The sequence below is a fragment of the Leptidea sinapis genome, chromosome 6 (assembly GCF_905404315.1).
Source record: "Leptidea sinapis chromosome 6, ilLepSina1.1, whole genome shotgun sequence".
NCBI classification, from domain to species: Eukaryota; Metazoa; Arthropoda; class Insecta; order Lepidoptera; family Pieridae; genus Leptidea; species Leptidea sinapis.
The window spans coordinates 12,338,740-13,447,512 of NC_066270.1; the positions used below are offsets into that span (position 1 = coordinate 12,338,740).

At 35.6% G+C, this 1,108,773-nt stretch overlaps 4 protein-coding genes and 2 non-coding genes across 8 annotated transcripts; 4 read left to right on the plus strand and 2 right to left on the minus strand.

Moving 5' to 3' along the window:
* Window positions 1-7,392: 7,392 nt before the first annotated feature.
* LOC126965052 (lachesin-like) lies at window positions 7,393-55,500 on the minus strand. The gene is made up of 10 exons (XM_050808496.1): window positions 55,251-55,500; window positions 24,688-24,785; window positions 19,641-19,848; window positions 18,453-18,611; window positions 17,050-17,178; window positions 16,230-16,367; window positions 10,268-10,417; window positions 9,703-9,735; window positions 7,857-7,919; window positions 7,393-7,655 (listed from the first exon to the last, which is right to left on the minus strand). Exons 1-10 carry the CDS (start codon window positions 55,345-55,347, stop codon window positions 7,549-7,551), a joined length of 1,182 nt encoding a protein of 393 aa, XP_050664453.1. The 5' UTR covers window positions 55,348-55,500; the 3' UTR covers window positions 7,393-7,548.
* A 280,267-nt stretch (window positions 55,501-335,767) lies between these two features.
* Window positions 335,768-960,237, plus strand: LOC126965053 (limbic system-associated membrane protein-like). 2 transcript variants are annotated; one of them, XM_050808498.1, is made up of 10 exons: window positions 335,768-336,143; window positions 357,950-358,047; window positions 369,118-369,325; window positions 371,061-371,219; window positions 954,763-954,891; window positions 955,589-955,726; window positions 956,975-957,124; window positions 957,659-957,691; window positions 959,630-959,692; window positions 959,882-960,237. In XM_050808498.1, exons 1-10 carry the CDS (start codon window positions 336,047-336,049, stop codon window positions 959,986-959,988), a joined length of 1,182 nt encoding a protein of 393 aa, XP_050664455.1. In that variant the 5' UTR covers window positions 335,768-336,046; the 3' UTR covers window positions 959,989-960,237. The 2 variants fall into 2 exon arrangements, with proteins under 2 accessions (XP_050664455.1, XP_050664454.1); XM_050808497.1 differs by lacking the exons at window positions 335,768-336,143; window positions 357,950-358,047; window positions 369,118-369,325; window positions 371,061-371,219 and adding exons at window positions 920,264-920,628; window positions 939,274-939,371; window positions 952,620-952,827; window positions 953,110-953,268.
* LOC126965001 (piggyBac transposable element-derived protein 4-like) lies at window positions 360,332-362,452 on the plus strand. The gene is made up of 2 exons (XM_050808398.1): window positions 360,332-360,481; window positions 360,570-362,452. The coding sequence occupies exons 1-2, from the start codon at window positions 360,373-360,375 to the stop codon at window positions 362,348-362,350; spliced, it is 1,890 nt and encodes a 629-aa protein (XP_050664355.1). The 5' UTR covers window positions 360,332-360,372; the 3' UTR covers window positions 362,351-362,452.
* LOC126965051 (limbic system-associated membrane protein-like) lies at window positions 424,879-651,355 on the minus strand. 2 transcript variants are annotated; one of them, XM_050808494.1, is made up of 10 exons: window positions 650,994-651,355; window positions 633,282-633,379; window positions 624,587-624,794; window positions 622,691-622,849; window positions 620,478-620,606; window positions 619,246-619,383; window positions 615,770-615,919; window positions 612,682-612,714; window positions 604,984-605,046; window positions 602,108-604,045 (listed from the first exon to the last, which is right to left on the minus strand). In XM_050808494.1, the coding sequence occupies exons 1-10, from the start codon at window positions 651,088-651,090 to the stop codon at window positions 603,939-603,941; spliced, it is 1,182 nt and encodes a 393-aa protein (XP_050664451.1). In that variant the 5' UTR covers window positions 651,091-651,355; the 3' UTR covers window positions 602,108-603,938. The 2 variants fall into 2 exon arrangements, with proteins under 2 accessions (XP_050664452.1, XP_050664451.1); XM_050808495.1 differs by lacking the exons at window positions 602,108-604,045; window positions 604,984-605,046 and adding an exon at window positions 424,879-424,921.
* Trnaf-gaa (transfer RNA phenylalanine (anticodon GAA)) lies at window positions 630,291-630,364 on the plus strand. Its single transcript has one exon. It is a non-coding gene; the product is annotated as a tRNA-Phe (tRNA).
* A 77,074-nt stretch (window positions 960,238-1,037,311) lies between the features above and the next one.
* On the plus strand, window positions 1,037,312-1,037,385 carry Trnac-gca (transfer RNA cysteine (anticodon GCA)). The gene has a single exon. It is a non-coding gene; the product is annotated as a tRNA-Cys (tRNA).
* Window positions 1,037,386-1,108,773: the final 71,388 nt, after the last annotated feature.

Consider the following 1,108,773-nt stretch of genomic DNA (forward strand, 5'->3'; position numbering starts at 1 on the left):
TTAATTCGGATACTAGACTCATTGAAAACATCTTTGACATTTGGGGAGAGTCACAGGATGCATTGTGCATTTTTTGTGATTTTTCCAAAGCATTTGACTGCGTCAACCATGAATCTTTACTACTAAAACTAAAGCATTATGGAGTAAAAAATACAGCCCTTAATCTGTCAAAATCATATTTAAGGGAAAGAGTTCAGATAGTCTCCGGGTAAGCCTGTAGGAATAGGTGTTCCACGGGGTTCTATTCTCGGTCCTTTCTTGTTTCTTATATATATTATCGAATTACCGTTTGCGGTAAATGATAGCCATGAGATTGTATTGTTGGTTGATGATACTTTACTTATTTTTAAAGTGAAGCGACGTGCAGATATTGATGACGAGGTAAACAATGCACTCTTAAAGATAGTGTTTGAGACGAATAATCTGCACTTAAACAGTAAAAAAACAAAGTGTTTACAGTTCATTCCACCAAACACAGCGGAAGTACAAACCAACGTACTTATAAATGACCACAAATTGGAACTTGAACACTACATTCTTCTTGGTAATCACGTTAGATAAAAAGCAACCAAAACTAGTAGGCTTCATAAGATACATAATACCTTTAAGGGTAAACTTAAACACTTTTATGATAAAGTCCCAACCACAGTTCAGGCATTATCTAAAAAAAAATATGTTTGATTACAAACTGGCTCTGTCGTAAACCCCACTACTCCACAGCTGAATATCTAAGTGATCGGACAACCTGGGACTAGATTATGAATATTTTATAGCAATAAGAATGACAGTACACTATTGTGTATATTTTAAGTAACATGAGCGTAACAAAAAGAATTCTAAAGGAATCGATTTTGAGAAAATAAATGCCTGTTTATGCCTTTTGATATACAAATAGGTACATAGGTTCTTAGATAGCTAAGAATTCGTCAAGGGTACCCGGCGACAAAAAAAATTAATAAAGCTCTTCTTTCAATTTTGTGAGCTCAATTAATTTCAAAATTTTGAAATTACAGTTATTTCAGAACATTCACGCGAGTGAATCTTCGGGTAATACCTGGTATCATATTATTTTGTAGTCTTGTTTGAAAAAACTTTAATTTAAATCAGACCCTATTATTTTGATTTTGTTTTCCTTCTAGGTCTTGTAAGTTCTCAAAGCTTGCGAACATTGCTATAAATTAAATGATAGTACCGGAGGGTATTGGCTACATGAAAATCACATTTTCATCGGACACAGTTGGATACATTAAGGTGACCCCACAGTACAATTATATTAATTTTCTTCATGACTCCATGTATAAAGAATTATCCATCCGAGAGAGATCCATCTAAATTTTATGTCTGAAATTTGTGACTTGGGTGTAAGTTACGTGGTCCCCTTATGATCTTCAATTATTTTACACCAGCGCTCATCTTCACTGCTCCTGTTTCGTGCACGTTTAGATTTTCCATCTATCGTTCTAGGAAAGACTAGATGAAAGGACATGCTCGTCAAAATGTTGACCCAAGATAGGCGCTTATGACTTCAAGTTACCGAAACCGTCTTTATTAAGAAGAACAACTTTAAAACCATGTGGTTTTGGAGAGATTTTGATGATATAATAGAAATATAAAAACCTTTAGGCTAAAAGCCTAGAAAAATTGAACAAATTTAGAGACATACAATACCGGCGTATGTCTATTAAAAATTGAAATACCTATACCGCAACAATATCATTTTTAGTGATTCGTTGTTGTATAAGTTAAAAGGTAGCGCGATTCCTTGGCCTCTACAATTGCATAACATAGTAGTATTGTATGAGGAATGCAGCCTACATTCTGGGCACCTTGCCACATGTAAGGGACTAGAAAATTATTTTCTTACAATATGCAACCTATAAATTTGTGAAACGTTTATTGAAACTGTATGTTACAGGCTTATTCAAACTTGAACGTGTTTATTTAATGATATACTCATCTGTTATAATATTCTAAATTGTAGTGGTAAAGGCAGAAAATACTATTCGTGTTATAATATATTTAAATGTTACAACTTAACAACACTTTTTTACACCGCGCTTTTTCAGACATCGTAGATTACTACAACTTGACATCTTAAAGGGTTGCCACCTAACAATTTTTTTACATAATTTGCCGATACAATCAGTTAACTTGTTGTGTGGGTTCCTCATACTATTACACGAATGGATATAAAAAGCAAAAGATCATATTATCATTAATTTATAATATAAAATTTACAATGCGGCAGCATAATACAAAATATAATGAAAACAAAGATTACGATCATTTGCCATAATTATAATAAATATATACAATAAATAATAAATTATAAAAACAAAACATTCTTCACCCCCTCAACATCTAACTGCAATATAAAAAAAAGGCAACACAAAATATTCTGCCTTTACTACAACAATTTCGAATAGGTTGTGGGCCCAGAGCACGAATTAAAGCAAGAAATATTCCGATAAATTGTAGACATCGAAGTATACGGTTAGTAATAGACACCGCGTGGTCATAACCTTGAACGTGAAGGAAGAATAGAAAGGAAGAAGAAGATGTGTTATAATATATTTTAATGTTACAACTTAACAACACTTCTTTACACCGCGCTATTTCAGACAATATCTCTATTAAGTACTTTAACTTGACATCCAAAACAGTTGCCACCTAACAATAATATTAATAATATAATGTTGCAACTTAACATATACCATGAAGTTTCCTATTAGATTAGCTTTGCATGCGGCTTGTCTTGCATTAAGACATTATTAGTAATTACATATTAAGAAATAAAAAAGTAAACATTTCATAGCATGATTGCATTCAAGGAAGTTAAATTACGGCGCAGCCATTTTTTGTCCTACTTGTTTATTATGACTGTAGGAAAACGACATTAATGTAACGACATTAAGGTCGCGACAATCTCGTCGATAGTACATTATTTGGTGGGTAATGAATGAGACTAAACTGTAACACATGGCTCGGTTGGTGACCATAGTTGTATTTCATATAATTTATCTTGCCTTCATCCTCAAACACACTCTGTTAGTGAAATACTTTTGCAAGAGAAACCTATTTTTTGTTTATAAACTTATTCATAATTAAAACTACGCTGATATTATGAGTCAAGAAAGTAATTACCGGCATTAAACATTTATTATCATTTTGTAGAATTACATACAAGGTGTAAATAGTAAATACTAAACATGCATTGTCGTTGTTGCTTGGTCTGCAACGTTTTTTTAAATTCACGGATAGATATAAGAAATCGTGGAAGCGTGGTGAATAAAGCTTTGTCGTACGCACACGAACTAAGCATAGAAGACCAAAATTTAAATACACCAATAAACGCCGATCAAAAGCTATAGCAAGTCAATTCTTGTCAGAAATTTTAATATATAATGTTTAATCTAAGTGACAATATGTCTTAATGAGAATAAAGTTTATTTAAACTTTTAAACCTAATTACAACATGTTCACCGAGAGAATCTCTCTAGTCGACTCTAGCGGACTTCACCAGAGCGTGACGACTCAGTCACATTCGACATCTACAAAACAAAGTGCTCATTGTGCCTAAATAACTTTTAACTTCAAAACATTCACAGTATTGTTAATCAGTAATACATTCACTACATACGTTATGTTGTTATTTACTCAATTTGTTGAATGTTTAAAATCTCAATTGTTTCCAAGCACGATCCGCTAAAGTAAATATTTGTACTGGACACATAAATGCTATCCACGCTCGGTTCGTTTAAATAGTTTGTAGAGATTCACAGCGATGACAAAGGGATTGTGACTGAATCAATTTGGTGACTAAAATGTTGTAAGCTTTATTAACATTATAGTGACAGGCGTATAGAAGATTAAAGCATTCAGTACTTTTAGTTTTGACTTAAATTAATTTAAAAAAGCACATCAATGTAAAGCTGAGACACTAATGAATAATCCCGATACTTTTTTTAAGTTGTCGAATACGTATTAATATAAAAAAAGTACAATAAAAAAAATATCGTGGACGTCCATTAGTCTGTGGTTCAAAAATCGATACGGATATCGATACGGTGGTACGGATACCTCGAGAACGTCTTGACGAAACAACTTAATTTTTTTTTTTCACTATTTCAGAAGCAGAGAAGGTTTCTTTGGAAAATCACTACTTTCGCCTTCTAGTTTTTTTTAAAACGCAGGTGATTCGATTGTATTCGAAATTTAACTTTTAAAATAAATATAGCATGAGCGTTCGTGGCGTGCACTTTTGGATTTTCCAATTTTTTTGGTATGTTAGTATGGAAAATTGTTGAATAATTTTTAATTGGTACCAGCTGTTAACAATTAGCATAATTTATCAGTGGTCGCCGCTGGAGTTTGATGCAATACGCTAGCACCCTCCCTAACTGATAATACAAAACTGTGGTGGAAGGTGCTATAAGCCTTAGCAGAACAAATATGATTTTTGGGTAAATCAGCGCATAATTTCATAAAAGAGTTATCCAGACGCCTAACAGATTTAACAGGTGACCCAATGTCTGATACCTGTGTCACCATTGGAAGGCTCCTTTGCACAGGATGCCGGCTAGATTATGGGTACCACAACGGCGTCTATTTCTGCCGTGAAGCAATAATGTGTAAGCATTATTGTGTTTCGGTCTATAGGGCGCCGTAGCTAGAGAAATTACTGGGAAAATGAGACTTAACATCTTATGTCTCAGAGTGACGAGCGTGTTAGATTATTAAGCTTTTATGTTATTATTCAATAATCATAAAGTACTAAATAACTAGACTTAAGAGTTAAATTTTGACATCTTAAAACTAAAAAGTAGCTCAATTGTATTTTATAGTCAATACAGCCAATATGAGCTTGTTCCTGATAGGCTGTTCGACCGCCTATCAGCGATCAAGCAGCTAGGATTGCCAATCTAAGTCTACGAAGTTTTCGATATAATATATATTCGATATTATTTTCCCTTTTAGTACCTATTAACAGTCTAATAGCGTCACCCCATGTGAATATTAAATAAGGCTAGTAAGTGTTATTTTAGTATTTTAACATAAGTACATATTATTAAAGATTCCTCAACTTGTTGGATGTATGTTGTACATTATATTTTGTAATATTATAATTCAAAAGATGAGCTGGGAGATTCTTGTCGGTTCTTCTCCCAATGTCAAAGCTCCTTTACGAACCAATGCAGCTTCATGACTTAATAAATATATTTATAAAGGTGACGGTAGTTTACTTGAATATAAAGGTTAATAGATTTTCATATTCGCTTTACTAGTAATTTCTTTACTATATACTCTATTTCTCGAAGCCATTCTAACAAGCGCAATTGCAGTGCCGCTCAGAATGTTTGTAGTTTTTCAAGAATTCTGTATGGAACTGCATTGTAATGATCAGGGCGTATCAATTACCATCAACTCAACCTCCGGCTCTTCTCGTCTCTTATCTTTCATTAAAAAAAAAACAAGGAACATAGTCCTTATAACACAGTAGACATCTACAATATTCAAAATGCAAACAAATTAGTCAGCCAACTGAGATGAGCGAGCACGGATAACTGCAACATATCGTAATAAATAACTACTGGCTATTGTAGGTTTATATAAGATCTGTATTGGTTAGTTATGTGGTTTTTAAAAGCGTTCACCACTTTTAATACATCTAGGTCTTAAAAAGTCGAAAGCAACGAAGCTAATTCCACAGTTTAGTTATAAGTGACAGAAATATCTTCGTAAACTGCAATGTGTGGCAGAGATCAGGTAAAACATTTTTCAGCTAAACACCATTCAGATCGTTAGCTCATTCCGTCATTTATTCCTTTAGAATTTCTCAATAGCTAAGTTTTGCTAGACTGAATATTTCTAATAGTTGGAAAACTTAACTTCTTTATTCAAAGTATACAATTGTTGTAGTATTAAAGTAGGTATAAGATGCCATAACTATTTCAACTACTGACACTAAAGCTCGTTATATAGTTTTCAGTTCGAATGAGAAATACATTTATCATACATACTTCCGTGGCCAATTTTGTAGTAATTATTAATATGTTATTATCACCTGGCACTGAAACATATACAAAAGACTGCCTTTCTGTATTTTAATAGTGAAATAATAAAAGTCAGGTTTTAATACAAATAGTATATTTCATAGTAGCCATTATGGTCCGCTTACAACACAATTGACAGGTTCTATAAAATATTTCTCTCCGCAAATAAATAAATAAATCACTACATTAACATTATATAAATTAATTTTTACACATCATGTCATAATATATCTACTTTATTTATTCACAGCTACGTATTATAATGATAATTATAGCAACTAATATTTATAATTTACAGTCATTAATAATCAATTTTGAAACATATAAATGGTTCTTAAAGGATAATACAATTAAAGCATTTATAACTTAATATAATTACATAAATTAAGTAACAACTAATTTATTTAGCTATTGACTAATTGTGATATTGCACGCCTCGAACGCGAAGCGGCGAGGTTGTGTTTTAAAACCGACCTGTCAAGGTCACACGATTTTCACTCTTTAAGCTGTATTTTTTTCTATTTCTCTTAAACATTATAAAAAGCACATCAATATAAAGCTGAGACACTAATATTCTTAAGTGTCAAAAAAAATATCAGGATTATTCAATCCTGACACTTTTTTTAAGTTGTCGAATACGTATTAATATAAAAAAAAAGTTCATTAAAAAAAAACGGCGTGGTACGGATATATCGAGAACGATTTGACGAAACGAATAAATTTTTTTTTTCACAATTTTCAGAATTAAGCAGAGATTAAAATCACGACTGTAGGCCTTCTCGTTTTTTTTTTTAATCGTAGTTGATTCGATTTTATTCGAAATATAAATTTAAAATGCAAAATTTTGCATGAGCGTTCAAGGCGTGCACTTTTGGAATTTCCAATTTTTTTTACATAAGCCGTTTTTTTTCAGTCTATTATAATACTTTCTTATCATTTTAAAACTATTTAGTATCATATTAACTAACACAAAGCTAAACTTATTTTCAACGATATGTTTTTCACGTGCAATAAATAAAATGCTAAAGATATTAACACAACAAATAAGAACAGTAAAATGCTAAAACAGAAGATTTGATAAAAAACCTCACAATATAGAAAAAAGAATTAGATAGGATATTTAAAAATTAAAAATAATTTCATATTCTATTTTGATAATACTGTGTTAACATGTTGAAATCATAAAGCATAAATATTTTTTACAAGGGCTATAAATTTATAAAAAGTACCGATATTTTTAATTTCCACCATTTAAAATCCACCAATTTTAAATAAGATTTCAGTTTTATTATAGACTTTTCAAGTTAGCTGCATAGAATTAAAATTTGCATGTGGCGAGATTCATTGTAAAATAAACAATATTAAGATAAGCTTACTATGCTTCTAGAAGGTTTACTGTAACATAATATCTACAGATACGTTGAACATCAGTCTTGTTCCACTAGAGTTAGACAATAAAGCACGTCAGACAACAATATTAACAATAACTCCAAGCTCACAACGAAACAACATTCAAGACATTCGTCGTTATCAAAGAGATCACTAACACGTAACACAGCTCGTTCCTTGAAACAGACCCGCTGTAGTCTTGTAATCTGAAATCTTAACAAATTTTATTAAATACACATTAAAGAAACAATTTGTACTTCAATATTAAAAATAATTATTATGTTCGCAATTTATTATTAAAAGATCAAATAATAAACGATATTTTCCTTTACATAATTAGAACTCTTCAAACTAATTAGCCCTTTAACGTGTACAAAGAAAATATCGAGAGAGATTCTAATAATTTAAACTCACCCTGAGTGCCGTAGGGAGTGCTCTCAGATTCCTTATCGATCATAATGTTAAGCCTTTGTATTACTGGAAACAAAACAAAGTATGTAAGTTGTACATTATAGATGTTTATTGAATTATAGTTAATGTTCTAAAATAGTGTAAACAGAGTAATAAAAAAGAAGAATTGGAAGCATCAGCCGCAGTTGTTGAACAATCCGACTGAGGCAAAAGAAGTCATATGATGTGTGCGTCACGAGTGTAATAACTCATTGGTCGAGTTGAACTTATTATTTTATCTTCCATAGAATTGTAATTATAAATAATATAAAATTTAAATATGTTTTTTAAAGTATTTTTGACTTTTTGCTTTTATTGTGATTCAGACCTTTTATTTGGCCGACTTTTAAGCATTTGGCTTTCTTTGAATGAATTGGCATCCCATTACTTGCCACAGTTTCTTGAGTCAAGTATCCATCTTGTCCTATTTTATTAGTCTGTATATTAACTTACAATTGACAGTACAATATTGCATATTTTATTTTAAAAGAGCGCAAAAAAAGAATGCTGGGAGAGTTTTTTGCACCGCTTCTTCTCTCTCAGAGTGCCCTTATTTCCGAAGCGGTAGTAGTATCTAGTATATAAGAAATGACATCAAAAAGAATTCTAAAGGAATAAATTTTGAGAAAAATCCTTTTTTTTAGCCTTTCTTCCTTTTATTCTTTTATCCCTTTTAATCAGTGTCTGGATAGTTTCAATCTCAACACTTCGCAAGTAGGTACGAACAGAGAGTAATTTTTATATTATTTGTCATTACCATCATCATTTTTTTTTTTATATAAAAGATCAACAGGTTCGCGGAATGGGAGTGGTGAGGCAACCGCCCATGGACATCCGCAACAGCAGGTGTCAAGAGATGCGTTGCCGGCCTTCAGGGTAGGAGTATGCTATTTTCTTGAAGACTTTGAAGACTACAGAGTATCTCAAGTGACATTGACAGGCATCAACAATCATATAATCACACATATAATAAAAGATATTAACAAAACGTCTTCCAGAGGGTAAAATGTAAACTATTATTTGCTATAAGAGTCCTTATAATTATTCCCTAGTTCCTTTATATTATGAAATACCTTAACTTAATATTTAACGAGGCTTCAAATTCAAATATTTTTATTCAAAATAGGATTTGACATCACTTTTGAAAGTCGAAAAAAACTACCACCCATTCCAAAATGAATGCCTCAGGCATGAGAAGAACGGACGCAAAAAACTCAGTGGCTCTTCTTATCGCCACCGTCTCCCATCTGATGGTGGTGTGTTGATTGAACTCTTATTAAAGTCAAAGTCAAATAAACTTTTGTTCATTTAGGCTTAAACTATACGCTTTAGAATCGTCACTATAAATATTTCTTTTAAATTACTGAATCTACAAAATGTTTGGATGAAGTTGAGCTTATTAGGATTATATAGAGCTTACTTTAACATAACATTATTATCCGCGATATGAGACTCAATGTCATGTTGATTCGCATAATTTTTGCATTTTATAGAGTTTTAAATTTGATATACTTATTCGATGGATTGAGAAAGTTATAGTTTAAATTAATTTTATTTTACTTATGATCCTATTAATGTTATTAATTGCACATTTATTACAATATAACTTCCATTTCCAATTATATATATTATTTTTAACGTTATTATTTATTCATAAATTTTCGTATTAAATCATTTTGCCGGAAATTCAGTACACTCGTGATACTTTTTAGCGTAAATAAGTAGATGTTTGTTGATACTTAATAGTAGATTATATCAATATCCATTATTTTATTGAATATCTTTGCAAATAAGATAGTTAGGTACAAACCATTTTTATTCTCCAATGCTGGTGGTGGCATGGCTGTAAAAAAACAAATAAATATATAAAATAATCAAACCTGAACCAATAGAGTTTATGCCACTTTGAATTATACTGTTGGCACATAGAATAGTTTTAAGTCTATTAATAAATAATTAATTTGTGACTGGTCTGCTCTAAAAGGGAAGCGTAAAAATTACTTTAATTTCTCGACTTAAATGACAAGTCGACATGATTAAACAGAAGAATTCATTTTCAAATGCAGCAACTTCATGCTCAGGTACTCAGGTACAAAAAAGTAATTGAAATCAGAAATATAAAGTAAAATTACTTTCCAAAACAAATCTGCGTGAATCAACACTAGTGGAAAACTCAACTCAACTGGTGTGTTGATTCAAGTAGATTTTTTATTACACTTTGTTTTTATATGAAAATTGTTTTTTTTTTTAATTTAAAGTCAAATAAGCTTTCTGTTTCAACCTTAACGACCTAGGCGAACACGGCAAAGTGTAGATTTTTTAATTTTTGAGAAAAGAAGACATAAAATTACGTATAATTTTATCAAATTACTTACGATATAGCTTGATCGTGCCCTCTGTGTCCCCCAAAGAGTTCTTAGACACGCACTTATATGAACCGTAATCAGAGTTTTTGATCCTTCGTAGAGACAATCTCAACACAGAACGAAACGTGCCGCTTATCCTTTGTGGCTCTAAGCTTCCTCCTGCAATAATACTAAAATTAATGTCTTATAAAAGGAATGACTTATAATGATAAAAAACATTGTATTTTATTTCAGTCTCCCTGAATACCAGATCTTGAAAGGTCTTGGAAACGTCGGGTTTACTAAAATAAAAATGTAACTTTACGCAAAAATCTAATGTAAAAACACAGTTACAAGGTAGAAAAATATTTTATTTTCTTTATGAGAAAAATTAACAAAACGAGCAAGACCTTTCTACTGGTGGTAAGTGATACCCTCTCCATATCCATTAAAATGTAGAGCCGCTTAGAAACCGCTAGATTGAATCTAAAATACCTCACCCGACTTTTCCTATTCTTATAATATTTTCCTAATAAAAATTCATCCTTTTGAACCGAAAACTTATTTAACGGCGTTGAGCACTTTAATTCGGATGGGTATAAAATGTTAAACCCGCGTCAGGACACGTGACCTGATCGAAAATTCGTAAGACACTCGTTGAAATTATGGAAGAAAGTTGATTTTTCTAAGAGATAAACTCTTTATTGTATAATAATTGAAATAGTACTGAAGTATTAAATTATTTATGTAATATAAATTGTCACTTTTGTGTACGATAAAGAGAAAATTGAATATTGTATTAAACGACATAAATGCTAGTACTTTTATACTAATTAATAAAGCAATCCGCGTGAAATTGTTCCAAAATATTCAAGAATGCACAAATTTAATGTTCAAGTTTGGCAGAACCGGTAAGTCTATTTATGTAAGACTGTCATACCTACAGTAGGCAAAATAAGGAATATAATTTATTTTCACTTATAGATTGTTTATTTATTTATTTATTTAAGCACACCACATCATATACAATACAATTTTCTTAATCTAATGTTACAATTAGTAGTTCTAAAGTATACGACAATTATGGTGAACATAAAAATTACAAAAATTCTCCCTAAATACTTCTGAAAAATATAACTAAACTATAATAAAAATAAAAAATTAAAGTACAAATTATAACTTTAACTTATTAAAATAATGAAAATAATGAAGACGAAAAAAAAGAAAAACTACTTATTTCACAAATGCGATTGAGTACGAGCTAAGTGTTTAACAACACTTTCTTTAAACCTGACCAGCCCACCACCGAATATATCAAGTTCTGAATTGGTATCGTTTAACTTATTGTACTCGCGAATAATTCGAGCGAGAGGCGCCTGAACTCCCAGGTTGGTTTTTACAGAAGGAACTTGGAAGATTCTCTTTATTTTGAACCTTGGGAATAAATATGGGACAGCAAGGTTAATATTCTGCAAGAAGTTACTACATTGTATTTGACCGTTTAAGAGTTTGTACAAAAATATTACTCCGGAAAGAGATCTCCGATCGAGCAATGAAATCATATTATTTTTCCTGAGGTGCTGATGGTATGGGTGTCTATGAGAGAATCCAGTACTAATGTATGCAAGGTGTCGTGTGAATGCTCTTTGGATACTCTCGATGCGTTGCGAATGGATCGTATATAGGGGATTCCATATAATACTACCATATTCGATATGACTGCGCACTAGAGCGTTATATAGAATTGTTTTCGTTTTGGAGCCGAAACAATTCGAGTTTCGCTTTAGAAATCCTAACATTCGTGCGGATGTGGTAACTACTTTATTAACTTGTGCAATAAACGTTAGTTTGCTATCAATAGTTACCCCCAAATCACGAATTTCCTGCACTTCTTTTAATGGTGTGCCATCGAGCTCATACACTGTAACAAGCGTTTTTTTTTCTAGTGTACTTAATATGAAAACATTTGCTTGCATTTAGGATCATACCATTTAATAGTCACCAATCTTTTATACCATTGAGATCACTTTGAACAAAAGCAGCCTCAGAGGCAGAGTTGATAACTTTATAAATTTTTAAATCATCGGCGAAGAGAGATGCTTTACAATATTTGATATGATTCCTAACGTCATTCACAAATATCAAAAAGAGCAACGGTCCTAGGTGGGATCCCTGGGGAACACCAGATCGCGCAATATATGAATGAGATTCAGTGCCTCCTACAACTACTGACTGAAGTCTATTATGAAGATATGACTCGGACCACTTCAGTAAGTTTCCTCCAATTCCATAATTACTTAGCTTCTGAATCAATAAAGGGTGACTGAGTTTATCGAGGGCATTACTAAAGTCTGTATATATCGCATCAATCTGGCGCCCATTGTCCAATTCTTGACATACTTCGGTGACAAAAGAGATGAGGTTCGTTTGAATTGAACGGCCCTTCCTGAAACCATGTTGCTCATCGGAGATCAAACTATACATATTTTTGGAGATAACAGGATGAAGGACTGATTCAAAAAGCTTGGAAAAACAAGACAAAATGCATATAGGACGGTAATTTTTTACGTCGGTAATATCCCCCTTTTTATATATAGGTACAACACGAGACTTTTTCCATTCTTCAGGAAATACACCTTCTATAAGTGATCTATTGAAGATAATAGTTAAGGATAATGATATTGCAAACCTACATCGTTTAACAAAGAGAGGAGGAATCGAGTCTGGCCCAGCTCCTTTATTAATGTCGAGTCCTTTTATTTTCTGTGATATTTCAGCTTCACTGAAGCTCAGGGACATCAGAGAATGAACATTACCAATATCGACTAGACTAGAACTGCGAACGCGACGCTGACCACAAGTGTATATAGAAGAAAATTTATATGAAAATAGATTGGCAATATCCGCTGCTATTTGTGCTGTAACATTATCCATTTTCATACAAGAGGGAAGTGTTGAATGGCCGCCTTTTTTATTTTTAACAAAACTCCAAAAACATTTTGGATTATTTGGAATGTTTGCTTCAATATTTCTCTTGTATTTAGTATAGCAATCATCATAAAGTTTATGACAACGCTTTCTAATCATGTGATACTCGAATTCATCTCTAGGATTCTTATATATTCGGAACCTCTTACGTAATTTTTCTTTTTCAGAAAGCAATTTTATTAAGGAAGAGCTGAACCATACTGGATATATAGATCTCGTGTTAGTTGTTTTAGGAACAAATTTGTTAATGATATTGTTAATTATTTTATAGAACTCAGATACCATACTATTTACGTTATCATGGACGCATAGCCTTCGATTCCAATCAATAGTTTTCAGATCATTGATAATAGAAACATAGTCACCTTTATAAAAATTTAGTTTTGCATTACCTCTCGCTCGCAAAAATGATATTCCACAACTTTCAATATTTAACAATATGCTAGGATGATTCGTATATATCCTACTTAACACGTCAGGTGGGGCTGATACATTAATATTAGACATGTTACTCAATACTAAATCTAAAAAGCGGTCATCGCTATTACTAATACAATTATTTATTTATTTATTTATTTATCAAAGATACAATGTAACATTACAGATTAAATCTTAAGCGTTACAAAGATATTATTTTTTATTAATTAAATTGCTTTAGGTTATTCATAGACATAAAATCAACTAAGGCAAAGCCAAGAGTATTGTTATAGTTAGAGGGAGTCATAAAAACTTCGTTTGCTTGTGACTTCCAGTTAATAAACCCTAGGTTGAAATCACCAACTATAATGACATCATCGCTTAAGTTGAAAGCTAAGTCAATTTTGTCCAAAAATTGTGTCAACGTCCCAATTTTTACAGGTGGAGGTAGATACAACACACATATAGAAAGTTTTTTTATTGCTTGATTAATATTTACATGTAATGTGACCCATAAATCCTCGACATCTGATTCCCATGACTCAACTCTGAAAGAAGAAATGTCCTTAGAGACTGCTAACATAACTCCTCCACCATCTGATTTAGTATTGCTAGAACTCGAACGATCCCTACGATAGACGGTATATCTGTTGTCAAATAATTCATTGTTTGAAATACTGGATCTCAACCAAGTTTCGGTAAGAGCGATGACCTCATAATTAGAAGTTGATAAGTTCTTTAGAAAGTTTGTCGTCTTAGTTCTCAACCCTTGAGCATTTTGGTAATAAATGTTAAGCATCTTATAAAAAAAACTATAGAGAAAAACAATAAATTATTAAGCTACAATTATATACTAAGTTTACAATTTAATATACTAAATTAAGTTAAAAGATTTAAGGTTTCGTTGTTCTTAATAAGCAAGGCTTGGCAGTTTTCATTTTTTCTAGTAAAAACGCGCCCATTGCGAATCCATACAAACTTATACTGCATCTGTTTTGCTTTCAAACGGGTAGCCGCGTAAAGAGCATTGGTTAATGGAGTTAGATGTTCGGATACAAATTTAGGTTTTTTAGTTCCTCCAATACCAAGATGGCGAGAGTTTAACTTATCTTGCGGATTCTTCTTGTTAAATTTGCTCACAGCAGCCAGAACGACGTCACGTTTGCGCGGAGTACCTAACTTAACTACGACGGATCAAGGTCTATTATTGTCATTTGTTAATTTAGCCACTCTTGTCACGTGTTGTACATCATCCTGAGTGAGAGGACAGTCCACAGTCTTGGCAATCTGAATTACAGTTTCAAATAAATTCTCTGATCTATTCTCTGGGATCCCATTAATAAGTATATTGTTCTCCCGTACATGAAGTTCGACGGAGCTTAGCCGGTTCGTTAGATCAGTGACAGTAGATTTTAACCTCTCATTATCTTTTTTTAAATGGACTATGTCAATATTCTTTTGTTCTAGCGATGATTTAATGTCTTCAAATTGTCGGTTCAGGAAGCTGATTGTGTCTTGGAACTCGGCTACCTTTTCAGTGAGATTGTTAAGTTCCGACGTAACCAATCGTTTGATTGTCACGGTGAGGACTGAAGATAGCTCCTGTTGTAAAATATCTCGCAATTTTTCTTCAGTAACAAATGGTTCTATTTCTGGCAGCTGTGGAGGGGATCTATGTGAGGGCTTTATTCGCTGTGTTATCAGAGCATGAAGGTTCACTTCCGGGGCTTGTTTCTTGAGAGCTCATATCATGGGCGCTTCCATCGGAATTTGCGCGAGCTTGCGATAACGTGTTTGCATTGTCATCTTTAGGCTGCCTCTCAGAGCATTCAGGACACCTGAATGACGCTTTTTGTCTTGCGACCATCTCAATAAAGCGCTTGCGTGGGACATTTGCATAATCTAGATCGTATTTTAGCTTACAGATATGGCAGCACAAATAATCCTTTTTTGGCAACACATTATGACAGCTAGCACAAATATTTGAAGGGGCCATTATAAGTTTATATCAGTTATAATAAATTCTAACAAAAAAAAATTTAAAAAATGTTTAGATGGATCCTACGAATAAGGCAGATTTAATGAAGATATATATCAAATATTTAAAAATTTTATAAATAAGATTTCTTGTAATTCGTTGTTAAATTATTATCATTACTGCTTCTATTGTTTTCTAAAACAATTTAGAAGATAACTGTTATTATGTAATTTATTTATATTACGCAGATTACATAATGTATATAAAGGATGTCAATATTGGCTGGCTTTTTTACAATTATTTTATGATTTGGGCTTAGAATAATAACGCTCAGAACGTGAGTAGGTAGTAAGCGAATTTAAGCAATTGCACGCTGCCAAGTTCCATGACAAACAGCGCGCGAAATTTAATTGAGAAATGACTTACTGTGCAGTGAGAGGTTATAAAAACGCGTCTCATAATAAAAATAAAATTATTATTAGAAAATCACATTTCATGCGTTTTTACTATTTCACAATATATAGTTTAAGCTAATACATTCCTCAAAACAACAAAATAGTTCGTAAACAAATCAGACGCAAGAAGTATCTAAAGCCTTTAATACCTTACCAATAGGGACTATTTCTCCATCTTCTCGGCTCCAGTAGCTGACTGGTTTCGGGAAAGCCTCTGTTTCACATTCCAACACCAAGTCAGTACCGAGAGCAGCTCCTACCAGCTGGTTTCTTATTGTGATGACCGGCGGAACTAAAACAAAAATATTTTAGTACTTCTGACTTATATATTGTAGTATACAAAGAAATATTTTATGTTAGCTAAGGCAAAAGAGTATGGTGTTATATTGACAACTAATGGCGCCCCACAGATTCACTCGTGAATAATATTTTTTTATAATAATATAACTATTGAAGCTTATGTATAAGAAATAGTATTCGATATTGTGGACTGTAAAAATGTATACTTTTGTGAAATATTGTATTTATGTATCACTAACCATTACTGTGTAAATTGTTCAAAATAAATATATTTGAAGTACTTTCAAACTCTAATATATTTGTTGAACAATTCGATTTTAATTTTATTAGTAATTAAGTTGCAAAATACTTGTAAATAATAAATATTATGGTAAATAAAAAATGTTGTGAAGAATATAAAAAAATATAGTTTAACACAGCTTAGTAACGTTATTTCAATAAGAATTTGTTAAAAGTTGATGAAAATGTTCTTAAATAATTAATATTTTGACAGATTGTATTAAATAGCATTGAAATTTTTTTTCTATGAAAGAATTCTTTTGAGAATTTTGCTTTTTGTTTCTTTGTTCGAACAGTTTTAATATCGGGTAGTTTTTAAATACATTGCTAGTTTTCTCTAGAGTTCAAAATAAAGTAGTGTATAAAAAGGTTTATGAATTGAATGTAAAACTCACATTCCACAGAAAGCATTATTCTTTTGCTCACGGTAGGAGGTACTCCATTGGAAGCAATACATAAATAGGCTCCAGCGTGCTGCCGGCTCACTCTCGTTATATTTAATACAGGACCCTCCAGTGACGTCACTACAATCATAAACACAATATCAGTCGCTACGAATCTAACAACGTAACAACTTTTATCCAGTGTATTTATATAGTGTATTGCACTATATTTCATACTGAGAATTTTTTATAGTTTTCCAATAATTTTCAAAAACCGAGAAAACGTGATTCCTAAAAAGAGAAAAAAAAATCTTCACATTATTTGGTGCAAAGGTTTTTTTTAAGCATTAGTATTCCAACATTTCATCATATTATGACAAACACATAAGTCATTCTTTGGCTCAGTTCAGTCGTTTGATAACTGCGGCTAGTATTACTTCTCATTATTTTTATTAGTCTTTTGTTTATTTTATGAACGAAACGAGCAGGTCGTTCAGCTGATGGTAATTGATACGTCCTACCCATAACAATGCAGTGCCGCTCAGGATGCTTAAATAACCCAAAAATTCTGAGCGGCATAAGAATTATTGCGCTCGTCACGTTGAGACATAAGATGTTAAGTCTCATTTGCCCAGTAATTTCACTAACTAAGGCGCCCTTAAAACCGAACGAACCGAATATTAGTCTGTGTTCAAGGTAAAACTTTGAGTGATAATATTTACAATATTTTTAAATGAAAGTGAAACGTGCAGTGCCCCAATATTTGGAAAGGGTAGTTCATTACCTCATCAGATCTATTAATACTAAAAAGGCATTAAGTGTGCAATATTATTGTCGCGGAGCATAGCTTCTATGTAAATGAGAGAGTTATCAAACTTCAAGGCATTGATAATTTCAACAGCTCCGTCACAAATACTCGTAGCTCATCGGAAAATTGTTAATAAAACTTCTAGTGCAAATTGCTAATTTGTAGATGGAAGAGACTTATTTTGAAAATAGAACAGACCCGGGGGTATATAAGATTTCCTAAGCGTGGCTTATGGCAGTTCGAGTTCAGACTCGAAAGTGAAAAGGAAAAGAAAGAAGGGAAGAAAAAGTAGTGAAGAGTATAAAAAGTAGAGAAGATAGAAGAGAACGAGTGTTCGATTCGGTGTGATATGCTGGAGGCACCGCCATCTGAAGAAGAAATTAAGGCTGGTTCCTTTAAGCTATATATTACTTTCCAATCCCTAACCCACTCTCATGACATTATTTTGCAAATGGTTAAGAGGTTTAAATGATGGAATGTGAGAAACAGCTACCAATGGACATCATATGTAAGAAGTTTTCTACGAAACGCGATTATTAAACTTATAACTCAACATTCAAACTATCGGTACAGTAAAAAATTCCACCATCGAGCTCGTCAGTATTACCTTGTGAACCATCGCCTAGAGGGATTGTTTTAAAGTGTTCCCTCCGCCAAGTAATCTGAGGTTGTGGTGATCCAGTAGCAGCGCACGTCAGACTCACTGAAGCTGCCTCTCGTACTGTTTGGTCTGTGCTCGTTCCACGATCAATAATATCTGGCGAAACTGACAAAATAACACAATGTTTAATGTATTATGCTTCGCGAATCATCTGCAACAGATCTGTCGACTTATAACGGCTTATCCTTTCTTCACAAGGCATCCAGTATGACTTATTTGTAAAAATCAATATAATTGTGAACCAATATTGTTACAAAATGGTTACAAAGATCACGTTATTTTTCGTGAGATTCGTAAAATTCGATGTACGATTCTCGTATTGTAAGTAGCTACCAGCGTGAGGAGATCTCTACCTTTTCTTTCATATAATAATTAGGTCAAGTATGGCATAACTAGCTGTGCCTGTGTGTGTGTGTATTAACCCTTGTTAATGCTTATTAACAACTAGATTGTTCAACATTATTTGAATATTCGTAAGAGATAAATGAATAAATTGGCGCGCGACTTTTGATTACTAGTGACTGAGCTTTCGAAGTAAATATGATGTGTAACATAACAAGCGATAGAACAGCGAGCGTGTATTAAATTATTTTCGGAATTATAATTTTGTTTGTTATAGAAGACGGAGACCAACGAATATATCCTAAACTTACACCAGACAGTAAGAAGTGATTCAACAGCAGCATAGAACCACACGAGATCTTAGGAAGTTGTACGCATTTTTATAGGGATTCGTGTCGTATCGTCCTGAAAGCTCATTCCACAATTTCGGTTTTATGAAATCTGCAGTCCTAACATGTATTAATATAATCCATTCAAATATCATGTAAACAAAACCTTCTGTTATCTTTAGAATACTTGAATAAATATTATATATCTTTAGAGTACTTGAAGTATCCGGGAAGTGCATCATTTAAAATTAAATTTGAAAACTGGCGTAAATGATTCAGTATTTTGCATAAAATCATTAATTTAATGCACATCCAAACTCTACAGACCGGAACACAATATAAGTACAGGTCCACAGCTATCTTGTGACATAAAAGGTGTGGTGACGTAGGTACGGCCCTCTGGCGTACTTGCTCCTATTGATAGTACAATAAGCAATAGTGAGAGATAATAATATATGCTTACCAACTATATCTAAATACCCAAGCTGACTCTTCATCGGGTCGGTATTTATCTGACACATGTACCATCCTCGGTCTGTCTCCCGGAGCTCCCTGATGTGCAGGAACCAAGTTCTATGATCACTGTGAGTAACAGCCACTCTTCTACTTCTTGATATCACGTGTGTGTGGATTGTGAGGATTGTCTGTGTGTCAACACGAAGCCAAGCAACCTGAGAAAAGAAGATAACATTTACAAAGGTTAGTCAGGCGTGTTTATGTTGTGGTTTTAAATTTAGTTAAATTTTTCTCAAGCAAATTCGAAATTTTATCGATACATAGTTCATATCTCCACATGGCTTTATTGTTGTTTTTTTTATGACACTAAACGACGAGACAAGCAGGACGTTCAGCTGATGATAATTGATACGCTCTGCCCAAATAATGCAGTGCAGCTGAGAATTCTTAAAATACCTAAAAGTTCTAAACGGCACTACAGCTGCTCTCGTCACCTTGAGACATAAGATGTTAAGTCTCATTAATTTGTTGAATTTAAAATATAGGTTAGATAAAGTAAAGCTGTTTATCATGAGGCAGTGCCCAATACTGCTAATCAATTATGCTGAACCCACCTCTATAGCGCAAATACTACCTTCGAGGTAGCTGATTTAAATAATATGAAAGTATCTGCATTATTTATTTAAATATAGACTTATACAGTATACACAAAGACTTATACAGTATATAAAAAAATATGATAAGTTATTAGAGAATCATTATACTATAGTTATCTTAGGTTTAAATGCTATGAGACCATCGCAAAATAGACCAGCCCCGGATGTCTCCAAAATATTATTTAATGAATGACAGACACGAAATAGTGGCGCGTTGCTGCCAACGTTAGTTCTTACAGTGGGTAGATAGAAAAGTTTATGTTTGCTTCTTGTCCCAAATCTCGGTATGTTTTATGTTATTTTGCTGAAGGTATTCGGTGTATCTTAGCATGTTGTTTAAAACTTTATATAAAAACGAGTGTTCAAGCATACGAAGTCTATCAGTGAGTTTATTAAAAAAAAAACTTTTTTATTTATAGTCGTTTCTGTTGCTTATATTTCAAATAATAAAACATATGTGCTTGGTAAAAGAGCGATTATATCGTTCAATGCGATCCCTGTTGACAGAATATCACTATCATTTCTATTGACTTCACAAAATACAAACATTACGAAACACTCCCTGTCATGCAACGAAATGACTTTTTATTATCTAAATCACAATCTTGTAAAATTTATCGCGACAAATATAAACTTTAATGCCACCAAGATTTATTATAAGCACCGGATATGCTTTTACAACAAGGTCATAAATATCTTTGCTTTGGTACACCTTGGTATTGTATCTTGCTGAAACAAAGATTGTGCAATTATATTATTATATATGAAGATTTACTGTATAACCTCATACTTCTAGATGCTTTCCTTTGAAAGTGAGCTGGTCTATGCGTTACGCTCTTTGCTAAGTAGTTCTTTGTAAAGTAGTTCAAAAAAAAATATCGAATGGAGATCTTAGATATATAGATATAGAAGAAGTGATTTATCTCCTAAAATAAAAGCAACCATGACTGACACTTAAAGCTCTGTTCAAACTGAGGCGAATAACGCACGGGACGCGGGACGGAAGTAGGTCACGCCGATTGTGTCAGCTAACTTGTATGGACGTGTTCAAATTGACGCGAATTGTCGCTCAAGTTGAAGCGAAACAAGAGCCGGACGCCCGGCGCGATTATTTGATCTCGTTTCTCCAGTGTAGAACCAAAAATGACACGCGGGAAGTCGCGTCATTTTGAGAGGCTAAGCGAGCGAGCGAATTGCTCTAAAACAAACGCCTCGCGTTATAATATAATTAACTTAAATTGAATTTCCGCCTAGTGTGTAAGTACTTTTCATTTGAAGGCTATTTCCGTTTTATGTATTAGTTGGTCCTTGGGTTTGACCTTCACAAAAGCTAAACTGGTTAAGCACATTATTACGAATATGTGTAATGTGGATTGGATAAGATTATGTTTGAAAAAAATGAGTCCAATTTTAGTGAGTAACACATTGCGGTGGATTGTATAAAATTCTGTTTGAAATAATAATTCTAAGTTGTTTAAAACAGTTCATTAGTATCCAGTAGTATGTTTAGCCTTTTAACAGAATGAACATTGAAGACTTCGTAATCAGGAAAAAATAATCTTTTACGATTAAAGCCATTGAATGGTTTTTATAGTTAAATAAATTGAATTCAAATTCAAATATTTTTAAACAAAATAGGATGTGACATCACTTATTAAAAGTGAAAAAAATTACCAAAGCGAATGCCTCACATCTGAGAAGAATCGGCGCAACAAACTTAGCGGGCTTTTTTTTTCATCAAAAAAATATGTTCACAAAGTGATATTGTACAATTATTAAACTTATTATTTAATAGCCTGAGGGTGATTACTCCATTCCCGATCTGTGGTTTCATTAAGAATGACATTTATGTTATAGTAACCTTTACCACACAAACGTTATTTAACAATTCTTTTGAATAACGTAATACTTTTGTTTTGAACATTTTCTTGGATCTTGTTGTAAGAGCATAAAAAATATTGCCGTTTTCTGAAATCTTTATCATGGAAGTCGGCAGAATGCCATATTATAATATGTCATATTCTAAAATTTATTACTTCTGACTTTGTCTTCAGTCACACGCAGCTATTTTGTGGAATTTTGTTGTTTGCTGTTCTCCCGATCTGATACGACCTGGGAACCTTCAAGTTTATATCAAACACTCATTTCTAAAGTTGGCAATAAAATTTTTGACTTCTGAAAATTTCGTCATAAAAATCTTCAAATCCACTGCTGGATTACTTTATGGGATTTTCACAGGCAGTTATTTATTATTATTATTTTGAAAAGTGAAGTATGGTAACGTGTAAGAATAAATAAAATCCAAATCTAATCAGATGTCATGAAAAATTAGTGTTCACAGGTAAAGTCGCGGGCTCCTACGCTTAATATATAATCACAACTACATTGCAGGAGACTTGAATATATCTCTCAAAGTCAACACTGCCGACTCAAGTTTGAAGAACTTTGTATGCATGCACATAATCTGTATACTTTACTGTTCAACACGTTGCTTAAAGCTCGTCGCGAGTGATTCTGAAGGGGTTGTTTAAATGCTTACAGAATGTGTAGATTATCGGATAGAAGTTTCCGTAGGAACTCCGCTTAGGTTTGTCTTATATATTAATATGGATCTTAGAAGTAAGAAAATATCGGCTTTATCCTATAAGAACAACTTTCCAATAGTGTGAACGTTAATATAAATCTTTATGGGTCTGTTTCACAATGTACAAGTAAAGTTACCAATAGGCTACTTGCCACTCATCTATCGAATAAAAACATTATTTTCGTCTCATAATGTATAAATAGTGTTGAGAAGCAAATGAAGCGCCATTGCAATTATAGGATGAATCTCGTAGCAAATATCATACTTAAGTGTCAGGTACTGAATAGTCTGACAGAGTGACAAGAATTTGACAAAATGTCAGTTTATATCATGTTTAGTACTTGGTATATTGTGGCTTTGTTATAACTTATGGACAATTATGAAGGGCTCATGACAATTAATTAGTTGACATTTTCAAATTTAGTTACACGAAAGTGCAAAGTAATTATGTAATGATAAATAAACATTGCGGTATTGATCTAGCCTGTGTCAATTTGCTACTTTACTTGTACTAATAGTTGACATAGCCACTAAGTCTCTTAATAACCTAGTGCGTAATCAGGAACAGATCTCAGAACCCAAATCGTGCATTACCGAAAAATCAATGGCTTCAGTATATTATAATGTAAAAGATTTTGAAAATCCGATAAACAGACGAACAAAATAGTTTTTTCAGGTACCGTAAGGGATTTCATATTCCGAGGCATTCAGCGTTGTCAGTTACATGTGATCTGTAGTGACTTAGGAAAAGCGTTTGATCGCATGTTTTCCTTCATTCTGCTCCATGAGCTCATACTCTAGGTATTCGCAGAGACCTTTAAGATGGTTGGAAACATAAAGTACAAACAGTAGACAAGCTAGTAGTATTGGTAGTTCTTGTAGTTACTATATTATATTAATCCACTCAGGTGTTCCTCAGGGATTTGTACTGGGTCCATTGTTTTTCAATGTCCACTTCACTGACAATAATAGCTATTTGAAAGCTTCAAATGATATAATGGTCACTGACTATAAAAAATGTCTTAACTATATTGATGAATGTCACAAAATTCAAAAGTATCTGTGCTAACCAAAATAAATATATTATATTTATTTTACTAATACAATGATTTTGAACACGTTTTCGACTAGGTGGGTACCTCAGTGGGTCTGTTTTCTACCACGAAGCAGTAATGCGCAAGGATAGTTGTGTTTTGCTTTGACGTAGTAGCAGTGATATTACTGGGCTAATGTGACTAAACATGTTAATATAAATTAAAACTGAAGAGCGTAATTGCGATGCATTTCAAAATCTTAGAACCAATCAAGAATTTAGAGAGACACTGCATAGTCCTGGGCAGGATGAACCACTTACAAATAGGTTTTCTTAAAAACTATAATCTGATTTAATCAGCACCACATAACTGTAAAAATGGCGTAATAGATAATAATATTATATTATATTATTTACATGATAACCAATTTGGTTATCATACCATGCAACTTGCATATTCGCCTAGTGGTCTATGTAAGGACTGTTTTGTTTTGTTTTGTTAAATGATTTATTGAATGCAGAAAGACACAGCAATAGTTGAACCTTCTATTGTAATTTTAAATTTTCAATTCACCGTAGTCCATATTATCAACTTTGTTGTTAAAATCTATTTTAATTTTATCGATGTAAGATTACCAAATAAAAAAAGAGACGAGCGTAACGGCCCATTCTCATTAAATACTCACAGAATAAAGTGCAAAGTGCCCATAAATTAGTTAAGAAGAACAGGAGTATAAAAGAAAGTCCCAACGACTATAATATATATTATTTATTACAATACCTTGTATGTAGAAAGGTTATGCACGGAGCAAGCTAAGATAGCTTCCCGACCCAGTGGAGTTGTCACGTTCTCTATTGGACCGCTGAATCCGGGCTCATCTGTAACAAATATTGTATTTTACTATCATACCATTTTATGAAAATTGTTTTAAAATTTGTACGTAGAGAAAGAACAATTTCATTAATGTTATTATTATATTCAAAATGAATATGTGAATTTAAATTGACTGCTTGACTGTTTTTGAATTTACAGTTACTATATATTTCTCACAATAATCTATTCCTCGAAGAAGTCTTATTTGAATAGTAGAATATATAAGTAGAATTCATAGAAGTTTATAACAGTTGTAATTTTGTTTTTCGTAATATATTTCCGTCAGTTAACTTTTATAAATTACTTTTGAGTATGTATATAAATTTTATAATTTTGTATGTCATAAACTAAGGCTAAAGAGCGGTACCTTCCAACACAGGGGATAAGTTTAATGGGAGGCCCCTAGTTTTTTTAATGAAAATAAGGGACAAGACGAGCAGGACGTTCAGCTGATTAATTCGTATGCCCTGTCCATTACAATGCAGTGCCGCTCAGGATTCTTGAAAAACCCCAAAAATTCTGAATGACACTACAACTGCGCTCGTCACCTTGAGACATAAGATGTTAAGTCTCACTTGCCCAGTAGTTTCACTAGCTACGGCGCCCTTCAGACCGAAACACAGTAATGCTTACACATTACTGCTTCACGGCCGAAATAGGCGACGTTGTGGTACCCATAACCTAGCCGGCACACTGTGCAAGCTCCCATTGGAAAAGTTTTATATGTCATTTTTGTTAAAGAAATTATAATAGAATTAATCACTATATTATATTATATATTTTTATCATCGTGGAATTTTAACATAGTTACACACACTACTTACAACGTCCATAGTATTTGGGTATTTAGTGTTACATAGTCGTATTAAAAACACGATAAAAAAAACAAAAAAACATCAACTTTCTATCTTACTCGCGCAATGATGGGAGGTTTAATGATGTATGTATGAGTTCTTCAGATAAATGATTTTAGATTATTTAATAATAAATGCATTATTATGACGATCTATGACCCTGACTACTAAGTCAGAGGTCCCTGGCTCGAATCCCAGTAGATGCAGTCATTTACATGATGAATATGGATGTTTGTTTCCGAGTCATGGATGTTTATATGTATTTATGTACGTTGAAGTAAGTATATTGTATTAAATATATCGGTCTCTTGTACCCATAGTATAGGCTATGCCTAGACTGGGGCAAGATAATTTGTTTTAGAGTGTATCAATATTATATTATATTATTATTATTATGGCTAATAATAAGGGTTTTATTCGAATACATTTTGTAATTCATCATAACCCCATTCAAGGAAAGTTTTGCGTTCTGACTTACACACACATAATACACCTATTTAAACCAATAAAACGCTTAAATTTATTTTAGGAATACGAATCCTAAGATAATATAAATTAAATCCACTGCGGTTTTTTCCAACTGGTCGTGCTTCAGGCGGGATGAACGTGTTTTAATAAAAATATAAATATACAATGTCTGCTTTTACAAGGAAACCTTAATTAATGTTTATTTAATCTTATTGAAAGCATGACGAAAGAACAGAACATGAACAGGGCTTACTTTGACGCGCAGGCGTTCCCTAAGGTCCCCGCGGTCACTCCTGACCGCAAGGAAGCCCCTCAGGCTTTCAGTGCTTCACCGGCCCAGCCGGAAACCACTCTACCGTCGAGAGCGGAGAGTGTCGCGTCGGACACGGACGGCTTCACCACCGTGAGCCGTAAAAAGAAGCGCGGTCGCGAATCGCCTTCTGTCGATGGCACGCCCGCCAAGAAAGCCACGGCCACAACTATCTCCACTCCCGCGCCCGCGCCCGTAAAAGCCCGCGTACCGCCTCCGACCAAGCGCCCGCCCCCTATTTTTATAGGAGACCGAGGCCGCTGGTTGGTGATCAAAAATAGGATCCCAAAGACGCTCTCCTTCCAGGCGAGGGCGAACCAATCTCTTATCAATTTAGAGACCAAAGAGGTAGCGGACCACCGCGCCTTGACATCTCTTCTTAGAGAGCTGAGTGTGGGTTTCCACACGTACGCCCTGCCTGAGGAGAAGCGGGTCGTTATTAGGAACGTCCCCAGAGAGATAGACGAGGCCGACATTCTGTCGGACCTCAAAGAGCAGGGTTACCCTGCACACGAGGTGCACCGTATGCGCGGCACCAACAACAAACAACCATTTAACATGGTTCTCGTCGTCTTCGACCTCACGCAAGAGGGAAAGGAAATTTTCAACATAAAATCGGTCTGCTCCCTTCAGGGCATCCGGGCCGAAGCTCCTCGCAACCGCGGGGGGCCCGGTCAGTGTCACAGATGCCAGTTATACGGGCACTCGGCACGCAACTGTGAACACACCCCGAGGTGTGTGAAGTGCCTCGGCAAACACGGCACGCCGGAGTGCCCTCGACCAGCGCAATGCGCGGAGCCCCCGGCCTGCGTCTTGTGCGGGGAGATGGGGCACCCCGCGAGCTATCGCGGGTGTCCCAAGGCACCCAAACACAAGCGTCACCAAAGGCGCCGCCAGCCGCAAGGCAGAGCAGAGAAGGTGGAGTTCACTCCGACCTTCAAACCTGCGCCGCCTCCTAAGGTAAATGCCTGGGCGAGGTCTCCTCCGGCTGCCAAAGCTGCCACAGAGGCCACTCTCGCGGCCCCCGTGCCCTCCGGCCACCGCTAGCGTCCCGCCCGGCGGCGTCCGTCCCGCGACCGAGGCCACCGTCGCCCGCGTCCGCGCCAACAGGCATCCAAGGCGGCAGCGCCTTTGCCTTCATGTTTGAGCTGTCAGAGCTGTTCGACATAGACGAAATCACAGCCCTGGCCAGCAGGCTCGATGCTGTCCGGGACGACCCGCCGTCGCTCCTGTAAGTTATGGCAGACAACGCCAAAATATTCCGAGCCCTCTCCGATATAGGGGGAAAGTATAAAAACATTCGCGATGCCTAATTACGTAGGCGGACGGGTTAAACCACATACGCTCCGTAGTCGTAACTAAGTCAGGAATGATCGCACCACCCGTATGGGCGGAACCCTCAATTATTTTAAAAGGTCTCTACACTGCATACCTATAGATCCTCCGGTCCTCACTAACATTGAGGCCTCTGCCATCCGAGTCAGTATGGCGAATCACAAGCCGATCACTGTTATTTCAGCTTATCTTCCGCCTAACAAACAAGTATTAGACACAGATATACTATTATTATTACTTGGCCACGGGGCCGCAGTCATAGTGGGCGGCGATCTTAACGCCAAACACTCCAGATGGAACAGTAGCGCCACAAATAGAAACGTTATCTTATTAGATTCGCTGACAGACACGCTGAACTTTTCAGTAATAGCACCCGACGAACCAACACGTTATCCGGATAACGTCGCGCACCGACCCGACATTCTAGACGTTGCGTTACTTAAAAACGTAACGCTCAATGTAAATTTAATCGAGGTTTTTCATGAATTAGAGTCAGACCACCGGCCCGTCGTTCTAAATCTAGGCCCACCGGTTAACTTTCAACCACCGACGAAAACAGTGATCGACTGGCAACAGCTGGAAAAGGATCTCGAGTCTATCAAGTCCGACGACCTTGACCTTATACCGGACGTCATCGACTCGGTCGACACGGCTCACAGTGCTATCTCTCATGTGACGTCACATATACAGAATAGGATCAAGGCCTGCTCCAGGCAGGTTCCGACGATGCAACCGCATCGCCTAAACCTGCCTCCAGAGGTCAGGAACTTACTCACACAGAAGCACAGAGCCACTAGACTTTACGATAGGTATCCGTCGGTCGAGAATAGGCGCCACCCCCGCTACCTACAGCGGGTGGTACGGGAACGTATCGCGGAACTTTGCGGCGAATGTTGGGACCGCTTGCTCGGCAACCTTAAGCCATCACATGTGGCTTTCTGGAAGCTGCCTCGCGCGTTCAAACAGGAGCCGCCCACTGTCATGCCTCCTTTGGACAGACCGGGACTGCAGCCGGCGCTCGATGACGATGAGAAGGCTGAATGCCTCGCCGATAGTCTCGAGAGTCAGTGCTCTCCAAATGCAGCAGCCGACCCGACACACGTTGACGAAGTTGATCGTGAAGTTTAACGTCGCTCCGCTCTGAGCCCTTCAGGCGATGTAATAAAACCCACCTCTTACGAAGAGGTGAAACTAATCATTAAGGAGCTTCACTCTAAGAAGGCCCCGGGGCCCGACACTATAAACAATAGGGTTCTTAAAATCCTACCCTCGACTCTTATTACTTTATTGGTTACCATTTTTAATATTCTATTGTCTAATAGCGCGTTCCCCGAACAATGGAAGGATTCCATAGTTATCGGTATCCCAAAACCCAATAAACCTAAAGCTAATCCGAGTAGCTAAAGGCCTATTAGCTTAATTAACTCGATCGGGAAACTTTACGAAAGATTAATCCTCGCGCGTCTTAATCATTACATCGCGGAGCTCAACCTGATACCCGACATACAGTTTGGATTCAGAACCGCTCACTCGTGTCCCCAGCAGGCTCACCGACTTACCGAGTACATTCTCGTACGGCGTCACTTAACGCTACCACGGCAGCCGTGTTTTTCGATGTCGCGAAGGCATTCGACAAGGTATGGCACAATGGCTTAGTATTCAAGCTGTATCAATTGGGAGTGCCAGACAGGCTCGTGCGCATCATACGAGCCTATCTTACTGATCGCTCCTTCCGATATCGAGTAGAGGGCACCCTATCCTCACCCAGACCCATCAGGTCTGGCGTGCCACAGGGTTCAGTCCTCTCTCCCACTCTTTTCTCGCTCTTCACGAGCGACATTCCCAAGTTTCCAAGTGTCCAGCTCGCTCAGTACGCTGACGATACGGCACTCTACTTTGCCTCCGCTCTATTGAACCGCTCAACCTTGAGCAGGAACATTAAAGTGCTTCAAGCCGCCGTCGATGAACTAGGCAACTGGTTCAGAAAATGGCGGATTAAAGTGAACCTCGCCAAGAGTGCAGCGGTACTCTTCGTTAACGCGAATAGCATCCGCGCTAAAAAACGACCGACCGACGTCATTAAATTGTATGAAACACCCATACCGTGGGTGAAGGATTACAAATACTTAGGAGTCACGTTCAACAGCAATATGAACTTCAAGAAACATATTGATACGGTATGCAATAGAGCCCGATTTGTCCTCAGTCGCCTTTATCCACTTGTGTGTGGGCGAAGCAAACTTCCGGTCAAACACAAAGTGACGCTGTACAAAACCATCGTACGGCCCATACTGTCATACGCAAGCGTCGTTTTTGCGCACACCCGACCGAGCTACTTACGTCGTTTGCAAGTAGTTCAAAAAAATTCACGCGCATGGCAACCGGAGCCCTATGGTTCATCCGAAACGTTGACCTTCACCGCGACCTAGAGCTTCCGACGATAGCTCAACACTTTAAAGAGATCTCGCGACGCTTCTTTGACAAGGCGCCTAACCATCCCAACATCTTGGTTAGGAAGGCATGCGGGTACACCCCCCTTCAACATAGTCTCAACCCAATAAGACGTCCCAGACACGTAACGGTAGACCCGGTTGACGACATCACCATCGCGAACGCGACACCCACACAAACACCGACACAGACACGCACACACCGCCTTCGCAGGCGTAGGCGCGGTCAACCACCGCAAACCACTGGCACTCGTCGCTCTGACGATGGCCAGCGGCCCGCACCCTAGATACACCACACATTGTTTTGATACCCGACGAGACGTTAGTCCTCGTCCTGTAATCGCTTCACTACACTCGCTCACACACGGACTGACTGACGGACTGACATACACCACTTACACAATCACAAACACACTCCACAAACAGACACAAACACAAACATACATGCACACAAACATTTACACTACGTACATACATACAAACACACATACATACAATCATAAGAACACACTCGCCGGCGAGTGTGTTCTTATCACCTTTTCATCTTTCATCTTCATTTCATCTTCATTTTCATTCTCTCACCTTCCCACAAGCACACAGCCGGTCTGAGGTTCGAGTCTCCTTAGGAGACGCCCCGCGACTGTTGTTGCGTAGTGTTTGCGGCCTCCACGGCCCACGTCCTACTTCGCTGTGAAAGCCAGGGCTGCTAACAGCACAGAGGAGGTTTTAGTCGGTATGGGGTGTCCGCTTACGCGGACACTCGAGTCCGACATATTACGCCCCGTTCCGGGGCGTAAATACGTAACCGTATTTCCTCCTCTCAAAAAAAAAAAACTATTTTCGCTTGCAGCACCTTAAAAGGTAATCCGTTTACTAATAACAACTTTGTAACTTAGTACTTACTTACCATTGACATAATAAATAAATAAATATTGAAAAACGCGATTGAACTTATATAAAGACTTTTCATTCTTCTTTCGCCGTTTTCATTAGTACTACGAGCTTTTTAAATATTATAATAAGTAAATATCTTATTGTTTTGTATTCTTTTGAGCAAACCCTTTCATTGTATGCCAATCTTATTCATACAGAATCTGTGATATGTAATAACTTTATATAGAATTTCGTGTCTGTAATGCTGATAGAAGATTTCCTATTCCTAGATAGGTATAGCTTATTCTGGTTTTCACTCTAGATCATGCTTATCATTATTTTAATAACTACCTGATACCCGCGACTTCGTCCGCGTAGTTTTATTTTTTATTTTTTATGTAAACAAGGGACGAGACGAGCCAGACGATCAGCTGATGGTAATTGATAGGTACGCCCTGCCCATTACAATGCAGCATAGGATTCTTGAAAGACCCAAAAATTCTGAGCAAGTACCAGAAGGCCAGTAGATAAAGGATTTTTAGAAATAATAAGCAAGTTTGAAATTGAAGATTATCTGGTTCTGGTTCCGGTTCCCGTTTTCGCTCCCGTTCCCAACATATTATATAAATCTTATTTCGAGGAAGATTGATATTCCAAACTAAGCGTACTATTGGAATAGTTATAGCTCATCGACGTGAATTTCAGTTTTTCACAATTCCCGCGGGAACCCAACATTTTCGGGGATAAAATGTACCCTATTTCCGTTCGCAAGCTCTAGTCTATCGCTTATATTAAGTTATTCGCACTAACATTCAAATTTATAATATTAGTAGGGTAATGAGCATTGTTGTTATTAAATTGGTAAAATTTGTCTATTTTAGTTTAAAAATAAGAAACATACCGACAAATTGAGAACCTCCTCCTTTTTTTGAAGTCGGTTAAAAAGGAAAAATCAATAAAAATTTGCCTAACGTTATAACAAAAGAAACAGCAAAACAAAATCATAGACAAATGAATAATGTTATAATTAATTAATCCATGTTTACATATGCTCATATTGAATACTAACAACAGTATTTGTAAAGTAAATTAAACAAGAGATCAAAACAATATCATAACCACAGAGTCCTAAATAAACCATTCTCTAGATGAAACATGATAACTGAGCCTAAAGGTAATCAAAATACTTAAGGCAAACTAACCGGTATCCGAAAGGTAAGTTCAACAACAGAGTTGTTCAACTCACACCGTTAAAACAAATACTCTCTCATTTCATACAGTGCGGTTCAGAGATAAATAAGGGGTATTAAAACACGTATGTGCGTGCTAATAGTATCACATGAGTGTTTTAGTAGTATTATCAACAGTTGCATACAAGACTTTATTTACACCCATAATATTGAATCCTCTATAAAAGATTCTGAAACAGTTAGCTTACTGCTAATATTAAAAAATCCAGTCCTGGTAACCATAATATCATCCAAAGGAGTGTTATTATGAAAACGCATGATATAAAGTTGTACTGAATTTCATTACAACACTTGTTTGGATGATGTAATGGTTATTAGGATATTGGGTGTTTTAATGTTGGCAATAAGCTAACTGTTTTAGAATCTTTATTAGAGGAATTAAAGCAAGGGTGGAGATAAATATTCTTATAATATACAGATTGCAAGACCGTTGAATGAATAGGACAGTCCTAGGTGCTGGAGCTTTATTGATATGGGAGAGTCACGAGTGCAATCGTACAGCAGAACAGTCGAGACAAACTCCACCAGATTATTATATTTTACATATTAAGTTGATGTCGAGAACCTTTGCGGTCTTGGACGACTTTCAACGGGCGTAATTCCGTATGACGGAAGGCACGCAATATACATTATTCTGAGGATAATTTGAATCGGAGTCCTATTTTGGTTGAGTCAGCCACGCGGCTTCGAGACGTAATAGCCATATGCCGCTCTTATTGGATATTCTGCTGACTATGGGTTTCCAGGTGTCTGTTAATGCCCATCTTGGAGCCTGGACCATTTCCGGTTCACACGCCAATATCGCACAACACCGGAGACCCAACGGGTATGGCACAAAATTACCCAGAATGGTATAATATGATGCGTTGCCCAGCAAGCTCTGTTTCCTTAGTCGTTAAGATGTAGATTCGACCGGATGATATATCATCCGGTTGAATCTCGAGGGAGATATAGTCCCATCGTACTCAAATAGTATGCCTCTGAGTTGATAGCCGGTGCTAACTCATTTATTCCAGCTCTGATACTCAAGCGACATAGTTGTTAGTTCTGGTTAACCCAATCCCTATAGAAGATAACATGATTGGCAGAGCTAACTACAGACCTACTGCTATAACTCTGCTCTGTTAAAAAAGAGGAACACATAATTTACCACCAGCTCTTGGTATATGTAGAGGTTCATCGGTTGGTCAAAGAACATAATATATGCCGAGCAATTAGTCTGGATATAGCGCTGGTGAAACGTCCGTAATTTGGGCTTGCCGTTCTTGCAATCGGGCCAGCTTCTTCACTGGGCGCGGCTTGCTGGTTATCGATGGATTTTCGTCGATTGTAAACACCAGGTTCGCTAGATTTCTGCAAGGCTATATGCTATCTCCTACACTAATTCTTCTACATATTATGATAGATTCCACTTGGATTTGCCGTATGTACTGGTAATGCAGGTCTCTCACAGGAAATTGTCAACCGGAGCCTCAAGAAACAAGCATCTTCTATCGAGTCCTCTCTGAAGATTGTCGCGGAATGGGGTTAAATGAACCTTGTTGACTTAAATCCCCTTAAAACGCAAGTTTGCACCAACTACTGAAAACCATTTGTCGTTTTAAATTATTAAAGACATTATAAACTTTATTTGTCTTAAACGGGTTTACTCACGGTTTGTTGGAGTTGGTACCTACTAATTTCGGACCATTCCGAGGTCCTTCATCAAATCAAAATCAAATCAAATCAAAATCATTTTATTCATGTAGGGAACGGAATTGACACTTATGAATGTCAAAAAAAGATTTTTCTTACTGAATCTACCGCTACTTCGTAAAGAGTTGAGCTAATGAGAAGAAGTAGCAAGAAACTCATTGCCACTCTTGTATATCAAGATTTACATTTCATTTATTTATTTATTTATTATTATAAGGAAACATAACAAACACATCACAAGAACTGAACAATATTGGAAAGAGATACAAAATATAAATATAGATGCGTCCTAACACATGTTTCACAATTACAATAATAACAAAAAGAAAAATCAAAAGTCACAAAACGCAAACATTCACAGAAGTAACTTATTTGATTATGCGCATTGATACAAAAGATGTAGACAAATGAAATTAATTAAAACTAAACTTGGGGCAACGATAACAACGATTTTAATTCTAAACTGTGTCTGAACACAGCAGGGGAGCACGAAAATATGTCGATGTCAAGAAAACTATTGTTGTAAGATTTACACATTTGTGTAATGGCGCGCGAAACCTAATGTTTGTTCTTGGGGACGATAGCTCAAAAGTAATGCATGAGCGGAGAGACCTGGCTGGGACGTGAAAGCCTACCAGACTGAGTAGCTCAGAAGATGTCAGCTCACCAGTACATATGTTCATTAAAGTTACACAGTTATAGTGCGGCGCTGACATAGCTGAAGAAAGTTGTATTCAAGCAACAAATCATTATAGTGGGCTCGGTTTCCTAGTAAAAAGGATTCCATATTGGGCTTGCATATTCTAGTTGTGGTCGCACGAGGGACTTATAAAGGTATGTGTAAGTACACTTGTCTTTAAATTGCTTGGACACACGTGCTATGAAGCCTAGCATGCGAAGAGAGCTATTTAGAATATGGTCTATATGGGTGCCGAGGATTAGTGTGCGGTCTAAATGAATACCCAGATCTTTGATGGTAGAAACTGACGTCAGCTGTTGATTGCCGAGCTTAAAATGAGTCGTGATAAAATTTTTATTTCTGGTGAACACGATATGTTTACACTTTTTGTATGCCAAGTATAGTTTATTACGTGTGCAGTATGCATCAAGTCTGTTAAGATCCTCCTGAATACGGACAGCGTCAGATGGACAAGTAACTGTTTTGTACAGCTTTAAATCGTCAGCGTAAAGTAAATAATGACAATGTGAAAAGCACTGAGATATGTCATTGATAAAAATAGTGAAGAGCAAGGGTCCAAGAATAGAGCCCTGCGGTACACCGGATGTCACGCGAACTGGAGAAGAACGATATCCATTAACAATTACCGACTGAATGCGGTCCTGCAGATAGGCCGCAAACCATCTCAAGAGGTTACCTTTAATGCCATTGAAAGATAGCTTCTGTAAGAGTTATACATGGTCAACCTTGTCGAAAGCTTTCTGGAAGTCTGTGTATATAGTGTCTATTTGTTGTTTTACAATCTAAGCCGGTGAAAATGTTGTTGGTAAATACAAGAACATTGGTGAGAATTGATCTGCCGGCAACAAAACCGTGTTGTTGACCAATAATAACATTTTTTAAGCTGGAGAGGACATGACGGTGCAATAGCTTTTCTAGTACTTTGGGAATTGTAGAGAGGATAGAAATGGGACGATAGTTTTCTATGTCATTTCTTGCTCCAGATTTAAAAATGGGTGTAATGTAGGCCGATTTCTAGAGTCTGGGGAAACAGCCTGTTGACAAGCACTTGTTAAAAATAATTTCTAGTGGTACACAAATTGACTCGTGTGTGTGTTTAAGAAATATTGGACTAATATTATCTGGTCCAAGGCCTTTATTGCGGTCGAGTGTATGCAGTTCTCTGCTTATTTCCGCCTGGGAGATGCATATGTGACTAATTAGAACATGCGAGTCATTGACGATACTCTCACCAACTGCACTGGAATCAGAGAGAGCCTCGTTTGCTGAAGGCTCAAAAACTGATTGAAAGTACTGCGAAAACATTTCAACAATGGCGTTTGGGTCACTAGACAAAGTATTTCCGTACTTCATGATATGTGGATACCCTGAGTTAGATTGCTTTAGCGATGAAGTATATTTCCAAAAATGTTTAATGTTGCTTTTTAGGGAATCTTCAACACATTCAATATACCGATTATGACATATCTTAAGAAGCATTTTCACTCGCGCTCTTAACAGAGAAAACTCTTGATAATCACGAGGATTTTTATAGGTTTTCCAACGACCCCACAGCTTTTGTTTTCGTCTGAGAGTGCGTATTAACCCACTACTGAACCAAATGGGGTATTTATGTGATTTAGGCTACATCAAGGCCATCATATGTATCAACGATATTGTTTATTTCCGTGTAAAACACACTTACAGCCTCATCGCTTGGCAGTGGTGTTAAGAGTGACTTCCATTCAATCTGTTTGACTACAGTATTTATAGTTTGATAGTCTGCCTTAAATAAATTTTCTTTTGCGAGTACGAATATGGGGCATTGGATTTAATTTCTGTATATGGCAAAATATTTCCAAGGCCGGGTGATGGGGAACAACTTTCAGCAAGGGATCAACAGAGGATTAGGGTAGAATTTTGAAGAGTGGTCAGGACTAGGTCCAAAATCCTTTCGTTTTCATTAAATATATAATTAGATTGTTCTAAGTTCATGTATGACATAGTGTACAGAAGAATATTTGACTGTTCTGTAATAGCAGATTCTAACAGGGCGTCAGGACCGGATGTCCAGTTAAGCTGAGGTTAGTTAAAATCACCGGTAATTAAATAGTTATTGAAATGCGCAATGGTATAAATATCATGAAGTTTATGAAAATACGAGCTATATGCTGTGGAGGGAGTAGAAGGAGGTAAATAGCATGCGTTTAACAAGAGATCTGACAAGGAAGGCAAATGAATATATATTTCCTCTAAATCTAGTGCTTTAAATTCAGGTAACCTTATGGCCTTAATAGAGTTCATTAACTAGTACTAAGATCCCACCGCACCCCTTTTTACCGGATATTGAAAGATTTCTATCACGCCTAAATATTGAATAATTGCCCGCGCAGACCTTCCCATCAAAATAAGACTCTAACAACCAGATCTCCACCAATACAATAATATCATAGCTGCTCAATGCAATATTATGTCTTAATTCGTCGAGTTTACTTTTCATGCCACCACAGTTTTGATAGAAAATGGATACATCGTTATGAGCCATTATCCATAATCAAATACAAAAATGGAAGAGTAATTAATCTCAATAATAAAAATCTTCGTGCCCCCAACAGCAATGATCAAATACAAAAAGAAAGAAACAAATAACAGTGATACTAACAAAGACTGGAGAAAAGTCATAGTTTTAACTAGTCATACTATTTTAACCAAATCGTTTCCGGATCGCAGTTGTATAACTTTCGATCGATTTACAAATAATTTCAATTACAATATAATATGTAAAATATAAAATGATGCAACAAACATACTCAAACGTCAAATAGTCAATACCTTACACCAGTAAGTCAAAAAAGTAAATGTAAATTAATACAAAAGTTATTAAGTACAGTAGCTGCATCATCCACACACACCGTAAATAAATAAAGGTATTCTGTGAGCATTTTATAAGCAATTAACAAATAATGTGAGCATTTAATAAATAATATATATATAATTTATCTTTTTAACTTTTAAGAAACTGAAGCTGAGCCTCCGGCAACAGGATTATCCTTCCACCACAAGCAGCGCCCATTCACGAGCATGACGCATCAGGGTGAGTGTCTCATCCCAAGCTGTTTGAGACCGATCAATATAAAAGAATCAAAAACACACGTATCAGAAATAATATTTGATGCATAAGCATTGGATACCACCAGCACACACCATTGGAGCACCAGATACAAAATGTAATTCGATGTAAACCACCATCTGTTTACAGCCGATGGTTACCAATAATGCGAGCTTGTAATTGATCTCAAAACAAGAGAACCGATTTCACAGCCACAGGCATAATCTTCTTTGAAACTTGGTACAATGAGCGTCAATTAACACAACTAATAGATATTAGTCAAAACAATATTATGTTTCATTTTGGTTGAGTACTGAATGTGACTAACGTTCCCAATTTTCAATCTATCTCTTACTTGAGATAAAACTCGTAACTATCCTTGACTTTTCTGTATCTTGTAAACTTATCGACGGTAACTCACCTTATCCGTACACTGTACGAAATTGCAATTCACCCATCCCAATATAAGGCGATAAGAATGACTATCGGGTATATTGGGACAGCTTCAGATTATTGACAGCTTATTACTGACAGTACTTACATCAGCTACCTGCCAATAAAAGTCCCGTCAAAATCGGTCCATCCATTTCAGAGATTATCCGGATTAAACAGACAGACTGACAAAAATTGTAAAAAAAATTTTTTTTGGTGTAAGTACCGTATATATATTCATATACATCTAGTAAAAAACGGTAATTTCAATATTACAAACAGGCACTCCAATTTTAGTTATATAAGTTGCCAAATGATTAGAACAATACAAAATACAAAAATGTTTAGTTTCCCTACCAATAATAAGGTGTATATCAAAATTTGCTCAATTAAGTCGCTTCATAATAGAAGTAGATTTAATATTTTACTAGCTGACCCAGAAAACGTTGTATTGCCATCTAAAGTATTAAAAAAAATCAATAATTAAAATTTTTCGGGTATAAAAATTTATCGTACTGCAATAATCATTATATTCGATTGCCATATTTCAACTCTATCGCGTGTCTGTGGATGAATTAGAATAATATTAAAATCGCGATAAAAAATTTAGTGTTGATCGTAGATGGGTCAATTTGAAGTTGTATGTATTTTTTAATTCTGACTCATACTCAAACAAATTAAAAAAAAAAATGTCATAAATTTAAAGAATGAATTTGGCGTGGACCACCCCTAACATTTAGGGGGATGAAAAATAGATGCTGTCCGATTCTCACACCTACCCAATATGCACACAAAATTTCATGAAAATCGGTCAAGCCGTTTCGGAGGAGTTTAACTACAAACACCGCGACATGAGAAGATATATACACTGGCCTTCAAAAGTATGTATCACACTTTTAAAATTGGGATAACGTTTCAAGTTCACAAGATATACTTTCGAAATAAAAAGGACTCCAAAGAGAATTTAATTTTGTACATAAAAACTTTTAGTCGGTAACCTTCTTTTAAGAATTGGCTGAAAAAAAACTTCAAAAACAAAACCATTCCTTTTTCAAAGTGAACGTTTCCGAATTACAATTTTACCATTCACATTTTTCTTTCTGTTTTTAATTTTTTTCAAGATCTATGGGTCTTGTTTTAAAAATTTATGCTAAAAAGCACATCACATTTATTTATCATGCCTCTTTCAGTTGAAGAATGTGCTAGGATCATGGCTTTTCTGGAACTAGGCATCAGTATGCGTCGCACTGCAAGAATGGTGGGTGTGACGGTACGAACGGTCCAGAAGGTAAAGCGAAGGTACGAAGAGACTGCACACCATCTGAGGAGACCTTGTAATGGCAGACCCAGGTGTACCAGTGTTTGATACGTCTTTTAAAATAAAATTTAAATTTTGTGAATAAATTATAATTTTGACGTTGTACATACCTTGAAAATATTGGGAGTGGAATATATTTTATACGTGCTAACAATTATAGCCCTTCTGGGATTAATTACAAAAACTGAAAACAAAATTTTATGAACGATGCGAGACTTCAACCGGGTTTCCAACCCTTAGGCCATTTAGGGGATCTAAATATATTTTCACATGAAGTGCATCGGTTGAAAGATCTTTTAAAATCAAATTAAGATTTGTGAATGATTTGATAATAAAGTGTTATTATGAAAATATTGGAGATATTGAACGGTGAAATTAGCCCTTTTTTATTAGAATTTTTATTTTGTTATGCGGTTTACCTTTATTTTAAGCATTGTAATGATAGGGTCACCACCCTTATGCTGAATAGTTGATGAAAAATGATTCAGCAAGTGGGGGTATCGTTGGATAAGTCTCTTTTAAAATTTAATTGAGGTCTATGAACGATTTTTGATAATTATTATGAACAGATCTAATCTGTGAGACTTTGGTCTTTGTTCAAAGTTTTAGGCACTAAAAGAAAACCACAAAAAAGATGAAATAAATCAATTCTTTATTTTTAAAATGTTTGACGGTACATGTGAGGAATGAACCCATATTTCTTGCCTGTCTTGGGTCAATCAATTATGGAAGGAGACAATTTTTGTAGAAATTAATCAGAAAGTTTTCCATTTTCTCCTTCCAAAATTGTGGGTATTTCCCGATAAATTCATATTTTATTTTACCGTCCAAATAGCAAACACGCATATGTCTTGCCCAGTAATACGCAGCTGCCCTTGTATTTGATAATACCATTTATGCTTTTTATTAATTTTGAAGTGATTATTAATTGGCAACCAAAAGGTAACTTTTTTTTGTAAAATTGCGTCGTCTGGTTCCATTCCATAGGTCGAAGATGGACTTTTATTTCGATGATACCAAGACCGCATTTTCCATCAGGGCTCGCTCCTAGAAACGGAAATTCTAGGTCTACGAATAATCCGCACTGTTCTATATTCGTATTGAACACCCTTTCTTAGTCTCTGATCGCCGTTTGTTCGTTCGTTTTGCCATGTTTGATTGATGGCACATTGCTGAGGTCTTTACCATAAAGAATTTGTTTGACCAGAGGACCGCACTCAGTCGTTGGACGCCTTTTGCATACTGTAGCAAACCATGACGTGGTCAAGAGCTTCCTTCGCTTTTCCAACCATAATGGACTTCCACTATGTAAAATTGTGTCATTTTCAAGGTTGTTCCTTTCGCCTTCTGACAGTTCCAGTGTCTTCAAAAAGTTTTCTATGGCTTCTTTAAATTGTTCTTCATCCACATCAACTTTTTCGCAACTATCACCATAATACTTTTTTACAAATTGTTGGCCTGACATTTTTTTCTTTCTAACGTTTCTTTCCATTCTTATCCTATTAATATTCGTCGCATTTCTTAGAACATAATTATTTCTGAGTTGGCGTCTGTGTTAAAAATATATTTGTGTACCGCCGACTGTAGGACACCTGTATTGTATGAGACGACGGCTGCGGCACAACGAGCGAGATAAGACCCTCGCTGGGAAAAAATTACTCTTTTGCCCCAGACAAACTTTGCAACTCTTGTATTGAATTTTTCCACGGTGTTATTTGTTTTGTTGTACACATAACTGTACGCATGAAAATATAGTCGATGGGCTAAATCTTCAACTTTTTAAAAAACGCCGTATGCTGACATTTCTGGCGCTATATTTTCACTACGTTTTTTCACGTGATCTGTGCAAAAATATGATGCACATTTTGATGATGATCACCAAATATATGGTATGGCCCATTAACAATATCACTTTTTATATTTTTTACTTTTTCCTCATATGTAATATTATTTTTACTTGTCTAATATTTAACGCTACTATCGATACCCCAGCGAATCCGTAAATATTTGTCTTTAATTATTTTTCGGGCCCTTATGTGGTAAGTAGTGTTATTTGCTATCGCAAGAAGGCCCTTACAGTAGTTTCTAAGCAAATGATTCTTGCATTCTATTTTACCTACTGTGACATTATCATATGGCCTTGCATTTCGAATACTAGCATATGTACTGGAATCACCATCTGCGACGTACTGGTTGTAAATGAGTCCATGACTTTTAATTGATTTTTTGAACCCTTCTGTTATAATACCTACTTCCACTGCAGTAGAAGGACCTTGAAAATTTTTGAAGCAATTATGTATTGGTGCTTTAGTTCCTTTCGCAATAGCTCGTGACCAGATGTTGCACATCATATTTTTCACTCCGTAGTAGAGAACTTTCTTTGAATGAACTCCGACAATTGCACTGTAGTAAGATCCATATGAACATTTGGACCAACAAGCATCACCCGATACAGCGATCATTGGTATTCCGGTATCATTAATGTTTCAATTACAAAGAGCATGTCTTTTTTCTTCCTCGCCAGCCTTAGCCATACAGTGCTGGGCAGTTTTTTTCCACCATTGACAAATGGTATTATGTTTAGTTTGATACAATCGTATCGACATAGGTGGTATATTTGGTAGGTGGTATATGGCAAACAACTGTATTTAGCTGAGTAACTTCGGCACCAATACTCATTATACCTGCAACAATTTCCTCATTCACATCCATTTTGTTTTCCAAACAATTTGACGATTTCAATACAAATTTAGAGCCACACATTTGGCACTTCAAATAAAAAGTTGAAATAAGCCCAGTCCTTTTTTCCTTTAAAAGTTCAACAGTGCTTAAATTGCAATTAAATATAGAACTGTGGTTTCCGATTTCTTGAAGCTGTTTCATAAAATAGCCTTATTCTATAACCCCTCTTCCTGAAACTTGGAACGGTTCGGTTTCTTCATTGTTTGTGCTCTAAAAGCAAAAAAAAGATATGAGTACTTTATTTTTTATATATTATCAATATAAAAAGAACTAACAAAAGACGTTTCCAAATTGATTTCTTCAGAAGTACTACTATGCGCTTGTTCATATCTTTCCCGATGTTCTTCGAGTTTATAACGAGTATCGCAGCTACCTCCATGAATCCTGTGTAAAATATCCTACAACTATAAACTCTAATCACAATTACATTAAACATGTATTTACTATAATCAAATATTAACCTCTGTTTTAAGTTAAATCTATTTGCGCGCATACTTTTACGAGAGCATTTCCCAAAGGTTTTCAGCTTTGGCATATAAAACAATAATTCAAATGTAAAATATTATACACTTTATATCTAAAAATTCTACTAATAGTCATTAGTCACTGAAGTCAACCTTTTGGTCACTTCATTATCCTTTACTCCCAAGATCTAACAGGTATAAAATTCATTATTGGGTGACCCATATTAATTTCATCTTGGATTCATCAACTTGGATTTTGACCCGATAATCTTTATTGCTGTCCCCAAAAACCATGAGAATGACACCCATGAAGAGAAGTTGGTAAATTTCAGAGGCGCCATCTTGGGTATCGTTTTGGACCCTGACCCCGAAAACCATGAAAATGACACCCATGAAGAGAAGTTGGTAAATTTAATAGCCGCCATCTTGGATCTCGTTTCTGACCCGATATTCGATATTTTTGACCCCGAAAACCATGAAAATGACACCCATGAAGAGAAGTTGGTAAATTTCATAGGCGCCATCTTGGATTTCGTTTTAGACCCGATATTCGTTATTGCTGACCCCGAAAACCATGAAAATGACACCCACGAAGAGAAGTTGGTAAATTTCAGAGGCGCCATCTTGGGTATCGTTTTGGACCCTGACCCCGAAAACCATGAAAATGACACCCATGAAGAGAAGTTGGTAAATTTAATAGCCGCCATCTTGGATCTCGTTTCTGACCCGATATTCGATATTTTTGACCCCGAAAACCATGAAAATGACACCCATGAAGAGAAGTTGGTAAATTTCATAGGCGCCATCTTGGATTTCGTTTTAGACCCGATATTCGTTATTGCTAACCCCAAAATCCATGAAAATGACACCCATGAAGAGAAGTTGGTAAATTTCATAGCCGCCATCTTGGATTTCTTTTAAGACCCGATATTAGTTATTGTCTACCCCGAAAACCATGAAATTGACACCCATTAAGAGAAGTTGGCAAATTTCATAGGCGCCATCTTGGATTTCGATTTAGACCTTATAATTATTTAGAGATGAACATAAAAATCAAAAAATACAGAAACATATTTTTTTGAAAATCTTACCTTGTCAAGTTGCCACTGCGTACAAAATACGTAAAGTATCAAAGACAGTATTGCAGAGCTTATAAAAAGTATTTATCTTCGTACAGCGATCTTTCCTAGCACGAGCTGCTGCTTACAACCGACACAGTGTACACTCACGACCACGCCCGAGCGCGGGCTGGCATTGTATCAATAAATACTTCTATTTCTATGCAAAGTGTTCAGACTGACAAAATAAAATAACGCTTATTACGACACGTTAAAACTCATGCTTATCAGAAAAAATATGCGAATTTTAGACGATTCGTTTATTTTTTTCTGAGAAATATTAATGAATTTGTTATGAATAATTATTCATAGCATATTCATTAATATTTCTCTGGTGCTTTTGAAAATATAACATCTGCGTTCCTTACGTATTTTTTAAAAGACAAAACTATGTAAGTAGCAGCAGAAAACTGATCCTGAATGAAGCCCCATTTCGTCAATTTTGTGTGAAGAGGTCGTCGGATAAACGTTTTTACGACATAAATGATCAGAATTTCAAACCAAAAATACCTCGCTATTTGAAGATAAAGACGTAATCAATTAGTCGCAATTTTTAGTTTTGTTAGGTTTTGTTTCATTTCATCACAAACTCAACCGAAAAATAGCTTATTTTTGTCGGATTCTTAAAGGCGTCCTTAATCGGCTTGTTTTTGTGCTACACTGTTATGTAAGGTGACACGGAGTCCTTATTTTTTTACTAGTCCGTGACTACATATTATACTACTAGCTAGTGGTAGACTAGAATTCATAAGATAGGAGCAAATATCTCCTATTTAGACAAAGCCTATAATAAGACAATCAATCAGTTAAATAATTCATTCATCCAAGAATAATAATAACCAAAGCACAACAACTATTTAAGTTTCACATTATATCGCACTACTAATCGCTCTCATTAACAATTAATCATTATGTTAATGAAGGTAAACCAATTAGACAGGTTGAACGGTGATATTATGGTTTACATTGTTAAAATGTTCTAACAGCTGAAGTTCCGGCGCTGTCGTTGACAAATTACGAACGTCTAGCGAGTAGCGGTATACTGACGAACTCTATAGTGACGCTACTAATTGACTTCATGTCAAATATAACCGCTAGTCGCAACCTATTCCAAATATAGGCGTGATTTTCATATTTACACCAGTCCGATGTCAACAACAAACATGGAACCTTCAGTTAATATTCTTGAGAATAAAGTTTTATCCTTTTTTAAACTGATTTTTAAAATACTGTTGCCTCTCAATATATTCTTGATAATGTTATGTATTTACATAAGCACATAAGTGAATTTGCTACAAACTGTTATAACCATAATGTTAACACCAGGAAGAATCATAAACTTATAATGCCTACTACTACTCGACTAAGTCGAGTTAGTAAGTCTTTTGTAAGGCGTTGTATATGCTTTTACAACCAGCTCCCAGATAATGTTCAAAACAAATGTATTACGAAAATCAAAAGAATTGTTAAAAAACGTTTGTGTGGTAAAGGTTACTATAGCATAAATTACTTTCATAATAATACCACTGATTGGGAAGTGAGCGACCGCCCACGGCTTATTTTATCTTAAATATTCATGCTTTTCCAATTCAATCCAAGAATCCCCCAATATGGTTTACCTGATTAGCAAATAAATTTAGTTTATCAAATAGTATTTAATTATAACCCTTTTATTATAAAAACAAGCAACTTTATATAAATCCAACTCCGCTAAGGCATGTTTTAAAATAGGAAAAATAAGTGGAAATAAGAAGCAGCAAAAATGAAAAATAGCCTTGTTTTGAGTTTATCTCCAAGTACTTTCCAAGTAGCTTTCATGTAGGTACATCAATCAGTTACATTTTATTAAACTACTAGCTGACCCGACAGATGTTGTTCTGTACATAATAAGTAATATACTGTTTTTAATGATTTGTTTTTTTATGGAATAGGAGGACAAACGAGCGCACGGGTCACCTGGTGTTAAGTGATCACCGCCACCCACAATCTCTTGCAACACCACAGGAATCACAGGAGCGGTGCCGGTTTATTTTAATTTGTCACTAATATTTCATATCATCAAGAGTTATTTCGTAAAATATGCTCCCTGTTATTAAAATGAAATTTCTCACAGCAGATCAGTCAAACTGTGCGTCAAATAAAAAAAATCGAGGGTCTCAAATCAAAATAAAAACTAAATTACACTCTATGAAGTAATCCAAATTAATATCCGTTCATTAGTTAAGGAGTTCACTGGGAACAAACATCGGAACACTAGATTGATTATTATGTATTAAGATTAAGATAATTTAATTATTATGATTAGTTTTAATCAAAGCAATTGAATGGAAGGAAATAAACTTTAAATATTTCATAATATTATAAAATAGAAAGGAAAATCGAAGATTATTTAAAATAAGCTAAGGTATTTATTTTCGCGGAGCACCAACATTGAATATAATAATATTTTTGAGAGGGTTGTTTCAAGAACAGATCTCACGTAAAACGTCGCAATTTCAAGTTTCAAATGCAAACGTGAAATAAAATAAACAGCGACTCCAGAGAGATAAGTAAGCATAGACGGTGACTGGAGAAAAGTTTATACTCGAAACTTTAATGTTGTTTCAGTTTTGTGTATGTACTCGTAGCTCATAGCATGTTGATGTATCTTTGAAAGATTTTTGCGAAACGTTTTATTAATAACTATGTTAAGAACTTTTCAAAAAAGCAGTGTTTCTCTAATCTGAATTAGTTTTGAAACTAGCTTATGTTACAATCTCACTCCACTATTTTGAAATGAAAACAATTATTATAACACCTTAATATATTGTAGAGACTAGTTGACACTAGTCGTACACTAGCCGTGTTATGAATAAACACGGAGCAAAGTTATTCCAAATTTAAAACTTTTTCGTCTTTACTTGGTATAAGGTTATACCTGAGAATAAACCATTATTTTGCAATTAGAGCACCGACACGGAACGCCGTAGTCGTGGGTTCGAGTCCCGCATCGTTCATAAAATTTTGTTTTAAAAATTTTATTTGAATATTCATAATGTTGGTTGAGGGCAGCGCAGGGACCGATCGTCGTGAAGATCTCTGGGGGAGGCCTTTGTCCAGCAGTGGTCGTCTTCCTGCTGATGATGATGATGGGATTATGATGCAAAATGTTTTCAAATAGACATTTTTTGTGACGTATTTGGGCGTATAAGGTTCAATTCAATTCGATTTTTGTGATATGGCGTGTGGCTGCACCGCACCAGTCGAGCGCAAATTATTTCGCCAATGTCGAGTGGAATTGAAGAAACACGTTGACGTATAAGGTTTTCCGCATTTATTTGCAAGCCTGCTTGACATTCAGAAAACTTCAGAACTATCACTGTAATAACAGTTATATTGTCAGCGATATGTTGAACATTTTCCATATGATTGGTTAATTCTGAGGTATAACTTTATGCCCAAGCTGGGTATTTGTAAGGTAATTTATCTTTATCTTACACTATCTGTTACTACAGAATTTAAATAAAAGAAATAATGTTTCAACTTAAAAACTAATATTTTTAGTTTTTGAATGTAAGTTAGGAACACTTTGAGTATCTTGGAAACTCTGCATTTATTTCTATGTATATATATGTAGTATCGCAATTTATTGGATAGGATACTAAATGTTTATTAAGATGTTATAATTAAGGAATCAAGGGGCGGTTAAATTAAAGTGAGTATATTTATTTGAAAAAATTGACAGAGTTAAAGGACAGAGGTCTGTCGTACATCGAAGTTAAGTAGGAACTGCCCGCTTGAGTCCCATGACCTGTCACACGGAGTTTCCGGCGCCTTAGCTGCTCTCTGAGCTGTGGGACTCTCAGTTGCGGAAGTTGGTCATCTTCCAAATCCGCCGCGGCAACACCTCTAACAACCTGGTCAATTACGTCTTCCATGGCTTACTAACTCGCGCACTTATACGAAACTTTCACACAACACCGACGCGTCTATTACACATCTTTAATTTTCCAATTTTCCGTAATCCCGGACGAGCCCCCAAATGTAGTATCGCAATTTATTGGATAGGATACTAAATGTTTATTAAGATGTTATAATTAAGGAATCACGGGGCGGTTAAATAAAAGTGAGTATATTTATTAGAAAAAATTGACATAGTTAAAGGACAGAGGTCTGTCGTACATCGAAGTTAAGTAGGAACTGCCCGCTTGATACAATTATATCTTACTTACTACCTGGGTTCTCACCCCCGCATCAGTCATACTTCGTTCTTACACTCTCAGTACTTATAATGTACATTTTTGCCACGAGACAAAACTATACTTACGTTCCCAAGCTTTCTAAAATATCTTAACTAAACATCTGTTATTTGGGAATTTTTCTCAATCCCTTTATTTACAACCTTTTGAAAACAGTACTTACTGCAACACTTTGTACTTAACAAAGGTGCAATTAAACAATAAAATAGAAAACTAAAATCTAAAAATGACCATCCCACATATATATATATATGTATATAGATATTGGGGTTATAACAATGGACTATTCTAATAGAACAAATTCCAGGACTGCAAAAAAAATAACTATATTATTTTTTGCGAGACCTAAAAAGGCTTACATAATTGAATAACCGAGATTCAAGTGAATTTAGGAGATTTTTGTAAATATAATAAATATTAATAATAAGATGTTGAATAACTTGAATGTACTGCTAGGTTGCAACTCTAAGGAGAAATATTAAGAGAGCACATTATCAACTTCCACAAATATTATAATATAATGCAATATTAAACCGCTACGTAAAATTGTTCGTAGCACGTCAAACCAAACGCCGATTGAGCTTTAGCAATATTAAAACTGTCATTTGCAAATGATTAGTAACATGGCGGAAGTATCGTGTTTTTTGTTGGACTCATCAAGACATTATTGTTATTAATAATAAGTATTAATTTGATTTACACACACAAATATACATTACAATACACAAATTAAATTGCCCCAAACTAGGCATAGCCTATGCTATGGGTACAAGACAACGATATATTTAATACAATATGCTTACTTAACTAACATAACTACATATAATAATCCATGACTCGGAAACAAACATCCATATTCATCATATAAAAGATTGCTCCTACCGGGATTCGAACCAGGGACCTCTAGTTTAGAAGTGAGGGTCACTAACCATTCGGCTATATACGACCCATATAGCTATTGAATGGTTAATAACGTTATATTTAGTATTGCTGTCATATCTAGTCTGGCGCACCCCCGTATCAGCTCGAAACATTTGACCGCGTGCAACTCAGAGTTGATTGAATTGTCCGGGACCCAGTACTCTGTGAACGGCGGAATCAATTGGTGTTGCGTAGAGACATCGCTTCATAGTGTGTCTTCTACCGCATTTATCACGTGGAGTGTTCCAAAGAGCTGTTTCACTTGATGAAGTTTTTGAGAAACTTCCATCAAAGTTCAACCAAGCTGTGGAGTTAGCTTACTTGTGCGGTGTTTTCAGGATCATACGAGTACCTTCAAAAAAGTGTGTTTACTTTTCTAAAGGGCCTGCAACGCTCCTGTGATTCCTCTGGTGTAGCAGGAGAATGTGGGCGCTGGTTATCACTACACATTAGGTGACTCGTACAATAGTTAGACTACTCTTCCATAAAAAATCATTTCAAAAATTTTCACTTACAACCTGACAACGTTCAACCACAGAAATAAAAAATCAATGGACATCATAATTTTAATCCAGATTTATGGCTATGAGCGGTTTCGCACTACGTCCGATCCGAATCCTATGCGTACCCGTGAAAACTCGTTCCGAAGTAGTGGTATAATTATTTCTATGGTAGTTTACGTACTAGATCCGGCTTCCGTCATCCGATTTCTTTCTGTCAACCGTTAGAAATAGTTAATACTAACGGTCGTCATCGCGTGATAATTTGATGTTCTGACTAACATTTACTATGCAAGCATTAAACATTAACGTAAGATTTTTTTTTAAATATATCGTGTAGTACTTTGAAAGAATCCAGTTTTATAGTGCTTGAAATACTAGAGGTAATATATATACCAAAACTAAAATCTTACGCTTATCAATTGTATAAACATATATATGACTGTTCTTACCAAGCACACTCACAAACACATACACACACATCCATACACGCACGTACTTCCATAAACAAACACACGCGAATTTCTTTTATTTTTATTTTGTACTAATATAGGGGAAGAGACTGGACCTCACGACACAGGGAATCCTAGTGTGAGGCCAGAATACTTGTAAAATTAAGGTAACCTACTTTGTACCAATGTATACTTTGTAACAAATATTTTTCTAACAACTATGTAGCTTATATTGTACCCCAATAAATTATTCTATTCTATAATCTATATAAATATCAAAAGTAATAACAGCGTTTATGAAAACTCGTTTCTTGTGTCTATGTTTAATTTTAGAGTGCCTAGATGCTCACGTAACTCTGTGAACTTATTTGAAAAGCAGAACGCAGAACTAATCTGGGGAACAATTGCATGTGTTGCGATTATGTTAAATTACATATACTTAGATAATATATACAGAGACTCGTTGCCAAAGATTCGCAAAAATATAAATGAAATATTAGGTAAAAATAAATAATTAATATTCATGATTTGATAAGTATTGATCTCTGATCGTAATCTAGTAATCTACAAACAATTCCAGAATTGTTAGTAGATTTTGTGTATTTATTAAGATCATAGTAATGTAGTTTTATTTCATAGATATTTTCGCATGCGCAAGGTGAATAGCCTTACATGCAAAAAAACAAATGCATTTAGCAATAAGAACTTTGTAAAATAGCATACTAATTACTGTAATTTTGTAATTATCACTGGTAAATCTTAATGAATAAATATTTTTTAAAATACGTAGGTCACACTAAAAGTTTTGCGTAACTACAGAAAACAACATGTTATAACCAAAATATTATGCTTATTGCTTTTTAAAATACTTTCCTTTACATTTTAAACATTTATTCATGTGATCGAACCATTATTTAAAACAGGTGGACAGATCTGACGGCATGTTTTCTACGTGCTGATTGAACGCTATCACTGCCTTTTCGGAATTGGTAAAAGTGAAACCTCTCATCAAATCATTGATTTTCGGAAGATGTAAATGACTTAGTTTTGTTGGCCGTGTGTGAAGAAGCGTTGTCGTGATGTAGGAGAACGCGGGTTTTTGGTTGTCTTTCGCGAACTTTGTTTAACTCTGGTAAACAAATGGTAGAATACCACTCGTCACTCTTTTGATCTTCAAATGGAATTGTGCAGATGGGAAAGTAACGTAGCTGAGTAAAAAAATGCGATCTTTTTTTACCAACATTTCTCGCCTGCCTCACTTTTGTTGGCCTGTTCTCATTTACAAACACCCATTTACAAGATTGCTGTTTTTTCTGGTTCAAAACCATAAATCCACGTTTTCAGCATCAGTGAGCAACATTCCACGCGAGCCCTCTTCTGCTCCGCTGTCAGTTCATGAGGGATCCAACGAAAACAATGTTTCCAAACTTTCAATTCTTCGTGTAAATTTTTCTGAATTTGGCTCATACCAATCCCTAATAGTCCTAGAATTGTCTCATAGGTAATCCGCAGGTTTTTTTTTTTCAATTAGTCGCTTAAAAGTAGCCACTTCACGAAATTCGTCATGTAAAGAAACCCGACCTCTCTCAAATTCAGCAAACAATCGCCTCACGGTACTCAAGCAACGTGCTTCTCTCCCAAAAGCATTTTGAAGTCGAGCGGCACAGCCTTGCCTTTTTTTTATGACAATAAGGGACGAGACGAGCAAGACGTTCAGCTGATGTTAATTGATACGCCCTTCCCATTATAATACATTGCCACTCAGGATTCTACAACAACCCAAAAAATCTGAACGGCAATACAATTAGGGTCCTCGCCGAAGTTAAGTCTCATTTACCCACTAATTTCACTATCTACGGCGCCCTTCAGACCGAAACGGGTGCCTTTGGTTACCACACTCATAATCTAGCCGGCATCCTATGCAAAGGAGCCTCCCACTCGTGAACATATTAATATTGTCTTATTAATTTTTCGTAGCATAGTTTTCTTAATATAAGCAATATGTACAGTAATTATTTATTATTTGTCAATTATGATTAATAAGAACAATTATTTATTGTATAAAACTCGGTTACATAAATACTCTATTATCTCCAAGTTTTCTTACGTATTATACAAAAAAAAGCAATATTAAACCAAATATTTTGAAAGATATCTATCTAAAAAACTTTATTAAAGAAAAAGGAAATGTCTCCGTCTTACCTGCTAACCATCCTCCAATAAAAATCAAACCTTGAGTATAGCTAAGCTCTCTTACTACAATAGGAATCTTATAATTTCTAATAAAATTAATTACTGCCATTTCAAGTTAAGACAAAAATCGTTTGAAACAATATGAAAACTAAATATGAATAATACTCTGTACCATCGCTTCGGAAAAGTTGAGCTTAATTTATATGTTATTTAATAGTTAAATGCAAATTGGAGCAAAGTACACGTTAAACAGTTACATCGTCTTACAGTATGAATAATTTAAAAAAACAGACTTTAAGTATAAAAAAAAATATGTTTTTTTTAAACATTATTAATTTATTTTATTTTATACTTTTAAATGTCATTAATCAGCCTAAATATAAGACTTCGTTGCTTTTTATTGTCATAATATTATAAAAGTAATTTTTTAGGTAGCTATTGGGTACGAAAGGTTCCGCGTGCCTTAAACAAGATAGATCCCCTATTTCACGTTCTTATGAGACACTGAAATATCGTGAAGAACGTTTGTTAGATATGATTGACAGGTAGCCTAAGACCCACTTTTTGGCAAACGGGTTAATTATAATAATATATAATGAAACTAAATGGAAACTTCTAAAAAAGCCGTACACAAAATATAATAACATCATTCTAAAGGGCCTGCAACGCTCCTGTGATTCCTCTGGTGTAGCAGGAGAATGTGGGCGCTGGTTATCACTACACATTAGGTGACTCGTACAATAGTTAGACTACTCTTCCATAAAAAATCATTTCAAAAATTTTCACTTACAACCTGACAACGTTCAACCACAGAAATAAAAAATCAATGGACATCATAATTTTAATCCAGATTTATGGCTATGAGCGGTTTCGCACTACGTCCGATCCGGTCCGATTATATATACTTAGATAATATATTCAGAGACTCGTTGCCAAAGTTTCGCAAAAATATAAATGAAATATTAGGTAAAAATAAATAATTAATATTCATGATTTGATAAGTATTGATCTCGATCATAATCTAGTAATCTACTAAAAAATCGAGAATTGTTAGTAGATTTTGTGTATTTATTAAGATCATAGATTTGAGGTTTAATTCATAGATGTTTTACACATGGCAGAAATAGGTGCCTTTGGTTACCACACTCATAATCTAGCCGGCATCCTATGCAAAGGAGCCTCCCACTCGTGAACATATTAATATTGTCTTATTAATTTTTCGTAGCATAGTTTTCTTAATATAAGCAATATGTACAGTAATTATTTATTATTTTTCAATTATGATTAATAAGAACAATTATTTATTGTATAAAACTCGGTTACATAAATACTTTATTATCCCCAAGTTTTCTTACGTATTATACAAAAAAATAGCAATATTAAACCAAATATTTTGAAAGATATCTATCTAAAAAACTTTATTAAAGAAAAAGCAAATGTCTCCGTCTTACCTCCTAACCATCCTCCAATAAAAATCAAACCTTGAGAACAGCTAAGCTCTCTAACTTCGATAGGAATCTTAAAATTTCTAATAAAATTAATTACTGCCATTTCAAGTAAAGACAAAAATCGTTCAATGATGCAGAACAATATGAAAACTGAATATTATTAATACTCTGTACCATCGCTTTGGAAAAGTTGAGCTTTATTTATATGTTATTTAATAGTTAAATGCAAATTGGAGCAAAGTACCTACACATCAAACATTTACTTCGTCTTACAGTATGAATAATTAAAATAAAAAAATACGTTTAAAAAAACAGACTTATAAAAAATAATATGTTTTTTTTTAAACGTAATTAATTTATTTTATTTTATACTTTTAAATGTCATTAATCAGCCAAAATATAAGACTTCATTGCTTTTTATTGTCATAATATTATAAAAGTAATTTTTTAGGTAGCTATTGGGTACGAAAGGTTCCGCGTGCCTTAAACAAGATAGATCCCCTATTTCACGTTCTTATGAGACACTGAAATATCGTGAAGAACGTTTGTTAGATATGATTGACAAGTAGCCTAAGACCCACTTTTTGGCAAACGGGTTAATTATAATAATATATAATGAAACTAAATGGAAACTTCTAAAAAAGCCGTACACAAAATATAATAACATCATTCACGTAAACAAAAATATTCGTAACTACTGCGCAAAACTATGTACAATTTTTATGGGACCAAATGGCAAACATTCCACATAAAACGAAAGAAGAATCACGAAAATCAGATCATAAATCTCAGCTTAATCGGTGTACATACATAAATAAAATACCAACCGAATTGAGAACCTCCTCCTTTTCGAAGTCATTTAAAAATTAAATCAAACTTTAAGTTGAAAAAGTGATTTATTTCGGAGAGTATTTTTTTAAGGTTTACTAAAATTAACATAGTATTGAATAGGATCGAGCTATGTTGAACTAATATAAAATACTTTCATATTTACTATTTCCAGTAATAAGGGCTTTACTTTGGCCTTTGTTTCATAGAGAGTAAGATTTAACAAATCTTTTTAAACGACTTGAAAACAGAAGATATTTCGATGTGATTGTTAACATATACCACTTATTTTTCTGTCAAAAACTCATTAATTCCTTTTTGAGAAATAGGTTTATCTATAGGATGGATTGTTATGTTTTTAAAGTGATAACCCTCACTTCTAGGATAAATACACAAATATTTTTTTTTTGAAAAACAAAATTTTATTTGTTGTCTTGAGAATTGAAGAAAGCATACAAGATTTTATAACGATACGTCACTCGAACGGTTAGCTCAGTTGGTTAGAGCACCGGCACGGAACGCCGGAGATCGTGGGTTCGAGTCCCGCATCGTTCATAAAATTTTGTTTTTCAAATTTTATTTGTGTATTGAATGATTCTTTGTTATATTGTATGAGAATTCGGGTTATTATTACCTTTACATATAAATCACTAAACCACTATCTTGATGTTGATAAATCTATGATTAAACTTCGAGTATCATTAAAGATTTACTAATTTTGATCAGATTTTACTAAGGCTCAATATTATATTTGAATATTGGTATATGTTCTAATATGTTTATATATACTTACAACTTGTAGCCTGTATGTAATCACTCATTAACCAATCCAGAATAAAAACAGTTAGCAACAATTGTCCGTATTTTCCTAAACCATTAAAACGATCCATCTTTGTTTACAATTCTAAGTCTCTTTCAGTCCTAGTCGGGAAGTTTCATGCACAATTTTCAACGATAACAACAAAACATCTTCTATTAAAACAAAGTTGCAAATGAGCAACATTTGAAAATATTTAAATCACAACACATTATAAGAGCACCGTAGATCACGGTGGACGCACGCGAAAAAGTGATTAAGTCGCTATTGCTTACAATATTTCGTTATCGAGAAAAGTTTGAGAAATTGAATCCGCCACAAGAAAAGCGACCGTTCCAATTGAAGGCTCTACGCACACTGAATAAAGGACAAGGGTGCAAGTGAAATTATGAAACTGCACCGGCGCGCGTAAACCACCTCCCCTTTGTGTAAAGCCTTCTCTTTCACGGAGGCCGCTATCATTGCTTACAATAATATTATTGTAAGGAACTTGCTGTGATATTCAATACATAAAAATTTATCTTTCACATTGTACGCACGGACTAGTAAAAAAATAAGGACTCCGTGTTACCTTACATAACAGTGTAGCACTAAAGCAAGCCGATTAATGTGTAAATACATAGCCCCACGCACACACTTATACTACTACAAGCCGATAGGCGGCAATTATGAGAATTGTCATCGTCTGTGACAGATCAGTTTGCGTCTCAATATAATATTTTAAAAATGCCGTCGTGCGTTGTGAAAAAGTGTAAAAACGATACTGTATAAGTATTTGTGGCCATATATGATTATTTAAGGGAGAAAAAATTGTGTAACTAGTATCCTTCGTAACAGCACACACACTAGCATAACGGTGCTTCACTTGCTAATATCACGGCGCGGAGTCCTTCTTTTTTTACTCGTCCGTGGTCGTACGTTACGATTTCTGTATGATATTGTTTCGCTTATTTAAAATACTTGTACATTATTACTTGTAATCCGATACAGTAACAATTTATTTATTATTACAACATAAAATATTTTAAGCTTATTGTCAACTAGAACATAATATAGAGGTATTTGTATCACGCAAACGATAGCAGGGTCCATCTCTATTCCGTGTTGAAATTTGTATATTATGTATTATATGTTTTTATATATTATGCTACGGTAAATTTATGCTTTGCCTAGACATTGAAAGACAGCGTATGTAAAAGACGAAAAATTTTATACCTACTATAATATATTAGGCTATAAAGACCAGGGTCGATAATTTTTGGAACCCATTGGAAATGGAAGAGAATATAACAAAAATTAAAGGAAAAATACAAAGACAACTTTTGTTTTCACACTTTTTCACATAACCTCAAAATTTATTTAAAAAATTAAAAAAACCATAGGTTTTGATTTTTTATTCTTTGACAAAAAAAAATTTTTCACGAAATTTGGTGAAAAGTTACCATTTTATGTTCCAAATACACTGTAATTTATTTGAATTGAAATATATATTTTTTCTCCTTATTTGACATCACTGAATGGGACTGCCCCATCCCAACATACGAACCCCATATTTACCTTTTCTCCTGTCTCATGTCAGAATAAGATTAATCTTAGGGGAGGCATAATAAATGTCAAACGAATTACGGTAGAAATAATAAGGTGTCCCCTCATGAAATGTAAGAAGTGTGTTACGAAGACAATCGTTGGAGGGCTTCAGAGAGTGAACTGTGGTTGTAATTGATACGCAGACGGGCAGTCACACGTGGGGTAACAATTACTATCAAATTCAAATTCAAATTCAAATATTTTTATTCAAAATAGGATTTATAATCACTTATTGAACGTCAAAATCTACCACCCATTCAAAAGAGACTGCCTCAGACCTGAGAAGAATGGGCACAAGAAACTCAGTGGGCTTTTTTTTTAATATAAAATATGGATAACAATGTAATATCGTACAATAAACATTAATAATAATTAAAGAGCCTGAGCTCTTAATGATTCTTTAGGACCTAGGTTATAAATATCTCTAATAGACTACCAGATTAATATTAGCAACTTACGATTTTTTATGTTTGGATATCTCGAACTTTAATGAATTCAATGTACGAATATAAAGGTCATTTACGGCCGTTCCCAATATTCATATCAATCTCTTACTTGAGAGAAAAATCGTAAATATCGTTGACTTTTCTGTCCCAATAAACTTATCGACGGTAACTCACCTTGTCCGTACACGCTGTCTGTCACTAGGATGTCGTACAGCTTACCAGCGATAGAAGTTTGTATGGAAATTGCTTTTCACGCGTCCCAATTTAAGGCGATATGAATGACTTATCGGCTATATTGAGACAGCTTCAGATGATTGACAGCTAATTACTGACAGTAGAAGGTAGTAATTTATCTCTATCTGTAGATAGTATATTGGGAACGGCCATAATGGTTAACACAACCACAATCCAATACATCAACTGTCAATTATGTTTTGATTTTAATACCAACATTCAAATTCTGATTTTTTAGCTTTTTTCATATAAAAAGGAGGACATACGAGCGTACGGGTCACCTGGTGTTAAGTGATCACCGCCGCCCACATACTCTTGCAACACCAGAGAAGCACAGGAGCGTTGCCAGCCTTTAAGGAAGGTGTACGCCGTTTTTTTGAAGGTACCCATCTCGTATCGTCCCGGTAACACCGCACACACCACCAGGAAGCTCATTCCACAGCTTTGTAGGACGTGGAAGAAAGCTCCTTGAAAACCGCGCTGTGGATGACCGCAACACATCCAGATGGTGGGAATGATATCCTAACTTGTGGCGTGTCGTGCCAAGGTGGAATTCGGCGGCATTATTTGGTTGGGTCGAGACTCCTTAAGCTGAGAGTTCTGCCTTTTTAATGTATTCTTTTTTGACCATTATTATTATTGGAAATCTTACAAAACCTGACATACATATAGATTTCTAGATTGTTTGACTTTTTAAATGGTTTGCTTAAAATAAAAATTATTAAGATTAGACTTGAGGTTTAATGTACTAAATAGTTACAAAAAAAATAGTTTAGTAAGTAGATGATTTTCCACGTTCTATATCACCTGGTTCAGCTGTACAGTTTCAATCTATTTTGATTATTTTCCCTTAACATGTCTGAGTGATATTGCAACATTTCGTTCTAAGGGATCCAACCAAATCAGGGCAACGTGCCCATGGAAGTACCTTTCTCCAATTTAAATCCAACGTGAAATAACACGGTAAGTGGACTATCCAGAGGACTTACCCCCACCATCTCCCCCAGAGTTGAATAACAGCAACGATTCCTAAAAGACAACTTTGCGATAGTACCAGACTAATCAGTCCTGGAGAATATGTGGACGTTCACAATTAGGTGAATGCTTTGGCTGAACTGCAAAGTCAGTGGAGGGCAAATTTATGCTGACTCGGGGCAAACAGAGCAGGCCACCCAGGTCTGTCGTGGCCATAATCCATTTCATTATCATCATATCATCATCAGCCGGAAGACGTCCACTGGACAAAGACCTCCCCCAAAGATCTCCATGACGATCTGTCCTGCGCTGCTCTCATCCAACGTGTTCCGGAGATCTAGACCAGATCGTCGGACCATCTTGGTCGGCCTATCAATACTACGTCTTCCGTTATGATCGCCATTGACGAGGACTTTACCGCCCCAACGGCCATCTGATATGAACTACGTCCAATTATCTATTTCAATCTAATACCATAAATATAAAAAAGGTAATACAATCTAGTAGCATTAGTCGATTAGCAGCCCTATGAATAATTTAAAAGGCAAACCATAATATTCACAGTGCGATGGGAAAACGCATGTGAATTCTAAAAACAAGCTTATTATTAATAGGATTCCTAGTAAGTAACGTCCGGCTTGCAGTCACCGTGGAATTGTATTCCGCGAAACACACCCTGCAACCCATAATACAGCCTTAAGTACCATCATTATAATTGAAGTATCCGTCTTTCTAGTAACTTTAGCTGCCTGATTTCATTTAATGAGTCCTGACCTGAATAACAGTTGATATTAATTGTTATTTTTTTTCTCAAACTGTTGATAAATTCTAACATAGCCTTCAATTAAATACCTGATCTCTGAACCCGGTACAATAATTTCTCCAGTATATTTATATTCGGACAATAATTATTGTTGGTACAGTATAGCTTCAAGAGCAATTTGCAAATTATATTCAAAACATTTGTGGTTTTGTCAAAGTGTAAAATCCGAGAAATATTTTTTTATGAAAATAAGGGACGAGACGAGCAGGACGTTCAGCTTCTGAGTGGCACTACAACTGCGCTCGTCACCTTGAGATATAAGATGTTAAGTCTCATTTGCCCAGTAATTACACTAGCTCCGGCTAATTTCAATTAAAAGCGTTGCTGAAACATCTTAACTTAATTATTGTTAAATGAAAAATGGTGTATATTTAAAAAATCTACTTAAACACATATATTATGTTTTAAGCTTCTATCATCGCGGAACTTTAACATTGTAATTATTATGACGAGTACTGACGATATACATTCTATTAATTTTGATGCCGATACTGCAAAACGAATTAGACGCCACTATTAGTGTCAATGTGTCAAGAGTTACTCGCCGCCTCCGCAGTTCCGCCGCGTCCACGATTTATGCAATCGGATGGAAATATCGGCACCAAATTAATAAAATATACACTGGCCTTCAGAAGTAAGTATCACACTTTTAAAATTGGGATAACGTTTTAAGTTCACAAGATATACTTTCGAAATAAAAAGGACTCCAAAGATAATTTAATTTTGTACATAAAAACTTTATAGTCGGTAACCTTCTTATAAGAATTGGCTGAAAAAAACTTCAAAAACACAACCATTCCTTTTTCAAAGTGGACGTTTCCGAATTAGAATTTTACCATTCACGTTTTTCTTTCTGTTTTAAATTTTTTTCAAGATCAATGGGTGTTGTTTTAAAAATGTATGCTAAAAAGCACATAACATTTATTTATCATGCCTCTTTCAGTTGAAGAATGTGCTAGGATCATGGCTTTTCTGGAACTAGGCATCAGTATGCGTCGCACTGCAAGAATGGTGGGTGTGACGGTACGAACGGTTCAGAAAGTAAAGCGAAGGTACGAAGAGACTGGACACCATCTGAGGAGACCTTGTAATGGCAGACCCAGGTGTACCAGTGCCCGAGAAGATCGTTATATTATTTCCACTGTGTTAATAAATCGCCACCAAAATGCAGTTGAAGTCCAGCAACACCTACTTCAGACCCGGAGGGACTACATTAGTGACAGTACAGTGAGAAAAAGACTTGCTGAAGCAAATTTCAAACCCCGAAGACCAGCGAGTGGCCCAAAACTCGAGAGACAGCATAGAGTACCGAGACTGCGTTACGCCCGTGAACACATGCAGTGGGATGAAGAAGAATGGTCAAGAATTTTGTTTGCAGATGAGTCTCGATTCTCCCTTTACACTTCTGATGTAAGGCGAAGTGTTTACAGGCGACCTGGTGAGCGATACCTTCAAGCCTGCATCTCAGAAAGAGTCCAATACGGTGGAGGCAGTGTACATGTATGGGCTGGCATATCTTCAGAAGGTCGCACAGAGCTAATAGCCATAGAAAATGGCACCCTCACTGGGCAAAGATATGCTCAAGAGATTCTCAATGAGTATGCAGGGCCGTATTTAGCAAATATGGGTGATGGATCGATGCTGATGCATGATAATGCCCGGCCACACACGGCTCATATCGTACAAGAGTATATTCAGGAGGTCGGTATCAGCGTGATGGCTTGGCCATCAAGAAGTCCTGATTTCAACTCGATTCAACACGCCTGGGATGAGCTTGGGAGGCTAGTCAGAAATCGCAGACCACCACCTACTACCCTCAGGGCACTAAAGCAGGCCCTGGTAGAAGAATGGGAGAATATTCCCCAACATCGGCTCCGAAACCTAGTGTTCAGTATGCCAAACCGGCTCGAAGCTGTAATCAGAGCTCGAGGAGGCAATAGCAGTTATTAAAAATTAAATAACATGTAATACATTTTAGTTGATTTTTTTTACACTAAACTAAAAATTTCTATTTTCATTGTTTTATCTTTTTTAAGTTAAAAATGTTACTAATGTATAATTTTAGTTTCTAAGAATTAAAGCCTATAAAATTTGCAACAAAACGTTTTTAATCTTAAATCTCTACCTTCTATAGTTAAGAAAAAAAAAATATTTGAAAAGTGTGATACTTACTTTTGTAGGCCAGTGTATATCGTGAGTACCCGCTATAATAATTCCAGTAAAAATGAAAATAGCGATTGCAACTACCTAATAATTTAAAATATTCTGGCTTAATTTTAATTTTGATGGAAGAGAGGACAAACGAGCATACAAGTCAACTGATGTGAAGTTATCACCATTCTGCTGCAACAACAGAGGGATCACAGGAGCGCTGTACGCCTTGACAAATGTACGCGCTTTTTTGATATATTGGTTGTTTAATTATGCTTTCGTGTATTTGTTTTTTATTTATTTAAATGATTGCCTCACACCTACTAAATCCACTAGCTGCATGCATGATCCAGGTCTTGATCTCGTGCCTCCAGAAATTATGTCTCCAACGCTCTAAGCTAAGCGTCCTGATGATGCATCCTCCAAATCTCTTGGAATAAATATCAATTTTGGATATGATATTATATTGTAATTGCAGTGTAAAATTGATTGTTTTATTCTGTTTATTTTTGTTCACTTTTAAATAAAACACTTTTAAAGGATTAATACACGTGTAATTGTAGCTATTTTCATATTAGATTTTTGCTTTTATAATTTTTAGTTTTTATTTTAGTTAACCCGACGTTTCAAGACCTTTCCTATCTCGTTTTCAGAGGGACGTTTTCAGTCGGGTTAACTTAAATAAAAATAAAAAAGTAACTTTATCGCAAAAATCTAATGTGAAAACAGTTACATTTTTTTACACATTTTTAATGCTTTAAAAGTGTTTTATTTAAATGTGTAACACTCGCGTAAATCAAAGAAAATACTATTTGTTCATTTTCTTCAGGTTTTTATTGGCTTGGATTGTTGGTCTTAGTCTCCTCAATATTAAATTATTTTCAAAGAAACATAACAATATGAATTTATAATATGAATAAAATGTATTGATGTATGCGTTACTTTGCGGAAATCCATAATTTTCCAATTGTTTTGAGTTTTCTTTGGTGTTAATTTCGCCTGGAGATGTTGATTTGCCAAACTATGGCACGAGACTCGTGAGTCGAATTGTTTGAAGACAAATATTGGCGGAATTGATACTAACGAAAACTAAAAACATTTGGATGAATTACAATCTTAAGGTTATTGCTTCAGTAGAGTTAAATCAAAACTTTTTTGTATCGAAATGTTAAGACATAATTAGCTAACTTAGCAACATATTATAGTGACCATATCTATATTGAAAATATTTTATGTTTCAATAAATAGATTAACTTGGCCATCTGTATCGCACGAAAAAACACTCTGTGTTTTCTTTTATTTTTTTTTAAACTAAAATGTGTCTCCCAAATAAAACATATTTTTATATATTAAATTAGACTGTTAAGTGCAATGGCCAAGTCAGTCTTGGTTTTTTTTAAAGTTATGTTTTTGATGGATACTCATTTCTTTTTGTAGATAATCCAACTTAATTCCCTTCCTACTGGATGAAGAATCCATCTACTTCTTGAATAACAACAACAGGATTTTCTTAAAACCCTGTCTTATGAGCTTTTCTTCTTCTTGTAGGTAGTCTTCCTCTTTTTCTTTTCCGTTACTACTTATTGAGCTTTAGCTACAGATTTTCTCAAAGCCCATCTATGGCTCTATGGGTTTTTCTCGGAGGCCTCGATGTTACAATTTTTCACAAATATGGACGGTTAATGCTTCTTAGTATATTGTATTCACAAATTAAGAATTTCTGCGCCTGCATACTTCCGAAGTCGACATTAGTTAGATGTTACTCTCGAAAGTGCCACGTAATCTTGCAACACAAACACCAACTGCGTAAATATCTTTGTAATCTCATATTTAATATATGGGATTACAAAGATATTTATGCAGTTCATGTATCTAGAAAACTGGACTGAAATTGCAGAATATTTTAATTTTTCCTTTCATTACACATTAGACACTAAATACCATGTTTACATAATGTCTTTACCAGTGGGAGGCTCCATTAACCAGGATGCCGGATATTGATGGGTACCACAACGGTACCTATTTCTGCCGTGAAGCAGTAATGAGTAAGCATTATTGTCTTTCGGTCTGAATTGCACCGTAGTTAGTAAAATTACTGGGCAAATGAGACTAAACATCTTATGTCTCAGGTGATGAGCGCAGTTGTAGTGCCGCTCAGAATTTTTGGATTTTTCAAGAATCCTGAGCGGCACTGCATTGGAATGGGTAGGGCGAATCAATTGCCATCAGCTGAACGTCCTGCTCGTCTCGTCCCTTATCCTCATAGAAAAAAAATTTCCCTGCGAGATCGAATCAATAATGAAGAGATCCGTACTAGAACCGAATTCATCGACATAGCCCAAATAGTAGCGAAACTGAAGTGGCAGTGGGTAGGGCACATAGCTCAACGGATAGATGGCCGTTGAGGCAGTATAGTCCTCGAATGGTGACCACGTACCGGAAGACGTATTTTTGGTAGGCCCCGTGGGAAGATGGACCGACGATCTGGTCTAGATCGTAGGAGAAGGTTGGATGAGGGCAGCGCGGGACTGATCGTCATGACGATCTTTGGGTGAGGCTTTTGTCCAGCAGTAATAGCAGTCATCGGGTGACTTTTAAGAAAAATCTGTGATCATCTCTGGATCCACGTTAAAATTGACTGAACCAGGAATACATAGGGCTAGATGGAGCTTTAACACAATTGAAGTCTCTGGCACCTTTTTTGTTGACTTTACCTACACCGAAAATCATGCTGCGAATATTTTATCAAGTTGCATTCATTGCACTGTCACCATACAAGAACTATGCCAAAATATACAAATGGGAATCACACAAAGTAAAATTTTCCATTTTCAACATTGACCTAAAATAAACACGGGAGCAGATACTGTCCGTACGCCAGATAATCGAAAAATCCCAAGATTTCAATAAACCTACAAATATCTGTTTTGTTGATTTCTCCAAGGCGTTCGACTCTGTCAAGGGGCCGAAGCTCTGGAATACTCTTCTAGAAATGGGTACCCCAAAACATCTGGTATCACTTCTTAGGCACCTTTACGAAGATGCTACGGCCTCAGAAAGAACCGATGAGGTTCTATCCAACAGTTTTCACCCCAGTACAGGAGTCCGACAAGGATGTATAATTTCTCCATTACTGTTTAACATCTACACAGAACTGGTTATGAGAATTGCTTTGGATGGTTGGACAGACGGTATCACTATTGGAGGACAAAAAATATCGAACTCACGCTGTGAACTTTAGTAAGATGCCAATTAACAGGTTCAAACGATAAGTCTGTTGTATTTCTCCAGAGAGTTGTATAAAGCAAAGGAACGAGCTAAAGAATTGCCGCCAAAAGGCTTGTAATGGCTTGTGTACGCGTTAATGTACTCTCTAACAGTGTGACTTTACTGCGAGGCTAATTGCAAACTCATTATTAACACTTTTACTGGATGTTAAAGTTGTATCCGCTAAAGAAATACCAAAGGATTTATTTCTCCTCAAACCAAAATTAGTATTAATTATTATTTATTATACAACTGTTGTGTAATAAGGGATATTAAAACACGAATGTGGGTTTATCACACGAGGCGAAGATATAATGAATGATAATAGTATCACATGAGTGTTTTAATACCTAATTATCAACAGTTTCATGCAATAATTTAACTACACCCATAATATGAATCTTCTATAAAGATTCTGAAACAGTTAGGTTACTGCTAACTGATAAGTCATTCTTATAACCTTATATTGGGACGCGTGAATTGCAATTTCCATACAAACTTATATCGTCGATAAGTTTATTAGGACAGAAATGTCAACGATAGTTACAATTTTTATCTCAAGTAGGAGATAGACTAAATGTTGGGAACGGCCTAACTTTTAGCGTTACAGTTGACATTAAGGAAATTATCCGTTCATTCTGACTCTATGAAATGCATGTGTCTCAATGTCACAATTAGTAATTGCATCCAACAAATACAATGATTTATTAACTATAACAGGTCGATCTGGCACCACAAGCAGCAACCGTTCACGAGTTGACGCAAGGACCAGCCATCGTTCCCTTCGCACATATTTGAGGGAAGGAAACGACCCGCCACACGACCTCCTTGTCCTCATCTCATAAAAGCAAATATATTCATTAAAATATGTAAGTGTTATTTATTTTATCAAAATTACTTCTTTCAAAGTTTTTATTGATGTCTATTAATACCACATCGGAAATAAGTTGCAGTTGAAGTCGCGATAATACGCGATACACGTGATATACAAAGCTTACTCACTTTTGCCGGTATTTTTTAAGTTCCAAATTACAGAAATAAACCAATTATAATATAATGCTTCTATTGCTTGACTAAATCTTATATGAATGATGGATCGAAGATAATAATGTATATCTAGTTATCACAACAACATGTTCTACATCTCTATATGCTCTTAAATCCTTTGTTGGGAATAGCGCTGTGCATTCACTCTGTCACACGTTTGTTATGCCCGTGACGTCACTGATTTATACAGCCTCCGAATAAGCTATTTCAGCAAACGTCAAACTGTGTAATGGTTTGATTAGATTGTTGGACTGAAGCAACTGTAAGAGGTGATTAATAATAGTATTCGTTTCATATTTATTTATTTAATTTCAACAACATTCGATTGTCCGACTTTTAAAATAAATAACTAAGGATAAATTTTCAAAAAAAAAATCCTTTGGCATGTCCATGGGCAGTGAGAGTAAAAAGCGTATCTGACGAAAATGCGTAGATACCAGGTGAACATAAATGAAGTATAGTTCATATTAGATCTACTATCTTATGTCACGCTTCATAAGAAAGTGTCACTGTCGATATGTCATAACAATATGTTGTTATAGTAATCAAGATATCTTACCACTACATAGGTTTTTTTTGTCAGAATAGTTTTAATTTCTTATGTTGTGGTCTTAGATTAAGGATTGGTCTCCGCTCCGCGCCATTTAGATACCGCACAACCTAAAAATATTTGCTTTTTTAAAAAGGCAACTATTAGATGCTTGTATGCGTGGCATCTTGACACCCAATGGCATCTTTCAAATTTTGTAACATACGCTCAGTGTTATTTTACATTAACATTAAAAAAAAACTACGTTTAAAAAAACCGACATCAAAAAGTAAAAAAATATTAAATAACTTAAAATTTAATTTAATACACCTTTACCTTTAATATTAAAAAATAGTATTGTTTATATGTGCTACCTATTGACAGGTTTTAAGTCGGTGCCAGAAATGTTCATAAAATGAAAACTGCTGGGCCTGACCTACTGACTTAAAAAATTGCGTAAATCGGATCATAAATCTCAAAGTAATGGGTGGACATACAAAAAAAATACCAATCGAATTGATGACCGAGGAGGTCTTTTTGAAGTCGGTTAAAAATACAAAATACTTACTGATGATTTGTGTTCCAAGTGTCTTTCAACTTTTTCTTCGCAACCCGGCATTTTAGTTTCAATTATTTGAGAAGTTTAACAGTACATGGCACATGGCACGTCAACGTCACACATTATTCGATACTGACTCGATTACGCCCTCTTGGCCTTTTTACCACGATAACACGAAATAACAATGGCAGAAAATTTTAAGTAGTGTTTTGCGAATATTTATTTTGCGAAATAAAAGATATTTGATTTATTTTCTTTTCCCAATTAAACCAAGATCCTTCAACGCGTTGCAATTTGCATTAATATGTAAATAGAAATATTGTTAAAGGATTTATTCTTTATTCTAAACTAATCAATTTGATCGCAGCAATAGTGCTAGAAACAGTGGCCAACTAATAATAAAAATTTAAGCAACGAGTTATGTATCGGGCGTCGGGAATTAAGTTTTTAAAAAGCACTTTATTTAACAATATTTAATGCTACTCACAGGTAAATTGGAATAAGACTGATTAAACAATATTATAATCAAACTAAAGAAATCTATAAGACAATGAAAAATAAAAGGTTATATAGGGTGCTATAATACTAGGGTGCATTACTCCTAATTCCGCAAAAGTCATTGCGTCTTCTAAAATTTCTAATCTATCTAATATAATTTGTAAGCTAAAATCTATTTCCACGTATATTTCTAAGAAATATAAATGGTTGGCAATCTTATCGCTAATCCGTGATTGATTTTGGATGGTTAGAAGCAATTTATTTTCATTTAAATTTATTTTTTCAATTTGATGGCTAAATTCTTTAATGGTACTTTCGGGAAGTATCAGGGATTTGCCCTGGGTGCTCGCGATATTATTAACTTTGTTATGAATATTAGAAATTTCTGCTTCGAATTTAAGTGCATCATCGTTATCCAAATTTCCTGTAATTGATTTTACAATAGAGCCTAAACCATTTACAAGGCCTCTCTTCCTTCTATTTGTGTGCGGAATATTAAAGCTAATTTTCTTACTTATAAGAGATAAACTATGTACTATTTGATCTTTATACGATCTATGTCAGTCTCCAATTGATGTATCTTTTTCGGCAGCTTTAACACTCTCGAATAAAGATAAAAGTTTAATTGATGTTAAATGTAGGTACGTGACATTATAGACACATGCAAGATTAAAATAATCGACTTGTTGTAGTACTTGACCCTGTTTAAGCAAAAGGATTCCGTTCTCATAATTTATAGGGACAAGCGTTACGTCGGCGGTTGTTGTGAGCACGATTGTTCCTGAGATGAGGATCCTGAACCAAGTTGAGGTCTTCGTAGAAGCTTGAAGTGTACTCTGATTGATTTTGAGTTAGGGTGGTTACCTATAATCTCCGCTACCTTATTAGGGTGAAGATGAATAATTTTATACGGACCTTTAAATACGGGCTTAGTTTTATCATTTCTTGCTGTCTTAGCTACTTGCTTATAAACTATTTCATCTACCTTGAGCGCAATTTCTTCGGCGTTTTGGTTTCGCTTGGCGATAACAGCCTCCTTGTTCTTTGACATATGAGCTGTTATGCATTCTTGTACGGCTTCGGTGTTCATCTTGTGTTTTATTACATATTCCTGGTAAAACTCTTTGGGATAGTAAATTTCTAAAGGGTTTCGTGATGCTGTGTGTCCGAATAGTACTTCATGTGTAGTGTAATTTGTCGCTGAGTCTATAGTGTTATTATACGCAATGAGTGCATATTTCATTATTGTCTCAGTTGTGTCATCCTTATTTGTCATCTTTTGAATTCTAATTATTTCTGAAAGAGTTGAGTGTAACCGTTCTATTGGTGAATTAGAATTAGGGTTATACGGTGTTGTGAAGTGTATATGAATATTGTGTAATGCACAAATTTCTTTGATTACATAATTATCAAACTTTGTGCCTGAGTCTGTTGTGATTTGGTGTGGAAGTCTCAATGTCGATATGACTTGTAACAGTGCGTCTGCTACATGAACACTGCTACAAGCACTGATGGGAATAGCTTGAGCAAATTTAGAAAAATTATCGATTATAGTTAGAAATGTAACTCCTCCTGTCGAGTACAGATCCATGTAAAGGTGTTCCATTGGTTTTCTGGGTGTATCGGTTAATGCTAAAGCTGGTTTAAATGGATTTGCTTCATATTTCGCTTTAAGACATATGTCACATTGATTAATATATCTTTGAATCGAAAGTCACATGTTAGGCCAATGGTAATTTCGGTGTAACTGCTTATGCGTCTCTTGAATACCTCGATGGGCTGTTTTTCCTTCGTGGTATTTCTTTATTAATTTTTGTTGTTCATTTTTATTTTCAACTAAAGTGACGCGAGTTGTGCATCTTATTAATTTAGGGCCTGTATCGTTAAATATTGTAGTATATACTCTAGAAAAGGCCAAGTATAGCTCTTCATTATAGAAATAGCAATGGAATATTCTACCTGCTATAGTGTGTTCTTTTAAGAAACGTATAATTTCCTGTTCCGTATTATTGATTGGAATAAAAACATCTTTGATGACTGTTTTAGAGTTTGTAGAGGTAACCAAAACCAGGGGTTGATCGTATGTGAAATTGCTTCAATTGTCTGTCTATAGCGTCTGTCAGTATTGGTATGCCTGAATTTTTGTTATCTGGTTGGGTATGATTTGTACTTATTAACTGGTTCTCACTAATTGTAACTGCACTCATGGTGTCTGATTCAGCCTGAGAGAGTACAGGTAATGGTAAGTTAATGTGACTTGTGGATGGTTCAGGTTCTTCCACATTGTTTTGGGCTGATTCCTCCATCTCATTTTCTCTCCGTGCATTTTCAAAAATTCTATCTATTATATTATCGTCGTAATTATCATCAAAATTTACAGTTAGGGAATATATGCCATTATGGAAAATTTTAACCCTAGATAATGCATCTGCATTCGTGTTTTGACGTCCTTTTTTATATATTACATTATAGTCATTCTCAGCAAGCTTTTGACGCTAGCGAGTCAACTTAGAATTAGGGTCTTTTAATGACATAAGCCAAGTGAGTGGTCTGTGGTCTGTGTAAATGGTAAATTTGTTACCATATAGATAAGGTCTAAAATATTTTGTTGCCCATATAATGCCTAACAATTCTTTTTCAATAGTTGAATTAATTTAATTGGGGCAATGGCAAGTTTAATACGGCTTTTATTTTGTCTTTATTTGGTCTAAGACCTTCGTCCGTTAGTTTGTGCCCTAAAAAGTTCACTTGTTTTTGTAAAAATTCAGATTTTTCAAGTTGTATTTTTAAATTATGAGTTTTAAATCTATCAAATATCTGTCTAGGTTTGTCAATGTGTTCCTGAAGGGATGTAGAAGCTATAATTACGTCATCTAGGTACGTATAAACGTTGCTAAGGCCTCTAAGTATATGGTCCATTAGCCTCTGAAACGTACTTGGTGCGTTTTTTAAGCCAAAGGGCATTTTTAAAAATTCGTAATGCCCTCTCTCTGTAGAGAATGCTGTCTTTTCTATATCATTAGGGTGCATTTCCACTTGATGGTACCCACTAGCTAAATCTAATGTTGTAAAGTATTGGGCTCTTCCTAACCTATCAAGTATGTCATGTATATTAGGCAAGGGATACTTATCTTCTACTATTCTATCATTAAGACGTCTATAATCTATAACAAGACGCCACTTAACTTAACCGGACGCATCTGGTTTCTTCGGTACTATATGAGTTGGACACGACCAAGGTGATATGCTCTCTCTTATGATACCTTGTCGTTATCATATCATATCAATAAGTTATCAATTTGTTTCTTTGTTTCGTCCCGTTGTTTAGGTGCTTGTCTGTAGTTACGAACAAAGATAGGGTTGTTATTTGTCAATCTTAGTTCGTGTTTCACAGCATGAGTGAAATTTAAGGGTATGTGTTCTGAATAGAAAATTTCACGATATTGATAACATATTTTTGTTATTTCCCTTTTTTCTTCCTCATTCATGTGATTTGTACGTATTTGATTTAAATTTTCTTTTAATATTTAGTACACATCTGGATTTACTTTTAACGAATTTATTATACTTGTTTCAAGATTTTCGGATAATTTTTCTAACTTAATATTGGTTACAACTGGGATAAATTTATTTTCGTTATTATAGTTTATAACCGTGGTTCTGAAGGAACCATTTTTTACCGTCACAAAGGCTTCGGGTGACTCTAAGTCTTCCAACCAATAAAGTTTTTCATGTAAATATTGGCCGTCGATGTGATGTGTTTTCACATGAACCAATTTTTCACATTTAGGACCAATTTTAATTTTCCTAATTGGTTTATTTAGGTACATCGGGATATCTAACGCCGATGTGCGCAATATATTTTTATTTAAATATATTGTACTTTTTAGTCACCTCAATAAGTCACAACCTATAAGATCTCTATATTTTGGCTCGACATCAAATATAAGAAATGTATGACTAAGTTTAATATTAAAAATTGGTGGTAAGTGTAGGTTTATTACATAATTATGATGAGATACACTATGAGCCGTTGATATTTCAAAGGGTTCATATTCCACATAAGGTTCATAATACGTATTAAAAATAGCATCTGATGCAATTACACTTCGGCTTGCTCCAGTGTCAATAAGAAACTTACCTCCTAATTCGGGTATTTCTATGTAAGGGAGGTGATCCCTGACCAACAAGTTTATTTTCACTAGGTCTGGTCTGGCATCTCCTGGGTTTGAGGAAAATCCTGCTGGTACTCCTCTTCAGGTTCCTGTACTACATGATATGGGTACTTACCTTCATTGTAGTTGGTATGGCATTCATTGCCATATAATACTGGTTGACCTTGAGTATAGAAAACGTTCTGAGCAGCATACTGGGGCGTATCCGGTTTATTCACGGACCGCATAGTAACATCGGAACTTATTTTAGGTGTTACCTGTTTTTGCGGTACATTAAATTGCCTAAAATTCGCGCTGTTACTATTCCTAAAATTACCTGAGTTTCTCTTAAAATTAGGTGTAGGGGGAGTTATGTATCGGGCGTCGGGAATCGAGTTTTTAAAAAGCACTTTATTTAACAATATTTAATGTTACTCACAGGTAAATTGGAATAAGACTGATTAAACAATATTATAATTAAACTAAAGAAATGTACAAGACAATGGCTGCTTGATCAGCACTACGTCGGGGTACGGGGTGGCAACGTATGCAGGTTTAGCCGTGTTGGGCCAGCGTAACTCCTCCCTCCTTAAGCTGGAAGCTGACCCGGCAGCTTCCCACAGTGTCCTCACTGTGTTGTACAGCGGTGTCCTTGGCTGCATGCGACTTCCTCCAGCTAATGATCATTGTGACTCCAACAGCAAACAGCAAGCCATATAGGATAAGGGTAGTCCAACTTGGTGTTGCCATCATGGTGGTCCAGTGTGGTTCCTCTGTGACAGATATTTCTTGGGCTGTCTCCAGAAGGTGCTGCAGGTTGTCCAGTTCTATATTTTTCAATTTTATATGATACTGTATTGGTACACTCTTTTCAATATTTTTAGGCAGTGGAACAACTTCATTAAATGTAATTTCTTTGCGGTTTGAGTTCAATGTTTTAATCAGTATCTCAACTTGGCATTCCTCTGTAAGGGTAAGTAGGAATGTACCTGAAGCCTTTTTGTATGTAGATTTTGCTAAACACTTGATGTGGATGACTGTTTTAGAGTTTGTAGAGCGATTATCGACTCTTTATTCTAAACCAGGGGTTGATCGTATGTGAAATTGCTTCAATTGTCTGTCTATAGCGTCTGTCAGCATTGGTATGCCTGCATTTTCGTTATCAGGTTGGGTATGATTTGTACTTATTAACTGGTTCTCACTAATTGTAACTGCACTCATGCTGTCTGATTCAGCCTGAGAGAGTACAGGTAATGGTAAGTTAATGTGACTTGTGGATGGTTCAGGTTCTTCCACATTGTTTTGGGCTGATTGCTCAATCTCATTTTCTCTCCGTGCATTTTCAAAAATTCTATCTTTTATATTATCGTCGTAATTATCATCAAAATTTACAGCTAGGGAATCTATGCTATTATGGAAAATTTTAACCCTAGATAATGCATCTGCATTCGTGTTTTGACGTCCTTTTTTATATTTTACATTAAAGTCATACTCACCAAGCTTTAGACGCCAGCGAGTCAACTTAGAATTAGGGTCTTTTAATGACATAAGCCAAGTGAGTGGTCTGTGGTCTGTGTAAATGGTAAATTTGTTACCATATAGATAAGGTCAAAAATATTTTGTTGCCCATATAATGGCTAACAATTCTTTTTCAATAGTTGAATAATGCGATTCTGTGTCGGAAAGCGTACGTGATGCGTAGGCTACCGGCTTATCCGATCCCACTTTTCCTTGGGATAAAACCGCGCCAAGAGCTACGTCTGATGCATCCGTTGTTAATATAAAAGGTTCATCAAAGTTTGGATATTGTAAGATTGGGGAATTTGTTAAGATTTGTTTACATTTATTAAAACAATCTATAAATTCAGCGTTGTGTGTAACTTTACTGTGTTTCTTTAGACAAAGTGTCATTGGTTTTGTAAGTTTAGCAAAATCTTTTAAGAACTTCCTGTAGTATCCTACAAGTCCAAGAAAAGCTTTTATTTCTTTTTGATTTTGGGGCATAGGGAAGTGTTTAGGCCAAATATGCCTAAAGGGTTTTTATAAATAGTGAAACAGTCACCGCATTAATTAATTAATTTACTAATGAATTAAATATTGTGGGTGCACAAAGAGTTGCACTAATTCCTTCTCTTTCCTACCTGCATCCTATCCCTCCCACTTACGGAGTAGCGCGAGCGCAGCGGATCGATGCGTTCCGCGAGGAGTAATTACTTAGTTAGTATTGAATGAGTATTGAACTTGTATTGAGCAAATATTGAACTTGTCAACGCCGTGATAACTCATTAATTCGTCTCCTTACCTGTAATCTCGCAATCAATTGTCTTGTGAGCCCTAGTCTTATAATTATCGAACTCGGGAAGAAAGAGTGGCCACTCAAAGAAAACGTCTACAAAATAAAGAGGGAAATTTGCGACCCGGCACGTGGTGGAAGAATCGCTGCTGCTCTGGTAAAACCTCCTGTCTTATTTCATTAAACCGGCTTCCTAATTAAAATTTTCACCTAGATCCAGCGCATACAGGAAGTTTAATACGGCTTTTATTTTGTCTTTATTTGGTTTAAGACCTTCGTCCGTTAGTTCGTGCCCTAAAAAGTTCACTTGTTTTTGTAAAAATTCAGATTTTTCAAGTTGTATTTTTAAATTATGAGTTTTAAATCTATCAAATATCTGTGTAAGTTTGTCAATGTGTTCCTGAAGGGATGTAGGAGCTATAATTACATCATCTAGGTACGTATAAACGTTGCTAAGGCCTCTAAGTATATGGTCCATTAGCCTCTAAAACGTACTTGGTGCGTTTTTTAAGCCAAAGGGCATTCTTAAAAATTCGTAATGCCCTCTCTCTGTAGAGAATGCTGTCTTTTCTATATCATTAGGGTGCATTTCCACTTGATGGTACCCACTAGCTAAATCTAATGTTGTAAAGTATTGGGCTCTTCCTAACCTATCAAGTATGTCATGTATATTAGGCAAGGGATACTTATCTTCTACTATTCTATCATTAAGACGTCTATAATCTATAACAAGACGCCACTTAACTTTACCGGACGCATCTGGTTTCTTCGGTACTATATGAGTTGGACAAGACCAAGGTGATATGCTCTCTCTTATGATACATTGTCGTTATCATATCATATCAATAAGTTATCAATTTGTTTCTTTGTTTCGTCCCGTTGTTTAGGGGCTTGTCTGTAGTTACGAATAAAGATAGGGTTGTTATTTGTCAATCTTAGTTCGTGTTTCACAGCATGAGTGAAATTTAAGGGTATGTGTTCTGAATAGAAAATTTCACGATATTGATAACATATTTTTGTTATTTCTCTTTTTTCTTCCTCATTCATGTGATTTGTACGTATTTGATTTAAATTTTCTTTTAATATTTTGTCCACATCTGGATTTACTTTTAACGAATTTATTATACTTGTTTCAAGATTTTCGGATAATTTTTCTAACTTAATATTGGTTACAACTGGGATAAATTTATTTTCGTTATTATAGTTTATAACCGTGGTTCTGAAGGAACCATTTTTTACCGTCACAAAGGCTGAGGGTGACTCTAAGTCTTCCGACCAATAAAGTTTTTCATATAAATATTGGCCGTCGATGTGATGTGTTTTCACATGAACCAATTTTTCACATTTAGGACCTATTTTAGTTTTCCTTATTGGTTTATTTAGGTACATCGGGATATCTAACGCCGATGTGCGCAATATATTTTTATTTAAATATATTGTACTTTTTAGTGACCTCAATAAGTCACAACCTATAAGATCTCTATATTTTGGATCGACATCAAATATAAGAAATGTATGACTAAGTTTAATATTAAAAATTGGTGGTAAGGGTAGGTTTATTACATAATTATGACGAGATACACTATGAGCCGTTGATATTTCAAAGGGTTCATATTCCACATAAGGTTCATAATACGTATTAAAAATAGCATCTGATGCAATTACACTTCGGCTTGCTCCAGTGTCAATAAGAAACTTACCTCCTAATTCGGGTATTTCTATGTAAGGGAGGTGATCCCTGACCAACAAGTTTATTATCACTAGGTCTGGTCTGGCATCTCCTGGGTTTGAGGAAATTCCTGCTGGTACTCCTCTTCAGGTTCCTGTACTACATGATATGGGTACTCACCTTCATTGTAGTTGGTATGGCATTCATTGCCATATAATACTGGTTGACTTTGAGTATTGAAAACGTTCTGAGCAGCATACTGGGGCGTATCCGGTTTATTCACGGACCGCATAGTAACATCGGAACTTATTTTAGGTGTTACCTGTTTTTGCGGTACATTAAATTGCCTAAAATTCGCGCTGTTACTATTCCTTAAATTACCTGAGTTTCTCCTAAAATTAGTCTAGGTCTAGGGGGTACATATTTTGATGATTTACGATATTAGAAGGCTGGTGGTGCTGAGGTTGCGTCCATATAAAATTCCTTGATGGAATATTCCGTTGTTGCGAAACTCTAGGGGCATCTTTTTGCTTAAAATGGGAAATAGGTGACCGATTATAAAAAGGCTTACTGTGGACGAGCCTAGCCTCTTCCTGCCTTGCTGCCATAATTGCTGACTCTAATGTTAACGGTTTACTTATACTAACTCCTAACGAAACATTGATATCTAATTGATTAGTATATTGCTCTATAACCATTTCCTCATAGTACGAACGGTCACCGTGTTTACCGACCGAGTACAGGGTAAATAACAACTCACGGAGTCGTTTGCCAAATGTCTCCGCATCTTCGTATTTATTCCTACGGGTCCGCGTGAGCTCTTGCATCACCTGGATTTTGTTGCGCGGTTCTCCTAAATGTCTAATTAGAGTGTTTTTAATCGAGTCCCACGTTATTAACGACTCTTCGTAAACTATCGCATCAATAGCGACACCTCCTAACTTACTATTTAATAAACATATAAATGCCGGGTGAACCCGGGAGTGTATAATATTCTCTACTTCTCTAATATAAAAGTTTAATAACTATGGGTTCCCATCATACCGTGGTAATAAATCGGCAAGGAATTTAAAATCCTTATCACATTCATTGAAAGACATTGCGTTTCGGATTACACTATTGTTCTAATACTCGGTAATTATTCACTATTATTATTATTATTAATCACCTAGATACACCTTTCTAGTCACTAAGTAAGTGTAACCCGTTATTTAGCAATATTAGCTGTACGCAACGTTCTTTAACTTTTATAATAAAATATATATAATACTAGGACAGTAGACATAGCAGGATACTTGAATAGCGAGAGTACTCACCAAATCAGCATGTGCATCTGCTGTCGAGTCTTGCCCAGCGCGTGAATTCCCAATGTTCCGGGTTTTCGTGCACGTTGATGATGATGTCCCAACGACCGACGAGGTTCTTTGATTCTTGCGGTTTAGCGGCTCGAAAACCACAGCTACTTTACACTCGGAAGATTTTGTACCGACGAAAAGAAGCTACCGCGAGAATACTCGACTGCGCTAGTTATGTATCAGGCGTCGGGAATTAAGTTTTTAAAAAGCACTTTATTTAACAATATTTAATGTTACTCACAGGTAAATTGGAACAAGACTGATTAAACAATATTATAATCAAACTAAAGAAATCTATAAGACAATGGGTGCTCGATCAGCACTACGTCGGGGTACGGGGTGGCAACGTATGCAGGTTTAGCCGTGTTGGGCCTGCGTATCTAACGCGATACATTATAAATGTGAATGTAAGTTAGTTTGTTACGCTTTTACGCCGGAGCTACTGAACCGATTTTGATGAAATTAAGTTCAGCTTTAGACTAGAGCTTGGGAAAGCAATTAGGCTCTATTTTATCCCGGAAAAATCCACGGTTCCCACGGGATTTGTGAAAAACTGAAATTCGTGTTGATGAGCTATAACTATACTAATATTAGGTTTAGTTTGCCATAGCAACCTTCCTCGAAATAAGATTCATATAATATATTAGGAACAAACATGAGGACATGAGATAATCTTCAATTCCAAACTTGCTTATATTATTTAAAAACCCTTTATCTACGCAGACGATGTCGCGGGCATCAGCTAGTGATAAATATTCCGTTGTTAATTTATTATGATTATTTATGTTTAAATTTACAAATTACCTGAACACGAAGAAATTTACGTGCTGGAAAAAAAGGTCTATTTGCAGTAGTAATAAGCCACAATAATATCATGTTGAATTGCGGTAACCTTTTACCAGAGGCATTTTATATTATGTTTCACAGCTCCTTGTTACAAGCGGCAACTACGCGTGAAGTTATTGCTGCTCTGCGTCAAACTACGGCTGAATTAGGGTTTCAATCCCCGAACAGCACTGCATGATAATTTATAAACATATCTATCTTCCGCTCGACAGCAGAATTAATGAAGATGAGGTTAATGTGAGCCAAGATAAAGATATGATTAGAGACAGCTCTAAAATTAATACGAAGACCACAAATTATGCTCGACTATAATTATTAATTAGTTTTATTGTAAAAAATTTGTCTTGGTATGGTGTGGTATAGGGGCTCCTGTTTCCGCAATTAAACCACTAGCATGGGTCCATTTTGCGTGCAGTAATGGGCAGTTACTCCAACCAGCCCAGCTCCATCCAGAAGTTCAGAAAATTCCTGGGGTGTTTGCAGACTTCCTGGAGCGACCTCGTATTGGTTAAGGTCTGGTTGGTAGGCCACCCCCGCACATTCCAGGATTACGTGAGCGATGTTTCGTCCTCGGCCAGACACACACACACACTTAGGACTGTCCGTTACGCCGATTGTGAAAAGGAAGGAAATTTGCCGATGCCCGCCTTGCAAGCTCATACGATGCATCATTTCCCAACGAACCGCTATGTCCCTTGATCCATTGCAGAGTTACCCGGTTATAAGAAGCAACTTGTTTCAGGGTTTGGTGACACTCGTGTATTAGCGCTGAGTTGTAGGTACCCTTCAGCGCTGTTAGTACCGCCATACTGTCAGAAAGAATTCTGATTCTGTGGCCATGTACTTTTCTTCTTAATATTGCGCTGGCGGCTTCCTTGATGGCTACGCACTCACATTGGAAGATGGAGCTGTGTGTGCCCAAGGGTATTGAAGTGCGTATGTTCAGTTCCTGTGAGAAGATGCCGGCACCAGTTCCAGTAGCCATTTTCGAGCCGTCTGTGTAAATTCTTAATTCATTTACACCTGACTGGTCAGCGTCTTTCTCACATAGCTGTATGTGATAGTTCTTATGAAAAGCATGTGTTTTAGGTATCTTATCGCATGGTGCCCCACAGAGTGGATAGTCCTTTGTTACCCTATTCCAGAGATTATCTGTTAGGCAGTCTTCATTCTTCCATACACCCAACAGCTTTAGACGTAGAGTCGCCATTGTCGCTTCTTGTTGAAAGTGTATGTCGAGTGGTGTTAGCCCTAGAATAGTTTCAAGGGCGGAAGTAGGCGTGGTGCGCATGCATCCTGTTATGGCTGCGCAAGCCAGCCGCTGGAAACGCTGCAGCTTGGTTTGTACTGTCACAAGCTCTGTCCTGGGCCACCAAGCTATTGCTCCGTAGGAGATAATTGGTTTGGAGTTAAATTTTTGTCTTACTAAATATAATTTTGTATGTATCATTTTACTTCTTGCCGAATAAACGCCTCAATGTTTATTACAAATTTTGTTTTAAATATTAGCCGTTTAAGCGTAAGTTAGTAATTGGATGAGGGCAGCGCAGGATCGATCGTCGAGGAGATTGTTGGGGGAGGCCTTTGTCGAGAAGTGGACGTCTTCCGGCTGAAGATGATGATTACTCATCAGTAATTTGATAACTTTGAGTATGTGTGATGTAAATCAAACATTTAAAATGGTATATTTTGAATGATTTATAATGATGAGACTATTAGTTGTTTAATTTTTAAAACATTTTGTTTGCAACAGCATCATATAAATGGCTTCTTAGATGAATGTTTCTATAGGTCTGAATAGATTTTTTTAAATGAGGGAGGAGAACAAACGCTTTGTATCCTGTTTGTATGATACATACGGTATGTATGTATGTATGTCACTTAATGGTATGTGATCATCGTAGCCCATAATACTCTCTCTAATAATAAAGCACCAAATAAACGTAATTATTAATTCTAAAATGAAAAAAAAAGCATATTTTGCATGTCAATTGAAGAAACATATTGGATAATAACTAATGATACTCTCTCGGTTTCAGGTTTGGTCTCCGCTGCGCTCCTACTATATACCGCAGGCGTAGTCACAAATTGCGGCAACCAACAGTACGCCCAAGTGGGCGTATTCGAGCCAGTCTTGAACAATGTGTGACATTAACGTGCCACATGATCTCAAAAACTTTGCCGAGTTATATTAATAAAACAGTAAAAATAATACTACAAGAAATAAGAAAGACACTGGGATCACATATCGTCATTAAGTAATTTGTATTTTATTAATCTTATATATAAAATTCTCGTGTCACAATGTTCGTTCCCGTACTCCTCCGAAACGGCTTGACCGATTCTCATGAAATTTTGTGAGCATATTGAGTAGGTCTGAGAATCGGCCAACATCTACTACTACATCTACTACTACTATTTTTCATACCCCTAAATGTTAAGGGTGGTCCACACGAATTTTTTTTTTAATTTTTTTGACATTTTATTTTTAAATTTGTTTGATTATGAGTCAGCATTAAAAATACATACAACTTCAAATTTTCACGCATCTTCGATCAACAGTTACTTTTGTATCGCGATTTTAATATCGGCAATACAACGTTTGCTGGGTCAGCTAGTTCCAATGTAAACTAACACTAAGCATATGTTACAAAATTTAAAAGATGACATTGAGTGTCAAGATGCCACGCACACAACTATCTAACAGTTACCGTAATAAAAAAGCTATTGTTCTTAGGTAGTGCGGTATCTAGTTGGAGCACAGTGCAGACCAATCCTTGATCTAAGAATACTATGATAGTATCTTAAGTACAATGTTTCTTGCAATTAAAATAATTTTATTTCATTTCATTTAATTAGGAGCAACGTGGTAATAATAGTGAATGGTTCTACTTACATACTGCGTTGCTGAAGCATTTAAATTTATGAAAGAAAACAGGCATATGAATAACAATTTCAATAACAAATTTCAAAACAGTGGAAGACTCCTTTACACAGGATGTTGGCTAGATTATGGGTACCATAACGGCGCCTATTTCTGCCGTGAAGCAGTAATGTGTAAGCATTACTATGTTTCGGTCTGAAGGGCGCCGTAGCTAGTGAAATTACTGTGCAAATGGGACTTAACATCTTATGTCTCAAGGTGACGAGCGCAGTTGTAGTGCCGCTCAGAATTTTTGGGGGTTTTCAAGAATCCTTAGCGGCGCTGCATTGTAATGGGCAAGGCGTATCAATTACCATCAGTTGAACGTTCTGCTCGTCTCGTCTCTTATATTTCATTAAAAAAAACACTAGGAAAACTTATACAAAGTATATCCTGTGGGAATATACACAACCCGTCTATTATTTGCAAAATAGAGGCTAAATAAATCTATTTCCGTTTTTCATTCCCAGGATTTTATGTTGTTCATGGTCTCAATCCCTTGTCAAAGGGAAACTTTCCTCTGTCTTAACAATTCAATTACTGAACTGGGATTTTATCTGTAAGTAACTTATACAATAAAATCTTTTTTCTTTTTATCTTTCAACTCAACAATATTTTATCAGTATTATAATGGCGCTTGTTAATGTTACTTCCTGCTCAAATTGATTCTTTCTAAATTTGGAACAGTAGTAACTGATAGAGGTGATGTTGGTGGTACAGAGGACATTATAATAATTATAACAATTATAATATTATGTTTGTCTTACAAATTGTTCAAAAGTTTGAAATAAGAAGAAGAGCTGAGATAACTAAGTTGACATCAGTATCATACTATGCTTATCAATGCTGTGATGAATGATGCAGATTTCTTTTTAGAAAAGCAATTATGTGAAATTGAAGTTGAAACAGAATTATGCCATATCATATCGAGTTTTCACCATAAAATAATAAGAAAATCAACAGGCAGCGGACTAATTAAAAGATTGGCGATTTGCGTAAGACAAGAGAGATCACATTTTGAGCATTTAATTAATTAATTTACAAATACCCACATAATTGACTACTTTTTTTTAAAATACTATGTTACTTAAGAAGAGTTATTAGTTTTTGGCCATTTAATTCGGTCATTAAGCCAGACGAGGAAGAATTAATTTAATTTTAAAAATAACATAAGTCTTCTTTCAGTAAAATAGCCTATCTTCGATATTTAAGGTACTTTCCCTTCATGTCCCATAACTTTGGGACACCCTGTATATGAATACACAAAACTTATGATGTTTAATCGTAAATTGAAACCTATTTATTAATTTCCTATACATCTGATCTAGATACACTGAACTATTTTATTCCACGATATCGTAGTATTGAAGAGCACGTAGGTCACACTAAAAGTTTTGCGTTAATTAAGAAAACAACATGTTATAACCAAAATATTATGTTGATTGCTTTTCAAACTACTCTCTTTTACATTTTAAACATTTTTTCATGCGATCGAACTATATTTTAAAACAGGAGGACCACAGATCTGACGGCATGTTTTCTACGTGCTGATTGAACGCTATCACTGCCTCTTCGGAATTGGTAAAAGTGAAACCTCTCATCAAATCATTGATTTTGGGGAAAATACAGAAATCACAGGGTGCTAGGACGGGCTATTTGCACGATGGGTGACGAGTTGTACTTTTTCGGAAGCTAAGAATGAAGTGCAAAACTTTTAGCGTGCCCCATGCCCAAAAACATTATGCATTTACTCAGAATTTAAAATTTAAAGGCATAAAGTCCAAATATTTTCTCAAAATGGATTGCTTTATAATTCTTTATGATGTCAGTTCAATCAATACCATCGCTCCGGAAACAAATGGCGCTCTGAAAGCGAAGAGTTCTTTTTTGCGCTCTTTTTAATAAAATATACAAATATTATTATCATATTCCAAAAAATATAAAATAGCATGAACTCTATGTTGTGTTTCTTAGTAGTTTCCATGAAATAGTTAATTCCCGGATAAACACTTCTTCGAAATATGAACAAAAACAAGTCTACAAATAACGTACAATATACAGTAGGTCGTTGAGAGCAAGACAAGCGACCAATTTGCCAGTAACTGCTACTGGATGATATCATAACCGAGACGCAACAGAGATTGAGCTTCCATCGTTTCTTTCCTCGTAAAGTGCGGGTTTTATTGCGTTTTCAAGGGCCTAAATGAAAATTTATGAAAACACTTCACTTCTATTTTAAGGCAAAATGTTTTCTACTTCCTTTTAAGACTGCAAGGTTACAAAATTTTATAATTTACTATTAATTTATAACGGTTTTCGTAGCTATGGTTTATTTAGGGATATTATAAGTTAATTGGAAATAATTTATTATAAATCGGAATTTTAACTTTGTGAATGTAATATTTTAAATTAGATAATATAAAAAATACCGACTTCAAATCTATACTTAACATTCACTCTTGAATATTTTCAACAATATTATGTTATAATGATGTTTTCTTTATATATGTTTATTATTATGTGTAAGAAATAAGATTGAATTGGAATAAAGTGTATAATAATTAAAGCGAATACTTATAAAATAAATTCAGAAAACCTAAATTTTAACGATGTAATATATGCTAAATAATAACAAATAGCTACTTAAAAAATGTTTACATGCCCTTTTAGAAACAATGTATTTACCAACATAATACAGTAATTAATGTAAAACGTAATAAAATTGTGTCTTCAATCACTAAATTTAAATGTATACCGCGATATATAAAATTAAACTAATAATTTTCCTTGTTTTTGTTTACCCGCCTAGTTACCTCAAAGCATTCAAGTTTCGTTCGACTGCCGTTCGATCAACGTTACGACCGACTACAACAAGCTTACGGTGAAAATAAATTGAATTTGAGAAATAGCAAGGAAACCTAGATTACCTGGCGCTCAGAATATGTAACATACAAGATAATTCTTTTATTTTTCGCTCACTATTTTAAACAGACTTTTGAAATATATAATTAGATTGGGTAACTTTTTTGAGGCAATGTGTTAGTAAAACAAATGATGCTGTTTATTTTATATTATTTCAACCATTTTCAAAAATGTAGGAGATTATCAATATAACGCGTGTGTGACGCGACTTGCTTCGACACTCTGGCTCCTTCTAATGTCAAGTTACGTCAGTTGGTGCTGGGGCTGCTGCTTCGACTGCTGCCGAAGACAGCATGCGTCGAAAATATGTCGGTCTCAGTGAGTCTTACATCTTTGTGCCGTTTGGTGTCGAGACACTTGGCCCGTGGGGCCCAGAGATTCGGAGAATGTACAAAGTACTATCTTCTCGCCTCAATAGGGCTACTGGCAACCCAAGTGCTGGCAGCTGTTTCGGTCAACGGATCAGCCTAGCTATCCAACGTGGAATTTCTGCCAGTATTCTTGGTATGCTTCCACGTAATGATAGTTTTAATTTTATGTTGTCAGTATTGTAAAAATAGTTATAAGTTTTATTATAAAGTCAAAAGCACAACAGTTCACAATAGAAATGATTATCATTTATATGTGTGTGTTTATTTTTTTCTTTTGGAAAAGATTTTCTTACTTATAAAATACTTCTAGCTTTTTCCCGTTGCATTGTATTTATTTCACAAGTGACGACTACACAGGAAAACATAATTTACATATACTATAATATTATGACGGGCTTTGTCTACGAGTGGACGTCTTCCGGCAGAAATGATGATCAAATCAAATCAAAAATATCTTATTTCTTACGTAAATAATATTACACTTGAAATATGTAATTTTTTAATACGATGATGATGATGATACAGATGATGATAGTATATTTGTCCAACACATCTCTTACCAGGGAGGCTCCTTTGCCTAGGATGCCGGCTAGATTAGATGGGTACCATTACTTCTTATTTCTGCCGTGAATCAGGAATGTGTAAGCATTACTGTGTTTCGGTCTGAAGGGCGCTGTAGCTAACGAAATGACTTGGCAATTGGAACTTAACATCTTACGTCTCAATTAAACGAGCGCAATTTTTGCGTTTTTCAAGAATCCTGAGAGGTACTGCATTAATGGGGAAGGCTTTATCAATGACCATCAGCTAAACGTCCTGCTCGTCTCGTCCCTTTGTTTTATAAAAAAAAAATTCAACTATGGAGTTAGCTGGTGCGTGTATATTGTACGTTATGTAAATAAAACATAAAAAGTACGATAGATTACAGTCCTTTATATTCGAGTACATCTAAACTTTTAAGTGTGGAAGAGTCGCTTAATAATTCAACCAAACTATTCTTTTCTTATATTAAAAGTAAGAGACTTGGACCGTCAATCCCCGAGACCATTAAGTTTGGTGACAAAATTGCAACTGGTGGTGAAGCCGCAGCCGAACTCTTCTCCGAGTATTTTTCATCAGTTTTTGAACCAGATAGGCACATGAACGATTCTTTATCAAGTCAGCCTATTAATTATCCTCTATTTTCAGTGCACATATCTAAAGAGGATATTTTAAAGAAACTCAATGCATTGGATCCTAACAAAGGAGCTGGGCCAGATGGCATTCCTCCCTACTTTATTAAGCATTGCTCAGAGGCTCTGATAGACCCTCTTTACTTGATTTTTAACAAATCTATACAAACTGGTGTTTTTCCTCATGCTTGGAAAGAAGCACACATCATACCAATACACAAATCGGGTGACCCTAGCGACTGTACTAATTATAGGCCTATAAGCATCTTATCCAGTTTTGCCAAAATATTAGAGTCCTTAGTTTACGACCACCTATACCACCACTTTATCCCGCATATCACTCAGAAGCAACACGGTTTCTTAAAAGGAAGGTCAAACGCCAGTAACTTGATGGAGTATACAGACTTTATTTGTAGAGCTTTCAACGATCATGGTCAAGTTGACTCTATCTATACTGACTTCCAAAAGGCTTTTGATAGAGTAAACCATAGAATATTGGCCTGTAAATTGGAAACTATAGGTCTGCATGGTTGCCTCTTACGTTGGATAAAATCTTATATATCCAATCGTAGTCAATTAGTAGCTCTGAAGGGATTCTACTCACGACGAGTCTCTATAATATCCGGCGTTCCTCAGGGATCCCATCTCGGCCCATTGATGTTTATTATATATATTAATGATCTGATCCCTAGGCTAAGAAATGTTTCCCTGCTTTATGCGGATGACCTTAAAATTTTTAGTCGAATTAAAACTGTTAGTGATTGTATTAATCTACAATTGGATCTTGATACTCTACTCGATTGGTGTAGTGCTAACAGTATGAGTATGAGTATAAAAAAATGCTCCATTATATCTTTCACTCGTATTAAAAACCCAATTTTATTTGACTATAAAATTGATAATATACCACTTGAGCGGAAGTTTGTTTTACGGGATCTAGGTATTGCTTTTGACTCGAAACTAACTTTTAAATATCACTATGAAGAAATAGCCAAGAAATGTAATAAGCTATCTGGCTTCATATGCAGAGCTACTAAAGAATTCAAGTCACCAAATAGTTTACTGTTACTCTATAAGTCGCTAATCCTGAGCCAAATCGAGTACGCCTCCATTGTCTGGTCACCTCAATATAATACATATACTGATATGATTGAGTCTATTCAAAGACGTCTTCTTCGCGTATTGACGATTAGGTTTGATCTAAAAAGGGAGCTGACTACATATGAGGAAAGGCTATCTCACTTCAAGTTACTGAGCCTCGAGAGTCGTCGCAAATTGCATGGCCTAACGACTTTATACAAAATACTGGATGGCACAATTTCTACTTCCCTCTTGTCGAATATCCATCTAAGAGTTCCCAATCGGTCTTCAAGACATGAACAGCCTTTTATCATTCCGTTCTGCAATAATAACGTGTCCTTCCAACACCCCATCTATAGAATTTGTCGTGAATACAATGCACTACTACTCGAAATCAGTGAAGTACCTGACATCCACAGTTCATCTGTTTGTAAATGGAAATCTAGTTTATATAAATTCCTTAATTAGTTTAAATTTTTAAAAAAGCATCTTAATTTAACTTCCATAATTATTTCCATAAATATTTGTCCAAATATATATTCTCTCTATCTTTTTCTTTTATAATACTACATTACCTAAAGTTAGTTTTAAAATCGCTATTTCTGTTGTATTTGCATAGTTATCAACTTATGCTAAACATGCTGAGTACACACCCTCGTGGAGTTGCAGCCTATCTTGTATTTAGCTGATAGTTTATTTTTTTTTATTATGTATTTGTTGTAATTCTGTTGTGTGTACCTATTAAATAAATAAATAAATAAACTATAATCATAAGCCAATGAGTTCCGTTCTCAACATTCAATTACCTCCGTAAATGTGGCCTGTTGACATAACTTCCAAAATAATGTTCGTGATAAGGAATTCCGTCGCAAGTAGCGCTTTTATAAATCATTTCATTGGCATAATTGCGGGTTGAACCTTCACTGGTGACCGCCTCATGTCGATAGTGTAGGGTCAACAACTGGAAAACAATAAGAAATATAACAAAACTCATTGGTCACGCAACCAAACTTGGTACTACCGTTACATGTTTTGCATTTGATGCAGTTGAAAGTTTATTGATAACTTAGGAGTATTTTTAATACTCTGTGTATACACAAGGCCTAACACCAAATATTATGTGTATACTAAAATCTTTGACTTAAAATAACAAATCTCGATGTATTAGGCCATAAAAATTGTCAGCTTAATACACAGCAAAAGATTATCTAGGGCGATGGTTGACAAACTTATTTGCCAAACAGCCAATTATGAACCATACAACAATCTAAAAAAAATGGTTGCCAAATTTGCTTGCTTAGTAATTTTTTATTTCACTAAATAAGTAGTACACTAAATAAAACAAAATGTGCTTGCATCACCTTGGAAAGTATGAGTAAGTCAGGTTTGTATGTTGATGCTTTTAATGTTAGGTAAGCATGATTCCATTTCAAGTTCTCATCAATAAGACGACTTCTCAGTAAACTCTTGATTATGTTCATGCTTGAAAAAGATTGTTCGCATATAAATGTAGAGCCGAAAAGGGAAATAACAGAAAACGCAAGCTTTTTCAGCTGATAATAAGAGTCAGTAATACTATTCCAAGCGTTGAAAGTGATTCATTCATTTTTATAGTGCCATCTTTCCTTGTATTGAATCCAGCAATTGTTTTTCAAAGCTACTATTGTGCCAGAGCTGCACTTGAATAACCAAAGAGCCTCATGCGGCTCTGGAGCCGCACTTTGCTGACCACTGATTTAGGGGATAGAAAAGCTTATGATATTCCTCGCTGCGTCAGACACTACCGTTGCGTCTTTTGGTCTAACGACTATAAAAAGTTCAGCAAGTATTTTGGCATCCTCTCAAAGTCACAATAAAGTGACACCCTGAAGTAAGTATTAAATGCAGCATCCTTATTATAAATCATTGTTTTGTAACGTAACCATTAAAGTGAGGAAATCTATAGCAGGTAGGCTTATTATTACGAAAGCATTATGAGCTTTATTTATGACATAAATTATTATATTATTATTTTTGTGAAACATATCACGATAGGCTAGCATTAATTATTTTGTGTTAATAATAAATGCAAAACACTGTGTCCTGATATTACCAAAAATATCTAGGTTTTCCTGAAAGTGAAACTCAGTATTTTTCTTTTTTCTTAGAAAAAATGTTTTCACAAAATATAGATAGTTATATTCAAAACATGAATTGTTATAAATTTCATATATACATTATTTCTTGAAAATCAAGTGGTCCTAAAATTAAAAGGCTACAATTTGTAGCTTTCCATTTTAATTTTCTTTTCGAGCATTAACATCTATTTTTATATGATAGCATGGGATAAGATGTGTGAAGTGAATGAAGTGCTCTCTCTCTCTCTCTCTCATTATTCTTTAGCTTCTCTCAACCAGCATCAATTAAATTTATAATATCTCAAGCGTGAGAGACGAAACGAAATTAAAATAATCAATAAAAATGAAGAGGATGCTTCTAAAATATCATTAGAAGACCTTCAGGCATGAACTGGAAAAAATATTGTGCAATAACAGTGAATATGTGAACCATCCATATTGAGAGCGTTTAAGTTTCTCTGTTATATTTGATACTTAACTTCTAGTTAAGCTAAAGAGTCGTTCACAATAACGTAACAATGTGACCAACCAAGTAAATTTAATTAAATAAATGTGTGTAAAAATCTGGAAATGCTCGAGAGCTTAATGTGTAATGTAGTGTAAAGCTGTGAATCAGCAAGACATTATCTAAACTAATATAAGTCATGTAACTGTGAACTATGTGTGTCCACTTCGATGAACATACTTGGTCATTCTGTACCACTGAACGCTTACGAAAGGAAACTAATTCAAGTATCAAGGATTTTATTAAATTATTAAACTATATTTGATATTGTATCTCTACCGTAAGCATTTTAAGAAGGTTATTTGATTGAACCGTGTATTTACCGTTTCTTATTATACGATTTCTACTATCGCTGAAACCTGCAACATACATAGAGACACTTATTCATAACATCTTTATGAAAAAAAAAACACTCAGATTTTTTTTTAAACAAGAGTGGTGAGGTAACCATTCATTGATATCGCAACACCAGGTGCCCAGAAATACGTTGGCGGCCTAATGGAAGTTTGATCTAAGCTCGAAGGTTCCTAAGTCGAATAGGTTCAACTGTTAATTAATCCAACAAAGTGACTGTGGGGGGCAATAAGTTTATTTATTTTTATAAATTATACAATTAATGGCGTGCATATATTTTAAGTAAGCCTTTATTACATAATGTACATTTTTATATATATATACATTTACATTTTTCATTCCTTTTGTGATATTTTTAGAGGGTTATCAGAGCAAAGGGGCGTACGTGCGTAGTAATGTGAGCATCAGACTCTCTTTCAACACCAGAAGAATAAGAGCATTACTGCGATTTTACGTAAGATACCTGCTTTATTGACAGACATTTTACCAGAGGGAGGCTCCATTGTACAGGATGCCGGCTAGATTATGGGTACCACAACGAAGCCTATTTCTGCCGTGAAGCAGTAATGTGTAAGCATTACTGTGTTTTTTTATTTTAATTTAACTATTTGAGAAGTTTATAAATTAAATTAATTAGGAAAAGAAGTGAAATAATATTACTATCGTTGATTTGAAATATAGTTTGTAGTTGGCTTAAGTCTTAATAATTTAACTTAAATAACATTTTACCAGAACCCATATTTATTCCAAACTAAAAATCAAAAGGTGTTTTGTTTTTTTGAATTGTTTGTATGTGTACATTACGTACGTGTTCCGGAACCTGATTGAGCAGCTGATCCTTGCGTCCAATTGGTGGAACACAATATTTGGCAAGAAAATAAATGTCATCCTTACCCGCCCATGGAATAATATTCATTCAAAATCAAAATCAAAACGTTTATTGAACTCATAACATTGATTTACATTGGCTTAAGTTCAGTCATACACAAAATTTCATAATAATAAATAAATAATATCAAACAGATAAAATTAAAATCAAACAAATCAAAAACTAATATAAATAACATCAAACAATTAAAATCACGTAAAACAAATCACACTTTAAGTAGATCAATTCAATTCCAGGCTGCTTTATCATTTAAATAATCTTGGATATTGTAATAGCCTTTGCTGCTTAATTTACTTTTTGTGTAGGCTTTGAATTTATTTATAGACATATTTGCTATATGTTCGGGGAATTTATTATAGAAGCGAACACACTGACACCTAAAGGAATTACTGACTTTATGGAGTCTTGTGGCAGGCATGACAAGTCTACCCCTATTTCTAGCATTAATACCATGTAAGTCACTTAGTTTTGTGAACTTATTTTTATTCTTTTGTACAAACATCAAATTCTCGTAAGTGTTTTGTGAGGCCACTGTCATAATACCTATTTCTTTAAACTTATTCTTTAACGAAATTCTAGATCCCATGTTATAAATGGCTCTAACGGCTCTCTTCTGCAGCACAAATATCGTATCGATCTCAGCAGCATTACCCCGTAAAAGGATACCATAGCTCATAATGCTGTGGAAGTAACTAGAATATACTATTCTGGCCGTATCTATGTCAGTCAGCTCTCTTATCTTCTTAACCGCATATGCTGCAGAGCTTAATCTGTTTGGTAAGGCAGATATATGGTCACCCCACTGAAGCTTCTCATCTAGAGTTATACCCAAGAACACTGTCTTATTTACAAGATCCAACATTTCTTCATTTAATTTAATATGTGTGTTAATCTTTTTTACATTTGGTAATATGAATTTTAAGCATTTCGTTTTCTTACTATTCAAAAGAAGATTGTTTACTTTGAACCATTGTTCTACCTTAGAAATAGCATTATTTACATGTTCAATAGTAGTTGCATGTCGATTAATTTTAAATAATAGTGATGTATCATCCGCAAACAATACTATATCATGTGTGTTCTTTATAAGATAGGGTAGGTCATTGATATAAACTAAAAACAGAAATGGTCCGAGAATTGAACCCTGCGGGACACCCATTCCTAACACGGAGCCTGAAGACCTTACACTATTAACTTCAACATACTGTATCCTGTTATTCAAATATGAGATTAATAAATTTAATGCACTTCCTCTTATGCCATAGTGTTGCAATTTCCTGATTAGAATTTCATGTTGGACGCAATCAAACGCTTTGGAAAGGTTGCAAAAGATTCCTAAAGAATCTTGTGAATCCTCCCAAGCACTAAAAATATGTTCCATTAATGCAACACCTGCGTCAACAGTTGAACGACCCCGAGTGAATTCAAATTGTTTATCATGTATAATTTTATTTATGTTAAAATGAGCGCGTAGTTGACACAGTATTAGTTTTTCAAATATTTTATTCAGGGTAGGCAAAATTGAAATAGGCCTATAATTAGAGGGATCTGATGAGCAACCCGACTTGAATAAAGGTATTATTTTGCTATGCTTCATGAGGTCTGGAAATGTGCCACAGTCTATACATTTGTTAAATATTAGGGCTAGATCAGGCGCTATTATATCAATCAGAGAGCCTATTACTTTAACAGATATACCCCAGAGGTCACGTATGAATTTTTTATGACAGTTAGGGACGAGACGAGCAGGACATTCAGCTGATGGTAATTCATACGCCCTGCCCATTACAATGCAGTGCCGCTCAGGATTCTTGATAAGTCCAAAAATTCTAAGCGGCACAAATGCGCTCGTCATTTTGAGACATAAGATCTCTGTTATGTCTCATTCGCCCTCTAATATCACTAGCTACGGCGCCCTTCTGACCGAAACGATGCTTACACATTACTGCTTCACGGCAGAAATAGGCGCTGTTGTGGTACCCATTATCTAGCCGGCATCCGGTGCAAAGAAGCCGAAAACTGGTAAGTTTTTTTGTTTGTTCATGATCGATTGTCCCCATATCTTTTATACAAAAATATTAATTTGCAATTGAAATCAAGATATTATATCAATCCTTTTCTCTATCGTAATATGTAGTAATATATGTAGATGTGGTAAATCGTTGCTTGTTTCGTCGAATCCTCCGGGGTTAGTACTCGCCATCTTTTCTACACAAATCTCTGAATATAAGTTAGCGGAAACATTTTATTTCCTTTGTGATAAAGGTAAGCAAAAGTACGATATATTTTGTTAAATTCATTTACAAGGAATATTTAAATGAGAGAAACGTTATATATTCACAGTCCTTAAATTATGTTAAACTAATTTCGTTCTAGTTAAAACTTAAGAATCTTTGGATGGGCTGCACCGTTACAATCCTGGTAAGGATCTCTTATTTATCTTCTTCAATGAAATACTGCTAAATTTTCTCGCTGAGAATGTACTTTTCCATAAATGAAAGAATAATTAATATTGTTTTATGCTTTTTACATTACAACCAATAATAAATCAAATCCTTTTTCTTTATCATATTACTTTAAATGTACATAGGATATCATTATTTTTTATAGTTACATTAGTTCTATTATTAACATTTTAAAGGAAAACTGAGGCTTCTAATTGCTTTCTATTTTTTGGTATATTATTTATATTTTTATGAAGTATAGAACTAAAGTAGTCAGTCCCATCCCATCCCATCAGAAATAACCAGGGAGCGTGTCCGCTGTGCCAATATAGCAACAAGGAACTTTAGCTGCCGTCTGAAGCTAACCGAATTTTATCTGTTCCTCATCACACTACCACCTTTTTTCAGAAGTCATATTTTGTGTTTGACGATCAGACTGTGGAATGCTCTAGCGATATAAATAAGAAAAGCTCAGATGCTCAGATGCATTTAAAAGCTAGACCAAGTCATCTACATAGTCATAAAGTATAAATTTTTCATCAAACTATTAATGAAATCCTATTTTTTTCTCTCCTCTTTTATGCGATAAATTTAAGTTGTTTGTATACATTTATAAATGTGTATGTGTATATATATTTTATTCTACAGCTTTTGATTACCAGAAAGGGATTGCTATATAGCGATAAGGTCAACTAACTATACTACTATAACTTTTATATACAAATGTATACATTTTAGTGCAATAAAGTCTTCTTATTCATTCATTCAAAGCCACTGAACAAATCCTACAGGAGTTTGAGGCCATTGCTAGGGTCAGAGTAGAGTTTAATTTGCTTTTACTTAAATTAGAAGACACCCTTCCTGAACATTTTTTTCAAATTTACTTTACTATACTTACATGAACTTCAGATCATACACATTTCTACTTTAAAAAGGCATAAAAGGCATTCTTTTTTCTTAAAATTGATTCCTTTACAAACAAATTGCACTCAGAAATAGAAGAAGCGGCGGAAACTCTCCCAAAATTATTTTTTTTGAATGAAATACAGTTGTACTCTTATTGCTATTACTATAAAATAATCATAATCTAGTCCCAGGCTGTCAAATCACTTAGATATTCAGCTGTGAAGTAGTAGGATTTACGACAGATTTTTTAGTGTTACATTTATTTTTTTATTTTATTTTTTATTTATTTATTTAGATTCACCAGTGGTAATTACAATAATACATTTATAATAATTATTATTATGCTAATTTACAAGGGTCTTATTACTAAATGCATTACCTTTTAAGGTGAATACCGCATGCTAAATTATATTGTGTGAAATAGTTACATAAAATAAATATAAGTTATAAAACAAACATTCTATAATGTAATGAAATTAAGAAATTAACAAAATCTACTAAATAAGTTAATAAATTTATTTATAGATAATGCCTGAACAGTGGCTGGGACTTTATTAGAAAAGTGTATACATTTACCTTTAAAGCTATTATGTATCTTATAAAGCCTACTAGAAGTAGTTACAAGCAATCCCTTATTTCTAGTGTTATAATTATAAAAATCATCATTAAGAGAAAAAAGGTGACGAATTAAAAAAGAAACAAGAAGCATCGATCATATTATTCCTTAGAATTAAACAAATATCCGTATACAATTATTTCAACGCTTCATTTATCAAGCGTTCAAGAAAATTTATTCTTATAAAAATAAATTGTTGCTGATATCTGAAGTACCCATATTCACCTACATGCAGGATGTCGTTGCCAAAAAACTGTATTGATACACAGTTCAATGTGGTACTATAAATATACAAAACTTTCCTGTCGAACGTTCGTTGCTTTTGTTCATTTTATGTGTAGTATTTTCACCTTGGGACTTGCGGCAGGCATTCAGATGATACATTCTCATGTGAGATTTTCTTTGCATAAAACTTTATCAAAAAAGAAAACACACTAAGTACGCAACACTGTCAAAAAGTAATTTACACATCAATTAACATATTTAATTTAATTTATGATTATTTCTTCTTTTTTTAACGAAGACGGAAAGCGCACGCTACTTGTGGTGGCAGGATAATCCTGTTACCAGAAACTCTGATTCATGTGTTTGAAATTAAAGTTTTTATATTTTTACAATCACTAATATAATGCTCGCAAAATACCTTTATTTATCTACGGTGTGTGTGGATTGATACATCTACTGTACTCAATTACTCTATATACATAAATTACTTTTTTTAACATAATCGTGTTAGCTAATATATTTGACGAATGAGTATTTTTTATGCAATGATTATTTGTAAAACGATGAAGCTGTAAATGTTTATTTAAAAGAGTGGCGATGAGTTTGATGAACATTTTCCAAAGTGGCGATAAATTTAAAAAGTAAAGAAAACTAAAGTGATTTTGATTTGATTTTATGAGAAAGAGCTATAGCATACATACGTAATATGTACAATATACATACCCACATCACCTGATGGTATTTGATCACCGCAGGCTATACGATCTCGTCACTCCAGAGGAATCAGAGGACCGGTTCCTAACTTAAAAAAGCATCGTATTAGGATGCATAGAACGCAAACAAGACTTTATTTCTTAATCAAGTAAAATAGTAAGTTTAAGCCTACCAAACATAATATTGATTCCATATACTTCGTAATTTATTAGTAAAATTGTAAACATAACGCGCAAAAGTCTACTTTACTGTATTTATTGTCAGTCGAAAAATAAACCTTCATCTAAAAACCAAACCAACACACACAGCATTTTTAAAAGCATGAAAGAAATATAAATAAATAAAAGAAGTTGTGTGAAGAGATATTGTGATCTCTATTTACGAATATTAATGGCACATTTAAATATCTCAAAGGAGAGATTTTTTTGGAGAGGAGGAAAATACAATTACGTTTTGAAGACCCAAACGGGGCCTATATGCCGGTAAGCATCCCTTACCGACTAAAAACCTCCTCTGTGCTGATAGCCCTAAAGGATTTACAGCGAAGCCGGGTGGGGGCTTTCGAGGCCGAAAGAAGATCACTAACGATCTAATATATTTGTTAATCCAATGGACTCTATTTTTTTGAAGAGAAGGTTTGAAGAGACTTTAGACTACGAGTATAAGTGTATGACTATTTGTGTGTACTGTTATTGCACGTGTGTGATTTGCAGTGTGAGTGTAAGAGGTGTTAAACGATTACAGGACGAGGGCTACCTCATTGGACTTCTAACAAAGAATAATTCTAATAAAGGGGAGAAGTGCCGGCAACTAACAAGTCTAGTATGCCATTGATCACACCAGCCTGACACCCACACAATAATTACACATTTTTTTTCTAGGCAGAAAGAAGTGTGGTGCCACTACTACCACGGATGAAGACTATACAGTAAGATCCAAAAGTACTTTTATGACAGAGCTAGCATTATAAAATGAAAAGTGTGTGCTTAAGACCTCTTGCCTCAAGTTTTCCAGTGGGAGGCTCCTTTGCACAGAATGCCGGCTATATTATGGGTACCACAACGGAGCCTATTTCTACCGTGAAGCAGTAATGTCTAAGCAAAATTGTGTTTCGATCTGAAGGGCGCCGTAGCTACTAAAATTACTGGGCAAACGAGACTTATGTCTCAAGGTGAGGAGCGCAATTGTAGTGTCACTCAGAAATTTTGGGTTTTTCAAGTATCCTGCATCACTGCATTGTAATAGGCAGGGCGTATGAACAACCATGAGCAGGATGCTCGTCTCGTCACTTATTTTCATAAAAAAAAGTGAAAATCATGAAGGTACGGTAAATAATACAACTTTGTTCATCTTGCGATCTCTCTTAGTCATCTCGAGCAGACTTAACCCAACAGAGCGTTACATAATCGAATTAGACGGCTCAGTTCCTTTCAATACCTATTATATCAAAGTGCTCTGCGGGTCTTAAGAAGTTTTCACTTTTCAAAAGTTTTTGGGTATAAGTCTCTGTATAGTAAACATATATTTAAACAAAACTATATATGTATGTATGTATGAGGCTATAGATTTGCTAAGATGAGCTCATTCTCTCTCGTTGTTAACAGAACATTCCTCAGTCAACGTTTCACCGCTCTATTAAAAGCAATGTCTCTTTCTAAACTAAATTATTATACGAAATAAATTTGATAACAAAATTTATGAACAAGCGCTCTTCCACCGAGCCAACCGTTCGAGTGACGTCCCGTTCATAAATCTTGATATTTTGTCTTGTTTAACTCTCTGGCTGTGGCTTCATCTATATAATTCTACTTTACGGTTGATAACCTGGTCTTATTTATTATTCTAACTTATAACATAACTATGAAACACTATTACAAGCATTACAGAATCGAATATAACTGTGAGTTATCTAACACAAACACAAACCTACTACATTTTCTTTGTGAACGTCATGCTCGTCTTGTCCGTTAGGACAAGACGAGCATGACGTTCAGCTGATGGTAATTGATACGCTCTGATATTCAAATAATACTTATATTGATAAACCAGTGGGAGGCTCCTTTGCACAGGATGCCAGTTAGATTATATTTAAGCAGTAATGTGTATAACCAATGAGACTTAACCTCTTATGGAAGGTGACGAGCGCAATTGTATTGCCACTCAGAATTATTGTGTTTTTCGATAATATTGAGCGGCACTGCATTGTAATGGGCAGGGCGTATCAATTACCAACTGTACGTCCTGCTCGTCTTGTCCTTGTTTTTCATAAAAAAACATTAATATCTAATGATTTATTTCATTGAATTAATATTAGAGTATCTCATTTGACTTGCATGAGTAACAAATGAGAGAAAAGATTTGATATTCAGTAATTTCCGGCCATTTCAGCTTGGTATCGACATTAGACATTAACTCCGCGGTTTTTGGGCAGATCTTGTCGAGCGCCCGAACTGAAAGGTATGAAACACAAAATAATAAATTCACTTAATTATATAAATTGAAATAAACGGTTACAATACTCTGCTTTTAAGATATGATTTGCGTTAATCCATATTATGTGTTTTGAACAATAAAATCGTACTAAACACGGCTAGGCCATTATGCCGCTGACAATAATAAAATGTAAATAACATTGGGACAGAACAAAGAGAATTATAATTTACATAATGTTGTTCAACTTTCATTTTTGTTGAGCTTTTCTGGGCTTGAGCCAAGACTTATTTAGTGAGCCTGACAAGATTATACCTTCCCATGTTAAACTGTTGCATATTAAATGTAAAAGGCCTTTAAAAATACCTTTTTTTATTGAAAAGAAGGACAAACGAGCGTATGGGTCAACTGGTTCTAAGTGATCACCGCCGCCCACATTCTCTTGGAATACCAGAGGAATCACAGGAGTGTTGCTGGCCTTTAATTTAGGTGAAAGTGCTTTTTTTGAAGGTACCCATGTCGTATCATCTCATTCCACAGCTTTGTAGTATGTGGAAGAAAGCTCCTTGAAAACTGCACTGCGGAGGACCGCCACACATTAAGGTGGGGAAGACATCCTGATTTATGGCATATGAGTTTATTGGAATCATAATTATTAATCTTCTTTTTAACTTTTCCCATCGCGAAACTTTAACATTGTAATTATAATGATGGGTCGTCGGTTAAAGTATTGGAAATCTATCTTGTACAAAGCTTCCTCACGCCTAAATGTTCGTCTAATATTTTTGGAACTTGACTCATACCAATGCATAGGCTTGCCCGTATCTGCTGATGGGTCACTCTCTTACCTTTCTCTATCATGCGTCGCACAACACTGATGAAGGACGTCCCTCACGCGGATCATCATTGAGATTGCTACGTCCGCGCTTAAACTCGTTAAACCAATTGTAAATGGTGGCACGAGATGGGGCTTCATTAAGAAATGCTAATCGCAGCCTATCATAGCTTTGTTGTTGAGTAAGCCTACAAGGAAAGTCATAATAAATCATTGACCGAAAATTTTCTAGCGTTAGGTTCATTTTCACGTGTAGCAAGAGTTTAAGATTTCCCGCCAATTCACAAAAAAATGACAAGTGAATGCAATATACTACATTAGGTTACCAAAGAGTTCTAAAATTGAAATTCAAAAAAAGATTTCATTAGCAATGTTTCTAACTGGCCAGTTCTAAACATTTTCAGTGTTACCCACGTATAAATTACAATAATCATGTTGTTTAAAATACGTAAAATTTTCCTAATGAATCGTGTACCCCATAGAATGAGTGTTGTTGGCACAATAGTTAGAACCGTGGACTATCATTACGGTGTTTCCGGTTCGATTCTCGCCCGCCACGTACCAAAGCGTTCTTGGTTTTTGAATTCATATGAATGTTTATTTGATGCTTTATCGTCAGCAACTCCTTTAATGTTATAAGAGGATAAGGGCTGCGGTGATCACCTACTATCAGTTGATCCCTATGTTTGCTTGATTTTCTTTAAATATTGATAAAAAATATCACGATTTAAGTGTTAAAGCTCTTAGCAAGTTTAATATTAATTGTATATTCTTTACATGTGTACAACTACATAATACAACTGGGTTTACTTATCGGATATAGATAGAAATGTATTAAAAATCAAAATATTCAATCAAGTCAATAAACCAACCAAATTCATTATAATTCAATAGATAAATGCAGTAGTTACAAAATTAATATTTGATCATTTTCGGCATCAAACAGTAGCGCTTTCACTTAAATCAATAAAACAAATTAATATGCGGATCACATTCTTACTGATTTCCTCAAGTACATGTTCAATGAGTGATTAGCGAGTGTAAGCAAATGACTGCTTCCTTGATTGTATTATGAAATATATACGTATGATATTATTTTCGTGCCAGCGATATCAAGTAAGTGATATACAATGATCTTTATTAATTACCAATTTTAATAATAATAATAATAATAATAATAATTCTTTATTGCAGGCATAAAATCCCATACACAATATTGAGTCGTACAAATAAAATAGTATACAAATTCAATACAAATAGTATACGTAAAAATAAAATAGTATACAATACAAGAGAATTACAAATTTATTTTCATTAATTATTTATCTCAGTCAGATAAAAGCAAAAAGAAAACAGCTTTGTGTCCAAAGCTATTTTCTATTTGCTTTTGATTTAAATTATTACATAATATTACTATCTAAAAGGCATAAACGGCATTTATTTTCTCAAAATTGATTCCATTAAAATACTCTTTGATGTCATTTCTAATATACTAGATACTACTACTGCTTCGGAAACCAATGGCGCAATTGGGCTATATGTGGACCCCACTGAAGCTTTTTATCTAATGTGATACCCAAGTAGATCGTAGCGTCCACAAGTTCCAATCTCTGGTCATTTATAAATACGTTGGTTAGTACCTTCGCTGTTTTTGGTATAATGAACCGCAAACACTTTGTTTTTTTTCTAGACTAAGTAAGTAACTGTCTAAGCAGTACATATTTATCACTTGATGTTTTATTTCTGAATGTCACTGTTTAAACTACTAGCACCTCCCACGATATAAAGATTAATCTTTGACTTGACTTATTTTAGCCATAAACCAGTTTTTTTAATAATGACGCAAAGGAGATAAGTTTATAAAGGTAAGAAACCCATTTATCATATGATCGCCCTTCTATAATACTTTTTTTAATACCTAAGTATTGAGCGATGGCTATTTGAGCATAACTATGTATTGTGTTTTTGCGTTGGAGTCTGATGGGAGCTCTGGCTGTGAATGTGACTGACCGTGGGGTGGTAAAATTAGATGAATACCTCACTTCATAAATGTGTATTACAACAACTACAATGGTTGTGGATCTATCATTGCGAACATTTTGACATAAATACGAATAGATTCTTTACAATTTAGTAAGTACATTCAAATTCACAATGATCAAATAGATAAAACTAGAAATATTTCAATATCAACCATTTGTTCCACGAAGCTCAATATCATTGTTATTGTTAGCAGAGTTTAAGGGAAAGCGTAACTTTTGTAAGGACGTATCGTTGCAGTGAATTTATGGAGCGTGTGGTAAAGAGGCACAAATGTGGATGCTAAAGCCTTTAAAGTTTGTTGAGCATAAAAATGACAAGCTGCGAATATGAGTTTCAGGTTTGAGAAAATACTCCCTATTACTGCAGCAAAAACATTTAAATTTATAATGAAACTTGAAAACCTTTGTTACAACTTTTATTGTATAACATACGTACAATGTTTTGCTCGAGCGTATAACGTACCTACATGAAAGCAACTCTGTTCGGCTATTCTTCCACTTTGAAAAAGTTTGTCCAAAATAAGCAGATACAAGCAGTTTTATTTACATTTAATAGTTACAGTTTGTGTGAAATTTAACAATATATAGTTGTATATTAAGCATAACACTACGTTATACAAATTTAATTTGTAACCAAAATTTATGAACGATGTGGCATTCAAAACCCGCGCCATTCGGATAACGTCCAAGTGGTTATCAACCCCAATTAAAATATTTTTATTCAAAATTGGATGTTACATTACTTATTGAAAGTCAAAAACTACCACCCATTCCAAAAAAAATGCCTCAGACCTGAAAAGAATTGGCGCAACAAACTCAGCGTGTTTTTTTTTCATTAATAAATATGTTTACAAAGTAATACAATTAAACTTATTATTTAATAGCCTGAGGGCAATCGCTCCTTTCCCAATCTGTGGAATCATTAAGAAAGTAATTTATGTTATAGTAACCTTTAGCACACAAACGTTTTTAACAATTCTTTTGAATATCGTAATACTTTTGTTTGAACATTTTCTGGGATAACAAGTTTATGTTTGTTTCTCTAATAATTACATATTCGAAAATTGACGTGGGATGTCAGTCTTTCAAATCTAACACCATGTTCATAATATTATTATGATGTTGAAGTCAACTAAACTAGTTATTGGAAAATTTGTTAGCGCATAATGTTTGTAGCTTAGCGTTATTTTAGAATTGGCCAAACTATTATTATATTTTTAAGATTGATTAAACTTGGCCATATCCCACTTGCAGTAATTCGAGTTCCGAGTGACAACCGCCATTTTGCTCTTGGCCAAGCTCTCGGTTAAAATAACTCTCTCGCCACCCTCCGTCGGTGAAATCAGGGCATTATATCACTCAAGCAAGAAGACTAGGATACAACAAGACTAGATAACATACTGTAACAAACTATTGCTATAACAATAATTCAACAGATGTGTTGCACCAATTCAAATTTAAATTCAAATATTTTTATTCAAATTAGGATTCAAAATCCCTCATTGAACGCCAAGTACTACCACCCATTCATAAGAGACTGTCTCGGACGTGAGAAAAAAGGGGCGCAAGAATCTCAGCGGGCTTTTTTTATATAAATATGGATTACAGTGTGATATCGTACAATAAACATTTATGATTAAAAAGCCTGAGGGTGTTTGCTTTATTCCGAGTCCGTGGTGTCATTAAGAAAATCGTTTATGCTATAGTAACCTTTCCCACACAAACTTAACTTTTTGTTTTGTACATTTTCTGGGATCATATACAATATGAAGCATACACATCCCCCAACAAAGGAATTACTGCCTCAACATAATGACATAATGTCATTTATCTTGTATAACCATCTCGGTGATTTGACAGCTGAAATTATGCTGAACTTAAGCTAAGACAGTCCAATGCAAAAGTCAACTTCGCGTTTTATCACACTCAGCTAAGTTTTACGTAAGTAGAGTACGTTTTCTAAATCTCAGCTTTAGTCTCTGCGATGTTTTATTCTCAAGTAAACTTACAAATAAATATAGTATAAATACCATATTTATTTGTAAGGCCGTATATCTCTGGTTTCTCCCGAATTAATAGACGTAATTATGTAGTTTCAGTGAAATTGCAAAATTTGCTTTCCCGCCAATTTTCGCAAGCTGCGGCGTAAACATTTAAATCGAAAGCAAATTAATAGTCTGAGCACACTCATGTTTACTGAGCCTCTAAACTAGATATTGCATATTCATCGAGTGATCTGTGTAGGTAAGAGTAAATATCTTATTAGTTCGTGTAGGGTACAGTTTTTGTGTGCTAACGAGTAGGTACTGAACGATGATTATTTTACAGTACCTACGTAATTACAACAATAATGTAAACAATTCGAAGTAAGAAAGTCTAATCTACTATAATATTTCATATATAGTTCTATAATATGATATTCTATATATGGGTGACAGGCGAATTGTCATTTCAACGAGGTCATATTATCATATTATACTTTAGGTCGTTTAGTATTGTGCTACGATACTGTTATGGGTAAGCTATGACGCTTGAAATTATTTTGGATTTGTAGTATCATATTCTCATACGCATTTATTGCAATCAAAAACAAAAATAAATATATCATTGAGGGTAATAGAAAATTTTGACTACTTTAAATACAATAGGTTTATGGTAGCTAAAGTAAAGAACAAAATAATAAAATAAAATAAAAATTTAAAGAAAATAATAAGTATCAAAGAAATACAAGCATAACTATCGCCTTAGGGAGAGTCTTCGCTAATGACAAAGCATAAAAACCAAATAATTAAACTGTAAAAATATTTCACGGCTGAGATTCGATCCCTCAACCTCGCAGTGATTCGGCTTCGCAATCACAATGATTCAACCACTGGTCCAACGACTGTATGATCATTAAGTTGAAATTGCCGAACTATTATTAGTTAGGAGTATAAATCAAGGACTGTCTTAGAAATTTTCGAACAAGTCACGTGTCCTGACGCGAGTATAACATTTTATACCCATCCCAAGAAAAGTGCTCAACGCGGCTAAAGAAGTTTTCACTTCAAAAATGTTTTGGTATTTGCGTGGCAACTGCCACTCTGAAAACATATATTTCGTGTAACGGTTCTAAATCTGACGCTCTTGTGTAACTTTAAAAATATGATGCTTAGCACGAATAGAGAGCCCGCGCCCGAACGTGAGTATAAAAGCTTTACTTCAATAATTTGACATAAAAATATTATAACGTAAACGTTATAATCTCTGGCCCATTTGATATAAATATCAAATGGGCCTGAGAATACGAGCAAAAGTAGCAGAATATCCGCCTGAGGAACAAAGGACTGTCTTACATCATATTGTATTACATTTATGTATATTATATTATAAAAATAATATAATGTACCTATAATACAGATATAATACAGGTTTGAAATCGGTGCCAGGCCAAATGTAATAAAAAAAGGTACTTACACTTGCCACGCGTGACTTTTACCGGGATAGTCTAGAACAAAACAACCCAAGTGGACAGGCACCGACTAAAACCCTATCAATATGTAGTATTTTATCAATATTAAAGGTATAAAGGTTTGCATAAAAGGTGTAATAAATTAAATATTTAGTAAGTTATTTTATACTTTTCATACTTCGTTTTTGAAGACGGTTTTTTTATAATCCCCTTTTTGGTTCATTCATTTCATTATTGTCTATCTCTGCATTTTGAATGGGAATAAAGACGGTCTATACTTTGACATATCGTGGACATTGCTCAGCAAGTGAGGCGAAAAAGTACGTACTTCATCGTCCTTTTGAATTAATTCTTAATTAAAAAGGTATTACCTATGTGAACACAATTCACGTTAAAAATTACTAAGAATAAAAAGAACTTTAATTTTTTATATATAAGTATATGTATCAAAAATGGAGAGTGTTAATCAATTAGTCACCAAAAGCAGCACCAATTCACAAGCATGATGTATTTTATGGAAGGTAAAAACCCGCTCCACGATGCTGCCACAAACATTTGTGAATAATAATATGCGTAGTTCAGACAAACCCTCAAATTAAAGGAAGTTTGAATGTACGTTTAATCGAGTAGCACATAATATTATGTGCATATTAATTTGCATGTATTTACTTATTTCAAATAACATGCTTGGTACTATATATACATTTTAATTTACATTCGTTAACGAAACAGAAACTCGTTCTACTAAATGTAATCTGAGTCTTGTTTGTTTAAATCCTCACAAACTGTTTTCATAGGATTTAATAAATGCATGTTGTTTTTTTCAGTATACTTATTAAATGTTATTCATTTTTAATTGTTTTAACCTTAATTGGAACTATAATTGTTTAAACTGTAATGTTTTTGTTATTAATTATTTGATAACAATACTACCTCAATGTTTGACTTATTTGACTTAAGTTCTTGTATCCCATAGGCATCCACAGTACATCGCCATAACGATCGGTCCTGAGTATCTCTTGGAGATCTTTCGGATGTCTTTCGCTTCGTCAATGAAAGTCCGCCGCCAGGTTTGCTTTGGACGGCCACGTTTGCGTTTTCTTTGAGGGTTCCAGCTTAGTGCTTGCCTTGGTATAATATGGTTGGGAACTCTCTGGAGTGTGTGGCCTATCCAACTCCATTTGCGGCGTTTTATTTGTTTGTCGACTTCATGACAGCGTTGCCAAAGATGATCGTTAATACCGGAATATTCCAATCCAACCTAATTGTTAAATCTTATCAATTGGATTTAAAAAAAAATAACAACTCTTGAGTTTCTTGTAGATTCTTCTCAACATAAGTTGCTTTTTGAATCGGTGGTATCATAAAAATATAATCGACGATTTCTTTCTTTTATTTCTTACTTTCATTTTTAACAGCTTCGCTGTATTTGGTGTTGGAGGTTACAGTATTTTACCTTAGACTTGATTCGTTGACTGTTATATGTGGACATGTAACGTCATTGCATCTATCAGGCAGATTATGAAATGCCATTTGACATGATTTCAGACGCCAAGTTGAAAAAAAATATGGGTTTTAATGGAAGGGGGCAATCAAGTATAAAGTTTATCTGTACGACTGCATACATTTTCCTGCAACACCAGAGGAATCACAGAAGCATTACTATTTTTGAAGACATCTATGTCATACTGTCCTGCAATCACTGCTCAGGGAAGTTCAGTCTACCAGTGGAAGGCTTTGCACAGGATGCCGGCTAGATTATGGGTACCACAACGGTGCCTTTTTCTGCCGTGAAGCAGTAATATGTAAACGTTACTTTGTTTCTGTCTGAAGGGCGCCGTAGCTAGTGAAATTACTGAGCAAATGAGACTTAATATCTTATGTCTAAAGATGACCAGCGCAGTAGTAGTGCTGATCAGAATTTTTGAGTTTTCAAGATCCTGAGCGGCATTGCATTGTTATTGGCTATCAATTACCATCAGCTGAACGTCCTGTTCGTCTCATCCCTTACTGTCATAAAAAAATTAGTTATATGTGTCATAAATTTAAATTCACTATATACCTAGTTCACACTATGTTTGGCGTCAGGTGACGTGAAAACTATATTTATCTCCTAACTATTACCAAAGCAATTACTGTAGCGAATTTCGATAGATTTCGAAACGCCAATTACCGTGAACTTCCATTCGCGAGTGTGGTCCAAAAAAGTTTTTTGAACTAAAATCTTGTTAGTCAACGGATATTGCACTCGAGAATGCAATACGGTTAAGTCAGTTGCGTATGAACTGCCAACCTGTGAAACGAATGTGAATCATACGTGACTTTAATATAACGTTCGTGTGTTCTTACGGCCATTCCCAATATTCAGTATTCAACGACCTGTATGCTGCGCCCAGTGAGGAAGCTGGAGATCCACTTGCATAAGCTATCGGGAAGCCCAAACGATGGAAGTTTTGAGAGGAGCGCCTTGTACCATACACGATCAAAGGCCTTCGCTATATCGCTGTTAAGAGTATGTATTGTTACAAGTCAGTAGTTATTATCAAAGTGCATGTCGGAGTCAGTTACATAACAGTTGGTTAACGGCCGTTCCCAATATTCAGTCCATCTCTTATTTGAGATAAAAATCGTAACTTTTGAACATTTCTTGAACATTTTCTTTGATCATGTTGTAAAAGCATATGCATTACCCAATAAAATGACTTAATCGAGTAGTAGGCATAACAATTTTTTGTTTGATCCTCGTGTTAATATTTATGATTGTCGCAGTTTCTAGCAAATTCGTTACCATGCTTATAAACATAAAAAACACATCAATAATCTATTAAGATGCAATAGTTAAATGTTTATTTCATTAAATAACTAACGGCCGTTTTCAATAACCTATCTACCCTTAGCTTAACTTATGGATACATTGCTGTCATTTAATGTAAAGATCTTATGTATCCATAGTTATGTCTAATATAGTTATAGTCCAATTTAATCTGTCAATAGGTTATTAAAATTTAAGTAAGCGTACAAGGATAAATTTGTCTACCTCTAGTAAGTTAAACTAAGGATAGATAGGTTATTGAAAGCGTCCGTTAACTAGTCGCAACGTGATTTTTAACCGCATATTTTGCTGGTATAAATAAGTGTAATATAATACCTCTGGTAAAATTTGCTTCGACTAAGTTGGCTTAACTCGACTAATCCTCCACTCAAGCCGACATTATTCGCACGAGCGTCACATAACCAATCGGAACAGCCGTGTCTCATTTAATACAAATATAATAAAGTGCTCAGCTACTCCAAAGAAGTTGCCCCTTCAAAAACCATGACGGTAACTTATTAATACATCATGTTATACATAAATCCAGTGTCCTGATATTTGTTTCCAGTGAACTCCTAAACTAATGAACGGAATCTAATGGGGATTACTTCATGGAGTGCAGTATAGTCCAACTTTATAGATAGGATACTTTCCAATATTTGTATTGTATGAAAATTTTGAGTACGAGAGAATTTACTGTCGCACGGTTTGACAGTTCTGCTGTGAAACAATTTCATTATAACAATAGGGAGCATAATATATTACGAAATAATTCTTGATGTTATGAAATATTATTGACAAATTCATAAAAAAACAATATTTTATTTATTATGTACAAAGTTCTGTCGGGTCAGCTAGTCTTGTTATAAATTAATAATAAAGTGAATTGTTACGGAATTGTTACTTCGTGTTCGATTCGGATTATCCTTTTATGTTTTTTTTCTTATTTCACTAAATTGAAACGGGATCCAGTAAGTGATTTTACTGCTATCTTACGGCCATTCCCAATACTACTGCTACTAGCTTACGCCAATGTACAAAATAAGTGCCTAGGTAAGTAGTGATTGCGTCACGTCAAGGCATCAACACGTGTCAATTTTCGAAACACTTACAGCCGTTCCCAATACACTATCTACAGATAGAGATAAATTACTACCTTCTACTGTCAATCATCTGAAGCTTTCCCAATATACCCGATAAGTCATTCTTATCAACTCACGCCAATGTACAAAATAAGTACCTAGGTAAGTAGTGATTGCGTCACGTCAAGGCATCAACACGTGTCAATTTTCGAAACACTTACAGCTGTTTCCAATACACTATCTACAGATAGAGATAAATTACTACCTTCTACTGTCAGTAATTATCTGTCAATCATCTGAAGCTTTCCCAATATACCCGATCAGTCATTCTTATCACCTTAAATTGGGACGCGTGAATTGCAATTTCCATACATACTTCTATCGCTGGTAAGCTATACGTCGCCCCATTCACAGACAGCGTGTACGGATAAGGTGAGTTACCGTCGATAAGTTAATTCGGACAGAAAAGTCAACGATAGTTTCGATTTTTAATTCAAGTAAGAGATAGACTGAATATTCTAATATATTATAGTCCTAAAGAATCATTAAGAGAAAAATTTAAAGAAATAAACATTTTGACTGTTGCTTCTCAATACATTTTTGATAATGTTTTGTATGTTCATAAGCACATTGAGGAATTTTCTAGAAACTGTGACATTCATAATGTTAACACGAGGAACAAACATAAACTTGTTGTGCCTACTACTCGGTTGGGTCGGGTTAGTAAGTCTTTTGTTGGGCGATGTATATGCTTCTACAATACGATCCCAGAAAATGTACAAAACAAATGTGTTACGAAATTTAAAAGAATTGTTAAAAAACGTTTGTGTGGGAAAGGTTATTATAGCATAAACGATTTTCTTAATGACACCACGGACTGGAAATAAAGCGAACACCCTCAGGCTCTTTAATTATAAATGTTTATTGTACGATATTACATTGTAATCCATATTTTATATTAAAAAAAAAAGCCCGCTGAGTTTCTTGCGCCCATTCTTCTCAGGTCTGAGGCAGTGTCTTTTGAATGGGTGGTGGATTTTGACGTTCAATAAGTGATTTTAAATCCTATTTTGAATAAAAATATTTGAATTTGAATTTGAATTGGGAACAGCCGTTAAGGGTGTGTATTGTAACAAGTCAGTAGTTATTATCAAAGTGAATGTCGGAGTCAGTTACATAACAGTTGCTTTAGTTTGTTGATAGCACTAGTATTTACTGGACCGTCCACAACAGATAGCGTTTCACTACAATCATCTCGTGTACGTTAACATGGCATGTACACAAATTAGCTTACTTCGTTCTACATTGTACGTTGGTTAATTATATATTGTAGTTAAAATATTTTAACTTTATAATTCATTACTATTATTTATAATAATAATCTTTATTTGCATTAAAATAAGGTTAGTTTTACAATAGGTAAATTTAATCAAATTAATCTTAATTTGTCTTATTCTAACTACAAGGCATGCAAATATATATCTAGTATAACATTTTATTTTGTACATTTTCCATTAATTTAAGTAGTCAGTTATTGAATATAAACAATAATTTATTAGCCATATTGTTAATTTAGTTTTAAGTTGATTATAATAATTGGTCATGTCTTTTAAATAGTCTGGTAACTTATTATATATTTTATTATATATCTCTATTTGTAGATAGTATATTGGAAACGGCCGTGTCACTTTGGTTGCATAATAAATCTATATATGTAAAACAAAGTCGTGTTATTAACACCATTTATAACTCAAGAATGGCTAGACTAATTTTTCTGTTGTTTGATTTTTTGGATTTCTCTTAGTCTGGAATAGGATAACAAGTAATAAAATATCGAAAAAAATCACGAAATAATATTATTACAAAAAAAATATTTTCTGATACATTTTGTATGGATTAAAATTTTCATGACATCTCGAGAATAGAAAGAATTCAATGAAGTTTTTTGTTAGTTTCACGCTACATAAGTAATAAAATACAACTGACAGTGCACGTTATGTTATTCAAGTTGACCGATTGGTATGTTTGTTTCGAGTTTCTATTAGCTTATTGTGCCGATATTATCATTAACAATGTCACGACCAAGACGATCAAATTATTCGCGACAAAGACGTAATGCAACTACAATTCGAAACATTGTGAATGAAAGGACTGAAGAAGAACAAGAAATTATAGGTGTAAAGAACCGCGTTAGTATGGATCGACGTCGTGCTATGAATCACAAGAGCAAAGCGAGGCAGCCCGTAAAACGGATTGGATGGCAATACGTAATCGTCCAGTAAAACCTCAGAGAGCAACAACTAGATAATTTTCGACGCACAAGAAGAAATTTATGAAGTACTGATTTGAATCGAGCAGCCTTTCGATACGATTGCAGTACTTATTAATGCTTACATACTAGCTTTCTCATTGGGCCAATGGACGTTGTTTGCGAGTTTTTTCCGGAGAAACGCCAGGATTGTGCTGCCTTAGTGGGAAACAATTCAATTAATTATATGTGGCATGTTCACGGCATGGTAGACCATCTGCGTTATTTGCTTTTGCGCATGATTATAAAATGGTAAATGTCGCCTATCACAAGGTGCTTCACTGACGAGTGCAACATGCACCAAAATACACAGCCAATAAAAAATAATTAACGAACTTGATTTTTTTTTATTTCCTTATATTTATTATCCTATTAAAATATTGAAATTAATTAAATCCAAAATCTGCTCATTTATTGCCTCTAAGGCGGAACAATGTTCGCCGGGTCAGCTAGTTAATAATAAAGTATGTTGCTCCATTTACGTCAATATTTTTAATGGTATAATTTTATTTTTGTGCCCATGTTAGGTAATATTCGAGATGACAGTATTATTGAATTAAAAAATAAATAGTTTTAAGACAATATATTTAATAAATAATTATAAATATTGAGATTAATAAGATATGAATAAAAAAAAACGTTAACACCTCAATTATTTAAATAATTTTTATTTTTTTTTATTTTATGGAATAGGAGGACAAACGAGCGTACGGGTCACCTGGTGTTAAGTTATCACCGCCGCCAACATTCTCTTGCAACACCAGAGAAATCACAAGAGCGTTGCCGGCCTTTAAAGAAGGTGTACGCGCTTTTTTTGAAGGTACCCATGTCGTATCGTTCCGGAAACACCGCACAAGGAAGCTCATTCCACAGCATCCACACGCGGAAGAAAGCTCCTTGAAAACCGTACTGTGGACGACCACCACACATCCAGATGGTGGGGATGATATTTTAACTTGTGGCGAGTCGTGCGAAGGTGGAAATCGGCTGGAAGGTGGAATCAGGTTAAACAGCTCTTCGGAACACTCCCCGTGATAAATGCGGTAGAAGACACACAATGAAGCGACGTCTCTACGCAACGCCAAGTGATCGCAGAGCACTGGGTTCCCGACAATGTTTAGGAGGTTCAATTTACCCCATTCCGCGACCTTTTCGAGAGAGGACTCGATAGAAGACACAAGTTTCTCCCGGAACTGGTCGACGATTTCCCGAGAGAGACCTGCATGGCCCGTGTATACGGCATCACCAGTGCTGTCGTCTGCATAGCAATGCATGTTGGAGGTGTCCAACATATCATTGATATGCAGAAGAAACAGTGTGGGAGATATCATACAGCCTTGGGGCACTCCAGCATTCACGGGCTTCGGGTTCGAGCAATATCCGTCGACAACGACCTGTATGCTGCGCCCAGTGAGGAAGCTGAAGGTCCACTTGAACAAGCTCTCGGGAAGCCCAAATGATGGAACTTTTGAAGGGAGCGTCTTGTGCCACACACGATCAAAGGCCTTCGCTATATCCAGGCTAACTGCCAGGCCTTCCCCCTTGCTTTCAATAGCCGCCGCCCATCTATGTGTTAGGTATACCAGAAGATCTCCTACCGACCGACCATGGCGAAAGCCGTACTGCCGGTCGTTGATCAACTGGTGACCCTCAAGGTATACCAAGAGCTGGCGGTTAATTATGCTCTCCATGATTTTGGAGAGTAGGGAGGTAATCGCAATAGGCCTGTAGTTTGCCGGATCCGAACTGTCTCCTTTTTTTGGGATCGGATGGACAAGGGCTGACTTCCATGAATCAGGGACTACGCCTTTTGAATAAGAGTGCCGGAATAAACGCGTTAGCACCGGCGTCAACTCAGGGGCACACGTTCTAAGCACGATTGGAGAAATGCCATCCGGCCCGCTCGACTTCCTGACGTCCAACGAAAACAGAGCTCGCCTAACAGTTTTCTGTCGGAACTGTACTTCAGGCATGGAGCTCTGACACCGCGGGATGGTCGGCGGTGTTTTTCCGTTTCGTCAAGAGTCGAGTTGGAGACAAAAAGAGTGCACAGGAGATCGGCTTTCTCTTTTGCCGTATGGGCCAGGGTGTCATTCCTCATGTGCAACGGCGGCATGGACGGCTGGTTGAAGTTACCAAGAGCAGCTTTCGACAACGACCAGAACTTGCGTGTTCCGGTCGGGTAACTGGAAAGCTGCTCGCCAATTTTGACGACGTGCTTCGATTTCGCACGGGCGATTTGCCGCTTATAAAATCTGGAGGCACGGTTATATTTCCTCTTCAGAACTTTGCAGTTCGGATCCTTTGAGCCCAGCGCCGCAACCCAAGTTCGATACGCCTGTTTTTTGCAGACAGATGCTGCTTTAACTGACGCATCGAACCAGGGCTGTGATCTGCATCCGATCGGTACTACAGAGCTTGGTATAAAAATATCCATGCCCTGCAGTATCACATCGGCTACTGCAACGGCGCAGGCACTAGGATCATCCGAAGGGAAACAAACCCTGCCCCAAGGGTAGGATGCAAAAAAGGAACGCATCCTATCCCAATCTGCTGACTTGTAGTGCCAAACGCGGCGGGTCGCTGGTGGTCTGCGACGTTGGCGTCGGATAGGCACTACACTCCTGACCAGGCAATGGTCGGACGTTCCGAGAGGGGCGTCGACAGAGACCTGGTAACCATCGGGATGTGTAGTCAGCAGAAGATTTAATAAGGACGGCATGTGGCTATCCACATCCGGGAGCCGCGTCGGCGACTCAACCAATTGGGACAGACCATACGCCAATGCAAAATTATGCACAGATCGCCCTGCGTAGTCTGTGGTACGTGATCCAAGCCATTCGGCAGTGTGCCCGTTGAAATCACCCAAGACTACGATTTCATCGGAGGGGATCTGAGCAAGCACGTCATCAAATGCCGCTTGAACGCAGCCCATGAGGTGATCCGTTTCTGCGTTACCACTATGGGACCTGTAGACACACGCAAAGATGCGGACGCGGTCCTCTAAATCTACGCGAAGCCAGAGAGTAGACAGGCCCCTACCCTCAAAATTGCCGAGACGGCGACAGCAGATATCCTCCCTAACGTACACACATACCCCGGCATGAGGCATGAAATTATGCTCAATTTTGTACCCGGGGTACGTTAAATAAGGCGTATCGCTAGGACGAGATATCTGCGTCTCCGTAAGGAAACACAAGGCCGGCTGCGACGTCTCAAGGTGGTGGTGGACGGCGTTTAAGTTGGAGTGAATTCCCCGGATGTTACAAAAGTCCACATTAAGCGTGGAGCGGGGTGCCGTGGTGTTGCTGCCCTGTTTGTCCTGTGACATACACGGTACTGTGCCCTCCCCAGAATACGAAGGGCAGCCCGAGCGCGAATGCTCGGGGAGGGATTCTCTGGCTCTACAAGAGCCGGTACCCTCCTGGGGTAATTTCTCTTTAAATACCAATGCTCTCATATTTTGTTGGGGGGGGGGGGGAAGGACGAGGGGGAATGGCCTCCGGTCCTCGACACTAACCTATGCGAAACATAGCGGCACTAGGCCGCTACTTCACGCCGGTATTCTGTGCGAGTGTGGTAAGTAACCCGGACGAGTCTGGCCCGATTGTGCTGACGTCATGAGACAGCAGCGTGACTCTCCCACTTTCAAAAAGCCCGTAGTCGCCTCTTACGACACTCTTGGACCTGGGACTACCCTATTCTTTTTTACGCCCCGGGGCAGCACAGGGCAAAATGCTGTAATGTCTTGGTTTTTGTTAATTGCATTACGTGTAGATTAAAGTATCGAGTTACATCTGTAACCCTCAGTACTATTAACACTGTTGTGCTAACAATTACAGTATTTCTAATTATTGTTACTAATCTAACACATACACGAACCTGTTAGTATCGTCTCGCAGGAGTTTCCGCGACGCTGCACAAACTTAACAAGGCTTTAAGATTTACACTGCTTTGAGCGACATGCTCAATATGTTACATTAATTATTTTACTTTAAATGTTTTGTTTGTATAAAGGCTTATGCTTTTCATTCCTTTAAATTTGTAATTCTTTCTATTAAGAAAATTGATTAAAATATTCCACTTAATGTTACCCCGAGAAATTATTAATTCAAATCGCTCAAGTTTAACTAGTTTGTGATTGGCGTATTAAAAAATGTATATGTATACATCTTAGAAATTTAAAATGTGTTTCGTTAGTTATTCAAGTTCTTATAAAGATTTTCTTTACAAAGATACGATTATAAGTCTTACAAATCAAGTTGATTTCCATAGAAATTGCAATCATAAATTTGGCGATTCACAGTTGACATTTTAATCCATTTCATATTTTTTGCATTTCTATAACTATATATCTATGGAACGTTCTTTTTATACCATCTATGACGATTTGATTTTTTCAGCCTGCCATTTAACGGCCGTTTTCATAAACCTATCTATCCTTAGTTTACCTTACTAGAAGTAGACAAATGTATCCATTTAGGCTTACATACATTTCAATAACCTATCGACATAAAGCATTGGACGATAACTATATTGGACATAACTATGGAAGAGAAGATCTTGTAATTAAACGGTGAAAGCAATGTATCTGTAACTAGAGTTACGTTATTGAAGACGGCCGTAAATGAATGTGTGTAAGTGTTTTCTGTTTTTACGGATTTATAAAATATGAAGATTGTCATATTACAGTGCAGATCCAAGATCGATTGACAAATGACATAAAGATCTGAAAATAATATTACATTTTAGACTGAACATTGAAAGCGACCTTAAATCGATCAGCAACTACGCGAGTGTTTTTTTTACGTATCACGTTAAAGTTTGATACAATTCGTTAAGCGCACTAAATATGTTATTTATAAGCACGGGCTACCTCGAATTTTTCTTTATAGGTTAGATTATTTGCAATGGCGGTAAAAATAAGAATAGTCAAAAACAACATCGTTTATTGTCTTCGAAATAGTTTTTATGGCTTTATACTGAACGTAAAGAAAGTAGTAAATAAGTTCGTAACTCAACAGTAGTCTTACAACTTTGATGGCAACGCAAACTGATGAGATAAAAAGTTTTCAAAACAAATACAGACTAAAATATATTTAAAAGAAGAACATGAAGAACTTAAGGGCTGGCAATGCTCCTGCGATTCATCTGGTGTTTCATGAGAGTTGGCTAACGCGTAGCGAGATTCGATACGATGATCGCACCGTTAACGGCCGTTCCCAATATTCAGTCTATCTCTTACTTGAGATAAAATTCGTAACTATCGTTGACTTTTCTAACGGTAACTCACCTTATCCGTACACGCTGCCTGTCAATGGGACGACGTAAAGCTTACCAAAGGCCGGCAACGCTCTTGTGATTCCTCTGGTGTTGCAGGAGAGTTTGGGCGGCGGTGATCACTTAACACCAGGTGACCCGTACGCTCGTTTGTCCTCCTATTCCATAAAAAAAAAAACCAGCGATAGAAGTTTGAATGGAAATGGCAATTCACGCGTCCCAATATAAAGCGATAAGAATGACTGATCGGGTATATTAGGACAGCTTCGGATTATTGACAGCTAATTACTGAGAGTAGAAGGTAATAATTTATCTCTACCTGTAGATAGTATATTGGGAACGGCCGTTAGCCAATCACCCTGATACTTAAGTTTGAATGCCATTTGTCAATTTCACAGAACCAAAACACTCCCATATGCTCCCGTGTACAAGTGTTTCTAATGTCCTATGCTACCGTGTCTACGTGGACATGGCAAGACAGTCAAAAACGGCCAAATCTACGTATCCCTAGATAAAAACACAAGAGAGATTTTTACCGGGTGTATTATTAATTACTCTTGGTTCTAAGAGCCATAAAACAAAGCGAAACGCTTTTGAAGATAAAACATATTAGAATTTATTTGGCTTAGCTGGAGGCGGCCATTTTTGTATAGCATACAACGGGAACATTCAATCCTCGTAACTTAAACTCAAAAGATCAAATTTGCTATTCTGCGACAGAACATATAGGTACCTGCACCTACTGCACATACAGTTAGTTGTACAATTTTTTTTCACCAATTGATATATTAAATAACTCAAATGCTTGATTTTAATTGAAAAATACTAAAATAACCAAATACTAACTAAATCAACCGAGTAGTACGTATAAGAATATTATTTTTGATTTTAATATTACTAAAATGGCTACATACATTGAGTTTGACTTTTATTTTCTTGGGATTCCATCTTCCGATGGTGGCTTTATGAGTAGGCCTAATTAAGCAAAATCTTCTAATTTTAGATGTTAAGCTGAGAAATCAACGAACATACGTCACAGGAAGACCATAACATAATACAACATAACACCTCTTCACTCTCAGGTTGTTGCTCCATATACAGGATCTACTTTACAGTTGATAACCTGCTCAAACCCAATATTTGCATATTAGGTAATTTATTTGAGATACCGCTCTTGCAAATCTAAACAATTTATTATGATTTTTAAAGTGATAACCCTCACTCTGGGATTAATTGTGTTTATTCTACCGCATTTATCACGGGGAGTGTTCCGAAGACCTGTTTAACCTGATTCCTGTCGCCGAATTCCACCTTCGCACGACACGCTACAAGTTATGATATCATCCCCACCATCTGGATGTGGGGCGGTTCATCCACAGTGCGGTTTTCAAGGAGCTTTCTTCCTCGTACTACAAAGCTGTGGAATGAGCTTCCTTGTGCGGTGTTTCCGGGACGATACGACATGGGTACCTTCAAAAAAAGCGCATACCTTCCTTAAAGGCCGACAACGCTCTTGTGATTCCTCTGGTGTTGCAAGAGAATGTGGGCGGTGGTGATCACTTAACACCAGGTGACCCGTACGCTCCTTTGTCCTCCTATTCCATAAAAAAAAAATTACAAAAATAAAACTGAAAACAAACTTTTTATCGGACGAAGGAATCCCCAAAAATATTCGAATTAAATTTTCAAAAGCTCCTTGAATCAATCAACAAATAGTAAATAAAGTAATGAATAAATGAACCTTTCGTTATAAATATTGTTGATTAATAGAAGAGTACATAAAATAATAAGTCAAGAAATATAGATATTATGTTCAGTAGTTACGATAATATGTAAATCGTTATAAATGCGGTCGGGAGCATATTATATTATATTATATTTGCTTAACCTTTTCTTCTTTATGGGATTACCTGAAAATTTTGTTTTGCTCCTGTTTCTCGAGGTTCAAGTTAGATTGTACTTTATTGCTTACGAATTACAATTTGTTTTGAAACTGTTTGATCGAACTTTCTAAAATAATCAAACATGTTATAATAAAGTACATGTATTATATTATTTTTATTATTGTGTAAGATCATCTTAAATGTGTCTAAATGATTTGTAATTTTTGGTTGAAGATCGTATTAGAAAAGGCTTTAACAACTCCGAATAATGAATCTCATTGCTTGTGGCGGTATCGTAGGGAGAGTCGTTCGCTTTCCTATTATATGCTCGAAGGAAGCGATGGCTGGTCCATGCGTCATACCCATGGCAGGGCGGTGCTTGTGTCGGCAATGGTGTTATAACACAATAATGAGCTTACATTATGTGCTAGCACTATACCTAGCATGCAAATATTTAACTTAGCACAACCACGGATAGACACTTACGTGCACAACTAATATTTCTTGTCCATAAATTCTTTAAGACTATAGAAATGGACTACTGAAAATCAGTGCTGTGGCCAATTGTCACAGGTAACCTGAGTAGCATCCCTTTTGACACGCACTGCCACACAGCTCCTATATAATAATATCTTGGGAAAGGTTTTTATTTATTCTTTATAAAATATGTTCTAGGTTAGTTTTAGTTATAATTTTTCTTTTTTATTCTTATTTTTGTAGCAATGTACTGTTTCATGTGTGTGTCAAATAAAAGTAATTATTATTATTAGATTATAAGTATTTAGCCAATTACTTATATAGTTTATTCTTAAATAATCTAGAATTAAAATTTTTAATACTACTCGGTTACTTTTTATAAATACGAACACAATTACATAAATAAAATTTATTAGATGCAGTGAGTATGGAAACATGAAGTAGAGAGAGAGCCTTTGTGGATCACGTCGGATCCGCGGATTTAAATCATTGGCTGAACATGGTTAAACATGGCTTTATGTTTATTAACAAAGAAACCAACATATGTCGAAAATATAAAGCGATGGATTGACATTATTTATTGCTCCGGATGCATCCGTACATTAGTACGGGATGCATCCGGATTTTAACCTACACTTTTTTTGAGCAATAAATGCTCTGCTTATATCTGTGCTGTTTCCCCATAATATAAGCCCGTAGCGCAGTAGCGATTCTACATGCGCCTGATAAGTCACGATAGCAGGTTTTTTAAGCTTGCTAGGTGTTTGACTAGTTTAAGCTTGTTAATACGAAATTATTTATTCTCTTACGGCCGTTACCAATACACTTTCTATAGATAGACATAAATTACTACCTTCTACTGTCAGTAATTAACTGTCAATAATCTGAAGCTATCCCAATAAACCCAATAACTCATTCTTATCGCCTTACGGCCGTTTCCAATATACAGTCTATCTCTTACTTGAGATAAAAATCGTAACTATCGTTGACTTTTCTGTGCCAATAAGCTTATCGACGGTAACTCACCTTCTCCGTTGACGCTGTCTGTCAATGGGACGACGTATAGCTTACCAGCGATAGAATATTGTATTGAAATTGCAATTCACGCGTCCCTCAGACCGAAACACAATAATATTTACACATTACTGCTGCACGACAGAAATAAGCGCCGTTGTGGTACCCATAATCTAGCCGACTTGCTGTGCAAAGGAGCCTCCCACTGGGAAATTTTTAAATAGGATTTATAACAAGCACCAGATAAAGGGGTATGTCTTGTAACACCAGCGAAGTTGCCAACGTTTTTAGGTATCGAATGTACAAACATAATATTAAGCATTGAAAACCGAAAACACATTGCTACGTGGTGGATGAAGATCAAACTGCGGGCACCGTGGCGTGGTGAGAGTCAACGGTTCCAAGTTTTAGCCGATCGACACTTAAGTCTACATGGATTACCAGATTGAGTTTTGATTTTTTTTCTATGGAAGAGAGGATAAACGAGAGTACGGGTCGCCTGACCCACATTCTCATGCAACACCAGATAAATTACAAGAGCGTTGCTGACCCTTTAAAAAAGTGAACGTGTTTTTTTGAAGTTACGCTTGTCGTATCGTCCTGGAAATACCACACAAGGAAGCTCATTGCACAGCTTGAGCTTAACAAACCACACTGTGGAAGAACGCCACACATGCAGATAGTTGGGTTGATATACTAATTTGTTGCTTGTCAGGCGAAGGTAGAATTGATGACGTGTTTATGTTTTAACACAATAAGTGGGTACTACTCCAAAAACACAACGGCATTTGAAATGCTGTCATGATTCGTAAGTCACACAAAACCACATTACATTTAAATAATTTAACATTGTCTCAGACAAAAATATTCCCTCTGGAGAACAGTAATTGCCACACCTTTAGGGACATTCATCAGTTAATGTTTCACCGCTTCATTAACTATTTCTCCCACTAAACTAATTCTCCGGTGTGTACATTTATAAGCAGCCTAATAATGAAGGTCTATTTATTTTTGCTAATGTTTAAGAAGAGCTTTATCGTTTAGCTAACAAATCCACACAGGTTGGATAAATATTTATTCATGACGATATAAATAAATAAAATGGTGAATAGTTAAATAAGTTCCTACTTATTAGATTTTTTTCGGTTTTTGCTTTTTTCGTCTTTATTTGTTAATAACAATTGAAATTTTTTTTGTAAGCTCATACATATTTTAGACTATGTGTAAATATAGAGTATCTGTATGTTTACATAATTGAGAAAAGAAAAAAAACATGTGTGCAATTGTGGTAGAAGTGAGACCTTCAAAAATGATGAAGAATTTTACTCTAAAAATGATGAAAAATTTCTATAAACGTATAATACGGACACGAATACAAAACACTACGGTTTTGTGATGCCTCCTCTCAAGGTTTTTACTACGCATGCGTGCATTAACAAGTATTAACACACGTACAACGCTGAACCCAAGCAAACTGTGGGAATTCGCCCACAACCGATTATGAGAATTTGTAGAGAATTTAATGAATTGTGTGCTGATTTTGATATATTCTTTACAAATATACACTTCTTTAAAAATACTCTTTACATAACTAGTTAGTTTACGTAAAACAATTTAATGTTTAACTTAAATTTCGTTATAATGTAATTTCTGTTGTTTCCAATTATTATTTTTATTGTATTTGGTGAATGATGTCTACAATTTTAATTGGATCTCAGGATCATAAAAATATGCTTATTAGTTTTATCTTCTAATCTGTTATAATACCTATTTGTAAATAAATAAATCACAGCGATTCTAAAAAGTTTCACCTCAAAATAATTCTGCTAAAAATGTTTGAAGAAAGAAAAAGATTTCATTTATGACACTTTTACTAACTATTCCCCTTATCCTGATTATATCTTAATATTGTTTTTAAAGTAGACGCAACTGAAAACAAAGCAAAAATCTCTTATAAAACTAAAAACAGTGTTAAGTTGTTGAAAGAAGGGTGCGGTAATTGATCGACGTCTGAAGATTGAGTGTTGAAACCCTTTTACTAAATAAAGATTTTGTTAACAATACAACTTAATAGACGATAAAAAGCGACTAATAATGTACCCAGTCACTTATGTTTTAAGTTGAATTGTTTATTTCAAGAGTTTCTTTTTTTGGTGCGCCATAAAGGCTTAACTACATGCCTCAATAGAATAACATCAAACAAGTCTTAGGTTATAAAGCTGTAAAGAGTGTTTCTGTCGATTGTAAAAAAGTCGTGTTTATCAGGAAAAATAAGAAAAACATCGCCTGCTGTACGAGAACTATTTTAATATAAAAAATATATATTAAAAAAATCTATCTAAAAGATAAATATAATAAGAACAGTTTAAGTTATATAATGAATGAAAATTATTTATTGAAAAACTAAAGACAGTTTTTCACTAAATACTTTGTTATTGCGTGGCATTATATGCAAAGCGCGGTCAAAACCAACTAAACGAAAACTCTGCCTAATACACGCGCAGGCAGAGTTTTACTTTAGACAATTTTTGATCATGATTGTGTGTCACAGTCAAATAGACATGTAACATGAAGAACTGATTTTCAACATAAGATAAATTAAATAATAACTGTGCACCATTTTGAAAAGTAAACTATAAATCCTATGACCCAACTGTATAATATTATTGTGAATAATATACCATTAGTAACTCCGTATAAGAAACGTGGTCATATTACCAGAAAGGTAATAACAGTGTGGGAGATAACATAACAACAGAAGAGTGCCTCTGTCGGACGAAACAATAGCTTGGAGGATCCTGCAAATATTGTGGAGTTTACAAGGAAATTTTAAACTATTGTAACAACTTTTTACAGTACCAACGTTATATCGCGCGAGCATCTGCGTCGTACTCACTCGTACGTAAAGTATTCTGTATTTTTTACTAAGTCTAACTAAAAGTGTTGTTGTTTACAAATAGATAAATAAAATTTAGATAAATTTGCTAACTCAAGGGAAGCGTTGTCAAGTGAATCGTTACTACAAGTATTTCTAGTAAATTACTGATTTTATCATATTATGTTCGTAAATTGTTGAGGCCGTAAGAATAACATACAAGAAAATCAACGGCCACTTTTTTCAATCAAATAGAGTATTTTACGATGGCTCCATTCGCAAGTTGATGAATGGACCAGCAATCGTTCCCTTCACACATAATTGAAGGAAGGAGACGACTATGAATAATAATTTTAGTTGTGTACAATTTTTACATTTATTGTTACATCAGCAAAAACGCTGTGCGTTTTTATTAATGAAAACTCGAATCGTTTTTCGCCAAACAATTCGTTTATTGACGTAAGCAAAACTTTTTATAACTGTGTATTCAACGTACTCTCAGTAATAAAGGCGATAAGTTTTACGGTAGTTTTCACACCTCTAGATAAGCTATCTGATATAGTTGTTACATATTAATATTTATAATAATAAAATCACGAGCTAATGAAATATTTATTTAAATAGAATTTAAAGCAGCAATCGCTTAAAAATACTCAATTTATTTATAATAATAGTACATAATCCACAGCTCTAAAAAGGTTTAACTAGTACATATGTTAAATTTGATCTGACAGTCAAAAGGGGATTAACATTTTAAAGGCCTGAATTTTAAGCAATCAATACAATAAAGCATGAAAGCAGGAATGTATTCGGATAGATGCTAGTCAATATATAATATATATGTGCGCGCGCGTGTGTGTGTTCGTTTTCATGTGATAAATTTATTTAATCTCAAACAACTTTGTCATTGGTAATAAGTAGAAATCTTGAAACAACTGAAATCACTGATATATTAAGGCGTTAGTTAAATTAGGCGACCCTAAATTTTTATTTATCTGGTGGGAAATCCACTCTCTCTCAGGCACACACACGAAAAGAGTACTTTTATCAATGTTTTACTATGAGTTTAAGTAGCATAAAGAATATTTACTTTTTAAAATTAAATGTATTTCTACGTGACTAGCCGCTAATAATATACCTTCTTATAGGGTCCATAGCTTTTTAAATTAGTTAAGACGTTTTTGAGTTAATTCCTACTAATATTATGTTATTAATATGAATGTAAGTTTGTTTATTACGCTTTACGCTGGAGCTACTGACCGATTTTGTTAAAATTTGCGATAGACTAGAGCTTGGGAGAGGACATAGGCTATTTTATTCCGGAAAAATCCATGATTCCCGCGGAATTTGTGAAAAATTTAAATTCACGTCGATGAGCTATAACTATAGTAGGTTTAGTTTGCCATAGTAATCTTCCTCGAAATAAGATTCATATAATATGTTGGGAACGGAAGCGAAAACGGGAACGGGAACTGGAATAGGACATGAGATAATCTTCAATTCGAAATTTGCTTATTGTTTTAAAAACCCTTTTTATACGCGGACAAAGTCGCTGGCATAAGCTATTATATTATAATTATACAAAATAAATTTCTCTTTATTAGTTTTGACTAGTTCTAGTTACAGAAAGTTAGAAGTACATTCTTATACAAAACAATAACAATACAAACTCATTTTGCTCTTCCTAATTATGAGAACAATAGAACAAGTCCTTTATTACCTCTTGTGAAAATTGTTTACATCCTCGTTGTTACTAGAGACGTGTGCTCGTAAATTGTTAACATCACGACTGATTGGACGGTCTTAAGCAGGACATAAAATATTGTGATTCTAGTTTAGTGTACACCCATCTTTATTTGCAAATATTGTGTTTGGGGCGATTAGTTACGTAACGGAGTAGTTCATACCTGAACTAATGGAGACGGCATGTCATATTTTATATTAATCAATATATATCATTGATACATTTTTTTTACTGAAAATCAACTTAAATATATTCACTCTATATAAATAAAATAAAAATCTATCCCACTATTTTAATATTCACATTTTGAATTTACTTTCTGTCTAAGATAATATGGTAGAGAATTTTAACATTATTAAAAAAAGATAACATTTAAATATAACTTGTAGCATGACTTCGTAAAGAATGACTTTGAATAATACAAATGTGGTAAAATGAACAACCTGAATAATAAAGGCCACAAGCACAAGGCAATTATTATTTAATAGTATACTGTTCATTGAGGGGTGAATGATTCGAGGATTCGTATAAGGGTGAAGTTTGCAGACGTGAGCCGGAACCGAAAGACACAAAGTCAGTTGTTATTTTACAGTTAATTCATTCTATATGAAAAAGGTTTGTTTCCGTCATTCAGCCATCGATATTGCAGAAACAGGCTCTATTACTACTTACATGAAAAACATGAGGAATTATAATGTGACAATTTTCATTGTAACTTAAAACAACTGTCAGACTTGGGATTCATAAGCAATTGCTGCAATACAGAATTGAAAAATTATTAGTTTAAAAAAAAATTGGTGCTCTTTATATTAGAAGTGATTAGTAGTGATGTATTAATACAGGACTAAAATTTTCATTTATTGCGCCAATTATACAGGAAAAATTATGATTATTATTTAGTACTACAGACAAACTTGTAAAGATTAAATCAATGTTGTAAAATTTAATTGGTTTTTTTTTTCAAATTTAGTATTGTCTGTTAATCGTATACTAACACAGACACACACACACACACTAACAAGAAACTTCTAAGGAATGTATTCACACAGGTTGCTATACGAAAATACGCGAAACAATGTTAGCACCTGCTTGCGGTAGATTAGCAGGGTCTAGCGATAGTGTAATGAACAACATAATTGTATCTAACATTGTCAATACTTATCTTATTAGTCTTATCTTAATATTCCATAACTGATAGTATTAGGCTTATGGTTACAAAAATAAGACACAATTTTGATTCAATTTTCAAATTCCCTTTTAATATCATACGCGTGACACGTACGTGGAAAAATCTTAGATCATTTATACGTGTAGATACACTAGGACAGCATGTGAATAAGTCAAAAAAAATTGTGTGTATAACTAACCTCTATTTTGAGGAATGAACACATTGACACAAAGTGTCATACAAATCGCGATTGTAACACGTAGCTTGTCACGCACACTAAAAACTTCTTTTATCGGTTGTCTAACGGCCGTTCCCAATATTCAGTCTATCTCTTACTTGAGATAAAAATCGTAACTATCGTTGACTTTTCTGTAACAATCAACTTATCGACAGTAACTCACCTTATCCGTACACGCTGTCTGTTTGTATGGAAATTGCAATTCACACGTCCTTATATAAGGCGATAAGAATGATTTATCGGGTATATTGGGACAGCTTCAGATAATTGACAGCTAATTACTGACAGTAGAAGGTAGTAATTTATCTCTATCTGTGGATAGTATATTGGGAACGGCCGGAACAGGAAGAGATCTATTCGTAACCTAAGTATAACCGATCGTATTCATAACCTAAGTAAAAACTGAAATAATTCTATTACTATTCATTATAACCTTTACGAAATGTTTAAAACACAAATCCGCATATTTAATGTTGATGAAAAGAACGCTATAAAAATTAATTGCAGGAAAACTTAACAAACAAAAAAAATAATCACACAGGAGCACAGTTCACAGCTACGGTTTTATAATTTCATGATTATAATAAAAATATATTGTAATATCATTCTAAAGTGGTCGGAGAAAATTGAAGTAATTAACATTATATATCAAATTTCGTAATGAATGCATTTCAGTGAAATTGAGTCCATTATGTGTTTGCGTTACTCGTAGCTGTCAAGAAAACAATAACTTGTGGGTGACTCCTATGCACAGCATGCCGGCTAGAGTACGGGTACCACAACCTTTATCTGCCGTGAAGCAGCAATGTGAAAACATTATTCTGTTTCTGTCTGAGGGGTAATGTAGCTAGTGAAATTACTGGGCAAATGAGACTTAACATCTTATGTCTCATGGTGATGAGCGCAATTCTAGTAGTGCTTAGAATTTTTGGGTTTTTCAAGAGTCCTGAGCGGCACTGTATTGTAATAGGCAAGACGTATCATTAACCATCAGCTGAGGGTCCTGCTCGTCTCGTCCTTCATTGTCATAAAAAAACTTCTTGCAATGCTTGTTTGATCCACACCCGCTTGTAATGTTAGACCCTCGTCAGGTTATACGAAATGTAATTCAATCAAGGACGCACCATCAATCTGTTAGTTCTCACGTATATATTTCTGTTGATTTGACAAATGATTAGGGTTTTGTAGGGCTTTGTAGAACTACGAGTCATTGCCTAGACCTTAATATATAATGTTACATAAAATTATATCCACAGTCATGGATATTCTTGCCCCATATTTTTGGAAGGTATACTCATATTATGAAACCGAAAATAATTTTAGTATTATGTTTGTTTGAACGAGCTACTCTTTGCATTTTTTATGACAATAAGTGATCAGACGAGCAGTACGTTCAGCTGATGGTAATTGATACGCCCTGCCCATAACAATGCAGTGCCGCTCAGTATTATTTATTAAAAACCCAATAATTGTAACAGAGGGATTCGAATATTTTTTTTGTATATTATGACAGCCAGACTCATGAAAAATAGTTTTAATGTTAATAGTGTGCAACTATTCTTAAATAATGATATTTGCCAAGTAAGACGAAAGAATAAAACTTATTCCGTTTGCGCTGGCGTTTGGTATTTTAAAATAAATAATTTCACGAAGATGATCGTAGTGAAACCGCATGGGACAGTTTATATTAAGATTATTCGTTAACAAATATATTTCCTCGTTATATGGTTCCACATTAAATTTTAAGTATTTTTTAAAAACACAAGCTAACACGTCGGATGTCATATAACTCATAATAATAACATCAACAGTGGGGTAGCTCTACTTCGGAACACGTCATTTATCGGATAATGTAACGCGGACTTTCCTCATCACTTTTAACGAGACTCCATTATAGGTATGAGTGTTGAGCTGTTTAGATTACTGTTTTTAAAAGCTGAACTCGTATTTTTTTATGTTTATTATTTCGACTAAAATTTTTTCCTCTCTATTTTAGTCTTTATAAGCTACGCTCTGCCTCTGGCTAATAATAATAATAATATTGACACACTCTTACAGAAACTAGGCATAGCCTGTACTATGGGTACAAGAAAACGATATATGTAATACAATATACTTACTTAAACATACATAATTACATATAAACATCCATGACTCGGAAACAAACATCCATATTCATCTTATAAAGGATTGCACCTACCGGGATTCGAACCCGGGACCTCTAGCTTCGTTGTCAGTGTCACTAACTATTCGGATATATGGGTCGTCTATATCTAAAATAAAGAGTAATACTGTCCTAATACGAAGTTTTTGTGTAGAATTATAGAGCTTAAGAATCATGTGATATATGTTGATCATTGATCACTAGAGTGATTATAAAAATTATAATTTATTTGTATAAAGTTTGAATAAAATTGCTCACATTTCTGCTATGTACTTTGGAGTCAACTTTTTGAAACAACAATTTGGATGCATAGATTTTGATTTGATTGGCGATTTGGAGATTTCATAACATGGAAATGTCAAATTATCCTTGTTTTTCACAAATGTTTTACACACTCATATTGCATTTGATAATATATTTTAGTATTTAATATCTCATCCATCAACATTAAAAAAAATATGAAAGAGGAGGACTAACAGGAATACATAGGGGTCACTTGATGGTATGTTATTAATCGCGTCTCATACACTCTAATAGTACCAGAGGAATCACAAGAGCGCTGCCGACCCAATTTAGCAACGAAAAAACACTCATATGAATTCAAAAACTGAAAATACTTAGATAATATGGCGGGCGAGGAAGTTCTGGCAAAAGTATCAAAAATACAGATTGATTGTGCAAAGGATGTCGTGCACTCTACATTACTACATTAATACAGTAACAGTCGCATTTCTATAATGTAAATGGAACGGGTTATGAAGTTAGAACGCATGATTTTCTGTGTGCGTCGGGACTTAACAAGTGTAATAACTTCAAACAGTTGCATAGTTTTAATAAACAAGGGGAGCTCGGCCAGTGGGCACTCGTAAGGTTCGTAACTCATCCTCATTACCGCGTCCGTACACCCGGAAACTTTACGAGGGAGAGACCCCGAATAGTATTTCTGTCTAACACTCTGGATGTCTGTCTAAAAATAGACCCAATGTGCGTTTCAATAGCTTACGTGGGCAAGGGTGAGAAAGGTCTCACTAGTCTGTAAAATAAAATTATATTAAAGTAATGATTAAGCATGAATTTTTTGCCATTTAAAATTGATCCTTAAACCCTTGGTGCCCGCTTGAAATTATCTGCATCAGATCACGTAATCTATCAATTTTAAAAAAATATAAAAGAAACTGAATGAAAAGATTGAACTTAAGTTTTAATATTAATGCAAGTTCATAAAATATCTTACTTGTCATTTATTTTCTTTGGCTACACGCTAGCAGAAGTGAGAAAAATGACCTAGAAACTACATGTAATAATTAATACTCGCAAATATATAATATGAGATAAGGTCCGGTAACATCATCATCATCAGCCGGAAGACGTCCACTGCTGGACAAAGGCCTCCCCCAGAGATTTCCATGACGATCGGTCCTGCGCTGCCCTCATCCAACGTATATATTATATCCGGTAACATAACTGTACTTAAATAAAATATACAAAACAGAATAAAAGAACTAAGTCAGTTAATGTCGCAGTTTTGTATTGTAATAAGGCCATTAAATAATTTGAATGTAAAAAGTTACGGGTGTGTCGTGCAGTGGTTTGGCGGCGGAGTTTTATTTGCTCGGCGAACGAATATGCGACGTAGTAACGACGCGCCCGAGGGTTCACCCTAATATGTTATTATGAGGAATAAAACGTCGTAGCCACGGTTACAGACGGCTACCATTACTACTTGTAGCGTTATCAATGTTGAATTGAGCGCGCCGCCTTAAGGACGCGTTCTCAAAACAGAGAGGTATCGAATCGCACCACTACACTGACACCGCTCAAACACCTACACGTACTTAAAAGTTATTTTGCGGGAATCAAATGACTTTGATACTTTAGCAAGTTTGAATTTTGTTTTTTTTTTAATACCTATGTATTTTTGATAATTGGTTGATGTATTCGTTTAGTAGTTAATTATAAGTACATTAGATGGCAATTCTGTCGCATAACGTCGTGTGCTGTAAACGCAGTTTTTATTAAATCCAAGATGGCCGCCGCGAAAAATTATGATTTCAGCAAAATGGGTATCGTATCCGAGGTTATCGAGGGCCTTAGCCACCAAATTCTTTACTAATAACCCTACATCTTCTGAAGTTGTTACATTAACTTTAACTTTAATGATAATGTAAATTGTAATTTTCGAATTGTATATGCTCACGTTGTCAGTTCAATGTTTCTACTCTAGCACTAATTGTGGAAACCTATAATTGGCTCTCTGTAATTATCTTAAGTATCGTTTAAGTTTAAAAGCTGTTGGTTTTCCAAATCAATAAAATAAAATAATAAATTGTCACGAAAATGAAGGACGTTTTTATCTAAGAAGAGGGAAGGGAGATTGAGTCTGATTCAGATAGAGTGAGAAAATTCGAATGTAGCATGAAGCAGACGGTACCGCTATGAAGTAAAACGTGAAGTTGTTTTACTAGCGTTGTATCATGCAGGTTCAGCGCGCGGCCGCGAGTAAGTAGAACATCTTCCTTACTAGCTTTGTATCGTGCAGGTTTAATGAGAAATAATGATTAGTAAAACATCTAATAATTTCTAATATTGACAAAAAGCAATTGGTTTAGAGAACAGATTTGGATAATTGTTAATATAAACGAGATTTAATAATTGGTTTTCACAAATAAGTTTCACTTCTGACATGTGTACTTTGTACGCATGCCATTTTTTGTGTTGTGTTGTGCTTTAGACGTAACTTCCCCCCAAAGAACACCTCCCCTAAAAGTGAAGTTGAAAAAAAAACTGGAGACTTACCTTGTGGGATATCGTTGGATAGGTCTTCGAAAGTTAAATTCAGGTTTGATACATGACATTTCCTTTGGTCTTTTGAAAATAAGATTTGGTTAAGTAAGATATACGTTACATTTATGTAATAGCTTATACCTTATGATTACAATACCTATTGAAATAACTCTTCTTGACATAATATGGTGGTAATAATTGATAAGAAGGGTAGAGCTTCTTGTGGTTAAAAAGAGGATGAATTTTTTTTTGCATGTAGGGTATCATTAGATAGGTCTTTCAAAATCAAATTTTGAGATTTTTTAATTAGATTGGTAACGGAATTTGTATTGTAAATATTGTGGGTGAAAAGTCGAAACGTAAATATTTCTATATTTTGGGAATGAAGAATTAATTTAGTACGTGGGATATTGATAAACAGGCCTTTTATAATATAATTTACGTTTATGAATGAATTCTAATTTTGACGATGTGACACACATGAAGAAAATTTTGTAGATTTCATAGGCGCCATAATGGACTTCAATTTTGACCCGATATTCGTTATTGTTGACCCCGAAAACCATGAAAATGACACCCATGAAGAGAAGTTGGTAAATTTCATAGGCGTCATCTTGAATTTCGATTTTGACCCGATATTCGTTATTGTTGACCCCGAAAACCATGAAAATGACACCCATAAAGAGAAGTTGGTAAATTTCATAGGCGCCATCTTGGATTTCGATTTTGACCCGATATTCGTTATTGTTGACCCCGAAAACCATGAAAATGACACCCATGAAGAGAAGTTGGTAAATTTCATAGGCGCCATCTTGGATTTCGATTTTGACCCGATATTCGTTATTGTTGACCCCAAAAACCATGAAAATGACACCCACGATGAGAAGTTGGTGAATTTCATAGGCGCCATCTTGAAATTCGATTTTGACCCGATATTCGTTATTGTTGACCCCGAAAACCATGAAAATGACACCCATGAAGAGAAGTTGGTAATTTTCATAGGCGCCATCTTGGATTTCGATTTTGACCCAATATTCGTTATTGTGGACCCCGAAAACCATGAAAATGACACCCATGAAGAGAAGTTGGTAAAATTCATAGGCGCCATCTTGGATTTCGATTTAATATAGACCTAATATTTAGAGATGAACTTATAAATCACAAATTCTTCAAAAAAAAATACAGAAATAAAATTTTTTGACAATCTGTCTGCGTACAAAATATGTAAAGTATCAAAGACAGTATTGTAGTCCTATAAAAATTTTCATGTTCGTACAGCGATCTTTCCGAGTACTAGCTGCTACTTATAACCGACACAGTGTCTACCCACGACGGCGGCCGAGCGCGGACTGACGTTGTTTCGATAGACCTCTCTGTGCAATGCGTACGGAGTAACAAAATAAAATAACCCTTAATACCACACTTTAAAGCTCATACTTATCAGAAAAATATATGAATTTTAGATGATTCATTTTTATTTTTTTTTTGAGATTATTTATAACATATTGATTTATTTATTTCCCGTGTTTTTGAAAATATTATATCTGCTTTCCTTATGTAATTTTTAAGACACAAAATTATGTAAGTAGTAGCAGAAAACTGATCCTGAATGAAGCCCCATTTCGTCAATTTTGCGTGAAGAGGTAACGGATAATCGTTTTTACGACATAAAATATCAAAATTTCAAAGCAAAAATTTCCCGCTAATTGGAGATAAAGAAGTAATCTATTTGTGGCAATGTTTAGTTTTGTTAGATTTAGTTTCATTTCATCACAAACTCTACCGAAAATTATCTTATTTTTGTCGGATTCGTAAACGCGTCCTTAATTAAAACATATTAATGTTACTAAATACATTTCCATACTTTATAGCCCATTATAGTAGGATTTTAACAGCCTCGTGTAGATTATAATATAATATTAATGAATTATATTTAGAATATTAGTAATGGAAACTTATCGCTAACAAAGTATGATTAATATATAAGTCTTCTGTCATAGTTTTATAGATACTCTAAGCTTTCCTGTGAAAATTCCATCGTATATTGTGTTAATGTAATGTAGGATTTTGGTTTGAGCCCATGGCGTTTCACCAAGCTTCCAGATAAATTATTTTTATTCGAGGTGCAAAATCGCTGTATATTTTACTAGTTCTTACAACATCAGCATCATCAGTGGAACTCTTTTTCAAACTCAATTTTAATAATTATAAGCGTTTTATCTTATATTAACACAAATCAAACTGAAAACAAAATTTTATAAACGTTGCGTGACTCGAACCCGTGACCTCTCGCGTTCAGCGCGAGCGCTCTTTCCAGCTGAGCCAACCGTACGAGTGACGTATCGTTTATAAAATTTTGTGTGCTTTGCTTAACTCTCAGGTTGTAGTTTCATCTGCAGGAAAGAAGGAAAGAGCGCTCACACGGAACTTCGGAGAGGTCGCGGGTTCGAGTCCCGCATCGTTCATAAAATTTTATTTTCAGTTCTATTTTTGTAATGAATCCCAGAAAAGAAAAGAAATTATTTATCTTATATTAATTTAAATATGATAGCTTAAGCATTGTAATCAGGAGTCACTACTCCTAAAGAGACTCAACTTAAAAGTGTATTTCCCAGGAGAAGTTTTATAAAGTTAACAAGCTGTAGCTTGGGTAATAAATAAACAATGAGACCACAGTTCATAAATTTTATTCGGAAGAATCTCTTTTCATTAATATTGTGTTTGTGACAAATGAAATTCATAAGCAGGGAGTTCAATTTATTTTATTAGAATTAGTGATCCACCGAGAAGATGTTCAAATTATTTGATTTGTGTTTTCATTTTATTTGACACAGAACTTTCTTTCGACAAAAACTTTAAAAAAATATATTTTTGAATAATAGTGTATTTTCAATTAATATTGTTTACTCATGTCGTTAATTTGGATTAAAAAGTCATTTTTTTTTTAAATTTAACTATCGTTATCTTAATTTATGTATGTAACTTATAATTTGCAGAAAGTAAGTCCTGAAAATTATATCCATTATCAAATACCACTCCTATGGACTCAGTAAATATCTATGATGTGGAAAAGAATAACATTGTTCAAGAGTGAACCTGAAACAGCAGTATTTGAGTAAAAAAATATGAAAGCAAAATTGTCGATCTCTGCTCTAAACCTTAGATAATTTATACGTCGAGATAGTTAGGCCAGGAATATTAGGTTTAGTGTGCGTGACAAGCTACGTTTTATACTCGCGATTTGTATGACACTTTGTGTTAGTGTGCGTGCATTCCTGAAAATAGAGGCTAATTCTAAAACCTCAATTAGTGTTAGTGCTAAAAACTCAATGTTTTTCAACTTTTTTACAGTTGCCATTGTCTATGTTGATGAAGCATTTAAAATAATTCACGATTTATTGTGTCTTCTGTACAAGCTGTTTTTTCCGATACTAAAAATTAAATTAACTAATTGTTATCAAACTCCTAAATGGATCTCTAAGGGTATCAAAAATAACTGTAATATTAAAAGTAAGTTAAGAATAAATTACTACAAAAAAAAATGTATAAAGCACAAAATAAAATACAAAAACTACACAAGAGTCCTAAAACATGTATTCAGTGTGCAAAAATAAATTGTAATAAAAAATATATATCTAATCACAAAAATGTGGCAAAAGCATCATGGAACATAATAAAAAGTGAATCGGGTACTATAAAGACAGGTCAGATTGATGCTATTAAATTTGATGATAAAATTATAAGGTACCCTGATGATATAGCTGCTACTTTCAATTATCACTTTACTAACCTTACGAAAGGTAAAAATAACCAAGAGGTAAGCCGAAATAATTTTACTTACAGTCTCGATTGTGCCGTCCAACGTTCATTATTTCTTACGCCATGCACAGAAAATGAAATTAAGTCTACAATTAAATTACTGAACAATTCTAATGCTGTTGGATATGATGAAATTTCTACAAAAGTTTTAAAAGAATGCGTTGATGACATTAGCCCAATGATTTTACACTTAGTCAACATATCTTTTGAACAAGGTACTTTTCCCGAGTTATTAAAAAAGTCGGAAGTCAAACCACTATTTAAAAAAGGCAACAAAACAAATATAGATAATTACAGACCAATCACGTTGATACCAATACTTTCAAAAATAATTGAGAAATGTATGTACACAAGAATAAATAAATACTGGTCCATGAATAATGTAATTAAAAATGATCAAAACGGATTTCAATAAAATAAATCCACGACATTGGCTGGATTTAATCTAATTGACTAAATTATAACAAATATTGAATTTAATAATGACGTAATTGTACTATTTTTTGATATGTCAAAAGCCTTTGACTTTGTTTCTCATAATATTTTATTAGACAAACTTGAGAAATCTGGAATAAGAGGACTAGCACTACTATGGATGTCGTCCTATCTTAGAAATTGATTGCAGTGTGTTGAAATTACTAAAGTAAATAAGAAAAATGAAATTGTTAAATATAGATCACCCTACGAGAATACAAATAGTGGCGTACCACAAGGAAGTGGGCTTGGACCTTTGCTATTTCTCTTATATATTAATGACCTCCCGAATGTGACATTACATCGTTGCATAATGTTTGCTGATGACATTTCTATTATTGTTAATTCTAAAAATAGTTCTGACATTGTTAATTTTGAATATGACGTAAATAAAACAATTGATTTAGTAATAAATTGGATGACATGTAACAATCTAAATATTAATTTAGCAAAAACTAACTTTATTGGATTTAAAACAAAAACAAATCTGATGTAGATTTAAGAATTAATTCCAGAAGACAATCAATTAAAGATGTACAAAGCAGCACATTCTTAGGTATAACCATTGATACCTACTTAACTTGGACTCACCATATAGACAAGATTTGCAATAAACTCATAAAATTCCGTTACGTTCTTTCAAGATTACACCAAACTGCATCTGTGGAGGTAGCTCTTTTAGCATATCATGGTTACGTAGCCTCGAATCTTAAATATCGTTTATTATTATGGGGCTCATTAACTCATTTTCAAAGAGCTTTCGTAGCACAAAAACAATGTGTTCGGGCTATATTAGGTATCCCCCCGTACGAATCTTGTAGGCCACTATTTCGTAAGTTGAATATATTAACACTAATTGGCATCTATATATTGGAAGCATGCATGTTCGTTAAAAAACATAAAAATTTGTTTAAAACATGTCATACACTGGTTTTGGATAGACCACAACGTACTTCATTGCTTTAACGTAACGCATACGAATGTGTACAAAATTTACCCGAATATAAATTTAGATTAACTCTTAAAAAATTTCTATTGACATCATTATATTATAATGTAAGTGAATTCTTGAATTGTCACATGGATATTTAAATTTCTTATTTATATAAATAATTGTAAATCACTGACATTTGCATGCTTTGTATGGAGCTGAATAGCAAACTGTAAACAGTTGTACTATACCATCTTATTATGAAACCTATTCAATGCAAATAAAGTTTATCTTATCTTATCTAGACGTATAGATGATCTAAGCTCAAAAAACTTTGTTCTTTTTTTATTTATTTTATTAATTTAAGGAATAGGAGGACAAACGAGCGTACGGGTCAACTGGGGCTAAGTGATCACAGCCGCACATTCTCATGCAACACTACACGAATTACAGGAGCGTTGTCGGCCTTTAAAGTGCGTACATTATGTGCTTTTATTGAAGGTACCCATGTCGTATGGTCCCGGAAACATCGCACAAGGAAGCTCATTCCACATCTTTGTAGTACGTGGAAGAAAGATCCTTGAAAACCGCACTGTGGAGAACCGCTACCCATCCAGATGGTGGGGATGATATCCTAAGTTGTAGCGTCACGTGCGAGTGTGGAATCCTAAGTTCAGAAACCTAAAACGGAAACGGGGGGGACAATACAGGAGATGGTCAGACGAACTTAGCACGATAGCAGGCAAGACATGGTCTAGGTTAGCTAAAGATAGAAAATAGTGGAAGAAGTCAATATACAAACAGATAGGGATAGATAATTAGTTAAGGATAGTATCTAAGTATATATGTAAATTATACTATCTGAATAAAGGCTATATTATTATTATAATCTTCAAGACCAACTCAGGCTCATATTGAGCTCTATATATTTACAACTGGTATTCGAAACCATCTAGTGATGGTGCTATCGATAGTCGATAGATCACACCTTAGTCCAATGTGGAATAATTTCTAAATCATATAATAAACGACCAAGAAACTATACATTTGAGGTGAATTACAAAACAGTTAAAAATATACGAATATAATTTGCATATTTTTAACAATTTAATCCAAAATTCAGGGATGATGCGGGACTCGAACCCGTGCCTTTCGGACTCAGTCCGAGCGCTCTTACCAACTGAGCCATGCGTGCGAGTGACGCATCGATTGAAATTTTGGTATGTCTTGTTGAACTTCCTTGTGCGGTGTTTCTGGGACGATACGACACGGGTAACTCCAAAAAACTCGCGTACACCTTCCTTAAAGGCCGGCAACGCTCCTGTGATTCATCTGCTGTTGCAATAGAATGTGTGCGGTGATCACTTAACACCAGGTGACCCGTACGCTGGTTTGTCCTCCATTTCCATAAAAAAATAACTCTCAGGTTGTGGCTCTATCTACAGGATCTACTTTACAGTTTTAAGTAACTATTATATATTTTCGAAGCTATAATTAATTATATATATAACTTAGTTTACTAGTTCTGGGAGACTCCCAGAACTAGTAAACTTAGTATGTCATTATGCAAATTCTTCTCAGATGTATGTTAAATATGGGTGTCATTTATATTAAATCCAGACCAATCACGTGTTTCTTCTAGCGGAACAATCGTTCCGATCACAATCACGTAACACGTATTTACAATATGAGTTCATAATTTGCTTCAAAAATATATCACATGTAGATAATTTAATATTCAAATCATTAAAAAAAATATTACTGTCGCTTCCATATTAATATAAATAATATATTATATACTAACTTAATATTATTATTATTTCTTTAATGAAAATAAAGGTCGAGATGAGCAGGACGTTCAGGTGATGGTATTTGATACGCCCTGCCCATTATAACTCAGAATTCTTGAAAAACACAAAAATTCTACACGATACTACAACTGCGCTCGTCAGCTTGTAACATATGATGTTAAGTCTCGTTTGCCCAGTAATATCACTAGCTACAGCGCCCTTCAGACCGAAACATAATAATGCTTACACAATACTGCTTCACGGCAGAAATAGGCGCCGTTGTGGTACCCATAATCTAGACGGCATTCTGTGCAAAGGAGCCTCCCACTGGAAGTATACATATTCATTCATACATAAATGTTACAAAAATATCGGTATGACGCAGTGCCGTTTTTTACTCTGTACATAATAGTTTAGTTGTATTTTCTTTAAGTTTAATACTAATTATCAACAGTTGCATGCAAGACTTTATCTACACCCATAATATGAATCTTCTATAAAATATTCTGAAACAGTTAGCTTACTGCTAAGATTAAAAAAACCAGTCCTAGGAACCATAATACCATCCAAAGGAGTGTTATTATGAAAACGGACGATTATAATGTTTTACTGAATTTCATTACAATACTCGATTGGATGATGTAATGGTTAGTAGGACTTACACCAGTACCACAATTCTCAGATACATACATCGGAATATTAGGGATCATCATTTTTTCACTATATGAGCCCTGGTTCGATTCTTATGCACATAATAGTTATGCAAATCCTTCTCCGTTTGGAATCCAACTCTAGAAATTTCTCTAATGAGTACAATATATAATCATATTAACAGGTATTTGCATATCACAATAGCTTCTTAAAGGTATATCCTTACATCTACTAATGCAAAAAGAAATTTATACTATATAGTAAGTTGTAAAAAAATTTTTAACAGAAAACGACAGACTCAAAAAAAATATTCCCAAACAATAGATAATCTCATAATCTAATTTTAGTTACAATCATTATTGTTATTTTGGGACCACACGGGAGCACCAGCTTTCCAATAAAAAAGTATTATAAAAATCGGGTCACCCAATCGATAGTTCTGAGGTATAAAATCAAAAAAAAATACCGACGAATTGAGAACTTCCTTCGTTTTTGAAGTCAATTAAAAAAATGAAGATGAAGTAGAGAATAATAATATATTAATAAATGTTGTAGATTGTTCGAGATTCTTCCTTAGTGCGTCTGATACCAGCGTCCACGCGTGAACTTATGACTGCTCTGTTCCACGATAAAATGCATTCGAGCTTCAAATGGTCGCTCCCATTTCGCCTTCATTATTTGAATTTCAGTATCGTCTGGAGACTCTGTGGAATACGTTCTGACTCCATCTGCTATTATGCGAGTAACAAAGTACAACGGGGTTGCACAATTATGAGACCTTAATATTATTTATGTTTTAGATATTTAGAGGCACAAGGTTGTTGATTGCCAATGTCGAACTCATTCCGAGTGCACTTTGATAGTCAAAACTGTTTCTAATCTTCTAGCGTCTTCTTCTTAACCAACTTCAAAAAAGGAGGAGGTTCTCAATTCGTCGGATTTTTTTAAAATGTTTGTGACCTCAGACGTTCCGACTGGGTGAACCAATTTTGAATTTTTTTGAATTGTTATTTTAAAGTTGGTACTTCTTGTGTGGTCCCATTGCTATTTGGCCCAGTTAGACAATGGCATGAACGAGAAAACCATAAAGGTCTTATATTTGCTATAAGTATGTGCGTGAGAAATGGACGAATAGCTCAATATAACGGAAAACGATTTCGATAATTCTTTTTTTTTATTAAAAACTAGCAGACTTCGAACTGCCTCAATCGATAAAGCACCTAAATTTATGTACAAAATTTGAAAAGAAGTTTCACATTGAAAAGAAGTAAGTGCGTTCACCTTCCTTAAGGGCCGGCAACGCTCTTGTGATTTCTCTGGTGTTGCAAGAGAGTGTGGGCGGCGGTGATCACTTAACACACGTATGCTCCTTTGTCCTCCTATTCAATAAAAAATAAACTTAAAATTTAAAATCATTTTTTAAGTGTGTTAAGGAAACCCGTGTTTTAAGGAAGTTTATTTTTTACCTCCTGAAAAAGTTAGAAAGATATAATAATTCTAATTAGTTATTCATTTTAAACTATTATTTTTATTTAATTTCTGAACGACGGGGACACATCAAAGGAAAATCAAAATTGTTTTTCGAGTATTTTCATATTTATTCAACCTTTTAAACCTTCTCTGGACTTCCACAAATAATTCAAGACCAAAATTAGCCAAATCGTTTCAGCCGTTGTCGAGTCTTAGCGAGACTAACGAACAGGAATTTATTTATATATATATATATAGACTACCTGAGCCGGCAGAATTCGTACTACCTCAAACGATAAATAAAGTACCTAAACTTTTGTATAAAATAAACTTAAAACAAATAAAAAGAAATGCTCGGTATAAATGAAATTTTATTATTATTTTCGATTAATTTACACATGATGTTGCCAACTTACAAAACAGAGTTTTCCTGAAAGATTCGCTATTTCTAAGGTTTTCCTTTGATATTGAATTTCAATTTAAAGCCTTCTGATAATCTATATTTTTAACCGACTTCAAATAGGAGGAGGTCATCAATTCGATCGGTATTTTTTTTTATGTATGTACACCGATTACTCTGAGATTTAAGATCCGATTTACGTAATTCTTCTTTTGTTTGATTCGAAATAGATGCCATTTGGCCCCATAAAACATTTTACATTGTTTGGCCGAGTAGTTTTCATTTTATGAACATTTATATGAAAATTTTTGTCTACCTGGATGACATAATTGTTTTCTGTGTACGGCTTTTTTTTTAGAGTTTTCATTCAGATTGATTAAATATTATTATTAACTGACAGTAAAACGTAAAAATAAAACTACTCGAGTTCGTTCGTTCTCGAGTTTTAGCGAGACTAACGAACAGCGATTCATTTATATATATATATAGATATGCTAATAACATTGAATTTCTATTGGATTTTAAAGAGGTTGTTCATTGTTTGTCAAAAAGTATTACACTTAATCTGAAACAAAATATATACCATAACAATAACTTGCAAAAAAAACAGAATCACGGTTGAATTTTTTTATAACGGTTTTCACTAACACAACATTTCTCATATATGCAGCAGAAATACCACTCACATTTATATTATATAAATCGTTTCAATTTGCAGGAACGCAAAAAACAAATTGAGTTTTTTACTGAAATATGATATGGAAATGATAGCTTGATATTTACCGTCTTGTCGATAATGATAATATAAACGCCAATATGTCAGAATTATTGGATTTCAGGTAAATATAACAGTAGTTATGAAATGTCATTTGTCATGTTATTCATTACTTATCGGATATTTTTTTTTATGAAAATACGGGACAAGATGAGCAGGCTGTTCAGCTGATGGTAATTGATACCCTGCCCATTACAAAGCAGTGCCCCTCAGGATTCTCGAAAAGGCCAAAAATTCTGAGGAGCACTACAATTTCGCTCGTTGCTCGTCGTTCGCTCGTCAACATAAGATGTTAATTCTCATTTGCCCAGTAATTTTACTAGCTACGGCGCCCTTCAGACCGAAACAGAGTAATGTTTACGCATTACGGTAGAAATAGGCGCCGTTGTGGTACCCATAATCTAGCCAGTATCCTGTGCAAAGGAGCCTCCCACTCAGCCAGTTACTCAGTCATTATATTATCATTATTAATAATCTAAAAAAAAAATCTTTATTATAAATCCTTCATACATTACTTAGTTCACTTAATTCTACTTAATATTATTATACTATACTAACAATACAAGTAATGGAACGTACACGACATTTTTCTGGACAAACAACACCAAATACATCAAAATAATTTTCAAATATTCACAATGCTTTTGAAAATAATCGCACCACTAATCCCGTAGGATAAGTAGTGTATCTAATAGTTAGTTAAAATCTTTATATATATATTTCTTGTGTGCGTTGTGCGTGTGTATGTCACTGAACTCCTCCTAGACGTCTGTACCGATTTAGATGAAATTTTTTGTGTGAGTTCAAGGGTATTCGAGGATGGTTTAGATTCATAATTTAACTACCTTCTAAACGGCTGGACCGAATTTGATGAAGTTTTTGGTTGTTCCAGTGAATTTGAGATTGGTGTGTGTCTTCAGGTGGAATCGAGAATGGTTAAGATTCACTATGCCCTGTACTTTTCCCGGGGCGTAAAAAGAATAGGGGAGTCCCAGGCCCATGGGTGTCGTAAGAGGCGACTAAGGGCTTTTTAGAAGTGGGAGAGTCACGCTGCCGTCTTTTGACGTCAGCACAATTGGGCCAGACTCGTCGGGGTTAATTACCACACTCGCAACAGAATACCGGCGTGAAGTAGCGGCCTAGTGCCGCTATGTTTCGCATAGGTTAGTGTCGAGGACCGGTGAAAAACACCGCCGACCATCCCGCGGTGTCAGAGCTCTATGCCTGAAGTACAGTTCAGACAGAAAACTGTTAGGCGAGCTCTGTTTTCGTTGTACGTCAGGAAGTCGAGCGGGCCGGATGGCATTTCTCCAATCGTGCTTAGAACGTGTGCCCCTGAGTTGACGCCGGTTCTAACGCGTTTATTCCGGCACTCTTATTCTAAAGGCGTAGTCCCTGACTCATGGAAGTCAGCCCTTGTCCATCCGATCCAAAAAAAAAGGAGACAGTTCGGATCCGGCAAACTACAGGTCTATTGCTATTACCTCCCTGCTCTCCAAAATCATGGAGAGCATAATTAGCCGTCAGCTCTTGGTATACCTAGAGGGTCACCAGTTGATCAACGACCGACAATACGGGTTTCGCCATGGTCGGTCGGCAGGTGATCTTCTGGTATACCTGACACATAGATGGGCTGCGGCTATTGAAAGCAAGGGGGAAGGCCTGGCAGTTAGCCTGGATATAGCGAAGGCCTTTGATCGTGTATGGCACAAGGCGCTCCTCTCCAAACTTCCATCATTTGGGCTTCCCGAGAGCTTGTGCAAGTGGACCTCCAGCTTCCTCACTGGGCGTAGCATACAGGTCGTTGTCGACGGATATTGCTCGAACCCGAAGCCCGTGAATGCTGGAGTGCCCCAAGGCTGTGTGCTGTATCCCACCCTGTTTCTTCTGCATATCAATGATATGTTGGACACCTTCAACATTCATTGCTATGCAGACGACAGCACTGGTGATGCCATATACACGGGCCATGCAGGTCTCTCTCGGGAAATCGTCGACCAGTGCCGGGAGAAACTTGTGTCTTCTATCGAGTCCTCTCTTGAGAAGGTCGCGGAATGGGGAAAATTGGACCTTGTCCAATTTAACCCCCAGAAGACTCAAGTTTGCGCGTTTACCACTAAAAAAACCCCATTTGTCGTATCACCGCTCTTCGACAACACTTCCCTCAAAGCCTCGCCTAGTATCGGAATACTGGGTCTTGAAATCTCGAGCGATTGCCAATTTCGTGGTCATCTGGAAGGCAAAGCCAAATTGGCTTCAAAGAAACTAGGCGTCATTAATAGAGCACGGCAATACTTCAAGCCGGCCCACATACTAGCGCTCTACAAAGCGCAGGTCTGGCCACACATGGAGTATCAGCTCGATCCATTTGACCGCGTGCAACGCAGAGCAGCTCGAATTGTCGGGGACCCAGTGCTCTGTGAACGGCTGGATCACTTGGCGTTGCGTAGAGACGTCGCTTCATTGTGTGTCTTCTACCGCATTTATCACGGGGAGTGTTCCGAAGAGCTGTTTAACCTGATTCCTGCCGCCGAATTCCACCTTCGCACGACACGCCACAAGTTAGGATATCATCCTCACCATCTGGATGTATGGCGGTCCTCCACAGTGCGGTTTTCAAGGAGCTTTCTTCCACGTACTACAAAGCTGTGGAATGAGCTTCCTTGTGCGGTGTTTCCGGGACGATATGACATGGGTACCTTCAAAAAAAGCGCGTACACCTTCCTTAAGGGCCGGCAACCCTCCTGTGATTCCTCTGGGGTTGCAAGAGATTGTGGGCGGCGGTAATCACTTAACAACAGGTGACCCGTACGCTCGTTTTTCCTCCTATTCCATAAAAAAAAAACTATTGAACTACCTCCTAAACGGCTGGACCGATTTTGATGATTTTTTTGTGTGTTCCAGTGAATTTGAGATTGGTTTAGATTCTCAATTCCGTCCATATAATATAATTCTCCTGCTCATGTGTATGTTAGTGAACTCCTCCTAACGGCTGGACCGATTTTTCAAATTTAAGACGTGTGTACAGGACAACGTCTGTCGGTTCCACTAGTATTTTATATTATTTTAGTTGTCACTAGCATTAAACTAGGCCGGGCCTGTATTTTAATACTAGTTACTTCCAGATACATTGTTTTTTACAGATTACTTCAATACATAAAAGCGTATACATATAATAATATAGTAAGGTATTATTGATTGGGTGTATTTTGAACTTTTAAAGTAATAATGTATAATAAAGTATTAAAGATAATAAATTGTAAAGATAAATATATAAGGGTACATGTATACATAAAGATAAATAGAAATATTAATTTATTGTAGATGTGAAATATAAGCTATTATTATGCATAATATAATTTTATAAGATAATGGTATAAAATAAACAATGAAATTTAAAGTTTTTTCTGTATGTTGTGCGTATATCGGTAGGGTAAGTAAGGCTGGATAATTAATAATTTAACGTATAGCTATAATCAAATTTTCAATTTCATCATGACAAGACATCGCATTTAGTGTATAGTTCACAAGTAGGATACCGAAAGGGTTTGCAAATAATAACCTTTAATAGAGCACGTTGGGTCCGTTCAAGCTTCAAAAGACATGATTTTCGAGCGCCACCCCACGATTTAATACAATAAGTTAATAAGGATTGTGCTAATGCAAAGTAAACATTTCTCAAAAGAGTGAAATCAGCAATCTGACGTAAGGTTTTAATTACGAAAATAAGTTTTCTAATCCTTTCTGACAGTAGATCAATTTGCGGTTTCCATGATAGAGTCTCATCTATTAGAACTCCTAGGTATTTAATTATTTTCGTTTTATTAAGGTTAACACAAGAGCATCCTTTATTTTGAGTCAAGACTTTCATACAATTATGAACTTGTACGGAAAAATTTTCGTCTGAGGGAATTTGTCTTGTAGTAATGCCAAAGGTGATAGATATATTTTGTTTTAAGAAAATTGAATATAGTTATCATTATGTTTTAGATAGCTTGATGTTTTTTTTTGTTATCTTGGTTTAAGAGTTATATTGGAAGTCGTTTAAAAAAAACAAGCGAATATGTTGTGTAAATTATCTGTCAATCCAGTGAAATAAACAATTGTATGGGAAAAAAATAAATACAATGTGGGTGCTGATGCTACTAAGTTCAGAGGAGCGAGACAATGACGCTGTGAATGTGAGCTCCGGTTCTTTCAAACAACTTGTTACCGCTGCAAATATTGTTAGTTTTATAAGGAAACTTGAAAACCTTTGAAACAGTTTTAACGTTACATAACACACAGAGTTTCTCTCGAGCGTCTAACATACTCGTACGTATAAAAGGCAACATGATTTGGATTTTCTTTCTTCCTCTTTGTAACTTTGAAAATTTTCAAAATAAGGACCTGTGTTAACTGCGTTACTTTAAATAGCTGGTCTTGTTGAAGTTATCTATTAGAGTATTTGGAATTTATAGAGTATAATTTTGTGTTTGGATCATAATAGTGGATCCTCGCTTTCACTGTGGTATGATATTGAGTTAGGAATCAGTATCTTGTTGTAACACTAGGTAATGTAGTAGTAATCTTGAGAAATTTTCAGTATCATTTGTTCATTCTTGGAATATGGCGTGTTTTCATTATTACCAGTGGGAGGCCCCTTTGCACAGGATGCGAGCTAGATTATGGGTACGACAAAGGCGGCTATTTCTGTCTGTCTTTCTTCTGTCTGTCTGCCGTGAAGCAGTAATGTGTTAGTATTATTGTGTTTCGGTCTGAATGGCGCCGTAGCTAGTGAAATTACTGGGCAAACGAGACTTTACATCTTAAGTCTCAAGGAGACGAGCCCAATTGTAGTGCCGAACAGAATTTTTAGGATTTTCAAGAATCCTGAGTGGTACAGCATTGTAATGGACAAGGCTTATCAATTATAATCATCAGAGGAACATCCTGCTCGTCTCGTTCCTTATTGTCATAACAAAAAATTCAAGCGTTCGTATAAACTGATTTGCAGACTACCAGTCGAATTCTTAGTTTTTCGGATATAAAACGTACTACCATTTTTGGATGACTCTTGCGAGGGTCATCTTTAGTGGCTGACCTCTCTCGTTTAAATTCATCACACCAACATGCAACTGTAGAATACAGTGGAGTATTTACACCTAAAATATTCTGTAAGTCTTTATTAATTTGCTCCGTACCTACTGATATTTTTCGAGCACAGATAATTAATAACCGCCCGCCATCCATTTTTTGTCAACATGCTTGGACAACCTGAAAATAAAAGACTTCTATTTCTTTTTTATATTTGAATGATATCCCAGCTTTACTAGCCAGGATTTATCCTGCGTGCCCGAAGGTTTATTTTCGTAACTTACTCGCAGAGTTACACATGCCTGCCAAAATAAATCTGCAAAGGCTTACGTGGAAGGCACACCCAAATCATTTGTCAAAAATATATACGTGAGAACTTACAGATATAGGAGACCTAAATTGAATTAGCTTTCGTATATATGTATGTAACTGATGAGTGTCTTACATGCGAATGTTGTATTAACTGATCTGTCAAACAAAGATGTTCTTGATAACTTTGGATAGCGATAACCTCTGACCGAGCCAGTTTGCAATTTGCATCCATTACATTCAGATCACTGAATCTACATAAATACAATATTATTTCATTTCGAAATTCTACAATCGCTTTAGATTTAGACTTTAACGCTTTAAAAATTTATTCAATAAGTTAATGATCTTGAAACTAAACATCGAAACATTAATTGTATTTTTTATTATGGAATGGAGATTTCATCAATAGCGTTGTGAAATTAAAACATTAAAAGGTTATGCCTTTTAATGTTACTACAGGCATTTATTTTCTCAAAATTGATTCCTTTAGAATTATTTTGTCATTTTTAATATACTAGATACTACTACCGCTTCAGAAACAAATGGCGCTCTGAGAGAGAAGAAGCGGTGCAAGAAACTTTCATAGAAATAATCACAATCCGGTCCCAGGCTCTCCGACCTCTTAAATATTTGTATATAGCTGTGGACTAGTTGGATTTACGACAGATAAAATATTTAAACTTATTTGTAGATAATGCCTGAACAATGGCTGGGACTTTATTATAAAAGTGTATACATTTACCCTTAAAGCTATTATATGAATCTTATGAATCCTACTAGAATTAGTAACAAGTAATCCCTTATTTCTAGTATTATAGTAATGAAAATTACCATTAAGAGCAAAAAGGTGACGATTTTTGTGAACGTATATAAAGTTTTCATAAATGTACTGACAATGAACAGTCATAATATTAATTTTTTAAAAATTTTTTGAGAGACTCTCTATAACTAAGCTGATATATAGCACGAAAAGCTCTCTTTTGCAGAGCAAACACTATATCAATGTCAGCAGCATGACCCCACAGTAAAATTTTAATTTGACTTTACATCAGTTATTATCAAGATTTCTCAAAACAAAATTCTTAATAATATCAATCCTCGCCCTTTATGTAGTCATTTACAAAGTTACAGAATGCTTACGTTGTAAAAGTTCCCCGAGGAAGTATTATAATTCCTTGTTGAGTATTTTCTTGGCCATCTTAGCAACATTTCAGCAACTGCAGCAATTGGTAGACTTCGTAAGATTGTATGTTCATGTTTACTTTTAACACACAAATTTTAGTTTAGTTTACTTTTAAAATTACAAATTAAATTTGGGATATGTTTATGTTTTTCTTTTGTTTATGAATGTTGATTCTTAAGCAAATGAAAGCTATTTTGGGTGTCACAGTAAAAAAATTAAAGCAGAATAATTGCGATAGATATGAGTGTTTTGCGGGGTACGAGTTTATGTAGTTTCTTTGAAAGACAGATTAAGAGAGCGATGTGGAATAAAAGAAGTGCCAGTGACGAAGAGTTTTGGTAAGAGAATATTGGAGTGGTGTGGCGAGGTTGGATGAAAGTACTGAGTGCAAACATTTGTACAGTTGATGTGGATTGAAATATTGAATAGAATCGATCTAAGCATTAAGCCCACACGCTCCTTTGCACAGGATGTCAGCTAGATTATCGGTACCACAACGGCGCCTATTTCTGCCGTGAAGCAGTTATGTGTAAGCATTATTGTGTTTCGGTCTGAGGAGCGCCGTAGCTAGTGAATGTACTGGGCAAACGAGACTTAACATCTTATGTCTCAAGGAGACGATCGAAATTGTAGTGCCGATCAGAACTTTTTGGATTTTCAAGAATTTTAAGCGGCACTACATTGTAATGAGTAGGGCGTATCAATTACCATCAGCTGAACGTCCTGCTCGTCTCATCCCTTAGTGCTTTAAAAAAAGGTAGAGGATGAATTAACAAACGGTTAGGGAAAGGTACCAAAAATAAAAGAGCATACAGAAGCCAGGAAACTATGTCTGAACTGTGACTAATGCAAATCACTACACTTTATTTTTTTCTCAAAGGGACAGGCGTGATTATATATGTATATGTATAGTATAATAATCATCCCGAGCAAGTGAAGGATTAGTGAAGCAAAAGCTAGGGTCGTTGCCTCTCATCTGGGAGATGCCGGATCAATCCTCGCCCACCATCTAAAAATGTATTTTAGAATTCCAGCATTCATTTCAATTTATTTAACGATTCTATGATAGAAGAAAACATCGTGAGAACCTGGGCTTTATGCAAGCGTTTTAATCCCAGGATGTGTTCATACAAAAAGGCGTTTAGTATACGTATACTTATCGCGATCAGGTAAAAATAAAGTTTAATATAATCCAATCAGTTTTACTTGATATGTACCGCACGGATTATGTAAATCCCGAGTAGGAAATCAAATTCATAAACAAAGACACCAGAAGTTTGTCAGGACACTTTAGTACATTTATAGCCCCAGCGGAGCCAAGTTGTGTTCCACTCTTTATCAACACGGCTTTTGGCAACGACACCAAAGTTTAACTCTCATTGTAATTGCCCAATTCGGATATTTTCCTTTGAAATGGGATAGCAATAACAATTTATATTTATGTGAACTACTCTTTAATGGCTTCCGTTTGTATTACTCCGTGCCTTAAGTAAAGTAAACCCTTACATGATCAATTCATTGTCCATACATTTTTTCTCGGGAATGTGTCTTTAAGGATTAAGTATACCAAATTTAAGTATTACAAATAATGTCTTTCATGCATTGAGGACTTATCTTATTAGATTCCAACTTTGTAAGAAACTAGGAGCCTAGAGCGCAGTAGCCATATCAAAATATTAAAACTTTCATATTTAATTGGGTTAACACAATTTTTTTTATATGTATACGTACCTTATCCTAGATAAATTAATCTAGGTTATCAGAAAATTGGTTGTCATTGGAATTGAAATCACGTGCTTATTTTCCGCTCAAAAGGTTCAGAATTAGGATGAAGTATATACCTGGATGTGACAAGTAAATAAAAAACCGCACGTAAACGAGATCATAAAATACAAAAACTGTTAGATATTTGGCGTCGGTTGTGATTGTAATTGTTAATTATTGTGCGTCATTGGCAGTAATTTAAGTAGTGAATTTAAATCATATTGAGTGTGCATAAAACTAATTTTAAAAACATGGTGGTGTTATATTTGGCTGTAAAGCTGTACTGGGCAGATTTTTAATTGGTAGTACACCGAAATATTAGCAATTAATTTAGATGATATGAAATGAGTTATTTTACGTGGACTTGACTCAAAAATTACCTTGAAAATAAAATTATATTTGCTACTTATTATTAATATCTGAATAACTATAAGGTTAAGTAAGAAATTATGATCTCAAATAAATTAGAGATAGTATTTTACAAACAGAAAATATTATAATGAAATATTATACTAAATACTAGCTTTAACCCGCGACTTCGTCCGCTTGGAATAGTAGATAACATTGGTCAGAATTTTATATTTTTTTGCTGTAGTTAATACATTTTTATAAACTACGTTTTATTTTCTTTATTAATTTATTTCTTATTACGTGCCTACATACAAAGTTTCATGGTATCATCATTGATAATGACGTACTTCCGTACAAATTTCCACCCCCCCATTTCAACCCCTCCAAACATCTCATTCGCGATAAAAGGTAGCTTATGGCCTTTTCCAAGTTGCAGTCTATCTCTGTATTAAATTTTATCAAAATCGTTTCAGTGGTTTTAGCGTGAAAGCGTAACAAACAAACTTACATTCACATTTATAATATTAGTAGGGTAGTAAATTAGTAGTATATTACTTATAATATATAAAAATATTATAATGTTCTAGACAGATTTGCAAGGACCTAAATATGTCGAACATGAGAGAGAACGTGAGAACACAAAGGTTTGTGGCGATTGCATCCACATTAAATTGGCAACCCAGTATTGTTTGGAGTGCTAATTGATCACATAAGAGAGAGGGAGATAGATATAGACGCCAGACACTTGATAAAAAAAGGACGCGAGTCGCGATACGGACGCTAACTTTCTACCGCGAGTCTCATAGGCTTTAACTTGCATTATATAAATTATAACGAATAAGTCACCTAGATAAACTTACTTCTGTTAATATTCACGAGTGCTCACGCAATAAACAAAAGTAAAGTTCAAGTCGGTGGTTTAATTTACAAGCTCCTCGAAACGACAGGTTCATGGACCAGCCTAGATGTAATAACATTTTGTATGCCCTAACGAGGGTCTAACATTGCATGCGGGCTTGGATCGAGCAATATTGAAGTCTAATGTAGAAGTTTCGAGAGTTCTTGATAGCAATTGATGGCTAAACGAAAATATTGAACAGACTCAGTTTCTGCTAACTGTAGACAAATCCGAATAGAGCTAATAACAAAAAAGAGTTGACGAAAATTTTCAATTGTATTACAATCGATTTTAAAATATCGCGATGAAAATAAAACAAGTTAGGATTTCATCCCCATCACCTGGATATGTGGCGGTCCTCCACAGTGCGGTTTTCAAGGAGCTTTCTTCCACGTACTACAAAGCTGTGGAATAAACTGCCTAGTGCGGTGTTTCCAGGACGATACGACATGGGTACCTCCAAAAAAAAGCGGGTTCACCTTCCTTAAGGGCCGACAACGCCCCTGTGATTCCTCTGGTGTTGCAAGAGAATGTGGGCGGCGGTGATCATTTAACACAAGGTGACCTACGCTCGTTTGTCCTCCTTTTTCCATAAAATTAAAAATAACTTAACAAATTTTATAAAAGTTTTCCTCAAATTAACTTTATACACTATTTATATATTTATAAATTAAGCCCTTATTTTGCCAGAATAATGTAACGAATACCTACGATAACAGTTTAAAAAGTGAATTCCTGTCTTGGGATTATTTATTTCTATATGTTAATAGTAATAAATGTTATATACTAAAACGAGCAACTATATTAAATCTTTACGTGTATCTTTATTTTGCAAAATATGGAAATATTCTGTAATTATTTCCATGTAAATTACTTTACGATTTTTGGTAACGAAATATTAATCTAGCTAGGTGTCATCCCTGGAAAAATGCGCTTTCTCAAGTTTCACACTCCTTAGAGTTGGTCACTGTCGAAGCAGCAATAAAAAATAAGTACCTATAAGAAATAAATGTTGGAAACGGCTCTTACAATCATGATGAAATTTTAATAGATGCATCAACAAATTAACTAAAGAATGTTCTTGAAACACGAACAACCAATTTAGACCTGGGGTTTTGACATCCACTATTTCCAGTCCCATTTCTTCATTTTCTTCACATGAATTATTACTTAACCCATGGATTACTTACGTAATATATTAAGTACAGCTGATACTAGAATCTATCCATAACATATACGCTAGATACTCAGATTTTTGTTGAGATAATGTTGTCATCATAATAATTGTTTTGTTTATCTCATTGTTATTTCGTAGCAATCAAATGTTCATTCATTGTAGAAACTGTTCATCGTGGCAAAAACCAATTAATGCCAACATTTACGATCAATGCTACAACGCTAGATAATTGCTTTGTTCAGACGCAATTTACTCAATCCAGTGAGAAAATATAATTAAAATTAAATTAACGTCAATTTAGTTATGCAGATGTTGTGAAATTATAACCGTAGTACTATGATTAAAACTAATTTCAGCCTGCAATTTCATCCGAGTTGGCTTTTATAAAATAGAAACAACAGAAGGTACAAAAAGATTAACAAACATTACTATTTATATTAATAACTAGTAATGTTTGTTAATATCTTTTTATACGAAATATCGTGGGTATGCTGAAGTCAAACCGTACAGCAATTTTTTTTGTAGATTGATGCGAATCAGCTTCTATCACCGCAGTAAATTCACCATTACTTACCTTAGTAGCTGGTTTTCCTCGGACTGCTTCAAGAATGATCTTGCAAATTTTCTCTACGAAAGCGATTCAACTAAAAACGCAAGTCAATAACGTTCCAAGCTTATAACCAAAAGCCCGACTCAATTTGTGTCACGGCCAAAAGTAAGCATGCTCTATTCTATCAGTAGATGTGATCAAAAGATCAGCAAAGGCTGTCTTACAAAGAAGCACGTCCCATGCTTTTTGACACTTTAAATCGTCTGGAAAATTTTAAATATTTGCAATACTAAGCCTAGCATTGTTAGCTTCGTTCAAATACGCTATCTCTGAGTTACCTGGTACATGACTTACAATTCTAGTAACCGTAGGCTGCGCACTATGAACTGAAGTTAGAAATGCTGGTAAGCCAACGCCCGAAACTTTACGAGTACCCAAACCACCAAACCGTATCTGTAATGAGATTTGAGACCATGCACGATCTGTAAATGCACATTTCAAAACGGTTTCTAAAATATTTTTAAGTGAAATATCAATCACATTAGTAAGTACGTTTAGAATTTTTTAAGTATGTAGAAATGTATTCCTTGACTCAATCAATTACAACCCTAAATATAATTAATACACATTACCTACAAATAAATACAAATGGACACTAAAAGTTTTACGTCCTGCCTTGGACCGTCCATTCATTCGTAATCTTAACATTATACGAGCTCACGTTGAACGTAACAACAAGGACGTAAACATCCTTCTCAATTAATACTTGTGTACTTTTGCCAAACATACCAAAAAAGGAAAGATAAAATAAAAGTTTGTTCAGGCTAATCTTTTAGTCTTGTGTTTTTAAATCGTTAAAAACTGCACGTGCCAGGAGAACCTCGCAGATGATAAAGACTTGACGCGTCAGCACGCGCAGACATGTTTGCTATGAGATGAGAGAGTTACGAAATTTAAAAGAATTGTTAAAAAGCGTTTTTGTGTGGATTTTCTTAATGATACTACAGACTGGGAATGAAGCGAACATCCTCAGGCTCTTTAATTATAAATGTTTATTGTACGATATTACATTGTAATCCATAATTTTATAAAAAAGCCTGCGACCGTTCTTCTCAGTTCTGAGGCAGTCTATTTTGAATGGGTGGTAGTTTTTGACGTTCAATAAGTGATTTTGAATCCTATTTTGAAAAAAAAATATTTGAATTTGATTATGGATGAATTTGTCAAGGCTCTAGACTATTGGATCGTGCAGTTGCTCTCGTACCATGGTGCGCCCGTGCGAAGGATGTTATTTTATTCATTTCTAAGTCTTTCACAATGATTAGATTGGCTCAAAAACACGGATCTCTTGTAACTCAAGAGTGTTGACCCCAGAGTTAAGCATGATGAGAGTACTGGATGATTAGGTTTTTAAGTACGTCCAGTTTACACCCTCCTTGCACTTTTTGTAATTCTTTTAGTGTTATTTGAAAATGATAATGAAGAAATACCTGTATTAAATATTAAATATTAACGTTTAGAATTTATACACACAAGTTTAGTTTTCATTTAATTTATTCTCTTAGGTATATTGTCTCTGACGAAAAATTTATTTTATACAATTCATCAAACACGTTTTCTAAACCTTCAAATACAGTGCTAATAAATGACAAAGCATTCAGTGTTTTCCTCTTATCAAGGAACTGTGGATAAGGTCACAAAATATTTATAACATACAAAATTCCTACTGTTATTTCAAAATGAAATAATTTCAAAAATAAAATGCTTTATCCAAGTAATAAAAACGCTCAAAACTGCTATCTTTTTTCAGGAAATGTATGTTAAATAAAAATATCGTATAAGTGAGATGTAACTCGTCTCAATACCTCGAGGCATATTGTACACGGGACTCACAATATTTGTTAAATTAACATAACTGTGAATATTTTAAATGTTCCTCATTTATATTATTTTTTACACTGTTTTAATCACCGCATATTTTGAAGTATTTATTTATCACTTTGTGCCCTTGTAAGCAATTATTTGCCAGGCAGGCAAGATTTATTTAAAATTATTACTCGAAGAAATTTTCGGAGACAGGAACTGAAGCTACACCATAAACATTGCTATGGATATTATCCTTTCATGTATCCAACCAAATTTCTCTTAGGCTATTTATGTTTGAATTCCCTGGAGGTCAGGCAGACTTGCGACCAGCTAAATACTCTGTCGAATTTTACGAGGAGACGTTGATACTCCAGAACTTCACGAGCAATTGTGTCGTAAACGTGTCCCTAAATACAATAATCTTCGCCCACGAAAAAATAATCTTTTCGTGGACCCGCTTCATCGCATCGTTGCCCGAGTCATGGCACCTATACCGCATTAGAATCATTGGCATCTTTCAACGCGCTCTTGGACAAGAATGCTCAATGGGATCCATTCAATGATGTGTTGACTTCCCTAGTTTCTGAAATATTAAGGTACGCGGAAAACATTGAAATTGTATAATTATTTCAATTATTCTTAATTATTCATTTTTTATTAGTATTTTTTTCCTTTTAGTGTTTCGTCTAATTAGTGTAAGTGGCACTGTCGTGCTAATTGGACAATAAATAAATAAATAAGAAGCTAAAAAGCTATGAATGCTAATGAATCTATATTATAATATCATTTAAATAAAACACTTTGAGATGATATTTGCTGTAGAGAGATGATACCACCTCTGAGGCAAAAAATGGCGCTAAACTACACAATGACCTATGACAAATACTATCTTGACTCATTTCATCTGCAGTCCCGTTAAAAACGAGATTTTGTAAGGTCTTGAAACGTTGGGTCAACTAAAATAATAATAACTTTTACGCAAGAATGTAATGTAAATAAAAATACAAATTCACGCGTTTTAATCCTTTAAAAGTGTTCTATTTAAAGTGCAACACTCGTGTTAAACATAGAGAATACTATATACCTAGTATGATATCAATTCAAATTGAGGCTATATATCGCCTCAAAGGTGACAGATCACCAGCAATTATGTAATGATTTAGTATTAATCTGAAAGACGGACGTGAAACAGTTCGTTTATATGATTCTCTTCATTACTATAGTTGCACGTCGTTGACGCCTGTTTTCAACTTGTGGGCGGTTCTTCGCCTTTGTGAGGATCACCCGTCCGTGATCACCGGACCACAATATAACTTCTGTACAGAATATTCACGAAACCAATGCGTTATCAATTAAATATTCACTTTTTTTAATGATTATTAACAACTTCCAACACAAAACTATTATGGCGAACTAAAGCCGTTATATTTTTAGTTTATATCGATTACTCGAAATATTTATTTTAAATTGCTTTACAATTATTGATGAGAATTATTTTGCGAGTTTCTCAAAATTCCAACATAAGCATTATAATGCATAGTTATTTTCCTTCAATCTTTATAATTCGAATAACGAGTGTTGTATGTACACAAAAATTAAATAATATTTAGCTTTAATTAATTACTCATCTTCAGGTATTTAATGTTACAAATAAGATAAAATATTCTTCATAACGCAGCAAGGGAGAATCTATAATTCAGTTTGCAGTGTACTGAAAACTATTTTCCCACCCTTCATCTTTTGAAACTTCACAGCGCTTATTATATTGCATTGGATAGAACTTTCAAACTTAGGACTAGAAACTTAACAAATTCGTTGCTGTATGATAATATAGTGCATGGATTTTTAATAATTTCTTAGTATAATAATTTGATAAAAGTTCATTTATATCTTAGATATAGGAAATCGCATTTAGAGTACTATTGGCCAGTTTCGAGCTTCTCATTTAACTTATTCACTTTGGTGCTTTTAGTTTTTTGGATGGTAACCATGTCGTTCTGAACACACTGCACAACGAAGTTCAATGATCCGAGCTGATACTGAGATGTAACCTATCACAGAAGTAAGTAATTCTCCATATTATGTGGCCGAGCGAAAAGGTGTGTGATTGTAAAATTGTCTCGTTCTATTAGTTATCGTTTATATGGTGAAAGTTACTATAACATAAACTAATTCCTTAATGATACCATATATTGGAAACTGAGCTCACGATATTTAATAAAAGATTTTATTCCGCGAAATTTTAATATTGTTACGAAATTTTATGAAAAATAAGCAAAAGGCCCGCTAAGTCAAGGGCGCCTCTGCTCCCGCTCTTCTCAAGTCCAAGACATATATTTTCGAATGGTACTTGTGGGCGTTCAATAAGTTATTTGAAATATTATTTTGATTAAAAAAATAGAAGCAATACATTTGAAAAGATGATATATATTAAATTATAATGTTTAGTCACCGCGGTCCATAAAATCTGTGAACATCCATAGAGTAGACAGAGAAACGTTTTGGAGGTGTGCACTTAATTCTATAGCTAAAGAGCTAGAAATTTAATAACGTTACTAGTAGTGACATTATATTCGCGACATATAGGTGACTTATAGATTAGCTCGATTATTTACAGAACTATAAAATTGTGTTGACGAGTTTATCTATAGGTTTTTGATCCTAGCCTACTTTATTATATATATTATTTTTCATGACTAATTTTTTTATTTTACTACTAAGTTTTAACTGCAAAACCTGTTAAAAACTTGCATTTTGTAATTTTTAACATAACAAAACTACTATAATATTATACACTGCTGCTTTAAATTATTAACCCATGGGAATAGGTGTTCCACAGGGTTCTATTCTCGGTCCTTTCTTGTTTCTTATATATATTAACGATCTGTTATATCTGTTATATTCGCGACATATAGGTGACTTATAAATTAGCTCGAATATTTACAGAACTATAAAATTGTGTTGACGAGTTTATCTATAGGTTTTTGATCCTAGCCTACTTCGCTCAGTTTTGTAATTTCTATTACGCAATTAAAATGTATAAGTGCGTGCGTTCGTCAGTCCAGGGATGGAGTATAATGTTCGGTCTGCCAAGGATACCTTGATTTTCGTTATGCGGAGATCACTGAAACAGGATACCGAAGACTAGGCGTGAGGAATACCTGGATACTGAGGACAAAAAACTTTTCAAATGTATCTGCGATTTCAGTATCTGTTATTATGTTTCTGTTATCAATCTTTAATTTTAATTATTAGTAACTAATTATTACTAATAATTAGTTACAAGACTAGACTCTAGAGTTCGATTCAGATATAAAATTAGAATACTAAGCGGGAATTCGGAATTCTAATTTATATAAAGAAAAAGAATCAACAGCAACATAGGAAGTTTCCTCTTATAGAGTGAGTAAGATGCCCTAGCGGAAAATAAAATATTTCCCAGCGAGAAGTGTTACAAAGGTTTTCAAGTTTCCACACAAAACTATAATATTTGCAGTAGTTTTGCATCATATTCTATAACAGAAGAGAGCGTTTCTTTGAAATACTCGTACGTTGCTCATATTGTACAGTAACTCTCCTAACATACACGAAATGTGTTATGATAATATACTCATTAATAAGTGACGCGATTTAAAAGTCGTAGTGCGTATTACAATAAATACTACGCATGTATCTTTTCAATAAGCTTAATACGATCACCTTTGAAAAAGCTGTCATGAAGACCTGACCGACCAAAATATTGAACGCTGCAAATTGAATGTGCTGAGGCAAGTTCTAGACAGAAACCCCCAAGGGAAACGCAAACATAGCCGTCCATAGCAAACCTGGCGGTGAACTGTCATGGTCGAAGTTTTTTTTTATAGAAAAGAAGGACAAACGAACGTACGGGTCACCTGGTGTTAAGTGATCTCCGCCGTCCACATTCTCTTGCAACACCAGAGAAATTACAGGAGCGTTTCCGGCCATTAAAGAAGGTGTACGCGCTTATTTTAAGGGTACCCATGTCGTATCGTCGCGGAAACATCACACAAAGAATCTCATTCCACAGCTTTGTAGTATGTGGAAGAAAGCTCCTTGAAAACCGTACTGTGGAGGACCGCCACACATCCAGATGGTGGGGATGACATCCTAACTTGTGGCGTGCGAAGGTGGACTTCGGCGGCAGGAATCATGTTAAACAGCTCTTCGGAACACTCCACGTGATAAATGCGGTAGAGGACACACAATGAAGCGATGTCTCTACGCAACGCCAAGTGATCCAGCAGTTCATGGAGCACTGGGTCCCGACAATCGGAGCTGCTCTGCGTTGCACGCAATCAAATGGATCAAGCTGATACTGGGGTGCACTAGTCCAGAGATGATAAAAATACTCCATATGTGGCCGGACCTGCGCTTTGTACAGTGCTAGAATGTGGGCCGGCGTTATGAAAGCTATCGGAAATTTCTCGAGTGAAATCAAGAGAAATTCTCAGGACCGATCACGAAGAAGGTGCACTGTGGATGACCTCTGCCCCAGCTAGGGGCTACAAGAACTTATATAAGCCATTCGTAATTATTCTCGAAAATTGTCACAAGTTCACAGATATCAATTTTCTGATACATAAAAAACTAACTTGAAATATCATTTTAAAATAGTCGAAAGATTATCAAAATATTTTTTTTTATGAAAATTAGGGACCAGACGAGCAGGACGCTCAGCTGATGGTAATTGATACGCCCAAACCAGTACAATGCAGTGCCGCTCAGGATTCTTGAAAAACCCAAAAATTCTGAGCAGCACTACAATTGCGCTCGTCACCTTGAGACATAAGATGTTAAGTCTCATTTGCCCCGTAATTTCACTAGCTTCGGCGCCCTTCTTACCGAAACACAGCAATGTGTACACATTACTGCTTCACGGCAGAAAAAGGCGCCGTTGTGGTACCCATAATCTAGCCCGCTTCCTGTGCAAAGGAGCCTCTCACTAGTATTTAAGTGTATTTGGCTTTATTTATTACTAACTCATTGATTTGTAAGATAGGAAACGTTGGGTCGTTAAAAGTTTGCAAGAACATCTTTAGTCTACAGATAAAGTTAAATATTATTCCCGTTACATCAAGACCCACATCTTTGACCCTCGTCAGGTTATACGAAATGTAATTCAATCTAGGCCGCCCCATCAATCAGTCAGTTCTCACGCATATATTTCTGTTGATTTGGTAAATGATAAGGGTGTGCTGGTTTTGCAAAGCTATGTGGAACTACGAGTCATTGCTGAGGTCTTATTGATTTATCCGTAGACCAAGAATTTAATTTCACTTAATAGATTTTTTTTATAGTGTGTTCAGAAAATAGAATGCTTCTGAATGACTTGAATGAAAAAAGGAGGAGGTTCTTAATTCGTCGGTATATTTTTTTTATGTTTGTTACCTCAAAACTTTCGACTGGGTGAACCAAATTTGATAATTCTTTTTTTATTTGAAAGCTGGTGCTTCCCGTGTGGTCCCGTTGTAAATTGGTCCAAATCTGACAGTGGCATTCATGAGAAAACCATAAAAGTCTTAAATTTGCTATACATACGTTTAGCAAAGTGGATGACAAATTTACAATTTTTTTTTATATCGGTGTCCTTCCGCCGCGGCCCGCTCTCGCCTCTCACCTCCTCACGACTCAAGCACATCTCACCTATAATGTATGTAGTTACAAGCCTATCTTGGATGACACCGACTCCAAAAATTACAATAATCGTAACTAGAATTAGAATGTATGAAAATATGCGATTATTTTTATAGTTTCTAGTGCATATTATATACATATATTGTTTTGAAATAGTGTTTTTGAAGTCGGTTATTTTTTTGTTATTTTTTTTTATTTCTTTCTATATTTTTTATATGGCTGCAATTTTTTTATTTAAATATTTTGAATTTTACCTGCCTTTTAACCTATGTGTCCAATACTATAGTATTGGTAATAATTATTAACCATTTTGAAAAAATGATATGACGTTCTATGAGTATGGTAGTTAGGTTTATTTATATTATTTAGAAAAACATCAATAAGTGGAAGTATGTTAGTTGGATATTGAGAAATAGCGATGATAGTGGAGAAAGTTTAGTGTGAAACGAAAAATGAACATAGAAAAAAAATATTATTGAAATCTCTCAGAGGGCAATATAGAGGGCTATGCTCGAAGTTTCCCCGCGAGGTTGTATCAGAAATGAGGAGATCCGTAGGACTAAAGTCATCGACATAACCCAAATTATTGCGAAACTGAAGTGGCAGTGGACAGGGTATAGTTTGACGGACAGATGGCCGGTGATGCAGAAAAGTCCTCGAATAGCGCCGACCTAGTGTTGGTAGGCCATCACAAGATGAACTGACGCACGACCATATGGTCAAGATTGCTGGAATACGTTGGATGAGGGCAGCGTAGGACCGACCGTCGTGGAGATATTTGGGGGAGGCCTTTGTCTCCCAGTTGACATGTTCCGGCTGATGATGATTGTTAAATTACTCAGAAATGATTACAACGACTATTCTACCCGGAACTCATATGGCAAACGTCCTTTGCGACGCGACCTCATCACTTCTTCCCACTCTCGTCACCTATTTACCGCGAAGATGTTCTACTTATTCATTTTGTACTTACTTGAGCTTCAGCATAGAATTGCTGCTTTGGCGTACCGGCTACTTGAGACTATAAAAATGAAATACAACATCCATGGTTTTAATTATTATTCTCAACAAGCAATAATAAATGCCTTCATAGGGCTTTTCCATCCAAGTACCCAGAGTTTTACAGCATAGACTTCAAAGAACTCTATAAAAATTTTATTTTTTCTTACATATTTATCAAAAGCTAATTGATATATTTTATAGCTCGCAGTGTTAAATTTAAAAATTTGGATCATTACGCTCAAGTATAGCTGTTATTTTTCGATGTCGATGCCAAAAACTGTATTAGAAGAGAGTGGAACGCAGCTTGACTCCGCCTGGTGCAATAAATATTCTCAATATTCCTGACAAACTTTCGTTGTATTCGTTCACTTTATGAATATGACTACCGGCTCGGGAGTTTCACCAAGCACCCAGGTGTAAAAACGTTCTCATGTGCAATATAGCCTACTAATATTATAAATGCGAAAGTTTTTGAGTGTTTACACACACAGTGTATGTTTGTTACTTCTTCACGCAAAATATTTTAATGATACTTTACAATAATATAGCTTACACATCAGAATAACATATAGGCTATAATTTATAAAGATATAGTGTGAATTATCCAAAATATAACGATAGTATCGAGGAGGTAGGAAAAAAATCTGAAATCTACAAGCTATTCATGCGTGCTCAACAAAAAGCCGTATGAGTTACAAATATACATGCCACTAATATGATATATGCGAAAGATTGTAAGAATGTTTGGACGTTAAAAAGTACTGAATGGACTTTGATGAAGCTTTACAATAATATAGTTTACACATCAGAATAACACATTGGCTATAATTTAAGAAATATACAGTATTATAAATGCTAAATTTTGTAATAATGTATATATGTAAGTTTGTAACCCTTTCACACAAAAACTACTGAATGGGTTTTGATTAAACTTTACGAAATTGTGTAAACGTTACGAAAGTGTCAAGTAAGTAGGAAGAAACCCGGCCTGATTATTGCATCTGGTATTTAAAGTAGATAAACTTTGTTTTTTATGCTACATTATTTAAAAAAAAATATTAGAATAGTTACGACGATGACGATAAACAACCGAGCTCGCGATATTATGGTGCGTTCCTGTGGCGGGCGAATGGGACGGACTTGTGAGCGATCGGACGACTGCGGAGTTATTAATTTTAAACGCCTGCAAATCGAATTTAAAGTTGCATTTTCATTGACTATCAACAAATCGCAGGGTCAAACCTTAAAAGAAGTACGCATATATTTGCATGCCATGTTTTTCCCACGGCCTGCCCCAAGTGCCTTCACTCACTCTTTGCTCACGCGTTTCTAAATGGAAAAATTTGCATGACAAAATTAAGTAATAATATGTCAAAAATTATGGCAATTATATTTTTTTTTCTAAATAAACAGTTTTTGTTTCGTTGCATTTGGGTATCTGTATATCTGAGGAGAGCAGTTACTGCGGACCTTTAGACACATTATTCAGTTACGTTTCACCGCTTCATTACACTAAACTAACGCTTCGCCTCTCACACTTAATTATCTGTGTTAGTTGGAACATTGACGTACCGTTAATTATATTATAAACAACAAGCTACATGATTCCAATTGATTTGCTGGATGCTAATGTTTAATATTTAATATGTTTAATTATATTATTATACAAACGGTAGAATAAGCTCTGAGCACGGTACGTTAAAACCCCGCTCTAATCCTTAACAAATAAAATAATATAAAGGAACATTTAAAATAAAAACAGATAAAATATTGGACATACAATCCGTGTTAAATTTATTTGAGAATATTGGTCCACTGCCACGTTATAATTCATATTAATAAGATGATTCTACAAGATTCCTTTAAAATTGAACCTTGATTTATAATAAAGTTTTTAACTGACGTAAGTCACAAAGAGATTATAAGTAGATCAAACATGGTGGATAATTAAGTCGACCATGTCATAAAACGTTTTAATCACTTTATCATGCATCGTGCAATGAGCATATAATATAATAAAGTTAACTAACTAACCACATAAAGGTTCACGAAATGGTTTTAGTGGAATTTTATTAGTTTTTATGATTAAGTACTGCATTTAAAATGATTTGATGGTCTCTATGCATTTAAACTATATAAGTATCAAACATTAAACAGGTCGACAATGTTTTACTACAGTCTGCTAACTTTTGTTCTACTAGTCTGAAACAAACATCAGGACACTGGATTTATTGAATTAGGCGTTACTTTGCGGAAATCCATAATTATACTGGCGGAATTAACACTAAAGAGAACTTAAATCATTTGTATATTCATAGTATTTGTTTAAATGGATTTGCGTATTTGTGATTATTTTCATTCCTGTTGTGTATTTGTACACTACATCATTATTAGAACAACAATATCCATAAAATTTAAAACAAATTGCATATATTGATATATGTAAGGACGTATATGTGATAAAATGGCATTGGAATAATTTAACAAAAGGCTTGTTATATAAAAAATAATAAACATGCTATCAAAGGTATTACAGTGAAGCGCTGGATGGATCCCGTATTCAGGTGAAATATTAAATGTATAAGCGCTGGTTAATTAATAATGTGGCATCAGGAAGAACCGGATGTGACGGAAAAATAGCCAGATCGACGGTTGCTTTAAATTTTATAGAGGGTATAAAGACTGAAGTAACAGAGGTCTTTAGAGGATCAGATTAGCGATCGATCCTTGCATAATTAATTCGTGCTCTCAAACGAAGCCAGACTTTCTGAAAATAAGGAACAAACTAAATTAACCTAGAACTATCTACATGTTTTTCATGCAGTACAGTAAACAGCTTATTAAATAACTTTGTGTCATGATTATTGGTGTTAACTCCTTAAGCGATATTCATATAAGGCGCCCAGTATGTGAAAAATATGGAGAGTAAAACCTACTAATCAAATGGGATAGTAACGTTTTTGGTGCGCATCATTTCTCGCGCACCTTTCACTGTCTTGTATTTTGAAGCTTTATTATATTATTGAAATTGATTTATTATTATACTTTCATAAAGTTAAGTGAAATTTCTATAAATTATGGAAGAAAGTGGTGTAAATAATAGTGCCGGAAAATCTGATAAGCACGTGGGTACTAAGTATGTTACAATTCATACATTAATATGACATGTATTGTATGACATGTATGTAAAAATGTTGTTTAGTACCTGTTCAAAGACAATCGTTCTTGAGAAGTAAACTCCAATCGTGCGTCGGAGCTGACGAACCATATTTTATATCTTTTTTTACACGCTTTTTATTAGCTTCACCTGTATGTATGTTTGTTTGTGACTCATTCGGGCGCGATTTTGACCCACTTTAAACGGCCAAATTTCGTTCAAACTTCGTAGATTTATCGAGGACCGATGATAATACAATAATTTGATAAAATTATTACATTTTCAGTTTGCAAAATAAGTATTTTGTTTATTATATAATCTTCATCTATCGTCTATAAGGCAGGAATTGATTGATTTCAACCATTATCTTTAATCAATTTTGCTAATAATACGAATTTGTCGAATACCAAAAAGAATTATTAATTCAACATTGCCAATAATAGTTCAAAAAAAAACACGCTTTTAAATAAACCAACCTTATATTTTAAACCTGAAATATTTTATATTTCTCTTTGGTTTTTCTATAAAAAGCGTGATGTTTTTGTTTCTTTTTAAATACTATTTACTACTTTCGTTTTGTACTTGGGTTCCGTCCAAACGTTCTCACCACAGAACAGGTAAATTAAACTGTTCTGTGGTTCTCACCAACTGAGCCACCCGTCCGAGTGACGCATTGATTATAAATCTTCGCATGTTTTGTAAGTAGTTCTTCTTAGGTTGTGGCTCCATCCACAGGTTCTACAACATAGTTGATAACCTGCTCAAACCCAATAATTATATTAGGAAATTGACTTGGGATGTCGCTCTTTCAAATCTTAACAGTTAGTTATTTCTTAAGTGATATCTCGCTCTTTTGGCATCGTCCATAAATTTTGGTTCAAACTGAATTTATCACGTAAAATAACAAACTGTAATGAATACAACACGTAGTAGATCGTGTTTCAGCTGTGGCGATGGTGTTGGTCAGTGATGAATGGGTCTAGTGGAAGAACTACTCCCACCGGTGGGAGGCTCCTTAGCACAGGATGCCGGCTAGATTATGAGTACCACAACGACGCCTCTTTGTGCCGTGAAGCAGTAATGTCTAAACATTATCGTGTTTCAGTTAGAAAGGCGCCGTAGCTGAGCAAATGAGACTCAACATCTTATGTCTCAAGGTGACGAGCGCAATTGTACTGCCGCTCAGATAATTTGGTTTTTCAAGTATCTTGAAGTCTTGAAGGCCCCTGCATTGTAATGGGCAGGGTGTATCAATTGCCATCACATGGACGCCCTGCTCGTCCCGTCCCTTACTGTCACTAAAAAAAGAAATATCGCACTTTTGATACAAAGAAAATTTGTCACCTGACTCATTCTCGAACATTCCATGGTATGACATGGCAATGGGCAGGCTCCTTTATGGATCTTATACGAGAAAAATAGAATTAGTATTCATACTAAAAACAGTTATAACAAAAGGTCATCACTTTTCACGTATATTGTCATGCCGCTAAAAGAACTGAGGAATTTACGCTTTACACTCTACATGAAGACTTTCGAAATACTAGTAGAGCTAGTAAGCCCACTGTTGATGTTATCATTATGAGTTATAAGGTGGTTATTTTAGATATTGTGATTGAAGTTGACTAGATCTGTTTAAAAGTACGGCAAAAATGTCTAACTGCACAAAAATTTATTTATTTATTGATAATAAAAAAACAATGTAACATTGCAGATAAAATCTAAAGCGTTACAAAGATACTGTACTAAAGAAAGAATACAATCAAAATTATAAAACTAGGTAGGTATCTTATTTTATAGAGCTTACAAGCATCATACTTCCAAATCTTTTCTTACATTCTTTGACCAAACATCCCATCGAGATGGCAAAAACATCACACTGTGGTGCTACCTCAAGTACACAGCTTAGAAAACAGATGGCTCGTATTACACATAATATGGCGTGATATCACTTGTGTGCGTGCAAGCGGCTGCGCTAACAGGGCGTGTCGCCACGCGCGTATGTACGAGGTCGGTACAAAGAAACGCAGTAAACGTTGTAATAATTTTGTGCAGTCCACTCTGCCACGAATTATATTGAGGACAAATTTAGTAAGAGCCACATACCTACGTAACTGCAGTGAATCAAAGCGCAGATGTTCATGTAAAGAGTGTTGGATATGTAAATGGATAGTTTCCATATTGTCTCCTATACAAGTTTCTAAGGAACAGTTTTTGGACTTGTTCGATCATTAAAGTATATTTGCTCTCATGTGGATTCCAAACAACTGAATTACACTTAAGAATACTAAAAACACGAAAATCAATAAAAATATTGCTTTCGAATTTACTGCTGCTGATGAAACAAACATACTGAAAAAGCCACACTCGTTGATAGGAGGTCTGAACTTACCTTAACGTTTCAAATATGAAACAAAAATAGTGATAACAAATTGTTCATTAGAATAAAAATAGCCATTCATATCAGTAGGTCAGGGATTGAATTAGTAATCATAAAGGTATGAAGTACCTACATGAGGCAATCGCCGCACTGGACTTTGACTTTTATAACTCAAACGTTCGTCACAACTCACATGCCAATGCAGCACTTTTTAATCTTTTTTAAACTTAATTTGTAATGGATACCGAAGATCCAAGGATGCTTCGTGAACATGATGGTCGTGGTTACTGTCATAATTAGTTATCACATCCAAAAAATACAATGACATATTAACTTTAAACTGCCCTCTCTTAGCAATTATTTGAGGGAAAGAGCGGACCCATGGAATGAATGTTAAGGTTCTAATCTCAATGCGTCTGTTACCTAGAGACGTAAAATTGAATATCTCCAATATTTTATCTTGCATTTAGTAGCTTATATATAAGAATTTCGAACTTGATTTTAGACCCCTTTAAATTCTTTAGATTAATTTGAAACTTTGTACAATTAACATCAATAATTTTGATAGTCTGTTCCATTTTTCTTACCATATCTTCAAGATTAGCGATTTATTCATGTCGGTACACCCGGTAGTATCATAATGTCGCAGGCGAATTAATCAATATGCAGAGACCAAAACTTCGACTATTCATTTTCATCGTTTTGAAAAACAAAAAAGGAAAAACAAACACCATGGTATTTCCGTTCCGTATATTCCGTTAAATATTCTGATTACATATTATTATAATGTTAAATTGTATTATTTGGATCAGTATCTGTTGTTTGTTCATAGAATTGCTTCAGATCTGATATTATGATTTCGCAAAGGCGGGCAAGAAACAGTCTTCAGATTTAACTTTTAATTGGACATGTCGAACTTGCCCGAATTGAATCTTCACAACTGTAATTAGAACACAGAGAAGACAATACAATATGTGACTTTATTGTGTTGCTTTGTAGTGAGGTATTTGTGAGATTGTAAGACCGCTGCAACCATTGTGTACAACACTTCACCTTCTAACAATATCACTTACACAATCTCGTTTGTTCTTTAATTAAAATAGCGAAAGAAACGAGACATTCTTAACTTTTTAAATTTACTTATGTACTTCATACCACTAGTACTGTACATATAATGAAGAAAATAGTAATTCAAGAGTGAAATGATCTCTACTAAGACCTACTTAGATTTTTTGAAGTATATTTTGTATGAGATGACGTGATGAGAAAAGCAAGAGATTCTCCCGATGTTAAGTGATACGCTTCGAGACTACAATGCAGTGCCGCCAAGGTTTCCTGAAATACACAACATTCTGAGATGTACCGCCATTGCGACTCGTCAATATAAGCTTAAAAATTCTAGTTTAGGATCCAGTCTTGTTCGAACAGAACTTATTAAAATTTATTATTAATTTTACTAACCAAAGTTACCAACATAGTCCAAATGACGGCGAGAGTAAAGTGGCAGTGGGCAGGGCACGTATTTCGGTGGACAGATGGCCGTTGGGGCAGTAAAGTCCTCGAATGAAAATTTATTGAAAAGGTTAACTTTAAAATACAAGATAGCATGATATATAAGCACCTAATATTATCAACTGCCTCAATAAACAAGAAGAGGTTTTCCATTCAACTATGTGTATGTATGTATGTATGTTATAGTAGTTGTAGTCTGATTTTTGGTTTAAAAAGCAAAAAATAGTTTAGGAAAAGATTAGGGCTCACGTCACGATCAAACTGACACGTTCGTAACGTATTTGTATGAAAAATTAAGCAATTAACGACTTAAATATCTTTGACGACTAGTATTTGATGTCAAAGGGTATGTAAATACTACGTTATAAGAGGCGGGTAAAAATTGAAATTAAGTTTGGTATGAAACGTGCAGTGATTTGACATAAGTTTGAAATAGTAGTAATTACAGTATCTCGATTGGCCACGAAGTATAATCCGGCTTAGTTTGAAAGCGAACAGATGCTTAAAACGTAGTGGATATCGGCTATCTCCGCTTTTTACAAGATCTGTCAATCTATCAATGACTGCACGTTTCATACAATCGAGTAAGTAGATTTTTTCTTAGAGAGTTACGCTAGGCTGTTTCATGTTTGACAGCTTAGAATAATAACGCTCAGATCGTGAGTAGGCGCAAGCAAAATGAAGCAGTTTCAATGTTTCTGACAACATGCGGTTCCCGCCGCGTCAGTGTCGTTCTGTCAACTTCCAGAACAATCAGTGCGCGAAATTTAATTGATAAATGACTTTCTGTGCAGTGAAAGGGTGTCACAAAGCGTCTTATAATAAATATTATGATAAGAAAATCACATTTCACACCTAAATTAAAAAACTATTTCACAACTTTTAATATATGCTTATACATTCTTCAAAAAAGCAAAACTTTTTGTAAACAAAACAGACGCCATTAAAAAAATATGTTGCCAACTATGTAAGTACTACGAGTATATACCCCGAGTTCCTCCGCTCGGATAGTCTTTTGTGTTTATTGGAAGATAGGCTATAATGTACGACACCACATGATATTATAAGTATTCAAAGTCAAAGTCAATCTTAATTCAATTAGGCTTAAGCTAAGCGATAACGAATAGTCACTATAAATATTTCTTTTAAATTACTGAATTTACCATATGTTAGGAAAAAGTTGAGCTCGTGACAACATTAACGGCCATTCTTTTTAACCGACTTCAAAAAATGAGGAGGATCTCAATACGTCGGTATATTTTTGAAGTGAAACTTCTTTATCGACGTATGAGAGAAATTTTATAGCAAATTACACGATCTTCAGTAACGCGCCATTTTGTTTTTTAAATCCAAGATGGCCGCTGCGCAGAGTTATGATTTCAACATTATGGATATCGTATCCGAGGTTCTCGAGGGTGCAGTGAACGAATTTGGGATTGTTTGAGAAATCCAGGATGGCCGCCGCGTAAATTTATGATTTCAATAATATTGATATCGACTCCGAGGTTTTCGAGGATGCAGGGAACGAATTTGGCATAATTTTTTAAATCCAAGATGGCCGTTGTGCAAATTTATGATTTCAACGATTTTGGTTCCATGTGGCACAACAATTTCCGAAAGATGCCTATAAGTAGTTTGGCATAAGGGTTATCATTATAACCACCACGTATATGTATAGCCCAAAAAGAATTTTTCTCCGCGGCCATCTTGAATTTAAAAAATTATCCCAAATTCGTTCTCTGCACCCTCTAGAACCTCGGTACGATATCCATAGTGTTGAAAGCATACTTTTTCACGGCGGCCATCTTGGATTTCAAAAATTATCTCAAATTCGTTCTCTGCACCCTCGAGAACCTCGGATACGATATCCACATTGTTGAAATTATAATTTTTTCACGGCAGCCATCTTGGATTTCAAAAATGATCCTAAATTCGTTCTTTCCACCCTAGAAAACCTGGGATATAGTTGGGAACGGCACCTCTTTCGTCTCGCTTTTTCGTTTCATCGAGTTTCAAAAAACAACGATTATAAAGAACTTCTTTACTTACACTTCAAAAATTGTTGCAACAATAATTAAATACCTACGTGATGTTTTTATGAAATTCTCTTAATTTATATTTTATTTCTTCTTTCTTATTACATACAGCTGTCATAGTCTATCTAGACGTATAAATGATCTAAAGTAGTACTAGTCCATATTGTCATTGTTAAGTAACACACTTATAATCAACAAGTTACGAAACTTTATTTTATTGTAGAATGATTTGAATATTGTATATTGGTTATATCTAAATACACTATCTATAAACATTTCCAATAAGTTTTGTATGATACATGAGCTTCTTTAAGTTATGTTTTACTTCTTGGTAAGCAATATATTAAAATATATTTATGAAGTAATATCTAAAATGGTAAAGTTATCAAAGACACATAATCATGCAAAAGTTAAGCATACATGATATGCTCCCGACCGCATATTTACCGATTTCCATATCGTAAATAAAGAATATTATATCTATATTTCATTGCTCTATATCGTCGGTGCTTTTAAATAAAACAAGTTTACCCTTTTACCACGATCCTCTGAATAATATTTAACGGAATACTTTTATAAAACGCAAGGGGAATTTAAATCTAAAGTTTAGTCTAGCAATGCTGCCGATATTAATACCATCTTTGGCCTTAAGAATCATTGAGGACAAAATTTAAAGAAATAAACACCTTAACTGTTGCCTCTTAATATATTCTCAATTATGTTATGTATGTACATGGGCACATAAGTCAATTTGCTACAAAATGTCTATTTTGCTAGAAATGTGAAAGCATCGCAAATGAAAAATCACGAACAGTTAACGGTTACTCGTCTATAGTTCTATTCACTAAAGATCGGTGATAAGCGCCTAATTTAAGAAGGCGCCACGACAGGGTACGGTAGTCGTTATAACAGAAGGCAGTTCCATTTAGTTAATTGTACACAACCACGCTATCTGAACGTGACAGTGGCGTCGACCATATGTTGCAATATTGCTCCTCCAAATGTGTGTGACATTCGATTTACTGTTTTCAATATAATCAATAGAGTCAGATTAAAATCAACCACATTCTCAGATATACATAAGGCCATCCTATGACTGGTGACTATGAATGATGTATTGAGCATTAAGATTGCAGTTACATTATAATATTGATCCTGTATAATATACATACGCAGTAATCCCGTTTGTACGATATTATCCTATCTCTCGCAATATAAATTTCTGATACTACAATTTGTTCGTAAAAGTTTATCATAAGTCGTCATTTTATATTAATCTAAAGTATAAAACATATTTTTTGTGTGTGTGATTACTTTACATTTTTTGATTCGATGACACAAATTCTAGGATTTTTTAATTTTTTTTAGATTTGACTGTATGTCCTTCTTTAATTTGAGAACGGCTTGCACGATCTTTATAATAATTATGGTTTAGTTAAATAATTGATTTAATAAGACTTTATTCTGCCCACAACGTTGTCTATACTAACTTTATTGCGAATCTTGCAAAAATCTTATTTTCATTATTTTAAAATTTTAAAAATAAAAATAATGCCAGCTCTGTTATTCTACATCTCTCATTTTCCATATGTAGGTATTTGTATGTAGGTTTTTGCTGATGGCATAACTACATATCCGTAACAGATGATATTAAATCATTGTACTGTTGCCTCGGTAAAAATAATTTTCATGATAAAGTTATCAGCGCCAACGTGACATCATACGTCATAACTCACTTTAAATTATATTACCTCTAAGTCGCATATAATGTTCATTAACAGAACATTCTTCATGTATGCAGTAGATATTGTCGTCCATATTCACATAATATCACTCAGTTAATACTAACATAAGACAATAATGTTTTATATGGCAATATGTTATTACGATAGCAATAACTTAATAGCAATATTGGCTTCTATATGGATGATGCAGCTACTGTACTCAATAACTTATGTTTTGTATTAATTTACATTAACTTTTTTGACTTACTCGTGTATGTCATTGACTATTTGATGTTTGAGTATGTTTGTTGCATCACTTTACATATATGTTGTAATTGAAATGATTTGTAAAAGAGTGACAATGAGTTTCTTACTCATTTCTCATTAGCTCAACCCTTTACGAAGCAGTAGAATCAATAAGAAAAACATTTTCCTTGACATTCATAGGTGTCATTTCCGTTTCCTACATGAATAAAGTGATTTTGATTCCAATTTGATTTATTACCAGTAAAGCGATAAAGAATAAAAATACAGGCACCATGACAAAACCTTTCCTGCCTATAATTAGCCTGTACTATAATCTATAGCTGATAATGTTCAGCTTGTATCAAAATTGTTCAGACTGAGTGGTTGTGTACCGTACCGTACGAGTATGAGTTTGCGTGTTCACTTACGTGGCATTAACAAGCCAACTAATCAAATATAACGTTTATGAGATGCCCACAGGCATTCTCTTTGAGTTTGAAATTTAGCTGATACGATAGAACGGTATTGGTTTAAGTTCGTTTTAGTCTCGTGCCAGAGTTTTGCGACTCATAATCTCTCGAGGATGCCTTGTGTAGGACAAATCTTGGCGGAATTTACACTCAAGCAATCACACATCATTTTGATAATAATTATGGATTTCGGCAAAGTAACGCCTTATTCAACGATTTTTTCTATTTTTTTTTTGTTTGATGATGTTGTTATCTGTTTTTGTATTGTATATTATATATTAGATACACGTAATCTATCTTCACAGCTACAATCCAATAGAGAATATAAAATATAGAGATTAGTAAATGGCTTAAATTAAGGATTGATCTCCACTGCATTTCAACTAGATACCGCAGGCGTAGTCGCAAAGTGCGGCAACTAATACTTCGCCCAAGTGGGCGTACTCGAGCCAGTCTCGAACAATGTTTGACGTCGACGTGCCACATATTACAATTAATAAATTTATTAATTGTACAATTAAAAAATAAATTACAATTTTAATGTAAAATAACACGAAGCGTATGTTACAAAATTTGAAAGATGTTACTGAGTGTCAAAATGCCACGTACACGAGCATCTAATAGTTGCCGTAATAAAATAAGAACAATATTCTTAGGTAGTGCGGTAACTAGTTAGAGCGCAGCGGAGACCAATCCTTAATCTAAGGTAAATTTCACAAAAGCTTTTCACATCACTTAAAGATGTGGATTCCTGTGTAATAATTACTGCTAATTAAGCCTTGAAACTTAGTACAAATATCTCGCAAATTTTATTTGATATCTTCATGGATCTTCTTCGTTGGTCTAAATTGACGTCACATTTTGTTATCACCGTTTGTGTTGCATTCCTCGGTTTTTACTTTACTTCACCTATATAATTTGTATTTTTGTGTATCCATACTAGCTTTTCCACGCAACTTCATATTCGTGGAAATCTTCAAATATCACTATAAAAATAAATAAATTAAAATAAATCCTCCGCCCCATATATCTGTCTGTCTGTTCGCGATAAACTCAAAAACTACACCACCGATTTTCATGCTGTTTTGACGGATAGTTAGCGCGGTGGCGGAAAAACATAGCCGTCTGGGAGCTTTCAACTAAAATGTCTAAACCCTTTGAGGTATAACAAAATAATTTATGGTGGAATTGTGTATCTTATATAGGTCTATAGAAAAGTCGCCGATGGACTATGTCTATCTCGTAAGGATATCATACTATATCTTCTTTAGTAATTTGAACATTTGGCAATTATAAAGCAGTAATGAAACGCTGCTTACACAAATAGGATTTTAATCCTTATCGTTTTATTGCTACATAATCAACTTTGATTACACATGTGTAATCTATATTTATAAGAGATTCCACGTATATAGTCACTCATCATGATATCTCTGGAACCATAAGCCGTAGAGACTTGAAATTTGGTAGGAATATTCCTTTCGCCGAGTAGAGGTCAGCTAAGAACGGATTTTACGAAATTCCACTGTGCACGACGTCAAAATAATTTAAGGTATGCTCGCGTCATACATAAGACAAATTCTTCTTCAACGATGAACGATTGGTACCAAAACATAATAATGGTATAATGCTACCTATATCATTTTCTCCCACGTTAAATCTTATGAATTTATGTATCTCTTTTTACGGTCACTTTAAATCATTTTAGGTACCGACAACGTGTAATATATTCTATCTTACTCTCTCGCCGGCTAAATCCTATACATTTACCTGTTTGTGTCTCTATCGTCTCGCTTTTTTGTTTCATCGAATTTCAAATCACAACGATTCTAAGCAAGTTTCACTTCAATAAATTAAAGGAGAAAATAATCGTTTCTAAATCTCTTGTTAATAATGATCCGTTAAAAATACTTAAAGTATATTGATACTATAATTTATAGATTCACTATTGAAATTATAAAAAACTTGGGTACAAAAATCGCTTCTGCCTGTTGGTATTGAAATCTCGTCAAACACTTATACATATTGGGTCAGAAAGGCACAACGAATGAGTAATAAACGCAAGACGTGATTTTTGTATCCGGTCTTTCTTCATAAAAATAGTATTTTCTAGCACAACTGTTTCTGAAATTCCTATTGATAACAATCAAGTCTTGATATCGTCTAAACAAATTCCTCCTATACAAAACGCCAATTTCACATACAAGGTTCTACTATAACATAAGTATTTATTTTGAACGGCAGTCACTTAGATTTCATTATTTGTCTTGTGTTAATTGTTGACTTAACTCTTCAATACATCTGGATATGAAGTAAAACTGTGTTATTTTATGTATAATCCTAATATATATATTTATCCTAATATATTATTTATATATAATATAAATCCAGTGAACTCCTAAAAGAATGAACGGATTTTAATGGGGATTACTTCATGGAGTGCATTTTAGCCCATCTTCGGAGATAGGATAGTTTTTATTTCGATTATAACCCATAATTATTTTTATTTCCTACTAGTTGAACCAGCAAAGGTTGTATAGCCATATAAATTAATAAGAAAATTAATTATAAAAATTTTTGGGGTATAAAAATTAGACGACGACCGATTCTCAGACTATATAATATTTAGGTTATATAGTTATTTTATAATTATCTAGGCTAATCATTTACGGGTGTGCAAAATATATGTCATCGGGAAACAGCTGTTATATTTCCGAATGTTGGCCAAGAAGTGCTTAGTATCATTTAGAAAGGAAGATATATAAAATCTAATTAGTTATTTATTTTAAATTATTCTTTCAATTTGATTTCTGAACGACGGTGGACACAGTAAAGGACAATCAAATTTTTGTTTATATTAATTTTTTTCCCACAAATTTCATATTTATTCACCTTTTAAACCTTCCCTGGACTTCCACAAATAATTCAACACCAAAATAAGCCAAATCGGTCCAGCCGTTCTCGAGTTTTAGCGAGACTAACGAACAGCAATTCATTTTTATATATAGATATTTGTTTTGTTTGCTCATATTTTCTATGAGAGAATTTATTGACGTACGCTTTGACAGTTCTGGTGTGAAACAATTTCATTATAACATCAGGGGGCATATTTTACGAAATAATTTTTGATGTTATGAAATATTGTTGACAAATTCATAAAAAAACAGTATTTTATTTGTTAAGTACAGGACATGTTCTAACGAGTCAGCTCGTAATTTAATCAAATAGCAACACATTAAATTGATTATTCAGTCAAATAATATTCTGCTATGTATCTTAACAAATGAATTAAAATAATAAATTGTTATTTTATTTACCACTAACAGACAGTGGACAGATCTGGCATTCAGATGAAACATTCAGTGTTAAGCGCTGATTAATTAATAATGTCGCATTAGGAATTAAATCCACGTCTTCTCCGTCTACGCCCGGATGTGACAGAAGAATTGCCAGATTAATTGTCGCTTTAAATTATATAAACAACTTTGCATAAACATTAAAGCTACGAGTATAGAGGTATTAGATAAGCGATCGTTCCTTGCATAATTGATTCATGCTCTCAAACGAAGCGAGGTTTTGTTAAAGCAAACAGGAATTTATTAAAATTTGTCTAGGGTAATTTAAATTGCTAGAGTTTTAACTATTAACGATGTTATTACTAACAATAGGTCATCTTTATTGTACTTCTAATATGAAAAGTCGTGTGAAAATATATTTCATTGTAGATGCTTCGTGATGTTGATGATTGTATGCGTTTCAATTATAATTGCCTAGCACATGCCCGCGACTTCGTCCGCGTAGATAAAGGGTTTAAAAATAATAAGCAAGTTTGGAATTGAAGATTATCGCATATCCCATTCCAGTTCCTGTTTCCGTTTTCGCTCCCGTTCCCAATATCTTTGAATTATATATTATATGAATCTTATTTCGAGGAAGATTGTTATGGCAAACTAAACCTACTATTGGTATAGTTATAACTCATAGACTTAATTTAAGTTTAACACAAATCCCGCGGGAACCATCCATTTTTCCGGGATAAAATGTATGCCTATATCCTTTCCCAAGCTCTAGTATATCTCGTACAAAATTTCATCAAAATCGGTTGAGTTGCTCCGGCGTGAAACCGTTACAAACAAACTTACATTCATATTTATAGTTTTACTAGCTTACCCGACAGACGTTGTCCTGTAGATAATAAAAAAAACTTTAATAGGAATTTGCCAATAATATTTCAAAATATCAAGAATTATTTCGTTAGAAATGGTCCCTGAATAATGAAATTGTTTCACAGCGGAACTGTCAAACCATGCGTCACTTAGAAAATATTATGTGCATACAAAACAAATATTGAAAATAAAAATAATAATGGGTCCCAAATCGAAATAAAAACTAACCTATCTCTCAAGTTGGACTAAACTGAACTCCATGAAGTAGTCCCCATTAAAATCCGTTGAGTAGTCTAGGAGTCCATCGCGGACAAACAACGTGACACGTAATTTATATATATTAAGATTAGTAGGGATAAATTATGATAAGATGTGATGCGACAAGCAAGTCGTTTAACCACGTTTAAAGCGATCTACAACGCAGTTCCGCTCAGGATTCTTAAAAAAATAAAATTTTGACCACCACTGCGATTGCACTCATTATACTTAAGACATGAGTCAAAAGCGAAGTAATTTCACTAAATACGTCGCCTTTCAAAACGAAAACATAAATGCTTTCATACTTATGCATGGGGGTAGAAAAGAACACCTCAGTGGAATCCCTTACTGCTTGGATCCTATGCAAGGGATCATTATTCATTACTATATAACTTCCCATCGGTATAAAACATGTATGTTAAGGTAAAAGTGCATTCTGCAAACATAAATCAATATCTAGCTATACAATAAATAAGTTATCATTTCTCCGAGGGGTACTAAATATCAGATGTGAGCTACTATATTATTGAATAGCTTTACCACATAATATATTGCACAGAATACAGTAACTATTGTAGAAATATATAAAGATACCTATTGCACCAACTCGGTGCGTGGCTTTGGTGTTTGACTAGAATCAAAAAATAATCTCAATAAACATATAGACGTAATCACAGATAGTGCATATGAATAATTAGGATTGATTAAAAGGAATTGTGGTTTATTCAACAATACAAATTGGATTAAAACACTATATTATTTAGCATAACTTTTTTAACTAAGAAAATTTGTTAAGGTTGGAACAAACTATCCTAGGTTTTGTTTATTAACAAAAACTAATTTAAATTATAGGTTTTAATATATTCTATCTAGAATCTTTGTTCCCATTGTGAATTTATTCCAACAATTACATTTCTGCATCCCTTTTACATGCTAGATATTTAAGAAATATTGCACGTGGGCATTTCAATATATTGCATATTCACTGGTTATTTTCTCCCGCCCGGTTTTGCTGTTAAAGCCTTTAGGGCTATCAGGAGAGAGGAGGATTTTAGTCGTTAGTTAGGGTTTTTACACCCGGGCCCGACATAGGGGCCCCGTTTTGTAGTCTTCAATACGTAAATATATTTTCCTTGTCTCCAAAAAATCTTGGACTTGAGCAGTTCTTCTACTGGGGAGCAATGTCCCAATTGTCGCCAAATGTTTGGATAAAATTGTCGCCAAAATAAATTTAATTAGGAACGTTATACCTGTTCCTTCTGGCGCATGTCAGAAGAAAATACCGCCAGTCTCATTATAAATAGCTTGAATTCTTTGATTTTGGAATGCTTATTCAACATAATGCGAAAGATCATTATCATTTTGTATTGCTCACGTTTTTCTACATCAAGTGTTACCAACAACAGCAAATTGATCAAAGCGTTGATGAAGAATGACTCGACATTTTTATGGAAATTTCGCCCTGGGATCAAAATCGTTTTCACAAAAAAAGGGCAATCGGTTCCTAAGACATAAATCTGTATGTTTTTTGGATTAGGATTTCAGCAGACTATTCCAGTGAAAATAAATACACTGTTTATATAATAATGTATTCGATGGTGTTTAAATGATTTGTCAAAGACGCATTTAGCCAGGTGTATAAAGACTAAACAAGTGGAATTACTTCAAAAAGGTGCTGAGGACTAACATCCAAAGGGTTGCTTGGCCAGTACCCATAAGTTATGTAACTCGCCCTCATTATCAGAACCGCCCAGCCGTAGATATTATGAGGGGGAGTCGCCAAAGGACAACATGTCTATAAATATTCTCCGTGCATCTTTGAAGACCTCCTTTGTCTTTATATTGTTTGTTATGTTTGTTACAGTGGATTATTGGACACGGGTCTTACTATTGGTAAATACCTTAAAATATAAAAAGCTTATGCAAAGTGCTCTCCATTGGCTGCAATACAGTCCTTTAAACGTTGAAGCCAGTTATCAATAGAATCACGCACTCGTTCATGGGAAAATTCTTCACTGCCAATCGTATGGATTGTTTTAGGGACTCCAAATTATCATGGGGTTAAGAGAAAGCTCTAAAACTGACCGTAATCATAATCCAGCGGATTAAGATCGGGAATAGACGATGGCCACTCTTCAGTTCTGATGAAGACCGAAACGTTTGTTTCCAACCAAGACTGCGTAAGCCGAGCTTTATGACCCGGCGCCGAGTCTTGCTGGAAGGACCATTCTTGGTTCTTGATCGTGGTGTTGTTAAGGGGCTTCACTATCTTCTCAAGAATGGTATCTTGATACACTTGTGCCGATGTTTAGATAGCTAATACCCCCCAATCCATCACTGAAGTCGGATAGTGCCCACGTTGCACTTTGTCGACTAATTGGGAAGCTTCCTTAGACCTTTTTGCATAAATACAGTCATTTTGTTTGTTATAATGTTGCCCAATTGTAAGAAAAAAATCTCATCCGTAAACAAAATCTTTTGTGTACCGCTGCAGTAGTTGTTTCGATTTTACCGCCCTATTCTTTTTAAATAATCAGTTGAGAAATGACCAGTACGTCTCTTATAAGCTGCAAGTCCTAAGTCATCTTCTAAATACGTGACATGGTTCTAGGTACTATCTTCATCCCGAGATAAAATCTTTTGCTTTCGGACAGGATTTCTTCGAATTTTTTCCCTTACTGCTTTGACCACCTTTTTCGTACGAACACTACGTGGACAGCCAGATCTTTTTCTGTCACTAGCAGAGGAGGTCTCATTGTACCTATTAGTAGCCCGGTATACAAACATTTTACCAAGCGTGTGGAGTGTTTTAAAAATTGTATTTCGCTCCATACCAATTTTGAGAAATACAATCACAGCGATTCGGTTCTCTTTATCACCCAACTCCATTTTAATATCGCAGAGTATTGTACAATGTGTTGGCGCCAAAATGAGAGAACTCAATGAACATTTATATAAATATGACAGATTCCCAGTTCAAATGTTACATTTTGTTTATTTTTAAGTGTAACAGTATATTTTATGGCCAGACTAAGTATATTGATACATAAATTGCAATCAAGATCTGATAACTATTGAGCTTATTTAAGTTGTGAATAAGACAATTAATTGTGTTTGTTGTAATAGAGAAATCGTAAACATTCTGGATTAACAAAAGAAACAGTCATAATAATTATATACTGTCATAATACCAGCAAGATTAAGGCTGGGTTGCATCATATTAGCTGTTATAGTTAAGGTTTAAGTCAAATTTAACGTTAACAGTAACGCTGACTTTAACCTTGCTTGGAATAGTTAAAGTTAAAAAGTGAAATATCAAGTCAATATCAAATATTTGTTTGAAACTTTTGACAGGTCGCTATTTAGCTATTTAACATTAACAATAGTTTTAACCGGCGCAGATTGGACTCTTAGAGTGCTTTCGCACTACATCCGATACTTATCCGTGAAAATACGGTTCGAAGTAGTCGTAGAACTATTTCTAGTTGATGGAAAGAAATCGAATGATGGAAGCCGGATGTTGTGCGTAAACTACAATAGAAATAGTTGTACGACTACACCGGACCATTTTTTCACGGGTACGGATCGGACTCGGATCAGACGTAGTGCGCTTTCGCACATTGGCGTTAACAAGTTTTGACGTCATCTAAAAATTATCAAATGGTGACAGATCAATTGGACTCCACAACAAAATTAAATTTAACAAAATTAATCATTGTTATTTAAGGATGACATGTCAGAAGTTTAATTAATTAAGGACTAGCAATAATTAGTTGCTAGATTATTTTGCTTATAACTATAAATTACTACCTTCTACTGTCAGTAATTAGCTGACAATAATCTGAAGCTGTCCCAATATACCCGATAGGTCATTATTTTCGCCTGATATTGGGACGCGTGAATTGCAATTTCCATACAAACTTTATATCGCTGGTAAGCTATACGTCGTCCTGTCATTGACTGACAGCGTGCACGGAAAAGGTGAATTACTGTCGATAAGTTTATTGGGACAGAAAAGTCAACGATAGTTACGATTTTTATCTCAAGTAAGAGATAGACTGAATATTGGGAACGGCCGTGAGTCAATTAGTGTTAATTCGCGATTAAAATATGTGTCATTAGGTAACTTTACAAAGGCATCTTTGGAAGGAATATAATATTTTGACAAACTTCCAATCTGTATGGTGCAGCCAAGATTGAATTGGAGTGTTGACTGAATTAAGGTAGATTGGGTGATTGTAAAATATATAATTCAAATCATTTTTTAAATATTTATATAATGCCTACAAGTAAATGAATGAATATTATTTATTCCCCACAAAGAGCTTTTCTATTATTGAAAATGTGTTGGGAATCTTCGAGGAAAGCCCGTGAGAACTTAATTTATTAATCTCCCAGCGAATACGTGAAAAACTAAGTTTAACTAAAATATCACTTACGCCCTAATTTATTTCGCTCCTATTCTATAATATCCGGATGTCCGAGCCTTGCTCGGATTTTTAAGAATGTACAAAACTTGAACAAAAAAAAAACTAATATTACATCTGTACATTATAGTCTTGTATATAGTAGCGAAATTTAATTTTGTTTTCTAATGTTATTGTAGCTGTTTCTCATTAAAACACCACATTTTTTTTTAATTGAAACCTAGATCGATTTATCGCCCCCGAAATCCCCCTTATACGAGAATGGCACGTTCATAGATACGTGAGAAACATCAGAGCAAGCGAATGTATTTTAACAACTTTCATAATTTTGTTGACAGTTAGGGCGAATATTATCATCCGCAGATTTGCTCGCTGTACCGTGCCAGTAAAAACTACACTCTTCAAAGCTTACTGCACCTCATTTTACACGAGCAGTCTGTGGGTCGACTATGCCCAGAAGCAGTACAATGCCAGTTCAGTATAATAATGAATTCAGAATGTTATTGGGGCTGTTACAATACTGCAGCGCGTCGGGGATGTTTGCTGAGGCACACGTAGATTGTTGTTACGCGACTATGCGTAAGCGGTCTACGTCCCTGTTGCATAGGGTCCGGGCTAGCCCCAACGGTATTCTGAGGGCATTTTCTCACAGGTTCGATTGTCAGTACGTGAACCACTGTTGTTTGATACATGCGCTTACAAGTCGGTCCTGTCCTAGATTAGGAAGGTTCAGATTTTAAGATATCTTGTACTGACACTAGGTTTTAAGTTACTTTGTTACTAATACATTATGATCCTTCGTTGGTCGAAATAAAGAATTTTATTATTATTATAATTTATAGGACTTAGCCCTGATTTGCAAAAGCCAATACAAACTGAGTTAAATAAAACTAAGCTTTACACTACTTCTAGTGCCAGTCTTAATCTCGATTAAAGACAAAGCGATTTCACCAATACCTAGTGGTGTGTATCAAATAGTTGTCAAAACTTTTATCGACAATTATTATGAATAAAAGTTCTCGCTATCGTAATACAGATGTGTATATTTTTATTACGATAATTACTTATTTATTTAGTGTGGGTGAAATGTGAAAAGAAGCTGTAAACTCGTTTACATGCGTTTAAATTGTTCTTATCGCATTACTTCAATGCTGAAATCAGCCCTTAAGAGTAATGCTGACATGTCAATAATTTAAGTGAAACGTTATCTTCTAATGTATAAAGTTCTCGTGTCGCGGTCTTTGTAGTTAAACTCCTCAGAAACGGCTTGACCGATTCTCATGAAATTTTGTGTGCATATTGAATAGGTCTGAGAATCGAACAAAATCTATTTTTCATGCCCTTAAATATTAAGGGTAGTCCACCCGTAAATTAGTTTTTTGGTACAAGTGAAAGAATACGCGCTCTGAAAAATATGTGATACTGAGGAGGAAATGAGAGCCCGGATCGTTACAGTATTTCATACGATTAAGACTAACACGACGGTGTTACAACAATGTCGTGAAACGTTGCACTAAATGTATCGGAGTCAATGGCAGTCACGTCTAGCAGAACCTGTGGTTAAGAGACGCTGAACAAGTGGATATAATAATGAATAAGGTAATTAATAAAACAAAATTTCCGTATTTTTTCGCCCACTGACTGCCGCCTGCGCGCCCGTCGCAGGTAGCATGAATGAAGTGGGTGTGTAGGTAGGGAGAAATAAAAAGGGCCGCAGACAGAGGTGTCTAAACTTTTATTAATTGGGTACTTTTTTACTCTTTTTTTTTGTTATTTATTATTATTACTTGTAAGTGATATGCCTCACTTCTAGGATTAATTAGTTCCGCATCATTCATAAATTTTGGTTGATTGGTTGTTTTCAAATGTGTCAACTCATCTTATTAAGCAGTTACACTCGATCCCAAATCTTTTGGTGATGTAAACAGCTTTTGTCATTAATGTAACTATTAACTACTCTCATATACACATATACACATACAACATAACACCGTCCTATCGTATTAGCTAAATTTCAAACTCAAAGAGAATGCCTGTGGGCATCTCATAAACGTTATATTCGATAAGTTGTCTTGTTATTGCCTCGTAACTGAACTGTAAACTCTTACTGGTGGCTGGCTGTACGAAACACTACCACTCAGTCTGAAATATTTTGATTCAAGCTAAACATTATCTATAGACTACAGTTTTACTTTGATAAGTAACTATGGTCTTTGATAACCAGTATATATGACAGGCCAATTATAGGCAGGAAAGTTTTATGTCATGGTACCTATATTTTAGCTCTTTAGTGTTTTATCTACAACCATGCTTTAAATCCTCTATTAAAGATTCTAAAACAGTTCGCTAATTGCCAACATTAAAACACCCATGGCCTAATAACCACTACATCATCCAAACGAGTGTAATAATGAAATTCAGTACAACATGATACCATCCGTTTTCATTATTACACTCGTTTGGATGATATTATGGTTACTTGGACTGGTGCTTAATGTTAACAGTAAACTAACTGTTTCAGAATCTTTTATAGAAGATTCATATTATGGGTGTAGATAAAGTCTTGTATGCAACTGTTCATAATTAGGTATAAAAACACTCATGTGATACTATTATCTGATGATACTAAACCCACATTCGTGTTTTAATACCCCTTATTACACAACAGTTGCATAAATAACTATTACTGGTATAGAAACCAATATTATAGTGAATGCTATTAAGTAATTGCCATCGTCATGACTCATTGCCATATAAAAATCTATTTTCTTATGTTAGTAAAACTGATAGTATGCGAATATGGACGACAGTATCTGCTGCATACATGAAGAATGTTCTGTTAGTGAACATTACATGTGACTTGGAGGAAACATAATTTAAAGTGAGTTATGACGTATGATGTCACGTTGGCGCTGATAACTTTATCATGAAAGTTATTTTTACCGAGACAACAGTAAAATGATTTAATATCGTTCGTTACGGATATGTAGTTATGCCATCAACAACAACCTACATATATAACCTAGGTCCTAAAGAATCATTGAGAGCAAAATTCAAAGAATTTATACTTTTTGACTGTTGCTTCTCACTATATTCTTGATAATGCAATGTATGTTCATAGGCACTTAAGTGATTTTGCTAGAAACTGTCATAACCATAATATTAACACCAGGAACAGACATAAGCTTGTAATGCCTACTACTCGGCTAAGTTGAGTAAGTCTTTTGTGGGGCGATGTATATGATTTTACAACAAGATCCCAGAAAATGTTCATAATAATTGTTAAAAAACGATTGTGTGGTAAAGGTTACTATAACATAAATGACTTTCGTAATGATACCACAGATTGGGAATGGAGCGACCGCCCTCAGGTTATTAAATAATAAATTTAATTGTACAATATAACTTTGTAAACATATTTTTTTGATGAAAAAAAAAGCCCGCTGAGTTTGCCTTGGCCTTCTTCTCAGGCCTTCATTATGGAATGGGTCGTAGTTTTTTTTTGACTTTCAATAAGTGATGTCACATACTATTTCGAATAGAAATATTTGAATTTGAATACATAATATGGGAAAATGAAAGATATTGTAGTATACTTTAAGATTTCATTATTTTGGATAAAACTCGGTTTCACAAATACATAATTCTGAATTAACTAGTCATAGGACAGCCCCTTGTTTTAACTGAGAATGTGAATGATTTTATTCTGACTCTATTGATTATATTGAAAACAGTAAATCGAATGTCACACATATTTGGAGGAGCAATATGTTCGACGCCACTGTCACGTTCAGATAGCGTGGCTGTGTACAATTAACTAAATGGAACTGCCTTCTGTTATAACGACCTCCGTACCCCGTCGTGGCGCCTTCTCAAATTGGACGCTTATCACTGATCTTTGGTGGATAGAATCATTTTAACTGTACGTGATTTATAATTTGCGATGGTTTGAGATGTCTTTGATTATTTGATAGTAACAGCACAGAGAGTGTTGTGGATTATTATGATACAATTTTTTTGTATTATAATAGTGCAGGACATGTTTATAAGTTGTTTTTAACATTATATTTAACGAGTGTCTACTACAAATATGACACCCATTACGAGATCCAAGATGGCGGATGTCACATCCACATTTTCAATAAAATCAATATGGGTATAATTTTCGAGATTTTCGGGAGTGTCAATTACAAATATGGCACCTATTTCGAGGTTCAAGCTGGTGGATGTGACTTAAAATTTTGGATAGCACTGGACTTAGATTTTAATAACAATTTTAATGTTCAGAAGTAATATGATCGTAATAAGTTCCAGTGATATTTGATCTTACTTGGTGAAAAAATCGTGTTTTTGAATAAAAATCGTACCTTTAACCTAACCTAACTTGAATCAGGGATATACTGTAGTAGCTAAACTAATTACCAGGGCAATAGAAAATTATATATATATATATATATATATTTATAATTTATAATTTACCATTATATCTATATATATAGATTAAATAAAATTATATAAATAACTACTTCTAGAAATAAAAATCTTACCACAGAAACGATTTACTGGACTCCTGTATAAATTGTTTCTCGACAAAAAATCTTATTGTGTTAAGGATTTTTTTAAATTTTAAGTAAACTTTTTGCATGCTAATTTAAATTAGCCGAATAGAAGACACTACAGTAAATTTAAGATCTATAGTGTATACTGTATTCGACGCAATAAATAAATTTCATTTCATTTCAAAAGAAAGACATAAAAGCTTATATCTTATGAATATCATAAGCTGTACTAATATCAATAACTAGCTGACCCGGCAAACGTTGTTTTGCCATATAAAGTATAATTCACGCGATAGTTTTATAAGTAATAAAAAATTGCCTATATTATAGCCTGTACATCATTTTGTTCTATTGTCAATAGTTTTTGCAGCGCACGCAAAAATAGGTTTTCGATTTTACACCTTGTGTTACAAAGTAGCAATTTTATTATGGATCCCTAATTTTGAAAAAAAAAAACATAGCCTATAGCCTTTCCCGATAAATGGACTACCCAACACTGAAAGAATCATTTAAATCGGACCAGTAGTACCAGAGATTAGCGCGTTCAAACAAACAAACAAACACTGCAGCTTTATAATATTAGTATAGATAAATGATATATTTTATATAATCACATGTTTTTACTGCACACCAATTAAAAATAAAAATTAATACCTTTTCTTTTTCGCACTCCTTTTTATTGAATGTGCTAAGTATATAATTATAATTCACAATGCATGATGACATAATATCGGTTTGACTAACAATAAACACAAACCCATTAGTTTCGTCTCGCAGAAATTTCCGCGACTCAGCACAAATTTAACAAAGTTTCTGTTTAGAACGACACAATCAGCCTGTTACATAACGCTACATCTTACGCTACAAATAGGTGATAAAAAGGTGCTCTGTGAACGGCTGGATCACTTGGCGTTGCGTAGAGACGTCGCTTCATTGTGTGTACCGCATTTATCACGGGGAGTGTTCCAAAGAGATCTTTAACCTGATTCCCGCCGCCAAATTCCACCTTCGCATGACACGCCACAAGTGAAGATATCATCCTTACCATCTGGATGTGTGGCGGTTCTCCACAGTGCGGTTTTCAAGAAGCTTTCTTCTACGTACTACAAAGCTGTGGAATGTGCTTCCTTGTGCGGTGTTTCCGGGACGATACGGCATGGGTACCTTCAAAAAAAGCGCGTACACCTTACTTAAAGTTCAGCAACGCTCCTGTGATTCCTCTTGTTTTGCATGAAAATGTGGGTGGGGGTGATCACTTAACACCGAGAGACCCGTACGCTCGTTTGTCCTCCTATTCTATGAAAAAAAAAATGTCACAGGTTAGTCTTAATATCATGTATCAGGTATATCTTGTCCAACTCTTAGGTTGTTGTACCTGAGACTTAAACAAGACATTCCAAGATTTATAAACCATGCGTCGCTCGAATGGTTGGCTTAGTTTGTAAGAGCCCTTCGAAGGAACCCGAGGGGTCGCGGTTTCAAGTCCCGCATCGTTCATAAATTTTGGTTACAAATTTAATTTGTATAATTAATCCCAGAAGTGAGCTATATCACTTTGGAAATAACAAATTGTTTTGATAATTTATTTTAATACAGTTTCTTCTTTGAAACTTTTATGAAATTTTTTATATTTACAATGCAACTTCGAGTAAAATTCATGTTATATTGGATGTAACATATTACAAACTTATTTGTTATGGATTTTACAGAAATTGTAAAATACTTTACTAGATTTAAAAGTGGCCGTTGAGTTTCTTGTGTGTTATTCTCACGAGCTCTACTTTTTCCGAACATATAGAAGATTCAGTAATTTAAAATAAATATTTATAATTTCTAATAATAGCCTGATTGAATTAAGTCTATTTGACTTTATCATTATTTCGTGTGTATGTCGTTCAACAATGGCTTATATTTACATTTATAACCGACAGGTGGCGCGAACATAAACTTTCCCACAATCTACAGGTATAGTTATTGCAGTTGCAGTTAGTAAGTCTTTTGTTGGGCGATGTAAATGCTTCTACAATATGATCCCAGAAAATGTACAAAACAAATGTGTTACGAAATTTAAAAGAATTGTAAAGAAACGTTTGTGTGTGGGTGGTAGTTTTTGACGTTCAATGAGTGATTTTAAATCCTATTTTGAATAAAAATATTTGAATTTAATATAGTGCAATACTACATCTCCCCAAAATAATTTTATGATTATACAAGGGTTAGTAGCAATTTCTCAATTTAATTTTTAAATTCCACTTTAGTGGCTCAACCTGAGGAAAATTTTGAAATTTTCTTACGCGTTCTTACAGAGACGTTCAGATTCGGCTGGTAGTTCTACAAATTCAAATAGGATTGCTAAGCACAAATTCCTGAAATCATATTTAATGATTCTATTAAAAACGATGTCTATGGCAAAAATAACTAGAAAATCATTTTTCAAACTCTGTCCCGTTGGTAACAAGTGGAAATTTATGTAAATGCCTTAAATCGCAGCTAGTTTCATCGAATCCTTTGGGATTTGTACGCATTTCACGAGTTAAGGCAAACATTTATTTACCTTTGAAAGAAGTAAGACTTATATTTTCATCTGCAGAGAGTTCATGTCTGCTATGCTACGTTGTAATCAGTATAGTGCGCATTTTTGTCAAAAAATATATTTGGGGTTAAAGTATGAAATTGCCGATTTGTACTGAAAAATTGAAATTATTTTTTTATTTAATTAGCATATTTGTTTGATCAAAATAATTATCATTATTATCTATAGATAGGACTGTGGTGATCTAGATTCGACACACTGTGTGAAAGCATTTTGTACTGCATTCTGAGAAGAAAACTTTTTATCACGTAGAAAATTATCCGAATCACGAAAAAAAAAGTAGTCCGTTGGAGCACCGGTCCTGCGAATACTGAGGGTGACGAATGGTTTCTAATTGCAATTGTTGTAGAGTTAAAACGGTTTCTCGTGCTATATGAGGTTTCGCGTTATCATGGAGCAATAATGGTGAAGATCGATTCATGAGTCGGGGCTGTTTCACTGCTAGTTTTGCTATCATTGTTCGAAGTATGGTACAGTAGACATTTGCCGGACAAGCAATTGTCACCAGATCTGATAAATCTATAGTGAATAAAACCATGCTGAGACCATCAAACAAATTTTATTGGTAAGGTTTGCTTTAGGACATTGTTGCGGTGTTTGAACTGATGTCAGCCATTGCATTTTTCACTTACGGTTATCGTAAAGATTCCACTTCTCATCGTATGTGACAATTCGATGCAATATTCCTTAATTTCTGTATCGATTCAACAAGGCAACACGCGTTTATTTCTGCAGATCAGTCAAATCATGACCCATTTTTCATATTTTTTATTTTATTGATTTGACGAAAATGAGTCAATATTATTGGTAAGGTAACAATATTTTAATCTTAGATCTAATCACTTTTGAGCAATGCACGCATACTAACACAAAGTGACATAAAACTCGCAAGTGTTAGGCCCGGTTTCCACCAAAGCGGAGAGGAGATGTGAGCTTCTTTATAGCAACGCTTTCGGGCGTGCGAGGCGCGGGGAGAAGGCAGCGGGGAAAAGGGCGCGGGTCGCCCGGCCTACCGCCTACGTATCCGCCGCGCCACTTGATCGCTCGACGCGGCACAAAATCAAAGAAAAATGAGAGATATCCTCTCTTCTCCGCTTGATCCATTTCCAAGCGGAGAGGAGATGTGTTAATTCAAATTCAAATATTTTTATTCAAAATTGGATGTGACATCACTTATAGAAAGTCAAAAAAACTACCACCCATTCCAAAATGAATGCCTCAGGCCTGAGAAGAACGGGCGCAACAAACTCAGCGGAGTTTTTTTTTCATCAAAAAATATGTTTACATAGTAATATTGTACAATTAAGCTTAATATTGTGTATCGTTGTGGTATCATTAAGCAAGTACTTTATGTTATAGTAACATAAATGTAAGCCACATCAAATAACGAAATCTGATTGGTTATCAAAACGCATCTCCTCTCCTCTCCGCTTTGGTGGAAACCGGGCCTTAGACGTAGCTTGTCATGCGTAATAAAGTAATAATCTGGCCTGTTTTCATTGAGTGTCTAACAACAAGAAGCTCTGCTATAGACGTATAAATAATTCTTAGACCTTAATACTAAATCTTAGATTCAAATTCCCCTTGCGTTTTATATTATACATTCAGTTTAATATTATTAAGAGGATTGCGGTAAAAGGGTAAACTTGTTTTATATAAAAGCACCGACGATACAGAGCAATGAAATATAGATATAATGTTCTTTAGTTACGATATAGAAATCGGTAAATATGCGGTCGGGAGCACATCAAATGCTTAAGTTTTTCCTTGTTTATGAGTATTTGAAAACTTTACCGTTTTAGATATTACTTCACAAATATATTCCAAGTCGTGCATTGCTTACGAAGATGTTATACATAACTTAAAGAAGGTCATGTATCAACAAGTTACTGTTAATGTTTATAGATCGTGTATTAGATATTGATGAGCTCCTAAAAATATGAGCGACGACTCATTTGATCAAGAGAAAAATTTTAATAACAAATTCTAATTGCCGAAACTCTTATTCCTTATATTTTTAATTATTCAACGGCAAAAAAGTTCTCGCGCGCTCGTTACTCGTAATAAATCCCCATTGGAAAAATTGCCAATATTCTTAATATGTTATGCTATTGTCAAGTAACATTTTTTCGAAAATCTGTAAACTTAATTGAATGAAGAGAGAGAGAGAGACAATGAAGAGACGAGCGGGACATTCAGCTGATGGTAATTGATACGCCTTGGCCATTTTAATGCAGTGCTACTCAGGATTCTTAAAAAACCCAAAAATTCTGAGCAGCACTATTTGCGCTCGTCTCCTTGAGACATAAGATGTTAAGTCTCGTTTGCCCAGTAATTTAACCAAAATGCCCTTCTAGCCAAAACATGAGTGGGGGGCTCCTTTGCACAGGATGGACCGATTAAGGCTACCACAACGGTGCCTTTTTCTGCCGTGAGCAGTAATATGTAGACATTATTGTGTTTTGGTTAGAAGCAGCGTTGCTAGTTAAATTACTGGGCAAACGAGACGAGCGCAAATAGTGCCGCTCAGAATTTTTGTGGTTTTTCAAGAATCCTGAGCGTCACTGCATTGTAATGGGCAGGGCGTATCAATTACCATCAGCTGAAGGTCCTGCTCGTCTCGACCCTTATTTTCATAAAAAAAATATTCTGCTACTGTTTAACACGAGTCTGTATAATCTTCTCGACAACACTAAGTACAGTTGTTTGGCTCAAGCCCAGAAGCACAACAAGAATTAAAGTGGAACAACATTATGTTAATTATTATTATCTTTGTTCTGTCCTTTAATGTTATTTACATTTTATTATTTTCAGTGCTATAGTGGATTTACCGTTGTTGAAACAGCTTTATTGATTAGGAATCATTAAATGGACTCACAAAATTAAATTATACGCATAACAGTAACTATACGCATGCATTAGTAACAATATTTTAATGTATAATAACAAATTTTTATAACTCAATTAATTTGTAAACAGTAATTTTACATATATTATTATTCTTCCTTAGCCAAACATTTTGCCATTTACTGTTAACAACGAAGGAAGACCACACTCTCTTATAACAGTAGAAGAATCACAAGATTGTTGTTGATTAAGGGTCGAATAAACGTGCGGATGAAATAAAAACCCGAAAACACATGGCGGAACAAGACTGTGGCTGGCGAGGGTCATCCGAGGTTTAAGTATCCTTATTTTGCTCAATTCATCTCATTATTGGCTGCAAATTCATTTCTTGTATGCTTTGTTCGACTCTTGAACCTATGATAAGTTCCTATGAATGAAATCAAATAACTAAAAAATACTAACAAAAATTACTTTATTTCATTATAATTACTAATCCACTAAACAAAATGTTACTTAGTTCATAGGAGCAAATAAAAAGGCTTTTATTTTATTATGCTTTGTTCAACTCTTAGGTTGTGGCTTCATCTACAGGATCACTTTAAAACATAACAAATTGTTTAGATTAGCAATCATCAACATCTCAAATAAATTTCCTAATATGCAAATATTGGGGTTGAGCAGGTTATCAACTGAAAAGTAGATCTTGTAGATGAAGCCACAACTTGAGAGATGAACAAAGCATACAAGATTTTATGACGATACATCACTCAAACGGTTGGATCAATTGGAAGAGCACTCGCTCGGCGTTCATAAAATTTTGTTGTCAAATCTTATTTGACTATTAATTATATTTTTAGTTGAAAAATAATTTGAATCCCAATGTTACGATGACTGCAATAAAACTTATTCCAGTATTATATTTTGTTCTTCATCTCGATTTAAACTTTTGTAATGGCCACCGAATATGAATGTTGTCAGCTTACAAGTATCTTAAATAGATATATATTTAAGATTGGGTTTCAGAAACTTTCATAAGTGAACGTAAAGAGTGTTTAACTGTCGCTTCTCTCTTCCTAAGAGTGGTCGTATTTGTCACGGCCTGGTGAGTTTTAACAAGCTCTTTTCTTACTTAGTATTAATCATAAAGTTGAAATTGTTAACTTTTCTGGATGGAATTTATTAACAGTTTATTGTGCAGATTTCAGTAGGTTTATATTTAATTGTCAAAATACAGGAAAAAGTGGTTCTTGTGATTAAGTGCTTTATTTCGGAATATTTTGGACAAAATATTAAAAGGTTTATTTTCCATATATTTTTTTTTCATCCCATGTGGTTTATTGAAACTAAATCATACACGTAAAATATTTGTATAAAAACGTATGCATATATAACATACTACCATGTTTAACTTATGGATCACAACTTGCCAAAATTCTATGGAAAGAAGCGTCCTACGTGTTAGATTGACAGAGATTGAGAGACAGAATGAAGCTGGAGGACATAAAAGAAAAATTAAATTTAAAAATGTAAGCAAAATTATTAAACAGCAAAAATGGCGATGGACAGGCCATATGATCAGAGACAATTCTGGAAAATGGACGAAAAAAGTGACGGAGTGGTACCCCAGAAACGGAAAAAAAAAGAGGCAGGCAATCCAAATGATGGGAGGACGACATCCGAAACTTGGTCGGAAGCATGTGGACTCGTCTAGCCAGAGATAGAACGAATTGGAAAAATTTTGAGGAGGCCTATGTCGAGGGACACGCAGCAGGAAAAGTTTTTAATAATTAAGTTATGCAATATATTTAAATGTAATGTTGCTGCAATAAAGGCTATTTTTATTTATTTATTATATAGCATATATTTTACTATGCGATAATTTTCTATCTTTCTAATTATGTAAAAAATTAATAAAGAGAAAACTTAGAACTCACTAAGATATGGGTTTTGAAGAAAAATCACATAAAAAAGAATAATTATTATCTTTTTACAAAAATAAATAAATTCCACTTATTTCAACCATGAAACAATTCTCGCATTATTATTATTATCATATTGACAACTTAATAAGTCCATAAATAAAAAATCATTAACGTTGGAAATTTCAAACAGAATAGTTGAATTAAGAAACTTCTCTTGTTTTATAGGCTGTTGTAATATTAGCTGTTTATATATAGTATTGTCGCGTAGCAACGCTTCGACGTATATGACGAGAGTTGTCAAACTTCAAGACATTGATAATTTCAACAGCTCCGTCAGCAATACTCGTAGCTTAAGCGTAAAAGTGTTTACTTTAGACGCTGTATACCCGGGTTCGATACAAATTCCTACCAGTGTATGGATTTTTTTGGGTTTTGTTAAAATAATGGAAATTTCTAGTAAGTTCAGGATCAAATCGAACAGAAAAAAAAGGTGTGGAAATTATGTAAGCAGAATAAAAATAGTTAAAAGAATTTTCTAGTACAATTTAAATTTAAATATGGAATTTTGAAAATAGAACAGATCCGGGGGTATATAAGCCGTACTAAGCGTGGCCTACGGCAGTTCTAGTTCTGACTCGAAAGTGTAAAGAAGAAGAAGAAGAAGAAAATAAGAAGTAGTGAAAAGTGGAAGTGTTCCATGAAGAAGAAGATAGAAGAGACTTAGTTTTCGGTGCGGTGTGACGCGTTGAAGGTACCGCCGCCCACAAGAGGATCAGCGGCAGACCGGCGAAGTGCAAGTTCAGAAAAAGTGAACGCAAATAAAGACTCGTTCCTATAAGCGGACTATTATTTCCAATCCCTGACCCACTCTCGTGTCAGTATGATATATAAATAGCTCACATTATCAACTGAAAGATTTATTATATTTTAAATATTTTATAGTTTAAAGTTAAACTTTTCAATAAATTGTATTCTACTACTAGATTTAACAGTAACAGACATTATAATAAAATGATCTTCGTTAGCCATACTAAACTGCACTGCATTACATTGTCAGGGCGTATCACTAAACTTCGGGAGAATATCTTGCTTGTCTCATCACGTTATATAAAAAACTACTACAAATAATTTTAGTAGGTCCTAATTTAAGATTAATCCGATATTATCTTTGTATTTCACTGTTGAATTACTATTTTCTTTATTTTATGTACAGTACTATTTTTTTATTACGGTAAGGAAAGAGACGAGCAGGATGTTCAGCTGATGGTAATTGATAAGCCCTGCCCTTATTCTTGAAAAACCTAATAATTCTGAGCGGCAATATAGTTGTGTTCGTCACCTTGAGACATAAGATGTCAAGTCACATTTGCCTAGTAATTTCACTAGCTACGTCGCCCTTCAGACCAAGACACAGTAATGCGTACACATTACTGCTTCACGGCAGAAATAAGCGCCGTTGTGGTACCCATAATCTAGCCAGCATCCTGTGCAAAGGATGCGTCCCACTGGTAGTCGTATGACGTACATAAGTAAATTTAAAAAGTAAAAATCTTTCGTTTCTGTCGCTATTCTAATTGAAGAACAAACGAGATTGTGTAAGTGATATTGTTAGAAGGTGAAGTGCTGTACACAATGGTTGCAGCGGTCTTACAATCTCACAAACACCTCACTACAAAGCAACACAATAGAGTCACATATTGTATTGTCTTCTCTGTGTTCTAATTACAGTTGTGAAGATTCAATTCGTGCAAGTTCGACATGTCCAATTAAATGTTGACAATAAAACAAAAGAGAAATTGTAAAGTATTCATTTATTCATGACAACAAAACATTAAATATAGTAAAATTAACAAATTTAAAAATACGGCGTCATTAAAAGGACACCCACACAGCATTTTTGGAATCGAAATAAGGATTACCCCAATTCCAACACTGATTTTCAGAAGGTACCTACCAAGTCGACCTGTTGACAGAAGCCGTAGACAACATGGTTCCTTTATTTATAAGTCTTAAAAATGACCATCTACAAATATTACAAAAAGAGAAGAAACTAAATAGATGATAGAATTGTAATGGGAGTTTTAAGTTTTATTTTAGGATATATTGTGTGTTTTTTTTATTGTAGCTGTTTATTTTCTGATTATTATTATTTTATGCCTCTGAACACTTTTGTTTCTCTAATAGAAAAGATTTCAGTTTGTTTTTAAAAGAGAACAAAAAAAAGTAAAGATAACTATAAAAATTTATTTAAAGTATGTAGAATGCTACCAATTACCTTAAAAATTTAATATTTACTTGCACTCCACCACCATGGCAGTCAAGAGCGTAGTTCAAGTCTGGTATGTCATGCTCACCAGACAAGGTCTACATCTGATGGTAAATACGAAGCACCTAGAGTTAAGAATTATTACGGAGATAGAATATTAAAAAAGAGAATCCCATATATATTAAATAGTTTACCAGTAGATAGAAGGTCGCGGAATGGGGTAAGTTGAACCTTGTCCAATTTAACCCCCAGAAGACTCAAGTTTGCGCGTTTACCACTAAAAAAACCCCATTTGCCGTATCACCGCTCTTCGAGAACACTTCCCTTAAAGCCTCGTCTAGTATCGGAATACTGGGTCTCAAAATCTCGAGCAATTGCCAATTCCGTGGCCATCTGGAGGGCAAAGCCAAACTGGCTTCAAAGAAACTGGGCGTCATAAATAGAGCACGGCAATACTTCAAGCCGGCCTACATTCTAGCGCTCTACAAAGCGCAGGTCCGGCCTCACATGGAGTATTGCTGTCATCTCTGGTCTGGCGCACCCCAGTATCAGCTCGATCCATTTGACCGCGTGCAACGCAGAGCAGCTCAAATTATCGGGGACCCAGTACTCTGTGAACGGCTGGATCACTTGGCGTTGCGTAGAGACGTCGCTTCATTGTGTGTCTTCTACCGCATTTATCACGGGGAGTGTTCCGAAGAGCTGTTCAACCTGATTCCTGCCGCCGAATTTCACCTTCGCACGACACGCCACAAGTTACGATATCATCCCCACCATCTGGATGTGTGGCGGTCCTCCACAGTGCGGTCAAGGAGCTTTCTTCCTCGTACCACGAAGCTGTGGAATGAGCTTCCTTGTGCGGTGTTTCCGGGACGATGCGACATGGGTACCTTCAAGAAAAGCGCGTACACCTTCCTTAAAGGCCGGCAACGCTCTTGTGATTCCTCTGGTGTTGCAGAAGAGTGTGGGCGGCGGTGATCACTTAGCACCAGGTGACCCGTACGCTCGTTTGTCCTCCTATTCCATAAAAAAAAAAAAAATATGAGACACGAACCTGATAAAATAAACTTTAAAAATATGTTAAAAAAATATTATTCTGACAATCTAGACACATTATATATAAACATTTAAATAATAATAGTCGTTATTAATGTTAAACAATATTATGTAACAATTTTCACCTCCATGTTTATATAAAAAAGCTTCATAACTTTCCATCTATTTACATATTAAGATACTAAATGTTATTATTAAGATTGCACCGATCCTACAGACAAACCATTTAGATGGTTTTGTGGGACCATTTTTAAGTTATTATAATGTCAAATAAAAAAAAAACGTCAAATTTGAACATAATGTTAATTTTTTGTAACCTTATATTAAAACATTAGCTTTCGCAGTAGAATTATTGCATTTTATAATTACACCAGAAAAGCTTTTAACAAAATAGCCCTTGAATACACTACGTGAATTTTGTCTTCATGCCATGGAATACTTTTAAAAATGAAAACATTAAGAAATCTAGAAGTAGATATTTTGAACAAAACTGTTACTCATAGTTAAAAATAAATCCAGTTTAACTTTAAAGTAAATACTATCAAATCATACAATGAAAACAAATAAAATAATTCTACTTAATAATATTTACGTCACAATTGTATGACCTCCCTTCTTTCTTATTTAATTTGATTTTTATTTGACATTGCATATTGAACCGTATTTTTTATGTTCATTTTTATTCAAGATACAAAATTAATCTAAAAACAAATATCAACTCTATACCTAATTACAAGTAGAAGACAATATTTTCACTCTGCAGGGCGTCAACGAAGTGAATAATGATACTCCAGAATCGCCAAATTTATTCAGTAACTCTTTGGCCTTTGCTACCGTCTGCTGCCGTTAAGGGCGGAATGACGAGGAAGAAGGTCTAAGCTGTATTAACAAGATTGACGGTGATGATCAAGGCAAGTTTACTTTGCAGCGGTACAATAATTGGGGAACCATACTGTTGATGCCCGAACGCGTTCAGTATTTACAATAATAATATGAGCCCGGTCTAAAATATTGTTACGTGTGGAGCAAACATCTTTAAATAATCACATAAGGTCTCAGAGTTTCAGCGAACAGAAGCTTAAAGGCAAAATCCACACCCGGAGAGGAAAGATTAGTTAAATATTGTAAACATCTTTAATACAATGTTGAATATGCGGGATCAGTTACAAATTAAGTTTAATAAAGATTAAAAAGTGCTGCATTGGCATGTGAGTTGTGACGAACGTTTGAGATATAAAAGTCAAAGGTTCTCAGTTCATCGGTAACAGTCTCTTGTGACGAGTGGTGATAGCGGCTTCTCTTGAGCGTACCTTTGATCCATCTTGAGGTCGATGACAAGTCCAGTACGGCGATTGCCTCATGTAGGTACTTCATACCTTTATGATTACTAATTCATTCCCTGACCTACTTATATGAATGGCTATTTTTATTGTACTGAACTATTTATTATCACTAAATTTGTTTCAAATAACGTAATGGTAAGTTCGGACCTCCTACTACCGATGAGTGTGATTTTATCAGTATGTTCGTTTCATCAACGTTTATTAATTGGGAAGAACTTATATTCGTTATCGTATTATTTTTCGAACTTAGTACGTAGAAAATTAGTATAGTTTATCTCAAATTTTTAAATTTATGTAAAGCGAATTCTAGGGTGATAATATTTAAGTTAACTATCGTATAAGTCATAATGATTAAATGAACACCGGGGTTACTTAATTCAAGGGGCAACTTGACTGTACGTTTACTATGCACTTCATTTATTGTTTCTTAAAATATTATTAAAAGCTATAAGCACATCGGAAAGATTGAGTTATTTTTTATCATCGTTTTAAAACGAAGAAAGCAAAAATAACTAATAGTTGGAAAGAATACCTAAAAAAACACGCTTCTAAAGAAAATCAATCTAAAAGTAAAAGTAATGTTTTTAAATTTTTAAACAAAAAATTGTATGTTATCGTAAAAAAACGTGATTTTTCTTTAATATTATTTGTTCTCTGTTACTTTATATTAATCCGAATATAGGATAATAATAAAAGAGATTTATATGAATATACTAAATCAAAAAACATTTTGATAAATTCTGTAAATATTATAACTCCGGAAGTTATAATATGTATTTTCATAATGAAATATGTATTTAATATAACAGTACTTTAACATAGCATAAATCTCGTAGTGGAAATAGAAGGTTGTATGCAATATAGTCTACATGTTTGGTTCTCTTTGTACAAATTTGTCGAGGAAATACCACGTACAAGCCCCGGAGGATTTGACGGAACGAGCTATGATTTTCTGAATCTACATAAATATTCACTTATTGTCCGCGATAGAACGTTTAAACTATATAAAAATATGGAGTTAATAAAGTATTTTGTATCATCGTATTGAGCTCAACTAATTTCGTTACACTTGAACTACAGCAGCTAGATTAGTTCAAAACAAATGCCACTTATGTCAATAATATGAATATGTATAAAGGAAGATGAATAAGATAAAAAAAAATTGCATGCGTACAAAGTATATATGTCAGAAATGAAACTTGCATTGTGCATGAACCTCTAAACTGCATGAGGTCCTGGTACATGTTGCTAGGATGACACATGATTTCAACCGCTATGAAAGACATTACTATCACCGCTACCATATTTATGTTCTCCTAGTGTCAGAATATATATATATGACAATCTCTTCTTCAACTATGATCACCTGGTACCAAAACACTATATGATGCTTTCTATGTCATTTTCTCCCATGTTAAATGTAAGGAATATATATATGTGTCGGTCTCTTTTAATTGCTGCGGTCTTCGTTTCATTGTCTTTCAAATCACAAGGATGCTTAAGAATTTTTTACTTCAAAGAACACATAGCAATTTGAGGACATTCTACGGAGCAAACTCCAAGACTGCAAAATGAATTTTTTTTTTACGATTTTCAATGAATAAAAAGTGTTTTAAGTATTATCTGCTTGACTATTAGTTGCTATAAGTTTCTGAGCTGAGTTGAATTCATTTAAACATTTAACAATGCTATAGATAAGTTGACGTGAAAAAGCTATGAGATTTTTATAGATAAATACGAAACTGGCAGAATGATGAGCAATGTAAAAAGGAAGTCAATTAATGCAAACGGTTGAAACACAATCTAAATTCATCGTTATATCAATACACAAAGATTCATGTTGTGGGAAAAATAATTAATAAGGTGTTTACTGTACTGTGTGAAAAGCACGTAGATAGTGCTATATTAATTTACAAAAAAAGAAAATCTGGCTTCGTTTGAGAGCACGAGTTAATTATGCAAGCATCGATCGTCAATCTGATCCTCTAAAGACCTCTGTTACTTCAGTCTTTATACCCTCTATAAACCTTCTTATAAAATTTAAGGCGACCGTTGAATTTGCAATTTTTTCGTCAGCTCCGCATGTAGACGAGAGAGGGCTAGATCGTGATGCCACATTATTAATTAACCAGAGCATAAACAATTAATATTTCACCTAAATATAGGATCCACCCAGCGCTTCACTGTAAGAACCTTCTTAAAGTAAAATAAAAAAAAAAAGTTTAAATAACCTTTTTTTAAATCCAATTTCATTTCAATACAAAATATACATAATAATATATACATATTTATATTTTATCTAGTATGTATATCTATATGTGTTTCTCATAATAATGTAACATGCACAATACAATTAATCAATATTTCATATTATTACATGAATTTTCGGTCAATGATTTATTATGAGTTTCGTTGTATCGGAACTAAAACCAACGGGAAACCAATAGGTTCCCGTGGTTAGCAATAGCTAAGACTTCGCTGTCCTTTCTGTCTGTCCATCAGTGAGCTATATCCAGAAAATCGCAAAAGTATGTTGATATTTGACAGAGAGTGTATGTAGACTTACACTTTATTTTATCTTTATACTATAGACATTATAACTTATATCTTTAAACGAGCACTTCTTGTATATATATATCCTGAATCTCGGAAACGGTTCCAACGATTTTCATAAAATTTTGTATACATAGGATTTAAGACCTAGCTCAGGTTTCAACTAAAAAAATGTACTTTTATCCTTGTTTTAATGAGAAACAGCTACAATAACTTTAGAATACAAAGGTTACTTTCGCCACAAGATTTTCTATGTTAAATAATAAGCCGAAGGGCACATCGTTCTTACTTTACTTCATTTTATAATCTATTCTATTCGATTGTGTTCTTTTTCTAGTCACTTTAATCTATTTAAATTATATTTTATCTTTGCGCTCAACCACATAACATTGAGTTCTTATGTGCAGAAAGGAACTCCTTGTTACAATTTTTAAATCCCATTCCATAAAAAAAACTAATACTACGCCCAAGTAGGCGTACTCGAGCCAGTCTCGAACAATGTATGACGTTGATATGCGACATGTTCTGTTAAACTTTGCTAATAATTGAAATAAAAATGCTGGGTTGCGAAGTAAAACTTTGTAAAAATAACTACAAGAAATAAGAAAGACATTCGGATCACATATCATGAGTAAGAATTTAGAAAATTATTTATTTCAATGTAAAACAAAGCGTAAGTTACAAAATTTGAAAGATTCCATAAAGTGTGAAGTTGCCACGCACACAAGCATCTAATTCTCTATTCGGTATTGTATATCAAACAGCATCTTTTCTTTAATAAAATTGTTAAAAAAATGTAACGAATTTATTATAAGACACCTGGGCGCTTTGCGAAACTCCCGAACCGGGAGTCATATTCATAAAGTGAACACATACAACGGAAGTTTGACAGGAATATGTAGAATATTTACAGCACCAGGCGGAGCCAAGCTGCGTTCCACTCTTTATCAATACAATTTTTGGCAACGACATCAGAATTTGTACAAATCTTTCACCAGTGGGAGGCTCTTTTGCACAGGATGCAGACTAGATTATGAGTACCACAACGGCGCCTATATCTGCCGTAAAGCAGTAATGTGAAAGCATTATTGTTTCAATCTGAAGAGCGCCGTAGCTAGTGAAATTACTGGACAATTGACACTAACATCTAACGTCTCAAGGTGACGAGCGCAATTGTAGTGCCGCTCAGTATTTTTGGGTTTTTCAAGAATCTTAAGCGGCATTTCATTGTTATAGGCAGGGCGTATCAATTACCACCAGCTGAACGTCCTGCTCGTCTCGTCCCTTAATGTCATAAAAAAACTTTTGATAACTCACCTGTAAAACAATGCAATCCAAAACATAGTATGTAATAAAACCATGTCTCGCAACTCAGTTCTTCTACCGTTAAAAGTTGTGATATTCATGTAATACAATATTGTATATTTTTAACCGATTTTAAAAAGGATGAGGTTCTCAATTCGATGGTTTGTTTTTTTATGTTTGTTACCTCAGAACTTTCGACTGGGTGAACCGATATTGATGATTATTTTTTTATTTGAAAGCTGGTGCTTCCCGTATGGACCTATTATAATTTGGTCCAGATCTGACAATGGCGTCCATGAGAAAACCATTAAAGTATTAAATTTATTAATATGTGCGCGACAAAACTAAGATTAACTCAATATCGTGCCAACCGATTTCATGGATTGTTTTATCGGAAAGGATATACTTCAAAGGTAGTTTGGTGAGAGTAAGGGTGGTTAGGTTCTGAGTATGGGATCAATGACAAAGTAACGGAACTCTTCAATTCTTAGGAGCAAATTAACGACACTCGCCCGAATGTTTTTTATGCTATCCGGATATTTGAGTCACCTAACGTAACGTAGCTATGGTCAAGTAAGTGTTGTAGTCAAATATGATGATCTATGGAACTCATTACAGACTTACAGTAAGGGTGCCATCCTCGCGCAACGTGAAGAGGCGAGAGGCGAGAACGCGGTCGCAGCAAAAGGACACCGATTCCGATAATACTGTGATTAAAATTAAGAATTTAGAATTATTATGTGTCTCAACTAAAGCAAAAATGTAATTATGGAACCACATGTCGGAAATATTTATAGACAAACATGCAAACTGCTTAGGACGACGTACCTTTGGCGACTCTCCCTCTAATATATACGGCTGGTCGGCTCTGGTAATGAGGCCCTTACATAAATTACGAATACTCACTGGCCCTACAGCACCTTGGATGTTAGCCCTCTGCAACTGTTTGAAGTAATTTCACATGCTACTATGTCTAGTCTCAACGCACACTGAAAATTAGGGTATAGAGTTTGAAATACTTTTTTCGTACTAAGCTTTATATTATTTTTTTATTTACCCTCGCTATCGACACTCTTCTGCCATCTATCGTAAAGAATACGAATTAGAAAAATTTATTCCATGCCACACATAAAATTAGAATCCAAATAATATTATATTCCTAATCCTAACTTGACTTAATCTGAAATGAAAGGTCATTTAAGTCTTTGCAGTAGAACTCTGGGGAACCGAATGCAATAAAATCTATGAAGACATTTAGTATTTCTTCTAGAGAATAACTATTTTTACCATGTATGTCTTATTTAATCGAAAACAGCTACTACGCAAAACGACAATTTTATACTAAAACCAAAATTAAGTTAAATATCAATAAGAAGAAAATCTTCGCGGTGAATAGGTGACGTTAGTGGCAAGAAGCGGTGAGGGAGGAGGGGCAAACGACTTTTGCTTACGGTCATACATGTACAACAATACATGAGTTCAGGGCAGAATAATGAAAAATTTCATTCCTAAGAAATTTAGTCATAGAAATTTAATAATAAAACATTTATTTCAATGTGTCACTTTAAAAAATTATAAATTATTTTCAATTAGGTAAGTCCAATCAAAAAAAGTCAAAGTTATATTATTGTTTTCTGTTGTGTACGTAGGTAGATGTTTTGCAAGTGTCTATCGTGAACTAGAGATTTGTTCGTAGATATTGCGATGTTGACAACCCTACACACGTCTCGCACTAAACCTGAGTGAATAACCGCTAGTAGTAAAGATGAACTATTTTCTGGAGGCTCTTTCTGATCACTGTTTTATCTTGTGGGGGCCTACCAACACTGCATTGCGATACGTGGTCGCCATTCGAGAACTTTTGGGCCACAACAGCCATCTATCCTTCGAACTATGTGCCCTGCCTACTGCCACTTGAGTGTCGCAATCATTTGGGCCATGATTCGATCTCGCAGAAAAACTCCGAGCATAGCCCTCTCCATTCTCATCACGCCCATAGTTAGCGACCACGTCTGCGTACCATAAGTCATCATTGACAACACACACTGGTTGGAAATCTCCGTTTGAGACACTGTGGTATTTGGGACGAAAAGACACACAACTTAAAACTAATTAATAAGTTATTCTTACAATAATTAATGTACTACGTTATATTATTGTTTACTAATATAATAATTATATAATTACCACTAATACAGCCACTCTTTGGTTTTAAATAGGTGGCATTTAAAATAGCATAAATTATTTAAAAAAGAAGTTATAACAGCTCAACGCCGTGCACCTACCTATAAAGGCCTGTCATTAAAAAGCGACTTCCTAAATATACCTATTCTGCAGTTTACTTTAATATTGGCACTTTCATTTTGAGTTGATTAGTAATAGAATTATGAAGCTTATATTATAAATTGTAAATGTTAATATTAAATATATAGATCTCAGCTAGTGATTTCCATCAATTTTATAATATGTAGTACATCTTTAAATTTTTAAATTTATGGTTGGAAATTATTAGTCAGATTACTTGGCTGATAATAAGACTTTCTCTTATATCTCACAATGACGAGCTCAATTGCTCAGATCTTTGGATAGAATCAAGAATGAATATAATAGAATACAATAGAAGGGTGTATCATTTATCATGGGCGTATCAACTATCTTGTGACTTTCTCCCATCCCCTTGATCCTGCTCCCAGGATAACTCGGGTGGAAAGTCTTAGAATATAATTATAATGAAAAGTATAATCAACATAAAACTAGGACAAAATTATTTATGTATCGAGGTAGCTGTTGTACTATTAAATTTAATCCATAAATCTCAACTCATTGGCTTTTAAATTTCTGGTTCATTGCTCAATTGTCACGCTATGTAAGTAGGTAAGTATCTATTTGTTTAATGCTAGTTACAATAAGGACTCATTTGAATACATTGTCTTTAAATGTAAATACATTCGCGATAAGAAGGAAGGACAACCACATGGATACTTCCGCTCTGCCAATTGTTAAATATAGCCGCAACCGTGACCATTGGGAAAACCCAAGTGCTATGGGATCGGGTCTGCCGATTTCCTTCAGATTAAGAAAAAGGCATATAAGGCATTTATTTTCTCCAAATTGATTACTTTAGAATTGCTTTTGATGTCATTTCTGATATACTAGATACTAGTACCGCTTTGGAAACAAATAGCGTTCTGAGAAAGGAAGAAACAGAGCAAAAAAATTCTCCCAGCACTCTTTTTTTTGCGCTCTTTTTAATGAAATATACAAAATTGTGCCTTTTTTATTAAAATAATAACTAAGGCATTTTCTATAAATAAATAGAGAATGCCTGAACAGTGGCTGGACTTTATTAGAAAAGTGTATGCAATTACCCTTAAAGCAAAATGTAGCTTATAAAGCCAAGAGGCAAGAAAAACGCACCGGGTCGACGTTAGTTTTTTTTGTTGCCACCGTAAAGTATCCACCACCCAAATAGTATTAGCACAGTAGACATATGTACGTCTACTGTGGTGATATGTACTATGACTTTCCTTACTAACTTCCAATAAATTATAAGCAACTAGGCTGCGAACAACAAAACGGTTTGACGTATGCAGGGTCGAAATTGCATAGTAGAATGTAGCACGTACCTCAGTACCGTAGGCGGCGAATAGTGCGTAGTAAAGGGCATAGCGGAGCGTAGCGTGTGAACGCTAAGTAAGTTAAGTATAAGCAAAATGTAACTTCTTTTACAACCCCATTTGATCTTTTGAAACAAATATTAAAACAATAAAAACATTGAACTGTTCGTCAAGGCGAACTAAATTAATTGCTATTGGTAACTTACCAATGGTAAAACCAATTTTAATTGCTTTGTTTGAACACGATTCAACCAGTCAAATCAAACATTTTAATTGATATTAACTTGGTATCAAATTTTAATAACAGTTTCACAATTCAAAAGCGGTAATAAATTTATAGACGCAGAATAATAAAGGCTTATAATAAATAGATACTTGAAATTGTTAAGCGAAGTTCTGCAGCGCGTCAATCAAAAACGCGAACTCATGCAAACATTCAAGATGGAGAAAGGCACATATTTGGGGGACGTGTTTAGGCACGAGAGGTACTCCAACAACTCAACATGATGGGAAAAGTTGCCGGAAGAAGAGGCGTAGGTCGCAGAAAAAATTCTTGGCTGCGCAACATCCGAGTGTGGACAGGAATCACGAGTACTGCAGAACTTTTTGCAAAGAACAAAAAATTGAATTGACAAAGCTGACTGCTGACCTTCGCTAGTCGGAGAGAAGAAGAAGAAGAAGATAAATCACAATAGGATTACCATATAAATAAGTTCACATACCAAAAGGTAAATTCGTTTCTCAGGCATAAAAATGAGTGGAAATGAGGAACATTTAAAATATTTACAGTAACGTTAATTTATCATTGTGACTTCCGTGTACAATATGCCTCGAGGTATTGAGGCGAGCTACACCTCACTTAGAAAGTATTTTTATTTTACATACATTTCCTGCAAAACGATAACAGTTGCGAGATTTTATAATAATATGTTTGGGGGTTATATTAAGTTTATTTAACTATTATTTACATATCTCCATAGTCATATTTTTATGGCGCACCGCCGCCAACGGCGCCTATTTCTGTCGAGAAGTAGTAATGTGTAAAGGGCCCTGTAAACGGTCAAATTATTTGTCAAATATTTGTTTGACAAACGTGTTTGTCAAATTTTTTGAAAGTGTGTGAGCTTGTTTGACGTGTTTGTCAAACAATGGAAATGTTTGACCTGTTTGATGGAAATTTTGATTGACGGTGTGTTTGGCAAACCTGTTTGATAGTGTGCAACGGTGTTTGTCAAATAATATCTCAGTTATCGCCTTGAAACCATGGAGAACACAACTGCGACAATCAATAACGGCAACATGTCTGAAAAAGAATTTCTTTTGGAATTTATCTCCGTATATCGCGACATGCCGATGCTGTGGAGAATAAAATCAAAAGTTTATATGGATAAACACAAGAGAATGAATGCGATCAAAAAAATGACGGAGTTATTGAAAGTGTCTCGCGGGAACATCACTGAAGAAGATGTTAAAAAAAAAAAAAAAATTACGAACAACTTTCAAGCGTGAAAATAATAAGGTGAAAAAATCTATGCTTTCTGGATCTGGTACTGATGAACTCTATGTACCTTCATTATGGTACTACAAAGAGCTTGAATTTCTACAAGACCAAGTGGAGGAAGAATCGGGGATCAGTTCAAAAACAGGACAAACGGTAAATAGTAGCAATGTTTACTTTATTTTAATTCTACAAGTACAACATATACAGTTACCTACTCTAAACATTTGTAATTTTTTCATTTTCAAATAAGAATTCATTTTCAAAAGAATATTTTTATAAACAACTTGTTACAAATAGGTACAACATAATATTTTAACCTAACCCATAATAATATTTTAACTTAACCAATTAATAAATATTTTTTATTTTCACAAGTACAGCAAATACGATTACCTATTCTAAACATTTGTTTTGCCATGGAATAGCACCCGTTGAATTAAAATATTCACAAAAATCATCTCTCACTTCTTTTGCTAATGTAGCGCTATTTCCAGCCCGTGTACGTTCGATATTCAACAATTGATTTGACTCATTTATCCAAGATCCTTGTATGACAGTCCCTGTAACACAATCTTCCATGTCTAATTCTCCATTCCTAATGTAGTTTTTTTGTTTCATTAGTAAATTGTGTAAATGACAACACGCCATTATTACAATTTTAGCTTTTGTAGGAGATAATTTGATGGGTTTTTGGAGAATCTTAAAACGACTCGCAAGAATGCCGAATACATTTTCAATTATTCGCCGAGCACGGGATAAACGATAATTGAAAATCCTTCTGTTATCATTTAAAACCTGCTTATTGTAGGGCTTCATAAAATTTGGAAGAAGCTGGAAAGCTTCATCGCCTACAAATACAAATGGCATTTTTTTATTATAGTTTGGCAATTCCTGTGGCTCTGGAATCTGCAACTGGTTGTTCTCAAACATATTCCAAAATTTTGTATTTTTAAGTACTCCTCCATCTGACACTCTACCATTTGTACCGACATCAATCATGATAAATTCATAATTTGCAATAGCTATGGCCATAAGCACTATGCTGTGTGTTCCCTTATAATTATAATAATAGGAACCGGAATGCTCAGGTTTTTGTAAAGTGATATGCTTTCCGTCTACAGCTCCAATGCAATTATCAAAGTTCCATGAATTTCCAAATTGTCGTGCCAATATTTTCCAACTTTCTTGTGTTTTGGGTATCTGAAACATAAAAATACTTATTATTATTATGTAATATGTTTATATTTATTGTTTTGGTTTCTAGGAATCATCATCAAAACTCCCAACATCAACATCAATACAATCACCTTTGCCACCTTCAGCATCTATTAGTCCTGTACAAATAAAAAAGAAGAAAAAGGAGGACTTGCAACATGAATTAATGACATTAGCCAGGGATCATTTCAAAAAACCTGAAAATGAATATCAAGTGATGGCAAGGGCCATGGGCCTTTAAACTAGAGCGCATGTCTGGAGAACAAAGAAGAGAAAAATTCATAAACGAAATACTCTTTGAAGGAGAAGAAGGAAACCTTCATAGACATTCAGTAGTTATTAATCCGTCTCAGCCAGCACTCGCTTGGAACACTCCATCACCTATTCCGTACACCCCATCTCCTATTTCACACACTTCATCTGAACAATCATATCTGTCCAATACGGAGCAACCTGTGATGATTCATATTTCAGACTCGCAAACAAATGAATATAATCCAACCGAACCTGAAGATGATACAGCAGCCAAATTTATAAACAATTTTTATTCTCTTTAAATTATATATTTTGTAATTTTGAAATAAAAATCTTACCTGAATATTGCTTAATTTTTCATTTATTGCCTCACAAGTTTCAATGATAATGCCGCTGAGTGTACGAGGTGCAATGCAGGCTTGAAATTTTAGGTCTTCAAAATCGGCGCCACTAGCCAGGTACCTTAATTTATAGATAATCTTTGAGAAGCTGGTATAGATTAACGCATAACGGTATCCTGTTTTGCTATGCAAGGACTTAGCAATGTTAATAAATCTTCAAATGTTTTATGGTCCATGCGCAGGTAGTTTGCATAGTCATTTGGTTCTGTGAGCACTATTTCCCGTAACAAATTTTCGTGCGTATATTTATCCCGTAATTTCAACCACTCTCTCTCACCATCGACGACCTTTTTTCTTTTTCTTCATACATAGTGCTAGTGTCAATGCCAAAAACGCCTTATCTGTATTATTAATCATTGTTATATACGACAGAAGATGATAACAACACACGAACTTCAAGGAGAAAACTGAGATATGGGCAAATTTATTTGATCTATTGGTTTGATCGTATGCGCTTTTGTTTGATGAATACATGAAGTTTGACAAACAAATTCAACAAACAAATTTGACCGTCTACAGGGCCCTTAAGGATTACTGTTTCGGTCTGAATGGCGCCGTATCTAGTAAAATAACTGAGCAAAAGAGACTTGACATCTTATGTCTCAAGGTGACGAGCTCTGCATTGTAATGGGCTGAGCGTATCAATTACCATCAGCTTAACGTCCTGCTCGTCTCGTCCTTTATTAACATAAAAAAAATCTCCATAGTCAAGAGATTCAATTATGACCACTCTTATTATCCCAGAAAACACAGCCCATGATCTTTTCGGCCAAACAACGCGCCTTAAATTACTTAGGGGTTCCAACCCCTTATACCTTCCAGGTCTTGCTAAGAATATAGTTTTGTTTCATGTAGTGAAGCCACAATTAATTTAGCTGAGACACTTTCAGGATCTTATTGAAATAGCTCCAATAAAGGTATATCAGTTCAGTTCATTGGGTCTTTTTCTCAGACTTTGCATCAATAATCATCCTGGGAACCGAGTGCGCGTTCCAGTTATGTTTCTATGTTGTAAGTAAATTATAACACTTGGCTTTGGCTTCATAAGAAACATAACAGCTTAAAGGGTAAATGTATACACATTTATAATAAAGTACCAGTCACTGTTCAGGCGTTATCTATAAATATGGCTTTGTCGTAAATCGTACTACTACACAGCTCAATATATAAGTGATCTGACAGCCTGGGACTAGATAATGATTATTTTATAGCAATAGCAATGACAGTACAATTATGTATAATTCAATTAAAAAAAAAATGCTGCGCAAAAAAAGAATGCTGGCAGAGTTTCTTGCGCTGCTTCTTCTCTTTCAAAGCGCCATTTGTTTCTGAAACGGTCGTAGTGTCTATTATATTAGAAATGACATCAAAAAGAATTCTAAAGGAATCAAATATGAGAAAATATATGCCTTTTATGCCTTGTAACTTATTCATTTTTAAATTATGCATTGTTCCAAAAATTATAACTTCATAATTATATTGAAAACATTATTTTTGATAACATATTGTTTTTATGTCATGTTACAGAATAATTTTGGCATTATCCTGTTGCAAATCGAAATATCCCAATTCACAAGCTCATTACAAAAGCCATTATAATAGGCGTTAATTGTGAGGTCAATCCCGAAAAACCACTTTGATAGAGAGAGTAACACAGTATGGTACCGCTTGGCGCTATAAATATACTAAACTTTCAGGACAAAGTTCCGTTTGAATTTGTTCATTTTATGAATATAATTTCCGGCTTGGGACCTCCGACTACCAGCCAGGTGTAGTTATATCCAATTTGAAATTTATAGTGTTGTTAAACCTTATTCGTTCAAAAATTTATCAGATATTAATATTTTCCCTTTTGTAACCGACTTAAAAAACGGAGAAGGTTCTCAAATCGACTGTATTTATTTTCATTTGTTACCTCAGAACTTTCGATTGGCTGAACCTATTTTGATGATTCTTTTATGTTTAAATGCTGGAGCTACCGGTGTGGTCCCATTGATCATGTCCATGGTCCGAGTTTTTTTTAAAAGCTGGTGCTTTCCGTGTGGTCCCATCGGTCCAGATCTGACAGTGGCATCCATGAGAAAATCATAAAATTCTTTAATTTGCATTAAGTATGTGCAATACAAATGAACGTATAACTCAATATCACTCCAACCGATTTCAATCATTCTTTTTTTATTGGAAATAATGTACTGCAAGGGTAGTTTGGTGAGAGTTTAGTGAGGTTCTGACCATGGAATCCATGATAAAGTACCGTTACTTTGTCTTAATTCTTCAGTTCTTAGGAATAAATTAATGATACTCAGCCGAATCTTTTATATGCTATCCAGATATTTAAGTCAACAAACCTATCGTCGTAATGGTCAAGTACCTAATTGTCGTATTCGAATCTAATGATCAATGGAACTCCTTAATGACTTACAGCATGGATGGGATCTGTGTTAATGTTTCAATCTGCCTGTTATCAAATTGCAATGTGCTTACGTTCATTTCTACATTGAAAACTACTACATTTTATAGGTCTATGCATATTCAGACAAATTAGTTAGTGTACTTCAAATTCACTAAAAATAAAAAATAAAATATTATCACTTAAGATGGCAATTTTGAAACAAAAATTTCAAAAAAGTATCATTCAATTTCTTTTCAATTCAATTCAATTAGCCGGAAGACGTCTACTGCTAGAAAAACACCTCTCCCAAAGAAGACGTATTAAATTGAAATCTAATTTTTCCACTTTCAAATCATATCATATTGTTAGTTGAGGACAACTAGCAAACAAGGCAAACTTATACTTAAAGTGAAAACAGTGTTAAGTCGCCGGAGAAAGGGTGCGGTAAATGGATGGCCTCAGGAAGATTGAGTGTCAAAACCTTTTAGCCCAAAGATGATTTTGTCCACTAAACATCTTACCCACAGAAAAAATAAATATAAATAAATTAAATCAGTAGTTTAGTGAATCATTAAATGTCTCTGAGAGCAATTACCAATTAATGAAGTTAGTGATAATTTGTTAAATACTCTTTATTTATGACAGTAAGGGACGAGACAGCAGGACGTTTAGCTTATTGTAATTGATACGCATTGTAGTGCTGCTCAGGATTCTTGAGAAACCGAAAAATTCTTAACGACACTACAATTGCGCTCGTCAACTTGATACATAAGACGTTATGTCTCATTTGCCCAATAATATCACTAGCTACGGCGCTCATTATAAATAATTAACCTATTCATTTGAATTAATTTAGTGATACTTCGAGTGTGGTAGTAAGTGTGTTAATTGTAGCAAGAAATATTAAAAAATATATGATAAGAAAATAAACGGACACATAATTATAAACTGTCATAATATACAGGGTGGCACACCCAAACCGGTCAGTCAGACCGTTTTGGGTGTGCCATCCTGTATAACACTAGCAAGATTAACAAAATACAATTTAATGAACATAATGTCGTTTTATAAACTAATAATAATAATAATATTGACAAACTTGTTACCCAAATTATCTCACCCCAAGTTAAGCATAATATATAGCCTGTGTTATGGGTTATGTTGGAGCCGCCTTAACTGCGGCTGATGAACCGGTTGTGTAGCCGGACGCCAGAGGGGAGCCGCCGGAGAGGGGAGGCAACGGTCGTCGACCCACTCGGCAGTGCCACGTACCGCAGTCGCGTCAAACCCTATCAGCACGACACCCGCGCACGCGCATCTACCTATTTACTCACGCATGAAGTCAAAATAGAGTTTCTGAAGAATTGGATTTTTTTGTAATCTACGTTCTAAAGATATAAACCTATGCCTGGCCATGTTGTAAGAGTCACCTAGAATGGTGGGTGGCTCTTTGAGGGGTAGAGTCACCACGAAACGACCATCAGATTCTCGATACGTGGTATCCGCAAATATCTGCTCACAGCGCTTCTCTTCGGGAGTGAATTTGTGTTTTGAAGAAATAGTATCAAGCTCCCAGAATCGAGACAAATCTGATAGTGTGTTGTCTGAAAACATGCACACGGGAGAAGAAGAGTCATTATTATGATTTGAGTTTATAAATAAGCCGGAAATCAACCAGCCTAACTTAGATTCAAATAAAGAATGTTTGTTCTTTCCTAAACTGATACGATTCGCGCCTAAAATTTCCCAAAATATTTCTGCGCCAACTAAGATGTCGACTGAAGACGGACAATTGAAAGTAGGATCGGCAAGACGAATGCCAGTGGGTATTTGAAAGCTCCTTGTGTCAACATAAGTTGATGGTAGCTTAGTACTTATTTTAGATAATACAAAGCATTCTATGTTGACTTCGTATACCTTATCTAATGACTGTAATTTAAAATTGCATGATTTTGTGCAGTTTGAAGACTGATTATTGATGCCAAACACTCTGGATTTGGTATTCAAAGTACAAAGGTGCAGCTTACGGCAGAAATCCTCTGAAACAAAGTTGGCTGTGCTCCCGTTGTCCAGCAAGACCCGTGCGGTATGGAGCTTTCCGTTAGTATCCACCACATTCACGAGCGCTGTGGAGAGTAACACAGTTCTTGTTTCAGACGTGTTATTAAGAGTAAGCGCTACATTTTGAGAGGTAGATTGCTCTGGTTCATTCTCAATATGTAACAAAGTGTTATGTTTCAGACGGCAATATTTACAAGAGCCTAATTTACATTTTGAAAGTACATGACCTGGACGTAGGCAATTCAAACAAACTTTTAAGTCTTGGGCCTTTTTAATACGGGACTCTACAGGTAAGTCTCTAAAGTTAGGGCAAGAAAATAGGAAATGTGACTGATTACATAATTGACATAATGAAGATTTATGATTGAATGATTTATGGTTAGTAAAATTATTATTAGTATTAATTACAAAGCTTTTAGGTTTAGTATTGTTAAAAGCTTGTGAGTTTTGTGTTTTAGCAACTTTGGACTCCTCTAGTGTTTCTAATAAATCTGCCCTACTATTGAGAAATGTAATAAAGACTGGTAAGGTGGGAGGCTGTGACATAGAGTTGCGGTGCTGCTCCCATTCCCTATTTGTGATTTGATCTAGTTTACCCGTCATAATGTGGATAATTAAGGTGTCCCAATATTGAACAGGTTGATCCAAGGTCGCCAGGGCTCTTAAATTTTTTTTAGTTTCGTCTACTAAATGTCTTATTGACTTACTTGATTCCCTTGAAAATGACTCAATGTTAAACAAAGCTTGCACATGATTATTCACAAGCAGCCTCTTATTGTCATAACGCTCACAAAGCAACTTCCAGGCAGCGTTGTAATTCTCCGACTTAAAATCGAGATTATTAATTATTAAAAGAGCACTCCCCTTTAGTGATGCACGAAGATAGTGGAGCTTATTAATGTCATCGATAGACTGGTTACTGTTTATTATTGATTGAAATGTGTCACGAAATTCCAACCAATCATGATAGCTGCCTGAAAATCTGGGCAAATCAATTTTAGGCAGACGCACACTATTATGCTTATGCGTGTTTGAACAAGAGCTCACCTCGGACGCGATGTCTGCATTCAACTCTCTGCGCGCGATAGTGATCAGCTGGCGAGCAGTAGCCACTAGACTGCAGTATAGTTTATCAAATTCTTCGCGTTCCGCATATTGCTCGTCGGGGTCGTCCGCCAACATCTCCAACTCGTCCTGCAAGGCGTCATACTTTTCATGTAGGGCCTCAATAGCAGCCAGCCTGAACTCCAGTTCTATAGTCTGCAATTCGCTTAATTTTTTACAAGATTTAGATAGTTCAACATAATTCGAAAATTGTGTAAGCTTGGCCTTTATAGAACCTCGTTTTTTAATCAACGTTTTTATTTGAGACTCGGACATAATGAGGAAGAAAGAGTAAAGCTTAAAATAAAATAGAAGCCAACTAGGTGTATGTTTTAAAGAAGGCACAAGCAAACAGGCAATATAGAAAAGCTAGAAGAACGAAGGGCACAGGTCTCTCCACCTCCCGGTCCCCGATCACCAGACGAGAATGACCCTTCTTTATTTCATAAAGGGAGGCCACTTCCTGGATTCTGAGATCCAAAGGAAGCAGTCCGGCAAGTATTAACGCCGAGTTGAGCGATACGGTCCGGTACCCTTTGACACATTTCTGGACAAAACCCCTCTGCACTGCATCTAACTTTCGCCTTACACCCATCTTCTTTGCGGCTGGACCGCATGCACTCGCCGCATACAATACTATCGGTTCAACTGCCGCCGTATAGATGGTTTTGATTATCTCAGGTTCCAGTCCCCAGTGTACTTTTGCGGTTCTTGACAGTTGTTTGTAAACATTCAATGCCCTACGGCACACATTTGCCACGTGGGCATTGAATGTCAGTTTCTCATCTATCAAGAGACCGAGCACCTTGATCTCTTTTGATATGCTTATGCTAACACCCCCCATGTTCAGGATTGGGGTGTCATACTTCAATTTTCTAGTTAGTAACATTGCTCTTGTTTTTTGAGGCTCGAATTTCAGCTTATTTATGACACCCCAATCCCGAACAGACTCCAATGCTTTGTTAGCCTGTCTCTGTATTTCCAGTGCATTCCCACCGGAGAAAAACAGAACCACATCGTCAGCAAACGCCTGGCAGTGAACTTCCTTTCTCTCCATTTCTTTCAACAATGAATCCAGCAGCACATTCCAAAAAGTTGGTCCCCCTACAGACCCTTACACACAACCTTTATCAGTCTTCTTCATACATTCTGATCCTGCGTACCTGACCAGCACCTTTCTTTCCGAGAGATAGCTGTCCAACAAGCGCCTAAGGTTGACTGGGCACTTGAACTCCGCTAGTCGGCACCTAATTGCAGGCCACCACGCACCATCAAATGCTCCCTCTATGTCCAGAGATATGACTAAAACTATCTTTTTATTTTCGCGCTCTTTTTTAATAAATTGACTCATGTCATAGAGAGAGTCCTCGGTGCCGCGCTGCGGCATGAAACCATACTGCCGGGTGCTCATTTTTGGTAGGACATGTCATCTTATTCGGCGGACAACCATCTTCTCGAATATCTTACCAAGAACTGGTAACAACCCTATCGGTCTATATGATTTTGGATGGGTGTAACTATCCTTGCCAGGTTTACGCAGGGCTACCACAATCGCAATCCTCCATACCTTGGGATAGTAAGCTAACTGCAGGCATTTATTTATTAAGGCCAAAAACAAATCGATGTTCAGGGTGATAGCTAACTTACAGATGTGGGCTGTAAACCCATCCTGGTGCCTTTTTCAGGTTAAGGCTATCAGCAGACCACCTTAACTCCTCCACTGTGAATGGAGGATCGTATGTTTCATCATGCGTACTTCCATTCACTCTTTCAGCTTCCTGTCTTATTTTCTGGTGGTCGGCTGTGTCTTCCCTAGTATCATCTGAGGGGTAGAATGTATCTGCCAGTAATCTAGCAGATTCCCTCTCCGTCAATATATTACCCTGGTGTTCGAGTGGTACTTCCTCTTTCCTATCTGTTGTCCGGTTTATCACTCGGTATACTCCATCCCACATGCTTTCTTTCTCTTGCTTACAACAAAAGTTTTTCCAGCTTGTGGTCTGGGCATTCCGCACTTCTTCCAAGTATTTATCCCTGGCCTCAAGATATTGTTTAGCAACCCATGTTCGGCGGACGGCGCAAGCGTTTCTAATCCTACGTTTTTTAGTTACAACTTCTCGTTTTAGTTTGGTGAGTTCTTCGGTCCACCAAGGCAATCCTATTTGTTTTTTATCTTTCAATTTCGGTATTATGTCATGACAGACTTCAGCTATGCAATTCGTATATTTTTCGACAGTTTTTTCCAATACTTCCACGTTTTCAATTTGATCTATTTCCCTTTTATTCATATTATTGTTTGGCCAAATTTGGGTCAATTTGATAATAAATTGACATCAATTTGCTTTCCTGGTATTGAAAATTCGGGTTGTTCTTTTAATATCTACACCACCCGAGTTTTGTAATCTAATAGTAAATAGAATTGCCCTATGATCCGAGGTAGTTATGTATTCCGACACTCTCCAATTTACAATTTTTCCAATCATGTCCGCCGAACATGTCGTGATGTCCACACTGCTGCTAAATCTTCGACCTCCTCGGATCGTATCAAAGGTAGGCTCGTCTCCGCAGTTAAAGACATGCATACCCAGTTCACCTAACAGGCCTGCAACATCCTCCCCTCTCTTGTCTACGTCTCTACTCCCCCACCACAAGTTCCACGCATTAACATCACCACCGAGTATCACGCGTCCGTTTCCCAGACCCTGTACTGCTCTCCTTATTTGGTCAAAGTAGGGATCCAGGGGTTTATCCTTTTCTAGGTATACTGACACCACCCCAATTTCCCAGGCGCCAGTTCTCAATTTTGCGACCACTACATTTTCCGTCGTCAAGTGTGGGTACTGGGTGATGTCAATCTTTGAATCGAATAGTGCAATGGCAGCCTTAATCACCCCTTCACCCCTCCTGCAACATTGCACCACTCTCACTCCCGGATAGGTTTTCATTTCCCCACTCCGACCAATGTAAGGCTCTTGGAGCATGGCAAATGCCGTTTTGGACTTGCTTGCAGCCATGACTTATTGACACTGACATTTAAAGATTCTCACTTTCTAATTTTCACTGTTTTTTCGTGATTCTACTTCGGTGCTAAATTTTTAAGATTTTATTTTCACTATCGTATGCGCCTCGTCACTCCGCATCTAACGATATATCGCACTATATGGTTTGTAACAAAAAACCCACAACTTTGGTTTTTCAAAGGAAGTTTCAACGTTATATTAACGCGGAGCAATTTTCTTGCGGTTGGCACGTGCTAACTGGACGTTGAGATGTCCAACTGCGACTGGTTAGGTTAGGTTAGGTTAGGTTAGGTTAGGTTAGGTTAGGTTAGGTTAGGTTAGGTTAGGATCAAATCGGCTTGGTTAGAATCGGCTTGCGTTATTGCGGGCACTCCGCCCTGGGCCTTGGAGGCTCGCATGAGCGCCGCCCTATATCGCCTAACCTAACCTAACCTAACCTAACCTAACCTAACCTAACCTAACCTAACCTAACCTAACCAGTCGCAGTTGGACATCTCAACGTCCAGTTAGCACGTGCCAACCGCAAGAAAATTGCTCCGCGTTAATATAACGTTGAAACTTCCTTTGAAAAACCAAAGTTGTGGGTTTTTTGTTACAAACCATATAGTGCGATATATCGTTAGATGCGCAGTGACGAGGCGCATACGATAGTGAAAATAAAATCTTAAAAATTTAGCACCGAAGTAGAATCACGAAAAAACAGTGAAAATTAGAAAGTGAGAATCTTTAAATGTCAGTGTCAATAAGTCATGGCTGCAAGCAAGTCCAAAACGGCATTTGCCATGCTCCAAGAGCCTTACATTGGTCGGAGTGGGGAAATGAAAACCTATCCGGGAGTGAGAGTGGTGCAATGTTGCAGGAGGGGTGAAGGGGTGATTAAGGCTGCCATTGCACTATTCGATTCAAAGATTGACATCACCCAGTACCCACACTTGACGACGGAAAATGTAGTGGTCGCAAAATTGAGAACTGGCGCCTGGGAAATTGGGGTGGTGTCAGTATACCTAGAAAAGGATAAACCCCTGGATCCCTACTTTGACCAAATAAGGAGAGCAGTACAGGGTCTGGGAAACGGACGCGTGATACTCGGTGGTGATGTTAATGCGTGGAACTTGTGGTGGGGGAGTAGAGACGTAGACAAGAGAGGGGAGGATGTTGCAGGCCTGTTAGGTGAACTGGGTATGCATGTCTTTAACTGCGGAGACGAGCCTACCTTTGATACGATCCGAGGAGGTCGAAGATTTAGCAGCAGTGTGGACATCACGACATGTTCGGCGGACATGATTGGAAAAATTGTAAATTGGAGAGTGTCGGAATACATAACTACCTCGGATCATAGGGCAATTCTATTTACTATTAGATTACAAAACTCGGGTGGTGTAGATATTAAAAGAACAACCCGAATTTTCAATACCAGGAAAGCAAATTGATGTCAATTTATTATCAAATTGACCCAAATTTGGCAAAACAATAATATGAATAAAAGGGAAATAGATCAAATTGAAAACGTGGAAGTATTGGAAAAAACTGTCGAAAAATATACGAATTGCATAGCTGAAGTCTGTCATGACATAATACCGAAATTAAAAGATAAAAAACAAATAGGATTGCCTTGGTGGACCGAAGAACTCACCAAACTAAAACGAGAAGTTGTAACTAAAAAACGTAGGATTAGAAACGCTTGCGCCGTCCGCCGAACATGGGTTGCTAAACAATATCTTGAGGCCAGGGATAAATACTTGGAAGACGTGCGGAATGCCCAGACCACAAGCTGGAAAAACTTTTGTTGTAAGCAAGAGAAAGAAAGCATGTGGGATGGAGTATACCGAGTGATAAACCGGACAACAGATAGGAAAGAGGAAGTACCACTCGAACACCAGGGTAATATATTGACGGAGAGGGAATCTGCTAGATTACTGGCAGATACATTCTACCCCTCAGATGATACTAGGGAAGACACAGCCGACCACCAGAAAATAAGACAGGAAGCTGAAAGAGTGAATGGAAGTACGCATGATGAAACAAAAAAAAACAGAAAAAGGCACCAGGATGGGTTTACAGCCCACATCTGTAAGTTAGCTATCACCCTGAACATCGATTTGTTTTTGGCCTTAATAAATAAATGCCTGCAGTTAGCTTACTATCCCAAGGTATGGAAGATTGCGATTGTGGTAGCCCTGCGTAAACATGGCAAGGATAGTTACACCCATCCAAAATCATATAGACCGATAGGGTTGTTACCAGTTCTTGGTAAGATATTCGAGAAGATGGTTGTCCGCCGAATAAGATGACATGTCCTACCAAAAATGAGCACCCGGCAGTATGGTTTCATGCCGCAGCGCGGCACCGAGGACTCTCTCTATGACATGAGTCAATTTATTAAAAAAGAGCGCGAAAATAAAAAGATAGTTTTAGTCATATCTCTGGACATAGAGGGAGCATTTGATGGTGCGTGGTGGCCTGCAATTAGGTGCCGACTAGCGGAGTTCAAGTGCCCAGTCAACCTTAGGCGCTTGTTGGACAGCTATCTCTCGGAAAGAAAGGTGCTGGTCAGGTACGCAGGGTCAGAATGTATGAAGAAGACTGATAAAGGTTGTGTGTAAGGGTCTGTAGGGGGACCAACTTTTTGGAATGTGCTGCTGGATTCATTGTTGAAAGAAATGGAGAGAAAGGAAGTTCACTGCCAGGCGTTTGCTGACGATGTGGTTCTGTTTTTCTCCGGTGGGAATGCACTGGAAATACAGAGACAGGCTAACAAAGCATTGGAGTCTGTTCGGGATTGGGGTGTCATAAATAAGCTGAAATTTGAGCCTCAAAAAACAAGAGCAATGTTACTAACTAGAAAATTGAAGTATGACACCCCAATCCTGAACATGGGGGGTGTTAGCATAAGCATATCAAAAGAGATCAAGGTGCTCGGTCTCTTGATAGATGAGAAACTGACATTCAATGCCCACGTGGCAAATGTGTGCCGTAGGGCATTGAATGTTTACAAACAACTGTCAAGAACCGCAAAAGTACACTGGGGACTGGAACCTGAGATAATCAAAACCATCTATACGGCGGCAGTTGAACCGATAGTATTGTATGCGGCGAGTGCATGCGGTCCAGCCGCAAAGAAGATGGGTGTAAGGCGAAAGTTAGATGCAGTGCAGAGGGGTTTTGTCCAGAAATGTGTCAAAGGGTACCGGACCGTATCGCTCAACTCGGCGTTAATACTTGCCGGACTGCTTCCTTTGGATCTCAGAATCCAGGAAGTGGCCTCCCTTTATGAAATAAAGAAGGGTCATTCTCGTCTGGTGATCGGGGACCGGGAGGTGGAGAGACCTGTGCCCTTCGTTGAATCGCCACATCCGGCTGACCAGTTAGGGCTGACATTCCAATGTCTGGGGGATGCTGCAGAAATACTCCAGCATTCGGGACTGAAAATATTCACAGACGGAAGTAAGATCCAAGGAAAGGTCGGAGCTGCATTGTCCCAGTGGGAGAATGGCTCTGAGATTGGTATAAGGAAAGTAAAGTTGGAGTCTTTCTGCAGCGTCTACCAGGCGGAACTGTTGGCGCTCTGCAAGGCGACTGAGGAGGTTCATAAAGGCAAGGCGGCCGTCGCAAACATCTATAGCGACTCCCGCTCAGCACTGGAAACAGTGGTGGGTGGAGTTTCCCTCCATCCCCTAGCTGTTCAAACGCGCGAGAATTTAAAAAAGATCAAAATTCGCAACAAAATTATAAAATTATTTTGGGTCAAGGCGCACTCGGGGCTGGAGGGGAATGAGAGGGCTGACGAGTTGGCGAAGGACGCAGCTTTGCTTTTAAAGACAAAACCCGAGTATGATAGGTACCCTATATCGTGTGTAAAGAGAGAATTAAGGATGAATACGATAGAAGAATGGGATAGTACGTACAAAGAAGGAGGGACAGCATCCGTTACCAAATTATTCTTTCCAAACGCAAACAACAACACAAACTACAAACACAAGCTACAAACCTACAAAATATTAAAGAAAATTAAACGAGAACCAGTTTTGGTGCAACTGTTTACGGGACATGGGGGATTCTCCCACTACTTAAATAGATTTAAGCGGAGTGAGAGCCCATTATGTATCTGTGACCTTAATGTAGACGAAACAGTTGCACACATAATCACAGAATGTCCAGTATACAGTATTAGTAGAGCAAAGGTAGAGATAGAAATAGGAACAGAAATAAGGCAGGATTATATATGTTCAATAATGGAGGACGATAAAACTAGAAATATATTTTTAAGATTTTGTAAAGTTATTATAGAAAGGGTAATACACAAAAATAAAACTTAATGTATTAATATTGTAATATACCGAGAGATGTAACTAGAATGTAAAGCATAAATAGAATAAGATAAATAAGAAAATAAGGATATAGTGTATATAGAAATAAGAAGAATAAGGCAATAAATAAATAAAGAACTTAAAAATAGAATAGGTACACATTTAGGTAGGCTAGGAATAGCATCGGCACCCCACCGTTGTATAGTGAGAAAGTGGATGGATGAAGAAAGATATCGTATGAAGTATGAATGATGAACAGAGAGCAGGTGTGAATGAGTCGCTTAGAATTACAAGAGCTTCGACCCCCGAGTTGGAGGGAACAGCATAGGTAAAAAAAAAAAACCTAACCTAACCTAACCTAACTATTGCTAAGATGGTTCCAGGTGCACAAGTCAAATCAAGACACTATATCGTGGCACAAGCCAACCTCCAGCGCAAGCAACTCGCCACCGATGAAATGATTATTGAGGCCACGAAAGCAAAGATAGCATTCGCAATGCTTCAGGAGCCCTATGTGGGTGGCTTGGGCAAAATGCGACACTATAATGGCGCAAGGATCTTCCAATGTTCGGATCAAAACAATAGTGTTGTGAAAGCAGCTATTACGGTCTTCGACAATGATATCGAAGTTACCCAATACCCAGAATACACAAATCACAACATCGTTGTTCTAAAAATGAAAACCAAAGCTTGGGAGATCATAGTAGTCTCATTTTATTTTGAACCCAACCCAAAACCCATTCAGCCATACCTGGACCAGCTTAAACAAGTTTGCGATAAAAATAAAACGAATTTGGCCGCAATCTGATCATCGGTGGCGACGCAAATGCAAATAACATCTGGTGGGGTAGCGCTGAAGTGGACGCGAGGGGAATCGAACTGTCTGGAACACTAGAGGAAACTTGGCTTAAAAGGCTTGCAGGTACTCAACAACGGCGATACTCCAACATACGATACTGTCCGCGGTGGTAAATCGTATTCAAGTACTGAGGACATCACAGTGTGCACACAGTTCCGACCACAACACAATCATATTTAATATTACACTTACTAAATCTAGAGGCAGCATTATAAATAGGACCACACGTATATATAACAGTAAGAAAGCAAACTGGACCTGCTTTCATGAGAAAGTGGGCCAGTTGCTAATAGAAAACAACATTAGTATACAGCAAATAAGTAAAATTAACACAACTACACAATTAGACCAAACAATAGACACATACACACAAATAATAATAGAAGCAAGTAACAAAAGCATACCATTAAAAACTAATAAAACCACACCAACCTTGCCATGGTGGAATGAAGAACTCGCCAGACTGAAGTCGGATACGCTCACCAAGCGGCGTAGAATAAGATTCGCAGCACAGGTCCGGAAGGAAAAAGTCGTTGGAGAGTAGCTGGAAGCGAAAGAAAAATATAAAACAACAGCACAAAAACACCGGATTGAGAGCTGGAAGAATTTCTGTGGGAACCAAAACAGAGGGGGGCTCTGGGAAGGCATCTACAGGGTAATTAAGAAAGTGGAAAAAAGAGAAGAAGACCTACCTCTAATAAAAGATGGCAAAACACTTGGCCAAAAAGAATCAGCGGAGCTTTTGGCTACAACTTTTTTCCCTGTAGATGAAGAACACGGCGAAAACGAGGATCATAGAAGAATCAGAAACAGAGCTGCACAAGTAAACATATCAGATCATGGTGAACACAATGACCCTATGTTTACTCGAACAGAACTTGCGGTAGCTACAATGAGCTTCGATCCTAAAAAAGCACCAGGCTCCGATGGACTTACAGCAGACATATGTCAGAATGCTATAAATCAAGATCCAGAGATTTTTCTGGCATTGGCAAACAAGTGTCTCCACCTAAGTCACTTCCCACTGATATGGAAAAAAGCGACAGTAGTTGTTCTTAGAAAACCTGGAAAGGAATGCTACACAGTGTCAAAAACCTATAGACCTACTTCTAATCCCATGGACTTCTTCCAATTATGGGCAAGATCTTGGAAAAAATGCTGGTAAATAGGTTAAAATGGCATATTCTACCCCGATTAAGCCATCGGCAATACGGATTCATGCCCCAAAAGAGCACAGAGGACGCCCTCTATGATTTAATCAAGCACATACGCACAAAGATAGCTAAGCATAAAATTATCACAGTGATATCGCTAGACATAGAGGGTGCCTTCGACAACGCATGGTGGCCAGCAATCAGGGTCCGTCTTGCCGAAGAAAAGTGTCCAATCAATCTAAGGCGCATAATCGATAATTATTTACAGGACAGACAGGTCAATGTCCGATATGGAGGGCAGGAAGTTGCGAGATCCACCAACAAGGGATGTGTCCAGGGATCAATTGCAGGACCAATCCTGTGGAACTTGCTCCTGGATCCGCTTCTTCAGGAACTACACCGTAAGGACCATTATTGCCAAGCGTTTGCGGACGATGTCGTCCTCCTATTTGATGGAGATACCGCTGGTCAAATCCATAGCCATGCGAATGCCGCTCTTGAGCTTGTTCGGGCGTGGGGTGTCAGAAACAAACTCAAATTCGCCCCGCACAAAACCAAAGCGATGGTGCTTACCAAAAAACTAAAATACGACACCCCTCGCCAGCACATTGGTGGGGCCGACATTTGCCTGACTAGGGATATAAAAGTTCTGGGGCTTACTATTGACGATAAGTTAACATTCAACAATCATGTAGGAAACGTATGTAGGAAGGCTTTAGGCTTTTATAAAAAATTGGCCAGAACGGCTCGAATAGGTTGGGGGCTGCATCCGGACATCATAAAAACGATTTATACAGCGGTAGTAGAACCAGTGATTTTATATGCCGCAGGTGCATGGGCAGAATCAGCAGAGAAAATCTGCGTACAAAAGAAACTCAACGCTGTTCAAAGAGGATTCGCGCAGAAGATGTGCAAGGCATATCGGACCGTGTCCCTCAATTCAGCACTGGTGCTCACTGGGTTACTCCCTCTGGACCTTCGAATCGGAGAAGCTGCCGCTCTGTATAGAGCCAAGAGGGGTGCACCCCAGCCAGCACTATGCGACAGGGAGATGAAGCAAAGGGAGCCTTATACAAATTTTGCCCATGCGGCGAAACGTATAAGCTTGAAGTTCATTGGCCTGGAAAACCAGAACGATGTCGATGCCAATAAACAACAACAAGTGCGTATATTTACGGATGGCAGCAAAATAGCAGGCAAAGTCGGAGCAGCACTGTCTTTATGGAATGATAAAGTTGAGACCAAAAGCCGAAAATTTAAGCTGCCATCCTATTGCACAGTTTACCAGGCCGAACTTTTTGCAATACGCGAAGCCATGCGTGAAATTGAAAAAACCCATAACAGCACCTTCGGCATATACAGTGATTCGAGATCCGCACTCGAGACAATCACTAGTCACCACACAAATCACCCCCTCGCTGCAGATGTTAGGAGGAGCATAAACGTCGTACAAAAGCAGGGCAAGTCGGTTTTCCTTTTCTGGATCAAAGCTCATGCAGGCCTGGTAGGTAATGAGCGTGCTGACCAGCTCGCAAAACAGGCAACAGATTCAAAAAGGAAACCCGAATACGATCGCTGCCCAATCTCATTTGTCAAGCGACAAATTTGTTTGGAATCGCTAGACAAATGGAATTGGAGATACAAAAATAGTGAAACTGCAAATACGACTAAAATGTTCTTCCCTGACGCTGTGGAAGCCCATAAAACAATAAGGAAATTAGAGTTGACGGGAATCCTAACGCGAATATTAACGGGCCACGGTGGATTCTCTGCATACCTACACAGATTCAAGTGTAAGGAGAGCCCATCGTGTCCCTGCGAACCTGAGCAGATTGAAAGCGTCGAACACGTTTTATTTGAATGCCCAATCTATGCCAAGGAAAGGAATGAGTCGGAATAAATACTAGGGTTAGATATAGACGAAACAAATGTTAGTACTTTAATTAGTAGTAAAAAATATCAACTTAAGTTTATAGAATATAGTAAAAGCATAGCCAATAAGGTAGTAATTAAAAATAAAACTAGTTAAATAAAAATGTATAATATATATATATATTAAAGTATATATAGTATTAGCATTATAAATAAGTCTCAAAAAAGAAATGTAATATAGAGTATAGGCTAATAATAATGTAAGTGAAAATGTAAATATATTATGTAAAATACTGTTAAAAAATTTGAACTTTGTAATACCTAGTTAATAAAGATAACGAAGGGCCCTGATAAAAACATCGGGGGTTTAGCTCGCGGGCCGGGACAGAAAGCTCCCGGACAGGTAAAAAAATTAAAAAAAAAAACCTAACCTAACCTAACCTAACCTAACCCAACCTAACCCAACCTAACCCAACATCGCAATCGCCAGTGGAAGTGTCACGATTTTGAGTCGCTCCGCAGTTTTAAAATCCTATAAATAGGTTTTTTCGCGATATCATATCCATGTTGTATATCGTTGGATGCGCGCTCGGAAGTGTTAGTGAATAGTGAAAGTGTGGTGAAAATCGGTCATAATTTGGACATTTTATTTAGAAAAAACAAAAAACTGAAACTTTACCGTTAAATTGTGCCAAAACAAGATCGGTGACGTATTGTTTTCGAACTGCAGTTTTGTGCACCTTGTCTGCCCTCACTCTTGGAAAATACGTCCAGATTTTTCTGGGGAAGAACCGAAGAAGAGGAGGAAAAAATTTAATTTGCGACTGAAACAGACTACAAAACTACTCTGTTTGAACTGTAATGCTGTGCACTACATCTGCCTCCTTCGTTTAAGACCACTCCCAGATTTTTCTGGTGAGGCTACGAAGTAGGAGAAGGAAAAATTTAATTTGCGCCTAAACAGGTTCGTCCATCAAAAATTATTAATAACGATCCTGTGCCCCTCGTTAATACCCATCTTTTGAGACCCCTCCCAGAATTTTCGGTCAAGGCCTCGAAGTAGGAGAGGCAAAAAAAACAACATCCAGTTGTGAGCCATCAGCCATTTGAAGAGTCCGACGGGACCCACGGGTACCAGATGATCGGCCGCGACGAGCTCTTTACGAAGACACCAATCAACCGTAATTTTTATTAACTTTTAACCATTCACCATCTCAAATTTATTGCGGGGTACTGCTAGAAAGAGCTCTTTACGCTCTTTTCAGGCATACCAAGCAAGCTGACGTACCTTAATATACTAAAGTACAAACATCATTACCAAGTTATATTTTGCGGCTTATAACTGCAAAATAAAGGTTGGTAAAATTTTGTGTTCCGAAATACGGCTAAGGGTGACACATTTTAGTTTCAGTTTAATTAAATTTAATTAATTTTTAGACAATAGATTGCCACAAGCAAACATACAAAAATAGTCATAACACCCGTCCTAGTTGACTCAGACCCTTCGAGTTTGGGTTCCAACGGATCCTTTCCTCGAGGGGAACAGTTTGGATCAGGCGGATTTCCCCCCAGACACTCCCCCCCAAAATATTTTTTGACCTCACCCCCTTAAGTCTCAACTTTGATGCCTGTGCTCCCAGACCCCCCGAGTTTGGGCTCAAACTGCCTGTCTCATTGAGAGGAACAGTTTGGCACCGACGGATTCCCCCAAGACCCCCCCCTGAAATACCAACAAAATTATTTTTAATACTTTACTTTAATAAGCCGTCCCCCGAAACCTCCCCCCCTCCCCCATTTTCCCTCTAGGGCTAACTTTGGCCCCTGTGCTCCCAGACCCACCAAGTTTGGGCTCAAACGAACCCTCTCATTGAGAGGAATAGTTTGGCTCCGACGGATTTCCCCCAAGACCTCCCCCCCCCCGCATTTTCGACCTCACCCCCTCTAGGGCTAACTTTGGCCCCTGTGCTCCCAGACCCCCCAAGTTTGGGCTCAAACGAACCCTCTCATCGAGAGGAACAGTTTGGCGATGGATTTTCCCTCAGACCTCCCCCTCCCCCAAAACCCCAAAAAATCCTAAACACACTTCCATAGGCCGACTCCCGAAACCTTCCCCCCTCCCCCCAAATTTTCGACCTCACCCCCTCGGTGGCTAACTTTTGTTCCCTTTACGTTAGACCCCCCGAGTTTGGGCTCAAACTGTCAGTCTTCTCGAGAGGAAAAAATTTTCTCAAAATTTCCAAAAAACACAACAAAAGACCGACTTCTGACTTAAAAATCTTATACAATCCGAAATGGCACTTTGTAGAACCTCTACAAAAACTCCAAACTCGTTTGAGAGCGAAGAGCAAAAGTCACCGCCCAAAATGGGAACAACATATAAAAACAGACTTACCGAAGCTGCGGCGCTACAGCAGAGCGCCATTCTCCAACTAGACTCGGCGAGAAATTTAAAAGGAGAGATTAAAACTGCAGTTTTGTCTGCAGTGAAACGACTCTATACACTTGTTGCAGAGGCAGACGGGACGGCGAGTAACAAAAACGAAAAACAAACCAACATAACAACTAACGTAGATTTCACACTAGAACCAAGAATCCACAGGCTAGAAGAACACCTTAACAAATTAGAAAGAGAAACAAATAAGCTGGAGGAAGTCAGAAGAGAACTAGAGAGACAAACCATGAACAACATAGAGGCACTTGATCACAAGGGCAAGGAAATAGTGTCCAGGATAGAACAGGAGTCGGGTAAGATGATAGCAACGTACGCGAGTGTTACAGCAGGCCAAAAACCAACAACACCACAAAACGTCGCGTACCGTAAGGAGGCACAAATACAAGAGCAGATGCACTCGATCATAATAAAATCTTCTATCCCAGAAACCAGCGGGGAGATAATCGAGCATATCCGAACCACCGTAGACGCCAAAAATACAGGTATAAATATTGATCGCATCCGGAAAATCAAAGACCAAATAGTCGTGGTAGGGTGTAACACAACGGCGCAGCTAGATAGGGTAAAGGACCGATTAAAGGCTGATTCTGTGCTCACCGTCGAAACGGCAGAAGCTAAGGACCCCTTGGTCGTCCTTCGAGGTGTACTGCAGATCAACACTGACGAAGACATAGTTGCCTCTGCAAAGAACCAGAACAAGGGCTTATTTAAAGATCTACGCCCAGAAGACATCAGAGTCTCGGTCCGATACAGAAGGAAGACACGAAACCCACATACAAATAACATTGTGCTTCAGGTCTCCCCCCAGGTGTGGAAGATACTAACTCAGATAGGAAGGGTCCACATAGATCTACAGAGAGTCGAAGTATTAGACCAATCACCACTGGTGCAATGCTCGAGATGTCTAGGCTATGGCCACGGGCGAAGACACTGCAAAGAAGAAGAAGATCTGCCCTGCGCCTGTTGCCACTGCGGCGGATCCCATATGCGTAATTATTGTCCAATATATAAAGCAGCGGAAAGACCTACCTGCATAAATTGTAAGAAGGCGAACATCGAGAGGCACGATCATGGAGCGTTCGACTCACAGTGCCCAATACGAAAGAGGTGGGACACCCTGGCCAGAAGGTCGGTAGCGTATTGCTAAGGTGGCCAAAGGCTTTGACAGACCGCTAAAAATAATACAGGCTAACTTACAGAGGGCGACCCTTGCTACTGAAGAACTAATAATGGAGGCAAAGAAGCGACGAGCAGCAATAGCTTTAATCCAGGAGCCATACGTGGGGTCTATTAGCAGGATGAAGTCCTATACGGGAGTCAGGATTTACCAAGATAGCAGCGCAGCCGAAGGTCCTAATAAAGTGGTTATTGCAGTATTTGACGATGACATCCAAGTCGTGCAATACCCTACTCTCACTTCCGCAAATATCCTACCTATAGGTCTGCGCACAGCAACAGGTGTGGTGAACCTGGTTTCGGTCTATTTTGAACCCAGCCCAAGCCCGATAATACCCTACATTGGAAGACTTGAACACGTCCTGAAACATCTCTCTAATAAAATCATCGTTGGAGGAGACGTCAACGCAAAGAGCCCATGGTGGAGATGCGACGCGCCCGATGAAAAAGGTGAAGAAATTGAAGCCACACTTGATGGCATGAGCCTGGACGTCATAAACCACGGTAGGGAGCCAACCTTCGACTCAATCAGAGGTAACATTAGGTACACAAGCTATGTTGATATCACGGCCACCACTCACGATCTCCTAGGCCTTATTGAAGACTGGAGGGTGGATTGTGATGTGACTGGTTCTGATCACAACGCCATCACCTTTACTCTTAATTCGGAACTCACAAGAAATAATGGCATACACAACACAACTAGGGTTTATAATACCCGGAACGCGGACTGGATCCATCTTCGTTCAAAGATTTGCCAGTCTTTTTCCGAGCGCAATATCTCCTTCGAACACATAAACAACATACACTCCACAAATGAATTGGAAAACACACACACATCACACACTATACACACACAGTAACAGAAACATGTAACACAATCCTACCTAAATTTAACAAACGCAAAATACTCACCTTCCCACCCTGGTGGACTGAAATGCTCAGCAAGCTTAAGAGCGACGTCGCAAGAATAAAGCGAAGGATTCGCTGCGCAGCTCCGATTCGCCGCCCAAAGGTTGTCCTGGAATACCTGCAAGTAAAAGAAGAATACGAAACGGAAGTTGAAAATGCAAGACTTAATAGTTGGAAGGCTTTTTGCGAGAAGCAGGATCGGGAGAGCCTTTGGGATGGCATTTACAGGGTAATTAGGAGAACCTGCCAAACGAGGATTGAAGACCCGCTTATTAGGGACGGTAAAGCGTTAACAAGCGCTGAATCTGCCGAATTTCTGGCGGAGACACTCTTCCCTGAAGACACGTATACAGGTGAAAATGAAGTAAACGGCGATATCAGAAGAAAAGCCCAAAATGTTAACTTAATGGACAAAGATGAACTTCATGACCCGCCTTTTACGCATACGGAGTTTTTTTTTTTTTTATGGAATAGGAGGACAAACGAGCGTACGGGTCACCTGGTGTTAAGTGATCACCGCCGCCCACACTCTCCCGCAACACCAGAGGAATCACAAGAGCGTTGCCGGCCTTTAAGGAAGGTGTACGCGCTTTTCTTGAAGGTACCCATGTCGTATCGTCCCGGAAACACCGCACAAGGAAGCTCATTCCACTGCTTCGTGGTACGAGGAAGAAAGCTCCTTGAAAACCGCACTGTGGAGGACCGCCACACATCCAGATGGTGGGGATGATATCGTAACTTGTGGCGTGTCGTGCGAAGGTGGAATTCGGCGGCAGGAATCAGGTTGAACAGCTCTTCGGAACACTCCCCGTGATAAATGCGGTAGAAGACACACAATGAAGCGACGTCTCTACGCAACGCCAAGTGATCCAGCCGTTCACAGAGTACTGGGTCCCCGACAATTCGAGCTGCTCTGCGTTGCACGCGGTCAAATGGATCGAGCTGATACTGGGGTGCGCCAGACCAGAGATGACAGCAATACTCCATGTGAGGCCGGACCTGCGTTTTGTAGAGCGCTAGAATGTAGGCCGGCTTGAAGTATTGCCGTGCTCTATTTATGACGCCCAGTTTCTTTGGAGCCAGTTTGGCTTTGCCCTCCAGATGGCCACGGAATTGGCAATTGCTCGAGATTTCGAGACCCAGTATTCCGATACTAGGCGAGGCTTTAAGGGAAGTGTTCTCGAAGAGCGGTGATACGGCAAATGGGGTTTTTTTAGTGGTAAACGCGCAAACTTGAGTCTTCTGGGGGTTAAATTGGACAAGGTTCAACTTACCCCATTCCGCGACCTTCTCGAGAGAGGACTCGATAGAAGACACAAGTTTCTCCCAGCACTGGTCGGCGTTTTCCCGAGAGAGACCTGCATGGCCCGTGTATATGGCATCACCAGTGCTGTCGTCTGCATAGCAATGCATGTTGGCGGTGTTTAACATATCATTGATATGCAGAAGAAACAGCGTGGGAGATAGCACACAGCCTTGGGGCACTCCAGCGTTCACGGGCTTGGGATTCGAGCAATAACCGTCGATAACGACCTGTATGCTGCGCCCAGTGAGGAAGCTGGAGGTCCACTTGCATAAGCTCTCGGGAAGCCCAAATGATGGAAGTTTTGCGAGGAGCGCCTTGTGCCATACACGATCAAAGGCCTTCGCTATATCCAGACCAACTGCCAGGCCTTCCCCCTTGCTTTCAATAGCCGCCGCCCATCTATGTGTTAGGTATACCAGAAGATCGTCAGTCGACCGACCATGGCGAAAGCCGTACTGCCGGTCGTTGATCAACTGGTGACCCTCAAGGTATACCAAGAGCTGGCGGTTAATTATGCTCTCCATGATTTTGGAGAGTAGGGAGGTAATAGCAATAGGCCTCTAGTTTGCCGGATCCGAACTGTCTCCTTTTTTTGGGATCGGATGGACAAGGGCTGACTTCCATGAATCAGGGACTACGCCTTTTGAATAAGAGTGCCGGAATAAACGCGTTAGCACCGGCGTCAACTCAGGGGCACACATTCTAAGCACGTTTGGAGAAATGCCATCCGGCCCGCTCGACTTCCTGACGTCCAACGAAAACAGAGCTCGCCTAACAGTTTTCTGTCGGAACTGTACTTCAGGCATGTAGCTCTGACACCGCGGGATGGTCGGCGGTGTTTTTCCGTTGTCGTTAAGAGTCGAGTTGGAGGCAAAAAGAGTGCACAGGAGATCGGCTTTCTCTTTTGCCGTATGGGCCAGGGTGTCATTCATCATGTGCAACGGCGGCATGGACGGCTGGTTGAAGTTACCAAGAGCAGCTTTCGACAACGACCAGAACTTGCGTGTTCCGGTCGGGTAACTGGAAAGCTGCTCGCCAATTTTGACGACGTGCTTCGATTTCGCACGGGCGATTTGCCGCTTAAAAAATCTGGAGGCACGGTTATATTTCCTCTTCAGAACTATGCAGTTCGGATCCTTTGAGCCCAGCGCCGCAACCCAAGTTCGATACGCCTGTTTTTTGCAGTCAGATGCTGCTTTAACTGACGCATCGAACCAGGGCTGTGATCTGCCACCGATCGGTACTACAGAGCTTGGTATAAAAATATCCATGCCCTGCAGTATCACATCGGCTACTGCAACGGCGCAGGCACTAGGATCATCTGAAAGGAAACAAACCCTGCCCCAAGGGTAGGATGCAAAAAAGGAACGCATCCTATCCCAATCTGCTGACTTGTAGTGCCAAACGCGGCGGGTCGCTGGTGGTCTACGACGTTGGCGTCGGATAGGCACTACACTCCTGACCAGGCAATGGTCGGACGTTCCGAGAGGGGCGTCGACAGAGACCTGGTAACCATCGGGATGTGTAGTCAGCAGAAGATCTAATAAGGACGGCATGTGGCTATCCACATCCGGGAGCCGCGTCGGCGACTCAACCAATTGGGACAGACCATACGCCAATGCAAAATTATGCACAGATCGCCCTGCGTAGTCTGTGGTACGTGATCCAAGCCATTCGGCATTGTGCCCGTTGAAATCACCCAAGACTACGATTTCAGCGGAGGGGATCTGAGCAAGCACGTCATCAAATGCCGCTAGAACGCAGCCCATGAGGTGATCCGTTTCTGCGTTACCACTATGGGACCTGTAGACACACGCATAAATGCGGACGCGGTCCTCTAAATCTACGCGGAGCCAGAGAGAAGACAGGCCCCTACCCTCAAAATTGCCGAGACGGCGACAGCAGATATCCTCCCTAACGTACACACATACCCCGGCATGAGGCATGAAATTATGCTCAATTTTGTACCCGGGGTACGTTAAATATGACGTATCGCTAGGTCGAGATATCTGCGTCTCCGTAAGGAAACACAAGGCCGGCTGCGCCGTTTCAAGGTGGTGGTGGACGGCGTTTAAGTTGGAGTGAATTCCCCGGATGTTACAAAAGTCCACATTAAGCGTGGAGCGGGGTGCCGTGGTGTTGCTGCCCTGTTTGTCCTGTGACATACGCGGTACTGTGCCCTCCCCAGAATACGAGGGGCAGCCCGAGCGCGAATGCTCGGGGAGGGATTCTCCGGCTCTACAAGAGCCGGTACCCTCCTGGGGTAATTTCTGTTTTAGGACCGCTCTCATATTTTGTTGGGGGGGGGGGGAGGATGGCCTCCGGTCCTCGACGCTAACCTATGCAAAACATAGCGGCACTAGGCCGCTACTTCACGCCGGTATTCTGTGCGAGTGTGGTAAGTAACCCGGATGAGTCTGGCCCGATTGTGCTGACGTCATAAGACAGCAGCGTGACTCTCCCACTTTCAAAAAGCCCGTAGTCGCCTCTTACGACACCCTTGGACCTGGGACTACCCTATTCTTTTTACGCCCCGGGGCAGCACAGGGCATTATTTGAATGCGTAGCAAGCTTTAACCCAAAGAAAGCTCCGGGAGGAGACGCGCTCACTGCTGACATTTGCGGAAATGCTATCGCTGCCAACCCCGATGTCTTTTTGGCCCTTGTGAATCAATGTCTTGTACTGAGTTACTTCCCCGTGCAGTGGAAGAAGGCAGCCGTAATCATTCTGCGGAAACCGGGTAGGGATGATTATATACAGCCAAAATCGTTCCGACCTATCGGACTGCTGCCTATCTTCGGTAAAATCTTAGAAAAAATGTTCGTAAGACGTCTTAACTTTTACCTCGTCCCCAGGCTCTCGGTGAATCAATATGGATTTGTACCACAGCGTGGAACTGAGGACGCACTGTACAAACTCACAAACCACATAAGGGAAGGTGTTAAAAACAAAAAGATTGTCACCCTCATATCCTTGGACATAGAAGGCGCTTTTGATAACGCATAGTGGCCCGCCATCAGGATAAGGTTGGCAGAAGAAGGCTGTCCCGTCAACTTAAGACGCCTAATCGACAGCTATCTACACCAGAGAGAAATCAGGTTGCTCTATGGAGGTGCCGCTATTACCAGGACAACGAGTAAGGGCTGCGTCCAAGGTTCTATCGGAGGACCTATACTCTGGGACCTCCTACTAAACTCACTCCTAAAGCAGTTGGACGCCATGAACATTTATTCCCAGGCCTTCGCCGACGATAAAGCCCTCGTTTTTACAACCAACAGCTCTCTTGAAACGGAACTGAAAGCTAATAAAGCTCTGGAACATGTCCGAAGCTGGGGGATGCAAAACAAACTAAATTTCGCTCCAAACAAAACAAAAGCAATGATAATCACAAATCGGATAAAATATGAAACACCTAGACTAGTGATGGGAGGCTCACTCATCGAGATCACAGATAGCATAAAGATATTAGGATTAATAATTGATAACAAATTAACGTTTAATAAACACACTATCTCAGTAAGTAAAAAAGCCATAGAAATTTATAAACGCGTTGCAAAAACAGCCAGGGTGAGTTGGGGACTGGACTCAAAAATTATTAGAACCATTTATACTGCTGTAATTGAGCCAATTATGCTATACGCTGCAAGTTCATGGTTTCCAGCTGCGAATAAAATATATATTAAGCAGAGACTCGATACTGTACAGAGAGGATTCGCAGCTAAGATCAGCAGATCGTACCGCACCACCTCCCTCAACTCATTGAGAATTATCGCGGGTATACACCCGCTCGATCTGCGCGTTCAGGAGGAAGCACTATTATACCAGCTGAGAAAGGGTCACATAGAATGGGATGATCTGAAAGGCGCGGAGGTTGAACGCTGAAGACTGCATTCGAAGATATCCCGCACCCAGCAGACGCACCAAAAATTTCATATCGAATCCTGGGCAACGAAGAGCTGGTAGCAGACAGCGAAACTCCCGAAACTGTCCATATATATACAGACGGCAGTAAGACACTGGACGGTGTGGGGGCGGTGGTGACGCTCTGGAGAAATCAATGCGAGTTAGGAGCTCATAAATTACCACTTGCCCATTTCTGCGGAGTTTATCAAGCAGAGCTGGTCGCTCTAAACAAGGCAGTGCAGTTGGCAACAAAGCGAAATGGGACTGGCTTTAACATTTACAGTGACTCTAGGTCTGCGCTTGACGCGGTAGCGGGAACCCGCTCCCTCAATCCCCTCGCCACAGAGATCCGTGACATGTTGAGGTCCAATCCTCACAAGGAGATTAAGCTTTTCTGGGTCAAAGCACATGCGGGAAGGGAGGGAAATGAGCGAGCGGACGAGTTGGCAAAGAAAGCTGCCAGCAATGTTAAGTTAAGGCCGGTCTATGATCGCTGCCCACTGTCGCACCTCAAACGCATCATAAGAGCAGGAACACTGCATAAGTGGCACACCAGATATAATAACACATCTACAGGTAAAATCACAAAAATATTCCTTCCGGATGCAATTGCAGCATATAGAATCCTAAGTACAGTTGAACCTAACTACGTTCTATCGCAGGTCCTCACTGGTCATGGGGGCTTCTCAGAATATTTGTATAGGTTTAAATGCAAAAGCACTCCTACATGCCCATGCGGGCATCATGAAGAGTCCGTGCCTCACATACTAATCGATTGTCCGATATATGGTTATGAGAGGCATGAGCTAACGCAAAAACTAAAAGACAAACAATTAGAAATACATACCATCGCCGATATCATGGCGGACAAAAAAGCTAGGCCCATATTTCTAGAATTCTGTTTAAGAATAGCCAAAAAAGTAATTAATAAAAACAAAACAAGATAATTCACTAACACCCTAACGGCTCAAAAAATCGGAACGAAACCATGTATTAAAATAAGTTAGAATAAGTAGAAATAATTAATGTAGTATAAAGTAATCAATGTACTTGTTATCCACTTATTTAAAATTAGACTATTAAATATTGTAATTAGAATTAGAATAAAAACTTCGTATAAGAAGTTAGTCGAAACAATTGTATAAAATAAGACTCTTTAATATTGTTATAATGATAAGAATCAAACGTGTGTTAGAAGAAGTAAAGTATTATGTTGTAATAAATAAGACTCTTAAATATTGTTATTTTGATTAAAACTAAACATGTATTAGAAGTAAGTTAGAATAAGTAAAATTGTGATGATCAATAAAAAACCCACAAGTTGTTTCACTTTAGCTCGAAATCCACGGCCCGGGGATAACCTCGCCCGGGGGGTAGGCTATTAGGCAAAAAAAAAAAAACCTAACCTAACCTAACCTTACCTTTACCTAATACCTTTGTTTAAATCGGGCAGTTCTTTTGACCCTGGTAATTTCAGACCTACTTCAGTGCTACCTGTTTTTAGTAAAATTTTTGAGAACCTATGGGGCCATTCGACTTATATTGTAAAAGACATACTCCACATTATAGCACCTGAATTAGCAATAATATTTAATGAATGTATAGCTGAGGGTGTGTTCCCTGACCTTATGAAACACAGCAAAGTTATACCTTTGTTTAAATCGGGCAGTTCTTTTGACCCTGCTAATTTCAGACCTACTTCAGTGCTACCTGTTTTTAGTAAAATTTTTGAGAACTATGGGGCCATTGGACTTATATTGTAAAATACATACTTGACATTATAGCACCTGAATTAGCAATAATATTTATTGAATGCATAGATGAGGGTGTGTTCCCTGACCTCATGAAATACAGCAAAGTTATACCTTTGTTTAAATCGGGCAGTTCTTATGACCCTGCTAATTTCAGACCTCTTTCAGTGCTACCTGTTTTTAGTAAAATTTTTGAAAAACTTTTGCTTCAACAGCTACAAATGCATTTTTGTAAATTAATGAACAGAAATCAATTTGGTTTCACTAGACTCATTGAGCACATCTTCGACGCCTGGGAAGAGTCACAGGATGCATTGGGCAATTTTTTGTGATTTGTCTAAAGCATTTGACTGCCTGCACCATAAAATTTTACTGCTGAAACTAAAGCATTATGGAGTGAAAAATAGAGCCCTAAATCTGTAAAAATCATATTTAAGCGAAAGAGTTCAGATAGTCGGTGTAAATGGCAAACGGTCTTCGGGTAAACCTGTGGGAATAGGTGTTCCACAGGGTTCTATTCTCGGTCCTTTCTTATTTCTTATATATATTAACGATCTACCGTTTGTGGTAGATGATAGCCATGAGATGGTATTGCTTGCTGATGATACTTCACTTATTTTTAAAGTGAAGCGACGTGCAGATATTGATGACAAGGTAAACAATGCTCTCTCAAAGATAGTGCGTTGGTTTGAGACGAATAATCTGCACTCAAACAGTAAAAAAACAAAGTGTTTACGGTTCATTACACCAAACACAGCGGAAGTACAAACCAACGTACTTATAAATGACCAGAGATTAAAACTTGTGGACACTACGGTCTTCTTGGGTATCACGTTAGAAAAAAAGCTTCAGTGGGATCCACATATTGCCCATCTAGCAGATAGACGCTCTTCGGCATATGCAGTTAGAAATATTAGACAGTACACGAATGTTGCGACCGCTAGATTAGTGTACTTCAGTTATTTTCACAGCATCATGACGTACGGTATTTTACTATGGGGTCATGCTGCTGACATTGATATAGTGTTTGCTCTGCAAAAGAGAGCTATTCGTGCTATATATCAGCTTGGTTATAGACAGTCTCTCAATGAAAAATTTAAAGAAATAAATATTATTACTGTTCATTGTCAGAGCACCATTTGTTTCCGAAGCGGTAGTAGTATCTAGTAGTTATTAGAAATGACATCAAAAAGAATTCTAAAGGAATCAATTTTGAGAAAATAAATGCCTTTTATGCCTTTTGATGTTTGTATTATGGTTATGACAGTTTCTAGCAAATTCATTTTTGTGCCTATGAACATACATTATATTATCAAGAATATATTGAGAAGCAACAGTCAAGATGTTAAAGATGTTATCCTCTCATGTTGTGTGGGTTGGTAAAAGTAAACAAGTATTAATTGAGAAACATGTTAACGTCCTTGTTGTTACGTTTAACGTGAGCTCGTATAACGTTAAGATTACGAATGAATGGACGGTCCAAGGCAGGACGTAAAACTTTTAGTGTCTATTTGTGTTAATTTGTAACTAATGTGTATTTATTTCATATTTAGTGATGTTATTGATAGTTAATAATAATAATAATAAGCCTTTAATTCAACTAAAAAATAAAACAATATCTTATATCTAACTTATATAAAATCCAGGTAGTCTTCAGCTGATTGCCAATTGGCATAGGCCTCCTGCAACCTTTTCCACTCCTTTCTGTCTTGGCAACCCGGCCCCAGGTTATTACTCCTGCAAATTTGGCCAGGTCGTTCTCCCATGTTTGGCGGGGTCTTCCCCTGTTTCTTATGCCATTTCTCATTCCATTACGAGATGTAACTGATAAGTAAGGAAAAACATAACAAGTAAAGAAAAATCGTTACAATTATTAGAGATTCGTATATTAAACAAACAGTCGATACGAAAATCTTGTGCATTACAGGTAAATGGAGGGGGGGCTGCCTAAGTAAAAATTGAAATTTGTTTTAGTATGAAACGTGCAGTAATTTGACATACGTTTGAAATAGTAGTAATTACAGTATGGCGAATTGCGGCGATATATAATTCGGCTAATTTTGATGCAAATAGTTGCTTAAAACAGAGTGGATTTTGGCTTTCTCCGTTTTAACAGGATTACAGTCGTCATTTGTCAATCTATCAATGACTGCACGTTTCATACAATCGAGTGAATCGCTTTTTTCTTCGAGAGTTTCGCTAGATGTGTTGATGTGTGATGTTTGTTTTCAAATCATTACACAGATAAAGCAAGATACTTGATTTTTTAAACATTTAATAGATAAAATAATACTCAAGTAATAAAAGACGATTAAGTATGAAATTACCATCCTGTGATACTGTCTAGTTTGCATTAAAATAAGACCACCTAGACCAGACACCAGATATGGTTGCAACAAATTATGTATAATGAAACTTGTTTCTCAAGACAGAACATTAGATTGATAATTGTTTAGAAGTGAACCTGGATACATTGAAAATTAGAGTAATTTTAGAATGGGAGCTCCAGCGTGATACTAAAGCTATAAACAGCTCGCAATATCAATGCTGTAATGGAGAGGATGCGGCCAATAGACGCATCCTGCGTTTTTACTTCAATGGCCGGTAAGAAATAGAGGAAACTTGAAGAATGAACCTTGAGTAACAGAGGCTCCTTTGCACCGGATGCCGGCTTGATTATGGGTACCACAACGGCGAATATTTCTGCCGTGAAGCAGTAATGTGTAAGTATTACTGTGTTTCAGTCTGGGGGGCGCCGTAGCTAGTGAAATTAATGTACATATGAGACTTAACATCTTATGTCTCAAGGTGACGAGCGCAGTTGTAGTGCCACTCAGATTTTTTGGGTTTTTCAATATCCTGAGCGGCACTGCATTGTAATGGGCAAGGCATAACAATTACCATCAGCTAATCGTCCTGCTCGTCTCTTCTCTTCTTCTATTTGATTTAAGTGAGAATCTACGGTGAACAGTGAACACAGTTGATATAGACCGCCGGAAGCTAGGCTCGGTACCCGTACTCTATACAGGTTGAAAACTCGGAAAAGCATCTTTTCCAAAAAAACTGTCTCTTAGCTGGGCAAAATAAGGATACGCTCGAGGACATACTCGTATAATTGCTCATTTAATTATCTATTTATATATTATACACATGGTCGTTGGAGCAGTAAAGTCCTCGAATAGCGACCACGTACCGGAAGACGCAGTGTTGGTATGCCGCCCACAAGATGGACCGACGATCTGGTCAAGATCGCCGGAATACGTTGGATGAGTACAGCGCAGGACCGATCGTCATGGAAATCTTTGGGGTAGGCCTTTGTCCAGCAGTGGATGTCTTCCAGCTGATGATGATTATTATTATTATTATCGAATTCACTGTAAATACTATTAACGTAGGTACTCCGTACATTATTATAGCAAAATAAGAGCTTAATTCACTATATTTATTAAAGGAAAACTTTTATAAAATTTGTCAAGTTAGACAGATACGTTCATTACCATCGTCTTATTTTCACCATGTTAGTTAAAAAATATTGATAAACTATTTTAAAATTTCGTCAAATTTTTCTATGTGAAAAGACTAGTTAGCATAAATTAAATTTTATTTCAGAGAAATAGAGTTTGTTAAAGGTTTAGCTATCAATTACTAGCTCTGTTCTAAAAATCAAACATCAATAATGCTAGATCAAAATCCTCATGGAATGTGAGTCCTGCTAAGTCAAAGTCAAAAATATTTTACTAACATAAAATCAAGATTGCTCGTCAACGTCAATCGCCAAAAATACAATTCAAATACATGCTAATTACACAAAAATTTAAAAATATATATTTAAAATAAATTGCAATCCAGTAAAACAATACAAGGCTGAACTATAAAATCCATAAAAAATAACAACTATAATACTATTCAATTCCACATTTTAATATCGTTTACGTTATCTTCAATACTGTAATTAGCCTTCGACATAAGTACTTAATATAATATTTATACTTTTTTGTAATTTACTGTAAAATTTAATACTATTGCACGAAAAAGAATTGTTTATTTTACAGAGCCTAGTAAATTATAAGCATGCAGCTTCCCGTTTTCACAAATCTTTCCAACAAATAAGAACGTCTCCTTAATCCATGTGATTTCTCAATTTTTTTCCCAAATGCTATGAGATTATAAATTTCTGAGTAAATTTGTAGTTATTCAGAAATTAAGTATCGCAAATATAACTTTAATTTCAAGAAAAGTTTTGAGTCAAGTCCGTGTAAAATAAATTATTCAAGACACCTCAAAAATAATCGTTTATATGTCAGGCTCCTCATAACTCATAATGATAACATCAATAGCGGGGTAGGTCCATTTAGGAAGTAATAATTTACCGTATAATGTAACGCAGACCTTCCGCATTACTGTCTATAATATTCTAGATTTTTCAAGATTTTACTCATAGATAAAGGGTTGGACAACTAGATACCGCACTACCTAAGAACAATAGCTTTTTTATTGTGGCAACTATTAGATGTTTGGGTGCGTGGCATCTTACGTGACACTCAATGGCAACTTTAAAATTTTGTAACATACACATCGTGTTATTTTACATTGAAATTAATAAAATACAAAATACTTACTGATGATAATTTGTGATCCCAGTGTGTTTCTTATTTATTTTAGTATTAAGAAGCGCAAAGTAAAGTTAATCCAATTAAAGTAAATGCACATTTCCTAAAAAAGTGGTTTGGCAGACGCGCAACGAATTGATCATGTAATGGTGTATAGCAGTTGCCCGCGACGTCGTCCTCGCATTATTTCTGACTTCCTATGAGATTATTTTCCTATTGGAAGGGCAATCAAACTTATCGACAAAAGTCCTACCGTTAGTAAAACCTGCACTTCATAGTTCATACCTAAAGAGGTTGCAATTTACATTTTTTTTGGGAATAAAGAGCTGACAGTTCTATTTTTTCCAAACTTCGCCATAAACAAAAATTTCAATTTACATATTGTTATAAGCCTCCACGTAGGTACAACTTGTATTGATTTATAGGGTGGTACATCGTAGTTAACTGGTCGTGAAAGAAATGTGGTGATCGTGGCTTCGATCACATATTTATGCAAGGTCTTGACCTGAAGTCTTTTTCCATTGCAAAGTTTTGGAGGGCTCTGATTGCGCATTAAAATAATTGGAGCGCCAACTTTGAGGTATAGTATGTGACGTGGTATTTCTGGTGGCTCAAGAGTGTGAAGAAACTCTACAGGATAATGCAAAGCATCATCGACCTGCAATACAGTGTCTAAAGATTCATATTTTTTATTTGAACTAACTAAAAATTATTAATACTGTTGGCTGAGTCGTTTCTTGGAGAAAGAATAGCTCTTTCTCTCAGCCATGCAGCGCATATTACTCCAGATTGAACAATATTGGGGTAGATTCTGTGCGTTAAGCTAGTCAGATCTCTCACAACCAATGACCAAGATTACGGGGAATGTTTATTTTATATCCCTCCTCCAAAATGTTTCCATCGCCAATGTCTAGCAACAAATTGGAGAACTCTTCCGCCTTTGGATCATGTTGAAGACACCCATATTATTAACTTTAGGCCTTAGAACTGATGACTTAAGGCAAGCCATCCATCATTTCATCTTCTCGAGGTAATTTTGAAGCAGAATGAGCCGAATTTCATAAGACTTTCAAACAACATTTCAAACCCAATTTCACTCCCTTAGGAGGGCTTTCGAAAAATATATTCTTAGCTGATACCTACTCCCTAAAAAGACCTACCAAAATTCAATTTAACAATAATTAAATCTTTCCCATATATAGTTTTATCCCCTAATTAACCACCCTTAAGGGGACATTTTCCAAAATAACGTATAGGTACAGATTTTCATTATTTATAGCGAGTAACCTATATTATGATTTTTACGTCTCTAACTTCAAATACATAGGACTTTCATACAAACTTCCAACCCCCATTACACCCCCTTAGGGGAGGAGTTTCAAAATCCGTTTCTTAGCTGACACCTACGTCCTAGAAAGAACCCACCTTCCAAATTCCAAGTTTGTAGGCTTTGTAGTTTCTGAGATTTCGTGATGAGTCAATTACCCGTGGAAATCTCTTTTATATAATATACAGATAAGGCAAGAAATACAAACGTAAGCCATTAAATAGTAGATAGTTCACATAAATGTAAATTGTTATTGCTATCCCATTTCAAAGTAAAATATCCGAATTGAGCAATTACAATGAGAGTTTAACTTTGGTGTCGTTGCCAAAAGCCGTATTGATAAAGAGTGTAACACAACTTGGCTCCGGTTGGGAAATAAATGTACTAAAGTGTCCTGACAATCTTTTGGTGTATTTGTTTATGATTTGATTACCGCCTCGGGATTTTCCGATCCGTGCAGGCACATGTGAAACTTATTGGGTTAACCTTATTTTTAATTGCTCGATATAGGTATTGGTATTCAACCGCTAGTCATCAGACGGAAGACGTCCACTGCTGGACAAAGGCCTCCCCCAAAGATTTCCATAACGATCGGTCCTGTGCTGCCCTCATCCAACGTATTCCGGTGATCTTGGACAGATCGTCGGTCTATCTTAAGGGTATACAATTTTATAATAAAGTCCCAGTCGCTGTTAAGGCATTAACAATTAATAAATGTTTAATTAAAAAATGGCTGTCGTAAATCCTACTACTCCACATCTGAACATCTAAGTGATCGCAAAAAAAGAATGCTGGGAGAGTTTCTTGCGCTGCATCTTTTCTCTCGGCGTTTCCGAAGCGGTAGTAGTATTAGAAATGACATCAAAAAGAATTCTAAACGAATTAATTAGGCCTTTTATGCCTTTTAATACTATGGTTATATCACGTATATTGAATTTGGTATTTCCACGTTGTATATCGGTTGACCGAAATAGTATATTGTAACTAACTAGTAATCCGAGCTATCTATGAATTTGTTTCAGGGCTCCTAATACATTTACATCTGTAACACAATTGGGGTATGTACTGTGGATGTATGGATGTAGCCTTATTAAGGTGCTACAGCTATGTGCAATCTTATATTATCTATATATGTATATACATAATGAAAATGGTCTTCGTTTGAGGCTAAATCATGCCTAAACCACTGACAGTATCGACATGAAACTACCACCATTCGATGCAGGGGCGTGCGTATCATATAGACAATTAACATAATTAGGCAATGCCTACCTCAATATGAACCTAAAGAAATATAGCACTAATGCTAAAGCTAATTTACTACCTACGGCAGGCAGTCTAGAGATCAGGTTGATCCATTTGACCGAGTGCAACGCAGAGCAACCGAAATTGTTGGGAACCTAGTGCTCTGTGAACGGCTGGATCACTTGGCGTTACGTAGATACATCGCTTCATTGTGTGTCTGCATTTATCATGGGGAGTGTTCCGAAGAGCTGTTTCACCTGATTCCTGCCGCCGAATTCCATCATCGCACGAGACGCCACAAATTAGGATATCATCCCCACCATCTGGATGTGTGGCGGTCTTTTCGAGGAGCTTTCTTCCACGTACTACAAAGCTGTGGAATGAACTTCCTTGTGCGGTGTTACCGGGACGAAGCAACATGGGTACCTTCAAAAAAAGCGCGTACACCTTCCTTAAAGGCCGGCAACGCTCATGTGATTCGCCTGGTGTTGCAAGAGAATGTGGGCGGCGGTGATCACTAAACACCAGGTGACCCGTACACTCGTTTGTCCTCCTTTTCCATAAAAAAAAAGATGGCATATACGAAGCAAGCAGCGTTTCATACAACTTATGTATAACTGTCGGACTAAAGCGCAACTACGACTAGTTAGATCTACAGTGATTACTTTGCTAGAAAACCAATGCACGCTCCTGATTCGATGCGAAGTTTATCCTAGATAGTTTATAGCTAGTTATTTTTTTATTGTTCTTATAAGTTCTTATAATAAGATTAATAAAATTTTATTTATTTCCTTTTAGAATTCGCCCAGCGAGACAGGTGGGAACGGCTAGTTCATTATATAAAGAATTATGCCTGGGAGTTGGCGTAGTGCTCATTTTCTGTGTGCTGTGCTGATTTCACGTGGGTTCGACCTTGCTTACTCCATAGTTTTTGATAAAGTTTTTCCGGGACGCGCTTGCTGGAATAAATGGAAAAAGCATTTATTTATGAAACTAAGTGACGAGACGAGCAGGACGTTCAGTTGATGGTAATTATCAGCCCTGCCCATTACAATGCAGTCTTGATCACAAAAATTCTGAGCGGACAATTGCGCTCGTCACCTTGAGACATAAGATGTTAAGCCTCAATTGCCCAGTAATTTATGGATTTAGCTACGGTGCCCTTCAGACCGAAACACAGTAATGCTTACTTATTACTGCTTCACGGCAGAAGTTGGTGCCGTTGTAGTACCCATAATCTAGCCGGCATCCTGTGCAAAGGAGCCTCCCACTGGAGCACTTCGGTGTTCTGCAACTGTCTCGTTTGACGTACGTGCTCTAAATCTGTCTCTGATGATATCTCTGTTCTCTTGTGTATCTTTTATCTTATAACATAAAGCTCAACGTAACCCTTCCGATAAAGAAAAATTAATTACGAGGGCGGCACTGAAAATTTCGGGAATCAAGGAAGTGTATTTATAAATACATTTATAAATAGTAATCACAACATTACTATTTATAAATGTATTTATTGCTTTTCGAAGTATTCTCCGCGAAATTTGACACATTTTTCCATACGATGGAACCAATCATTAAAGCAACCATTCCATGGCCGTTTTGTAGGCGTCCACAGCTTCTTCAGGTGATGAAAATCTCTGACCACGCAATTTATTCTTTATTTATACCCAAACTCGTGACTGGATTTTTGTTTCAGGTTCGTACGCGTATATCCAGGATTCGTCACCTGATAAGATGTTGTATACAGCATTTGAGGATCCTGCGTGGAATCTTTCGAGAGTTCTGACGTACCAAGTAACGCGAGCCGCTTTTTGCTCTTCATAGAGCAAATGCAGTATCCATCGGGAAAATAACTTTTTTACACCTAATTGTTCGTGCAAGATTATTTGTATTTGACTCATGCCAATGTCTAAAGTTGCCTGAATTTCGTGGCATGTCACATGTCGATCTTCCTCAATCAGCTTACGCACAGCATCAACGTTTTCTTTGGTGACTGCAATTTTTGGACGACCTTGACGGGGATCATAACTGAGCTTGACACGTCTATGTTGAAATTCAGCAAAGCAGCCATAAATTGTGGTTTTGGATGGGGCTTCATCACCAAATGCAGAAATCATCCTGTCAACACACTGTTTTTCTGTTAAACCACTTCGAAAGTCATAATAAATCATCGCTCTAGAATTTTCTCGAGTCAATTCCATTTTCTCAACGACTAAATAAATTTGACTAGACCTTGTGACAAGATCGAGAATCTTTTTTTAAATAAATAAATGGTATTCGATTTTTAAAACCAAGGAGTTTTCTATTAAAAAGATTTTAATATGATAGGAACAGTGGAAATATTCCATTCCCGATACTTTTAGTGCAGCCTATGTGATAGATAAAGATATTTGTTTAACAATAAATAACCACTAACCATCATAAACCAGAAATCTTCGATTCTGTATGACAGTTTGTGTTTGCATTTACCACATTTATTGTGAAAATATATGTCATTGTAGATGCTTCGTGATGTTGATAACTGTATGCGTTTTAATTATAATTGACTAGTTAATGCCTGTGACTTTCTCCGCATAGATAAGGGGTTTTTAAAAATAATAAGAATGTTTGGAATTGAAGATTATCTCAAGTCCTATTCCAGTTCCGGTTCCCGTTATCGTTCCCGTTTCCAGCATTCATGATGGTATAGCATTTACTCATCGACGTGTATTTTAGTATTTTACAGATCCCGCAAGAATCATCTATTTTTTCGGGATGAAATGTAATTTTCCTTACCCAAGCTCTAGTCTATTGCTGTACCAAATTTCAACAAAATCGGTTCATTAGCTCCGGCGTGAAAGCGTAAATAAACAAACTTACATTCACATTTATAATATTAGTAGTGATGTGGATAATCACGAAGGCGCTGTAAATAAATATTTAATATACTTTTAATAATCGAAATGTACCATACAATGAGTTCGTGACGTATTGAATCTTATGTAAGTATTTTCAATTAATTATTCTCGTTGATTGAAATCACGCTTGAATAACGTAGTTTACATTACATCAATGGTTCGAAATAGATAGCATTTACGTAATTTATTTTCGCTTTGCACAAATTTCCTCGAACGAGTCCATCGACTATTTTCACTGTTTCTATTAAATTGTTACTTAATGAGACGCCCACATCATAATAATATCGTTTTGTTATATATGATATACGCCTTTTTATAATTAATAATTTAAAAAATATATATTATGAGTTTTCGTTGTCAGTACTCTTATAATAATAATTATTAAAATATACGTTGACAAAAGTCACCTTTTTGCTCTTAATAGTGATTTTCATTATTATAACACTAGAAATAAGGGATTGCTTGTAACTAATTCTAGTAGGCTTCATAAGATACATAATAGCTTTAAGGGTAAATGTAAACACTTTTATAATATAGTCCTGAACAGCATCGGTAACAATAATAATGCCTGAAGCATTATCAAATAAATTTAAATATAAAACCAGTGGGAGGCTCCTTTGCACAGGGTGCCGGCTAGATTATGGGTACCACAACGTCGCCTATTTCTACCGTGAAGCAGTAAAGTGTAAGCATTACTGTGTTTCGGTCTGAAGGGCGCCGTAGCTAGTGAAATTACTGGGCAAATGAGACTTAACATCTTATGTCTCAAGGTGACGAGCGCAGTTGTAGTGCCGCTCAGAATTTTTGGGGTTTTTCAAGAATCCTGAGCGGCACTGCATTGTTATAGGCAGGGCGCATCAATTACCATCAGCTGGACGTCCTGCTCGTCTCGACCCTTATTTTCATAAGAAAGGCATTATCAAATAATTTCAAACATTTTATGATAAAATGGCTCTGTCGTAAATCTTACTAATCCACAGCGGAATATCTAAGCGATCGGACAGCCTGGAACTAGACTATGATTATTTTATAGCGATAAAAATGACAGTGCAATATTGTATATTTCATTTTATTGCTGGGAGAGTTTCTTGCGCCTTCTCTCTCAGAGCGCCATTTGTTTTCAAAGCGGTGATAGTGATTAGCTGACATTAAAAAGAATTGGAAAGGAATCAATTTTTGGACAAATGCCCTTAATGCCTAATCATTTTACTCTTGCTCTCAAAATGAAATTCATGATTTAAAACTATCGAACTCAAAATATGTACCTTGGTGATAAAAATTTGTTACAAAAATCAGCCATTCATCTATATCCATCACTTTAACCATAGTATTAATGTACTAAATCTATATATAATAGTACTAAATCTAAAGCAGTTTATCTAATATTCATTTGTAAATGAATTATTGTATTTAATTAGATTAAGTGAACTGAATTTAATCAATGGATATCTTAGTGAAACAGGGTCTTGTCATAATAATAATATGTTATCGCTATCCAAAGTTATCAAGATCATCTTTGTTTGGCAGATCAGTTAATACCACTCCCGCATGTAAGACCGTCATGACATACATGAAATATAATTCAATTTAATTTCGCGATATTTATGAGTTAATAATAATAAAGAATAATTTATTCCAAACACTCTTTTTATACAAAACGAATTATTAGTAGTATAAGTAGGTAAGTTAAAATTTTAATTGCTTGGTGTTGGTAAGATTTGTTGCTAATGCTTCTATTTCCTAGATTTGTAGATCTCGTTAAAGTAAAGGTCTCCTAAAGTTTTTTCTTTAGCATTCTGTTTTTGCACTTATGCATCCAGTCTTTTCAATCCTTCTCCTCTCTCCTACTTTCTGCAATCTCTATTACGTAATCAGTCCACCGATTGCTTAGTCTGCCGACTGTAATGCTTAATTTTTTTAATTTAATTAAATATTAAGCGCAGCTTGTAATTGATTCCACAAAGTGGCTGTGCGAGGCAAGAAATTTCTTGCAAAACGCGGGGTTGTGGAATGCCAGACGGCAACGTGATGCGGGTGGTACTTTGCACGTAAATATGTACAGTGGTGGAAATCGGCCGCTGGAATCAATCCGAACAGCTCCTATGAGCACTCCCCAAGAAAAATGCGGTAGAAGATACAGAGAGAAACCTCATCTCTACGCAATGCCAAAGAATCAAGCCAAAGATGATTCGAGCCGCTCTTCATTGTATGCGGTCAAATGGAAAAAGCTGGTACTGGGGAACACCCACCCAGAGGTGAGAACATTACTCCATGTGAGGCCGAATATTCGCCTTATAAAGTTGAAGGTGGTGGCTAATAGTGAAGTACTGTCTCGCCTTACTGAGTACCTACACCAAGCTTTGTTGGTTCGTTCCATTTTGTGGCTAGGACTTTCCATCGATTATCGTGAAATATGGCGTGACCGTTGCCTTAAGATTCAGGGCTTGTGTTAGTGCATCTGAAACTTTTGTTTTTTGTCGTATGGTTTCATTTTTAAATTTATGTTTTTAGTTAATTTAACGAGTTCTTCTTTCCATTTCTGTGTAAAAAGAATCATCTATTTCTCTTTGTATATGTCCATTTACAGTAAACTCTGCAGGAGACAGGTATCCGTAACAGTTCTCTTTGTGTTTATATGTTTCTCTCAAATGATTTGAGTGTGCTATCCCTGTAAAGATATTTTAAGCTTAAGCATACTTTAAAAATTAAATTTCAGCTTATGCTCAATCATTGTATTTAAATATCTAATTTAAAATTACATACATACACTCAACAACACAAATGTTTCGTCTTTATAATATTATTTTAGATTTCGATAATAGTTCTTTAGCTTGCAATTAATAATCAAATCTTAAGCCGTTTGAATATCGAACGTCATTTGGAGGAGGAATGTGTTCGACAACGCTGTCACGTTGTCAGATGGCGTGGCTGGCAGCAATTTGTAGAATGGCACCGCCTTCGGTAATAATGACTTCCGTACCCCGTCGTGGCGCCTTCTCAAATTGGACGCTAATCACAATCTTCGGTGAATAGACGAGTTACATTTGAACTGATCATAATTTATCAATTACGATGCTATGAAATTACTTTGACTACTCTAATAGCAGTAGCTGTTGTGTTATTGGGACAGCAGCACAAAAATATCCCCAAAACTATTGCATGTTATGTCATGTTATGACGAATTAGTTATCCAATCTTTTCATGCCTACGCAAAACTTTGTCTTAAAATGACAACAGATTAAGAAATTAAATCTATTCTGAATATAAACTCTGTAGTGGCTACGAAACCTTGTGTATCGAAAGTGTTACTTCACACTATACTAGAGGTATTCTGATCATTTTATCCTAATTGAAACTCTCACACATATCATTGGAAAACACACACACATTGACACATACACACACACATTATTCTTTCTTAAGAAGATTTATTTTATTTCAGTTATTTTGCTAATTTAAATACTCTTAATTTACTACTCTCTCCGTGCTATGTTCCGCGAGCCAAATAGAAGTAACAATTTTTTTAGTAACTGTGTGTCCCGGCTTCTGTTTTACAAGCACCTTGCTTAGTGCAGAGCCACCACTCAGTAAAAGAGACTACAATGTACTCAAATATTCACAATAAAGATTAAGTGTATCGTATTAATTTTAATCACTTTGTATGTATCCTAATTTTGGTTATAAATTTATTATTATTATAAATTCTCTTGTAGTAATATAACTTCAACAATATCTACTATATGTGTTATTTTTAAGTTTATATTAAAACTGAAAAACTGTTTCCAGCTCTATATGTTCAAAGTTTTACAAAGACGAGTATGTTAGAAGCTCGAGCGAAACTCAATGTGTTGTGTAACGTAAAAAGTGTTTCAAAGGTTTTTCAAGTTTCCTTATAAAACTAACAATATTTGCAGCAGTAACAAGTGGTTTGCGAGAACCGGCGCTCACATTCACAGCGTCATTGTTTCGCTCCATGAAAGTTGCTAGCTTCAGCTCCCACATTGTTATTGTTTACACCTCATACAATTGTTTGTCTTACTGCACCACCACATATTTTACGCGTATATGTTTTGGTTTAAGCGACTTCAATATATATATATTTTAATACAAGATAAAAAATATAAGGTTTTGCCATATTTAACATTTAATACTTAGATTATACCATACACGGCTGCCGCTCGGTCGCAAAGTAGACGTGTTTTATGTTGCTCCGTGAATTAATATAAATATACCGTGATAAAAAGTGAAACTTAAGCGTACAACTATACAGTTTTAAAAAGTGAACTATAATCCTTAGGATTAATCAATAGTAAAGTGCTAAATTAACTAGTACTACATTATATTAAAACAAAGTTACGAAAAAATATTAAAAACTCAAAGTGAATACAAGCAGTGATACGTCGTCAAACGAGTTTAGGACGGTGGCGAGCCGCGAGCAGTGAGTCATCGGCTTGCTCGCGTCGGACGATAGACAGCCGCGGACATAACATTACTTACCTACACCATAGCCCAGTGCTGCGTTTACTACGACTCGCCTGCTTAGTTCGTAAATATTATTATAAATTTATATTTATTCTATTGGAATATTATTTGATCACGTAAAACTATGGAAGCCCAATTTCAGCTATTATTTGATAGAATGAAAATTGAAATGCAGAAGCAAACAGCGGAATTAACAAATACAATTATGGAGAAAATAGAGGAAAAATTGAAGCCTATTGTCGAAGAAAATAATATTTTGAAACTAAAAATTAAAAACTTGGAAAATAAAGTGGAACTTTTAGAAAGGGACAAGAAAAGCAATAATATAATAATACATGGACTACATGAGGAAGAAACGTCTAAATTGCAGTTACTCGAAAAAGTAAAGAAACGTATACTGGATGAGTTACATATTAGCATAGAGACCGTGGAGATAAATAAAATCCATCGTATTGGACATTCCAAAAAAGGCGATAAACCAAGACCCATCCTGATCTCCCTAGTAAGTGGGTTCAAAAAGGGAGAAATAATGAAGAATAAAAAGAAATTAAAGGAATTATATGTTACTGAAGATTACTCTAAAGAGACATTAGAAAGGAGAAAAGCGTTACAACCCAAGCTTCTGGCAGAACGGAAAAAGGGGAATTTCGCCTACATAGTACACGACAAGCTTATTATCAGGGAAAACTTCAATGCTAAAAATAAACGAAAAAGAGAAATACTCACCTCTCCACAAACTGATCTACAGTCAACAAAACAACCGACATTAACCTCATTCAAAAACCACAGATCAAATGTATACGACATCATGAGAGTGCGATCAAATTCTCTCTCAACGAACCAGATTACAAATAAACAATAGCAACTAAATACCGGCGACAGCAAACAAAAACTAAGTACAATACACATAAAGAAAACAACAGAAACAACTCCCCCAAGCCGACTGGTCATCGTGGGGGAAGAAGACTACAACCCTCTCAAGAAAGAAAAAAAAATCCTAGAATATAACCACAGATATACACATTGCTACATACAATGTAAGATCATTACGAACTGCTGAGAAGCGTCTCCAACTCGAATTCGCTCTATCAGAAGTAAAATGGGATATTATTGGCATCAGCGAGATGAGAATGTTTGGGGAAGGCATAGAAGACCATGGGAACTACATTTTATACCACAAAGGCGAGACACCAGGTCTGTACGGCGTAGGGTTTTTAATCAAAACGAGACTCGCCAATAACATCGAACAATTTAATGGTATATCGGAAAGAATAGCAGTCTTGGACATAAAGATGCCAATAAAGAACAATGAGAAATGGTCTATAATTCAAGCATACTCGCCAATTGAATCAAAAAAAAAAGAAGAAATACTAAAAATTTAAAGATTTTATGACGATCTACGAAAAGCTGTTCTAAATTCCCACAAAAATGTTATCGTAATGGGCGACTTTAATGGTAAAATTGGAAAGCGTAATAATGGAGAAGAGTACACTGTAGGGAAATACGGAACAGGTAAAAGAAGTGAAAATGGTAACAGATTAGTCACATTTGCTATAGAAAATAAACTGAGAATTTTGAACAGTTTTTATCAAAAAAAGAAAACAAAAAGGTGGACTTGGATTTCCCCAAATGGACTGCACAAGAATGAAATTGATTTCATCAATACGAACATTTTTCAAGATGTATCAATCGTACATAGCATAAATTTTCACTCCGATCATAAAATGGTTCGTGCTAAGTTAACAAGCACGCCTATAAAAAGACGCAGAAGATTTTATAACGATAATGGAGCCATAGTTTGTACCGGAAACAGCGACCACCATTTAAATAATGTACATAAATTAAAAGAATATACTGAAATTATAAATATGCCCACTCAGGCTAAATACGAACAATTTATTAACCTATTGAAAACAGAAACTAGTAAAAAAAATGCTAAGAGCAAAAAAACAATATCTGTTGAAACACAATGTCTTCTACAAGAAAGAAAAGAGCTATTACAGAATAATCAGAAGAAAAGTAACCGTTTCAAAATATCAGAAATCAGTAAAAAAATAAATGTTAGTATTAGAAAAGACAAGAAAAATAAGAGGCTAAGTACATTAAAGAAACACATTGAGAGAACTGGTGGAGTCAAAAAGGCTTTTAAAGAACTAAACCACAAAAAAGATTGGATGCTAAGGGTAAAAAAGGATGGAAACTGTACAAAAAAAAGGTCAGTAATTCTCAAACTAGCCACGAATTATTTTCAAAATTTATACCAAAGAACAAACTCCCAAGAAGTGAAAGACTTAAGTAACGGAATAGACTCTTAAGATATACCGAAAATACTAGAGGCTGAAACAATAAGAGCAATTAATAGTCAAAAAAGAAATAAAGCACCCGGAATTGATCAAGTAACAAATGAAATACTTAAATCTACTATTTCGGTAAGTGCTCCTATATTAACGGACTTATTTAATGAAATTATAGAGACTGGAATAATTCCCAAAGACTGGATAAAATCAACAAAAATATTGCTACATAAGAAGGGAGATAAAGGTGAAATAGAGAACTATAGACCAATTAACTTAATGTTTAATATATATAAAGTTTTCTCAAAAATAATTTTATTCAGAATTACCTCTGCACTTGACCAAAATCAACCGAAAGAGCAGGCAGGCTTCAGAAGCAAATATTCAACAGTAGATCACATCCATGTTCTTAGACAAGTTTTACAAAAATGTAAAGAATATAACAAGACATACTATCTGGGATTTGTTGATTATAATAAAGCGTTTGACTCCTTGGAGCACGGATATATCTGGCAAGCACTACATAGACAGGGAATACATGAGAAGTATACACAAATAATTAAAAATATTTATTCAAAAAGTACAGCGCAAGTTAGGCTCGAAACAATTGGTGAAGAGTTTCATATAGAGAGAGGCGTCCGCCAGGGTGACCCAATTTCACCGAAGTTGTTTTCAGCGGCCCTAGAAATGATCTTCAGAAACCTAGAATGGGATATGAATGGAATCAACATAAATGGCGAAAAGCTAACTCACCTTCGTTTCGCAGATGATTTAATCTTATTCTCTGAATGTCCAAAAACCCTTGAGCAAATGTTACAACAACTGTCAGATCAAAGTGCCATTGCAGGACTTTCGATGAATACAAATAAAACAAAAATTTTGACCAATGGTTCGCAATCCTATAACATCACAGTAAATAAGAAACAAATAGAATATGTAAAGGAGTATATTTATCTAGGTCAGCTTATAGCCGCAACTGACACCATGCCTAAAGAAATTGATAGAAGGATAGCCAACACCTGGAAAAGATTTTGGTCTCTTAGCGAGATTATGAAAAATGTAGATATGCCAATTAAAGAAAAAAGAAAAGTATATAATACCTGCATTTTGCCATGTCTAACGTATGGTTGCCAAACATGGGCATTAACAGAAAAGTTGTTGAAAAAAATCGAAATCTGCCAAAACGGAATTGAAAGAAGTGTTATTGGAATTAAAAGAAGAGATAAAATAAAACAAACAAAAATTAAGAGTACAACTAAATTCAAAGATGTCAAAACTGTGTGCAAAACATTAAAGTGGAAATGGGCAGGACATATGCTACGTGACAAAAGCGAAAAATGGACAAAAATCATAACGGAGTGGTATCCACGAGAATGCAAAAGAAGCAAAGGGCGACAAATAAAACGATGGGAGGATGACCTTAAGAGAGTGGCTGGCCCAGAATGGATAAGAATGGCGAGAGAGAGAGAACGATGGAAGTCTTTGGAGGAGGCCTATGTCGAAGGACAAGCTGTTAAGAAAATTGTAAGCAATTAGTTAAGGATATATATTTAAAAAATGTTATTGTTAGTAACAGCAATAAAGGCTTATTTATTTATACCATAAAGTAACGCTTATTCAAAGCATAATGATCTCATGTATTTTTATTTTTTATTCTTTTGTTTATGTGTTTTGTATAATTGTTTGATAAAGTACCAGTTAATTTCAACTGTGAAGATCGCACGGATCGGTTATAAATAAAATTGTCTGTATGCATTGTAATAACAAAAACCACATAATATTTCGGTTTTTTATGACGATAAGGGACGAGACGAGCAGGACGTTCAGTTACAATGCTGTGCCACTCAGGATTCTTGAAATACCCCAAAATTTCTGATCGGCACCACAATTGCGCTCGTTACCTTGAGAAAAGATATCATTTGGCCAGTAATTTCACTAGCTACGGCGCCTTTCAGAAAGCAGCACAGTAATGTGTAAGTACACATAACTGCTTTACGGCAGAAATAGGGGCCGTTGTGGTACCCATAATCGAGCTAGGCTTCCTGTGCTAAGGAGCCTCTCACTGGTAAAAGTCATGGCCTCGTTGTAGCCAGTTCACTTACACAAACGCAACAACTTAGCCGCGATAATTCCTTAAAACTTTGTTATAATTGTCTAAGTCTAAGTTAATAGCAAAAATGAATTTAAATGTTTTACGTGTGGTGGGATACATCATGTGGTATTGCATATAGACGCACATAACAAACCGGTTTACAGTCTAGTTGTAGTGTTCAGGAGAATGAGACAAATGATCAGTTACCGTCACACTCTTCAAGCATCGATAGCAAGAATTTTTGAGTACTTTTAGGTACAGCTCATCATTATCATTATCAGCCGGAAGACGTCCACTGCTGGACAAAGGCCTCCCCCAATGATCTCCACGACGATCGGTCCTGCGCTGCCCTCGTCCAACGTATTCCGGCAATCTTGACCAGATCGTCGATCCATCTTGTGGGGGGCCTTCCAACACTGCGTCTTTCGGTACGTGGTCACCATTCGAGGAATTTTCTGCCTCACCGGCCATCTGTCCGTCAAACTATGTGCCTTGCCCACTGCCACTTCAGTTTTGCAATCATTTGGGCTATGTCGGTGACTTTCTCCTGCGGATCTCCTGTTTTCTGATTCAATCTTGCAGGGAAACTCAGAGCATAGCCCTCTCCATTGCCTTTTGAGCAACAATGAGTTTCCTCATAAGGCCCATGGTTAGCGAACACGTCTGCATACCTAAGTCATCACCGGTAACTTCGTCTTCAGACACTGTGGAATCTGGAATGAGAAGATTTTACGGAGGTTCAGCTGTTGCAACCATTACAGATAGTTGTGGGATAGAACAGCCGTGTCGTGTCCTCATTAGCTCTTGCACACAATCGAATTTTATAATGTTAAATTGTATGTTCAACGAGCATGGTTGTCACAATATACAGTCCACTTCTGGTATCGAACAGTATTTTGAAGACTGTATTTTTTGTGAAAAGTACTTTCAACATATTAGACGTTTCCTTATGCAATTTGAATGTATTAATTTAAAATTTATCAATGAAGTCGTTTATTGATAGAATTTTTAATGGAATAACAGAACAAATCAGACTTATTAATTTTGTTCACCTGGAATGCAATAATTGAGCCATATTAAATATCGACAAGACGGTAAATATCAAGTTGTCATATCGATATCATATTTCTGTTCGATTAAATATATAGGAGGAGCCGTAGGAAAGAGCAGCCATAGCTTAACGGTGAAGCCATAGTGGTAAATTTTGCCATAAGCTTGCCATCATCGACGCGTATAATAGGAAAAAACAGGGGAATAAGACGAAGTGAAGCAACAACCACACGCGTGGACGTAGTTGAAATGTCAGGAAATGCATCTTCCAAATTTAACAACATCAGCATTTATTTATTTATTTCACACACATAGCAACTATCATTACAGGTATTACCTAATGCGACAGTTACAAACAAACAAGAATAACAAACACAGCAAACAACAATCAAATCAAACTAAAACTAATCATACAATCAAACTACATTACATTACAAATAATATATCACACCAGAAATAGAAAAAACTTAAACATACTACTATTTACCATAACATACTACATATAACAATACCCTTGTGAGTTCACTCCACGTACACTCAAAAATGTCCACTTTGTTGTGGAGTTCATTTATATGGCGAAGGGCTCTAGTTAAAGGCGACTTTGCCAACATATTTGTTCTCGCCATCGGAATGGATAGTAGTGGCGGATGGAGGCGCCTCCACACGTACCGGTCCGGCACACGAAGACTCAAGCAGCACAGAACTCCCGGGTTGTGCTCCTTCCCGCGCAACAACTTCACCACATACGCTGCTAGAAAAAAATCCCTACGCATGCACAACTCAGTATACCCAACCATACCAGCACAAACAGTGTCGGATACATAAGTGGGTAAAATGGGTATACTCCATATAACTTGAAGTATAGGTGCCTAACGAATTTGTTTTGGACACGCTCTAACATCAACCTGATCGACTTTACTCTGTTAATGAAAGCCCCGCGTATAGATAGATTTGTGTTAACATATTTTTTTTACATTTTATTTACTTGGCAAACAAATACTTTGTGCTTCTAAACTTCAAATCAAAAACCGAAATGTTGTAAATTTTTTGCCATGGAAAACTATAAAAGGCATAACAGGCATTTATTTTCTCAAAATTGATTCCTTTAGAATTCTTTTTGATGTTATTTCTAATATACTAGATACTACTACCGCTTCGGAAACTTTAATAAAAATACACAATATTGTACTTTCATTGCTATTGCTATAAAATAATCATAATCTAGTCCCAGGCTGTCCGATCACTTAGATATTCAGCTGTGGAGTAATAGGATTCACGACAGAGTCATTTTTTTTTATAAAACATTTAAATTTATTTATAAATAATGCCTGAACAGTGGCTGGGAATTTATTATAAAAGTGTATACATTTACCCTTAAAGCTTTTATGGAAGCCTACTAGAATTAGTTACAAGCAATCCCCTATTTCTAGTGTTATAATAATGAATATCACTATCAAGAGCAAAAAGGTGACGTGCAGTATAGTGCAGATAGATTCCTGTAGATAATAGAGAGATAACTATAGACAACAGACGCATTAGTATCTGATTGGCTAATCTAATGCCAATTCAAATTCAAATTCAAATATTTTTATTCAAAATAGGATTTATAATCACTTATTGAACGTCAAAATCTACCACCCATTCAAAAGAGACCGCCTCAGACCTGAGAAGAACGGGCGCAAGAAACTCAGCGGGTTTTTTTTTATATAAAATATGGATTACAATGTAATATCGTACAATAAACATTAATAATTAAAGAGCCTGAGGGTGTCCGCTTTAATCCCAGTCCGTGGTGTCATTAAGAAAATCGTTTATGCTATAATAACCTTTCCCACACAAACGTTTTTTAACAATTCTTTTAAATTTCGTAACACATTTGTATTGTACATTTTCTGGGATCATATTGTAGAAGCATATACATCGCCCAACAAAAGACTTACTAACTTGACCCAACCGAGTAGTAGGCATAACAAGTTTATGTTTGTTCCTCGTGTTAACATTATGAATGTCACAGTTTCTAGAAAATTCCTCAATGTGCTTATGAACATACAAAACATTATCAAAAATGTATTGAGAAGCAACAGTAAAAATGTTTATTTCTTTAAATTTTTCTCTTAATGATTCTTTAGGACCTAGGTTATAAATTGCGCTAATAGCCCTCTTCTGCAGCACAAACATAGTACTTTAATTAATATCGGCCGCACTGCCCCATAACAATATACCATAGGACATAATACTATGAAAATAACTAAAGTATACTAATCTCGCCGTATCTATATCAGTTAACCGTCTGATTTTCTTAACCGCATATGCTGCAGAACTAAGCCTATTCGCCAATCCTTCAATATCCCCCACTGCAATTTGGAATCAAGAGTAATGCCAAGAAATATAGCAGATTCCACTGGTTTTACCACCTCTCCATTTAATAAAATATTCGCATCTACATTTTTGACATTTAGCGCGGTGAATTTAATATATTTGGTTTTATGATTATTTAACAATAAGTTATTGGCGCTAAACCAGTACACGATGTCAGATAGAGCATTGCTTACTTCGTCATATAAAACTTGGCTTCGTTTCACTTTGAATATAAGTGAAGTGTCATCCGCAAACAATACCACCTTGTGTTTTTTTTCTACAAGGTTAGGTAGATCATTTATATAAAGTAGGAAGAGGAAGGGTCCAAGAATAGACCCTTGTGGTACCCCCATACCAAGAGGAGTCCCAGGAGATCTCCTGCCATTCACCTCGACCCTCTGAATCCTATTATTTAAATATGAGATCAGAAGATCGAGTGCAGATCCTCTTATACCATAGTGGCATAGCTTCCTGACCAGCGTTGAATGTTGACCACAATCAAAAGCCTTAGATAAATCACAGAAGATACCAAGTGCATTCTGTGATTCCTCCCAGGCCTCAAAAATATTCCTGATGAGTTCAACACCTGCATCCGTAGTCGAGCGTCCCCTAGTAAAGCCAAATTGTTTTATATGAAGTAACTTATAAGTGTTAAAGTAAGTAAGCATTTGGCTTAAAATAATTTTTTCAAAAATTTTACTAAGGGTCGGCAACACCGAAACATGGCGATAGTAATTAGGATCAGAAGTGAGTCCCGATTTAAATATTGGTGTAATTTTACTATACTTCAGAAGGTCAGGAAACACGCCATGTTCAATACAGCTATTAAAAACTAGTGCTAGATATGGTGCTATGACGTCAATAACAGAATTTATTATTTTTACAGATATGCCCCATATATCAGCAGTTTTTTTCATTTCTAAGGATCTGTAAGTTTTAATTATTTCTGCTGGGCTAACAACACTGAATTTGAAATTTTGTTTGAATTCCTTAACATTTTCCAAAAGAAGTGACTCGGCAACACTGGTGGAGGAGACAAAGGTGCTTAAGATGGAAACTGGAATGTCAGAAAAAATTTTCTCAAAAGCAGAAGCTACTTCCTGCTCAGAGTGGATTTTTGTATTGTTTATTATTAGATTATATTCAAACTTGCAGTCTTTGTTGAATGACAAGAGACCACCCGAGTGGACTGTCTTTGAAGTAAATATAGAAGCAAACTCTGTTTTAATTATTTTAAATAACTTACCATACATCTCATTTGGAGTACTGTTATAATTCAAATACAAGTTTGAGAGTTTTTCTGAAACATTGCCTCTATATTTCTCCATTCGCCTATTGTATACCGGAACAAACATAAACTTATTAGTTGAAGTACATTTGTTCCCTTCAATATTAAAAGAGGCTAATTGACCAAAGTGGTCTGAGCTCAGTTTACTAATTATTGATTGAGAAATAGGTTTATTATTAGTAAAAATATTATCAATACAGCTTTTAGAGGTGGTGGTTACTCCAGTAGGTTCTAAGAAAATATTTGATAAATTATATGATTTAAACAAAGATTTGAATGTAATACTTGTGGTGGATTTTTCTAATAAGTTAATATGAAAGTCACCACAAATCGTAATATATTTCTTAGATTCTGATAATTTTGATAGAACCTCCTCCAATACACTCTCAAATAACTCATATAATGCATCGGGGGGTCTGTATATACTTACAACAATGGCACACTCAAGCTCTGCACAGGCTATTTCAATGGTACGTTCAACAGAGAGGCCCACAATATCTTTACGGTCTTTGAATTTAAATGATTTACTTATAAGTATAAGAGAGCCGCCACGTGTTGCCTTTTCTCTGCTAAACACACTTGCCACCCGATGACCACTGGAGTTAAAAATGAGCTCATATTTTCTAAGCCAGTGTTTAGTAAGACATAAGATATCAATATTTTCGTGGTTCATTAGTAACTCCAGTTCCAGTTCTTTACCTAACAATCCTTGCATATTTTGGTGCATCAGGTTTATAACTTCACAATTATTATGTTTACTATTACTTGTACATTGTGTATTTATATTGCTAGAGGAGTCCCCTATTGTCTTATTGACTAATTTAAATAGTTTGGAACATATTCCAAACCAGAAACTAAACTATAAGACTGCTCAATAGAAGCAGTGTTAATCAAATAATTACTTTGCTCAATAGGAGCAGAGTCCAACAAGCTATTACACTGCTCAATAGAAGCAGTGCTAATCGACTTACTAACCTGCTCAATAGAAGCAGGGGACCGGGCTGCCAAATAATTGGCTGAGTTATTAAATAAATAAAAGGATAGCGATTTAGCTCTCTGTCTTTTATAAAAATTAGATAGGTGTAACCTATCAAATGTCAACATTTTACATTTATGATTAATTATATTATTAATATCAATTATGTGTTTGTTACTACATAATAAATTACCATTATATGTCACATAATTTGAATGAGACAATAGGGTTAACATAGGTATTATTCAAATTGTCTCTTGCTTTGTTTTCCTGTGGCAAATCCTGTATGAATGGCAGTGTGAATATTATAAGATTTTCTATTTTTAAACTATTTAACTCATTGTATAATTTTTGTAGAACATTTTTATTTATATTCCCTCTTCTCCCAATCATAACAATAATAGAAGTATTAGAGCAGTGAGTATCACTAAGAATTCTTTTTATAATTTGATAGTAACTTGCCCCTGGCATACAAATATTTGATACTAACTGCCCGTTACTAATTTTATGCAAAATCAACCCCATATTTCTTCCTAGGTCATCGCTATAAATCTTAATATGTTTCTTATGTGAAGAAATTGTTTGTGAGAGTTGATTTTTAATAACAGGAGTAGTGGGAGCCCTGACAGATTGAGCAATTGCTTTGCTGTTACTTTCTTTGCCTGAAGGGCCTGTGGAAAAGTGACAATTACAATTACTATACATTTTAGAAATTGAGTCAAAACGCTCTGCATTATAGTTACTTAATTCAATTAATCCATCCATAGCCGTGATGTGATCGGCTATGTCTTTCTGTGAAATCTCATATTGTTTTGAGACATGATCCAGATTTTGATGTAAGGCTAGTAACTCAGCCTGAAGAGAGCTCATACTTTCCCTATAGTCTTTTTTGATACTTTCCAAATCTATACAGAGTTCTTTAGATTGTATTTTAAGTTGATTTCTTTCCCTGTATAGTTCGGAAAATTTAGCACATGTCATGTATTTTTAATTAACATAATCTTGCATATTTCTTTGATTTATTTTTGCTTAAAAGAGCCGGGAGGAAAGCCACAGAGTCCACACCAACTTCTGGGGCACATCCAACCAACTCATTGAATAGGCACTGGGTTTGAGAGGTCTTGAAACTTTGATCTGCTGTTTTAAAGGATCTTATAACATCTTCAATTAACTCTCTTGCCGGTTAATAACCAATTGTCAACCACAGTCGCACTGATATTCATTCATCAGTGGTCAACGGAATATTCGCATCACATAAAAGTACTCGGTGTAACGCATTCAACCAGTGGGAGGCTCCTTTGCACAGGAAGCCGGCTAGTTTCTGAGTATCACAACGGTGCCTATTTCTGCCATGAAGCAGTAATGTGTAAACATAATTGTGTTTCGGTCTAAAGGGCACCGTAGCTAGTGAAATTACTGAACAAATGAGACTTGATATCTTATGTCCCAAGATGACGAGCGCAATTGTAGGCCGCTGAGATATTTGCGTTTTCAAGAATCCTGAGCGACACTGCATTGTAATAGGTAAGGCATATCCATTACCATCATCTGAACGTCCTGCATGTCTTGTCCCTTATTTTCATAAAAAAAATTAACAAAAAAACAACCGACTTTAAAAACACTATTCCAAAACAATAGATATAATATGCACTAAAAAGTATAAAAATAATTTGCGTATTTTTATACAATCTAATTCTAGTTACGATTATTGTAATTTTTGGAGTCGGTGTCATCCAAGATAGGCATATAAGGCAAGATATATATTTATATATTGTGGCAGAACATATTCCACAGTGTCTCCTGATATACTCAAAATGGGGAAACGGGAGCGATGATTTGAAGCTCGAATGAGTTTTATCGTGAAACAGAGCAGTCATAACTTCACGCGTGGACGCAGTTGTAACAAACGCGGGAGAATTCAGAAAATTCTACAAAATACATCAAAATTTTTTTTCTTTACAACATCAACACAATTTTTGATTTATTGACTGATTATTTGAATGACAAAGCCTATAAAAGTATCCAGGTCTAATATTTAGTAAATAATTTAAATTTTCAAGTAAACTGAGACAAGAGACATTTAGTTAATAATTAAATAATATAAGTTAATCTTTAGTTTATTTGTTTTTACTACTAAAGTGTACTTCAATTATTTTCATAGCATCATGACGTACGGTTTTTTACTGTGGGGTCATGCTGCTGACATTGATATAGTGTTTGCTCTGCAAAAGAGAGCTGTTCGTGCTATATATCAGCTTGGTTATAGACAGTTTCTCAAAGAAAAATTTAAAGAAATAAATATTATGACTGTTCATTGTCAGTTCATTTTTGAAAATTTAATATATGTTCACAAAAATCGTCACCTTTTTGCTCTTACTAGTGATTTTCACTCTGGTGGGTCTTCCGCGTAGGTCCTTACGGGCCTCGGGGTAACTGTTCGGGGCGATGGCCCCTTTCAGTAGTATAAACGCCGCCTGCAACTACAGACGGGGCACTGGGTGGGACCGGTTGGTCCGTGGTGTCATGTCCGGTGGTATCTTGCTACATCGCGATCAAGCCCGCGTAGTGTCGCGAGCGATCTGCGGAATGCAGCCGGTTTGTAGGTCCGTGGTTAGCTTGCGCCCGCCGCTCAGCGAGGTCGAGCCCGCCGGTAGTGTACCGGTGAGCGCCCATCAGCCAGCGGCAAGGAAGCAGTCGTGTCCTAGGAGACTAGGTCACGTGGTAGTCCTCTTCTGTCCGGCGGTCGTCGATGGTATGGCGCGATGCCACGTAAATGCTGGGATCGCGCTCCATCGGCGCGCGCGAACATAGAGGTGCTCAGGCGACGAACGAAGTCGTCCAGGCTCTCCATGTGCAGGTCTCTGGAGATGACCTGATTTCGTACGAAGCGTGGTGCTTCGGAGATGGTGCGGAGCGTCAGCGACTGCTGCACTCACAGCGACTTGCGACCCGTCTAGCTTGTCAGCGCAAACCAGGCGGGGGCAGCGTAGGTGAGTCGCGTGCGAACGTACGCCTTGTATACGCACAACTTCGTACGGAGAGGCAGGTGGGACGCCAGCACGGGTCGGAGAACATTCCGTGCGGCGCACGTCTGGGCAACCACATTCTTAACATGGGGCCGCATCGAGAGTGTCCTGTCGATGGTCACGCCGAGGTATTTGGCCTTCGGGGACCATACGACGGTCTCGCCCATGAGTGACACCGGGGGCGGCAATAGGCGCGCCCGCCCGATGGATATCGCCTGAGTCTTCGCCACATTGACCTTGAGTCTCCAGTCCTTCAGCCAGGTGAGAATCGCGTCCAGTGCTCGCTGCATCTTCAGCGCTGCATGCGGGGCATTCAGCGAGGTGGTAATGAACACCGCGTCGTCGGCATACAGCGCTAAAATGGCACCGTCGGCGACTGGAATGTCGTCCGTGTATCTGCTGTAGCAGACGGGAGTGCCCGGCGTGCCAGACGCGATCGAACGCCTTCTCCATATCGAGGAATACTGCAACAGACTGCTCTCGCTTGTTGTAGGTGGTAGCGAGATGGTGCAGTACCCTCGTCATTTGTAAAGTGGTGAAGTGTTCGGCACGGAAACCGAACTGTTCTTCGCGTGGCTGAAGATGCGGCGTGATGTACAGCAACAGTAGCTTCTCGAAGACTTTCGAGGTGGTGGATAGAAGAGTGATGGGACGGTAACTCCCAGGCAGCATGATGTTCTTGCCTTGCTTGGGATTCAGGATGACTCGGCCGAGCTTCCACGATGATGGAAAGTGCCCGGTACGGAGGATTCCGTTGTAGAGCCGCGTCAGCGTCGCGATTGCTCGCGGAGGTAGGTGACGCAGAGCTTCGTTGGTGACTCGATCAGGGCCGGGTGCTTTGCGCAGTCTAGTTCGCCGAATCAACCTTTGGACTTGTCCGGGGGAGAACACGACGGGGTCTTCTGTCGGTACTATCGGCGACTCGAAGTAGTTCTTCACATGTCGCTCGATGCTGCACATCTGCGGTCGCGTTGGGTGTAAACTGCGTCTCCAGGTAGTCCGCAAATATCTCCGCTCGATCCTCAGCTCGGTAACGTGGGGTTCCGTCACTGGCCATGAGGGGTCTAATCGGGGAGGGCTTCCCGGAGAGTTGGCGGCAGAGGCGGTGCATGCCAGACCAGTCGTCACCGGCTCGCTCAATGGCGGAGTGCCAGGATTCGTCTGCAACTGTCTCCAGTGCGTCTGAGATCTTGGCAGCCAGAGCGTTCAGCCGCGTCTTCATGGTCGAGCACCGCAGGTAGTGATTTTCATTATTATAACACTAGAAATAAGGGATTGCTTGTAACTAGTTCTAGTAGGCTTCATAAGATACATAATAGCTTAAAGGGTAAATGTATGAATGTTTTATTAAAAAATGGCTCTGTCGTAAATCCTATTACTCCTCAGATCTAAGTGATCGGACAGCCTAGGACTAGAATATGATTATTTTATAGCAATAGCAATGACAGTACAATACTGTATATTTTTATTAAAAAGAGCGCAAAAAGAATGCTGGGAGAGTTTCTTGCGCCGCTTCTTCTCTCTCAGAGCGCTATTTGTTTCCGATGCGGTAGTAGTATCTAGTATATTTGAAATGACATCAAAAAGAATTCTAAAGGAATCAATTTTTTAGAAAATAAATGCCTTTAAGCTTTTTTATGCCTTTTTACTAATCTAGTCCTCGGTGATAAAGGCTATTTTTATTTAAACTAGTAAAGAGCGTGTTACAACACAGTCATGAACTGTTTAACTGTTGTTAACAGGTGAATGTAAATACTAGTTCTAATTTAAACTTTAACTGTTGTATTACAAAAAGGTTAAACATGTGTTGAACACTTGTTTTAAAAAAGTTTTCATAAAGAAAATTTAGATTATAATGTTGACAGATATATGACAGTTGCCAAATATTGCATTTTGTTTATTTCATTATTATTTCATTCAGTTTATGTTGCTTAACGACTTTTTATTAAACACGAGCTAAACGCTGTCGTCTAATAAAGTATTTATTACACCACACTGTTCAATACTTTATACTTTCATTCCTGTCAAGACATTGGACTTTAGCCATGACGTTCTGTGTTAAACGGTTGCAGAATAAAGTTTTAAACCACCATTTCAATGAAGGATTTTTAATATAAGGCGATAAGAATCACTTATTGGGTATATTGGGACAGCTTCAGATTATTGACAGCTAATTACTGACAGTAGAAGGTAGTAATTTTTGTCAATCTGTAGATAGTATATTGGGAACGGCCGTAAGTGTGTAAACAGCCCAGCTAAACTAACAAACTATCCCTCTAAAGCAATTGCCTAAGTATCAAAAAGATTGTAATGATAAAAAAGGGGTATAAAGTATTGCGCCTTGTGAAAAGGAAAGCAGTTTTCGTCGTATTTTCCCTGCATCGGACAACTTTCGCTTAGAATTTATTTTGATTTTGAAAGCGTACGATTATTTATATTCTAATTGAGTTCTAGCAACTGTAATTGAAGTATAAGTGTAATATTATAGTTAAATATGGAAATAATATAAGGTGTAATACCGACAGTAAACTGGCAGATAATAATATGTACTTTGCGTTGGGTGAAAATACCAACAGGAAACACTTACAATCCTGAAGAATACTTCAAGAATCCTGAGCGGCACTGCATTGTAATGGGAAGGGCGTATCAATAACCATCAGCTGAACGTCCTGATCGTTTTGTCCTTTATTTTCATAAAAAAAAAACTTACCAATAAGACATCTATCCCAGTTGAAACATTAGCTGATGTTCTAATCATCTTTTAGGGAACCCGAATTATGGAAAATATATCGATCAACACGAAAGTATGAAACGTGAAAGTTTGTTTAAAATATCAATATGTACCTCCATATATTCAAGCAAAATACAAGACCATGTCCACGACACATCCTTATGCCATTTTTTAAAACTTCAGAACAATATTCTCATGAAAACAAAACTACGTTTAAGAAAACCGACTTCAAAAACTGAAAAGTATCAAATAACTAAAAATCTAATTTAATACACCTTGCTATTATTTATATGTGCTACCCATTGATAGGTTTTAAGTCGGTGCCAAGCCAAATGTAATAGTCGGTTTATTTAAACGTAGTTTTAATTTTTACTTTTTAGTGTCTCTTAATAATTACAATATATAATAATCAACCTGAATGAAAACTCCTAAAAAAGCCGTACACATAAAACAATTATATCATCGAGGAAAACAAAAAATAAATAAAAAATGTGCATAAAATGAAAACTACTGGGCCAAAATATGTTAAATTTTTAACACACATCTGAGCTGAATTTGTTGGGAATTTCCATGATGAAACGAAAAGTTAATAAATTTTCAGAGAATTTTGGCTTCAGAAATTGATATTTTTAAAGTGAAACTTTTTTGACATCGTCTCAAACTTTTTCGTCTGTGTCTTGCATGTCGCGTGACTGTCGGGCGGCCGGCGCCTATAGTTCAGCTGACCGTGTAGTGTATAGACTATTACTCATTTGTGCCAGTGCTCCACGCTATTTTGTTTGTTTTTGTATTTTTTTTGTTCATGTAAATATTATCCCAAAAATTTTTAAGTAAAATGTCCATAATGTGAAAAAAAAAGTTTCACTTTTACCGTGGTTTCATAAAACCACACAATCCTTTTTGTAAATAATATTGACACACTTTTACACAAATTATCTTGCCCCAAATTAGGCACAGGCTGTGCTATGTATGCAAGATAACGATATAATATTTAATATGTTACATATACTTATACATGCAGTATTACATACTATAAGCATCCTTGGGTGGGAAACAAACATCCATATGCATTGTATAAATGTTTACCAGAATTTGAACCCGGGCTCTCTAGCACAGTGGGCAGGGTCACTAACCACAGGCTATATGTGTCTTCATAATATAATTATATGACTGTTTGACAGTGACGTTTGGAAGTCGGTGGAATGTTTGAACCCAAACAGCCCTTCTTAAGGCTCGGTTTTTAAGTGCCGCTCAGGATTCTTGAATAACCCGAAAATTCTGAGCGGCACTACAACTGCGCTCGTCACCTTGAGACATAAGATGTTAAGTCTCATTTGCCCAGTAGTTTCACTAGCTACGGCGCCCTTCAGACCGAAACACAATAATGCTTACACATTACCGCCTCACGGCACAAATAGGCGCCGTTGTGGTACCAATAATCTAGCCGCCATCCTGTGCAAAGGAGCCTCCCACTGGTGTCTCTGCTCGGTCCATCACTAATTCTAATAAAATAAATTGAACTTCCTGCTTTCTTAGCATACCATATATTTCGCACTAGCTGACCCGACAGACGTTGTTCTGTTCGTTATAAAAAAAAAATCTAGCGGATTGAATTTTGGAAAATCCGTTCTTAGCTGACCTCTACTCGTTGAAAAGAATATTTCTACCAAATTTCAAGTCTTTAGCTCTAATGGTTCCAGAGATATCGTGATGAGTGACTATATACGTGGAAATATCTTATATATTACATAGATTATTTATTCATACGAAATGTACTCAAACATAAAATTAATCAAGAGAGATTCCTCTCAGTAAAACTTATGAATCGTGGCCTCATTGTTTATTTATTTCCCAAGTAACAGCTTGTAATAAAAGTTCTCCTGGGAAATAAACTATTGTGTTTAGTCTCGTTCTTTATCAGTCAAGTAAAGTTCACTACTTCTGAATACAATGTTTAAGGTAATATATTCAAGTTTATTGCAGACTAAGCACTTATAATAATAATATTTTTATAAAAACTAGCTGAACCGACAGACGTTGTTCTGTACATAATAAATAAAATATTGTTTTTATGAATTTGTCAATAATATTTTGTTACATCAAGAATTATTTCGTTAAATATGCTCCCTGTTTTTACAATGAAATTGTTTCACAGCAGAACTGTCAAACCGTGCGTCAATAAATTCTCTAATAGAAAACATGTCCATACAAAACAAATATTTTTATGGGCCCCAAATCGAAATAAAAACTATCCTATCTCTCAAGTTGGACTAAATTGTACTCCATGAATGGGGATTACCATTAAAATCCGTTCATTATTTTATTTATAATATATAATAAGACTAAGTTCTAAAACAAATTGAGTTCCACTTGGGAATACGAGTATGCCTCGTGTTACCCTACGTATTCGTCAAAAACAAAATATTTAAATGTATCTGAAAGCTGGGTGGAACTCTACAGCCTGAAATAAAATACTAATATAACATTGAAATAGGCGATGGAAGTTTGATAGGAGAGTTTAGTATATTTATATATCAATATTACTAGACTATTTTTATGTGTATAACGCTTGATATCTTTTCTATGATCTCTATACTATTTACATTTACATTACCTAAATCATACTTGGTTAGCCAAAAGTTTCCATGACTAATATTCTAAATAAACCCACTATAATGGGCAATAAAGTATGGAAATGTACTTAGTACCATTAATATATTTTAATTAAGGCGGCGCGCTCAATTCAACATTGATAACGCTACAAGTAGTAATGGTAGCCGTCTGTAACCGTGGCTACGACGTTTTATTCCTCATAATAACATATTAGGGTGAACCCTCGGGCGCGTCGTTACTACGTCGCATATTCGTTCCACGAGCAAATAAAACTCCGCTGCCAAACCACTGCACGACACACCCGTAACTTTTTACATTCAAATTATAATGGCTTTATTACAATACAAAACTGCGACATTTAACGACTTGTGTCATTTTTCTTTTTATATTCTCATACTTTCTTGTATATGCATGTAATGAGTTAATAAGTAGTTTTACTCAATATTTTTTGCTTTTGCTGGCTTGAAATCAACGACAGTAAATTACTATAATGATATTTCAAAACTTAAATTCAATCTCGTATTAAAAGGATCAAAGTAAATACCAAATAAGTGTTTTTTTTTTAATGAAAATAAGGGACGAGACGAGCAGGACATTCAGTGGATGGTAATTGATACACCCTGCCTATTGCAATGCAGTGCCGCTCACGATTCTTCAAAAACCTCAAATTCTGAGCGGCACTACAATTGCGTTCGCATCTCATTTGCCAAATAATTTCAACAACCACAGTAATGCTTACAGATTACTGCTTCACGGCAGAAATAGGCACCGTTGTGGTACCCATAATCTAGCCGGCGTCCTTTGTAAAGAAGCCTAGCACTGGTATTACTTTATATTAAAAGACGTTCTATTTTCAAAGTAAGGTACATGATTTATTTACGCATAAGTTTTTTGTTCTAGATGTCTCTCTTAAAATGCGTCTCCACTATTAAAGTTTCGTAGTCAGTCAGCGGAGCATATTTAGCGCAGGAAACAGTAGTGTTGATCTATTGATGTTTCATATTCGGGTGTTTCAAATGCCTCCCTTGCTTAAAATAGAGTGTACCTTAATTAGGTGTTGAATAAAGTCGTATCCTTCATGATGTAACATATGATCCAGATCTGATACTTCTCTTCGTTTGAAGGTCTGCAGCACTTCCCGGTTTCTGGTGAAGCGCTGCGCTCGTAGTTGGTGATGGATCTTGCTTAATTTGAGATTAAATAAAAATATTCAAAAATGAATAAACATTTTCTATAAATTACATAAACATAGAAATTTATATGAACAATAAATACGATGTGCTCAACTTTCAAACAAAAAATGAGTTGCTGTGTATTCAAATGCTTATGTCAAAGTCAAAGTTAAATAATATTTATTCAAATAGGCTTAAAATAAGCGCTTTTGAATTGTCACTATAACTATTTTATTAAAAAACTGAATCTACCATATTATTATGTTCGAAAAGTAGAGCATGTGAGAAGAATATACAAGTAACTCGAAGGCCACAGTTAATTGAAAAAGAGAAGAAAATCTGTTTTTTCTTGTAATAGAATTATCTTACGGCAGAAGATGTCCCACTTGGTGTTATTTAGAGGTCCAAAGCATAGCAAAATAGTCGTTATTCATTATATAACTTAAAGTACCGCAATAAAAATTCCTTAATCACATTTAAGTTTACCTATCGCAGTGAAATTACAGGTAAAACGTCTCTTGTCTCTTGCCTATTTAATTCGGTGTGATTCTGCCCTGAACGTACACTTAACCTAATATTGTACATTCTACTGATGCTATCTAACAATTGATTAATTATCGGAGTAAGTTTAAGTAATTTGTTTGAAAATGTTTTGGATTAATATTGACAGTCAATTTGCGCTTATTGTAAACTCGTTCGAATTTATTTCTATGAATCGGCTTGATTGTTTGGCGTTGCGTAGAGACGTCGCTTCATTGCGTGTCGTCTATTTTCCCTGACTCCTGTTGCCGAATTCAAACGTCGCACCACACGAATTAAGATATCATTCTCGCCATTTGGATATGTGGCTTTCCTTCGCAGTAACATTTTTCATTGACATTTCTTTAAACTGTGAAATTCATATGATTCATCTAGAATGACAAGAGGCTATGTACTTCTCTTCAATACTAATAGCAGTTTGGCTACTCAAGTTTATAATACAGGTCAATATAGAATTGTTAGGGGAAGTCAAAATAGGTGTTCATATCTCCAGAGATAAGATCACTGAAGTATGAATTTCATGAAAAACATCAAAATAAAAACCTCTCTCAGTTTCATTTTATTTAAATGATTGGTATCTGATAGATATATTTTGAAGCAAACACTGTCTAAGATAAATTTATATATTAAAGAAAAGTCATGCATTTCATTAGTTTAATATTATTTTATACTGCTGCTGAGACCTTTCGCAACCTTGCCCACTCAAGCTACTGAATTACACTTTGCGTCTATTTTTAGACAGACATCCAGAATGTTAGACAGAAAGGCTATTCGGGGTCTCTCCCTCGTAAAGTTTCCGGGTGAACGGACGCGATAATGAGGACGAGTTACGAACCTTACGAGTGCCCGCTGGCCGAGCTCTCCTTGTTTCTAACAACTATGCAACTGTTTGAAGTTATAACACTTACTTAGTCCCGACGCACACAAAAAGACATGCATTCTAACTTCATAACCAGTTCCATTAACATAATAGAAATTTGACTGTTGCTGTATTAACGTAGTAATGTAGAGTGTACAATATTCTTTGCACAATAAATCTGTATTTTTGATAGTTGTGCGAGTACTTTCTCGCCCGACATATTATCTTATGTATATTCAGTATTCGAATTCATATGAGCGGTTTTTCGACTCCAAATTAGTTGGGAAGCGCTCTTGTGTATCCTCTGGAACTAGTAGAGAGTTTGAGATTGATTGATTAATCCCATATAATCAGGTGATCCCTATCTATGCTCCTTTGTCCTCTTCCATATATATATTGTTTAAAGTTTTTGGACGAGACATTAAATACTAAAATATACACTGTGCACCAAAAAATCGGGTCATTTAGAAAATCGTGATATCCCAAAGTTAAGTTGATGTAGAGGGATCTATTAATACAGCACATTTGGTCAACGCGTATATTCAAGACGTCGGTATCACCCGCATGAAGTGGCCATCTCGCAGCCCAGACTTAAATACCATAGAGCATTTATGGGACGAGCTCGGGAGACGCTCTCCAGCTGCAGCTAACATACGTGAGTTAAGAAGTGCACTAGTAGAATAATGAAATTTGATTTCCAGCATGCCACATCTTCTTAATGAAGCGATACAGGCTCGGTGAGGAAATACAAGATATTAAATTTACAGAATAGCTTTCATTTTGCAGATTAACTGTGTTTTATATTTTTGTTGTCAAAAGTTAGAAGTGTTTCTTTTGTATTTTTTAGCACTTAAATAAAATTATGCATTTACAAACGTGTTATGTAATTTGTTTTTTGTATAAGTCATGAGTCATCTATAACACACCATTTTATTCAAAATTTATTCTAATAAATTATAATTTTTATAAACGATCTATTGATCAATGATCAAGATATATTACGTACATGATTCCCAAGCTCTATAAATCTGTACAAAAAATTCGTTTTAAGACGGCATTGTTTATTTCAGATATAGACGACCCATATAGCCGAATGGTCAGTGACCCTGATAACTAAGCTAGAGGTCCCGGGCTCCAATCCCGGTAGGTTCAATCATTTATATGATGAATATGGATGTTTGTTTCCGAGTCATACATGTTTATATGTATTTATGTATGTTTAAGTAAGTATATTGTATTAAATATATCGTTGTCTTGTACCCATAGTACAGGCTATGCCTAATTTGGGGCAAGATAATTTGTGTAAAAGTGTGTCAATATTATTATTAGCCGGAGACTGACCTTAGCTTATAAAGACTAAAATAAAGAGGACAAAATGTCAGTTCAAGTAATTAACATAAAAAATACGAGTTCATCTTTTAAAAACAGTAATGTAAACAGCTCAACACTCATACCTATAATGGAGTCTCGTTAAAAGTGATGAGGAAAGTCCGCGTTACATTATCCGATAAATGACGTGTTCCGAAGTAGAGCTACCCCGCTGTTAATGTTATCATTATCAGTTATATGACACCCGACGTGTTAGCTTGTGTTTTTAAACCATACTGAAATGAGCTATGAACAAAGAGAATAATATATTGTGGATCCTTTTTTTTTTTTTTGCGCCCAAGCAAGGGAATGGGCTACCCACGGGATAACGACGGGAGGGAGGTGGTGAATGCTCATGCATACCAACGCAGCCTAAGTCTGCGTTGGTTATGTGGGACTCACGTGAAACCTAGGTGCCTACCCACTAAACACCACCTGCAGTTGGCTTTGGGCAGGTGCCCTCTAAGCCTACATCGAAGGCGACCTTCTCATGGGGAGAGAGAGACGCAAGCGGCACTCCCTATGGAGTTTCCGCTGGGATATTGCACAGAGGGTGCTATCTAATTGGGACTAGTCACATCAGAAGGATGATCACAAAATAGAGGTGAATGCGTCTGATTGTCCCCGGATGCCAAGAGGCGTTCCAGGTCAGACGAGAGTTTGTTAGGGGGATCGGAGAGGGCGTGTCTGGGCCTCCTGACTTGATGACGTGAAGGAGGGGAGGCGGTATAATCCGCTGCCTCCTTAATCAGGGGATTTGGGTGATTGTCTGAGGACTTAAAGAAAGTTTCAGAAAAGCACTTAAGGTGTTGTTGGATGGTGGGGAGCTCTAAGTCCCGGTGAAGGTCTGCGTTTCTAACACACCAGTGGGCATTGACAGCTTTACGGCAGAAAATGGATTGAACTGTTTGTAGTTTGTCTATAATATTGGGTTTCGCATGAGCGAAAACTGGAGCGGCGTAAGTCAACCGGTCGAATGCAAACCTTGAAGAGTGTTCGCTTGTTCCTAAAAGACATTTTACTGTGCCTACCTAACATACTGTTTAGGCGGTACAGATAGAAGCGGGCGGTTCCGGTCACCTTCTTGACGTGAGGCCTGAAGGTGAGTTGGGAGTCGAGGGTCACACCCAAGTACTTGGTTGTGGACCTGAAGGGGATAGGGGAGCCTAATAGATGAATGGGTCGATCCCGGCAGAAGCGTCTGCGCTTAAAATCAAAACGGGCTGCGGAGCTTTTATCCGGGTTGACCTCAATACGCCATTTCCTAAACCAGTCACCTAGCTCATTAACTGAGCGTTGGAGCCTGGAGAGGACTGAAGATATCTGTTGGGACTGGACGTAGAGAGCGGTATCGTCAGCGAAAAGAGAGAGTTGGACTCCATTTCTAGGGATGGGAATATCGTTGGTATACGATATGTATAGAAGTGGTGAGAGCAATGAGCCCTGTGGTACCCCAGCCGTGAGCAGGCGAGGGGAGGAGAGGACACCTTCGTGTCTGAAACGAAAGGTACGTTTGTGAAGATAAGAAGCTACTATGCGGAATAATCGGGATGGGAGGCCTAGAGCGTGGAGTTTATATATTAGGCCTTCGTGCCAGACTTTGTCAAAAGCCTTGGCGACGTCGAAGACGACAGCGATTGTCTTCTTACGTTTGGGATAGAACCCACTGTATATGTACTCTACAATGCGGTGGACTTGCTGAGGACAAGAGTGTTTAGCACGAAAGCCGAATTGTTGATTTATTATTAAGGGAGGGCCGTCCGTTGGAAAGAGATGCTTTCTCATACGGAACAGAATAACCCGTTCAAAGACTTTCCCCATGGCCTTGAGGAGGCTGATGGGGCGATGGTTGGAGAGGATATTGAGGGGTTTTCCTGGTTTAGGGATCCCTATAACTATGGCCTCTTTCCAAGCGGTTGGAAAGAAGCAGTGGTCGAGGTAGGCGTTGAAGAGGAGGACAAGAAAGAAGATCACCTGCTCGGGGAAGTGTTTGAGCGCCAGGTTGGAAATACCGTCGGCTCCTGGAGCTTTGCGAGGTTTTAATCCACGGATGATGGATTTAACCTCCTCTACAGAAGTTGAAATGGGATCGTCGGTGAGAGGCATTGAGTTCAGACGGCTGACCTCATTCTCCACCGACGCTACGTGGAGGGGTTCGAAAGAAGAAGTGCTGGGTGAGCATTGTGAAGCAATGCTTTCAGCAAAACACTCCGCTTTATCCCTGTCCTCGAAACCTGTACTGCCGTCGGGGCGTATCAAAGGCGGAGTGTGGAATATTGCGTCAGTACGAAGGGCTTTCGCCACTTTGTAATACGCCTGGTGTGAAGGGGATATGTTCTCCATGAGTGAATCCCAATTGGAATTCCTCAATTCGGAGAGACGTAACCTAACTTGGCTCTGGAGGAAGTTAGCGCGTGACCTATAGTTGGGCGTTGGGTACTTGGCGGCTCTTCTGAGAGCTGCATTCTTGGCTCTAATGAGGTTCATGACATCAAGCGGGAGCTTATGGCTGTTAACCTTAACCACCCGCTCGTTGTCATGGAGAGCGGACTGCACTGTTTGAGTAAGTGCTTTTACCGCGGTGTCAATCTTATCCGTACTATCGAAATAGTTGGACGAGATTGCATACGGTGAATTGTGGGAGACCGGAGCTGCTTGTCTCCAAGAAGTGGAGAGTAAAGGCCCGGTTGTCCTCTTCCTCAGTTGAGGGAAGTTCGTGCCAGTGGCCGGAGGTGGCCCTGGTTTTGAAGACTGCTTCTTAGCAGGCTTCGATGTTGAGGGACGAGGGGCGCGGGGACATCCGCGGTAGTTAGCGGGATGTCCTTCCTGCCCACAAAGTACGCAAGCGGGAGGAGTCTCCGCATCGCGAGTGCGTTTGCACTCCTTGGTTGTATGCGGCTCTAGGCACTTGACGCACCTAGGCGGGGCTGAGCAGTTTGCAGCTGCGTGGCCATAAAGCTGGCAGCGATGGCACTGCCCTGGGAAGCCCCGTCTGTGTGGAGCTTCTACACGGATGTCAGAGAGCCCACATACGATAAGCTCTCTCTTGAAGATTTCCCTCGACTCGGGGACATTTGTAAGGATAACCAGAAAATAAGTAAAGTACACTAATCTAGCGGTCACAACATTCGTGTACTCTCTAATCTTTCTAACCGCATATGCCGCAGAGCTGAGTCTATCTGCTAGATAGGTAATATGTGGACCCCACTGAAGCTTTTTATCTAACGTGATACCCAAGAAGACCGTAGTGTCCACAAGTTCCAATCTCTGGTCATTTATAAGTACGTTGGTTTGTACCTCCGCTGTGTTTGGTGTAATGAACCGTAAACACTTTGTTTTTTTACAGTTTAAGTGCAGATTATTCGTCTCAAACCAACGCACTATCTTTGAGAGTGCATTGCTTACCTCGTCATCAATATCCGCACGTCGCTTCACTTTAAAAATAAGTGAAGTATCATCAGCAAACAATACAATCTCATGGCTATCATCTACCACAAACGGTAGATCGTTAATATATATAAGAAACAAGAAAGGACCGAGAATAGAACCCTGTGGAACACCTATTCCCACAGGTTTACCCGAAGACTGTTTGCCATTTACATCGACTATCTGAACTCTTTCGCTTAAATATGATAAACAGATTTAGGGCTCTATTTTTCACTCCATAATGCTTTAGTTTTAGGAGTAAAGTTTCATGGTGGACGCAGTCAAATGCTTTTGACAAATCACAAAAAATGCCCAATGCATCCTGTGACTCTTCCCAGGCGTCAAAGATGTGCTCAATGAGTCTAGTACCCGCATTAATTGTTGATAAGCCCCTAGTGAAACCAAACTGATTTTTGTTCAATTTACAAAAATTCATTTGTAGCTGTTAAAGCAAAAGTTTTTCAAAAATTTTACTAAAAACAGGTAGCACTGAAATAGGTCTGAAATTAGCAGGGTCAAAAGAACTGCCCGATTTAAACAAAGGTATAACTTTGCTGTATTTCATGAGGTCAGGGAACAGACCCTCATCTATACATTCATTAAATATATTATATATTGCTAATTCAGGTGCTATAATGTCAAGTATGTATTTAACAATATTAGTCGAAAGGCCCCATAGGTCTTTTGTATTTTTTAGGTTAATTAATTTGAAGATTTTTATTATATCGCTACCTGTAACATACTTAAATTTCAAATCAGTAGAAGATACTGGTACGTGTAATTTAAGCATATCATATGATGCTTTTGGCGAAGAGTTAAGGTATTTGGTCGTGACAATCCGGATTTCGGAGAAGTATTTATCAAATATTCTATAAATCATTGGCAATTTCTATTTCCGAATTTATAACGCGATTATTAATATTTAAACAGATAGAGGTGTTACGGCAATTCGATCTACCAGTTTCATTGTTAATTACACTCCAAGTCGCTTTTACTTTATTATTACTGTTTTTAATTTTATCTGCAATGAAACGTGTTTTCGCTTCATGACAAACTATTTTAAAGAGCTTGGAGTATTTTTTTACAAATATTTTAAATTCTTCACTATTATTGTAATGTTTCTCATAATAAAGGTCATATAAGCGTTTACGACTTTTGTGGATACCCATTGTTGCCCAATCATTAAAATTATGTTTGTTGTTTACTGTCACCGTTACTGGAGTAAAAATCCTGTCAAATTCCTCACAGAAGGAATTGAAGACTAAGTTGTAGTGAAAATTAGCAGTTTCGCCACAGTGTAAAAATGGTATCGTATTTACCAAATTATTTCTAAACCTCTCAAGACGGCTACCCGTAACTGGTATAATCGTCACCTTTTTTGGTCTGACATTGTCCAATCTTGTATTTACTTTTATAAGTTGCCCACTATGGTCGGACTGAAGATTATTAATTATGAGTTTACTAGTAATAGTAACATCTGTAAAAATATTATCTAAACAGGTTGCTGTTGTAGAAGTGATTCTAGTAGGTTCCCAAAATACATTGAACAAATTAAAACTTTGAAATAAATTTTTAAGGCTAGTACAATTGGCCGAAGGTTCAAGCAAGTTTATATTAAAATCTCCACACACTATAATTGAGTTGCTAGTTTTGCTAAATTTTGATAGTACCTCCTCCATTCTATGTTGGAATTGTTCATATGATGCGGTATACACTTACAATAATAAATTGCTCTAGTTCTATACAAGCTATCTCAATTAGTTGTTCTATAGAGAGATTAACAATATCTCTTCTAATTTTACATTTTAATCTATTATTAATAATAATTAGGGAACCTCCATGTATTGCCCTACTTCTACAAAACGAACTGACTACTTTATGTTCCCTAAAACTAAACTGGAGCTGATGACTCTTACGCCAATGTTCTGTAATACATAATATATCTATATTACAGCAGCTCAAAAACAGTTCAATTTCTAATTCCTTACTTGAGATACGTTGTATATTCTGGTGAACAATATTTATGAGCTTTATATTATCATTATCTATAGCAGTAACACTTATATTTGGTGAATGTTGCCTATTTTGTATGATATTGCAAGAGTTGTCCTCCCTTGTCAAATAATTTAATTTAAATTAATTGAAGAAAAATCTTCATTGTTATATTTTTGTACATTAGTACTAATACATTCCCCAATAGAGGCTTGTATGTCGATTATTTTACAATTTTGCCCAATAGAGGCATGTTTATTAAATAATACTACAGAGGAAGTAGTTTGTTGACTAAGATTATAAGCTACTAAAGTAGCCAGCTGTCGCTTAACTCTAAATGGTAGGTATAGGTTACCATTGGTTGTTTTCAGTTTATAATTAATGAATTTATTTGTGTCAAATAAAATTAAATTTTCATTGTTGTGGAATGTCGCATTATACAAAGTTGTATTTAATTTAAATATTTTTCTATTTTGCTCCTGTGTCAAATCCGAGGAGTATGTAAATGTACACATCATCAATTTAGATTTTGTGTTATTGGAAACATTAATTAATTTTTCTATATTTTTAATTAGGTCCTTATTTCTAATATTATGAGAGTATTACCAAACATTATACCTATGATCGTTTTTTCTTTTAGATTTATTTTTGGTATGTAATTTTTGGTATGGAATTTATAGCATTAGTATACATTGGTATTAATATGGGACACGAATATTTATGTCTATTAATATAATTTTATGTAACATTATATATTAAGTTCTAGGCAATGACTCGTAGTTCTACAAAGCTTTACAAAACCCAAATCATTTGTCAAATCAACTGAAATATATGCGTGAGAACTCACAGATTGTTGGTGCGTCCTTGATTGAATTACATTTCGTATAACCTGACGAGGGTCTAACATTACAAGCGAGTGTGGATCAAACAGGAATAGTATTGAACGCTATCTAACAAGTTTACCATTAACAGACTCAAACTCACTGAAACGCATACAGTCGCTGTGAATTTTGCAATATATATAAAAATATATTTTAGAATGTTCTACGACAAATTTTCAATGCTATATATAGTCAGTGTCAGCCAAGGTAAGTTTGTAACTACATACATAAGTTATAGGTGAGATGTGCTTGAGTCGCACGTGCGACCTGAGAAGAAGAGGCGACAGCGGGGCGAGAGGACACCGATTCCATCTAGTGCAACTAGATTTAGATAAATTAATTATATTGTATAAAAATACGTATTTTTTATATTTTTTAGTGCATATTTTACTTATCTATTGTTTTGGACTAGTGTTTTTGATGTTGTCTGTTTTTTTTTGTTATTTTATGAAGACTTGTTAATACCAACAACTAACATGGAAGTAACTGTTTGCTAATTTTATCCGTATATTAACCGTCTGTTTAAACTCACAAATTATTTACGCATCACTGATATTCTTCGCCTTCAAATAGTCATACGTTCTATTGAATAGTATTTTTTTAGGTATTATGCAGGGGAATTCACAGAGTGGATGATCTTACATACGCCTAATAATTTCAGACAAATAACGCTAACTACGAACGAAATATGTGCGACGAAACAAAATTGTTGTATTGCATAACTGTTATGCTATCGGTACGAGGGATGACGCGTTGGAGAGGGGTCTAATAATAGCGAAGTGTATCGTTAAGTGTTACAGATTCATCCAGTGCAGTACTGTAGCCGTTGTAGAAACTTATATCTTTCCGCTAATACCGGAGATTTTGGCCTATATATTTAGGTTAATAATTCCTCTGCCGTCTTATATGAAAGTCCCGTTTGTTGTTTTTGATTGTAAATTGCACAAATAAAATTTGAAAAACAAAATTTTATGAACGATGCGGGACTCGAACCCACGACCGGCGTTCCGTGCCGGTGCTCTAATCAACTGAGCTAACCGTTCGAGTAACGCCTCGCTATAAAATCTTGTTTGCTTTGTTCAACTCTCAGGTTGTGGCTTTCAAATTTTATTTGTGTATTAATCCTAGAAGTGAGGCTTATCTCTTTAAAAATATAACATATTGTTTAGATTTACAAGAGTGACATCTCAAGTCAATTTCCTAATACGCAAATATTGTGTATGAGCAGGTTATCAAATGTAAAGTAGATCCTGTAGATGAAGCCATTGGTTTAATTAAAGTCACTATTGGTTTTTGCATATTAAATCACTTTTCTTTTATAGTTCAGTTATGAACCCCTTACATAACTAATCGCCCCTTGTAAGTATACACAAAATTTGCAAATAAACATAGATTGACACTAAACTAGAATCACAGTAAGTCCGTCTAATCAGTCGTGATGTTAACAATTTACGAGCCCACGTCCCTAGTTACAACGAGGCTGTAAACAATTTTCCCAAGAGGTACTAAACGACTTGTTCCATTTGTACTATAATTAGGTAGAGTAAATGAATTTGTATTGTTATTGTTTTGTCAAAGTCATAAATATTTATTTGCCATAAAATCAAAAGATTGCTCGTCAACGTCAATCACAAAAAATACATGTATCTAGCATTTTAATTACACAATAGCTTAAACATATTATACATATTTTTAAAATAATGCTATCTGCTAAAACAATACAAGGCTGAACCATAAAATCCATAAAAAAAAACAACTACAATACTGTTAAATTAGAAATTGTACAATAGTTTACGTAATCTTCAATACTGTAATAAGCCTTCGACATAAGTTTGCGCTTATTAAAGATTTAAATTTATATATTGACCCGACAGACGTTGTTCTGTTCATATTTAAAAAAAACTCTTGCGGGTGGAATCGTAAAATCCGGCTAACCTCTACTCGGCGATATTCCTACCAAATTTCAAGTCTCTACGCCTAATGGTTCCAGAGATATTGTGATGAGTGATTAGATTCCGACACATTTTTTGGAAAATTATTGTAAAATTTAATACCATGCAAAAGAATTGTTTATTTTACAGAGCCTAGTAGGGGAAACTATAAGATAGTAATTATTTCTAGTGTTTAAATTATGGTTGCCGCTTATTTTACCATTTAAATAATAATGTTTATGTACGTGCAGGAGATTGCTATAAATATATTGGCCGTACATGGTGATAATATGAATTTCTTTGAATTTTTCCCTTAGAGATTCTCGTGGGCTCGGAGATTTCTTCACTCATTTGCTGCACGTGTCCAAACTATATCAGCATTCCTTTCTCAGTCCTTGTCACAACATCTTCTTTCAGACCACAGCGCGCTCGTATTGCCGCTATTACCACTATTAAAATGAATCTTTCTAAAGAAAGCTTGTCACGAAGGAATTATTTTTTTTTGTCAAATGAGTCCTCATAACAATTTAAAACTTATACTTGTAGAACTTTCAAATATCAGTTTTGTAACTAATATTAATGATTTGTGGGGAAAAGGTGGTGGTTACAAAACCCAAATAATTCGACGATGCAACATAAGATTTCTACTTAGCACCAACGAGAAAGTGGTCTGAGATATATCTCAGACCACTGATGAATATTTATACCTATAGGTATAAATATTCATCTTTAACTAACCACATCAGATAGCTTATCTAGAGGTGTGAAAACTATCGTAAAACCAAACTTCTTTATTACTCAAAGCCCGTTGAGTATAAACTCATAAAAAATTTAGCTTACGCCAAGAAACGAAATGATTGGCGAAGAATTATTCGAGTTTTCATTAATTAAAACACATAGCTTTTAATGTCAAAATAAATGTAAAATGTGTAAAAACTGGAAATATCATCCACAGCGCCTGTTGTTTTGATATAACCAGCCTATTCCTTTTTCAATTAACAGTTAAGAAATGACAGGTACGTCTCTTTTATACTGCAAGTCCTAAGCCATCTTTTAAAATACGAGACATGATTCTAGGTGCTATCTTCATCTCGTGAGATAAAATCTTTTGCCTGTCCGAAAGGACAGGATTTCTTCGAATTCTTTCCCTTACTGCTTACTTTTGGTCGGCCAGATCTTTTTCTGTTACAAACAGAGGAGATCGCACTGTACCTATTAATAGCCCGGTACACAGACATTTTACTAATAACCAAGCATATGGAGAATTTAAAAAATTGCATTAGGCTCCATACCTACTTTGTGTAATGCAATCACAGCGATTCGGTTCTCTTTATCACCCACTCCTTGTATCGCAAAATATTGTGAAATGTATTGGCGCCAAAATGAGAAAGATATAAAAATGACAGATTCCAAATTCAAATGAAATATTTTGTTAATTTTTAATTGTAACAGTATTTATAGCAAGACTGAGTATACACCTACAAGTATGTTAGATGCTCCAGCGAAATAACGTTTGTATTGTAAAAAGTTGTTACAAGAGTTTGATGTTTCCTTGTAAAGTTGACAATATTTGCAGTATCCTCAAAGCTATTGTTTCATCCGACAGTGACACTCTTCTGTTGTTATGTCATCTCACACACTATTATTTACCTCCTGGTTATACGAACACGTTACTTATACGGACATACTGATGGCAAAAAATATATATAAACGATAGAAGTGTAATGGTTTGTTCGACCTTCGTACGGCACGCCACAAGTTACGATATCATCCCTACCATCTGGATGTGTGGCGGTCCTCCATAGTGCGGTATTCAAGGAGCTTTCTTCCAAGTACAAGCAAGCTATGTAATGAGCTTCCTTTTGTAGTATTTCCAGGACGATACGACATGCGTACCTTCAAAAAGCGGGTAATTTCTAAATTTCTAAAAAGCAAGCAACGCTCGTGTGTTTCTTCTGGTGTTGCAAGAGAATGAAGGCAACGGTGATCACTAAACATAAGGTGACCCGTACGCTCGTTTCTCAAGCCCTGGGGAGGATGTTAATTGTGCAGCGTGTAAAACGAAGCCCATTAATTATTTAAAAACAAAAAGAAAATAATACATTTATACAAGGTATGATTTTATTGATATATATTATTTTTAACAATTTAAAAAGGTGACTCACCTTTATAGGCGCTTCTATCCGTTTTTAAACTGCTTACGACATCTTTTAATTTTATTTTAGGAATAACTTACACCATTGCTCTTAAAGCATATCTAACTCTATTACGTTTGTTAGTAACGGTGGCCACAATAACCTAAAATATCTAGATTAAAACACCAATCTAATGAATAACCAGTGGGAGCCTCCTTTGCACAGGATGCCGGCTAGATTATGGGTACTACAACGGAGCCTATTTCTGCCGTGAAGCAGTAATGTGTAAGCATTACTGTGTTTCGGTCTGAAGGGCGCCGTAGCTAGTGAAATAACTGGGCAAATAAGACTTAACATCTTATGTCTCAAGGTGACGAGCGCAGTTGTAGTGCCACTCAGAATTTTTGGGGTTTTCAAGAATCCTGAGCGGCACTGCATTTTAATGGGCAGGGCGTATCAATTACCATCAGCTGAACGTCCTGCTTGTCTCCTACCTTATTTTCATAAAAAAAATTATCTTTATTCTATTTAAAATACAACAATTTAATATAATATATGCGATGGTATACTCCTCACAAGCTCACAACTGTTATCTTTTTTCAGGAAATGTACGAGTATGTTAAATAAAAATATCGTATAAGTGAGATGTAACTCGCCTCAATACCTCGAGGCATATTGTACACGGGACTCACAATGTTAAATTAACATAACTGTGAATATTTTAAATGTTCCTCATGTATATTATTTTATACGCTGTTATAATAACTACATTTATTTAGATATATTTTATATTGAAAATATTGTAATATTAAATTCCTTTGACACGTATGCAAATTCTAATGTAAATTTGACGAGAAGGTAGTGAAAATAACATTTAATGTTTTCGATACATGTATAGATAGATAAATACAGGTCAAGGTAATATATAAATTGGTTTGTAAGATCACACAGAAAAACTTCACCAATGTGTCGCTATTAATATAAAACAGAAAATATATTTATTGTTCTATATTCATAATATGATATCATTTGCAAACATTATCACTACATATTATAAAACCTAAGTCCTCCATCGCGTTTATCTGTCTGTCTGTTCGCGATAAACTTAAAAACTACCGACCGTATTTTATGCAATTTTCATCAATGGATAGTGTGGTTTTCGAGGAAGGTTTAAGTATTTGATTTGTGACGTTATTTTATACATCTTTGTGTAGATTAAGGATATTTGTTGGAGGTGGCGGAAAAAATAAGCATACAAGCGTCTGGAAACTTTCAACGAAAACGTTGTCTAAGCCCTTTGAGATATAACAAATTAATGTATTGTGAAATTGTGTATCTTATATAGGTCTACAGAAAAGTCTGGGATGGCATATGTCTTTTCTTAGTCACAACATACTATATCCATTTTAATACTTTAAAATTTTTTATCCTTATCTATTTATTACTATATCTTATAAAATCATTCAGAAATACGTTTTGTTTAATTTTTAAGTCAAACTTTGATTTGGACGACGTTTCCGATGGCATTAGGCTACGTTATTTCCGAATGCTTACAATTATTTTTCTATTGACAGAACAGCGTCTGTCGGGTCAGTTATCTTTAAATATAAATATCTATATTATACTAACATCAATATAAACTTAGTAAAAATGCACTGATCGCAGTCACACTATCGACTAGCAGATTTAACCCAACCGAGCGTTACAGCTAAGTCTCATTCAACACCCGAAAAATAAAGTTGTAAACAAAATATATCGTTTTCTTGTTCTTCTCCAACCTCGTCAATCTCTTACATTATATGGGATTTCTACCTATTTTATGACTCATCACGATATCTCTGGAACCATACGGCGTAGAGACTTGAAATTTCATTTCATTTCATTTTATTTATTTATTACTAGCTGACCCGACCGACGTTGTTCTGTTCATAATAAAAAAAAACTCTTGCGCTTGCAATTTTGGAAAATCCGTTCTTAGCTGACCTCTTTTCGGTGAAAAGAATATTGCTACCAAAATTCAAGTCTTTAGCTATAGTGGTTCCAGAGAAATCGTGATGAGTGGAAATACGTGGAAATCTCTTATACATATATATATATATATATTGAACTTCGGAAATGGATTGTCTTGATTCATGCCACAAACATTCAAGGATTGGCCTTAAGATTTGAATGGTCAGGGCGAATGCGAAACGGATCGGAAATTAAAGATTTGCGGGCTAACTCGTCATGCAAAATGTTCATTAAGTAGTTGCTGCAGATCTAAAGAATTGCTATTATCATTGCTGCATTGATCTCTTGACATCGATCAAGTTATTTGTCCATGTTGCACATGAAGTATAATTGTAAAAATTTAAGCTGTGCATCTTCGAGAGGTTGCAGTGATTCAATACGATGGTGAATCTGTCCTTATAGCTACAATATCAAAAGCAAAACCCGTATTACTGATTTATAAACACTTTTTTTAGAATTATTATTGATTCATAGCATGAAGACTAGGCGTTAGTATGGATCGTCATCCATACTAACGCGGTTCTTTTCACCTGCAATTTCTTGTTCTTCTTCAGTCCTTTCAATCGCAATATTTTGAATCCTAGTTGCATTACGTCTCTGTCGGGAATAATTTGATCGTCTTGGTCTTGACATTGTTAATGATAATATCGGCACAATAAGCTAATAGAAACTCGAAACAAACACACCAACCGGTCAACTTGAATAACATGACTTGCACTGTTAGTTGTACTTTATAACTCATGTAGCGTGAAACTTACAAAAAACTTTATTGAATTCTTTCTATTCTCGAGATGTCATCACAATGTCAATTCATACAAAATGTATCAGAAAATATTTTTTTTTATAATAATATTTTATGACTTATTATATCCTATGTCCGTCTCCTGGCTCTAAGTTACCTCCTTACCAATTTTCAGCCATATCGGTAAAGCCGTTCTTGAGTTATGAATACTGTAACTAACACGACTTTCTTTTATATATATATATATATATTTTTATATGAGAGGGGGCAAACGGGCAAGAGGCTCACGGGATGGGGAGAGGTGAGGCAACCGCCCATGGACATCCGCAACAACAGGTGTGTCAAGAAATGCGTTGCCGGCCTTTAAGGTGGTATGCTTTTTTCTTGAAGGTCCCTAAGTTGTATCTGTTCGGGAAGACCGCTGCCGGTAGTTGATTCCACAAAGTGGCTGTGCGAGGCAAGAAATTTCGAACAAAACGCCCGGTTGTGGGATGCCAGACGTCTACGTGATGCGGATGGTACTTTGCACGTAATGTCCGATGGTGGAATTCGGCCGCTGGAATCAACCCGAACAACTCCTCTGAGCACTCCCCGTGATAAATGCGGTAGAAGATGCAGAGAGAACCCACATCTCTACGCAATGCTAGAGAATCAAGCCGATCGGAGATGACTTGATCAGTGGCAGTTAGAGGAGTGATCTCGAATCGAGATGTTACGACAAAGGTCCAAGGTGAGAAGCGCCTAAAGCACGGCACTATGCCGGTATTTTACCTCCGGCATATATGAATCGCACCGCGGAATATGCGGTGGTGGTGCACCATGGTCATCCAGAGTCGAGTTGGATGCGAAGAGGGAGATCAGCTTTCTCTTTCGCATCATGGGCCAGCGAGTCATAATCCCTGTGCAGTGGCGGAATAGCTGGCTGGCAGAAGTTTCCTTGGACAGCCTTGGCGAGCGACCAGTACGCACGAGTTCCCGAGGGAAGGCGTGCAAGTCTCTCGCCAATTCTGCCAATGTGCTTCGACTTCGCGTCAGCAATAACTCTTTTAAAGGACCTGGAGGCATGATTGAAGTGTTTTTTAAGTTCGCTGGAATTCACATCCTTAGATACCACCGCATTGCCCCAAGCCTGATAGCACTCCTGCTTTCGGCGAGAGGCCATTTTGCAGGAGCGGTCAAACCATGGTTGGGACCTGCCACCAATAGGCACAGAGGAGGATGGAATGAAGAGTTCCATACCTTGAAGTACCACATCAGCAACAGCGTCAGCAGCGGCATCTGGATCAGTCCCACTCTGCTGACCTACAGTGCCACATGCGGCGACAGCCTAAGAAGCGGGGCCGTGTTAGGCGCGTGATCGGCACGGTGCTCCGGATCAGGCAGTGGTCCGACGATCCCAGAGGAGGGTCAACGGAAACTAGGTAGCCGTCCGGATGTGAGGTCAACAGAAGTTCCAACAGTAAAGGTTTATGATCTTGCACATCTGGGATTTGCGTTGGCGTAATAACCAGTTGTGTCAGAAAATATGCTAAGGCGAAGTCGTGAACAGATCTCCCTGCATGATCGGTGGAACGTGAGCCTAGCCATTCGGCGTGGTGGGCGTTAAATTCGCCAAGAAACACGATCTCTGCAGTGGGGATCTGCTCCAACACGGAATCTGTAGCCATTTGGATGTGTTCGAGGAGCCGGTCAGTCTCTGCGTTACCGCTATGGGACCTATACAGGCATGCGTAGATTCGCGGATGGTCATCGCAGTCTACACGCAGCCAGATGATGGATAGTCCTTCAAGAAAACTCAGGCGTCGAGAACAGACATCCTCCCTGACGTAAACGCACACGCCAGCCCGTGGTATAAAGGAGTGTTCCAAATTATACACCGGGTAGGAAAGGTAAGATGAATCAGCCAGGGAGGATATCTGTGTCTCGGTTAAAAAGAGCAGGGCTGGCTTCACCGTTTCCAGGTGAAAGTGGACGGCATTTAAATTTGATCGAAGCCCCCTGATGTTGCAAAAGTCCACAGCGAGTGTGGAGGAGGGTGCTTTGAGCGTCCTGCTCTGTTTGCCTCGAGTCAGCGCAGATTTGCCCCCTGCAGAATACGCGGGGCAGCCGGGGCAACCACTGTTAGGTACAGGCCCTAATTGTGGACGCCCAGGGACGGATTCTCCAGGGCTGCATAGCCTGGTACCGTCCTGGAGTAGTCTCTTTTTAGTCTGTGCTGCCATTTGTATTTGGGAGGGGGGGTGTAGGCCTCCGGATACCCCACTCACCGGACGAAACACAGCGGCATAGCCGCTATTTGACGCCGGTTTCGAGTTGGGGAGTGGTATTTCTCCGGGCGTGCCGGCCCAATTCGGTTGTGTCCGTGAGGACCCAACATGGCACTACCACTCCTAAACATATAGATTAATTATAATTAGTCTCAAAAACAGAAACAAAGATTTTAAGACCTTTAATATATTAAATTCCTCTGAATGGCCTGAATTACCGTCTGCTATGTAATTTTAATTAATGTTAATAATGAATGCAATAGAACTAAGACTGACATCTAAACAATATAATATCTGACTTTAAAGCATACCTATCTTATAATAAGAACTTTATAAAATTAAATAGTTAAAAAAATATATATAAAGTTATATTAATTTTGACTTGATAATTTTCTCGTTTTCATCATAGCTTAATTGTAAAAGCCACTCTCGTAATGTAGATCTTACTTTGTAAGAAGAGATGTCCGCAATTTTTATTTTATTATTTACTTAATTTATAGGTTATCTATTGAAGGTCCTAGATAGCTAGCATGATTTCGACACAATGACAAGGAACACAGTAAATATTTTTGAATCTACGAGAAGGTATAGCCAAATTTTCTTTAAGTTGACCAGGCTTTTTGTGCTGTTTGATAACTAAGCAGTGTAGAAATAATTGGCGAACAGTAAGGATTCTAGTTTCTTTGTATAGCATATGTGAAGGGTACACCAATCGTTTATATGCTATTATTTTTAGAAGCATGCATTGAGCTATTTCAAGACCTATTCATGGGGTTTAATTTGCTCCTCCTAAGGATATTAAACAATACCTCTCAATAAAGAGAACCGACCAAGAATTTGGTAGGAAAATTCCTTAAGGGTTTTAGGAAATTGCGTCCGCAAGAGATTTTTTTTAATTACGAACAACGACTTTCGGGTCGAATCACAGTGAATTGAAATTGTCACAGGTTAGTAATTACCATCAAAGTGAATTTTAGATTCAGTTACAGAAACAGATACTTTGGTCTGTTGTCAACAGTAGTATTTACTGTACTGTGAGTACATAAGTACATATAGAGTTTTAACTCAATCATCTTGTATTTCCATTTAAATTGGCATGTTTACGTATTTCATTACTTCATTTCTAATTGTTTACTTATTTTATCAATAGTTATTTATGCAACTGTTGTGTAATATGGGATATTAAAACACGAATGTGGGTTTATTAAGACTCGGCTTCGCTTCGTGTGATAATGAGTGTTTTAATACTATCAACAGTTGCATACAAGACTTTATCTACACCCATAATATGAATCCTATATAAAGGATTCTGAAACAGTTAGCTTACTGCTAACATTAAAAAACCCAGTCTTAGTAACCATTATCCATATCCATAATCCAAAGGAGTGTTATGATGAAAACGGATGATTTAATGTTGTACTGAATTTCATTACCACACTCGTTTGGATGTTGTAATAGTTAGTACGACATTGGGCAATAAGCTAACTGTTTTATAGTCTTTTATAGAGGATTTAAAGCATGGGTGTATATAAAATATATAACGTTCTTTTCAACAAACACCTTTGTTACGAAATGATTATTAAATAGAAAAACAATTAATAGACCTATAGTATTTGAAATGATATTTTTGGTTTTTGTTTTCTTCATCATCTACAAAGAATAGTTATTATGACTATTTAATCAAATAAGGAGTAGTTGCTATAGCAGTGGCCTTTGCTCAGGATGCCGGCTAGATTATGGGTACAAGCATTATTGTGTTTCGGTCTGAAAGGCGCAGTAGCTAGTGAAATTACTAGGCAAATGAGACTTAACATCTTATGTCTCAAGGTACTGCCGCTCAGCATTTTTGGATTTTTAAAGAATCCTGAGTAATACAGCATTCTAATGAGCAGGGCGTATCAATTATCATCAGCTGAACGTCCTGCTCGTTTCCTCCCTTACTGTCATAAAAAATATTATCAACAAATAACTTAAGATATTTAATAATTTCACTTGTACGAATCTGTTTATTAATAATTACAGAAGAGGAAAGATACTTTTTTGTTTTTTATTTATTGTTTTATCAACAAAAAAAATATTATTTCATTTAACAATACTGCTATAACTACTACTTAAATAAATATTATAATTTGGAGAAGTGAACGACAAATACAATTCAAATATAAGAACAATTCGTGAGGCTGACTAGTCATTATATCAAATAATTATACATCAATGACAGAACAGAAACTTGTGCTCTTTAAATCTTTAAAAGTGAGGTCGGTTTTGCGGAGCATGAGGACTAGAGATAACTATAATATGATATTTGAGGTTGACGCCTGTTCTTACAAATAACATGACTATTAAATATTATAACGCGGTCAGTAAGAGCAACGAAACGAAACGAGAGCTGGATTCAGTTTACGTGCACTTAAAACTGTTTCCTACACTCATCTTTTCAAATTATACACCTCTAATAAAACTCCACTCACCGGAGCTTACACATTCACGACTATGAAGTGCTTTCAAAGTAGGTTACTTAAAAATACATAGTGTAGGGAATTTTTACAGCCTTATTTAATGAGAACAGCAGTGATTATGTAAAATAATTTATAAAAAGAGATACAGCAGCTCAGTTTTGATTGCAACATAAAATATAGATTGCAACATCATCTTCAGCCGGTAGACGTCCACTGCTGGATGAAGGCCTCCCCCAAAGATATCCACGACGATCCTGCACTGCCCTCACCCAACGTATTCCAGATATCTTGACCAGATCGTCGGTCCATCTTGTGGGGGGCCTACCAACGCTGCGTCTTCCGGTACGTGGTCACTATTCTGCCCCACCGGCCATCTGTCCGTCGAACTATGTGCCCTGCCCCCTGCCACTTCAGTTTCGCAATCATTTGGGCTATGTCAGTGACTTAAGTTCTCCTACGATTCTCCTCGATTCTGATTTGACTTCACAGATTGCAACAATTGGTAGCTTTTTTAATTTTCTATGTACAGTGTATATTCTTGATATTATACAAGCAAAAAATAGCCTTTTGTTACATTTATTTCTGGTTTAAATTTAATATTTTTGGAATAATAAGATAAGAAAATCCCCACATTTTTCGTAGTTTTTATATTATATTATAATATATAATGCATTAAAATTCAATTGAAATTCAAATATTTATTGAAAATAGAATTTAAAATCACTTATTGAAAAATTTTAAAAACTACCATCCATTCGAATTTGTATACCTCAGACTTGAGAAGAATAGGCGCAAGAATATCAGCGAATATTTTTTAATGTACTTACAATATTATAATGTATTGTCGTACATTAAAGTTTATTATCAAATTTTTAATTAAGAAAGTAATTTATGTTGTACTAACTTTTACCACACAAACGTTTCTTAACAATGAATTTGGTAACACATTAATTATTGTTTTGTACATTTTCTGTAATATATATATAATGGGAAAATTTAGAAGTCAGCAAAGTAGCAACGTATTTAACTATGCATTATATTATTAGATTTTATATCCTGAATTAATATTTATAGAACCTTAAGGAATTATTAGCAAAACAGGAAAATGACATAGATCTACTTAAACATTACAAGAAATAAACAGAGCTTCATTAAGTAATAGACTGCTCATAAATGTTGTGCACATTTAGTCGGAAATTGTCAATTAGTCTAGTCAATTAGTTTAGTGGAAGCTATGGTTAAGAAAGCGCAGAAACATTGACTCAGTAATGTTTGTAAAGATGCTGTCATACTGCTCTTCATAAAAATTTGTCTGAGCATAATTATAACGTTGTATTTCCTTTAAAATTAATAAAAAAAAGTGCGACAAAAATTTTTATGGTATAAGAAAAGATTACGACTGATTCTCAGACCAACCAAATATACATATACTGTCTGTCTGTATATTATATTATATGACAGCTCGAGCACGAATGCCTCGAGTGTCGATAGTATGGCCGTATATATCAGGCTCGGCGCACGTGCATGTGTTTTCGATTAATGATGTTAAACAATAATTTTATATCAGAATAAAGAAAGAAATGAGTGCAGTTTATGAATTTTGTGCAATAAATCACACAAAATGTTTTACAAAATAAAAGCCACCACAATTAACGCATGGAACAGCCATCGCTTCCATCGAGCTTAATGTAGAGAAAGGTCTGGCTAGGATAACGCCACAAGCGTTGCAACACACTTGTGTTGAAACACATGCTGAGTGGCTGCTTCTTAAATACCACACGTTTTTATATTTTTCTTTCTTTCAATGACATTTTAATAAACATCACAAAGCCTACAGGGCATTTAACGTAAAATCACAAAACTTTTAGATATTATGATGATCTTACATAACAATAACTTGAATTTTATTATAACTTGTTTGATTATTTTAGAAAGTTCGTTCAAACATTTAAAAAACTAATTACTTTGTAACATCTTCGTAAGCAATAAACTACAAACTAACTTAAAGCGAGATACAGGAGCAAAACAAAGTTTTCAGGTAAACTCATAAAGAAGAAAAGGTTAAGCATAATATATAATATAATATAATATGCTCCCGACCGCACTTATAACGATTTTCATATCGTAACTACTGAACATAATATCTATATTTCTTGATGTTTTATTTTATGTGCTGTTCTATAAATCAACAATATTCATAACGAATGGTTTGAATTATTTGTTAGATATGAATATTTACTCTTATATTGCTTTGATACAATTCGCTGATAGATTCTAGGAGCTATATATTATAGTGTTTCCCGATATTTTAATGTTATGTCAATCTTGCTTACGGGTGACTAAAGTTATTAGCGAGAAGTTGGTAATTCTTGATATATATAGCGATATATTTACCCTCTATTTCTGTGTTGTACTTTATAATTAATCCGAAGTTTATTCAAATTTAAATTCTAAGATGAATGATCTGTGTAGAACGGGCGCAGGAAGTTTCTTGCTGCTGAGTTCAGCGGTCTTCTTTTTCTAACAAAATTTCGTTATACTATAAAATGTATTTATTAAATAGGCTTATGGTCGCTCTATTCCAAATGTAATATTCTTAATTTTTAATTAATTTCTTAACCTTGTCCTCTACCGCATTTATAATGGGGAGTGTTCCGAAGAGCTGTTTCACCTGAAATTACTGGGCAAATAAACTTAACATCTTATGTCTCAAGGTGATGAGCGCAGTTTTAAAGCTGTTCAGAATTTTTGGGGTTTTTCAAGAATCCTGAGCGGCACTGCATTGTAATGGGCAGGGCGTATCAATTACCATAAGCTGAACGTCCTGCTCGTCTTGTCCCTTATTTTCATTAAAATAATGTTTTCTGTAATGATTTGTCTACATTTATGGGTAAGACCTCAAGAGTATTGTGGATTCATCAATTCACAGTTCAGATTTTAAAGCGGCCAAGTGCAAGTCAGACTCGCCCATGAAGGGTTCCGTAGTATTAGTAACTAATTTTCATAAAAAAAATACTTCACATCACGTCATAAACAAGTCCTTATTTTCGTTAACATTAAGAACACACAAACGTAATAGTAAAGTCACGTGTGATTCACATTCGTTTCACAGGTTGACAGTTCATACGCAGCTGAATTAACTGTATTGCATTCTCGAGTGTAATATCCGCTGACTAACGAGATTTTAGTTCAACATACTTTTTTGGACTACACTCGCGAATGGAAGTTCACGGTAATTGGCGTTTCGAAATCTATCGAAATTCACTAACAGTAATTGCTTTGGTAATAGTTAGGAGATAAATCTCGTTTTCACGTCACCTGACGGCGATCCTTGATAGATGAACCGTAGTCAATTTAGGTGAATGATTCATAACCAAACTATGGAATGTGGTTCTTTTATTTCAAATTCAAATATTTTTATTCAAAATAGGATTTAAAATCACTTATTGAACGTCAAAAACTACCAACCATTCAAATGATACTGCCTCAGACCTGAGAAGAATGGGCGCAAGAAACTCAGCTTTTTTTTAATATAAAATATGGATTACAATGTGATATTGTACAAAAAACATTTATAATTAAAGAGCCTGAGGGTGTTCCCTTTTCTATTCCCAGTCCGTGGTGTCATTAAGAAAATCGTTTATGATATAATAACCTTTCCCACACAAACGTTTTTTAACAATTCTTTTAAATTTCGTAACACATTTGTTATCAGCATATACATCGCCCAACAATAGACATACTCACTCGACCCAACCGAGTAGTAGGCATAACAAGTTTATGTTTGTTCCTCGTGTTAACAATATGAATGTCACAGTTTCTAGAAAATTCCTCAATGTGCTTATGAACATACAGAACATTATCAAAACAGTATTGAGAAGCAACAGTCAAAATGTTTATTTCTTTAAATTTTTCTCTTAATCATTCTTTAGGAACTAGGTTAGAAATCGCGCGAATAGCCCTCTTCTGCAGCACAAAGGTGGTATTAATATCGACCGCACTGCCCCATAACAATATACCATAGGACATAATACTATGAAAATTACTAAAGTATACTAATCTCGCCGTATCTATGTCAGTTAACCGTCTAATTTTCTTAACCGCATATGCTGCAGAACTAAGCCTATTCGTCATATATATCCTTCAATATGGGGGCCCCACTGCAATTTGGAATTAAGAGTAATGCCAAGAAATACAGCAGATTACACTGGTTTTACCACCTCTCCATTTAATAAAATATTCGCATCTACATTTTTGACATTTTGGCAAACTAAACCTACTATTGGCATAGTTAAAGCTCATGGACGATCAGTTTTTCACAAATCCCGCGGGAACCATAGATTTTTCCGGGATAAAATGAAGCCATAAGCCTATGTCCTTTCCCAAGCTCTAGTCTATTGCTGTACCAAATTTCATCAAAATTGGTTCAGTAGCTCCGGCGTAAATTAGTTCACATTTATAATATTAGCAGGGATGTTTTATATGGCTATGCCTTCCAAAAATGTAAAATATAATAGCTATATAATTATGAGTTCATTTGGTAAGGGTTAGATAGAGAGGCTTGTTACCGAATGGTTTTATTACTCTTGTATAAGTAAGGTTTCAACTATAAACATAAAATTTAAATGAGTTAGATTGTTTTAATATCAGATATGAGTTATATAAATTATACCTTTCCCTAAAATATGGTTGAGGGCGGCCACGCCTGGTCCATGCGTCATGCGTGAACGAGCGTAACTTGCGGTGGTATGACCCTGCCGTTGAAAACTCTACTTCATGTTATAAAATTGAATATTATGTTATATATTTATAGTAATAATTGGTTATAACTTTACTAATTACACACAAAAAATGTATATTTATTTTTGTAAAACTAATTTAAGTGAAAAAACTGATGTACTGGTGATGAACGGTTAAGAAAATTGTCTGAACGTGTAGCTTATGTCATCTCTTCAATTAATGATCCATCTATGTAAATCAAATAAAATCAAATAAGGATTTGGTACGGCTGGAATATCGAACGGTCCGTTGGGCGCCTCGCACCATATGGTCCGGCGTCGTACTTGGTAAAGTTGGGACGATAATACGTGGGTGACACTGAAAATTTTTAGAACTGGCCAGTTTAGGACATTGCAAATGAAAACTTTTTTTGAATTTCAATTTTAAAACTCTTTAGTTACCAAATGTAGTATATTGCATTAATTTGTCATTTCAAATCTAAAACTCTTCTTAAATGTGATAATGAACCTAACGCGATAAAATTTTCGGTCAATGATTTATTATGACTTTCGTTGTGGGCTTACTCAACAACAATGCTATGATAGGCTGCGATTAGCATTTCTTAATAAAGCCCCATCTCGTGCCACTATATACAATTGTTATTAATTTAGTTATAGGAATACATAAATAAAAGAAATGTACCTAATAAAAAGCCTGATCACTTTTTTAACACATAATCTGTCTTGCTAATTCCGACAAACCTAATAAAAAAACTTAGCTGGAAAATCTTGTTTCCCTTGTTTTACTAATTGCATACCTGAATCACAAACAGATTGTTTTAGTGGTGTAAGTGTTTTTGTTAGAAAGGAGATGTGGTGTAGACAATGGTTGTAACGAGCTTACCTTCATACAAACACTTCACATCAGAGAAATACAATAGAGTTACATTTTGTATTGTTTTCCACGTCTCGTTATTACAATTGTCAAGACCCAGTAGTATGTACTAGACAAGGCACTTAGAGGAGTGTTATCAAAGAGTGATCATTTGATAAATAGGGTTTATACAGGCAGATGACCGTTGGGGCAGCAAAGTCCTCGAATAGTTACCTCGTAACGGAAGACGCAGTTTTGGTAGGCGCCACAAGATGCATCGTCGCTTAAATGTTACTGCTCGTGGCGGTGACATAGGACGGGTCGTCTCCTTCCCTAAAATATGATTGAGTGAGGCGATGGCTGGCTCATGCGTCATGCCCGTGAACGTGGCTTGTGGTGGCAGGAGGATCCTGTTGCCGAGGGCTATGCTTCAGATTTTTAAAAGTTATTATATATATTTTTTATATATATAATCCCTTATAAAATTCTCACAGAATACCTTTATTTATTTACAGTGTGTGTGGATGATGCAGCTACTGTACTCAATAACTTTTGTTTTGTATTAATTTACATTTACTTTTTTGACTTACTCGGCATTGACTATTTGACGTTTGAGTATGTTTGTTGCATCAGTTTACATATTATTGTAATTGAAATGATTTGTAAAACAATGAAATTGTAAATCTGGATTTAAAAGAATGGCAATGAGTTTCTTGCTACTTCTTTTCATTAGCTCAACCCTTTACGAAGTAGCGGTAGACTCACTAAGAAAATATATTTTTTTGACATTCATAGGTGTCATTTCCTTGACCTACATGAATAAAATTTTTTTTGATTTAATTTGATGATCTGGTGATGATCGCTGGATAGTATGGATGAGATGGATTTTTGGGGGTGGGATTTGTCCAGCAATGGACGTTTTCCGGCTGGGATGGTGGTAATGATGATGCTAATAAACATATCACTTTTGAATCATTATATGTAAAGAAATTATTTGTTGGTAAAACCTAACCAAGTCAAATTTATAACTTGATTATTAATTTATATTATGAAAGTTGCTAGTAATTCAAACAGTGATAATTTGAAACAGAATTATGTAATTTTTTTTTTGGTTTTACCTGATGTTAATGAACGCCGCCCAAATTCTCTTGTAACACCAGGAAAATCACAGGAGCTTTTGTAATTGTCTAAGTTGATAAATAATGATCACTTTATATTGCTTATTTGATGTCGCTGACATGTAAATACGATACGTATATATTTCATAATATAATCAAGGAAGCAGTCATTTGCTTACACTCGCTAATCACTCATAGAATATTCAACATGTACTTGAGGAACTCAGTAACCATGTGATCTGAATATTAATTGGTGGTTTATTGATTAAAATGATAACGCTATTCTTTGATGCCAAAAATAATCAAATAATAATAAATGATATAAAATTTGTAACTGGTAAATCTATCCAAAGATATAATGATTTTCTGATTTGATTTGATTGATTTAGAACGTCAAAATAAGTTTTTAAATAAGTATCAACACTCTAACAATTATTATAAATACGATTAGTATACCTCAATGTATACTGTACTTCTGACAAGTACATAAAGAAAATATTAATTTGAAACTCACGAAATCAAAATTACCAATTGTGTTCCCAAATACGATTTTCTCGAATTTCTCCAGGCTCTCATTACCCTTTGCATTATGTGACCAAAATATGAAAGAATTCGTAAGTGACAAATCGTGGACAGGCGGGTTTTTATCTTGAGCTGTGATAGGATCGCCACATTTGTTCACTTGTCCAAGAAACACTCAACATACGCCTCCAGCACCGCATCTGCAAGGCATCAATCCTCGGCCTCTCTCGAGCCCGTATCGTCCACGACTCCACGCCTTACAAAAAAATGATAAATAATAAGGCTCTTTTTCCATATTTTGTTCAGGCGGGTCATAGCATCCTTGGTCATTGTTCACCTGTGTGCCCGAGTAAATGTAATGCTCGACTGTGTCCACTGCTGGAACGATGTCTACCGTGTCATCCTAGTGACCAGCACGATCCACCACCATAATCTTGGTCTTGCTCCTGTTAACTGCAAGATCTATACTATTACTTTCATTTTTGAGTCTCTGGAACAGTTCCTTTATGTCATCAATAGAGGTGGCTAAGAGCATAATTTCATCGGCATATCTCAGGTTCGTTACCCTTTTGCCACCCACCGGGAACCCTTTATCTCAATCCTCAAGGGTCTTTCGCGTAATGGGTTCTCCATATATGTATTGCCCATTTGTCTTATTACCGCTCTTCGTCATAACTTCCCTTAAAGCCTCGCCTAGTATCGGAATACTGGGTCTCGAAATCTCGAGCGATTGCCAATTTCGTGGCCATCTGGAGGGCAAAGCCAAATTGGCTTCAAAGAAACTGGGCGTCATTAATAGAGTACGACAATACTTCAAGCCGGCCCACATTCTAGCGCTGTACAAAGCGCAGGTCCGGCCACACATGGAGTAGTGCTGTCATCTCTGGTCTGGTGCATCCCAGTATCAGCTCAATCCATTTGACCGCGTGCAACGCAGAGCAGCTCGAATTGTCGGGGACCCAGTGCTCTGTAAACGGCTGGATCACTTGGCGTTGCGTACAGACGTCGCTTCATTGTGTGTCTTCTACCGCATTTATCACGGGGAGTTCCAAACAGCTGTTTAACCTGATTCCTGCCGCCGAATTCCACCTTCGCACGACACGCCACAAGTTAGGATATCATTCCCACCATCTGGATGTGTGGCGGTCCTCCACACTGCGGTTTTCAAGGAGCTTTCTTCCACGTACTACAAAGCTGTGGAATGAGCTTCCTTGTGTTTGTGTTCGGTGTTTCCGGGACGATACGACATGGGTACCTTCAAAAAAAGCGCCTTAACCAACCAAGCCAACCTTCCTTAAAGGCCGGCAACGCTCCTGTGATTCCTCTGGTGTTGCAAGAGAATGTGGGCGGCGGTGGTCACTTAACATCAGGTGACCCGTACGCTCGTTTGTCCTCCTATTCCATAAAAAAAAAATTTGAAAAGTGCCGGAGAGGGAATGCAACCCTGCCGCACTCCCTTTTTAACGCCGAATACACCAAAGCAGTCGGCACCAACTTTGACGAAAGAGTGGTTATCATCGTATAGATACCGAATCAAATCTAGCAGATGTTGCGGGACCCCCGTATCGTGCAGCACAATCTACACTTTCTCCCATTAAACGCAGTCAAAACCTTTAGTGTAATCAATGAAGCACAAGTTAAGCGCAGTCAAAACCTTTAGTGTAATCAATGAAGCACAAGATAACGGGGCAATTAAGCTCTCTGCTCTTCTCCACGACTTACCGAACATTGAGTAGTTGCTCTCTCGTGCCCTTGGCCTCACAATCCCTGCCTGCTCTTCGGGGATCTGACGACGGAGGTAGTGACCGAGCCGCTGACTCGCAATATTCAAGAGGATTTTACTTGCCTCAGAGATAAGAGCAATGGCCCTTTAGTTTCCACAATCCATCTCTCTATAATGAACACCGATTCCATCCAATCCTCAGGACATTTTCCTGATGTCCAATCTCAATTAACAGGTCTAAGAGAACCACTACTCCCATGTCAACGAGGTTTTTCAGCAATTCCGCGGGAACCCCATCTTTACCCGGAGACTTTCCGCTTTTCAGTGTTTTAATTGCTTGTTGGGCTCATTCGGCATCCACTCACCCTTTTAGTTTATAGCTCGGCAATAGGTTTGAGCACCGCTTAAAATCATTATTTATTTTTTGCAAGAGAAGGTTACTCGAGCATACATACGGGTCACCTGATGGTATGTCATTACCGCGGCCCATACCGTCTTGTAACAACAGAGGAATTACAAGAGTAAGATACGTTCGAGGGTCTGAGAGGGAGGTCGCGAGAGTCAGCGGTTCTACCTTTATAGCCAGCACAGTTAATCTATGGGGTAGCATGATTCATGGAAATTTTAAATCGAAGATTTAAGATGATACCATACATACATTCATGAGATAAATAAATAAGCCCTTACCATTTAATCTGCAACGTTTAACATAGGAAGGTATTATCGTTTTAGGCCCACTAAATAAGTCGGTTTGGCTCTAGCCCAGAACAGCTCAACAAGAATGAGTGTTGAACAACATTATGTGAATTATAGTTTGTTCTGTCCCAATGTTATTTACTTTTTATTATTTTCAGCGGCATAATGGCTTAGCCGTGTTTAGTACGATTTTATTGTTCAAATAACATAATAAGGATTTAAGCAGATCATAATATCTTTAAAGCAGAGTAACCATTTATTTCAAATTATAAAATTTAGTGAATTTATAATTTCTGTTTCGTACCAGTATTTTCAAGAGAACCTTTCAGTTCAGGCGCTCGGTAGGATCTGCTCAATAACCGCAGAGGTGCAGTCTTACATCAACACAAATGGAAATGGCCGGAAGTTACAGAATATTTCTTTCATTAATTTCTCATGCAAGGTAAATGAGACACTTACTCTTATTTTAATAAAACTTTATTCAAAGAAAACAAATTTTATAACTATATTTACACTACTATGACTACAAAAAATTAAAACTATCATTACATGGAAGCGTACCAAGAATACTGGCAGCATTTCCTCGTTGGGTAGCTTGGCTGATCCGTTGACCGAAATAGCTGCCAGCACTTGGGTTTCCAGTAGCCTTATTGAGGCGCGAAGATAGTACTTTGAACATTATTCGCGCCTCTGGGCCCCAAGGGCCAACTTTCTCGACACCAAACGGCACAAAGATGTATCACTCATTGAGACCGACATATTTGCGACGTTTGCTATCTTCGGCAGTCGAAGCAGCAGCCCTAGCACCAACTGACGTAACTTGGACATGAGAAGGAGCCAGAGTGTCGACGCAAGTCGCATCCCACACCAGCGCCCTTCCCCGTGTCCAAGCCACCAGCGTCATTCCACCAAGATTATTTTAATTCAATGAAATTCATATTCTGATAACAACTATCGTTAGATATTGATGTTTATCAATAAAAGTATTATTTAAATATCATGGCACTAGTTAATAAACTATCAATGTAACATATTGAGAGTGTCAATCTAAACTGTGTCGTCAATCTTGAGCCGTTGTTAAGTTTGTGCTGCGATGCGGAAATTCATTGGAACGAGACTAATGGGTTTGTGTTTGTGTTAGATAACTCACAGTTATAGTTGATTATGTAGCTTGTAATGAGTAAGTATTTCACAGCTCACAGATCAATCAACAGATTTACAAACTTTTTTTTGAATTGAAATAATTTAACAATATATCTTTTTCATCGAGATCGAGTCAGAAATGAGGAGAACCAAAGTCTCACACATAGGCCAGATGGTTGCGTAACTGAATTGGCAATGGGCTGGGCACATAGCTCGTCGGACAGATGGCCGTTGGGGCAAAAAGTCTTCAGTAAAGTTTGTAGGACCCCCAAAAGATGGACCGACAGACTGGTCAAGATCGCCCGAACACGTTGGATGAGGGCAGCGCAGGACCGATCGTCATGGCGATCTTTGGGGGAGGTCTTTGTCCAATGAATGAATGAATACCCCTATATATGCTCGTTTGACGCTCTTCCATAAAAAAGAGAAGAAATTATCACTAAGTAAACGTGATGTGGCGCTTAAATAAATTACTTTTCGACAGTTTTGCGCACAGTTAATGTTTTGAGTTTAATATAAGGTTTTATGCAACGAAAATCTCACATGAGAATGTATCACCTGAATGCCTGCCGCAAGTCCCGAGGTGGAAGTTTTATTCATAAAATGAACAAATGCAACGGAAGTTTTACAGGAGAGTTTTGTAAATTTATAGTACCACAGTGAACTGTGTATCAATACGGTTTTTTGGCAACGACATCACAGTTAAACTCTCTTTATTGTAATGGCGGAATTGAGCATGTAGGTAAATAAAAGGGATTCAGATATCAACAACAATTTATATTTATTTATTTTTCTTGCTAGAAGCGCTGTAATTGTAAACAGATATTGTATTTAATTTGAGTGCAAATATGAATTGAGGAATGAAATATTCGATGATTATTGTTGAAGCATTGTGTCTGGTAATTTTGCCGATGATCTGAAGATGGTTTTCTTTTCCTTTAGCAAAACTGGTAGATTTTTCATGGACACTGATAACAAGCACATACACTCTTGACACACCAGACGAATCATAAAAGCATTGTCCACCCTATAAGAGATAAGTTAGTTAACAAACTACTTCCTCTGTAGTATTATTTAATAAACATGCCTCTATTGGGAAAAATTGTAAAATAATCGACATACAAGCCTCTATTGGGGAATGTATTAGTACTAATGTACAAAAATATAACAATGAAGATTTTTCTTCAATTAATTTAAATTAAATTATTTGACAAGGGAGGACAACTCTTGCAATATCATACAAAATAGGCAACATTCACCAAATATATGTGTTACTGCTATAGATAATCATAATATAAAGCTCATAAATATTGTTCACCAGAATATACAACGTATCTCAAGTAAGGAATTAGAAATTGAACTGTTTTTGAGCTGCTGTAATATAGATATATTATGTATTACAGAACATTGGCGTAAGAGTCATCAGCTCCAGTTTAGTTTTAGGGAACATAAAGTAGTCAGTTCGTTTTGTAGAAGTAGAGCAATACATGGAGGTTCCCTAATTATTATTAATAATAGATTAAAATGTAAAAATAGAAGAGATATTGTTAATCTCTCTATAGAACAACTAATTGAGATAGCTTGTATAGAACTAGAGCAATTTATTATTGTAAGTGTATACCGCCCCCCCACTGCATCACATCAACAATTCCAACATAGAATGGAGGAGGTACTATCAAAATTTAGCAAAACTAGCAAGTCAATTATAGTGTGTGGAGATTTTAATATAAACTTGCTTGAACCTTCGGCCAATTGTACTAGCCTTAAAAAATTATTTCAAAGTTTTAATTTGTTCAATGTATTTTGGGAACCTACTAGAATCACTTCTACAACAGCAACTTGTTTAGATAATATTTTTACAGATGTTACTATTACTAGTAAACTCATAATTAATAATCTTCTGTCCGACCATAGTGGGCAACTTATAAAAGTAAATACAAGATTGGACAATGTCAGACCAAAAAAGGTGACGATTATACCAGTTACGGGTAGCCGTCTTGAGAGGTTTAGAAATAATTTGGTAAATACGATGCCATTTTTACACTGTGGCGAAACTGCTAATTTTCACTACAACTTAGTCTTCAATTCCTTCTGTGAGGAATTTGACAGGATTTTTACTCCAGTAACGGTGACAGTAAACAACGAACATAATTTTAATGATTGGGCAACAATGGGTATCCACAAAATTCGTAAACGCTTATATGACCTTTATTATGAGAAACATTACAATATTAGTGAAGAATTTAAAATATATGTATAAAAAATACTCCAAGCTCTTTAAAGTATGTTTTTTCCATTTTGTCATGAAGCGAAAACACGTTTCATTGCAGATAAAATTAAAAACAGTAATAATAAAGTAAAAGCGACTTGGAGTGTAATTAACAATGAAACTGGTAGATCGAATTGCCGTAACACCTCTATCTGTTTAAATATTAATAATCGCGTTATAAATTCGGAAATAGAAATTGCAAATGAATTTGATAAATACTTCTCTGAAATCCCGATTGTCACGACCAAAGACCATAACTCTTCGCCAAAAGCAGCATATGATATGCTTAAATTACACGTACCAGTATCTTCCACTGATTTGAAATTTAAGTATGTTACAGGTAGATATATAAAAAAAATCTTCAAATTAATTAACCTAAAAAATACAAAAGACCTATGGGGCCATTCGACTAATATTGTTAAATACATACTTGACATTATAGCACCTGAATTAGCAATAATATTTAATGAATGCATAGATGAGGGTGTGTTCCCTGACCTCATGAAATACAGCAAAGTTATACCTTTGTTTAAATCGGGCAGTTCTTTTGACCCTGCTAATTTCAGACCTATTTCAGTGCTGCCTGTTTTTAGTAAAATTTTTGAAAAACTTTTGCTTCAACAGCTACAAATGCATTTTTGTAAATTAATGAACAAAAATCAGTTTGGTTTCACTTGTGCTTATCAACAATTAATGCGGGTACTAGACTCATTGAGCACATCTTTGACGCCTGGGAAGAGTCACAGGATGCATTGGGATTTTTTTGTGATTTGTCAAAAGCATTTGACTGCGTCCACCATGAAACTTTACTCCTAAAACAAGCATTATGGAGTGAAAAATAAAGCCCTAAATCTGTTAAAATCATATTTAAACGAAATAGTTCAGATAGTCAATGTAAATGGCAAACGGTCTTCGGGTAAACCTGTGGGAATAGGTGTTCCACAAGGTGCTATTCTCGGTCCTTTCTTGTTTCTTATATATATTTACGATCTACCGTTTGTGGTAGATGATAGCCATGAGATTGTATTGTTTGCTGATGATACTTCACTTATTTTTAAAGTGAAACGACGTGCGGATATTGATGACGAGGTAAGCAATGCACTCTCAAAGATAGTGCGTTGGTTTGAGACGAATAATCTGCACTCAAACAGTAAAAAAACAAAGTGTTTACGGTTCATTACACCAAACACAGCGGAAGTACAAACCAACGTACTTATAAATGACCAGATATTAAAACTTGTGGACACTACGGTCTTCTTGGGTATCACGTTAGAAAAAAAGCTTCAGTGGGGTCCACATATTGCCCATCTAGCAGATAGACGCTCTGCGGCATATGCAGTTAGAAATTTTAGACAGTACACGAATGTTGCGACCGCTAGATTAGTGTACTTCAGTTATTTTCACAGCATCATGACGTACGGTATTTTACTATGGGGTCATGCTGCTGACATTGATATAGTGTTTGCTCTGCAAAAGAGAGCTGTTCGTGCTATATATCAGCTTGATTATAGACAGTCTCTCAATGAAAAATTTAAAGAAATAAATATTATGACTGTTCATTGTGAGTACATTTATGAAAATTTAATATATGTTCTTAAAAATCGTCACCTTTTTGCTCTTAATAGTGATTATCATTATTATAACATTAGAAATAAGGGATTGCTTGTAACTAATTCTAGTAGGCTTCATAAGATACATAATAGCTTTAAGTGTAAATGTATACACTTCTACAATAAAGTCCCAGCCACTGTTCAGGCATTATCTATAAATAAATTTAAATGTTTTATAAAAAAATGGCTCTGTCCTAAATCCTATTACTCCACTGCTGAATATCTAAATGATCGGACAGCCTGGGACTAGATTGTGATTATTTTATAGCGATAGAAATGACTGTACAATATTTTTATTGAAAAGAGTGCAAAGAAAGAAGAGAAGAGAAGAAGAGTGCTGTTTCCGAAGCGGTAGTAGTATCTAGTAGTATAAGAAATGACATCAAAAAGAATTCTAAAGGAATCAATTTTGAGAAAATAAATGCCTTTTATGCCTTTTATGCCTTTAAAAAATATATTTATTTGAAGGTTTCGGACTAAGAAAACAGAACCATTTTAAAAATTCTTTAATCTGTGAACTACACCAGCAGGAAACTGGGCTGTGGGCACTGTATTAAAACTAAATAAGAATCCACTATTAAAATTCTAACGGTGCAGTCCAAGCTATCAATTTTTTCTATATTTTATAATGATAACCGAACCGAAGCGAGGATATTATAAAAGCTGAGAGTAAAATCTCTCATTTAAATATTTCTTTCCAAATGAAAAACCTTTCTCACAAAGGAAATAAAATGTTTGGATCCGCTTACTTATATTCAATGATTTGTGGAGAAAAGATGGCGAGTACTAAACCCGGAGGATTCGACGAAACAAGCTACGATTTACCACATCTACATATATTACTACATATTACGATAGGGAAAGGATTTAAAATGCGAGTATGTGTGTGGTGTTTGTACATACACGATGTACAAATACGTGCGCTCGTTTGTCCTTCCAATTATATATTTATACCCACAATTTACAAATGAAATATGAAGGCTTGCTTAAATTGCATGGATGTTTCACCTGATTCCTGCCGCCGAATTCCCCCTTCGTACGACACGCCACAAATTAGGATATCATCCCCACCATCTGGATGTATGGCGGTCTGGAGGACCGTACCTGTCTTCCATTACTACAAAGCTGTGGAATGAGCTTCCTTGGGTGGTGTTTCCGGGACGATACGACATAGGTACCTTCAAAAAAAGCGCGTACACCTGCTCCTTAAAGGCCGGCAACGCTCGTGTGATTCCTCTGGTGTTGCAAGAGCATGTGGATGGCTGTGATCACTTAACACCAGGGGCCCCGTACACTCGTTTGTCTTCCTTTTATATGTTCTAAAAAAATGGACAGTACTTGGCTATAAAAAAAAACGATTAAAATAACAGAAAAATCGTGTACAGATCAATAAGTGAGAAAGAATTTCTCTGTATGTTTAATAGATATATAGATAAAATGTTTAATAGGAAACGACACAACTTTAAACTTTTTAAAATACTTACGGTAGAAATACAATTGAGTATTGAATTAGTTTCCTTTCGTAAGCGTCCAGTGGTACAGAATGACCAAGTATGTTCATCGAAGTGGACACACATAGTTCACAGTCATATGACTTATATTAGTTTAGATAATGTCTTGCTGATTCACAGTTTTACACTGCATTACACATGAAACTCTCGAGCGTTTCCACTTATATTACACACATTTATTTGATAACATATCCGTGGTTTATAAATATGATTTAAGTCTTTCATGTCTCGATGGCTATAGATTCTTATCTATTTCAAGAGGTGTGAAATTGTTTTTTTTTATAACCGCCCATGGATGAGGCGACTAAGGGCTTTTTAGAAGTGGGAGAGTCACGCTGCCGTCTTATGACGTCAGCACAATCGGGCCAGACTCGTCCGGGTTAATTACCACACTCGCACAGAATACCGGCGTGAAGTAGGGGCCTAGTGCCGCTATGTTTCGCATAGGTTAGTGTCGAGGACCGGTGGCCATCCCTTCCCCCCCCCCCCCATTAAAATATGAGAGCGGTCCGTAAAAAGATATTACCCCAGGAGGGTACCGGCTCTACCAGAGCCGGAGAATCCCTCCCCGAGCACTCTCGCTCGGGCTGCCCTTCGTATTCTGGGGTGGGCACAGAACCGCGCATGACCGAGGACAAACGAGGCAGTAACACCACGGCACCCCGCTCCACGCTCAACGTGGACTTTTGCAATACCAGGGGAATTCACTCCAATTTAAACGCCGTCCACCACCACCTTGAGACGGCGCAGCCGGCCTTGTGTTTCCTTACGGAGACGCGGATATCTCGTCCTAGCGATACGTCATATTTAACGTACCCCGGGTACAAAATTGAGCACAACTTTTTGCCTCATGCCGAGGTATGTGTGTACGTTAGGGAGGATATCTGCTGTCGCCGTCTCGGCAATTTTGAGGGTAGGGACCTGTCTAATCTCTGGCTCCGCATAGATTTAGATGACCACGTCCGTATCTATGCGTGTGTCTACAGGTCCCATAGTGGTAACGCAGAAACCGATCATCTCATGGGCTGCGTTAAAGCGGCAATTGACGACGTGCTTGCACAGATCCCCTCCGCTGAAATCGTAGTCTTGGGTTATTTCAACGGGCACAATGCCGAATGGCTTGGATCACGTACCACAGACTACGCAGGGCGATCTGTGCATAATTTTGCATTGGCGTATGGTCTGTCCCAATTGGTTGAGTCGCCAACGCGGCTCCCGGATGTAGATAGCCACATGCCGTCCTTAGTAAATCTTCTGCTGACTACACATCCCGATAGTTACCAGGTCTTTGTCGACGCCCCTCTCGGAACGTCCGACCATTGCCTGGTCAGGAGTGTTGTGCCTATCCGACGCCAACGTCGCAGACCACCAGCGACCCGCCGCGTTTGGCACTACAAGTCAGCAGATTGGGATAGGATGCGTTCCTTTTTTGCGTCCTACCCTTGGGGCAGGGTTTGTTTCCCTTCGAATGATCCTAGTGCCTGCGCCGTTGCAGTAGCCGATGTGATACTACAGGGTATGAATATTTTTATACCAAGCTCTGCAGTACCGATCGGTGGCAGGTCACAGCCCTGGTTCGATGCGTCAGTTAAAGCAGCATCTGACTGCAAAAAACAGGCGTATCGAGCTTGGGTTGCGGCGTTGGGCACAAAGGATCCGAACTGCACAGTTCTTAAGAGGAAATACAACCGTGCCTTTTTACAACAATTTTATACAACAATTTTTTTAAGCAGCAAATCGCCCGTGCACCGCCAAAACACGTCGTCAAAATCGGCGAGCAGCTTTCCAGTTCTGGTCGTTGTCGAAAGCTGCTCTTGGTAACTTCAGCCAGCCGTCCATGCCGCCGTTGCACATGAGGAATGACACCCTGGCCCATACGGCAAAAGAGAAAGCCGATCTCTTGTGCACTCTATTCGCCTCCAACTCGACTCTTGACGACAACGGAAAAACACCGCCGACCATCCCGCGGTGTCAGAGCTCTATGCCTGAAGTACAGTTCAGACAGAAAACTGTAAGGTGAGCTCTGTTTTCGTTGGACGTCAGGAAGTCGAGCGGGCCGGATGGCATTTCTCCAATCGTGCTTAGAACGTGTGCCCCTGAGTTGACGCCGGTGCTAACGCGTTTATTCCGGCACTCTTATTTTAAAGGCGTAGTCCCTGACTCACGCAAGTCAGCCCTTGTCCATCCGATCCAAACAAAAAGGAGACAGTTCGGATCCAGCAAACTACAGGCCTATTGCTATTACCTCCCTGCTCTCCAAAATCATGGAGAGCATAATTAGCAGTCAGCTTTTGGTATACCTAGAGGGTCCCCAGTTGATCAACGACCGACAATACGGGTTTCGCCATGGTCGGTCGGCAGGTGATCTTCTGGTATACCTAACACATAGATGGGCTGCGGCTATTGAAAGCAAGGGGGAAGGCCTGGCAGTTAGCCTGGATATAGCGAAGGCCTTTGATCGTGTATGGCACAAGGCGCTCCTCTCCAAACTTCCATCATTTGGGCTTCCCGAGAGCTTGTGCAAGTGGACCTCCAGCTTCCTCACTGGGCGCAGCATACAGGTCTTTGTCGACGGATATTGCTCGAACCCGAAGCCCGTGAATGCTGGAGTGCCCCAAGGCTGTGTGCTGTCTACCACGCTGTTTCTTCTGCATATCAATGATATGTTGGACACCTCCAACATTCATTGCTATGCAGACGACAGCACTGGTGATGCCGTATACACGGGCCATTCAGGTCTCTCTCGGGAAATCGTCGACCAGTGCCGGGAGAAACTTGTGTCTTCTATCGAGTCCTCTCTTGAGAAGGTCGCGGAATGGGGAAAATTGAACCTTGTCCAATTTAACCCCCAGAAGACTCAAGTTTGCGCGTTTCACCAAGTCACCGCTCTTCGACAACACTTCCCTCAAAGCCTTGCCTAGTATCGGAATACTGGGTCTCGAAATCTCGAGCGATTGCCAATTCCGTGAACATCTGGAGGGCAAAGCCAAATTGGCTTCGAAGAAGCTGGGCGTCATCAATAGAGCACGGCAATACTTCAAGCCGGCCCACATTCTAGTGCTCTACAAAGCGCAGGTCCGGCCACACATGGAGTATTGCAGTCATCTCTGGTCTGGCGCACCCCAGTATCTGCTCGATCCATTTGACCGCGTGCAACGTAGAGCAGCTTAAATTGTCGGGGACTCAGTGCTCTGTGAACGGCTGGATCACTTGGCGTTGCGTAGAGACGTCGCTTCATTGTGTGTCTTCTACCGCATTTATCACGGGAAGTGTTCTGAAGAGCTGTTTAACCTGATTCCTGCCGCCGAATTTCACCTTCGCACGACATGCCACAAGTTCGGATATCATCCCCACCATAGCGGTTTTGAAGAAGCTTTCTCCCTCGTACTACAAAGCTGTGGAATGAGCTTCCTTGTGTGGTGTTTCCGGAACGATACAACTTGGGTACCTTCAAAAAAAGCGCGTACACCTTCCTTAAAGGCCGGCAACGCTCTTGTGATTCCTCTGGTGTTGCAAGAGAATGTGGGCGGCGGTGATCACTTAACACCAGGTGACCCGTACGCTCGTTTGTCCTCCTATTACATAAAAAAAAATGGATTCCCGCAACCGATGCATTGCCGGCGTTTCTGTGCTCTAATCTTGAAGGTCTCTAAGTCGTATCGGTTGGGGAAAAAAGTGGTAACTGACTCCATAAGTAGGCTTTGCGAGGTAAGAAGTTCGTAAACACGCAAATCGCGCGGTTGTGTGATGCTAGTTGTGAATATGTTACGAGTCCCGAACTTTTTCATTTAGATTCTGAGGCACAAGAGAAATTTTAAGGGCTCTCTCAATATGAATGATTCTGATATTCATAGGTATTACAAAAATTACTTCAGAGAGCTTAATGTCAAAACTAGACTTTCCACTTTATGCCTTCGTAGGGTGCACGAATTCTTCGGACATATTGCTCGTAAAGAGGATCACAATCTTGAATCGATCTTCTTTGAACATCAACTTCAAAAATTCCCTTCATGACGCTAAGGTTCGCAGCAGATGGAGGGAAAATCGTGAAAAACTGATGCTGCGGGGGAGTCACGACCCTCAGTAATGAGGAAAACGACGCGAAGAGGGGGAGGAGGATTGCAAATATAAAATAAATTAATATTTAGTGTTACTCTTTACTTTACGCCTCTCGCACTTAAGATATACAGGATGGCACTACAATGGCGACATTAAATAAATACACGGGATCACACCTGAGAATGCCTCGTGTAGAGGCGAAACACGTGTCGAAATGTTGTGTGAAAAACTCGAAACATTTGGATTATTATGGATTTCCGAAAAACTCACGCCTACATCGATAAATTTAATAAAAATTTGGTTTCCTTAATATATAATTAGTTTGCTTTAAAAATTTTTAAATTTCTATTATTTACCTTAAACATTAGAATATTTTTTACGATTAAGGTTAGTTCTCTACCAGTGTGAACATTTAATTTCGCCATTTAGCGCCACCCTGTATATCTGGTTGATGCCTGGCGAGAGACACTTAAGAAGAGTGAGAAAGGAGAGAAATGAAACATGTAATTGGATTGTGGAACATAGAGATAGAATAAATGTGTATAGAGAGAGTATATTCTCAGAGACTACTTACTACCATATAAAATAATATTTGAATGCTTAATTATGAAGAAAAATTAAAGGCTTCATTATTTATTAATATTATATAATTAATTTTAATTTTAAGAGCTAAAAGCTATATTTTGAACTTTTGTCTATATTTTATCAAAACTCTTTTATATGAAAAAGAAAATTCAGGATACAATTTCTTAAATATTTATTGTTTTCACAAAAATAATTAATGCTAGCCTATCGTGATATATGTCACGAAAATAGTTAAATAATAATTTATGTCATAAATAAAGCTCATAATATTTGTGTAATAATAAGCCTACCACAGATTTTCTAACTTTAATGGTTACCTTACGAAACAATCATTTCTAATAAGGATGTTGAATTTGATACTTCATTCAGACTTTTTTATATAAATAATTTTTTATGTGTCTCTTGGTCAAGCTCATGTGGAATGTCACTTAAATATTATTTTGACATTGAGAGGATGTCAGAAATTCTTGTTGAATTTTTCCTGGGTGACGTAGGGTGGGTAGTTATTGCTGCAAACGTGAGATTCTACGCGTTATATTTTTGATGCAAAAAGATTTTAGTATGCCTTTGTGTTATATGTCAGTTTGGACCTAATCAAGCTGCAAATTCATGCACGTTTTGGCTAGAAAACCCCAATTTTCGTCAGGGTGCGTTCCTGGTTCAATAAGAGTTAGCTGTATAATAGAAGTGTAGCATCTGAATACTGCAAACCGACAGCATCAAGTCATCAGCACAGGGTATCAAGCTCAAACGCATTAGAATGCATAAGTCAAAGATGGTGCAGTAGTTATACGCGACGCATCAAAAGAGTTTACTGTCGCAGTATCGAGAGCATAAATCCTTATTGTATTCGATTGTGGGACAAAAGAAGCAACGGTAGCATCTGTTTAACGTAAAAGTTGTAATGTGATGTTGTATATTAATTAGACAATTTTATTTTAGTTTACAGGCTACCACAGCGAACTGTTATTTAAGTCAAACTTCTTGGTATAGTTTAGTCTTAGTTGCATATATCCATAAATTAACAAAAAAAATACAATTGTGTCAAACGCAAAGCATGTAACGGTAGTACCAAGTTTGGTTGCGTGACCAATGAGTTTTGTTGTATTTCTTATTGTTTTCCAGTTGTTGACCCTACACTATCGACATGAGGCGGTCACCAGTGAAGGTTCAACCCGCAATTATGCCAATGAAATGATTTATAAAAGCGCTACTTGCGACGGAATTCCTTATCACGAACATTATTTTGCAAGTTATGTCAACAGGCCACATTTACGGAGGTAATTGAATGTTGAGAACGGAACTCATTGGCTTATGATTATAGTTTAGATGTACTCGAATATAGAGGACTATAATCTATCGTATTTTTTTATGTTTTATTTACATAACGTTCATGTTAGATGTGATGGATAAAATTTTATCTATTTCAAATATTATATAATTTAAAACATGCATAATGCGTATAGCATAATAATGACATACTCAATATGTTTTAGAAATAAAAAATAATAATGTAAAACTTATTAACGTTTAGGGTAGGTATATTGATTGCAATATAACCTTAAAGATTATATGCAACCATAAGAGTGTCCGCCTTATATGAGAACTTCTTGATTTTATACTTAAAATGTGCTGAATATGAACTGTTTAACTTAGAACTACTTTACTAAAGGCATATCTTAATAATTATTTACATCCAGTATCCTAATGTTTGTTCCCAGTGAACTCCTTACCTATTGAACAGATTTTTATCGGGATTTCGTCATGGTGTGCAGTTTAGTTTTGGGACTCCTGATTGGATGGATTGGGTTTTTTATTTTAAATATTTGTTTTGTATACACATATCTATATGAGAGTATTCATTAAAGAACGGTTTCACAGTTCTGCTGTGAAATAATTTCATTCTAACAACAGGGAGCATATGTCACGAGATTATCATTGATTAAATGAAATGTTATTGACAAATTCATAAAAAAACATTATTTTATTTATTATGTACAGAACTTCTGTCAGGTAAGCTTGTATTATTGTTAATCTTTTTGAAGTCATGATTTTTAAAATACAGGGATATTATTTTTGCTTTACTTTTAAATTAATTTAGAATAACATGGCGCGACAACATTAAATCCTGGATGAGAATTCAGAGAGCCTACGAGTTGAAAAGAAAGGCTGATGATAGTGAAGCGTATAGAAAAATGATCACCCCCCATGTCTACCCCAAGAAGAAAAAGAAGATAGGTCAATAATAAATATATACTCTAAATATACTTAACATACAAGAACGGGTGAACTTTTGTCAGAGTGTGTTTTGCCGTTGTAACAAGAAATATAAAATAAAAAAATTAACTAAATAAGTCACAGAATTTTTATAAAATCGCTTCGTTTTGTTTCATTTTTAATTACCTTTACTATTAGGTTATATTATGGTAAGGAGGAATTTCTTTCCATAAAAAACTACATTTAAATATACTGTTCCCTCAACTACTCATAGATTGAGATCTGAAATTTTCTAATTGGACCAATCTCGAAGTATTTTATAGAAAAAATATTCTTTCAAAGGAAACGGATAATGATGATCGTTTTGTGAAGTCAAAATTATTCAAAATAAACTATTATTTGTTTTATTAACTCGTTGCCGCATTAAAGTTACCAAATTTAATTATATATTTCAAAAGTTTGGTTAAGATTGAAGTAGTGAGAGAAATAAAAGAATTGTCTTGTATGTTACATATTCCGAGCGCCAGGTAATCTAGGTTTCCTTGCTATTTCTCAAATTCAATTTATTTTCACCGTAAGCTTGTTGTAGTCGGTCGTAGCGTTAATCGAACGGCAGTCGAACGAAACTTGAATGCTTTGAGGTAAACTAACGGGTAATAAACATGGAAAATTTAAAAGTTTTATTTTATATATCGCTGTATACATTTAGCTATAGTGATTGAAGACACAATTGTAATACGTATTACAAATAATAGTATTTTACGTTAGTTATTGTTTCCTTTATAATACCAAATAGGTTATTTTTATTAGCTATTCAAAAGCATACTAAAAAACGTCAATAATCTATTAATAAACATCAATAAATTATGACATCTTGTTTTTTTTTATTATTATTCGCTTTAATTATTATACTCTTTATTACTACCTAATCTTATTTCTTACATTTATTCATATTACAGGGATGAGGGCAGCGCTGGACCGATTGTCGTGGAAATCTTTGGGGGAGGCCTTTGTACAGCTATGACGTTTTCCGGCTGATATTGAGGATGATGATACATATTACATATTTATATTTATGTGGTATTTACCGTCTACCAAAAATATATGCGCGTGCTTGGCGGTGTGGTAATTACCACGTGATGACGGAGCGGTTTTGTGCTCAGAAGGGAATTAGAGGACAGGCAAATGTACGGAACGACCTACCTTCTTCTATTCTCCTCTTGCAATCGGTGTTGATGTGGACTGTATTTTGGAGCACGGCATACTCTGTATTGCCGAATAATCGCCACGGAATTCACTCGCGGTGCGGTAAGTATATTCAATAGGTAGCGAACGACTGGGTATGAGCGGTGTCTTCTTCGTGTGGCAACGCAGACATACTGGCGGTGTGTTCACTCGCGTGGTGCCACGGACGAACTGTCCTTGCACTTGCACCAGAGGCTCTTCTCTGGCCAGTCTTCCACTAGATTAACTAGGTTAGCTTAGGTATGAGAAGGATGGGGTTGGTAATTTAAAGCACTTAAAATTGAAATATCTGTATTTTACACTTTTTACTAATAACTATTACATTTAATAACAACTTTGCCAGCGTCACCCCTTACAATTCACACTATGTAATGTTCTCTCAAACTAAGCGCTCTGGCTTATATAGGGCACGACCGTCACAGTGATTATGCTATCAACTGTTAGTTGGCACAATTGTAGTGCCAACTAACTTACACGAATCAAGTTAACCAAGATCAATATGATGTTATAGTTATTTATAAAATTTTATATAATAATTTGAAAGAGTACTAACAAAGTATGTCTAATAAAATTTATTAAAATAAAATAAAGTAAGTCGTTAAATAAATGTTATAATCATTAATTGGGATGTCTTATCGAATCAATCATAATATATCGTGAACTTAAAATGTCAAATATTGTCAAATGTCTTATAACAGTTCATGACGTTGGTAGCGCTTGTAAACACATCAAACTGACAATTATAAATATAAAAAAGGAATCCCGCCGGCCGCGGTGTATGTACACGACAATTCCGCCAGTGGTAACGACGACTTACTGAGGAACTAAAAACCGATGTGTGCCGTTCCTTAGCTGTCTTCAGTATCTGATCTTTAGCCAAGTTAGTTACTAAGTGAGAACCTCTTGAGATAATAGTCGAGGCGCTATGCTATAATACCGTTTACAGAAATTATTGTTGAATCAACATCTCCCATGTCATTAATGATAAAATACTTGCCCTGTACTTTTCCTGGGGCGTAAAAAGAATAGGGGAGTCCCAGGCCCATGGGTGTCGTAAGAGGCGACTAAGGGCTTTTTAGAAGTGGGAGAGTCACGCTGCCATCTTTTGACGTCAGCACAATCGGGCCAGACTCGTCCGGGTTAATTACCACACTCGCACTGAATACCAACGTGAAGTAGCGGCCTAGTGCCGCTATGTTTCGTATAGGTTAGTGTCGAGGATCGGTGGCTATCCCCCTCCCCCCCCCCCTCCACCCGAATATGACTGCGGAACTTAAAAAGATTTTACCCCAGGAGGGTACCGGCTCTACCAGAGTCGGAGAATCCCTCCACGAGCACTCTAGCTCGGGCTGCCCTTCGTATTCTGGGGAGGGCACAGAACCGCGCATGACCAAGGACAAACGAGGCAGTAACACCACGGCACCCCGCTCCACACTCAACGTAGACTTTTGCAATATCAGGGGAATTCACTCCAATTTAAACGCCGTCCACCACCACCTTGAGACGGCGCAGCCGGCCTTGAGTTTCCTTACGGAGACGCAGATATCTCGACCTAGCGATACGTCATATTTAACGTACCCCGGGTACAAATCGATATCTGTTGTCGCCGTCTCGGCAATCTTGAGGGTAGGGACGTGTCCACTCTCTGGCTCCGCGTAGATTTAGAGGACCACGTCCGCAGCTATGCGTGCCGATCATCTCATGGGCTGCGTTCAAGCGGCAATTGACGACGTGCTTACACAGATCCCCTCCGCTGAAATCGTAGTCTTGGGTGATTTCAACGGGAGCAATGCCGAATAGCTTGGATCACGTACCACAGATAACGCAGGGCGATCTGTGCATAATTTTGCATTGGCGTATGGTCTGTCCCAATTGATTGAGTCACCAACGCGGCTCCCGGATGTGGATAGCCACATGCCGTCCTTATTGGATCTTCTGCTGACTACACATCCCGATGGTTATCAGGTCTTTGTCGACGCCCTCTCGGAAGTTCCAACCATTGCCTGGTCAGGAGTGTAGTGTCTATCCGACGCCAACGTCACAGACCACCAGCGACCCGCCGCGTTTGGCACTACAAGTCAGCAGATTGGGATAGGATGCGTTCCTTTTTTGCATCCTACCCTTGGGGCAGCGATTGTTTCCCTTCGGATGATCCTAGTGCCTGCGCCGTTGCAGTAGCCGATGTGATACTACAGGGTATGGATATTTTTATACCAAACTCTGTAGTACCCATCGGTGGCAGATCACAGCCCTGGTTCGATGTGTCAGTTAAAGCAGCATCTGACTGCAAAAAACAGGCGTATCGAGCTTGGGTTGCGGCGCTGGGCACAAAGGATCCGCACTGCACAGTTCTTAAGAGGAAATACAACCGTGCCTCCGAAATTTTTTTAAGCGGCAAATCGCCCGTGCAACGTCAAAACACGTCGTCAAAATCGGCGAGCAGCTTTCCAGTTCTGGTCGTTGTCGAAAGCTGCTCTTGGTAACTTCAGCTAGCCGTCCATGCCGCCGTTGCACATGAGGAATGACACCCTGGCCAATACGGCAAAAGAGAAAGCCGATCTCTTATGCACTCTTTTCGCCTCCAACTCAAATCTTGACAACAACGGAAAAACACCGCCGACCATCCCGCGGTGTCAGAGCTCTATGCCTGAAGTACAGTTCAGACAGAAAACTGTTAGGCGAGCTCTGTTTTCGTTGGACGTCAGGAAGTCGAGCGGGCTGGATGGCATTTCTCCAATCGTGCTTAGAACGTGTGCCCCTAAGTTGACGCCGGTGCTAACAAGTTTATTCCGGCACTCTTATTTTAAAGGCGTAGTCCCTAACTTATGGAAGTCAGCCCTTGTCCATCCGATCCAAAAAAAAAGGAGACAGTTCGGATCCAGCAAAGTACAGGCCTATTGCTATTACCTCCCTGCTCTCCAAAATCATGGAGAGCATAATTAGCCGTCAGCTCTTGGTATACCTAGAGGGTCCTCAGTTGATCAACGACCGACAATACGGGTTTCGCCATGGTCGGTCGGCAGATGTTCTTCTGGTATACCTAACACATAACGATGGGCTGCGGCTATTGAAAGCAAGGGGGAAGGCATGGCAGTTAGCCTGGATATAGCGAAGGCCTTTGATCGTGTATGGCACAAGGCGCTCCTCTCCAAACTTCCATCATTTGGGCTTCCCGAGAGCTTGTGCAAGTGGACCTCCAGCTTCCTCACTGGGCACAGCATACAGGTCTTTGTCAACGGATATTGCTCGAACCCGAAACCCGTGAACGCTGGAGTGCCCCAAGGCTATGTGTTGTCTCCCACGCTGTTTCTTCTGCATATCAATGATATGTTGGACACCTCCAACATTCATTGCTATGCAGACGACAGCACTGGTGATGCCGTATACACGGGCCATTCAGGTCTCTCTCGTGAAATCGTCGACAAGTGCCGGGAGAAACTTGTGTCTTCTATCGAGTCCTCTCTTGAGAAGGTCGCGGAATGGGGAAAATTGAACCTTGTCCAATTTAACCCCCAGAAGACTCAAGTTTGCGCGTTTACCACAAAAAAAAACCCCATTTGTCGTATCACCGCTCTTTGACAACACTTCCCTCAAAGCCTCGCCTAGTATCGGAATACTGGGTCTCGAAATCTCGAGCGATTGCCAATTCCGTGACCATCTGGAGGGCAAAGCCAAATTGGCTTCAAAGAAACTGGGCGTCATTAATAGAGCACGGTAATACTTCAAGCCGGCCCACATACTAGCGCTCTACAAAACGCAGGTCTGGCCACACATGGAGTATTGCTGTCATCTGAGTTCTGACGTACCCCAGTATCAGCTCGATCCATTTGACCGCGTGCAACGCAGAGCAGCTCGAATTGTCGGGGACCCAGTGCTCTGTGAACGGCTGGATCACTTGGCGTTGCGTAGAGACGTCACTTTATTGTGTGTCTTCTACCGCATTTATCACGGGGAGTGTTCCGAAGAGCTGTTTAACCTGATTCCTGCCACCGAATTCCACCTTCGCACGACACGCCACAAGTTAGGGTATCATCCTCACCATCTGGATGTGTGGCGGTCCTCCTCAGTGCGGTTTTCAAGGAGCTTTCTTCTACGTTCTATAAAACTGTGGAATGAGCTTCCTTGTGCGGTGTTTCCGGGACGATACGACATGGGTACCTTCAAAAAAAGTACGACGTAAGCGTACACCTTCATTTAAGGCCGGCAACGCTCCTGTGATTCCTCTAGTGTTGCAAGAGATCGTGGGCGGCGGTGATCACTAAAAACAGGTGACCCGTACGCTCGTTTGTCCTCCTATTCCATAAAAAAAAAAGACTGATCGAACTGATCCACCAACACGATATCAGATTCATTACTCTGTGTCGATAGATCACGGCCTGACACCAAAACATTCTAAATTATTATGAAACATGTGAAAAAAATTATCAATTTTATACTAAACTAACATAACATTTGAAACAGTAAAGAAAAATAACTATGCAACAACCCATTATTTCACACCTAATATAATCTGTAATGGGCAGGGCGTATCAATTACCATGAGCTGAACGTCCTGCTTGTCTCATCCCTTATTTTCTTAAAAAAATTGAACAAAAGCAAAACTGAGGTACTTAAAAGTATTTTCTGGAGCCTATATGCAAAAATACTTCGAAGGTGCACTAGGTAAAGTATTTTTCTCAGTTCAAAGAGACTCAACTATCCAAGCAAAGTGATATAAGCAGAGCTGCTTGAATTGTCGTGGACCCAGTGCTCTGTGGACGGCTATATAACTTGGCGTTGCGGAGGGACGTCGCTTCATTGTTTGTCTTCTACCGCATTTATCACGGCGGGTATTCCGAAGAACTGTTTGATTGTGGCACATTCGTCTGGCCTTCCTCTAAAGTGCGGTTTTGAAAGAACTTTCTTCAACGTACAACAAAGATGTGGAATGAGCTTCCTTGTGCGGTGTTTCCAGGATAATACGACATGGTTATTGGGTACCCCTAAAAAAAGCGCGTACCCGTTTTTACAGGGCCGACGACGCTCTTGTGATCCTCTGGTATTGCAGGAGAATGTGGGCGGCGGTGATCACTTCGTATCAGATGACCCGTACGCTCGTTTGTCCTCTTTTCCATAATAAAAAATAATGAGAAGAGAAAAAGTATCTCAAACAGTTTGCTTATATTATTGTGGTAATATATATTCAAGGTACCAATTTTAAAGTGATTTTAATGAATATGTTTTTTTTTATTTAGTTTTTATCAGTTTTCTTATAATTTTTGACGCATTTGGTACTCTAAAATATATTTATTTAAAATTCGAGCAATTATAAAATAATTTTATTTTCAAATTATTATAATAAATATCATTCTGTGCCGATACAATTGAAACTTTTAAAAGCAGCAACAAAACTATGCCTGCATCCCGACCTCTTGTTAATATTTATACCAAATTTGAATTTTTTTTTTCTTATTATATTATTTATCTTTGTGTTATGGCACTTACAATGGTTTTAACAGCGAATTAAGCATTTATACACATTAACTATTATGTGGTTAACTGGAACTGACAACGACGACCACAAAAAGCTAACAAAACTTCCTAGTGATAAGTATTTTACCAGAGGTTAAGTTGGGACTACCTTGATAGGTAGTAGACCTATAAAATTTGAAATAATCCAATGTAATAGGTTCTATGGAACTGATCCGGCGATGAAACAGAAAGTATTCAGACCTCCTTAAATAGCCATATCATGAACTATGTAAAATTGTAATTAACAAGTGTAAAACATTTAAACTAAAACCACAAAGTGAAAAATTTCATTTGAAGTAGATGCCTTCAGGTAAATAGATGTTACGTTTATATTATACTAGCTGACCCGACAGACGTTGTTCTGTTCATAATAAAAATAAACTCTTGCGGTTGGAATTTCGTAAATTCCTGCTTTCTTAGCATACCATATATTTCGCACTAGCTGACCCGACCGACCTTGTTCTGTTCGTTATAAAAAAAAATCTAGCGGATTGAATTTTGGAAAATCCGTTCTTAGCTGACCTCTACTCGGCGACAGGAATATTCCTACCAAATCTCAAGTCTTCAGCTTTAATGGTTCCAGAGATATCGTGATTACTAGCTGACACGACCGACGTTGTGTATGAAAAATAAAATACTGTTTTTTTATGAATTTGTCAATAATATTTCATTACATCAAGAATTAATTCACAAAATTTACTACCTGTCTTATAATGAAATTGTTTCACAGCAGAACTGTCAAACCGTGCGTCAGTACCTAAATTCTCTAAAAGAAAATATTGTGTCAAAACAAGTACTGGAAATAAAAATAATTTTGGGCCCCGAATCGAAATAAAAACTATCATCCTATCTCTCAAGTTGGATTAAACTGCACTCCATGAAGCAATTCCCATTAAAATCCGTTCATTAGTTTAGGGAGTTCACTGGAAACAAACATCAGGGAGGCTTGATTTATATATATTACTAGCTGACCTTACAAACGTTGTTCTGTAGATAATAAAAGAAAATACTGTTTTATAGCAATATGCCAATAATATTCCAACACATCAAGAATTATTTCGTAAAAAATACTCCCTGTTGTTATGAGGAAATTTTTTCACAGCGGAACTGTCAAACCGTGCGTCACTAAATTCACTCATCAAAAATATGCCGATACATAAGAAATATTGAAAATCTAAATAATTATGGGTCCCAAATCGAAATTAAAACTATCCTATCTCTCAAGTTGGACCAAACTGCACTCCATGAAGTAGTCCCCATTAAAATCCGTTCATTAGTTTAGGAGTCCATCGCGGACAAACAACGTGTTACATAATTTATATATATTATTAAGGTGTTTACCGTGACACTAATAGGTCAACTGGTATTGAAAATATTGAGCGGCCAGTGTTAAGTATAGATTTCAAATCAATATTTTTTAATATTCATTAAAATCAATTAAAAAAAAACATCTTACAATGTTAAAATTTCATAAAAAAAATTGTTTGAAATTAACTAATAACGTCCATAAGTAAACGTACATAAAGTTATGGTGAGTTATAAAAAGAAGTTAGAAAATATTTTTTCTTAAAATTGAAGTGAAGTGTTTTCATAAATTTTCATTTAGGCCCTTGAAAACGCAATAAGACCCGCACTTTACGAGGAAAGAAACGATGGAAGCTCAATCTCTGTTACGTCTCAGTTATGGTATCATCCAGTAGCAGTTTCCGACAAATTGGTCGCTTGTCTTGCTCTCAACGACCTACTGTATATTGTACGTTATTTGTAAACTTGTTTTTGTTTATATTTCGACGAAGTGTTTATCCGGGTATTAACTATTTCATAGAAACTACTAAGAAAATTAACATAGAGTTCATGCTATTTTTATATTTCTTTGAAAATGATAATAATATTAAATTCTAGGTAATTGCATAATGGTTTGCATATCTTCAATACTACTACTATCTAGATTGGATATATAATTAGTAATTAATAAAGAGGTTTCAATTTAACGATGGAACATAATATTTTATATTGGGAATTCATATTTAGTGATATTCGTAGTAATGAATTTATTATGAATATTATATTTATAATGTCAAAATTTCGGGACATCGAATCAAAGCAGTTTAAGAAACTACGTTTAAAAAATACTTGATACTTTTCAGTTTTTGAGGTCGGTTTTTTTTGACGTAGTTTTTTTTTTATATTTTACGTTTTAGTGCCAGTTAATAATAATATATAATGAACCTGAATGAAAACTCAAAGAAAAAGCCGTACACAGAAAACAATTATGTCATCCAGGTAGACGAAAATTTTCATATAAATGTTCATAAAATGAAAACTACTGGGCCAAACTATGTAATATTTTATGGGACCAAATGGCATCTATTTCGCATCAAACAAAAGTAGAATTAAATACATAAAAAAATACCGATCGAATTGATAACCTCCTCCTTTTTGAAGTTGGATAAAAAGTGATCACGAGGCAATATTAACAGTCTTTGTGTTATACATAACTGCTAACGTGAAAATCTTACTACATAATATATCCAAAATCGCTCACAAAGTTATGGGTTTTTATTTAAATAAAACACTTTATAAAGGATTAAAATGCGTGTAATTGTTACTGTTATTATATAAGATTCTGCGTAGACATAAGATGTTAAGTCTCATTTGCCCAGTAATTTCACTAGCTACGGCGCCCTTCAGAGCGAAACACAGTAATGTTTACACATTACTGTTTCACGACAGAAATAGGCGCCGTTGTGGTACCCACCATCTAGCAGGCTTAACGTGCAAAGGAACCTCCCACTGGTAAAAATGAAGTATGAAGTCTCAGTAATCCAAAGCCCTGTCAAAATTAGCATAATCGTGTCAGAGATATGCTGGAACAACCCGACAAATATAATTTCTAAATAACCTTTTCTGATAAGTACAAGTCCCGTGTTAACATTAATCAAGCAATTATTTTGAAAACAAATATATTCGGTTTAATTGTATAATGTTAAGATGTTTTTCAAAACAAATATCCTGCATCCAGAATATTTTAAGGCGAAACTTTTGTTACATCGCCTCATTTTTTTTCGCCCATCAATCGCATGTCGCATTACAATCGCCCTATTTTAATAAGGGTGAAGTTGTATCATTAATTTCAACCTCTCCTTTCAACTCAGTTTAGCCACGTGGTCTAAGGCGCATGATATAGGCTATGGTTCCCGAGAGAGCCCCAGCTTCGAACCCTCAAAGGTATTGAAGAACCCTCAAACCTCGCAAAGGTATTTTTATTTCATTGTTTTTATGAATATGAAAATCATAATACCTATGTATAAATATGTATTTTTATTTCACTGTTGATATTCTTATTTTCGTGAAAAAAGGATTCACTTGCTTCCTGGTTTCATAGAACCACATAATTGCTTTTTTTTAAAGCATCTGTATTGAATAATGCGTACGGCAAGGCAAACATTATATTTATATATATATCATTGATGTAATTTTTATATTTTCCTCTGTACCACCAATTTTTATTAAATTATTTGCTCTTAAAAACTTTTTTACTACCCGGGTGTGCAAGAGTCATATTTTAACATTACCTCCCTCAGTTATAACTGTTCCAAATATAATTTAGAAAGAATCGATTTTGAGCAGGAAATAACATTAACAAGCGCCATTATAACACTGATAAAATATTGCTGAGTTGAAAGATGAAAAGAAAAAAGATTTTGTTGTATAAGTTACTTACAGATAAAATCCCAGTTCAGTAATTGAATTGTTAAGACAGAGGAAAGTTTCCCTTTGACAAGGGATTGAGACCATGAACAACATAAAATCCTGGGAATGAAAAAGGGAAATAGATTTATTTAGCCTCTATTTTGCAAATAATAGACGGGTTGTGTATATTCCCACAGGATATACTTTGTATAAGTTTTCCTCGTCTTTGAAATTGTTATTTATTTGCTTGTTTTCTTTCATAAAGTTAAAATCTTTGGTGACACAATATGTAAGTAGAACTGTCCACTATTACTACGTTGCTCCGATTTCGATGCAATGAAATGATATTTTATTTGCAAGAAATATTGTACTTGAGATGTTAACATAGTATTATTAATTATCCAATATGTTTCGTCAATTGACATGCAAAATATGTTTTTTTCATTTTAGAATTCATTCGTTTACTTGGTGGTTTATAATTCAAGAGAGTATTATGGACTACGATGATCACATACCATTAAGTGACATACACACATACTAAATTATTTATTTATTTATTAATACAGCTTTACTCACTTTACGACCCATAGTGCTGATAATCACGTAGTGGACATTGTGAGTACATTCTGTGCACCAGTGGACATCAATAATGACACAGTGTCAGTGATACCGTGCTCGACATCACCGGCGCACCCCGCGACCCCTGCCCTGTCCAGCCGCGCACTACGAGTCCACAGTAAGAGGTGGGACGTTATCGCGAACCCACAACATTCACCCTGATGAAGGACTCCCGAATGGTCCAAAACTAGTCGTTACCGATACTGACAAATACGTGAGTAAATCCGTATTAATAAATAATTTAATAGTGCCTTACGAAAGTTTTCATAATTTAATTACATACATACCGTATGTATCAAACATGAAGGATACATAGCTTATGTTCTCCTCTCTCATAAAAAAACTATTCAGATCTAAAGAAACATTCATTTATAAAGCCATTTATATTATGCTGTGGCAAAGAATTGTTTTAAAAATTAAACAATTAATAGTCTATTATATAAAATACTCGTGTCGCGGTGTTTGTTACCAAACTCCTCCGAAACGGCTAAACCAATTTATATGAAAGTATGTGTGCATATCAGTCAGGTCTGAGAATCGGCCAACACCTATTATTCATACCTCTAAATGACAAGGGTATAAATACATATTTATTTTTTGACATTTTTTTTAAAAACGATTCTTATATTATTCTGTTCCATCCACAGATCCGCAATAAGGTTGCAAGACGGCAATTGAATACAATAATTTTATGAACAATGTATTTAGTAGATCTGAGAATCGGTCGTCATCTATTTTTTATACGTAAAAAATTTTAATTAATGATTTTTTTTATTACTTTAATTGGAAATACAACGTCTGCTGGGTCAGTAGTCTATTAAAAATCATTCATAATTATACCATTTTAAATGTTTGATTTACATCACACATACTCAAAGTTATCTAATTACTCAAGATTAAACAGCTAATATTTTAAACAAAATTTGTAACAATATTTATTTCTTCAACAAGTGAGCAAAGTTAGTTCTTACTGCGAGTACTGACTTTTAATCACGAATTGGCGAAGTAGTCTTGATTGGAATCACAAGCGTAACGCGTGATTCTAATATAGACTGCTGAGGTAGTGAGTGATTTAAAGGCACGACAAAAGAAAACTGCTCTCGTGTGAAACATACAACTTTTCACCTCGACTAGCGAGAAAAGTGTTATAGGTATAGTAAGAGAAACAATTAAGATAATACTTAACAATGTTTATTATAAATATTGTTATTTAGATGTTGCGTTCGGAAACTGCATTTTTGCATTTTTGCAAACCAAACATGATATGTTTAAGTAAGCGATAATTATATTTACTAGTATTTTATTTTAAATATTAAGTCTTTAAAAAGGCAATAGTAAAATTTATTAATCTAAATTTCGATAAGTAACATATAAATTTTTGTGACAATGAGATAATACGCTAGGCTAAAATAAGTTTCGGAACGCAGCGGATCGCATTGTTTATTTTTTTAACGTGGTGTTATTCCCGGATTTATGGTCACGTGGGGTTCGAAATTTAAATCACTTTGGCTCACGAGTTTTCACGTAGTAATAGCGCCCTTTTCGTGCTGGAGAGGTGAAAACATTAAAGCGTTTAATCGTCAAAACTAATTGATAATCATAGTCTAGCATAATTAGTGGTCTTCGTATTAATTGTAGAGCTGTCTCTAATCATATCTTTATCTTGGCTCACATTAACCTCGTCTTCATTAATTCTACTGTCGAGCGGAAGATAGATATGTCTATAAATTATCATGCAGTGCTGTTCGGGGATTGAAACCCTAATTCAGCCGTAGTTTGACGCAGAGCGGCAATAACTTCACGCGTAGTTGTCGCTTGTAACAAGGAGCTGTGAAACATAAAATAAAATGCTACTGGTAAAAGGTTATCGCAATTGAACATAATATTATTGGGGCTTAATAACTGCAAATAGACCACTTAAATTTCTTCGTGTTCAGGTAATTTGTACGTCGGCCTTGAAGTAAATTAGCAAACGTCACTTATTCATTTCAGCACAAAGTTTTTCTAGCTATTAATATTATAAAATAATGCTTAAATTTTTCTTATAGCTTGCCCCTGTTTCTAACGCTATTGCTGCGATCAAATTGATAATTGTAGAATAATAAATGAATCACATAACAACATTTCAATTTGCATTAATACCGTTAAATATCTTTATTTAAATTGGAAACGAATATAAATCAAATGTGATTTATTTTGCAAAATAAATAAATACTACTACTTATAATTTCCCACTTTTTTTTTTCGTCATATTGTGGTAATAAGACCGCAGAAGCATAAGAAGTTAAAACTATTCTGACAAAAATCCTTTGTAGTGCTACTTATAACTTCTTGGTTACAATAGCAACATATTGTTAAGACACATTGACACTTTATTAAAACCTCGGAGCAATAGGCTTGATAATTGTTCTGAGAATAAAAGAATTGTGGCATTAGTATACTATATAATATTATCTGTACTTCATTCATGTTCGCCTGGTACCTATGCATTTTTGTCTCATACGCTTTTTACTCAAACTAACTCTGTTTCGCTATGACGAAATAAAAAATACCATAGTTATATAATTTAACTAGCTGACCCCACAGACGCTGTTCTGTCAAGAGAAAAAAAATGATGTAAGATTTCGGCAATAATGTAGTCTAAAGCCATCGGAAATGTGTAATTAAAGTTAATGAGTTAAAAATGAAATAATAGGGTAATTCACATGAATTACGGTTTTCGAAACGCAAATAGATGTGTAAATAGCTGTATAAATTTGAATTTGGAATTCTTAACCAAAGAGGAAATAATTGAGATCAAATTGGCCAGTACGATAGACCGCCAATTTCATATGTAAGGACCTAATTTTAATCACAACAAATACAGTTGCTACCATCCAACCATCCAATCAAACCATTACACAGTTAGACGTTTGCTGAAATAGCTTATTCGGAGGCTGTATAAATCAGTGACGTCACGGAATAACGAACGTTTGACAGAGTGAATGCACAGCGCTATTCCCAACACAGGATGATATAAAGATGTTCTACATATTGTGATAACTATATTTACGTTATTATTTTCGATCTATCATTCATATAAGATTGAGTTAGTTAATAGGAGCACTATTTTATAATGGCATTATTTCTTTTATTTGGAATAAAAAAAGGGTGTACGTAAATAAGGAAGTTAGAACAAAAATAAATACTGTAGCAGTACTGCCGTAATTTCTACTGCCACTACGTTAGAATTCATTCAGTATTTTTATTAAGTGTTAATAAATGAGTTTGCAATTAGCCTCGCAATAAAGTCATACTGGTTGGAAAGTACATTAACGCGTACACAAGCCATTACAAGCCTTTTGGCGGCAATTATTTAGCTCTTTCCTTTGCTAAAGCAACTTGTTGGAGGAATACAACAGACGTTTAGATTACCGTTTGAACGTGTTAATTGGCATCTTACTGAATTCATAGCGTTGGGCCGATTACAGGATCTATGCCTTATGAAACCAACGTATGTAAAAAGAAATAAAGTGGGCTGTGTTTGCGTATACTCATATTATTAGATTGATGTAATATTTATATATTATTTTATTGATTAAATTAATGATTTATTTATTGTTTCGAACAATGTATGTTGAGTTGCCTAGAAGAGATCACTCATAATGATAACTTCACTTCTCGGTCATTCATTGTATTTATAACTTTCTAATGTAAGTGTGGCTAGTAAGGAATTATAAATAAAGTAATGATTTAATGATAGTTTATGTATGAAACATGCTTTGGTAATGCATTAAGTTTAATTAATTACCATAAATCTAGGAGTTGTGCCGAAATCAAAAAGGTAGGTATCGAAAGTTAGCTGGTAGAATAGTTCCAATTTATTCAATTATTTGACCTTTTATCGAGAATCAAAGAATAATTAATTAAATAACAAATTTATTATTAAATATATAGTTAAAATTGTAATTAAAAGTAAAATAATTAGAGTATAATCATGAAAAAAAAATATTCTATTAAAGGGTGCGCCCCAGCAAGAGTGGCACAAATTTTCTCATTTGCTCGTATGAAACAAAAGGCATTTCTGTTTTTTGACTTATAACATCTTTCTTGTAAAATAACTATGTGTACGATTAAAGAAACTTGGCTAATGATAAAAAATTGTAATCTTAATTATATGCGCAGTTTCTGTTTTCATAAAAATCTAAACAAAAAACATAGTTTTTTATAAATATTGCTAAAGCTGTTTTTAATTTATTAAATCCACGTTAACGTTAGAAACTACAAGTAATAAAACCTGCATAGGCAATTTAATAATGATTGAAATAATGCTTTCAATAGTAGGATAGTAAATGTTTGTTTTCTAGTTAGCGGTAATAGGCCGGTACCTCCTGTCACCTAATGTCTGCTTAAAAAACTTCGCCGAGCTTCGTCCCTGATTTTCATTGCCGTTATAAATACTGTTTCGTAGTAAAACAGAACAATATGATTTAGTTTTAGATTTTTTCGTGGTTTTTGAGGCTGTAATAATATACACCCGTATTTTTTTAACTAATAATCTTGTTTACTTCTTACATATTATATACAATTCAGGAATTTCGTTATGCAGTTTATTTTTACTAACAATATGTACATAATATATTAATTAATTACTACATATTATAAAACAAAGTCCTCCGCCACGTTTGTCTATTTGTTTGTTCATTTTTCATGTTGTTTTCACCAAAGTAAGCGTGGTTCTTGAGAAAGGTTTTAGTAAATAATTTGTTAAGTTTTTGTCTACATTTGTGTATATATCACAGGGATATGATAAATACAGTGCTTTGATCAAATCTCGAAGGATGTTAAAATAAAAACACGGTTTTATCATTTCTCGAAACAAATCTAGTGATTTGACCATATGACAGAGTTGGTTCCGGGAAATGACGAAAAGTATTGTCTTTGATATTTATTAGGTTTATTTGGTATGACTTAGACATAATTTGGTAATAAATTAGTATCGTGTTGCAGGTGGAGGGGGGTGAGAGGGGAAGGGGAGGGAGGGAGATGTTCTCTGTCCCCTGGATGACCTCCATTAAAAGGTAACGCACCAGTCTCTTGAAAATCAAATTAATGTAACCTAACCTCATAACATATAAAAGTTTCTCTAAAGGCCAAGTAGAAGCCCTATTAGTTAGTTTAGTTATTATAGCTATTAGGGCCTATATTCTTAAAAAAAAACAAGAATGCCACCTTACCTGTCCGGGTCGGGGTATGACTCAAGTCTGATGCTCGCGTCGCTCGCTTTTACATCCTAAGTTCTTCTAGTCGCTTCACTCATTGTCATTTCACGGAACCAACCCTGCCACTTCATCAAATCACAACATTTGTTTATAGAAATGATAAAATCGCGTTGTTCTTAAAACGTACTCTCTGATTTGATCAAATCACTCAGGGAGTTGACCAAATCTCTGTTATTTTCATTTCTCTGCGACATATACATTAATGATATTTGTTGGAAACGTCTGAAAAAAAAAACGCCTGGGAGCTTTGAACGAGAACGCTGTCCGAACCCTTTGAGATAAAAAAAATAATCTATCTTATTTACAGTGTACAGAAAAGTCCGCGATGGCATATGTCTATCTCATAATATATCCATTTTAATACTCGCCCATTTTAATACAAAAAAGCCCGCAGAGTTTCGTGCACCCGTTGTTCTCAGGTCTGAGACAGTGTATTTTGAATGGGTGGTAGTTTTTGACGTTCAATAAGTAATTTTGAATCGTATTTTGAATTTTAATATAATTTCAGCTGTCAAATGACTATAAAAACGAAATAAAACATTATGCTTTGGTTACATTCAGCTTACTTGAGCTAAGTCTGAGCAAAGTCCAAGTAAGCTCTATAGATCCTCAGCCTGAGAAACATGCGAGTGTTGAGTCAATAGAAGTTCTCGTATGGTTAATCATTCTCAGCACCTTTGTCTTACTTTAAAAAACCGACTAAAATTTGACAAGGCGAGAACCTGCGGAATCTAGCGTGAATGTAAAGTGGACTTTACTGTCGACTTTATCAGTAAACCTTACAGCTCACCACTGTTCCACCATAAGATACATATTAGCTTGAAAGGTAAATAACTTTTTTATAATAAAGCCAGCCACCAATTCAAGTTTGCGACTCAAGTTTGCGCGTTTACCACTAAAAAACCCGATTTGTCGTATCACCGCTCTTGGACAACACTTCCCTTAAAGCCTCGCCTAGTATCGAAATACTGGGTCTCGAAATCTTGAGCGATTGCCAATTCCGTGACCATCTGGAGGGCAAAGCTAAATTGGCTTCGAAGAAGCTGGGCCTCATTAATAGAGCACGGGAATACTTCAAGCCGACCCACATTCGAGCGCTCTACAAAGCGCAGGTCCGGCCACACATGGAGTATTGCTGTCATCTCTGGTCTGGCGCACCCCAGTATCAGCTCGATCCATTTGACCGCGTGCAACGCAGAGCAGCTCGAATTGTCGGGGACCCAGTGCTGTGTGAACGGCTGGATCACTTGGCGTTGCGTAGAGACGTCGCTTCTACCGCATTTATCACGGGGAGTTTTCCGAAGAGCTGTTTAACCTTGATTCCTGCCGCGGAATTCCACCTTCGCACGACACGCCACAAGTTAGGATATCATCCCCGCCATCTGGATGTGTGGCGGTCCTCCACAGTGCGGTTTACAAGGAGCTTTTTCCCACGTACTACAAAGCTGTGGAATGAGCTTCCTTCTGTGGTGTTTCCGGGACGATACGACATGGGTATCTTCAAAAAAAGCACGTACATCTTGCTTAAAGGCCGAATACGCTCTTGTGATTCCTCTGGTGTTGCAAGTGAATGGGGGCGGCAGTGATCACTTCACACCAGGTGACCTGTACGCTCGTTTCGTATCTTCTCGGAAAAACCGCATAAGGATGCTTATTTCACAGCTTGCGCCGCTTCTTCTATTTAGTGCGCTATTTGTTTCCGAAGCGGTGGTATCTAGTATATTAGAAATGACATCAAAAAGAATTTCTAAAGAAATCAATTTTGAGAAAATAAATGCATTTTATGCCTTTTATTCGACTTTCAATACGACTTGTATCTTAATATTGCTTAGAAATAATATTTAAATACAAGGCGCACTTTGGTGGTTTCGTGTTTATTAAGAATGAATCAGTCAAGACATACGCAAAGCCTGTTATGAGGCTTATATGTAATGCAATTGGATCTTAATATAACGTATTAATGTGAATAACACGTACTAGTAAAAAAATAAGGTCTCCGTGCCACCTTACATAACAGTGTAGCACCAAAACAAGCCGATTAACGTTTAAATACAAAGCCACACGCACACACACTACTACAGGCCGATGGGCGGCCATTATGAGAATTGTCATCGTCTGTGACAGATCAGTTTGACTCTGAATAAAATATTTTAAAAATGCCGTTGTGCGTTGTGAAAAAGTATATAAATGATACTATATAAGTATTTGTGGCCATATATGATTATTTAGGGAAGAAAAAATTGTATAACTAGTATCCCCCGTAGCCGCACACACACTAGCATAACCACAGTATAACGGTGCTTCACTTGCTAATATCACGTCGCCGAGTCCTTCATTTTTTACTTGTCCATGGTGAGTAATGCATTAAGAAATTATAAATTACTGGCTGACCCGACAAACGTTGTTCTGTACATAATAAATAAAATACTGTTTTTATAAATTTGCCAATAATATTTCAAAGCATCAAGAATTATTTCGTAAAATATGCTCCCTGTTGTTATAATGAAATTGTTTCACAGCGGAAATGTCAAACCTTGCGTCAATAAATTCTCTCATAGAAAATATGTCCATACAAAACAAATATTGGTAATAAATTTAATTATAGGCCCCAAATCGAAATAAAAATTGTCCTATCTCTCAAGTTGGACTAAACTGAACCCCATGAAGTAAATCCCATTGAAATTAGTTCATTAATTAAGGAGTTCTCTGGAAACAAACAGTTTTTTTTTTCATTTTCATTAACTAGCTGACCCGGCAAACGTTGTTTTTCCATATTAATTATTTTTAGAGTTAAACCGTTTCGGACATTGCAACATTACTTTATTTTTCCTAAATGTTTTTTTTTTCCAAAATTAACGTAGTCTAAGTTACTCCTTATTACATCAACTACCTGCCAATAAAAGTCCCGTCAAAATCGGTCCACTAATTTCAGAGATTAGCCGGAACAAACAGACAGACAGACATACAAAAATTGAAAAAAATGTTATTTTGGTGTACCGCATACATATTCATGTACATGTAGGAAAAACGTTTATTTCAATATTACAAACAGACACTCCAAGTTTATTTATATGTATAGACATATGACAGATTAATAAAATATCTAACTTTTTTTTTATGGAAAGAGGAGGAACGACTCAATTGGGCGCGATTTTGACCCACTTTAAATGGCCAGATTTCGTTCAAACTTCGTAGATTTATCGAGGACCGATTAATTTGATAAAATTGTTCCATTATTCAATTTGAAAAAATAAGATTTTTTTTAATTTATAAAATAATTTTCATCTATCGTCAATAAGGCAGGAATTGATGTTAATTTTTAGGTTCAACCATTATCTTGAACCGATTTATCTAATACTAGGAAATTATCGAATACCAAAGAAACGAAACTAAAAAGTAGGAAATATTTTCTATTTTTTAGTTCAGTTTTCCATAAAAAGCGTGTTACTATTTATATTTTCACTATTACTGAAGAAATTACTGTACCAGAGTTCAAACATTAGGTAGTAAATTGAAGGCTAAAATAACAGTTATTCAGGTCAGGACTCATTAAATGAAATCAGGCAGCAAAAGTTACTGGAACAAGGTATACTTCAATTATTACTGATGGTACTTAAGGCTGTATTATGGGTTGCAGGGTGTGTTTCGCGGAATACAATTCCACGGCCCCTGCAAGCCGGACGTTACTTACTAGGAATCCTATTAATAATAAGCTTGTTTTTAGAATTCACATGCGTTTTCCCATCGCACTGTGAATATTATGGTTTGACTTTTAAATTATTGATAGGATTGTTAATCGAACTTTATAATGGGTTAAAATAAATAGTATTTAAAAAAAACTAAAAAACACGCTTTTTATAGAATTTTTAGTTTGGTTTATTTATAAAAGCGTATTTTTTAGTTGTTAGTTTCTGGGCTATGTGTCCAGCCCCATGAGCAGTGCTTTCATATGGCTGTGTGTAAAAGAGAGAGCAACACATTTGATCATAGATAACGTATTAGGCCGCGTTCTGAAATATAGGATTATAATCCGCAAAAACAAAAGCTTAAAAATTATAATTGTTTTTTTTTTGGCAAAGCTCTTGCTCCAAAAGTGATCAGTGTCAGTTGTTCCGACACTTGATTAGTTTTCACACTTATGTGTAATACTTAGATCGTTTATACATCTAGATAGACTGTGACATCTGTGAAATCGTCAAAAAGAGTAGACACTTAACAATTATTTTGAGCAATGCACGCCAACAAATTGACATAATAATTGCGAGTGTAAGACGTAGCTTGTAACGCATACTAAATTAATAAACCTAGCCTGTTTTTATCTATCTAGGCGTATAAATTATCTATGATTTATTGGTTTTCAGTATATAAGAATGTTATTCTGGATGGTAGAATGTTTAATTCATCATTTTGGGCAACGACCGCACAAAGGAATGTCGCGAAGTGAGGAGTGAAGAAGGATTTATTGCAATCAAAAAAGAAGATATCTTAAAGCCAGACCTCTCAGCTGGAGATCTTAAACCAGCACTTTTGAGAGTAGTTATGTTAAATCTAAGCTATCCTGACAGCAATACGAGAATTATTTATATAATGGGCCTAGGTTATGCTAATCGATGACCTTTATTTTCGTCCGTTGAAGTCATAAAAGTTGAGGACATCCAAAACGTAATAATTCGTAAGGTAGTGAAGCAGTGATAGTATTTGTTACCCCACGTGTGACTGCCCGTCTGCGTATCAATTACAACCACAGTTCACTCTCTGAAGCCCTCCAACGACAATCTTCATAACATACTTCTTACATATTACCGAGGGGATTTCTTATTATTTCAACCGTAATTCATTTGATATTTATTGTGCCTACCGTAAGATTAATCTTATTCTGACATGAGACCGTAGAAAAGGTCAATATGTGGGTCGTGTGTTGAGATGGGGACAGGCCTATTTAGTGATAGTAATAGTGACGTCAAGCCCAGATCATTTGCATTTTTACATCCGTTGTATTAAGTTATATGGTATAAATACAGCTGACCCGACAGACGTTCTGTACATAATAAATAAAATACTGTTTTTTATGAATTTGTCTGTAATATTTCATAACATCAAGAACTATTTTGTAAAATATGCTCCCTGTTCTTTAATTGAAATTGTTTCACAGTAGAACTGTCTAACTGTGCGTAAATAAATTCTGTCAAAGAAATAATGTCCATACAAAACAAACATTGGAACAAAAATAATTATTATGGGTTGGGACCCATACTGTAATCGAAATAAAACTATCCTAACTCTATGTTGGAGTAAACTGCACTCCATGAAGATATCTCCATTAAAAGAAATATCATATATAATAATAAATATAATATATATATATATATATAGAACGCTGGATTTATATAATATTACTAGTGGACCTGACAGACGTTGTCCTATAAACACGTGTTAAATTTGAAAATTCGGTTCAGACGTTAGGAGGAGATCACTAACATACGTAGGAGAATTATTTGTCGACTGTTTTGAGAATCGAAACCAATCTCAAATTCACTGGAACACTCTAGAAAAAAGACTCTATACTATATCTCTTTAGTTTACATAAGTGCTTAAAATAATAATTTTTGTTTCAAGTAAGAAGCAATAATTTTTCAAGTATTTAAACGATAAAATCTCATTCTGAAAACCCCACGTACATTGTGGATGATACAATTTTATGTAGTGAATATCACAGCAAGTTCCCAACAAAAATATTATTGTAAGCAATGCATAGCGGCCTACGTGAAAGAGAAGGCTTTACACAAAGGGGAGGTGGTTAACGCGCGCCGGTGCAGTTTCACAATTTCACTTGCACCCTTGTCCTTTATTCAGTGTGCGTAGAGCCTTCATTTGGAACGGTCGCTTTTCTTGTGCCGGATTCAATTTCTGAAACTTTTCACGATAACAAAAAGCGAACGAAATGTTAGTAGTGTCGCTACTAATCACTTTGTTGCGTGCGTCCACCGTGATCCACGGCGCTCTTAGAATGTGTTGTGTTTTAAATATTTTCAAAGGTTGCTCATTTGCAACTTTGTTTTAATAGCAGATATTTTGTTGTTATCGTTGAGAATTGTGCATGAAACTTTTATAATATAGGACTGAAAGAGACTTAAAGACTGCAAAACAAAAATGAATCGTTTTAATGGCTTAGGAAAATACGGAAAATTATTACTTACTGTTTTTTTTCTGGATTGGTTGATGAGTGTTTACATAAAGGCTACAAGTTGTAAGTATATATAAACATATTGCAATAAAATAACTATTTCAATTGTAATGACGAGGCTGAATCAAATCTCATAACATTCGACATATATTTAAGATCTTCTATCATTTATCAACACCAATAAAGTGGTTTAGTGAATTATTGTATGCCATCTTTGAGAATCATTCTACTTGGCAAAAAATACTCAATAAAATCAGCATCTATATGGCGGAAAAATAAAAGGAACATACACACTAGTCAATCTGTTTTCAACTCGCTTAAAAAGACTTTTTAATGCTTACTTTTACTGAAACTTTAGTATTAAGTAAAGCCTTTTCTTACCTTTTCAATGATAATTAATTTTAATTATATAAAATTTAATCCCAGAAGAAAAGGAGATCACTTATCGAATATCGAAATTGATATAAAATGTTTATACATATATACAGGTCAATCCTATCACCGAGACTATGTTAATTTATGTAAAATTTTAAAATATTTTTCTCCGAATCAAATCACTTGTATCTTTTTATTCTTATGTGGTCAAATATATAAAATAAATACTATTAAAGAGACCGTCCACAATGACAAGGGATATGAGCTGTATCATAGAAGAGTGCTACTATGTGTATTATTTGAAAAGTATCCTAAAAAAATATTGCCTAAAGTAATTATTCCATGCAAACGAAGTCACGGGTAAATATTTGCTAATTTAAAAGAGTGGCAACAAGCTTCTCGCCACTTCTTCTCCTTAAAGCGGTGATGGAGAGTACAATATATAGTTTTGACAGTTATTGTAAGTCATTATCATAAGTACTAAATTATTTTTTTGTCTTTACTTGACCTTACTAGAACACGGACGAGTAAAAAAGGAAGGACTCTGTGTCACCTTACAAAACAGTGAAGCACCAAAACAAGCCCCACGCACACACTTACACAAATACAAGCCGATCGGCCGCCATTATGAGATTTGCCATCGTTTGTGACAGATCATTTTGCGTCGCAATAAAATATTATAAAAATGCCGTCGTGCGTTGTGCGAAAGTGTAAAACAATCTATCAGAATTTAAAAAATCGGAGTTTAAAGTACTTAAATAAGGGAGAAAAAATTATGTTACCTACTAGTATCCCCCGCACGCACACTAGCATAAAAGTGCTTCACTTGCTAATATCACGGCGCGGATTTTTCATTTTTACTCGTCCATGTAGTAAATGGAAACAGTCTTAAATTGACATATTTGTAAAGTTATTTAGTCTATGAAATGTAGCATCAAGCTGTTGGATTATTAGTAAATAAATAAATTATAACAATTTCTTTGACGACTGAAGAAACAGGGACCGATAGTGTTTATTATTAAATACTAGCTGACCCGACAGACGATTTTCAGTATATAATAAATAAAATAATCTTTTTTATATGAATGTGTCAATAATATATCATAACATCAAACATTACTTCGTAAAATATGCACCCTGCCGTCGTAATGAAATTGTTTCACAGCAGAAATGTCAAACCGTGCGTCAATAAATTCTCTCATAGAAATTATATATGGACTCATCAAAGGAAAAACAAATTTGTTGTTTTTATTTCATTTAGCAGCATTTTCCTATTTATTCACCCTTTAAACCTTCTCTGAACTTCCACAAATAATTCAAGAGCAAAATTAGCCAAATCGGTCCTGTCGTTCTCGAGTTTTAGTGAGACTAACGAACAGCAATTCATTTTTATATATATAGATAACATTATTGTAATATTTTAAGCTTAACAAATCCCAAGGTTAAAACTTTTTGTTGGCTACTACTTTATGAGGTAGATTATTTGATTTTAATAAGGATGATAATTTCTTCTTAATATATTTTTTTAAAGGCATTTATATCCTCAAAATTTATTCCTTTAGAATTCTTTTTGATATAATTTCTAATATACTAGATACTACTACCGCTTCGGCTACAAATGGCACTCTGAGAGAGAAAAAGCGGCGCAAGAAACTCTCCCAGCATTCTTTTTTTGCGCTCTTTTTAATCAAATATACAATATTGTACTGTAATTGTTATTACTATAAAATAATCATAATCTAGTCCCAGGCTGTCGGATCACTAAGATATTCAGCTGTGGAGTAGTAGGATTTACGACAGAGCCATTTTTTAATAAAACATTTAAATTTATTCATAGATACTGCCTGAACAGTGGCTGAGACTTTATTATAAAAGTGTATACATTTACCCTAAAAGCTACTATGTATCTTATAGAGCCTACTAGAATTAGTCACAAGAAAGAAAGTTTAGATATAAACCTTTCAAAATATTGGGAATTTCAGAAACACTTGAACATAATATAGTATATGACGGAACTGAGTTTTTGGCAAAGCGTGATTTTCCTAATTGCTCGTATTTTATTAACGATTACGATTATTAGCATGATGCTAAGACAAATTAATAATACAAAAGTTGTTCGCGTTTTCACTCATATCATTAAGTCCAAAATTATATTACTAGGAGTGCAAGATAGTGGTTTATCTAATACAATATACCTAAATACATAATATAGAAATAAACATTCATATTCGTCACAAATGACTGGACCCACTGGGATTCAAACCCGGGACTCTAAGCTCAGTAGATTGGATCACTAGCAATAATTATCACATTAATATAGCAATTTTGTAGCGAATAATTTCATTTGAAGTAGATAGTAGAGGGGTGCAGAAACATGCCTTTTTTAAAAACATTATTCAAAAGAAAAGCATTAGATAATGTTTTTCGTATACAAATATTACCTACCTAGTATTTTGAGAACTATAATCAATAACATTAATTATTAACCTGATTCCTGCCGCCGAATTCCACCTTCGCATGACACGCCACAAGTTAGGATTTCATCCCCACAATCTGGATGTGTGGCGGTCCTCCACAGTGCGGTTTTCAAGGAGCTTTCTTCCTCGTACTACAACGCTGTGGAATGAGCTTCCTTGTGCGGTGTTTCCGGGACGATACGACATGGGTACCTTCAAAAAAAGCGCGTACACCTTCCTTAAAGGCCGGCAACGCTCTTGTGATTCCTCTGGTGTTGCAAGAGAATGTGGGCGGCGGTGATCACTTAACACCAGATGACCCGTACGCTCGTTTGTCCTGCTATTCCATAAAAAAAACATTCTATACATATAGTGCTTATGGTACTTATATGCCCACTTCTTAATCATTTATAGATAGGCAAAGTGTCATACAAATAGGGAGTGTAAGACGTAGATCGTCACGGATACTAAACTAATTGGGAGGTTCCTTTGCACAGGATGCCGGCTAGATTACGGCGCCTATTAGTACCGTGAAGCAGTAATGTGTAAACATTATTGTGTTTCGGTCTGAAGGGCGCCGTAGCTAGTGAAATTACTGGGCAAATGTGACTTAACATCTTAGTCTCAAGGTGACGAGCGCAATTGTAGTGCTGCTTAGAATTTTTTGGTTTCCTGAGCGGCACTGTATTGTAATGGGCAGGGCGTATAAATTACTCGTCCTCTCGCTCTTATTGTCATAAAAAAACTCTATCTACATGTATATGTAAGGCCCACACACACTTTTGCCGTTCCGGTATCAGACTGTGAATGCTATGTGCTTATATTATATATACAACGTCATTGACTATAATAATCCAATCAAAAAGCTGAATTTCCGACGAGACACTTCTGATGCATTTAATTTGAATATTTTTATTTGTTGAAGTTTATCTGACAGCTCGCATGTTAAAGTTGATCAGAACATCAAATTATCATGCAGTACCGGTCCGATAGCCGTAATTCTGGATTCACATTATGCATTCACAGATTTTATGTTTTTGTGGTTGATTTTTTTTCACCTAATCTTAAGCGATCGTCACCACGCTCTCCTTCAATACCAGAGGAATCACAGGAGCGTCGCCGACTAATTATAAAGGTGTACATTCAATTTCCCTAAACAGCGATACTGATGCATACTTGCAAATTATGATTGCAGTTAGCCCTTCTATTAAAAGCATAAAAGGCATTTATTTCCTCAAAATTGATTCCCTTCGATCATTTTTATGTGTAGATTGACTATGACAGCTGTGGAAACGTTGAAAGAATTTAGAGTTAACCTCTAGTTTGAACAATGCCTGCACACTAAAGTAATAATAAATTTATAGTAAACCTCTCTTTTGATCACACTAAAGTAATATGCCTGGCCTGTTTTTATCAGTTCTCTAGCAGCAAGAGGCTCTATCTAGAGGTAGGTACAGGTATTTACCGGCCAGTTTCCGCAACTCGACGTCTATTGTGCACCTATTTTTAACCGACTTCATAAAGGAGGAGGTTCTCAATTCGATTGCTTATTTTATGTATATACACCGATTACGATTAGATTTATGATCCGATTTATATGATTCTTCTATAGTTTGATGCGGAGTTTGGTCCAATACTCTTTCGATTTATGAATATTTTTGTTTACGTGGATTGACATTGTGATTTGTGATACGAGAGTTTTATGCATATTATAAATATACAGGATGGTTTTTTGAGATGGACGGTGATGGCCAAGTCAGAAACTACGCGACTAAGAGGAAAGTCGTGAAAGGAGTCATGCCCTCGATTTATAAGAAATCAATAATTTTTCATTACTTGAACTTTTGACGGAAACCAAGCCGAATAATTTTTCAAAAAAATTACACCAGGTATTATTGAACCAATGGACTCTGTTACTGAGAAGGATCAAACCTTGTAAAGATATGTATTACTAAAAATTTAAAATTTTTACAAATTGCTTTTCATATCTCACTATTACCTTAATAATAAGTTGCTCAAAACGGTTTCCTTTGACTCCAATGCATAAGTTTATACATCTCTCTAATGACCTTACTACATTTGATACCATGAAAGGATACCTCGATAAAATATCAACAAAAAAAGTAGAATTTCTAACAAAAAGTTTGAATAGGTTTCTTCTGTTTAAAAATAATAAAACAGAAAATTTGGTAATTCTCGTATTAATACATTTCTTTGAAAGATTGATTTCTTTGATTGATCCTTATCAGAGTGGTCCAATAATACAGGCTGTAATTTTTTTTAATATAAATTGGCTCCGTCTCCGTCAAAAGTTCAAGAAATTAAAAATTATTGATTTCTTATAAATCGAGGGCATGACTTGTTTCACGACTTTCCTCGAAGTCTCGTATTTTCAGACTTGGCCATCACCGCCCTTCTCAAAAAACTACCCTGTAGATCAATAAAGTGTTACGCAAAAACTTTCAAAGATACATCAACATGCTATGAGCTACGAGTACTTACACAAAACTGAAAGTACATTAAAGTTTTCAGTATAAACTTTTCTCCAGTCGCCGTCTATGTTTACTTATCTCTCTGGACGCGCTGTTTATTTTATTTCACGTTTGCATTTGAAACTTGAAATTGCGACGTGTTACGCGAGATCTGTTCCTGAAACAACCCTCTCCAAAATATTATTATATTCAATGTTGGTGCTCCGCGAAAATAAATATCTTGAATGAAGACTTTATTGTAAGCAAGCTAAAAAGGGACATTTTAACTTATGCTACAACTTAATATACTAAATGATTATAATTATATATCACCTAATATATGTTATATCTTATGTTAATCATTGCTCGCTTGTCCGCTGACATAGGCTTCCTCCAGATCTTTCCACATTTTCCTGTTTTAAGTTGTTCTTCGCCATGTTGGTCCAGCAATATGTTTGAAATCATCTTCCCATCGTATCGTTTTTTTCCCTCTATTTCTTTTTCCATATCTTGGATATCCCTCTAAAATGTCTTTTGTCCATTTATCTTGTTTGCTTCTTATCACATGTCCTGTGTAACGCCATTTTAGCTGCTTAATTGTTTTTTCCACACTTTCCAATTTCTTATGTTTTTAGCCGACTTCAAAAAAGAAGGAGGTTCTCAATTCGTCGGTATTTTTTTTATGTTTGTTACCTCAAAACTTTCGACTGGCTGAACCGATTTTGATAATTATTTTTATTTGAAAGCTGGTACTTCCCGAGTGGTTCCATTGTAATTTGGTCCAGATCTTACAATGGAATTCATGAGAAAACCATAAAAGTCTTAAATTTTGCTATACGTATGTATAGTGGATGTTAAATTTACGAATAACTCAATATCGCGCGAACCGATTTCGATAATTCATTTTTTTTATTGGAAAGCATAAACTTCAAGAATAGTTTGGTTAGGTTCTGATTACGGAATCCATGACAGTGTAACGGAACACTGTCTGTAATCAAATTGCAAAGTACTTACGTTCATTGCTGTATATTAAGTATATTTACACATACTTAGACAAATTGTTAGTTAGTGTACTTCAAATTCACTAAAAATCATACAATAAAAAAAAAAAAAAACAAAAAACAACCGCCTTTAAAAACACTTTTCCAAAACAATAGATATAATGTGCACTCAAAAGTATAAAAATAATTGCGTATTTTTGTATAAATAATTGCGTATTTATATACAATCTAATTAATTAATTTTATTCTAGTTACGTTTATTGTAATTTTTGGAATCGGCGTCCTTCCGCCGCGACCCGCTCTCGCCTCTCACCTCCTCACGACTCAAGCACATCTCATCTTTAACTATGTATGTAGTTACAAACCTATCTTGGATGATCTATCTATTGTTTGAAATGTGTTTTTGAAGTCGGTTGTTTTATTGTTAATTTATTTTTATTTTAGTGAATTTGAAGTACACCAACCAAAAATTTATCTAAATATGAGTAGATGTACTAAATTTTTCAATGCAGCAATGAAAAGTCTAAAAATAAATGTAAATTAATCATCCACATACGTAAAGCATATTTAAGACTTTTATGATTTTCTCATAGATTCCATTGTCAGATATGGACAAAATTACAATGGAACCACACAGAAAGCACCAGGCTTCAAATAAAAAAAAGAATTTTCAAAATCGGTTCACCCAGTCCGGATGCCGGCTAGATTATGGGTACCACAGCGGCGCCTATTTCTGCCGTGAAGCAGTAATGTGTAAGCATTACTGTGTTTCGGTCTAAAGGGCGTCGTAGCTAGTGAAATTACTGGAAAAATTAGACTTGACAACTTATGTCTCAAGGTGACGAGCGCAGTTGTAGTGCCGCTCAGAATTTTTGGGTTTTTCAATTCAAATTCAAATTCAAATATTTTTATTCAAAATAGGATTTAAAATCACTTATTGAACGTCAAAATCTACCACCCATTCAAAAGAGACTGCCTCGTGTTAACATTATGAATGTCACAGTTTCTAGAAAATTCCTCAATGTGCTTATGAACATACAAAACATTATCAAAAATGTATTGAGAAGCAACAGTCAAAATGTTTATTTCTTTAAATTTTTCTCTTAATGATTCTTTAGGACCTAGGTTATAAATCGCGCGAATAGCCCTCTTCTGCAGCACAAATATAGTTTTAATATCGGCCGCACTGCCCCATAACAATATACCATAGGACATAATACTATGAAAATAACTAGAGTATACTAATCTCGCCGTATCTATGTCAGTTAACCGTCTAATTTACTTAACCGCATATGCTGCAGAACTAAGCCTATTCGCCAATCCTTCAATATGGGGGCCCCACTGCAATTTGGAATCAAGAGTAATGCCAAGAAATATAGCAGATTCCACTGGTTTTACCACCTCTCAATTTAATAAAATATTCGCATCTACATTTTTGACATTTGGCGCGGTGAATTTAATATATTTGGTTTTATGATTATTTAACAATAAGTTATTGGCGATAATAATCCTGAGCGGCACTGCATTATCATTCGCATGGCGTATCAATTACCATCAGCCGAAAGTCCAGCTCGTCTCGTGCCTTATTTTCATAAAAAAACTTATATTACTGATCCTGGCTATTTAAATTAATGACAAATAAAAGTAGACCAGTAGAAAAATAACATTTATTACACTATTAAGTTTTAATTTCGCATTAAAACATTGAAAATTCTATAATCTAAAATTAAAAAATAAATAAAACTTATTACTATATTTAACTGAAGGTTCTGTGTTTGTTGTTGACAACGGACTGGTGTAAATATGAAATTCACGCCTATATTTGAAATAGGTTGCGACTTGCGGTTAAATTTGACATGAAGTCAATTAGTATCGTCACTACAATGTTCGTCAGTATACCGCTACTCGCTAGACGTTCGTAATATGTCAACGACAGAGCCGGAACTTCAGCTGTTAGAACATTTTAACAATGTAAACTATAATATCACCGTTCAACCTGTCTGATTGGTTTTCATTCATTAACATAATGCCATGTTAATGAGATCGATTGGTAGTTGGATATTATGTGGAAATATTTAGTTATTTATTTACCATAGTTGAATAAATAAAACTTTAACTGATTGATTTATGAATGCTAGTCTCTTTCTTTTATTATCTTCTGACGATCGTAGTGTGCTCAATAATATAAACATTAACAGCAACTACTTTTTCTTTATGACTATAAGGGGCAAGACGAGCAGGACGTTCAGCCGATAGTAGTTGTAACGCCCTGCCCATTACAATGCAGTGCGCTCGTCACTTTGAGACATAAGATTCAGTCTCATTTGCTCAGTAATTTCACTAGCTACGGCGCCCTTCAGACCGAAGTACAGTATTGCTTGCACATTATTGCTTCACGGCAGAAATAGGCGCAGTTGTGGTACCCATAATCTACACGGCATCCTGTGCCTCCCACTGGTAAAAAACTATAAAATAGTTAGTACAATAATTACTTAATATAAAAGAAGAAGCTCCATTAAAAGTTCTTATTACGTACTTCATAATACCAAGAAAGAAACAACAAATAAACTCAAACCTGTTTTCGATAAAACATCCAATCTGAAAATTCAACATTTAATGACCAAGTTGCACAGTATCCATTCCAATATTTATTTTCTAAAGGCTTTTCATTCGCTAGAACAAGACGAGATTAGCCTAGCTTTAAGAACCAAATGCGTCTCCCACTTATCTACAAGCACATAAGTCAGTTCATCTCATGTCTCAGGAGTACAGAGTTATGACGTAGTCGTACCATATAATATAGAGCTACGCCTTATATGACCTTACCTTTTGCGACGAATCAAACAATAATTTATCTGTGATAGACTCATGATACTTCTTTATGTAATATACTCTCTGCATCAATTACTTTAATACAAATTCATCTAATAAAAATCGTCAATAATACCAAATTCAAACCATTTGTTGCATTGGCACTGCGCAGTGAGGTTAATTAAATGAAAATACTATCTAAAATAATCCTTAATAAGGCCATATGGAGTACAATAATTATTAATTATAATAAAGTAAAGAACTATTTAACATGACGATAATATAATATGGCGACATCATATTTGTGAAAGTTACAGTATTTACTCGAGCCAGTCTCGAACAATGTGTGACGTTGACGTGTCACATGTTCTGTTTAACTTTGCTAATAATTTAAGCTATAATGCCGGGTTGCATAGTAAACTTTGTAAAAATAATAATACGAGAAATAAAAAAGATACTAGGTTCACATATCATCAGTAAGAATTTTGTATTTTATTAATTTATTTCTTAAATAACACGCAGCGTATGTTACAAGATGTTGAAAGATGCCATTGAGTGTCAAGATGCAACGCACACAAGCATCTTATAGTTGCCGTAATAAAAGAGCTATATTTCTTAAGTAGTGCGGTATCTTATTGGAGCGCAGCGGAGACCAATCCTTAATCTAAGTTTGGTATGATACTTTAGCTTAGCTTTAAAACTGAAATCCTTAAGGTATTTCACACATCATATCATATTACAATTAACAGTATTTTCTGTTGGTATTATATTTACTTTACTAACCATTAAAACTGAGTTCCCAAAAAAATATGAGAGCAGTTATCAAAGCTGCTAGAATGAGGATAACAGATAAGATCAAAAGAGCAGCTCCTTTATGACAGAATAAATACAAACAAAAATACACAAAGATATTTAAAGAAGATGTCACGCACGAGACGAATCTCTAAGAACTGTATTTAATCCTTACAATCAATCTTCAATGGGATAATGTTTTGAAATAAAATATGAATCCTACTTCCATTACTAAACCCTATTATTTTGTAGCTTATTATAAAATTATTTTTTATAAATTATTATTATAAATATATTATAAAATCGGCTAGGTACAAAACTGAATGAACCACATCAATGTAGAGGTGGCGTTCAGGTAGATGCTCTTAGGCGTCACGGGTTACTCTTGTATAAAATCGGCAGACCGTATCAGTCGTCACGCCAGCATTAATAAAGTCATCCGCAGGTCATTTGCCGCTCTTAATATACCAGCTGTTTTAGATTCTGCTGTTTTAAATGGTATTGGAACCCGCTGCGATGGCAAGCGTCCTGATGGAATAACACTGGTGGCTTGGGCACGGGGAAGGTTGCTGGTGTGGGACGCGACTTACTTTGACACTCTGGCTGCTTCTCATGTCCAAGTTACGTCAGTTGGTTCTGGGGCTGTTGCTTCGACTGCCAAAGATAGTCGCAAGTATGTAGGTCTCAGTGAGTCATACATATTCATGCCGTTTGGTGTCGAGACATTTTCCCGGTGGGGCCCAGAGAATGTACTTCGCACCCCAATAAGACTACTGGAAACCCAAGCGCTGGCAGCTACTTCGGTCAACGGATAAGTCAAGCTATCCAACACGGAAATGCTGCCAGTAATCTTGGTACGCTTCCACATAATGATAGTATTAATTTTGTGTAATCATAGTGTTGTAAATATAGTTATAAGATCTGTTTCATTATAAAATTATATTGAATGCATTTCACAAACTAGTAGAATTACCCTCTTCTGCAGCACAAATATTTTGTTTATATGCGGCCCTGCCCCAAAACATTCTTATTCCGTTACACATTTAATTATCTCTAAGACTTTAAAGAATGTAACTTTAAATTAGGTATGGCTGTTTCAATATCTGTTAACCCTTAATATTTTTAAATAGGAAACACTGCATAGCTTTATTCTAATAAATTACCCTGTGCTTCCCCGGGATATTCTCGCTCGGGCTGCCCGTTGTATCCTGGGGAGAGCACAGAACCACGCATGTCCTAGGACAGCGAGGCAGTAACACCACGGCACCCCGCTCCACGCTTAATGTGGACTTTTGCAACATCAAGGGAATCCACTCCAATTTAAACGCCATCCACCACCACCTTGATTTTGAGGATCGGTAAAATAACCCCATTTGTCGTATCTATGCTCTTCGACAACACTTCCCTTAAAGCCTCTCCTAGTATCGGAATACTGGCTCTCGAAATCTTAAGCGAATACCAATTACGTTGCCATCTGGAGGTTAAAACCAAATTGGCTTCGAAGAAGCTGGGCGTCATATATAGAGCATGACAAATACAACGCAGAGCAGCTCAAATTGTCGAGGACCTAGTGCTCTGTGAATGGTTGGACCACTTAGTGTTACGTAGAACCGTCGGTTCATTGTGTGTCTTCTACCGCATCTATCACGGGGAGAGTTCCGAAGAGCTGTATTCCTGCTACCTGATTCCTGCCGCCGAATTCCACCTCCGCACGACACGCCACAAGGTAAGACATGGATACCTTAAAAAAAAAGCGCGTACACCTTCCTTAAAGGCCGGCAACGCTCCTGTGATTCCTCTGGTGGGAATTATATGTGTTTAAATATTATGAGAATGTGGGCGGCGGAGATCACTTAACAGCAGGTGACCCGTACACTCGTCTGTCCTCCTTTTTCCATAAAAAAAATGATTTTAAGTCTTATGTGATGCCTGATATGTTGTTGTTTTTACAACATCAATTTTATATATATATAAATATGATAGGTGTTGGTTGTTTCTTTATATTTGTGTTGTTGGGTTAACAGTACATAATGTTTTTTCTATTATTAGTAAGTTATTTCCGTTTTTACATACCAGTTTGCTACTTCCTTTGATTAGGATTCCAAAAAAAGAATGCTTGGAAAAGTAATATTACAAATTTCACTGGTATTTCAGAAAGAGTAGCATTATTACAATTAACATTTTAAAATTAAACATTTCTGTAATTCAGGCATATGCACCTACAGAAAGATCCAGTGAAGCCGAAATCTAAAACTTCTACGCCGATTTTAAAAAAGCACATACGATGGCAGATGAGAATGTTCTAGTCTTAGGAGATTTTAATGCAAAAATAGGAGGCAAGAAAATAAGGCGAAAATATGGGAAATGACGGCGTAGGTCAAAGGAATCAAAGACGAGAACGATTAATAGATTATGCATTTGAATACAGATTTGAATACAGATTGAATAGACATTTAAATATAGCAATAATCAATACCTATTTTAGAAAAAGACCTAATAGAAAATTGACTTGGAATCACCAGTCCAAACTGTAAAACATGAAATTGATTACATTATGACAAATGTTCCAAAAATAATCAAAAACTATGAAGTCCTTAATAATGTAAAATTCCTAACAGATCATACTGCTGAGAGCAACACTCCTTTAAACCAAACAAAAAAAATGTAGAATATACTACAAAAAACTACCAAGTATTTCCAAGACAGACCATGAAATTAAATACTACGTAGATATGCTAAAGCAGATTATCGAAGACAAACAAAAAGATTTAACAATTCTATTACAATATGCTTGAAGAAGCCATAATTTACAGCTTAACTAACAAAAACAACTTTGAAATCATAAAAAGAAGCAAAATATTAAGTGAAAATACAATACATACATACATACATAAAATCACGCCTCTTTCCCGTAGGGGTAGGCAGAGACCACTTCTTTCCACTTGCTACGATCCTTACATACTTCTTTCGCTTCGTCCACTTTCATTAATCCTTTCATACATGCTCTCCGGTTTAGGGTACTCTTGACCTGGCCTTTTTTCAAGACGTCCCTGATTTGATCTCGAAACGTCAGCCTAGGTCTACCCCTTCCAACACTTTCATTCACACTGGCCTTATACACTTTCTTCGTCAATCGTTCTTCATTCATTCTCTCGACATGTCCAAACCATCTCAGCATACCTTTCTCAATTTTTGTCACAACATCTTCTTTCAGACCACAACGTTTCCTTATCTCACAATTTCTTATCCTGTCACTCAGTTAAACTCCTATCATACTTGTCAACGCTCTCATCTCAACTGCATTTATTCTGCTTTCATGTTTCTTCTGCCATACCCAACTTTCACTTCCGTACATGAGTGTTGGAACCAACACCCCCTCATGCACAGCCAAGCGAGCCTTATAAGACACCTCACCTAAGACTGTTCATAAAGGAGTGCAAAGCTCCATTCATCATGTTTCCTGCATTCACTCTTCTTTAAATATCACTCTCATACTTTCCATCTCTTGTAAATTTAGAACCCAGATACACAAAATCATTCACCTGTTCAATTTTTTCATCTCCAATCACGATATTGCAGTCTGTCACTACCTCATCTCTTTCAAGCACCATCACTTTCGTCTTCTTTACATTCATCTTCATTCCCTTTCTACCAAAAGCTCCATTTATAGTAGTTACCATCTCTTGCAACTCCTCGGCTGAAGATGCAAGTAATACTTGGTCATCAGCATAGAGAAAACATTTGACGAGTAACTCATTCATTCTCAACCCACTGTCATTCTCTTTTAAACCTGTCAAGCAATTGTTCATGAATAGATTACACGGTGCCACGGTGACGCTACACATCCCTGTCTAATAACTTTTTAGATATTAAACCATTCAGTGTATGCCCCGTTTATCCTTACACAAGCACTAGAATCTCTATAAAGAGATTGCAATGCTCGTATGAGGACACTGCTCACACCGCTCGCGGACAATGCTGACCACAATTCATTCCTCACCACTCTATCATAGGCCTTTTCTAGATTCTAGAAAACACAATAGAACTAGTAAAAAGAAGAACTGAACTACAAATGAAAAAAAATAAGGACATAAATACAAAGAAGGATCTATGCAGATTATATAAAGAAACTAACAAAGCAATTAAAAAAGATTATAGCAAACATAGGCAAGATAGTAACAAAAAACATGAACAAATTTAGAAGCACGAAAAGAGTATTTAGAGAACTTAGTAATAAGAAAATATGGATACAAAAACTAGAAAGCCCATCTAAAGAAACCAAAACAAGACAAGATTTTATGTATCAGGCTAGTACTTATGACCGAGAACTCTATAAAAAAAAGACAACGAAATTTTGTAATTCAATGAAAGATACCTAGCTAAAAGCATAAAATTAATTAGAACTATAGATGAAAAAGAAATTTATGCACAGCTAAAACAACTAAAACCAGTTAAAAGCCCAGTTCCAGATGGGATAAGCAATGAAATCATTAAATTAGGTGCACCAGTATTACTTAAACACCTCATAAAATTGTTTAAAATGATTCTTGAAGCTGAATCTGTCCCCAATCAATGGTGTTAATCAGATATTTTACTGCTATACAAAAAAGGAAACCCATATTATCACCAATTACAGACCAATCAGATATAGAGTTCTCGGTCATAAATACTAGCCTGATACATAAAATCTTGTCTTGTTTTGGTTTCTTTAGATGGGCTTTCTAGTTTTTGTATCCATATTTTCTTATTACTAAGTTCTTTAAATACTCTTTTCGTGCTTCTAAATTTGTTCATGTTTTTTGTTACTATCTTGCCTATGTTTGCTATAATCTTTTTTAATTGCTTTGTTAGTTTCTTTACTGGCAAGTTTATATAAGCTTTTTGCATCTGTCATTCTCAAACGCATAGCATAGGAAATTGACATTGCACAACCAAGGGAACAAGCAGGCTTCCGTTCTGGATTTAGTACGATTGACCATATACATGCGTTGGAACAAATAATCAAAAAGTACCAAGAATTTAAAAACCTTTGTACTTAGGCTTTATCGACTATACCAAAGCATTCGATAGCATAAGTCACAGCTCTATGTGGAAGTCACTAAGCAGATTGAACATCAACGAAAAGTATATAAATAAAATAAAACATATTTACAGTAACTGTATAAGTAATGTTCGACTAGAATCGAGAAGTGAAGCAATATGCATTGAAATAGGAGTGAGACAGGGTGACCCCCTGTCACCTTAGCTATTCATTGCTGTGTTTGAAAACATGTTCCAAAACATAGACTGGAAACCCAAAGGACTAAAACAACAGCTATTTAAATCATCTCAGGTTTGCTGATGATATAGTTATCCGGTCTGAAATCCAAAGATCTATGCGAAAAGCTATGCACACTTGATCAAGAAAGCTCAAAAGTTGGATTACAAATGAATGCTACCAAAACCAAAATAATGACAAACAGCATAAAATTACCCATCAGAGTCAAAGAAAACAGTATAGAATATGTTAACAGCTACATCAACCTGGGTAAGCAGGTATCATTTAATAAAACAAATAACGAAGACGAAGACGAACGGAGAACAAAAATAACCTGGAAAAAATTCTGGTCGCTCAAAGAAATCTTAAAAGGAGACTACTCGATGAATTTGAAAAAAACAGTATTTGATACCTGCATAATACCCTGTTTGTAATATGGCTGTCAAACATGGGTATTCACGACAAGAGCTAAACAGAAGATCAGGACAACACAAAGAGCCATGGAGCGAAGCATATTAAAAATAACAAAAATGCACAAAGTCAGAAGTGAAGAAATTAGACAAAAAACTAAGGTAAGTGATGCCCTCATGCAAGCCCTTAAATTGAAATGGCAATGGGCTGGTCACGTAACTCGCTATAAAGACAGCAGGTGGACACTCAGAATCACGCAGTGGAAGGGACCTAAAGGAAAACGACGAGTAGGCAGACCGAAAAGAAGGTGGGCTGATGAAGTAATGGAAATAGCCGGGAACGACTGGCAAATAATGGGTAAAGACAGAGACGCGTGGAAAAAGTTGGAGGATGCCTTCACGCGAGGAGGGGTTCATATCCAAATAAATAAATAACCCATACAAATAAGTAACACGTACTATATAGATATAAAGAAAAATATAAACTAACACTTTAGTGTTATTACTAAGTTTGACTTGTTATTTATAACAACATCTGAATTGTACATATACGGCTTTATTATTATTATTTTTAGTAATCCGTCCTTATAGACCTGACCAAAACAAGGTTGCTTGCGCTTTGCTTAAAATATAAAACGTTGTGTCGTCATCAGACAGAAATATAATAACTGTCAGCATAATAATCATGTTTGTCTTGAACTAGAAATGGCATACCATTTACGTTAGCTAGGTATAAAAAAGGACCTAAAATTGATCCCTGTGGGTTTGATATGATAGATCTAATTGATCTATTAATTCCATCACTGTCAGCTCATAAAAACTTAGAGTTAAAGCAACTGATATATTTCTCACTAATACAGTTAAGAGATTTCATAAAATCGCTTTTCTTTAGGAACATTTGTGTTTTAATAAATATACAAAACTATTAAACAATAATTTTTGCATCTATGAAATCGAAGATGTTTAGATATGAATATTGAATACAAATTTTATCGTTACTTAATGGAATTATATAATAGTAGATTAGTAGCCAAGGGCTGTAAGGCATCAATAGCAGCCCGAGATATTTAGGCACACGAGGGCGTCTATAGTTCGAGGGTACAATTGATGCTTACACCCGAGCTAACTACTTTGCTTTATTTCATCTCGATTGGGAGGCAAGCAGAAAAAAACCGGCATTACAATAATAAAACAGTTTATTAGATAAAATTTATAGTGAAATGAGAACAATTTAAAAATTTTAGGGACAGGTGTTTTTTGGTAATTTTACTTTTATTTTGTATGGAATCTTCAATGTAACCTTAAGCCACCATGCTGGATTTCCACCCATCGTGCCTATTTATAGTGGTTAAGTTAGCCCCAGCATCGGCTAAAAGAGTAGCCGATGTTCTCCGGAAGCAATGATCTGTGTACAATTCCGGGTTTGCTAACTTTAAATAACTTACGATTTGCTTCGGCATAATTCTGATGGTATTTATTCCAATAACTTGTTTGTATTTTTTCTACTTAACTCACAATCGGGATGTAAAGCACAGTAGTTAGCTCTGTAAGCATAGACTAAGACTGTAGGCATCAATCGCACCCTCGAACTATAGGCGGCTGCTAAATATCTCCGGCTGCAATTGATGCCTTACAGCCCTTGTCTACTAATAATTTTAATGATATTTAATATTATTCATTATAATTTATATTGAATATATTATATCAAATATAAACAAGATAATTTGATCATTCTTTAGAATGATAGATAACTTTCAATCACATTCAGTACTCAACCTAAAACGAAACATTATATTGTTTTGACTAATATCTATTAGTTGTGTTTATTGACGCTCATTGTACCAAGTTTCAAAGCAGATTATGTCTGTGGCTGTGAAATCGGTTCTATTGTATTGAGATTAATTACAAGCTCTCGTTATTGGTAACCATCGGCTGTAAACAGATGATAGCCTACATCGAATTACGTTTTGTATCTAGTTATTGGATCAAGCATCACTTATTATTTTTGATTCATGTGTGTTTTATTTGTTAAATTTGTATGGATCAGATTAGAATTATATGCTTTAGAAAATGGTGTCTATTTAAAAGTCAAATTATTATCCAAATGTTTTGAGTTTTATTTAGTGTTAATTCCGCCAATATTTGTCTTTACACAATTCGAAAAGTGTTTCGCCTGTACACCTCCTGAGGCATCCTCAGGACATGGTGACTCGCCAAAATCTGGCACGAGAAATCTTTTGAATTTTAAGAAATTTGGATAATTATGGATTACCGCAAAGTAACGCCTACTTAAATCAATTTTCTCAAATTATTATTATATATTTTATTATTACAAGTTTAAAATAGATAACCCAATATTACGAGTGAGTGCACAATATTAGTAATGCATTTTCCCTCCACAAATACAAGATTTAAAGGCTACTTCATATTTTTTATACATGCGTTTCCTACACAATTCCTAGCTGCATCTAACTGCAATTTTCATTGTACTGGTAGGATCTTGTAATTCTATATATTATTAAACATTAATAATAATTTTAATTGTTATTTTTATATCATTATAGTAAAAAGGGTTGAATAAAGTAGTTGTATTTTTATATATAAAAATCTAGTGTACTGATGTTTGTTTCCAGTATTCTCCTAAACTAAAAACGGATTTTAATGTGGACTAATTCATTGAATGCAGTTTAGTCCAACTTGAGACATAGTATAGTTTTTAATTCGATTTGGGACTCATAATATTTTTTTATTTCAAACTAGCTGGCTCAGCAAACGTTGTATTGCCATATAAAGTAATAAGAAAAAATCAAGAATTAATTATTTTGGGGTATAAAAAATAGATTGCGACAGATTCTCAGACCTACCAAATATTAAATTGTACATAAAATCTACCAACTATAGGTAGCTAAAATTAAGTTTTTTTTACCTCCTGAGAAAGTTAGACAGATATAACGATTCTAAATGTTATTCATTTTAAACTATTCTTTCGATTTGATATCTGAACGACGCGGGATACATTAAATTAAAAAAAAAATTGTTGTTTTTTTTTTATTTTTTTTAAATTTATTCAACTTTTAAACCTTCTCGGGGCTTCCACAAATAATTCAAGACCAAAATTAGCCAAATCGGTCCAGTCGTTCTCGAGTTTTAGCGAGACTAACGAACAGCAATTCATTTTTATATACCTATATAGATAGATATTTGTTTTGTATGGACATATTTCCTATAAGAGAATTTATTGACGCAAGGTTTGACAGTTCTGCTGTGAAAAAATTGTAACAACAGCGAGCATATAATCTACGCAAACTGCGTGACTGGCTCAAATAAAAAAGGAGCACAGACTATACTCCAATTCAAAACTATGCACAGAATGCCCTGCGTATTCTCTGGTGCACGCCCCAAGTTATTGGGCTTTATGCATAAAAATTGTGGCACAAGGCTTTTTCACACGAGTTTTTCATACGAGTGTGGTAATATTCTAGCTTATATTAAGGATTGCTCTCTGCTGTGCTCCAACCAGATACTGGACTACCTAAGAACAATACCTTTTTATTACGGCAACTATTAGATGCTTGTGTGCGTGGCGTGGCATCTTGACACTCAATGGCATATGTCATAGGTCTACGCTTGGTGTAACATTGAAATTAAAAAATACAAAATATTTACTGATGGTGTGTGATCCCAGTGCCTTTCTTATTTCTTGTAATATTATTTTTACAAAATTTTACTACACAGCCCGACATTTTAGTTTCAATTATTAGGAAAGTTTAACAGAACATGTGGCAAGTCAACGTAACACATTGTTCGAGACTGGCTCGAGTACTTGGGCGTAGTATTTATAAGTTGCCGCATTTTGCGACTACGACTCCAGTATCTAGTTGTAGCACAGCGGAGACCAATCCTTAAGGATTAAATTAATCTAAGCGGTCTAGTTTGGCTCGATTATGCTGTCATCGTACGACGGCAGAATGACTCTCTCTTTTCTAACACGTAAGTAGGACTTTCATATTCTTTTACGCTCTTCTTTCAATTCAATATATATAATAACTAGCTGACCCGGCAAACGTTGTTTTGCCATATAAAGTATAATTCACGCGATAGTTTTATAAGTAATAAAATATTGCCTATATTATAGCCTGTACATCATTTTGTTCTATTGTCAATAGTTTTTGCAGCGCACGCAAAAATAGGTTTTCGATTTTACACCTTGTGTTACAAAATAGCAATTTTATTACGGATCCCTAATTTTGAAAAAAAAAACATAGCCTATAGCCTTCCTCGATAAATGGACTACCCAACACTGAAAGCATCATTCAAATCGGACCAGTAGTACCAGAGATTAGCACGTTCAAACAAACAAATAAACACTGCAGCTTTATAATATTAGTATAGATTATTTTTAATTTAACTTTTGTACATAAAATTTCGAACAGTTTATCATTGAGCCAGGCTTAATGAGAGAAATTATGACATTTTTGTGCTAATTAACGATGAGAGTTGAAAAACCTTGTTGTTGAACTTACCTTTGGGATGCCGTGTCTATTTTGATTGCCTCGAAGCTGAGTTCTCATATAACAACATAGACAATGGTTTATTTAGGACTCTATAGCTGTTATGTTATTGTTTTGTTCAGGTGTTTATTTTTGATAACTGTGAACATAACAAATGTTGTTGTTAATTTTCAATATGAGCATATCTAAACATGAATTAATTAAACATAAAATTATTCATAAGCCTCTAAAGTTTCACTTGTGTAGTTCTTTTGATCAAAAAATATATCATATTTTGTTAAGAATAATAAGGGGCGAGACGAGCAGGATAGTAAGCTGATGGTTATTCATCCTGCCCATTATAATGCAGTGCTGCTCAGTATTCTTGAAAAACACAAAAATTTTAAGCCGCACTACAATTGCGCTCGTCACCTTGAGACATAAGATTTGATGTCTCATTTGCCCAGTAATGTCACTAGCTACATTTAACTCTTGGCAAATTTTACCGGCGTTCCTTTCTTACACTATTATTAATTAATTTGCCCAATCAAACAACAACAATGCAATGTAAATAAAAAGTATCACTAAAAGGAAGTCTATCAAGAATTTTATTTTTAAACTAGCTGACGCGACAGACGTTGTTCTGTATATAATAAATAAAATAATGTTTTTATATGAATGTGTCAATAATATATCATAAAATCAAAAATTACTTCGTAAAATATGCCCCTTGCTGTCGTAATGAAATTGTTTCACAGAAGAACTGTCAAATCGTGCGTCAATAAATTCTCTCATAGAAATTATGTATGGACACATCAAAGGAAAAACAAATTTGTTGTTTTTATTTAATTTAGCAGCATTTTCCTATTTATTCACCTTTTAAACCTTCTCTGGACTTCCACAAATAATTCAAGACCTACATTTGCCAAATCGGTCCAGGCGTTCTCGATTTTTAGCGAGACTAACGAACTGCAATTCATTTTTATATATATAGATAGATTGGGATTGTTTTTATGGCTTTTTTAACTTGCCGTGTTATTGTCTAGGTATGTCTTGACCAAATCTTATAACTGAATTTTGGATCTGTTATCCAAAATTGATTCAATTATTGTTATTTAATATGCATGTTTGAATCGGATGATAATACAATTATATGATAAGCATTACCGATAAGAGTGACCACCAGGATTAGCTGAACATAAATATATACATATAGTCATGTAAAAGACGACTCAAAGGAAGTTCCAAACTTTCTTCAATTTCCCTCTTCAAATGAACGTCTAATATACAGTCGGCCATATTGTGTGTTATTCGTGACGTCACATTTTACTTTGTTATTCAGTGTGAAAAGTAATCTAAATGGTTGTTAGTCTAAGTGGATACTTGCATCAAAATGGTCTATACAAAAGAAAATAGTGGATTTGCCATGATATTATGTGATACATGTGTCTCGGCGTGCAAACTGCAACCACTGCTCTCAAACTTTTGGACATTTACAAATACGTATATAAACAATTTTGTCATGAAGTTGTCGTACTTGAACTAATTGGTAATTGCATCCATCCTGTACGTTGTAATTTTCACAAACTGAAAAATCTACAGATCAAAAATGTGTTGTAAACTATCAACTCAAAATCAATAGTCATATAGTATGATAAAATATGACGTTATCAACAAATAAAATTAATTTAAACATATGATTAATTCATTTCAGTAAATACGTTTTGGAGGAGTAGTATTATTAAATATAAAATAATCAACTGTAAAATCTTTGAAAAATATCATTTCACACAATGTTTGTTACAGATGAGCCCGGATTCAGCGGTCCAATAGAGAACGTGACAACTCCACTGGGTCGGGAAGCTATCTTAGCTTGCTCCGTGCATAACCTCTCTACATACAAGGTAATACATAGGTATATATATATAATAGCAGTTGGGACTCTCTTTTATACTCGTGTTATTTTAAATACTTCTACATGAATATTATGTGAGTATTTAATGAGACTCACCCGTCCGGCTCGGCTTATAAATAACGATACAAAACATAGTTAAGTTACCACAAGAAAAATTACACATTTACCAGTGGGAGGCTATTTTGCACCGGATGCCGGCTAGATTATGGGTACCACAACGGCGCCTATTTCTACCGTGAAGCAGTAATGTGTAAGCATTATTGTGCTTTGTGTTTCGGTCTGAGGGCGCCGTAGCTAGTGAAATTACTGGGCAAATGAGACTTAACATCTTATGTCTCAAGGATAAAAGAAAAGAAATTTTGGGTTTTTCAATCATCCTGAGCAGCACTTGATTGTAGTGGGCAGGGCGTATCAACCATCGGTTGAATGTCCTGCTCGTCTCATCCCTTATTTATAAAAAAAATTAGAAATACACTGGAAGGTCAAACTAGTCACTTATCTATAAGAAGCCAGCATCGTCAAATGGACCACAAATCTGTTTAAAAATTATACCAATTCTTATTTGCACTATCCATAATAGCGCCTACATGTTCGGTGATATTGTTTTTGGAGTCTAGTCAACACGTAAGTCAACTACCGAGTTGAAATAGAAGAAAGAAGCCTGATAGAAAACCATAGTCATTTGAATAGTCGACAAGAGCTCATACTAGTAAATGCTCTCAAAATGTGTTGGGAACGCATACCAACACAAAAAGTGACACAGCTAATCGAAAGCGTGCCAGATCGGCTCGTGGAGTGTAAACGGATACGGAGTAGAGAAGGCCCTACTCGCTACTAACTACCGCATTGATTTAGCAACAGCAATGGATAAATATTGTTAGGTTTAATTTTTTGCATTAGTAATTTTCCTGTAAATTTTATGAAAATGCGTTATTGTTTTTTTTTTGTTACCAAAACAGACAGAATAAAAACAGATAATCATTTTTACTGACAGCCTAAAGACAAGGGCCCTATTTTGTTCTGACGAGTTTTGACGTTTCGACGAGACGTTGTTTCGTCATGAGAACTATTACTTAGCAGGAGCTTAGGTGGATTTCCATAAACTCCCTACCAAATTTAAAGTATCTACGCCTTATGGTTCCAGAGATATCATGATGAGTCAATACATATAATCTATTAAACCTTTTTTTGTGGCTAAAAGTTACGTGGAGACACTTTAATGTGTTTATAACAGAAAAAGTGACCAGACGTGCACTATGCAGCGCCGCTCGGAATTCTAGATTGAACCCAAGGACTAGTAAAACAATAAGGACTCCGTGTCACCTTACATAACAGTGTCGCACCAAAACAAGCCGATTAACGTGTAAATACATAGCCCCACGCACACACACTACAGGGCGATAGGCGGCCATTATGAGAATTGAACTTGTGACAGAACAGTTTGCGTCTCAATAAAATATTTTAAAAATGCCGTCGTGCGTTGTGAAAACGTGTAAAAACAATAACATAAAAGTATTTGTTGATATATGATTATCTAAGGGAGAAAAAATTGTGTAACTGGTATACCCCGTAACCGCACACACACTAGCATAAAGGTGCTTCACTTGCTAATATCACGGCGCGGAGTCCTTCTTTTTTTACTAGTCCGTGATTGAACCCCAACATTTTTAGCTTCACCGCATGGAATTTATTTATTATTGTTAATAATAAAGAAAGCTGTTTTCCACAAAATTTAAACTTGGTAAAAATGTCAATATTATAATCAAATTTCAATATTTTCTTTATAGTTATTTAAAAAAAAATATATGCAACTTTTCGTTTCGTTGAATTGGGTTTTTGAAAAAAAAAAATTTTTTTTTATGTATTTTAAAACTTTATTATTAATAATAATATTGATATTTAATGCAAAAAACTTCAAAAAAAATTTTTTCAATTAATTATAAACAATTAAAAATTGATGAAATTTAAATAAAAATCACGTGACTATAAACGCGCCATGATTGGTCACCATAGTTGTGACGTCATAACACTTTAACAGCCGATCACGTACTGTGTACGGGCAGTGTCGATCAACTCGGTACGCCGATCACGTACTCCGTACGGCTTTGACTTTCCTATCGTCTGTTTAAATACCACGTGCCCGGTGCGTGAATGGCGTGTAACCCCGGTGTAGAATGACTCTTTATCTACGCACACATGTATGATTCACCGACGGGAGGTGCGGGGTGGAGACAGGACAAGCGATCTTTCACGGCGCGTCGCCAGTGCGCCCACGCCACTAACGTGAGAGTACGTCCTTGCATTTTGGCGCGAAATGGCTTCCGCTCGGCGCAGTTACCGGCTCGATTCTAAAGAAATTCTTGATGCTTTGGTAAATGATGTTGACTCAGACATTGAGGAAGACCCGGAAATTCAAATTGAAGGTAAATTATTGTATTTTATTATTGTATTTTTATTCAAATATACCCTTTTTGCGACGTATAGATTTTTATTAGTGTTTTCTCTCTCCAGAGGTAATTCAAGACTTACAAGAGGTGGTATCGGTCCAAGATGAAGTAAATGATGATGCTGACATGTCAGAAAACGTATCTGAACCAGACCAGGGACGGAGCCGGGGTCGCTCGAGACCTACACTTCGTGGCAGAACGAGATCGCGCGGCGGACGCGTTCGGTCAGGAGCGCGCTCGACCACCCGCTGTCGCGGCGGCAGACATGCAACAACTTCTATCAGGGAAATGGATGAAGGTAATGGATGGTCATACCAAGCAGCGGAGCAGCCGCCAGAAAATCCAGTATTTCAAGAAATATCTCGCGTATTAGCTCCGATTGATGAAAATTTGTCACTGTTCGATTGTTTCTCAATTTTTTTTCCTGATTCTTTTTGGAACTTGCTCAAGACTGAAACAAATCGTTATGCAGCTCAAATGAAGGCTAAACAAACGCGACAAGGTATCCTGAAACCTGGCACTATGCTTTATATATGGAAACCTGTCACGAAACAGGAACTAAAAACTTTTTTTTCCATAGTGATTCATATGACACTCGTTCAAAAAGAAAGTTTCGATTCTTACTGGTCAACTCGTGAAATAATAGAAACTTCATTTGCCAGAAAGCACAGGAATAGGAACCGATTCAGAGCTATTTACAGCTGTCTTCATTTGAACGACAACTCAAATTATAAACCACGTAATGATCCCGAATACGATGCTTTTTTCAAACTCCGACCGTATTTCAATGAACTGTGTTTTCTGTGTGAGAACAGTTTTTATCCCAACGAAAACTTGACGATCGATGAGGGCACTTGTGGATTTAGGGGTCGAGTGCACTTCAGAGTTTACAATAAAGATAAGCCCGATAAATACGGTATGAAAGTGTACATGCTTTGTGACGCGGAAACGGGCTACATACTACGCATGGTTCCCTATGTCGGCGACTCGAAATCTGTCGAGACTATTATCACGGAATTGAGTGAACCATATTTTGGTAAATGGCACACCATTTATATGGATCGTTTTTTTACGAGTCCGACAATTGCAGACTTACTTTGGCTGAAGAAAACTCGCACTGTCGGCACAGTGATGGCAAATCGTCGTGGTCTGCCACAGGATTGGCGACAACAATCTTTGGAAAAAGATGAAATGGCTTTTTGTCACCGCGGAAATCTAACTGCCTGTAAATGGAGAGATAAGCGTGATGTACTTATACTCACGACGAAACATGGAGCTAGCTGGACAGAGGTGGATGCAAAAGTCAAAGGTGTGGGCGTAACCAAAAAGGTGAAACCAGACTGCATCCTCGACTATAACCATTATAAAATTGGCGTAGATCTCAATGACCAATATGTGTCCTATTATTCGTTAAATAGAAAAAGTATGAAATGGTGGAAAAAAATGTTTTTCAATTTAGTAGCGCGTTCTCTGGTAAACGCTTACATTTTATACAATAAATCCAGAGAACAACGACGCCGCCTGCGATTCTCGCAGTTTCTGATGGACTGTGGTGAACAGCTGGTGGAAACTGCATCAGATGCTGAAGCAGGACCCTCCCGTGGTCCACATGCTGTCGGGACTAGCACGAGGCTCGTCGGCAGGCACTTCATGGAGAGGATTCCAAGCTCGGAAAAGAAAGATAAAGTCGCACGAGTTTGCAAAGTGTGTGCCGACATTTTAAAAAAAGAAACCGGAAAAAGGGGGCGCAAAGAGACCATTTATTACTGCCCAGACTGCAATGTTCCCCTGTGCTACTATCCCTGCTTCAAAATATTCCACACAAAAAAAAATTACGTTACATAATTAGCTCAAGTATGTAAGATTGTTTATGTTGGAGTTTTTTTTTTTTCGATTTTAGACCTCTTTTCTTAATTTTTTTTCATAAATATTATTTTTTATTACAAATGTTTTTTATTTCATCCCTAAAAATATAAAGAACAATAGTACATATAAAAAAAGAATAATAGACATATCACAGATAGTTTTTATTTTATGAGTCATAGAATATCGGCAAAAAACGCCGGCGTACCAGGGAAAGCCGCCTTTATAACGGTCGGCTGTTAAAGTTATAGTTATTTAATAACAGTACAGCGTTTACGGCTATTACACGTGTCTAGACAATAATATTAAAAATTTATTGCTAAAATACGAGTTGTTAGTTGGTTTTGATTAGCTATGTGTGATAAAGGATTTATTAAGGCAAAGTCTGATAATATTCCTGATGTTGATATATTTATGATCACCGATTTTTTAAAAAATGACGTTCGGTTTAATTCTGCTGAAGTTCGAGGTGCCAAGGCATCAAGGTAAGTTTGTTAAAAAATAATATAATAAATGAAAATATTTAATTATTTATTCTCCATTACATTAAATATAATTATTTATTTCATAAATTGCAGAGCATCGCGTGAGAGTTACGGCGACAAAGCTATAGGTTATGTTCAACTAAGTCGTAAAAATAATATTTGTATTGTGAAAGGACGGGTATGTCCAGAACACCGAGTTCGGAGTAAAGCTTATTCAGTTACTTTAACTATTAAAAATTCGATTTTGTTTGGGGATTATCACGGTGCACTGCTTGAAACCATTTATTTCGACGTTTGTCATCTTGGGGAACATTTAAAAACATTTTATCAGGAGTTGCCTTTGTAGTATTCTTACATAATGGTACAAAACAAGAACGATAACTTTTGAGGTTCGACATTTTTAATATAAATTTAAATATTTAATAATGACAACAAAATTAAATAGATCAAAACACTGTATTTATTATTTTTCTATCAACTGCAATGAGTGAAAACTAACATTATGACGTCACACGCGCTCGGGTTTGTTCGGGAGTTGTCGGCGTGTCTTCGGTACTGGATTCAAAATTTTTTTTTTATTTTGAAATAACTTTTGAATTATTGCGAAAAAAAAAAATAGTTTTGTTATAAAACTAATATATAATCTTTCCATTTATCACAAAAAAAAATTTTTTTCAAAAACCCAATTGTACAAGATACAGATACAGATTTATATTTATTTTTGTGATTGACGGACAGACAGCGGAATATTATTCCAGTAGGTTACTGTTTTGGTAAAAAACACAAAAAATATCAATTATATTAAGTCAAGTCTCATTTAAGCCGAGCGCTAGCGGGCCGAGTCTAAATTTTTTTATTAAAATATAAATTCGTAGCACAAACACGTATATCGCCATAAAAAGGATATCCGCTTAAATGCAATAACTTTAAAATGTTATATTGCACCAACTTAAAGTGCACTCAGTCACATAAAGTTGCAATGTTTAAGAAATAAAGTTTATTTTCACCCCAATTTTTATTCAGAGCACAAGTCACTCGTCCCGTTTATTAACTGTTGATAAATATATTTTCGATGCACTCTCTGACCAAATCATATTTATTTATCATGACAACGTACCGTCTCTAAATTCGAAAGCTGCTATTCGTTTTAAGCGGGCCTCAAATATTTGCTTAAGTTATCATTCATGTCAATCACACTTTGATATATTTGTACTTGTATGAGTTTGCTGTAGTTTTATAAGTTTTTATATACTCTTACTTATTAACTTTATTCATTTTTATACTTTTTACTGCATATTATATTTATTGTTTTGGAATAGTGTTTTTGAAGTCGGTTGTTTTTTGTTAATATTTTTTTGATTTTTATTGAATTTGAAGTACACTAAGTAACAATTTGTCTAAATATGTGTAGATATACTAAATTTTTCAATGCAGCAATGATCGTAAGCGCTTTGCAATTTGATTACAGACAGAAATTTTGCCACAGATCGCACCGTTACTGTAAGTCCTTAAGGAGTCCCATTGATCATCATATTCTGCTACGACAATTACTTGACCATAACTATGTTATGGTAGATGACTTAAATATCCAGATAGCATGAAAAATATTCGGCCAGATTCGATATCGTTAATTTGTTCCTAAGAATTAAAGAGTTCCGTTACTTTGTCATGAACCAAACAAACTCTCCCTAAACTATCTTATGTCTTCAAGTGACGAGCGCAGTTGTAGTGCCGCTTAGACTGTATGTGTTTTTCAATAATCCAGAGCGGCACTGCATTGTAATGGGCAGGGCGTATCAATTACCATCAGCTGAACGTCCTGTTCGCCTCATCCCTTATTTTCATAAAATAAACATCCAAATACTTGTGTTGATTAAAAATGTCTTACAATTTTACTGAATCTAGTTCACCCCAATTTGAAATTATCAATTAGCTTGGCCATAAGTAATGTTACAAATAGAAATAACTTTTATTTTTTATGACACCGTGTAATCTTAATCTAATATATAAAATTCTCATGTCGCGGTGTTTGTAGTTAAACTCCTTCGAAACGGCTTGACCGATTCTCATGAAATTTTGAGTGCATATGGGGTAGGTCTGAGAATCGGACAACATCTATTTTTCATCCCCCTAGATGTTAACGGTGGTCCACGCCAAATTTATTTCTTAAATTTTTGATTTTTTTTTTAATTTGTTTGATTATGAGTCAGCATTCAAAAATACAGACAACTTCAAATTTTCACCCATTTATGATCAACAGTTACTTTTGTATCGCTATTTTAATATCGGCAATACAACGTTTGCTGGGTCAGCTAGTAAAAATATATATTTTTTTTTATAGAATGGAGGATAATCGAGCGTACCTGTTGTTAAGTGATCACCGCCGCCTACAATCTCTTGCAACACCAGTATAATTTTTAAAATTAAAAGAATTTTGTTTTTCAAATGACATCCTTTGCCTAAATCGCAGGCCTTTCTGTCTGATAATGATTCTTCCTATAGAAGATTGTCTGATTATTCCTTTAGAATTCATTTTGATGTCATTTCTAATATACTAAACACTAGTACCGGAAACAAATGACAAACAAGGAACTATTCTTTTTTGCGCTCATTTTAATGAAATATACAATATTGTACTGTCATTGCTATTGCTATAAAATAATCATAATCTAGTCCCAGGCTGACTTAGATATTCAGCTGTGGAGTAGTAGGATTAATGACAGAGCCATTTTTTAATTAAACATTTAAATTTATTTATAGATAATGCCTGAACAGTGACTGTGACTTTATTATAAAAGTGTATGCTTTTACCCTTAAAGCTATTATGTATGTTATGAAGCCTACTAGAATTAGTTACCAGCAATCCCTTATTTCTAGTGTTTCTACTGTTATAATAACTAATAGTTGTACACGCTCCCTCCACCAGCGGCAGGGTACACATAATATAAGCTTTGCTTTTTATCATCTAACGTTCACAATCCAAGGTGTCCACGACGATCGAGTAAATCCCTATTAATTAGTCTCTTGGGTGGGGGAGCGATTTTATAAATTGACATTATTTTGTCAAATGCTCGTCACTCTGTGGCACCCAGATCACTGAGATATTTTGTATTAGTTCCATCATATAATTTATTCAATTGTGAAACGCAAATGATGTCTTTATTCGATAGATAAGCAGCAAATAGCCTATTTGTAACTTTACTTGTACATTGTGAAACAGACACTGACTTATATTGACAGTCACACTACTATACAAAGTTGTTGTTATAACATAAAGTGGACACCTGTACTTATAAGATCTAAATTATTTTAAGATAATATAAGCGCAGCTTGTACTTAAACTTCTATATCCAATAATCTACATGTTCCGTAAGCATTTAAACAACACCCTCCAGAATCACTCGCGACGAGCTTCAAACAACGTGTTGAACAGTAAATTATACAGATTATGTGCATTTAAAGTACTTCAAAGTTGAGTCGGCTGTGTTGACTTTGAGAGATATATTCAAGTCTCCTGCAATGTAGTTGTGATTATATTTATATTAAGCGAGTGAACGCCCTCAGAATCGCCTACGGAGATTTTGTTTACGTTGCATCTGATAATTGAATTGAATTTTGTATACAACTTTCTAGATACTAACACATAACCCTACATTATTTTAAAAATATAATGATGATTAATATTTGTCAGTGTAAATCCCATAAAAATGTGTCTAGCCGTAGATTTGTTTTTCAAAACTATATTTAACAAAAATTTCAGCTGATTCGGCTGAAAAGCACTTACACACATTTAAAATTAAAATATTATTTATCCGTCAACTGATTGTAATTTAACAAACATAAAAAACAAAGGGGTGATTGCTACGTTCATCGTTGAAAACCGCATTCAATTTATTCATCGTTTAAGCTTTACAATAAAAACAAAAAAAATTACAGATAAACAGATAAAAATCTAAGAACTTGTTTTTGATTTCATTTAAATTTACGCCACACTCCAAAGACTATTAATATAAAAAAGTAATGCACAGGCACAGCGACCACGTGCCACGTTTGCAATTGGTTTCCAAGTCCATAATATTAAGTTGAATATATGAGAAGTAAATTAACAACTGCAGGCACAAATTTCAATTGGTTCCATATATAAATCCATTTCTTCCGTTTCTTTTTATATCCCACAAAGATCCGCAATATCAGAGGTCTAAAGATTAATTGCCGACCGACGGTCGATGATATGACTCAGGTCATTTCCTGAGTTACATTAGGTCGGGAGCAGCCCGCAGATGATTTCATAAAATGTCTGTGCGAAGCAAGCAAGTAATAAATTATAGAATTTGAAACGTTTTCCTGAAACCGTACCATTTTTTAATGAATGTATAAAAAAATATATATATTTATCAACATATATTACTGACCTTATTTATAAAACTTGTACTGCTAATTAGTAAGAGAATTTTACCAAGCCACAGCATTACGTAACCGAAGAAAAATAAATACATCATAATGTGCTGAACAAGTTAAGCTTTTGTGAAGGTCAAACCCAAGGACCAATTATTATATAAAACGGCAATAGCCTTCACATTATGAAAAAGTACTTCCAGTAGTTACAAGGCGGAATTTCAATAAATATAACTTTTTAAGTGTCATCAAAAGATTTTTTTAATTTTAAGTGATAGATAACTTTTTCTTTATTTATCCCTCTAAGATCTCTACGTGATAACAATTATTTTACTATGCAACTACTTTCTTATATGGATTGAGTATCCAAAATAAAATAAGCATGTGTTATCAGCAAATATGGATACCTCTCCGGTCAATCCCCGATATCATTTATGTGGATCAAAAATAGTAAAGGTCCTAGGATGGCCCCTTGAGGTACTCCACAAATAATGTCACATGGTATGCTCTTAATTTTTTTGATCTTTACAATTTACTGTAGTTTTGTTAAGAATTTTCAAAGCTGATCCAGATATACTGATATTTTGTAACTTATTTAGCAAGTTAGTAAGTGAAATGATATGAATATACCTACAGCTATCTTTTTGGAATCAGATCAATTGATTTGGCATAAAATCCATATAGGTCTTTAAATATTTATACATAAAAATTCTTTTATATATATTATACTTCAGCAAGATGCAATAGCCGGATTTACTAAAGCAAAGATATTTATGACCTTGTAGTAAAAGCATATCCGTTGCTTATAATAAATCTTAGTGGCATTAAAGTTTATATTTGTCGCGATAAATTTTACACGATTGTGATTTAGATAATAAAAAGTCATTCAAAGCATTGCATTACATTACATTAGTGTTTCGTTATGTTTGTATTTTTTTAAATGGATATAAGCGTTTCAATATAGTTCCTTAATTTTAAGTGATATCCCTCACTTTTGGGATTAAGTAATTTAATTTGTAGCAAAATGGTTTTTCAGATAAGGACGAGACGAGCAGGACGTTCAGCTGATGGTAATTGATACTCCCTGCCGCAACAATGCAGTGCCGCTCAGAATTCTTGAATAATCCAATAAATTTTGAACGGCACTACATCTGCGCTCGTCACCTTGAGGCATAAGATGTTAAGTCTCATTTGCAGGTTATTAATGGGTTTTGATTTGTTTAATGTATTTCATTCTATTTATGTTGAGATTAGCAATATTTTTAACCGACTTCAAAATGGAGGTGGATTCTCAATTCGTCGGTATGTTTTTGTCTGTTTGCCTCAGAACTTTTGACTGGGTGAATCGAATTTGATATTTTTAACAATAATCGTAACTTGAATTAGATTAATTAATTAGAATGTCTAATAATACCTAATTATTTTATACTTCTTAGTGAATATTACATCTCTTGTTTTGGAATAGTGTGTTTATGTAGGTTCATTTTTGTTATTTTTTTTTAAATAGCAAATGTTACGTTTGGTTTGTGCAATGTAAGACAAAAGTATTTTGCGTATAAATGTGTAAGCTTCGCGTTAATCAAAGAATATATTACGAAAGCCAAGTGTCTGCCACTGTTGAGCACTTTGCTGTTTATCTGGGGTACTACCTCATGATGAACCCACTCAGTAAATCCATGAATGATAATAAAATCGAAGTTGAATTTAACTAACCCACCATTTAAAACACAACAATAAAACTATCCCCATCCTTATATGAGCTATGTAGCGTTTAAATTTCGAATTTACTTGAGGAATATTTTACTAAATTTAAAACCACAACATAAACACGCCTGACTAACCTTCTTAATTGTAATCTTCTTCTCTCAGGTTGCTTGGCTTCGTGTTGACACGCAGACAATCCTGACAATCCACACACACGTGATATCAAGGAGTAGAAGAGTGGGAGTTACTCACAGTGATCATAGAACTTGGTTCCTGCACATCAGGGAGCTCCGGGAGACAGACCGAGGATGGTACATGTGTCAGATCAATACCGACCCGATGAAGAGTCAGCTTGGTTATTTAGATATTGTTGGTAAGCATACATTATGTCTTATTACATAGCATGTTGTTAGAAGACTTTATTTATTAGTAGAACCACAGAGTAGGGATGGATACTTATGTAATGTAGAACTGACAATACGAGGTACGCCAGTGGCCCGTTTCTACGTCATCACACGTTTTTATGTCATAAAATAGCGGTACACCAGCTGCACTAATATGTTCTGGTCTGAATTTGTTTACGTGATATATTTTTGTGGATAATTATTGCTCGAACACATACTCGTGAACGCTGGAGTGCCCCAAGGCTGTGTGCTATCTCCCACACTGTTTATTCTATATATCACTAATTTGTTGGACATCTCTAACATACATTGCTATGCAGAAGAGAGAACTGGTAATGCCGTATACACGGGCCATGCAGGTATCTCTCGGGAAATCGCATACCAGTGCCGGCAGAAAGTTTTGCCTCAAGTCCTCTCCTCGCGAATGGGGAATGGGGTACATTGAACCTTGTCTAATTAAATCTCCAGAAGACTCAAGTTTGCACGTTTACTACCTAAAAAAACCCACTTTGTCGTATCACCGCTCTTCGAGAACACCTCCCTGAAAGCCTCACCTAGTATCGAGAAACTGGGTCTCGAAATCTCGAGAGATTGCCAGTTCCACGGTCACCTGGAGAGCAAATTGGCTTCGAAGAAGCTGGGCGTCATAAAAAGAGCATGGCAATACTTCAAACCGCGTTCATTGTATGTCTTCTACCGCATTTATCACGTGTTCCGAAGAGCTGTTTCACCTGATTCATGCCGGCGAATTCCACTTTCGCACAACACTCCACAAATTAGGATATCCTTAGGATTTATTTATATATTATAAGGATTTATTATACATAATTAGGATTTGTGGCGGTCCTCTATAGTGCGGTTTTCAAGGAACTTTGTTCAACGTACTACAGAGCTGTGGAATGAGCTCCTTGTGCGGTGTTTCCGGAGGGACGATACAAAATGTGCGCACACCTTCCTTAAAGGCCGGCAACGCTCCTGTGATTCCTGTTGTGTTACAAGAGAATGTGGGCGGTGGTGAATGTAGAACAATCTAGTTATCAATAAACATTAGCAAGGGTAAATAAATCTTACATCGCAGCTAGTTATACCGTACTGGACCTTATAGTGTTAAAGAAAAGTTAGAGATTTCCTTACACTGGTAGCTACATACAATACATTGAATTTTATGAACCTTGCAAAAAAAATATTACGACAATAATGATTTCTACAAACATTTCATATTGTATACCTAACAAGCTTTCATGGAGAGACTTGAATTGAGAAGAAGCGATAGTAGGATGTAAGTTGGTAGTAGGATGAAGACAGCACTGTTGGAAATGATTCGGGAACCATATTTTTTTTTGAGTTTCAATCTCAATTTATTTATAAAGTCATTATTAAATTACAAGATAAGAATAATAATACAAGTCTTACTTAAAAGCTAGTTAACACTGTGCCTGAACTAGGTAAACTTGTGTTTCAGGTGTAAAGAGCTTATATTAATATTAAAAATAAATAATCACAAAAAAGAGAAACTTAATAAGGTAAAAAGGTATAAATTAATCTACAGGTTAAGTATATAAGTAAACAATGTCATCAAAGTAGTGACTATTAACTAATACAAATAAAATATTTATCGATATTTTATTTGTATTTTTGGCAGAAAACAGTCATGTACAAAAATGTTCTTATTCTAATATTTTAAACATTGCGTTATTTTGTCAGTTCCGCCAGATATTAGTGATCGTGGAACGAGTACAGACCAAACAGTTAGAGAGGCAGCTTCAGTGAGTCTGACGTGCGCTGCTACTGGATCACCACAACCTCAGATTACTTGGCGTAGGGAGCACTCTAAAACTATCTCTCTAGCTGATGGTTCACAAGGTAATACAGATGAGACGGGTGGCAGAATTTGTTATTGAACTGATAGTTTGAATATCTAACATTACTATCTAAAATTTCTTGTCTATGGGCGGCTCTGTTTCACCTTCCATTAGTTAGTTTCTTATTTGTTTGCCCCATTTCATATTTTATATATTAATATTGCTTACTTCTTGCTTTTAGGTATTTATATATTGCGATAGGGCAAAGTACTACCGTTTTCAAATGTAGAGGCCATTGGATTGAGAATTGAATATTTTGCTTTAATTTGTGAATATTTCTGTTTCTCAAATTTCTAACTTTAACGTTTACACTTTTAAAAAATATGGAACATTAGCCGCAGCTATCAAACAATCGAACTGAGGAAAGAGAATGTGTTTGCCATGCGTATATGTAACTCATGCGCTAGTGTGCTACAGTTTCAAACAATATTCCAGTTTATTTAATAGTAGAGTTGCATATACAACATGTTTCATTGTGATTTTTATTGCGATTCAGATATCTCTTGTTTGTTTATAATGATAAATTATAATATTATATACTTTCTATCTCTGTTTACTAATGGCGGACATTGAAGCGTTTGGCTTTCGACGACCGAATGAGTAAAGCGTCTGTCTTGTTTTGAGAGCCCTGTAATATGCTCGTTCTCAAAATTTTAATTAAACATCAATTATAGCCATAAATTGAAGATTGTTTCTCCGCTGTGCTTAAACTAGATACCGCACTGCCTATGATTAACAGCATCTTTATTGCGGCAAGTATTAGATGTTTGTGGGCATGTCCTCTTGACACTCAATGGCATCTTTTAAAATTTATAGCATACGCTTCGTGTTATTTTACATTGGAATTAATAACAAAATAATTACTGATGATATGTGATTCCAGTGTCTTTCTTATTTCTTGTAGTATTATTTTTACTCAGTTTGACTATGCAACGCAGCACGTGGCACGTAAACGTCACACAATGTTCGAGACTGGCTCGAGTACGCCCATTTAGGCATAGTAAAAGTTGCCGCACTTTGCGACTACGCCTGCGGTTTATAGTTGGAGCGCAGCGGAGAACAATTTTATTTTATATTTAAAAAATAAGCGGAAGGTAGTGGTAGTGTCATGAAATCGGAAAGATTTTTTAAGGGCGAAAATATTTTTTCAGTCCTGATTATGTGTAAATGAATCTTTATGAAGGTCCGTAGAAATATTTATAAGGGGCAGCTAAAGTGTTTTTATTTTTTATAAGTTTTTATGAGGAGTTTAATTCAGCAAATTGCCGTTTGGAATATTATATTTATCCTCGTTATCTATACATTTTTGCAATCTCACGGGAAGAGCACTTATGGCTATGCAGTAGAACTCTTTGGATTTGGACTTCTGTGAAGATAGTCTTGAAAATCGTATATTACGGTAGTCGCTTATGGCCAGTTCTGGCAAATACGACTGATGGCGGGTTTCTAAATGTGGATACTATAGAGTTAAAGAGTGCTGGTTTTTTAAAAGTATTAGAAAACTACAAAAGCGGCATATTTATCCGCAATGCAATAATTTCTCAGTATTAGTGCATTGGCGTAAAAGTTGTTACGTTGTTAGCTTCGTAGCGACTGTTATTGTGTTTATGATTGTAGTGACGTCACTGGAGGGTCCTGTATTAAATATTACAAGGGTGAGCCGCCAGCACGCCGGACCTTATTTATGTATTGCTTCCAACGGAGTACCTCCTACCGTGAGCAAGAGAATAATGCTTACCGTGGAATGTGAGTTTTACATTCAATTCATCAACCTTTTTATACACTACTTTATTTTAAACTTAGATAAAACTTTAGAGAAAACTAGCAATGTATTTGAAAATTATACAAAAATTGTTCAAACAAATAAACAAAAGAGGGGCCCCGTATACTTGATACGCCAGATACGGCAGTAGCTACGGCCCTGGTATTCCTCCTTACATTAATAATAATATAAAACGAAATTAATTATTTCTTGACTGCTCAAGGCAAAGACAATATATGTTAATGCATAATACTAATAATATTATATTCATGTTTTATTTGTTGTGTTAATGATACAATATATTATTTATTCTTATATATACAAGTATCTATTACAAAGGTAAGAGTGTTTTTGTTTGTTTGAACCCATTTGTATCTGGTTTGACCAATCTGATTTGAATAGTTATTTTTCTATTTTATAGTCAGACGTACGTCAGTTGGAGTTAATGGTTGGTGATACATAAATGCAATGTGATCCAAAAATAATAGTTCTTAATATATCTTAATAGTATACAATATCATATGCTATTTCTTATACATTAGCTACAATAGCTATCTTAAAATATATAAATCCAGTGTCCTGATGTTTGTTCCCATTGGACTCCTAAGCTTATGAACAGATTTAAATAGGTATTTCTTCATGGAGTGAAGTTTAGTCCAACTTGAGAGATAGGCTAGTTTTAATTTCGATCTGGGACTCATAATTATTTATATTTTTAATATCTCTTTTGTATGGACATATGACAATTCTGTGGTTCTGCTGTGAAACAATTTCATTATAACAACAGGGAGTATATTTTACGAAATAATTTCTTGATGTAATGAAAATTGTTGACAAATTCATAAAAAAACAGTATTTTATTTATTATTTACAGAACAGTCTGTCGGGTCAGCTAGTATTATTAAAAATAAAATATTATTCACGGGTGAAACTGCGGGGCGCCATTAGTTATCAATATAACACCACACTCTTCTTACATAGCTATCATAAAATATTTCTTTGTATATTACATATAAGTCAGAAGTACGAAATATTTTTGTTTAAGTTCCGCCGGTCATCACAATAAGAAACCAGCTGGTAGGAGCTGCTCTTGGTACTGACTTGGTGTTGGAATGTGAAACAGAGGCTTTCCCAAAACCTGTCAGCTACTGGAGCCGAGAAGACGGAGAAATAGTCCCTATTGGTAAGGTATTAAAAATCTTGATACAAAAATAGTTTTCGATGATATATTTTTTTTGAAATATAAAAATTTGTCAGATAAGGATGTTTCATACATTGAGCTTTCTTGTGCGGTGTTTCCGGGACGATACGACATGGGCACCTTCAAGTAAAGCGCATACACTTTCCTTAAAGGCCGACTACGCTTCTGTGATTCCTCTGGTGTTGCTTGCATATATGCGTGATAACTTGTCGTTGCGTAGAGACATCGCTTTATTGTGTGCCCTCTACCGCATTTATCACAGGGAGTATTCCGAAGAGCTGTTTCACCTGATTCCTGCCGCCGAATTCCACCTTAGGATTCCAAGTTAGGATATCATCCTCACCATCTGGATTCTGTTCTCGACAGTACAGTATTCAAGAAGCTTTCTTCCACTTACTACTTACTTCCACGTAGTACAAAGCTGTGGTATGAACTTCCTTATGCGGTGTTTTCGGGATGATACGACATGGGTTCCATCAAAATAAGCGCGTACACCTTCCTAAAAGGCCGGCGACGCTCCTGTGATTCCTCTGGTATTGCAAGAGAATGTGGGTGACGGTGATCACTTAACACCAGGTGACCCGTACGCTCGTTAGTGCTCCTTTTGCATAAAAAGAAAGAGAACCCCACAGAGCTATTACTCCTTTTTAAAAAAAAATATGCGCTATTTTTGCCGTTTAGCAGTAATCTGTAAACATTATTGATTTCAGTCTAAAGGGCGCCGTAGCTAGTGAAATTACTGTGCAAACGTGCGACGAGCGCAATTGTCGGTCAAGTTCGGTTTTTTCAAGAATCCCGATTGGCACTGCATTGTTATGGGCAGGGCGTATTAATTACCATCAGCTGAACGTCCTGCTCTTCTCGACCCTTATTATCATAAAACAAACATGTTCTAATTCAGATTACTTCTCTTATAATACGATACATATAGAACAATGTAGAACCTTGTTTTGTCAACATAAATTACTGACCTACTTATGATGTTATCACAGTATTCAGCCGCATACCATAGGAGCGCCGCCGGCCTATAAGGAAGGAGTACGCGCTTGTTATGAAGGTACCCATGTCGTGTCATCCCGAAAACACCGCACAAGGAAGTTCATTCCACAGCTTTGCAGTACGTGGAAGTAACTAGTAAGTGGAAGAAAGCTCCTTGAATACTGCACTGTGGAGAACCACCACACATCTAGATGGTGGTAATGATATCCTAACATGTGGCGTGTCGTGCGAAGGTGGAATCAGGTAAAACAGCTCTTCGGAACACTCCCCATGATAAATGCGGTAGAGGACACACAATGAAGCGATGTCTCTACGCAACGACAAGTTATCCAGCCGTTCACAGAGCACTGGGTCCCCGAAAATTCAAGCTGCTCTGCGTTGCTCGCGGTCAAATGGATCAAGCTGATACTGGGGTGCGCCAGACCAGAGATGACAACAGTCTCTGCCGCCGTTGCACATGAGGAATAACACCCTGGCCCACACGGCAAAATAGAAAGCCGACCTCCTGTGCTCTTTTAGCCTCCAACTCGACTCTTGACGACAACGGAAAAACACCGCCTACCATCCCGCGGTTTCAGAGCTGAACCTGAAGTACAGTTCAAACAGAAAACTGTTAGGCGAGCTCTGTTTTCGTTGGACGTCAGGAAGTCGACCGGGCCGAATGGGTTTCCTTCAATCGCGCTTAGAACGTGTGCCCCTGAGTTGACGCCTGTGCTAACGCGTTTATTCCGGCACTATTCCTGCCGCCCAATTCACCTTCGCACGGCCATCCACAAATTAGGATATCGTCCCCACCATCTGGATGTGTGGCGTTCCTCCACAGTTCTGTTTTTAAGGAGCTTTCCGGGACGATACGACATGGGTACCTTCAAAAAAAAGCGCATACACCTTTCTTAAAGGCCACGTAATCAGTTTACATCAGGTGACCCGTACATAAATCCCATCTCATATTTTCCTACTTTAGGTATGAGACTTGGTACAGTCCTAAATAAAACAAATAGATACGAAAATATTAATATAGGTTGTCTTTTGAGTTCAATCTAGAATCCTGAGCAGCATTACATTATGTAAGTGTTATCCCTACCTGTAGCACGAGCTGGAACACTCGAGCGTCATGTCAGTTTTTCTCATTAAAAAAAGTAATATGTGTTAACTTTATAAATTGCTCCCATTCATAAGATTATCTTTTTGCAGGAGGAAGCTTAGAGCCACAAAGGATAAGCGGCACTTTTCGTTCTGTGTTAAGATTGCCTCTACGAAGGATCAAAAACTCTGATTACGGTTCATATAAATGTGTGTCTAAGAACTCTTTGGGAGACACAGAAGGCACGATCAAGCTATACCGTAAGTATTTCAATAGAAATTTTAAGCAATTTTTTTTTCAAAAACGAAAAATGCCACATAATGTTATTGCCTTTTTCTCTCATAAACATTTGATCTGTTTTTTTAATGTAATTATGAAGTAAGAGTATATTTTTTGAGATAAATATTCAACTTCTTAATACGGAGCAACATTTAATAAACACAAGGTTTAAGCTAGTTATTGCAGTAAAATAAGAACTTGTAACACCTAATCTGTTTTTAAAAGAGCAACCTTAGAGTTTCTTGCTCGTTCTTCTCTAAGGAAATCTGCCTTCCAAATGAGCTGTATTAAAAAAAATTACATATTTGATGTGTAATATGATTGGCCTATGAAATAAAAAAAATATCATTTGATTTGAATTACCCGTAAATCATAAATGATTAAATTAAAAATTAAAATACACAATTTACCTAAATAACTCAATTTTCCAGTTATTACGTCATTAAATTTTTGCAATAATTTTGTTTGAATCTGACTATTATGCCTGTATATGTCATTGTTGTTTGTTGTGAAGGTTAAAATTTAAAAGGTTAGCTTAAACTTACATACACATTACAATAACAAGGTCGAGCCGTAAATTTGAAAAAAATTTTTACATTTTGGTTTTTGTACATACCGGTTTTTGTAAGGCCGGGTTTCCACCAAAATGGAGAGGAGATATGTAGCGGGGAGGAGATGTGAGCTGTGAGAGCACAAAATCAGTCATCAGGAAACTACTACTAAAGTCGGTTAAACATACGGAAGGAACGCCTTTTGCATTCAAGATCAGTCAATCAAATAAATGACGCTTTCGGGTGTGCGAGACGCGGGGAGAAGGTGCGGGGAAAGGGTCTACAAACATCTCACATCTCCGCTCTGCTGTGCCGCTTGCTCGCTCGCGGCACAAAATCAAAGAAAATTGAGACATCTCACCTTCTCTCCGCTTGATCCATTTCCACCGAAGCTCAGCGGGGAGAAGAAGTGGAAATAACGAAATCTGATTGGTTATCAAAACGCATCTCCTCTCCTCTCCGCTTTGGTGAAAACCGGGCCTAACAACTCAACTCTAGAGCTTAAGACTCATCGTTTTGTTAATATTACAATAAAATTATTTTATATACCTACTACTTCTTCTCTTTGTTTTGTTAATGCACTTAATCCATAGATTGTATCTTACTGTGTGTGCTGCGATTTTTTTTTCTATTTCTCTTCTATTTCTGTTCGTTTTATATTCTCTAATATATATATAATACTTCTTCTTCTTTATTTTATATAATTACTTACCATTTATTTGCCAGCGTTATTATTTCATTATAATTTAATCTGTCAAACTTTGTTAAAGGCATGTATATAGTTTATAGAATTAATCTGTAGAATAAAAATGCTGTAAAGTTTGCTTTATATAAATAAATAAAAAAATAAAATAAATAAATAAAAAATGTATCATTAGCTGTATGTAGGTTTTCCTTTAATAAAAAAATAAAGTAATAAATATATCGTAAATTCTTTGTGTGTTTTACAGCTATGCCACCACCAGCATTGGAAAATAAAAATGGTTTGTAAAAATCTAATTGACTAAGGTACTCATTAAAAATAATGTTTATTGATATATAAGATATACATATATATATAATTCAGCATAACCAAACACCACTTATTTACCTCAAAAAGTACAGCGAGTATCAGAAACTTGTGGCAAAATTGTTACATACGAAAAATATGACGAAATAGTATATAGGGAGATTATAGTGGCGGTAACGCGTCGAATAATAAGTTATAGTTTCTCCTGAGACGTATGAAAGAAACTACGGAATAATTATTCGGACTATGGCTAATATTATTACTTTAAAAAAAAAAACAAGTCTCGCAACTCAGGTCTTCTACCGTAAAAAGTTGTGAGAGCCATGTAATACCAAGTCGGTCAATTATCGGTCCTTCTGTCTTAAGTTATAATGTAATTAGCTAACCTAACAACATGTTATAGTGACCATATCAATATTGAAAAGATTTTATGTTTAAATAAATAGATTAACTTGTCCATTATAATATTCAAATTCAGGCTTGTGGTTTTACACACAATGAAGTTATAGGGTCGAAAATCGCCTGAACTGCTTCTAGAAAAGGATAGTATGGCCGTACCGTTTTTGCTCAACGTGGCAGAGATTACATAGAATATTAAATAGAACAAGATGGATACTCAAATCAAGAAAGTGAGGCCAAGTAATGGGGAGCCAATTTTATCAATAGACCTGTGCAGACGCCTTTGAAAATGATAAAAAGTGAAATAAAATAATAGTAGGATGAAACCTATTGTTAACGGAAGAGAGTATAACAATAATGTAAGGAAAAATAAATTACGGGTGATCTGAGTTCGGAAAGTGGAAAAAGGGGGATGCTTTAGGGTAAAAAATGGTTTATCTTGATTTCCGGCAAACTACAAGTCCTATTTTATATAAAATGTTATATCTTTCTCCATATTACAATGATTTTCATCCTACTATTATTATTTTTTTGGTTTCAAAAATTATCGACCCTGATCTACATAGGAAGCCAACCGCTTGATAGACCGCCGCTAGCAAACAAGATGTCTGCATCACAATAAACGGAAAACATTATAATACTTCAATTTTATATTAGTTATAATTACAATTTGTCTGGAATATAAAATATATTTAACTAAACCAATGACACAGTACAAGTAATAGAACAATAGCGTAACGGTCTCCTTTAAATTATATCTACGTCTGGGCGGAGCGCTAGGGTTGGTACATACAAGAAGATTGACTACGCGGACGGCGCGGCGTAGCTGATTTAACTCGGACAGCGACCAGTCTCGGCGGCGCACGGCGTGACACTCAATATTCTCCCACCAGTGGAGCTCCTTTGCACAGGATGCCGGCTAGATTATGGGTACCACAACGGCGCTTATTTCTGCCGTGAAGCAGTAATGTGTAAACATTACTGTGTTATGCTAGTGAAATTACTGAGAGACTTAACATCACATGTCTCAAGGTGACGAGCGCAATTGTAGTGCCGCTCAGAATTTTTGGGCTTTTCAAGAATTCTGAGAGGCACTGCATTGTAATGGCAGGGCGTATCAATTACCATCATCTGAACGTCCTGCTCGTCTCGTTCTGTATTTTCTTTAAAAAAAAAGTAATTCTTGCCATCCCAAGATTGCTTAGCGGCCATGTTAATCGTATGTATGTGTGCGTGCGTCGAGCGCTCTAGTATGAAGTTATAGTACTGTCCTATTACTGTATTGTGTTAATGAGTAATTATACTTGTGGGAAAAAGTGCGTACATCTTCCTTAAAGCCCGGCAACGCTAAATTCCTCTGGTGTTGTAAGAGAATGTTGGTGGCGGTGATCACTTAACACCAGGTGACCCGAACGCTCGTTAGTCCTTTTTCCGTAAAAAACAGTTCTTGTGAAGCACACAAAGGATTTCTTATGCCTCAGTCGGATTGTTCAACAACTGCGGCTAGTGCTAACTTGTTCTATTTATTACTCTAAGCATTATTAAGTTCTGTTCAAACTGAGGCGAATAACGCGCGCGACGCGGGACGCGTTTTAGAGCCATTCGCTCGCTCGCTTAGCCTCTCAAACTGACGCGACTTCACGCGTGTCATTTTTGGTTCTACAGTGGATAAACATCATGCAGTGTGAGATCAAACAATCCCACCAGGCGTCCCGCTCTTGTTTGGCTTGAATTTGAGCGACTACTCGCGTCAATTTGAACACATCCAGACCAGTTAGCGGACACAATCGGCGCGAGCGCCTTCCGTTACTCGTCCCGCGCGTTATTCGCCTCAGTTTGAACAGAGCTTTACTCTATTTTGGAATATTAATAATAGTTCAATATACATCTATAAAGTTCAACTTACATACTTTGTTTTATTCCAGTAATACAAAGGCTTAACATTATGATCGATAAGGAATCTGAGAGCACTCCCTACGGCACTCAGGGTGAGTTTAAATTATTAGAATCTCTCTCGATATTTTCTTTGTACACATTAAAGGGCTAATTAGTTTGAAGCAGTTCTGATTTTGTAAAGGAAAATATATTTTATATTTTTACCTTTATTAATAAAATGCGAAGATAATAATTATATTTAATAAGCCTGTTATCAGAAACTCTGCTTCATGTTTTAAAAATAAAAGCTATTATATTTTTATAATGGCTTATAAAATGCTCGCAAAATAGATTTATATATTTACGGTGAACATGGATTAATTATCAATATATATATCAATCAATAACTCTTGTTTTTACGTATTAATTTACATTTACTTTTTTTGACTCACTTGTGTATCGGCCGTTTTTTTACTATCTACAGATAGAGATAAATTACTACCTTCTACTGTTAGTAATTAGCTGTCAATAATCTGAAGCTGTCACAATATACCGGATAAGTCATTCTTATCGCCTTATATTGGGACGCGTGAATTGCAATTTCAATACAAACTTCTATCGCTGGTTAGCTATACGTTGTCCCATTGACAGACGGCGTGTACTGATAAGGTGAGTTACCGTGGATGAGATTATAAGTTAATTTATTGGGACAGAATAGTCAACGATAGTTACGATTTTTATCTCGAGTAAGAGATAGACTGAATATTGGAAAAGGCCGTAAGGCATTGAGCACTGGACGTTTGAGAATTTTTGTTGCATCACTTTAAATATTATACTATAGGTAATTGAAATTATTTGTAAAAAAATGAAGCTGTAAATGTGGATTTAAAAGGGTGTCAATGAGTTTCATGCCACCTATTTTCATTTAAGCTTAACATGTTCTGAAGTGGCGGTAAATATAAAAAGAAAAGAAAACTTTTGACATTCATAAGTGTCATTTCCTTGAACAACATGAATAAAATGATTTTGATTTGATTATTAAAGTAAAAATTGTTTCTTTAATGTGTATTTAATAAAATGTGTTTAGATTTCAGATTACAAGACTACAGCGGGTCTGTTTCAAGGAACGAGCTGTGTTATGTGTTAGTGATCTCTTTGATAACGACGAATGTCTTAAATGTTGTTTCGTTGTGAGCTCGGAGTTATTGTTAATATTGTTGTCTGACGTGCTTTATTGTCTAACTCTAGTGGAACGAGACTGATGTTCAACGTATCTGTGTATATTATGTTACAGTAAACCTCGCTTCTAGAAGCATAGTAAGTTTATCTTAATATTTTTTATTTTACAATGAACCTCGCCACATGCAAATGTTAATTTTATGCAGCTTACTTGAGTTAGTTATATGTAAGTCTATAAAAAACCTTAAAATTTATTTCATAATGGTGGATTAAACCAAGCTTTTGTAATATCTGAATTAAAAATATACTTTCTTTTATAAATTTAATCACATTTAATCACAATTGAAAAATGAATGATGTATGAATTGAACAGTTCAACACAGCATTATTAAGTTATAAGTTCTTTTTAACTAATAAATATCCTATCTTTTTAAAATGAAAATAAGGGATGAGACAAGCAGGACTTTCAGCTGATGGTATTTGATACGCCCTGCCCATTACAGTGCAGTGCCGCTCAGATTTCTTGAAAAACCCAAAAAATTCTGAGCGGCACTACAACTGCGGTCGTCACCTTGAGACATAAGATGTTAAGCATCATTTGTCCAGTAATTTCACTGGCTACGACGCCCTTCAGACCGAAACACAATAATGTTTACGCATTACTGCTTCACGGCAGAAATTGCCGTTGTGGTATCCATAATCTACCTGGCATCCTGTGCAAAGGAGCTTCCCATTGGTGAATCTTACTTCTTACTCTTTTTTTATAGATATGTTTATTTTTTGAGGTTTTTTAAGCCTACCTTAATCAAATCCTGTGTTTTAGCATTTTATTGTTCTAATTGCACGTGAAAAACATATCGTTGAAAATAAGTTTTGCTTTGTGTTAGTTAATAAGGTACTAAATAGTTTTAAAATGATAAGAATGTATTATATTAGACTGAAAAAGAAACGGCTTATGTATAAATATATATCATAATAAGTTAATTGCTATTATTTAATTAGTTATTGATATTAATAAATACATGTTAAGTTATAAGTGCTTAAGTTGTAATAAAGTCTTTCAGAAACATTTATATGTTTCGAAACAGATTATTAATGACTGTAAATTATAAATATTAGTTGCTATAATTATCATTATAATACGTAGCTGTGAATAAATAAAGTAGATATATTATGACATGATGTGTAAAAATTAATTTATATAATGTTAATGTAGTGATTTATTTATTTATTTGCGGAGAGAAATATTTTATAGAACCTGTCAATTGTGTTGTAAGCGGACCATAATGGCTACTGTGAAATATACTATTTGTATTAAAACCTGACTTTTATTAATCACTACATACAATTAAACAAAGTCCTCCACCGCGTCTGTCGGTCTGTTTGTTCGCAATAAACTCAAAAACTACAGCACGGATAATGCTCTCTTAACCAGGGGATTGCGTGATTCTCGAGGAAGGTAACGATATTAACTCTGAACGAGCGCCGATATCACTGCACGAATCTATCATAAATCACATTTTTTGTTTACAATAACCAAAGCTTGTTTATCTAGCAACCCGTAACATAAACCGCATAATGATTCCTCGACTATTGTAAACAGAAGTGGGTATAGCGTCTCAAGTGGTCGGCGCCGGGTTTGGCGCCAAAACAACTCAGCAGTAGGCTTCTGCGGGCGCGCGGGACGTGTTAGATAGCAGAGGTTAATTTGAATATAGTAACAACAGATGTTGAAATGCATTATTACGGACACATTGAAGGGATTAACTACCCTCAATAGCAGTTTGGCTTTATTTATGAGCCATCCACAAATACTGAAAGTGAACATAAAATTGATCTTTGATGCTATTTGTAATGCCTTAATATTAAAATTTTAATCTTAATATATATATTTCTTTCCAAACGGCTGGACCGATTTTAATGAGACTTTCTGTGTGTCTTCAGGTGTATTCGAGAATGATTTAGATTTACTACCTCCTAAGGGGCTGGACCGATTTTGATGATTTGTTTGTATGTTCCAGTGAATTTGAGATTGGCTCAGATTCTCAATTCCGTCAATACCTATAATATAACTCTCCTGCTCATGTGTATGTTAGTCAACATCACCTAACGGTTGGACCGATTTTTCAAATTTAAGACGTGTGTACAGGACAACGTCTGTCGAGTCCACTAGTATTTATTTTATTATTTATTATTAATTATTTTATTATTAATTATTTTATTATTATATAAATTATAATAATAATTTTATTATTATAACTGAGAATGAGTCAATTTTTTTTTCAAACAAAACAAATCTTTTCTTCGAGCTGGGAGTCATAAATAGAGCACGGCAATACTGTAAGCCAGCCTACAGTTAAGTGCTCTAAAAGCGCATAATACATATATGAAGTATTGTTGTCATCTCTGGTCTGGCACACCCCAGCATTAGCTCGAACCATTTGACCGCGAGCAACGTAGAATTCGAATTGTTGGGGATCCAGTGAACGTCCACATTACTTGGCGTTGCGTCACTTCTTCGTAGCGTATCTACACAAACCTCATCGCACACCAGTTGCCTTTTTTTCTTATAACAGTAAAGACGAGCAAGACGTTCAGTTGATTGAAATTGATACGCCCTGCTCATTACAATGCACTGCCCCTCAGGATCTTGAGAATCCAAAAAATTCTGATTTTGATTACATTATATTTACTTTGCTTTGGAGCTGTAGCAGAAATGATTTTATGAGACTCTTTTTAGTTGCAGTTAGTCTTCTAGTCTCAACAACTAAGCAATAACTTTCAGTACACTTTCACTACAATTCTGAGCGACTCAACAATTATTCAAGCTCGTCACCTTGAGACATAGAAGATGTTAAGTCCCATTTGCCCAGTAATTTCACTAGCTACGGCGCCGTTCAGATCGAAAAACAATTATGCTTACACATTACTGCTTCATGTCATAATCTAGCCAGCATCCTGTGCAAAGCAGCCTCCACTGCCTCCGATGACTCCAGAGAATAGACCTCATACCAACAGATCTCAACTAAAATTGATTCAACAATTTTACACAATACTATAGGATTACTTGTTAGAAAAAAACCCATCGGAAATTTGAACGAAATTTAAAAATCGTAGCAAATAATCTTCTGTTTTAATTTAAATTAAGTAAAAACGAAAAATACTGATAACTTGATCTTCTATAAGCCTGTCACTATAATGTTAATAAAACAAACAACATTGTGGTGTTCAAATTGATTCAGTCTCAATCCCTTTGTCATCTCTGTGAATCTCTACAAACTATTTAAACGAACCGAGCGTTGAAAACATTTGTGTGTCCAGTACAAATATTTACTTTAGCGGATCGTGCTTGGAAACAATTGAGATTTTAAACATTCAATAAATTGAGTAAATAACAACATAACGTATGTAATGGAATGTACAAGTGATTATCAATACTGTGAATGTTTTGAAGTCAAGACTTCTTTGTTGTTTGTTTTGTAGGTATCGAATGTGACTGAGTCGTCACGCTAAGTTACGTAGCGCAAGTTCGAGTAAAGTCCGCTCGAGTCGACGAGATATTCTCTCAGTGAACATAGTTGTATTTAATATTATTAATATAACCAGTGGTCCTTCCTTTGCACAAGATGCCGGTTAGATTATGCGTACCACAACGGCGCCTATTTCTGCCGTGAAGCAGTAATGTGTAAACATTATTGTGTCCCAGTTTGAAGGGCGCCGTAGCTAGTAAAATTACTGGGCAAATGAGATTTAACATCTCAATTTAATGTCTCAAGATGACGAGCGCAATTGTAGTGGACCGACCATGGACATCTGCAACAACAGGTGACTTGTCACATCTCTTGAGATGCGTTGCTGGCCGTTAAGGTGGGAGTATGCTCTTTTCTTGAAGGTTCAGGTTCTTGTCAGTGGTAATCAAATACCATATGATTACCTATCATGACGTCTGTGTTCCGTTTTTACATAAAAAATATTTAGAAATAGAAATAGATACACTTTATTCACAATAAAAACACACACCTTCAATTTACAGTATAAATCTTAAAGTAATAAATTAAATTAAATGTAACAAAAATTATTAAAATATAAAGAAAATAATTAAATAAATGTGCGGCGCGTGATTCCCTGCTAAAAGGGCTCAGTATATTGTTCGTCAGCGCAGAAGACACCAACACAACACTGGATTTCAGCAGCCCCTCGTGTCATTTGGAGCAAACAGCATTGTATATCAAGGTTAATAATTATTATATAATGAATGTAAAATAATGTTATTTATACTTCAATCTAAAAAAAAACGGCTTATATATTTGTCTGTCTCTGTCATTATTACTACGAAGAATATATTCGTAGCTAACCTATCAGCAAAATACAAAGATGTAAAAAGAATATCCGCAACTTTTCATGTAATGTTAATTTTCAGAAAAAAAAATTAAGCTTGCGAGACAGTTGTTATTTTTTAAAGTGATAACCCTCACTTCTGGGATTAATTACACAAATTAACCGTTATTGTAATGTAAAACCTGTTAGCACAAAAACCATGTTAATTATTATCAGTTTATTACTACATATTATAAAGTCATTAATTTCCGATGACTATTTGATGACTATACAATGATGATTTTTTTTTTATTGACGGAAAAGCGTCGGGTTAGCAATAAAAAAAACTCAATGCAAGCCAAGTCAACCTATGGTGTGGCAGATGAGTATATCATTAAATAAACACATTCAAGTTTGAATAAGTCTATAAAATATAGTTATATAAGCGTTCCACAAATTTATAGGTTGCAAATTGTAAGAAAATAATTTTGTAGTTCCTTACATGTGGCAAGGTGCCCAGAATGTAGGCTGCATTCCTCATACAATACTACTATGTTATGCAATTGTAGAGGCCAAGGAAACGTGCTACCTTTTAACTTATACAACAAAGAATCACTAAAAATGATATTGTTGAGAACTGTATAGGGCTTTCAATAATTAAAAGACACATACTAGGTATTGTTAGTCTTTTGACTTGTAAGAAATAGTCATCCTAGGAGCTTTTTTGATACATTTATATAAGAGTTATTTTCTAAGAGTAACGATACTAGTAGTAAGTGAGCATTTTACTTGTATTTATAGTAAATATATCAATAATGAACGACTATAGAATGGTCGTTGTTCTTATATTAAACAAATTTATTACGACTTTTTCCAATATAATCCTGGAGTATTGAAAAGATATGGCAATCTTTTTAAAAATTATTTCAATTCTATCAATATGAGATCTAAAGGCAGAGTGCCAGATGTATATGCGAATTTCAAATGATTGCGATCGTATCCGTTAAGAAAAATAAGGACACAAGTGAAGGAATTTTTTCAAACTTCAAAGATCTAAAAATATCTATTTCTCATATCCCTATATGATATGGGTGACATACCTCTAAATATATTTTTTTTATACATACAACTTCAACCTTCACCATTCTACGATCATCACTTATTTTTATATCACGATTTTTATAAAATTCTGTTACATTCACAAAACCGCAATAGGGTTGCAAGATGGCTATCGAATACAATAATTGTAGTATGATAATTTTTATGTACCTACGATATATTTGGTGGGTCTAGGATCTATAATTGAAACCCCAAAAAAATTAACTATTTAAATTCTTTTTTTTACTTTATATGGCAAAACAACGTTTGCTGGGTCAGCTAGTAATTATATATATTTGTTATTATATCAGAGAGTCCAATTAGTTTTCGCATATTTAGTTGATCTATTAATTATTATTATTGTACATAACATAGTTAATTTAGGAGAAAAAGATATCCCAGCAAAGTCTCTTTAAAGCCTGCCATAAGACAGTGGCCTTCTACTTCTTCATACGGATGGTTTTTGGAAATCGATGTCATAAGTTTCTTATTTAGGTCGGTAGAGGCTACAACATCCACCTAAGCATTTGCAGGAAGTAAACCAAATTCTTAATGAGTAACCAGTGGGAGGCTCCTCTGCACAGGATGCCGGCTAGATTATGGGTACCACAACGGCGCCTATTTCTGCCGTAAAGCAGTAATGTGTAAGCATTATTTTGTTTCGGTCGATTTTTTTTTTTGAGAGGAGGAAATACTGTTACGTATTTACGCCCCGCAACGGGGCGTAATATGTCGGACTCGAGTGTCCGCGTAAGCGGACGCCCCATACCGACTAAAACCTCCTCTGTGCTGTTAGCAGCCCTGGCTTTCACAGCGAAGTAGGACGTCGGCCGTGGAGGCCGCAAAGACTACGCAACAACAGTCGCGGGGCGTCTCCTAAGGAGACTCGAACCTCAGACCGGCCGTGTGCTTGTGGGAAGGAGAGAGAATGAAAATGAAAATGAAGATGAAATGAAGATGAGAAGAACACACTCGCCGGCGAGTGTGGTGATGTTTAGTGTAATGTATGTAAGTGTGTGTGTATGTGTTTATGATTGTATGTTTGTATGTGTGTAAGTAGTGTAAATGTTAGTGTGCATGTATGTTTGTGGTTGTGTAAGTGGTGTATGTCAGTCCGTCAGTCAGTCCGTGTGTTAGTGAGAGTAGTGAAACGATTACAGGACGAGGACTAACGTCTCGTCGGGTATCACAACAATGTGTGGTGTATCTAGGGTGCGGGCCGCTGGCCATCGTCAGAGTGACGAGTGCCAGTGGTTTGCGGTGGTTGACCGCGCCTACGCCTGCGAAGGCGGTCTGTGTCGGTGTTTGTGTGGGTGTCGCGTTCGCGATGGTGATGTCGTCATCCGGGTCTACCGTTACGTGTCTGGGACGTCTTATTGGGTTGAGACTATGGTGAAGGGTGGTGTACCCGCATGCCTTCCTAACCAAGATGTTGGGATGGTTAGGCGCCTTGTCAAAGAAGCGTCGCGAGATCTCTTTAAAGTGTTGAGCTATCGTCGGAAGCTCTAGGTCGCGGTGAAGGTCAACGTTTCGGATGAACCACGGGGCTCCGGTTGCCATGCGCGTGAATTTATTTTGAACTACTTGCAAACGACGTAAGTAGCTCGGTCGGGTGTGCGCGAAAACGACGCTTGCGTATGACAGTATGGGCTGTACGATGGTTTTGTACAGCGTCACTTTGTGTTTGAGCGGAAGTTTGTTTCGCCCACACACAAGTGGATAAAGGCGACTGAGGACAAATCGGGCTCTATTGCATACCGTATCAATATGTTTCTTGAAGTTCATATTGCTGTTGAACGTGACTCCTAAGTATTTGTAATCCTTCACCCACGGTATGGGTGTTTCATACAATTTAATGACGTCGGTCGGTCGTTTTTTAGCGCAGATGCTATTCGCGTTACCGAAGAGTACCGCTGCACTCTTGGTGGGGTTCACTTCAATCCGCCATTTTCTGAACCAGTTGCCTAGTTCATCGACGGCGGCTTGAAGCACTTTAATGTTCCTGCTCAAGGTTGAGCGGTTCAATAGAGCGGAGCCAAAGTAGGCGAGGCGGAAGATAAGCTGAAATAACAGTGATCGGCTGGTGATTCGCCATACTGACCCGGATGGCAGAGGCCTCGATGTTAGTGAGGACCGGAGGATCTATAGGTATACAGTGTAGAGACCTTTTAAAATAAATGAGGGTGCCGCCCATACGGGTGGTGCGATCATTCCTGACTAAGTTATAATTAGCGATACGCGGATCGCGTATACGTGGTTTTAGAAATGTCTCTTGCACTAAGAATAGGTCTAATTGATGTTCGTGAGCAAACTCCTTCACCAAGTCTAGTTGAGGCTTAAGGCCTTAGGCGTTAAAATACGCTATACGAAGCGTATGTGGTTTAACCCGTCCGCTTACGTAATTAGGCATCGCGAATGTTTTTATACTTTCGCCCTATATCGGTGAGGGCACGGAATATTTTGCCGTTGTCTGCCATAACTTGCAGGAGCGACGGCGGGTCGTCCCGGACAGCATCGAGCCTGCTGGCCAGGGCTGTGATTTCATCAATTTCGAACAGCTCTGACAGTTCGAACATGAAGGCAAAAGTGCTGCCGCCTTTGTTACCTGTTGCTGCGGACGCGGGCGCCGGTGGCCTCGGTCGCGGGACCGACGCCGCCGGGCGGGACGCTAGCGGTGGCCGGAGGGGCGCGGGGGCCGCGAGAGTGGCCTCTGTGGCAGCGTTGGCAGCCGGAGGAGACCTCGCCCAGGCGTTTACCTTCGGAGGCGGCGCAGGTTTGAAGGTCGGAGTGAACTCCACCTTCTCTGCTCTGCCTTGCGGCTGGCGGCGCCCTGGGTGACGCTTATGTTTGGGTGCCTTGGGACACCCGCGATAGCTCGCGGGTTACCCCTTCTCCCCGCACAAGACGCAGGCCGGGGGCTCCGCGCATTGCGCTGGTCGAGAGCACTCCGGCGTGCCGTGTTTTCCGAGGCACTTCACACACCTCGGGGTGTGTTCGCAGTTGCGTGCCGAGTGCCCGTATAACTGGCATCTGTGACACTGACCAGGCCCCCCGCGGTTGCGAGGAGCTTCGGCCCGGATGCCCTAAAGGGAGCAAACCGATTTAATATTAAAAATTTCCTTTCCCTCTTGCGTGAGGTCGAGGACGACGAGAACCATGTTAAATGGTTGTTTGTTGGTGGTTCCGCGCATACGGTGCACCTCGTGTGCAGGGTAACCCTGCTCTTTGAGGTCCGACAGAATGTCGGCCTCGTCTAACTCTCTGGGGACGTTCCTAATAACGACCCTCAGACGCTTCTCCTCAGGCAGGGCGTACGTGTGGAAACTCACACTCAGCTCTCTAAGAAGAGATGTCAGGGCGCGGTGGTCCGCTACCTCTCTGGTCTCTAATTTGATGAGAGATTGGTACGCCCTCGCCTGGAAGGAGAGCGTCTTCGGGATCCTATTTTTGATAACTAGCCAGCGGCCTCAATCTCCTATAAAAATAGGAGGCGGGCGCTTGGTCGGAGGCGGTACGCGGGCTTTAGCGGGCGCGGGCGCGGACGCGGGAGTGGAGCCAGTCGTGGCCGCGGCTTTCTTGGCGGGTGTGCCATCAAGAGAAGGCGATTCGCGACCGCGCTTCTTCTTGCGACTGACGGTGATGAAGCCGTCAGCATCCGACGCAACACTCTCCGCTCTCGACGGTAGAGCGGTTTCCGGCTGGGCCGGTGAAGCACTGGAAGCCTGAGGGGCTTCCGTGCGGTCAGGACTGACCGCGGGGACCTTAGGGGTCGCCTGCGCGTCAAAGTACGCCTGAAGGACAGGCGGGCGGGCTGATCGAGTGATCACCTTTCTCGGTTTGACCGAGGCCACGGAGCTTGCGTCGAAGTCATTTCCAAATTCCATTTCAGATTCCCCGTCGGAACCCGAAACGTCGGATGACGAGTTATATTTGTTGGATTTCGCTTTAATAGCGGCATCCACTGTCTCGTTGATTGATTCTTTCATTAGCGGAGCGATCTTCTCCGTGAATAACCTATCTAGTAGGGCGTTAGAAGGCCCTCGTCGGCAACCATTGGTGAAGCCATGGTTGTCATATTTAATAACTAGGTTGAGCGGGCAACAACCCTCGCTGCTCGTGTCAGGCAGAGGGGGAATATAATAATAAAGTGGACAACTATAGTTAAGTTGTACACTTGCACATTAATAAATAATATTAATAATAATAATGTATGCAAAATTAAAAGAAATTAATAATAATAATTAAGCCTAAGACTTAGCTTTGCTGGATGTAGACTGGCTGGGCCGGAACCCCGATGCAGGCCCCCGCGGAGAAGACACACACGGCACGAGCTGCAACTCACAAACACACACGATTAGCGTGCAGAATCGCGAAACACAGCACAGGTGCTAACTAACACGATCGTAAAACCGGGTAATTAGCACAGATAATAACTAAGCTACGTTCCGCGAAGGAAAGTAACAGGTGCGAGACTCAAAGAGTCCCGAACAATAGCGCGCGATAACAATAGCTAGCCCAGGAGGCCTGAGCAGATAGTGCGATAACGCAGGTAATAAAAATATTCGAAGGAGGACAGATAACGCGGCACGTGTGCTCGCGTTGCCTGCCTGAATCGAACTCCGTTTCGGTCGTGCGCCATAGCTAGTGAAATTACTGAACAAATGAGACTTAACACCTTATGTCTCAAGGTGACGAGCGATATTGTAGTGCTGTTCAGAATATTTGGGTTTTTCAAGAATCCTGAATTGTAATGGGCAGGGCGTATCAATTACCATCAGCTGAACGTCCTGCTCGTCTGGTCCCTTACTGTCATAAAAAAAACCTTATTTTAGGTCGGTAGAGGCTACAACACTACAGGAAGGCAACAACCTTCTTGATGAGCATGGCTTTTCTTCTAGTTCTATTCAAGAACGATTGAAAGAAATTCTAAAGCTGCCAAAAACAAATTTTTTCCAGGTGTGGCTAGGGAGGGAGAGTAGCACATGAAGTGAAAAAGAATGCAGATGTAAAATTGTAGAACGTAAGAGGACCACATGACCAACATGTGAGTCACAAATATAGATGTTCGTCTCTCATTAAGTCGTATACATACACGTGGTGAAGTTAAAGTAATACTATTTAATTAATTATTAGAAAAGAATCGTTTAGATCTGCAAGAGCGACATCTCAATTTCAATTTCTTAATATGCAATTATTGGGGTTGAGCAGGTTATCAAGTGTAAAGTAGATCCTGTAAATGAAGCCACAACCTGAGAGTTGAACAAATCATACAAGATTTTAAATGACGATGCGTTACTCTAACGGTTGGTTTTTTGTTTTCAAAATTTTGTTTTCAAATTTCATTTGAGCACTACTTATGTAAAACTTTAATTACTTTCGTTTTAAACGCTTATTACTTATGTCAAACATTCATGTGTCTCTTACGGCCGTTCCCAATATACTATCTACAGATAGAGATAAATTACTACCTTCTATTGTCAGTAATTAGCTGTCAATAATCTGAAGCTGTCCCAATATACCCGATAAGTCATTCTTATCGCCTTATATTGGGACGCGTGAATTGCATATTCCATACAAACTTCTATCGCTGGCTAAACGTCGTCCCATTGACAGACAGCGTGTACGGATAAGATGAGTTACCGTTGATAAGTTTATTGGGACAGAAAAGTCAACGATAGTTATGATTTTTATCTCAAGTAAGAGATAGACTGAATATTGGGAACGGCCGTAAATGTTTCAGCTTTTGTATTAAATTTGCAAATTTTTATTGTTAAAGTTTAAAATAATCAATTAATAATAAGTGTATAATTAATAGTGTGTATATAGTCGATGAAGGAGTGGGACATCCCATACGACGAGCTGAAGCTGTTCGAGGTTATCGGTGCGGGTCGGTTTGGAACCGTGTACCGCGGCAGCTGGCACGGAGCCGTCGCGGTCAAGGTGCTGCACGTGCATGCACTCAACGACCACTGCGCGCCGCTCGACACCTTCAAGAACGAGGTGGCGACATTTCGGGAGACCCGTCACGAAAACCTGGTTCTATTCATGGGCGCGTGTATGAAGCCGCCCCGTCTCGCGATCGTGACATCACTGTGCAAAGGCATGACGCTCTTCACGCACATCCATCTGAGGAAGGACAAGTTCACTGCGAACAAGAGCGTCCTAGTGGCGCAACAGATCTCACAGGGTATGGACTACCTCCACGCAAGAGGTATCGTTCATAAAGACTTGAAAACGAAAAACATTTTTCTGGAGAACGGGAAAGTGGTCATCACGGACTTTGGATTGTTAAGTGTTACAAAGTTATGCTTTGGGAACAACCCACGCAGCGACAGCCTCGGTATCCCATCGGGCTGGCTGTGCTACCTGGCACCAGAGCACGCGGTACGCGCCTGCGGCCGCACGCTTCACTCCACCTGCCCTTCTCCAAGCAGACAGGCGTCTACGCCTTCGGAACTGTGTGGTACGAATTTCTGTGTGGGGAATATCCGTTCAAAGGTCAACCGGCCGAAGCCATCATTTGGCAAGTCGGGAAGGGAGTGAAACAATCATTAGCAAAATATGCAGTAATATATGAAGTAAAGTTCAAGCTACGGCAACTTCATCCCGATAGAAGCAACTGGAACGCGGCTTCGTTAGCTGACCACGTGTGGCGTCCACTGCGTGACCCCTTTCTCCGACCCGGGCCATCCCAACATCTTCAGCCAAACACACAGGGGACTACTCACAAGCCAAGAGTAAAAGCAGATATTAAGGCCCTACTCACGACCATATAAATTTGTGTGCCACAAGCCAGCCGCGGCAAAATTTGACAATAAATTGCTCGGTAAGCGAATCTGGTTTTATTTACCTGGAACCAAATAAAGCCGCTTACCGGCACGCTGCCGCCATATTGGTGTATTAGCCGGTGGACGGTACACTGGCGCCCAACGTGGGGCTTATTACTTAAATAAATATATATATTCGTAAAAATACAAGTGTACTTTCGGGTCACCTTAATTTATCCAATTGCGTTCGATGAAAATGTGATTTTCATGTACCAATACCCTCAGGTACTATCATTTAATTAGCTGGCAATGTTCGCAAACTTTGAGAACTTACAAGGCCTCGAAGGAAAACAAATGTACAAAATAATAGGGTCTGATTTAGTGTAAAGTTTATTCAAACATGACTTTGAAACTTAACGAAACTAGGTTTTACGTACGGCTGCTCTCGCGTTAATGTTATTAAGTTTTAAAATACCATTGAAAAGAAAAGATAATATTTTTATACCTGCTTTTGACCAGGTTTAAGTTTAATGGCGATACAGCACCGATTAATTCTTAGATAGAATTATTAATTATAACTCAAAGAAAAAAAATGATTAGAGAGGACAGAAAAATGAAAACATGCATATAATGGGGAAAAATTAGAATTAGAATAAAAAAAAAGATAAATGATTAAAGTTTGATTATATATAAGATTACGACGTGATTTTTTGTTAATTTAGCGCATTTATTTGTAATCAAGTCATCAGCTAATTTATATATGCTATACGCAATTGAATTATGAAAATAATTAAAAGTAGGTACCTAACCTTATTTTAGATTTACGTATTGAAATACAAGATGGAAAGTTAGATGGCGTTTACTTATTAATATCAAAATGTTAATTGAATTAAAATAAAAAAAAAACTTACCCTACTAATTACTAAATTTTCATTGCTTTTTTATAGATTAACCGCTTTTTAATGAAGTTTCTATTTTTAAGACATCATCCCCACCATCTGGATGTGTAGCGGTCCTCCACAGTGCGTTTTTCAAGGAGCTTTCTTCCACGTACTACAAAGCTGTAAAGTGAGCTTACTTGTGTGGTGTTTCTGGGATGATACGAAATGGGTATCTTCAAAAAAAGCGCGTACACCTTCCTTAAAGGCCGGCAACGCTCATGTGATTCCTCTGGTTTTGCAAGAGATTGTTGGCGGCGGTGATCACTTAACACGGGTCTCCCCATACGCTCGTGTGTCCTCCTCTTTCTATAAAAAAAAGTTACAAAAGCTGATACTTATTTGAATAAGGGAAATAAACTTAAGTAGACACTTACCATTGTTTGTCTTGTTGAAGCGCTCATTTATCAAGTCTTATTTAAAAAAAAAACAGATTAATTATAACTCATGCTATACTCAATTGAATAGCGAAAAAAACTGAAGTATTCGTGGTGTTATCGATAAGTATGACCAGGGGGCCTACCATGAATCTTATTGCGATCGAATTGACAGCCTAAAATGAACTGGTTTGCTATTTTTTTAATATTACATTTTATAAAAAAAGATAGCTTGAGTAGGTAATCGGAGAGCTACAATATATCCACTCCCACTCAACACCTTAGGGAGGAGGGGATGGCTGAAAAACAGCGCTGCATGGAAACAAATAAATCCATGATTCCATGTAAGGTGAAGCTGAGCCTTTTAATTTTGCCTTTTGTTTCATCGCGTATCCTGATTATTAATTTTATATTAGTAATTTTTTGTATGGCAAAAAAGAATTTATTATGTTTATTTCGTACCATGACGTGATTAGAGCTATCTAATTTAGGTTGACGTCAAATCAACTGATTAAATCGCAATGAATTTTTTTTTTATGGAATAGGAGGACAAACGAGCGTACGGGTCACCTGGTGTTAAGTGATCACCGCCGCCCACACTCTTCTGCAACAGAAGAGGAATCACAGGAGTGTTGCCGGCCTTTAAGGAAGGTTTACGCGCTTTTCTTGAAGGTACCCATGTCGTATCGTCCCGGAAACAACAGCACTTCATCAAAATAACGCAAATGGTATGTGTATTAAGGTCTTTAAGAGAGATGAGAGATTAGAGAGATGCCTAAAACAATAATGAATACAAATTAAAATTAGGTACATCAGAATCCATTTAACACGTTTTAAAGTATTTTCTCTCTGCGGCTTAATCATTTCATAATGGGGTTGTCGAAAACAGACCTCTATACTAAGTAAAAATAATGTGCAACTTAACAATGATGTAATCTCGAGTTAATACGTTTGCAGAACATTCACATCATTAAAACGACCCTGGATTATCAACTTGAAATTGTGAGCATTAGAGTTATGATATAAAAAGTTATGAACACAGTTATAACCCTCTCTCATTTCATTTGTCGTAAAACTTGGATTGTTTTTATATAAAAAGAATCCGTAAAGGCTTAATTGTGATTCTTTGTTTACCCAAAACGATCATTGGCAACAACGTTTATGATATTGTAGACCTTAAATGTGGTGAAATTGTCGGATAATCTTTTATATTTTAAACAATATTTGTTGCGAATTCGACATTTTTTTGTGTGGGAGGCGCTTTTGCACCGGATGCCGGCTAGATTATGGGTACCACAACGGCGCCTATTTCTGCCGTGAAGCAATAATGTGTAAGCATTACTGTGTTTCGGTCTGAAGGGCCCCGTAGCTAGTGAAATTACAGGGCAAATGAGATTTGACAACTTATGTCTCAAGGTGACGATCGCAGTTGTATTACCGCTCAGAATTTTTGGGTTTTTCAGTAATCCTGAGCGGCACTACATTTCTTTATGAAAATTAGTCCATTACAAGACAGTGCCGGTCAGGATTCTTGAAATACAGCAAAAAATTCTGAGTGCCACTATAACTGCGCTCGTCACCTTGAGACATAAGATGTCAAGTCTCATTTGCCAAGTAATTTTATCGCCCTTTTAGACCGAAACACAGAAATGCTTACACATTACTGCTTTACGGCAGGAATATGCGCCGTTGTGGTACCTATAATCTAGCCGGCATCCTGTGCAAAGTAGCCTCCCGCTCGTGAGTAAGTGATCACCAACGACCTCATTCTCCTGCAAGACCAGATATAATACAGGAGCGAAGCCGGACTTTTAGAAATTTTAAAGCGCTTGTTGAAGGTACCCATGTAGTATTGTCCTGGAAACACTTCACAACGAAGCTCATTCCATAGTTGGGTTCTACGTTAAAGAATGTTCCTTCAAAGTCGCACCATACATTCAAGTTTCTGGAATATCGCGTGAATAAAATAAATAGTGATTTTCATTATTATAACACTAGAAGTAACGGATTGCTTATAACTAATTCAAGTAGGCTTCATACGATACATAAAAGCTTTAAGGGTTCAGGTATTATCTATAAATTAATTTAATTTTTTCATTGAAAAATGGATCATAAATCCTACTATTCCACACCTGAATATCTAAGTGATCGAATAGCCTGGGACTAGATCATGATTATTTTATAGCAATAACAATGACAGTACAATATTGTATATTTTATTATAAAGAGAGCATTTGTTTCCGAAGTGTAAGTAGTATCTGGTATATTAGAAATGACATCAAAAACAAATCAAAAGGAATCAATTTTGGGAAAATAAATACCTTTCATGCCTTTTAATGTGAAACAGATCTACCGATTCGGTTCAATAACGAATATAGCATGCAAGGCGACAATCACGACTCCATTTATCTGTAAACGATTTCGCTTATCATAAACAGTGTCAAGTGTATTGCTCCAGTAGTTAAAGTCAGTCGAAAGCGAACAATAGACGGTAATCAATAAAAGCCGTCCGACCATTGTGTCTCTAATGTGAGGGAATTAGCTATTTGATTCGTGACGAAGACAAATTGTATCCTTATTCGATTAATTGTCGGCCTTAACTGTGTTATACATCATTACTTGTAAGATAATGTTTGAAGCCACTAATTAATCACCGGGCAATTTAATGCAAAGTGCTCGGTAAAAACTTTTATAATAAATCAGGAATAAGAATATCAAATAATATAAAATAAGATTCGTTCATTTAGTTCAAACAATGAAATGTCATTTTGAATATGAAAAAAAAATATAGTTTCGTAAGTTGGATAAATATTGAAAATATTATTAACTAATAATCTTTTTTTTATACTCAGTAATAAATAGTACAGTAATTACAATTGTTAAAATTTTCCGGGACAATCAGCTTTAGAGAGTGCAATTAAATTTAACAGTTCATTACTTTTCAAACAAAATGTGCATGAAGAATTCTAATGTGACCATTATATATACTTCTACTAGAAAAATTATTTTAAATTAATGCCTCTCTTGTCCATCTATTTAGTGGAATACCACTGACAATGCATATAAAACGTTACTTAGAGCGTAAGTTACTTCTTTAAATTCTTTAAAGTTTATTTAAGACAATTATATTTTCAACTCATCGGCATAGAGATAAGGTTTTGATGATTTTATGGAATTGACGATATCGTTACTAAAAAAATTGAAAAGTAGGGGCCCTAAATGAGAGCCCTGCGGTACACCAGATGTAATAAATTGAGGAGAGGAATTGAAGCCATTCACCACCACAAAAAGTAGCGACTAGACAAATATGATCTAAACCATTACAAAAATATGTTGGATATACCATAAGCTGATAATTTGGCGATCAAGATACTATGACACACTCGATCAAAAGCCTTACTGAAGTCAGTATATACAACGTCGACCTGTTCCTGTGCATCCAGTAATCGATTATAGTTTCACAAAAATCTACGAGATTGGTTGTTATTGATCTTAAAGGTACAAAGCCATGTTGAACTTCATGTAAGAACAATTTGAAGTGATTTTGTAGAAAAGGACAAATTAAGGATTCTAAAATTTTGGCAAATGTGGACAAAATGGAGATTGGTCTAGAGTTTTAATTAATTCCTGAGGGCCTGACTTATCTATGCGGCGTATTGTGATGTGTGATAATAAGTTAATACTATAAGATAATTACGACGAACGTAAGTTAAGATATTATTAAAATAATAATTCTTCTACACACCACGCTTTTTTTACAATAAAATATTTTTTTTTACTATTTTCAATTTAAATTTATTAAAATTTTCTATGTTTTCCATATTAGAATTAACAGATCCAACTCGCGTTTTGATGCCATACTGTAGAACAGCACTTCATCAAAATAACGCAAATGATATGTGTATTAAGGTCTTTAAGAGAGATGAGAGATTAGAGAGATGCCTAAAACAATAATGAATACAAATTAAAATAAGGTACATCAGAATCCATTTACCACGTTTTAAAGTATTTTCTCTCTGCGGCTTAATAATTTCATAATGGGGTTGTCGAATACAGACCTCTATACTAAGTAAAAATAATGTGCAACTTAACAATGATGTAATCTCGAGTTAATACGTTTGCAGAACATTGACATCATTAAAACGACCCTGGATTATCAACTTGAAATTGTGAGCATTAGAGTTATGATATAAAAAGTTATGAACACAGTTATAACCCTCTCTCATTTCATTTGTCGTAAAACTTGGATTGTTTTTATATAAAAAGGATCCGTAAAGGCTTAATTGTGATTCTTTGTTTACCCAAAACGATCATTGGCAACAACGTTTATGATATTGTAGACCTTAAATGTGGTGAAATTGTCGGATAATCTTTTATATTTTAAACAATATTTGTTGCGAATTCGACATTTTTTTGTGTGGGAGGCGCTTTTGCACCGGATGCCGGCTAGATTATGGGTACCACAACGGCGCCTATTTCTGCCGTGAAGTAGTAATGTGTAAGCATTACTGTGTTTCGGTCTGAAGGGCCCCGTAGCTAGTGAAATTACAGGGCAAATGAGATTTGACAACTTATGTCTCAAGGTGACGATCGCAGTTGTATTACCGCTCAGAATTTTTGGGTTTTTCAGTAATCCTGAGCGGCACTACATTTCTTTATGAAAATTAGTCCATTACAAGACAGTGCCGGTCAGGATTCTTGAAATACAGCAAAAAATTCTGAGTGCCACTATAACTGCGCTCGTCACCTTGAGACATAAGATGTCAAGTCTCATTTGCCAAGTAATTTTATCGCCCTTTTAGACCGAAACACAGAAATGCTTACACATTACTGCTTTACGGCAGGAATATGCGCCGTTGTGGTACCTATAATCTAGCCGGCATCCTGTGCAAAGTAGCCTCCCGCTCGTGAGTAAGTGATCACCAACGACCTCATTCTCCTGCAAGACCAGATATAATACAGGAGCGAAGCCGGACTTTTAGAAATTTTAAAGCGCTTGCTGAAGGTACCCATGTAGTATTGTCCTGGAAACACTTCACAACGAAGCTCATTCCATAGTTGGGTTCTACGTTAAAGAATGTTCCTTCAAAGTCGCACCATACATTCAAGTTTCTGGAATATCGTGTGAATAAAATAAATAGTGATTTTCATTATTATAACACTAGAAGTAACGGATTGCTTATAACTAATTCAAGTAGGCTTCATACGATACATAAAAGCTTTAAGGGTTCAGGTATTATCTATAAATTAATTTAATTTTTTCATTGAAAAATGGATCATAAATCCTACTATTCCACACCTGAATATCTAAGTGATCGAATAGCCTGGGACTAGATCATGATTATTTTATAGCAATAACAATGACAGTACAATATTGTATATTTTATTATAAAGAGAGCATTTGTTTCCGAAGTGTAAGTAGTATCTGGTATATTAGAAATGACATCAAAAACAAATCAAAAGGAATCAATTTTGGGAAAATAAATACCTTTCATGCCTTTTAATGTGAAACAGATCTACCGATTCGGTTCAATAACGAATATAGCATGCAAGGCGACAATCATGACTTCATTTATCTGTAAACGATTTCGCTTATCATAAACAGTGTCAAGTGTATTGCTCCAGTAGTTAAAGTCAGTCGAAAGCGAACAATAGACGGTAATCAATAAAAGCCGTCCGACCATTGTGTCTCTAATGTGAGGGAATTAGCTATTTGATTCGTGACGAAGACAAATTGTATCCTTATTCGATTAATTGTCGGCCTTAACTGTCTTATACATCATTACTTGTAAGATAATGTTTGAAGCCACTAATTAATCACCGGGCAATTTAATGCAAAGTGCTCGGTAAAAACTTTTATAATAAATCAGGAATAAGAATATCAAATAATATAAAATAAGATTCGTTCATTTAGTTCAAACAATGAAATATCATATTGAATATGAAAAAAAAAATATAGTTTCGTAAGTTGGGATAAATATTGAAAATATTATTAACTAATAATCTTTTTTTTTATACTCAGTAATAAATAGTACAGTAATTACAATTGTGAAAATTTTCCGGGACAATCAGCTTTAGAGAGTGCAATTAAATTTAACAGTTCATTACTTTTCAAACAAAATGTGCATAAAGAATTCTAATGTGACCATTATATATCCTTTTACTAGAAAACTTATTTTAAATTAATGCCTCTCTTGTCCATCTATTTAGTGGAATACCATGACAATGCATATAAAACGTTACTTAGAGCGTAAGTTATTTCTTTAAATTCTTTAAAGTTTATTTAAGACAATTAGGGACGAGCAGGACTTTCCACTGTTGGTAATTAATACGCCCTGCCTATAACAATGCGCTGCCGCTCAGGTTTCTTGAAAAATCCAAATATTCTGAGTGGCACTACAATTGCGCTCGTCTCCTTGAGACATAAGATATTAAACTCGTTTGCCCGTAAGAAATTACTAGGCACCGTAGCTAGTGGAAACTAGCTACGGCGCCTTCAGACCGAAACAAAAAATAATGTTTACCCATTACTGCATTCAGGGCAGAAATAGGCGCCGTTGTGGTACCCATAATCTAACCGGCTAATCCTCCCAGTATTTTGAATTAATGTATTTAGCGTTTATTCCGTAACATTTGTTAACACTGTTTTTATATTTTATTATTTTTAATTTTTTCAACACACTTAAAGCGATATCCTTTTTTGAAAGTATGATAAATATTAGAACAATTACTGTCTCAAAGTGAACTAATAACTGACCTGGTCGTTCATTCCAAAGTTCAGTGGGAGCCAACTCTTTGCCGTGAGGGCATGTAAATAAAACTTAGCGGAATAACACTACGATATTAAGTCATATTATTTTATATAAAAATGCATTTCTGCAGAACAAAATTTTATTAAATAAATTTAATTTTAAAACATGAATGAATTACTCGAAAAACTCATTAATGTGTAATGGACTCAACTATCTTATGAAAAATACAGTTCAAAGACAAGATCTATCAATATTTGGCCATTACTGTATTATTGTAGGTATTACTGTGAAGGACTGAATACTGGTAGTTGTCACCCGGGACTCATAAAAACAGATTGCTTCTACTCCAAAGACGTTTTATTGACTTATTAACATCGATATCAGATCGTAACACTCGATTCTTCGATCTCCCACTTACATTTAGGTATTCAAGCTATTTTGTGCTTTATGCTTCCTTATTTCATTCCATTTAATATATTGTAGGTACCCACATAAAACATTTATTAGAATTGTTAAACTTTTACAGTCCACATAAATATGTAGGTAACTCACTAACTAAGTCACTTTGTCCTTCGATTAATATTTTTTTTATAAAAATAAGGATCGGGCAGAACGTACACCTGAAGGTAAAAGATTCGCCCTGCCCATTACAATTTGCCGCGCAGGATTCTTGAAATACCCAAAACTTCTGAGTTGCACTACAACTGCGCCCGTCACCTTGAGACATAAGATGTCAAGTCTCATTTGCCCAGTAATTTCACTAGCTACGGCGCCCTTCGAATCGAAACAATAATGTTTACACATTACTGCTCCACAGCATAAATAGGCGCCGTTGTGATACCCATAATCTAGCCGGCATCCTGTTCAAAGGAGCCTCCCACTGATCAAAGAACATTTCTAGGCACATCGGTAAACAAGCACCTTTTCACAATCGGCGTAACAGACAGCCCTAGCTCATAAATATAAAGATTACAAAACTTTTAAATTTATGAATACTAAAAAAATACATATAATGTTATTTTACAATTTATTTTGTTTTTATATAAGAGGGGGCAAACGGGCAAGAGGCTCACGGGACGGGAGAGGTAAGGCAACCGCCCATGTACATCCGCAATAACAGGTGTCAAGAGATGCGTTGCCGGCCTTTAATGTAGGAGTAAGCTCTTTTCTTGAAGGTCCCTAAGTCTCTGTTCGGTAAAACAGCAGCCGGTAATTGATTCCACAAAGTGGCTGTGCGAGGCAAGAAATTTTTTGCAAAACGCGCGAAATTCACACGTTATTCTCGCTGTAGAGTTGTTCTTCATGCTTTTCTACAATTATTTGCTTATTGGTTCAAAAATAATATCATAATTTGGGAGTTGCTCATAAATATAAAGAATTAGAATAGTAATTAATACAAAAAATTACATTCACTTCAATGTAATTTTATAATTTCAATTTCCACGTTTTTCTCATTAAATATATATGTTGTTCTATTGTGGATTTGCACGAAACTTACAGTAACGAACACTCTCGTCATCAATTATCACACTTATGAAAACCCAGTAGAGTTCATTTTGCCTTGGATGTGTTAAACTTATGTAGAGTATGAAAGCTGCTCTATTCTATCATTTTAAAACATTCGTTAAATTTTTCCACCGTTTCAGTTCCCGCTACAAGTATTCCAATAGTGGATAAGGCCAAACAATATTTTCCCTAGAATGCCTTACTTATTATGTTAATTTTTAATTAGTAGTTACAATTGAGATAGAGCACTTAAATATTTTAGTAACGTTATTTAAGAAAAAGTGTTATTTCGAATATCATGCAATAATAGTTCTTGTGTTTAATAAATAATGGTAGTTAAGAATGTAATTGTCGTTTTGGCGTCCTGCCGACTTTGGATTAAAATATTGGCGCGAGATTTCAGATAGAATCTTTTTTTTCAAATGATAGCTAAAACGTTCTTCATTTAATAATTTACAAAATTTCATTCTTTGTGTCTTAGGTATGCAAAAGCTTAGCGTTTACGTCATTTTTTTTAGGTAACTTATGGCCAAACGGGTATATATTTTGCCCTGTGTTTCCCCAGGGGGTAAAACTAACAGGGATATCCAATGGGTGTCTCTGTAAAATATTTTTACTTCTATTTGATTATTAAATAAATAATTAAATATAAATAATATTTACACAATTTTTAAAATTATGTTGCCCCAAACTAGGTATAGCCTGTACTATGGGTACAAGACAACGATATATTTAATACAATATACTTACTAAAACATACATAAATACATATAAACATCCATGACTCGGAAACAAACAACCATATTCATCATATAAATGATTGCACCTACGGAGATTTGAATCCAGTACCTCTAGCTTAGTAGTCAGGGTCACTAACCATCCAGCGACATCGGTACATGAGAGAGTACTTTCAGATTATAGCTAGTACAGTAAATATTATTTTATTCGTTTATAAGTCCAGATAGAGTGTGATAGCTATAAACACGTCTATAAAACTGAACTGCCTCTATTTTCAACAAATGCACGCTGACCTATCGCGAGTGTAAAACGTAGTTGTTATGCGCACTAAAGTAATAAACCTTGCCTTTCGTTATGCGTTGCCTAACAGCAACTTTACTAACGTATAAATTATCTAAGTATTATTTATTCATTTATATAATGTAACACTTAAGATTTTATAATAAGCTGCCCAAGAATTTTGTAAGGGATCATACAGTAATACGTATTACAGCCCAATTGCCGTTAGCCGGAGGACAAAGTATTTTTGGAGTTTATCAAGATTGTACACGGGTCGTTGTTTCGGCTAGCACATGCTATAAAAGAGTGTTATGTAAGAGTGTGATATTTATATCTAAGAATTTTTAATAGTGAATATATTTATTGTAACATAAATGCCTTCCTAATGATACCTACAGATTGGTAATGGAGCGACTGCCATCAGGCTATGTAATTAAAGCGCTTTCGCACTACATCCGATAAGAATCCGATCCTACGGATCTCAGGTACGCCTGAAAAAATAAGGTCCGGTGTAGTCGGAGAACTATTTCTAACGGTTAACGGAAAGAAATCAGATGACGCAAGCTGGATCTAGTGCGTAAACTACTATAGAAATAGTTCTACAACTACTTCGGATCGTGCTTTTATGGGTTCGGATCGGATTTGTATCGGACTTAGTGCGAAAGTGCTCTAACAAATTTTATTTTACGATTCGTTGTGATGAAATTTTATTAAAAAAAAAGAAGCCCGCTGAGTTTCGTGCGCCCGTTCTTTTCAGGTCTGAGACATATATCTTCGAATGTGTGGTAGATTTTGACGTGCGCTAAGTGATTTTAAATCCTACCAATTTCAATAATCCACTTATATATTTGATCTTTTATCTTCTTCTACTTCCGCATCTGCTGGAAGACATCCACTGCTGGACAAAGGCCTCCCCCAAAAATTTCCACGACGATCGGTCCTGCGCTGCCCTCATCCAACATATTCCGGCGATCTTGACCAGATCGTTGGTCCATCTTGCCTACCAACACTGTGTCTTCCGGTAAGTGGTCGCCATTCGAGGACTTTACACATACTTTGCGATACTTTATGCTCCTATTAATAAAATGTTCAACACGACCAGCAACATATCCAACTATTAATTTTCTAAAATCATTTAACTCTTAAATGTCTACTTTTATGACTGCAACATCACATTCTTGCATTTCATTTTGTAGGAAACCTAAAAAAATAAAAATCTCTTCATCTTGAAACAATAATGATTTATTTAATTAGAATATCATTAAATGGATTACCCACTTTTTCGGGTAAAGTCCATATTTATTTTCCGGCCACACTGTCTGTCACGTTCACGCGTAGCGTGAATTTTGAGTTACAGTAATCGATTTATTTGGTATTATGAAAACAACAGAAATAAAATTTATAACTACTGGCCTAAGAGGTAATTAATTAGAAAGGTAATTAATTCCTTGACAGTTTTTTCATCCGTAGTATTTACACTCAGGTAGCTTTTACACTATTTCACAACACACGACGGCATTTTTAAAATATTTTATTGAGCCGCAAACTGAACTGTCACAGACGATGACAAGTATCATAATGGCGGCTGATCGGCTTGTATTAGTGTGTGTGCGTGGGGTTACAAGTTAACCGGTTTGTTTTGGTGCTTCACTGTTGTGTAAGGTGACACGGAGTCCTTCTTTTTTTAATCGTCATGTACGTTACTGGTACACTGGAGTACTTATTTAAAATGATAATACCGAATAAATTGTAGAAACGGTTTAATTACAAGTACTCATTAATTACAATAGAACTTTCTTATAAAGAATGATGCGAGCAACCACCATTACGTGTCTATAAAATCAATGTGACAGATCCAACTACAACATTGTGGGTAATGTTAGAAAAATATTGACGCGTTGTGAAATACCGCCGTGCATGTTTTTAGACGCCTGAACATCCTCCGGGCCGTTAAAAGTCTCCGAATTTTAACTCTCGATGATTTCCTCCGCGGCTAGTAAAGGGCAGAGTCGTGTGAAGGGCCTCCGGTAACATCCATGGGTAGTTTGAACGTCAGCTACACGGCTTACATCATCAGGGCCAGGAAAGAGTTTGATGATGCGGCCCATACGCCAGCATAGTGGTGGCAGGTTGTCATCCTTTAGCAGTACTAGATCACCAACGTTCAGGGAAGAGTCATTAGTCCTCCAGTTTGGTCTTTGTTGGAGTTCGGACAAATACTCCTTCTGCCATCTACGCCAAAAATGCTGCCGGTATCGCTTCAATTGAGAGGCCTTGTAATCTTCTAAGGTAAAGCAGTCAGCGGCCGTCCAAGCAGGAAGTGCCCTGAGGTAAGGAAAAGAAGGTCATTTGGGTGAGTGGACATAGGATAAAGTGGGCGACTATTTAAAACGGCCTCCACTTGTGCAAACAATGTGGATAATTCCTCGAAAGTTAAATGTGTGTTGCCCATCACACGTCTTATGTGAAATTTTGCCGACTTGACCCCGGCCTCCCAAATGCCACCAAAGTGGGGAGCGTACGAAGGAGTGAAGACAAACTTAATTTCTTCTTCATTGGAAAAATCTAGAATTGACTTGAGACTAAGTTTTAAGAAGTTACTTATTTCCTTAGCTACTCCTACGAAGTTGCAACCATTATCGCTAAATATTTCTGCAGGTCTACCCCGGCGAGATATGAATCTACGTAAAGTAAGGATGAAGGAGTCCTTCGAGAGATCACTGACAGCCTCCAAATGGACACATTTGTATCTTAAGTAAATAAAAATACACAAATAGCATTTAGTAGTCTTACCTCCGCGCCCTTTCTTATTTAAGACAAGCAAAGGTCCAGCAAAATCTATTCCTACACTACGAAATGGAAAATCAATCGTAACGCGCTGTGATGGTAAATTCCCCATCAAGGGTGATAAGGTCTTACCCTGTGTCTTTTTACACAAATTGCAGTTATGAACAGTTTTCCTGGCGAGGTGCCGACCATTAATAGGCCACACATACTGTCTAACGCAAGCAAGAAGGAGCTGTGGTCCAGCATGTAATTGGTGAATGTGTTCCCTTTCAAATATTAATTTAGTGAGATGATGAGAGGATTGTAGCAAAATAGGATGTTTACTTTGATAAGGTACATCTGAAGCGTTCAGACGACACCCCACGCAAATTAAATTATCTGCATCCATGAAAGGTGTGAGTGAAATAATGTTAGACCTTGTACTAATGGACTTCCCTTTAGAAAGTAGGACATATTCAAGCGGAAAAGATTGCTGTTGTGCCTTACGGCATAAAAGATGAAATGAAGATTGCAGTTCCTGGAGGCTAAGAGCTCCAGAACGTCTAAGTGATTTAGGGTTCTGTAAATTATAAAAATATCTTAATAAATATAAATATTATATTTATCAAATGGAATTATATTGTCAGATGAATTGTTTTCGATTTTAGCTATATTAAATTTTATTTCAGGAATTTCACAATCATCAATTTCAGAATGAGGTAATGTGGGCCAATAGATTTCTTCCTTATATAAAAAATCAGGCCCTGACCACCATATTTTATGGTTCTTTAACTCTTCTGGGTAGACACCGCGTGAAACCAGATCAGCTGGGTTGTCATAGGTAGGTACATAGCGCCAACAAGAAAGATTTGTATGTTCTAGTATTTCTGCTACTCTATTAGCTACGAAAGTTTTTAATTTTCTAGAGGTTGTACGTAACCAAGTAAGGACGACGCTGGAATCACACCAAAACCACTGACGGGTAATCGGGAACCGAAGAGAGTCGACGACTGCCTTGTAGAGACGAGCGGCCAGCAATGCCGCACATAGTTCTAGGCGGGGTATGGTGCAAGCTTTGATAGGGGCCACCTTTGATTTTGAACATAAAAGTGTTACATGTTTTCTACCTGCGCCATCAATGGACCTAACATAGACACAGGCACCATATGCCTTTTGAGAGGCATCGCAGAAAGTATGCAACTCCGTCACAACAGGTGAGTGTCAAAGAACTAGTCTTGGTATCATAATAAGAGATAGATTAAATAAGTCACTAGAAAATTTACGCCAAGATTTTTCTATTTCTTTAGAAACATATTCATCCCATCCGACCTTATCAAGCCAAAGTTGCTGCATTATTAATTTAGGTATTATAATACAGGGGCTCACCAAACCAAGCGGGTCGAAGACTTTAAATGATGACGATAAAATATAGCGTTTAGTAATTTTGCCATTGGCTGGAGGAACTTCAAACGAATAATGTAAACAATCTGTCCTAGAATTCCATCCTAATCCAAGAGCATTTGAAGATTCCCTTATGATCAGATCAGAATCTGTAGAGTTTTCACAGCAAGCTTTAAGAACAGAAAGTGAATTTGATTTGTATTTTCGCAAATTAAAGCAGCCTGTTTTTAATGCATCTGACACAGCTCGTTGTATATATTTGAGTTCATTTTCGGAATTGCTGCCTGTAATTAAGTCGTCTACATAAAAATCGCGCTGTATTATTGTTTTAATAAGCGGATCTTCGCAGTCCTCTCCAAGCTGCCAGAGGCATCTCGTGCTTAAATAGCTAGCACTTGCGAAACCGTAAGGAACAGTATTTAAGCGTAGAATTCTAAGGGGTTGATGCTCTTCTTCTCTCCATACTATTTGCTGAAGATTCCGTTTGGAATTTTCCAATTCTACTTGACGGAATAACTTCTCAACGTCGCCCGCCAGGATATACTTGTAAAACCGACCTCGAATTAATATGGAGAAAAGTGAGTCCTGAATTTGAGGCCCCGTCATTTGTATGTCGTTGACACTGAGACCAGAGGTAGTGCGAGCCGATGCATCAAAAACCACTCTAATTTTTGTGGTCTCGCTGTCTTCCTTGAAAACTGGATGATGAGGTAAGAAGTAGCATAAGCTCAGTTTTAAATTATTAAATGAAATTTCAGAGAGATGACCTAACTCCTCATATTGTCTAATGAACTGCACATATTGCGATTTAATATCGGGCTGCCTTCTGAACCTGCGTTCTAAATTATAAAACCTTCTTTTAGCTTGATTGAAGGAGTCGCCCAGACAATCAGGTGAGTCAATAAGAGGTAATTTAACTGAAAATCTGCCATTCTCTAGGCGGCAAGTGTGCTTCAAAAAATGATCTTCACATGCTTGCTCGCCTTCGGTTAAGTGTGATTTTGATGGGATTTCTTCCAATTCCCAGAATCTACTTATGTGTTCCATGTTGTTAATGTGACAAACATTTGCAAGTACATTATTAGATTTGATATAACCTGTGTCTTGTTTTTGCCGCAGGGGACCTCCAATCAACCATCCCAACTTTGAATTATGTAATTTAGAAAGGTTGGGTCCTAATGACCACTGCTCACAACCTATTAAATCCCAAAACAAATCTGAGCCTATGAGTACATCTATAGAAGAAGGCCGATAGAAACTGGGATTAGCTAAGGTAATATTATCTGGAAAATTAAATGACTTAATATTTATGAATATTTGTGGTACTGCACCCGTGAGCTCATTCATTATTAAAAAGTTTGAAGTAATATTAAATGATGAAATTTTCGATTTTAATTGGGCAATGCAATATTCAGATACTGTGCCTGAGTCATTGTTGCCAAAACCGATTATTTTTGTAGCGTTAATAGGATTAGCCTTTAAAGACAGCCTTTGTTTCAGGTTCAAGCTTATAAAAGAAGATTGGCACCCACAGTCAAGTAGAGCCCGAACTGTTTCAGATTGATTAGTGTTAGGATTTACAACTTTGATCAAGGCGGTAGATAAAAGAGCTTGGTTATTACCTTGATTGCTACAATTGGCTAGCGTCTCAGTGGAAATATTGGGCTTTGTTAAAGGAACAGCTTCGTTAGTAGGAAGATGCAAAATCGTATTGTGTCTCTTGTTACATTCACGACAACGTCCTAAGCGACATTTAAACGCAGAGTGACCAGACCTTAAGCAATTAAGGCACAATTTTAATTGAGTTGCTTCAGTTATACGCTCGTTTATGCTCTTTGCCTTAAAAGCTGGAGCTGCTTCACCATCTAAATACGAAAGTAAGTAGTGGAATTTATTTATTGAACTAATTCTATTATTCTCATGAATTAATGATCTAAATGTATCGCGAAATTCCATCCAGCGAAAGTATGATCCGTTGAACTTAGCTACTTGTATTAAAGGTAGCTTGAAACCCATCTCGTTGTGATCAAAAGTGCACTGACTTGCATTTTGACAACTACTTGAATCCTGAATTCCTTCATCCCGACTATGCAACTGTAATAATTCCTGGGCTGTTACAATATTGCTAATAAATTCTCCTTCAATGTTCTAACGCTCTTCAAGTTCGTTCTCTAACTGACCAGAATTAAAAATTTCTATTTGACTTCGAAGGTCGTCAAATTTAGTAGATAAAGTTTCGAATTTGGATAAGTGTAAGTTCTGCCCTTTGTGCAACAGTTAATATTTCTAATGTGGATAACTTTTCTAAATAATTCTTAAATTTAGTAACTTGACCCTTAATTGAACTACGTCTAACAATTAATTCGGTCAAGATCTCATTTCCTAAACTCATTTTAATAGTACTTAAATTAGATTTTGGGCGTCACGTAATAGAAACAAAATGTTGTTTGTATAAATTTCCACAAACAAGAAATTAAGTTATGTTTTAAATTCAAAATTATTAAGTTACAATATAAACCAAACAAAAATTACGCTCAATCCCCTCGTTAGTGGTATCTGCCGCAGAGGAGACCGAAGCTGTTGGCTGCGCTGCACCTGCCACCTGCTACCAACTGATTCCACGACGTCGAGGTAGTAACGGACAGCTAGCGAGGCACGGGCAAGCCTGGAATGTTCGGCGAGGTAATCACTAAACGGAATCAACGAATAAGGATACGGCAGTCTTACTTTAATAATCCACTTAGCGAAGGAGATATTTTTTTATAAATAATATATTTATTTAATTAACTACCTACGCAACATGAAGTTTATTGAATTTGTTATTTACACAAACGTGTGTAAATAATAAATGAAATTGTATGATGCAATAGTCAAACTTTGAACTTTGAACTTACAGGTTAACAACCAAGAACTAACACTGTTTGCACAAGCAAAAACAATTCAAAAAATGGATTAAGAGGATAGGATGTAGATGTGATTTAATAGAATGGAAAGCACTTAGCTTGGTGAATCCTGCTGCGCTGCGGAGTGACGTTGCAAATCTCATCAATGTCCGTCGATGCTAGATTCCTTCTATGCTATTCCCGTTGTATATTCCGAAGGCTGTTTGTGGCGCGGTGCTGACCGACTGATGGCTGCGGTGCTGTGCTGGCCAACTTCAGCTAGACTTTGAAACTGTGTAATAATTTCGGATCTCGATCCACTGTTTCGGTCCGTTTGGTACGTGTCCTGTCACGGTCGCCAATTATGTACGTTACTCGTACACTGGAGTACTTATTTAAAATGATAATACCGAATAAATTGTAGAAACGGTTTTATTTCAAGTACACATTGATTTTATAGACACGTAATGGTGGTTGCTCGCATCATTCTTTATATCAAACTTCGATTGTAATTAACGAGTACTTACATTAAACCGTTTCTACAATTTATTCGGTATTATCATTTTAAATAAGTACTTCAGTGTACGAGTAACGTACAGTCATTATCAATAGACATTTTTCTTATGATTGGTTTATTTCGTTTCCCGCGTTTATTTGCAAGGCGGCTTGATATTCAGAAAAAATCAGAATTATCTTTGTATTGACATTGGTGTCAGCGAGATAGTTAACACTTTCCATATTCTTGGTTTATTACCATGTATAAGTTTATACATAGTTTATTTGTAAAGCCGTAAGTCATTAAATCTGGCTGGTTGTAGTTTTTTTTTATTATTTTAATTGTTATTCGTTATTATTATATCAAAAGATGAACTAGAGTATTTATAAATAATGAGGTCTTTTCGGCATTCTTGCGGACTCTCCATTCCCCATTTTAAAATAATATTATTTTCAAAAACTATGTGAAATGACAGGAATAATTAGTAATCAAATTTTTCAAGATTACTCAAAAGATATATACACTAAAGATACGTTCCAAATTGGAATACATATTAAATAATCTATATTTTTTTTAAATAATAATCGTTACACTATAGTATCTCACGGTAGATATGTTTAACAACAGTAAAATAAACTAAAAATTCATACGGAAACTCATAATCATCTTCACTCAAATATCATCATCGTATAGACAATAGAATAGAAGTTCTATTACATTCTTGTTAATGTACACAAGCCTTAAGCAGTCAATATAAAGTCGGAAAATAGATTTTAATTAACAGAAAATACTATTGTTCGTATTGAATAGAGCGATCCCGGTAACAAGGCGTATAATGAGCTATAACATTCGATCGCTAACTTAGAAATAGTGAAGTAAGCTTTCGTGTTACAATGTAACCCTACAATTGGCGTTTCACATTCCATTTCAGCATTCAAATATTAATCTAGATTCTAGAATATATTTGAAATGAGAAATCTTCGATTCAGTGTGGTTTATATCATCATTACTAGCTCATTTACTAACATTTGATAATATTACGAATCGAATCCCGGTAGGTGCAAAATTATTACTATTTCAAACTTATGTCAAATCAATTTTATTACGTAGTATTTACATCCTCTTTGCTACTAGTATTAACCTCAATAACTCCTGTGAGTACTCCACATTATATATGCGGTAGATGGTGCAGACAGATTTTATATAATATCTTCGAAAACCACTGAATCAAGCTGGTTCCCATGGGCTTGTCTTGATTTTCATTGTATGCAGTGAAAGAAGCTAGTATTGGGGAGCTGTTTAACATTAATCTTCGGTTTTTTTAAGACAATAAGGGACGAGTTGAGCAAGATGTTCAGCTGTTACGCCCTGCCCATTACAACGCTGTGCCGCTCAGGATTCTTGAATAAACCCAAAAATTTTGAACGGTACTACTGCGCTCGTCAGCTTGACCCATTAGATGTTAAGTCTCATTTGACCAGTAATTTCTCTAGCTACGGCGCCCTTCAGAGCGAAACAGTAATGCTTACACATTACTCCTTTACGGCAGATATAAGCGCCGTTGTGGTACCCATATTCTAGCCAGCAACCTGTGCAAAGCAGCCTCCCACTAAGCCTAAGTGGCGACTTATAGTAACGGCCCGGCTTCACCGGAACACCGTGTTGTCTTTAAGCTACCAAGCTGCGCATCTGAACTGGTCGCGCCACCAAATTGGTTACGACACCAAACAGACAACAGAAGAGTAACTCCATATAGAGCTGTATATATTTTGTTAGTAGCGGCGACTGGTTGCGCCACCTTGGTTTCCCCGTAAAATAGAGCCCTAGTGGCTTGAAGTGAGACTCACGAATAATCGACAATTTGTATTTCAATTATTATTATTAAAATAAATTGTCGCACTAAATGTATCCCAACAAAAATAAAATGTCTTTTATATTTAGTTCCTTTAATTATGTTAATCATTACATGTTTCAACAAAATTTCCCGCAGTACGTCGACTTTACTCTAATAATAAATATTTGATTAATCTCTTGTCGTCCGCATATTTTCACGCGAGTTTCATTTTCGTGATGTGAAGCCTCTATAAGCGAATGAACTAATGAATATTCAATTAAGAAAGCCTATGAAAATTCAAGCTCCGTTCCTCATGTATGCATTTGAAGATGTGAAGGAGTTTGTACGACAATTTTATATAAATTTTGAGCTTGAAGCTTGAATTAAATAGTGTTTAAATTTAAATCAGTTTCGTTGCTTGAATAGTGGTTGGATGCGATTAATAAATTAACCGTTGTTAAATAATTTATTGAAATAAAAACAAATAAACATCTTGATGACATATTTTAAATATTATTAAATAGTATAGAACGTTCCTTCGCAGCCATTTGTATTATACGTAAAAATTAGTTCTCTGGACGCTCGCAAGTGGTGCTTCAAATAGGCACCAAAATTTGTCAAAGATATGGAACAGCCTGTCCAGTGGTATTTATACAAGTCAGTGTGTTACGTCAGCATCCTCGAAATGTGCAAATTATGGTTGATGGTTCTTTTTTGATGTCCAAACACGCATTCATCAACCAGCCTACCTACAATTATCATATTGGTAAAGAGGTGTCGGACTGAACTTCGTTTGAAATCGTGTATCATGAACTCAAAAAGACAAGGATGGGTTATTGTATTTCCGATAAAACCCGGAGATTATTGCATGGAACGATTTGATGTCAGCGTTTGCTGCGAAAAGGGAGAGAACGTTTTGAAGCGGCATGTTTTGCAGCCATCGTATAGAGGGGATATATATACACTTTATTATATTATGGGAAGGAATAAATTCACTAGATCATAATATGGTACAAACATATTATATATATGATTATAGCATACTTAGATTAAGGATTGGTCTCCGCTGCTCTCCAACTAGATACATATGAAAAATATCTTTTTTATTACGGCAACCATTAGATGCTTGTGTGCGTGGCATCTTGACACTCAATGACATCTTTCAAATTTTGTAACACACGCTTCGTGTTATTTTACATTGAAATTAATAAAATGCAAAATTCGAACTGATGATATACGAGTATGATCCCAGTGTCTTTCTTATTTCTTGTAGTATTACTTTTACAAAGTTTTACTACACAACCTGGCATTTTAGTTTCAATTATTAGCAAAGTGTAACAGAACATGTCACGTCAACGTCACACATTATTCGAGAATGGCTCGAGTACTCCCAGTTGGGCGTAGTATTAGTTGCCGCACTTTGCGACTACGCCTGGGGTATCTAGTTGGAGCGCAGTGCGGAGACTAATCCATAATCTAAGATACCATATTATGTTATATTATGTTCGTTATCTTATGTAGTTTCTATATTATGGAAATTTATAAACATAAGTGTAGGAACCTCATGCACAAGCTCCCGCCCAATCTTGTGATGGAGAAGCGTATATGCTAGAGATCTACGCCCTAATTGGACCTAATTTCAGAAAAACTTTCCAAACCACAATCATGTCGAATTAAAATTGTATGTATTTTTCAATGTTGAATCATAATAGAATAAAAATAAAAAATAAACTCTAATAAATAAATAAAAGTATTTAGGGGTTGGGGTTAACCATGAAGGGGTGTAAAAAATAGACTGATTCTCAGACCTATCCGATATGTCCAGAAAATTTCATATAAATGCGTTTAGCCGTTTCGGAGGAGTATGTAAACACCGCGACACAAGAATTTAATATATTATATATGACAACGCAATAAGAAGACAGTTATTTTCGTTAAGGATGATTTTCACTTTCTCTGTGAAAGTGCGATCTTTCGTATTAATGAAGAAAGACCAAGACGCTTATACAAACATAGTTTAAAGAGAGGCATACAATATATAAAATAAGAAACATAATTAAAATTTTTAACCATAAATAAATTTAATAAGTAGAATAATTAACGTACACATTGCTGATAATACTATTTAATTGCTTAAGGTCTTAGTTTCACACTTCCATATAACAATAATAATAAATTTCAGATATTTTCATTTACTTGTGCATACTTTGTATAACTTAAGAATACTCGCATATGCCATGATTCGATAACAATGGGAAATAGCCTTAGAAGGTTTTTTTAATAAGAATTCAAATAGCTTTATCGTGTTAGAAAATTGATTTAGTAAAAATAAGTGAGATCACTTGTAATTCTTTATATGATATTTATTATCTCTTTTTTTATTCTAAATGGAACCAACAACATAGCCGGTACGGCTTGTGAATCGGCTGAAAAAGCTTAAGCATACAGGGGTCTAGGCTCCGAATATGTATTGTCCCATTCGGGGTTGAGACTCTTGGTCCGTGGGGTCCTAGCACTATAAGGCTTTTCTAAGGAAATAGCGAAATGGTTAGTCGACATCACAGGAGACTGAAATGCTAGCAGGTACCTCGGACAAAGAATGAGTCTAGCTATTCAAAGTGGGCAACGCTGCCAGCATTTCAGTACAGTCAACCTTGCCTTAAGGAACTGCTTTTAATAATATATTTTAGTTAATATATTATATGTTTTAAGGTTTTTAGTTTAAGGTTCATTGTTCTAGTATATTTTCTTTTTATTTCTGTATATGATCTGTTTTATCCTTTATATTAAACAACGTTATATTACTTTTCTAATTTCATTACTAAGCCGTTACTTCGTAATAATAAATAATCTCTTCAGTTCGTTCATAAAGCAATATTGTGACGTCATCACTCTGAAGAGCTATTATGATAAGTGTGTTTTATTGGACCTGAAACATATTTACTTTCATATTTTAATAAATAATTTACGTAATGGCAATTAAATTTGCCTTTCATCCAAATGTTTTGAGTTTTCTTGAGTGTTTATTCCGCCAATATTTGCCCCCAAAGAATTCGACACGTGTTTTGCTTCTACACGAGCCATCCTCAGGAGATGTTATATTATATATATTATAAGGACGCGTTCTCAAAACAGAGAGGTATCGAATCGCACTACTACACTGACACCGCTCAAACACATACACGTACTTAAAGTTAATTGCGGGAATCAAATGAATTTGATACTTTAGCAAGTTTTAATTTTATTTTTTTAATACCTATGTATTTTTGATAATTGGATGATGTATTCGTTTAGTAGTTAAATATAAGAATTTTAGATGGCAATTCTGTCGCATAACGTCGTGTGCAGTAAACGCAGTTTTTTTCAAATCCAAGATGGCCGCCGCGAAAAATTATGATTTCAACAATATGGGTATCATACAAATTATTTAAGTTTTCTTTAGTGTTAATTCCGCCAATATTTGTTTTTAAAACAATTCGACACGTGTTTCGCCTCTACAGGAGGCATCCTCAGGACGTGTTGTCTCGCCAAAATCTGGCACGAGACTGAATCAAATGAGTTTTTTTTTTTTTTGCGCCCAGACAAAGGGAAAGGGCTACCCTCCGGGATTACGAAGGGAGGGAGGTGGTGAATGCTCATGCATACCAACGCAGCCTAAGGCTGCGTTGGTTATGTGGGACTCACGTAATAACCTAAGTGCCTACCCACAAAACACCACCTGAGGTTGGCTTTGGGCAGTGTGCCCTCTAAGCCTTCATCGTAGGCGACCATCTCTCGGGGAAGAGAGGCGCAAGCGGCACTCCCTAGGGAGTGTTCGCTGGGAATGCACAGAAGGTGCTGTCTAATAGAGACTTGGCGACATCAGAAGGATGATCACAAACGGGAGGTGAGGCTACATGTATCTGGTACCTGTCAATCCAGGTCAGACGAAAGATTGAGAGAGGAGAAATTTAAAAATAGTGATTTGGTTAGATCGAGTGATACGCCCCTAGGCTTCACTCGTACCGCACTATGTGGTAAGCGTTAAGCGCTTTAGGAATTACAAGGAGGCCACCAAATGGTGGTGCTCCGCCAGCGCAAAGAGGCGCTCCTTGGAGGACTTAGCCGTCCTGAGTTTCCGTGCCAGGACGGATATTTCTTTAATGTCGACTTCGCCTAGTGAGGCGTAAATCTCTTCCAGGTCTTTCAGGGTGCTTTGCACCTGTGATTGAGCCTGGGGAGGTACTGCCCGCCTGGGGCCACTGAAGGTGGCCGGGGCGGGGCGGGAGTAGACATTGAATGCCTGAGAGGGAGGGGCTGATTGTCTCCATGAGGTGGAGAGTTGGGGCCCGACAGTTTTATTCCTCATATGAGGAAAATGGGATTGGGTGAGGTTAGAGGCCAGAGGTGGCCTTTGTTTTGGCGGCCTGGAAGTCTGCTTATTAGCAGCCTTCGGGGCGGAACGAGGGGCACAAGGGCATCCGCGATAATTCGCAGTATGGCCCTCCTGCCCGCAGAGCACGCATGCGGGAGGTGTTACCTCGTCGCGAGTGCGTTTGCACTCTTTGGTGCTGTGGGGTTCGAGGCACTTTACGCACCTGGGAGGAGCAGAGCAGTTTGCCGCTGCGTGGCCATACATCTGGCAGCGGTGACATTGACCGGGGAACCCCCGCTTGTGTGGGGCTTCCACACGTATGTTGGAGAGCCCACATACGGTGAACTCTCCTTTGAAGAGTTCCCTGGCTTCAGGGACGTTAGTTTGAATGACTAACGCTAACGGGTATTTCTTCCCGGTACGGCTGTACATTTTATGTACAGCCTCGACCGGAAAGCCTTTCTTGACTAGGTCCTCCTGTATGAGCTCATTAGAGAGCTCGTACGGGAGGCCTCGGAGGACAGCCTTGACCTTGCGCTCTTCCGGGAGCGCATAGGTGTGGTAAGGCACGTTATTACGCGAGAGGAGGAGGGTGAGGTTGCGAAAGTCGTCCGTGGTCGGTACGACTATGCGTATTGCCTCACCTGTGTTTGAGGCACGGGTGTATCGCACCTTGTGATCGGTGCAAAGTTGGGCTACATATGTCCACTTTGCCTTATCACGGAGAAAGATAGGCGGTGGAGGCTTGTTGCTAGGGTGGACGGGCGAGCGTGTCGCCGGTTGGCAAGAGGAGGGGACCGAGTCCGGGGGTAAACTAATGTCGAGGGACATTAATAGAACTGGGTGGGAAGAGGAGGTTGAAACCTTGTCAGACGCGACGCGCTTGGCCTGACGCTTCTTTCTGGACTGAACCAGTTGGAATGAATCGTCTGAGGGACGATAGGGACGGAGAGAGGTGTCGAGTACGGAACCAGTGAGAGTTCCGTTATCTGATTCCTCCGAGGAGGAATGGACTGGCCGCTTGCGGCCGCAGGAGGCGGAGTCGGAGAACTCCATGTCCTCGGAAGTGGATTTGTGAGCGGAGGGCTCATCGGGGGACGCGTGGGAGTCAACAAGGGGCCGACTTTGAGTGTTGGTGTTGGCCGCGGAGGAGATGACGCTATCGACCAGCGACTGGTCGAATTTGATATTTGCGGCTTTAATCAAAGCCGCAATCTGGACTGCGAGGGCGTTGTGAGGGTCCGCTGATGGAGCCATACTGATGGAGAAGCTTCCCCGCCGAGGGCAGGGAGCAACGGGGGTCGGAAGTGGCGCGGCTATCCCTAATGGTTATAGCCGCGTACCGTCACCCTTGGGAAAGCCCAAGTGCAATGGGATCGGGTCGTCCGGTTTCTCTAAGGTCAGGAGGCCTGAGAAACGCACCCGGTCAACGTTAGCCGAGTTAGTTGTCACCGTTAGGTATCCTTCAGCTCAACCGCAATGGCACGCAACTCTCTTACTACAACAAAAATTGCTGTAAACAAGCTGCGGGCCGGAACGAATTCGACGTAACCAGTCGAACTTGGCGTAGAATACCTCGTACCACACGTAGCGGAGCTGCGTAGCGTAGCACTGGGCGTAGCGTGGCGGCGTAGCGGGGCGTGAGCACAGGCGCGTGTAGTTGTCTGCTCGGCACGGGGGCCGAGACGAGAATCACGGAGACGAATCAAATGAGCCGGAAGCCGCTGTTTTATACCCTCGTCCCATGAAATGATGCGCTGTGATTGGTCGGCTGTTGTGACGTATTACCCCCGGAAGAGACACGTAACAAAGGTGATGGGACTAAATTTGTTTGTTCATTCAACAATGTAAACATAATTTTATTTTTGTGTTTTATTATTTCTAATTGCTCTAACACATTTAAGCGAAATCCTTTTTCACATGTGTGTAAAATATTAAAATTATTATTGTTTCCGAGTGAGTGACCTGTATCAATTAAATGTTTCGCGAAGTGTGATTTTTCGGGATGATTATTCGTAAATGGGGCAATATGTTCTTTTAATCTAATTTCGAAATTTCGACCTGTTTGACCTATATATACCCCGTTACAAGTGTCACAACTTAGTTTATAAAGGCCGGATTTTTCGGAATTATTTAATCGATCTTTGCCATTACATATTCGACTGACATTGTGATTCGTTCGGAAGGACACATTAATATTGTTTTTCCCAAATATTTTAGCTATTTTATCCGATATTGGACCAATATATGTCAAACTACCCACATATTTGGTATTTGATTGTGGTGGGACGGGATAAAGTTATGAATTAATTAAATGTTTTTGTTTATTTTTAATTAATTTGTTCACTAACTGTTTTGTATAGCCGTTGGAAACCGCGATTTGGTATATTGTATTAAGTTCTTTCGCGAAGCTGTCACGGGACAGTGGGACTGACATTAATCTGTGAACATAGCAGCGCAATAGCGCGTCATCTTGCCACCCCGTACAACATAAACTAGCGGCCTTCCGTCCTTCACATCAAGCAATATCGTGCGTACGCCGCGTAAGTAAGACGTGTGTTCGTGTTCTTGTCAAGTTATTGTTTTGAAAGTGAAGTTGAAACAACAAAACCGATTGATAGTTAGTAAAAAATTAAACACTTATTCTGTAACATCATAACGCGCGCGCATCGGGCCGCGACGGACGTTGACAGAAGCGTCGCGCGTAGCGCGGAGGTGTTTTCGAAAATGACGAATACGTTAAAGTGCAACAATTGTAATATAGTTATCGATGAGCTATTAGCTTATATCCAAAATAAAATATCCATCGCGGATGAAATTAGTTTGGTGCGAATATGTGAGTCAGCTTTCTCGTTCGAACAAATTTTAAAATCGAACAACCTTCTTCGGGAGTCGTTACCGTCTGACTTGTGTAAGACAGCACGTAAAGGCAAAGGCAAAGAGGGACGCCTATTGAATGACATTATAGGCTTGTTTAAAGTGACCGATCCAGATGTCATGCCTATATTCGTAGCTAGGGATTTGGAGAAGCTACCACCTATAACGTTTGATCACCTAGACGTCTCCAAGCTCCTTAAGGATATGATGTTGTTGCAGGCGGAGATTCAAAACATAAAATCTTCGTATGTGACAGTTGAACAGTTTGAAGAAGTAAAAAAGGAGTGTCAATTCGGAAAGTCTTTGTCGCCGCCTTTCTCAGCCGTAAAAGTTAACATGAAAAGAGGAGCCTACCGTGATAGTGGACCGATAGGATTATCTCAATTAGACGATACCATAGTTGTGACTAATTTAGAACATTCAAATTGCCAGCAATCTTCCCCTAGTGAATATAATCTGCAGTATAGAAATATGAATATAAATAACAAGGAGGGTAGTCCCGCGTTTTCAAGTAACGTTTTTAAACAAAAAATCAATCGTTGCATCACGAGCGGTGGACGCGGCTCGGAGCCCGACGCCGCGGTGCGCGCGGGCGCCGGCGGCGGGGAGCAAGGTGCGTCATCGCACGTTATCACTAGCGAGCCGAGTGATCAGTCGACGGGGCCAATGCAAAAGCAAACTTATGCAGGCGTCGCGAAGGTCCATGACCCAAACGAAGGCTGGACGGTGGTGCAGAGGAAGTCGCAAAGATCTAAAAACCGGCTCATTGGTAATACAGGAAATTTTGTAGTAGAATGCGAAGAGAAATTTAGGGCGGCAGATAGGAAAATACCCTTATTCATTACGAATGTACATAAAGACACGGTGGAATCGGATATAATTAATTATATCTCGAAGAAAACAAAGGAGAATGTCACTTTGGAAAAAATTTCTATTAAACGACAGTGTGAACACCACGCATATAAGCTTTTGGTATCTCAAAGCAAACTCCCATTATATCTAGATGAGAATCTCTGGCCACAGGGAATAATTTTTCGTCGGTTTGTGCATTTCAAACATAAGCGTCTGAACGAAACGCCTGTTACAGAGGTCCCGCTGAATAATACACCTACTGTTAATGGATAAAGGTTTCTTATGTAATTTTGTTACTTTTAATTGCAAGAGCGTGAAGCGATCTGCACAATGTATTAGTGAGTTATGTAAAACTTCAGATATAATTGCACTTCAAGAACACTGGTTGCTCCCGGAAGAATTGTCTTTTCTTGACACTTTGTGCGATGACTTCAGCGCCACGGGAGTGTCTGCGGTGGACACATCGGCGGGTATTCTACGCGGAAGACCTTATGGAGGGGTCGCGCTGCTGTGGAGGCGTAGCGTTTTTCAAAAAGTGTCAGTGATTCAGTGTAACAATCGGCGCATCTGTGCTATAAAGGTAGTGTTACATGAAAAATCGTTTATCATGATGAGTGTATATATGCCTACGGATGTGATTGCTAACCTAGCGGATTTCACGGACATTCTAAGCTCGGTGAGTGCCATTATTGAGACCTACGGGGAAAGTTGTGTATATATACTTGGGGACTACAATGCGCACCCTTCGGAGCGCTTTTATCATAAACTTACTCAGTTCTGCATAGAACAAGAATGGAGCTGTATAGATGCGGAAGTGCTAGGTCCGAGGTCGAATACCTATACTTTTTTAAGCGAAGCACACGGGTCTAAGCGGTGGCTCGATCACTGCCTAGTAACTAAAGCAGCGGCAGACTCCGTGCGCAATGTGTCAGTTCTATACGATGTGTTGTGGTCGGATCATTTCCCTCTGGTAGTGGAATGTAATATTGACGTTTTGATACCTAAGAGAGCGGATTGTAATACCTATTTAAATGAGATTTACTGGGGTGAGCGAAATCAACATCAAATAGACACATACCAGAGGGAATGTCACGAGAGGCTGAGGATGATTAACTTCCCACAGGAGCTTCACGGTTGCTGTGATCGTACATGCAGTGACATCAGGCATAGAGATGTAATAACTCAGTTGTACAGCAACATCGTTCAGGCCTTGATAGAATCGTCACTGGTAGGTCGAGAGAGCACTAGGCGCGTAAAAAGAAAGAAGGTCCTTGGTTGGAATAAGCACGTAGCCGAAGCTCACGGGATGGCCAGGCAAAAATTTTTGTTATGGTCGTGGTACGGTAAACCAACTTCGGGAATTATTTATAGAGAAATGTGTGAGGCTAGAAAAATTTTCAAATCTCGTTTGAAATGGTGCCAAAACCATGAAGAGCAAATTAAGTTGGATATTCTAGCCTCGCATCACTCAAAAAACGATTTTCGCGGATTTTGGAAACATACAAATAAAATGAATAACAAACCGTCACTGCCTGTGAGCGTTGGTGGCGTGTGTGAGCCAGACAAGATTTCCGATCTTTTCATGGAGCACTTCGTAGTTAAATCACCCCGGGGTCCTTCACAAACGATGCTTGATGTTGAGGCCAGTATTGAAATGGAAATTCAATTTAAGTGTAAAGACGTTGCTCACACAATTAAGCATATGACCAGAGGAAAATCTCCAGGTCATGATGGTCTCAGCATTGAGCATCTACAGTATGCTGGGCCACACTTACCCAGAGTGCTCACAATGCTCTATAATATTTGTATGAGCCACAGTTTTATGCCTAGTGAGATGATGAGGACTATAGTTGTACCTATTGTGAAAAACAAAACCGGCGACTTAGCGGACAAAAACAACTATAGGCCTATCTCATTGGCAACGGTCATCTCGAAGGTGTTTGACAGCATGCTTAATAACCAACTGAATAAGTTATTTAGGCCACATGACAACCAGTTTGGATTTCAACCTGGAGTGTCGACGGAGAGCGCTGTGCTTGGTCTTAAGCATGCTGTCACATACTATACGAAGCGTAAGACTCCAATTTACGCCTGCTTTCTGGACCTATCCAAGGCTTTTGACCTGGTATCTTATGATATCTTATGGAGAAAACTGGAAGGAATTAAAGTTCCACTGGAACTCATCAATATTTTCAAATATTGGTATGGAAACCAGGTCAACAGCGTGCGATGGGCGGGCGTATTATCACGTCCGTATTTGTTGGAGTGCGGGGTGAGGCAGGGGGGTTTGACTTCACCTACGCTCTTCAACCTATATGTGAACGAGTTGCTCGGCGAGCTCAGCAGCACCAGGACCGGCTGTTACATAGATGGGGTTTGTTTGAATAACATTAGCTACGCTGATGACATGGTGCTGTTGAGTGCGTCGGTTTGTGGCCTGAGAAAACTGTTGGCGATTTGTGAAGCTTTTGTGGAAAAACACGGTCTTACTTATAATGTAAAGAAAAGTGTGGTAATGGTCTTTGAGGCCATGGGCAAAACACCGAAGAAAGTTCCACCCATCTTTCTAAATGGAAATGCACTAGAAAGAGTGTATCAATATAAATATCTAGGGCATATGTTGACCCCTGACCTCAAAGACGATACTGACATCGAGAGGGAACGGAGAGCAGTGTCAGTGAGAGCGAATATGCTGGCTCGCAGGTTTGCACGTTGTTCCACCAATGTAAAGATAACTTTGTTTAGAGCCTATTGTACATCTTTTTACACGTGCAACCTGTGGGTCAAGTACTCCACAAAATCGTACAGCGCTCTCCGTGTCCAGTATAACAATGCCTTCAGGGTGCTGATGGGGCTGCCCCGGTATTGCAGCGCATCAGGGATGTTTGCGGCGGCGCAAGTTGATTGTTTTTATGCGACAATGCGTAAAAGATGCGGATCCCTGGTGCGTAGATTGCGGAGCAGTTCCAACAGCATTCTGAAATTGATTGCCAGTCGATTGGACTGTGTATATGTAAATCATTGCTGCGCCGTTTCTAATGGAATGGTGCAGCGATGACCTACATACTTAATAATTAGGTACTTAGTGTTTTTCAGGTTAATTTACTAACATAGATATAAGCTTTGTATTACTAACAATATGAGTCTATGTTACTTGAAATAAATATTTATTATTATTATTATTATTATTATTATTATTATTAATTAGACTAGTAAACAGTGATTCAATGTGTTTGTGATGTAAATTCTATGATTATAATATTATTCTGTTATTGCGAATGTTGTGATCGGTCATTGAACTCTAGAGAGATTTTTTGCGACTACCCACTTAAAAAATATGATTAGTGTGGTATTACGTTCAACAATTTCAACGTAGTAAGTCATAGCCAGATAGCTCCGCGGGCAACTCTTTGACTGTAAAGGCATAGTCAGGGGTTCGAGCCCCTGGTTAGAGTACGCTATTTTTTTATTATTAATAAATTGATTGTTGAGTTCATCACAGTACTTTAAAAAGTAACGCTAAAATTAATTGAATTAAATTAAATTAAAGAAGTATAAAAATGTCCAAGGTACACATGAACTGTAACGAAGTAAATGATGAAGAAGATTATTTGTGTTGCACAAAATGTAAAAACGGATACCACCGTGCTTGTTTGAAGTCGACCGGGCTATTTAGCACAGATACAGATTCCACGAATGACTGGACGTGTCCCGCTTGTATGTCAAGGAGGCCGAAAGGCAACAGTGAGAACACACCCGTGCGTACTAAAGACACCCTTTTAGCCTATGACAAAAATGTCACGAAAAGATCGACCAAAAGAGTAGCAGTTTCGTCACCAGAAACAGAAAAATCATCTCAGCTGGAAGAAATACGTGAGATGGTGAGTGAAACTGCACGGGCCGAAATGAAAGAAATGCTAACACAGATGCGGACTTCCATAAAAAGCGTACTAAATAGTGAATTGAAAGTAATAAGGGAAGAAATCACAGACATGAAAAATTCTATAAATTTTATAAACAACTAGTACGAGGATTTCTTGAAAGAACACCGTGTAAATCAAATAGCTGTGAAGGATCTTAAAGAACATAATGCCAAACTAGAGGCGACTATTAATACCCTAAACACACGTGTTAATGAACTTGAACAGCGATCTAGATACAACAACCTGGAATTGCAATGTGTTCCTGAAAGAAAAAATGAAAATCTAATCAAAATCGTGGAGCAGCTGGGCAGTGTAATAGGGTTAGATATAGCTACTGACAAAATTATGAATGTAATGAGAGTTGCAAAGGTAAATCGTCAAAGTACTCGACCGAGATCTGCATAGTGCAATTCAATTCTCCGCTTACTAGGGACACTGTTTTGGCAGCAGTGATAAAGTATAATAAGACCAACCCAAGAGATAAATTGAACACCTCTCACATTGAAATCGGGGTAAGTGGGGAAAAACAACCAATTTATGTCATGGAGCATCTGTCACCTGAGAATAAATCTCTACATGCCGCGGCGAGACTCAAAGCCAAAGAAAAAGGATATAAATATGTTTGGGTTCGAATTGGTCGTATACCAATGCGCAAGGACGATATTTCTGATTACAAAGTAATAAAAAGCATAGACTTTCTTAGTAATTTAAGTTAGAGTGTAAGGTTGAGGTCACGTAATGGTGTCATAATCCTAAAAAGGCGCTTCGATTCGAATAGCTCAATCTCAAGTAGTGAATTGTTTGACACTCGTTACACCGTGTATCGAAGAGACAGAGAGAGTGCAAAGCTTAACATTAAGTCTGATGGTGGGCGCGTTCTAATCGCTGTTAAGACCAATATAATTTCAAACAGAGTTTTTAACTGGGAAAGCGATTGTGAAGATTTGTGGGTGGTTGTAGATGTCCCCCTTTTTAACAGTATACGCCATATAGCATTTTGTATAATATATTCCACCTCCTGTAAATAAGAAATTATTCGATATTTTTTTAAATAACTGCAATAGAGTTTCAGAGCAACATAATATGTTAACATGTATAATTGGCGACTTTAATCTTAGCTGTATTTCTTGGAATGCATCTTTAAACCCAGCTGACTATAACATACCCCCAGCTCAGAGATTACTGGATTTTATATCAGGAAATGGCCTGCGCCAATGTAACCATGTTCTTAATAATAGGCAAAAGATACTTGATCTTGTACTCGTAGATTTACCTGTATGTTCCGTCAGTTACTCTTATAATCCAATTAGTAATATTGATCCAATGCATCCCCCCCTTGAAATTAGTATTCCTTATACGAGACAACATAGACTTGAGACTAATACTTCAAACGAGCGGTACAATTTTTATAAAGCCGATTACGATTCCATTAATGAGTACTTGAAGGGAATTGATTGGAATTCGATATTGAACCGAGGTGATATAAATGAAATGGTTAAAGTATTCTACGAGATTATACAGGTTGCTATCACAGATTATGTTCCCTTAAAAAAAGTTAAAAGCAGTAGGTACCCTTCATGGATGAATCGTAAGGTTGTAAAAAGAATTAAAGAAAAACACAAAATGCTAAAACGATTTAAAAAATATAATAATCCAATGGATGAAATAGAACTAAGAGTGCTTAGTGATCGCTGTGAGAAAATTACGCGTGATACCTATAAAAATTTTAATGAAGACCTGGAAAAGAAAATTCAGAAAAATCCGAAAGCATTTTGGACGTTCCTAAAGAGTAAACGTAGTAATTTTAACTCATATCCAGCTGCAATGAGTAACGGAATTAAAACCTCAACTAGCGGATTGGAAATTTGCAATATGTTCTCTAGTTATTTTGCTTCGGTATATGATGAATCAAATAGTTCTTGTAATTTAGACTCATTATCTTATTTACGTAAGATTCTCTATCTGGACGTTAGTGAAAATCTTGCAGGCATAGAAATAAATCAGAATGACATCTATGAAAAGCTGAAAAGTCTCGATATTGCAAAAGGTGTGTGACCGGACAATGTACCACCGGCATTCATAAAAAATTGTGCATCAAGCTTAGCTTCACCTTTATATCTTATTTTTAAAGCCTCGCTTAACTCGGGTAGTTTTCCAGCTTTATGGAAACAAGCAAAAGTTGTTCCAATATATAAGAGTGAAGACGAGAAAAACATATACAATTACAGGCCTATATCGATTCTTTCGGTGTTTACAAAGGTCTTTGAATCTTTAGTTTGTCCGACAATTCAAATGCATTTCAAACGTTTCGTGTCTGAGCATCAACATGGATTTTTGCCAGGTAGGTCTACCCCAACTAATTTGGTTAGTTTCACATCTTCATTATCAGAAGCTATTGACTCGCAGAAGCAGGTGGATACCATATATACCGACTTTATAAAGGCATTTGATAAAGTTCCACATGGAGTACTCATTGGAAAATTATCGTTATATGGGTTTTCAGGCCCAGTGATGAAGTGGCTTTCATCATACTTATAAGACCGTTCGTTTTATGTAGTCATTAATGGATTTAGCTCTTCAACTAATCTGGTAACATAACAGGTATACCACAAGGTTCACATCTTGGCCCAATTTTATTTAATATATTTGTGAACGACATTGTTTCTTGTTTTGAACACTGCACACCATATTTATATGCCGATGACTTAAAAATAACGAAAACAATTTCTTCACCAAGTGATTCGATTCTATTACAGGACGATCTAAATAAACTTACCAATTGATGTGAATCTAATGGCATGCAACTCAACTGCAGTAAATGTGTGCATATTAAATTTACTCACAAAAATAATATTATTCCGACAAGGTATGAACTGTATGGTAATACTCTTAAAGAAGTTGAACTCATAAGGGACTTGGGTGTTATGCTTGATAGGAAATTGACTTATCTCTACCACATAGAAATTGTAATAAGCAAAGCGTCAAAATTATTAGGTTTTATTATGCGACAAGGTCGAAATTTTAAAGATGCCAAAACAAAAATCTGTCTTTACAACAGCCTTGTCCGCAGTCATTTAGAGTATTGTAGCGTTGTTTGGCCCCCACATTATTCTACACACTACTTAAGACTGGAGCGTGTGCAGAAAAGGTTCATGTGGCATCTATCTTACTCAGCGAATATTTACAAAACGGTGGTGTCTTATAAAAAAAGATTAGAACACTTTAACATGATGACTCTTGAACAAAGAAGAGAATTTTTGGACTTAAATTTTTTAATTAAATTGCTAAGAAACAATTTAGACTGCCCCAGTTTACTATGTAAAATTAATTTCCGAGTACCACGCAGATATCCCCGAACTGCAATTACTCCGGTCGTGCCTCCACGCACTAGAACAGTTTTTGGCGCCAACTGCACTATCCCTCGCTTGTGTAAAGTATATAATAAATTCAGTTCATTAATTGATATAAATATTGATTCCCCTAACACTATTCGTAAATTAGTTATCAGCAATCTAGCCAGCCAGTTATGAGTGTGATAGATTACTTTGCTCTGTTAGTTATAACATAGGTTATATATTTTAATTAAAGATTATGTATTTTATTTTATTATATAATTTCTTAGCTTAGATTTAGATTTTTGTTATACTTAGTTGTATGTAATTAAAACGCTTATTATTTGTTTCTAACTATCTGTTAAACAATTCTCAATTGATTACTGCAGACTTTCAAATATTTCATACTTTTTTTTCACCGGTTTTAGTTTTTAACTCACTTTTAGATTTGTAATAATGTATCGATAAGCGAAATTAGCATGTAGTGTTTACCTTTAAATGATTTTGCATACCCTGCACATGTAATTTAAATTGTTAATTGTTTAAAAAATATTTTTATGTAAAATCGCTGGTAGAGCAATAAATAAATAAATAAAATAAATAAATAAATAAGTTGACCAAGCTTCAGCGTCTGGCAGCCCAAAACGTTTGGTTCAATCAACAGTGTAAACATCTAAAAGTCATCCCTAATTACATCAACATCCGATCTAAAACACATTCACGCGCAAGTACTATAGCCGTAAATAAATGTAAACAAATATGGTTAAACGAAGAGTGCCGATATTGGTTTTCAGTTAGAGACAATCTCAAGCTTCACTTGAGAGTGTTATATTCCGAATTGACATTCAAATTACATAATATCGAGTTTGACATTTTAGACAATAATACGTGGGAATTAGCCAATAGACTAGTACAAGAAAAATATCAAATACAGTCTAGAAAATTGACACAGCTATTACGGGATAGTCAAAACAATAACTCCTATCACGATGATGCACAAAACATGGTCCACCAATTATATATGCGCGTCAAAAATCTATCAACAACACAACTTTCTCCCTATGAAATTTCATTACTACAAAAAGGCCTTAAATACAATATCAGACCGGGTCTTAACCAAAAAACCCTTGATACATTGGCAGTAGATTCAGAAGTGGCGTGTGTTAGAAGTCAACAAGATATGGCCGTCAGATATCAAATTTCGACCCTTTTGAAAAAACCATCGTGTACCACATATAACCAAAACACTTCAGATAAACATGTTTTTAATTCTTTACAAAATAAATTAAATCAAGAAAATTTAGTCATTTCAAAAGCCGATAAAGGTAATTGCATTGTTATTCTAAATAAAAACGATTATGAACAGAAAGTAAATGATATAAAACAAACCGACGATTTTGAACGTCTGAAGTCGGACCCCACTAAAAACTTTACTTCAGACTTAAAAGAGTCCATTAAAAATTCGTCATTTATTTCTCCAAGTAAATTAAAATACGTAGTTCCCATGCGACCTCCCATCTTATACGGTTTACCTAACATTCACAAAGAAAATAATCCTGTCCGTCCAGTAGTTTCTTATATCGGTGCCCCGACGTACGACCTTGCCAAAAACTTAACGTAATAATAAAAAACAAATCATTATTCAATCCTCAGTATAGTTTGAAAAATAGTCTAGATTTGATAAATAAAGTAAAAAATACCAACCTTCCACCAAATGCCAAATTATTGTCTCTCGATGTAGATAGTTTATTTACCAATGTTCCATATGAACAAAGTTTAAATATCCTTGATGATCTCTTTGAAAAACAGAGGATACATACCGGTGAAAAAGATGACATCATCAATCTTACTAGGTTATGTATGAAACAAAATTATTTTAAATTCAAAAATCAATTCTATCGCCAAAAAGAAGGATTAGCAATGGGATCACCATTAAGTCCAATTATGGCTGAAATATTTATGGATAATTTTGAGTGTAATTACGTGGTGAGAGACTCACATATCCTGTTTTATTACCGATACGTTGACGACATAATAATCTGCTGGACAGGCACCGAACGTCAAATCGATCTATTCATTAATAAAATTAATAAGATCCACCCAAAAATAAAGTTTAAATTGGAATTCGAATCAAACCAATCTCTAAATTTTTTGGATTTAACATTAACAAGAGTAAATAATAAATTGGAATTCAAAATCTATAGAAAGCCGTCATATACAGATATTGCTATTCCCGCGTCATCTTGCCACCCCGTACAACATAAACTAGCGGCCTTCCGCTGCTATGTACACAGATTAATGTCAGTCCCACTGTCCCGTGACAGCTTCGCGAAAGAACTTAATACAATATACCAAATCGCGGTTTCCAACGGCTATACAAAACAGTTAGTGAACAAATTAATTAAAAATAAACAAAAACATTTAATTAATTCAGAACTTTATCCCGTCCCACCACAATCAAATACCAAATATGTGGGTAGTTTGACATATATTGGTCCAATATCGGATAAAATAGCTAAAATATTTAGGAAAAACAATATTAATGTGTCCTTCCGAACGAATCACAATGTCAGTCGAATATGTAATGGCAAAGATCGATTAAATAATTCCAAAAATCCGGCCTTTATAAACTAAGTTGTGACACTTGTAACGGGGTATATATAGGTCAAACAGGTCGAAATTTCGAAATTAGATTAAAAGAACATATTGCCACATTTACGAATAATCATCCCGAAAAATCACACTTCGCGAAACATTTAATTGATACAGGTCACTCACTCGGAAACAATAATAATTTTAATATTTTACATACATGTGAAAAAGGATTTCGCTTAAATGTGTTAGAGCAATTAGAAATAATAAAACACAAAAATAACAATATGTTTACATTGTTGAATGAACAAACAAATTTAGTCCCATCACCTTTGTTACCTGTCTCTTCCGGGGGTAATACGTCACAACAGCCGACCAATCACAGCGCGTCATTTCATGGGACGAGGGTATAAAAGAGCGGCTTCCGGCTCATTTGATTCAGTCTCGTGCCAGATTTTGGCGAGACAACACGTCCTGAGGATGCCTTGTGTAGAGGCGAAACACGTGTCGAATTGTTTTAAAAATAAATATTGGCGGAATTAACACTAAAGAAAACTTAAATAATTTGTATAATTATGGATTTCCGCAAAGTAACGCCTAATTCAATAAATTTTAATAATAAATATGGGTATCGTATCCGAGGTTATCGAGGGTGCAGAGAACAATAAGATAGGTCTTTCAAATCAAATTTTGAGATTTGTTAATTAGATTGGTAACGGAATGTGTTTTGTACATATTGTCAGTGAAAAGTCGAAACGTAAATATTTCTATATTTAGGGAATGAAGAATTAATTTAGCATGTGGGATATTGTTAGACAGGCCTTTTATAAGATAATTTAAGTTTATGAATGAATTCTAATTTTGACGATATAAATGACACCCATGAAGAAAATTTTGTAGATTTCATAGGCGCCATCATGGATTTCGATTTAGGCCCGCTATTCGTTATTGTTGACCCCAAAATCCATGAAAATGACACCCATGATAAGAAGTTGGTAAATTTCATAGTCACCATCTTGAATTTCGATTTCAACCCGATATTCGATATTGTTGACCCCAAAAACCATGAAAATTATACCCATGAAGAGAAGTTGGTAAATTTCATCGGCGCCATCTTTATTTATTTATTTATTAGGATTTCCAACAACAAGTACACTAATACAAAAATAAAAACAATACAATTAAATTAATGCTAAGTGTCTTATCACTTACAGGAAATCACAGCATGCACAGAATTTTACTTAATTAGGAACAACACACTTATTTTTTTATTACATACATAAAATAGTAGAAAAATTTGTAAGCATAGATTCAAGATCCTATTTGGGTAATGTTATTAAAGATATCTCTTTGAAGAATAATTTTCTTAAAGATTGAGGAAGCGAAAATATCTAAGAAATCCTTGTTATACTGATCATACAGGGTATACATTCGTGACAATGGGCAGAATTTTCTTACATTAGTGCGACAATTTGGTAATGAAAATAAGATTTGCCGCTGACATGATCTTGGAATTCTATTTGGTATATGAAATCTAACTTTGCTGAGCAAGTCGGGACAATTAATTAGGCCAGTGCATATTTTTTTTAGAAATACTATGTCCAAATAATTTCTTCGTTCTTCTAGGGAGTTCATGTGGAAATATGATAGTCGTTCTTCATATGTTTTAATCTTTTTAAGAACTCCATGACATCTTTTTTTGGACACGCTCAAGTCTAGCAACATTTACTTTATAATGTGGCGACCAAACAACACTGCAGTACTCTAAATGACTTCTCACCAAACAGTTGTACATTATTTTTTAGTCATTGGGTCTTTAAAATTATTTGCCTCTCTTAAAACAAAACCTAATAATTTTGAAGCTTTATGTACGATTTTATCTGTATGAGTGTTAAAATTCAATTTGGTATCAAAATGAATTCCAAGATCACGTATACACGTGACTTCTTCCAACATGACTCCATTTAAGTGATACGACGTGGGCAGCACATTCTTATTTTTCTTTAATTTAATATGTTAGCATTTTCTTACATTAAGTGACATATCGTTAAGCTCGCTCCAATTTTCTAAATTATCAAGTTCTTCCTGCAGATGATAGGAATCGTTCAGTGACTTGATAACTTTACAGACCTTGAGATCGTCAGCAAAAAGATAAACTTTGGAATACTTAAAACACTCAGAGATATCATTAATAAACACATTAAAGAGGTGCGGTCCGAGATGCGATCCCTGTGGGATTCCTGAGGTCGCTCTGTATGATTCCGAAGTATACCCATTGATAACCACTCTTAGTTGCCTATTGCAGAGATATGAGTGAAACCAACTCAACAAGCGATCCGACACTCCATACTTCTGCAATTTGTATATTAAAATTTCTTGATTGACGGTGTCGAAAGCCCTGCTGAAGTCGGTGAATACGGCATCAATTTGTGCTTTACCATCGACTGCTTCCCCAATTTCTTCTGTATACTCAACAAGATTTCTTGCTGTCGATTTGTTTTTAATGAAACCATGTTGCCGAGTATCAATTAATTGCGATAATTGCCACGTGAGTTTTTCACAAATAAAAGATTCAAATATTTTAGCTAAGATAGATAAAATAGCTATTGGTCTATAATTCGAAACCAAGGATTTGTCTCCATCCTTATAAACGGGTACTATCTTTGTTTCTTTCCAAACCTTTGGAAAGATCCCGTTTTGAATAGAAGTGTTAAATATTATTTCTAAAGGAACAGATAGTTCAGCAGCTAATTTGATCAAAAACACAAGTGGAATTCGCTTCGCTTTATCTAGTCGTATTACAGCTTTTTCGATTTGGTTGTGAGTGATATGTACAGTACGCAGAACGTTATTGCTCTCACGTATAACATTTTCATCGTTCAGACGTTTTAGTGAAGGCCTTGTATAAACCGATGAGAAATGTGAAGCAAATAAATTTGAAATGGTATTACTTTAGTTACTTAAACCACCCCTTTTCATTTTTAGATAACTCCAGAAATATTTTGGGTTACATTTAATTTGAGCTTCGACAAAGGAAATATATGAATTGTAGCAATTTTGTATTAACATATCGTATCGCCTTTTCAATATTTTGTATTGAATTTCATCCATTGGATTATTATATTTTTTTATTTTCATTCTTAATTTATATATTTCTCTTAGTCTTTTGATAAGCGCATTCGAGTACCAAGGAGGATATTTCACACTTTTGGGTATAATTTTTGGGACATATTTATTAACTTTACTATCAATATGGTTATAAAGTGAAGAAACCATCTCATCTACAGTCAGAGAACGAAAAGTTTCCTCCCAATTAATTTGTTTAATTTTATAGCAATGTTAGTATAACCAGCCTCAAAAAAGTTTAATTTTTCTACATTATTGTACTTCAAAAAATTTATGTTTTTTTTAAAAGATATCGAAAATTCAAATGGAGGATGATGTGGATCTATTTTAGATATAACATGAGATGCATTCTGTAGGTTAACACAATAGGGCATTCGTGACAAAAGCAAGTCAAGTATCCGGTTATTTATACTAGGCAAATTGTTAAATTGTTTTAAATCGTTATCCATTATAAAGTCCCAAAGTATTCTTTGCATATTACACGAAATATGGGATGGGGAATCGATTAGTGATCCATTATTATCAAACCACTGTAAGGTGCCTAGATTAAAGTCTCCTAACACCATAACGTAATCTTCTAGTTCTGAAACCCTGACAGCATTGTCAATCATGTGTTCAAGTACATTTGGTTTCAGTGGTGATGGCAAATATACGGCACACAGACAAATATTAATATTTTTATTATTTACCGAAATATTTCGTTGAACAAAAACATCTTCACATGTGCTCTCATTATCAACAGTGCGCTTAGACTTCAATTTATTTGAAACGGCAATTAATACTCCCCCACCTTCAGTTTTGCGATTAAGAGAAGTCACTGAACGATCCCTTCTATAAAGAACATAACGGTCACAAAATATTTCCCTATCATAGACACTCTCATTAAGACAAGTCTCGGATAACACAACAATGTCATAGTCACAGTTTGTTAAGTTACAGTATATTTCATTTAATTTTGATTTAACTCCTCGTACATTCTGGTAATAAATTTTTAATTGATATTTAAATTTTAAATTCGATATTTAATTTTTTGTGTGCTCATACTTTTAAATTACTTACCACTAAATTATACAATTCAGTCTAATTTGCTTAACACATCATGGTTTTTTATATATTTAAAATCGGAATCGTCTGATTTGCGCATGAAAATCTTGCCATTTCTGACCCAAACATACTTGTATTTCTTTTCTTTGGCTTTTAGTCTCGCTGCAGCATGGAGAGCTTTGTTTCCAGGTGACAGGTGTTCCACAACAAATATGTTCTCCTGAGTGCCACCAATACCGAGAAGTTTGCTATTCAACTTATTGGTGGGATTATTTTTGTTGTACTTAATAGATGCGGCAAGATAAGTGTCCCTGAGTCGTGGGCTAGCGAACTGAACAACGATGGATCGAGGTCGTGTATTTGATGTGTTCATTTTGGCGATACGTGTTACATTGTGTATATTGGTGTCAATAACTTCACAACATATCACCTTACCTAAGTTCACGATTGTGTTAACAAGATTCTTGCTTCATGCACACGTTCAATTTTATAATTATTAATTTTTATATCAAGATTGTATCGCTCAATTGTATTTAAACCATTCTGTGTACCGAAAATCATATATTTTGTTTTAGCTGGGTTGAGAATTAATGAGTTTTTCTCTGACCATTTGTAAATTTCGTTTAAATCTGAATTAATTAAATTGATTGCATCAACTATGTCGTGAGGATTGAAACATAAATATAGTTGAATGTCATCTCAATACATTAGATACTTACAGTGCTTTATATTTTGCAATATGTCCGCACTATACAAAATAAATAAAAGAGGGCCTAATATAGAACCCTGTGGAACTCCTCTTTTCATGTTACTACACTCTGAATAGCGAACTTTACCATCTTCTTCTGTGGTTACAACTTTCTGAGCTCTATGACTGAGGTAACTATGAAACCATTGTATAGCATTTTCACTGAGTCCATAGTAGGCTAATTTTGATAGTAATAGAGTTAAATTTAAGGTGTCAAAAGCACGCGAATAATCAAGCAATACTAAAATGGTTACTTTACCCACATCCTGAGCTGCTAGAATGTTGTCAACGACGTCTAAGAGTGCAGTCATGGTACCTCTTTTCTTTCTGAACCCGGATTGATGTTCTGGTAAAATTTTATAGGTTTCTAAATAATTTATTAATTGCATATAAACAATTTTTTCAATTATTTTAGAAGGACAAGGAAGAACACTAACGGGTCGGAGGTCTTTAAAGTCATCAGGGTTGTCTTTTTTTGGCACAGGTCGGATAATAGCATGTCGCCATAAGTTTGGAAATGAGTTTGTTTGGAAGGAGACATTTATTATATGTGTTAGTACGGATAGTGTTTTAGGCATTGTCAGTAGTAACATGTCAAGTGAAATATCGTCAATACCAATCGCTTGCGATTTAAGTTCAAAAAGAGCTTTACGTAATATATTATCATCAATCGTTTTAAATTCAAATGTTGTATTACTGTGTCTGTGAAATTCATAGTAAGTCAGAGTTGATAATGTCACATGGCCAGTGCCTGGAATTTGAAGGAAGTGGGAATTGATTTTATTTGGATCATTAAGATGATGAGGTAAATTACAAATTTTATGTTTTAGCCTAATGTGGTCCTTAATATGCTTCCACAATATTTTCGGTTTTTTAATATTGGAGTTTATATATGTGTTAAAGTATACTTGTTTTCACGACGCAGTGCTTGAGGAACATAACGTTTCAAGTCCTTATAAAACTGTACATGTGCTACATTATTAATTTTACGAGCTCTTTTAAATGCTTCATCCCGCCTTTTCATGATCAATTTTATATTATACGTAATCCAAGGGTATTGAGTATCTCGAGTAAATCGTGTTGTATTAGGTGCATAAAAATCAAACAAAGATATAATAATACTAGTAAAATTGAGAACTATATCAGTTACGTTATTCATTAATAATAATTTGTCCCATGTAATACTGTCAAGTGATTGTTGAAAACTAATTCTATCAATATTTTTGAAGGGTCTGTAAGTAATAAATTTTGGTTTCATTTGATGCTTGGGAAAATCCAAGATACATGTGATATACGCATGAGAACTTAATGCCTCTATATGATCCACAACAACATGTGTGACAGAAAGTGTTCTGTTAGCACACACACAATCTAGCTGTGTTTCTGAGTGAGCAGTGAAATGCGTAGGTGTCGAGACGTGCTGTATTAGATTAAACGAATTTAAAAAAAGTTAAATTTTTTTAAACTTCGGATGATTGTTACACAACCCATTAATATTGAAATCACCCAATATAACGACATTGTTACACCAGACAAACGATCCCAAAGATTCCGTTAACGCATCAAAAAATGTCTCAGGGTCCATCCCCGGAGGGCGATATGCTATACCGACCACAAGCTTATTACCACTTACCTCGACCTTGAGCCATATTTGTTCAACCGTAGGAGCAATAGGGTGCGACAGAATTCGCATCGAAATAACTTTCTTCACGTAAAAGCCAACACCACCCCCGCGCGAGCGCACGCTGGGAGGGCGCGGCACGTGGTGCAGTCTGTAGCCAGCCGGGGCTGGAGCGAGGCCCTCATGTCCAGCGCGCAGCCACGTCTCATTGATACACATCAGATCCACGTTGTGCCGATCCATTGCTACGAGAAACTCGTCGTGATTTGTGCCAAGGGATCCCGGATTAAGTAGCCCAATTTTTAATTTGTCCTTCCTATTTGGCATAATTTTTAAATATAATATTATATATAATAATTAAATAATATATAAATATATTTAAAGTAGTATATTTAATATGTGTAATAAAGTGATAAAATACTAATAAATAACGATCAAAAACTATAGCATTAAAGCAACCATACAATAACGAATATTTTAAATTTATAAGATAATTATATAATATTATAAAAGAATAAAGCTCGTTTGATATATAACTTTTAAACTGCATAATATAGCTGATTTTAGACCGTATTTTATTTTTGATGTAATTTATCTTAATAAAATTGAGAACATAATATAATAAATTTCTAATACGCAAAACGTGACTTATCACCCCATTTGAAAATTTAAAATTTAAATAATATTTAGATTTGCCGCACAGTACTCTTTTGTATAAATTCGATACTACTATATCATTCATAAAATTAAACACTCCTAAGAAAACTATGGAAAAAATATATAATATAAAATTAAAATGAAACATACAGAGATTAAAATAAATATTAAAAAAACTAACAAATCTGAAATCTAACTGACAGTAACAAATAAATATTAAACACAATAAACCTTTTTTAAATAGACTCTGATCGAATTATAAATTTTTTAGACGAACTGTCTCGTCTAGCATATATGTGACCATCACGAGTCCAGATATAACGCCAATTTAGTTTTCGGCCTAGTTCACGCGACTTATAGAACAGGTTACGATTATCGAATGTTAAATGTTCGTTAACGTAGAACCTTTGCGGTTTGTGACCTATGCCGGTCCCCGACGTATCAGCGTGGCGCCGTACCCGGGCCGCGTGCAGCAGCTCGTCACGCAGGTGTCGGCGAGCGAGCCTACGCACTATGGCTCGCGGGCGCGTGCCCTCACCTCCCGCCGGCCCGCTTGACGTCGCCTCACCCCGCGCGGCCCGCAGGGCCCCGCGCCGGTGCACGTTGACGATGTCACGCTCGTCGATGGCTAGACCTATCTTCTGCGCTACGGTGATGACGACATGGAGGAGATTCTCATTTCCACTTTCCTCTACTCCGGTAATTTCTACGTCGTTCAGTAGTCGCTCTTGTTCGCTATTATTGAATCGCTTCCGTAACGCATCAAGTGAACTGTTCAGCTGAGCATTTTGTTGTTGGACGTCTTCGAATTTAATTAAATTTGAGGCGTCCTCAAGATTTGACACCCGTTGTTCTATTGTATCGAGCCTTGTATTAAATTCAGATACCAATGATGACAGTTTTGTCATCTCAACTCTAAAGCCCGACAACTCTGAGCGCAACAGTTGAATTTCTCGAATTAGAGACGGGGTCTCGCTTGGTTCAGAATCGATGGTGACATCTTCGCCATCCTGAGACCGGTTACAGTCTACCCTTTTATTGTTTGATCTTCTTTTACATGACTTACATACCCATTTATTACTGATTCTCGAATCAGGACTGATATTGTTGCACTGTCGGTGATATAGAATAGAACACTTACTGCACTTAGAACTGTCAGCCACTGCGAAGAATTTCCCACAATCAGGACACTTAATATAATAATTATAATATCAGAACGTGTAACACTTTCAAAACAAATGTTGTGGGTACTTTAAAATAATTCAAAGTGCAATATATTTAAATATTTTTGCATTTTCAGACAAAATTGGCCAAGGGTTTGGACCTTTATTAAATAATGCAGTTGCAAAGAATTGTAAGTTGATAAATATATGTAAACCCAATATAACTTTCAATAACCTCATAAATTCCATACCAAAAATAAATCTAAAAGAAAAAACGATCATAGGTATAATGTTTGGTAATAACTCTCATAATATTAGAAATAAGGACCTAATTAAAAATATAGAAAAATTAATTAATATTTCCAATAAGACAAAATCTAAAGTGATGATGTGTACATTTCCATACTCCTCGGATTTGACACAGGAGCAAAATAGAAAAATATTTAAATTAAATACAACTTTGTATAATGCGACATTCCACTACAATGAAAATTTAATTTTATTTGACACAAATAAATTCATTAATTATAAACTGAAAACAACCAATGGTAACCTATACCTACCATTTAGAGTTAAGCGACAGCTGGCTACTTTAGTAGCTTATAGTCTTAGTCAACAAACTACTTCCTCTGCAGTATTATTTAATAAACATGCCTCTATTGGGCAAAATTGTAAAATAATCGACATACAAGCCCCTATTGGGGAATGTATTAGTACTAATGTACAAAAATATAACAATGAAGATTTTTCTTCAATTAATTTAAATTAAGTTATTTGACAAGGGAGGACAACTCTTGCAACATTCACCAAATATAAATGTAACTGCTATAGATAATCATAATATAAAGCTCATAAATATTGTTCACCAGAATATACAAGGTATCTCAAGTAACGAATTAGAGATTGAACTGTTTTTGAGCTGCTGTAATATAAATATAGTATGTATTACAGAACATTGGCGTAAGAGACATCAGCTCCAGTTTAGTTTTAGAGAACATAAAGTAGTCAGTTCGTTTTGTAGAAGTAGGGCAATACATGGAGGTTCCCTAATTATTATTAATAATAGATTAAAATGTAAAAATAGAAGAGATATTGTTAATATCTCTATAGAACAACTAATTGAGATAGCTTGTATAGAATTAGGGCAATTTATTATTGTAAGTGTATACCGCCCCCCCCCCCCCCCCCCCCACTGCATCATATGAACAATTCCAACATAGAATGGAGGAGGTACTATCAAAATTTAGCAAAACTAGCAAGTCAATTATAGTGTGTGGAGATTTTAATATAAACTTGCTTGAACCTTCGGCCAATTGTACTAGCCTTAAAAATTTATTTCAAAGTTTTAATTTGTTCAATGTATTTTGGGAACCTACTAGAATCACTTCTACAACAGCAACCTGTTTAGATAATATTTTTACAGATGTTACTATTACTAGTAAACTCATAATTAATAATCTTCAGTCCGACCATAGTGGGCAACTTATAAAAGTAAATACAAGATTGGACAATGTCAGACCAAAAAAGGTGACGATTATACCAGTTACGGGTAGCCGTCTTGAGAGGTTTAGAAATAATTTGGTAAATGCGATACCATTTTTACACTGTGGCGAAACTGCAAATTTTCACTACAACTTTGTCTTCAATTCCTTCTGTGAGGAATTTGACAGGATTTTTACTCCAGTAAAGGAGACAGTAAACAACAAACATAGTTTTAATGATTGGGCAACAATGGGTATCCACAAAAGTCGTAAACGCTTATATGACCTTTATTATGAGAAACATTACAATAATAGTGAAGAATTTAAAATATATGTAAAAAAATACTCCAAGCTCTTTAAAGCGAAAACACGTTTCATTGCAGATAAAATTAAAAACAGTAATAATAAAGTAAAAGCGACTTGGAGTGTAATTAACAATGAAACTGGTAGATCGAATTGCCGTAACACCTCTATTTGTTTAAATATTAATAATCGCGTTATAAATTCGGAAATAGAAATTGCAAATGAATTTGATAAATACTTCTCCGAAATCCCGATTGTCACGACCAAATACCTGAACTCTTCGCCAAAAGCAGCATATGATATGCTTAAATTACACGTACCAGTATCTTCTACTGATTTGAAATTTAAGTATGTTACAGGTAGCGATATAATAAAAATCTTCAAATTAATTAACCTAAAAAATACAAAAGACCTATGGGGCCATTCGACTAATATTGTTAAATACATACTTGACATTATAGCACCTGAATTAGCAATAATATTTAATGAATGCATAGATGAGGGTGTGTTCCCTGACCTCATGAAATACAGCAAAGTTATACCTTTGTTTAAATCGGGCAGTTCTTTTGACCCTGCTAATTTCAGCACTGAAGCTGCCTGTTTATAGTAAAATTTTTGAAAAACTTTTGCTTCAACAGCTACAAATGCATTTTTGTAAATTAATGAACTAAAATCAGTTTGGTTTCACTAGGGGCTTATCAACAATTAATGCGGGTACTAGACTCATTGAGCATATCTTTGACGCCTGGGAAGAGTCAGAGGATGCATTGGGCATTTTTTGTGATTTGTCAAAAGCATTTGACTGCGTCCACCATGAAACTTTACTCCTAAAACTAAAGCATTATGGAGTGAAAAATAGAGCCCTTAATCTGTTGAAATCATATTTAAGCGAAAGAGTTCAGATAGTCGATGTAAATGGCAAACGGTCTTCGGGTAAACCTGTAGGAATAGGTGTTCCACAAGGTTCTATTCTCGGTCCTTTCTTGTTTCTTATATATATTAACGATCTACCGTTTGTGGTAAATGATAGCCATGAGATTGTATTGTTGGCTGATGATACTTCACTTATTTTTTAAAGTGAATCGACGTGCGGATATTGACGACGAGGTAAGCAATGCACTCTCAAAGATAGTGCGTTGGTTTGAGACGAATAATCTGCACTTAAACAGTTAAAAAACAAAGTGTTTACGGTTCATTACACCAAACACAGCGGAGGTACAAACCAACGTACTTATAAATGACCAGAGATTGGAACTTGTGGACACTACGGTCTTCTTGGGTATTACGTTAGATAAAAAGCTTCAGTGGGGTCCAGATATTAACCATCTAGCAGATAGACTCAGCTCTGCGGCATATGCAGTTAGAAAGATTAGAGAGTACACGAATGTTGCGACCGCTAGATTAGTGTACTTTAGTTATTTTCACAGCATCATGACGTACGGTATATTACTATGGGGTCATGCTGCTGACATTGATATAGTGTTTGCACTGCAAAAGAGAGCTGTTCGTGCTTTATATCAGCTTGGTTATAGACAGTCTCTCAAAGAAAAATTTAAAGAAATAAATATTATGACTGTTTATTATCAGTTCATTTATGAACATTTAATATATGTTCACAAAAATCGTCACCTTTTTGCTCTTAATAGTGATTTTCATTATTATAACACTAGAAATAAGGGATTGCTTGTAACTAATTCTAGTAGGCTTCATAAGATACATAATAGCTTTAAGGGTAAATGTATACACTTCTACAATAAAGTCCCAGCCACTGTTCAGGCATTATCTATAAATTTAAATGTTTTATAAAAAAATGGCTTTGTCGTAAATCCTATTACTCCACTGCTGAATATCTAAATGATCGGACAGCCTGGGACTAGATTATGATTATTTTATAGCGACTGTACAATATTGTATATTTTTATTGAAAAGAGCGCATAAAAAAAGAATGCTGGGAGAGTTTCTTGCGCTGCTTCTTCCCTCTCAGAGCGCCATTTGTTTCCGAAGCGGTAGTAGTATCTAGTAGTATAAGAAATGACATCAAAAAGAATTCTAAAGGAATCAATTTTGAGAAAATAAATGCCTTTTATGCCTTTATTAAAATTTAACACAACACAGTTAGAAAACACCAATAATAACACTTTTATTTAATTAATTAAGAAGTATTAACGTTGTACTATACTGTATATATTATATACATGGGTAAATACAAAACATTTATTATAAGTTTTGTTTTAAATGTCGCTACTACGTGCTCTGTGCAGTTACGCGGTTGATGCATCATGCATGATTATAATAAATAAACAATTATAAATAAAACATAAATTTCATCTAATTACACAAATTATTTAATATCACAAATACTTTAAATATCTCTCGTAACGACTGCACGAAACCATTTTGTCGTCTGTACTTGAAATTTGAATTTCGTGAGGAATTTAGCAAGTTGGCACGGCGTGAAATTGTACCCGTCTTGTAGCGAGCATCAAGCTGACGCGGTACTATAGTCTCGCTCTTATAAATATATTTTGTAAGTTTTGAATGCAGCTGCTTTTTATGAGATAATTTAGCACAATTTATAAAGAGCTTTAAACCCAACAGATCTGAAAGTAGCAGTTTCAATGTTGTGTTAAATTATACTAAATAATCACTATTTTTTCTTATATCATAATACAATATTTATTTGTACATACGCTGGTCACAAAGTTATCCTGAAATTTAAAAATATAATTTTTGAATAAATATAAATATATAAATTAAACGGCAAAAAATGTTCAACTAGTCATTAGTCACTAATTTCTGCTGTACATACTGTTACTTTCACCGTTTAAGAGTTTAATATACACTGGCCTTCAAAAGTAAGTATCACAATTTTAAAATTGGGATAACGTTTTAAGTTCACAAGATATACTTTCGAAATAAAAAGGACTTCAAAGAGAATTTAATTTTGTACATAAAAACTTTATAGTCGGTAACCTTCTTTTAAGAATTGGCTGAAAAAAAACTTCAAAAACAAAACCATTCCTTTTTCAAAGTGGATGTTTCCGAATTACAATTTTACAAATACAAGAATACAAGAAGATCATTATATTATTTCCACTGTGTTAAGAAATCGTCACCTAAATGCAGTTGAAGTCCAGCAACAGCTACTTCAGACCCGGAGGGACTACATTAGTGACAGTACAGTGAGAAGAAGACTTGCTGAAGCAAATTTGAAACCCCGAAGACCAGCGAGTGGCCCAAAACTCGAGAGACAGCATCGAGTAGCGAGACTGCGATACGCCCGTGAACACATGCAGTGGGATGAAGAAGAATGGTCAAGAATTTTGCAGATGAGTCTCGATTCTCCCTTTACACTTCTGATGGAAGGCGAAGTGTTTACAGGCGACCTGGTGAGCGATACCTTCAAGTGTGCATCTCAGAAAGAGTCCAATACGGTGGAGGCAGTGTACATGTATGGACTGGCATATCTTCAGAAGGTCGCACAGAGCTAGTAGCCATAGAAAATGGCACCCTCACTGGGCAAAGATATGCTCAAGAGATTCTCAATGAGTATGCAGGACCGTATTTAGCAAATATGGGTGATGGATCGATGCTGATGCATGATAATGCCCGGCCACACACGGCTCATATCGTACAAGAGTATATTCAGGAGGTCGGTTTCAGCGTGATGGCTTGGCCATCAAGAAGTCCTGATCTCAACCCGATTGAACACGCCTGGGATGAGCTTGGGAGGCTAGTCAGAAATCGCAGACCACCACCTACTACCAGGGCACTACACAAGCAGGCTCTGGTAGAAGAATGGGAGAATATTCCCCAACATCGGCTCCGAAACCTAGTGTTCAGTATGCCAAACCGGCTCGAAGCTGTTATCAGAGCTCGAGGAGGCAATACCAGTTATTAAAAATTAAATTACATATTGTAATACATTTTAGTTGAATTTTTTTACACTAAACTAAAAATGTCTATTTTCATTGTTTTATCTTTTTTAAGTTAAAAATTTTACTAATGTATAATTTTAGTTTCTAAGAATTAAAGCCTATAAAATTTGCAACAAAACGTTTCTAATCTTAAATCTCTACCTTCTATAGTTAAGAAAAAAAATTAATTTGAAAAGTGTGATACTTACTTTTGCAGGCCAGTGTAGTATTATATATAGTTTTTATATAAATAAAATTAAAATCACTTTATTCATATAGGTCAAGGAAATTGCACTTATGAATGTCCAAAGATTTCTTATCTTTTAACATTTACCACCACTCCGAAAAAGGTTAAGCTTTAATGAGAAGAAGTTGCAAAACCTCATAACCATTCTTTTAAACCAAGATATACATCTTCATCGTTTTACAAACCAAGTAAAGTGATGATTGAATTACAATATATTATGTAAAGTGATGCAACAAATATATTGAACCTCAAATACTCAATGCCTTACACGAGTAAGAAAAAATAATTAAATGTTAATTAATACTTATAAACACAAGAGTTATTGAGTACAGTAGATGCATCAATCCACACACACCGTAAATAAATAAATATATTTTACGAGCATTTTATTGCCAATTATAAAAAATAATAACTAATTTTAAAAACATACTGCAAAGTCTCTGCCAACAGGATCATCTTGCCACCATATAAAGTTTCATTCTTTACTATCATTAAATAACTAAAGTGCCTAAGTAAATGGACTATCAACCGCAAATGCAGGTTCTACTATGACACCATCCTCAAGATAGTTAATCAAACCAATGACTTCAGGAAGAGTCCTTGGTGGGCCCAAGTGTTTTGGCACACTCCTGCACTGCACAACGATTTATAGCCTCCAGGGAATCCTTGCTGCTCCTCGCGTCGTTTTCCTCATTACTGAGGGTTATGACTCCCACGCCGCATCAGTTTCTGCCTTACGATTTTCCTCCATCTGCTGCAATCATTATTAGCTTCATGAAGGGCATAGTGGAAGTTGATGTTCAGAGAAGATCGTAATTGGACCGACCATCTCGTGGGACTGCATCTTCTGGGACGTTTGCCATCTACCTTGCCTGTCACCATCAGCTGTTCAAGATTGTGACCCCCTTTACGAGCAATATGTCCGAAGCATTCCAGCACCCTACGAAGCCATATAGTGGATAATCTAGTTTTGATATTAAGCTCTCTCAGAATAGACACGTTGGTGCGAAAGCCTGTCTGTGTGTGTGTGATAAAAACAATCGACAAATGATTTCCCACCAATTGATTTTTTTTATTACTTAGAAGGTTGCAACGTTTAAAAAATATAACATTGGAAATTCAAATAGTTAATTAGCAAGAAGTGCAAAACTTTGTATTGTACTCGTACCTATATTAAACAAATGTTAAAAGGGCCTATACGTACTTTGTAATATGCATCGTACAGCTTCTATAGACGTACGACTGATACATGCCATCCAGAGTGAAGGAGGTCTATTGGTTCAGCTCCAATTGCTATCATCCTCGAGCCCCTCATGGTTAGGTCGCCAGCGGGTTCGTTACTTCTTGAGCTACTTTTGAGACCAAGTACCTATATTAAATAGCTTATCTGCAAACAAAATATTATGTAAAGCAGTCAGGGAAAATTGAAACAGAGATCCAACACAATCCACTGTATTATGTACAGATTTTACAATTATAACTATAAATATGCATTCTCGGAATTATTTAACCACACTTTAACACTGCAGAATAATCATTTTAATCCTCTCTCCTTCTCATCACCCCCTCACCTCTCCTCTCCTCACCCCTCCACGACTCGCCTCAAACTTCACACCGCTATACTAGCGCCACCTCTCAGACACCCGCTGCTCACTTCACTTGACTCGTTACAATTATAAGATGTTAAAAGACTATAAGACATGTTGATCGACATAATACAATTGAAACATACAAATTGGTTGTCTTACTTATACCAGAGTGTGCTTCTTTGAACAGAATGCCAACTAGTTTCGCAACTGGTTACCTCAGCAGTGCCTTTTTCTGTCATAAAGTCGTAGTATGCAGGTACTATTTGTATTCCGGTAAGGACGCCGTAGGACTTAGCATCTCATCTCTCAAAACCACGCATAGGCATTGATGTGCAGTAGATTGTAATAGATACTAGATATTTTTGATGATATAGTATTATTCTACTAAAGAGCGATCTCTCTCTATACCAAAATACCTACTTTATTATGTTTCAACGTAACTATACAACGAAATGGAATCCGCTGATTGAAAACTGTGAGGTAAAGAATATCAGATACAAAGTAATTTTGTGAGTGCAAAGGAAATCTCAAAGCAATGTAATGTGGACATCGCGTGACTCAATGTGGCGTGAGAGTATGTCGCCTGCGGTGGAATACAATCTTATACTAATCGTTTTCATATAACTACAGTACCTTCTATTGGAGATCGGGATAAGGTGTATTTTACATTGAAAATTATAAATATATGAACAATCTTCTTTGAACATTATAGTCCGATACTACGATCATACTTTTGATGAAATTCCAATTTCTTCCTGCAGGAACTTTCGTATATCCTTCCTAGTTTGAGAAAATAATGTGAATGTGGGCTTCTTTTGTTTCTTTATCCCAATACGACCTACCGACCTACATGTTTCTTTTATTTCCTTTATTAAATTATATTAAATTTAAAATAATCATATATTTTATTTAATAAAATGCTCGCGTAATGCCTTTATTTATTAACTCAATAACTCAAGATATCATAAGAGGTGTATTATATTACATTTTTAGTTATTTGATACTTTTCAGTTTTTGAAGTCGGTTTCTTTAAACGTAGTTTTTTTTATCAAATCCATCCTTAATATATATTTTTCTGCATCGAGTTAACTAATACACTAATAATAATAATATTATAATTATTGTTTGTTATCGTTATCGTTAACGTTTAATTGAAAATTTATTTTTCATTTGCTTCTTATTGTTAATTAGGTACACTATCGATACGATTTATTATGCAGTACCCCGAATTGTTCTTTTTTTTTTAAGTATTTAGTAACTAAAAATTTAGCGGATAACATACATAGATAAGTTTTCAGTGTTTGTAATTATATTTTAATCTATGTATTATCTTATAAATTGTATAAAAATGGCTGTCCTCGAATGGCGACCATATACCGGAAGATGCAGTGTCTGTAGGCACTACAAGATGGACCGAACATCTGGTCAAGATCGCCGGAATAGGTTGGATGAGGGCAGCGCAGGACCGATCATCGTGGAGATCTTTGGGAGAGACCTTTGTTCAGCACTGGACATCCAGATATCCTCATATAGGTTTACTTAATTAGAGGTACTGGAATTAAGAAGTGTCTACATGACGAATTTCGTGAAGGGCGGCTAATTGAAGAAAAGCCGCGGATTACCTTTGAGACAATTCGAGGACTATTGGGGAAATTTTCGAAATTTGGCTCATACCAAAATGAGCCAAATTTCGAAAATTGTACCCGAAGAATTGAAAGTTCGGAAAATTTGTTGTCGTTGGATCCCACATGAACTGACAACGGAGCAGAAGCCTGGAATGGTGTCCACAGATGCTAATGAAGTACGACCAACGACATTCTAATGCTATTTATTGCATTTTCACAGGAGACGAAACATGGTTTAATTGTTTTGAACCCGAAATAAACAGCAATCTTGTGAATGGGTGTTTGAAAATTAGAACAGGCCAACCAAAGTGAGGCTTTGGTAAAAAAATGATCACATTTTTTTCTGCTCAATTTCACTTGAAGATCAAAATAGTGTTATTGCTGAGTGGTATACTACCATTTGTTTACCCAGGGTGTTAAAAAAAGCCACGTTCTCCTACATAATGACAACGCTTCTTCACACACGGCCAACAAAACTAAATCATTTTAACTTCCGCAACAGTACTCGGGACGGGACCTATGATTTCTGTATTTTATTAATCTTTGATTTGATGAGAGGTTTCACTTTTACTTATTTCGAAGAGGCAGTGATATCGTTCAAACAGCACGTAGAAAACATGCCTTCACATCTGTGGTCCTCCTGTTTTAAATAATGGTTCGATCGCATGAAAAAATGTTTAAAATGCAAAGAAGAGTATTTTGAAAAGAAATAAACATAATATAGTGGTTATAACATGTTGTGTTCTTAAGTTACGCAAAACTTTTAGTGTAACCTACGTATGTACGTTTATGGTAATAAAGTGCATGGATTGCAAGAATACATTATTATTTCATTAAAAAAATATAATAACATACACTTTTTGTTTGTTTTGTTATCTTTAATCTTATTATTCAAAACACCAATTCCCCCAAAAATACCTGAATTTTCCTGAATTCTCCAACCTTATAGGAACTAATTGAAAGGGAAATCGTTTAGGCTTTCTGTATTGATGTTGAAATCTTATTAACAATTAATGAAATAGTCATCAATGAAAAAATTAACAAGATCATTGTCACGTAATTTGTAACTTCTTATGAAACTTAGTGCTGGTGCTAATTACCTTACTCTCCGGGAAAATGAACTTTGCAAATTTTCTGTTCAGAAGAAAATGAATCGGAACGCTTAACTTTTGTATTCTATTAAATTGAAAGCTCATTGTTTGAAGTTGATACAGTCAAGAATCTCTCCCATAAACTTTTTCGATTAACTGAACAATTAATCAGCTGTTTATGTCAAGCAATCAGATACCAATTCAAATTCAAATATTTTAATTCAAAATAGGATGTGACACCACTTATTGAAAGTCAAAAAACTACCACCCATTCCAAAATGAATGCCTCAGGCCTGAGAAGAACGGGCGCAACAAACTCAGTGAGCTGTTAACAAAGTGATATTATACAATTAAACTTATTATTTAATAGCCTGAGGGCGGTCGCTCCATTTCCAACTTGTTGTATCATTAAGAAAGTCATGCAAAACAGATGCAGCGGACTGACTGTTTTGCTATAATAGTGTTTTTTTAATATGTTTCGTTGAAAATTGGCGCAGCGGACCCGTCTTTACAAAAAGAATTTTTACTCTTCGAATGTCTGTTTCAAAAGGTTTTCCCAATGGGTATTGATCATGTTACTCATCGTCTAGACCTGCCACATACATTTTTAAAGAATAAGGAAGGGTTACGAAGACAGTTATAATTTAAGCAACTTTAATGTAATACCATCCGATCTAACGTTTAATTTAATTTATCATCCGGATATTACGTTATTTCTCAATCTTTCGTGAATCTGTATTTCAATATTATGACAATCTTTAATTACCAAATCCATTCAAAATAGAAAATACGTTTACTTAGAAAAACTGTCACATTAATACAAACAATATTTCATTCTTTTAAAGGTTTTGAAAGATAGAAAAGAACACAAACGAAAGAAAGGAAAGGAGATATAAATGTAATTATTTGTTTAATATAGAAAAAAAACAGTTGTTCTATTAACAACGTCTGGATTAAAGTTTCACTTGTATCGGCACAGAATGTTATTGAATATAATAATTTGATTTTTTTTTTATTTTTAATAAATATATTTTAGATTATGCGTCAAAAATTATAAGAAAACTCATATAAATATACATAAGACTCTAGCTGTCTAAAAAGTTGAGTAAAAACTAAAAAACTCAATCAAGCTAATCCATTCAATAAAACGTTATATATTTTTAAGTAAGTTTTTTCTTTTTTGAACTTTGATAAGCAAAAAATATCTCTCGATATTATAAAGTAAATTATATTAACATTAAGTCTTTACCCACTTTAACCTTCGTCTTAAACCATTTGTGAAACGCTTTCCTCATATTTAAAATAAGTTTTAACGCTTTAAAATAATAATGTGTTTCCTAATGTTTATGTCCTTTTTTTTAAAATAATATTGTGTTAAATTAATATATAATTCAAATTAAAAGTTATTTATACTATATACATTTGTCAGAAGAATGTCGCTATATAGTTATTTAAAACGTGAAAAATAACTCGTTATTTAAAACAACTGATTCAATATTCCATCGGCGTCACATATAATATCACTAGTTATTTAATAATCGAAACGTTATGAATAGCAGCACAATTATAAAAAAAACAAAGAACTGGCTGAATGTTTATCGCATGTGCGGACGAGTTCTGCCACAAACAGCAGTTCTCTTGAACTGGTTTGTTCCGGTTTGAGGCTGTAAGTGCCGGTGGCATAACAGTCACATGAGTCAATCGCTCTTAGGGTACAAGGTGAATGGTGCAGTGCGAAGTGATCGGGGCTGCAATTAGCTGTTACTGACAAATAACTCAATGATGATCACTTATCCATATAAGATAATATTCCCAGCCAATTTACTTGATCAAGAAAATAAGCTTATTGTTTATGCAAGCATTTATCTCGGGGAGTATTCCGAAGAGCTGTTTGACCCGATCCATGCCGCCGAATCCATCTTCATAATCGCGACTCGCCACAAATTACGATATCATCTCCACCATCTGGATGAGTGGCGTTCCTCCAGAGCGCAGTATCATTCATATTCTTCTACATACAACCAAGCTATGAAATGAGCTTCCTTTCCAGGGATACAACATGCGTGCCCAACGAAATTCGCGTACACGTCACCAAAAGGTCAGCAAAACACCGGTTATTCTTTTATTTATTTATTAATGATTATTATATAAACTTGTAAATTTACAGTACCCAAAGTGTTTACAAGCTATACCCAGAAATACAATTAAAATAACAAAATCTGATTTTAAATTAAAAGTTAAAAAAACAATGATAAAATTTCAAGTTATATAAAATCAAGTTTTAAGTAAATATACCATCTAACATAATATGCATGTCTGCAAACGATCGTTTCAAATTTGTCAACATATAAATCAATGTCACAATGAGTGAGCAAGTCGCCGATCAATCGTAGTGCTCGAATAATAAAAGCGTTCTCCAAGAGAATGTGGGCGGAGATGATCACTTAACATTAGGTGACGAGTAGGTTCGGACAAACTCTTCCATAAATAGTAGTAATCTTCCCGATTTTCATAAAAGAAAATTAATTTTGAGCCTAATCTAAATATTTTCTTAAAATGTTTAAATTTGAAATCATCGTCTTTGGTTCCTGTTACATAATAGCAATTATTTAAATAGTCAGAGAGGTAGCAGCCTGCTGCAGATAGCTGCTCTATTGCTCTTTATATGACTAACGAACGTTCTGGCTTTCTTACATCCATTCGTTACAGTTAAACCTCACAAAGGAAATATCACAGAGCAAAAGTCTAAACTTTTAACTAAAGATAAATGTAAAATGTTTATATTTGTCATACTTTGTGGAATCAATTATTGGCTGCAATTTTCCCGAACCGATATGACTTATAAGCCTTCAAGCATAGAGTATACTCTAAACTTAAGGCCGACAACGTATTTCTTTGACCCTTGGTATTGCGGATGTCCATGGGCGGTTGTTTCATCACGTGAGGACGGTGAGCCTCTTGCCTGTTCGTGCCCTCTCATATAAAAATAGTGAAAAATTTAGACAGGCGGAGCACTTTATTTAGTGTAGCTGACTATGTAATGATCGTTCGGGTAAATTGGGCTCTAGTCCACCAAGGGAGCGTGACTGATTAATCAAAATTTACATAGAGTAATTTATACATAGTTATAATTCAACATAATATATATTGCAAGTGTTTATCATCGTTTAGTATCGCTGAGGGCCTTATGGAAAAGCTCGAGATTGCTCGAGGGTAATCAAATCAAATCAAAATCACTTTATTCATAAAGGTCAAGGAAATGACACTTATGAATGTCAAAAAAATATTTTTTCTTATTGAATCTACCGCTACTTCGTAAAGGGTTGAGCTAATTAGAGGAAGTAGCAAGAAACTCATTGCCACTCTTTTGTATAATGATTTACATTTTCATCGATTTACAAATCATTTCAATTATTACAATATAATATGTAAAGTGATGCAACAAACATACTCAAACGTCAAATAGACAATGCTTTACAAGACTAAGTAAAAAGCAAATGTAAATTAATACAAAAGTTATTGAGTACAGTAGCTGTATCACCCACACACACCGTCAATAAATAAAGGTATTCTGTGAGCAAATATATATTATATGTGGGCAGGGCACATAGCTCGACGGACAGATTGTCGTTGGGGCAGTAAATCCTCGAGGGGCGACCACGTACCGGAAGACGCAGTGTTGGTGGGCCCCCTACAAGATGGACCGACGATTTGGTCAAGATCGCCGGAACAGGCTTGATAAAAGGCATTTATTTTCTCAAAATTGATTCCTTTAGAATTCTTTTTGATGTCATTAATTGAGGGCAGCGCAGGACCGATCGTCATGGCAATCTTTGGAGTAAACTTTATTTCCCTACAATGTCTAAATAGAATATTATTATAGTAAATTAAGTGTAGGTATCATTTCGAATATTTTGTATAGGCATTGTACGTGTATATTTAAATCAATATATCAAATCTTTGCAGACGGAAAAATATTGACTTATTAACTGATAAATTAAGAAAACTAATCTATTATTAAATTTGATTTTACTGCTTTCTTTCTTATCTTGATCTTTAACGTAGTTCTATAATTCAGGTATTCCTCCTAATATTATAAATGTGAATGTAAGTTTGTTTGTTACGCTTTCACACCTAAACCACTGAACCGATTATGATGAAATTTATTACAGAGACAGACTAGAGCTTGAGAAAGTATGGAACGTTTTATATCGAATAAAAGGCTTAGCGGCGTTGAAATAGGAGGTGAAAGTTTGTATGAAAGTTCTTCAATATCGAATATAAAATCATGAAACTTTTAAGTATTTGTTCTAGCGTTTTTCAAATTTAGATCTGTGTGGGGTGAAAAGGGGGGATGAAAGTTTTATAGTTGGTGGCTTATAAAAATGTATTAACCTCAGCAGTTTGTAGTTTATTATTTGCAAAGTGAGTATATTAAAAAGTAAAAAATGCTGCCCAAAGTAACTATTGAATGTGCACGAAGTAGCGGGTAAAAGCTAGTATCATATAAAAGGTATATGTGTATGTATATGTACGTTAAAAGCTAATGCGTTTAAATGAAAATAATTAAGCAATTTTCAACATAAAATGTAATTCCCGCATCGGTTTCGTTATAGGAAAAAAATGTAATACCATCCTTCATATTGCATGCACTCTCTTTGCGAAGTTGCAATCAATTTCGCGAAATTGCACACGATATGATCAAAGTATACCCAATGTTTTTATGGCATTACCACACCGAAGTTATAAAATACGTATTAACTTTTAAGGGTTACGGAGTTTCAAACTTTTTTGTATACTTTGTGGCACTCGTTGTAATGGGTTCACACACAATGATGCTTTAACGAACGCAGGATATTGTGCATTAGAAATCATAAGTACAATTATATAGTTGGGTACTATGGTAAACATCATCATCATCAGCCGGAAGACGTCCACTGCTGGACAAAGGCCTCCCCCAAAGATTTCCACGACGATCGATCCTGCGCTGCCCTCACCCAACGTATTCAGGCGATCTTGACCAGATCGTCGGTCCATCTTGTAGCCTATCAACACTGCGTCTTCCGTTACGGTTACTCGACATAGCCGAGTAGTAGGCATTATAACTGTTAATGTTTGTTCCTAGTGTTAACATTATTGCTATGACAGTTTCTAGCAAATTCACTTATGTGCCAATGTACATACATAATATTATCAAGAATATATTGAGAAGCAACAGTGAAGATGTTAATTTCTTTAAATTTTGCTCTCAATAAGTAGTAATAAATTAATTTCTTAAAGGCTACTAAAGCTCGACTCCATTTGCATAATTTGCGAAGCTTTTTTTGATTGTACATGTCTGAACGTTAAAATAATAGAATCTTCTCCAATGCCTCGACAGCATAAGAAAAGATTAGTTTTGATGCCAAGAATTTGACTTAAGAAGTTCTTAACTTCAATACTGAGATCTAATTGTTAAAACTTTAAATTAAAGGGAGAAAGTGTATTTATTCTATATTTGTTTTAAGATATTATTATTGGTCTTTACTATACTAAATAGGCTGTTGCGTCAATACAACACTATAATTTCAAACAAGCGACCTATAGATGTTTTTGGAGATACAGTAGCACAATTTACGAGGAACCTGACTCTCTGATTAGTAAAATGTAATGACCTAATTTATAATAAAAAACGCATTGACAAAATATATTGTATTTTAGTGATAATATTGAAGTGACTGTATTGTAGCTTGTAATGATTTGTGGAATTAATTTATCTTTTTATATTGTTTTGACATGTTAGCGTTATAAGACTTCAATTTACTTTTATATAATTAAGAACTAAATTGTTTGTATGTTTATGTGCATGATGTGTTCACCTGTAATTGCAGGAACACGATTTTTGACTTTATGTAAAAATCTTATGCACCGATATGTGTATTCTGTGTTGGTGGACCTTGAATAAATAAATAAATAAATACTCCTCTACTACTTTTATCAGTCATTTATACAGCCATGATCACAAATTAATGTAGGGAAACCTGTTTTACTTTGGACAGTTTTTAGATATATATTTTTTTTTATTTGACGAACTGTACTCAAACCTTTTTTGCATATTTTGAAAGGTCAATTATTTGAATATTCACAATTCACATATATTTTTTGTTTCTTAGTATAAAATTAAGATTTATAAAGCGATTTTTATACCCTTATTGGAATATTATTCGAAAATTTTTTAGTTAAATTAGACATTTAATGTGAAAAAAAGTTTCACTTTTACTGTGGTTTTATAAAACCACACAATCCTTTTTTTTATATTTATATAGTCACTTTAAGATGTTGCTAGCTTAGCTAATTACGTATTTAGGTCTTAAGGTATTAGCAACTCAAGAAAAAAGGATTAAGTTGGGACTGAATAAATTAATTGACTTGGTACTACATAATATACCATTTAAGATTATGATTTGAATATGACTGTTATGGGGCTTAAAAAAAGTAAAACCAAAACTGTAAAAAAAGCGATAAATCGTAGTTGTATCGAAGGAACCCCTCAGCAGATTTAACATTGTAATAGAATCATAAAACTTGTTCGCAAGATGGGAGATTCAGAGCACGTACAGAGCAGGTAGGTATAACATACTGTATGTAGGGTTGCCATGTAGGTAAATTGGTTGGCATGTTATTTATATTCCCTGGCTCTGTTATTTGTGGTAAATGTGTGCAACATCGTTGTTTTAAGGCATTATTTCAAGGCTGTGTGCTGTGTCCTATGCTGTGTTTTATGCCTTTCAATTATATATTTCCTGTCATATATTTAATGTGTCGACACAGAAAATTTATTTACTTAGGAATTACTTTATGGAAGTCTTTTATTATCCAAATGTTGTGAGTTTTTTTGAGAGTAAGTTCCTCTAAGAGTTGTCTTTAATCATTTCCATGTTGACTCGCCAAATTCGCAAGAAGAAAGTGCAGATTCGTGCCAGAATTTGGCGACTCAACATCTCCTGAGGATGCCTCATGTAGAGGCGAAACACAATATTTCAAATCGAGTAAAAGACGAATCATAGTGGAATTTACACTCAAGAAAACAAACTCAAGACAGCAAACGTCGGAAATATGTTGGTCTTACGACTTTGTGCCTTTTGCTGTCGAGACACTTGGCCTGTTGGGCTCAGAGGCGCGGAGAATGTACAATCTACGTGCTTCAATAGGACTACGGGCAACCCAAGCGCTGGCAGGTATTTTGGTCAACGGATCAGCCTTGCTATTCAACGGGGAAATGCTGCCAGTATTCTTGGTACGCTTCCACGTAATGATAGAGTGTAATAAGTTTACAAACAGATATTGTTGGGTTTGTGCGATACAAATTGATTTTAATTATTGTGTTAGTCTTATCATGAAGAGTTGTATTATCTGCGATCTTCGAAAATAAGCCCTGGCTGCCTCACATAATATCAGAATACTGGGTTTCGAAATATCTAGCAATTTCTAACCCCGCGATCAACTGGAAGAAAAAGCTGAATAATCTTCTAAGTAACTGGTGGTTATCAACAGAGTGAGTCACTTTTTTTATGATAATAAGGGACGAGGCGTTCAGCTGATGGTAATTGATACGCCCTGCCCATTAACATGCATTGCCACTCAGGATTCTTTAAAAAGCCAAAAAGCGTGAGCTTCACTACAATTTCTCGTCACCTTGAGACATAGGATGTTAAGTCTCATTTTCCCAGTTCTCACTACGGCCATTCAGACCGAAACACAGTAATGTTTACATGTATTCCTTAATTGTACAATGTATTCCTCTATGAGTTTGCATGCCTTGTAAGTTAGGTTAGGTTAATTATAAGCCAACAACATATTACTACCTTATCTTGCAAATAAAGATTTGATTTGAAAAAAAAAACATAATCTAGCCAATATCCTGTGTAAAGGCCGCAAGCCCGGCCACATCGTACGGAGTATAATTATCATGTTTGGTCTATTGGACTCCAGTTTCAGCTGGAACCGTTTGATATAATACAACACAGAGGTGCCCAATTAGTTGAGTCCTGAGCGGCACTGCGTTGTGATAGGTAGGGCGTATCAATTGCCATCAGCTGAACGTCCTGCTCACCTCGTCTCGTCCTCGTCCTTTATAAAAATAAGGGACGAGAAGCGCAGGACGTTCAGCTGATGGTAATTTATTTATTTACCACACACAGCAACTATCATTCCAGGTATTACCTAATGCGACAGTTACAAACACAAGAATAACATTTATACAAACAACAAACAAATGAATCTAAAACTAATCATACAATAGCAAAAATTAATAAACAAAACATTACATTAGCAAAAATACATCACACCAGAAAATACAAAAAACTTGAACATACAACTATTTATCATAACATACTACATATAACAATACCCTTGCGAGTTCACTCCACGTACACCTAAAAAAATGTCCACTTTGTTGTGGACTTCATTTATATGGCGAAGGGCTCTAGTTAAAGGCGACTTTGCCAAAACATTTATTCTCGCCATCGGAATGGATAGTAGTGGCGGATGGAGGCGCCTCCACACGTACCGGTCCGGCACACGGAGACTCAAGCAGCACAGAACTCCCGTATTGTGCTCCTTCCCGCGCAACAACTTCACCACATACGCTGCTAGAAAAAAATCCTACGGACGCTCAACTCAGTATATCCTACCATACCCAGCACGAACAGTGTCGGGTACATGAGTGGGTAAAATGGGTATACTCCATATAACTTGAAGTATAGGTGCCTGACGAATTTGTTTTGGACACGCTCTAACATCAACCTGTACTTATCCTCATAAGGGGCCCATATCGCCGAGTTGTAGTCCAAACGACTCCTTACTAGTGCATTATAAAGTACCTTCACGGTTGTAATATTAGTGAACTCTTTGAAGTGTCTCAAAACAAACCCTAAATTTCTATAGGCCATTTTGCAGGTTTTAAGAATATGCTCTCTAAACATCAAGTCCGATGTAAACAAAACACCCAGATCCTGTATCTGCTTCACGCGCTACACTGTATCTGTGCCTATCTTGTAGTTATACAATATAGGTTTACTGGCTCGGGTAAAACTTAAGACACAACACTTAGCAGGATTGAAGTCCAATTTGTTCTCCCTGCTCCAGTCTATAAGTTTTGAGATGTCATCTTGTAGGTGGTCGCAATCCGATTTTTCCTTTATTTGGAGCATTAACTTTACGTCATCTGCAAAAAGGAGACATTTGCTGTGCCTTAGGACCTCCGGCAGATCGTTTATCGTAATGATAAATTCGAGCGGTCCAAGGTTACTGCCTTGACTTACTCCAGATCTCGTAAAGTAGGGCTCCGATTCGTATTCATTAAAGTCTACATACTGCTGTCTGTCTCTCATGTAAGAAGCCCAGAACTGTAATGTTCTTGGCGTGCAACCTACATCCGCTAATTTCCTCAGCAATACGTCATTGTCGACAGTGTCAAATGCTTTTTGGAAATCAAGGTAAACCACATCTACCTGTATTCCAGAGTCCATTGCTGGAACCAAATATATATAAATAATTGATACGCCCTGCCCATTACAATGCAGTGCCGCTCAGGATAATTGAAAAAACCCCAAAAATTCAAAATTTAGGATGAACTTTCGTATACGACGGCATGATAGACCTTTAAAGAAAGAGCGTACATCAACCTAAAAGAATGGCAACGCTCCAGTGATTCCTCTAGTGTTAACAGAGAGTGTAGGTGGCGGAGATTACTTCCCATCAGTTTTTCCTTCCTCTTCCATACAAAAATAAAATCTCATTTTATAAAAGTAATTGAAAATAATTACTACTCCTTAAGTACAGTGGGATGCACCCCAACGGCACCTATTTCTGCCATGAAGCAGTAATCTGTAAACATTACTGTGTTTCGGTCTGAAGGGCGCCGTAGCTAGTGAAATTACTGAGCGAATGAGACTTAACATCTTATGTCTAAAGGTGACGAGCCCTGTTGTAGTGCCGCTCAGAATTTTTAGGGTATTTCAAGAATCCTGAGCGACACTGCATTGTAATGGGCAGTGCGCATCAATTACCATCAACTGAACGTCCTGCTCGTCTCGTCTCTTATTTTCATAAAAAAATCCAGAAGCGTACTTATAGATGTCATTAGTAAAATCATATAGGCATTTATTTTCTCAAAATTGATTCCTTTAGATTTATTTTTGATGTCATTTCTAATTCTAGTACCGCGGAAACAACTGGTGCTCTGAGAGAGAAGAAGTGGCGCAAGAAACTCTCCCAGCATTCATTTTTTTTCGCTCTTTTTAATGAAATATACAATATTGTGCTATCATTGTTATTGCTATAAAATAATCATAATCTAGTTGGGACTATGCAATGATAGCTGTCCGGATCTCATATTTATTCAGCTGTGGAGTAAGTAGGATTTACAACAGAGCCATTTTTAATTATTTAAATCATCAATAAAATCGTATTAAAGATACAACAGAGAAAATAATACAACTAAATCAATCTAGTGACACTGTTTTAATTGAGTAACGTAATACATTGAAACTGTAAACAAGTGTTCCATTATCTCTACACTGGGTTGTTGAGCTCTACAAACTGGAGTATTTAAGTGGGCATTGCGAAGTTCTATTTAATTAAAATCTCTATGTTACACTAAATAACATTTGTATATGCCTAACTTTGTAAATATATATTTTATGCATGACCATTTTTTATAAAAATAAAGAGTGTCTGTACTTATGTAGGCATGCAAGATATTTTTGTAAGAATACTTTTGCGTAACAAAACAAGAATAGCTTTTATGTTTTCAATTCAATTTAACCTTTAAACGAACAATTCTTGTATATATATATATATATATATATATATATACATATATATGTAATCTGAATCTCGGAAACGGCTCCAACAATATTCATAAACTTTAGAATACAGAGGATTTCGGGGGAAATAAATCGATAGTTTTGATTCAAATTAATTAAAAAAATGTAGTTTTATCCGTGTTTTAATGAGAAACAGCTACAATAATAGAATACAACGATAATTTTCGACACTATATACAAGACTATAATAGCTCAGATGTGACATTGGGTGATCCGGAAAGCAGAAGACCCCGGTTTGAATCCAGATTTCCTATTAGTTTTTTTTGTTCAAGTTTTGTACATTCTTAAAAATCCGAGCAAGCCTCGGTCGTCCGTGTTTATTGCAAATTAGAGTAATTTACACGTGTTGAACATATACGAGAATACATAAGCTGCCAAACTCTGCTTAGTTACAGCATGCAAAGCATAATATTAATCTATAACAATCAGATAAAATGTCTAATGTTCTTAATATTATTATTATTATCTTTATATCAAAATGAATTGCTGTTCCTTAGTCTCGGTAAAACTCGAGAACGGATGGACTTGATTTGGCTAATTTTGGTCTTGAATTATTTGTGGAAGTCCAGAGAAGGTTTAAAATGTGAATAAATATGAAAATGCTCGGAATTAAATAAAATCAACAATTTTGTTTTCCTTTCCCGTCGTTAATAAATCAAATTGAATGAATGTTTAAAATGAATAAGTAATTGAAATATTTATATCTTTCTAACATTCTCAGGAGGTGAAAATAAACTGAATTTTAGTTAATAGTTGGTAGATCAACTACAGTTACATCTATCCGATTATTTTTATGTAGATTAACAAATCTTAAGTTTTGTCACAAATTATATTTATGAACGATTAGAATCCATCTTCTATGTCGATCGATACTTTAGACACTTTTACCAGTGGGAGGCTCCTTTGCACAGGATGCCGGCTAGATTATGGGTACCACAACGGCGCCTATTTCTGCCGTGAATCAGTAATGTGTAAGCATTACTGTGTTTCGGTCTGAAGGGCGCCGTAGTTAGTGAAATTACTGGGCAAATCAGACTTAACATCTTATGTCTCAAGGTGACGAGCTGTCATCAGCTGACCGTCCTGCTCATCTCGTCCCTTATTTTCATAAAAAAAAATCAGTAAAACGAATTCATTACAACAGATGTTTCTATATAATGACATTCTACAAATTAGATTTTGTAATATAAAATTCTCGTGTCCCGGTGTTTGTTAACAAACTCCTCCAAAACGGCTGAACCGATTTGTATGAAATTTTGTGTGCATATCTTGTTTGTTTTGGGTCTGAGAATATAAGGATAAGAACCCTAAATTGTATTTTTTTATTTTTTTGACAATTTTTTTAATTTTTTTTTATTATGATTAAGCATTGAAAAATACATACAACTTCAAATTTTCACCTCTCTTCGATTAACACCTATTTTTGTATCACGATTTTTTATAGTATTCTGTTTCATTCACAGATCCGCAATAGGGTTACAAAATGGCAATCGAATACAATAATTGTACTACATTAAATGTGCGATATATTTGGTAGGTCTGAGAATCAGTCACCATCTATATCTTAAGCCCCAAAATTTTTAATTATAGAAATTCTTTTTTTTTACTTCATAGGGAAACACAAAGTTTGCTGGGTTAGCTATTAATTATATAAAAATACTTCTAATAAACGATGTTATCAGCTAAAAAGCCAGGTCTAATCTATGGGAAACGTGTTTCTATGTGTTTTCACCGAGGGATAACAAAACGACACCTAAAAAAAATACCGATAAATTTTATCGGATAGTAAAAAAAGCAGATTGTTTTATAGCAAAATAAATTTAAAAGCAAAGAGAGGTTCGGTGAGGTGTAATTGTAATAGAACCAGTTGAAACATTTCCTTTATAAACAGATAAATTAGTTTTCCCGCTTCAGTCCGAAGTAGACTGAATTTTTAATTACACAGCTCAAGTTTTCCACTTAACGCCTCCGACTGTGCTATCAGAGTAAATACTACCTTTAGTTACGTTTGTAAATATATCATCTTATTTTACTTGAAAATTAATTTACGTATATCATGTGCTTCTTTTGACATATTTAGGTAATAATCTTATTAACCGTTCGCATTTATTCGCATAATACAATAAAATAATAATATTGACGCACGATTACACAAATTATCTTACCCCAAACTAGGCATAGTCTGTACTATGGGTATAAGACAATGATATATTGAATACAATATACTTACCTAAACATATTTAAATTCATATAAACATCAGACTCGGAAACAAACATCCATATTCATCACATAAATGTTTGTACCTACCAGGATTCTAGCCCGGGAACTCTAGCTCAGTAGGCAGGCTTACTAACCACTGGGCTATATGGGTCGTCATTTAATTATTTATTTCATTTACATAATAATATTCTAGATTTTAATTTGAATTTGTAGAAAAAAGGAGAAGCAAAATCTTACAATTCAATACAAATTCATGATTTTTTTTTTTGACATTAGTGAATAAAAGCTTTTCCGTGTTCATTTTAAATTTTAGTTTTGGAAATTCAAAATTAGACACTTATTTTCTCAAAATTGTTACCTTTACAATATTTATCAGTTAAATCACTACCACCGTCATGAAAACAAACAGTGCTCTGGGAGAGAAGAAACGGCAAGTTTATATTGTACCAGCTGACCCGTGTAACGTTGTTTTGTCATATAAATTAAGTTCTGTTACTTACTTTAAATAAGAGACTGGAAAGAAACCAGTAAGAGAAAATTTAAAAAAAACTTAAGAAGTATTTATTGTTAACAATACCTTAAATATAGATTTTTTATCATTTTTTTTTCAATATTTGTTAATTACACTCATATAAAATCAATGTTCTTATAAGCATTAATGTATTACAAGAGACTTGATCCTGCAGTCAAACTGTCCAAACAGTTTTGCGGGACTATGTTAGCTAAAGATGCATTCTGTAAATGATTAATATTATAAATAAAAATAATATAAAATTTAACTATATTAATATTTAAACCAATTATAATACTTAAATTACATTCAATACATCTTCGGCGAGCAAGGAGATTATTCGAGTCGAATTTTGAGAAGACTTCAGGAGTCAATCAGTGGCTACTGCGCATGAACGTACAAACAAAACTTAAGTAATTATTATTTTCTTAAAAAAAAACTTTCTTATTTCCGCGTGCGCATCGTCGCTCGTGAAAAATATAGAAATTTAAGGTCTAAGATCGATCAATCGCCCAAAAAACTGACAATTTTTAGTACCGAGTCTACCAGAAGTTATATAGGTTATCCAAAACATTATTATAAGTGTTAGTGTCATCTGAATTGGCAATAGAGGTGTGCTCCTGTCATGCGAGTATTCTCTTCAAAACTTCCAGTTTTGTAGCCACTATTTATTCCCATTTGAAGCTAACTAGGTTTTGATATTCTTTGTTTCGGTGACCTAAGTAATCTAAAATACTTCTTACATGTGCACCAAACCTACAAGTGTTCATGTACCAACAGAAACCAAAGTCCATACTTAGGTGGTCAATCTCCATTATAAGTCTTGTTATAATGTTCGTGGATTTTCTTGAAATAGTAAATAATGAATTCCGATCATGCAAACATTGAATCACGGACACAATATGTGTAAATTTAGAAAACGTTTTCGGAGCATTATCGTTATAGGGATTTTCAAATAAATTGCCTTATTACTTTATTGGGTTCGATTCGATGATGTGTAATTGAGGCTTATGTTAATGGTGCTGTTAAAGTAGTAAGTAAAAGTATAAAAAATATGAAAAATTATTTTTTTATTAATTTGGTTTTTAATTAATATCAGACGAAGAAGGAGATATGACGTGTCTAAAGTACAAAATAATTGAATAAAAACATTTGAATGGTGTTTTTCATAACAAAATAATTGTGTGCTTTTATGACACCACGTTGTAAGTGAACCTTATTTTAAAAAAAAAAACATTTATATCAATCAGCATTGTTATCGAAAGAAAAAAAATGCGTGTGTACAAAGTAGACATGTCAGAAGTGAAACTTGCATTGTGCATGAAGCTCTAAGCTGCATATGAGGTCCTGGTGCATGTTGCTAGGATGACACATAATTTCAACCGCTATGAAAGACATTACCAGTCCAATAATGGCGAAAATTATAGATGGTAAACATTCAAAAAACAAAAAGTAAACATACAGTCAAAATGAAAATTACCTCCTTTTTTTAAAGACAGTTAAAATGTAAAACTTAATAACTCTTTTGTGCGACCGTGTTATTATGTGCGGCAGAAGATGCAAAGATAACATCATCAACATCTCCACGCAACACCAATAAATCCCACTGAAGATGACTTGATGTCCGCTAGACTAGAGTGCCGCTTATATGATGTTAATATTAACTTGAAATAGCCACGCATTCATAGGGGTTTGTTTATCTTTCAGATGTACTGAATGCTAAACATATGTTCTGAGATAATATATATTAAATTAATTTACACATTTACAACCTATATAAACTAACATCGGTAATTCCATTTAACTAACTCAACATGCATTACATGAAAAATTTATTAAATAACAAGTACTTAATAACGTTATTAAAATAAGAAAATTTCCCTGTTTACTTACTAAATTACTTTATAAAGTACCTACACAAAAATATAAAAACATATAAAACTATGGATCTATACTTACCAAAAACAAAGAAGAATGATATATATTATATTATGTAATTAAATGATTTTAAATGTTGAGCTTGAAAATCGATGCAGAGTTCCAAAATATGTACAAATCTGCTATTTTAAAAAACATTACAATTCTGTTAGTAGGAGCGGTCCTACCAAGTTTACTCTATGTAATTTTTGGCTTGAAAGTAATTTTATTTTTAATGTGTGCATTGTGCCTTGGAACCGCTAACCTTATTCTGTTTAATAAGCTCGGGCTGTGAATACCTCCATTTACAATTATATACAAAAAACAAAGATCTATTGAGTTTCTACGATTGCATAGTAATATGGTTTTATAAAGTTTTAAGATATGGTTGGTATTATTAATCTCTGTCAATATATTGTCCTTAACAATATAATGTCGATGACTGTGAATATAACAATAAAAAAAAAAAGAATTGGGCAGCATTCTTGTGTTATTTGTTGGAGTTAATTCCCAACGCTCCACAATTGTTTTCGGTTGTATCTCTACGGGTTCAAAAGTTGTATCTCGGCAAAGTGAGTGCTTCAATGTGCCTTATGTATTGATGTTACCCAAGTGAAATCCCTGAAGTTTATTATTTGTATAAGGTTAGCCGTCTGTATTAAATGGCATCCATTTGTATCGATAGTTTTTTTAATCAAATTCTTAATACTTCAGAAAATATTATTTTTAGCCGACTTAAAAATAGGAGGAGCTTCTCAAGTCGACCGTATTTTTTTTATGATTCTTACCTCAGAACTTTCGGCTGGGTGAACCAATTTTGATGATTTTTTTTATTTGTAAGCACTAACAAAAAGTTCCAACTTGGTCCAGTTCTGACAATGGGATCCATGAGAAAACCATATAAATCTTAAGTTTGCATTACGTATGTGCGCCACAAATAGACGAATAACTCAATATCATGCAAACCGACTTCGTTCATTCCTTTTTCTTATTGGAAAGGATGTACTTCAAGGGTAGTTTGATGAGAGTTTGGTTCCGAATATTGGATCCATTACAACGTAACGGAACACTTCATTCAATTCTAGGACCAAATTAATAATACTCCGCCAAATAGTTTATATGCTATCCGGATATTTGAGTCACCTAACGTTACGTCATTGGAACTCCTTCGTTCCATTGATCATCATTTTCATCATTATTAGTTCCTTTACTTTAAATCGGCTTACAGTAAGGGAGCGATCTGTGGCAAAATTTCTAACTGTATGTAATCAAATTGCAATGCGTAAGTCAATGTCAGCCAAAGTAAATTTGTATTTTTTTTTTGGAAAGGAGGAAAATACATTTACGTATTGAAGACCGCAAAACGAGTCCCATATGTCGGACTCGACCCCCTACTGACTAAAAACCTCCTCTGTGCTGTCAGCCCTGAAGGCTTTTACAGCGACATAGGACGTGGGCCGTGGAGGCCGCAAAGACTACGAAACAACAGTCGCGGGGCGTCTCCAAAGGAGACTCGAACCTCGGACCGGCTGTGTGCTTGTGGGAAGGAGAGAGGATTAAGATGAAATGATGATGACACTACATACAAAGCTATATGTGAGATGTGCTTGTGTCGCACGCACGTCGTGACGAGGCGAGAGACGATATCGGGGCCGCGGTGGGAGGACATCGATTTCAAAAATAACAATAATTGTCACTACATTATGTTGATTATTCAGTTGTAGGAGAATACGCAATTGTTTTGTTTACTTTTTAGTGCAAATTATATTGTTTTGGAATATTTCTTTTGAAGTCGGTTGTTTTTTGTGATGTTTTTGTTTATTTTAACAACTAATATTTGTTCATATATGTTTGCTTAACTTCTACTAAGCTTAGAAAAGAGGAATCCAATAATTTTAATGTGGAAATAAAAATGGAAATTGATTATTTTTTTAGGATTTATCATTTTTTTTTTCATTTTTCTAAATAGTTTTGAACTAGTGTGCGATTGTTTCACCAAATATCATATTTATTTATTACACTTTTTTGACACCACATTAACAAAATATAACTTAACTACAATTTTCAAGTACTACATATATAACTTAACTACTAACATACATTATTACATGATATGGTGCAAATCGCGGCCTTATCACTATATAGTGATCTCTTCCAGGCAACCATTTCTAATACAATAAAAGAGAAAGATTACATACATTAAAAGGGTAAGAAAAGTGACAAAAATATACACACACATAATATATACGCTACTAAAATATAGATAAATATATAAGAAAATAAAATAATACGTAAGAAAAAAGTAGAAACAATAATTAACATTTCAGAATTGTTGAATTATGTTGATGGATACAATACATACAGAAGCATTGGAAACTAACAGACAGGTCCAAAACACAGAATAGATACTGTGTTCTGTGATCACTTACTGTGTACACGAGTCAATGAATTTAGCTTTTAAAAAAAAATACTTTTATTTTAAAAAATTAGATCTTCGAAAGATTGATATAACAGTTCTTGAACAAATCATAAATTCATCCGAGTTGTACCGAGTACAAGGGTCGTAAACAAAATATAACAGTAGAGTGTATGAGGTGGAATACAATATTTAACTAAACTTATTTGAATTCATATCATTATGTTTTCTAGGCTAGTAAGGTGAGTCATTCTTTGTCCATATCTTATAGTGACAATAACTAAAAAATTGGTTTTCAACGAATAATCTTGAGTTGAAGAAATAAAAATAGCGGCCAAAAGCGAGTCGGACTCGCCCATGAAGGGTTTCGTAGCAGCAAGTAACATAATATAAAAGTTCGTTGTAACTTTGATCGATGTTTTTATATTTATTAGTGTTTTTTTTTTAATAAGGTTATTTATGACGTATTTAAAAAACTACTCACTAGATCTCGTTCAAACCAATTTTCGGTGTTTGAATTGTAATGTTCATCATATTATATATTTTTTAGTTTAATCATGCTCTTATTTTAGAAGTTATATGGGGGGGGACATATTTTACCAACTTGTGTCTCTCGCGCAAACTGTTATGAAAATTATTAGAAACAATGATATTAGAAACCTCAATATCATTTTTTTAAAACCTATCCATAAATATTACTATCCCCACACGTATGGGTTTGATGAAAAAATAATCCCCAAATTGGGGTTCCCCACCCCAAAATTTATGGTTTTCTTTTTCTATTTTTGTGTTAAAATCTTAATGCGGTTCACAGACTACATCTACTTACCAAGTTTCAAGAGTATAGTTCTTATAATTTCGAAAAAAGTGGCTGTGACATACGGACGGATAGACAGGCAGACATGACGAATCCATAAGGGTTCTGTTTTTTGCCATTTGGCTACGCAACCCTTAAAAGTAAGCGATTTATATAGATCAATATCATCATATTAGTATCTATAGCAATCAAATCATTTGCCAAATGGATGGCAGTAAATCAAGAATATAAAGTAAGTATTTCTAAAGTGTAACAGTAAACAACAAAGATTGCAATAAATGAGAAGGGATCCAATCCAAATTTAATGATCGGATAGCCTGGGATTAGATTGTGATTATTTTACAGCGATAGACTGTACAATATTGTATATTTTTATTGAAAAGAGCGCAAAAAATTAATGGTGGGAGAGTTTCTTGCACCGCTTCTTCTCTCTCAGAGCGCCATTTGTTTCCGAAGCGGTAGTATTATCTAGTATATTTGAATGAAATGATATCAAAAAGAATTCTAAAGGAATCAATTTTGCGAAAATAAATGCCTTTTATGCCTTTTAATCAGGACATTAATTTACAATCGTGTGTTACAAAGCCGCAGTCACACACGGACAAACAAACCACTTGAACCGTGTAATTAATGTGATCTATCTATACTTACTATGAACAGCTACTAACAATGTGTAACAATCGCTATGTATGGCTGCTTTGATAAGCGATAAAAAAAAGAAAAAGTATTTAATATATATCACCTTTAATTATCTCTTGTTCTCAAAAAATAACGCGTAATTACTTCAAACGATTTTATTCATTTTTAGGAAACTTTATATATTTATAATATAATATGAAAGTAAGATTACATTTGTAAATACCTTATTACTTACTCATTTCAAAAATTATTGACAATTTGGTTTTGAAATTGTAAAGGTTTGCCCAAAGACTTGGGACACAATGGTTTGCCCCTGTGGGCAAACCTTGCTACGGCTATTGGATTTTTTTTTTATGGAGTGGGAGAACAAACGAGCGTACGGGTCACCTGGTGTTAAGTGATCACCGCCGCCCACATTCTCCTGCAACACCAGAGGAATCACAAGAGCGTTGCCGGCCTTTAAGGAAGGTGTACGCGCTTTTTTTGAAGGTACCCATGTCGTCTCGTCCCGGAAACGCCGCACAAGGAAGCTCATTCCACAACTTTGTAGTACGTGGAAGAAAGCTCCTTGAAAACTGCACTGTGGAGGACCGCCACAAATCCAGATGGTGGGGATGATATCCTAATTTGTGGCGTGTCGTGCGAAGGTGGAATTATTTGGAAAAAAACACAAATTTATTGGTAAATACTTGAAAAAGATCTGAATTATATATTGATGAAGTAATTAAAGATATAAAAATAAAAAGTATAATTCTCATCTGTTCGTTTCTGGTAATTAGAATTATCCTGTTGAAACAGTTAAACTATGTACCTATATAAAATCTTACTGAAGCTGTTGAAATATTCAAAGCAAAGAGAATCAAAAATGGGTATGCTCCGTTTAATATGTCTGGCGAATAAAAGTGGATAATCTGTTTAACGTCCGGTGAATTTAAGATGGCCTGTCCGAACTCCGGAAGGCCTTTTGTTGAGATCAAAGCCATTTTACATTTACGTTAATTGATCTTTTCATTTTTAATGCGGCTCTCGACTCTTATTCTAATTTAATTTTGTATTTAATTAATGTATCTCGAGTAAAGTTTAATAATAAATTGTTTAGTATGTATGGCGCTGTGTAATGGTATGTATATTGAAGTGTGATAAACAAGTTTTTGTGATGTGTACAGAACAGTTCTATGTCATGTTCTAGTACTGAACATAAATGTATGTGTAATACGTGGCATAAAATAAACCTTGATAATTCTATTATCATTCACAAATGTTATCCTGGTTGGAATCCCAGATTCAGAGATAGACAATTTTAAAGAATGTTAAGTTAGGTTAGTTTATTAAGAAGGTAGCTCTCATTTGCACGAACTATACTACTTATGGCGGGTACCTATAGAGTTATTCTGAACCATTAACCAATCATGATTTAAAGAATGGTGTAAAAGTCACGTACACCTTTAAATAGGTAACTAATCGCTTAATAAAGTAAGTAAGTACAATACTTCGTACTACGTCGTTATTTCGTAATAAATAACATTCACTGTATTAGTTTCAGCATATACGGAGGAAATATAATTAGTATCTGAACTCAACGTTAAATAAAAAAAAACTACGTTTAAAAAACCGACTTCAAAAACTGAAAAGTATCAAAAAACTAAAAGTTTAATTTAATACACCTCTTATGCAAAACTTTACCTTTCGTATTATTAGTAAAATACTATTATTTTTATGTGCTACCTATTGATAGGTTTTAAGTCAGTGCCAAGCCCTAAGCAAAATAAAACTTAATATTATAAACAGCTTACTTACTGTATTTATTTAGGTTGTCTGGCCTTCGTGTCTGTCCGCTTGGGTTGCTTTTTTCTAGACGAAGCTATCCTGCTCAAAGTCACGCGTGGCGAGTGTAGGTACCTTTATTACATTTAGCTTGGCACCGACTTCAAAGCTATCAATATGTAGCACATACAAATAATAATATTTTACTTTTTAGTAAAATATTATTATTTGTATGTAAAGGTATTTGTATATGTATTTAAAGGTAAAGGTTTGCATAAGAGGTGTATTAAATTAAAATTTTTAGTTATTTGATATTTTTCAGTTTTTGAAGTCGGTTTTTTTAAACGTAGTTTTATTTTAATTTTTTACGTTTTAGTGTCAGATAATAATAATATATAATCAACTTGAATGTAAACACCAAAAAACAGCCGTACACAGAAAACAATTATGTATGAAACAAATGGCATCTATTTCGCATGAAACAAAAGAAGAATTATGTAAATCGGATAATAACTCTCAGAGTAATCGGTGTAAAACATAAAAAATACCAATCTATTTGATAACCTCATCCTTTTTGATGTCGGTTAAAAAAACAAAACAACGGCATGGGATTGAAATAAAATTCAAATAACTTTTGCTCATTGCTGTTGCGAATTACGTGTAGGTACATAGTTTCAAGTTTAAATAAAAGTACCTAGGTACTCTGTGGTATTGAGTATGAAAAAATGTACATTAATTGAAACCTATGGAGGGCAAGAAGTATCATCTCATAAGGGAGAAATGTTGTAACAATGTCCAGCGCTGGTTTAGGCACAGAGTATGGTATGAAGTATGGTGAATGTAGCAATCGTATATGAATTGCAGTAGCAGCTGAGTTTAAAGATTTAATATTACTGTCGAATTAATTAAAGTAGATAATAGTGAAAATTTCAACAACTTACGTTGTACAAAATAATGTAGTAAATATAACCTTAAAAGTTATAATGAGATAACGTGTAGCTATAGTGAATAGTATTATTTTAAATTTGACGCTTCTTTCAAGATTTACCCTGATGCTACTGTTACGCCACCCTAATTTAAGGCATCATGACGGGCACCTTTTCATATGTACAAAGATGATTCTCCTTGCCTTTACCCTAAATAATTAAACCAACCATAGATTCACCTCTTGACGAGTTGTTTCGATTCGATTTAATTTGGTTAACGAGCTACTATATTCCTAAAAAATCGATCTATTTAATTAATGTGCTATGAAGATGCCACTCTTCATCGATTGTGATTAGAAGTGGGAGAGTCACGCTGCCGTCTTTTGACGTCAGCACAATCGGGCCAGGCTCGTCCGGGTTAATTACCACACTCGCACAGAATACCGGCGTGAAGTAGCGGCCTAGTGCCGCTATGTTTCGCATAGGTTAGTGTCGAGGACCGGTGGCCATTCCCCCCCCTGCCACCCGAATATGATAGCGGAACTTAAAAAGATTTTACCCCAGGAGGGTACCGGCTCTACCAGAGTCGGAGAATCCCTCCCCGAGCACTCTAGCTCGGGCTGCCCTTCGTATTCTGGGGAGGGCACAGAACCGCGCATGACCAAGGACAAACGAGGCAGTAACACCACGGCACCCCACTCCATACTCCATACGTGGACTTTTGCAATATCAGGGGAATTCACTCCAATTTAAACGCCGTCCACCACCACCTTGAGACGGCGCAGCCGGCTTTGTGTTTCCTTACGGAGACGCAGATATCTCGACCTAGCGATACGTCATATTTAACGTACCCCGGGTACAAAATTGAGCACAATTTTTTGCCTCATGCCGGGGTATGTGTGTACGTTAGGGAGGATATCTGCTGTCACCGTCTCGGCAATTTTGAGGGTAGGGACCTGTCCACTCTCTGGCTCAACGTAGATTTAGAGGACATATCTACGCGTGTGTCTACAGGTCCCATAGTGGTAACGCAGAAACCGATCATCTCATGGGCTGCGTTCAAGCGGCAATTGACGACGTGCTTGCACAGATCCCCTCCGCTGAAATCGAAGTCTTGGATGATTTCAACGGGCACAATGCCGAAAGGCTTGGATCACGTACCACAGACTACGCAGGGCGATCTGTGCATAATTTTGCATTGGCGTATGGTCTGTCCCAATTGGTCGAGTCGCCAACGCGGCTCCCGGATGTGGATAGCCACAAGCCGTCCTTATTGGATCTTCTGCTGACTACACATCCCGATGGTTACCAGGTCTTTGTCGACGCCCCTCTCGGTACGTCCGACCATTGCCTGGTCAGGAGTGTAGTGCCTATCCGACGCCAACGTCGCAGACCACCAGCGACCCGCCGCGTTTGGCACTACAAGTCAGCAGATTGGGATAGGATGCGTTCCTTTTTTGCATCCTACCCTTGGGGCAGGGTTTGTTTCCCTTCGGATGATCCTAGTGCCTGCGCCGTTGGAGTAGCCGATGTGATACTACAGGGTATGGATATATTTATACCAAACTCTGTAGTACCCATCGGTGACAGATCGCGGCCCTGGTTCGATGCGTCAGTTAAAGCAGCATCTGACTAAAAAAAACAGGCGTATCGAGCTTGGGTTGCGGCGCTGGGCACAAAGGATCCGAATTGCACAGTTCTTAAGAGGAAATACAACCGTGCCTCCAGATTTTTTAAGCGGCAAATCGCCCGTGCAAAGTCAAAACACCACGTCAAAATCGGCGAGCAGCTGTCCAGATACCCGACCGGAACACGCAAGTTCTGGTCGTTGTCGAAAGCTGATCTCTTGTGCACTCTTTTCGCCTCCAACTCGACTCTTGACGACAACGGAAAAACACCGCCGACCATCCCGCGGTGTCAGAGCTCTATGCCTGAAGTACAGCTCAGACAGAAAACTGTTAGGCGAGCTTTGTTTTCGTTGGACGTCAGGAAGTCGAGCGGGCCGGATGGCATTTCTCCAATCGTGCTTAGAACGTGTGCCCCTGAGTTGACGCCGGTGCTAACGCGTTTATTCCGGCACTCTTATTTTAAAGGCGTAGTCCCTGACTCATAGAAGTCAGCCTATGTCCATCCGATCCAACAAAAAGGAGACAGTTTGGATCCGGCAAACTACAGGCCTATTGCTATTACCTCCCTGCTCTCCAAAATCATGGAGAGCATAATTAGCCGTCAGCTCTTGGTATATCTAGAGGGTCACCAGTTGATCAACGACCGACAATACGGGTTTCGCCATGGTCAGTCGGCAGGTGATCTTCTGGTATACCTAACACATAGATGGGCAGTGGCTTTTGAAAGCAAGGGGGAAGGCCTGGATATAGCGAAGGCCTTTGATCGTGTATGGCACAAGGCGCTCCTCTCCAAACTTCCATCATTTGGGCTTCCCGAGAGCTTGTGCAAGTGGATTTCCAGCTTCCTCACTGGGCGCAGCATACAGGTCGTTGTCGACGGATATTGCTCGAACCCGAAGCCGTGAATGCTGGAGTGCCCCAAAGCTGTGTGCTGTCTCCCACGCTGTTTCTTCTGCATATCAATGATATGTTGGACACCTCCAACATTCATTGCTATGCAGACGACAGCACTGGTGATGCCGTATACACTGGCAGGTCTCTCTCGGGAAATCGTCGACCAGTGCCGGGAGAAACATGTGTCTTCTATCGAGTCCTCTCTCGAGAAGGTCGCGGAATGGGGAAAATTGAACCTTGTCCAATTGAACCCCCAGAAGACTCTAGTTTGCGCGTTTACCACTAAAAAACCCCATTTGTCGTATCACCGCTCTTCGACAACACTTCCCTCAAAGCCTCGCCTAGTATCGGAATACTGGGTCTCGAAATCTCGAGCGATTGCCAATTTCGTGGTCATCTGGAAGGCAAAGCCAAATTGGCTTCAAAGAAACTGAGCGTCATTAATAGAACACGGCAATACTTCAAGCCGGCCCACATACTAGCGCTCTACAAAGCGCAGGTCCGGCCACACATGGAGTATTGCTGTCATCTCTGGTCTGGCACACCCCAGTATCAGCTCGATCCATTTGACCGCGTGCAACGCAGAGCAGCTCGAATTGTCGGGGACACAGTGCTCTGTGAACGGCTGGATCACTTGGCGTTGCGTAGAGACGTCGCTTCATTGTGTGTCTTCTACCGCATTTATCACGGGGAGTGTTCCGAAGAGCTGTTAAACCTGATTCCTGCCGCCGAATTCCACCTTCGCACGACACGCCACAAGTTAGGATATCATCCTCACCATCTGGATGTGTGGCGGTCCTCCACAGTGCGGTTTTCAAGGAGCTTTCTTCCACGTACTACAAAGCTGTGGAATGAGCTTCCTTGTGCGGTGTTTCCGGGACGATACGACATGGGTACCTTCAAAAAAAGCATGTACACCTTCCTTAAAGGCTGGCAACGCTCCTGTGATTCCTCTGGTGTTGCAAAAGATTGTGGGCGGCGGTGATCACTTAAGAACAGGTGACCCGTACGCTCGTTTGTCCTCCTATTCTATAAAAAAAAAATCGATTGTGATTCGGACAAAAGAGTTTCATTGTAAATAGGTTTGGTGGGGTGTAAGTAGATTAAAAAGAACTAATTTATTGTGTTGAGCGGCAATTTTTATCTTATATATTTTGAAAAATCCGTAAACCGAAATGGTGGCCTGTTAAAGTGTGATACAATATATTTTGACCGTGATGATAATGATGAATGCAGATATTATTATAAATCTATTTACGAACTCTGATAGCAAGATACATCTTCTATAGATAGATCTTGGATATAACGTGAAAGTTATAGCGTTAGTAGAGATACGTATAAAAAGATTTGTGAGGGTTTTGTCTGAGATGTATGGTTAAAGTCAGCTCAAGTCAATATTCTATGTAGTAATGGTGGTTCTGTAAATTTATTGCAACAGAAATCCTCAAGAGATTTTTATTGCGTAGTTTTCAAATTTGTTGGAAACAGAATAAAATTTTAATTTACTATATTACCGATAATGCCTACTAAGCAATGCAAACTGAATGATCTGCGTTCTAATCAACCTTTTTTTTGTTAGCTCAATACAAATTTCGGCAGTGAATTGCTATATTACAACTATTTTCTTTGTGTGCGTGTAATCTTTACGCGCGTTTGAAGTAAAACTTAATAATAATTAACTTTAGGAATAATCAACAGACGCATTATTAATATTACTCTAGCTGACCCGACAGACGTTGTTCTGGATATAATAAATAAAATAATGTTTTTTATAAATTTGTCAATAATATATCATAACATCAAGAATTGTTTCGTAACATATGCTCCCTGTTTTTGTATTGAAATTGTTTGACAGCAGAACTGTCAAACCGTGCGTCAATAAATTCTCTCATAGAAAATATGTCCATAAAAAACAAATATCGGATGACGGGGGACACATGAAAGGAAAAACAAAATTGTTGGTTTTATTTAATTCCGAACACTTTCATATATATTCACCTTTTAAACCTACCCTGGACTTCCACAAATAATTCATGGCCAAAATTAGCCAAATCGGTCCAGCCTTTCTCGAGTTTTAGCGAGACTAATGAAAGGCAATTCATTTTTATATATTATATACATTAAATAAAGCCTTATTACCAAATAAGCACTCACGTATTAATGAGGGAGCTTTGTTAGATTTTTTGCTATTGTTTTCTCGTAAACGCTAACGATATAACATCATCTGCTGAGCAAAGTTGACATTTTCTCTACCTTAAATAAAATAATGCCTTTATAATAAATAATATTATTTAATCTAGTGAGATTTTATATTTTTTAGAAAGAATGATATAATGTTATATTTTTATATAGATTAATAAATAAGCAAATTATACACTTGGAGATTTTCAAAAAATATTACTGAGATTATTGAAATGTTTTTTTAAACCATAAAATTATAACGGCTTAAAAAATTGTTTCAATTGACTTTTTTACTAAGCGTTACTTCCGTGAGAAAAAAATTCTAACTTACCCTCATGTCGCGCCTAAACAAGTTTTACTTCAAAAATTTAAGGCTCTGAAATCATTTGAATTGTCTCGATATTAAAAAAAAATCGACTAAAACAGGAGCAATATAAGTACCAATACTAACAAGGCGATTGGGATAATACCAATAGACGCATAACGTATGGAAAATTTAGTTTGCAATGTATCAAAAAGAATGTGGGAAGAATTCACAATGGCAAACAAAATTTCATTATTCACGGCTGAACAGAACAATGCGATACCTAAGAGGTAATTGTGTCCTATTTGGAGGAATAATATTTTCATTCCCTGGAAATTTTAGGCGAATATTACCAGTTGTGACTAAAGGTATATGGGCGAGATTAAGTAAGTAAGATTCTTTAAAACATTAAGTACTTTGGATGCACGATAAGAAACTGCAAACATAATAAAATTTTGCAAAATTCTTTTTGATGTACAAGGAGATAAATAAGTCCAGAAGTAAATGGTTATCATATTATAGAACAACCTACCGGTCTTTTGCAGATTGTGGCGGATACTTAAATTTTAATATGCAGTAGTATAAACATCAATTTTAGCACCAACAAATGACCAGGTCACTACACTTAATCAAAAAAATTTACATAAGCTTCTTGGTGAAACAGAAACATACCTTTTCATAAATACAGTTTGTAAACCAAACCAAGTTGTTATCTATCCAACAGAATTTTTAATCAGTATAATGGAATCTGGTCTACCACCTCATAAACATGAAGTTAAGATTTTGACTGTTGCTTCTCAATATATTCTTGATAATGTTCTACATGTTACAGGTCACGGATATATTTATACCAAGCTCTGTAGTACCGATCGGTGGCAGATCACGGCCCTGGTTCAACGCGTCAGTTAAAGCAGCATCTTGGGATACGGCGCTGTGCTCAAAGGATCCGAACTGCAAAGTTCTTAAGAGGAAATATAACCGTGCCTCCAGAAAAATCTGGAGGCACGGTTATATTTGCGCTTTGCCACTTAAAAAATTAAGCGGCAAATCGCCCGTCCGAATTCGAAGCACGTCGTTAAAATATGCGAGCTGCTTTCCAGTTACCCGACCGGAACACGCAAGTTCTAGTCGTTGGCAAAAGCTGCTCTTGGTAATTTCAACCAGCTGGCAACTTCTAGGTTAATAAAAATGTAGGTTAGTGGTGCTTTATGATCTGAATTACACCTTATTGTATGGCCGCAAGAGTTTTTATTTCTTTAATTGATTTTGCGGAGTGAGTCTTCTGCACTCGTACTATTTATTACATATTCTTTGGTTATTACATTTTTCTTGAGTAAAACGATAATTTTTCACTTAAAAAATTAAGCGGCAAATCGCCCGTCCGAATTCGAAGCACGTCGTTAAAATATGCGAGCTGCTTTCCAGTTACCCGACCGGAACACGCAAGTTCTAGTCGTTGGCAAAAGCTGCTCTTGGTAATTTCAACCAGCTGTCTGGGCTGGACGGCGCTGATAACTTAACACCAGGTGACCCGTACGCTCTATTGTCCTCCTTTTTCGTAAAACATACATTACTATATTCAATTAGTTTAAGTTAGACAACGAAAAAAATATTGATTGAAAAATAACGATTACATACCTATTTATTTTATAGAAAAAGTTAAGCTATTTTTATTAGGTGGCCTTATCTGGGTACGTGCCTACCGTTTCAGGTAAAAGAAACTCAGAAGAGTTAAGAGACGCTAAGAGTCACGTGAGAGAGAGAGAGGCAACTTCTAGGTTAGTAAAAATGTAGGTTAGTGGCGCTTTATGATCTGAATTACACCTTATTGTATGGCCGCAAGAGTTTTTATTTCTTTAATTGATTTTGCGGAGTAAGTCTTCTGTACTCGTACTATTTAATACATATTCTTTGGTTATTACATTTTTCTTGAGTAAAACGATAATTTTTCACGTAGAGCGATCAAGCGTGCTTCATCTGCGTAAAGACAGAACTATTCTTAATATAAGCTAATAGAATAGAATAGCTATAAGAAATAGGTTTTATTTAATATCAACCCTATTACTGTGGGAAAATGGTAATTGAAAGCTAAATGGTAATTCAGGTCATGGACAAGTTTGGAACTTTTTTTTATATAATATCGGATGGAATATTATAATAATTATTATTAATTTAACGCCAACTTCAAAATGTTTTCGTACATGTACCTACTGTTAAAAAGTTGTTTCATCAATAGTCCAGAATCTCTAAACCTAGAACAAATACAATCGTTATATAACATATCGTTGTGCCGTTTGTCAATAATTCAATATGAAGCTTGTACTATATTTATCACATCAAAATTGACGCGGACGCCGAATCTATTTACAGTAGACATATGAGATGAATTATTCAAGGGCCTCATAATATTAGCTCCAAAATTTATTGACTAGACAGGACCTATGTCCTAAACACGAAATTACGATGTTTCTATGGCTAAATCTTCAATGTAAATTATAATTAAAAAAATAAAACAATAATAACAATATTCTTAGGAAAATTATTAATTTATTAGATCTATCTATATCCAAACAATCTTCCATATAAATATTCTATTTAAATATCCAAAAAAAAAACAGTTTCCGTGTGCATTTTAAAAATAGGGTTTTCACTACCTAACATTTGACCTTCAGGAGTACGATGGCATATATCATTTATCTGAGGTCCGAAAACAGGGTGAGGAATCGATAATCCTAAATTCCGGACACATGCTCTACATCCGGGAGGGCCACCAACTGTCCCAGAGTGGTGTTGGGTTTCTCGTTCACAAGTCTCTCGTCAACAACGTAACTGAGGTGTCAACTTGGGTAGCGTACCTAATACTCAGAATTACTTAACGGTATTCGTTGAAGGTCATTCAGGTCTACGCTCCGACTTCGACATTCTCAGACGACGAGGTAGAGGCCATGTATGAGGACATCTCAACAGCCATTCACACTCCGAAGTTGTCATGGGAGATTACAATGCAAAACTGGGCAAACGTAGCGTCGATGAATTGAGAGTTGGGCAATTTGGTTATCGAAATCGGAACGCCCGAGGCCAGATGCTGGCTGACTTCATGAAGAAGGAGGATCCCTATATGATGAACTCCTTCTTCTTGAAGCCAGTTCAGCCCCGATGGTGCCACCAAAAATGAGATCGACTTAATTCAATGTGTTCAATGATGTCGATCAAAAGACATATGTTCGATGATGTCTCCGTGATCAACTCAGTGAAAACTGGGAGTGATCACCGCATAGTAAGAGGCACATTGAATATCAATCCAAAACTGGAGCGGTCTCGACTGGTGAACTCTACGCTCCAACCCGCACCCATCCAGATCCAAAACTCCGAAAACTTTCAACTCGAATTGCAAAACCGCTTCGAATGCCTCGGTGACTGCGTTGACGTGGACGAGTATAATAACAGGTTCGTGGCAGCTGTTCAAACGGCTGGGTCTAAGTTCTTCAAGGCCAGCCGTTCAAAAAGAATCGGAAAAATCTCAGATTATACCCTCAAATTGATTGATGTAAGACGCCAAATGACCCTACAGTCCCCGGACGATGCTTCCAAGTATAGGCAGCCTAATAGACAGATCTCCAAGTTATTGACTCCCGATATACGCCGCCACAATACAGATTGTGTGAAGGCACCCATAGAGCGTAACAAATGCTCAAAAGTATTCGCACGAGATTTGTCTATCGGGCAGAGTCAACTGACAAAGCTGAAGACCGGTGACGGCAGGGTCGTTTCGTCTAAACCCGAACTTTTGAGGGAAGTCGAGAAGTTCTACACGATCGCACGGAGACCTATTACCAACATGGCTGAAGAACCAAGAGCCAAATTAACCCGACACTATACCAAAGATATCCCAGACGTCAGCCTGTTCGAGATTAGTATGGCCCTAGAACAGCTTAAAAAAAACAAGGTGCCGGGTGAAGTTGGAATTACAGCTGAGCTTCTGAGAGATGGTGGTACTTCAGGCCTTTCAGAAACTATTGAATTCCGTCATCCTTGAGGGCAAAACGCCTCAAGCATGGTATGGTATTGTATGGTATGGTATAGGGGCTCAGGTTTCCGCAATTAAACCACTAGCATGGGTCTATTTTGCGTGCAGTAATGGCCAGTTACTCCAACCAGCCCAGCTCCTTCCAGAAGTTCAGAACATTCCTGGACTGTTCACAGACTTCTTGGAGCGACCTCGTATTGGTTAAGGTTTTTGCCCGTTTGTTGGCCACCCCCGCACATTCCAGGATTACGTGAGCGACCGTTTCGTCTTCGGTCAGACAACCTCTGCACTTAGGACTGTCCGTTACGCCGATTGTGAAAAGGTGTTTGTTTAGTGATGTGTGACCCGTTAGGGTGCCCACCATTATACGGATGTCATGTCTGTTGAGGCTGATAAGTCTACGTGTCAGTTTGGGCGATAGTGCAGGTAAAGGTCCTTCGACTGTCTACAGCTTGAGACATTCATCCATCGGGCGTTCTGTAGGTCGTTGGTGAGAGAGCGTATCCATGAGCGCATTTGGCTGAAGGGCAGTGGCAGAAGTGACAAAGGACCAGTCACTATATTTGCCGAAGCCCGCCTTGCAAGCTCATCCACTGCATCATTACCCAACGAACCACTATGTCCCTTGATCCATTGCAGAGTTACCTGGTTATAAAAGGCAACTTGCTCCAGGGTTTGGTGACATTCGTGTATTCGTGGCGGCTTCCTTGATGGCTACGTATTCACATTGGAAGATGGAGGTGTGTGTGCCCAAGGGTATGGATATGTGTATGTTTAGTTCCTGTGAGAATAAGCCGGCACCAGTTCCAGTAGCCTGTGTAAATTCTTAATTCGTTTACACCAGACTGGTCAGCATCTTTCTCATATAGCTGTATGTCATAGTTTTTATGGAAGGTATGTGTTTTAGGTATCTTATCACATGGTGCCTCACAGAGTGGATAATCCTTTGTTACCCTATTCCAGAGCTTATCTGTTAGGCCGTCTTCATTCTTCCATACACCCAACAGCTTTAGACGTAGAGTCGCCATTGTCGCTTCTTGTTGAAAGTGTATGTCGATTGGTGTTAGCCCTAGAATAGTTTCAAGGGCCAATGTAGGCGTGGTGCGCATGTATCCTGTTATGGCTGTGCAGGCCAGCCACTGGAAACGCTGCAGCTTGGTTTGTACTGTCACAAGCTCTGTCCTGGGCCACCACGCTATTGCTCTGTAGGAGATAATTGGTCTGATGACTGCTGTATAGAGCCATCTGCTTATCTTTGGAGTAAGACCCCAGGTTCTGCCTATGAGTCTTCTGCACTGCCAAAAGATGATGCATGCTTTTTCCAGCTTGTGTTCAAGGTATTTGTTCCAATAGAGTGCGGATTCGGTTGATCTGCCCTGAGTATAGGCGTGTTGGTTGTCATGTAGCGGTTTTTGTAAGAGGGCATTTTCCCTAATATCCCTATCGCAGAGTCTCTCTAGAGTCTTCAACAAAAGTGATGTGAGACTGATTGGCCTGTACGATTTGGGTTTGTGTAATCACTTTTGCCGGGCTTAGGGATAAATACCACTTTTACCTCCCTCCACTGGAGCGGTATGTATTTGTAGGCCAGGCATGCCCTATAGATAGCAGTTAAATGCGCTGCTAGAGGCCCCATACCGCTCCATTGTAGCAGTCCTGGGAAGATCCCGTCCAGGCCTCCTAATTTAAATGGAAGAAAGGTGTTAATTGCCCACATTACCTTGTCTTTGTCTACCACCCTGTGAGCTGTGGTCCAATCCGTTTGATCCGGTGTGTTGCTCTGCGACGCCACTTCCTCCCACGTCTGGTTGTTGGTGATGCGGCATCCAGGGAAGTGAGTTTGCAGTAGTAGTTCGCAGGTCTCGGGGTCGGATTTGGTGTATGTGCTGTCAGATTTTTTCAAGCAACCTAGATTACGCTCTGGGTCACGTGAAAGGATGTTTTTACTTTAGCCGCTTGGTTTGTGTATTCAATGTTAGTACAGAAGCGTCTCCAGCTTTCTCTCTTCCTTTCGCGGATGCGCCACTTGAAACGATATTGGGCCAGTTTGTATGCATCCCAGCCGTCTGGTGCCCAGGTATTTTTGGCTCTGTTGAACAGCTTCCTTACTTTGCAGCGCAGCCTATCTAACTCTGGAGTTGGGCTTTGTCGAAGTGAGAGGACACGTCTGTTCATAGCTGTTGATAAGTGTTTGAGTTATGTTAGTTACATGAGTTTCTATACCTGCGGTACCGTTATAATCGTCTGGTAGGGAAATGGCCATAAGCTCATTTCTCACCAATCTGTCGTATTTGGTGCGGTTCTTTTTTACGAGGGTTCCGCCTTGGCAGGGCAGGTTTGATGTTAAAGCGAAGGTTGAACCTAATCCATCTGTGATCCGAGCATGAAGGTTCGTCTGACACGTGCCAGTCATTGACGAGAGAAGAGACATGGTCGGTTGCCAGTGTTAGGTCGATTATAGTTTGGGCTCGCGAGCCCAAACTAGGGCGCGCCGTAACGTTGGTAGGCTCGGAGCCCCTGTTAAGTATATTAAGGTTAGTTGAGAAAAGGTATGTAAGTAAGTCCTCACCTCTTTTATTGGTATTTTGGCTGCCCCAGATGGTGTGATGTGCGTTGGAGTCAGCGGAGATGATGAGTTCCAGCCTCTCTGTCTCGCAGTAGCTGACTAGCGCGGTCAGCTCCGGTGTTGGTACCTCCTCTTCCCCCGGCAAATAGACCGACGCTATGACCACGTCTGATAGGCCTAGGCGGTCATCTGCTTGGAGCTTCACAGCGCTTAGATCTCTGGAACATAGCTCATTTATAATGGTGGTCGTTACATGTCGTGGAGTATAAATACATGAACGTGGTTTACCTTCGGTAGCAGTTAAAAGTTTGCCTCCGATGTTGTTGAGACCACATATATTGCCTTTCCTAATCCACGGCTCCTGGATTAGGGCTGTGGTCTCGGGGTTTCCCACCAGCAAACGTCGCAGGTTAGCCGTCGCGGTGTAGCTGTGCTGGAGGTTGATTTGTATGAGTTTAAGGAGTGGAGGTGGATTGGTCTGGGCTGCCATCGCTGTGCAGTAGACTATCCTCCAGCTCCTTTGTCTGATCCTCTTCCCCGGCCCCTTGCTGCCACCAGTCTATGGAACGTGATTTGGTCTCTATGGGAGTCCGAACCTCTTTACAAGTGGCGGTCATAGAGACACCGTTGGTCCTCTTCTGATGTGTAGCGTCAGGGGCTGCACCTGAGGACTGCTGCCCTCCTTCCGGCACGACATCCATGCGGTTGTCGGGCGCCGCCTCAGGAGCGGTCGAGGTTGGTACTTTCGGCTGCGTTGCCACGTCCGGGTTTGGTTTCGGTTTACCTTCGCTGCCTTTACCCTCCTCTTCGGGGAAATTTACGTACACTGAGCCACATTTGTACGAGACCCTGCGATCTGTCTCTTCTTGCGAGGTCTCTTCTTGAGCTCAGCTACATCTGCCTCAGGTATCCCAAGGACTATGCGCACCCTGCCACTTTCGTCCGGTTCTGGGATGTGGTACAAGCTCCAAGTGCGGACGTTGTACCACGGATTCTGCCTGGCGAATCTGGTCTGCAGCATGCTAAGATTTTGGGATGATCATGGTCGCCTTGACTTTCCTGGGGATGTCGGCTTGGCGTTTGACCACGAGTCTGGTGTGGAAGTGGCGAAGTGATCTTGGAGACAGTCTTCTTAAGCCATTCCACGGTGTAAGTGTCCTCGCACCAAAGCTTGAGAGTACCCTCACCATGGTTGGCTCTGCCTCTGAAGCTGGGCAGCCTGAAGGAATCAGTGGAAGAGGTGGCGGCGCAGACTTCTTCGTACGCTTAACGTCCTCGCGGGGTAACAGAGTGTCATCCGGGTGAGCTCTTTTGCTGCCCTTGGGTAGGTCTGGACCTTGCCCGGAAGCAGCACGAGCTTCCGCCCTCTCTTGAACGTTTCGGCCAGCGCGTTTCCCTCGTGGCCTTTTTAGGGGCTTACTACCGCCTGCTACTGGTTCGATAGTCGGCTGTCCTGCGGACTTGCCTTTATCTCCAGTAGCGCTGTCTACCTGAACTTATTTGGGTTTGGGGGGGTTGCTTTTAGCGGCTTTTACTCTCGCTTTCCTAGCCTCGGCTCGCGCGCGGTTTCGTGCGGTCCTGCTAGGTGCCTTGTATGTAGGCTTGGTATCTCCCTTCCTGATGGGTAGCGTCCAGGCATCGTCCGTGAAGGTAGTTGCCGGTATGGCTTCCTTTAGGGTGGAAGGATCCAGCGAGGAAGACTCTTTCGGCGCTGTGGGAGCAGCCGTAGTCTGGACGGATTAGCTAAGCGCTCCCGAGGGAGCAGCTCGTTTGTTTTGGTCGAAGTTTCTCTTTTGGTCCATGGGTAGAGATTTATTAAGATTCATCCTCGTCAGTGCCCCACCCGCCTTGGAGCCTCAGTAGGGGACGTCATGCGCCTTGATGTATATGTCCGCCAGGACTACTGCGAGGATATAGTAACCCTCACCGTGAATACCTGATGACTGACGGCCGAGTAATGTAGAAGCCGCATACGTGAGGAAGAGAGCCTCCCGCGCTCACCTCAACATCCGCGACCGGGCCATAGGCACCCACATGGATTTGGGTCACTCGCCGGCAGCCCTCTGACGGGAAGCCACAGCCGATTGATCGAGAATGACTAGTCCCCGACCGCCCGTTTGAGAGGAAGATCAGGGCTAAAGAGGCGTGTTGCATTAAGCAGGTAACTGACCGACCGCTATCCGCTCAACCACCAGGATTCCTTACTCCCTCCTTACGGGTATCCACGCACGGCACAAACACGTGGGTGATCGCAAGTTCCTTACTCATTGATGTAGGTGAGCCCTCGACCTCTCGATCACGCGAGGTGAGGTGAAGGAGGAAAGGATTATGTGGGTAGGTTGGGGGAGGGCGGCCAGAGGTTTCTATTCTGCCAATTACCTTAGTATAAATTATTTGATGACTCTATGGAGGCACTTGGCCAAAAAACGGGCGGCACCTCGAGAAGGATAGTCCACTGGCCTTGCTTAGAGGGTCGATGTATTGATATTCCTCTAAACCATTCGCCAAACCCAGCATCGGATGCTGGGAGTAGGGGTTGCGTCAACCAAGGTCCGTGAGAGAAATTCATTAACGATAACCCCGCCCCAAGGGTCCGTCAATCCGATTTATTTATTTATTAAAGCTCACCACATCATATACAATACATTTGATTTTTATCCCCGTGCGGAGCTAGTCCACATGCGTTTACTCCGACCCTTCTGCCTACATGCAAGACCACGCACCTGCAATCAATCCGCGTTTCGTTTGCGATGGACCAAATCCGCAAGTGGATGAAATTCCGCGTGACAGGAAAACCGCCTTTACTGTCAAAAGTGCGTTAAAACTAAATATTTAGGTAGTATTAAAGAAAACACATCATAAAAAGTGCTCATTATGAAAATCTGCACACAAAATAAAAAAGATAAGATACACAATTATGAAAAAGTTACCCGAGTCCGCTATAAAGTGTAAAGGAAACTTATTTATTGTTAGTTTGCAACACTGTGACCCACAATATCAGGATACAGCTTGGTACAGTTTTACTTTATGCCTCCAACTAGCTAACAATGATATTAAAAGTATAAAAGTGTACTTAATTAAGTATATAACTAATTATTATAAAACAAACTAATACCTGCGACTTCGTCCGAGTTGATAAAGGATCTTTAAAAATAATAAACAAGTTTGGAATTGAAGATTACGATTCGAGAACGGCTACTATGGCAAACTAAACCTACTATTGGTATATTTATATCTCAGAGACGGGAATTTCTGTTTTCACAAATCCCGCTGGGAACATGCATTTTTCCGGGATAAAATGTAGCCAATATCCTTTCTCAAGTTCTAGGCTGTCGCTATACCAAAGTATATAATTTTTTTTTATGCATTAGGAGGACAAACGAGCGTATGGTTCACCTGGTGTTAAGTGATCACCGCCGCCCACATTCTCTTGCAACACCAGAGGAATCACAAGAACGTTATTTGTTGTGTTTTTATATACATTTTTGTATATATTAACGAAATTTGGTGGAGCTGTTGGAAAAAATAAGCCGCCTGGGAGTTTTAAAAGAAAACGCTGTCCAATTCCTTTGAGATATAACAAAATATTGTATGGTGGAATTGTATATCTTATATAGGTCTACAGAAAAGTCCCTAACTGCATATGTCTATCTCTTAAAGATAACATACTACATATATCCATTTTAATATTTTCAAAATTGGCAATCATGCTTTATGAGTGTAATGTAAGAGCTATTTGCATTTTCTATTAATTTATATGTGTTTGACCTGTATTGGAATGATTGATGGTGTTTTTGAAATACTAATTCGAATGATAGGTTTTCCTAATAATATTGTTATTTTGTGAACGTACCGAATTGAATACAAGTGAGTCATAGTTTTAAACCAAAGTATGGAATCATCTTCAAAGTCAATCAATAGAACTTAGATAATTTATACGTCTAGATAGAGGCTCTTGCTCATATACAACCGATAAAAACAAGCCAGGAATATTACTCACGATTTGTATGACACTCTGTTAGTGTGCGTGAATTGCTCAAAATAAAGGTTAGTTCTAAAGTAAATTTTTTTTCGACTTTTTCACAGCTGTTATATATAGACGTATAAATGATCTATACAATCAAGTTTAAACAGGTCGATACAACGTGGGTATCATAAAAGTGATGACATACGGAACACAAGACGTGGTCGCCAACTATGGGCCGTATGAGGCTCACTGTTGCTCAATGGAGAGGAGCATAGCATGCTTGGAGTATCCCTGTGAGATCGAATCAGAAATGAAGAGATCCGTAGGAAAATCAAAGTCACTGATATAGCCCAAATGATTGCGAAACTGAAGTGGCAGTGGGCAGGGCACATAGCTCGGCGGATAGATGACCGTTGGGGCAGAAAGTCCTCGAATGGCGACCACGTACCGGAAGGCGTAGTGTTGGTAGGCCGATGCAAGATGGACCGACGATCTGGTCAAAATCGCCGGAGTAGGATGGATGAGGGCAGCGCAGGACCGATCGTCATGGCGATATTTGGGGGAGGCCTTGTCCAGCAGTGGACGTCTTGCGGCTGAAATGATGAAAAAATGATGATGATCATAAAGGAAGTAGGTTAACATGAAAGTCCAGCAAAGCTCGTGTTATTCCTCTGGTGCCGCAAGAGAGAATAGGCGACAGTGATCACTCACCAATCGGGTGACCATACTCGTTTGAACTCCTAATCAAAATATATAGAATCGTTTTATTATAATTATAATTACTCTTTCTATGTTTGTTCGTGTCTTTAAGTTTAGTTTAGTAGTTAATTATTTTTAAGTTTAGTTTAGTAGTTAATTGTTGTAAGTTTAATTAGTACTTATAGTAGTACTTTGATTCAGGCGAGGTGTAGCCCTCGAGGTTCATGTGTCATTCGGGAGTCACAGAAGAACAGCGTTGCAACACACTTGTGTTAAAACACATGCTGAGCTGGCTCCTTTTTAAGCACCACACGTTTTTATATTTGTATATTTTTATGTTGCTTCATTTTGTTATTTCTGTGTGTGTTGAAATAAATGTTTTTTCTTTCTTTCTTTCTTTATTTATTGAACATAATTCCCAATGCTCAATAATTATATACAGATGTATCTCTACGGGTTCAAAACTTGTGGCAATCTGTCTGTTACAAATATGACTAAGTGAATGATGATGCCCAAGTGAGATCCTCGACGCAGTAACTCAATATATTATTACGGGTTCACAGATAAATAAAAATGGTCTCTGTGCGATGTAGCTTTAATTTATTATGTACCTTTTGTATTTATTTTAAAAGTAAATTAAATTAGATGCACATTTCATTAAATACAACTATACACCTATTTTATTTTGTCTCAAAAGAAAAAGTATTATACAAAAAAAAACAGGTACAAGTTACTACATACTCATAATACCTACTTCACAACATTATACATCACAATCTTTAGATACAAACTTAAAAATTAAGAAGAAGCCTACATACTTAAGTTTGGTAGACAAGACTATTTTTTTTGCGCCCAAACAAGGGAAAGGGCTACCCTCCGGCATAACGACGGGAGGGAGGTGGTGAATGCTCATGCATACCAACGCAGCCTAAATCTGCGTTGTTTATGTGGGACTCACGTAAAACCTAGGTGCCTACCCATTAAACACCACCTGAGGTAGGCTTTGGGCAGGTGCCCTCTAAGCCTACATGGAAGGCGACCTTCTCTTGGAGTATCCGCTGAGATATAGCACAGAAGGTGCTAGCTAATTGGGACGTAGGTACGAAGTTTTTATTGCTAGGACTTCTTCTTCTTAAATAAACTAGGCACATACAGACAGTAGGTTTATGTGAAACAGACCTAAAAGCTTTCCAGAAAATTGATATTTTGCTGGAGTGTAGGTATGTAGTCTACATTATGACAACAATACATGGCTGAGCTCTAACTCCTAACTAAGTATAAATAAATAATATTAATAATTACAATTATGTGCGATTTTGTATCTTATGTTTTTATGGAGTTCTCCTTACAGAACACTGCTTTTGTTTGGAACTTTAAAAATTTACATTTCTTGAAAAATATTTTAAGTGTAGATAAAATGTTCACCTACTTATTACAGTTCGTATTGTCCATATATAGGGAATGGAGTGACCACCCTGAGGCTATTGAATAGTAAGTTTAATTGTATAATATTACTTTGTGTACATATTTTTTCGATGAAAAAAGAGCCCGCTGAGTTTGTTGCGCCCATTCTCCTCAGGTCTGAGGCATTCGTTTTGGAATCGGTGGTAGTTTTTGACTTTCCATAAGGGATGTCACATCCTATTTTGAATGAAAATATTTGAATTTGAATTGGGATGTGGAGTAGATTTTTGCGTAAAAGTTAAATTTTTTTTATTATTTAGTTAACCCATGCGTACTAAGAGTTCAATTCAACAAAGTTATAATTACACGCATTTTAATTGTTGTATAAGTATGTATTCTGTGGTTATTGTCTATGACTACAGCTAGTGTCTATGTTCTTCCTTCCTAATGTACGTGTGCAAAATAAATGTGAATAAATATATTAAGTATTATTCTTTTAATAATTTTAATTCATGGCACAGTCGGTAGGGTGAATACTAAATTAATAGTTACAAAACACTAGTAAAAAAATAAGGACTCCGTGTCAAACAAGCCGATAAACGTGTAAATACATAACCCCACGCACACACTTACACTACTACAGGATGATAGACGGCCATTATGAGAATTGTCATCGTTTGTGACAGATCAGTTTGCCTCTCAATAAAATATTTTAATCATGCCGTCGTGCATTGTGAAAACTTGTAAAAACAATACTACGGGACATAAAAAGTGTCAAGGTCAAAACCTTTCATAGTTAGGCCAGTAGTTATAACTTTATTTTCTGTTCTTTTTATAATTCGAACTAGTTCGATAGCTGGAACTCAAAATTCGCACTACGTGTGATAATGACAGCCAGTGTGGCTATAAATAAATAGGGACTTTACCCGAAAAAGTGGGTAACCCATTTAATGATGTTCTAATTAGATAAATCATTATCTGTTTCAAGATGTCGAGATTTCTTAATTTTTTTACGTTTCCTACAGGTGTGTGAGAGAATGAGCCATGGAAACATTATTGGTTTCATATTATAAGGGACTGTAGTGATGAAAAAGATTGGATCCCATTCAAAACTAGTGTGGTATGCATATTTATTGGGAGTTATAAAAAACTACTTACATATTTGGAAATAAAATGCTTAAGTACCGGTAATTTTGTACCATTAGAACGAGTGTCACCATATTAAATTGCAGTTTTGCAACTCAAATTATTAATATAAATACTATTTTTTATGGAATAGGAGGACAAACAAGTGTACGGGTGTTAACCTGGTGTTAAGTGATCACCGCCGCCCACATTCTCTTGCAACACCAGAGGAATCACATGAGCGTTGCCGGCCTTTAAGGAAGGTGTATCGTCCGGGAAACACCGCACAAGGAAGCTCATTCCACAGCTTTGTAGTACGTGGAAGAAAGCTCCTTGAAAACCGCACTGTGCAGGACCGCCACACATCCAAATGGTGGGGATGATATCCTAACTTGTGGCGTGTCGTGCGAAGGTGGAATTCGGCGGCATGAATCAGGTAAAACAGCTATTCAGAACACTCCCCGTGATAAATGCGGTAGAAGACACACAATGAAGCGACGTCTCTACGCAACGCCAAGTGATCTAGCCGTTCACAGAGCACTGGGTCACTAACAATTCGAGCTGCTCTGCGTTGCACGCGGTCAAATGGATCGAGCTGATACTGGGGAGCGCCAGACCAGAAATGACAGCAATACTCCATGTGTGGCCGGACCTGCGCTTTGTAGAGCGCGAGAATGTGGGCCGGCTTGTAGTATTGCAGTGCTCTATTGATGACGCCCAGCTTCTTCGAAGCCAATTTGGCTTTGCCCTCCAGATAGCCACGGAATTGGCAATCGCTCGAGATTTCGAGACCCAGTATTCCGATACTAGGCGAGGCTTTAAGGGAAGTGTTGTCGAAGAGCGGTGATACGGCAAATGGGGATTTTTAGTGGTAAACGCGCAAACTTGAGTCTTCTGGGGGTTGAATTGGACAAGGTTCAATTTACCCCATTCCGCGACCTTCTCGAGAGAGGACTCGACTCGAAGACACAAGTTTCTCCCGGCACTGGTCGACGTTTTCCCAAGAGAGACTTGCATGGCCCGTGTATACGGCATCACCAGTGCTGTCGTCTGCATAGCAATGTATGTTGGAGGCGTCTAACAAATCATTGAAATGCAGTAGAAATAGCGTAGGAGATAGCACACAGCCTTGGGGCACTCCAGCGTTCACGGGCCTGGGATTCGAGCAAAAACCGTCGACAACGACTTAAATGCTACGCCCATTGAGGAAGCTGGAGGTCCACTTGCATAAGCTCTCGGGAAGCCCAAATGATGGAAGTTTTGAGAGGAGCGCCTTGTGCCATACACATCAAAGGCCTTCGCTATATCCAAGCTAACTGCTAGGCCTTCCCCCTTGCTTTCAATAGCCGCCGCCCATCTATGTGTTAGGTATACCAGAAGATCACCTGCCGACCGACCATGGCGATACCCGTATTGTCGGTCGTTGATCAACTGGTGACCCTCTAGATATACCAAGAGCTGACGGCTAATTATGCTCTCCATGATTTTGGAGAGCAGGCAGGTAATAGCAATAGGCCTGTTGTTTGCCGGATCCGAACTGTCTCATTTTTTTTGGATCGGATGGACAAGGGCTGATTTCATGAGTCAGGCACTACGCCTTTGGAATAAGAGTGCCGCGAATAAACGCGTTAGCACCGACGTCAACTCAGGGGCACACGTTCTAAGCACGATTGGAGAAATGCCATCCGGCCCGCTCAACGTCCTGACGTCCAACGAAAACAGAGCTCGCCTAACAGTTTTCTGTCTGAACTGTACTTCAGGCATAGAGCTCTGACACCGCTGGATGTTCAGCGGTTTTTTTCCGTTGTCGTCAAGAGTCGAGTTGGAGGCGAAAAGAGCGCACAGGAGATCGGCTTTCTCTCTTGCCGTATGGGCCAGGGTGTCATTCCTCATTTGCAACGGCGGCATGGATGGCTTGGTTACCAAGAGCAGATTGCGACAACAACCGGAACTTGCGTGTTCCGGTCGGGTAACTGGAAAGCTGCTCGCCGATTTTGACGACCTGCCTTGACTTCGCACGGGCGATTTGCCGCTTAAAAAATCTTGAGGCACGGTTATATTTCCACTTAAGAACTTTTCAGTTTGGATCCTTTGTGCCCAGCGCCGCAACCCAAGTTCGATACGCCTGTTTTTTGCAATCAGATGCTGCTTTAACTGACGCATCGAACCAGGGCTGTGATCTGCTACCGATCGGTACTACAGAGCTTGGTATAAAAATATCACATCGGCTACTGCAACGGCGCAAGCACTAGGATCATCCGAAGGGAAACAAACCTACAGTCCACTACATCCTATCGCCATAATGAGGATGACGAGTTCGTTTCATCTTTGATGTTTCTTCAGGAAATGCAAGAATGTGATGCTGAGCTATTAAAATGGCTAGATATAGAAATGTTCAATGATTTTCGAAAATTAATAGTTGGGTATGTTGCTGGTAGTGTTGTACATTTTAGTTTAGCGCGTTTAACAACATGTCAAAGACTTTATTTCCACAAACTAATTACTTTAAAATTAAGGATGGGTTAAATTATCCTTATGAAGATTTATAACCGATATGTTATATTTGTGAAATGGTGGTTTGAAAGCTTTTTGAAGGAAATATAACCATATATAACAAAAATATTGGAAAAGTTTACTACTAAGAACGACATTTTTGTAAATTTTGTAGATCAACATGAATTTGCAGGATTAGATCATAAAATTAGCCTAATCAGATGCTGCAAAATTTTTTATTTTCAGATTTCACCACATCTCGTTAGCTGACCCGACAGACGTTGTAACACATAATAAATAAAATACTGTTTCATGTATTTGTCAATAATATTTAACAAAACATCATGAATTATTTCGTAACGTATGCTCCTTGTTGTTATAAGTATTGAAATTGTTTCGCTGCATAACTATCGAACCGTGCGTAAATAAATTCACTCATAGAATATGTCCATACAAAACAAATATTGGAAATAAAAATAATTATGGCTCTCAAATCGAAATAATAAGTATCCTATCTCTCAAGTTGGACTAAACTGCACTCCATGAAGTAATCCCCATCAAAATCCGTTCATTAGTTTAGGAGTCCATCGCGGATAAACAACGTGTCACGTAATTTATTTATATTAGATATATATCATATGTAATCTTAGATGTTTTTGGGCTATATATTTGCGTGGTGGTTTAAATGATAACCCTAATGCCAAAAAAAAGATGTGGTGTCGTGGGACACCAGGTAGGAACGAAGTTCCTTCGGCTAATGTAGAATCGACAAAATTTGTAAAAAAAAAATCGTGCTCAATTTTATTTAGGTTTACTTGATTTTTCTCTTAAATTTTGCAGATAACTTTTTATTTAAGTACAGGAAAGTACTTAGGAAATTCAGTATTTTAGGAAATAATAAATTACGTAAAATAAAAAAAATCGTAATCCATATTATCAATTAAAATAACAAAATATGTCTCTTTATTTTTGTTTGACAACATAAAATTACATATAAATAGGTATTATACACTACTCGCTTGTGTATACGACTGTCGCGCCTGCGCACGTCTCATTTAACGGTTCTATTTCACGGACTTTTTCTTACGGTTTTACTATCACATTTTTTTCAGTTCGGTCCCGCAGCAAAATCCCTATCTCCTCCAAGCCTGCCGTAAGGAACTTCATTCCAAAAACTAAAAGGCATCTTTGGGAAATTGTTGTGCGAAATGGAACTCAAATCGTTGAAATCAGGAAACTGTATGCTAACGAACACGAAACACTACAAAATGTCAGTATTTTGATGTGTTCTTATAGATTAATACAACTGTTCCATCTTTACGGACTGATGATGCAAATAAGAAAAAAAGTGACGGTTATATTATAGATATCATAACCCAGCTTGTGAATATATATAGCAAATAATGGGATGTATAGCTGGTTTTGTGGTGAGACCTCTATGTCACGATTTAAAATGCATGGTTTATTTTTTCAATACTTTTCAATGAGTATTTTTAATCAGGAACTTTTCAGAAGTTTCATTTCTACCGTGTGTGGCTTGCGCACACACATATATTTTTATTATTTTGTTGGTATTTACTCGTACACGATAAAGATCAATTATAAATAGCAGGAACGTAATCTTTTTTTTAGGATTAAGAAATATCAATATTTGTATTAAATTGAAACAAAACTTGAAACTAAAAGGTTTGAAATGTAATTTTGTCTTTCCTAAATGACGCTGTACTGAGAACAGAATGAAAGACCCTTACATTATATGTGTACTTTGCAAATAAATAAGTATAACGCACATAGTTGTTTTTTCTAAAAATCTACTTATTTTATACCGTAAGTGGCAAACAAAGGAACTACAGTTCCTGGATGAATTTTTTGTAGATACTAACTTATTTTTAAAAATAATAAAAGTTAGTACATACATTAGTGCATTTTTATTATGTAATTTATCTATTTACTCAAATACGCCTCCGAGAAATTTTTTTTAGGAAACTATCAGAATTTACAAAATCGGAGTAACAAGTAATTGTGGCCATATATGACTAATTAAGGGAGAAAAAATTGTGATACTGGTATCCCTCGTAAGCACACACACACACTAGCTTAAAGGTTGTTGTTAATATCACGGCGCGGAGTCCTTCTTTTTTACTAGTCCGTGGTGAGAACCAGTGGTAGCACTAACTTCACTAAGATTATAATGAATATTACCGAAGTCGTCACCAAATTTATAGTGACATTCTTGCGTCTGCCATCATGGAAGCGCCGGTAAAATTACGACCAAATTTTCTTATTCGTGCTTCAATCGCTGCTGCAGAGTGGAAGTTATGTCTTTTACTGAACTGTCTTTTCTGAACAAGAGAAAGGGAAAGAGAAAAGAAAAATGCCTTAGCTGTACACTTAACCAACACAGTAGTATATAAAGCGTCCTTTTTTATAAACTAATCATTTTATATGACAGTATGGGACGAGACGAGCAGGACGTTCAGCTGATGGTAATTGAACGCCATGCCCATTACAATGCAGTGCCGCTCAGGATTTTTGAAGAACCCAAAAATTCTGAGTGGCACTAAATTTGCGTTCGTCACCTTGAGACATAAGATTTTAAATCTCATTTGTCCAGTAATTTAACTGTGCTACGGCTACGGTGCCCTCCAGACCGAATAATATTTCTTACACATTACTGCTTCAAGGCAGAAATAGGCGCCGTTGTGCTACCCATTATCTATCCGGCATCCTGTGCAAAGAAGCAAACTGGTAGCACTGAAAAATTAAAATGATATGATAACGTATAACTGACAACTAACAGTAACGATCGAGACACAAATAAAACCAGAAAATATTGGACAAATACTGTATAGAGAGTGGGAGAAAGAAGGCCGGCTTCGTTCTCTCTCGCTCGAGAGATGACAACCGAATACACCTGGAGGGGATAACTGATAGATTGGTAGTTGATCAGGGATCAACCGGTGAGGATTGAAGATTCATTTAAATTGAGAAGAAAAATATAATAAAAGCACATTGTTATTATAAGCTATATATGAAAATTATCGTACTACAATAATTAATATATTCGATTGCCATCTTGCAACCCTCTTGAGGATCTATGGATAGAACAGAATAATATAAAAATTGCGATTATAAATTAGGGGTTTATCATAGAAGAGTGCAAAAATTAAATTGTATGTATTTGAATGAAATGTTGCATCATAATAAGACAAAAATAAAAAATTGTCAAAAAAAAAATATTTAGGATGGGTCACCCTTATCATTTAGGAAAATGAATAATAGATGTTGGCCGTTTCTCAAACATACCTGATACGCCTACGAAATTTCGTACAAATCAATTCAGACACGAGAATTTAATATATTAGATAATATTGACACACTTACCCCAATTAGTTAATATTTGATATAAATATCCAAGATTCGGAAACAAACATTCTTCGGTCTTGGAAGTCGAGACGCGAAATCTGCTTAAAGAAATAAATATACTTACAGTGCCATCAGAATGTCTCTATCAAAATATTATGTATACTGGAAAGAATAGGCATAAATATGTTAAAAAGTGTGAACAGCATAACTTTGATACCAAACATAAAATTGCTATACCCAGTTTTAGAACCACTAAGGCAAATAAGTCATTTTTGGGGAATTCTGTTAGATCCTATAATAAGCTCCCCATGACCTTTACATAATTGCCCGACAAAACATTCAAGACATATATAAAAACTGTTTTCATGGGAAAATATTACTATAATAATAAGGAATATATTGAGGATAAAAGAAGTTTGGACTACGGTACCATGCATATCGCGAGTTTCTGCGACCCTGTTGCATCCACTGACATATTTTAATTACTTACGTGATTTACTTTTTGACGTTTTTGCGCACTTGTGAACATTTAATGACTATTTACAGATGCTTTTTGTAAGTTTACGTAAATAAAAAAATATTTCATTTTCATAATATTAGCTCGGACAGGTTCAATAACGACTTATGTGTTATGTTCGTCTGATAATTATTCTGTGTGGTATTGCGAATTTTTTGGAAACAATGTTACTAATACCATCTTGACGGAAATCTAAATAAATTTAATATTTCTTTACTAATACAGAACGAGGGATCAGAAATCAACTCTTTCAAATTTATGCAAATAAAATGGATGAGCGCGCTTCGTTACACGCCGAACAGCTTTCGAATTTGTAAGAAGTTTGAGAAAATCTCATTTTGTTTTTCCCAATTAAATATTTAACACGATCCCTTTTAAAATACCTCGAAAAAGAGAACTTACTTCATAGCATCATTTCTCTCGCTATGGTCTTCACGAGAATCTTCATATAATAAAAAGGCATGAAAAATATTTAATACGATCCCTTTAAATATACCTTGAAAATATAAAAAAAAATTGTTATGTCATGTGAAATTGGATGATTCATTTTAAAATCTCTCGAAAATATTTTATCAATTATTATTAAGTTACTTTTAATAATTATTGTCGATTAAACACTTAAGATTTATGTTATACTCGGCTAATCACTTGTTCTTAATAAGCGATGTTTCTCGTAGAAAAAATGTGAGATCTAAGAATTAATCCTCAATCCTTTCTTCAGGAAAAATCAACATTTTAATCCTGGATTAGCCCTAAATAGACTTTGAATCCAAGCATGATGAAGTTAAGTCATTGTCAGCAACGGTTTCAAGATTGTAAATTAATTTTTATATATTACTCGATCAAAATCCATTTTCTGTTCATTCAATCCATTTTTCGTCTTAAAATGATGTTGAGCAATGCGTTTATCATTTGTTTTGCATGGCCCACATGCTCTAGTCTTGAGAGACTAGATATATTAAGTATATATTTTACAGAAATAAAACTGAAAAGAAAATTTTATGATGAAATAATTAAAATAAATAATTGTTTAGATATGCAAGAGCGACATCTCAAGTCAATTTCCTAATATGCAAATGTTGGGGTTGAGCAAGTTATCAACTGTAAAGTAGATCCTGTAGATGAAATCACAACCTGAGAGTTTGAACAAGGCATACAAGATTTTATGACAATACGTCACTCGAACGGTTGGCTCGATGTTTGTTTTCAAATTTTATTTGTGTAGAATATTATTGTTTCCAAGTTCAAATTTTTAGGTTCAAGGTAATGTAATGCTTATCTTATTTGACACTTCTATAAGATTATAGCATAAAATTGTACAAGACAGTAAGTGAGTAATAGCATAATTTATTCAAACCCATCAAATCTTATAATCGTATATTTACATTAAATTAAAACAATACTTACGCGGAAGTGTACCAAAAATACTGGCAGCTTTTCTGCGTTGAATAGCTAGGCTGAACCGTTGACCGACATAGCTGCCAGCGCTTGGGTTTCCAGTAGCCTTATTGAGGCGCGAAGATAGTACTTTGTACATTCTCCGCGCCTCTGGGCCCCACGGGTCAAGTATCGTATATAAGGTCGACATCAGATGGCACCAAGATGTAAGACTCACTGAGACCGACATATTTGCGACGTTTGCTGTCGTCGGCAGTCGAAGCAGCAGCCCCAGCACCAAGGTAACTTGGACATGAGAAGGAGCCAGAGCCAGAAAACGACGCAAGTTGCGTCCTACACCAGCATCCTTCCCCGTGCCTAAGCCACCAGGGCATTCCATCAGGACAATTGATATCGCGGCGGTTATTATCATTAGGCTCTAAAACAGCTGGTATATTAAAAGTGGCCTAACTAATGTGAGGGTGTCGAATTTTTGAGACGGTGTGCGCACGCATCGTAAATATTCACTCTTATAGTTTTTTCCTGACGCTCCAGGAGAAGTATAACCTCAAAAAAAGTAAAACCACGATACAAGTGATTTATTTTAAATATAACATATTAATTTCAGCATAATAATAGAAAGAAAAAAAAACAACAAATTTATGCATATTTTGTTAATTAATAAAATAAAAATTGAATGTACAATTATTACTGAATAGAGACAATATTGCTGTTGGTATTGAATTTACATACACAATGTTTGTTTCAATGGAGTTCGATATTGTTGGTTAACGATTCACGAATGTTTCCTTATTATGTTGAAGCACTGCCAACATAACTTACGGTTAATGTTCTATGCAAACCCTTTTAATTTCCGTCTCCATTTTCACCTAATGTTAAATTTAGAATTATGTCGTTATGCACACGAATATGTTTCGGTAGAATAGAAAAATTAAAATAAATCACATTTAAATAAAACTGTTTTAAAGGATTAAAACGCGTGTAATTGTAACGGTTTTACATTAGATGTTTGCGTAAAAGTTACATTTTTATTTTAGTCAACCCGACGTTTTTTACAGCAAATACCACCTCCGAGGAAATAAATGGCGCTAAACTAATAACATAATGACAACTATGACAATTACTATCTTTGATTCACTACATCTGCAATCCCCCTGAAAACGAGATCTGGGAAGGTCTTGAAACGTCAGGTAAACTAAAATAAAAATGTAACTTTTACGAAAACATCTAATGTAAAACCGTTACAATTACACGCGTTTTATTTCTTAAAAGTGTTTTATTTAAATGTGTAACACTCGCGTTAATCAAAGAAAATACTATAAATCACATTCTACTCTTGTTTTAATAGAATATATAGTTCTAAGTTATATTCATTTCTCATTTTGTAGGTATTCATATTTAACCTCACCTCACTGTTAGACCTGAAAATGATATTTCAACACCGTTATAATCACTGACCTATATAAATACCACTGGACAGGCTGATCCAAATGTTTGACAGCAAATTTTTTGTGCCTATTTGAAGCGTCACTCGCGAGCGTCCCGAGAATTAATTTTGACGTATAATACAAATGGCTGCGACAGAAGCGTACACTACTCTACAATAAGTATTTTGCACTTTTATTTAATTTCGTTCGTTTTTCGTGTTATTTATACTAGAGAAATCAACGTAATAAAGTACACATTTTTTTGTTTTTATAAATACTTTCCCACCATCGAACGATTTTTGTTTAGCTGAGATCGTGATCACTAGTGTAAGTACCGCAGGCTCTCGCTATTGCCAACAGCGCCAAAATGGCGAATATTAAATTGGCACAAAAGCACTTTGACAGCCGCCAGTCCAATGGTAAATAGTAGAGATCAGTGGTTGTAATATAATTGTTCAATGTCTCAATAATAACATTATATAAGAACAGTTTGAAGCAGTCATGATTATGTTTCATATTTAGATTATTATAAATAGTTAAAAATGCAATATCGGAAACAATTGCATTTTGCCACTCTTCTTTTTGGGGTTATAAAATACAAAATTCAACAATATCTTTATACCAAGTTACGATGGTCTGCTGCTACTTGCAAGTATCACACTAGAGCTTCTCCTTACCTGCTCTGTGTATCACCACACCGGTCAGCGGCATTCGAAGGAGGCTTTTGTTATAATTATTCTAAGAATTGGAATGACTTACCTCCTCCCCTTCGTAATATAAATAGTGTTTATACCTTTAGAAATAAAATATAAAATGCATTTGTTTACACTTCAGTTGGGCCTCTCTCAAAATAAATCTTAATATGTAGTTAAAAAAAAATTCACGCCGCGAGTCCCGCATCGTTCATAAAATTTTGTTGTTTTTCAATTTTATTTTGTGTATTAATCCTAGAAGTGAGGGTTATCACTTTAAAAACACAACAAATTGTATAAATAACAGTACAAAAATAAGTGAATTTATATGAAAAAAAAAAAGATGAAAATATCTTAACGTGTTTATTTACAGCACTCTCACCCAGAAGCCCATTAATATAATAACTTCAGGAAGGTACTATCCAAAATGCATATTAAGACATAATATACAAATTTAAAGGAATTAATATTATAATAATAAGATGGTAAACAAAACGCACGTTATATTTATAACAATAATTCCATAGAGGATGTAAATACTACGTATTAAAAGCGGGACTGCCTTAGTAAAAATTACAATTTATTTTAGTATGAAACGTGCAGTCATTTGACATAAGTTCGAAATAGTTGTAATTAAAGCGCGTAAAAATCGAGCTTGGCCACGTAATTTAATTCGGCTAAGTTTGAAAGCGAACAAATGCTTATAACGTAGTGGATTTCGGCTAACTCCTTTTTTTACAAGATTATATTCGTCATCAGTCAATCTATCAATGACTGCACGTTTCATACAATCAAGTGAATCGCTTTTTTCTTAGAGAGTTTCGTTAGCCTGGTGTCACCGACAATCCGCTGTACAGGACTTGCAATGAGGCAGCAAAAAATTTGAAAACATATTCATAAAATAATTACAGGTTCCAAATTTAAATGTTATATTATTGTTTTTTCATAACATAACAGTATTTATGGCCAGTCTAATAATATATATATGCTACGTACTGATCTTTAAGGGCATTCAGTGATAACATTATATTATTTTACTCTTTATGACTACAACTTGATAACCTAAAAAAATATTATGCTATGTATATTAATATCATAAAGATGAATAAAACTTCAGTAGGACAAATGTGTGTTACGCCATTATGTATATTATTATGGTAAAAATCATAAGTTAGAGCTAAGGGTCTTGGTATGAAATTTTACAATACCATACAGTAAACTAGGACTCACTGAGTACAAATTCAAGAAATATATTAAAGCTTCTTTGACAAAGAAGGTTTACTATAGTATAGTAGATTATATAGAGGATAATGATGCATAGTTCTTGTCTGGTTCTGTGCAGGACACCTAAAATTTAATAATATTATATTAAATAGGCTAAGTTCTAATATTATTTAAAAGATGGGCTAGGAGTTTCTTAATTTCTTATCATCATCTTATCGTGCCGGTGCTCTTACCAACTGAGCCAACCATTCGTGTAACGTATCGTTATAAAATCTTGTTTGCTTTGTTCAAGTCTCAGGTTGTGGCTTCAATTTCATTTTCTTTTCAGTTCTTCTCCCAATGTATAGCCCCTTTACGAACTGATATAGCTTCATGACGTTTACCAAGACGTGTTGTTGCAATATGTTATATTATTGACACTCCCTATGGTAAATAAATATATTTCTGTTTCTATTCCATAAAATTTAATTCCCTCTACTCAGATTACAGAATAGCCTTTAGTTGTGTCTCAGCGGGACAAAAGTTGTATTTCGACAGACTATCTGACTAATATGCCAAATAGAATGATGTTGCGCTTGTGGAAACCTCGATGTTAAGGTGAAGGGTAAGCAGAAAACACGCAAGGAAGGTGTTTTTAGACAAGTTTTGTGGTGAAAATATAGCATTTGGAGCTATAAACACTACTTAATCCTGTTACATACACCCTTAAGTCTTACTTGTAGGATGCTTGCTGTTCGTTATAGTTAACACTCCAGAGCCTTTTTGAACCACCATTTTTCTTTGCAGTTAAACAAGTTTTTTGGCATAGCATGACGCATTTGTTTAGTACTACTATCAGAAAAGTTATTCTTACAGCTTGTACTTTTTTTGTGTGGGTACATTTATTCACATTAGTAATAAACAACGAGGAGTGTACGAATATTTTTTCTACTTCACTACTTTTATCCGTCATATATATGCCACAATCACTAATATAAGTACATACTTTATTGAGTCCTTTTGAACACTTCTCAACTATCACATATAATAACAACTGTTCACTGAGCGAAGACATTTATTCCAAAAAATACAACTAACCTATGTAACGGCTAAAAATATTTAAAGCGTGTTTAGAAAATACCGTCTTAATAATACAGCGCCATCTAGTTTCACACTCATGGTAACTCACTGTGTAGTTCACGCAGTGAAGTTTACATAATACTTAACACCTTTTTTAATTATTTATTTGATTAATACGGTTTACACCAATTACAGAATTTTGTTTATTAACTCAGACATTCATCTCGCTCACAGTGCTTCAGGCATTCTGACATTATTCCCGCCCATTCATCCGCAAACAAGTCACACTCAAGGTTTGCGTTCAGGAGAGCGTTGAGCGCGGTGAGGATGCGGGTTATAGGCGACTGTGGATGCCCTACTGTGCGCCTCTGCGAAAACGCAAACAGTTCATGCCTACGGTTGCGAAGGTATTTGTTTGGAACAAAAAACCGACACAGCTTATCACTTAACTCGGGAGCATCGATCCTACCATGAAAACCTTTACAGGTAGTAGTGAGTCTTTGAAGAAGTCTATACTCTATGGCCTAAAAAAGCATTGTTTACCGTACTATAGCGTCGCCAAAAAAACACAAATGTTACTTACATCTATTTTAAGATTCCCAATCATAGTATCAAAATCGCCTCTTAACTTTAAAGAGTTTTGAATAAGTTTAACTGGGTGTTAATTGTATTTAGTTAAAGAAAAATTTATAAGAAATATTCTCAACTATATATATCCAGCACAAACCAAGAGCTTTATATTTAAATGAAAACAAAAGTTGAATGTTCCACATCATTGTCATTTGGATGGAATATTTGCAAAGACCATTTTTCCACAGAGTAAGCAATTAGCACCAGCATTTTCATTTCTTAATTAATTACATTGCGTGAAAATAGCCTTGTTAATTTGTTCATTGAAGAATTTCTTATAAATTGCCAATTAGATTTCGGACTGTGATCAGAAATACCTTTCCATTCTTTTGTCTAATGGTTTAAATTGGTTTAGTTTAGTATTTATTGTATATAGCAGTGGGAGGTTCCTTTGCATGGGATGCCGGCTAGATTATGGGAACCACAACAGAGCCTATTTCTGCCGTGAACTAGTAATGTGTAAGAATTATTGAGTTTTGGTCTGAAGGGCGCTGTAGCTAGTGAAATTTCTGGGCAAATAAGGCTTAACATCCTGTGTCTCAAGGCGGCGAGCGCAATTGTAGAGCCGCTCAGAACTTTTGGGTTTTTCATGAAACGTGAGCGTTACTGTATTGTAAAGGGTGGGATCAGCTGAAATCCATCAGCTGAAAGTCCTGTTCGTCTCGTCCCTGACATTTTTTTGACAATTATAAAAAAACAATCATATTCATTCGTAATTTTTTTCTACACGGGTGTGTTTAAGTGAGATAATGTTACCATGGTTTTAGGTGATCACCTCAACTGTTTAAGGCGGAATAAAGCAACAATGCAGTCGAACGGATCGTTTATTACTAAATCACTTATGAGTAATGAGTATTGAATGGCGATTAGCGAAGGGCAAGGGGCACCGGTCCGGATGCGGTAGGGGCGACAACATTCATACATATCAGATGACCATTACAATGTTATGCAGCTCAGTATTATTGATGAACCTCAAAAACTATGAGTGGCACGTCTCTTAGTCATAAAATGTTGTCTCATTGGCCCAGTCATTTCTCTATCCGAAAGACCGCCGCTTTCAAACCAAAACAATAAAAGCTTAAACACATGGTCAGATTTGCTACGGCCGGACCATTGAATAGTCCGATAGTCGCCTCACACCAATTTTTTTTTGATGAAAAGGAGGACCGCCACACATCCAGATGGTGGGGACATCCAAATTTGTGGCGTTTGGTGCGAAGGTGGAATTCGGCAACAGGAATCAGGTGAAACAGCTCTTCGGAACACTCCCCGTAATAAATGCGGTAGAAGACACATAATGAAGAACGCCTCTAATGCTCTGCGTTGCACGCGGTCATACGTATCGTATTCTGTACGGTCCAATGGTACTAATAATAATTTTGTGCGATGGACAATGCGACATACCATCGAATATGGTCCGATACCGGACGGTATCCGATGGTTCGGCCGTATCGAATCCGATCATGTGTTTAGGGTATTATGCTTGCAAATAACTGCTTAGCGATATAATAAGGCGCCATGACTGTGGTACCAATGTTGCCGGCATCCTGTCAATGATATTATTTTGTAAGTATAAAAAAATAATAAATAATATCACTGCATATCATATCACTTGTCCTAAGAAGCCGCAAAAAATAAATGAATGTTTATTGGTGAGTATTTTAGTCATTAATATGGCCCATGTATAATAACACAAAAAAACATTAACCTGCACAAAATGGGCGACGCACTGTTATTGCAGGGGCACCTGATCATATTTTCGAACAAAATTCTTCCGTGTACAACGTACATTTAAACAGGCGCAAACAGTTTATATGCTTACAATCCTTGTTATTGATTACTAATGTGAAAAAACGTACCTTTACAAAAAAGAGTATAAGCTATAAGAATAACTCTTCTGAGTTTCGTACTAAACAGATGTGTCATGCCGAGAAAAAACTTGTTTAACTGTAAAGAAAAATGGTATTTGTCCTTTTGCCCTGTGCTTCCACGGAGCGTAATAGGGGAGTCCCAGCCGAAGAGAAGTGAGAGAGTCACGCTGCCGTCTTGTGACGTTAGCACAAAACGGCAGCGTGACCAGACTCGTCCGGGTTAGTTACCACACTTGTACAGAATACCGACGTGAAGTAGCGGCCTAGTGCCGCTATGTTTCGCATGGGTGTCGAGGACCGAAGGCCACCCCCCCCCCCCTCCTCCATAATATGACAGCGGTGCTTAAAAAGATTTTACCCCAGGAGGGTACCGGCTCTACCAGCGTCGGAGAATCCCTCTCCGAGCAATCTCGCTAGGGCTGACCGTCGTATTCTGGGGACGGCACCGCGCATGTCCGAGGAGTATCACCACGGCACCCCGTTCCACGCTTAACGGGGACTTTTGCAATATCAGTGGAATTCACTCCAATTTAAACGTCGTCCACCACCACCTTGAGACGGCGCCGCCGGCCTTGTGTTTCATCACGGAGACGTAGATGACGTAGCGAAACGTCATATTTAACATACCCCGGGTACAAAATCGAGCACAACTTTTTTCCTCATGCCGGGGTGTGTGTGTACGTTAGGGAGGATATCTGCTGTCGCAGTCTCGGCAATTTTGAGGGTAGGGACCTGTCCAGTCTCTGGCGCCGGGTAGATTTAAAGGACTGCGTCCGTATCTATGCGTGTGTCTACAGGTCCCATACTGGTAACGCAGATCATCTCATGGGCTTCGTTCAAGCGGCAATTGATGACGTGCTCGCACAGATCCCCTCCGCTGAAATCGTTATCTTGGCTGATTTCAACGGGCACAATGTACGAATGGCTTGGATCACATACCACAGACTACGCAGGGCAATCTGTGCATAATTTTGCATTGGCATATGGTCTATCCCAATTGGTTGAGTCGCTAAGGCGGCTCCCGGATGTGGATAGCCACTTGCCATCCTTATTGGATCTTCTGCTGACTACACGCCCCGATAGTTACGAGGCCTCTGTGGACGCCCCTCTCGTAACACCCCACCATTGCCTCGTCAGGAGTGTAGTGCCTATCCGACGCTCACGTCGCATACCACCAGTGACCCGCCGCGTTTGGCACTACAAGTCAGCAGATTGGGATAGGATACGTTCCTTTTTTGCATTCTTCCAGTAGCCGATGTGATACTACAGGGCATGGATATTTATATACCTAGCTCTGTACTACCGAATGGTGGCAGATCACAGTCCAGGTTCGATGCGTCAGTAAAAGCGGCTTCTGACTGCAAAAAAGAGGCGTATCGAACTTGGGTTGCGGCGCTGGGCACAAAGGATGCGAACTGCAAAGTTCTAAAGAGGAAATATAACCTTGCCTCCAGATTTCAAATCGCCCGTGCGAAATAGAAGCACGTCGTCAAAATCGGCGAGCAGCTTTCCAGTAACCCGACCGCAACACGCAAGTTCTGGTCGTTCTTCCTGTGCACTCTTTTTGCATCCAACTCGGTTCTTGACGACAACGGAAAAGCACCGCCGACCATCCCGCGGTGTCAGAGCTCTATGCCTGAAGTACAGTTCAGACAGAAAACTGTTAGGCGTTCTCTGTTTTCGTTGGACGTCAGGAAGTCCAAAGGGCCGGATGACTTTTCTCTAATCGTGCTTAGAACGTGTGCCCCTGAGTTGTCGTAGGTGGTGTGTGGTTTCATAAAACCACACAATCCTTTTTTGGGTTTTTCAAGAATCCTGAGCGGCACTGCATTGTAATGGGCAGGGCGTATCAATTACCATCAACTGAACGTCCTTCTCGTCTCATCCCTTATTTTCATTTAAAAGGAAATCTAGTTTTGCGTGTTTTCTGCTTACCCTTCGCCTAGGCACACAACTAGGTTTTTGTAAATAGTGATAGGATACGTTGTTACATGGCGGTCTCGTTGTTAATGAGACGGCTTCACTTCGCGATGCCCACTCAAATTCTCCAGTTTGTAGAGCTCTACAACCCAGTGCACGGATAATGGTACACTTGTTTATTGTTTCAGTATACGTTACTCAATTAAAACATGATCACTAGAATGATTTAGCTGCATCAAGCTATCCGTTGCTTCCACGCTATGTAATGTTTTGCTATGTAATTTTGTATCACTATTTGCGAATGTTTTCAACGCCTAGTGCTTTTATAATATTATACACAAATGTATTCTAAAATCTCTCATATATCTCATTTCCCATTCTCTTTTCCTTTTCTAGAAGCATATAACTTCTTTGTGGATAAAACAAGAAGCCTGAGTTGCAGGTACCAAGCAGGTATTGTATAAACACTGTTCATTTCAAATTTCATTAAATTTGAAACAGTAGTTTAAGAATTATAACTAGGTTTAGATTCTTAATTTTTCTACACTTTAACTGACTGACTAACGGTCGTCAAAATTCTAAGGCACTTCTAGGAGACATAGAAGCTTGAAATTTAGAATACAATGAGTTTTAGTGTATAAATCAAGGAAAAACTAAAATATTTTACGAATTCGGTCCAGTTCTTTAGATACACCGACTGCATAATTAACTTTGTAATCCCATATATTATGTTGGTGTATGTGATGCAAGCTTACGTAGCACTTTCGAGAGTGACAAGTTTGAGCGGCTTACATCTAATTAATGTTGACTTTTTTATGGAATAGGAGGATAAACCAGCGTACGAGTCACCTGGTGTTATGTGATCACCGCCGCCCACAATCTCTTGCAACACCAGCGGAATCACAGGAGCGTTGTTGGCCTTTAAGGTGTACTTGCCCTTTTTGAAGGTACCCATGTCGTATCGTCCCGGAAAAACCGCACAAGGAAGCTCATTCCACAGCTTTGTAGTACGTGAAAGAAAGCTCCTTAAAAACCGCACTGTGGAGGACCGCCACACATCAAGATGGTGGGGATGATATCCTAAATTGTGGTGTGTCGTGCAAAAGTGGAATTTGGCGGCAGGAATCAGGTTAAACAGCTGTTCAGAACACTCCCCATGATAATTGCGGTAGAAGACACACATTGAAGCGACATCTCTACGCAACGCTGGGTCCCGACAATTCAAGCTGCTCTACGTTGCGAGCGGTCAAATGGATCGAGCTGATACTGGGCTGCGCCAGATCAGAGATGACAGAAATACTCCATGTGTGGCCGGACCTGCGCTTTGTAGAGCGCTAGAATATGGGCCGGCTTGAAGTATTGCCGTGCTCTATTAATGACGCCCAGCTTCTTCGACTGACTGTGGAAGTATTAAAGCGTAGGATTTCTAGAAAGTCGAGACTTGTCAAAAACTGCAAGATCTAAGCCTCCGAGAAATACCCATAGAGACAGGGCTTTGAGAAAGACTGTAGGTGAAACTCAAGAAGTAGTACCGAAAAAGAAAGAGGGAGACTACCTACAAAAATATGAAAAGGTTTAAGAAGATGTGTTCTTGGTGTTCAAGAAGTAGATAGTACCGGGAAGGCAAAAAGTAGAATTATCTGTAAAAAGAAATGAGATGCCATCAAAAACATAACTAGTAAAAAGTCTCGCAAATCAGTTCTTCTACCGTAAAAAGTTATGAGATCCATGTAATACCAAGTCGGTCAATTTACTCAGTCCCTTCATAATGGTCCTTTTGTCTTAATTTATAACGTAATTAGCTTACCTAACAACATCTTTTAGTGTAGTTTGAATATTAGTTGTCTGACTGAAACTCATTCGTCACCACTCACTCACATAAAAGTTATTGCAAAATATACTTATACTTCATACTTTATAATATATAACTGGGTAATTTTACATTCAGGTATATGTATACTTAGTCTTGCCATAAATACTGAAACAAAGAAAAAAAAATTCTGTTGCAAATAACATTAAGGGACGATACCACCAGGAGGTTCACCATGCAGTGCCGCTCAGGATTCTTGAAAAACCCAAATATTCTGAGCGGCACTACAATTGCGCATAAGACATTAAGACATAAGATATTAAGCCCCTTTACCCAGTAAATTGACTAGCTACGGCGCCAGACCGAAACACAGTAATGCTTCACGGTGGAAATAGGCGCCGTTGTGGTACCCATAACGGCTAGATTATGGGTTCCTGTGTAAAGGAGCCTCCCACTGGTATCAATAAACATCGTGCTAGTTTTATAAATAAAGCAATTTAAAATATTAATAGCTAATTCGAAGTGGTCTTTATTGGTTGCAATACAGTTTTTTAAACGTTGAGGCCAGTTATCAATAGAAACTGAATTGCATTTGGCTCCATACCTACTTTGAGTAATGCAATCACAGCGATTCGATTCTCTTTATCACCCCACTCTACTTAAATAGCGCAAAATATTGTACAATGTATTGGCGCCAAAATGAGAAAACTCAATGAACAATCATAAAAAATGACAGATTGTAAATTCAAATATAATATTTTATTTATTTTTAATTGTAACTATTGATGGCCAGACTTTGTATATTACTCGTATCAAACTTATGGGATGACATAATAAACCCTCGGGATAACAGCATAAATTTGAGCTCAATAAGGCAATTTCTTTGAAAATCCTCGAGCCAATAATGTGCCGATAACATTTACTTAATTTCCACATATTGTGTTCACGATCGAATTGCATGATCGGGATACTCAATAATATAACAAAAATCACGCATAATGTTTGAAACTCGTGTTATGAAAGAACAATAAAAACAATACTGTTTTGTTCGTTTGTATGTACGTAACTATTTCAGCAAATAATTTTAACTAAACAATTTGTTATTTTTGTAAAGTGATAACACTCACTTATGGGATTGATTACACAAATTGAATTTGAAAATAAAACTTATAAACAAAAGAGGTTTATCACTTTAAAAAAATTAGCAAATTGTTTAGATTTGAAAGAGCGATATCTTAAGTCAATTTTCTAATATGCAAATATTGGGCTTGAGCAGGTTATCAACTGTAAGATAAGATCCTGTAGATGAAGTCACAACCTGAGAGTTGAATAAGACATAAAAGATTTATCGACGATACGTCACTCGAACGGTTGGCTCTGTAGAAGAGCGCTCGCACGGAACGCGAGAGATCGCGGGGTCGAGTCCCGCATCCTTCATTAATTTTCTTTTGAAATTTAATTTGTGTAAATTTTTACTATCATAAAAAATATTGGGCAATTTAGAATAGTTAAAAGACCGTAATATGCGGTCAATTTCTTGTACTGAATACTTATCTACTTAAGGGAAATCATGGACACAATATTAACTGCCAACATAAAAAAAAAACAACGTGTCATTTTATTGTATCATATCATAAGCTTTGCATATTAAAGATAAATATACCATAAAAATATTTTAGACGACTTAGTAAATTACTGTGGGTCGTTAAAAATATGTGCGTGATTTTGTATTAGCTGTTCGATGCGAGGAGTAAACGCCATAATTGAAAGGATCAATTAAACTCGTGTCTAATCCATTAGTTTTAGAGCTTATCTGTAGAAGCCGTTAATAGATTCAGAGCATACACTGAACATAGATCAAGCGTTAACGTCGGTTTAGAAGTGATAAATATAGAACGAGTATCATTATCAATTCATTGTTCTAAGAAGGACAACACATCAATATTGTGTGTGTATACAAGCTTATATTTATATTTATTGTGTGGAATTGGCATTTTAGCTATTTATACGACACCTTCTCGAAAAGTTCTTCCGTAGTAACGCGCTGTAAGTGCGTCATTCATTACATATTATGTACTAAAATCCGTTACTAGCGTGGATAAGTGGTAATTTTATTTTCACACCTCCACCACGAAAAGGGCGCTATTGCTACGATACTATTGAGGCAAAGTGATTTAAATTTCGAATACCCACGTGACCATACATCCGGGAATTACTCCGCGTTAAAAAAATAAACAATGCGATCCGGTGCGTTCCGAAACTCATTTTAGCCTAGCGTATTATCATTGTCACAAAAATTTATATGTTACTTATCGAAATTTAGACTTATTAATTTTTTAACTTTTGATTTTTTTATGAGGGATTTATATGTATAATAAACAGTGTTAAAAATTATCTTAATTGTTTCTCTTACCTATAACACTTTTCTCGCTAGTCGAAGTGAAAAGTTGTATGTTTCACACGAAAGCAAATTTTTTTTTGTCTCGCGCCTTTAAATCGCTCACTACCTCAGTAGTCTATATTAGAATCAATTCAATTCTAGTCTACTTCGCCAATTCGTGACTTAAAGTCAGAACTCGCAGCAAAAAATAACTTTCCTCACTTGTAGAACAAATAACTATTCCATCGTGTTCTTCATTTGTTTTTTATTTCTTGCCGTATTGAACGGACTATAATACTGGTTACAAGTAAATTACTGCAGGCTGCTACGGCTGGCTGCAGCAGAAGAGCCAATGATTGAAGTGATTATGCTTCTTTAAAAGCAATAGGAATGACAGTACAATATTGTATATTTCATTGAAAAGAGCGCAAAAAAAGAATGCTGGGAGAGTTTCTTGCTTCGCTTTTTCTCTCTCAGAGCGCCATTTGTTTCCGAAGTGGTATTAGTATCTAGTATGTTAGAAATGACATCAAAAAGAATTCCAAAGGACTCAATTTTGAGAAAAAAAATGCCTTTTATCCATTTTAAATACCAAATAATAGTTACTTAGGTAGCCTAGATTTCGCAACGTGTTTCTCACAAATACGTCACTCTAAGTCTATCTATAATAAGCCTGTTTCTTTATATTGAACTCGGAAACTTATTCATTAAACTTATTCATAATATTTACATGAATTTAATAATTAAAACCATGAGCCGTTCATATTTAACAGAACAAAATAGAAACAGAATATTTAAGCAAAGGGAATTACAAATGCTCTCTTTCCTTTTAAAATAAGTGGTGAGTTAGAAGATAATCTGTTTACTGGCCAGTAAATTAAAGACGCTGACCTAACTAGGCCTTTTGTTGAGATCAAAGACAATTCGCAACTTTGCAAATTGATCTTTGAAATTTTTATGAGTCTTAAATTTGTGTTGATTAAAATGAGCTAATATGATGATGACAACACTGAAATGCTTGTTTTAATATTCAATAGTCAAATTACTTTTCAAAATCAATGACGAACAACGAACAACAATATTTTTTTCCGCGTTAAAGTGTCTATTGGTGTTTTTTTTTTTTTTCAATAAACATCTTTCTATTTGAAAGTCAGTTCGAAAGAAAAGCTTGTAGTACATGGACTTAGTATAATGGATTTGTGAGAAGCACGTTGCTAATTCTAGAAATTAAATGAAATTTTATTTGCAAGAAACATTGTACTTAAGATGTTAACACAATATTATTGATATTCCAATATGTTTCGTCAATTGACATGCAAAATATTTTATAAAATTGTCTAAATACCCAGAATAATACCCAAAATTTACTACTTTAGAATTCTTTTTGATGTCATTTCTAATAACTACTAGATACTACTACCGCATCGGAAACAAATGGCGCTCTGAGAGAGAAGAAGCGGCGCAAGAAACTCTCCCAGCATTATTTTTTTGCGCTCTTTTCAATAAAAATAAACAATACTGTACAGTCACTTCTATCGCTATTAAATAAACACAATCTATTCCCAGGCTGTCCGATCATTTAGATATTCAGCAGTGGAGTAATAGGATTTACGTGCCATTTTTTTTATAAAACATTTAAATTTATTTATATATAATGCCTGAACAGTGGCTGGCACTTTATTATAGAAGTGTATACATTTACCCTTAAAGCTATTTGTATCTTATGAAGCCTACTAGAATTAGTTACAAGCAATCCCTTATTTCTAGTGTTATAATAATGAAAATCACTATTAAGAGCAAAAAGGTGGCGATTTTTGTGAACGTATATTAAATTTTCATAAATGTACTGACAATGTAGTAGTTTAGTTCTTTAAATTTTTCTTTGAGAGACTGTCTATAACCAAGCTGATATATAGCACGAACAGCTCTCTTTTGCAGTGCAAACACTATATCAATGTCAGCAGCATGACCCCATAGTAAAATACCGTACGTCATGATGCTGTGAAAATAACTGAAGTACACTAATCTAGTGGTCGCAACATTCGTGTACTCTCTAACCTTTCTAACTGCATATGCCGCAGAGCTGAGTTTATCTGCTAGATGTTTATATACTGAAACATGTCGGATTTTACAATGCTATCATTAATATTTATAAAATTAAAATTTTATCATATTATAATATAAGAAGTAAATAATTTAATAATTCATTTAGAACCTATGTATAATGTTAACAAATTCAATGTCATAAAAGTAAACAATTTAAATATATAATTATCAAATAGACTGATTCATAATAATAATTCATTTTGTATTGAAAAATTAATTTAAACTATAGAAGCACTTATTTATTAACCACTGATGCAGTCTTCTTCTAAAAACTTTGAAAGATAAATCTTTAAATTCACTAGGCTACCTATGCATTTATTATTTGGTATTGAAAAGGCATAAAAGGCATTTATTTTACTATCTAACTAAAACTATCATTACGTGGAAGCGTACCTAGAGCATTTCCGCGTTGGATAGGTAGGCTGATCCGTTGACCGAGATAGCTGCCAGCGCTTGGGTTCCAGTAGCCTTATTGAGGCGCGAAGATAGTATTTTGAACATTCTCCGCGCCTCTGGGCCCCACGGGCCAAGTGTATCGACACCAAACGGAACAAAGATGTATGATTCACTGACACCAGCATATTTGCGACGCTTGCCGTCTTCGGCAGTCGAAGAAGCAGCCCCAGCACCAACTGACGAAACTTAGACATGAGAATATAGTCCCACACCAGTGCCTTTCCCCGTGCCCAAGCCACCTAAGTCATTCCAACAGGACGCTTGCCATATAAATAAATTTACTATCAGGATTCTAATAATAGGTTTCGTAAATCGAATGATTTTAATGAAGAATGAAAAATGAAAAGGAACTTTTGATAGTGATAATTAAAAATAAGTTTGACGATCCGTGTGGTAGTGATAAGTGAATCTTAATATCATCCTGCTCCAAACAAAGCACTTTGGGTACCTTTATGGGTACAAGACAACAATGATCCCCAGGTGGTTGAAGAACTTGCGGTCTGTTAGTTGCGGAACAAAGAGGATTGACGAAAGGAGCAAGTGCACTAACCTGGAATATCACAGGGGTTGCAGATTTTATGGTCGTAGGAAGATGAAGTCTCAAACGTCTCTTATCCGGGAACTGTGGTTTCCTTTACACTACACTATAGATACATAAATATTAGTCGAATCACTACTACTATAATCTCATATTATCTCACTAGTAAATGTGGTGATGCGGCAATTTTATCCGATTTTTTTTTATGGAAAAGAAGGATAACCGAGCGTACGGGTCACCTGTTGCTAAGTAATCAGAGCCGCCTACATTCTCTTGCAACACCAGAGGAATCACAGGAGCGTTGCCGGCCTTTAAGGAAGGTGTACGCGCTTTTTTTGAAGGAACCCATGTCGTATCGTACCGGAAACATCCCGAACAAGGAAGTTCATTCCACATCTTTGTATTACGTGGAAGAAAACTCCTTGAAAACCGCACTGTGGAGGACCGCCACACATCCAGATGGTGATCCAGGATGATATCCTAACTTGTGGCGTGTCGTGCAAAGGCATTCGGCAGCAGGAATCAGGTGAAACAGCTTAGCAGATGCGTTGGTTACGGTGCGTGTGATTTGCCGTACGATGCGACGGTCACTTGAGGATTATAAATATTAGGTAATTGGCGCGAACATACATAATTAAACATACTTTTGTATATTATATAAACATCCATGACTCGGAAACAAATATCCATATTCATCATTTAAATGTTTGCGCCTACCGGGATTTAACCCTGAGACCCATAGTGAGCAGGGTCACTAAACGCTGGGGTAAATGGGTTATCAATTAATAATTCAAATTCAAATTCAAATATTTTTATTCAAAATAGGATTTAAAATCACTTATTGAACGTCAAAATCTACCACCCATTCAAAAGAGACTGCCTCAGATCTGAGAAGAATGGGCGCAAGAAACTCAGAATAGAAAGAGAAATAATCTAGAAGATGTCCGGAGCGAGATTACTTGTGTAAAAGTGTGTTAATTATTATTATTATAATTATAATTGTTTATTCAGATTAATTGTTACATTTTTTATTCCAATTTCTAAAATAATAAAATATCCGACAAACAACTTCTTACACAAAATATTGAGTCATAATATCTAATGATATAAAAAGTAACTAAATGGAGGCCAACTAATTTGTCCGACGCGACGTAAACGGCATATTATAAAAGTTAATAGGAGCTCTCTTCATGATTCCTGGCATCCAACTCAATGAGTGCTCATTTCGTTGGTCAGCAATTTTGCTTCGTAATTAGCATGTTGGCACTGAAGTATTAAAACACAAAGTAATGCAGGTGTAACTATGTCAAGTTATTATTAAATTCAGTTTAATGCAATTTTGGAACGAATTTCATTAGGTATTTCTAATCTAATAAACTTAACGTTATCAAAATATGAATATTAAAAAGGTAAGCTGAAATTGTAACTAAGTTAAATAATATGCAGTATTATATTGTACAGTAAATTTTTTAAACAATTTCAGTGCCTCAATCTTTTTGTGGTGAATTATTTCTTAAAACAACTATTATATAAAAACAATGTAATAATTTATTTTATATGATAATATACTATGGCAAAAAGAATGTGTGGAATGTGGAAACAACATCCAATTTTCTCCTCGCTTCGAAAACTAACGACAAATACACTATATCGGAAAACTTACCCACAATATCTTATTGTAATGCAAATTCAATCAGGTTGGGTAAACCAGACACGGGCAATCTGCTCGTAAATCAGTAATCGGCTCTTCAATTGATCACGTTCTTGAATATTCAGAAATTTAAATCGAACGAGGTGTTAGGTTCTAGAATGAATATTGTCGCTATGGCTGTACTTCCAATTACAATTTTGTACGTTATCTTCAGTTAGATTTTCGCTCATTCTCTCTCTCAGCCATTCGCAACCAGTTCGTTGTATGCTTTATTCAGATTGCACCGTTAATCCCAGTTTTGTGCTATCTCCATACAGTTGGTCAGATATTAGTATGTTTAATATTCTATCCTTCAATAACTACAGTATTCGATATCATGTCAGGAATACATTGATAAAATATATTAATTGTTATTGACGTATTGTTTGAACGCTGGAACAACTCTACAGTTTTAAACCACTCTAAAGCACTGATTAGGGCATTCAACAGGAGATATGAGAATGAAGCCCTATCTTTGAACAGGAAAAATCTATGCATAGTCACCAGGATGCTAACTGTCATCTAAACAAGCACCTCAGTGTGGTTGGGATCTGATAAAACTTACAGATTTTGCCTTGAGGCTGATGAAACGCCTCTTCATCTACTCCACGATTGCGGCCCACTAATGCATAAGCGTTACACAATCTTTGGCAACTACACCTTGCTACCAGATAGTGTTTGTAACACTCGCGTCAAGAAGATACTGCGGTTCGTAAAGGCTGCAGGTCTTGACGACGAGCTATAGTATGAGTGACGAATACAATAGTTCAATTTTGGACGAGGTGTTACTAGGAATCATTAGGACTAGATAAATAGCCACTCTCTTCAAATAATAAAAACGTAATTGTACATTATAATAATTCTATTATATTTTTAGAAACCTATTTTATTGCTCGCCTGTAATAGCAGTTTTTTTTATGGAATAGGAGGACAAACGAGCGTACGGGTCACCTGGTGTTAAGTGATCAACGCCGCCCACAATCTCTTGCAACACCAGAGGAATCACAGTAGTGTTGCCGGCCTTTAGTAGATTTGTAGACTTTTAGATTTGATTCCGAAATTAATAATTCTTACAAGCGGTCTTCTGTATCTATTTATTTATCATCGTGAGGCCAAAGAAGTTCACTGCTGAACATTGGTGTCCAAGATCCGTCATCAGTGCCTGATCTTTGAGGTTTGCATCCAACGGTTTCTGGTTCCTGGCACATAAGTGAATTTGGGAGAAACTGTCAACCATAATGTTAAAACCAGGAACAGACATAAGCTTATAATGCCTACTACTCGGCTAAGTCGAGTTAGCAAGTCTTTTGTGGGGCGATGTATATATCCTTTTATAACAGGATCCCAGAAATGTTCAAAACAAAAGTATTACGTTATTCAAAATATTGTTAACAAACGTATGTGTGGTAAAGGTTACTATAACATAAATGAATTTCTCATTGGTACTACAGATTGGGAATGGAGCGACCGCCCTCAGGCTATTAAATAATAATTTTAATTGTACAATGTTACTTTGTAAATGTTACTTTAATTGTAGAACATATTTTTGATGAAAAAAAAAGCCCGCCGAGTTTGTTGCGCCCATTCTTCTCAGGCCTGAGGCGTTCATTTTGGAATGGGTGGTAGTTTTTTGACTTTCAATAAGTGATGTCACATCCAATTTTGAATAAAAATATTTGAATTTGAATTTTATCAGTCAATTTTGTGGAAGGCTGTCCCGTACTCCACTATTCTACCAGTGGTCGCCAGTCGAGCACCATCTGGTCCCATTGATTATGGCCTGCCTAATCCACATTTAAACTTTTTAATTTTTTGCGTTATTTCGGGAACATTAGATCTGCAGCGATAATATTCTGCTCTATAATGTGCCATCGACAAAATTGATTAATGACCCACTTAACTATAACTTTGCTGATAGTTATTTTAAAATCATAAAAACAGTTAGGTTTATATTTGCACGAAAAAGAAATGATGGACTGTCAGAGTCTTGTAAAATGGTAATTACGTATTTTCAAGCAAATTTTGACCTTCTTGTTTATTATGATTGTAGGACAATGACATTAAGGTGGGTGACGATTCAATTTTGTCGATAGTACTTATTTACATCATTTCTACTATCAGTGGGAGGCTCCTTTGCACAGGATGCCGGCTAGATTATGGGTACAACAACGGCGCCTATTTCTGCCGTGGATGTTTCAAAACTTCTGAGCAGCACTGCATTATAATGGACATGGCGTATCAGTTACCATCAGCTGAACGTAATGCTCGTCTCGTCTCTTATTTTCATAAAAAAAAGTCATTTCCATAATTTTATCCATAGCGTTTAGCGGCTTCAATTTATCTTTATAAGACCAATAGTGACAGATCACGTTTCAGTGTGATATATCACTATCACTGACAATAGAAAAAACAAGAAACGCATTGAATACTTTAGTCCTTAAGCACTGACGGATATTGGAAGTGATGATACACAATACTCCCAGCGCTGCATAGGGGACATTTATTTCTCGAATACCTTTTCTAAGTATCCTTTGAAGCTACTGCGATAAAAGATTAAGGAAAGTAGGGGTATGTTCCGATATGCACTGCGACCACTGTACAGTGTGACGTCAATTTAGTATACTGTGAAGCCGTTCCTTTTTAGTAAGCTATATTTGTTACTATTTAAAACGGAACGCAATCCCGTATACTGTCAGCCGCATTTTTGACGCAGCATTCAAGTAGTGTATTAAAGTTTCCTAGTTCATTAAAAAAAACTGTTGTAGTACTGGAGTTCTGTCAAATTAAAATTATTTGGGATTAAACTGAAAGTATTGTTTATAAAACGTTAGGCACTCGAGTGGTTTTGACTGATCACGTGATCAAAAGTACTGCGAGTACCTTACCTCGTAAACGCCAGTGCTCACAGTAGAATATGGCGGCGGCTTATGACGTCATATATTTCCCTAGGGTACTGCGGCAGTGTACTGGCAGTTCATAACGGAACGAATTTTTCTACAGTGATAGCACTGTGCAGTGCTTGCAGTGCATATCAGAACATAGCCTAAAATTACCAAAATTAGACAATGTAACCATTTGACTATTTGGACAGTATCGATATTGGTGTCAGTATTTCGTTCGCTTTTATCCATTATTGACAGTATGTATGTTAAGAAGCTAGCTATTATTCGATAAGTAGATCATTTAAGCAACAAAGGCTGACATGCTTTACAAAATTCTACATGTTTGCACTCATATTGAGAACATATGTGCCGGTATTGTTGTTGAAAATTGATTGATAACTATTATTGTGATTCTATTTGGGTTATAAGTCACATTAATCTTTATCATTACTATCTGCCCCGACTGTTCTGTACATAATAAATAAAATACAGTTTATTATGAATTTGTCAAAAATATTTCATAGCATCAAGAATTATTTCGTAAGATATGTTCCCTGTTGTTATAATGAAATTGTTTCACAGCTGAACTGAACGTAGCGTTTAAATTCTCATTGGTAGAACTGTCAAACCGTGCGTCAATAAATTCTCTCATAGAAAATATGTCCATACAAAACAAATATTGGAAATAAAAATAAATATTGGTCCCAAATCGAAATAAAATCTATCCTATCCTATCAACTAAACTGCACTCCATGAAGTAATCCTCATTACAATCCGTTCATTAGTTTAGGAATTCATTGGGAACAAACATCACGACACTGGATTTATATATATTAAGGTTAAGTTATTTATTAACAATATGTGATAATTAGTACTAAGACGTAGTACCAAGAATATTTGTTGGAGAATTCAACTAATCTGTTGATGTTAAGACAATTCAATGATCTTCCTGCCTCAATGTAATCTCAATGCGATATATTTCTTTTAATACCTTGATATTGTTGGATTTGATAAAGTTAATCAGTTTTTTATGTATCCCGTTGCTTAAGAAGATGTCTACGAGGAATTGAGGCAATTTCACAAGTTAGACAGAAATCATACGAATTATAACAGCAACTTGAGTACTGTTCCTAAGTCTTGGCACCCATTTACAAAGCTGACAAAGATAGTATAGAAATAGTTCAAAAGCGATTCATTAGAAAATTAAGTATGAGAATGGGATTGAGACGAGCCATACCTGAGTATGAGGACCGCTTGGTATTTTTTACATTTCAAACTCTTAATTGCAGGCGAGAAATTGCTGATATGGTTATTCTACACATGATTGTGCATGGGACTTTCAGCAATGATTAATTAACAGATGTTCACTTTATAACTCGCAAGCAAGCCAATTTTACTTAACTACAATTGCAATTTTTGCAATACCGCACTGTTACAACAATGTCGCATATAATAATCCACTTCATCGTATGTGGCAATTATATAACGAGTTAAGTAGTAATAAAATTGTGAAATCAACATATTTTGTCAAACTTTGTATAATTTTAAAATAACAATTAAGAAGCACTAAGTAACATAGAACTCAAGTATTAGTTGTACTTACATATTTTCAATGCGAATATAAATAATATAACGCTGTGTGCAATAGTTAGATTTACAATTTTATAGTGATAAGATCTTTATTTATAAATTTTTATATTTCATATGTTTTACTTTGTAATCGTTTTTGTACCTTAATTAAATAAATAAATCAATAATATGTTTGTTTACTTAATATGGCTAGACTTACATGGTCTCATGGTTCTGTTGACCAGTGCCACAACACGCTGTAAGTATTTTTATCGACAGCACTATGAAGTAGGTGGAGCAATGGGGTAAAATGAAACCTATTCAGTTAAACCCCTAGAACACTTGTCGTCTTCATCAAACATCACCAAGTGTTCTGAGTGTCGAAATTTTGAGTGATTCTCAGTGTCACGGTTGTCTTAATTAGTGTTCCGACTTTGGCAGAGTCGGTACTCTTCTTTCTTCCAGAACCACTGGAGAGGCTAGAACCACGGCTCCTGATATTAATGTGCAAAACATAGCGACGACAGAAAAACAGAAGCGTGACTTTTCAAATTCGTAAAGCCCTTAATCGCCTTCTAGAATATCCTTGAGACCCCTGTTTTCTCCGTTTTGTTCCGTAGCATAAGTCAAATCAATTTAAGTCTCACTCAATAAGATACACGCTTTCAAACGTAAATTTTGTACAACATTTCGTAACTCTCTCTATGCACTCCTAATATATTTTCACTCAAACGCCTTTTTCTCACACCTATAGAATACCTTTTCTTTTTTAAAGTCTGCGTGTTCTATATGCGCTCAAAAATGATAGAATTTTGATGATATATGCATTAGTTCAGATAATTAGTTTTTAGTTTCTACAAATTAACTATTCTTGTAGTTAATTATATTTAATATATCTTGTGTTTGATGAAAAATCGATCTAGCGATGATTTTTAATGAGCGTTCGTCTTCTGGTACATATCTCTTTCATCTCAGGAAGATTAACCTCTTTTACTATTTTGATTTTTGGGCTTATATTTTTTCCCTTAACCCCCATACGCCGGTTGTTTGTTTTTATTTTAGTGTGTTTTTTATTCATGTAATTCAAATATATTGAAATGAATAAAATATTTTCACAAAGCTTACCTATGACTTCAAAAATATTTCCAAATTTATTTATTATTTTATATGTACACACAACAGTTAGATATTAAATGTTATTCTATTAAACTGTTGTTAAAAAAAATATGAATCAATATAAAATTAGTAACGATGACCTAATTTTAAGACAGTAAATAAACTGCAATCAAATACACGATGCCATGACAATATTCTCCCTTGTTTAATCTCCGCTTTCCTCAACTTGAACATTTAATCCATTAACCAGTTGTTTTGGTAAATTAGTTAAAATAAACTTTCAGGACCGCAATCACACGCTGTAAACTCTTGAGTGAAACCAAATACCATACTTCCGAAAGCTTGGCACGTATTACCAAGCCGGCTAACATAAATAACAGTTTACCTACAAGGCAGTGTGAGGTATTCTTACAACTGTTTACTTTGTTCAATATACCCCTCTATGCGTGTTTGGAATCTCCCAATTAGCCTTGTATTATTTTAAACCCGATGGTTGTTCTACAATAACAATTTTCACTGTTTCTTCTAACAGCTTAAGAGGTGTGTCGGTATGCGTTATTCAAATACGTTTTATAATAGAAAGAAAGAAAATAGTTTTTGTTTTGTTGGTTAACGGGTTTTGGGTATATTACAAATACATAGTTCTTACAATTGGTTACGGTTTGAAACACCTATCTCTACCTGTGGATAATGTATTTTGTCTACTTGGTTGCAGCAAATTTAGCGAACCAAAAAGTTTTCAATTTTATAATATTAAACTAATCTTTTTGTTTCCTGACCTTCTGAAATATAGTAAAATTACACCAATATTTAAATCGAGAATCATTTCTGACCCGAATAACTATCGTCCTGTTTCGGTGTTGCCGACCCTTAGTAAAATTTTTGAGAAAAATATTTAAGCCAAATGCTTACTCACCTTAACACTTAAGTTATTTATTTTCATATTCTATTTATATTCATATAAAACAATTTGACTTTACTAGGGGAAGCTCGACTACGGATGTTAGGTGTTGAACTCATCAGGAATATTTTTGAGGCCTGGGAGGAATCACAGAATGCACTTGGTAGCTGAGTGATTTATCTAAGGCTCTTGATTGTGTTCAACAGTCAACGCTGGTCAGGAAGCTATGCCACTTTTTATTTTTTTATGGAATAGGAGGACAAACGAGCGTACGGGTCACCTGTTGTTAAGTGATCACCGCCGCCCACAATCTCTGCAACACCAGTGGAATCACAGGAGCGTTGCCGGCCTTTAAGAAAGGTGTACGCGCTTTTTTGAAGGTACCCATGTCGTATCGTCCCGGAAACACCGCACAAGGAAGTTCATTCCACAGCTTTGTAGTACGTGGAAGAAAGCTCCTTGTACACCGCACTGTGGACCCGGTACCCTCCTGGGGTACTATCTCTTTAGGGACCGCTTTCATAATCTTTGTTGCGGAAGGGGGGGGGGGGGGAATGGCCACCGGTCCTCGACACTAACCTATGCGAAACATAGCGGTACTAGGCCGCTACTTCACCCCGGTATTCTGTGCGACTATAAAGGGTATGCTCGCTATGGTATAAAGGGTCTGCGCTCGATCTTCTGATCTCATATTTAAATAATAGGATTCAGAGGGTCGATGTGAATGGCAGGAGATCTCTTGGGACTCCTCTCGGTATGGGGGTTCCACAAGGGACTTCTAATCTTGGACCCTTCCTCTTCCTAATTTATATAAATGATCTATCTTACCACAAGAAAAAAACACAAGGTTTGTTTGTTTTGTTTGTGGATGACACTTCACTAATATTTAAAGTGAAACGAAGCCAAGTTTTATGTGTCGAAGTAAACAATGCTCTTTCTGACAGCGTGTACTGGTTTAGCGCGAATAACTTATTGTTAAATAGTCATAAAACCAAGTATAAGAAATTTACCCCGCCAAATATCGAAATGTAGATGGGAATATTTAATTAAACGGATAGGTGGTAAAACCGGTGGAATCTACTATATTTCTTGGCATTACTCTTGATTCCAAATTGCAATGGGGCCCCCATATTGAAGGATTGGCTAGGCTTAGGCTTAGTTCTGCAGCATATGCGGTTAAAAAAATTAGACAGTTAACTGACATAGATACGGCGTGACTAGTATACTTTAGTTATTTTCATAGTATTATGTCCTATGGTATATTGTTATGGCGCGGTGCGGCCGATATTAATACCATCTTTGTGCTGCAGAAGAGAGGTAATCTCGCGAGAAAAAATTAAAGAAATAAATATTTTGACTGTTGCTTCTCAATATATTCTTGATAATATTCTAAATGTATTCATAAGCACATTGAGGAATTTTCTAGAAGCTGTGACATTCATAACTTTAACACGAGGAACAAACATAAAATTGTTATGCCTAATACTCGGTTAAGTCGAGTTAGTAAGTCTTTTATTGGGCGATGTATATGTTTCTACAATATGATTCCAGAAAATGTACAAAACAAATGTGTTACGAAATTTAACAGAATTGTTAATAAACGTTTGTGTGGGAAAGGTTGCTATAGTATAAACGATTTTCTTAATGACACTACAGACTGAGAATGAATCGAACACCCTCAGGCTCTTAAATTATAAATGTTTATTGTACGATATACCATTGCAATCCATATTTTTATAAGTATATAAAAAAGTCCTCTGAGTTTCTTGCGCCCATTCTTCTCAGGTCTGAGGCAGTCTATTTTGAATGGGTGGTAGTTATTGACGTTCAATAAGTGATTTTGAATCCTATTTTGAATAAAAATATTTGAATTTGAACTGTACCGGTGCTCGGTGACAATTGCTTATTAGCCGGCGAAAGAGTTAACTGGCATTAGAATAGCCAATCAGATACAAATGCATCTTTTGTCTATAGGTATCCCTTTATTTCTACAGGAACTATCTGCACTATAATTGTCCATAACAAAAATGACCAAAAAAAGAATTTATAATAGAAGGAAAAATATATAGACAATTGCGGCGCAACTAGCTTGCTTATCAATTGATATATAAATAAATTGTTTAAAAAAACTGAAGTAGATTTCCAAAAATAAAACAAGTGTATGGCCAAAAATAATGCTTAGTCGTGAAGAGCCTTTAACGTTATATAAATTATATTCTTCATGATTACTAGATCAAGTTTGAGGCTTAGCAAATTATGCAAATTACTTCACGATTTTGTAGCACTTGTGTGGAATGTCTAATTTCATTTAATTCTAAGATTTCTGGAATATTTTAAGGAATTTAAATGTAATCTATCTTTGAAATGATTTAAATTATTGTAGTTAACTGTTCAAACATCAATGTTGCATAAATTATAAAACAATGTTTCTTTTCCCAAGTTCTCTGTTAAATGTAATTTAATGAAATGAGAGGCAGAGATATTCTAGAAGTGTTTTCATTGCAGCTATTGTAGAAGTGATTCCAAACGTCATTCGAACACCAGCGTCTCGTCGACAGCTTTGTAAACGACAACCCCTTCTAAATGCTCTCAAGTCAATATTTATCCAATCCCCAGAAATTCAACGTTCATTAAGAGTAACAAATTAATGGCATATTACTTACCCTACGTATACAATTGTATTTGATTTACAAGCTGTAAATGTTCATGAAATATTTTTTTAACCTTACCAATTTTTTTCCGTATTTAATACTACATGGACTTATTGTACTATATTTTTAAAAGATATTTTGAAGTGAAAACTTCTTTAGCGGCGTTGTACACTTTTCTTGGGATTGATATAAAATGTTAAACTCGCGTCAGGACACGTGACCTGATTGAAAATTCGTAAGACAGTCGTTGAAATTTTGGATGAAAGTTTGTTTTTCTGAGAGATATAATTTTTGATGATAAGTAATTGGAATTGATCGGAAGTGTTAAATGTTTTATGTAATATAAATTGTCATTTTTGTGTACGATAACATAATAAATAATTAATCTGATAATACTGATAAATAAAGCAATTCGTTGCGAAATTATTCCCTAACCATTTCAAAATATTCAAAAATGCATAACGTTAATGTTCAAGTTTTCACTTCTGCCGGCACTCTGGAGTGTAACCTTGGAGTGGAACACCTCTACAAACATGGGCGCAACGAGAGATGCTAGTGCTAAGACTATTTTCACACCTAATGTTGACAACCTGTGAACAATTACAAAGAAAAGTTTTAAACCAACATCTAGTCTCAGGTTTCAAACTGTAAAAAGATAGTTTTTCTAAGAGTAGTTCGTGGTTTATTGAGTTAAAAGCCCGGGAAAAGTCTAATAAAATTGAAATAGTACACTCTCCTCTATCCTCGGCTTCAATAACTTTATCAACCACATCTAGTAATGCAGAAGTCGTGCTCCTATGTTTCCTAAAGCCAGATTGTCACTGTGGAACTAGATCATTTTTTTCTAAGAATCCTTTGAGCTGTTCACAGATTACTTTTTCTAGGACTTTTGATATACATGGTAAAATACTTATCGGCCTGAGGTCCTTAAAAGAAGATGGATTTTTTAGTTTTGGATCGGAGTTATTAGAGATTTACGCTAGGCAGATGGAAAAGTTGACATGGAGAGACTGATTAAAGCTGTTATAATATTACTTGTGTACGGTAGAGATAACTTCAACATGATTCATGAAATTCCATCACACCCCAATGCATTTGAATTAAATACGATAAAACACAAGAAATTCAGTTCATTGCAAGGAATCTAGAAAATAAACAATACATCGTTACCCTTTATCATTTAAACTATTCAAAATTTACTATAAGAAGATTAGTCTTATTACCTATATTATTTATTGAACACAAAATGTAAAAATGAGTCCCGTTAGGACAAAATTAATTCACCACATTAATATTCCACGTAAATAACAACAATGACATTCTCTTCACACAGCTCAGCCGAAGTTGTTATTAAAATAAATTATCAACCAAGCACATTTCAATCACGGCCTTTCATCCAAAATAAATTGATCAATGCTGAATATTTTATAAAGTGTTGATAATTTTATGCTGTGTGCTTTTCATGACAGAGAAATGATTTTAAACTATCCCTCATAATAGATATTTCGTTATAATCAGTGGGAGTGTTTACCTGTTGGAGGCCCCTTTGCACAGGATGCCGGCTAGATTATGGGTACCACAACGCCGCCTAATTCTGACGTGAAACAGTAATGTGTAAGCATTACTGTGTCTACGGTCTGAAGCGCGCCGTAGCTAGTGAAATTACTGGGCAAATGAGACTTAGCATTTTATGCCTCAAGGTGACGAGCACATTTGTAGTGCAGCTCAGAATTTTTGGGTTTTTCAATAATCCTGAGCGGCACTGCATTGTAATAAGCAAGGCGTATCAATTAACACCAGCTGAACGGCCTGCTCGTCTCGTCTCTTATTTTCATAAAAGAATTAAAAATCTTGGTTTGTTATTTTTTCTATTGCTTACCTATATTTTATTATTTAGTATAATTTGTTTTTTCTAAATTCTAGTAGGCTTCATACCATACATAATAGCTTGAAGGGTAAATCTATACACTTTTAAAATAAAGTCTCAGACAATGTTCCAGAATTATCTAAAAATAAATTTAAATGTTTTATTAAAAATTGGCTCCGTCGTAAATCCTACTACTCCACAGCTGAATATCTAAGTGATCAGACAGCCTGGGACAAGATTATAATTATTTTATCGCAATAACAATGATAGTACATTATTGTAATTTTTATTAGTTAATTAATTATTATTAATTAATATTCCGAGTCATGTATGTTTATATGTATCTATGTTTAAGTAAATATATTGTAATATATTATATGAATGCTGAGAGAGTTTCTTGCGCCGCTTCTTCTCTCTCAGAGCGCCGATTTGTTTCAAAGGCGGCGATAGTGTTAGAAATGACTTTAAAAAGAATTCTAAACGAATCAATTTTGAGAAAATAAGTGCCTTTCTATGTTCCTTTATGCCTTTTGATATGTTTTTATGGTACAGGAGGATACATAGGTGTCACCTGATGGAATGTGATCATAGTGGCCCATACTCTTTTATATATACATCAGAAGAATAACAAGAGCGTTGTCGACTCAGCCGTTCCCAATAAACTATCTACAGATAGAGATAAATTACTACCTTTAATTAGCTGTCAATAATCTTAAGCTGTCCCAATATACCCGATAAGTCATTTTTATCGCCTTAACTTTTATTGCTGGTAAGCTATACGTCGTCCCATTGACAGACATCGTGTAAGGATAAGGTCAGTTACCGTCGATAAGTTTATTGGGACAGAAAAGTCAACGGTAGTCAAGATTTTTATCTTAAGATAGACTGAATATTGGGAACGGCCGTTAACAAAACGTCGAATAATCGTGCATCAATTCAAGAACCAAATACATATTGGTACTTGGTGGTTGGTTGAGATCCTCACCATCTGAATGAGTGGCATTCCTCCACAGTGCGGTTTTCATGGAGCTTTCTTTCACGTACAAACAAGCTGAGCTTCCTTGTATTACGAGGATAGGACACGGGTACCTTTAAAAAAAGTGCGTATGCCTTTTGAAATAGGCCGGCAACGCCCTCTGGTGTTGCAAGAGAATGGGGGCGGCGGTGATTACTTAACATCTGGTGAACCGATGAACCCACTTAAACTTACCCCTAGAAAAGTGAAGGTCACTGTGTGGTGGTCTAGCGCAGGTGTGTTTTATCATAGCTTCTTACCAAATGGGGTGAGTATTACTGCAGATGTGTACTGTGAAGAACTGAACACAAGATTCTGGAGCATCCCCAACCAGCATTGGTCAATTGTTAGTCTCTGCTGCACCTGCACGACAACGCGTGACCTCATACTCGTACTGCACAGCAGACGGTCTCCAACTTGCAAGAATTGGGGTTGGAAGTTCTACGTTATCTGCTCTACTGACCAGACCTTGCGCCTACAGACTACAAGTTTTTCCAGAATTTGGATAACTTCTTGGCGAGAAAAATATTCAATATCCGAGAGGCAGTAAAAAATGCCTTTGAAGAATTTGTTGCCTCCCGTCCAGCTGATTTCTTTAAGAAGGGCATCAAAAAACTGCCACTGTGTTGGCAAAGATGCACTGATTGAATGGGTGATTACTTCGATTAATACAAATAAAAAATACAAAAAAAATTTCGCTTAAATTTTTTCATACACAATGGCATTTTCATAATTATTTCATAACTTTCTCGCAGCAAATTGTTTGCGTTTAAAATTACTAAACAGTTTTTCTCTGCTAGTTTCGGTAAAATTATACTTTCATCTTATCAGCAAATGTTGTTTACAACACTTTCAGGCGTTACACAAAACCCATTGAAATACTTGAAACCCGACTGTCACGGGAAATTAAGTAAAGTCAAGTACCAACAATTAATCAGTGTTAAGTAAATTGTCCGGTAGATTGTGCTCTAACTACAATTAAACTTTAACGATATTTGTTTCTAGGTTACTCTGTTAATCGACTTCTTAAACACCCGAGGTTGCACCATTTTACATTTAACTACAGTTTGAAAGTAAACTACAGGTATGGGGATAAGTTTGATGAAGAATATTTTGATTAAAATAAGATTGTAAAAATAATACCAACTCCAAACATACAGATACATATTAAATTGGGTCTATATTAATTAAAAACCACGGAGTAAAAATCTACTTTTGTAATGATTTCGTATGAGCAGCAGTACATGTCTAATAAATTTAATATTTACATAATACCATAATATTTAAATTAATGCATAGTATTATTATATTAATACAAAAATCGACTGATAATTTGTTCAAACAAAACAAATCTTATAACTACATTTACAATACTATGATTAGATTAATTAAAACTATCATTACATGGAAGCGTACCAAGAATACTGGCAGCATTTCTGCGTTGGATATCTAGGATGATCCGTTGACCGAAATAGTTGCCAGCGCTTGGGTTGCCAGTAGCCCTTTTGAGACGAGAAGATAGTACTTTGTACATTCTCCCCGCCTCTACAAAATCTAGTTCCATTTCGAAAATTCGTAAGACAGTCGTTGAAATTATGAATGAAAGTTTATCTTTCTGAGAGATAACCTTTTTAATGTAAAATGCAGAAAATGAATAATGTATTTAACCACATAAAGTACTTATATGCTGACAAATAAAGCAATTCGTGCGAAATTATTACATAACCATTCCAAACTATTCATAAGTTATAACAGCTTTAATGTTTAAGTTTTCACTTCTGCCGGCACTCCCCGAGTGAAACGCGTTTTTTTTTGTCTTACCAATATTCAATCTATACCGGCCAGTTTTCCTTTTTGTGGGTCTTAAGAGTTTTCCCCTGATTCTCACATTTTGTTGAACGGGTATTGTACGTTTAACTCTAGCGCAGCGTTAAGCTGCCTGGTTACTGTTTCAACTTTACATTTTAAACATTTAGTAAGAAATTTTTAGTTAATAGTTATAACTCAAAAAAAACGTTACAAACCACAATCGTGTCGAAATTGAGTTAAGAACACAAAACTGGTCACGTGATGATGGAATACACTAATATTTATTAAACTTTAAACACGAATTGCTTAAAATGTGATGTTTGTGGCTTGGAACGTTTTTCAGGAACTTTGTCCAATTATTATAACTGATTGCTTGTGTTTAAGCATAAACGATAATGTTACTAAAAGTCAGCTCAGCGAAACTCTCTAAGAAAAAAGCGATTGTATGAAACATGCAGTGATTGATGGATTGACAAATGACGGCTATAATCTTGTAAAAAGCGGAGATAGCCGAAATCTACTACGTTTTAAGTAACTGTTCACTTTCAAATTTAGCTGGATTATGCATTGTCGCCATATTTGTTATTTATTTTAAACTTATGTCAAATCACTGCATGTTTTAAACTAAACTAAATTTCAATTTTTAGTAAGACAGTCCCTCCTCTTATTACGTAGTAGTTACATCCTCTTTGCTGAAAGATTCTTCATGATATTGATTTCAAACGAAGAGCTTTCTATTTAATTTAATACTAAGGAAATAAATATTCTTAATCATATTTTTGCGCAGAATATTACCATTACGAGGACCATTTCCCTGCACAGTTACAATTTTCATTTCTTAATTACTTATAAATAACATGACAATAGCTTTCTTAATTTGATCATTGAGGAATGTTTCATAAATTGCCAATTAAAGTTCAACCTCAAAACAGAAACCCTTCCGCTGTGTTTTCAATTAATTCAGGGTGGTTATTTACTTTTACGGCCAATATCGTAAGATATTTTAAATGTGTTTAAGATATTTTAAAATTCCGGAAATATTTTTCAAGATTGTGTACCATGCAATTCGTTTGAAATATTGGATTCAAATATACAGGGTGGTTTTTTGAGAAGGACGGTGATGGCCAAGACGGAAACTACGAGACTTAGAGGAAAGTCGTGAAATGAGTCATGCCCTCGATTGATAAGAAACCAAAACTGCATATTTAGTTTTTTTTTAATATTTGGAACTTTTGACGGAAATCAACCGGAATGATTTTTCAAAGCAAAAAAACATCCTGTATTATTGAACCAATGAACTCTGTTGCTGAAAAGGATCAAATCTTTGCAAAGAAATATATTGCTAATAATTAAAGGAAATACCAATTTTTTTGTTTTATTATTTATATACTTATAGGTAATTTAATATCGGTAATACCCGTTATATTAATAATTATTATAATTGAGATTATAATTGAGAGAAAAGTTTAGTGAAATTAATATTATGACAGTACACTGCCAGTACATATACGAGAACGTCCTATACGCTCATAAACATATTATAGCCAATTTAAAAAGAATAGTGATGTACATAATGTCAATACTCGAAACAAACATAAACTCACAATTCCATCAACTAGGATCCGTAAAATTGCTAAATCTTTTAAAGTGGATTGTGTTATATTTTATAATAAACTCCCTTATGATATTAAAATTATTAAGTATTTAAAAATTTAAATGTATCGTAAAAAATAAATTAACATCTAAGGCCTATTATAATGTGAAAGATTATATTTCGAATGATAAAGATAGTTGGAATTAATATTCTAAATTTTGTTAATGAATATTGTTATACCCATTTTAATGCTATTGTTACTTTTGTACTTCATCCTGACTTGCACTAAATAACTTATAAAGTTTTACAGTGAATAAAGATTTTTTTGGCTTTATCTTGTCTTTGACTATCTATTGTGATACACTATTATTACACTATTAATTAAAAATATTATAATAATTAAAGTTTAATATTATATGCAGAAAATTTATTTCATTAGGTGTTATTTGGTGAAAATACATAATATTTTACTTAATTTGGTGAAATTAACACTTACGAAAAGATTAAGCATTTGGATTATTATTGATAAAGCTGTTAGGTTAAAGATACTTAGATGTTAGTTAAAATGTATCTATCTGTGTATCTTTTAATTACTATTTAGAATAAACTTTAACGAACTTGTGTATATAATTCCGTATATAACTTTATATATAACAACGTAACTAATGTTGGTACTTCAAACTTTGCTATTAAAAAAGCGTAAGGCATAATTTCGTTCAATTATTCAGCGAAGGAAGCAGCAATTATTCCCGCCCGCTTTGCTATGCGAATTTAAAAAGGAAGGAAAGTTGGAATCCGAAATAAGTTGCTATAAATCATCTAGGATAAATTTCGCATCGAACGGTGGTAGTTTCATGTCGATACGATCTGTAGTTTAGGCTTGAAAGAGCCTCAAACAAAGACTATTTTCATTATATACTAGCTGACCCGACAGACGTTCTTCTGTTCATAATAAAAAAAACCTCTTGCGGATGGAATTTTGGAAAATCCGAATTAGCTGAACTCTACTCGGTGAAAAGAATATTCCTACCAAATTTCAAGTCTTTAGCTCTAGTGGTTCCAGAGATATCGTGATGAGTGTCTATATACGTGGAAATCTCTTATATATATATATATATATTGAACTTCGGAAATGGATTGTCTTGATTCATACCACAAACTTTCAAGGATTGGCCTTAAGATTTGAATGATCAGGGCGCATGCGAGATGGATCGGAAATTAAAGATTTGCGGGCTAACTCGTCATGCAAAATGTTCATTAAGTAGTTGCTGCAGATCTGAAGAATTGCTATTATCATTGCTGCATTGATCTCTTGACATCGATCAAGTTATTTGTCCATGTTGCCCATGAAGTATAATTGTAAAAATTTGAGCTGTGCATCTTCGAGAGGTTGCAGTGATCCAATACGATGGTGAATCTGTCCTTATATCTACAATATCAAAAGCAAAACCCTTATTACTGATTTATTAACACTTTTTTTAGAATTAGCATACACAATACATAGGAATAAGTATAGTACGTATGGTATTCTTTTACTGTATTGTGTGTAAGTATGTAAATAAATAAATACCTTGAATGTCGGATTAAATCCTCGTTCTTAGATGTCTGCCCCAAATGAGGTGATTTGGAAACAAACATTGTATTTTTGAGTGTTTTCTAGAACATGTCAGCACAATTCTTGCGTTTCTCCGCAGAATACTCGCAAGCAACGTCCATCGGCCCAATGCGAAAGCTAGTATGCAAGCAGTACTACAGTACAGTATAAGTACTGCAATCGTATCGAAACGCTGCTCGATTCAAATTAGTACTTCATACACTTCTTCTTGTGCGTCGAAAATTATCTATAAGTTGTTGATCTCTGAGGTTTTACTAGACGATTTCGTATTGCCAGCCGATCCGTTTTACGGGCTGCTACGCTTTGCTCTTGTGATTCATAGCACGAAGACGATCCATACTAACGCGGTTCTTTTCACCTGCAATTTCTTGTTCTTCTTCAGTCCTCTCATTCGCAATATTTCGAATCCTAGCATTACGTCTTTGTCGGGAATAATTTGATCGTCTTGGTCGTGACATTGTTAATGATAATATCGGCACAATAAGCTAATAGAAACTCGAAACAAACACGCCAACTGGTCAACTTGAATAACATGACGTGCACTGTCAGTTGTATTTTATAACTCATGCAGCGTGAAACTAACAAAAAACTTTATTGAATTCTTTCTATTCTCGAGATGTCATCAAAATGTCAATCCATACAAAATGTATCAGAAAATATTTTTTTAATAATAATATTTTTTCGTAATTTTTTTCATATTTTATGACTTATTATATCCTATGTCCGTCTCCTGGCTCTAAGCTACCTCCTCACCAATTTTCAGCCATATCGGTAAAGCCGTTCTTGAGTTATAAATAGTGTAACTAACACGACTTTCTTTTATATATATATAGATTACATTATAAAATGCGAACGGTTAATAAGATATCTATATACCTAAATATGTCAAAAGAAGCACATGGTATACGTAAATTGATTTTCAAGTAAAATAAGATGATATAAATTGCAAATGTAACTATATTTACTCTGATATCACAGTCGGAGGCGTTAAGTGGAAAACTTGAGCTGTGTAATTAAAAATTCAGTCTACTTCGGACTGAAGCGGGAAAACTAATTTATCTGTTTATAAAGGAAATGTTTCAACTGGTTCTATTACTATTACACCTCACCGAACCTCTCTTTGCTTTCAAATTTATTTTGCTATAAAACAATCTGCTTTTTTTGACTATCCGATAAAATTTATCTGTAGTTTTTTTAACTGTAGTATTGTCGTCCCTAGGTGAAAACACATAGAAATACGTTTCCCATAATTTAGACCTATAATTCATTTATGTTATGTTATTAATTAAAAGAAGTAATTTTATATTATTACTAGCTGACCCAGCAAACGTTGTGTTGCCATATAAAGTAAAAAAAAAAAAGATTTTCTATAATAAAAAATTATGGGGCTTAAGAAATAGATGACTACCGATTCTCAGATCTACCAAATATATCGTACATGAAATTTATCGTAGTACGATTATTGTATTCGATTGCCATTTTGTAACCCTATTGCGGATCTGAGAATGGAACAGAATACTATAAAAAAACGTGATAAAAAAATAGGTGTTAATCGAAGAGAGTTGAAAATTTGAAGTAGTATGTATTTTTCAATGCTGAATCATAATAAAATAAAAAAAAAATGTCAATAAAATAAAAATATAATATAGGGGTCTTATTTAGGGGTATGCAAAATTGATATTGGCCGATTCTCAGACCTACTCGATATGCACACAAAATTTCATAAGAATCGGTTCAGCCGTTTCGGAGGAGTTTGGTAACAAAGACCGGGACACGAGAATTTTATATATTAGATTTTGTAGAATGTCATTATACCTACAGACACATCTGTTGAAATGAATTCGTTTTACTGAATTTTTTTTTATGAAAATAAGGGACGAGACGAGCAGGACGGTCAGCTGATGACAGCCGTGACACATAAGATGACAGACGTGACACAGACCTTGAGACATAAGATGTTAAGTCTGATTTGCCCCTACGGCGCCTTTCAGACCGAAACACATTAATGATTACACATTACTGATTCACGGCAGAAGTAGGCGCCGTTGTGGTACCCATAATCTAGCCGGCATCCTGTGTAAAGGAGCCTCCCACTGGTAAAAGTGTCTAAAGTATCGATCGACATAGAAAATGGATTCTAATCGTTCATAAATATAATTTGTGACAAAACTTAAGATTTATCAATCTACATAAAAATGATTTGATAGATAGTTAACAACTGTAGTTGATCTACCAACTATTAACTACGATTAAGTTACTTTTTTACCTCCTGAGAAAGTTAGAAAGATATAAATATTCCAATTACTTATTCATTTTAAACTATTCATTCAATTCGATTTCTAAACGACGGGGTACACATCAAAGGAAAACAAAATTGTTGTTTTTATTTAATTCCGAGCATTTTCATATTTATTTTTAAACCTTCTCTGGACTTCCACAAATAATTCAAGACCAAAATTAGCCAAATCGGTCCAACCGTTCTCGAGTTTTACCGAGACTAAGGAACAGCAATTCATTTTTATATATTAAAGAGATAGATAATTATAATAATATTAAGAACATTAGACATTTTAGCTGATTATTATAGAAATATGCTCTATAATGTTGCATGCTGTAATTAAGCAGAGTTTGGCTGCTTATGTGTTCTCGTATATGTTCAACACGTGTAAATTACTCTTATTCGCAATAAAGACAGACGACCGAGGCTTGCTCGGATTTTTAAGAATGTACAAAACTTGAACAAAAAAAAAACTACTAGGAAATCTGGATTCAAACCGGGGTCTTCTGCTTTCCGGATCACCCAATGTCTTTTGTAGCTTAGCGACGTATTTTAACTTAAAAAAAAAGAGGACGTCTTCCTTTCGTAGATATCAGTTGACTCACTTTGAACTCTTACAGCTCACATCTCCGCTATGCAGAGCTCACGTCTCATCTCCGCTATGGTGGAAATAACCTGACTGCTTCGCGGATAATCTCCTCTCCTCTCCGCTTTGGTGGAAACCGGGCCTAACTAATTGGGCAGCTCTGTGCTGTATCTAATCAAATGGTTCCAGCTGAAACTGGAGTCCAGTAGACCAAAGATGATAACTATACTCCGTACGATGTAGCCGGGCTTGCAGCATATGCATGTATGCGCTACAATGTGCCGGCTAGATGTAGTGGGAGTAGATTACCAGTGGGAGGTTCCTTTGCACAGGATGCCGCCTAGGGTATTATTATGGGTATAACAACGGCGCCTTTTTCTGCCGTGAAGCAGTAACGTGTTAACATTACTGTGTTTCAGTCTGAAGGGCCGTAGCTTGTGTAATTACTGGGCAAATGAGACATAACATCTTATGTCTCAAGGTAACGAGCGCAATTGTGGTGCAGCTCACGCTTTTTAGTTTTTTCAAGAATCCTGGGTGGCAATGCATTAAATGGGCAGGGCGTATCAATAACCATCAGCTGAACGCCTCGTCCCTTATTGTCATAAAAAAGTGACTCACTCTATTGATAACCACCAGTTACTTAGAAGATGTTTCAGCTTTTCCTTCCAGTTGATCACGGAGTTAGAAATTGCTAGATATTTCGAAACCCAGTATTCTGATACTATACCAGGCAGTCAGGGCTTATATTCAAAGAACGGAGATAATACAACTCTAAAAGATAAGACTGACACAATAATTAAAATCAATTTGTATCGCACAAACCCAACAATATCTGTTTGTAAAGTAAACTCAATCAGTTTGGTAAACTTAAATACACTCTTAAACCAGTACTGGGCTGTTCAATTGTACAGATTGTGAATATTCTTCCTTTAATCAGTAATTGAAATCGATTGAGGCGAGAAGTTTTCTTTTTTTTATGAAAATATGAGAAAAGACGAACAGGACGTTTTCTTGATGGTAATTGATACGCCCTGCCAGTTACAATGCAATGCCGCCCAGGATTCTTAATAAACCCCAAAAATTCTGAGTGGCTCTACAATTGCGCTCGTCACGTTAAGACATAAGATGTCACGTCTCATTTGCCCAGACGAACAGGACGTTTTCTTGATGGTAATTGATACGCCCTGCTAGTTACAATGCAATGCCGCCCAGGATTCTTAAAAAACCCCAAAAATTCTGAGTGGCTCTACAATTGCGCTCGTCACGTTAAGACATAAGATGTCACGTCTCATTTGCCCAGTAATTTTACTAGCTACGGTGCCCTTCGGACCGAAACACAATAACGTTTACACATTATTGCTTCACGGCAGCAAAAGGCGCCGTTTTGGTACCCATAATCTAGCCGGCATACTGTGCAAAGGAGCCTCCCACTAGTCGTTTGTACATGAACCTAAATGTTTGAGCTTACTTGTGGATTGTTTCCAGGACGATACGTTAAGGGTACCTTCGAAAATGCGCGTCGATTTTTCTAGAAGGCAACGCTCTCGTGAGTGTTTGCAGGAGAATGTAGCCAGAGGTGATCATTTAACTTCAGGTGACCCGTACTCTCTATTGTCCTCCTCCGTAAAATGTTAGTAAGGAAAAGAGGACTATCTCCTATCAGATCAGCACTTATATTGATATTCAGGTAGGGCCGGTCGCTATAGTAACTTTTACCACAAAAACATTCTTAGCAATTCTTTTGAATTTTTCAAAACCTTCAATTGTTGTGTTTTCTGGATATTTATTTATCAAAACAAAACAAATCTTACAAATATTTATCGTACAATAAATACTATGAATACATTAAATTAAAACTATCATTACGGGGAAGCGTATCAAGAATACTGGCAGCATTTCCTCGTTGGATAGTGAGGCTGATCCGTTGACCGAAATAGCTGCCAGTTCTTGGGTTGCCCGTAGCCCTATTGAAGCACGTAGATAGTACTTTGTACATTCTCCGCGCCTCTGGGCCCCACGGGCCAATTGTCTCGATACCAAACGGCACAAAGATGTAACACCGGCATATTTCCGACGTTTGCTGTCTTGAGTTTGTTTTCTTGAGTGTAAATTCCATTATGTTTCGTCTTTTAATCGATTGGAAAATTGTTTCGCGAGTTATCCTCAGGAGATGTTGACTCGCCAAATTCTGGCACGAGTCTGCACTTTCTTTTTGCGAATTTGGCGAGTCAACATCGAATTGATTAAATACAACTCTTAGAGGAACTTACTCTCAAGAAAACTCACTACATTTGGATAATCAAGGACTTCCATAAAGTAATGCCTAAGTAAATAAATTTTCTTTGTCGACACATTAAATTTATGACAGGTAATATATAATTGAAAGGCATAAAAGACAGCATAGGACACAACACACAGCCTTGAAATAATGCCTTAAAACAACGATATTGCACACATTTACCACAAATAACAGAGCCACGGAATATAAATAACATGCCAACCAATTTACCTACATGGCAACCCTACATACAGTATGTTATACCTACCTGCTCTGTACGTGCTCTGAATCTCCCATCTTGCGAACAAGTTTTATGATTCTATTACAATGTTAAATCTGCTTTGGGGTTCCTTCGATACAACTACGATTTATCGCTTTTTTACAGTTTTGGTTTAACTTTTTTAAGCCCCATAACAGTCATATTCAAATCATAATCTTAAATGGTATGTTATGTAGTACCAAGTCAATTAATTTATTCAGTCCCAACTTAATCCTTCTTTCTTGAGTTGCTAATACCTTAAGACCTAAATACGTAGTTAGCTAAGCTAGCAACATCATATAGTGACCATATAAATATTTAAAAAAAGGATTGTGTGGTTTTATAAAACCACGGTAATTGTGAAACTTTTTTTCACATTAAATGCCTAATTTAACTAAAAAAATTTGGAATAATATTCCATTAAGGGTATAAAAATCGCTTTATAAATCTTAATGTTATGCTTAAAAAATTGGAATGATAATGCGAAATAATAAAAGTAGACTAAGTCTCCAACTAATATTTTTATTGAACACTGTGTCTTAGCCCTGGTTAAAAATATTGATCGAAATGGATTACATTGAACATCTTTATAATATCTTGAAATAGACGCAATGCATTAATTCTGATGACCTTATCAATAAACTTGGTATAAAGTTAAACCTGAGAATATGCAAAATGTTTACCAATTTTGGTGGTGAATATTCAATTAATTGACTTTTCAAAATATGCAAAAATGGTTTGAGTACAGTTCGTCAAATATAAAAAAATACATCAGTCCAAAGTAAAACAGATTTCCTACATAAATTTGTGATCATGGCTGTATAAATGACTGATAAAAGTAGAGGAGTATTTATTTATTTATTCAAGGTCCACCAACACAGAATACACATGTCAATTCATAAGATTTTAACATAAAGTCCAAAAATCGTGTTCCTGCAATTACAGGTGAACACATCATGCACATAAACATACAAACAATATAGTTCTTAATTATATAAAAGTAAATTGAAGTCCTATAACGCTAACATGTCAAAACAATATAAAAAGATAAATTAATTCCACAAATCATTACAAGCTACAATACAGTCACTTCAATAGGTCATTACATTTTACTAATCAGAGAGTCAGGTTCCTCGTAAATTCTGCTACTGTATCTCCAAAAACATCTATATGTCGCTTGTTTGAAATTATAGTGTTGTATTGACGCAACAGCCTATTTAGTATAGTAGAGACCAATAATAATATCTTAAAACAAATATAGAATAAATAAACTTTCTCCCTTTAATTTAAAGTTTAACAATTAGATCTCAGTATTGAAGTTAAGAACTTCTTAAGTCAAATTCTTGGCATCAAAACTAATCTTTTCTTATGCTGTCGAGGCATTGGAGAAGATTCCATTATTTTAACGTTCAGACATGGACAATGGAAAAAAGCTTCGCAAATTATGCAAATGGAGTCGAGCTTTAGTAGCCTTTAAGAAATTAATTTATTACTACTTATTGAGAGCAAAATTTAAAGAAATTAACATCTTGACTGTTGCTTCTCAATATATTCTTGATAATATTATGTATGTACATAGGCACATAAGTGCATTTGCTAGAAACTGTCATAGCCATAATGTAAACTCCAGGAACAGACATAAACGTATAATGCCTACTACTCGGCTAAGTCGAGTAAGTAAGTCTTTTGTGGGGCGATGTATAAACTTTTACAAGAAGATCCTAGAAATAGTTTAATACAGATGTATTTCGAAATGCTAAAGAATTGTTAAAAAACGATTGTGTGGTGAAGGTTACTATAGCTTTAATGACTTTTATAATGATACCACAGATTGAGAATGGAGCCCTCAGGCTATTAAATAATAAGTTTGATTGTTCGTAATTATTTTGTAACCATATTTTTTATGAAAAAAAAAAGAAGTCCGCTGATTTTGTTGCGCACGTTCTTCTCAGGTCTGAGGCATACTTTTTGGAATGGGTGGTAGTTTTTGACTTTCAATTAGTGATATCACATCCTATTTAGAATAAAAATATTTGAATTTGAATACTTATATTAAATACATTTTTGATTCTCTGGCAGCTCTCCTCGGTATTAAATCTTTGACTAAAAAATCTTTTACTATAACAATGCCGACTCCTAACACGATGTGCGATGCCTCTTACATGTACTGCTATGCCAGCGATAGAAGTAAAGATATCGTAAACATCAGCCATGAAGATCACTCTCAGGATATCATAGACCAGTGCTGACCTGTGCCAATATACATTTTATATTATATTTTTTTTAAATAAGTTACGAGACGAGCTTGACGTTCAGATGTTGGTAATTGATATGCCCAGCAAATATACAATGCAGTGCCGCTCAGGATGTTTGAAAAATCCAAAAAGCGGCACTACAACTGTGCTCGTTCCCTTGAGACATAAGATGTCAAGTCTCATTTGCCCAGTAATTTCACTAGCTGCGGCGCCCTTCAGACTGAAACACAGTAATGCTTACACATTGCTGCTTCACGGCCGAAATAGGCGCCATTATGGAACCCATAATCTAGCCGGCATCCTGTGCAAAGGAGCCTCCCGCTGGTGAACATTAACAACAGTTATTTAAATTAATTGAAATATTATCCATATCAGAAGTTGGAGAGTCACGCAGCCGTCTTTTGACGTCAGCACAATCGGGCCAGACTCGTCCGGGTTAATTACCACACTCGCACAGAATACCGGCGTGAAGTAGCGGCCTAGTGCCGCTATGTTTCGCATAGGTTAGTGTCGAGGACCGGAGGCCATTCCTCCCCCATCCCCAACAAAGATTATGAATGCGGTCCCTAAAGAGATAGTACCCCAGGAGGGAACCGGCTCTACCAGAGTCGGAGAATCCCTCCCCGAGGCGCTCCTCTCTAAACTTCCATCATTTGGGCTTCCCCAGAGTTTGTGCAAGTGGACCTCCAGCTTCCTCACTGGGCGCAGCATACAGGTCGTTGTCGACGGACATTGCTCGAACCCGAAGCCCGTGAATGCTGGAGTGCCCCAAGGCTGTGTGCTATCTCCTACGCTGTTTCTTCTGCATATCAATGATATGTTGGACACCTCCAACATTCATTGCTATGCAGATGACAGCACTGGTGATGCCATATACATGGGCCATGCACGTCTCTCTCGGGAAATCGTCGACCAGTGCCGGGAGAAACTTGTGTCTTCTATCGAGTCCTCTCTTGAGAAGGTCGCGGAATGGGGTAAATTGAACCTTGTCCAATTTAAACCCCAGAAGACTCAAGTTTGCGCGTTTACCACTAAAAAAACCCCATTTGTCGCATCACCGCTCTTGGACAACACTTCCCTAAAAGCCTCGCCTAGTATCGGAATACTGGGTCTCGAAATCTCGAGCGATTGCCAATTCCGTGGCCATCTGGAGGGCAAAGCCAAATTGGCTTCAAAGAAACTGGGCGTCATTAATAGAGCACGGCAATACTTCAAGCCGGCCCACATTCTAGCGCTGTACAAAGCGCAGGTCCGGCCACACATGGAGTATTGCTGTCATCTCTGGTCTGGCGCACCCCAGTTTCAGCTAGATCTATTTGACCGCGTGCAACGCAGAGCAGCGCGAATTGTCGGGGACCCAGTACTCTGTGAAAGGCTGGATCACTTGGCGTTGCGTAGAGACGTCGCTTCATTGTGTGTCTTCTACCGCATTTATCACGGGGAGTGTTCCGAAGAGCTGTTTTACCTTATTCCTGCCGCCAAATTCCACCTTCGCACGACACGCCACAAGTTAGGATATCATCCTCACCATCTGGATGTGTGGCGGTCCTCCACAATGCGGTTTACAAGGAGCTTTCTTCCTCGTACTACAAAGCTGTAGAATGAACTTCCTTGTGCGGTGTTTCCGGGACGATACGACATGGGTACCTTCAAAAAAAGCGCGTACACCTTCCTTAAAGGCCGGCAACGCTCCTGTGATTCCTCTGATGTTGCAAGAGAGTATGGGCGGCGGTGATCACTTAACAACAGGTGACCCGTACGCTCGTTTGTCCTCCTATTCCATAAAAAAAAATATATATTATAGCTAAATTAAATAAAGACATTACAGCATTAACTAGTTTGAAAAATTAAAAGATAGTTTTCAAAAGACAAAAATATTGGAGACTAAAAATTTAATTTTAATTTTAAAAGTCTAGTTAAAGTCAAACACAACATTAGTATTTAAAAATGTTTTTAATGCTTTTCGAAGTATTCTCCGCGCAATTCGACACATTTTTGCATACCATGGAACCAATCATTGAAGCAACCATTCCATTCGGAAGTTGGGGTCTACAAAATGGCAGTTTTGTAGGCGTCCACAGCTTCTTCAGGTGATGAAAATCTCTGACCACGCAATTTATTTTTTAGTTTTGGGAAAGTATAGATATCATTAGAGCGTAGGTCGGGGCTGTACGGCGGACGGTCTAATAATTCCCTGTTTTCTTGTTCTAAAAACTCTTTTGTTCTGTGCGCGGTGTGAGAACTCGCATTATCGTGATGGAGGATGATGCGGCGGTTGTAGTTCTCTTTACGGAGTTCAGAAACGACCTGTGGCAAACAAATGCTAGCATACCATTCTGCATTAACCGTTCTTTGTCCCTCATGAGGAATAGCCGCAACATGGCCGGTTTTGGAGACAAACGTGGCCACCATTTTATTGTGCAACACTCCGTGAACGAACAATTTATGTTGGCTTTAACTCATTTTCGAACACCCAAAGTCGTGACTGGTTTTTTGTTTCGGGTTCGTACGCGTATATCCAGGATTCGTTACCTGAAAAGATGTTATATACAGCATCTGAGGATCCTGCGTGGAATCTTTGGAGAGTTCTGACGCACCAAGTAACGCGAGCCGCTTTTTGCTCTTCATAGAGCAAATGCGGTATCCATCGAGAAAATAACTTTTTTACACCTAATTGTTCATGCAAGATTATTTGTATTTGACTCATGCCAATGTCTAAAGTTGCCTGAATTTCGCGATCTTCCTCAATCAGCTTACGCACAGCATCAACGTTTTCTTTGGTGACTGCAGTTTTTGGACGAACTTGACGGGGATCACCACTGAGCTCGACACATCCACGTTGAAATTCAGCAAACCAGCGATAATTTGTGGTTTTCGATGGGGCTTCATCACCAAATGCAGAAATAATCCGGTCAACACACTGTTTTTGTGTTCAACCACTTCGAAAGTCATAATAAATCATCACTCTAGAATTTTCTCGAGTCAATTGCATTTTCTCAACGACTAAACAAGTTTGACAAGACCTTGTGACAGGACTGAGAATCTTTTTTAAATAAATAAATGTTATTCGATTTTTAAAACCAAGGAGTTTTCAATTAAAAAGATTTTAATATGACAGGAACAGTGGAAATATTCCAGTCCCGATACTTTTAGTGCAGCCTATGTATTAACAGCATCAAGGAACTGTAGACTCAAGACTATATCGTTTTAATTTCAATTCGTTACCTCGACGCGTTCCCGGGATAAAGGATCTTGACAGACAGACAGACAGATGGCCTCTCAATAAAGTAATAATATTAGGTATCCATTTTTTACTTTTTAGGAACAGAACCCTAAAAAACAATCAAAATATTGTCTAAAGTTATAAGTTGATTTAAAATTTTCTTGGATCTATTTGATATTACTCTTAAAATATTGACATCATTGCTAATATGTTATTGTTAATGTTGTTTCATTTTTGTTAATCATATAGAAGCATGTACATAGACGTAAGTTAGCCTCATTTAATAGCCTTGCCTTAAATATTATATCAAATCTAATAACTGAAATGGTATACAATGCACCGTAAAGTTTTAATTTATATTCTTAATGTAGTAGTATATCATTGAGTTTTTAAATTTAACATTGATACAAAAAGATTTCCGCACTAGTTCTAAAAACAGTATTGCGGCAAAGTATTGCCATATTATACCATTTGGCTTACGGTACGGATACACTCATGGTCGCTCAGAGGGCAATGGAGAGGGCTATGCTCGGAGTTTCCCTGCGAGATCGAATCAGAAATGAGGAGATCCGTAGGAGAACCAAAGTTACCGACGTAGTCTAAATGATTGCGAAACTGAAGTGGCAGTGGACAGGGCACATAGTCCGACGGACAGATGGCCGTTGAGGCCGTAAAGTCCTCTAATGGCGTCCACGTACCGGAAGACACAGTGTTGATAGGCCCCCCACAAGATGGGGACCGACGATCTGGTCAAGATCGCCTGAATACGTTGGATGAGGGCAGCGCAGGACCGATCGTCGTGGAAATCTTTGGAGGAGAACTTAGTCCAGCAGTGGACGTCTTCCGGCTGATGATGATGATGATTACCATAGTACCCAACTATATAATTGTACTTATGATTTCTAATGCACAATATTCTGCGTTCGTTAAAGCATCATTGTATGTGAACCCATTACAACGTGTGCCATAAAGTATACAAAAAAGTTTCAAAATCCGTAACCCTTAAATGTTAATACGTATTTTATAACTTCAGTGTGGTAATGCCATAAAAACACTGGGTATACTTTGATCATATCGTGTGCAATTTCGCGAAATTGATTGCAACTTCGCAGAAGAGAGTGCATGCAATATGAAGGAGAGGTGGTATTACATCTTTTTCGAATAACGAAACCAATGCGGGATTACATTGTATGTTGAAAATTGCTTAATTATTTTCATTTAAACTCATTAGCATTTAACATACATATACATACACACATACCTTTTATATAATACTTACTTTTACCCGCTACTTCGTGCACATTCAATAGTTACTTTGGGCAGCATTTTTTATTTTTTAAGATACTCACTTTGCAAATAATAAACTACAAACTGCTGAGGTTAATACATTTTTATTAGCCACCAACTATAGAACTTTCATCCCCCTTTTTCACCCCACACAGGTCTAAATTTTAAAAACGCTAGAACAAATACTTAAAAGTTTCATGGTGTTATATTCGATAATTTCCTCCTATTTCAACGACGCCAAGCCTTTTATTCGCGATAAAACGTAGCCTATGTCCTTTCCCAAGCTCTAGTATATCTCTGTAATAAATTTCATCAGAATCGGTTCAGTGGTTTAGGTGTGAAACCGTAACAAACAAACTTACATTCACATTTATAATATTATATTAGTAGGAATAACTGAATTATTGAATCACGTTAAAGATTAAGATAAGAAACAAAGCAGAAAAATCAAATTTTATAATAGATTAGTTTTCTTAATTTATCACTAAATAAGTCAATATTTTTCCTTCTGCAAAGATTTAATATAATGACTTAAATACGACAATGCTTATACAGAATATTCGAAACGATACCTACACTTAATTTACTATAATAATATTCTATTTAGATATTGTAGGGAAATAAAGTTAACTCCTTACAAGTGAAAACTGTATTAACACAAAGTATTATTCAGCAAACTATTATTCAAATAATTGCATACAACTATTGCAATTCAGGCGGAAGACGTCCACTGCTGGACAAAGGCCTCCTCCAAAGACCGCCATGACGATCGGTCCTGCACTGCCCTCAATTAATTACAACAAAAAGAATTCTAAAGGAACCAATTTTGAGAAAATAAATGCCTTTTATTAAGCTTGTTTCATCGATCTTGACCAGATCGTCGGTCCATCTTGTAGGGGGCCCACCAACACTGCGTCTTCCGGTACGTGGTCGCCCCTCGAGGATTTACTGCCCCAACGACAATCTGTCCGTCGAGCTATGTGCCCTGCCCACATATAATATATATTTGCTCACAGAATACCTTTATTTATTGACGGTGTGTGTGGGTGATACAGCTACTGTACTCAATAACTTTTGTATTAATTTACATTTGCTTTTTACTTAGTCTTGTAAAGCATTGTCTATTTGACGTTTGAGTATGTTTGTTGCATCACTTTACATATTATATTGTAATTGAAATGATTTGTAAATCGATGAAAATGTAAATCATTATACAAAAGAGTGGCAATGAGTTTCTTGCTACTTCCTCTAATTAGCTCAACCCTTTACGAAGTAGCGGTAGATTCAATAAGAAAAAATATTTTTTTGACATTCATAAGTGTCATTTCCTTGACCTTTATGAATAAAGTGATTTTGATTTGATTTGATTACCCTCGAGCAATCTCGAGCTTTTCCATAAGGCCCTCAGCGATACTAAACGATGATAAACACTTGCAATATATATTATGTTGAATTATAACTATGTATAAATTACTCTATGTAAATTTTGATTAATCAGTCACGCTCCCTTGGTGGACTAGAGCCCAATTTACCCGAACGATCATTACATAGTCAGCTACACTAAATAAAGTGCTCCGCCTGTCTAAATTTTTCACTATTTTTATATGAGAGGGCACGAACAGGCAAGAGGCTCACCGTCCTCACGTGATGAAACAACCGCCCATGGACATCCGCAATACCAAGGGTCAAAGAAATACGTTGTCGGCCTTAAGTTTAGAGTATACTCTATGCTTGAAGACTTATAAGTCATATCGGTTCGGGAAAATTGCAGCCAATAATTGATTCCACAAAGTAGTTGTGCAATCAAGAAAAACAAGAACAGTTCTCTTATCTATGACAAATATAAACATGTTACATTTATCTTTAGTTAAAAGTTTAGACTTTTGCTCTGTGATATTTTCTTTGTGAGGTTTAACTGTAACGAATGGATGTAAGAAAGCCAGAACGTTCGTTAGTCATATAAAGAGCAATAGAGCAGCTATCTGCAGCAGGCTGCTACCTCTCTGACTATTTAAATAATTGCTATTATGTAACAGGAACCAAAGACGATGATTTCAAATTTAAACATTTTAAGAAAATATTTAGATTAGGCTCAAAATTAATTTTCTTTTATGAAAATCGGGAAGATTACTACTATTTATGGAAGAGTTTGTCCGAACCTACTCGTCACCTAATGTTAAGTGATCATCTCCGCCCACATTCTCTTGGAGAACGCTTTTATTATTCGAGCACTACGTCTGATCGGAGACTTGCTCACTCATTATGACATTGATATATATGCTGACAAATTTGAAACGATCGTTTGCAGACATGCATATTATGTTAGATGGTATATTTACTTAAAACTTGATTTTATATAACTTGACATTTTTTGTATTATTTTATCATTGTTTTTTTAACCTTTAATTTAAAATCAAATTTTGTTATTTTAATTGTATTTCTGGGACTAGCTTGTAAAAACTTTGGGTACTGTAAATTTACAAGTTTATATAATAATAAATAATAAATAAATAAAAGAATAACCGGTGTTTTGCTGACCTTTTGGTGACGTGTACGCGAATTTCGTTGGGCACGCATGTTGTATCCCTGGAAAGGAAGCTCATTTCATAGCTTGGTTGTATGTAGAAGAATATGAATGATACTGCGCTCTGGAGGAACGCCACTCATCCAGATGGTGGAGATGATATCGTAATTTGTGGCGAGTCGCGATTATGAAGATGGATTCGGCGGCATGGATCAGGTCAAACAGCTCTTCGGAATACTCCCCGAGATAAATGCTTGATAAGTGATCATCATTGAGTTATTTGTCAGTAACAGCTAATTGCAGCCCCGATCAATTCGCACTGCACCATTCACCTTGTACCCTAAGAGCGATTGACTCATGTGACTGTTATGCCACCGGCACTTACAGCCTCAAACCGGAACAAACCAGTTCAAGAGAACTGCTGTTTGTGGCAGAACTCGTCCGCACATGCGATAAACATTCAGCCAGTTCTTTGTTTTTTTATAATTGTGCTGCTATTCATAACGTTTCGATTATTAAATAACTAGTGATATTATATGTGACGCCGATGGAATATTGAATCAGTTGTTTTAAATAACGAGTTATTTTTCACGTTTTAAATAACTATATAGCGACATTCTTCTGACAAATGTATATAGTATAAATAACTTTTAATTTGAATTATATATTAATTTAACACAATATTATTTTAAAAAAAAGGACATAAACATTAGGAAACACATTATTATTTTAAAGCGTTAAAACTTATTTTAAATATGAGGAAAGCGTTTCACAAATTGTTTAAGACGAAGGTTAAAGTGGGTAAAGACTTAATGTTAATGTAATTTACTTTATAATATCGAGACATATTTTTTGCTTATCAAAGTTCAAAAAAGAAAAAACTTACTTAAAAATATATAACGTTTTATTGAATGGATTAGCTTGATTGAGTTTTTTAGTTTTTACTCAACTTTTTAGACAGCTTACTAGAGTCTTATGTATATTTATATGAGTTTTCTTATAATTTTTGACGCATAATCTAAAATATATTTATTAAAAATAAAAAAAAAAATCAAATTATTATATTCAATAACATTCTGTGCCGATACAAGTGAAACTTTAATCCAGACGTTGTTAATAGAACAACTGTTTTTTTTCTATATTAAACAAATAATTACATTTATATCTCCTTTCCTTTCTTTCGTTTGTGTTCTTTTCTATCTTTCAAAACCTTTAAAAGAATGAAATATTGTTTGTATTAATGTGACAGTTTTTCTAAGTAAACGTATTTTCTATTTTGAATGGATTTGGTAATTAAAGATTGTCATAATATTGAAATACAGATTCACGAAAGATTGAGAAATAACGTAATATCCGGATGATAAATTAAATTAAACGTTAGATCGGATGGTATTACATTAAAGTTGCTTAAATTATAACTGTCTTCGTAACCCTTCCTTATTCTTTAAAAATGTGGCAGGTCTAGACGATGAGTAACATGATCAATACTCATTGGGAAAACCTTTTGAAACAGACATTCGAAGACTAAAAATTCTTTTTGTTGTTGTTGTTTAAAAAAACACTATTATAGCAAAACAGTCAGTCCGCTGCATCTGTTTTGCATGACTTTCTTAATGATACAACAAATTGGAAATGGAGCGACCGCCCTCAGGCTATTAAATAATAAGTTTAATTGTACAATATCACTTTGTTAACAGCTCACTGAGTTTGTTGCGCCCGTTCTTCTCAGGCCTGAGGCATTCATTTTGGAATGGGTGGTAGTTTTTTGACTTTCAATAAGTGGTGTCACATCCTATTTTGAATTAAAATATTTGAATTTGAATTGGTATCTGATTGCTTTACATAAACAGCTGATTAATTGTTCAGTTAATCGAAAAAGTTTATGGGAGAGATTCTTGACTGTATCAACTTCAAACAATGAGCTTTCAATTTAATAGAATACAAAAGTTAAGCGTTCCGATTCATTTTCTTCTGAACAGAAAATTTGCAAAGTTCATTTTCCCGGAGAGTAAGGTAATTAGCACCAGCACTAAGTTTCATAAGAAGTTACAAATTACGTGACAATGATCTTGTTAATTTTTTCATTGATGACTATTTCATTAATTGTTAATAAGATTTCAACATCAATACAGAAAGCCTAAACGATTTCCCTTTCAATTAGTTCCTATAAGGTTGGAGAATTCAGGAAAATTCAGGTATTTTTGGGGGAATTGGTGTTTTGAATAATAAGATTAAAGATAACAAAACAAACAAAAGTGTATGTTATTATATTTTTTTAATGAAATAATAATGTATTCTTGCAATCCATGCACTTTATTACCATAAACGTACATACGTAGGTCACACTAAAAGTTTTGCGTAACTTAAAAAAAACAACATGTTATAACCAAAATATTATGTTTATTGCTTTTCAAAATACTCTTCTTTGCATTTTAAACATTTTTTCATGCGATCGAACCATTATTTAAAACAGGAGGACCACAGATGTGAAGGCATGTTTTCTACGTGCTGTTTGAACGATATCACTGCCTCTTCGAAATAAGTAAAAGTGAAACCTCTCATTAAATCAAAGATTAATAAAATACAGAAATCATAGGTCCCGTCCCGAGTACTGTTGCGGAAGTTAAAATGACTTAGTTTTGTTGGCCGTGTGTGAAGAAGCGTTGTCATTATGTAGGAGAACGTGGCTTTCTTTAACACCCTGGGTAAACAAATGGTAGTATACCACTCAGCAATAACACTATTTTGATCTTAAAGTGGAATTGAGCAGAAAAAAATGCGATTTTTTTTTTACCAAAGCCTCACTTTGGTTGGCCTGTTCTTATTTTCAAACACAAGATTGCTGTTTATTTCGGGTTCAAAACAATTAAACCATGTTTCGTCTCCTGTGAAAATGCAATAAAAAGCATTAGAATGTCGTTGGTCGTACTTCAATAGCATCTGTGAACACCATTCCAGGCTTCTGCTCCGTTGTCAGTTCATGAGGGATCCAACGACAACAAAGTTTCTGAACTTTCAATTCTTTGTGTAAAATTTCCCCAATAGTGCTCGAATTGTCTCAAAGGTAATCCGCGGCTTTTCTTCAATTAGCCGCCCTTCACGAAATTCGTCATGTAGACACTTCTTAATTCCAGTACCTCTAATAAGGTAAACCTATATGAGGATATCTGCAGCAAGGTACTTTAATCAGATCTGCTTAAATGATGAACACTGTTAACCAATTGGGGCTCCATTCGCCCATGATAGCTCATTCAGAGACAAAAACGGTATAACTGTTTGTTTTTTCAATCATTTTATATCATCACCAGCCGGAAGACGTCCAGTGCTGGACAAAGGTCTCCCCCAAGGATCTCCACGAGGATCAGTCCTGCGCTGCCCACATCCAACATATTCCGGCGATCTTGACCAGGTCGTCGGTCCATCTTGTAGGGGGCCTACCAACACAGGGTCTTCCGGTACGTGATCGCCATTCGAGGACTTTACTGCCATTATTTTACATAATATAAGATAATACATAATTTAAAATATATTACAAACAATGACAAGTTATCTGTGTATGTGAGCCGCTTATTTATTTTTAGTTACAAAATACTGAAAAAGAAAAGAACAATTCGGGGTACTGCATAATAAATCGAATCGATAGTGTACCTAATTAACAATAAGAAACAAGTTAAAAATAAATTATCAACAAAATGTTAACGATTACGTACCTACAATTATATTTACATTATTATTAGTGTATTAGTTATTTAGATGCAGAAAAATATATATTAAGATTTGATAAAAAATAACTACGTTTAAAGAAACCGACTTCAAAAACTGAAAAGTATCAAATAACTAAAAATGTAATATAATACACCTATTATGCATGCCATCTTGAGTTATTGAGTTCATAAATAAAGGCATTACGCGAGCATTTTATTAAATAAAATATATGATTATTTTTAATTTAATATAATTTAATAAAGGAAATATAAGAAACATGTAGGTCGGTAGGTCGTATTGGCATAAAGAAACAAAAGAAGTCCACATTCACATTATTTTCTCAAACTAGGAAGGATATACGAAAGCTCCTGCAGGAAAAAAATGGAATTTCATCAAAAGTATGATCGTAGTATCGGACTATAATGTTCAAAGAAGATTGTTCATATATTTATAATTTACAATGTAAAATACACCTTATCCCGATCTCCAATAGAAGGTACTGTAGTTATATGAAAACGTTTAGTATAAGATTGTATTCCACCGCAGGCTACATACTCTCACGCCACATTGAGTCACGCGATGTCCACATTACATCGCTTTGAGATTTCCTTTGCACTCACAAAATAACTTTGTATCTGATTCCATTTCGTTGTATAGTTACGTTGAAACATAATAACTTAGATATTTTGGTATAGAGAGAGATCGCTCTTTAGTAGAATAATACTATATCATCAAAAATATCTAGTATCTATTACAATCTAATGCACAGCAATGTCTATGCGTGGTTTTGAGAGATGAGATGTTAAGTCCCACAAAGTCAGTAACTAGCTACGGCGTCCTTACCGGAATACAAATAGTACCTGCATACTACGAGTTTATGACAGAAAAAGGCACTGCTGAGGTAACCAGTTGCGAAACTAGTTGGCATTCTGTTCAAAGAAGCACACTCTGAGACAACCAATTTTTATGTCAATTGTATTATGTCGATCAATATGTCTTATAGTCTTTTAACATCTTATAATTGTAACGAGTCAAGTGAAGTGAGCAGCGGGTATCTGAGAGGTGGCGCTAGTATAGCGGTGTGAAGTTTGAGGCGAGTCGTGGAGGGGTGAGGAGAGGAGAGGTGAGGGGGTGATGAGAAGGAGAGAGGATTAAATTGATTATTCTGCAGTGTTAAAGTGTGGTTAAATAATTCCGAGAATGCATATTTATAGTTATAATTGTAAAATCTGTACATAATACAGTGGTTTGTGTTGGATCTCTGTTTCAATTTTCCCTGACTGCTTTACATAATATTTTGTTTGCAGATAAGCTATTTAATATAGGTACTTGGTCTCAAAAGTAGCTCAAGAAGTAACGAACCCGCTGGCGACCTAACCATGAGGGGCTCGAGGATGATAGCAATTGGAGCTGAACCAATAGACCTCCTTCACTCTGGATGGCATGTATCAGTCGTACGTCTATAGAAGCTGTACGATGCATATTACAAAGTACGTATAGGCCCTTTTAACATTTGTTTAATATAGGTACGAGTACAATACATGGGGCACACTAAAAGTTCTGCACTTCTTGCTAATTAACTATTTGAATTTCGAATGTTATATTTTTTAAACGTTGCAACCTTCTAAGTAATAAAAAAAATCAATTGGTGGGAAATCATTTGTCGATTGTTTTTATCACACACACACTGACAGGCTTTCGCACCAACGTGTCTATTCTGAGAGAGATTAATGTCAAAACTAGATTATCCACTATATGGCTTCGTAGGGTGCTGGAATGCTTCAGACATATTGCTCGTAAAGGGGGTCACAATCTTGAACAGCTGATGGTGACAGGCAAGGTAGATGGCAAACGTCCCAGAAGATGCAGTCCCACGAGATGGTCAGTCCAATTACGATCTTCTCTGAACATCAACTTCCACTATGCCCTTCATGAAGCTAATAATGATTGCAGCAGATGGAGGTAAATCGTAAGTCAGAAACTGATGCGGCTGGGGGGGCGGTCATAACCCTCAGTAATGAGGAAAACGACGCGAGGAGCAGCAAGGATTCCCTGGAGGCTATAAATCGTTGTGCAGTGCAGGAGTGTGCCAAAACACTTGGGCCCACCAAGGACTCTTCCTGCAGTCATTGGTTTGATTAACTATCTTGAGGATGGTGTCATAGTAGAACCTGCATTTGCGGTTGATAGTCCATTTACTTAGGCACTTTAGGTATTTAATGATAGTAATGAATGAAACTTTATATGGTGGCAAGACGATCCTGTTGGCAGAGACTTTGCAGTATGGTTTTAAAATTAGTTATTACTTTTTATAATTGGCAATAAAATGCTCGCAAAATATATTTATTTATTTACGGTATGTGTGGATTGATGCATCTACTGTACTCAATAACTCTTGTGTTTATAAGTATTAATTAACATTTAATTATTTTTTCTTACTCGTGTAAGGCATTGAGTATTTGAGGTTCAATATATTTGTTGCATCACTTTACATAATATATTGTAATTCAATCATCACTTTACTTGGTTTGTAAAACGATGAAGATGTATATCTTGGTTTAAAAGAATAGTAATGAGTTTTTTGCAACTTCTTCTCATTAAAGCTTAACCTTTTTCGAAGTGGTGGTAAATGTTAAAAGATAAAAAATCTTTGGACATTCATAAGTGCAATTTCCTCGACCTATATGAATAAAGTGTTTTTAATTTGATTTATATAAAAACTATATATAATACTATATTAAACTCTTAAACGGTGAAAGTAACAGTATGTACAGCAGAAATTAATGACTAATGATAATTTTTGCCGTTTATTTTATATAATTTATTTATTCAGAAATTATATTTTTAAATTGCAGGATAACTTTGTGACCAGCGTATGTACAAATAAATATTGTATTATGATATAAGAAAAAATAGTGATTATTTAGTATAATTTAACACAACATTGAAACTGCTACTTTCAGATCTGTTGGGTTTAAAGCTCTTTATAAATTGTGCTAAATTATCTCATAAAAAGCAGCTGCATTCAAAACTTACAAAATATATTTATAAGAGCGAGACTACAGTACTGCGTCAGCTTGATGCTCGCTACAAGTCGGGTACAATTTCACGCCATGCCAACTTGCTAAATTCCTCACGAAATTCAAATTTCACACAAAGTACAGACGACAAAATGGTTTCGTGCAGTCGTTACGAGAGATATTTAAAGTATTTGTGATATTAAATAATTTATGTAATTAGATGAAATTTATGTTATTTAAAAAAAAAAAAGGTAAAAAGAATGGCAATACTTTACTTAAAGCTTCATCAGATGTTGTGAGCTTACGTTACCTGTGTGTGCGTTAGCCATCTCAATAATTCATTCGAAATTTCGTAAAAGGAGAATTAGCTAAATAGTATTATTTTACGAATCCGACAAAAATAAGATAATTTTCGGTAGAGTTTGTGATGGAACTAAACTAAGTCTAACAAAAATTAAAAATTGCCACAAATAGACTACTTCTTTATCTCCAATTAGCGGGAAATGCCCTGTACTTTTCCCGGGGCGTAAAAAGAATAGGGGAGTCCCAGGCCCATGGGTGTCGTAAGAGGCGACTAAGGGCTTTTTAGAAGTGGGAGAGTCACGCTGCCGTCTTTTGACGTCAGCACAATTGGGCCAGACTCGTCCGGGTTAATTACCACACTCGCACAGAATACCGGCGTGAAGTAGCGGCCTAGTGCCGCTATGTTTCGCATAGGTTAGTGTCGAGGACCGGTGGCCATTCCCCCCCCCCCTCCACCCGAATATGACAGCGGAACTTAAAAAGATTTTACCCCAGGAGGGTACCGGCTCTACCAGAGTTGGAGAATCCCTCCCCGGGCACTCTAGCCCGGGCTGCCCTTCGTATTCTGGGGAGGGCACAGAACCGCGCATGACCAAGGACAAACGAGGCAGTATCACCACGGCACCCCGCTCCACACTCAACGTGGACTTTTGCAATATCAGGGGAATTCACTCCAATTTAAACACCGTCCACCACCACCTTGAGACGGCGCAGCCGGCCTTGTGTTTCCTTACTGAGACGCAGATATCTCGACCTAGCGATACGTCATATTTAACGTACCCCGGGTACAAAATTGAGCACAATTTGTTGCCTCATGCCGGGGTATGTGTGTACGTTAGGGAGGATATCTGCTGTCGCCGTCTCGGCAATTTTGAGGGTAGGGACCTGTCCACTCTCTGGCTCCGCGTAGATTTAGAGGACCGCGTCCGCATGTATGCGTGTGTCTACAGGTCCCATGTATGTGTCCAGGCTGCGTTCAAGCGGCAATTGACGACGTACTTGCACAGATCCCCTCCGCTGAAATCGTAGTCTTGGGTGATTTCAACGGGCACAATGCCGAATGGCTTGGATCACGTACCACAGAATACGCAGGGCGATCTGTGCATAATTTTGCATTGGCGTATGGTCTGTCCCAATTGGTTGAGTCGCCAACGCGGCTCCCGGATGTGGATAGCCACATGCCGATCTTATTGGATCTTCTGCTGACTACACATCCCGATGGTGACCAGGTCTTTGTCGACGCCCCTCTCGGAACGTCCGACCATTACCTGGTCAGGAGGGTAGTGCCTATCCGACGCCAACGTCGCAGACCACCAGCGACCCGCCGCGTTTGGCACTACAAGTCAGTAGATTGGGATAGGATGCGTTCCTTTTTTACATCCTACCCTTGGGGCAGGGTTTGTTTCCCTTCGGATGATCCTAGTGCCTGCGCCGTTGCAGTAGCCGATGTGATACTACAGGGTATGGATATTTTTATACCAAACTCTGTAGTACCCATCGGTGGCAGATCACAGCCCTGGTTCGATGCGTCTGTTAAAGCAGCATCTGACTGCAAAAAACAGGCGTATCGAACTTGGGTTGCGGCGCTGGGCACAAAGGATCCGAACTGCACATTTCTTAAGAGGAAATACAACCGTTCCTCCATATTTTTTAAGCGGCAAATCGCCCGTGCAAAGTCAAAACACGTCGTCAAAATCAGCGAGCAGCTTTCCAGTTACCCGACCGGAACACGCAAGTTCTGGTCGTTGTCGAAAGCTGCTCTTGGTAACTTCAGCCAGCCGTCCATGCCGCCGTTGCACATGAGGAATGACACCCTGGCCCATACGGCAAAAGAGAAAGCCGATCTCTTGTGCACTCCTCGACGTCGTGGAATCAGTTGGTAGCAGGTGGCAGGTGCAGCGCAGCCAACAGCTTCGGTCTCCTCTGCGGCAGATACCACTAACGAGGGGATTGAGCGTAATTTTTGTTTGTTTTATATTGTAACTTAATAATTTTGAATTTAAAACATAACTTAATTTCTTGTTTGTGGAAATTTATACAAACAACATTTTGTTTCTATTACGTGACGCCCAAAATCTAATTTAAGTACTATTAAAATGGGTTTAGGAAATGAGATCTTGACCGAATTAATTGTTAGACGTAGTTCAATTAAGGGTCAAGTTACTAAATTTAAGAATTATTTAGAAAAGTTATCCACATTAGAAATATTAACTGTTGCACAAAGGGCAGAACTTACACTTAAACTTAGCAAATTCGAAACTTTATCTACGAAATTTGACGACCTTCAAAGTCAAATAGAAATTTTTAATTCTGGTCAGTTAGAGAACGAACTTTAAGAGCGTGAGAACATTGAAGGAGAATTTATTAGCAATATTGTAACAGCCCAGGAATTATTACAGTTGCATAGTCGGGATGAAGGAATTCAGGATTCAAGTAGTTGTCAAAATGCAAGTCAGTGCACTTTTGATCACAACGAGATGGGTTTCAAGCTACCTTTAATACAAGTAGCTAAGTTCAACGGATCATACTTTCGCTGGATGGAATTTCGCGATACATTTAGATCATTAATTCATGAGAATAATAGAATTAGTTCAATAAATAAATTCCACTACTTACTTTCGTATTTAGATGGTGAAGCAGCTCCAGCTTTTAAGGCAAAGAGCATAAACGAGCGTATAACTGAAGCAACTCAATTAAAATTGTGCCTTAATTGCTTAAGGTCTGGTCACTCTGCGTTTAAATGTCGCTTAGGACGTTGTCGTGAATGTAACAAGAGACACAATACGATTTTGCATCATCCTACTAACGAAGCTGTTCCTTTAACAAAGCCCAATAGTTCCACTGAGACGCTAGCCAATTGTAGCAATCAAGGTAATAACCAAGCTCTTTTATCTACCGCCTTGATCAAAGTTGTAAATCCTAACACTAATCAATCTGAAACAGTTCGGGCTCTACTTGACTGTGGGTGCCAATCTTCTTTTATAAGCTTGAACCTGAAACAAAGGTTTTCTTTAAAGGCTAATCCTATTAACGCTACAAAAATAATCGGTTTTGGCAACAATGACTCAGGCACAGTATCTGAATATTGCATTGCCCAATTAAAATCGAAAATTTCATCATTTAATATTACTTCAAACTTTTTAATAATGAATGAACTCACGGGTGCAGTACCACAAATATTCATAAATATTAAGTCATTTAATTTTCCAGATAATATTACCTTAGCTAATCCCAGTTTCTATCGGCCTTCTTCTATAGATGTACTCATAGGCTCAGATTTGTTTTGGGATTTAATAGGTTGTGAGCAGTGGTCATTAGGACCCAACCTTTCTAAATTACATAATTCAAAGTTGGGATGGTTGATTGGAGGTCCCCTGCGGCAAAAACAAGACACAGGTTATATCAAATCTAATAATATACTTGCAAATGTTTGTCACATTAACAACATGGAACACATAAGTAGATTCTGGGAATTGGAAGAAATCCCATCAAAATCACACTTAACCGAAGGCGAGCAAGCATGTGAAGATCATTTTTTGAAGCACACTTGCCGCCTAGAGAATGGCAGATTTTCAGTTAAATTACCTCTTATTGACTCACCTGATTGTCTGGGCGACTCCTTCAATCAAGCTAAAAAAAGGTTTTATAATTTAGAACGCAGGTTCAGAAGGCAGCCCGATATTAAATCGCAATATGTGCAGTTCATTAGACAATATGAGGAGTTAGGTCATCTCTCTGAAATTTCATTTAATAATTTAAAACTGAGCTTATGCTACTTCTTACCTTATCATCCAGTTTTCAAGGAAGACAGCGAGACCACAAAAATTAGAGTGGTTTTTGATGCATCGGCTCGCACTACCTCTGGTCTCAGTGTCAACGACATACAAATGACGGGGCCTCAAATTCAGGACTCACTTTTCTCCATATTAATTCGAGGTCGGTTTAACAAGTATATCCTGGCGGGCGACGTTGAGAAGTTATTCCGTCAAGTAGAATTGGAAAATTCCAAACGGAATCTTCAGCAAATAGTATGGAGAGAAGAAGAGCATCAACCCCTTAGAATTCTACGCTTAAATACTGTTCCTTACGGTTTCGCAAGTGCTAGCTATTTGAGCACGAGATGCCTCTGGCAGCTTGGAGAGGACTGCGAAGATCCGCTTATTAAAACAATAATACAGCGCGATTTTTATGTAGACGACTTAATTACAGGCAGCAATTCCGAAAATGAACTCAAATATATACAACGAGCTGTGTCAGATGCATTAAAAACAGGCTGCTTTAATTTGCGAAAATACAAATCAAATTCACTTTCTGTTCTTAAAGCTTGCTGTGAAAACTCTACAGATTCTGATCTGATCATAAGGGAATCTTCAAATGCTCTTGGATTAGGATGGAATTCTAGGATAGATTGTTTACATTATTTGTTTGAAGTTCCTCCAGCCAATGGCAAAATTACTAAACGCTATATTTTATCGTCATCATTTAAAGTCTTCGACCCGCTTGGTTTGGTGAGCCCCTGTATTATAAAACCTAAATTAATAATGCAGCAACTTTGGCTTGATAAGGTCGGATGGGATGAATATTTTTCTAAAGAAATAGAAAAGTCTTGGCGTAAATTTTCTAGTGACTTATTTAATCTATCTCTTATTAAGATACCAAGACTAGTTCTTTGCCACTCACCTATTTGTGACGGAGTTGCATACTTTCTGCGATGCCTCTCAAAAGGCATATGGTGCCTGTGTCTATGTTAGGTCCATTGATGGCGCAGGTAGAAAACATGTAACACTTTTATGTTCAAAATCAAAGGTGGCCCCTATCAAAGCTTGCACCATACCCCGCCTAGAACTATGTGCGGCATTGCTGGCCGCTCGTCTCTACAAGGCAGTCGTCGACTCTCTTCGGTTCCCGATTACCCGTCAGTGGTTTTGGTGTGATTCCAGCGTCGTCCTTACTTGGTTACGTACAACCTCTAGAAAATTAAAAACTTTCGTAGCTAATAGAGTAGCAGAAATACTAGAACATACAAATCTTTCTTGTTGGCGCTATGTACCTACCTATGACAACCCAGCTGATCTGGTTTCACGCGGTGTCTACCCAGAAGAGTTAAAGAACCATAAAATATGGTGGTCAGGGCCTGATTTTTTATATAAGGAAGAAATCTATTGGCCCACATTACCTCATTCTGAAATTGATGATTGTGAAATTCCTGAAATAAAATTTAATATAGCTAAAATCGAAAACAATTCATCTGACAATATAATTCCATTTGATAAATATAGTAGTTCATATAAAATTAAACGTGATTACGCATATATATTAAGATATTTTTATAATTTACAGAACCCTAAATCACTTAGACGTTCTGGAGCTCTTAGCCTCCAGGAACTGCAATCTTCATTTCATCTTTTATGCCGTAAGGCACAACAGCAATCTTTTCCGCTTGAATATGTCCTACTTTCTAAAGGGAAGTCCATTAGTACAAGGTCTAACATTATTTCACTCACACCTTTCATGGATGCAGATAATTTAATTTGCGTGGGGTGTCGTCTGAACGCTTCAGATATACCTTATCAAAGTAAACATCCTATTTTGCTACAATCCTCTCATCATCTCACTAAATTAATATTTGAAAGGGAACACATTCACCAATTACATGCTGGACCACAGCTCCTTCTTGCTTGCGTTAGACAGTATGTGTGGCCTATTAATGGTCGGCACCTCGCCAGGAAAACTGTTCATAACTGCAATTTGTGTAAAAAGACACAGGGTAAGACCTTATCACCCTTGATGGGGAATTTACCATCACAGCGCGTTACGGTGGATTTTCCATTTCGTAGTGTAGGAATAGATTTTGCTGGACCTTTGCTTGTCTTAAATAAGAAAGGGCGCGGAGGTAAGACTACTAAATGCTATTTGTGTATTTTTATTTGCTTAAGATACAAATGTGTCTATTTGGAGGCTGTCAGTGATCTCTCGAAGGACTCCTTCATCCTTACTTTACGTAGAATCATATCTCGCCGGGGTAGACCTGCAGAAATATTTAGCGATAATGGTCGCAACTTCGTAGGAGTAGCTAAGGAAATAAGTAACTTCTTAAAACTTAGTCTCAAGCCAATTCTAGATTTTTCCAATGAAGAAGAAATTAAGTTTGTCTTCACTCCTTCGTACGCTCCCCTCTTTGGTGGCATTTGGGAGGCCGGGGTCAAGTCGGCAAAATTTCACATAAGACGTGTGATGGGCAACACACATTTAACTTTCGAGGAATTATCCACATTGTTTGCACAAGTGGAGGCCGTTTTAAATAGTCGCCCACTTTATCCTATGTCCACCCACCCAAATGACCTTCTTTTCCTTACCTCAGGGCACTTCCTGCTTGGACGGCCGCTGACTGCTTTACCTTCACCGAGCTTAGAAGATTACAAGGCCTCTCAATTGAAGCGATACCAGCGGATAGAACAAATCCGGCAGAATTTTTGGCGTAGATAGCAGAAGGAGTATTTGTCCGAACTCCAACAAAGACCAAAATGGAGGACTAATGACTCTTCCCTGAACGTTGGTGATCTAGTACTGCTAAAGGATGACAACCTGCCACCACTATGCTGGCGTATGGGCCGCATCATCAAACTCTTTCCTGGCCCTGATGGTGTAAGCCGTGTAGCTGACGTCATATATATCAGTATCATATATATTAATTATTTATAATTGCATATAAAATGCTCACAGAATACCTTTATTTATTGACGGTGTGTGTACGATGATACAGCTACTGTACTCAATAACTTTTGTATTAATTTACATGTACTTTTTACTTACTCTTGTAAGGCATTGTCTATTTGACGTTAGAGTATCTTTGTTGCATCACTTCACATATTATATTGTAATTGAAATGATTTGTAAATCGAAGAAAATGTAAATCATTATATAATAGAGTGGCCGTGAGTTTCTTGCTACTTCCTCTAATTAGCTCAACCCTTTTCGAAGTAGCGGTAGATTCAATAAAAAATAATATTTTTTTGACATTCATAAGTGTCATCTCCGTGACCTACATGAATAAAGTGATTTTGATTTGATTTGAATACCCTCGAGCAACCTCGAGCTTTCCCATAAGGCCCTCAGCGATACTAAACGATGATAAACACTTGCAATATATATTATGTTTAATTATAACTGTGTAAAAATTACTCCATGTACATTTTGATTAATCAGTCCTCCACAGTGCGGTTTTCAAGGAGCTTTCTTCTACGTTCAACAAAACTGTGGAATGAACTTGCTTGTGCGGTGTTTCCGGGACGATACGACATGGGTACCTTCAAAAAAAGCGCGTACACTTTCCTTAAAGGTCGGCAACGCTCCTGTGATTCCTCTGGTGTTGCAAGAGAATGTGGGCGGTGGAGATCACTTAACACCAGGTGACCAGTGCGCTCGTTTGTACTCCTTTTCCATTAAAAAAAAATCAGTCACGCTCCCTTAGACAACTAGAGCCGAATTTACCCGAACAATCATTACATAGTCAGCTACACTAAATAAAGTGCTCCACCTGTCTAATTTTTTTTTGATATAAAAGGGCATGAACAGGCAAGAGGCTCACCGTCCTCACGTGATGGGAAGTATTGAAACAACTGCCCATGGACTTCCGCAACACCAGGGGTCAAGAGATACGTTATACGTTGCCGGCCTTAAGTTTAGAGTATACTCTATGCTTGAAGGATTACAAGTCATATCGGTTCGGGAAAACTGCAGCCAATAATTGATTCCACAGAGCGGTTGTGCGAGTCAAGAAAAACATAACATTTCTCTTATCTATGACAAATATAAACATTTTACATTTATCTTTAGTTATATGTTTACGGCCTTACAAATAAACTTGGTATGAAGTAATAACTGATGATGAACCAAGAAAATGCGAAATGTTTTCAATATCGTTGACAACACTGTCAATACAATAATAATTCTGAAGTTTTTCGAATGACAAGCAGCCTTGCAAATAAACGCGGGAAACGTTATACGTCCGAACAAACCATTCGTAAGCAAAATGTCTATTTGTAAACATTTTACATATTCTTGGTTTATGCTTAGTTAGATATTTATGCCAATTTTATTTGTAAGGCCGTTAGACTTTTGCTCTGTGATATTTCCTTTGTGAGGTTTAACTGTAACGAATGGATGTAAGAAAGTCAGAATTTTCGTTAGTCATATAAAGAGTAATAGAGCAGCTAGCTACTCTCTGACGATAATTTCAAATTTAAACATTTAAGAAAATATTTAGATTAGGCTCAAAATTGATATTCTTTTATGAAAATCGTGGGAATGCTTCTATTTATGAAAGAGTTTGTCCGAACCTACTGGTCACCTAATGTTAAGTGATCAACGCCGCCCACATTCTCTTGGAGCATCAGAGGAAGCACCCGACATGCGGAGAAGGCTTCTACTATTCGAGCACTACGTCTGATCGGCGACTTGCTCACTCATTGTGACATTGATTTATTTGCTCACAAATTTCAAACGATTGTTAATGTCATGCATATTATGTTAGATGATAGTAACGTTAACTTAAGATTAATGTTAGTAACGTTTTATTTTATTATTTACTTAAAACTGGACTTATTTGATTATTTGATTTTATATAACTTGACATTTTTTTATTATTTTATCATTGCTTTTTTAACTTTAACTTCTGTTACTAGCTTGTAAACACTTTGGGTACTGTAAATTAACAAGTTTATATAATAATAAATAAATAAAAGAATCATCGGTGTTTTGCTGACCTTTTGGTGACGTGTTCGCGCATTTCGTTGGGCACGCATGTTGTATCCCTGGAAAGGAAGCTCATTTCATAGCTTGGTTGTATGTCGAAGAATATGAATGATACCGCGCTCTGGAGGAACGCCACTCATCCAGATGGTGTGGATGATATCGTAATTTGTGGCGAGTTGTGATTATGAAGATGGATTCGGCGGCAGGGATCGAGTCAAACACTTCTTCGGAACACTCCACGTAATAAATGCTTGCATTATTTATAAGCTTATTTCCTTGATCAAGTAAATTGACTGGGGATATTATCTTATAGGGATAAGTGATTATCATCATTGAGTTAATTGTCAGTAACAGCTAATTGCGGCCCCGATCACTTCGCACTGCACCCTTTACCTTGTACCCTAAGAGAGATTGTCTCATGTGACTGTTATGCCACCGGCACTTACAGCCTCAAAACGGAACAGACTAGTTCAAGAGAACTGCTGTTTGCGGCAGAACTCGTCCGGACAAGCAATAACCATTCAGCCAGTTCTTTCTTTTTTTTTTAAATTGTGCTGGTATTCATAACGTTTCGATAATTATATAGGTTATAGGTTATCACGGGCTACTATCTGCAATTCGACGACTACAGCGCGCCTATTTTGCGTGGTGGGGTGGGCGGCTAATCCTACCAGCCCAGCTCCTCAAGGTAGTGTATCAAACCTTTGATGTCACCCATGGCCTCGGGGAGAGTCCTCGGTGACCCCAGGTGCTTAGCCCGGTATGTGGCCACACTCCTTCACTCTAGAATTATGTGTGCGGCTGTTTCTTCTGCCTCCATGCAGGCTCTGCACAATGGACTGTCGGTGACACCTATATTAAACAGATGCTTGTTAATAGGGCCGTGATCCGTTAGTACATGATGTATTTTACGTAACCTAGGTCGTGGAAGTTTTAATAGCTTGCGAGAGAGCTTGAGGTAGAGCTTCTTTTGCTTGTCTACACAGACTCACTTCCATCATTCCAATTTCGATAAATAAATAACTAGTGATGTGATATTTGTCGCTGATGGGATGTTGAATCAGTTGTTTTAAATAACGAGTTAATTTTCACGTTTTAAGTAACTAGTTAGCGACATTCTTCTGATTAATGTATATAGTATAAATAACTTTTAATTTTGATTATATATTAATTTAACACAATATTATTTAAAAAAAACGGACATAAACATTAGGAAACACATTATTATTTTAAAGCGTTAAAACTTATTTGAAATATGAGGAAAGCGTTTCCTTCATTAAAAAGTTTTTGACAAATGGTTTAAGACGAGCCCAAAGTGGGTAAAGACTTAATGTTAATGTAATTTACTTTATAATATCGAGAGATATTTTTTGCTTATCAAAGTTCAGAAAAAAAAAACTTACTTATAAATATAACGTTTTATTGAATGGATTAGCTTGATTGAGTTTTTTAGTTTTTAACTTCAACTTTTTAGACAGCTTACTAGAGTCTTATGTATATTTATATGAGTTTTCTTATAATTTTTGACGCATAATCTAAAATATATTTATTTAAAATAAAAAAAATTCAAATTATTATATTCAATAACATTCTGTGCCGATACAAGTGACACTTTAATCCAGTCGATGTTAATAGAACAACTGTTTTTTTGTATATTAAACAAATAATAACATTTATATCTCCTTTCCTTGCTTTCGTTTGTCTTCTTTTCTTTCTTTCAAAACCTTTAAAAGAATGAAATATTGTTTGTATAAATGGTGACAGTTAAGTATTTTCTATTTTGAATGGATTTGGTTATTTAAGATTGTCATAGTATTGAAATACAGATTCACGATCGATTGGCAAATAACGTAAAATTAAGATAAAGTAAATTAAACGCAAGATTGGATTGTTTTACATTAAAGTTGCTTAAAATATAACTGTCTTCGTAACCCTTCCTCATTCTTTATAAATGTATTAAGTGGCAGGTCTAGCCGATGAGTAACACAATCAATACTCATTGGGAAAACCTTTTGAAACAGACATTCGAAGAAACTTAAATTCTTTTTGTTACTGTAAAGCCGGGTCCGTTGCGCCAATTTTTAATGAAAAATATTAAAAAAACAATATATCAAAACAGTCTGTACGCTGCATCTGTTTATGTTTTTGTTTCATTTCACAAATGAGTTCCGACGAAGAAGAAGTGGCTACTATTCTAACAATAGTAGATTTAGTTTTTGTTAAGTTGTGTATTTGATACCCATAACAATGCAGTGCCGCTCAGGATTCATGAAAAACCCAAAAATTCTGAGCGGCACTACAATTGCGCTCGTCACCTTGAGACATAAGATGTTAAGTCTCATTTGCCCAGTAATTTCACTAGCTACGGCGCCCGTCAGACTGAAACACAGTAATGTTTACACATTACTGCTTCACGGCAGAAATAGGCGCTGTTGTGGTACCGATAATCTAGCCCGCTTCCTGTGCAAAGGAGCCTCCCACTGGTCTCGAAAGAAGAAACAGGAATAGATTCAGAATCCGACAATATCTGCAATCACATTCGTTCAATATTTTTTCGTTTCGTTAGCAAAAGCTTTTTTCGTTGCTCAGAAAATTATTTTCAAGAGTTTTTGTCATATAATATGTAGTCTCACCAGATATAAAAAATGGATGTTGAGGAATGGTGTGATGTGTTTGAGAGTGTCTGTACGCTACCAATATAACATCTCAAATAACTGGTCCATCTGTAATCAGTTGTATAAAAAAACAAACTATTTTCTTTTTTCTACTCCATCATAAACAAACCAACAAATAGAATTATCTCTAGCTATGAATGATAGGTACGTCTTCATTCAGTGAACGCTGAGAAATTATGCGTTAATCTCCCTCCCCGCTGGCGAACGCGGGTAATGTTATCCACTTCTCGCGGTAAATACGTTAAGATGTTTTATTTAACAAAAATGCTAAGTCACGCCCCTGATCTGTTTTTAAAACATGTTATTGAGTTAACAAACATAAAAACACTGTGCAGCGGACGCGGCTTAAAAAGCGAGTACGAAGATGATTCGGTATTCGTCTTAGCTCGTTTGTCAGGCCCTATATCCACCAAAGCGGAGAGGAGAGGAGACGAGAAGAGATAAGCTGCGAAGCTGTTATTTCCACTAAAAGGGAGAGGAGATGTGAGCTGTGCTTATAACAACGCTTTCAAAACGCACAAAATTCTATAGACAAATGAGCCATCTTCATTTTTCTTCTTCTTTGATCCATTTCCACCGTAGCTAAGCGGAGAGGGGATTTGGAAATAACGAAATCTGATTGGTCATCAAAATACATCTCCTCTCCTCTCCACTTTGGTGGATAACGGGTCTGATTGGCGTGCAGTGTGAGTGTGGTCTAGAGCGGGCTCCTGGCAAGCGCCGAGCAGTTAGTCAGGGAAGAACTATCGAGCGAGGCGGTTGTGTCACACGCGCATGCTGGGAACACCGCGTTCTTATTACATAAGCATAAGGCTTCGTGAAGTGTACCTACAATAATGATTGTAACGTTTGTTGCTAATAATGATACCGTGTGTTTGTAACACTGTATTTAACTTACTGTCACGCTAAATGCCCACAACAAAGAACAACTATGATCATGACCTCCCCGTCATATAATGAAAACATATAATAAGTTCGAAAGGGTGTGACAAAGCAATTTAAAACAAGACCCGTTTAATATTTATGAAATATTATTAATTAACTATTAAAAATATTTGATATTGAAATATCGAAGTAAAAAAAGCTGAATCGAAACAATATTTACTTTTGTTATTGGTTGCGCCGAAATAGTTTATTCCCCTGTAATTTTTTGTTACGGCAAACTATGATGCAGTTCCTGTAGAAATAGAGAAATACCTATAGACAACAGACGTATTAGTATTTGATTGCTTTACATAAACAGCTGATTAATTGTTCAGTTAATCGAAAAAGTTTCTGGGACTGACTGTATCTAGTTCAAATGAAGAGCATTCTATTTAATTTAATACAAAAGTTAAGCATTCCGTTTCATTTTCTTCTGAACAGAAAATTTTGCCGGAGTTCATTTTCCCGGAGAGTAAGGTAATTAGCACCAGCAATAAGTTTCATAATTAGTCATAAATTACGTGACAATATCCTTGTAATTTGTTCATTGATGACTATTTCATTAATTGTTAATAAGATTTCAACATCAACACAGAAAGCTTTAACGATTTCCCTTTCAATTAGTTCCTACAAGGTTGGAGAATTCATGAAAATTCAGATATTTTTGGGGGAATTGAAGTCTTGAATAATAAAATTAAAAATAACATATACAAATACAATACAAATCATAGGTCCTGTCCTACGTCACCCATCCTGCACAAGTCAGGGCTTTGTGCAGGATGGGTGACGAGTGCTTTTGTGGAAGCTAAAAATGACTTTGTTTTGTTGGCTGTGTGTGAAGAAGCGTTGTCATTATGTAGGAGAACATGGCTTTTTTTAACACCCTGGGTAAACAAATGGTAGCATACCCCTCAGCAGTAACACTATTTTGATCTTCAAGTGGAATTGAGCAGATGGGACCCGGGAGCTGAGTTTAATTAAGAGTAAAAATGCACTTTGGTTGGCCTTTTATTATTTTCACACATCCAAACACAATATTGCTGTTTTTTTTCGGGTTCAAAACAATAAAACCACGTTTCGTCTCCTGTGAAAATGTCATAAATAGCATTAGAATGTCCTTGGTCGTACTTCATTGGCATCCGTGAGCACCATTCCACGCGTACCCTTCTTTTGCTCCGCTGTCAGTTCATGACAACGTCAACAAAGTTTCCGAACTTTCAATTCTTCGTGAAAACTTTTCGGAATTTGGATCATACCAATCCCCAATAGTCCTCGAATTGTGTCAAAGGGCTTTTCTTCAATTAGCCGCCCTTTACGAAATTCGTCATGTAAAGAAACCCGACTTCTCTCAAATTCAGCAAACTATCGCTTCACCCTGCTCAAGCAAGGTGCTTCTCTCCCAAAAGCATTTTGAAGACGAGCGGTTCAGTCTTACGGAGAGAGAGAACTTTTAAAATCAAAATTTTTTCGACTTAATTCCATTTTCGTTGCATACGTAGAACTTTGATGTATGATAAAAAACAATGGACAAATGATTTCCCCCAAAATTATTTTCTTTTATTATTAAAAAGGTTGCAACGTTTCAAAAAATATAACATTTGAAATTCAAGTATTCGATTAACTAGAAGTGCAAAACTTTTAGTTTGCCCCATGTATTTACATATAAATTTCCTCGTAAAACAAATATTAATAATACTAGCTGCTGCCCGCGACGTCATCCGCATGGAAGCTTTAGAGCAGCAAAAACATATATATTCCTTCATTTACAACTCCAAAAAGTATGATGCTGCTGGAGTATTTTTAATTCCAAGTATTTATAAAGTTATGATGGTGCTGGAGACTTTTTAATTCCAAGTACCTCTAAAAAGTATGACTTTGCTGGAGACTTTTTAATTCCAAGTACCTCTAAAAAGTATGATGTTGCTGGAGACTTTTTAATTCCAAGTACCTCTAAAAAGTATGATGCTGCTGGATACTTTTTAATTCCAGTACCTCTCAAAAGTATGATGCTGCTGGGGACTTCTTAATTCCAGTAGTTCTAATTAAGTAAACCTCAATGAAAGCAGATCTGCTTCAATGATCAACACTGTTAACAAATTGGGGCTCCAGTTGCCCATGATAGGGCAACGAGAGCTCAAACATTCAAAGATAAAACCTGTAAATGTTTTATTTTCAATTATTTAACATCATCATCAGCCGGAAGACGTCCACTGCTTGACAAAGGTCTCCCCCAAAGATCTCCACGACGATAGGTCCTGCGCTGCCCTCATCCAACCTATACCGGCGATCTTGAACAGATCGTCGGCCCATCTTGTGGGGGGCATACCAACACTGCGTCTTCTGGTACGTGGTAGCCATTCGAGGACTGCCATTTTTTTACATAATATAAGATAATTCAAAGATTAAAATATAATTACAAACACTGAAAACTCATCTGTGTATGTAAGCCGCTTAATTTTTAGTTACAAAATACTTAAAAACAAAAGAACAATTCGGGGTACTGCATAATAAATCGTATCGATAGTGTACCTAATTAACAATAAGCAGCAAATGAAAAATAAATTTTCAATTAAACGTTAACGATAACGATAACGAACAATAATTATAATATTATTATTATTAGTGTATTAGTGAACTAGATGCAGAAAAATATGTTAAGAATGGATTTGATAAAAAAAACTACGTTTAAAGAAACCGACTTCAAAAACTGAAAAGTATCAAACAACTAAAAATTTAATATAATACACCTCTTATGCATGCCATCTTTAATAATAATAACATACTATTATTTATATGACAGCTACCTATTGACAGCTTTTAAGTAATAAGTAAATAAAACTTAATATTATAAACAGCTTACTTACTATAATTATTAAGGTTGTCTGTCTTTTATTGTCAGTTAATAATAATAATAAATCATCAATCTGAATGAAAACTCCTAAAGAGCCATACAGAAAAAACAATTATATCATCCAGGTAGACAAAAATATTCATTAAAAATGTTTATAAAATGGGCCAAACTATATAATTTTTTTATGGGACCAAATGGCATCTATTCCACATCGAACTAAAGAATTACGTAAGTCAGATCATAAATCTCCGAGTAATCGGTGGACATACATAAAAAAATATCGATTGAATTGAGAACCTCCTCCTTTTTGAAGTCAGTCAAAAAAATTTTTTTAAGTATGACTTATACTTGTTTTCATTTGTATAAAAGTTTTGAAGGTGTATGGGGATCTTGTTTAATAATAGAAGAATAACGTAGTTGATTGCTCTGGTAACACATATATTTGTTGCGTGTGTGTTTGTAAAAAGGTGTTATCATGAGAAATTAAACTGTAGTAAAATATGAACGACACTGCAATATATTACGCGCCATGTTGTTTTTTTTTATCAAAGTTCAGTATAGAGACGTAAAGAATAATATATTAGTTTGAAAGTGATAAAATATAAAGACTTATTTGTATGCATGTCTATAATAATTACGGATTTTTTTTCTTAGGCTTAGCGACCCAATCTCTGTAAAGTTGTAAATAGTATACCTAAAAATGATATGTTATAAAAAAGTTTCACTTCCTACGTGTTTACTCTGGTACAAACACATGTATCTTTTGTTAAAGGATCATAGTAATCAGGGGAGGCTCACTCAATATTTCTCACTTGGATTAAAGATTGGTCTCCGCTGAGCTCCAAATATATACCGCAGGCGTAGTCGCAAAGTGCGGCAACTAATACCACGTCCAAGTGGGCGGCGTACTCGAACAAGTCTCGAACAATATTGACGTTTACGTGCCACATATTCTATTATTACAATAACAATAATAACATTGGTAATCTATTCCATAAAAAAAATATTGTCTAAAATTGCGTTGCGGGTTGCGTAGTAAAACTTTGTAAAAATAATACTACAAGAAATAAGAAAGACTCTGAAAGATCACATATCATCAGTAAGTATTTTGTATTTTATTAATTTCAATGTAAAATAACACAAAGCGTATGTTACAAAATTTGAATGATGCCATTGAGTGTCAAGATGCCACGCACACAAGCATCTAATAATTGGCGTAAAAGCTATTGTTCTTAGGTAGTGCAGTATCTAGTTGGAGCGCAGCTGAGAACAATCCTTAATCTAAGCTTTCTCAATTAGTTTACGAATATCACCGGTACTTCAGCAAACTTAGAGATTAATTACCTTTATTTTATTTATTTATTACACTTTTTTGACACCACATTAACAAAATATAACTTAATTACTAACATACATAATTACATGATATGGTGCAAATGGCGGCCTTATCACTATATAGTGATCTCTTCCAGGCAACCATTTGTAATACAATTAAAGAGAAAGGCAGAACATTAAAAGGGTAAGAAGTGTCAAAAATATAGACACACATAATATATACTATACTAAAATATAGATACGTTTATAAGAAAGTAAAATATGTAAAAAGTAGGAACAATAATTAACATTTCAGAATTGTTGAATTATATTGGTGGATACATACAGATAGATTCTATCAAATAGAGGACAGATAATGTTTTTTTCTCTCAGACACTAGAATTGCATGAATATTATTACAATCAAATGAAGCAAGCATATCAGTGTAGCTAGAAGGCACACTCTGAGCATTTATATGTAAAACATTGAAATTATTAACACAATCTATAAAAGCTTTCTCAAGTTCACTACGAAGAGAGAAGGTAGGTGAGATGCTGTAGTAGCTTTCATCAGCGCAGCTTTGGCTGCTTGAGGAATTCAAGGACAAAAAATCAACTTCACTGCTATCACTAGTATCTGCCATTACCAGCTACAATTTATCAAGATTAAAAAGTACAGAACAAATAAATAATAATTAATAAGTAGATATGTTACAATAATACTTAGATCAATTATAACTAAACTAACTAACTAAACAATAATACTTAGATTAATTATAACAAATGTTATGTATCTAAATCCAACGAAAAATATATGTATATATTATATTGCGTTTTCAAGTTATATTAATGTGTTTGAAATTAATATATTAGTGGTTTTATTCAAAAAAACTGTATCCTGTTAACGCCAGTCTCACATGAATTAATTGAACAGAAATTACTAGCGCAAATTATTACAACTAATCAAATTAACAATAACATTATAAAATTTATAGATTATGTTGCTATATAATGATATGCAATGTTACACCAAGAGTATTTTGAATATCAAATTGATATTATTTTACAATGAAATGTATAGTAAAATGATGATACAGTTACAGAACCGACTTACAAACATTGTCAATGTATTAGTATTATTATGTTTTATAATTACAATGTTACACCAAGAGTATTAGAATATCAAATGTATATAATTTTACAATGAAATGTATAGTAAATATAAATGAAGATACAAAACAGACTTACAAAGATTGTCAATTTATGCATATGTTTTATGAATAGAAGTTATTAAATTGGATTAACTGATATATTATATTATGAACCAAACAATTAGAAACTATAAATAAAGTTTAATGCAGTTTATTGTTCACCAAAAAGTAGTATAAAGTAAGTATATAGTTTAACTCTAAACTTAATATTTGATTTTAAGTTTATTAAATATATAGTTAATTAAATTTCTTGTAGGTAAATAGTGACACAAAAATGTAAACAATATTACCTAATATTATATTATGTTGACTAGGCACATATAATCAAGTAATGCTTACATATTGTACAAATTTTATCATATACTACTTTAAAGTACAAACTTATTTCAAGATTCACAGTTTCAGTTTCAGTTCTATCAAATAAGTGAAGTCTAAGTTAGAAATTAGATATCAATTTAACATTGAATAAATTGAGATTAGTATTATAAACAAGAGTCCAGTGTTTAATAATAACAAATAGTTTGTTACAAAATGTTGCTAGCCTTATAAAGTAGACATACAAGTTGAGGAGTAGGGAGACATTAAACAAAATAGAATTAGATGGAGATTGATACTTAGATTTAACAAATTCCTAGCCATACATACTGCAAATCATTATAGAAACACTAGATCAAGGAGTTTAATTCAAGTAATTTAAATGAAAAAGAACTTAGGATTTGATTTGTGTAATTATTACTTTAGTTTAGTTTATGCTTATTTACTTATTCCTGTTAGTTCTCTTTGGCCTGGTGTTACCTGCAGCCTCCTGCTTCTGATCAGCACCACCCTCTCCAGCTCTCAATTGTTCGTGCGTTGTGTCGGTGGTAATAGCATCTAATTCAGCGACAGAATTCACACTGTGTTTCGATCCCTTTGAATCAAGTATGAAAATAGTACCATTACTTGTCCAGGTTTTGTTCACCCCAAATTTTCGACGGGCAGTCATAAAAGTCTCATGTCTAGATTTGGTAAGAAACTCAGACAGAGTAATTCCAGACCCTTTTAGGGCAGTTTTACTAAACCATATTGATTTTTTTAAATCCACGTCTTCAAATTTTACAAGTATAGGCCGAGGCTTATCACTTTTATTTTTACCAACACGGTGTGACCTACTAATGGAAGTCACTTCCAGCTTGGGGGTTTTAAGATGTTGGGTTAGGTTCTTAACGACAGCTGCCGATGTTTCCTCTTTACTATGCTCTGGTATTCCGTGCACCAGTAGCATTTTACGTCTGGACCTCATCTCCGCTTGGTCAGATATTTTCTGAAGTAATTCTACTTGCCTGTGAAGCGTCGACAGTGACGCAATTACAAATGACCGAAAAGCGTAAAAGTCCCCGACTACGTCGTTGACGTTTGAATTATTATTTGAAGCAGCTGCTGTGTTTTTAATGTTTTGGAGGTTATTCTCGAACTGCTCGAATCTTGTGGCGAAAGCTGTGGTCATATCGACCAACGATTTTTGAAGTGAATCAATAGACATTGATACAACTACTGCACCGGCCCAAACAAATTTGAGAAACACGAATGGAATATAACTGGTCAGTTAACAGGATGTATAGCAATTATTGAAGCATTATCAGATGCCTCAACAACACTAAAAAAAAATCTAGTTTATTTAATGAGGGTAGAAAAAAAAAATATTTTAAATACGTATGAACTTCTTTGCACTGAATTTAATCAAATTATATTTTCTTTCACTTTGATAATACTTGTACAAGTTAATCAATATTATAATTTTATTTAACAAACGTTATTATTGTAAATAATGAACTTTTAAAATTAAATAGACATAAAAACTTCGGCGGCACACGCGCGCTTGTTGAGAGATTCTGACACACCCTTACCTTTACTACTCTTTCGTGATCACTTCACTTCATTACATGCCAGCTTGATGCCTACTTTGGGAAATCTAAAAACTTTTTGGATTAAATAATATAGCCTTTATTATCTTTTTGTTTCTCAAATTAAATAAAACCTTGATGTTAATTTTGAAAATATTTTATTCGTATAAGAATTTCTAATGGGCAAGTGGAATGGGCAAGTAGTGAGGCCATGCTGCCCATGTGGCACTTTTTAAGATGTTTGAAGATTCATATTTTCTTATGATGTTGGTTGATTGAAAACAAGAAAACGTAGGGACATAACTTTAGCAAACCTAGATTTTGTGACAAAAATCACTGCTATAGAAGTATTATAAAGGGAGAAAAAAGGGGGATTTGATACGTTTGTATGGAATAACGCTGTTAGCGTCCCCTCTTAAGATGGGAGTATGCTCTATGCTTGAAGGTCAAATCAAATCAAAAATATTTTTATTTCATAGGTAAATCATATTACACTTGAAATATGTAATTTTTTTAGACAGCTCATTCGGGAGGCAGATTTCCTCAGAGAAGAATGAGCAAGAAACTCTAAGTTTGCTCTTTTCAAAATAGATTAGGTGTTACAAGCTCTTTTTTTTAATTCAATTTACAAATCATTACAATATATGGGAAGTGACGCAACAAAAATACTCAAAGTACGACTCACGAGTAAATAAAAAAAAAGTAAATTAATAATTATTAACACAAGAGTTATTGAGTAAATAAATAAAGGCATTACGCGAGCATTTCTTTAAATAAAATATATAATTACTTTAATTTTAAGATAATTAAATAAAGGAAATAAAAAAACATGAAGGTCGGTAAGTCGTATCGGGAAAAAGATACAAAAGAAGCCCACATTCACATTATTTTCTCATACTAGGAAGGATATATGAAAGTTCCTGCAGAAATAAAGTGGAATTTTATCAAAAGTATGATCGTAGTATCAGACTATATTGTTCATATATTTATCATGTACAATGTAAAATTCACATTATCCCAATCTCCAATAAAAGGTACTGTAGTTATATGAACACGTTTAGTATAAGATTGTATTCCACCGCAAGCTACATACTCTCACGCCACATTGAGTCACGCGATGTCCACATTACATCGCTTTGAGATTTCCTTTGCACTCACAAAATTACTTCGTATCTGATATTCTTTACCTCATATATTTTTTTAATCAGCGGTTTCCAATTCGTTGTATAGTTACGTTGAATCATTGTAACGTAGGTATTTTGATAGAGAGAGATTGCTCTTTAGTAGAAAAATACTCTATCTAGTCTAGTATCATCTGTATACGATACACTCTGGCCATTACAATATAATGCCACAGCACTGTCATTGCGTAGATTTAAGAGATGTTAAGTCCCATAAAGTCAGTAACTTCACTAGCTAAAGCAGGTACTATTTGTATTCCAGTAAGAAACTGGAATACAAATAGTACCTGCATACTACTTCACGACAGAAAAAGGCGCTGCTGAGGTAACCAGTTGGGAAACTAGCTGGCATTCTGTTCAAAGAAGCACACTCTGGTATAAGTAAGACAATCTATTTGTATAATTCAATTGTATTAAGTAGATCAACATGAGTTATAGTCAAGGGCGTGCATTGATTTTCTAGCAAGGTAGGTACTGTAGATCTAGTCGCACTGTGTAGTCGTAGTTGAGCTTTAGTCCGACAGTACTACGTTTTTTACAATCTAGAGACTGCGTACCTTAGGTATTTAGTATAAGGAATAGCATACTAGTATAGTAGAATAGAATAGTAGTACTAGCATAAGGAAAAATTTAATACGGGAGAGACTGATGCGGCGGGGGAGTCGTGGCCCTCAGTAATGAGAAAACGACGTGAGGAGGAGCAGGGCTTACCTGGAGGCAGAAAATCGTTGTGCAGTGCAGGAGTGTAGCCACATATCTGCTCTCCAGAACACCTGGGCCAACCAAGGACTCTTCCTAAGGTCATTTGTTTGAATAACTATCTTGAGGATGGTGTCATACTAGAACCTCCACTTGCGGTTGATAGTCCGTTTACTTAGGCACTTTAGATATTTAATGATAGTAATGAATGAAACTTTATATGGTGGCAAGATGATCCTGTTGGCAGAATCTTTGCATTATGTTTTTAAAAATAGTTATTATTTTTTATAAATGGCAATAAAATGCTCGCAAAATATCTTTATTTATTTACGATGTGTGAGGATTGATGCATCTACTGTACTCAATAACTCTTGTTTTTATGTATTAATTAATATTTACTTATTTTTAGTTACTCGTGTAAGGCATTGAGTATTTGAGGTTCAATATGTTTGTTGTATCACTTTACATAATATATTGTAATTCAATCATCACTTTACTTGATTTGTAAAACGATGAAGATGTAAATTTTGGTTAAAAACAATGGTAATGAGTTTTTTGCGACTTCTTCTCATTAAAGTTTAACCTTTTTCGAAGTGGTGGAAAATGTTAAGAGATAAGAAATCTTTGGACATTCATAAGTGTCATTTCCTTGATCTACGTGAAAAAGTGATTTTGATTTGATTTGATTTACATAAAGACTATATATTATACTATCTATATTTAACCCTTAAACGGTCAAAGTAACAGTATGTACAGCAGAAATTAATGACTTATGACTAGTTGTAAATTTTTTGTTGTTTAATTTATTCAGAAATTATATTTTTAAATTTCAGGATAACTTTGTGACCAGCGTATGTACAAATAATTATTGTATTATGATATAAGAAATTATTTTTCACAATAGTGATTATTTAGTATAACTAAACACAACATTGAAACTGCTACTTTCAGTTCTGTTGGGTTTAAGGCTCTTTATAAATTGTGCAAAATTATCTCAAAAAAGCAGCTGCATTCAAAACTTACAAAATATATTTGTAAGAGCGAGACTACAGTACTGCGTCAGCTTGATGCTCGCTACATGTCCCGTACAATTTCACGCCGTGCCAACTTGCTAAATTCCTCACGAAATTCAAATTTCACACAAACTACAGACGACAAAATGGTTTCGTGCAATCGTTACGAGAGATATTTAAAGTATTTGTGATATTAAATAACTTGTGTAATTAGATGAAATTTATATTATTTAAAAAAATACAAAAGTAAAAATAATGGCAATATTTTACTCAAAGCATCATCAGATGTTGTAAGCTTATGTTACCTATGTGTGCGTTAGCCTTCTTAATAATTATTCGAAATTTCGTAAAAAGAGAATTAGTTATATAGTATTATATATATTAAGATATAACATCTCCTGAGGATGGCTCGTGTAGAAGCGGAACACGTGTCGAATTGTTTGGGGACAAATATTGGCGGAATTAACACTCAAGAAAACTCAAAATATTTGGATGAAAGGCAAATTTAATTGCCACTACGTAAATTGTTTATTAAAATATGAAGTTAAATTAAATCAAAGTAATTAATATGAACGTAAATACGTTTCAGGTCCAATAAAACACACTTATCATAATAACTCTTCAGAGTGATAACGTCACAATATTACTTTATGAACGAACTGAAGAGATTATTTATTATTGCGAAGTAACGGCTTAGTAGTGAAATTAAAAAAGTAATTTAACTTTGTTTAATATATTTTATTTATTGTTTTATATTATTGGATAATCTTCAGCTGAATACTTTACAATAGTCACATGATAAAATAACAGAGAGCCATTTACAGATTCTCATGAGTAGCTATGTAAAATATAAAATAATGTGAGAGTTACGTATACGAATCAAATGCTTAACACTATTGTAATATTTAACTAATTACATATTATCAGCTCGACCACCAAATTGACCAAAGAACTAATTTCCTAGTTGACGCTTAATGGAATCAGAGCTGCTACAGAATAAGTCAAGATCTAATTGTTTTGATAATTTGTTAAAGTTATTGCTGACACGTACGATGAATGAATTTTGACGATAGTTAGTGCTAAGGGGGGCTATAAAGATAGGAGCATATTTACGAGCTAAAATTGAAGGTGTGTAAAAAGATATTTTCGATAAGGGATCTGGACAATCTATTTTGTTAGTTATAATGGCTATAAGCAACAAAATATCCGCAATTTCACGGCGGTATGATAGAGGTAAGAAGTGAATTTTTGGCAGACATCTAAATAATCTTCAGGTTTATAAGGGACATGTAATCGGTAACATAAGAATTTTAAAAATTTCATTTGTATTCGTTCTATTCTGTATATATATTTATCATTATGTGGATTCCATATTTGCGATGCATATTCTAAGATGCTGCGTACGTAAGCACAAAATAAAATTTTAAACGTTTTTGCCTTTTTAAAATCAGCGGAAATTCTCATTATAAAGCCTAGAGCTAGAATAAAATCAATGTGTTTATCAAAAATGAGTTTTTGATCATGTATCACTCCTAAATTTCTTATGACAGGACTCCTTTCAAGGTCTTGGTTTTTTAGTGGTGGTAGTTATAATTTAGTGTTTGCTTTTTACGACTGAATTCAATTGTGAATTTAATGGGGTTTTAAAACTAATTTATTTTGATTACAATACGACTCTAAGTTATTAAGGTCATCTTGAAGCATAGCAGCGTCAGCAGATGATTTAACAGGCATAAATATCTTCATATCTTCGGCAAAGCAGAGGAGATTAGAATATCTGATGCAACCTGGGATATCATTTATAAATATGCAAAACAGGAGAGGACCTAAAAGGGAGCCCTGTGGGACTCCACTTGGTATTACAACCCAACTTGTTGCTTATAACAACCGCTTGAGATCGATTGTCTATATACGAAGTAAACCATTTTAGAAAATTTCCTCTAACGCCCATTTTATGTAATTTTTGCAAGAGAATCTTGTGGTCTATTCGGTCAAAACATTTACTGTAATCAGTCCTGACTCCATAGCAAGTGTAACATAATCATTCAGAAGCACCAGGTTATTCGCCGTCGATCGACCTTTCAAGAAACCATGCTGACAGCTCATAAAGGAGTTTTTAAATGCTGCGTAAACTTGTTCGTATACTAATCTTTCGAAGACCTTGGCTATGATACATAATTTTGATATAGGTCTGAATATAAAGGATAAAACAGATCATATACAGAAATAAAACAAAATATATACTAGAACAATCATATGAAGCTAAAACTTAAAAAATTAAAAAATATAATATAATAAATAAAATATATTATTAAAAGAAGTCCCTTATGTGTATGGTTCCGAAGATACTGGCAGTGTTCCCCCTTTGAATAGCTAGACTAATTCTTTGTCCGAGGTAGCTGCCAGCTCTACGGTCTCCTGTGATGTCGACTAACCATTTTCATAGAAAAGCCTTATAGCGCTATGACCCAACGGACCAAGGGTCTCAACCCCGAATGGGATAATACATATACGGACCCTAGACCCCTACATTTTCATGCTTTAGCTTTTTCAGCCGATTCACAAGCCACACCAGCTCTGTTCTTGGTTCTATTTGGAAAAAAAGAAAGATAGAATAAAAAAATAAATAATAAATATCATATAAAAATTACAAGTGATCTCACTTATTTTTAGTAAATCAATTTTTCAACACAATAAAGCTATTTGAATTCTAAGTATAAAAGAACCTTTTAAGGCTATTTCCCATTGTTATCGAATCATGGCATATGCGAGTATCCTTAAGTTATACAAAGTATGCACAAGTAAATGAAAATATCTGAAATTTATTATTATTGTTATATGGAAGTGTGAAACTAAGACCATAACCAATTAAATAATATTTTCAGCAATGTGTACGATAATTATTCAACTTATTAATTTATTCTATGGTAATTTTTTTTATTTAAAGCCTCTCTTTATTTTATTGACGTCAAGTCAAATAAACTTTATTCAATTAGGCTTAAACTATGTTTGTATAAGCGTCTTGGTCTTTCTTCATTAATACGAAAGATCGCACTTTCACAGAGAAAGTGAAAATTATCCTTAACGAAAATAATTTTCTTGTTATTGCGTTGTCACATAATGTATTAAATTCTCGTGTCGCGGTGTTTGTTACCCTACTCCTCCGGAAAGGATAAACGGATTTATATGAAATTTACTGAACATATCGGATAGGTCTGAGAATCGGTCTATTTTTCACACTCCTAAATGGTTAACCCCAACCCCTAAATACTTTTTTATTTATTTGATTTTTTTTTATTATGATTCAACATTGAAAAATACATACAATTTAAAATTTTCTCCCTTATACGATCAGCCCCTGTTTTTTCCACGGATCCGCAATAGGGTTGCAAGATAGCAATCGAATATAATAAATTGTAGTGCGATAAATTTATATACAATATATTTGGTAGGTTCTAGAATCGTTCGCTATCAATTTTTATACCCCAAAAATTTTTTTTTTATTTCTCTAATTGGCAATGCAACGTTGGCTGAGCAGGCTACTATACTATAGATACATTAGCAACCCTAAATAACAGTACAGAAATAAAAAGGTAAAGTTCTGAGGACGAACGGCTAACATTCTAATCGCGTGTGGAACGAATCATACCGAATAATACAGGAACGGATTTCATCACATTGAGTAAAGAGATCGCGTTTCAGCCATCATCTGAACAGTAATCATATTACCCGCGAATTTATATTTTCTTCAACATGTTTTGGATTACAGAAACGATTTCTTTCATGGATTGTTATTATCTGATGTTCATTTATATCAAAATACTATTTCTCAATTGGACGTAGTTCCCGAACAACGGGATGATATGAATTTATTTATGATCTAGTGAATTTATTCCTTCCCAAAATATAATATAGTGCATATATCCCCTCTATTTGATGGCTTCAAAACATACCGCTTCAAAACCTTCTCTCCCTTTTCGTAGCAAACGCTGACATCATCTCGCCATGCAATAATCTCCGGGTTTTATCGGAAATACAATACCCTATCCTTGTCTTCTTGAGTTGATGACCACGATTTCAAACGAAGTTTAGTCCGACACCTCTTTACCAATATGTTAATTGGAGGTAGGCTGGTTGATGAATGCGTGTTTTTTGCATGAATTTGCACATTTCGAGGATGCTGACGTAAAACACTGTCTTGTATGAATACCACTGGACAGGCTGTTCCATATCTTTGACAGCAATTTTTTGTGTCTATTTGAAGCGTCACTTGCGAGCGTCCAGAGAACTAATTTTGACGTATTATAAATACAATTGGCTGCGAAGGAACGTTCAATACTATGAAGAATGCATTTTGAATTAATTTCGTTCGTTTTTCGTGTTATTTTTACTTCAAGAATAAACGTAATAAAGTACACATAATATTTTTTTTGTAAATAGTTTCCCAGCTAAAAACAATAATATTTAAAATATGTCATCAAAATGTTTATTTGTTTTTATTGTTTTTATTTCAATAAATTCTTTAACAACGATTAATTTATTAATCGCATCCAACTACTATTCAAGCAACGAAACTAATTTCAATTTAAACACTATTTATTTCAAGTCAAATTTATATAAAATTGTCGTACAAACTCCTTCACATCTTCAAATGCATACATGAGGAACGGAGCTTAAATTTTCATAGGCATTCTTAATTGAATATTCATTAGTTCATTCGCTTATAGAAGCTTTACATCACGAAAATGAAACTCGCGTGAAAATATGCGGACGACAAGAGATTAATCAAATATTTATTATTCGAGTAAAGTCGACGTATTGCGGGAAATTTAGTTGGAACATGTAATGATTAACATAATTAAAGGAAATAAGTATAAAACTTGTTTTATTTTTGTTGGCATACATTTACCGCGACAATTCCATTTTAATAATAATAATTGAATTGTCGATTATTTTTGAGACTCACTTCAAGCCACTAGGGCTCTAATTTACGGGGAAACCAAGGTGGCGCAACCAGTCACCGCTACTAACAAAATATATACAGCTCTATATGGAGTTACTCTTCTGTTGTCCGTTTGGTTGCGCAACCAATTTGGTGGCGCGACCAGTTCAGACGCGCAGCTTGGTAGCTTAAAGACAACACGGTGTTCCGGTGAAGCCGGGCCGTTACTATAAGTCGCCACTTAGGCTTAGTGGGAGGCTGCTTTGCACAGGTTGCTGGCTAGATTATGGGTACCACAACGGCGCATATATCTGCCGTAAAGCAGTAATGTGTAAGCATTACTGTGTTTCGCTCTGAAGGGCGTGTAGCTAGAGAAATTACTGGTCAAATGAGACTTAACATCTAATGTGTCAAGCTGACGAGCGCAGTAGTACCGTTCAGAATTTTTGGGTTTTTTCAAGAATCCTGAGCGGCACAGCGTTGAAATGGGCAGGGCGTAACAGCTGCACATCTTGCTCAACTCGTCCCTTATTGTCTTAAAAAAAACGAAGATTAATATTAAATAGCTCCCCAATACTAGCTTCTTTCACTACATATATTGAAAATTAAGACAAGCTCATGGGAACCAGCTTGATCCTGTGGTTTTCGAAGATATTATATAGAATCTGTCTGCACCATCTACCGCATATACCAGCAGCAAAGAGGATGTAAATACTACGAAATAAGAGGGACTGCACTGAGTAAAAATTGAAATTTAGTTTAGTATGAAACTGAGTAAAAAATGCAGTGATTTGACATAAGTTTGAAATAGTAATAATTACAAGAAGGCGATTGGCGACGAAGTACCATCCGGCTAAGTTTGAAAGCAAACAGTTGCTTAAAACTTAGTGAATTTCGGCTACTTTTTTACAAGATTTCGGTCAATGTACCAATTACTGCACGTTTCATACAATCGAGCGAATCGCTTTTTTCTTAGAGAGCTGAATTTTAACATCAGACCCAACGTCCAAATGTGAAATACCACTCGCATCAAATTGATTTCCCTAGAAACTTTTTACCACGCACAACATGTGGCCTTACAAATAAAGTTGATTCATATACAGACTGCTGTATTTCCGAACCGATATGACATAGGTCCATATCAATTCTCGAGCATAATCACATTTCAAAGGATTCGCATGTCTTATCGGTAACTGCTGTTGTTTTCATTTTATTTCATACGAAACTAAATTTAAATTTTTGTTTAGGCAGTCCCGCCGCTTTTATCCTAGTATTTAAATACTCTTTGGTATACACATTTATAATAAAGTCCCAGCCACTGTTCAGGAATAATTAATAAATAAATTTAAATGTTTAATTAAAAAAATGTCTCTGTCGTAAATCCTACTACTCCACAGCTGAATATCTAAGTGATCAGACAGCCTGCGACTAGATTACGCTTATTTATAGCAATAGCAATGATAGAACAATATTGTATATCTTATTAAAAAGAGCGCGAAAAAAAAGAATGCTGTAAGAGTTTCTTGCGCCGCTACTTCTCTCTCAGAGCGCCATTTGTTTCCGAAGCGGTAGTAGTATCTAGTAGTTATTAGAAATGACATCAAAAATAATTCTAAAGGAATCAATTTTGAGAAAATAAATGCCGTTTCATCCATGACTTGGAAAATCTCATTTATATTTATAAACATTTTGCACCTACCGGGATTCGATTCGTAATATTATCAAATGTTAGTTAATGGGCTAGTAATGATGATATAAGCTTCGCACTGAATTGAAGATTTCTCATTTCAAATATGTTCTAGAATCTAGATTAATATTTGAATGCAGAAATGGAATGTGAAACGCAAATTGTAGGGTTACATTGTAACACGAAAGCTTACTTCGCTATTTCTAAGTTAGCGATCGAATGTTACAGCTCATTATATGCCTTGTTACCGGGATCGCTCTATTCAATACGAACAATAGTATTTTCTGTTAATTAAAATCTATTTTCCTACTTTATAATGACTGCTTAAGGCTAGTGTACATTAACAAGAATGTAATAGAACTTCTATTCTATTGTCTATACGATGATGATATTTGAGTGAAGATGATTATGAGTTTCCGTATGAATTTTTAGTTCATTTTACTGTTATTAAACATATCGACGTATAGTGTAACGATTATTATTTTAATAAAAAAAATATAGATTATTTAATATGTATTCCAATTTGGAACGTATCTTAATTGTATATATCTTTGGGGTAATCTTGGAAACATTGATTACTAATTCCTGTCATTTCACATAGTTTTTAAGAATAATATAATTTTGAAAATGGGGAATGGAGAGTCCGCAAGAATGCCGAGATAAAAGACCTCAATTACTAATAAATACTCTAGTTTATCTATTAATAAAATAATAATGAAAAATAATTAATATAATAAAAATAAAACTACAATCAGCATAAAATTAGTCTATTTCTTTGTATTTTCTTTTGAGATTTAATGACTTACGGCCTAACAAATAAACTATGTATAAACTTATACATGGTAATAAACCAAGAATATGGAAAATGTTGACTATCTCGCTGACACCAATGTCAATACAAAGATAATTCTGATTTTTTGTGAATATCAAGCCGCCTTGCAAATAAACGCGGGAAACCAAATAAACCAATCATAAGCATAAGCGTCTATTGATAAACATTTTGCATATTTTTGGCATGGGCGAGTAAAAAAAGAAGGATTCCGTGTCACCTTACACAACAGTGAAGCACCAAAACAAGCCGGTTAACGTGTAAATACATAGCCCCACGCACACACTTACACTAATACAAGCCGATCAGCCGCCATTATGATATTTGTCATCGTCTGTGAGAGATCAGTTTGCGTCTCAAAAAAATATTTTAAAAATGCCTTCGTGTGTTGTGAAAAAGTGTAAAAACAATACTACGGATGAAAAAACTGTCAAGGAATTAATCACCTTTCACAGGTAGGCCAGTTGTTATAAATTTAATTTCTGTTCTTTTCATTATACCAAATAAATCGATTACTGGAACTCAAAATTCACGCTACGCGTGAACGTGACAGCCAGTTTGGCCGGAAAATAAATATGGACAATACCCGAAAAAGTGGATAATCCATTTAATGATGTTCTAATTAAATAAATCATTATTTGTTTCAAGATGTAGAGATTTTTATTTTTTTAGGTTTCCTACAAATTAAATGCAAGAATGTGATGTTTAGGTCATAAAAGTAGTAACTCTTAAAGAGTTAAATGATTTCAGAAAATTAATAGTTGGATATGTTGCTGGTCGTGTTGGACATTTTATTAATAGGAGCATAAAGTGTCGCAAAGTATGTGTAAAGTCCTCGAATGGCGACCACTTACCGGAAGACACAGTGTTGGTAGGCCCCCCACAAGACGGACCAACGATCTGGTCAAGATCGCCGGAATATGTTGGATGAGGGCAGCGCAGGACCGATCGTCGTGGAAATTTTTGGGGGAGGCTTTTGTCCAGCAGTGGACGTCTTCCAGCTGATGCAGAAGTAGAAGAAGATAAAAGATTAAACATATAAGTGGATTATTGAAATTGGTAGGATTTAAAATCACTTAGCGCACGTCAAAATCTACCACACATTCGAAAATATATGTCTCAGACCTGAAAAGAACGGGCGCACGAAACTCAGCGGGCTTCTTTTTTTTTAATAAAATTTCATCACAACGAATCGTAAAATAAAATTTGTTAGAGCGCATTTGCACAACGTCCGATCCAAATCCGATCCGAACCCATAAAAACTCGTTCCGAAGTAGTCGTAGAACTATTTCTATGGTAGTTTACGCACTAGATCCAGCTTGCGTCATCTGATTTATTTCCGTCAACCGTTAGAAATAGTTCTCCGACTACTCCGGAACGTATTTTCGCGGGTACCTACGGATCGGATTCGTATCGGACGTAGTGCGAAAGCGCTTAAAGCGCTTTTTTACATAGCCTGATGGCAGTCGCTCCATTCCCAATCTGTAGTATCATTAGGAAGGCATTTATGTTACAATAAATATATACACTATTAAAATTTCTTAGATATAAATATCACAGTCTTACATAACACTCTTTTATATCATGTGCTAGCCGAAACATTGACCCGTATTCAATTTTGATAAACCCAAAAATACTTTGTCCTCCGGCTAACGGCAACCAAATTTAATAAAAACTTACAGTCCGTAAGTATTATTACTGTATGATCCCTCACAAAAGTCTTGGGCAGCTTATTATAATATCTTAATTCTTACATACAAATGAATAAATAATACTTAGATAATTTATACGTAAAGTTGCTGTTAGGCAACGCATAACAACAGGTAAGGTTACTACTTTAGTGCGCACGTTACGTCTTATATTCGCGATACGTCAGCGTGCATTTGCTGAAAATAGAGGCTAACAATTCACCGCTTTTTATAGACGTGTTTACAGCTATCACACTCTATCTGTACGTATAAATGAATAAAATAATATTAGCAAAAATAATATTTTCTGTACTAGCTATAATCTGAAAGTACTCTCTCATCCAGTATCTAGCTGGATGGTTAGTGACCTTGACTACTAAGCTAGAGTTACCGGGTTCGAATCCCGGTAGGTGCAATCATTTATATGATGAATATGGATGTTTGTTTCCGAGGCATGGATGTTTATGTATTTATGTATGTTTAAGTAAGTATATTGTATTAAATATATCGTTGTCTTGTACCCATAATACAGGCTGTACCTAGTTTAGGGCAACATAATTTTAAAAATTGTGTCAATATTATTTATATTTAATTATCAAATAGAAAGTTAAAATATTTCACAGAGACACACCCATTGGATATCTCTGTTAGTTTTACCCCCTGGGGAAACACAGGGCAAAATACATACCCGTTTGGCCATTAGTTACCTTCAAAAAATGACGTAAACGCTAAGCTATTGCATACTTAAGACACAAAGAATGAAATTTTGTAAATTTTTAAATGAAGAACGTTTTAGTTGTCATTTGAAAAAAAGTTTCTATATGAAATCTCGCGCCAATATTTTAATCCAAAGTCGGCAGGACGCCAAAACGACAATCTCATTCTTAACTACCATTACTTATTTAACACAAGAACTATTAATGCATAATACTCGAAATAACACTTTTTCTTCAATTACTTTATTAAAATATTCAAGTGCTCTTTCTCTTATGTAACTACTAATTAAAAAGTAACATAATAAGTAAGGCATTCTACGGAAAATATTGTTTGGCCTTATCCACTATTGGAATACTTGTAGCGGGAGCTGAAACGGTGGAAAAATTTAACGAATGTTTTAAAATGATAGAATAGAGCAGCTTTCATACTCTACATAAGTTTAACACATCCAAGGCAAAATGAACTCTACTGGGTTTTCATAAGTATGATAATTGATGACGAGAGTGTTCGTTACTGCAAGTTTCGTGCAAATCCACAATAGAACAACAAATATATTTAATGAGAAAAACGTGGAAATTGAAATTATAAAATTGCATTGAAGTGAATGTTGTTTTTTGTATTAATTACTATTGTAATTCTTTATATTTATGAGCAACTGACCAATTATGATATTATTTTTGAACTAATAAGAAATTAGAATCCAAAAAAGCAAATATTTGTATAAAAGCATAAAAAACAACTATACAGCGAGAATAACGTGCGAATTTCGCTCTTTTTGCAAGTAATTTCTTACCTCGCACAGCCACTTTGTGGAATCAATTACCGGCTGCTGTTTTTCCGAACAGATACGACTTAGGGACCTTCAAGAATAGAGCTTACTCCTACATTAAAGGCCGACAACACATCTCTTGACACCTCTTGTTGCGGATGTCCATGGGCGGTTGCGTCACCACTCCCACCCTGTGAGCCTCTTGTCGTTTGCCCCCTCTTATATAAGAAAAATTAAATTGTAAAATAACATTATATGTATTTTTTTTTGTATTAATTACTTTAACAGTTTTGTTATCTTTATATTTATTAGCTAGGGCTCTCTGTTACGCCGATTGTGAAAAGGTGCATGTTTACCGATGTGCCTAGAAATGATCTTTGACCAGTGGGAGGTTCTTTTGCACAGGATGCCGGCTAGATTATGGGTATCACAACGGCGCCTATTTATGCTGTGGAGCAGTAATGTGTAAACATTATTGTTTCGATTCGAAGGGCGCCGTAGCTAGTGAAATTACTGGGCAAATGAGACTTGACATCTTATGTCTCAAGGTGACGAGCGCAGTTGTAGTGCCGCTCAGAATTTTTGGGTATTTCAAGAATCCTGCGCGGCAAATTATAATGGGCAGGGCGAATCATTTACCTTCAGGTGTACGTTCTGCCCGATCCTTATTTTTATAAAAAAAATATTAATCGAAGGACAAAGTGACTTAGTTAGAGAGTTACCTACATATTTATGTGGACTGTAAAAGTTGAACAAATCTAATAAATATTTTATGTGGGTACCTACAATATATTAAAAGAAATGAAATAAGGAAGCATAAAGCACAAAATAGCTTGAGTACCTCTCTAAATGTACGACGAAGATCAAAGAATCGAGTGTTACGATCTGATATCGATGTTAATAAGTCAATAACGTTTTATTGACTTATTAACATCTATCTGACCTATTGACTACTTTGGAGTAGAAGCAATCTGTTTTTATGAGTCCCGGTTGACAACTACAAGTGTTCAGTCCTTTACAGCAATACCTACATAATACGTTAATGGCCAGATATTGATAGATCTTGTATCTAAACTGTATATTTCAGTCTATTGCACCTTAATGAGTCTGTCAAGAGGTCTTGATTCAACTTATGAAATTATAGTAAATTTAATTAATAAGATGTTTTTTTTGCGAAAATGCATATTTATTTTTATAAATGAGTAACAATCGCGTGTTATTTCACATAGCTTTGTTTGGCATGTCCCCACGGCAAAGATTTAGGGTTTAACGCATCTTCCGCCAAAGATTCGGCTCCCACTGAACTTTGGAATGAACGACCAGGTCAGTTATTAGTTCACTTTGAAACAATAACTGTTCTCATATTTATCATACTTTCGAAAGCGGAATTCGCCTTAAAGTGTGCAGAAAAATTAAAAATAATTAAATATAAAAATGTTAAAATTTGCGGAATAAACGCTAAAGATATTCTTCATAACACTGGGAGGATTAGCAGAGGGAGGCTACTTTGCACAGGATGCCGGCTAGATTTTGGGTACTACAACGACGCCTATTTCTGCTCTGAATGCAGTAATGTGTTAACATTATTGTGTTTCATTCTGAAGGCACCGTAGCTAGTGATATTACTGGGCAAACGAGAATTAATATCTTATGTCTCAAGGAGACGAGCGCAATTGAAGTGCCACTCAGAATTTATTTTTTGAAACACATTTTGTTTGAAACAGTAATGAACTGTTAAATTTAATTCCACTCTCCAAAGCTGATTATCCCGGTAAATTTTGAGATTTGTAATTACTGTACTATTTATTACTCAGTATAAAAAAGATTGGTAGTTAATAATATTTTGAACATTTATCCCAACTAACGAAACTATCCAATCTCTTTCATATTCAAAATGACATTTCATTTTTTGAACTAAATGAACGAATCTTATTTTATGATTTGATAATCTCAACCTGTATCTATTATAAAACTCACAACCGAGCTCTTTGTATTAAATTGCCCGGTGATTAATTATTGGCTACAAACATTATCTTACAAGTAATGATGTATAACACAGTTAAGGCCGACAATTAATCGAATAAGGATACAATTTGTCTTCGTCACGAATCAAATAGCTAATTCCCTCACATTAGAGACACAATGGTCGGGCGGCTTTTATTGATTACCGTCTATTGTTCACTTTCGACTGACTTTAGCTACTGGAGCAATACACTTGACACTGTTTATGATAAGAGAAATCGTTTACAGATAAATGGAGGCGTGATTGTCGCCTTGCATGCTATATTCGTTATTGAACCGAATCGATAGATCAGTTTCACATTAAAAGGCATAAAACGTATTTACTTTCTCAAAATTGATTCCTTTTGAATTCTTTTTGATGTAATTTCTATTTTACCAGATACTACTACCAATTCGGAAACAAATGCGGTCTTTATAATAAAATATACAATATTGTACTGTCATTGTTATTGCTATAAAATAATCATAATCTAGTCCCGGGCTGCCTGATCACTTAGATATTCAGCTATGGAGTAGTAGGATTTATGACATCCATTTTTTAATGAAAAAATTAAATTAATTTATAGATAATGCCTGAACCCTTAAAGCTTTTATGTATCTTATGAAGCTTACTTGAATTAGTTATAAGCATTCCGTTACTTCTAGTGTTATAATAATGAAAAATCACTATTTATTTTATTCACACGATATTCCAGAAACTTGAATGTATTGTGCGACTTTCAAGGAACATTCTTTAACGTAGAACCCAACTATGGAATGAGCTCTGTTGTGAGGTGTTTCCGATCGTCGTTGGTGATCACTTACTCACGAGCGGGAGGCTACTTTGCACAGGATGCCGGCTAGATTATGGGTACCACAACGGCGCATATTCCTGCCGTGAAGCAGTAATGTGTAAGCATTACTGTGTTTCGGTCTGAAGGGCGCCATATCTAGTAAAATTACTGGGCAAATCAGACTTAGCATCTTATATCTCAAGGTGACGAGCGCAGTTTAGTGCCACTCAGAATTTTTGGGTATTTCAAAAATCCTGAGCGGCACTGTCTTGTAATGGACTAATTTTCATAAAGAAAACGTTTTTTTTTTTATTATAAAATTAATGACGAGTCGAGCAGGACGTTCAGCTGTTGGTAATTGCTACGCCCTGCCCATTACATTGCAGTGCCACTCAGGATTACAGAAAAACCTAAAAATTCTGAGCGGTAATAGAACTGCGCTCGTCACCTTGAGACATAAGTTGTCAAATCTCATTTGCACTGTAATTTCACTAGCTACGGCGCCCTTCAGACCGAAACACAGTAATACTTACACATTACTGCATCACGGCAGAAATAGGCGTCGTTGTGGTACCCATAATCTAGCCGACATCCGGTGTAAAAGAGCCTCCCATATAAAAAAATTACAAATTCCCAACAAATATTGTTTAAAATATAAAAGATTATGTGACAATTCCACCTCATTTAAGGGCTATAATATCATAAATGTTGTTGCCAATGATCGTTTTGGGTAAACAAAGAAACACAATTAAGCCTTTATGAATCCTTTTTATATAAATACAATCCAAGTTTTACGACAAATGAAATGAGAGAGGGTTATAACTGTATGAACACAGTCTTTTTATGTCATAACTCTAATGCTCACAATTTCAAGTTGATAATCCAGGGTCGCTTTAATGATGTGAATGTTCTGCAAACGTATTAACTCGAGATTACATCATTGTTAAGTTGCACATTATTTTTACTTAGTATAGAGGCCTGTTTGCGACAACCGCATTATGAAATCATTAAGCCCCAGAGAGAAAATACCTTAAAACGTGTTAAATGGATTCTGATGTACCTAATTTTAATTTGTATTCATTATTGTTTTAGGCATCTCTCTGATATTTTTTGGAAGGCGGTTAAAGACCTTAATACACATACCATTTGCGTTTTTTTGGTGAAGCGCTGTTGTACAGTATTGCATCAAAATGCGAGTTGGATCTCTTAATCCTAATATGGAATAGCCCTTTGCTTGTTTAAAAAGTTCACCATGTTTTTAATGAACATACTAATTTCTGATCGTCTTTGGACGATTGTGTTTATAGATCGTTGTTTATGGTAGGGATTTTTTATTATTATCTAAAGTATAAGTAAAGCGTACTTTCTCAATTAATATGAGCGTTCAATTCTCAGTCATTAAATTATTATTTATAAAACTAAGATACGACTGTGTATTTTTTTTGTATATCTATCTATATTTGTATACTTTTATCTGTTTTTATTTCTAACAAAAGAATATTATATAAAATGAGATTATGAGGTCTGCACTTTTGAATTTTTTTTACTTACATTCGTTGTAATTATCGTGTAGTATTTACTTATTATCACAATTTGCCCCAAAATCATTCTATTTCTGTGCGTGTTCAACGCATTCTTTTGTAGATAAGTAAAAGCTTACTATTGATATTGAAGGAAACTCTTTATTAACCTAATACAGTAATAAACTATCTTTGAATTGAAAAATATTTATTTCTATGTAAATCTAAATGTATATTTTGTCTTCGAAGTGAAGTACTTGTTGTTACAATTACAATTATCTTTATACTAATCTCATAATAAATGTATGGATGTACCAAAATTTTGAATACTTCTCGGTTTATTTTTACAAAGTTATTGATGTCATTCATCCATGTATCAATCAAAACAATAAATGTACATGCCATCAATCACCAACTTGCACTACGCCGATGACACTATTCATCTTGCAGACAGTGAGTCAGAAATGGCTGCACTTCTTGAACGTATGGAGTGGATTAGTGGACAGATGGGACTTCCCATAAAGAGGTCCAAGACCAAAGTCATGGTGGTGGATAGATCTGAGAAGTTGGAAGTAACTGGTGCGCTGGGCCTACAAATAGTGGACAACTTTATCTACCTGGGTTCCAACATAAGAAACGATGGTTCGTGCGAGAGGGAAGTACGCAGGAGAATTGGCATGGCTAAGAGCGCTATGGAGACAAGCTGAGAAGCTTGAAAGAATCTGGAGAGATCGCAACATTTCCGTAAAAACTAAGACCCTAGTCTACTCGATATTTTCGTATGACGCTGAGACTTGGATACTGAAAGCTGCATACCGCAATCGCATTGACGCCTTTGAGATGTGGTGCTGGAGAAAGATGCTTCGTATCCCCTGGACAGCATTTCGGTCTGATCTCTCCATACTGCGTGAACTCAGGATCTCCTCGTGATTGCCTTCCGAATGTATGCGCAGAGTTTTAGAATACTTCGGTCACATCGCAAGGAAGGACGATGGAAACCTTGAGAGGCTCATTGTGGTTTGAAAAATAGATGGGAAGAGGCCTCGTGGACGCAGTCCAACACGATGGTCCGACCAGATTCAATCCGTTCTTGACTCTACGGTTCACAATGCCCTTCACACCGCCAGAGACAGGAATAGATGGAGAGTGATCATACGAGAGAAAGTGATACAGAAGGGTGGGTGGTCACGACCCTCAGTACTGAGGATTACGACGCAGGGAGGATGATTGATGTCATTATACTGATTAGGTAACGTACTTTCGATATCAGTTTAAAGTTTTTTCATATCATTAACAGTTACAGAATAATCTCCTGGTCACACTAATCGATTACACCCTGAATACTTTAGTTTATTTCGCTATTCAATTGAATATAGTATGAGTTATAATTAATCTGTATTTTTTTTAATTAGACTTGATAAATGAGCGCTTTAAAAAGACAAACAATGGTAATAATGAAGTGTCTACTCATGTTTTTTTCTCTTATTCAAATAAGTATAAGCTTTGGTAACTTTTTTTATGGAAACAGGAGGACACACGAGCGTATGGGTCACCTGGTGTTAAGTGATCACCGCCGCCCACAATCTCTTGCAAAACCAGAGGAGTCACAGGAGCGTTGCTGGCCTTTGAGGAAAGTGTACGTGCTTTTTTTGAAGGTACCCATGTCGTATCGTCCCAGAAACACCGCACAAGGAAGCTCATTCCACAGCTTTGTAGTACGTGGAAGAGATCTCCTTGAAAACCGCACTGTAGAGGACCGCCACACATCCAGGTGGTGGGGATGATGTCTGTATTTTAAAAAAAGAACTTCATTAATAAGCGTTAATTTATAAAAAAAAAAACGATATAAAGTTAGTAATTTGTAGGGTAAGTTTTTTTATTTTAATTCAATTTACATTTTGATATTAATAAGTAAACGCCATCTACCTTTCCATCTTGTAATTCAATACGTAAATCTAAAATAAGGTTCGGTACCTACTTTTATTTATTTTCATAATTCAATTGCGTATAGTAGATATAAATCAGCTGATTTATTCCTTAAAAATATGTGCGCTTAAAAGTATAAACAGTTTATTAATTGATCGTTTTTTTATTCTAATTCTATTTTCTCCCTTTACATACATGTTTTCATTTATCTTAAATATTTTTGAAGTTAATTAATTAACTGCTGGTTAAACATTTTTTTTTCTATTATTATCAATTCTTTTCTAAGAATTAATCGGAGCTGTATCGCCAATATATTGAAGAGGTATTTTTTTTATTTCAGTTTATTAAACTTAAACCTGATCCAGATACAAAAATATTTTCTTTTCCTTTCTATGGTATTTGAAATTTAAGAACATCAACGCGAGCGCAGCCGTAAGTAAAACCTAGTACCGTTATATTTCGAAGTCATGTTTGAATAAACTTTACACTAAATCAGACCCTATTATTTTGTACATTTGTTTTCCTTCGAGGGCTTGTAAGTTCTCAAAGTTTGCGAACATTGCCAGCTAATTAAATGATAGTACCCGAGGGTATTGGCTACATGAAAATCACATTTTCATCGAACGCAGTTGGATAAATTAAGGTGACCCCAAAGTACAATTGTGTTTTTATATTCTATTTATATTAGATACACTATTTATCATACACTCACTATTAATTGGACGTAATTCCAGAAAAACGTTCCAAACCACAATCGTGTCGAAATTGAGTTAAGACTGCAAAACTGGTCACGGGTTTCATATTAACGGACTGACAAAAAATGGCAGCCCTACTGTCACTCTTTAAATAACATCATGACTTAGTAGCCCAACCCACATGTATGGAATACAGTAATATTTATTAAACTTTTTTTCAAATTCAAATATTTTATTCAAAATAGATGTCACATCACATCACTTATTGAAAGTAAAAAAAAACTACTTTAAACATGAATAATTATTATTTCAGTTTGATTTCTGAAGGACGGGGGACACATTAAAGGAAAAACAAAATTGTGGTTTTTATTTAATTCCAACCATTTTCATATTTATTCACCTTTTAAACCTTCTCTGGACTTCCACAAATAATTCAAGACCAAAATTAGTCAAATTAGTCCAGCCATTCTCGAGTATTAGCGAGAATAACGAACAGCAATTCATTTTTATATATATATAGATAAACTGCTGTGATTATTACATTTACTACCAAATTCTTCATCCCCACACAGGTCGAAATTTTAAAAACGCTAGAACAAATATTTATTTATATCTTATCAAGTGCCTAAATACAAAGTTTCATGGTTTGATCCTCGATAATGACCAACTTCCACCCCCTATTTTAACCCCACCAAGCCTGTTATTCGCAATAAAACCTGGTAGCCGCAAGGTAGCCTATGTCCTTTCCCAAGCTCTTGTTTATCTCTGTACTAAATTTAATCAGAATCAGTTCAGTGGCTTAGACATCAAAGCTTTACAAACCAACTTAAATTCACATTTATAATATTAGTAGGGATAGCGTGTAATAAATGAGGGCTCGTCGGCATCTTAACTAGTACTCCATAAGGTAAGACAACACATAGAGCAGTAAACTTATCTCTAGTCGATAATAGTATGAGCGATAATAAAAAACAAAATCAAATTCCAAATTTCTATATTTGATATTAAAGTATATATACAAAGTTACTTAAATCTACTTATTAAAGCAATTTACAATTAGGCCTTATATATGTAGGTATCAGAAAACTTATTTCTACAACCCTATCTACGTATTGAGGGATAAAACTTCATTATGCTTAAAAACTAATACATGAGGTTTGTGGGGGGGGGGGAATCCAGGAAACTGGGAAAACCTGGTTATTTGCTATTGACATAACGTAATATTAATCGAAACCTATCACTTAACCTAACTTAAGACTAATGACTAGAACTTAAAACTAACTTAAAAACTAAGGTAAATAAATACATAGATATGTATACATACATATATAATATATAAATATAAGAGGGGTGTGGGGGGGGGTACTTGGGAAAGGGAAGGAGGGAGAGGAATATGAGCTATAATTGACTCCACGTTCGTTTAAATAGTTTAAGCTACCCAAATTGGAAGGGATATATTCTCTATATTATTCGATCCCTAAGCGTTACATGCAGACGTTCCTTCAATGTACTTTAAATGCCTTTGTCAGATGAATGTTCTAAAGTGCAATTAAACCTGAATTTTTTCACTGAATCCCAGCATGTGACCACATTCTACTAATTCGTATACCTTCCTCACCTTTTGGGTGCTGTGATACTTATGTACCTTAGCCTTACGTATTGTTTTAAGATTCAAAAAATTCCTTTAATTGTATGTATACTTATTTTTCATTAAGGATAGGATCGCAGTTATTTGAAGTTCGCATATACATCTGGCACTCTGCCTTTAGATCTCATATTGTTAGAATTGAAATAATTTTGAATAAGTTTGTCATATCTTTTCAATACTTCAGGATTATGTTGGAAAAAGTCGTAATAAGTTTGAACAACGACCATTCTATAGTCGTTCATTATGGATATATTTACTATAAATATAAGTAGAATGCTCACTTACGACTAGTAGCGTTACTACTAGAAAATAACTCTTATATAAATGTATCGAAACATAATGATATACAAAAAAGCTCCTAGGCTGACTATTTCGAACAAGTCAAAAGACTAACAATGCTTAGTATGTGTCTATTAATTATTGAAAGCCCTATACAGTTCCAACAATATCATTTTTAGTGATTCTTTGTTGTATAAGTTAAAAGGCAGCACGATTCCTTGGCCTCTACAATTGAATAACATAGTAGTATTGTATGAGGAATGCAGCCTACATTCTGGGCACCTTGCCACATGTAAGGAACTACAATATTATTTTCTTACAATTTGCAACCTATAAATTTGTGGAACGTTTATTATAACTATATTTTATAGACTTATTCAAACTTGAATGTGTTTATTTAATGATATATTCATCTGACACACCATAAGGTTGGCTTGGCTTGCATTGAGTCTTTTTTATTGCTAACCCGACGCTTTTCCGTCAGTAGAATAAAAATCATCATCGTATAGTCATCAAATAGTCATCGGAAATTAATGAGTTTATAATATGTAGTAATAAACTGATAATAATTAACATCGTTTTTGTGCTAACAGGTTTTACATTACAATAACGGTTAATTTGTGTAATTAATCCCAGAAGTGAGGGTTATCACTTTAAAAAATAACAACTGTCTCGCAAGCTTATTTTTTTTTTCTGAAAATTAACATTACATGAAAAGTTGCGAATATTCTTTTTACATCTTTGTATTTTGCTGATAGGTTAGCTACGAATATATTCTTCGTAGTAATAATGGCAGAGACAGACAAATATATAAGCTGTTTTTTTTTTATTTTAGTATAAAATATAAATAACATTATTTTACATTCATTGTATAATAATTAACCTTGATATGCAATGTATCTTATAGACTAACACTATTCTGTATCTTTATTATATATATTTAATGTTTACCAATCTATTATCTTTATCTCATTTATTTATTATTATATTTTCAACATGTTCATGAAAAAAAATAATTGCTATGGGAAGACTACAACAGCTGTTTGCTCCAAATGTCACGAGGGGCTGCCGAAAACCAGTGTTGTGTTGGTGTCTTCTGCGCTGACCAACAATATACTGAGCTCCTTTTAGCAGGGAATCACGCGTCGCACAGCTCATTTAATTTTTTTGTTTGTATTTTAATAAATTTTGTTACATTTAATTTAATTTATTACTTTAAGATTTATACTGTAAATTGAAGGTGTGTGTTTTTATTGTGAATAAAGTGTTTCAATTTCTAAATAACCTTTATGTAATAAAGGAACACAGACGTCGTGATAGGTTATCTGATTACCACTGCCAAGAACCTGAACCTTCAAGAATAAAAGATCATACTCCCACCTTAAAGGCTGGCAACGCATCTCTTGACACCTGTTGTTGCTGATGTCCATGGGCGGTTGCCTCACCACTCTCATCCCGTGAGCCTCTTGCCCGTTTGCCCCCTATTATATTTAAAAAAAAAACATGTTCATTTAAAACACCAAATTTCTTTGTAAAGGAATATGAGCTTTTATTTTGATCCACCCACCAAAGGTCATATTCTGTGCTAGACTGATTTTTTCGACTTGGCCAGGAAACACATTTGGATTTAATATTACTTTAACTATTTTTGCATATTATTTCATCTGTCTCCTAAGCAGAGCTGACGGACATCTATTTCTATATCTCTAGCCTCTTCCACACCTCTAGCACCAACCTTTGAAAGCTCTCTTATTCCTATTACTCTCTGACTACTTTCTAGGAATTCTGCAACCTGATCATGGAATGTAGGCCTTGCTGGATCGATCCAAACTTCCATCGCTACAATAATTTATTCAAAATACGACCTGTGCTTAAAGACCTCACGACAAATATGAAAATAATCAAGTTTTTATTTTTTATTTTATGAAAAAAAGGGACGTGACGAACAGACCGTTCAGCTGATGGTATTTGATACGCCCTGCCCATTTCAATGCAGTGCCACTCAGGATTCTTGAAGCACCCTACAAATTCGGAGCGGCAATACAATTGCGCTCGTCATCTTGAGACATTAAATTGAGATGTTAAATGTCATTTGCTCAGTAATTTTACTAGCTACGGCGACCTTCAGACCGAAACACAATAATGTTTACACGTTACTGCTTCACGGCAGAAATAGGCGCCGTTGTGATACGCATAATAAAACCGGCATCCTGTGCAAAGGAGCCTACCACTGGTTATATTAATAATATTAAATACAACTATGTTCACTGAGAGAATATCTCTAAGTCGACTCGAACGGACCTTACTCGAACTAGCGTGACGACTCAGTCACATTCGATACCTACAAAACAAACAACAAAGAAGTCTTGACTTTTGAAGTCATTCATTTTCACATTCACAGTATTGATAATCACTTGTACATTCATTACATACGTTATGTTGTTATTTACTCAATTTGTTGAATGTTTAAAATCTCAATTGTTTCCAAGCACGATCCGCTAAAGTAAATATTTGTACTGGACACACAAATGTTTTCAAGTTGTTGTAGATATTCACAGAGATGACAAAGGGATTGTGACTGAATCAATTTGGAGACCACAATGTTGTTTGATTTATTAGCATTATAGTGACAGGTTTATAGAAGATTCAAGCATTCAGTACTTTTAGTTTTGACTTTAATTAAATTAAAACAGAAATTTACTATGATTTATAATCGTGTTGAAATTTCGGATGATTTTTTCCTAACAAGTAATCCTATTGTGTAAAATTGTTGAATCAATTTTAGTTGAAATCTGTTGGCATGAGGTGTATTCTCTGGAGTCATCGGAGGCAGTGGAGGCTCCTTTGCACAGGATACCGACTAGATTATGCCGTGGAGCAATAATGTAAGCATTATTGTTTTTTGATCTGAACGGCACCGTAGCTAGTGAAATTACAGGGCAAATGAGACTTAACATCTTCTATGTCTCAAGGTGACGAGCTCAATAATTGTAGAGTCGCTCAGAATTGTAGTGAAAGTGTACTGAAAGTTATTGCTTGGTTGTTGAGTCTAGAAGACTAACTGCAACTAAAAAGAGTAATAAAATCATTTCTGCTACAGCTCCAAAGCAAAGTAAATATAATGTAATCAAAATCAGAATTTTTGGGATTCTCAAGATCCTGAGGGGCAGTGCATTGTAATGAGCAATGCGTATCAATTTCAATCAACTGAACGTCCTGCTCGTCTTTACTGTTATAAGAAAAAAAGGCAACTGGTGTGCGATGAGGTTTGTGAAGATACGCTACGAAGAAGTGACGCAACGCCAAGTGATGTGGACGTTCACTGGATCCCCGACAATTCGAATTCTACGTTGCTCGCGGTCAAATGTTTCGAGCTAATGCTGGGGTGTGCCAGACCAGAGATGACAACAATACTTCATATATGTATTATGCGCTTTTAGAGCACTTAACTGTAGGCTGGCTTAAAGTATTTCCGTGCTCTATTTATGACTCCCAGCTTCTTCGAAGCCAATTTGGCTTTGCCATCCTGATGACCATGTAATTGGCCATCACTTGAATTTCAAGACCTAGTATCCTGATACTAGGCGAGGCTTTCATTAAGTAAGTAAGTAATTGTAAATATAGTTATAAGATTTGTTTTGAATGAAAAAAAATTGACTCATTCTCAGTTATAATAGTAAAATTATTATTATAATTTATATAATAATACTAGTGGACCCGACAGACGTTGTCCTGTACACACGTCTTAAATTTGAAAAATCGATCCAACCGTTAGGTGATGTTGACTAACATACACATGAGCAGGAGAGTGGTAGGTATTGACGGAATTGAGAATTTGATTCTCAATTCCGTCAATCTCAAATTCACTGGAACATACAAACAAATCATCAAAATCAGTCCAGCCCCTTAGGAGGTAGTTCAATTGTAAATCTAAATCATTCTCGAATACACCTGAAGACACACAGAAAGTCTCATTAAAATCGGTCCAGCCGTTTGGAAAGAAATATATATATTAAGATTAAAATTTTAATATTAAGGTAATACAAATAGCATCAAAGATCAATTTTATGTTCACTTTCAGTATTTGTGGATGGCTCATAAAGAAAGCCGAGCTGCTATTGAGGGTAGTTAAACCCTTCAATGTGTCCGTAATAATGCATTTCAATATCTGTTGTTACTATATTCAAATTAACCTCTGCTATACCAACACGTCCCGCGCGCCCGCAGAAGCCTACTGCTGAGTTGTTTTGGCGCCAAACCCGGTGCCGACCACTTGAGACGCTATACCCACTTCTGTTTACAATAGTCGAGGAATCATTATGCGGTTTATGTTACGGGATGCTAGATAAACAAGCTTTGGTTATTGTAAACAAAAAATGTGATTTATGATAGATTCGTGCAGTGATATCGGCGCTCGTTCAGAGTTAATATCGTTACCTTCCTCGAGAATCACGCAATCCACTGGTTAAGAGAGCATTATCCGTGCTGTAGTTTTTGAGTTTATTGCGAACAAACAGACCGACAGACGCGGTGGAGGACTTTGTTTAATAGTATGTAGTGATTAATAAAAGTCAGGTTTTAATACAAATAGTATATTTCACAGTAGCCATTATGGTCCGCTTACAGCACAATTGACAGTTTCTATAAAATATTTCTCTCCGCAAATAAATAAATCACTACATTAACATTATATAAATTACTTTTTACACATCATTTCATAATATATCTACTTTATTTATTCACGGCTACATGTTATTATAGTCATAGCAACTAATATTAATTGTTATTTACAATCATTAATAGCCTGTTTAAAACATATAAATGTTTCTTAAGGATTTTAATACAACTGAAGCACTTATAACTTAATATATTTACATATATTTATTCATAGATAGATATGAAGGTTACATTGAAAGGAGAGTGACTGCGGCAAAGTGTGTGAATGGAGCGCTGCATGCCTTTATAAACGGTCAGACTGTGCCAATAGAAGCGCGAATGGCTGTACATAATGGAGTGATTGTCGCCACGTTCATGTATGGAAGTGAGAGTTGGGTATGGCAGAAGAAGCATAATGCAGGATTAACTCAGTTGAGATGCGATCACTGCGTAGTATGTGTGGGGTAAGACTGATTGATAGAATTTCGAATACGGTAATACGAGCGCGCTGGGGTTTGAAAGGGGATGTTGTGACAAGGACTGAAAAAGGAATGCTGAAATGGTTTGGACACGTGGAGCGAATGAGTGAAGAAAGAATGACGCATCAAATATATAAGGCAAGTCTGTGTGGGCAAGTCGGTCGCGGGAGACCTCGTAGAACATTCGTCGACCAAATTGGAGACGTTTTGAGATAAGTAAAGGTCCGGAGCACCCGCAACCGAGCATGTATGAAAAGAGTAATGAATGTAGATAAAGCCCGTGAGGTTTGTAAGGATAGAAGCAAGTGGCATTCTATTGTATCTGCCTACCCCTACGGGAACAAGGCGTGAGTGTATGAATGAATGAATAAATACTTATTCATATTACAACTAATATCTATAGCAATTGACTAATTATGATATATATTTATACAAAAGCCGTTTCTTTTTCAGTCTAATATAATACTTTCTTATCATTTTAAAACTATTTAGTATCATATTAACTAACACAAAGATGAACTTATTTTCAACGATATGTTTTTCACGTGCCAACAGAATAAAAAAAAATGCTAAAATACAAGACTTGATTAAGGTAAACTTAAAAAAACCTCAAACAAATCATATCTATTAAAAAGGAGTAAGAAGTAAGATTCACTATTGGGAAGCTCCTTTGCGCAGGATGCCAGGTAGATTATGGGTACCACAACGGCAATTTCTGTCATCAAGCAGTAATGTGTAAACATTATTGTGTTTCGGTCTGAAGGGCGTCGTAGCTAGTGAAATTACTGGACAAATGATACTTAAAATGTTATGTCTCTAGGTGACGACCGCAGTTGTAGTGCCGCTCAGAATTTTTAGGGTTTTTCAAGAATCCTGAGCGGCATTGCATTGTAATGGGCAGGGCGTATCAAACACCATCAGCCGAATGTCATGCTCGTTCCTTATTTTGTAAAAAACAAATAGGATATTTATTAAATAAAAATACCTCCTTATTATATTTAATAATGCTGTGTTGAACTGTTGAATTCATACATCATTCATTTTTCAAGGGTGATTAAATTTATAAAAGAAAGTATATTTTTAATTCAAATATTACATAAGTACGGATTAATCCACCATTTTAAAATAAGTTTACAGATTTTTATAGACTTACATAAAACTAACTCAAGTTAGCTGCATAGAATTAACGTTTGCATGTGGCGAGATTCATTGTAAAATAAACAATATTAAGATAAGCTTACTATGCTTCTAGAAGCGAGGTTTACTGTAACATAATATCCACAAACACGTTAAACATCAGTCTCGTTCCACTACAGTTAGACAACAAAGCACGTTAGACAACAAATTTAACAATAGCTCCCAGCTCACAACGAAACAACATTCAAGACATTCGTCGTTATCAAAGAGATCACTAACACGTAACACAGCTCGTTCCTTGAAACAGACCCGCTGTAGTCTTGTAATCTGAAATCTAAACACATTTTATTAAATACACATTAAAGAAACAATTTTTACTTCAATATTCAAATCAAAATCACTTTATTAATGTTATTCAAGGAAATGACACTTATGAATGTCAAAAGTTTTCTTTTCTTTTTATATTTTCCGCCATTTCAGAAAATGTTAAGCTTTAATGAAAAGAAGTGAAACATGAAACTCATTGACCATTTAAATCCACATTTATAGTTTCATCTTTTTACAAATCATTTAAATTACAGTATAATATGTAAAATGCAACAGAAATTCTCAATCGTCAAATACTCAATGGCTTACTGCCGTTCCCAATATATTGTCTATCTCCTACTCGAGATAAAGATCGTAACTATCGTTGACTATTCTGTCCCAATAAACTTATCGACGGTAACTCACCTTATCGACGACGTATAGCTTACCAGCGATAGAAGTTTGTATGGAAATTGCAATTCACGCGTCCCAATCTAAGGCGATAAGAATGACTTATAGGGTATATTGTGACAGCTTCAGATTATTGACAGCTAATTACAGACAGTAGAAGATAGTCATTTATCTCTGACTGTAGATAGTATATTGGGAACAGCCGTTACACAAGTGAGTCAAAAAAAGTTAATGTAAATTAATACGTAAAAACAAGAGTTATTGATTGATATATATTGATATTTAATCCATGTTCACCGTAAATATATAAATATCTTTTGCGAGCATTTTATAAGCCATTATAAAATAATATAATAATAGCTTTTATTCTTAAAACATGAAGCAGAGTTCCTGGTAACAGGCTTATTAAATATAATTATTATCTTCGCATTTTATTAATAAAGGTACAAATATAAAAGATATTTTCCTTTACAAAATTAGAACGGCTTCAAACTAATTAGCCCTTTAATGTGTACAAAGAAAATATCGAGAGAGATTCTAATAATTTATACTCACCCTGAGTGCCGTAGGGAGTGCTCTCAGATTCCTTATCGATCATAATGTTAAGCCTTTGTATTACTGGAAACAAAACAAAGTATCAAAGTTGTACTTTATAGATGTACATTTAATTATAGTTAATGTTCTAAAATAGAGTAAAGCTCTGTTCAAACTGAGGCGAATAACGCGCGGGACGCGTAACGGAAGTCGCTCGCGCCGATTGTGTCAGCTAACTGGTCTGGATGTGTTCAAATTGACGCGAGTAGTCGTTCAAGTTGAAGCCAAACAAGAGCAGGACGCCTGGTGGGATTGTTTGATCTCACACTGCATGATGTTTCTCCACTGTAGAACCAAAAATGACACGCGTGAAGTCGCGTCAGTTTGAGAGGCTAAGCGAGCGAGCGAATGGCTCTAAAACGCGTCCCGCGTCGCGCGCGTTATTCGCCTCAGTTTGAACAGAACTTAATAATGCTTAGAGCAATAAATAGAACAATTTAGCACTAGCCGCAGTTGTTGAACAATCCGACTGAGGCATAAGAAATCCTATGTGTGCTTCACAAGAACTGTTCTTTACGGAAAAAGAGGACTAACGAGCGTACGGGTCACATGGTGTTAAGTGATCACCGCCACCCACATTCTCTTGCAACACCAGAGGAATTCAGTGTTGCCGGGCTTTAAGGAAGGTGTACGTGCTTTTTCCCACAGGTACAATTACTCATTAACACAATACAGTAATAAGACAGTACTATAACTTCATACTAGAGCGCTCGACGCACGCACACACGGCACGCATACACACATACGATTAACACGGCCGCTAAGTAATCTTCGGATGGCAAGAATTTCTTTTTTTTTTAATGAAAATACGGAAAGAGACGAGAAGGACGTCCAGATGATGGTTATTGATACGTCCTGCCCATTACAATGCAGTTCCGCTCAGAATTCTTAAAAAGCCCAAAAATTCTGAGCGGCACTACAATTGCGCTCGTCACCTTGAGACATAATGTTAAATCTCATTTGCCCAGTAATTTCACTAGCATAACACAGTAATGTTTACACATTAGTGCTTTACGGCAGAAATAGGCGCCGTTGTGGTACCCATAATCTAGCCGGCATCCTGTGCAAGCCTCCCATTGGTGGGAGAATATTGAGTGTCACGCCGTGCGCCGCCGAGACTGGTCGCTGTCCAAGTTAAACCAGCTACGCCGCGCCGTCCGCGTAGTCAATCTTCTTGTGTGTACCAACCGTAGCGCTCCGCCCAGACGTAGGTATAATTTAAAGGAGACCGTTACGCTACTGTTCTATTACTTGTACTGTGGCATTGGTCTAGTTGAATATAATATTTTATATTCCAAAGAAATTGTAATTATAACTAATATAAAAATGAAATATAATGTATAAGCATTTTTTTCCTTTTAATGCGATGCAAGCATCTTGTTTGCTAGCGGTGGACTGCCAAGCAAAGAAATAATAATAGTAGGATCACGGACGAGTAATAAAAGAAGGACTCCACGCCGTGATATTAGCAAGTGAAGCACCGTTATGTTAGTGTGTGTGCGGTTACACAATCTTTTCTCCCTTAAACAATCATATATGGCCACAAATACTTATATAGTATCGTTTTACACTTTTTAACCGACTTCAAAAAAGGAGGACGATCTCAATTCGTCGGTATTTTTATTTATGTTTGTTACCTCAAAACTTTCGACTGGGTGTACCGATTTTGATAATTCTTTTTTTATATGAAATCTGGTGCTTCCCGTTAGGGGGTCCCATTGTAATTTAGTCCAGATCTGACTATGACATCCACGAGAAAAATCATAAAAGTCTTATATTTTCTATACATACGCATAGCAAATTAGATGATAAATTTACGAATAACACAATATCGCGCCAACCGATTTCAATGATTCTTTTTTTATTGGAAAGGATATACTTCAAAGATAGTTTGGTGAGAGTTTGGTTAGGTTCTGATTACGGAATCCATGGTAAAGTAACTAAACACTTCAATTAAGAAAAATTTTGTATGTCTGCACATATTAAAACAAGTTGTTAGTTTACTTCAAATTCACTAAAAACCAAAAAATTAAAAAATAAATTAACAAAAAAACAATCGACTTCAAAAACACTATTCCAAAACAATAGATATAATATGCACTAAAAAGTATAAAATAATTGCGTATTTTTATACAATCTTATTCTAGTTATATCCAAGATAGGCTTGTAACTACATACATAGTTATAGGTGAGATGTGCTTTAGTCGTGAGGAGGTCAGAGGCGAGAGCGGGTCCCGGCGGAAGGACACCGATTCCAAAAATTACAATAATCGTAACTAGAATTAGATTGTATAAAAATACGCAATTATTTTTATACTTTTTAGTGCATATTATATCTATTGTTTTGGAATAGTGTTTTTGAAGTCGGTTGTTTTTTTGTTAAAAATTTTTCACAACGCACGATGGCATTTTTAAAATGTTTTATTGAGACGCAAACTGATCTGTCACAGACGATGACAATTCTTATAATAGCCGCCTATCGGCCAGTAGTAGTGTAAGTGTCTGCGTGGGGCTATGTATTTACACGTTAATCGGCTTGTTTTGGTGCTACACTGTTATGTAAGGTGTTCGTGAGTAGGATGAAACCCATTGGAATAAGGAAAAAGTTATAGCATAGGTCTTGTAGTCGAGATTAACCATTTTTTAACCTAAAGCACCCCCCTTTTCCACTTTCCGACCTCAGATCACCCGTAATTTATTTTTCCTTACATTTTTGTTGTATTCCGTTCCCAATAGGTTTCATCCTACTATTATTTTATTTCACTTTTTATCATTTTCAAAGGCACTGGTCTAATGATATAATTGGCTCCCCATTACTTGGCCTCACTTTCTTGAGTCGAGTATCCATCTTGTTCTATTTTATTATTCTATGTAATCTCTGCCAAGTTGAGCAAAACAAGCAGTACGGCCGTACTATCCTTTTCTCGAAGCAGTTCAGGCGATTTTCGACCCTATAACTTCATTATGTGTAAAACTACTCGTAGAAGCCTGAATTTGAATATTATAATGGGCAAGTTAATCTATTTAATTAAACATAAAATATTTTCAGTATTGATATGGTCACTATAACATGTTGTTAGGTTATTACATTATAACTTAAGACAGAAGGACCCTTAAGTAAATAATTGACCGACTTGGTATTACATGGATCTCACAACTTTTTACGGTAGAAGACCTGAGTTGCGAGACTTGGTTTTTTTACAAGTATGTTTTTGATGGCATTGTTGTAAGTTATGATAAGTTATAAATAGATATAAACAAAAAGTCTTCTAGAAGGTAGAATGATATAACAGACTAATATTAGCCACAGTCCTGATAATTATTCCGTAGTTTGTTTCATACGTCTCAGGAAAAACTATAACATAATATGCGACCTGTTATCGCCACTTTAATCTGTCTTTCTACTATTTTGTCATAAAAAAAAGAAAAAGTGTGTAAAGATTTTAGTATTTTCTTTGATTAGCGCGAGTTTGTAGAAGAACCAAAGTCATCGACATAGCCCAAATGATTGCGAAACTGAAATGGCAGTGGGCAGGGCACATAGCTCGGCAGACAGATGGCCGTTGGGGCATAACCCACCTCCTTCCCATGGTCTTACCGACCTTTTGGTCATCAAGACCTAGGTACCGACCGAAACAGCGGGAGATGTACCGGATTTGAGGTCCGGCACATTTTCTTGACTCCCTACAAGTTCTCATTTTTTTTTTCGTCCCTAGATGGGCCATCTAGCCCCCTTTCTGGGGGCGGCCGACCACAACTACGGCTTCGTCGTCGGGCAGCCCATCTTGCAGTTCTTCTCCTTTTCCAAAAGTCTTCCTTTCTCTATCTTCGACACCGTCTTGGTTTACCCCTCCATCACTCTCCGGTCACGGTACCAACTTGTGGCAAATCTAACCAACCTTGAGAAGTTCACCTCCGAAGAAACAAGATCTCCGTAATGCACTGGTCCCGGATTTTCCCTCTCTAGATGGTCTAGCAGTTCACCTCTCGCCCGATCATACAGACACCATTCCCACAGCACGTGGTCGCGGTTCTCTTCCGTCGCGCCACATGGACAGGTGCCGTCCCCTTTGAGCCCCAGGTCCCTAAGCTTCCCGTTGAACATACCATGCCCCGTTAATAGTTGCGACGTGTAGTGGTCGGGATGCACCCACGTCGCCAGGAGTCTGTCCCCGACACATGGGAAGAAGCGTTTGAGATCGCCACCCCTCTCTTCACGTTCCCAACGCTCCTGCCACATGATGACCACCTCGGAGTGGATGTCTTTCTTCAAGATCGCGAGCTCCTGCTTTACCTTATCGCCCCTGGTCGCCTCTATCTTGCCCGCGCGATACACCTCCAGGTCGGCTGGAAGCACCCCTGCTAGCACTGGCAGTGCGGCCGTACTCGTGGAGCGATACGCCTTGGTGAGCAGCACCAACGACGTTCGCTGTGTCCTAAGCAACCGGCTAGACACCACATACAGGAACGACCTGTGATACCAGACGCTCGCCGCGTACGTGAGAGTAGCTACGTACGTCCCCCTGTACAAGACTTTAAGAGCCTTGTACTGTATGCCCCATGAAGTTGAAGATACCCGTGCCATTTTACCAAAGCACCTCGCGGCTCGCTCTCCGATATCCAAGGCATGCTCGGCAAATGATCTCTTACCATCAATTGTAACGCCCAAGATTTTCACCGAGTCCACCGCTCCTACAGATTCACCTGACGTTCTAATAACCGGAGGGCGCCCGAACGATCCCTTCAGGGTAATCGACTTAGTTTTCAGCGGTGAAAACTTCAGCCGATTCCTGCGACCCCAAGTCGAGATTCTCTCAAGCACCGCCCCGGCCTTGGTCTCGATAGCAGCCCTAGAATCCGCTTGTATAAGTAGCGTCACGTCGTCCGCGTACGCTACCATTTCGACCCCTGTTGGTACGTCCATTTCCAAAAGGTCATTCAACAGAATATTCCAAAGTGTAGGGCCGAGCACAGAGCCCTGTGGACACCCCATGGTTGACGGTTTCCACACCGTCTCCCCCCCTGCAAACATACCGACCCGTCTATTGACGAAGTACGAGCAGAGACACTTGTATATGTTCTGAGGGCAGCCGCCCTGCTTAAACTTAAGCAGGACCATAGGCCACCATGCATTATCGAATGCACCTGCTATGTCCAACGTTACCGCCTGGACATACTTGTGAGTGCTGGCGTTCACTGTATAGAGAAGCGAGTTCAGAGCCGTTAACGTCGACCTCCCTTTCATAAACCCATGTTGACGGGTTGACATGCGACTGTACAGACCCGGAGTACATTCACATATCAACTGCTCAAGCACCTTGCCCAGTACTGGCAAGAGGGTGATAGGTCTATACGCCTTTGGGTCAGTCGCCTTCCCATCACCCTTTGGCAGTACTATTAACCGGCCATCCTCCCATACATCGGGGAATACTCCCTCATTTATGCACTTCACATACATAAGTGTCATCTCACACGCGGCCGCCTTCCACGCTGCCTTAACAATACGAGCGGTGACACCGTCTATCCCCGGAGCCTTGTCCGGTAAATTCCGAATTATTCGGCCTATTTGTTCTCTGGTGGGGGGATTCACCGAGTGACCACTGGGCAAACAAGCTGCCGCCAGGCGCACCTGCATATGGTAGTCAGAGTCGGCTGCCAGGTCGTCGTCCGGACACATTGCTGCCAGTATCCCTCCCAACACGCTGCGAATATCGATAGCATACCCCTGCGCAAGCTTAAACCCATTAATGACGTTCGCAGGTGGACGCACCCTACCGGTGGCGGCACGATACGCCATACCCCACGGATCGTCATTCCCACTGTCAGCAAGCCGCGAGAAGTGGTTGGTCTCCGCTTCGCGCATAGACTTTCTGTAGACCGCGCGGGCACGATGGAAGCGCGCCCTGCAGATATCTTCTGCCAGTCCGCCCGCGCGCCGAGACTGTTGCCATTCCCGACGTAATCTGTTATGTTCCCGCCGAAGGTTGTCGAGTTTCCTCGACCACCATTCGTGACCGCGTGTTTGGTCCTTCCCCTTAGCGAACCCTAAGCACTCCCCGGCTGTCCGATCGAGCGTTTGGACAAACTGCTTGCAGAGTTCCTGCGCTGGCTTTCGGCAGTCAAGCCTGCCTACTCGCCACGAGAGCGTAGAACAAAACCGGTCCCAGTTCACACTTCGGTCCCGGAACCTCGTCGGTTCTTCTCCTGGTTCCAGCTCTCCCTGGTACCGCGCGGCTGATGGGTTTCCTATGGTGATGGAGAACGTAATCAGCTGGTGGTCGCTGCTGCTCTCGTCTTCCCTCACCTTCCAATGCAGTATTGGGACTCCTCTGGTTGTAAATGTCACATCAATCTGGTTGTAAATGTCACATCAACCGTTGACTGTGTTGAAAGTGTACGGTTCCCCCTCCTTATTATGTACGAGGAGCCCCTTTGAGAGGATGAAACTCTCCATCGCCAATCTTCTTCGACTTGCTTCTGCACCTCTTCCCTCAAATTGCTCACGGCGACTGTGCCAGAGCGGAGAGTGCGTGTTGGTATCGGCTCCAATGATAATTTGTTTCCCTCTTAGTGCTTCCAGTACGCGGTCCAAGTGTTCAATGTGGGTTTCAATGCTCTCGCAGTACTGGAAGTACGCCGACACCATGTAGAAATCTCCGCCTTCCCCCCGGAAGTGTGCCACTAGGCAGTGCGGCGTGGAAAGATGAGGCAGGATCATTCCAACTATCCTTGTGCTGTTGACGTAGATCCCTGCCTTCGAATCTTCCGCGCACTGTAGCAGCCCCTGCAGCTGGGCCCTCGCATACTGTACCTGGACAAGAACAATACCGAGACCCAGCCTTTGGGCGATTTCCGGGAGTTCCGCTGTCGCCGTTGCTGCTCCTTGGAGGTTAATCTGCCCGACGTTTATGCTGCGATGCCTAACATCCATAGTCGGTTCTTTCGGCTGCCCTCTTCTGCGCCGCTATCCTGGCCGGGCATGTAGAAGCCGCCGTCTTGTGGTCCTCTCCCTGCTTTCCCGCTTTGACGCAGGTGGCGCAACGCACGTTCTTCGCCTTACATTCTTTGTGTCCGTGTCCAGCGTCTCCGCACCTGCTGCAGGTCTCCTTCTCCGCCCTGCAGTGCTTCGCGGAGTGCCCGTACCATTGGCATTTCGAATAGCATGTGACGTCGAGGAAGTCACGCACCAGGTACCGCTCCCAATCGATATATGGCCGTTGGGGCAGTAAGGTCTTCGAATGGCGACCTATATCGAAAGACGTAGTATTGGAAGGCCCCCCACAAGATGGACCGACGATCTGGTCAAGAGCGCCGGAGTAGGTTGGATGAGGGCAGCACAGGACCGATCGTCGTGGAGATCTTTGGGGGAGGCCTTTGTCCAGCAGTGGACGTCTTTCGGCTGAAATGATGGAAGGATTTAAACGCTACACGCGTTGTAACTATATTTTTACATTAGATTTTTGCGTAAAGCTAAATTTTTATTTTAGTTAACCCGCCGTTTCAAGACCTTTCCAGATATCGTTTTCATCAAAAAAATCATCTGAGACTTGTTTTACTTTTGTACGTGGTAAATAAGTGGTTGTTTGCTTATGGTGAGTATTACATTGTATGAATAAACATTATTTTAATGAGTTTCTAGTAAATAATATTGATACAAACCATTTTTATTCTCCAATGCTGGTGGTGGCATGGCTGTAAAACACATAGAGAATTTACGCCATATTCATTACTTTATTTTTTTATTAAAGGAAAACGTACCACCTACAGCTAATGATACATTATACACTGGCCTTCAAAAGTAAGTATCACACTTTTAAAATTGGGATAAAGTTTTAAGTTCACAAGATATACTTTCGAAATAAAAAGGACTCCAAAGAGAATTTAATTTTGTACATAAAAACTTTATAGTCGGTAACCTTCTTTTAAGAATTGGCTGAAAAAAAACTTCAAAAACAAAACCATTCCTTTTTCAAAGTGGACGTTTCCGAATTACAGTTTTACCATTCACATTTTTCTTTCTGTTTTAAATTTTTTTCAAGATCAATGGGTCTTGTTTCAAAAATTTATTATGCTAAAAAGCACATAACATTTATTTATCATGCCTCTTTCAGTTGAAAAATGTGCTACGATCATGGCTTTTCTGGAACTAGGCATCAGTATGCGTCGCACTGCAAGAATGGTGGGTGTGACGGTACGAACGGTCCAGAAGGTAAAGCGAAGGTACGAAGAGACTGGACACCATCTGAGGAGACCTTGTAATGGCAGACCCAGGTGTACCAGTGCCCGAGAAGATCGTTATATTATTTCCACTGTGTTAAGAAATCGCCACCAAAATGCAGTTGAAGTCCAGCAACAGCTTCTTCAGACCCGGAGGGACTACATTAGTGACAGTACAGTGAGAAGAAGACTTGCTGAAGCAAATTTGAAACCCCGAAGACCAGCGAGTGGCCCAAAACTCGAGAGACAGCATCGAGTAGCGAGACTGCGATACGCCCGTGAACACATGCAGTGGGATGAAGAAGAATGGTCAAGAATTTTGTTTGCAGATAAGTCTCGATTCTCCCTTTACACTTCTGATGGAAGGCGAAGTATTCACAGGCGACCCGGTGAGCGATACCTTCAAGCTTGCATCTCAGAAAGAGTCCAATACGGTAGAGGCAGTGTACATGTATGGGCTGGCATATCTTCAGAAGGTCGCACAGAGCTTGTAGCCATAGAAAATGGCACCCTCACTGGGCAAAGATATGCTCAAGAGATTCTCAATGAGTATGCAGGGCCGCATTTAGCAAATATGGGGATCGATGCTGATGCATGATAATGCCCAGCCACCCACGGCTCATATCGTACAAGAGTATATTTAGGAGGTCGGTATCAGCGTGATGGCTTGGCCATCAAGAAGTCCTGATCTCAACCCGATTGAACACGCCTGGGATGAGCTTGGAAGGCTAGCCAGAAATCGCAGACCACCACCTACTACCCTCAGGGCACTAAAGCAGGCCCTGGTAGAAGAATGGGAGAATATTCCCCAACATCGGCTCCGAAACCTAGTGTTCAGTATGCCAAACCGGTTCGAGGCTGTAATCAGAGCTCGAAGAGGCAATACCAGTTATTAAAAATTAAATAACATGTAATACATTTTAGATGAATTTTTTTACACTAAACTAAAAATGTTTATTTTCATTGTTTTATCTTTTTTAAGTTAAAAATGTAAATAATGTATAATTTTAGTTTCTAAGAATTAAAGCCTATAAAATTTGCAACAAAACGTTTTTAATCTTAAATCTCTATCTTGTATAGTTAAGAAAAAAAATTAATTTTAAAAGTGTGATACTTACTTTTGCAGGCCAGTGTATATTATATTACAGAATATAAAGCAAACAGAGGGAAATAGAAAAGTACAGAAAATCGAAGCACACACAGTATGATACAAACTATGAATTAAGTACATTAACAAAACAAAGAGAAGAAGTAATATATAAACCAATTGAAATAATTTTATAGTAACATTAAGTAACTCTCAACGCTTATCCATAGGCACAGTTATATTAAAACATCAATCGATGAGTCTTGAGCTGTAGAGTTGAGTTGTTAGGCCCGGTTACCACCAAAGCGGAGAGGAGATACGATTTGATAACCAATCAGATTTCGTTATTTCAACTTCTCCTCCCCGCTGAGCTTCGATGGAAATGGATGAAGCGGAGAGGAGATGAGATGACTCACTTTTCTTAGATTTTAGCGGCGAAGCAGAGCGGAGATGTGAGATGTTTGTAGCCCCTTTCCCCGCACCTTCTCCCCGCACCTTCTCCCCGCGTCTCGCACACCCGAAAGCGTAATTTATTCGATTGACTGATCTTGAATGCAAAAGGCGTTCCTTCCGTATTTTTAACCGACTTTAGTAGAATAGCGATGTATTTTAACTCAAAAAAAGGAAGACATCTTCCTAGATATCGGTTCACTGATTTTGAGCTCTCACAACTCACATCTCCTCCCCGCTACACATCTCCTCTCCGCTTTGGTGGAAACCGGGCCTTAGTCGCTACATATATATATTGGATAATTTTACATTTATTAATAAATTATAATTTTGAGTACTGGTTGGTATGTACAAAATCCAAAATGTAAAAATTTCTTCAAATTTAAGGCTCGACCTTGTTATTGTTATGTGTATTGTATTGAAAAGTCACTAACCTTTTAAATTTTAACCTTCACAACAAACAACAATGACATACTCGTATATATGCACAAAAGTGAGATTCAAACAAAATTATTGCAAAAATTGTATGATGTAATAACTGGAAAATTTATTTATTTGGGTAAATTGTGTATTTTAATTTTTAATTTATTCATTTATGATTACGGGTAAATCAAATCAAGTAATTTTAATTTGTTTATTTCATAGGTCAATCATATTACAAATCAAATATGTATTTTTTTTCATACAGCTCATTCGGAAGGCAGATTTCCGTAGAGAAGAACGAGCAAGAAACTCTAAGGTTGCTCTTTTCAAAACAGATTAGGTGTTACAAGTTCTTATTTTTAATGCAATGACTAGCTAAACCCGTGTGTTTATTTAATGTCGCTCCATATTAAAAAGTTGAATATTTATCTCGAAAAAAATATAGACTTACTTCATAATTATATTAAAAGCAAGAGATCAAATGTTTGTGAGAGAAAACGGCAGTAACATTATGTGAGATTTTTCGTTTTTGAAAAAAAAAAATCTTTAAATTTCTATTGAAATACTTACGGTATAACTTGATCGTGCCTTCTGTGTCCCCCAACGAGTTCTTAGATACACATTTATATGAACCGTAATCAGAGTTTTTGATCCTTCGTAGAGGCAATCTTAACACAGAACGAAAAGTGCCGCTAATCCTTTGTGGCTCTAAGCTTCCTCCTACAAAAATGAAATCTTATAAAAGGGAGCAATTAGTAAAGTTAACACATATTACTTTTTTTTATGAGAAAAACTGACGCGACGTTCGAGTCTTCCACCTGGTGCTACAGGTAGGGGTAACTCTTAATGTAATGCTGCTCAGGATTCTAGATTGAACTCAAAAGACATCCGATTTTTAATATTTTCGTTTTTTTATTTAAGATTGTACCAATAAGTCTCATACCTAAAGTTATAAAATATGGTATGGGATTAATTTTCAGTTAATATATCTATGAACTACGTGTAAAGCGACATAATAAGAGTTAAAGAGTGGTTTAGAGGAATGGTGAATAAATGGATTTGATGAAGGAAAATCGAATACTTTAACATTTTTTACCTATCAGCTTTTTCGTAATTTATTATTAAGTTATTATAGTATACGGGTCACCTGATGCCTTCCCCCTTGCTTTCGATAGCCGTCGCCCATCTATGTGTTAGGTATACCAGAAGATCACCTGCCGATTGACCGTGTCGAAAGCCGTACTATCGGTAGTTGCTCAACTGGTATCCCTCACGGTATTCCAAGAGATGGCGGTTAATTATGCTCTCCATGATTTTGGAGAGCAGGGAGGTAATAGCTATAGGCCTGTATTTGGCCGGATCCGAACTTTCTCTCTCTTTTTTTTTGGATCAGATGGACAAGGGCTGACTTCCATGAGTCAGGGACTACGCCATTTATATATGAGTTCCGGAATAAACGCGTCAGCACCGGTCAACTTTGGCGCACACGTTCTAAGCGCGATTCTTCTCTCTCAGAGCGCCATTTGTTTCCGAAGCGGTAGTAGTATCTAGTAGTATAAGAAATGACATCAAAAAGAATTCTAAAGGAATCAATTTTGAGAAAATAAATGCCTTTTATGCCTTTTTATGCCTTTATTGGAGAAATGCCATCTGGCCCACTCGAATTCCCGACGTCCAATGAAAACAGAGCTCGCCTAACAGTTTTCTGTCTGAACTGTACTTCAGGCATAGAGCTCTGACACCGCGGGATGGTCGGTGGTGTCTTTCCGTTGTCGTCAAGAGTCGAGTTGGAGGCAAAAAGAGCACACAGGAGATCGGCTTTTTCTTTTGCCGTATAGGCCAGGGTGTCGTTCCTCATGTGCAACGGCGGCAGGGACTGTTTGTCATCTCTGGTCTGGCGCAGCCCTAGTGTAATCTCGCTCCATTTGACCGCGTGCAACGCAGAGCAGCATGAATTTTCGGGGACCCAGTACTCTGTGAACGGCTGGATCACTTGCCGTTGTGAGTAGTGTATGTGTGAGAGACATCGCTTCATTGTGTGTCTTCTACCGCATTAATCGCGGAGCGTTCCAAAAAGCTGTTTCACCTGATTCCTGCCACCAAATTCACCTTCGCACGACACGCCATAAATAAGGATATCATCCCCACCATCTGGATATTTTGCATTCCTCCACTGTTCGGTTTTTAAGGAGCTTTCTTTCACGTACTACAAAGCTGTGGAATGAACTACCTTGTGCGGTGATTCCGGGATGATACGACATGGGTACTTTCAAAAAAAGCGCGTACACCTTCCTTAAAGGCCGGCAATGCTCCTGTGATTCCTCTGGTGTTGCAAGAGAAAGTGGGCGGCGGTGATCACTTAACACCAGGTGACCCGTATACTCGTATGTCCTCCTTTTCCATAAAAAAATAACATGACAGTAATAAAAAACAAACATAGATTTTTTTTAATAATAGGTAGTAGCACAGGAAAGACCTGGAGTGAAATTAAGAGAGATCCTCAGGACCGATCGCGATGGAGATGCACTGTGGATGCCCTCTGCCCCAGCTAAGGGGATACAGGAATTTAATGATTAATGAGGTAATTTAATATTTATGCGGATTACATAATGTAGATACTTTATTTTGTATGTACACACTTTTTAGGGTTCCGTAGGCAAAGGGTAAAAAAAGGAACCTTCGTCATGTCTGCCTGACTGTCTGTCCGTCCGTATGTCTCAGTGACTTTTTTCCGAAACTATAAGAACTATTCTATTAAAACTTGGTAATTATATGTATTCTGTGAACCGCATTAAGATTTACATACAGAAATAGAAAAAAACATTAACTTTTGGGCGTCCCAATACTTAAACTGAAAATCAAAAATTTTTTTTTCATCAAACCCACGTGTTGGAAATTTATGAATAATTCTTTAAAAATGATGTTTCGAATTTATTTTATTTCTAAACTGAATATTTTCCGCGAGAGACACGAATACGTGTTTGTGCGCATGCGTAGTACAAAGCACACATTATTTTGTTAAATATGTTAACCTCTGTATTTATATAATTTTCTGCACTTTTTACGTTGTGTTAAATGCCTCACTGTACAAATGGCTTATTGTTATATCGAGATAAATCTCTTAATAAAATCTTCCTTGTTACTGAATATTCAAATCACGCATATCGTTTCACGAGCTACATTTTCAGTTCTAATTTATTTGACTCACACAAGGGAAAAGCATGTGTAATAGAACTTTCTCTATCAAGATAATGGTATGCGGCTGAATACTGTGATAGTATCATAAGTAGGTCAGTTATTTATGTTGACAAAACAAGGTTCTACATGGTTCTATGTGTATCGTATTATAAGGGAAGTAATGTGAATTATAACATGTTTTTTTATGATAATAAGGGTCGAGAAGAGCAGGACGTTCAGCTGATGATTCTTGAAAAAACCGAAAAACTCTGACTTGACCGACAATTGCGCACGTCGCCTTGTTACATGAGTTTCATTTGCACAGTAATTTCACTAGCTACGGCGCCCTTTAGACTGAAATCAATAATATTTACAGATTACTGCTAAACGGCAAAAATAGCGCAAATTTTTTTCATACCACAGCTTTGTACTACGTGGAAGTAAGTAGTAAGTGGAAGAATGCTTCTTGAATACTGTACTGTCGAGAACCGCCACACGTCCAGATGGTGAGGATGATATCCTAACTTGGAATCCTAAGGTGGAATTCGGCGGCAGGAATCAGGTGAAACAGCTCTTCGGAATACTCCCTGTGATAAATGCGGTAGAGGGCACACAATAAAGCGATGTCTCTACGCAACGACAAGTTATCACGCATATATGCAAGCAACACCAGAGGAATCACAGAAGCGTTGTCGGCCTTTAAGGAAAGTGTATGCGCTTTACTTGAAGGTGCCCATGTCGTATCGTCTCGGAAACACCGCACAAGGAAGGTCACTGTATGAAACATTCTTATGTGACAAATTTTTATATTTCAAAAAAAAAAATATCATCGAAAACTATTTTTGTATCAAGATTTTTCTATACCTTACCAATAGGGACTATTTCTCCGTCCTCTCGGCTCCAGTAGCTGACAGGTTTTGGGAAAGCCTCTGTTTCACATTCCAACACCAAATCAGTACCAAGAGCAGCTCCTACCAGCTGGTTTCTTATTGTTATGACCGGCGGAACTTAAACAAAAATATTTCGTACTTCTGACTTATATGTAATATACAAAGAAATATTTTATGGTAGCTATGGCAGAAGAGTGTGGTGTTATATTGATAACTAATGGCACCCCGCAGTATCACCCGTGAATAATATTTTATTTGTAATACAACACAACGTAATACATAACAACGTCTGTCGGGCCAGCTAGTATAGCTGACCCGACAGACGTTGTTCTGTAAATAATAAATAAAATACCGTTTTTTTATGAATTTGTCAATAATATTTCATTACATCAAGAAATTATTTCGTAAAATATACTCCCTGTTGTTATAATGAAATTGTTTCACAGCAGAACCACAGAATTGTCATGAGTCCATACAAAACAGATAAAATATTTATGTGTATCAAATCGAAATAAAAACTATCCTATCTCTCAAGTTGGACTAAACTTCACACCATGAAGAAATACCTATTTAAATCTGTTCATAAGCTTAGGAGTCCAATGGGAACAAACATCAGGACACTGGGTTTATATATTTTAAGATAGCTCTTGTAGCTAATGTATAAGAAATAGCATATGATATTGTATACTATTAAGATATATTAAGAACTATTATTTTTGGATCACATTGCATTTATGTATCACCAACCATTAACTCCAACTGACGTACGTCTGACTATAAAATAGAAAAATAACTATTCAAATCAGATTGGTCAAACCAGATACAAATGGGTTCAAACAAACAAAAACACTCTTACCTTTGTAATAGATACTTGTATATATAAGAATAAATAATATATTGTATCATTAACACAACAAATAAAACATTAATATAATATTATTAGTATTATGCATTAACATATATTGTCATTGTCTTGAGCAGTCAAGAAATAATTAATTTAGTTTTATATTATTTTTAATGTAAGGAGGAATACCAGGGGCGTAGCTACTGCCGTATCTGGCGTATCAAGTATACGGGGCCCCTCTTTTGTTTATTTGTTTGAACAATTTTTGTATAGTTTTCAAATACATTGCTAGTTTTCTCTAAAGTTTTATCTAAGTTTAAAATAAAGTAGTGTATAAAAAGGTTGATGAATTGAATGTAAAACTCACATTCCACGGTAAGCATTATTCTTTTGCTTACGGTAGGAGGTACTCCGTTGGAAGCAATACATAAATAAGCTCCAGCGTGCTGCCGGCTCACCCTCGTAATATTTAATACAGGACCCTCCTGTGACGTCACTGCAATCATAAACACAATATCAGTCGCTACGAATCTAACAACGTAACAACTTTTACGCCAATGCACTAATACTGAGAAATTATTGTATTGCGGATAAATATGTCGCTTTTGTAGTTTTCTAATACTTTTAAAAAACCAGCACTCTTTAACTCTATAGTATTCACATTTAGAAACCCGCCATCATCAGTCGTAATTGCCAGAACTGGCCACAAGCGACTACCGTAATATACGATTTTCAAGGCTGTCTTCACAGAAGTCCAAATCCAAAGAGTTCTTCTGCAAAGGCATAAATGCCTTTCCCATGAGATTGCAAAAATGTATAGATAACGAGGATAAATATAATATCCCAAACGGCAATTTGCTTAACTTAACTCCTCATAAGAACTTATAAAAAATAAAAATACTTTAGCTGTCCCTTATAAACATTTCTAAGTACCTTCATAAAGATACATTTACACAGAATCAGGACTGAAAAAATATTTTCGCCCTTAAAAAATCTTTCCGATTTCATGACACTAACTTCCGCTTATTTTTTAAATATAAAATAAAACTATAATCTTAGATTAAGGATTGTTCTCCGCTGCGCTCCAACTAGATACCGCAGGCGTAGTCGCAAAGTGCGGCAACTTTTACTATGCCTAAATGGGCGTACTCGAGCCAGTCTCGAACATTGTGTGACGTTTACGTGCCACGTGCTGCGTTGCATAGTTAAACTTAGTAAAAATAATACTATAAGAAATAAGAAAGACACTGGGATCACATATCATCAGCAATTATTTTATATTTTACTAGCTGACCCGACAGACGTTGTTCTGTTCATAATAAAAAAAAAACTTGGAATTTCGTAAAATCCTTTCTTAGCTGACCTCTACTCGGTGAAAAGAATATTCCTACAAAATTTCAAGTCTTTAGCTGTAATGGTTCCAGAGATACCGTGATGAGTGACTATATACGTGGAAATCTCTTTTATATATATAGATTAATTTCAATGTAAAATTACACGAAGCGTATGTTATTAATTTTGAAAGATACGATTGAGTGTCAAGAAGCCACGCACACAAGCATCTAATAGTTGCCGCAATACAGAAGCTATGTTATTAGGCCGTGCGGTATCTAGTTTTAGCCTAGCGGAGACCAATCGATGTTTTATTTGAATTTTTAGAACGAGCATATTACAGAGCTCTCAAAACAAGACAGACAAGCTTTACTCATTCGGTCGTCGAAAGCCAAACGCTTCAATGGCCTCCATTAGTAAATCAGAGATATAAAGTATATATTTATTTATTTAGATAGTTACACCAACAAAACATCATTACACAATTAAAATTTTAGCAAGTACACAAGGGATAGTACAATATGACATGTCTTTACAGGTGTAAATGTTGTATTAACAATAGTGCGAAAAGAATAACAAAGTTGAATAATTAAACATACTAAAATTAAAGAAATGAAGAGGTTAACATTAATGATGATAAAAAATGACTTAAATACATTTCTATTATAAAAAAAGAGATTTATAAAATTTATAAGTGCAATTATTTACTATAAAACAAGAGATTTATAAAATTTATAAGTGCAATGCAATAATTTACTTCTTACATTTAACTTACATAACTAAGATCTTAATATTTTAATGCAGTCGGTTTTAAATTTATTGATATTAACCGTATGTAAAATATCTATATTACAATTTTTTGCAGTTTCGGGCGTAGACAACAAAGCTGAGATTGATTGCATATACACAGACTTTTCCAGTGCTTTTGATAAAGTGAACCATGAAATACTTCTTTCAAAATTAAAATTCTATGAGATTTATGGTAGACTATTAAATTTGTTACAATCTTATTAAAAAGACAGAAGGCAGAGGGTCATAAATACTTAAAAGCAAGAAGTAAGCAATATTAATGTATAAAATATGAAATGGGGCAAACAAATAAGAAACTAACTAATGGAAGGTGATAGAGAGCCGCCCATGGACATCATAGACAAGAAATTTACGAAATACTCGATTGTAGTTATTCTCATTAGATATTCAAACTATCAGTTCAATAACAAATTCTAACGCTGCGCTCATCAGTATTACCTTGTGAACCATCAGCTAGAGAGATAGTTTGAGAGTGCTCCCTCCGCCAAGTAATCTGAGGTTGTGGTGATCCAGTAGCAGCGCACGTCAGACTCACTGAAGCTGCCTCTCTTACTGTTTGGTCTGTACTCGTTCCACGATCAATAATATCTGGCGGAACTGATAAAATAAAGCAATGTTTAAAATATTAGAATATAAGAATAAGAACATTTTTTGTACATGACTGTTTGCTGCCAAAATTTTATCTATATTTTATTTGGATTAGTTAATAGGCACTACTTTGATGACATTGCTTACTTATATACTTAACTTGTAGATTTATTTATACCTTTTTACTTTATTAAGTTTCTCTTTTTTGTGACTATTTATTTTTAATATAAGCTCTTTACACCTGAAACACAGGTTTACCTAGTTCAGGCACAGTGTTAACTAGCTTTTAAGTAAGACTTGTATTATTATTCTTTTTTTGTAATTTAATAATGACTTTATAAATAAATTGAAATTGAAACTGACAAAAAATATGGTTCCAGAATCATTTCCAATAGTGCTGTCTTCATCCTACTTTCAACTTACATCCTACTATCGCTCCTTCTCAATTCAAGTGTTTCCATGAAAGGTATCCAATATGAAATGTTTGTAGAAATCATTATTGTGAACCAATATTTTGTACATTGTCGTTATATTTTTTTTGCGAAGTTCATCAAATTCGATGTATTGTATGTAGCTACCAGTGTAAAGAAATCTCTAACTTTTCTTTACGAGTACGGCATGACTAGCTGCGATGTAAAACTTATTTACCCTTGCTAATGTTTATAAATAACTAGATTGTTCTACATTCACCGCCACCCACATTCTCTTGTAACACAACAGGAATCACAGGAGCGTTGCCGGCCTTTAAGGAAGGTGTACGCGCACATTTTGTATCGTCCTTACGGAAACACCCCACAAGGAGCTCATTCCACAGCTCTGTAGTACGTTGAACAAAGTTCCTTGAAAACCGCACTATAGAGGACCGCCACAAATCCTAATTATATATAATAAATCCTAATAATATATAAATAAATCCTAATTATATCCTAATTTGTGGAGTGTTGTTCGAAAGTGGAATTCGGCGGCATGAATCAGGTGAAACAGCTCTTCGGAACACGTGATAAATGCGGAAGAAGACATACAATGAACGCGGTTTGAAGTATTGCCATGCTCTTTTTATGACGCCCAGCTTCTTCGAAGCCAATTTGCCCTCCAGGTGACCGTGGAACTGGTAATCTCTCGAGATTTCGAGACCCAGTTTCTCGATACTAGGCGAGGCTTTAAGTGAGGTGTTCTCGAAGATCGGTGATAAGACAAAGTGGGTTTTTTAAGTGGTAAACATGCAAACTTTTGTCTTCTGGATATTAAATTAGACAAGGTTTAATATACCCCAATCCCCATTCGCGAGGAGAGGACTTGATAGAAGGCAAAACTTTCTCCCGGCACTGGAATGCGATTTCCCGAGAGATATCTGCATGGCCCGTGTATACGGCATTACCAGTTCTCTCTTCTGCACAGCAATGTATGTTAGAGATGTCCAACAAATTAGTGATATATAGAAGAAACAGTGTGGGAGATAGCACACAGCCTTGGGGCACTCCAGCATTTACGGGTATGGGTTCGAACAATAATTTTCCACAAAAATATATCTCGTAAACAAATTCAGACCAGAACATATTAGTACAGCTGCTGGTGTACCGCTATTTTATGACACAAAAACGTGTGGTGACGTAGGAATGGGCCACTGGCGTACTTGCACATATTGTCTGTTCTACATTACATAAGTATCTATCCCTACTCTGTGGTTCTACTAAAAATAAAGTTTTCTAACAACATGCTATGTAGTAAGACATAATGTATGCTCACCAACAATATCTAAATAACCAAGCTGACTCTTCATCGGGTCGGTATTGATCTGACACATGTACCATCCTCGGTCTGTCTCCCGGAGCTCCCTGATGTGCAGGAACCAAGTTTTATGATCACTGTGAGTAACTCCCACTCTTCTACTTCTTGATATCACGTGTGTGTGGATTGTCAGGATTGTCTGCGTGTCAACACGAAGCCAAGCAACCTGAGAGAAGAAGATTACAATTAAGAAGGTTAGTCAGGCGTGTTTATGTTGTGGTTTTCAATTTAGTACAAAATCCCTCAAGTAAACTCGAAATTGAAACGCTACATAGCTCATATAAGGATGGGGATGGTTTTATTGTTGTGTTTTAAATGGTGGGTTAGTTAAATTAAACTTAGATTTTATTATCATTCATGGATTTACTGAGTGGGTTCATCATGAGGTAGTACCCCAGAGAAACAGCAAAGTGCTCAACAGTGGCAGAAACTCGGCTTTCGTAATATATGCTTTGATTAACGCGAGTGTTACACATTTATAAGTAAAATACTTTTGTCTTACATTGCACAAACCAAACGTAACATTTGCTATTTACAAAAAATTAACAAAAATGAACCTACATAAAAACACTATTCCAAAACAAGAGATGTAATATTCACTAAGAAGTATAAAATAATTAGGTATTATTAGACATTCTAATCAAATAATCTAATTCAAGTTACGATTATTGTTAAAAATATCAAACTCGTTTCACCCAGTCAAAAGTTCTGAGGCAGACAGAAAAAAAAACATACAGACGAATTGAGAATCTCCTCCATTTTGAAGTCGGTTAAAAATATTGCTAATCTCTACATAAATAGAATGAAATACATTAAAAAAATCAAAACCCATTAATAATCTGCAAATGAGACTTAACATCTTATGCCTCAAGGTGACGAGCGCAGTTGTAGTGCCGCTCAGAATTTTTGGGGTTACTCAAGAATTCTGAGCGGCACTGCATTGTAATGGGCAGGGCGTATCAATTACCATCAGCTGAACATCCTACTCGTCTCTTCCCTTATTAAAAAAACATTTTGGTACAAATTAAATTTGTATACTTAATCCCAAAAGTGAGGGATATCACTTAAAAATAAGAAACTATTTTGAAACGTTTCTATCCATTTCAAAAAATACAAAATTTTCGAAACACTCCCAGTAATGCAATGTTTTGAATGACTTTATAATATCTCACAATGTTGTAAAATTTATCGCGACAAATATAAACTTTAATGCCACTAAGATTTATTATAAGCACCGGATATGCTTTTACAACAAGGTAATAAATATTATCTTTGCTTAGGTATATCCCGCTATTGCATCTTGCTGAAATATAATATATATAAAAGAAGTATTTTTTTATGTATATATATTTATAGGCCTATATGGATTTTATGCCAAATCAATTGATATGATTACAAAATACAAACTACTTTTGACCAGAAAAATATAGCTGTAGGTATATTTATTTCATATCACTTAACTTGCTAAATAAGTTACAAAATATCAGTATATATCGATCAGCTTTTAAAATTCTTAACAAAAATACAATTAATTGTAAAAATCAAAAATTTGTTAGAGCAAGCCATGTGACATTGTTTGTAGAGTACCTCAAGGGTCCATCCTAGGACCTGTATTATTTTTGATCCGCATAAATTATATCGGGAATTGACCGGAGAGGTATCCATATTTGCTGATAACACATTCTTATTTTATTTTGGATACTCAATCCATGGGGTCATGTCGAACGCACAAGCCGATATAGATACACAAATAAATAGCTACATTACAATTTACTGACTATAAATGTTACTAAAATCTTGTTTACATAGCGAGCTCATTTAGATTATCTGCAGTCAAAAATTATACCATTGACTGAACATTTGCGTAAATCTGCACTATTCCACATAAATTTCGCAGTATCATTATATTATTATAAGTCATTAGCTAAGCCTTTACTGGAATACTTAATAGAGATTTGGGGATAAACATATAAAACTGTTATAAAGGATCTTCAAATACCTCAAAACAAACTATTAAAAGTTTTACAACTAAAGAATTTTATAAGAAAACTGATGAATTATCTATAAGTCAAATATAAAAATACAAAATATGCATACTAGTTAGAAAAATACTCATAGATTCCGTACTTTCACAAATAACTTTGAAGACAAAATCTCATAAGCATGATAAAACGAAACAAACATAAACTGCAATTAACTAAACCTAGGACAAATTATGGTACGAAAACTACACAGTTTGAGGGAGTGCTACTATAATTATATAGTTATTAGACTTACTGAAAGACATATATGAGGAAAAATCTTTTCCAAAATTTAAAGCTAAACTAAAAAACACAATAGTTAGTTTTTAAACTTTTATCATCGCCGAACTTCATCACGATGTATATTCCAGTTCGAAGTTACGTCGTGACCACGATTCATGCAATTGGATCGTAATATCGGCATCAAATTAATAAAATATATATCGTGTATATTATAGTAGGCACCGACCTAAACTCCATCTATAGGTAGTATTTTATTGATATCAACGGTATTAGGTTTGCATAAGAGGTGTATTAAATTAAATCTTTATGAAGTTATTTATTACTTTTTAGTGTTTGAAGTGGTTTTTATAAATGTTTTTTTTTGAGAAATAAACTATATTAACTTAAGAAAGTAGTTGCAAGTAATTGTTATCACGTAGAGATCTTAGAGGGATAAATAAAGAAGAATTTATCAATCACTTAAAATTAAAAAAATCTTTTGATGACACTTAAAAAGTTATATTAATTGATATTCCGCCTTGTAACTACTGGAAGTACTTTTTCATAATGTGAAGGCTATTGCCGTTTTATATAATAATTGGTCCTTGGGTTTGACCTTCACAAAAGCTTAACTTGTTAAGCACATTATGATGTATTCATTTTTCTTCGGTTGCGTAATGCCTTGGACTTGGTAAAATTCTCTTACTAATTATCAGTACAAGTTTTATAAATAAGGTCAGTAATATGTATTAATTTAGCCTCTTAAAAGAATGAACATTGCGGACTTCATCATTTGGACGTAATCATTTTTGACGGTTTTGACCTTACGCCATTAAACCTGCATTAAACAGTTTCACTCGCTTAAGTAATTAATATTCTTAAAATTTTATCATTAAAAAATGGCACGGTTTCCGGAAAACGTTTCAAATTCTATAATTTATTACTTGCTTGCTTCGCACAGTCATTTTATGAAATCATCTGCGGGCTGCTAACGAACTGATGTAACTCAGGAAATGACCTGAGTCATATCATCGACCATGGGGTCGGCAATTAATCTTTTAACCTCTGATATTGCGGATCTTTGTGGGATATAAAAAGAAACGGAAGAAATGGATTTATATATGGAACCAATTGAAATTTGAGCCTGCAGTAATTTACTTCTCATATATTCAACTTAATGGTATGGACTTGGAAACCAATTAACCTTGGAAATTAATAGTCTTTGAAGTGTGGCGTAAATTTAAATGAAATCAAAAACAAGTTGTTAGATTTTTATATGTTTATCTGTATTTGTTTTGTTTTTATTGTAAAGCTTAAACGATGAATGAACTGAATGCGGTTTTCAACGATGAACGTAGCAATCACCCCTTTGTTTTTAATGTTTGTAAAATTACAATCAGTTGACGGATAACTAATATTTTAGTTAAAAATGTGTGTAAATGCTTTTCAGCCGAATCACTTGAAACTTTTGTTAAATATAGTTTTGAAAAAACCATAATATCCTGACAAATCTACGGCTGGAAACATTTTTATGGCATTTACACTGACAAATATTAATCATCAATAAATTTTTAAAATAATGTTGGGTTATGTGTTAGAATCTAGAAAAATGTAAACAAAATTCAATTCAATTAACAGATGCGACTTAAACTAAATCTCCGTAGGCGATTCTGGGGCGTTCACTCGCTTAATATAAATATAATCACAACTACATTACAGGAGACTTGAATCTATCTCTCAAAGTCAACACTGCCGACTCAAGTTTGAAGTACTTTGTATGCACATAATCCTTATACTTTACTGTTCAACACGTTGTTGGAGCTCGTCGCGAGAGATTCTGGAGGATGTTGTTTAAATGCTTACGGAATATGTAGATTATCGGATATAGAAGTTTATGTACAATCTGCGTTTATATAATCTTAAAATAATTTCGATCTTAGATGTACGAATATAGGCGTTATGTTATAAGAATAACTTTCTATAGTAGTGTGACTATATATATATATATAAATCAGTAAGAGTCTGTTTCACAATGTAAAAGTAAAGTTATGAATAGGCTATTTACTACTTATCTATTGAATCAAGACATTTGCGCTTCACAATGTATAATTAGATCATAAGCGCCATATAAATTATATAATGGATCTAATAGAAAATATCACAGTGATCTAGATGCCTCAGAGTGACGAGCAATTGACAAAATAATGTCAATTTATATAATCGCTTATTGGGTAGGGGACCCAAGAGACTTATTAATAGGGATTTACTTTAGCATCGTGGACAACTATTGGAACAACGATTATGAACGTTAGATGCTAAAAAATAAAGCTTATATTATGTGTACCCTGCCACTGGTGGGGGGAGCGTGTGTTACCATAAGTTATTATAACAATCACGTTGTAGAACGTGCCTACGGTCCTCCACACAAACCCATGTACCTTATGGAGTGCTATTCTATTGTATTTTCCTATATTTTAATCAATATACTTTATGTTACTTTAATATACGTTCATAAAAATTGTCACATTTTTACTCTAAATAGTGTTTTCATTTTTATAACACTAGAAATAAGGGATTGCTTGTTTCTATTAGGCTTCATATCATACATAATAGCTTTAAGGGTAAATGCATACACTTTTATAATAAAGTCCCAGTCACTGTTCAGGCATTATCTATAAATAAATTTAAATGTTTAATTAAAAAATGGCTCTGTCGTTAATCCTACTACTCCACAGAATATCTAAGTCAGCCTGGGACTAGATTATGATTATTTTATAGCAATAGCAATGACAGTACAATATTTTATATTTCATTAAAAAGAGCGCAAAAAAGAAGAGTTCCTTGTTTGTTATTTGTTTCCGGTAGTAGTGTTTAGTATATTAGAAATGACATCAAAAAGAATTCTAAAGGAATAATCAGACAATCTTCTATAGGAAGAATCATTATCAGACAGAAAGGCCTGGGATTTAGGCAAAGGATGTCATTTGAAAAACAAAATTCTTTTCATTTTAAAAATTATACTGGTGTTGCAAGAGATTGTAGGCGGCGGTGATCACTTAACAACAGGTGACCCGTACGCTTGATTGTCCTACATTCTATAAAAAAAAATATATATTAATACTAGCTGACCCAGCAAACGTTGTATTGCCGATATTAAAATAGCGATACAAAAGTAACTGTTGATCATAAATGGGTGAAAATTTGAAGTTGTCTGTATTTTTGAATGCCGACTCATAATCAAACAAATTATAAAAAAAGGTCAAAAAAAATAAGAAATAAATTTGGCGTGGACCACCCTTAACATTAAGGGGGATGAAAAATAGATTAATACACAAAAATACGTAATTATTTTTATACTTTTTAGTCCACATTATATTTATTCAATTTGTTATGTTTTTAAAGTGATAACCCTCGTACTCGAACGGTTAGCTCAGTGGTTTAGAGCACCGGCACGAAACGCCGGAGGTCGTGGGTTCGAATCCCGCATCGTTCATAAAATTCTGTTTTTCAAATTTTATTTGTGTATTAATCCTAGAAGTGAGGGTTATCACTTTAAAAACATAACAAATTGAATAAATATAATGTGGACTAAAAAGTATAAAAATAATTGCGTATTTTTATACAATCTAATTAATTAATCTAATTCTAGTTTCGATTACTGTAATTTTTGGAGTCGGTGTCGACTATAAAAAAAATCCAAGATAGGTTTGTAACTACATACATAGTTATAGGTGAGATGTGCTTAAGTCGTGAGGAGGTGAGAGGCGAGAGCGGGTCGTGGCGGAAGGCTACCGATTCCAAAACTAACAATAATCGTAACTAGAATTAGATTAATTAATTAGATTGTATAAAAATACGCAATTATTTTTATAAATTTTAGTGCATATTATATTTATTGTTTTGGAATAGTGTTTTTAAAGTAGGTTGTTTTATTGTTAATTTTTTTTTTATGTATATCCATTGTAAAATACTCTACTCGATTGAAAGGAGTGGCCGTTGACTTTCTTGTATGTTCTTCTTACGAGCTCAACTTTTTACGAACAAATGGTAATTCAGTAATTAAAAAGAAATATTTGTAGTGACGATCCAAAAGCGCTTAGTTTATGCCTAATTGAATAAAGTTTATTTGACTTTGACTTAGAAAACTACAAGAAACCCATACAAGTACAAATATATCCAAGTGTGATTGACATGAATGATAACTTAAGCAAATATTTGAAGCCCGTTTAAAACGGATAACAGCTTTCGAATATAGAGACGGTACGTTGTCATGATAAATAAATATGATTTGGTCAGAGAGTGCATCGAAAATATATTTATTAACCGTTTAGAAACAGGACGAGTGACTTGTGCTCTGAACAATAAATTGGGCTGAAACTAAACTTTATTTCTTAAACATTGCAACTTTATGTGAGTGAGTGCACTTTAAGTTGGTGCAATATAACATTTTAAAGTTATTGCATTTAACCAGATATCCTTTTTATGGCAATATACGTGTTTGTGCTACGAATTTATATTTTAATATAAAAATTTAGACTCGACCCGTTAGCGCTCGGCTTAAATGAGACTTGACTTAATATTATTGATATTTTTTTGTGTTTCTTACCAAACAGTAACCTACTGGAATAATATTCCACTGTCTGTCCGTCAATCACAAAAATAAATATAAATCTGTATCTTGTACAATTTAACGAAACGAAAAGTTGCATATAATTTTTTTTTAAATAACTATAATAGAATATTAAAAAATTTATTTATAATATTGACATTTTTATCAATTTTAAATTTTGTGAAAAACAGCTGTCTTTATTATCAACAATAATAAAATACGGTGAAGCTAAAAATGTTGGGGTTCAATCACGGACTAGTAAAAAAAGAAGGACTCCGCGCCGTGATATTAGCAAGTGAAGCACCTTTATGCTAGTGTGTGTCAGGTTACGGGGTATACCAGTTACACAATTTTTCTCCCTTAAACAATCATACATCCACAAATACTTTTATGTTACTGTCAGTAAAAATGATTATCTGTTTTTATTCTGTCTGTTTTGGTAAGGTTTTAACAAATTATTTGAACTCAATCAATAATCAAAATTATTTATTTCAATAGAAAAAAAAATTCAAAAATGCATTTTCATGTAATTAACATGAAAAATACTAATAGAAAATATTAAACCTAACAATATTTATCCATTGCTGTTGCTAAATCAATGCGGTAGTTAGTAGCGAGTAGGGCCTTCTCTACTCCGTTTCCGTTTACACTTCATGAGCCTATCTGGCACGCTTTCGATTAGCTGTGTCACTTTTTGTGTTGGTATGCGTTCTCAACAAATTTTGAGAGCATTTATGAGATCCTGTCGACTATTCAAATGGCTATTGTTTTCTTTCAAGCTTCTTTCTTCTATATCAACTCGGTAGTTGACTTACGTGTTGACTAGACTCCAAAATCAATATCACCGAACATGTAGGCGCTATTATGGATAGTGCAAATAAGAATTGGTATAATTTTTAAACAGATTTGTGGTCCATTTGACGATGCTGGCTTCTTATAGATAAATGACTAGTTTGACCTTCCAGTGTATTTCAAATTTTTTTTATAAATAAGGGATGAGACGAGCAGGACATTCAGCTGATGGTAATTGATACGCCCTGCCCATTAAAATGCAGTACCGCTCAGGATTCTTGAAAAACCCAAAATTTCTGAGCGGCACTACAATTGCGCTCGTCACCTTGAGACTTAAGATGTTAAGTTTGCTCAGTAATTTCACTAGCCACGGCGCCCTTCAGACCGAAACACAGTAATGTTTACACATTACTGCTTAACGCAGAAATAGGCGCCGTTGTGGTACCCATAATCTAGCCGGCATCCTGTACAAAGTAGCCTCCCACTGGTAAATGTGTAATTTTTCTTGTGTTAACTTATCTATGTTTTGTATCGCTGTAAGTTTTATAAATAAATAATAAGCCGAGCGGGACGGGTGAGTCTCATTCAATACTCACATAATATTAATGTAGAAGTTAAATTAATGCTGTTTAACCTGATTCCTGCCGCCGAATTCCACCTTCACACGACACGCCACAAGTTAGAATATCATCCCCACCATTTGGATGTGTGGCGGTCCTCCACAATGCGGTTTTTATGGAGCTTTCTTCCACGCACTACAAAGCTGTGGAATGACTTCCTTGTGCGGTGTTTCCGGGACGATACGACATGGGTACCTTCAAAAAAAGTGTGAACTCCTTTCTTTTTTTTTCTGGTGTTGCAAGAGATTGTGGGCGGCGGTGATCACTTAACACCAGGTGACCCGTAAGCTCGTTTGTCCTCCTATTCCATAAAAAAAAGAAGTATTTAAAAGAATACGAGCATAAAAGAGAGTCCCAACCACTATAATATATATTATTTATTACAATACCTTGTATGTAGAGAGGTTATGCACGGAGCAAGCTAAGATAGCTTCCCGACCCAGTGGAGTTGTCACGTTCTCTATTGGACCGCTGAATCCGGGCTCATCTGTAACAAACATTGTATGAAATGATATTTGATATTTTTTAAAGAGTTTACAGTTGTTCATTTTATATTTAATAATTCTACTCCTCCAAAAAGTCTTTATTGAAATGAATTAATCATATGTTTAAATTAATTTTATTTGTTGATGACGTCATATTTTATCATACTATATGACTATTGATTTTGAGTTGATAGTTTACAACATATTTTTGGTCTGTAGATTTTTCAGTTTGTGAAAATTACAACGTACAGGATGGGTTCAATACGACAACTTAATGGCAAAACCGTTTTCAGACATACTTGTAAATTTCCAAAAATTTGAGAGCAGGTTGCAGTTTGCACGCCGAGACACATGTATCACATAATATCATGGCAAATCCACTATTTTCTTTTGTATAGACCATTTTGATGCAAGTATCCACTTAGACTAACGACCATTTAGATTGCTTTTCACACTGAATAACAAAGTAAAATGTGACGTCACGAATAACACACAATATGGCCGACTGTAGATAAGACGTTCATTTGAAGCAAGAAATTGAAGAAAGTTTGGAACTTCCTTTGAGTCGTCTTTTACATGACTATATGTATATATTTATGTTCAGCTAATTCTGGTGGTCACTCTAGGTCATGCTTATCATATAATTGTATTATCATCCGATTCAAACATGCATATTAAATAATAATATTCTAATCAATTTTGAATATAACAAATAAATGCCTAGACACTAACACGGCAGTTTAAAAGCCATAAAAAATAAGCCCAATTTGAAAATAAAATTCTTGATACACTTCACTTTAGTGATTTACTTTTACTTTTCATTTACATTGTATTGTTGTTGTTAAATTGGGCACATTAGTTAATTATAGTGTAATAAAGGAACGCCGGTAAAATTTGCCAAGATTTAATGTAGCTAGTAAAATTACTGGGCAAATGAGACTTAAGATCTTATGTCTCAAGGTGACGAGCGCAATTGTAGTGCCGCTCAAAATTTTTGTGTTTTTCAAGAATACTGAGCAGCACTGCATTGTAATGGGTAGGATGAATAACCATCAGCTGAACATCCTGCTCGTCTCACCCCTTATTATCCTAAACAAAATATGATATATTTTTTGATCAAAAGAACTACACAAGTGAAACTTTAGAGGCCTATGAATAATTTTAAGTTTTATTAATTCATATTTAGATATGCTCATATTGAAAATTAACAACAACATTTGTTATGTTCACAGTTATCAAAAATAAACACCTGAACAAAACAATAACATAACAGCTATAGAGTCCTAAATAAACCATTGTCTATGTTGTTATATGAGAACTCAGCTTCGAGGCAATCAAAATACACAAGGCATACCAAAGGTAAGTTCAACAACAAGGTTTTTCAACTCTCATTGTTAATTAGCACAAAAATGTCATAATTCCTCTCATTAAGCCTGGCTCGATGATAAACTGTTCGAACTTTTATGCACAAAAGTTAAATAATTATTATCAAACTATCTAAAAATAATAATACTACGAGAAATAAGGAAGACAGTGGGATCACATATCATCAGTAAGTATTTTGTATTTTATTAATTTTAATGTAAAATAACACGAATCGATCGAGTTACATAATTTGAAAGATGTCATTGAGTGTCATGATGCCACGCACACAAGCAACTAATAGTTGCCGTAATAAAAAAGCTATTGTTCTTAGGTAGTGCGGTATCTAGTTGGAGCACAGCGGAGACCAATCCTTAATCTAAGCTAGAATATTACCACACTCGTATGAAAAACTCGTGTGAAAAAGCCTTGTGCCACAATTTTTATGCATAATGCCCAATAACTTGGGGCGTGCACCAGAGAATACGCAGGGCATTCTGTGCATAGTTTTGAATTGGAGTATAGTCTGAGTCAGAGTATACGACTATATGCTCGCTGTTGTTACAATGAATTTCACAGCAGAACTATCAAATCTTGCGTCAATAAATTCTCTTATAGGAAATATGTCCGTACAATACAAATATTAGCAATAAAAATAATTATGGGTCCCAAATCGAAATTAAAAGTATCCTATCGCTCAAGTTGGACTAAACTGCTCTCCATGAAGTAGTCCCCATTAAAATCCGTTATTAGTTTAGGAGTTTACTGTAAACAAATATCAGTTGTGTCTGTCATCAAACACCTGCATTAGATTTTTATATGTAAAGATATAACTACTTTATTCAACCCTTTTTACTATAAGGATATAAATATAACAATTAAAATTATTATTAATGTTTAATAATATATAGAATTACAAGAGCCTACCAGTACAATGAAAATTGCAGTTAGATGCAGCTAGGAATTACATGTATACAAAATATGAAGTAGCTTTAAATCTTGTATTTGTGGAGGGAAAATGCATTACTAATATTGTGCACTCACTCGTAATGTTCAGTTATCTGTTTTAAACTTGTAATAATAAAATAGACACAATACTTTGAGAAAATTGATTGAATTAGGCGTTACTTTGCGGTAATCTATAATTATCCAAATTTCTTAAAATTCAAAAGATTTCTCGTGCCAGATTTTGCTGAGTCAACATGTCCTGAGGATGCCTCAGGAGGTGTACAGGCGAAACACTTTTCGAATTGTTTAAAGACAAATATTGGCAGAATTAACACTAAATAAAACTCAAAACATTTGGATAATAATTTGACTTTTAAATAGACACCATTTTCTAAAGCGTATAATTCTAATCTGATTATACAAATTTAACAAATAAAACACACATGAATCAAAAATAATAAGCGATGCTTGATCCAATAACTAGATACAAAACGTAATTCGATGTAGGCCACCATCTGTTTACAGCCGATGGTTACCAATAACGAGAGCTTGTAATTAATCTCAATAAAATAGAACCGATTTCACAGCCACAGGCATAATTTGCTTTGAAACTTGGTACAATGAGCGTCAATTAACACAACTAATAGATATTAGTCAAAACAATATTATGTTTCATTTAGGTTGAGTACTGAATGTGACTGAAAGTTATCTATCATTCTAAAGAATGATCAAATTAAAGATAATTTGATCATTCAACAAGAGTTTATATTTAATATAATATATTCAATATAAATTATAATAAATAATATTAAATATCATTAAAATGATTAGTAGACAAGGGCTGTAAGGCATCAATTGCAGCCGGAGATATTTAGTAGCCGCCTATAGTTCGAGGGTGCAATTGATGCTTACAGTCTTAGTCTATGCTTACAGAGCTAACTACTGTGTTTACATCTCGATTGTGAGGTAAGTAGAAAAAATACAAACAAGTTATTGGAATAAATACCATCAGAATTATGCCGAAGCAAATCGCAAGTTATTTAAAGTTAGCAAACCCGGAATTGTACACAGATCATTGTTCCGGAGAACATCGGCTACACTTTTAGCCGATGCTGGGGCTATGTTAACCACTATAAATAGGCACGATGGGTGGAAATCCAGCATGGTGGCTTAAGGTTACATTGAAGATTCCATACAAAATAAAAGTAAAATTACCAAAAAACACCTGTCCCTAAAATTTGAAAATTGTTCTCATTTCACTATAAATTTTAACTAATAAACTGTTTTATTATTGTGATGCCAGTTTTTTTCTACTTGCCTCACAATCGAGATGTAAAGCACAGAAGTTAACTCGGGTGTAAGCATCAATTGTACCCTCGAACTATAGACGCCCTCGTGTGCCTAAATATCTCGGGCTGCTATTGATGCCTTACAGCCCTTGGCTACTAATCTACTATTATATAATTCCATTATGTAACGATAAAATTTGTATTCAATATTCATATCTTAACATCTTCGATTTCATAGATGCAAAAATTATTGATTAATAGTTTTGTATATTTATTAAAACACAAATGTTCCTAAAGAAAAGCGATTTTATGAAATCTCTTAACAGTATTAGTGAGAAATATATCAATTGCTTTAACTCTAAGTTCTACTGAGCTGACAGTGATGGAATTAATAGATCAAATAGATGTATCATATCAAACCCACAGGGCTCAATTTTAGGTCCTTTTTTATACCTAGCTTACGGTGGTTTTAAAATGGTTTGCCATTTCTAGTTCAAGGTTAACATGATTATTATATGCTGACAGTTATTATATTTCTGTCTCATGACGATACAACATTTTATATTTTAAGCAAAGCGCAAGCAACCTTGTTTTGTTCAGGTCTATAAGGATGGATTACTAATAATAATAATAATAATAATAATAATAATAATAAAGCCCTTTTTTATTTCGTATCCTTAATATATGTACATTTCAGATGTTGTTATTTAGTGTTAGTTTATATTATTCTTAATATCTAGATAGTACGTGTTACTTATTTGTATGGGTTATTTATTTATTTGGATATGAACCCCTCCTCGCGTGAAGCCATCCTCCAACTTTTTCCACGCGTCTCTGTCTTTACCCATTATTTGCCAGTCGTTCCCGGCTATTTCCATTACTTCATCAGCCCACCTTCTTTTCGGTGTGCCTACTCGTCGTTTTCCTTTAGGTCCCTTCCACTGCGTGATTCTGAGTGTCCACCTGCTGTCTTTATAGCGAGTTACGTGACCAGCCCATTGCCATTTCAATTTAAGGGCTTGCATGAGGGCATCAGTTAGCTTAGTTTTTTGTCTAATTTCTTCACTTCTGAATTTGTGTATTTTCCTTATTTTTAATATGCTTCGCTCCATGGCTCTTTGTGTTGTCCTGATCTTCTGTTTAGCTCTTGTCGTTAATACCCATGTTTTACAGCCATATAACAAACAGGGTATTATGCAGGTATCAAATACTGTTTTTTTCAAATTCATCGAGTAGTCTCCTTTTAAGATTTCTTTGAGCGACCAGAATTTTTTCCAGGCTATTTTTGTTCTCCGTTCGACTTCGTCTTCGTTATTTGTTTTATTAAATGATACCTGCTTACCCAGGTTGATGTAGCTGTTAACATATTCTATACTGTTTTCTTTAACTCTGATGGGTAATTTGATGCTGTTTGTCATGGGCTTTTATCTGGTTTTATTTTTTTCAGCTGTGCATAAATTTCTTTTTCATCTATATAATAATCTATAATTCTAATTAATTTTATTTATTATTTAAGGTCTAATTAATTTTATGCTTTTAGCTAGGTATATTTCATTGAAATCCACAATTTCGTCGTCTTTCTTTTATAGAGTTATTGGTAATAAGTACTGGCTTGATGCATAATATCTTGTCTTGTTTTGGTTTCTTTAGATTGGCTTTATAGTTTTTGTATCCATCTTTTCTTATTATTCAGTTCTTTAAATGCTCTTTTCGTGCTTCTAAGTTTGTTTATGTTTTTTTGTTACTATCCCTTGCCTGTGTTTGCTATATTCTTTTTTAATCGCTTTGATAGTTCCTTTATATAATCTGCTTAGATCTTTCTTTGTATTTATGTCCTCATTCTTTTTCATTTGTAGTTCAGTTCTTCTTTTAATTAGTTCTATTGTGTTTTCACTTACTATTTTGCTTCTTTTTATGATTTCAACGTTGTTTTTGTTGGTTAAGCTGTAAATTATGGCTTCTTCAAGCATATTGTAATAGGATCGAACATTTGTTAATTCTTTTTGTTTGCCTTCGATATTCCGCTTTAGCATATCTACGTAGTATTTAATTTCATCGTCTCTATTGGGGATACTTTGTTGTTTTTTGTAGTTTATTGTACATTTTTTTTCTTTGGTTTAAAAGGAGTGTTGCTCTCAGTAGTCTACGATCTGTTAGGAATTTTACATTATTAAGGACTTCATAGTTTTTGATTATTTTTGGAACATTTGTAATCTAATTTCATGATGTAATCAATTTCATTCTTGACAGTTTTATCTGGTGATTCCCAAGTCAATTTTCGAATAGGTCTTTTTCTAAAATAGGTATAATTATTGCTAATCTGCATTCGAATGCATAGTCTATTAATCGTTCTCCTCTTTCATTCCTTTGACCTACGCCGTAATTTCCCATATTTTCGCCGTATTTTCTTGCGTCCTATTTTTGCATTAAAATCTCCTAAGACTAGAACATTCTCATCTGCCATCGTATGTGCTTTTTTAAGATCGGCGTAGAAGTTTTGGATTTCAGCTTCACTGGATCTTTCTGTTTGTACATATGCCTGAATAAAAGAAATGTTTAATTTTTAAAATTTTAATTGTAATAATGCTACTCTTTCTGAAATACCAGTGAAATTTGTAATATTACTTTTCCAAGCTTTCTTTATTATGAATTCTAATCAAAGGAAGTAGCAAACTGGTATGTTAAAATGAAAATAACTTACTAATAATATAAAAAATTCTGATGGACTATGTTAACCCAACAACACAAATATAAAGAAACAACCAACACCTATCATATTTAAAAATGATAAAATTGATGTAGTAGAAACAACAACATATCAGGCATCATATAAGACTTAAAATCATTTTTTTTATGGAAAAAGGAGTACAGACGATTGTACGGGTCACCTGCTGTTAAGTGATAACCGCCGCCCACATTCTCTTGCAACACCAGAGGAATCACAGGAGCGTTGCCGGTCTTTAAGGAAGATGTACGCGCTTTTTTTTAAGGTACCCATGTCGTATCGTCCCGGAAACACCGCACAAAGAAGCTCATTCCACAGCTTTGTAGAGCGTGGAAGAAAGCTCCTTGAAAAGCACACAGTGGAGGATCGGCACACATTCGGGTGGTGAGGATGATATCTTACCTTGTGGCGTGTCGTGCGGAGGTGAAATTCGGCGGCAGGAATCAGGTGATACAGCTCTTCGGAACACTCCCCGTGATAGACGCGGTAGAAGACACACAATGAACCGACGCTTCTACGTAACACTAAGTGGTCCAACCATTCACAGAGCACTAGGTCCTCGACAATTTGAGCTGCTCTGCGTTGCATTTGTCGTGCTCTATTTATGACGCCCAGCTTTTCCGAAGCCAATTTGGCTTTACCCTCCAGATGGCATTCGCTCAAGATTTCGAGACCCAGTATTCCGATACTAGGAGAGGCTTTAAGGGAAGTGTTGTTGAAGAGCATTGATACGACAAATGGGGTTATTTTAGCGATCCTCAAAATCAAGGTGGTGGTGGATAGCGTTTAAATTGGAGTGGATTCCCCTGAAGTTGCAAAAGTCCACATTAAGCGTGGAGCGGGGTGCCGTGGTGTTACTGTGGTGTGCCTCGCTTGTCCTAGGATATGCTCTTCCTAGGATACAACGGGCAGCCCGAGGGAGAATATCCCGGGGAAGCAAAGGGTAATTTATTAGAGTAAAGCTATGCATCGTTTGCTATTAAAAAAATTAAGGGTTAACAGATATTGAAACAGCCATACCTAATTTAAAGTTACATTCCTTAAAGTCTTAGTGATAATTAAATTTGTAACGGAATAACAATATTTTGGGGCAGGGCCGCATATAAACAAAATATTTGTGGTGCAGAAGAGGGTAATTCTACTAGTTTGTGAAACGCATTCAATATTATTTTATAATAAAACAGATCTTATAACTATATTTACAACACTATGATTACACAAAATTGATACTTTCATTATGTGGAAGCGTACCAAGATGACTGGCAGCATTTCCGTGTTGGATAGCTTGGCTTATCCGTTGACCGAAGTAGCTGCCAGCGCTTGGGTTTCCAGTAGGCTTATTGAGGTGCGAAGTACATTCTCTGGGCCCCACCGGGAAAATGTTTCGACACCAAACGGCATTAATATGTATGACTCACTGAGACCTACATACTTGCGACTATCTTCGGCAGTCGAAGCAATAGCCCCAGAACCAACTGACGTAACTTGGACATGAGAAGCAGCCAGAGTGTCGAAGTAAGTCGCGTCCCACACCAGCAACCTTCCCCGTGCCCAAGCCACCAGTGTTATTCCATCAGGACGCTTGCCATCGCAGTGGGTTCCAATACCATTTAAATCAGCAGGATCTTAAACAGCTGGTATATTAAGAGCGGCAAATGACCTGCGGATGACTTATTAATGCTGGCGTGACGACTGATACGGTCTGCCGATTTTATACAAGATTAACCCGTGACGCCTAAGAGCATCTACTTGAACACCACCTCTACATTGATGTGGTTCATTTAGTTTTAAACCTAGCCGATTTTATAATAATAATTTATAATTTTAATAATTATATTAATAATTTATAAAAAATAATTTTATTATGAGCTACAAAATAATAGAGTTTAGTAATGGAAGTAGGATACATATTTTATTTTAAAATATTATCCCATTGAAGATTGACTGTAAGGATTAAATACAGTCTCCAACCTTACATCTTCTTTAAATATCAAACGTTTTTATGCAGTAAACATGGTCCAACACAGATAACATTGAAAGTTGAGTGCTTAAATTCTGTTGAAAATATATCTTTGTGTATTTTTGTTTGTACTTATTCTGTCATAAAGGAGCTGCTCTTTCGATCTTATCTGTTATCCTCATTCTAGCAGCTTTGATAACTGCTCTCATATTTTTTTGGGAACTCAGTTTTAATGGTTAGTAAAGTAAGTATAATACCATCAGAAAATACTGTTAATTGTAATATGATATGATGTGTGAAATACCTTAAGGATTTCAGTTTTAAAGCTAAGCTAAAGTATCATACCAACCTTAGATTAAGGATTGGTCTCCGCTGCGCTCCAATAAGATACCGCACTACTTAAGAACAACATCTCTTTTATTACGGCAACTATAAGATGCTTGTGTGCGTTGTATCTTGAAACTCAACGGCATCTTTCAACATCTTGTAACATACGCTCCGTGTTATTTTAGAAAGAAATTAATAAAATACAATATACTAACTGATGATATGTGAACCTAGTATCTTTTTTATTTCTCGTATTATTATTTTTACCAAGTTAACTATGCAACCCGGCATTGTAGCTTAAATTATTAGCAAAGTTAAACAGAACATGTGACTCGTCAACGTCACACATTGTTCGAGACTGGCTCGAGTAAATACTGTAACTTTCACAAATATGATTTCGCCATATTATATTATTTAAACCTTATATTTTCGTCATGTATGGGTAATTTTTATGAGAAAGAGGTACTATAGTAATATATTAAATATTAGTACAATTATATTTATAATTATTAGTTCTTTACTTAATAATCATTCTGCTCCATATGACCTTATTAGGTATTATTTTTTGTAGTATTTTCATTTAATTAACCTCACTGCACAATACCAATGCAACAAATGGTTTGATTTTGGTATTACTGAATCTTATTATTTATTACATGAATTTGTATTAAAGTAAGCGATGCAGAGAGTATATTACATACATATGCAGAAGTATATAGATATAAGTCATATAAAGTATATCTTTGTATTATCTGGTACAACTACGTCGTAACTCTGTACCTACTCCTGAGACATGAGATGAACTGACTTATGTGCTTGTAGATAGATAAGTGGGAGACGCACTTGGTTCTTAAAGCTAGGCTAATCTCGTCTTGTTCTAGCGACTCAAAAGCCTTTATAAAATGAGGCTATTGTACAACTTGGTCATTAAATGTTGAATTTTCAGGTTGGTAGAAAACTACCGAATCGAAAAAACCGAAACTAACTGGATAAAAATCCAAAACAGGTTTGAGTTTATTTGTTGCTTCTTCGTTGGTGTTATATTGGTATTATGCACGGACTAGTAAAAAAATAAGGACTCCGTGTCACCTTACAGTGTAACATAACAGTGTAGCACCAAAACAAACTGATTAACGTGTAAATACATAGCCCCCCGCACACACTTACATTACTACAGGCCGATAGGCGGCTATTGTGAGAATTGTCATCGTCTGTGACTGATCACTTTGCGTTTCAATAAAATATTTTAAAAATTCCGTCGTGCGTTGTGAAAATGTGTAAAAACGATACTATATAAGTATTTGTGGCCATATATAATCATATAACAATTAAGGGAGAAAAAATTGTGTAACTAGTATCCCACGTAACAGCACACACACTATCATAACGGTGCTTCAGTTGTTAATATCACGGCGCGGAGTCCTTCTTTTTTTACTCGTCCGTGGTATTATTATATTTTTATGAAGTACGTAAATTTGACTTTTAATGGAGCTTCTTCTTTTGTGTTAAGTATTAATTTCGTCCTTACTATTCTATAGTTGCTGTTAATGTTTATATTATTGAGCATACTATATAGAAAGAGACTAGCATTCATAAATCAAACAGATAATAAAAGTTTTATTTATTCAACTAAGGTAACTAAATAGCTCCACATAATATCAAACTACCAATCGATCTCATTAACATGTCATTATGTTAATGAAGGTAAACCAATTAGACAGGTTGAACGGTGATATTATGGTTTACATTGTTAAAATGTTCTAACAGCTGAAGTTCCGGCGCTGTCGTTGACAAATTACGAACGTCTAGCGAGTAGCATACCGCTACCAACGAACACTATAGTGACGGTATTAATTGACTTCATGTCAAATGTAACCGCTTGTGGCTTCCTATTTCAAATATAGGCGCGATTTTCATATTTACATCAGTCCGTTGTCAACAACAAACACAGAACCTTCAGTTAAATATAGTAATAAGTTTTATTTATTTTTTAATTATAGATTATAGTATTTTCAATGTTTTAATGCGAAGTTAAAACTTAATAGTGTAATAAATGTTATTTTTCTACTGGTCTACTTGCATCTGTCATTAATTTAAATAGCCGGGATCAGTAATATAAGTTTTTTGATCATGAAAATAAGGCATGAGACGAGCTGGACTTTCAGTGCCGCTCAGGATTATTGAAAAACCCAAAAATTCTGAGCGGCACTACAATTGCGCTTCACTTTTTTGCGCATCACCTTGAGACAGAAGTTGTCAAGTCTTATTTTCCCAGTAATTTCACTAGCTACGACGCCCTTTAGACCAAAACACAGTAATGCTTACACATAACTGCTTCACGGCAGAAATAGGCGCCGCTGTGATACCCATAATCTAGCCGGCATCCGGACTGGGTGAACCGATTTTGAAAATTCTTTCTTTATTTGAAGCCTGGTGCTTTCTGTGTGGTTCCATTGTAATTTTGTCCAGATCTGACAGTGGAATCTATGAGAAAATCATAAAAGTCTTAAATATGCTTTACGTATGTGGATGATTAATTTACATTTATTTTTAGACTTTTCATTGCTGCATTGAAAAATTTAGTACATCTACACATATTTAGATAAATTGTTGGTTGGTGTACTTCAAATTCACTAAAAATAAAAATAAATTAACAAAAAAACAACCGACTTTAAAAACACATTTCAAAACAATAGATAGATCATCCAAGATAGGTTTGTAACTACATACATAGTTAAAGATGAGATGTGCTTGAGTCGTGAGGTGGCGAGAGGCAAGAGCGGGTCGCGGCGGAAGGAAGCCGATTTCAAAAATTACAATAATCGTAACTAGAATAAGATTAATTTATTAGTATGTGTACAAAACACACAATTATTTATACAAAAATACGCAATTGTTTTTATACTTTTGAGTGCACATTATATCTACTGTTTTGGAAGAGTGTTTTTAAAGGCGGTTGTTTTTTTGTTATTTTTTTTTTATTTTATGATATTTAGTGAATTTGAAGTACACTAACCAACAATTTGTCTAAATATGTGTATATATACTAAATTTTTCAATGCAGCAATGATCATAAGTACTTTACAATTTGATTACAGACAGTGTTCCGTTACTTTGTCATGGATTCCGTAATCAGAACCTAACTCAAACACTCACCAAATTATCTTTGAAGTAAATCCTTTCCAATAAAAAAAATTAAGAATCATCGCAATCAGTTGGCGCGATATTGAGTTATTCGTAAATTTATCGTCTTTGCTATACGTATGTATAGCAAAATTTAAGACTTTTATGGTTTTCTCATGAATACCACTGTCAGATCTAGACCAATTACAATGGGACCACTCGGGAAGCACCAGCCTTAAAATAAAAAGAATTATCAAAATCGGTTCAGCCAATCGAAAGTTTTGAGGTAACAATCATAAAAAAATACCGACGAATTTCTTAAAAAAACTTCCTTCTTTTTTGAAGTCGGTTAAAAACATAAGAAATTGGAAAGTGTCGAAAAAACAATTAAGCAGCTAAAATGGCGTTGGACAGGACATGTGTTAAGAAACAAACTAGATAAATGGATGAAAGATATTACAGAGTGGTATCTAAGATATGCAAAAAGAAATAGAGGGAGACAAACGATACGATGGGAAGATGATTTCAAAAAGATTGCTGTACCAACATGGAGAAGAACAACTTAAAACAGGAAAATGTGGAAAGATCTGAAGGAAGCCTATGTCGGCGGACAAGCGAGCAATGATTAACATAAGATATAACATATATTAGGTGAAATATAATTATAATCATTTATAATCATTTATTTAGTATATTAAGTTGTAAGTATCAGTTAAAAATCTACCTTTTTAGCTTGCTCACAATAAAGGCTTCATTCATTCTTTCAAGATATTTATTTTCGCGGAGCACCAACATTGAATATAATAATAATTTCGAGAGGGTTGTTTCAGGAACAAATCTCATGTAAAACGTCGCAATTTCAAGTTTCAAATGCAAACGTGAAATAAAATAAACAGCGACTCCAGAATGATAAGTAAACATAGACGGCGACTGGAGAAAAGTTTATACTGAAAACTTTAATGTAGTTTTAGTTTTGTGTATAAACTCGTAGCTCATAGCATGTTGATGTATCTTTGAAAGTTTTTTGCGTAACAGTTTATTGCTCTCCTGTAGATCTCGTAATCCACGTAAACAAAAATATTCATAAAAAAAAGTTCATAAAATGAAAAGTACTGGGCCAAACTCCGCAAATTCTGCATCAAACTAAAGAAGAATCATGTAAATCGGATCATAAATATCGGCGTAATCGGTGTATATACATAAAAACACCAATCGATTTGAGAACCTCGGCCTTTTTGAAGTCGGTTAAAAATATGTGTTTTTATCAGTTCTCTAGCAAGAGAACTGATAAAAACATGTCATAGTCAATCTACACATAAAAATGATCTAACGATTAAATTACTATTAAATTTTGAGGAAATAAATGCCTTTAATAGAAGGGCTAACTGCGAAAGTAATTTGCAAGTATGCATCATTATCGTTGTTTTGGGAAATTTAGTAGGTTTGTACACCTTTATAATTAGTCGGCGACGCTCTAGTGATTCCTCTGTTATTGCAGGAGAATGTGTGTGGTGATGATTGCTTAAAATTAGGTGACCCGTATTCGTTCCATACAATAGCATAACAAAAATTTTCATTTACTACCTAACAACGTTCAACCACAGAAATATAAAATCTGTGAATGCATTATGTGAATCCAGAATTACGGCTATCGGGCCGGTACCGCATGATAATTTGATGTTTTGATCAACTTTAACATACGAGCTGTCAGATATACTTCAACAAATAAAAATATTCAAATTAAATGCATCAGAAGTGTCTCGTCAAAAATTCAGCTTTTTGATTGGATTATTATAGTCAATGACGTTGTATACATAATATAAGGACATAGCATTCACAGTCTGATACCGGAACGGCAAAAGTGTATGTGGGCCTTAAATAATTTATACGTCTAGATAGAGTTCTTTTTATGACGATAGGGATCGAGACGAGAAGGACGATCAGCTGATGGTAATTGATGCGCCCTGCCCTACTTGAGAAACCCAAAAATTCTGAGACATAAGATGTAGCTACGGCACCCTTCAGACCAAAACACAATAATGATTACACATTACTGCTTCACAGTAGAAATAGGTGCCGTTGTAGTTCCCATAATCTGGTGGTAAAAGTACCTTGCAGTTAGACAACCGATAAAAACAGGCCAGGAATATAAGTTTAGTGTACGTGACGTGCTACTTCTTACATTCCCTATTTGTATGACACTTTGTCTATCTAGTCGTATAAATGATTAAGAAGTGGGCATGTAAGTACCATAAGCACAGTTTTCTCCTTAGTCATGGGTCCCGAATCAAACCTTAAATGAATAAATTTTTTACATTGCTGCTGATTGACCAAGAATATTTTAAACAGCTGAAGTAAATGCGGCAATGTATAGATATAGCAGTGGAAGCTTATTATAGTGTAATTTGTGTCATGTTCCATATTTCGGCTTTGTTTTTATACGACGTGATTTGTCTATATGAGAATGTTATTGATTATAGTGCTCAAAATATTAGGTAGGTAATATGTATAGAAAAAACATAATCTAATACTTTTCTATTGAATAATGTTTTTAATATGTTTCTGCAGCCGTCTACTATGTACTTAAAAATGAAATTATGCGCTACCAAATTGGTACCGAACCAGGATGCTATATTAATGTGATAATTATTGTGACGAACCAATGGCTTGTGACTCAATCTACTGAGCTTTGAGTCCTGGGTTTGAATCCCAGTAGGTTCAGTCATTTGTGACGAATATAAATGTTTACTTCTATATGTATTTAGGTATATTGTATTAGATATACCTTTATCCTGTACTTGTAGTAATATAAGCCAATTTGGGACTTGATAATTTGAGGGAAAGCGTGAATTAATGTTGTATTATTAATTTTACTTAGCATGATTATCGTTATCATTATTAAAATACGAGCAATTAGGGAAATCACTCTATATTATGTCCAAGTGTTACCAAAATTCCAAATATTTTGAAAGATATTGATCTAAACTTTCATTCTTGTAACTGGTTCTAGTAGGCTTGATACGATACATAATAGCTTTAAGGGTATACACTTTTATAATGAAGTCCCAGCCACTGGTTAGGCATTATGTATCAATAAATTTAAAAGTTTTATTAAAAAAATGGCTCTCTCGTAGATCCTACTACTCCACAGCTGAATATCTAAGTGAGCCGACAGCCTGGGACTAGATTATGATTATTTTATAGCAATAGCAAACAGACAGTAGAATATTGTATATTTTATTAAATTAGCGCAAAAAAAGAATGCTGGGAGAGTTTCGTGCGCCGCTTCTTCTCTCTCAGAGCGTCATTTGTTTCCGAGACGGTAGTAGTATCTAGTATATTAGAAATTATATCAAAAAGAATTAAAAAAAAAAACAAGGCATAAAAGGCATTTATTTTCTCAAAATTGATTCCCTTAGAATTCTTTTTCATGTCATTTCTAATATACTAGACACGAGTACTACTACTACTACTACTAATTAAGAAATAAGTATTATTCTTATTAAATAAATAATATACCTCATAAAGTATCCTACAATAATTTCAACCTTGGGAATTGTTAAGATATATATTGGTTATATAGATATAGATTGGTGGCTATTATATATAAGAATAATGTTATATTTAATAGCAACCAATACCGGTTCCGTGTTTCTTCGATCGTCATAGAAATTTTTATAATTTACTTATTTACTAATAATCCAACAACTTGATGTAACATTTGCATAGACTTCACTGTTTCCATTTCTAGTACATGGACGAGTATAAAATGAAAGGACTCCGCGCCGTGATATTAACAAGTGAAGCACTATTATACTAGTGTGCATGCGGTTACGGGGGATACCAGTAACATAATTTTTCTGCCTTATGGCCACAATTACTGTAAACTCCGATTTTTTAAATTCTGATAGATTGTTTTACACTTTTGCACAACTGATCTGTCACAAACGATGTCAAATCTCATAATGGCGGCCGATCGGGTTGTATTGGTGTATTTGTGTGGGGCTCTGTATTTACACGTTAACCGGCTTGTTTTGGTGCTATACTGTTTTGTAAGGTGACACGGAGTCCTTCTTTTTTACTCGTCCGTGTTCTAGTAAGGTCAAAACTAAATTAAGTACTCTCTATCACCGGTTGTATGAGAAGACTTGGATTAGCAAATATTTACCCGTGACTTTGTCTGCATGGAATAGTTACTTTGGGCCATTTTTTTTAGGATACTTTGCAAATAATAAACATAGAAACTGCTCTTTCCGCTGCTGGTAGCGCTCTTATACGATACAGCGCATATCCCTTGTCTTTGTGGACGGTCTCTTTAATAGTATTTCCCTGTGAACTTTAATCTCATATTTCATCCCTATGTAGGTAAGTAAAAATGCACGAACAAATGTATAAAAATTATTTCTTATTTAGTGCCTAAATACAAAGATTCATGGTCTTATCTTTGATAATGACGAATTTCCATACAAACCGCGATCCCCTGTTTCAACCCCTCCATTTACTTTTTTGCAATAAAAGGTGAAAGCGTAACAAACTTACATTCACATTTATAATATTAGTAGGGATGTCAGTAATTTTCAATATATTATATAATAATTAGCAAGTTGACGCAAAGTACACAATATATATTTGGCTATATAAGAATGAAAAAAAAAAACTCGGAAGAGTAACAAATATATGCAGGCATTATATTACCGGTCTATTCATTTACGAGATGGCAAAACTTGTAAAGGAAAACCACAGTGTACTATACTTACAGCAAATACATATGACCCACAGTACTAGAATACTTAGGAAAGCTGATAGGTTAGTAACTAGAGTCGTTTTATTTTAGAAAAATTGCTTCTGGATCCCTGATTTATTTAAGTTGTTACCTTTTTCAAGATATAAAGTATCCTTACACAGTTGGCTTCTTCAAAACACATTTTATTATATAGAAGAGTTTTTTGACCACAAAGGGTAAAGGATTTTGACATTGCATTCTAAGTCGATTATTCTTATCTTGACATTTTTTTTTTTTTGTATTGTATCAAATTATAATTTTGTATAAATATAAAATTAATTAATTTATATTGTAATAAAATTTTTGACCCAGACCAAGTTTGTATGCTATTGCTAATGGCTATATATCTCCTATATATAAAATTATACTTTAAGATATTGTAAGACCAAATTTGTACCTAATTTGTATTTAATAGCAAATAAATAAATATGAATATGAATATTATGTGAATACGATACAAGTGATTTGATTCGGAGAAGAATATTTTAAAATTTTATACAAATTGACATAGTCTCTGTGACACGATCGACTATCGGCCGTTTTCAATAACCTATCTATCCTTAGTTTAACTTACTAGAGGTAGACAAATCTATCCTTTTACGCTTACTTACATTTCAATAATCTATTGACAGATAGAAAAGGTCTTGTCATTAAGAGGTTTTTGAAAACGGTATATCTATAAACAATTTATGATTTAGATATTCGATAAGTGATCTCCTTTTCTTCTGGGATGAAATATACAAATTAAAATTGATTAACATTGGAAAGGTAAGAAAAAATTACTTTATACTTTATTTTCGTAAAAGAAATCATTAACAAGTCTTTTTAAACGAGTTGAAATCAGGAGATATACTAGTGTGTATGTTCTTTTTATTTTTCCGCCATATAGAAGCTGATTTTATTGATTTTTTTTTTATCAAATAGAGTATATCTTAAAGATGGAAACGATAAACTAAAAGACAATTTTGGTGGTTTCTCAAAATTGATGAGAAAAGAAATTTCGTGCATCTTTAAATATATGCCAATTGTCATCAGATTTTACACAGTATCATTACAATTTAAATAGTTATTCTGTTATCATGTGTTTATGTATACTTACAGCTAGTAGCCTGTATGTAATCACTCATCAACCAATCCAGAATAAAAACAGTAAGTAACAATTGTCCGTATTTTCCTAACCTATTAAAACGATCCATTTTTGTTTAAAAGTCCTTAAGCTTATTTAAGTCCTATGTTACGGAAGTTTCATGCACAATTCGCGACGATAATTCAAAATATCTGCTATAAAACAAAGTTGCAAGTGAGCAACATTTGAAAATATTTAAAACACAACACATTATAAGAGCACCGTGGATCACGGTGGACGCACGCGAAAAAGTGATTAAGTCGCTATTGCTCACATTTCGTTATCGAGAAAAGTTTCAGAAATTGAATCCAGCACAAGAAAAGCGACCGTTCCAATTGAAGGCTCTACGCACACTGAATAAAGGACAAGGGTGCAAGTGAAATTATGAAACTGCACCGGCGCGCGTAAACCACCTCCCCTTTGTGTAAAGCCTTCTCTTTCACGTAGGCCGCTATTCATTGCTTACACTAACATTTATGTTAGCAACTCGCTGTGATATTTACTACATAAAAATTGTATCATCCACAATGTACGTGGCGCTTTCAGAATGAAATTTTATCGTTTAAAATACTTGATAATTTATTGCTTCTTACTTGAAACAATCATTATTATTTTAAGCACGTATTTAAATTGAAGAGATATAATATAGAGTCTTTTTTCTAGAGCAAAGGATTGCAGGTTCGATCTTTGTGACGAACTGAAATTTAAATTTTTAGGTTCTGATGTGTATGTCTTTATATATAAGTTACCGGAAAGGTATATATATTTTTATTTTAATACGAGACGAGCAGGACGTTCAGCTGATGGTAATTATTACGCCCTGCTCATTACAATGCAGTGCCGCTCAGGATTCTTGAAAACCCAAAAAGTCTGAGTGGCACTACACCTGCACTCATCATCTTGAGACATGAGATGTTAAGTCTCATTTACCCAGTAATTTCACTAGCTACGGCGAACACTAGGCCTCAGACCAAAATACAATAATGCTTACACATTACTGAAAAAGGCGCCGTTGTGGTACCCATAATCTAGCCGGCATCTTGTACAATGGAGACTCCCACTGGTAGAATACCTGATCATCCTGGCGTGTATGAAATAACGGTAACTTTATGCTTTGCCTAGGTATTGTTTACTATATCGAATACGAAGTTAGTATAAATACTGGCAATGACTTAATATGGCAATGCAACTGATATTAATATCAGTTGCATTGCCATATAATATTCTTTATATGAAATATTATAATAATATATAATTTTTCTGTACGTGTTCTGACAGAGAACTCCTCTTAAACGGAATGAAATTTTATGTGTGTGTTCAAGTGGATTGAGGATGGCTTAGATTCACAATTGAACTACCTCCTAAATGGCTGGACAGATTTTGATGATTTTTTTAGAGTGTTCCAGTGAATTTGAGATTGGTTTAGATTCTCAAACAGTCGACATATAATTCTCCTACTTATGTTAGTGATCACCTCCTAACGTCTGGACCGATTTTTCAAATTTAACACGTGTGTACAGGACAACGTCTGTCGGTTTCACTAGTAATATTCTATAAATCCAGTGTTCTGATGTTTCTTTTAATGGGGATAGCTTCATGGAGTGCAGTTTACTCCAACATAGAGTTAGGATAGTTTTTATTTTGATTTGTGACCCATAATTATGATTTTTATTTCCAATATTTGTTTTTTGTGGACATATTTTCCTTGACAGAATTAATTTTCGCACGTTTTGACAGTTCTGGTGTGAAACAATTTCAATATAACAGGGAGCATATTTTACGAAATAGTTCTCGATGATACGAAATATTACAGACAAATTCATACAAAATAGTATTTAATTTATTATGTACAGAATGTCTGTTGGGTCAGCTAGTATCTATACCATATAACTTAATACAACGGATGTAAACATGCAAATGGTCTGGGCTTGAAGTCACTAAATAGGCCTGTCCCCATCTCAACGCACGACCCATATATTGACCTTATCTTCTGTCTCATGTCAGAATAAGATTAATCTTTGGTTTGGCACAATAAATGTCAAACGAATTACAGTTGAAATAATAAGATGTCCCCTCGGTAATTTGTAAGAAGTGTGTTATGAAGATTGCCGTTCGAGGGCTTCAGAGAGTGAACTGTGGTTGTAATTGATACGCAGACGGGCAGTCACACGTGGGGTAACAAATACTATCACTGCTTCACTACCGAATCACTTACGAATTATTATGTTTTGAAGTCCTTAGCTTTTATGACTTCAACGGACGAAAATAAAGGTCAATGGTTAGTATAACCTCGGCCCATTACATTATTTTTTCTCCTATTGCTGTCAGGATAGCTTAGATTTAACATAACTACTCTCAAAAGTGCTGGTTTAAGATCTACAGCTGAGAGATCTAGCTTTAAGATATCTTCTTTTTTGACTGCAATAAATCCTTCTTCAATCCTCATTTTGCGACTTTCCTTTGTGCGGTCGTTGCCCCAAATGATGAATTAAACATTCTATCAGAATACCAAAAAGCCATAGATAATTTATGCGTCTAGGTATAGCCTCTTATTGCTAGATGAAAACAGGCTAGGTTTATTAATTTAGTATGCGTAACAAGCTCCGTCTTACACTCGCAATTATTATGTCAATTTGTGTCAATCAATAATTTTAAGTGTATACTTTTTTGACGTTTTCACAGATGTCAAAGTCTATCTAGATGTATAAACGATCTAAGTATTACACATAAGTGTGAAAAATAATCAAGTGTCGGAACAACCGACACAGATCACTATTGGAGCAAAAGCATTGTCAAAAAAAATTTAATAACAATTTTTAAGCTTTTATTTTTGCGGATTATAATCCTGTATATTAATTCATGATCAAATGTGTTGCTTTCTCTTTTACACACAGCTGCATATGAAAGCACTGGTAATGGGGCTGGACACATGGCCCAGAAACTAAAAAATACGCTTTTATAAATAAACCAAACTAAAAATTGTATAAAAAGCGTGTTTTTTATTTTTTTTTAAACACTATTTATTTTAATCCATTATAAAGTTCGTTTAACAATCCTATCAATAATTTAAAAGTCAAACCATAATATTCACAGTGCGATGGGAAAACGCATGTGAATTTCTTAAAACAAGCTTATTATTAATAGGATTCCTAGTAAGTAACGTCCGGCTTGCAGGGGCCGTGGAATTTTATTCCGCGAAACACACCCTGCAACCAATAATACAGCCTTATGTACCATCAGTAATAATTTAAGTATACCTTGTTCCAGTAACTTTTGCTGCCTGATTTCATTTAATGAGTCCTGACCTGAATAACTGTTGTTTTAGCCTTCAATTTAGTACCTAATGTCTGAACTCTGGTACAGTAATTTCTTCAGTACTAGTGAAAATATAAATAGTAACACGCTTTTTATGGAAAACTGAACTAAAAAATAGAAAATATTTCCTACTTTTTAGTTTGGTTTATTTATAAACGTATGTTTCATTACATTTTTTAAACAATTATTTGCATTGTTGAATTAAAAATTTTCTTTGGTATTCAAAAATTTCCTAATATTAGATAAATCGGTTCAAGATAATGTTTGAACCTAAAACTTAACGGCAATTCCTGCCTTATTGACGACAGATAAAAATTATATTATAATTAACAAAAATCTTATTTTTCAAATTGTAAAATGGAACAATTTTATCAAATTAATGTATTGCCATCGGTCCTCGATAAATCTACGAAGTTTGAACGTAATCTGGCCGTTTAAAATGGGTCAAAATCGCGCCCAAATAAGTCAGTTACAAACAAACATACATACAGGTGAAGCTAAGAAAAAGCGTGTAATAAGCACTGAGTAGGGATAGATACTGACCTATGTATAAGTGAAAATACAATATTTTTTGGTGCAATGCGCATAGAGAGAAATATATCCATGTAAAAGGCGAATGTTTCTTAATCTCGATTTTAAAACCGATAAAATTTAAAACGAACGTAAAAAAACATACCGACTAATAATTTTAAAGTCGGCTAAAAATCTTTGCCGACTGAATAAAAACGTAGTTTTGGAAAATCTTTTAAAGTATTTGGAATCGGAAGACTAAACTGTTGCAAACACGTAAAACGAAAATAATGCTTGCAACTATATAATAATGTCTAAAATGTTAGTTTAAAATATATGGATGTTTTAATTGTGTTTTGATATATTTGTTTTTTAATAATTTTAGTGATTTATTCACTACTGTGAATGACGACCTGTAAATCCGAGTGGTTAGCGATCCTACCTAATAAGCTAGAGGTCACGGGCTCGAATCCCGGTAGGTGCAAGCATTTATATGAATATGAATATGGATGTTTGTTTCCGAGTCATGGATGTTTATATGTATTTATTTATGTTTAAGTAAGTATATTGTATTATGTATATCGTTGTCTTGCAACCCATAACACAGCCTATTTATGCCTAATTTGGGGCAAGATAATTTGTGTTAAAAGTGTGTCAGTATTATTATTATTATTATAATATCAACTTCTTCTTCTTCATTCACCCTAACTGCTAACCTAAATAACTTGATGCATCCTTCATAATATATCTTGATACAAATATTAATCTGTTTAATGATTTTATAATACAATTGAATTATAACATTGATTATTTGGTTTATTTTGTTTGTTTTGTTCACTTTCTTAGGGTTTCGTAGGCTAGCTTATGGTCTTCTTGGCCACCAGCATACATACTGGTGATGATAATAAGTATAATTTATGGTATTGTATACTATTTGAAGCATCGGCGGCGCAATTGGTTGAACGGTTTTTTTAGGAAAATATGGGACTAGATGCGCAGGACATTCAGCTGTTGGTAATTGATACGCCCTGCCCTGCAATGTAGTGCTGCTCAGGATTCTTGAAAAATCCAAAAAATATTAGTAGCACTACAATTATTACGCTCGTCACCTCGAGATATAAGATGTCCATAAATGCCGAGTAATTTCACTAGCTGCGGTGTCCTTCAGGCCGAAACACAGTAATGCTTACACATTACTGCTTTATGGCAGAAGTAGCACCTTTCTGGTACGGGGGCAAGGGAGCCTCGCACTGGTGGGACCACGACTCTAAAAATTAAACAGATTGGGTTCAGTACAGCCAAACCATCTGATGCGGTCCGGCCTTGGACCATATACGATGGTATGTCGCATTGTCTATCGCACAGAATTACTATTACAGTCCGGACCGTACCGGGTCCGGACGTGTCCTACCATGTATTAAGGCTGTAACCAAGGAAATGGAAATTGAATTTTACCATAAACATGATAGTACAATTTCTATTGATAATTAAACAATTATTTAAGTGATTATTATCAAGAATTAAAGTTTAAATTGGTCATCAATGGTTCTTTACAAAAATAAATAATCTAATTTAGCTCGACGATATAATTCACAAATTACTTCATCTATCTGTCAAATATCATACTTCATCCTTCATCTATCTGTCAAATATCATACTTCATCCTTCATCTATCTGTCAAATATCATACTTCATCCTTCATCTATCTGTCAAATATCATACTTCATCCTTCATCTATCTGTCAACACAAATTACTTAGTGTTCGCTTTTATCGGCACTACCCAAAGACTGCCCCATATATTGAATTACATGGAAGAGAACTGATCACCGTGGCCACGCTTTTGCAATACTAGAGGTTTCCCAAGAGCGTAGCTGACCTTATAAAAGATCGATCAAACGTACATATTATGGAATTAAAACCCGAAAACACATTGATACATGGCAGGCGGGGATCGAACCGGGGGCTCCGTGGTGAGAGTACCTACTGCGCCACCGAAGTTCACCTTCGCACGACACGCCACAAGTTAGGATTTCATCCCCACCATCTGGATGTGTGGCGGTCCTCCACAGTGCGGTTTTCAAGGAGCTTTCTTCCACGTACTACATAATACATATAAATAAACTTGGAGTGTCTGTTTGTAATATTGAAATAAACGTTTTTCCTACATGTACATGAATATGTATGCGGTACACCAAATGAACATTTATTTAAATTTTTGTCTGTCCGTCAGTTGGTTCCGGCTAGTCTCTGAAATTAGAGGACCGATTTTGACGGGACCTTTATTGGCAGGTAGTTGATGGAATAAGGAGTAGCTTAGACTACGTTAATTTTGGAAAAAAAAATATTTCGATTTGGGGCTTATAATTAGATTTATTACCAATATTTGTTTTGTATGGACATTTTTTCTATGAGAGAATTTATTGATGCACGGTTTGACATTTCCGCTGTGAAACAATTTCATTATAACAACAGGGAACATTTTACGAAATAATTCTTGATGTTATAATATATTATTGACAAATTCATAAAAACAGTATTTTATTTATTATGAACAGAACAACGTTTGTCGGGTCAGCCACTAATTTATAATTTCTTTAAGCATTACTCACCACGGACGAGTAAAAAAAGAAGGACTCCGCGACGTGATATTAGCAAGTGAAGCACCGTTATACTGTGGTTATGCTAGTGTGTGTGCGGTTACGGGGGATACTAGTTAAACAATTTTTTCTTCCCTAAATATTCATATAGGGCCACAAATACTTATATAGATATCATTTTTACACTTTTTCACAACGCACGACGGCATATTTAAAATATTTTATTGAGAGGCAAACTGATCTTGTCACAGACGATGACAGTTCTCATAATGGCCGCCCATCGGCCTGTAGTAGTGTAAGTGTGTGCGTGTGGCTATGTATTTACATGTTAATCGGCTTGTTTTGGTGCTACACTGTTATGTAAGGTGTCACGGAGTCCTTATCTTTTACTAGTACGTGTTATTCACATTAATATGTTATATTAAGATCCAATTGCATAACATATAAGCCTCATAACTGGCTTTGCGTATGTCTTGACTAATTCATTCCTAACAAACAAGAAACCACCAAAGTGCTCCTTGTATTTAAATATTATTTCTATGCAATACAAGTACTATTGAAAGTCGAATAAAAGGCATAAAATGCATTTATTTTCTCAAAATTTATTCCTTTAGAATTCTTTTTGATGTCATTTCTAATATACTAGATACCACCTCTTCGGGAACTAATAGCGCACTAAATAGAAGAAGCGGCGCAAGCTGTGAAATAAGCATACTTATGCGGTTTTCCCGGGAAGATACGAAACGAGCTTACGGGTCACCTGGTGTTAAGTGATCACCGCCGCCGCCGCATTGCGGGCCTTTAAGGAAGGTGTACGCGCTTTTTTTGAAGGTACCTATGTTGTATCGTCCCGGAAACACCGCACAAGGAAGCTCATTCCACAGCCTTGTAGTACGTGGAAGAAAGCTCCTTGAAAACCACACTGTGGAGGACCGCCACACATCCAGATGGTGGGGATGATATTCTAACTTGTGGCTTGTCGTGCAAAGGTGGAATTCGGCGGCAGGAATCCAGGTTAAACAGCTCTTCGGAAAACTCTCCGTGATAAATGCGGTAATAGCGACGTCTCTACGCAACGCTAAGTGATCCAGCCCATTCACAGAGCACTGGGTCCCCGACAATTCGAGCTGCTCTGTGTTGCACGCGGTCAAATGAATCGAGCTGATACTGGGGTGCGCCAAACCAGAGACGACAGCAATACTCCATGTGTGGCCGGACCTGCGCTTTGTAGAGCGCTAGAATGTGGGCCAGCTTGAAGTATTGCCGTGCTCTATTAATGATGCCCAGCTTCTTCGAAGCCAATTTGGCTTTGCCCTCCAGATGGCCATGGAATTGGCAATCGCTCGAGATTTCGAGACCTAGTATTTCTATACTAGGCGAGGCTTTAAGGGAAGTGTTGTCGAAGAGCGGTGATACGACAAATCGGGTTTTTTAGTGGTAAACGCGCAAACTTGTGTCTTCTGGGGGTTAAATTGGTAGCTGGGACTTTATTATAAAAGTGTCATTTACCTTTCAAGCTATTATTTATCTTATGGTGGAACAGTGGTGAGTTGTAAGGTTTACTGATAAAGGCAACAGTAAAGTCCACTTTACATTCACGCTAGATTCCCCAGGTTCTCACCTTGTCAAATTTTTATCGGTTTTTTAAAGTAAGATAAAGGTACTGAGAATGCTTAACCATACGAAAACTTCTATTGACTCAACACTCGCATGTTTCTCAGGCTAAGAATCTATAGAGCTTGCTTAGACTTTGCTCAGACTTAGCTCAAGTAAGCCGAATGTAACCAAAGCATAATCTTTTATTTCGTTTTTATAGTCATTTGACAGCTGAAATTATATTCAAATTCAAAATTACTAATTGAACGTCAAAAACTACCACCCATTCAAAATACACTGTCTCAGACCTGAGAACAACGGGCGCACGAAACTCTGCGGGCTTTTTTGTATTAAAATGGGCGAGTATTAAAATGGATATATTATGTTATCCTTAAGAGATAGACATATGCCATCGCGGACTTTTCTGTACACTGTAAATAAGATACATTATTTTTTTTATCTCAAAGGGTTCGGACAGCGTTCTCGTTCAAAGTTTTTTTTTTCAGACGTTTCCAACAAATATCATTAATGTATATGTCGCAGGGAAATGATAATAACAGAGATTTGGTCAATTCTCTAAGTGATTTGATCAAATCACGGAGTACGTTTAAAGAACAACACGATTTTATCATTTCTCTAAACAAATCTTGTGATTTAATCAAATGCTAGGGTTGGCTCCGTGAAATGACAATGAGTGACGCGACTAAAAGAACTTAGGATGTCAAAGCGAGCGAAGCGAGCATCAGACTTGAGTCATACCCCGACCCGGATAGGTTAGTTGGCATTCTTGGCTTTTTTTAATAATATAGGCCATACTAATAGGGCTTCTACTAATTGGCCTTTAGAGAAATTTTTATCTGTTATGAGGTTAGGTTACATTAATTTGATTTTCAAGAGACTGGTGTGTTACCTTTTAATGTAGGTCATCCAGGGGACAGAGAACATGTCCCTCCCTCCCCTTCCCCTCTCACCCCCCTCCACCTGCAACACGATACTAAATTATTACCAAATTATGTCTAAGTCATACCAAATAAACCTTATAAATACCAAACAAAATACTTTTCGTCATATCACGGAACCAACTCTGGCATATGGTCAAATCACTAGATTTGTTTCGAGCAATTATAAAACCGTGTTTTTATTTTAACATCCTTCGAGATTTGATCAAATCACTGTTTTTATCATATCCCTGTGATATATACACAAATGTAGACAAAAACTTAACAAATTATATACTACTACTGAACAAACGAACAGACAGACGTGGCGGAGGACTTTGTTTTATAATATGTAGTAATTAATATATTATGTACATATTGTTAGTAAAAATAAACTGCATAACGAAATTCCTGAATTGTATATAATATGTAAGAAGTAAACAAGATTATTAGTTAAAAAAATACGGGTGTATATTATTACAGCCTCAAAAACCACGAAACAATCTAAAACTAAATCATATTGTTCTGTTTTACTACGAAACAGTATTTATAACGGCAATGAAAATCAGGGACGAAGCTCGGCGAAGTTTTTTAAGCAGACATTAGGTGACAGGAGGTAACGGCCTATTACCGCTAACTAGAAAACAAACATTAACTATCCTACTATTGAAAACATTATTACAATCATTATTAAATTGCCTATGCAGGTTCTATTACTTGTATTTTCTAACGTAAACGTGGATTTAATAAATTGAAAACAACTTTAGCAATATTTAAAAAAAAAATCATTTATTTTGTTTATATTTATATGTAAACAGGAACTTTGCAAATAATTAAGATTACAATTTTTTTACATTTTTACATTAGTCAATTTGTAATTCTTTACAAATGTTTCAGTATATCAAAACAAGTTTCTTTAACCGTACACATAGATCTTTTACAAGAAAGACGTCATAAGTCAAAAAACAGAAATAGCTGCTTTTGTTTCATTCGATCAACTGAGAAAATTTGTGCCAATCTCGCTGTGGTGCACACTTTAATAGAACAACTATTTTTTTTTCATGATTATACTGTAATTATTTTACTTATAATTGCTATTTTAGTTATATATTAAATATTATTTTTTAATAAATTATTATTGGATTTTAAATAAAAGATACATAATTGAATAAATTTGAACTATTCTACGATTTATTTTCTATACCTACTTTTCTTGATTTCTGCACTAATCATCGATTTATGTTAATTATTTAAACTTAACGCTTACCAAAGAATGTTTCATTCAGAAACTATGATTAAATCATTACTTTATTTATAATTCTTTACTAGCCACACTTACATTAGAAAGTTATAAATACAATGAATCACCGAGAAGTGAAGTAATCATTATGAGTGATTTCTTCTGGACAACTCCAACATACATTGTTCGAAACAATAAACAATTCATTAATTCGATCAATAGAATAATATACAAATATAACATCAATCTACAGGCTTACTATAAAAAAAAACATTAAATTTTGAAGAAATATGAATATATACAAACACAATCCACTTTATTTCTTTTTACATTCGTTGTTTTCATAAGACTTAGATCCTGTAATCGGCCCAACGCTATGAACTCAGTAAGATGCCAATTAACACGTTCAAACGATAAGTCTGTTGTATTCCTCCAGAGAGTTGTATAAAGCAAAGGAAAGAGCTAAAGAATTGCCGCCAAAAGGCTTGCAATGGCTTGTGTACGCGTTAATGTATTTTCCAACCAGTATGACTACTGCGAGGCTATTTGCAAACTCATTTATAAACACTTAATAAAAATACTGAAATAATTTTAACACAGTCATCTTATTAAATCTTAAAAAAATTTTTGTTGGTATGGTAGTTGGAACTTTCACTTTGGTTGTTGGCACTAGCAGTTAATACGTAGTAGAAAAGCAATTATATTTTTTGACGTAAATTATAGTTTGACAGTTGACATAAGATGGAACAAAAGGTCGCCATTGAGCCCACTTTATTACAATTATACATATAAGTTTTTAAGTAAAGTATTAATTTCGTTTCGTTAATTTACTAGCTAAAACAACTTTTGTTTTAATTAAAATTATATTTGGCGTGACGTCACCAAATGCCCCAACGTAAGACAAGCGTTGGTTTTCACACCAGCAAACATGCTGACTTGGGACCATTTTTGTAACGTAGAGGTAGTTCTTGTTTTCTCTATTCTTTCAGATTTTGTTTGTTTATTGTTTGTCTCCTTTGTAAGTTTTAATTTTAGTTATTTGTATATTTATGTGTACTATAGCTTTCAAAATAAACATTTTTCATTTTATAGTAGCAGTAGAAATTACGGCAGTATTGCTACAGTAGGTACTTATTTTTGTTCCAACGTTATTACTTACGTACTCACTTTTACTGGTATTCTTTTCAAATTCCAAATAAAAGAAATAATGCATTCATAAAACAGTGCTTCTATTAATTGACTTAATCTTATATGATCGAAGATAATAATGTAAATCTATTTATCACAACAATATGTTCTACATCTCTATATGCTCTTAAATCCTGTGTTGGGAATAGCGCTGTGCATTCACTCTGTCAAACGTTCGTTATGCCCGTGACGTCACTGATTTATACAGCCTACGAATAAGCTATTTCAGCAAACGTCTAACTGTGTATTGGTTTGATTGGATGGTTGGATGGTAGCAACTGTATGAATTAATAGTAGTATTCATTACATATGTATTTTTTTTTAAATTCTTTATTTACATTAGTCTAGTCAAGCCTTTGGTCTGTATTACAAAAACATGCAGTTGTACTATCACTATCACTACACAGTCCTTCACCGCGACTGTCTGTCTGTTCGCGATAAACTCAAAAACTACTGCATCTGGTTGGTGAAGGTTCTCATGGAAGTTTTGGTGTATAATTTGTTAAGTTTTTGTAAACATTGACGATATTTCTTGGAGGTGTCGATAAAATAAGCCGTCTGGGAGCGATCAACGAAAGCCCTTTGAGATATAACAAAATAATATACCTTATATAGGTTAAATCTTATATAGCTCTACAGAAATCTCTTCAGGAAAAAATACTATATCCATTTTAATACTTTAAAAAATTGCAAATTTAAAAGCTGTATAGTTACGCATATAAAATATAAATCTTTATCACTTTATTACTACATAGAATAAAATCATTCAGAAATACGTTTTATTTTTCATTAATGGCTTTAGGCTATATTGTTCCCGAATACTTATATCATTTTTTATAGACAGAACAGCGTTAATTCAATAACTAAGAGATCTAACAATAATTTAGCACAATTTTAGAACGAATTTCTTATTTCGTCATGGTGAAAGAGAGTACGTTTGAGTAAAAATCGTATGAGACGAAAATGCATAGGTACCAGGCGAACATGAATGAAGTACAGATAACATTATATAGTGCACTTATGCCACAATTATTTTATTCTCAGAGCAATTATCAAGCCTATTGCTCCGAGCTTTTAATAAAGTGTCAATGTCTCTTAACAATATGTTGCTATAGTAACCAAGAAGTTTTAGCACTACAAAGGATTTTTGTCAGAATACTTTTAACTTCTTATGCTTCTGCGGTCTTATTACCACAATATGATGAAAAATGAAAAGTAGGAAATTATAAGTGGAAGTTTTTATTTATTTTGCAAAATAAATCACATTTGAATTATATTCGTTTCCAAATTAAACCAAAATCTTTCAACGGTATTAATGCAAATTCAAATATTGTTAAGTGATTTATTTATTATTCTACAATTATCAATTTGATCGCAGCAATAGTGTTAGAAACAATAGCCAACTTTAAGAAAAAAACACTATTTAATTACATTACTAGCTAGAAAAACTTTGTTTAGAAATGAATAAGTCACGTTTGCTAATTTACTTCAAGGCCGAGGTACAAATTACCTGAACACGAAGAAATTTACGTGCTGGTAAAAAAAAGCTTTTTGCAGTAATAAGCCACAATAATATTATGTTCAATTGCGATAACCTTTTACCAGTGGCATTTTATTTTATGTTTCACAGCTCCTTGTTACAAGCGGCAACTACGCGTGAAGTTATTGCCGCTCTGCGTCAAACTACGGCTGAATTAGGGTTTCAATCCCCGAACAGCTCTGTATGATATATTATAGACATATCTATCTTCCGCTCGACAGCAGAATTAATGAAGACGAGGTTAATGTGAGCCAAGATAAAGATATTATGATTAGAGACAGCCCTAGAATTAATATGAAGACCACAAATTATGTTACACTATGATTATTAATTAGTTTTATTGTTAAATTTTTGTTGTTGTTCCAAATGAAATTTGGCGCCATTTCGCTTCTTGACGATTAAAAGCTTTAATGTTTGTTAAAAATTTTGTTTAAAACATTAGCTGTTTAACCTTAAGTAATTATATAACTTTGAGTGTGTGTGATGTAAATTTTAAAATGGTATAATTATGAATGATTTTTATTATACTCTTAGCTGACCCAGCAGACGTTGTATTGCCAATTAAAGTAATTTATAACCAATAAAAATTCAGTAATTAAAATTTTTGGGGTATAAAAATAAATGGCGACCGATTCTCAGACCTACCAAATATATATTACATAAAATTTATCGTGATGCAATTATTGTATTCAATTGCCATCTTGCCATAAGGTTATTGCGGATCTGTGGATGGAACAGAATAATATAAGAATCGTAATTACAAAACAGGTGTTGATTGTAGAAGGGAGAAAATTTGAAGTTGTATGTACATATTTACTATTTTGCTGAATCATATTTAAAAAAATGTCAAAAAAATAAAAAAGTATTCAGGGGTCACCCTTATCATTTAGAGGTATGAGTAATAGATGTTGGCCGATTCTCAACCTGTTCGATATGCACACCAAATTTCATATAAATCGGTTTAGCCGTTTCGGAGGAGTTTGGTAACAAACACCGCGACACGAGAATTTTATATAATAGACAATTTATTGTATAATTTTTAAAACAATTCTTTGCCACAGCATAATATAAATGGCATTACAAATGAATATTTCTTTAGATATGAATAGTTTTTTTTATGAGAGAGGAGAACATAAGCTATGTATCCTGCATGTTTGATACATACGGTATGTATGTAATTAAATTATGAAAACTTTCGTGAGGCACTATTAAATTATTTATTAATACGGCTTAATACGGTTTTTGTCAGTATCGGTAACGATAAGTTTTGGACCATTCGGGAGTCCTCCATCAGGGTGAATGTTGTGGGTTCGCGATAACGTCCCACCTCTTACTGTGGACTTGTGCTCGTAGTGCGCGGCTGGACAGGGCGGGGGTCGCGGGGTGTGCTGGTGATGTCGAGCACGGTATCACTGACACTGTGTCATTATTGATGTCCACGGGTGCACAGAATGTACTCACAATGTCCACTACGTGATTATCGGCACTATGGGTCGTAAAGTGAGTCAAGCTGTATTAATAAATAAATAAATAATTTATTTATTTATTTATTTATTTATTTCACACACACATAGCAACTATCATTACAGGTATTACCTAATGCGACAGTTACAAACAAACAAGAATAACAAACACAGCAAACAACAATCAAATCAAACTAAAACTAATCATACAATCAAACTACATTACATTACAAATAATATATCACACCAGAAATAGAAAAAACTTAAACATACTACTATTTACCATAACATACTACATATAACAATACCCTTGTGAGATCACTCCACGTACACTCAAAAATGTCCACTTTGTTGTGGAGTTCATTTATATGGCGAAGGGCTCTAGTTAAAGGAGACTTTGCCAACACATTTGTTCTCGCCATCGGAATGGATAGTAGTGGCGGATGGAGGCGCCTCCACACGTACCGGTCCGGCACACGAAGACTCAAGCAGCACAGAACTCCCGCGTTGTGCTCCTTCCCGCGCAACAACTTCACCACATACGCTGCTAGAAAAAATCCCTACGGACGCTCAACTCAGTATACCCAACCATACCCAGCACAAACAGTGTCGGATACATAAGTGGGTAAAATGGGTATACTCCATATAACTTGAAGTATAGGTGCCTAACGAATTTGTTTTGGACACGCTCTAACATCAACCTGCACTTGTCCTCATAAGGGCCCCATACCGCCGAGTTGTACTTAGTATGTATGTATGTCACTTAATGGTATGTGATCATCGTAGCCCATAATACTCTCTTGAATTATAAACTACCAAATAAACGAATGAATTCTAAAATGAAAAAATTACATTTTGCATGTCAATTGACGAAACATATTGGATAATTAATAAGACTATGTTAACATCTCAAGTACAATATTTCTTGCAAATAAAATATGATTTCATTGCATCGAAATCGGAGCAACGTAGTAATAGTGGACAGTTCTACTTACATATTGTGTCACCAAAGATTTTAACTTTATGAAAGAAAACAAGCAAATAAATAACTATTTCAAAGACGAGGAAAACTTATACTTAGTATATCCTGTGGGAATATACACAACCCGTCTATTATTTGTTAAATAGAGGCTAAATAAATCTATTTCCCTTTTTCATTCCCAGGATTTTATGTTGTTCATGGTCTCAATCCCTTGTCAAAGGGAAACTTTCCTCTGTCTTAACAATTCAATTACTGAACTGGGATTTTATCTGTTAGTTACTTATACAACAAAATCTTTTTTCTTTTCATCTTTCAACTCAACAATATTTTATCAGTTTTATAATGGCGCTTGTTAATGTTATTTCCTGCTCAAAATCGATTCTTTATAAATTATATTTGTAACAGTTATAACTGAGGGAGGTGATGTTAAAATATGGCTCTTGTACACCCGGGTATGAGTAAAAAAGGTTTTAAGAGCAATTAATTTAATAAAAATTGGTGGTACAGAGGAAATTATAAAAATTATATCAATGATAATATTATGTTTGCCTTGCCGTACGCATTATTCAAAAGCTTGAAATAAGAAGAAGATCTGAAATAACTATGTTGACAACAGTATCATACTATGCTTATCAAAACAGATGCTTTAAAAAAAAAGCAATTATGTGGTTCTATTAAAACACGAAGCAAGTGAATCCTTTTTTCACGAAAATAAGAATTTCAACATTGAAATAAAAATACAATTTTATATATAGGTATTATGATTTTCATATTCATAAAAACAATTAAATAAAAATACCTTTGCGAGGTGTGGGGTTCGAAGCTGGGGCTCTTTCGGGAACGTGGCCAAACTGAGTTGAAAGGAGAGTTTGAAATTAATGATACAACTTCACCCCTATTAAAATAGGCCGATTGTAATGCGACATGCGATTGATGGGCGAAAAAATTTGAGGCGATGTAACAAAAGTGTCGAGGACCGGTGGCCATCCCCATGCAAAGTCAAAACACGTTGTCATAATCGGCGAGCAGCTTTCCAGTTACCCGACCGGACACGCAAGTTCTGGTCCTTGTCGAAAGCTGCTCTGGGTAACTTCAGCCAGCCGTCCATGCCGCCGTTGCACATGAGGAATTACACCCTGGCCCATACGGCAAAAGAGAAAGCCGATCTTCTGTGCGCTCTTTTCGCCTCCAACTCGACTCTTGACGACAGCGGAAAAACACCGCCGGCCATCCCGCGGTGTTAGAGCTCTATGCCTAAAGTAGGTACAGTTCAGACAGAAAACTGTTATGCGAGCTCTGTTTTCGTTGGACGACAGGAAGTCGAGCGGGCCGGATGGCATTTCTCCAATCGTGCTTAGAACGTGTGCCCCTGAGTTGACGCCGGTGCTAACGCGTTAATTCCGGCACTCTTATTCCAAAGGCGTAGTCCCTGACTCATGGAAGTCAGCCCTTGTCCATCCGATCCAAAAAAAAAAGAGACAGTTCGGATCCGGCAAACTACAGGCCTATTGCTATTACCTCCCCGCTCTCCAAAATCATGGAGAGCATAATTAGCCGTCAGCTCTTGGTATACTTAGAGGGTCACCAGTTGATCAACGACCGAAAATACGGCTTTCGTCATGGTCGGTCAGCAGGTGATCTTCTGGTATACCTAACACATAGATGGGCTGCGGCTATTGAAAGCAAGGGGGAAGGCCTGGCAGTTAGCTTGGATATAGCGAAGGCCTTTGATCGTGTATGGCACAAGCACTCCTCTCAAAACTTCCATCATTTGGGCTTCCCGAGAGCTTGTGCAAGTGGACCTCCAGCTTCCTCACTGGGCGCAGCATACAGGTCTTTGTCGACGGACATTGCTCGAACCCGAAGCCCGTGAATGCTGGTGTGCCCCAAGGCTGTGTGCTATCTCCTACGCTGTTTCTTCTGCATATCAATGATATGTTGGACACCACCAACATTCATTGCTATGCAGACGACAGCACCGGTGATGCCGTATACACGGGCCATGCAGGTCTCTCTCGGAAAATTGTCGACCAGTGCCGGGAGAAACTTGTGTCTTCTATCGAGTCCTCTCTTGAGAAGGTAGCGGAATGGGGTAAATTGAACCTTGTCCAATTTAACCCCCAGAAGACTCAAGTTTGCGCGTTTATCTCTAAAACGATCCCATTTGTCGTATCACCGCTCTTCGACAACACCGTTACTATTCCGATACTAGGCGAGGCTTTTAGGGATAAAAGCCTCGCCTAGTATCGGAATACTGGGTCTCGAAATCTCGAGCGATTGCCAATTTCGTGGTCATCTGGAAGGCAAAGCCAAATTGGCTTCAAAGAAACTGGGCGTCATTAATAGAGCACGGCAATACATCAAGCCGGCCCACATACTAGCGCTCTACAAAGCGCAGGTCCGGCCACACATGGAGTATTGCTGTCATCTCTGGTCTGGCGCACCCCAGTATCAACTCGATCCATTTGACCGCATGCAACGCAGAGCAGCTCGAATCGTCGGGGACCCAGTGCTCTGTGAACGGCTGGATCACTTAGCGTTACGTAGAGACGTCGCTTTATTGTGTGTCTTCTACCGCATTTATCACGGGGAGTGTTCCGAAGAGCTGTTTAACCTGATTCCTGCCGCCGAATTCCACCTTCGCACGACACGCCACAAGTTAGGATATCAACCCCACCATCTGGATGTGTGGCGGTCCTCCACAGTGCAGTTTACAAGGCGCTTTCTTCCACGTACTACAAAGCTGTGGAATGAACTTCCTTGTGCGGTGTTTCCTGGACGATACGACATGGGTACCTTCAAAAAACGCGCGTACACCTTCCTTAAAGGCCGGCAACGCTCCTGTGATTCCTCTGGTGATGCAAGAGATTGTGGGCGGCGGTGATCACTTAACAACAGGTGACCCGTACGCTCGTTCAAGAAAAACCCATAACTTTGTGAGCGACATTGAATATAGTTAGATTTTCACGTTACCGGTTAGTCATAATATAAAGAATGTTAATATCGCCTTGTGATCACTTTTAACTACTTTGATTCAATGTGCCGAAATTCATAATAAAATCATTATTACAAATATCACTAAATATGAATACCCAATATGTATTACCTATGTTCTATCGTTATATTGAAACCTCTTTATTAATTACTAATTATATATACAATCTAGATTCTGTGAACTATTTTGTTCCACGATAAAGTAGTATTGAAGATATGCAAACTATTATGCAATTACTTAGAATTTAATATTATTATCAGATTCCAAGAAATATAAAAATAGCATGAACTCTATGTTGATTTTCTTAGTAGTATCCATGAAATAGTTAATACCCAGATAAACACTTCGTCGAAATATAAATAAAAACAAGTCTACAAATAACGTGCGATATACAGTAGGTCGTTGAGAGCAAGACAAGCGACCAATTTGCCGGTAACTGCTACTGAATGATACCATAACAGAGACCTAACAGAGATTGAGCTTCCATCGTTTCTTTCCTCGTAAAGTGCGGGTCTTATTGCGTTTTCAAGGGCCTAAATGTAAATTTATGAAATCACTTCACTTCTATTTTAAGGCTTAATATTTTCTACCTTCTTTTTATAACTCACCATAACTTTATGTACGTTTACTTAAGGACTTTATAAGGTAATTGCAATTTTTTAATCTGATTTTATTATTATTTTTTTAAATTGATTTAAATGAATATTTAAAAAATACCGATACCAAATTCATAAAAAAACAGCCGTTTATTTATTATGTACATCACAACGCCTGTTTTTAGCCGACTTCAAAAAAGGAGGAGGTTCTCAATTAGTCGGTATGTTTTTTTTTATGTTTGTTACTTCAAATCTTTTGACTGGGTGAACCGATTTTGATAATTTTGTTTTTTTTGAATGCTGGTGCTTCCTGTGTGGTCCCAATGTAATTTGGTCCAGATCTGACACTGGCATCCATGAAAAAACCATAAAAATTTTCTATAAATACGTATGGCATAGTGTATGATAAATTAACTCAATATCGCGCCAACTTATTTCGATTATCCTTCATATATTGGAAAGGATATACTTCAAAGATAGTTTGATGAGAGTCTGGTTAGGTTCTGATTACGGAATCCATGATAAATTAACGGAACTCTTCAATTTTTAGTCAACTCTCAATCTACACTTTTTAGATAAATTGTTACTTGAAATTCACTAAAAATCAAAAAATAAAAAAGATTTTACCAAAAATACAACCGACTTCAAAAACACTATTCCAAAACAAAAGATATAATATGCACTAAAAAGTATAAAAATAAATGTGTATTTGTGTACAAGCTAATTAATTAATCTAATTCTAGTTACAATTATTGTATTTATTTGAATCGTTACATTATACATAGTTCATGTCATGGCTCGTCGTTTGTTTTTTTTGTTAAAAAAATTTTTTTAAATTTTTTTTTCATTTTTCATTATAATTTATAATGCTCTGGTGTCAGTTCTGGAAGACGGCTGTGACAAGCTCTACTGGGACCAATCTATCGCCACTGATATTGTACCCGTGGATCAGTTAGATATTCGAGTATTTTATTATTGATATCACCGTACCTCGTCTTAGCACACGAGGATACTGACATGTGAGATGTTGATTAAACAATAATTGCCCCGATGGTTGTTACCGTAAGCAGTGTAATAGCTTAGAACTTCGATCAAAATTTCAAGAGGTTCTCTTTTAGTAACAAGGGTCAAAGTCAGATATATAAGATAGCTTAGGAACGACACACATCGTTTGGAAGTTTCTCAGTAAGTCGCCGTAACCACTGGCGGAATTATCGCGCATATGCGCTGGCGGGATTCCATTTTTATATTTATTATAATATTTTATAGTCCGCGACATACCTTATCCCTTACATAGCCATACTTCTCATACCTACTTCACCTAGTGGAAGGCTGGCAAGAGAAGAGCCTCCGGTGCAAGAGCAAGGACCACGCAAATGAACACACCGTCAGTCTGTCTGTGTTGGCACATGAAGAAGACCCCGCTAATACCCAGTTGTTCGCTACCTATTAAATATACCTGCCGCACCGCGAGTGAATTACGCGGCGATTATTTGGCAATACAGAGTATGCCGTGCTCCAAAATACAGTCCCCATCAACACCGATTGCAAGAGAAGAACAGAGGAATACCAGATAGGTCGTTCCGTACATTTACCTGTCCTCTAATTCCCTTCTTAGCACAAGACCACTCAGCCATCATGTAGTAATTGCCATACCCAGCCATCATGTAGTAATTGCATACATTGCACGCGCATACATTTTTGATACACGATAAATACCACACAAATATGAATATGTAATATGTAAGAAATAAGATTAAGTAGTAAAGAGTATAATAATTAAAGCGAATAATAATAAAAAAACAAGATGTCATAATTTATCGACGTTTATTAATAGATTATTGACGTTTACTAATACGTGGGTAACACTGAAACTGTTTAGAACTGGCTCTTTGGTAACCTTATGTAGTATATTGCATTCATTTGTCATTTGTTTTTATGAATTGGCGACAAATATAAAACTCTTGTTACACGTGATGTTCCTAACGCGAGAAAGTTTTCGGTGAGTGATTTATTATGACTTACAAGATCCTCCTTCACTACGACAATGCTTCAGCGCACTCCGCAAAACGGACTGTTGAATATTTGACTATGGCAGGTGTCGAGATAATGAGTCATCTGCCATACAGTTCTGAATGGCGCCCTGCCACTTTTATTTATTCCCAAGAACTAAAGATAAAATTCGAGGTATTCGCTTTATGAGCCCTGAAGATCCGGTGAAAGCGTACGAATATATAGGTATATAAGGAAGAATCGAAAGAAAGCGCGACGATATGTAGAGAGAAACGGAGATTACTTCGAAAAATAATAAAAGTGTTGGCAACTTTCTACATTAAGCCGTTTTTCATTTTATAAACATTTTCAGTGTTACCTAGGTATGCCTTTGAATAGCTAATAAAAATAACCTATTTGTTAATATTAAGGAAACATTGACTAACGTAAAATACTATTATTTGTAATACTTAATAAATTTGTGTCTTCAATCACTAAAGCTAAATGTATACATTGATATATAAAATGAAACTATTAAATTTTCCTTGTTTATTACCCGCCTTGTTACCTCAAAGCATTCAAGTTTCGTTCGACTGCCGTTCGATTAACGCTACGACCGTCTACAATAAGCTTACGGTGAAAATAAATTGAATTTGAGAAATAGCAAGGAAACCTAGATTACCTGGCGCTCAGAATATGTAACATATAAGACAATTCTTTAATTCTTCAAATTTACGTATCTCTTAAGGTCTAGCCCGTTATGAAAATTTCTAAATTTGCTTGATGTGATTGATATTTCACTTAAAAATATTTTAGAAACCGTTTTCAATTGCGCGTTTACAGATCTTGCATGGTCTCAAGCCTCTTTACCGATACGGTTTGGTGGTTTGGGTACTCGCAAAGTTTCGGGCGTGGCCTTACCAGCATTTCTATCTTCAGTTCATAGTGCGCAGCCTTTGGTTACTAGAATTGTAAATCATGTACCAGGTAACTCAGAGATTGTGTATTTGAACGAAGCTAACAATGCTTGGCTAAATATTACAAACATTCAAAATTTTCCAGACGATTTAAAGTGTCAAAAAGCATGGGACGCACTTCTTTGTAAGTCAACCTTTGATGATCTTTTGATCTCATCTACTGTACTACTTTTGGCCGTGAGTTGGGCAAAATGAGTCGGGCTTTTGGTTACAAGCCTTGCCTTCTGCGCCGATTGGAACGCTTCTTGACAATATGACATTGTCAATATGCATATCACTCCGGCTAGGTATAAAACTGAATGAACCACATCAATGTAGATGTGGCGTTCAGGTAGATGTTCATGGACGTCACGGGTTATCCTGCCTAAAATCGGCAGACCGTATCAGTCGTCACGCCAGCATTAATGAAGTCATACGCATGGCATTTGCCGCTCTTAATATACCAGCTGTTTTAGAGCCAAATGGTATTACCCGCCACGATGGCAAGCGTCCTGATGGAATGACGCTGGTGGCCTGGGCACGGGGAAGGGCGCCGGTGTGGGATGCTACTTGCGTCGACACTCTGGCTCCTTCTCATGTCCAAGTTACGTCAGTTGGTTCTGGGGCTGCTGCTTCGACTGCCGAAGACAGCAAGCGTCGCAAATATGTTGGCCTCGGTCATACATCTTTGTGCCGTTTGGTGTCGAGACACTTGGCCCGTGGGGCCCAGAGGCGCGGAGAATGTTCAAAATACTATCTTCGCGCCTCAATAAGGCTTCTGCAAACCCAAGTGCTGGCAGCTATTTCGGTCAACGGATCAGCCTTGCTATCCAACGCGGTAATGCTGCTAGTATTCTTGGTACGCGTCCACGTAATGATAGTTTTAATTTTATATAGTCGTAGTATTGTAAATATAGTTATAAGATTTGTTTTGTTTGAATAATAAACATAAAGGAAAGACAATTCTTTTATTTCTCACTTCAATCTTTATCAGACTTTTGAAATATATAATTAGATTGGATTGGTGTGCCCCGGAGACAAGAAAATAACGCGAACGATCCTGCTCGCCCCCGTCATATTGTGGTGCGCCTGACTCGCCGACACTTGCGTGATCGCTTGCTGCGTGAGGCACGCGTGCGCCGAGGCGCCGACACATCTGGGACCAATATAGTTGGTAATGTGCGCCGTTTTTATGTTAATGAACGTCTTTCAGCTTATAATCGTCAAATATTTTATACAGCACGCCAGTATGCACAGGCACAAAAATGGCGATATGTCTGGACAAAAGGCGGCCGCATATACGTGAGACGTGACTCGTCATCGGCATCTCATCGAATTCAATGTGAAACTGATTTACAACAGGTTTTTGCAATCACTTTAGGTTAGTTTTAGTTATTTTAATGTTATATGTAAGTATTAATGTCATAATATATAGTATACTCGTATTTATAAGAATCCTAAAAAATAAACTTTATATTTTTATGTCAATTAGTGTAATTTCCAATTGGCACTATTTAATATGTAATGTAGGTAATGTAATACATCATGTTTCGTCTGCAATTTTTGTAACCAGCTATGTTAAGCTAATGCATATGTATCTTTTAATGTGTGGTGCTTACTTACTATTACATTTATGTATATTTAAAAATGTCATATTGTTATTTATAATATTTAACATTTCCATAAGAATGTACAACATCATTAAATCATATTTACAGGCGACATACTGCACTATATTACATAATGACTCACTTAAGTTCGTACCCGAGACCCCACGTAAATTTGTTAAGCCCTGCCTCACTCACAACTATGTTTCCTTTACTAATTATAATTATATTAATTATGTCTAGTGAGAAACAGAAATTAAAGGTTGGTTTCTTAAATCCAGGGTCTCTAGGGAATCGCCACGATGAGTTTATCATGGCGATGGAACGCCACAAAGTAGACATACTTGCAGTAAACGAAACATGGCTGAGAGAAGGTGAAGACGGCCGTGCCCCGTACGTGCCCGGCTACCGGCTTAGACACATTCCGCGTCCTCCCTCTATCCGTTCGCGCGGTGGAGGCGTGGGATTTTACATCAGTAGAGCCTTGTCCGTACGTATCATATCCCACCCCATTGCCAACCAAGTCGAACAGATGTGGATAAAAACTGTCATTCAAGGAAAAGTCATTGTGATTGGCACAGCATATAGACCTCCGTGGATGGATGCCCAACCTTTTCTTGATGCATTGTCTGAGTCAATCAGTAGCATCGGCTGGTCGGACAATATTATCCTTCTGGGTGACATTAATATTGATCTACTAAACAGCTCAACACCTAACTTCCACAAATTTAACAATTTCTTACAGATTACTAATCTAACGCAACTCATATCACAACCAACACATTTCACAGATAACAGCGAAACTCTCCTTGATGTGATATGTAGTAATGCTCCTGTATCAAATGTTTCAATAGACCACATAAATGACCTAAGTAAACACGCGTTTATTACTTGTACATTTAATATTATCAAGGATAAATATAAACCCAAATGGATCTCTTTTAGACCTTTAAATGATATTAAATCAGATAAATTCAGTGACTCTCTTTTGGCTACTCCTTTCGATACAATATACCATTTAGAGGACGTAAACCAGATGGTAGTTATTTTCACGTCATATATTACAACCTTGTTTGACTTTTATGCACCACGTAAGCATGTTCTTGCTAGACAACATCACTATCCGTGGGTAACATACAACTTGAAGTTAATGATGAAATGTCGTGACGAAGCACACGCTAGAGCTAAGAAAAGTAAACATGATTCCAATTTTTCCTACTACAAAGATCTTAAGAGGCAAGTTAATATCGCACTTTATAACGAGAAACGTGCATACTTCGATAAATATATTAATAACTGCATCAGTAAGCCTAGGATTCTTTGGAACCATATTAAAGAACACGTAAATATTAAACCCCATAGGGACTCTTTCTTACCACCACACCTCAAAGACCCAAATTTTTTAAATGCACATTTTTTGGATACACCAGGGGATGGTACAGTTCCCTCTTCTACGTGTAGCTTTTTTGAATTAAACACATATGATAGTTCCAATAATTTCGAATTTAGTCTTCTAAGTGATAGTGAAGTCTTAAAGGCATTGCAATCCTTAAAATCTCAAGCCTACGGCATTGACGACATCTCTTTGGACATGATCAAGTTAACTTCTTCCGTTACTTTACCAACAATCACCCATATTATAAACTTCTCTCTTAGCACTGCCACCTTTCCAGATATTTGGAAAACCGCTGTAGTCAGACCTTTGTCAAAAGTACAGAATCCACTAGTACCAAAGGATCTTCGCCCTATCAGTATATTGCCATGTCTTTCCAAGATCCTGGAGAAGATAGTTTATGATCAGGTCATAGAATACCTGGAGGGGCGTGGAATATTACCAGATCTACAGTCTGGTTTTAGGAAGAAAAGAGGTACGACAACGGCTCTTGCTGATGTTGTGGACAACATACTGAGTGCTCAAGATTCCGGAAAAAGTACAATATTGGTTTTGCTAGATTACTCCCGAGCGTTCGATTGTCTCAATATCCAGCTTCTTCTTGCCAAATTAACCTATTATGGTTTCACACCACAAACTGTGAAATGGTTTGCTAGCTATTTGAGTAACCGTACACAGACCGTTGCTGTGACACATGAAAATGGTTCAACCGAACTTTCTAGCTGGTGTGCTGTCTCACGGGGAGTGCCTCAGGGCTCGATCCTAGGTCCTTTATTATTTATTTTGTACACATCCGACGTTATCACGACCATTGAGCACTGTAAGTTCCACATGTATGCAGACGATATACAGCTCTATATCTCCTTTGATCCTTCAAGTACTCAAGATGCTATTTCAAAGCTTAATTCAGACCTTTCTAGAATATTAAAGTGGTCCTCATATAACTCTCTGGTGCTCAATGCTACTAAAACTAAATACATGGTCTTAGGGACAACAAATCTTATCAATAAAGTCCTTAATTACAATTTGGACATCATAATAAATAATGTGGTGATTGAACGGGTTCCTGTAGCTCGAAACCTGGGTATTCACTTTGATGAGAATCTCAGGTTCGAAAAACATATCAATGCCATAATATCCAATTGTTTTTATAGAATTAAGGTTTTATACCGGATTAGACCATATATTAATGAAACATTGCGTCTTAAACTTTGTGAGACTCTAATACTCTCCAAATTAAACTATGGAGACAATGTTTACGGACCAAGACTTCTGGCCCGTTCGAGGGATGCTGTACAACGGGTCCAAAATGCTTGCGCGAGGTACATTTGGGACATTCCTCCACGAAGTCACATTACTCCATATTTGATAAAATATAAAGTTTTAAATATGGAGAATAGAAGACGCCTGCATTTCGCAGCTCTACTTTTTAATGTGGTCGCATCTAAGGCTCCCGCATATTTATATAACAAATTGAACTGGTTAAGCAACACGAATACTTTGTACCACACCAGAGCGGCGCTACACGGTCTTCTGTCTTTTAGTCGGCATCACACTGCTGCCTTCAAAGGTAGTTTTAGTTATAACGCAACCAAGTGCTGGAACAATATACCGCCACCTTTCAAAGCCTCATTATCTGTTTATTCCCTCAAATTAAAAATGAAAAAATTTCTATTACATGAATATCAAAATCAGTATTCCAGCATTAGTTGCGTTCAAAGAGACTAGGAGCTTTTTGTTTTTTGTTTTGTTTGATCTTATTATTTGTCATTGTTAGGAATTATTTATTATAATTACTCTTTTATATTTGTTCTTGTTTTTAAGTTTAGTTAAGTAGTTAATTGTTTTTAAGTTTAGTTAAGTAGTTAATTGTTATAAGTAAAAAGTTAATTATTATTATTATTGTTATACTTTAATTCAGGCGAGGTGTCGCCCTTGAAGTTCATGTGTCACGCGGGGTCACAGAAAATCAGCGTTACAGCACACTTGTGTTGAAACACATGCTGAGTGGCTCCTTTTCAAACACCACACCTTTTTTATATTTGTATATATTTTTAAGTTTCTTCTTTTTGTGATTTGTGTGAGTGTTAAAATAAATGTTTTTTTCTTTCTTTCTTTCTTTCATTTGGTAATATTAATTGCAGCAACGAGTTAATAAAACTAATAATGTAAGTATATTTTGAATAATTTTGGCTTCACAAAAGGACCATCATAATTAATTTGTTTGTGATTTTTAAGTTTGTTTCCTTTGGAAGATTTTTTTCTATAAAATACTTCTAGATTGGTCCAATAAGAAAATTTCAGATCTGAATCTATGAGTAATTGAGGGAACAGTAATCTTAAATGTAGTTTTTTATGGTAAGCAATTCCTCCTTACCATAATATAACCGAAAAGTAAAGGTAATTAAAAATGAAAAAAATACGAAGCGATTTTATTAATTTTTTTTATTTTATATTTGTTGTTACAACGACAATACACACTCTGACAAAAGTTCACCCGTTCTTGTAAGTTAAGTATATTTAGAGTATATATTTATTATTGACCTGTCTTATTTTTCTTCGTGGGGTAGATTATATCCTCCTAATTTTGGTGATCATTTTTCTATACGCTTCACTATCATCAGCATTTCTTTTCAACTCGTAGGCTCTCTTTTTTTTATGGAATAGGAGGACAAACGAGCGTACGGTTCACCTGTTGTTAAGTGATCTCACAATCTCTTTCAACACCAGAGGAATCACAGGAACGCTGCTGGCTTTTAAGAAAGGTGTGCTCGCTTTTTTTGAAGGTACCCAAGTCGTAACGTCCCGGAAACTCTGTCTCTGAATTCTCATCCAGGATTTAATGTTGTCGCGCCATGTAATTCTAAATTAAATTAAAAGTAAAGCATAAATAATATCCCTGTATTTTAAAAATCATGCCTTCAAAAGCTTTACAATAATACTAGCTAACCTGACAGACGTTGTTATGTACATAATAAATAAAATACTGTTTTTTATGAATTTGTCAATAGCATTTCATTTAATCAAGAATAATTTCGTAACATTTGCTCCCTGTTGTAAGAAAGAAATTGTTTCACAGCAGAACTGTGAAACCGTTCTTTAATAAATACTCTCATAGAAGATATGTGTATACAAAATAAATATTTAAAATAAAAATAATCAGGAGTCCCAAATCGAAATAAAAACTATCATATCTCTTAAGTTGAACTAAACTGCACACCATGACGTAATTCCTATTAAAATCCGTTCAATAGTTTAGGAGTTCTCTGGAAACAAACATCAAGATACTGGATGTATATAGTTATTAAGATATGCCTTTAGTAAACTAGTTCTAAGTTAAACAGTTCATATTCAGCACTTTTTAAGTATAAAATCAAGAAGTTCTCATATAACGCGGACACTCTTATGGTTGCATATAATCTTTAAGGTTATATTGCAATCAATATTCCTACCCTAAACGTTAGTAAGTTTTACATTATTGTCTTTTTTTCTAAAAAATATTGAATATGTCATTATTGGCTATACGGATAATGCATGTTTTAAATTATATAATATTTGAAATAGATAAAATTTTATCCATCACATCTAACATGACCTACTTATAAGTTAGCTGGTGCGTGTATATTGTACGTTATGTAAATAAAACATAAACAGTACGGTAGATTACAGTCCTTTATATTCGAGTACATCTAAACTATAATCATAAGCCAATGAGTTCCGTTCTCAACATTCAATTACGTCCGTAAATGTGGCCTGTTGACATAACTTCCAAAATAATGTTCGTGATAAGAAATTCCGTCGCAAGTAGCGCTTTTATAAATCATTTCATTGGCATAATTGCGGGTTGAACCTTCACTGGCGACCGCCTCATGTCGATAGTGTAGGGTCAACAACTGGAAAACAATAAGAAATATAACAAAACTCATTGGTCACGCAAACAAACTTGGTACTACCGTTACATGCTTTGCATTTGATACAATTGTACGTTTTGTGTTAATTTATGGATATTTGAAACTAGGTCTAAACTATATCAAGAAGTTTGTCTTGAAATAACAGTTCGCTGTTGTAGCCTGTATATTAAAATAAAACTGTTTAATTAATGTACAACATTACATTACAGCTTTTACGTTGAACAGAAACTACCGTTGCATATTTTGTCCCGCAATCGAATATAATTAGGATTTTATGCTCTCGATACTGCGACAGAAAACTCTCTTGATGCGACTTATGCATTCTAATGCGTTTGAGCTTTAAACGCTGTGTTGATGGCTTGATGCTGTCGGTTTGCAGTGTTCACATGCTACACTTCTATTATATATCTCTTATTGAACCAGGAACGCACCCTGACGAAAATTAGGGTTTTTTAGCCTTAAAGTGCATGAATTTTCAGCTTGATTAGGTCCAAACTGACAGTTTTTTTTTTATTATATGAGAGGGGGCAAACAGGCAAGAGGCTCACGGGATGGGGAGAGGTGAGGCAACCGCCCATGGACATCCGCAACAACAGGTGTGTCGAGAAATGCGTTGCCGGCCTTTGAGGTGTGAGTATGCTTTTTTCACAAAGTGGCTGTTCGAGGCAAGAAATTTCGAACAAAACGCGTGGTTGTGGAATGCCAGACGTCTACGTGATGCGGATGGTACTTTGCACGTAATGTCCGGTGGTGGAATTCGGCTGCTGGAATCAACCCGAACAGCTCCTCTGAGCACTCCCCGTGATAAATGCGGTAGAAGATGAGAGAGAACCCACATCTCTACGCAATGCTAGAGAATCAAGCCGATCGGAGATGGCTTGATCGTCGATGATTCGAGCCGCTCTTCGTTGTATACGGTCAAATGGAAGAAGCTGGTACTGGGGAGCACCCGCCCAGAGGTGAGAACAGTACTCCATGAGAGGCCGAATTTGCGCCTTATAAAGTTGCAGGCAGTGGCTTTTAGTGAAGTACTGTCTCGCCTTACTGAGTACACCAAGCTTTTTTGAGACCAGTTTGACCTTCTCTTCCAAGTGACCACGGAACTGAACGTCGCGTTGATAACACAAAGGCATATTAAAATCTTTTTGCATCAAAAAAATAACGCATAGAATCTCACATTTGCAGCAATAACTACCCACCCTATGTCACCGAGGAAAAATTCAACAAGAGTTTCTGACATCCTCTGAATGCCAAAATAACAATTAAGTAACATTCCACATGAACTTGACTTAGAGACACATTAAAAATTATTTATATAAAAAAGGCTGAAGGAAGTATCAAATTCAACATCCTTATTAGAAATGATTGTTTCGCAAGGTAACCATTAAAGTTAGAATATCTGTGGTAGGCTTATTATTACACAAATATTATGAGCTTTATTTATGTCATAAATTATTATTTAACTATTTTCGTGATGTATATCACGATAGGCTAGCATTAATTATTTTTGTGATTTTCCCTCCATCTACTGCGAACCTAAGCTTCATGAAGGGCATTGTGGAAGTTGATATTCAGAGAAGATCGTATTTGGACCGACCATCTCGTGGGACTGCGTCCTCTGGGACGTTTGCAATCTACCTTGCCCATCAGCTGTTCAAGATTGTGACCCTCTTTACGAGCAATATGTCCGAAGAATTCAAGCATCCTACGAATGCATATAGTAGAAAGTCTAGTTTTGACATTAAGCTCACTCAGAAGTAATTTTGAACAACCTATGAATATCAGAATCACCCATATTGAGAGAGCCCTTAAAATTTCTCTGGTGCCTCAAAATCTAAATGGAAAAGTTCGGGACTCGTAACATATTCACATCTGGCATCACACAACTGCGTGATTTGCGTGGTTATGTTCTTCTTGCCTTACATAGCCACTTTGTGGCTCAGAGAAGTTCATGATTAGAGCACAGAATGACCATGGGCCGTTATAAAAAAAACAATATCACACCTTTTAGATTTAAATAAGAATCTGTAGCCATCGAGACATCAATTGAAAGACTTAAATCCTGTTTATAAACCACGGATATGTTATCAAATAAATGTGTGTAATAAAACTGGAAATGTTCGAGAGCGTAATGTGTAATGCAGTGTAAAGCTGTGAATCAGCAAGACATTATCTAAACTAATATAAGTCATGTGACTGTGAACTATGTGTGTCCACTTCGATGAACATACTTGGTCATTCTGTACCACTGGACGCTTCCGAAAGAAAACTAATTCAATACTCAATTGTATTTATGCCGTAAGCATTTTAAAAAGTTTATAGTTAATTGAATTGTGTATTTGTCGTTTCCTGTTAAACATTTTCTCTATATCTCTGCAACATACAGAGAAATCCTTTCTCAATTATTATTGATTGATCTGTTCAGAATTTTTCTGTTACTTTAATCGTCTTTATTTTGTATGCAATTTTTTTATGGAAAAGGAGGATAAATTAGCGTACCTGGTGTTAAGTGATCACCGCCACCCACATTCTCTTGGATTTACAGAGGAATCACAGAAGCCTTGCCGGCCGTTAAGGACCTATGTCGTATCCTCCCGGAAGCACCGCACTAAGAAACTCATTCCGCAGCTTTGTAGTACGTGGAAGAAAGCTCCTTGTAAATCGCACTGTGGAGGAGTGGCGAGTAACGAGCGCACTTATTTGTACATCGTGTTTGTACAAACACTACTCAAACACTCTCATATATTTAAAACCTATTCTCGTTCGTAATATGTAGTAATATATGAAATTGTGGTAAATCACTGAATATAAGTAAGCGGATCCAAACATTTTATTTACTTTGTGAAAAACTACTTATTTATATATTACTTACTTGTATTTTTTATTTGGAAAGAAATATTTAAATGAGAGATTTTACGCTCAGCTTTTATAATATCCTCGCTTCGGTTCGGTTATCATTATAAAATATAGAAAAATTTAATAGCTTGGACTGTTAGAATTTTAATAGTGGATTCTAATTTATTTTTAATACAGTGCCCACAGCCCAGTTTCTTTCTGATGTAGTTCACAGATTAAAAAAAAATTAAAATGGTTCTCTTTTTTAAGTCCGATACAAACCTTCAAAAAAATCAATTTTTTATCTCTTATAGGGTGGACAATGCTTTTATGATTCCTCTGGTGTTTCAAGAGAGTATAGGCTTCTTCTCATTGTCCATAAAAATCTAACAGTTTTGCTAAAGGAAAAGAAAACCATTCAGATCATACGTCGGCAAAATTACCAGACATAATGCTTCGACAATAAGCATCGAATATTTCATTCCTCAATTTATATTTGCACTCAAATTAAATACAATATCTGTTTACAATTACAGCGCTTCAAGCAAGATAAATACATAAATAAAAACTGTTGTTGATATCTGAATCGCTTTTATTTACCTATGTAGGTATTGTATATGGCAGAATTGAGCATGTGCTCAATTCTGCCATTACAATAAAGAGAGTTTAACTGTGATGTCGTTGCCAAAAAACCGTATTGATTCACAGTTCACTGTGGTACTATAAATATAAAAAACTCTCCTGTAAAACTTCCGTTGCATTTGTTCATTTTATGAATAGAACTTCCGCCTCGGGACTTGTGGCATTCAGGTGATACATTCTCATGTGAGATTTTCGTTGCATAAAACCTTATATTAAACTCAAAACATTATCTGTGCGCAAAACTGTCGAAAAGTAATTTATTTAAGCGCTACATAACGTTTACTTAGTGATAATTTCTTCTCTTTTTTATGGAAGAGCGTCAAACGAGCATATATAGGGGTATTCATTCATTCATTGGACAAAGACCTCCCCCAAAGATCGCCATGACGATCGGTCCTGCGCTGCCCTCATCCAACGTGTTCTGGCGATCTTGACCAGTCCGTCGGTCCATCTTGTGGGGGTCCTACAAACTTTACTGAAGACTTTTTGCCCCAACGGCCATCTGTCCGCCGAGGTATGTGCTCCGCCCACTGCCACTTCAGTTACGCAACCATCTGGCCTATGTCTGAGACTTTGGTTCTCCTCATTTCAGATACGATCTCGATGAAAAAGATATATTGTTAAATTATTTCAATTAAAACAATTTGTAAATCTATTGATTGAACTGTGAGCTGTGAAATACTTACTTATTACAAGCTACAGAATCAACTATAACTGTAAGTTATCTAACACAAACACAAACCCATTAGTCTCGTTCCTATGAATTTCCGCATCGCAGCACAAACTTAACAACAGCTCAAGATTGACGACACAGTTTAGATCAACACTCTCAATATGTTACATTGATTGTTAATTAACTAGTGCCATTATATCATTCAAATAATACTTGTATTGATAAACATCAATATCTAACGATAGTGGTTATCAGAATATGAATTTCATAGAATTAAAATAATCCTGATGGAATGACGCTGGTGGCTTGGGCACGGGGAAGGGCGCTGGTGTGGGATGCGACTTGCGTCGACACTCTGGCTCCTTCTCACGTCCAAGTTACGTCAGTTGGTGCTGGGGCTGCTGCTTCTACTGCCGAAGATAGCAAACGTCGCAAATATGTCGGTCTCAGTGAGTCATACATCTTTGTGCCGTTTGGTGTCGAGAAACTTAGCCCGTAGGGCCCAGAGGCGCGAATATTGTTCAAAGTACTATCTTCGCGTCTCAATAAGGCTACTGGAAACCCAAACGCTGGCAGCTATTTCTCGGTCAACGGATCTGCCAAGCTACCCAACGAAGAAATGCTGCCAGCAACTTCCACGTAATGATAGTTTTAATTTTTGTAGTCATAGTATTGTAAATATAGTTATAAAATTTGTTTTCTTTGAATAAAGTTTTATTAAAATAAGAGTAAGTATCTCATTTGCCTCGCATGAAAAATGAATGAAAGAAATATTCTGTATATTTGGGCTATTTCCATTTGTGTTGACATAAGACCACACCTCCACGGTTTTGGAGCAGATCTTATCGAGCGCCTGAACTGAAAGGTTCTCTTGAAAATAAAGGCATGAAACAAAAATAATAAATTCACAAAATTATATAAAATTGAAATAAATGATTATAATACTCTGCTTTAAAGATATGATTTGCGTAAGTCCTTATTATGTGTTCTGAACAATAAAATCGTACTGAACACGGCTAAGCCATAAAATAATAAAAAGTAAATGACATTATGGGTCACAACAAAGAGAATTATAATTTACATAATGTTGTTCAACTCTCATTCATGTTGAGCTTTTCTGGGCTTGAGCCAAGACTTATATATTATTATACCTTCCCATGTTAAACTGTTGCAGATTAAATGGTAAGTAAGGGCTTATCCAAATGATTTGAGTTTTCTTTAGTGTTAATTCCGCCAATATTTGTCTTTTAACAAATTAAGACACACAATAAATTTAAAGTAAGGGCTTATTTATTTATCTCATGAATTTATTGGTATCATCCTAAATCTTTGTTTTAATAGATTCCATACTTATGTAATAATTATTTTGTTTACAATGCTATTTATAACTTAGGTTCTTAAGAATCATTTGACTGTGGCCTCTCAATATATTCTTGATATATTGAGAGGCAACAGTCAAGTATGCACATAAACACATAAGTGAATTTGCGAGAATCTGGAAAGGTCTAGAAACGTCGGGTTAACTAAAATAAAAATGTAACTTTTACGCAAAAATCTAATGTAAAAACAGTTACAATTACACGCATTAATCTTTTAAAAGTTTTATTTTAATTGCTAGAAACGGTCTTAACCATAATGTTAACACCAGGAACAAACATAAACTTATAATGCCTACTACTCGGCTAAGTCGATTTAGTAAGTCTTTTGTGGGACGTTGTATATGTTTTTACAACAAGCTCCTAGATAATGTTCCAAACAGACAAAATTGTTAAAAAAGTTTGTGTTAAGTTTGGTTTGTTACTATAACATAAATTAATTTCTTAATTATACCACTGATTGAATGAGCGACTGCCAACAGGCTATTAAATAATTAATTTTATTGTACGATTTTACATAGTTACAATATCTTTATATAAAAAAATAAGCCCGCTGAGTTTGTTGCGCCCGTTCATCTCAGGTCTGAGGTGTATACCTCCGCAGATATCTTTTGGAATGGGTGATAATTTATGACTTTAAATAAGTGATTTTAAATGACGTTAAAATTTTGATTAATCATGTTACCCTATAGATAAAGTGTGCTTTAAAGGTAGCACCGTTGACTCTTACCACGGTGTCCCCGGGTCGAGCCTCACCCTCGAACGTGTTATCTTACTCTTGTAATTCCTCTGGCGTTACAAGACAGAATGGGCCGCGGTGATGACATACCATCAGGTGACCCGTATGTATGCTCGATTAACCTTCTCCTGCAAAAAATATATATATACATATTGTTATCTACTAACCACACACATACCCTTTCACACCCACACACATACGCCTTCATACCCACACACAAACATACACACAGTAAATAAGAAACACAAGAGGCAGTTTTTCTGAAATATATCTTGTTGTAAAACTATTGTAAAATAATATTGTCAATATGAGTAATCTATAATGGCCTCAAGTTAGGATTTCATCCCCACCATCTGGATGTGTGGCGGTCCTCTACAGTGCGGTTTTCAAGGAGCTTTCTCCCTCGTACTACAAAGCTATGGAATGAGCTTCCTTGTGCGGTGTTTCCGGGACAATACGACATGGGTACCTTCAAAAACGCGGCTTAAAGGCCGGCAACGCTCTTGTGATTCCTCTGGTGTTGCAAGATAATGTGGGCAGCGGTGATCACTTAACACCAGGTGACCCGTACGCTCGTTTGTCCTCCTATTCCATAAAAAAAAAAAATATTGTAAACGCTGCTAAAACCTTTTGATTTAGTGAGTTTCACATTAATATTATATTCTTTACGTACTTGTAAGATGTACAGTATACATTGAGGTATACTTATCGTATTTATAACTTGTAAGTGCGTGGATACTTTTTTATTTGTTATTGATCAATCAAATAAATAAATCAAAAATCAAAATCAATCAAATCAATAAATCAACCAATATAATTATATCTTTGGATAGATTTACCAGTTTCTTATTTTATATCATTAATTATTAGTTGATTATTTTCGTCAACAAACAATAGCGTTATCATTTTAATCAATAAACCCAATTAATAATCTGATCACATGGTTACTGAGTTCCTCAAGTACATATTACATATTCAATGAGTGATTAGCGAGTGTAAGCAAATGACATTGATGATGCGAGGGAGTCAAAATGGGGTGCGGCGTAATGCTAGATGTCCAGGTTAAGTGAGGTTGCGGGTATTCTAGTTTGGCCTGTTCACAATCAATAAACATAAAACGCCAAGTGGCTGAAGTACTCACCTGATACTGGTCAGCCCTTTGCTCAGACAAGCACTTCACTTGGCACTACGATGATGCGAAAGAAGTAGTATAAAAAAACCACGTGCGACAATGATGCTCGAATGCGTAACGCGGCGCGTGCGTGGTCACCGGTGTCCACTCGAACAAGGTCAATCGGTAAGTGTCGCGTTTTTAGCGGCCAGAGAGTCGTTCAGCGCCCGATGCGAAGACCAGGGTGATGCCAATTGCTCGGATTGTACATCAGCCCCCCAGATGGCGCTATATGCTATTGAATGCGAACAATAACGGCGCAAACAGACATATATACATATTATACTATTTACGCACCGGCGATATCAATTAAGTGATATAAAGTAATCTTTACTAATAAATTTAAATAATTACTAAAAGCTCCTGTGACTGCCCTGGTGTTGAAAGAGAATGTGGGCGGCGTTGATTGACATCAGGTTAAACAAACTTACTCAATATAAATTAATAATAAAGTTATGAATTTGACTTGGCTAGGTTTTAACCAACAAACAATTTTTTTAGAAATAATGACTCAAAAGTGATATGTTTATTAGCGTATTATCATTTTTTTTGTATGAAAATCAGCTGATGGTAATTGATACGCCCTGCCCATTACAATGCACTGCCGCTCAGGATTCTTGAAAAACCGCAAAAATTCTGAATGGCACTACAACTGCGCTCGTCAGTTAAGTTTCATTTGCCCAGTAATTTCAATAGCTATGGCGCCCTTCAGACTGAAACACAGTAATGCTTACACATTACTGCTAAGTCCAGATAAGTTTCGTTATTAGGTTTGTCGGAATTAGCAATTTTATGCAAGATTATGTGTTACAAAAGTGATCAGGCTTTTTATTAGGTATATTCCTTTTATTTATGTATTCCTAGTAACTCTTTAGACTTTTTTGAAGTTATACTTCTTTAGGCGCGTTATAAAAAAATATGAGAGTGAAGTTTTAAGATGCACACGCATCACTGTAACACAAAAGTAACAGGGTGAAGTTTCCTAAAATAAGAGAAAAGATAATAATATTTAAAAAAAAATTACCATTTTGTTACAATTAGATATTTAACTAAATGTGATACAATATCTCTATTTGATTTACGTGGATAAATCATTAATGGTAGAGATGACATAAACTACACATTAAGACAACTTTCTTCACCGTTCATCACCAGTACATCATTTATGTAACTTAAATTAGTTAAAAAAAATATACATATTTTGTATGTAATTAGTAAAGTTATTACCAATTATAACTATAAATATATAACATAATATTAAATTTTATAACATGAAGTAGAGCTTTCAACGGCAGGATACCGCTACAAGTTAAGTTCGTTCACGCAAGACGCATGGACCAGCCGTGGCCGCCCTCAACCGTATTTTAGGGAAGGGTCCAGTTAATATTACTCATTGCTGATATGTATCGTATAACAATGTAACTCATTTAAATTTTATGTTTATAGTTAAAAACTTTCTTATACTAGAGTAATAAAACCATTTGGTAACAAGTCTCTCTAGCTAACCCTTACCAAATGAAGTAATGATTTATATGGCTATTATATTCTACATTTTCGGAAGGCATACAAATAAAACACATCCCTAATAATATTATAAATGTGAATGTAAGTTTTTTTGTTACGCTTTTACGCCAGAGTCAATTTTGATGAAATTTGGTACAGCGATAGACTAGAGCTTGGGAAAGGACATAGGATTAAGGCTAATTTTATCCCGGAAAATTCATGGTTCCCGCGGGATTTGAAAAAAACTGAAATTTACGTCGATGAGTAATAGCTCATATATATCTCATATATAGTAATTACTATACCTCCAATAGTAGGTTTAGTTTGCCATAGCAATCTTCCTCGAAATAAGATTCATATAATATGATGGGAATGGGAGAGAAAACGGGTTCCGGAACTGGAATAGGAGTGAGATAGTTATCAGTTCCAAACTTGCTTATTAGTTTTAAGAACGCTTTATCTACGCGGACGAAGTCGCGGGCATTAGTTAGTAACATTATAAGAGGAGTAAACAATGTAAGGTTGAATGGAGTAATGCTTGAAAAGATCAATCTGTAGTACAACAAATCCAATAGGTAATTGCTAAACATGAAGGTACTTGAATATATGAAAAATGTTTCGCTGCATTATCAGTCGTGGGAAAACCTTCAAAAAGCTGTTTGTTTTTCTTTTTTTTTTTTTCATTTTATGGTTCGCTGCACATAGAGTTCTTGATAATAATTATACCTAAAGTTAGGTGTCGGATTTATTTGAAACTGTTAAAGTTTCTAAATTATTCTCAATAACGTTCTATTGTTTAACTCAACGTTGGCGTCAACTCAGGGCTACACGTTCTGAGCACGATTGGAGAAATGCCATCCGGCCCGCTCGACTTCCTGACGTCCAACGAAAACAGAGCTCGCCGAACAGTGTTTTTTTATCAAAATAAGGGACGATTTGACGATTGATACGCCATCACCTTTACAATGCAGTGCCGCTCAGCATTCTTGAGAAATCTGAAAATTCTGAGCGGCACTACAATTGCGCTCTTTACCTTCCAGTAATTTCACTAGCTGCGGTGACCTTCAGACCGAAACACAGTAATGCTTACACATAACTGCTTCATGGCAGAAATTGGCGCCGCTGTGGTAGCCATTATCTAGCCGGCATCCTGTGCAAAAGAGCCTCCCACTGGAATTTTCTGTCTGAACTGTACTTCAGGCATAGACCTCTGACACCGCGGGATGGTCGGCGGTGTTTTTCTGTTGTCGTCAAGAGTCGAGTTGGAGGCAAAAAGAGCGCACAGAAGATCGGCTTTCTCTTTTGCCATATGCGCCAGGGTTTCATTCCTCACCACTTTGTTTAGTACATACAGCACGTATAGACATAATATTCAACAGTTTTATTTGACTGTCTCTGTTCTGTAATTTTTAAGTAATTTGGTGTGCTATACACACAAATAAACATTTCTTTCTTTCTTTTCTACACACTTTTCATTAGCTTCACCTGTATGTATGTTTGTTTGTAACCGACTCATTTAGGCGCGATTTTAATCCACTATAAACGGCCACAACAGATTTATCAAGGACCGATGACAATACATTAATTTAATAAAGTTATTCCATTTTTAAATTTGCAAAATAAGATTTTTGTTAATTTATATAATTTTCATCTATCGTCTATAAAGCAGGAATTGATGTTAAATTTAATTTTAAAAATAAATTTTCAATTTTTTTGTTCGGCTATAAAAAGTGTGTTTTTAGGTTTTTTTTATAGTAAAACTTTTATTCTCTAAGTCTCAAACTTTTTCGTCCGTGTGTTGCATGTCGCGTGACGGTCGGACGACGCCTTTAGTTCGCAGCAACTGACCGTGTTGTGTATAGACTATAGAGTATTACTCATTTGTGCCAGTGCTCCACGCTACATTGTTTGTTTTTAAATATGTGTATATAATCTAAATAATTGGTAAGCATAATGTATGTCGTCCTCTTCCTGATTAAAAACATTGATTGAAAAGTATTGGGAATCAGTCACCCCATGAAAACTGTATATTTATATATACAAGAAAAAGAATTTAAAGTATTCAAAAGTATTAAAATTTCATCATTTTTAATCCTTTTCAATCAATATTTTTAACCAGGGCTAAGAAACAGAGTTCAATAAAATATGAGTTGGATACTTAGTCTACTTTAAAAATTTACCATAATCATTCCAATTATCTAAGTATAAAATTAAGATTGATAAAGCGATTTTTATACCCTTCCGAAAATCATTCCAAAAATTTTTAGTTAAATGTGAAATATAATGTGAAAAAAAGTTTCACTTTTACCGTGGTTTCATAAAACCACACAATCCTTTTTTTAACTACTTCTTATTTCTTGTAGAACACGCTATTTTAAAGGTACCCATGTCGTTTTGCCTGGAATCACAATGCAAGGAACCACATTCCATAGTTTGGTTTTGTATCATTAACTTAAATTGACTAACGTTTTAACTATCTAGCCTCACCGTCAGGTGACGTGAAAACTAGATTTATCTCCTAACAATTACCAAAGGAATTACTGGTAGCGAATTTCGATAGATGTCGAAACGCCAATTACCGTGAACTTCAATTCGCGAGTGTAGACCAAAAAAGTTTGTTGAACTAAAATCTCGTTAGTCAGCGGATATTACACTCGAGAATGCAATACAGTTAATTCAGCTGCGTATGAACTGTCAACCTGCGAAACAAATGTGAAATACACGTGAGTTTAATATAACGTTTGTGTGTTCTTAATGTTTCGAAAATAAGGACTTGTATTTTATGAAAATAAGGGACGAGACGATTAGGACGTTAAGCTGATGGTAATCGATACGCTTTGCCCAGGAATATATGCCAATATGCCAATATGCCTATATGCCCTATAAGGCCCATACGCTCAGGAATCTTGAAAAACCCAAAAATTTCTGAGCAGCTTTAAAACTGTGCTCATCACTTTGAGATATGAGATGTTACGTCACATTTGCCCAGTAATTTCACTAGCTTTGGCACCCTTCAGACGGAAACACAGTAATGCTACACATTACTGCTTCACGGCAGAAATAGATGCCGTTGTGGTTCCCATAATCTAGCCGGAATCCTGTGCAAAGGAGCCTCCCACTGGCTTTGATTCTAATGAGACATTGGCCGCTATTATAAACTTATCATGAAACATTTTATTTCATAATAGGTATTTATCCATTTTTTTTTCAAAAACATAAAAAAAATATTTTGCTTTGTCTTTGATCGGACGAAGTTGTGTATATTTATTTTAAAGTATTTTATATTATATTATGATACCCCGCGACTTCGTACGCTTATACACAGGATTCAATTAAATTTTAAAAATAGAACAATATTTATGACGTATGCTGTCATGACACTTTTTGTACATAATGAAAATATGTTCTCCAAAATCGTAATACATAATTTAATTCTACTTTTAATAGGTGTTTTAGCACACTTGATGTAAAAAAAATAAGTAACTTTTCTATACCTTGAGTTACATTATTAGAGTTTAAGTAGGAATCCTCAATACTTTGAAAATATAATAAAGCCTGTGTCACCCAGGTATAGTATAGCTTCCCAATTATTTCACAATTTTCAAATGGATTCAGTAGATTCGGAACCTATTCAACGCAAACAAACAATCAAATCTCTCTTCTTTTTAATATTACAATAGATTTTTCTATAATGCTATGGTTTTAATAAATAATAGCTTTCCTATAGAGTCGTAATTAAACTTAGAAGCTTATTCTATGAAATATCATTCTGACAAAAAAAAACAATTTAATTTCTCACAAAACTCATAAAGTTCAATAAAGTTGTGATAAATCTATAACTTATTTTTTGTTTTCTCTCTTAATAGGTGCTAGATGATTCTGTTATCGACACCCTATTTGTTAGGGTTCCGTAGCCAAATGGCAAAAAATGGAACCCGTCGTAGATTCGCCATGTCTGTCTGTCTGTCCATTCGTATGTTACAGCCACTTTTTTCCGAAACTATAAGGATTATACTGTTGAAATTTTCTGTAAGCCGCAGTAACATTTTCACACAAAATAGAAAAAAGAACAATAAATTGTGGGGGTGTAATTAATTTTAATTCCCCATACTTAGAACAAAAACTCAAATATTTTTTTCATCAAACCCGTATGGGTTATGTGAGGTATCCATAGATAGGTCTTAAAAAATGATATATTTTAGTATAATTTTTGTCTAAACTGAAATATTTGAGCGAGATTTTTTTTTTATGAAAATAAGGGACGAGACGAGCAGGACGTTCAGCTGATGGTAATTGATACACACTGCCTATCACAATGCAGTGCCGCTCAGGATTCTGAAAAACCCCAAAAATTCTGAACGGCACTACAACTGCGCTCGTCACCTTGAGACAAAAGATGTTCAGTCTCATTTGCCCAGTCATTTCACTAGCTACAGCGCAAAAACAATAATACACTTGGAGATTTTCAAAAAATATAACTGGGCAATTTGAAACAAGACCTTTAAACTGTAACGGTTATTAACATTGTTTCAATATTTTTTCCAACATTATAAATTATTTCATACATTAGGTAATCATATCGTATTAAAGTAAAATCTATTCACTGAAAATATTTTTAAATACTTGAAATGTGCTCTACAAATAATACCGAAGCCAAAATAATAGTTTATAGAATTTATGTTTATAAATCTGTTTGTTTGTCCGGACAAGAGGTCGGAGACACATATTTGCTATCTATGTATTATCACGCTAGAGGCGAACATGGTTTTATCAATGTTTTATAGTTTCCACACGGACGATGTCGCGGGAATCAACTAGGTTTATTACAGCAAGAGAGTGATTTCTGCATTGTTGCTTATTAAGTGCAACGGATATTTTAAAAGTAGTTCTGTATTAAAATGTGTACAAAAACAAGCGATTCCAATTAACAGACAAAATATTTCATCCTTTGCATATTTTATATTCGCGTGTAGTTTTAAGCGGATTACACACAAACGGCTTCCACTTGATGTCAACTCTATAACAAAGCTATGTGATTCATTAATTAATAAATATTTGTGTAATCCTTGAAATGAATCCAAAAAATTTCACTTCTAAATAATTCGTTAACGGTCATTGCCAATATACTATCTACAGATAGAGATAAATTCTTCTCCTTCTACTGTCAGTACTTAGCTGTCAACTATCTGAAGCTGTCCCAATATACCCGATAAGTCATTCTGATCGCCTTATATTGGGACGCGTGAATTGAAATTTCCATACAAACTTCTATCGCTGGTAAGCTATACGTCGTCCCATTGACAGACAGCGTATACGGATAAGGTAAGTTATTCGATTTTTATCTCAAGTAAGTGATATACTGAATATTGGGAACGGTCGTTAGATAACGTCATATTCGTCTCACTTGTATTCAAAAAAGATTTGACGCTAATTTCAAAGAAGTTTTTGATATTAGTTAGTTATTGTTAATAGCATTGCGTGTAGATTAAAGTATCGAGTTAGCCCTGAAACCCTCAGTACTATAAGCAGTGTTGTGCTAACAATTACAGCGACTCTAATTATTATTGTGACTAACCTAACACATACATGAACATGATAGTATCGTCTCGCAGGAGTTTCCGCGACGCCGCACAAACTTAACAAGGCTTTAAGATTTACACTGCTTTGAGCGACTTTCACAACATGTTACATATTTTATCCTTTGATATTAAATGTTTTATTTACATACGAGCTTTTTTTATTTAATTTTGCATATCTTTCTTAATATTCAAAAAATATACCAGTTTTTACCCCAAGAATATATTTGTAGATTAGTCAGTATAGCCGGCTTGTCATTAGCAGCTATATAAGCTGTAGGAATAAAAGGTGTTTCTGTACTTCATCTCAGATCAAAAATTAGACTTATGAATGTCAAAGACATACGGCCTTACAAATAAAATTGGCATAAAGTTATAACTAAGCATAAACCAAGAATATGTAAAATGTCTACAAATAGACATTTTGCTTACGAATGGTTTGTTCGGACGTATAACGTTTCCTGCGTTTATTTGCAAGGCAGCTTGTCATTCAGAAAACTTCAGAATTATCATTGTATTGACAGTGTTGTCAACGATATTGTAAGCATTGTGCATTTTCTTTGTTTATCATCAGTTATAACTTTTAACCAAGTTTATTTGTAAGGCCGATAAAGTTTATGTTTCACAATTTACATAAACATGATGAAGTGGAAAAAAGTAATTCTCAAAGGTTATATTTTATACAAATAAGTAGATCAGAGTTCCACATCATTAAACGCATCGATCTCGTTAAATTTTCTGACTTTGAACTCTAATTCTTTATAATATCCTGTTGTTTGCGGTTCGGTATAATTACAGTTTTGTTATTTCATTATAATTTAAATCGACTTATCTAATTAATAGTCTGAGCACGTGTTTACTGAGCTCCTGAACTAGAAGTTGCATATACGAATAATCGCTTTAGGTAAGCAATTATACTATCAACAAAAGACTATATTATGATATGAAAAAAAGTCTCGTGCCAGATTTTGGCAACTCAACATGTCCTGAGGATGCCTCGTGTAGAGGCGAAACACGTGTCGAATTGTTTAGAGACAAATATTGGCGGAATTAACACTAAAGAAAACTCAAATCATTTGGATAATTATGGATTTCCGCAAAGTAACGCCTACTTCAATATTTTTTTTAAATGAACAAAAGTCAAGATTTACGTCACATTATTACCTAATATTAAATATATCGTTATATTTACTATGAATCAAGTCGTTTTTGGCTTTCAATAAGTGATTTCATACCCTATTTTGAATATAAATATTTGAAACTGAATTTGAATTTGAACATAGGCACTTTATCGAATTTTCTAGAGACTGTCATGGTCGTAATAACACAAGGAACAAATATAAATATTGTTTTGCCTACTACTTCGTTAAGGCGAGTTTTTTAATTGAGTTTAATGTTGGGCGTTGAATATGCTTTTCTAACATGATCTCTGAAAAATTACAAAATGAATATGTTAAGAAATTAATTAAAAATTAATGATAGTATACATTTGGAATAGAGCGACCGTTAGACTATTTAATAAATACATTTTATAGTATAACGAAATTTTGTTAGAAAAAGAAGACCGCTGAACTCAGCAGCAAGAAACTTCCTGCGCCCGTTCTACACAGATCATTCATCATAGAATTTAAATTTGAATAAACTTCGAATTAATTATAAAGTCCAACACAGAAATAGAGGGTAAATATATCGCTATATATATCAAGAATGACCAACTTCTCGTTAATAACTTTAGTCACCCGTAAGCAAGATTGACATAACGTTAAAATATCGGGAAACACTACAATATATAGCTCCTAGAATCTATCAGCGTATTGTATCAAATCAATAGAAGAGTAAATATTCATATCTAACAAATAATTCAAACCATTCGTTATAAATATTGTTGATTTATAGAACAGCACATAAAATAAAAAATCAAGAAATATAGATATTATGTTCAGTAGTTACGATATGTGAATCTCTGTAAGTGCGGTCGGGAGCATATTATATTATACATGCTTAACCTTTTCTTCTTTATGAGTTTACCTGAATACTTTGTTTTGCTCCTGTTTCTCGCTTTAAGTTAGTTTGTAGTTTGTTGCTTACGGAGATGTTACAAAGTAATTATTTTTTTAAATGTTTGAACGAACTTTCTAAAATAATCAAACAAGTTATAATAAAATTCAAGTACCAATATATTATCTTTATTGTTATGTAAGATCATCATAATATCTAAAAGTTTTGTGATTTAACGTTAAATGCCCTGTAGGTTTTGTGATGTTTAGTAAAAATGTCATTGAAAGAAAGAAAGAAAACACATTTATTTCAACATACACACAAATAACAAAATAGAGTAACTTAAAAATATACAAATATAAAAACGTGTTATGTTTCAACACAAGTGTGTTGCAACGCTTGTGGCGTTATCCTATTCTCGAAGGAAGCGATGGCTGGTCCATGCGTAAGTTGTGGTGGTGTGCGTTTAATACAATTTGTGTGATTGATCGATTTCAAATTCATATACCGCACTAATTTCTATCTTTATTCTGATATAAAATTATTGTTAAACAGCATTAATCTAAAACAAATGCTCGTGCGCCGAGCCTGATAAATACGGCCATACTATCGACACTCGAGGCATTCGTGCTCGAGCTGTCATATAATATGTATATTTGGTTGGTCTGAGAATCAGTCGTAATCTTTTTTCTTATACCATAAAAAATTTTGTCTCACTTTTTTTTATTAATTTTAAAGGCAATACAACGTTATAATTATGCTGAGACAAATTTTTATGGAGATCAGTATGACAGCGTACCTTTACAAACATTACTGAGTCAATGTTTCTGCGCTTTCTTAACCATATCTTCCACTAAACTAATTGACGGGTGTGCACATTTATGAGCAGTCTATTACTTAATGAAGCTCTGTTTATTTCTGGTAATGTTTAAGTAGATCTATGTCGTTTTGCTGTTTTGCTAATAATTCCTTGAGGTTCGATAAATATTAATTCAGGATATAAAATTTAATAATATAATGCATAGTTAAATACGTTCCTACTTTGCTGACTTCTAAATTTTCCTATTATATATATTACAGAAAATGTACAAAACAAATAATGTGTTACCAAATTAATTGTTAAAAAACGTTTGTGAGGTAAAAGTTAGTACAAGATGAATTATTTTCTTAATTAGAAATTTGATTGTAAGCTTAAATGTACGACAATACATTATATTATTGTTTCTAAATTTAAAATAAATCCGCCGATATTCTTGCGCCCGTACTTCTCAGGTCTGAGGCATAATAATTCGAATGAGTGGTAGTTTTTAACGTTCACTAGAAATATTTGAATTTCTATTGAATTTTAATGCATTATATATTAAAATATAATATAAAAACTACGAAAAAATGTGGGCATTTTCTTATCTTTTTATTCCAAAACCATTAACGTCAAACCAGAAATAAATGTAACAAAAGGCTATTTTTTGTTTTCTATAATATCAAAAATATACCCTGTACATCTTTAAATATATTTATATGAATTTTTAATCATAGAAAATTAAAAAAGCTACCAATTGTTGCAATCTGTGAAGTCAAATCAGAATCGAGGAGAATCGTAGGAGAACTTAAGTCACTGACATAGCCCAAATGATTGCGAAACTGAAGTGGCAGGGGGCAGGGCACATAGTACGACGGACAGATGGCCGGTGGGGCAGAATAGTGACCACGTACCGGAAGACGCAGCGTTGGTAGGCCCCCCACAAGATGGACCGACGATCTGGTCAAGATAGCTGGAATACGTTGGGTGAGGGCAGTGCAGGATCGTCGTGGATATCTTTGGGGGAGGCCTTCATCCAGCAGTGGACGTCTACCGGCTGAAGATGATGTTGCAATCTATATTTTATGTTGCAATCAAAACTGAGCTGCTGTATCTCTATTTATAAATTATTTTACATAATCACTGCTGTTCTCATTAAATAAGACTGTAAAAATTCCCTGCACTATGTATTTTTGAGTAACCTACTTTGAAAGCACTTCATAGTCGTGAATGTGTAAGCTCCGGGGAGTAGAGTTTTATTAGAGGTGTATAATTTGAAAAGATAAGTGTAGGAAACAGTTTTAAGTGCACGTAAACTGAATCCAGCTCTCGTTTCGTTTCGTTTCTCTCACTGACCGCGATATAATATTTAATAGTCGTGTTATTTGTAACAAGAGGCGTCAGCCTAAAATATCATATTATAAAAATCTCTAGTCCTTATGCACCGCAAAACTGACCTCACTTTTAAAGATGGAGAAGCACAAGTTTCTGTTCTGTTACTGATGCATAATTATTTGATATAATGACTAGTCAGGCACACGGATTGCTCTAATATTAAAGAATTGAATTTGTCGTTCACTTATCCAAGTTATAATATTTATATATAATATAGTAGTTATAACATTATTGTTAAATGCAATAATTTTTTTTGTTGATAAAAATAAAATATTTCCTCTGCTGTAATTATTAATAATCAGATTCGTATGAGTGAAATTATTAAATATCTTAAGTTATTTGTTAATAATATTTTTCTGATGACAAAAAAGGAACAGACAAGCACGACGTTCAGCTGATGGTAATTGATACGCCCTGCTCATTACAATGCTGTAATATTCAGGATTCTTTAAAAACCCAAAAATTCTGAGCAACACTATAATTGCGCTCGTCACCTTGAGATATGAGATGTTAAGTCTCATTTGACCAGTTATTTCTTTTATATATATATTAATATTAGCTACGGCGCCCTTCAAACCGAAACAAAATAATACTTACATATTACTGCTTCATGTCATTTAATTCACTATATAATATCATTACAATGTTCAAAGAGATATCCATTGTTCCTAAATAAATATTACAAAAGGCTTATGAATGTTTTAATTAATATTAATTATCACTACCATAAAAAGAAAGAAAACAAAAACCAAAATTATCATTTCAAATACTAAAAGTCTATTTGTTTCTCTATTTAATAATCAGGACTTAACAAACATTTTTGTTCAAAAGAACGTAACATATATTGATATAAAAAACAAACAGTTTGGAATGAAGTAATGAAATACGTAAATATGCCAATGTAAATGACAATACAAGATGATTGAGTTGAAACTCTGTCAGATGTGGACTTTACAATAAACACTACTGTTGACAACAGACCAAAGCATCTGTTTGTGTCAACTGACTCTACAATTCACTTTGATGGTAATTACTAACCTGTGACAGTTTCAATTCACTGTGATTCGACCCGACAGTTGTTGTTCTATTCGTAATATAAAAATCTCTTGCGGGTGAAATTTCCTAAAAACCTTTATTAGCTGACCTCTGCTCGGCAAAAGGAATATTCCTACGAAATTTCAAGTCTCTGTGCCTTATGGTTCCAGAGATATCGTGATGAGTCATTAAATAGGTAGAAATCTCATATATATAAGGAGATTGACGAGTTTTGTTTACAACTTTATTTTTCTGGTGTTTAATGTGACCTAGCTGTCGCTCGGTTGGGTTAAGTCTGCTAATCGATAGTGTGACTGCGATCAGTGCATTTTTACTAAGTTTATATTGATGTTAGTATAATATAGATAAAAAGCTGACCCAGCAAACTTTGCATTGCCATATAAAGTAATAAGAAAAAAACAAATAATTAAAAATTATGGGGTATAAAAAAATAGATGACGACCGATTCTCAGACCTACCAAATATTAAATCGTACATAAAATGTATCAAAATATATGCTACAATAACAATATTCGATTGCCATCTTGCAACCTTATTTTTGTGTATGGAACACAATAACATAAAAATCGCGATACAAAAGTAGGTGTTGTTCGTAGGTGGGTGAAAATTTTAAGTGGTATGTATTTTTTAATGCTGAATCATAATAAAATATGGTCATTAAAATATATATATCATAATTAAATTATTAATCATTAAATCAAATTATCATGCAGCTCGTTCCAGAATCACAGGAGGACTCCGTCTGCGGAAACTCTCAATTTCACTATTTCGTACTCGCATTTTAAGCCTATCTACTTCATTGTCACTCACTAAAGAACGCAATTCTGACATAGCAATACGATTATTTTCTTGATCTGTCTCTCTCTGGTCACCATTGCGGTTGAGACCTTGTGAGGTAGGTCTTCGCACATTTGATTGACTGCGACGATCTAAGTCAGTTCATCTTCTCCTCGGCATCGTAGTTGTAATTAATCAAAGTGAGAAAAGTTCCGCGCACTAAGCATTAAATTCTCACTATCACAAAAGATTAGAAAAATTAAAAATTCTCTTTGGTATTCGTAAATTACCTAATATTAGAGAAATGAAAGCTAAAATTAAGTTTATTTTTTACCTCCTGAGAAAGTTAGAAAGATATAAGAATTCTAATCAGTTATTCATTTTCTACAATTCATTTAATTTAATTTTTAAACGATGGGGCACAAATTAAAGGAAAAACGAAATTAAATTCTGAGCATTTTCATATTTATTCACCTTTTAAACCTTCTCTGGACTTCCATAAATAATTCAAGATCAAAATTAGCCAAATCAGTTCAGCCATTCTCGAGTTTTAGCAAGACTAACGAACAGCAATTCATTTATATAATATATAATATAATCTATATATATATATTATATTTATAGATAACTAGCTGACCTGACAGAATCTGTTCTGTCAATAGAAAAATAAGTAAGCATTCGGAAATAACGTAGTCTTAAGCCATTGAAAATGAGTACCTGATCAAAATTAAATGAATTAAAAATAAAACAATAACGTATTTCTGAATGAATTTATAAGATGTAGTAATAAAAAGTTAAGGATTAAATTTTTTAAGGTATTAAAATGGATATAGTATGTTACCATAAAAAGAAAGAAAACAAAAACCAAAATTATCATTTCAAATACTAAAAGTCTATTTGTTTCTCTATTTAATAATCGGGACTTAACAAACATTTTTGTTCAAAAGAACGTAACATTAAAACGTAACTTAAAAAATTTAATCCTTAACTTTTTATTACTACATCTTATAAATTCATTCAGAAATACGTTATTGTTTTATTTTTAATTCATTTAATTTTGATCAGGTACTCATTTTCAATGGCTTAAGACTACGTTATTTCCGAATGCTTACTTATTTTTCTATTGACAGAACAGATTCTGTCAGGTCAGCTAGTTATCTATAAATATAATCTATATATATATATATATATATATATATATATATCTATATATATATATATATATATATATATATATATATATATATAGATTATATCTATATATATATAGATCTATATATATATATATATATATATATATATATATATATATATATATATATATATATATAGATTATATTATATATTATATAAATGAATTGCTGTTCGTTAGTCTTGCTAAAACTCGAGAATGGCTGAACTGATTTGGCTAATTTTGATCTTGAATTATTTATGGAAGTCCAGAGAAGGTTTAAAAGGTGAATAAATATGAAAATGCTCAGAATTTAATTTCGTTTTTCCTTTAATTTGTGCCCCATCGTTTAAAAATTAAATTAAATGAATTGTATAAAATGAATAACTGATTAGAATTCTTATATCTTTCTAACTTTCTCAGGAGGTAAAAAATAAACTTAATTTTAGCTTTCATTTCTCTAATATTAGGTAATTTACGAATACCAAAGAGAATTTTTAATTTTTCTAATCTTTTGTGATAGTGACAATTTAATGCTAAGTGCGCGAGAACTTTTCTCACTTTGATTAATTACAATTATCGATGCCGAGGAGAAGATGAACTGACTTAGATCGTCGCAGTCAATCAAATGTGCGAAGACCTACCTCACACGAACGAGTTACCCCTAAGAGATAGACATATGCCATCCCAGACTTTTCTGTAGACTTATATAAGATACACAACTCCACCATACATTATTTTGTTATATCTCAAAAGTCTAAGACAGCGTTTTCGTTGAAAGTTCCCAGACGGTTTGTTTTCTCCCGATACCTCCAACAAATATCGTTAATGTGTACTAAAACTTTCCTCGAAAACCACACTATCCATTGATGAAAATTGCATAAAATACGGTGCAGTAGTTTTTGAGTTTATCGCGAACAGACAGACAGATAGACGCGATGGAAGACTTTGTTTTATAATATACTAGCGGACCCGACAGACGTTGTTCTGTTAAAAAAACTCTCGCCTATCAAGAATTGGCCTTGAGATTTGTTAATGGTCATGGCGAATGCAAGACGGATGGGAAATTAAAGATTTGCGGGCTAACTCGACATGCAAAATGTTCATGAAGTAGTTGCTGCAGATCATGAAGAATTGCTATTATCATTGCTGCATTGATCTCTTCATGTCGTTGTTCCTCCATGGTGCCCATGAAATATAATTATTAAAATTTATGGTGTGCATCTTCGAGAGATTGCAATGATCCAATTCGATGGTGAATCTGTCCTTGTATCTACAAAATCAAAAGCAAAGTCCGTATTACTGATTTGTAAACACTTATTTTTAGAATTAGCATACATAATACATAGGAATAAGTATAGTAGGTATGTTATTCTTCTACTGTATTGTGTATAAGAATATAAATAAATTAAAACCCTGAATATCAGATTAAATCGTCGTTCTTAGACAATGTCTGCCCCAAATGGGGAAACATTTGGAAACAAACATTGTATTTTTGAGTGTTTGCTAAAAAATGTCGTGATTCGGTAGTTTCCCACTAAGGCAGCACAATCCTGGCGTTTCTCCGGAAAATACTTGCCAACAACGTCCATCGACCCAATGTGAACGCTAGTATGCAAGCGGTAATCAGTACTGCAATTGTATCGAAACGCTACTCGATTCAAATCAGTACTTTATAAATTTCTTCTTGTGCTTCGAAAATTATCTAGTTGTTGTTCTCTGAGGTTTACTGGCTGCCTCGCTTTGCTCTTGTGATTCAGAAACACAACGTCGAGCAACTGACAGTCAGTTGTATTTTATTACACATCTAGCGTGAAACTAACAAAACACTTCATTGAATTTTTTCTATTCTCGAGATGTCATGAAAATGTCAATCCATACAAAATGTAGAGAGAGAATATAAATGTTTTTATAATAATATTTTTTTGTGATTTTTTCGATATTTTATTACTTATTTATTATCCTATTCCGGACTAAGAGTAACTCAAAAAATCAAACAACAGAAAAAATGGTCGCTCCGTTCTTGAGTTATAAATGGTGTAACTAACACGACTTTCTTTTATATATATACATAGTATAAATGTATGTAAATGATGTTATTTTATTAATATAGAACAATAAATATTTGTGTTTCATATTATTATCAACACATTAGTAAAGTTTTTCTGTTGTGTCATCTTACAAACCAATTTATATATTACCTTTAACAGTATCTATATATTATGTTTTGAAAACATTAAATGTTGCTTTCACTACCTTCTCGTCAAATTTCCATGAGAATTTGCACACGTGTCAAAGGAATTTAATATTACAATATTTTCAATATAAAATATATCTTAAAAAATGTAGTTATTATAACAGCGTTTAAAATAATATATATGAGGAAAATTTAAAATATTCACAGTTATGTTAATTTAACATTGTGAGTCCCGTGTACAATATGCCTCGAGGTATTGAGGCGAGTTACATCTCACTCATACGATATTTTTATTTAACATACATTTCCTGAAAAAAGATAGCAGTTGTGAGCTTGTGAGGAGTATACCATCGCATATATTATATTAAATTGTTGTATTTTAAATAAAATAAAGGTTATTTTTTAATGAAAATAAGGTACGAGACAAGCAGGACGTTCAGCTAATGGTAATTAATATGCCCTGCCCTTTTAAATGCAGTGCCGCTCAGGATTCTTGAAAAACCCCAAAAATTCTGAGCGACACTACAACTGCGTTATTTCACAACCATTTATATATACAACCAGTTATTTCACTAGCTTCGGCGCCTTTCAGACCAAAACACAGTAATGCTTACACATTACTGCTTCACGGCAGAAATAGGCGCCGTTGTGGTACCCATAATCTAGCCGGCATCCTGTGCAAAGGAGCCTCCCACTGGGTATTCATTAGATTGGTGTTTTAATCTAGATATTTTAGGTTATTTTGTCCACCGTTACTAACAAACGTAACAGAGTTAGATATGCTTTAAGAGCAACGGTTTAAGTAATTCCTAAAATAAAATTAAAAGATGTCGTAAGCAGTTTAAAAACGGATAGAAGCGCCTATAAAGGTTAGTCACCAAAAATAATATATATCAATAAAATCATACCTTGTATAAATGTATTCTTTTCTTTTTGTTCATAAATCATTAATGGGCTTCGTTTTACACACTGCTCAATTAACATCGTCCCCAGGGCTTGAGAAATGAGCTTACGGGTCACCTTATGTTTAGTGATCACCGTTGCCTTCATTCTCTTGCAACACCAGAAGAACCACACGAGTGTTGCCGGCTTTTTAGAAATTTAGAAATTACCCGCTTTTTGAAGGTACCCATGTCGTATCGTCCTGGAAATACCACAAAGGTAAGCTCATTACATAGCTTGGTTTTACTTGGAAGAAAGCTCCTTGAATACCGCACTGTGGAGGACCGCCACACATCCAGATGGGGTTGATATCGTAATTTGTGGCGTGTCGTGCGAAGGTGGAAAAAACCATTAGACTTCTATCGTTATATATTTGTTGTCATCAGTATCTCTGTATAAGTAACGTGTTCGTATAACCAGGAGGTAAATAATAGTGTGTGAGATGACATAGCAACAGAAGAGTGTCACTGTCGGATGAAACAATAACTTTGAGGATCCTTCAAATATTGTCAACTTTACAAGGAAACTTCAAAGTCTTGTAACAACTTTTTACAATACAAACGTTATTTCGCTCGAGCATCTAACATACATGTAGGTGTATACTTAGTCTTGCCATAAATACTGTTAAAATTAAAAATTAACAAAATATTTCATTTGAATTTGGAATCTGTCATTTTTATATCTTTCTCATTTTGGTGCCAATACATTGTACAATATTATGCGATACAAGGAGTGGGTGATAAAGAGAACCGAATCGCTGTGATTGCATTACACAAAGTAGGTATGGAGCCTAATGCAATTTTTTAAATTCTCCATATGCTTGGTTATTAATTAAATGTCTGTGTACCGGGCTATTAATAGGTACAGTGCGATCTCCTCTGTTTGTGACAGAAAAAGATCTGGCCGTCCACAAAGTAAGCAGTAAGGGAAAGAATTCGACGAAATCCTGTCCGAAAGCAAAAGATTTTATCTCGCGAGATGAAGATAGCACCTAGAACCATGTCTCGTATTTTAAAAGATGGCTTAGGACTTGCAGTATAAAAGAGACGTACCGGTCATTTCTTAACTGATAATTGAAAAAGGAATAGGCTGGTAATAACAAAATAACAGGCGCTGTGGATGATATTTCCAGTTTTTACACATTTTACATTTATTTTGACATTAAAAGCTATGTGTTTTAATTAATGAAAACTCGAATAATTCTTCGCCAATCATTTCGTTCCTTGGCGTAAGCTAAACTTTTTATGACTGACTCAACGGGCTTTGAGTAATAAAGAAGTTAAGTTTTACGGTAGTTTTCACACCTCTAGATAAACTATCTGATGTGGTTAGTTAAAGATGAATATTTATACCAATATCTCACACCACTTTCTCGTTGGTGATAAGTAGAAATCTTATTTTGCATCGTCAAATTATTTGGGTTTTGTAACCACCATCTTTGCCCACAAATCATTAATATTAGTTACAAAACTGATATTTGAAAGTTCTCCATTTCTTAACTGTTAATTGAAAAAGGAATAGGCTGGTTATATCAAAACAACAGGCGCTGTGGATGATATTTCCAGTTTTTACACATTTTACATTTATTTTGACATTAAAAGCTATGTGTTTTAATTAATGAAAACTCGAATAATTCTTCGCCAATCATTTCGTTTCTTGGCGTAAGCTAAACTTTTTATGACTTTATACTCAACGGGCTTTGAGTAATAAAGAAGTTTGGTTTTACGGTAGTTTTCACACCTCTAGATAAGCTATCTGATGTGGTTTGTTAAAGATGAATATTTATACCTATATCTCAGACCACTTTCTCGTTGGTGCTAAGTAGAAATCTTATTTTGCATCGTCGAGTTATTTGGGTTTTGTAACCACCATCTTTTCCCCACAAATCATTAATATTAGTTACAAAACTGATATTTGAAAGTTCTACAAGTATAAGTTTTAAATTGTTATGAGGACTCATTTGACAAAACAAAATAATTCCTTCGTGACAAGCTTTCTTTAGAAAGATTCATTTTAATATTGGTTAAGACGTTTTTGGGTTAAATCATTACAAATGTACAACAAATCGTTTCTCTTTATTTTATTCGTTTTGATGCAAACACTGTGTAGTGTGTGTGGTGTGAGACTGATTGATAGAATTCCGAATGTGGCAATACGAGCGCGCTGTGGTCTGAAAGAAGATGTTGTGACAAGGACTGAGAAAGGAATGCTGATATAGTTTGGACACGTGGAGAAAATGAAAAACCATAATTTAAACACTAGAAATAATTACTAGCTTATAATAAACAATATTTGCATTTAATGGCATTAAATTTTACAATAAATTGCAAAAAAATGTATCTGAATTATCAATAAATAAATTTAAATCTTTTATTAAGCGCAAACCTATGCTTACTTACAACTTATACTTACTTTACGAAGGCTTATTACAGTATTGAAGATTACGTAAACAATAGTACAATTTGGAATTGAATAGTATTGTAGTTGTTTATTTTTTATGCATTTTATGGTTCAGTCTTGTATTGTTTTAGCGGATAGCATTATTTTAAAAATATGTATAATATGTTTAAACTATTGTATATTTAACATGTATCTAGATTGTATTTTTTGTGATTGACGTTGACGAGCAATCTTTTGATTTTATGTCAATAAAATATTTATGACTTTGACAAAACAAAACAAGTACAAATGAAACAAGTCGTTAAGTACCTCTTGGGAAAATTGATTACAGCCTCGTTGTAACTAGAGACGTGTGCTCGTAAATTGTTAACATCACGACTGATTAGACGGTCTTAAGCAGGACATAAAACATTGTGATTCTAGTTTAGTGTCAATCTATGTTGTTTGCAAATTTTGTGTATACTTACAAGGGGCGATTAGTTATGTAAGGGCTTCATAACTGAACAAAAAAAGAGAAACTGATATAATATGCAAAAACCAATGGAGACTTCATGCAACTTTTTATTCAATCGATTTATGTCATTGATACATTTTTTATTTATGAATTGAAAATTAAATACATTCACACATCATAAACAAAATTAAACAACTCTCATATAAAAAATAAAAAAATTCAAGATTTTCGAATATGCATTAAAATTTTCACTCGTTTTAAACCTAATTCTGAATTTGTTTTTTGTGTAAGTGTAATAATTAAGTAGATAATTTAAAATGTTAACATTGGTAGCATGACTGACTTAAGAATGACTTTGAATAATACAAATGTGGGAATATAATAAATACAAAAAGTTATTTTAAAAGTTTAGATGGCTCCAACATCGCCACCTTCTGGTCTCAATTGTAGATAAAACCTTATAGTATAAAAATAAACGACGGGAATAATACTGACTACGAGCACAATTACAAATAATATTTAATAGTATACTGTTCATGATGGGGGAAATGATACGAGGGTGAAGTTAGCAGGCGTGAGGCGAAGCCGAGAGATACAGCCGGGAAAAAGAACCACACTTTCTCCCAAGTGGTACATTATATAATATATGACGAGGAAAGAACCTCTGTATTGTTTTTTAAAGCGCGTGACGTCGCTACTGTTAAAGTCACAATTGTTGACTTGCTGGTGATCACTTATAATTGGATCAACAACTACAACTCAGAGAAATTCATACCATACGACAGCTAGAGTACGAATGCCTTGATAGTCGACAATGTGGCCGTATATAGGGCTCGGCGCACGTGCACTTGTTATCAGTTAGTGATTTTTAACAATACTCTCACATCACAATGTAATCCTATGATGAACTTATTTTAACTTAAATAGTTAAACTGAATTATTGTCGTTTTTATAATAGCTGTGTTGTGGTATTTGTGCCAATATATACTATTAGGATAATTAAATAAATTACAATTACAAATTATTAATACCACAGACTGGGAATGGAGCGACCTCCCACACGATATTTAATATTACATTTTATTGTACGATATTAAGTAGATATTGTGAAGAAATATTATTAAAAAAAAAAAGAAGTCTCTTGAGTTTCTTGCGCCCGTTTTTCTAGTCAGGTCTGAGGCAGAAATATTGAAGAATGGTAGTTGAGTGATATTATGTCCTATTTTGAGTTAAAATATTTGAATTTTAATATATGGGTATAGGTATAGCTATACAAAAAAAAATAAAAAATAAATTATTTATGTAAAATTTAAGTTGAATGTAAAAAGCTTAGATAATTAATACGTTTCTTTTTTTATATATGAGAGGGGGCAAACGGGCAAGAGGCTCACGGGATGGGGAGAGGTGAGGCAACCGCCCATGGACATCCGCAACAACAGGTGTGTCAAGAAATGCGTTGCCGGCTTTTAAGGTATGCTTTTTTCTTGAAGGTCCCTAAGTCGTATCTGTTCGGGAAGACCGCTGCCGGTAGTTGATTCTACAAAGTGGCTGTGCGAGGCAAGAAATTTCGAAGAAAACGCGCGGTTGTGGAATGCCAGACGTCTACGTGATGCGGATGGTACTTTGCACGTAATGTCCGATGGTGGAATTCGGCCGCTGGAATCAACCCGAACAGCTCCTCTGAGCACTCCCCGTGATAAATGCGGTAGAAGATGCAGAGAGAATCCACATCTCTACGCAATGCTAGAGAATCAAGCCGATCGGAGATGACTTGATCGTCGATGATTCGAGCCGCTCTTCGTTGTATGCGGTCAAATGGAAGAAGCTGGTACTGGGGAGCACCCGCCCAGAGGTGAGAACAGTACTCCATGTGAGGCCGAATTTGCGCCTTATAAAGTTGCAGGCGGTGGCTTTTAGTGAAGTACTGTCTCGCCTTACTGAGTACACCAAGCTTTTTAGAGGCCAGTTTGGCCTTCTCTTCCAAGTGACCACGGAACTGAACGTCGCTCGATATATCGACGCCAAGTATGCCAATACAGGCTGTGGCAGTTAGAGGAGTGATCTCGAATCGAGGGGATACGACAAAGGCAGACTTTTTAGTGGTGAACGCACAAACTTGTGTCTTCTTGGGGTTGAATTGGACTAAATTTTGTCGGCCCCATTCCGAGACTTTGCAAAGCATAGTCTCGATTTCAGCACAAGTTTGATCCGGTTCTCGTCGACGCTATTCCGGGACATGTTGGCACGGCCGGTGTAGGAAGCATACCCCGTGCTGTCGTCTGCATAGCAATGAATATTGCTGATTTGCAGCATATCATTGATATGTAGAAGAAACAGCGTAGGGGATAGCACACAGCCTTGCGGGACACCAGAGTTTATGGGTTTTAAGTCGGAGCATGCACCGTTGATAACAACCTTGATGCTCCGATCAGCCAAAAAGCTAGTGACCCATTTGCACAACTTCTCGGGAAGCCCATAGGATGGCAGTTTCGCTTTAAGCGCTTTATGCCACACCCGATCAAAGGCCTTCGCTATGTCCAAACTCACCGCCAACGCCTCTCCCTTCGACTCAACCGCTTGCGCCCATTTATGGGTGAGGTACGCAAGAAGATCACCAGCTGAGCGACCCTGACGGAAACCGTACTGGCAGTCGCTGATCAGCTGGTGCCCCTCTAGGTATCCCAAGAGCTGGCGGTTGATGATCGACTCCATTACTTTGGAGAAAATGGAGGTAATGGCAATGGCGCGGTAGTTGGACGGATCTGAGCGTACACCTTTTTTAGGGATCGGGTGCACTAAAGCCGCCTTCCATAATTTCGGGACTACGCCTGATGAGTAGGAGAGCCGGAAAAGACGGGTAAGGACCGGCGCCAGTTCCGGAGCACATGTCCGCAGCACTATCGGGGGAATGCCATCGGGCCCGCTCGATTTGTGAATGTCCAAAGTGAGAAGCGCCTTAAGCACGGCACCATGCCGGATTTTTACCTCCGGCATATATGAATCGCACCGCGGAATATGCGGTGGTGGTGCACCTTGGTCATCCAGAGTCGAGTTGGACGCGAAGAGGGAGCCCAGGAGATCAGCTTTCTCTTTCGCGTCATGGGCCAGCGAGTCATCATCCCTGTGCAGTGGCGGAATGGCTGGCTGCCAGAAGTTTCCTTGGACAGCCTTGGCGAGCGACCAGAACGCATGAGTTCCCGAGGGAAGGCGTGCAAGTCTCTCGCCAATTCTGCCAATGTGCTTCGACTTCGCGTCAGCAATAACTCTTTTGAAGGACCTGGAGGCATGATTGAAGTGTTTTTTAAGTTCGCTGGAATTCACATCCTTAGATACCACTGCATTGACCCAAGCCTGATAGCACTCCTGCTTTCGGCGAGAGGCCATTTTGCAGGAGCGGTCAAACCATGGTTGGGACCTGCCACCGATAGGCACAGAGGAGGATGGAATGAAGAGTTCCACACCTTGCAGTACCACATCAGCAACAGCATCAGCAGCGGCATCTGGATCTCCCAGCGAAAAACAGATCTGCCTCCACGGGTAGGATGCAAAAAAGCACCGCATCTCGTCCCACTCTGCTGACCTATAGTGCCACACGCGGCGACAGCCTAAGAAGCGGGGCCGTGTTGGGCGCGTGATCGGCACGGTGCTCCGGATCAGGCAGTGGTCCGACGATCCCAGAGGAGGGTCAACGGAAACTAGGTAGCCGTCCGGATGTGAGGTCAACAGAAGGTCCAACAGTGAAGGTGTATGATCTTGCACATCTGGGATTCGCGTTGGCGCAATAACCAGTTGCGTCAGACCATATGCTAAGGCGAAGTCGTGAACAGATCTCCCTGCATGATCGGTGGTACGTGAGCCTACCCCTTCGGCGTAGTGGGCGTTAAAATCGCCAAGAAACACGATCTCTGCAGTGGGGATCTGCTCCAACACGGAATCTGTAGCCATTTGGATGTGTTCGAGGAGCCGGTCAGTCTCTGCGTTACCGCTATGGGACCTATACAGGCATGCGTAGATTCGCGGATGGTCATCGCAGTCTACTCGCACCCAGATGATGGATAGGTCCTGTCTTTCAAGAAAACTCAGGCGTCGAGAACAGACATCCTCCCTGACGTAAACGCACACGCCAGCCCGTGGTATAAAGGAGTGTTCCAAATTTTACCCCGGGTAGGAAAGGTAAGATGAATCAGCCAGGGAGGATATCTGTGTCTCGGTTAAAAAGAGCAGGGCCGACTTCGCCGTCTCCAGGTGAAAGTGGACGGCATTTAAATTTGAGCGAAGCCCCCTGATAAGGTCCCCGATAAGGCCCCCTAAAGTCCACAGCGAGTGTGGAGGAGGGTGGTTTGAGCCTCCTGCTCTGTTTGCCCCGAGTCAGCGCAGATTTGCCCCCTCCAGAATACGCGGGGTAGCCTGGGCAACCACTGTTAGGTACAGGCCCTAATTGTGGACGCCCAGGGACGGATTCTTCAGGGCTGCATAGCCTGGTTCCGTCTTGGAGTAGTCTCGTTTTAGTCTGTGCTACCATTTGTATTTGGGAGGAGGGGTGTAGGCCTCCGGATACCCCACTCACCGGACGAAACACAGCGGCATAGCCGCTATTTCACGCCGGTTTCGAGTGGGGGAGTGGTATTTCTCCGGGCGTGCCGGCCCAATTCGGTTGTGTCCGTGAGGACCCAACATGGCACTTCCACTCCTACACGTCTAGATAGAGCCTTTTGATGTTAGGCAACGCATGAGAACAGGCCAAACTTATTACTTTAGTGTGCATGATAAGCTACGTTACACTCGCGCTATATATGTTACCTTTTTTGAGTATGTTCTATGCTGAAAAAAGAGTTCAATAGTTCGCCACTATTTTTATGACGTTCCAATGAGACCTTTACAAATACTATTTATCGAGCAGACTTAGAAATATTGCATACGCACTTAAAAAAATATATGCCTCAAAACGTATTGAAACTGCAAGATTTGTCAACTTTAGTTAGTTGCAAGAGTGACATCTCAAGTCCATTTCCTAATATGCAAATGTTTTCGGGTTGAGCAGGTTATCAACTGTAAAGTAGATCTTGTAGATGAAGCTACAACATTTGAGTTGAACAAAGCGTACAAGATTCGTGAAAAAAAAAATTATAAAGATCTAAGTGGCCCACTATTTAGAAAAAATGCGTACTTATTAAAGTTTACAAAATGGTTATAACACATTGTTTTACTTCACATAAATACGCAGTTATCTATTAAGCAAAAAGAGTGAAATTGACTGAAAAAATCTTTTCTTAAATTATAATAATAAAAAACGTTAAGTTGTACATAAATTATTTTTTATTCATAACAGGTGTTCAAATTGTCTGCCACAGACTCGGATACAAGCTCGACATCTTCTATCAAATGCTTTTTTAAGATGTGCGTAGTGCCGTTCAGACGCAGTTGCGTAGATCCATTCTTTCTGGGACTATTTAGAATGGACGAAAACAGTAATGATGAAAAGATAATGTATAAATATGTTATTATTTCATAACGAAGGTTTAATTATTACTTGAATAATTACATCGCGATTAAACAAAGCAATTTCATTGGGTTATAGTTCTACTGAAATGAAGCTATATTAAAATTATTATGGTGCGATTATTACGTTGCGGTCATCAGAATTAATTTATTTTTACCTCGATTGCCACTAGCATGATAATTTAAAAATATACCTCGCAATGGAACTACCATGTATAACTTTTCGAAATCGAATAATATCAATGAAGTGTAAATAAGTTGTGGATTTAAACAGACGGATAAAATTAGCAAACAATAACTTGCTTGTTTATGATAGTAAGGGACGAGACGAGCAGGACGTTCAGCTGATGGTAATTGATACGCCCTGCCCATTACAATGCAGTGCCATTCAGGATTCTTGAAAAACCCAGAAAATTCTCAGCGGATTTAAAATTGCGTTCGTCATCTTGAGTGTCTTATCCGCCCCGTAATTTCACAACATTCAGACCGAAATATAAAGATAATAATGCTTACACAATACTGCTTCACGGCAGAAATAGGCGCCGTTGTGGTACCCATTATCTAGGTATCCTGTGTGTGCCTCCCACTGTTGCGTTTTTGTTGTTGACAAGAACAACGATTCAAAAATAGTCTGAGCGCACCGTTTCCAGCTACGCTCTTATAATTTTATGATTATACTTAAAATAGAAGGTTATAGCATTGAAAATTTGTCGTAGAACATTTAAGTATATTGCAAAATTTGCAGTGACTGTATGCGTGTAAGTGAATTTGAGTCTGTTAATGGTTCAATATTATTCCTGTTTGATCCACACCCGCTTGTAATATTAGACCCTCGTCAGGTTATACGAAATGTAATTCAATCAAGGACGCACCATCAATCTGTTAGTTCTCACGCATATATTTCTGTTGATTTGACAAATGATTAGGGTTTTGTAGAGCTTTGTAGAACTACGAGTCATTGTCTAGACCTTAATATAATAGAGTGTTACATAAAATTATATTCATAAACATAGATATTATTATGTTATTTTTTACAATTTTTTCTACTTTATTTTTATATATTTAGAATAACAAAGAATAAATATTAAAATATTATAAGTGTAGAATAAGCGAACTCGCACATAAACACATAAAATTTGATAACAAAATTTACGATCGATGCGGGACTCGAACGCGTGACGCGTGGAACGCGAGAGGCGTTCCATGCGAACGCTCTTCCAACTCAGCCAACCATTCGAGTGACGTTTCTTTGATAAATCTTGTGTGTCTTGTACAACTCTCAGAGCGCTCGCACGGAACGCGAGAGGTCGCGGATTGGAGACCACTGAGGGTTATCACTTTAAAAACATAATAAGTTATTTATAAACACTTAAGTTTCATGAGCATGGCTTAAATATTTTTTTACTTTGTTTCTTGTACATTTTGAACAATGATGTTACCGGATTTGAATAATTGTTTTTGTTTTTGATAGCCATATAGCTAGACTCATGACGAAAGTTTAAACGTAGTCTTGCATTAGGTTACTCCTCTTGACTGTTTTAAATTTTTATATTTGCAAATTTACTTGGCGTGGAATTTTATAACAAAAAATATCACGTAGAATGTAGTTATCAAACCGCATGGGGCAGATAGTATATTTTCTTTTTATTTTATGAAAATAGGGAACAAGAGGAGCAGGACGTTCAGCTGATGGTAATTGATACGCCCTGCCCATTAAAATGCAGTGCCGCTCAGGATTCTTGAAAAACCGCAAAAGTTCTGCGTTCACAATTGTGCTCGTCACCTTGAGGCATAAGATGTTAAGTTTAATTTTTCAAGTAATGTCAAAAGCTACGGCGCCCTTCAGAATGAAACACAATAATGCTTACACATTACTGTTTCACGACAGAAATAGGCGCCGTTGTGGTACCCATAATCTAGCCGGTATCCTGTACAAAGGACCCTCCCATTTACCACCAGTATTAAGATGATTCGATACCAAATGTATTTCAGCCATTATATGGTTCATTCAATTATTTTCTTCCTAACATAGCTCATTTCAGTATGTTTTAAAACACAAGCTAACACGTCGTATGTCATATAACTCATAATAATAACATCAACAGTGGGGTAGCTCTACTTCGGAACACGTCATTTATCGGATAATGTAACGCGGACTTTCCTCATCACTTTTAACGAGACTCCATTATAGGTATGAGTGTTGAGCTGTTTACATTACTGTTTTTAAAAGCTGAACTCGTATTTTATCTGTTAATTACTTGGGCTGATATTTTTTCGTCTTTATTTTAGTCTTCATAAGCTAAGCTCAGCCTCTGGCTAATAATAAAAAGTGTGTGTGTCAGCTCCGACGCACGACTGGAGTTTACTCCTCAAGAACGATTGTCTTTGAACAGGTAGGTACTAAACAAAATCAAATCCAATGGATTCGGTTACAAACAGACCAGGGGCGTGGATTGGTTTTCCAGCAAGGTAGGCATGAAGATCAAACTACCTAGTTGTAGTTGGGCTTAGTCTGACAGCACTAGTTTTTGAGGTCAAAATATTGAAGTTATTTGTGTTACGCGTATAGTTTCGGGACCATTAATTGGTAAACCTAATATTAAGGTTTTTACCACTGTAGGTAGGTACAAGTACATAATAATATGAAATTATGTAGTTAGAAATTTGGGTATTTCACAGCACAATTTTAATTTAATTAATTATTCATCGTATATTTTCTACAAAATAATTATATATTGATATGATTTAAATTAAACTCTTCAAAAATGACATAGAGTCCGCTTTTTTATTAGCTTCAGAATATGTTAATTAGTTTTCCTATTGTAGCTCCATAACCATAATAGGTACGCGTAGTTTTTCGTAGTTTAAATTATTTTGTTATTAAAATTAACTATGTTATAGATATTTTCATTTTTACCGCCCTCTAGCGGTAAAGACACAAATTGCAATCACTGTGTAGATTTACCATGCATTTATGATGTTGCATAAATTTAACATCGATTTCACGATCACTAATAATATTATAATGACGTGATATTGTATTGTGTACTTTCATATTTTTTAAGTCACCAGTGGAGGCAGTAGATGTCTCTCATCCATGATCCAATGTGAACTTTAATTATTGTAATAATATTATGTATTTGAAATATTTGTTCAAAAACAACTTTAATCTCAATCCATATAATTTTCAAACTTATAAACTCAAAATACAAATTACACAGGACAATCGGTCTGCTTATCATTCAAAACTAATATATTTTTCTACATATTGTAAGTAGGCCTTATATTTAGTAGGTAATAATGATATTAATTCGCTTACTACTGTTTTTGCGGTGTTCTTCGTGTTGTTACTTGTAGGTATTGTAAAGAAATAGCGATCGAACAAAATTTTCACCATCCAGATATCTCAAGTAATATTAATTTGTATCTGCCTGTTTGCCTATATTTAATGCACGCCCCTGAAACAGGCATACCTACAACAGAAGCTAATAAAAGCGTATTAATTAAAAAAGATCGACATCATATGTAAGGGATTTACCTCTTTTAACACTTTTTAAAGATCTAACTACATCAGAATCCTTCTTTACAAAATCTACCTGCTTACAAAAATCAGTTTCATAATATACATTGTTCACCGCTAAAGAATCAACATGAAGATGCATTTTAAAGTTATTAGCTATAACCCATAATTTAAAATACGTCCTTGCCTCCATGGTTTTTCTTGACATGAATATTCCACTTTAATATACACTTATTCCTTTTTTGTTTCTTATTAATATATGTATATATGGCGCCTCGCTGCAAAATGTTAATTATTCTATTATGTTCTGATATAATAAGAGTTAAATGCGTTTTACTTAAACAATACGAGCTACAATTTTGACAATCAAGTTTTAATTCCGTATTTTTTAATTTACTTTCACAAAATTCAGTATATGATTTAATTTGCTGTAAAGATCTATTGCCCCAATGTATTTTATTAAGCGCATAATTATCACTCATAACGATTTTGAGTGGCGGAATATTCATGTCAAACTTACAGCACAACCGTAAAGGTAAATGGTCAGACCATGATACATCATAAAGGATTTCACATTTTACAATAGTGCGTGAGTCTGATATTGTACAAACACAGTGAGCTAACCCATGCGCGTCACTTATAAACGTAAACGTCGATTGCATATCCAACATATCAATGTCAGATCAGCGTAATTGTAATATTGTTTTTTATAAATACGTTATATATATAAATGTAGAAAATAAGATTAAATTGTAATAAAGAGAATAATAATAATAATATTGATAAACTTATACACAAATTATCTTGCCCCAACCTAGGCATAGCCTGTGCTATAGGTACAAGACAACGATATATTTAATACAATATACTTACTTAAACATACATAAACACATATAAACATCCATGACTCGGAAACAAACATCCATATTCATCATATAAATGATTGAACCTACCGGGATTGGAACCCGGGACCTCTAGCTTAGTTATCAGGGTCACTGATACACTGAGACACGTCATTCGGCTATATGGGTCGTCTATATCTCAAATAAACATGCCGTCTTAAAACGAAGTTTTTGTACAGATTTATAGAGCTTGGGAATCATGTAATATATCTTGATCATTGATCAATAGATCGTTTATAAAAAATATAATTTATTAGAATAAATTTTTAATTAAAATGATGTGTTATAGATGCCTCAAGCCTTATACAAAAAACAAATTACATAACACGTTTGTAAACTGCATAATTTTATTTAAGTGCTAAAAAATACAAAAGAAACACTTCTAACTTTTGACAACAAAAATATAAAACACAGTTAATCTGCAAAATGAAAGCTTTTCTGTAAATTTAATATCTTGTATTTGCTCACCGAGCCCGTATCACTTCATTAAGACGATGTGGATCAAATTTCATTCTTCTACTAGCGCACTTCTTAACTCACGTAAGTTAGCTGCAGCTGGAGAGCGTCTCCCGAGCTCGTCCCATAAATGTTCTATGGGATTTAAGTCTGGGCTGCGGCTAAGCTGGCCACTTCATGCGGGTGATACCGACGTCTTGAATATACGCGTTAACCAAATGTGCTGTATGTATAGATCCCTCTACATAAACTTATTTCTGAGATATCGCGGTTTTATAAATGACCCGTTTTTTGGTGCCCAGTGTATTTTTTAGTATTTAATGTCTCGTCCAAAAATTTCAAACAATTTGTATATGGAAGAGAACAAAGGAGCATAGATAGGGATCACCTGATTATTTGGGATTAATCAATCCATCTCAAACTCTCTATTAGTACCCGAGGAATCACAAGAGCGCTTCCCAACTAATTTGGCGTCGAAAAAACGCTCATATGAATTCAAATACTGAATATACATTAGATAATATGTCGGACGAGAAACTACTCGCACAACTATCAAAAATACAGATTTATTGTGTAAAGAATATTGTACACTCTACATTACTACGTTAATACAGCAACAGTCAAATTTCTATGATGTTAATGGAACTCGTTATGAAGTTAGAATGCATGTTTTTCTGTGTGCGTCGGGACTAAGTAAGTGTTATAACTTCAAACAGTTGCATAGTTGTTAGAAACAAGGGGAGCTCGGCCAGTGGGCACTCGTAAGGTTCGTAACTCATCCTCATTACCGCGTCCGTACACCCGGAAACTTTACGAGGGAGAGACCCCGAATAGCATTTCTGTCTAACAGTCTGGATGTCTGTCTAAAAATAGACGTAGTAATATACGAATCACAATTCAGTAGCTTAAGTGGGCAAGGGTGCGAAAGGTCTCAGCAGCAGTATAAAATGATATTAAACTAATGAAATGATGAACTTTTCTTCCATATAAAAATTTATCCTAGTCAGTGTTTGCTTCAAAATATATCTATCAGATAACAATCATTTACATATAATGAAACTGAAAGAGGTTTTTATTTTGATGTTTTTCATGAAATTCATACTTCAGTGATCTTATCCCTGGAGATATGAACACCTATTTTGACTTCCCCTAACAATTCTATAGTGACCTGTATTATAAACTTGGGTAGCCAAACTACTACTAGTATTGAAGAGAAGGACAGAGCCTTTTGTCATTCCAGAGGAATCATACGAGATCTTTTCACAGTTTAAAGAAATGTCAATTAAAAATGTTACTGCGAAGGAAAACCACACATCCAGATGGCGAGAATGATATCTAAATTCGTGTGGTGCAACGTTTGAAATCGGCAACAGGAGTCAGGGAAAATAGACGACACGCAATGAAGCGACGTCTCTACGCAACGCCAAACAATCAAGCTGATTCATAGAAATAAATTCGAACGAGTTTACAATAAGTGCAAATTGACTGTCAATATTAATCCAAAACATTTTCATACAAATTACTTAAACTTACTCCGATAATTAATCAATTGTTAGATAGCATCAGTAGAATGTACAATATTAGGGTAAGTGTACGTTCAGGGCAGAATCACACCGAATTAAATAGGCAAGAAACAAGAGACGTTTCACCTGTAATTTCACTGCGATAGGTAAACTTAAATGTGATTAAGGAATTTTTATTGCGGTACTTTAAGTTATATAATGAATTACGACTATTTTGCTATGCTTTGGACATCTTAATAACACCAAGTGGGACATCTTGTTCCGTAAGATAATTCTATTACAAGAAAAAACAGATTTTCTTATCTTTTTCAATTAACTGTAGCCTGTGAGTTACTTGTATGTTCTTTTCATGTACTCTACTTTTTAGTAACATAATAATATGGTAGATTTAGTAATTTAATAGGATTATTATAGTGACGATTCAAAAGCGCTTATTCTAAGCCTATTTGAATAAATATTATTTAACTTTGACTTTGACATAAGCATTTGAATACACAGCAACACATTTTTTTGTCTGAAAGTTGAGCACATCGAATTTATTGTTCATATAAATTTCTATGTTAATGTAATTTATAGAAAATGTTTATTCATTTTTGAATATTTTTATTTAATATAAAATTAAACAAGATCCATCATCATCAACTAAGAGCGCAGCGCTTCACCAGAAACCGGGAAGTGCTGCAGACCTTCAACCGAAGAGAAGTCTTAGATCTAGATCATATGTTACATCATGAAGGGTACGACTTTATTCAACACCTAATTAAGGTCAAAATACACTCTATTTTAAGCAAGGGAGGCATTTGAAACATCCGAATATGAAATATCAATAGATCGACACTACTGTTTCCTGCGCTAAATTTGCTCCGCTGACTACTAACCTTCAACAGTGGAGACGCATTTGAATAAAGACATCTAGAACAAATAAGTTACGCGAAAATAAATCATGTACCTTACTTTGAAAATAGAACGTGTTTTAATTGCCCTGTGCTTCCCCGGGGCGTAAAAAGAATAGGGTAGTCCCAGACCCTAGGGTATCGTAAGAGGCGACTACGGGCTTATTGAAAGTGGGAGAGTCACGCTACCGTCTTTTGACGTCAGCACAATCGGGCCAGACTCGTCCAGGTTACTTACCACACTCGCATAGAATACCAGCGTGAAGTAGCGGCCTAGTGCCGCTATGTTTCGCATAGGTTAGTGTAGAGGACCGTAGGCCATTCCCCCCACCTCCCCTTCCCCCCAACAAAAAATATGAGAGCGGTATCAAAAGATAAATTACCAAAAGGAGGGTACCGGCTCCTGTAGAGCCGGAGAATCCCTCCCCGACCATTCGCGCTCGGGCTGCCCCTCGTATTCTCGGGAGGGCACAGTACCGCGCATGACCAAGGACAAACGAGGCAGTAACACCACGGCACCCCGCTCCACGCTTAATGTGGACTTTTGTAACATCAGGGGAATTCACTCCAACTTAAACGACGTCCACCACCACCTTGAGACGGCGCAGCCGTCCTTGTGTTTCCTTACGGAGACGCAGATATCTCGACCTAGCGATACGTCATATTTATCGTACCCCGGGTACAAAATTGAGCACAATTTTATGCCTAATACCGGAGTATGTGTGTACGTTAGGGAGGATATCAGCTGTCGCCGTCTCGGCAATTTTGAGGGTAGGGACCTGTCTACTCTCTGGCTCCGCGTAGATTTAGTGGACAGCGTCCGCATCTATGCGTGCGTCTACAGGTCCCATAGTGGTAACGCAGAAACCGATCACCTCATGGGCTGCGTTCAAACGGCAATTGACGACGTGCTTGCACAGATCCCCTCCGCAGAAACCGTAGTCTTGGGTGATTTCAACGGGCACAATGACGAATGGCTTGGATCACTTGTACCACAGACTACGCAGGGCGATCTGTGCATAATTTTGCATTGGCGTATGGTCTGTCCCAATTGCTTGAGTCGCCAACGCGGCTCCCGGATGTGGAAAGCCACATGCCGTCCTTATTAGATCTTCTGCTGACTACACATCCCGAAGGTTACCAGGTGTTTGTCGACGCCCCTCTCGAAACGTCCGACCATTGCCTGGTCAGGAGTGTAGTGCCCATCCGACGCCAACGCCGCAGACCACCAGCGACCCGCCGCATTTGGCACTACAAGTCAGCAGATTGGGATACGTTGCGTTCCTTTTTTGCATCCTACCCTTGGGGCAAGGCACGTCGTCAAAATCGGAGAGTAGCTTTCCAGTTACCTGACCGGAACACGCAAGTTTTGGTCGTTGTCGAAAGCTGCTCTCGGTAACTTCAACCAGCCGTCCATGCCATCGTTGCACATGAGGAATGACACCCTGGCCCATACGGCAAAAGAGAAAGCCGATTTCTTGTGAGCTCTTTTTGCCTCCAACTCGGATAACGGAAAAACACCGCCGACCATTCCGCGGTGTCAGAGCTCGATGCCTAAAGTACAGTTCAGACAGAAAACTGTTTGGCGAGCTCTGTTTTCGTTGGACGTCAGGAAGTCGAGCGGCCTTTTCAATCCGATCCAAAAAAAAGGAGACAGTTCGGATCCAGCAAACAACAGGCCTATTGCTATAATCTCCCTGCTCTCCAAAATCATGGAGAGCATAATTAGCCGCCAACTTTTGGTATACCTAGAGGGTCACCAGTTGTGGAATGAGCTTCCTGTGCGTTGTTTCCGGGACGATACGACATGGGTACCTTCAAAAAAAGCGCGTACACCTTCCTTAAAGGCTGGCAACGCTCTTGTGCTTCCTCTGGTGTTGCAAGAGAATGTGGGCGGCGGTGATCACTTAACATCAGGTGATCCGTACGCACGTTTGTCCTCCTATTCCATAAAAAAAAAGTAATACCAGTGGTGGTAGGCTACTTTGTAAAGGACACCGGCTAGATTATGGGTACCACAACGATGCCTATTTCTGCCGTGAAGCAGTAATGTGTTAGCATTGCTGTGTTTGTTGAAATTATTGGGCAAATGAGATGCGAACACAATTGTAGTGCCGCTCAGAATTTGAGGTTTTTCAAGAATCGTGAGCGGCACTGCATTGCAATAGGTTGGGCGTATCAATTACCATCCTCTGAATGTCCTGCTCGTCTCGTCCCTTATTTTCATAAAAAAACACTTATTTGGTATTTACTTTGATCCTTTTAATACGAGATTGGATTTAAATTTTAAAAGTAAGGCAACATCATAAAATATCGTTATAGTAATTTATTGTCTTTGATTACAAGCCAGCAAAAGCAAAAAATATTGAGTAAAACTACTTATTAACTCATTACATGCATATACAAGAAAGTATGAGAATATAAAAAGAAAAATGACACAAGTCGTTAAATGTCGCAGTTTTGTATTGTAATAAAGCCATTATAATTTGAATGTAAAAAGTTACGGGTGTGTCGTGCAGTGGTTTGGAAACGGAGTTTTATTTGCTCGGGGAACGAATATGCGACATAGTAACGACGCGCCCGAGGGTTCACCCTAATATGTTATTATGAGGAATAAAACGTCGTAGCCACGGTTACAGACGGCTACCATTACTACTTGTAGCGTTATCAATGTTGGATTGAGCACGCCGCCTTAATTAAAATATATTAATGGTACTTAATACATTTCCATACTTTATAGCCCATTATAGTGGGTTTATAACTCTCGTGTAGATTATATATTTATGAGTTATTTTTATAGTATTAGTCATGGAAACTTTTGGCTAACCAAGTATGATTTAGTATATAAATCTTAATGTAAATAGTTTAGAGATCATAGAAAAGATATCAAGCGTTATACACATAAAAATAGTCTAGTAATATTGATATATAAATATACTAAACTCTCCTATCAAACTTCCATCGCCTATTTCAATGTTATATAAGTATTTTATTTCAGGCTATAGAGTTCCACCCAGCTTTCAGATACATTTAAATATTTTGTTTTTGACGAATACGAAGGGCGACACGAGGCATACTCGTATTCCCAAGTGGAACTCAATTTGTTTTAGAACTTAATCTTATTATATATTATAAATAAACTAATGAACGGATTTTAATGGGGATTACTTCATGGAGTACAATTTAATCCAACTTGAGAGATAGGATAGTTCCTGTTTAGATTTGGGACCCATAAATATTTTTATTTGCAATATTTGTTTTGTATGGACATATTTTCAATGATCGAAATTTCTGAAGCACGGTTTGACAGTAATTCTGCTGTGAAACAATTTCATTATAACAACAGGGAGCGTGTCTTACGAAATAATTCTTGATGTTACGAAATATTATTGACAAATTTAAGAATAGTATTTTATTTATTATGTACAGAACAACGTCTGTCGGTTCAGCTAGTTTTTATAAAAATATTATTTTTTTAAGTGCTTAGTCTGCAATTAACTTGAATATATTACCTTAAACATTGTATTCAGAAGTAGTGAACTTTACTTGACTGATCAAGAACCAGACTAAAATAATAGTTTATTTCCCAGGAGAACTTTTATTACAAGCTCCAACTTGGGAAATAAATAAACAGTGAGGCCACGATTCATAAGTTTTACTGAGAGGATTCTCTCTTGATCAATTTTATGTTGGATACATTTCGTAAGAATAAATAATGCTATAGAAATGGAATGCTAAGAAAGCAGGAAGTTCAATTTATTTTATTAGTAATGGACTGAGCAGAGACACCAGTGGTAGGATCCTTTGCTCAGGTAGCCGGCTAGATTATGAATACCACAACAGCGTCTATTTCTGCCGTGAAGCAGTGATGTGTAAGCATAAATTTGTTTTGATCTGAAGGGCGCCGTAGCTAGTGAAATTACTGGGCAAATGAGACTTAACATCTTTTTCTCAAGGTGACGAGCGCAGTTGTAGTGCCGCTCAGAGTTCTTGGGTTTTTCAAGAATCCTGAGTGGCACTTAAAAACTGGGCCTTAAGAAGGGCTGTTTGGGTTCAAACATTCCACCGACTTCCAAACGTCACTATCAAACAGTCACATAATTATATTATCAAGACACATATAGCCAGTGGTTAGTGACCCTGACCACTGTGCTAGAGAGCCCGGGTTCGAATTCTGGTAAACATTTATACAATGCATATGGATGTTTGTTTCCGAGCCATGGATGCTTATAGTATGTAATACTGAATGTATAAGTAGATGTAACGTATTAAATATTATATCGTTATCTTGCAGAGCCTGTGCCTAGTTTGGGGCAAGATAATTTGTGTAAAAGTATGTCAATATTATTTAAAAAAAAAGGATTGTGTGGTTTTATTAAACCACAGTAAAAGTGAAACTTTTTGTCACATTATAGACATTTAACTAAAAATTTTTGGAATAATATTATTAACTTTAAAAAAAAGACAAAAACAAACAAAATAGCGTGGAGCACTGGCACAAATGAGTAATAGTCTATACACTAGACGGTTAGCTGCTTCGAACTATAGGCGCCGCCTGAACGTCACGCGACATGCAACACACAGACGAAAAAGTTTGAGACGATGCAATGAAAGTTTCACTTTAAAAAATATTAATTTCTGAAGCCAAAAGTCTCTGAAAATTTATAAACTTTTCGTTTCATCATGGAAATTCCCAAGAAATTCAGCTCAGATGTGTGTTAAATGTGGAGTATCATTTATATAACTTGGGGACGATTCACGAGTTTTTTGATGCGGAACGACTGCGTTAAACATTTCCGCAATATGAGTTCATCATTCGCTTCAAGAATATATTTCATGTAGATTATTTTAATATTCAATTCATTTATAAAAGATTTATTTCTCTCGCTTCCTTCTTAATACAGCTTTTATGATAAGAAAAGTAGATCGTAAGGCAAGTGCCCATATTATGTGAATTAATCAAAGTTAAAGTTTAATTTTTAACCGACTTCAAAAAGGAGGAGGTTATCAATTCGATCGGTATTTTTTATGTATGTACACCGATTACTCTGAGATTTATGATTCACGTAATTTTTTCGTTGGATACATAATAGATGCCATTTAGTCCAATAAAAATTTAACATATTTTAGCCCAGTAGTTTTCATTTATTGCACATTTTTTATAATTTTTTTTGTTTACCTCGATGATATAATTGTTTTATGTGTACGGCTTTTTTAGGAGTTTTCATTCAGGTTGATTATTATATATTATAATCATTAAGAGACACTAAAAAGTAAAAATTAAAACTTAGTTTAAATAAATCGACTATTACATTTGGCTTGGCACTGACTTAAAACCTATCAATGGGTAGCACATATAAATAATAGCAAGGTGTATTAAATTAAATTTTTAGTTATTTGATACTTTTTAGTTTTTGAAGTCGGTTTGCTTAAACGTAGTTTTGTTTTCATGAGAATATTGTTCTGAAGTTTTAAAATGGCATAAGGATGTGTTGTGGACATGGTCTTGTATTTTGCTTGAATATATGGAGGTACATATTGATATTTTAAACATACTTTCACGTTTCATACTTTCGTGTTGATCGATATATTTTCCATAATTCGGGTTCCCTAAAAGATGATTAGAACATCAGCTAATGTTTCAACTGGGATAGATAGTCTTATTGGTAAGTTTTTTTTATGAAAATAAGGGACAAGACGATCTGGACGTTCAGCTGACGGTAATTGATACGCCCTTCCTATTACAATGCAGTGCCGCTCAGGATTCTTGAAGTATTCTTCAGGATTGTAAGTGTTTCCTGTTGGTATTTTCACACAACGCAAAGTACATATTATTATCTGCCTAGCCACAGTTTAACTGTCGGTATTACACCTTATATTATCACACTTATACTTCAATTGAAGTCGCTAGAACTTAATTAGAATATAAGTAATCGTACGCTTTCAAAATCAAAAGAAATTCTTAGCGAAAGTTGTCTGATGCAGGGAAAATATGACGAAAAGTGCTATCCGGTTCACAAGGCGCAATACTTCATACCCCTTTTTTATCGTAACATTCTTGTGGATACTTAGGCAATTGGCTTAGAGGGATAGTTTATTAGTTAGTTTAGCTGGGCTGTTTACTCACTTAGCCTCTTGGTTGGGCCATTTTGCGTTTTCGTTTGTCTTCTAACTCTAACTAGCCCAGAACAATCCAAGAGTCTAGCAGTCTTTTTAAGTTTCTGCAGGCATCCCGGAGCGATGCTGGAGATCAGAGGATTTGTGCCCGTTGTTCGGAAACACTCCTGCAATCCATAAGCACATGTTCTTGCGTTTCTTTTTTTTTTATGATAATAAGGGACGAGACGAGCAGGACGTTCAGCTGATGGTAAATGATACGCCATGCCCATTACAATGCAGTGCCGCTTAGTATTCTCAAAAAACCCAAAAATTCTGAGTGGCACTACAATTGCGCTCGTCACCTTGAGACATAAGATGTTAAGCCTCATTTGCCCAGTAATTTCACTAGCTACGGCGCCCTTCAGACCGAAACACAGTAATGCTTACACATTACTGCTTCACGGCAGAAACAGGCGCCGTTGTGGTACCCATAATCAAGCCGGCTTCCTGTGCAAAGGAGCCACCCACTGGTTTCTTCTGTCTCCATGCATCCTCTGCACAAAGGGATGTCTGTAACACCTTTGATACATAGATGCTTGTTAAAGAACAGTGTCCGGTGACCTACTATTTTACGACGGGTAAGAATTACATTAATTAAACTTTGAATGTAAATGAAAGATAATATATTAAAAATATCTTAAATGAGATATTGATGGATAAAATAGTTTATGGAATATATTTGAAAAAAACATCCTTAATTTCAATGAAGTATGGTGGTTCAAAACTTTATTCTGCAACCGTTTAACACAGAACGTCACGGCTAAAGCCCAATGGCTTGACAGAAATAAAAGTCTATAATGTTTAACATTGTTGTCTCATAAATATTTTATTAGACAACAGTGTTTAGCTCATGTTTAATAAAAAGTCGTTAAGCACAACATAAACTGAGGAATAATAATTAAATTAACGGAATGCAATATTTGACAACTGTCATTTATCTGTCATCATTATAATCTAAATCTTCCTTATGAATATAATCTCTCACACGTTAGACAAGCTTGTACTTGTGTTTAAATATAAGGAATTTCTAAAGATTGTTGAACGCTAAACAACAGATAGACACAGATTTATAATAAAACTTTTTTAAAACAAGTGTTCAACACATGTTTAACTTTTTTGTAATAAACAGTTAAAGTTTAAATTAGAACTAGTATTTATATTCTTCTGTTAACAACAGTCAAACATTTCATGACTGTGTTGTAACACGCTCTTTACTAGTTTAAATAAAAATAGCCTTTATTACCGAGGACTAGATTAGTAAAGTAAGATTAAAATGGCAAAAAAGGCTTAAAGGCATTTATTTTTTAAAAAATTGATTCCTTTAGAATTATTTTTGATGTCATTTCTAATATACTAGATACTACTACCGCTTCGGAAACAAATAGCGCTCTGAGAGAGAAGAAGAGGCGCAAGAAACTCTCCCAGCATTCATTTTTTGCGCTCTTTTTAGGAAAAATATACAATATTGTACTATCATTGCTATTGCTATAAAATAATCATAATCTAGTCCCAAGCTGTCCCATCACTTAGATCTATGGAGTAAAAGGATTGACGACAGAGCCATTTTTCAATAAAACATTTATATTTATTTATAGATAATGCCTGAACAGTGGCTGGGACTTTTTAAAAAAAGTGTATAAATTTACCCATAAGGCTATTATGTATCTTATGAAGCCTAGTTTAATTAGTTACAAGCAATCCCTAATTTCTAGTGTTATAATAATGAAAATCACTATAAAAAGCAAAAAGTTGACGATTTTTGTGAACGTATATAAAATTTGCATAAATCTACTAACAATGAACAGTCATAATATTTATTTCTTTAAATTTTTCTTTGAGAGACTGTCTATAACCAAGCTGATATATAGCACGAACAGCTCTCTTTTGCATAGCAAACACTATATCAATATCAGCAGCATGACCCCCCACAGTTAAATTATTAGTAAGTACACTTTAGTAGTAAAAACAAATAAACTAAAGATAAACTTATACTATTTAATTATTAACTTAATGTCTCAGTTTACTTGAAAATTTTAATTATTTACTAAATATTTGACCTGGATACTTTTATTGGCTTTGTTATTCAAATAATCAGTAAATAAATCAAAAATTGTGTTGATGTTGTAAAGAAAAATATTTTGATATATCTTGTAGAATTTTCTGAATTCTCTCGCGCTTGGTACAACTGCGTCCACGCGTGAAGTTATGACTGCTCTGTTCCACGATAAAACGCATTCGAGCCGCAAATCGTCCCTCCCGTTTCCCCATTATTATTTGAGTTTGAGTATATCACGAGACTAGGAAAAAGTATGATATTCAAAATGAAAATAAGTTATGAAAAAACAAAATAATAACATAACAAAATAATCGAAAGACATCCCTGAGGTTTCGAGGAACAGATGGTCTGCAGCTGGAGGCCCCTGCTAATCCTCTAGGAACTCCTGGTTCTAAGGTTTGTGTTCGCTCGGCGTTTGGTGAATGATTTTTTGTTGTGAAAATAAGGGACGAGATGAGCAGGACATTCAGCTGATGGTAATTGATACGCCACACCCGTTACTATTGTAATTCCAAGCCAAATGTAATAGTAAATACCTATACTCGCCACGCGTGACTTTGAGCGGATAGCTTCGTCTAGAACAAAACAACCCAAGCGGACAGACACGTGTGGCCAGATTTTGCTTAGGGCTTGGCACCGACTTAAAACCTATCAATAGGTAGCACATAATATAAAGAATAGCATTTTATTAAAGTTAAAAGTAAAGGTGTATTAAATTAAATTTTTAATAATTTGAAACTTTTCAGTTTTTGAAGTCGGTTTTTTGAAGCTTAGAAGCACAAAGCAGTTGATTGCCAAGTAAAAAAAAAGATGTTAACACAAATCTATCTATAAGCGGGGCTTTCATTAACAGAGTAAATTGAATCCGAGTATATATTGATAGAGAAAACCGTGCTTAATTCTTATATCATCCTATTAAACCGTGGCTAATGGCAATTTCAACAACTTCAAAAATTTTATGTTAACGGTCCATACAAAAGTATGCTGACTTTGCTAAATTCGGAAGATGCATTTCCTGACAGTTCAACTACGTCCACGCGTGTGGTTGTTGCTTCACTTCGTCTTTTTCCCTTTGTTTTTTTCCTGTTATACCCGTCCATATGGGCTAGCTTAGGGCAACATTTACCATTATGGCATCACCGTTAAGCGATGGCTGCTCTGTCCTACGGTTAAACATATTCGGACATGGATCGGACGGAAATATGATATCGATATGACAACTTGATATTTACCGTCTTGTCAATAATAATACATTATTATATAGTACGTTAATATGGCATAATTATTGGGACTCCAACGTGAATTGGTGAATAAAGGTTGGTTGGTGTTAGTTCACGGAACTGGCTTCACCGAGGTCATGGCTTTCACCAGTGAGAGACTCCTTAGCACAGGAAGCTGGCTGGATTATGGGTACCACAACGGCGCCTATTTCTGCCGTGACGCAGTTATGTGTAAGCATTACTGTGCTTCGGTCTGAAGGGCGCCGTAGCTAGTGAAATTACTTGGCAAATGAGACTGGACATCTTTTGTCTCAAGGCGCAATTGTGGTGCCGATCAGAATTTTTGGGTTTTTCAAGAATCCTGAGTGGCACAGCATTGTAACTGAACGTCCTGCTAGTCTCGTCCCTTATCCTCATAAAAAACTGAAATATCATGTGGTTTTTGTTATTACAATGCATACAGCCAATTTTATTATAACTCTGTAAGGTGTTTAAATTAATTCGCGAAGACGATTGATAAGCTAGATGGCAACTTAGCATGTCCGACCTTCACTGTTGAAATTAATTGGTACTTTATCAAACAATTAAACAAAACTCATAAACAATTCAATAAAAATAAATCTACATGAGATCATTATGCTTTGAATAAGCGTTATATAAGTTTTAAATGTAAATAGAGTTATGTTAATTATGGCAAAACCTTATAATTTTTATCTTGTTTTAAAATATATATTGAATGAAGTTGCTTAAACAAAAACATATAGGTGTAAAATATGTGGTGGTACAGTAAGACAAACAATTGTATGAGGTGTAAACAATAACAATGTGGGAGCTGAAGCTAGCAACTTTCATGGAGCGAAACAATGACGGTGTGAATGTGAGCGCCGGTTCTCACAAACCTCTTGTTACTGCTGCAAATATTGTTAGTTTTATAAGAAAACTTGAAAAACCTTTGAAACACTTTTTACGTTACACAACACACTGAGTTTCACTCGAGCTTCTAACATACTCCTCTTTGTAAAACTTTGAACATAAGGAACAGTTTTTCATCGTTATTTTAATATAAACTTAAAAATAACACATATAGTAGATCTTGTTTAAGTTATATTACTACTAGAGAATTTATAATAATAATAAATTTATTATCTAAACTAAGATACATACAAAGTGATTAAAGTTAATATGATACACTTAATCTTAATTGTGAATATTTGAGTACATTGTAGTCTCTTTGTACTGAGTCGTGGCTCCACACTTAGCAAGGTGTTTGTAACAATGAAGCCGGGAAACACAGTTACTAAAAAAATTGTTACTTCTACTTGACTCGCGGAACATAGCACGGAGAGAGTAGTAAATGAATAGTATTTAAATTAGTAAAATAACTGAAATAAAATAAAATCTTCTTAAAAAAGAATAATGTGCGTGTGTATGTATCAATGTGTGTGTGTTTTTCAATGATGTGTGTGAGAGTTTCAATTAGGATAAAATGATCAGAATGCCTCTAGTATAGTGTGAAGTAACACTTTCGATACACAAGGTTTTTTAGCCACTACAGAGTTTATATTCAGAATAGATTTCATTTCTTAATCTGATGTCATTTTAAGACAATGTTTTGCGTAGTCATGAAAAGACTGGATAACTTATTCGTCATAACATGACATAACATGCAAAAGTTTTGGGGATATTTTTGTTCTGCTGTCCCAATAACACAACAGCTACTGCTACTGGAGTAGTCAAAGCAATTTGAAAGCATCGTAATTGATAAATTATGATCAGTTCAAATGTAACTCGTCTATTCACCAAAGATTATGATAAGCGTCCAATTTGAGAAGGCGCCACGATGGGGTACGGAAGTCATTATTACCGAAGGCGGTGCCATTCTACAAATTGCTGCCAGCCACGCCATCTGACAACGTGACAGCGTTGTCGAACACATTCCTCCTCCAAATGTCGTTCGATATTCAAACGGCTTAAGATTTGATTATTAATTGAAAGCTAAAGAACTATTATCGAAATCTAAACTAATATTATAAAGAGGAAACATTTGTGTTGTTGAGTGTATGTATGTAATTTTAAATTAAATATTTAAATACAATGATTAAGCATAGGCTGAAATTTAATTTTTAAAGTATACATAAGCTTAAAATACCTTTACAGGGATAGCACACTCAAATCATTTGAGAGATGTTTCTCTCAAATATAAACACAAAAAGAACTGTTACGGATACCTGTCTGTATACAAAGTGAAATAGAGGATTCTTTCTACACAGCAATGGAAAGAAGAACTCATTAAATAAACAATTTTTTTTAAAATGAGACCATAAGACAAAAAACAAAAGTTTCAGATGCACTAACACAAGCCCTGAATCTTAAGGCAACGGGCAGGCCATATTTCACAATAATTGATGGAAAGTCCTAGCCACAAAATGGAACGAACCAACAAAGCTTGGTGTACTCAGTAAGGCGAGGCAGTACTTCACTATAAACCACCATCTTCAACTTTATAAGGCGCATATTCGGCCTCAAATGGAGTGTGGCCTGTTCTCGCCTCTGGGCGGGTGCCCCGTTGAGTACCAGTTTCTTCCATTTGACCGCATACAACGAAGAGCGGCTCTAATAATCTTTGGCTTGATTCTTTGGCATTGCGTAGAGATGAGGGTTCTCTCTACATCTTCTACCGCATTAATTATGGGGAGTGCTCAGAGGAGCTGTTCGGGTTGATTCCAGCGGCCGTATTCCACCACCGAACATTACGTGCAAAGTACCACCCGCATCACGTTGACGTCTGGCATTCCACAACCACGCGTTTTGCAAGATATTTCTTGCTTCGCACAGCCACTTTGTGGAATCAATTACAAGTTGTCGTTATCCCGGACAGATACAACCAAAAAAATTAAGCAAACGAGCAGTCGGTGGACTGATAACAAAAATAGAGATTGCAGAAAGGAGGAGAGAGGAGAAGGATTGAAAAGACTGGATGCATAAGTGCAAAAATAGAATGCTATAGAAAAAACTGGTGGAGGCCTTTACTTTAACGAGATCTACAAATCTAGGAAATAGAAGCATTAGCATTATTTAAGATCTTACTAACACCAAACAATTTGAATTTTATATTACCTAGTAATAAATACTACTAATAATTCGTTTTGTGTAAAAAGAGTAATGGAATAAATGATTATTATTATTAGCTCATAAATATCGCGAAATTAATTTAAATAACATTGTATGTGATGAGTATCTTACATGCGGGAGTGGTATTAACTGATCGGCCGAACAAAGATGATCTTGATAACTTTGGATAGCGATAACATTTTATTATGACAAGCCCAGTTTCACTAAGATTTCCAACGATTAAATTCAGTTCACTTAATCTAATTAAATACAACATTTCATTTACAAATGAATATTAGATAAACTGCTTTAGATTTAGTCTATTACATTAATACTATGGTTAAAGTGATGGATATAGGTGAATGGCTGATTTTTGTAACAAATATTTATCACCAAGGTACTTATTTTGAGTTCGATAGTTTTAAATTATGAATTTCATTTTGTGTGCAAGAGTAAAATGATTCCTTTCCAATTCTTTTTAATGTCAGTTTAAACACTATCACCGCTTTGAAAACAAATGGCGCTCTGAGAGAGAAGGCGCAAGAAACTCTAAAACTTTAAAAGAGCGCAAAAAAGAATGCTGGGAGCATTCTTTTTTGCGCTCTTTTAAATAAAATTAAATGTACAATATTGCACTGTCATTTTTATCGCTATAAAATAATCATAGTCTAGTTCCAGGCTGTCCGATCGCTTAGATATTCCGCCGTGGATTAGTAAGATTTTCGACAGAGCTATTTTTTCATAAAATGTTTAAAATTGTAATGCCTTTTTTATGAAAATAAGGGTCAAGACAAGCAGGACTTCCAGCTGATGGTAATTGATACGCCCTGCCCATTACAATGCAGTGCCGCTCAGGATTCTTGAAAAACCCCAAAAATTCTGAGCGGCACTACAACTGCGCTCGTCACCTTGAGACATAAGATGTTAAGTCTCATTTGCCCAGTAATTTCACTAGCTGCGGCGCCCTTCAGACCGAAACACAGTAATGCTTACACATTACTGCTTCACGCTAAAAATAGGTGACGTTATGGTACCCATAATCTAGCCGGCACCCTGTGCAAAGGAGCCTCCCACTGGTTTTTTATTTAAATTTATTTGATAATGCTTCAGGCATTATCATTATCGTTATCATCAATATCGTTACCGTTGCTGTTCAGGACTATATTATTTATTATTATTAAGTGCATACATTTAACCTTTAAGCTGCTATGTATCTTATGAAGCCTACTAGAATTAGTTACAAGCAATCCCTTATTTCTAGTGTTATAATAATGAAAATCACTATTAAGAACAAAAAGGTGACGAGTATTGTGAACGTATATTAAATTTTTATAAGTGTAGTAACATTTTACACTCATAATATATTTTTAAAAGTATTTATCATAAAAGGGCGTACATTATAACAAAACTATATTATTATGTTGAGGGCGTCTCATTAAGCAACAATTTAATACAAACAGTGAAAATGGTCGATGGACTCGTTCGAGGAAATTTGCGCAAAGCGAAAATAAATTACTATCTGTTTCGAACCATTGATGTAATGTAAACTACGTTATTCAAGCGCGATTTCAATCAACGAGAATTATTAATTGAAAATACTTACATAAGATTCAATACGTCATAAACACATGGTATGGTTCATTTCGATTATTAAAAGTATATTAAATATTTATTTAGAGCGCCTTCGTGATTGTCCACATCCCTACTAATATTATAAATGTGAATGTTTGTTTGTTACGCTTTTACGCCGGAGCTACTGAAATTTGGTACAGTGATAGACTAGAGCTTAGGACTGGACATTGGCTACATTTTATCCCGGGATAATTTATTTTTCCTGCGGGATTTGTGAAAAATGATATTCACGTCGATAAGCTATAACTATAACCAAAAGAAGCTTTAGTTTGCCGTAGCAATACTCCTCTAGTGAGTTATCTTCCAGGTAAAAATAATAAAACAAAAACTTTGGCTTGGGTGGTTTTCATTTTAAGTAATACATTTCTTTGCAAAGATTGATCCTTATCAGCAACAAAGTCAAATGGTCCAATAATACAGGCTGTAATTTTTTTTTGAAGAATCATTCGGGTCGATTTCCGTCAAAAATTCAGGAAATTTTAAAAAACAAATTATGCACAGTTACTGATTTCTAATAAATCCTTTCACACCTTTTCTCTAAGTCTCCTAGTTTCCGACTTGGCTATCACCACCCTTCTCAAAAAACCATCCTGTAGAGCTGTTGTGGAATGAAATCTTGGGAGAGGACGGCCAAGGCATACACTGCAATGCAAAAAAAAGGGAGTATACAGAAACCAGGAATCAATGTCAGGGCTGTGACTAATGGAAGTCTTTGTCTTCTCATCTGAAAGACAGGCGTGTAATGTATGCATGAAAATTTTTAGAATATTATCCCCTACAAGTGAAGCCTTTGTGGCGAAAAGGCTAGGGCCGTTGTCTCTCATCAGGAAGGTGTGTTCGGTCGTCACCCGCCACCTTCCAATGTATTTTCTTTTTTCCGCATTCATGTGTCAGTTTATTGAACGGTCTTATGGTGGAAAATAATATCGTGAGGAAACCTACACACACCTGCATAGTTCAAAGCCCTTTTAGAAAGCCTTTTCTAAAGGCCTTAAAAACCCCTGCGGGTTTTAATGCAAATGCAAACTTTGTAGACGTCAACAAACGGGAAACTAGCGTCTAAATACCAATACATAAACCGAGCATTTAAAAATAAGGTTTAAATAAGACAATAAGTTTCAAATTCATACACAAAACACAAAAAGTTTTTCAGGACGTTTATAGCCCCAGCGGAGCCAAGTTGTCAAGTTCCACTCTTTATCAATACAGCTTTTGGCAACGACACCAAAGTTAAACTCTCATTGTAATTGCTCGATTCGGATTTCTCCTTTGAAATGGGATAGCAATTACAGATTATTTTTATGTGAACTAACTACTATGATTTCTTGCCTCATAAGAATATAAACCATTATATAATCAATTCGTTGCCCGTTTGTCAAAACCACTTTTTTCGCCTTTACATAATTTGAATTAACTTTACTTTGACTTTATTAATAACACAGTTCATAAGCAGGATTTGCCTGATTTTATGTATCTCAGCCTAGATACCGACTTAGATTGTCACGAAAGTTCAATGTCATGGAAATTGAAAATTAAGTGTTGAAGTTAAGTTCACAAGTGGAAGGCTCCTTTGCACAGGATGCCGCCTAGATTATGGGTACCACAACGGCGCCAATTTCTGCTGTGAAGCAGTAGGGCGCCGTAGCTAGTGAAATTACTGGGCAAATGAGACTTAACATCTTATGTTTCAAGATGACGAGCGCAGTTGTAGTACCGCTCAGAATTGTTGGGGTTTGTCAAGGACCCTGAGGGGCACTTCATTCTAAAGGACAGAGCGTATCAATAACCATCAGCTAAACGTCCTGCTCGTCTCATCCCTTATTTTCATAAAAAAAGTCTTAATTAAAATTTCGCTGCCAACAACAGCGATGCCTTTTTGCAAAAGTATAATGTTTCGGTATAAAGGTTAGCATATGAAGTACAATTACTGGGCAAATGAGATTTGACATCTTAAGTCTCAAAGTAATGAGTTTTGTTGCGATGCTGCTCAGAATGTTTAGGTTCAATCAAGAATCCTGAGTGGAACTGCAGTATGATGGGCAGGGTGTATTACCAATCATTGGTTGTACATCTTGCACGGCTCGTCATATTTTTTCATAAAAAAATCAGGAAACATGACCTTTTATACGTTAATATAACTTTTAGGTAAATACTTCTTGTGTGTAACAAGACTGATATAAAAGAGAAATAATATTAAAGAATTCCACAATTTTATAAATAATGTATAAAATTGTTATTATCATGACCAAAATTGGCATATTATTTAACAATAACAAGTAAATTCAAACTATCATTCTCTAAACAAAGGTCAACATGTTCTAGTGCTTATTAATTTGTATGACTTGTAGGATTGTTTGTCCTTTTCTGGTGTACTGGCATATGAGTAGAGGGAAGGAGATGTGGAACAAAAGGTCACTGAATGGTATCCTGGGAATGGCATAAGAAACAAGGGAAGACCCCACCAAGCATGTTTGAACGACCTGGCCAAATTTGCAGGTGTGACCTGGGGCCGGGTTGCTAAGGAAAGAAAGGAGTTGAAAAGGTTGCAGGAGGTCTATGCCAATTGGCAATCAGCTGAAAACTACCTGGATTATATATAAGTTAGATATAAGAAATTGTATCATTAAATATATAATAAATTCACATTAGTGACAAAATAACACAAATGGACACTAAAGGTTTTACGTCCTGCCTTTGACCGTCCATTCATTCGTAATCTTAACATTATACGAGCTCACGTTAAACGTAACAACAAAGACGTAAACATCCTTCTCAATTAATACTTGTTTACTTTTACCAACCCACAGAACTGAGAAGATAACATCTATAACCTCTTGACTGTTGCTTCTCAATATATTCTTGATAATATAATGTACGGGTATGTTCATAGGCACAAAAGTGAATTTGCTATAAACTGTCATAACCATAATATTAACATCAGGAACAGACATAAACTTATAATGCCTACTACTTGGCTAAGTCGAGTAAGTAAGTCTTTTGTGGGACGTTGTATATGCTTTTACGACAAGATCCGACAATACGATATTCAAGAGAATTGTAAAAAAAAGTTTGTGTTTTTTTTAATCAAACCAGGACAATAATAGTTACACACATACGAGAATGTTAATTACTTCAGCATATATTATTTGCCGTCAGCACACAGCTTTTGAAGTCAGCACAATCGGGCCAGACTCGTCCGGGTTACTCACCACACTCGCACTGAATACCAGCGTGAAGTAACGGGCTAGTGCCGCTATGTTTCGCATAGGTTAGTGTCGAGGACCGGAGGCCGGAGGCGTCATCAATAGAGCACGGCAATATTTCAAGCCGGCCCATATTCTAGCGCTCTACAAAGCGCAGGTCCGGCCACACATGGAGTATTGCTGTCATCTCTGGTCTGGCGCAATCCAATATCAGCTCGATCCATTTGACCGCGTGCAACGCAGAGCAGCTCGAATTGTCGGGGACCCAGTGCTCTGTGAACGGCTGGATCACTTGGCGTTGCGTAGAGACGTCGCTTCATTGTGTATCTTCTACCGCATTTATCACGGGGAGTGTTCCGAAGATCTGGTCAACCTGATTCCTGCCGCCGAATTCCACCTTCGCACGACACGCCATAAATTAAGATATCATCCCCACCATCTGGATGTGTGGCGGTCCTCCACAGTGCGGTTTTCAAGGAGCTTTCTTCCACGTACTACAAAGCTGTGGAATGAGCTTCTTTGTGCGGTGTTTCCGGGACGATACGACATGGGTACCTTCAAAAAAAGCGCGTTCACCTTCCTTAAAGGCCGGCAACGCTCTTGTGATTCCTCTGGTGTTGCAAGAGTGTGGGCGGCGGTGATCACTTAACACCAGGTGACCCGTACGCTCGTTTGTCCTCCTATTCCATAAAAAAATTGCCTTAATACTAAAGCTATTGTTCTTAGGTTGTACGGTATGTAGTTGGAGCGCAGCAACCAATTCTTTAGGTACAAAAAAAATCTTATGGTCTTAATTGTGAAGCAAATAAAATAAATAATCTATTTTCAGTTCGCATAACATTACTATGACTTTAACCAATGCAAACGTGTACCTGATAAATTGTCCATCAGTTTATTAAACGAAATAATGTTCATTGGGTTGTACTTTTAACCGACTTCAAAAAAGGAGGAGGTTCTCAATTCGTCGGTATGTTTTTTTTTATGTTTGTTACCTCAGAACTTTCGACTGGGTGAAACGATATTGATATTTTTTTTATTTGAAAGCTGGTGCTTCCCGTGTGGTCCCATTGAAATTGGTCCAGTCGGTGTCAGCCAAGGTAGGTTTGTAACTACAAACATTGTTATAGGTGAGATGTGCTTGAGTCACACACGCGACATGAGGAGGCGAGAGCGGGGCCGCGGCGGGGGTACACCGATTCAAAAATAACAAAAATCGTTACTAGAATTAGATTTATTTATTAGATTGTATAAAAAAACGCAATTGTGTATATACATTTTAGTGCATATTATATCTATTGTTTTGGAATAGTGTTTTTGAAGTCGGTTGTTTTTTTGTTAATTTTTTAAATTTCTCAATATTTCTAGTGTTATATGACGGTTTATAATTATACGTCTGTTTAATTTCTTATTCAATATTTTTAAATATTTCTCTGTTATAATTAGAAAACTTACAGCCACACTCAAAGTATCACTAAATTAACTAATTAATTAATTATTTATAATTAGCCGTAGCTAGTGAAGTTACGGGGCAAATGAGACTTAACATCTTATGTCTCAAGGTGACTAGCGCAATTGTAGTGTCGTTAAGAATTTCTCGGATTCTCAAGAATCCCGAGCGGCACTGCAATGCGTATCAATTACAATCAGCTGAACATCCTGCTCGTCTCTTACGTCATAAAAAAAGAGTATTTAACAAATTATCACTAACTTCGTTAATTGGTGATTGCTCTCAGAGACATTTAATAATTCACTCAACTACTGGTTTAAATTATTTATATTTATTTATTCTGTGAGTAAGATGTTTTGTGGACAAAATCATCAGTAGGCTAAAAGGTTTTGACACTCAATCTTCTTGAGGCCATCCATTTACCGCACCCTTTCTCCGACGACTTAACACTGTTTTCACTTTAAGTATAAGTTTGCCTTGTCTGCTAGTTGTCCTCAACTAACAATATGATATGATTCGAAAGTGGAAAAATTAGATTTCAATATAATACGTCTTCTTTGGGGGAGGTGTTTTTCTAGCAGTAGACGTCTTCCGGCTAATTTATTTGAATTGAAATGAATTAATTTAGAAATTTTTGTTTCAAAATTGCCATCTTAAGTGATAATATTTTATTTTTAGTGAATTTGAAGTATACTAACTAATTTGTCTGAATATGTATAGACCTACAAAATTTTGCAATACAGCAATGAACGTAAGCACATTGCAATTTGATATCAGGCAGTTTGAAATTATGCCACTGAAAAATTGTTGAACGAATAAGGTCTTGTAACACGATAAGTTTCAAATTGGATATAACTACACCTGGCTGGTAGTCGGAGGTCCCAAGCCCGAAATTATATTCATAAAATGAATAAATGCAGACGGAACTTTGTCCTGAAAGTTTAGGATAATTATAGCACCAAGCGGGACCATACTGTGTTACTCTCTCTATCAATGTGGTTTTTTGGGATCGACCTCACAGTTAACAGCCTATTATAATGGCTTTTAATTAGAGCTTGTAAATTGGGATATTTCGATTTGCAACAGGATAATACCAAAATTATTCTGAAACGTCACATAAAAACAATATGTAATCAATAATAATGTATTCAATATCATTATGAAGTTATAATTTTTGGAACAATACATAATTTATAAATGAATAATTTAAAAGGCAATTATTTTCTCATAATTGATTCCTTTAGAATTCTTTTTGATGTCATTTCTAATATACTACACACTACTACCATTTCGGAAGCAAATGGCGCTCTGAGAGAGTAGAAGCAGCGCAAGAAACTCTGTCCGCATTCTTTTTTTTGCGCTCTTTTTAATGAAATATACAATATTGTACTGTCATTGCTATTGCTATAAAATAATCATAATCTAGTTCCAGGCTGTCAGATCACTTAGATATTCAGCTGTGGAGTAGTAGGATTTACGACAAAGCCATTTTTTAATAAAACTTTTAAACTTATTTTTAGATCATGCCTGATCAGTGGCTGGGACTATATTATAAAAGTGTTCAGAGACATGATACATTTACCCTTAAAGCTTTTATATTGTATCTTATGAAGCCTACTAGTGTTATAATATACTTTTAACATAGAAACAACCGAAATGCGCACTCGGTTCCCAGCATGCTTATTGATGCAAAGTCTGAGAATAAGTCCCAAATAACTGAATATATACCTTATTTGGAGCTATTTCAATAATATCCTGACCATGTCTCAGCTAGATTTGTTGTGGCTTCACCAAAAAGAGCGCAAAAAAAGAAGGCTGGGAGAGTTTCTTGCGCAGCTTCGTCTCTCTCAGAGTGCCATTTGTTTCCGAAGCGGTAGAAGTATCTAGTATATTAGAAATGACATCAAAAAGAATTCTAAATATGAAAATAAATGCCTATTATACCTTTTTTATACCATAATGAAACACAAATATATTCTAAGCACGACCAGGAAGACATTAGGGTTTGGAACCCCTGAGTAATTTAAGGCGCGTCGTTCGGCCGAAAAGATCATGGGTTGTGTTTTCTCTGATAGTAAAGGAGTGGTCATAATTGAATCTCTCGACTATGTAGTTTTTTTTTAAATAAGGGACGAGACGAGCAGAACGTTCAGCTGATGGTAATTGATACGCCCTGCCCATTACAATGCAGAGCTCGTCACCTTGATCATAAGATGTCAACTCTCATTTGACCAGTAATTTCAATAAATTAGCTACGGCGCTCTTTAGACCGAAACACTGTAATGCTTACACATTACTACTTCACGACAGAAATAGTCACCGTTGGCGGTGGCGCGCCGTTAAAATATGACTATGAAGATATGTAAATAATATTTAAATAAACTTAATATAAAACCCCCTAGACATATTATTATAAAAGCTCGCAACTGTTATCGTTTTGCAGGAATTGTATGTGAAATAAAAATATTGTCCAAGTGAGGTGTAGCTCGCCTCAATACCTCGAGGCATATTGTACACAGAACTCACAATGACAAATTAACGTAACTGTGAATATTTTAAATGTTCCTCATTTCCACTAATTTTATTGCGTTAAATGAACTTATCTTTTGGTATGTGAACTTATTTATATAGTGATGTGATTTCCTATTGTGATTAATCTTCTTCCTCTTCTTCGCATGCCTCTCCGACTGTATTCGTCCTTTCTGATGTTTGTTCTTATCGCGAATATATTTTTAATTTAAAGGACAATGTATTATTGAAATGGCGCTGATTCTCGCTGCGGCCCCCGCCGCGAGCAGACCTACTACAGCGTTTTCACGCTACGCTCCGCTACGTCCTTTACTACGCACTCTGCGCCGCATATGGTCCTGTGCTACGTGCTACGTTCTACTAAGCAAGTTTGACCGATTACATCAAACCGTTTTGTTGTTCACAACCTAATTGCTTTCATCTTATTGGAACTTAGTAAGATGTGTGCTATCGTGATTTGGGTGGTGGATACTTTACGGTGGCAATAAAACAAATTATTATAATTATTTTATAGCAAGAGCAATGATAGTACAATTTTGTAATTTTATTAAAAAGAGCACAAAAACAGAATTCTGGGAGAATTACTTACGCCCCTTCTTCTCTCTCAGAGCACCATTTGTTTCCAAAGCGGTAGTAGTATCTAGTATACTAGAAATGATACCAAAAAGAAGTCTAAAGGAATCAATTTTAATAAAATAAATGCCTTTCCTTTTTTTTCTGAGGGAAACCGGTAGACCCGATCCCATTGCACTTGCGCTTTCCCAGTGGTGATGGATGCGGCTATATTTAACATTTCCTTCAAATTCTTCCTCCTAATCGCGAATGTATTTTCATTTAAGGACAATATATTCAAATAAGTCCTTATTGTAACAAGCATTAAACAAATACATTCTTACCTACTTACATAGCGTGACAATTAAGCAATGAACCTGAAATTTAAAAGCCACTGAGTTAAGATTTATGGATTATATTTAATAGTACAACAGAGAGCTCGAAACTTAAATTATTTTGTCCTAGTTTTATGTAGATTATACTTTTGATTATAATTATATTCTAAGACTTTCCAGCCGGACAATATGGACAATCCTGGGAGCAGGATAAATGAGATGGGAGAAAGTCACAAGATAATTGATACGCCCATGATAAATGATACACCCTTCTATTGTATTCTATTTTATACATTCTTGATTGAATCCAAAAATCTGAGCAATTGAGCTCTTAACTGTGAGATATATAAATCTTATTTTTAGCCAAGTATATTGAATTATAAATTCCAACCATAAATTCAAATATTTAATGATGTACTACATATTAAAGTTGATGGAAATCATTAGCTGAGATCTATATATTTCGTATTAATATTTATAATTTAAGTTTCATAATTCTATTACTAACCAACTCAAAATGAAGGTGCCAAGAATGATGTTGGTCGGAACATATGCCAATAATAAAGTAAACTGCAGAATAGGTATATTTAGAAAGTTGCTATTTAACTTCCTCGTCACTTATAATGACACGCCATTTTAGGTGCACGGCGTTGAGCTGTTATAATTCCTTTTTTAAATAATTTATGCTGTTTTAAATGCCACCTATTTTAAACCAAAGAGTGGCTGTATTAGTGGTAATAATATAATTATTATATTAGTTAATAATAATATAACATCGAACATTAATTATTGTAAAAATAACTTATTAATTAGTTTTAAGTTGTGTGTTATAGTTCTTTGTTATTGTTTATAGTAAAATCTTTCCGTCCCAAATATCATAGTGAAAATCTTTGATGTCTCAAACGGAGATTTCCAACTAAATTTCCAGTGTTGCCAGTGATGACTTACGGTACGCAGACGTGGTCGCTAACTATGGGCGTGATGAGAAAGCTCATGGTCGCTCAGAGGGCAATGGAGAGGGAGCTCGGAGTTTTTCTGCGAGATCGAATCATGGCCCAAATGATTGCGAAACTGAAGTGGCAGTGGGCAGGGCACATAGTTCGAAGGATAGATGGCTATTGTAGCCCAAAAGTACTCGAATGGCGATCACGTATCGGAATGCAGTGTTGGTAGGCCCCCCATAAGATGAAACAATGATCAGAAAGAGCCTCCAGAAAATAGTTCATCTTTCATACTAGCGGTTATTCACGCAGGCTTAGTGCGAGACCATTGTAGGGTTGTCAACATCGCAATATCTACGAATAAAACTTTAGTTCACTATAGACACATGCAAAACATCTACCTACGTACACAACAGAAAACAATACAATAACTTTGACGTTGGACTTACATAATTGAAAATAATTTATAATTTAAAAACTGACAGATTGAAATAAATATTTAATTATTAAATTTCTATGACAAAATTTCTCAGGAATGATATTTTCCATTATTCTGCCCTGAACTCATGTAGTGATCGTAAGCAAAATTCGTCTGCCCTCCGCCCTCACTGCTTCTTGCCAATAACGTCACCTATTTACCACGAAGATGTTCTTCTTATTTATTTTTCGTTTTAGTATAACACTATCGTTGTGGCGTAGTAGCTGTTTTGGATTAAATAAAACATACATGGTAAAAATAGTTATTCTCTAGAAGAAATACTAAATGTCTTCATAGAATTTATTGCATCTGGTTCCCCAGAGTTCTACTGCGAAGACATAAATGACCTTTCATTTCAGATTAAGTTAAGTTAGTATTAGGAATATAATATTATTTAGATTTTAATTTTGTGTGTGGCATGGAATAAATTTTTCTAAATCTTATTCTTTCCGATAGATGGCAGAAGAGTGTCGGTAGCGAGGGTAAATATAAAAAATATTTAAAGCTTAGTACGAAAAAAGGATTTCAAACTCTATACCCTAATTTTCAGTGTGCGTTGAGACTAAACATAGTAGCATGTGAAATTACTTCAAACAGTTGCGAGGGCTAACATCCAAGGTGCTGCAGGGCCAATCAGTATTCGTAATTTATGTAGGAGCCTCATTACCAGAGAGCGACTAGCCGTATATATTAGAGGGAGAGTCACTAAAGGTACGTCGTCCTAAGCAGTTTGCATGTTTGTCTAAATATTTCAGACATGTGGTTCCATAATTACATTTTTGCTTTATATTAGACACAAAATAATTCTAAATTCTTTATTTTAATCACAATATTATAGCATCTCAGACTGTGTCTATACTAAAATTTCTTACGAGTTATTCTCATAAGATCATATTTAATAATAATAATATTGACATACTCTTACACAGGTTATCTTGCCCCAAACTAGGCATAGCCGGTACTATTGGTATAAGACAACGATATATTTAATACAATACAGACAATAATATAAATGATTGCACCTACCGGGATTTTAACCTGGAACCTCTAGCTCTAGCTAAAAATATTTGCGTATTTTTATACAATCTAATTAACTCATCTAATTCTCGTTACGATTATTGCTATTTTTAAGAATCGGTGGCCTCCTGCTGCGACCGCGTTCTCGCCTCTCGCCTCTTCACGTTGCGCGAGGATGGCACCCTTACTGTAAGTCTGTTATGACATACAATACTTACTTGACCATAGCTACGTTACGTAAGGTGACTCAAATATCCGGATAGCATAAAAAAGATTCGGCCGAGTGTCGTTAATTTGCTCCTAAGAATTGGAGAGTTCCATTACTTTGTCATTGATCCCATACTCAGAACCTAATCAAACTCTCACCAAACTACCTTTGAAGTATATCCTTTCCGATAAAACAATCCATGAAATCGGTTGGCACGATATTGAGTTAATCTTAATTTTGTCGCGCACATATTAATAGCAAATTTAATACTCTAATGGTTTTCTCATGGATGCCATTGTCAGATCTGGACCAAATTATAATAGGTCCACACGGGAAGCACCAGCTTTCAAATAAAAAAATAATAATCAACATCGGTTCACCCAGTCGAAAATTCTAAGGTAACAAATATAAAAAAACAAACCATCGATTTGAGAACCTCAACCTTTTTTAAAATCTGTTAAAAATATACAATATTGTATTATATGAATATCACAACTTTCAACGGTAGAAGTACTGAGTTGCGAGACATGGTTTTATTACATACTATGTTTTGGATTGCATTGTTTTTACAGGTGAGTTATCAAAAGTTTTTTTATGACATTAAGGGACGAGACGAGCAGGACGTTCAGCTGGTGGTAATTGATACGCCCTGCCTATAACAATGAAAAGCCGCTTAAGATTCTTGAAAAACCCAAAAATTCTGAGCGGCACTACAATTGCGCTCATCACCTTGAGACGTAAGATGTTAAGTGTCAATTGCCCAGTAATTTCACTAGCTACGGCGCTCTTCAGATCGAAACAATAATGCTTTCACATTACTGCTTTACGGCAGATAAAGGCGCCGTTGTGGTACTCATAATCTAGTCTGCAAACTGTGCAAAAGAGCCTCCCACTGGTGAAAGATTTGTACAAATTCTGATGTCGTTGCCAAAAATTGTATTGATAAAGAGTGGAACACAGCTTGGCTCTGCCTGGTGCTGTAAATATTCTACATATTCCTGTCAAACTTCCGTTGTATTCGTTCACTTTATGAATATGACTCCCGGTTCGGGAGTTTCGCAAAGCGCCCAGGTGTCTTATAATAAATTCGTTACATTTTTTCAACAATTTTATTAAAGAAAGCATGCTGTTTGATATACAATACCCAATAGAGAATTAGATGCTTGTGTGCGTGGCAACTTCACACTTTATGGAATCTTTCAAATTTTGTAACTTACGCTTTGTTTTACATTGAAATAAATAATTTTCTAAATTCTTACTCATGATATGTGATCCGAATGTCTTTCTTATTTCTTGTAGTTATTTTTACAAAGTTTTACTTCGCAACCCAGCATTTTTATTTCAATTATTAGCAAAGTTTAACAGAACATGTCGCATATCAACGTCATACATTGTTCGAGACTGGCTCGAGTACGCCTACTTGGGCGTAGTATTAGTTTTTTTTATGGAATGGGATTTAAAAATTGTAACAAGGAGTTCCTATCTGCACATAAGAACTCAATGTTATGTGGTTGAGCGCAAAGATAAAATATAATTTAAATAGATTAAAGTGACTAGAAAAAGAACACAATCGAATAGAATAGATTATAAAATGAAGTAAAGTAAGAACGATCGGCCCTTTGGTTTATTATTTAACATAGAAAATCTTGTGGCGAAAGTAACCTTTGTATTCTAAAGTTATTGTAGCTGTTTCTCATTAAAACAAGGATAAAAGTACATTTTTTTAGTTGAAACCTGAGCTAGGTCTTAAATCCTATGTATACAAAATTTTATGAAAATCGTTGGAACCGTTTTTGAGATTCAGGATATATATATACAAGAAGTGTTCGTTAAAAGATATAAGTTATAATGTCTATAGTATAAAGATAAAATAAAGTGTAAGTCTACATACACTCTCTGTCAAGTGGCATCAACATACTTTTGCGATTTTTGGATATAGCTCACTGATGGACAGACAGAAAGGACAGCGAAGTCTTAGCTATTGCTAACCACGGGAACCTATTGGTTTCCCGTTGGTTTTAGTTCGGATACAACAAAACTCATAATAAATCATTGACCGAAAATTCCCTCGCGTTAGGTTTATTTTCACGTGTAACAAGAGTTTTAAATTTGCCGCCAATTCATAAAAATAAATGACAAATGAATGCAATATACTACACTATGTTACCAAAGAGTTCTAAAATTGAATTTCAAAAAAAGTTTTCATTAGCAATCTTATAACTGGCCAGTTCTATACATTTTCAGTGTTACCCACGTATTTTATGTATACCACAATTAAATTAGATAAATTAGAAGAAATCACGTAATAATATGAAATATTGATTACTTGTATTGTGCATGTTACATTATTATGAGAAACACATATAGATATACATACTAGATAAAATATAAATATGTATATATCATTATGTATATTTTGTATTGAAATGAAATTGGATTTAAAAAAAGGTTATTTAAACTTTTTTTTTTATTTTACTTTATGAAGGTTCTTACAGTGAAGCGCTGGGTGGATCCTATATTTAGGTGAAATATTAATTGTTTATGCTCTGGTTAATTAATAATGTGGCATCACGATCTAGCCCTCTCTCGTCTACATGCGGAGCTGACGAAAAAATTGCAAATTCAACGGTCGCCTTAAATTTTATAAGAAGGTTTATAGAGGGTATAAAGACTGAAGTAACAGAGGTCTTTAGAGGATCAGATTGACGTTTAGTTTAGCTTTTTCACGTCAACTTATCTATAGCATTGTTAAATGTTTAAATGAATATCAATACTCAACTCAGCTCAGAAACTTATAGCAAATAATAAAATCATGTCGTGCACTTAAAACACTTTTTATTCATTGAAAATCGTAAAAAAAAATCATTTTGCAGTCTTGGAGTTTGCTCCGTAGAATGTCCTCAAATTGCTATGTGTTCTTTGAAGTAAAAAATTCTTAAGCATCCTTGTGATTTGAAAGACAATAAAACGAAAAACCACGGCAATTAAAAGAGACAGACACATATATATATATATATTCCTTACATTTAACATGGGAGAAAATTACATAGAAAGCATCATATAGTGTTTTGGTACCAGGTGATCATAGTTGAAGAAGAGATTGTCATATATATATATTCTGACACTAGGAGAACATAAATATGGTAGCGGTGATAGTAATGTCTTTCATAGTGGTTGAAATCATGTGTCATCCTAGCAACATGTACCAGGACCTCATGCAGTTTAGAGGTTCATGCACAATGCAAGTTTCATTTCTGACATGTATACTTTGTACGCATGCCATTTTTTAAATAATCTTAGTCATCTTCCTTTATACATACTCATATTATTGACATAAGTGGCATTTGTTTTGAACTAATCTAGCTGCTGTAGTTCAACTGTAACGAAAATAGTTGAGCTCAAATACAGTTATACAAAATACTTTATTAACTCCATATTTTTATATAGTTTAAACGTTCCATCGCGGGCAATGAGTGAATATTTATGTAGATTCAGAAAATCATAGCTCCTTCCGTCAAATCCTCCGGGGCTTGTACGTGGTATTTCCTCGACAAATTTGTGCAAAGAGAACCAAACATGTAGACTATATTGCATACGAGATTTATGCTATGTAAAAGTACTGTTATATTAAATACATATTTGACCAGAAGTTTATAATATTTACAGAATTTATCAAAATATTTCTTGATTTAGTATATTCATATAAATCTCTTTTATTGTTAACCTATATTCGGATTAATATAAAGTAACAGAGAACAAATAATATTAAACAAAAATCACGTTTTTTTACGATAACATAAAATTTTTTGTTTAAAAATTTAAAAACATTACTTTTACTTTTAGATTGGTTTTCTTTAGAAGCGTGTTTTTTTAGGTTTTTTTCCAACTTTAAGTTATTTTTGCTTTCTTCGTTTTAAAACGATGATAAAAAATAACTCAATCTATAAGATGTGCTTATAGCTTTTAATAAGATTTTAAGAAACAATAAATGAAGTGCATAGTAAACGTACAGTCAAGTTGCCCCTTGAATTAAGTAACCCCGGTGTTCATTTTATCATTATGACTTATACGATAGTTAACTTAAATATTATCACCCTAGAATTCGCTTTACATAAATTTAAAAATTTGAGAAAAACTATACTAATTTTCTACGTACTAAGTTCGAAAAATAATACGATAACGAATATAAGTTCTTCCCAATTAATAAACGTTGATGAAACGAACATACTGATAAAATCACACTCATCGGTAGTAGGAGGTCCGAACTTACCATTACGTTATTTGAAACAAATTTAGTGATAATAAATAGTTCAGTACAATAAAAAATAGCCATTCATATAAGTAGGTCAGGGAATGAATTAGTAATCATAAAGGTATGAAGTACCTACATGAGGCAATTGCCGCACTGGACTTGTCATCGACCTCCAGATGGATCAAAGGTACGCTCAAGAGTAGCCGCTATCGCCACTCGTCACAAGAGACTGTTACCGCTGAACTGAGAACCTTTGACTTTTATAACTCAAACGTTCGTCACAAGTCACATGCCAATGCAGCACTTTTTAATCTTTATTAAACTTAATTTGTAACGGATCTCGTATATTCAACATTAAAAACAAGATGTTTTCAATATTTAACTAATCTTTCCTATCCGGGTGTGGATTTTGCCTCTAAGCTTCTGTTCGCTAAAACTCTTAGACCTTACGTGATTATTTAAAGATGTTTGCTCCACACGTAACAATATTTTATACCGGGCTCATATTATTATCGGAAATACTGAACGCGTTAGGGCATCAACAGTATGGTTCCCCAATTATTGTACCGCTGCAAAGTAAACTTGCCTTGATCATCACCGTCAATCTTGTTGATACAGCTTAGACCATCTTCCTCGTCATTCCGCCCTTAACGGCAGCAGACGGTAGCAAAGGCCAAAGAGTTACTGAATAAATTTGGCGATTCTAGAGTATCATTTTTCGCTTCGTTGACCTCCTGCAGAGTGAATATATTGTCTTCTACTTGTAATTAGGTATTGAGTTCATATTTGATTTTAGATTAATTTTGTATCTTGAATAAAAATGAACATAAAAAACACGGTTCAATATGCAATGTTAAATAAAAATCAAATTAAATAAGAAAGAAGGGAGGTCATACAATTGTGACGTAAATATTATTAAGTAGAATTATTTTATTAGTTTTCATTGTATGGTTTGATACTATTACTTTAAAGTTAAACTGGATTTAATTTTATCTATAAGTTACACTTCTGTTTGTTTCTTAATGTTTTCATTTTTAAAAGTATTCCATGACATTAAGACGATTCTAGTGATTCCTTATAACATACGAAATTCACGTAGTGTCTTCATTCAAGGACCATTTTGTTAAAAGCTTTTTTGGTGTAATTATAAAATGCAATAACTCTACTGCGAAAGCAGTTGTTTTAATATAAGGTTACAAAACCTAACATTAAATTCAAAACTAATGTTGTTTTTTTTATTTGACATTACAAAAACTAAAATAAATAATGGTCCCACAAAACCATCTAGATGGTTTGTCTGTGGGATCAGTGCAATCCTAATAATAACATTTAGTAACTTAATATGTAAGTAGATGTGAAGTTATGAAGCTTTTTTATATAAAATTGGAAGTGAAAATTGTTACATAATATTGTTTAACAGTAATAACGACTATTATTATTAAAATTTTTATATATAATGTGTCTTGATTGTCAGTATAATATTTTTTTAACATATTTTTAAACTTAATTTTATTAGGTTCGTGTCTCAGGTAACTAATTAGTATATATGGGATTCTCTTTTTTAATGTTCTATCTCCGTAATAATTCTTAACTCTAGGTACTTCGTATTAACCGTCAGATGTAGACCTTGTCTGGTGAGCATGACATACCAGACTTGAACTACGCTCTTGATTGCCACAGTGGTGGTGTGCAAGTAAATATTAAATTTTTAAGCTAATGGGTAGTATTCTACGTACTTTAAATAATTTTTTGTAGTTATATTTACATTTCTTTTTGTTTTATTGTCTACAAGTAGTTTTAAAAATCTAATCTGAAACAATTCTAATGTTCTGATAACATATTATTATAATCTTAAATTGTATTATTTGTATCAGTATCTGTTGTTTGTTCATTGAATTGCTTCAGATCTGATATTATGATTTCGTAAAGGTATGCAAGAAACAGTCTTCAGATTTAACTTTTAATTGGACATGTCGAACTTTCACGAATTGAATCTTCACAACTGTAATTAGAACACAGAGAAGACAATACAATATGTGACTCTATTGTGTTGCTTTGTTGTGAGGTGTTTGTGAGATTGTGAAGGGCGACGTAGCTAGTGTAATTACTGGGCAAATGTGACTTGACATCTTATGTCTCAATGTGACGAACACAATTATATTGCCGCTCAGAATTATTGGGTTTTTCAAGAATCAGGACAGGGCTTATCAATTACCATCAGTTGGACGTCCTGCTCGTCTCGTCCCTTACTGTAATAAAAAATTAGTACTGTACATAAAATGAAGAAAATAGTATTTCAACAGTGTTTATTTATAGTAGTTTTTTAAATAACGTGATGAGACAAGAAATACATTCTCTTGATTTTAAATGATACGCCCCGACAAAGCAATGCAGTGCCTCTCAGGATTCTTGAAAAACACAAAATTTTGAGATGTTTATATTGCGCTTACTACTTTAAGCTAAAAGATATTAAGTCTCTAAACTTTTTATCATCGCGGAACTTTATCATATCGCAATTTGATCGAAATATCAGCATCAAATCAATTCAGTATATATTGTGTGTACCCGTCATAATAATAACAATATCAAGTCTTGTTCGAACAGAACTTATTTAAATTTCTTATTTATTTTTCCATCTGCGAATTTCTTGGTAAACTTATCATAACCTACCTTAGCTCTCTTGCAATACCAGATAATATAATGTATAAGATTTAATTAGTATCAAAACAAATGAACCAAGAAAATATCAATTTGTGATTAGTTCGTTTGTGATTAGTAATTATGATTAACATAATATTATTTACATTCTACATTGTATTTTGTACTGTAATAACACTACTTAAACAAAATGAAATTGTATTTAGATGCACAAGAAGCAGCGTTGGGTTATAAAATGGTTAAGGAGTTCTGTAAATTTACATAATAATGCGAACTTACAATCAGGTCTTGAACCTGGGCTCGAGCCAAACGAACTCCGTTTAGTATGGCTAACGAAGATCATTTTATTATAATGTCTGTTACTGTTAAATCTAGTAGAGGAACACAATTTATTGAAAAGTTTAACTTTAAAATATAAGTATTTCATAAATCTTTCAGTTGATAATATTAGCTGTTTATATATCATACTATATATATATATATATATATATATATATATATATATATATATATATATCTATATAAACAGCTAATATTAAAATACCTTTAAAACAAGAGAAGGTTCTTAATTCAACTATTCTGTTTGTATGTTTGTTACCTCATATATTTATCGATTATGAATTGAATTAAGTTTTAGCGTGAGGACTTCTTTAGCTGCGTTGAGCAATTACCGACTAACGGCCGTTCCCAATATTCAGTCTATCTCCGGTTGTGGCCTACTTGAGATAAAAAACGTAACTATTGTTGACTTTTCTGTCCCAATAAACTTATCGATAGTAACTCACCTTATCCGTACACGCTGTCTGTCAATGGGAGGACGTATATCTTACCAGCGATAGAGTTTGTATGGAAATTGCAATTCACGCGTCCCGATATGAGGCGATAAGAATGACTTATCGGGTATCTTGGGACAGCTTCAGCTTACTGACAGTAGAAAGTCGTATATGTATATTGGGAACGGCCGTTAAATATCATTAATGTCTAGCATTTGATGTTTGACAGAAATTTCCAACGTTAATCATTTTTTATTTATGGACTTATAAATTGTCAATATGATAATAATAATAATGCGAGAATTGTTTCATGGTCGAAATAAGTGGAATTTATTTATATTTGTATAAAGATAATAATTATTCTTTGTATGTAATTTTTCTTCGAAACCCAAATCTAAGTAAAAATTAATTAATACAAAAATTTCTCTTTATTCACTTTTTACATAAAAAGATAGAAAATTATGACATAGTACAATACATGTTATGTATACGTTTTTATACAAACATTTTATGTCCATGATTTAATTTCAATAAACCACATTTGAGATGTAAAAAAAAGTATATGCAAAATAAATTATTCCTAAACAAAGCACTTAATTACACGAACAACTTTTTCCTGTATTTTGACAATTAAATAAAAACCTACAATAAACTGTTAATAAATTATATTTATAAAGTTTACAATTTCAACTTTATAAATAACAAAAGAGCTTGCCGTGAATAATAAAACCGCTCTCAAAAAAGAGAGCGCTAGATAAAACTCTTTACGTTCGCTTATAAAAGTTTCTGAAGCGAAATCTTTTTTCGAAATCAGTTTAAATCGAGATAAAGAACAAGATATAATCCTGGAATAAGTTTATTGCAGTCATCGTAACATTACGATTCAAATTATTTTTCAAATAAAAATATAATCAATAGTCAAATAAAATTTTAAAATTTTAAAATAAAATGATGCGACTCAATCATACGACCTCTCTGAGTGCTCTTCCAACTGAGCCAACCGTATGCGTGACGTATCGTCAAAAAAATTTGTTTGCTTTGTTCAAATCTCAGGTTGTGGCTTCATTTACAAGATCTACTTTACAGTTGATAACCTGCTCAACCCCAATATTTGCATATTAGGAAATTGACTTACGTATTAATCCTAGAAGAGAGGTTTAGTACTTTAAAAACAAAACAAATTGTTTATAATTAATAGTATTAAAAAATTTCGTAGATGGTGCGATATGTAGAAAATGCCTTTTTTTCGAGAGGAGGAAAACATATTTACGTACTTAGGCTCTGAAACAGGGCCCATAATATGACGGGCTTACGCAGACACCCCATACCGACTAAAACCTCCTTTGTGCTGGTAGCTGAAAACCTTTTCCAGCGAAGCCGGACGGGAACCGTGGATACCAAATTTGTAGCTAATAGGCACAGGGTATCTGAGATGGACACTTACACCTGCGATGACCCTCGCCAGCCACAGTCTTGTCTTCACGTCTATTCGACCCTTAATCAACAACAATCTTGTGATTCTACTGTTATAAGAGAGTGTGGTATTCCTTCGTAGTTAACAGTAAATGGCAAAATGTTTGGATAAGGAAGAATAATATATGTAAAATTACTGTTTACAAATTTATTGTGTTATAAAAATTTGTTAATAATAACATTAAAATATTGTTACTAATCCATGCGTATAGTTAGTATAAATAGGCGTCGTTGTGGTATCCATAATCTTGCCGGCATCCTGTGCAAAGGAGCCCACGAATTCGTTTAAATTACTTTTAAAAGGTAACTTGAAACTCAGTATAAAATAGAGTCTAATATAATAGTATCAGTCCGTTGTTCATTCATTTATCTACCGAAGCACCTAGTAATATATCATTTACATTATTTAAAGTTACAGGAATTTCTTTCATAACACGTGTAGTCAACAATCTTAAAAACGTGTTAATTCATGATAAATCTCCAAATATAATATGAGCGATGGCTCATTTGATTCAAAATAACGTCATTCATTTGAAGAAATTTATAGGTATATTATTAAAACTTTTATGTCACCAGTGGGAGGCTCCTTTGCACAGGATGCCGGCTAGACTATGGGTACCACAACGGCCGCATTCTCTGCCGTGAGCAGTAATGTGGAAACATTATTGTGTTTTGTTCAGAAGGGCAGCGTAGCTAGTTAAATTACTGGGCAAACGAGACTTAACACCTTATGTCTCAAGGAGACGAGCGCAAATAGTGCCGCTCAGAATTTTTGGGTTTTTTAAGAATCCTGAGCGGCACTGCATTATAATGGCCAGGGCGTATCAATTACCATCAGCTGAACACCCCGCTCGTCTCTTCAACTATTGTAAAAAAAAAATAAGGTTACAGATATTGGAAAACAATGTTACTTGACAATAGAATAACTTATTAAAAATATTGGCAATTTTTTTACGAATGGGGATTTATACTTTAATGTGTCAGATGATACTATAATTTATTAACATTTTTAAATAAATATTTTATACTAAAACAATATTTTATGTACTTTTACCTACTTGTCTTTAGCGGTAGAGCGTCCATACTATAACGAGCGAGCGAGATCTTTTTTGGCGTTGAATAATTAATTATTTATAATTCTTTTTATTAATTAAATATAATGAATTAGAGTTTCGGCAATAAGAATTTATTATTACAAATTTTCCTCTTGATCAAATGAGCCATCGCTCATATTTTTAGAAGCTCTTCAATATCTAATACACGATCTACAAACATATAAGTTACTGGTAGTAACTTGTTGATACATGAGCTTCTTTAAGTTATGTATAACATATTGGTAAGCAATATACTGGAATATATTTGTGAAGTAATATCTAAAACGATAAAGTTTTCAAATACTCATAAACAAGAAAAAAGTTAAGCATTTGGTATGCTCCCGACCGCATATTTACCGATTACCATCGTAACTAACAAACATTATAACTATATTTCATTGCTCTGTATCGCCGGTGCTTTTATTTAAAACAAGTTTACCCTTTTACCACGATCCTCTTAATAATATTAAACTGTATACATTATATAAAACGCAGGGGGAATCTGAATCTAAGATTTAGTATTAAAGTCTTAGATTATTTATACGTCTATAGAAGAGCCTTTTGTTGTTAGACACTCAATGAAAACAGGCCAGATTATTACTTTAATACGCGTGACAACCTACGTCTAAGGCCGGGTTTCCACCAAAACGGAGAGGAGAGCAGATGCGTTTTGATAACCAATCAGAGTTCGTTACTATAAAATAAATTAACTTCTTAATGATACCACAAATTTGGAATGGAGCGACTTCCCTCAGGCTATTAAATAATAAGCTTAATTGTACAATGTTACTTTGTAAACAAATTTTTTGATGAAAAAAAAAACGTCGAGTTTGTTGCGCCCGTTCTTCTGAGGCCTGAGGCATTCATTTTGGAATGGGTGGTAGTTTTTTGACTTTCAATAAGTGATGTCACATCCTATTTTACTACAAGTCAGGATATCATCCCCACCATCTGGATGTGTGGCGGCGGTCCTCCACACTGCGGTTTTCATGGAGCTTTCTTCCACGTACTACAAAGCTGTGGAATGAACTTCCTTGTGCGGTGTTTCCGGGACGATACGACATGGGTACCTTCAAAATAATCGCGTACACCTTCCTTAAAGGCCGGCAACGCTCCTGTGATTCCTCTGGTGTTGCGAGAGATTGTGGGCGGCGGTAATCACTTAACAACAGGTGACCCGTACGATAGTTTGTCCTCCTATATCATAAAAAAAAATTGAATTTCAACAACTCCTCTCCGCTTAGCTTCGGCGGAAATGGATCGAGCTGAGAGAAGAGGAGATGTCTCATTTTTTTACGTGCTGCGTCTTTGATTACGTGCAGCGTCGAGCGATCAAGTAGCGCGGCGAAGCGGAGATTTTCCCCGCTGCCTTCTCCCCGAGCCTCGCACGCCCGAAAGCGTTGCTATAAACAAAAATAGTGGTTAGATCTAAGATTACAGTGTTGTTACCTTACCAAAATAAAAAAGTATGAGAAATGGGTGCCTCATCATTTGACTGATCTGCAGAAAGAACCGCGTGTTGAAGCTTGTGTTGCCTTGTTGAATCGATACAGAAATGAAGCAATATTGCATCGAATTGTGACATGCGATGAAAAGTGGACTCTTTTCGATAACCGTAATTGAAAAATGCAATGGCTGAGCCCAGGTGAAACGCCGCAACAGTGTCCTAAAGAAAAGCTTACCAATAAAAAGGTAATGGTAACTGTTTGTTGGTCTCAGTATGGTTTTATTCACAACAGATTTCTCAGATTTTTTTAATGGAAAAACGAGGACAAACAAGCATACGGGTCACCTGGTTTTAATCGACCACCGCCGCCCAAAGGAGCGTTGCCCACCTTTAAGGGAGGTGTACTCGCTTTTTTTATAGATCTGGTCAAGGATAATTGCTTTTGCGGCAAATGTCTACTCTACTAAACGACGAACAATGACAGCAAAACTAGCAGTGAAACAGCTCCGACTCATGAATCGATCTACACCATTATTGCTCCATGATAACGCGAGACCTCTTATAGTACGAAAAACTATTTTAACTCTACAAGAATTGCAATTAGAAACCATTCGTAGCCCTCCGTGATAAAAAGTTTTCTTCTCAGGATGCAGTACAACACGCTTCCGCATAGTTTGTCGAATCTAGATCACAACAGGCATAAATTACATTCCTATTAAATCGCAGTAATGTAAAGATAATAATAGTAATTATTTTGATTAAATAAATATGATAATAAGAATAACGAATTTCATTTATTCGATACAAATCAGCAATTTCATACTTTAACCCGAACTATATTTTTTGACACAAATGCGCACTATACTGTTTACAACGTAGCATTGTAGATATGAACTATCTGCAGATGAAATAAGTCTTACTTTTTGCAAAAGGTAAATAAATGTTTCCCTTAACTCGTGAAATGCGTACAAATCCCAAAGAATACGACTTAACTAGCTGCGATTTAAGGCATTTACATAAATTTCCACTTGTTACCAACGGGACAGAGTTTGAAAAATGATTTTCTAGCTATTTTTTAATAGAATCGTTTTTAATAGAATCATTAAATATGATTTCAGGAATTTGTGCTTGGCAATGCTATCTGAATTTGCAGAACTACCAGCCGAAGCTAAACGTCTCTGTAAGAAAATTACAAAAAAAATCTCAGGTTGAGCCACTAAAGTGGGATTTATAAATTAAATTGTATAATCATAAAATTATTTTGTGGAGTTTCAGTATTGCACTATTGCTATACCTGTAGATTATGGGAAAGTTTAAGTTCGTGCCACCTATAAGCGTTTGTTCAGTGACATACACACGGTAGAATGATAAAGTCAAATGAACTTAATTCAATCAGGCTTGAGGTAGGCGCTTTTAAATCGTTATTATAAATATTTCTATTAAATTACTGAATGTCCATATGTTCGGAAAAAGTAGAGCTCGTGAGAATAATACACAAGAAACTCAACGGCCACTTTTTAAATCAAGTAAAGTATTGTAAAATTACAATGTCTGTAATATCCATAACAAATAAGTTTGTAAGATGTTTCATCCAATATAACATGAATTGTGTTATTTTTTTTTATTTAAAATCACTTATAAAATGCTCACAGAATACCTTTATTTATTTACGGTGTGTGCTGATGATGCAGCTACTGTACTCAATAAATTTTTTATTAATTTACATTTACTTTTTTGACTTACTCGTGTAAGGCATTGACTATTTGACGTTTGAGTATGTTTGTTACATCATTTTACACATTATATTGTAATCGAAATGATTTATTCGATGGAAATGTGAATCTTGATATAAAAGAGTGGCAATGAGTTTCTTGCTACTTCTTCTTATTAGCTCAACCCTTTACGAAGCAGCGGTAGATTCAACAGGAAAAATATTTTTTTGACATCCATAAGTGTCATTTCCGTGACCTGTGTGAATAAAGTGATTTCGATTTGATTTTGATTTGATACAAGAGCGACATCTCAAGTCAATTTCCTAATATACAATTATGGGGGTTGAGCAGGTTATCAACTGTAAAGTAGATCCTGTTGATGAAGCCACAACCTGAGAGTTGAACAAGATATACATGATACATGATAGGTTAGTTAGTCTTAATGACTAACCTGTGACATATTTTCATTTTTTTTATGGAATATGAGGACAAACGAGCGTTGCCGAACTTTAAGGAAGGTGTACGCACTTTTTTTGAAGGTAACCATGTCGTATCGTCCCGGAAACACAGCATAAGGAAGCTCATTCCACAGCTTTGTAGTACGTGAAAGAAAGCTTCTTGAAAACCGCACTTTGGAGGACCGTCACACATCCAGATGGTGGGGATGATATCCAAACTTGTGGCGTGTCGTGCGAAGGTAGAATTCAGCGGCGTGAATCAGGTTAAAGAGCTCTTCGGAACACTCCTCGTGATAAATGCGGTAGAAGACACAATGAAGCGACGTCTCTACGCAACGTCAAGTTATCCAGCCGTTCACAGAGCACTTTTTTATCACCTATTTGTAAAATGTAGCGTTATGTAACATGCTGATTGTGTGGTTCTAAACAGAATCTTAAAACCTTGTTAAATTTGTGCTGCGTCGCGGAAATTTCTGCGAAACGAAACTAATGGGTTTGTGTTTGTGTTAGTTAAGCCGATATTATGTCATCATGCATTGTGAATTATAATTATATACTTAGAACATTCAATGAAAAGTAGCGCGAAAAAGAAAGGGTATTAATTCAAATTTTAAATTGGTGTGCAGTTAGGACATGTGATTATATAAAATATATAATTTATTATTGATATTAGTATAGCTTATAATATTCATAAGATATAAATTTTTATTTGTTTCTTTTGAAATGAAATTTATCTATTGCGTCGAATATAGTATACATTATAGATCTTAAATTTATTGTAGTGTCTTCTGTTCGGCTCATTTTAATAAGCATGCAAAAAGTTAACTTAAAATTTAAAACATCCTGAACACTTTAAATTTTTTGTCGATTAACCATTTAAACAAGAGTGCAGTAAATCGTTTCTGTGGTAATTTTTGTATTTCCAGAGGTAGATCGTTAAATAATTTTATTTATAATATATATGAAATAAATTTCGATTGCACTGGTAATAAGTTGAGCTACTACAGTATATCCCTGATCCAAGTTAAGTTAGGTCAGGTTAAAAGTACGATTTTTATTCAAAAACACGTTTTTTTACCAAGTAATATCAAATATCACTGGAACTTATTACGATCATATATTCATTATAGTGATTTTATTGAAAATGTCGCATCCGCCATCTTGGATCTCGAAATAGATGTCAATTTCATTATTCACACTCCTGAAAAACCTCGTACATGATACCCATATTGATTTAATTGAAAAAGTCGTATCCACCATCTTGTATGACACTCACGAAAACGATAACTACCCCGTCTAGACATGTTCGTGGGATGACTGTAATGTAGAGTTTCTTAAGACTGTGGTAGAAGTGGAACTTCAACGGACAAATTTTAAAAACAAATATTTCAAAGTTTTCCGTCAATATTTCAATTAAAATATTTCAACGAAGAAAAAAAAATACTTCCAAGAAAAACATTCAATAAAGTATTGTTTAAAAATATTACATATCAGTCATCATTTAGACAATTATATTAGATTAGACACTGTAATATAGCCACCATAATATTAATAATAATAATAATCTTTATTTGCATTCGAATAAGGTCAGTTTTACAATCGGTCTTATTTTATTTAGATTATGTTTCTCTTATTCTACCTACAAGGCATGCAAATATATGTAGTACAAACTTTTATTTTACACGAAATTGAACCTAACCATTAAGTTATTATAAACTAAGCAATACAATTATAATTCTAATAAAACAGTAATATTCATGTCAAATTTTATATGTCAATTTTCGTTAAATTTAAATAGTCATTTATTGAATTTTTTGTTAGCTATGTTGTTAATCTATTCTTAAGATGACATGTCATGTCATTTAAATGGTCGGGTAACTTATTATATATTTTTATCGCCATGTAATCAACATTTTCATGGCAGAGTGTCAATTCAAGTAATTTGTTTGGGTATCGTGTGTACCTAGAAGAGTGATCTTTCATTTTGGTGATATATTCCGGGTGTTTATGTACAAATACACACATATCCCGAATATACAGAGAGGGTAGTGTTAATATTTTATTTTTGATAAAAAGTGGCTTGCAGCTGTCCATCCAGTGTGCATTGCATATTGCACGAATACATTTTTTTTGAACTCTGAAAGCGCGAACTGCGTCCGAAGAATTTCCCCAAATGATGAGTCCATAGCACAGAATGGATGACACATATCTGTGGTATGCACACCACGCGGCTTGTTCTGATACTGTCTGTCTTATTCTCCTAATGGCAAAAATAAACCTGTCCAATTTATTACAAATGTCTTCAATATGTTCTCTCCATTTAAGATTTTTATCAATTATTACGCCAAGAAATTTAATATTATTTATGTGTTCAATCATTGTACCATTATATTTTATGTTCAAATTATTATTTAAATTTCTGTTAGTATTAAAATGGATTATTGTAGTTTTTAATATGTTTAAGTTATTATTATTAAGCCATCTGGTAATGGAATTAAGTGAAGTAATAATTGTATTTTTTAGTGTTATTATATCTTTTTCTTTAAAAATTAATGTGGTGTCATCGGCAAATAGCACACATTGATTAAATGTAGAGTCTGGGAGGTCATTGAAATATGATAGAAATAGCAAAGGGCCGATAATGCTACCTTGTGGAATGGCGCAACTCTGATTTTCTCTAAATTCCGAAGTGTAAACAATGTTTGTGGATTTATTATGACACTTAACTATTCTTGATATTTCGGTGCGTTGTTGCAGACTTCTTAGGTAACTTTTAATCAAGTTATTGGCATTGCCTCTTATACTGTATTTTTCAAGTTTATCCAATAAATTTTGATGTAATACCAAATCATAGGCCTTCGACATATCTAGAAAAATCGTTGTTACGGTTATTCTATTATTTAAGCTTTCGCAAATACTTTTAATAACGTTAAGTGAATCTAACGTTGTGGAACTATTTTTTCGAAAGCCAAATTGTTCTCGTCGTAATATATTGTTTTCATTGAAGAAAGATAACATTCGACTGTTCATCGCTTTCTCTATTACTTTTGAAAATATTGGGATGAGTGTAATGGGCCTGTAATTATTTACATCGCATTTATCACCTTTCTTAAATAAAGGTTTAACTACCGATTTTTTAAGTTTTTCCGGAAAACATCCTTCTTCAAACGCTAAATTAATTATATAAGATAATGGCTTACATATAAACTTTGCACAAAATTTAATAGATATCATATCTATCCCACAGATTTGCTATTTTTCAGTCCCATTGTTATTCTAAATACCTCAAGAGGGTTCGTTGGTGTAAGGAATATGGTTTTTGGGTTCGTTTGAATATGTTTAATTTTACATTTATTTCCGTTTTGCTGATCAGCCTTTTATTTATTTATTTATTTATTAAAGCACACCACATCAAATACAATACAATTTTCTTAATCTAATGTTACAATTAGTAGTTCTAAAGTATACGACAATTATGGTGAACATAAAAATTACAAAAAATACTCCCTAAATACTTATGAAAAATAGAACTAATACTATCTAAACTATAATAAAAACAAACAAATAAAAAATAAAAGTATAAATTATAACTTTAACATATTAAAATAATAAAAATAATGAAGACGAAAAAAAAGAAAAACTACTTATTTGACAAATGCAGATTGAGTACCAGTTAAGTGTTTAAGCCGTTATGTCTATAAAATAATTATTAAAAATACCCCCTTTTTTTTTTGGATCTATGTACTTGTCATTTTTATAGTTAATCATCATAATGTTGCTGTAAGGAGGTTTCGGGTTTGTTTTTTCTTTAATGGTCGCCCATGTAGCTTTACATTTATTTTTACTGTTTTGTATATATTTGGTATTATTGATATGTCGTGCGTTGGATAAACATTTTTTAAATATTGCATTATAGTTTTTATAGTGATATTTATTTTTGTTTTTGTTTTCCTTACTAAATTTCAGTTTTAGGTACAAACGTCGTTTATTGACGCTCGATCTTTTGAGCCCTTTAGTAAACCATTTTTGTTTTTTTGTTTGTGTAATTTTTATAAGAGGAAAGCACAGATCATAAAAAAGCTTTATTGTGTCATGAAATAAGTCAAATGTTTTATTTGTATCTACTAGGCTATATATTTCAGAAAATGTCAATGCTGATATACATTCCATGAATTTTTCCCTATTTTCTACACTAAAGTCACGTTTGAAATCATACCAATAGTCAGTACTTTCACATTTCTCTACTACTATCGTTTGATTGAGCTGTTTCATGATCAGACAATCCTAGGTAGTGAATATGTGAACCTATGTTATTAGATATATTACTCGCTATTTGATCAAGACAAGATTTTTGTCTAGTAGGACAGTCGATGTGGAAGAATTAATTATTGTTATTTATTATGCTTATTAACTCTTTGGAATGTTTATTATGTTTTAATGTGTCAATATTCCAGTCTCCACAGATAATGATTTTACTTTTTGTTTTTTTGGTCAACGTAAATAGCAACGTGTTTAGATTGTGAAAAAATTGGTATATATTACTATTTGACGTCCTATAAATACAAATTATCATTATTTTGTAATTGGTAAGTTCAATACCGCAGCACTCAAAATCATACGGCCGTGACAAAGTTTTTGTAATGTCAATGGATTTAATATTTAAATATTTTTTCACCAAAATACAGGAACCACCACGCCTTTCTTTTTCCCTTGAAAAATAATTCGCGAGTTTATAGTCGTGTAAAATTATATTCAATTCTGTTCCTCGTTTTATGAATGTCTCAGTAAAACATAAGACGTCTAGATTTATATTATAATTTTGTTGAAGCTATAATAAAGTTAATTCTATAGTGTCAAGTTTATTTAACAGACCCGCTATGTTTTGATGTAGTATACTTAGTTTACTTTTACTATGTTTTTTCGCGAAAAAATTGTTTGTCACTTGTAATCTTGAAATCGTAAGGGATTGTCCCCTTTTTGCCGTATTTCCCTTATTTATGTGTTTTGTGGTGATGAAGCTATCCTGTCATTAATTAATTTTGAATCGATTTTGTCATATTGTTTTTTGAAAAATATGGAATTGTACCTTTACCATTCTTTGGTTTGGTTTGGTTCTTTGGTTAGTTTTTTGCTTTTTCATATTTTGGCAGAGAAATTGTTCTTCGTAGTCATCACAGTCAATTTTTATGTTTAATTTTTTAGTCATCTCTCTTAAATACTCTTGCGATGTCGTTGTCGTGTTTATTTTTATATATTTACAGTTTTTAAAAGTTCTAATTAATGAGTAGATTGTATCATTTAGTTTATTTTCCTGAAGATAGCTGTTATTTGAAGTTTGGAATATATATACTCTGAATTTTTGTAACTTGTTCAAAGCTATGGACAAGTTCTATAATAGTAAATAGGGGTTTTTATCATTCGATCCTACCGATATAACTACCTTATCGCCTAAATTAAGCTTATTACATAAGATTTTACTATATGATAACACTTCCAAACTCATCGCATTAGGCTTAACAATAGCACAGATATTGTAAATGTCATTCCATTTATTTTTGCACGTGTAAGTAAGGGCCAAGGAAAGTCTTTTCACCTGTTGCTCTCCTAAGATAAACAATGAACGATTGTTGTTTTTTTTATTATTATGGAATAGGAGGACAAACGAGCGTACGGGTCACCTGGTGTTAAGGGATCACCGCCGCCCACACTCTCTTGCAACACCCGAGGAATCACAGGGGCGTTGCCGGCCTTTAAGGAAGGTGTACGCGCTTTTATTGAAGGTACCCATGTCGTATCGTCCCGGAAACACCGCACAAGGAAGCTCATTCCACAGCTTCGTAGTGCGAGGATAAAAGCTCCTTGAAAACCGCACTGTGGAGGACCGCCACACATCCAGATGGTGGGGATGATATCGTAACTTGTGGCGTGTCACGCCAAATGGTCGCAGTCAAATGGATCGAGCTGATACTGGGGTGCGCCAGACCAGAGATGACAGCAATACTCCATGTGAGGCCGGACCTGCGCTTTGTAGAGCGCTAGAATGGGGGCCGGCTTGAAGTATTGCCGTGCTCTATTTATGACGCCCAGTTTCTTCGAAGCCAATTTAGCTTTGCCCTCCAGATGGCCACGGAATTGGCAATCGCTCTAGATTGCGAGACCCAGTATTCCGATACTAGGCGAGGCTTTAAGGGAAGTGTTCTCGAAGAGCGGTGATACGGCAAATGGGGATTTTTATGTGGTAAACACGCAAACTTGAGTCTTCTGGGGGTTAAATTGGACAAGGTTCAACTTACCCCATTCCGCGACCTTCTCGAGAGAGGACTCGATGGAAGACACAAGTATCTCCAGGCACTGCTCGACGTTTTCCCAAGAGAGAGCTGTATGGCCCGTGTATACGGCATCACCAGTGCTGTCGTCTGCATAGCAATGCATGTTGGCGGTGTCCAACATATCATTGATATGCAGAAGAAACAGCGTGGGAGATAGCACACAGCCTGGGAGCACTCCAGCATTCACGGGCTTGGAACGAACTGTCTCCTTTTTTTGGGATCGGATGGACAAGGGCTTACTTCCATGAATCAGGGACTACGCCTTTTGAATAAGAGTGCCGGAATAAACGCGTTAGCACCGGCGTCAACTCAGAGGCACACGTTCTAAGCACGATTAGAGAAATGCCATCCGGCCCGCTCGACTTCCTGACGTCTAACGAAAACAGAGCTCGCCTAACAGTCTTCTGTCTGAACTGTTCTTCAGGCATGGAGCTCTGACACCGCGGGATGGTCGGCGGTGTTTTTCCGTTGTCGTCAAGAGTCGAGTTGGAGGCAAAAAGAGCGCACAGGAGATCGGCTTTCTTTTTTGCCGTATGGGCCAGGGTGTCATTCCTCATGTGCAACGGCGGCATGGACGGCTGGTTGAAGTTACCAAGAGCAGCTTTCGACAACGACCAGAACTTGCGTGTCCCGGTCGGGTAGCTGGAAAGCTGCTCGCTAATTTTGATCACGTGCTTTGATTTTGCACGGGCGATTTGCCGCTTAAAATATCTGGAGGCACGGTTATATTTCTTCTTCAGAACTTTGCAGTTCGGATCCTTTGAGCCCAGCGCCGCAACCCAAGTTCGATACGCCTGTTTTTTGCAGTCAGATGTGTGAACCAAAAAAAGCTACATTTATTAAAAGCTAAAAAGTTTCGTGAACTTAAGTCTCTGTACAAGGCAAAACAAGGTGAATGTATGTTACTATCTTTTGATTTTATGCAAAATTTACCTTTGCCGCACATTAAGACCAATGAAGTCTTCTATTCAAGGCAGATGTGGTACTACATATTTGGAATTTACGACTTGGCTAATAATGATGCTTATATGTATTGTTACACAGAGACTACTGATATTGATACTGATAAATCGGGTACGTACCCGTTACAATGTTACTCGTCTATTCACCAAAGATCGGTGATAAGCGTCCAATTTGAGAAGGCGACACGGTAAGGAGGTCGTTATAACAGAAGGCAGTTCCATTTAGTAAATTGTACACAGCCACGCTATCTGAACGTGACAGTGGCGTCAAACATATTGCTCATGCAAATGTGTGTGACATTCGATTTACTGTTTTCAATATAATCAATAGAGTCAGATTTAAATCAACCACATTCTCAGATAAAACAAGATGCTATCCTATGACTGGTTATCCCAGAATTATGTATTGAGAATTAAAATTGCATTAATATATAAGTTCTGCTAAAGATACGCGGGAATTGCGTATGTAAGATATTATATTTGTCTTACCTACGACTCGCAATATACATATCGAACATTTTTCTTAGCAAAAGCACTCGGTTATCTAACCTTATACTATAAAGAGGAAACAATTGTGATTTTTTATATGTATGTTTGTAATGTTTTCACATAAAAATTACTGGATCAATTTCAAAAATTCTTTCACCATTAGAATGCTGCATCTTCACTGAGTGCCATAGGCTTTATCACATTTTCGAAAAAAAGGGGGTTTTTTATAAAAATTCAATAATATAACCCAAGGTGTCAAAAATTTGGTCACAAGAAATCTGTCATCGCGTGCGCTGCGGAAATTATGAATGATATAACAAAAATGTTCTACAGTAATAAAGAACGTATCAATATTTACAAAAAAGTCCGAGATACTATATGTCCGACTATTGAAGTTATGCCCCTATAATGAATTTTAAAATGTCAATCTAAACAAAATAATGCAATAATAAAATTACAACTAAGTAAAATAACACTCTTTTGTTAAAAAAAATCTATAGTCCTACTTAATAGACTTTCCACTGCCACGAGATCAGTATCTACGCAAGTGAAACCGCGTTTTATCTAACATAATGAAATCTTAAAATATAATTCAACATCTTTCAGTTTTCCATATTATAACAACATATCCATAACGGATGATATTAAATCATTTTACTGTTGTCTCGGTAAAAATAACTTTCATGATAAAGTTATCAGCGCCAACGTGTCTTCATACGTCATAACTCACTTTAAATTATGTTTCCTCTAAGTCGCATTTAATGTTCATTAACAGAACATTCTTCATATATGCAGCAGATATTGTCGTCCATATTCGCATACTATCAGTTTGTACTCACACAAGAAAATAAAGTTTTATATGGGATTGAGTCTTTATATATGAGGATAGAGATTACTTAATAGCATTAACTATAATATTGGTTTCTATACCAGTAATAGTTATTTGTGCAACTGTTGTGTAAGAAGGGGTATTTAAACACGAATGTGGGTTAATAGTATCACATGAGTGTTTTAATACCTAATTATCAACAGTTGCTTAACAGAATTTATCTGCACCCATAATATGAATCCTCTATAAGAGATTCTGATACAGTTAGCTTACTGCTAACATTAAAGAAGACAGTCTTAGTAACCATAATCCATATCTATAATCTAAAGGAGTGTTATTCTGAAAACGGATGATATAATGTTGTACTGAATTTCATTATTACACTCGTTTAGATGATGTAATGGTTATTAGGACATGGGTGTTTTTGGTATGCAGAGGATTTAAAGCATGGGTGTAGATAAAACACTAAAGAGCTAAAATATAGGTTCCTGCCTATAATTGGCCTGTCATATATACTGGTTATCAAAGACCATAGTTACTTACCAAAGTAAAACTGTAGTCTATATATAATGTTCAGCTTGAATCAAAATTGTTCAGACTAAGTGATTATGTTTCGTACAACCAGCCACCAGTAAGAGTTTACGTGTTCAGTTACGTGGCAATAACAAGACAACTTATCGAATATAACGTTTATGAGATGCCCACAGGCATTCTCTTTGACTTTGAAATTTAGCTAATACGATAGGACGGTGTATGTTAAAGTTGTCTTGAATATAATATAAATATGCTCGTAATCTATCTTAAAAACGATACGCCAATAGAAAATACCAAATATTATAGAGAGTAGTAAATAGTTACATTAATCGGGGGGGGATCGAGTGTAACTGCTTAATATGTGTTGACACATTTGAATACAACCAATCAACCAACATTTATGGATGATGCGGAACTATTTAATCCTAGAAGTGAGGCATATCACTTACAAAAACTAATAATAATGAACAAAAAAAGAGTAATAAAGTACTTACTCAATTTTAAAAATTTAGACACCTCTGTCTGCGGCCATTTTCATTTTTCCCCACCTACACACCCACTTAATTCATGCTAACTACGACGGGCGCGCGGGCTGCGAGGAAAAAAATCGGAAATTTTGAACCCATACTTAGAACTGAAACTCAAAATTTTTTTCATCAAACGCACACGTGTGGGTGTGATCTATGCATATGGCTTAAATATATTATTGAGGTTTCAAATATCATTTTTTTCTAAACTGGATTGTTTGCGCGAGAGACACTTCCAAAGTGGTAAAATATTGTGTCCCTACCCCCCCTTGCAACTTCTAAAATGAGAGAATGACAAAACTAAAAAATATATCATGTACATTACCATGCAAACATCCACCGAAAACTGGTTTGAACGAGATCTAGTAAGTATTTTTTTAATACGTATAAATAAATGATGAAAACTCATTTGCACTGTATGATTTTGAGCAAATATTTTTTGCCTTTTCCATTTAAATATTTTAATATCATTTTCCTTTCTATATAACTTTTATATTATGTTACTTGCTGCTACCGAACCCTTCATGGGCGAGTCCGACTCGCACTTGGCCGCTCTTTTTATTAAACTAAGTTTGTATTGTCTTTTGCAAATCAGGGCTAAGTCCTATAAATTCTGAAAGTTCTTAAAACATATTTGCAAGCTCTGATGTTTCTCACGTATATTGATTAGGAACGAAATAAATTAGGGCGTGAATAATAAATGGGAAAGTAATAAATTAAAATCTTACGGGCTTTGCTTGAAGCGTGAGGGTATCCCAGCATATTTACAATAATAGAAAAGCTCTTTGTGGGAAATAATTAGTATACATTCATTTCCTCGTAGGCTATGTATATAGGTATATTTTACAATCACCCAATCTACCTTAATTCAATCTACACTTGTGTCTTGACTACACCTTACAGCTTGGTAGTTTACCAAAATATTATATTCCTTCCAAGGATGCCTCTGTAAAGTTACCTAATGACACATATTTTTAGTCGCGAATTAGCACTAATTGACTTACGGCCATTCCCAATATTCAATCTATCTCTTACTTGAGATAAAATCGTAACTATCGTTGACTTTTCTGTCCCAATAAACTTACCGACAGTAACTCAACTTATACGTGCACGCTGTCAGTCAAAGGGACGACGTATAGCTTACTAGCGATATAAAGTTTGTATGGAAATTGCAATTCACGCGTCCCAATATAAGGCGATAAGAATGACTTAGCGGGTATATTGGGACAGCTTCAGATTACTGACAGCTAATTACTGACTGTAGAAGGTAGTAATTTATCTCTATCTGTAGATAGTATATTGGGAACGGCCGTTATGCTTTAAATGACTACTTATTAAAAGATGTTTATGCATATATTAATTTTAAAATAACAAAACAAAGTTATATCATAATACTAGCACGAAATGCTTATATGCTTTGAATATCCTTTGCAACAAAGGAAGGCGGTGAATTAATTTTAATAATACTTTTGTCCTTTTAACTAAAAAATAAGACGTAAGTGTGATTTTAAATATAAGTATTTGCTGAAGACAATTACTGGCTAACATGTACAAATAATTTGATATTACAGTTATAAGCAAAATAATCTAGCAACTAATTATTGTTAGTCCTTAATTAATTTAACTTTTAACAATTATATTATATGGTTAATTTTGTTAAATTTAATTTTGTCGTGGAGTCCAGTTATTCTGTTGGTATAAATAAGCAACGTCGTTAAAAATAAATTTATTGATTAATTTTGTCGTGGAGTCCAGTTGATCTGTGGGTTTAAATAACCAACATCGTTGAAAATAAATAGAAATAACAAAATTGGACATTCATCTAAACATAGGTACTAATTTAAAAAATCTACTTATTAAAAAGTTTTTGATGATACGGATTTATTTTAAATAATATAACACTAGTGCCATTAATATTGTAAGTGCATCAATGTAAATATATGGCTATATATAATAATATTTACAAACTGTGTGCACTATTAACTGATGCCAAGAAATACCAATTACCATGAGCTAACATTCAGAGAAGCGGATATTATAATCATGAATATAATTGTATCTAGATACAGGGACGTTATACGTTCTTGATACTACTGTATACAATGATATTTGTATAACTACATTATTATATGCATTAACTCTTTTCCGATTTCTTTCCGTCAACTAGAAATAGTTCTACGACTACTTCGAACCGTATTTTCACGGATAAGTATCGGATATAGTGCGAAAGCACTCTAAGAGTCCAATCTGCGCCGGTTAAAACTATTGTTAATGTTAAATAGCTAAAGAGCGACCTGTCAAAAGTTTCAAACAAATATTCGATATTGACTTGATATTTCACTTTTTAACTTTAACTATTCCAAGCAAGGTGGTGCAAGGTTAAAGTCAGCGTTACTATTAACGTTAATTTTGACCTAAACCTTAACTATAACAGCTAATATGATGCAACCTCATTGCATTGATGCGATCTTGCTGGTGTTATATGACAGTTTATAATTATTATGATCGTTTGTTTTGTTAATCCAGAATTTTTACGATTTCTCTATTACAACTAACTCACTTAAATGTCTTATTCACAACTTTAATAAGCTGAATAATTATCAGATCTTGAATGCAATTTATGTATCAATATACTTAGTCTGGCCATAAAATATACTGTTACACTTAAAAATAAACAAAATGTAACATTTGAACTGGGAATCTGTCAGATTTATATTATGCGATATTAAAATGGAAATGAGTGATAAAGAGAACCGAATTGCTGTGATTGCATTTCTCACAGTAGGTATGGAGCGAAAAACCATTTTGTAAACTCTTCGTACGCTTGGTATTAATAAAATGTTTGCATACCGGGCTATTAATGGGTACAATGGGACCTCCTGTGTTTGTGACAGAAAAAGATCTCACTGTCCACGTAGTGCTCGTACGAAAAAGGTGGTCAACGCAGTAATGGAAATAATTCGAAGAAATCCTGTTCGAAAGCAAAAGATTTTATCTCGGGATGAAGATAGCACCTAGAACCATTTCGCGTATTTTACAAGATGACTTAGGACTTGCAGCCTATAAGAGACACCTACTGGTCATGTCTAAACTGATAATTTAAAAAAGAATATGGTGGTAAAATCGAAACAACTAGCAGGGGTACACAAAAAATTTTGTTTACGGATGAGCTTTTTTTCTTACAATTGGGCAACATTTTAACAAACAAAATGACTGTATTTATGCACAAAGGTCTAAGGAAGCTTCGCAATTAGTCGAGGCAACGTATGCACTATCCGACTTCAGTGATGGATTGGTGGGGTATAAGCTATGAAGGAGTGACTGAGCCATACTTTTATGAAAAAGGTATCAAAACATCGGCACAAGTGTATCATGATACCATTCTTGAGAAGGTAGTGAACCCCTTAACAACACCATATTCAATAACCAAGAATGGTCTTTTCAGCGAGACTCGGCGCCGGGTCATAAAAATTTATTATTTATTTTGCTAATATAGTTATAAAATTTTGCTTTTAGTGTAGAAATATGTATTTAAATTGTAATTTAAGATGTAGGGAGTATTTGTATACCGCAGTCGCTGTCCGTGCTGCGTAACACGGTGCCTACTGAAAATCAGTGTCGAGTCTCTGAAGGCTCGACGTATACTGAGTGGGCCTCCGATTGGCAATACTAAAGTGATTGCACTGCTCCTCAATCTAATTGTTTTATTTATTTTAATTTTACTAGGTCTGTTTTAATTATTTTTTAGTGGTTTTTATAGTTTAAGTTCATAATTTTGTTAACTTATAATTTTAACCTAATATTTTACGTTAAAATTACTTGTTTGTTAATGTTATTATATTATAAACTATGACCTATTTTAGCAGTGTAAATATGTTGCCAATAAAGTTTATTATTATTATTATTATTATTATAAAGCTCGGTTTAAGCAGTCTTGGTTGAAAACGAACGTTTCGGACTTCATCAGAACTGAAGAGTGTCCATCGTCTAGTTCCGATCTTAATCCGCTGGAATATGATTTACGGTCAGTCTTAGAGAGTACGGCTTTCTCTAAACGCAATGATAATTTGGAGTCACTAAAACAATCCATACGATTGGCAGTGAAGAATTTTCCCATAGAACGAGTGCGTGATTCTATTGATAACTGGCCTCAACGTTTAAAGGACTGTATTGCAGCCAATGGAGACCACTTCGCATACGCTTTTTATATTTTAAACAGTATTAATGGCAAGACTAGGTATTTACCAATAGTAAGACGCGTGTCCAACAATCCACTGTTACGAACAAAACAAACAATATAAGGACAAAAGAGGTCTTCAAAGATGCACGGAGACTATTTATAGACATGTTGTGCTTTGGCGACTCCCCCTCATGATATCTACGGCTGGGCGGTTCTGATAATGAGGGCGAGTTACATAACTTATGGGTACTGGCCAAGCAACCCCTTGGATTTTAGCCCTCAGCACCTGTTTGAAGTAATTCCACTTGTTTAGTCTCAATACACCTGGCTAAATGCGTCTTTGATAAATCATTTAAACGCCATCTAATATATTATTATATACTAAACAGTGCGTTTATTTTCACTGGAACAGTGTGCTGAAATCCTAATCCAGAAGACATACAGAAATACTGTCTTAGGAACCGATTGCCCTTTTTTTGTGAAAACGATTTTGATCCCAGTGCGAAATTTCCATTAAAATGTCGAGTCATCTTTGAACGCTTTGATCAATTTGTTGATGTAGAAAAGCGTGAGCGATACAAATTGATATGATCTTTCGCATTATTGAATAAGCATTCCAAAAATTTTAACAAAAATTCATCTACAATCAAAGAATTCAAGCTATTTATAATGAGACTGGCGGTATTTTCTTCTGACATGCGCCAGAAGGAACAGGTATAACGTTCCTAATTAAATTTATTTTTTCGACAATTTTATCCAAACCTTTGGCGACAATTGGGACATTGCTCCCCAGTAGAAGAACTGCTCAAGTCCAAGATTTTTTGGAGACAAGGAAAATACATTTACGTATTGAAGACGACGAAACGGGGCCCATATGTCGGGCCCGGGTGTAAAAACCCTAACTAACGACTAAAATCCTTCTCTCTCCTGATAGCCCTAAAGGCTTTTACAGCAAAGCCGGGCTGGAGAAAATAAACAGTGAATATGCAATACATTGAAATGCCCATGTGCAATATTTCTTAAATATCTAGCATGTAAAAGGGCTGCAGAAATGTAATTGTTGGAATAAATTCACAATAGGAACAAAGATTCTAGATAGAATATATTAAAACCTATAATTTAAATTAGTTTATGTAAATAAACAAAACGTAGGATAGTTTGTTCCAACCTTAGCAAATTTTCTTAGTTAAAAAAGTTATGCTAAATAATATAGTGTTTTAATCCAGTTTGTATTGTTGAATAAACCACAATTCCTTTTAATCAATCCTAATTATTCATATGCACTATCTGTGATTACGTCTATATGTTTGGTGAGATTATTTTTTGATTCTAGTCAAACACCAAAGCCACGCACCGAGTTAGTGCATTAGTTATCTTTATATATCTCTAAAATAATTACTACTATGTGGTAAAGCTATTCAATAATATAGTAGCTCACATCTGATATTTAGTACCCCTTGGAGAAATGATAACTTATTATACCCATGTATCGTTATTGATTTATGTTTGCAGAATGCACTTTCACCTTAACATACATGTTTTATACCGATGGGATGTTATGTAGTAATAAATATTGATCCCTTGCATAGGATCCAAGCAGTAAGGGATTCCACTGAGGTGTTCTTTTCTACCCCCATGCATAAGTATGAAAGCATTTATGTTTTCGTTTTGAATGGCGTCATACTTAGTGAAATTACTTCGCTTTTGACTCATGTCTTAAGTATGATGAGTGCAATCGCAGTGCTGGTCAAAATTTTATTTTTTTAAGAATCCTGTGCGGAACTGCGTTGTAGATCGCTTTGAACGTGGTTGAACGACTTGCTTGTCGCATCACATCTTATCATAATTTATCCCTACTAATCTTAATATGTATAAATTACGTGTCACGTTGTTTGTGATCGCGATGGACTCCTAGACTACTCAACGGATTTTAATGGGGACTACTTCATGGAGTTCAGTTTAGACAAACTACTTGAGAGATAGGTTAGTTTTTATTTCAATTTGGGACCCATAATTATTTTTATTTTCAATATTTGTTTTGTATGGACAAAATATTTTCTAAGTGACGCATGGTTTGGCAGTTCCGCTGTGAAACAATTTCATTATTCAGGGACCATTTTTAACGAAATAATTCTTGATATTTTGAAATATTATTGGCATATTCCTATTAAAGTTTTTTTTATTATCTACAGGACAACGTCTGTCGGGTCAGCTAGTAATACTATAAATATGAATGTAAGTATGTTTGTAACGGTTTCACGCCGGAGCAACTCAACCGATTTTGATGAAATTTTGTACAGCGATATACTAGAGCTTGGGAAAGGATATAGGCATACATTTTATCCCGGAAAAATGCATGGTTCCCGCGCGATTTGTGTTAAACTTAAATTCACGTCTATGACTTATAACTATACCAATAGTAGGTTTAGTTTGCCATAACAATCTTCCTCGAAATAAGATTCATATAATATATAATTCAAAGACATTGGGAACGGGAGCGAAAACGGAAACCGGAACTGGAATGGGACATGCGATAATTCCAAACTTGCTTATTATTTTTTAAACCCTTTATCTACGCGGACGAAGTCGCGGGCATGTGCTAGGCAATTATAATTGAAACGCATACAATCATCAACATCACGAAGCATCTACAATGAAATATATTTTCACACGACATTTCATAATAGAAGTACAATAAAGATGACCTATTATTTGTAATAACATCGTTAATAGTTAAAACTCTAGCAATTTGAATTACCCTAGACAAATTTAATAAATTCCTGTTTGCTTTAACAAAACCTCGCTTCGTTTGAGAGCATGAATCAATTATGCAAGCAACGATCGCTCATCTAATCCTCTAAATACCTCTATACTCGTAGCTTTAATGTTTATGCAAAGTTGTTTATAAAATTTAAAGCGACAATTAATCTGGCAATTCTTCTGTCACATCCGGGCGTAGACGGAGAAGATGTGGATTTAATTCCTGATGCTACATTATTAATTAATCAGCACTTAACACTGAATATTTCATCTGAATGCCAGATCTGTCCACTGTCTGTTAGTGGGAATAAAACAACAATTTTAATTCATTAGTTAAGATACATAGCATAATATTATTTGACTGAATAATCAATTTAATGTGTTGCTATTTGATTAAATTACTAGCTGACTCGTTAGAACATGTCCTGTACTTAACAAATAAAATACTGTTTTTTATGAATTTGTCAACAATATTTCATAACATCAAAAATTATTTCGTAAAATATGCCCCCTGATGTTATAATGAAATTGTTTTACACCAGAACTGTCAAAGCGTACGTCAATAAATTTTCTCTTAGAAAATCTGAACAAACAAAACAAATATTGGAAATAAAAATAATTCCATCTCTGAAGATGGACTAAAATGCACTCCCCATTAAAATCCGTTCATTAGTTTAGGAGTTCAATGGGAACAAACACCTGGACACTGGATTTATATATATTAGGATTATACATAAAGTAGCATGGTTTCACGCATTAACAACTAAATACCGAATATCATTAAATTTAAACTCACGTACTCAGGGGTAAAGAAAATGGTTGGGTACTTCATATCCAGATGTATTAAAGAGTCCCAGAGGGAACGCGATTCGATTTTTTTTTTCAAGTCAACAATTAACGAAAGACAACTATGGAAAGCAAGATACTCATTTTCGAAATTGCTCAAAGTGAAGCCGGGATTATTCAGGAAATCAAAGTGACTGCTGTCAAAATAAATACTTATGTTATAATAGAACCTTGCATTGTGAAATTGCCGTTTTGTATAGGAGAAATCTGCTTAGACGATATCAAGACTTTATTATTATCTATAAGAATTTTAGCTACAGTTGTACTAGAAAAATACTATTTTTATGAAGGAAGCTGTAAAGACCGGATACAAAAATCACGTCTTGCGTTTATTACTCATTTGTTGTTCCTTTCTGACCCAATATGTATACGTGTTTGATACAACATTTCAATACCAACAGGCAGAAGCGATCAAAACTTAATCTATGGTTTTTGTACCAAAGTTTTTTATAATTTTAATAGTGAATCTATAAATTATAGTATCAATATAGTTTAAGTATTTTTAACGTATCATTATTAACATGAGATTTATTAACGATTATTTTCTCCTTTAATTTATTGAAGTGAAACTTGCTTAGAATCGTTGTGATTTGAAATTCGATGAAACGAAAAAGTGAGATCTCTAAAAATGATTTAAAGTGACAGTAAAAGGAGACAGACATTTAACATATTCAATTCATAAGATTTAACGTGGGAGAATATGAGATAGGCAGCATTATACCATTATTATGTTTTGGTACTAAGCGACAATCGTTGAAGAAGAGATTGTCTTATGCATGACGTATTACCACAGTAAACATATTATGTACTGTGGTATTACGACATAATATGTAATACACATGTGTAATCAAAGTTGATTATAAAACAACTTAAACAAAAAACATATGGAAAAAAAATCATTGAATAAGGCGTTACTTTGCCGAAATCCATAATTATTATCAAAATGATGAGTGTTTGCTTGAGTGTAAATTCCGCCAAGATTTGTCCTACACAAGGCATCCTCGAGAGATTATGACTCGCAAAACTCTGGCACGAGACTGAAATGAACTGAAACCAGCAACGTTCTATAGTATCAGCTAAATTCCAAAGTCAAAGAGAATGCCTGTGGGCATCTCATAAACGTTATATTCGATTAGTTGGCTTGCTATTGCCACGTAACTGAACATGTAAACTCTTACTGGTGGCTGGCTGTACGGAACACAACCACTTAGTCTAAACAATTTTGATTCAAGCCGAACATTATCTATAGACTACAGTTTTACTTTGGTAAGTAACTAAGGTCTTTGATAACCGGCATACCGTTCATATATATATTTACAGGCCAATAGGACGTAGATCTTGAAAAACTTTCTAAGCCACAAACATCACATTTTAAGGAATTCGTGTTTAAAGTTTAATTAATATCAGTGTATTCCATACATGTGGGTTGGGCTACTAAGATATGATGTCATTTAAAGAGTGAGAGTAGGGCTGCCATTTTTTGTCAGTTCATTAATATGAATCACGTGACCAGTTTTGTGTCGAACGTTTTACTGAAATTACGTCCAATTATAGGCAGGAAAGGTTTTGTCATGGTGCCTGTATTTTAACTCTTTATCGTTTTACTGGTAATAAATCAAATCGAAATGAAAATCACTTTAAAATCAAATCAAATAAAAATAACTTTATTCATGTAGGTCAAGGAAATGACACTTATGAATATCAAAAAAATTTTTTTCTAATTGAATATACCGCTTCTTTGTAAAGAGTTGAGCTAATTAGAAGAAGTAGCAAGAAACTCATTGCCACTCTTTTATATCAAGATTTACATTTCCATCGATTTACAAAATATCATTTCAATTACAATATAATATGTAATATGATGCAACAAACATACTCAAACTTCAATAATACGAGTATAAATATGTAGTCATTGTCTTACACGAGTAAGTCAAAAAAGTAAATATAAATTAATACAAAAGTTATTGAGTACAGTAGCTGCATCATCCACACACACCGTACATAAATAAAGGTATTCTGTGAGCATTTTATAAGCGATTATAAATAATATACATATATACATACATATACCCATACATATATATACACAATAACTTTTAAGAATCTGAAACCGAGTCTCCGGCAACAGGATCATCCTGCCACCACAAGCAGCGCCCGTTCACGAGCATGACGCATGAGCCAGCCATCGCCTCCTTCAACCATATTTTAGGGAAGGGGACGACCCGTTCCAAGTCGCCGCCACAAGCAGTGACATTTAAGCGAGCATGACTTATTCATGTAGGTCACGGAAATGACACTTATGGATGTCAAGAAAAATGTTTTTCTACTGCTACCTCGTAAAGGGTTGAGCTAATGAGAAGAAGTAGCAAGAAACTCATTTTTACTAATCATTTCAACAAGTAAAGTGATACAACAAACATACTCAAACGTCAAATAGTCAATGACATACACGAGTAAGTCAAAAAAGTAAATGTAAATTAATACAAAACATAAGTTATTGAGTACAGTAGCTGCATCATCCATATAGAAGCCAATATTGCTATTAAGTTATTGCTATCGTAATAATATATTGTCATTTAAAACTCTATTGTCTTATGCTAGTATAAACTGAGTGATATTATGTGAATATGGACGACAATATCTGCTACATACATGAAGAATGTTCTGTTGATGAACATAATATGTGACTTAGAGGAAACATAATTTAAAGTGAGTTATGACGTATGATGTCACGTTGGCGCTGATAACTTTATCATGAAAGTTATTTTTACCGAGACAACAGTACAATGATTTAATATAATTCGTTATAGATATGTAGTTATGCCATCAACAACAACCTACATACAAATGCCTACATATGGAAAATGAGAGATGTTGAATAAAAGAGCTGGCATTATTATTATTTTTTAAATTTAAAAATTATGACAAATAGATTTATGGAAGATTCGCAATAAATTTAATATAGACAAAGTTGTGGGCAGAATAAAGTGTTATTAATTCAATTATTTAACTACACCATAATTATTATAAAGATCGTGCAAGCCGTTCTCAATTTACAGAAGGACATACAGACAGATCGAAAAAAATTCAAAAATCCTAGAATTTGTGTCATCGAATCAAAAAATGTTAAGTAATCACACACACAAAAAAATATGTTTTATACTTTAGATTAATATAAAATAACGACTTACGATAAGCTTTTGTTAACAAATTGTAATATCAGAAATTTATATTGCGAGACATAGGATAATATCGTAGAAAACGGGATAACTGCGTATGTATATTATGCAGGATCAATATTATAATGTAAATGCAATCTTAATGCTCAATACATCATTCTGGGATAACCAGTCATAGGATAGCATTTTGTTTTATCTGAGAATGTGGTTGATTTTAATCTGACTCTATTGATTATATTGAAAACAGTAAATCGAATGTCACAGACATTTGGAGGAGCAATATGTTCGACGCCACTGTCACGTTCAGATAGCGTGGTTGTGTACAATTAACTAAATGGAACTGCCTTCTGTTATAGCGACCACCGTACCCTGTCGTGGCGCCTTCTCAAATTGGACGCTTATCACCGATCTTCAGTGAATAGAACTATAAACGAGTAACCGTTAACTGTTCGTGATTTTTCATTTGCGATGCTTTCAGATTTCTAGCAAAATAGACGTTTTGTAGCAAATTCACTTATGTGCCTATGTACATACATAACATTATCGAGAATATGTTGAGAGGCAACAGTTTGTCCTCAATGATTCTTTAGGACCTAGGTTATAAACATCGCTAATTATAGCCCTCTTAAGTCCAAAGATGGTATTAATATCGGGGGCGTTGCTAGACTAAACTTTAGATCTAAATTCCCCTTGCGTTTTATAAAAGTATTCCATTAAATATTATTCAGAGGATCGTGGTAAAAGGGTAAACTTGTTTTATTTAAAAGCACCGACGATATAGAGCAATGAAATATAAATATAATGTTCTTTATTTACGATATGGAAATCGGTAAATATGCGGTCGGGAGCATATCATGTATGCTTAACTTTTGCATGATTATGTGTCTTTGATAACTTTACCATTTTAGATATTACTTCATAAATATATTTCAATATATTGCTTACCAAGAAGTAAAACATAACTTAAAGAAGCTCATGTATCATACAAAACTTATTGGAAATGTTTATAGATAGTGTATTTAGATATAACCAATATACAATATTCAAATCATTCTTCAATACAATAAAGTTTCGTAACTTGTTGATCAGTCGTGTGTTATTAGATAGACTATGACAGCTGCGAAAACGTCGAATAAAATTGTGTACAGAACTAACTTCTATTTTGAGCAATTCACGTACACTTACACAAAGTTTAAGACGTAGCGTGTTACGCACACTAAAATAGTATTCCTGGCCTGTTTTTATCGGTTGTCTAACAGCAAGAGACTCTATCTAGACTATATTATCTAATAGTACTACGGTAATACGAATGAACAACGGAGTGATTCTATTACATTAAACTCTGCTTCATACTGAGTTTTAAGTAACCATTTAAAAGTAATTTAAACGTTTATCCTGCAACCGTTTAAGACGGGCTTATATAATCTTCTCGACAACACTAAATACAGTAGTTTGGCTCAAGCCCAGAAGCTCCACAAAAATGAAAGTTGAACAATATTACGTTAATTATTATTATCTTTGTTCTGTCCTTTAATATTATTTGCGTTTTATTATTTTCAGTGCTATAATGTAATTGTTGAGATGGCTTTAATGTTTTGAAAACATTAAATGGACTTACGAAGTTCGTCACTCTACGCATAGTTTAGTAACAATTTTTTGCTGTCCATATTAAAAAGCTTTTATTAGTCAATTAATTTGTAAATAATAATTTTTCTTTATAATGGAATAATTTTGGCTCAATTTACAAACTGTCAATCATCAAACAGCCAAGCGAAACGTATGTATGAAACGTGCAGTCATTGATAGATTGACAGATGACGGCTATAATCTTGTAAAATAAAAAACGGAGATAGCCGAAATTCACTACTACTTAGCCGGATTATACTTCGTGGCCAATCACCACACTGTAATTACTACTATTTCAAACTTATGTCAAATAACTGCACGTTTCATACTAAACTTAATTTTAATTTTTACTTAAGCAGTCACGCCTCTTATAACGTAGTATTTACATACTCTTTGACATCAAATGCTTGACGTCAAAGATATTTAAGTCGTCCATTGCTTAATTTTTCATACAAATACATGACGAACGAGTCAGTTTGACCGTGACGTGAGCCCTAAAGTCTTCCTAAACTTTTTTTTGGTTTTTCTATCAAAAATCAGACTACGAGGGCGGCACTGAAAATTTTGGGAATCAAGGAAATGACACAACATTACTATTTAAAAATGTATTTATTGCTTTTCGAAGTATTCTCCGCGAAATTTGACACATTTTTCTATACGATGGAACCAATCATTGAAGCAACCATTCTATTCGGAAGTTGGGGTCCCCAAAATGGCCGTTTTGTAGGCGTCCACAGCTTCTTCAAGTGATGAAAATCTCTGACTACGCAATTTATTCTTTATTTTAGGGAAAGTATAGAAATCATTAGGGCTTAGGTCGAGGCTGTACGGCGGATGGTCTAATAATTCTATGTTTTCTTGCTCTAAAAACTCTTTTGTTCTGTGCGCGCTGTGAGAACTCGCATTGTCGTGATGGAGGTCTTTTTTATGGAATAGGAGGACGAACGAGCGTACGGATCACCTGGTGTTAAGCGATCACCGCCGAACACATTCTCTTGCAACACCGGAGGAATCACAGGAGCGTTACCGGCCGATAAAGAAGGTGTACGCGCTTTTATTGAAGGTACCCATGTCGTATCTTCCCGGAAACACCGCACAAGGAAGCTCATTCCACAGCTTTGTAGTACGTGGAAGAAAGCTCCTTGAAAACCGCACTGTGGAGGACCGCCACACATCCAGATGGTGGGGATGATATCCTAATTTGAGGCGTATTGTGCGAAGGTGGAATTCGGCGGCAGGAATCAGGTTGAACAACTCTTTGGAACACTCCCCGTGATAAATGCGGTAGAAGACACACAATGAAGCGACATCTCTACGCAACGCCAAGTGATCCAGCCGTTCACAGAGCTCTGGGTCCCCGACAATTCGAGCTGCTCTGCGTTGCACGCGGTTAAATGGATACTGGGGTGCGACAGACCAGAGATGACAGCAATACTCCATGTCTGGCCGGACCTGCGCTTTGTAGAGCGCTAGAATATGGACCGGCTTGAAGTATTGGCAATCGCTCGAGATTTCGAGACCCAGTATTCCGACACTAGGCGAGGCTCTAAGAGAGGTGCTATCGAAGAGCGGTGATACGACAAATGGGGTTTTTTAGTGGTAAACGCGCAAACTTGAGTCTTCTGGGGGTTAAATTGGACAAGGTTCAATTTACCCCATTCCGTGACCTTCTTGAGAGAGGACTCGATAGAAGACACAAGTTTCTCCCGGCACTGGTCGACGTTTTCCTGAGAGAGACCTGCATGGCCCATGTATACGGCATCACCAGTGCTGTCGTCTGCATAGCAATGTATGTTGGAGGTGTCCAATATATCGTTGATATGCAGAAGAAAGAGCGTGGGAGATAGCCTACAGCCTTGGGGCACTCCAGTGCTCACGGGCTTGCGATTCGAGCAAAAACCGTCGACAATGACTTGTATGCTGCGCCCAGTGAGGAAGCTGGAGGTCCACTTGCATAAGCTCTCGGGAAGCCCAAATGATGGAAGTGTTGAGTGGAGCGCCTTGTGCAATACACGATCAAAGGCCTTCGCTCTATTCAGGCTAACTGCCAGGCCTTCCACCTTGCTTTCAATAGCCGCCGCCCATCTATGTGTTAGGTATACCAGATTCTAGTAGGTTCCCAAAATACATTGAACAAATTAAAACTTTGAAATAAATTTTTAAGGCTAGTACAATTGGCCGAAGGTTCAAGCAAGTTTATATTAAAATCTCCACACACTATAATTGACTTGCTAGTTTTGCTAAATTTTGATAGTACCTCCTCCATTCTATGTTGGAATTGTTCATATGATGCAGTGGGGGGGGGGGGCGGTATACACTTACAATAATAAATTGCTCTAGTTCTGTACATGCTATCTCAATTAGTTGTTCTATAGAGAGATTAACAATATCTCTTCTATTTTTACATTTTAATCTATTATTAATAATAATTAGGGAACCTCCATGTATTGCCCTACTTCTACAAAACGAACTGACTACTTTATGTTCTCTAAAACTATACTGGAGCTGGTGATTCTTACGCCAATGTTCTGTAATACATAATATATTTATATTACAGCAGCTCAAAAACAGTTCAATTTCTAATTCCTTACTTGAGATATCTTGTATATTCTGGTGAACAATATTTATGAGCTTTATATTATGATTATCTATAGCAGTAACATTTATATTTGGTGAATGTTGCCTATTTTGTATGATATTGCAAGAGTTGTCCTCCCTTGTCAAATAACTTAATTTAAATTAATTGAAGAAAAATCTTCATTGTTATATTTTTGTACATTAGTACTAATACATTCCCCAATAGAGGCTTGTATGTCGATTATTTTACAATTTTGCCCAATAGAGGCATGTTTATTAAATAATACTACAGAGGAAGTAGTTTGTTGACTAAGACTATAAGCTACATATAGGTATAGGTTGGTTATTGGTTATTTTCAGTTTATAATTAATGAATTTTTTTTGTGTCAAATAAAATTAAATTTTCATTGTTGTGGAATGTCGCATTATACAAAGTTGTATTTAATTTAAATATTTTTTCTATTTTGCTCCTGTATCAAATCCGAGGAATATGGAAATGTACACATCATCACTTTAGATTTTGTGTGATTGGAAATATTAATTAATTTTTCTATAATAATAATAATAATAATATATTTATTTGCAAAAAACATAGTATACAATGGTGTTTAAATTTAAATAAATAATAAGAGCGTACATGTTTTGCCAGCACTATTCCTAGCATGCAAATATTTAAACACAATGAATATAATCAGAATTTCATTTCCATAAATTCCTTAATACTATAAAAATTATAATCATTTAGCCAACTATATAGCTTATTCTTGAATAATCTAGAATTTAAATTTTTTATGCTACTCGGTAACTTATTATAAATACGAACACAATTACATACACAACTTTTATTATATTTGGTAATTTTTGGAACATCATGAAGAACGAGTCTTTGTGGATCACGTCGGTTCCGCGGATTTAGATCATTAGCCGATTTAAACAATTCTTTATTTTTTTTTACAAACATACATATCTCGAAGATGTAAAGCGACGGCAAAGATAACAATCCTAGTTTTTTAAATATGGATTGACACGATTGCTCAGGATGCATCCCATACATTGCCCTAATACACTTTTTTGAGCAATAAATGCTCTGTTGATATCTGTGCTGTGTCCCCATAATATAAGCCCGTAGCGCAGTACCGATTCTACATGTGCGTGATGCGTGTGCGAAGTCATTATAGCAGTTTTTAAGCTTGTTACTCTTTTGACTTGCTTAAGCGCATATACGAATTTATTTATTTTCTTACATACGAGTATATTATCTACTTGCTCTTTCCAATTGAAGTTCTCATCTATTATTACTCCTAGAAACTTTGTATGTGCTTCTTCTTTAATTGTTGTTATTTTTAGTTGTATATTGTATTTAGGATTATAACATTTATTGAAATTGATATATACGGATTTATTAAGATTTATTTTCAAATTATTTATATCAAGCCATTGTATTAATTTATTTATAGTGTTATTAATTTCAATCTCATGATTATTGATACAGTTATTATTTTTTTCAGACGCTACAACGATTGTGATATCATCAGCAAATAATACACATTGATGTTTGGTTTTGTTAATAATATCATTTATATATAATAAGAATAGGATAGGGCCCAGCACACTTCCTTGTGGAACGCCACATTTATTGTGCTTGTATTCGGACAAGAAAGGGACCATATCTCCATTGTCATCTATCTTATCAATAACGAATTTTTATGTTATTTTTAATTAGGTCCTTATTTCTAATATTATGAGAGCTATTACCAAACATAATACCTATGATCGTTTTTTCTTTTAGATTTATTTTTGGTATGGAATTTATGAGGTTATTGAAAGTTATATTGGGTTTACATATATTTATCAACTCACAATTCTTTGCAACTGCATTATTTAATAAAGGTCCAAACCCTTGGCCAATTTTGTCTGAAAATAATATAAACTGAAATCCTTTGACTTCTTTAGCTCCTTAGCAGCACAGCTCAGCTTGTTTTCCATTTCTTTCATTGTAGCCTTCCGGGTTAGCATAGTGAGGCTTGAAGTCTTGGGAACTTGTAGGCAGTAGTTAAGTAACTGTCAAAATATAAAGCTATGTATAATCTTGTTATAATAGTGTATGAGAAGAGGATACAGGTTAACAGAATCTAGAAATTAACTCCAAAAGTGCAGAACTCAATGGTTTACTATGGTTAATTGCCAATTCGATTAGTTACTATGAGAAGTTAATTATATTTTTCCTTGCTATTATTAGTATGTATAGTGTAAGAAGGATGATGGTGAATATTGTATGCGGCAGTTGATGTTGTGGTTTTCAGCTCAGCTTCCAAGTTTTTGTCAAGTTGAGAGAGACAAACAGGGCCAATGTAGTGAGCAGGAACGTAACTCACAACTGTGAGTAGTGTAAAAGTGTTATAAATTGTATATAGCTACGAAATGAACTACAACGCTAACAACTATTAGTTGTAAGTAAATAGAACAAAATACTTCCCTCGTTTTTGTTTTTTGAATTTGTAATATGACAGTTGGGCCGGTACAACTAAGTTAGTATTACATTATCTTCTTGAGATTATTGCGATATTCCACACTTATTTTATATAATTTATAACTTAAATGTACACAATAGCAACTCAAGATTTATTTATTTTCAATATTTCTAATAATTTAAAATAAAATTAAAATCAGCTGTTAATTTTACGTCTCAGTGCCAGGCTTGCCAACCTAGCCCTCACCACTACCAGAAGATCACCTGCCGGCCAGAGCAGGAAGGTAATAGCAATTGGCCTGTAGTTTGCCGGATCCGAACTGTCTCCTTTTTTTTTTGGATCGGATGGACAAAGGCTGACTTCCATGAGTCAGGGACTACGTCTTTGGAATAAGAGTGCCGGAATAAACGCGTTAGCACCGGCGTCAACCCAGGGGCACACGTTCTAAGCACGATTGGAGAAATGCCATCTGGCCCGCTCGTCTTTCTGACGTCCAACGAAAACAGAGCTCGCCTAACAGTTTTCTGTCTGAACTGTATTTCAGGCATAGAGCTCTGACACCGCGGGATGGTCGGCGGTGTTTTTCCGTTGTCGTCAAGAGTCGGGTTGGAGGCGAAAAGAGCGCACAGGAGATCGGCTTCCTCTTTTGCCGTATGGGCCAGGGTGTCATTCCTCATGTGCAACGGCGGCATGGACGGCTGGTTGAAATTACCGAGAGCAGCTTTCGACAACGACCAGAACTTGCGTATTCCGGTCGAGTAACTGGAAAGCTGCTCGCCGATTTTGACGACGTGCTTTTACTTCGCACGGGCGATTTGCCGCTTAAAACATCTGGAGACACGATTATATTTCCTCTTAAGAACTTTGCAGTTCGGATCCTTTGTGCCCAGCGTCGCAACCCAAGTTCGATACGCTTGTTTTTTGCAGTCAGATGCTGCTTTAACTGACGCATCGAACCAGGGCTGTGATCTGCCACCGATCGGTACTACAGAGCTTGGTATAAAAATATCCATGCCCTGCAGTACCTATCATATCAGCTACTGCAACGGCGCAGGCACTAGGATCATCCGAAGGGAAACAACCTGTGCCCCAAGGGTAGGATGCAAAAAAGGAACGCAACCTTTCTCAATCTGCTGACTTGTAGTGCCAAACGTGGTGGGTCGCTGGTGGTCTGCGACGTTGGCGTCGGATGGGCACTACACTCCTGACCAGGCAATGGTCGGACTTTCCGAGAGGGGCATCGACAAAGACCTGGTAACCATTGGGATGTGTAGTCAGCAGAAGATCTAATAAGGACGGCATGTGGCTATCCACATAAGGGAGCCGCGTTGGCGACTCAACCAATTGGGACAGACCATACGTCAATGCAAAATTATGCACGCCCTGCGTAGTCTGTGGTACGTGATCCCAGCCATTCGGCATTGTGCCCGTTGAAATCACCCAAGACTACGATTTATGCGGAGGGGATCTGTAAGCACGGCCTCCGGTCCTCGACACTAACCTATGCGAAACGTAGCAGCACTAGGCCGCTACTTCACGCCGGTATTCTGTGCGAGTGTGGTAAGTAACCCGGACCGATTGTGCTGACGTCAAAAGACAGTAGACTGACTCTCCCACTTTCAATAAGCCCGTAGTCGCCTCTTACGACACCCTAGGGCCTGGGACTACCCTATTCTTTTTACGCCCCCGAGAAGCACAGGGCAGGGTTGCAGTTCTCTTTACGGAGTTCAGAAACGACCTGTGGCAAACAAATGCTAGCACACCATTCTGCATTAACCGTTCTTTGTCCCTCAAGAGGAATAGTCGCAACATGGCCGGTTTAGGTTCGGTTCTATACAGCATTTGAGGATCCTGCGTGGAATCTTTCGAGAGTTCTGACGCACAAAGTAACGTGAGCCGCTTTTTGCTCTTCACAGAGTAAATGCGGTATCCATCGGGAAAACAACTTTTTTACACCTAATTTTTCATGCAAGATTATTTAATCTTATTAAATTAACATATAGTATTTGACTCATGCTCAATTCCTAAAGTTGCCTGAATTTCGCGGTATGTCACATGTCGATCTTCCTCAATCAGCTTACGCACAGCATCAACGTTTTCTTTGGTGAATGCAGTTTTTGGACGACCTTGACGGGGATCATCACTGAGCTTGACACGTCCACGTTGAAATTCAGCAAACCAGCGATAAATTGTGGTTTTGGATAGGGTTTCATCACGAAATGCAGAAATCATCCGGTCAACACACTGTTTTTGTGTTAAACCACTTCGAAAGTCATAATAAATCATCGCTCTAGAATTTTAGCAAGTCAATTCCATTTTCTCAACGACTAAACAAGTTTGAAAAGATCTTGTGACAAGACCGAGAATCTTTTCTTAAATAACTAAATGGTATTCGATTGTTAAAACCAAGGAGTTTTCAATTAAAAGATTTTAATATGACAGGAACAGTGGAAATATTCCATTCCCGACACTTTTAGTGCAGCCTATGGACTAACTATTATAACATACCTACAAACAGTATAGTTCAATACGGAAAACCTCTTCTTGTTTGTAGAGGCAGTTGATAATATTAGGTGCTTATAATATATCATTCTATATTGTATTTTAAAGTTAACCTTTTCAATAAATTGTGTTCTATAGATTTAACAGTAACAGACATTATAATAAAATAATTTTCGTTAGCCATACTAAACGGAGTTCGTTTGGCTCGAGCCCAGGTTCAAGACCTGATTGTAAGTTCACATTATTATGTAAATTTACTGAATACCTTAACCATTATATAACCCAATGCTGCTTCTTGTACATCTATTTAATTTAATTTCATGTTGTTTCAGTAGTGTTATTTTGTTCAAATTACAATATATAATATAAATATTATGTTGATCATAATTACTTATCACAAACGAGCTTATCATAAATTGATATTATCTTTATCAATGTATTTTATTGATCCATTTATTTTGATACTAATTAAATATTTTATATCATTTTATTTTACTAACCTTAATTACTTCTAAGTACATAGGGAGCGCAATATTTTCAGCGATTCTTCTGGTATTTATTGTAAGAGAGTTAATGTAAGTTATAATAAGTTTATCTAGAAATTCGCTTTGATGAAAAAATGAATCATCCTCATCATCATCAGCTGGAAGACGTCCACTACTGGACAAAGGCCTCCCCCAAAGATTTCCACGGCGATTGGTCCTGCACAACCCTCATCCAACGTATTCCGGCGATCTTGAACAGATCGTCGGTCCATCTTGGAGGGGGCTACCAACACTGCATCTTCCGGTACGTGGTCACCATTCGAGGACTTTACTGCCCAACGGCCATCGTCCGCCGAACTACGTGCCCTACCCACTGAGTTTCGCAATCATTTGGACTATGTCGGTAACTTTGATTAATAAAATAAATAATAAATTTTAATAAGTTCTGTTCGAACTAGACTTGATACTGAACTAGAATTTTAAAGCTTAAATTGACGAGTCGCAATGGCGGTATATCTCAGAATGTTGTGTTTTTCAAGAAACCTGAGCGGCACTGGGTTGTATTGTCGGGGCATATCACTTAACATCGGGAGAATCTCTTGCTTGTCTCTCTCACGTTATCTCATAAATAAAATTTTTGTATGTCCTAATTTAAGATATTTTTGTGTTTCACTGAATTACTATTTTCTTCATTTTATGTACAGTACTAGTGGTATGAAGTACAAAAGTAAATTTAAAATGTTAAGAATGTCTGGTTTCTGTCGCTATTCTAATTGAAGAACAAACGAGATTGTGTAAGTGATATTGTTAGAAGGTGAAGTACTGTACACAATGGTTGTAGCGGTCTTACAATCTCACAAACACCTCACTACAAAGCAACACAATAGAGTCACATATTGTATTTTCTTCTCTGTGTTCTAATTACAGTTGTGAAGATTCATTTCGTGCAAGTTCGATATGTCCAATTAAAAGTTGTGTGTTGTTGTGGAAGCTTATAAATGGCATTTACAATTATGTTTACTTGACCGATTTGTAAATGTTGCTGTAAGCTCCCCAAATAAAACAAAATAAAATAAAATAAAGTTAAATCTGAAGACTCGTTCTTACACACCTTTACGAAATCATAATATCAGATCTGAAACAATTCTATGAACAAACAACAGATACTGATCCAAATAATACAATTTAACATTATAATAATATGTAACCACAATATTTAACATTAAATTTGAATATAATGTTACGTATTGTAACTTTATATTAAAATATTAGCTTCTGCTGTAGAATTATTGCATCTTATAATTACATCAGAAAAGCCTTAAGTAAAACGGAAATATTATATTGTTTGTTTTTCCTTTTTTATTTTCAAAAACGATGAATCGATTAGTCGAATTTTCGGACCGCCAGATCGCCAGCGACATGATGACACTACCGGGTGTCGGACATAAAAAAATCGCTAATCCTGAAGAATATAGTGAGAAGAATTTGATAGACCATTAAAATTACTGATGTTAAGTGTACGAAGTTTGAAATTAATCTGAAGTTTTGAAGGGGTCTATTTTTTTAACTGACTTCAAAAAAGAAAATGTTCTCAATTCGTCGGTGTGTTTTTTTTTTATGTTTGTTACCTCAAAATTCGACTGGGTGAACCAATTTTGATGATTCTTTTTTTATTTGAAAGCTGGTGCTTCCCGTGTAGGTTCATTGTAATTTGGTCCAGATATGACAGTGGCATCCAAATAGATCCAGATAGAGAAAACCATAATAATCTAAAATTTGCTATAGGTACGTATGTGGATGATAAATTTACGAATAACTTAATATTGCGCCAACCGATTTCGATGATTCTTTTTTTATTGGAAAGGATATACTTCAAAGATAGTTTGGTGAGAGTTTGGTTAGGTTCTGATTACGGAATTATTATGATTACGAAAAGTAGCGGAGCTCTTCAATTCTTAGGAGCAAATTATCGATACTCGGTCGAATATTTTTTATGCTATTAGGATATTCAAGTCGGTGTTGTCCATGATAGGTTTGTAACTACATATATAATTATAGGTGACATGTGCTTGAGTCGTGAGGAGGCGAGAGGCGAGAGCCGGTCGCGGCGGAAGGACACCGATTCCAAAAACAATAATAATCATAACTAGTATTAGATTAATTAATTAGATTGTATAAAAATACGCAATTATTTTTTGTAGTGTATTTGAAGTCGGTTGTTTTTTTGTTCGGTTTTCTTTTTGCGCCCAGACAACGGGAAGGGGCTACCCTCCGGGATAACGATGGAAGGGAAGTGATGCTCATGCATACCAACGCAGTCTAAGTCTGCGTTGGTTATGTGGGACTCACGTAAAAACTTAATGCCTACCCACTAAACACCACCTGAGGTTGGCTTTGGGCAAGTGCCATCTAAGCCTTCATCAAAGACAACCTTCTCTTGGGAAGAGAGATGCAAAGTTCGAAATTCTTTTACACATATTATTTAAGCTAAAAAGAGACATTTAATTTTACATCTCTGGGTAACAGACGCATTGAGATCAGAGCCATAACATGCATTCCATGGGTCGTCTCCTTCCGTCAAATATGTGCGAAGAGAGGGCAGGTTAAAGTATATATATCTTTGTATTTTTTGGATAAGATTACACATTATCACAGTAACCATGACCATCATGTTCACAAAGCATCCTTAGACGTTGATGCATCCAATATACGATAATTTATATTAATTATACACCGTGCTATGTATTACTATTTATGAAATATAAAATTTAACTAAAGACTAATACATAAATTTAATCGCTTTTAACTTTGAACACTATATTGGTGCTAATACAAGCAAAGTTATTATGTATATTACAGCTTTTACAAAATACTCAATTGGATTGAAAAGAGTGACCGTTGAGTATCTTGTATGTTCTTCTCATGAACTTTTCTGAACATAAGTATGGTAGATTCAGTTATTTAAAAGAAATATTTATGCTGGGAACCTAATTTAATGGAACCTTCAGAGAGAATGACGTGAATTTCATACATCATGGGAATTTAATAAAAATAAAATAAATTTTCAAAAATAAATAGTGATCCCTCCTAAAAATGCAATAATACAACCCAAAATGTGAAAAAATTTATCTTAAATAATAAATTTGCCATCGCGTGCGCTGCAGAAACTATTGATGATAGAACAATAAAAAAATGTTCTACATTATTAAAGAACCGTATGTCACTACTGTAGTTATGCCACTATAACCACTTTTTTACATTTTAAAAGTTGATAAAAGTGCCGACAATAATCAAACAATATATATATATATATACATACATATATATATATATATATAAAAACGAATGTTTATTTAATCAAAACAAATCTTATAACTATATTTACAATACTACGACTACATAAAATTAAAACTATCATTACGTGGAAGCGTACCAAGAATACTGGCAGCATTACCCCGTTGGATAGCAAGGCTGATCCGTTGACCGAAATAGCTGCCAGCGCTTGGGTTTCCAGTAGCCTTATTGAGGCGCGAAGATAGTATTTTGAACATTCTCCGCGCCTCTGGGCCCCACGGGCCAAGTGTCTCGACACCAAACGGCACAAAGATGTATGACTCACTGAGACCAACATATTTGCGACGCTTGCTGTCTTCGGCAGTCGAAGCAGCAGCCCCAGTACCAACTGACGTAACATGGACATGAGAAGGAGCCAGAGTGTCGACGCAAGTAGCGTCCCACACCAGCGCCCTTCCCCGTGCCCAAGCCACCAGCGTCATTCCATCAGGACGCTTGCCATCGCGGCGGGTAATACCATTTGGCTCTAAAGCAGCTGGTATATTAAGAGCGGCAAATGCCCTGCGGATGACTTCATTAATGCTGGCGTGACGACTGATACGGCCTGCCGATTTTAGGCAGGATAACCCGTGGCGTCCAAGAGCATCTACCTGAACGCCACATTATATATATATATATATAATAGATACCTCTGTAGTTATCCTTATCCATTCCTTGTAGTAGAAATAATACCAGGATTAGGTACATGTACGTAATATTAACATCCTCTTTGCAAACCACACACCAGAGATAAGTACATAGGTACTTATCTCTGGTGAGTGTTTCGGTGTACAATACATTTCCTGCCCATTTCTAAATTTAACTCGAAAACTTGTGGTTTTTGTTTTTTTATTAATAAATTAAATTTCCAAGTCGTAGTAAAAATATTTTATGCGACACGTTCTATAACTAAGTCAAAAAACGTTCGTGGCGTCTTTCATTGCATAGAACTGTTGCATAAAATACTATAACGTATTTGAAACATATTATCAATGATTAATAAAAGTATGAAGTTACCAGGCAACACAAAAGTTATATTCATATCCGATAGATAAGTAACAAAAAGAGAAAAAATTAATCTTGTAGTGTAGCGTGCGAAGGTAGTAGGGAATAAAACTCAAAAAAGGGACGAGACGAGCAGGACGTTCAACTAATGGTAATTGATACGCCCTGACCATTACAATTCAGTGCCACTCAGGATTCTTGAAAAATCAAAAGTTGTGAGCGGCACTACAATTGCGCTCGTCACCTTGAGACGTAAGATGTTAAGTCTCATTTGGTCAGTAATTTCACTAGCTACGACGCCCTTCAGACCAAAACAAAAAATAGGCGCAGTTGTGGTACCCATAATCTAGCCGGCATCCTGTCTAAAGGTACTAAGGCACTGGTAAAACTGAATATAATTACACAATATAAGGGTTCATCTCAGAGCCTGAGCGAACAGAAGCTTACACGAAAATCTACACGTAGATAGGACATATAGTATAAACATAGTATCTTTACTATGATGATGAATATACGAGATCCGTTACAATTTAAGTTTAATAAAGATTAAAAAGTGCTGCATTGGCATGTGAGTTGTGACGAACGTTTGAGTTATAAAAGTCAAAGGTTCTCAGTTCAGCGGTAACAGTCTCTTGTGACGAATGGCGATAACGGCTACTCTTGAGTATACCTTTGATCCATCTGGAGGTCGATGACAAGTCCAGTGCGGCGATTGTCTCATGTAGGTACTTCATACCTTTATGATTACTAATTCATTCTATTCTATTCCATTCACCTACTGATATGAATGGATATTTTTACTGTACTGAACAATTTGTTATCACTGTGTTTGTTTCATATTTGAAATGTATAAAGGTAAAATTGAAATGGAATACAATACATAATATAGTTTAGAAATCTATGTAATAAATACATTTTGTGTCCTAAAATTATACATTCGATAAATTTTTATGACTAACTGCACGTCACTATTGACAATAAAGAACAGTAATTTGCTCCTTCAATGTAATTATTAATTAATACGAAACTTCATGAGTGGACAAACGTCAAAACGGCCATCATAACGTGCCGATCATGTTTCAGCTGTTTCAACACGATAACTGTATCTCCTCGTGAATGGCGATGGTGTTGGTCAGTGATGAATGGGTCTAGTGGAAGAACCGCTCCCACCAGTGGGAGGCTCCTTTGCACAGGATGCCGGATTATGGGTACCACAACGGCATTTATTTCTGCCGTGAAGCAGTAATGTGTAAGTATTATTGTGTATGTCGGCCTGAAGGGCGCTATAGAATAGCTAGTGAAATTACTGGGCAATGTCTCGAGGTGACAAGCGCTATTTTAGTGCCACTCAGAATATTTGTCTTTTTCAAGAATCCTGCACTGCATTGTAATGGGCAGGGCGTATCAAATACCATCAACTGAATGTCCTGCTCGTTTCGTCCCTTAATTTCATAAAAAAAAGTTCTTGGTTAACTTACTAAATATTTTCCTTACTTTCAGAAAGTCTGGCTTCGTTTGAGAGCACGAAAATCGGTTTAGATAGATCTGTTATCAATTATCATGTGATTATCATTATTCTATAGCACACTAGCGTAGTAATTATATGCGTTACGCACACTTTTTTTTATTTGCCTGAATTTAATTGTTTCACAACTGTATATAAGAACTCAAACTAAACTATACAACGTAACTATTATTGTTCTTGTTTCTTAGTCTTAATATATGCATTAAGTAGTTAGCTACCTATTGTTTTGGCAATGCAAATAGACACTTTAATCTTATTTATATCCAAAATGATTTAAAGTTAATATATACATTATCACTCTATCTTCGGCATAAACAAACAAAATTTAGCAGACTGTAGTAAAACATTATCGACCTGTTTAATGTTTGATACTTAAATAGTTTAAATGCATGGAGACCATCAAACCATTTTAAATGCAATAATCGTAAAAACTAATAAAATTTCACCAAACTCATTTCAAGAACCTTTATGTGGTTAGTTTGCTAACTTTATTATATTATATGCTCATTGCATGATGCATGATAAAGTGATTAAAACGTTTTATGACATGGTCGACTTAATTATCCACCATGTTTGATCTACTTATAATCTCTTTGTGACTTACGTCAGTTAAAAACTTTATTATAAATCAAGGTTCAATTTTAAACGAATCTTGGGGAATCATATTATTAATATTTATTGTAACGTGGCAGTAAACCAATATTCTTTCATAAATTTAACACGGATTGTTTGTGCAATATTTTATCTGTTGTCATTTTATTATTTTATTTGTTAAGGATTAGAGCGGGGTTTTAACGTACCGTGCTCAGAGCTTATTCTACCGTATGTATGATGTAGACTTGAACATAATATTAACAAAAAAAATAACAAAAAAAGAAACGACTTCAAAAACACTATTCCAAAACAATAGATATAATGTGCACTAATAAGTATAAAAATAATTGCGTATTTTAATACAATCTAATTCTAGTTACGATTATTGTTATTTTTGGAATCGGTGTCTTTCCGTCGCGACCTGCTCTCGCGTCTCGCCTCCTCATGACTCAAGCACATCTCACCTATAACTATGTATGTAGTAACAAACCTATCTTGGATGACACCGACTGCAAAAATTACAATAATCGTAACTAGAATTAGATTAATTAATTAGATTGTATAAAAATACGCAACTATTTTTATACATTTTAGTATGCATTATATCTATTGTTTTGGAATAGTGTTTTTGAAGTCGGTTGTATTTTTGTTAATTTTTTTTATATAATATATTAATATATGTAGATATACTAAATTTTTCAATGCAATAATGAACGTCAATGCTGTACAATTTGATTAGACAGTTAGAAATTCTGCCACAGATCGCACCCTTACTGTAAGTCGTTAAGAAGTCCCATTGATCATCATATTCGACTACGACAATAACTTGACCATAACTATGTTATGGTATATGACTTACAGCCGTTCCCAATATTCAGTTTATCTCTTACTTGAGATAAAAATCGTAACTATCTTGACTTTTCTGTCCCAATAAACTAATCGACGGTAACTCACCTTATCCGTGCACGCTGTCTATCAATGGGACGATGTATAATAGCTTACCAGCAATATAAAGTTTATATGGAATTTGCAAATCACGCGTCCCAATATAAGGCGATAATGACTTATCGGGCATATTGGCACAGCTTCAGATTATTGACAGGTAATTACTGACAGTAGAAGGTAGTAATTTATCTCTATCTCTAGATAGTAAATTGGTAACGACCATTAAATATCCGGATAGCATTAAATAGAGTATCGTTAATTTTCTCCTAAGAATTGAAGAGTTCCGTTACTTTGTCATGGATTCCATAATGAGAACCAAACTCTCACCAAACTATCTTTGAAGTATATCCTTTCCAATAAAAAAAGAATCATCGTAATCGGTTGGCGCGATATTGAGTTATTAGTAAATTTATTTTTGCACTTTGCTATACGTATGTATAGTAAATTTAAGACTTTTATGGTTTTCTCATGGATGCCATGGTCAGATCTAGACCAAATTACAATGGGACCACATGGGAAGCACCAGCTTTCAAATAAAAAAAATAATTATCAAAATCAATCAAGGTTCACCCAGTCGAGCGTTTTGAGGTAACAATCATAAAAAAGAACATACCGATGAATTGAGAACCTTCTCCTTTTTTGAAGTCGGTTAAATATTAAACACTAGCTTCCAGTAAATCAATTGGAATCATGTAGCTCGTTATTTATAATATAATTGACGGTACGTCAATGTTCCAACTAGCACAGTTAATTACGTGTGAGAGGTGAAGCGTTAGTTTAGTGTAATGAAGCGGTGAAACGTTAACTGACTAATGTCTCTAAAGGTAGCAGTAACTGCTCTCCTCAGATATCCCGCTATTACAAGCCTCTTAGGATTCCAGATCCGAAGTAAAACCAACGGTAATAATGTAAACCTCTAGGATGTGGGCGTTTCAAGCCGTAAACAGTTATTAAAATACCCTAATACATAACAGTATTTACTAAGAAAAAAAAATTATAGAAAAAATACATAAAATTATTTTTATAATTCCCATACTATTTTATATATTATTTTTTAATTTATGCGTACTTCTTTTAAGATTTCACCCTTCGATTTGTTGATGGTCAATGAAAATGCAACTTTAAATTCTAATTGCAGGCGCTTAAAATTAATAACTCCGCAGTTGTCCAATCGCCCGCCACTGGACCGCACCATAATATCGCGAACTCAGTTGTTTATCGTCATCGTCGTTACTATTATAATAAATATTTTTTCAAAAAATCTAGCATAAAAAACAAAGTTTATCTACTTTAAATACCAGATGCAATAATAGTATATATTTCGATATTAGGATCAATATGTTACTACCAAAAAATGAAGAAATAAATTATCATATTTTAATGTTTTTATGATTCACTATTTGATGATATTGGCTTACACGTAAATAAATATTTTATTTGCTGTCATGTAATGTTTTGTAGGACTTATTAATATAAAGATTTCCATTATTATAGTATACGTGTAATTCCAACAGTTTTGTGGCACACGTTAGAATAGCTCGCAGATGGCAGGGTTTATTCCTACTTACTAGACACTTTCGTAACGTTGTAAAAATTTCGTGAAGTTTTATCAAAACCCATTCAGTAGTTTTTGCGTGAAAGGGTTACAAAACTTACATATATACATTATTAACATTTAGCAAATTTAGCATTTATAATACTGTATATCTCTTTATAAATTATAGCCTATGTGTTATTCTGATATGTAAATTATATTATTGTAAGGCTTCATCAAAATCCATTTAGTAGATTTTGCGCGAAAAAGTAAAAAACAAACATCCAAACATTCTTACAAACTTTCGCATATATCATATTAGTGGCATGTATATTTGTAACTCATACGGTTTTTGTTGAGCACGCATGAATAGCTTGTAGATTTCAGATTTTTTCCTACCTCCTCGATATATCGTTATATTTTGGATAATTCACGCTATATCTTTATAAATTATAGCCTATATGTTATTCTGATGCGTAAGCTATATTATTGTAAAGTATCATTAAAATATTTTGCGTGAAGAAGTAACAAACATACACTGTGTGTGTAAACACTCAAAAACTTTCACTTTTATAATATTAGTAGAATATGTTGCACATGAGAACGTATTTACACCTGGGTGTTTGGCGAAACTCCCGAGCCGGTAGTCATAATCATAAAGTGAACGAATACAACGGAAGTTTGTCAGGAATATATAGAATATTTATTGCACCAGGCGGAGCCGAGCTGCGTTCCACTCTCTACTAATACAGTTTTTGGCATCGACATCGAAAAATAACAGCTATACTTGAGCATTATCCAAATTTTTAAATTTAATACTTCGAGCTATAAATATCAATAATTTGCCAAACTGTGGCAAATTATTAGAATACGGACTAATTTTTTCCAAACTTTTCATGCAGGTTGGAACCGGATCACTAAATTTATATGAAAACAAATATCGTGCTAAAAATTAAAGTGTCTTAATGTGGAAGTATATAATATGTCGCAGGCAGTTTGTATGATCCGCTGTTTATAAACGGGGTCGTCCGTTTATAAAAGGCTACAACACTACAATACTATAAAATGCTGCGGCAAATCGTAGTTTTCAAAAAATGCTAAAGTGTCCATGAATTCTGGTGTTCGGAGGACACATGCGGAATACGATTCGTAAAGAAAGTACGACGTAATGAGTAATGGCGATGTGGACTATCTTATTATAAAAAAGGATAGCCCTCAGAGTCCAACAGTCCGTGTAAAGACTCAACAAGTATATTATGACATAGTAGTATTAAATACTCATAGATACTGACAAAATAATCATTGTTTTTTTTGCCAGTCAAGAAGAATGTTTTTTGTGGGTCAGAATATCAAGTTTGACAATTGCAAGTAAATATTTTTTTGTTTTTTTTTTATTAAGTCTTCTAGGTGTGATGAAAATTTCAAAAAACTTATTTTTCTTATTATTTGTACCTATTTGTTTTTAAAGGCTTATTTTCATATGTTTTTATATATAAATATAGTAGTATTCTTATATTAAAAATTACAAAATGCATGTTTTTAACAAGATTTGCAGTTAAAACTGAGTAGTAAAATAAAAAAATGAGTCATGAAAAATAATGAAATGGATCATGGAATAAATATCAAGCAGTAAACCAGTAGGGACTACGCCTTTTGAATAAGAGTGCCGGAATAAACGCGTTAGCACCGGCGTCAACTGAGGGGCACACATTCTAAGCACGATTGGAGAAATGCCATCCGGCCCGCTCGACTTCCTGACGTCCAACGAAAACAGAGCTCGCCTAACAGTTTTCTGTCGGAACTGTACTTCAGGCATGGAGCTCTGACACCGCGGGATGGTCGGCGGTGTTTTTCCGTTGTCGTCAAGAGTCGAGTTGGAGGCAAAAAGAGTGCACAGGAGATCGGCTTTCTCTTTTGCCGTATGGGCCAGGGTGTCTTTCCTCATGTGCAACGGCGGCATGGACGGCTGGTTGAAGTTACCAAGAGCAGCTTTCGACAACGACCAGAACTTGCGTGTTCCGGTCGGGTAACTGGAAAGCTGCTCGCCAATTTTGACGACGTGCTTCGATTTCGCACGGGCGATTTGCCGCTTAAAAAAAAAACTACTTACTAAGAAAAAAAAATTATGGAAAAATACATAAAATTATTTTTATAATTCCCATAATTTTTTATATATAATTTTTTAATTTATGCGTACTTCTTTTAAGATTTCACCCTGCGATTTGTTGATAGGCAATGAGAATGCAACTTTAAATTCTAATTGCAGGCGCTTAAAATTAATAACTCCGTAGTTTTCCAATCGCCCGCCACTGGACCGCACCATAATATCGCGAACTCAGTTGTTTATCGTCATCGTCGTACCTATTATAATATATATTTTTTCAAAAAATGTACCATAAAAAACAAAGTTTTTCTACTTTAAATACCAGATGCAATAATAGTATATATTTTGATATTAGGATGTTACTACCAAAAAATGAAGAAATGAATTATCATATTTTAATGCTTTTATGATTCACTGTTTGGTGATATTGGCTTACACGTAAATAGATATTTTATATGCTGTCATGTGCTGTTTTGTAGGACTTATTAATATAAAGATTTCCATTATTATTGTATACGTGTAACTCCAACAGTTTTTGTGGCACACGTTAGAATAGCTCGCAGATGGCAGGGTTTCTTCCTAATTACTTGACACTTTCGTAACATTTTCACAATTTCGTAAAGTTTAATCAAAACCCATTCAGTAGTTTTTGCGTGAAAGGGTTACAAACTTACATATATACATTATTAACATTTAGCAAATTTAGCATTTATAATACTGTATATCTATCTCTTTATAAATTATAGCCTATGTGTTATTCTGATGTGTAAATTATATTATTGTAAAGCTTCATCAAAATCCATTTAGAAGATTTTGCGCGAAAAAGTAAAAAAAAACATCCAAACATTCTTACAAAATTTTCGCATATATCATATTAGTGGCATGTATATTTGTAACTCATATGGTTTTTTTTTGAGCACGCATGAATAGCTTGTAGATTTCAGATTTTTTCCTACCTCCTCGATACTATCGTTATATTTTGGATAATTCACGCTATATCTTTATAAATTATAGCCTATATGTTATTCTGATGCGTAAGCTATATTATTGTAAAGTATCATTAAAATATTTTGCGTGAAGAAGTAACAAACATACACTGTGTGTAAACACTCAAAAACTTTCACTTTTATAATATTAGTAGAATATGTTGCACATGAGAACGTATTTACACCTGGGTGTTTGGCGAAACTCCCGAGCCGGTAGTCATAATCATAAAGTGAACGAATACAACGGAAGTTTGTCAGGAATATATAGAATATTTATTGCACCAGGCGGAGCCGAGCTGCGTTCCACTCTCGACTAATACAGTTTTTGGCATCGACATCGAAAAATAACAGCTATACTTGAGCATTATCCAAATTTTTAAATTTAATACTTCGAGCTATAAATATCAATAATTTGCCAAACTGTGGCAAATTATTAGAATACGGACTAATTTTTTCCAAACTTTTCATGCAGGTTGGAACCGGATCACTAAATTTATATGAAAACAAATATCGTGCTAAAAATTAAAGTGTCTTAATGTTGAAGTATATAATATGTCGCAGGCAGTTTGTATGATCCGCTGTTTATAAACGGGGTCGTCCGTTTATAAAAGGCTACAACACTACAATACTATAAAATGCTGCGGCAAATCGTAGTTTTCAAAAAATGCTAAAGTGTCCATGAATTCTGGTGTTCGGAGGACACATGCGGAATACGATTCGTAAAGAAAGTACGACGTAATGAGTAATGGCGATGTGGACTATCTTATTATAAAAAAGGATAGCCCTCAGAGTCCAACAGTCCGTGTAAAGACTCAACAAGTATATTATGACATAGTAGTATTAAATACTCATAGATACTGACAAAATAATCATTGTTTTTTTTGCCAGTCAAGAAGAATGTTTTTTGTGGGTCAGAATATCAAGTTTGACAATTGCAAGTAAATATTTTTTTGTTTTTTTTTTATTAAGTCTTCTAGGTGTGATGAAAATTTCAAAAAACTTATTTTTCTTATTATTTGTACCTATTTGTTTTTAAAGGCTTATTTTCATATGTTTTTATATATAAATATAGTAGTATTCTTATATTAAAAATTACAAAATGCATGTTTTTAACAAGATTTGCAGTTAAAACTGAGTAGTAAAATAAAAAAATGAGTCATGAAAAATAATGAAATGGATCATGGAATAAATATCAAGCAGTAAACCAGTAGGGACTACGCCTTTTGAATAAGAGTGCCGGAATAAACGCGTTAGCACCGGCGTCAACTGAGGGGCACACATTCTAAGCACGATTGGAGAAATGCCATCCGGCCCGCTCGACTTCCTGACGTCCAACGAAAACAGAGCTCGCCTAACAGTTTTCTGTCGGAACTGTACTTCAGGCATGGAGCTCTGACACCGCGGGATGGTCGGCGGTGTTTTTCCGTTGTCGTCAAGAGTCGAGTTGGAGGCAAAAAGAGTGCACAGGAGATCGGCTTTCTCTTTTGCCGTATGGGCCAGGGTGTCTTTCCTCATGTGCAACGGCGGCATGGACGGCTGGTTGAAGTTACCAAGAGCAGCTTTCGACAACGACCAGAACTTGCGTGTTCCGGTCGGGTAACTGGAAAGCTGCTCGCCAATTTTGACGACGTGCTTCGATTTCGCACAGGCGATTTGCCGCTTAAAAAAAAAACTACTTACTAAGAAAAAAAAATTATGGAAAAATACATAAAATTATTTTTATAATTCCCATAATTTTTTATATATAATTTTTTAATTTATGCGTACTTCTTTTAAGATTTCACCCTGCGATTTGTTGATAGGCAATGAGAATGCAACTTTAAATTCTAATTGCAGGCGCTTAAAATTAATAACTCCGTAGTTTTCCAATCGCCCGCCACTGGACCGCACCATAATATCGCGAACTCAGTTGTTTATCGTCATCGTCGTACCTATTATAATATATATTTTTTCAAAAAATGTACCATAAAAAACAAAGTTTTTCTACTTTAAATACCAGATGCAATAATAGTATATATTTTGATATTAGGATGTTACTACCAAAAAATGAAGAAATGAATTATCATATTTTAATGCTTTTATGATTCACTGTTTGGTGATATTGGCTTACACGTAAATAGATATTTTATATGCTGTCATGTGCTGTTTTGTAGGACTTATTAATATAAAGATTTCCATTATTATTGTATACGTGTAACTCCAACAGTTTTTGTGGCACACGTTAGAATAGCTCGCAGATGGCAGGGTTTCTTCCTAATTACTTGACACTTTCGTAACATTTTCACAATTTCGTAAAGTTTAATCAAAACCCATTCAGTAGTTTTTGCGTGAAAGGGTTACAAACTTACATATATACATTATTAACATTTAGCAAATTTAGCATTTATAATACTGTATATCTATCTCTTTATAAATTATAGCCTATGTGTTATTCTGATGTGTAAATTATATTATTGTAAAGCTTCATCAAAATCCATTTAGAAGATTTTGCGCGAAAAAGTAAAAAAAAACATCCAAACATTCTTACAAAATTTTCGCATATATCATATTAGTGGCATGTATATTTGTAACTCATATGGTTTTTTTTTGAGCACGCATGAATAGCTTGCAGATTTCAGATTTTTTCCTACCTCCTCGATACTATCGTTATATTTTGGATAATTCACGCTATATCTTTATAAATTATAGCCTATATGTTATTCTGATGTGTAAGCTATATTATTGTAAAGTATCATTAAAATATTTTGCGTGAAGAAGTAACAAACATACACTGTGTGTGTAAACAATCAAAAACTTTCACTTTTATAATATTAGTAGAATATGTTGCACATGAGAACGTATTTACACCTGGTTGTTTGGCGAAACTCCCGAGCCGGTAGTCATAATCATAAAGTGAACGAATACAACGGAAGTTTGTCAGGAATATATAGAATATTTATTGCACCAGGCGGAGCCGAGCTGCGTTCCACTCTCTACTAATACAGTTTTTGGCATCGACATCGAAAAATAACAGCTATACTTGAGCATTATCAAGATTTTTAAATTTAATACTTCGAGCTATAAATATCAATAATTTGCCAAACTGTGGCAAATTATTAGAATATGGACTAATTTTTTCCAAACTTTTCATGCAGGTTGGAACCGGATCACTAAATTTATATGAAAACAAATATCGTGCTAAAAATTAAAGTGTCTTAATGTTGAAGTATATAATATGTCGCAGGCAGTTTGTATGATCCGCTGTTTATAAACGGGGTCGTCCGTTTATAAAAGGCTACAACACTATAATACTATAAAATGCTGCGGCAAATCGTAGTTTTCAAAAAATGCTAAAGTGTCCATGAATTCTGGTGTTCGGAGGACACATGCGGAATACGATTCGTAAAGAAAGTACGACGTAATAAGTAATGGCGATGTGGACTATCTTATTATAAAAAAGGATAGCCCTCAGAGTCCAACAGTCCGTGTAAAGACTCAACAAGTATATTATGACATAGTAGTATTAAATACTCATAGATACTGACAAAATAATCATTGTTTTTTTTGCCAGTCAAGAAGAATGTTTTTTGTGGGTCAGAATATCAAGTTTGACAATTGCAAGTAAATATTTTTTTGTTTTTTTTTTATTAAGTCTTCTAGGTGTGATGAAAATTTCAAAAAACTTATTTTTCTTATTATTTGTACCTATTTGTTTTTTAAAGGCTTATTTTCATATGTTTTTATATATAAATATAGTAGTATTCTTATATTAAAAATTACAAAATGCATGTTTTTAACAAGATTTGCAGTTAAAACTGAGTAGTAAAATAAAAAAATGAGTCATGAAAAATAATGAAATGGATCATGGAATAAATATCAAGCAGTAAACCAGTAGGGACTACGCCTTTTGAATAAGAGTGCCGGAATAAACGCGTTAGCACCGGCGTCAACTGAGGGGCACACATTCTAAGCACGATTGGAAAAATGCCATCCGGCCCGCTCGACTTCCTGACGTCCAACGAAAACAGAGCTCGCCTAACAGTTTTCTGTCGGAACTGTACTTCAGGCATGGAGCTCTGACACCGCGGGATGGTCGGCGGTGTTTTTCCGTTGTCGTCAAGAGTCGAGTTGGAGGCAAAAAGAGTGCACAGGAGATCGGCTTTCTCTTTTGCCGTATGGGCCAGGGTGTCTTTCCTCATGTGCAACGGCGGCATGGACGGCTGGTTGAAGTTACCAAGAGCAGCTTTCGACAACGACCAGAACTTGCGTGTTCCGGTCGGGTAACTGGAAAGCTGCTCGCCAATTTTGACGACGTGCTTCGATTTCGCACGGGCGATTTGCCGCTTAAAAAAAAAACTACTTACTAAGAAAAAAAAATTATGGAAAAATACATAAAATTATTTTTATAATTCCCATAATTTTTTATATATAATTTTTTAATTTATGCGTACTTCTTTTAAGATTTCACCCTGCGATTTGTTGATAGGCAATGAGAATGCAACTTTAAATTCTAATTGCAGGCGCTTAAAATTAATAACTCCGTAGTTTTCCAATCGCCCGCCACTGGACCGCACCATAATATCGCGAACTCAGTTGTTTATCGTCATCGTCGTACCTATTATAATATATATTTTTTCAAAAAATGTACCATAAAAAACAAAGTTTTTCTACTTTAAATACCAGATGCAATAATAGTATATATTTTGATATTAGGATGTTACTACCAAAAAATGAAGAAATGAATTATCATATTTTAATGCTTTTATGATTCACTGTTTGGTGATATTGGCTTACACGTAAATAGATATTTTATATGCTGTCATGTGCTGTTTTGTAGGACTTATTAATATAAAGATTTCCATTATTATTGTATACGTGTAACTCCAACAGTTTTTGTGGCACACGTTAGAATAGCTCGCAGATGGCAGGGTTTCTTCCTAATTACTTGACACTTTCGTAACATTTTCACAATTTCGTAAAGTTTAATCAAAACCCATTCAGTAGTTTTTGCGTGAAAGGGTTACAAACTTACATATATACATTATTAACATTTAGCAAATTTAGCATTTATAATACTGTATATCTATCTCTTTATAAATTATAGCCTATGTGTTATTCTGATGTGTAAATTATATTATTGTAAAGCTTCATCAAAATCCATTTAGAAGATTTTGCGCGAAAAAGTAAAAAAAAACATCCAAACATTCTTACAAAATTTTCGCATATATCATATTAGTGGCATGTATATTTGTAACTCATATGGTTTTTTTTTGAGCACGCATGAATAGCTTGCAGATTTCAGATTTTTTCCTACCTCCTCGATACTATCGTTATATTTTGGATAATTCACGCTATATCTTTATAAATTATAGCCTATATGTTATTCTGATGTGTAAGCTATATTATTGTAAAGTATCATTAAAATATTTTGCGTGAAGAAGTAACAAACATACACTGTGTGTGTAAACAATCAAAAACTTTCACTTTTATAATATTAGTAGAATATGTTGCACATGAGAACGTATTTACACCTGGGTGTTTGGCGAAACTCCCGAGCCGGTAGTCATAATCATAAAGTGAACGAATACAACGGAAGTTTGTCAGGAATATATAGAATATTTATTGCACCAGGCGGAGCCAAGCTGCGTTCCACTCTCTACTAATACAGTTTTTGGCATCGACATCGAAAAATAACAGCTATACTTGAGCATTATCCAAATTTTTAAATTTAACACTTCGAGCTATAAATATCAATAATTTGCCAAACTGTGGCAAATTATTAGAATACGGACTAATTTTTTCCAAACTTTTCATGCAGGTTGGAACCGGATCACTAAATTTATATGAAAACAAATATCGTGCTAAAAATTAAAGTGTCTTAATGTTGAAGTATATAATATGTCGCAGGCAGTTTGTCTGATTCCGCTGTTTATAAACGGGGTCGTCCGTTTATAAAAGGCTACAACACTACAATACTACAAAAGGCCGCGGCAAATTGTAGTTTTCAAAAAATGCTAAAGTGTCCATGAATTCTGGTGTTCGGAGGACACATGCGGAATACGATTCGTAAAGAAAGTACGACGTAATGTGTAATGGCGATGTGGACTATCTTATTATAAAAAAGGATAGCCCTCAGAGTCCAACAGTCCGTGTAAACACTTAACAAGTATATTATGACATAGTAGTATTAAATACTCATAGATACTGACAAAATAATCATTGTCTTTTTTGTCAGTCAAGAAGAATGTTTTTTGTGGGTCACAATATCAAGTTTGACAATTGCAAGTAAATATTTTTTTGTTTTTTTATTAAGTCTTCTAGGTGTGATGAAAATTTCAAAAAACTTATTTTTCTTATTATTTGTACCTACTTGTTTTTAAAGGCTTATTTTTATAATTTAAAGCAGTATAATATAGTAGTTTTGTTATATTAAAAATTACAAAGTGCATGTTTTTAACAAGTTTTGCAGTTAAATCTTAGTAGTAAAATAAAAAAAATTGTCATGAAAATAAAATATTTATTTCTTTTTTTTAATATAATAATGTCTTCAATGTATGATAAATATGTTAGACTAAATTACTGATTTTTCTAATCATATTATGTGTACATAGGTATATGTCTGTTAATTTTGTAATGTTCTTTGAAGTCTTAAATTTTTAACTTTACCAAATGTATGATGTAATTGACTTCAAAAAATTGTTTTTTTTTATTTATAATATACCTTTTTGTGCCACATTGATATCAATTTTACTATTACTTAGGACTTCATGGTACCTGATTACTGAAATAAACTCAGCCTTGTCCATCCTGATTTTTTATCATGGTCACCATATAATTACAATTATCAATGTCGGAAATATAGCAATAGCGTTTGTAAGCAGACGAGGCCGTTTGTAAAACCCCAAATTATGCAATTTGCCTGCTACATAACACAGTCTAAGATAGTAAAAGGTCATTATTTATTTATTTATTTATTGGAAAACAAACAGCTTAATATTTAATAATAACGATTTTATATACAATTAAACATAAGGCGAAAAAAGTACACAAAAATACAAATGAAACAAAATTTATCAAATTTATCGGTTGGACATATTTTGAGAATGTTTATGATATTCTTTAATTTTTTTAGTAAAAGTTGGATAGCTGCTATGAAAAATGTCTAAGTGACTATAATTATTATTATAAGTGTTGCATGCTCTTAAAATAAAACAATTGCTAGTATAATTAGTTCTACGAACAGGGATAAAGAATGTATCTATAGAACGTGTATAATGTTTTGGACAGTTAAGTTTAATGTTACTTAAAATACGATTGGAATCAATTAAGTCATGTAATATTTTGAAAAGGAAACCTTGATCTCTGTGTTCTCTACGCTGTTGTAAAGATAGGTAATTATATTGAGGAGTATTACAATTTTGAAACTTATAATTTAATATTTTAATAAATTTATTTTGTACACTTTCTATAACATCTATATATTTTGTATAACGTGGGTTCCAAGCAGTCAAGGCATATTCTAAATATGGCCTGACATAAGCATTATATAAGCTTTTGCTGTCATATTGTCTATATGATTTTCAAATAAGAGAGCCGAATCTAGCGTTACCCCAAGGTCTTTTATTCGTTCTTTGTTTATTTTATATTTGAATAAAATTTGCATTTTTTCCTCGAATTTAATCATACAGCATTTGTCAACATTGAGGTATAAGTCATTAGCGGAACAATAGTTTCCTAACTCAATTAAATCGCTTTGTATCATCATTAATAAATATGTTAAATAACAATAGGCCAAGGTGAGAGCCCTGAGGAACGCCAGATGTAACAGGGACAAAACTAGAAATAAATCCTTTAACAGCTACCGCTTGCGTTCTGTTATGGAGATACGACTCCAGCCATCTTAGACGGTCTCCTTGAATACCGATACGCTCAAGTTTAAATAATAGTCGGACATGCGAAATTTTATCGAACGCCTTTGAATAGTCGGTATAAATTGTGTCTACCTGGAATCCATTATTTAAGGCATCCAATACTTCATCTAGAAATTCGCAAAGGTTAGTTTCCGTCGAGCGTTTATTTACAAATCCATGTTGCTGTGGAATAATTAGTGCTCGTAATAAAGGAAATAAAGTGTCATAGATTATTTTTTCAAATAATTTTGGGATGACCGATATCTTTGAAATCCCACGATAGTTTTTAATATTATGTCTGTCACCACTTTTAAAAATGGGGACAATTAAAGACATTTTCCATATTGATGGTAAACTACCTGAATGTAAAGATTTCCTAAAGAGTATATCTAAAGGTATTGAAATTTGTCTACTACAAGCCTTCAGTAAAATTGGGTGTAAATAATAGGGACCACTTCCTTTGGATGGGTCAAGTTTTAACAAGTACTTTTCTACCTTTTCAAGTGTAATGTCTATTGTTCTCACAAAAGTTTGAGTATAGCTTAATGGTAAGTTATGATGGCTAAATCTAGTATTTGAATCGGCTGTAAAAGTGGAGCTAAAGAATGTGTTAAACATATTAGCTATCATTTGACCGTCTGATCCAGTATCATCATCATAGTACATACAGTCTGGAATACAATTACTACTTCGCTTAGATTTTTCAAATGCCCAGAATTTTTTATAATTGTTATGAATATTATTTTCGGCCTTATCAATAAATAAATCATAGCATTCTGCTACTAAACGTTTTGTTTCACGGCGTAATTCGGAGAACCTATCATAGTTACTAGATCTTCCGTATATTTTCCATTTATAATATTAAAATTATATTAATAATTATGTGTTTAAAACAAAGCAAAACTTGTATTTCTTGTCGGAAGTATTAATAGACAAACATGCAAACTGCTATGCAACCTTTGTCGTCTCTCCCTCTAATATATTACACAGCTGAACGGCCCCGGTAATGAGGCCCTTACATAAAATACGAGTACTGCCTGGCCTTGCGGCCGCTTAGATGTTAGCCCTCTGCTACTTTTTTAAGTAATTTCACACGTTAAGTCAATTTGTACTAATACATTTAGATTTTTTTTTGGTTATCGATACATTTCTCCCATCTCTCGCGAAGGTAATTTATGTCTTTGCAGTAGAACTCTGGATGTAAAAGCTCTATAAATGCATTTTTTATTGCTTGTTGAGTATAATAATTGAAGTCATGGATGCTGTATTTTATTTTTTAAAGTCTCAAGTAGCCAGTACGCCAAAGCAGCAAATATGCTGAAGCTCAAGTAAGTACAAAATGAATAAGTAGAACATCTTCACGGTAAATAGGCGACGTGAGTGGTAAGAAGCGGTGAGGTCGTCACTCAAAGGACGTTTGCCGCATGAGTTCCGGGTAGAATAGTAAGTAGTAGTAATCAAAGTAATTTAACAATCATCAGCCGGAACACGTTGACTGGGGGATAAAGTCCTCCCCCAAAGATCTCCCCGACGGTCGGTCCTGCGCTGCCCTCATCCAACGTATTCCAGCGATCTTAACCATATTATCGCGCGTCGGTCCATAATGTGGGGGGCCTACCAACACTAGGTCTTGCAGTACCTCGTCGCCATTCGAGGACTTTTCTGCGCCACCAGCCATCTGTCCGTCAAACTATGCCCACTGCCACTTCAGTTTCGCAAGCATTTGGGCTATGTCGGTGACTTTGGTTCCCCTACATATCTCCTCATTTCTAATTCAATCTCGCAGAGAAACTTCGAGCATAACCCTCTCCATTGCCCTCTGAGCGAAATCAATAATTTTTATTTTTATTTTCATTTCATTTTTGGTTTCCCACTAAACTTTCGTGAATTAAGCTAACAGAGATGATGTTCTTCTTTCTAGACTATTTTACAATACTCAACTTATTATTATCACACTTCCACTTAATGATATTTTTTTAAATAATATAAATATACCTAACTACCATCCTCATAGAACGTAATATCATTATTCTAAAATGGTTTATAATTATTACCAATACAATACGGACACAGGTTAAATGGCAGGTAATATTCAAAATATTTAAATTAAAAATTTGCAGCCATATAACAAATATTGAAAGAAAGAAAATTAAAGAAAATAGTATTTTCAAGAAAATTTAATATTTGCATTCTATTTTCTGAACATATTATAAAAAAAAATCTAAAGTGAAATGAAATCCTTCGTCTAAGGATAAATCAATAAGACCTCAGCAATGACTCGTAGTTCCACATAGCTTTGCAAAACCAGCACACCCTTATCATTTACCAAATCAACAGAAATATATGCGTGAGAACTGACTGATTGATGGGGCGGCCTAGATTGAATTACATTTCGTATAACCTGACGAGGGTCAAAGATGTGGGTCTTGATGTTACGGGAATAATATTTAACTTTATCTGTAGACTAAAGAGGTTCTTGAAAACTTTTAACGACCCAACTTTTCCTTTCTTACGAATCAAATAGTTAATAATAAGTAAAGTCAAATACACTTAATTACATACTTTGATAATCTTTTGACTATTTTAAAATTATATTTCAAGTTAGTTTTTTATGTATCAGAAAATTGATATCTGTGAACTTGTGACAACTTTTGAGAATAATTACGAATGGCTTATATTAGTTCCTGTAGCCCCTACATGGGGCAGAGGTCATCCACAGTGCACCTTCATCGTGATCAGTCCTGAGAATCTCTCTTAATTTCACTCGAGAAATTTCCAATAGCTTTCATTACGACCATGACAGTTCACTGCCAGGTTTGCTATGGATGGCTATGTTTGCGTTTCCCTTGGGGGTTTCAGTCTAGTTCTTGCCTCTAACCCCATTTGAAGCGTGTAATATTTTGGTCGATCAGGTCTTCATGACAGCGTTTCCAAAGGTGATCGTATTAAGCTTATTGAAAACATACATGCGTAGTATTTAATGTATTACGCACTACGACTTTTATATCGCGTCATTTATTAATAAGTATAACACATTTCGTGTATGTCAGGAGCAGTTACTTTACAATACGAGCATCGTATTTCAGAGAAACGCTCTCTTCTATTATAGAATATGATTTAAACTACTGCAAATATTATAGTTTTGTGTGGAAACTTGTAAACCTTTGTAACACTTCTCGCTGGGATCTGTAATCTATAAGAGGAAACTTCCTATGTTGCTGTTGATTCTTTTTCCTTATATAAATAAGAATTTCGAATTTCCGCTTAGTATTCTAATTATATATCTAAATCGAACTGTAGAGTCTAGTCTAGTAACTAATTATTAGTAATATAATTTGTATAAATTATTTACTCATTAAGGTATTAAAATATACGGTATTGATTCCACATTTATTCAATAAATGTAGGTACATGCTTGTAGGCGCATTTGCTGAAATTATACAAAAAACGAATATTTTTTTTTTTTCAAATTCAATTAGATGTGACATCTAACTGCTAACTCTAATTAAGTTACTAAACTTTAATAGATTTCTAGCTCTTTAGTTAAAGAATTAAGTGCACACCTTCAAAAGTTTTGAGGGTGTCTGTCTACTCTATGGCTGTTCATAGATTTTAGGGACCGCCGTGTCTGAACATTTTAATTTAATATATATTATATGCATCTTACCAAATGTATTGCTTCTATTATTTTATTTAAAATAATATTTCGAAACATTTATTGCACGCCAACATGTACCATTCGAAAATATATGCCTCGGACCTGAGTGGAGCGAGCGCAAGGAACTTAGCGGGCTTTTTCTTTTTTTTTCATAAAATTTCGTAGCAATAATAAAATTCCGCGTTATAAAATCTCGTTTTAAAAAGCGTGAGCTCATTTTCCAATATATCATGGTATCATTAAGAAGTTCATTTATGTTATAGTAACCTTTACCACATAAACGTTAACTAATAGAACGAGACAATTTTACAATCACACACATTTTCGCTCGGCCACATAATATGGAGAATTACTTCCTTCTGTGGTAGGTTACATCTCAGTATCAGCTCGGGTCATTGAACTTCGTTGAGCAGTGTGTTCAGAATGATACGACATGGTAACCTTCTATAAATCTAAATGCACTAAAGTGAAATAGTAAACGAGGAGCTCGAAACTGGCCAATAGTCTGCATGCAATTTTCTCTATCTAAGATATAAATGAACTTCTATCAAATAATTATCCTGAGAAGTTAGTAAAAATCTATGCACTATATAATTATATAGCTACGAGTTTGTAAAGTTTCTAGATCTAAGTTTGAAAGTTCTATCCAATGCAATATAATAGCGCTGTGAAGTTTCAAAAGATGAAGGGTGGGAAAATAGGTTTCAGTACAACGCAAACTGAACTATAGATTCTACATTACTGCGTGATGAAGAATATTTTATCTTATTTGTAACATTATTATGCGTAATTTATTCAATCTAAATATTATTTAATTTTTGTGTACATACAACTTTCGTTATTCGTATTATAAAGATTGAAGGTAAATAAGTATGCATTATAATGCTTATGTTGGAATTTTGGGAATCTCGCAAAATTATTGTCACCTATTATTCTATAGCTATTTAAAATAAATATTTCGAGAAATCCATATAAATTCAAAAAAATATCGGGTTTGTTCCGCATAATTATGTGTGGATTTGTTTTGGAAAGGTTTTGAAATCGTTTAAACAAGTGATTTTTTAATTGATAACGCAATGGTTTCGTAAATATTTTGTAAATGAAAATGAATTTTTTTTATTTTAGTAAAAAAAAATGGTACAAACATAATCTATAAATTAGTTATTATTCAAATATAATAGTGGATGTGACCTCCTATTAAGTGTGCCTGTGCCAGAAGGCCACGCCACGCCACGTAAAGAAGTTATATTGCGGAAATACGAGCGATCCTCACAAAGGCGGAGAACCGCCCACAAGTTGAAAACGCATACCGATGAAATCTAATATTTTCATTAGTATAGTTGCACATTGTTGATGAAGAGTTTCCGAAGTAAGATATAATATTATACTACAATACATCATATAAACGAACTGTTTCACGTCCGTCATTCAGATTAATACTAAATCATTACATAATTGCTGGTGATCTGTCACCTTTGAGGCGATATATAGCCTCAATTTGAATTGATATCATACTAGGTATACATTACATTAGATTTCTGCTTAAAAGTTACATTTTGTTTTTATTTTATTCAACCCGATGTTTCAAGACCTTTCCAGATCTCGTTTTCAGGGGGATGAGTCAACATAGTATTTATCATAGGTCATTGTGAAGTTTACAGCCTCTGATGTGGTTTCATCTGTCTACAGCAAACACCATCTCAAAGTGTTTTATTTAAATGATATTATATAATATATATTGTCTAATTAGCACGGCAGTGCCACTTACACTAATAAGATAAACCACTAAAAGGAAAAATTTACAAATTAAAAAGGAATAATAGAGAATAATTGAAATAATTATACAATTTCAATGCTCTCCGCGTACCTTAGTATTTCAAAAACTAGGGAAGTCCACACATTATTGAATGGGTCCCATTGAGCATTCTTGTCCAAGAACGCGTTGAAAGATGCCAATGAACGCGGTGGCCATGACTCGGGCAACGGTGCGATGAAGCAGGACCACGAAAAGTTTATTTTTTCGTGGGCAATGATTATTGAATTTAGGACTACGATTTATACGACACAATTGCTCCTGAAGTTCTGGAGCATCAACGTCTCCTCGCAAAATTCGACACGGACTATTTAGCTGGTCGCAAGTCCGCCTGAACTCCAAGGAATTGAAACCTAAACAACCTATGAAAAAATTGGTGGATACATGAGAGGATAATATCCATAGCTTCAGTTCCTGTCTCCAAAATTTGGTCGAGTAATAATTTTAAATAAATCTTTCCAGGCAATTTCAGGCAAATAATTGCTTATAAGAACACAAAGTGATAAATAAATACATACATGTATGCGGTCATTAAAACTGCGTATAAAATAGTAGAAATGAGGAACATTTAAAATAATCACAGTTATGTTAATATAACATTCATTGTGAGTTCCGTGTACAATACTCGTATGCCTCGAGGTATTGAGGCGAGTTACATCTCACTCATACGATATTTTTATTTAACATACGTTTCCTGCAAAACGATAGCAGCTATTTTATTTATTTATTTCACTCTATATAATGCTCGTATGTAATAATGTAATAGCTCGCAATACATAATACTGTGTTTGGAAGAGAATCGGCTAATAAACGCACAGTGCGTTTTTAGTTTAATCACTTTCATAGAGAAAATTTCGAATAGATCATCTTTTGAAACAGTCCAAGGAAGACCAGCTACTACGGTTAATAATGGTGAATTTAAAGCGATGATAGAAGCTGATTTATAACAATCTACAAAAAAACAGCATGGTTTTAGGTAAGCATACCCATAACATCTCTTGTTAGTAAAGAGTTTCGACCTCAGAGTGAGGCATGATGAGAGAACTGGATGAATTAGTTTTTAAGTACGTCCAGTACAACCCTCCTTGCACGTCTTATAAATGTTCTAGTGATATTAGAAAGAACAGCCAGCGGTGATATAAAGAAGAATAATATGTATTAAATACCAAATATTAACGTTTATTTGTACATACAAGTTTAGTTTTCGTTTAATTTATTCTCTTAGGTAGATTGTGTCCGAATAAATAAACATTTTTTCAGTTTGTCAAACAGGACCTTGTTTCTAATTTTCTAAATTTCTAATGTTCCAATATAGTACTAATATGACAAAGTGGTTCAGTGTTCTTCTCGTAACAAGGAAGAGTAGAAAAGGTAACGATTTTTATTATATAAAAAATCCTACTATTAATTCAAAGTGAAATAAATTAAAAAATAAAACATGCTTTTTGTATGTTAAATAAGAAGCCCACTCGAATGAAATTGCAGACTGAAATTAGTCTTAATCATATTACTACGGCAACAATTTTACAACATCGGCATAACCAAATTGACGTTAATATAATTTTAATTATATTTTCTCACTGGATTGAGTAAATCGCGTCTGAACAAAGCAATTATCTAGCGTTGTGTCATTGATCGTAAGTGATGGAATTAATTGGTTTTCGCCACGATGAACAGTTCCCAGAATGAATGAAAATTCGATTGCTATGAAATAACAATGAGCTAAACGAAACAATTATTATGATGACAACATTATCTATGAATAGACAAAAATCTGAGTACCTAATGTATATGTTATGGATAGATTCTGGTATCAGCTGTACTCGATATATGTAAGCTGTTAATGGTATTAATGCCACATAAAAAAATATTAAAAATTGTGAATAATTTGTGACTTTATGCGATCAAAAAGAGACAGTGATGTCTGGAAGATAGTGGAAAGCAGTTCTAGATTTGTTGTTCGCGTTCCAAGAATCCTCGTCTAATAAGTTTCATCACGAACGTAAGAGTCATTTCCAAGATTTATTTAATTTCAATAACTTCCAAATAATCGAAAAGTTTCTAGTTTCTTAAGGGGAAGAAAATAAAAATTTGTGAACCCAAATAAATATGAAAGTTTTTATTTAACATTTTGATATGAGTACAGAGCTCTAGGCTCCTAGTTTCTTACAAAGATGGAATCTATTAGAAGAACTCTTCAATGGTTACGTGAAATTTGTGAGGAATCCTAATTATTTGTAATAGGGTAAACCTTAATCTTTGCTTAAAGCGAATGTTTTGAAGGATTACAGCGCATGTAATAGTAACTGCGTTCTTACATTAGATTTTTGTCACATTTTTTATTTTTATTTTAGATAACCCGATGTTTCAAGACCTTCAAAAAAAAGTCGCCTTCAAAACAAGATCTGGAAAGGTCTTGAAACATCTGGATCACTAAAATTTAAAAAAAGTAAATTATAAACACAGTGACAATTAAACGCGTTTGAATTCTTTAAAAGTGTTTTAAATGGTTTACCCTAGTTAAATTTGGTATATTATTGAAACCTTAAAGACACTTTCCCGAGAAAGATTGTTTGCGCAACAAATTGATCATGTAAGGGTTTACTTTGCTTAAGGCACGGAGTAATACAAACGGAAGCCATTAAGGAGTAGTTTACATAAATATGAATTGTAATTCCTATCCCATTTGAAAGGAAAATATCCGAATTGAGCAATTACTATGAGAGTTTAACTTTGGTGTCGTTGCCAAAAGCCGTATTGATAAAGAATGGAGCACACCTTGGCTCCGGTTGGGCTATAAATGTACTAAAGTGTTCTGACAAACTTCTGGTGTCTTTGTTTATGAATTTGATTTCCTACTCGGTATTTACATAATCCGTGCGGGTACATATCAAGTGAAACTTATTGGATAACATTAAACTGTATTCTTACTTGATCGCGATAACTATACGTATACTAAACGCCTTTTTGTATGAATACATCCTGGGATCAAAACGCTTGCATAAAGCCCAGTTTTTCTCACAATGTTTTCTTCTATCACAAAAGCTTTTAATAAATTGAAATGAATGCAGGAAATCTAAAATACGTTTTTAGGTGGTGGGCTGCGATTGATCCGGCGTCTCCCAGATGAGAGGCAACGACTTAAGCCTTTGCTTCTCCAATGCTTCACTTGCTCGGGATGATTATTATACTACACATACATACATATATACAATCACGCCTGTCCCTCAGACGAAAAAATAGAGTGTAGTGATTTTGCATTAGTCACAGTTCAGACATAGTTTCCTGGCTTCTGTATGCTCTCTTATTTTTGGTACCTTTCCCTTACGGTTCATTAATGCATCCTCGACCTTTTTTTTACGACACTAAGGGAAAAGACGAGCAGGACGTTTAGGTGATGGTAATTGATACGCCCTGCCCATTACAATGTAATATCGCTCAAAATTCTTAAAATTCTGAAAAATTGCGCTCGTTCATAGCCCAGAACATTCACTAGCTACGACGCTCGTCAGACCGAAACACAATAATGCTTAATAATATATAATAAACATTACTGCTTCACGGCAGAAATAGGCGCTCTTGTGGTACCCATAATCTAGCCGACATCCTGTGCAAAGGAGCCTCTCACTGGTTGACGTGATTGTAGATTTTATGCCTAGGGCGATTCTTTTCAATATTCCGATCCGCATCAACTCTATAAATGTTAGCACTCAATCTACTTTCACTCAACCTCGCCACACCATTCCAATATTCTCTTTCGAAAACTCTTCGTCACTACCTCTTCTTTTACTCCACATCGCTCTCTTAATCTGTCTTTCAAAGAAACTACATATACCACGCAAAACACTCATTTTTATCGCAATTATTCTGCTTTAATTTTTCTACTGCTACACCCAAAATAGCTTTCATTTGCTTAAGAATCAACACTCATAAACAAAAGAAAAACAAAAATATATCCCAAATTTAATTTAATTTAAAAAGTAAACATGCACATACAATCTTACGAAGTCTACCAATTGCTGCAGTTGCTGAAATGTTGCTAAAATGGCAAAGAAAATACTCAACAAGGAATTATAATACTTCCCCGGGGAACTTTTACAACGTAAACATTCTGTAACTTTGTAAATGACTACATAAAGGGCGAGGATTGTTATTATTAAGAGTTTTGTTTTGAGGAATCTTGATAATAACTGATGTAAAGTCAAATTAATATTTTACTGTGGGGTCATGCTGCTGACATTGATATAGTGTTTGTTCTGCAAAAGAGAGCTGTTCGTGCTATATATCAGCTTAGTTATAGAGAGTCTCTCAAAAAAATTAAAAAAAAATATTATGACTGTTCATTGTCAGTACATTTATTAAAATTTTATATTCGTTCACAAAAATCGTCACCTTTTTGCTCTTAACTGATCGTCACCATTTTCATTATTATAACACTAGCAATAAGGGTTTGCTTGTAACTAATTCTAATAGGCTTAATAAGATACATTATTATGTATCTTATTATATTATAATAATTATATTATAATGAGATACATAATAATGTATAAAACTGTGTACATTTACCCTTAAAGCTATTGCTAAGGGTAAATGTACACTCAAGGTCTCAAAATGAATATTTTGTGATTCAAATTTCAAAAAATAATTCAAATTCAAAATTTCTTTATTTGTACACAGTCATTAACAATCACATATGAAACTCTCTTGATAAAACGTAGATTTAGATAATATGTGTTAGGAGAGAATGTTAATAGTGTTGAGAAAGTTATACAAAACAATATTAAAAACTAAAAATAAGGAAGCTTTTGACTCAAGTGAATTGGATTATAAGCAAACAAAACCAGTTATCTAGTTGGCCTGACGGCCCGGGCGATCGCATGCAAAATAAGTCATTAATTTCAATGTGGATCAGGTTATATTAGCATCATGCTAGCCGCAGGTACGCAGCCGGGCGACCACATAAACATGGGAGTTAGGATCTTGTACAAACATTTTTTTTAATGATATAAATAAAGATTATTGTGAAAATGTACAGTATATTAAACAGTGTAGTTACTTATATTTACTGATTTTGAAACATATTATGATACACACACACACATATATATTCACGTAAAAATAGGAACTTACATAAATATAACATCTTAACAATATATAAGTATATACATTAAACCTATATAAAAATATATATACGGAGCTATAAGTAGATAAATAAATTCATACATAGGAGCAAATGATAAAAAAAATATTAAAAAAGAAAATAAAAGTACCTTACCGATTGTTACATAAATCAACCAGCCATATAAATCCATTACTATTAATAGCATGGGTTTAAAGCGTTAAAGTCTAAATCTAAAGCGATTGTATAATTTCGAAATTAAATAATATTGTATTTATGTAGATTCAGTGATCTGAATATAATGGATGCAAATTGCAAACTGGCTCGGTCAGAGGTTATCGCTATCCAAAGTTATCAAGAACATCTTTGTTTGGCAGATCAGTTATTACAACATTCGCATGTAAGACACTCATCAGTTACATACATATATACGAAAGCTAATTAAATTTAGGTCTCCTATATTTGTAAGTTCTCACGTATATATTTTTGACAAATGATTTGGGTGTGCCTTCCACGTAAGCCTTTGCAGATTTATTTTGGCAGGCGTGTGTAACTCTGCGTGTAAGTTACGAAAATAAACCTTCGGACACGCAGGATAAATCCTGGCTAGTAAAGCTGGGATATCATTCAAATATAAAAAAAGAAATAGAAGTCTTTTATTTTCAGTTTGTCCAAGCATGTTGACAAAAAATGGATGGCGGGCGGTTATTAATTATCGGTGCTCGAAAAATATCAGTAGGTACGGAACAAGTTAATAAAGATTTACAGTATATTTTAGGTGTAAATACTCCACTGTATTCTACAGTTGCATGTTGGTGTGATGAATTTAAACGGGAGAGGACAGCCACTAAAGATGACCCTCGCAAGAGTCATCCAAAAATGGTAGTACCTGAACAAATAATTTAAAAAATTGAAAAATATTTCAGTCTATCTTGTATGTTTTATAGCCGAAAAACTAAGATTTCGACTGGTAGTCTGCAAATCAGTTTACACGAACGCTTGAATTTTTTGTTATGACAATAAGGAACGAGACGAGCAGGATAAATTGATACGCCTTGTCAATTACAATGTTGTACCACTCAGGATTCTTGAAAATCTCAAAAATTCTGATCGGCACCACAATTGGGCTCGTCTCCTTAAGGCATAAGATGATAAGTCTCGTTTGCCCAGTAATTTCACTAGCTATGGCGCCCTTCAGACCGAAACACAATAATACTAACACATTACTACTTTACGGCAGAAATAGCCGCCTTTATCGTACCTATAATCTAGCTCGCATCCTGTGCAAAGGAGCCTCCCTAGTAAAATGAAAATGAACTGGTAATAATGAAAACACGCCATATTCCAAGAATGAACAAATGAGACTGAAAATTTCTCAAACTTATTACTACATTACCTAGTGTTACAACAAGATACTGATTCCTAACTCAATATATTACCACACTGAAAGCGAGGATCCACTATTATGATCCAAACACAAAATTTCACTCTATAAATTCCAAATACTCTAATAGCTGTATAACTTCAACAAGACCAGCTACTTAAAGTAACGAAGAAAACCCGGGTCCTTATTTTGAAAATTTCCAAAGTTACAAAGAGGAAGAAAGAAAATCCAAATCATGTTCGCCTTTTATACGTACGAGTATGTTAGACGCTCGAGAGTAACTCTGTGTGTTATGTAACGTTAAAACTGTTTCAAAGGCTTTCAAGTTTCCTTATAAAACTAACAATATTTGCAGCGGTAACAAGTTGTTTGAAAGAACCGGAGCTCACATTCACAGCGTCATTGTCTCGCTCCACTGAACTTAGTAGCTTCAGCACCCACATTGTATTTATTTACACCTCATACAATTGTTTATCTCACTGCATCGACAGATAATTTACACAATATATTCGCTTGTTTTTTTTAAACGACTTCCAATATAACTCTTAAACCAAGATAACAAAAAAACATCAAGCTATCTAAAACATAATGATAACTATATTCAATACTTAGATTATTAATAATTACAATAGAATGACTGAGTAACAGGCTGAGTGGGAGGGTCCTTTGCACAGGATACTGGCTAGATTATGGGTACCACAACGGCGCCTATTTCTCCCGTGAAGCAGTAATGCGTAAACATTACTCTGTTTCGGTCTGAAGGGCGCCGTACCTAGTGAAATTACTGGGGAAATGAGACTTAACAGCTTATGTCTCAAGGTGATGAGCGCAATTGCAGTGCCGCTCAGAATTTTTGGGCTTTTCAAGAATCCTAAGCACTGCATTGTAATGGGCAAGGCGTATCAATTACCATCAGCTGAACCTCCTGCTCGTTTTGTCACGTATTTTTATAAAAAAATCCGTTAAATAATGAATAACATGACAAATGACATTTCATCATTACTGTAATATTTACCTGAAATCCAATAATTCTGACATATTGGCGTTTATATTATTACTATCGACAAGACGGTAAATATCAAGCTATCATTTCCATATCATATTTCAGTAAAAAACTCAATTTGCTTTTTGCGTTCCTGCAAATTGAAACGATTTATATAATATAAATGTGAGTGGTATTTCTGCTGCATATATGAGAAATGTTGTGTTAGTGAAAATGGTTATAAAAAAATTAAACCGTGATTCTGTTTTTTTTGCAAGTTATTGTTATGGTATATATTTTGTTTCAGATTAAGTTTAATACTTTTTGACAAACAATGAAAAACCTATTTAAAATCCAATAGAATTTCAATGTTATTAGCATATCTATCTATCTATATAATATATAAAAATGAATTGCTGTTCGTTAGTCTCACTAAAACTCGAGAACGGCTGGACCGATTTGGCTAATTTTGGTCTTGAATTATTTATGGAAGTCCAGGGAAAGTTTAAAAGGTGGATAAATATAAAAATTCTCGGAATAAAATAAAAAAAATAATGTTGATTTTCCTTTGATGTGTACCTCGTCGTTCAGAAATTAATTAAAATAATAGTTTAAAATTACTACTACTAACTTGAATTTTTATATCTTTCTAACTTTCTCAGGAGGTAAAAAATAAACTTAATTTTAGGTAACTATAGTAGGTAGATTAACAATTGTTAACTATCTATTAGATTATTTTTATGTAGATTGATAAGTCTTAGGTTTTATCACAATTTAAATTTCTGAACGCAAACAATATTATTTGACAACAAACTATTTACAAATAAATAAATAACCACTTTTATTTCAGATAACTAGGATCCATTGTTAGTAAACTTATAATCTAAATGTGTTAGTAATTGACACAGTGTACGAAGGGACATAGTTATTTTTATCAAACAGCCAACATACGGGCAGTCCCCGCTGTCGGCAATCGCCTTCAGATAATTGTTACTGCTGCCTAGAATTCGGCGGAGTAGAGAAGCCGGTTTTTTTTACGTAGGACAGTGGTAAAGTTATCGACCTCAGCTCGCTTCAACAGTGCTCTGAAGGCGTTGTTCACAATTCGTCGGTATTTTTTTATGTTTGTTACCTCAGAACTTTCGACTGGGTGAACCGATTTTGATAATGCGTTTTTTATTGGAAAGCTGGTGCTTCCCGTGTGGTCCCATAATAACAATAATAATTGTAACTAGAATTAGATTATAAGCTTATCTATTGTTTGGGAATATTTTTTTTGAGTCTGTCGTTTTTTGTTAATTTTTTTTTAAACTTACTACATAGTTTAAATTTCTTTTTGCATTAGAAGAGTTAAGGATATACCTTTAAGAAGCTATTGTGATATGCAAATACCTGTTAATATGATTATATATTGTACTCATTAGAGAAATTTCTAGAGTTGGATTCCAAACGGAGAAAGATTTGCATAACTATTATGTGAATGAGAATCGAACCAGTGCTCATATAGTGAAAAAAATGATGATCCCTAATATTCCGATGTATGTATCTGAGAATTGTGGTAGTGCTGTGAGATATTATGATCAAATGAAATTAATTTAATATTATATATTTATTTATCTACATCCATGCTGTGCATCCTCTACTAAAGATTCTAAAACAGTAAGCTTTATGCCAACATTTAACAACTAATATCCTAATAATCATCCAATCGAGTGTTGTAATGAAATTCAGTACAACATTTTATCATACATTTTCATAATAACACTCCTTTGGATAATATTATGGTTACTAGGACTGGCTTTTTTAATGTTAGCAGTAAGCTAGCATTTTCAGAATCTTTTATAGAGGATTCATATTTTGGGTGTAGACAAAATCTTGTATACAACTGTTGATAATTAGGTATTAAAACACTCATGTGATAATCACACGACACGCAGCCCACATTCGTTATTAGTTTCTTCATTAGTTTTGTTTTGGCTTGAACAGTGGTACCCATAACGAAGAGAAGAAATAACATAGTATAAAAATCTGAAGGATCTTAGTGTTCAAAATAAAAATGTCACGTATATAAAAAGCTTAAAGAAAATTAATATAATAAAATAATAATCAATCAATTAATTTATTAATAAATCTTTATTAATTAATGATTTAATATTAAAATAATCTACATATGATATATTATTGAAGTGAATGACGAACTCATATAGCGGAAATGTGTAACGCAATCGTTCCGCTAGAAGAAATTCATGATTCGTCTCGATGTAATATAAATTACACCCATTTAATATGGGTGTAATTTATATACATCTTATTACATACATCTGTGACGAATTTGCATGATGACATGGTAAGTTAATTAGTTCTTGCAGACTCTTAGCTTCAAGAATTTATAATTATTACTTATTCAGCTTAAAAAGAACAAAATATTGCTTATATTTGCAAGAGCGACATCTCAAGTCATTTTCCTAATATGCAATTATTGCGGTTCAACAGTTTATCAACTGTAAAGTAGATCCTGTAGATGGAGCCATAACCTGAGAGTTCAACAAGATTTACCAAAATTTCGATCGATGCGTCACTCAAAGGGTTGGCTCAGTTGGTAGGAACCCTTTCGGGGTCATTCCGAGCGGGTCGGGTTCGAGTCCCTTATCATCCATGAATTTTGGGTTAAATTGTTAAAAATATCCAAATTTAATTTGTATATTTAATAACAATTTTGTAATGCACCTCAAATGTATTCTTGGTCGTTTATTATATGAATAAGAATTTTTTCCTCATTGGACTAAGGTGTGATCTATCGACTATCGATAGCACCATCACTAGATGGTTTCGAATACCAGTTGCAAATATAGAGAGCTAAATGTGAGCCTGTGGTCTTGAAGATTACTGATCGCTAAGTGCTGATTTAATAGAGTGGTAAGCATAATTTCAAATTTTATTTCATTATCTCATAATGAAAATATTTTGTGCAGATTTAAGAGGGCAAGACTCCAAAGCTTACTTAAACATAACAGCGAACTGAATAGGAGTCATTAGGACCCTCATTAATATTATATCTAATAGCTGGTCGGTACATAAATGTATATCCATAGAAAATTAGTTTAATGACACGTTGTTAGTTAAGCTCATTTTTTCAAAGGTCTACAATTTACTGAACGAACAATATGATATATTGGACACCTCCAACATACATTGCTATGCAGACGACAGCACTGGTGATGCCGTATGCACGGGCCATGCAGGTTTCTCTCGGGAAATCGTCAACCAAGCCGGGAGAAACTTGTGTCTTATATCGAGTCCTCTCTTGAGAAATAGCGGATCGGAGTAAATTGAACCTTGTCCAATTTAACCCCCAGAAGACACCACAGTGCGGTTTTCAAGGAGCTTTCTTCCACGTACTACAAAGCTGTGGAATGAGCTTCTTTGTTCGGTGTTTCCGGGACGATGCAACATGGGTACTTTCAAAAAAAGCGAGTATACCTTCCTTAAAGGCTCTCCTGTGATTCCTCTGGTGTTGCAAGAGAATGTGTGCGGCGGAGACCACTTAACATCAGGTGACCCGTACTATCGCTTGTCCTCTTATTCCATAAAAAAAAAGTATTTTGAGTTTAGATCATTTATACGTCTAAATAGACTATGGAATTTGTAACTTCGAAAAACATTGAGATTAGAACCAATGAACGTCATTGATCAGAACTAACCTCTCTTTTCAGCAATGCATGCACACTTACACAAAGTGTCATACAAATCACGAGTAGCTTGTCACGCACACTAAACTAATATTCCTGGCCTGGTTTTATCGGCTGTCTAGCCGAGCTGTCTAGAAGAGCGAGAAACAATCAAGAGCAGAGATCGACAGTAAATTATTCTGATTCCGTATTTTTTTACTTCAATACTGCTGTTTCAGGTTCACTTTTAAACAATTTCTTCTTTTCAACGTCACAGATATTTACTGAGTCCATAGGAGTGGTATTTGATATTTGATGGATATAATTTTCAGGACTTACTTTCTACAGATTATAAGTAACATACATAAATTAAGATAACGATGTTTAAATTTAATTTCTTTTTAATCCAAATAAATTACATGAGTAAACAAAATATTTTAATTATATTATAAATTACATTAATTGAAAATACTCGTTTATTCTGAACTATAACTGATTTTCAACTTTTTGTGAAAGAAAGATTTGTGTTACATAAAATACAAATCAAATAATTTGGACATCTTCTCGCTGCATCACTAGTTATAATTAAATAAATTGAATTTATTTAATTATAACCGCTTATGAATTTCATTTGTCACAAACACAATATTAATCAAAAGAGATTCCTCCGAATAAAATTTCTGAATAGTGGTCTCACTGTTTATTTGTTTCCCAAGTTACAGCTTGTTAACTTTATAAAACTTCTCCTGGGAAATACACATTTGTGCTTAGTCTCTTTCTTGATCAGTCAAGTGAAACTAGTGAGCCTTACTTTAGGAGTAGTGACTCCTGGTTACAATGCTTAAGCTATCATATTCAAATTAATATAAGATAATCAATTTGTTATGTTTTAAAGTGAGGGTTTACTTCTGGGATTAATTACACAAATAGAACTGAAAACAAAATTTATGAACGATGCGGGACTCGAACCCGCGACCTCTCGCGTTCCGTGCGAGCGCTCTTTCCTCCTATCCTGTAGATGAAGCTACAACCTGAGAGTTGAACAAAGCATACAAGATTTTATCAACGATACGTCACTCGAACGATTGGCTCAGCTGGAAAGAGCGCTCGCGCGGAACGTTCGAGTCGGGCATTGATCATCAAATTTTGTTTTCAGTTCTATTTGTGTTAATATAAGATAAAGCGCTTATAATTATTAAAATTGAGTTTGTAAACGAGTTCCACATCAGAATATGTTTCGTGCCACCCCTTTTATTGCTGATGTTGTAAGAACTAGTAAAATATACAGCCATTTCGCACCTCGACTAAAAATAATTTATCTGGAAGCTTGGTGAAACGCCATGGGCTCAAACCCAAATCCTACATTACATTTACACAATATACGATGGAATTTTCACAGGAAAGCTTAGAGTATCTATAGAACTATGAAAGAAGACTTATATATTAATCATACTTTGTTAGCCGAAAGTTTCCATTACTAATATTCTAAATATAATTCATTAATATTATATTATAATCTACACGAGCTTGTTATAAACCCACTATAATGGGCTATAATGTATGGAAATGTATTAAGTACCATTAATATATTTTAATTAAGGCGGCGCGCTCAATTCAACATTGATAACGCTACAAGTAGTAATGGTAGCCGTCTGTAACCGTGGCTACGACGTTTTATTCCTCATAATAACATATTAGGGTGAACCCTCGGGCGCGTCGTTACTACGTCGCATATTCGTTCCACGAGCAAATAAAACTCTGCTGCCAAACCACTGCACGACACACCCGTAACTTTTTACATTCAAATTGTTTAATGGCCTTATTACAATACAAAACTGCGACATTAACTGACTTTGTCTTTATATTCTTTTCATATTTTATTTAAGTACAGATGTATTACCGGATATCGTCGCGATCGTCATGGAATTTTTTAGGGGAGGCCTTTGTCCAGCAGTGGACGTCTTCCGGCTGATGATGATGATGTTACCGGACCTTATCTAATATTATATATTTGCGAGTATTAATTATTACATGTAGTTTTTAGGTCATTTTTCTCACTTCTGCTAGCGTGTAGCCAAAGAAAATAAATGACAAGTAAGATATTTTATGAACTTGCATTAATATTAAAAGTTAAGTTCAATCTTTTCTTTTATATTTTTTAATTATTGATAGATTACGTGATCTGATGCAGATAATTTCAAGCGGGCACCAAGGGTTTAAGGATCAATTTAAATGGCAGAAAAGTCATGCTTAATCATTACTTTAATATAATAAAATACAGACTGGTGAGACCTTTCTCACCCTTGCCCACTTAAGCTATTGAACCGCACACTGCGTCTATTTTTAGACAGACATCCAGTGTGTTAGACAGAAATACTATTCGGGGTCTCTCCCTCGTAAAGTTTCCGGGTGTACGGACGCGGTAATGAGGATTAGTTACGAACCTTACGAGTGCCCACTGGCCGAGCTCCCCTTGTTTATTACAACTATGCAACTGTTTGAAGTTATTATACTTGTTAAGTCCCGACGCACACAGAAAATTATGCGTTCTAACTTCATAACCAGTTCCATTTACATTATGGAAATGCGACTGTTACTGTATTAATGAAGTAATGTAGAGTGCACGACATCCTTTGCACAATCAATCTGTATTTTTGATTCTTTAGCCAGTACTTCCTCGCCCGCCATATATTATCTGAGTATTTTCAGTTTTTGAATTCATATGAGCGTTTTTTCGTTGCTAAATTGGGTCGGCAGCGCTCTTGTGATTCCTCTGGTACTACTAGAGTGTATGAGACGCGATTAATAACATACCATCAACTAACCCCTATGTATTCCTGTTAGCCCTCCTCTTCCATATTTTTGTTGATGGATGCGATATTTAATACTAAAATATATTATCAAATGCAATATGAGTGTGTAAAAGATTTTCTATAAACAAGGATAATTTGACATTTCCATGTTATGAAATCTCCAAATCGCCAATCAAATCAAAATCTATGCTTCCAAATTGTTGTTTCAAAAAGTTGACCCCAAACTACATAGAAGAAATGTGAGCAATTATATTCAAACTTTATACTAATAAATTATAATTTTTACAATCGCTCTAGTGATCAATGATGAAGGCAAAGCCAAATTGGCTTTGAAGAAACTGGGCGTCATGAATAGAGCACGGCAATACTTCAAGCCGGCCCACATTCTAGCGCTCTATAAAGCGCAGGTCCGGCCTCACATGGAGTATTGCTGTCATCTCTGGTCTAGCGCACCCCAGCTCAGCTCAATCCATTTGACCGCGTGCAATGCAGAGCAGCTGGAATTGTCGGGGACCTAGCGCTCTGTGAACGGCTGGATCACTTGGCGTTGCATAGAGACGTCGCTTCATTATGTGTCTTCTACCGCATTCACGCATCACGGGGAGTGTTCCGAAGAGCTGTTCAACCTGATTACTGCCGCCGAATTTCACCTTCGCACGACACGCCACAAGTTATGATATCATCCTCACCATCTGTATGTGTGGCGGTCCTCCACAGTGCGGTTTTCAAGGAGCTTTCTTCCTCGTACTACGAAGCTGTGGAATGAGCTTCCTTGTGCGGTGTTTCCGGGACGATACGACATGGGTACCTTCAAGAAAAGCGCATACACCTTCGTTAAACGCCGGCAACGCACAAGTGATTCCACTGGTGTTGCAAGAGAGTGTGAGCGGCGGTGATCACTTAACACCAGTTCACTCGTTTGTCCCACTATTCCATAAAAAAAAATCAACATATATCACATGAATCCCAAGCTCTATAATTCTATACAAAAACTTCGTATTAAGACAGCATTACTGTTTATTTTAGATAAAGACGACCCATATAGCCAAATGGTTAGTGACCCTGACAACTAAGCTAGAGGTCCCGAGTTCGAATCCCAGGTGCAATCATTTGCCAGTGGCTTGTGCTTAGCTTATAAAGACTAAAATAAAGAGGACAAAATGTCAGTCGAAATAATTAACATTAAAAAATACGAGTTCAGCTTTTAAAACAGCAATCTAAACAGCTCAACACCTATAATGGAGTCTCGTTAAAAGTGATGAGGAAAGTCCGCGTTACATTATCCGCAAAATGACGTGTTCCGAAGTAGAGCCACCCCGCTGTTAATGTTATCATTATGAGTTATATGGCATCCGATGTGTTAGCTTGTGTTTTTAAGACTTACTTATAATTTAATATGGAACCATTTGACGAGGAAATATATTTGTTAACGAATTATCTTAATATAAACTGTCCCATGCGGTTTCACTACGATTATCTTCGTGATATTATTTATTTTAAAATACCAAACACCAGCGCAAACCGAATAAGTCATTTTTTCGTCTTACTTGGCAAATACCAATATTTAATTAACATTAATACTAATTTTCATGAGTCTGGCTGTCATAATACACAAAAAAATTATTCGAAACCGTCTGTTACAATTATTGGGTTTTTCAATAATCCTGAGCGGCACTGCATTGTTATGGGCAGGGCGTATTAATTATCATCAGCTGAACGTACTGCTCGTGTCATCCCTTATTGTCATACAAAAAAAAACAGAGAGTAGCTCGTTCAAACCAACAAATACTCAAATTATTTTCGGTTTCATAATATGAGTATACCTTTCAAAAATTTGGGGCAATAATATCCTTGACTGTTGATATAATCTTATGTAACATTATATATTAAGGTCTAGGCAATGACTCGTAGTTCTACAAAGCTTTACAAAACCCTAATCATTTGTCAAATCAACAGAAATATATGCGTGAGAACTAACATATTGATGGTGCGTCCTTGATTGAATTAAATTTCGTATAACCTGACGAGGGTCTAACATTACAAGCGGGTGTGGATCAAACAAGCATATGAAGAAGTTGTTTTATGACAATGAAGGACGAGACGAGCAGGACCCTCAGCTGATGGTTATTGATACGTCCTGCCAATTACAATACAGTGCCGCTCAGGATTCGTGAAATACCCATTAATTCTAAGCACTACTAGAATTGCGTTTATCACCTTGAGACATAAGATGTTAAGTCTCATTTGGCCAGTAATTTCACTACGGCACCCTTCAGATATAAACAGAATAATGCTTACACATTACTGATTCACGGCAGAAAAAGGTTGTGGTACCCATAATCTAGCCGGCAACATGTGCAAAGGAACATCCCACATGTTATCGTGTTCTTGATAGCTACAAGTAACGCAAACACTTAATGGACTCAATTTCACTGAAATGCATATTAATTTCGTAATGAATATTACGAAATTTTAAATTATTTACTGCTTCAATTTTCTCCGACCACTTTAGAATGCTATTACAATATATTTTAATTATAATCATGAAATTATAAGACCGTACCTGTGAGCCGTGTGCTCCTTTGTGATTATATTTTACAGAAGTTTTCTCGCAGTTAATTTTTATAGCGTTCTTTTTATCAACATTAAATAAGCGGATTTAATGTTGATAAAAAGAACGTTTCTCAAGCATTTCGTCAGCGTTATAATGAATAGTAATAGAATTATTTCAGTTTTTACTTAGATTATGAATACGTCGAGATATATAGATCTCTTCCTCTCAGACAACCGATAAAAGCAAGCCTGGAATAATACTTTAGTGTGCGTGACAAGCTACGTTTTACAATCGCAATTTGTATGACACTTTGTGTCAGTGTGCGTTCATTCCTCAAAATAGAGGTTTTTGCCGTATTTTATCAATTTCTCTTTTATAACACTATACCAACACTGGTACGAACTACTCCGTTACATAACTAATCGCCCCATACACTATATTTACAAATAAAGATGGGTGTACACTAAACTAGAATCACAATGTTTTATGTCCTGTTTAAGTCCCTCTAATCAGTCGTGATGTTAACAATTTACGAGCACACGCCTCTAGTAACAACGAGGCTGTAAACAATTTTCCCAAGAGGTACTAAAGGACTTGTTCTATTGGTCTCATAATTAGGAAGAGTAAAATGAGTTTGTATTGTTATTGTTTTGTAAAAGAAGTACATTACTCTCTGTAAAAAGAGCTTGTCGAAACTATCCACACTGTTCCGAATTACTTCCAAGTACCTTCCTCTTTGATTTAGTGCTAGCATCTTAGATAATTTATACGTCTGGATAGTTTATATATAGTATAATGGAAATATTTATCTTAAATAGTCCTACAAGAAGCCCGGTACAGCATATGTCTCTCTTTTATGTGTAACCCATTATCGCCAAAATAGCTCACACCTTTACCTGCAAGAGATCGCTGAATAGCGATAAAGGCGACTAATTGTGCTACCATAACAATTGTGTACAAATAGTAACTTTCTTTTATATATTTAGTGCTATAAATAACTTTCATTCATTTATACCTTAATTTTCTTATTATATTTACCTTTACGCTAAGCATTATAGGTGCGTTGAATAAAGATTTATTTTAATAAATATTTTTTATATTAAAATAGTTTTCGTACAGCAGGCGATGTTTTTCTTATATTTTCTGATAAACACGACTTTTTTTACAATCGACAGATACACTCTTTACAGCCTTATAACCTAAGACTTGGGGGACCAAAAAAAGAAACTCTTGAAATAAGCAATTTAACTTAAAACATAAGTGATTGGGTACATTATTGGTCGCTATTTATCGTCTATTAAGTTGTATTGTTGACAAAATCTTTATTCAGTAAAAGGGTTTCAACACTCAATCTTCGGACGTCGATCAATAACCACACCCTTCTTTCGACGACTTAACACTGTTTTTAGTTTTATAAGAGATGTTTGCTTTGTTTTTATTTGTGTCTACTTTACAAACAAAAATAAGACATTATAAGGAAAAAGGGTATAAATAAATAATAAAAAATATTTAGTTAGTGTTTTTATTCAAATATTCTTTTTTCTTAAAACATTGTTAGCAGAATTATTTTTGAAGTGAAACTTCTTTAGAATCGTTGTGATTTGAAACTCGATGAAACAAAAAATTGAGACGATAGAGGCACAAACAGGTAAATGTAAAAGGTTGAGCCGGCGAGAGAATGAGATAGTCACATAAATTCATAAGATTTAACGTTGGAGAAAATGCAAGCATTATACAGTGTTTTGTTACCAGGCGATCATAGTAGAAGAAGGGATTGTCTTATGTATGACTCGATACACGAGGTACACCTTAAAATATTCTGACGTCATGCGCATGACGTATTGCTACATATACACCAGGAGAACATAAATATGGTACCGGTGATAGTAATGTCTTTCATAGCGGTTAAAATCATGTGTCATCCTAGCAACATGTACCAGGACCTCATATGCAGTTTAGAGGTGCACAATGCATATCTTAAAAAATATTATACAAGTGCTGACCCGTTGTTGTTGTTTGTTGGTGTTCGTGGTTCTCTTTGAGCTGTGCTTCGTACCCCATCCACTCGTGATTACCAAGTCAAACTCAAATAGTTAGCTTGGGCTCCAGGGTTGTACGTGTGTTAATACGTGTCTCAACGCGCATGCGTAGTACAAAGCTTGAGAAAAGGCATCGCAACAACCGTGGTGTTTTGTATACGTTTGTAGAGATTTTTCATCATATTTATGGTAGAATTCTTCATCATTTTTGAAGGTTTCACTTCTACAACGTGTGAATTGCACACATGTTTTGTTTTCTTTTCTTAATTATGTAAACATACAGATACTCTATATTTACACATAGTCAAAAGTATGTATGAGCTTATAAAAATAAAAAGCAATTGTTATTAACAAATTAAGACGAAAAAATCTATTAAGTAGGAACTTATGTATTAGAACTATTCACCATTTTATTAATAAAATATATCGTCGTGAATAAATATTTATCCAACCTCTGTGGATTTGTTAGCAAAACATTAAAACGACAAAGCTCTACTTAAACATTAGAAGAAATAAATAGGCCTTCATTATTAAGTAAAAGACTGCTCATAAATGTACACACCGGACAATTAGTTTAGTGGGAGAAATAGTTAATGAAGCGGTGAAACGTTAACTGACGAATGCCCCTAAAGGTGTGGCAATTACTGTTCTCCAGAGGGAATATTTTTGTCTTAAATATTTAAATGTAATCTGATTTTATGTGACTTAGCAATCAAGCGCCTTTGTGTTTTTGGAGAAGTGCCCACTTCTTGTATTAAAACATAAACACGTCATTTATTCCACATTCGCACGGCTTGCTTTAATTACGATATCCCCATCATCTGGATGTGTGGCGTTCCTCCCCAGTATGTATTTCAATCAACTTTATTCCATGTACAACCAAGCTGTGCAATGAGCTTCCTTGTGCGGTGTTTCCAGGACGATACAACATGCGTAACTTCAAAAGAAGCGCGTTCACTTTTTTAAAGAGTCGGCAACCCTCTTGTAATTATATAATATAAATATCGGTCAGGTGACCCGTACGCTCGATTGTCCCCACTTCCGTAAAGAAATTAATACTATGATCTGGTACATCCATGTAGAATTAAGTCTCGATCGCCTAATAATTAATCCGTTGACTCTCACCACGCCACGGTGCCCGCAGTTTGATCTTCACCGTTTATTTTCTTTGTTGTTATTGCAAACGATAGTGCAGACACTTCCTGAAAAAAAATAGAGAGATACCCATAGACAACAGCGCAATGTAATCTGAGTGGCTAATCTAAGGCCAATTGACTATCGTCCAGTAACCAAAATTGTCACCGAGCACCGAACAGTTTGCAAACAATATGCATATAATTTTTTGATACTTCATCAGTGGACAACGACCTAATCGTATCGCATCAAGTTCTCGGTGAAACGCACATTTCTTTTCTACAAACGCCGAGAGGACAGTAGCACCCACTTTAGCACCAGAAGTCCTAGAGGATTAGCGGCGGCATCTCGTCCTCATCCTCAGTGGTCCTCGTCTCGAACTTAAGGTTTGTCTGTCTATCGCTTCGCCATAACATATTTTTATTATTATATGTTTTCCTAAGCACGCGCAAATACACCCACCACGTAGCAATGTGTTTTCGGTTTTTTAATGCATAACATAATGTATGTATATTCGATGCCTTAAAACGTTGGCAGCTCCTCTGGTGTTATAAGAGATACCCCTTTATCTGGTGCTTGTTATAAATTCTATTTAAAAATAAACTATTTTAATACAAATATAGGACCTGAAACTGCCTTAAAATATTTTAATAAACTATCATAAGAAATAATAAACTAATGGGGTTTATACAAACATGTAGACGAATTAAACCAATACTCACGAGTTTGTAAATAATTCACTCATGTATGTCATTTAACGTTTTGCAATAAATTTCCGAGAAAACAGTACCTACAACAGAACTGTACAGTAGATCCTCTAGATGAAGCCACAACCAGAGAGTTGAACAAAGCAAACAGGATTTTATAACGATACGTTACTCGAAAGGTTGGCTCAGTTGGTAAGGGCACCGGCACGGAACGCCGGAGGTCGTGGGTTCGAGTCCCGCATAGTTCAAAAATTTTGTTTTTCAAATTTTATTTGTGTAATAAACATAAAGCCATGCTTAAATCAGCTAATAATTTAAATCCGCTGATCCGACGTGATTCACAAAGGCTGTTTCCATACTTACTGCATCTAATAAATTTTGTGTAATTGTTCGTATTTATAAGAAGTGAACGAGTAGTATTAAAAATTTTAATTCTAGATTGTTTAAGAATAAACCATATAATTGGCTAAATACTTATTAATAAATATATATTATAATATATTATATCATTTCAAGTACCTCAACGTAATACTTGAAATAAAACAATTTTTTTCTATTTACCGGTTACGAGAACTAATATTGGACGGAATGCACCTTGCTATAGGGTTTGTTCCACATACAACTGCATAATTTTAAATGATGCTGATTTAGATCTCTTAAACGACAATTTAGCGGATCTCAAACGAAAATTACTTGCAATTGCTTAATATTGTCATAAGATTTTCTTGTACATATTCATAAATTGTTAATTTCAATCATATTTTGTAAAAAGTTTAATTTAATTTACCAGTATTTTGTTTAAATTTTTATATCTTGTTTTTGCCTATTGTAAATATCTATTATGAAATGCTGTGAATGCCTTTAAGTAATAGATATACTAAATTATATAGAATCTTAATAATGTGTAAGCAAATGTCATGTTTATCAATTGTTGGTGTTCCAATAAATAAACTTCTATAGTCTTAAAGAATTTATGGACAAGAAATGTTCGTTGTGCAGGTAAGTATTCATCCTTACTATATGGTTGTGTTAAGTTAAATATTTGCATGCTAGGTATAATGCTAGCATATGATGTAAGCTTATTATTGTATTATAACTCCATTGCCACCATTATAATGCTTATGTTGGAATTTTGGGAATCTCGCAAAATAATTATCAGCAATTATTCTATAGCTATTTAAAATAAATATTTCCAGTAATCCATATAAATTCAAAAAAATATCGGGTTTGTTCCGCATAATTATGTGTGGATTTGTTTTGGAAAGGTTTTGAAATCGTTTAAACAAGTGATTTTTTAATTGATAACGCATTGGTTTCGTGAACATTTTGTAAATGAAAATGAAAATATTTTATTTTAGTAAAAAAAAATGGTACAAACATAATCTATAAATTAGTTATTATTCAAATATAATAGTGGATGTGACCTCCTATTAAGTGTGCCTGTGCCAGAAGGCCACGCCACGCCACGTAAAGAAGTTATATTGCGGAAATACGAGCGATCCTCACAAAGGCGGAGAACCGCCCACAAGTTGAAAACGCATACCGATGAAATCTAATATTTTCATTAGTATAGTTGCACATTGTTGATGAAGAGTTTCCGAAGTAAGATATAATATTATACTACAATACATCATATAAACGAACTGTTTCACGTCCGTCATTCAGATTAATACTAAATCATTACATAATTGCTGGTGATCTGTCACCTTTGAGGCGATATATAGCCTCAATTTGAATTGATATCATACTAGGTATACATTACATTAGATTTCTGCTTAAAAGTTACATTTTATTATTATTTTATTTAACCCGATGTTTCAAGACCTTTCCAGATCTCGTTTTCAGGGGGATGAGTCAAGATAGTATTTATCATAGGTCATTGTGAAGTTTACAGCCATTTGTCTCTGATGTGGTATCATCTGTCTACAGCAAATACCATCTCAAAGTGTTTTATTTAAATGATATTATATAATATATATTCATATTCCTTATTTAGATTCTTATTGTCCAATTAGCACGGCAGTGCCACTTACACTAATAAGACAAACCACTAAAAGAAAAAATTTACAAATTAAAAAGGAATAATAGAGAATAATTGAAATAATTATACAATTTCAATGCTCTCCGCGTACCTTAGTATTTCAAAAACTAGGGAAGTCCACACATTATTGAATGGGTCCCATTGAGCATTCTTGTCCAAGAACGCGTTGAAAGATGCCAATGAACTCGGTGGCCATGACTCGGGCAACGGTGCGATGAAGCAGGACCACGAAAAGTTTATTTTTTCGTGGGCAATGATTATTGAATTTAGGACTACGATTTATACGACACAATCCTGAAGTTCTGGAGCATCAACGTCCCTCGCAAAATTCGACACGGACTATTTAGCTGGTCGCAAGTCCGCCTGAACTCCAAGGAATTGAAACCTAAACAACCTATGAAAAAATTGGTGGATACATGAGAGGATAATATCCATAGCTTCAGTTCCTGTCTCCAAAATTTGGTCGAGTAATAATTTTAAATAAATCTTTCCAGGCAATTTCAGGCAAATAATTGCTTACAAGAGCACAAAGTGATAAATAAATACTTACATGTATGCGGTCATTAAAACAGCGTATAAAATAGTAGAAATGAGGAACATTTAAAATAATCACAGTTATGTTAATATAACATTCATTGTGAGTTCCGTGTACAATACTCGTATGCCTCGAGGTATTGAGGCGAGTTACATCTCAGTTATACGATATTTTTATTTAACATACGTTTCCTGCAAAACGATAGCAGCTGTTTTATTTATTTATTTCACTCTATATAATGCTCGTATGTAATAATGTAATAGCTCGCAATATTAATACTGTGTTTGGAAGAGAATCGGCTAATAAACGCACAGTGCGTTTTTAGTTTAATCACTTTCATAGAGAAAATTTCTAATAGATCATTTTTTGAAACAGTCCGAGGAAGACCAGCTACTACGGTTAATAATGGTGAATTTAAAGCGATGATAGAAGCTGATTTATAACAATCTACAAAAAAACAGCATGGTTTTAGGTAAGCATACCCATAACGTCTCTCGCTTGTCGCCGCGTGAGTCGCACGATGGCTACAGTGCGCTCCCCTCCAAGGGATTCAATACATCGTGGTAACAGTGTCATTACTACAGTCACAAACGTACAGTGTTCTAGTTGTAAAGTCGTGATCAATGAACTGCTTACTTTTGTTAGTAACAAAGTAGATGTGCTACCAGAGACAGCCATATTAGAAATATACTGACAACATATTCTGCTGACGAAATCGAAGTGGCCCGTAGTATTATCAAGCTATTAGCTCCTACTAAGAAATTTATGAGGAGAAAGGAAGGAGGTGAACAGAAAAGTATACAGGACATAATAAAACTTATAAAAGAATTCGACCCTTCATGTTTACCGATATTTGTCGCCAAAGACCTGAATAAAATACCACCCGTCTCATTTAACTATATCGATTCAACTTCGTTCTTAAAGGAAATTTCTATATTAAGAAATGACGTGGCTAGCATTAAGGCCAATAAAGTAATTAAAGAAAGCAGTTGTGATACAAATAATCAAATAGAAGGTTTAAAGTCAGAGGTTGAGGAAGTCAAAACAATTTTAAAAGAATTTCAGAAACGTGTATGTGTTTCCAATTTAAATACGCAGTGTCATGACAGTGCTAGTGTTAAATCAGTGCAACCGGAACGAAATGACAAAAATATCGCATCGCAGTCATTTACATTCGTATCTCAGGCGCGTGATGCTATAGGTAAGAACGAACGAGTCGCCTGCGCATCGAATATAACACATAACACGCATTCGATAATGCATAATATTTCACCGAGCGGAAGGCAGCGGCCGTTTGACAAATCTACACGAGTGCATGTACCGTCTTATCGCGATGTTATTCTTAATTCAAACAATTCAACAATGCAAGAACGTCATACTATGCGACATGATGACAGTTTTATAATTGTTGAACGTAAAAAACGTAGAAAGTTAAATAATAATTTGACCGGCACCGCACGGTGTTCTAATAAATTACAAACTGCTGATTTAACATCTGCTGTGTACGTATCTCGATTAAGAAAAACCACGACAGCTGATGATGTGAGAGACTATATCATGGAGAACGGTGAAGAATGTCTTAAAATTGAGTTATTGACACAGAGACATGACACCGATTTTTGTTCATATAAATTAACGGTACCAAGGAGCAAATTAAATACATTCTTGAGTAATGACTTTTGGCCTGAGGGCGTAAAATTTAGATTGTACCGTGAGCACACGGCGAGAGGAAATAAACCGTCTTAAAATTTACTACAATATGGATATCACAACCACAAGAATAAAAATATCATCTTTTAACTATAAGAATATTAAGAAATCTTTAATGACTATAAAATATTTAACTGACACCTCGCAACTTATAGTGCTGCAAGAGACGTGGCTATTGGAACATGAATTGAATTTCGTCCATAGTATTAATAGCCAGTTTGGATGTGTAGCAAAATCTTCTTTAGATTCTTCTGTTCTTCTTCGAGGGCGTCCTTTTGGAGGGCTCGCCATCATGTGGCACAAGGGTTTATTTCCAAACGTAATACCGGTTGAATGTTTAAATAATAGAATACAGGCGGTGCGTGTGTGTCTTCATTCGGGTTCATTTCTGTTAGTGAATGTGTATATGCCGACGGACCAAAGTGAGAATGTTGAAGAGTTTACAGAGTGTTTGGCACAAATTTATGCTATTATAGAGGAATCCGATGTCCAGGTAGCATATATCCTGGGCGACTTAAATGCTCATCCAGGTGCTAGGTTCGGTAAGCAGTTATCAAAATTTTGTGATGATATGATGTGGGAATGGGCCGACCTTAACCTTTTGGGGGATAACCCTAACATGTATACATTTCAATGTGTTGCGAGCGGTAGCAAGAGATGGTTGGATCACTGTGTTACGACCAGATCGGGGTGGGATACCATTGTTGGAGCCTACGTCACTCATGACGTCAGATGGTCCGATCATCACCCATTGAGTATCGAGTGTGATATCACCGGGGTGGCGACTAACTGTGCCATTTATAGTACACTCGATACACAAAAATTTGTAAGATGGGGCGAGAGATCAAGTGACGAAATAAACGCCTACCGTGAATTTTGTTTTAATAATTTAGATTTATTTTGTGATCCACCTGTGTGTGAATGTACTAATATTATGATGTGTAGTCATAGACAAGATTATAATTTATATATTATAGATAATTATTACAGGCACATTGTCGACGTCCTGCAGAGTGCAGCTATTGTAAGTTCTTCTCCATGTGAACATAAGCAGACAGGAAAACCAACGAGACAAAAAAGAGTACCTGGTTGGAACTATCACGTCAGGGATAGCCACGCAAAAGCTAGGCTTTATTTTAGATGTTGGACATTGGCTGGCAGGCCTTCCAGCGGACTAGAATATGATAACATGCGGAGAAGTCGTACTGTATTTAAAAATAAAATTAAATGGTGTCTTAAGAACGAAGAGAGTATTAAAATGAATATTTTGGCTTTACATAAGAGAAATAAGAATTTTGTAAAATTTTGGAATGCAACCAAAAAACTAAATTATAAACAGACCTTACCTGTGTCAGTAGAGGGTTGCCAGCCTTATTATATTTATTTAAAGTTAACCCTCTGACTGTAGAGTATATGTCCGAGCCGAAAACATATCATAAAGATGATGATATAGAATTCACAAGCAAAGATATCGCGAAAGTCATCATGAGTATGAAGAGAGGCAAATCTCCGGGACACGATGGTCTCAGTATCGAGCATATACTCTGGGCCAATGATAAAATATTTAATCATTTAAGTTGTCTTTTTAATCTTTGTATCAAATTTGCATACTTACCGGAAGCTCTAATGCATACGTTAGTTGTACCTATTGTCAAGAATAAAACAGGCGATCTTAGTAGTACAACGAACTATCGACCTATCTCCTTAGGCACTATAATAGGTAAAATATTAGAACGTCTTATACACCCTGTACTGCTTAAGAACATAAAGATTGATGATGCTCAATTTGGTTTCCGTGCCGGTCTTTCGACGGATGCCGCTATTGTTAGCCTGAAGGGCGCTGTGAGTCACTACACAACTCGTCACGCGTCCGTATACGCTTGCTTCTTAGACCTTAGAAGCGCTTTTGACTTGGTTAACTATAACATCCTATGGACAAAGTTGTTGGCCTCACAGGTGCCTAAAAGTGTGGTCAATTTGCTGAGATTCTGGTACGGAGGACAAACGAACTCTGTAAAATGGGGCGACGCAACATCTAGCAAGTATAGGTTAGAATGTGGAGTTCGTCAAGGTGGGGTGACCTCTCCTGATCTTTTTAACCTGTATGTGAATGGTTTGATCGAGGAGCTCAGAGGTACCAAAGTCGGCTGTCACGTAGGAAATGTTTGTGTCAGTAACCTTAGCTATGCTGATGATATGGTGCTTCTCAGCCCCTCGATCAAGGGGTTGAGGAAGCTGCTTTCAGTCTGTGAGCATTATGCTAATGCTCATGGTCTGAAATATAACGTTTCCAAAACCAAAATGATGGTGTTCCCTGCAGGTGGAGGTCCGGATATGGTACCTGAAGTGTATCTAAACGGAACGGTTATTAGTGTTGTTAAGCAGTTCAAATATTTAGGTCACGTGCTTACGGAGAGGCTGCAAGATGACGAAGATATCGAGCGAGAACGAAGGGCCCTCGCTGTTAGAGGAAACATGCTTGCACGACGATTCGCTAAATGCAGTAGGGATGTAAAGACTACCCTATTCAAAGCTTACTGCCTAGGCATGTACACCTGTCAGCTGTGGGTAACATTTACACACAAAGCATTTAGAAGAATAAGGGTCCAGTAAAATGATACATACAGGGCCTTTATGAATCTTCCGAGATGCTGCAGCGCATCAGGCATGTTCGTGGAGGGTGGGGTCCCTGACTTCTTCGCTGTAATAAGAACAAGAATCGCGACATTTTGGAGTCGATTGCGCAGCTCAAAAAATAAAATCCTCACGGCTATATCTGACGATATCAGGAGCCCTATATATAAACGATGGATATCTGTTCACATGGAGAATATCAAAAAATAAATTGGACATGTAATTAATATTATGAATTTTTATATTTTTATATTTTGGACACCACACCCTTATACAGTGATGGTTTTCTAGTTTTTAAGTTTACTTTTAATTATAATAAATAATTAATGTTAACTATGGGACGTAATTGGCCTGAAATAAAAGAATTATTATATTATTATTATAACATCTCTTGTTAGTAAAGAGTTTCGACCTCAGAGTGAGGCATGATGAGAGAACTGGATGAATTAGTTTTTAAGTACGTCCAGTACAACCCTCCTTGCACGTCTTATAAATCTTCTAGTGATATTAGAAAGAACAGCCAGCGGTGATATAAAGAAGAATAATATGTATTAAATACTAAATATTAACGTTTATTTGTACATACAAGTTTAGTTTTCGTTTAATTTATTCTCTTAGGTAGATTGTGTCCGACTAAATAAACATTTTTTCAGTTTGTCAAACAGGACCTTGTTTCTAATTTTCTAAATTTCTAATGTTCCAATATAGTACTAATATGACAAAGTGGTTCAGTCTTCTTCTCTTAACAAGGAAGAGTAGAAAAGGTAACGATTTTTATAATATAGAAAATCCTACTATTAATTCAAAGTGAAATAAATTAAAAAATAAAACATGCTTTATGTATGTTAAATAAGAAGCCCACTTGGATGAAATTGCAGACTGAAATTAGTCTTAATCATAGTTCTACGGCAACAATTTCACAACATCGGCATAACCAAATTGACGTTAATATAATTTTAATTATATTTTCTCACTGGATTGAGTAAATCGCGTCTGAACAAAGCAATTATCCAGCGTTGTGGCATTGATCGTAAGTGATGGAATTAATTGGTTTTCGCCACGATGAACAGTTCCCAGAATGAATGAAAATTCGATTGCTATGAAATAACAATGAGCTAAACGAAACAATTATTATGATGACAACATTATCTATGAATAGACAAAAATCTGAGTACCTAATGTATATGTTATGAATAGATTCTGGTATCAGCTGTACTCGATATATGTAAGCTTTTAATGGTATTAATGCTACATAAAAAAATATAAAAAATTGTGAATAATTTGTGACTTCATGCGATCAAAAAGAGACAGTGATGTCTGGAAGATAGTGGAAAGCAGGTCTAGATTTGTTGTTCGCGTTCCAAGAATCCTTGTCTAATAAGTTTCATCACGAACGTAAGAGTCATTTCCAAGATTTATTTAATTTAAATAACTTCCCAATAATCGAAAAGTTTCTATTTTCTTAAGGGGAAGAAAAAAAAATTTTGTGAACCCAAATAAATATGAAAGTTTTTATTTAACATTTTGATATGAGTACAGAGCTCTAGGCTCCTAGTTTCTTTCAAAGATGGAATCTATAAGAAGAACTCTTCAATGGTTACGTGAAATTTGTGAGGAATCCTAATTATTTGTAATAGGGTAAACCTTAATCTTTGCTTAAAGCGAATGTTTTGAAGGATTACAGCGCATGTAATAGTAGCTGCGTTCTTACATTAGATTTTTGTCACATTTTTTATTTTTATTTTAGATAACCCGATGTTTCAAGACCTTCAAAAAAAAGTCGCCTCCAAAACAAGATCTGGAAAGGTCTTGAAACATCTGGATCACTAAAATTTAATAAAAGTAAATTATAAATACAGTGACAATTAAACGCGTTTGAATTCTTTAAAAGTGTTTTAAATGGTTTACCCTAGTTAAATTTGGTATATTATTGAAACCTTAAAGACACTTTCCCGAGAAAGATTGTTTGCGCAACGAATTGATCATGTAAGGGTTTACTTTGCTTAAGGCACGGAGTAATACAAACGGAAGCCATTAAGGAGTAGTTTACATAAATATGAATTGTAATTCCTATCCCATTTGAAAGGAAAATATCCGAATTGAGCAATTACAATGAGAGTTTAACTTTGGTGTCGTTGCCAAAAGCCGTATTGATAAAGAATGGAGCACACCTTGGCTCCGGTTGGGCTATAAATGTACTAAAGTGTTCTGACAAACTTCTGGTGTCTTTGTTTATGAATTTGATTTCCTACTTGGGATTTACATAATCCGTGCGGGTACATATCAAGTGAAACTTATTGGATAACATTAAACTTTATTCTTACTTGATCGCGATAAGTATACGTATACAAAACGCCTTTTTGTATGAATACATCCTGGGATCAAAACGCTTGCATAAAGCCCAGTTTTTCTCACAATGTTTTCTTCTATCACAAAAGCTTTTAATAAATTGAAATGAATGCAGGAAATCTAAAATACGTTTTTAGGTGGTGGGCTGCGATTGATCCGGCGTATCCCAGATGAGAGGCAACGACTTAAGCCTTTGCTTCTCCAATGCTTCACTTGCTCGGGATGATTATTATACTACACATACATACATATATACAATTACGCCTGTCCCTCAGAGGAAAAAATAGAGTCTAGTGATTTTGCATTAGTCACAGTTCAGACATAGTTTCCTGGCTTCTGTATGCTCTCTTATTTTTGGTACCTTTCCCTTACGGTTCATTAATTCATCCTAGACCTTTTTTTTACGACACTAAGGAACGAGACGAGCAGGACGTTCAGGTGATGGTAATTGATACGCCCTGCCCATTACAATGTAATATAGCTCAAAATTCTTAAAATTCTGAAAAATTCTGATCGGCACTTCAATTGCGCTCGTCTCCTTGAGACATAAGATGTTAAGTCTCGTTTGCCCAGACCATTCACTAGCTACGACGCCCGTCAGACCGAAACACAATAATTTTTAATAATATATATTAAACATTACTGCTTCACGGCAGAAATAGGCGCCCTTGTGGTACCCATAATCTAGACGACATCCTGTGCAAAGGAGCCTCCCACTGGTTGACGTGATTGTAGACTTTATGCCTAGGTCAATTCTTTTCAATATTCCGATCCGCATCAACTCTATAAATGTTAGCACTCAATCTACTTTCACTCAACCTCGCCACACCATTCCAATATTCTCTTTCGAAAACTCTTCGTCACTACCTCTTCTTTTACTCCACATCGCTCTCTTAATCTGTCTTTCAAAGAAACTACATATACCACGCAAAACACTCATTTCTATCGCAATTATTCTGCCGTAATTTTTCTACTGCTACACCCAAAATAGCTTTAATTTGCTTAAGAATCAACACTCATAAACAAAAGAAAAACAAAAATATATCCCAAATTTAATTTAATTTATAAAGTAAACATGAACATACAATCTTACGAAGTCTACCAATTGCTGCGGTTGCTGAAATGTTGCTAAAATGGCCAAGAAAATACTCAACAAGGAATTATAATACTTCCCCGGGGAACTTTTACAACGTAAACATTCTGTAACTTTGTAAATGACTATATAAAGGGCGAGGATTGTTATTATTAAGAGTTTTGTTTTGAGGAATCTTGATAATAACTGATGTAAAGTCAAATTAATATTTTACTGTGGGATCTTACTGCTAACATTGATATAGTGTTTGCTCTGCAAAAGTGAGCTGTTCGTGCTATATATCAGCTTAGTTATAGAGAGTCTCTCAAAAAAATTTTTAAAAACAAATATTATGACTGTTAATTGTCAGTACATTTATTAAAATTTTATATACGTTAACAAAAATCGTCACCTTTTTGCTCTTAATGGTGATTTTCATTATTATAACACGAGAAATAAGGGATTGCTTGTAATTAATTGTAATAGATATAAAGTGTAACGCGTAAACAATAAAGTAAGATTGGTGACTATAATTAAAAAAAAACACATAATTAACATTTACGCGTAACGAACAGTAAACATATTAATGATTTATGAAACTTTATCTTAATAAACTGTGTGCTTGAAACAAACAAAGTGAATTTGTGTTCGTGTAAATTAACTAGTGAAGGAAGGTACTTCTAAATTGCATTTACATAAAATCTCTCATGACGTCTGAGTTTACATTTGACATATTACGAATAATTGCCTCAGATTCACATATTTCAGGTATTGTAAATAATGTTGTATAGCATGGTGGTTTAACATCGGACTGATATTGTGTCAACCCGAGTTCGTGTCCCATGAAAGTGCTGTAGTGAGAATATTGTTTTTTTTTCTTATAATTATTGTCTCATATTTTGTTTATATTAATATCATTATTATCTCACTAGAAAAATTAAAGTTAACTATTTAAATAGTAATCGAGTGGTCGCATTATATGCGTGTTGTAACTTTTGTGACTCATAAGACCAGTGAATAGTTGCGATTTACAAAAATGGCTAGTAAGAATGCCCCGTCCAATATCACGCTACGTCGAATTAAAGAGGCTTCACCGTCTACTTCTACGACTGAAGTTGCATCTAAAATACCATCCGAGAGCTATATCACCGAGACAATGTTGCGTGAAATTTTAAAGCAAGAAATTTCTAAACTTGTATCTTCGGAACTTAAGAACATCAAAGAAAAAATATACAATTTTCAAGAGTCTATGAACTTCATGAACAAGCAGTATGAGGAGATAAAAACCAATTTAGAGCAAAAAAATACTGCTATATCAAATCTTAAAACTGACAACGACAAACTAAAGGCTGAGCTAAAGGAGTTGACTGGTAGATTGAATACGATTGAATTACACATGCGTGAAAATAACTTGGAAGTAAACGGTATACCTGAATATAGATCCGAAAACTTAGTCGACACGATAGTACACCTTTCGAAAGTGGTAGAAAACCCCGTTGTCCCTGAGGATGTTCTCCATGTGACGCGCATAGCTAAATTATCCCGCGACAATAATAGACCTAGAGCAGTTATTGTTAAACTGCGATCCCCTAGAATGCGTGATAATATTCTGGCAGCTGTAGCAAAGTTTAATAAAAAAAATGCTCAAGAAAAGCTAGGTTCACAACACTTGGGTATTGGCGGAAACCCATCCATCACCTATCTATGTCGCAGAGTATCTCACAGCGGGGAAAAAAATACTGCATGCATGGACGCGGAACAAGGCCAAAGAGATGTCATACAAATTCGTGTGGGTCCGTAATGGCCGAATCTACGTCCGTAAAGATGAAATTCAACAGGCTCTACAGATAAAAAGTTTGGATAATATGAAAGCAATAAGTTAAGAGCTATGTACTAAATTATTTATTTTTATTTTTTTACACATAACTAGCGAATTTGATGGTAAAACCAATTTCAAAATACTTGATATATATTATCAGAATGTACAAGGCTTAAGAACTAAAACGAATGAACTTTCAAGAAACGTACTAACAAGTAACTTTAAAATCATTGCCTTTACTGAAACTTGGCTTAATGAGAAAATATCTAACGCGGAATTATTTGACGACAGATATATTATCTACCGTAGAGATCGTGCTTGCTCAGCACAAACAAAAAAAGATGGAGGAGGAGTCCTACTGGCTGTGTCGCGTGATATTCCTTCTGTCAGAATGCAGTGCTGGGAAAGTGATGTTGAAAACCTGTGGGTGTCATTAAAGATAAGAGTTAAGAATACAGTTAAAAATCTTGCCATCTGTTTAGTTTACTTACCTCCTCCAGTTAAAAGTAACACATTGAACACGTTTTTGCAAACTGTCGACGACGTGTCACATTTAACCGATGACCTTCTTATCCTGGGAGATTTTAACCTTGGATTTATTAACTGAACGACAGTAGATAACTATTCCTATATGAATCCATCTAATTACAATGTATCTTTGGGACACTCTTTGATAGATTTTATGACAGCAAATGATCCGTATAAAGTTAATTGTGTTAAGAATAGTGATGATCGATTTCTAGATTTAGTTATATGTAACTCACCTTCAGCATCTGTATCTGGAGTCATGAACCACCTCACTAAGTGCTACAGTAATCACCCAGGCTTACTTATTACTTTACCGTATTCTAGCATAGCCTACCTAAGACCCAAGAAACAACTTACATATAACTTCTATAGAGGCGCCTATGATAACATTACCAAAGATTTAAGTAGTGTTGAGTGGATTAATGAATTTTCTGATTGCATGTACCCAAGCGCAATTATCACCACCGCAGACAGCCTACCTGGTTTAGCAAAGCTCTTATAAGAACACTAAAGGATAAGGATAAGGTTAGATTGCGCTACCGCAAGTATGGTAATCCTCGCGATGAATTAGAGTACCGTCTCCTCCGAAATCGTGCCCACAAGCTTTATGATATTTGTTATAGTAACTATAAAAATACCATAGAATCTAGCATTCCTGTGAACCCTAAAGCATTCTTTAACTTCATTAGAAACAAGAGAGGAGGTCACTCATCGTTTCCTGTGAAAATGAAAGGAAATAATATAGTTGCAGACACTGGGCAGGATATCGCTAATCTTTTCGCCAAACAGTTTCACTCTGTTTACCTACCAGTGACTGCGGAGCCGAATACCTCTGACTTAATAAATAGGTATGTTGCTAAGGGAAAATCATATTCCAGCTTGCACTTTACTGAAAGAAATATATTGGAATACATTAAAAAAATCGATGAAACTAAAGGCTCTGGGCCAGACTCAATACCTCCCATATTTATTGAACGTTGTGGTCGAGCCTCAGCACTACCGTTATCTCTTATATACAACGAGTCAATGGAATCTGGCATTTTCCCCGATGAGTGGAAAAAGGCTAGAAACTTACCAATTTTTAAAAAAGGTGAACGAGAAGATGTTAAAAATTACCGGCCAATATCGATTTTATCATCATTTTCGAAATTATTTGAATCGATTGTGTATTGCTCTATATGTCAATTTATTAATGACCAAATTAGCGTGCATCAGCATGGTTTTAGGCCAGGGTGCTCTACTTTGACCAACTTAATTCCATTTGTCTCGGAGCTGTCTGATGAAATAGATCATGGATATCAGGTTGATGCAATTTATACCGACTTCAGCAGCGCCTTCGACAAAGTGAACCATACGATACTTGTAACTAAATTAAATCATCACGGCATCGAAGGTTTGCTGCTGAAGTGGTTTGACTCCTATTTACAGAATCGACCCCAGCGCGTTGTTGTGGACGGACATAATTCTCAGACGTATATTGCTACATCTGGTGTGCCTCAAGGTTCCCATCTGGGGCCTTTACTTTTTTCCATATTTATAAATGATATTACAGACAACATTAATCATTGTAAGGCACTCCTATTCGCCGACGATCTCAAAGTTTTTCGTCCAGTCAAAACCCACTACGACTGCACCTTAATCCAGATTGACCTAAATGAGATAAGAAAGTGGTGCGAAGTTAACCTCATGACTCTCAACTTGAATAAATGTTTTCTGGTGAGGTACACTAGGAAGAAAAAACCACTTGTCTATCGATACGAGATTGGCGGAGTTGATTTAGAGGAAGTGGAAGAAATGAGAGATTTAGGAGTTATTATAGATAATAAGCTGAAATTCACTTCTCATATAAACTATTGTACCGCTAAAGCAGCACAGATGTTGGGTTTTATCAAAAGAAATACCATAGATTTCAAATTCCCTCAAACGAAAATTCTACTCTACAACTCCTTAGTCCGCAGCCATCTCGAATATGCAAGTGTTGCATGGTGTCCTTTTTGTGCAAACCAATCACAACGAGTTGAGAGTATTCAAAGATCATTTACGCGTCACTTAGCATTCTGTTCTCATGGTTTTTCGCATCGACAACCCTATGAGGAACATATATATACATTAAACCTATATAAAAATATATATACGGTACTATAAGTAGATAAATAAATTCATACATAGGAGCAAATGATAAAAAAATATTAAAAAAGAAAATAAAAGTACCTTACCGATTGTTACATAAATCAACCAGCCATTTAAATCTATCACTATTAATGGCATGGGTTTAAAGCGTTAAAGTCTAAATCTAAAGCGATTGTAGAATTTCGAAATGAAAAAATATTGTATTTATGTAGATTCAGTGATCTGAATGTAATGAATGCAAATTGCAAACTGGCTCCGTCAGAGGTAATCGCTATCCAAAGTTATCAAGAACATCTTTGTTTGACAGATCAGTTAATACAACATTCGCATGTAAGACACTCATCAGTTACATACATATATACGAAAGCTTATTCAATTTAGATCTCCAATATCTGTAAGTTCTCACGTACATATTTTTGACAAATGATTTGGGTGTGCCTTCCACGCCTTTGCAGATTTATTTTGGCAGGCGTGTGTAACTCTGCGCGTAAGTTACGAAAATAAACCTTCGGGCACAAAGGATAAATCCTGGCTAGTAAAGCTGGAATATAATTCAGATATAAAAAAGAAATAGAAGTCTTTTGTTTTCAGTTTGTCCGAGCATGTTGACAAAAATTTGATGGCGGGCGGTAATTAATTATCTGAGCTCGAAACATATGAGTAAGGAGGAAGTAAATAAAAATTTACAGAATACTTTAGGTGTCAATACTCCAATGTATTCTATATTTGCATGTTGGTACGCTGAATTTAAACGAGAAAGACACATCTACTAAAGATGACCCTCGCGCCAGTCACCCAACAATGGTAGTAACTGAAGAAGAATAGGAAAATTTTCTTTCTGTCTATAAAGCAGGTTACACGAACGCTTGAATAATGAAAACAGTTATTTATTATTAATGATTTAATATTAAAATAATCTACATATGATATATTATTGAAGTGAATGACGAACTCATATTGCGGAAATGTGTAACGCAATCGTTCCGCTAGAAGAAATTCATAATTCGTCTCGATGTAATTAATATAAATAACACCCATATTTAACATACATCTGAGGCGAACTATTTGCATGATGACATGGTAAGTTTACTAGTTCTTGCAGACTCTTAGCTTCAAAAATGTATAATTATTACTTCATCAGCTTAACACTAACAAATTGTTTAAATTTGCAAGAGCGACATCTCAAGTCACTTTACTAATTTGCAATTATTGGAGTTTTGTTACCTGTAAAGTACATCCTGTAGATAGAGCTACAACTTGAGTGTTATTTTTTTAATGGAAAAGGAGGACAAACTAGCGTACTGGTCACCTGGTGTTAAGTGATCACCGCCGCCCACATTCTCTTGCAACAGCAGAGGAATCACAGGAGCGTTGCCGGCCTTTAAGGAAAGTGTACGCGATTTTTTTTGAGGGAACCCATCGTCCCGTACAACACCGCACAAAGAAGTTAAACAAGACATACCAAAATTTCAGTCAAAGCGTCACTCGTACGGTTCGCTCAGTTGGTAAGAGCGCTCGGACTGGGCTCGAAGGCGCGGGTTCAAGTCCCACATCATCCATGAATTTTGGGTTAAATTGTTAAAAATATGCAAGTTATATTCGTATATTTTTTTTTTCTATTTTGTAATGCACCTCGAATGTATAGTTTCTTGGTCATTTAATAAATGAATAAGAATTTTTTCCACATTGGAGTTTAGGTGTGATCTATCGACTATCGATAGCACCATCACTAGATGTTTTAGAATATCAGTTGCAAATATAGAGAAGTAAATGTGAGCCTTTGGTCTTGAAGATTTAAGGCTGGCAACGCTCCTGTGATTCATCTGGTGTTGCAAGAGAATGTGGGCGGCAGTGATCACTAAACACCAGGTGACCCGGGTACTCGTTTGTTCTCCTATTCCATAAAGTAAAAAATAAAATAAAAAAAGAAGAAAGTATTTTGAGTTGAGATCATTTATACGTCTAGACTATGTGTAAAATAAAATACAAACACAAATCAGATAATTTGGACATAATATTTTCAGTGCATCTCTAATTCTAATTAAATAAATTGAACTCCCTCCACTCTTACGAATTTCATTTGTATTGCATTGAGCATTTATGCCAAATGTATTCAAATATATCATTTCTCTAAGTAAAACTTATGAACTGTGGTCTTATTGTTTATTTATTTCCCAAGCTTCAGCTTGTTAACTTTATAAAACTTCTACTGGGAAATACACATTTGTGCTTAGTCTCATTCTAAGTCAAGTGAAGCTAGTGGGTCTTACTTTAGGAATAGTGACTCCTGATTACAATGCTTAAGCTATCATATTCAAATTAACATAAGATAAACAATTTGCTATGTTTTAAGTGATAACGCTCACTTCTGGGATTCATTACAAAAATAGAACTGAGAATAAAATTTTATGAACGATACGGGACTCGAACCCGCGACCTATCACGTTCCGTGTGTGCGCTCTTTCCTCCTATCTTGTAGATGAAACTACAACCTGAGAGTTGAACAAAGCACACAAGATTTTATAAACAATACGTCTGTCGAACGGTTGGCGCAGGTAGAAAGAGCGCTCACACGGAACGTGAGAGGTCGCGGGTCCGAGTCCCGCATTGATCATCAAATTTTGTTTTCAGTTCTATTTGTGTTAATATAAGATAAAGCGCTTATAATTATTAAAATTGAGTTTGAAAACGAGTTCCACATCAGAATATGTTTCGTGCCACCCCTTTTATTGCTGATGTTGTAAGAACTAGTAAAATATACAGCCATTTCATCTGGAAGCTTGGTGAAACGCTATGGGCTCAAACCCAAATCCTACATTACATTTACACAATATACGATGGAATTTTCACAGGAAAGCTTAGAGTATCTATAAAACTATGACAGAAGACTTATATATTAATCATACTTTGTTAGCGATAAGTTTCCATTACTAATATTCTAAATATAATTCATTAATATTATATTATAATCTACACGAAAGCTCGTGTAGATTATAATATATAATATAATATAATATCGTGTAGATATAACAAGCGTTATAAACCCACTATAATGGGCTATAAAGTATGGAAATGTACTTAGTACCATTAATATGTTTTAATTAAGGCGGCGCGCTCAATTCAACATTGATAACGCTACAAGTAGTAATGGTAGCCGTCTGTAACCGTGGCTACGACGTTTTATTCCTCATAATAACATATTAGGGTTAACCCTCGGGCGCGTCGTTACTACGTCGCATATTCGTTCCACGAGCAAATAAAACTCCGCTGCCAAACCACTGCACGACACAAACGTAACTTTTTATTAAGTAACACGTAACTTAAGGATCAATTTAAATGGCAGAAAAGTCATGCTTAATCATTACTTTAATATAATTTTATTTTACAGACTGGTGAGACCTTTCTCACCCTTGCCCACTTAAGCTATTGAACCGCACACTGCGTCTGTTTTTAGACAGACAACCAGACTGTTAGACAGAAAGGCTATTCGGGGTCTATCCCTCGTAAAGTTTCCGGGTGTACGGACGTGGTAATGAGGACGAGTTACGAACCTTACGAGTGCCCACTGGCCGAGCTCCCCTTGTTTATTAAAACTATGCAACTGTTTGAAGTTATTACACTTGTTAAGTCCCGACGCACACAGAAAATCATGCGTTCTAACTTCATAACCAGTTCCATTTACATTATAGAAATGCGACTGTTACTGTATTAATGTAGTAATGTAGAGTGCACGACATCCTTTGCACAATCAATCTGTATTTTTGATACTTTTGCCAGAACTTCCTCGCCCGCCATATTATCTAAGTATTTTCAGTTTTTGAATTCATATGAGTGTTTTTTCGTTGCTAAATTGGGTCGGCAGCGCTCTTGTGATTCCTCTGGTACTATTAGAGTGTATGAGACGCGATTAATAACATACCATCAAGTGACCCCTATGTATTCCTGTTAGTCCTCCTCTTCCATATTTTTAATGTTGATGGATGAGTAGTAGAAATGCAATATGAGTGTGTAAAACATTTGTGAAAAACAAGGATAATTTGACATTTCCATGTTATGAAATCTCCAAATCGCCAGTCAAATCAAAATCTATGCTTCCAAATTGTTGTTGCAAAAAGTTGACTCCAAACTACATTGAATTAAGATTTATTTTAATAAATATTTTTTATATTAAAATAGTTTTCGTACAGCAGGCGATGTTTTTCTTATATTTTCTGATAAACACGACTTTTTTTACAATCGACAGATACACTCTTTACAGCCTTATAACCTAAGACTTGGGGGACCAAAAAAAGAAACTCTTGAAATAAGCAATTTAACTTAAAACATAAGTGACTGGGTACATTATTGGTCGCTATTTATCGTCTATTAAGTTGTATTGTTGACAAAATCTTTATTCTGTAAAAGGGTTTTTAAAATTTTCTACAAACGCCGAGAGGACAGTAGCACCCACTTTAGCACCAGAAGTCCTAGAGGATTAGCGGCGGCATCTCGTCCTCATCCTCAGTGGTCCTCATCTCGAACTTAAGGTTTGTCTGTCTATCGCTTCGCCATAACATATTTTTATTATTATATGTTTTCCTAAGCACGCGCAAATACACCCACCACGTAGCAATGTGTTTTCGGTTTTTTAATGCATAACATAATGTATGTATATTCGATGCCTTAAAACGTTGGCAGCTCCTCTGGTGTTCCAAGAGATACCCCTTTATCTGGTGCTTGTTATAAATTCTATTTAAAAATAAACAATTTTAATAAAAATATAGGACCTGAAACTGCCTTAAAATAATATTATATCATAAGAAATAATAAACTAATGGGGCTTATACAAACATGTAGACGAATTAAACCAATACTCACGAGTTTGTTAATAATTCACTCATGTGTGTCATTTAACGTTCTGCAATAAATTTCCGAGAAAACAGTGCAACAAATAGTGACGAAACAAAAATATTATTTAAATATATCATATTCATTAACAATTTATACAAATTACGGTTTAATAGTTGAGCTTAAATGAGAAGTGGCGAAGAAATTATTCCTTCTCTAATAAATTTTTACAAATTATTAAAAAAATCTAAGCAAAGTGATCCACCTAAAATATTCAAACGTTTTATAACAACTTACATAAAAGAAAAAATAAAAAAATTAAGAGAAAAAAAATCTTCAATTATTATTACATTAACACAACTTGGCTTGACATAAATAAAACAAAAGTAAATCCGTATATTTATATTTCAATAAATATTATAATCCCAAATATAACAAAAATTAAAGAAGTAGCACACACACAAGTTTCTAGGAGTAATAATAAATGAGCTAGCAAGAGATAGCAAGTGTATAAAATGTCTAACGTCCGTTCCCAATATAATTTCTACAGATAGAGATAAATTACTAACTTCAACTGTCAGTAATTAGCTGTCAATAATCTGAAGCTGTCCCAATATACCCGATAAGTCAGTCTTATCCCCTTATATTGGGACGCGTAAATTTGCAATTTCCATACAAACTTCAATCGCCATCGTGGTAAGCTATACGTCGCCCCATTGACAGACAGCGTGTACGGATATGGTGAGTTACCGTCGATATTGGGACAGAAAAGTCAACGATAGTTACGATTTTTATCTCAAGTAGGCCACAACCGGAGATAGACTGAATATTGGGAACGGCCGTTAGAGAATAAATAAGTTCGTATTAAAAAGCTTAAACAACTCAAAAACTTAACAAGCTTAAAAACTGCTATCGTGACTTATCCGGCGTATGTAGAATCGCTATTGCGCTACGGGCTTATATTATGGGGAAACAGCACAGATATTTAAACAGAGCGTTATCAACTGTACAGTAGATCCTATAGATGAAGCCACAACCAGAGAGTTGAACAAAGCAAACAGGATTTTATAACGATACGTTACTCGAAAGGTTGGCTCAGTTGGTTAGAGCACCGGCACGGAACGCTGGAGGTCGTGGGTTCGAGTCCCGCATAGTTCAAAAATTTTGTTTTTCAAATTTTATTTGTGTAATAAACATAAAGCCATATTTAAATCAGCTAATAATTTAAATCCGCTGATCCGACGTGATTCACAAAGGCTTTTTCCATACTTACTGCATCTAATAAATTTTGTGTAATTGTTCGTATTTATAAGAAGTGAACGAGTAGTATTAAAAATTTTAATTCTAGATTATTTAAGAATAAACCATATAATTGGCTAAATACTTATTAATAAATATATATTATTATATAATATCATTTCAAGTACCTCAACGTAATACTCGAAATAAAACAATTTTTTTCTATTTACCGGTTACGAGAACTAATATTGGACGAAATGCACCTTGCTATAGGGTTTGTTCCACATACAACTGCATAATTTTAAATGATGCTGATTTAGATCTCTTAAACGACAATTTAGTGGATCTCAAACGAAAATTACTTGCAATTGCTTAATATTGTCACAAGATTTTCTTGTACATATTCATAAATTGTTAATTTCAATCATATTTTGTAAAAAGTTTCATTTTATTTACCAGTATTTTGTTTCAATTTTTATGTCTTGTTTTTGCCTATTGTAAATATCTATTATGAAATGCTGTGAATGCCTTTAAGTAATAGATATACTAAACTATATAGAATCTTAATAATGTGTAAGCAAATGTCATGTTTATCAATTGTTGGTGTTCCAATAAATAAATAATAAATAAACTTCTATAGTCTTAAAGAATTTATGGACAAGAAATGTTCTTGTGCAGGTAAGTATTCATCCTTACTTTATGGTTGTGTTAAGTTAAAGTAATAAACAGTGAGACTGGAAGAAACAAACCTCGCAAATTAAATTTTAGTTTAAAAATAAATGATAAAATCTTGGATACAGACCAAGATGTTGCGGATGCTTTTGAAAGATTTTTTGCTGATATTCCAGTTTCCACCACCAAGGCCCTAAAGTCATCTGCCACTCTTGCTGAATCTATAATTATGTCTAATGTAAATGAATGTAAAATAGAGTTCAAATTCACTCATGATACTTACAATGATGTAATGAAAGCCTTTAAATCAGTAGAATTGAAAAAGGTTGCTGATCTTGATGGCTTATCTGTTAAAATAATTCATTCCATAGCTGATTGTATTGCTCCATACTTGGTTGTCATATTTAACTTATGTGTTGACAATGGTGTGTTTCCTGATTTGATGAAACAGAGTAAAGTCATTCCATTATTCAAAGCCGGTAGTTCTTCTGACCCCACAAATTTTAGACTAATATCTATTCTACCGACGCTAAGTAAAATATTTGAAAAGCTTATTTTACAACAATTGCTTAATCATTTTTATGGTAACAATTTAATGAGCACTAAACAATTTGGTTTTTCAAGGGGTCGCTCAACAACAGATGCTGGTTTTGAGCTTATTCATCAAATTTTTGAAGCCTGGGAAAATTGTCAGAATGCCGTTGGCATTTTCTGTGATTTATCCAAGGCATTTGACTGTGTTCATCATGAAATCTTAATCAGGAAACTACATCATTATGGTATCAAGGGAGAAGCACTTGGCCTTCTGAAGTCTTATTTGGGCAACAGGTTTCAGATGGTTGAAGTGAACAGTAAGAGGTCAGCTGGATCTTCCATTACCATGGGCGTTCCACAGGGTTCGATTCTTGGGCCATTCCTATTCCTTGTATATATAAATGATTTACCATACTTTGTACAAAATAAACATGAGATAGTATTGTTTGCAGATGATACTTCTTTACTTTTTAAACTACATAGACAGCATACTGCTTTTGATGACGTGAACAATGCTATCTCCAAAGTAGTGGAATGGTTCACTACGAATAATCTCCTTCTTAATGAAAAAAAAACCAAATGTATTAAATATTCCCTGCCTTATGTTAGACAGGTTGACACAAATATTGTAGTAAAAGACGTTGAGTTGAAACCTGTAGATACAACCGTATTTTTAGGGATTACCTTAGATACCAAACTTCAGTGGGGTCCTCATATTATGAATTTGGTCTACCTCAGCTATTTTCATAGTCTGATGACATACGGTATTTTACTTTGGGGAGATGCTGCCGATGTTAACACCATTTTCACACTGCAGAAACGAGCTATTCGTCCCATCTATAAATTAGGACCAAGAGTGTCACTAAGGGAAAAATTTAAGGAAATAAAAGATTTGACTTTGACATCGCAATACATATATGAAAACCTTGTTTATGTAAAAAAAAATATAAATTCGTTTAAAAAAATTAGTGACACTCATAATGTCAATACTAGAAATAGGGATAGGCTTGCTGTTCATTGAAGTCGCCTCCAAAAAGTCACAACTTCATTTAGAGGTCTGTGTATACCTTTTTATAATAAGGTTCCTATTGACATTCAGAACTTACCTTTAAATGAATATAAATCAGTGCTAAAGAAAAAGTTGTATACAAAAGGGTACTATAAAATATCTGAATATCTGGATCTAAAGAATCCTTGGGACTGAGCTGCTGGGCTGTTACATGTCTGTCTTAGTTTGATAAATGTCATTATAGTTATTTAAATATTAATATTGTTTCTGTTGTTTAATCAATTTTAATAATCATTATCATGAGTTATGTAATTTGAAACAAAATTGTAAGTAGAGGCATTTAGTAAGTATTGCATAATATATAGATGAGCTTGAATTGTTTTGTTATTCGGTAGATTTCTCGTGGCTGGTATCGTCATGCTCGCTTAAATGCCTCTGCTTGTGGCGGCGACGTGGGGCGGGTCGTTCCCTTCCCTAAAATATGGTCAAGGGAGGCGATGGCTGGTCCATGCGTCATTATACCTAGCATGCATATTTGCATGCTAGGTATAATGCTAGCATATGATGTAAGCTAATTATTGTATGAACCAGTCATTGCTTCCTTAAAGCATATAATAGAAAAGCGAACCACTCTCCCTACGATACCGCCACAAGCAATGACATTCATTAATCGGAGTTGATAAAGCCTTTCTTCAACTAAAAGTTACAAATCATTTAGACACATTTAAATATGATCTTACACAATAAAAAATATATAATACATGTATTTTATTACAACTTGTTTGATTATTTTAGAGAGTTCGTTCAAACAGTTTAGAAACAAATTACTTTGTAACATCTTCGTAAGCAATAAACTACAAACTAAATTGGAGCACGAGAAACAGGAGCAAAACAAAGTATTCAGGTAGACACATAAAGAAGAGAAGGTTAAGTATATATAATATAATGAACTCCCGACCGCACTTATAACGAATTACGTAACTACTGAACATAATATATATATTTCTTGACTTTTTATTTTATGTGCTGTTCTATAAATCAACAATATTTATAATGAAAGGTTTATTTAATCAATTCTTTATTAACAATTTGTTGATTGATTGATTAAAAAAAAATAAAAACAAAATTTTGTGAACGATGCGGGACTTGAACCCGCGACCTCTTACGTTCTGAATGACTGAATATTGGGAACGGCCGTATAAGTTTATTGGGACAGATAAGTCAACGATAGTTACGAATTTTATCTCAAGTATCAGATAAACTGAATATTGGGAACGGCCGTTAGTGGTGCGATCATCGTATCGAATCTCGATTCGCGTTAGCCAACTTTCATGAAACACCAGATGAATCGCAGGAGCATTGCCAGCCCTTAAGTTCTTCATGTTCTTCTTTTAAATATATTTTAAATCTGTATTTCTTTTGAAAACTTTTTATCTTATCAGTTTGCGTTGCCATTAAAGTTGTAAAACTACTGTTGAGTAAGGCTTTAAAAGAACTTATTTACTAGTTTCTTTACGTTCAGTATAAAGCCATAAAAACTATTCCGAAGACAATAAACGATGTTGTTTTTGACTATTTTTTTTTGCCGCCATTGGAAATAATTTAACGTATAAAGATAAATCCGAGGTAACCCGTGCTTATAAATAACATATTTAGTGCGATTAACGAATTGTACCAAACTTTACGGTGATACGTAAAACAAAATACTCGCGTAGTTGCTGATCGATTTAAGGCCGCTTTCAATGTACAATCTATAATGTAATATTATTTACAGATTTTTTTGTTATTTGTCAATCGATCTTGGATCTATATGACAATCTTCATATTTTATAAATCCGTAAAAACAGAAAACACTTACACATACACGGCCGTTTTCAATAACGTAACTCTAGTTACAGATATATTTGCTGTCACCGTTTAATGACAAGATCTTCTCTTCCATAGTTATGTCCAATATAGTTATCGTCCAATGCTATATGTCGACAGGTTATTGAAATGTAAGTAAGCCTAAAAGGATAGATTTGTCTACCTCTAGTAAGGAGGATAAGGATAGATAGATATATATTTTTAACAATAATATTATCTACCAAACACTGAGGGATTTTTAATTTATAGTATTTCTTCTTTATGTAAGCTAAACTTAGAATAGATAGGTTATTGAAAACGGCCGTGAAATGGATTAAAATATCAACTGTGAATCGCCAAATTTATGATTGTAAATTCTATGGAAATCAACTTGATTTGTAAGACTTATAATCGTCTCTTTATAAAGAAAATCTTTATAAGGACTTGTTTAACTAACAAAACACATTTTAAATTCCAAAAATTTATACTTATACATTTATATATACGCCAATCACAGTCTATTTAAACTTGAGCGATTTGAATTAATAATTTCTCGGGGTAACATTAAGTGGAATATTCTAATCAATTTTCAATATAGAAAGAATTACAAATTTAACGAAAAAGCCTTTATACAAACAAAAAATTTAAAGTAAAATAATAAATGTAACATATTAAGCATGTTGCTCTAAGCAGTGTAAATCTTAAAGCCTTGTTAAGTTTGTGCGGCGTCGCGGAAACTCCTGCGAGACGATACTAACGGACTCGTGTATGTGTTAGGTTAGTCACAATAATTAGAGTTGCTGTAATTGTTAACACAAGAGTGTTTATAGTACTGAGGGTTACAGATCTAACTCGATACTTTAATCCACACGTAATGCAATTAAAGACAACCAAGACATATCAAAAAGGATTGTGTGGTTTTATGTAACCTCGGTAAAAGTGAAATGTTTTTTCTCATTATAGACATTTAACTAAAAATTTTTGGAATAATATTCCATTAAGGGTATAAAAATCGCTTTATCAATCTTAATTTTATACTTTGAAAATTGGAATGATAAAAATAGACTTAGTCTCCAACTAATATTTTTATTGAACTCTGTGTCTTAGCCCTGGTTAAAAATATTGAATAAAAGTTTCAATTTAATAAATAACAACATTAAACACTGACAAAAACAAACAAAATAGCGTGGAGCACTGGCACAAATGAGTAATAGTCTATACATTAAACGGTCAGCTGGTGTCGCCCGACCGTCACGCGACATGCAACACACAGACGAAAAAGTTAGAGACGATGTAATAAAAGTTTCACTTTAAAAAGTAGTTTAAAGTTAACGTTAATTTTTATGGAAAATAAGTGAAGAGATGTATTTACCAAGAGAAATAGATATGCCCTTCCCATAACAATAATATGTTGCCACTCTGAATTCTTGAACAAAGCTAAAACTAGGCACATTGCAACATATTATGTAGTATTATAGTATGGAACAAGCAATTTGTTTTTTTTAATGAAAATAAGGGACGAGTCGAGCAGGACGTTCAGCTGATGGTAATTGATACGCCCTCCAATTACAATGCAGTACCATTCAGGATTCTTGAAAATCTCAAAAACTCTGAGTAGCACTACAATTGCGCTAGTCACCTTGAAACATAAAATGTTAAGTCTCATTTGCACAGTATTTTCACTAGCTATGGCGCCCTTCAGACCGAAACACAGTAATTTTTACACATTACTGCTTCACGGCAGAAATAGGCGCCGTTGTGGTACCCATTATCTAGACGGCTTCCTGTGCAAAGGAGCCGCCAGCGTGAAGCAATGTAGGGTTAAATTATAAATGGTTAGCTATGGGCTTGTTCCTTTTTAGTTTTGAAAAATTGGTACGTAAAAGGGATATTAAAAGATTAAAGGTGACTGTACGAACAACGAACCTCACTAATACCAAATAACTAACTTATCATGACGACAAATTTTAGATTTCTCATCTAATATGTCTTTGCACTTCTATTAGTTTAAAAAAAAACTTTAATTCAGGAAACAAAATCAGTAATCTCGCCTCAGCAATAGCGCGTAATATAATGAGATATTTTCTATGATTAAAGCAAGTGTTACACTTTTAAAAGATTAAAACGCGTGTACTTGTAACTGTATTTTTTCAGTCTCCCAGAAAACGAGATCTGGAAAGATCTTGAAACGTCGGGTTAACTAAAATAAAAATGTAACTTTTACGCAAAAATCTAACGTAAAAACACGGTTAAAATTTCACGCGTTTTATTTAAATAATTGAGGTGTTAACGTATTTTTTTATTCATATCTTATTAATCCCAATATATAAAATTATTTCTCAAATATGTTGTCTTAGAACTATTTGTTTTTTACTTCAGCTGTATACTGTCATCACAAACATTACTAACAAGGGCACAAAAATTAAATTATACCTTTAAAAATATTGACGTAAATGAAGCAACATAGTTTATTATGCAACCAAAGTGACACGGCCGTTCTCAATAAACTATCTACAGATAGAGATATATAATAAAATATATATTAAGTTACCCGACTATTTAAAAGATATAACATAATATTATAATCAACTAAAAACTAAATTAACAATATGGCTAATAAATAATTGTTTACATTCAATAACTGACCACATAAATTTAAGGAAAGTGTACAAAAAAAAATTTATACTAGATATATATTTGCATGCCTTGTAGTTAGAATAAGACAATTTAAGATTAATTAATTTACCGATTGTAAGAGTGACCTTATTTAAATGAAAATAAAGATTATTATTATTAATAATAGTAATGAATTATAAAGTTAAAATATTTAATTACAATATATAATTAACCAACGTACAATTGAGAACGAAGTAAGCTAATTTGTGTACATGCCATGTTAACGTACAGGAGATGATTGTAGTGAAACGCAATCTGTTGTGGACGGTCCAGTAAATACTACTGCTATCAACAAACTAAAGCAACTGTTATGTAACTGACTCCGACATTCACTTTGATAATAACTACTGACTTGTAACAATACACACTCTTAACGGCTGTTCCCAATATTCAGTCTATCTCTTACTTGAGATAAAAATCGTAACTATCGTTGACTTTTCTGTCCCAATAAACTTATCGACGGTAACTCGCCCTATCCGCACATCGCATCTTCAGAAAGAGATAAATTACTACCTTCTACTGTCAGTAATTAGGTGTCAATAATCTGAAGCTGTCCCAATGTATCCGATAAGTCATTCTTATCGCCTTATATTGGGACGCGTGAATTGCAATTTCTAAGTTGATTACATTGATAAGGTGAGTTACCGGATAAGTTCATTGGGAAAAGTCAACGATAGTTACGATTTTTATCTCAAGTAAGCGATAGACTGAATATTGGGAACGTCCGTAAATGGGACGACGTATAGCCTACCAGCGATAGAAGATAGTATGGAAATTGCAATTCACGCGTCCCAATATAAGGCGATAAGAATGACTAATCGGATATATCAGCTTCAGATTATTGACAGCTAATTACTGACAGTAGAAGGTAGTAATTTATCTCTATCAGTAGATAGTATATTGGGAACGGCCGTAAGACAGGAGTAAAATCACTTACTGAATTCCGTTTCAATTTAGTGAAGTTAAAAAAAAACATCAAAGGATAATCCGAATCGATCACGAAGTAACAATTCCGTAACAATTTACTTTATTATTAATTTATAACAAGACTAGTTGACCCGATAAACGTTTCTCTGTACATAATAAATAATATACTGTTTTTTTTTAATCTATCAATAATAATATTTCATAACATCAAAAATTATTTTGTAAAATATGTTCCCTGTTATTATGATGAAATTGTTTCACAGCAGAACTGTCAAACCGTGCGTCATTAAAATTCTCTCATAGAAAATATGTTCATACAAAACAAATATAAGAAATACATAGGTAACACCAATGGGTAACACTGAAAATGTTTAGAAAATGAAAAACGGCTTAATGTAGAAAGTTGCCAATGCTTTTATTGTTTTTCGAAGTAATCTCCATTCCTCTCTACACATCGTCGCATTCGATGGAAGCACTGAGAAAAGCAGTGGGCGCATTATTCCTTAGGGGTCTCTTCTATGGCATTTTCGTACGCTTTCACCGCATTTCAGGGCTCGTAAAGCGAATACCTCTAATTTTATCTTTAGTGCTTGGGAATAAATAGAAGTCGCAGGGCGCCTGGTCAGGACTGTATGGTGGATGACTCATTATCTCGACACCTGCCATAGTCAAATATTTAACAGTCCGTTTTGCGGAGTGTCGGAGTGCGGAGTTTTGTGGAGTCGAATTTTTTCCAACAGCAAGACAACAGGCAAACAGCGATTGACATACCAGTCTAGAGTAACTGTCCTTCCATCTTCTAGCACAACTGTCGCGAAATGACCTTTTAAATACAGTTGCTCAAAAAGTGGCGTATTGCAGGGACGTATAGCGTTGTTGGCTTAATTATTAATTACACACTAGAGCTTTTTCTTTACCTTTTCCGCACTCGTGTGTTTTCTTTCCCAACTGTCAAAATAATGTCTATTAAAAAGAAATATACCAACCACGAAGTTTTAACAACAAAAAAATTCATAGAAGATTCATGCAAATATTTCTAAAAAGAAGCTACTAATTTCTTTCAATATCAAATCTAATGATTTGATTCAATGAGTTAGGTTAGGTTTCATTTCATTTCATCTCATTAAATTTCATTTTCATTTCATATCTATAAAAAAAATCTACTGAAGACTTGGCTGTATGGGCATAGTTCCCTTTGCCTACCCAGAATGGGTAAAGAAAACAAAAAAATCTCTGCTTATATTCTTTTATGGTTGGCGCCATTTTGTGTTTTTAATATTCTATTAGAATGATTCATTTTTTCGCAACTGTATCAAAAATAGTTGTTCAGTAACTTCACCTTCGGCTGCGCCTCGGCTCAGGTAGACATTTATCGGAACTCTTTGCAATGACAGGTTTTCCGCACTCGTAATGAAATATACTATTCTGACCAAAGAATGAGGCAATCATCTTTTTTCCTTGGCTTCTTCCTTTCTTTATCTTAGTTGGCCGATCCTCGAAAGGAAACACCCACTGAGCTGATTGTCTTTTGGTTTCGGGTTCGTAGAAATATTTTCAGCTTTGATCACCTGTGACGATGTCAAATACAGCATTTGAGTCACCGCCGTTGAACTTATCTAACATTTGGCGACACCGGTTCATGCGAAGGTGTTTCTGGTCGTCGGTTAAAGTATGGGGAATTGATCTGGTACAAAGCTTCCTGATGCCTTAATTTTCGTGTAAAAGTTTTTGAACTTGACTCATGCCAATGCATAGGATTGTCCGTATCTGCTGATAGGTCACTCTCTTATCTTCCTCCATCATGCGTCGCACAGCACTGATGTTATCTTCAGTAGTCGCTGTTAAAGGACGTTCCTCACGCGGATCGTTATTGAGATTGATATGTCCTCGCTTAAACTCGTTAAACCAATTGTAAATAGTGGCACGAGATGGGGCTAAATTAAGAAATGCTAATCGCACCCTATCATAGCTTTGTTGTTGAGTAAGCCCACAACGAAAGTCATAATTAATCATTGACCGAAAATTTTCTCTCGTTAGCTTCATTTTCACGTGTAACAAGAGTTTTTAGATTTGTCGCCAATTCACAAAAACAAATGAATGCAATATACACATTAGGTTACCAAAGAGTTCTAAAATAGAAATTCAAAAAAGTTTTCATTTGCAATGTTTCTAACTGGCCTGTTCTAAACATTTTCAGTGTTATCCACGTAAAAATCATTATGCGTCCGATATTGAAATTAAAAGTATCTTATCTCTCTCTCTCTGTTGTTGGACTATACTGCACTCCATGAAGTAATCCCCATTAGATTCCGTTCATTAGTTTAGGAGTTCACTGGAAACAAACATCAGGACACTGGATTTATATATAAAATGATATATTAATAAGTTACTTTCATGGCTTTTGAAGTGGAAACTTCTTTGGAGAGGCTGAGCACTTTATTATAAATGTATTAAATGAGACACGGCTGGTACGCTTGGTTATGTGACGCTCGTGCGAATAATGTCGGCTTGAGCAGAGGATTAGTCGAGTTAAGACAACTTAGTCGAATCAAATCTTACTAGAGGTATTTTATTAAACTTATAGCTTTTACTTTTACCAGCAGCATATGCGGTTTAAAAAACATGGTGCAACCTGTTTAGTTTTTAAATAAAATTATCATTTTAACTGTTGCATCTCAATAGATTATTGACAATGTTTTTTATGTTCATAAGCATGTTAAGGAATTTGTTTATTGGGCAATGTATATGCTTTTACAACATGATCCCAGAAAATGTAGTGTAGTAAATGTTACTAATAACATAAATTATTTTCTCAACAATACCACAGACTGGGAATGGAAAAGAAATCCCGCTGAGTTACTTTGTGCCCGTTTTTCTCAGGTCTAAGGCAAACAAGTTGAATGACTCGTATTTTTGTTCAATCAATAAAATCGAAAAATCTATTTTGAATAAAAATATTTAAATTTGAATTTATGAAATAATAACAATTAATGTTTCCATTTCGTAGCCGCGCCTTAAACGCCCTACGCCGCGCGTTTTCAAGTCTGTCGGTAATTTAAAATCGCGTGCGATAGAACTGTCAAGTCCTTTCTCATGAGATCAGACAGCTCGTAAGAAGTTGTATCTTCATTGTTAGGAGTTAGAAGCCTTGTCTATTATTTCCGCCGAACACTTTTGTTTTTTTTTTTTCTATTTATGCGTGAAAATGTTAATGCGGGTCACAGAATATATCTATTTACTAAGTTTCAACAGTATAGTTCTTATTGTTTTGGAAAAAAGTGGCAGTGACATACACGGACAGACAGACAATGCATAACATAAAGAATATATAAGGGTTCCGTTTTTTGCCGACAAACATAGTTGCATTGCTGACATGTCTAATGAAGATTTCTCGAAATAATTGCTCACTTTTATAAGTACCGTGTTCATGTCGACCTATCCAATAAATTAATTTTGTATTGGAGGAAGTTACAAAGTCGTCTCAAGCAGCGAGCTCATCATAATGTTCCTGACTATCAATATAGCCAGAAATATCAAAATTGGTTCACACAATGGCAAAGCAAAAAAAATATAATGTTTCATAAACCCTGAAAGATACTTACAACCTTAGATCATTTATACGTCTAAATAGACCATGACAGCGTCATACAGTAGACAGACATTGAAAATGTTGAAAAAAATTGGATTTAGAACTAATTATTATAAATATAATTATTACATTTTGAGCAATTCACGCACACTAACACAAAGCGTCATACAGATCGCGAGTGTAAGACGTAGCTTATCTCGCTCACGAAACTAATATTCCTGGCTTGTTTATATCGGTTGTCTAGTCAAGAGACTATCTAAACGTATAAATTATCTAAGTTTACAACATATTGTATCAGGTTTCCTTTATAGATCTTATTGACATCACATAAAACAAGGGATTTAGTCATGTTTTAAAATACCGTTTCTTATAACTATACGCATAATTAGACTTAAAATCTTATGTCTCAAAGAGACGAGCGCAATTGTAGTGCCGCTCAGAATTTTTGGGTTTTCAATAATCCTGAACGGCACTGCATTGTAATGGGCAGGACGTACAAATTACCATCAGCTGAACGTCCTGCTCGTCTCACCCCTTATTGTCATAAAAACAAAATATGTGTGTTTTAATTTAGGTAATTTAAGTTAGTTCTGGTATCAAATTAAGGATTATTATGTTTGCGTGTAGGTTGTTGAGTAGAAAAAGGCTTAGCTTAGGCCAATGAGTGTACAAAATAAGCACGTAAGTAAGTTGTGATTGCGTCGCGTCAAGACATCAACACGTCTTAATTTTCGAAGCATTAAGAACACACGAACGTTATATTAAAGTCACGTGTGATTCACATTCGTTTCACAGGTTGACAGTTCATACGCAGCTGAATTAACTGTATTACATTCTCGAGTGCAATATCCGCTGACTAACGAGATTTTAGTTCAACAAACTTTTTTGGTCTACACTCGCGAATTGAAGTTCACGGTAATTGGCGTTTCGAAATCTATCGAAATTCACTACCAGTAATTGGTTTGGTAATAGTCAGGAGATAAATCTTGTTTTCACGTCACTTGACGCTAAAAGAGAAGTAGGTACATAGGGAATTTAAGTTAGTGACACATATAACCAATTCATTTAATGACAATAAGGGACGAGACGAACAGGACGTTCAGCTGATGGTAATTGATAGATACGTCCTGCCAATAACAATGCAGTGCCGCTCAGGATTCTTGAAAACTTAAAAATTCTGAGCAGTACTACTATTGCGCTGGTCATCTTGAGACATAAGATATTAAGTCTCATTTGCTCAGAAATTTCACTAGCTACGGCGCCCTTCAGACCGAAACACAGTAATGTTTACACATTACTGCTTCACGGCAGAAATAGGCGCCGTTGTGGTACCCATAACGTAGCCGGCATCCTGTGCAAAGCCTTCCACTGGTAGACTGAACTTCCCTGAGCAGTGATTGCAGGACAGTATGACATAGATGTCTTCAAAAACAGTAATGCTTCTGTGATTCCTCTGGTGTTGCAGGAAAATGTATGCAGTCGTACAGATAAACTTTATACTTGATTGCTCCCTTCCATTAAAACCCATATTTTTTTTCAACTTGGCGACTGAAATCATGTCAAATGGCATTTTAGAATCTGTCTGATGACAGTCAACGAATTAAGTGTTAGGTAAGAAACTGTAACCTCCAACACCAAATAGAGCGAAACTGTTAAAAATGAAAGAAAGAAATAAAAGAAAGAAATCGTCAATTATATATTTATGATACCTCCTATTCAAAAAGCAACTTATGTTGAGAAGAATCTACAAGAAACTCAAGAATTAGTACTTTTTAAAATCCAATTGATAAGATTTAACAATTAGGTTGGACCGGAATATTCCGGTATTAACGATCCTCTTTGGCAACGCTGTCATGAAGTCGACCAACAAATAAAACGCTGCAAATGAAGCTGGATAGGCCACACACTACAGAGGGTTCCCAACCATATACCAGGGCAAGCTCTAAACTGGAACCCTCAAAGAAAACGCAAACGTGGCCGTCCAAAGCAAACCTGGCGGCAAATATCTCCAGGAGATACTCAGGACCAATCGTTATGGAACGTTAACGTTAACGTCAACGTTACGTTACAGGAACTTAAGTCATATAAGTCAAACAAGGATGTAGTATTGTTATCAAATAATTCATAAAAACAAAAACAATTACAGTTTAAGCAATTATAGTTACAATTAAGGTTAAAACAATTAAAAATAAATAACATTTAATAAGTATACTGAAAAAAATAACATGCATTTATTAAATCCTATGAAAACAGTTTGTGAGGATTTAAACAAACTCAATACTCAGATTACATTTAGTAGAACGAGTTTCTGTTTCATTAACGAATGTAAATTGAAATGTATAAGTACCAAGCATGTTATGTGAAATAAGTAAATACATGCAAATTAATATTCACGGAATATGTGCTACTTGATAAAACGTACATTCAAACTTCCTTTAATTTCAGGGTTTGTCGGAACTAAGTATATTATACACAAATGATTGTGGCAGCATCGTGGAGCGGGTTTTTACCTTCCATAAAATACATCATGCTCGTGAATTGATGCTGCTTTTGGTGACTTATTGATTAAACACTCACTATTTTTGATACTTATACCTACTTCTATGTCTAAGTCTGAATCTGTGTGTGTGTGTGTTAAATGCGTACGCGGCGCGGGGCGATCGCTCGCATTCCACAGTAAGTGGAATGCGAGCGATCGCCCACCACTAGCTAACCGGTCGAACGCCAGTCGAGATTTAGTTAATCTGTGCAGAGTTAGTGTCGCTCGCTCCTTCGTTGTCGCTGTCGCCTTAAATATCGTTACATGTTATTTCTTTGTATATAATATATATTTCTAGTGTCTTCTTTTTATTATCTGGACTTGTTAAATTACTCTTCTAATACTATTTATATTTTTATTATTAAATACTCCTTCTTTTAAATTGTTGCTTGTGTAATTAAAAGTGCTTGTTTCTAAACTGGATTTTCTCTTCATTATCTATTATCACTGGCGCTTTAACTTCATAGTTACTATCTTGCAACCTAAACTGATGACCCCTGCAGGTACGAAAGAAATAGTTATCATGTCATCCAGTGAAATTGACACTGCAAAATCACACGTGAATACGGAGCCTCAAAGATGTCGCAAGACGAGTACGACCCAATCCGGGGTAGTAAACTCACCTGGTCAGATGAGAATACCACTGTTTTCGCCTAAAAGCCAGCTATATGGTTTGCGCAGGTAGAATGACAGTTTGCAATAATGCCGATAACGGATGACGACACTAAATTCTACCACGTGCTTTCAAGCTTGGATAGACAGTACGCAACCGGTATCCAATCTGCTGGTACCATAATAAACACGGATGTAAGGTGCAGAAGTGCATTAAACCATGTAATTATAGGTCGGAAACCGCTCCAGGCAGTCAGTGATGGCGACGGATGACTGCCGAAGTTCTACGGGTCGCCTCTTTATTACAGACCGAACCACAAATTTACAATTTCTAATAGACACTGAAAGTGACATTTGTGAGTTCCCAATATCTGTGCTTCGCGAACTCGTCATAAAACATCATTTCAACTCTGTGCAGCCAATGGTTCAGTTATCGACACTTATGGTGTTATTCAGGTAAATCTAAACCTAGGGCTACGACGAGATTTCCCGTGGTGGTTTATTGTCGAAACATAGGTTTCGTGACGTTGGCAACTAAACTATTAACAATAATAAACAAATAATAATAAATAAGACGGTAAAAAGATAGAAAATCGACACCAATTATAGAATTGGTGTCGATTTTCTATCTTGTTGTTTCTATCTTTCTTCATTGTTGATGTTAGTCAACAAAAACTCATCAATAACCAATGTTAGCACTGTTGTATCTATATATAAAAAATGTATGACTGTCACAAGTGTAAAAATTTCGAGTGGTGGTAATAGTAGGTATGACAAGTTATTGTCCGAGTACCCCGAGATAGCACACCCCGCCGGTACTACGGATATTGTAAAACATAATAATAATACATACGAACTACACCTGGACAGCCCATTTCATTCTCACCACGACGTCTCGCCCCTGATAAATTAAAAATAGCTAAGCAAGAGTTTGAAGCCATGATTGTTACAGGAACCGCACGCCCATCGGATAGTCAGTGGTCATAACCGCTTCACCTAGCAGCCAAGAAAAATTATGACTAGCGACCGTGTGGCGATTACAGGTTACTTAATTCTAGGACTGTACTCGATAAATACTCAATTCGTCATATTCATGACATTTCGCATTGTCTGTCCAATGTTTACACATTACTGATTCACGGCAGAAATAGGCGCCGTTGTGGTACGCATTATCTAGTTGGCTTTCTGTGCAAAGGAGGCTCCCACTGGTAAAAATCACTGGTGCGACTATGTGAAGAGATTTTATTCAATTTTTTTTATCTTCTTAGCGTCAAATATCGAACTGGATACTTTAACAGTTTCAGATAATTTCTAAATATTTTCCGGTATCACGATATTTAAGTATCAATTAATAACTAAACAAATACTTATACTTGAAGCACCTCTCTTGCATTGCCTCGCACAAACTGTGAAAAGTATCTTATTCGCCTCTGGAATAAAGCCTGTCTTAGTCTTGCTTGGGCACCTTGAATCCTCCGTTTTTTTTTATGGAAAATGAGGACAAACGTGCGTACGGGTCACCTTGTGTTAAGTGATCACCGCCGCCCACATTCTCTTGCAACACCAGAGGAATCACAGGAGCGTTGCCGGCGGTGAAGGAAGGTGTACGCGCTTTTTTTGAAGGTACCCATCTCGTATCGTTCCGGATACACCGCACAAGGAAGTTCATTCCACAGCTTTGTAGTACGTGGAAGAAAGCTCCTTGAAAACCGTTTCAATCAGTTTATAATTATATACCTATGATGTAAGATAGTCCTTTGTTCCTCAGGCGGATAATCTACTATTGTTGCTCGTATTCTCAGGCCCATTTGATATAAACGTTATAATATTATTATATCCTATTATTGAAGTAAACCTTTTATACTCACGTTCGGGCGCGGGCTCTCTATTCGTGCTAAGCATCATATTTTTATAGTTACATAAGAGCGTCAGATTTAGAACCGTTACACGAAATATATGTATTCAGATTGGCAGCTGCCATGCAAATACCAAAACTTTTTTGAAGTGTAAACTTCTTTAGCCGCGTTGAGCACTTTTCTTGGGATGGGTATAAAATGTTAAACTCGCGTCAGGACACGTGGCCTGTTCGAAAATTTGTAAGACAGCCCTTGATTTATACTTCAAACTTATTAAAGTTCGGCAATTACAACTCAATGAACATACAGTCATTGGACCAGTGGTTGAATCCTTGTGATTGCGAAGACGAAACACCGCGAGGTCGAGGGATCGAATCTCAGCCGTGAAATATTTTTACAGTTTGATTATTTGGTTTTTAAGCTTTGTAGTTAGCGTAGACTCTCCCTAAGGCGATACTTATACTTGTGTTTCTTTGATACTTTTTCTTTTCGTAATTTTTTGTTTATTTTATTATTTTGTTCTTTACTTTAGCTGCCATAAACCTATTTGTATTTAATGTAGTTAATTTTTTGTATCACCCACAATGATATATTTATGTTTGTTTTTGATAGCAATAAATGCGTATGAAAACATGATACTACATATCCAAAATAATTTCAAGCGCCATAGCCTACCCATTATAGTATCGTAGCACGATACTAAACGACCTAAGCTATAATAAATTATGATAATATGACCTCGTTGAAATCATACTGCGCCCGTCACCCAAGAATACACAATACAAGAATAACAGAAAAATCAGACACATATTATAGATACATAAAGGCAATATAACGGTAGATGAGACTTTCTTACTTCGAATTGTTTACATTAATGTTGTAATTAGGTAGGTACTGCAAAATATTCATCGTTCAGTATCTACGCGTTAGCACACAAAAACTCTATCCTAGACGTACTAATAAGATATTTACTCTTACCTACACAGATCACTCGATGAATATGCAATATCTAGTTCAGAAGATCAGTAAACATGTGCTCAGACTATTAATTTGCTTTCGATTTAAATGTTTACGCCGCAGCTTGCGAAAATTGGCGGGAAAGCAAATTTTGCAATTTCACTGAAACTGCATAATTACGTCTATTAATTCGGCAGAAACCAGAGATATACGGCCTTACAAATAAATATGGTATAAAAGTTTACTTGAGAATAAAAAATCGCCACATGAGTATATAAAACGTCACAGAGACTAAAGCTGAGATTTAGAAAACGTACTCTACTTACGTAAAACTTAGCTGAGTGTGATAAAACGCGAAGTTGACTTTTGCATTGGACTGTCTTAGCTTAAGTTCAGCATAATTTCAGCTGTCAAATCACCGAGATGGTTATATAAGATAAATGACATTATGTCATTATGTTGAGGCAGTAAGTCGTTTGTTTGGGGATGTATATGCTTCTACAATATGATCCCAGAAAATGTACAAAACAAATGTGTTACGAAATTTAAGAGAATTGTTAAAAAACGTTTGTGTGGGAAAGGTTACTATAGCATAAACGATTTTCTTAATGACACCACGGACTCGGAATAAAGCGAACACCCTTAATCACAGCTCTTTAATCATAAATCTTTATTGTATGATATCACACTGTAATCCATATTTATAAAAAAAGCCCGCTAAGTTTCTTGCGCCCATTCTTCTCAGGTCTGAGCCAGTCTCTTTTGAATGGGTGGTAGTTTTGACGTTCAATAAGTGATTTTGAATCCTATTTTGAATAAATATATTTGAATTTGAATTTGAATTGGTGCAACACATCTGTTGACTTATTGTTATACCAATAGTTTGTTACATTATTTTATCTGGTCCTAGTCTTGTTGCTTGATTTATATAATGCCCTGATTTCACCGACGGAGGGTGGCGAAAGAGTTCCTTTAACCGAGAGCTTGGTCAAGAGCAAAATGGCGGTTGTCACTCGGAACTCGAATTACTGCAAGTGGGATATGGCCAAGTTTAATCAATCATAAAAATATAATAATAGTTTGGCCAATTCTAAAATAACGCTAAGCTGAAAATATTATGCGCTAACAAATTTTCTAAAAACAAGGTTAGTTGACTTCAACATCATAATAATATTATGAACATGGTGTTAGATTTGAAACACTGACATCCAACGTCAATTTTCGAATATGCAATTATTAGAGAAACAAACAAACTTGTTATCCCAGAAAATGTTCAAATAAAAGTATAACGATATTCAAAAGAATTGTTAAAAACGTTTGCGTGCTAAAGGTTACTATTACATAAATTACTTTCTTAATGATTCCACAGATTGGGAAAGGAGCGATTGCCCTCAGGCTATTAAATAATAAGTTTAATTGTATTACTTTGTAAACATATTTATTAATGAAAAAAAAAAACACGCTGGGTTTGTTGCGCCAATTCTTTTCAGGTCTGAGGCATTTTTTTTGGAATGGGTGGTAGTTTTTGACTTTCAATAAGTAATGTAACATCCAATTTTGAATAAAAATATTTAAATTGGGGTTGATAACCACTTGGACGTTATCCGAATGGCGCGGGTTTTGAATACCACATCGTTCATAAATTTTGGTTACAAATTAAATTTGTATAACGTAGTATTATGCTTAATATAGAACTATATATTGTTAAATTTCACACAAACTGTAAGTATTAAATGTAAATAAAACAGCTTGTATCTCCTTATTTTGGACAAAGGTTTTCAAAGTGGAAGAACAGCCGAACAGAGTTGTCTTCATGTAGGTACGTTATACGCTCGAGCAAAACATTGTACTTATGTTATACAATAAAAGTTGTAACAAAGGTTTTCAAGTTTCATTATAAATTTAAACGTTTTTGCTGCAGTAATAGGGAGTATTTTCTCAAACCTGAAACTCACATTCGCAGCTTGTCATTTTTATGCTCAACAAACTTTAAAGGCTTTAGCATCCACATTTGTGCCTCTTTTCCACACGCTCCATAAGTTCACTGTAACGATACGTCCTTACAAAAGTTACGCTTTCCCTTTAACTCTGCTAACAATAACAATGATATTGAGCTTCGTGGAACAAATGGTTGTTATTGAAATATTTCTAGTTTTATCTATTTGACCATTGTGAATTTGAATGTACTTTGTAAATTGTAGAAAATCTATTCGTTTAAATGTCAAAATGTTCGCAATGATAGATCCACAACCTTTGTAGTTGCTGTAATAAACATTGATGAAGTGGGGTATTCATCTAATTTTACCACCCCACGGTTAGTCACATTCACAGCCAGAGCTCCCATCAGATTCCAACGCAAAAACACAATACATAGTAATTATGCTCACATAGCCATCGCTCAATACTTAGGTATTAAAATAAGTGTTATAGGAGGACGATCATATGATAAATGGGGTTCTTACCCTTAGAAACTACTATGTTATAAATGCTTTAATGCCTTTTAAATAAGAATTGGTAATTAATAAAGATCATTGTATATCACTTACTTGATATCGCTGGCACGTAAATAGTATCATGCGTATATCTTATATCTTTAAACGAGCAATTCTTGTATATATATATATATATATAATCTGAATCTCGGAAACGGCTCCAACGTATTTTCATAAAATTAAGTATGCAGGGGATTTCGGGGGTGATAAATCGATCTAGCTAGGTTTCAATTTAAAAAAAATTGTTTTATCCATGTTTGAATGAGAAACAGCTACAATAACATTAGAATACAAAGGTAAATTTCGCCACTATATACAAGAGTATTATAGCTCAGATGGGACATTGGGTGATCCGGAAAGCAGAAGACCCCGGTTCGAATCCAGAAGTCCTTTTAGTTTTTTTTTTGTTCAAGTTTTGTACATTCTTAAAAATCCGAGCAAGGCTCGGTCGTCCGGATATTATTTCATAATATAATCAAGGAAGCAGTCATTTGCTTACACTCGCTAATCACTCATTGAATATGCAACATGTACTTGAGGAAATCAGTAAGAATGTGATCCGCATATTAATTTGGTTTATTGATTTAAATGAAAGCGCTACTGTTTGATGCCGAAAATAATCAAATATTAATTTTGTAACTGCTGCATTTGTCTAAAGAATTATAATGATTTTGGTTGTTTTATTGATTTGAATTAATATTTTGATTGTTTAAAACCGTCAGAAAATAAATTCAAATTCAAATATTTTTATTCAAAATAGGATTTAAAATCACTTATTGAACGAATAGGTTTTAAAACTACCACCCATTGAAAAGAGACTGCCACATACCTGAAAAGAATGGGCGCAAGAAACTCAGCGGGCTTTTTTTTTATATAAAATATGGATTACAATGTGATATCGTACAATAAACATTTATAATTAAAGAGCCTGAGGGTGTTCACTTCATTCCCAGTCCATGGTGTCATTAATAAAATCGTTTATGCTATAGTAACCTTTCCCACCAAACGTTTTTTAACAATTCTTTTAAATTTCGTAACACATTTGTTTTGTATATTTTCTAGGATCATATTGTAAAAGCATATACATCGCCCAACAAAAGACTTACTAACTCGACCCAACCGAGTAGTGGGCATAACAAGTTTATGTTTGTTTCTCGTGTTAACATTATGAATGTCACAGTTTCTAGAAAATTCCTCAATGTGCTTACGAACATACAAAACATTATCGGAAATGTATTGGGAAGCAGTCAAAATGTTTATTTCTTTAAATTTTTCTCTTAATGATTCTTTAGGAACTAGGTTATAAATCGCGCGAATAGCCCTCTTCTGCAGCACAAAGATGGTATTAATATCGGCCGCACTGCCCCATAACAATATACCATAGGAAATAATATTATGAAAATAACTAAAGTATACTAGTCGCGCCGTATCTATGTCAGTTAACCGTTTAATTTTCTTAACCGCATATGCTGCAGAACTAAGCCTATTCGCCAATCCTTCAATATGGGGGCCCCATTGCAATTTGGAAACCAGAGTAATGCCAAGAAATACAGCAGATTCCACTGCTTTTACCACATCTCCATTTAATAAAATATTCGCATCTACATTTTTGACATTTGGCGCGGTAAATTTAATAAATATGGTTTTATGACTATTTAACAATAAGTTCTAAAAACAATAAACCAGTTCACGATGTCAGATAGAGCATTGTTTACTTCGTCATATAAAACTTGGCTTCGTTTCACTTTGAATATAAGTGAAGTGTCATCCGCAAACAATACCACCTTGTGTTTTTTTTCTACAAGGTTAGATAGATCATTTATATAAATTAGGAAGAGGAAGGGTTCAAGAATAGACCCTTGTGGTACACCCATACCGAGAGGAGTCCCAGGAGACCTCCTGCCATTCACCTCGACCTTCTGAATTCTATTATTTAAATATGAGATCAGAAGATCGAGTGCAGATCCTCTTATACCATAGTGACATAGCTTCCTGACCAGCATTGAATGTTGAACACAATCAAAAGCCTTAGATAAATCACAGAAGATACCAAGTGCATTATGTGATTCCTCCCAGGCCTCAAAAATATTCCTGATGAGTTCAACACCTGCATCCATAGTCGAGCGTCCCCTAGTAAAGCCAAATTGTTTTATATGAAGTAACTTATAAGTGTTAAAGTGAGTAAGCATTTGGCTTAAAATAATTTTTTCAAACATTTTACTTAGGGTCGGCAACACTGAAACAGGGCGATAGTTATTCGGGTCAGAAGTGAGTCCCGATTTAAATATTGGTGTAATTTTACTACATTTCAGAAGGTCAGGAAACACGCCATGTTCAATACATCTTTTAAAAACTAGTGCTAGATATGGTGCTATGACGTCAATAACAGAACGTATTATTTTTACAGATATGCCCCATACATCAGCAGTTTTTTTCATTCTGAATCTGAATTTTTCATTCAGATCTGAAAGATTTTATTATTTCTGCTGGGCTATCACTGAATTTGAAATTTTGTTTACATTCCTTAACACTGGTGCAGCACTGGTGGAGGAGACAAGGGTTCTTGAGATAGAAAGTGGAATGTCAGAAAAAAATTTCTCAAAAGCAAAAGCTTCTTCCTGCTCAGAGTGGATTTTTGTATTGTTTATTATTAGATTATATTCAAACTTGCAGTCTTTCGCTCTTCCAGATTACCAGTTAATAACTTTCCAAGTCATTTTTATTTTATTTGAAGCATTTTTAATTATTTCTCTAATATGAATTAACTTAGCAATAGTACATACTTTCTTATACTATAATTACTATACTTACTATAATTTTGAATATTTTTTCACATATATAAGAAAAGATACATCATGATTACATGATGATCTATCACTATATAGTTCATATAACCGTTGTCTGCTCCTATGAATATCAGCTGTTGCCCAGTTGTTAAATGACAAGAGACCACCCGAGTTGACTGTCTTTGAAGTAAATATAGAAGCAAACTCTGTTTTAATTATTTTAAATAACTTACCATACATCTCATTTGGAGTACTGTTATAAATTAAATACAAATTGCCTCTATATTTCTCCATTCGCCTATTATTTACCGGAACAAACATAAACTTTTTAGTTGAAGTACATTTGTTTACTTCAATATTAAAAGAGTGATACTAATTGACCAAAGTGGTCTAAGCTCAGTTTACTAATTATTGACTGAGAAATAGGTTTGTAATTAGTAAAAATATTATCAATACAGCTTTTAGAGGTGCTGGTTACTCTAGTAGGTACTAAGAAAATATTTGATAAATTATATGATTTAAACTAAGATTTGAATCTAATACTTGTGGTGGATTTTTTTAATAAGTTAATATTTAAGTCACCACAAATCATAATATACTTCTTAGATTCTGATAATTTTGATACAACCTCCTCCAATACACTCTCAAATAACTCATATAATGCATATGCAAATAAATAAATAAGTTTAATCAATTCTCAAAATTATTAATACGTTTAGTAAGGCCAGTTGTATTATGTAGTTGTACATGCGTAAAGAATATACAATTAGTATTAAACTCTCTAAGAGCTTTAACATCGCACTTAAATGACGATGTTTTTTATCGATATATAAAGACAATCAAGCATACATAGGGGTTAACTGATGGGTGGTTATCACTGCAACCCGTACTCTCTTATAACATTGCAGGAGTTGCCGACGATAAAGCATTGATCATATAAATTCAAAAACCATGAATACTGAATCGAACCGGGGACATATTAATGAAAGTCCACGGTTCTTACTATTGTGCCAGCAACGCTAATTTTATGGGGTTACATGTTTCAAAAGGAAAATTTAACGTATTTTAAACAACATGGGACATTATGAACTTATTTATTAATGCGACTTTACTCACGTTTTATCACGATTTACGACTAGTTTCGGACCATTCAGAGGTCCTTCATCAAGGTGAGTGTGGTGGGTTCGCCACAAGGGTTGAACTCAGCCACCTACTTGGAAACCAGTGTTACAAAACGAATCTCGCAATAAGGCCCATAGTGCCGATGACCACGTAGTATAATGAGTACATTTTGTGCACCCGTGGACACCAATAGTGACATAGTGTCTGTCATACCGTGCTCGTCATCACCAATGCCCTGTCCAGCCGCGCACTACGAGCACAAGTCCGCAGTAAGAGACGGGACGTACGAATAGTACATCAATCTGTCCACGTGGCGCCTAATTCGTTTTGGTCTTTGATTCCCTAATTCACAACACACACTACTGACGACGTCCACATTTGTACTGCAGAGACCACGGGATTCCATGTTTGCGCTAGTCTAAAACCCACAAAATATATATCGTAAGTACACATCATTATAATTACAATGTTAAAGTTCCGCGATGGTAAAATTTAAAAAGAAGATTAATAATTATGATTCCAATAAACTCATATGCCACAAATCAGGATGTCTTCACCATCGGGATGTGTGGCGGTCCTCCACAGTACGGTTTTCAAGGAGCTTTCTTTCTCGTACTACAAAGCTGTGGAATGAGCTTCCATGTGCGGTATTTCCGGGATGATATGACAAGGGTACCTTCAAAAAAAAGCGCTTACACCTTCCTTAAAGGCCGGCAACGCTCCTGTGATTCGTCTGTTATTCCAAGAGAATGCGGGCGGTGGTGATCACTTAACATCAGTTGACCCATACGCTCGTTTGTCCTCCTTGTTAATAAAAAAAGGTATTTTTATAGGCCTTTACAATTTAATCTGTAACAGTTTAACATGGGAAGGTATAATCTTCTCAAGCTCACTTAATAAGTCTTGGCTCAAGCCCAGAAAATCTCAACAAGAATAAGAGTTGAACAACATTATGTAAATTATAATTCTCTTTGTTCTGTCCCAATTTTACTTACATTTTATTATTTTCAGCGGCATAATGGCTTAGCCGTGTTTAATACTATTTTATTGTTCAAAACACATAATATGGATTTACGCAAATCATATCTTAAAAGCAGAGTATTGTAACCGTTTATTTCAATTTATATAATTTTGTGAATTTATTATTTGTGTTTTATACCTTTCAGTTCGATCGCTCGACAAGATCTGCTCAAAATCCGCGGAGTTGATGTCTAATGTCGATACCCTAACGAAAATGGCCGGAAATTATAATAATAATAATAATAATAATAATAATAAAGCCATTTAATTCCGAACTAAAAAACATTTAACATTTGAATTACCAATAATCTTAAGCTAAAAAGTATAAACTATAAAATATCTAATCTATCCAACAATTTCCACTCTTTTCTGTTTTGGGCAACTCTTCTCCAGTTAGGTCCTGCTGTCAATTTTATTTCATCTTCCCACCTTGTGTGCTGTCTTCCTCGTTTTCTTTTGCCATCTCTTGGGTATCTTTCGGAAAGTCTTTTGCTCCATTTCCCCACTTTATTTCGCATGATGTCCCCTGCCCATCTCCACTTTTGTTGGTCGATTCGTTTGAGTACGTCAGTAAGTTTCGTAATTTTCCTTAGGTCAGTGTTTCTTATCTTATCCTGCAGTTTATATCCGGCCATACTCCTCTCCATTGGTCTCTGTGTAACGGCAAGTTTCTCTCTCAATGTTTTGGTTAGGGTCCAAGTTTCGCAGCCATATGTTAGGCAAGGTAATATGCAGGTATTGAAACTTCTCGTTTTTATATACATACTTAAGTCTTTTGACTTCATAATTTCTTTTAACGATCAGTATTTTTTCCAACTTGTTGCAATCCTGAGATTTATTTCTTTCGTCATTTGAGCTTCCATAGAGATAACTTGGCCTAGGTATATGTAATCTTCTACATATTCTAGAAATTCGTCTTTGATTTTTATATTGACTTTTGTTGAGTTAGTCATTATTTTAGTCTTACTGGTGTTCATTTTTAGTCCGACCTTCATGCTCTCTTCCTCCAAATCGTTTAACATGTACTCAAGGTTTTTAGGGAATTATTCAAGTAATACAAGGTCATCAGCAAATCTTAGATGGTTCAATTTTGATCCACTTATATTGATGCCAAATTTGTCCCAGTTTAAATTGCGGAAGATATTTTCCAGAACTGCTGAAAACAATTTTGGGGATAAAGGGTCGCCCTGTCTCACACCTCTTTGTATGCAGAATTCTTTTCCTAATGTTTCCAACTGAATTTTGGCCGTACTGTTTATATAAATAGATTTGATATTGGTATAGACCCTTGGTATTCCTTGTTGATCTAGGCTTTGCCATATATTTTCGTGATTCAGGGTGTCGAAGGCGTTGGCATAGTCTATAAAAGCTACATAGATTTTCTTGTTGTATTCGTTGTATTTTTCTAATACCTGTTTGATCGTGTGGATATCGTCAATAGATGAATACCCTTGCCTAAAACCTGCATGTTCGACTAGTTGCTGTTCGTATATTATAATATACAATATTGTACAGTCGCTATAAAATAATCACAATCTAGTCCCAGGCTGTCCGATCATTTAGATATTCAGCAGTGGAGTAATAGGATTTACGACAGAGCCATTTTTTTATAAAACATTTAAATTTATTTATAGATAATGCCTGAACAGTGGCTGGGACTTTATTGTAGAAGTGTATACATTTACCCTTAAAGCTATTATGTATCTTATGAAGCCTACTAGAATTAGTTACAAGCAATCCCTTATTTCTAGTGTTATAATAATGAAAATCACTATTAAGAGCAAAAAGGTGACGATTTTTGTGAACATATATTAAATTTTCATAAATGTACTGACAATAAACAGTCATAATATTTATTTATTTAAATTTTTCTTTGAGAGACTGTCTATAACCAAGCTGATATATAGCACGAACAGCTCTCTTTTGCAGTGCAAACACTATATCAATGTCAGCAGCATGACCCCATAGTAATATACCGTACGTCATGATGCTGTGAAAATAACTAAAGTACACTAATCTAGCGGTCGCAACATTCGTGTACTCTCTAATCTTTCTAACTGCATATGCCGCAGAGCTGAGTCTATCTCCTAGATGGGTAATATGTGGACCCCACTGAAGCTTTTTATCTAACGTGATACCCAAGAAGACCGTAGTGTCCACAAGTTCCAATCTCTGGTCATTTATAAGTACGTTGGTTTGTACCTCCGTTGTGTTTGGTGTAATGAACCGTAAACACTTTGTTTTTTTACTGTTTAAGTGCAGATTATTCGTCTCAAACCAACGCACTATCTTTGAGAGTGCATTGCTTACCTCGTCATCAATATCCGCACGTCGCTTCACTTTAAATATAAGTGAAGTATCATCAGCAAACAATACAATCTCATGGCTATCATCTACCACAAACGGTAGATCGTTAATATATATAAGAAACAAGAAAGGACCGAGAATAGAACCCTGTGGAACACCTATTCCCACAGGTTTACCCGAAGACCGTTTGCCATTTACATGGACTATCTGAACTCTTTCGCTTAAATATGATTTTAACAGATTTAGGGCTTTATTTTTCACTCCATAATGCTTTAGTTTTAGGAGTAAAGTTTCATGGTGGACGCAGTCAAATGCTTTTGACAAATCACAAAAAATGCCCAATGCATCCTGTGACTCTTCCCAGGCGTCAAAAATGTGCTCAATGAGTCTAGTACCCGCATTAATTGTTGATAAGCCCCTAGTGAAACCAAACTGATTTTTGTTCATTAATTTACAAAAATGCATTTGTAGCTGTTGAAGCAAAAGTTTTTCAAAAATTTTACTAAAAACAGGCAGCACTGAAATAGGTCTGAAATTAGCAGGGTCAAAAGAACTGCCCGATTTAAACAAAGGTATAACTTTGCTGTATTTCATGAGGTCAGGGAACACACCCTCATCTATGCATTCATTAAATATTATTGCTAATTCAGGTGCTATAATGTCAAGTATGTATTTAACAATATTAGTCGAATGGCCCCATAGGTCTTTTGTATTTTTTAGGTTAATTAATTTGAAGATTTTTTTTTATATCGCTACCTGTAACATACTTAAATTTCAAGTCAGTAGAAGATACTGGTACGTGTAATTTAAGCATATCATATGCTGCTTTTGGCGAAGAGTTAAGGTATTTGGTCGTGACAATCGGGATTTCGGAGAAGTATTTATCAAATTCATTTGCAATTTCTATTTCCGAATTTATAACGCGATTAATATTTAAACAGATAAAGGTGTTACGGCAATTCGATCTACCAGTTTCATTGTTAATTACACTCCAAGTCGCTTTTACTTTATTATTACTGTTTTTAATTTTATCTGCAAAGAAACGTGTTTTCGCTTCATGACAAACTATTTTAAAGAGCTTGGAGTATTTTTTTACATATATTTTAAATTCTTCACTATTATTGTAATGTTTCTCATAATAAAGGTCGTATAAGCGTTTACGACTTTTGTGGATACCCATTGTTGCCCAATCATTAAAACTATGTTTGTTGTTTACTGTCACCGTTACTGGAGTAAAAATCCTGTCAAATTCCTCACAGAAGGAATTGAAGACTAAGTTGTAGTGAAAATTAGCAATTTCGCCACAGTGTAAAAATGGTATTGTATTTACCAAATTATTTCTAAACCTCTCAAGACGGCTACCCGTAACTGGTATAATCGTCACCTTTTTTGGTCTGACATTGTCCAATCTTGTATTTACTTTTATAAGTTGCCCACTATGGTCGGACTGAAGATTATTAATTATGAGTTTACTAGTAATAGTAACATCTGTAAAAATATTATCTAAACAGGTTGCTGTTGTAGAAGTATGTTCCCAAAATACATTGAACAAATTAAAACTTTGAAATAAATTTTTAAGGCTAGTACAATTGGCCGAAGGTTCAAGCAAGTTTATATTAAAATCTCCACACACTATAATTGACTTGCTAGTTTTGCTAAACTTTGATAGTACCTCCTCCATTCTATGTTGGAATTGTTCATATGATGCAGTGGGGGGGCGGTATACACTTACAATAATAAATTGCTCTAGTTCTATACAAGCTATCTCAATTAGTTGTTCTATAGAGAGATTAACAATATCTCAAAATGTAAAAATATAAATTTTTACATTTTAATCTATTATTAATAATAATTAGGGAACCTCCATGTATTGCCCTACTTCTACAAAACGAACTGACTACTTTATGTTCTCTAAAACTAAACTGGTGCTGATGACTCTTACGCCAATGTTCTGTAATACATAATATATCTATATTACAGCAGCTCAAAAACAGTTCAATTTCTAATTCCTTACTTGAGATACCTTGTATGTTCTGGTGAACAATATTTATGAGCTTTATATTATGATTATCTATAGCAGTAACATTTATATTTGGTGAATGTTGCCTATTTTGTATGATATTGCAAGAGTTGTCCTCCCTTGTCAAATAAGTTAATTTAAATTAATTGAAGAAAAATCTTCATTGTTATATTTTTGTACATTAGTACTAATACATTCCCCAATAGAGGCTTGTATGTCGATTATTTTACAATTTTGCCCAATAGAGGCATGTTTATTAAATAATACTACAGAGGAAGTAGTTTGTTGACTAAGACTATAAGCTACTAAAGTAGCCAGCTGTCGCTTAACTCTAAATGGTAGGTATAGGTTACCATTGGTTATTTTCAGTACAACATTACAACACTCTTTTGGGTGATGTAATGGTTATTAGAACATTGGGTGTTTTAATGTTGGCATTAGTAAGTAGTTGGCATAAATAAAATGTAATAGGTTTGTGTTTGTGTTAGATAACTCACAGTTATATTCGATACTGTTATGCTTGTTTTTTTTTTTTTTTTTTTGGAATAGGAGGACAAACGAGCGTACGGGTCACCTGGTGTTAAGTGATCACCGCCGCCCAGACTCTCCTGCAACACCAGAGGAATCACAAGAGCGTTGCCGGCCTTTAAGGAAGGTGTACGCGCTTTTCTTGAAGGTACCCATGTCGTATTGTCCCGGAAACACCACACAAGGAAGCTCATTCCACAGCTTCGTGGTACGAGGAAGAAAGCTCCTTGAAAACCGCACTGTGGAGGACCGCCACACATCCAGATGGTGGGGATGATATCGTAACTTGTGGCGTGTCGTGCGAAGGTGAAATAGCTTGTAATAGTGTTTCATAGTTATGTTATAAGTTAGAATGATAAGTAAGACCAGGTTATCAACTGTCAATTAGAATCATGCAGATGAAGCCACAACCAGAGGGTAGAACAAGACTAAATATCAAGATTTATGAACGTGACGTCACTCGAACGGTTGGCTCAATGGAAGAGCCCTCGTTCATAAATTTTGATTTCAAACTATATAATTCGTATAATTATTTAGTTTAGAAAGAGACATTGCTTTTAATAGAGCGGTGAAACGTTGACTGAGGAATGTTCTGTTAACAACGAGAGAGAATGAGCTCATCTAAGCAAATATATAGTCTCATACATACATACATACATAGTTTTGTTTAAATATATGTTTACTATACAGAGACTTATACCCAAAAACTTTTGAAAAGTGAAAACTTCTTAAGACCCGCAGAGCACTTTGATATAATAGGTATTGAAAAGAACTGAGCCATCTAATTCGATTATGTAACGCTCTGTTGGGTCATCTCGAGCAGACTTAACTGCTCGAGATGACTAAGAGAGATCGCAAGATGAACAAAGTTGTATTATTAACCGTACCTTCATGAAGTTTTTTTTTTTTATGAAAATAAGTGACGAGACGAGCAGGATGTTCAACTGATGGTAGTTGATACGCCCTGTCCTCCACAATAATGACAATGCAGGGATACAGAATTCTTGAAAAACCCTATATTTTTGAGCAGCACTACAACTGCGCTCGTCACCTTGAGGCATAAGTCTCATTTGCCCAGGAATTAGTAGCTAGTGAGCTACTCCTTCAGACCGAATTGCAATAATGTTTACACATTACTGCTTCACCGAAGAAATAGGCGCCGTTGTGGTACCCATAATATAGCCGGCATCTCTCACTGGAAAACTTGTGGCGACAGGTCTTAAGCACACACCTTTTTTATAATGCTATCTCTGTCATAAAAGTTCTAGTGGATCTAACGGTATAGTCTTCATCCGTGGTAGTGCCACCACACTTTTTTCTTTCTGTCTCCAAAAAAAATGTGTAATTATTGTGTGGGTATCAGGCTGGTGTGATCACTGGCATACTAGACTAATTGTTAGTTGTCATCACTTCTCCCCTTTATTAGAATTATTCTTTGTTAAAAGCCCAATGAGGTAGCCCTCGTCCTGTAATCGCTTAACACCTCTCACACTCACACAGTAAATAACTCACACGCAATAACACTACACACAAATAGTCACACATTTATACATATACATTCACACATTATTACAAACACACATACACAGCACTCGCCTGCGAGCGCAAAGTCTCTTCAAACGCATAGTCCATTGGACTAACAGATATATTACATCATTATTGATGTTCTCTCCATCCAGCCTAGTGAGCAAGCGGTCCGAGGTTCGAGCCGCCTTCCGGGACGCCCCACGCCTGTGGGCTACATTATCGGCCTCCTAGGCCCCCGCCCGGCTTCGCTGTAAAAGCCTTATATCTACACCCATGCTTTAAATCTTTTATTAAAGATTCTGAAACAGCTTATTGCCAACATTAAAACACCCAATGTTCTAATAACCATTACATCACCCAAAAGAGTGTTGTAATGTTGTACTGAATTTCATAACAACACTCCTATGTTTTTTTTATCCCTTCATGCGCAAAGAGTTTCAACATACAGCCACATTCTTATTGCTCGGTGCGTGGTATCTGTATGAATTTCAAAAAAAGAACATTTTCGTTTACGCGTGCTCCACATTCCCAGAACGTCGCGCGCCGTAAAAAAAAAGTAGGTTATTCGAATCCCCGCCATTTTTCTTCGATATTTTTGAGCAATTCATTTTAAACGCTGCAAAAGAACATTATATTCGAGTGAATTTTAATTATTGCACTATACAAAATGTAAATAACTACTAAAATAAATAATTGTTTCATTAATACTTAGTTTGTTTGTATATAATCAGTAATGAATGATATTAGGTTACTACTAGGACTGGTGTTTTAACTTTTAATGTTAGCTGTAAGCTAACTGTTCCAGAATCTTTTAGAGGATTCATATTCTGAGTGAAGATAAAGTCTTGTATGCAACTGTTGATATTTAGGTATTAAAACACTCATGTGATACTATTATCACACGAGGCGAGCCGATTCCACGTTCGTGTTTTAATACCCCTTATTACACAACAGTTGCATAAATAACTATAAGGCTATCAGCACGGATGCAACCCAATGCATACGGACTAGTCGGTATGGGTTGCTTACACCCGAGACTGACATATGGGCCCCGTTTGGGGGTCTTCAATACATAATAGTTACAGTTACAGTTACTTAATACAACTGTTGTGTAATAAGGGGTATTATTACACGAATTTGGTGTGATAATAGCATCACATGAGTATTTTAATACCTTAATACCAACAGTTGCATACAAGACTTTATCTTCACCCATAATATGAATCCTCTATAAAGTATTCTGAAACAGTTAGCCTACTACTAACATTACAAAACCCAGTCTTAGTAACCATAATATCAACCAAAATTAAGATGACGGATGATATCATGTTGTACTAAATTTCATAACAACAATCGTTTGGATGATGTAATGGTTTTTAGGACATTGGGTGTTTTAATGTTGGCATTAGCTAACTGTTTTAAAATTTTTAATAGAGGATTTAAAACATGGGTGTTGATTCCTCAATTCCATAAAAAATATATCTGCAATAAGATATTTAAATATGCGAGTCAAATTCATAAATAGAGATCACAATATCTCTTACTCACTACTTCTTTTATTTATTTATATTTCTTTTGTTTTGGGGCCTTATTAATATGCTTTTAAAAATGCTGTATGTGTTGACAGGTTTAGTTTTTAGATGAAGGTTTATTTGTGTATTAATTTTGTAATAATTTATGTATTAATAAAAATATTGGCAAAAAATACAGTAAAGGTGTCATTTGCGTGTTATGTTTACTATTTCACTACTAAATTACGAAGTATATGGAATCAAAATTATGTTTGGTAGTCTAAAACTTAGCAACATAATATTTTACTTGATTACGAAATAAAGTCCCGATTGCGTGGTATGTACCTGTAATACGATGTATGTAATACGATGCTTTTTTAAATTAGGAACCTGTCTTCTGATTCCTCTGGAGTGACGAGATCGAATGGCCTGCGGTGATCAAATACCATCAGAAGACCCGTTGGCATACATACGTAAAATTTACAATGTACAATGTACATTTTACGTATGTATGCTATAGCACTTTCAAATCAAATCACCATAAATCACTTTAGTTTTTATTTATTTTTAAATTCACCACCACTTCGGAAAAGGCGGAGCTTGAATGAGAAGAAGTGGCAAGAAACTCATCGCCACTCTTTTAAATAAACATTATTATGTTTAACAGCTTCATCGTTTTACAATTAATAATCATTGCATCAAGAATACTCATTCGTCAAATATTAGCTAACACGATTATGTTAAAAAAAAAGGAATTTATGTAAATTAATACGTAAAAACAAGCGTAATTGAGTACAGTAGATGTATCAATCCACACAGACCATAAATAAATAAACATATTGCAAAGATTTTAATAACGATTAATAAAAATATAATAACTTTAATTTCAAAAACATGCAGCACAGTTTTTGGTAACAGGATCATCCTGCCACCTCAAGTACGTGCGTTTTCCGTTTTCGTTAAAAAAGAAGAAGAAATTACCATAAATTAAATAAAATATTATGTTAATTGATGCGTAAATTACTTTTTGACAGTGTTTCGTACTTAGTTTGTTTTCTTTTTTGATAAAGTTTTATGCAAGGAAAATCTCACATGAGAATGTATCACCTGAATGCCTGCCGCAAGTCCCGAGGCGGAAATTTTATTCATAAAATGAACAAAAGCAACGAACGTTCGACAGGAAAGTTTTGTTTATTTATAGTACCACATTGAACTGTGTATCAATACAGTTTTTTGGCAACGACATCACAGTTTAACTCTGTTGTAATAGTGGAATTGAGCATGTAGGTAATTAAGGGCACTTCAGATATCAGCAACAATTTTTATTTGTGAGAATAAATTTTCTTGAAATAATTGCTTGATAATTTAAGCGTTGAAATAATTGAATACGAATATTTGTTTAATTTTAACCAATAATATGATCGATGCTTCATATTACACCTACTACTACAGCTGAATATCAAAGTGATCCTACAGTCTGGGTCTTAGATTGTGATTATTTTATAGCAATAGCAATTACAATATTTTATATTTCATTAAAAAGAGCACAAAGGTAAAGAATTCTGATAGAGTTTCTTGCGCCTTTTCTTCTCTCTCAGAGTGCCAATTGTAAACCGTTTGTAAAGGAATCAATTTTGAGAAAAAAATGACTTTTATGCCTTTTTAAAGAAGAAATGTGTATGATCTGATTGTCATGTAAGTATAGTAAAGTAAAGTTGAAAAAAATGTTCAGGAAGGGTGTGTCTTCTAATTTAAGTAAAGGCAAATTAAACTCTACTCTGACCCTAGCAATGGCCTCAAACTCCTGTAGGATTTGTTCAGTGGCTTTGAATGAATGAATAAGAAGACTTTATTGCACTAAAATGTATAAATTTGTACATAAAAGTTATAGTAGTATAGTTAGTTGACCTTATCGCTATATAGCAATCCCTTTCTGTTAATCAAAAGCTGTAGAATAAAATATATATATACACATACACATTTATAAATGTATACAAACAACTTGCATTTATCGCACAAAATAGGAGAGAAAAAAATAGGATTTAATTAATAGTTTGATGAAAAATTTATACTTTACTTTTCAGTAGACGACTTGGTCTAGCTTTTAAATGCATCTGAGCATCTGAGCTTTTCTTATTTATATCGCTAGAGCATTCCACAATCTGATAGCGTCAAACACAAAATATGCCTTCTGAAGGTGGTAGTGTGATGAGGAACAGATAAAATTCGGTTAGCTTCAGACGGCAGCTAAACTTCTTTGTTGCTATATTGGCACAGCAGACACGCTCCCTGGTTATTTCCGTTGATATTGCATTAGGTGTAGTGATCAATAACAATCTCGTTTCTCCTACTAATTTATCTTATTGTAGATATATGATATATTATATTGATGGGACTGAATATTTTAGATCTATACTTCATAAAAATATAAAAAATATACCAAATAATAAAAACGAATTAGAAGCCTCAGTTTTCCTTTAAGTCGGTTAGAAATGTTAATAATATAAAACTAAACTACATATGCACATTTAAAGTAATATGATAAAGAAAAAAGATTTGATTTATTATTGGTTGTAATGTAAAAAGCATAAAACAATATTAATTATTCTTTCATTTATGGAAAAATACATTCTCAGCGAGAAAATTTAGCAGTATTTCATTGAAGAAGATAAATAAGAGATCCTTACCAGGATTGTAACGGTGCAGCCCATCCAAAGATTCTTAAGTTTTAACTAGAACGAAATTAGTTTAACATAATTTAAGGACTGTGAATATATAACGTTTCTCTCGTTTAAATATTCCTTGTAAATGAATTTAACAAAATATTTTAATATATCTTACTTTTGCTTACCTTTATCACAAAGGAAATAAAATGTTTCCGCTAACTTATACTCAGAGATTTGTGGAGTAAAGATGACGAGTACTAACCCCGGAGGATTCAACGAAACAAGCTATGATTTACCACATCTACATATATTACTTCATATTACGATAGTGAAAAGGATTAATACATCTTGATTTCTATTGTAAATTAATATTTTTTGTATAAAAGACAGGGGGACAAACGATCATGAACAAACAAAATAACTTACCAGTGGGAGACTTCTTTGGACGGCTAGATAATCGGTACCACAACGGCGCCTTTTTCTGCCGTGAAGCAGTAATGTAAGCATTATTGTGTTTAGGGCAGAAAGGGGCCGTAGCTAGTGATATTGCAGGGCGAATGAGACATAATAGAGATCTTATGTCTCAAGATAACGAGCGCAGTTGTAGTTCCGCTCAGAATTTGTGGGCTTATCAAGAATCCTGAGCGACATTGCGTTGTTATGAGCGGGGCGTATCAATTACCATCAGCTGAACGTCCTGCTCGTCTCGTCCCTTACTGACATAAAAAATCATAGAGGTGATCTAAAGGTTAGTAATCACGTACTGTAACGTCGTTATAGTCAAGTAATTGTTGTAGTCGAATATAATGGTCATTGGAACTTAACAACTTAACAACAAAGACTTACAGTAAGGGTGCGATCTGTGGCAGAATTTATAACTGCCTGTAATCAAATTGCAATGCGCTTACGTTCATTGTTGCATTGAAAAATTTAGTAGATCTACACATATTCACTAAAAATAAAAATAAAATAATAACAAAAAAACAACCGCCTTAAAAAACACTATTCCAAAACACTAGATATAATTAATATGCACCAAAAAGTATAAAAATAATTGCGGATCTTTATACAATCTAATTAATTATACTAATTCTAGTTACGATTATTGTTATTTTATGGTTTCGCTATCAGCCAAGGTAGGTTTGGAACTACATAGATAGTTATAGATGAGATGTGCTTGAGTCACACGCGCGACGTGAGGTGGCGAGAGGCGAGAGCGGGGCCGCGGCGGGAGGACCACAACTCCTCCTCTCAGGATTCTTGATTGAACCTGAAATTGTGAGCAGAGTTAATTCACATCGCATTCTTGTACATTTCTGTTTTACGGTAGTTGGCATTGTGTACTAAGAACTCTTGAACTTGTATAATAATTATTATTTCACTGGTATATTATTATACTTATCTAAATATTATGTATATTACAACTATAAGACATAGCAATATTCCGCTTAAATTCCTATGTAAAATAACGTTGTAACCATCAAATCTTTTTACTTTTAGCAAGCTAAGTGCCTACTTTCATATTTAATATTTGTCAGTTTTCCGTTCTCAGCTGTCTATCAAGAGTTTTACTTTGGTAATTTGACTGACTCATTTATAGTTAAATAAATAACGTATTTGACAGAGTTTTTGTGATATTTTTAGTATTTTTTTTGCTCTGAAGTTAAGTTTTGTACGACAAAAAAAGGACAAGACGAAAAACACATTGACCGGATGGGAAGTCATAGTCCCTTCCATATGCAATGCGCGGCATTCAGATTTTTTTTAAAACCTACCAGTAGAAGCCTTTTTCAGAAAAAGGCTGGTGGTGGCACTACAATAATTGCGCTCGTCACCTTGAGACATAAAATGTCATGTCTCATTTGCCAAGTAATTTCACTAGCTATGACACCCTTCACACCAAAACACAGTAATGCTTATATATAACTGCTTCACGGCAGAAATAGGCGCCGTTGTAGTACCCATAATCTAGCTGGCATCCTGTGCAAATGAGCCTCCCACCAGTACAATGTGTGCGTTACCAATTTTCAAATAACCATAATGTTAATAAAGCAGGTATGCGTAAAATCGCACCAATGATTCCCTGATTACTGATTACACATTACCAAGTACGTGCTACCGTTTGTTCTGATAACCCTATAAAAATGTCACGAAAGGAATGAAAAATGTAATAAAGGTGTACTTTGATTAAAAACAAAGCGTCGGCGTTCGTTTTTATAAATATACCCAAACCCTTGAGGAGTAATAAATTATGTTGTAACCCGAGCCCGTTGCGTCATGCGGTGACCTTGGCGTCGCTTGACACTATAGGCGCAACGCGCAACGCGCGGTACGCCATTTTGGCACCTCGGGAGATATAGTAATTAATAATAATCCCAGGAGCATTGAACGTTAAATACAACAGTGCTTTCATACCCCCAACAATGGTAGCATTAAACGTTTAACGCAACCTTGTTGGAAGTCGCATTAGAAGTTTCACTTCAATAAAAACGGTGTAAGTAAATGAAAATTAATTAATTAAAATAAATAAACTTTTGCCTCGCACAGTTACTTTGTGGGATTAGTAAGCGGCTGTAGTTTTCCTGAACCTATTCGACTTAGGAATCTTCAAGCTCAGAGCGACAACGTTAATAAGAAACGATAAATACACTGTTTTATCAAATAAGCTTCAAAATGCTAACGGTAGAGATACAATATTAAAAACAGTCTAAGCGTTCAGTGATACAGAAATACCAAGTATGTTCATCGAAGTGGACACACATAGTTCACAGTCACATGACTTATATTAGTTTAGATAATGTCTTGCTGATTCACAGCTTTGATCAGTGTGCATAACCGGCGCGGGCGCTAGCTTGAAGACGAATGCGACTCCTCAATGAGCGCTCTACTGATGGACAATAATAACTAACTTCAATCACGTCACCGACAGTGACGTACACAGTGACAACTTCAAACACACTTTGAAAGATGACGTTCGCCATCAGTTCAGCCCAATACACAGAGTAAAATATAATCATACAGGCCATATTACTTTTATATTCTAATTCTCCGACATATATTTATCGACACCCATGCTTTAAATCCTCTATTAAAGATTCTAAAACTGTAATCTTATTGCCAACGTTAAAACTTGAATGTTAAATATCGTAATTAAATTCAGTACAACATTATATCATCCGTTTTCATAATAACACTCCTTTGGATGATATTATGGTTACTAGGACTGGCTTTTTTAATGATAGCATTAAGCTAACTGTGTCAGAAAATTTTATAGAGGATTCATATAATGGGTGTAGATTAAGTCTTGTATACAACTGTTGATAATTAGGTATTAAAACACTCGTGTGATACTCTTAGCACTTCAATACCCCTTATTACACAACAGTTCTATATATAACTATTAAACTGACATCTCTATGGCTAAACATTGTTATTTATTTCTGAAAAGTCACATTGTTACGTTATTGTAAAGGACTCTTTAGCTTAACTTCCATTATGATTCTAATATAACAAACAAAATTTAAGGACGCTCTGAAAATGATTGTTTCTCATACTCACTGTTATTGCACATTTTTTCAGTTTATGCGATGATCCACTTCACTTTTATTCATTAGTTTAATTTTCGTCTCTCACGCTGAGATATTATAAATTTTATTGATGCTGGTTAAGAACAACTAAAGAAGAATGTAAGAGAGAGATCACATTATCTTATCTCATGCCATACAAAAATAAATGCTCCAAAAAGAAAATAAAAAAACCTAAAAATTATAAGCCTTTTTATTTTAGTAGCACTAGATATTCAAGAAGTAAAATATATGTTATGTATTTTATAACATGTCATATTTGAAGAACTGTCTATTTGCGAAAACTTTTTTTCTAAGAAAGATAAATAAATTACTGATTTTCACTTTCAGGAAAACCAAGGTATTATATAATCTAGATAATTTAGGGAATTTCAGGATACAGTGTTTTGCATTTATTGTTAACACAAAATAATTAATGCTAGCCTTTCGTGATATATTATACAAAAATAATAATATAATAATTTGTGTCATAAATAAAGCTCATAATACTTTTGTAATAATAAGCCTACCTGCTATAGATTTCCTCACTTTAATGGTCACGTTATGAAACAATGATTTATAATAAGGATGCTGCATTTGATACTTACTTCAGGGTGTCACTTTATTGTGACTTTGAGAGGATGCCAAAAATACTTGCTGAACTTTTTATAGTCTTTAGCCCAAAAGACGCAACGGTAGTGTCTGACGCAGCGAGGAATAATATCATAAGCTTTTCTATCCCCTAATTCAGTGGTTAGCAAAGTGCGGCTCCAGAGCCGCATAGGTTCTTTGGCTATTCAAGTGCAGCTCTGGCACAAGAAAAATTGCTGGATTCAATACAAGGAAACATGGTGCTCTAAATTCATTCATTTTCAACGCTTGGAATAGTATTACTGACTCTTATTATCAGCTGAAAAAGCTCGCGTTTTCTGTTATTTCCTTTTTCGGCTCTAATTGAACTTGAAGAACTTGAAATGGAATCATGCTTACCTAATATTAAAAGCATCAACATAGAAACCTTACTTACTAATACATTCCAAGGAGATGCAAGCACATTTTGTTTTATTTAGCGTACTAATTATTTAGTGAAATAAAAAATTACTAAGCAAGCAAATTTGGCACCCATTTTTTTAATTTGTTGTATGGTTCATAATTGGCTGTTTGGCAAATAAGTTTGTCAACCATCGCCTTAGATAATCTTTTGCTTTGTATTAAGCTGACAATAAGTGTCGTATTATTTTTTATGGCCTATTTCATCGAGATTTTTTATTTTAAGTCAAACATTTTAGTCTACACATAATATTTAGTGTTAGGCCTTGTGTATACACAGAGTATTCAGTGCTAATTGCAAATGATCCTAAGTTATCATAAAACTTTCAACAGTATCAAATGCAAAGCATGTAACGGTAGTACCAAGTTTGTTTGCGTGACCAATGAGTTTTGTTATATTTCTTATTGTTTTCCAGTTGTTGACCCTACACTATCGACATGAGCTGGTCACCAGTGAAGGTTCAACTCGCAATTATGCCAATGAAATGATTTATAAAAGCGCTACTTGCGACGGAATTCCTTATCACGAACATTATTTTGGAAGTTATGTCAACAGGCCACATTTACGGAGGTAATTGAATGTTGAGAACGGAACTCATTGGCTTATGATTATAGTTTAGATGTACTCGAATATAGAGGACTATAATCTATCGTATTTTTTTATGTTTTATTTAGATAGCGCACAATATAAACGCACCAGCTAACTCCATAGTTGGATTTTTTTTATGAAACTAAGGGACGAGACGAGCAGGACGTTCAGCTGATGTTCATTGATCACGCCTTGCATTACAATGAAGTGCCGCTCAGATTTCTTTTAAAATTTCACTAGCTACGGCGCCCTTCAGACCGAAACACAGTAATCTTTACACAAACCTGCTTCACGGCAGAAATAAGAAATTGTGGTACCCATCTAATCTAGCCGGCATCCTAGGCAAGGGAGCCTCCCACTGGTAAGAGATGTGTTGAATAAAAAATTTATTCATATCGAATATATAATTTCAAACATAAATTATACGCATAGCCGATAACGCTTTTATCAATATTTCATAGAAAAAATAACATTAATATTGTAATACGCTATCATTTAGTGTAGGTATATAGATGAGAATATAACCACAAATATTATATACAACCGTAACAGGTCTAAAACTTTAACAACCGTTGAAGCCGCCTTAAAAAGTGTAAGAGAATTTCAATATGCTGAAAATGAACTATTTAATTTAGAACTAGCTAACTAGTATAACATAATTCAATGCTGATTGAATGATTCTTAAGGCTGGGGACCAAGCCAAAAGCTTTGAGGATTCGAGCGCAGCTAGGTTACCTCTCTAGTACAAGATCGCCATAGTTTTTATTCAGAATTATAATTTAAATAGTATAATTTTTAATTTATTACAAATATTATATAATTTTATTTACAAAACTAACAAGACTATGTCATGTGAACAAAGTATTGGTGTACAATTAATAAATTTTCGTACAATTTTTAACTAAATAAAATAGTTTGAATGACTCCAACTGTAAAAGTTAGGAGTATTTAGATGTTTTTTTTTCGCACTGTCTATAAAAATAGAAATGGAAAGAAAAAATGAATTTTCTTCTCATATTTTGTAGATATATAACTATTTTTTGTAAAAATATAAGCTTTATAGAAACCGTCAAGAAATGGTTTCAATTATGTGCTATTTTGGTGATTATTGGGATGGCGACCTTAAGTTACAGTCGCATTATTTTAGCTTTAATATTTATTGAAATGTAGGTAAATAAATATATCATTCTCTATTAACGCTTGTACCCGAATCTGTCCGTCTGTCAGCGGCCCGTCTGAAGTTGACACGTGCCACTGTTTTAGAAATATACCATATATATATCTGATCCGTGGACCGAAATAGCTGCAAGCGCTTGGCAGTAGCCCTATTGAAGCGCGAAGATAGTACTTTGTACACTCTCCTCTGGGCCAAGTGTCTCATCAACAAACGGCACAAAGATGCATGACACACTGAGACCGACATATTTCCGACGCTTGCTGTCTTCGGCAGTCAAAGCAGCAGCCCCAGCACCAACTGACGTAACTTGGACATGAGAAGGAGCCAGAGTGTCGACGCAAGTCGCAGCAATCTTCCCCGTGCCCAAGCCACCACACACATAATATTATATTAATGATTTTTGAAAATGGTTGAAATAATATAAAATAAACAGCATCATTTGTTTTATTAACAAAGCCTCAAAGAAGATACCCAATCCAATTATATATTTCAAAAGGCTGATAAAGTTTAAAATAGTGAGCGAAAAATAAAAGAATTACCTTGTATGTTACATATTCTGAGCGCCAGGTAATCTAGGTTTCCTTGCTATTTCTCAAATTCAATTTATTTTCACCGTAAGCTTGTTGTAGTCGGTCGTAGCGTTAATCGAACGGCAGTCGAACGAAACTTGAATGCTTTGAGGTAAACTAACGGGTAATAAACAAGGAAAATTTAAAAGTTTTATTTTATATTATATAGTTTAAGTGATTGAAGACACAATTTTATTACGTTTTATATTTAATACTGTATTATGTTGGTAAATACATTTCTTCTAAAAGTTCAAGTAGGTTTTTTAATTAACTATATTTGGTATATTTAATAGTTAAAATTCTACAGAATTAATTTTATTATTATTCGCTTTAATTTAATTATACACTTTATTCCAACTTTATGTTGTTTCTTACATTTTACATATTATTAGATCATATTTAAACAAAACATCGTTATAAATATATATAATACTAGCTGACCCAGCAAACGTTATATTGCCATATAAAGTAATAAGAAAAAAATCAATAATTAAAATTATTGGGGTATAAAAAAATAGATGATGACCGATTTTCAGACCTACCAAATATTATTAAATCGTACATAATATGTATCGTACTACAATAATTATTATATTCGATTTAAATATTATATTCGATTGCCATCTTGCAACTCTATTTCTGCGGATGGAACTGAATAATAATATAAAAATCGCGATACAAAAATAGGTGTTGACAGCAATTCATCTTTATATAATACTAGCTGACCCGACAGACGTTGTTCTGTATATAATAAATTAAAATAATGTTTTTTTTTTATAAATTTGCCAATTATATATCATATATCAAGAATTGCTACGTAAAAATGCACCCTGTTGTTGTATTGAAATTGTTCCATAACTGCAGCATAACTGTCAAACCGTTGCGTCAATAAATTTGACGTGGGACACATCAAAGGAAAAACAAATTTGTTGTTTTTATTGAATTCCAACCATTTTCCTATTTATTCACCTTCCCTGTACTTCCACAAATAATTCAAGACCAAAATTAGCCAATCAATCCAGCCGTTCTCGAGTTTTAGCGAGACTAACGAACAGCAATTCATTTATATATATATATATACTAGCTGACCCGACAGACGTTGTTCTGTATATAATAAATAAAATAATGTTTTTATATGAATTTGTCAATAATATATCATAACACCAATTACTTCGTAAAATATGCACCCTGCTGTCGTAATGAAATTGTTTCACAGCAGAACTGTCAAACCGTGCGTCAATAAATTCTCTCATAAAAATAATGTATGGAGACATCAAAAGAAAAACAAATTTGTTGTTTTTACTTAATTTAGCAGCATTTTCCTATTTATTCACCTTTTAAACCTTCTCTGGACTGCAACAAATAATTCAAGACCTAAATTGGCCAAATCGGTCCAGCCGTTCTCGAGTTTTAGCGAGACTAACGAAGAGCAATTCATTTTTATAAATATAGATAGATATAGATTGTTGAAAATATTGAACCGTGAATGTTAAGTATAGATTTGAAGTCGGTAATATTTTTGATATTTATTAAAATCTATTTTAATATATATTTTACATTCACAAAGTTAAAAGTGTGATTTATAAATTATTTCCAATGAACTTATAATATGACTAAATAAACCATCGCTATGAAAACCGTTTTAAATTAATAGTAAATTATAAAATTTTGTAACCTTACAGGCTTAAAAGAAAGTAAAAAACATTTCCTCTTAAAATAGAAGTGAAGTGTTTTCATAAAGTTTCATTTAGGCTCTTGAAAACGCAATAAGACCCGCACTTTACGAGGAAAGAAACGATGGAAGCTCAATCTCTGTTGTGTCTCGGTTATGATATCATCCAGTAGCAGTTACCGACAAATTGGTCGCTTGTCTTGCTCTCAACGACCTACTGTATATTGTACGTTATTTGTAAACTTGTTTTGTTCATATTTCGACGAAGTGTTTATCCGGGAATTAACTATTTCATGGAAACCACTAAGAAAATCAACATAGAGTTCATGCTATTTTTATATTTCTAGGAATATGATAATAATATTTGTATATTTTATTAAAAAGGGCGCATAAAAGAATTCTGGGAAAGTTTCAGAGCGCCATTTGTTTCCGGAGCGGTGGTATTGATTGAACTGACATCATAAATAATTATAAAGCAATCCATTTTGTGAAAATATATGGACTTTATGCCTTTAAATATTAAATTATGAGTAATTTCATAATGTTTTGGGCATGGGGCAAACTAAAAGTTTTACATTTCATTCTTAGCTTCCGAAAAAGTACAACTCATTACCCGTCCTGCAAATAGCCCCGTCCTAGCACCCTGTGATTTTTGTATTTTCCCCAAAATCGAAGATTTGATGAAAGGTTTCAATTTTACAAATTCCGAAGAGGCAGTGATACTTTCAATAAGCACGTAGAAAACATGCCTTCAGATCTGTGGGCCTCCTGTTTTAAAAAATAGTTCGAATGCATGAAAAAATGTTTAAAATGTAAAAGAGAGTATTTTGAAAATAAATCAACATAATATATTGGTTATAACATGTCGTTTTTTTAAGAAACGCAAAACTTTTAATGTGACCTACGTGCTCTTCAATACTACGATATCGTGGCATAAAATAGTTCAGTGTGTCTAGATCAGATGTATAGGTAATTAATAAATAGGTTTCAATTAATGATGAAACATAATACGTGTTGGGTATTCATTTATGTTATTATGTGATAATTGTCGTAGTGATTTTATTATGAATTTAAAATTTATAATGTTAAGTTTCGGTACATTGACTCAAAGCAGTTAAAAGTGATCACAAAGCAATATTAACAGTATTTATGTTGGAAATCTAACTATATCCAATGTGGTTCACAAAGTAATGGGTTTTATATTCACGTTTTACGCTAACGTGTCAGGTAAATAATTACCGTAGACGAAGGTATAAATAAAGTATGGTAGAATAATTCCCTCTAAAATACTGGTTTTATGATCTATCTGCTAATGACTACCAGTTAGTTTATTAAAATTCAATATGTGACTAAGTTTAAATATCTAGGACATGTACTAAGCGAGACGATGAAAGATAATGAGGACCTAGAGAGACAGAGACGGTCACTGGCAGCAAAAAGCAATATGCTGGCTAGGCGTTTCGCCCGCTGTTCCCGACAAGTAAAGGTCACCCTGTTCAAAGCCTACTGCCAGGCGCTCTACACCTCTCAGCTCTGGTACAATTACACCAAAGCCACCTTTGACGCTCTCAGAGTGCAATATAACAATGCGTTTCGATCTCTACTGGGGTTGCCGTGGAGGTGTAGCGCTTCGGGTATGTTTGCGATGCACAGGGTTGACGATTTTTATGCTGTAATGCGTAGGGCTAGAGCGGGATTTCTGACGAGATTATATAATAATTGTAAAAATTGTATATTGAAAACGGTAAAACATTACCACCGAAATATACCAAAATTTTTTCTTATATAATAATGTTATTTTTAATATTTTTAATTTTCCATTTGTAATTTTTAATTTATACTTTTTAATTCAAATTTATATAAATTTTCTTTTTACTAATTAATGTTATCTAATTAATTAAGTAATGTTGTATACCTTTTTTAATGCAAAATTGGCTATGGATGATATAATCTGTCCGAAATAAAATATTTTTATTTATTTATTTTATTCATTACTATTAGATGGATCCTATTAAGACAAATGGCTTATAATATGAACTTGACGACCCATACAGCCGAATGGTTAGTGACCCTGACTACTAAGCAAGATGTCCCGGGTTCGAATCCCGGTAGGTGCGATCATTTATAATATGATGAATATGGATGTTTGTTTCCGAGTCATGGATGCCTATATGTATTTATGTATGTTTTAGTAAGTATATTGTATTAAATATATCGTTGTCTTGTACCCTACCCTACTTGTATAGCACAGGCTATGCATAGTTTGGGGCAAGATAATTTATGTAAAAGTGTGTCAATATTATTATCTGTTATTGAACATCCCGTTAAAATAAGTGTAAACGTGTAAGAAATATGCTGGAACAACCCGAAAAATAAATTTTTTTTAAATAATCTTTTCTGATAAGTTAAAGTCCCGTGTCAACATTCGTAATGCTATTATTTTATTACATCGCCTCAAATGTTTTCGCCCATCTATTCCATGTTGCATTACAATTGGCTCATTTAAGTAGGGGTGAAGTTGTATTATTAATTTCAACTATTTCTTTCGAGTCACTTCGCCTTAGACGCACGGTCTAAGGCGCCAGATTTAAGCTCTGGTTCCCGAAAGCGAAAGGAGGATCGAATCCCACACCAGGGGTGTGGGTTTTTATTGCATTTTATTTTTATTTTATGAACTTGTAAATCATAACGTATAAATTTATGTTTTTTTTTAATGCTGATACTAATGTTATATTGTGAAAAAAGTATTCACTTGCCTCGTGATTTGATAAAACCACATAATTGCTTTTCTAGAAAAGCATCACAGCATTGATAAGCATAGTATGATATTGTTGTCAATTTAGTTATCTCAGCTCTTCTTCTTATTTCAAACTTTTGAACAATATTTTGGCAAGACAAACATAATATTATCATTGATATAATTATTATAATGTCCTCTGTACCACCAACATCACCTCTATCAGTTAATACTGTTCCAAATTTAGAAAGAATCAATTTGGGCAGGAAACGACATTAACAAGCGCCATTATAATACTGATAAAATATTGTTGAGTTGAAAGATAAAAAGAAAAAGATTTTGTTGTATAAGTTACTTACAGATAAAATCCCAGTTCAGTAATTGAATTGTTAAGACAGAGGAAAGTTTCCCTTTGACAAGGGATTGAGACCATGAACAACATAAAATCCTGGGAATGAAAAAGGGAAATAGATTCATTTAGCCTCTATTTTGCAAATAATAGACGGGTTGTGTATATTCCCACAGGATATACTTTGTATAAGTTTTCCTCGTCTTTGAAATTGTTATTTATTTTTATTTACTAGTTTACTTTCAAAAATTTTAAATTTTCGGCGACGCAATATGTAAGTAGAATTATTCAGTATTACCACGTTGCTCCGATTTCGATGAAATGAAATAAAATTAAATCAATTTATTGAATTTGGCGTTATACAAATGATTTAAGTTTTCTTTAGTGTTAGATACGCTGATATTTGTTTTAAAAAAAAATAAAATTTTAAATTTGAGTCTCGTGCTAGATTTTGGTGAGACAACACGGTCTGAGGATGCCTCGTGTAGAGGCGAAACACGTGTCGAACTGTTTTAAAAACAAATATTAGCGGAATTAACACTAAAGAAAACTTAAATCATTTGTATTAAATCAATTTATTTTTCAGAGACATAGTACTTAACATAGTATTATTAGATTAAGGATTGGTCTCCGCTGTGCTCGAACTAGATACCGCACTACCTAAGAATAATAGCTTTTTTATTACGGCAACTATTACATGCTTTTGTGCGTGGCATCTTGACACTCAATGACATCTTTCAAATTTTGTAACATATGCTTCGTGTTATTTTACATTTAAATTAATAAAATACAAATTACTTAATGACGATATTTGATCCCAGTGTCTTTCTTATGTCTTGTAGTATTATTTTTACTGCTTTACTAATGTAACCCGCCAAAGTTTTTGAGATCAAGTGGCACGTTAACGTCACACATTGTTCAAGACTGGCTCGAATACGCCCACTTGGGCGTACTATTAGTTGCCGCAATTTGTGACTACGCCTGCGGTATATAGTAGGAGCGCAGCGGAGACCAAACCTGAAACCGAGAGAGTATCATTAATTATCCAATATGTTTCTTCAATTGACATGCAAAATATGTTTTTTTTTATCATTTTAGAATTCATACACACGTTTAATTGGAGCTTTATTACTAGAGAGAGTATTATGGGCTACGATGATCACATACCATTAAGTGACATACATACATACATACCGTATGTATCATACATACAGGATACAAAGCGTTTGTTCTCCTCTCTCATAAAAAAAACTATTCAGATCTACAGAAACATTCATCTAAGAAACTATATATATGATGTTGTTGCAAACAAAATATTTTAAAAATTAAACAACTATCTCATTTTCTTTTCTCACAACAGTCTCATAATTATAAATCATTCAAAATATACCATTTTAAATATTTGATTTACATCACACATACTCAAAGTTATCAAATTACTCATCATCATCATCTTCAGCCACTCTCCATCTCCATCTTCGTCCACTTCTCGACAAAGGCCTCCCACTAGAATCTCCATGAAGATCGATCCTGCGCTGCCCTCATCCAATTACTAACTTACGCTTAAACGGCTAATATTTTAGACAAAATTTGTAATAAACATTAAGGCGTTTATTCGTCAAGAAGTAAAATGATACCTACAAAATTACATTTAGTAAGACAAAAATTGAACAATAAAACTAATTAATAATCATAGTCGAGCATAATTTGTGGTCTTCGTATTAATTTTAGAGCTGTCTCTAATCATATCTTTATCTCGGCTCACATTAACCCCATCTTCATTAATTCTGCTGTCGAGCGGAAGATAGATATGTCTATAAATTATCATGCAGTGCTGTTCGGGGATTGAAACCCTAATTCAGCCGTAGTTTGACGCAGAGCGGCAATAACTTCACGCGTAGTTGCCGCTTGTAACAAGGAGCTGTGAAACATAAAATAAAATGCCACTGGTAAAAGGTTATCGCAATTGAACATAATATTATTGTGGCTTATTACTGCAAATAGACCTTTCTTACCAGCACGTAAATTTCTTCGTGTTCAGGTAATTTGTACCTCGGCCTTGAAGTAAATTAGCAAACGTGACTTATTAATTTCTGAACAAAGTTTTTCTAGCTATTAATGCTATACGAAACGGTCATTACTTGGAATTTTAAGAATAAATAGTCATAATAAATTAACAACGGAATATTTATCACTAGCTGATGCCCGCGACTTCGTCTGCTTAGATAAAAGGTTTTTTAATAATATAAGCAAGTTTGTAATTGAAGATTACCTCACGTCCTATTCTTTGTTACCAACATATTATATGAATCTTATTTCGAGGAAGATTACTATGGCAAACTAAATATAATATTAGTATAGTTATAGCAAATCGACGTGAATTTCAGTTTTTCACAAATCCCGCGGGAACCATGGAATTTCCGGGATAAAATGTGGCATAATTGCTTTCCCAAGCTCTAGACTACAGCTGAGCCAAATTTCATCAAAATCGGTTCTGTAGCTTCCGGCGTAAAAGCGTAACAAACAAAATAACATTCACATTTATAATGTATCACGTTGTTTAAATTTTTCTTATTACTTGGCCTGTGTTTGTAGCACTATTGCTGCGATCAAATTGATTTAGATAAATAAATCATTAACCAATATTTCAATTTACATATTAATGCAAATTGCAACGCGTTGAAGGATCATGGTTTAATTGGGAAAAGAAAATAAATCAAATATATTTTATTTCGCAAAACAAATATTAAACACTACTTAAAATTTTCTGTTTTTGTTATTTCGTGTTATCGTGGTAATAAAACCAAGAGGGCGTAATCAAGCCAGTCTCGAACAATGTGTGACGTTGACGTGCCACATGTACTGTTAAGCTTTGGTAATAATTGAAACTAAAATGCCAGGTTGCGTAGTAAAACTTGAAAGACACTTGGAACACAAATCATCAGTAAGTATTTTGTATTTTTAACCGACTTCGAAAAGGAGGAGGTTATCAATTCGATCGGATTTTTTTTTATGTTTGTACAACGATTACTTTTAATTTTTAGTTTGATGCAAAATAGATGCCATTTGATCCCATAAAAATTTTATATAGTTTGGCCCAGTAGTTTTCATTTTATGAATATTTTTGGCACCGACTTAAAACCTATCAATAGGTAGCACATATAAATAATAGTATTTAATTAATATTAAAGGTAAAGGTGTATTAAATTAAATTTTTAGTTATTTGATATTTTGTTAGTTTTTGAAGTCGTTTTTTTTAAATCTATTTTTTTATATTAATTTTAATGTAAAATAACACTAAGCGTATGTTACAAAATTTGAAAGATGCCATTGAGTGTCAAGATGACACGCACACAAGCATCTAATAGTTGCCGTCATAAAAAAGCTTATATTCTTAGGTAGTGCGGTATTTAAATGGAGAGGAGCGGAGAGTAATCCTTAATCTAAGACCACAATGTAAGAAATTAAAACTATTCTGTCAAAAAAAACCTATGTAGTGGTAAGATATCTTGATTACTATAACAACATAATATTGTTATTATATACACAAATAAAATTTGATAAACAAAATTTTATGAACGATGCGGGACTCGAACCCACGACCTCTGGCGTTCCGTGCCGGTGCTCTAAACCACTGAGTTCCACGATTCGACCACAAAATTCTGTTTGCTTTGTTCAACTCTCAGGTTGTGGCTTCATCTACAGGATCTACTTTACAGTTGATAACCTGCTCAACCCCAATATTTGCATATTAGGAATTTGACTTGAGATGTCGCTCTTGTAAATCTAAACAATTTGTTATGTTTTTAAAGTGATAACCCTCACTTCTAGGATTAATACACAAATAAATTGTTATTATATATTGACAGTGACACTTTCTTATGAAGCGTGACATAAGATAGTAGATCTAATATAATCTATGCTTCAGTTATGTTCACCTGGTATCTACGCATTTTCGTCAGATATGCTTTTTACTCTCACTGGCCATGGACATGCCAAAGGATTTTTTTTTTTTGAAAATTTATCCTTAGTCCTTTATTTTAAAAGTCGTACAACCAATTTTTTTAAATATATAGATAGGGATGTAAGAAGAAGGTTGAAATGAAATAAATACATATGAAACGAATACTATTATTGATCACCTCTTACAGTTGCTTCAGTCCAACGATCTAATCAAACCATTACACAGTTTGACGTTTGCTAAAATAGCGTATTCGGAGGCTGTATAAATCAGTGACGTCACGGGCATAACGAACGTTTGACAGAGTGAATGCACAGCGCTATTCCCAACACAGGATTTAAGAGCATATAGAGATGTAGAACATATTGTTGTGATAAATAGATTAATATTATTATCTTCGATCTATGATTCATATAAGATTTAGTAAAGCAATAGAAGCATTATATTATAATTGGTTTATTTCTATTATTTGGAACTTAAACAATACCGGCAAAAGTGAGTAAGCTTTGTATATAGCGTTTCGGACTTCAACTGCAACTTATTTGCGATGTGGAATTGTATTAACAGAAATCAATAAAGATTGGAAATAATTAATTTTTAAGAAAATAAATAACATTTACAGATTTCCATGACTATATTCGATTTTATACTTTACCAATGGGAAGAGGATAAGGAGGTCGTTTGCCGGGTCGTCTCCTTCCCTCAAATATGTGCGAAGGGAACGATGGCTGGTCCTTGCTTCAACTCGTGGACGGGTGCTGCTTGTGGTGCCAGAACAACCTGCTATAGTTAATAAATCATGGTATTTTTGGATGCAATTACTAATAATTGTGACAGTAATCACGACCATCATGTTCTTGAAGCATCCTTACACAAACAATGAGTTCAAGCTCTAAAGGTTGATACATCCAACATACGATAACTTATATTTATACTGTTAATTATGTATTACTTTTTATGAAAACATTAATAATATTTAATTGGATGCAGCACCTTACAAACTAATTTGTTATGTGTATTATGGCCATTGTAAGATACACTATTTCATTGAATAGAGTTGCCGATGTGTTTCTTGTATGTTATTCTCACGAGCCTATTTGACTTTGACTTTAAAAGACGAGGATGCGGATGACCTGAAGGTGGTAACCTTCACACACGTTTTTAATGGATCCTTTACAATAATAAGCTCCAAGCAGCGTGTAAAAGCATACCTTTTAAATAGCGGGATAGCTTCGTCTAGAACAAAACAACCCAAGCGGACAGACACGTGTGGCCAGACAACCTTAATATTTACAGTAAGTAAGCTTTTTATAATATTAAGTTTTATTTTGGTTAGGGCTTGTGTGTAAAGGTGTATTAAATTTAAATTTTAGTTATTTGATACTTTTCAATTTTTGAAGTCTCTAGACGTTGAGAAGGTGCGTAGGTATGCGTATTGGGAACTCCACACAACTGATGCATATTCTAGTTTGCTGTGAACCAGTGAGTTGAAAAGGATTTTATCTACACCGTTAGCCTACAAACAGTTAGCCTATTGCCAACATTAAAACACCCAATGTTCTAATAACCATTACATCATCCAAACGAGTGTTGTAATGAAATTCAGTACAACACTATAATATCATCCGTTTTAATAATTACATTCCTTTGAATGATATTATGGTTACTAGGACTGGCTCTTTTAATGTTAGCAGTAAGATAACTGTTTCGGAATATTTTATAGAGGATTCATATAATGGGTGTAGTTAAAGTTTTGTATTCAGCTGTTGATGATTAGGTATTAAAACACTCATGTGATACTATTATCATTCATTATATCTTCGCCTCGTGTGATAAACCCACATTCGTGTTATAATACCCCTTATTACACAACAGTTGCATAAATAGCTTATTTTGGTTTGAGAAGAAAGAAATCCTTTGGTGTTTCTTTAAAGGAAACCTAACATCCAGTAAATGTGTTAATAAATGAGTTTGCAATTAGCCTCGCAGTAGTCATACTGGTTGGAAAGTACATTAACGCGTAAACAAGCCATTACAAGCCTTTTGGCGGCAATTCTTTAGCTCTTTCCTTTGCTTTATACAACTCGCTGAAGAAATACAACAGACTTATCGTTTGAACGTGTTAATTGGCATCTTACTAAGTTCATAGCGTTGGGCTGATTACAGGATCTATGTCTTATGAAACCAACGAATGTAAAAAGAAATAAAGTGGGCTGTGTTTGCGTATATTCATGTTTATTAAAAATCAAATGTTCTTTTATAATATTTGTGTATTATTTAAATGAATTGTTTATTGTTTCGTCATACTTATGTTGAAGGGGTTGGTAATCTAAACGCACTTAAAATAGAAATTTCTATATTTTACAGTTTACACTAATAATAATTATTATAATAAATGACTCAATCCAATTGGGCAGCGTTACCCATTACAATTCACGATAAATAATGTTCTCTCGAAAAAAAATCAAATTCCAAATATCTATATTTGATATTAAGATATATATACAAAATTACTTATAATCTACTTATTAAAGCAATTTACAATTAAGCCTTATATGTGTAGGTATCAGAAAACTTATTTCTACAACCCTATCTACGTGTTGAGGGATAAAACTTTATTATGCTTAAAAAAATAATACATGAGGTTTGTGGAGGAAATTCCAGGAAACTGGGAAACCTGGTTATTTGCTATCACTTAACCTAACTTAAGACTAATGACTAGGGCTTAAAACTAACTTAAAACTAAGGTAAATAAATGCATACATATGTATACATAGATATATAATATATAAATATAAGAGGGGTGTGGGGTGGGGGGGGGGATCTCGGAAAAGGAAAGCAGGGAAATGTTCTCTCGAACTGAGCGCTCTGGCTCATATAGGGCACGACCGTCACAGTGATTTGCTACCAACTGTTGGCACTACTGTAGTGCCAACTAACTTACACGAATCAAGTTAACCAAATATCCATACGCTGTTATAATTATTTCTTAAACTATAATTATAATTATTTAAAACATTACTAACAAAGTAAGTCATTATAAAATGTTATAATTAATTGGGATGTCTAATTTAATCAATCATATATCGTGAACTTAAAAATGTCAAATAATGTCAAAAATGTCAGATGTCTTAGGACAATTCATGACGTTGGTGGCGCTTGTAAGCACATCAAGCTGACACTTATATACTTTTATAAATTAAATTTAATATTGTATTATAGCTTTTCATTAAAAACACAGAGTTGCCTAGAAGGGATCACTCGTAATAATAATTTCCCTCTCGATAATTCATTATATTACATAACTTTCTAATATAAATGTGGTTAGAAAGAAATTATAAAAAGAGTAATAATTTTATCATATTTTCTGTATGAAAGATTCTTTGGTAATGTATTAAGTTAAAATAATTACCGAAAATCTGGGAGTAGAGAAGAAATCAAGAAAGTCTTCTATCTAGTCAGATATCGAAAGTCTGGGCGCGCCCGAGCGAGATTGATACAAACTTTCCCAATTGCTCGTAACAAGGGATGAGGTTATTTTAGAAGAAACTGAAGCAAGCATTTTTGTTTTTTGATTTATGATATCTTTCTTGTAAAAGAGCTATGAGTACGGTGAAAGAAATCTGGAACTTATTTTGATTATATTGAAACATTTGTAAAGAATTACAATTGACTAATGTAAAAATGAAATATTTTATTGTTATGATATTCGTTGTCGACGGATATTGCTCGAACCCGAAGCCCGTGAATTCTGGAGTGCCCCAAGGCTGTGTGCTGTCTCCCACGCTATTTCTTCTGCATATCAATGATATGTTGGACACCTCCAACATTCATTGCTATGCAGACGACAGCACTGGTGATGCCATATACACGGGCCATGCAGGTCTCTCTCGGGAAATCGTCGACCAGTGCCGGTAGAAACTTGTGTCTTCTATCGAGTCCTCTCTTGCGAAGGTCGCGGAATAGGGAAAATTGAACCTTGTCCAATTTAACCACCAGAAGACTCAAGTTTGCGCGTTTACCACTAAAAAAACCCCATTTGTCGTATCACCGCTCTTCGACAACACTTCCCTCAAAGCCTCGCCTAGTATCGGAATACTGGGTCTCGAAATCTCGAGCGATTGCCAATTTCGTGGTCATCTGGAAGGCAAAGCCAAATTGGCTTCAAAGAAACTGGGCGTCATTAATAGAGCACGGCAATACTTCAAGCCGGCCCACATACTAGCGCTCTACAAAGCGCAGGTCCGGCCACACATGGAGTATTGCTGTCATCTCTGGTCTAGCGCACCCCAGTATCAGCTCGATCCATTTGACCGCGTGCAACGTAGAGCAGCTCGAATTGTCGGGGACCCAGTGCTCTGTGAACGGCTTGATCACTTGGCGTTGCGTAGAAACGTCGCTTCATTGTGTGTCTTCTACCGCATTTATCACGGGGAGTGTTCCGAAGAGCTGTTTAACCTGATTCCTGCAGCCGAATTCCACCTTCGCACGACACGCCACAAGTTAGGATATCATCCTCACCATCTGGATGTGTGGCGGTCCTCAACAGTGCGGTTTTCAAGGAGCTTTTTTCCACGTACTACAAAGCTGTGGAATGAGCTTCCTTGTGCGGTGTTTCAGGGACGATACGACATGGGTACCTTCAAAAAAAGCGCGTACACCTTCCTTAAAGGCCGGCAACGCTCCTGTGATTCCTCTGGTGTTGCAAGAGATTGTGGGCGGCGGTGATCACTTAACAACAGGTGACCCGTACGCTCGTTTGTCCTCCTATTCCATAAAAAAAATATATATATGCACAGTTTCTATTTTCATATAATTATTTATAAAAAACAAGTTTTTTTTAAATATTGCTGAAGCTGTTTTTAATTTATTAAAACCACGTTTACGTTGGAACTACAAGTAAACGAACCTGCTTAGGCAATTTAATATTGATTGAAATAATGTTTACAATAGTAGGATAGTTAATGTTTGTTTTCTAGTTAGCGGTAATAGGCCGGTACGTCCTGTCACCTAATGTCTGCTTAAAAAACTTCGCCGAGCTTCGTCCCTGATTTTCATTGCCGTTATAAATACTGTTTCGTAGTAAAACAGAACAATATGATTTAGTTTTAGGTTGTTTCTTGTTTTTTGAGGTTATGAGAATACACACCCATATTACTTACTATTAGGTACACTTCAGGAATTGCGTTGCACAGTTAAAACATAAAGTCTAAACAATTTGTTATTTTATTATTAAAAAATAATAAATTGTTTAAATTTTAAAGAGTGACGTCTTAAAGTCAATTTAGTAATATGCAAATATTGGAGTTGAGCAGGTTATCAACTGTAATGTAGATGAAGACACAATCTGAGAGTTCAACAAGACATACAAGATTTATCAACAATACGTCACTCGAACGGATGGCTCAGTGGAAAAAGCGCTCGCACGGAACGCGAGAGATTAAGAGTTCGAGTTTCGCGTCGTTCATAAATTTAAATTTCAAATTTAATTTGTGTAATTAATCAAAGAAGTGACTTCACTTTAAAAACCATTAATCACTTTAAAAAAATAACAAATTAATATATATTATTGTAGATGTAAATGGAGCAACTATATCTGAATTTATCAAATTAATTTAGCAATATCCGTTTCCGTTTATTTAATAAAACAAATACGATATTTGAAAATAATTGGCTTTACTAGACTCACAGTTACTTATTAAAAGGCCGTCAAAAATGTCCGACAGGCGTAACGTATTAACTTTCAGTAATTATAAGGACAACATTAAAACCTTCATTCAAATTAACACCTTATTTCGTGGCAATATTGTGCAAAGTCCATTGTTTACGCTCATAAAAAGATCATTGATGATAATTATTTAGCAAAATGAATAAAATCGACAAGTTAGTTACATAATTTTGTTAATTTCAAAGGGACAATTTCTTGAAATATGATACTCTATCCGTTTTAAATTTGGATATCCTATTATTAGGACAATTTTTCACTGAACACTTTGACATTGCGTGGCATTGTATTCAAAGCACGGTCAAAGCACAACTGAACGAAAACTGCCTAACAGAGCATACGAGAGCTCCAGACAATTTGTGAGCGTAATCGAGTGTAGTAGTTTATTTTACGTTAATGTTGAAAATTGATGATCGCAGCATTTTTGATAAAGGTCACCCGGTGACTGCTATTACTGGTACTTATTTTGATACCATACAAACATACATTCCATACGATCCATACATTTCAGCCGAAAGACATCTACTGCTGGACAAAGATCGCCATGACGATCGGTCCTGCGCTCCCCTTATTCAACCTACTCCTGCGATCTTGACCAGATCATCGGTGACGGGGCCTACCAACACTACGTCTTTCAGTACGTGGTCGCCATTCGAGGACTATACTGCCCCACCGGCCATCTGTCCGTTGAGCTATGTGCCCACTGCCACTTCAGTTTCGCTACTATTTGGGCTATATCGGGAGACTTTGGTTCTACCTCGGATCTCCTCATTTCTGATTCGATCTCGCAGGGAAACTCCGAGCATTGCCTTCGCCATTTCATCCACCATGCGATAACTTATTAAAACTGAGAAAAAATAATCTTACCTAGTTGTTATTGTATACCTGCAAAATGTTGAAACAAATATTTGACCTGGTTTTTCTGGAGTAGTATTATTTTTCAGTGTAAAATGTAGGGCTCCACCGGCCTGGTCTAATTTTTCCCCAACTCTGTGCGTGTATTGACACTACTAAGACGCACGTGCTGGTGACTGTTAAGAATAACTTTACCGGGTAGTGCATGTAGCGGGATCTCGGCGAAAGATAACAAATTATGCGGAGTGCTGTAGAACTTCAGTATTCTAATAGAAATCAAATCATTAGCCAGAGGATTACAATTTTTGTGTTTACGTTTTTAAAGTATTTTAATCGCCGATTCTAAAAAAATATAGGATTTTTCAAAGCTTCCCTATTTCTTCAGTTAACAAAGGATCTTCTCGGATTTTAAATCTAGATCTAGAAACAAATGTCTTTCTCTTGAATATAATTTATGTACATGCGATAATGCACGCAAAAAGCTCACCACTCTTACCAGTGGGAGGCTCCTTTGCACAGGATGTGGGCTAGATTATGGGTACCACAATGGCGCCTATTTCCGGTGTAAGCCAGTAATGTGTAAACATTACTGTTTTTCTGTCTGAAGGGCGCTGTAGCTAGGGAAATTACTGGGCAAATGAGACTTAACATCTCATGGCTCAAGCTGAGCGCAGTTGTAGTGCCGCTCAAAATTTTTATGATTTTCAAGAATCCTGAGCGGTACTACATTGGAGCGGGCAGGGCGTATCAATTACCATCAATGAACGTCCTGCTCGTCCCGTCCCTCATTGTTATAAAAAAAATTATTCACTTATACCCAATATAATATATCATATCATTAATATACCTACTGTAGAAATTATTGTACCAGGGTGACAGCTAGGCTGCAGTTAAACTGATAAAAGCATCCAAGTCTTTCTTACTTCGTTCTTTAGTGATATACTTCCAGTTTTAATTTAATATACTAACTAATTGAAGCGTGTTTAATAAGTACTTCAGAACTATATTTCAATTTTGTCAGTACTACAGAGACACTGTCGACATTATCGATATTACAGCTCAAAATCATTTGACATTCAATACTACTTGTATCTTAATATTGCTTAGAAATAATATTTAAATACAAGGCGCACTTTGGTGGTTTCTTGTTTGTGAAGAATGAATAAGATTAGTCAAGACATTTGCAAAGTCTGTTATGAGGCTTATTTACAATTGGATCTAAATATCTGAAGGCAGGGCAGTGTCCCCGCCAAGTGGAGCAAAAACAAACGGCACGGCTGTACCAACCTTTTTTCGAAGCAGTTCAGGCCATTTTGACACCCTATAATTGATTGTGGATAAAATTAGAAGCTTGAATTTCAGTAGACAAGCAAACATTTATTTATGAAAATAATGGACGAGACGAGCCGAATGTTCAGCTGATGGTAATTACAACGCAGTGCCGCTCAGGATACTTGAAAGACCCAAAAATTCTGAGCGGCACTACAACTGCGCTCGTCACTTTGAGACAATAGATGTTTAGTCTAATTCGCCCAGTAATTTCACTAGCTACGATGCCATTCAGACCGAAACACAATAATGCTTACACCATCTAAATTAATCATAAATTAATCTAGCGGGCATCCTGTGCAAAGGATCCTCCCACTGGTAAAGACATTGTTTAAACACGGTATTAAGTGTTTAATGTGTAAGTCAAGGGAAAACTAAAATATTCTGCAATTTCAGTCCAGTCTTCTAGATACACGAAGTGCATAAATAAGTTTTAATCCCATAGATATATGAGATTACAAAGATATTTATGCAGTTAGTGTTTGAGTTGCAAAAGATTACGTGGCACTTTCGAGAGTAACATCTAACTAATATCGACTTTGGAAGTGTTAAGGCGCATAAATTCTCAATTTGTGAATACAATAGATAAGAAGCATTAACCGTTCATATTTGTGAAAAATTGTAACATCATGGCCTCCGACAAAAACTCATAGAGACATTGATGGGCTTTGAGAAAAACTGTAGCTAAACCTCAATAAGTAGTAACGGAAAAGAAAAAGAGGAAGACTACCTACAAGAAGAAGAAAAGCTATTAAGACAGACAGTGGGCCTTAAGAAAATCCTGTTGTTGTTATTCAAGAAGTAGAACGTACCGCAAAGGAGTAAAGTTGGATTATCTACAAAAAGAAATGAGAATCCATCAAAAACATAACTTTAAAAAATTAACCAAGACTGACCTATCCATTGCACTTAACAGTCTAATTTCATATATAATAATATGTTTTATTTGTGAGACACATTTTAGTTTTAATAATAAAGTAAAAGAAAACATACAGTGTGTTTTCGTGCGATGTACAATATTATTCTCAATAAAATGCAATTATATAATTAGTTAAGAGTGGAAGACTCATAGCACAGGTTCTACCTAGTTTGAGCTGCTGTCAAAGGAGCCAACTGTAGTTTTAACATTTTAAGAAAAAGTATTGCTGTACTATTGTAACTATACTACGTATTTGGTTTTGATTTTTTGCAATCGCTATTTTCATGTTTACGTATTTACTGGAATTATTATGGTGGGTACTCACGATATATATTTTATTATTTTGATGCCAATATTTAGATCCAATTGCATGATTCGTGGAGGCGGCGGAACTACGGGGGCGCCAGCGAGAAACTCTTGACACATTGACACTTGACACAATCTGTCAACGTGGCGCCTAATTCGTTTTGAAATATCGTCATCAAATTAATAAAATATATATCGTCAGTACTCGTCATAATCATTACTATGTTAAGGTTCCGCGATGATAAAAGTTTAAAAACATAATATACGTGTTTCTATTGCTTAATCTTTCAATTCTTATGTTGGATATTTTAAAACTACACCATTTTTTCAGTTAACAATAATTAAGTTAAGATGTTTCAGCAATGCTTTTAATTGAAATTAGCCGTAGTGTAATTACTGGGCAAATGAGACTTAACATATTATGTCTCAAGGTGACGAGTGCAGTTGTAGTGCCACTCAGAAGCTGAACGTCCTGCTCGTCTCGTCCCTTATTTTCATAAAAAAAAATCTCTGATTTTACACCTAGACAAAACCACAAATGTTTTGAATATAATTTGCAAATTGCTCTTGAAGCTATGATGTACCAACAATAATTATTGTCCAAATATAAATATACTGGAGAAATTATTGTACCGGGATCAAAGATCAGGTAGTTAATAGAAGGCTAAGTTAGAATATATCAACAGTTTGAGAAAATATAACAATTAATATCGACTGTTATTCAGGTGAGGACTCATTAAATGAAATCATGCAGCAAAAGTTACTAGAACGAGGTATACTTCAATTATTACTAATGGTACTTAAGGCTGTATTAAGGGTTGCAGGGTGTGTTTCGCGGAATACAATTCTACGGCCCCTGCAAGCCGGACGTTACTAACTAGGAATACTACATAATAATAAGCTTGTTTTTAGAATTCACATGCGTTTTCCCATCGCACTGTGAATATTATGGTTTGACTTTTAAATTATTGATAGGGCTGCTAATCGAACTTTGTAATAGAACACCTATGTTTTATTATATTTATAGTATTAGATTGAAATAGATAATTAAAATAGATAGTAGGAGAACAAAAGTCACTGACATAGCCCAAATCATTGCAAAACTGAAGTGGCAGTGGGCAGGGAACATAGCTCGAAGGTCAGATGACCGTTGGAGCAGTAAAGTCCTCGAATGGCGCCCATACCGGAAGACGTAGTATTGATAGGCCGACCAAGATGGACCGATGATCTGGTGAAGATCGCCGGAACACGTTGGATGAGGGTAGCGCAGACCAATCATCGTCATGGCGATCTTAGGGGCAGGTCTTTGTCCAGTGGACGTCTTCCAGCTGATGATGATATGATGATGATGAAATGGATTATGGCCACGACAGACCTGGGTGGCCTGCTCTGTTTGACCCGAGTCGGCATAAATTTGCCCTCCTCTGACTTTGCGAGTCAGCCAAAGTATTCACCTAATTATGGACGTCCATATATTCTTCAGGACTGATTAGTCTGGTACCATCGCAAAGTTGTCTTTTAGGAATCGCTACTGTTATTTAACTTTGGGGGAGATGGTGGGGGTAAGTCCTCTGGATAGTCCACTTACCGTGTTATTCCACGTTGGATTTAAATTGGAGAAAAGTATTTCCTTGGGCATGTCGGCCCGATTTGGTTGGGTCCCTTAGAACGAAATATTGCACTATCACATAGATTATCACAGAGAATATCACATAGAAATCAAAATAGATTGAAACTGTATAGCTGAACCAGGTGATATAGAACGTGGAAAATCTTACTAAACTATTATTTTGTAAATCTCAAGTCTCTTAATAATTTTTATTTTAAGCAAACCAGTTAAAAAGTCAAACAATCTAGAAATCTATAAGTATCTCAGCTATTGTAAGATTTCGAATAATAATAATGATCAAAAAAGAATACATTAAAAAGGCAGAACTCTCAGCTTAAGGAGTCTCGACCCAACCAAATAATGCCGCCGAATTCCACCTTCGCACGACATGCCACATGTTAGGATATCATCCCCACCATCTGGATGTGTTGCGGTCCTCTACAGTGCGGTTTTCAAGGAGCTTTCTTCCATGTCCTACAAAGCTGTGGAATGAGCTTCCTGGTGGTGTGTGCGGTGTTTCCGGGACGATAAGACATGGGTACCTTCAAAAAACGGCGTACACCTTCCTTGAGGACTGGCAACGCTCCTGTGATTGCTCTGGTGTTGCAAGAGTATGTGGGCGGTGGTGATCACTTAACACCAGGTGACCCGTACTCTCGTTTGTCCTCCTTTTTACATAAAAAAAGCTTAAAAAATCAGAATACTGGTATTAAAATCAAAACATAAGTGACAGTTGATGTAATGGATTGTGGTTGTGTTAACCATTATGGCCGTTCCCAATATACTATCTACAGATAGAGATAAATTACTACCTTCTACTGTCAATAATCTGAAGCTGTCCCAATATAGCCGAAAAGTCATTCTTATCGCCTTATGTTGGGACGCATGAATTGCAATTTCCATACAAACTTCTATCGCTGGTAAGCTATACGTCGTCCCATTGACAGACAATGTGTACGGATAAGGTGAGTTACCGTCGATAAGCTTATTGGGACAGAAAAGTCAAGGATAATTACGATTTTTCTCTCAAGTAAGAGATTGATATGAATATTGGGTACATCCGTAAATGACCTTTATATTCGTACATTGAACTCATTAAAGTTCAAGATGTCCATACATAAAAAATCGTAAGTTGCTAAGTTAATCTGTTAGTGTATTAGAGATAGTATTTGTTACCCCACGTGTGACTGCCCGCCTGTGTATCAATTACAACCACAGTTCACTCTCTGAAGCCCTCCAACGACTGTCTTCATAATACATACTTCTTACATATTACCGAGGGGACACCTTATTATTTCTTCCGTAATTCGTTTGTATATCATTTATTGTGCCTACCCTAAGATTAATCTTATTCTGACATGGGACAGGAGAAAAGATCAATATGGGGTTCGTTAGTTGGGATGGGGCAGTCCCATTCAGTGATGTCAAATAAGGAGAAAAAATATATATTTCAATTCAAACTTTTTTTGTCTAAGATAATAAAAAATCAAAGTTTGATTTTTTTAATTTTTCACAATTTTGAAGGTTATGTGAAAAAAGTGTGAAAACAAAAAATGTAGATCTTTTCATTACCTAACTTTGCCATTTGACTTTTTTCCATAAGACTTGCAGTATTGTCAGAAATCGAGATAAGCCGTTTTTAAACACCCCCTCTTCTCTACTTTCCGGCCTCGGATCGCCCGTAATATATTTTTCCTTTCATTTTTGTTATATTCTCTTCCGTTACCAATGGGTTCCAAAAATTATGGACCCTGGTCTTTATAGCCTAATAAAGGTGTATATATATATATATTAGGTATAAAATTTTTCGTCTTTCACATACGCTGTCTTTCAATGTCTAGGCAAAGCATAAATTGCCCGTAGCATAATATAAAAAAACATATTATACATAATATACAAATTTCAAAACGGAATAGAGATGGACCCTGCTATCGTTTGCGTGATACAAATACCTCTATATGTTCCAGTTGACAATAAGCTTAAAATATTTTATGTTGTAATAATAAATAAAGTGTTACTGTATCGAATTCCAAGTAATAATATACTATTAAATAATGTTCAAGTACCTAGACTAGTGATTAATAAACTTGACCGACTCGTTGACTGAGACAAATTTAAAACAGAATTTAAAAAAATACTTTTTACGACTTGACTGACGACCGATCAACTTATCATGCTTAACAATGATTTCTATCAAGTACTTTTACTTTTATTTGTACAATTATAAGTATTATCTGTATAGCTAAGTTTCTAACTATTGTGTTCATTTAACTCTGTTAGTGTAAATTGTACAAACCTCTGTGGTTTTTATTGCTTTGAAACCTCCACGTGAAATTTGTTTTTATTAATATAAAATAAAAAAAGTATTTTAAATAAGCAAAAAAATATCATACAGAAAACGCAACGCACGACGTGAAAGATACATTTTTATGTATTGAATATCACAGCAAGTTCCTAACAAAAATATTATTGTAAGCAATGAATAGCGGCCTTCGTGAAAGAGAAGGCTTTACACAAAGGGGAGGTGGTTTACGCGCGCCGGTGTAGTTTCATAATTTAACTTGCACCCTTGTCCTTTATTCAGTGTGCGTAGAGCCTTCAATTGGAACGGTCACTTTTCTTGTGCCGGATTCAATTTCTCAAACTTTTCTCGATAACGAAATATTGTTAGCAATAGCGACTTAATCACTTTTTCGCGTGCGTCCACCGTGATCCACGGTGCTCTTATAATGTGTTGTGTTTTAAATATTTTCAAATGTTGCTCATTTGCAACTTTGTTTTAATAGAAGATGTTTTGTTGTTATCGTTGAGAATTGTGCATGAAACTTCCCGACTAGGACTGAAAGAGACTTACACTTGTAAACAAAAATGGATCGTTTTAATGGTTTAGGAAAATACGGAAAATTGTTACTAACTGTTTTTATTCTGGATTGGTTGATGAGTGATTACATACAGGCTACAAATTGTAAGTATATATAAACATATTACAACAAATACCAATTTCAAATTTAATATTTAGACTAAGTAAAGTCTGATTTTAGTTAGTAAGTCTTTAAAGATACTCGAAATTTATTCATTGATTTATCAACATCATGTTCGTGGTTTAGTGAATTATACATAAAGGTAATAATAATGTAAGTAACCCGAATCCTCATAAAATATATCGAAGAATCATCGTATACACAAATAAAATTTGAAAAACAAAATTTTATGAACGATGTGGGACTCGAACCCACAATCTCCGGCGTTCCGTGCCGGTGCTCTAACCAACTGTGCTAACCGTTCCAGTGACGTATCGTTACAAAATCTTTTATACTTTCTCAGGTTGTGGCTTCATCTACAGGATCTATTTTACAGTTGATAACCTGCTCAACCCCAATATTTGCATATTAGGAAATTGACTTGAGATGTCACTCTTGTAAATCTGACTCACTTCTAAGATTAATACTCAAATAAAATTTTAAAAACAAAATTTTAAGAACGTTGTGGGACTCGAACCCATGACCTCCGGCGTTCCGTGCCGGTGCTCTAATAAACTGAGCTGACCGTTCGAGTGACGTATCGTTATAAAATCTTGTATGCTTTCTTCAACTCTCAACACAACAAATAAAATTTTGTATTTCCTTCTAGAAGTGAGGGTTATCACTTTAAAAACATAACAAACTATCCTATAGATAAACCTAATTCTCAAAAAGATATTAATGAGTTTTCGACAGAAAAATAGATGGTATATGTTAACATTCACTGGGAAATTCTCATGCTTTCAAGTCGTTTAAAAAGATTTGTTAAAGCTAATCTCTATGAAACATAGGACAAAGTAAGGCCCTTATTACAGGAAAAAGTAAATATGAAAGCATTATATTAGTTTAACATAGCTCGATCTTATTGAATACTATGTTAATTTTAATTAAAAAAAAATCCTCTCCGAAATAAATCTCTTTTTTAGCTTAAAGTTTGGTTTAATTTTTAAACGACTTCGAAAAGGAGGAGGTTCTCTATTCGGTTGGTATTTTTTTATGTATGTAAAGCGATTACGGTGAGATTTATGATCTGATTTGCGTGATTCTTCTTTAGTTTTATGTGGATAAAAATTTTACTTAGCTTGGCCCAGTAGTGACGAATATTTTTGTTTACGTGGATGATGTTATTATATTTTGTATAAGGCTTTTTTAGGAGTTCCCGTTTAGTTTGATTATATATTATTATTATTAACCCGTTTGCCGTAAAGTGAGTCTCAGGCTACCTGTCATTCATATATAACAAACGTTCTTCACGATATTTCAGTGTCTCATAAGAACGTCAAATAGGGGATCTATATTGTTTAAGGCACGTGGAACCTTTCGTACCCGTAGCTACTTAAAAATAAATACTATTTAAAATATTATGACAATAAAAAGAAATGAAATCTTGTATTTCATCTGATGAATGACATTTAAAAGTAAAAAAAAACTACGTTTAAGAAAAACATATTATTTTATATTTTTGAGGTTTTGAAGTCGGTTTTTTTAAACGTAGTTTTTTTATTTTAATGAGTACTTTGCTCCAATTTCCATTTAACTATTATATAACTTTTCCGAAGCGATGGTACAGAGTATAAATTAACCATATTCAGTTTTCATATTGTTCTGTATCATAAAATGATTTTTGTCTTTACTTGACATGGAAATAATTAATTTCATTAGAAATTATAAGATTTCTATTGAATTTAGAGAGTCTTTTCGTAGAAGATAACATAAAATTGTCTGTTGTTATTACACATCAAAGTTCTACGTACGCAACGGAATTAAGTCGAAAAGATTTTAGAGCGACGATTTTTTATGATTTTAAAAGTTCTCACTCTCCGCCAGACTGTGCCGCTCGTCTTCAAAATGCTTTTGGGAGAGAAGCAACTTGCTTGAGCACAGTGAGGCGATGATTTGCTGTATTTGAGAGAGGTCGGGTTGCTTTACATGACGAATTTCGTGTAGGGCGGCCTTCAACTGCCGTCAACGAAAATAATGTGGCTACTGTTAAGAGGCTTATTGAAGAAAACCCACGCATTACCTATGATACAATTACTACTGGGGATTGGTATGAACCAAATTCAGAAAATTTTACACGAAGAATTGAAAGTTCGGAAACTTCGATGGATCCCTCATGAACTGACAGCGGAGCAGAAGCGAGCTCGCGTGGAATGGTGCTCACAGATGCTAATGAAGTACAACCACGGACATTCTAACTCTGTTTATGATATTGTCACAGGAGACGAAACGTGGATTTATGGTTTTGAACCCGATAAAAAACAGCAATCTTGTTAATGGGTGTTTGAAAATGAGAACAGGCCAACAAAAGTGAGGCAGGCGAGAAACGTTGATAAAAAAATGATCGCATTTTTTTCTCAGCTACGGGTCCCATATGCACAACTCCATTTGAAGATCAAAAGAGTGTTAATGCCGAGTGGTATTCTACCATTTGTTTACCCAGGGTGTTAAATAAAGTTCGCGAAAGACGACCAAAAAGCCGCGTTCTCCTACATTATGACAACGCTTCTTCACACACGGCCAACAAAAATTTATATCTTCCGAAAAAGTACAACTCGTCACCCATCCTGCAAATAGGCCCGACCCAGCTCCCTGTGATTTCTGTATTTTCCCCAAAATCAATGATTTGGTAAGAGGTTTCACTTTTACCAATTCCGAAAAGGCAGTGATAGCGTTCAAACAGCACGTAGAAAACATGCCTTCAGATCTGTGGTCCTCCTGTTTTAAATAATGGTTCGATCACATGAATAAATGTTTAAAATGTATAGGAAAGTATTTTGAAAAGCAATAAACAATATATATTGGTTATAACATGTTGTTTTTATAAGTTACGGAAAACTTTTAGTGTGACCTATGTATTTTAAAAAATATTTATTTATTTTGATTTACCACTAGTAATTACAAAATTACAGTAATTAGTATGCTATTTTACAAAGTCCTTATTGCTTAATGCATTTGAATTTTTGCATGTAAGGTTATTCACCTTGCGCATGCGAATATATCTAAGAAATAAAACTACATTTCTATGATCTTAATAAATACACAAAATCTACTAACAATTCTCGATTTTTTAGTAGATTACTAGATTATGATCAGAGATCAATACTTATCAAATCAATAAATATTGATTATTTATTAGTACCTAATATTTCATTTATATTTTTGCGAAACTTTGGCAACGAATCTCTGAATATATCTAAGTATGTTTATATAATTTAACATAATCGCAACACATGAAATTGTTCCCCAGATTAGTTCTGCGGTCTGCTTTTCAAATAAGTTCACGGAGCTACGTGGGCATATAGGCTCTCTACAATTAAACATAGATACAAGAAACGAGTTTCCATAAATGCTGTTATTACTTTTGATATTTATATATATTATAGATTAGAATATAATAATTTATTGGGGTACAATATTAGCAACATAGTTGTTACAAAATATCTGTTACAAAGTATACATTAGTACAAAGTAACTTTAATTTTACAAGTATTCTGGCCTCACACTAGGATTCCCTATGGCGTGAGGTCCAGTCTCTTCCCCTATCTCAGTACAAAATAAAAATAAAAGAAATTCGTTGAAAGAAATGGTTCAAATGCTGATACTAGGGTGCACCAGACCAGTGATAATAGAAATACTAAATATTATAATATTATTTACATGTAATAAATCAAATTAATACTTATTATAAATAAACAATACTGTGTTGGTGAGTCCAACAAAAAACACGATACTTCCGCCATGTTACTAATAATTTGCAAATGACAGTTTTAATATTGCTAAAGCTCAATCGGCGTTTGGTTTGACGTGCTACGAACAATTTTACGTAGCGGTTTAATATTGCATTATATTATAATATTTGTGGAAGTTGATAATGTGCTCTTTTAATATTTCTCCCTCGAGTTGCAACCTAGCAGTACATTCAAGTTATTCAACATCTTATTATTAATATTTATTATATTTACAATAATCTCCTAAATTCACTTGAATCTCGGTTATTCAATTATGTAAGCCTTTTTAGGTCTCGCAAAAAATAATTTAGTTATTTTTTTTGTATTCCTGGAATTTTTAGATAGAAATAAATACAGAGTTTACAAGATAATTAAAGTGTTCGTAACTTACATTCAAAAACTAAAAATATTAGCAAATATTATTTAAGTTGATACAATATTTCTTTTATTTTAATTCTGTAGTGACAAATGGAAGATAAAGACAAATGACCTTACAAATTAGCTGGTTATAAAGATATACCTGAGAATTAACCAAGAATATGAAAAATGTTGACCATATCGCTGACAATATAACTGTTAATACAGTGATAGTTCTTAAGTTTTCCGAATGTCAAGCAGCCTTGCAAATAAACGCGGAAAACCTTATACGTCCGAATAAACATACATTTTGCATCATCATCATCATCTCAGGTATAACTTTATACCAAGTAAGGCCGAAAAAGTTTTAAATTTGGAATAACTTTGCTCCTTGTTTATTAATAACACGGCTAGTGTACGACTAGTGTCAACTAGTCTCTACAATATATTAAGGTGTTATAATATTTGTTTTCATTTCAAAATAGTGGAGTTAGATTGTAACATAAGCTAGCTTCAAAAGTAATTGAGTATAGAGAAACATTGCTTTTTTTGAAAAGTTCTTAACATAGTTATTAAGAAACCGTTCCGCAAAAAAACTTACAAAGATACATAAACATGCTATGCTAAGAATACACAAAACTAAAACTACATTAAAGTTTTCAGTATAAACTTTTCTCCTGTCGCCGCGCCATCTATGTTTACTTATCTCTCTGGAGTCGCTGTTTATTTTATTTCACGTTTGCATTTCAAACTTGAAATTGCGACGTTTTACGTGAGATCTGTTCCTGAAACAACCCTCTCAAAAATATTATTATATTCAATGTTGGTGCTCCGCGAAAATAAATAGCTTAGCTTATTTTAAATAATCTTCGATGTTCCTTTCTACTGTATAATATTATGAATTATTTAAAGTTTATTTCCTTCCATTCAATTGCTTTGATTAAAACTAATCAATATAAATATGTCATCTTAATATCAATCTAGTGTTCTGATGTGTGTTCCCAGTGAACTCCATAACTAATGAACGGATTTTAATGGGGATTACTTCATGGAGTGTAGTTCAGTCCAACTTGAGAGATAGGATAGTTTTTATTTTGATTTGAGACCCACGATTTCTTTTATTTGACGCACAGTTTGACTGATCTGCTGTGAGAGAATTTCATTTTAATAACAGGGAGCATTTTTACGAAATAACTCTTGATGATATGAAATATTAGTGACAAATTCATTAAATACAATATTTTACTTATTATGTACAGAACAATGTCTGTCGGGTCACATAGTAGTATATTAAAAATGTAACAGATTGATTGAACATGAAAGTTACTTATACGTAACTTCAAAACAAGGTTTATTTTTTTTTAATTTTTGCTGCTTCGTATTTCCACAAATTTTTGCTAATTTAAAAATTCCTTAGGCGAGTTGAATTTGTATAAAGTTGCTTGTTTTTATAATAAAAGGGTTATAATTAAATACCATTTGTCAAACTTAATTAATTTGCAATTCACGTAGAGCATATTGGGGGATTCTTGGATTCAATTGGAAAAGCATGAATGTTAAAGAAAATTTGTTTGAGATCTAGATTTTTGTTTATTTAGCTATTGCTTATTTGTAATTAAAACTTAATTGTTTTAATGATTATTTTTTATTTTTATATATAAAATTTATCTATTTATGGTATTATCTTTTCCAATAAAGACAACGAACCTTTGCGATGAATATTTACTATACTAATCAGTACTAGTTAGACGAATTTAGATATTGATAACAGTAAAAATTCAAATTTCATATTCAAATATACTTATTCAAAGTAGGATACAAAATCACTTACTGAAAGTCAAAAACTACCACCCATTCCAAAAGGTATGTCTCAGACCTGAGAAGAACGGCGCAACAAACTCAGCGGGCCTTTTTTATATAAAATATGGTTAAAGTGTAAAATCGTAGAACAAAATTAATTATTTAATAGCCTGTGGGCGGTCGCTCAATTCCCCATCAGTGGTATCATTAAGAAAGTAATTTATGCTACAGTAGCCTTTACCACACAAACGTTTTTTAACAATTATTTTGAAATTCGTAACAAATTTGTTTTGAAAATTATCTGGGAGCTTGTTGTAAAAGCATATACAACGCCCCACAAAAGACTTACTAACTCAACTTAGTCGAGGAGTAGGCATTATAAGGTTATGTTTGTTCCTTGTGGTTAACGTTATGGATGACAGTTTCTAGCAAATTCACTTGTGTACCTACATAACATTATCAAGCATATATTCAGAGGCAACAGTATTTTAAAAATCATTTGACCGCGTGCAACGTAGAGTAGCTCTAATTGTCGGGGACCCAGTTATCTGTGAACGGCTGGATCACTTACGTTGCGTAGAGACTTCGCTTCATTGTGTGTCTTCTACCGCATTTATCACGGGGAGTGTTCGGAAGACCTGTTTAACCTGATTCCTGCCGCCGAATTCCACCTTCGCACGACACGCCACAAGTTAGGATATCATCCCCACCATCTAGATGTGTGGCGGTTCTCCACAGTGCGGTATTCAAAGAGCTTTCTTCCACGTACTACAAAGTTGTGGAATGAGCTTCCTTGTGCGGTGTTTCCGGGACGATACGTCATGGTTACCATCAAAAAAAGCGCGTACTCCTTCTTTAAAGGTCGGCAACGCTCCTGTGATTCCTCTGGTGTTGCAAGAGATTGTGAGCTGCGGTGATCACTTAACACCAGGTGACCCGTACGCTCATTTGTCCTCCTATTCCATAAAAAATCAATTAGAAAAAGGATATACTTTAATTCTCAAGAGTATTAACTGAAGGTTCCATGTTTGTTGTTGACATCGGACTGGTGTAAATATGAAAATCACGCCTATATTTGAAATAGGTAGCGAATACCTGTTAAATTTGACATGAAGTCAATTAGTAGCGTCACTATAGTGTATGCTACTCGCTAGACGTTCGTAATTTGTCAACGACAGCGCCGGAACTTCAGCTGTTAGAACATTTTAACAATGTAAACCATAATATCACCGTTCAACCTGTCTAATTGGTTTACCTTCATTAACATAATGATTAATTGTTAATGAGAGCGATTAGTAGTGCGATATAATGTGAAACTATTTACGTTGTGCTTGGGTTATTATTATTCTGGGATGAATGAATTATTTAACTGATCGATTGGCTTTGTCTAAATAGGAGATATTTGCTCCTTTCTTATGAATTCTAGTCAACCACTAGCTAGAAGTATAATATATTATAGTCACGGACTAGATAAATAATAAGGACTCCGTGTCACCTTACATAACAGTGTAGCACCAAACAAGCCGATTAACGTGTAAATACATAGTCCCACGCACACACACTACTACTGGCCGATAGGCGGCCATTATGTGAATTGTCATCGTCTGTGACAAATCAGTTTGCGTCTCAATAAAATATTTTAAAAATGCCGTTGTGCGTTGTGAAAAGGTGTAAAAACGATACTATATAAGTATATGTGGCCGTATATGAATTATTTGAGGGAGAAAAAATTGTGTAACTACATAGTATCCCCCGTAACCGCACACACACTTGCTAATATCACGGCGCAGAGTCCTTCTTTTTTTACTCGTCCGTGTATATAGTATTTTTTGTACATAATTTGATCATATCTTATCTACGATTAATAAATGATAAATTATAATATTTATATGATTAATTAATTAAAATTGTATCGGCACAAATATAGGCAATACTGTTATTTATTTGAAAACAATCTCGACCTTGAAACTAGCTACGTAATATTTATTAACATTAAAGCCAGTGTTACACCTCACCTTAGCTTTAAAACTGAAATCCCAAAAATCTTTCACAAATCATATTATATTGAAAGTTACAGTATTTAATCTTGCTATTATACTTAAGCTTACCATTAAAACTGAATTTCTTAAAATTCATGAGATCACTTACCAAGACCGCTTTACTAAGGATAAAAGATAAGATCTTAACAGTTGCTCCTTTCTGACAGAAAATATAAACAAAAATACACAAATGTATGTTTTTGAAAGAGCTCAGTTTTCAATGTTATTTATGTAAGACCAACTTTATTATATAAAATATTTAAAGTCGTAAGGTTTGAGATGAACTAAACACTGTCTTTGAACCTCACAGTACTTTGGTATCATGTTTTAAAATGTAATATATAAAATTCTCGTGTCGCGGTGATTCTCATGAAATTTTGTGTGCATATTGGGTAGGTCTGAGAATCGACAACATCTATTTTTCATCCCCCTATATGTTAAGGGTAGTCCACCCCAAATTTTATTTTTTGACATTTCTTTTTAAATTATTTAATTATGATTCAGCATTAAAAAATACATACAACTTCAAATTTTCACCCATCTATCAACGCTTAAATTTGTATCGCGATTTTAATATTATTCTAATCCATCCACCGACACAAAATAGAGTTGCAATATAGCAATCGAATATAATGATTATTGTAGTACGATAAATTTTATGTACGATATATTTGGTAGGTCTGAGAATCGGTCGTCATCTATTTTTATACCCTAAATTTTTTATATTATTTTATATGGTAATACGTTTCCTGGGTCAGCTAGTAAAATATAAAATCTACTTCCATTATGAAGCAATTTAATTAAGCAAATTTTGGATATACACTTAATTATTGGTAGGGAAACTAAACATTTTTGTATTTTGTATAGTTCTAATCATTTGGCAACTTATTATAAAATAATAATGAACGTGTTTTATGGACTACTAGCAATACTTCGCGGTTTCCCTCGCTTAGATACCGATCTCGTGGTAGTGAAAAGTCTACAAGTTGAACTATAGATTTATTTTTGTTAGCATAAAAGTTTATTGTCACTTAGGTATTATTTTTTTTAGATTGAGTTTTTTCAATTCCTTTTATCTTTTGAACGGAATGTCCAATTTAAATATTTTTTTTTTTGATGATTTCTGCTTCATGGCAATCTGTTTTCTCTCTTGTTGTCAAGTGGTAAATCTTTTATGTAGGCTCGGTATGTCACTTCTTTTTAGCCGGGTATACTGAAGAGCATCTTCTCCACTTAGAGCGTGTGCCAGTTTGTGTACATGGACGGTCAGCTTCTCCTGATACTTCAGGCTGTGTTGGGCTATTTCCTGCCGAACTGTTTTTAGGCCGAAGTCGAAGTATATGTATCTATTACTTATACAATGAGGGATGCCAAACATTGTTCTCAGAGCTTTGGTCTGGAATCTTTCCAGGATATCTATATTGCTATTGCTGGCAGTTCCCCACAACTGTATTCCGTAAGTCCAGATTGGTTTTATGGTAGTTTTATACACTAGCATCTTGCTGTTGGGATTTAGTTGTGATTGGCGTCCCAATAACCAGTTCAGTGACCGCAATTTTCCATCTAGTTGTTTCCGCTTTGTCCAAATATGTTTTTGCCATGTAAGTTTTCTGTCTAGGTGCATGCCCAAGTATTTTGCGTTATTATCTTGAGGGATAACTTTGCAGTTTAGCTTTACTGGTGGACATGCTTCTCGCCTAAGTGTAAATGTTACATGTACCGATTTGCTCTCATTGGCTTTTATTCTCCAACGCTTCAGCCACGTCTCAACTTCTGTTAGGTGGTTTTGCAACTGTGATGAAGCCGTTTCTGGGTTGCTATGAGCCGACAGTAATGCCGTATCGTCAGCGTAAGTCGCAGTCGTGGTGTAGTCAGTTGTTGGGATATCTGCTGTAAAAATTTGGTATAGTACAGGGCCCAAGATACTGCCTTGAGGGACACCTGATTTTATTTCGTGTACTTCTGAGAGATCATCGCTGTACTTCACTTGGTAGCATCTTTTATCTAAGTAAGATTTAAGTATTCGGTAAAGACAATGCGGGAGATGCTTTTTTATCTTGAACAGGAGGCCGTCATGCCATACCTTATCAAACGCTTGGCTGATATCCAAAAAGACTGCCGAGCAATATAATTTGTTTTCAAGGCATCTGCTAATGGTGTCAATTATACGGTGTACCTGTTCAATTGTCCCGTGTTTTTCCCGAAATCCAAATTGATGGTTCGGTAATACTGCACTTAGATGTTCTTTCATCCTGTTAAGCAATATCCTTTCAAACAGTTTGCCAATAACTGGTAGCAGGCTGATACGTCTATATGAAGTAGCTTCGTGTGGGGGTTTACCGGGTTTCGGTACCATGACTACATGTGCAATTTTCCATTGCCCAGGGAAATGTTCTAGACTTAAGCTGGCATTAAAGATGTTAACTAATTTCATTACACCTTTATGAGGCAGGTTTTTAAGTAATGTGGCATCAATGAGGTCATAGCCGGGTGCTTTACCTTCCTTAAGGTTCCTTATTTCTTTCATGATTTCTTTTGGGCTGGTACTTTTTAGTGGAAGACACATTTGGTTCGCAGATTCAATGTATTTCTTGATTTCCATAGTTTGTTCGGGATTGTTTTCAGGGAATGGTTGGAAAACTGTTTTCAAATGTTCTGCAAAGATTGTTGCCTTTTCTTTATTTGATCTTGCCCATCCTCCTTTTCCATCATTTATAGGAGATATGTGGATTTTCGGGCGCTTTAGATTCTTGGTAGCCTTCCACAGCGAGTAATTTGTGTCTCTCGTTGGATCTAGGTTCGAAAGATAGTGTTGAATATTATCATTTTCTAGGGTGCTGATAAGGCCTTTGAGTTCGTTTGAGAACCTATTGAATGCAGTCCTATCACTGGGATATCCAGTAGTATGCCAGGTTTTTCTCAGACGACGGCGCTCTTGTATTTTCTCTTTAATATCCTTTGATCATCCCTTTCCACTCATATCGAGTTATGTTTCATAGGTTTTCCTTTACCTGTCTTTTTTGGAGTTGCAGAATTGGCAGCAATGTGAATAGTCATATTAAGTTGTTCCAGTTGTCTTTCGAGTTCTTCTATTGTCCTTCTTATTGTTGTAATCTTGGTCTTTAGTTCTGTCTCTGTCGTGATTATATTTTTATAGATTGTCCAGTCTGTAGTGTTCAAGTTGTATATTCTAAGGGGGGGTTCTACCAGATTAACTGTTGTAGTAACATTCAGTATAACTGGTGTGTGGTCAGATGTGAGATCTATACGTGGTTCTATGTTTAAGTAGTTACTATCTATGTTTTTAACAATAAAAAAGTCTAATAAGTCTGGGATTCTTAGTCTGTCGGTAGGCCAATAGGTAGGTTCTCTGCCGGAATGACATTCTAACTTCATCGCTTCTGTGGCTTTACAGAGTTGTCTTCCTCTAGTGTTGGTCAGCCTAGATCCCCAATTTAAATGTTTTGAATTCCAGTCGCCAGCACATATAAATCTGTTACCCAATGTAGCAAAATAGTTTACGAAGTCGCTGGCAGTTATAGTATGTTTTGGAGAACAGTATACAGCGGAGAATACTGTTTCTAGTGTGCTGTCTACAAGTTTAATAGATGTTGCTTGTATTTTTTCCGTTCGGTATTCCTCAATAGGGTAGTGTTTAATGTTGCTTTTAATAATCACTGCTGTTCCTCCATGGATATTCCCAGTTTGGTGATTGGTTGTATACACTGTATAGTTATTAAAGTTTATGTGTGTCTTCGGTGTGAATCTTGTTTCAGAGATTAGTGCAATATCAATCATTTCTGTTCTGAGAAAAGTTTCTAGTTCTTGACGTCGTTCCGTCAAACCGTTGGCATTCCAAGTGACTACTTGGAGGTTTCGGGTCATTTTTTAACCAGGCTGCTGACTAGCTGGACCATACGGTCCATCATTTTGTCCATGATTTTTTCCATCATTGTCAACAATGTTGTAGTTTTTCGAACATTATGTCCATTAAGTCAGTAAGGTCGGCCAAGTCGTTCTTTATGTCTTTTTGAGTATATTGTTTTTTGGTTTTCGTTGCTTCTCAATAGGTTTTAATTAGGTTTTGATTATCTGTGCAGTTAGGCTTTGAACCCGGGTGGGGACCCGGGTTTTTCATCTCTATATTGCTAGGCATTGGTGTTTCTTTTGTCTTAGGGTCTAATTTAAGAATTCTTTCTCTATACTGTTTGTACACTTTGCATCCTTTCTAACTAGCGGGGTGTTTTTCGTCACAGTTCGCGCAAGTAGCCTCAGTGTCTGGTTTTTTGGTACATGTTGTTGTAGGGTGAGCGCTACCGCATTTAACACAGCGATAGGGCCTGAAACATTGGTTCTTGGAATGCCCAAATCTCTGACACCTCTTGCATTGAATGATTTCCTTTTTCTTATATGGGGCTTCAAAAGTAATCTTCATGTTATTCAAGTATTTTACATCGAAAATGGCTTTGTTGTTTGTTTTTGGTTCTAAGTCGACATAAAAAACAGGCAACGGTTCCTTTGTAGCTCGATGTCTGATATTGACTATTTGTCTCACTTCATGTCCAATTTCATACAATTCTTTTGAAATTTCTGTGGTATTTTCTGAAGCATGGAGTCCGCGTAATACTACTCTGTACGCTCGCTCGCTTTTAAGCTGGTAAGTATAGTGTGAGATATTATCGGCAATGAAATTCTCTCGAATCGTTTTGTATGTCTGGATGTCTTTAGGTATAATTTTTATGACGTGCCCAGATCTTAGTGTGGTCAAGAGGTAAAGATCGCTTTTTACAAATTTGTTTAGTACATCTTTAAGAGAATTTACATTAATTACTTTTGAATCCAGATTGTCTTTTTTCTTGTTTTGTTGGTTGTAATTATAGTAATTAAGCTTAGTTGGCAGAGACGATGTCGAGTTGCTTCTGTTCCGAGTAAACATGCTTTCATACAGAGGGTTTTTTGGAGGACTTTGTTGGATCATGCTGTTAGGGTTGGTTGGTTTTTTAGAGTTTGGTAAAGTTTGTTGATTATTTGTATTTAATTGGTTCATTTTATTCCCACGAGTAAGACCGATATAACAGGTCGCTAGGAAGGTGACGCCTATTCTCCCTAGAAGGCTAATGCAACGACGTTTGCCAGGTCCGTCGATGTGGATCGTTTGCGACTGGTCTCCCACCAGCCATGCAGTCTCTTGGCACGAATCTCACCGTAGACTTAGGGTAATTTTTTATAGAAGTTGTCTTCTTCATAGTCCGGACAATTAAGCCAAGGCTACCGATCCTGCAGATAGAGTTCACAGGGTTGCGGTTTGTGTGAGTCATTTCCTACTCTCACTGTTAGACCAAGCTGATTAGGCTGGTTTGGTCGGTTAATTCACCGCCGCCCGAGACCCGGCGTTGTTATTCATTTGGCACCACCCAGGGGGTACGTGTAGGGTAGTGGCTAGGTAGTTCCTACGGACGCGAATAACTCTGCCCCCCTTTTATTTTAATTAAAATAATTAAGAAAGTATTTTACATGTATTGAAATAGCCTTTAATTATATATCATTTATTGGGTTCATGATTAATACAGAGGTATGAATAATATGGTTTGATTATTGTCAATTCTTAAAATATAAAAAAGTAGTTATAGTAGCATAACTTCAGTAGTTGGACTAAAGGTATCGTGAACTTTTTTGTATCTATAATAATATAATATAATATTGTAGAACATTTTTTTGTTATACCATCAATAGTTTCCGCAGCGCACGCAATGACAGATTTTTTATGACTAATTTTTTCACACCTAGGGTGATATTATTGAATTTTTAGTAGCGATCCCCATTTTTTTAATGTATAATTTACAAGGTCATAGCTAAAGTAGCAAACTTGCTAATTAGTATTAAGTCTAAGAATCTTATATATTATTTTATGTACACTTACAAGAATCAACCAACAAGTATTTTCACCAGTGAGAGGCTCCTTTGCACAGTATGCTGGCTAGGTTATGATGGGTACCACAACGGCGCCTATTTCTGCCGTGAAGCAGTAATGTGTAAACATTACCGTGTTTCGGTCTGAAGGGCACCGTATCTAGTGAAATTACTGGGCAAATCAGACTTAACATCTTATGTCTCAAGGTGACGAGCGCAATTATAGTGCCGCTCAGAATTTTTGGGCTTTTCAAGAATCCTGAGCGGCATAGTATTGTAATGGGCAGGGCGTATCAATTACCATCAGCTGAACGCCTTGCTTGTCGTGTCCCTTATTTTCATAAAAAAGATATTGAATCCATAAGCATCGGACCCGATACAAAACGTAATTCGATGTAGGCCATCATCTGTTTACAGCCGATGATTACCAATAACAAAAGCTTGTAATTAATCTCAATACAAGAGAACCGATTTCACAGCCACAGGCATAATCTGCTTTGAAACTTGGTACAATGAGCGTCAAGTAACACAACTAATAGATATTAGTCAAAACAATATTATGTTTCATTTAGGTTGAGTACTGAATGTGACTAAAAGTTATCTATTTATTCTTAAATGACTGACTGACGTATTTATAATATTGATATAATCAAAATAATGGCAGCAAAGATATACATTTACAACAATTTGATGATACACCTTAATATATGAATGGTAAATATTATTTCTGATCCGTGTGTTTTTGATTCTTTTATTTTGATCGGTCCCAAACAGCTTGAGATGGGACATCACCGCGAAATAACGACACTCACTCTGATGAAGGTACTCCAAATAGTCCGAAACTAGTCGGTACCAACTCCAAGAAACCGTGAGTAAACCCGTTTCAGACAAATAAAGTTTATAATTTAATACGACAAATGGTTTTCAGTAGTCGGTGCAAACTTGCGATTTAATTCAACAAGGCTATTTAACCCCATTACGCGACTCCTTCGATCTTCAGAGAGGACTCGATAGAAGATGCTTGTTTCTTGAGGCTCCGGTTGACGATTCCCTGTGAGAGACCTGCTTTACCAGTACACACGGCAAACGCAAGTGGAATCTATCATAATATCATTGATATGTAGAAGAATTAGGAGATAGCATATAGCCTTGCAGAATTCTAGCGAACCCGGTCTTCACAATTGACAAAGATCCATCGATAACCTGCAAGCTGCGCCCAGTGAAGAAGCTGGCCCGCTTGCAAGAATGGCAAGACAAACGACGGATGTTTCACCAACGCTATATCCAGACTAATTGCTGGGTATATATGATGTTACATGATGATACATTTGATGTATGATCATATACCAAGAGCTGTCGGTAAATTATGTGTTTCTCTTTTATAAGAGAGCAGAGTCATAGCAGTAGATCTGTAGTTAGCTCTGCCAGTCATGTTACCTTCTATAGGGATTGGGTTAACCAGAACTAACTACAACGTCGCTTGGGAGATATATCATCCGGTCCAATCTACATCTTTACGTCTTTTTTATGGAATAAGAAGACAAACGAGTGTACAGGTCACTTGGTGTTAGGTGATCACCGCCGCCCACATTCTCTTGCAACACCAGAGGAATCACAGTAGCGCTGCCGGCCTTTGAGGAAGGTGTAAGCGCTTTTTTTGAAGGTACCCATCTCGTATCGTACCCTGCGCTTTGTAGAGCGCTAGAATGTGGGCCAGCTTGAAGTATTGCCGTGCTATATTTATGACGCCCAGTTTCTTCGAAGCCAAGTTGGCTTTGATCTCCAGATGGCCGCGGAATTGGCAACCGCTCGAGATTTCGAGACGCAGAATTCTGATACTAGGTGAGGCTGTAAGGGAAATGATGTCGAAGAGCGGTGATACGACAAATGGGATTTTTTAGTGGTAAACGCGCAAACTTGTGTCTTCTGGGGGTTAAATTGGACGAGGTTCAATTTACCCCATTCCGCGACCTTCTCGAGAGAGAACTCGATAGAAGACACAAGTTTCTCCCGGCACTGGTCGGCGATTTGACTCGAGAGACCTGCATGGCCCATATACATGCATCGCCCGTGCTGTCGTCTACATAGCAATGTAAATAACGTCATAGCAATGTAAGTAACGTCTAAGGAAACAGAGCTTACTGAGCAACGCATCATATACCATTCTGGGTAATTTTGTGCCATACACGTTGGGTCTCCGGTGTTGTGCGATATTGCCGTGTGAATAAGAAATGGTCCGAGCCTCCAAAATGGATGTTAACAGACACCTGGATCCAATAGTCAGCAGAATATCCAATAAGAACGGCATATGGCTGTTACATCTGGAAGCCGCGCGGCTGACTCAACAAACGACAAAAACATCTCTCCGATTCAAATTATCGCCCGTTGAAGTCATCCAAGACCGCAAAGGTTCTCGACATCAACTTAACATGTAAAGTATAATAATCTGGTGGAGTTTGGCTCGACAGTTCTGTCATTGTACGATGGCACTCGTGACTCTCCCATATCAACAAAACTCCAGCACCTAGGACTGTCCTATTCATTTAACGGTCTTATAATCTGTATATTATTATTGCATAAATATATGCACCCATGCTTTAAATCCTCTAATAAAGATTCTAAAACTTGTTTGCCAACTTTCTTATTGCCAACATTAAAACACCCAATATCCTTATAACCATTACATCATCTAAACGAGTGTTGTAATAAAATTCAGTACAACATAATATCATGCGTTTTCATTATAACTCTCCTTTCGATGATTTTATGGTTACTAGGACTGGCTTTTTTAATGTTAGTAGTAAGCTAACTGTTTCAGAATCTTTTATAGAGGATTCAATATTATGGGTGTAGATAAAGTCTTGTATGCAACTGTTGATAATACTACTAAAACACTCATGTGATACTATTAGCACGCACATACGTGTTTTAATACCCCTTATTTATCTCTGAACCGCGCTGTATGAAATGAGAGAGAATTTGTTTTAACGGTGGGAGTAAAACAACTCTGTTGTTGAACTTACCTTTCGGATACCGGTTAGTTTGCCTTAAGTATTTTGATTACCTTTAGGCTGAGTTATCATGTTTCATCTAGACAATGATTTATTTAGGACTCTGTGGTTATGTTATTGTTTTGATCTCTTGTTTAATTTACTTTACAATTACTGTTGTTAGTATTCAATATGAGCATATGTAAACATGAATTAATTAATTATAACATTATTCATTTGTCTATGATTTTGTTTTGCTGTTTCTTTTATTATAACGTTAGGCAAATTTTTATTGATTTTTCCTTTTTAACCGACTTCAAAAAAATGAGGAGGTTCTCAATTCGTCGGTATGTTCCTTTTTTTTTCAAACTAAAATAGAGTAATTTTACCAATTTAACAACAACAATGCTTTATTCCCTACTAATATTATAAATATGAATATAAGTACAAACTAATATTCATATTTCTTAGATAATCTTCAATTCCAAACTTACTTATTATTTTAAAAAATCCTTTATATACGCGGATGAAGTCGCGGGCATCGGTTGGTTGATATGGCATGATATACATGACCTAGAGTGACAACCAGAATTAGTTATATTACGGACTTTTTATGAATAATATTGAGATACAATGAAAGGGTTTGCTCTGAAGAATACAAAAAAATAAGATGTTTTATTATTATTATATGTTAAGAGCTAAGAATAACTTCTATAGAGTTTTTCAATATAATATTAAATTGTAGTATAACTTACTTTCTTAAATAAATCTATCTTCTTTCTAATTTTGAATAAAACTTATCTCCAAAAATAGAAAATAAATCTGCGTTGCTTACAATTTAAAAAGAAGTCATATTTTTACCTAGCTTAAGCTTAATATTAAACACAAAATCGTCTATTTCCGGTACTAAAACCTAACGCGTTAATTGGAATCGAAAATACATGTATTTCGTCAGTTTTTATCACTTTCTTTTGTTCTTTCGTCATGCTTTCAATAAGATTAAATAAATATTAATTAATATTAAGGTTTCATTATAAAAGCAGATTTTTCTATATTTATATTTTTATTAAAACACGTTCATCCCGCCTGAAGCACGACGAGTTGGAAAAAACCGCAGTGGATTTAATTTATATTATCTTAGGATTCGTATTACTAAAATAAATTTAAACGTTTTATTGGTTTAAATATGTGTATTATGTGTGTGTGAGTCTGAACGCAAAACGTTCTTTGAATAGGGCTTATGATAAATTTTATAATAAATTCCAACAAAACGCTTATTATTTAACATATTAATGTATTAATTATTAAATATACTAAACTACTTTATCTAATGAACTTATACTTCCGGTCATTCTGGGTAGATAGAAAGTTGATGTCTTTAGCAAAACAACATTTTTTTATCGTGTTTGTAATACACTAATAACACCCCAATGTATGGACGTCGTTAGTAGTCTGTGTCTCGAATTAGGTAATGTTAAGTTTCCACGATGCTAAAAGTTTAAAATTGAAAAATATTAATATTACTCATAATTTTAATATGATTAATTTTATTCAAACATACTTCTTCGATGAATAGATTATTGTGAGAAAGATAAGTAACTGTACATTCAAACATTAAAACAGTCCAGTAGTCAATTTAAATTCACAGATTGATTCATTTTGAATATAATAATAACATAAATGAAATTGTTCTGTCTCTACGTAAAAATTTTAACATAATTTTCATAAAATGGTATGATAATAAAATGCAATGTTTGTTACAGATGAGCCCGGATTCAGCGGTCCAATAGAGAACGTGACAACTCCGCTGGGTCGGGAAGCTATTTTAGCTTGTACCGTACATAACCTCTCTACATACAAGGTATAGTAATACATATTAATATTTATATAAAATTATTTATTATTCAAACAAAACAAATCTTATAACTATATTTAAAATACTACGACTACATAAAATTAAAACTATCATTACGTGGAAGCGTACCAAGAATACTGGCAGCAGTAACGCGTTGGATAGCAAGGCTGATCCGTTGCGGGTAATACCATTCGGCTCTAAAACAGCTGGTATATTAAGAGCGGCAAATGCCCTGCGGATGACTTCAAAAATGCTGGCGTGACGACTGATACGGCCTGTCGATTTTAGGCAGGATAACCTATGGAGTCCAAGAGCATCTACCTAAACGCCACATCTACATTGATGTGGTTCATTCAGTTTTATACCTAGCCGGAGTGATACGCATATTGACAATGTCATATTGTCAAGTAGCGTTCCAATCGGCACAAAAGGCAAGGCTTGTAACCAAAAGCCCGACTCATTTTGTGTCACGGCCAAAAGACGAGCACGCTCTGTTATGTCAGAAGATGAGATCAAAAGATCATCAAAGACTGACTTACAAAGAAGTGCGTCCCATTCTTTTTGACACCTTTAATCGTCTGGAAAATTTTGAATGTTTGCCATATTTAGCCAAGCATTGTTAGCTTCGTTCAAATACACAATCTCTGAGTTACCTGGTACATGATTTACAATTCTAGTAACCAAAGGCTGCGCACTATAAACTGAAGTTAGAAATGCTGGTAAGGCAACGCCCGAAACTTTGCGAGTACCCAAACCACCAAACCATATCCGGTAAAGACGCTTGAGACCATGCACGATCTGTAAACGCGCAATTCAAAACGGATTCTAAAATATTTTTAAGTGAATTATCAATGACATCAAGCAAATTTGGAAATTTCCATAACGGGCTAGACCTTAAGAGGTACCAAAATTTTGAAACAAATAAACAAGACCGAATTAATTTATTTTCAATAATCTGTCCGAAACGTTATTAAATTTTTTAATGTGATCGTTTAAGATCGTTGGAATTGAAACAGGAAATAATGGAGCTCCATATTGGGGGCTAGAACATTAAATTTATTGGTAATATCAACCCGGTCTGAAATTTGGAATTTCACGCCGATAAAAAAGCTCGCATTTCGAAAAATTTAACTCAAGGCCGATTGAGCTAAAACTTTTAATTACAACTTTCAAATCATCTAAAACAGAGTCCACTTCACCACCCAAAGTACCATCATCCAAGTACCAAACATTACATTTTGATTTTAGTTTTGTTAGGGCGGAATGAATGGCAAGGCTAAATATTGCTGGACCAAGAGAGTCGCCTTGCTGACAGCCAACGGAAGACCAAATATTATGATTTTTGAATAATAATTTGGATGGTTTACTATAACATTGCCAAATATAATGATAGATTAAAGGAATTGAATTTTGAACTTCTCTCAGCAGAGCTCCCCTATCAACAGAGTTAAAAGCATTTTTCACATCTAATTTTAGAAATATATCACCAGAGTTCCTCTCCAAGAAAGTTCGCGCAGCGTGGACTGCAGTTTCGCAACCACTTTTGCAGCCAAAACCCAACTGAGTTGGAATTAATTTAGTTGATAGGAAAGGAGAAACAAGGCGTCGAAATGTGCAGCCCACGGCTATAGGATGAATACCACCAACTTATTTCTTAAGAGCACATATATTCGCACCATATAAAATTTCGGTAATTTCGGTATTAACATTTCCAGAAAGCATGAGATTTACTAAGAGAACAATATCCTCAAGCAACGCTCTACCCGCATCCCCCATGGAAGGACATACCAGATCTTCAAGATGCTTGGGCGTCAGTCCATTGGGGCCGCCGGCAGTACTATTATATATATTATATTATTTTGGTTGGGACTCTATATTATACTCGTGTTCTTCTTAGATAAAAATGGGCACTTTATTCTGCGAATTCTTGAATGTCTTTTCATTTATTTGGTAATCTTACAGCGATCAAATTCAAATAAATATAAACAACAAAGTTGATAATATAGACTAAGGTATGGAAGGTTCAACAATTCCTGTGTCTTTCTGCAGTAAACATCCTTAAATAGACCAAATGTTTAGAGTTTTCTTTACTGTTAATTCCGACAATATTTTTCTTCAAGCAATTCGACACGTGTTTCGCCTCTACACGAGGCATAATCAGGAGATATTGACTTGATTTTGAGACAATTATGGATTTCCGCAAAGTAACACCATGCCTACTTCAATAAATTGACCACAAGTCGAATATGCAAGACACCTAACGAGTTGATAATCATGTAAATAATATAATCTATTACGCCATTTTTGTAGTAATGTGGAGAGAATTTAATCCATTAATAGTTAAAAAAAAACAATATGTAAGTGGTTCGCCGTGCAGTGTCACTCTCAATTCTTCATTAAACCTGAGATTTTGAAATGCTTCGCAATTACGCTCTTCAGTTTGAGACATATTGAGATGTTTAATCACATTAGCCCAGTAATATCACTGCTACTACGTTAAACCAAAACACAATATTAGTGAAAATATTATGTTTCTTTTGGTTAGTACAGATATTTTTTAATTTTGTGACATTCATCAATATTGTTAAGACATCTGTTGTAGTCAGTGACCATTATGTAGTTTGAAGCTTCCAAATAGCTGTTATTGTCAGTTTGGTACACATTGAAAAATAATGGACCTACAACAAAACCCTGAGGAACACCTGAGTAGATTAATACAATATGGTAACTAGAAGCACTACTAATAGTAGCTTGTCTACTCTTTGTATTATAGGTTTCCAAGCATCTTAAAGGTCTCCGCGTATACCTAGAGTATGAGCTCATGGAGTAGAATGACGGGAAACACACGATTAAACGCTTTTTCTAAGTCAATACAGATCACATGTATCAACATAAAAGATCAATCAGACAACGCTCATTGCTTCGGAATATAAAATCCCTTAATCATATTCTATTTAGTCGATCAGTTCCAGGAAAAAAACCATTTTGTTCGTCTGCTCGACTGTTGATCAGTTTTTCAAAATCTTTATTCTGAATTTATTCATAAATTATATTTGTCGGTAAGGTACGATTTGGGTTAATGTATTTATTCATTCGGTAATCTTATCGGGATACATTTTCTTATATATATATATATATATATATATATATATATATATATTATATAGTTATAAGATTTGTTTTGATTAAATAAGAATTTTTCTTAAATCTAAAAATAAAGATATGGTCAAAGGTGCATTACACATTTAAAATAACAAAAGAACAATCTAAGAAGGAAGATATTTGGTATCAGCCCCCCAGTGTACTTGAAGAGTATAATATCGGTTCTCTCGTTATGGGTAGACTGCGAGCAACATCCGCCAATCTACACGCGCCTATTAACGTCATAGTGGTAACACAGGGATTGACCGGTTTCTTGAGCACAAATGGTGACAAATTCCGTATTGGAGCAGATCCCTACTGTAACGATCGTGATTCTTGATGATTTCACACATACATACACACATACTACCAATCATGCGGGGAGATCTGTTCCCGATTTTTTACTAGCACATTATGGTCTAACACAACTGGTTACTGAGCCAACGGAAAACTTAAATGTGTCTAAAGATATTTATGAATTAATGTCGAATAAAGATCTCTAGGTTCTTGCACTCAATAACTTCTGAAATGCTTCCTCAAACAAGAAATTTCATAAACCTATTATTATGAGACTTAGTGGTCATTTCACAATGTACAAGTAAAGTAACAAATTGTCATAGGCTAGATAAATAAGCGCTACATAAATGTTCCGAGTACTAGAGATAGCGTTTCACAATTACTTCACCGCTCTGTTTATTTACTAGATGACTTTTAGGTAGGTCGGTTTGGCAACCTCGCACTCTACAGTTCCGTTTAACGAAATGAAAATATAAAAAACTGTTTCTTATGCGAAATAACGTAACACAAGATTAATGGCCTTTAATGCAAATTGTTATTTCATATTTAACAATTTTCTATTTCTGTATCTCTAAATACAGTTCTACCACTATTTTCACAGTAAAATCAATCATTGTATAATTAATTTGCAGCTTCGTGTAACTAAATTTGAAAATGTCAACAAATCAATTGTCATGAGCCTTTCATAATAATTGTCCTTATGTTATAACAAAGCCATAAACTGACATGTACTAAACATGATATAAATTGAAATTATTTTGTCAAATTCTTGTCACACTGTCAGACTATCCAGTACCTGACACTTAAGTATGATATTTGCTACGAGATCCATTTAACACTATTTAAACATTACGAGACGCAAAAGATGATGTCTTTATCGATAGATGAGTAGCAAGTAGCCTATTCGTAACTTTACTTGTACATTGTGAAAAAGGGACTGAATTATATTGACAGTCACACTACTACAGAAAGTTGTTCTTATAACATAAAGCGGACACCCGTACTTATAAGATCTAAATTATTTTAAGATAATATAAATGCAGCTCGCACTTAAACTTCTATATCCGATAATCTACACATTCCGTAAGCATTTAAACAACCTCATCCTCCAGAATCACTCGCGACGAGCTTCAAACAACGTGTTGAACAGTAAAGTATACAGATTATGTGCATATAAAGTACTTCAAACTTGAGTCGGTAGTGTTGACTTTGAGAGATAGATTCAAGTCTCCTGCAATGTAGTTGTGATTATATTTATTATGTGTGGCAGCCCGCGACTTCACCTACGAACACTAAGTTTACATGACATCTGATAATAGATTTATTTTGATGGAAATGGAGGACAAGCGATAGTTCGGGTCACCTGGTGTTAAGTAATCACCGCCGCCCAAATTCTCCCGCAACACCAGAGGAATCACAGGAGAATTGCCGGCCTTTAAGGGAGTTGCACGCGCTTTTTTTGAAAGTACCCATATCGTATCGTCCCGGAACACCGAACCAGGAAGCTCTTTCCACAGCTTTGTAGTACGTGGAAGAAAGCTCCTTGAAAACCACACTGTGAACGACCGCCACACATCTAGATGGTGGGGATGATATCCTAATTTGTGAGGTTTCGTGCGAAGGTGGAAATCGGCGCAAGGAATCAGGTGAAACAGCTCTTGAAAACACTCCCCGTGATAAAAGCGTTAGAAGACACATCATTGTGTGACGTCTTCATTAAGCGACGTCTCTACGCTACGCCAAGTGATCTAGCCGTTCACAGAGCACTGGGTCCCCGATAATTCGACCTGCTCTGCGTTGCATGCGGTCAAATAGATCGAGCTGATACTGGGGTGCGCCAAACCAGAGTGGGCAGAATGTGGGCAGGCTTGAAGTATTGTCGTGCTCTATTTATGACTCCCAGTTTTTTTGGATTTTATTTACAATTTTATAGGTTTTAATTATTACACGTTACCAATTTTTAAAATAATAATAATAAATAACTGTCTGTGAAAAACCCGAAAAATTAATCCAGCAGTAGATTTGAAGATTCGAATGTCAGAAGTCAAGAAATTCATTGCTTAAGAAATGGGAGTTTGATCTAAGTTTAAAGATTCCCAGGTCGTATCGGTTCTGGAAAACAGCAGACAACAGCAGCTCATGATTCCACAAAGTGACTGTGTGTGGCTGACGACAAAGCCAGGGAGTAATAAAATATAGAATATGAAATATTATAAAATGATAAAGATCTTAGATGACATCAATATCTTCAATTACTTTTACTTTAATAACCATTCAGTGGCTTAAAGATGTTAAAGATGATTTCTTCCTGATTACGAAGATATCAATATTTATTCTGATATAAGGCTAAACTTATTACTAGATACTAATGAACTGTTTTATACAACTTGGACCAATTTTTTTTCAAACAGAATTTTATCCAATCCACCGCAATGTGTGACTCACTAAAATTACACATATTCGTTATATTGTGCTTAACCAGCTTAGCTTTTGTGAAGGTCAAACCCAACGACCAACTATTACATAAAACGGTAATAGCCTTCAAATGAAAAGTACTTACACACTAGGCGGAAATTCAATTTAAGTTAAATATATTATACTTTAAGTGTTAGCCATGCTTGCTTTTATTTTAGGAGATAAATTACTTCTTCTTTATCTATATATCTACGATCTCCATTCGATAACAACTATTTTTTTTAAGAACTAGTTTATTTTAGTTCAGCAAAGAGCAAGACGCATAGACCAGCTCACTTTCAAGGAAAAGCATCTAGAAGTATGAGGTTATACAGTAAATCTTCATAAATAGAGTACTTTAAGTGCACTTTCCTTGTTTCAGCAAGATGCAATAGCAAGATATACAGAAGCAAAAACATTTATGACCTTGTTGCAAAAGCATATCCGGTGTTTAAAATAAATCTTAGTGACATTAAAGTTTATATTTGTCGCGATAAATTTTACAAGATTGTGATTTAGATATTATAAAGTCATTCATAGCATTGCATCACAGGGAGTGTTTCGCAATGTTTGAATTTTGCGAAGTCAATAGAAATAATTGTGGAATTCTGTCAACAGGGATCGCATTGAACGAATTAATCGCTCTTTTACCAAGCACATATGTTTTATGAATAGAAATATAAGCAACAGAGGAGACTATGAAATTATATTAAAGTTTTTAAGAAATGAACAAACTCTCTGATAGACGTCGTATGCTTGACCACTCGTTTTTATATAAAGTTTTAAACAACATGCTAGATACACCGAATACCCTCAGCAAAATAACATAAAACATACTGAGATTAGGGACAAGAAGCAAACACAAGCTTTTCGATCTACCCACCGTAAGAACTAACGTTGGCAGCAACGCGCCACTATATCGTGTATGTCATTCATTTAATAATATTAGGAAGACATCCGAGGCCGGCCTATTTCTGCCGTGAAGCAGTAATGTGTAAACATTACTGTGTTTCGGTCTGAAGGGGCGCTGTAGCTAGCTAGTGAAATTACTGAGAAATGAGACTTAACATCTTATGTCTCAAGGTGACGAGCGCAATTGTAGTGCCGCTCAAAATTTTTGGGTTTTTCAAGAATCCTGAGCAGCACTGCATTGTACGGGGTGGGGTGTATTAATTACCTTCAACTGAGCGTCCTGCTTGTCTCATCCCTTATTTTCATAAAAAAAGCCTCACAGCATTTAAACGTAAGGTTATTGCAACTATAGTATAATGATTCTTTAATTACTTAATAGTGTTAAATAATACCAATAATAACCACCGGCGGAATTGAATGATATGTATATAAATGTAGAAAATAAGATGGAATTATAATAAAGAGAAAAAAAAAATAATAATATTGACACACTCTTACACAAATTATCTTGCCCCAAACTAGGCATACTATGGATACAAGACAACGATATATTTAATACAATATACTTACTTAAACATACATAAATACTTATAAACATCCATGACTTGGAAACAAACATACAAAATACATATATCATATAAATGATTGCACCTATCGGGATTCAAACTCGGGACCTCTAGCTTAGTAGTTACAATGAGTTTCACTTCTACTTTTCATTAGCCCTTTACGAAGTAGCGGTAAATTCAATAAGAAAAAATATTTTTATTTTTTTTTGACATTCATAAGTGTCATTTCCGTGCTTTACATGAATAAAGTGTTTTTGAATTTTGAATTTTTGAATTGAATTTTAAAAGGTCACTAACCATTCGGCTATATCGGTCGTCTATAGTATATTACATTAGTTTTAAATATAAGTACCCAAAAGAAACGATTCTCATTTATGTTGTGTGCACCTGTATTTGACTCACTAGAACTATTTTTGTGAAATATTTAAGTTTAAGAGTGTATGTGTTGTTAGCACACTTAAATAAATAATGCAGATACTTTCATTTTATTTAAATAAGTTACCTCGGAGGTGGTTTTTGCGCTATATAGGTGGGTTCAGATTAATTGATTTGCAGTATCCTCTTCTGTTTTGGTAGATATAGTTTTGGGTTATAATATAGATATTATTGGATCCAATGTGTTGCACAGGTGGCGCAATAGAACGTGCATATTTAAAATATTGATTAAAAAATAAATACAAAAGGTATAGTTAAAATAAAACTGAGGTATTATTAAGAAATAACTGAAGTTTATTTTTTAAAAATAACATTGTATAAGTATAGCCCATATTTTCTGTTGCTATTGAGATTTATTTTAATTTTAATGGCTTCACGTAGGTACCGTTCTCGGGAGAAATTTAATCTCTTTGGCCAAAATTATTGGTAAGTCGAAGCGGATGTTGTGATTTGGACGGTCTGATATCTGTTCACATACTGCTGAATTACTTTGATATCCGCAATGTTTTTATATCAGCTTGAAATGTTACGTTTGATTTGACCAATGTAAGCTGAAGGTTTTTATATAAATGTGTATGGTTATGGTTTGTAAAGTGGCTTTGATCCAGTTCATTTCAGCCCTGTTACACTGCGACCAATGTGATCTATTGTGATAGCCACTGTTAAACTATAGCTCACTGCAAACATTGATTCTTTTCATGAATTTTATTATGTCTTTTGCAGCGAGCTGACGTATCTCAAATGGTTGAAGGATTGGACTTCCCAAAGAGATGCTACGTTTACGCATTAAAGGACCAAATTCAGAGAGAATGAGTAGAGGGGTTTCATCTGCACTATTACAGAATCTACACGCTCTGCAATCTCTGAGACCTAAGATTGAGAGGTGTTTGTTTAATCTGCAGTGCCCCGTTAATGTCCTGGTCAATATGCGTAAGTTTTCTCTACTTAGCCCTAGTGCCTCATTCGCAGCCTTTTTGTTGAAGGCTTGGATTAGGGTTTTGGAATGGGTTAAGCCCGGAGTGTTGCTCCAGAGTTTAATGCACTCTTGTGAACATGATGTATCAAGGGTTGATTTAACAAGACTCCTTGGGACACCACAGAAGGGTTCAGGGCCAAATTGAGTGCTTTTATTGCCAATTCTTGCAAGTTCGTCGGCGTATTCATTGCCTTCGATCCCTGCATGTCCTGAAACCCATCGAAGTGTAACTCTGTTCATTCCTCCCAGAGTATTCAGAATAGTCCGGCAGTTGTCTACAAGCTTTGAGACTGATCTGTTGGAGTCTATAGCGGACAGAGCCGCCTGACTATCTGTGTGGATATAAATACACTTGCCGACGTAGCCTTTATTTAGGATGGTGTCCGCACATTCTATTATGGCGTATACCTCCGACTGGAAAACGGAGGCAAGATTTCCCAAGTTGACAGATTTGCCAAATTTGGGGCACTCTCCGAAGATTCCACAGCCAACGTCAGAACCTGACTTGGATTCATCGGTATACCATTTAAGGCTCCCTTTTTTCCAAGTAATTCGATTGTTTAACCAGTCCTCTCTTGTGGGGAATTAAATACTAAAGTTGCTGATGAAGTCAAATTTCGGCAGCATGGCGTCACTCACCATGTCTAATACAGGACTTCTCAGTAAGGATTGCTCAAATAGCCGCAGCGAGTTTGAGAGCCAGTTAGTCCGCATATGGGTCATTACTCTATGCATGCTGGCCCTCGCCTCCTTTGTAGATATAGGTTTAGCGGCGGCAGGTTCAGAAGTGCATTTAGGGCTGCTCCCGGCGTGGACGTCATGGCTCCTGTTGTTATCGCGCATGCAGTTCTTTGGAGGCTTCCTAATTTGGCAATAACGGTCTTTTGGGCAATTTTTCTGCACCAGACCACAGAGCCATATGATATAAGTGGTCTTACAATGGCTGTGTACAGCCAAAGGGCCATGTTGGGCTTTAGACCCCATTTTTGGCCGACAAGACGACTACAACAACTTAAGGCAAATTTTGCCTTTTGCACAATACCGTCCACTTGACTATTCCAGGTAAGTTTCTGGTCTAAAGTAAGTCCCAGATATTTTACCTTGTCGGAAAACGGTATAGATCTATTATTCAGTCGCGGAGATATGAGGCCTTCCAACTTCCGCTTCCTTGTGAAAGGAACCAGGACAGTTTTGTCAGCATTAACCGCCAGTTCATTTTCTTGGCACCATTTGGATATTATGTTAAGCGCTTTTTGTATAAGGTACGAGATGGTACTTTGGCTGTCGCCTCGAATCATTATCACTAGGTCATCAGCATAACCTTGAGTGTCAATTCGAAGTTCATCCATCTTATAGAGAAGCCCATCAATGACAAGGGTCCATAGTAGAGGCGAAATGACGCCCCCTTGTGGACATCCTTTTGTGGTCATTACATAAAGAGAGACACCATGTAGCCTCAATCTAACAATCCTACTTGAGAGCATCGACTCAACCCATTTGACCGTGGTAGAGTTGGCCATTTTATCGGCTAAAGCCTTAACTAAGGCCTTTATGGGTGTTTTTTTTCAAAAGCTCCTTCAATGTCTAGGAAGGCGCAAAGTGCAATTTGTTTGTCCTCAAGTGCCCTTTCTACCCTGTCTACGAGTTGTAATAGGGCGGTTTCAGTAGATCTACCTCTACAATAGGCATGTTGAGTACGGTGGATGGGGTTATTAGGTAAAACCTTATCTCTGATGTACCTGTCTATCACCTTCTCCATACCTTTCAATAAGGATGAGGTAAAGCTGATTGGTCGGAAGGATTTTGGAATTGAGTAGTCCTTTCTGCCAGCCTTTGGAATAAACAGTACCTTGACCTTAGTCCACTGTTCTGGGATGTGTCCACATGCAAAACTCGCTCTGTAGATCCTGAGTAAATGAAGAAGGAGAACGTCAATTCCTTTCTGCAGCAAGATAGGAAGGATGCCATCCTCCCCACTTGCTTTATAGGGTTGGAACGATTTAATTGCCCATTTCACCTGTGCCGGTCTTATTACTTTGGCGGACATACACCAGTCCTCCCTACGAGTTCTATATGGTGTACTCGCCTTAAGTTTTTCAACCTCAAGATTGAGCGCTCCAGGGAAATGGGTTGAGACTAGAAGTTCCAAGGTTTCCTTCTCATCGGATGTGAAGGTCCCATCTGGTCTTTTCAGAAGTCCCAGTTGATTCGGGCGTATTTTCGAAAGCATTTTATGAAGTCTTGCACCTTGAGTCGTACTCACGACGTCCTCACATAGCTTCCTCCATGATGCTCTGCGGGCCCTCCTTATTTCTTTATTGTATTCCGTCAAGGCTTTTGTGTAAACTGACCAGCTTTTGGTGTTTTTAGCCTTGTTGAATAATATTCGGGTTTTCTTTCTAAGGTTTTCAAGCTTAGAGTTCCACCACGGTACTTCTCGATTCGAGGTCTTTGTCTCTAGTGGACAGCTCGTTTCATAGGCATCTATAATACCTTGCGTCAGAGCCGACACGGCTAGATCAAGGCTCTCTACAGACTTGATACTCTTCGGAATTGATTCTAGGTTCCGCCTTAGGTTTACCTGGTAGGTGTCCCAGGTAGTCCGTCTCGGATTCCTAAAGGTTTTGGTTCGGCAGTCAAGAGTGGCTGCTAAAGAAAAAGTTATGTGTTTGTGGTTGGACATGGAGTTTTCATTCCTTACCTTCCAGTTTAGGATATGTCTGGCAAGATTTTCCGTAGCGAAGGTTATGTCCAAAACTTCCTGCCTTGCTCTGGTTACAAAGGTAGGAGTACAACCTATGTTAAGAAGGTCAAGATGGTTAGAGTTAAGGAAATCATTTAGAATCTCACCTCTATTATTGATGTTAGTGCTCCCCCATGCGGAGTGGTGAGCGTTGGCATCGCACCCAACCAGTAGTTCGGCCTTGTGCTTACGCGCATATTCCACCACAGGCCTGATGATGTTGGTAGGGTCACTGTGTTCTCCGGGCAGATAGGCTGAGCAAATGATTACTCTAGACCCAGTCCACCCTTTGAATTTTACATAAGCCGCCACTGTGTCGTCGGAGCATAACTCTGTAACAGGCAAGAACTCAACATTTTTGTTAAAGATTATGCAGGCTCGAGGCCGCACACCACAGGCGTAAAATAAGGTCTTACCAGCAGTATTTAGTCCTAGGATGGAAGTGCCAGCAACCCAAGGTTCTTGAATGATGGCAAGGTCTGCTGTTCCTTCTCCAAGACAGCGCTCCATTACTGCAGTGGCAGCTACAGCATGGTGGAGGTTAGCTTGAAGAATCCTCGCCGGTTGACCCTTGGGTGCCATTTTTAGAATTATTTAAGCTCCAATTCCAGATGTACTTGGAGCCTCTATCAGTGCTGGAATAGATATAGTTGTGGTACCAACTCTGGAGGTGCCCGGAGCGTTCTGTACCCCTACCTGGGCCAGAGCCGACCCTTGTGGGACTGTTGGGTCCGTAGAGGTTGCAAGAGTGTTGGTAGTTCCACTCTTAAATTTGAAGCTGACCCTCTTGAATCCAATGATCGCTTTGGACTCCACAGCTTTCAGGGCTTCAGCAGACGGGTCGTCAACGTTGGAGGTCGTAACTCGACCTCCTGTCTCGACCCTGTCATATAGCACCTTCAAGAGCTCTATGTTGAGTCCTTCGTTCTGTACCCGCAGTAGGGAGAGCGCTTCATCTACGCTAGATGCTTCGCTCTCCGGAATAAAAGTTGTGACCGTTTGAGGTTTTGGCAGTTCTTTTTCGTCCATAATGGAGAGCTGCGCCTCGTTATAAATGTGTAACAATCGCTTTAATCAACACTAGAGTTTTGGACGTGGTTAGGCACTTTGCTATTTCAGTGGGCACTGCCACACGATAAACCCACTCGGTAGCTCTATAAATGCTTAAAAGTTCGACTTTACTTTACCTTATCTATGTTTAAAACATAACAATTAAATGAGACTTAACATCTTATGTCTCAAGGTGAAGAGCGCAGTTGTAGTGCCGCTCAGAATTTTTGTTTTTTTTTTTAAGAATTCTCAGCTGCACTGCATTGTTATAGGCAGAGCGTATCAATTATCATCAGTTAAATGTCCTGCTCGTCTCGTCCCTTATTGTCATAAAAAAATGAGACATTTGATTTTAAGTCTCGTTTGCCCAGTAATTTTACGGCGCCCTTCAGACCGAAAAATAATATTGCTTACACATTACTGCTTCACGGCAAATAGATGGTACCATAGGTAGGTACCCATATTCTAACCGGCATCCTGTGCAAAGGAACCTCCCACTGAGGAATCGTCTTAGTCATCTCGTCCTTTACTGTCATAAAAAAACAACAATAAAACCATCTGGAGATATGAACTATGTATCGATAAAACTTCGAATTTGCTTGAGGAATATTTTACTGATTTTAAAACCACAACATAAACACGCCTGACTAACCTTTGTAAATGTAATCTTCTTCTCTCAGGTTGCTTGGCTTCGTGTTGACACGCAGACAATCCTCACAATCCACACACACGTGATATCAAGAAGTAGAAGAGTGGGAGTGACTCACAGTGATCATAGAACTTGGTTCCTGCACATCAGGGAGCTCCGGGAGACAGACCGAGGATGGTACATGTGTCAGATCAATACCGACCCGATGAAGAGTCAGCTTGGCTATTTAGATATTGTTGGTAAGAATACATTGTCTTACTGCAGCATTTTGTTAGAAAACTTTATTTATTAGTAGAACCACATAGTCGGGATGGGTACTTATGTAATGTAGAACTGACAATATGTGCAAGGACGTCAGGGGCCCATACCTACGTCACAACACCTTATATGTCACAAAATATTGGTTAAGCTTGCATAGATAGACATGAATTGGGAAGAGCTGATAGGAGGATGTAAGTCGACAGAACTGTTGAAGATAATTCGAGAAGCATAATACATTAAACATTGTGTTATTTTGTCAGTTCCGCCAGATATTATTGATCGTGGAACGAGCACAGACCAAACAGTACGAGAGGCAGCTTCAGTGAGTCTGACGTGCGCTGCTACTGGATCACCACAACCTCAGATTACTTGGCGGAGGGAACACTCTAAAACTATCCCTCTGGCTGATGGTTCACAAGGTAATACTGATGAGCTCAGTGAAGGAATTTATTATTGAATTTATAGTCTGAATATCGATTAATAAGTTCTACATTCTTATTGAAATTTATTGCATATTATGTCCTGTGATGAAAGGTGGCTATTTACCACTATCCAGTTCTTAACTATTTGCAAAACAATATTGCACACTTCCTTCCTGTTAGTATAAATATATCTAATGAGGTAATGAACTATCCTTTACAAATGTTGAAGTCACTGCACGTTTCACTTTAATTATATATTGTCATTACTCGAAGAACTTATTTGAGCACTAAGATCATTTAACGTCTAGATAGACCATGACAGCTGTGAAAACCTCAAAAATAATGACTTTATAACAAACATCTTTTCTGAGCAATTCACATACACTAATGGCCGTTCCCAATATTCAGTCTATCTTTTACTTGAGATAAAAATCATTAACTTTTTTGTCCCAATAAACTTATAGACGGTAACTCGCCTTATAGCACGCTGTCTGTCAATGGGACGACGTCTAGCTTAACAGCGATATAAAGTTTGTATGGAAATTGCAATTCATGCGTCCCAATATAAGGCGATAAGAATGACTTATCGGGTATATTGGGAAAGCTTCAGATAATTGACACCTAATTACTGAAAGTAGAAGGTAGTAATTTATCTCTATCTGTAGATAGTACATTGGGAACGGCCGTAACACAAAGTGTCGTAACACAAATCGCGAGTGTAAGACGTAGTGTCACGCACACTAAGCTCATATTCCTGGCCTGTTTTTATCGGTTGTCTAACAGCAAGAGACTTTATATACACGTATAAATTATTATAGCTTGAACACATAGACTAATAGAAATATTGAGAAGTAATACTAGGCGCAGTTATCAAACAACTGAACTGAGCCAAAGAATGTCCTATGTGTTTGTCTTAATATAAAGAATTTGTAATGTTTTTAAATTGATAACCTCACTTCTAGGATTAATACACAAAATAAAATTTGAAAACCCAATTTTATGAACGATGCGGGGCTCGAACCCACGACCTCTGGCGTTCCGTGCCAGTGCTCTGCCAACTGAGCCAACTGGTTATGGCTTTATTCATTCTGAGAGTTGAACAAAGCATACAAGATTTTATGATGATACGTCACTCGAACGGTTGGCTCAGTTGGAAGAGCAATCGAATGGAACGCGAGAGGCCATGGGCACAGTAGACATATGTATTGTCTACTGTGCCATGGGTTCGAGTGCTACCTCGTTCATCAAATTTTGTTTTCAAATTTTAGTTTGTGTAGCCATAATATAATTATTAATGTTAAAATGTTGGCAAAGATACCTTTGCATCACCAAATAATGTAGGGATGTTGATTTTCTCTTTTTAGGAATCAGGTTTTCTTGTTTTTTTTTACCCGCAATACAATAAATTCTCAGTATTAAACATAGTGCATTGGGGTAAAAGTTGTTATGTTGTAAGATTCGTAGCGACTGATATTGTGTTTATGATTGCAGTGACGTCACTGGAGGGTCCTGTATTAAATATTACGAGGGTGAGCCGGCAGCACGCTGGACCTTATTTATGTATAGCCTCCAACGGAGTACCTCCTACCGTGAGCAAGAGAATAATGCTTACCGTGGAATGTGAGTTTTACATTCAGTTCATGAACCTTTCTATACACTACTTTAGTTTAAACTCTATAGAAAACTAGCAATGTATTTGAAAACTACCCGATATAAAAACTGTTCAAACAAAAAGAAGCAAAATTCTCAAAAGAATTCTTTCATAGAAAAAATACATAACATCGCTATTTTATACAATCAGTCAAAATTTTTATTATTTTAGAAAATAACTTTTAAAAAATTCTTGAAATAACGTTACTAAGCTGAGTTAAACTATATTTTTTTGACTCTTCATTACATGTTTTATATATCATTATATATTTATTGAATAGTCAAGTATTTTGCAACTTCATTACTAATAAAGTTAGATCCGAACTGTTGGACAATTATATTATCGTTTGAAAGTAGTTCAAACATATTAATTGTGAGTAACTTTAAAGTTCTGTAAGATTACTCAGTAACTTACAGAGTAATGGTTGGTTGGTATCAGAGTTATGGTGTGTGAATATTATTTTTTTCCAAAAGTATACATCTATTATGCTCTTTTTTATACATAAGCTTCAATAGCTATATTATGATAAAAAATGTTATTCGCGGGTGAAACTTCGGGGTACCTTTAGTAATAAATATAACACCACACTCTTCTGCCATGGCTACCATAAAATATTTCTTTGTTAACTACATACATGTCAGAAGTACTTAAATATTTTTGTTTAAGTTCCGCCGGTCATAACAATAAGAAACCAGCTGGTAGGAGCTGCTCTTGGTACTGACTTGGTTTTGGAATGTGAAACAGAGGCTTTCCCGAAACCAATCAGCTACTGGAGCCGAGAAGACGGAGAAATAGTCCCTATTGGTAAGGTGTTAAAGGCTTTTGATACTTCTTGCGTCTGATTTGTTTATAAAATTTTGAGGAATGTATTACCTTAAACTATACGTTGTGAAATAGTACTTACGTATGAAATGTGATTTTCTTATCCTTAATTTTATTATGAGACGCGTTTTGACAACCTCTCACTGCACAATCAGTCATTTCTCAATTAAATTTCGCACGCTGTTTGTCATGGAACTTGACAGCGTGACTGTGACGCGGCGGGAAACGTATTCGGCCTTAAAAGGCCGGATTGAAATTACTTCATTTCACTTGGGCCTACTCACGTTCTTAGCGTTATTATTCCAGGTCCAAATTATAAAGACTTTTGAGTGTCAATATTGAAATTCTTTATCTAAATTACAAAATCCGCGTAATATAAATAAATTAGTCTTTTTTAGGAAACAATAGAAGCAGTAATAATAATAATTTAACAATGAATTGCAAGAAAACGTATTTATTAAAATTTTAAATTATTCTATATATCTTCATTAAATCTGCCTTACACGAAGAATCCATCGAAACTATCTATAACTGAAAATAAAATAAATTCTATCCCTTATTTTCCTACTTTAGGTATGACAGTCTTACATAAATGGGCTTACCGGTTCTGCCAAACTTGAACATTAACGTTGTTCATTTTTAAATATTTTGAAATAATTTCACACGGATCGCCTTATTTATCAGTATAAAAGTACTAGCATTTATGTGGTTAAATACAAAGAAAGAAAAATCAACTTTCTTCCATAATTTCAGCGACTGTCTTACGAATTTTCGATCAGGTTACGTGTCCTGACGCGGGTTTAACATTTTATACCCATCCGAATTAAAGTGCTCAACGCCGTTTTCAGTTCAAAAAGATGAATTTTTATTAGGAAAATATAATAAGAATAGGAAAAGTAGGAAAAGTCGGGTGAGGCATTTTGGATTGAATCTAGCGGTTTCTAAGCGGCTCTACATTTTAATGGATATGGAGAGGGTATCACTTACTACCAGTAGAAAGGTCTTGCTCGTTTTGTTAATTTTTCTCATAAAGAAAATATAATATTTTTCTACCTTGTAACTGTGTTTTTACATTAGATTTTTGCGTAAAAGTTACATTTTTATTTTAGTTAACCCAACTTTTCAAGACCTTTCAAGAACTGGTTTTCAGGGAGCCTGAAAGAAAATACAATGTTTTTTATCAGTATAAGTTATTCCTTTTATAAGACATTAATTTTAGTATTTTTGTAGGAGGAAGCATAGAGCCACAAAGGATAAGCGGCACTTTTCGTTCTGTGTTAAGATTGTCTCTACGAAGGATCAAAAACTCTGATTACGGTTCATATAAGTGCGTGTCTAAGAACTCTTTGGGGGACACAGAGGGCACGATCAAGCTATATCGTAAGTATTTCATAAAAATTATTCGTAATTTTATGTCTTCTTCTCTCAAAAATTAAAAATATCTAAACTTTGCCGTGTTCGCCTGGGTCGTCAAGGTTGAAACAGAAAGCTTATTCGACTTTAAATTGAAAAAACAATTTTCATATAAATATAAAGTGTAATAAAAAATCCATTTGAATCAACACACCAGTTGAGTTGAGAAGAGTTTTCCACTAGTGTTGATTCACGCAGATTTGTTATGGAAAGTAATTTTACTTTATATTTCTGATTTCAAGTACTTTTTTGTACATGAGTACCTGAGCATGAGATTGCTGCATTTGAAAATGAATTCTTCTGTTTAATAATGTCGACTTGTCATTTAAGCCGAGAAATTAAAGTAATTTTTACGCTTCCCTTTTAGAGCAGACCAGTCACAAATTAATTATTTATTAATAGACTTAAAACTATTCTATGTGCCAACAGTATAATTTAAAGTGGTATAAACTCTATTGGTTCAGGTTTGATTATTTTATATATTTATTTGTTTTTTTACAGCCATGCCACCACCAGCATTGGAGAATAAAAATGGTTTGTACCTAACTATCTTATTTGCAAAGATATTCATTAAAATAATGGATATTGATATAATCTACTATTAAGTATCAACAAACATCTACTTATTTACGCTAAAAAGTATCACGAGTGTACAGAATTTCCGGCAAAATGATTTAATACGAAAATTTATGAATAAATAATAACGTTAAAAATAATATATATAATTGAGAATGTAAGTTATATTGTAATAAACGTGCAATTAGTAACATTAATAGGATCATGAGTACAATAAAACTAATTTAAACTATAACTTTCTCAATCCATCGAATAATTATATCTAATTTAAAACTCCTAAAAAATGCAAAAAGTATGGGATTCAACATGATATTGAGTATATCGCGGATAATAATGTTAGGTTAAAGTAAGCTCTATATAATCCTAATAAGCTCAACTTCAACCGAACATGTTGTAGATTCAGTAATTTAAAAGAAATAACTAAAATAATAAAATTACTATAAATAATAGTGACGATTCTAAAGCGCTTAGTTTAAGCCTAATTGAATAAAGTTTGACTTTGACTATAATAAGAGTTCAATTTTATTTTCTCAAATTAAAAACTAAAAATTGCCTTTTGTTATGAATAATCCGTAGCTATTTATTTGATCTAATACTAGTCGTCTATAAAACAACCAGCAAATTCAACAGGAATTCATTTTATAGGCAATGTTTTACTTATTTCAAAGTTAGGCACTACAATGGAGAATTCATGAAAGTTTTTTGACTTAACAAATTTATATAGAAAATGTGAATGTGTGTTAAGAGAGGTCGATCTAGGATCACACACCACCATCAGATGGGAGAGGTGGCGATAAGAAGAGCCGCTGAGTTTGTTGCGCCCGTTCTTCTCAGGCCTGAGGCATTCATTTTTCATAATACGTGTGAAAGGAACTAGGGAATAATTTTAAGGACTGTAGCAAATAATAGTCAATCATTTTACCCTCTGGAAGACGTTTTGTTAATATCTTTTATTATATGTGTGACTATATGATTGTTGATGCCTGTCAACGTCACTTGAGATACTCTGTAATCTTCAAAATCTTCAAGAAAAGAGCATACTCCTACCCTAAAGGCCGGTAACGCATCTCTTGACACCTGATGTTGCGGTGTCCATGGGCGGTTGCCTCACCTCTCCCCATCCCGCGAACCTGTTGCCCTTTTATATAAAAAAAATGATGATTGTAATGACAAATAATATAAAAATTACTCCCTGTTCATATATTCGTACCTACTGTCGAAGTGTTGAGATTAAAACTATCCAGACACTGATTAAAAGGGATAAAAGAATTAAAGGAAGAAAGGCTAAACAAAATAATTTTCTCAAAATTGATTCCTTTAAAATTCTTTTTGATGTTATTTCTAATATACTACTACCGCTTCGGAAACAAAGGGCTCTCTGAGAGAGAAGAAGCGGCGCAAGAAACTCTCTCAGCATTCTTTTTTTGCGCTCTTTTTAAAAAAAAATATGCAATGTTGTGCTGTCAATTATAAGTTAATATACAGACTAATAAAATAGGACAAGATGGATACATGACTCATGAAAGTGCGGCAAGTAATGGGAAGCCAATTTATTCTAAGAAAGCCAAATGCGTAATAGTCCGCCATTAGCAAATAAAAGGTCTGAATCGCAATAAAAGCAAAAATACTTTTAATAACATATTTCAATTTTATATTATCCATAATAACAATTCTATGGAAGATAAAATAATATATTCAACTCGACCAATGAGTTATTACACTCGTGACGCACACAGAGGACTTCTTTTGCCTCAGTCGGATTGTTCAACAACTGCGGCTGATGCTTCCAATTCTTCTTTTTTATTACTCTGAGCATTATTACTCTATTTTAGAACATTAATTATAATTCAATAAACATCTATAAAGTTCAACTTACATACTTTGTTTTGTTTCCAGTAATGCAAAGGCTTAACATTATGATCGATAAGGAATCTAAGAGCACTCCCTACGGCACTCAGGGTGAGTATAAATTATTAGAATCTCTCTCGATATTTTCTTTGTACACATTAAAGGGCTAATTAGTTTGAAGCAGTTCTGATTTTGTAAAGGAAAATATCTTTTATTATTTGATCTTTTAATAATAAATTGCGAACATAATAATTCTGTTTAATATTGAAGTAAAAATTGTTCCTGTAAAAATGTGTTTAGATTTCAGGTTACAAGACTACAGCGGGGCTGTTTCAAGGAACGAGCTGTGTTGTGTGTTAGTGATCTCTTTGATAACGATGAATGTCTTGAATGTTGTTTCGTTGTGAGCTCGGAGTAATTGTTAATATTGTTGTCTAACGTGCTTTGTTGTCTAACTCTAGTGGAACGAGACTGATGTTTAACGTGTTTGTGGATATTATGTTACAGTAAACCTCGCTTCTAGAAGCATATTAAGCTTATCTTAATATTGTTAATTTGTTTATTATACAATGAATCTCGCCACATGCAAATGTTAATTCTATGCAGATAACTTGAAAAGTCTATAAAAAAACTAAAATCTTATTTAAAAATAGTGGATTTTAAATGGTGGAAATTAAAAATATATGTACTTTTTATAAATTTATAGCCCTTGTAAAAAATATTTATGCTTTATGATTTCAACATGTTAATACAGTATTATCAAAATAGAATATCAAATTATTTTTAATTTTTAAATATCCTATCTAATTCTTTTTTCTATATTGTGAGTTTCTTAACAAATCTTGGTTTTAACATTTTACTGTTTTTATTTGTTGTGTTAATATCTTTAGCATTTTTTTTATTGCACGTGAAAAACATATCGTTGAAAATAAGTTTAGATTTGTGTTAGTTAATATGATACTAAATAGTTTTAAAATGATAAGAAAGTATTAGAATAGACTGAAAAAAAAACGGCTTATGTAAAAAACAATTGGAAAATCCAAAAGTGCACGCCTCGAACGCTCATACAAAATTTTGCATTTTAAATTTAAATTTCGAATAAAATTGAATCACCTACGATTTAAAAAAAAGAATAGGAATAGTAGTGATTTTCGAAAGGAACCTTCTCTGCTTAATTCTGAAAATTGTGAAAATAAAAATTAAGTCGTTTCGTCAACTTAAAAAAAGTGTCAGGATTGAATAATCCTTATATTTTTTTGACACTTAAGAATATTAGTGTCTCCGCTTTATATTGATGTGCTTTTTATAATGTTTAAGAGTAATAGAAAAAAAAATGCAGCTTAAAGAGTGGAAATCGTGTGACCTTGACAGATCGGTTTTAAAACACAACCTCGCCGCTTCGCGTTCGAGGCGTGCAATATCACAATTAGTCAATAGCTAAATAAATTAGTTGTTACTTAATTTATGTAATTATATTAAGTTATAAATGCTTCAATTGTATTATCCTTTAAGAACCATTAATATGTTTCAAAATTGATTATTAATGACTGTAAATTATAAATATTAGTTGCTATAATTATCATTATAATACGTAGCTGTGAATAAATAAAGTAGATATATTATGACATGATGTGTAAAAATTAATTTATATAATGTTAATGTAGTGATTTATTTATTTATTTGCATAGAGAAATATTTTATAGAACTTGTCAATTGTGTTGTAAGCGGACCATAATGGCTACTATGAAATATACTATTTGTATTAAACCTGTCTTTTATTATTTCACTATCAAAATACAGTAAGGCAGTCTTTTGTATATGTTTCAGTGCCCGGGGATAATAATATATAAATAATTACTAGAAAATTGGCCACGGAAGTATGTATGATAAATGTATTTCTTATTCGAACTGAAAACTATATTACGAGCTAAAGTATCAGTAGTTGAAATAGTAACGGCATCTTATACCTACTTTAATACTACTACAATTGGGTACTTTGAATAAAGAAGCTAAGTATACCAACTATAAGAAATATTCAGTCTAGCAAAACTCAGCTCTTGAGAAATTCTAAGGGAATAAATGACGGAATGAGCTAACAATCTGAATGGTGTTTAGCTGAAAAATGTTTTACCTGATCTCTGCCACACATTGCAGTTTCCGAAGATCTTTCTGTCTTTCTGATAACCAAACTGTGGAATTAGCTTCGTTGCTTTCGACTTTTTAAGACATAGATGTCTTAAAAGTGGTGAACGCTTTTAAAAACCACATCACTAACACAGATCTTATATAAACCTACATTATCCAGTAGTTATTTATTACGATATGTTGCAGTCATCCGTGCCCGCTCATCTCAGTTGGCTGACTAATTTGTTTGCATTTTGTAAATATAGACTTCTACTGTGTTATAAGGACCATGTTCCTTGTTTTTTTATGAAAATAAGGGACGAGACGAGCAGGATGTTGAGTTGATTGTAATTGATACGCCCTGCCCATTACAATAAAGTGCCGCACAGGATTTTTTTTTATGGAATAGGAGGACAAACGAGCGTACGGGTCACTTGGTGTTAATTGATCACCGCCGCCCACCTTCTCTTGCAACACCAGAGGAATCACAAAAGCGTTGCCGGCCTTTAAGGAAGGTGTAAGCACTTTTTTTGAAGGTACCCATGTCGTATCGTCCCGAAAACACCGCACAAGGAAGCTCATTCCACAGCTTCGTAGTACGAGGAAGAAAGCTCCTTGAAAACCGCACTGTGGAGGACCGCCACACATCCAGATGGTGGGGATGATATCGTAACTTGTGGCAGGTTAAAAAGCTCTTCGGAACACTCCCCGTGATAAATACGGTAGAAGACACACAGTGAAGCGACGTCTCTACGCAACGCCAAGTGATCCAGCCGTTTATAGAGCGCTAGGTCCCCGACAATTCGAGCTGCTCTGCGTTGCTCGCGGTCAAATGGATCGAGCTGATACTGGGGTGCGCCAGACCAGAGATGACAGCAATACTCCATGTGTGGCCGGACCTGCGCTTTGTAGAGCGCTAAAATGTGGGTCGGCTTGAAGTATTGCCCTGCTCTATTTATGACGCCCAGTTTCTTCGAAGCCAATTTGGCTTCGCCCTCCAGATGGCCACGGAATTGGCAATCGCTCGAAATTTCGAGACCCAGTATTCCGATACTAGGCGAGGCTTTAAGGGAAGTGTTGTCGAAGAGCGGTGATACGGCAAATGGGGTTTTTTTAGTGGTAAACGCGCATCACCAGTGCTGTCGTCTGCATAGCAATGTATGTTGGCGGTGTCCAACATATCATTGATATGCAGAAGAAACAGCGGGGGAGCTAGCACACATCCTTGGGGCACTCCAGCGTTTACGGGCTTGGGATTTGAGCAATAGCCGTCGACAACGACCTGTATGCTGCGCCCAGTGAGGAAGCTGGAGGTCCACATGCATAAGCACTCGAGAAGCCCAAATGATGAAAGTTTTGCGAGGAGCGCCTTGTGCCATACACGATCAAAGGCTTTCACTATATCCAGGCTAACTGCCAGGCCTTCCCCCTTGCTCTCAATAGCCGCCGCCCATCTATGTGTTAGGTATACCAGAAGATCGCCAGTTGACCGACCATGGCGAAAGCCGTACTGCCGGTCGTTGATCAACTGGTGACCCTCAAGATATACCAAGAGCTGGCGGTTAATCATGCTCTCCATGATTTTGGAGAGTAGGGAGGTAATAGCAATAGGCCTGTAGTTTGCCGGATCCAAACTGTCTCCTTTTTTTTTGGATCAGATGGACAAGGGCTGACTTCCATGAGTCAGGGACTACGCCTTTTGAATAAGAGTGGCGGAATAAACGCGTTAGCACCGGCGTCAACTCAGCGGCACACGTTCTAAGCAGAAATGCCATCCGGCCCGCTTGACTTCCTGACGTCCAACGAAAACAGAGCTCGCCGAACAGGTTTCTGTCTGAACTGTACTTCAGGCATGGAGCTCTCACACCGCGGGATGGTCGGCGGTGTTTTTCCGCTGTCGTTGATTCTTGAAAAACCCCAAAAATTCTGTAAAAGTACTGAATGCTTGAATCTTCTATAAGCCTGTCACTATATTGTTAATAAATCAAACAACATTGTGGTGTTCAAATTGATTCAGTCACAATCCCTTTGTCATCGCTGTGAATCTCTACAAACTATTTAAACGAACCAAGCGTTGAAAACATTTGTGTGTCCAGTGCAAATATTAACTTTAGCGGATCGTGCTTGGAAACAATTGAGATTTTAAACATTCAACAAATTGAGTAAATAACAACATAACGTATGTAATGAATGTACAAGTGATTAACAATACTGTGAATGTTTTGAAGTTAAAAGTTATTTAGGCGCAATGAGCACTTTGTTTTGTAGATGTCGAATGTGATTGAGTCATCACGCTCTGGTAAAGTTCGCTAGAGTCGACTTACAGAGATTCTCTCGGTGAACATAGTGTTATTTAGGTTTAAATAAACTTTATTCTCATTAAGACATATTGTCACTTAGATTAAATATTATACTCGTACATTAAAATTTTATGGTTATTTGACATTCTAATTACGAGTAGTACCAACATTAAATTATGACAATATTAATAGAATAATCTGTAACCTGTTAATATTATCTTGTTTTAGTTATTATTTTTAGTATTTGTATTATAATACGATCACATGCAAAATCTTAGTGATGTTACTTTAATATGAAGTTGGTAGTTTCGTATTATAAAGATTGGTAGTAGGGTAACTACTAACTGTTACGAATTGCTCTCAGCTATTGAGCACTTCTTGTTGAGGCAGTCAAAGAACTGAACGTGCTGGCTGCTGGTCACCCGACTGACCTATTATTTTAAATCATTTAGTGTTATTTGTATATAGTTGTGATTATAGTGAAAATATTGAATATATTATATTCGAAGGTTCGTAAAAGTGTTTTTATTGTTATGCCCATTACAATGCAGTGCCGCTCAGGATTCTTGGAAAACCCGGATATTCCGAGCGGCACTACAATTGCGCTCGTCACCTTGAGACATAAGATGTTAAGTCTCATTTGCCCAATAATTTCACTAGCTACGGCGCTCTTCAGACCGAAACACAGTAATGCTTACACATTCCTGCTTATAATTATTATTTGCTATAATATGAAATTGAAGTCTCGCTAAGTTAATTTTTTGGAATTTCTTAATTCCAAGGGTAGGTTGTTATTATATCTGAGCTCCCTCAAAGGTTGTCTGTTTTCCATGATTAGATATGATTATTGACAGCCCAATGTCAGACTCTTCGAGTTGCCATATTTCGCTACCAATAAGAGATGATAATTTTGTTCTAATTTTATCAATATTCCATATATTCCAAGCCATTTCACTATCACAAAAAAAGGCCTAAATATTTACGTTCTTTTTTTGTTCCATTTGTAGATTATTGATTCTTAAATGTGTGAAAGGAAGAGTGGTTTTTTGTTGCTTTATAGATAATGTACGAGGTTTTAGACATGTTTATAGAAAGTAGTGAAAAATAGAATTAAGATCGTCCTGTGCAAAAGAAACAAGATTTTTGATTGATGTTCCAAAGCAATGAAAGCCAAGTGTTATCATCATTAAGCGTAATGTGTCCGTGCAAATCTATTTCATGAATGTTGTTGACATAAATGAAGTATATAAGGGGCCCTTAGATTGAACCTTGAGGCACCCCGTATAAAGGTGACAAAGGCTTACATTGATGATTATTTATCTTGACAATTTGCTGTCGTTGACTAAAATATGATTAAAAAACGTAATAATTTCTGTAAAAAAAAAATTTTGCTGTCAGTGTCAAATGCTTTTTTATCTTCTGAGTTTTTCACTTTTATGTGATCTTTAGCACATATGAATGTTAATGGATAAGTTGGGATAGTTCGATGAAAGACTAAACTCTATGAACAGACCGTATGAGTTTTTAAAAGTGGTGAAATCAGGTAATATGAATAAGAGTACTTGCATTGAACAAACGATGCATATGGGAGAGGGGAAGGTACCTAGGAGACAGGTGAAATTATATAATAATAGTAAAAGTGATATGAAATCTGTGTGTTTTCAAGCTTAGTCGACCAAGCAACAACGACAATGCATGTTTAATAGAGTGTGTTTGAGGATGAAGGCGAGATAAATAATATGAATTACAACTATGGTCACCAACCGAGCCATGTGTTACAGTTTAGTCTCATTAAATACCCACCAAATAATGTACTATCAACGACATTGTCGCGACCCACATTAATGTCGTTTTCCTACAGTAATAATAAACAAGTAGGACAAAAAATGGCTGCGCCGTAATTTAACTTCCATGAATGCAATCATGCTATGAAATGTTTACTTTTTTATTTCTTAATATGTAATTACTAATAATATCTTAATGCAAGACAAGCTGCATGCAAAGCTGATCTAATAGGAAACTTTATGGTATATGTTGTGTTGCAACATTATTTTATTATATATTTAATTTAATATTATTGTATATAATTTATTATTAATATTATATAAATATTATTGTTAGGTGACAACCGTTATAGATGTCAAGTTAAAGTACTTAATCGAGATATTATCTGAAATAGCGCGGTGTAAGGAAGTGTTGTTAAGTTGTAAAATTAAAATATATTATAAACACGAATAGTCTTTTTTGTTTTTACCACTACAATTAAGAATAGTATAACAGATGAGTATATCATTAAATAAACACGTTCAAGTTTGAATAAGCCTGTAACATATAGTTTCAATAAACGTTTCACAAATTTATAGGTTGCAAATTGTAAGAAAATAATTTTCTAGTCCCTTACATGTGGCAAGGTGCCCAGAATGTTGGCTGCATTCCTCATACAATACTACTATGTTATGCAATTGTAGAGGCCAAGGAAACGCGCTACCTTTTAACTTATACAACAACGAATCACTAAAAATGATATTGTTGCGGTATAGGTATTTCAATTTTTAATAGACATACGCCGGTTTTGTATGTCTCTAAATTTGTTCAATTTTTCTAGGCTTTTAGCCTAAAGGTAATGGTATGGTATTAAAAGAGATATTTCTAGTATCTCAGCAAAATCTCTCTAAAACCATGGCATTGTTCTTCTTAATAAAGACGGTTTCGGTAACTTGAAGTCATAAGTGCCTATCTTGGTTCAACATTTTGACGAGCATGTCCTTTCTTCGAGTCTTTCCTAGAACGATAAATTGAAAATCTAAACGTGCACGAAACAGGAGCAGTGAAGATGAGTGCTGATGTACAATAATTGAAGATCATAAGGGGACCACGTAACTTACACCCAAGTCACAAATTTCAGACATAAAATTTAGATGGACCTCTCTCGGATGGATAATTCTTTATACATGGAGTCATGAAGTCAAATTAATATAATTGTACTGTGGGGTCACCTTAATGTATCCAACTGCGTTCGATGAAAATGTGATTTTCATGTAGCCAATACCCTCCGATACTATAATTTAATTAATGGCAATGTTCGCAAACTTTGAGAACTTACAAGACCTAGAAGGAAAACAAAATGTTCAAAATAATAGGGTCTGATTTAGATTAAAGTTTATTCAAACAAGACTGCAAAATAATATGATACCAGGTATTACCCGCAGATTCACTCGCGTGGGTGTTCTTAAATTACTGTAATTTCAAAATTTGGAAATTAATTGAGCTTACGAAATTGAAAGAACTGCTTTATTATTTTTTTTTGTCGCCGGGCACCCTTGTCGAAATCTTAGCTATCTAAGAACCTATGTACCTATTTGTACATCAAAAGGCATAAACAGGCATTTATTTTCTCAAAATTGATTCCTTTAGAATTCTTTTTGTTACGCTCATGTAAATATACACAATAGTGTACTGTCATTCTTATTGCTATAAAATATTCATAATCTAGTCCCAGGTTGTCCGATCACTTAGATATTCAGCTGTGGAGTAGTGGGGCTTACGACAGAGCCAGTTTTTAATCAAACATATTTTTTTTAGATAATGCCTGAACAGTGGCTGGGACTTTATCATAAAAGTGTTTAAGTTTACCCTTAAAGGTAATACCTTTATCTTATGAAGCCTACTAGATTTCGTTGCTTTTTATCTAACGTGATTACCATGAAGAATGTAGTGTTCAGAAGTTCCAATCTGTGGTCATTTATAAGTACGTTGGTTCGTCTCAAACACTATCTTTGAGAGTGCATTGTTTACTTCGTCATCAATATCTGCACGTCGCTTCACTTTAAAAATAAGTAAAGTATCATCAACCAACAATGCAATTTCATGGCTATCATTTACCGCAAACGGTAATACGATAATATACATAAGAAACAAGAAAGGACCGAGAATAGAACCCCGTGGAACACCTATTCCTACAGGCTTACCCAATGACTATCTGAACTCTTTCCCTTAAATATGATTTTGACAGATTGAGGGCTGTATTTTTTACTCCATAATGCTTTAGTTTTAGTAGTAAAGATTCATGGTTGACGCAGTCAAATGCTTTGGAAAAATCACAAAAAATGCACAATGCATCCTGTGACCCTCCCCAAGTGTCAAAGATGTTTTCAATGAGTCTAGTATCCAAATTTTTACTTAATACGGGCAGCACTGAAACACGCCTGAAATTAGCAGGGTCAAAAAAAATTCCCGACTAAAACAAAGATATAACTTTTCTGTATTTCATGGGACAGGGAACACCCTCATCAATACATTCGTAAGAGATTATTGCCGAATTATTATTATTGATTATTTTAGATTGTTACCGTTATTGGAGTAAAAATCCTGTCAAATTGCAATTATTGCAATCACATTTACAATTACAGCTTGTATAGTTAAGAAAACATTAAAAAATACATTACGTTATAATTTTATCATTAACATTGCAATCTATTCAACACGTTTAGAAAATTTTTATATACCAAGTAAATACAATGTGCACTTAACAATGATGTAATCTGGAGTTAATACGTTTGCAGAACATCCACATCATTAAAGCGACCCTGGATTATCAACTTGAAATTGCGAGCATTAGAGTTATGACATAAAAATATATGAACACAGTTATAACCCTCTCTCATTTCATTTGTCGTAAAACTTGGATTGTATTTATATAAAAAGGATTCATAAAGGCTTAATTGTGTTTCTTTGTTTACCCAAAACGATCATTGGCAACAACGTTTATGATATTATAGTCCTTAAATGTTGTGAAATTCTCACATAATCTTTTATATTTCAAACAATATCTGTTGCGACTTCGACATGCTCATGTTGAAAGATATCCACTTCATTTAAAATACATTAAAAGAAAAACTATTTTTCTGTGAGATTATGTGGAGTAAGGATTTGAAATATCAAATAAAATTCGTATCATCGATCGTTCATTCTTTTGATTCAATAGCGACAAAGGAATTTCGAATAGGTACTCATTGTCAAAGGTATATTTTGTTTTAAGTTGTTTTATTGCTCTTTACTATTTTTAACATATTAATGAGTGCAAATTATTGTATTACCTGGTGCCTATGAGAACATTATAAAGTCAGATTTTAAATGATAGAAAAACAAAGCGATATTATAAGGGAGCATTCTCATGCTGTTCTAAAAGTGTGTTATAATGGTAAGCATAGCACTTATTTTTTTTTTTGTGAGCAGAAAAATATAATCTGTGAGCAGAAAGCTAATTGATAAGCAACTCATGGCCAGCAAAAATTTCAAAATCAATCAGCAATTTATGTCATTCTGGATGGCTGTAATTATTTTTGTACAACGTATTAATTATATTAGTTACAATGAGCTGCTCCTGTTTAGTAAAAAAATATTTGCGGAACAAGGATTGCTGCCTGATGTTTTTTATAGCAAACAAAATCTATGTATGCTGAGCAAATTATTTAAATGCTGTTTTTTGTGGCTCACCTAATTTAATAATTTCTTAACATTAAATTACCTCTCGTTCTAAAATATATTACTGTCATAAGCACATAATTTTTACAGGATTAATTTAACACAACTAACGAGGTAACAGTAGCTGAAATCTTTCTCAGATTAAAAAATTCTTAATCTCTATGTTCGAGGCAATTATCTAATATTCATGATCCTTACTCATCCTCTAGTTTCTGGCCATCGCGACAACCACAACCATCAATCTGGTACTATTAACTTATAATGGTAAGATTTGACTTATCATTAAAGGTGTTAGGTTATTACTTATCATCATCATACCATCTGGAACATTAAATTGGAAAAAAAAAACTGGATTTCCAATTAAAGTAAAATGTCAACTAATAATAACGAAGTAAGACTAAGCAACAATAACGATCTTCCTTAGATTTTAAGCATTTAGAGCTTTATTACCATTTATAATATACAGCTCACAAGTTACGAATAGGTCTGGGATATCAAATATTTACTGAATGTTAAAACCATTGCTTCTGTGTTGTTTGATGTCTGTTTGTGAAGTCATCATGTACAATATTAGAGAGACGTAAACTTTGTGCTGAATGTATTAAAAGGCATAAAAGGCATTTATTTTCTCAAAATTGATTCCTTTAGAATTCTTTTTGATATAATTTCTTATAACTACTAGATACTACTACCGCTTCGGAAACATATGGCGCTCTGAGGGAGAAGAAGCGGCGCAAGAAACTCTCCCAGCATTCTTTTTTTGCGCTCTTTTCAATCAAAATATACAATATTGTACAGTCATTTCTATCGCTATAAAATAATCACAATCTAGTCCCAGGCCGTCCGATCATTTAGATATTCAGCAGTGGAGTAATAGGATTTACGACAGAGCCATTTTTTTTTATAAAACATTTAAATTTATTTATAGATAATGCCTGAACATAGGCTGGGACTTTATTATAGAAGTGTATACATTTACCCTTAAAGCTATTATGTATCTTATGAAGCCAACTAGGATTAGTCACAAGTAATCCCTTATTTCTAGTATTATAACAATCAAGATCATTATTAAGGGCAAAAATGTGAAGATTTTTGTGAACATATATTAAATTTTCATAAATGTACTGACAATGAACAGTCATAATATTTATATCTTTAAATTTTTCTTTGAGACTGTCTATAAGCAAGCTGATATATAGCACAATTTTTGACTCCTTGTCAAAATTAAAAAAATAATAGTAAAGCTCAAATTAAGTAAAAATGTTATGTTAACATAAGAAACTCGAAAACAAAATATCGGGTGAACTGAATTTAGGGGAAAACTGCCCACATCCTCCTGCAACACTAGAAGTATTATAAAAAGGTTGCCGGGTTTTATGAAGGTGAACAGCGTTCTTAGCTAAACTCATATCGTCCTGGACACACCGCTCAAGGAAGCTCAATCCAAATGTGGCGATTGCATCCACATTGACTTAGGTTTGCAACTCAGGAATGTTTGGAGTACAAACTGATCACATAAGAGAGAGAGAGAGGTAGAAATAGACGCCGGACACTTGACAACAAAAGAAAGGACGTTAGTTACAGACGCTATTACCCGTGAGAGTCCTAGGCTTTAACTTTTTTTTGTGAAAATAAATGACGAGACGAGAAGGACGTTCAGCTGATGGTAATTGATACGCCCTGCCCACTATAATTCAGTTCCGCTCAGGATTCTTGAAACACCCAAAAATTCTGATCGGCACTACAATAATTGCGTTCGTCACCTTGAGACATAAGATGTTCAGCCTCATTTGCCCAGTAATTTCACTAGCTACGGCGCCCTTTTGGCGTTTGTGGAAAGAACAATATTGTAAAAATCGTGAAATAATTTATTGAATGTTAACGAATGCGGCTGTATTGGCTGGAACCCTTTGCCTGTCCTAATAATGGACGAAGAAACCACAAAAATTAATAAATATCGCACACGTCAGATAATTTCTGAAAACTTTTATTTTAGATGTCGTTGTGCGCGCAACGGAATAGTCAAAGAAGTTTATCTTATAATTAATAACATCAAAAAGGTACAAACGTCATTATTTCTGCTTTTATTTCTATGTTTGGCAGTTATAAACCTATTTAAATATTCTTTTATTGTATTTTGGTTTGGTTTGGTCTACTTACCAATGCTCTAAATAAATAAAACAAACTATCAATGTAATTTGTTAAAAATGTGTAAAATGTCAATAATTGTTAATTGTCAATGTTTAAAAGACACATTTTCATAACCAACTTCAACCTTGTTACTTTTGTGTTACAGCGATGCGCGCGCATCTTCAAATTTCACTCTCATCATTTTATATTACGCGCCTAAAGAAGTATAACTTCAAAAACTTAGGATTTAATCAGGCCGTACGGCTGTATGATGTTAGACAAAAGGAGCAGATGGTCATCTCTTCCAAACCTGAATTCTGACGCATCACAAAATGACCTAAGGACCCCGCCTAAAAATTACTTTCTATCAGTGAGAGAATTTTTAAAATCAATTGTTTCTTCAAAACTTCACATTATATCATAAACAATTAAATAAGCCTTCTATTAAATACCATTTGCTACTTGAAAATTTTTAAAATGTTCATATACACAAAATTTATGAACAATGCGGGACTTGAACCCGCGAACCCCTCGCGTTGCGCGTGAGTGGTCTTTCAACTGAGCCAATCGTTCGACTGACGTATCGTTGATAAATCTTGTATGTCTTGTTCAACTCTCAGGTTGTGGCTTCATCTACAGGATCAACTTTACAGTTAATAACCTGCTCAACCCCAATATTTGCATATTGGGAAATTGACTTGAGATGTCGCTCTTTCAAATTTAATCAATTTGTTATTTTTTGTTTTTAAAGTGATAACCACAAGGTACAAAAATGAAATTCAGACAGAGCCTACAGATTTATAAAGTATTATAAATGACGCTGAATCACATTTGTATGTTGATGATGTAAACTTATTTTTCTTATACCAAAAATACTCTTACTAAATAAAAGTGGCAAAAGGAATGAGCAACAATCTTTATATGAGCTCAAAAATTTGGACAAGTCATAAATATTTTATGTGGGTACCAACAATGTAGTAAAAGAAATGAAATCAGGAAGCATAAAGCGCAAAATAGCTTGAGTACCTAAATGTAAGACGGAGATCAAAGAATCGAGTGTTACGATCTGATATCGATGTTAATAAGTCAATAAAACGTCTTTGGAGTAGAAGCAATCTGTTTTTATGAGTCCCGGGTGACAACTACTAGTGTTTAGTCTTTTACAGTAATACCTAAATAAATGGCAAGATATTGATAGATCTTGTATCTAAACTGTAATCATATAAAGATCTGACAAATGCATCAGAATTATTTTCAGCTTTATGAGTTTTTCTAAGTGGTAGAAGTTATCATTTATTTTATAAAGTAATAATAAGTAGTAATAAGTAGTAAATACGGCGTTATTTAGAGGAAATAGTCAATTATGACAAAAATGTTTTGAATTCATATTTTATAAAAAAAACATTGCGTACGTACAAAGTACACATGTCAGAAGTGATACCTGCATCGTGCATGAATCTCTAAACTGCATATGAATTCCTGGTACGTGTTGCTAGGATGACACATGATTTAAACCGCTATGAAAGACATTCCTACCACCACTAATATATATAATAATATGTTCTCCTGGTGTCTCTGTAGTAATACGTCGTGCGCTTGGAGTCAGAATATATTAGGGTGTACCCGCGCTATACTTAAGACAATCTCTTCTTTAACTATGATCGCCTCGTACCAAAACATTGTATTATGCTTCCTATCTCATTATATCCCATGTTAAATATTATGAATTGATGTGACTACTCTTTTTACTCTCGCTTTTTCGTTTCATCGACTTTCAAATCACAACTATGATAAAGAAGTTTTCACTTCAATGGATTGCATATTTCTGTCTCATTCTTTGCCGGCTTCATCCTACACATTTTTGTATTTGTGTCTCTTACCTGTCGTTTTTTTATTTGCATCCGGTTCGAAATCACAAGGATTCTAAAGAAGTTTCGCTTCGAAAAAATCAGGTGAGTTTTTTGCGCCCTTTCTTCTCAGGTCTGAAGCAGTCTTTTTTTGAATGGGTGGTAGTTTTTGAACAATAAGTGATTTTGAATCCTATTTTGAATAAAAATATTTTAATGAGAATTAGAATTATTAGTGTTAAATACCCGCTCGTACGAAATATTGTTAGGGATTTAACGTATCATACACCGAACGCTTCATAGAACGACCAGGTTAATTGTTAGTGCACTCGGAAACAATAGTAGTTTTACTAAAGATATACTTCTTTAGGCGCGTTATGAAAAAATAATAAGAGTGAAATTTTAAGATGCGCGCGCATCACTGTAACACAAAAGTAACAGGGTGGAGTAGGTTCCAAAAATTTTCTGACGTTTGGGACATTCGCTATTTTTTGGTTTCTTCATCCATTATTAGGATAGGCAGAGGGTTCAAGCCAGTACAGCCATATTCGTTATTTAATAATTAATTATCAAAGCCATCGTTGCCAGATTTTTACAATATTGTTCTTTTTACAAATGTAGAATAAATAGCTAGAGGAATAAATAATTTTATGTTTTTTTGCTTTGATAGGCCAAAGAAATATAACTTCTTGCGTGCATATATAAGTACACACACACTTTTTTTACATAACAAGTTTTGGAACAATTGTAAATGAAGGGCCGGCCAGGCTCTTGTGATTCCTCTGGTGTTGCAAGAGAATTTTAGCGGCGGTAATCACTTAACATCAGTTGACCCGTACGTTCGTTTGTCCTCTCTTTCACAAAAAAAAAACTTAAAAATAACACGGTGTGGGCATGTTATTATAAAACTTAACGGAATTAACACTAAGGATATTAATTCATAACATTTTAAGGAATCTAAAGTAGTAACTTACGCCATAAGCGACGTCTTTCGTGGTAGTTTACTATCTGGAAAATACAGACTATAATTAAAGAATTATTTTTCTTGTATAAGTTTATATTATGGAAATATATTTGTAATTTTATTTAGTCTCAGGATTAAAAAGAATGTTATAATTATTAAGTAGTTAATTATAAGTATAATATTATTTATCCAAACTATCTATTTCATTGACCTAAATGAACCAATCTGATTTTACTTGATTTGATATTCTTAACCCCGATCTATTATAAAAGTTACTACCGAGCACCTTGCATTAAATTGCCCGGTGATTAATTAGTGGCTTCAAACATTATCTTACAAGTAATGATGTATAACACAGTTAAGGCCGAGAATTAATCGAATAAGGATACAATTTGTCTTCGTCATGAATCAAATAGCTAATTCCCTCACATTAGAGACACAATGGTCGGGCGGCTTTTATTGATTACCGTCTATTGTTCACTTTCGACTGACTTTAACTACTGGAGCAATACACTTGACACTGTTTATGATAAGCGAAATCGTTTACAGATAAATGGAGGCGTGATTGTCGCCTTGCATGCTTTATTCGTTATTGGACCGAATCAATATATCAGTTCCACATTCACATTCACATTTTTATTTTAAGAAATAGGAGCACAAACGAGCGTACGGGTCACCTGTTGTTAAGTGATCACCGCCGCCCACAATCTCTTGCAACACCAAAGGAATCACAGACGTGTTGCCGGCATTTAAGGAAGGTGTACGTGCTTTTTTTGAAGGTACCCATGGCGTATCGTCTCGGAAACAGCGCACAAGGAAGCTCATTCCACAGCTTCGTAGTACGAGGAAGAAATCGCCACACATCCATATGGTGAGGATGATATCCTAATTTGTGGCGTGTCATGCGAAGGTGGAATCGGCGGCAGGAATCAAGTTAAACAGCTCTTCGGAACACTCCTCGTGATAAATTCGGTGGAAGACATACAATGAGGCGACATCTCTACGCAACGCCAAGTGATCCAGCCGTTCACAGAGCACTGGGTCCCCGACAATTTGAACTGCTCTATGTTGCACGCGTTCAATTGGATCGAACTGATACTGGGGTGCACCAGACCAGAGATGACAGCAATACTCCATGTGTGGTCGGATCTGCGCTTTGTAGAGTGCTAGAATGTGGGCCGGCTTGAAGTATCGCCGTGCTCTATTAATGACGCCCAGTTTCTTCGAAGCCAATTTGGCTTTTCCCTCCAGATGGCCACGAAATGGGCAATCGCTCGAGATTTCGAGACCCAGTATTCCGATACTAAGGGCTTTAAGGGAAGTGTTGTCGAAGAGTGGTGATTCGACAAATGTGTTTTTTTTAGTAGTAAGCGCGCAAACTTCAGCCTTCTGGGGGTTAAATTGGACAAGGTTCAGTTTACCCCATTCCGCGACCTTCTCAAGAGATTAATCGATAGAAGACACAAGTTTTTCCCGGCACTGGTCGACGATTTTCCTAGAGACCTGCATGGCTCGTGTATAAGGCATCACCAGTGCTATCGTCTGCATAGCAATGTATGTTGGAGGTGTCCAACATATCGTTGATATGCAGAAGAAACAGCGTGGAAGATAGCACACAGCCTTGGGGAACTCTAGCAATCACGGGCTTCGGGGTCGAGCAATATCTGACGACAACGACCAGTGAGGAAGCTGGAGGTCCACTTGCACAAGCTCTCGGGAAGCCCAAATATGGTAGTTTTGAGAGGAGCACCTTGTGCCATACACGATCAAAGGCCTTCGCTATATCCAGGCTAACTGCCAGGCCTTCCCCCTTGCTTTCAAAAGCCGTCGCCCATCTATGTGGTATACCAGAAGACATTACACTTTTTTTTGGAAACATTCACCTGTTGTTAAGTGATCACAGCCGCCTACAATCTCTTGCAACACCCGAGGAATCACAGGAGCGTTCCCGGCCTTTTAGGAAGGTGTACGTGCTTTTTTTGAAGGTACCCATTTTGTATTGTCCAGGATACACTGCACAAGGAAGCTCATTCCACAGCTTTTTAGTACGTGGAAGAAAGCTCCTTGAAAAACGCACTGTGGAGGACCCATTGCCTCCTGTCCTCGATACTAACCTATTCAAAACATAGCGGCACCAGGCCGCTACTTCACACCGGTATTCTGTGCGAGTATGGTAAGTAGCCCGTACGAGTCTGGCCCGATTGTGCTGACATCATATGACGGCAGCGTTACTCTCCCACTTTTAAAAACTCCATTATTTTTTTTATATGCCCCGGGAAGCCCAGGGCAGTCACTCCACTTGGATATCAGCCGCATCATCTGGATGTCGGGCATATTTCTGTAGTGCGGTTTTCAAAGAACTTTCTTTCAGGGACAAGCGAACTATGTGTCGGATCGGGCTTGAAAAATTATACTACAGACTAAATTTTTAACCGACTTCAAAAAAATGTTATGAATTAATATCCTTAGTATTAAATCCGTTAAGTTTTATAATAACATGCCCACACCGTGTTATTTTTAAGTTTTTTTTTTATGAAAGAGAGGACAAACGAACGTACGGGTCAACTGATGTTAAGTGATTACCGCCGCTAAAATTCTCTTGCAACACCAGAGGAATCACAAGAGCCTGGCCGGCCCTTCATTTACAATTGTTCCAAAACTTGTTATGTAAAAAAAGTGTGTGTGTACTTATGTATGCACGCAAGAAGTTATATTTCTTTGGCCTAACAAAGCAAAAAAACATAAAATTATTTATTCCTCGAGCTATTTATTCTACATTTGTAAAAAGAACAATATTGTAAAAATCTGGCAACGATGGCTTTGACAATTAATTATTAAATAACGAATATGGCTGTACTGGCTTGAACCCTCTGCCTATCCTAATAATGGATGAAGAAACCAAAAAATAGCGAATGTCCCAAACGTCAGAAAATTTTAGGAACCAACTCCACCCTGTTACTTTTGTATTACAGTGATGCGCGCGCATCTTAAAATTTCACTCTTATTATTTTTTCATAACGGGCCTAAAGAAGTATATCTTTAGTAAAACTATTGTTTCTAACAATTAACCTGGTCGTTCTATGAAGCGTTCGGTGTATGATACGTTAAATCCCTAACAATATTTCGTACGAGCGGGTATTTAACACTAATAATTCTAATTCTAATTCAAATATTTTTATTCAAAATAGGATTCAAAATCACTTATTGTTCAAAAACTACCACCCATTCAAAAAAAGACTGCTTCAGACCTGAGAAGAAAGGGCGCAAAAACTCACCTGATTTTTCGAAGCGAAACTTCTTTAGAATCCTTGTGATTTCAAACCGGATGCAAATAAAAAAACGACAGGTAAGAGACACAAATACAAAAATGTGTAGGATGAAGCCGGCAAAGAATGAGACAGAAATATGCAATCTATTGAAGTGAAAACTTCTTTATCATAGTTGTGATTTGAAAGTCGATGAAACGAAAAAGCGAGAGTAAAAGAGTAGTCACATCAATTCATAATATTTAACATGGGAGATAATGGAGATAGGAAGCATAATACAATGTTTTGGTACGAGGCGATCATAGTTAAAGAAGAGATTGTCTTAAGTATGGCGTGGGTACACCCTAATATATTCTGACTCCAAGCGCACGACGTATTACTACAGAGACACCAGGAGAACATATTATTATTTATATTAGTGGTGGTAGGAATGTCTTTCATAGCGGTTTAAATCATGTGTCATCCTAGCAACACGTACCAGGAATTCATATGCAGTTTAGAGATTTATGCACGATGCAGGTTTCACTTCTGACATGTGTACTTTGTACGTACGCAATGTTTTTTTATATAAAATATGAATTCAAAACATTTTTGTCATATTAACTCATAAAAACATTGCTTCTACTCCAAAGACGTTTTATTGACTTATTAACATCGATATCAGATCGTCACACTCGATTCTTTGATCTCCGTCTTACATTTAGGTACTCAAGCTATTTTGCGCTTTATGCTTCCTGATTTCATTTCTTTTACTACATTGTTGGTACCCACATAAAATATTTATGACTTGTCCAAATTTTTGAGCTCATATAAAGATTGTTGCTCATTCCTTTTGCCACTTTTATTTAGTAAGAGTATTTTTGGTATGAGAAAAATAAGTTTACATCATCAACATACAAATGTGATTCAGCGTCATTTATAATACTTTATAAATCTGTAGGCTCTGTCTGGAATTTCATTTTTGTACCTTGTGGTTATCACTTTAAAAACAAAAAATAACAAATTGATTAAATTTGAAAGAGCGACATCTCAAGTCAATTTCCCAATATGCAAATATTGGGGTTGAGCAGGTTATTAACTGTAAACTTGATCCTGTAGATGAAGCCACAACCTGAGAGTTGAACAAGACATACAAGATTTATCAACGATACGTCACTCGAACGATTGGCTCAGTTGGAAGAGCATGCATTAAAAATTCTCTCACTGATAGAAAGTAATTTTTAGGCAGGGTCCTTAGGTCATTTTGTGATGCGTCAGAATTCAGGTTTGGAAGAGATGACCATCTGCTCCTTTTGTCATAAAACATACAGCCGTACGGCCTGATTAAATCCTTTAAGTTTTTGAAGTTATACTTCTTTAGGCGCGTTATATAAAAATGATGGGAGTGAAATTCTAAAGATGCGAGCGCATCACTGTACCACAAAAGTAACAAGTTGAAGTTGGTTAACAACATACATTGATTGTTTGTTTTATTTATTTAGAGTATTGGTAACTACACCAAACCAAACCAAACCAAAATACAATAAAATAATATTTAAATCATATTTAAATAGGTTTATAACTGCCAAACATAAAAGCAAAACATAACGACGTTTGTACCTTTTTGATGTTATTGAAGCTAATGTTCTTTGACTATTACGTTGCGCGCGCACAACGACAGCTAAAATAAAAGTTTTCAGAAATTTTCTGGCGTGTGCGATATTTATTAATTTTTATGGTTTCTTCGTCCATTATTAGGACAGGCAAAGGATTCCAGCTAATACAGCCGCATTCGTTAACATTCAATAATTTATTTCACGATTTTGACAATATTGTTCTTTCCACAAACACAGAATAGCACGACGAATAAATAATTTTAAGGATTTTTTTTTGTTCCGCACAAATTATTACCTTTGTTGGATTTTAGCTTCTAGTTAGTAAAAAAAGTTATTTTAATTGCTCAGTTATTCATATAAAGATTCGCTTCAGAATCGATGAGAAGAGTGTTCGCTACTGCAAGTTACATGGAAGTCCACAATAGAACAAAAGTATTTAAGGAGGAAAACGTGGAAACTGAAATTATAAAATTATATTTTGCGAATATTGTTTCATAATTTCAATTTTCACATTTTTCTCATTAAATATATTTGTTGTTCTATTGTGCACTTGCACGAAACTTGCCGTAACGAACACTCTCGTCATCAATTATAACACTTATGAAAACCCAGTAGAGTTCATTTTGCCTTGGATGTGTTAAACTTATGTAGAGTTTGAAAGCTGCTCTATTCTATCATTTTAAAACGTTCGTTAAATTTTTCCACCGTTTCAGTTCCCGCTACAAGTATTCCAATAGTGGATAAGGCCAAACAATATTTTCCCTAGAATGCCTTACTTATTATGTTACTTTTTAATTAGTAGTTACATTTGAGATAGAGCACTTGAATATTTTAATAAAGTAATTGAAGAAAAAGTTTTATTTCGGGTAAGCCTTATGGGTTAGGATAAGAGCACCTGTTAATTATAAACCAACAACGCCTTATTATTACCTTATCTTGCAAATAAAGATGATTTGATTTGATTTGATTTAAGTTAAGTGTAATACATAATGGAGGCTTAAGTATGATATTGTAGTTTTGGCGTCCTGTCGACTTTGGATAAAACATAACCCATTTAGTGCGAGATTTTATGGTGAAATTTATTTCAAGTGACAGCTAAAACATTCCAGATGTAAAAAAATACCAAATTGGATTGAGTCGTTAGTATTTTGCAACAACCATATTATAATCTAATATATAAAATTCTCGAGTCGCGGTGTTTGTGGTTAAACTCCTTCGAAACGGCTTGACCGATTCTCATGAAATTTTGTGTGCATATTGGGTTGGTCTGAGAATCGAACAACATCTATTTCTCATCCCCCTAGATGTTAAGGGTAGTCCAACCCTATTTTATTTTAATTTTTAGATAAACTATTTATTTTTTATGATACAACATTAAAAAATACATACAACCCTAAATTTTCAACCTTCTACGATCAACCCCTATTTTTGTAACGCGATTTTAATATTATTATATTCCATCCACAGATACGCAATAGAGTTGCAAGATGGCAATCGAATATAATTATTAATGTAGTAAGATAAATTTTATTTACGTTAAATTTGGTAGGTCTGAAAATAGGTCGTCATTAATTTTTGTATACACCAAAAATTTTAATTTATGGCTTTTTTTTTATTACTGTATATGGCAATACAACGTTTGCTGGGTCAGCTGGTTACCCTATAATTTTTATAACGATGACATAAAGGGATATTTTTGTAATATAATGTCGCCTAGCAACGCTTCGACGTACATGACGAGAGTTGATAATTTCGACAACTCCATCAACAATAATCGTAGTATTTTTTTTATTAAAATAAGCGACGAGACGAGCAGGACGTTCAGCTGATGGTTATTGATACGCCTTATCCATTACAATGCAGTGCCGCTCAGGATTCTTGAAAAACCCAAAAAATCTGAGCTACACTACAATTACGCTCGTCACCTTTAGACATGAGATGTTAAGTCTCGTTTGGCCAGTAATTTCACTAGCTACGGCACCCTTCAGATCGAAACACACTAATGTTTACACATTACTGCTTCACGGCAGAAATAGGCATTTACATCCTCTTTGACTCTTAGCTCAGTGGAAAAGTATTTACTAAAATTTAGAGTACAATTTAAATTTAAAGATGAAAGAGAATTATTTTGAAAATAGAACAGACCCGAGGGTATATAAAACGTACAAAGCGTGGCCTACGGCAGTTCTAGTTCAGACTCGAAAGTGTGAACTAAAAAGAATAGGGGAAAGTGATTCAGTAAGGAGGAGATAGAAGAGAACGAGTGTTCAGTGCGGTGATCTGCTGAATACCGCCATCTGAAGAGGAACAGCGGCAGACCGGTGTGCAAGTTCGTGGAAGTGAACGAAAATAAAGGTTCGTTCCTTTAAGCTGTAAATTACTTTCCAATATTGACTCACTCTCGTGACAATAATGTATGTTATATACTTCCCCGGGAGGTAAATCTAACAAGAATATCCCAACACAATGAGTGCCTCTGCAACATTTATTACTTTCTTCATATTTTAAGAGATAACATTCGTAGTTATATAGAAAAAATGATTTACATGGAATAATTTTTATGTTCATATAAGGCTGCTCAAGTATTTTGTAAGGTGTCATCAAATAATTTATTAATACTTACAGCCCAATTTAGTTGGTTGCAGTACTTATAGCAAGCCAGTCGACGAAGTATTTTTGGGGTTTATCAAGATCGAATACGGGTCATTATTTCGACGAACACATGCTATAAAAGAGTGTTATGTAAGAGTTTGACATTTTAAAATAATATTTAATAGTGATTTGATGAGCCCATCGGATGAGAAACCAATTTATGAAATTAACTATGTTTACATGTGAAAATTACTGAATTGTCGTTAGATTTCTCAAGAGAGTCAAATTTGTGGTTTCGTGTAGAACATGCCATTTCCTCTGAATTTGTTCATAATTATGTTTAGACTCAATTTATATTCAGCTCCTTTAAAGTCTTCAAGTTAGGCTTGGCAACTTCATGTCTTGTCGCAGGCGTAGACTTGCTGGAATGTCCAAGTTACAAGATCGCTCTTGTAAATGACTTCATGCATCCATACGTGGGAAGGCAATCACTGAAATTCTGTTTTCATTAATACTAAATTTGATTTTAAAATAAGACAATTTCAGAATAATAAATGTAAGTAAGCGTAAAAGGATAGATTTCTCTACCTCTAGTAAGTTGAACTAAGGACAGATAGGTTATTGAAAATGGCCGTAAATCGATATGTTTAAATTTGTAATAATTATCAGATATTATAATATTTTTTTATGCAACAATGAATATATACTTACAATTTGAACGAAAACTCAAAGATTTATCTTCACTTATCATTATCGTACAGACAATAGAAACTTATATAGAGCTTTTATATTAGCCTTAAGCAGGCTTTGAAAATAGATTTTAATTAACAGAAAATACCATTGTTAGTATTGAATAGAGCGATCCCAGTAACAAGGCATATAATGAGCTGTAACATTCGATCGCTAACTTAGAAATAACGAAGTAAGCTTTCGTGTTACAATGTTACCCTACAATTTGCGTTTCACATAATACCATTTCTGTATTTAAATATTAATCAGGAACTTGATTCAGATGAGAAATCTTATTTAAGTTTGAATATTATATCAACATCAATAGGGCATTTCTTTAAGAATGTGCATATTACGCGGCGGATGGTAAAGAATCTTCTACAGTGCAAATATTTGAATTTTGATAAAACTACATATGAATATAAGTACTACAGATCTAAACTAGACTATTAGAAACCATATTTTGTTTATTTAATTTAGAGAAATTTGGTTCCAAGCATCCAGATTCTAATTACCATTCGTGTCCCATTTTACATTTTGATTAAGTTTTTGTTCAATATAGCTAAATCCCTTTTGAAGAATGTAATTATAGATCAATATTCTTAAATAGCAATAGTTTCCTTAGCCCTATACACAAGTTGTTTTACATAAATAACATAAATTAAGTAGAAAGAATGCTCTTAAAGTATGTCTTCGGGTAACTTTATAATTACCGTTTAAAAAATATTCGCCTTAATTTACTACCTAAAAATTTGAGGATTCCATACCCTTAACTGCCTTAACAAGTTTGCGCCAGTTTGCGCTCGGCGCCCAACCAAACTACACGCATCATAGACCGCATTTTTTGGCGCCATATTAAAATTTCTCGTCGTGGTTTGCTTTTGTCGAAATATAGTCTAATCGCCATTTTCAATTTTTATGGTTAGTAGATGATTATTTCTTTAAACTGAAACGTTTATTTAAGTTGTTATAAGATCCGTTTTTAGGCAAAGTAGGTAAACATTTCATAATCCTTATAAAGAACTCTTTATTCAACAAAATGTTTGAAATCCTAATTACCAGTTGCATAATTACCTTATTTTCCGTTACTCTAAATTAAATGGTAATGAGTAAATTTTGGAAATGGTAATTATAATAATTTTTAATTGTGATTCCTGTGTTGTGCACTATCGAATCCGTTTAATCGTTAAAACCGTATGATTTCTTATATTTCAATGTGTTTTAGCCGCGAAAATTTTAAAGAAATTAGTTATTTTTTGATAGAAATTTCACACTGCCGCGCACTAAAGAATAGATACTAGAGAAGGCTAAATTAGCTCGGAGAGAAAGATACGCTAAAATTAAGTCTGATCCAGAAAAATACGCTCGAGAAAAAGAGAAGGAAGGGCAGAGGTACTTAAAAAGAAAAGAAAGTAAGAAAATTTTAAGTATTAAACATTTGACACCAAAAGCTAAAAAGTTACAAAGGAAAAAATGGAGAGAAAATTTCAATAAATTTTACCAAAGGAAACTATTACTGAATGATAGTGAAACTGACCCCTTAAGAAATGATAATGATGAGGAACATGAACAGCATGATATACGAGACTACGATACAAACCCAGAACCAGAACATAGAAATGACGAGGCCAATCCGATTTTTCAGAATTTAAATAAGAAGATAACAAAACTAAAGTACATGATGCAGAAAAAAGAAAAGATGTTTACATTACAAAAACAAGAATTTCAGAGAAAACTAAATAACTACAGAAAACTTTGTCAGAGACTGAAAAAACGAGTAGAAAGTCCAAATTCTAAAGCTCTGAGACTAATAAATGACAAGTCAAAGATAAATGAAGTCAAGAAAAAGGTTTTGTTTGGTGAAGCTATGAAAAAAACGTTGGAGACTAATTATCAGGCGCTGAAATCAAAAAAAGAAAAAAAATATATTTAGTGACCACATACTTCAACAAACATCAATACTAAAAGAGCATAAGGTCTTGTCTGAAACTAAACACTTTTCTGTTAGAGAAAGAAACGAGGAAACAATAAAAAAAAATATTATCAAAAGTTAAAACAGGATATTGTAACCTTTTTTGACAGAGACTACATTTCAAGAATAACTGCTGGAAAAAAAGAATGTATATCCCGGGACAAGACTAAAAAACAACGAATATATTTATTAGATTCTATGAAAAATCTTCATAAAATTTTTGAAGCAGAAAATACCAAAGTTAGTTATTCATATGTTTGCAAGCAAAGGCCATTTTGGGTACTCATACCAGATGTCAGTGATAGAGAAACATATTTGTGTAAAACTCAATTATGTATGAGTATTACATTCTCGTAAAATAATCAAAGAAAAGGACTCTGCAGAAGTTATCAATAGACTATGTTGTTCCAATTCATCATGCTTGTTGAGTAGATGCGGTACCTGTAAAGATAAAAAGCTTGAATACTTGTTAGATAAAGATGAAGCAATAACATACAGTAAATAGGAACATAAGAAAGAGACATACGTCACAAGGGGTGTGGAAAAGAAAAAAAAAGAGTTATCGCAAAGGTAAAAGTAACTGCCCATCGAAAAGAAGCTGTTGCAATATTTGAAAGTCTGATTCCAGAATTTTTGAAGCATGAAGGAAAAAGAAGATGGCAATATACTGCTTTGAAAGATCTAAAATCTAACTTGAAGAAATGTGAAGCCATAGTTCACATTGACTTTAGTGAGAACTATGGCTAGTAGTTTGTTGAAAAAAATGATTTAATATATTTTTAAATAAAAGTTTATACTTTTATCTTCTTGTTATTTGATTTATAATTACCATTTCTCATTACCTTTACCATTTTCTAATTACCATTTACTATAAATATCATTACCGTTCACTGAAAATGTTAAACGCCGGTCAGTTAAAAAGTAAAAGACTAAAATAGTTCCCTTGCACAGTTTCTTTAAGTGCATGTTTGCTGCAATGTAAAATTTACTCAAAGAATGCGTTTTGTCACAACTTTTATGCAATCTCCTAACATGAGGCAATATGCGCATTTTCAAAGAATTGCCCAATAGCTCATTTACTTACATTAGATAATATTACGCTTTGAATCCCGGTACGTGCAATATTTCTACGAAAATTGATATGAAATAATCCAAGTCATGCATACATGGATGAATAGTTGCTTTGAGCAGCATTTTTTTATTTTTTAAGATATTTTGCAAATAATACACATTCAAACTGTTGGGGTTAATACTTTTTTACAAGCTACGTTTTTTTGTTTTCTCATTCTTAAATCACAACATAAGTATTTTACGCTTGTGCCTTTTTTCAAGTTGGTCTAGCCTATTTTTGTACCAATTATAATCAAAATCGATTCTTTCAAATTCTTTCGTCCCCGTTTTTCATCCCCACACAGATCGAAATTTTGAAAACGGTATATTATTTATTTCTTATCAAGTGCCTAAATACAAAGTTTCACGGTGCCATCTTTGATAGTGACGAAGTTCCATACAAAACTCTGCCCCTATTTCAACTCCTCCAAACCACCTAGTCACGATAAAAGATACAACCTATGTCCTTTTCCAAGTTTTAGTCCATCTCTGTACTAAATTTAATCAAAATCGTTTCAGTAGTTTAGGCGTGAAATACAAAGGTTTAGGCGTAACAAACAAACTTACATTCACAATTATAATATACTTTCCTTAAAGGCAATGCTGCTGTGATTCCTCTGGTGTTGCAAGAGAATGTGGGCGGCAGTGATCACTTAACACTAGGTGACCCGTACGCTCGTTTGTCGTCCTTTTCCATAATAAAGACATTAAATGAAGCTGATTACGATCGGCTGACTTAATCATCTATAATTTTAGTAGTGAGTATGCGGCCTGATGGAAGAAGCTAAGATTGGAGAGTCCCTGCCCAGAGGTTAGAAAACGACTCGATGTAAGTCTAATTGGCGTCTTATAAGTTATACAAGCACATAATAAGCAAGTTAATTATTAGAAGGAATTGTCACAGTACATGTATCTAATAAAAATAAAACATGTTTTTTTTGTTTTTTTTTTATGAAAATAAGGACGAGCAAGACGTTAAGCTGATGGTAATTGATACACCTTTCCCATTAATATGTAGTGCCGCTCAGATTCTTTACGCCACCTTTGCCGCAACTCTTGAAAAACACAGAAATTCTAAGCGACAATATAATTGCGCTCTTCACCTTTAATATAAGATGTTAATTTTCAATAATATTTTTCATTAATTTCAATAGCTAAGGCGCCCTTCAAACCGGAACACAATATTGTTTACACATAACTACTTCACGGCAGAAATAGGCGCCGTTGTAGTACCTATAATCTAGCTGGCATCCTGTGCTAAGGAGCCTCCCACTGGTGAAGTTCCTTAATTATGTTAATCATTATAATATTATGTTAAAACATAAATTTCCCGGAGTACGTTGACTTTACTCGAATAATAAATATTTGATTAATCTCTTGTCGTCCGCATATTTTCACGTGAGTTTCATTTTCGTGATGTAAAGCCTCTATAAGCGAATGAAGTAATGAATATTCAATTAAGAAAGCCTATGAAAATTTAAGCTCCGTTCCTCATGCATGTATTTCAATATGTGAAGGAGTTTGCACAACATTTTACGATTTAATTGAAAATACATTCGTTGATAGAATAGTGATTGGTATGAGTAGTATGAGATCAATAAATTCAATGTTGCGAGCTTAGAATTTTAAAAATTGAATTTACAGCAATGAAATGTACGTAGTCTTTCCATAAATACTGAAATAAAAGTGTGTTAGCCATAACCATTAGTTTTGCCATTGGCTGCAATACAGTCCTTTAAACGTTTAGGCCAGTTATCAATGGAAGCACGTACTCTTTCTATGAGAAAATTCTTCACTGCCAATCCTACGGATTGTTTTACGGACTTCAAATTATAATGGCGTTTAGAGCAAGCCGTACTCTCTAAAACTGACCATAAATCAAAAACCAATCACCAACCAGATTAAGATCGAGATTAACGACAGCCAGTCTTCAGCTCCGAAAGTCCAAGTCCGAGACGTTTGTTTCCAACCAAGACTGCCTAGACCGAGTTTAATGACCCGGCGCCGCGTCTTGCTGGGAGGACCATTCTTGGTTATCGCACATGGTGTTGTTAAGGGGCTTTACTACCTTCTCAAGAACGGTATCTTGATATACTTGTGCCGATGTTTTGATACCTTTTTCAGAAAAGTATGGCTCAATCACTCCTTCATAGCTTATACAACACCAAACCAACACTGAAGTTCGATAGTGCCCACGTTGCACTCTGTCGACTAATTGAGAAGCTTCCTTAGAGCTTTGAGCATAAATACGTTCATTTTGTTTTTTCAAACATTTTTTCATCCGTAATCAAAATTTTTCTGTGACCTTGCGTTCTGCTTCAGTAGCTGTTTCGATTTTACCACTCTATTATTTTTTAAATTATCAGTTAAGAAATGACCGGTACGTTTCTTATAAGCTGCAAGTCCTAAGTAATCTTTTAAAATACGACACATGGTTGTAGGTCATTTCTTCGTCTCCCGTGATAAAATCTTTTGCTTTCAGACAGGATTTCTTCGAATTCTTTCCCTTAATGTGGTGACCCTTAATTAAGGTGGTCAAAGCCACCTTTTTCGTACGAACAGTACATGGACGACCAGATCTTTTTCTGTCACATTCAGAGGAGGTCTTATTGTACCTATCAATAGCCCGGTACACAATAATTTTACTAATACCAAGCGTAAGGGGAGTTTAAAAATTGCATTTGGCTCCATGCCTACTTTGTGTAATGCAATCACAGCGATTCGGTTCTTTTTATCACCAATATATTGTACAATGTATTGGCGTCAAAATAAGAAAACTCAATCAACAATCATAAATGAAAATGACAGATTCCAAATTCAAATTTAATATTTTGTTCATTTGAATTGTTACAGTAATTTATGGCCAGATTAATTATACATGTTTGTAAATTAAAAGGAGTACTGCTTTAAGTTTAATTCATATTATATTGGACAAAATGTCAAAATATTACCAGTTACTTTGTACTCTTCATATTTTATAACTGCCTCAAAAAGAATATCATATCAGCTAGGAAATAGTTTGAAGATAGAGTAGTAGGAGTAGAGTTTATAATATTGTGGTAACGTATATCTTAAAAAGAACGAAATAAATTTATCGATAAGTTAGATAATAAATTTTGAATGAAGCAAGATATCAAAGAACATATTTTACTAGATTATGTTGCACGAACTGGCGAAGGCTTCCATCTATGTAACTTTTAGTAATTTTATTATTTATCTTGCCTATCTTTAAAGTTGTATTACTTTTAATACAACTGGTGTTTAGCGGTTAAGAAAATAGTACTTAAAGTTATTAAGCCCACCAAAACTTTTGCACTATTTGAGTATATTTGCATCAAAGGTTTCGATATTCAGAGGGTGATGATGTGAATCATTTTTAGTTCAAAAAACCTAGCAGCGCTGCCAAGAGACCGGTTTGGTCTCCATATGAAACGGCACAATTATAAGACACAGATACATAACGTTAATGTTAATACGTCACGCACAAGCTGCACTGTCCTCTCTTGGCTTGAAAACTTTATATTATGTTGTCATAAAAAAGTTCACGACAAATGTAGTGATGGAGAAGCGTAGGTATATATATGCTAGATGTCGGAATTCACCGTAATTGAGAAATAATGTTTTTATATAAAAGTCCATCAGATAATCAAAATCTATGAACAAACTCAGTATTCAATTCAGAATTCCAAGATATGTTGAATAAAATAGAAATCCGCGGGTAATATGATTGCTGTTCAGATGATGGCTGAAACGCGATCTAAACGCTCAGTCGTGTATTATTCGGTATGATTCGTTCCACACGCGATTAGAATGTTAGCCGTTCGTCGTCAGAACTTTACCGTTTATTTCTTTACTGCTTTTCACAATTGCTAATGTATTTTTATCATTATGTAACCACGGATTAAGTATAACAATAAAATCTTAGATAATTTACACGTCTAGATAGAGACTCTCACTTGCTGTTAGAGTTCGAATTGTCGGGGTCCCAGTGCTCTGTGACCGGCTAGATGACTTGGCGTTGCGTAGTAGGCGGTCCTCCACAGTGCAGATTTCAAGGAGCTTTCTTCCACGTTCTACAAAGCTGTGGATTGTTTCCGGGACGATACGACATGGGTACCTTCAAAAAAAGCGCGTACACCTTCCTTAAAGGCTGGCAATTGTGATTCCGTGATTCCTCCGGCGTTGCAAGAGATTAAGGGCGGCGGTGATCACTTAACACCAGGTGACCCCTACCCTCGTTTTTTCTCCTATTCCATAAAAAAAAGGCAACCGATGAAAACCATGAATATAAGTTTAGTGTGCGTTACAAGCTACGTCTTACACTCGCGATTTGTATGACACTTTGTGTTAGTGTGCGTGAATTGCTTAAAATAGAGGTCAGATCTATAGTCTATTTTTTCAACGTTTTCACAGCTGTCATAGTCTATGTAGACGTATATAATTGACTAAAACCAATTTTGTTAATCTCGTATCAATACATGTCCGCGCCATGTAAGTTTGTTTCTAACAAGGTGATTCTTTTAGGATGAATTCCAATTTACCAGTGGGAGGCTCCTTTGCACAGGAAGCCGGCTAGATTATTGGTACCACAACGGTGCCTATTTCTACCGTGAAGCAGTAATGTGTAAACATTACTGTGTTTCGGTGGGAAGGGCGTCGTAGCTAGTGAAATTACTGGCTAAATGAGACTTAACATCTTATATGTCTCAAGGTGACGAGCGCAATTGTAGTGCCGCTCAGAATGTTTGGGTTTTCCAATAATCCAGAGAGCGTTGTATTGGGTAGGGCGTATCAATTACCATCAGCTGAACGTCATGCTCGTCTCGTCCCTTATTTTCATAAAAAAAACTTCCTCTTTACATGAGAGCGTGCAACTGTAAGGCTTTCGTATTGATGAAAAATACCAAGATATTACCAGAAAGGCTCTGAATAAAACTATTCATCATAGAAAAATTAAATAAATAGTTAAATGTACATTTTTGATAGTTTTATTTACTCGCTTAAGGTCGTGGTCTTATACTTCAATACTTATAACAAGTATAATTCACTTATTTCCTATAACTCGTGCGATCTTTATATCATCATCATCACTGCTGGATAAAAGCCTCCCCCAAAGATCTCCACGACGATAGGTCCTGCGCTGCCCTCGTCCAACGAATTCCGGCAATCTTGACCAGATCGTTGGTCCGTCTTGTGGGGGGCCTACCAATACTGCGTCTTCCGGTACGTTGTCGACATTCCACTTTTCTGCCCTACCGGCCATTATCAAAGCTTTCACCAGTGGGAGGCTCCTTTGCACGGGGTGCCGGCTAGATTATGGGTACCACAACGGCGCCTATTTCTGCCGTGAAGCAGCAATGTGTAGGCATTACAATGTTTCGGTCTGAAGGGCGCCGTAGCTAATGAAATTACTGGCCAAATGTGACTGAACAGAACAACTTATGTCTCAAGGTGACGAGCGCAGTTCTAGTGCCGCTCAGAATTTTTGGGTCTTTTAAGAGTCCTGAGTAGCACTGCATTGAAATGGGCAGGGCGTATCAATTACCAACAGCTGAACGTCCGGCTCGTCTCAACCTTATTTTCATTAAAAAAAAACTGTCCAACTTTATATTATAACTTAATACTCACTAAATGCGATGATTCTATTTACTTAGAAATAAGCGAAAACACTTGTAATTCCTAATATTAAACAAAAATATTATGTTACTTTTCTAATTTCATTACTAAGCCTGTACTTAACAATAATAAATAATAACTTCAGTTCGTTCATAAAGTAATATTGTGACGTCATCACTCTGAAGAGTTATTATGATAAGTGTGTGTTATTGTACCTGAAACATATTTACGTTCATATTAATTACTTTGATTTAATTGAACTTCATATTTTGATAAATAATTTACGTTGTGGAAATTGTTATTCTGCTTTTCATGTTAAAACCAAATAAGTGATATGTTTTGTACAGAGACATTGTTGAATTATAGGTTGCAGGTTAATATTGAACAAATATTCGTGAACAATTTTTATTATGAAAATAAGGAATGAGACGATCAGGACATTCAGATGATGGTAATTGATACGCAATGCCCATTACAATGCAGTGCCGCTCAGGATTCTTAAAAAACCAAAATATTTTTACGCGTCACTATAATTGCACTCGTCACCTTGAGACATAAGATGTTAAGTCTCATTTGCACAGTAATTTCACTACCTACGGCGCCCTTCAGACCGAAACAAAGTAATGTTTACTGTTTCACGGCACAAAAAGTGTGGTACCCATAATCTAGCCGGCATCCTGTGCAAAGGAGCCTCCCACTGGTATGTTTTGCTTGTTTATTGATATTGACCAGGTAAGCGAACTACGCAAAATCATTGGAGATAATGATATCTTTTGAATGACAGAACGCAATATCCGTCAATGAATATAATGCCTAAGCTTTAAGTATTAATTTACTGGCGTCGACACAATTCCGCAAAGAGGATGTAAATACTACGTAATAAGAGACGGGACTGCCTGAGTAAAAATCGAAATTTAGTTTAATATGAAACGTGCAGTCATTTGACATAAGTTTGAAATAGTAGGAATTATAGAATGACGATTGGCTACCAAGTATAATCCGGCTAAGTTTGAAAGCTGCTTAAAGTGTAGTTAAGTAAGTATATTTCGGCTATCTCCGTTTTAATAGCCGTCATGTGTCAATTTATTAATGACTGCACGTTTCATACTATCGAATGAATCGCTTTTTTTCTTAGAGAGTTTCGCTAGGCTGCACTTCCGCTGCAACCGTTGACGAGTTAAAGGCGTTACTCTGCCCAATATCTGTTGGAATATTAGTCATTGTGTCATTAATCGTAATTTATTCAATATTATTATTAAGCTTAACAACTTGATTTACACAAATAAAATTTTATGAACGATGCGGGACTCGCACCCACGACCTCTGGCGTTCCGTACGCCAGTGCTCTGCCAACTGAGCTAACCGTTCGAGTGACGTATCGTCATAAAATCTTGTATGCTTTGTTCAACTCTCAGGTTGTGGCTTCATATTTTATTTGTGTATTAATCCTAGAAGTGAGGATTATCACTTTAAAAACATAACAACTTGATCTATTTGATTTAAAAGTTAATAATATGGATGTTAGCTTATAGTGATATTAAAATTTGTTATAAAAAAAACCCTTTTGATCTTATTTCCTAGAATACATAGACCACATGATGGTTGTAGATAGAATGCAACAAAAGCGTTTCACTGATTGTGTAACGTACAATGAAACAGTGTACTGTTTGCCCTTGTAATGGGTTGTAGAGCTCTTCAAACTGTATTTGAGTGGGCATCACGAGGGTGAAATCTAAATAACAACAAGACCGTAATACAACGTGTTCTATATTATATATTGTTGGTATTCTACGATTTTGACTATTCCTTGTTTAGACGTGTTACAAGTCATCTTCTATATATGTATAATGAAAATGGTCAATGTTTGAGTCTCTTTCACCTCTGTAAACTTGCGTTACCTATACAAATAGGTATCGCAAGTTTACAGCATGTGTTATATTATGTGAAGTTACTTTTTAATATTAGAATGAATTGAATGATATAAATTACTAGCTGACCCGACAGACGTTGTTCGGTAAATAGAAAAAAAATGTAAGTATTTGGGAGTAATGTAGTCTAAAGTCATCGAAAATATGTACTTAATCAAAGTTAATGAGTTAGAAATTTAAATAAAAACGTATTTCTGAATGATTATATAATATGTAGTAATAAAAATTATAAGGATTAATATAGTATTTGTGTAAACAGCTTTAACACTACCGCTATATAATTGAAAAAAAAATTAAAGTGTAAAAATGTATAAAGTATGGTTTTCTTAAGAGATAGACATAATATGCCTTTCCAGACTTTTCTGTAGACCTAAATAAGATACACAATTCCACCATATTTTATTTTGTAATATCTCAAAGGGTTTAGACAGCGTATTCGTTGAAAGCTTCCAGTCGGCTTATTGTTTTCCGACACCTCCAACAAATATCGCTAAAGTATACAAAAATGTTTAGAAAAACTTAACAAGTTACATATTAAAACCTTCCTCGAGAACCACGCTATCCACTAGTTGCATGAAAACCAGTGTTGTGGTTTTTGAGTTTATTGTGAACAGACAGATAGAGTGACGCCGCGGAAGACTTTGTTTTTATAACATTAGGAGTTAAAGTATGAAATTGCCGATTTGTACTGATATATTAAAATTTGTTTTTTTAGTTTAGTTTTTAACATATTTATTTAATAAAAATAATTACCATTATTATCTATACATTGCTGCCATGTAATACGAGGGTCGTTTATGCCTTTGCGATAGAACTGTGATAATCTAGATTCGACAAATTAAGTGAAAGCATTATGTATCCTCCATAGCCTCAAAAGAAGAAAACTTTTTATCACGTAGAAAATTGTCCAAATCTGGAAAAAAGTGGTAGTGCGTTGGAGCAAATCCGGCGAATGCAGAGGGTAACGAATGGTTTCTAATTGCATTTCCTGTAGAGTTTAAACGGTTTTTGTGCTGTATGAGGTCTCGCGTTAACATGGAGATTTCGACTATCAACTTTCAGATGTTTTTTTATTCAGCTTAGACAAGAAAGATGGATACCTCAATATTTCGAATGATTTTTGAATAGTAGTTTCCGACGCGGAAATAACGCGGCAGAAACAGCTCGAAATATCAATATTGCGTTTGGAGAGGAGACTATTTAGCGAGGGGACGTACCGTGCAATTTTGGTTTAAATGCTTTCTTGATGAAAACTTTGATTTGGAGAACGAACCACTTGAAAGAACCACACAGGTGAATAACGATGAATTGAAAGAGATGGTGGAAGCCGATCCGAGCCAAACTACCCAGGAATTAGCGGCAGTTTACCAACAATATTGACTCATTTGCGTCAAATCAATAAAATGGGTGCCGCATGATTTGAATGAGCTGCAGAAAGAAACGCGTGTAGAAACTTGTGTTACCTTGTTGAATCGATACAGAAATTTAGAAATATTGGTTCGAATTATGACATGCGATGAAAACTGGATTCTTTACGCTTACCATAAGCGAAAAATGCAATGGGAGACCCCAGGTCAAACGCCGCACAATGTCCTAAAGTAAAGCTTTGGTAAAAAAGTAATGATAACTGTTTAGTGGTCTCAACATAGTGGCATACTTACTACAGCTTTCCCCGATCTGTTCAAGCAATAACCACAGATGTCTACTGTGCCGAACTTATGTACTGTTGCACATTTTTTAGAAGAAGAACTACATCAGTTAAGGTTTCACTCAAACATCTCAAACCATGAAAGTTCTATGTCAATTCAGAGTACCTATTACAATAAAACGGCAATTTCTTACTTTAACCCCTATTATGTAGTGATGAAATATTACAAATACTTTAAATATCTCTCGTAACGATTGTATGAAACCATTGTGTCATCTGTACTTTGTGTGAAATTTGAATTTCGTGAGGAATTTTGCAAGTTGGCACGGCGTGAAATTGTACCCGACTTGTAGCGAGCATCAAGCTGACGCAATAGTCTCGCTCTTAGATATTTTGTAAGTTTTGAATGCAGCTGCTTTTTATGAGATAATTTAGCACAATTTACAACGTGCACAAGATCTGACAGAGCTTTAGACCCAACAGATCTGAAAGCAGACGTTTCATTATTGTCTTTAATTATCTCAAAATAACCACTTAATGTCAAAAACTTATACCGTTATCAAGTAAGTAAGTTTCTATAGGTAAAATATGTGCGAGGTGGATGGATGGCTGGTCAATGCGTCAATTCGTAAACGGGTGATGCTTGTGGCGCCAGGTCGACCTTTATAGTTAATAAATCATTGTACTTGTTGGATGCAATAACTAATTGTGACAGTAATCACGATAATCATGTTCACGAAGCATCCTTACACAAACAACGAGTTTGAGCTCTAAAGGTTGCATCCAATATACGATAATTTCTATTTATTCAGTTAATTCGTTATTACTTTTTATGAAATAATTTATATTATTTAAACACAATTCGTTTATTGGACGCAGCACCTTACAAACTAATTTGTTATGTATATAACAGCTATTTTAAAATACTCTATTTGATTGAAAAGTGTAGCCGTTGAGTTTCTAAAATGTTTTTATCACGAGCTTATTTTTTTTTACGAACATAATATTACGGTAAATTCAGTAATTTAAAATAAATATTTGTAGTGACGATTTTAAAGGGCTTAGTTTTAGACTAATTGAATAAAGTTTATTTGACTTTGATGAAGTTTGTGGTATACGTTTCTTAAATGGAATAGGTCTAGAGAATACAGTTTAAATCAATCAAATAAATCTTCATTGTTATAAAGTATCATAAACATTATGTTAACACCAGGAATACACATTAACTTATAACGCCATAGGCTAGAGGCATATAAGAGACACCCATGATCTAGCCTAGCATATAAATTCAAATATTTTTATTCAAAATAGGAATTTTATTCAAAATAACATCACTTATTGAAAGTCTAAAACTACCACCTATTCCAAAATGAATGCCTCAGACCTGAGAAGAACGGACGTAACAAACTCAGCGGACTTTTTTTGTCAAAAAATATGTTTACAAAGTAATATCGTAGAACTAAACTTTTTATTTAATAGCCTGAGGGCGGTCGCTCCATTCCAAATCTGTGGTATCATTTCGAAAGTCATTTATGTAATACTTACCTTTACCACACAAACGTTTTTTAACTATTCTTTTGAATAACGTAATACTTTTGTTTTGAACATTTATTTATTTTATTTATTTATTTATTGAAAAGACCAACAGCATAAATATTACAAATTAGTCTTAAAAATTAGTGTACATATAATAGCCAATTACAGGTCTCTCTATATAAACAAAAATCAACTAATGAGTTTTCAACTTAAATTACTTTAACTTATAAACAAAAAAATCGACTTAAATGAATTTCAACTTAATTTACTTTAACATAATAATATGTATAGTTTAAACATTAAAAGAATCATATTATGCGTATGAATGCGAATTTAATATGTATATATATCTATTATTATATTATGTTATTTTCTGGGATATTGTTGTAAAAGCATATACATCGCCCCGCAAAAGACTTACTAACTCGACTTAGCCGAGTAGTAGGCATTATATGTTTATGTCTATTCGTGGTGTTAACCATAATTGTTATAACAGTTTCTACCAAATTCACTGATGTGCCAATGTACATAGTAACATAGCATTATGAAGAACTAGCTGACCCGGCAAACGTTGTTTTGCCATATAAAGTATAATTCACGCGATATTTTTATAAATAATAGCCTATGTGCTATTCTGGTGTGTAAGTTCTATATTATTGTAAAGTTTCATCAAAATCTATTCAGTAGTTTTTGCGTTAAAGAAGTACAAACATACATCCAGACATACAAACTTTCACATTTATAATATTAATAGGGTATATTGAGAAGCAACAGTCAAGATGTTAATTTCTTGAAATTTTGCTGTCAATGATTCTTCAGGGCCTAGGTTATAAATAGCTCGAATAGCACTCTGCAGCACAAATTTTGTATAATATCGTCAGCGTTGCCCCATAGCAATATACCATAGGACATAATACTATGGAAATCAGTTAATCGTCTAATCTTTTAAACACGTATGCTGCAGAACTAAGTCTTCAATATCTATGGCCAATCCTTCAATATGGGGGCCACAACCATGTTCTTAGAATATATTTCTACTGAAGAGCGATCTCTCTCTATTAATAATGCTTACGTAATACTGTTTCAACGTAACTATTCAACAAAATGAAAACCACTGATTGAAAAATGTGAGGAAAGTAATATCAGATACAAAGTAATTTTGTGAGTGCAAAGGAAATCTCAAAGCGATGTAATGTGGACATCGCGTGACTCAATATGGCGTGAGAGTATGTAGCCTGCAGTGGAATACAATCTTATACTAAACGTGTTCATATACCTACAGTACCTTATATTGGAGATTGACATAAGGTGAACTTTACACTGTATTGTGTCACATGTAAAAAAAACCCGCGTGGGCAATAAATTCGTATATGATGATCGAACTTTTGATGAAATAGAATCCAATATATTCATGCAGCTGCTTTTGTATATTCTTCTGCTTCTTCGGTCGTGTGTCCGTACTTCAAAGTTTTTGTAAGTTGGCCACTAAAGCCCTCCACTCCTTTCGGTCCTCGGCTTTCCTTATTGCGGTCGTTAGTGAGTGTCTTGATCTGATCCGACCAGCGGCTAGGTAAGGCGTCAGGCAATGTGGCCAAAATACCCCAAAATAATAATATTTGTATATTATATTTACTAATACTATAAATGTGAATATGAGTTGCTATTGTTTGCTACTTTTCGAATGTATATCAAGGTTTTTCTATTTTGGGGTACAAAATGACACAGGATACAATTTAAGTCGCAGGCGAAAGCTATAGTATGTGATGAATTGTGATCACGAAGTACAAAGGGTCATCTCCAGAATAATTCTTCTGGAATTTGATTTAGGTTTCTAAAGTAACGGTTATATTCGTACACTGCGCTGATCCATCGTATAAATTCTTCTAAGGATAACTTCTTATACCAATTCAACCTTTAAAATTAAAATCAGGTAAATAATATTGAGGTAGGTAAATTATATGTCGCAAAAACGCTGGCTGTCACAGCCAGCGTTATATACTATAGCTACTGTCCTATGGGACAGTAGATTTATACAATTAATATTTTAACGACATCAACAGTTTTAATGCAAGAAAGCAGTAATACAGGCGCTTAGTCGTAGCTCAATTAAAATTGTGAAATAATATTCAAAACTGTTTGCTTCAGAAAACATCTAGTAAAACTTAGTTTATAAGTAGTAGTTAAGTACTTAGTTTATAAAGAGTTTAGTTTAATAATACCTATCTTAATATATATATTTCTTTGTGCGTGTGTATGTCTCCTCCTAGACGGCTAGACCGATTTTGATGAAACTTTCTGTGTGTCTTCAGGTTGATTCGAGGATGGTTTAGATTCACAATTGAACTACCTCCTAAACGGCTGGACCGATTTTGATGATATTTTTGTATGTTGCAGTGAATTTGAGATTGGTGTGTGTCTTCAAGTGGATTTGAGAATGGTTTTGATGCACAACTGAACTACCTTCTAAACGGCTGGACCGATTTTGATGATTTGTTTGTGTGTTCCAGTGAATTTGAGATTGGTTTAGATTCAATTCCGTCCATATAATATAATTTTCCTGCTCATGTGTATTTTAGTGGACTCCTCCTAACGGTTGGACCCATTTTTCGAATTTAAGACGTGTGTCCGAAATTTCCGACAGGACAACGTCTGTTGGGTCCAATAGTATTATATAAGATTGTTCATGAACCCACTATCATTAATAAGTCATGGATAACGGTGTTTATTGCAGAAATACTTAACTGTATGAACAATTAGTTATAAGTAAAATTGTTTGTATGATTGTTTGTTGTCCTAAATAAAATATAATAAAAAAAATATTGTTAAGTAGAGTCATTTATATCAAAATATTATCATTACTATAATTATAAAAAAAAATTTCATGCCCGTTTTTATATAGTTGTACTAGCAATGCAGAATTTGAGTTGATCGTCGAAGAATATTTTAAAGTACTTAGTGTTGCTGCAGATATCACCATAGGGGTTTGCTTAATTAGAGGTACTGGAGTTGGAAAGTCTCCAACGGACATGTTTTCAGATATCGCACTAACAGATGTGATGACCTATTTAAAGGATTCGAATTCGGGTCTTGGTAGGTGTATGAATGAATATGACAATTAGCAACATTACGAGGCATGGATGATGTTGTTTAAAGTAATAAGAGTATGTCTATGATCCATAATCTTAATATAATATATAGATCTAGTGTTCTGATATTTGTTCCCAGTGAACTCCAAAACTAATGAACGGATCTTAATAGGAATTACTTCATTTAGTGCAGTTTAGTCCAACTTGAGAGAGAGAGAGACGATTGTTTTTACTTCAATTTGGGACCCATAATTATTTTCATTTCCAATATTTGTTTTGTATCGACAAATTTTCTATGACAGAATTTTTAGAAAATTTCTATTTCAGTGAAAATAAAAAAGGTTGCCCCATTTTGCAGAAATGCAGCCTGTATCGGCATACTTGGCGTCCATATATTGAGCGACGTTCAGTTTCGTGGTCACTTGGAAGAGAAGGCCAAACTGGCCTCTAAAAAGCTTGGTGTACAGTACTTGGTGTCAGTAAGGCGAGACAGTACTTCACTACAAGTCACCGCCTGCAACTATATAAGGTGCACATTTGGCCACACATGGAGTACTGATCTCATCTGTGCGGACGATCGCCAGTACCAGCTTGTTCCATTTGACCACATACAACGAAGAGCGGCTCGAATCATCGACGATCAAGTCACCATTGATAGTCTTGATTCTTTGGCGTTGCGTAGAGATGTGGGTTCTCTCTGCATCTTCTACCGCATTTATCACGGGGAATGCTCAGAGGAGCTATTCGTGTTGATTCCAGCGGTTGAATTCCACCACCGGACATTACATCCACGAAAAGCTAAAAACCACCCGCATCATATTGATGTCTGGCATTCCGCAATCGCGTGTTTTATCACGAAATTTCTTGCTTCGCTCAGCCACTTTGTGGAAACAATCACTGGATGCTGTTTGGCTGAACCGATACGACTTAAAAATCTTCAAGAAAAGAACACAACTTAAAGGCCAGCAACGCATCTCTTGATACCTGTTGCTGCGGATGTCCATGGGCGGTTGCCTCACCACTCCCCATCCCCATGGACCTCTTGCCCATTTGCCTCCTTTTCTTTTTTCTCATTTTTGAATATTTAGGGATTAATTTAGCACGAATTGCTTTATTTATAAGAATAAAATTACTAGCATTTATGTTTGTACAATATTCATTTATTGCGTTATCGTACACGAAAATGAGTTTAGAAGTACAAATCTGTCATCCATAATCTCAACGATTGTCTTACGAATTTTCGATCAGGCCACGTGTCCTGACGCGCGTTTAACATTTTTTACCCGTCCTAAGAAAATTTCTCAACGTCGCTAAAGAAGTTTTCATTTCAAAATATATAATATTAATGCTATTCTTAGTCAAATCCCCAAAAAATTGAAAATATTTCTTATTCCGCAACCTTTTTGAACTAATTGTAAGGTAAATTATTACAGCTATAGTATTGAGGTGGAAATCTAATTAGCAATTTATGAAGTAGTCATCAGTGAGCAAATTACAAGGATATTGTCACGTAATTAATAACTTATTATGATGAAACTTAGTGCTGGTTCTAATTACCTTACTCTCTGGAAAAATGAACTCTACAAATTTTCAATTCAGAAGTAAATGAATCGGAACGCTTAACTTTTGTATTCAATTAAATTGAAAGCTCTTTGTTTGAACTGGATACAGTCAAGAATCTCTCTCATAAACTTTTTCGATTAAGTGAACAATTAATCTGCTATTTATGTAAAGCAATAACAAAAGTAAATAGTGTTTCAATGCAGCTTTTTTGACACATCATCTAAATTCGATATTATGATTGCAAATTTTATTTCAATTTAAATTTATTGCAATTCCATAAATATAGTCCTTAAATATAACATTTGAAGTTTATACTATAATTATTATACAAGGCAGTATATTATGGATACCCAGTTTGGGTGTCGCAATTTTATAGTAACAACATATTTTTTTTTATGAAAATAAGGGACGAGACGAGCAGGACGTTCAGCTGATGGTAATTGATACGCCCTGCCCATTATGTAATGCAGTGCCCAAAAATTCTGAGTGGCACTACAACTGCACTCGTCACCTTGAGACATAAGATGTTAAGTCTCATTTGCCCAATAATTTCACTTGCTACGGCGCCCTTCAGACTGAAACACAGTAATGCTTATACATTACTGCTTCATGGCAGAAATAGGCGCCGTTGTGGTACGCATAATCTAGTCGGCATCCTGTGCAAAGGAGCCTCCCACTGGTAAAAATTATTAAATTAAATTAATTCAATTAGGCGGCGTCTTATTATTAATTATTTTCTCATATATTTGATTTTATTGCATATCACAGTTAAAAAAAAGAATTAATGTGCCTTCGAATGTCTGTTTCAAAAGGTTTTCCCAATGAGTATTGATCGTGTTACTCATCGTCTAGACCTGCCACTTAATACATTTATAAAGAATGAGTAACGGTTACGATGAGAGATACAATTTAAGCAACTTTTATGTAAAATAATCCAATCCTTAGTTATATATTTTCTTCTTTTTTCTTAATCCATTGAACACCCTGTTCCATTGTTTTGATATAATATTTACCTGGAAAATTATGTGCATTGGCGGGAAATAATCGAAGTTACAAACAACGGGTACTAAATTGCAATTCAAAATAAATTTAAACTGTTTAAGTTAAAATCATATATATGGCCAGACAAGTAATCCTACTATCCTACTAATAATAAAAAAATACTGGATGGACTTTAATGAAACCTTACAATAATATAGCTTACACATCAGAATAACACATAGGCTATAATTTATAAATATAAAGTGTGAATTGTCCAAGAATCTGAATCCAGAAATAGGCGCCATTGTGGTACCCATAATCAGCCGGTGCATAAATGTGGGAGTCGGCTTTTAAAAGCAGGTTGGAGAAAAACTGTAGATCATTAAAAATAATTTATACGGCAAAATAATGCCGGGTCAACTAGCATAATTATGAATGTGACTAAATTACTCTGGTATATTTTACTCTGACTCACCGCGCTTCCTTAGTCAAAAAAAGCCGACCCAAATGTTCGTTACATAGCCGAGAGTGACAGTTTAGTCTTTAGCTATTCAATACGAACAAAATGATTAATGAGAAAGTTTTACAACGAACATCAATACAACCTGAAAAATAACTGGCTGTTATGTAAAACAACTTATTTTATATTCTACCTACGACACATATCATATAGCAAGATATTTAATTAATCGAATGAAGAATCGTTATGAATACCAGCACATTATTAAAAAAATTGAAGAAATGTTTGTTTACAAGTACCTTAATATTTTCTTGAAATGCATAAATTTAGGATCGTCGTCATTGGTAACTGTTATATAATAGGAATCATTTAAATAGTCAGAGAGGCAGCAGCCTGCAGCAGCTACTGATCTATTGCTCTTTATATGAGTAACGGTCTGGCTTACATCCATTCGTTACAGTTCAACCGTACAAAGGAAATATCTCAAAGCAAAAGTTTAAACTTTTAACTAAACAAAATGTAAAACCAACTCGCCAGAAATCGCAAAAATTGCTAACTGTGACGAAGCACAATCAAAATATATTTATCTTGGAGCGCTGATCACCAGCAATGTGGTGATATTAACCGGTGTATGGCAATTACCAGGTCCAACATGAACAAATTAAAGAAACTTTGGACAAACTGTAGCATAATAAAACCAGCTTGTAAAAGCATTATTAGTATTTCATAATTATTTGTGCCTCGCAGAAATAAAGGAAGATGCGGAATAGATTCCAATACGTATATTGTATATATTTGTGAAAAGTTTTTCATTCAACAATTCAACTTTAATTTAAATTCAATTCAACATTTATGTATTAGCTATAATTTTAAGTACAAAAAAAAATTAACGATATTTAACATAAAGTGAAATCATTGTTTCGTTATACGAAAAAAAGTAGAACCTCTCGCCTTTTATTGCATGCCACCCTTGTGAAAACTTACAATCAATTTCGCGAAATTGCACACGATATGATCAAAGTTTAGACCCTATGTTTTTATGGCATTACCGCACTCAAGTTATAAAATACGTATTAACATTTTAGGATTTCGGAGTTTGAAACATTTTTGTATAAATTAAGGCACTCATTGTAATGGGTTTGCATACAAAGATGCTTAAAAGTACGAGGACGAGAATGATGCTTAAGAGTACGTATTATGCATTAGGAATCATAACGTACTATAGTAATATTATATAGGTCTAGTTCGTTCATTCATATTTTATTAAATCACTTTCTAGAATATTTGCAGAAATATTTTTGGATTGATTTTGTATTTATAAACGCAATAGCAATAAAGTCCTCGAATGGGGACCTCGTACCGAAAGACGAAGTGTTGGTAGGTACTGTAGTATATTATTTTATCTATGTCGTATGGTTCAGCCGGCGTTTGCAATGTAAGCGCAAAAAATGTGTTTATTGACGACATCATTTTTGAAGCCTCTAAAATTAATAGTGTTTCTCTACTATAATATTATGCGTGTATTATACATATACCTTCCTCTTGAATCACTCTTTTTACCAAAATAAACTGCATCAAAATCCTTTGCGTAGCTTTAGCGTCTAAGTATTCATAGGGACAGACAGTGGGAAGGGACTTTGTATTATAATATTTAGTGGTAGTGAAAAATTAGTTTTCTATTTTGTAGACTACAATGCTTTATAAACTTCAATCGATTTCAATTCCCGATTAAAAGAAGTTAATAAAAAAATACAATTAATCAGGGATACAATTCGTAGAATTAAACAGCCGATTCGGTTTATCAGCACGTGGACTGTTTTTGAGTTTACCAAATGTAATTGAGTTTACAGACAGATACTGCTGGGTCTGTGCGATACAAATTGATTTTAATTATTATGTTAGTCTTATCTTGATGAGATGTCGTATCATCGCTCTTCGTAAACTACAGTAACGGACTATTGAGTTTGAAAACATTTAGCAATTGCCAATCCCGCGATCATGTGGAAGGCAAAGCTAATTTCTTCAAAGATTGGTCTTCAACCATCAGTTTCTTCGAGGCTAAATTAGCGAGCCACTACTTCAAGTCGGCACACATTATATCGCTCGCATGCATTTACCAGTGGGAGGCTCCTTTACACAGGATGCCGGCTAGATTATGGATACCGGATAGTTGTCGGCGTTAATTTCTGCCGTGAAGCAGTAATGTGTAAACATTACTGTGTTTCGAGACGAGACTTTACATCTTATGGCTCAAGGTGACGAGCCCAATTGTAGTGGCACTCAGAATTTTTGGACTACTCAAGCATCCTGAGCGGCACTGCATTGTAACGGGCAGGGCGTATCAATTACCATAAGTTGAACGTCCTGCTCGTCTCGTCCCGTATTTTCATAAATAAAATGCATATGGCGCAGCCCCGGCCAACATACGGAGTATTGGTCTCATCTCTGGTCTGGTTCACCACAGTTTCAGCTGGAACCATTTGTGCGCATGCAACGTATAGCTGCCTTATAAGTCAAGGATATATTACTATTTTAACGGCTTATTAGCGTTGCGTGTGGACGTCGCTTTCTTGCTGTTTATCTTCTACAGCATTTATCACGGGAAGTGTTCCAAAGAGCTGTTTCACCTGATTCCTGCCGCTGAATTACACCTTCACCGACATGCCACAAATGAGGATATTATCCCCACCATCTGGATACGTGGCGGTCCTCCACAGAGCGTTTTTCAAGGAGCTTTCTTCCAAGTCCTACAAAGCCTGGAATGAGCTTCCTTGTGTGGTGTTTCCGAGACGATACAACGTGAGTACCTTGAAAAAAAAGCGCGTACACCTTGGCCGGCAACGTTTTTGTGATTCCTCTGGTGTTGCAAGAGAATGTGGGTGGTGGTGATCATACAACACCAGGTGCGCTCGTTTGTCCCCCTTTGCCATAAAACATGTTTCTGATATATTGTCATATATCTTATAAAAAAAATTTTATATTGTCAGATTTTGTTAGCCCTACCTTAATAATATCTGTGTATTAGCGATTTATTGTTCTAATTATATGATATTATTGTACGTGAATGACATATCGATGAAAATAATTTTAGTTTAGTAACAGTATTTTACTTAATAGTGTCTTAAATGCTAAACTATGTTTAAACTTAATAATGAACCTCCTTCCGCTGTGTTCCGAGGAAGATATGATGTGGGTTTCTTCAAAGATAGTACGTACTTACGCTGGTTTTTTCTCCATAAAAAATACTATCTCATTTAATAAAAGTAAATAAAAATAACAACTACACAATTAGGCATAAAATGTATTTATTTAGCAGTAGTATTATTTAAACCATCATTAAAATCGTACTAAAGTTACAACATAGAAAATAATACAGCTACATCAATCCAGTGATCATGTTTTAATTCGGTAACGTAATACAATGAAACAGTAAACAAGTGTATTATTATCCCTGCACTGGGATGTAGAGCTCTACAAACTGGAGTAGTATTTCAAGAACGGAGTTGTTAAATTAATGAATAATTAGACCACGATGTTACACCAAATTATCTTTACACATATTTAACTTTGTAACTAAATATTTTATAGAATGCTCTTTATAAAACTAAAGAAGTGTGTTTGTATTTATAATATTATGATCATATGAATACATATTTATGTACACCCATGCTTTAAATCCTCTATTAAGTATTCTAGAATAATTAGCTTATTGCCATCATTAAAACACCCAATGTCCTATTAACCATTACATCACCCAACGAGTGTTGTAATGAAATTCAGTACAACATTATATCATAAGTTTTCATAATAAAACTCCTTTGGATGATATAATGGTTACTAGGACATTGGAAGTTTTAATGTTGGCAATAAGCTCACTGTTTTAGAATCTTTAATAGAGGATTTAAAGCATGGGTGTAGATAAAAATGTATTCAGGACTGGCTTTTTTAATGTTAGCAGTAAGCTAACTGTTTCAGAATCTTTTATAGAGAATTCATTTTATAGGTGTAGATAAAGTCTTTTATCTTGCCCTGTGCTGCCTCGGGGCGTAAAAAGAATAGGGTAGTCCCAGGTCCAAGGGTGTCGTAAGAGGCGACTACGGGCTTTTTGAAAGTGGGAGAGTCACGCTGCTGTCTTATGTCGTCAGCACAATCGGGCCAGACTCGTCCGGGTTACTTACCACACTCGCACAGAATACCGGCGTGAAGTAGCGGCCTAGTGCCGCTATGTTTCGCATAGGTTAGTGTCGAGGACCGGAGGCCATTCCCCCCCGTCCTCTCCCCCCCCCCCCAAAAAATATGAGAGCGGTCCTAAAAAATAAATTACCCCAGGAGGGTACCGGCTCTTGTAGAGCCGGAGAATCCCTCCCCGAGCATTCGCGCTCGGGCTGCCCCTCGTATTCTGGGGAGGGCACAGTACCGCGTATGTCACAGGACAAACAGGGCAGCAACACCACGGCACCCCGCTCCACGCTTAATGTGGACTTTTGTAACATCCGGGGAATTCACTCCAACTTAAACGCCGTCCACCACCACCTTGAGACGGCGCAGCCGGCCTTGTGTTTCCTTACGGAGACGCAGATATCTCGACCTAGCGATACGTCATATTTAACGTACCCCGGGTACAAAATTGAGCATAATTTCATGCCTCATGCCGGGGTATGTGTGTACGTTAGGGAGGATATCTGCTGTCGCCGTCTCGGCAATTTTGAGGGTAGGGGCCTGTCTACTCTCTGGCTCGGCGTAGATTTAGAGGACCGCGTCCGCATCTATGCGTGTGTCTACAGGTCCCATAGTGGTAACGCAGAAACGGATCACCTCATGGGCTGCGTTCAAGCGGCATTTGATGACGTGCTTGCTCAGATCCCCTCCGCTGAAATCGTAGTCTTGGGTGATTTCAACGGGCACAATGCCGAATGGCTTGGATCACGTACCACAGACTACGCAGGGCGATCTGTGCATAATTTTGCATTGGCGTATGGTCTGTCCCAATTGGTTGAGTCGCCGACGCGGCTCCCGGATGTGGATAGCCACATGCCGTCCTTATTGGATCTTCTGCTGACTACACATCCCGATGGTTACCAGGTGTCTGTCGACGCCCCTCTCGGAACGTCCGACCATTGCCTGGTCAGGAGTGTAGTGCCTATCCGACGCCAACGTCGCAGACCACCAGCGACCCGCCGCGTTTGGCACTACAAGTCAGCAGATTGGGATAGGATGCGTTCCTTTTTTGCATCCTACCCTTGGGGCAGGGTTTGTTTCCTTTCAGATGATCCTAGTGCCTGCGCCGTTGCAGTAGCCGATGTGATACTGCAGGGCATGGATATTTTTATACCAAGCTCTGTAGTACCGATCGGTGGCAGATCACAGCCCTGGTTCGATGCGTCAGTTAAAGCAGCATCTGACTGCAAAAAACAGGCGTATCGAACTTGGGTTGCGGCGCTGGGCTCAAAGGATCCGAACTGCAAAGTTCTGAAGAGGAAATATAACCGTGCCTCCAGATTTTTTAAGCGGCAAATCGCCCGTGCGAAATCGAAGCACGTCGTCAAAATTGGCGAGCAGCTTTCCAGTTACCCGACCGGAACACGCAAGTTCTGGTCGTTGTCGAAAGCTGCTCTCGGTAACTTCAACCAGCCGTCCATGCCGCCGTTGCACATGAGGAATGACACCCTGGCCCATACGGCAAAAGAGAAAGCCGATCTCCTGTGCACTCTTTTTTCCTCCAACTCAACTCTTCACGACAACGGAAAAACACCGCCGACCATCCCGCGGTGTCAGAGCTCCATGCCTGAAGTACAGTTCCGACAGAAAACTGTTAGGCGAGCTCTGTTTTCGTTGGACGTCAGGAAGTCGAGCGGGCCGGATGGCATTTCTCCAATCGTGCTTAGAACGTGTGCCCCTGAGTTGACGCCGGTGCTAACGCGTTTATTCCGGCACTCTTATTCAAAAGGCGTAGTCCCTGATTCATGGAAGTCAGCCCTTGTCCATCCGATCCCAAAAAAAGGAGACAGTTCGGATCCGGCAAACTACAGGCCTATTGCTATTACCTCCCTACTCTCCAAAATTATGGAGAGCATAATTAACCGCCAGCTCTTGGTATACCTTGAGGGTCACCAGTTGATCAACGACCGGCAGTACGGCTTTCGCCATGGTCGGTCGACTGGCGATCTTCTGGTATAACACACTAACACACAGATGGGCGGTGGCTCTTGAAAGCAAGGGGGAAGGCCTGGCAGTTGGTCTGGATATAGCGAAGGCCTTTGATCGTGTATGGCACAAGGCGCTCCTCGCAAAACTTCCATCATTTGGGCTTCCCGAGAGCTTATGCAAGTGGACCTCCAGCTTCCTCACTGGGCGCAGCATACAGGTCGTTATCGACGGTTATTGCTCGAATCCCAAGCCCGTGAACGCTGGAGTGCCCCAAGGCTGTGTGCTATCTCCCACGCTGTTTCTTCTGCATATCAATGATATGTTGGACACCGCCAACATGCATTGCTATGCAGACGACAGCACTGGTGATGCCGTATACACGGGCCATGCAGGTCTCTCTCGGGAAAACGTCGACCAGTGCCGGGTGAAACTTGTGTCTTCTATCGAGTCCTCTCTCGAGAAGGTCGCGGAATGGGGTAAGTTGAACCTTGTCCAATTTAACCCCCAGAAGACTCAAGTTTGCGCGTTTACCACAAAAAAAACCCCATTTGCCGTATCACCGCTCTTCGAGAACACTTCCCTTAAAGCCTCGCCTAGTATCGGAATACTGGGTCTCGAAATCCCGAGCAATTGCCAATTCCGTGGCCATCTGGAGGGCAAAGCCAAACTGGCTTCAAAGAAACTGGGCGTCATAAATAGAGCACGGCAATACTTCAAGCCGGCCCACATTCTAGCGCTATACAAAGCGCAGGTCCGGCCTCACATGGAGTATTGCTGTCATCTCTGGTCTGGCGCACCCCAGTATCAGCTCGATCCATTTGACCGCGTGCAACGCAGAGCAGCTCGAATTGTCGGGGACCCAGTACTCTGTGAACGGCTGGATCACTTGGCGTTGCGTAGAGACGTCGCTTCATTGTGTGTCTTCTACCGCATTTATCACGGGGAGTGTTCCGAAGAGCTGTTCAACCTGATTCCTGCCGCCGAATTTCACCTTCGCACGACACGCCACAAGTTACGATATCATCCCCACCATCTGGATGTGTGGCGGTCCTCCACAGTGCGGTTTTCAAGGAGCTTTCTTCCTCGTACCACGAAGCTGTTGAATAAGCTTCCTTGTGCGGTGTTTCCGGGACGATACGACATGGGTACCTTCAAGAAAAGCGCGTACACCTTCCTTAAAGGCCGGCAACGCTCTTGTGATTCCTCTGGTGTTGCAGGAGAGTGTGGGCGGCGGTGATCACTTAACACCAGGTGACCCGTACGCTCGTTTGTCCTCCTATTCAATAAAAAAAAAAAAAAAAAAAAATTTTCACCCATGCTTTAAATCCTCTATTAAAGATTCTGAAACAGTTAGCTTATTGCCAACATTAAAACACCCAATGTTCTAATAACCATTACATCATCCAAACGAGTGTTGTAATGTTGTACTGAATTTCATAACAACACTCCTAATTTTTTTTTTTCAATTCCTTTATGGTCAAAGAGTTTTAACAGACAGCCACATTCTTATTGCTCGATGCGTGGTATCTGTATGAATTTCAAAAAAAGAACATTTTCGTTTACGCGCGCTCCACACTATCAGAATATCGCGCGCCGTAAAAAAAAGTAGGTTATTCGAATCCCCGCCATTTTGCTTTGATATTTTTATTGTTTTGTTTACAAAAAATGAGCGATTCATTTTAAACGCTGCTAAAGAACATAATATTTAACTGAATTTTAATTATTGCACTAAACAAAATGATAATTATTACTAAAATAAATAATTCTTTCATTAATTCTTAGTTTATTTGTATATCATCAGGTAATGGATGATATAAGGTTACTACTAGGACTAACGGTTTTAATGTTAGCAGTAAGCTAACTGTTTCAGAATCTTTGAGAGGATTCATATTCTGGGTGTAGATAAAGTCTTGCATGCAACTGTTGATAATTAGGCATTAAAACACTCATGTGACACTTTTATCACACTCGGCTTCGTGAGATAAATCCACATTCGTGTTTTAATACCCCTTATTACACAACAGTTGCATAAATAACTATTATGCAACTGTTGATAATTAGGTATTAAAACACTCAACACACAACTTTCGTGTTTTAAAACCCCTTATTACACAACAGTTGCATAAATAACTATTACGAATATAATTTTGTAATCTGCGTGGAAATTTTTAAAACATTCTTAGAAATAACTATAAGATATCTTAATAAAAACAAATGATAAATTTAATAATTCAGAGACAATTTATAGTATAAGTATCATATCGTTCGATATCTTACTTACCTGCAACATTAAGTTTTAATAGCAAACTAAAGACAGGAAAGGTACGATAAAGTGTAATAGTTAAAAAAACCAGTTGAAGTATTTCCTTTATAAACAGATAAATTAGTTTTCCCGCTTCAGTCCGAAGTAGACTGAATTTTTAATTACACAGCTCAAGTTTTCCACTTAACGCCTCCGACTGTGCTATCAGAGTAAATATAGTTACGTTTGTAAATATTTCATTTTATTTTACTTGAAAATCTTCAAGTAATCACTTATTGGGTATTCGGTGAATTTACTACTATATTTATTGTTAATTAACGTCATTTTAGGTACCTTTGAATTGCGGTTTATCTTTAATATAATAGCTGTGAAAAACAACTATTATTTTTTTACATGGAGACATTTTGCTGTTGAAATATCGTAACTACGTAAAACGGATCGCCGTATCCATATTATAAATTAATAAATGTTTTTATGTTTTTCACCACTTTGATTAAAAGTTAAACCTCAATTCAAAGTTAAATGAAGTTATTTTATTTATAGTTCGCATTTACATAACCGTCTAGATATGTTTGTTTTCGTTCGTTTGATATGTTTCTGAACAAAACCCAATTTCATGGATAACCATATAAAATTATTTATTTATTATTGAAGAATAATTAGCAAATTAAATAAATCAGCAGCTGCTAGTAATTGATAATATTTAGGTATACCCAAAAATGTTGTAACATGACTGATAACTATTGCATATTATTAGTGTAAGTTTATTTTTTTTTTAATTTTCAGTACTAGACGCTTTATGTTATGTAATCCGAGAACAAACGAACATCACCTGGTCACACGGTGCCTACTTTCATTCAAAACCAAAGAAATCACAAGTACTTTATGTTTGTAAGCGGGGTAATCAGGCATGAGGATGGTCTCTGTCAGTAAACATATCAAATACCTACTTGATGCGAAATACATTAAGTAGTACATAACATTTAACCATTTATTTATCTCGTTTTGTCATATTTGTAAATTATGTGGTGATAATCTTAATATAAATTACGTGTCACGTTGTTTATCCGCGATGGACTCCTAAACTAATGAACGGATTGCCGGATTGCCAACAAAATAGGAGATGATAATTTCAAAACACACATTTGTTTTATTTTATTATACCAATAATTAAAGCAACCAAAATGAACATTTGTCCTTAATACTACTTTTTTCAAAATGGGTTGTTAGATAAATCATAACATTTCTTATCCTGGTTATCATTTCACTGTCACCATTATTTGAATATGCTTTATCTGTAAAACCTGCACGTTTTGTAACTACTTACTACGTATTGAACCACTTATTGCATATTTGAAAGAGAAAAACAAAGTCCAATTTTAATAAATAAATAATTCGAATAACTTTTATATTTCTTTAAGAATAAGGAAAGAAATCAACTTGTTCAAATTTATGGAAATTAAATTAAATGGTTCTATGCACATTTTCATTTACATTTCATTACGCACCGAATGGCAATCGAAAGTTTTAAAAATTTTCAAAAGGATATTTTAGTCTCATTTATTATACATTTTGCATTTTTTTTTAATTTGATCAACTTATGTTTCATTTTTTTCCATACATGGTTTAATTTTAGCATTAAGCATCATTGTCAGCCTTTGTAGTTCCAATAGCACGCGGCGACTCCGATCTTCAATGGTTTTCATCAGAGGAAGTATTCTTTTTTTTTCTCTTCTCTCTTTATTGCCCTTGTTGCGATCCGTTGATAATTTCCAACAATGGGCAACACTTCATTCAGCTTACGCTTGGATTTTATCTGATAGTTGAGAGTGATCCATTGGCCACGTGCCTCACTTATTAGTTGATTTATTCAAAACGTGTTTGCAAGCTAGTCACACTAAGTCTCCTTAGTCGAATGAACTGAACACAGTCGTTAATGATCAAGTCGGCCGAGGGCGGGTGATTCGAAATCCTTTCCAAATATCTTTGGATATGATTTTTTATTTCTTCACTTACTGTAGGGAATCCTAGATGTAGGTACATATGTCTATTCCTTATATACCAAGTTATGTTATAAATCATTCTGATTACTTTGGATTGAAAACGCTCCATTATTTTTGTTTGTTTCAGCCGCTGTGCCAAAGAGCTGCACTCCATCTGTCCATGCCATGTTTGAGATTGCTTTTATACACACATGGTTTGCTGAACTTGGATAGTCTTCACTGTTTGCCTAGGAGACAGTTCAACTACCTGACTTTAGAGTCCAGCTGTATTCTCTTGGTCCAAATTTGCTTCCGCCATCAATTTTCGGTCTGAGTACAGGCCCATGTATTTTGCTTCCCATGTATTTCTGTCCGTCGCACAGTTTGACCTCCTAAGCGTGAAGTTAACCTGTATAGACTTTTCTGCATTGGGTTTGATTCTCCATTTTTGATACCATTTTGACACGAGTTCAAGATTTTCTTGCAGATGGTGACTGGCAACGATTTCGTTTCTATGGGTTGCTAATATAGTTTTGTCATTCGAATATGTTCCCATTACTGTGTTGTCAGTATTGTTGGTTAATATGCTGGTGGTCTAATATCAGGTGCAGCATAAGTCCAAGCACAGATCCTTGCGGTATTCCAGATTGTATTAATACAATAACAAAGTGCTTAAGCACAGTGCAAACTTTTACTTCAAAGCATCTGTCTGTTCCTACAACTGAACTGAAATCCTACCTTTCAATAATGCAAATATTATATTGTGAGGAAGCAATTTTTTGAGCTTAAAGGGGAGTCCACCGTGCCACACCTTATTGAATGCCTGACTGATATCCAGAAACGCCGCTATGCAATAACATTTAGTTTCTTATGCTCGAAAGATGGTGTTCACAGTTCTATGAGCTTGTTCAATTGTGGTATGGTTCTCACGGAATCCAAACTGGTGAATAGGGATTACTGGTGTAAGGATGGGTTTTAAACTCGCCAGTAGCACCTTTTCGAATAGCTTCAACGAAGTTGGCAGTAGACCTAATGGCCTGTAAGATGTTGGCTCGTTTAGGGGTTTTCCTATCGTAACAATTTGGCCGATTATCCATTGGCAGGGGTACCCTGTAGTACCCTGTTCGTAATATTGCATTTAATAATGATGCAATTAAGATATTAGGCCTGCCTAGCTCTTTTAAGAGACTACTGGTTATAAAATCGTATGCAGGCGATTTATTAGGCCTTAGAAAATTTATGAAGTTACTTATTTCCCGCGGTCCAAAAATCCAAAAATGCCTGAATTTCCTCGTCTGGCATTGTATTTTCAGTTCTGGGATTTGGCTGAAAAACTCAGGCTAGGTGGTCACCAAATACATTTGTTTTCTCTTGGTCGCTCAGAAGAAGAGGAAGTATTATTATGTTATTATAAGTATGTTATGGGGATGTGCCGCTGATTTCGAGTACAAGAAATGTAAAAGTCTTGTCATATTCTCCCCGAGGAAATTATATATTATTAGCTGTAAGTGGATTTTAGCAATTCATGTAATAATAATAGTATATACAAGTTTATATAATTATAATCAATATAAATAAAATAACTAAATAAATAATATTTAAATTAACACTTAATCAGATATTAATACATTCAAATTGAATAGAATATTTAAACACATAATAAATCAAGAAAACATGGATTTCTCTGAAATAGTAAATTAAGAATTCCGATCACGTAAACATTGAATCACGGCCACAATATGTGTAAATTTAGGAAACGTTTTGGGAGCATTATCGTTTTAGGGATTTTCAAATAAAATGCCATATAACTTTATTGTGTTCAGTTTGATTCTGTGTGATCATTGAGTGTTATGTGAATGGTGCTATAAAATTATTAAGATATATACATACATATTAAACATATTTTAAAGGTACCTATATACTGTTTTACATTTGATATAATAATTTTGTTTCAATCTGTAATTTTCATATTGGTAAGTCATTAAATTTCTTTTATATTCAAACAAAACAAATCTTATAATTATATTTCCAATAAAATTAAAATTCATTACGTGGAAGCGTACCAAGAATACGGGCAGCATTTCCGCGTTGGATAGCTAGGCTGATTCGTTGACCGAAATAACTGCCAGCGCTTGGGTTTCTAGAAGCCTTATTAAGGCGGGAAGATAGTATTTTGAACATTCTCCGCGCCTCTGGACCCCATGGGCCAAGTTATTAAATATTAGATATTTCTAAATGTTATTTAATTCTGTTTTCTATGTGTATGTGTAAAAATTTAATGGCTCGGAGTCTCCCTGCGAGATCGAATCAGATTCAAATTCAAATTCAAATATTTTTATTCAAAAAAGGATTTAAAATCACTTATTGAACGTCAAAAACTACCATCCATTCAAAAGAGACTGCCTCAGACCTGAGAAGAATGGGCGCAAGAAATGAAGAGATCCATAGGAGATCCAAAATATTAAGTAAGTAAGTAATATCTTTATTTGTAAACACACACTACAAACACAGGTAAACATTTACAAAACATATTAATAATAAGCTGGTGTTTGCAGTGCTTTGTCCCAAAAAGGTTTGCTACTCAGCATATTAAATTCAAATTCAAATTCAAATATTTGTATTCAAAATAGGATTTATAATCACTTATTGAACGTCAAAATCTACCACCCATTCAAAAGAGACTGCCTCAGACCTGAGAAGAATGGGCGCAAGAAACTCAGCGGGCTTTTTTTTTTAATATTAAATATGGATTACAATGTAATATCGTACAATAAACAGTTATAATTAAAGAGCCTGAGGGTGTTCGCTTTATTCCCAGTCCGTGGTGTCATTAAGAAAATCGTTTATGCTATAATAACCTATCCCAAACAAACGTTTTTTAACAATTCTTTTAAATTTCGTAACACATTTGTTTTGTACATTTTCTGGGATCATATTGTAGAAGCATATACATCGCCCAACAAAAGACTTACTAACTCGACCCAACCGAGTAGTAGGCACAACAAGTTTATGTTTGTTCCTCGTGTTAACATTATGAATGTCACAGTTTCTAGAAAATTCCTCAATGTGCTTATGAACATACAAAACATTATCAAAAATGTATTGAGAAGCAACAGTCAAAATGTTTATTTCTTTAAATTTTTCTCTTAATGATTATTTAAGACCTAGGTTATAAATCTCGCGAATAGCCCTCTTCTGCAGCACAAATATAGTATTAATATCGGCCGCACTGCCCCATAACAATATACCATAGGACATAATACTATGAAAATAACTAAAGTATACTAATCTCGCCGTATCTATGTCAGTTAACCGTCTAATTTTCTTAACCGCATATGCTGCAGAACTAGTTGGGTATCACCCACTGATTTTCAGTAGCTACCTTCAAGAAGGCGGCTGTCGCGCTTTGCCACAAGTGCTTCGATGATTAAATACAATAATTATGTTATAATAAATGATAGTACTCAAACCATAAGGTAAAAAATAATATATATAGTTTGTAATATGCATAATAAAAAATAGCTGTATAAATGCATGTATAATATACTTTAAAAAATTTGCACATTATTAACATGTAGTTTATAATATTTATGTTACATCAATCTAACATGTTTATGAAATTAAATATTTTGACTTTGACTGACATAGCCCATTGCGAAACTGTAATGGCGGCAGGGTACATAGCTCGACGGTCAAATAGCCTAGGCAGCAAAATCCTCGAATGGTGACCACGTACCGGAAGATGAAAAAGTAGATCGATTGAAGATTTGTTCGCAACTAGAAAGAAAGAAAATATATTTATTTGGTTAAAAAACAAATTTGCAAACACAAAAATCATAATCATACGCATAAACTTTGAACCTAAAGGTCGTCTGCTCAGCTTTATGTTGTGAAACTAGCCACAACGCTGATATTCTGCAGACGCCTATAATATCGACATTTCTACATACATCTCTTGCTAAACCGGCGTAAATCAACACTAGTAAAGAAGATGTTCTATTTACTTCAGGCCACAAGCCTCAAGTATTTCGCCTCTGGTTTTGCAAGAAAGTATACCTAAGTGACCTGTATTCTCGTTTCCATCAAATTCCATTAAAAACAATCAATGGACGTAAAATGAAATAACAGAACTTTTCCTGAGGCTTTCCTTGATTGCACAATTTGCGATAGGATATTATGTTTCCTGTTTCAAAGTGGAATTTGAAATGGCTTCTAGTTTTTTGATGTGCTTTATTATTAACATATTTACTACGAACACTACTTAATATTTTAGCTTGAAATTGAAAACAAATTTCTAGACAGTGGGAATTATTTTAGTTTGCGGGATTGATTGTTCTTTTTTATGAGAATAAGTGACAAGTCGTTCACTTAATGGTATGATATTCGTCCTGCCCATTAAAATGCAGTGCCCTCAATCTTTATTGAACTTGAAATTCTGAGCGGCAGAAATTTAGAAGCATCTGTTAGAAATTCCCCAGTAATTTCACTAGCTACGACCTTCAGACCAAAATAATATACATAAAAAATACCAATTAAATTTGAGAAACTTGATGAGGGTTATCACTTTAAAAAATAACAAATTGTTTAGGTTTGTTAGAGTGACATCTCAAGTCAATTTCTTAATATGCAAATATTGGGGTTGTGCAGGTTATCAACTGTAAAGTAGATCTTGTATATGAAGCCACAACCTGAGACTTGAACAAGGCATATCAAGATTTATCAACGATAAGTCACTCGAACGATTGGCTCAGTAGAAGAGCGCTCGCAAGAAACGCGAGAGGTCGCGGACTCGAGTCCCGAATCGTTCATAAATTTTGTTTTCAAATTTTATTTGTGTAATTTATCCCAGAAGGGAGGTTTATTACTTTAAAAAATAACAAATTGTTTAAAAAAATACCAACACTGCATAACTGCATAATTCTAGGCTACTGGGAAGAACCTATAGCCGTTATTTACTAAGTACTTACTACCGAAGTATAATATTAAGCAAAAAATGTAGTTTTTCTTTTTTTTTTGTAGTAGAGGGGGAAACGGGCAATAGGCTAAAGTGATGTAATGTGTGTAATGTGAAAATGTCATTGACTGTGAATATAATAATAAATAAAGAAGAATTGGGCAACATTTTTGTGTTATTTTTTGGAGTTAATTCCCAACGCTCCACAATTGTTTTCTGTTGTATCTCTACGGGTTCAAAAGTTTGTATCTCGGCAAACTGAGTACTTCAATGTGCCTTATTGATTGATGTTACCCAAGTGAAAACCCAGTTTATTATTTGTAGAAGGTTAGCCGGATTTAATATAGCTTTATTTTTTTTTTAATAACACTACTCTACTTACTATGTTTTTGTGAATGTGAACGTTACAAGTAATATTTGTTCATGTGTACGTATTTGGTTAATTTCTACTACGCTTAGAAAAAACAACAAAAATAATAATGTTAATGTGACAATAAAAATGGAGACTGTTTATATTTGTAAGACTTATAGAAATCCGTTAAATACATTTCATTTTCAACACAAATTCTTCAACCACCATCAGCCTGAAGACGGCTGTTATAACTGAAGTCAGCTGTTACAACTGAAGTCGTACGGCCTGCATCCAACGGTTCCTGTCTTCCTTTACCAGGTCATCCATCCATCTTGTTGGAGACCGTACCGTACTTGTTCTTTCTTACGAGAGCTGTCTGTATCCGCCGTTTGTCGTGTGATGTTACCTGCACATTATCACTTTAATTTACTATTTTAATGCACTGTGTCGGTAGCATTCTACTATGACTATTATCATTATGAGTTCCTTCACACATAGAAACTCCAAGCATGGCTCTGTTTAAAACTTGTTAATGAAAAAAAGCCCGCTGAGTATGTTGCGCCCATTCTTCTCAGGTCTGAGGCATTCGTTTTGGAATGGGTGGTAGTTTTTGACTTTCAATAAGTGATGTCACATCCTATTTTAAAAAAATATTTGAATTTGAATTTATTAAGTTATTTGTATATTACTATATTCAATCTTATTATTGCAATGGCATTTTATTGGATGTATCAATGGAGGTATTAGAAAATGACAATAGTAGTAGTAACTTTATTTAAGCTTATGGAAATAATGGATACCGACAAATACTATTCTTATATCTGGAGGATGAAGAAGGAGGAATAATCAAGTGTCTCTCCTGATGGGAAATAAAAGCTGCAGCCCATGAATTTCTGGACTACAAGAAGATAAAAGAGTATGTTCAAAATCTAAGGTTCATAAGGTATTATAAAAGGCATTCATTTTCTCAAAATTGATTCTTTTAGAATTCCTTTGATGTCATTTCTAATATACTAGATACTACTACCGCTTCGGAAACAAATGGCGGTCTGAGAGGGAAGAAGCGGCGCAAAAAACTATCCCAGCATTATTTTTGCTCTTTTTAATAAAAATATACAATATTGTACTGTCATTGCTATTGCTATAATCAATAATCATAATCTAGTCCCAGGCTGTCCGATCACTTAGATATGCTGCTGTGGAGTAATAGGATTTACGACAGTCATTTTTTTATTAAACATTTTAATTTATTTATAGATAATGCCTAAACTGGCTGGGACTTTTTTATAAAAGTGTATACATTTACCCTTAAAGCTATTATGTATCTTATAAAGCCTACTAGAATTAGTTACAAGCAATCCCTTATTTCCAGTATTATAATAATGAAAATCACTATTGATAGCAAAAAGGTGGCGATTTTTGTGAACGTATATAAAATTTTCATAAATGTACTGACAATGTAGAGTCATAATATTTATTTCTTTAAACTTTTCTTTGAGAGACTATAACCAGCTTGGTTATAGACAGCTATATATTATATAAACCGTCGAGAAATGGTTTCAACTTTGCGCTATTTTGGCGATTTCTTGGGATAGCAGCCTTAATTAACACACGCTTTCAATCTATTACATCTGTTGGAATACGGATCCAAGATATAAAAAACGAGTATATAGAAAAAAACAGCGAGAAGCTTTATGTCGCTTGTATTGAAATTGATGTAGACATTATACCGTTTTTAATACGCTAAGGAAAATGAAATATTATATTTTGCCGTTGTTGATGCTGTTGCTATAATTATTGTATGATATTAATGTAATAAATAACATTAGTTAAGTAATAAGAAATAATCTTTTCTTTATGAAAATAAGGACGAGCAGGACTTTCAGCCGATGGTAATTGATACGCCCTGCCCATTACAATGCAGTGCCGCTCAGGATTATTGAAAAACCCCAAAAAATCAGTAATGCTTACATATAACTGTTTCACGGCAGAAATAGTTGCCATTGTGGTAGACATAATCTAGCCAGCATCCTGTGCAAAGGAGCCTCCCACTGGTGACATCTGACATAACACTAAAGAAAACTTAAATCATTTGCTTAATCTGACATAGTATAGTATATGAATGGATAAAGATGGTGAAATACAATATTAAACTAAACTTGAATTCATACTAAGTTTTCTTTTAAATGTAATGGGTTAGATATTTTGAAACATGATTTTCTTGCATTTCTTTGTCTTATTTATTTGAATGAATATATTATTATAATGACATAAAATTCAGATTGGTTTTCTGCTTATAATCTTGTATTGAAGAAAAATAAGAAGTTAGCGATTTACATACATAAAAATAATCATAATAGTATAGCAATCAAAACGATTGACAAGATATTTAAATTATGTATAGCAGTTAATCAAGAATCTAGAGTTTTGTTCTAAAGAGTAAAAGTGAACAACAAAGTTTGTAATAAATGAGAAGGGATCCAATCAGGACACTAATTTACAATCGTGTGTTACAAAGCCGCAGTTACACAAGGACAAACAAACCACTTGAACCGTGTAATTAATGTGATCTATTTATACTTACTATGAACCACTAACAATTTGAAACAATCGTAATATATGACTGCTTTAAAAGGCAAAAAAAAGAAAAAGTATTTAATAATTATCACCTTTAATCATCTCTTGTTCTCAAAAAATGTATACGTAATTACTTCCAATGATCTTATTTAGTTTTAGGAAAGTTTAAATAATATGAAAGTTTAATTAGATTTGTGAGTACCAAATTCAATTTGAAAAATAAAATTTTGTGAACGATGCGGGACTCAAACCCACGACCTCCGGTATTCCGTGCCGGTTCTCTAACGAACTGAGCTAACCGTTCGAGTGACTTATCGTTATAAAATCTTGTATGCTTTGTTCAACTCTCAGGTTGTGGCTTCATCTACAGGATTTACTTTACAGTTGATAACCTGCTCAACCCCAATATTTGCATATTAGGAAATTGACTTAAGATGTCGCTCTTGTGAATCTAAACAATTTGTTATGTTTTTAAAGTGATAACCCTCACTTCTAGGATTAACACCAATTGTGTAATGACTAATTCGAATTTCCTATTTGGCAAAAACACTTATAGAAAATTTCATAACCTCTGAGTTATATTGATTAAGTAAGAAAATACATTAAAAATAAAAAGTAGAATTATATATTAATATTATTCTTCATTTAATTGTATTATTCTTCTGTTACTAGAATTATTCTGTAGACACTGTTCAAATTTGTATCTATAAATAGTCTTACTGAAGCTACTGAAATATTCAAAGCAAAGAGAATCAAAAATGGGTACGTTCCGTTTAATATGTCTGGCGAATAAAAGTGGATAATCTGTTTAACGTCCGGTGAATTTAAGATGGCGACCTGTCCGAACTCCGGAAGGCCTTTTGTTGAGATCAAAGCCATTTTACAGCTACGTTAATTGATCTTTTCATTTTTAATGCGGCTCTTGACTCTTATTCTAATTTAATTTTGTTTTTAACTAATGTGTCTCGAATAAAGTTTAAAAATAAATTATTTATAAGACATGTATATTATTTATACCACTCCGTTGGACCGGATTCCGTCGAAATTATGGGTACCACAACTGCGCCTATCTGCCGTGAAGCAGAATGTGTAGTGTGTAAGCATTATTGTGTTTCTGTCTAAAGGGCACCTTCTAGTGAAATTACTGGGCAAATGAAAGTTGACATCTTATGTCTCAAGGTGACGAGTGCAGTTGTAGTGCCGATCAGAATTTTTGGGTTTTTCAAGAATCCTGAGCGGCACTGTATTGTAACGGACAGGGCGTATCGATTACCATCAGCTGAACGTCCTGCTCGTCTCGTCCCTTATTTTCATAAAAAAAATGAACACTTGCAAGACACGATCTAGTGCTCTGTGACAGATTTCGACTTTTTGTATATAATTTTAGATGGGATATTTAAATTTCATAAAACAAGTATTGAAACTCGTAATTTTTATGTTTAACTAGACGCTAACCTTAAAGTATTTTAGAATCCCTAAATATAGAATAAATACAATCGTTAAATACTTTATCGTTGTGCCGTTTGTCAATAATTCAATATGAAGCCCGTACTATATTTATCACATCAAAATTGACGCGGACGACGAATCTATTTACAGTAGACATATGAGATGAATTATTTAAAAGCTTCATAATATTAGCTCCAAAAACTAATTGGTTTGACAGGACATTGGTCTTACGTGGATTCTTGTTTAATATTTAGTTTTGTTTAGTGTGTAATTAGCATTATGGTTATGGTTTGTAAAGTGGCTTTGGTACAGTTCAGTGCAGCCCTGTTTTACTGCGACCAAGGTTATCTATTATAATAGCCACTGTTAACTATAGCTCACTGCTAAGATTTATTCTATTCATGAATTTTATTATATCTTTTGCAGAGAGCTGACATATCTCAAGTGGTTGAAGAATTGAACAGAATCTATACGCTCTCCAATCTCTGAGACCTAAGATTGAGACAAACATTTAATCTGCAGTACCCCGATAGTGTCCTGGTTAGAATGCGTAAGTTTTCTCTACTTAGCACTAGTGCCTCATGCGCAGCCTTCTTGTTGAAGGCATGGATTAGGGTTTTGGAATGGGATAAGCCCGGAGTGTTGCTACAGAGTTTAATGCACTCTTGTGAACATGATGTATCATGGGTTGATGTACCAAGACCCGTTGTGACACCTTTGGAGGGTTCAGGGCGACATTGAGTGCTTTTAGCATAAATTCTTGCAAGTTCGTCGGCGTATTCATTGCCTTCGATTCCTGCATGTCCTGGAACCCTTTGAAGTGTAACTCTGTTTATTCCTCCCAGAGTATTCAGTATAGTCGGGCAGTTGTCTACCAGCTTTGAGACTGTTCTGTTGGAGTCTATAGCGGATAGAGCCGCCTCACTATCGTTTCTTTTCAAATATTATATTACTTATACTATTCATTATACACAATTATGTAGTCGCTGAGACTTCTCGGTATGTTTACTCTATGACACATTGGTTGTGACAAAGAGCTTGTAACTCCGCTCTTTATTTACATCATTCATTGATAAGGTTAGGTAAGTTACAACACTTAAATCACAATTTGAAATATGATTGCAATAAGTAAAAGAAGTAATAAGTACAATTCTTAACAACACCATCAGGCTCATCATAGGCACACGGGTGATAAAAACGTATTTAAAGACGTATTCTAAATTTTGAAGCTAATTCAGCCTTTACAGTCAGCTAAGTCATCCTTTAAAGAACGCAGAAATGAAGACATTTTGAACAAGTGTTACAAATTGTGAATTTATTTGCATAATTCCCCAAATCCTTTGTCCTTAGGTTTATATTTGAATAAACTGTAGTGCCTCAAAAGAGCATTATTTTGTCGGCTTCGTAATAATAATTAAGGCTGACAAAATTAGGCTAAGTTAGGAGATTAGTTTTTTATTAGCTGACTTCAAAAAAGGAGGAGGTTCTCAATTCGACGGTATTTTTCATGTTTGTTATCTCAGAACTATCGACTGGGTGATTCGAGTTTGATGATTTTATTTTAATTAAAAGCCAGTGCTTCCCTTGGGACCACATTTCAATCAGTTTCAGTCCAGTTCTGACAATGGCATCCATGAGAAAAACATATAAGTCTTGAAGAATACGCAATTACTTTTTAACTTTTTAGTGCATATTATAATGATTTGGAATAGTTTTTTTTTCAAGTCGGTTGTTTTTTTGTTTCATACATATCCACTCCACACTAATTATCACTTATGGTCAAACATTTAAATTGTAGTCACTCTTAGTTGGCATGTAACATCTTTTCTCTCGGTTGCTGAATATTTTTTTTTGGGTTTGAATTCGTGAAAAGTTACGGAAATGTATTACAGGAAACCGAGGAATGTACTTGAAGATTAATTATTAATATCGCTGTCAGTAACTTTCATGGACTTAAGAACTTATAAGAATAAATATTTTAGTGTAGATCTTTTTCATACTTAAATGTTAATTATTGATATCGCTGTCTAAAAAATATTTTAAAATGTGATTTTAAGAGTTTCCTTCATAAAAAAAGTAAGTTATTCATTAGTTACACGGGTAATTGTGTGTTTCTCTATTATTTTTAATTCATAAAAATTACCAATCTATATAATCTAATTAAATATGTCATGAATTTGTGAATTGAGAGATGAGTAAAGCCAGAGCAGAATATGTAATAACATGTCAGATGTTACACATCATATAATGGGACTGCTAAAAGCTCGCTTAGATTATTTTTTATGATTTGGGTGGCGTTACCATTATTTAATTTTTTTTTTTGTGTGGATAAAAGGAAAATTCCCCTCCAATACCACGAATGTTTCTCATCAATTTTCTTCTATGTTTGTCCATGCTGCAGATACTTAAAAACAAGCTTTAAATATAAGTACTGCTCAAAGAAAATACAACGTAAAAAGTGTTCATTATTAAAATCATCTCACAAAATAAACAAGAAACACAACTATGAAAAAGTTACCCGAGCCAGCTATAAACTGTAAAGGAAACTTGTTTATTGTTAGTTTACAACACTGTGACCCACAGTATCAGGATACAGCTCGGTACAGTTTTACTTTATTGATAATATTAAAGGTAAAAAGTGCATTCAATGAAGTAGACAGTACCTGTATTATCATTTATTAATTTAGACTTTTATGAATTCTAAAGGAATTATTTTAGCGTTATTTTTGAAATACACGTTGAGAGCGAATGCTGACGTGAGATTTTAGAGTTGATGAAAAGTTTTTCTTGAAACTCTTAAATAATACAAATCGTAAATAGGCCTAATAATTTTTTGTTGTGAAAGTGTGGAATGCATCAGCATAAAATGCGGGTAAACCTTAAAAGCCAGCAAAGCTCCTGTTATTTCTCTGATGTTATAGGATCAAATGACCGTATTCGTTCACTCGCCTTATAAAATAATAAAGAAGCGTTTTATTTATTGAACATAATTCCCAAAGCTCAATAATTGTATGATGTTGTATCTCTACGGGTTCTAAAGTTGTGTTAAACTGTCTGTTACAAATATGACTAAGTGAACGATGGTGCCCAAGTGAGATGCTCGAGGCTGTAACTCAATATATTATTTATATAAAATACTCCTGGAAATATTTTTAATTAATGTGCGAGGGCGGCTTACATTATTATTTTTCATTCAAACGTTCGTACATGATTATGGTTATTTTTATGCAATTTAACGTATCTTTCCTAAAAAAAACTTATATAATAGGTATCTTTTCCATTATAATATCTAGATTTCTATGGAAGCAGAAAATACAAAATTTAATAAACAACAATAAGAACTGAACAACGATTAATTCTCGAGGAAACGCGGATTTGATATAGGCGATATAAGAACGTTAGAAGCTGGATAAAAAATTAAAGATCTTAAATATATTGAATTCATAGTTTCACTTGAAGTTATTTTGTTTCACTAGAGTATACAGATGGATAAATTTTACCCTATTGAATACAGAGATGTTAAGTTGAATTTCACACACGTTAAATTGAAAAAGTGCACAAACTTACAGAATTCAATTTGTTGGCTGGAATTACCAACTAAGTTGTGTTACAGACTGTTTATAGATTTGAGACGAGATACTAATGATTCAGTCACTAGACAAATTCCACATACAACTAAGTCCAAGTAACTGCAGGTGTTGTCTTGTCTAACCTTAATAATATTGCTTAGCTTTTTCTAAATGAAGTTTGTAATAACTTACTAAAGTTTAAGTTGTTAGTTGAGTTGAAATGGTATTTATTAATTTCTTTTTTGCTGACTTAACATTTTTTGTTCTGATGAAATAAAAAAAGGATGTGTATTACGAATTTGTTAAAGGCCTAAGGAAATGCGTTAATAAACAAGTTAAAATGAAATATAAGTTTTAATATTCTATCCTTAAGGGAGGTTAAATAGGGGTGGAAGTTGCATGAAAAATCAATCGATTTTTAAGCAAGTGCTATAAATATAGATTTAATTGTTTGTTTCAAAATACTTCGAAATTGGTACCTACTCTAAAAATTAATGTGAAATTTATAAAAGATCGCTGGGGGTAATTAATGTGAGGCTTATTATTTGAATTGGGAAATTGACTCACAAACACCTGTTTTAACTCTTTAAGTACCTACTTAAAGAGTTAAAAGTAAGCTTGAAAATCCATCGATTTTGTATAGCTTTTTGAGAAGTGGTATTTAAAGTTGTATTTACCATGATTTCTTAAGAATAGTATAAACTCAAATAAGAATAATTGCATGCAGACAAAGCCGGGAGCTACATATAGCATACATAGTTAAGATGTACAACTATATTAGAAGTTGATAAAATATTTATTTTAATATTATTTTCTTTGTTGTTCTTTGTTAGAGATTTTCTTTTATCTGACACGCTTTGTGTTAATGTAATATATTTATGTTAGTTACAATTATAATGTAATCTGTGACCAGATGAGGGTCTGTGTTTCTGTGCATGGGGACTTTAAAAAGTATAATTGACACCAATGGGAGGCTCCTTTGCACAGGATGCCGGCTAGATTATGGGTACCACAACGGCGCCTATTTCTACCGTGAAGCAGTTATGTGTAAGCATTACTGTGTTTCGGTCTGAAGGTCTGCTCAAAGTAACTATTGACGTGCACGAAGTTTCGGGTAAAAACTAGTACTATATAATATGATAGTGAATTGAATAAATGGGTAAAGTACGGTCGTGTCTAATCAATTAGTATTGAAGTTTATATATAGAAGGCTTTAATAGATTCAGCTCTTACACAGTAAGTAGATTAAGTGTTAAAGTCAGTTTTAGACGCGCTCCGTTCATTGTTAAGACCTAGTCTAACAATAAAAACGTTCGGACTTTGTTCTAGAATTAAACAAATGCGTAATATAGATATTGTTATATAACATATTCAATATTCCTAATGATAGTAATACTTATCTTATAAATTATAATATAACTGGCTGACTCGACAGACGTTGTTCTGTACATCTAATATATAAAATTCTCGTGTCACGGTGTGCGGGACCGAACTCCTCCGAAACGGCTTGACCGATTCTCATGAAATTTTGAGGGCATATTGGGTAGGTCTAAGAATCGGACAACATCTATTTTTCATCCCCCTAAATGTTTACATGAAATTTTTTTTTTAATTTTTTTGACATTTTTTTTTAATTTGTTTGATTATGAGTCAGCATTAAAAAAATACATACAATTTCAAATTTTCACCCATCTACGATCAACAGTTACTTTTGTATCGCGATTTTAATATCGGCAATATAACGTTTGCTGGGTCAGCTAGTAACAAATAAAATACAGTTATATTATGGATTTTTAAATAATATTTCATAACATCAAGAATTATTTCGTAAAATATGCTCCTGTTGTTATAATCCACAAAAATGATGTAAGTACCACGTATTGAGAGGCGTGACAACATAAGTAAAAATTTTAATTTAGTTTAGTATGAAACGTGAAGTGATTTGACATAAGTTTGACATATTAGTATCATCAGTATCGCGATAGGCCACGAAATATAATCCGGCTAAGTTTGAAAGCGAACAGTTGTTCAAAACATAGAGAACTTCGGCTATCTCCTTGGTTTACAAGATTATAGCCGTCATCTGTCAATCTGTTTCATACAATCGAGTGAATCCTTAGAAGTATATCGCTTTATTCTTAGAGAGTTTCGTTAGGCTGATAATGAAATTGTTTCACAGCAGAACTGTCAAACCGTGCGTCAATAAATTCTCTCATAGAAAATATGTCTGTACAAAACAAATATTGGAAATAAAAATAATTATGGGTCCCAAATTGAAATGAAAACTATCTAATCTCTCAAGTTGGACAAAACTGTACTCAATGAGGTAATCCCCATTAAAATCTGTTCATTATTTTAGGAGTTCACTGGAAACAAACAGGACACAGGACATCGGATTTATATATGTAAAGATATACTCGTAGAGCGAAAATTTAAGAACCTTTACAACTATTTTCAATATATTAGACTCTCTATACTATTTCCTACAGCTCTAAAGGACCATAGTGAAAAAAAATTAGAATGTAATCTGTGAGTGTATGAAAAAAATGAATGATAAGAATTAAGAAATACTTTTTATTTATTTAATAATCTGTGTACGTCTGGAAACTATCATGTTTTATTGGAAACGCAATCGAGTTAATTGAAAAACTATTCATTCGTTGTACGATATATATATATCGTTGTCTTGTACCTATAGTACAACAGGCTATGTCTAGTTGGGGATAAGATAATTTGTGTAGAAGTGTGTCAATATTTATTATTATCATGTATAAAAATATCAATTATATTTCTATGGTTTAATGAATACCACATATACAGCCATAACTATTAGAATAACGCTGAACCATAGTTCCTTACCTGATCATTGTATATCCATAAAAAACACATAATAACATCAACAGTAAGGCATAGCACAGGTTATGGATATGCAAGACAACGATATATTTAATACGATATACATACTCAAAACATACATTATAATAATAATATTATGTATAAAGTTCCAAAATTCGGAAACGAACTTTCATATTAGTCTCCAGTAACTCTATCTCACAAATTAAATTTGAAAACAAAAACGATGAACCTCTCGTGTTCCGTGCGAGCGCTCTTCCACTGAGCCAGCCGTTTGAGTTACATATTATTGTTTATAAATCTTGTATGTCTTGCTCAACTCTCATGATGTGGCTTCATCTACAGGATCGATTTACAGTTAATATTCTGCTCAACCCCAATATTTTCATATTAGTAAATTGAATTGAGATGTCGCCCTTTCAAATCTAAATAATTTTTTTGAACGATGCAGGACTCGAACCCGCGATCTCTCGCGTTTTGTGTCAGCGCTCTTCCACTGAGCCAATTTTTCGGGTGACGTATCGTTAGTAAATCTTGTATATCTTGTTCAACTCTCAAGTTTTGGCTTCATCTAGATGATCTACTTTACAGTTGATAACCTTTCGAATCCCGCATAGTTCATAAATTTTGTTTCCAAATTTTATCTGTGTAATTATTCCCAGAACTGAGTTTATGACTTTAAAAATATCAATTCTTTAAACTCTATCTCAGTATGAGCATATCAGCAGGCTCACAAACTACTGCGCTGTTATGGTCGTCTGAAAATTATTCTTAGTGGTATTTCGTATTTAATTGAAACAATGTTAATTTAATATTTCTTTAATAATACAGAACGAGGGATCAGAAATCAACTATTTCAAATTTATGCAAATAAAATGGATGAGCGCGCTCCGTTACACGCCGAAGAGCTTTCGAATTTGTAAGAAGTTTGAGAAATTCTTAATCTGATTTGTTTTTCCCAATTAAATATTTAACACGATACCTTTTAAGGTATATAAACCTGTTACTTAACTTAAAATAAATTAATTTTTAAGTAATACCTTGAAAATATAAAATGAACATTATATTTATGTAATGTAAGAATAAGATGACAAAATTATCTGGAAAATAAATTAATTTTTAAGTAACTTTTAATGACACTAATTTGTAAACAAAATTTATGAACGATGCGAGAATCGAAACTGCGGCTTCTCGCGTTCCTTAAATAACTTTTAATGTTTCTTCTCCAAACGATTACAATTAGTGATTTATATTTTATATTATACTTAGTTAATTACTAATTCCTATCTAACTGATTTAATTGTTTATTTGGGACATCGGATAAATTACGATTAATAAAATCGCTAACAGTTTACCCTCAATCCGTACTTACAATAAATAAACATTTGAAAGCTGAATTAGAGTTAAGCCACTTTTGAAATCCATGAATCATGAAGTTAAGACATTGCTAACAAGTGTAACAAATTGTGAATCTATTTGCATACTTCAGCCATTGTTTAAGTAGTGATGAACTATGCTTTGATCGTTTTTAATATAACGGTTTCTAGTCTCGATAAAGAAACACGCGTTCATATTGCGTAATAAAACCGTTCTTACACTCTAAGTTAAATTAAAAAAAAATCTAATGAGGAATGTCTTCATAAATAGAGACATTAAATTATTAGCGTTTTCACAAACGTATTCATTTTTTCTTGTAAACTGTTAGTTAATTATTAGCATGTTATTTTATTTAAAGCTTCATTCAAAGCTTAATTATTTATAAGCTATATTTTTTACTTATCTTTAGAAATTCCTAGGAAAAGCGTCATCTAAACTATTTGAGAAACATTTTAGATTAATAATTGACACTTAGCTATAGGTATTATTAATATTTGCTGTACTGTTAATGAATTGAGTTTATTAATGACACTAAGGCACATCACGGGCAGGACGTTCAGCTGATGGTAATCATTTTAGGAGTGGTAGTGCCATGTTGGGTCCACACGGACACAACCGAATTCGGCTGGCACGCCTGGAGAAATACCACTCCCCCACTCGAAACCGGCGTGAAAGAGCGGCTATGCCACTGTGTTTCGTCCGGTGAGTAGGGTATCCGGAGGTCTACACCCCCCCTCCCAAATAAAAATGGCATCACGGACTAAAAATAGACTACTCCTACTCCTAATAGGCCCTGGGCATCCACAATTAGGGCCTGTACCTAATAGTGGTTGCCCAGGCTGCCCCGCGTATTCTGGAGGAGGCAAATCTGCGCTGACTCGAGGCAAACAGAGCAGGAGGCTCAAACAAGCCTCCTCCACACTCGCTGTGGACTTTTGCAAAATCAGGGGGCTTCGCTCAAATTTAAATGCCGTCCACTTTCAAACTGGAGACGCCGAAACCAGCCCTGCTCTTTTTAACCGAGACACAGAAATCCTCCCTGTCTGATTCATCTTACCTTTCATACCCGGGGTATAATTTAGAACACTCCTTTATACCACGGGCTGGCGTGTGCGTTTACGTCAGGGAGGATGTCTGTTCTTCTGATAGGTCCCATAGCGGTAACGCAGAGACTGACCGGCTCCTCGAACACATCCACCACGCCGAATGGCTAGGCTCACATACCACCGATCATGCAGGGAGATCTGTTCACGACTTCGCCTTAGTATATGGTCTGACGCAACTGGTTATTGCGCCAACGTGAATTCCAGATGTGGAAGATCATACACTTTCACTGTTCGACCTTTTTTTGACCTCACATACGGACGGCTACCTAGTTTCTGTTGACCCTCCTCTGGGATCGTCGGACCACTGCCTGATCCGGAGCACCGTGCCGATCACGCGCCTAACATGGCCCCGCTTCTTAGGCTGTCTCCGCGTGTGGCACTATAGGTCAGCAGAGTGGGACGAGATGCGGTGCTTTTTTGCATCCTACCCGTGGAGGCAGATCTGTTTTTCGCTGGGAGATTCAGATGTCGCTGCTGACGCTGTTGCTGGTGTGATACTGCAAGGTATGGAACTCTTCATTCTATCCTCCTCTGTGCCTATCGGTGGCACGTCCCAACCATGGTTTGACCGCTCCTGCAAAATGGCCTCTCGCCGAAAGCAGGAGTGCTATCAGGCTTGGGTCAATGCGGTATCTATCTAAGGATGTGAATTCCAGCGAACTTAAAAAACACTTCAATCATGTCTCCAGGTCCTTCAAAAGAGTTATTACTGACGCGAAGTCGAAGCACATTGGCAGAATTGGCGAGAGACTTGCACGCCTTCCCTCGGGAACTCGTGCGTTCTGTTCGCTCGCCAAGACTGTCCAAGAAAACTTCTGCCAGCCAGCCATTCCACCACTGCACAGGAATGATGACTCGCTGGCCCATGACGCGAAAGAGAAAGCTGATCTCCTCGACTCCTTCTTCGCATCCAACTCGACTGTGGATGACCAAGGTGCACCACCACCGCATATTCTGCGGTGCGAGTATACGTGCCGGAGGTAAGAATGCGGCATGGCACCGTGCTTAAGGCGCATCTCACCTTGGACATTCACAAATCGAGTGGGCCCGATGGTATTCCCCCGATAGTGCTGCGGACATGTGCTCCGGAACTGGCGCCGGTCCTTACCCGTCTTTCCGGCTCTCCTACTCATTAGGCGTAGTCCCGAAATTATGGAAGGCGGCTTTGGCGTGCCGTCCAACTACCGCCCCATTGCCATTACCTCCATACTGGTAGTACGGTTTCCGTCAGGGTCGCTCAGCTAGTGATCTTCTTGCATACCTCACCCATAAATGGGCACAAGCGGTGGAGTCGAAGGAAGACTGTGAGTTTGGATATAGCGAAGGCCTTCGATCGGGTGTCACATAAATCGCTTATAGCGAAACTTCCATCCTATGGGCTTCGCGAGAAGTTGTGCTAATGGGTCGCTAGCTTTTTGGCCTATCGGAGCATCAAGGTTTATATCAACTCATAAACGCTGGTGCCCCGCAAGGCTGCGTGCTATCTCCTACACTGTTTCTTCTGCATATATAGATATCAATGATATGCTGCAAATCAGCAGTATTCATTGCTATGCAGACGACAGCACAGGGTATGCTTCCTACAACGGCCGTGCCAACATGTCCCGGAATAGCGTCGACGAGAACCGGAGCAAACTTGTGTCTGAAATCGAGACTATGCTTTGCAAAGTCTCGGAATGGGGCCGACAAAATTTAGTCCAATTCAACCCCAAGAAGACATCACCACTAAAAAGTCTCCCTAGATACGAGATCACTCCTCTAACTGCCACAGCCTGTATTGGCATACTTGGCGTCGATATATCGAGCGACGTTCAGTACCGTGGTCACTTGGAAGTGAAGGCCAAACTGGCCTCCAAAATGCTTGGTAAACTCAGTAAGGCGAGACAGTACTTCACTAAAAGTCACCGCCTACAACTTTATAAGGCGCAAATTCAGCCCCACACGGAGTACTGTTCTCACTTCTGGGCGGGTGCAACCCAGTACCAACTTCTTCCATTTGACCGTATACACCAAAGAGCGGCTCGAATCATCGACGATCAAGTCATCTCCGATCAGCTTGATTCTTTAGCATTGCGTAGAGATGTGAGTTCTCTCTGCATTTTCTACCGCATTTATTACGGGGAGTGCTCAGAGGAGCTGTTCGGGATGATTCCAGCGGCCGAATTCCAACATCGGATATTACGTGCAAAGTACCATCCGCATCACGTAGACGTCTGGCATTCCACAACCGCGCGTTTTGTTAGAAACTTCTTGCCTCGCACAGCCACTTTCAACTACCGACGGGCAGATACGACTCAGGGACCTTCCAGAAAAAAGCATACTCTCCCTTAAAGGCCGGTAACGCATTTCTAGACACACCTGTTGTTGCGCATGTCCATGGGCGGTTGCCTCACCTCTCCCCATCCCGTGAGTCTTTTGCCCATCTGCCCCCTCTCATATTAAAAAAAATACGCCCTGCCCATTACAAAGCAGTGCTGCTCAGGATTTCTGTAAAACCCAAAAATTGTGAGCACTATAATTGCGCTCGTCGTGAAACATATCTCAAGGTGATGAGGTTGTTAAGTCTCATTTACCCAGTAAGTTGAGCTACGGCGCCCTTCAGACCAAAACACAATTATGTTTACACATTACTGCTTCACGGCAGATAAAGGCGCCGTTGTGTATGCGGCCATAATGTAGCCGGTATCCTGTGCAAAGCAGCCTCTACTGGTAAATGCCCTTAGTCGCGTCTTATGACACCCTTGGGCCTGGGACTTTTTGTGCCCAGGGGAAGGACAGGGCAAAACATTTGACATAGATAATAATGTATTACTAAATGCTGCACTGTATTTGCGGAAATGATTTGGGACAGGTTTTGATTTTTAACCGACTTCAAAAAGGAGGAGGGTCTCAATTCGATCGGTATATTTTTAATTATGTACACCGATTACATTGAGGTTTATGATCCGATTTACATGATTCATCTCTAGTTTGATGTGAAATGTTTGCCATTCGGTCCCATAAAATTTGACATAATTTAAGTCAGTACTTTTTATTTTATGAACATTTTTAAGATTATTGTTGTTTACATGGATGACATATTTATAGTTTGTACATGGCTTTTTTAAGAGTTTTCATTTAGGTTAGCTATATAGCATAATAAAGTATTAACCCCTGCCAATCAGTGGGTATGATTGAAAGCTAACATACGTTTTCACGATATTTCGGAGTCTCACAAGAACGTTAAATAGAGTTTCTAACAGCATTTTTCGGAGTCGATTTTTTCCGTTCCCCTTTCTTGGTATTTATACTATATAAGCCGCGTGGCACCTTTCGTAGTTACTTAAAAAAATCAATTTATTATATATGATACTTAAAAGCAACGAAATTGTATAGTATACCTGATGTAATCTAAATGAATCCTACTATAGTTTAAAGAACAATCTATTGCAGATACTAAAAAGTAAAATATAATAAATAAACTACGTTTAAAAAAAAAGACTTCAAAAACTAAAAAGAATAAAATAACTAAAAAAGTTTTAATTTAATACAACTCTTATGCAAAGACACATTTAATATTAAGGAAATACTACCTATTAACAGTAGCCTTGTTGAGGCGCGAAGATAGTTCTTTGTAAATTCTCCAATATACATAATATGTTATTTAGTAGCCAGATCATACCAGACCACATTTTGAGTGCATTTTAATGGCAAACATTGATATAATTAGTGCATTTCTTCTATATGAGATGAGAATGAAAATGATCCAATTAACGAATTCGTTAAAGAATTAGGTCCGTTAATGTGATAAGGTTAAAAGTGGACAAGTTCACTAAATAGATCAATAATCTGATAAAATTGAGGGAGAGTAATTGATAGTACTTCATCTTAAACTCCTACTAATATTATGGATGCGAAAGTTTGTAAGAATGTCAGGATGTATGTTTGGTGCTCTTTAACTCAAAAACTACTGAATGGATTTTAATGAAACTTTACAATAATATAGCTTATACATCAGACTAAAACATAGGCTATAATTTATAAAGCTATAGTGTGCATTATCCAAAATAATACGATAAATGCCAGTTATTATAAATAAATCTGTACTCTGCAAGGTAATTATGCGTGCGGCACAAAAATTGTAGGGGTTCGATGTAACAAAAGACACATTCTTCCTTCATTTCTTTAGAAGCAGGGCGTTCAATCAATCAGTCAATTATTTATTTGTTGAAAAAGGTACGTACAGATGGATAATACATTGTAAAATGCTATTATTAACAATATTTAATTTAAATTTTGCATGAATGTTCACAAAATGTCAAGAAACATATTATAGGCTAGATACGGGCATAGTATTACTGCTTTATAGCGTCGCAGACGACGTCACCGGGACCAGCTAGTACAGATATATACGGCTTAGACCTACACTTTGCCACTATAAAGAAATAGATAAGGTTTAAAATAATAAAATCAGCACTTGATAAAATTATGACTTAATAAGGTCAATATTATTCCATATTGCGGTTGGTTTTCAATTTACATACACAATGTTTGTTTCAATTGAGTTCGATATTGTTGTTTACGATTTACGAATGTTTCCATATTATGTTGAAGCACAGCCATCATAAATAACGTTTAATGTTCTATTCAAACCCTTTAATATCCGTCTCTATTTTCACCTAATGTTAAATTTTGAATTATGTCGTTATGAACACAAATATGTTTCGGTAGAATTGTCTAGAATGTTATGTGCGTATTGTCTACCATATTTTTCTTATAATATTAATTCCCTGAAAATTTTATTTTACAAATAAAATTTGAAAACAAAATTTTATGAACTTAGGGGCTCGAACCCACGAACTCTGGCGTTCCATGCCAGTGCTTTAATTGTTTAATGTAATTATTTAGATTTACAAGAGCGACATCACAAGTCAATTTCTTAATATGCAAATATTGGTGTTGAGCAGGTTATCAACTGTAAAGTAGATCCTGTAGATGAAGCCTCAACCTGAGAGTTGAACAAAGCATACAAGATTTTATGACGATACGTCACTCGAACGGTTAGCTCAGTTGGGAGAGCACTAGCACGGCACTGGCACTTTATTTAATGAATGAGCTTTGCATAGATATTAATAATAATTTAAATAAGAAATATCTTAATATCATAACTCTCCTTAAGCTATTCATAAACTTATCGAAACTAAATAATTTTAACACAACGGTGGTGAAATGACGCTGCGGCTATAATATATGAAAAAAATTGGCCAAAGAGATAATTTTTATCTGGTTTAACAGTGAGGTGATGTTAAATATGAATACAAAATGACAAGTGACAACTATAAAAACAAAAGTGTAAATTTTTATTTCATACTAGATGACACAGCAAACGTTGTATTGCCGTCATAGTTAACAACTGTAGTTAATCTACCAAGTATAGGTAGCTAAAATTAAGTTTGTTTTTACCTCCTGAGAAAATTAGGAAGATACAAAGATTCTAATTAGTTATTCATTTTAAACTATCCTTTCAACTTGATTTCTGATCGACGGGGGACATATCAAAGGAAAAACGAAATTGTTATTTTTATTTAATTCCGAAAATTTTCATATTTATTCACCTTTTAAACCTTCTCTGGAATTCTCTCCAGGTCCAGCCTGGTAGCGAGACTAACGAACAGCAATATATATATATAGATAGAACGGTGCAATTAAATTGTATAATTTTAAAAACATTATGAATGTACTCCACAAAAAAATTACAAACACAACAAAGGAATTTAATAATAAATAACTTTAAATACATAAAGTAAAAATTTCATCACAGAATCTGTTTAATATTGAATGCCGACAACAGTACAGTAGTAATCCCGTAGTCTTGTTTCAAAGTGTAGTAAAATGTAAAATGGTCCAATCTTGGCCGCTGTAGAAGTTGATTCACAAAGGCGGTACCTACATACAAATACCGCAGAAGTTTTATAAACGAACCAAGCAAGTTGGATTTCAGTAGCCATTTTAAGTGTTTAATTCAAGCTACCATTTTAAATACAACGTTTATTAGATCAATAATATTATTTATTTGTTAAATAATATGTTATGTTCTTAAAATGATAACCCTCACTTCTAGGATAGGAAAGATGAAGCCACAACCTGAGAGTTGAACAAAGCAAACAAAATTTTATAACAGGGTGGTACTCGAACGGTTGGCTCAGTTGGTTAGAGCACCGGCACGCAACGTCGGAGATCGTGGGTTCGAATCCCGCATTGTTCATAAAATTTTGTTTTTCAAATTTTATTTGTGTATTTGTTAAGTGTTTGCATTTGTCATAAAGCAACATACCAAGAAGGTACATAATAAATATTAGACGGGGGTGAGAAGATACAGACAGACGAATGAGTCTCTCTCTACCTTTCATAGACTATTAACTTTCTCGCAAGCTGAAGAACTCATACGATCGGTTATGTAATAAAACTCTCGGACATGATAATTATTACACAAATTATATTTGTAAGCAAAATTTATGAACGATGCGGGACTCGAACCCACGACCTCTCGCGTTCCGTGCGAGTGCTCTTTCACTGAGCCATCCGTTCGAGTGATGTATCGTTGATAAACTTGATATGTCTTGTTCAACTCTCAGGTTGTGGATCTATTTTACAAATGATATCCTGCTCAATATTTGCATATTAGAAAATTTACTTCAGATGTCTTTCAAATCTAAACAGAGTTAGTGGGTTCGAGTCCCGCATCGTTCATAAATTTTGTTTACAAAATTTTATTTGTGTAATTAATCCCAGAAGTGATTGTTATCACCTTAAAAATAACAAATTGCTTATGATAACTATTTTGTAGAATCTTTTTAATATAGGTATCAGCAACGACAGAACAGGTAAAAGACATTTAAACCTTTCTGTGTCAGCAAAAGACCATTGTATAGGGTTTGCATAGATGCAGAATAGACGGAGCGACACTCATCACCAGCCTGGTGTTCCTAAGAGTGGCCACACACCTGGCTAAACACCTGGGGTCATCTGAGACTCCCCAGAGATCATGGGTGACGTCAGAGTTATTTTACCTTTTGAGGGTAGCGACGTCGAGTTGCATAAAATATCCAGTGATTACTTAAATCTATAGCTTGTTAATTGTTTGTTTTTCATGCAGAACGGAGATAAGGTTCATTACTTCCCTAAATAATAATAATGTTTTCTTACCCGTCTCAAAGAAACCCATTTTAAATTATCACTAGCTGACCCGACAGACGTTGTTCTGTTTATAATAAAAAAAAAACTCTTGCGGATGGAATTTCGTAAAATCCGTTAGCGGCATATTCCACGGCCATTTTCCAGACGCCTGGAAAATAGGCAAGGTGGTGATGCTTCTAAAACCAAGAAAGGACGCCCGTTAACCGGAAAATTAGAGACCCATCACTTTGCTAAGCACTCTCTCCAAACTGTTCGAGAGAGTCTTACTAAAGCATGTGACACCATATACGAAACCGAGAGAGGAGCAATTTGGTTTTAGAGCGGTACAACACCTTGCAAATCACACGGATGGTGAAGGTGAGATGGCCGTGAGCCACAACAAGAAGGAATATCTCGCAGCAGTACTGCTAGATATGGAGAAAGCCTTCGATTGCGTATGGCACGAGGGGCTGCTGTACAAGTGGATGCAAACTGAGATGCCAAAACAGTCAAAAAATTTGCTGCATTTAATACTAATAGAACATTTATTCTCTGTGTGGAGGATTGCCAATCGAGTGTGAGCCTCTACTCGGCGAAAGGAACATTCCTACCAAATTTCAAGTCTCTACGCCTTATAGTTCCAGATATATCGTGATGAGTCAATATATCGGTGGAAATCTCTTTTATATATATAAATAGATAGATAATATATTCATTGCAACAAAACATTTATAAGAGTGTAATACTTTATCATATAACTATGTTACAAGTAGTACTTACTCCTATTTCATTTGTAGAACTAATGGTTTGGGATATGGACGGATATTGCTTTCCCAACAAATGACCTATATCAATTATTACTATTGATAAATTGATAACAGTATTAATAATACTATTGACATAACATTAATAATAATATATCTAATGATATTACATTGAGCACAGCTTACAAGCTGAAGCTTAGCCCAATTATGTATGGGAATTGGGCAGTCTCCTTTGTATAAAATATAAATTGCTCAATCTAGCTAGGTTCCAAGAATACGTGTTTACCCGAGTTTTCACAACGTGCTGAGCTTGGTGACTCAATTCCTGTCTCACTTGAATGTCACTGCCGTTTTGAAATAAATAAAGGCCCATCAAATAAAGTTAGATTAAATTTTAAACCGACATAATTTTAGTATTTATAAATAAAATAAAACAACCTGAGGATACACGCCTAATATCACGGCTGTTTGAGAAATATTTGCAAAAACATTTTGCGAAGAATTTGACCGTCGGCAGACAGTCAAGCTCAAAGCATTGAAAATGTTCCCTTTGAGACGAAATCCATCCAGCCATTTAATATACAGGTTCATGTAACGAAAGACTTAAAATAGGCAATCTTTATTTATTTTTTATTAGGGAAACTACACAATATAAATCATACATTATAAACACTTATTAAATAGTTATTATAAATATATATATCATTATTTTTTTCTTTCATCAATAAACATATTTAATACTATTAAATATAAATAATAAATAATTATTAAACATATTTCTCTTTATAAACATTGTTACAATAATTATATTTATTACAAGGAATTGGTCACAAGTTGCCATGGATAGATTCAATGGAAACTGTTAGAGGAGGCCTTTGCCAAGGGGCACTTTATTCACGTAAAATTGATTTCATTAAGGTTTTTTTTATGGAAAAGGAAGACAAACAAGCGTTCGGGTCACCTGTTGTTAAGTGATCACCGCCGCCCAGATTGACTTGCAACACCAGAGGAATCACAGCAGAGTTGCCGGTCTTCGGTCATGTCGTATCGTCCCGGAAGCACCGCACAAGGAAGCTCATTTCACAGCTTTGTAGTACGTGGAAGAAAGCTCTTTAAAAACCGCACTGTGGAGGACTGCCTGTAACTGTAGTGTTGTATTATAGTTTGAAGTTTAATCTCTAGCTTCAATGATATAATAAAATAAAAATTGTCCTTATGGACAGGATTTCTTCGCATAATTTACTTCACCTCTGTGATCGCCTTTTAGTGCGGAAAGTAAGAGAATCAGATATTTTCCATTAAAACTATTTTTTCATTGCACAAAGGTTGCATCTTAAGGAAGGTGTACCTACGCGCTTTTTTTGAAGGTACTCGTGTCGTATCGTCCCGGAAACACCGCACAAGGAAGCAGCAGAAATAATTACCCATAGATCATTTATAGGTCTAGATAGACTATGACAGCTGTGAAAAAGTCGAAGAAAAATGACATTAGAACTATCCTCTATTTTAAGCAATTCACGCACACTTACTCAAAGTGTCAGAGAAATCGCGAGTGTAAGACATAGCTTGTCACGCACACTAAACTAATATTCTTGGCCTTTTTTATTGGTTGCTTAACAGCAAGAGATTCTATCTAGATGTGTAAATTATCAAAGTAATTGCCACATTTATACACAGCATAAAAATAAGAAAACAAATTCATAATATGAAAATGACACATTCCAAACTCAAACATTTTTGTGTTTTTTATTGTCAGTACTTATTAGTAGATTAATAATATAAAATAGTAACAAGGGACCTCATTCACTAACGGCCGTTCCCAATATTCAGTCTATCTCTTACTTAAGATAAAAATCGTAGCAATCGTTAACTTTTCTGTGCCAATGAACTTATCGACGGTAACTCACCTTTTCCGTACACACTGTCTGTCAATGAGACGACGTATAGCTTACAGCGATAGAAGTTTGTATGGAAATTGCAATTCACGCGTCCCAATAAAAGGCGATAAGAATAACTTATCGGGTATATTGGGAAAGCTTCAGATTATTGGCAGCTAATTACTGACAGTAGAAGGTAGTAATTTATATCTATCTGTAGATAGTATATTGGGAATGACCGTAAAGATATTAAGTAATTATAACTATGTACTTTAAGTATTACTATGACTTTAACTTGATTACCCAAAAAACATTACTACACAATATAATTGATGACTTTTATCATTAATAATAATAAAAATCCAGTCGGTGAAATATTATGTGATATTCGAAAGGTTAATATCGAAGTTGAATCCCCAGTGCTCTGTAATGCCTTTAGTTGTGTGTCTGATGGACAAAAGTTGTGATTCGACCAACTAACTGACTAATATGCCAAAGTGAATGATGTTGCCCTTGTGTAAACCTCGATGTGAAAGATAGAATACTGAAGTACTAAAACAAACTGAATCAAAGTGATATTCAGTATCGAAGTTCTCGCCTCATTCGATTTCCATTTGTGAATAATCAAGATTTCGCTCAATTGAACAGCCGAGTACTCGTTTACAACTACATTGCCAGTGTTCGAGTTTACCAACCCTGATTGAATTTACCTTGTTAGAGTATGCTTGTAATTGTTTTGTAATTTATATTTTAACTGACTGTGATACGAAAGAAGTTTTCTGTACGTGTTTTTTATTTATGTTTCTTACCACAGAGCTATTGTAATTTATAATCTCGTTTAAAAAATAAAAAAAAACGTTTCAAATACAACCTTCTATGTTCTTGTCAATAAAAAAAAACTAAAAAGTATTTAAACCTGATGAAAAAAATATCATTAAATCATCGGCGCCATCGGGTATCTAGCATTTAGGTAGGTAGGATTGAAACCTTTTATGATAATTTATTGACCTTATACGTCAACGTCACAATAATCCCATATCGTATGTAGGTACATATCTATTAGACATTTTTATTAAATCCATACTGTGTTATAAATAAACGCGAAGTACCCGTAGAAGTAACAGTTATTCCAAATTTAAAACTTTTTGTCATAATCTTAATAACTTTATCTACACCCTAGCTTTAAATCCTCTATTAAAGATTCTGAACCAGTTAGCTTATTGCTAACATTAAAACGCCCAATGTTCTAATAACCATTACATCACCCAAAAGAGTGTTGTAATGTTGTACTGAATTTCATAACAACACTCCTATGTTTTTTTTTAATCCCTTCATGCGCAAAGAGTTTCAACATACAGCCACATTCTTATTGCTCGATGCGTGGTATCTGTATGAATTTCAAAAAAAGAACATTTTCGTTTACGCGCGCTCCACACTCCCAGAACATCGCGCGCCGTAAAAAAAAGTAGGCTATTCGAATCCCCGCCATTTTTCTTCGATATTTTTATTGTTTTGTTTACAAAAACTGAGCGATTCATTTTAAACGCTGCAAAAGAACATTATATTCGAGTGAATTTAATTATTGCACTATACAAAATGTAAATTACTACTAAAATAAATAATTGTTTCATTTATACTTATTTTATTTGTATATAATCAATACCGAATCATATTAGGTTACTACTAGGACTGGTGTTTTAATGTTAGCAGTAAGCTAACTGTTCCAGAATCTTTTAGAGGATTCATATTCTGGGTGTAGATAAAGTCTTGTATGCAACTGTTGATAATTAGGTATAAAAACACTCTGTGATCTCTCATCCACATTCGTGTTTTAATACCCCTTAGTACACAACAGTTGCATAAATAACTATTGTCACTACAGAATTACGTGACAGGGAGAAGTACCTATACTGAAACCTTCATCTACGTCTGTTTTAAAAAACGCCTTATTACTTTAAAGTTTTGTAATAAATTTAACTGGATGTTAAAGGCATTTAGTTGAACAAACAAATTTACAAGAAATATTCCCAACTACATCCAGCCCAAAACCAAGTGCTTTCAATTTAATTGAATACAAAAGTTTAACGTTCCGAGTCATTGTCTTTTGAACGGAGTGTTTGAAAAGACCATTTTCCCGCAGAGTAAGCAATTAACACCAGCATTTTCATTTCTTAATTAGTAACAAATTACGTGAAAATGGCCGTGTTAATTTGTTCATTAAAGAATATTTAATAATTGCCAATTAGATTTTGAAATAAGATATAAACTTCTTGTTAATATTGGTCTTATTTACGATTCATATTCATTTATCATCAAAACTGGGGAGATGTTCACATGATGGTAAGTTTTATACTCTGCCCATTACAATTCTTGATGAACTCAAAATTCTTAGCGGCACGACACTGAGATAAGATTTAAAGTACTTAATTAGTCCAGTTATTTTACTAGCTACGGCACCTTTCAAATTGTATACAGTAATGGTTTGCAGAATGAGGCACCACTGTATTACCCACCTAGCCGCCATCTTGTGCAAAGAAACCTCTGTAGATTTTCTTTATAAAAATTAAATTCAGGCAAACAAAAAATATTTTCTTAATAGTTAAAGAACACACTGTAACATAGCGGTCTAGTTAATAATTAGACAGAACTTCACGATGCCCACTCAAATACTCCAGTTTGAAGAGCTCTACAACGATATAGATAATGGTACACTTGTTTACTGTTTCTGTGAACTTTACTCAATTAAAACATGATCACTAAAATAAACATTCCTTATAGATGACAACTTTACAAATCAAATAAATAAAAATAAAATATATATTTTTCACTTGTGTCGTTCTGTACATTTTTGAACATTTTGGAATGGTTAGGTATAATTTTTCACGAATTGCTTTATTTATCAGAATAAAAATACTAGCTTTTATATGGTTAAAAACAATATTTATTTACTTATATTACATAAAAAATTTAATACTTCAGAACTATTACAATAATTTTATATTAAAAAGTTTATCTCTCAGAAAAATTAACTTTCATCTATAATTTCATCGACTGTCCTACGAATTTTCGATCAGTTCAGTCAGAGTTTAACATTTTATATCCATCCCAAGAAAAGTGCTCAATACCGCTAAAGAAGTTTTCACTTCAAAAAGTGATAAACTTGTTTGAAAAGAAGAGAGAGGTGTTATTGACATAGATGAATTTTTTTACGAGAATAATTATAAAAGCAAGGAAGCTTGCATGCTAACAGATCAGCTATTTAATTGAGCACGTTCTTGATTATTAAGATAATGAGATATTTCTGACTAACAGACAACGGTTTAAGTTCAGGAAATTACAGGATGACTTTCCTTGTAACATCTTTAAGTAATAATCTTATTTCTGGGATTGTATAAAGACTTTCAGACTAATACAGTTTCCAAATGTAAATTCGTCTTCATTTCCAAGAGTTGGCATTTCTCACACCTGTTGCCATGGCAGTATATTATGTCAGATGATATTAAAGCGTGACGTCATGTTATGTCATTTGCACAAGATGATAGATTATTCATTTCCCTGTGTATCACTACACATTACAAAAAAATAACAAAAAAACAACCGACCTTAAAAACATTATTCCAAAACAATAGATATAATATATATTAAAAAGTATAACTATAATTGCGTATTTTAAACAATCTAATTAATTAATCTAATTCTAGTTACGATTCGACCCGCCTTCCACTCCGGACTCCTCACGACTCAAGCACATCTCACCTATAACTATGTATGTAGTAACAAACCTATCTTGGATAACACCAACTCCAAAAATTACAATAATCGTAATTGGAATTAGATTAAAAAATTAAGTTGCATAAAAATACGCAATTATTTTTATACATTTAATGCATATTATATCTATTGTTGTAATATTTGGAATAGTGTTTTTGGAGTAGGTTGTTTTTTTGTTGAATTTGAAGTACACTAATTACCAATTTGTCTAAATACGTGCGCATTTTAATTTGGTATTATAGTATAACAGGTTGCACCCTTACTGTAAGTCGTTAAGGAGTCCCATTGATCATCATATTCGACTACGACAATAACTTGACCATAACTACGTTCTGGTAGATGACTTACATATTCTAATAGCATAAAAAAGATTCCTCAGAGTATCGTTTATTTGCTCCTAAGAAGTGAAGAGTTCCGTTACATTGTCATTGATTCCATAATCAGAACCCAACCAAATTAACCAAACCACCTTTGAAGTTTATCCTTTCCAATAAAAAACAATTTTGCGCGATATTGAGTTATTTGTAAATGTATGATCCACATACGTAGGTATAGCATATTTCAGACTTTTATGGTTTTCTCATCGATGCTATTGTCAGATCTGGACCAAATTACAATGGGACCACACGGGAAGCACAAGCTTTCTAATAAAAAATTATCAAAATCGGTTCACCCAGTCGAAAGTCTTGAGGTAACAAAACTAAAATAAAAATACCGATGAATTGTGAACCTCCTCCTTTTTTGAAGTCGGTTAAAAATAAAGACATCCGCCGCGTCTATTTGACTGTCTGTTCGCGATAAACTTAAAAATTACTGCACCGATTTTCATGCTGATCACATCATTGATCTTTTTTCTAGAACCTCGCTATCCCAATGGATAGTTTTAGTATGACATAGTTATAGTTTATAATTTATTAAGTTTTTGTATACAAATATTGAGTAACGGAAAAATAAACCACCTGGGAGCTTTCAACGAAAACGCTGTCTAAACCCTTTGACATACTCGAATAACAAAATAATGTATGGTGGTATTAGGCATATACTATGGGTACAAGACAACGATATATTTAATACAATATACCTACTTAAACATACATAAATACATATAAACATCCATGACTCGAAACAAACATATAAATGATTACACCAACCGGGATTCGAACCCGGGACCTCTAGCTTAGTTGTCAGGGTCACTAACCATTCGGCTATATGGGTCGTCAAATTGCTGAGGCCTTAGGTTAAGGATTGGTCTAAGCTGCGCTCCAACTTGGGCGTAAATAACAAAACTGAAACTTGCCTGCAAAGCTGTATGGAGCGAACTAGCGAGAGCGTACAAATCAAAAACAAGATGGCTAACCGCAGGCCACGCCACGTCAAAAGTTCATTTCTCTAGTGTTCGAAAAAAATACAAAATCTAATACGATACGGCCGAGGTTTTAAGACTCGTATAAGATTGTAAGAGACCATGAATGAAGACTTGTCGCGTTACTGACCATAACGTAATAGATTAGTCATTGTCACATCACGTGACTTTGCGTCTTACAATGTCTTACAAAGCACTATGTATAATACGGGGTAAAGCGTGATTCCATTACTCAGGTGGGTCCTTAAGAATTTATTCAGGACTTCCTCTCGTGATTTAAAAATTAGCTATTTTGTCCTTTAGGGGATAATATTATACTATTTTAACAAGGCGATTGTAATGTCTGACTGAAAAAGAGTAAATGATTCGTTGTCATGTCAATTGAAAAATAATATTTCATTAGGTATTTCTATGTAAATACTGGGTAATATACATTTATATATTATTATCAAGCTTACAGGATAACATAGCAAATCCTCGGGATAATGGCATAAATTGAGCTCAATAAAGCAATTACTTGAAAATCCCCGAGCCAATAATGTACCCAAAACGTTTACTAAATTTCCACATATTGTGTTCACGATCGAACTGCATGGTCGGAATACTAAATAATATTATAACGAAAATAACGCGTAATTTATGGAACAATAAAAGCATTATTTTTTAATATTATTAAAACAACTTTATATTTTTTAAAGTAATATCCTTCACTCCTGGCATTAATTAAATTAAATTTGCTACCAAAATTTATCAACGATGCAGGACTCGAATCCGGGTTCCATCCGAGCGCTTTTCCAACTGAGCCAACCGTTCGAGTAACGAATAGTGCGTAAATCTTACTATGTCATGTTCAACTCTAAGGATATGGCTCTATCTACAGGATCTACTTTACAGATAATAAACTGCCCAATCCCAACGATTGCATATTAGGAAATTGACTTGAGATTCAATTCATTTCATAAAATATAATGTAAGATGCTGAAACTGTAAACATAAATTTAAAATAGTGACAATCTGTTTAGTGCCACTTCTTCTCATTAAAAAGTAACTAAGTAGTGGTTTTATACTTTAGGATTAAAACGCGTGTAATTGTAACTGTTTTTACTTTAGATTTTTGCCTGAAAGTTAAGTTAGATAACCCGACGTTTGAAGACCTTTCCAGATCTCGTTTTTCAGGGGGAGGTCCCCCTTTAAAATCTCGTTTTCAGGGGGAGGTTATTCAAGAAAAAAAAATTTTCATAAGTGTCATTTTGACCTAAGTGAAGAAATGATTTTTCTTTCTTATAGATAAGTAAGCATACAAAAATTAAGTATGTGAGTACGAGTACTACTACTCATATTTTCAAATACAAATCCTAGTACGATATAGAAGGTTTTTTTTTAACTAAACTTAAAATATTAAGAAAAGTTTAACGTATCATAAAATTTCGGCCATATTTTTGTAAATTTCTGTATTGTGGGTCGTTATAAATTTGTGTGAGATTTTCGTTTAAGCCATTCGCTGCGAGGAGTAAGCGACATAATTATCCTTTCAATTGAAAGGATCAGTTAAACTCGTGTCTAATCCATTAGTTTTAGAGCTTATCAGTAGAAGCCGTTAATAGATTCAGAGCATACACTGAACATAGATCAAGCGTTAACGTCGGTTTAGGAGTGATCAATATAGAACGAGTATCATTACCAATTCATTGTTGTAAGCCGGACAACACATTAATATTGTGTATCTATACGAGCTTATATGTATAAATATTTGTGGAGAAGAATCAGGCTAGCGAAACTCTCTAAGAAATAAGCGATTCACTGGATTGTATGAAACGTGCAGTCATTGACAGATTGACAGATGACGGTTATAATCTGGTAAAAATCAGAGATAGCTGAAATCCACTACGTTTTAAGCAACTGTTCACTTTCAAGCCTAGCCGGATTATACTCCGTGGCCAATAGCGATACTGTAATTACAACTATCTCAAACTTGTGTCTTCTATCGAGTCCTCTCTCGAGAAGGTCGCGGAATGGGGTAAATTGAACCTTGTCCAATTTAACCCACAGAAGACTCAAGTTTGCGCGTTTACCACTATAAAATCCCCATTTGCCGTATCACCGCTCTTCGACAACACTTCCCTTAAAGCCTCGCCTAGTATCGGAATACTGGGTCTTGAAATCTCGAGCGATTGCCAATTCTGTGGCCATCTGGAGGGCAAAGCCAAATTGGCTTCGAAGAAGCTGGGGGTCATTAATAGAGCACGGCAATACTTCAAGCCAGCTGACATTCTAGCACTCTACAAAGCGCAGGTCCGGCCACACATGGAGTATTGCTGTCATCTATGGTCTGGCGCACCCCAGTATCTGCTCGATCCATTTGAATTGTCGGGGACCCAGTGCTCTGTGAACGGCTGGATCACTTGGCGTTGCGTAGTGACGTCGCTTCATTGTGTGTCTTCTACCTCATTTATCACGGGGAGTGTTCCGAAGAGCTGTTTAACCTGTTACCTGCCGCCGATTTCCACCTTCGCACGACACGCCACAAATTAGGATATCATTCCCACCATCTGGATGTGTGACGGTCCTCCACAGTGCGGTTTTCAAGGAGCTTTCTTCCGCGTACTACAAAGCTGTGGAATGAGCTTCCTTGTGCGGTGTTTCCTGGACGATACGACATGGGTACGTTCAAAAAAAGCGCGTACATCTTCCTTAAAAGCCGGCAACGCTCTTGTGATTCCTCTGGTGTTGCAAGAGAATGTGGGCGGTGGTGATCACTTAACACCAGATGACCCGTACGCTCGTTTGTCCTCCTATTCCATAAAAAAAAATGACTGCACGTTTCATATTAAACTAATTTTCAATTTTTACTTGTGGCAGTGCCGCCTCTTATTACGTAGTATTTACATCCTCTTTGGTTGCATACTAAACTTAATTTCAATTTCAATTTTTACTTAGGCAGTGCCGCCTCTTATTATTAAGCGAAGCGAACCTGAGCTCCCACCGGGTTACTAAAATTGATTTCTATGTTAAATTATTTCTCGGCCAATTCTGAACCGATTATAAATTTTTTTGAAATCATAGAAAGCTTTCAAAATTTCCTAGGTTATTGTCGAGACAGAATTTTGATTCAATTATTATAATGAAAAACAAACATGATTTAAAAAATTATTCTAAATTAGCACGCGCTATTTATATTTATTAAAAAATGAGCCGATTGATCAAATCTTGTGTGAATAATTTTGTATTGTTTTTGTATACAGACTTAGTTTACTTCGCTTCGCACAAATATACGCGGCAGTGAAGCGTTACGACGTGCGACTGCGGCATCCTAGTGTAGTATTTACATTCTCTTTGGTTTCATACTAAACTCAATTTCAATTTTTACTCAGGCTGTCCTTAGACTTGGCTTTGTGTAGAATTGGCATAATTTATTTATATTACACTTTCTTGAAACGTTTCTACGTAATCATGTAACAAATGTAAGAGCGTTAATTGCGTACAAATTTTAAGCTTACATTATAGCTGTTGTTGTTTGATCCGTTACTAACATGGATTAGCGGGTGGGAAATAATTCTCTGTCACGTCCTTCATTAAATGTTTGTATATTAAATGATATGACAGCCCATGACAGTGCTTAGTTAAAATTACCACTCCTTTGCACAGGATTCCGGCTAGATTATGGGTACCACAACGGCGCCTATTTCTGCCATGAAGCAGTAATGTGTTAAACATAACTGTGTTTCGGTCTGAAGGGCGTCGTAGCTATTGAAATTACTGTGCAAATGGACTTAACATCCAATGTCTCAAGGTGACGAGGGCAATTGTAGTGCCGTTCAGAATTTTTGAATTTTTTCAAGAATCCTGAGTGGCACTGCATAGTAATGAGCAGAGCGTATCAATAACCATCAGCTGAACGTCCTGCTCGTCTCATCCCTTATTTTCATATATAAGTATAAAATAAAATATACAAGGGAACTATGTGTCAGCTAGTTTCAGATTTTTTTTATAAAGTCTCTCTCTAATAGCTCCCTCTGCATTCAATTTGATGGCCGCTTAACAGATAGTCCACTCTTACTCATCATTTTAAAAAGAATTTGTTATGCTCTTTGTAATAACAGTAAATAATATTTAAAATATTCTGTTTCTGTTATTATTTAAATATAATACTTTTTAAAAGATTCAAAAGCGTATAATTTTGAATACAAGTGCCATTTTTATTATTATTTATTTAACCCGACATTTTTCATGTTTTCAGGGGTACTGCAGGACTGAAACTGAAAGATTGTTCTATTTTAGTAACTTCCACAGTAGGTATTATGTCATATGGTATTATTATGGGGTAATGATGCTAATATTGATTCCGTTTTTGTCTCGGTTCTTTTACTGTAAAGAGTTGTGATATCCATTTAATACCAAGTCGGTCAATTTATATGTAGGTATCAGAAAACTTATTTCTACAACCCTATCTACGTATTGAGGGATAAAACTTTATTATGCTTAAAAACTAATACATGAGGTTTGTGGGGGGGGGGATCCAGGAAACTGGGAGAAATAGGTTAATAAATCACAAACTTTACAAGTGGGGGCACGTAAGTCTAGCGCTGAACGAAACGTGAATTGCGCATGGGTACTGTCGCGTACGCTTTACAAATATAACATATACATATATATATATATATATATATATATATATTTATTTATATCACCAAACTACCTCCATCATTACAGGTTTAAGCCTGGCCTGGCTAGGTTACCCTAATGCGACAGAGTAATGAACAAATAAAATTACATAATACTATCATTGAAAAACATATTTCGTAAAAATTTAATTTACTAGATAATATTATTCTAATTGAATACAAACTATACAATATTATGCAGCTCTAGTGAGTTCACTCATCGAACACGAGAAGAGGTCTAAGTGTTCGGACATCGCGTTGAGCACCCGCAGCGCACGCGTGTGCATTGCAGAAGGTTGGTGCGTGCACGAGGCACCACCAGCAGCGGTGGTTGGCGCCGCCGTCCTACATACTCGTCAGGGACACACAACATTACTGACTCCAGGAGCCTAGGAATGTATCTTACCTCTAATTACTTTTAGCAAATACATAGCTAATGCGACTTCTCTTCAAACCTCAATTTTGTAATAACCCACCATGCCTAACAGAAACTAAATAGGATACAATAATGGGTAGCCCGGATATACCCCAAACTGCTTGAGATACATTAATCTAAGGAACTTATTCTGTATACGTTCAAGCATAAATTTATATTTAGCCTCTTGGGGAGACCAGATTGCAGAATTACATTCCAAGTGGCTTCTAACCAGTGCATCGTACAATGCTCTCAAAGCCCCGATATTTGTAAATTGGTTTGCTCGCCGTAATATTAAACCTAAGTTACGATATGCTTTCTTACAAATATCAATAATATGAGTCCTAAAGTTTAAGTCAGCTGTAAAGCACACTCCTAAGTCTCTGACGTTTCCTTCCATATGATATGGATGATGATGTGGAATATATGATCTGCTAAATGATAATATTGCACACTTACGTGTGTTAAAATATAGTTTATTTTCTATGCTCCACTTTAGAACGTTGTTTATATCCTGTTGTAGTGGCTCATAGTTTTTGTTTTCCATTTTGTAAACAAATTTTAAATCATCTGCGAATATCAATGGTGTTGACTTTGTAACTACTTGGGGTAGATCATTTATCATCAAACTAAATAGTAATGGCCCTAAATTACTACCCTGACTGACACCTGAGTTTGTGGCATAGGGCTCTGAATTATATCCGTTACAGTCAACGAACTGACTTCTATCACGTAAATAGTTGGCGAAAAACGCCAAGGTATGAGGAGTGCAGCCTACACACGCCAGCTTATGTAACAGAACATCGTTGTCGACCGTATCGAATACTTTTTTAAAATCAAAGTAAGCCACGTCCACCTGTGAGCCAGTATCTACTGCAGGTACAAGGTGAGTCATCAATTCCAGTAAGTTTCCAGTTGTCCCTCGTCCAGGACGAAATCCGTGCTGAGCGTCGTACAACTGAGTACTTGCCTGTGGGTAACAAGCGTCTCTGGATGGCTGACTCGAACATTTTGGCAGGAGTGCTCAGCACTGCAACAGGTCTATAGTCGCTGGCCTCAGTACATCCTTTACCTTTAGGCACTGGTACAACTCGAGTGATTTTCCACCAATCCTTATACATTGCAGCTTCAATACACACATTGAATATATGTAACAAAGGTTTGACTAAAATATATCAAACGTCTTTAAAAATAAAAGCAGGAATGTCATCCGGTCAAACTGACCGTTTAGGCGGGAGACACTTGAGCGCGCTCAAGACATCGTCGGTACGCAAGGGCTCTAAATGAGTCCATGCACCCGCCGACTCCACCGTCACACCTGCGCTTGGCGCCACCATAATAAAAAAATTTAATGACATTATTTTAATGTCAAATAGTTAGTCTAGCGCAGAACGAAATGTGAAAGATAGCTGCATGTGGGCATGTACTGTTGCGAACATAAATATTATACTTTGAAAAATATTTAATATTAAAGTATTAAGTACTTCTGTACAGAGTTAATTACGTGCAAGAGTTATTGTGTGTATTTAACAGACCAACGCAAACTTAACAATAAACAATAAAACAATTACAGCTAATAACAATATAATAATTCAGAACGTGGTATGAGCATGGTGATGTCACATCTTATATTTTTTTAGTTCTATCATTCTCTTATTTTAGAAGTTACAGGGGGGATATTCAGTTTTGAAAAAAATTATTTTTGAAACCTCAATATCATTTTTGAAGACCTATCCATAGATACCGATATTGAAAAAAAAGGTTCTAAGTATGGGGAATCACCAAAATTTATTGTTTTTTTTTTCTATTTTTGTGTAAAAATCTTACTACGGTTCACAGAATACATCCACTTACCAAGTGTAAACAGTATAGTTATTATAGTTTTGGAAAAAAGTACGGAACCCTAAAAAGTCACTCAATGAAGGCCAACTAATTCGGCCGACGCGAAGTAAACGGCATATTATAAAAGCTAATAGGAGCTCTCTCCTTGATTACTGGCATCCAACTCAATGAGTGCTCATTTCGTTGGTCAGCAATTTTGTTTCATAATTAGCATGTTGGCACTGAAGTATTAAAACACAAAGTAATGCAGGTGTAATGTCTGTGTATGTCGGGCTATTTTCGTTCCGTTTCTTTATGCAATTTTGCAACGAACTTAAGTAAATTTTTAATCGAACATTCTTAACATTGAGCGCGAGCGGAGGGCCCTTGCAGTCAGGGGCAACATACTCGCTCGACGATTTGCAAAATGCAGCAAGGATGTAAAAACCACACTATTCAAGGCATACTGTTTAGGCATGTACACCTGCCAGCTGTGGATAACGTTTTCGCAGAAAGCTATGAGCAGAATAAGAGTCCAGTACAATGACGCGTTCCGGGCTCTTATGCGGCTCCCGCGGTGCTGCAGCGCGTCATGTTGGGGATCCCGACTTTTTCGCGATAATCCGGTCTCGCGTTTCCTCTTTCTGGCGGAGACTGCAACGTTCCGACAACAAAATACTCGTGGCTGTCTCTGACGACGTCAGGAATCCAGTGTATAAGCGCTGGATCTCTGTTCACATGGAAAATAACAAAAAATTACTGCACAAATATGACGTGCAATATGTATATAGTTTTAGTTACTCTAATTTTACTTTTAACTTGGCACCCCTATACAGTGTCTAAAATTTTTTGTAACTATGGGTTTTATTATGCCTGAAATAAATGCCTTTTAATTATTTCAGTATTTTTTATTATTTTTTATTATTTAACGCTATCAAAATCGAATAAAAAATAAATTCAGAATAACAAGAAGAATTAATAATTAACAACAGATAATAAAATTTATTTTATAATTATATCGTAGAACCGGTCTACTGCATGTGATACCGATTGGTCGCGACAACCAATCGCAATCGTTAATGTTAAGGTCAAAGATGTTTTATCTAGTGATTTAGTATTACCAATATACCTACCATGATTTTGTAGATTAAGATGTTATTAAAATATCATCATTGTCATTAGCCCAAAGACATTCACTGCTGAATATAGGCATTCCAAAAGACTTCAATATCCTTGGCGGCTGGATCCAACGACATCCGGGGGCCAACTCCTAAAATCGATATTCGATATATCGTGGCATAAGTCGTGTCGAATCCTACTCTTAGTTACATCGTATTCAATGTCGAAACGATGATTGTACGAACGAAACATTATTCGATATTATACTATTAGTTGTACCCTACTCTTAGTTGAAAATGACAGAAACGAATATTCGAATTTGACAAATAATCAAACGTCACTTTTACGAAAATCCCACCGACACCTTCTAAGCTGTCGTTGGTATTATCGTTTCAAGTCGTAGTTGTACTTTTATTTTGTTTGTGGAGTCAATTTCTTGAGTCTTTGTACATTGTGCACATTAAATAAATAAACATACGACAAATATTTTAATATTAATTACATATTCAACAGGATATTTCTTACTACCAAGTAATTTAAGTCGTTTTATTGATCGTTTATGTGTAGAAAGTAATGCAAATGGCCGCCTGACAAATAGGAAGAGAAGGGTTGTGTTACTTTTTTTACATTTTATTTAATCGCATATTTGTATTATTTATTCAATATTAAATAGTAATATTATATTCATTACATAATTCTTGAATATGTACATTTTGTATAAATGATGTAGTTTGTTGAGGCAGAGTCTAGCATGGTCCTTTGCGTCTAAGCTATGTACTGACTTTTGACACTTAACAGCGACATAGCACAGATAAAATTTAGTTTTTTCAAGGTTTGCACATAATTCATTCACACTAACATCGTAAAAAAATCAAAATATTAGTCTACGGTTACGATAAACGACAAGCAATTCTAACATTAATTGTTAGAGTAGGGTAGTTGCGATATATTCGGAGTATTATCATATCGTTCCGAATGTATCGTTGTCGATTTTGCGAGTAGACCTCCAGTGGGCGCTACTGGAGAACCATCTGTGCCCATCGATTATCGGTTCTACGGTGTGGCCAATCATTAGTTCTACAGCGAGTATTTTCTCAATAATATAGGTCTTCCCATAGCTTGTCCACAGCTTTCATCTTCGGTATATGAAATAAAATGAAATTTATTTATTGCGTCAAATACAGTATACATTTTAGATCTTAAATAATTTATTGTAGTGTCTTCTATTCGGCATGCAAAAAGTTTACTTAAAATTTAAAAAATCCTTAACACACACACATTTTTGTCGATTAACCATTTTAAAAAAAGGTAAATGATTAAATGATTTTATACACATTGCGTAGCTACTATTTAGGTTAATGTTTTTCGGGACAGTGGATATAAACCAGTCTATATGGTAATATAAGACCAACGACCATCGTATCAGTGCTATAAGTGATCACTCGCAACTGAAGTGCATTGAAGACTTTAGTAAGCACTGCGGGGTTTTGCCAACGTCGCCTAGCCAAGTTTTATTCTTCGATTGCAGCTAAGTTTAATTCTTCGATTGACCTCTTTGTCAAAGTTGGAATAACCCAACTAAAATTTGGGAGCATTTACACTGAGCCTCATTATCTTAGTTTGACATATTGGACAGTATTGGGGTCACTAGATTATTTCAGTATGGCCAACAAGGATTCCGTTCGTTTTTATCAATTATGGGCTGTATTTATATTGAGAATTCAGCTATTATTCTATAAGTAGGTAGATCATTATTTATCCAACAATGGATGACACACTTTGCTGAATTTCACATATTCCGGACATATGTGTCGGTATTTACGCTGTATTGAGTCGAAAATTGATTGATAGCACATTATTGTGATTCTATTTGGGTTACTATGTCAAGTTAATTTATAATAACTGTAGAGGTTATTTATTTACATGTATATAAAGATATTGTAGTACCACGGACTAGTAAGGTCTCAGTAAAAAAAGAAGGACTCCGCGCCGTGATATTAGCAAGTGAAGCACCTTTATGCTATTGTGTGAGGTTACGGGGTATACCAGTTACACAATTTTTTCTCCCTTAGATAATCATATATCAACAAATACTATTATATTATTGTTTTTACACTTTTACACAACGCATAACGGCATTTTTTAAATATTTTATTGCGACTCAAACTGATCTGTCACAGACGATGCAAATCTCATAATGGCGGCCGATCGGCTTGTATTAGTGTAAGTGTATGCGTGGGCCTATGTATTTACACGTTCACCGGCTTGTTATGGTGCCTCACTGTTATGTAAGGTGACACGGAGTCCTTATATTTTTACTCGTCCGTGTGTATTACCAAGAATACCAGTTGGATAACTCAACTAATCTGTTGATGTCGCCAATCGCCATACTATAATTACTACTATTTCAAACTACTACGGTTTCCATAGTATAATGATTACTGCTATTTCGAACTTATGTCAAATCACTGCATGTTTCATAATAAACTAAATTTTAATTTTTACTAAGGCAGACCCGCCTCTTATAACGTAGTTTTTACATCCTCTTTGATACAACGTTATACTGGGAATGCCTAAGTAAATATTGAAATTTTGTTTAGGTATGACACGTGCAGTGATTTGACATTGGTTCGAAATAGTAATAATTATCACAGAACAGAAAAAACTAGCATTATGTCATTATACTATGGAAACCGATGCCACTAAACTCACACATTTGTTTAATATGTAATACACACACTTAATTCCTGTTTTATTACAATATCTCATATTCTTAAAGTGATTTAGACAACCTCAGAACTTTTTCTTTTATTGCAAAGAATAGCACATTAAAACTTGAAAATATAGGAGCTCTGTACATAGATTTGACTCGGTCAATATTAAGTATATTGTATATATGTGTGTTATACAACAAGGAATAAACATATCGATAAGTTAGTGAAAACTAGTAATGATGTAATCGGGGTTGAGTTTGGCTCGGATCGGTTTTCACCATCTCTTTCAATTCATTGTTATTCACCTGTGTGGGCACGGTATTCCGCGTGGATCATTCTTCAAATCAAAGTTTCCATCACAAAAGCGTTTAAACCATGATCGCACGTGCGTAATTAGTAGTCCCCTCTCCAAATGCAACATTGATATTGCGAGCTGTTTCTGCCGCGTTTGTCGAATACGAGTTCCGAAAGTCGATAATCAAATGTTCTTTTTAAGAGAAGAACTACATAGGTACCTTGTGAAAAAAGTTTCACACAATAATCTAAAACTATGAAGTTTCTATATCAATTCGAAGTACCTATTATAATAAAACGGCAATTTCATACTTCAACCCCTATTATTATTTTACGTATACATACGTATACTAACTAACACCCAACGCTTTAAAATTATATGTTAGTAGAGTATTGTGTAACAAAAACTCAAAATAAAGCTTAAAGGATAAATTATTAATATTTTATTCTGATGCCATTACAATACCCTCACTTATTCCATTTAATCTCTGTTTATCTCAACTTAAAACATTTAATCCATTAACCAGTTGGTAAGGTAAATTGGTTTAAATAAACTTTCAGTACCGCAATCACACGCTATAAACTCTTGAGTGAAACCAAATACCGCACTTCCGAAGGCTTGGCACGTATTACCAAGCCGACTAACATAAATAGCAGGTGAAACAGTTTACCTACAAGACAGTGTGAGGTATTCTTACAACTGTTTACTTTGTTCAATATACCGCCCTATACGTGTTCGGAATCTCCCAACTTGCCTTGTATAATCATTCAAATATGTAAATCTGCATTCATTCAATTGTATGTGATGTATGTACTGAACACAATAACTATTGTTTTTTTTTATGATTTAATTGCAGTTTTTTTTTTATTACTGGAGTAAGTCATGACTTTTGAGTATTTTTTTTTTGCTCATTATCATATCTAATTAAACTTAAATCATTATTTAAATCTACTAGTTTCAAATTTTACGTCGTGTTAGGTAAAGTAATATGCTTTGTCGTGGAGACCCTATGATTTAAATAAATGTAATAAGTACTTAAATAAAATACTCTTTAACTAACTTTAATTAAAACGCGTGTATTTGGAACTGTTTACATTAGTTTTATGCGTAAAAGTTATGTTTTTATTATTATTTTATTTAACCAGATATTTCGTGACCTTTGCAGAGCACGTTATCAGAGGGAATATTTAACGCAAAAACGTAATATTAAAATACAATTACAATTATATATACGTCTTAATGCCTACTACTCGGCTAAGTCGAGTTACTAAGTCTTTTGTGATGCGATGTAAAAGCATATCTTTTACAACAAGATCACAGAAAACTTTCACAACAAAAGTATTACGTTATTCAAAAGAATTGTTACAAAACGTTTGTGTGGTATAAATGACTTTCTTAATGATACCACAGATTGGGAATGGAGCGACCGCCCTCAGGCTATTAAATAATAATAATAATAATAACAATAATACTGACACACTTTTTACACAAATTATCTTGCCCCAAGTTAAGCATATATAGCCTGTGTTATGGGTTACAAGACAATGATATATTTAATACAATATACTTACTTAAACATACATAAAATTCATATAAATATACATATAAACATACATAAATACATTTAAACATCCATGACTCGGAAACAAACATCCATATTCATCATATAAATGCTTGCACCTACCGGGATTCGAACCCGGAACCTCTAGCTTAGTAGGTAGGATCGCTAACCATTCGGCTATACAGGTCGTCCAAATAATAAGTTTAATTGTACAATATTACTTTGTAAACATATTTTGTGATGAAAAAAAAAGCCCGCTGATTTTGTTGCGCCCATTCTTCTCAGGCTCTTGGAATGGGTGGTAGTTTTTTTTTTACTTTCTATGAGAGATGTCACATCCTATTTTGAATAAAAACATTTGAATTTGAATACTTTAAAAATATGATATATGATTATGAAACAATTTAAAACCCGCGTTAATAACAAAAGTTACTATGTAGTAAGTACTTCATGATTATTGAATGAAGTTTGAGGCTTAGAAAATTATGCAAATAAATTCACGATTTCGTAGCACTTGCTAGGAATGTCTTATTTATGGAAAAATTTTTTAGGTGAATATTAGTCTTATCTAACTTTCAAATGATTCAAATTGTAGTTTTACTTTTCAAACATCTATGTTACATCTCTACTAAGTTTTTAAATGTGAATGTAAGTTTGTTTGTGACGCTTTTACACCGGAGCTACTGAACCGACTTTGATGAAATTTTTTACAGCGATAGACTAGAGCTTGGGAAAGGACATAGACATTTTATCCCAGTAAAACCCATGGTTTTCGCGGGATTTGTGAAAAACTGAAATTCACGTCGATGAGCTATAACTATACCCATAGTAGGTTTAGTTTGCCATAGTTATCTTCCTCGAAATAAGTTTAATATAATATGTTGGGAACGGGAGCGAAAACGGGAACCGGAACTGTAATAGGACATGAAATAATATTCACTTCCAAATTTGCTTATTATTTTTAGAACCCTTTATCAACGCGGATTAAGTCGCGGGCATCAGCTAGTAAAATATAAAACAGTGTAAGTTTCGCAATATTCTCTGTTAAATCTAGCATAATAAAATGAAACGCACAGAGAATCTAGAAGTAATTTCATTGAAGCTATTGTAGAAGTGATTCCAAACGTTATCCGAACACCAGCGTCTCGTAGACAGCTTTGTAAACGACAACCACTTCTAAATTCTCTCGAATCAACATTTATCCAAATCCCGGAAATTCAACGTTCATTGAGAATAACAAATTGATGGTATCCAAATAAGATTACTCAGAACTTCATATTTAATTAAGTTAATGAGAAAATTGGAAATATTTTTTGAATAATGTAATTTTTAAAGTTTTTTTCCGTATTTAACGTGTTAACAACGTAGCAGTCACCAATAAATCCATTGAAGTTAAAAACTAATTGTAGCTTACTGTTTCGTATACATACTTAATTTATTTAATAATATAAAAATGATTCTCTAAATAAATATAATTAATATGAGGCTTAAATAAAAAACAATTTTGTGTTATTTAACAAAGTTTGAGCTCATTTTTACACGCTTTTTATTAGCTTCACCTGTATGTATGTTTGTTTGTAACCGACTTATTTGGGTGCGATTTTGACCCACTTTAAACGGCCAGATTTCGTTCAAACTTCGAGTACATTTATCGAGGACCAATGACAATGAATTAATTTGATAAAATTATTACACTTTTCAATTTGCAAAATAAGATTTTTGTTAATTTATATAATTTTCATCTATCGTCTCGTCTATAAGGCAAGATGTTAATACTGATTTTCAAAATAAATTTTATTTTTTTTTATTTCGGTTTTCTAGAAAAAGCGTGTTTTTTAGTTTTTTTTAACTACTATTTTTTGTTGGGTTTTACTTTCGTGACAGCGTTTTTAATTGGATTACTAATATTGTTAACGCGAATACGTATTTGAATGTTACGTTTCAACGGCTTAACTGCTCAACCAATTATCTTAATTTTACACGCAAGTTATCACCTACAGAAAATGCCATAAACTCGCGAAACTATTTAGAGTTCTTGAGGGCGCGACACAAATGTTAGATCGGGTCGACATAATGTAACGAATGACGGCGAAGGAAAGCTATGGAAGAAAAATATTTCATTTTTAACCGGCTTCAAAAAAGGAGGAGGTTCTCAATTCGTCGGTATGTTTTTTTTATGTTTGTTACCTCAAAACTTTCGACTGGGTTTGATAATTCTTTTTTTATTTAAATGCTGGTGCTTCCCGTGTGGTCCCATTGTAATTTGGTCCAGATCTGACAAAGCCATCCATGAGAAAACCATAAAAGTCTTCCAATCTCCAAGATAGGTTTGTAACTACATACATAGTTATAGGTGAGATGTGCTTGAGTCGTGAGGAGGCGAGAGGCGAGAGCGGGTCGCGGCGGAAGGACACCGATTCCAAAAATAACAATAATCGTAACTAGGATTATAATTATAATTACTTAGATTGTATAAAAATACGCAAATATTTTTATACTTTTTAGTGCACATTATATCTTTTATTTTGAAATAGAGTATTTGAAGTCGGTTGTTTTATTGTTAAAATTATTTTTTTTTACACTTCAAGCCGGCTCAAATTCTAGCGCTCTACTAAGTGCAGGTCCGGCCACATATGAAGTATTGTTGTGTCTGGCGCACCCCAGTATCAGCTAGATCCATTTGACCGCGTGCAACGCAGAGCAGGTCGAATTGTCGGGGAACCAGTGCTGTGTGAACGGCTGGATCACTTGGCGTTGCGAAGAGACGTCGCTTCATTGTGTGCCTTCTACCGCATTTATCACGGGGAGTCTTCCGCAGAGCTGTTTCACATGATTCCTGCTGCCGAATTCCACCTTCGCACGACACGCCACAAGTTAGGATATCATCCCCATCTGGATGTGTGGCGGTCCTCCACAGTGCGCTATTCACGGAGCTTTCTTCCACGTACTACATAGATGTGGAATGAGCTTCCTTGTGTGGTGTTTCCGGGACGATGCGACATGGGTACCTTCAAAAAATGCACGTACACCTTCCTTAAAGGCCGGCAACGCTCCTATGATTCTTCTGATGTTGCAAGAGAATGTTGGCGGGGGTGATCACTTAACACTAGATAACCCGTACGCTCCTTTGTCCTTTTCCATAAAAAAATATCCAATTCACAAGAGTGCTTTCTATTTAATTAAAAACCAAAGAAATAAATAACTTTCCTAATCATATTCTAACAAATTTATTCTAGCAAAGAATATTAGCGAGAACAATTTCCCTGGAGAGTTACCAATTACATTTTTTAATTACTTATAAATAACATGACAATAGCTTTCTTAATTTGATCATTGAGGAATGTTTCATAAATTGCCAATTAAAGTTCAACCTCAAAACAGAAGCCCTTTCGCTGTGTTTTCAATTAATTCAGAGTTGTTGTTTACTTTCACGTCCAATATTGTATGATATGAATGTGCAATTCTGAAAATTTATATTTTTTCGTGACTATGGTCCGATACACATACAAATCGATCGAATAGCGGGTTCGAGCATTATAATTAACTAATGGCATAGACAGCCTTCGTTCTGGCATAAGTTTAAAGTAAAAATTAAATGATTATATGATTAAATAATCCGGGTGATCCCGTTATGTACCAGTGCTGAAGACTTTGAAAATGATAAAAAGTGAAAAATAATAATAGTAGGATGAAACCTATTGAAGCAGGAAGAGAAGAGATATATCAAAAATTACAGGAAAAATAAATTACGGGCGATGAGCGGTCTTGGATCTGAGGTCGGGAAGTGGAAAAGGGGGGTGTTTAAGGGTAAAAAACGGTTTATCTTTATTTCTTTTATACCTTTATATATATATATCTTTATTTCTGGAAACAAACAAAGAAATTGAGCACGAAAGCTGGTATCCCGGTGAGCATTGATCACCATGAACCATTTCAGGGTAAAATCACTTGGACTGTTAAATGGAGGTGCTGTTACTGGGGTGGTGGATCCGAGTCGACCCTCGCAAGTACCACCTCGGATAACAGCGAAGGAAATAACTAAAATAATAAATAATATGACTAAGGGCAAGTCTCCCGGCCATGACCACCTCAGCACCTTCAACACGCTGGTCCACATTTACCTAGATTTCTGGCGCTCCTTGGCACACCGTTGAGAACGGTCGTTGTCGCGATTTTAAAAAACAATACAGGCGACGTATCGGTTTGTAACAACTATCGGTCGATCTCCCTGGTAATCAATCATAACTGCTAAGGTACCCGATGCAGTGCTCGAGCGGCAGGTGAGTAATCATCTGCAATTAAGTGATGCTCAGTTCGGTTTTAGACCGATGTTATCTACCGAGTGTGTAATCCTGTCGCTAAAGCATGTGGTAGGATACTACACGAAGAGGAATTCACCTGTTTCTCGATCTTTCGAAGGCTTTCGACCTAGTCAGAAACGACTTGTGGGGTAAGTTGAGGCAGTTGGGCGTACCGGGACCTTACGTGGACTTGTTCTCCATTTGGTATGAGCTTAGACCAATCAGGTAAGATGGTCAAACACTGTCGGAGGAGTACAGGTTGGAATGCGGGGTTAGGCAGGGGGGTTTAACCTCACCGGCGCTTCAATCCTGTATTGATGGTCACAGCATCAGTTACGCTGACAACGTGGTGCTGTTGAGCCCATCGGTCGGTGCACCCCGGCGTTTGTTGTCCATCTGTGAGAGGTACGCAGAATCTCACGAGCTCCGCTATAATGTTAAAAAATGTGAACTGATTGTCTTTAAGGCAGCAAAGACAAATACTCTAAAATTATCAATGTTTCTGTACTATATTATGCATGTTCACTTGACTGTGTTTTGACTTAACCAAAGAGAGAAGGCAATATTTGTTTCAATTTACTCTAAATATACCTAGTATAAGGGTGGAATAGAGATGTTGTAAAAATATTTTAATTTTTTACTCAATAAAAGTTAAAATATGCATGCCATATATAAATAAATTTAGAAAGCTTGTGTTGATTCCGTTCATACAGCTTGATTGTTATGCCTTTTTCTTTTACCTAGCGTGACAATTGTTCAGTTAACCTAGAATTTCAAATGAATAATGAGCAAATAGTAAAAGATTTATGCTGAATATAATTGGAGGGAAACAGTGAGTCAATTATAAATGTCCTAGTTTTATATGATTGCGATCTTTTGATAAAGTATTACGTTTAAAGGCCAACTATTTACGAAATCTAAATGTAAGTATTTCTTTAACCAATCCTGCTACGAGCTACTTATGATTTAGACCCGATTTCATCGATGACGCTTCAGACTGAGTTTAACAAAACTCAGTTTTACATAAACGAGATGAGATCCCAGTCTTGGTCTCGATTAAGCACAAAGCGATTTTACCAATACCTTTTTTTATATATATACTAGCTGACCCGACAGACGCTGTTCTGTTCATAATAAATAAAATACGTTTTTTTATGAATTTGTAAATAACATTTCATAACATCAAGAATTATTTCGTAAAATATGCCCTGTTGTTATAATGAAATTGTTTCACAGTGGAACTGAACCAAAATAATTCTTTATAACTCACTGGTTCGCAGCAAACTAGAATTTGCATCAGTTGTGTGGAGTCCCCAATACGCAGCACCTTCTCAACGTTTAGAGAGACTACAAAGATCCTTTACTAGATACTTGGAATATCATAGTTCCGGCATCTTTCATAAGGCCCCCTACGACCAGCGGCTGAAACACTTTAAAATTTTGTCACTCTACAATCGCCGCGTAATACTGGATCTAACATTCCTCAAAAAGCTGTTATCAGGACAGACAGCGTGCAGTGAATTGCTGGATAAAATAAACTTCAGAATCCCGCACAGATATCCACGAAATCCAATTACAAACATACTTGTGGAACCAGTAAGTAGGACAAATGCCCTTAAACATTTTCCATTATCAAGGATGTGTTCTGAGTACAATCGATTTTCCGCGTCCATAAAAGATTTTGATATTTTTCATGACACAGTGACAAGTCTGAAAAAAAACCTAACCGCACGTTTCTGTTTGTAAATAATAATGATATGTTAGTTGATATTCATACAAACTATTTCTTCGTTATATTGTATTTATTATTGTTAGTAATTTGCTTAAAATCCTTGTTAAATTTGTAGGTCGAACTGTATTTTGTATTTAAATTAATGTCTTGCAATGAGAGTGGTGTATGCACCAGTAACTGGCATTCATACTAGGTTATAAACCTATAAGACCATAATTATTTTTAATGTTTTGTATGTAATGCTGTTGGTGTGTCAATAAATAAATAAATAAATAAACTGTCAAACCGTGCGTCACTAAATTCTCTCATAGAAAATATGTCGATACAAAACAAATACTGAAAATAAAAATGGCTATGGGTCCCAAATCGAAATAAAAACTATCCTATCTCTCAAGTTGGACTAAACTGCACTCCATGAAGAAATCCCCATTAAAATCCGTTCAGTAGTTTAGGAGTCCATCGCGGACTAACAACGTGTCACGTAATTTATAAAAGGCATTTATTTTCTCAAAATTGATTCCTTTAGAATTCTTTTTGATGTCATTTCTTATACTACTAGATACTACTACCGCTTCGGAAACAAATGGCGCTCTGAGAGAGAAGAAGCGGCGCAAGAAACTCTCCCAGCATTCTTTTTTTTGCGCTCTTTTCAATAAAAATATACAATATTGTGCAGTCGCTATAAAATAATCACAATCTAGTCCCAGGCTGTCCGATCATTTAGATATTCAGCAGTGGAGTAATAGGATTTACGACAGAGCCATTTTTTTATAAAACATTTAAATTTATTTATAGATAATGCCTGAACAGTGGCTGGGACTTTATTGTATACATTTACCCTTAAAGCTATTATGTATCTTATGAAGCCTACTAGAATTAGTTAAAAGCAATCCCTTATTTCTAGTGTTATAATAATGAAAATCACTATTAAGAGCAAAAAGGTGACGATATTTGTGTATTATATACTCGTATATTAAGATAAGAGGGGGCAAACGGGCAAGATGGGTACGCTGGTGAATTAGGTTTTCGCAATGTCTCTCATACTCTGTAGAAATATAATTATTTTTTGTAAAAATAAAAGCATGATATAAGCCGTTAAGAAATGGTTTCAATTATGGGCTATTTTGGCGATTGGATTAAATATAAGTTTCGGAGTTCGCCTTACCAGCGTTTCATCACAGTAGACATAATATTATGTAATCTCTACTGTGGTTTCATTCTTCAGTTCATAGTGCGCCACCTATGGATACTAAAATGTTTTTTATCAATTTACATACTAATACTTTCTTTGATTAACGCGAGTGTAACACATTTAAATAAAACACTTTTAAAGGATTAAAACGCGTGTAATTGTAACTGTTTTTTTGAGACAAGACAAGACTTGAGACAAGATGTTAAGTCTCATTTGCCCAGTAATTTCACTAGCTACGGCGCCCTTCAGACCGAAACACAGTAATGCTTACACATTACTGCTTTACGGCAGAAATAGGCGCCGTTGTGGTACCCATAATCTAGCCGGCATCCTGTGCAAAGGAGCCTCCCACTGGTAAAACTTACGCTAAGCTTAAACTCAGCTAAGTTTTACGTAAGCAATGTCTTAGTTCGCTCTTGAGATGTCAGTCTTAGTATGATCGACGCTTGAATAATATATTTGTTGCATCACTTTACACACATTGTATTTTTTTTTTAATTTGTGCAACTATAAAGCTGTAAATGTTGATTTAAAAGAGTGGCAATGACTTTCTTGCCACTTCTTCTATTATATATTTTATTTGCAGCTAAAAACTTAGTACATAATAGAACAACACTTAAATTAAAATGAAACATACACATAATAAAATAAAACTAAATTAAATATGAACCGCAAATAGGCACAAGCTCGGCATATGCTGACACACATATTAGATATGTCCAGCGCTGATATTCCGCTTGCCACCTTGCAATGCCACCCCGTATTCACATACTTAATGGCTAAGTATGTGAATACGGGGTGGCATTGCCAGGACTTATACGCTATAGACTAGTATACAGTTTTTGGAGTTTACTCCTTAAGAATCGATTTTCATATAAGGCGCCCAGTATGAGAAAAATATGAAGAGTAAAACCTACTCATCAAATGGGATAGTAACGTTTTCTCATTTAAATAAAAACAGACTTTGTCTGCTTACAAAAAAGGCAACAATTAGCATTACATTTTACTGTCGGCCACCTAGCGTTACTTTTGAAAATTATTTTATTTTGCAATAAGAATTAGTGTTGTGGCTAATGTACGTTAGTTTCCTAAACTTTATGGATGGCGTTGAACCACAGACACCTATTCCTAATTCACATCTAAGTTCAAATTAAAAACAAATAATACTAGATTAAACGTCATCTAGTGTCACTTTCATAAACTATTTCGTATTTCCAAATCGAACACTGAATCTATCGAGTAACACGACAACATAACGGTTTTCGATAGATGGCGCTGAACACAGATTTTAATAATTAGGTACCTGACCATAAGAAAAAGCACTATTAACTATGAAATTTATTTGATTTTTTTTAATATCTATATTTTTGTTAATTAATACGCTTTTATAAGCTTCTGCTGTATGTCTGTTTGTAACCGACTCCATTGGACTTGATTTTGTTTAGTACCTGTTCAAAGATAATCGTTCTTGAGGATGTAGCTTTACCTACAACCAATAATATCAATTAATACAAATGTCTAATATCTAACTTGTAACGTTATACCTTCGTAGCATTATAGATCGTAGAAATACTAATCGTGCATATTAATTGTAATAAGCGTATGCCGAAAGATTCGTTCTGAAAAGAACGTTTTATTTTATATAACGTAATATTTAGCGCTGATATTCCGCTTGCCACCTTGCAATGCCACCCCGTATTCACATACTTAATGGCTAAGTATGTGAATACGGGGTGGCATTGCCAGGACTTATACGCTATAGACTAGTATACAGTTTTTGGAGTTTACTCCTTAAGAATCGATTTTCATATAAGGCGCCCAGTATGAGAAAAATATGGAGAGTAAAACCTACTCATCAAATGGGATAGTAACGTTTTCTCATTTAAATAAAAACAGACTTTGTCTGCTTACAAAAAAGGCAACAATTAGCATTACATTTTACTGTCGGCCACCTAGCGTTACTTTTGAAAATTATTTTATTTTGCAATAAGAAGTGTTGTGGCTAATGTACGTTAGTTTCCTAAACTTTATGGATGGCGTTGAACCACAGACACCTATTCCTAATTCACATCTAAGTTCAAATTAAAAACAAATAATACTAGATTAAACGTCATCTAGTGTCACTTTCATAAACTATTTCGTATTTCCAAATCGAACACTGAATCTATCGAGTAACACGACAACATAACGGCTTTCGATAGATGGCGCTGAACATTGATACTTTGCCCTGTGCTGCCTCGGGGCGTAAAAAGAATAGGGTAGTCCCAGGTCCAACGGTGTCGTAAGAGGCGACTACGGGCTTTTTGAAAGTGGGAGAGTCACGCTGCTGCCTTATGACGTCAGCACAATCGGGCCAGGCTCGTCCGGGTTACTTACCACACTCGCACAGAATACCGGCGTGAAGTAGCGGCCTAGTGCCGCTATGTTTCGCATAGGTTAGTGTCGAGGACCGGAGGCCCTTCCCCCCCGTCCTTTCCCCCCCCCCCCCCCAACAAAATATGAGAGCAGTCCTAAAAAAAATAAATTAACCCAGGAGGGTACCGGCTCTTGTAGACACGGAGAATCCCTCCCCGAGCATTCGCGCTCGGGCTGCCCCTCGTATTCTGGGGAGGGCACAGTACCGCGTATGTCACAGGACAAAAAGGGCAGCAACACCACGGCACCCCGCTCCACGCTTAATGTGGACTTTTGTAACATCCGGGGAATTCACTCCAACTTAAACGCCGTCCACCACCACCTTGAGACGGCGCAGCCGGCCTTGTGTTTCCTTACGGAGACGCAGATATCTCGACCTAGCGATACGTCATATTTAACGTACCCCGGGTACAAAATTGAGCATAATTTCATGCCTCATGCCGGGGTATGTGTGTACGTTAGGGAGGATATCTGCTGTCGCCGTCTCGGCAATTTTGAGGGTAGGGGCCTGTCTACTCTCTGGCTCCGCGTAGATTTAGAGGACCGCGTCCGCATCTATGCGTGTGTCTACAGGTCCCATAGTGGTAACGCAGAAACGGATCACCTCATGGGCTGCGTTCAAGCGGCATTTGATGACGTGCTTGCTCAGATCCCCTCCGCTGAAATCGTAGTCTTGGGTGATTTCAACGGGCACAATGCCGAATGGCTTGGATCACGTACCACAGACTACGCAGGGCGATCTGTGCATAATTTTGCATTGGCGTATGGTCTGTCCCAATTGGTTGAGTCGCCGACGCGGCTCGCGGATGTGGATAGCCACATGCCGTCCTTATTAGATCTTCTGCTGACTACACATCCCGATGGTTACCAGGTCTCTGTCGACGCCCCTCTCGGAACGTCCGACCATTGCCTGGTCAGGAGTGTAGTGCCTATCCGACGCCAACGTCGCAGACCACCAGCGACCCGCCGCGTTTGGCACTACAAGTCAGCAGATTGGGATAGGATGCGTTCCTTTTTTGCATCCTACCCTTGGGGCAGGGTTTGTTTCCTTTTAGATGATCCTAGTGCCTGCGCCGTTGCAGTAGCCGATGTGATACTGCAGGGCATGGATATTTTTATACCAAGCTCTGTAGTACCGATCGGTGGCAGATCACAGCCCTGGTTCGATGCGTCAGTTAAAGCAGCATCTGACTGCAAAAAACAGGCGTATCGAACTTGGGTTGTGGCGCTGGGCTCAAAGGATCCGAACTGCAAAGTTCTGAAATCGCCCGTGCGAAATCGAAGCACGTCGTCAAAATTGGCGAGCAGCTTTCCAGTTACCCGACCGGAACACGCAAGTTCTGGTCGTTGTCGAAAGCTGCTCTTGGTAACTTCAACCAGCCGTCCATGCCACCGTTGCACATGAGGAATGACACCCTGGCCCATACGGCAAAAGAGAAAGCCGATCTCCTGTGCACTCTTTTTTCCTCCAACTCGACTCTTGACGACAACGGAAAAACACCGCCGACCATCCCGCGGTGTCAGAGCTCCATGCCTGAAGTACAGTTCCGACAGAAAACTGTTGGGCGAGCTCTGTTTTCGTTGGACGTCAGGAAGTCGAGCGGGCCGGATGGCATTTCTCCAATCGTGCTTAGAACGTGTGCCCCTGAGTTGACGCCGGTGCTAACGTGTTTATTCCGGCACTCTTATTCAAAAGGCGTAGTCTCTGATTCATGGAACTCAGCCCTTGTCCATCCGATCCCAAAAAAAGGAGACAGTTCAGATCCGGCAAACTACAGGCCTATTGCTATTACCTCCCTACTCTCCAAAATTATGGAGAGCATAATTAACCGCCAGCTCTTGGTATACCTTGAGGGTCACCAGTTGATCAACGACGGGCAGTACGGCTTTCGCCATGGTCGGTCGACTGGCGATCTTCTGGTATACCTAACACACAGATGGGCGGCGGCTATTGAAAGCAAGGGGGAAGGCCTGGCAGTTGGTCTGGATATAGCGAAGGCCTTTGATCGTGTATGGCACAAGGCGCTCCTCGCAAAACTTCCATCATTTGGGCTTCCCGAGAGCTTATGCAAGTGGACCTCCAGCTTCCTCACTGGGCGCAGCATACAGGTCGTTATCGATGGTTATTGCTCGAATCCCAAGCCCGTGAACGCTGGAGTGCCCCAAGGCTGTGTGCTATCTCCCACGCTGTTTCTTCTGCATATCAATGATATGTTGGACACCGCCAACACGCATTGCTATACAGACGACAGCACTGGTGATACCGTATACACGGGCCATGCAGGTCTCTCTCGGGAAAACGTCGACCAGTGCCGGGTGAAACTTGTGTCTTCTATCGAGTCCTCTCTCGAGAAGGTCGCGGAATGGGGTAAGTTGAACCTTGTCCAATTTAACCCCCAGAAGACTCAAGTTTGCGCGTTTACCACTAAAAAAACCCCATTTGCCGTATCACCGCTCTTCGAGAACACTTCCCTTAAAGCCTCGCCAGTAGTAGGGATTCGCCGGTTCTGGCTCACAGCAGTAGTGGGGATGAGCCTGTTCTGCCTCCCCGGTTCTGGCTCACTTGTTCGTGATGCCTACTAAAAAAAAAAAAAAGAAGTTTGGTGTCAAACTGGGGGTTTTGATGTATTTCCGAGCGATTGCGCTGATCCGTTTTTCGATATCTCTTATAGTTTCAAAGTTAGCTTTTTAAGTTAAACAGATCCATACTCATTACTAATCAGTGGTAATTAACCTAATGATTGGTGAGCGCCTCAATGTTAATTCTATGAATGTGATAGATGTAATTAGTAAATTACCTCTCACATTCGTTACTAAGATTAAAACGACAGTTTTGTGCTGTGTGTCTTATTTATGTTAAAAGATTATAAAAATAAAGTATATAATAAAACATCGTTGCAGATTGTATCATTTTCAAAATATTTGATGAAATCATTCAAAATCTTCTTATTAAACTCAAAGTATAGATACATTAAACAGTACTCGCTAAATATACTGCGTCAAATAAATTCTTTACTCTTGTAGTATTGTAGAAATACATTCTGCAATTGCTTTGTAAAAACCTCGGCTGGAATCCCTAAGCTGGACGATCATATGAATCGAAGTATTGTCCCATATCATGTTCATCAATGTGTATTGTAACAACCCAGTGAGAGCCTGGCTTATTTTCACTATCTATATCAAGTCAAGTGAAAAAAATCTTTATTCACTGTAAAACATTATAAGTTATTTAGTGCAAGTCAGGTTGAAGTACAAAAGTTACAATGGCATACAACAATATTCATTAACAAAATTTAGAAAATTAATTCCAACTATCTTTATCATTCAAATAATCTTTCACATTATAATAGGCCTTGGATGTTAATTTATTTTTTACGATACATTTAATTTTTTAATAGGTAGGATTTTACTATCATTTGGGAGTTCATTATAAAATATAACACAATCCACATTAAAATATTAAGATATTTAATTTTACGGAGCCTAGTAGATGGAATTGCGAGTTTATGTTTGTCTCGAGTATTGACATTATGTACATCACTGTTCTTTTTAAATTGGCTAATATGTTCATGAGCGTATAGGAGGTTCTCGTATATGTACTGGCAGTGTAATGTCATAATATTAATTTAACTAAACTTTTCTCTCAATGAACCCCTTGAACGCATTTTATATATTGCTGACAATATAACAGGGCGTAACAACGTATATCGACTACAGAACCAAATCCTTTTCTAGAAACTAAAGGTAGGTTAGGTTAGGTTAATCTAGATTCTGTTTTCTGAAAAAGATTTACTTACTCTTAATTTCTTAAATATTAAGTTAATTTTAAGTTTCTTAAGTTCTGAAATATCTCTATCAAAAATGGTATGATATCAATTTGAGGAATCTCTTCGATTGCTCACAAATTTTTATGTTAATTTTATTCTGCACACTGATTTTTTTCAAGAAATAAAAATATTCCTAATGAATCTTAATTTCAAAAATGTAGTTGCACTATAATGTACGGTGAGGATTTTTTTTTTCTTTTTTAAAATTACTTTTGATTTCTTAAATACTGAGTTTCATCTTACAATAAGTACTCAATAACTAAGTTTGCAAAATCTTTTCAGTATCATTGGAGTCAAAGTTTACGTATAACGACACAAGTATTTTTATGGAAATTAAAAAAAATTGTGTGTAAGCATGGTTTTGATGAATGGTTAAATCATGTCCGAATTGGATGGAGGAAAACTTCAAAAGCGTACCTATGTAACAAACGGATATAATAATAATAAAGATATCAAATCATTTTTGATAGAGTTCAAAAACATTTCTGGTTATTCTAATGTTTGTAATTGGTAAGATTTACTTACTCTTAATTTAATATGAAATTATTCTACTACAAAAAGCTGATTCATTAACTGTGACGATTTTTAAAGTACTATATAATTGCATTACGTTATTTTTACAGATGTTACTTGTAAGATGATTTGAATAATATCTTTTCCGTTGTTCATGCATTAAATTCTATTGAAAAAGTAATTGATATTATTCCACAAACGTAAGAAAAATACAAGTCATTCACAAAAACTATAAAATTAAATAATCGTAAAATTCAACTGACAATATGTTGACTCGATTAATTTTTTTTCATTCAGTTTAGACAAACTTGTCAAATATTTGAAGGAAGAACAATTTCAAACTTTAAGACTAAATTTTCCAAATAATAATGATTTTTTAGCTTTCTTTTTATTCATAATAATCAATATACACAAATTTTGCGTAACTTTGTTTTCACATAACATGTAGGTATAACATATAAGAATAATAGTACCATGGTACAAGTAGTTAAATACATGTTTTCATATATACATTTCCATTAAATAAGTTTAATATTAGCGGCTATAGCTTTCAAATAATCAATATATTTTTAATTCTATCATTTTTGTCGATGTATTTTCTTTTCACTCTAGTATTAATAGTTATATTTCAGAAAACAGAATCTAGATCTTATAACCATATCCTTTTCTAGAAACTAAAGGTAGGTTAGGTTAAGTTAGAACATAAATACATATGAGCCCGGCCGCAGGCCGGGCAACACCCATTATTTATAGTAATATTTCAGAAAACAAAATCTAAATAAGATAAAAGATTATAGGTATACCAAGCTAAAATAATAATCATTGAAACTATAAATATAATCTTCTACCCACATATATTTTTTATTACACTTGGTAAATGTTTCATTCTGAGTATGAGTGAAAATATTATGGTGAGTATGTTTAGGGATAAAAGCGTTATGATAAAAAACAGTAGGAGTTTAAATATATTTACATTAATGATGTTATTAATTACAATTTTTGGAAACATCAGTGATATGAGCATCGCCGGTAGCACTACAAATAGTATGAATGAAAACTTTAGGATGAAAATTTTTAGGAAGAATGATCATTCGGATTACAAATAGTTAGGAAGAACAATTTCGGGTAAAGAACTTTAGGTGTGCCCTTCACACGCGCACACACAGAAATTACAAAATATAGATAGAAATTTAAAATTCAAACAAAGCTCATAGTTACAATATTACATAGATTTAAATAGGAACATGCATAAACAAGCTACCTACAGCTGATTTCGAAAATATTTTTATAAATTAATGAATAAATCAGTGTATAAAGAACAATGGAAAAGATTGAAAAAAGAGTAAATGTAAAATTGTACAAGATTTAATTGCCAAGATAGAATTCCACAGTTTATCTATTTTAAAATGAGAATTTGGTTGCAGTTCAATTACGAAAAATAAATTGTTCTTCAATAAACCTATTAATTTGGGATTTTATATATTGAATATTTCTAAAACTCTAATGCAATGACTTTCACTAGTTAAATAAGTTTCGAAATAAATTAAAATTATTGTACACTGATATATAAAAATTTTACACGGATATAAAACTTGATTTACATTTGCGTTTCTAAGCCTCTGATTACAGAAAAAATTGTTTGCTATCCAAAAGTCAATTAATAGAGTGCGGTACCATAATTATAAAGATGAAAACAAAGTTAACATATTTAATGAATTCCTAGTACTTAGATGTAAACGCATGCATTAGATGATGTTGGACAATTCACATTCAAATTTAATAAAAGTGTAACTAAGTAAGTATATGAAAATGGAAAATTAAAAGATATGCCTATTTGAAAATAAGAATGAATATTGTTCAATGCATAGATTTAAGTCATTAAGCATAATATTTTCACTCAACGAATAAATAAATCTAGTTTGTCATACCAAACGGTATATCTAAGCAAATTATATTGATACATTAGCTTGGAGTCATCATAAAATAAAAAAATATTATATAAGTTTTAAGGTTGAATTAATTTTTTTGAAAAGAATAGGATTAGATACATAACTTGTGGAGTAAGTTACGATGTAGGTACTGTATTTTGGTTTACTTATAAATTATTATATTGAAATATAATCAATAAATGGTTGTTTAACAATAAATCGTCTCATTATATTATTTGAAACCTTTTTTGTAGTAGAAGTTGCATTGTGTGTGGATGTGGATAATCAGTTTTCGCAAATAATTTTATAAAATTTTTGAATGATGTCAGTGACACAAATTTTATCTAAATCACTTGATGCTTTGATGATATATAGCAACCTTTATAAAATCTCAACCATGTTAATTACTTTCAAGATATAACTGCCTGATCTCTATAATATGTTAGACGGAAATCTTAAACTAATCCTAATAATAATTGATGACCTGATGAGGAAGTCTGATTGTCGGATTGTTGATATATTCACGAAAGGAAGTAATCACAGAAACCAAAGTTTATTTTATATATCTCAAAATTTGTTACATCAAGATAATGACAAAGAGCTATATCATTTAACTCAAGTTACATATTTCAAAAACCAAAGTTCGTTTTGAATAAGCTCTTATACAATAAAATTGATAAAAATCACAATATTTCCATAGATTACCGCAGTTATGCTTATGTTTGATCGTTTGTAAGGCTGTGTATTATTTTTGGTTAAACTTACTACTATATTGCCTTATAATTTTGAATTAATATAAGTACATAAAATGATGTTTTGTTTTATTGTAAGTTGTAACACAATAACTTTTAAATACATGAATAAAATACATGAACCGCATAAATATTCAATCCCTCAACTGACAAGAGCTTATTCTAAACTAATTTGAATACAATCGAGATACAGAATTAATTGAAGAAAATTGATCTCAGTATTCAAAATAATATTTACGCAGCAAACCGATAGTCGATATACGTTGTTACGCCCTGTTATATTGTCAGCAATATATAAAATGCGTTCAAGGGGTTCATTGAGAGAAAAGTTTAGTTAAATTAATATTATGACATTACACTGCCAGTACATATACGAGAACCTCCTATACGCTCATGAACATATTAGCCAATTTAAAAAGAACAGTGATGTACATAATGTCAATACTCGAGACAAACATAAACTCGCAATTCCACATAAACTCGCAATTCCATCTACTAGGCTCCGTAAAATTAAATATCTTAATATTTTAATGTGGATTGTGTTATATTTTATAATGAACTCCCAAATGATAGTAAAATCCTACCTATTAAAAAATTAAATGTATCGTAAAAAATAAATTAACATCCAACGCCTATTATAATATGAAAGATTATTTGAATGATAAAGATAGTTGGAATTAATTTGCTAAATTTTGTTAATGAATATTGTTGTATGCCATTGTAACTTTTGTACTTCAACCTGACTTGCACTAAATAACTTATAATGTTTTACAGTGAATAAAGATTTTTTTCACTTGACTTGATATAGATAGTGAAAATAAGCCAGGCTCTCACTGGGTTGTTACAATACACATTGATGAACATGATATGGGACAATACTTCGATTCATATGATCGTCCAGCTTAGGGATTCCAGCCAGGTTTTTACAAAGCAATTGCAGAATGTATTTCTACAATACTACAAGAGTAAAGAATTTATTTGACGCAGTATATTTAGCGAGTACTGTTTAATGTATCTATACTTTGAGTTTAATAAGAAGATTTTGAATGATTTCATAAAATATTTTGAAAATGATACAATCTGCAACGATTTTTTATTATATACTTTATTTTTATAATCTTTTAACATAAATAAGACACACAGCACAAAACTGTCGTTTTAATCTTAGTAACGAATGTGAGAGGTAATTTACTAATTACATCTATCACATTCATAGAATTAACATTGAGGCGCTCACCAATCATTAGGTTAATTACCACTGATTAGTAATGAGTATGGATCTGTTTAACTTAAAAAGCTAACTTTGAAACTATAAGAGATATCGAAAAACGGATCAGCGCAATCGCTCGGAAATACATCAAAACCCCCAGTTTGACACCAAACTTCTTTTTTTTTTTTTTTTAGTAGGCATCACGAACAAGTGAGCCAGAACCGGGGAGGCAGAACAGGCTCATCCCCACTACTGCTGTGAGCCAGAACCGGCGAATCCCTACTACTCTCGCCTAGTATCGGAATACTGGGTCTCGAAATCTCGAGCAATTGCCAATTCCGTGGCCATCTGGAGGGCAAAGCCAAACTGGCTTCAAAGAAACTGGGCGTCATAAATAGAGCACGGCAATACTTCAAGCCGGCCCACATTCTAGCGCTCTACAAAGCGCAGGTCCGGCCTCACATGGAGTATTGCTGTCATCTCTGGTCTGGCGCACCCCAGTATCAGCTCGATCCATTTGACCGCGTGCAACGCAGAGCAGCTCGAATTGTCGGGGACCCAGTACTCTGTGAACGGCTGGATCACTTGGCGTTGCGTAGAGACTTCATTGTGTGTCTTCTACCGCATTTATCACGGGGAGTGTTCCGAAGAGCTGTTCAACCTGATTCCTGCCGCCGAATTTCACCTTCGCACGACACGCCACAAGTTACGATATCATCCCCACCATCTGGATGTGTGGCGGTCCTCCACAGTGCGGTTTTCAAGGAGCTTTCTTCCTCGTACCACGAAGCTGTGGAATGAGCTTCCTTGTGCGGTGTTTCCGGGACGATACGACATGGGTACCTTCAAGAAAAGCGCGTACACCTTCCTTAAAGGCCGGCAACGCTCTTGTGATTCCTCTGGTGTTACAGGAGAGTGTGGGCGGCGGTGATCACTTAACACCAGGTGACCCGTACGCTCGTTTGTCCTCCTATTCCATAAAAAAAAAAAAAAAAAAAAAAACACAGATTTTAATAATTAGGTACCTGACCATAAGAAAAAGCACTATTAACTATGAAATTTATTTGATTTTTTTTAATATCTATATTTTTGTTAATTAATACGCTTTTATAAGCTTCTGCTGTATGTCTGTTTGTAACCGACTCCATTGGACTTGATTTTGTTTAGTACCTGTTCAAAGACAATCGTTCTTGAGGATGTAGCTTTACCTACAACCAATAATATCAATTAATACAAATGTCTAATATCTAACTTGTAACGTTATACCTTCGTAGCATTATAGATCGTAGAAATATTAATCGTGCATATTAATTGTAATAAGCGTATGCCGAAAGATTCGTTCTGAAAAGAACGTTTTATTTTATATAACGTAATATTTAGCTCTGATAAGAACCATTTCATAATGCTGTACATCAACTCATAGAATCATACAGATCACCAGTAGTCACCTCATCGAAGTACAAGCATCGTCACGTTCTCTCGACGACCGTAGATATACTCACGTGATCAGTCATATGCTCCGCGTTACACAACCACACAGCAAGGCCGAGCGTACTCAACTGACGCGTCGGGGCGTCGATCACTATTCATCAAATTTTAATCAATGAGCGACAGAGTAGGTATTAAATGCCCATTGACATCGAATGATCGAGGTTCGACGCGAGTTTACACAAGCCCGCGCTCGCTGGCCGGTTTACTGCGATAGCATTAGTTTTAGAGCGAGATAGAACACATAACATTATTCTCAATTCTTATTGAATAAAACGTTTTACTATTGGTCAAAATGTAAGCTTTAGTATTGGTGTGTATTTTCTGAACTTGTAAATATTTTTTAAGTAACAATTGTAATTATTGGTTAACTAGTTTTAAGGATTTTGTATATATATCATGTAACTTTCTAATAAATGATCTTCCACATATTCCTCACAGTCAAGCAGTTGTCTTATTTAATCGCCAAACGCTCAGTCTCTAAAAGGAGTAAACTCCAGTCGTGCGTGGGACCTGACACAGTCGACTCTGACAATCGTTGTAACCAGTATATCTGTGACATAACGTCGCATCCAAAGTATAAATTATTAAAGCTCAACTTTTTCCGAAGTATTGGTAAATGGTAAAAAGTATAACTTTTAACATTCATAAGTGTCATTACTTTAACCTAAATTAAAAAAGGATTGTGTGGTTCTATGAAACCACGGTGAAAAAAAGTGAAACTTTTTTGCCGCCCAACCGTCACGCGATATGCAACACACAGACGAAAAAGGTTGAGACGATGTAATAAAAGTTTCACTTAAAAAAAAATACAAATGAGTAATAGTCTATACACTACAGTCTACACGGTCAGCTGCTGCAAACTTTAGGCGCCGCCCGACCGTCACGCGACATGCAACACACAGACGAAAAGGTTTGAGACGATGTAATAAAAGCTTCACTTTAATAAAGTGACTTTGATTTGATTTTTGTTCGATGTGTCACGTATATCTTATGGACCACAAAGTAGTCCCTACTGTCGGCTACTGTTCACTTTATTAAAGGCATGAATAAGAACATTATAAACTACCCCTTAAACTTAGCCCTTAGGTTACGTTTAAGGGGTAGTTTTAAGGATTACTTAAAATGGAGGTAAAATTTCACACGGAAGACTTCGAGCTAGCCAATCATTGTTAACTAAAATATAGTGCCTACCATTAATGCAGCTTGAGTGCACATTTGATCCATTTCACGTGCATGTTGCTCAATGTCATGTTGAGTGAGTCTTGGTCTTCTACATGAGGGACTTTGTGGTGGAAGCCAGCGGTGTATCACTGGAGTAAGCAGATCTCGGTGTACCTGACCTCGGTGTATTAGGCTTAGCTGGTAGTTTCTAATGTTCTTCATGATTTTGGATGGTAGGTACTTAAATGGCAATAGCTTTAAGAGTAAAAATATACAAATGTTTTATTAAAAAATGGCTCTGTCGTACATCCTACCACTCCAAAGCTGAATATCTAAGTGATCAGATAGCCTGGGAATAGATTAAGATTATTTTAATGACTTACATTTCACTAAAAAGAGCGCAAAAAAAGAATGCTGGGAAAATTCATTAATTTTTTTGACATTAATGAATAAAAGCTTTTCCGTGTTCATATTAAATTTTAGCTTTGGAAATTCAAATTAGGCATTAATTTTATCGAAATTATTAATTATACAATCTTCATCAGTTAAATCACTACCACCGTCATGAAAACAAATTGTGCTCTGGAAGAGAAGAAACGGCAACTCTCCTAGTACAATTTGTACGTTTATATTGTACAAGCTGAACCGTGTAACGTTGTTTTGTCATATAAATTAAGTTCTGTTACTTACTTTAAATTAAATATTGGCACACGACTTGCTTTGACACTCTGGCTCCTTCTCATGTACATGTTACGTTCGTGTCGGGGCTGCTTCTTCGACTACCGAAGACAACAAGCGTCGTTTGTGCCTTTTGGTGTCGAGACACTTCGCCCGTGTGGCCCAGACGCGCGGAGCATGTTCAAAGTACTAACTTCGCGTCTCAATAAGGCTACTGGAAACCCAAGCGCTGGCAGCTATTTCGGTCAATGGATCAGCCTGTCACCGTGGAAATGCTGCCAGTATTCTTGGTACACTTCCCCGTAATAATAGCTTTAATTTAATGTAATCATAGTATTGTAAATACAGTTATAAGATTTGTTTTGCTTGAATAAATGCAGCTCAAATATTACATTAACCATTTAACAATAAAAACAAAAATTGTATTTCTTATTATAATAATTAAATTACATTCAAAACATGTTCGGCGAGTAAGGAGTTTAGTCGATTAGAATTTTGAGAAGACTTCAGGAGTCAATCAGTGGCTACTGCGCATGAACGTTCGAATGCAAATCCTTAATTTATTCTTTGATTTATTTTATGCTATGATGTATTATTTAGTAATAGGCAGATACTTAACTTAATATTATCATCATCATGTTACTCAATATATAATAAAAATAAAACATTTAATAATAAAGTTGATTAAGTTTAATTTGCTACCGTTATTCTATTACCAAACTTCTATTGAACACCAACTCATTCAATATTTCCTTACGTGATACGTATTCCTAGATACATACTACATTCGTGCAGTAGGCAGTCCCAAAAATGCCTATACGACGCAACGAGTATTAATTCATAGATCTTATTTAGAAAAGTATTGGTCACAGTTGAACGATATTCAGCAATGTTAGGCTAGATAGGCATGCCTACTTACGATTTGTAGCGAGATAAACCGATTACCCAACATCTGTAAGTAAAAAAAATATATATAATTTGAGTCTTTATACAAAGGTCCTCTGTGATTTGAGTTTAAAGTTCTTTATCGAAGCCACAAACGTTTCGAAAAAAATATAACTTTATTTAGAGTTTTCAATAATAATTATTTAGGTATAAATATTATCATAAACGCATAATTTTAGTTTTGACAGTAAATGATTACAGTATGGGTGTTTACCGCTAGATGGCGGTAAAAATGAAAGTATGTGTAATCTTAGAATTTTAATAACAAATAATTTTTGTTTAATACACGCATGCTTAGGCTATTGAAATAAAACAAGAAAGCAGTTTTAGGTATACTTGTTCCTCGAATGACACAAACTGAAATATTAGGTTGACCATATGGTACGGAAACTACATGCGAAACCAAAACAATTATGTGATGTATGTAGATTGTATGTAGATTTCAAAACCTAGTACTGTCAGACTAGAGCGCGGTTCTACGACTAGTTAGATCTACAATGCTTACCTTGCTAGAAAACCAATGCACGCCACTGACTGCTGGACAAAAGCCTCCCTGAAAGATCTCCAAGATGATCCTGCGTATTCCTACCCTCGTCCAACGTATTCTGGCGATCTTGTTCGTCGGACCATCTTCTGGTGGGCCTACCATCCCTCCGTCTTCTGGGACATGGTCGCGATTCGAGAACTTTACTGCCCCAACGGCTATCTGTTCGTCGAGCTACGTGCCCTGCCCACTGCCACTTCTTTGATTATAATATTATATTGAGCCATATTTTTATTTACATAAATTGTCCGTTCAGTTTAGTACTTAGTTGATAATGCAAATCAGTCGACAATCAGGTAACATTTTTCGATTTTGTCAAAAATACATAAAATATATAAATTCTTGAACATTTTTATCTTGTTTTTCGCAAATGTTTCGCAAAAAACTACAGATTTAATTATTTTGAGGATGTATTGTTAATATTATAACTCTACTAACCAGGCTGGTTTCAGGAAGGCACATCATGATATAATGTAAAACTGTAGCGGCTTCAGGACAATCCCTGATACTTGCCCTGAAAACCTTAAGCATTACTTTTCAAACTTTCCCTCTTCCTTATGCACAACCGTGATGTGCGCCATCTGGCGTTCAGTCAAAAAAACTTTCTTAATGGCTGCGTGCGGAACCGAATCGTCGCTCGTGAAAAAAATAGAAAACTAAGGTCTAAGACCGATCAACCAACTATGTACGTACAACTTTTAGTGCCGAGTCCAACAGAAGTTATAAAGGTTTTTTACATAACCATCAAGTGTTAGTGACATCTGATATGGTTAAAGAGGTGTGCTCCTGTCATGCGAGTATTCCCTTCAAAACTTCCAGTTTTGTATTTATTCCTATTTGAAGCTAACTATATTTTGATATTCTTTGTTTCGGTGACCTAGGTAATCTAAAATACTTCTTACATATGCACCAAACCTACAAGTGTTCATGTACCAACAGAAACCAAACTTAGGTGGTCAATCTCCATTATAAGTCTTGTTATAATGTTCGTGGATTTCCTTGAAATAGTAAATAAAGAATTCCGATCATGCAAACATTGAATCATGGACACAATATGTGTAAATTTAGAAAACGTTTTCGGAGCATTATCGTTATAGGGATTTTCAAATAAATTGCCTTATTACTTTATTGGGGTCGATTCGATGATGTGTCATTGAGGCTTATGTTAATGGTGCTGTTAAAGTAGTAAGTAATAGTATAAAAAATATGAAAAATTCTTTTTGTATTAATTTGGTTTTTATTTAATGTCAGGCGAAGAAGGAGTTATGACGTGTCTAAAGTACAAAATAATTGAATAAAAACATTTGAATGGTGTTTTTCATAACAATATAATTGTGTGCTTTTATATAAACACCACGTTTTAAGTGAACCTTTTTTTTTACAAAAAAAAAACATTTATATCAGTATTATTATCGAAACAAAAAGAATGCGTGTGTACAAAGTACACATGTCAGAAGTCAAACTTGCATTGTGCATGAAGCTCTAAGCTGCATATGAGGTCCTGGTACATGTTGCTAGGATGACACATAATTTCAACCACTATGAAAGACATTACTATCACAGCTACCATATTACCAGTCCATGAATGGCGGATATAATAGATGGTAAACATTCAAAAAACAAAAAATAAACGTAAAGTCAAACACGGACTCGTAAAAAAAGAAGGACTCCGCGCCGTGATATTAGCAAGTGAAGCACCTTTATGCTAGAGTGTGTATGGTGACAGGGGATACCAGTTACATAATTTTTCTCCCTTAAATAATCATATATACACAAATACTTAGTATTGTAGTATTGATAGTATTGTTTTTACACTTTTTCACAACGCACGACAGCATTTTTAAAATATTTTATTGCGACGCAAACTGATCTGTCACAGACGATGGAAAATCTCATAATGGCGGCCGATCGGCTTGTATTATCGTAAGTGTGTGCGTGGGGCTATGTATTTACACGTTTACCGGCTTGTTTTGGTGCCTCTGTTACGTAAGGTGACACGGAGTCCTAATTTTTTTCTCATCCGTGCTAATAAAGGCATATTTTTATTTTAGGTGAGAAAATGCCAACTTTGCTCAAAGATGTAGTTATATCGTCAGCGTTTCCGAGAAAAAAAATCTAACAATGCTCCTATCTCTTCAGTAATACGTGAGTGCTCAGTTGGTAGCACGGTTACATTTAATGTATATATAATGTAATATATTTATGTATCTCTTAATTATTCCAAAAGTTAATTTAGTTTTACTTTGTTTCTTGCGCTGCTTCTTCTCTCTCAGAGCTCCATTTTGTTTCCGAAGCGGTAGTAGTATCTAGTATATTAGAAATTACATCAAAAAGAATTATAAAGGAATCAATTTTGAGAAAATAAATGCCTTTTTTTGTAAGCTTTGAGTTTGCCTGATCTGATGTACGAGGGCTGGTTTTCTTGAGTCGGGATTACTCCTTTCAGGAGTACGGAGAAGTTAGCAGTGTCTCTTGTGTGGGAGTCTCCTATGAACAGTATGCCGGCTACATTATGGGTACCACAATGGTGACTATTTCTGCCGTGAAGAAGTATTGTGTAAGCATTACTGTGTTTTGTTCTGAAGGGCACCGTAGCTAGTGAAATTACTGGGCAAATGAGACTTAACATCTTATGTGCTAACTAACTAGTGCCGCTCAGAATTTTTTAGGTTTTTCAAGAATCCTGAGCGGCACTGCATTGTAATGGGCAGGGCGTATCAATTACCATCAGCTGAACGTCCTGTTCGTCTCGTTCCTTATTTTCATAAACAAAAGTAAGCATCGGCGTCAATCCAATTATGGGTCAGTAATTATGTCTTGTCCCTGGCAAATCATCAATTGTCTCCAATAAATACTTTATTTGTAAAATCAACACGGATAGACACTAAAGCTTAATCACAAAGTTTTATGTTCTTCTTCAGTTGAGGGCGGCCCATTTAGTAGTGATGTAAAATCTTTACGAGAACACGTCTATACGAGAACACGTCTATACGAGAACACGTCTATACGGTAGTAGTAGGGATTCGCCGGTTCTGGCTCACAGTAGTAGGGATTCGCCGGTTCTGGCTCCTCGATTCTGGCTCACTTGCTCGTGATGCCTACTAAAAAAAAAAAAAAGAAGTTTGGTGTCAAACTGGTGGTTTTGATGTATTTCCGAGCGATTGCGCTGATCCGTTTTTCGATATCTCTTATAGTTTCAAAGTTAGCATTTTAAATTAAACAGATCCATAATCATTAATAATCACTGGTCATTTAGCTAATGATTGGTGAGCGACTCAATGTCTAAATTTCCATGAACATGATACAGGTAATTTACTAATTACCTCTATCACATTCGTTACTACGATTAAAAAGACAGTTTCTGTATTTATTATTTATTTTTAAAACATGATTTAAATAAAGTATATAATAAAACATCATTGCAGATTGTATCATTTTCAAAATATTTGATGAAATCATTCAAACTCTTCTTATTAAACTTAAAGTATAGATACATTATGCAGTACTCGCCACACACTGCGGTATATTCATTCTGTACTCTTGCAGTATTGTAGTTATACATTCTGCAATTCCTTTGTAAAAACATCAGCTGGAATCCCTGAGGTGGACGACCATATGAATCGAAGTATTGTCCAATACCCTGCTCATCAATGTGTATTGCAACCCAGTGAGTGCCTGGCTTATTATCACTATCTAAATTGCTGACAATATAACAGGGCGTTACAACATATATCGGCAATCGGTTTGCCGCGTAAACATTATTTTTAATACTGGGATCGATTTTGTTCAAATAATTCTGTATCTCGATTGTATTCATATTAGTTGAGAACAGGGTCTTGTCAGTTGCGAGGATTGAATAGTTATGTGGATCATAATAACATAAGCACTCAATAAATAAGGCTTTAATGTATCTTATTCATGTATTTAAAATTTATATGGTTACAATAAAACAAAATATCATTACAAGCGATTCAAATATAAATCTATGAACATTTGATGAAATTATATTTTCATCAATTTTATTATAATATAAAAGCTGATTGAAAACGAACTTTGTACCTACATACTTACGTAGTCATTAGTACAATCTGGAAATGTTGACTCCATTAAACTATCAATAATTGAACTTATCATTTAAGTGCCATTATGTTTCACCATAATAAAACAAAATATCAGTTTATATACATATTTTTATTATATAAATTTATAAGGTAATCTAGTATTTAATCAACATAAAAAATACACAAGGATACAAACGATTCAAACATTAATTATTATATTCTAACTGCTGTAATCTACAGAAATATTACGATTTTTATCAATTTCAATAACATTATCGAATTCCGCATAAACAATACAGTTAATTGTTTGTGTAAGAGCTGATTCAAAACGAACTTCTAATCTTACACTACCATGTTTTATAAGATTCCAATGACTTGAAGAATTTGCTGATAAATCGGGTGTTAAGTCGAAGGCTAGCAAGCAAAACCCTTTGGCATATTGCTCTCTTGATACTCCATTGCCTTCATTTAGGAAATGTATACCTGTTCCTGAGAATAACGTATGATAGACCGTAGTAAAAATATTACTGTCAAACGATGGCTGTAATGCTTTTGAAGGTATCTGTTGTCCATCTATGTATAAACAAAATGTATTAATATCATAATTTTCGAAATTGAATGGGTTTTTTGTGAGACTACCATTAAAGGATGCATTATTCACAAAACCGACTATACACCTTTTGGGTATTTGACCAAGGAATATGTTATCAAGGGTTTTCCCCTGAATGCCTGATGGTATAGTTAAAACTTTGACTTCTGCTCGCGTGATTGGATATTTTGCTGTGGTAGATGATAAAACTTTTTGATGTGCAAGTAGCACAGTTGGGTTGATTCGTGCTCTTCGAATAATAAGAGTTGCATCTGTAATAGACACTTTAAATTTATGGTCAGTTGATGAAGCCATGAGATTGAAATTTTCTCTAGAACGAACTAACTTTACGCACATGTCAACGCCATTAATCAAAAATTTTTCTTGGTTGAATAAATCTCCATGTAAATGTCCTATCATTTCTATTTCTTTGCTTTCACTAGCCAATTCTTGTCTTTTAATAAATCCTTTATTTTGTTCATCAGTTGCATCCATTTTTCCAGCTGTATCTTCATACCATAGACCACAAGTGAGATGAGATTCTTTTGCAGCAGGTGCATAATTCAATAGAGTTTCAATATAAGCTCGATATGCATATGTATTATTCGGTGGCGATACAAGTTTTTGATTTAAATATACATCAAGTTGACTGAAAAGTGTATGTAACCAATTATTAACTGGGGCCACAACTGTCGGTACTGTCAGTTTTGTATAATCTTGATTCAAAACTTTAGCTTTTATATGGAGTAAAGTATGGGATAAATCCACATAGTCATCACCTGCCCCAGGTACTTGAAATTCTATTGGCCCATCATCAGCAAGTGATGAAATGGGCTTATAATGAATCCATAGTCCACTTTCAATGCTAGTTTGAGTTGATGGTAATGCAAATAAATCCAATTCGGACTTAATGCATTCACAAGACTGACTATGTAAAAATGACATATTTAATCAGTAAATATATCTTTGATTTGTTTTTGATTCAATTTTAATTTCTTAATAGCTTTCGCTTTCGCGGTCAATGATGGAATGATCGCAGAACGACGTTTTCGTTTTGTTATATACCCAGATCCAAACATGTTGATATTATCTATTTTAGCATCAGCTTTTCGTTTCAAATTTGAGCTGACTTCTTTTAGACGAGTTTTTATTGAATCTTCCATGGGGCGTGCATTAACCATATCTGATAATATACCTACACCGGTACTTAATGCTTCTTTACCAATAGTTCGAACACCACTAGACAGTAGTGGTAAAATAGATCTAAACAGCCCACCAAGAAAACTTCCGATTCCATGACCTCTTTGATACGGTGCTCCTTTATAAATAACTCCGATACCCGATCCGGCCTGGTGAGTATAATAGTGTTCATATGGACATGAAATGTTATCACGTTTGTCGTACATTATAATTTTTGAAAGTGGAGTTTAATGCACACTGTTCCAAATTGGAATGGTATCTTTTGACCGGTGCTTGTTCTTATATCTATTTCAATTGTATCAAATTCTCTACGCATCACAGGTAGGTAATGGGGAGGAGAGAAAACGTGCATTTTGTACGCTCCATATATGTATTTTGAGGGATCCAATGGTATTATTCGTAAAAGGGGTGTCATAACATCTCCAACGATTTGAGGCTCCACTATGTCACAATAAACAAATAATTGAGAGGGTAAACCCAAATGCAAATTAGCTGGACACTTTCCAAAATTTTTTTCAACGAGATTTCTGTTTGGTTCGAACCCTAGTTGAAGACATAATTTAGGTGATAGAGTTACAGATTTTATGGATTCATCCGTTATCGTAGCAACTACAATCCTTGAAACCTCATCGCACTTAAATTTAATTTTTTCTCGAGTGTTATTCAGTGCTATCAAAATATGATTTATGTTATCGTAATTTGTGGCTGGAATATGTGTCTTGTAATAAACATATGACGGTTTACTTTCATTGGGTACTTGCATCAACTTTGTTATATAAATAATGTTTTCATGTTCTTGAACGGTGAACATAGTGCATGGGTACTGAAATTCTACTACTCCAACCCTCCATTCACCTTCTAGTATTGTTGGTTTTGGCAGTTTCGTAGAAAATAATGTTGTTGTATTATCAGGAAAATAATCCATAGAACTATTGCTTAGTAAAGTTAAATAAAAACTATCTTTATTCATATTTTTTTCAAAGTAGAAGCTAATATCCAGCTATTAAATTTATTTGGATAACCTCTCCACTTCACCAACAATTCTTTTCTGTTACCGGTATATCGAGAGCGTATTATTTTATCTATTTTGTATTTAGTAGTGGGGTCGAATATGATTTTTTGTAACTCTTTTTCATAAAAAGTACCAACTATCTCTTCGCCTTCTAAATCCTTTAAAGTAAATACTACAAACGGAGATCGGTGTATTATGGTAGATACGATGAATATTTCGTCACTCCAATTTGATTCATATCCTTTTTGGAAAATATGTTTATGTTTTGTTATTCTAACATAATCTCCAACGTGAATTCTTGGATTCACCATACTAATTGATGTTTTTATCTTACTTTCTCTATCATATAAATTTTGCCATACACTCATTATATTTGTATTATTAACATCACATGGACACATTTTTATACTAGAATGAAAACTATGATTATATGAATGCACTAGATCTTGTAAAACATCAATGTATTTATGAGTATTTTTGTGTGTAAAATAGCGCCACATTTTCGTTTTAAGAGTTCTCTGAAATCTTTCGACAATACTTGCTTTAATATCTGGATTATTGGTTGTATAATAATTTATGTTTTTTAATTTAAAATATTTTTGTACATATTTGGAAACAAATTCAGTTCCTTTGTCAGACTGTATATGTGTAGGTGTAGTATTAGCTTCAGCAAAAATACTTTCAAAGCATTCCTTAACTGTTTCAGAGTTTTTCTTTTTCATTGCTCGAACATACGCATATTTACTAAAGACATCAATAACACAAAGTATGTATTTGAAACCATCATTATATTCAGAATAAGATCTCATATCACTTAAATCGGCCTGCCATAACTCATTAATATTAGACAAAATATATCTGTTACGAGAAAATTTTCTTTGAACAGGTTTATGTAATGTATATGTTTCTTGTGATTGTAACCACTTTAAGACACTATTTCTGTCCATTTTACCCTTCATTGCTTTTGACAATTTATCAATAGTGCTGTAGCCAGCAGGATGTGATGCATCATAATAAATTTTATTTATTTCTAATATGGGGTCCATTTTTCCCAGTCCAATCTTTTTTTTAGTTTCCCTGTGTACTTATTACTTGTTGGTGTAGAAAATTCTTCGTCAGGTACTGATTTAGATTCAACCTCTTTTAATTGCAAATGGTTTATAAAATCCACTCGCTTTGGGTTCCCGATATAAGTGAGTGGTACTTTTATTTCCTTTAAAGTTGTTGCGAATTTTTCCCAACCTATAGGTTCACTTTTCTGAAGAGCTCTCAAGGTATCACTCACCAAGTCCACAATATTACTCCCAGGTATTTTTTCATTATCTATAATCACGGTACCAGATTCATCCCAGCTTATTTTATTTTTATTCAAGGAAATCAAATTTAGTAAAAGTTCACCTTTTTTAGCATATGTTTTCGGTATTAGTTTCAGTATTTCAGAGCTCGTGTATATTTCCCCAATATTTTTGTTAACCTCCACTGATGTTTGAGAAGGAACTACATTTATTTTATTCACATCATGATTTATATAATCAGTATCGATTTCATTATGACCTTGATTAAAACCAATATATGAATCATTATCATTTATAAGTGGTATGTGGTATGGTTGTCGATCCTCTTTGACGAAGTTTAGATATCTTTGAAGGGTTTGCAAATATAAAATACATTTCTTTCGATCTTCTATGTCACTGCTTAAGATATTTTGCATATCAGTATCTAATCGAGATCTTGGCGTATCATTTTCTTTGTGTTGTTTTAACTTCTCCAATAATGATGGTTCAATAAGTAACATTTTTTTAGCATTGTCCATTTTCTTAAATAAATGAATTAATCAACCCACTTAGAATAGAACCCAATATTATCGGTAGAAATGAACCTCCTTTTTGTACAATTATATTTTTTCTAATTTTATTCGTACCTTTTCTTACCAATTTTCGAAGAATATTTTTATATTTCTTTAATTTAGATTTTTCTTTCTCGGCCAATTCAACGTTACCCCGCAGTACGTTATGAATACATTCACAAATGTAATTTATTTCTGTTTTGTTACATGATTTTAATAAAGCTTTTTGATATTTTGGCTTCAGTTTATGTAGAGCAATTAACAAATCTTTATGCGTCTTTAAACGTCTATGCATCATTTATAAATGATCGAAATTTCTTGATTCTTACCATATTTAAACCCTTTTGTGGGTACATAAACAGTGCAATATCCATCGGATGGAAATATCTTTGTCTTAACGCGACACAATTCATTTGTTTCTTGTTTCAAATCAATCATTAAATAACCATGAGCTTCATTGGTAGCATCTCTGTAAGAATCTTCCAAATATTTCGGATTTTCAGGGAATACTTGACGAGATAAGTATCGAATTTGGGTTTTATCTCGAGGATTTTTGAAATATATTATATAACTTGAGTTGAGTGATATATCTCTTTGTCCTTTACCTTGATGAAACAAATTTTGAGATAAATAAAACACACTTAAGTTTCTATGATGACTTCCTTTCGTGAATATATCAACAATACGACCATCTGATTCCCTCATCAGGTCATCAATTATTACAAGTTGAGGATTTTTTCCGTCAAACATAGATAAATCAGGTAAACCTTGAAGATAATTAATGTGGTTGAGATTATATAAAGGCTGCATTTCATCAAAGCACCAGGTGATTTGAGTAAAATTTGCATCACAGATATCATTCAAAAATTTTATAAAATTATTTACGAAAACTGATTTTCCACATCCACTTGGACCAGCAACTATTGCAGTGAATGGATGATTGAAATGATGCATTATCTACTACGTCTATGTGTGTTAAGGTTTAGTATAGTAATGAAACAATCTGTTATTAAACCACCATTTATTTAAACAGAAAAATCTATAATTGAAACAATATACAGTACATCATGTTTTACTCCGCAACTTATACATCTAAATACAATAATCTCTCATTTGGTTTTTTAAAACTATAATAATTTATTCTTAAAATTTAATATAATATTTATTCTATTTTATGATGACCCCATGCTAAGGTATCAATATTATTTGGTAAAATGTACCGTTTGGTATCATTAAATGACAGACTAGATTTATTTATTCTTTGAGTAAAAATATTATGCTTTATTGACTTAAATCTAAGCATTGAACAATATTCGTTCTTATTTTCAAATAAGCAAGTCTTATAATTTTCCATTTTCATATTCTTAGTAACACTTTTATTAACCCCCTTAGCTTTAGCTGTGAATTTTCCCTCAACATCTAATGCATACATTTTAGATCTAAGTCCTACAAATTCATTAAATATGTTACCATTGTTTTCATCTTTAAAGTAGCCTAACTTCTTTTTATTGAGTTTTGGATAGCCAAATATATTTTTTTCTGTATAGTCAGAGGTATCGAAACGCAAATGTAAATCAGGTTTTATATCTCTGTAAAAATCATCTGTAAAAATTTGATATATTAAACTATCAGTATCTGTGTACAATAATTTTAATTTGTTTTGAAACTTTTTAAACATATAGTTATAGTGAAAGTCGTACATTAGAGTTTTAGAAATATCCAATATACAAAATCCCAAATAAATAGGTTTATTATGGAACAATTTCGTCTTTCGTAATTGAACTGCAACCAAATTTTCATTAAAAATAGATAAACTATGGAATTCTGGCTTAGCAATTAAATCTTGTGCGCCTAGAATTTTACCCTGATTTTCCCAATGACTCAATAATTTTACATTTACTCTTTTTTCGATATTTTCCATTGTTTTTCCAAACACTGAGTTATTCATTAATTTATAAAAATCTTTTTCGAAATCAGATGTGGCTAGTTTACGCATGCTTGTATTTAAATCTATATAATATTGTAACCATGCGCATTGTTTGAATTTTAAAATTCTATGAATTTTTTGTAATTTTAAACCCATTGTCAGACATTGCTTTAAATTTCTGTAGTGAATCACATATTTAATTTTATTACGAAGGTTTGGAACTAATTTTATGTCTTTTGTATTACCAATACATATATTCTCGGGACATAAGGGTAGGTCAGAATGTAAATCATGCAGTTCAATAGGATATTCTAGATCTACTTCCAAAATAAAACCATATTCATAATCATCAGGGACATCAAAATTAGTTGTGACATCTACCCACTCAAAACCTCCTGTAGGAAGGAATTGAGACATGGCCCATCCGTAAAGGTTATTAGCATCAAGATAAGTTAAAAATGAGTTTGGTGTGTCTTTATCATATTCTCGCATATATTTGTTATTAGCTTTGGCATAACGATTGCTACATTGAGATACACCTCCTCGAATGCCCGATCTAATAAAAGCTATTTGTTCAAAGTCTTGAAGTAATTCTAATTTAATTTTTGTGCATTTTAACATAGCATCCCAACTTAACCCAGGTGCTGTATAATAATGAGCTGGATCTAGACCATATGTTTGCAAACATAAGGCTCGGAAATTTTCAAACACATCTGTTAAAAGTAAAACATCGGTTTTAAGATATAAATCAGAATAATCTGACATATTTTGACAATGAAAGTGTTGCCAAACATCCTTGGCATGTTCATAATCTTCATCGGAAATATGTGTGTCGGTTAATGTATTGTAAAATTTATCGCGACTAGGGAGTGCTGAAAGTTTTAAGGAATCATGTGACGACATAAATTCATATGGATAAATTCCTTTTTTTCTAAGACGTAAAAAATCATTATTATTTGGAAAATTATATTTTAATGTTTGAAATTGTTCTTCCTTCAAATTTTGAACAAGTTTGTCTAAACTACAAGGTAAAAATTTAAACGAATCAACGAATCTCAATTGAATTTTATGATTATTTAATTTTATCGTTTTTGTGAAAGAAATGTACTTTTCTTTCGTTTGTGGAATAATATCAATTTCCCCTTCTATAGAATTTAATGCATGAACAATAAAATGAGAGTCATATTGACTAAGATTGTGTAAAAAAACTGGAATGTGATAGGGGATTCTAAACTTTGTCTTACATACTTCGTGTGCAACTCCTCTAAAATTTCCTGTATGCGAGTCAAAGTATAATGCACATTCACCATTTAAATTAGATTGACATATAAAGCAGTCTTTACATTGTGAAATAATTTCATTATCATTGGAAGTCAAAGGTTTTGGACTTATGACAAAATAATTTTTTGTGCAAATCACTTCTAAATCTTTATACAACTGATTCATAAAGACATGAGTACAATGAGGACCACTATATGTTTCATATTTTGATAAACTATCATCATATGAACATTTAATATAGTACCCAAAACTATAAACTTCGTGTTTGTGAACATTAGTTGTATAAGGTTTTGATGGATCGTTAAAGCATGTCTGAATTGGATTAAGGAAAGCTTCAAAATCCGCGTATATAACAAAGGGTATTTGTAACATCTTATTAAATTTATCAAATTTTAAGACATTGTTTGAAATTGGTTGTTCAAACCAATCTTTAAAAGTTTTTTCTGTATTAGGCAATTCCACTTTAATATGACAACAATCATTCAATTGATGAGCTGATAACTTATCATTTGTTGAGAAGTGTAAAAGACAACCGTCACAGATGTAGATTGCATGTTCATGGTTTGAAATTTGACCACTTACTAAACGCGATAGGTTTTTAATGTAGCAAAAATGATTAATTGTTCCGTGCGAAATAAATAATAAATTGATATGAACAATTTTCCGTGATTTTGTTAAATACAATGGACCAACTAATTCATGTACTTTCTTTTTACAATTGTATTCAAGACCAAAAACATTTACACTTAAATTATTTAACCTTTCTACTTTCTGTATATCTGTCATTTTAACAGGAAACGTAACTCCGTCAAAATTTAATTTATTTGAATATTTACTGTAAGATGAAACTCTCTGAGAGTTCTTAGTAACTGGATATAATGCAGAAAGCAAAGCCCATTTAAAGCATAAATCATCCGAGTTTTGTACATTTATAACACTTTTTTTTAATTTGATTTCTTTAGGTAATTCAATATATGATTTTCCACGTAATGGATTGAATTTGTTTATATTCATGTCTAATGCATTTATTTTCTTAAGACTCCAACCACTATCTTTTTTCTCAAATGTGCTAATTTTAGTCATCAACATATCACATAAGGACGAAAAGAAAAAATTTAAATCCTCACCCTGCATTATAGTATAACTACATGTTTGAAATTCAAATTCATTAGAAATATTTTTTGTTTCTTGAACAAAATTAGCGTGCAGAATAAAATTAACTTTAAAAATTGTAAGCAATCGAACAGATTCCTCAAATAGTGAAATAATTTCATTTTTAATAGAATTCAAAAACATTTCTGGTGTTTCGAATGTTTGTAATTGGTTGGATTTACTCTTTATTTTATATGAGATAATTCTATTACCAAAAGCCGATTCGTGTACTGTGACATTTTTTAAAGTACTATGTAATTGCATTACGTTATTCTTATGGAGGTTACTTCTAAGATGATTTGCATAATATCTTTTCCGTATTAAGATTTGACATAAAGAACAGTTCACCATTTCATCGTTCACACTGGTGAGCCCCGATGATGTGGATGGTTCCCCTTGTCTTCCTCTCTTTGTACTTGTATCATTGTCTTCACTGCCTTGTAATACTACACTTCTTCTCTTAAAACCTCCTCCACTTTGTAGAACAGGTTGACTACAACATAAGTGAATGATATTAGCCACATTTCATCAATAATATAATACTAAATAATTTACAAAGAAAATAACTCACTTGATCATTTTTTCAACCTCATTACATACAAAGCAGAGTTCCATATCGTTATGTTTAATTTTCCAAATGATGAAAATATAATAATATTATTTGTATAAGAGAATAAATAAACTAATAACTAAACTGAACTAATATTTATGTATTTCTTCATAGCTACCTACTTATTGTTAAAATTATATTTCTTATAATTTTCTGTTTCTAAAATTTTCTTCGTAACATTGTATAAAATCTTTTTTATGTCCTTATAACTTTCATTATTGTCGATTGTATAATATTTTAATCTATAATCAGCGTATTTCCATTGTTCTTGTGCAGGCGTGTTTTTTATTTTATTGAGATCATAGATTTCTATTTTAACCAAATGTGATGCATTTCTTCCGTCATCTGCATTAGTTGTAATGTAAATACTTCCATTCTCATGTGCTCTGGATATTGATGATGATATTTTCTTTTGTTTTGTTTTTTTCACTTCGAATAATGCATCTATATTTTCATTTGAGCTGGCCCTCTTCAAGGATTTAAGTTGAGGAACTTTTAATGAATCCTGACTATCTTCAGATAATGGATAGTAAAATGTTTTATATGTAGTTTCTTCCATTGTTGGGTTGAATGCATTCTACAACAACAATAAGACTGCTTTAGAATAGTATTATACATACATATCTTAATATAACAAATGATATTACTTTTTAATTTCAAAGTGAATAATAGATAAAACTTACCTCCATTGCAGCAAATCACTCAACAATTACACAACACACAAAATATATAATAATTTGACTGAATACGCCACTTCAATGATTATTTTTCTGAACAGTTCTAGCATTTTATACTAAAATATCGTAAAAGTAAATTTGTTTATGATTAGTACTGGTTTTTAAATATTGTGGTGAAACATAATGGCACTTAAATGATAAGTTCAATTATTGATAGTTTAATGGAGTCACCATTTCCAGATTGTACTAATGACTACGTAAGTATGTAGGTACAAAGTTCGTTTTCAATCAGCTTTTATATTATAATAAAATTGATGAAAATATAATTTCATCAAATGTTCATAGATTTATATTTGAATCGCTTGTAATGATATTTTGTTTTATTGTAACCATATAAATTTTAAATACATGAATAAGATACATTAAAGCCTTATTTATTGAGTGCTTATGTTATTATGATCCACATAACTATTCAATCCTCGCAACTGACAAGACCCTGTTCTCAACTAATATGAATACAATCGAGATACAGAATTATTTGAACAAAATCGATCCCAGTATTAAAAATAATGTTTACGCGGCAAACCGATTGCCGATATATGTTGTAACGCCCTGTTATATTGTCAGCAATTTAGATAGTGATAATAAGCCAGGCACTCACTGGGTTGCAATACACATTGATGAGCAGGGTATTGGACAATACTTCGATTCATATGGTCGTCCACCTCAGGGATTCCAGCTGATGTTTTTACAAAGGAATTGCAGAATGTATAACTACAATACTGCAAGAGTACAGAATGAATATACCGCAGTGTGTGGCGAGTACTGCATAATGTATCTATACTTTAAGTTTAATAAGAAGAGTTTGAATGATTTCATCAAATATTTTGAAAATGATACAATCTGCAATGATGTTTTATTATATACTTTATTTAAATCATGTTTTAAAAATAAATAATAAATACAGAAACTGTCTTTTTAATCGTAGTAACGAATGTGATAGAGGTAATTAGTAAATTACCTGTATCATGTTCATGGAAATTTAGACATTGAGTCGCTCACCAATCATTAGCTAAATGACCAGTGATTATTAATGATTATGGATCTGTTTAATTTAAAATGCTAACTTTGAAACTATAAGAGATATCGAAAAACGGATCAGCGCAATCGCTCGGAAATACATCAAAACCACCAGTTTGACACCAAACTTCTTTTTTTTTTTTTTAGTAGGCATCACGAGCAAGTGAGCCAGAATCGAGGAGCCAGAACCGGCGAATCCCTACTACTGTGAGCCAGAACCGGCGAATCCCTACTACTTACGGTAACAACGAGGCCGTAAACAGTGTTTTCCGATACCTAAGAACTTGTTTATTCAGCACCATTATTATCAGGTAATTAAAATTATTACCTTATGAGCAAGCTCATTGTCGCTCAGAAAGCAATGGAGAGGGCTATGCTCGGTGTTTCCCTGCGAGATCGAATCAGAAATGAGGAGATCCGTAGGAGAACCAGGGCAGGGTACATAGCTCCACGGATTGATGGCGGTTGGGGCAGTCAAGTCCTCCAATCGCGACCACGTTCCGGAAGGGGTAGTGTTGGTAGGCAAGATGGACCGACGATCTGGTCAAGATAGCCGGAATACGTTCGATGAGGGCAGCTTAAGACCGATCGTCGTGGAGATCTTTGGGGGAGGCCTTTGACCAGCAGTGGACGTCTTCCAGCTGAAATGAGAAAGATGAGATGAGAGTTAAAATTAAATATCTTTCTGCTATTATCTATACCAGTATTATCATTATATATTATTTATTTCGCGACTCCGATACAGCTTGTAAAATTCTGCCGACTTCTTTGTGTTTCGGATAAATAACCTATTATTTAATTTTAAAAAACTACGTAGATGTGTTATGGATGAAGAGAAAACAAGAATATTCAGAGCTTGCAAGGGTGGCTCTCAAGTTATTTATAACCTTCGCCACTTCATACCTGTGGGTACTTACATTCACAAATAACTTCAATGGTGGACATTCCAATTAAAAAAGAAATAGACTTCAATTAGAAAATGATTTGATTTTTAACATTTCAAAAATAGCACCACGTTTGGCTTATCTTTAATTCAGTTTATTCATTAATTAATGTATACAAATTGTTATGTTTTAAAGTGATAACCCTCACTTCTGGGATTAATTACACAAATAAAATATGAAAACCCAAAAAATTACGTCATCTAAATATTAAGAAATGTTGCAACAGATGTTTTGCTTAACCTATACTTTAACATGTTTGTTATTGCTAAAGTTAGTTGATGCAACCCAGCCTAAGTTAGAAAATCTATTGTTACTGAAATAGATTTTGGTTGATAAGTCGTAAATAGCTAGGAATTTGAATAATAAAGTAGCTAAGACACGTGGTTGCGCCAGGGAATTTAATGTGGACTGTAATTATAAAAGAGGTACTCAGGTGAACAGAACAGGAATCATTGGAGTAAAGGGAATAGCCGGCACTCATCTCTTCTGCAAGGTCCTGGGTTCTTCTATATTCGTCTGAGTTTCCTGGCAAACCACATAAATATATTCGCGGGACACTTAACGAAGAAATCACTACGATCCCATGGCGGCAAATCGACAGGAATACTAGGATATCCTGGATTTATGATTAAATGTTGCGGCGCTCAACCTTCACGTTAATTAACGGAAAGTGTGTTACGCTATACGACGTTTATTCATAACTTGTACCGGCCAAGTTGCTAGGATAAAGGTGTAAGGGGTTCAGGAAAAGATTGTGTTTTATTTGGACAACTGGCGTTACCAACTAACGCACACAATAACAAATTAGAATTAATCACGCGTTATTGGACTAGCAATACGTTTGAAATATGACTGGTTGCGCGATCCCCGTCTTACAACGGGTTCACACGGAGCGTTTGTTCTTGAGAAACTTTTGTTGTCGAATTAGAAAGAGTGTTTAGAGACTGAGCGTTTGGCTATTAAATAAAACAACTGCTTCACTGTGAGGAATATGTGGAAGATATGATTTATTAAAAAAAAAATTAAATTCCAAATTTCTATATCTGATCTTAAAGTATATATACAAAATTACTTAAATCTACTTATTAAAGCAATTTACAATTAAGCGTTATATATGTACGTATCAGAAAACTTATTTCTACAACCCTATCTGCGTATTGAGGGATAAAACTTTATTATGCTTAAAAACTAATACATGAGGTTTGTGGGGGGGGGGGGGGGAACCCAGGAAACTGGGAAAACCTGGCTATTTGCTATTGATAGATTAAAAAGTTACACGATATATATACAAAATCCTTAAAACTAGTTACCCAATTACAATCGTTACTTAAAAAATATTTACAAGTTCAGAAAATACACACCAATATTAGAGCTTACATTTTAACCAATAGTAAAACATTTATATAATAAGAGAGAATAATATTATGTGTTCTATCACGCTCTAAAACTAATGCTATCGCAGTTTGTGTAAACTCGCGTCGAACCTCGATCATACGATGTCAATGAGCATTCCGCACCTACGCTATGCTCATTGATTAAAATTGCATGAATAGCGCTCGACACCCGAGTCCCGACGCGTCATTCGAGGACGCTCGGCCTTGCTGTGCGGTTGTGTAACGCGGAGCATATGACTGATCACGTGAGTATGTCTGCGATCGTCGAGAGAAAGTACGATGCTTGAAACTTCACTGAGATGACTACTGGTGATCTGTATGATTCTATGAGTTGTTGTACAGCATTATGAAATGGTTCTTGTCAGAGCTAATATTACGTTATATAAAATAAAATGTTCTTGTCAGAACGAATCTTTCGGCATACGCTTATTACAGTTATTATGCACGATTACTATTTCTACGATCTATAATGCTACGTAACAAGTTAGGTATTAGACATTTGTGTTAATTGATATTATTGGTTATAGGTACAGCTACAAGTGTATTTTCTCAGTTAGATTAAATTGGTTTTTTCGTCTCAGGCCTTTGATCGTGTATGGCACAAGGCGCTCCTCTCCAAACTTCCATCATTTGGGCTTCCCGAGAGCTTGTGCAAGTGGACCTCCAGCTTCCTCACTGGGCGCAGCATACAGGTCGTTGTCGACGGATATTGCTTGAACCCGATGCCCCTGAATGCTGGAGTGCCCCAAGGCTGTGTGCTATCTCCCACGCTGTTTCTTCTGCATATCAATGATATGTTAGACACCTCTAACATTAATTGCTATGCAGACGACAGCACTGGTGATGCCGTATACACTGGCCATGCAGGTCTCTCTCGGGAAATCGTCGACCAGTGCCGGGAGAAACTTGTGTCTTCTATCGAGTCCTCTCTTGAGAAGGTCGCAGAATGGGGAAAATTGAACCTTGTCCAATTTAACCCCCAGAAGACTCAAGTTTGCGCGTTTACCACTAAAAAAACCCCATTTGTCGTATCACCGCTCTTCGACAACACTTCCCTCAAAGCCTCGCCTAGTATTGGAATATGGGTCTCGAAATCTCGAGCGATTGCCAATTTCGTGGTCATCTGGAAGGCACAGCCAAATTGGCTTCAAAGAAACTGGGCGTCATTAATAGAGCACGGCAATACTTCAAGTCGGCCCACATACTAGCGCTCTACAAAGCGCAGGTCCGGCCACACATGGAGTATTGCTGTCATCTCTGGTCCCCCAGTATCAGCTCAATCCATTTGACCGCGTGCAACGCAGAGCAGCTCGAATTGTCGGGGACACAGTGCTCTGTGTCGTTGGCTGGATCACTTGGCGTTGCGTAGAGACGTCGCTTCATTGTGTGTCTTCTACCGCATTTATCACGGGGAGTGTTCCGAAGAGCTGTTTAATCTGATTCCTGCCGCCGAATTCCACCTTCGCACAACACGCCACAAGTTAGGATATCATCCTCACCATGTGGATGTGTGGCGGTCCTCCACAGTGCGGTTTTCAAGGAGCTTTCTTCCACGTACTACAAAGCTGTGGAATGAGCTTTCTTGTGCGGTGTTTCCGGGACGATACGACATGGGTACCTTCAAAAAAAGCGCGTACACCTTCCTTAAAGGCCGGCAACGCTCCTATGATTCCTCTGGTGTTGCAAGAGATTGTGGGCGGCGGTGATCACTTAACAACAGGTTACCCGTACGCTCGTTTGTCCTCCTATTCCATAAAAAAAAACATTGGTAGCGTCACAAAATTATAGGTTCAATTGAAAATACTACAGTATTTTTTTTAAGTGAAACTTTTGATACATCGCACCAAATTTTTCGCCCATTATTTCGCATTACAATCGGCTGATTGTAGTAGGGGCGAAGTTGTGTGATTAATTTCATCTACTGCTATCAAATCAGTTTGGCCGCGCAGTCTAGGCTCCAGATCTAAGCTCTGGTTCCCGAGAGCGAGGGTAGGATCGAACCCCACACCCCTGACCAAGTTTTTTTTTCACATTATATTTAAATTTTAATAAAGAAGTAAAGCATTCGTTTTATTTCTTTCGGTTTTTATACTGTGTTATTAATATGTTATTTTTTCACACAAAGTTTCACTTTCACAGTGGCTTCTTTTATTTAATTTGTCTTTCTTTACCCAAAACTAACAATATAAACAGATACAAATTAAATTAATATACTTTTACCTATGTCTTTAAATAAAATAAAAGCTGTAAACAAATATATTGAAATTGAAAAGTTCAGACGTATCGAATGACAATCGAAACGTCTTCGAAATAAGTAAGCGAGTTAAAGCGATAAAAGTAAATATATCGAATCGATTTTAGTTAGTTTAAGACGCTCCATGTGAATACGTTATATTGGGAAGTAGGTATAAAAGCTATGTCAACATTATCCCACACCTGCGCAAATTAGGACAAGTTAAAGTTAGCAAACTCTTCGTCTCATAAATTAAACAGTTCAAGTGGATGTAACAGTAGGTATTTATCACAATAGTTTGTGAAATTATTGCAACAGTTTCCGTAGGCGAAGGCTTCATTAATTTATTTCCTTTGAAAAGGCGGTTAGTCGAATTTTAAAAGGAAATAAATTAATAAAGGTACGCTGGAATTCGAAAAATTAGCCATAAACCATCTAGGATAAACTTCGCATCGAATGGTGGTAGTTTCATGTCGATACGATCAGTGGTTTATGCGTGATTAAGCCTCAAACAAAGACCATTTTCATTAAATATATATAGATAATAATTTTTTTTTATATAGGTAAACAGGCTCACGTGATGGAAAGTGGTGAGGGAACCGCCCATGAACCGCAAAGCCGACGGCCCCGATCGAATTACCAACGAAGCACTGCGTCACCTACCTCCGCGAGCAATCGCGACGCTGACGCGGCTTTTCAACGAAATCCTCCGTACCGGGCACTTCCCACCATCGTGGAAGCTCGGCCGAGTCATCCTGATTCCCAACCAAGATAAGAACATCATGCTGCCTGGGAGTTACCGTCCCATCACTCTTTTGCCCACCACCTCGAAAGTCTTCGAGAAGCTACTGTTACTGCACATCACGCCTCACCTTCAGCCACGCGACGAAGAAGAGAGAAGAGTTTGCGTTCTTCTGGTTAGAGTAATAGATGGGTTCTGTAATCTGTGGTGTCAAATGTACAGTTCTAGCTCTTTGAGTTCTAGCACTCACACTTTGATTGTCCGGTAAAGAGTATACGTAGAAAAATTGTGTTCTGTAATCTGTGGTTTTCCTGGTATTCCGGTGACCGTTGATGGCGAGTGTGAGCCTGTGAGGATTGCTAATCTGTTTAAGAACCATTTCAGGGTACAATCACTTGGACAGTTAAGTGGGGGTGCTGATGCTGGGGTGGTGGACCCGAATCGACCATCGCAAGTACCACCTCGGATAACAGCGAAGGAAATAACTAAAATAATAAAGAATATGACCAAGGGTAAGTCTCCCGGTCATGACCACCTCAGCATTGAGCACTTACAACACGCTGGTCCGCATTTACCTCGATTGCTGGTGCTCTTGTACACGTTCTGTATTAGACATTCGTATCTGCCAGGGGCCTTAATGAGAACGGTCGTGATTCCGATTTTAAAAAACAAAACAGGCGACGTATCGGATAGTAACAACTATCGGCCGATCTCCCTGGTAACCATAACTGCTAAGGTACTCGATGCAGTGCTCGAGCGGCAGGTGAGTAATCATCTTAAATTAAGTGATGCTCAGTTCGGCTTTAGACCGATGTTATCTACCGAGTGTGCAATCCTATCGCTAAAGCATGTGGTAGGATACTACACGAAAAGGAATACGCCTGTTTATGCAGTGTTTCTCGATCTTTCGACCTGGTCAGATATGTTGTGGGGTAAGTTGAGGCAGACAGGAGTACCGGGACCTTACGTGGACTTGTTCTCCCATTGGTATGAGCATCAGACCAATCAGGTAAGATGGTCAAACACACTGTCGGAGGAGTACAGGTTGGAATGCGGGGTGAGGCAGGGGGGTTTAACCTCACCGGCGCTTTTCAACCTGTATATAAATGAGCTGATCGAGGAACTCGGTGGCGCACGTGTCGGCTGCTCGATTGATGGTCACTATGTGAACAGCATCAGTTACGCTGACGACATGGTGCTGTTGAGCCCATCGATAGGTGCTCTCCGGCGGTTGTTGTCCATCTGTGAGAGGTACGCGGAATCCCACGGGCTCCGCTATAATGTTAAAAAAAGTGAACTGCTCGTCTTTAAGACACCAAAGAAAAAGCCGACCTATGTGCCACCAGTAACGCTCGGAGGTGTTCCACTGAAGAGGGTTACTGAGTTCAAATACCTTGGCCACATTGTAACTGAGCACCTTAAAGACGATGCAGATATTGAAAGGGCGCTGCAATATGCTGGCTCGCAGGTTCTACCGTTGTACCGCACAGGTTAAAGTAACCTTGTTCAAGGCGTTTTGCCAGTCCTTATATACCTGTGCCCTGTGGGTCGGATATACGCGGCGGGCATACAATGCTCTCCGAGTATAATATAATAATGCTTTCAGGATGTTGTTGGGGCTCCGCGGTACTGTAACGCATCAGGTATGTTTGCGGATGCACACGTGGATGACTTTTCATCAATCATCCGCAAACGGACAGCCTCACTGATGCGTAGGATTCGTGCGAGTACTAACAATATCCTGATGGTTATAGGTAATAATCCCGAATGTGATGTTCTGAGACACTGGGTTCATATACACACCCATGTACCTGGTGCCTCAAAACAACGCAGATTTATGAATTAATTTAAATCAAATATAAATATAATGTTCAAATGTTTTTGCTAATTTTTAATTTTACTAACATAGTTTTAAGTACTACTCTACTAACAATATATGGATTTATAATAGTCTGAATTAAATGAATTTTATTTTTATTTTATTTTATTTAGGTAAGTGTAATCGCATTTAAGTAGTTACTGATTTGAAATTTCAGTCGCTAGTGGCTCTTCGCGCGTGTAAGACGTATCTAAGTTTTATGTTCCTGAATAATAGTAATAGCCTAAATAAGTTTCAGAAATAGTTTTTGTCAGCAGGGCTTGGGATATTAAATAAATGAAATTTAAATATTAATATGAATTTGCTGTTGCAGGAAATCTTAGTGTTACGACCAATTTTTATTTTGCACTAATACTGTCTCGTAGGAGTAGTAGTATCTAACTCGGTAGCAAGAAATAAGCAAAACGGAATATTTAATTACAAAGTTCGCGGTCCATCCTCCTTGTAGTCTGAAACGCGCACTTTGGGACTTATATTTTATATCTAAAATCGCTTTTTAACCATGAACTCGCCGTGAGTGCGAGGAAATTCGTTTAACAGTTAACCTGCACGTGGAAGGAAGTCCCTTGAGAACCACTGTCGATGAACGACATACGTGTGAGAATGGTATATCGTGTATAATGCGAAGTATATATCATATTCATCTCTGTAAATAAACGCGTTCTACAGAGTATTCACGTCCGTTGTATTTCTATGATCTCTTAATGTTCCAGGTCAAACCCTTTTTTATGTGTCTGCAACCCTATTAGTTACCCAGGTAGCTAAAAATTTAATTACATTCGTTGTTATAAGGTATTCTAATAAATAATAAATCAAAGGTACAAAAATATCACCACGGTCTGGCGAGATTTATATTCGCGCTAAAAAAGTGAACTAAACCAATTTAAAAGTTTCATAGGAAGTATGAGTAATAAAAATTACGAAGAAACTGAATATTCTGCTTTCAAAATATATTTAAGCATCTTAAAAATTAATAAGTGTCACTTTGTGCAAAATAAAAGTGCTCCGCTGGTCAAGAAGCAAAATCATGACAAGAAAACATATTTCCCACGAGAACTTCGTTACAACTTTTAAGTAAGGGTACAAAATAATATGACGGGAAAGTTTGCTGTGCTATATAAAGTACACAGCGATTTCATGACGTAATATTTTTTAAAACTACGTTCTACGTACTACTTTCTGCAACTAATGTAGACTTGACAACGAAGGAATATTAATTTAAAATAAGGATTACATTGGTACCTACCTACCTATTTATATTATAGAAAAACAGCTATTTTTCATAACCTTATACTATACTAGCGTCACGCTATGATGGCCGTTTTGACGTTTGACCACTCATGAAGTTTCGTATTGATCAATAATTACATTGAAGGAGCAAATTACTGTTCTTTATTGTCAATAGTGACGTGTAGTCATAAAAATTTATCGAATGTATAATTTTAGGACACAAAATTTATTTATTACATTGATTTCTAAAGTATATTAGGGTCCGACTTGACGTTGCCTCGAAAAGTACAATTGCGATGCACTGCGATTGTTATATAGTTTTGACCTGGCTTTGGATTTCGGATATTGATACTGCATTACTGATGACCCTTGCTCGTTAATTTGGACTCTGTTTACGCCTTTTGTTGTGTGTGGATTTCGTCGATCGATTTCGTGAATCTCAAAATGGAGGGCTAATTTTACCTATAACGTCAGTGAAAATAGCAGTATGGACGAATCTGATGAAGTCTGGCCTTTTGTTACACCTTTTTTGGTCTCTTTTTTGTTCATATTGACACGAGAGTGGGTCAGGGATTGGAAATAATACTCTACTTATAGGAACGAGTCTTTATTTGCGTTCACTTTTTCCGAACTTGCACTTCGCCGGTCTGCCGCTGTTCCTCTTGTGGGCGGCGGTACCTTCAACGCGTCACACCGCACCGAACACTAAGTCTCTTCTATCTTCTTCTTCTTTCACTTTTTTTTTCACTTCTTCTTTCACTTTTCACTACTTCTTCTTTTCTTCTTCTTCTTCTTTACACTTTCGAGTCAGAACTAGAACTGCCGTAGGCCACGCTTACTTAGTACGGCTCATATACCCCCGGATCTGTTCTATTTTCAAAACGATTCTCTCATTCCATCTTTAAGTTTAAATTGTACTAGAAAATTCTTTTAACTATTTTTATCCTGCTTACACATTTTCCATCCCTTTTTTTCTGTTCGATTTGATCCTGAACTAACTACAAATTTCCATTAACTTTACAAAACCCATAAATTTCCATACACTGGTAGGTGAATCGAACCCGGTTCTACAGCGTCTAAAGTAAACACTTTTACGGTAGAGCTACGAGTATTGCTGATAGAGCTGTTGAAATTATCAATGTCCTGAAGTTTGACAACTCTCGTCATGTACATTGCTGCACGATATGACGTTTGACAACTCTCGTCATATACGTCGCGTTGCTACGCGACAATATTTTTCTTGCCAATAAATTTTTTCTCAAATTAGCTGAATGTTGTGGACATCCCTTGCTTCCAAAATTAGACCAACTATTTGCTTTATACAATAATAATAATATTCCTGAAGACAAAAGACGTGAAGCAGTAATGTGTAAGCATTACTGTGTTAAGGTCTGAAGGGCGCCGTAGCTAGTGAAATTACTGGGCAAATGAGACTTAACATCTTATGTCTCAAGGTGACGAGCGCAGTTCTAGTGCCGCACAGAATTTTTGGGGATTATAAGTATCCTAAGCGGCACTGCATTGTAATGGGCAGGGCGTATTACTTACCATCAGCTGAACGTCCTGGTCGTCTCATCTCTTATATTCATTAAATATATACATATTTATATATTTCATGCCATTCGAAGTAGTCCGTCAATAGCATCCGTAAGGAAATGATTGGTACCTATGACACGTTGTTTCAAGCTGTTTAAAAACATCCCCACCTTTAATATATTTCATTCATAGTCTACTGAGACTGGCTTGGTATGTTGTGACTTATGGTATAAACGGGTTTATACTCTCACCTCAACGACTGCGCGCCTATTTTGCGTGTGGGAATTTATTTGTTGTTTCTGCCACCCCAACTCCACCAGAAACCTCTCCTAGACTTCCGGTGGGGGGTTTAGGGTGTCAAGATGTTGAGACCGGTAAATCGCTACACCTGCCATTCGTAAGTAAAATGTCTATTTGTAAACATTTTACATTCTTGGTTTATGCTTAGATATAACTTTATGCCAATTTTATTTGTAAGGCCACAGTCTGAAGTATAAATATTTCACCTTCAATAAATAGGCTAATTGCATTTAAAAAATTAAAATATAGGAAAGGATTTGGTAGCATAAATTGTGTACTTTAATAGCTATTGGAATAATCACAGGGTAGTCCATCTGGTTCTATAAGTAAATATTATAGGATTTAGGAATCACTGTTTAAAAACATACAGGAATTCCATTGTCTACTCAAATTGTTTTATAAGAAATGCCATTCGTAAGTTAAACACATGATATAATATGTTCATTAATCTTATTTTATTCTTTCATTACTAACATTAGTGGCTGTACAGTGGTACCCTTAATGGCAGGGAGCGTACATGTCATGCCAATGACAGGTGTTATACACCTTAAGTTATAACTTGAAAGAGTGCTATGATCTCAACATCAACATAGCTCTAGCATGAATACCAGGCCATGCAGGTATAATGTAAAAATGCTGATACTTGTGCCAGGTCAGCTGCTCATACAGGTTCTCAACAACATTCTCAAATCTTCTCTCACGACTTGTGCTCCACCTTGAAAATAAATATGTTTGAGAGGTCAAACATCTGGCAGGTTTCCAAAACTTCGTAAGGTGTCTTTTATGGTGATATACAACCTGTAATCCCTTTAAAACCGTGGTTCTCGAAATTTAGATTCCCCAATAAATCAATAATATCAACAGTTTGCCGGTTATGCTTAAACCACTCTTGCACTCCAGTATTCATAGCCAAACTAAGAATTAGAGACCATTCTCTATGTGACTGTGGACTTGATGAGGGAAATGTAGACCATTTGTTCTTTAATTGCCCTTTAATGAAGTCTTCCTTGTACAATTTTATACCTCCTGAAATCCCCCGCCCCACCTCCATGAAATGCTCCTCACCTTCGTTTTCACTTCTTTTGTAAATACTTTATGTAAATATATTAAACAAAATAATATTAAGTTATAACTAACACATTAAATGTTTTATATAAGTAATATTATCAGTGTTTGTCCACTATAATCTAACAACATGTATATTTGTTTCAGGTATAATAAGAAAATAATTCTGTTTTGATTCTGGGCACCGATCATTACTATAATCACTTTTGTAAATTCGTTTACACCAATCAAATGACACACTCTAAGCTTGTTGGTCTACTGAAACGTGACATTGGCGAGTTGTGGTGCCCCTTCCACAGAAGCCACTAGAAAGAATACACTGAAGAATATTTTCATAACTATCTCTTCAATTAATTAAGCGTGTTATTTAGAGATAAATTAATTAGTTATAATTTATAATTACCGTAGTAGTTTGTGAAATATAAAAATAAGTATTTAATGGATTGGAAACAAAATGCTTCATTGTGTAATATGACTTTAAGTACTATCATTCAGTTTCGTCTTCTCCGTAGTCAAAAAGTTTGAAAAGAGCAAGAGCAAGCATGAAGAGAGATGTGGATGGTAATGATATGGTGTTACCTTCATTTAAATTTTATGGCATAGTGTGCTTTGAATTGCACCGATATTGCGTTTTATTTTTTCAACTTTTTGACTATGGAGAATTCGAAA

Bases quoted from the DNA above. Each gene is read 5' to 3' on its own strand.
- LOC126965052 (XM_050808496.1), bottom strand. From the start codon at position 55,347: ATGGATCGTTTTAATGGTTTAGGAAAATACGGACAATTGTTGCTAACT. The intron at 7,920-9,702 runs GTTTGTACCTAA...TTTTGTTTCCAG, and splicing joins AGCATTGGAGAATAAAAATG to TAATACAAAGGCTTAACATT. The intron at 7,656-7,856 runs GTGAGTTTAAAT...AAATTTGTTAAG, and splicing joins CACTCCCTACGGCACTCAGG to ATTTCAGATTACAAGACTAC.
- LOC126965053 (XM_050808498.1), top strand. From the start codon at position 336,047: ATGAATCGTTTTAATGGCTTAGGAAAATACGGAAAATTATTACTTACT. The intron at 369,326-371,060 runs GTAAGCATACAT...TTATTTTGTCAG, and splicing joins TGGTTATTTAGATATTGTTG to TTCCGCCAGATATTAGTGAT. The intron at 959,693-959,881 runs GTGAGTATAAAT...AAATGTGTTTAG, and splicing joins CACTCCCTACGGCACTCAGG to ATTTCAGGTTACAAGACTAC.
- LOC126965001 (XM_050808398.1), top strand. From the start codon at position 360,373: ATGGCTTCCGCTCGGCGCAGTTACCGGCTCGATTCTAAAGAAATTCTT. The intron at 360,482-360,569 runs GTAAATTATTGT...TTCTCTCTCCAG, and splicing joins CCCGGAAATTCAAATTGAAG to AGGTAATTCAAGACTTACAA.
- LOC126965051 (XM_050808494.1), bottom strand. From the start codon at position 651,090: ATGGATCGTTTTAATAGGTTAGGAAAATACGGACAATTGTTACTTACT. The intron at 633,380-650,993 runs GTAAGTATACAT...TGTTTGTTACAG, and splicing joins TTACATACAGGCTACTAGCT to ATGAGCCCGGATTCAGCGGT. The intron at 615,920-619,245 runs GTAAGGTATAGA...TCATTTTTGTAG, and splicing joins CGGAGAAATAGTCCCTATTG to GAGGAAGCTTAGAGCCACAA.